General features: G+C 41.0%; 2 protein-coding genes and 2 pseudogenes across 20 annotated transcripts; 3 read left to right on the top strand and 1 right to left on the bottom strand.

The window, feature by feature from the left end:
* Window positions 1–192,040: 192,040 nt before the first annotated feature.
* On the top strand, window positions 192,041–799,676 carry LOC149321295 (membrane-associated guanylate kinase, WW and PDZ domain-containing protein 1). Of its 19 annotated transcripts, none has more exons than XM_089519165.1 (25): window positions 192,041–192,887; window positions 512,841–512,957; window positions 637,927–638,046; window positions 658,030–658,236; window positions 663,947–664,157; window positions 670,077–670,159; window positions 674,983–675,018; window positions 682,546–682,603; window positions 686,541–686,671; window positions 690,190–690,282; window positions 693,714–693,899; window positions 695,766–696,386; window positions 719,669–719,700; window positions 738,721–738,937; window positions 756,492–756,569; window positions 766,580–766,671; window positions 769,650–769,842; window positions 770,972–771,265; window positions 777,325–777,525; window positions 787,463–787,553; window positions 787,693–787,753; window positions 789,387–789,533; window positions 792,198–792,336; window positions 795,309–795,397; window positions 796,846–796,997. In XM_089519165.1, exons 1-25 carry the CDS (start codon window positions 192,566–192,568, stop codon window positions 796,900–796,902), a joined length of 3,876 nt encoding a protein of 1,291 aa, XP_089375291.1. In that variant the 5' UTR covers window positions 192,041–192,565; the 3' UTR covers window positions 796,903–796,997. The 19 variants fall into 19 exon arrangements, with proteins under 19 accessions (XP_089375291.1, XP_089375282.1, XP_089375228.1 ...); XM_089519156.1 differs by having other exon boundaries at window positions 777,322–777,525; XM_089519102.1 differs by having other exon boundaries at window positions 674,980–675,018; window positions 777,322–777,525.
* LOC149321298 (uncharacterized) lies at window positions 314,856–319,832 on the top strand. The gene is made up of 2 exons (XM_089499009.1): window positions 314,856–314,933; window positions 318,645–319,832. Exons 1-2 carry the CDS (start codon window positions 314,856–314,858, stop codon window positions 319,380–319,382), a joined length of 816 nt encoding a protein of 271 aa, XP_089355135.1. The 3' UTR covers window positions 319,383–319,832.
* Window positions 481,259–482,064, top strand: LOC149321297 (transmembrane protein 161A pseudogene; annotated as a pseudogene).
* Window positions 731,913–732,001, bottom strand: LOC149321296 (U2 spliceosomal RNA; annotated as a pseudogene).
* Window positions 799,677–1,026,381: the final 226,705 nt, after the last annotated feature.

Raw genomic sequence — 1,026,381 nt, 5'->3', positions numbered from 1 at the left:
CTTGGTTCTGCTGACTAGGATGAGATGTGGAGAGATCTTGTAGCACCTTTGAGCCTAACTGAAAGAAAGAAATTGGCAGCATGAGCATTCCTAGACTTCAATCTACTTCCTCAGATGCCTTTGGACCAATGCATCTAAGGAAATAGAATGAAGTCTATGAAAGACCATGCTGCCAACTTCTTTTCTTTCAGTTAGTTTCAAAGGTGCTGCAAGGTCTCTCCACGTATTGATTCCACAGACTAACACAGCTATATTTTTGAATTCTGCTAGGATGGGTTGTGCCAGTCACGGTATAATTGTGTTAACTATAATGAAGGAATGAGGACCACATCCATCCTGAGAACTGTAGTTTATTGTGGTACCAGACCTCTTTGACAGAAAAGGCCAAATGTCTCACAAAAGTACAGTTCCCAGAGTTCCCTAGCATTGGGCAAGGGCAGTTAAAGTGGTCTCAAACTGGATTATTTCTGCAGTGTGTTTAGGACCTTAATCAGAGAGGTCATGGGCACAAATTTGCAAGACCTAAGCAGAACAGTAGAAACTAGGGAGGCTTGGAGCAGTTAACAACAGATGTGTGTGTGAATAACAAATGGCTTATTTTTTTTTAATTGTTATTTTTAACTGGCTTATTTTTATCTTCCAAACCAGCCAGCTTTTATACAACGCATAACTAGTGGGATAAGAAGCTGTTTCCTGCAGACAAGTAAGGCAATTGCATACTCTGCAGTCCTAATCATTTCATCTGTCATTTAATTGAACAACCCATTCAGCTGAAATTGATGGACAACTGAAATGTGGCTAGGACTCATTGCTCCATTCAAAGATTACTCTCTCTTCCATATTTGATTTGGCTGTGTTATAAAAGGTTTATTCATAAAACATACTTCATTAAGGGAAATGAAGTCTGCCATCACTGCTGGCACTGAGCGCAAATATGTACGCAAACTAAACAGACACTTCCATTGAGGAGACAACCTTTCATCAGCCCTGCTTACACACACAAAGAAGATTCCCATTTTTCCTATGTGTCATACAGAAATCAAGCCCTTGAGTAATTTGATTTGTAAATGAACTATGTGACTTTCCCTGTTAACAAATTCCAGAGACTAGCCATATCCCATGACACCTTAAACCCTATGGACCTTGTCAGAGTACAGAATTATAGCAGTATGATTCCACTTTAACTTCCATGGTTATATGTTCTGGAATCTTTGAACTTGTAGTTTGGTGAGGAACTAGAGCTCTCTGGGTATGAATTCTAAACACTCTCCCTGAACTGCAAAGCCCCAGATTCCATAAGATGACACCAGGCACTTAAAGAGGAATCATTGCAATTGTATAGTATGAAAAGCCCTAACAATGTATGGCATATAATAATAAGTTTTATTTATATTGTCCCACTTCTCCCGACGGATCGGGAGCATATATAAATGCCACATTAATCTGTGCAAGAACTAGAGTAGAAGAAATAGCCACTACTAAGGAATGGTAATCGTTCTTCTTTGGATACTATAAGCTATGAGATGTGTAATAGAGTTTAAGATCTATATGGAGTATAACTCATACCTGTCATCCCAATGGCTAGGATAATGAAACTGGGGAGACTAAGGGGCAAAACACACTGCAGAAATAATCCAGTTTGACACCCCTTTAACTGCCCTGGCTTAGTGCTAGGGAATTCTGGGAACTGTAGGTTTGTGAGACATTTAGTCTTCCCTGTCAGAGAGTTCTGGTGTCACCATAAACTACAAATCCCAGGATTCCCTAGCGCTAAGACAGGGCAGTTAAAGCAGTTTCAAACTGGATTATTTCTGCAGTGTGTTTTGGCCACAAGATAACTAAGCATTAGTATGTTGTAGGAATAGTTATTTCCAAACAAAAGGACAAGGAACTGGATCAGATGCTGAAGTCCTATGCCTTATTATTCCCTGTAACGCTTACTAAATTTCCCTCTACATTTTTGTATTTCAAAACCCAAGTGAAGAGAGAGCTGGATTTGATTGTTGCAGATCTGAGTTCAAGTTCATAGGCAGAATACATGTTGCTTTAGAAGTGCTGTACCAATTGCTTCATATCTAAGAATCAATCCTGTTTACAAAATCTCCTTGCAAATAAATCTGGGTATTATTAATTTTGTAGATGGTGGGAGAAAAGGAGAGAAGTGATTTGGCTGAAATGCTAATTGCAGGAGATGTAATCCAAACAGATGGGGAGAAAACAGCCAGCCAGTGAGCTAATGTCTCCACTGAGTATTTAACAGTAGAAACACCTGTTTCAGAACTCATTAAGAAAAAGTGATTAATGAAGATGTCAATTAATTTTGTACCTGAAAAACTTGAGTGATGAAAGTTATTATTATCCTGATTTGGTTTGGGATCACAACCTTTATTATTACATGCTTGGGCAAACTAAGGCTGAAGTAGTGATCCCAAACGTAGACACCATTATGCTTGGTTAAAATGAGTGCAACTCACAAATGTTTAGTGTTTCTGTTTTAACACAAACAAACCTGTTTGCTTTTTAAAAATTAGCATACCTAAAAGAACACTAAAGTATATGATATAATTAGGGAGTAGACTTAGAAACAGTATTTTAGGTGTTTTTAAAATTATTAGGATGAGAAGAAGTTATCTTATTCCCAGGCAGAGTATTGGTCCTGTGTACACTACGCCGGTAGAGTTCGGTCGCTTGCTTTGCTCGGTGGCTTGAATTTCGCGCCGCGGCAAAGGGAAAAGCAAACGGAGAGCAGTGCACGTTATTTCGCGGAAGAGCCCACTGCCTGCCTTTGGAGGAGAAACGGAGAGCAGGGCATGTTCTATCGCGGAAGAGCCCACTGCCTTTGAAGGAGAAACGGAGAGCAGGACACGTTACATCGCGCTAGAGCACGCTGCCTTTGCAGGAGGAAGTGGAGAGGTAAATGGCCACTTCGTCTCTGCCTTTTTTCCTTTCATTTGTAATTTTATTTGATTATAAACCAATAAACAACATTTCCTTTTTTTATTTTTATTATAAAAAATAATTAACCCTGACCTTTGAATTTTATTTGATTATAAACCAATAAACAACATTTCCTTTTTTTATTTTTATTATAAAAAATAATTAACCCTGACCTTTGAATTTTATTTGATTATAAACCAATAAACAACATTTCCTTTTTTTATTTTTATTATAAAAAATAATCAACCCTGACCTTTGAATTTTATTTGATTATAAACCAATAAACAACATTTCCTTTTTTTTATTTTTATTATAAAAAATAATCAACCCTGACCTTTGAATTTTATTTGATTATAAACCAATAAACAACATTTCCTTTTTTTTATTTTTATTATAAAAAATAATCAACCCTGACCTTTGAATTTTATTTGATTATAAACCAATAAACAACATTTCCTTTTTTTATTTTTATTATAAAAAATAATCAACCCTGACCTTTGAATTTTATTTGATTATAAACCAATAAACAACATTTCCTTTTTTTAATTTTTATTATAAAAAATAATCAACCCTGACCTTTGAATTTTATTTGATTATAAACCAATAAACAACATTTCCTTTTTTTAATTTTTATTATAAAAAATAATCAACCCTGACCTTTGAATTTTATTTGATTATAAACCAATAAACAGCCTTTCCTTTTTTTATTTTTATTATAAAAAATAATCAACCCTGACCTTTAATTTTATTTGATTATAAACCAATAAACAACCTTTCCTTTATTATTTTGACTAGTAAAAATAATCAACCCTTTGTTATTTTTAATAGTACAAATCATCAACCTTTCCTAATGGCTACTTTTTCACCTGCTTTGCTTTAGCCATTCATCTTCCACATCTTCAAAAAGCAACATGGAACACTTGGGAAACGGCTCCCAAAGCGACCCCCAGCGGAAGCATGGCAGAGGGATATTTTGGGAGCATGCACAAATACTGGATTTGATCAGTATTTGGGGTGAAGAAGAGATTCAGAGGCAGCTGTCCACCAACCATCGCAATCTGGGCATTTACAAATTGATATCGGACCGATTGGCAGAGAGGGGCCATTCGAGATCACCACAGGAATGCAGGAATAAATGCAAGAGCCTGAAACAAAATTATAGCCAGGTTTGCAAGAAGAATGCCTTGAGTGGGAATGGATGGGAAACCTGCCCTTATTTTTATGAAATGGACCAGATATTCCACGGAAAAATCAGTGGAAAGCAGCAGAAAGTCCTCACGAGCTATGCCTGTTCCAGGGCAAATCCTGAACAGCCGGGCACATCCGAGAGTTCTGCTGCAGCGATGGAGGGCACCGCCCGGGAAGAAGCACAAAAAGTTCCGGGAGATGTGATCCTTACAGGTATGTCTGTGTAGCAAATGCCTGTTTGAGGGGAAACCCCCCCTCCCCCACGGCTTCAATAGTGCCCCTGATCCACTCTTCCCATTCTAGTATGGACAGCCACATGGAGAAAACCTTCCTTGAGCCATGCCATATCACCGAGAATAATCCTTAATCAAGGCTTCACCAAGATATGGCCATTCAGCTTATGTTTAAATAATAATAATAATAATAATAATAAATGTTTTATTTGTATACCGCCCTTCCAAAGATCAGGGCGGTTTAACAACAGAATGAAATACAATATACAGCAATACAAGTTACAGCAATACAAGTTACAGACAAGATAAAAAACATATGTTACTATACAACAATAACAATAAATCCATCCTTAATCAATCAAATAATAATAATAAGACAATCTAAAATACAATAATTAGAATACAACAAGAAAAAACAACAAAGGCATTACAGCCCATGTCCCAACAAACCCCTAAAAAAAGAGTCCTCGGGCCGCTCTGCCCGGTGGAGAGGGGCGGCGTCGGCGTCCTCTTCGGGGGAGCCCGGTGGGCCGGCTTTTGTAGGGGCCGCTCCCACCGGCCCCTCCCCCCTGGAAAAACGCCGCAGCGGCGGCAAGAGTCCTCGGGCCGCTCTGCCCGGTGGAGAGGGGCGGCGTCGGCGTCCTCTTCGGGGGAGCCCGGTGGGCCGGCTTTTGTAGGGGCCGCTCCCACCGGCCCCTCCCCCCTGGAAAAATGCCGCAGCGGCGGCAAGACTTCCATAGTAGTTTTTCATAACCATCTTTTGTTTCCCCGTATACAAGGAGAGGAACCAGCAGTGGTCCTGGACCTCCAATTTGTCCCGCCAGACGAATTGCCGCCTGTAAACACACCGGCCCCTCAGGAGCCAGAGGAAGAGGATTGGCAAAGTAGTGATGGAGGTATTTTGAAAGGTTCCAGTATCATGAAAAAAATCCCTTCCTGTACCAACTGTGCATAGGGGCTGCACCAATGCATGATACTATCCCCAATCATACCAATGGCGGAAATCCACACTTTAAGTAAGAGTATAACTCCGAATAAGTGGTTTCTGCAAATCAACTACTTTGTATTAAATAACAGAGGTGGGTGAGTGAGGAAGAAAACCTGGCGCAGCATGTAGTGTAGGTAGGGATTGCAACCGTCATCCTGTGCCATATCAAAATGCGTGCCATAATAGCGATGGCTCCATAGGTTCACATGAAAAGCCTATGCATGGGAGAAAATGCTTCCGCCCAGAGCTCAGTGTCTATATGTCTCCACTTGTGTTGGCTAATGACTTGCCATGTTGTTCCTATTTTCCCTTCCAGAAACGTTCATGGATGGCCTGAACATCGTAACAGAGGAACGAGAGGGTTCAATAGAAGGGGAAGGAGCAGCGGCCATTCCCGAAGCCCCTCCCGCCCCGCCCGGTGGTTAGTGTTATCTACACCCATTCTATTCCTGAGTGAATGGGCTACAGCCTTCTAGCTTGTAGCTATGGAGATAAATAACAGATGTATATAGTAGTAGGCTCAAGGCCAATGTAAAATGTATTTTAAAAGGCAGAGGAGCAGCATTCAATGGGTTCTGTAGTGGCCTCCTAAAAGTCGTATCAGTGGTGGGAATTTAGGAAATGTAAATGCTCAGCCTCCACCAGCATTTTCACTTACATTGCAATGGATCTTTCTTTTGCAGTACCAGATAACAGAAGGGACAGGCCAAGAGACGACCCTCCCCAAACGGAGGCACAGGGATTGACAGAAGGAAGAGCAAGGAGGGGGGAACACATTGTTGATGCGATAATTCATCATGGGAAGAATGAGTGGCGACTGTTCCGCAAACAGAACAGGATTATCGCTAACAGGAACGCACGCCAGATGCAGCAATTTGTGAACAGTTGCACAGCCGAGGTGCAAACATGGCGTGAAGAACGGCAGTTCCTGACAGGACAAATAGAAAAGGCTGTGGATATCTGTTCCCAGCTTTTAGAACTGCAACGGGAGGACTTGGCTCTGCGGCGAACTCAGGTTGCACAGACCGCGGAATATCAAAGGGCCAAATTGGATATTCTTTGTGGTGGAAGCCAACGGCCCAAACCAGGTGGCAGTCGCCTTCGCAGGCCATTGTGTAGGGCAAACGCTCCCGGCCCAGCCCCAATTGCGCAGTCTCCCTCCCCCCAGGTAACTTTGTTTGAGGAAACAGACGAGGAAGATGTTGTTGAAGGGTCACAATGGACACTTCCGGTCGATTCCGAAATTGTACCTGAGGACAGCGCCGTGGTCGAGAGAAGGAAGAGGGTCATAAAAAAAAGGAAAATGTATTCACCATCATGATTCTGACTCTCTGTTCAATCGCCATACACGTTTCCCCTCTGACACTATTGGTGGCAATTCGACAGTTGTGCCTTGTCTAGAGTGATATCAGCACTTCCAAAGGTAGCTATAGGTATAATTGTTATTACATGTTCAGTTTGAAAGTTCTGTTATGTTTGCACTAATAAACTTTTGAAAAATCAACACTTTGATGGTCTGGATAGGGAAATAAGGGTGCCAGGGTCCGGGAAGGAAAAGGGAATACGGTGGGGGATGGGGCCATGGGAACCGATTGGTTGCCTTAGTGGGACTGACACTGTCTCAGCCTCTGAGGGAGGCCATGGCAAACACACAACAAAAACACAAAGTGGGCGTAGGATTCAGAGAAAGTGGGAAGAGAAGTTAAAAAGGGATGAGATAGGTAAGAAATGGTGCAAAGGAGCGGGAAGGAGAAGGAGTTGGGGAGGGGGGGTGGGAGAATCTGGCAAAGGAAACCCATTGTTTGGTTTTGGGAGAGTCACACTATGGAAGGCCATGGCGAGTCTCACCTGAACATCCCATGTGAAGGGAACTCAAGGAGAGGGCCTGCTACATGGAGTTGGGGTGATTTTTGATGCCTCCAGACAAGTACATCCTCAGATGAAAACAGACTTAATTCTGTTTAAGTTAAAGGTTAATCCAGTGTCTTATTTGCCTAACAATGGGACTAGTCTTATTTTACACAGGTTCACAGATGTTCTAGTAAAGAACTGCACCTTGTTTTGAAATTTTATTTGGAGATCAGACATTTACATTGCTCTTTCAGAGTCTTAAGTATTAATTAGTACAAGTAAAAGCACCCTAATCTCACCTAAATAGCTATAACCAGTTGACAAGGTGATCAGCGATAGGCTGGAAGCTGCCATAGGTCCAGATTAGATAAGGTTCTATTCTGTTTGATCACATAATCCACCGCTTAGACAAGTTCTCATCAATTGGTTCAGGTTTTCAGTGGCTGACCTGCAATAGTCCCATCCAAGATGCCATTAAGAAGGGGCTTGAGCCAACAGGGTGGTCAGGAGGAAGAAAGGAATACAGAACACACAATGATAACAAATATTGGGAGTAGGAAGCAGAGAGAAGGGAGCGTGTGTGAGTGGTAGCAGGGAGGGAATGGAATGGGTCCAGTATGGGTGAAGGACGCAGGGTTTGGGAGGGGATATGGGGCCATGGCAAATGATTGGTAGGCTTTGGGGGGAATCGTACTCTCTCAGCCTCGGAGTAAGGCCATATCAAGCCTTTTCCGAAAGGAAGGAAGGAAGAGAGGAAGGGAGGAAGGAACGAAGATAAGAAGTAGGGAGGAAATGCAGGAAGAAAGGAAGAAGATAAAACTGGGTAAAACTGGGTGGAAGGCTAGAAGGAGGAGGAGGGATGGTGAAGAGGGAAGAAAGAAGGAAGGAAGAAAGGAGGAAGGTAGGACAAAAGGCAGGATGGCCAGAAGGAAGGGTGAGGGAGGTACAGACTGGGAGTGAGGAACAGGAGAATAGAAAATGCACGCAAAGAAAGGAAGGTAGGGAAGGAAAGGAAAGGAAAGTAGGTAGGAATGAAGAGGGCTTGCACCCACACACACCCTCTTCAGCAATTGCTTGGTGTTAATGGCAAGGGAACACTCAGGAAGAGATTGTGGTATGTTGGAGGGGCCAGGAACCGGCAACAAGCAGACTGTTAACAGACCAGTGGTGCCCCTGACCAACCTACGCTATTAAAGCCACGAATGTACTAAGTGTGATATAGGACAAACCTGTACTTTAAAAAAAATAGAACCTGACTGCATGAACAGAGCAGAAACATTTATTATTTATTATTACAACAAAATTAGGCTAAGAACATGGATGGGACCGATCTCCACCCCCTCAACGTTGCTGCTGAAACCACCTGGTTAAAGCTGCTCTTACTTTTTCCCCTTCCTTCTGGCAACGTGTTTGGTCAACATTCTGGAGCGGAGGGAGAACAACCCCCCCAATGTCCCTGACAGCATCAATGTCATTCAAGCATGCCCCCCTAGTCTCACATATGTTGTGAAGCACTGCGCAGGCACTCACAACAGTTGCAAAGTGGCGCTCCCCCACAGTGAGGCACCTGAATAGACATCCCCATCGATTTTTAAGCTTTCCAAAGGCTCTCTCGACCACACATCGTGAGCAGGATAAAGTGGCGTTGAAATTCTGTTGGGCTGGAGTGAGGTTGCCCCCCCGGTAAGGTTTCATGAGCCACTTACGGATGGGGTATGCACCATCACCTACTAACAATGGTGGCACCTGAACGCCAAGAACCGTAATGCAGGGATTTCCCGGCACCAACATCTCCGCTTACATCGCTTGGAAGATTCCCGTTTGGCAAAATATGAACGCGTCATGATGTTTCCCAGAATATCCCGCCTCGATGTTAATGAATTTTCCGGTGTGGTCAGTGGTTCCCTGCATGACAATGGAGAACCCATATCTTCGATTGTAGCAGTCGTCGGCCTTTGATCGTGGTGGGGGTATAAGGATATGTGTCCCATCCACTGCCCCCACACAGTTAGGAAAGCCTAACTGCTCGAATCCTTCCATGATCTGTAAGGGAAAAATAACAATGCCGTTACCTTATGTTAATCATGCCCTCATGATTCGTACTTGTATAAATGCGTGCGTGGATATGCCGCATTGGGGTGCCAGGTAGTCCCAAAGCCCTTGGGGAAAGGCAGTGGATGATGGGTGAGGTAGCAGACAGAAGGAGAGGCCCACATGGGCCCTTGGGGAAAGGCTGTGGATGGTGGGTGAGGTAGCAGACAGAAGGGGAGGACCCTTGGGGAAATGCTGTGGATGATGGGTGAGGTAGCAGACAGAAGGGGTGGTCCCCATGGGCCCTTGGGGAAATGCTGTGGATGATGGGTGAGGTAGCAGACAGAAGGGGTGGTCCCCATGGGCCCTTTGGGAAATGCTGTGGATGATGGGTGAGGTAGCAGACAGAAATGGAGGCCCACATGGGCCCTTTGGGAAATGCTGTGGATGATGGGTGAGGTAGCAGACAGAAGGGGAGGCCCACATGGGCCATTGGGGAAAGGCAGTGGATGATGGGTGGGGGGGCAGACAGAAGGGGAGGTCCCCATGGGCCCTTTGGGAAATGATGTGGATGATGGGTGAGGTAGCAGACAGAAGGGGAGGCCCACATGGGCCCTTTGGGAAATGCTGTGGATGATGGGTGAGGTAGCAGACAGAAGGGGAGGTCCACATGGGCCCTTGGGGAAAGGCAGTGGATGATGGGTGGGGGGGGCAGACAGAAGGGGAGGTCCCCATGGGCCCTTTGGGAAATGATGTGGATGATGGGTGAGGTAGGTGACAGAAGGAGAGGTCAACATGGGCCGTTGGGGAAAGGCTGTGGATGATAGGATGTGTGGCAGACAGAAGGACAGGTCCACATGGGCTCTTGGGGAAATGCTGTGGATGATGGGTGAGGTAGCAGACAGAAGGGGAGGCCCACGTGGGCCCTTGGGGAAAGGCAGTGGATGATGGGTGAGGTAGCAGACAGAAGGGGAGGCCCACGTGGGCCCTTGGGGAAAGGCAGTGGATGATGGGTGAGGTAGCAGACAGAAGGAGAGGTCCACATGGGCCCTTGGGGAAAGGCAGTGGATGATGGGTGAGGTAGCAGACAGAAGGAGAGGGCAACATGGGCCCTTGGGGAAAGGCTGTGGATGATGGGATGAGTGGAGGTATATATATGTATGCTATCCTATTGGTGTATATATATGAGTATATATAACACACACACACACACACAGTGTAGGCATTCATACATACCCGATGATGATTCCCCAGCTGTACCACTTTCCGGAGAAGCACCTTCACAATGGCCTCGCACACCTGGATGCAGATCACAGATGCTGTGGAGACCCTAATCTGGAACCGGCGGGCTACCTTCTGATACATGAGTTGGCCGGTAAGCCACCAAATTGTGATGGCGACCCTCTCCTCCACACTCATGGCTCTCCTCATCACGGTGTCCATCGCAGTGATATGGGGCCGTAGGATATCAGGCAGGTGGAAGAGGGTGCCTCTGAGCATCCTGAAGTGCTGCATCCACATTTCATTGTCCCACAAGTGGAGCAACTCCTCGTGCCACCAGCTACCCTTCATCTGCGGGCGGATCCAGTAGCGCCGAGGTGCTGGCGTTGTTGCCACAAAAGCCAGGACCCGATCCGCATCCCCCTGCATCAGGAGTCTGAAAGCCTGCCTAGTTCTGAAAGCACTGACCCCCCTGGCTCGCATCCACGTTTTCAGGAACCTAAATATTCTCCTGCGCCTTGCTCTCCTTCTATCCTGCAACTGCTGGTATCTAGAAAGCAGATTGCATAGTACAAACAGCATGAGCTGGAGAGCCTCCATGGCAGGAGTCCCGGGCATCGCTCCTTTCTTGCCAAAACGAAAGGTAATGGAGAGAAACACGAGCAGGAAGGTAGAGGCAGTGGTGACTCGCACGTGGTATCGCACTGTTCCCTGCTGGGCAATGGAAATGCGCGCGAGCATCACCCGGCATGCGCGAGGCTACCAATACGAATCGGCCAATCTGCATGTTAAGGTCCAATCTGGTAGTACATTCTGCACTCAATGCACTTTCCGCGAACTCGCATCGGGTGATTCGAACTGAGTCCGCAGCCCGTCAATGCGGAAAGCTGCCCAGGTATGAAAGTACATTTGCGTTATTACGCGAGTTCGAATCGGCCAGTACGCAAGGCCCCCAGTTCCTTGCAGCAGGACCCCTGTCTGATAAGGGCCACTGTCTGGTAGTGGTGCTTCTCGGTTTCACTCAGTAGTATTTTCCTGCCCTGCCTAGAGAAATTGGGAGGTTGAACTTGGGACCTTCTGTATGCAAACTTTGGGACTGACCGTTGGTGTCAGGTGATAGACTCATGGAATTGTAGAGTTGGAAGGGACCACAAGGATCATGTGGTCCAGCCCCTGCCTTGCACACAGCTAAAGCAGTCCTGAAATATGCCCATCCAACATCTCTTTAAAGGCCACCAAAGAAGGTGAGTCTGCCACCCACTAGGACATTTCATTCCACTGATGAACTGCTCTTACATTTTAAAAAGTTCTTCATAATATTTAGGTGCAATCTCTTTTCTTGTAATTTGAATCCATTGGTTCATGTTGTAGTCTCTGGACCAGCAGAAAATAAGATGGCTCCATCTTCGACACAACATCCTTTCAAATATTTATCCAGTTTGACAACACTTTAACTGCCCTAGTTCAATGCTATGGAATTCTGAGAATTATAGTTGTAGCACCAGAGCAGTGTGGATGCAGCCCAGGTTTTTTGGGTCTCGTCCCCACCTTCAAAGCAGTGCAGTGTCCTAATGTTTCTTTCTTTTTAAAAAAATTAAGAATGCATAGAAAAAAACAGTGAAACCTCCTTGCACACTCCTATTAGTGTTTATAGTGAAGGGGCCTGACACACAGGCCTTGTACTTCAGTAATGGAACTTGGGGTGCAGGTACTGGAACACAGAGCTTTGTCTTGCAAAGCTGTGCCACCATTCAGTCTTTGCTCTGCTTGCTTCTTGACACTCAAACTAATGCCAACATGCCTAAACAATGGCTCCCCAGCATGTGTCACAGGAGCATAGTAATGCTTACACAGAGGTGATTCCTGTTGGAATGGGTATCAAGCACTGGCTCCCTCCCTGTCTTGCTTGTTCAGGCCTTTCCAGATGGTCCTGACTATGAAGCATTGAGTGAAGGTGGCTTGGCAAGACAGCTAGCTTGGCCAGGCCATCAACAAAGAATCACTGGCACTTTGCAAGTTGGCCGGGTAGGAGAAGAATGACTAGGTATCAAGGCAGGATATGCTGCAATTGCTCACCCCAGCATCCCTGGCTACCTCTTTCTACCTAATGATAGCAATAGCATTTACATTTATATGCTGCTTATCAGTGAATTCAGCACTCTCTAAGCGGTTTATAATCTGTAAGGCAATTGTCCACAAGAAGCTGGGCACTCGTTTTACTAACCTATGGAAGGCTTAGTGGACCTTAAAACAGTGGGATCAAACTCACAACCTTGTAGCTCCAGTACTGGCATTTAACCACTGTGCCACCAGGGCTCCTTTTCTAATAATAGGGCCAGGAGCATCATTAGAGGGTACGGGGTGACAACCTAAGGTGGGGTGACATCACTGCTTCCCGAACATCAGTCTTTTGACAGAAAATTGCTGTGGTGTTCACCTGTGGTGTTCACCTCTTCATCTGTGAAGAGGTTGTGTGAGGAGGGGAGGCTCAGTGGGAGGAGAAAGGAAAAACCCCAGGTTTTTAAAAAATGCAAATTTTAAATTATAAAAAAATTAAAATATATTTTAATTTTTTAAAAAAAAATTAAATCACGTCTTTTCAAATTTTTACTTTAACCACATGAAACGATGTACAAGTAAATACTTGTAGGTGGTGCATATGGTATTGAAATTTTATTTTTGCTAGCTGTTTATGTCAAAACTATTGCCACTACATTCAGCAACATACAGGGATTAGGATTAATGAATAACCTGAATACAAAAAACATTACTAAGGAAATTGTATGGCATGGTATGGGAGGAGGCCAATGGGGGGGGGGGGGGTGTGACACCATGAGTTAGTGGACTGGGTGCGCAAACCCTAGTGATGCCACTGGATATGGCCAGCCCAACTGGAACTTTTGCAATTCAGGCATAGAGCTGGAGTTAACAATAGTCTGTTCTGCTACAGTTGCATCCAGTCTTTTACACTTTAGGATTTTAAAAAATGTGTCTACAGAACTCAGGGAGACGGAGAGTGTTGTACTAAAGCTCATCTGTTTCAGCAGTATAGAGCCCTCTTAATTAATGAGTTCAAGCCACACACAAGCACCCTGTGTATCCCCCCCTCCAGTACACAGAATTAGCAAAGTGAAGTTAGGTGTAGTGTTTACAGTGATTTAGATGTAATCTATAACACGCAGCTCCTCTCCCTATCTAATTAATTCCTCTAATAGAATTAATCAGCACCCTAAATACAAGATTCACTAGCAATTAAAAAAAATAAAAATCTGCTATCTATCCCAAAATACAATTACCCTGACAAACTCAATTACACACTTCAGTAGCTTCTTAAATTGTGTTGCTCAGTGGCTTCTTAAAACCAACCAGCACCCTATTCAAGTTTTGATTGTTTGGAGAACACATCGCTCTCTCAATCAGATGGTGTTTACAAAAATATATAGCCATGATGTTTTATTACTCCCGTGGGTGAAATTAATTTGACACATGGAAACCAAATGAGCAAAGCCAGTCTAGAAAGTGTGTGTATGTGTGGTGCAAGAGTGTCGGTGCTTTCTATCTCATTCTACTGATGCAGACTATATAGAAGAACATTCAGAATATTAGCCTTATTCACAATTTTATGAAGGTAAATGGCATTTCAAAGAAACAAGCCAAGGAGAATTTTGATTTAATCAACAGATATCAATCACTGCATTCTGAATGGCTGATCGACACACAAAATATGATTCTTTCTGTTTCCAAAGATGTGTTTCCAAGGCACTATGCCACTGTATGTTTCCCTTCATCTTCGTTTAAATGTTGTTTTTGCTTTCTTTTCTACTTCTGCATAAGTTAAGTTTCTGTTGCAAGTGCAGTTTTTCATATTGTTTCATGTCTGTAGGCAGAAGTCTGAAGTAGAGCCAGATCCCTTTTTTTCTGAAAGACAGAGTAACACAGATAGTGTGTATGCAGAAACGTTGTAGTGCTTTTGTAAATTATGGCAAGAGACTCAATGTTCTGAAGGAGACCAAGGAGCTGAACAGACTGCAGCTGCCTCTTTCTTTGGTGGATCAGGGCCACAGCAACTACACACCGTGGCCCCAATCTAATCTTTCGGCTGAAAGGAACTGCAAAAGGCAGGTCTTTTTTGCGCAGCAGAAAGGGCGCCGTAGCCCCTGGTGCCATGGATTTTCGGTGCTCCTTTGGCACTGTGTCATCAGAGGAGTGCCGTCAGGCCACCTGCCGTGTGGTCAGATGCACAGCATGATGGCAGTGTCAGGGCATGCGTTGTGAGAATGCCATACTCCCACTATGCCCCCAGACTGGCATTTATCGCTGGTCTGCCAAGGCCCCAAATCCAAAATAATCTGATAATAAACTCACGTAAGTCCCAATAGCCACAAGCCCTTAGATAAATGTTTCTCAAAAGCAACAATTAAGGCCTGGGGCTACTAAGCCCTAATATTCACTTGAGGTTATACAGCTTTGGATCACACAGTTTTTGTTTTCTTGTTCCGCTCAAATCACCAGATCTAGTACAACTGCACACATAATTTTAAATGCTTATTGTTTGTTCACTGTAGATTTCTCTAAAGATCTAATTATAGACGACTTAATAGCCTATGAACCCTGGAATTTCAAAGAAGATGAGAGCTGAGTGTGTCTGAGCTTGGGAATTATCTTAAACACAGCAACAACACAAGGTAGAGGGTGGGGCTCATTTAGCAGGGATGAGCCAAAGCGTTTGGTTTTTATACTTCTTCACCCAGGAAGAGGGCTGATGTACTTGCAGATAATATCAATAATGCCATTTCTTTGCATGCTTGTAAAAGATGAAGCACAAAAACCTGTTATTTCTGCTTTAGATTTACATTTTCATTGAAAGAACAGGTACATGTTGAGAGTCAGAAAACACATGGCTCTGAATCAGCTGATTCTTTTACCTGGCATGTACTAGTTGAGTTTACTGTTTAGTTCTATGTTAAAGTTAATTATGCCAAACTTTAGGTTCAGGAGAGGCATTTTTCTAAACCAGTCAGTGAACAAGACATGACTTCTGATCACTTCCTGTTGCTGAAAAGGGCCCTTTCCCGGGTCTAAAATGCCCAGGGGTGGAACCAAAACATGTCCACAATGACCTTATATAAATATAGGTATTTAAAAGACAAGGCAACACCAAATTAACTACATCCCATAAAACTGCACAGGATTGCATTATTTTTCATATTAGAAGCATACATACCCTGCAGTAGAAATCAGTAGAAAGGCAGCATGCAAATGAAATAAATAAATAAATAAATAAATAAATAAATAAATAAATAATCTCCATCTTTATCTTTACTTATATCCAGCCTTTTTCTCAATTATGGGACTCAAGGTGGCTTACACATTTAAAAGATTACAGTTAAAACGTACAAAAAGTCAACATTAAAAACAAACCAAGATAGAAAAACAATACAGCAGTTACAATCATTTGCCAAAAGCTTTCCCTTCTAAAATCCTAATTTAAAAAAGTCTCTGCCTCTAATAGAAAGTGCTCATTCTAGCCTCCCAACGTAGGGAGTTCCAAAGTGTAAGGGCAGCCACTGAAAAGGCCTTCTCTCATGTTCCCATTAGTTGTACCTGTGAAGGTGAGGGGACTGAGACAAGGGCCACTGGATCTCAGCATCGAGGCAGGTATCTCTCCGCCTCTACTGCCAAGATTCTGGTCCATGCCCTAGTGGTCTCACGACTTGATTACGGTAACATCCTCCTGGCTGGGCTTCCTCTTTCTCACCTCCGTCCTTTAATTTCTGTCCAGCATTCAGCTGCACGCATTATCACATCCACCCACTGCTCTGACCACATCTCTCCTGCGTTGGCATCCCTTCACTGGCTCCCACTCCCTTTCCGCATTCAGTATAAGCTCCTGCTGTCGACGTTTAAAGCCCTCCATGGGCTGGCCCCTCCTTACTTATCAGACCTTATTTCTTCTCACCTTCCCACTAGGGCCCTCCGTTCTGGTAGTCAAGGTCTACTGTCCCAGCCCAGGATTTCCTCTATCCCATCTCGGATTCGCCCCTTTTCACTCGCTGCCCCTCAGTCCTGGAACCTTCTTCCCCCACGAGCAACAGCCATCAATTCTTTAACCAGCTTCAAAACAGAGTTGAAGACCATCCTGTTCAGAGAAGCGTTCCCAGGCATTGCATAATTGTCACCTGCTATTTGATGTTCTTTGTTGCCTGTTTTATTGAATCATTTCCTATATTGCTATGTATTTTATATGCATTATCCTACTAGAGAGGCAGGCTAACTCCAACAGGCCTCCCTGGAAGATGATTAACCATCCATTAAGAAGCCAAGCCCTCCCTCCAGGCCATCTCCCCTGATCCAGGCCTCAGAGGTAGAGAAGAACTGCTGGCCCTCATCCCCTTCCCCACCACCACTCCCTTCTCCTTTTGTGTCGTGTCTTTTTAGATTGTAAGCCCAAGGGCAGGGAGCCGTCCAATTAAAAAGATTGTATGTACAGTGCTGTGCAAATTTACAGTGCTTTATAAATAAAGGTTAATAATAATAATAATAATAACAGTTTTTTATCAGGCGATACATCCATCAGCTAGCCTGGATCTAAGTTATGTAGAGAGCCATTGTGGCATAGTGGTTTGAGTGTTGGGCTATGACTTTGGAGACCAGGGTTTGATTCCCAGCTCAGCCGTGAAACCCACTGGGTGACCATGGGCAAGTCACATACTCTCAGCCTCATGGGAAGGCAAAGGCAAATCTCCTCTGAACAAATCTTGCCAAGAAAACCCCATGATAAGTTTGCCTTAGGGTCGCCATAACTTGAAGGCATACAACAAAAACAAAAGTCTTGTAAGGCATTACAGGTCATAATCTATGTGACAGGAACCATCAAAAGAGCTGTCTGTATGTGATATTCCTCCTTCTACTAAGAATACAATGCAGATGTCTGCAATCACTCATATATTTCATATATTTCGCCTTTAACTAGATCAGAGGACATGTACTAGGGGAAGACACCACAGGAACATACCCTAGTGCTTTTTCTATTTTAACCAGAGAACAAAATCATCTAGCAAGCTAATAGCTTTCTTCACACCTTCAAGTGTGCCATCCCCAGCAGCTGTCCTTTGTTCATGCTACACATGTTTCTCCAGTCAGCAGTGATGCATGAGATGACACTGGCAAAGGGCTACTGAAGCTCTTACAATATTAGATAAAAATTACTAGTGAGAAGCTATTTTGCTGCTATTTATTTTCATCAGCTAAGCATCGCTCCCCTAAATGTCATTGTAGGCTAGTCGATATTGGCTTTTCAGTCTCCTGGGGGGGAAATGTAATTTTTTTTTGTAGCCTATGTATAGAAATCAATAATGGTTTGCAATTTGTTGAAACTGTGAAATGGCCAAGTTGCTACTAATGTATTTCTGATTTCTCCTTGTATTACTTTCTCATTCGTTGTGCAGAATGTAAATGATTATATTTTCTTCCTTAAAGAGCTGTGGGTTGGTGTTTATTTATTTGTTTACTTAAAACAATCCCTTAAACACTGATCAGCATTTTCTGCCTGACTCTCATCCTAGATACAAAAGTTTTGCATCTAAAGCTTTTGCCACTATGTGAATAGACAGGTAGAGGTTTCAGTAGGTTGTAGGATCTAGGCTATAGTATGTCATACATTAAAACCCATTGCTGGGATGTCTATGTATGAGGATGTGGTGACCATAGTGGAAACTCTGATACTGCCCTCCACCTATTAGAGTGCACATCTGACTACATTTTGGTATAGAAGGGGGAAAAGGGGTTACATATCACAAAGTCAGAGCCCACCAGACAGGTACCTGCTATGAAGCTGTGCCTTCCAATGGAGCATAGCCTTGGAAACCTTTTGATTCGAGAGTTGAATACTAGTCTAGCAAAATTTGGAATGGGGTTCCTGTGGGTGGGACCAAAGATACTGTGGAATAGGACACAAACATCAAGCCTCTGCATTATAGAATAAAACCACAGAATCATGCAGTTGGAAGGGGTGCCAAAGGCCAAAGAGTCCATCCCTTTCCTCAGTGAAGGAAACCTAGTTAGAGCCTCCCCAGTGGGTAGCTCTCCAGCCTCTTTGTGAAGATGTCCAGAGAAAAGAGACCCCACCTAAGTAATTGGTTCTGAGGCCACCCAGTATCTTTTTTTATTTTATTTAAACATATAACATTCTCTTAATAATAAAAAGATAATGTTACACATTTATTTTCCAACATCAAATATTTAGCATTTCATGATCTTAAGCATTTCATCCTTCTGTCCAGGAGCGGAAGGAAATAAAGTATTAAAATAAAATTCCACAAATAGTTTTTAGCCTAGTTCCCAACCACCCAGTGTCTTTTCATGACTGAATTAGGATTTGAACCCTAGTCTGACAGTCCAAAACATTACAGTAGCATTGTTATATATAGTTTTTAAAATCAAGAAGAATCTGAACTAGCTTACTTTCCAGGCTAACTTTACAGATTTTCCAGATGGGTAGCCATACTAGGCTGTTGAAGCAAGATAAACCTTGGATCCATTTAATTTTATGACAATTTCATTTTTCAGCACAGAAGGCATGCAAGTCCATCAATGTCCAGGGGAAGGCAAAAATGGCCCCCAGATATTCAGAAGTTGTGCACCCTTGGTTCATGCCATAATAAATGTATTTGTCTTTTAAGTTACCCCAAAGTTCTTTGTTGTTGTTTTCAGATTGTATTAGTCCTCTTCACATGTTATAGTTGTTCCCACACTGAGATGACCTCTATGTAAGAAATGGTCTAAATCACCACTTGTGAAGTATAACTGAAATGTTGTTTGCCTGTGTCAAATCCTAGGGATGGCACTGATCAGAGAAGGGTCAGCCCTAGATTGTTGCTTAATAAATCAAGTTTAGTCCTTGGATTTCTCTATAGCAGTGCCTCAACTGGGGAACTCCCTACCCAGGGAAGTTCATTCGGCAGGGAGCCAAAACAGTGCTACGCAGCATGACATTCAGTGTCTGAAAATGCTATTTAAACTGTTTCAAAACTGGATTCTACGATTGTATTTAGACTGCTTTTAGGAGTATTTTAATGTGTTTTTTATTTTTGTATTGTTTTTGTTTGTTCATCACTTCAGGAGCCCTTATGGGCTTTAGATAGGTAAGTAGACAGAAAGACAAATTACATTTATCTTTCTTGAAACATTGGCCCAGTACAGACTGCTAGTTTGCAGCAGCCTGGGGCAACATCCACACGCTCCAGAACCCTAGCACATATGGACAGTGCCATATTTACATACACGTGTGCATGACACAAGCGCAGCACCGGCGCATCCACACCTCCGGACGCCACGCTTGCATCTTGGATGCATCACAGTGCGCCAATGGTGCACTGATGACGTAGTCCACGCGTGCCAAGAAGAACCCGTTTTTTCTGGGGGGTTTTGGTTCGGAGGGATGCTGTGCGGTTTGGCTGCTGCGACTGGCATCCCTCTGGAGGAGAACTGGGCACCTCCAGACTGCCCCTTTGAGGCGGTCTGGAGAGCCTCATTGTTGCCTTTGAATCATCCTCTTCTTGGGCTCTGTACAGGATGCACTGCCATTACAAAATAAAAGCTAAAACCACTCATATAAATGTAAATGCATGCTTCTGAGTCATGCTCGAAATGGAGGACATTTTGAAAGTTCTCCTAAACAGAAGACTTACATGTAGGGCATATCCTGGAAAAGGGGGACCTCTGGTCACCCTGCATAAGAAACATTTGCTCCAGACTTCACCAGGGGCTGTGTACAAAGCTGCTACACATGAAGTGGTACTTATTTGGTTGGTATGAACTCTGCTTGACATTTGCCAATGTCAGAATCAAAAGTTATATTCCTATGGAAAATCATAAACATTTTACTTAACTGTGCTTGTATGCTTGTCATACGTAGGAGGGAGCAAGCCAAGGGTAAAGAGGATGATCCAGCTGTGAAACTTTGTTTTTCTTTTCCTGTTTTTAAATTATAATTTAAATCATAATTACCTCATTGCCATGAAGCAATATCATTACACAGATTACCTTTCCTTCAAATGGTTAAGGAAACAGTGGTTAACAGTGTGCTGAGTCAAAGTACTTGTCTGGTCAAAGGATGCCATCTTGTGCTTTAGTGGCATACTGCAGCTTTTTTATTATTATTTTAACAAAGAAAGAACAAAAACTAATATTACATATACTGACAGATAAGTACAATTTAAAAAGAAATATATAATTCTATAACTCTATATATGACAATATGAAGAACTTTCTTTTTTTTAAAGGTGCAGTATGGGGCAGGAGGGGACAGGACATAACAGAATATAGAAGTTTTATTTTCTGTACATCAGGCTTACCAGTGAAGGATGCTACAGGAATCAGCTGACTCAAAGAATAAACAGGCATACAAAAATGTGTTACTTAAGAAAAGGTGCATACAAAAATGCATTTGTGAGAGGAAACTGCATATAGAAAAAGGTGGGGCTCCCTCCCCCCCAAAAGCAGACCAAATCAGAAATGGAATGAAAATGAACAGATTTATAACTCAGTGGGTGCATAAGTAACATACAATCAGTTCTCCATATCCATGGGTTTTATTATTCACAGATTTAAGCATCCATGGCTTGAAATTTTTTTGAAAATATATAAGTTCCAAAAAGCAAATCTTGATTTTTTTCCCCCATTTTATATAAGGGACATCATTTTACTATGCCACTGAATTCAATGGGACTTGGGTATTGATGGATTTTGGGATCTACAGGAGGGGTGGGGGGTGGGTCTAGACACCAAAGACATACTGTATGCATGCCTTGAGATTACAATGCTATATGGTTTATCGGACTAAGAACCTTGAAGAAATAATGCCTTCTGATGTTACTCAGTATTTGGTGCTTCCTACCTGGCAATCCTTGATAAACATCTCCCTTGCTTCTCTCTGCTATGTTCCTAACCCATCTTCAGCTGGTAGGTTCAAACCATCTGCTCTTTACAGGCTGCAGAAAGGAAGCAACCAATATATTCATCACGTAAATCTGGAGGGGGGATTGTGCAGCTTCACAGGTGTTGATGAGCTGCAACTCCCAGCAGCCCTTGCTGGCATGGTTAGTCATGAAAAATGCTGGGAACTGCAGCTGAATATGGAGGGCCAAATGATTTTCATCTCTGGTCTAGATAGTCAGCATCTAGAGAGTGACAGGTGTCTTCCATGTCAGCTGGATGGTGAATTCACTCTAAGCTTTTGTTTAAACTAAAGGTGGAAAGAATATTCCTGATTATTTGTTTCTGCTGGGAAATGCTGCTAAGAATAATAGAGTGGCAAAGCATTTGGACAGTTTTCTCCTGATATTCAGGAGAAATGGCAGAATCATAGAATTGGAAAGACCCCCATGGGTCACTGAGTCCAACCTGTGCCCAGTGCAGGAACTCCAGCATCAGCTCTTTTACAGCCTCTTTTACAGAGATGACCCCCATCATTTCTGTCAGCAATTGTTTCTATTCTTGAACCAAGGACGTAGCCAGGATTTTGGGAAGGGGGGGGGGGTCAAGACTAAGTGCCACCATTTTGAGAGGCTAAGAGCCCCCCCCCCCCAAGACACAAAAAGAGGGTCGAGCGTTTACCCTCGACACCTTGATGGCACCACTTTAACTTCCGTTATGGCTTCGTGCAATGGAATCTTGGGAACTGTAGTTGAGTCATCTGTCAGGTGCCACAACAAACTACAAATCCCAGCATTTCACAACATGGAGCCAAGGGCAGTTAAAGTGGCATCAAACTGGATTATTTTTTCAGTGCAGATGCAAACTGAGCCCTTCCTCTGAAGGTGTTTACATCAGATAAATTCAGCTCGATAAAGCAAAGTGCAGCTGCTCGAGCAATGAGCGGCAGCCACTCTGTTCATGCTCAGAAACACTCTGCTCATGCTTTGAGACACTGTATTCCAATATCTGACCTGAGCTACGAACCCAGGCTGCATCCACACATTTCATTCCCACTTCCAAGAGGGATTTTTAATTTTGAGACACACACACACACACACACCTTTTAATTCCAAGACCTACTTATCTATCTATCTATCTATCTATCTATCTATCTATCTATCTCTACCATAATTTTTAATTCCAAGCCATTATAGGTTCCTTTCTTTTTATATTAAACAAACCCCTTTAAGAGAATCCTATTTTGGGAGAAAGGCAGGGTATAAAATCAATCAATAAAAAATTATAGTGCAATAGTCCATCAGTGCATGGCTTACATTATAAGACTTTATACCTTTATACATTTAAAAACTATTAAAATCACAGTAGGCTCAGAGTGCTACAGAATCATGGAATCATAGAGTTAGAAGAGACCCCTAGAAGGGCCATCCAGTCCAACCCTATTCTGCCATGCAGGAACTCCCAGTCAAAGCATCCTCAACAAATTGTGTAATGGAGGTGTCCATCTACATTGTAGAAAGATATACTATAGATTAATGCTATGGAAAATCACCACCTTGAGTCTGTATATTGGGAGAAAGGCGGGATATAAGAAAATAACAACAACAATAATAATATCTGGGTATTGTAGTTTTATGAGACATTTAGCATTCTTTGTCAGAGAGCTCTGGTGGCACAACATACTACAAATCGCAGGATTTTCCATAGCATTAAAGCAGTGTCGAACTGGATTATTTCTGCAGTGTGCAGCCTTATTAAACTGCAGTTCCCATCAGTCTGTGGTGCTGCTGGATGATGGGGCCTGCAGTCTAGCATTGCCTGGAGCAGGGCCATAGGACTCCACAGCCACGATTCATCATCTTAGATTGATTCCATATATTAATTAATTAATCATAAAAACATAGAGTTAGAAGAGACCCCACGAAGGGCCATCCAGTCCAACCCCATTCTGCCATGCAGGAACTCTCCATCAAAGCATCCCCATTGACATGCTGAAAAAGGGCCAGCTAACTGTATTTTATTCTATTTGTCTTTTAAAAAAGAGAAAAAACAAGGCTGGAAGGAAGCCTCTTGCCTTTTTGCATCACAGACCCTCCTCTTTTTTGTTGTTGCAAAAATCGAGAAATGACTGTTTTTGAAAACATGAGTCCATTCTCAGGAGAAATGTCCAGAGTAGAGTTTGAGTCTCCTTTCTCTGGACTTCCAAAACTCCAAACTGACCCTGAGAGCATCTGGTCTGACCCCCAACTCAAGGAAACTTGGAAATCCTGAAGGTTTAGATCAATTACTGAATTATTGAATTATACAAGGCATAGTGGTCTCAGGGTTTTGCTGAAGCTGAGTATGCAGAAGCACAACATTATTTTAAAAATATTGTGCATTAAATTACCTTCAGTCTATGTCTATGAGATGCATATGAAACATACATGGATCCCATCTCCCAGTATATCCCATTAGACATACTGTATAAAAATATACCAAAATTTGAAAAACTCCAAACTCCAAAATACATCTAATCCTCAGCATTTTGGGTAAGGGATATTATTATTATTATTATACTATATTGTACATGGATATAACAGCTAAAAGTTAGAAGTCACCTTTTCTTTCTTTTATATTTCCTTTTAGAAGCTTCCTTCCTTCCTTTTTTCTTTCTTCCGAAACGAAAGTGAAAGGAGTCACAGGGACTCCCTCTCTCTCTCTCTCTCCCCCTCTCTCTCTGAGCTTGCAACTGGCGTTCAAGCTCCTTCCTCCTCCCTCCTCCCTCCTCCCTCCCCCCTCCATTAAAGCCACGGAGCAGAGGGAAAAGGGGAACTTTTGTTTTGTCTTTCCTCTGTTCCCTCGCCGTGGTTTTAATGGAGGGGGGGGAGGAAGGAGCTTGAACGCCCCCAGGGCCTGATAGGGGGGGTTCCGACCCCCCAACCCCCCCCCCGGCTACGTCCTTGGTTGAACATCACGCAATGCCAGTAAGTTCCCTCTTATGTTCACTCAACATTGACCCTCTTGTAACTTAAAACCATTAGACTTAGTCCTACCATCTGAGGCAGCAGCAAACAAATTTGCACCCTCCTCTTTGTGAAAGCCCTCCAGCATGGAGATATAAACTTCTTGGTGTTGAAAAAATTGAATATGTGCATAAATGACAGATAGCAGGAACAGATTCTTTCTGTATGTGTACATGACATCAGCTGTTCTACACAGGGGAAAGAAGTTTTTACACACACACACACAGAATAATTCCCCTGGAACATTTATGCATATTCAAATATGGATAGATCACTGTAGAGAAATATTCATTTTCTCCTGTGGTGGAAAGAAAACTATAGCAATTATCTGTCCCTTCACAAGAGGAAGAAATGATGGAAGAGTTACATCCCTTGTCTGAACTGCAGAGTGGCTATCCAAGGGGCCGAAACTGCCTGAGGAAAAGGTCAGCAGTATCATAGGTGCCTCCCTTAAAGTCCCCTTACCAAAAGACACCAACCGTCACTTCATCTAAACACCAACTGACACCAGGAATTTTACACTAGGGATGGTGGGTATGGAATTAAAGCATTTTATTCCTGGAGACTGATGGGATCTCTGCTTATCTTTGGTGCCCCTCTAGCAGATGGGTGGAAAGGATGCTATAGTCTTTCAGCCCTGCAAGTTAAGCTGAGCTGAAGGACAGCAGCTTGCCTGACCTTACTGGGCCCCTGTATGAATAACTTGTTGCTCACTTGTCTTTATCATCAGAGCCAGCCCTACCATTAGGAAAAAAAGAGCTGATCATTTCAGACACTGGGATACTGCCCTCAAGGTGCTGGAAGAGAGACCTGTCTGTCCTAAGCTCCATGTCCCTAAGCTAGCTGGATGTTTTCAGGTGTAAAGAAGTAACAGAAAGTGCCTTTGCATTGCCCAAATTTACTACCTAAAACACAAGTCTGAGTCATGACAGAAAGGACAGAATGCTGTCTGAGACCAATTTGGGTTAGGAGAGTATCCTAGGATAGCTATCCCTGTTCTCTGTCAGCACCAAATGAGCAGAGGTAAACAGTACTACAGCAGTATCTGGCAGCATCAAGTAGTCTTGCTCAGGAGAAAGGCAGAAGAAAAAAGGTCTGAGCTGCCAGGCAACCAGGGCAAGATCCCTAGGACAGGAACAAAGGTTGATCTCTCATGGGGCCATGAGAAGGAAGTTCCTTACCCCCCCCCCCCCGTCTCCATCCCCAAAAGTTTTAAAGAGAAGCAATGGGATTCATCAAGAGAATCTCTGTGGTAAAATATCCTCTCATCACAGCTGAGGGAATGATTTGCCAAGACTGAACACTCAATTATTGCTTTTAAAAATTGTTCCTGCCTTTTGGAAAATTGAAAATATTTACAAGCTCTTAGCACCGCCCCCCTGCCCCGCCCTTCATGGATTCAGCTGTCTGAAACATGGATGGATTAATAGACTGGATTAATTCCTCCTTTAGGTTCTTCTGTATCTTCAAACTGCATGCAGATGTGTGTGGGGGAAAACAAGTTATAGCTTTTTCATTGTTCCAATGCAAGTTAAAGAAAGAGGACTGGCAATTCAGATTCCTTAATCTCAGTTCATACTAAGGTCCAGATGAAAACAGATTGGGTCCAGTTCAGTGGGTCGGGCTCTGAACTGAATCAAGGGGTCTGTGCACTAGCCCTCTTAAAATGCTGTAGTTGCTATAATTCAATATGCTTTAATCACTTAATTGCTAACTGTGATTTGTCAAATTACCATCCAGTGAACTAATCCTCATTACCTTAACATCAAAGTCAGACTATTTCCATTTGCACATATTTCAGTTATTCAGTCCAGTAGTCCTCACATATTTTAGAGGGGCAGGGAATTACCTGCTGCTATGCCCTCCCCACTAACCACAAACAGAACAGCTATAACTTTTGCCAGCCACACATCTGGCAAATGTGTGATGAAGAAGCCCTACATATGTGCAGGGAATGCAGTCAGAATTGCCTATGCTTGAATTAAATTTATAGATATATTTTTAAGGCCAAAAACAAGGCAAGGGGCAGATCTAGACCTTGAAGCCTGCAATATTCTCAATATGACTTGGTCTGAATTTAAACTCCTTGCTATGTTGATGTCTCTTGCCTCCATTAGTTTGCATTTATGTGGCTTTATCTCCAATACATCACCTCATTTGGCGGGGGGGTGTGTTGTTTATTTGTTTGTTGCATTTATATCCTGCCTTTCTCTCAAAATGAGATCCAAGGTGGCTAAAATGGTGTTTCACCTCACACTTGGTGTCAGTTTCATTCTTCTATTTTGGACTTTGGAAAAGTTATGGGGATTCTGAAAACTGTGTCCCCAAATAGTACATTTTAAAGGGCTTATTGATATATTGCTTTTATTTATTTTATTACCAGTCATATCTATTAATACAAATCTCAAGTTTTACTAGATAATTCTAATATACATTCCCGTAATTACAGTAGTCATAGGTAAAAGGTAAAGGTAAAGGTAGTCCCTTGACATGAATGTCTAGTTGTAACCAACTGTAGCTGGAGGTGTTCATCTCTGCTACTAAGGTGAAGAGCCAGCATTGTCCCAGGTCTACTCTAGTGGTCATGTGGCCAGCATGACTGCACCGAATCTGTTACCTTGCCACTGAAGTAGTACCTATTTATCTACTTGCATTTTGCATGCTTTCAAACTACTAGATTGGCAGAAGCTGGGACTAGTGATGAGAGCTCACCCCATCATGCGGCACTCGGGTCTCAAACTGCCAACCTTCTGATCTTAACAGTTGTCAGAATTGGTGTCTTAACCACTAAGCCACCACATCTCCAAACTATATAACAATACTAATAATCATACCATATTAATAGTAAAAGAATTATTCTACTGATAAGCTAAATATATTAATTTAAGAAATTTCAATCAGGATGTTTAAAAACAGCTCTTACCAGAACAGTGTATTGATTGTTATAATAACTCAACATATAACATAAAATCAATCAAATTTTAAAATCAATCCAATTTCTATTCTATTCAGATTGGGGCTAGATATATCTCTGTTGTCCCTCCATTCCTTCAGTATCCCTGAACTATCTACCTTACTTCCCCAATGTTTAATTGGTTCATCCCTCATCCCTAAATTCAGTTTTGAAAAGATGTTGTAACTAGTTTCCCCCACTTGTTTTCCTATAACTGTGTAACATAATTCCAATCCTCTTTGTATTTCGTCAATAATTTATTATCTAGTATAATCAAAACCTTAGCATTTTGGAATATTTCAGAACATTTGAGAATAATATGAATTATTATTCACTTGATTAAAGATTTTTTAGCTATGATTAATGTTAATATTAATCGATTCTTCTTCATCTGATGATAACAATTATTCTGGTGAAGAAGAAAAAGCTATACTTTCTTTTTTACACCCTTTCTATAAAATAGTAAGTTTAACTTTTGTCCTTTTTTCTCTCTCTACAGAAAATCATAGGGCCTTTTCACAAATCCTGACATTTGTAAGCTGGGGAGGCTCTATAGCTCTTTGGTTGAGAATTTTAGGTACCCCTCCTTGAACTGTAAATTCCAGGATCCATAGGATGGTGCCATGACAGTTTAAGCGGAATCATAATGCTACAGCTGTGTAATGTGAAAGAGCCCACAAATGGTCAAAATTTAGGCCACAGATAGCCTTCTAGCCCAAGAAACCTAATTCATTTATTTTACATTTTTTAATTAGTATACTTTCAAGAACTGGAGCAAGTGCAAGTGGAGGTTTTTATGAGAAAGCGTACATGTAGACATAACATTCCTTGGCCACTAGATGCAGCTCTGGCTGCATTATGAGTTCCTTTTTGAGCTGTAATTTTGTCCAGTCAGCATATAGCAACTATATAGTTTAACTGTGGAAATTTCCCTTAGGGAATGGATGGGCTGAGCAAATGGATCTTTACCCTGTTTTCCTTCCTGAACTTTCTTCCCAAAGATGCAAACTATGTTGCTCTCAATTCCAGGTCTTCAGCCCTGAGCCCAACAGATGGCATTTTCATTCACTAATCCCTTTTGTAGAGCAAATCATTTTAGGCATGCTGTACCTGCAAAACACATAGAAAATTACTTCATCTTGGACCCAGTGAGATTAAGTATTGATTGGCAGATCTGGCTATTAAATCTACAAATAACAAAGTCTAGGTTTTCACCAATTACTGCCTCAAGTAATTCGAAAAGGAGAAAGTGTGGAGAACTTGGGGAGGACAGACAGGTGAGCTTGATTGCATGCAATGACATTACTTGATGCCTCTGGGGTTTTTCATTTGGCCCTCTTTGTTACTGAGAATTGAGTAGGTCACCATGGTTCTGATCAAAGTATTGCCTGACACAAAATGGGCACCATGTGTCAGCTTTGTCAGGCATCCACCAGTGCCCAGAGCCCCCTGTTATTTCCTCTCCCTTCTGCTGCTGCTTGCCTTCCTCAAGCCTGTCAACAGTGATGCAAGCAAGGAGAAGCAGCAACTAATTCTTCCATGTCTCTTGCCCTCTTCTTCAAGGCAAGGTTTGATGCTGATGAGGACAAGGGGAAGATGGCAAACAAGTGGGCTGAAGTAACAATAGTAGAGAAAAGAGGGAGAATCTGAAGAGGGCAGTTTATTTAATTCATATCCTGTTCGACAAAAGGGGAGGAGTGTAGACTGCAACCGAGATCTTGGATCAAGCCAAGCAGAGCATAACACTCCAGCCATGCAATTCTGTGCATTCCTCTGCCCCAGCAACTGTCAACCCGAATTAGGGCTGCCATTGCTGCTGTTTACTAGTGAAGAAGGAGGAAAGAAGGGTAACTCAGAGGAGAAAGATGCAGCTGGTCTAGGCTGTTGGTGGGAAAGAAACAAGGATGTGCTCCCATATGGAGAATGTCCCAATTTCCCTTCCCCTTGGAGCAGATGCTGGGTGCAGAACTGGTCAGGGTGCAAAGGGCTAGATAACCACCCTCTGCACCTCATCCAAGAAGAGAGATTCATATTTATAAACCACACTTACACACATAGATGCCACTAACAGGATTCCAGCCAGTATATTTATGTAGTTTTGTGACCTGAAAACAGATTTAGTTGTCATACCTTGATGGAGTCAGCAGTTTCTTTCTTTTCTCTTCTTGTTTAAGTGTAGAAGTGGAGATTATGCTGTTAAGGAAAAAGCAACATGGGATATACAGTGAAAGAAATAAAACTTGTATGTGAGAGTCAGGATGACTCAGCAGAAGCAATTAGAAGCCACACAGGTGTAAATGGTAATGTAATTAGCAAGTCCTAAATGCCAAGGACAGAAATGCAAAGTGGATAATTGAACACACCTGAGAATTGTTAAAGTGGACAAGGTGAGATGATGAAATCATTAATTGTGGGATGAACCAAGAGAACCAATGAAAATGGATGTACACGCCCACTGGGTGGAAACTGACAAGAGTGGGTGGTGTTTTCCAAGGGCTATAATAATTGCTATGAATCCCAATGTATTTTGTGGGTAGTAGTGGATAGTTGTTGGAGTATTGGAGCTGTATATAGTAGAATAAAGTAGATCTTTTATATAAGACTACTGAGTTGTCTGGTGTCTTGAGTGAAGATACAAGAGCCAGCTGGATCCTGAAGAAGTGTGAAGACTTCTGTGGAAGCAAGAGTGAGAAAGCTTGGAGAGTTTGTCAGGGTCTTCAGCCTATTCTCTGTAACTCTGCTGCTTTAGAGCAAAGCTTTAACCACTGGCCAAAACTGGTCAGCGCCGGTGTGTAACAAGGTGGTGAGTTCGAGCCAGAGGTGAAGAGCTACAACTCCCATCATCCCTGACATATGCAGCCCAGCTGATGTTGTTGGACTGAAAAGCCCAGCAGCAATCTCACTGCATAGGCAATGAGGAATGCAGGAAGGTGCAGTCCAACAACATCTGGAAGATTTGATTATTCCCCCACTTCTGTAAACAAGACACAATAAAACCCCTGTCTAGTTTCCTTAGTTCTGGGTCCTTTAAGCCAGGAGAGATCAGAAAATAGATCAGGATCCACTAGCAGATCTATGGATCTTTTAGAGTAGACCTGCAAGCATTTTCAACTCCTGAGTGTTTAAGGATTGCAACAACAACCTCTAAATTAGGCTGCTGAATGAAGAAAGCTTGGGGAGAAAGCCAGGAGGGGATTTTCAAGTGAGAAGGACTGGAGGCACAGTTTGGATCCTGAAAGCAAATTCTTCATCTGAGCCATGTCCTCTGAGGCACATTTTTCCTTAATTTGATATATGTATATCCCCAAGCCTCTATTTTCCATCTTGGCATCTAGCAGAAGCTTGACATCTGTCCCATCCCATTCGAAGTGGAATTATGTTGCTGGTGGCTGCCAGGGGACTTGATGTCAATGGCAGCAGGGAATCTGCTCTAGCATTTAGTCTTAACTTTAAATAGTTATCCAAATGTCAGGAATAAACACTTCCTGAACACAGCCACATAGCCCAAAACCCCCACAAAAAACTATGCATTCTGGCCGTGAAAACCTTTGGCTTCACAGTTATCTAAAGTACTGGATGTTATGCCCAGAACAAGACCAGCATCTAGTTTCTTTGAAGATCAGATCAAAAACTGGGGAGCAGATTTAACTCCCTACTGACATGGGACCTACCAGCCAACACAATCTATATTATTGGTAGAGTAAGTCCCACCCATCAGGTGGGAGCTGGTGTTGGAGATAACAACTTCTCATGCCTTAACTCTATGTAGTTAGTGTGTGTGTTCTCTCTGGGAATTTAGAGGAAAGCATATTTATGTCAAACATCCTGTCTGTCCATTTGTTTGTTTACACACAGTCACTCTTTCTGAGACCCGTACTCATATTTTGTTCTCCCTTGGCCCATCTGCATGCTCCTCTCTCCCTTTCTGTTTCCATGAAGTGTGGAATTAGGAGGGTCTCTTGAAGAGACACTCCATTTTTCATGCTAATATGTAATTTCTTCTTTCCTCACCTAGCAAGTAGCTAGACCTGCATAATGAATTATGCACGAGCACATTTGTGAGTAAAACTACTTTTTATAGCTTCTGAAGAAGACTGAGGTTAATTCCTTTACTTGGGGGAGGTGGCTGATTTTCTATTCTAAGTTTCTGTCTTAGAGCAAATTTAAACTCTGCTAAAGAGTTTCAGCAAACCTCAGTTTTTAACTACGCTAGTGGTACTCAAAGATTTTACCCTTGGAACCCCACTTTACATCTACATGTGGATGAGGAGGAGTGTTGAGGGCCTCGAAGTCTCATACACCCTTGAGCATCTCTCATGCTCATCCTGGGGATTCTGACTCACCATTTGAAAACAAATGTACTAAACCTAACAGAATGGGGGGGGGGGGGGGAGCAGTGGCAGTGCTTTTTCTCTTCCTCCTGGGCTGTTGCCTTATCTTGGAGGACAAAGCTGTGTGTGTATGTGTGCTATACAGTCTGCCCTGTACCTCTAAATTGGTCAAATGAGGTGGAAGATACCATCCCACTGCCATTATTAAAGTTAGATTCACCAGTCAGTCCAAGTGGCTTCCGTATGAAGAAGTGGGGAGGGAGGACTGCCATCATCTGTTTTGCCTCAAGCAGCACAATGCCTTAAGTCAGCCCTGCTCATGGGGATGTTTGAAGAATGACTTGAATGTGTTAGGTGATGTACTTTGAACTCTCAAAAGTGCTATGTAAGCACTAAGGATTATTATTTGTCTCACAGTTGCTGCTAAATCCTTGAGATCACACTAATGCCGGGAAGCCCCTATCAGCATAAACCATCTGCAGCATGGGAATTATATATGTGTGTGTGCTTGGGTTTTTTTTTTAAAGCACAATCTAAATGCATGGATATCTCTTTTTTAGAAATGAAAATCCTTGAATACTTATTTTCTCAAGCATCTGAAGATACAGGTATAGTATTATAAGAAAGTAGAATCAGATTAGAAGAGAAAAGGAAGAGAATGGGAGGAATGAAATGCAAAGTTCTCTAGTCTTCTTATGTGAATGACAGAACTATGACCTGAATACCCTCTACATCTGAATGAGAAGAAAAGAGGAATAAAGTCATGCTGCTGTCAGAAGGACTGAAACTTTGTCAGGCTCTGTCAAGAGAAAGCAATCACATCATAATACACAATGAGATCTAGTGGACATAAGTTGGATGGTAGATGCTGGCATATGACTGTTCTGCAGTCTGATGCACTTTGTTTTGAATAAATGGGAAGAATAATAGTTTCACATTTATGTCTAATTTTTAAAAGAGGGAGGCAAAGGCTATATTGTTGTTGCTGTTGTTGTTAGGTTAAAAGGTAAAGGTAGTCCCTTGACATGAATGTCTAGTTGTAACCGACTATAGGGGGCAGTGCTCATCTCTGTTTTTAAGCCAAAGAGCCAGTGTTGTCCGAGGTCTGCTCTGGTGTTCATGTGGCTAGTATGACTGCACCAAACGCTGTTACCTTCCCACTGAGAAGTGGTACCTATCTATCTACTTGCATTTACATGCTTTCGAACTGCTAAGTTGGCAGAAGCTGGGACAGGAGCTCACTCCATCATGCAACACTCGGGCCTCGAACTACCGATCTTCCGATCATCAGAATTGGAATCTTAACTACTAAGCCACTGCATCCCACATTATTATTATTATTCCACCTTTTTCCAAGATTGGGACTCAAAATAGCTTGCAGCAATTAAAAAATAGAGTTAAAAATCCACACAATACAAAAGTTAAAAAACAATTAAACAACTGTAGAGATTCAGCCTGTGCTGGATGAGGTTATACTCCCATCCATACAGTCCCATCCACACTGACCCCACAGTTGCTCTAGCCTAGAAACAGGAATCACTGTATATATATTGTAGGGGTTCATGAGGATTCCACATGCTCTGGATGTAGCATATCTTGATTTCAGTATGGCCTTCAACAAGGCCCCCCATGGTATTCTTGCAAACAAGCTCATAAAAGATTTGTAATTGGTTGTCCAGTCAAACCCAAAAGATACTCAGCAATGGCTATTCTTCATCCTGGAGAAAAGGGGACTAGGGTTCTGTGCTGGCCCCAGTGCAATCCAGCATCTTTATCATTGGTTTAGATGAAAGAATAGAGGGTATGCTTATCAAATTTGCAGATGATACCAAATTAGGAGAAGTAGCTAATACTCCAGATGAAAGGATCAAAATTCAAAATGATTTTAATAGATTAGAAAGCTGAGCCAAAACTAACAAAATGAATTTCAACAGGGAGAAATGTAAGGTACTACACTTAGGGAGAAAAAATGAAATGCACGGATATAGAATGGGGGCACATGGCTTGACAACAGTGCATGTGATCTAGGTATCTTAGTAGGCCAATAGTTGAATGTGAGTCAACAAAATGATGTGGCACCTAAAAAGCCAATACGATTCTAGGTTGCATCAATAAAAGTATAGTATCTGGATCAAGGGAAGTAATATTACCAACCTATTCTGTTTTGGTCAGGCCTTACCTGGAGTATTGTGTCCAGTTCTGGGCACCACCATTCAAAAAGGAGCCCTGGTGGTGCAGTGGATAAATGCCAGTACTGCAGCCACTCACTCACAGTCACAAGGTTGGGAGTTTGATACCAGCCAGGGGCTCAGGGTCAACTGAGCCTGGCATTCTTCCATAGGTCACTTAAATTAGTACCCAGAGTTTGGGGGGCAATTAGCTTATATGTTGTAAACCACTTAGAGAGTGCTTAAGTCACTGATAAGCAGTATAGAAATGGAGTTGCTATTGCCATGTTGAGAAGCTGGAGTGTGTCCAGAGGATGGTGACCAAAATAGTGAAAGGTCTTGATACTATGCCCTATGAGGAGAAACTTAGGGAGCTGGGTAAATTTAGTCTGGAAAAGAGACGTTTAAGAGGTGATATGATAGCCCTGTCTAAATATTTGAATGGAAGTCATACTGAAGATGGAACAAGTTTGTTTTCTGCAGCTCCAGAGACTTGGACCCAGAGGAATGGATTCAAACTAAAGGAAAAGAGATTCCACTTAAACATTAGGAGGAACTTATTGACAATAAGAACTGTTCGACAGAGGAATCCACTCCCTCGGAGTGTGGTGGAGTCTCCTTCCTTGGAGGTCTTTAAACAGAGACTGGATGGCCACCTGTCAGGGATGCCATGATTGTAAGTTTCTGCATGGCAGGGGGTTCGACTGGATGGCCCTTGGGGTCCGTTCCAACTCGAGGATTCTATGTCCATCTCTTCCTACTGAAAGTTGTAACAGGTTAAGGCTATCAGGTCTGTCTTTCTGTCCCTTTCCAAATCATTGATGGTTCAACTGATAACCCTCTCCAGATCATCAATGGTTCAACTGGGACAATCGATATAGGCCCTCTCACTGGATAGGGGCCCAGCACTGAAGGGAAAAGGTGTCACTTGGGGTTTTTTTTATTCCCCAGTAGCTTCTTGAATCATTCAGTCCCTAGCCCATACTTCTGAGCCCTGAGTGATGACAGACAAGTTAAATTGGAAAGAAAGCATCAGAGGAGCTGCCATTACCTGAAAAGCTTCCTTTCCTTCCCTCGCCGCTTGCTTCTCACATTCTTGTGAGAGGACCTGAGCTTTGGGCTTTACAGGCCACCCCTAAAGGGCCCTTTAAGCACCAGATGGGGCTATGGCCCTGATCTCACTTTTCTGCACCGAAGAAAGGGTACCATAGCTGCTGGTACTATGGCTTTTCCACACTCCTTTGGTGCTACATCATGTAGACACAGCACCAGAGGAGTACTGTGATGCCGCCTGCCATGTGTTGTGGCACAAAGTGTCACATTGGCCTAGGGGCAGAGTTGAAGTATGTGTCATGTGGATGTCACACCCCGATTCCACCCCCAGGTAGGCCAAAGATGCCCTTCTATACACCCTCTTTATTTTCCTTGTTTCTTCCCTACTCTCAGGACATCCCACACCAAAAAGGCCATCCTGTCCTGGAGAAAACCTCACAGCTTGACTTTGGGGTTGTTTTCCTCTTCAACCCCAGTTCTTTTTTCTTCCTTACCTCTTGTCTTACAGCCTTCTTTGTTCACCTTCCTCCCAATTTGCACCCCTCTGTTGTGCTCCCAAGCCATCCCTTTGTCTTTCCTCTCCATTTCACTCTTCCCAGGTTTTTTTAACCTCTTTTCCATCACCTTGGGCTTCCTTCCTCCTTGGCTTCATCCTCTCCTCTTCCTTGTCCCTTCTTTGCACCTTCCTGTCTTGCTTTAACTCTTCCATCTTTCCAGCCCCAAACTCTTGACCACAGTTTAGAAGATTGTGCATGTGCAAAGATTTTTGGGCTGCAGTCTGTGGTTTACATACAACACGTAAAATTTATACATATGTATACATATTATACAATTTATACACACAATATATACAATATATACAAGGACATAAATACATACAATTTATGTATGCATTTATTTTATTTTATGTATATGTAATCCCTGCTAGAATGGTTCACTAAAGGGGTGTGTCTGTGTGTATTTGGAACTGCTTAACACTCCCAACCACCATCACCTCCCCCCACCCACCTTTCCATTCACCGCCCCTGCTTCTTCTCACCTTTTTATGGGGCTGCCTTCTCCATCCTGTCCCATGTTTTTTGGAAAACAGCCTAATTCACTTGGTTGCAATTGCTAAGGAGGCTACAATAATTATTAACTTATTTCATTCCAAACAATATACGATTTCTTGTTATAAAATGCAAATACCAAATGTATTGTGGCATTTCCATTCTGCTGTTGTTTATGGAAACCTACTAATGAAATAAATCTTACTGAGAGAGAATAAAGAGGTTTGCTAGAAGGAAAAAAAAATTGTAACACAAGCCTAGGTGGATAACAACATGGTATTCTCTGTTGGTTGGGCAAAAGGGAGCCAAAAACATTTAAGAGGGACCTTGACTTCTGTGACCCATGACCCATGATAATATACCCCCATGTGTGCCATCCTTCCTTCACATAGAATTATAGCTCACCAGTGTAGTAGGAAAGATATTTAAAATATTGGACAGGTGGCATTCATGTTTCAGCCTTCTCCTTAAAGGCCAATATTTCTGTGTGGCACCTGGACAATTATCCTGTCCTAAGCAAGAATGATTCTAGACATTAGAAATCCCAAAGGGGATTTATGTTTCTAATCTGACATTTGTGTTTACTTTCCACATCATTCTGATTGCTGTATTCCCCAGCCAGGAACATTTATCAGCAAGAGGAAGAGATGCCAACATGTCCAGATTTTATTCACATATTGTTCAGATCGCCAGAAGTATCTTCATTTTTAAAGAGTCACCAGAGATTTCTTCTGTCTGTACTCTGCAGTAAATTAGGCCCTGTTCAAAATGTGTTTAGGACTGAAAAAGGAAAAGTGTGTCAGGGATGGGGTATCCCCACATGAAGCCTCCTATATTCCTAACCTTGGGCCCTTTCACACTACGCAGTTATAGCACTCTGACTCTACTTTAATTGTTGTGGTTCTGTCTCAAATTCTGGGATAGGCAATTTAAGAAGGTGCACTTACAATTCTCAGCCAGAGCTTTAGTGTCTAACTAACCTACAAGCCCTAGGATTCCATAGAATGTTGTCAGGGCAGTAAATGCAGAATCACGGTCTATAACTGTGCAGTGGAGCCCTGGTAGCACAGTAGTTAAGTGCCAGTGCTACAGCCATAACACTGTGAGTTTGATCCCAGGGCTCAAGGTTGACTCAGCCTTCCATCCTTTCGTAGAATGATGAAATGAGTACCAGCTTGCTGGGGGCAATTGGCTTACACATTGTAAACCACTTAGAGGGTGCTGAGTTCACTATGAAGTGGTATAGAAATGTAAATGCTATTGCTTTTGCTCGTATGAAAGGTCCCAGAGCTGTGGAATCTAGGGGCTCATAGTCCAGGAGGCACAGATGGGTCTCAAAGGCCACAATGGATATTCCCAAGGTCCACACAATTCCCACCACTGATATAAAGAAATATAAATAGGGCATGCAAGAGCATTTGGAGAGAGAAGTATTGTGAAGTGGGTGGTCTACTTTCTTGTGCCAGTGTCATGAAACTAACAGAACCACCCAGGATTGTAAAATAACCATTTGAATATATGAACAAGTAATGCTTTAGAGTTGCTGCATGATGTGTGTGTTGTGTGCCTGCAAGTTGTTTCCGACTTATGACAACCATAAGGTGAACCTATCATGGGGCTTTCTTGGTAAGAGTTGTTCAGAGGAGTTTTGCCATTGCCTTCTCCTGAGGCTGGGAAAGTGTGACTTGCTCAAGGGGAGCCAATGGGCTTCATGGCCAAGTTGGGAATCGAACCCTGATCTCCAGAGTCGTAGTCCAACACCCAAACCACTATGCCATGCTGGCTCTCTAGACAACCATAATGAAGCTTGCAGTTTGCAGCACTGCTACTGGCCTCTGCAGTGAACAGCTTTCTCACTTCTCTACTTTTTCTTTAAGCAAGGAGAGCTGGCTGCTTGTCACCATGGCAACCAGTCTGTATTTCTACTGTCTTTTAGGGAGGCAAAATGGTGTAAAAATGCTTAAAATACACAAATAAGATTTAATAATAATCTTCTTAACTAGAACATGCTTTTCAAGAGCTAGGATTTATTTGAGGCAATACCGGTGAGATACTTATGCTCCGGCAACCTGAAACTAAATGGCTTTGCTTGGTTGTGAAAGCCAGTTGCTGTTGCTTTTTAAAAAGTGCATTTTGGGATAGTTCTCAGATGGTGCAAACGTACTAGCTGTTCATTTATTTTTAAGCACGAAGGTTCCCTTTTAAAAAATGATAGTACAGACTGCTGGTGTGTGTATTTAAAAAAATGACTTGAAGGTTGCTCTCCCTGTAGGGTTGTCAGACTGAAAACTGGAGAAGGTTCCTGTTCTGGAGAAGGCAGAATTTCAGGAGGCGTTGTTTGCCACACAGTCAGGTAACAAGCAGGACTTGATGAAATTCCCTCTTCGTTGTTGTTATTGTGTGCCTTCAAGTTGTTTCTGGCGATCCCAAGATGAACCTACCATGGGTTTTTCGTGGCAGCTTTCTTCAGAGGGGGGTTTGCCATTGTCATCCTCTGAAGTTGAGAGCATGACTTGCCCAGGGTCACCCAGTGGGTTTTAAGTTACAGGAGTCCTCTCCAGTTTTAAATCTGGCAATCCTGCCAGTAAGTAAATAAGTAAGACCTGGTGAACTCAGTTGCAATGTTTTTTATACTTTTAGTCCTTTCAGGAACTAAAGTTTTCCTTGGTGCTGAATGGATAAATTAAATTAGGACATGCTATATATAATATCAAAGAGAAAAGTACAATATCACAAAATAAAATATGGATTATTTTGAAACATTTTAATTCTAACTTTCCACTAAAAATAATGCTCAAGAGAATTAACAAACATCACTTCCAAAAAATTATAAAGCAGCAATAAAACCATTAAAAATGTTCAAAATAAGTAAAACTATAGAAATCATTGAGAGCTAGCATGATGCAGTGGTTTGAGTGTTGGACTATGACTGGAGATCTGGGTTTAATTCTCCGCTCATCTATGGAAAGCCACTGGGTAAGCTTCAGCAAGTCACACACTGTCAGCCCCAGAAAACCCCATGACAGGTTCGCTTTAGGGTCACCATAAGTTGGAAACAACTTGAAGGAACACAACTAAATTTAAATCACCACAATATATAGTTAACATCAAGAAAAAAGTTTGAAGTTAGATTATAGAGGTATTTTTGGCCTCCTTGTAAGAGATAACCAAACTGAAAACTGATAGTTAATCTAGGAGTTACCCATTCCACCATCTGGAAAAGTAAAGGAAGAGAAAGCCCTCTTCTCTATGGAGTTTATCAAATGGGAGGAATTTCTCTTAAATTTGAATGAAAAGAAAGTGGGGCCAGAATGCATTCACTTAAAGTTGCTAGTTTTGCGCAATTACGTGAACACACATTGCATTCGAACTGGCTCCCCATTGCTCGAAAATCACATGGCATTGCCTGAATTTGCGTGTGGCAATTTATCACGCAATAATGTGAAACCACATGATTGTGTTCGGACTGACTTCCCATTGCCCGAATTTGTGTGTAGTGGGTTATCACGCAATAACATTAAACTTCATGATTGCATTCAGATTGCCATTGGATAAGTGATTGTACTTACAGGGGAGTCTCTGCTGAAGATCTTAACATTCAGGTATATTCCTAATGAAACAGGGAATCCTCCCTATTAATAGCCAGCCTCCTCCCTTAGGGTCTTAGGGTTTAAGCCCAACACTCTGAATTGGGCCTAGAAAGCAATTGGCAAGGAGGGTAGGCATTTCAGTAGTGGAATAAAATTGTCTTGAAAACATGTACCAGTTACCAGATAAGTTCCCCAATACTGCACCAAGTGAGGGGACCTGGACACTATTCAAGGATAGCCCCCACACAGAATGCATTGCACTAGTCAAGACACGGTGTAACTGAAGACTTAGTCATAGGATGATAGAGCTGGAAGGGGTTTCATGGGCCATCAAGTGCAACCTCCTACTCAGTGCAGGATCTCCAGCTAAAGCATCCCCAGAGTCCAACCTCTTACTGAAGATGTCCAGGGAAGGAGACCAGGGGAAACGGGAGGGACAGGGAAAAGGAAAAACTAAACAAAGAAAGAAAATAAATTAAGGAATGTTTTATTTTAGCATGATTCAGGGGGGGGAAAGGCCTTCACATCTCTAGTTAGGGGGCCAAAGACCTCCACAAATGTGGAAAGACAGTGAATATGTTAGCCCTCTCCAACTTGAATGAGAGAGAGTCCTCTGCCACCAAGAGCACTACCCATAATTCTCTTTGCAACCTTGAAACACATAGCCTCTCCACATTTCCAAAGTTCTTCCACTTTATTCTTCCACTTTCAATCTGATGTTAGCAGTCATGGCTGCAAAGGATGCACCTTCTTTCCTCCTCAATTTCCTTCCCAGACAGAAAAAAGCAACACCGTATCTTCCCCATTTTGACAAACTTTGTATTATTCTCATTTACAAAGCCTTTCCACTCTGAATCTGATGTTTGCAGTCATCGCCACAAAGTGAAGGCACAGTGTTGCTTTTGTCTGGCCAGGAGAGAGGGGGAAGAAGAGGAGGGAAACTCCCTCAGAGTGTGGTGGAGTCTCCCCCCTTGGAGGTCTTTAAGCAGAGGCTGGATGGCCATCTGTCTGGGATGCTTTAACTGAGAGTTCCTGCATGGCAGGGGGTTGGACTGGATGGCCCTTGCGGTCTCTTCCAATTCTATGATCTTCTTAGGGGTGGCTGCAAACATTGGATTCAAATGGAAGATCTTTGGAAATGAGGAGGATACAAAGTTTGGCAAAGCAGGGCAATGTATGGTGTTGGTTCTGGCTTAGGGTTGCCATAATTGGCTGCCACCAAACTGGGACAAAAATAAATAAATAAATTTTAAAAATAAATTTAAAAAAAAATGCGGGAAAACCGATCCTGAAGCGTGGAGTGTTGGCCTGCCTCCTGGGCCTCCGTCAGCCCTGGCGAAGCCCAGGAGGCCACACAATGCTCCAGCCTGGGCCTCCTCCAGCCGCAAGGAAGCCCAGGCAGAAGCGCCAAGCCCAGCTCGGCGGCAAGGCCTTCTCAGAGGCGGAGGATGCTCCTCCACCTCTGGAGAAGGCCTTGCTTGTCCTAGGAACTGTGGGAGAGAAGGACGGGACAGTGCCCACCCCCCAGAAAGTGGGATAGTCCCGCCAGTTCCCGGGATTTGGCAAACCTATTCTGGCTGGCTGGGAGGAAGAAAGGAAGGAAGGATGAGGAGGAGGGGGCTGAAAAGAATGGCTTTGTTAAGAAGCAGCTACAAAGTCATGAATAGTGAAAACCGCAGATCTGAAACCCACGAATTTGGAGGGCCGACTGTATACTGGTTTGGGAGAAGTCCATAGTGCACATGCGTTTGGTCATGGGATTGGGGCTGTTGCTGCCATCAATAGTCATCCACTGTCTTTCCCAGACTGCTTAACCCTATCTACCCAGCATGCCTTTTGCTTTTTATTTTGTATTTTTATTTCTCTTTTTAAGACAGTTTAACAACTATGGCAATGTGATTTAGTGTGGGGGTAGAAGGAGAGCATGGGAGAGGGGGAAGAGTAAAAAGGAAAAAAACCAGCCTGTTGGGGACTAGAGAGGGAGAGAAGAGAATACTGAGAGCCTCTGACTATCCAATCCCAGAATTGCAGCTGGATGTTTATCATAGGGGAGGGCTAGTGCTGTAGTTTCAAAACAGCACAATGTAAAATCAGCAGTAGAGATTAAAAACAGTGCAGCACATAATTAAAGCAAAGGAAAATAACTAGCAAAAGCAAAACAAACAATCTAAAGATCTAAAAGCAACAAAACATTTTTTCAGTACTTGGAACAATACAAAAATGGATGTCACCTGGACTGAAAATAAAATAATGTAGGCACTAAACAACATTGCGAAGCAGCCATTCCTCAACTGTATGTCATCACTAAAAAGTGTCCCTCCTTAGCAGCACCAAGAGCCAATGACCTTAGGGACAATGACCTTAGGGGACAGGTAAGTAACTATAGGAATAGATGTTCCTTGAGGGAACTTGTTTCCAAGAACAACATTAAAGCCTGCGCTTCGAAATGGATCTAGAAACCTATTACTGAATATATATTGGATAATATGGAAATACTACAACTACATGGAATATGATTATAGGAACAATTGCTCTGATGACAGAATTACAGTACCAGAGTGGGAAGGACTGGTTGTGTGAACTGTGTGCTTGCACAGTCTAAATGGTTGGTAGACAATGTCAAAGATCCTGCCTTCCCATTTTAGAGGCCCGTTACAGACCGCCCAAAAGAGGCGGTTTTGGGCCGCTGCCGGTTGCAGCGCAGAGGAGCCGCAGCAGCCAAACCGTGCGACTCCTCCACACTGCAAAAAAGGAGTGCAGAAATTGCACTCCTTCCGGCAACCCGGAAGAGCCGCCGCAAGTGCCAAAGCGCGCACTCGCGATGGCTCTTCTGGGTTTAGACGTCCGGACGCTGTGTGTCTGTTAAGTCAAGATGGCTGCGCCCGTCTCTATAGGGCGCAGCCATCTTGCCGTACGGAATACGCGCAAGGGGCAAGGCGCATCCGGAAGCACCGCCCCTCGCGCGTATTCCTGGCGCAACGACGGCGCTGCTTAGGCCCGTCTGTAAGGCGCCAGAGTCATCTTATTTATATTTAATCTGGACAACTCTTCAGACAGAGGACAACTTAAACCAAAAGCCTTTTTCAAATACAAGACTGTACTTTTTGAAGTTGGACCCATGGACATCGCAGAATTCAAGGCTTCTGGTTTAGTGTTGTTAAAAGGCTGTTGCTTATGAAACAACACCTTCATGAGGTCACAAACTAAAGCCAGGACTTACTTTCAACAAGAGTATATCATATTGGCCCCGGATTTTCATAAGATCACAGCACCTTAAGGAAGGCTGTAAACCAGTGAAAGAGCATGTGTTTTGTATGCCTAAGGTGCCAGGGCCATCCGCTGTCAATCTCTTGTCAAGTAATACCGTCTAGAAGTGACCCTTTCTGACACACTAGATGTCTCCTGCCAAAGTAGATTGTAGTGGGCCAGGCAGGCTATCATCCTGCCAACATTATGTGGCAGCAGCATGTATTTATTTTAAGGGATCAGATGTACAGTTTCAGTATTTCTAACCATATTGACCTAGCACCCCTAACTGGGCAAGAGGGTCTGGACCAGAGCCACTACTCAGTTTTGTCCATGGCAATTGTGCCTCAGTGTACAGCTGTGCTAATCTTTGCATAACTCTCCCAATTGTACTATTCCATAATCTCCCATATTTGACAGATGAAAAATGGGACACACGTACAGTAGCCACACATCATCAGACAAGATGGCTAAATTTGTTAATGAGGGAGAACATAGAAGCTAGAAAAGGCTGCAACAGTTTGCTTATTCCTGAGCCTCCTGTGAAGGGCAAGTTTCTTTCTCCTCCTCTCCTCTCTACTGAGTTAATGAAGCGTGAACTACTTTTGTACTTTGAACTCAGGCCCTATACAGACACGTCCGAAAGGCCAGCCTGTAGGCGGAGTCAGGGCACAGCATCCTGATGATGGATGCCCTCATTCTGCCCTCAGGGCATCATGATGCCATGCAATGTTCCAGACAGCATGCAGCATCATGGCGCGCCTCTGGTGCTGCATCCAGATGATGCAGCACCAAAGGGGTGCCATACTGCTGGCTATGTCACCCTCTACGCCCTCCAGAGCTGGATTGGGGCCGCAGCATGAGGTTTCCGTGGCCTCGATCTGGCTGAAGAAGGGGCAACTGAATGCTGCCCCTTGCAGTGACTGAGGTAAGCTGAGGACAAAGGGGGAAGTGGGAGGAGGAGACTAATACCTCACAAAACTGATGATGCTGACTGATGTCTCACAAAATGAAAAATTCCAGGATTCTGAGGCCATGGCAGTTAAAGCGGTGTCTAACTGTATTATTTCTACAGTGCAGATGCACCCTAAGCTGATGAATGTTGCCAAACCTTCTGGCAGTGATTTCTGTGGTTTAAGTGTGTGCTGTGCAAAGAAATACTTTCATAATGTTTGCTTTGCATTTTCTTTCATTTGGCTTTATGTTCCAGTGTGTCTTTTCAATACCATTCAGCTGTGTTATTCTAAAACAAAGAGGACATCATCAAGAACAAAAGCAAAAACTCATCATACAGAATGTACTTTCTATATGTATTCCAGCCTCATTCTTACTCTTGCATCTGGAAGCAAAAGCACATTCTTCTGGACTGCAGAGATTTCAGTTAGCTACCTAATGGTGCTAATTCGATTACAAGCCAGCAGGTGATGCTCAAGTCAAAAACAGGAGCTATTTAACTTTGTCCTCTCACCTAATGTGCGGCAAGTAGTTGAGTCATGCAAAAATCATTATGCCTCAAAGACATCATTTACCCATGGTGAGTCAGCCAAAAGCCCTTTATGTGCTCTCTTGCTCTCCTTCCCCACATTCCCCAGTGCAATTTTATCAGAGGAGGAAGACTACATGACACAAAAGAGAAGGAGCAGAAGATTGATCACTGTCCCTACTAATCTACCACTTAGAGAAGAGACCACGAAAAATAAAAGTAGAATGTCAGAAAGTGAGAAAGAAGGATTCAGGATTACAAAATGACATGTCTGCAGGTTGTCACAAAGCTTTTTGGTTTCCCATGGGCACCAGCTAGCAAACTCAAGCCAAGGAGGATTTTGTGTAAACAGTGATATTACCAAGCAACTGGAAGGTCACAGAACTTAAAAGCAAGTAGCTTAACTTTAAAAAAAAAAAAAGGAAGAAAGAAAGAAAGAAAGAAAGAAAGAAAGAAAGAAAGAAGGCTAGGGTGTTTATCACACAGAGGTTTTTGCAGCTCAGATCCGGGGTGACTCCTGGTTCAGCTATGCGAATTCACATTATAATGTGAATGTTTTATCATATCTCGTTGCCTTTCCATTGTCCTTCTGAATCGAGGGGGAATCGAATCCAAGGCAAGTCACGTGATGCGGATTCAAGCAAAGCGAAGTGAGTGCAAATTGTATTACCATACCGGTGGGATTCAACGATTCGAATCGGCAACCTTGCACATGCTCAGTGGGGGTCTGAACGCATTGTGACCTTGTAGGTTTCTGGGGTGAAAAGGGGCGCAAGTTCATGTTCCCTGTTTCGCGTAATTGCATGATTGCATGAATATTTGCCTCGTAAATATTTCTGTGTCTTCCTCATCCCCCTTTTTTTATTTTCCCTTCCATTTCAGCAATTTCAACACACACATAGATAGATAGATAGATAGATAGATAGATAGATAGATAATAGATAGACAGACATACAGTACATACATATCTGTATATTCATATTCACGCACATACACACACATATATATATATTCTCCAAAAATGAGTTGGCCTGAAAGTGAAAGGGCCACCAAAAGGAAATGGGGAAAAATTGCAGCGCCGCATCATGGGAAATTTGCAACCCGGGGGGTTTGCAGTGGTGTATCAGAGCAGAAGCAAAGTTGCATTCCACACCAGACCAATTCGGAGTGAAATCGAAGTGAGCTTGAAAGCAAATTCTGTGAATTCACTTTTTTCCGAATTCATCAAAATGAGGAGTTACTTTGGATTCACTGAAGGAGCGCCATGGAAGGAGTCCCCATAGAAAGGAATCACGTGTGATAACACATCACGTTATCGTGTGAATTTGAATCATTGGACCCGCAGTCATGTTGGATCTGAGCTGCAAAAAGCCCCCAAAACCTCCATGTGATCAGGCCCTGGGTATCTCTCACAGTAGCCAGTGTGGTGTGTACCCTCCAAGTGTCCCAATTTGGCAGGGACAGTTGGGAGTAATCCTCTGCCCCCCTCCCTTTTTAAACTGCTTTTAAAACGTCTCAATTTCTCTCTCTTCCTCCCACTTTCCCCCGTTGTCCTCATCTTACTTCAGTTGCTCAAAATGAGTTCAAAGTATAAAAGTAATCTGCACTCAATTAATTCAGCTGAGAGAGAGGCGAGGAAGGAGCAGATTCCTTTCCTTCCCAGTAGGCCCAGGCAAAAGCAAACAGCTGAAAATATTAGCTTATCTGTTCTTCCCCATACATAACTTTTCATAGCTTGATCACACTCTGATGTTGCTTGGCCACACATATTCTCCTCTCCATCTGTGAAATGTTGGAGGGCAGTGTAGTGTCATGGTTACAGAATCAAGCTATGGCTAGGAACATTAGGCTTTATGTTTTAGTGAATCAAAAGAACACATAATCCCCAGAATTCTAGAGAAAACTGTGTTTATCTCATAGCTTTAGCAGAATCCAAAACTGACCATCAGTTTTTCTTGATTCAGAAGACTTGTACACTGACCAAGAACAACTTTAGTCCACATTTCAAGCCAAGTTTGTTTAGAGCTCTATTTACCTGTCCATCTAGCTATTCATTTTCCTATCTGTCACCACCATCTATCTTTTTATCAGATACTGATCACATAATTTGCATTAATTCAGGTCATGCTTTCAAAGGAGTTTAGAATCATCCAATACTTATTTTTTTTGTGGGTTTTTAAGGCTATGAAGCCATGTTCTGGAAGAGTTTATTCCTGATATTTCACCAGCAGCTCATTTAGTTATATATTTTTAAAAGAGACTTCAATTTTGGAGAGACTTAATTTAGTTAATATCTTTGAAAAAAATCAATGTGGCAACTCCTCATTACTGATTAAAAATGCAGAAGCAACAATTTTGGATTTTCTTTCTGACTGTGTCATGCCCAGCCTGGAGGATGGCTTGGAGGACTCAGAGGATGAGCTAGAGCCCCTGGGACCTGAACCTGTAATGGAGGAGCCAGAGCCCCTGGGGCTTGAACCTGTAACGGAGGAGCCAGAGGCTGGCCCTAGTTCTGCTGGAGCAGAGTCTATGGCCCCTCCAGAGATTCAGCAGTCAAGTTTGCCTGGTGCCGAGGCTGTGGACACGGAGGAGGATCTGGGCAGTGTGCCTACCTTCAATGAGCGTCGAGCAGAAAGAGAGGGCCTTCGAAGATCTCGGAGGCTTTATCAGAGCGTCTTCGTAATCAGACACAGCTGAAGGCCGGCTCCTTGCCTTCTTAAGCACCTGGAGCATGTGTGGTTCTTTGCCAGTGGATATCTGACTCTTTTAGAGGAAAGACTCTGTCTCTGGCTCCTTTGGCTTCTTGTCTTGACTACCCGGAAACCTTGACCTTGGACTGCTTTATCGACCTGCCTATCTGTTGCCCTGAACCTCGGACCGTCTGACAATTCTCTTGGTAATCCCTTTTGGTAGAGCTACTGTGAATCTCCAGGACTGTGTAGCTTACACTGACTTTGCTGTGCTGGGAGGGGGTTTGTTTGTTTGGGAACTAGCTGCCTTATCAGCCCTTTGGCTGCTTTCCCGGACAGACTGAAATCATTATAACAGGTACAACCAAGTCTACCATTTCAGTTGAAAGTATGCTTTGATTCAGAGTTCCTGCATGCCAGGGGTTTGGACTGGATGGCCCTTGTGGTCTCTTCCAACTCTATGATTCTATGATTCTAAGCTTGTTGATCAATTAATTTTTAATGTTTATTTTCATGTAATATTTTCGTTGCTCAAATATTATATGCAAACATGCAGACCTTAGTATGTATCAACTGGCAGACCTTAGTATATAGATATATATACTTATACATCCTAGCTGGCAGACCTGTATGTGGGTATCTATACACACATACCTATTTAAAGACATTTTACTGTGTACCAAATGCTTGGGGGTCGGTCTGTCGACAGTGTGGATGGTGTGCGCACTCATCAAGGCAAAGAATATGGAATTTGGGTTATCCTGTACAGCTGTAATGTAGGACTAGTTGCTTTTTACCTTGCCTGTTGTAGGCAAGCACACACATCAACAGCAGGATCTGTAGAATAGAATAATATTCTTTCCTAGCTCAACTCTTATTGCTCTGTTTACTATCCGCAGGGCTGGTGACCTTGGTCAAGTGCTGTAGCTGTGCTTGAAAATGGAACTTGGAAAGGTTACTAACTAAAACTATGATTCCAAGAACCAGCAGCCACGATGTAGCTGCTGGCCATACTGGCTGGAAATTCTGGCCATTGCAGTCCAAACCCACCCTACCCTCAATTTTATATTCCACTTAAACATTAAGAACAGCTTCTTGAGTGTAAGAGCTGCTTGACTATGGGATAGACTGCCTAGGACAGTGGTGGGCTCTCCATCTTTGGAGGTCTTTAAACAGAGGTTAGAGGGGCATCTTTCAGGAATAATGTAGGTGTTTATTCTTGCATGCCAAGAGATTGTCCTAGGAGGCTCTTTTGGTCTCTTCCAACTCTGTGATTCTATTCTTCTAACTTTCCTGTGCTGTGCTTGAGAATATTTGACCTGTCATCTAATCCAATGTTGCTAGCCTACAGCTTCGGATGCTTCAAGAAACCACCAGGACTCAGCATGAAACAGATGGGAAATAATCTCTTTCCTATAATCCCACAACACCTTTTTAAATATTCCTTTCCAGTTAATTAATTTTGCTTGATAAGATAGATAAAATTAGAATGGAAAATACCAGCCGGTGAATCTGTAGGTGGGGGGAAATAGGCCCAGGAAGGTAAAATGACTCGCCCAAGGTCACTGAATGACGCAAGGCTAGAAAACTGGGAACAGGCAGCCCATCTGATTCCCCATCTATGTGCTAATTAATGTCTAATCATCCATCTGTAAACACAGCCAAACACTTTGAAAGACTACAACTAAGGGGTGCCCTTCGTTGCGTTATATAAAGCACACATTCTTGGACTTTTTCTTCCTTATCACAGCAGTCATAATGTCTGCTAGAAGATCTTCACTACTGACTTGAAATCTGAAAAATATGGACAAAGAAGAATGGGAAATCGGTGTGAGAGATCTGTATTTATTGCAGACTTCTCACTGTATTGCAGACTCTCACTGTAACATTGGTGACATCCACAGCCTAGGCATATCCTCTATGAAAGTGATTCCTAAACTTGGGTTATAGGTTGTTGTAAGCCTTCAAATACCATGCTAATGGCTATTGGTCAGAAATTCTGGGAATTTCAGGCCACTAACATATATCCTAAAGGTCTATCCAATTTTGGAAACTAAGAAGGGTCAGCTCTGGTTAGTACTTGGATGAGAAATGACCTACAAATACCAGTTGCTGCAGGCTATATTTCAGAGGAAGGAACTGGCAAAAATACCCCCTGAACATTCCTTGACTAAGAAAACCCTGTGAAATTCAGGGGATTGTGTTGAAGACACATACAACAACGGGGGATCCAGTTTGTTCTAGGATCTCTCTCCTTCCTTCCTCCCTCCCTCCCTCCCTCCCTTCCTTCGCTATAGTTCAGTAATACTGCCAGACTGCCATAGCATAAAGGAATAAAGACAAACAAACTATGGATGATGATGGTCCATATCAGGTTCATTAAAACTATCCAAATATCTTGCCAAGATCCTGCCTCTTCTACTGTCATTGTCATGATCACCATGCCTTGCCTTGTTGTATAACCTAGTGTCTTGTTCCCATGTGACACATTTATGATGTCACAAATAGACACATAGAGTATGTGTTGTCATACATAAGCATGGCCATTGGAACATAGGAAATTGCAAACAATGGAAAAGTAGGGTGGATCTACAATGTAGAAATAATGCAATTTGACACCACTTTCACTCGCTGCCCCTCACTCCTGGAGCCTTCTTCCCCCGCGAGCAAGAGCCATCACTTCTTTAACCAGCTTCAAAATGGAGTTGAAGACCATCCTGTTCCAAGAAGCGTTCCCAGGCATTGCATAATTGTCACTTGCTATTTGATGTTCTTTGTTGCCTGTTTTATTGAATCATTTCCTGTATTGTTATGTATTTTATATGTATTATCCTACAGGAGAAGCAGGCTAGCTCCAACAGGCCTCCCTGGAAGATGATTAACCATCCATTAAGAAGCCAAGCCCTCCCTCCAGTCCATCTCCCCTGATTCAGGCCTCTGAGGTAGAGAAGAACTGCTGGCTCTTATCCTCTTCCCCACCACCACTCCCTTCTCCTTTTGTGTCGTGTCTTGCTAGATTGTAAGCCCGAGGGCAGGGAACCGTCCAATTAAAAAGATTGTATGTACAGCGCTGTGTAAATTTACAGCGCTTTATAAATAAAGGTTAATAATAATAATAACTTTAACTGCTATGACTCCATCCTACAGATTTGTCATTTGGTGAGGCACCAGCACACTTTGGCAGAAAAAGCTAAAGACCTTGTAAAACTACAAATCCCAGGATTCCAGAGGCTGGAGCTACAACACTTAAAGTGATGTCAAACTGCATTACTTCTACAGTGTATATGCACTACCAGTCCTACTATTACACTTAATTGTGGTGCTATATGGAGCGATTAGGATAAAAATATTTTTGTATGTAAAAGTATGAGGGGTGGGTTATTTATGTGCTGGGAGGTGATTTGGAGGTGATCTTCCAGGAAAAGAAGGAAATAGTTTTAGATTAAATTGGTTTGCTTTTCGTTAAAATGGGTGCTGTTTTTAAGCATAAAACTATAGGTTCAAAGGAGTGTATTTGTCTTTCAGCCTCACCAGTTTGCTTTTGTGTGTGCTGCTGCTGAGGCAGAAATAAAGTTTCTGAAGGCTATGCTACTGAACCCCTATATGGTGTGTATAAAATTTTTAACACAAACAGAGAGAACTCCATGCAACTAAGAAAGCAGACAAGTCTACAAAAGCTTATGCTACAACTTCTTCCGTATACTATAGTTAGTCTCAAAGGTGCTAAAAGATCCCTTTGCTTACTGATATGCCAGACTATCACAGCTATGCCTCTGAATTCTATCCCAATAGGCTCAGGTGAAAGCAAACTGCTGCAGTCTCTGCGCATTAATATTTTTTGCCATCTTGACCACACTCTGATGGTGTCTAGCTACATAAGCCCCGGTTTTCATGTATGAAATGTTGGAGAGTATGAAAATGAAATTTATCTAACATAGAATTTAAAAACTTTTTATATAGAGTACTTCACCATCATAGCTAGTTCATGTGATGAAGAAAAACTCAGGAGGCTGTAGACAAGGTGGAGCTTTTTAAAAAAATTTTTTTAAGAAGAACAAAAGAAGGTCTTTTGTCCTCTATGGCCTGAAACAGACAGGCCAAAAGCACCACCTTTAGGCCGATCCAGGGGTGTGGTGTTCAGATGACGCACACTCCTGGATTGGGCAGGAGTTGTGCTGCAGCCGCCTAAGGTGGCCTGAACCCTGCCACAAAAGGAGTGCAAAAAAGTGCTCCTTTCCAGTGGTCTATTGCAGACAATGGCAGCAGCCAGCCTCAGGACTGCAGCATCTGGTCGCTGTGGTCCCACGCTGAACAGGGAGTTGCTGGGGCTGGAGCAGCCAGAGACTGTTCCAAGCTGCCAGTCTGCTTGATCCCTATGTCTTCTGATTATTCCTAACTTTCAGAACTGTTTTTGTACCTTCCCCTAGTGTTGAAGGGGCAGCAACAGCTGGATCCAAAATATTGGTCCAGCTCTAGCAACAAGGTTGAACGTTTGCGAAAGTCCAAGTGCACAATATCTACCTTACCCTTGTCCAGATGCTTACTGAACAGCTGTTCCCAGTAGTGCATATTTGAAACAGCTTGATATTTTCTTATCCTCCTGCACAAATGAACTGCCTGTATAAATTATTGGGGAAGTGCTATAATGCTATTTCATCAGGCATATATTTGCAGTTTTAAAACAATTTTTAAAAGACAGTTGAAAACATTTGGCTGACAATTTGGGCTATACTGCTTCCTTAGCGCTCCACCCCACACACAAAGACACACAAACACACACAGCACTAGTTCCTGTCTAAAATGCAGGCCAAGAAAGCTAGAAGCACTTGTATATAAAAAGCATCACACATCCCATCCCAATCTAAGGAAGTAAAGATCTCCCTTCAGGAAATGTTCTGAACGTGAATGCAAGGTTCTGGATGCAAGAAGGCAGTGCCTTTTTTCTCGCTGGCCTTGTTGAAATGCCTGACACGAACAGGCAGGCCTGATTAGAATCTATATATACTATCCCTTTAGGAATAGATAAGACAGAAAAAGACAGCCAGGGAAGAAATTGCTTCCAGCGGCAATTTATGTGGTTATTCTTTATTTTCCACCCGCTCTGTGTACAACATAAAACACTTCTGCTAGGTAAGAGATGAAGCACTGAGTTCAGAAATCATTGGACATGTTGTTCACATTTTTAAAAAAAGTTTAGAAGTATGGGGACTTGGCAAGCTGAACTCTGTAACAGTTCTTGCAAACCCCACCATCACTCTTTCTGGGACCAAATCCCACACTTCATTAGGGAGTCTAAGTAGTGCATCCTTTGGCCTGAAGCCTGTATATAAAGATTTAACTGAAACCACATGCCTGGTGGTCTGAGAGATCGAAAGGCCCTTTTCCATAAGTGCCTGACATTCAGACTGAGGGTGGAAAGGAGTGTATTAGAGGAAGGATTATCGAACAGTTCTATTCAAGAATCCACTTTCATGGGGGGATTTGAAGTATGATTCCTAAGGCTATAGCTGCACTCTAGACCAGTTGGACTTTAGAGGTGTACTGTTTATATTATGGTGATTCACATATCACCAGAGTTTTGAAATAACATGACATGTCACCAGTAGTGTCTTATTTTTTGGATAGACAAAACCACAATGAGAATAGTTTTCCACGTTTTTATATTTTGGATATTATCCTCTTTTTTGCATTTAAGAAGTATGTTTTGTTACTTTTTTGGATACTTTGGATGGCAAAATATATTTGGGGACATGCTGAGCTTATTCCTTCCAAAAGGTTAGACCAGTAGTTTTACCCTTGTAATTCCTTTTACATCCACATCCAGATGTCACCTCCCCACGTCATTCAACACAGTATATGAATAAAAAATTTTTTTTGCTTAGTGTGTCTATTTTAACATGTTATAAGGAAATAGGTTTCCTCCTCATCTTCCTGTTTCACTTCTTCTTTCAGGCAGAGGCACCAGAGGCACCAAGTGCCTTGCTCTTGCTTTTCTCCTCTAGAGAAAAACTTTGGGAAGCAAAAGAGAAAGAGGAGGAGGAGAGATCAGGGCCTCTAACTCTCATGCCCACCTTGGGTGTCTTGTCCCACAGTTTGAGAAATACTGGGTTAGGCCATATGACTAGCTTTTAACTCTTCAAAATTTAATGGATTCAAACTACAGGAAAAGAGATTCTACCTCAATATTAGGAAGAATTTCCTGACAGTAAGAGCTGTTCAACAGTGGAACACACTCCCTCAGAGAGTAGTGAAGTCTCCTTACTTGGAAGTCTTTAAACAGAGACTGGATGACCATCTGTCGCGGGTGCTTTGCTTGCAAGTTCCTGCATGGCAGAGGGTGGGACTAGATCACCCTTGTGATCTCTACCTACTCTATGATTCCATTATTCTATGATTCTTTACTTTCAAAATGGATTTTCTTCCCATAACAGAACAAAGATGTAATGAAAAATAGTGCATAGTGCAAGAGAATCACTATGTTTTTTAACATTAACAGTAACAAATTACTGTCTGTAACTTGTTACACAATGTATTTTTAAGAAAAAAAAACTTTCCAAGATTTACCTAGTTGAAATCATTCTCTATGAAGATAGAATAAAATATTGCAAGAAACAAAGAGGTGCTACCGAGTATTCCTTGCACAAGAAAATCTCATGAAATTCATGGGGTTCCCATAAACCAGCAGACGACCCCTCAGCATTGTTGGCCACTCCATGATCCAGAGGCAGCTGCTGAGCCATTGCACTTCATAGTATCACCTGAATGGAGTTCCAATTCTGGAATCTGTACAGTATCACCCTCTACATTCCTTTCAGTCACAATCTGCTACCACCTTTTATATTGTTAGTTCTTGGATACGTGTGTGAGTATCTGTGAGGTTTATCAAACGGAGATTTTTGGAGCTTTTGCAAGTCAGTTCTGATGTGACTGCGCTTTCAACGATGCACATTCACGTCGTAACGTGAATGTGTTATCAGACGCCATTCCTTTCTATGGGAGCTCCTTGCAAGGTGCTTCCGCAGTGATTCCAAAGTGACCCCTCATTTTGTTAAACTGAAAAAAAAGTGACTTCACAGAATTCGCTTCCAGGCTCACTTCGATTCCACTGCGAATTGGTCTGGTGTGGAAAACCACTCCGATGTCACCCCCCCTTGGCCCCTGCATCCTGTTCCATCATTCCCCTCCTCCTCCTTCATGCCATCTCGCCCCCTCTGCCACCCCGCAACCCATACCATCATTCCCATCACCCCCTGCCTTCTCCTGCATCCCAATACTGGCCCCAGCGACCCCCAGCGAGCTATCCCAGCATCCCCTGGCTTCTACTGCATCCCGATCCTGGCCCCACATGATCCCATTGCATACTGATATTCCGCTCTAAAAAGGACTATATCTCTGAATTCTACCTCTTTGCTGTAATCATTTGTTTCAGTGGAATGAAATACTTTCTCGAATGATGCATAGCAGCAGCGTGGGGAAGGGGAGACTAAAAAAAAGTCATATCCATTGTGAAATAACTCAAGGGCCCAGTCTCCTGATACAGCTACCGCAGCCAATTTACCCTTTCCACCATGCCATGTCACTTATATTGCCACCTTTTCTACAATAGCCAATAGGATGGTGGTTTGGCATTTGCTGTGTTAACCTCATGGCACCAATTGGACTGAGTGTTTGCCTGGGAAAGAAACTTCAGAAGAAGAAAAGAAGAAGAAGAGGAAAATAACACACACCCCAGGACAGAAAAAGCCCCACTTCTAATGACCTTTATCATCAATGGATGATAGGATAAACATAAAGACAAGGATTAAAAAACACTGTGTGTTGGTAACAGAACTCACAAGCTTCACTGTTGCTGTTGTTGTTAGTGGTCATGGTATTTCCATAGTTTACAGACTACTTTTAGGTCAAGGTGGATATGAATACAATCAGTTTGATGATTTTATTCTGATTGCTGATCCCAGTTAGAGTAAACCCATTTAGTCAATGGGTTTAGCACAAAGTCTGATTTACCAGCTGAATCAATGGGTAGCAGGTGGATTTGGGCCATATCTCTAGACTGATAGGAAACAGTGCATCAGATCCCCAACTGCCAAAGCTAGAAGATTGTATATTTGCCAGCTTCAAACCAAAGGACTGTGTCCTCTTATGAAAGGTGACAGAAAACAGCTCAGCTGGTGGGCCTTTTCTCATCATTATGCTAATATTATCAAGCTAGCCTTCTACAGAGTGACATCCTTTAGAGCTGTTGCACCACAACCCCCCATTATTCCCAGCTAACACGCTCAGCAGCCCAACAACTCTGGAGAGCTGAAACAACCGAACTGAAAGGTATCTTTGTTTTTCTGTTGTCTGAGGCAAAACTCAAATACATCCATTTATTCATTTTATGACTATTTTTTTACAGTTGAATTATTCTTCAAGTTAAATTCACTGCCTCAGATCTTAATGTGAGGTGACCTGCACAATGACACAATAAATTATGTGATATAGAAGCTCCAGACCAATATTGTTGTTCAGGCGTTAAACAGGAAAGGTGTGAAATCTGGAGAAGCTGTCATTTTTAATGTCCCAGGCAATGATGCACTAAAATACTAGTGAACTCTGGCTTCACAGGCAGCTGCATAGCTCAACGCTGAACATCTGAAGCAAAAAAGAGGACGAAAGTCAACCCAGGGCAGTTTGGCTGTTAAAATGTTTAGAAGAGTTTATCCATCTAGCAATGACTAACTTTTCTGGAAGAAGGGGTGGTAAGGAAATTGATTTGAGATAATTCCCTCCAGCTTTGCAGGCTTCAGTAAATGTATGTTATCACTAATGTTAAGCTTTATTTCTTCATGAAGAATGCAAGTCGGTAATGAAGCACAGCATTTAGTCAATAGCCACAAATAAAAAATGTTTCCTTCTTAACCAAAACAGAAAAAGAGGAACTGTCTACTAGGACAATGGACCTGTATTTTATTCAGTTTAGAAGGTCACTAAAAGTGCTAAGGTTTTAGTGGTAATAAATTTAGGAGCATGTTAAAACACTTGGAAGTTCAGTTTCCCTCAGTTGCTCCCAAGGTACTTGGCACTACTGGGGAGTGTGTGTATACCCATCCACCTGAACACTCATACATGTTTTACAAAGTGCCTAGGGGAAAATATCATCATCATCATCATAGTCATGTTCTCAAACCACATGCTTCACACTTTTATCCTCCAGATATTTTGGACTTCAGTTCCCCTAAATACCTGATCATCTGCTAGGGTGGATTTGGGCTTCTTGGAAATGAAGTCTAAAACACCTGGAGGGTCAAATTCTGAAAATCACAGTCTTAAATCACCTGATATCCCCTCTAGAGAAAAGGAACTTGGCAAGTGAAGACTTCTGCAGGTTCTAATATATTCAACTACTCTAGATGGGACTAATAGTTAAAATTAGACATCTGTGTGGCTTTTTGGAGCCATAATTACCACATTTTATCCAGATATACTTTTGTATTTTTATCCGACTTATATATTCTTGTTTGTAAGTCATCACTGCTTTTCAGATAAGTTCTTTAGTTGGAAGTGCTTAGAACTGAGGGAAGAGAAACACCAGTGTTTTAAACATCAGTGATGAAAGCAGACTCTTAAACAAAAGAGAAATAACAATGTTGATCTACTTTAAATGTGCTTTGTGTTAACTGTGTGAACATATGGAGCTTCTTCAAGCCAAATTATCAGTTCAGTTCAGCACCCCTTAACATTTGCCATCTTTTGTATGAAAAGGCTTTTGCCTGGTTAACAAGTGGGCATTCTGCTAGGCACAGCTGGGCAGGGTTCCCTGCACTGAGCCATTTCTGTTTGGTTGCCAAGAGAACTTGCAAAGATCCTGCAAATACTGTGGGAACCAGTGTCAAAAAAGGAAAGAACAAAAGAATGCTCACGGGTAGGGCAAAATTTCCCTCTTTCAGAGTAACAGTTTCTAAGCATCATGATAGTGCACAACCTTTTGATAAGTATATAATAGCTGGTTGTTTGGGGGCTGGTAAATATTGACAATAACTCCCACTTGGGCATGTTATTTAGTGGCAACCTACTAAATAAATCTGGTTATCTTGATGGCCATGTCTTCCCAATGTAAGCCTTTCCAAAGTTTTGAAAAATTGCAGATAGCATTTATGAGTTCTCCTTACTGTGCGAAGCATATTTCATTGGAAGTGCCTCTTGGCATGTTGATAAACAGTTATCTTGCAAACAAGCAGGGTACATGGTAATTTACAATTGTCTTGAATTGCCTAATAGCAAGTGTCAATTGCTTTTATCTGAGAAAACAGTATCAGTCAGGAGGAAAATGTGATGTAGAAGTTTAAGTGCTGGGACATTGGTGAGAAGAAGCTGAGAGAGAGAGATCAGGTCTGGGGATATCAGTTTGTTTCCCCAGTTATAGCCATTAACAAACGTTTGACCAATGGTGACTCCAGCATCTTGGGTGGAGAGGCTGCTTTCCATGGGGGAGAATTCTCTTCTCCTTTGAAGTCACTATAAATGTAAGAATGGGAGGGAAAAGTTATCAAAACTGTGGCCTAAATCTATTTATTTATTTATATCCAATCTTTCTCCCAATATAGAGACTCAAGGCAGCTAAGAGCAAATTAAAAAGAATACAAAAACATTTTTAAAGTACAAATATATCATTTTAAAAATAAATAATTTATAAAGTTCAATACATTAAACATTAAAATGGCAAAAATGTATTTTTAAAAAAACCTATATGCAAAACTTAAAATCTGAATCATGCAGCATTCAAAAACCTAATCCTTATCAGTTTGAAAAAAGCCTGATAGCACAAAAATATTTTTACCTGCTGCTGAAAAGAGAGCGGGGATGAAGCCATCCTGACCTCTCTAGGGGAAAAGTTCCAAAGTCTGGGAGCAGCAATGAGCTTGAGAGAGTGGTTTCAACAGAGAGAAGAACCTCTCTGGATAATCTTAGAGCTCTAATTTACATATATATATAAATCTTATTGTCTGTTTGGCTGACATGGGTTTCAAAGGCTGCGTCTGCACTGCAGAAATAATCCAGTTGGACACCACTTTAAGTGCCATGGCTCAATGCTATGGAATCCTTGTTTGTTACGGCACCAGAGTTCTCTGACAGAGAAGGGTAATTGTCCCACCAACCACAATTTCCAGAATTCCACAGCATTGAGCCATGTTAACATAACTGTCTGTTATCCCCTCTATTGTAAACCGCTCGGATTCCCAGTGATTGGGCGGTATATAAATAAAACCTATTATTATTATTATTATTATTATTATTATTTCAGTTAGTGGTGTCAACCCGGATCATTTTTGCAGTGTGGATGTAGCCTAAGCGGAGAAATATTTAGGTTCTATCACGAGAATCAACCAGTGATATGTTGCCTAGGGGTACCCCTAAAAATAAGGCCATAAGAAGGATCTTTCCCTGTTCTGCCTCGTATGTGTGTGTGTATGTATGTGCGTATATACATCTGCATGTACTAGGAGTCGGCAACTGGGGGGTGCTAGGCATTAGCCCCTCTGAAAGAGACACCGGAGGGCCCCAACTCCATCTGCACCTATCTACATTTTCTTCCCAAATGCCTCTAGATGCCCACTAGGCATCATGAGGGCATTCTTGCAATTTTATAGGGCTCCTTCACTCATTTAAGAAGTGACCAGTAATCACTTCCTGTTTTAGAAGAAGACCTCTCTTGGGCTTAATTCTTTTCTGTGTTTTCAATTGTACTGTTTTAATCTTGTAAGCCGCTCTGAGTCCCAGTTTTGGGGAAAGGGCGGGATATAAATAAATATAATAAGGAGTCCTGGTGGCGCAGTGGTTAAATGCCTGAAATTACACAACATTGTAAATTTAATCCTAGGAGTTTATCACACACATTTTCCAACCCGATCCATGCACTGGACTGTATCAGGCTGGAACAGGGGGAGATGGGTTTTACTGCACACAAAATTGTCGCTGTGCTATCATCTGACCATGATCCATCCCCAAGCAGTGCTCTGGTGACTGATTTTGGTAAAATGGAAAGGTTCGGTAGTACCAAAATTGGCCGCCACAGCACTGCTTGGGGATGGATCATGGTCAGACAACAGCACCGCAGCAATTTTATGTGCAGTAAACCCCGATACTGTCCAGTGCATGGATCAGGCTGGAAAATGTGTGCAGTAAACTCCCTAGAGGAGGGCTCCAAGGTTCACTCAGCCTTCTATGCTTTTGTAAGTTGGTAAAATGAGTACCCAGCTTGTTGAGGGCAATTGGCTTACACATTGTAAACTGCTTGGAGAGTACTAGTTCACGGATAAGTGGTATATTGCATTCTTCATATCGTATGCATATAAATAATAATAATAATAATAATAATAATAATAAATAAAAAAATTATTTATATACCGCCCTTCCAACGATCAGGGCGGTGAACAACATAATAACATAATAATACAAATGCATAATAAAACACATATACATATACACATCTTAAAACCAAATTTAAAACCTAAACAGCCAACCCTCTTGCCGATAAAAGAGGGAGGAAGGCCAACCAAGGCTTCATTCGGGGAATGCAGCTCGAAATAAGAAGGTCTTTAAATCCCTTCTAAACTGAGCCAGGGAGGTGGCCGAGCGGAGCTCTATGGGCAGCGTGTTCCAAAGGGCCGGGGCGAGGAGTCTAGGTGTTACCCAAATTTCAAGGGTCCCAGGAGGGCATCCACAACCAACATTTAATAAGGGAATTTTATAGCTCAAATGAAAGCAGCCGAGAGGGCTCAGGCAACTGAAAGGGCATGAGAGCTGGAGGCTTACGTATATTGGTTCCCAGGAACAGAACTACAGAGTGCAAGTTCAACATAGTTTTACGTATTTGCAAATCAAAGGGAGTCACCATTTACACAAGACCTTATCACATATGTGTGTGTGTTGAGGGGGGGGGTTGAAGCTCAGATCTGCAGTCACTCCTGTTCTAGCAATGCAAAGCGTAATGTTTTTTCCCACCGGATCCAGAGTCACTCCTGTCTAGCAATGCAGATTCATGTTAAAACGTGATGTTTTACCACACCTGGTTGCCTTTCCATTGTCCTTCTGAATTGAGGGGGAAGCGAAGTCAGTTCTATTCCAAGCAAGTCACATGATGTGGATTCAAGCAAAGCAGAGTTAGTGCACATTGTATTACCACACCGGAGGATTCAACGATTCGAATCGGCACCCTTGCACATGCTCAGTGGGGCTCTGGACACTGTCCTCCTTCCCTGCCCCCTTCTTAGCTGACATCCTTCATGGGGTGAAGAAGCAGTCAGGGGATGATGGGATCGGTCACTAGGGGTCATTGGGGCCAGGATTGAGATGCAGGAGAAGGCAGAGGATGATGGGATAGCTCGCTGGGGGTCCCTGGGGCCAGGATCGGGATGCAGGAGAAGGCAGAGGATGATGGGATAGGCCACTGGGGGACCCTGGGGCCAGGATCGGGATGCAGGAGAAGGCAGGGGATGATGGGATAGGTAACTGGGGCCAGGATTGGGATGCAGGAGAAGGCAGGGGATGATGGGATAGCTCGCTGGGGGTCCCTGGGGCCAGGATTGGGATGCAGGAGAAGGCAGGGGATGATGGGATAGTTCACTGGGGGTCCCTAGGCATCTTTGAGACTAACTGTGCACAAGAAGTTGTAGCACAAGCTTTCATAGACTTGTGGGTGAAACAGACCACCTCTTTGCAGCACTGTCCGAATGGCTTCAGAGCACAGAATTTTGAAGCCGCCCAGAAGCTGGCTTCCAGCTACCCAGCTGCCCACATGTGGGCTGGCTTCCAGGCATCTTGAGGACATGAAGAGTACATGGTGCAAGCCCCCAACATACTGGGAAGTTGTCGCAGGGCTGCAGAAGAGCTGCTAAAGTCGGCTTTTCAACGACCAAAAAAGGAGTGGTTGAAAACTCCTCCTTTTTCATTTGACACCAAGGCAGACTGAGGTTGCAGCATATAGTTGCCAAAGCCCCAATCTATCTTTGGGTGGGGTGGCTTCACGCCACCCCATCCGGGCCATCTATTTTGGCCCTACGTCTGCTTGAAGAATAGGTCTACTATAGACCTAATCTATAAAAGGTTATGCTACAGTGTCTTTCACTCAGGTAGTCTCAAAGGTGCTACAAAATCCCTTTGCAATACACCAAAGTAAAGCACCGACATGATTCTAGCTGGTACACCTGTATTCCAAACAATGTGTGTTAAGTGTATAGATGTTTGCTTAGCAGTGCTAAGCAAAGAGGTGAAGAAGAACTGGGTGTTGCACTACATCTGATTGTCCTGATACGTAACCTGTATTCTGGACAAGAGGCTACCCTTAGAACAGAATATGGAGAAACAGAATGGTTCTCAAAATGGAAGGGGGTCAAGCAAGGCTGCATTTTACTACCCTATTTGTTCAAATTATATATTTTAATGAAAATATATGCTGAAAGCATCATATACAAAGTAGACTTAGACTTGGAGGAAGGAGGAAAGAGGAGTAAAAATCACATGAAGCAATCTCAACAATCTAAGATATGCAGATGGCACCATACTACTAGCAGAAAATAGCAAAGACTTGGAACAGCTCTGGCATTGTCCTGTTTGAGGGGCCTAAACCCCAATTCTGGTGCAGGCAGTCTGGACAACCTCTGGTACATTCCACACCAGAACCAGGGTATAATAATGTTCACACAGAGTAAAAAAATCTGACTTGTTGTTCCAGATCCTCTGGGAACATCTGAAGCCCTCTGTTTTCATGCCATGCTGGCTATCTGCACTGGTGTCTGCTGGGCCACCCAGCATGTCTGCTGCTGCTGTGTGTCACTCATTCAGAGGTTAGAACAAGGCACCCAGCTTGTGACCATTGCTGAGCACCTTGTTTTGACCTCAGAAACAAGTGGCCCACAGGGGCAACAGATGCACCAGGTGGCCCTGTGGGACACTTAGAATCATAGAATCATAGAATCGTAGAGTTGGAAGAGACCACTAGGGCCATCCAGTCCAACCCCCTGCCATGCAGGAAATCCAAATCAAAGCATCCCCGACAGATGGCCATCCAGCCTCTGTTTAAAGACCTCCAAGGAAGGAGACTCTATCACCTTCCGAGGAAGTGCATTCCACTGTCGAACAGCCCTTACTGTCAGGAAGTTCCTCCTAATGTTCAGGTGGAATCTCTTTTCCTGTAGCTTGCATCCATTGTTCCGGGTCCTGTTCTCTGGAGCAGCAGAAAACAAGCTTGCTCCCTCCTCAATATGACATCCTTTCAAATATTTAAACAGGGCTATCATATCACCTCCTAACCTTCTTTTCTCCAGGCTAAACATCCCCAGCTCCCTAAGTCGTTCCTCATAGGGAATGGTTTCCAGACCCTTCACCATTTTTGTCGCCCTCCTTTGGACACGCTCCAGTTTCTCAATGTCCTTTCTGAATTGTGGCGCCCAGAACTGGACACAATATTCTAGGTGGGGCCTGACCAAAGCAGAATACAGTGGCACTATTACTTCTCTTGATCTAGACACTATACTTCTATTGATGCAGCCTAAAATAGCATTGGCCTTTTTAGCTGCCGCACCACACTGTTCACTCATGTTCAACTTGTGGTCTACTTGGACTCCTAGATCCCTTTCACACGTAGTTTCATTCAGCCAGGTGTCACCCATCCTATATCTGTGCATTTTATTTTTCTGCCCTAAGTGCAATACCTTACATTTCTCTGTGTTGAATTTCATTTTGTTAGCTTTGGCCCAGCTTTCTAGTCTATTCAGGTCATTTTGAATCTTGATCCTGTCCTCTGGGGTATTAGCTATTCCCCCTAATTTGGTGTCATCTGCAAATTTGATAAGTATGCTCCCAATTCTGTCATCCAGGTCATTGATAAAGATGTTGAATAGCACTGGGCCCAGGACAGAGCCCTGTGGGACCCCACTGGTCACTTCTCTCCAGGATGAAAAGGAGCCATTGTTGAGCACCCTTTGCGTTCGGCCGGTCAACCAGTTACAAATCCATGTAACAGTTACCTTGTCTAGCCCACATTTTACAAGCTTGTTTGCAAGAATGTCATGGGAAACCTTGTCAAAGGCCTTACTGAAATCAAGATATACTATATCCACAGCATTCCCTTCATCTACCAAGCTGGTAATTTTATCAAAGAAAGAGATTAGGTTTGTCTGGCATGACTTGTTTCTCTGAAACCCATGTTGACTTTTTGTGATTATGGCATTGCCTTCTAGATGTTCACAAACTCTCTGTTTAATGATCTGCTCCAGAATCTTTCCTAGAACTGATGTTAGACTAACTGGACGATAATTGTTGGGATCCTCTTTTTTCCCCTTTTTGAAGATGGGGACAACGTTTGCCCTTCGCCAGTCTGCTGGGATCTCTCCTGTTCTCCAGGAGTTTTCAAATATGATTGCCAATGGCTCCGATATTACTTTTGCCAGTTCTTTTAATACCCTTGGATGGAGTTCATCTGGTCCCGGAGACTTAAATTCATTTAGATTAACAAGGTGTTCCTCTACTATCTCTTTACTTATTCTGTGCTGAAATTCCCCTATTCTGTCCTCTGCTCCATTATCCTCAGGTTGAGCACCCTTTGCCTTTTCTGAGAAGACTGAGGCAAAGAAGGTGTTGAGTAATTCTGCCTTTTCTCTATCTCCTGTTAGCATTTTGCCATCTTCTCCACGCAGTGGCCCTACCGTTTCCTTCTTCTTCCTCTTGCTGCGGACATATCCAAAAAAGCCCTTTTTATTGTTCTTAACCTCTCTAGCAAGCCTGAGTTCATTCTGCGCTTTAGCTTTTCTGACTTTACCCATACACATGCCTGCTATTTCTTTGAATTCCTTTTTCGTGATTTCCCCCTTTTTCCATTTCTTATACATGTTCCGTTTCAAACTTAGCTCGGTTGAAAGTTCCTTAGTCATCCATCCTGGTTTCTTGAGACACCTCCCGTTTTTCTTTCTCACTGGAACTGTTTGAAATTGTGCCTTCAGTATCTCCCTTTTGAGAAAGTCCCATCCGTCCTGAACTCCTTTATCTTTTAGTATTTCTGACCATGGAATCACCCTCAATACTTCTCTAAGTTTACTGAAATCCGCTCTCCTAAAGTCTAGGATGCGTGTCTGACTCTGCCTGGCTTCTCCTTTCCACTGTATTACAAACTCCAGGAGAACATGGTCACTTCCACCTAATGATCCCACCACTTGCACCCCATTAACCAAGTCATCCTTGTTGGTTAGGATCAGATCTAAAATAGCTGACCCCCTTGTTGCCTCTTCCACCTTTTGGACCATGAAATTGTCTGCCAGGCAAGTGAGGAATTTGCTAGACCTTGAGGATTTTGCTGAGTTTGACTTCCAGCAAATATCAGGATAGTTGAAGTCGCCCATCACTACTACATCTCTCTTTTCTGACTGTGTGGACATCTGTTCTAGAAAGATATCATCCAATTCCTCAGTCTGACTTGGGGGTCTGTAGTAGACTCCCACCGTAACACCCTTGTTGTTTCCCTCCCCTTTGATTCTTATCCAGATGCTCTCCACCTGGCTTCCATGATTGATGTCCAGGATCTCTTCACTGGTGTAAATATCTCTGACATATAGTGCTATTCCTCCTCCTTTCCTGTTTGGCCTATTTCTCTTAATAAGGTTATACCCCTCTATTTCCACATTCCAATCATGAGACTCATCCCACCAGGTTTCAGTGATGCCTATTATATCATATTTGCTTTGTTGTACTAGGAGTTCGAGTTCATCTTGCTTATTTCCCATGCTCTGTGCATTAGTGTAGAGACATCGCAGACCATGGTTCCCTTTTACTTGCTGCCTGTGCAAGTTTTTTTGCCTCCCACTGTTGGGTCCTTGCACTGTTTGCCTTGTTTCCTCTATGTCAGTTTGACTATTTTTGCCATCCCTTTCGCCTTCCTTAATATTGTCTCCCTTCCCCTCGGAACTCAGTTTAAAGCTCTCCTGATCAAGTTCTTGAGACTGTTTGCAAAAACATTTCTTCCAACTGGCATGAGGTGCAACCCGTCTGTTGCAAGAAATCCCTCCTCATGGAACCGCAGCCCATGATCGAAGAATCCAAATCCTTCTCGGCGGCACCATCTGCGAAGCCAGTTGTTCACATCTGCTATTTTCCTCTCCCTTCCTGGACCATGCCCTTCAACTGGCAGAAGAGACGAGATGACAACCTGTACATCCATTCCTTTCAGCTTCCTACCAAGCACCTCGTAATCCCTTTTGATGTTCTGAATGCTGTGTCTTGCAGTATCATTAGTTCCCACGTGGACCAAAAGGAAGGGGTATTGGTCAGTAGGCTTGACCAGTCTTGTCAGCCTCTCTGTCACATCACGGATCTTTGCACCTGGAAGACAACACACCTCTCGAGACATCTTGTCAGGCCTACAAATCACTGCTTCTGTACCCCTCAGCAAGGAGTCCCCCACTACGACCACACGCCTCCTCCGAGGCTTAGCAGCGACTGTTCCCTCGGGTGGGACTCTCAGGCTCCCCTGCTCTGTCCCTGAAGTCTGTCCATGCTGCTCTTCTTCATCCTCCTTGATAAGGGAAAGAGCTTCGAATCGATTCTCTAGCTGCAAGCTCCCCGAACAATTCCTTCTTGGCTTACTTCTCTTTGTGACATTCCTCCAGCTGTCTGCCTCCTCTGTTTGGCAAGTGACCTCTTCCACCCTAGCATCTTCCTCTGCGTGGTACTCATCCAAGATGGTTAGTTCTATTGTGTCCAGGAAATCCTCTTGTTCCCTAATATGCTGAAGTGTAGCTACTCTGGACTCCAGCTGCTGCACTTTCTCCTCCAAGAGTGCTACCAACTTGCACTTGGTGCATGTGAAGTTCTCCACTTCTGTAGGCAAGAAGAGAAACATCCCACAAGAGTTGCAGGTGACTGCGGCAGATCCCTCGTTGTCCATACTGCAAAGTCTTTAGTAATAAATATAACAGTCAATCTACTGGGAATACTTCTTTAAAGGTAAGTACTGGCTGCTATCTTACACTTAAAGGGAAGGTTCTGTTTCAATATCTGATTCTAACCTGATGCCACTTGAGCAGAGATGTTGAGTTAAAGAAAATGAAACGGCGCGCGGCTCTGGAAGGTGGTATAAAAGCTAGTCTGCTAGCTCCGCCCCCTTGTGACTCACAGATGTGACTCACAGAAGCTCCGCCCCTTCAGCAACGAGCACACGGTCTCGAGCACACGGTCTCAAAATGGCTGCCAAGCAGCTCCTCTCCTTCTCCTCTCTCTGGCCGGACTGTTCTGGAAGGCTCTGGAAGGTGGTATATAAAGCTAGTCTGCTAGCTCCGCCCCCTTGTGACTCACAGATGTGACTCACAGAAGGTCCGCCCCTTCAGCAACGAGCACACGGTCTCGAGCACACGGTCTCAAAATGGCTGCCAAGCAGCTCCTCTCCTTCTCCTCTCTCTGGCCGGACTGTTCTGGAAGGCTCTGGAAGGTGGTATAAAAGCTAGTCTGCTAGCTCCGCCCCCTTGTGACTCACAGATGTGACTCACAGAAGCTCTGCCCCTTCAGCAACGAGCACACGGTCTCGAGCACACGGTCTCAAAATGGCTGCCAAGCAGCTCCTCTCCTTCTCCTCTCTCTGGCCGCACTTGTGCAGACATACAACACTGTAAAATGCCAAGATAATTGGAGGGGGGGGGGGAAACGGGACAGGTCTTGGTATCTGCAGGGGCAGAATATTTCGATCTGCCCCTGTGATATACTGACTTGTGCAGACAAATCCTAAAGGACATTCCTTTACAGTAAGGAACACCTGGCAACCTTAGTCCAGGGGCTCTGTGGGAACCAGAGGCTTGCAGAACCAGGGGGTGGGAGGGAAGAAGTTGGGGGTTTCATGTGGCCCACAGGCTGCACATTCCTAATCCTGGATGTCTAATCACAAAGAAGCCTAGAATAAATCAAAGAAGAAACTGGAGTGTTGTTTTATGCCACAAATGAAATAGTGAAAATTTTCCCCTTAAAAAAAATATGAAGAATGTGTTGAAAGTGGGGTGACAGGACATTTATAAATAGATCAAGTCTTAATTAAACATCTGGCATCAAAACCTGTTTTTTGAAAAAATGGAGACCAAGAAGAAAAAGATGAATAACCCATCTTCTAGCTAGAAAGAAGCTTTAGATGATTTAGAAAGGGCTGCCAGTTTCTACAAGTCAGACACTATAAATGTGTTGGGTGGGGGAGTCTATTAAAGGGGGTCTGTGCAGAAGCAGAGGCTTCTTAATATTGTGCTTTGCTCAAGACTGAAGTTGAGATCCCATGAAGGAGCAAACTGCTCAGACACTAACGTATACTAACAAGGGAATTTCGACAGTGATGCAGCATAGTGTGGAACAGAACTTGAATTAAATGGGAGCAGGGTGAAGGCAGATGGCATGATCAAATCCACACTCACAACCTTTGACATACCCTTCCCAGAACCCTGCACCAAGGCTAATCCCTTTAACAGGCTATGGAGAGGGCCTGGATGGCCCGCTAAAGAGAATAGCCACTGATTCATTCAGGACATAACACTGGGGCAGAAGTAAATGGCTTCAGTCATCAGAATAAACACACACTGTTTTTCTCTTATCTTCCAGCTTTTGCCATTTTCATAGTGAACTATGTTCTACACAAGGAGACCTAATCTCTTCTTAATGGGACATTAGGGCTCTACATCTAATACCGAATTTTACAGAGAGTCCAAATGCCAGTCTTCGTCATTTATTTAAATATAGTCGGCCCTCCCTAGCCATGGGTTCCTTATCCACGGATTCAATCATCCATGGCTTGAAAATATTCCCCAAAAATAGAAATTCCAAACCTTTATTTTGCCATTTTATATAAGGGACACCATTTATATAAGAGACAAAGCGAGGGGCCTGTGAGGGCAATTTAAATGTTTTTTTTAAAAGCACCTTCATTGTCAGAGGCTTTGTTAATTGATGTATGGCTGCATACAATTATAAATTATAAACTAAAATTATGAAATAATTATATATCCCCACACTATTTCTCCTATCTTTCTTTTTCTTCCTACAAAAAGTGAAACAAGTGAAAAATGGAATTGCTACACCAAGGACTTCCTCATACAAGCCTCATCTTACCACAATCACTTTAAAGTGAACGGAAACATACCGGTTTGGGAACTTTTATTACTCCACATCTCTGGGGCTTTTAGCACCATTGATGGTCCCAGGCACACCCCTCCACATTTCCCCTTAACCCCACCTTCCTGGCCTATATCCTACCCAGCATTAATTTCATTCATTTTTATTTTTATTTGTAACACAATTCTGGAGTTATGAAAATGTGATTTAGTTAAAAACAAGGAAGAGAGAAAAAGTGGGCATGGGGTATTATGTTCAGGCTCATAGCAGGAATCCCATAGCAGGGTGGACATCACAGCACTTGTGAGAGCTCCATGTCAGCAATTTGTTCTAGCAAAGCCTGAAGCTCACCTGGAGACTTATTCTGAGATGGTTTAGGAGGGCAACTGGACTACCTTCCCAGCCTCTACTTCTTTTCACAAAGTGGGAAATCTTAAAGCAAGGGCAGGAGGCTCCCAAGGCTGTTTTTGTGATACCAGAATTTCCTTTTCCTAGTGGAAAGGGCCACTTCAAGAAACCTCCAACAGCATCAATGGTATGGCCAGCATGTCTTTTCAGAGTGATGAGTTTAGCAAAAAACTAAAGTCCTGTGCTTTTAAGGCAGGGGTGGACAACTTCAGTGGACAATGGGACCAATTTTCAGCTCTTAGAACCCTTTGGGACCACATAGACAGCCAAAATTCCAATAAATGGGGGGAAATGGAACCAGAATTGGCCAGAGGTCCATTTTAAAAAAAACTGGTATGTGTGCGCGCGTGCTAAACAGCACAAAGGGGCCCTGCAACCTATCTAAAATGATGCATCAGATAAAGTAGACTTAATTCTACAAAAGAAATTATTTCACACCATTAGGGGCTGTACAGACAACCCCTAAGGGGCGGCAGGACACTGCCCCTTTCCTAGCAACTGCACGGCACATGCTCCTTTTTGCTCTGTGGAAAGGGCGCCATAGCCACTGATGCCATGGCTTTTGGCACTCCTTTCGCACAGCGCATGTACACACTGTGCCAAGGGAGCACTGTGATGCCTCCTGCTGTACAGTGAGGCATGCGGCGTCATGTCAGCATGGGGGTGGAGTCGGGGTGCATAGCATGCAGTCACTATTCCCCAACTCTGCCCTGATAACGGTGTGTAGTGCTGGTCTGTCAAGGCTATTGGTTCCAAAGATGCAGTAAGTTCCCTTTGCATACTGAAATTTATTTTCTTAGTTTTGACCCAGCTGTCCAATCTGACAAAGCCAGTTTGAATTCTATTCCTGTCTTCTGAGGTATTTGCTACCCCTTCTAATTTGGTGTCATCTACAAATTTGATAAACATGCCTTCTATTCCACCATCTAAGTCATTTACAAAGATATTGAACAACACCAGCCCCAAGACAGAACCCTGAGGCACACCACTCAGCACTTCTCCCTAAGGTGAAGTGCAATCATTTCTGAGTACTTTCTTGGTTTGGTCAATCAAACAATTATGAACCCATCTAACACCTGTCTAGCCAAAAGTTCACCAGCTTGCCTCCAAGGATATCATAGGGGAATTTGTCAAAAACCTTACCGAAGTGAAGATATACTACATCCATAGCACTCTGATTTGCCAAGCTTTTCACTCTCTCGAGATAAGATTAATTTGGAATGATTTGGTTTTGAGAAAAGGGTGAGGCCATCTGAAGAACCTTAGAGGCCCAATTTGACTTCAGGCCATGACGTTCTCCACCAGTGCTTTGCCTTTTGCACAGCTGTTGGGCATTTTCTCCCTCCCATCCCATCCACATCCTGCTGGAAAACCAAGTGGAAAAACATGTGTTCTACCTAGGAGCCCTGACTGAACCAACAGTAAAATAACAAACATAGATGCAGAAAAGGAGACCAAGAAGGAAAAGAGGGGAGCAAAGTTAATTGCATGTGGAAAGCTCAGCAATCAAATCCCGACTCCAATTCAGCATATAGCATATTTCCTGAGGAAGAAACCACTTCCAAAATGTTAGCTAGTATGGTGATATTTCCCCAGACAAAGCAGCTGAAAGAGAATGTGGGGAACTGTATGGGGGTTCTTCAAGGAAAAATTGAGCAGATTAGTAGGTTTCAATGGTTACTGCACACAAAGAGGTGTAGTTTCATGTCTTTTCTGGGCATTAGCTATTGCTACCCAGCATTGCTAGAGGATAGTCCAGGTGAAACGCACAACACACAACATGGGATGCTACAGTAAGGGTGTGAGTCATGTGTCCCTCTAGATCTTGTTGGACTGTAACTGCCAATATTTCTCCATGTTCAATATTTAGGCTGGGGCATACCATGCAACATTTCATAGATGAATACTGAGACACATGTGGCTGAACAACATCAGTGTGTGGTCAAAAAGGTGTTGCCAAATATCTATGTTTGTTATTTTACTGAAGATGCCAGCCACAGATGCTAGCAAAACATCAGGAATAAGCTCTTGTAGAACATGGCCACATAGCCTGAAAAACTCACAAAAAACTATGGATGCCTGCCGTGAAAGTCTTCAAACCAGAGAAACCCTGCAATGTGCTGAGTTGAGGAAAACAGAAAAGGGTGGCACAGGAGGGGAATCAAATGAGCCTACTGGAGGCATAAGACTCCATCCCTTCTCAACTCCAGCTGAGTTAACTGAGTGGAAACTAATTTTTCACTTTGCAGAAACTCAAGTAAGCTGAGGTTGAAGAAGGAAAGTGGAAGAAAGAGGCAGAAACTGGGACATTATAAAAGCAGCTGAGAAAGTAGTACAACAGAAGATTAACTAGGACAGATAGAGATTATTCTAGGGCTCCCCATTCCATCTCACGACATCATGAATACATTATGGCTTCAGCACCTCTGCCTCACTTCCTGATGTCCAGCTGTCTGCTTTTTGTAATATGTTGTTGCTATTAATTACTCCAGAAAGCCTGCATAGTTTTTCTCTCTTGCCCTTTCAGTTGGCTTAATAAAGATATTAAAATAATATGGGTTTTGGAATTTTTCTTAAGGCTAACAAAGCTCCCTTTGCTTTTTTTTAAATGGTTATTTGTGATTGCTAATGGATTTACCAGTGGTGGTATTGGCAACCTTTCATGACTTGACTCCCAGCTCCCTCCCAACTCTTGGATTGCTTTGAAATTCATCTTGAGTAATTTGATTAAAATAATGACTCAGCAGTTAGAAATACATTTGCAAGTTCCCCAGACTGCATTCTTTGCATGCCATTGCTTTTGATGTATTTAATTACGAAAAAGGTCAGCAAATGCAGGCTGTAGCCCCACTGCCCTGTCTGATTCTCAGTGCCTACTTAGCTAAGCGTCTGGGACAAAATGGAGGTGTCGAAGCCAATGTGTTTGAGGCATATCACAAAGCCAGAGCTTTGGAAAAGTTAGGGTTCTTTGGTGTGTATCTTCCAGAATCCCCATGGTCAATCTGGCTGGAAAAGTTTGGCAGCCATATTCCAAAGAAAAGAGTAAAATTTCCAAGTTCTGTCTAAAACTAACAAGGCAATTGATGTTTTTATGAACAAAACTGAACTGAGCATACAAGTTGTGTTCTGTCTCTTAATTTCTCAAAACAGCACCTATTCACATGGGAGTGCATTCTTGCATCTATACCAGATTATATGATGTGGAGAACCAGCAATCACTTTGTCCAAAAGTGCCAGGGATGATGATGATGATGATGATGATGATGATGATGATGATGATGATGATAATTAATTATATCCCTCCCTTCTCCCAAGACTTGGACTCAGGCAGCTTACAACATTAAAAAAGGTACAGTTAAAAACATACAAAAATAGTACATTAAAACAGAATTAAATTACTGCAATAATTAAAACAAATTATATGTTAAAATATCAAATAGCTTTAAAAGATTAAAATGTTTAAAACACATTAAAACAATATAACACTCCAGCCCATTCTTTAAAAGCTTTCTGTTTTGAATGCCAGTCTGAAGAGGAAGATCTTCACCTGTTGGCGGAAGACCATCAAGGAAGGGACCATTCTGGTCTCCCTGGGAAGGTAGTTCCACAGTCTAAGGTCAGCCACAGAAAAGGTCTTCTCTCATGTCCCCACCAACCATGCTTGTGATGATGGTGGGACGGAGAGAAGGCCTCCCTGAGGGTCTCAGAGCCCAGACCAGCTCATAGAGGGAGATACAGTTTGCCAAATAGCTGGGACCTGAGCCATATAGTGCTTGATAGGTCGTCACCAGTACTTTGAATTGTGCCCGGAAACAAACTGGCAGCCAGTGGAGCTTTTTCAACAGGTTCATCATGTGCTTTCTTTATCCTACCCCGCTGTTAACAGCCTGGCTGCAACTCTTTAGACACTCTTCAGAGGTAGCCTCAAGTAGAACGTGTTACAGTAGTCCAAAAGGGATGTAAACAAGGCATGTGCCACCGTGGCCAGATCTGGTGTCTCAAGGAACAGGCACAATTGGCGCACAAGTTTTAAATATACAAAAGCACTCCTGGCCACTGCAGAGACCTGGGCCTCCAGGTTCAGAGCTGAGTCCAGGAGTACCCCTAAGCTGCGAACCTGTGTCTTCAGAGGGAGTGTGACCCCATCTAACACAGGCTGGATCCCTATTCCCTGATTTGCCTTCCGACTGACCAGGAGCACCTCTGACTTCATAAAATCATGAACATGGTTGCTCTTTGTTGTGACTGAGGTATGCAGTGGGTGAATTTCTTTCCGTGGAGCAAATTCTTTGGGTAAATTTACTTCTAAAAAGCTGGTTTTAGAGGATTTAACTTCAATGCTGATGGAAGATGTATCACGTAGCAACATATGTTTCTGCACAGACATGCTCCAGTTAGTGAAATATTTCTTCCAACCAATATTTCATTCTTGGAAAAGACTACATGCCAACTCTCTGAAGAAAAGTGAAGAAGTTTCACATCTATCTCAGTGTATGTGTGTGTGAAACATAATTCAGAGCTGAGAAATTACAAAGCTAGGAGGATCATTTTAGATAACATTCTTGCCTCCACAGACTTCTCTATCCATCTCTGCCTGGACCACATCTCTAGCAGCAATCTTCTTAGGAGCCACATTCACTTTCAGTATAAGAAAGACCAATTGCACAGATATTCCATTAGGCCATAGGTGAATTTAATTTAGTGAAAACTGAGGGATGCTTTCTAAAAAATATAGATCACAGAGCTAATAATTACAACCAGCACCTTCTTGCCCAGAAGCTCAAATTCTTAACAGCAGCTATATAGACTAAGCTGTGGTTATTCACAAGTGATGGAAATATATTCTTCTTATATTCCAAAAGATTCTCTTTATCTGAAGACCTCATCTCCCAATATGTGCATGTCTGAGTTTTAGGAGCCTCACATGAGGGCTTTCTCATCACCATGAGGTCATATAAGGTGAGGACATGAGAGAGGGCCTGCTCAGTGGCTGCTCCCCATCTGTGGAATTCTCTCCCACACTAAGCTAGCTCCTGTGGATCCTCGGAGGGCAGGATCCTCAGAAAGGAGAGAACCAATATGTACTAGATCCTTGCCCTTCCTGACTAATTTAACAGGCCCAGGGAAGACTTGCTGATTGGACAAGGGAAGTGATAAATGCTGCCTTACAACTAGGCAGGGTCCCAAAATGCCTGAAGATGACTGTGCTAAGACATCTTCTGGGGGGAAAATACTTTCCTAGATCCTACTAATCTAGACAACTTTAGGCCAGTCTCCAACCTCCCATTTGTGGACAAAGTACTGGAGCATGTGGTGGCCTCTCAGCTCCAAGGGTTCCTGGATTAAATTGATTATCTAGATCCATATCAGTCCAGTTTCAGACCTGCTTATGGGGCAGAAACAGCTTTGGTCATCTTGGCGGATGTCCTCTACAAATAACTAGACAGGGGAAGAATGGAGATTATCACACGGGGAAAAGGATATTCTTTTCCCATTCTTTTCCCATCCTTGTTGTGCAATCGTACAAAGATTATCAAATGACGTCATGCTTATCTAGTCATTATCCCATCAGTGAAGTGAAATTGTCGGCAGTTGCACAAAAGACTATCAGATGACGTTGTACATATTCTGTCATTGTCCATCAGTGAGGCAGAATTGTCCTATCATTTTTCATTAACGGAAGTTTCCATTACTGAAAAATGACATGTCAATTCCAATTCATTGACAGGAAAATAACCGGGTAAGTGTGATGCGTGTGATACTTTTTCATGTGATTGTGCGATACATACAGGATAAGGATGGGAGCGATCATCTTTGCTCCTGTCCTTTGTTCCCCCCATCTGATAATCTCCTGTGTCTCTGCTGGTTCTGCTGGACCTCTCAGCAGCTTTTGATACCATCAACCATGATATCTTTCTGAGTCATCTCTCTGGGATGAGGCTTATAGGTACTGTCCTTGGAACTGAGTGTCTTTTCTTTGTGAGTGTCTGCTACATCAACTTCTCCCTCCTTCAAAATATGATGCTATTGCTTTTCCCTGAGTAAACTAATTTTGACATTTTTCCTCCACTTTTCCTTGTTGTCAGTACTTACCCCACTATTGTGAAACAATGCAGTTTTGTCCTATTTAACACGCGACCATTTTTTAAAATTTAAAAATAGGCAGAGTAGTTAATAATAGAAATGAACATTTCTTTGCACCTATCAGATATTTCAAGGCTTTACTATCAAGGGAAAAAAAACACAGCATGCTTAATTAAAGTGGTTGCACTGGAAAGGCAGCTTATCTCTGCTGTTTAATAGATAACACACTGAAAGAGAGTTGGAGAATTATTTCCTTTTGTTGTTGTCATTTGTGCTTCGTGGGAAATAATGTCCTCCATGCAAAGCTAACTTAATGAATGGCCAGGACAAGATAGAACAAACTGAAGATACACTTACATGCATCACTGCATACATTCCCACCCAAAACTCCATTGACCTAGTAAGCCTATTTATGGAAGGTTGCTTATCCTGAACCTCCTAATTAAAACTGTAAATCTTTTGATTTGCTGCTGAATTCTCTTGCACAGGGGGACAAAATGGTGCTGTGGTGGTGAGGAATAGATGGTAGAGAGATGATCAAATAGTTCTCAAGCATTATCCCTTTCCCCACAAAATCTTATTTACTTGTAACTTAGCAGCCTTTGTTATTCTGATGGTGTCCAGGTTTGCAAAGGTATGGGGAATAAAATCAGCCCCAGGCTATGGCTGGCCTCAGTTTGTCTTTTTCTTCTTTAATAAGGTATTTCAAGACTGAATGGGAAGGCAGCCAAGCCCTGCAATCCACAGTAAATGAGAGAAGCTGCTTCTTAAACTTATGAGGAGATTTAGATTCGAAGTTAATGTGCCCGACTTAGAAAGGCCTGGTCAAAACCTTTTTCCATGTGAGTCCTTATTTCTCTCTTCTGCAAGCCCTAACTGCAAAAGGATATTTAAGTGTTTTTAACTAGATGCAAATTAGATAGCATAAACAAATTAATAAGGACTCATCAGAGTATTTTAAGTACTACAGAGCAAACATCACAAGGATATCATGAACATACCTTCCAACATTTCAGAGATGAAAACCAGGGCACATGTGTGCAAGGAATAGTAGAATGTGGGCAAGATGGCAAAAGTTATAAATGAGAACTATCACACACTAGGAGAGGCTGCAGCATTTTGCATTTGCCAGAGCCTATTAGGAAGAGCAAGATTTTCTACCCCTCCTTCCTTCCCCTCTTGAATTAATAATAATAATAATAATACGTTTTATTTATAGACCGCTATTCCGCAATGATCATAGCGGTGTACAGTAAAAATTGAATACAATACAAATACAATGTGACAATTAAAGCAGGGAGAAGTCTCGTCCTTCAGACAGTCCCTGATGTTGCTGGGTCTGCCTGATGACTCCCTCTGAGGCCAAGATGACAGTTGAGGAGGGAGGGGCCTCTTCCTTCAGGCAGTCCTTGATGTTGCTGGTCTGCCTGATGGCTCCCTCCAATTAGTTAAAGTACTTTTGCACTTTGAGCTCAGTTTTCTGCAAGTAAGCTGAAGACAAAAGGGGAAGGTGGGAAGTGGTGAAAGAAACTGGGATATTTTAAAAGCAGCTGAAAAAGTGGAATGACAGAGGATTAATCAGGACACAGCCCTGAATATATAGGACCTGAGCAAAGCAGTTGAGGATATTGGGTGGGTGGGCGGGCGGGCGGGCGGGGGCTTGGAGGTATCTCGTTCATGGGGTCTTTATGAGTCGAGGTCAACTCAAGGGCAGCGAACAGCAACAACCAATTCTGGGGCAGTGCTAGGAAGAAAAATATATTCCAGTCAGAAGGAAAGGGTGCTCAGTCAGCAAAGAGGGGCTTTCATGAAAACTGAAGCTGGAAGTATTATGCTATTCATATAATTAATAACTTTTAAAAACTAATTAGCAGCCAGAGCTTCCCTGAATCTGGGTTGAGGCAATGGTAACAATGAAAGAAAGTTGGAGTATTGATCCATGCCACAGAGGCCACTGCATCTATTATCAGAGAACCAAACAGGGCTAATGGACTCGCACAATCAGTCATCATGTGCATACTTCTGTGTCTATCTAGTCTCAAGGCCAGGTCTGGAAAAGGCTCTTGTTGATTAATTTTTTAAATATGTGTCCACTTCATCTCCCCTCCCCACCTCCCCATATAGTATTTCCACGGAAAGCTTCCTACATAACTTTGAAAGTGTACAAGACCAAAAGCAACAGAGCAGATTAAAGCAAAAGCCGTTAAACCTACAAAATCCCATTTCAAAAAAGTGCATGCCCATTTTATTTTATGGACAGGTCCAGCTTAAGTCATAGAAGAAAAATCATAAAGCAAAAGGAACGAGTAAGAACGGGGGGGGGGGGGGGGAGGGGGTAAGCTGGTAGAAGAAAATCTGAGCAATCTTTGTCCACTTCAACCATGTGTCAGGTTCAAAGTCCCTACAATCTCTTATTTGCAGTCTAGCGGAGGATGAGACATCCAGGGAATGCATCATGTTGCTCATTAGTAAGATGAGAGAGCCCTCTGTGATGCCTGTGCAACCTAGGGTTGCCTGAGTGAAAAATGAAAATGGCACCTGTACCTTTCATGATTGTGTAAAAGAGGGAATTTCAGCCAGGTGTTGCTTGTAATAAAACCAGATAACAAACAGCACCTACTGAAATTCCCTCTTCTACATGAATATTAAAGATATAGGCTTTAGCAACCCTCTTAGAAATGGAGTCTCTCTTATCCTGAGTTCTGAAATCTGAAATAGTAATAAATAAATAAATAAAATAAAATAAAATAAAAAACACTTTTTAAAAATTAAGCCATTCATGTTTGTTTTTACATGAAGAGACCACAAAACACATAACCAAAATCGAAATAACATTCTTTTGGCTTATCTTATAAGATACTATCATTTAATTTATTGTATCATATGTCCTTATCTTCCCATAATTTTGTGACTCTTTTCCATTTTTCTTCATATTGCTGTGTAGATCTGTTATTGTTGAGCATTGATAAGATATCCAATGTAGCTAACTCATTCAGTTTCATTGTCCATTCATGTAGAGCTGGTACGGTGTTAGATTTCCAATATTTGGCATATGTCAAATGGGCAGCAGTGATCATGTATAACAGCACACTCACTTCAACTTGAACCAAATTATCAGGGATTACATCCATTATATTTAAGAGAAATAGTTCAGGTCTTAACGGTATGGTTTTTTTTTTTTTTAGTATAGAAATTATGTATTAATTTCCAAAAATCTTTAGCTTTACTGTGTTGCCACCATAAATGATATAAAGAACCTTATTTTGTGGTTACATTTCCAACAGTTTATATTGTCGTGTTTTCCTTTTTTGGCTAACCTAGTCGGCGTCATGTACCACCTGAAGAAAACTTTATAATAATTTTCTTTTAAATTATTACATTTTGTGACATTTAAACCTGTTTTCCAAGAATTTCCCCAAGATATAAGTGGTATTTGCTTCCCTATGTTTTGTGCCCATTTTACCAATTTTTAAAATTGTTTCTTTGGTCATTTCCCAATCTAACAAAAATCTATAAATTTTTAAATTAATTTTGATTTATTTCCTTTAATAATCTTATCAAAGTCTGTTTCTTTGTTTTCTATACCTATCATTGTCTTGTCTCTTTTCCAGTCTTCTTTGATTTGCCAATATTTCAGCCAATTGGTTCCTTGATTTTCTCACAGGATTTCCTCTTTTTCTCTTAATTTTTCTATTTCTCCTACTCTTTTTAGAGTATCTTCATAGCTTAACCATTTGTTTGTTAGTTTTTCCTCTTTCCTATGAAATGCCTCCTGTGGAAACATCCATCTTGGTAATTTTCTATAAAATTGATTCTTATATTTATTCCAGGTGACTAGCAAATTTTTCCTTATATAGTATTGTTTAAATTCCTTACTGCCTTTGTTCCTTGCATAGCAAAGGTAAGCACGCCAACCTAGATCTAAATTACAACGTTCTAGGTATAACAGTTTGTTGTGGTATAACTCTAACTTGGGTAGTGTCAAGCCCCCTCTTTCTTTTCTATCCTGCATTACTTTATATTTTATTCTAGCTCTCTTTCCCTGCCACAAAAAGTCAGTAAGATCATTCCTCCATATTTTAAAAGAATACTTATTATTTATAATAGGTAGGGTTTGAAACAAAAACAGCATTCGGGGCAAAACATTCATCGTAGCTATTTTCCCCAAGAGAGACAACTGTTGCTTTTTCCATTTTTCTAAATCGGACTTAATGGCTTTCCAAACTGTTACATCGTTGTTCTTGTAAAGTCACAGACAGAATAGGCAAAGTGGAGAGGAAGCACAACCTGCAAATGGTTTACAAACCAAAGAAGAAAATCCAGCAAATGCTTTGCTCAGCCAAGGACCAGAGAGACCCTCTCACAGCCGCAGGGGTTTACCACATACCATGCAGCTGCGGACAAGTCTACGTAGGAACCACCAAACGCAGTGTGCAAACAAGAATCAAGGAACACAAGAGACACTGCAGACTGGGCCAGCCAGAAAAATCAGCAGTAACAGAACATGCCACTAACCATTCTGGGCATAAAATACTGTTTGAAAACACTGAAGTGCTGGACCTTGCCAACCACTACCATGTCAGGATGCCCAGGGAAGCCATTGGAGTCCACAAACACCTGGACAATTTCAACAGGAAAGAGGAATCCCTTAAAACAAACAAGGTTTGGCTACCAGTCCTGAAAGATAGCAAGATAAAGACTCAACAAATGCAAAGGAGAAATCTCCCAGGGTCAGGGGTTTCCCAGCAGACAATGAGCACTAATGAAGCAGACATTAGTCCTCTTGTGCAGACCCTCACACCCTGAGGACTGCCATCAGCAATAAACAATATACATGCAAATCACTCCTGCCTTTCCAGGTCATACAATATATATAGCCAAGTCCTTTCCAGGCAAACATTTTCTGAAGATGCCAGCCACAGATGCTGGCGAAATGTCAGGAAGAAACTCTGCTAGAACATGGCCACATAGCCCGAAAAACCCACAGAAATAAACTATGGATGCCGGCCATGAAAGCCTTCGACTTCACATTGTTCTTGTAAAGTTCTGAATCCTTTTTGTCAAATTTATTCCCAGATATTTGATTTTATTTATCAGTTTAAACTCTGTGGTAATTTTCGTATCTTCTTCCTCTTTGCAAGAGAGATTTTTGGTGAGCATGCTACTCTTATTTTTATTAACTCTAAATCCAGCTAAACTTCCAAATTTTTCCAATATTTCTTCTAGTCTTTTAACACTTTTCTTCGTATTCTCTAGGAAAATTACTAAATCGTCAGCAAAGGCGCAAATTCTGTAGCTATGTTTTGGGAGTTCTAATCCTTGCAGTTTGGCATCATTTCTTATATTAATATTTATTACTTCTATTACCATCAAGAAAGGTAATGGCGATAATGGACACCCTTGGCGAGTGCCTTTGTTAATCCTAATTGAGTTGGATTTTTCTCCATTTTAAATTAATCCTTGTAAATTGTTTTTGATGGATATTCATAATCCCATTAGCTAATCTTCCCCTAATACCCCATTCATTCAAATGTATTTCTGAAAATTCCCAGTTCACATTGTCAAATGCTTTTTCAATATTCACAAGTACCATCCCTAGTTTCCTTTCTTTGTGTATTTTGAAAAATTCAAGCAAATCTAATACCATCCTGATGCTATCCTTCAGATGTCTCTCTGGAAGGAAGCCTGCTTGTTCTGTTTGGATCTTTTCGGACAATAGTTTTTTTAATCGTTGAGATAAAATAGCCATATAAATTTTATAGTCCAGATTTAATAAAGAGATTGGACGGTAATTTTCTATCAGTTCTGGGTCCCTGTTTTCTTTTGGGATTAGAGTTGTTGTTGAATAACAGCATATTTCTAGGAATTTTCCAAAGTCTATTTCCTTTATAGTCGCAGTTAGTGGAGGTATTAATTCTTCTTTGAATGTCTTCTAGAATCTTGCTGTTATGCCATCTGGACCTGGTGCTTTGTTGTCTTTTGACTTGTTTATTGTTAGTTCTATTTCTTCTGCCATTATTGGTTAATTTAATTCTTTAGCTTGTTGTTTTGTAATTTGTATCTTATTTTCTTATGTATTCTCTCATGTTAACTCTCTTTTCTTGTGTTACTTCCTCATCTGTATATAGTTTTTTGTAGTATTCTGTAATAATCTCTTTTAACTTGTCCTGTTGTGTAACTATCTTATTATTGTTTTTAAGTTTGAGTATAGTTTTTTTTCTTTTTAATTTTTGGGCAAGCCATTTTCCTACTTTATTTGCATTCTGAAAATCCTAATATTTAAAGTACTTTATCTTATCTGACATCTCTTGCATAGTATTTTCATTTATCTTGTTCTTAATAGATTGTAGGTCTTGATATTTTTTATCATTAGGTTTTCTTTTAGCTTGTTTTTCCTTCTTTTTGAGTTGTTCCAATAGTTGTTTTTCTTTTTCCATTTTTTTTCTTTTTTATACTTTCTTGCTGTATCAATAAGCCTCCAATAACAGCTTTGCCTGCATCCCAGATTACATGCATTGGCGTTTCCGCTGTAGTGTTTTCTTGAAAATATCGTCTTATTCTTTGTTTGATTTCTTTAACTACCATTTCATCTGACAGTAGATAGTCCTTCATTCTCCAAGTAAATTCTTTTCTCTTTGGTTTCATTATTAATATCACCGGGCAGTGGTCTGACATTATCATTGGGGAGATATGAACTTTAATTATTTCCTTGTTTATTAATTAAGAAGTTAGTATAATATCAATTCTCAAAAACGCTCTTAATCTATTTGAAAAGTATAATCCTTGTTGCTTTCATTTGTGACTCCCCACCAATCTATTAAGTTTAGATTCCCTATTAGTTCCATTGCGAACTGAGGTAGTTTTCCTTGCCTTTTTTCATAGTGTTGTCCTGATCTGTCCTTCTCTACATTCATACCATTCCAATTACCTGCAATAATTATTCTTTCATAATTATATTATTTTACTTTCATATGTAAATCTTTATAGAATTTTGTTTTATTCTCATGGGGTGCATACAGGTTTATAAACAAAACACTTTCATGAGTGACTAAGATAATGACACTTTTGCTTTCTGATGGCGCTGTGTGCACAAACTTTGTTTCATGCACAAAAATATTAGAAACACTGTATAAAATTATCTTCCACTTAAGTAGAAGATAGTTCTCTCGATCCCTGTCCTTCATGGCTGGCAGCTCAGGGGGGAACGGCCATAACGGATATGTTGCACCGTATTATCAATTCATCCTTCAGGGAAGGGTGATTTCCATCTAGTTTAAAAACGGCCGTTGTAAAAACTTTGTTAAAAAAGCCCTCCCTAGACCCCCTAATTCTGAATAATTATTGGCCTGTCTCACTGCTGCCTTTTTTAGGGAAGGTGATTGAGAGGGCGGTTGCCTTCCAGCTTCAAGGGATCTTGGATGAAACGGATTTTCTAGACCCATTTCAAACTGGCTTCCAGGCAGGCTATGGAGTTGAGACTGCCATGGTCGCCTTAGTCGATGATCTCCGTCTGGGCATGGACAGGGGTAGCGTGTCCCTGTTAGTGCTCTTGGACATCTCAGCGGCCTTCAATACCATTGACCATGGTATCCTTCTGGAACGCCTGAGGGAGTTAGGTATCGGGAGCACTGCGCTTCAGTGGTTCCGTTCCTATCTCTCGGGTAGATTCCAGATGGTGCAGCTGGGGGACTGTCGCTCCGACAAGAGGGCCTTTATATCTGGTATCCCTCAGGGAGCGATTTTGTCCGCCATGCTATTTAACATTTACATGAAGCCGCTGGGAGAGATCATCCGGAGACATGGGGCGCGGTGTTATCAGTATGCTGATGACACCCAAATATGTTTCTCTGTCTCCGACTGATGCAGTAACTAGGGATGGCATCTCTCCTCTAAATGCCTGTCTGGAGTCGGTAATGGGCTGGATGAGGGAAAACAGACTCAGCCTGAATCCAGAGAAAATGGAAGTACTTGTGATAGGTTCTCCTGGCTCAGGAAAGGAAATTTGTCCACCTGTCCTAAATGGGGTCACGCTCCCCGTGAAGGACTCAGTTCACAGTCTGGGGGTGCTTCTGGACTCGTCGCTCCACCTAACTTCTCAGGTGGATGCGACGGTCAGGAGCACTTGTTACCAGCTCCGGTTGATACGCCAGCTGCGACCCTAACTGAGCCGGGGGGACCTTGAAATGGTGGTACATACCCTGGTAACCTCTCGGTTGGATTTCTGTAATGCGCTCTACATGGGGCAACCCTTGTACCAAACCCAGAAGCTTCAATTAGTACAGAATATGGCAGCAAGGTTGGTTACTGGATCCTCCAGGTCCAGCCATATAACACCAGTTTTGCAAGATCTACACTGGCTGCCTGTTCGCTTCTGGGCGCAATACAAGGTGTTGGTTATTACCTATAAAGTCCTAAATGGCTTGGGCCCAGGGTACTTGGAGGACCGCGTCTCCCCATACAGTCCACCTCGCACTCTCAGATCAGGCAGGAAACATTTATTAAGAGTTCCTAAAGCAAGATATACTTCATCTCAGAGAGCATTTTCCATCTCAGCCCCACAGCTTTGGAACTCCCTGCCCGACGAACTCCGCATTGTCACCTCCCTTGATGTATTCAAGAGGAATTTGAAGACCTTCCTATTCCACCAGGCTTTTCCCCATGTGCCTTAATGTTATCTTTTGTCTCCCTTTGATGATGTATACTGTTCAATCCAGCTATTTGTTATGGTTTTAATGCTTTGTAATAATTGGTTTTAGATGCCGTATAGTTTTAATTGCTATGGGTGGTTGGTTTGTACACTGTTGGGGATATATGTTGCTTATAATTGTTTTTGTTGCAATTTGTTGTTGGAAACCGCTATGATCTACACAGGAATAGCGGTATATAAATAAAATTATTATTATTATTATTATTATTATTATTATTATTATTATTATGTATATAAGAAACAAATGAATTTTGTGCTAAGATCGCACATGCCTGCAGTCACTGTAGCAGCCATTACTGGTCCAGGATTCATTTTCCTCGCATGCTCATTAACCCCATCTCTCTTATTGCTTTAGCTGCATCCTTTCAGGGATTTTATTTTTATTTCTCTCTCTCTCTCTCTCTTTTAGAACAATTTAGGCATTATTGCAATGCAACTTGGTGAGTAGGGAGAGGAAAAGAAAGGGTTTTTTGTTTGTTTGTTTGTTTTTAAAGAAAACATGCCTGGGAGTTGTGAAGTCGAAAGCTTTCATGGCTGGCATCCATACGTTTTTGTGGGGGTTTGGGGCTATGTGGTCAAGTTCTAAAAGAGTTTATTCCTGATGTTTCGCCGGCATCTGTGCCTGGCATCTTCAGAGAATCCTGGCATGGAAATGCATAGGGTATATATATACTACTACCACTACTAGTGACAGATGTGGCTAAAGGTGTGAGCTCACATAGGGAGGTGAGGAGCAGGAGACACCACCACACAAAATGCTCAATGAGGCTGTACAGTGGTTTTAAGGGACCCTGAAAAGATGTTTCATGCATCCCTCATCATTACCATGGTCCTAAAGGCTGATGGTTCCCCGTGTCTTCCTTGCATACCAATACTTTGACTGAAGCCCCCCCCCCCCATCACTCCCTTTCTCCTCACCATTCCTCTGCTGCCCCCTTTCCCCTCTCATCCCCCCCCAGATCTTTCCACTGCCCCCAGGGGGGCGTAGTACTCACTTTGGGCATCATTGTTCTAAATTAAAGTTTCTTAAAGACCATGAAAATCTTTATTTACAAACCAGCAGACAAAACAATAGGCATCTCCATAATAGCTTTATCAGTGCCTTCCCATCAGATATTATGTTGCTGACACCATATTGGATGCATGTTATCCAAAGAAGAGGTGGGGGACTGGGGGGGAACCCCTCCAATTGCCAACATTACTTCAGATGTTGGGGAAATTAGCTTTGCAAGAGGCTTGGGTAACCTTTGGACTCTGTGGACCAGTGCACATCAGTTCTAAATGGAAGGACTCCAGGTTTTGGGTGAACTAAGGAGGCTTTATTTCTAAAATATGCAGAGTGTAATCACACACACAAGATAGCAATTCAAACAAACAAAGCATACAGAGCTAACCAAAATGGCAATATGGAAGGGGGATAGCAAAATCTTTAGGGGTTGCAGTGGGGTTACAATTATCTATACGATGAGGAGACTGCAAAAACCTGGAGTGGTTCAGACTGAGAGGTCTGATGGCAACACAGAGTGCGGGTGTGCCATCTGTGTGTGTGTGTTTAAAACAACATTTATACCATAAAACTAACCTTATGTAATGGTGTTTCGGGCCGGGTAACAAAGGCTGAATGACCTGTTCCAGGTATCAACAAGAGGATTCTGGACTAGTTGATGGCTTTAATTTTAGTGTAACAAAAACAGTGATTGGATTGGGATCTCCCTGAGCTGGATGGAAAGAGAAGTTTAGTTGGGAACATCACAGAGGGTAGCCAAAGAGAGATTTATAGTTTTTTGTCTGTTTTTTGGGCTGTGAGGCTATGTTCTAGAAGAGTTTATTCCTGAGAGAGATTTTCTTACTGTTATTGGGTGCGAAAAGAACCTTTGTCTTAAGTTTCAAAAGAAAATGCAGATTACTCAGGGGAACAAAAGAGCACTTTAGATTTGATGGTTGTTTACCAGGATATACATATGCATTGGGGGAAGTGAGCCTTTTTTCGTGAAAACATGACTGAGGCCCGTTACAAACGGGCACTTTAGTACGCATGGAGCACGCACTGGGGTTAGAAAGGGACGGTGCTTCCGCACCCCCTAACCCTAGTGCGCGCTACGCATGCACAAAATGGCGTCATGAGGACGTCACGACCACACCGCCTCTATATGGGGCGGCGCAGACGTGACGTCCTCGCTCCACTCCAGGGTGCTTAGTGCGCCCTTAGCACGGAGCAGGAAGGAGCTCCGAAACGGAGCTCCTTCTTGGTTTGGTCCGCTGGGCGCAGCCTTCAGATGGCTGCGCCCAGTGGACCAAAGGAGAAAGGGGCCAAGCGGCCCCTTTCTCCTCCTCCCCGCTGCCGCATGGTGTCCTTGGGGCTTGAAGCCCCAGGGACACCTCTTTTCAGGCTGTGGGGAAGCGGCGTTTTGCCACTTCCCCGCAGCCTGAAAAGCGGCAGATCGGGGCCTCAGCGGCTGCCGTTCTGGACGCTGAAGCCCCAATACCCTGGGGAAAGGGGCGGGTGCAGCCCGCCCCAAATGGGCGGTCTGTAACCCGCCTGAGTGTTGCTGAAATTATCGATTTCTAAAAAACTTGCTATCTCCAGAAATGAAATATATGAAGAGCCCAAAAAAGCAGTGCAAGGTATGCAGGGGTGCTTAACATGCCTGCATGTGGAAGGAGCCAGTGAACTCCCTGATGGAGGGTGCATCTGTGAAATAGCTAGCAATTCTAATTGGAGAGCCAAGCCACCAATAGCTAAAGAAGCACACTAAGGCTTTATGGTAAGACCTTCATTAAGGATAGGAAAGTGCTCTAATGGTCCCAGGCTACAACAAAACTAAGGTCGCTTCACTTTTAGTAAAAGTAAGATTATAAGGGAGTGGGAACAGAAGAGGTGAAAAGGTCCCAAGAGTATATTTAACATCTCAGAAAAGTTAGGCTTGGTGGCTAGGAGATGAGGAAACTTTGGGTCACTAAAAAACAAACAAACAAACAAACAAAAAACCCTAACCCTTCCACTGCCTTCTTTCCTTCCCCCTTTTATCTAATAGAGGTACTGAACTGCTAAGGTTGCTGCCACCTTTTTGCAGAAATAAAGCTCAAGGCTATGGTATTCTGGGACTTGTACTTTTGTGAGATATTTAGCCCTCCCTTTCAGAGAGCACTGGTGCCCCATCAAACTACAAATCCCAGAATTTCATAGCATTGGGTCATGGCAGTTAAAACACTGTCAAATGCTTTAATTCTGCAGTGTGGCAGCAGCCAAAGACATATTTTAACTCCTTAGATGCTGAGTGTTGTTGTGTTTCCAGTACTAATAACAGGGGCACACACATCTAGCATGACAAGATGTAAAGTGACATCTAGCATGACAAGATGTGTCACAGGACACATGTGCCCACAACCTCCAACCAGCCTTCTTTCTGCTCCCCTTTTATCTAATGATTTTGAATTTAAATGTTTCATGACAGGAATACTATCAGAGGTCCTGAACTGCTAATTATTTTTGTAAAAAAACACATTACTATTATTATTATTATGTCATTCTTTGTACCAATAAACTCCCAGGGCTGTATATCACTCTCCTCTTTCTCCTCACAGATTGCCACTTTGGGTCCCACTCTGGGGGAAAAGGTACAAATTTAATTAATTAATTAATTCCTGTGAGGCGTAGCTCAGCATGAGAGAGAATGAATAGTCAAAGAATCACTTGGTGCATCTCATGGCTAGGTGAGAACCAAACCCTTTTTAAATCAGAGGTGTCACTGGTAGGGTGCAGGGAATATGGGCCATACTGGGCGACATACTATAAGTGGGGTGACACCACTGCTCCCCAAAGGTCCAAGGGTGGGTTGAAGTATGGCTCAGTGGGCAGAGAAAGGAGATACATGCATGCACACTCATTCATGGTGAACAATCTAGCACTTCCTTTCTCTGCCCACTGGACTGCATCTCGCCCCATTCTTTTGAGCTGGTTCAGTGGGTAAAGAAAGGTTCATCAGGTTCAGAGCTTGGAAGCAGCAGCACTTTCACTGGCCCCTGAGCTCACCTGGCAGAGGAGCTGGTCTGTTTGGACTGTGCCTGACAAGGCCACCCCTTTGAGCAGGTTTAATGGACACCAGAGAAAAGAGATACTTGCTCATTCAGTCAGTGATTGAGTGCATGTGTCCGTGTCTCTCCTTTCTCCAGCACCCACTGCGCCTATTCAAACAGGTGGCCTTGTCAGACCCAGACCGATGGGGCAGCCATGTCAATGAAGGTGCTGCTGTTGCCACTGCTGCCAAGTTCCAAGCTGTGGGCAGAGAAAGGTCCTCCACAACTGGAGCTCACCAGCATGGTGTGGCACTTTCGCTGGCCCATGAACTCACTTAGCAGCTGCTTTGTCAACAAGGAAGGGACAGGTGCAACTGCCACCATGCTGTACCATGTGACAGAGCTTAGAGCCTGGTAGACCTTTCTCCATCCACAGTTTGGAACTTGCAGTCATGGTATAGCAGTGGAGAAGATGGTCCCAAGCTCCCCTGGTGGCTGCTCCATTGGCAGGAGAGGGATAGGTGCTGCAGCCATCATGCCACACTGTGCTGCTCAGCTCTGAGCCTGAAGAATCTTTCTTCACCTGCAGCTTGGAGCTCGGCAGCAGCAGTGACACAGTGAAGGAGGTAGCCCCTGAACTAACCTGTGACTGCTCCATTGGAGGGTGGGACAGATACCACTGCCCCACAGCAGAGCTAGAGAAAGAAGAGGGGAAAAGGAATGGGCCTGTCTGCTGCTGCCACTGGTGCCGCCACCACCATCCTGTACTGGGTGACACTAGCCCTAGTGATGTCACTGGTTCAGGTGTTTGTTCCAACCCTAAACACTATGCTACCATGTTTCTCAAATAATTCTGTTTTTGGCATCCTTTCCTCTGCCATGCCACTATACTAGACAAAGAATTACATCTATTGAGGTTGTCTACTTATACAAGGCAGGTGAAAGGGACTGACTAAAATTTTGGCTCCTTCATTTTATAATATATACATAAAAAATAGGACCACAATTGTGTGTTCTCCATACCTTCATATCTCAAATAATATGCTGTCAACTCAGCATGAGAGTCACATAGAGTCAAACTATTGCTGGTTTGCAACTCCCAGCATCCTTCATCAGCAAAAAGTAATGGTAAAGAATGCTCAGAACTGGTGTACAGGAAAAGGCTTACAAGATTTCTACTGCTGCTAGAGCTCCTTGCAGCCAAATGATAATGTATAATAGGGTGGAGGGACAACAAACCCATTTATTTGACAGCAAAGGGTATTGTTGTCCAGGAAAGCAGCCAAACACTGATAACAATGCCCAGATAAGCAAAGAAACACCACTCAGAGTCTGTGGAGTTCAAACAAGCCTATAATGGCAGACTTACAATACAAGACAGAGTCCAGTAATAAGGTCTGTGGTCAGTCAGGGTGAAAGCCAAAGGATCAATCCAAGAGCATCATTAAGCAGTCCAAGAAGGTCAAGGGTTCTAGTGAAGCAGTATGATCAGGCAGTCCAATCAAAGATCCAAGTCAAGAAGATAAACAGAGAGTCAGAAAACAGAGTGTTTTCACCCGGAAACTCAGATAACTTCTGACAAAAGCTCTGGCATCCTTCCCAGGCTTTTAGCATCAGGCCTTGTTAATGCAGGTGGGCTTAGAAGAGTTGGCATTTTGCATAAAGCCTCCTTGAGCGCCGGAGGCCACACCCTTTTGGATCTTCTCTGGCTAAAGGTAGGTATGTAATCTTCCTCCATGCCCACATTTCTAAAAGGCCCTACTGCCTGGCGGTTTGGCTCCTGGTTATTTACTGGAACCACAATCTCGACTGGAGCTCTCAGGGTAGAGGTAAGGCCAGGGTCAGAGTCCTCTGCCAGTCTGAGCATGACAATTGTAGCTACTTCTTAAGATACATCTACACTATAGCCAAGTCCTCAGAGAACTATTTGTTAGTGTTGTAAATTCATAAAAGGAAAATGGCTGTTTTTATTCACCTTTTCATTTTTGTGTGCACTTGCTATCATTCAAACACTTATTTATGTCAAAACTGAAGGGAAAAGAGCACTAAAACTCTACAGACATCTGGCTGTTTTTGTTTTCTCTTTGTTTGCACAACCTTTCAGTTTCTGATTTTAAAATGTTTCAGCCCCAAAAGGAGTCTGGAAAAATAAACAGAATACATAGGATATACAGTGGGCCCTTGTTATCCACTAGGGTTTGGTTCCAGGAACCCCCCATGAATAACAAAATCCGTATATACTCAAGTCCCATTAAATACAATGCCATAGCAAAATGGTGTCCCTTATATAAAATATAAAATGGAAAAATGAAGGTTTGAAATGTATACTTTTTAAAAATATTTTCAAGCCGTGGATGCTTGAATCCATGAATAAAAAACCAGTGTATAAGGAGGGCCAACTGTAACAGCATAATTCAGAATGTCATTGTAAGGAGTCTGGTAAATACGGTGTCCACCATATCCACGGTTCCTGCATCCGCAGAATCAACCATCCACGGCTTGAAAATATTCATCCCAAAAAGGTAAATCAAGTGTTTCAATTAGCAAATACACTTAATTTACAATTAGGAAATATGTTCTATCGCTGTGTGCACATTTGAATGGCAAGGTGTGAGCAACTTTGGTTGCTACTTAATGCATAATGCTTAATGACATGACCAGGCCCTGCCATAACATCACCAGGACCTGTCCCTAGGCATCAGGTTTTGGCCCAAGCATCTCAGGACCTGGGTTGATCCTGAACTGGCAACCCTATGTCTTGCATTGCTCCTGCTTAATAACTATTATGATTCTTTTTTCCCCTGAAAATAGGCAGTAGGAGATGCAAGGTGAGGACATATCCTTTGTGAAGAAACCTGAGCTTCTGCCAATTTTTTAAACACAGCAGAGAGGGAGATAGGAGTAATTAGTCAGTAGGCCCTTGTATCCACTGGGGTTTTGGTTCCAGGACCCCCAATCAATAACAAAATCCATGGATGCTCAAGTTCCATTAAATACAATGGCATAGTAGGTTGAAGCAGGTCCAGTGTTTTTAAGATGGATTCGAGAAATCTATAATAATCAAAAGGCCAGATTGATCATTAACCAAGAAAAAACTGAAGAATTTTGCATAACTAAAGGTACGAGACAGGGATGTCCCCTGTCCCCTCTTCTCTTCATTTTTGTTTTAGAAGCCCTATGTAACACAGTAAGAGGCAAGAAAGAAATTCAAGGTGTAAAAATTTAAAAGTTTGAATTTAAATTAAGATCATTTGCTGATGATATTGTGTTTATATTAGAAGACCCCGAGAAAGGAATTAAACCCTTGGTGAATGTATTGAAAGATTTTGAGGAGATATCTGGTTTAAAGGTTAACAAAAGTAAAACTGTAATGATGACAAAAAAATATAGATAGTAAAGAGGAACAGAAACTATTGAGGGAAAGTGGTTTTGGTTTAGAAAAAGAAGTAAAATACTTGGGAATCAAACTGACAAACAAAAATACCGATCTCTACCATAACAATTACGACAAAACGTGGAAGAAAATTAAAGCAGACTTAAAGAAATGGGAAAATCTACAGTTATCCTTCCTTGGAAAGATTGCGGTAATACAAATGAATGTACTACCCAAAATTATGTTTCTATTTCAGACTATTCCGATATTGCATTCATTTAAACCACTAAAAGATTGGCAGGCAGATATCTCAAAGTTCATCTGGGGAGGGAAGAGAGCCAGAATTAATCAGAAGATCATGTGTGACAGTAAAAGTAGAGGAGGCCTGAGCTTACCGAACTTGAAACTGTATTATTTTGCATCTGTTTTAAACTGGCTATCTATTTGGATACTGTTGAACGAAGAAAAAACCTTAGCATTAGAAGGAGGGGACATGAGATATGGCTGGCATGGTTATATCTTTTACGATAAAGACAAGCTACACAAGGAATTCAGAAATCATATTGTGAAAGAGCTTTATTGTCAGTATGGGAAAAGTTAAAAACAAGACTCTGTAAAAACATTCCACAATGTTGTTCCCCTCACGAAGCTTTTTTTGGTAAAGAAGGGATAGGGAAACCCAATTGGCTATATTATTCAGATTTATTAACAATTAATTCAGAAGGAGAAGCAGCAATAAAATCTCAGGCAGAACTAAGAGAAACAGGTATAATATGCCATTGGTATTTACATAGACAACTATATGAAAGGTGGAAAATTGATAAAAAGTTAAAGGGGATAGAAACTCAAAAGACGCAATGGGAAGAGATCATGCTAAAAGGAAAAACAAAACTGATCTCCAGTTATTATAAAATGTTGCAAGAATGGGATAGAGAAGAGGAAATAGTCAGACACACTATGGTAAAATGGGCTCAGAATGTAGGCCATAACCTAAAATACGAAAATTGGGTTAAAGTTTGGTTGAAAGATTTGAAATACACAACTTCACAACAAATAAAAGAGAATATCTATAAAATGGTATATAGATGGCACCTCACCCCAGAAAACTATCTTATATGTACAAGAATGTAAATTCCATTTGTTGGAAATGTAGAAAAGAAACTGGATCTTATTTTCATATGTGGTGGACGTGTAAGTTAGCTAGACAATATTGGATTGGTATATATAAATGTCTGAGAATAGATTTAAAACTTGAAATCCCATTTACTCCAGAAGTGTTTTTGTTGGGAATGGTAGATAATGAATTGATGAAATTAAATGGTAGACTCATATTTTATGCATTAGCTTGTGCAAGAATAACATATGCAAAATTCTGGAAGAGCACGAAAATACCATCTTTAGAAAAATGGATTATCAAGCTCTACGAGACAGCTGAAATGGACAGATTAACAGCATGGATGAAAGAAAACAGAAGAAGAAGTACAATCATGTTGGAAAATTTTTTATAATTTTCTAAAAATTAAATGGAAATGTATATTATGAAAAGCATGTAGTACTAATGTATAGCAGTATATTTCTGGGTATGTAAACAAGAAATCTCTAACAAGGTAAATAGGCCTTAATATGAAAAATATTAGCATGTAAAGGAAGAAAAATATTCTTGTAAATAGTCAAAGATAATATTGATCGAATATAGAAAACACAGGATAAAACTGCAAAAATAGAGCTAGGCAACGACGAATCATAACAGAAACAGAAGAAAGGAATACTCCAGGTTGAAAAAATGAGGTATGGCTGGGAATTACAAAAGAGTTTTGAGTTAAAGAAGCAAATAATAGGCAAATATGGAAAATTCAGGTTTAAGCTGGAAGAAATTAGCAGATATTAATATAAACTAGAAAAGGTGAAGGAACTGGTTGAATATTGATTTATAATTTTAAGATTAACAGAGTTAAATGTCAATATGAAAGTAAGTTTCCAGAGGATGGAAGTTTTATTTAAGAAAAAGAAGAATGTATAAACGATAAGCAGGAATAAGAACATGATTGTATGTTTATCTGTACATATTGTGGGGGGGGGGGGGGAATTGAAATTGAAAATGTGCAATCAATGTAAAAGAAAAAGAAAAAGCTGTTATACTTTTTAAAATATATAATAATAATAAAAAAATACAATGGCATAGTAAAATGGTGTCCCTTATATAAAATGGAAAATAAAGGTTTGCTATTTGGAATTTATACTTTTTTGGAATATGTGATGGGGAGGGAAGACTCATCTATCAGTTTCAACTAGCATGGCCAATGGTTACTAATGATGGAGACTACACTCCAGCAAAATCTGGAGACCCAGGGACCCCCCACTTCTCACCTATCCAAATCATTCTAAGATTTCATAAGATTTTGACCAGGAAATTCTCTATCGGAGCATATCTTTTTTTTTTTTTTGCTATCGGAGCATATCTTTTATAGGCAATATGGCTGAAGTTCTGTGCTCTCATATCTGGTAGCAAGTCACCTTGAACGTAGTGGGTCTTACCTCTGAGTAATCATAGATGGTATTCTGCTACATCTCATGTAATATTTTGCGCATTTTCTTTCACAAGGCTATTTACAGAGCCATCTTTTGTTTTGGCACAGCAGAGAATTGTTAGGTATTTCAATCTCTTTCTAACTAAACTGATGTATGAGTTTTATTTTTAGACATGAAGACTGGTAAAGGAACTCACCATTATCAAACTCAAAATGGTACAGTGGGTGACAAATAGTTCCCACCAAATGTTGACAGCCAACTGAGCAAGAAAATGTGTTCCCATTAAGAGAAAGGTGCAGTCTAGGACCGTTAAATCAATCAGATTGTTGCCCCTGGACAAGGATATAAAACTAATACAACACACAATAAGTCATATTAAAAACAGGGTTAAAAGAAAGCGTAGAAACAATGAAACATACACTATTAATTTGTTTGTTCATTTTACTTTTAGACTACTCCATAACCAAAATTATTTTGTGATTTAAATGTGCATAGAAAAAATAGGGCCATATTGTACATTGTCTACTTAGCCACATATACTTAATTAAGTAACATCTCTGGTTTTACCAGGTATCAGCTGCATCAAATGAAAGAGGTCCACTCTGGTGGCTACTGGGGTAATGTGGGTGATGTTTACAATTATAGCACTATTATTCCACTTTAACTGCCATGGTTCCATCCTGGGGCTTGAAATCTAGTGTGGCACTAGAAATCTCTGGCTGAGAATTTTAAAGAGCTCTCCTTCACTTCCAAGATTCCACACGACAAAGCTATGATAATTAAACTGGAAAAATCACCCTATAATTGGGCAGTGTAAATGGGCCCTAGATCTCTGGGTCCTCCCCCCCCCCCTTCCTTTTCAGTTTTTATGTCTGCAGATCTGTCAAGTCCATATCTACAAACATTGTCCTTTTCTTGTCTCCAGAAATAAGTCCTTGCCCAAATCTGTCGGGCTCATTACCTTTTTTAAATTATTATTTGAAGAAACCTTTCCTCTTTTGTCACATATTTTAAAAAAACATGTGCATTTTATTATATATTTTTTTCAAAATGTAGGTGCTGGTGAGATGTTCACCCCTGGCTGGACAAAAATGTTATTGTGAGACTTACCAGCGGTCACAGATTGCGAAGGGGATACTCACAACAGGTTCATGCCCAACAAAAAAATCCAGTGAAGGGGAAAAGAGAGGCAGAGGGCACCATACTGGTTGTCATACATAGAAAAACTGGTTATGCAGAATTTGTTGTAAAGACATTTTGCATAGCACTGCAGGCCTCAAGTTTTGTCAAGGTGATCTCCTGACAATGCTATAAATGCTTGGAGCAAAGGCCATGAATTTTAAATACCCCTCCTTACAGAAGGCTTGCCTGCCAACTGCCAAGAGGGACTTGAAATTACAGCCTCAGGACTGAAATGAGATGCTATCCTAGTGTATTGCCATTCTTATGCTAATCTTCATCATGAGGGCAGATAAATATGCCATGTCCCAATCTTGCTATTAAAATGAAAGAGAATTCATTTTTTTTGTTTCTTCTTTCATTCTCATCCCAGCATTCACAATCAGTATGAAATGCCACTAAACTGGTGGGGGGGCCTCATAGATTTTTGTTCTCACTGTCTGGTTTCAGTCACTTTGGCACCCAAGACTGCTAGAATAGAAAATAGGATGCCATTAATCCAGGCTAGCAGTATACCAGAGCTAAACAAGTGGGACACTGCTGCACGCCAGCTGTCCCAGTTTGGCAAGGATCCTCTGTTGTCCCTCTGTACTTTTAAAATGTCCCAGTTTCTTCCCCATCCTCCCACTTTCTCTCTTTGTCCTCAGCTTACATCAATTGCTGCAGAGTTTGAATAAATAATAATAAATAAATAAAAATTTTATTTATATACCGCCCTTCCATCAGATCAGGGCGGTTTACAGCAGTTAAAATACAATAAGGAATAAACATAAACATTAAAATCATACACCATAACACTTACAATATTACAGAAAACATAAGAACAAAAGGCCCCAGGTTAGCCAATCCCGTTGCCAGTGCGGCGGGGGAGGCCTATAGGACCTTATTCAGGAATGCAGTCCTGAACAGGAAGGTCTTAAGATCCCATCTGAATTGGGCCAGGGAGGTAGCTGAGCGGAGCTCTGTGGGCAGCGTGTTCCAAAGGGCCGGGGCGGCGATGGAAAATGTCCTCCTGGTAGTGGAGACAAACCTCGCCCCGGGAACCCTAAGTAGTTGCTGCCCAGATGTTCTGAGGGTGCAGGGCAGAATGTACGGGGAGGGGCGGTCCTTCAGGTATCCTGGGCCCAAGCCATTTAGGGCTTTATAGGTCATCACCAACACCTTATATTGTGCCCGGAAGCGAATGGGCAGCCAATGGAGATCTTTTAATACTGGTGTTATATGGCTGGCCCTGGACGTACCAGTGACCAGCCTGGCTGCCATGTTCTGCACCATTTGAAGCTTCCGGGTTTGGTATAAGGGTTGCCCCATGTAGAGTACATTGCAGAAATCCAGTCTCGAGGTTACCAGGGCGTGTACTACAGTTTCAAGGTCCCTCTGGGCCAGGTATGGGCGCAGCTGGCGAATAAGCCGAAGCTGATGACAGGTGCTCTTGACCGTCGCATTCACCTGAGCAGTCAGGCGAAGGGACAAGTCAAGAAGCACCCCCAGACTGCGCAAAAGTAGTCTACACTCAGTTAATTCTGCAGGAGGGGAAGAGAGGAGGGGATAGCGTTTCATCCTTCCCAGTAGGCTCAAGCCAAAGCAAACTGCTGCAGCCTCTCCTAGCTTATGTGTTTTTCTTCTTTAATATCTTTTGCATCTTGATCACCACCTGATATTGTTTGGCCATGTGTTCTGATTTTCCTTTGTGAAATCTTAGAAGGTATTATGTTGTGCTGTGGGATACATCAGTTCAGACTGCCAGCCAGCCACACTCTCATTAGTTACTCCATTCCATTTTCTCTACTCCATTTTCATTTTTTTTTCCTTTCAAGAGACATAATTCTTTGGATGCTAAACATGTTCACTACACACTGGGATGTATATCATGACTCTCATGATCAATTTTTTAAAAATTTTTTTCTGTTTCCACAAACGTTGGGTTTGCCTCAAGCTAAAGATATTCTTCTTGTGCACAAATGGTGCTACTTTGTCTACATAAGGATTCATGCTCAAAGAATGAGTTCTCTATTGGTATATGTATAGTATAGACTTGGTTCAGAATGCAACTGACCAGAAATAGTAATGTAAACAATCAGGTTGGCATAGTGTTCAGTAAAACCATAGAGACCGTCCATCATTAGATGACCTTGGCCACCACATTACACAAGTGTGAAGATAAAAATGGATGGAGGGGGGAACATGTATGGTTTTCTGCACTTCTTTGAAAGATAGCAAGGTTCCTGCACCATTGATATTTGCATAGAAGAAGGAATTTCAGAAGACTTACCATAAAGCAGGGTGGGAACTGGGCAATACATTACATATTGTTGAAGTGCATCTCTCAGCATTTCTCCCCATGGGCAGTGCTGAAGAGGGATGCTGGCACTTGTAGTTTAGCAGTTGGTGGGCTGTGCAATTCCCCATTAGACCCATGGAATCAACAGAGACTTGGTAAATCAGCACTTAGGTATGCTCCACCGATTCAATTATTCTCTAATACAACTGGATTTAGTCCTTTTCCTCCTCCTCTTGTTACATACTACACTGGGCCCTTGGTATCCATTGAGGTTTGGTTCCAGAACCCACCATGGATACCAAAATCTGTGGATGCCCAAGACCCATTATATACAATGGCATAGTAAAATAGTGCCCCTTATATAAAATTGTTTGCTTTTTGGAATTTATAACTTTTAAAAATATATTTTCAAGCTATGAGTAGTTGAATCCTTGGATTAAAAAAATCCATGGATACAAAAGGCTGGTGGTAGATGTCCGATATGACATTCTCTAGATATCTGACTTAATACTGGGTAGCACATATTTGCAGCGTGGAGGGGAGAACAGAGAACCGTAAAGAGGTTAATTTCCAGTCTGTCTTTCCTTTTTTTTTTTTTTTTTGTTTATTTATTTATTTTGGTGCTAGAACATCTGCTTCTCCTACTGCCCCAATAGCCTATGATAACATAGGATGAGGGACACACAGGAGTGCAGTAAGGGCTGACCCTGTCATGAGGCAGAGTAAGAAAACTGCCTTAGGTGGTAGATACTTCAACTGGGACAATGGCAGAGAATCCTCCCTACTGGTAATTCCTCCATTACAGAATGGAACTGGGTATGTCACACAGCTTGGCTCATCTGTGTGTTGCCCTATCTATTTTCCAGGGTTACTGTAAAATTCAACTGCCAAGCCAGTTGGCTTCTGTATGTGGAATAGAGTGGGGTGCCATTCTGTTTTTCCCTCTGGCAGCAAATTGTCTTGGGCTGCACCCGAGTGCAGCATATGGAGCTTTGGAATTTCCTAGAATACAACTGTCAGTGTTATATGCAGACTGGCATGCTGGCCTGTTTAAATAGCTGTGAATATATGGCTGCAGAGAACAATTTCACAAGTTCTGTCATTTCCCTTTCAAGAAACTCTCTGAGCTATGCCCATTCCCCTGAACTCATTTCTGACAACATGGAGAAATGTATGTGTCTCTTTCCTGCTAGTGGCATTATAAATGGTAATGAGGAAATAACATTACTGTCAAAGTATAGCTCGCTGCTCTCTCCATTACCATAAATTTCTGGGGAAATGACCTTTAATAACAGCATGATGGGGGAGTTAGTTGCATTAGTAAAGTTAGACTCCAAACTACATGCATGGATTTTAGAAGAGAATTCCCTGTGTGGGTAGTCCTAAACACCTATTAGGGTTTAGAATCGAAACAAAAATTGACGCCAGACTCCCAATGGGCCCACATTCATATCTTAACATCCAGGCTACATCCTGGGACATAGGAATGCAGGAAGAACCATGCTGGATCAGGCCAAAAGGCTATCCTCATCCTATCTCTCATAGTGGCAAAGTGGATGCTACATGAAGCCCACAAGTAGCATATGAACTCAATAGCACCCTCCTCTTCTTATTCCCAGGATTTTATTTTCAATGACATAATGCCTCTGATCCTATAGCAATCATTGATAGCATAATCTTTCAAGAATCTAACCCTATTTATGCTTGAAAGGATGTGGGGAGCATTTAAGCCCTACTCCCAAACATCCCTGAACACCCAGAAGTAAGAGGAAGGTCCAAAGGGTGCCAGTAACTTCATATATCTGAAGAGGCATGTGCTAGAAATTTCTTATCCATAGGATGCATCTATACACTAGAAATAATGCCCTTTGACATCACTTTAAGTGCTCTAGCTCCATCCTATGGAATCCTGGGATTTGTAGTTTTACAACTGCCAAAGTGTGCTGATGCTTCACAAAACTACAAAACTCAGGATTCTATAGGATGGAGTTATGGTAGTTAAAGTGATGTCAAACTGCATTCCTTCTATAGTGTAGATGCATCCTAAATTAATCTCAAAGGTACTACAGAATTCTTTCATATATTTTTTAAAATGCTAAACAGACTTTGAATTAATTTAGGGAGTTTTATAGAAAGAAATTTCCCAATCTAGTGCTTCCAGTAACACTTTGCTAGATATTCCACTTTTTAAAGTTCAATGGCAGAGACCGCTCTAAACCCAAATTCACTTGCATGTTCAGAACATTCTTCTTCTGCTGAAGTGTGTAGAAGAAATCCTCGAAAATACAGATTCCTTCTCTACTGTCACTGGAATAGCAAAGAAACCAGTCTTCAGTCAGGACAAGATCAAGACCAAAAGACTCATGTGAGAATTGTAGAATCATAGAATCATAGAGTTGGAAGATACCACAAGGGTATAGTGCTTAGAATGAAGACATCTCAGGCATGATACAGTGTGGAAGATGTTCATGGGGAATGCTTATGTTACAGGCCCTCGTTTATTGACATCCTCATTATTACATGAAAAATGTAACTCTAGGAAACAATGGCGGGTGCAGCCCGCCTGTTTGGGGCGGGCTGCACCCACCCCTTTCCCCGGTGTATCGGGGCCTCAGCGGCTAGACCGGCAGCCGCTGAGGCCCCGATCCTCCACTTTCCCGCAGCCTGAAAAGGGGTGTCCCTGGGGCTTAAAGCCCCAAGGACACCCCACGGCAGCGGGGAGGAGGAGAAAGGGGCTGCTTGGCCCCTTTCTCCTTTGGTCCGCTGGGCGCAGCCGTGTGAAGGCTGCGCCCAGCGGACCAAAGGAGAAAGGAGCTCCGAAATGGAGCTCCTTCCTGCTCCACGCTAAGGGCGCACTAAGCACCCTGGCGCGGAGCGAGGATGTTACGTCCGCGCCACCCTGTATAGAGGCGGCACGGTCATGACATCCTCATGGCGGTGGCCGTGTGGAACGGCTGCCGCCATTTTGTGCGTGCAGAGCGTGCACTAGGGTTAGGGGGTGCGGAAGCACCGCCCCTTTCTAACCCTAGTACGCGCTCCGCTCGTACTTTCCTGCCCGTTTGTAACGGGCCTATGTGTGGAAACAACAGACCCAAGTAATATATTTTCAAGAGCCAAAATACCACAACCCAAAGACTTCCTAACCAGGTTCTATGCAACCTATGAACTTTGAGACAATCTTCTTTGTGGAGCGTCTATAGGGGCAGGGGAGACTAATATAATCAAAACAATCTAGGGAGCATGATGGAAAGTTAATTCTCAAGATTTTTAAAAATCCACACAGGGTGCAGAAATGCAATTAGATAATTTTTTTGAGTATAAATGGATTAAACTGAAAGAAAAGAAGGAGAAAATAAAAGAAGGAAGACTGTCCTAGAGGTAGATAGACTCAGTGAAGAGTACCATGCCCTAAGTTTGCAAGACCTGAGTGGAACAGTTATGGCAACCCTTAAGTGAACGTATCATAAGTTTTCTTGGCATGGTTTGTTCAGAGACAGTTTGCCATTGTCTTCCCCTGAGGTTGAGAGCATGTGACTTGTTCAAAGTCACCCAGCGAGTTTCATGGATGAATTGAGAACTGAATGCTGGTCTCCAGAGTCATAGTCCAATGTGTAATGCCACAAAGCTAAGTCACCCAACCCAGTTAAGGTATAAGAAGCAGGTAACAGGAAGAATAATGAAGTGGATCTTGTTCCTATATGGCCACAATGTGGTTTGCAAATTTATTTTGAATCACCCAGATTGAATAGTGTGGCATGACAGGTAACAGGTTTGGAGATAGGCTGAAGAGATGAAAAGTTCACATTCCTGTTGAGACAGCAGAAATAGGAGCTTGGACCTAAGAGGCTGTACAGACTGGCATTATATACCGGCTTCAAGGCAGAGTGGGGGTGTGGCGTCCACACAATGAATGCCCCAATGCTGCCCTGATGCTGCCGTCATGCCATGCATCTGACCACACAGTGGGCAGCATCACAGTGCTCCTTTGGTGCTGCATCAAGATGATGCATTCTATAAAACTCCCTAAATTAATTCAAGATGACTTAGCGCCAAATGGAGAGCCAGAAACTGCTGCTGTGGCAGCAAAGGTGCCCTTTCTCCAGTGCGAAAAGGAGCAGCATTCTGCTGTTCCTTTTAGCATCGGGGAAAGGCCAGATCAGGGCCACAACATGTAGTTGCCGAAGCCCTGATCTGGCGCTGAAAGTGTTGGCAGCAGCCCGCTCCAAAGGGGCAGTCTGTTTAGCCCCTAACTTTCCTCACTAGTTTGTTGTAAGGATAAAGAATGTGGAAAGGGGATGTACTCTGTCCTGAGTTAGTTGGTTGAGAAACAGATGTAATAACTATCATTTTTAAAAAAATCAAGGTGTTGCCGGTAGAACAAGAAATACTTTTCACCAAAAGCACAAGAGTAGGGATATGAGGTGTCTTTCTCTGACTATTTAGCTTTCATCTGCAGGGTTCATATCCTTGTGAGATTTTAATTTAAGTGTTTAAGGAGCAGCAAGATCCAGAGAAATGAAAAGGAAGTCAAAGCCTTGAAATGAAAACATGTCATGATTTTGAACAATTCAGGTTCTGCTGTGCAGACTTTCCTCTTTGTTGAACTACAAGCCAAGATGTGGTGTGTTGTTGTATTTTTAAGTTGTTTTTTTAACTTAGATTTGAACTTTGCATACCATAAAAAAGGAACTATCAGTGCAGAGATGGAAGGAAAGGGAAGGAAAGATGGGGAGCCAAGCACATTTTGTACCAGTAGCTATAAAAATATTCATATTCAGCTCTCTAAATCTGGCAGCACATGATGTATTGCCAACATTAATCTATCGAGTTATGGCATTTTGAAACTGCCAGAGTCATATAATTATCTTTTGTAAACAGGTATTTTCTTTTCTTTCTTTTTTTAAATTTTTAAAAATACTTTATTAAATACCATTTTAAAATACACCATTCATCTATCATAAACAACTATAAACAACACTGTTACAACAACAACAACAAAAATAAACAACTAGCCAAAACAGAATACAATAACTTCTAACTTAAATTGATACTATATAACATATCCCACTCACTACAGGTATTTTCTAAAGATACATTGATCTAGCACACTTTGTGATTATTTATGAGATAGTTCCCTTTTCTCACAGCATCTAATAACAACAATAAAGAAGACCACCCTCTCATGCTCCAAATGCCCAAACTCCAGAACTACTCTTTAGAATTGCTTTAATGGAGAGTATTTATAAAAGCAAAAGCAAGCAGATTTGTCTCCTCTGACACTATGAGACTAACATAAAGATTTCCTTTCCAACCTTCTTGAACGGTGAATATAATAGGACTGTGTACCTCACAAATACCAGAATAGATCCAGTGGGCGCTGGTAGCTTCTTTGCTAGAAGAAAGATCAATTCTGGGTTTTAAAACTATTTCATACTACACAATTATAACACTATGAATTCATGTTTACTGTTGAGGCTGTAGTCTGTGGAATCCTGGGGTAGTTTGGGGAAGCTCTAGTCTAGAACTCCTTGTTTGAAAATAACCCTCCCTAAACCACAAATCTCAGAATGTAATTGGACAGAACCATGGCAGTTAAAGTGCTATCAAAGTTCTATAGTTGTGTCAGTGCAAAAGAGATGTTAGTCTGTGAAAGAACAAAAGGAACCATTTCAGTCTTATTCCACAAATAGATTAAACCCCTTGGATAGCTCCCTTGAAATTCAAACTAAAATCGCACCCCATGACATAGGAACCAGTGACTACTCACAAACATGGGCCCATTCATACTACACAGTTATATTCAAGTGAAACTGCCATAGTTCCATCTTTTGGGATCCTAGGGTTTGTAGGTTGGTGAGAAACTAGAAATCTCTGGTTGAGAATTCTAAAGGCCCCTCCCTAAAACTCCCAAAACCTTCTCAGGCACTTTGGCTGATTTACAGAAAAGACAAAGAAAGATATAATTTAGTAGGGAGGGGGAAGAACCATTCTTTTAATAGTAGACACAATTTTTACATGGTAAATTGCTCAGGGTTTCCTCTGCCAATATCCATCTACATAAACTGCACAAATACTGATAGTTGCCTATACACTGGTGAGCAAGTGCCCAAGGAAGTAGGCAGTTAGAGTGCAAGAGTTGTTGAGTAGTTAGTCCACTCCAGGACAGTCACAGGTTATCTGCGCAAGATGAAGAAAGAAACATGAAGGTGGCCATCAGCCAGTCCAGAAGTCATTGCAGCAGGTCAGTAGTCCAGATGCACGAAGCCAGCAAGGAGTAAATATGGTTGTAAAAATGTAGCCAGTCCAAGGTAATAAAAACAGGAACAGTAGAGAGTACTGACAGTCAACAAGATAAAAAGATTGTTATCACCAAAGTTGTGGGGGAACTGATGGCATGTTTATATTATTATTATTATTAACCTTTATTTATGAAGCGCTGTAAATTTACACAGCGCTGTACATGCAATCTTTTTAGTTAGACGGTTCCCTGCCCTCGGGCTTACAATCTAAAAAGACATGACACAGAAGGAGGCAGCCCCTTCAAGGCTACAGCTGTCTAATTAGGTCCGCATCTACTGCTTAACAGTAATTGGTATGGCTATCTTTCTCTTTGTTGTTCAGTAAAGGATGGGGGCATGTCTTCTTCAGCCTCTTCAGCCTCTGCCTTCTCTTGCAGGAGTGCAGGTTCCCCCACTACCTCTGGCCCTAGCTCCCTGGACTCAAAGAGGGCTAGTTTACACATAAGTTTACTATGTGAATTGGTGACACATTTGTATTGACAGTTAATTCTCTTCACGTTCCTGTGCAATTTTTCATCTAATCACCTCTATTCATCCTCCCTCTGCTGAAAATGCACACCCATCTGAATGCATGTGAAGGCAGATGGCCACATGTGCAATAATGCACATTTCTACAGATTTCAGTAGATACTCTGGCAAAATCTGCAATGCTTTTTTCAATGGAGTATAAAGAATTTTTCAAGGGGGGGGGGGCACACCAAGCCCAAACTCCTGTGGATCACATGTGGCTGGATCACATGTGGGCAGATCACATTCTATTTGACTGGAATGAGGAATATTTAAATGTGTGAACTAGCCCAGAGAGTTCATTATCAGAAACTGCAGATTCCTGGCAATCTGCCTCCTCCTCCTCCTCCTCCTCCTCCTCCTCTTTGTCTGAATCATCCAAAGTTATGATGGATGGTGTCATTCGTGTTCAGCAGTTATTAGGTGGTGTAGAGATACATCTCTTCAGACCAACAGCAGTGGCTTTGCTGGAACAAAATCAAAAACTGGGACACCATGCCACAGTAGTGGAATGAAAGGAGACAAAGGTCCAAAACACACTGCAGAAATAATCCAGTTTGAGACTACTTTAACTGCTCTTGCTCAATGCTAGGGAATTCTGGGAACTGCAGTTTTGTGAGACATTTCGCCTTCTCTCTCAGAGAGCTCTGGTGCCATCACAAACTACAATTCCTAGGATTCCTTAGCTTTGAGCCAGGGCAGGTAAAGCAGTTTCAAACTGGATTATTTCTGTAGTGTGTTTTGGCCCAAAGTCCCACGTGTTTTGTGATGTTCCAAAATTCATTTATTTTTGGAAAAGCCCAATGCGTTTCAGTCTTATCACCAACTGGCCTTCTTCAGGGGCTATTATCAGAAATTTCTGGAGTTGCAGTCTGCACTCTCCTTTAAAGTGGGCCTTCTAAATATTAGCAAGAAGGCCAATTTTGATAAGGCCAAAACACATTAGGCTTTTTTAAAAATAAGTTTTTGGTCCATCATGTAGGACTTTCTCTCCTTTCATTCCTCTGCAGTGGTTTTGCAATCATGAAGGTACTAAATCCAATTTGGATTTTACCCTGAATATTAAAGGTGCTACCCAAGATGCTGAACCTATAGGGGTATGGTTCAGTTCCTTTTTTTTATCCCATTAAAGTTCAGACTAAAATACAGAACAAATTCATGGCTTCACCATGTTTATTGCAGACTGGTTTTTCAAATTGTTTTGCTTGTTAATGAGTATGATGATGATTTTAATTGACTAAATCAATTTTTAATCTCAAGTAGATTGTTGTTGTTAGCTGCCTTCAAGTCGACATATTGAAATCAATGGGACTTGCACAAGTGATGATTTAACAAATCCTAGCCATTTCTATGGGTACCTCTGTAGAACTATGTTTGGATTTAACCCTTTTGTTTTCAGTTTCTTTTTGTGATGTTTGTTAGCATTAAATGTAATAAATACTTGGTTTGTTGTTTTTGTTTCTAAGAACAAAAGTTGACTCCAGCTTATGGCAACTATATCCTTGGGTTTTCTTGGCCAGATTTATTGCTGTCCATCTAGGCTGAGAGAGTAAGACTTGGCCAAGAACAGAGATTTGAATCCTTGTCTCCTTATCCCAATGCAACACTCAAACCACTATGGTTGAATCTGCAGTGCAGAAGTAATGCAGTTTGACACTACTGCCACAGTTCCATGAATCTTGGGATTTGTAGTTTGTTGTGAAACCAAAGCTCTCTGACAGAGAAGGCTAAATATTTCACAAAACTAGAAATCCCAGAATTCCATAGCACTGAGCCTTGGCTGCTGAATTAGAATCAGCCTACAACACACTGACTCTCAAATATTTAGTATTATTTATGTAGACCACTTCAAGCTAAATGTATAGGTAATCAGTGTGTACTTGGTTATTGTTGGAAGATTTTAACGTTCTCTCTTTCCTCTCTTCAGATTTTTGTTTTCTAGAGCTAGACCCTAACAGGCTTGGCTTTGATATTTATATTTCAATATTTTTGTTTCCTAAACAAAGGTTGAAGCCTTAGGAAAATTGAATTGCCCAACAGTTATGGAAGGAAATGGTGCATAGAGAACAGCCTACTTTGTCAGATGCAACTCAGCACCACTGTGTGACACTGAAAAAAGTGCAACCACTAGCATGTTGATACAAGTTAGGAGCTGAACTGGGTTATAATATGCTAATTTTAACACCCAGAAGCTTAAATAGTGTGATTATAAAGTATAAAGTATTATAAAGCAGAAAACTCTGTGTAATTGAGTGCAATATGATGCATCAACAGAATTTTGGCCAGAGATTCACATGTCACAAATTTATCCCATGTACAGTCTTGGAATATCCCAAACTAATTCTGAAGAAATAAATGGTGCCTCTCTTTACCTGCATTTTCTGAACTGGATGGCCCCTTACCACACCAGACAAACTCTTGAGAATGGGAAAAGGAATGCCTCATTTCTTACCTGTGAGTGAAACCTTATTTGGAACAGTTTTCTTTTTATGAGTTTTTAAGTCTGTAGATATTGTTTTCCAAGGAGCTCCAAATTAAGATTTATCTGACTTTTTATTCAAATCAATAATCCTCAGGTGTAGTTTTGATTCATTATTCTCACATGGTCATTTTAATTTAATTTATTTAATTTTTGTACTAGAGAAACAAGGAGAATCAATAAAGAGTTGCAAGGACACTTATTTTTTAACAATGTTAAACAAAAGCAAAACACAAACAAGCCAAATCCATCTTCAGTAAGTCTCAATTTATAGCAGCACTACCAAATGCCTTTGCACTGCAAATTGTTTCTTTCAATTTTTTCATTCCTTTAAATCTATTTGAAATGTATGTCTGTATTATTTTTACATGCTTTTATTTTTATATAGACAGAATATCCATCTCAGTTTTCTAACAGTCCCAATAAGAGAGTAGCCTCAAAGAGAGGCTCTGAAAAAATAATTTAGCAAAGTGTTTTTTTATGGGTGTAGTCAATCTTAGCAAAGATTCCAAGTATCTGAGTTGTTTCGTTTGGTTTGATGGAGTCCGCTTCAGGTTACCTTAATCAGAAACATTTGAGCAGATTTGGTTTCATCCAGCAGAGGGCAAAGGTGCATGCCTGCTGCCCATGGTAGTAGCGCATGCCATTAAATAACTAGCAAATTCTCTCATTCACCTCTCTGTATGTGCACATAAGCAAGCAAGCAACAGAGAAAAGAGACATGGATGAAATTTCCTATCTTGTAAACAGGCAGATGATCGGAAATGTGCATATTTCTGAGGAATTCTGTGTATTTCCACATATCTTTGGGTAAATATAATATATTTATTTTTTAAAAAAATAGAATCCTAGGGTTGGAAGAGATCACAAGCACCATCCTAGTCCAACCCACTGCCATGCATGATGCTAGCTGGAATCCTTACACTTATTTAACTAAGTAACGTCTCCTGGATAGACCTCCCAAAACCTGATGGAAACATCATTCAGCCATGCTCTGATCATTAGGAGAATGGCCCTCCTTCTCCCTAGTTAGCTGATGCCTGGTTAAAAAGTTGGGGGAGGAATCATGATTGTGACAATAGTCCCAAAATTGTGACTATGCAGCCGTCCCTTTACTGGCTGGATTGGGGCCGTGGCAACCTCACGCTGTGGCCCTGATTATTATTATTATTATTATTATTATTATTATTATTATTAACCTTTATTTATGAAGCGCTGTAAATTTACACAGCGCTGTACATACAATATTTTTATCTGGCCTCTGGAGGGCAGAAAAAGGAGCCGCAAAAAGCGGCTCCTTTTTACAACCTCCAAGGGGAGCCATAGCCACAGTGGCACAGCTTTATGATGCCCCTTTGGCACTGCATCATGCAGATGCACCGCTGCAGTCATGCCAAAATGGTGCCCTCCACTCACAGGCTGGCACAAAGTGCCAGTCTGTACAGGCCCTAAGTTGTAAGTGTGAATACAAAACAATTACATTAGGTAACTGTTTCCAGCTGATTTGGGGGTGATTTGCCACCTGAAAATGGTCCCAGATACAAGAAAATCGCTCACAAATGTGATGGCTTAAATTTCCCAACCCCCAGAACCTGACAAAGTTCCTGTTTTCTGGGCATGGACAGGGGGAGCGTGTCCCTGTTAGTGCTCTTAGACATCTCAGCGGCTTTCGATACCATTGACCATGGTATCCTTCTGGAGCGCCTGGCAGAGTTGGGAATCGGGGGCACCGCGCTCCAGTGGTTCCAATCCTACCTCTCTGGGAGGTTAAAGATGGTGCAGCTGGGGGACGTGTGCTCCGACAGGAGGGTCCTTACATCTGGGGTCCCTCAAGGAGCCATTCTGTCTCCCATGCTTTTCAACATTTACATAAAACCTCTGGGAGAGATCATCCGGAGACATGGGGCGCGGGGTTATCAGTACGCTGATGACACCCAAATAGTCTTCTCTATGTCTCCGACTGATGCAGTGACCGGGGATGGCATCTCTCCTCTCATGGCCTGTCTGGAGTCGGTAATGGGCTGGATGAGGGAAAACAGCTTGAATCCAGAGAAAACAGAAGTACTCGTGATAGGTTCCCCTGGTCCGGGAATGGCGGTGGTTCCACCTGTCCTAAATGGGATCACGCTTCCTGTGAAGGACTCGATATGCAGTTTGGGGGTGCTCCTTGACTCGTCGCTTCACCTTACATCTCAGGTGAGTGCGACGGTCAGGAGCACCTGTTATCAGCTTCGGCTGATACGCCAACTGCGTCCCTACCTGGGCCGGGCTGACCTAGAAACGGTGGTACATGCTCTGGTAACCTCTCGCTTGGACTTCTGCAATGTGTTCTACCTTGGGCAACCCTTGTACCATACCCGGAAGCTACAATTAGTACAGAACATGGCAGCAAGGCTGGTTACTAATACACCTAGAACCAGCCATATAACACCAGTCTTAAAAGACCTCCATTGGCTGCCTATTCGCTTCCGGGCGCAATACAAGGTGTTGGTTGTTACCTATAAAGCCCTAAATGGCTTGGGCCCAGGGTACTTAGAGGACCGCCTCTCCCCGTACAATCCGCCCCGCACACTCAGATCAACTGGGCAGCAATTGTTAAGGGTTCCAGAGGCCAGATTAGTTGCCACCACTAAGAGGGCCTTCTCCATCTCGGCCCCCAGCCTCTGGAATGCGCTGCCCTTTGAGCTCCACTCAGCCGCCTCCCTTACCCAGTTCAGGAAGGGTTTAAAAACATTCTTGTTCGAGCAAGCTTACCCCTGACTCCCTGACCCCTAAAGTATTCTCTCCTCGCCCCCTTCGTCAGCATGTCAAGCTGGCACGAATTGTGGTGCTTATTGTTTTATTGTAAAAGGTTTTTAATGCTATGTTTTGATGTTTTTATATTGCTGTATTGTTGTATGTATGTTGGAAACCGCCTTGGTCTTATAAAGGCGGTATATAAATAAACTTTTACTTACTTACTTACTTACTTACTGTTTTCAACCAGAACTGGCTCAAAATGGTGACTGAAAGTGACTTGATATCATTTCTGGCATGTCATGATGCACCAGTTGTGAGGAGCATATACAAAACTTAGTCCCTGACCCTATGACATTTCCCACTCAGAGATGCATGGCTAGACAGATGTTGAGTCTGTGCGCTTGCTTGTGTATCTGCATTCATACATCATTGGAGAGTCTTTCCCATCCTTTAAGTGTTCCTTGTTGTGAAACCTATAGCATCTTTTCTCCTTTTAAAACCTATTTCTTAGCTCTCTGCATGTGTCATAACTAGGAATTTTGCAAAATACATTTTGGATCACTTACAACAAGACAACTTTGGATTTAAAGAGTAAAAGAACACTGGAAGGCTCCCTATCATTCTTTTGCAAGCCACTTCGTGAATGACTCTTGCTATAATGTGAATTTTTCTGCCTCTCAAGGAAAGTGTAGCAAGATTACCAGAATAAATTCCCCCAAATTGCTCATCCTCCTTTAACAACAGCTTTCAGATATTAATGAATGAAGCTGGCAGGATCCTTTAAAACAATAATAATAAAAAAATTACTGTCTGTTCTTGAAATAGAAGGCTTTTTGGATCTAAGAACAGAGCTGGGGAAGGAACTGAATTCTGATTCCCTTCAACTTCAGACAGCCTGCTCAATGGTGGAGGGGCGATAGAATCCCCACCCTTAACTTAGATTTTTGTGAAGGTTCTTTTATCTTTAAGAATTGCAAAGGAGACAAATCTTTTTCAGCAGCTCTTTTTTCCAGTCCTGCCTAAATGGATTAATTCTACACCAGGTGGATTTTCGCTTGTATGCGACTAAGACTCAGGAAACCTTGCAAAGTCTGGATCTGGTAATCCTACCTCCAATTGATAATGTTGGAAGAGCAGCAGTTAACAATAATAGTGTGTGTGTGTTTCTTCTTCTTTGATGTTAATTTTTCAGACTTCAGCATGTTAAAAGGATCCGGTATTTCAAGATGTTTCTTTGTCCACTTTTTCTTGCCTACTTTATTGCCAGCTGCTTTCTTCCAACATAGTGCCTCTCCTACAAATCCAGCCCATATGTAAACTAAGCATAGACTAGCATTGCAAATGGTCCTGCTTACTCTTGTGAATTTAAGAGAGGCTTCATTAGCTGAGATGGGGAAGTTCTGCATGACATAAAATAAACACAGTCAACCAGATGGTGTTGCTATTAAAAAGACAGCTATAGGGTTCTCTTCAACAAGTTGGTAACTCTGACTGAGAACCTAGATTTGAAGATGTGGTGGTTGTCGTGGTGGTGGTGAGGCAGAGGTTGGAAAGTTATCAATCAAACAACTCCCAAAGTTCCCCGACTAGAGTTTTTTGAGAGAAGATACCAGCCAGAGATGCTGGTGAAACATCAGGAATAAACTCTTCTAGAACATGGCCACATAGCCCGAAAAACCCACAAAATCTATGGATGCCGGCCATGAAAGCCTTCACATTCCCCAACCAGCATGGCCAGCAGTTTTAAGCACTGTGAAGTTGTGTTGTTTGGAATGTCTGAGCATGTCATTTCCGCCATTCTTGGAATTTGAGGCACTACAGAGTTAATGACAACAATTTACCAAAAGCACAACATAAATGCTGCTTCAAGGTAGTTCTTCCTTGGCACAGTGGTTAAATGTCTGTGCTACAGCCACTCACTCAAAACCATAAGGCTGCAAGTTTAATCCCAGCTAAGGGGGCTCAAGCTTGACTCAGGCTTGCATCCTTCTGAGGTTGCTAAAATGAATACCCAGCTTGTTGGGGGCAATTAGCTTACAGTTGTAAACCAATTAGACACAATTAGTTCAGTATGAAGCGGAATATAAATGAAGCTGTTTGTTTATTTGTTTGAATTTGGAAATGCCTTCAATCTCCCTCTGCTAAAATTCTTATGCCTTGATTTTTTTTCCATGGCAGAAGTAATATATTTCAGGCTGCATCTATGCTGCAGAAATCATCTGGTATGACACCATTTTAACTGCCATGGCTTAGTGCTATGGGATCCTGGGATTAGTAGTTTGTTGCAACATCAGAGCTCTCTGACAGAGAAGGAGAAATGGAAGGAGAAATGGAAGGAGAAACGAGGGCATTTTTAATGCAGCTGAAAAAGTACAATGACATAGGATTTATCACAAGTGTCCCTGCCAAATCAGATCATTTGGAAGATATGCCTCTCTTGGATGAAAGAAAAAACATTTTGTGACAACTCATCTTCTCAGGTTCTGTATCTTTTGACAAATCAAGCAGTTCACCTGATTGTTCACAAAAGCCTCATTCACCCATGACTGAAAATGAATAAGTGTTAAGGACTGTTGAACAAGCCACCAGATTTGCCTTTTATATTATACACATGTGTTTTAAAAAGAGGAGTATATAGTGGGTTTCTTTGTTTGTTTTAGTTTTTTTTTTTTGCTTCAACAGGATCAAGTTCAATGATGTCATGTGGCGGTATAGCCATAATGTTCATCATGGGTATGGATTAGGCCTCTGGGACTATGCTTCTTGCAGTTTGCCATGACACACTATTCCCTGCTTCTTGAAAATACCAAATGTCAGCCTGTTCTGTCAGGCAGGATCACACTTGCACATAGCCTTATAAATGCTTCCCATGTTGTGATTTTAGACAGAAGTGACTGGAGAGAGCATGTAATTCCCTCATCACCACCATCTTCTTTTGAAATTAAAGCTAAATGATGACAATAATAAATAACAGACAGCTCACTTGAATTGATAGTATGGTACACTCTAATGCTCTGTCTCCATTTTCCTCCTCTTTTAAAAAGACATGACAAGAACAAGAGGAACGTTTGCAACAGTTTTTCCCTTCTAGAATTTGAGGAATGTTTATAACTTGTAGGTTCTCATCCCTCCCCAGTCTCTTTCTCTCTCTTACTTTCTTTCTCAATAGGATAGACCATATCTTAGGGAAGGGAAGGTCTTTCTTCTGTATGCCTTTCTCTCCATGCACTATCATATGACATCTCTGTGGTAGGCAGATGCCAGCATACAAAAGTAATAATGAAACTGTAGGTCATGCAGCTAAGCTGTCATAGCAACTCATTGCTTGCAAATGAGATGATTTCCCTAATGAGTCTTCCCTGACCAGCACTGATAGTATTGCTCTCTGTCAGTGATCTAGCTTGACTGTGATTATGGGATTCCTAGTGGTACACTAAAGGGAATGGAATTCCATACAAATTGATAAACTAACATTTATATCCTCCTTGGATGTAACAAATTGTTTTATACAAAAATTATTTTAGGCCACCTTTAAGGGTAGAACTTTCCCATGAGGGTATAGAAGAAAAAACAATGTAAGGCAATAACATTATATATGGGGAGTTTCACAGATTAAACCACATTCCTCATGGCTTCTTTGCCAGCCTGGTTAGGAAGCCAAGGTGGCAGTGAGGGTGGCATGTGAGCAAGGCAACAGGAGGGTAGGGCACGGCTGGGCAGGCCTCCGCCACCCTTCTGGGAGCCCACACACACAGACCAGGTGTCACTAAGCCTGGTGACAACACAGGATAACAATAAGACCCCATTTTCCTTGTTACAAAGAAATGCAAAATACATCTGTCCTTACAATCTGAGATACACATATCTGGCCATGACTGTTAATAGCAGTTTGTTGTTCTGTGCCTTCAAGTGGTTTCCATCTTACAGTGAAGCTATCATGGGATTTTTTTGGCCAGATTTGTTCAGAGAAGGTTTGCCATTGCCTTCCCTTGAGGCTGAGAGCATGTGATTTGCCCAAGGTCACCCACTGTTTCATGGCCAAGCTGGGAGCCAAACTTAGTCTCCAGAGTCATAGTCCAACACTCAAACCACTGTGCCACACTTGTTCTAGTTAGTAAGCTAGTTATGCATCCATAACTGGTTCATATTCAGTGTTCCTACAGAGTCATAATTGTGTCACTACTGCAACAATCATAATTGGTCAACCTGGGAATCTCCCTCTGGTCTCCAGAGTTGTAATCCAACACTGAAACCATGATGCCACACTGGCTTACCTATCCACAAACTGAAGACATGGTGGAGAGAGTACAGCCCTGCTGTAGCCAGGGTCCCAAGTGAGCTCCGGTGGCCTTATTTTGAAGCTGGTAGCTTTCCAACTTGGAAAACTGGCCACCAAAGCTTGCCTGGGACCCAGCTGCAGCGAGGCTGTACTACTTGGTGACTTCAGCAGCAAAATATTTGCAGTAGGACCCAGTTGTCACCCGATTTAGGCTTTAATTTGGGTGAGGTAAGCTGGGTTATTTAAATGAAGCAATAAGCTCCTCAGACAGCCCTAAGGGACAACAGTCTATACTTAATTTAAACTAGTGACTGTCACAGAACAGGTTCTGGAATTGATTATCAATCCTGGAGTGCCTAGTCTCTTCCACCTAGAAGGCACTGACATATATAACAAAAATCAAAGGCTGAAAATAAATCATTTCCTTCATTTTAATCAAAGCCATTCATTAACAGTCTTTAGTAGAAACTACATCACAATTTGTGCTCTTTATTTTTAAAATAATAATAATAATATAAGGACCTAAGGTTGGATAAATGTTTCAGATGTGATTCTGTCATAGTATAGATCAGGTTACTAATAGCCAATCCATAGATCTTGTCAGATCCTGTAGTGTTAAAAACAAGGATTTCAGTGGGATCATGAATCGAGTTGGTGGAGGGAGACAATCATTTTTCATAGTGCTCTTTTCCTGATGAAAATCATGCCATGGTGCAAACTACTCCATTTTGATGCAGCTCATGACATGTAGAATGTTTTGAATTCAGCACATCCACAGAGAAGCCACATTTTTTTTGCTTTGTCTGCCATTTTCCTTTTTTGACAATAGTCCAGTTACTTGAGACAGACTAATTCTTTTCTTATGAAATTTCAGCACCTTCAAGCAAAGAAAACCACCCTCTGAATGCATTTTGGATTGGTTATTTGGCTCACATCAAAGTGCATCTGCAATGGCCTGGCCACAGAGTGATGGGAGTCTGTTGAATAGCCAAGAAGGTGGAGGAAGGTAAGGACTGTGATAGGTGTTTAAACAGTTGGGGGTTTTCACATACTTTCTGGGAAACTCCGTGGCAAATCAGGATTCAAATTGATCCATGTTAAGGGCTGTTTACCCCAGAAACCATCAAAACTGTGGCTGTTCTACCGAGATGCAGCCCAGTTCTGGCCCTGGAGTTGTGGCCTACATCATCCAAACCAGACAATGTGAGGTCGGGGGAAACATGGACTTTTTGGCCCAGATGGATAGCCCCTCTGCGACGGTGGGTGCATCTCCACTGTAGAAATAATTCAGTTTGACACTACTTTATATGTGGTAGCACCATCCTATGGAATTCTGGGATTTGTAGTTTAGCATTCTTTGCCAAAGGGTGCTGGCACCTCACAAAATGATGAATCCCGGGATACGGTAGGATGGAGCAATGGCAGCTTAAGTGGTGTCAAACTGTGTTATTTCTACATTGTAGATGCACTCTAGAATGAAAAAGTCCACATTTTCAGATGCACTTGTATCTATACAGATTAAACCACATGGCTGTATCACTTCATCTTGTTGTCCTTAATATTCCAAGGTCTAGACAATGTTCATAGACAACAGTTATTTTCCTTATGTTTGTTGGCTATCAGAACCATTTGTTGTAACAAAATATTTACTCATACTTCTCATGTTACAGCCTTGTCAATTTTGCAGCCTTTTGTCTGGATCCACTGGCTGATGTTTCTGCCTGTCTGAAGATTAGCTGCCTATGAGGGCTGTGACCTTTCATGAGCAGTGGTGTGAGAACAACAGTTGGTGGTCTGCATTAGGGTGGATCACTCATAATAGGAAAGATTGTTATGAAAGATAGTAGATAGGGTTTTGGAGGAAAGAAATAAAATACACAACCTTTTGGCTAAGACAAGGGCACCATCGATCCATGCCTTTTCACAGTGGAAATGCTGCTCTTGCACAGAAAACCTGGGTGCTGCTAGGCAGCTCGGATGTGTGCTTCCTAAATCCAGAATGCCCATGGATTTGCAAGATTAGGAGATATAAAGGCAGTGCCTTTACACCTTGTCACATTGCTGCGTGTCACTGTGACAATTTTGGAGGAGTCCTAGATTTACCATACAGTTTATCTTATTTTCATGTGAGACCTTGTATGTTAGATGAGCCTTTTCTGTAGTGGTACCTGATGGTGAAATTGCTTCCTCGGAGAAGTATCCTTTGGGTTGGTATTTTAATGCTGTTTGTGTTAATGTAATGTTGTAGTGAGGATTATATGGTACTCTGGCATGGGTGGTGGCGGCGGTGTGTGCCTTTAAGTCATTTCCAACTTATGGTGACCCTTGGCAAGATTTGTTCAGAAGAGGTTTGCCATTGCCTTCCCCTGAGGCTCAGAGCATGTGACATCCCCAAGGTCGCCCTGTGGATTTTGTGGCTGAGCTGGGAATTGAATCCTGGTCTCCTGAGTTGTAGTTTGATACTCAAACTACTACACCACACTGGCTCTACCTGCCAACATTTCAAGATGTGGCTATGCAATGTAAGAAAATGGTCAAGATGGTAAAAAGTATTAATGGAAAAGGACACACAAGCTAGGAGAGGCTTCAGCAGTATGCTTTTGCCTGATCCTACTGGGTAATGCAAATTTCTGCCCTTTCTTATTCCTCTGCTGAATTAATTGACAGCAAACTACATTTGGGCTTTGAATTCAATTTGAAACAATTGAAGTAAACTGAGAACAAATGGAGAAAGGGGAGGAAGAGAAGGAAAGCAGGACATTTTAAAAGCAGCCAAAAATGGGATGACAGAGGATTAATCTGGATTGTGAGCAAATTTGAGCAGCCAAGAAGTTTTAGCAAAAAAAATAAAATAAAAATAACTAAAAAAAGAAAGCATAATGTCTCATGAAGATGGAAACAACAAAATACTGAAGAGATTCATTCAGGAATGCATGTTTTATAATCAGATTTTTATAACAACAGCAACAAATACACCGTTATTGTAACTACCAAAGCCTTTCCCCTTATTGCTCTTCGTTGTCCTGTGGAACTAGCAGTCCTGCCTCTCATTCTTTCCTTAAATAAAAAAATCCTGGCAACATGGATATTTCAGTGCAGTAGCCCAGATCGGGGCAGAATTAATTACTGCCTCATGAACACTTTAAATAGATTGATCCCAGCACATTCACACCATAACAGAACAAGGGGAAGCCAGTGGTGAATTATAGCCTTTTTGTGTATCTTGGCCTCTGTTTTGTGTGGAATAAGAATCCGTGAGAGGCAAGAGAGGAATATAGACAGCATGAAACCATCCAAACTGTGTTTCAATGAAACATTATCCTTCTGTTACTGAAGCCACATCTCAGCAGCACTTTCCTCCCCAAAAAACGTGTTCTGGTTTCCATCAAAAACAACCATGTAGCCCATACTTCCCCTTTAGTCTTTAGAAAAAAGGTAAAACAGCACAGAAAGAGAAAACAGAGAGTGGGTCTGATGTATCCAAAACCAAAGCATGGGACAGGAAGAAAATGTTATCTGTGGATTTTCTCAAGTATCAGTCAGAACTTAATGAATTCTGAGAATCTCATTCCAGATACGTATGTTTGCTTTTCAGACAGAATTAAATAAATATTACATAGCTAGAGTTTTAAAAAGCAAAATGCCATGCTGCTCAGTCCCTGTGTATCTCTGTCCAGAAAGAGAGTGACAGAGAGAGACAGACGGACAGACAGACAGACAGATGCATATATTTGGGAGGAGGAGGAGAATAGAGTCATGGCAGTAAAAGTGGTGTCAAACTGTTTTATTTCTGCAGTGTGGATACACCCTATAATTAAGATGGAACTAGCTACTTGGTGTGGACTTGGAAAAGGCAAATAAAACCAATTGCTTTCCATGCTCTGGCTATTTAATAGAATTGTAACTATCTAACCCTTGACAGAGCATCTGTCTTCATTCCTAATAGCAGGGGTGTGAAACACCAGTGAATGTTGGCAGTCACCTAAATGCAATCGGCACCATTCACCAATGCATGTCTGAAAAGTGTGGTGGTGGGGAGTGATTCAGTTTTCAGACATTCCTGAAACCCACCTGGGATTGTCACAATTTGTGCATGAATGTTACCATTCACCAAATTTTGGTGGTTCATTGTAACATAATATAACATGGAGGTATTCAATGGCTATTGGGTGGGGGGAACTGTTAGCAAGCTAAAATGAAGAAATTACACATCTGGATTGCATATGGAGACCACAAATGAGCCAGCAGGAAGCATCTAGGAAAGCAATGAATGTTCTGTTGGCAGTATATTATATAGCTATACAATGAGGAGAGAGAATGAATATGGGTATTTAGCATTATCCAACATAGCAAGTTAATGAATAATCTAAGTGAAATTTGGTTGCAAATGATGACAATCTATACATTTTTTTAACCTTTGGGGAGACAGAAAGGGATCCAAGAGGTGGAAAGGAGCATTACATTTATTCTTGATCTATCAACTTTGTCAGCTGAGCAGTCCCTTAATTATTATTGATTTTCACAATGATGTTTTATAAGCTTGGCTGTCAGTTCTAGTTATAGAATAATGTGTATATATCCAAGCCAACATAATAATCAATGCCATCCCACCATTTCCACTATGCAAAGGCTTGCCAATGTGAAGGGCTGAGGGAGTGAATGGAAGGGGCAATAGGACAGAGGTTAAATGAAGCCTTGGTAAGTCAGATAAAGGGAATTTTCATCCCTTGGTGCTCTAAAGAAAAGAATGAGGCATGAAATCTTTCCCTTATGGAAGGTGTGGGCAACTGTGGTAGGTCTAAAGGGCCACTTTTATATCCCAGGGCCCTCTGGGGAATTGCATGGACTGCAGTAATTCATCCTATTTTTTTGGTCAGAAAAAGATCACTTTGGGGAGTCTGGAGCTGTTGAAGGCCACAGAATCATCAAACAAGACATGGGCTTCTTGACAGCTCCTCCCAGATGCTGGATAAATTGGATTGGTGTCCTCCTTTCTGTCCTCTTTGTTTTGGCAGGGCTTTGAGGGCTGACCACTCAGAGGAAAGGGGACTATCATGTGCCACATTGCTTTTATCTGTTCTGCAACAGACTTTTGTGTATTCCCATTACTAGAAAAAATCAATTTTATTGACTTTTTCCTAATAATGGGAATATACAAAAGCCAGCTGCAGAATACAGTTGCCCCTTCGAACTCATGGGGGATCTGTTCCGGACTCCCCCCCCCTCCAGAAATTCGAAATCTCACACATATTCAAGCCCATAGGCTTGAATGGGGTGTGTGCATGATGGGTGCACACCCCATTAAGATTAATAGTGGTCGCCCCTCCACAGATTTCCAACTCTACGGACTTGGAGAGGCGACTGTACTTCAATCTTCCTGGGCATTCCATCTCTGCCCTCACCCACTTTGGCCTTAGGCAACATCTTTCCCCCTGCCTTTGTCCTTCAGTGACCATCATTAAAGTTGAATTTGTCACCTCATAACCATACCCATGTTTTACATTTCCATGAGTATTCATACTGTCTCATTATAAAAGTTCTTCCTTGTCATCATTTCACTTGTGCATCTGAGGAAGTAGACCAAGGGGCAAAACAGATGGCCTTGAAGCAGTGGCTTGATGCCATTACTTTGATTGCCGAACTGGGGCCACAGCAACCACACGCCGGAGCCCTGATCCAGCATTTTTCCAGCCCAGGAAGAAGCAGCTAAATGTCACTCCTTTCTGGGCTGGAAAAAAGCTGCCCTGTTCACCATGGCGGCGGCTTTTCGCCATTTCTATGGCACGGCATGTGTAAACGTTGCACCACAGAAGTATCATGATGCCACCCACTGTGTGGGCAGTGGGGTGGCGTGATGCTGCCTTGGAGGCAGCATTGGGGCATCCGGCATGCATACGCCATGTCCCCACACTGCTGGGAAGCCAGCTCTTTATGGCGATATGCTTTGCCCCCAAGTCTACAAAAACCTATGCTGTAACTCCTTCTACACAGTCTCAAAGATAATTTTATTGACATTTTGATTGCATTTTAAACTTTTGTATGGAGTTTCTGTTTTTTACTGTATGGTGTACTGGTTTGAGTGTTGAACTAGGAATCTGGGAGACCAGGGTAAATATATTCACTCAGGTGTGGAACGCTACTGAGTGACCCTGGGCAAACTCTCTCAGCCTCCAAACAACAACAACAACAACAACAACAACAACAACAACAACAAAAGGCAATGAAAAACCTTATCTGGCTAAAACATGCCAAGAGAATGGTATGATAGGGCCACCAAAAACCGGAATTGATTTGAAGACACATAACTTTTTTTTTCTTTTTTTCTTTTTTTTTTTACTTTTTAAGCTATATCTGCTTTAACAATAGCAACAGCAATGTTTTTGCCTCACTGAATAACATGGAAGACCTACTCATCATGCCTCCAGTGTTCCGGAGAACACTGTCTAGCCAATGTTGTCGATCTGATCTAGGTAAAATCTTTTAAAGAGACTCTGGGCCCAAACAGACAGACCAAAATAAATCTGCTTTGGGTCATAGAATCATAGAATAGAATCATAGAATAATAGAGTTGGAAGAGACCGCCAGGGTCATCCAGTCCATTCCCCTGCCATGCAGGAAATCCAAATCAAAGCATCCCTGACAGACAGACAGACAGCCTCTGTTTAAAGACTGCCAAGGAGGGAGACAGACCTTAATGTCAGGACGTTTCTCCTAATGTTGGGGTGGAATCTCTTTTGCTGTAGCTTGCATCCATTGTTCCGGGTCCTAGAGTCTGGAGCAGCAGAAAACAAGCTTGCTCCCTCCTCAATATGATATCCCTTCAAATATTTAAACAGGGCTATCATATCACCTCTTAATCTTCTCTTCTCCAGGCTAAACATCCCCAGCTCCCTAAGTCATTCCACGTAGGGCATGGTTTCCAGACCTTTCACCATTTTAGTCGCTTTCCTTTGGACATGCTCCAGTTTCTCCACATCCTTTTAAAATTGTGGTGCCCAGAACTGGACACAATATTCCAGGTGGGGCCTGACCAGAGCAGAATATAGTGGCGCTATTACTTCCCTTGATCTAGACACTATACTTTTATTGATGCTGCCTAAAATTGCATTGGCCTTTTTAGCTGCTGTGTCGCACTGTTCACTCATGTCCCTATCTTAATTTTTCCAAAGGTGACTAATATAGGCATGCACCATTTGACAGTGTCATTGTCTGGGGGATAAAGAACAACTCTGTGAAATAGATAATCACCAACTGTGATTGAGCAAATGTAGGAGGTAAGTCAAGATGACCCAAAGTCACCATTGATCTTACCAGATCAAATACTGAACTGAGACTTAGATTGATGGATTACAACTTCCATTTCTCACCGAATAGTCCAAATGTTTATATAAAAACAAGTAAAGTTTAGGCAAATGTCCACTACATATCCTAAACTAAACATCATAAATCTTTATTTTTGTTTGCAATGTTTTGCAATAGTTTACACAGTTTTGTAACACTTATACTTGAGCTAAATTAGGACACCCATCACTATATACAGTAATTAGCTTTGATCTGTTGTTTTCATGAATTGCATAAAACTGTTTGATGTTGTGTGCCTTCAAGTTATTTCTGACTTATTGAGACCCCAAGGTAAACCTATCAAGGATTTTTTTCTGGAGCTGAGAGTCAGAGAGTCACCTTGGTCACCCGTGGATTTTCAGTCGATCAGGGAATCAAACCCTAATCTACAGAGTTGTAATCCAACACTCAAAACACTACACCACACTGGCTCATAAAACTATACACTGAGTAAATTAATGGGCTTTTAATACTGCTAAGTCTCTTGAATATCTTTTATTGGCAGTGGAGAAGGAACACCCTAGTCAACCATATAAAATGAAAGCCATCTAGGGTATCATTGGTCATTGATTATTTGTGAGGGCATGAGAGCCCATGTAGTTTGAAGTGATTGTAGAAAGTCTAGCAGCATTACTGATGGAGGTTTGCCTTGTTACAAGGTAATTCCCAACGTAATTATTTTGCCTTGATGATTTGGTTGATTGTATTTTATGCAAGAAAAAGGCAAGTATGACTGGATTTTCCTTTAACTGGGGCTATTCTATTATCACAACTGTCATGTAAAACATGCAACCTATTCAGACATTGGAACACAGCAACATGTGCAGCATTAAAATGGATTAATGGAAGTGAACAAATGATACTAAATGTTAAGACTGCAAAGCAAAAGGCAGAGGCAGTTCAAGAGTATATATAAGTTTTCCTCAACTCTTCAGAAGGACTAGGCTACAAGTCCTATCATCTCTAGCCAATATGGCTGTTGGTTCTCAGTGCCTGGGGAAGCTTGATTTTAGCATATCTGGCACTGGTTGGAGAAGGCTGGGTTGACATCAGGCCATATATTCCCCATCCCTGTGTTCAAGGAAAATCAAATCCTTATTTCATAAAATCATAGAGTTGGAAGAAACCACATGGACCATCCAGTCCAACACCCTGCCATGAAGGAATAAACAATCAAAGCACCCCCAGTAGATGGCCACCTGTTTTAAAACTCCCAAAGGAGTCTCCACCACACTCTGAGGGAGTGTATTTCACTGTCGAGCAATTCATGTTATCAAGATTTGGAAGTTCTTCCTAATGTTTAGATGGAATCTCTTTTCTTGTAGTTTGAATCCATTGCTCTATGTCCTTGTCTCTGGAACTAGAGAAAACAAACTTGCTCCATCCTCAGTATGACATCCTTTCAAATTGTTAAACAGGGCTATTATATCACCTCTTAACCTTCTCTTCTCCAGACTAAACATACCCAGCTCCCTAGGTCACTCCTCCTAAGGCGTGGTTTCCAGACCCTTCACCATTTTAACTACCCTCCTTTGGACATACTCCAACTTGTCAACAGCCTTTTTGAACTGTGATGCCCAGAACTGGACACAGTATTCCAGGTGAGGTCTGACCAAAGGAGAATACAGTTACTTTCCTTGATCTAGACACTACATTCCTAATGATATTGTCTAGGATCATATTAGCTTTTTTAGCAGTTGTATCATAAAATTGACTCTTGTCATCCTATATCTCTGTTAAAATTCATTTTGTTAGTTCTGGCCCAGCTCTCTAATCTGTTAAAATCATTTTGAATTCTATTCTTGTTCCCTGGGGTATTAGCTACACCTGCTAATTTGGTGTCATCTGCAAATCTGATAAGCATGCCTTCTATTCTATCATCCAAGTCACTGAGAAAGATGTTAAATACCACTGAGCCCAGGACAGAACCCTGTGGCAACCTGCTAGTATTCATTTGTCCAGTGAATATCTCTGCCAAAAATGCTGTCCTTGCAGAAAGGAAAATGCTAGTATATCTATGGGTCTCAATGATACAGTGCCTCTTACCATCTAAGCACTCCAATTAAAAGTGAGTTAAAAGTTTGCAAGCAAAAAAGGCAGCATTTATTTCCACTTTGCTGTGCTGTGAAAAACTGCATAACTGGGAAGGTGATGTTAAAACTGGACTCATAAATCAAGTTGTGTTATCAAGCCTATGTTCACATTAGTCGCAAGCCCTTTTCCCTTTCTATCGATTACCTTTATAGTACTTCTTTTGTATGCTGCCCACATCAGAGCAAGGCTTATTATTGTTACCAGTTTTTTGTTCTTGGAGAGCCACACTTGATGCTCAGTTCCAGCAAGGTAGAATCATAGAATCATAGAGTTGGAAGAGACCACAAGGGCCATCCGGTCCAACCCCCTGCCATGCAGGAAATCTAAATCAAAGCATCCCTGACAGATGACCATCCAAACTTACAAGCAATACATATGTAATAAAGGTCCCATGTTTTCTTTAGGTAGACAGGGTCAGTGGGAAATATGGAGAAGAGAGAGGGGGAGAATTTTAGTACTCTGGCAGGAAACGTCTACTAGGGATTTTGCATCTCCAAATTGGCTTACATTGTTTACACTGCAGCATATCTAGTGCAGCAGCCTCAAGCAGCAGGTCTAAATTGTTATAAATGACAGCAAATTGTTAGTTATTTAACTTGATGTTATTTTTTTTTCTGCCACTGATGAGGTGAGAGACGTGAGGGACTTGTAGTACCAGAATACCTGTGCTGCCTTTGGTTGTGCTGCCCCTTGACTTGTGTGAACAAAATATCACTTGCTGTTATGTCTTGGGCAATCCCTGTGTTTTAACCTAAGGACCACAGTAGTTGTGATATGTTTATTTTATTTTATTTATTGGACTTATATCCCACCTTTCTCCCTAAATGGGATTCCAGTTGAGAAACTGTCTCCATCATCTGATTTATATCCCCATGTTTGCTAATAAGCTTCCAAAGCACAAGAGTTGTGTACAAGAAAGTAACTGAATTGCCTCTCCGTAGCTCCTCTCCTCATCTGCTCCCCCCAACCAGGTTGACTTCCAGTACTGGACTCCAATGGGAGTGGGAGAGTGTTTGGGGAGAGACTCTGTAAAGAAATAAGATACAAGTGGGGGGAGGGGTTCTGTACTCCTCTTCATAAATGCCTTTGCTGTTAAAGTCAAACTTGTTTTGTGTTGTTTTCAAAGCTTTTGGAGTTTGAGTTTAACTTTATCAGAGTTCTATGCATGATGGTAAAAGCTGGCCAGTGAAGAAGGAGAATCAGCTCATTTGAAATGTAGTGCTAGAGGAGATACCCTGGACTGCCAAATAAATGGGTCCTCAATCAAATCAAGTCTGAACTCTCCCTAGAGGCCAAGATTACTAAACTGAGGCTGACATACTTTGGCTATACCATGTGATGATGTGCAAGCCCGTAGCTAGGCCTTTAGGAGCCCTGGGGCAGAAAGTAGGGCCTAATAGGGCAGAGCGTTCACACGCTCCCAAGTCCTACCGTGCACCATGGCCACCATATTGGCAGACCACCGTTTGGGGCCCCCTTTGGCTGGGGGCACTGGGGCGGTGCCCCAGTTGCCCCAACCTAGCCATGGGCCTGATGGTGTGATTAATTGAGGGATAATAACAGAGGGATAATAACAGAGGGAGCCATCAGGCAGACCCAGCAACATCTTGGACTGCCTGAAGGAAGAGGCCCCTCCCTCCTCAACTGTCATCTCGGCCTCAGAGGGAGCCATCAGGCAGACCCAGCAACATCTTGGACTGCCTGAAGGACGAGACTTCTCCCTCCTTTAACTGTATTTTGTATTGTATTACGATTTTACTGTACACCGCTATGATCATCGCGGAATAGCGGTCTATAAATAAAACATATTATTATTATTATTAATTGGAAAAGACAATAATACTTGGTAAAGTGAGAGGCTGATAAAAGAAGAAAACCATCAGTGGTGTCACTAGGGGTCACAAGGAAATGTCCACTGCCTCAGTGGTAGAAACCTTCACCCTTTGCCCCCATCCCAGCAGCTCCCCTGCAATGGGTGACACCAGGGGTGAGGACGCCACTGGGCTACAAGTGGACTGACTCAATCAAGGAAGCCACAGAAGACTGCAGGATCTGAGCAGTGCTGTTGATGACAGGATGTCTAGGAAGTCGCCCCTTTCATAAGATCTCCCTATGTCAAATTGACTTTACAACAATTAACTATAACAAATGTTCAGATTATATATATTTAGATAGCTTCTTTCTCTGATTGCATTGTTTTTATATTTGTATTAGCTTATCCCCCCCCCCCCCCCCGTATTACTCATTGGAAAAACATCTTTGTATGTGACTTGAGTGTGAAAATTAACACACTCTTGCACTCCTGCAGTTTTATAGAACTGATGCCATAAAACTAACTTTTAGAATAATGAACTTTAAAAGGAATTTCCTGCCCATTTATTCAGGCATGAGAAGAATTATTCTGTCATTTTACACCACTACTTGCAGCATTCAGATATTATTTTTTAAACCATTAGTTACTATTGAGAAAGGGAAAATTGAGAAGTTACTTCTTAAAATTGTAACCATAATGATAACTAGCTTATGTGGGGACCATGAAATTGGAACTGTAAGACATTGTTTCAGTGTAATTGTCCAGGTTTTTCTGAGGCCCAAAATGATCAGACAGGTAATAGAGAACTTCCAGGATGGGTAGGGAATGTTTTCTCCCTCCACATATTTTAGATTTGATTGATTGATTGATTGATTGATTGAATCAATACCCTACCTTTTTTCCAGGATGGGATCCAAGTCAACTTCAACCTCCATAAAGCTTTTTCATGTTGGGTGAGGCTGAGCGGAGATGGAGCCCATAATGTCTGGGAAGGTTAAGGTTCCCTATCCTGAGTCTCAATATATGGGACCATTTATGGGGGGGGGGGGAGAAGATTACTAAGGAAAGACATAATAAGCAGTATAAAATGATGTATGGTGTTGTGTGAAGTGGATAGGAAGATATTCTTTTCCCTCTTTCATAAAGCTTAGCATTATTCAATGAATGGTGAAAGACTGGGAGACAACAAGAACAACTTCAAATGGATCTACATTGGCCAGAATATTCCTGGTTGCTCCCAGAGTGTTTGGGTCCTGAAACTGCCCTGAAATCCCCCCCCTCCCCGCAGGGCAGCTGCCCACACACCAATTGTGCTGCCCAGCACCATTAACGCTGGCACAATTAACTACCTCTGAGGTGCCCAGCATCAATCACATGGTTGGGCAATTCGTTGTGACCTCAGAGGAAGTGACTCGCACCACTTGTGGTATTCACAGCTGCCCAGCATTGTTCCGGAGTGCTCTGGATTTCCTTGGAAAAATCCAGAGCAAAAAGTAAGTGATTTTAAACTGATTTAAGGTAAGAATGGCCCAGCTTCGATGCAGAACTGCCTTCATGTTGTGAAGAGAGTTTGCAGTCAAGTTGGGGCTTTGATCTGCTGTCATGAAAACATGAGTGCAGAGGGAAACTTGTTTAAATGGTGTGTAGACATGGCTTAAGTTCCTGCAGCACATGCTGAATAAGGTGTTGTGATGTTGCCATTATGGGCTGTTTTAAAAGGAGGCGGAAAAATATATAATGACTATATATTTCTTCTGAGATCAGAAGTAATATGCCCAGATTTGGGCGGGGGGGAGACAAAATTTGCATAGTATTCTTGTATTCATGTCCTATTTGTGGGTTTCACATGGATACTGTGATGATAATCTAAGCTGTGGTATAATATAATATGATATGGATTTCTGTCATTACACATTGTATTTACATGGCACGGGATATGTGTGTGTATGCATTTATGTGTAGTAACTGGCAAATGTGGAATGACAGAAATAGTGTTACAGAACTGAGGATAAAAGAAGAAGGTGAAGATTTGTAGAGGACATGGAGAAGACAATTATGGAAAAATCTCAATGATCAGAGGTACCACTTCCTCTGATACATGATACATATTTGATCTGGAGAACAGGGTCTATGTAAAGATCCTGGTGGCAGAAAAACCCAAAAAGGAGAAAGGATATATGCATTTGTATTTGCCCAAGATGGTGAAATGAACCCTAGCATCCTGTCCTGGAGGGAAAGTGAGTAAATAAAATTGAGTAGCCACTAGAGAAGGGCAAGGGAATACCACCAAACCAGCTTCACCACTGTGGAAACAGAATGCTGGAGCTGACAGATATTTGATCTGATCCAGCATGACTCTTCTTATATTCTTAAGGCTTTTATTCCATGACTGAGAATTACGTGGCCCTCCTGATGTTGTTGGACTACCAGTTCTAAGAATACAATCAGTTGCAGTCTAACAGTATCTGGAGGGCCTCATGATTGCCAGTCTTTGCTTTACTCCATCATTCAGTGGCCAGGTTCCTAAATTCTAAAACAGAATTTCTGCCAATTCTTTGTTGTTATTTGGGGTTAGGGTTATATTCAATGCTCCATATCCTAAACACATTGTGTGCAATGAACTTCTTATTTTCTTTCTTCCCTTCCAAACCCTCAAAAACACAAGCCTAGTCCCAGCCAAGAACAGCCACAGAAAATAAAATATAATAATATCCCAACCTTTGCAATTAACCAGCAATACATTTCCTTATTGGATTGCCCCCATGCCCCCCCCCCCCCCATTATATGTGTGTATCACACTTCTTCTTGTCTGCACAGGCACAGTCTCCTGAAACATTTTCCAGAATCTTTCCACACACAAAGATACATGAGTGCTGGCAAGACAGTCTCCCAACAATAATAAAAAAGTAATTAAAGTGTGTGTCAGATTGAATTCATTAAAACCTTTTCCCTTCCTCAGTATGTACAATGTATTGATTTCACTCATGACTTGCGGGGTTATGTAGTTTGATACCTTCTGATTTGCATTAACCGGGCCTCTGCATGCGTGCCATTTGCAGTGTTCAAAAAGACCCCAAGAGTACACTTTTAATCATCTTTAAATCCACAGGGCTAGGTTCCTTCAGCATTGGGTCAGAATATAAACTATAGTAAATGAAAACAGTGCCTGCATGAGGGAGGTGGTTTTTAAAACATAATCTGTAACGAGAGTGACAGTGTCATTTTTCCTGATTATATTTTTTTGTACAAGAAAACACACTCACACAGAACACAATGGATACTCCAGAGGATATTGCAGTGCTAAGGCTCATTCATGATAGCTTGACAGAGAGAGGTCTGGATTTAGCTATTATATATTGCATACCATCCAACATTTCACAGATAAAAACCAGGAGATATGTGACCAAGCAACATCAGTGTGTGGTCAAGATGACAAACGTTCTTAAACTTTGCCATGAAACCCACTGGGTGACTGTGGGCAAGTCACACTCTCTCAGCTTCAGAGGGAGGCAAAGGCAAAACTTCCCCTGAATAAATTTTACCAAGAAAATGCCATGACTTTAGGGTCACCATAAATCAGAAATGACATGAAAGCACACAACAACAACAACAACAACAAACAGTTCTTCCATGTAACAGGCTAAACTCATAACACAGGTCAAAAAGAATCTGCACAGACCTCCAATTCAGTATGGACTCACATTCTTTGCTTCAGAAAACAGCTTGCTTGTGCCTAGTCTTATCCAGAGCTAGTCAACTTGGATCCCAAACAAGAGTTGAGATGCGCAAATCCAAACATCTGTGTGTCTTGTTTAGTATCATGGAAAATCAAAATATGGGTATATTATTTGTTCTCTCTGTCAGAACTTGATGACATTAGCAAGCTTAGCACTAGGAGTTATGCCTCACAGATTTCAGATATAGAGATGAAAAATGATTGCTTTCTCAGTGCTAAGGAATTTATTAGCTCATCATATACTCAAAATAAACCTACTCACATGAGTGAAACAAACACAAAGGTGCATTAAATATTTCAATCATTAGCCCAAGTGTAGGAAGTATTAATTCAGAAAGCACACTATCTGGTTGCATGCAGTAATGATGAGCAATGATGGAAGTTTGAAAACATGTGACATTTGCAAATATTTTTGAAGTCCAAAAAGGAGGAAATGGGGCTGGATCTCTAATCCATGGATCTGATGGTGCTGTTACTGTAAGTCTTCAAATTGTTTCCAACATATGGCAACAGTAAGGTGTTTGTAAGGTGAACCTATCATGGAGTTTTCTTAGGAAGACTTGCTCAGAGAGGGATTGTCTTTGCCTTTCTCTGAGGCTGAGAGAGTGTGACTTCCCCAAGGTCACCCAGTGGGTTTCCATGGCCAAGTGGGATTGAAACCCTGGTCTCCCAGAGTCCTAGTCCAGCATTCAAACTGTTATATCACACTGGTTCTCAAAATGAGAGTGCTGTTTTTGCCTGCTTTCAACCTAGGGGTCATTTGAATGTAATGCAAACATGATAACCAGTACACAACAGAAACCACCTTCTGGGAGAAGGATAGAGAGAAAGAAAGAGTAATGGACTGAAGAGAAAAGTCTACTACACTGACTTTCTTATGTCTCAGCACCTTAAGGTGTAAGTATAAGGCCTTTTGAATGTCTTTTAGGGTGGAGTTGGGGAAAGGGGAGCCAGTGCTTTCTTTCATGCAGCCCCTTGGACCACATTTTTTACACTCCTCTAAACCACCAGAGAGCCTCTAACCCCCTCCCCCATGTGTGTTTAAATTTAATACAATTAATTACATTTCAATTTTTAAAAAATTCTTTAACCCCCCCCCCCCCCGTATCTTACCAAATTTTCACTTTAACCCCATGAAACGGTGTATGTGTAAATACATTTAGGCTGTGCATATGATATTGTAATTCAAAGATACAATTTTAGTTTTGCTAGTTGTGTGTGTCACAACTATTGCCATTACATTCAGCGATATACAAAAATTATGAGTTATGAGTAGCATTAGTACAAAAAAAAATCCATTACTAAGGATTCTGTATATTGTGGTATGGTAAGAGGTCAGCGGAGGTTGAGGGTGACACCAAACTTAGTGATGTCCCTGTTCTGGATTAAGATTGGTATCACCCAAACAGGATGTCCCTGGCTTTTCCTGGACTGGAAGAGCTATCAAAGACTTCTTATATGGACTGGGACTTTTCCTAAACAACAATGCTAAGCATTCATGATGCTAACAAAAAGTGAACCATTCGGCATTATGATCACTAAGAAGCACTACTTGGTTTTTATCTTTTCATCACTCTTGATTTCAAAATATAGTTAAAAACTGATGCTGTCTTTTTTTTTAATGACTAGTGTTTCATCTCTTATACCATTCAACCAAGGGCTTAATTTACAAATGAAAATGTGAGCTGTCCGCTTAACACAGAGGCAGGCATCAGGTTCTGCAAGTCCAAAGCCAGCTGTAACTCCCTGTCAACAGACTGCCAACATAAGTAAGAAGAAAGGCCTGTAGTTTTATCTGCAGTGCTTACCAATGAAATGAGTGATAATTTATACAGACTATGCGGGCTGTTTTTCCCATGATGGATAGAAAGTTTGTCAGCTGCATACAAAGTGTCCTAAATAGAAAGAGGGGAAAAAAGAATGTTTTTGTATGTGTGTCTTTTTATTGCACGGATAAGTTACTCAAATCATCAAGGTTTATCAAACCCTGGGAGCTTTCTTTACCAAAGCATTGCCTAAGGATAAAAGACTGAGTTCAGAATGTGTCACTTGTGATTAATATTCCTTCAGAAACCAGAAGGGTGCTGCCATGGGTTCAAAAGCAATTCTAGGCAGAGCTTGGGATAATTACTTTTTAAACGAAATTTAAATTGGGAGTTTCCGTTATTACCCAATAATGCTTCCATTACTGTTTGTACACAGGACACAAATGGGAGAAGTGCACAGAGGTGTGATAATCTTCCCCCCAATTGTGCTGATTTAATGATGCTTGCTTCCCGTGTGAAAAAGTCCAGAGAAGGCTAAATATCTCAGAAAACTACAAATCTCAGAATTCCATGGCATTGAGCCATGGTAGTTTAAAGTGGTGTCACATTGCATTAATTCTGCAGTGTAAATGCAGCCTTACTAATAACTGTGATATTTGAAAGAGGAATTAATACGAAGTAGCTCATTATTTGTAACAAACTGTTCTACAAGCTCTGGTTATAGTACATTGCTTTTCTTTAGCAGGCATATGTACTTCAGTTTAGAAAGCCTCTGACAGTGACGTTCCTTTTTACCAAACCTTTTTATGCAAATCCAGCCCCCTTTTTTCATGCTTGTCCTCTGTCTAGAAGGAAGGGTGCTTTTTTTAGCAGCTTTGATACTGGGAGAATAGTGAAGGAGGGATGAAGGAATACAGCCTTTTGGTGTTGGGTTCTTGTAGTGTATCTGTTGTAAACAATGCCATAAAGCTTGAGCTGGCAAAGAATAAGTTTCCACTCCAGCCAGTCCTGCTGTAGCTGTGTGTGCCAGCCTATAACAGGCAAGATGAAGAGGAGATGCTGCCAGGATCATACACTGAATATACATGAACACCAAAACAGAATTAAACGGAGAACAGATAAGCCTGCTTCACCAGCCACTGTCATTGTTAAAAGGCATAGATCTATGCATAGATATAAAATGGAAATCATAAGAAAAATGAAGACTGGATGTATTCTGCAAGATTTCTCTGGTTGTCTCCAGTAGTTTCACTAAGCATGGTGTCACCCAGTGCTATAATTCATGGTGTCACCCTCCTGATGTCTTTCCAGTCCCACACCATACAGAATCCTTAATCATGTTGTTTGTACTGTTACTTATAAATCCTGGAAATCAACTTTTACTACTTGCATTATTTTTGATATGTTACTTTGATAGACCTCCAATAACTAGCTACAGGTAATTACACTGGTTGTGAATTGTTACTTCAGGTTTCTGAAACAGTTATTTGTTCACTTTATTTCCCCCTTATGTCTTTCTTTCAAAAAGCAGGTAAATTCCCAAACAGGAAAAAAAACATATTTCCCTAAAATTTTGATTTATCAAGGAGGTCATTAGAGGTCTGAGATTACCGCGTGGGCCTATGAAGACCCATGAAGTGAGACTACATTGACTCATTCTGCCCCACCTCACACAACGTCAGTATTGATCCATTCTTATCCTGGTGCTATCATGTTTTTATAGTGCTATGTCACATTCACAAGAGAGAATTGTGAATGACTGCTGATCTCACTCCAACAGCAGAAATATGCATGTGTGGATCCTTATAGCACTTCTGCACTTATAATGAGTTTCTATGTGATGTGTAATTAGGCATGCCTTATCTTAGTCATCACACTGATATAACATCACTGTACATCTGGTCTTTGTTGTCAGGAAAGATGTTGACTTCTCAAAAATAGTATATAATTGAAATAATTTCAATTTATTGTAGGACAGATGCCCCCCCCCCCAACCCCTAAGGAAAGTTCAGGGCTGCAGGACTGGTGATGGTGATTGATGATGATGATGATGATGATGATGATGATGATGATGCACGCAAAGGGGGAAGTTGTGATCTGTGCAGAAAACCAATCAGAAACATATCCATTGAAAACCAAGGACAATCCTGGATTTACAAGGTAATGAAGAAAAAGTTGTTTCAATGACGTTATTGGGTGTTGCTGCAATTGTGAGAATGGAGCTGTGCGAAAGCACATCCGTGCAGTAATGTCCTGAATTTCTTGGCTTGTTGGGGTATAATTCCTTGTTTTAATCTGAATGTTTGTTTTCTTTGGGAATTTATTATCAAGCAACTACTGCACTATTCATTGAGGCATTCAGAATAACAGAACTGGAAGACAATCTGGTCTAGAATGACCCCTCATTTCAGAGACCAGGACAAAGAGATTAGCACAAAATCTTGTTCTTGAATATTCAGAATTAGATAGTTATTAGGCAGCCTCCAGAACTATAAGCAGTGGAAATAATCTACTCCTGCTGGCAGCTGGCTTGGGACTGCGGTGGCAGCCCACTTTGGGAGTGGGTCGTGTGGGCAACGTGGTCCCAAACTGATCAGGGCCAGAAGCCACTCTGATTGTGATCAGGCAGGGACTGCGGCAACCGAATGGCTCACTCCTGAAGTGGGCTGCCACCGCAGTCCTTCCAAGGCCACATGCTTCAGCTGTATCTTGTGGCATTCTGGAGTTTGTGAGGCCTAATAGTTGTCTGGCTGAGAACTCTAAATGCCCTTCCCTAAACTACAAATCCCAAGATTGCCCAAGAGGCAACCATAGCAGTAAAAGTCGAATAATAGCGCTATAACTATGTAATGTTGTATTCACAAGGATGAGAACATATCACAGTCTAGGTTCTTACTTTCAGCTAACTTCACTACAAATCTGGTGGGATTCATGCATGACCTGAAGGCAGGTAGAGAAACAATGCAAAGATGTTTCACTTCAGTTTTTCCCTGAAGCTTATGTAGCATTTTAAAAGGAAGTTGCAATGGGAGGGGGATGCTGGTTCTGCATCTAAAACTCACATGCTTCTTTCACCATATAATTTCCTTTTCCAGTGTTACACCATTGCACCAAAACAGAGAGCCCATATGATATACACTTCCTTTCCTTGGCACTGCTCCATCCAATCACTATTCAAAGCTGTTCTGCAACCATAACTCCATTGTAAAATGCATTATATCTGGAGGTTGAGGGGTGTGTGGAATCTCAATGAAAGCAACTACATTGCTATGGCAGACATCAGCAGGTGGTGCTGTTGCACATCATCTCTCAAATTCTTAATCATTGTTGTTTAGGAACAAATAGCAAAAAAAAAAAAAAAAAAAAAAACGAGTGAGGGGAAAGTAAATACTTTGCTGGATGCAGCTCTAGGTTCAACAGGATATTTTGCAAAAGAAGAACAGGAGATTTGGCTTGCTTCCTTTACATTTGGGACTCAGAGGCTCTTTCTGCCTCCCTCCATCAAGAAAGCTGGATATAGTGCTCAGTAAAATTCCCTAGTATAATTTGTTGCTGTTAACCACTCTTGGGTCGATCTCAACCCATGGCGACCCTGTAGATGAGACATCTCCAAGACTCCCTATCCTCCATTGTTCTGCCCAGTTCCTGTAAACTCATACCTGTGACCTCCCTAATAGAGTCCATCCATCTAGCATGAGGCCTTCCTCTCTTCCTACTTCCCTCTACCTTTCCTAGCATTATTGTTTTTTTGCCTTCGCATGATGTGACCAAAGTACAACAGCCTCAGTTTTTTCATTTGGGCTTCCTGGGAGATTTCTGGCTTGATCTTTCTAGCACCCATTTTTTGTCTTTTTGGCTTTCCACAGGATCCTCAGCACTCTGCTCCAGCACCACATCTTGTTTCTTAACTGTACAGCTCTCATGTCCATACATGGTAATAGGGAGTACAATGGATTGTATGATTCTATCTTTTTTTTTTAATTTGATCTTTATTGAATTTTAAACTATAAAATAGAAGAAAATCAGTGCATTCCAACATATACAATCATTATGATCAATATAATCATTCACATTGTTCTTCTCCCCCCTCCCTCCCCCCTTATTATTCACAGTGTTGCTGAACTCTTAGCTATTCTTTTGAATTCCCCATGAAGTCACTCAAATATCTCTTTACCTCATATTAATCCTAACTCTCTTGCTTAGTTACTAAAACTGTATATATCCTACATCCTCTTTTATCTTATACCAACAAACCAAGTCTTATCCCTTCACCTATTGGTTACTATACTAGCTATTTACCCCATAAAGCCGGCTCCCGGCCTCCCCTCCAGAGACGCTTGGCCCCTCCCATCGGGCACCGGCCCAGGAAAGACTTGCCGCCGGAGCGGCGTTTTGCAGAGGGGCGGGGCCGGTGAGAGCGGCCCCATAAAGCCGGCTCCCGGCCTCCCCTCCAGAGACGCTTGGCCCCTCCCATCGGGCACCGGCCCAGGAAAGACTTGCCGCCGGAGCGGCGTTTTGCAGAGGGGCGGGGCCGGTGAGAGCGGCCCCATAAAGCCGGCTCCCGGCCTCCCCTCCAGAGACGCTTGGCCCCTCCCACCGGGCACCGGCCCAGGAAAGACTTGCCGCCGGAGCGGCGTTTTGCAGAGGGGCGGGGCCGGTGAGAGCGGCCCCATAAAGCCGGCTCCCGGCCTCCCCTCCAGAGACGCTGCCGCTTGGCCCCCTCCACCGGGCACCGGCCCAGGAAGGACTCTTGCCGCCGGAGCGGCGTTTTGCAGAGGGGTGGGGCCCGGTGAGAGCGGCCCCATAAAGCCGGCTCCGGCCTCCCGCTGGAGACGCTCCCATTTGCTCCCTCCCTTCAGGGAGGGCGTTTTTGGAGGGGCAGGGGGTAGGGTATAAGGTGGTTATATTGTCATTAGCCTTAGAGCAGGGGATGCCTGGGGTGGTTAACCCCTGCTCTCTTAATTGCTGGGGAAGGGCGGGGGGAGGTGTATGGTTGCGGAGGATGCATGGGCTGGGGAGGGGAGGGATACCATCTATACGAGCGGAGCTCCCATTGAGGTAGTGCGGGGCAGGGGGAGGTATGGCGGTGGGAGAAGGGACTTGCGTTCCAGGGGAAGGAGAGATCGATGCATCATATCTATCTCCCCTTCCCGTCCCTCTCCCAACCAAAGGGACCTGAGGGTCACTCCAACCGTGCCACAAACCCTGTCGCTGCTCCTGTGCAATGCCAGGTCAATTAATAACAAGACCCACATCCTCCACGACCTGGTGGAGGACAGAAATTGCGACCTGGCTTGCATTACCGAGACCTGGCTTGGGCCTGATGGGGATGCTGTGTGGGCTCAGGCCCTGCCTGCCGGGTTCTCGGTGAAGGACCAGCCCAGGTTAGGTGGGCGGGGGGGGGGGGGTGTGGCCTGATACATAGGAACATCTTGCCCCTCACCAGGAACCACATCCGACAGACGTCCTATATCGAGTGTATTTACCTGACCCTAACAGCTAGGGACAGTCTGGGGATTCTGTTGGTGTATCGGCCACCCCGTGCACTAATGGACTCCCTTAACGAGCTGACACAGCTGGTCGCTGAGCTGATGCTGGAGACACCCAGGCTACTTGTCCTGGGTGACTTCAACATCTCCCTCACGGCCAGCTATGTTCCACCCGGTGCAGCTCGCGAATTCATGGATACCATGGCGGCCATGGGCCTGTCTCAGCTGATAGAGGGTCCTACGCATTGTGCGGGTAATACTCTTGATTTGATCTTCTGTTCGGATGCGGAAAATCCGTGGGCGGAAATAACTAATATTTCCCCCTTGCCATGGACGGATCACTTCCTGGTGGAGGCAAAAATCAAGGTCTCTACCCAGAGCCCTCCCGGGGGTGGTGGACCTATTCGGATGGTCCACCCTCGAAGGCTGATGGAACCTGAGAGGTTCCAAGAAGCCTTAGAGGGGTTCATGGTTGGAAGTGACGGCGATTCTGTTGATGCCCTGACTGGTATTTGGAATACCGGTCTCTCAAGGGCTATACACAGCATCGCTCCCAAGCGCCCTCTCAGGCCCGCTTCCAAATGTAAGCCCTGGTACACGGAAGATCTCCGGGCAAGGAAGCGGGAACTGCGACGGCTAGAGTACCGTTGGCGGAAACACCTTCGCTTAGACGACAAGGCTCTCCTAGACCAACTATTAGAGGACTACGGAGAGGCAATACGAGCAGCAAAGAACTCGTTCTATGGTGCTCGTATTGCGTCCGCAGAGTCGCGTCCGGCAGAGTTGTTCAGGGTGGTTAGGGAGCTAACTCAGCTCCCCCCCGCCCTGAACCAGATCCTTGAACCTTCGAAGGCCTGCTGTGACCGTTTTAACGACTTTTTCGCGGATAAAACCTCTCGGATAAGCGAAGGTCTTGATGCCGACATTCAAGCAGAACCTAGAGTAGAGGTATCCAGAGCCTCCGCGGACTCTATTAAACTGGATCAGTTTGAGTTGGTAAGTACCGATGATGTGGACAAGATCCTCGGAAGTGTTCGGAAGACAACCTGCTCTCTCGATCCCTGTCCCTCGTGGCTTGCGGCCCAGGGGGGACCGGCGGTAACCTTGTTGTTACGCCGGATTATTAATACATCTTTGAGGGAGGGCCAATTTCCATCAGAACTTAAATTGGCCATTATAAAACCTATCTTAAAAAAGCCCTCCCTCGACCCCCTGGTTTATAATAATTATCGGCCAGTTTCGCTGCTGCCATTTTTGGGAAAGGTCATCGAGAGGGCGGTTGCAATCCAACTTCAGGCGATCTTGGATGAAACGGATTATCTGGACCCATTTCAAACTGGCTTTCGGACGGGTTACGGGGTTGAGGCGGCCATGGTCGCCCTGGTCGATGATCTCCGTCTGAGCATTGACGGGGGAAGCGTGTCCCTGTTGGTGCTCTTGGACATCTCAGCGGCTTTCGATACCATAGACCATGGTATCCTTCTGGGACGCCTGGCAGAGGTGGGAATCGGGGGCACTGCGCTCCAGTGGTTCCGGTCCTACCTCTCTGGGAGGTCCCAGATGGTGCAGCTGGGAGACGTGTGTTCTGATGAGCGGACCCTTAAAACTGGGGTCCCTCAAGGAGCCATTCTGTCTCCCATGCTATTTAACATTTACATGAAACCGCTGGGAGAGATCATCCGGAGACATGGGGCGCGGGGTTATCAGTACGCTGATGACACCCAAATCATTTTCTCTATGTCTCCGACTGATGCAGTGACTGGGGATGGCGTCTCTCCTCTCGTGGCTTGTCTAGAGTCAGTAATGGGCTGGATGAGGGAAAACCGACTCAAGCTGAATCCAGACAAAACGGAGGTACTAGTGATAGGTTCCCCTGGGTCAGGAATGGCGGTGGTTCCACCCGTCCTGAACGGGGTCACGCTCCCTGTGAAGGACTCCGTGCGCAGTTTGGGGGTGCTTCTCGATTCGTCGCTTCACCTGACTGCTCAGGTGAATGCGACGGTCAAGAACACCTGTTATCAGCTGCGGCTTATTCGCCAGCTGCGCCCATACCTGACCCAGAGGGACCTAGAAACTGTTGTACATGCTCTGGTAACCTCGAGACTGGATTTCTGCAATGTACTCTACATGGGGCAACCCTTATACCAAACCCGGAAACTACAGATGGTGCAAAATATGGCAGCCAGGCTGGTCACTGGTGTTCCCAGGACCAGCCATATAACACCGGTGCTTAAAGATCTTCACTGGCTGCCTATTCGTTTCCGGGCCCAATATAAGGCGTTGGTGATTACCTATAAAGCCCTAAATGGCTTGGGTCCAGGGTACTTGAAGGACCGCCTCTCCCCATACATTCCGTCCCGCACCCTCAGAACATCCGGGCAGCTACTACTGAAGGTGCCAGGGGCTAGGCTTACCTCCGTCGCAAGGCGGACATTTTCCATCGCCGCCCCGGCCCTTTGGAACACGCTGCCCGCCGAGCTCCGCTCGATCACCTCCCTGGCCCAATTTAAAAGGGAGTTGAAAACCTTTTTTTTCCAGCTAGCATTCCCCGCATAAAAACCCTGCGGGCCTCCCTCCTCTTCCGTGGCTGTGAGGATGGGCTACTGGGGTTTTAGCTGGTGTCATTTTATTTTTATTCTTGTACATTGTATGGTGTTGTTTTTAACTATTGTATGTGTATTGTAATTTTATGTAAACCGCCCTGATCTATGGAAGGCGCGGTATATAAATAAAAGCTTTATTATTATTTATTTATTATTACATATCTAATTTACTTAGTCATTTTATTCTCTTGTCAGAATGATATATCTGCAGCATTCTTTTCCATGCAACATTTTCTTCTTCATCTTTCTCATTTAGAGCTAATGTTAATTTATCCATTTCCCATATGTCTAAACTCTTTTCCAACCACATCTCTATATCAGGTATGTCTCTGCTTTTCCACTGCCTTCCTAGTACTATTCTTGCTGTTGTGATCAAATAAAGTATTGTCTTCTTTTCTTTCCTTAGCTCTTTACTTTCGATTATATTCAGCAGGCACATTTCTGGGAGTAGTGGGAATTCTTTTTGAGTTATTTTCATTATCATCCTATGTATTTTAATCCAGAATTTTTTTACTATTGGACAGGTCCACCACATATGGTAAAAACTCCCTATACCTTTTCCACATTTCCAGCACAGCACCGTATCCTTTTTATATATCTTTGCTAATCTACTCGGGGTGAGGTACCACCTATGTAGCATTTTGTAAAAATTCTCTTTAATATCTGCACACAATGTAAATTTAAGATCTTTCCCCCATGCATTTTCCCAGCTTTCTAATTGAATATTATGGCCTATATTTTGTGCCCATTTTATCATTCCTTGTTTTATACAGTTTTGTTCTAATTCCAACTTTAAGAATGTCTTATAGAATTTAGCTATCTTTTTTTCCTTTTCCATCCTCCAGTATTATATCCAATTCTGTTTTTTTATCCGTTATGCCATATTGATTCATATCTATTCGGTATCTTTCCTTTAGTTGATAGTAGAGGAACCACGATATATTATACCCCTCCAAATTTAACATTTCCCTTGTTTTCATAGCTTTTTTTCCTTCCTCCCCTTTCAACAAGTCTTTATATCTTAGCCATGCCCTACCCTCTATTTTGCCTCTTTGTAGAAGTGCTTCATGGGGAGAAACCCATTCCGGAAGTTGCCTATATATGATTCTATCTTTGGTGCTCAGTTGTATATATTTGTATTTTAGGGTCTTTTCTAGTTCTTTCATACCCGCCTGCCCCATTCTTAATCTTCTGACTTCCTGGCTGCAGTCCCTGTTCCTATCAGTGTTTGATCCCAGGTATGAGAACTCTTTTACTATTTCTATTTCTTCATTGTCTAGGATGAATTTGTGCAGATTCTCCGTGGTCATTATTTTTGTTTTCCTTATGTTCAACAGTAAGCCTGCCTTTGCACGTTCTTACTATAATAGGATGTGTGAGATATTAAAACCAGTGTAACACCACCCACTCAAGCACACTGTGGAGAGGTAATGTTTACTTATTATATTCAACTCAGTTCTGAAAAAAATCCAAATGATTAACCAGGTCCTCCATATAACTAAGAGCATCTTTTGAAACTGGCCAGAGGAGCTACATAGTGGCATGTTAAGTTAATTCACACTGTGAATTACTTGTATATTTTCCTTCTATATGTGCATAGCAGTGGTCTCAGGAATTTTTCCGAATCGGATGTGAATTCTTCTAAATCTGCATCTCTCTTTATGCATCAAAATTAATTAGTGGTTTAAATTAAAAGAGTCCTTCAGGCACCCGTCCATATAGCCCTTGATCAGGTAGCCAGAGTCACACTGACAGAGCTGCTGGCGTATACAGTTGGCCCTTCTTATACACGGATTTTTTATACATGGATTCAAGCATACACGGTTTGAAAATGTTCCAAAAAAGTATAAATTTACCTTGATTATCCATTTTTTATAAGGGACACCATTTTGCTATATCATTATATTTAATGGGACTTGAGCATACACGGATTTTGTTATACACGGGGGATCTTGGAACCAAACCCCAGCGTATAACAAGGGTCCACTGTACTTTCTAACCTAGTGCTGATCTTGAAAAGGTTACTATTTGGACTGCACACAAATCCCAGAATCTCACAGCATGTGCAGCCCTCTGACCATACTTTAGTGGAATCTAAAAAGTAAACCTATAGTTCAAGAATGGCAACTCTGGAGACCAGAGTTTGGATCCCTAATCAGCCATGGATCCCTGCTCAGCCATGGGCAAGTCATCCTCTCTCAGCATTAGAGGAAGGCACGGACAAGCCTCCTCTGAAATATCTTGTCAAGAATAGGGTTGTTTTAGGGTCACTATAAATCAGAAATGACCTGGAGGCACACAAAAATAATCTAAAGAAGTGGTTTTTCTAAACTCTGGCTTGGTGTCATGTTCATTATCCCTTGTCCTTTACTGGTGGGTCAACATAATCCAGTTTTCTTCAATGTGGTTCCCTCTGCGTGTGTTGGGCTACAAGTCTTATCATCCCCAGGCAGCAAGGCCAATGGCTGAGAATGATGTTGAGTGTAGTCCAGCACATCTGATAGACTCCACATTGGAGAAAACCCATGTCCCAGAGGACACATGGGAAAATATGTTGCTAGTCTAATACAGTGGCTCTGGATAGTGATTTGGCAGATGAGAAAATCTGGATTCAGACCTCAAAATTCAATGGGTGGACAAGATACACAGATTATTGTACCATTAAACAATTGCTTTTCAAAATCCGTGGAGGGAAGGCAGAGTTAAGGTTCAATTGTAACAAACCTCTATATGCTCAGGTGCTTCTTACAGTTGAAAGTTCTTCCTGCTCTTAAATTTTTCACCAGTCCTCTTGCACTTATCTGACAATGAGTAAAACAGCAGTGCTCAAGTGTTGCTCTTCTTTGAATGATATTTTCCAGAATCCACTACCACTTCTCTGTCCCCATATCTAAGCTGAGCATCCCTCCCCCACCCCTCCACCAATTCAAGACAAACAAGTATCTGTAATCAATAGTGAGCACCATCTGAGGGAATCTTCTTTGCTTGCTGTTACCTGTGATGCGGGAAACCTGATACATGGCAGCTTGCTTTCTTAGAAAACAGGTGGGAACGATGCACAGCTGCTGTGTGAACTGTGGATATCAAGTGAAATGAATTTAAAAATGCACCTGAGTCCTATGTGGAGGGACTATCTGCTATTTTGTTATCAAACAATTCCAGCACTAGGAGCTTGCAGACTGATGGCAAAGTGCCTCCTTTCTTTCAGGGTGCTGTCTTTTCCCCACTTGATCTATAAACTGCTAAAGTACAATCCTGTACATGTGGCTTAAAAGCAGGAAGGTACGACTAATGTTGCAGCCTGAATCTTGAATGCCCACCCCCCCAAAGAATGGCAAATTCTCCATACATCAGCCTATGGACTTTATCTCATGGGGGAAATCATGGCTTTAAACAGTGATTATCCCGTGAAAATAACATGATCATAATTAAGATTTTCACACGGCATTGCAATTAGAGCCATTATCTGGGGAATAAACAGGCAATAAACAGCAACAAATCAATCATGGGGAAATCCCACAAATGATTTGTTGCTGTTTATTGCCTGTTTATTGCCATGATAATGGATCTTTAATCGCAATGTGTGTGAAAATCTTAATCACGATTGTGCGATTTTCACAGGATAATCACTGTTTAAAGCCCCGATTTCCCCCCGATTTTCCCCATGTGATAAAGTCCTAGGATTCTCCATAAATAAATTCTATTGAATTACATGGGCATAAGATTATGCTCTTCATCTGGGAAATACCCCCCCCCCACCCCTTAAATGAGAGATCACTAAAGTGCAAAGCAATGTGTTTCCAGCAAAAAATCCTACTGGATTGTTGTTGTTGCTGTTATTGTTGTGTCCCTCCAAGACATTTTTTATTTATGGTGACCATAAGGGCAAGCTACAATGGTGGGTTTGCCACTGCCATCCTCTGAGGCTGAGAAAGAATCACTTGCCCAGGGTCACCCAGTCGATTTATATGGCTGAGCTGGGATTTGAGCCCTGGTCTCCAGAGTCATAGTCCAAGATTCAAACCACTACACCACCCTGGTTCTCTCCCACAGAATTACAGAAGGCTTATAGCTAGGTAGGTAAGCATAGGATTTCAGCTTTAATCTTGTAGGATTCATTTTAATGGGAAATTCTCACTAACATTCAACTACTCTTGTTTTGTTGTGGTATTCCCTGCTTCTCATTATCTGTAAGCTTTGTTGTTGTTGTTGTTGTTGTTGTTGTTGTTGTTGTTAACTGCCCTTGAGTTGGCTTTGACTGATGATGGCCCTGTGGATCTGACATCTCCAAGCCTCCACTCTCCTCCACTACTCCGCATAAATCTTGTAGATTCAGGCCTGTGACATCCCTGATTCAGTCTATCCATCTGGCTTGTAATCTTCCTCTCTTTCTGCTACCCTCAACTTTTCCCAGCATTATTGTCTTTTCTAATGAGCCATGCCTTCTCATGATGTGGCCAAAATATGACAGCTTCAGTTTGATCATCTTGGATTCCAGAGTGAGCTCAGGCTTGATCTGTTCAAGGATCCATTTGTTTGTCTTTTTGCTGTCCATGATATTCTCAGCACTCTTCTCTAGCACCACATCGCAAATGAGTTAGGCCCAGTATAGACCACCCCAAAGAGGTGGCCTGCATCCGCCCCTTCTTGCACTGAATTGGGGCCAGGGCAACCTCACCAGCAGCCCTGTGGCCCCAATCCGGCATTTTCCAGGCCATGGAGAAGCGGCAAAATGCCGCTTCTCCTTGGTCCAGAAAAGGGGTGTCCTTGGGGCTTCATGCCCCCAGATACCTCAGCCCAACAGAAGAGAAAGGGGTGGCTTCTTTCTCCTCAGGATTGTTTCCGTGGCCATGCAGTTGCCACGGGAACGATCTGCTCTAGGAAGGAGCTGAGAAATGCAGCTCCTACCTGCGACATCGTAAGGGCTGCATTGCAGCCCTTATGACGTCACTTTTTGTTGCAGAAGTGCGGATGCTGCGTGTTGCGCACGTCATCATTGCACCCCCGTGTGGATGGAGGGGCATCACGATGACGGCATCCGCGCATTCTAGGGTTCCGGACTGTGCGGTTGCCGCGTGGTCTGGAACCCTACACCGCTTTGTGCCCATCCGTATCAGGCCTTAGTTTTCTTTTTTATCTGCATTTTTTCACTGTCCAGTCCTCACAGCTTGTTTGTTCATTTGTTTGTTTATTTTGAACTGCCCTGTTTATTTTTGCTGTTTGAAACCTAAGTGGCAGCATGCTACCATAATTATAGGGTTTCTTCTAAATCATTACTACACTGCAGGTACAGAAATATGCAGACACATTAGGAAAAAAGATGTGATCAACAGGGTATGCATTTCAAGTTATTGCAGGGGTTTTTTTTGTGAGAGATCTTTTTCTGCAGGTAAAATATGTTTAAATTTAAACCAACAGGAATTTAAAATAAATTTTAAAATTTAAAATAAGTTTAGTATTTATTCATTCATACCAGTTCATTTCAGTTGATAACCTGCCTTAACCTGGGATTGCATCTGCCAAGGGACCCCAGCTTCCTGTGTTGATTGCTGATTTTGATGCCCAGCTTAAAAATGCAGTTTAGTATGCCATAATTTAACTAGTTGTTTTTAATAATCTAGTAAGGGTAGAGCATTAACTACTGATCATTGATGGCTCAGGATAGGACGAGGAAGGTTATCTTATCCCTCCATTTCAGGTGAGAAATTTCCCTGCTTGGGCTATGAATTATCTCTGCTATTAAATACAGTCTTTGTCACCTGCTCTGTATGTGGAAACAGAATATATATAGCTAAAATAACATACTGATTTATATGTGGTGATGGGAATATATATATTTAAAGCATCTTGATTTATATTTATGTAAACTTTTATAAGTGGGAAAGGGAGGGGAATTCAAACTCTGATTTATTTGTACTTGTTTCCTGTACATCCCAACTACTGTCATTTCAAAAATAAGTGGGTTTTATTCAAAAAACAAAAATATAGTTTTTAAAAAATGTTGAGTTGTCTTTGACTCTCAGGCATGTTCTCCAAAATTTGCACTATATTTTTATAGCCTGGAGATTATGTTTCTGCCAAGAGATCAGTGCCTCTTATGCTCTATGGCAATTTGAGTCATTGCCTAATTGGTAACCCCTATAGCAGGAATATTTATTTAATGGATTTAGTATACACATAATGGCTTTTCATTTTGGTTTTACTTTTTTGCCACTTTTACATTTATATTTTATTGACTTTTCTTATGGTAATGAAAAAGGTAACACAGCCAATATCCTATGTTAGAAACATCCATTAAGGTGAAGGAGGAATACTGGAAGAGAGAAACCCTTAAAAAATAACTGTGCATGGTCGATATAATTGATCCCAGGAAAGAACCCTAAAAAATATCTGTCTTCTTGCTATTGCATATCTTCCAAAATCTAAAACAAGGCATAAACCTTAGAGGCCTCCTAAGACTCAATCAGTCAGCAGATTTGGGAACAAGCAAAGGAAGAGGAAAAATTAACTCATAAAACTAAACTCTTTCTTTCTTCGGCTGTAAATTGGTGTGTCGGCTGTACTACTTCAGACTGCAAATGGGATCAGGAGGGTTACATTAATGCTTCTCTATACTCAGTGGTGACTAGTGGCTCCCATGTCAAAAATGAGGCACTGAATGTATTCCAAGTTTTAGTCTGAATTTTGAAGGAACTATACAAGTGGCTGAACCAATTTGAGGGAAAGGTTTCAGACACTTGAATAGTCCTATAAACGTTTAGACTAAAATCAGGAGCAGATATATCACTCCAATGGCATGGAACCTGTCACACAACCCTGTTCAGCCTTCCTTGTCAAAGAAAAGACTGAGGAAAGAGAGCTGCTCTGGAAGTGTCATAACCCATCCACTGGATGAATCCAAGGAAGAGCAGGAAGATGTCATAATTCTATTCCCTAGTCCTTCAGGGAAAGCAGAATCCTATCCAAAGCAGGTTGCATACCTAATTCCTGGGCATGGAAGCCATCCATTTGGAGAACCCATCTTACTGAAATTTAACCTGAGTTTATTCTAAAGTAACTGTGAGAACCTGATCCAAACTGGGGGTTCAACATGGGAATATAGTAGGACCATCCTTCCCATGAGATGGGATTAATCCTTGCCCCAGGGGATGAGTAGGTAGTAAATTTTGTGCCCTCTGCTTCCTCCTCACTAAATGAATGCTGTACATCAGTGATTCTCACCAAATGCCCCCAAACCTTGCCTAAAGCTATGGCAAAACATATGCACTGTTTTGTTGTTGTTGTTGTTGTTGTGTGCCTTCAAGTTGTTTCCAATTTATGATGACCATACGGTGAATCTGTAATGGGGTTTTCATGTCAAAATTTGTCCAGAGGAAGTTTTCCATTGCTTTCCCCTGAAGCTGAGAGCATGTGACTCGCCCAAGGTTGCCCAAGTAGCTTTCATGGCCAAGGAGGGAATTGAACTCTGGTCTCCAGAGCTGTAGTCCAGCACTCAAACCACTACACCAGGCTGGCTCTCTATGCACTCTGATCCTTCACCAAGTTCCCAAACCCTGAAAATCAGCTTCTGGACACTTACAAAAATCATGGGGTATATCTTGCCCTAGATTGAAAATTGGCTCCCACTCTTGCTGCAGATTTTCTCAGATTGTCTGGGAAGATTCAGAGTGAAAGGTGATTTTTTAAAATCCCATTTAAGAGTGGTATACCACGTGTTTACTGCTGAACTGGCCATGTGTAGTCTGCACAGTTTGCACCAGAACTGGGGATTGGCCAAGCAACATCTGGACTGATCACCATGAGAATATGGGGAGGATGCACTATTTGGCCCATGGGGACATGGCCCTGGAAAAGGGATTTGGATCCCCATGAATAAACTCAGATGCCTATTACAGTTCCGAATGGTGATCTGCATTAACTGTACAGCTGGATTACTTTGCTTGACCAAGGTATTTTTTGCTTTCGTTGCAACAAAGTAACACATCTGTTTGGGGTGAAAAGAGATATATTGAGATTTTTCTTCAAAGCAATAAGCTACAAGTGAGTTAACTTTCCAAAGGCGCAATGATGTTAAGTGAAAGCATTTCTCAATTTGCCTCAATCAAAGCAGCAATCAGGGATTGCTAATCGCTTTTATCAAGCCATGTGTCACAGCAATCGACATGATGGCAATCAGAATTGCAAGTACAAAGAGACAAAGATATATTGGAGGATTTAAACATAATTAGCCACTGAAAAACAGTGTGTGTGTGTGTGTGTTACCTGCTGTTGAAGTCAAGAACAACAGTTTGAGAAATAAAAGTGACAGAGCAAACTAGTGATCTTCTCCATACCTCAATGGCCATGGCTCATTATGAATAATGGGTAGGGAGGTTAAACTGAAGCAATATATTCTGGATAATTTCCAGAAGTAAGTCATTATATTCTACTACAACAAAAAGAATACTCTTACTATATGAGGTGGTCTCTGAAACAAAGATCACTGGATTCCAAAAAATGGGCAGAGAGGCACCTTACATGGGTGAGGTTCCCACTCACATATGGTGCTTCTTCCTCCTTTACAGTGATACACACACACACACCATTCAGGAAGGGCTGCATCTGCACTGGAGAAATACTGTAATGCAATTTGACACTGCTTTAACTGCCATGGCTCCATCGTATGGAATCCTGGGACTTGTAGTTTGTTGTGGCACCAGAGATCTCTGTCAGAGAAGGCTAAATATCTTACAAAACTACAAATCCAAGAATTCTATAGCACTGAGCCATGTGGTGTGGTGTGGTGTGGTGTCAAACTGTATTATTTCTGCAGTGCAGATGCTTCTCAGGCCTTCAAATCAGTGGTATAACAACCCACTTTGACGTGCAGACATTCCACATGACACTCCATGGCCACAAAGACAGAAGAGTCCAAAAATAAAGTCATGTTGTTCCACATTAATAAGTTAATTTTGTCTTAGGAGATGAAATAGGTATAAATTGCTTACTCAAAATCAACATAAACCAAGATAATTTGCAACAACGTATGTCACAACCTCATACTGTTGCTGGTAAAATCTGTTTCTCTGCTATTACTGAGGACTGTAGCTAAACTCAGAAGACATTGGAGATGGTGAGCGACAGCTTAGAAAATTGTTAATGTTAGTGAAAAAGACTTTGACCTTGTGAGTTCTGTTGATACTACATCACTGGTCTGGTTAAGACAAGGGAGCAGTACGTTAAAATCTTGGTGAGCTTATATTATATGTGTATGTATGTATTACACACATACATATATAGACACACGTGCACACACACACATTATCTATCCATTTACCTCTCACACTCAAATCTATATATGTGTGCGTACCATAACACTAGTGCATTTAAATATTAAAGCCTGCTTCCAGAATATCTAAAGGAGTGTATCTTCCCATACACTCTCACATTTCCATTAATTTTGGACTATAATTCCCAGAATCCTCCAACAAGCATGACCATTGGCAGTACTGCCTACAGTTCTAGGAGCTGTTGTTCAAAAAGTAACTTTCCCAAGAGTCTCAGTAGTCTAACCTGATCTGTGAGTGGTAGAACTGGAGAGAAGAATCAGAGCACATGGTTCTCCAATTCTTCTGGAGGTTTGGGGACGTATGAATTGGGGGCTTAGCCATGTAAAAAGTCAGGACTCCCCTTCCCCACTTGTCTGGATCTCTACCTACCATGAAGGCTTGGGGAAACTCTTGCCATACTAACAGCCTCTGATTCTTATCTGGTTCCATTCCAAAAAGGCTCTTTCCCTACCACCCAAGGCTTTGGAATGAGCTGGAATTTGGCAACAGGCTCCTTTGTTTAACTGCCTGCCTCTGGAAGGACTGAAAGCCAATTTGCACATGGGCTTGACTTGTTGTTTATAGAAGTGATGGTCTTCTTGCACACCATCTGGCATATAGAACATTTATTATGAGTCAGAATCAGTTAACACCTATATGAATATTCTTCCAGCTCAGTCAGGTTTGGAGCTGAATGAAAGAAGCTGTCTTCTAAGCAGTCATGTGTATATCTTCTTGCCACAGTAATTGTAGTATTCTCCCTTTTACAACTTATATCTGGATTGTACCACCAATTAGCAACAAAGGGTCAGAGCAGCAATATCTATCCATACCAATAAACCAGTTTGGTTAGCTTTCAGTTCCACCTGGAGGGAGACCTCTGTAAAGCTAATGGGTCTAAATTATTCATCCAAGACACTGGATTTTGTTCTAAGATACAACATATTCTGGGGCATTGAGAGTAATGCCACAGCAGCTTGAGGAGGCATACAAATGATCTTGGGGGCTGCATATAGACTGTGGACCATGGTTTGTGCACTGGGACAGGAATCATGCAGTGTTCCAGATGTTGTTGTACTACTGGCTATGTGCAGTTTCTATCCTTGTTCTATATTATTGTAAAATAGGTCCAAAACACACTGCAGAAATAATCCAGTTTGAGACTGCTATAACTTCCCTGGCTCTGTGCTAGGGAATCTTGGGAATTGTAGTTTATTGTGGCACCATTGCTCTCTGACAGAGAGGGCTAAATGTCTCATAAAACTAGTTACCAGAATTCCCTAGCCTTGAGCCAGGGCACTTAACATGGTCTGAAACTGGATTATTTCTGCAGTGCGTTTTGGACTATAGACTGAAGCAGAATTAGGATACACACACCTAGGAGGTGGGGCTCTTTCAGTTCAGAGCTTGGAAAAGCTACTTTTTTGAATGGCAACACCAAGAATCCATTAGCCAGGTACCAATTTAAACATTCTTTCCTCCACTTTTTAAAAAATACAGACATAAATGTATTGTTGTACCATGACTGTAAGTTACAGATGTTTCCCATCTTAGAAGTTTTTTTCTTAATTAAACATGGATATCAGACTTCACTCAAGTGAATGGTTTGTTCTCTTGCTTTATAGCAAGGATTTTCCATAGGAACAATGTCCCGCATGCCTTTAATGCCTTGTTTTATTAACTCGTGGTTTCTACTTCAAGATGAAGGCGTGGCTTGCAAGCTTGGGCTACATCTGGATGCAATGTCTTCAACAAGCTCCAAGGATTCTGCCTGATACATTCTTTTTGAAGGTGAAGATGAAACTGGAAGAAAATTTGAGGGCTCTGGTGCAGGAATCCAGAAATGTTCCCTTTATTCTACTCAGATGTGATTTTAAAACAAACCTCAACAGCTTTCGATGATATAAACCCACCTCACAGCTGTATAAATATGTGTTATACTTGAGCCTTTTGTATCATTCTGTACTGCATCCCCAAAAGTGGATTTATATCCATGAAAGCTCATGCTAAAATAAAAACCAGTTGATCTTAAAGGTGCAGCCACATTAGGTTTTCTGCTGCCTGTCCTCCTCCTCCTTTTTATGGTGCAAGAGAATACTGCTTTAAAATCTGGAAGTGTATCTCCTAGGGTTTGGAGGCAGTGAGAGAATATGTGGTGCATTTTAGTCTCTCTGCTGCAGCAAACCAGAAAAAGGTATGTGTGGGGCAACAAGGTAAGCTTTTGCAAAGTTGATGTAAGGCATAGAACTGCAAACTACATGTCATACAGTCCTAGACGGGGTTATGCTCCCCCTAAAGGACAAAGTTCACAGTCTGGGAGTACTCTTGGATTCTTCCCTACAATTGTCATGACAGGTAGATGCGATGGCCAAGAGTGCTTGGTACCAGCTTCGGCTGATATGCCAGCTGCGTCCCTGTTTGGACCAAAAGGACCTTGAAATAGTAGTGCATGCACTGGTAACCTCTCGTTTAGATTTCTGCAATGCGCTCTACATGGGGCTACCTTTGTACCAGGTTTGGAAGCTTCAGTTAGTCCAAAACGCTGCAGCCAGACTGGTCGCTGGAACATCCAGGGCAGACCATATAACTCCAATATTAAAATCTCTTCACTGGCTGCCCATTAGCTTCCGGGCTCAATACAAAGTGTCGGTTATTACCTATAAAGCCCTACATGGCTCAGGCCCGAGCTACTTGAAGGAGCACCTTCTCCCACACAATCCGCCCTGCACTCTCAGAACATCAGGAAAACATCTATTAGAGTGTCCGAGAGTGAGACTGTCAACAACTCACAAGAGGTCATATACATCGACAGCACCGACTCTCTGGAACAACCTCCCTGACGAAATTCGAGCCTCCTCCACTGTAGATGCCTTCAAGAAGGCTTTGAAGACACATTTATTTCAATTAGCATACCCACCCGACTCTTTGTAGTCATTATTCTTGACAGAATTGCACTTTATTGCACTTTATTGACTGATAGATCTTCGGATGTGTTTTTATGTATATTAATATTTGTAGATTTTATATTTTTTAAATTGAATGTAACTATATTCTTGATGTGCACCACTTTGATCATTGGAAAAGCGGTATATAAATAAAGCATTATTATTATTATTATTATTATTATTATTATTATTATTATTTCTCCCTTCCATGTACAGAAACCACCTGGACTGGTGGTTGAACCTTGGGCCAACACCAGCAACTAAAATGCCCTCCCTCATACTCTATGGCAGCAGTTTAGTATGGTAGGGTAAACTGTGTGGCAAAGACAGCTCTGTTGTCTAGCAGGGTTCTGTTGTTGTTCCCCACCATCTGTCTTGCTCTGTCTTAGAGTAGAGCTGACCCTGAACTGTAACACATCTTGGTTAAAGAGACAGGCAAAGAGTCTCTTCAAGGGATGCTAGGAAAATACACAGTCAGCTGAATGTCTTGGGGAAACACATCAATAAAAATTCCCAATATACAGAAACTGAAATAAAATTAATCAAATCAATAAAAAAGTAAAACCAGGTAACATCATTAAATGCACATGTGCACACACGCACACACATACATACCAGAACAACAGTGAGACAGGCCTTATAGAGTAGCACATCAAATGCCTCTCTTAATAGAAAAGACTTTACTGTGTGTGAAAAGAAACAGGGAATGTATTAATCAAACTTTGCTGGGAAGTGAGTTCTAAAGCCTGGGGGCAGGCCCTCTCCCATGTACTTCCCAGATATACCTTTGAGAGTGATGGGGCAGAAACATGGGTCTCTCAAAACAGCAGATCTCAAAACATGAGCTTGCCCAAACAGGAGAATATGGTCCTTTGAATAACCCAGATTAGAGCTGTATATGTTCAGTAGTAAGGCCCAAGTGACCTTTGCTGAAATCACTCTTTTTCACTCTTAACTTAAAAAAAAAAAAAGAATAGCTTAAATGTGTCCTGTGCCCACATCTTGACTTTGTTTGATAGCCAGGAGGGAAACAGTCTGTGACCTATATATTGTATGTAACTAAATTCTCCTCAGTATGCAATGGGATCTTGTAGCACCTTTGAGACTAACTGTGCGAAAGAGGTTGTAGCATAAGCTTCCATAGACTTGGTCTATTTCCTCAGACCAAGTCTATGGGAGCTTATGCTACAACTTTTTTGCACAGTTAGCCTCAAATGTATAACAAGATTCCCTTGGATACTGATATTTAAGACTAACACAGCTATGTCTTTCCATTCTACTCAGTTTTACCGAAATTGTCACTAAAGATGCAGAAGATTAAACCTGCTCGGTGGTGTAAATCAAAACAAGTCCAGTGTAATCAAAGGCCACATATAATTTGTCCACTAGTCAAATATTTTGTCCCAAGTCAAAGGCAAGGAGGCTCTGTCTTCCTTGTCTGTTTTGGGTGGATGGGTGGATGAATGGGTGCATTGTCTCCAGTTATTTGGACCACAACTCATCTTTTGCAGAAATCACAACATTTTCTGGGGTGGGGGGGTGGGGGGGTTGAGTGGTATAACTAGAATGTTGAAAAGTTTTCTTTTGGAGTACAACTCTCAAAATCTCCCAGTCAGCCGTGGGGTTCTGGGAATTGTAGTTTAAAGGAGAAACTTTTCAAAACTCTGGTATTTACAGCAGCTCTTCTCCTAATATAGTTTTCATGTAGGAACTGATAGGAATCTCTTCAACATGCAGAGTCCATTAACAAACCAGAAGGCTGCCTTGCCAATGGTTAAAGCAGCAGAGTCTGGCAAAAGAAACAGGCCATGCAGCAATCCTTTCTCAATGCCCTCAAAGCAGCATTAAGAATTTTATCTCAGGAAGGAACTGCAGCCAGAAAATGAAAATCAGATGCAGCATTGTATAAAATGCAGGAAACATTGCTGTCCAGATGTACTATACTGAGAATTATGTACTTAAACAGAAACATATTGAGTTGTTATACTTTACCTTTCCATAATTAAACTCTTCTCCAGGAGAGGTACAAAGAAATGGGATAGCTGTACAGGGGAAGTGAACTTATTGACATCACGCACAGACAGAGCATTCAAATTTCATCCAAATGCCAACAATGCCAGTCAATTTGCTTTTCCTATTCTGCTGGTACATTGTAAAAATGCTGGTGATTCATTCAGACACATACTAAAAGATTTCCTAGCAGAAAGACCCAGTGTGTGAGCTAAGGCACTCCTAAAAACTGGGTTGTTATGATTAAACTTGATTAACAAATCAGATGTGGTTTGATTTGGTTCAGATAACGCCTTCTGACTGAACCAGTTGTGTTTGGTGCATTTTTGTTCAAACAGCTGCAGTCCCATCAGTACAACTTGCCCAGTAACATTTCCTCTCTCAATCTTTCTATCTTCTTCCTCTTGGGCCCTTGCAGAAAAAAAAAACAATCATTAAGAAAATCTTTGCAAGAACAAGGAGAACAGGTTCACTAGGGGATGCCAGGAGTATCATGACTCATGACCCAGCCATGAGGAGGCAGATAAATTAATAATGACTATTACTGCTATACATTATTCTTCTGCATAATATATTAATATAGCACGTCTCACAAGTGCTTAAAGTTTCCCCTCATACATTATCTAAATCGGGGTGCACAACCTTTGGCCCTAAGGTTATAAGTGGCCCTTGACTGCTGAACCCAGAGGTATCTCAGCTCACTTTTCCCCACGGGCCACTGATCAGCTGGCCTGCAAGTGAGAAAAAGGTTGTTCCCTGGCTTCCAAGATCTCTGTTGAACTGCTACTTTTAGGCTATCTGTCCCTGTTGAGGTCACGTCTGGCCATCAAGGTGATAACACATGTCTTAATGACATTTAACTGTATTTGGATAGGATTGTTGCTGTATCCTCTGCATGGGACTACCCTTGAAGAGTCTAGAAACTGTCCCTAATCCAAAATGCACCAGTAAGATGACTGGTCAGGGTTCCACCCCTCATCTATAACACTGCAATAGAAGATCCAGGAGTTCCTGGATAAGGCAGATTGTCTAGATTTATTTCAGTCTGAATTCATACGTTGTTATTAGATGGTGACAGCTTTGGTCACCTTGGTGGATGATCTACACTGGGAACTGGACAGGATGTGTGTCCCTGTTGGTTCTGCTGGATTTCTCAATGGTTTTTGATACCATCAACCATGGTATCCTTCTAGGTCACCTTCCCAGGATGGGATTTGGAGATACTATTCTACAGTAGCTGCATTCTTTCTTGGAGGGGTGCTCTCACAGGGTGATGCTGGGGGATTCTGTCATCCGAGTCATTGAAAAAGATATTGAATAGCACTGGGCCCAGGACAAAATCCTGTGGGACCCAACTGGTAACTGCTCTCCAGGATGAAATGGAACAATTGTTGAGCACCCTTTGGGTTCGGCTGGTCAACCAATTACAAATCCATGTAACAGTTGCCTTGTCTAGCCCACATTTTAAAAGCTTGTTTACAAGAATGTCATGGGGAATCTTGTCAAAGGCCTTACTGAAATCAAGATATACTATATCCACAGCATTCCCTTCATCTACCAAGCTGGTACTTTTATCTTAAAAAAAGAGATTAGATTTGTTTGGCATGACATGTTTCTCTGAAACCTGTGTTGACTTTTTGTGATTATGGAATTGCCTTCTAGATGTTCAGAGACTCTCTCTTTAATCATCTGCTCTAGAATCTTTCTTGGTAATGATGTCAGACTAACTGGATGGTAATTGCTGGGATCCCCTTTTTGAAGATGGGGACAACGTTTGCCGTCCTCCAGTCTGCTAGGATTTCACCTGTTCTGCGGGAGTTCTCAAAGATTATTGCCAATGGCTCTAATATTATATTTGCCAGTTCTTTTAATACCCTTGGATGTAGTTCATCAGGTCCTGGAGACTTATATTCATTTAGATTAACCAGGTATTCCTGTACTATCTCTTGACTTACTCTGTGCTGAAATTTTAATGGTGATAAGGAGTGTATTTACACAGTAAAAGCCAGTGTGCCAACTGTGCCCATTCCTGAAGAACTTGGATCTGGCCATGGATGGTCACATCCTGTTTGGATTACTATAATGTGCTCTACATGAGGATGCCCTTGAAAAATGCTCACAAACTTCAAGTGGCTCAAAAAGCTGCAACCAGATTGTTAATTGGACTGGCTATAGGGAGCACACAACTCCCTTTTTGCAACAGCTTCACTGGCTGCTGATACATTTCCAGACGCAATTCAAAGTGCTGGTGATGCCCTATACCGCTTGGATCCAAGCTATCTGAATGATCATATCCCCCTTTATGAGCCCATTAGAGCCCAAAGATCATCTGGAGAGACCGTTCTGTCTGTCCTACCACCTTCCCAGGGTTGTTTGGTGGGAACAAGGGAGAGAGTAATTCCTCCCAGACTTTGGAACTTCCTCCCTAGGGAGGCCAGAATGGCCCGATCCTTGCTCTCCTTCTGTCAGTAAGTTAAGGCATTTTTATGTCATCAGACTTTTAGAAACTGACTGGGGTGGGTTTCAGTGCTGGCTGGTGCTGTTTTTAAGGTCTGTATGTTGTCTTTTAATGAATGTTAATGTTTTTAATGTTAAATGTTTTTCTCTTTCTCAATTGTTTAATTGTGTTTTCAATTTTTGTATTCATATTTTTAGTAAACCATTTGTATAGTTTTAATCTGTATTGTTTTTAAATACATTGTTAGTTGCCTTGAGTCTTATTTGTGAGAGAATCATCATCATCGGCTGACCATTGTTAAGTTTCAAGGTCAGAATCTGTAGACTTTGATGCATGGAGGAAGTGGTAAGCACACCATCACATGAAAAATGCCTCCAGTGCCTCCAATGGGCCAAATATATTTCCAGCAATAATACTCACTGTCTTTTCAAGTGATTGCAATGCCTTCTGGATCATTTGGGAATTCTGCTCCTAGGCCTTCCTTCTTTTGAAATCCATTCAGGGGAGAGAGAAAAATTATTAATCCCACAATAATGTTGGTTTGTATGGCTCAGCTTGCAAAGAAGAATGTCAATATGATGCTGAAGCCAATGTTTAGACTAATGAATTCTTGCAGGTCAGAAAATGGGAAGAGGAATTAAATATATCATCCCCTGGCTCCTGAACACTTTCAAATCCAAATTGTTTTGGGTGTGTGTGTGTTTACAATTTCACAACACTGATATTTTACTTTCTAATGTGCTTTGACATGCCTTGTTTCTAAAGTAGCAGTGAGATCTGTCTAGATAGAGACCTGGTTTTAAAGAGAGCTAACTGATAATAAAGATGAGGAAGTATCAGTTGGAAAAAAAAACATTCAAAACCATAGAAACTGGACATTTTAAAAAGAACATCTTGGTTCAGGATGATTAGTGTACCTTGTACATGGTGCCTAAATAAAAATTTCCACTCTGTTTGAGCTTGGCCCAAGATTGGTCCCTGATCCCAAGGTAGCAGAGAGGCTAAGTCCAAGTACAGTGAAAGACTGAACGAGTTCCTGGTGGTCACAGGCTGCCTTGGGTGGCAAAGGAAACTCAAAAAGCAGTGTTACAATGAGCAGCCAAGATCAAATCTAAAAGTCCTAAACAAAGTTAGCCATGTTGGTCATATAACAAATCCAGTTACATCTACAATAAACCAAACAGTGACACCCAAGAAAGGTATCACTGATTGGTGGATTTTTGATATTACTGGAGAAACAACCTATATTGACTTATTTTGTTTTTGCTTTTTAAGTGTGCAATCATTTCGAAATGTTTCAATATAAGTAACAGATCAAGTGTTATTTTCTCTGACTTTGCTATCAGTATCTCCTTCTTTGGCAGTCTTTAAACAGAGGCTGGATGGCTATCTGTTGGGGGTGCTTTGATTGCGAGTTCCTGCATGACAGGGGGTAGGACTGGATGGCCCTTGTAGTCTTTTCCAACTCTATGACTCTATGAATCTATAAAGCAAGACCTGACAAAAGTGTCATTGTGTACAGTTAAGATCAAACACAGTGGATAAAAGCAAGTAGAAAGTGTGGTCTTAGAAGAAGGGCAAGCATGGGAAACACATGAGACAATTCTGTTATACAGCACTGAGGAGGTACATTGCTCCAACAGCTGGTAAATCAAAACTGGAAGCTTATGTAACCTGGTTCTTCACACCCTGGTCTACTAACTGTAACCAGGTAGCATAGCCATCAAGGCATTCAACGTCTGACGAGTCTTCTGTTTTCAAGAAGCCACCTGCTTCCCAGGAGGCTTATTCCTGAGGACCCTGGTTCTTCTGGACCTATGACATCTGCTTCATCAAAAGGAGATTGCATGTCCCTGTCTTGCATTTTCTGGCACTGATGCTCTCTAGGGCTGCCAGGTTGCACTGTTTCTCCCTCTGACTCAATAGTTGATACAGCTGTTTTAGATATGTTAGGGGCCCATCCATAGGTGATAAAACTGTTATGTGTTATAGGTATGTTGGGGCCCCATCCACATATCTTTCAAAATCAATTGAATGGCAGGATGCAGTACCTACAGCAGAGCTTGGTGACTTAGTTTAAAGAAGAACGAATATAATGATATGGTGAAGCCATCCATAGCTGAGCATTAGTGTGGAGGAACAAACTGTGATGTCAGTAGAATGTGTGTGTGTTTTGTAAAAAAATACCTAGTCTAATGTAATGGGAGAAGTGAGTCAGTCAATGGATGATAGATGTGTGATTTCCAGGCCTGAAAGGGTCTACCAAATTTGTTCTGAGTCAACCATCTCTTATCTTGAAATGCTTCTGTCTTCATTCCCCTTCTTCATGCAGATTATTAGTACTTATTCATAATTATTCAACATAAACTGCTGGGTCAGCATTATCAGTTCTGGAAACAACACCAGATTTTTTTTAAAAAAATTGCAATTAAGGCAATTAATCCACTCTGGGCTTTAATTTGAATTTTAAAGGAACTATCCAGAGTACCAAACTAATCCTCAAAAGAGGATCTGCACCCTGGTTAGCTCCTTTAAACTTTGCATTAAACCCCAGAATGGACTCATTGCCCTGCTAACATAGGTTCAAAACACACTGCTGAAATAATCCAGTTTAAGACTGCTTTAACTGCCCTGGCTCTGTGATAGGGAATCCTGGGAATTATAGTTTATTGTGACATCAGAGCTCTCTGACATAGAAGGCTAAATATCTCACAAAACTACAGTTCCCAGAATTCCCTAGCATTGAGCCAGGGCAGTTAAAGCAGTCTCAACCTGGATTATTTCTGCAGTGTGTTTTACACCCTAGAAGCCATCAGCTACCATTGCCTAGGCAATACATGCACAACATCTATTGAATGTCATGTTTTCCCCATGTATTTCCTCCAGTAGCAGAAGCAATGTGCCTCTGAACCCTAGTTGCTGGAGAGTCTGGTCAGGAGAGTGCTGTTGTCTTCATGTTTTGCTCATGGTTTCCCAGAGGCATTTCATCGGCCACTGAGGGAACAGAAGTCCAGACCGGGCTGACTTTTGGCAAGGTCATCCAGCAAAGCTTCTGTGCACTTATTTTTTGGAAGAGTTATTCAAAGTACCCTAATTCCACTTATACTTAAATGGTCAAAATTCTGACCAGTACTTTGCATCAGTTACTTTGTGTGTATGTACCTTCAAGTGACCTGTCCACTTATGGAGAGCACATACATTTCATACAGTTTTCTTATGCAAAAAAAAAAAAAAAAAAAAAAAAAAAAAAAAAAAAATACTCAGAGGTGGTTTTGCCAGTTTCTTTCTCTGAAAAATAGCCTACAGCACAATTTCCTAGATTTACTCATCCACAACTGTTCTGTATTCCCAGTCACTACTTTGTCACAGTTGTGATACTATTGTCATGACTGTAACCCCTAAACCTACTTAACCAGGCATTGTCTACATGGAGGTGCACTCTGTTGGCAATCAGAGCATTTGTGAATGATATTTCCATTATGTTTGGGTGGGTCAGGCCAGGAGAGGTTACTTAAATTAAGTTAAGTAATTATCTAAAGAAGATAAGTTAATTAGTTAAGTATTCTTTACTAAGCAGCTGATAGAGAATACTTGCTAATATGTTTTAAGGCCTAACAGTGCAATTGTACAAATGTCTACTCAAAAGCAAGTCCATCTGAGTGCAATGAGAGCAAACACCAAGTACGTATAGCAGGGGTGGCAATTGTATCAACCAGCTGTTATTGGACTTCCAATCCTAGCAGACTTGGAAAGCATAGCTAGTGGTAAAGAAGGTTAGAAGCTGCAATCCAACAACATCTGAAGGGCTGCATAATTCTCACACCTGCTGTATAAGACTGTTGCCATAAATTTCCAGCATTCTATAATTTCCATTAATTTCCAGCATTCCACTCGCTCCTTCAGTTATGTTTTGGGAGTGTCTTCTTGCATCAGATACAATTTCATTTGGGCAGAACACTACAGAATGTGTACATGTGTGTACGTGCTCACACAGGCATATGCATCTGCTTGTTGTTGGGAAGAAGTACATAAAGGTGACAAAGGTCAAATTAGAATAAACCTTTATAGATGCATAGTCTATTTTAGAACATTCAGTTTGTGGTTATTTGTTGTTTCCACTACTAAAAAAATACTGTGCTCATTATTAGTCACAGTTTGCAGATGGGAAGCTGTGACTGATGGATGAATAGCAGGTAGAATGATGGGTTTACAGGAGAGACAAAACTGGAATACATTTCTTGAGTTGTGTGCAGTTATTCCATTACACTTGGTATTTCACTGTAGCAGTCAGTGCAACTGTCTCTGAAAGCTATTTTGCTGTGCATTTCCTGTGTCCCTATTTAATTCTGTTTGCCCAATATGCAGTTCACTGTGTTTTATTTAAGTCAAAGAGGATGACTTACTAGGGATATTTTATGGAACCATTAATTCATACCATGGTTGACTTCCACCACCCAAGAAGTGTATTAATGGCTTAATAAAACACACCCTGGAGTGTCTTACAATGATGATGGAATTGATCTTTGTCTTGTATTTCACTGTTTAAAACATGACTGGACTTAATTACAGAGGAAGATAACACGAGAAGTTTTGTCTAATAAAAGAAAGTTAAGTTGCTTTTTTTCTTAAGGTGCATTTTCTTAAGTCTGCAACATTTTTGTCACGTGAAATTTCATTTCATTCTTGTCCCGCATGGACCTTGTGCCAGAGCTTGGAATGTTACTTTTCAAAGCAGGCTGTTGCATTACTCATTGGGGTGCTGAACACATAAGCTGTTACCATTACAGTGAACCCAGCCATGAAAGAAGCTTATTCATTACCCTTGGTCATTATATTGTTCATAACCACATATCTTCCTTGTTTAAGGTAGTTTACTTGAGTGGGTGCAGAGCTTCTGTTTTGCAACCCCTCTGAAGCATTCTGCTGATCTGTTAATAGGACATGCTACTTATTATAGAAAGTGCGGGTGGCTGCCTCTTGCACTTCTTGGTCTGTTGTAAAGACTGGGTAACCTGGACCAAGAGGGTCTTGTTTTTCCACTTAAAAATAGAGCAGACTGTCACCTGAGTCACTCTTACATAAGGAAGTGAAGCAGTAATGAGTAACATAAATTAAATGTTATTTGTTCTGTTAAAATGAGGGAGATTTATTTTACCCTTAACAGTTTTCCTTTTTAATGCAGGGCCATTTTAAGACACAAAGAAGTCCAGGACATAATAATCATTTGAAGCTCTTTTCCTGCAGGCAATGTGGTGTACTTGTTACAGTTTTGCGACTAAGGCTGCATCCGTACTGCGGAAATAATCCAATTTGACATCACTTCAACTGCAATGGCTCCATGCTATGGAATTCTGGGATTTGTAGTTTTGTGAGACATTTAGCCTTCTCTGTCAGATACCTCTAGTTCCACAACAAACTACAATTCCCAGAATTCCATAGAGTTGAGCCATTACAGTTAAAGTGGTATCAAACTGGATTATTCTGCACTGCAAGTGCAGCCTAAGTGACTTGGGGTCAGTCTTCACTTTAGCCCTCTCACAGGACTGTTGTGAGGCTAAAATTGAGCAGAGGAGGAATATTGTGTAAGCCACCTTGGGATCCTTAGAGTTAAAGCGGGGATATAAATATAACAACATGTGTCACCATCACATCTGAGCTGGGTTGCCACTCTTAGCATGTGATTGTAACCAACTTGAGACGGTTGGACATGCTAGGTAAGGGGGGGGGGGAACCACAGGATAGATGTTTAAAATCTGTGGTGTTCCATTTGGTTCCTGTTGGAGAAATGAACAACCTGCTGCAACAAATTTTCAAGCAAATTTGAGTCACTTGGATTTGATACTACAGTTATTGCAAAGTCTGAGGAGGTATCCAGTGTACCACCAGGTCTGTTTCCTTAGGATTGATTTCAGCCATTGTAGCCTGATGATGTGGATAAGACATTTGAATTGGTTAAGTCCTGCCACATGTATCCTTGACTCTTGCCCATTTTAGGCTGATAAATCTAGCAGGGGTGGATTGTCTGGGTGGATCCAGGGGGTGGCAAATGTTTCAATATCTCAGAGAGATATGCTTGCTGCCTTGATGGAAGATGAGGTGTCACCTTTCCCGAAGAAGGCCTCCCTGGACACAGAGATATGTGACAATTTTTGTTCATGTCCCCTTTCTGGGCAGGTGTCCACACTTTTGATGGCTGAACAGCTTCAGCCATTCTTGGAAGAAACAGATTTTCTGGACCCATTTCAGTCTGATTTCAGTCTATGATACACTTCTGAGACACCTTGGTTGCCCTGACTGATAACTCTGGGGAAAAGATGGGAAGTATTACCTCAGTGATCTTCCTGAATTTTGCAGCCGGAAGTCCTTGATCATGGACTCCTACTACTAGACTGGCTCTATGGGATGGAAACAGGTGGCACTATGTCATGGTGGTCCTGCTCCTGTTTGACAGGCTAGTTCCAGAGTGTAGCATTGTATGACAGTCTTGTTCAGCCCTGCGGCCACTGTGCTGTGGACTAACACAGATTCTACTTTGTTTCCCATAGTGTTCATATCTACATGCAGCTTTGAGAGAGGTCATTAGGAGTTTTGTGGCTGAGTGCCATCAGTATGCAAGCTACATCTGCCAAATTTTCCTCTTTTATACAATGATAAATGGAACATGAGTCTTGTCCCTTATTTTATCTGCCAATCCTACACTCAGCTCTATTTGTCCTTGTACCCAGGTTAGCTGGAACTGTGTGGATACAGGAGCTGCACCTAGATGCTATAGTGGGCTGGATGAGGGCCAATAAGCTGGACATGAATCATGGATAAAATGAAGACTCTGCAAACTGGTGGTTCCTGAGTCTGGGACTGGGCTTGTGGACTGTCCTGGATGGGTTTGTGCTCTTTCTGAAGGAGCAGGTGCATAGCTTATGAAATTCCAAAATTCATCTCGGTCACTGGAGACCCAGGTGGACTTCATGGCTCAGAGTGTTTGGGTACAGCTTCAACCAATATGCCAGCTATGGACTTTCTTAGTCAGGGACAACCTGTCCAATGCATTCACACCAATGAACCAACCATTCATTTCTACCCCATTGTAGTGAGGTAGAGACAGAGCATGGGAGAGTTGGGAGGGCTGAGGAGGACCAGGTGGAGGAAAGGAGGGAAGGAACCCCGGGGGAGGGGTCAGGAGAAGGGAAGGTGGGGCTTCAAGCCCCTATAAAGGGGGAGGAGAGAACGTGCGCGGGGGGAGGGAGAACACGTGGAAGAGGGGGTCGCGGTGAGGCGGTCGAGTGGAGAGCAGGAAAGGTGATGCAAAGCCCACAGAGGGTGGGAAGGCCTGTCTCCCTGGTAGGAAAGGCCAGCCCTCGGAGGCCAGGGCCACATGAGGCGGTGGCGCTAGTGGACCCGCGAGTAGAAGGAGACTTCAGTTACCCAGGAGAAGGGGACTGGCGTCGCCGAGAACAAGGGAGTCTGGAAGGGGAATGGTGGGACCCGAAAGGCGAGGCTTGGGAACAGGGACCACAGCCTCAGAATTGGGAGAAGGCAGACAGGGAGGCCCTGGAGAAGCACTCGGCTGGAAGGCGAGGTGGAGACGCCCTGGCGGACCTAGACGCTGAGGCCGGTGGAGTCTGACTTAAAAGACTGGGGTGAAAGGAACCTTAAGGCACTTGTTTTCCGTTGCCTGTTTATTTTGTTTCTGGACTTGTTGCCAATAAAGGCATTACTGTTGCTGCAAACCCGTGCTGGTGGAAAGTTTGTTTCCCACGTGGGAAGAAATTCCATTCCTTGCTCCCATAATGCAACCGGCCCCTCCAGCCCCGCCCACACCCATATCATTCTTTCCTACTGGAAAACCATCAAGCAAGAATATAATCCTTTCAAGCCATGGCTCCTGCTCCCAAAACAAGCTTCTGAATATAGATAGATAGATAGATAGATAGATAGATAGATAGATAGATAGATAGAGATATACAGGTAGTAAGTATATACACACACACACACACACACACACACACACACACACACAGGTAGTAAGACAGCCATTCTCCAGTCCAGTTTTCAAGCATATAGACACTCTGTCAATTTGGCTAGACTAGGCTCCTCAATATGCCGGCTACTCCCCTTGCCACAGAGGCTATTGAGTCTTCCCCATTCTGGACACCCATCGATTGGAGTCAAGATTCATGGTTGGTAATATATCTCCATTAGCAAGGCCTCGAACTAATCCACTTCTCCCACCTTTGCTTCCTAACTCTTGTATGTGTGCATGAGTGTGTGTGAGTATTGATTATTTCCTCAATAAAAATACAAAACCTATTTGGATTTGCCTCTGGAATTCTGTGTGATTTGGACTTGGTATAATTGGGTCAGTCCCCAAGGCAGTTCTTGCCTCGGCCAGAATATCATTCCATTTGAGCTACCATTAAAATTCCACTATAAGCATATTAATTTGTGGGTGCCCTCCTGGGACCCCAGCAATCCAGGTAACATATATCTTCCCAAAATTTGTGATGTGATTTGTTTTATATTTGATGTTTTTAATTTGCTTTTTCTTTTCTATATGGTAATTTTATCTATTCCTCTTTTAATTGTTACTATTTTAGAATGTACACCTTGGGCAGGCTTTTATATTTTCTTTAATTTTACCGACTTTGTACAGCGCTGTGTATAATTACAGCACTTTAGAAATAAAGTATAATAATAATAATAATAATAATAATAATAATAATAATAATAATCTGCTGGAGGGGTTTCCTCTGTGTCTATCAGTGAGAGCAATGCATGGTGGGAGAACATAGGGAGAGACCTGCTATCCATGGCACACCAATTGTGGAATGCTCTCCCATTGGAGGCCTGATCGGTGCCAATGTTGGTCTCATTTTAGCACTAAGTTAAGATCTGGCTTTTTACAAATGCTTTTAGGGCCCAATGACCTTACCTTGTGTGTTCCAGATAATACTGTATGACTTTATATTGGTATTATACATTATGCTGAAAGATATTAGTAGAGGAGCTTAGCGTGCAACTGTGATTGATCCAACATGGTGTAGGTATAGTGATCTGAGCATTGGACCATGACTGGATCCAAGGGTTCAAATCCCTGCTTGGCCATGGAAATCCACTGGGTGACCTTGGGCAAGCCATGCTCTCTCAGCCTCAGAGGAAGGCAAAGGCAAACCCCATTTTGAATAAATTTTGCCAAGAAAACTGCATGATGGGGTCACCATAATTCAGAACTGATTTGAAGGCATACAACAACACCAAGTGAGTGTAATTACAGAAACTGAACCTAATTCAAAGAACATTGCTAACTCTGAATATGTCAGGAGGATGGAGTTTCAATTAAGTATGCATAACAGATCTTGTTACTTTTCAGTACTCATCTGACAATAAGCACAGTCAATAAAAATTGTGCTGTAGAATGACAAATGAGGAAAGGCTATCTAGATCTGATATTTTACCAAATTCTGAAGTTGCGCAAATTTTCATTTTCATTCAGCTGGGGACTGGTGACCAAGAAGGATAGACCAAGATATTTAACTGCCTGTGCCAAAAAAGGAGATGACACTGCTTCTCTTCCACCTACAAGTACTGTCAAGACTGGCAGTTGAATCTTAGGTTTTGCACTGGTGATAGGAGAGAATCCTCTATTTCATTCAAGGTTAACAGGTCTGGTTCTGGAATGGAAGGAGGCAAGCCATTTGGAGATATGTCCTCTAACAGACCGGAATAGCCAGGAGCCAGCTGAAGGCCCTCTCCATCACCCATCATTTGCCACCTGATGTGACCGCCTCACTCTGCCTGATGGTAGGACTGGCCCTAATTACCAAGCATAAGACTGAGAGAGAACTCCATACAAGAAAGCTCTCAGCTTGTCCCCTTGAGAAGAGAAAGTGCTGAACATCTCCTTGCTCTAATGACCACATTTAACCATCTCACTGCATGTGTTGTGGAGCGTCATTAATTAATGTTTGCAAAGTGCTCTGTTGCCTCCTTGCAAGTAGAAAGTTCTATTATTAGCACGATGATGGTTAACTTGTGAGGTTATTGCTTCCCCACACTGCCTAAAAGCAAGCTAGAGTAGTCTCCCTAGACAGACTTTCCACATGTTGGATGCTAAAAGTATCTTGTTTCACTCTTGGAAAAAAATGCTCTGATGTATCCTTGTTTGACATATATAAACAGACGATCTGCTTTAGAGCATTTGCTGTTGCAGCGGCAGTAACAGAGGTCAGCACAAGGGAGATCCTGAGGCGTGCCTTTCTGGGTTTTTCTGCTCCAAAAAGATCAAGCAGTTTTGCCATCAGTCTGGATTTGAGGAGCTGCAAACCAAAAATGTAACTTTTCCAAACACTGTAAGGATGCCCAGAAGAGCAGAGTCAGGTTTCAAGGGTCATGAATACAACGACATCCCCCTGCAAAGTAACAACAGGCATCTCTTTGGCAGGAAATTCCTCCTAACCGGCACAAAGACTTATCAGGATATATACAGCTAAAATGGTAGCCTGACAACTATTGACAAAATCAGTCAGGACTCACGAGTACAGTATAGTGGCTGTTTTAATTTTTCCACTATGCAATCATGTCAGTGTATTTTTTATTTTATTTTATTTCCAGGATTTATATTCTGCCTTTCTCCCACAGTGGGATTCACGCATACTTTCTCTTATGGAAATTGTTCAGTGTTTTTGTACAATACGAGCATATCCATGTTTTGAGATCTGCTAAGGAGACCCACCACCCTCAAAAGTACTTTTGATGGATACATGGAAGAGGATCTTCTTGGTGGACTTTATCACACCAATCTGCTGTCCAGCCACAATGTGTAAATGCACAGAGCAGCCAGCTTTACAGAGCTAGCCCACACTTTACAAGCTTGTTTGCAAGAATGCCATGGGGAACCTTGTTAAAGGCCTTACTGAAATCAATATATAAAGGTGAAGAAGGGTCAAGAAGGAGGAAGAACAGGCACATGCCTTTTCCTCGTCTCCCCCCCCCCCCCCCGTGCTGTCTCTGGCCTTCAGCTACCTGCGGAGAGGCAGGTGAAGGCAGAAGAGGGTCAGGAAGGAGAATGAACAGGCATGCACCTCTTCCTCCTCCTCCCCCCGTGCCATCCCTGGCCTTTAGCTGCCTCTGTAGAAACAACTGGAGGCCGGGGAGGTTCAGGAAGGAGGAGCAACAGGGGAAATTGCATTGTGTGCTATCTCTGGCACACATGCCATAGGTTCACCATCACTGACCTAGTGTGTGGTCTTCCTCCCTTTCTACTGCCCTCTACCTTCTCATGATGTGACCAAAGTAAGGTAACCTCAGTTTGATCCTCTTGGATTTCATGGAGATTTCTGACTTGATCTGTTCTAGGATCCATTTGTTTATTTTTTTGGCTGTCCACAGTATCCTTAAGATTCTTCTTCAGCACCATGTCTCAGATGAATTGATTTTCTTCTTATCCACTTTCTTCATTGTCCAACTCTCATATTTGTACATGGTGATGAGGAATATGATCTTGTCTACTTTTTTCATAGCTGCCCTTCCCATTCCTAGTCTTCTTATTTCTTGACTGCAGTCTCCATTCTGATCAGTGTTTGATCCAAGCTATAGGAAGTCTTTAACTATTTTGATTTACTCATTGTTTGGGTTGAATTTATGTAGATTCTCTGTGGTCATTATTTTTGTTTTCTTCATATTATATTATATTATATTGTATCAATTGCTTTTAGATAGTATATGGTTTTATATTGTGATTTTAAATAATTGCTACTAGTATTATTGTTGTTCATATAATTCTGACTGTAATCCTGCCTCGATCCATCAGGAGAGGCGGGACAATATAAATAAAACTTCTTCTTCTTATTATTATTATTATTATTATTATTCATGTTCAGCAGTAAGCCTGCCTTTGCACTTTCTTCTTTGACCTTCCTTAATAATTGATCCAAGTCTGCAATGTTTTCTGCTGGTAGTATGGTATTGTGAAGGTGAGACTCACCCACCCAAATACTTTCTTGAATGGCAGCCCAAAGGGTCTTTTTGATCCCACTGTTGCCACCCATTATGTCAAGGTAATAGCCACTATCCCACCAATTCTTCACTGCAAGACTCAAACTTGGGATTCTCTTAAGGGTCACCTGCACTATAACTCTCTTTAGATGCCAGCCCTCTGGGTTCCAAGTCCTCCCCCCCCCCCCCAAGCTTGGCACCAACTCTTCTTTGACAGCCACACACCCACTATCTAAGGTGTCCCAAACATAAAAGACTTTTCTCAGTGTTGGTAGCATTTTAATGTACAGTACTTCTAAAACCAGGCAGCTGCTTGTTGAAACAAGGTAAGAAATTTATTTACAAGCCAGGCTAAATACAGTATCTCTTTTAGTGGCTGGCAGTGTATAAATACTTTATTAGTTACACAGTTTAACAGTTTCTTTAGCTTGTCTTCATAATTGTTTCTTTATAGCTTTATATATGTTTCCTTACAGACTAAGTTCTCTCAGAACTTTCTGTAACTTATAACCCTCTGGTTACCTATGACTCCACTAGTCACCAAACACTATGTCTCCCACAGGACACTACAACAATATAATTAAGGACACTCTTTGTCTCTTTCTTGGGTACCTAAAACCCTTTCTAACTGCCCATCACAGCAGCCTAACCTAGCCTCAATGGCTCTTCACCCTTCAGGGCACAATAAACATCAATCCCTTTCAAACCTGCTCCTCCCTTTTATATACTCACTCCTGGGAGCAGCCACCACCTTTTCCTGGCTTTGCTTCCATTGGCTACTGCCAAGGTTCTAATCTACCTGTTGTCTCCACAGGTATCATCTGCAAGCATATGTTAGATGGTTCATATTCTTCCTATCTTCACTCCTCCTTCTTCTGAGTCTAAACGTGTTCTTTGTAACATATTTTCTGCAAATAAGTTGAACAAGTAGGGTGATAAAATGCAGCCTTGCCTGACCCTTTTGCTGATTGGGAAGCATTCTGTTTCTGTATATTCTGTTCTAGCAGTAACCTCTTGTCCTATGTACAGATTTCTCATCAGGACTATCCGATGTGTTGGCACACCCAAGACTTTAACCAAGACAAACCTCTAGGAGAGATCGTGTGGAGACATGGGGCGCGGTGTTATCAGTATGCTGATGACACCCAAATATGCTTCTCTATGTCTCCGACTGTTACAGTGACTAAGGATGGCATCTCTCCTCTGAATGCCTTCCTTGAGTCAGTAATGGGCTGGATGAGGGAAAACAAACGCAGGCTGAATCCAGAGAAAATGGAGGTATTTGCCATAGGCACCTCAGGTCTGCAGAAGGAAATTTATCAACCTGTCCTGGACGGGATCACACTTCCCCTGAAGGACGAAGTTCACAGTTTGGGAGTACTTTTGGATTCATCTCTACAGTTGTCATCTCAAGTAGATGGGATGGCCAGAAGTGCTTGGTACCAACTTTGGTTGATATGTCAACTGCGTCCCTACCTAGACCGAAAGGACCTTGAGGCAGTGGTACATGCCTTGGTAATCTCTCGTCTTGATTTCTGTAATGCGCTCTACATGGGGCTACCCTTGTACCAAGTTTGGAAGCTTCAATTAGTGCAAAACATGGCAGCCAGACTGGTCACCGGTTCTTCAAGGTTTGACCACATAACACCAATTTTAAAAGACCTTCACTGGCTCCCAATTTGCTTCAGGGTGCAATACAAGGTGTTGGTTATCACCTTTAAAGCCCTACATGGCTTGGGCCCAAGTTACTTACGGGAACGCATCTCCCTATACAATCCGCCCTGCACTCTTAGAATAACGGGGAAGAATCTGCTGGAATTAACAACAACTAAATTTGTCTCAACTTCCCAAAGAGCTTTTATTATAGCTGCTCCAAGATTGTGTAATTGTCTCCTGGAGGAGATCCATCTTACTACCTCCCTGGAAACTTTCAGGAGGGCAGTTAAGACGGAGCTCTTCCAGCAAGCATATCCACCCGACCTCATGTAAGACACAGTTCCACCTCCTTGAATAGGATGAGTAATGTTTTTAATTGGTAATTTTTATATATTTTATTGACTTGTATTTCATTTTGTATTAGCTTACAGTTGTAAATTAGCTTACAGTTGTAAACTGCTTAAACATTGCTTAAGCGGTATGAAGCAGTATATAAATGAAGCTTGTTTGCTTGGGGTTTTTTTGTATTGTATTTTATACTAGGTTGTGATCCTGTCTCGATCCATCTGGGAGGGGAGGGAAAATATAAATAAATTTATTATTACTATTATTATTTTTTGAGATCTTTCCTTAGTTTTTCATGATCTATGAAGTCAAAGACTTTGCTATAGTTTATAAAGCACATGCTGATTTTTTTTCCTGGAACCCTTGCTATGCTCCACTAGCCATTATATATTTGCAATGTGGTGTGTTTGCATGTTTGCATGTGCACATGCAGTGTGGTTTTTGCTTCTCTAGCTAGGGTGATGATTAGAGAAGAAAACTTTATGCTTTGTGCAGAAATTGTTCTTCTCTTCTAGAATCACCTCCAGCTATTTCCTAACCATTATTGGTCATTTGTCTACAGTTTCCCTAACAAAAGATGTACCTGGCAAGTTTGCCCACTCCCCATTAGCAGTCATTCCAACACCATTAAATAACCCTTTCCTGTCCAGCCTTCACCTGTGTTTTCCTCCTCCTATTCTCGTTCTCTCCAAATTAGAACAATAGCCTGAGCAATTTGTTTTGCAGCCTTTTGTACTGGCCTGATTATTTTTCCACATGGCTGTGTATCTCTAAGCACAATCAAGCATATGGAGAGAATATGGGGAGGAGGAGGGACTCCATGTGTGAATTGGTCTTCATTTGTAAAGACACATCTTGAACAAACTTGCCTATGTAGTATGGTGGTATAAATTGTGAGTACACTATATTCCAGGATGCCCTAGAATCAAGATAGAAGGGAGTGGATGTGTGATAAGAATCAAACATGGGAGGAGCTGCACAATATACGTTTTGTGTTTTGCATTTTCTTTTTTTTTCTTTTTGTATAATCTTTGCATATTCTACTATTAGTTTTCCACCAAGATTTGATACTTTGAAAAAATCACAGGATGACTTTGATGTGATGACTCTTAAGGCCAGATGTGCAGAGCAAAGATGCACTCTGTACACTCTCAAACATACTCTCTCTTTCACTTTAACTTTTTATAGGCACTAAATGTACACTTCAGAACTCAGTCCTACCTCAAAATTAATATGCCATGTTTTCTATTCATCAGGGATTTGCTTGAAGAGGAACCAAACAAACCTGTGGTTTCTTGAGAAGGGCATCTCTGTAGACCAGAGTTTGATGCCCAGTTTGGCCCTGGAAATCCATTGGGTGACTTTGTGCAAGTCACACACTATCAGCCTCAGTGGATGGCAATGGCAAACCTCCTCTGAACAAATTTTGTCAAGAATGGGGTGGCTTTTTTATATGGGGTGTTTGCTATATGGCGTTGGTATTGTGGTTTAATTGTGGTTTTAATGTTTGCAATTTTATATTAATAATAATAATTAATAATTTGTTTTATTTATATACCGCTATTCCAAAGATCATGGCGGTGAACAGCAAGTAAGCTAATTAGCAAGTAAGCTAATTTGCTCCCAACAGTCTGGGTACTCATTTTAGCGACCTTGGAAGGATGCAAGCCTGAGTCGAGCTTGGGCCCTTTTCCTGGTCTTGAACTCACAACCTTGTGGTTTTGAGTGAATGGCTGCAGTACAGGCATTTAACCACTGCGCCACCAGGGCTCCATATTGTTTTTATGTGATGATCTGATTTTTTTATTTAGTAAGTTTTTAAAGAATTTTTATTTGTGAGCCACCTTGGATCCCTTTCTTGGAGAAAGGTGGCATAGAAATTAAATAAATGAATAAATAAAGAAGAAATATGAAAACCCCATGATACCTTAGGGTTGCCGTAAGTCAGAAATCACTTGAAGGCACACAACAACAGCAACAAAACCAGAAGGGCTGGACAACATCAGTGGAAGCAGAGGTCAGTTTTCACACAGACTCCATTACTTGTTTTGAAAAATTGGTAATTATTGATGTTAAGTAGGGTCGGGTCGCTGTAACCTGCCACTCTTGTAGATAATTGTGGAAGAAGGTATTTCCAAGGTCTAATGTGCACTGATGAAATAATACAGTTTGATATCACTTTAACTGCCATGGCTCAATGCTATGTAGTTCTGGGATCTGTAGTTTTGTTAGCTATTTAGCCTTCTCTGTCTGGGAGCTCCAATGCCACAACAAACTACAAATCCCAGTACTCCATAGCACTGAGCCAATGCAGTTAAAACGGTATCAAAATGCAGTGCAGATTAGACATAAGAGAAGCAGTTCACTTGTCCCTCGAGGTGGGTGAGGAGGAAAAAAGCAGTCTGGGGAGTCTGGGAGAGCCAAGGGCCTCAAAGCTAGCCTTAGAGGGCCACATGCAACCCCAGGGCTGCACTTTCCCCTCTCACTCTGGTAGTGTGTCTTCTCTCATCATCTTCAGAGAGGCTGCAACTGTCATTTCTAGTGCATGCAAGATAGAGAACATACACCATTCCCATGCATCTGAGCCAGGCATTGCTGTCCGAGCCCAAGCTGTCACAAACCAAGTCACAGGAACTGATAATGACAGATCTGTTGTCTGAGAAGGAACGCAGCAGCTCTCTGCTTCCAGCCTGTTGTTTATCTCTTTTCTGACCCTCATTTCTGAGTGCTTATGCCGCAGGCAGCCAGAAAACGACATTCTTTTCTCTGTCTATCTCCCTCTGGGTTTTCATCAGACCATGCTGGCTGCTGTCATGTCTACTTCTTGATTAGAGTTTCTTAGGGCTTGTCCTCTGAGGAGAAGAGTCAACTTGGTTTGCTGACAGGATAATAGAATCCTAGAGTTGGAAGAGACCCCCAAGAGCCATCCAATCCAACCCCGTGTCATGCTGGAAAACACAATTAAAGCATCCCCAACAAATGGCCATCTATCCTCTGTTTAGAAACCTCCAGAGAAGGAGATTCCACCATACTCCAAGGCAGCATGTTCCACTGTCAAACAGCTCTTAACATCAGGAAGTTCTTCCTAATGTTGAGGTGAAATCTATTTTCCTATAGTTTGTAACAATTGCTCTGTGTCCTAGCCTCTGAAGCAGCAGAAAACAAGCTGCTCCAACCTCAATATGGCACCCCTTCAAATAATTAAATATGGTTATAATGTCCCTTCTTAACCATCTTTTCTCCAGGCTAGCCATACCCAACTCCCTAAATTGTTCCTCATAAGGCATGGTTTCCAGACTATTCCTCGTTTTGGTCACCCTCCTCTGGACACACTCCAGTTTGTCAATAGCCTTCTTGAATTGTGGTGCCCTGAATTGGGCACAGTATTCCAAGGTGAAGTGTGACCAAAAAAACAGAATGGAGTGGTGCTATTACTTCTCTAGACATTGACACTATACTATTGATGTAGCCTAGAATCACATTAGTTTTTTTAGTTGCCGTCTCACACTGTTGACTCATGCTCAGCTTGTGGTCTACTTAGACTCCTAGATCCTTTTTGCGTGCACTGCTGTCAGACCAGGTGTTACCCACCAAAATGTGTGTTTAATTTTTTTTTCTGTCTTAATGTACAGTAGTACTTAAATATATTTCAGTGACCATACTGCAATTCCCAATCTAAGGAAGGAAGGTTCTCTCAAGATGGGCAGGGGCAGATGGCAAAAAGCACTTCCACATGACAAAGCCCATGACAAAGGTCCTTATCATATGTGGGGGGGTTTGCAGCTCAGATCCGCAGTCACTCCTGTTCTAGCAATGTGAAACATCATGTTTCTTCACACCAGATCCGGAGTCACTCCTGTCTAGCAATACAAATTTATGTTAAAATGTGATGTTTTACCACACCTGGTTGCCCTTCCAAATCAAGGGGGAAGCGGAGTCAGTTCGATTTCAAGCAAGTCACAGGATGCGGATTGAAGCAAAACGGAGTGAGTGCACATTGTATTACCACACTGGAACATAATTTGAGGGTTCAACTATTTGAATCGGCACGCTTGCGCATGCTCAGTGGGGCTCTGGACACTGTCATCCTTCCCTGCCCCCTCCTTAGCTGTCATCTTTCATCGAGACGAAGGAGGAGGCAGGGGATGATGGGATGGGTGGCAGGTTGAAGGAGGGGAACAGATCGGGGTTTAGGAGGAGGCAGGGGATGATGGGATGGGTGGCAGGTTGAAGGAGGGGAACAGATCGGGGTTTAGGAGGAGGCAGGGGATGATGGGATGGGTGGCAGGTTGAAGGAGGGGAACAGATCGGGGTTTAGGAGGAGGCAGGGGATGATTCCCATAGAAAAGAATCACGTTTGAAAACACATTCACATTATGACGTGAATTTGCATCGTTGGACCTGCACTCATGTCGGAACTGAGCTGCAAAAGCTCTAAAAATCTCGGTGTGATAAATCTCAAAGAAGCTCCTTTTTATAAAGTCTTTTTATTCCCACCCAGTCCCCATCTTTTCCTCTTCGTTTTCAACCAACTAGATTTTTTTTTCTTTTAAAGTAGCATTGACACTGGGAGAATGGTGAAGGAGGGCTAGAGAAACACAGACTTTTGGAGCTGGGCAGAAGAAGCCTATACACAGAAAACAAGTCAATAAAAAGTGAGCTAGGAAAGAAGGGGAATCTACTCTAGTAGTTGTAAGCAGAAGTTGCCCCCAGAATCCTTGACTGAGGGTACAGAAATTGTTGCATGCCTTCAAGTCATTTTTGACATATGGCAATCCACGTTTTTTTCTTGGCAAGTTTATTCAGCAGGAATTTGCCATTGCCATCATCTGGGGCTGAGAGAGTGTGATTTACCCAAGGTCATCTAGTGGGTTTCCAACCTGTAGAGTCATGGAAGTTAAAGTGGTGTCAGACTGCATTAATTTTACAGTGCAGATGCAGCCTGTGTCAGCATGGAAAGCAAAACCAAGAGAAATGGGGAGAACAGATAAGCCTGTCTCACCAGCTACCCCCAGCAGGTCAAAAAAGCATAAATTAACGTTGTGTTGGTCATCTTTTCAATGGTGCAGGAACCTATCCCTATGCTTTCTCTGTTATTTCTGCCTTTGGTACCCAATTTTCTGTTAAAGAAATCATGCCTAGGAGCACATCTACTTTGTTAACTGAGGTATGCCTGTGCTTAGAGAGGGAAGGCGAAGAATCAATCCAGTATCACCAATACAGAGGTCAAACTCAGAGCAGCAGCAGCAACAACAGCAGAGCCTTTGTAATTAAGGATTAAAATAAAGCACAAAGCAAAACAAAAGCCACAAAGGAGAGTGGGGGAGGAGAGGATTGTAGGGAAAGCTTAGGAAGGGAAAGAAATAAACAAGGTCTGGCAGAAAGGCTAGCAGTAAGGCACCTCCCTATCTTGTCATCTGTTCTTTGGGATTCTCCCACTCCCTGAACATTTTGTACAGCATTAACTGCCCATTGTCCATTTTAGCTGGTCAATTACCCCAACAAGTTGCCAAGTGAGAGAGAGAGAGAGAAAGGCTTGAACTGGAGGCTGTGTTTGCTTAAAGAAATTTGTAAACAGACATAAAACTGGTGTGATGGTCACATGGAATGCTTTTTCCCCCAAGGACTCCGATGATATATGACAAGGATGGAGAACTGTGGTGGCTTTCGAAACATCTGGACTCCAGTTCCCATCAGACACAGCCAAATGACCAGTGTTTGGGAGTGATGGGATTTGTGGTACAAGAGGCTGCAGATCCTCCATCTCTAGTTAATAAGTCTGAGGGAACATTCAATATGTGGGTGTGTAAGGGATCAAGAAGATGATAAATTTAGAGAATGTGTAACTATTCTCCCCAATTACCTAGCTAGCCTTTCTTCTTCCACACACATCCTGGTTATTTTTGTTGTTAACTGAGAACCCTATCATACTAGACTGTTATAGCACTATTATTTCTCTAACTGCCATGGCAACATTCTATGGGATAACGGGATTTGCAGTTTATGGAGAGACATGTGGAATTCTCAGTCTGAGACCCCTTGGGCCTCCATAAACTGCAAACCCAAAGAATGCCACTGAATGTTGCCCCGGCAGTTAAAGTGGAATAATAGCATTATAGCAGGATAGTGTGATAGACACTCAGGTCTCCTATTCTTAATTTCAAGGTTTCCTCAGTATGGGGAATGACTCCTTAGTTGATGTGGGAAATTGCTTTCAGATTAGTTGTGAATTTCAGATGCCCATTGGTGCATAAAGACTTTGATCATGAGCCAGTAACTGGCATTTGACCCATATTCCTATGCTGATTTTACTCAGAAGTACTTTGTATAATACTGTCTCTCTCTCTGGGGTGGGCAAGTGTGGTCCTTCAGATGTTGGACTGCTACTCACATGATTCTCCACCACTACCTCTGCTGTTTAGGGCTGACAGTTGTAATACAATAACATCTGGAGGGCAATGTTGCCTGCCTCCAATATACACACTGAGAGAGTCACTTTACTCCTACTCACTTTATTTCCAGGCTAACTAAACAGGACAGCAAAGAATAATAAACAGAAAAGTCTTGGTCTGGACCATAATAACACACCTAATCCCACAATGGTCAGGTTATTACAGTCCTATTTATGTCAATGAAATTACCAGGTAAGTGAGTTTATGACTTCATCCTCTGTGTGCTATTTGCGAGTTCCTTTCCTAAATGCTCTTCTTTTAACAATGACGGTAATGTTCCTACACAGGATGCTGCAGCCTTTCAAGAAAAGAATAATAATAATAAATGTGTCCCATGAGCTGACCTGGCTCTTATTGCACACTCCTATAATGTTGAAAGCCAGCACGGTGTAGTAGTCTGCATGTCAGGTGAGGGCTCTTGATTTGCATTTCTGCTCTGCCACAGAAACTCAAGGGGTGACCTTGGGCAAGTCACATTCTCTCGGCCTCAGAGGAAGGCAAAGGCATATCCCGTCTGAACAAATCTCACCAAGAAAATCTCATACAGGCTGTGTTTCCCTTATCCAAAACGATGGGGACCAAAAGTGTATTAGATTTTGAAGTTTTTCAGATTTTGGAATATTTGCATATAAATAATGTGACATGTTGGAGATGAGATATAACCTCAAATTGTTTCTCTTTCACACTGCTGCAGTCTCATACATCCATCGACTCATCCACACACTGATCATGTAACTTCTCAATTCACATATATATAAAGTAACATTGAATGCATTGAAAATAAATACTGTTCTTGATTACTTACAGCCTTTCCTCATTTACATCTGTGTACTCTCAAAATATTTTTTCTCTCTCCCGAGATTATAGAATTTATTCCAAAATTCGACAATTCAAAATTTGTGTCTTACGCATTTCTGCAATAACCATCTGGCCAGCCCCATGATCCTGCAATTTTATATTGCATCTGGCACTATTTCTGTATTTTTTCTTTTAAAAGACATGTAAAATAGTGTATTGTATTTTTAAAAATGTGTTCTTAGTAAACCAGTAACTGCAGGCTGCTTCAAAGAGTATCACTTTTGAACTAGAAGGGTGAAAATGAATTTAAGAATGGGTATACCAGATTTGCCAGACACACTTTTACTAAGACACTGAATATCACCAACAGGGACTTGGGGCAGAATACATAGAATTAAGGACTTTTGAGCCCTGGAATTTTGTTTTAAGGACTAAAACTCAGTGGTGTCATTAGAGAGAAGCAGGGTGTGTGCACTACACCTAGTGAGACCCCAGAAAGATATACCCAGTGAGACTAGCATAGTTACTGGGTGAGTGAGAAAGGGTGTTTCATCCCTTTCTCATTTGCCCAACAGTCATGCTAGAACTCAAATGGCCCTCTGGAGGCCAAGGCACCACTCCCACCAGTGGTAGTGGCTGCTAATGGGGGGGGGGGGGACAGTACCTTTGGTTTCGGGGCCTGCACACCTGCAGCATTGCTGAAGCACAAACAGAGCTCTGGAGCCAAGGCACTGCCACTTCCAGTGTGGCTGCTGGGGGGTGGGGGTGGCTTCTGAACTCCAGACTGACTGAAGCCGCACCAGACCCCAAATGGCCTTTACATCCACCCTCCAGCAGTTTTGGCTGCTGGGGGGTTACAGTACCTTCTGTTTGAACTCTGGAGTGGCTGCAGCCATGCCAGAGCCCAAATGGCCTTTGCCCTGCCTCCTCAACTGGCGGTGGCTGCTGGGGGTTGCAGTACATTCTGGAGGCCATGGAAATCTTCCTCCTCCACTCCCCCCCCCCCCGCACTGGGTGACACCAATTTCAATTATGCCACTGCTAGAACTGTAGTGACCCCATCATTCCCTCCCCTGTCAAAAAAATCAATTCTGGTTACCTCAGTATTTTAGTTTATTACAGTTAAAAGACAGGAACAAAGCAATGTGTGTGTGTGTGTGTGCGCGCACACGCGTATTACAAAATGTGGTATTAAAAATTATGAATGTTGTGTTCTCCCCCTTAGGGCCTTCCATCAACACTAACCATTTACTTTCTCATTTCTGTCTCATCAGACAGAAGTTTTGCCACTGCTGGCTTTATAGTTGCTGCTGTCGTTTGCCATTAAGTGGACCTTGGCTTATGGTAATCCTACAAATGAGAAACCTCCAAGTTATCAGCTGCCCTTCTCAAGCCTTGCAAACTCAGGATCGTGGCTTTCTTAATTTAATCAATCTGCCTGTAGTGGGGCATTCCTCTTTTCCTACTGCCTTCCGTGATAACAAGCACTATGATTTTTTTCAGTGAGCCACAGGTCTAAAATGTGAGAGCCTCAGTTTAGTCATCCTCCTTCTAGTGAGAGTTCAAGCTAGATTCTAAGACCCATTTATTTGTCTTTTTAGCAGTCTATGGTATCTGTAGAACTATCGTTCAGCACTACAGTTCAAATGAGTTGATTTTCTTCCTGTCAGCAAGGGAAAACAAAACAAAAAAAATCTATACTGGAGAACCTTATCTAGTTCCTTCATGGCTTCTTTTCCAATCTTAGTCTTCTGATTTCCTGACTACAAACTCAAACCCTGGCAACAGGTGACTTGAAGGCATCTGCACACACACACACACACACACACACACCAAGGTAAAGGAAATTTCAAACTAGTTTAATGTCTTTGCTATCCAATGCAAAGTTATGTCAATTGTCTGTGGTCATTATTTTTGTCTTCTCAATATTCATCTGTAGGTTTGGCTTTTCTTCTTTAACCTTCCTCAATAAGTAATTCCCAGTCTTTACTATTTTCTGCAAGTGATATATCATCTCCATATCTTACATTGTTTATGTTCCTTTCCCTCAATCCTCACACCTGCTTCATCTGAATCTTATCCTGTTTTCTGTATATATTCTGCAAAAAATTAAACAGATGCAGTGATAAAAAGCAGCCTTATTGGATGCCCTTGCCAATGGGAAACCATTCTATTTCTCTATATTGTGTCTTGACAGTGGATTCTTGTCCATAGCATAGCATAGATTACTAACTAGGACAATCAGATGTTGCAGCCCTCTCATTTCTTTTAGAGAAAACCATAATTTCTTATAGTATATAGTCAAAGTCTTTGCTGTAACCTATAAAGTGCAAGTTTTTTCTGAAATTTTTGGAGTGTTCTATTTTCCAACTTATGTTTGTGATATAATCTCCATTGCCTCTTCCTTTTTTAACCCATCCTGAACATGTGGCATTCTCACTCCATATATATTCTCCATATATAGTAAAAGCATTTCTTGTAAACATTTGATCAGTCTGACAATCCCTGCTATACCGTTTCTTGGTTATTGGAATATATAGTGAAACTTTCCAGCCTGTGGGCCATTGTTTTGTCTTCCATATTTGCTGGCAGATTTTGTTAGAATCTGAATGGATTCAGGATAATGTTATTATGTAAGAAGGATAAAAATGATGAATGGAAATTGGGTAAATGGGGGAGAAGAAGGGATGTGGAAAGTTGAGTTGTGTAAGGAGAAGGTATCAAGGTGGGATGAAGAGAAGAGAAAAGAAAAGAAGAATGGAGAAGAGAAGAAGAAAACCCTCAAGATTCACCGAGAAGGAATTTCTAGGACTCCAAGAAGCATAATTTACCTAACTGGAAGATTATATAATGCACTATGTTTTATATGACAAGTGATTGATGTTTAGATTGTTTTGTGGGTTTTAAAAAAAGAATCTGAATGGATTCCATCTCTACAGTTTTCTATCTGACCACAACAATTTATAGTAGAAGTTGGCAGATCAACCAAGAAATGTGGACAATAAAAGAACAAGCAACAAGTGGCAAACTTTTGTAGAATACAAAATGAAAGAACATACTCTGGCAATTCCCCTTCCTGGTTATTACATATGCAGGGGTGCAGCCATGGAGGTGGAGGTGGCATGAGGGCATTGTCTCCCAAAAGAATTCTGCACAACCAATGCAATTTCCCTTCACTTCTCAAATTTCTAGCACCACAGAGAATGAGAATTAAAAATCATTCTAGAACTTTTGGATTTGCTCTGTTTCCATTCCCTTGGCAACTTTGTTTTTCAGGACTGGTAGCCAAACTTTGTTTACTTTAAAAGTTTCTTCTTTCCTGTTGAAGTTGTCCAGGTGTTTGTGGATTTCAATGGCTTCGCTGTGCATTCTGACCTCATAGTTGTTGACATGGTCCAGAATTTCAGAATTTCCAAATAGCAATTTATGGCCCGGATGGTTTATTTTGAAAAAGGGGCGTCTCTTCCAGACGCCCCTTACCCTCTTACCGTCAGAGTCCATAACAAATGGCGGCGGCCATTCCACATGGCCGCCGCCATTTTGATGTAACAGACGCTCTGCGTCCGCACGTCACGGCCTGGAAGTGACGCCGCAAGTGTGCGCTTTGGCACTTGCGGCGTCTCTTCCGGGTTGCTGGAAGGAGCGTGATTTTCATGCTCCTTCTTTGCAGCGCAGAGGAGTCGTGCGGTTTGGCTGCTGCGACTCCTCCGTGCTGCAACCGGCAGCAGCCCGAGATCTCCCCTTTTGGGCGGTCTGTAACAGGCCCCAGTCTGCAGTGTCTCTCATGTTCCTTGATTCGTGTTTGAACACTGCGTTTGGTGGTCCCTATGTAGACTTGTCCGTAGCTTCACGGTATGTGGTAAACTCCTGTGGCTGTGAGAGGGTCTCTCCTGTCCATCGCTGAGTGCAGCATTTGCTGGATTTTCTTGGTTGTTTTGTACATTGTCTGGCAGTTGTGTTCCCTCACCAGTTTCCCTATTCTGTCTGTAACTCCTTTGATGTACGGTAAACATACTTTCCCTTTAGGTGGCTGTTTGTCTTCACTCATGGATTTTTTGTAGGTCTCATAGCCCTTCTAATGTTTGAGCTGGAGTAACCATTAGCCTGTAGAGTCTAATCCAGGTGCTTCAATTCACCTTCCAAGAAGTGGGGTTCACAGACCCTTTTTGCCCGGTCTACTAGTGTTTTTATTGTGCTTCTTTTTTGTCCTGAATGATGGTTGGAGTTCTTGTATAGGTATCTCTCTCTCTCTGTGTGTGTGTGTGTGTGTGTGTGTGTAGGTTTTCTGTATACACTGCCCAAATGTTGGTATATATTTAACTGTTTTCAAGCCGGTGGCTAAACTGAAATAGATTAGAACTGAAATTGAATTCCATAAGGATTCCTGAGCAGCGAGCTAGTTGTAGCAAAGTGTACTTGGAATGAAATATCACAGGCTTTTTGTCTGAAACAGACTTGAGTCCAGGTGCATGTAAAAAGTTAGGAAACTCTGGTTGCCTCAGTAGTATAACTTTTTGTTACTAAAAAGGTGAGGGGAGTCAGAAACATTTGCCAGTATATTTCATATCACCCAGAGATAAACCAGTAGTTAGCAATAGCAACCAATAGCAAGTACATTTCTATACCCCTTATTAGTGCACTTAAGTTCTTTCTAAGGTAAGCTAATTGCCCCCAACAAGATGGGTAACCATTTTAGCGACCTCAGAAGGATGCAAGGCTGAGTCAACTTGAAGCCCCTGGCTGAAATTGAACTCACAACCTTGTGGCTTGTGAGTGAGTGGCTGCAGTACAGGCATTTAACTACTGCACCACCAAGGCTTCCTCCTGCTCTTTAAAATGGAAGTATTTTAAGTAAATACAGTGCGCCTGCATTATACACGGGCGCGCTATACGTGGCTTTGAGCACATGCGCTCAAGCCACGGGGAGTGCATGGGGTGCAAGGGGCGGCGTGTCCCATTAAGATGAATGGGGTGCGTGCCTGTGGAGTGCACACGCGCCGCCGCACCACCGCACACACGAGCACCACTCAAATGAATGGGGCTCGAGCATAGGCAGAATTTGCCTTATGTGTGTGGGGGGATCTGGAACGGATCCCCCGCGTAAGGCAAGAGTCCACTGTAAATAAAAGTGTTATTGTTAATAGGTGTTAATATTAACAACTTCTGGTCTCTCAGTTTCCTAAATCCAATTACTAATCCTTGAGGCACTAAAGTTACTGAATCAACTGCTGAATTGTAGATCAGTGTTTATATATGAGTCTGCTTCAGTTGGAAGCCACAAGTTAGGACTATTGGATCCTTGACAATATGTTCTTTGTTTTGGAGCTCTACAGGTGTCAGTCCTAGTAAATACCTCCCTAACACTATAAGGTGAAGTTCTCCCTTGTGCCATTTAATTTATGCATAGGCACACAGAACAGCTGGAGGAAAACTTTTCAGTCTTCCTTCCTGCAACTGAAAATATACATTCTAACACATTTCCTTTTTCTCTTCCAATCTTTTCCCAACATGTTAAGATGTGATGAATTAAGACTATGAGCAGTCTGTGGCACCATAAAACAAGTATGCCCAAAGGATGGGTTTTGGTGGGGTTCTTTTTAACATAGCTAGAATGGTTGGGGGCCTGCCCCAGCCCCCATATGGATATATTTATGAGGAGGCCTCTGATGAACAAGGACAGGGTCTAGTGGTTCCATAGAAGCTAAGGAAGGGGACCTCACTTTGTGAAGACTCTTGACAAATCGCCCCAGATCCATCCCCATAGATAGAATTGCCTTATTATTTACTTATTGTTAATTGCCATCAAGTCAGCTTTGACAGGTGACCCAGGAATGAGAGACTTCCAAAAACCCCTGGGTGATAATTGTTGGGATCCTCTCCCCCCCCCACCCCTCTTTTTTAAGATGGGGACAATGTTTGCCCTCCTCCAGTCGACTGGGACTGCTCCTGTTTTCCAGGAGTTCTAAAAAATTATTGCCAATGGCTCTGAGATTACATTTGCCAATTCTTTTAATACCCTTGGATGTAGTTCATCTGGTCCTGGAGATTTAAATTCATTTAGATTAACTGGGTATTCCTGTACTGCCTCTTTACTTATTCACCATTGCTTTTCTCCTATTGTGTCCTCTGCTCCATTTTCCTCAGGTTGAGCACCCTTTCCCTTTTGTGAGAAGACTGAGGCAAATAAGGTGTTGAATAATTTTGTCTTTTCTCTGTCCCCTGCTAGAATTTCTCCATCTTCTCCACATAGTGGTTCTACCATTTCCTTCTTCCTTTTACTATGGACATACCCCCAAAGCCCTTTTTGTTGTTCTTAACCTCTCTAGCACGCCTGAGCTCATTTTGCACTTTAGCTTTCCTGACTTTACCCCTACTTGTGCTAGCTATTTGTTTAAATTCCTCTTTATTTATTTCTGCCTTTTCCATTTCTTATACATCTCCCATTTAAAACCCAGTTCAGTTGAAAGTTCTTTAGTCATCAAACCCGGTTTCTTGAGACACCTCCCATTTTTCCTCCTCATTGGAACGGTCTGAGACTGTGCCTTCGGTATCTCCCTTTTGAGAAACTCCCATCCATCCTGAACTCCCTTCTCCCAGGGACGTAGCCAAGGGGGGAGGTTCTTGGGGTCCGGACCCCCCCCCCTTCCATTAGAAAAATGAATAGTGTGTGCTGCTGCTCTGCCGCACCCAAGCCCCATTATAATGGTGGCACTTAGTCTGGACCCCCTTCCTAAAATCCTGGCTACACCCCCAGTGTTTTCCTAAGTTTTTTTGAAGTCAGCACCCCTAAATGTGTGTCTGACTATGACTGGCTTCTCCTTTCCACTGTATAACAAACTCCTGGAGAACATGATAACTCCCACCTAAGGACCCCACCACTTGCACCCCCAATAACCAGGTCATCCCTGTTGGTTAGGATCAGTTCTAAACCATGTTCAGTATGTTCTAAAATATAAGGAAAGGTCACACAGTGTCACATAGGAACATATCCACCCCTTCTCCATAAGGAAAATCCTAGCTTCCTTGCTAGAAACACGAGGCAGAGTTTCCCTGAGGCGCTGAAGCTATGCAAATCCATAGCATCAGCAGCCGTTACTAAGATTGTGTCCAGAATTGCTTTTGAGGTTTCCCTCTTCTGCTTCTTTACTTAGATCACAGAAGCTGAGATTTCCACTGTTTCCATCTGAATTCATACCTGGACAGGCTGGCCTAAATCCAGTTAGTCCCAAATCAAGGCATTTCAATTAATCCATTTCTCAACCCGAAGTCAATACTTCAGCGAATCCCACTGATGCAATGGATCTATTGTAATGAGTCTAGTAATGAAATGCAGGCCTCTGGGGTTTCCAGAGCAGGTTGTGTCTTAATGACAAGTCTTTAGATGTTTCCCTTCTCTGATGCTGGTTGTGTGTATACACATGAACAAGCAAGTGGTATGCATGTGTTTGGACCAAGCCAAAAACCAGGGAGCAGAGGGTTGCAGGAGGGATCAGTGGCCACCTCCCAGATTTCTGTTAAAGAACCATTTTTTAACCATTGTCTCAGGGGACCATCATTTTGTAATGTTATTAACCACCGCTTGGCCCCTAAACAATAAATCAATAAATAATGAACAGGCAAATCGGTGCCAGTTACAGCTCAAATGCAGTTTATAAAGAGAAGAAGCTGGACGAGAGGTGGACGAAAGCCAAATATTGTGATGGTGTGTGCTCAGTGAAGGATTTTTTTCTCTCCCAGGTGGCTGTTTTCTACTATTTCTGAGATAGAGAGAGAGGACACAGCATCAAATTGCACCCTCCGTCATCTCCTCTCCCCAGACAGAAAAATGGCTTTGCAAATCTCTAGCTATCCTACAATTTCTTTTTCTTTAAAGGAACTTTCTGTCCAGGACAAGTCCCACAATGAAAACCCCAGAAAAAGCTGGGAATGCCTGGGTAATTGTTGGCAGCTCTCACACCAGGACATTTGCTCTGATCACAAAGCACCTTTATGATTTTTTTTTAAATATTCAGATTATACTTTGTTCTGCTCCCTGTGAAAAGAAGAGACAAAGAAGTACATACATGTTGCCTTGCCCCCAAGATATATTATTTGGTATTGATTTTATGAACTGTGATTTCTTCTTGGAGTGGGGAGATATTCAAAATACTGTAAGATGTCTGGAGTTGTCTGGAGGTGGGTTAAAATGTTTTGGGGTTTTGTAACAACCACTGCCCCTGTAGCAACTCAGGGAAATGTGACTGGCCTTTCAAACACAGCAGTTACTTCACAGATAACTGTGAAACTATTGCCTTTGAAAACTACCTTTTTAAAAATAAATGTTGACGGAATTGGGACAGGAATTATCCAAATTTTGTGCCTTTCTCTTATCAATCCTAAGTGATTTCCCCCTCCAATAAAGTAATGAAAGTAATGAAAGGTTAGAAATGAGTTACAAAATGTTGGCTACTTTTTACACAATGTTAGCTGGATCAGAGGTGAGAATCGTGGGACCATCCAGATGTTGTGAGATTGCAAGTCCCAGCAGTCTTAGCTAATTAACTGCAAATCTATTGTTTAGCTAATCAATTGCTAAACACTTATATAGATCTCATTAGCTCAATTCAATTTAGCCCATGGGTGGCAATCAGTTAGCCATTTAGATGTTGTTGGACTGCAGCTCCCACTGACTCTAGCTAGCGTAGAGTGGGGAATATTGCAGTTCAACAATATAAAGTTGCAGTTCAACAGGAGAGAGGGCTGCATGATTTTGTAGCAAGATTTGTTGTTGATGTGTGCCTTCAAGTGTACCCTAAGGAAAATGTCTCATGGGATTTTCTTTGCAGTTTTCTTCAAAGGAGGGGGGTGTCATTGCTATCCTCTGAGGCTGAGAGTGTGTGATAAGATATGGAGGGATCTTTCACACTATAACGAGTTAAGAAAAACACATTACTTCTGAAAGGTAATATGTCTACAACCACCGCAGTTGTAGATTTGGTGGGGACAGCAGTGTCACCAGGCGGGTGCAGAGGTGCAGATCCCACCAGGTGACAACCTAAGGGGGATGACACACTGCTTCTCAAAAAACCTACCTTTTGGCAGAAATGGATTGTGGCATTCATCTGCTTCCTTTTAAAATGCTTTAAGAGATGGTGGAAGTGGGGTTAAGCTCAGTGGGAAGAGAATGGAGAGGCCCCAGAATTTTTTTAAATTTAAAATTTCAAAAATTTTAAATTTTAACAAATGTTTTTTGATTTTTTAAAAAAATAATTTATTTTTTTCTTTAAAAAATCACATTTTAACCAAATCTTCACTATGTATGTGTAAATACAATTAGGCTGTACATATGATATTATAATTTGAATTTACACTTTTAATTTTGCTAGTTGTTTATGTCACAACTATTAGCATTACATTCAGTGATATATGGGAATTATGATTTATGAACAATATTAGCACTAAGGATTCTATATGGTGTGAAATGGGAGGAGGTCAATGGGGTGTATGTGACACCATGAGTTATCACACTGGGTGACACCAACCCTAGTGACATCACTGGGTGGAGCAAATGCAGTTCCCAGGGTCTCTCCATCCTGTGTTCTGAATGAGGGGGCTTAGCTGCATCTGCTGGGTCAATTTACTCACCAGCAAAGTGTGTGTGTGTGTGTGTGGGCAGAGGGCAGATGGCTGTCCCTGCCTTTCCCCTTTGTACACTCATGGGCTTATGCAACAGTGGCACTGCCATGACTGCTTAGCCCTTGTAGTTCTACAAGTCATAGACAGCCTGGAACCATAACACAAGAGTGGGTAATTGTATTCTTCCAGATAGTTCTGGACCTAAGGCACACTCTCTCAGCCTCAGGGGAAGGCATTGGCAAACCTCCATGGAACAAATCTTGCCAAGAAAATCCCATTTTAGGTTCCCATAGGGTCACCGTTAGTTGGAAATGACTTGAAAGCACACAACAACAACAACAACAGATGCTTCTTGGCTCAACCAGCCCTATCCAGCACAGCCAACCATGAAGAATTATGGGAGCTACATTCCAAAAATATCTGGCAAAACAGAGTTTTCATCTGTTATAACTTGCTATGAGTTGAGCAGCTTCCTGACTCCTGGCACATGGTCGATCTGGTGTCACAGGTGGATAAACCCCTGTGGAAAAAGAGGGGAGTGGCTGGCTGGCTATTGCCAGGGCTGAATTTAGGACCTTCTGCATATAAAGCATGTATTCCAGAGGTGTCCAATGGTGCCTGGAACCAGGGGGGGCAGTTAATCAACTCTGGGCTTTAGTATGACCCTTTAAGGGCTATCCAAGCTGCTTAATTCTATCAAAAAAACCAGTCACCTAAAATATGAGGTCCAGTCTCAAAGGAGACAAAAGGACACAAAATTTACACGTGTGAATATGCCATCTCTTTTAAGCAGCCCAGGCAGTGCTGTTCCTCATGACCTCGTGATTGATATTGCTCTGTTTTAAACATTTTAAAATTGTATTTTAGGAATGTTTGAAAAGTTTTTAAAGAGCTTTTACATGTTTTTTTTAAATTTAATCTTTGGACCATTTTAATTGTTTTTACTTATTCATTGCCTCCAGAGCCCTTGTGGGCTGGGAGGTGATACAAAAGCAAAAAATCATAATTGGCACCAAAATAAGCCCAACAATGGCACCATTCAGGTCTCCAAAGGGAGGGCATTCCACAACTGGAGTGCCACAGGTAAAAAGGTCCTCTCTCATGTTCTCACACAGAGTACTGCTTCCACAGATGGAACCCAGAGGAAAGCCCTTCCAGAAGATCTCAATTCTTGGGTATTTTGGTACACCAAAAGACATACCCAATGTAGTCATAGAGAAATGTACGGTAGATTTTAGGGCAAGGGAGGATAACTTCTGTCCTAATCTGTCTCACTGAGTCCCCCCTCATTGGTCATCCCAACTCAACTCTGAGTCCCCTTTCTGTGATGAAAAATTGAGTGGGCATATAAATTGGTGCCCACCCAATAAGCCAGTGGAAGAAGATCCAGATGGCACCATGACCAGGGAGCCAGTGATGTAAGGAAGCATGATCATCCCCCATGATGTTAACTGGAGCATGGGATGGAGTATTTCTCCTGTTTTAGGGAGTAATTTTTAAAATAATAAATGGTGATGTAATGTGGAAACAGACTTTTGCCTGCAAATTACTTTAGTATACTGGGAGATGTGTCCAAAACACCCCCCCCCCTCCCAATCTAGTTACTATGATGACTGGGTTTTAAAGACTGTGCATGGAATCATAGGGACTGGTGTCACACTCCAGATGTAGATGAAGCAAACACTGGCCAGGCTCTGGGGCTAATATGAGCTCCAGATAGCCAGAACCATTCAGAAAACCACAGGTTTCTCAGTCCTGACCTATAGGGTGGGGTTTAATCCAGGCTCTAATTCACTCAACCCAACAACCAGTTCCTGCTCATCTGATAGGAGAGGTGTGTGCAAAGGTGTGCCAATGTTTGTTGACTTCGACCGAAGATGGTAACTGTTCTTCATTAAAAGTAATTGAACTTTTGCCATGGACTTGTACACGAACCGATCTCATCTCTTGCCCTGCTCCCAGTAGACTTAATAAATACCACATTAAACTCTGTGCCTTTAACTTGTTTGTTGACTCATGGTGACCCCATGAGTTTCATAGGGTTTTCTTAGGCAACAAATAGTCAGAGGTGGTTTTCTTAGTTCCTACCCATGAAATGTAGCTTACAGCATTTGGTATTCATTGGTGGTGTCCCACCAAAATACTAACCAGAGCTGACCCTGCTTAGCTTCTAAGATTAAACAGGATCTGGTGCCTTTAGAATATTTAGCCACACAGTACAGCATACTATAGACTGAGTCCCCCTTTGATTTCCAAAATCAGAAATACTAAAGAAAAACAACACTTGTTCCATGGATGGCTGAGATAGTGGCACCTTTGTGTTCTGAAAGTTTCATTGTGCACAAATTTTGTTTCTTGCACAAAATTATGAAAAGCGTTGCATAAAATTATCTTCAGACTATATGTATAAGGTGTGTATGAAACATATATACATATTGTGTTTAGACTTGGGTCCCACCTTCATGATATCTGATCGTGTTGGTATATGTGAATACAGACATTCCAAAATCCAAGAAATAAAAATAAAATCCAAAACACTTCTGGTCTCAAGCATTTTGGATATGGGAGACTCAACTTGCAACAGCCTTCAATTTGAACTGAGTGCATCCAACCAGGTGCTGCATATACAATAAATGTTTTGCCAAAGCCACTTTTTGGACTATCCTTTCTGGAAATCTCCAGCCAGCAAGCCTCCACATGTATATTTTCCAAGTTCTGCTGTTTTGCATTGGGCAAATACGTCCCTAAATTTACTGTATCTGAACAGAATCTGTTGCTAACGGAGGCTGCTGTAATCCTATGTGTGGCTTCTTGGGAGCAGGACGCATGGAACGGAGCAGGAGAGACTTCTTTCTCAAGGGCTTAAGACTGCTTTGTAGATCAGGAGTGTGCCTGTAACTAATCCTCTTCATGTTTACTGGGACTCTACTTCCTTTGTGTTCCATGGGGAGCGGGGAGGCAGCCAAGATAGGTAATGAGCTTGAATAATTAAGTCTTGTAAAACAGCACACCTTCTACACAATTTTATTGTACATCAGGCTGGAGGGTCTAGGCTAATCTTTAAGAGAGACCCCTTCATGTAAAAGGGCTTGTGGTAGACCTAAGGGCCAGCATTTGGAAACAAAGTAGACACCATCCTCCGGCCAGCCTAGTTTCTGGTGGTTTGAGCACTGTACTACAACTCTGGAGACCAGGATTCAAATCCTGGCTCAGACATGGAGACCCACTGGGTTACTGACCCTGGGCAAGGATGGCAATGGCAAGCCCTCTCTGAAGAAACTTGCCAAGAAAACCTTATGATGGGTTCACTTTAGGGTTGTCAGAAGTCAAAAATGACTTGGGGGCAGACAAGAACAACAAGAAAACCCTGTGATAAAAAAACATATCATGGTGTAGCCATGTTGGCTATATAGCAAAGTACACTATTAGCCAAAAGCCACAAAACCGTGATACTTTTATAGGGCCACGTTGAATCCCAATTTTTTGGAGAAAGTGGGGTACAAATAAATATACCAATACTAATACTAGTAATAATTATAGGGCCAACCAAAATGTACAAAAAGCATGCTGTAAGCGTTCCAAGCTCCACTGGCTTGTGAAGTCGAAGGCTTTCATGGCTGGCATCCATGATTTTTTGTGGGATTTTCAAGCTATGGTGGCATCTTCAGAGATGCCAGCCACAGATGCTGGCGAAACGTCAGGAAGAAAATCTTCTAGAATATGGCCACATTAGCCCGAAAAACCCACAAAAACCTCCACTGGCTTCTTCATCAGGGAACGGTGATAAACATCATACAGGAGAAAGAAAGAGGGGGAAATGATGATGTGAGTCATATCTCAGAATTTGGTCAAGAAGCTGATTCATGTGGTTTGGCTGGGTATTCAGGCAGGTGGGTCCCCTTCTTTCTGGCCATGTGGGTGCTGGAAAGTTTAGTCCAGGAAATAAACTTTCAGTTCCATTAGCAAGACAAAAAAACTACTGCCTTCCAGATCCAGTTTGGCTCAAATCCTTTGTGAAGCCCCTTTGTTAAGAAGAGAACACTGACTTTGGTCCAAAACACACTGCAGAAATAATCCACTCTGAGACCACTTTAACTGCCCTGGCTCAGTACTAGGGCATCCTGGGAATTGTAGTTTGTTGTGGCACCAGAGATCTCTGACAGAGAAGGCTAAATGTCTCACAAAAATGACAGTTCCCAGAATTCCTTAGCTTTGAGTCAGGGCAGTTAAAGCAGTCTCAAACTGGATTATTTCTGCCACATGTTTTGGTCTCTTCTCAGGAAGCCTCCCTGTTTTTGTGTCAGGAAAACTTTTAGGTGTTGTTAAGGTAAAACATGCCAATGCAGTCCTGATTTAAAAGGGGAAAAATTGTTTTACTTTTTTTTCAAAGTAGAAACCTCAAATAGTAAAGTCCCAGTGGTTTGGCTCTCTCTTTGATTCCCCTGTGGCAGCTAAAATGCAGTATCTTCACATCCAGAAAACATATCTGGTGTAACCATATTGGCCGTATAGCAAAGCACGGCATCATCCAAACCCACATAACAGTGACACCTTTATTGGACCAATCAAAATGCACATTATACATGTTGCAAGCTTATGAAGCTCCACAGGCTTCTTCATCAGGCAAAGGTGCTAAAAGTTTTTTGAACACGTTTGCCTGATGCAGAAGCCAGTGGTGTTTGAAGGCTTGCAACATGTATATTGTGCAAATTTGGTTGGCCCCATAAAGGTATCCCTGTCCTTTGACAGACAGTATGTAAAGAGATCTTTTATAATTTTTTAATAAAAGATTTTATAATCGCCCGCTTTTCGCTCTTAAGACTGTACGCTGCAGGCGTTATTCGGATTACGATCGCTCGTTATGTAAAGTGCCATGTAAACATATGGCACGATATAAATAAACTTTAATAATAATTCTAATAAAATCTTGCAGTACCTTTGAGAGTAACTGAAAGAATGAAATTGGCAGCATGAGCTTTGGTGGGATTGAGTCTATTTCTTCCGATGCCAGTGGAGCTTCGAAAGCTTGCAACGTGTATCATATAAACCTTAATGCCTTTGCCTGACAAAGAAGTCTGTGGAGCTGTGAAAGCTTGCAATGTGTAAACTTTAATACCTTTGTGAAGTTGAAGGCTTTCATGGCTGGCATTCATAGTTTCTTGTGGGTTTTCAGACTATGTGACCATGTACTAGAAGAGTTTATTCCTCATGTTTCATTCCTCATCATCAGAGAATGCTGGCCTGGAAGAAGTGTGTGTGTGTGTGTGTGTGTGTATATATATATACACACACACATACACTGTGTGACCTTGGCTTGGGAGGAGTGATCTCCATGTTAATCTGTGTATTGTTGTTGTTGATGGCAAGGTGTTTGCCCGACAAAGAAGCCTGTGGACCTGCAAAAGCTTGCAACCTGTAAGATGTAAACTTTAGCTCCTTTTTGTGACGAAGGAGCCTGTGGAGCTGCGAAAGCTTGTGACGTGCATCATGTAAACTTTAACACCTTTGCCTGACAAAGAAACCCTTGGGAGCTGTGCAATGTGTATCATGTAAACTTTAGACCTTGCAACATGTACAAGGTGTATTTTGGTTCTTCAAAAAATGCCTCTGAGGAAGTAGGCTCAAGCCTAGGAAAGCTCAGGCTGCCAACGCCTTCCTCCCAGTGTTCCTCTCAGAGGTGCTACAATGTTGGTTTTTACAGTGTAACAAGGATAGTAGGCCTTTGAACTCTAGGGCTGGCTCCACACTGGAGAAATAACCCAGTTTGGCACCGCTTTAACTTGTTGTCTGGCTCAAGGCTATGGAAATCTGGGAGTTGGGAGTTTGTTGTGGGGCCCAAGCGGAAGGTGCCAAACCAGGTTATTTCTCCAGTGTGGATGCAACCTAGGACAGGTAGGTTCACCTGAGAGAGTGGCCATAAGTGGGGAACAACTTGGAAGGCACACCACAACCACAACCGCCCTAGCAGCAAAGGGGCCAGGCTGTGGAAAGTAAGAAACAAAGCAACCCCCCTCCTCCCTCATACACTCCTGAACAAATCAGAAACATCTGTCCAGCCTAGTTTCTGGTTCAGGGCACACTGAGCCTGTGAAGGAAGGGCAGCAGCAGTGGCTTCAGCAACAAGGAAGAGGAAGAGGGAGGAAGAGTTTTTTTGGGGGGGAGAAGGGGGAGGAGCATCCTGGGGCGCATGCGCAGTCCCTTCCTGGCTCTTTTTAGGAGGGGGGAAGAGAGCCCCGCGCGATGGAGCGCAGTGTAACAAAACAAGCGTCGGCTTTGTAGTGGCTTAAAGGAGCCGCGCTCGGGAGGGAGGGAGCCAAAAGTGAGGGATCAGGAGGGAAAGGGAGATTGAGAGAAGAGGCCCAAAGAAGAGCCCAGGAGGCGGGAGTTGGGAGCCTGGGGGGGTTTGTTTTGGAGAAAATAGAGCCAGGGCTCGCTTGTTCCCAGGTGGGACGGCAGGGAAGAGAGGGAGCAGGGGCTTCCATCCCTGAGGGGAGAGGAGAGAGAAGGGAAGGGAAGGGAAGGAGGGTTACTTAACAAGGAGAGAGAGCTAGAAGAAAGAGAAGAAGAGAAAGAGAGACAGGAGAGAGAGGAAGAAAGGGGAGGAAGAGGAGAAGAGTGGTAGAAGGAGAAAGAAGGAGATAGAAGGAGGAGGAGGAGGAGGAGAAAGGTAGAAGAAGAAGAAGAAGGAAAAGGAGAAAAAGCGAGAGGAGGAGGAGGAGGAGGAGGAGGAAGAGTGGTGGAAGGAGGAGAGTAAAGAAGGAGATAGAAGAAGAGGGAGGAAAAGGAGAAAAAGCGGGAGGAGGAAGAAGAAGAGGAGGAGGAGAAAGGTAGAAGAAGGAGAAAAGAGGAGGGGAAAGAAGACAGATAGAAAAAGGAGAAGGGGAAGGAGGAGGAGGAAGATCAAAGCAGGGGAAAGAAAGAGAGGAATCGGAGGAGGAGGAGGCGGCCGAGGGGAATCCCGGGGAGGGCGGCGAGGGCCAGGCTCGGTTCCCGGCGATGGGGAGCCCTGGGTCCTCCTTCTCCTCGTCCTCTTCGTGCTCGGAGGCGCCGGGCAGGAGGCGCCGGGCCAAGGGTTCCCTCTAAGGATGGCTTGAGGAGCGGCGCCTGGGCGAAGTCGGCGCGGGAGGCCCCTGGGCTGCCTCTGCTTTTCCTTGGGCTCCCCTTTCCCCTGGCTTTCGTTCTCTTTGGAGGGAGCGCCATGTCGCGGGTGCTCCAGAAGAAGCACCACTGGACGGCCAAGGTGCACCAGTGCGCCCTGAGCCGGGACGCCGAGGGCCGGCTGGCGGTGGCCATCCTCGGGGGAGCCGAGTTCGGGGAGTTCCCTTACGTCGGGCCCGCCGAGGGGGAGCAGGAGGTCGGGGAGGCCCCAGGAGGAGGAGGAGGAGGAGAGGGCTCCCTGGGCGAAGGGGAGCTGCTCCTGGAGGTGCAGGGCGTCCGCGTCTCCGGCTTGCCCCGCTACGACGTCCTGGCCGTCCTCCGCAGCTGCAAGGACCCCGTCCTCTTCAAGGCCGTCCGACAAGGTCAGGAAGCCACAGCCACAGCCACAGGGGGCTTGTGTGTGTGTGTGGGGGGGGGTGGTCTGTTGGTAGGGTTGCCATGTTGAAAGCCCACCAGGGCTCCTGTGCTTTTAAGGGTTGAGGGGCTTTGGGGTGTATTTATGTCGCGTGTAGGACAACTGCAGCAAACAACACCACAGCCATAACAGTGGGTGATGGCTCTGGCTGTGTGTGTGGATTATAGGTGGGTAGGGTTGCCATACTGAAAACTCATGAGGGCTCTTGTACTTTTAAGGGTTAGGGGCATGTGGAGTGTGCTTGTGTTGTGTATGGGACAACTGCAACAACCAGCACCGCAATCACAAAGGGGAGGATGGGACACCATGAGTCAAGATTGTGCAAGATTGTGGATGTGTGTTGTATCTGGGACAACCACAACCGTGGGTGCGGGGCTGTAGTGTGTGTGTATGTGTGTGTGGGGGTTATGTGTGGGTAGGGTTGCCATACTGAAAATCCATGAAGGCTTCTATACTTTTAATGGTTGAGGGACTTTGTTGTGTGTGGGACAACTGCAACAACCAACACCACAACTCTAAGCACAGTGGGTGAGGGGCTTTGGGCGTGTGGGACAACCACAGCAACCATCACTACAGCTGCAACAGAGGGTCTGGAGCTGTGGGGTGTGTGTATGTGGGAGTTATGTGTGGGTAGGGTTGCTATACTGAAAACCTATGAGGGCTCCTGTACTTTTAATGGTTGTGGAGAAGAGGACAAGCAATTCCTGCTGAAAGTTCATCTCCTGCATCTGAGGAAGTAGACTGAAGTCTCCAAAAGCTCACACTGCCAACTTCTTTCTTTCAGTGAGTCCCAAAGGTGCTCCAAGATCTCTCCACAGACTGATTCCACAGACTAACACAGCTAGGTTTTTGAATTCTACCTATTAAATGTACAGGTGTCTTCTTCAGTTTTCAACATTGCAACCCTATGTGTGGGAGGAGCGCAACAACCAGCGTCACAACCACACAGTGGGTGAGGGGTTTTGAGGTGTGTGTGTGTGTGTGTTGTGTGTGGGACACAGGTGTGACCGTGGAGGTGAGGCTTCTTTCCCTCAGCCACAGGAGAACTAGAGGTCCTAAGCCAACAAGGAGGACAAGGCACTGAAAAATGGAGGACAGTCAAGGAAAAAAGGGAGGGAGTGCATGGTACCAAATTAAAGCTAAAACCACTCATGCACCTTAGGCTTGTTGGAAATGGAGGACTTTTTGGAATGCCTTCTGGACAGAAGGTGGAAATGGAGGACCTGTCCTGGAAAAGGAGAAGGATCTCTGGCCATCCTGCTCAGGCATGGCAGGTTCTTGGGCTGCGGTTTTGCCTCAAGAGTTGGTTGGCGGGCTGCAAAGGATGCTCAGTCCCTTCTCTTCTTTCCTCTTCTTTTCCTTTCTCCTCCTCAGGCAGGACAGGGAGGGCTCCGCTGCTTTGCTCTCAGCTTCAGGCTTCTTTTCTTTTTGGCTGGAAGTCCCTCCTCTCCATCCGCATTGATGCGGCGGGGAGACTTTCTCCTCCTGGGACCAGAGGTGCCTCTACACTGCAGAAACAGTGCAACTTTGACACCACTTTATCTGCCCAGGCACCATCCTCCAGGATGCAGGGATTCTCACTTTTGTGAGGCACCAGCATTCTTTCATAGAATCCTAGAAAAGTTGGAAGAGACCCCAAGAGCCACCCAGTCCAACCCCCTGCCATGCAGGAGGACACAATTAAAACACTCCCAAAAGATAGCCATCCAACCTCTGTTTAAAAGCATCCAAAGAAGGAGACTCCATCACTCTCCCAGGGAGTGTGTTCCACTGTCAAACTGCTTTTACTGTCAGAAAGTTCTTCCTGATGTTGATCTGGAAGCTCTTTTTCTGTAGTTTGAATTGATTGCTCCAGGTCCTGTTCTCTGGAGCTGCAGAAGAAAAAAACTTGCTCCATCTTCAGTATGACATCCCTTCAAATATTTAAACAGGGCTATCATAATCCCCTCTTAACCTTCTCTTTTTCAGGCTAAAATACCCAGCTCCCTAATTCAATTGTCATAGGGCACTGCTTTCCTTTGCTAAAGGTCTTGTAAAACTACAAATCCAAGGGTTCCATAGGATGGAGCTACAGCACCTAAAGTGGTGTCAGACTGCATTATTTCCACTATGTAGATGCTCCCTAGCTGTGGGGTCTGGGTTTTTTGAGGCCGGCCAAGTGATCTCAAAAGATGCGAACCCAGCAAAATCAACTTTGGTGTCTTTGCCTCCTTGGCTTAGCATGGGCATCTAATTGGGAGTCTGGATACTCGTTGTTGAGGCACTCCAGGCATGTTCAGAGACAAATTCTTCTCACCCAGTGGGTGGTAGGGATTCTGATTCATCATATTTAGCCCTTCTTTTTGTTCTGTCTTACAAACCTGTGTTGTGTGGATCATGAGACTCCTGTTATGAATCTGCTGGATCGTTAAGGTGCATATCTCTGTGATCTTCATCACAGTTTGATTCAGGTTGTTCCTCACAGGTGAGAAGTTGGGACTCTGGATCTAGTTTGCAGGGTTTCATGAAGCCTGTTCAGCTCTGTACAAGTTGAATAATCCCTTATCTGGAATTCTGAAATCCAAAATACTCTAAAACGTGGGTGGCTGAGATAGTGACACCTGTGCTTTCTGTTGGTTCAGTGTATACAAACTTTGCTGAATGTACAAAATTATTAAAAGTACTATTTATAAAATTACCTCCAGGCAATGTGTATAAGGTGTATATGAAACATCAATGAATATGCAAATATTAAAAATCTGACAAACGCCAAACTCCAAAACACTTCTGGCCCCAAGCATTTCGGATAAGGGAGACTCAACCTGCTACAGAGTTTCTGTTCAGCAGAGTGTAACGGAGTTGAAGTGAGCCACCAATGAGACGCAGTTTAATTTCTAATCTGCTCTATCCCTAGGGGCATGTTGGTGTAGTTTACTTCTGAAACTCCCAATGCAACTTGCTTAGTTACACCAAGAATAAAAAGAAAATGGAATGTATCATTACATTTTATAATAGTTGTGAAAATAGCATATATCCTTGAAACCTCAGACCTACACAAACTGTTCTCTTTCCTTGAAGAAAAACCAAATAATTGTGGTGTCCCCTGTATGGATTGGTTGATTCCTGTCCAGAGGTATGAGGTGGTTCCATAGTATTATGTCATTGTGTGTGTCAGACATTCAGAAAGGAACCAGGACAAATTCAGTGGAACAGGTTCAGTTGCTTCCATTTTCTAGAGCATTAGCCATGAAGAGTAAGAAGTTAATCACAGGATCATAAGAGTTGGAAAAGAAGTTGCAGCAGAAATAGCAAAAAGTTCTGCGAGATCTTAAACAAGTGTGTGTGTGCCTTGAAGATGCCTGTCTACTCATGCTGACCCCTTGAATTTCATAGGATTTACTTGTTGTACACCTTCAAGCCATCACCAATTTATGGTGGCCAGCGTAAGGGGTTTTCTTGCCAAGATTTGTTCAGAGATTTTCCATTGCCTTCCCCTGAGGCTGAGAGAGTGTGATTTGCCCAAGGTCATCCAGCAGGTTTCATGGCTGCATGGAGAATCAAACCCTGGTCTCCAGAGTCACAGTCCGGCACTCAAACCACTATGCCATGCTGGTTTTCTTAGTCAAGGAACACTGACATGTGGTTTTTCAGTTCCTTCCTCTGAAATAGAGCCTACAACACCTCGTATTTGTTTCCTGTCTCCCATCCAAGTACAGTTGGACCTCTTTATCATGGATCCTTTATCCATCCATGGCTTGAAAATATTCCCAAAAAATATACATTCCAAAAAGCATACCTTGCCTTTGCCATTTTATATAAGGAAAACAATTTTACAGTGCCATGTTATTTAATGGGATTTGAATGTCCATGGATTTTTGTATTCCTGAACCAAATCCCAGTGGATATCAAGGGCCCACTGTACTAACCAGGGGTGGCCAAGATCAGATGGTATCTGGTGCCTTTAGAGTAAACCTAATGTGCCATAAACCTTTGTGAACTGGAGTGTGTTATGGTGTATGCTAACAATAAATCATTCTTTTATTTTTTGTGGGTTTCTCTTCCAGCCACAGATGCTGGCGAAACATCACGAAGAAACTCTTCTAGAACATGGCCACATAGCCCGAAAAACTCACAAAAAACTATGGATGCTGGCCATGAAAGCCTTCGACTTCAAACCATTCTTTTCTTTTTTCTTTTTTTGAAGGAAGCTCTATTTTGGCTCTGGAGGAGGCTGGGTTGGCATTTCCCAGACAAAGCAAGCCACAGTATGGTAGTTGTCTTGGATGTGAGAGATGCTGAAACATCCTACGGACACTGGCAAACCAAACTATTTTTCTCCTTTTTGAGTGCTGTGTTTGTGGGGGTGTTTCTTCTGAGGTTGTGCTTCTTTGTTGGTCCTGTGGAGGTATCAGTGAGGTTGTGGTTAGAGTGTTTGTCAAAGGGGAAGGTGGTTTCTGTGAAAAGAAAATTGCCAGGCAATGGAGGGTGTTAGTATGTTTCAGATACTTATCAGACTTCAGCTGGGGTTTTATTGGTCTCCTAAAGATCACATAGCCAGGCGAGCAGCAGGAAACACAGTTTGTTGGAGTATTTCAGCAGTCCTTTAGTGATGGTGCTGGGGAGATGTTTCTAAATAATGCAGTCTTGAGTGTTTTGCTTTCCCCAAAGGCTTCTGTGCTTTCTCCTTTTATGCTCTGAAGGAGAATACACTGGCTTTCTTTCTTCTTCTTCTTCTTCTTCTTCTTCTTAACCTTTATCTTCTCTTAATCAGTATTTGTTGCAGTGGACAGAGCCACCTTTAGGGAGCTTTTTGCTGCCCCCCCCCCCTTATAAAGAATACACAAATCAGTCTGGCTTTAGCATGGCATAGTGGTTTGAGTGTTGGACCATGACTCTGGAGAACAGGGTTCAATTCCCAGCTCAGCCGTGAAACCCACTTGGTGACCGTGGGCAAGTCACATTCTCTCAGCTTCAGGGGAAAGCAATGGCAAACCATCCCTAAACAAATCTTATCAAGAAAATCTCATGGTAGGTTTGCTTTATGGTCACCATAAATCAGAAATGACTGGAAGGCACACAACAACAACAACAACTCTCCTTGTCCTGTCATTCTGATAGTAACTGAATGACCCTATGAAAAGGAGGAAGGAGCATTTTCCTTTTGTTTGAATGCCAAGGCAGTAACTGAAAATGACAATCTGATTCACCTAGTAATTTGAACTTTCCTACTTTTTTTCTTGGGACTTGGATTTAAATTTGATTGCCTGTGCCCATTGCTTTAGTCCTGGCTCCTAAAGTGACCATTTGTTTAAAGATATTCTTTTAAGAAACTGCACCAGAGCCTCTGGACACAGATGGTTCTGGGAAGGGTTTTGCTGTTCTTTCACACTCTGTCAGATGGTGAGTTCTTGGGTCTAGTGGCAAATTCTATTAGGGAGTCAAACAAATATTTCATCTGACTGGGCTAAGAGGAATTTCTGGAGAGATAGACTCCTCCTGCAGTGATGTATCCCTTTGAATTGGAACATTTGGTTGCTTTGCTGAAGGATGACTAATGTGTGTGTGTGTGTGTGTGTGTGTGTGTGTATATTAAGTGTAAGCATGTGATTGCCAGCTGCCTCCCTCACTTTGTGTCAAAAGGTTGGCATAGATTCTGCATGGGGAATGGATTATTCCCCCCCCCCCCTTCTTCTCCCATGCCTGCCAGGAATGGTTTATTTATTTTTCTTGCTTTGCTGAAATCCCAAATGTTCAGACTACTTTCAGACTTCCTTAGTAACTGGATTGCTCTAAATAAGTGTGGAGTAACTTGATGCTTCCTTCTCTGGACTGTTTCTTAAGGGCATTCATCGGCCTAAAGACACTTGACATCCAGGCAGTGCCCAGGGAAGCAAGCAGGCTCTCTTTGACCTGGTGATGAGGCAAACCAAGTCACTATACTAGAAAAGTGGTGGAAGTTATTCCACTCGTATATGACTACATGGCCACTGATGGCAATCACCTGAACATCTCAATGTTGTGATTCGTATGTTTTCCCTGTTGGCATGCAGTGAGCCTTTTCCTTTGCCAGCTTTCCCTTTGCCAGACAAGTCAGCAGCTTGTAGGAGTAGGATGATTCCGCCTCTGGTGGTCTCCAGCTCATTTCTGCTTTATTAAATATGATTACCTGTCATCATCAGATAGATCCTCTGTGTTCAGAAGCAGTGTAGCTTGGTGAGCTAACCGTGGTTGTTGATGAGACCCACGGGTTGATACAGCAGGACAGTTTTTGTCTCTTAGCTGGTCTTCCAAATGACAAAGTGCCAAGAGGTTGTTGTCAAGATTTGCTCTTGAAGCAGGAATGGGAAAGATATTTTATACTCCTCCAGATGTTTTAGACTCCTGACTCCCACAATCCATCACCACTGGCTTTGCTGGTTGGGACTTCTAGGAGCTGAAGCCCAAAACAAGAAAGAAGGCCAACAGTTCCTGTCTTTAAGCTTCCAGTGGGCTTTCTGAGCCTGCTAGCTTTCTTTTCCTCTTAGGTTTTGTTGTGAAAATGAGTAAATGCTACCTGGCAAATTGGCTTTATATTATCCTAAGTGCACTTTGGGGAGTTTTGAGCAATTCTCCCTGTGCGTTAAGAGGCTCCCTATTGACAAATCCTTGCCTTATATCATATCAAAAGGATGGCTTTTTTCCTTTCCTCAAAGGATTTTTCAGATGAGGTTTGTGTCAACAGTTGGTTGAAGGATGTAAGCTGCATTCAGTATTTCTCAAGGCAGGAAAGATGAGGTGTCAATTAAGCAAATAAATTATGTCTGGCCCACTTTCATGCATGTTGCAAATTTTGCTAAGCCTTCTAAAAGGTTTGAGTGACAAACTTAATGATGTAATGCAGACACAATGTGTTGTTTCACTTTTTTGATTGGATCTCTCTAACATGTTGTCATTACTCATTTTGTGTTCCAACAAAAGCCTGCCATTGTTCGCTTAATTTGGTCAGTACTTCGGACTACCTCTATGGGCAGAAGGACAGAATTCATTACATCACAAAGCTCAATGCTGTCACCATATCCTATGAAGCTTCACTTAACAGATGTGTTAACACATGGCTGTGTGTGGTTTGTTGTTAATAATAATAATAATAATATGTTTTATTTATAGACCGCTATTCCGCAATGATCATAGCGGTGTACAGTAAAAATCTTAATGCAATACAAATACAAGGTGACAAAGGAGGGAGAAGTCTCGTCCTTCAGGCAGTCCCTGATGTTGCTGGGTCTGCCTGATGACTCCCTCTGAGGCCAAGATGACAGTTACAAGAGGGAGGGGCCTCTTCCTTCAGACAGTCCCTGATGTTACTGGGTCTGCCTGATGGCTCCCTCTGAGGCCGAGATGACAGTTGAGGAGGGAGGGGCCTCTTCCTTCAGGCAGTCCCTGATGTTGCTGGGTCTGCCTGATGGCTCCCTCTGAGGCCGAGATGACAGTTGAGGAGGGAGGGGCCTCTTCCTTCAGGCAGTCCAAGATGTTGCTGGGTCTGCCTGATCGCTCCCTCTGAGGCCGAGATGACAGTTGAGGAGGGAGGGGCCTCTTCCTTCAGACAGTCCCTGATGTTGCTGGGTCTGCCTGATGGCTCCCTCTGAGGCCGAGATGACAGTTGAGGAGGGAGGGGCCTCTTCCTTCAGGCAGTCCCTGATGTTGCTGGGTCTGCCTGATGGCTCCCTCTGAGGCCGAGATGACAGTTGAGGAGGGAGGGGCCTCTTCCTTCAGGCAGTCCCTGATGTTGCTGGGTCTGCCTGATGGCTCCCTCTGAGGCCGAGATGACAGTTGAGGAGGGAGGGGCCTCTTCCTTCAGGCAGTCCCTGATGTTGCTGGTCTGCCTGATGGCTCCCTCTGAGGCCGAGATGACAGTTGAGGAGGGAGGGGCCTCTTCCTTCAGGCAGTCCAAGATGTTGCTGGTCTGCCTGATGGCTCCCTCTGAGGCCGAGATGTTGGATCTGCTATAGTTGATGGATCATTAGGCATAACTCTGGAGGTATTAGTGATGTTGGTAAATTGTGGCAGCTGCTAAATTTGCGTGAAAATGTAGCAGTAGTAAAAAAAAAAAATGCACCTCTTTTTGTATCACTTGACCTTCATACTTAGTCAAGTATCTGGATTAGGATATAGGATGCATCTACACTGTAGAAATAATGAAGTGTTGTAGCTCCATCCTATGGACTCCTGGGATCTATAGTTTTACAAGGTCTTTATCCTCCTCTGCTAAAGCATGCTGGTGTCTGACAAAACTACAAATCCCAGGGTAGGGCGAAGCCATGACAGTTAAGATGGGATTAAACTGCATTATTTCTACGGAGTAGATTCACCTTTAGTCAGATTTCTCATTTCATTTTTACATTTTTCATTTTTACAGCAAATTAGGAAGGGTCGCTAATACCCCATAGGACAGGATCAGAATTCAGTTTAGAGAGTTAGGCTAAAACTAACAAAATGAATTTCAACATGGAGAAATGTGAAGTACCACTTAGGCGGAAAAAAAAAAATGAAATGCACAGATATAGAATGGGTGAAACCTGGTTTGGGAACTGTACATGAGAAAGGGATCTAGGAGTCTTAATACAATAAAACTGAATGTGAGTCAACAGTGTAATGCAGCAGCTAAAAAAGCCAGTATGATCCTAGGTTGTATCAATAGGACTATAATGTCTAGACCGAGGAAAGCAAAAATACCACACTATTCTGCTTTGGTCAGACCACACCTGGAATACTTTGTCCAGTTCTAGTCACTATTATTCAAAATTTGATTTATTGGGGCTGCTTTAGTTGCGATTGACCACAAGGATTACAGCCAATGTAAAGGATTTAGTCTTTGTCAATACTTTCTGGAACCTAGACCTGTCTTGTAGAAGCATTGATGCAAGGCAGCTCCACTGTGTTTTTTGGCAGCCCCCATTTGTGCAAGGCAGCCCCACCACACTTTTGGACTTTGGACACTTGTCCTGTCTTGCTGCCAACTGCCCTCCATGTTTTTTTTTTTAATATACTGCTATTCCAAAGATCATAGCGGTGAACAGCAAGTAAGCTAATTAGCAAGTAAGCTAATTTGCCCCCAACAGTCTGGGTACTCATTTTAGCGACCTCGGAAGGATGCAAGCCTGAGTCGAGCTTGGGCCCTTTTGCTGGTCTTGAACTCGCAACCTTGTGGTTTTGAGTGAGTGGCTGCAGTACAGGCATTTAACCACTTGCCATAGTATTCCGTGGGGACCTGTAACATTTGGAAAAAGTTTTGTGGAGAGCTGTAGTGATGAAGTGGGAATCAGGAGCTGATAGGTTAATGCAAAAGTGGGAATCATGTGATCCTTCGGATGTTGTTGGACTGCATCTTCTAGCATTTGTCATCACTGGCAGTGTTGGCTAGGGTTGTTGGGGGTTGATCTCTTAACAATATCTGGAGCACCACATTCCTGTTGCTTCACTAGTGGAATTCTCCACATCTGACTCTGGATATAACCTATTGTGTAATCTTAACAACTCTTGGTCCTTGAAGAGATGGCAAGATACACGTTGAACTGAAAGACTTGCACAAGGCCATCAAGCTATCTTTGTGTTCAAGAAGTGGACTCTGACATCTCCCACGGTTAACATGATACAGCCTCTCTATAGTGGTAACCTTAATAAACAGTGATGTTCCACTTGAGCACCTGAATTTGTGGCACATCCAGATGTGTGGCACATTTGCATTTGTGTCATGGCACTAATTTTATATAGCCCGAGGCTGTAGATGGGACTCAAAGAGAAGCATCACTTCCCATGGTGCACATCTTCTTTTGCAATCTGCTAGTGAAACAAGTTTAGGAATTGATAGAAAAACCTGCAATACCCGTTTACCAGAAGCAAACTGCAGGATGAATATACACAGCAGTGAGCAATAAACTCTTCTTCTAACCCAGTATAATCACTCTCCACCTAAATACATACAGATAGCAAGTTATTGGAAATGACACATAGTGTGGATGAACTCTTAAAGACTTTTTTTTCCAGATGTTTTGAGAGTAAAATAGATACATAACAGACCCTTTGAGACTTGATATAGTTCATCTGTAGAGGAGTGCCCCAGCCATAAGATTCGGTTCAGATCTTGATTTGGTGCTTTGGAGAACAATCTGGAGACTGTTCTGTTTGGTTTAAATCTGAGTCAATCTTGATTATCAGAAAATGACAATACAGTGTTTATAATTATCTGATTGAGATGCCATTTAAAGCACAGTAAGTTATTAAGGATCTAAATATTCTAATGCCTTGGTGGTGAACCTATGGCACGTATGTCCTCTCTGGCATGCAAAGCCATTTCTGAGGGCACATAGAGAGACAGAAGGGTGAGGGAAGAGTAGGGACAGGCAGCTAAAGACGGGGGGGGGGGGAAGAGGAACAGACGTGCGCCTGTTCCTCCTCTTCCCTCCACCCTCCTGAGCCTTCAGCTGCCTTTGGAGAAGTCCCACCCCTGGAAGTTGTCCCCCCCAAAGGTGGAGGTCCTGCCTCCAGAAGGCAGAAGCCCCCTCCCTCATGGAAGTCTGAACCCCTGGCACCAGGTAACACCCGGTGTGGGAACACCCAGTGATCATTATCACTGCCCTAAAGGTACTAGATTCTGTCTGAGCTTGGAAGCTAAGCAGTGTCAGCCTTGATTAGTTCTTGGATGGGAGACTGGTGATGAATACCAGGTGCTATAGGCTATATTTCAGTGGGAGGAACTGGAAAAGCCACCTTTGACTATTCCTTGCCTAAGAAAAGTTATGAAATTCAGGGGGTGACAGGGAACTTGAAGGTACATACATAGCAGGTTAACTTAGTGATGGTACAGAAAAAAAAAACATGTACAGCTTGAGTTTTTTGTATGCTATGTCTTTAAAATGTATTTTTTTCTCAAAAGGATGGTATTTCCATGAACTTTTAAATATTTCTTTGTGGAATTGGAGTGGATTTGCAGGCCTAGGTAGCCTTAGAATCATAGAATCATAGTTGGAAGAGACCGCAAGGGCCATCCAGTCCAACCCCCTGCCATGCAGGAAATCTAAATCAAAGCATCCCCGACAGATGGCCATCCAGCCTCTGCTTAAAGATCTCCAAAGAAGGAGACTCCACCACACTCTGAGGGAGTTTGCTCCACTGTCAAACAGTCCTTACTGTCAGGTACTTCCTCCTAATGTTAAGGTAGAATCTCTTTACTTGTAGCTTGCATCCATTGCTCCGGGTCCTGTTCTCTGCAGTAGCAGCAAACAAGTTAGCTCCCTCCTCAATATGACATCCCTTCAAATATTTAAACAGGGCTATCATATCACTTCTTAACCTTCTCTTCTCCAGGCTAAACATCCCCAGCTCCCTAAGTTGTTCCTCATAGGTCATGGTTTCCAGGCCCTTCACCATTTCAGTTGCCTTTTTATTTTTGAGGGCATCAGAGCTGCAAAAATTCAGATTAAAAGTTGCAGGGAAGGTTTTGCAAGACAATCTTTTACATTTGGTGGGTTTACAAAAAATATATTAACTGTCTCCTTGGATTTCTTATGGGTCATTGTTGGGAAGATAAGAGAGACCCCCTTGACATTTCCCTACATACCAGACATGCAAAGTTTTGGAAAGAGAAATGTAGTGAGGTTAAGCACTTTATACAGATGGTGAATCCTCAGATATTTGGCAGGAAGAAGAATAGCCTGCTTCCCATTCTCTTTGTGCTGTTTTGTGTGTGTGTGTAATTGATATGAAAATGACATGCACCATAGGGGTGTTCTTGGGAAAGAATTCCACAGCATTTCAGACAGATAGTTAGAAGGGCTAGGTGACTAAACTTGTTGACAACTTTTAAAAGTAAAACGTTGGAACAATAGGCATCTCAAGGTCCTGGCCTTGCTCCATTCCATCTCATCAATATTTTCTATCCTGCCTATGCACCATGTCTAACTACAGACTCTGGCTGCTGCCATGCTACAGAATAAATGCAGTTGGACACTGCTTTAGCTGTCATTGCTCTGTCCTGTCCAATTATGGTATTTGTAGTTTGTTGTGGTATCACAGCTTCAGAGCTCTCTGATAGAGAAGGTTAACTATCTCACAAAACTACAAACCCCAGAATTCCACAACACTGAGCCATGGGAGTTAAAATGGTATCAAACTGCATTAAATCTGCATTGTAAATGCAGTCCTAATCTATACTTCCACAAAAACACCAAACTCCTGAGTGTGCAGTAAGATGTTGGTTGTATCAGTTAACTGCCATGCAAAGGCAGCATACTAGACAGGTTGTTTAGAGTTTGTGAACTTGTATTCTTCTTCTTGGTTCAGCAGGAATGGTGAGAAGAATCATGGTAGCAGTTACTACTGAGATCAGAGTTACCAAAATATTTAATACCTTTAGAGCCTTCCATGTGCTCTTTAAACTAATTGCCCTCAGTTGCAGTCCCAATGAAACAATTCAGTTTCAGCTATCCATCCAGTCAATATGCGTACAAAGGTGATATCATCTTACCCTTTTAAATGCCACCAGCCAGTCATTCCTTGTAAATGTAACTTAGGAAAATTGACTCCCCCCTCCCCCCTACAACCTGCTAACCCAGAGCTTGGAAAATTGACGTTTTGGACTACAACTGGTTTCCCCTTTTTGTAGTCCTATAACATCCCTAAGTTATGCCTGTAAATGTCATGGGTGACTGCTTTCCAGTTACTTGGATGCTCTTTTCACTTGTTCTGGGCAGAGTATTCAAACGCTCACCAGGGGAACATCCTATTCTTTTCCTTGGTGGCCCCAAAGCAGTCAAGAAACTTGTGAGACCTGTTTAAGTATATTGAGCTGTCACTGAAATACATGTCCATTTCCATTTTTACAGGGATAGTGCCAGGCTAGTATTGGGTCCAACTCTAAATGTGTTTTCCTATAAAGACAGATTTACGATTCAATGGAATGCTTTGGCTGCCCACAGACAGAATGGCCAAATAATTTAACTCTCTTCCTTTGTTTGCTGTATGGAGGTTGAAACCTTAAAAACCCTCTGGTGAAACTGATAAGGAATAGAATGAAACTGAGCTCCTCATCATGTGAAGCTCAGGGGAAAGCCTGAAAATGGGATTAAAATCTATATCGAAGTGCCCTGGTTTTGCTAGCTGTCCTTCCCACTTGTATCTGAAACTTAAAATCTATCTTTAGGCTGTAGGTTGGTGGCTAAAATTATGAATTATTAGAATGAGAGTGAAGGTGTGTCAGTTTTAGAGTGGAAGAGAATTTGGCTCTATTTTACGCACATTTTACTTTCCAGACAGAGGAAAACTGAATTGTTTTGAGGGGGAAGCCTATCATTTCATAACCCAGCTGGTTTGGTAGTAGTGCTGCATTCATGTAGTCTAGTGCTGTGTTCAGCAGCCTTTTGATCTTGGGAGAGAGACAGTTGCAATCGCCTAGATGTGATGTGGTGAAATTGTTAAGACTCTGACCTAGAAAATGTCAAATTCACATTCACAGGGCTGTGCAACTGGTAGTGATATTAGGCAAACCACTGTTGTCTAACATTTTTTCCCTCCTCCTGCAAAATGGGTTTGTTACTGCTATGCATTACAGGGCTATTATAAGGCGCTTGAAAACAATGTAGGTGAAGGTCTTGATACCCAAACAGTTGGGCACATTGCCCTCTCTTCAGAACTGTGTACCTTAACGGATACTTTGGATTTGGAAGGAAGAGACGATGGTAAAATGTTAGGAGATGTTATAACATATTATGAGAGTCCCATTGTGGTATAGTGGAGTATGATTCTGGAGATCAGGGTTTGATTCATGCTCTGTCATGGATATCCACTGGGTGACCTTGGGAGAGTCACATGCTCTCAGCCTCAGAAAAACCTGTGATAGTGTCATCTTAGGGTCACCATAAACCAGAAATGACCTGAAGGCATACAACAACAGCAGAAAATATTCTGAAATGACATGTACTTGCTTGCTCTTAAAAAGCCCCTACAGATGTTTGACCTTCTTAACCCTATCCTCATCACCTTTGGATGTGTTCTTTTAAAAAAAGGTGTTTGCATATTCTAATTCATTTCAGGCATCAACCAGTCTGCAGTTACAACCAATAAATGTTAGTTTATCTGTATGATATATTTAGATTGTGTTTGAGTATTTTAAAAGGAAAGAAAGAAAGAAATGAGACACTGTGTGTCTGAAGCAAGACAGTGGCTCTTTTTACTTCTTGCTATCATATAAACTACTTTGACAACATTAATTTGACCCTGAGATGAATTGAAGGCCGAGGTATGGAATGATAGATTTCTGTGTAGGGCTGGCATTAATTACCCAATCCAGCTGTGGAATGTTAGGCTCAATTACATTTACCAATGTGAATGAAACAAGCTCTTTAAAAGTTGTTTGCCTGTGCACTTATTCTGACATCTTTCCCCTGAGGGTGTCTAGGAGGGATGTGGTAGCTTCAATAGCTGGCATTTCGCTCTCCTCCTTGCTTCTGCTCTGCAGAACACTGATGAAAGGGTTGGCTATGTTGTATAGAGGGGGGCTTAATTATCAATGCCTCTGTGAATTTTTGTACAAGTTCAGCAGCTTTATGTATACAAGGAAACAAAATGTCAGCTTTGTTAATAGATAACTCAAAGCATCCTTTGATAAATAGGTTATAAGCATGGTTGGTTGGCATGAAAACTGTAAGGAGGCAGTGATGCATAACTTTAAGTATAGCAGTAGATGCATTACACCTTGTATTATATTCCCAAATATTATTATTACAGTATTCTTATTAATATTATCCATTCTAGGTATATACAAATAGGTTTAAACCCATTTCCCCCCATCTTTTCTTTGAGCATTCTGATGTCTCTTCTCACTGACATCTGTGTCTTTAATAAACATGACGCTTTCAGGATTATAGAAGATGTTCTTTCTTGCAAGTTGTTGGAATTCCTTTCAAAAGGCTACCGTATATACTCTGCTATAAGTCCACCTCATGCAGTTGAGGGAAGGTTTTGGGGCCAAAATTGTGGATTTTGATACGAGCCATGAAAAAGTTGAGGGTAAAACTTAGGGACATGTAACAAAGGATGTAAAAGACAAAGCAAAGAAAAACAGTGCCAAAGAACTTAGAAAATTTCTGCAGGCCAAACTGTTCATCCAAAGGCTGGATGGATGAACAGGGAACTAAAGTAAATTGTGGCTGTGTGAAGAGTGGGGGAAACAACCAGACATGGGTGGGAATTGGAACACATACCAAAAAGGATGAAAAGGCAAAGCAAAGAAAATGGTCACTTCATTGGCAATACTTACAGCCTTTAACTTTAATGTGACAACTTTGCCTGATTTTAACCCAGGATAGCTGACAAACATATATAAATGTCTTATTTAGTTCCTTCAAAGCCTGATTCCTCTGAGGGAAGCACCAAAGAGCTGCCACTCCAACCGTCTTCTCACCCAGGCATTCAAAAGGTCAGAAGTGGCACTTTGGTGGAGATAGTAGAAGGGGTTGGATCTTCTTTTAGATGCTCCTGCAATGGACTAAGCTCTTGCCCTTCATGATTCGCAGAGAAGTGGATGATTCCTTTTTTGATAAGAGTTAAAGTACAGTACATTAAAGTACAGTTAAAGTACATTGCTAAAGGGAAAGGGTTTTTTTTTTATGTTTGTCTAGTTGTGTCCAACTGTAGGGAGCAGTGCTCATCTCTGCTACTAAGCCAAGAGAGCCAGCATTGTCAAAGACAACTCCGTGGTCATGTGGCCAGCATGACTAAAGGCCGAGGCACACAGAATGCCATTACCTTCCCACCAAAGTGGTACCTATTTATCTACTTGCACTTCTTCTGTTAGGTTGACTGAAGCTGAGACTAGTGACAGGAGCTCACTGCATCATGCGGCATTTGGGTGTCAAACTGCCAACCTGGCAACTTTGCAGTCGTCAAGAGTCGGCATCTTAGCACTAAACCACCGTGTCCCTTATATTACTTACATTGACCCGTGAATAAAATTGATCCAGGTTTTTTGGGTCAATTTTCTGACTAAAATTTCTAGACTTATACATGACCATTTACAGTACAGTAATTCCCTGGTTTCTATTACTGCAGCTAGGTAACTTTTCTTTCAAATGGAAAACTTGTAGATTCAAGCTGAGGTGATCAAGTTAACAGGTTATACTGCATGTTTTTGAAACTATGTGCCTTGATGGATGAATTATTTTAGCATATGAACTGTTTTTTCCCCTTCTACCTAATCACTTGGGAGACTTGAAAATCAATATTGTGATAAAATGGTTGTTTTAAATTGGGTTATATATAATGGAGATCCATGTATCACTGACTCCTGTACTTCTTTCCCTCCTCTTTCCGTCAGCCTCTTCCTTAATCCTGCATCTAGCTGCAAATATGCTCCTTGCCATTGTCAAACTGATATGTCTTTAACAGGGGTAGGCAACCTTTTTGAGTCGGGGGCCGGGTTGCTGTCCCTCAGAAAACTGGGGGGGCCGAAGCTGGAGGGTGGAGCTTCCACCCTCCGGGGGCGGAGCCTCCACCCTCCAGGGGCGGAGCCGCACATGGGGGTGGAGCTTCCACCCTCTGGGGTGGAGCCACATGCCAGGGCGGAGCTTCCACTATCCGGGGGCAGAGCCACATGTCAGGGGCGGAGTTTCCACCCTCCAGGGGCGGAGCCGCATAATATTTGCAAGAAGCTACTAGGGCCGGCAATGCCATAACACAGGAAAAACACATGCACACTGTCTCAACCCACAAAAGAGCAAGCAAGTCCATGTGGGGGGATTTTACAAAGAGAATACCAAAGGAGAACAACAACAATAATAAGAGCAATATTTGCAAGAATGGAAGCAACTAGGCAAGGCCACAAAATAGCAAAAAATGCATGCCACTGTCTCAACCCACAAAAGAGCAAGCAAGTCCATGTGGAGGGATTTTGCAAAGAGAATACCAAAGGAGAACAACAACAATAATAAGAGCAATATTTGCAAGAATGGAAGCAACTAGGCAAGGCCACAAAAGAGCAAAAAATGCATGCCACTGTCTCAACCCACAAAAGAGCAAGCAAGTCCATGTGGAGGGATTTTACAAAGAGAATACCAAAGGAGAACAACAACAATAATAAGAGCAATATTTGCAAGAATGGAAGCAACTAGGCAAGGCCACAAAACAGCAAAAAATGCATGCCACTGTCTCAACCCACAAAAGAGCAAGCAAGTCCATGTGGGGGGGGATTTTACAAAGAGAATACCAAAGGAGAACAACAACAATAATAAGAGCAATATTTGCAAGAATGGAAGCGAATAGGCAAGGCCACAAAACAGCAAAAAATGCATGCCACTGTCTCAACCCACAAAAGAGCAAGCAAGTCCATGTGGGGGGGGATTTTACAAAGAGAATACCAAAGAAGAACAACAACAATAATAAGAGCAATATTTGCAAGAATGGAAGCGAATAGGCAAGGCCACAAAACAGCAAAAAATGCATGCCACTGTCTCAACCCAGAAAAGAGCAAGCAAGTCCATGTGGAGGGATTTTGCAAAAAGAATACCGAAGGATAACAACAACAATAATAAGAGCAATATTTGCAAGAATGGAAGCAACTAGGCAAGGCCACAAAACAGCAAAAAATGCATGCCACTGTCTCAACCCACTTTCTTTCTCTCCCTTCCTCCCTCCCTATCACTCCCACCTTCTCACCTTTTCTCTCTCTCTCTCTTCTCCTCTCCTTCCCTCCCTCTCCTCTCCCTCTCACCTTTTCTCTCTCTCTTCTCCCCTCCCTCCCTCCCTCCCACCCACCCACCCACCCTTTCTCTCTCTCTCTCTCTCTCTCTCCTCCTCTCCTCCTCTCCCTCCCTCCCTCCCTCCCACCCTTTCTCTCTCTCTCTCTCCTCCCCTCCCTCCCTCTCTCTTCTCTCCCTCCCACTCTCTCTCTCTCCTCTTCCCCTCCCTCCCTCTCTCTTCTCTCCCTCCCACTCTCTCTCTCTCTTCTCCTCCCCTCCCTCCCTCTCTCTTCTCTCCCTCCCACTCTCTCTCTCTCCTCCTCCCCTCCCTCCCTCTCTCTTCTCTCCCTCCCACTCTCTCTCTCTCCTCCTCCCCCTCCCTCCCTCTCTCTTCTCTCCCTCCCACTCTCTCTCTCTCTTCCTCCCCTCCCTCCCTCTCTCTTCTCTCCCTCCCACTCTCTCTCTCTCCTCCTCCTCCCCTCCCTCCCTCTCTCTTCTCTCCCTCCCACTCTCTCTCTTCCTCCCCTCCCTCCCTCTCTCTTCTCTCCCTCCCACTCTCTCTCTCTCTTCTCCTCCCCTCCCTCCCTCTCTCTTCTCTCCCTCCCACTCTCTCTCTCTCCTCCTCCCCTCCCTCCCTCTCTCTTCTCTCCCTCCCACTCTCTCTCTCTCTCCTCCTCCCCCTCCCTCCCTCTCTCTTCTCTCCCTCCCACTCTCTCTCTCTCTTCCTCCCCTCCCTCCCTCTCTCTTCTCTCCCTCCCACTCTCTCTCTCTCCTCCTCCTCCCCTCCCTCCCTCTCTCTTCTCTCCCTCCCACTCTCTCTCTTCCTCCCCTCCCTCCCTCTCTCTTCTCTCCCTCCCACTCTCTCTCTCTCTCCTCCTCCCCTCCTTCCCTCTCTCTTCTCTCCCTCCCACTCTCTCTCTCTCCTCCTCCTCCTCCCCTCCCTCCCTCTCTCTCTCTCTGCCTCCTCCTCCTTCCCCCCCGCCCCTCCATTTATAGGAGGGAGGTGGGCGGGGCAGGAGGGAGGTGGGCGGGGCCAGGAGGGAGGTGGGCGGGGTCCATTTGAAGGCCCGGTGAGGCTGCTGAAGCCCCGTTTCAGGGCTCCAGAGGCCGCATCGGGCCTCCCAATGGGCGCCGCCATTTTGAAAGGCAAAATGGCGGCCGGAGCGGCCGAAATCGGCGGCGATTTCGGCGGCAGGAGGGAGTGGGGGCCGGCAGAAAGGCGCCCGCGGCCGCATCCGGCCCACGGGCCGGAGGTTGCCGACCCCTGGTCTTTAACATTTTTACAGCCCAGATTGTGCCTGGAGGCCAATGTCGTGTTTAGAGTGCTGGATAGGACTGAGAAGAGTTAGGCGCTGTATAGACGGGCCCTATTGGGCGCCACCATTACGCATGAGGGGTGGCACTTCCTGACCCGCCTTGCCCCTTTGCACATAATGAGGGCGTAAAAATGGTGGCACCCTATACACATGGGCGCTGCCATTTTGATGTGACAGACGCCTAGCATCTGCACGTCTCGGCACCTTCATGACGCTGCAAGTGCACCATTGGCGCCTTGCGGTGTCATAATGGCACCGCAGAAAGAAGCCGCTTTTTGCGGCTTCTTTTTGTTGCGTGAGGGAGCTGCGTGGTTTGTCTGCTGTGGCTCCCTTGCACAACAAACGAGGGCGGCGGGAGACTGCCCTTTTGGGTGGTCTGTATCCCACCGGTTCCAATTCCCATTTGACCATAAAGCGCATTAGGAAACCTTGGGACAATTGTTACCTTTTGGCTCTCAGGGTATGTTATGAGGGCAAAAGTGGGGAGAAGGAGAACCATATACACAACCTTGGGATGTAAATGTAAGAAATAAGGCAAAAACACCAAAAGATTGTGTAAGAGGACTGCAGATAGCCCCTGTCAAAGCTCAGGCCATAGAATCTAAGGAATCTGATGCAGGGGAGTCAGGTATAGAAAGGCCCCCTGGTTTCAACTGATATTTCCCCCTGCCCTGAATTGGGACAGCTAGTGGCTGGTGCAGCTGATGAGGATCTTAAGCTGAGTGGGCTCCCACTGTCAACATTGTCAGGTCAAGGGACAGCTGTGAAGGAGCCAGTGCCTCTTACAAGAGAAATGCTGAGCAATGAAGCACCTGGCATCTCAAGGTCAGGAGACTGTAAATTCCACAGCAGCTGCAGGAAGCTTCTGTTATTGACAACTGTTTGTCTCCCTGGTTTTATGCGTTCTGCTCTTGAATTTATTTGGATCCTTGACCTCCAGACAAACATATAGTGTATGTTTTCTATTCTTTGTCTTGTGGCTTTGATAATAATGACTGCTGGCTTCTCGTCATGGATTCTGGAACAGCTGAGACCTTGCATGTCCTTTCAACCTCAGTAACCCCCCTTGATTACTTGCATATGACCTGGACATACCCATTATTGCTTCGCCCAACTTTTCTGCCTGCCTTTTCTAGCACTTGCTCTCTGTAGGCATAGTACAGCATCCATGTGTAGCCTGATTTTGTGATCATGGCAAGGGAGAGCAGGGACACAGCAGAGATTAGAGCACCTTGGAAAGACAGACAAGAGCAGGATGGGGCAGCCAGATGGGCTCAGTTTGAGACTGTCTGGTGTTGTCAAAAGCTGCTGGCTCAGAATGCATTCGCACTGCAGAAACTTTAACTTCCATGTCTCAGTGCTATGAAATTCTGGGAACTGTACTATTGTGAGACATCTTGCCGCCTTGGAGAGCTCTGGTGTCACAATGGGAAGGTGTGCTAACAACCATAAACTAAAGTTACTAAAATTCTATAGCATTGAGCCATGGCAGTTAAAGTGGTGTCACACTGGATTATTTATGCAGTGTGGATGCAGCCTTTGTGTATATTATTTAAAGTACTTGTGACAAGGAGTGTGATAGCCTCAATGTACAGCAGGGATGAAGAATGCATGGTGCCTTCAGATGTTGTAAGTTCCTGTCATGCCCCCATTGGCTATATGTTACAGTCCAACAACATCTGAAGGGCTTCATGTTCCATATGCATTATTTGGATTCTAAATTTTAGAGGAAGGACCTTCTTTAGGCAACCTTCTCCATGGTAGTTACGAGAGGGCTATTTTGGAGTAGTATGGACTTGTGTGTTTCTTTTGACCATTGAACAGAATTAAAATTGTTGAAGAGCTCTGTGTATCAGAAGCAGTAGTCTGTTCCTATAAGTTTCTGTCACCTACTCATGCTTCATAATGTACCATCTGGCAACATCTGTTATATAGCAAATAACATAAATTTATAACACTATTGTCAATGACCATACTTTGCATGGGAAAGGCAGCTGTAATTAAATGTTACCGCGTTTGATAAAAAAATGGTGTACTGTATTGTTTTAACAGCAGCAATTTAGTTTTTAAATGCTTGTCTGACGCATCCAGTGAGCTCAATGCTGCCATAGCATGTAGTGTGAAACCTAAGACAATACATCTGTATTCAGAATACCAGTGAGAGAGAGCTCCTTCTGAGCACTTACTGCGGATCTCAGTATAAAACTGATCCTGTTTTGTGGTGAAAACATTAGCAATGGATGGATGCATATGGTTTTATGTTCTCTGCTAGAAAAACATTCTTGCCTTGTACTGTTTGGTGTTGGTTTCAATAGATTTGCTGTTTACAATTTTTAAAAAAGAATTAATACAATCCTCTAATTGGATAAAATTAGCTTATGCTTTGGTCAATAAGGTTAAATCTTTCAGCCTCATTATGAAATAATACCACACGCTGTAATTTTTAGGGATTGCTGAATCTTTCAAACTATACTGTTAATTTAAAGAAAGGCTTGAAAATTATGACTGTGTAGGATATTGGATAATCTAACTGTACATTCAGTGGCTTTTTTCAGCTGAGACTGAAGTTTGTATTTCTGTATGTATTTTGCCTTACAAAAGAAACAAAACTTGGATTTAGAATTTAACACTTCAAACTCAGTGTTCCAATCCTTCTAATAGCTGATTCATTGTGTTTCCCCTCCTGCCCCACTTGACTTAAAAATGGAAATACCTTTTCCCTTCTTACATCTTAAAAAGATTACTTAGGTTAGCTTATGAAAACATTAAGAATTAACTTGCCCTCAGATAACTCACATTTTCTAAATGGAAGGAGGGATGCTGACTGTAAGAACACAAGTCTTGGGGCTCCTTAAAGGCAAGCAGGTTTATTAATACATGCCATAATAAATTGTGGTGTTGTGATTTGAGTGTTGGACTAAAATGTCAGGAGATAGGGGTTCAAAACTCTGCTCAACTATGGAAAACCACTGGGTGACCTTGGGCAAATAATATTCTCTTCGTGTTAGAAGATGGCAATGGCAAATCTCCTCTGAATAAACCTTGTGAAGAAAACATTGTTATAGAGTTGCCATTAGGTCAAAGTCAACTTGAAAGTACATATTAAGAACACAATTTTTTTTTGGTCCATGAAAATACAGTATCTGGCATATGTTTCTTTGGCTTTAAGACACTACAGTATTCTTCGTCTGTGATGCAGCAAAGACAACTAACACTGCTACCAGTTCTGGAGAGGCTAGAACCATTGCTCCTGCATGTGTGGGTGTGTAACCTTCTTGTGTTCCTGTGTGAGACTGAACCATTTATACTTGGCATACCTGAATTACCTATCCTTTTGGAGTGTGACTTGAATGAATGCAATGAATGAGTAGAGAAGGGGATCACCTCTCTGAAAGGATGCTTGGCTTCCCTGGGATCTTTTAATTAAGAGAATTTCTCATTTGGAAGAGACCCTTGAATTTATACAATCCCAACTGCCTCTTCAATGCAATAATCATGCTATTGCAGATATTACTGAATGTCATGACATGAAATATGCTGTTTGAAATTTGGTCTTTGCTATTATTGGTTTCACAGTCTACCAGCTGTTATTGGCTGGAATTTGGACTGTCAATGATTTGGATTGTTTGCAAGAATGTAGCAATCAGTAAGGCATTGTCTGATAGCATAGCGTCACTTTTTGCAGTTGTGCTATTGTGATTCCCAACTACATAGTTCCCCCCCAGATTTTTTGTCACTTTGTCAAAAATGAAATGTTAAAATAGAGAACACTGCCAAAGATGTACAATCTAATTTGAATAATTTATTTTTTAAATCATTTAAATCATTTATTTTAAATTATTTAATTAGATTGGAAAAAAAAGTTGGCTTCTGCTCATCCATTCAAATCCCAATCCTGATGACCTGAACATTCAACAGGCTAACTCCTATCTCATTCCAATGAGGATGTGCCTTATGGAGTCAAATCAGTTGCCCTCTACCTGGTGTTATCTGCCTGTGAATGGCACCAGGTCTTCTCTCTTTCCAAAATTTACTATTTGAGACCTTTTTTAAATCTGCAGATTGAATATACAAATGGATGGCATGTATTTGACCATCGAACTTTGGCATTTTCCAGTAATACACTTTAAAAGTACTTTACCAGTCTGATGTTGTTGGGTTGTATCCAGTGATATCTATCTGTTGCTGGAGTAGACTCCACTTATGGAACAAATTCCCTTTTGATAACTCTTCAGATTGGTTTCAAAAGGTAGGGAAACCCTCCAGAGCAGACATAAGGGTTGCAAGGAAGTAGTATGGAATAGTATCTCCCATTATGTGAATAGAAGTATGCTGGAGTGATCCTTTGGATTACTCTCATTAGCTGGAACAAAATGAATGTAATAACCAAAGGTACTTTCATGTGGCCTGAGCTGCAGAGTTTGGGAGTGTTGTAGTCCATACTAAGCTGAAGCTGAAAGCCTAGTAACAGAATTAATTAATCAATTAATTAATAATTCTATTAGATGTTCTTGTTTGTGATTAGCATGAATGCAAAGTAAAATTAGCATTTTATGCTGTAACTATCAGAATCCCACATTCAGTATGGTTGATAGTTATCATCATAATAATAATATAATAATAAAATTTTATTTCTATTTCCCGCCTCTCCCAATGGTTCGAAGCGAAATTACAAGCATAAAACCACAATAACATCTAGATTACAATAAAATATCATCATTTAAAAATACAATTCAGGACAATAAAAACATCATCTAACATGCAGTATTACAGCCAGGATTTTCTTTAGGTTCTTCAAAGAGGATCGGGTGCGTTATGATTGTTATTTATTTATTTCAAGGATTTATAGCTCACCTTTCTCCCACAATGGGATTGTTGAGGATTCAGGGATTTGTAGTCTAAAAAGTAATGTTTAAAAGGAATACTGTATTTAAGGAGGAAAAAAATCTTGTTTCTCCCTTGGTTCTTTGCAGAAATTCCTGCCACAGGTGTACAACTCACTCTGCAAACTCACTATGGAAATATAAGAATAATGGAAAACTGCCAAGTTTAAACTCCTACAAGATATGGTGTATCTTGAAATGTCTGCAGAGAGATTAGAATGAGGGTTAAGTTAGTGAAGTTCAAATATTTTTGAATCCTTGGCTATCTTTTGAAATCAACTTTTGAGCATTTCAAGCAAAATTATATCCTCTGTGAGATCTGCATATACATTTGATATGGAGGCATTGTGTGTGTCTGTTTTTCTGTGCATGTAAAGCAAAATTCTGATACCCATATCACATTCGTACTCTTATCACTTCATGGGGAAAAGACTTCTATTAAAATGAAATGATTTATGCCATGCTATTTGACTCCAGAATTGCCCTGTGTCACCTTGGACAAAGTAGACTACCTTGCACAGGATTGAGGATATAAAACGGCAATAGCAATTCATTCAAACCTGTCCTAAGTCCTTGGAACAAAGCAAAGAGTGAAATGTTAATTAAATTTAAAAGTAATGGTTCTCATTACTTCTAACAAAGATTTTAACAAAGAAATTAACACAGATTTCTGGAATGATATAAATACATTTATAGTCAATGTGAGTTAGTGGTTTGAGTATTGGACTATGATTTTTGGAGACTTAAGGTCTGGACAGCCATGGGAACCCACTAGGTGACCTTTGGCAAGTCACACTCTCAGCCTCAGAGGAAGGCAAAGGCAAGCTCCTTCTGTGCAAAATCTGCTAATAAAATCATGTGATAGGTTTGCATTAGAATCTCCATATGTTGAAAATGACTCAAAGGCACACGACAACAACCTAAATACACCATTGTTTAATGTCTAGTGTGAATACTATATTCATGCTATTCTCTCCCAACTATACATGTGTCTTGTGAAATAAAAAGTCAACATTTGCATGTTTTTTTTAAAAAATAACAAGGTGTGATGTTAATTTTTTTAGCTTTTATCTCACCCTTCAAAATATTTGGCAAGGCACAGGAACTGTCCAAGAGCAGGGAAGAGGTCATATAAGGAGGAAAAATAAGTTTGTCTTGCGATGAAGCCATTTTAAGAATGCAAGTCCTTTAAGTATTCAAGAGCTAGTAACATCTCTGCACTGAAGACTTCATTCTCATTACTTATACATCTGCAACTTAATTCTTGTAGTAAAGGGTACCTATTTATTATTTAGGAATTATGTTGGGATGGTGGCAAAAGAACACTAAAACCTAATTTTCTGCCTCCTGTAGTCTGTCAGAAGTTCTTCTGTTTTGCATCAAGCCTTTACAGCTTATACTCAGTTTGGACATTTCAATGATAACATGGATTGAACGAGTAGGTTACTAAATTCTGAGAAATAAAAGTGGAAATGGCAAAAAGAAAAATATTGCCTCCCATACAAGCCTGTTTGGGTTTGGAGATCATTGACAGAGGATTCTCCCTATTTTGTCACTTCCACTGGCATCTTTCATAGCAATATAAACATCCACTTTTCAGTGGATGCTCCAAGACTGGAACTCCCTGCCAAGGGAAGCTAGCTAGCTGGCCCCCTCCTTGTTGTCCTTCTGTTGGGAGGCAAAGAGATTTCTGTTGACATTTGGTAACTGACTAGCAATTGAGAGAAGGGGGTTTCATGAATTGATGCTGTAGTTTGAATTTTTTGTGTGTGCCCTTTTAAATGGATCTTAATTCAGTAGTTTTAAAACTGGCTCAGTCATGTTCTAACATTTAAACTTGTTGCTCTGTTTTTAACTCAAACCAACTTTTATCTAGGTTTTTTTCTTTTTAAAAATCTGTACCTGTTTGTTTCTTCATTCCCAATCCTTGGAGAATGCCCCCATTGTTCTCTGTGATGTCATTTGAATGCTTCACTTTGTTCCACTGTCCCACCCTTATTCAAGATTTAAAGGCTCTTGGTGTGGAAAGCACTGATAACAACATTGTGGCTTTTGATAGGAACCAGTAGATTAGTAACTTTATAATGGCTGGCCTGGAAGTGATTATAGAGCGTTACCATGTGATATTAGTGAAGCATAGAAAGTGGCAAAGAACCAAGTGATGCATGAAAACGTTATTCCATATTAGGTAAAGTTTACACCTTCAAGTGGTGGGGTGATGATTTCAGTTTTGATTTGCCTCCCACCTCTCCCTTTTTACTGACAGACTCTCAGTGGAAATCATTATACCACTGTGGTCAGAGGGAGACAGTTGTGACTTTGGATTTGTATGTGACAGTTGTTCACTGGTGCTGTATAACCACTTTGTGGATAAATATAGGTGGACAGGGGAAACAAGTTGATATGCTTACAATAGTATCCTGGGTGTTTTTAAAGACAAGGGAGTCTTACAAACATTGGTTCTGAGAGATAACAAAGATTAAATATTGACCATTTGGGTGCAAGCTGTCCCTGGAACAAATTCATCCATTGGCCTTAGGACAAGCGTACTGTCATTGTGGTGATACTTTGTTTTCATTGTCTAAGGGTTCATTATAATCAAACTAACTCCTGCTCCAGCCCTGCAAGGTAGGCTAATGTACTCCACATGTTACAGTTGGAAATGATACCTTGTTACTCTCTCCTTCCATCTGTGCCTTGAACAGCAGCTTGACTGGTTGGCACCGGTGTGGGAGAATGCTTATCTCAGGTTGTCAAAAATGCACCCATTGATCCTTACAGATTTGTTAAAGGCAGCGGATAAATGTTGTGCTTCCCCCCTGCTCAACATAGTATATGGATAATTTTAAAAACTTGTAGCAATTTTGGCAACAACAACAACAACCCACTAATCATCATGTTCATAACAAGGAAGAGACAAAGAACAGTGTTTATGGTTTACAGGAGAGGTGGGAATTGTGTGACCATCCAGATGTTGTTGGATTGCAGCTCCCAGCATTCGTTTCCATTGTTTGTACTTGCTAGGGCTTCTGATAGTTGTGGTTCAGTGACATTTGCTGGGCAACATGTTCTCACCCTGGTATGCAATCACCTCTCAGATATCTTGTTGCAAATTCTCTAGGAATTTGAATGGGATCCCTATTAGATTTTTTCCTTTGAAATCTGGACTCTGAACATTATAAAACGTTGGTAGCATTTGAATGAATATTCTCTCTCTCTCCTTTTCCCACAGACATGCCACAAGGGAAGAGGGGGGCGATATATCAGCTTGAAGTTTGTTGTGCCTCATAGTTATAATGCTAAGCTATAGTGTGAACTTGGGCCAGTAAATCTCAGCATCTCATGGCATAGCCATGAGTCTACAACTGTAATGTGGAGTAGGTTTGGAATCTTGAACATTCCTTTGTGGTCCTTGGAGGAAGAGCCATGGGAAAAAATTAATAATTCCACATTGCTAGCTACTCTGTAGGAAGGATATCAGAAGGGGGAGACAGAAGAGGGAAAATCATATTTGCTTTGTTTATTGTTGTGTGCCAAGTCAACTCTGATTTGAGGCAACACTGTCCTAGGAGTTTCTTGGAAAGATTTGTTGAGAAGGAGTTTGCCATTATCACCTTCTCAGGCTAAGAGAATGTGACTTTACCCAGTGGGTCTTATTGGCCAAGTGGGGTTTCCCAGAGTCACAGTCCAACACAAACAACTACATCAAGCTGGCTCTTCTTGCTTATGCTTCAACTCTTGGTTTTCCCTTCCCCTGCCTTAGAATCTTTTTGTTTTTTTCCTGTACAGTTCTTCAGATAAGAACCAGCTTAGATATATGAACATTCCTTTAAAAATGAATGACAGTTGCACCCCACTTTTAAGATGTTTGTTTAGAAAAACATGCCATTTCAACTCTGTGAGCATTTAGTCCCAAGCAGATAAGCTGAATATTGCAGGTGTATGAATCTAAGGCCTGTTACAGACTGCCAAAATAAAGCTGCTTCGAGTCTCTTTGGAGGTATGCTGTTTAAATGATGCATGGGTCCTAAGAGTCTGGAGGTCACGCCAAAGCCACACTCCATTCCTAAGCACTGGAGTGCAGCTTTGGTGCAGCTTCCGGATTCTTAGGATGCATGCATCATTTAAACAGCATACTTCCGAAGAGACCCGAAGCAGCTTTATTTTGGCAGTCTGTAACAGGCCCACGTTATAGCCACCAATATTTCTCATAGTTACATTTTTACAATGCAGTCATACCTCTTTGGTTTACTGGGACCTTCCCTCTGCAGAAAGACTACATAGGACTGCTTATGTTTTCATAGTTGATGGACCTGGCTCCTTAAAAACAGCAAGACAAATGGTCTAAGCCAGTGGTTCTCAAACTTTTTATCCTTGTCACCCCTTTTATATCTGTATAAATGTTGTGCCTCCCCCTGCTCAATATAGTATATGGATAATTTAAAAAACTTGTTTAGTGTGTGTATTTTTTGCTCACACATTCATATATATTAATATTTTAACTTTTTATAAGAAAATAGCTCTCCTCCTCCCCCCCCCCCCCCCCAGTCAGAGGTTCCTGCTCTCCTTCATGACAGAAAAAGTTTTGGAGGAGACGGAGAAATTATAGTCTCGTGTCCCCTTTGAGCAACTCTCATGCCCCCATCCTGTAGTTTCAGAACCACTGGTCTAAGCAACACTTCAAGATAGTGTCCTTCAGGTGTGCTGATTTATTTCTCTCACTATCCCTAGTTATCATGGCCATTGGTTGTACAATGGGAGTTGTTGTCCAGCTCATTTAGGGAATGCCAAGTTGGGGGAGGCTAATGTAAGCTATGGCATATTGCTTTGAAGGTGATATGAAAGTTTGTTTCACATTGTGAAGGAAAAGGCTCTTGGACCCAGTGAAGAAGATATGCTGGCACACACTTCTAAGTAAAAGACATTTCATAGCAGGACGAGCTTAATTTAATTGAAATGGATGACTTTGCAATAGCAGAGCTGCCTATGAAATGGGGAACAGTCTGTATGCCTGTTACCTTTGCTGCACAAGCTTGTGGTGGTGCATAAAAAGAGAACCCTAAAGCTTGGATTTGTGCAGAGAACTTTATATGAAGTGGCCTGTGAGGCAGAAGAGATTCCTTCCCTCTTTGGTAGGATTGAGGTAGAAAATGGGGGGAATATTAAGCATCTGAAATGCACATCTATGGAAAGGAGGGTTGGCATATTATGTGACTTGGAATTCAATGCTAGCTTGGGATATTTATGCCAACAAAGAACTAGCACAGTCTGAGTGGCTAAGAGGTTGCAGTGCTGGACTGAATTTTGCACTTGCTATGAATTAAGTAAGTGGCTGCTCTCAAGTCACACTTGCTTGAACCCAGCCTCCCCACCAATACAGATATTTTTGGCGGTGTGTGTGTGTATTATAAATATGGTTTGGAATCTAGAGATATTCAAATCTTGTTTATATGAAGAATCGTATGTGCCTTTATGAGCCCAGTAGAGCATTAAGATTGTCCGGAGAGGCCCTCCTCTCTGTCCCACCATCCTCTCAGGCTCATTTGGTGAGGGCCTTCTTGGTGGCTGGTCCTAGGCTCTGGAACTTCCTCTCTAAGGTGCAGCAAGAACAGAGGTTTATTTAAGAAGGATGGAGAAAGTGTGTGGAGGTAGAAGCAAAATGTGCACTTAAAAGTGATCACTGATTTATAGTAATTCGTGACTACCAAAAGTGGTCATCCATAAAAGAGTTTATAATGTTATATACTCATAGATATAGATAAAAGAATGCATCCATATTCTCAAAATTGTTTTATACTACAATATCAGTCATACTGATGTATTAGTCTATTATACTAGTCATACTAATTTCTTGACTCCTGTATACTTGTAACATGGGCCCCAAAAGCTGATAAATCTTTATATGTATGCTCCTACTGAATAAAAATTCACATATGTAATAAGTAGTTCTAGTAACAGGTTTCAAAACTGCCCTCTTCATGATTACAGCTTCTTCCTTAGTGAGGCAGCTATTGTCCTCTGTTTATGCCACATATGTGAGGGGTTTTGGTGCCATATATGTGAGGGGTAGTGTAAAGCCCATAACAAGTGAGGTTGAGCAAAATGCTAGCCCCCCGCGCTCCCCCCCCCCAAAAAAAAAACGTAATTGTGGTTTGGTAGAAAAAACTTAAAACTCTCAGCCAGGATTTAAATAAAAGTACACTGTATAAACGGATGCTGCAGTTGTATTGTTCCAGATTGGGAGGCAGGCTTGCATCTAGTCAGATGTTGTGCTCTCAAAGGCCTTGGGAGACTGGGCTGCTGAGCTGCAGGAGGTTTGGCCTCAGGAATTTGTAGAGCTCACAGATATTAGAGTAATTGCCATTCCTGAAATGTTTGCTGCTGTTGAAAATTCTGCTTTGTATCAGTGGCTGGGGGTACTTTTTTAGAGCAAGGGCTGGAGACAAGTGGATAAATAACAAAAAAATTCTTGTCTTGGTAATGGATTACATTTCTCCCATATCTGGGTCTTTATGTATGTGCATGTATATGCCAGATAGTATATGTGTATGCCGGCATGTAACAAAGGTTGTGAAGGACGAAGTAAAGGAAAACAGTGCCAGAAAACCTATAAAATTCTGGCAGGCATAACTGTTTCTCTTCACCCTAAAGGCTAGTTGACTGGCTGGAAAAAAAACACCTTACAATGAATGGTGGCTGTGCAATCAGTGAGGGAGGCGACCAGGCACAGACAGGGCTAGGAAAATGCACATATGTCAAAAAAGATGAAAAGGAAAAGCAAATAAAAAGGAGACTAGGGGTGGGGGATACAGACGGGCGGCTCCAAGGCACCTGTTTTTGCCCCTTGTCAGCGCCGCACCAACCGCAGTGCCTAGAGCGGCTTCTGTTTAGGAACACCATAATGATACTCATGTGCATTGATGATGACACTTCCGGTGAGCACCGTTTGGGCACGCGCATCGTCGCACACCCTGTGTGGCGGGGCTGTGGCAAGATGGCGCACGGGTGCTACTAGTAGGGCTTGGCACGTATGGACGCCCAGCCCTACCGAGCCCTAAATTTGGCCCCAACACGGAGCTTTGCGCCAGTCTGTATTGGGCCTAAGATCGCAGTGATTATAGCCTTTAATTTTATTGTGATAACTTAAACACAAACATATACAAATGCCTTATTCACATCCTCCTTTCTTGATTACTCTCGGCACTCTTTTGAGGAAAAAATGCCAAAGAGATGCCACCACCACCATTTTTTTGCCCAGGCATTCAAAAAGTTCAGAAGCAACAGCACAGTGGAGAGAATATAGGCAGCCAGTTCTTCTAGGACAGACTAAATTCTCACCATTCGCCACTCTATTCAGAGAATGGGATGGTTCCATCCATATATATGTATGTATGTATGTATATATATATATATATATAAGAATTAACATGGTGTAGTGCCTTGAGTATTGGACTGTGACTCTGGAGATCAGGGTTTGATTCTGTGCTGAAGCATAAAACTCACTGGGTGGCCTTGGGTTAGTCACCCTCTCACCCTCAGAGGATTTCAATGGCAAACCCCTTCTGAAGAAACTTGCCAAGAAAATCTTATGATAGGTTCACTTTAGGGTTGCCAGAAGTCAAAAATGACTTGGGGGCACACAGGAACAACAACAACAAACACTACTTACATTGGCCTGTGGATAAGCCGACCCAGTTTTTTGGGGTCAATTTTTTGACTAAAATTACTAGACTTATACACCAGTATATACAATATACAAAGTATTGTATAGATGCTTGTCTTGGTAGCTGGGTCAGTGGGTCATTCTTTCCACATCAGCAGAAGAATTGAATGTTGATTTGTAAATGAATAAATTACTTTGATATCATCTATTGTTATTTGGTAATTCTTAGGGACAGCATACAGATTTCTCATGTAGTAATTTTAAAAATGGTATTAGGACATATGTTTGTAATGGTGCTGCTTGGCATTTGTGGTATGAACCTTCCCCCAGCACATTTTCTTGGGTTGTGTCACCAGACAACTATTTCCATTTTCTAAGCCCTCCTGGGAGTGAGAAAGAGAGCTGGTAATATGTGTTGTGAATGGGAAGGTAAACAGTTTCAAAGGAGACGGAAGCCTTTCACGTGTCAGACCCTGAACTTTCATGTTCACAAAAGTTAATATTAACAAGTCAGTTGTGCAGCACTTAGTTACCTCACTTTCATTTTATTTGTTGGGCTTGTTTCATTCTTAGAAAACAGGCTCTAGTGCACAATGGCTCAGTAAAAAATAATCACTTTTATCCTCCATTCATCCATTGTTAGGAAACATTCATACATAGCAGGACCTGGAAGAGGGTGGGTGGGTACAAAAAATGCTCTCTTTTGTACTAGTGGCATTTTTGTGGAGGGGTAACTTCTGATCAGCGTAAGGCTGCTATTTGACCATTTGATTGGATTTTACTAGCATTCTAGTGATGGATATTTGCAGTGCAGTGGTTTGTTAGACTAGTACCCCAGGGACCAAGGTCTGAATCCCCCTCAGCCGTGGAAACCCACTGGGTGACTCTAGGCAAGTCACACTCACTCAGCTTCAGAGGAAGGCAATGCCAAACCCCTTCTGAACAAATCTTGTGAAAAACAAAACAAAACCCTGTGATGGCTTCATCTTAGGGTTTCCATAAGCTGGAAACTACTTGAAGACACACGTATATTTAAACTAGTATAGAGTGACCTAGGTTGCATCTGCACTGCAGAAATAATCTCCTTGATACTACTTTAATTGCCATGGCTCAATGCTGTGGAATTCTGGGAAGAGTAGTTGGTTATGGCACCAGAACTTTCTGACAGTGAAGGCTAAATGTCTCACAAAACTACAATTCCCAGAATTCTATAGCCTTGAGCCATGGCAGTTAAAAATGGTGTTAAACTAGATTGTTTCTCTAGTGTGGATGCAGCCCTATTGAACTTTGCACTGTATGTACACACACACATTAAATGTGGCCATGCTAAGTGCCATTACTGTTAAAGGAATAACATAAATTGGTGGAGAAAGTTTGGCCACCACATGCTGTCACTGGGCTCTCCAGAAAGCTTGCCTCCAATCCTTTGAAGTACCCTCCCATTTTGATGCCATTTTTCAATGAAAATTGGCCAGATATTGCACCCCAAATACCTAATTTGAAATGTGTGGGAGAAAATAATCTCCCAGCTCTAAAACTTCCACTTGTATCCCAGCCAAACTGATGATCAAAAATGACATAATATCACTTCTAGTCATCATTTTTTTAGTCACTCTTTGGCTTAAGCACAAGCCAAATGCAGCACTGCTAAAAATAGCCTTGGGTAGAAGGTATGTGTGTGACAAGATCCTAAAGATATATAGCTGAGCACTAAAGTTAGTACTGTATCATCATTGTATTCACCATCACCATGTATGGATGTGGAAGCTGGAGAGGGAAGAAGGTGGAGAAGAAGAAAATCAATTCATTTGAGATGTGGTGCTGGACAAGAGTGCTGAAGATACTGTGGACAGCCAAAAAAGACAAACAAATGGGTCCTTGAAGCCTAAAATCTCCTTAGAGGTTAAGATGACCAAATTGAGGTTGTCATACTTTGGCCACATCATTAGAAGGCATGACACATTAGAAAAGACAATAATGCTAGGAAAGGTGAAGTAGAAAGAGAGGAAGACTGTACCCCAGATGGATAGACTTCATCAGGAAGGTCACAAGTCTAAATTTGCACAACCAAAGCAGAGCAGTGGAGGATACGGGCTTTTGGAGGTTTCTCATTCCTGGGGTCGCCATGAGTTGGGGTTAACTCAAAGGCAGCTAACAGCAACAACTGTGTGTGTGTGTGTGTGTGTGTGAGAGAGAGAGAGAGAGAGAGAGAGAGAGAGAGAGAGAGAAGGAAAGGGAGGGGGGAGAGAAAAGTATGCACAATTATAGGCCATGCTGGAGCTGATGGCCCAGCCTGCTCCCTTTGTCAAGTGAACATTTGTATAGGGGAACTTACATATGAACAGGTGAACAGGATGGTGGAGACCTCAAAGTGATTGCTGCACAGTTTTCTTTCATCTGCCCTTCCTTCCCTGAGGAAATGGTGGGAACAGATTAAGATTCAGTACAGAAATGGTTGACTCCAGTCAGGGCATCCTTATGCATACATTACATCTTTTTCTCTTTCATCTCCTCTTCCTTGTTTTTACACCTCTGCCCATTTTTGGCTTTTTCTAGTCTTGGAGTGTAGTTTTAAGATTAATTTGGGGCTTCTTTTTTTCTTTTTGTATGTGCATTCTGCTTCCCTTTCCAAATTACTTGTATTAAACTTTAAACAACATTTGAAAGCCTTTATAGTGTATACTGTACCTATAAATAAATCTGATAGGTTGCAGTATTTTGAGTGAGCTGCTCTTGAACTAGGCAAGTCTGTCTAAAATGACAAATGGTTCAGAGCAGTGTACATGTTAATCATTTTTTAATTATTAAAAGACTTCTCTTCGCTCCCCTCCCTCCCCAAATCTGGAGCATGTGGAAAGCATTTATGTGCTTGACTTGTGTGTCTCTGACCTAAAACGTATGCTTTGTGGTTTCTGCATGACAGTGTCTAACATTCACACATTGTGCCTCATGCTCACTTCAATTAACCTTCTATTGGATCTCTGTGTGTGAGAGATCCAACTCCATGCCTCTGCCCCTACAGCTCATGTTGCTGAAACTCAAGGTTGTACATGTTCTATTTTGTTGATCAAATGTGTGAAAAAAGTTTTAAAATGGTTAACCCAGTGGTAAACCACTCTACTGTCTGGATCAGGCTGGTGGGGATACCCTGCTCACTGCTGTTGGAAAAGAATCTGCTTTTAAGCATTTGAATTCTTCTCTCTGAAAGTGGGGAAAGCCCACAGGATTAAAAGGCAGAATGAAGAAGAGCTGCTTAATATTGGCACCAAATATATTCTTTTTCAGGTATATGGACAAATCTGTCAAATTCTCATCTGTATCGCTTCCTCATGTGGTCACCTGTAAGCCCATCCTGTGTGTGTGTGTGACTGAATTTGCAACAGGATTACTATGCAACATGATATAAACTAGCTGCCAAGTACTCAACATGGGAAATCAGGGGAGCAAAGAAACTTCCAAGTACATAGTGATAATAATTATTGCAAGGCAACAAATTTGTGTAAGGTTGTTTCTTCATCAACTGTTTTACATACAGATGCTCACTGGAGTAGCAGTTGAACCTTACTAGAATCCTGCTGATAGGGCAGCATCTTCTCTGCCGCTTGAGAATACCAAGTTAGCTCTGAAGGGCTTCATACTGCTTTCTGTCCTCTAGCACCTGATAGCTGTAGTTACAAATTCCATCTGGCTAATGATAGAGGCTGGCCCTGGAGCTGGAGATCGAAAATGGAAGTTGGCTGTGCTTAGTGGTGGTGCTCCTCAAAAAAGAAGTTATATTGAAAAGACATTGGACTGAGACATATTTCAGGGTACCCAAAGACTTTGTTGTTGTGCCTTCAAGTTGGAGGTTTTTTGGTGGCCCTTGTGGTCTCTTCCAACTCTATGATTCTATGATTGTATGAAACCTTGGTCTCCAGAATCACAGTCCAATACTCAAACCACTACACCATGCTGATTGTCACTTCCTCCCTGCTTAATTGTTGCTCTGCCACAAACTTCAGAATGCTTTCATCCTTGCAACTAGATTTGTGCAGTCATCTCCATGCATTTATACTATGGGGAGATAAGAAGCCAGAGTGTGCAGATTCCAGCCTGATTTCATGGATCATTTGTAGTATGAATGCATGGAGATGACTTTACAAATGGGGCTCCCATTTTTGAATGTGTAAATTGGGTACAGCTGGTTTTGTATGGCATAGTTTTTCACCAGTAATTCCTTGCTTCATTGTGACATTAATATAAAGCAGTTGCTATCTTGGTCTTCTCCAGTCTTCTAGTGCCTTCAGCAAAAAGGAATATCCACATTGACCATGTTTCATCCAGCCCTGCCACCCTGAGTACCATAATAGCCAATTAGGGTTTGCTAATGGATCATTCTGGATATTGTGGCCAGGAGACATTCTCTGTTTTGAATTTCTTTTCTACTGTGGCTTTTGGCGGCCTTGGTCAAATCATTGTTTATTTCAGAGGTGGGAACATGCCATCCTCCAGCTGTTGTGTGTGGAGGGAAGAACTAAAAAAAGAAGAGAAGAGAAACTAAACACACACACAACCAGACATACATAACTACTTTCCACCCTGTCAGCGTGACAGTGCTTAAGAAGTGATGGTATGTCTACCATCAATTTACATATTTATGTATTAGACTGATTCTCTGCCTTTCTTCTACCTAGAAGCAGAAAGTTGTCTCTCTTCCTCCATGCATCATATTGAGTCCTGTTTGCTCAACCGGGGGGGGGGGGGGGGGGAGTGGTATCCCAGCACTGTGAATTAGGCACATATAGTTATATGACCAAAAGAGATCAGATCTGTGCGCTGAAAGAAGCATAGGCTACAATTAAAAAAAAGTTAAGCTTAGCTAATAAGATTCAACATAAACTTTTAGGCCTGATTCATCTTTCAAAGAAAGGCACATCTCTTACACTGCATGTGACTTGTACTAAGTTTTATTTCAGCAGCCATGTAGATTTATGCTGGAGGATCTAGTGCTTCTTTTCCTAAAACTGACATTGTACTGTGAAAGCAGGATTTGAATTTCGGTCTGTTAAACAGAACTGGAAGAATCAGTTTGTGCAGAGAGGAGCCTAATGTAAAAAAAAAGAAAAAGAAAAAAGCTAAACTAAACCAAAATCCCGTAGCATTTGGGCAGTGCCTGGGGTTGTCCAAAGTTAAGACTGTGAGGCTTACTCTTCCGCATGGCATAAACTTATGGGATCTAGGTCTTGCCCTGTTTCTCTGCTTGAGGAAATGTCGCCGCAAGAAGCACCATCAATGGTAGAGCTAAGGTGATCTGAGGACAGTCCAAATGCCTTTGCTATAACTTGAAGGCATGATGTAGCTTGTCATTTCTATTTTTACTAATTCCTCTTCTTCCCCTCCATCGGCAGTGATTCCTCCATATACAGCACTAATGTGATATGCTTTTGCCTTTTTGCAGGGAGGATGGGGCTAGGAAACAGGGGGGCTGGCAGTAGACATGCATGCATATTCACTGGCTCTTTTTAACATATGCATTGCAACAAATATGAGAGCCAGCTTGGTGTAGTGGTTTGAATGTTGGACTCGGGGGACCAGGGATCAAATCTCGGCTTGGCCATGTAAACCCACTGGTTGACCTTGGGCAAGTCTCACTCTCTCAACCTCAGCAAGCCCCCTTTGAAGAAACCTGTCAAGCAAACCCCATGATAGGTTTGCCTTAAGGTTGCCATAAGTCAGAAATGACTTGAAGACAAAACAACATTGTGACAAATATATTGCGTTTTAGTTTAATAAGCAATTTAGCTTAGTGGCCAGACACCTTGAATAAATGGTGGCTTCTTGTTAACATTGCGACTGGCTTAGAACAAATAGGACAGAATATTTGAAAATATTTTTAAAAATGTGCCTCTGGAATATAAACCAAGAGAAGGAGAATCCTGGATGGTGAGAGTCTTCTCTGCTCAGGACATGTTCTGTGCAAAATTTGCATGTTGTTTTTTTCTTTGCACAGCGAACAACGTTCTCTGCTGAATTATCTGTGCAGAAAATATCATTTCTGTGTGGACAGTGCTGTTTTTAATAAAAAATGTGCACATTTTGTGCAGAATAAGTCTCAAACTATACATAACTGTATCGTTTCCAAAGATTTTCTTGCAGCAGGATGAAAATAGCTGAAATTATTTATTACTTCCTTTGAGAGTGAAATCAGTGAAGAATTACATCCCTATGCTGCATTCAGATGTTCCTGGGTGCCACGGTGTTGTTTCATATTATATCCCTTTCTCCCATATCAACATTTCCCTGCTGCAGAGAGAGCTAAACTAGATTATTCTATCTGTGCTTGATTTTTATGGTTGAAGATCTATTTCTGTTTCACTCATCTGTCTGACTCACATAGTACCACTTGTAACATCCCTTGATCCATCTGCTTGTGTCAGCTGGATTTTGTGGAACATCTTGGCCAGTTGGAGAACATAATTTGGGAAATCCCTACCAGGACAACTGCATCATCTTGACTCTATTTGTGAGAGTAGTTCATTTGAAGTAGTGATGAGTGGTTCCCCTAATGTGTGAAATGTCTAGTGCATGACATCTGAAGTAAACACTGCATTATTGTTGTGGACAGAAAGGATTTATGCTTCCCTCAGTAAGTGCCTTACTGTTAGTTTGTCTAATGTATTCTTATGCACCATGCCTTTTATCTACCTCCCTGCCTAATCCCTTTGCAAGTTCTACTAAGCCAAATAGAATTGGATGTAATATTTATTTATTCGATATAAAGCCTGTCTTTAGTGGTTTATCTCTGACTGTTAAAATAAAATACTGCGATGTCGGTAATTATGAAATCTCAGTCCCTTTACATAACAGCCTGAAAATTGCTTTTCTTGCCTCCCTTATCTGGCGGTGTTCCTCTTTCTTTTCCCTCACTCTTAATTCTCAGTAACATATGACCTAGCCTGCTTTTTATTCTTTCTTACAAGACAGAGAGATTTGGAGATTTGTGTTTATACTAGTATTTACTTGAAGAAGAAGAAAAAGTGCTTTTAATCACATTCCCTTTGTTCCTGAGGGGAAATGTCATTAATGTTCATTTAAAAAAAAGCTAATAGAATTCTGCTTTTAGTGATTCTGGGAGCACAGCATTCTGCATATGGTTTGAATTTTTCTTAACTCTACTGGAGGCACTGAATTGTTACAAGTATCTAAAATAAAAGAGAGGCCAGTAAGTTGTATTCAAGGCTAAAACAGGTTTAAAATATAAGAGGTAAGTAATACCTAGTAGTAATGAAGGCACTCGCACATTCCTTACTAGCCTTGGGCAGAACAGTGAAATTATTCACGGCAGTATGTAGAGAGATATTGTAGCATCTTTGAGACTAACTAAAGAAAGAAGTTGGCAGCATGAGCTTTCCAAGACTTCAGTCTACTTCCTCAGATGCATTTGGAGGGGGAAGTCGACTTAAGTCTATGAAAGCTCATGCTGCCAACTTCTTTCTTTAGTCTCAAAGATGCTACAATCTCTCCCTATACTGATTCTACAAACTAACATGGCTATATCTTTGTATTCATAGCAGGTATTATTATTATTATTATTATTATTAACCTTTATTTCATAGAATCATAGAATCGTAGAGTTGGAAGAGACCACTAGGGCCATCCAGTCCAACCCCCTGCCATGCAGGAAATCCAAATCAAAGCATCCCTGACAGATGGCCATCCAGCCTCTGTTTAAAGACCTCCAAGGAAGGAGACTCTATCACCTTCCGAGGAAGTGCATTCCACTGTCGAACAGCCCTTACTGTCAGGAAGTTCCTCCTAATGTTCAGGTGGAATCTCTTTTCCTGTAGCTTGCATCCATTGTTCCGGGTCCTGTTCTCTGGAGCAGCAGAAAACAAGTTTGCTCCCTCCTCAATATGACATCCTTTCAAATATTTAAACAGGGCTATCATATCACCTCTTAACCTTCTTTTCTCCAGGCTAAACATCCCCAGCTCCCTAAGTCGTTCCTCATAGGGCATGGTTTCCAGACCCTTCACCATTTTTGTTGCCCTCCTTTGGACACGCTCCAGTTTCTCAATGTCCTTTCTGAATTGTGGCGCCCAGAACTGGACACAATATTCTAGGTGGGGCCTGACCAAAGCAGAATACAGTGGCACTATTACTTCTCTTGATCTAGACACTATACTTCTATTGATGCAGCCTAAAATAGCATTGGCCTTTTTAGCTGCCGCATCACACTGTTCACTCATGTTCAACTTGTGGTCTGCTTGGACTTCCATGGCAGGGGGTTGGACTGGATGGCCCTTGTGATCTCTTCCAACTCTATGATTCTAGTTCTGAATGAGCCAGAATCTTAAACCAGCTTCAAATGGTGATTTACAATTATGAATCATTCAAAACCTGAAAATTATGTTCCCAACTGTATAATGATTATAATACATTGACAATTTCTAGGGATAATGGCATCACACTAAGAAGGAATGATGGAAAGGGCTGCATGTAGGTAAAAAACTCATTCATTTCTCACTCATTAAGCCACAATTTGATTGACCTACGCAAACAATGAGTACATCTTCCCAGGTCTAATGTTCATCCTAAAGATACTGTAATTTAACTTTTTTAAAAGCTACCTTAGTCAAGTTTGGCAAGGGACTTTTTAAAGGAATAGTTCAGTCTGTCTAGTGCTAAAAGCCTAGAAGCTCATAAAATAGTGGTAGTAAACTTTAAAAGATATACTATTTCACTGGACTACTTCTAGTGCATTTCCATTAACTGATACAAGTAATACAACCTCTATGGTTCTCTTATTCACTGTACTTGCACTCATCTTGCTCCCCAATAAGAACCATGAATCCAAAATGTGCATGCATCATAAATTTTATATGTACTTTTCAATTCAGAAGAACCCCTGATGACCTAAATAAAAGTAGTTTGTCATTCTGAATCGGATGCACCTAAATTTTAACCTTCAAATGCAAGCGGCAGATTCATTTCATTAACTCACACACAGGATATGACGCTTACAGTTACACAATGGCCAGAATTAAGTGGAGATGAAGTTGCCTAAAGACAGATATGGACAACTGCATAGGGACCAGGGACAATCCCGTCCCACACAGATAATCTCTTGCAGGCTGCATTTCTCCAAAGCAAGTCCAAATATCTCAATTTTGCTCTAAAGTCCCTCTCAAAATGATGACAGGAACTAATGCAGCATCACTTTCTATTGTCATTTTGAGTAGTGATGAAGAGAAAATGGGTATTTAGGAGTAGTATGGTATTCTATGGTGACTATAGGAATATGGAAAGTGGGGTTTTTTACATGTTTTCACACTTTGGTTGCCTTTCTGCATGGTTTGGGGGCCAAAATGTCTGAAAACTGTAGCAAAGGTACCGTTAGAAATGGGGGCTGAAGCACTTTGGCAGACTGTGAAGGCCTTCATGGACCCTCAAAAGGGACCCAAAGCCTATTGGAGTCACAGGAGTCAAAATATAATAAAATAAGTAATAGATAGTTCAGCCCTAAACACAGCAAACAATTCCTCTTACTTCATTCCTCCCATCTCCAGTATGAGCATAACACTCACCTGCCTAAGAACTGCTAAGGACTACAGGGGCAGTGGTTTTTTTGGATCATAAAACTACTGGCAGCACTGTCTCATTATTATTACAGATCTTTGCAAAATACTTTGGGAGGCTTTTTCAGCAGGAGAATAGGGTGTAAAATGCTTCATACAAAAATAAAGAATTAAAACTACTGTATGAGCATTCAAGTGTACTATGAAAATACCATGTTTTTAAAATGAAAAATAAAATTCAATTGCTGGAAGGGCCAAGTACTGTATGTTTGGTTTACACAGCAATTGGGAAAACAGAAAAGTAATCCACCAAGGAAGTTCCTCAGTAAAATCTATGAAATTAATGGGAGCTGTAGAAGGGGGGAAGCTGCCTTTGACACTGTTGATCACTGTCTTCTAGGTGATATACTTTCTGACCTTGGGTTCTCAGACGCTGTTCTTGACTGGTTTAGATCTTACTTGTCTGGCAGATCTTTTACAGTAGTTGCAGGGGGCCAGACTTCTCCTGTTCCCTTATCTGTTGAAGTTCCCCAGGGCTCTGTTCTGGGTCCCCTTCTGTTTTCTCTGTACACACTGTCCTTAGGAAAACTCATTAGCGCTCTTGGCTTTTCCTACCATCTGTATGCCGATGACACCCAGCTGTATCTTTCCACCCCTGACCTTTCTCCAAGGCTTGAACAGCAAGTTTCGTCTTGCCTCACAGCTGTCTCGCAGTGGATGTGCCATCGGCGTTTGAAGCTCAACATGTCCAAGACTGAGCTTCTTGTCTTTCCTCCTAAGCTCACCCTTCAACACTCCTTTTCTGTCTCTGTGGACAACATTTCTATTCAACCCGTCCAGCAAGCCCGCAGTCTTGGTTTTATCTTTGACTCTTCTCTGTCGTGTATCCCTCAGATCCAGACCACAGCCAAGGCTTGTAGATTCTTTTTGTACAATATTGCCAAAATCCGAACATATCTCTCCTCCTCTACTGCCAAGATCCTGGTCCATGCCCTAGTGATCTCATGACTTGATTACTGTAACGTCCTCCTGGCTGGGCTTCCTCTTTCTCACCTCCGTCCTTTAATCTCTGTCCAGCATTCAGCTGCACACATTATCACTTCCACCCACCGCTCTGACCACATCTCTCCTGTGTTGGCATCCCTTCACTGGTTCTCCCTCCCTTTCCGCATTTAGTATAAGCTCCTGCTGTCGACATTTAAAGCCCTCCATGGACTGGCCCCTCCTTACTTATCAGACCTTCTTTCTCCTCACCTTCCCACCAGGGCCCTCCGTTCTGGTAGTCAAGGTCTGCTGTCTCAGCCCAGGATTTCCTCTGCCCCATCCCGGATTCGCCCCTTTTCACTTGCTGCCCCTCACTCCTGGACTCCTGGAACCTTCTTCCCCCACAAGCAAGAGCCATCACTTCTTTAACCAGATTCAAAACGGAGTTGAAAACCATCTTGTTCAGAGAAGCCTTCCCAGGCATTGCATAATTGTTGCTTACTATTTGATGTTCTTTTGGTGCCTGTTTATCAAACCATTTCCTGTATTGCTATGTACTGTATATGCATTATCCTATTGAGAGTATGTATTTTCCCTGGAAGATTAACCATCCATTATGAAACCAAGCCCTCCCTCCAGTCCATCTGCCTTGGTCCAGGCCTCGGAGGTAGAGAGGAACTGCTGGACCTCTTACCCTTTCCCTCCACCACTCCCTTCTCCTTCTGTGTCATGTCTTTTTAGATTGTAAGCCCGAGGGCAGGGATCCGTCTAGCTAAAAAGATTGCATGTACAGCGCTGTGTAAATTTACAGTGCTTCATAAATATTTTCATCCTGGAGAGAAGTGACCAGTGGGGTCCCACAGGGCTCTGTCCTGGGCCCAGTGCTATTCAACATCTTTATCAATGACCTGGATGACAGAATTGGGAGCATACTTATCAAATTTGCAGATGACACCAAATTAGGGGGAATAGCTAATACCCCAGAGGACAGGATCAAGATTCAAAACGACCTGAATAGACTACAAAACTGGGCCATAGCTAACAAAATGAAATTCAACACGGAGAAATGTAAGGTACTGTACTTAGGGCGGAAAAACGAAAAGCACAAATATAGGATGGAGGACACCTGGCTGAATGAAACTACATGTGAAAGGGATCTAGGAGTCCAAGTAGACCACAAGTTGAACATGAGTCAACAATGCGATGCGGCAGCTAACAAGGCCAATGCGATTTTAGGCTGCATCAATAGAAGTATAGTGTCTAGATCAAGGGAAGTCATAGTGCCACTATATTCTGCTCTGGTCAGGCCGCACTTGGAATATTGTGTCCAGTTCTGGGCACCACAATTTAAAAAGGATGTGGAGAAACTGGAGCGTGTCCAAAGGAGAGTAACTAAAATGGTGAAAGGTCTGGAAACCATGCCCTACGAGGAACGACTTAGGGAGCTGGGGATGTTTAGCCTGGAGAAGAGAAGGTTAAGAGGTGAGATGATAGCCCTGTTTAAATATTTGAAGGGAATGCCATATTGAAGAGAGAGCAAGCTTGTTTTCTGCTGCTCCAGAGACTAGGACCCGGAGCAATGGATGCAAACTGCACACTCTCAGCCCCAGAAAACCTTTGGAGTTGCCATAAACTGGAAGTGACTTGAAGGCACATGACAACAAAACATAATGAAACTGGAGAAAGGTTGAGGATCTCATTTTGCCCACCCTGTGGCTACACCCATAATCAGTACATTGTGAATTTCTCCCTGTCTGCTCCATTGCTTACAGAAGTGGAGAAATTGACAGAACTGTGGTATTCTGTCACATGGTTTGCATTTATTAAAAGTTACAGAGGCAGGGCAGGGCAGGAGAAAGAGGAGGAAGTAGACATGTGATATAATTCCAGCCTTGACTGTGTCCATCAGGATGGAAATGCCACATGTAATGTCCTTTAAAGATGTTTTCAGCATCACACACAAGATTGTCCCTTGTCTCTACACGGGAAAGTAGCCTTCTGCCAAATATGGATAAGCTGAGGCTACAGAGTAACTTTTTGGCAGACAACCAGGGTCAGCACTGATCAGCTTACTTATAATGGAGACTTTGCTGATGAAAACAACTCTGCGTGGCTTGACTGGGAGGCAAAATAGTTAATGCTTTTATGTAAGGCATCTGCTGCTTAATGCAATGACTTCCATGAACTGTGTAGAATTTTTGCTGCCTTTTTAAAAAATGAAGTGAAGCAAATTCAGACCACACATAGAAGATTCCTGTATGTCTTCCTAAACCTGGTTTGTCCCCATATTCCTTCCTCTAGTGTAATGTTGGAGATGCATACTCTCCTGTTCATCACAGTGCTCCATCTTGTTGCCTCTGTCTATGGGAGATGTGGGAAAATCAAAACTCTAGAAAGTCCTTTTGGGCCTTTGCTGGATTGAGGCCCTAACTTCCATGTGATGTTTTAATTTGATAGGACTATTAAAAATTATGTGGATTTCTTTTGATGTTTGTAAATCTTGAGGTGAAATCTGGGTGGTAATGGTATAAGAATTCACATGGCAATTTCATTTTTCATTCCAGTACATGCAGCAAATCCTCCTTCAAGCCTTTTACACAAATACAAGCCTTTCATAGCTCTCTGTGTTATAAACAAAAGCCAAACTGTTTACAGCAATCACGAGGAAGCATTTTAAGAAACTTTTATGTGGTTTGGAGAAGCGTTAGACATGGCAAAAGGCAGAACCTCATTGGGGAAGGGTGTTCCACATACAGTGTATGACATACATTGCATGATTTAATAATCCGTCTTATACATTAACTTGGGAATCCCGTTTTTTGTTTATTTAAACATAACAGGCCTGTTTCCAGCACTGAGATCCTGCCAAACCAAAGCAAAAAAAAAGTTTTTAAACTAGTGTCTTCTAGAGCTCTGGCAAGGAGGTATGATGACGGAGATCCTCAAGAAGCTTTTTCAAAAGCCCTGGCACTGCACAAAAATGCTCCCCGTTCCTTCTTATTGCTGGTCTAATCTTCCTGAGTCAAGAGTGCAGAACCCAACAACCAAGATCAGTTTCAGAGAAGGCTCAGACTCTCTCATTCCAGTGCCAGGGAAGACCAAATGAGAAAGGATAAAACTAAAAGCAACAACATATTTTAGTTGAAAGTTCTTAATGCCAGTAGCTAAACTCTCAGGAGAGACATTTCAGCCATTCAGAATTGGGGGAAACCTGTGCAAAAGCTGAGAACCCACCAAAAGATAGATAGGAGAAAGTTTTAACCATCCATTAAGAAGCCAAGCCCTTCCTCCAGTCCATCTGCCTTGGTCCAGGTCTCGGAGGTGGAGAAGAACTGCTGGACCTGATCCCATTCCCCACCACCACTCCCTTCTCCTTTTGTGTTGTGTCTTCTTAGATTGTAAGCCTGAGGGCAGGGAACCGTCTAACTAAAAGATTGTATGTACAGCGCTGTGTAAATTTACAGTGCTTTATAAATAAAGGGTAATAATAATAATAATAATAATAATAATAATAATAATAATAATAATAGGAGAAAAATAAATGGAAGAGGTTGTGAGTTTCTGGGAACCCCAAGAAGGCCAGATTGGGACTCAAGGAGGGCTGAGTTTTGCCCTTGAATTAGAGCTGACCTAGGCAGTGATTTAGCAAACAACTGTCCAGAGACCATGGACCCTTTCACACTGCTTAATTATAGTACTATGCATCTACTTTGACTACCCTGGTTCAGTCCTATGCAGTCCTGAGATTTGCAGCTGAGGGAGTGGTAATTAGATTTCAGAGCCTCATCCAGAGAGCTCAAGTTCCTCACTAAACTACAAAACTGGGATTCCATAGGATATAGCCAAGGCACTTAGAGTAAAAGCATAATGATATAATATGAAAGGGTCCCATGACTTTGAGAAGGACTCATAAAGGAAGGATCATTGTCTGAAGCAATGCTACTAAATGAGGTAGTCCCTGGACCAGTACCAGTACCCAAGTCATTGGCTGCTGGGCCTTGGAGAGCTTTCAGGAAAGAAAGAAACTGTTGTAGCCAATGGGCATAAATAGTTCCTGGCACATTGGGAGAGGGGGGAATGCACAGTCCCCTGCATCAGTTAGCTTACAAAGCACTGGTTCGTAGCCAACATAGCAAGTGGTGGGAAATGGAGGCAGTTTTGCAGTCCAATGGCAAGTGGAAGGCCACATGATTCTGACACCTTGTCTGAAGTATGGAGGTTTGAAGCCATGTTCATGGTTTTGTCACACACATCCTGTTGTCTGTTGTGGGACCAGAATGCTGCCTGGACCAGAGAGGCTGACAGGGTCTGTTGCTGCTGTTGTTAAGGGCAGGGAGAGATAGCTGGAATTAGATCATAAGCGCTCAGAGCAACTGATCAGAATTGCTGCAAGGAAACATGATGGCACATGTACAATATCCAGACATTTATTGAACCCTGCTGCTTTGTCTTTACAGGTACAGAGCTTTTGCTCTAATCATACGTAAAATTTACATCTCATCACAAGTAGCTGGAGTGGTTTGGCAGGAGTCTAATGCTTAAATTGTGCAGACACTAATTAAAAATATATAATGCACCCATGATTAGTTTATAATGATCGTAATCCCCTTATACTTGCTTATTATCACAGCGTGTCAGACCTTAAGCCACCTTGCACCTCACTTGAAGCCTTGTAAGTAACAAACCAGCTATTAACTGCTGATCACCAATTCCTAAAGGATTATTTCCCAAATACAATAACATGGCTCAATAAAGGCATCAGTTTTCCATCTGCTGTTGAACTCCTAGGGGAGTTGTTGCCATTTTCTTCATGTTTGTTCTTCTGCTCAGCTGGCTCCTTTTGCTGGGGAACAATAGTGCCTTGTTACTCGGTTGCACTGTGTTTCATGCAGACACAACACTTCTCATGTAAGCCAAAGCAGGGGGCTGGGGTGGAAGATGCTGGGCAGAAAGGGTGATGAAATGGCTCCCCTCTTGGTAAAATATTTAGATTTGCCAGCCAAAATTGAATGGTGCAGCTATGCCTGACTGTGTTTGGCTTCTCAGGAACTAATATTGTTGCTTGTTTCTTTCTCCTTCCTTTCCTTTGTCTCTTTTCCTGTTCCTCTTTCCCAGTTCATCAAGCAGCTTCTTTAAACACACTCTGGGAGTTTCAAGTTCAGTGCTAGTTCCCAGTAGACTTGGCACAAAATTTTGCTGGATTCAACAGTGATGAAGTTCGTCAGCCTGAACCAGAGCTGAGAAAAAGTTAACGTTTTGGACTACAACTCCCAGAATCCCCATGGAGAAGCACCACCTAGGGCTTGTGGGAGTTGTACTCCAAAAGAATAACTTCCCTCAGGTCTGGATGAGGCCTGTGGGTTGTTTCCTTGCCATAAGAATTTTGGAAGTTTGCTTAGCAAGGTGAGAATATGGTCAGAAGCTCTCTGTACATGTTGTCCACTGATAAAGCATTGTTTGTTTTTTAATGTGCAAAGAGGCAATTCTGGGCAGGCATTATAAAGAGACCTTCTGCTGACCCCACGTGGTTGTAGCTAACCCTAGAAGGCCAGTCGCTACAATCATAGAATCATAGAGTTGGAAGAGACCACAAGGGTAATCTAGTTCAACCCCCTGCCATGTAGGAAATTACAATCAAAGCATCCCTGACAGATGGTCATCCAGCCTGTTTAAAGACCTCCAAGAAAGGAGACTCCAGTATACTCTGAGGGAGTGTGTTCCACTGTCGAACAGCCCTTACTGTTAGGAAGTTCCTCCTAATGTTGAGGTGGAATCTCTTTTCCTGTAGCTTGCATCCATTGTTCCGGGTCCTAGTCTCTGGAGCAGCAGAAAACAAGCTTGCTTCCTCCTCAATATGACATCCCTTCAAATATTTAAACAGGGCTGTCATATCACCTCTTAACCTTCTTTTCTCTAGCATTTTGAAGATGCCCTCCTCTAGTCTGCTGGGATTTCTCCTGTTCTCCAGTAGTTCTCAAAGATTATTGCCAATGGCTCCGATATTACATTTGCCAGTTCTTTTAATACCCTTGGATGTAGTTCATCTGGTCCTGGAGACTTAAATTCATTTAGATGAACAAGATATTCCTGTACAGTTGAACCTTGCCTTACGTGGGGGATCTGTTCCGGACCCCCGCATAAAGCGAATTCTGCCTATGCTGGAGCTCCATTCAAGTGGGGATGCACCGCCCCACGCGTTCCCAAGCAGCTTGAGCACGTAAGCTCAAGACCGCGTATAGCACGCCTGCGTATAATGCGGGCTCACTGTACTATCTCTTTACTTATTCTGTGCTGAAATTTCTCTATTCTGTCGTCTGCTCTATTATCCTCAGGTTGAGCACCCTTTTTGTTTTCTGAGAAGACTGAGGCAAAGAAGGTGTTGAGTAATTCTGCCTTTTCTCTGTCCTCTGTTAGCATTTTGCCATCTTCTCCACATAGTGGCCCTACCATTTCCTCCTTCTTCTTTTTGCTGCGGACATATCCAAAAAAGCCCTTTTTATTGTGTTTAACCTCTATAGCAAGCCTGAGTTCATTCTGCGCTTTAGCATTTCTGACTTTACCCCTACATGTGTTTGCTATTTGTTTGAATCCCTCTTTGGTGATTTCCCCGTTTTTCCATTTCTTATACATGTTCTGTTTAAAAGTCAGCTCAGTTGAAAGTTCCTTAGTCATCAATCCTGGTTTCTTGAGACACCTCCCATTTTTCTTCCTCACTGGAACTGTTTGAAATTGTGCCTTCGGTATCTCCCTTTTGAGAAACTCCCATCCGTCTTGAACTCCCTTCCCTTTTAGTATTTCTGAGCACGGGATCACCCTCAATACTTCTATAAGTTTACTGAAATCCGCTCTCCTAAAGTCTAGAATGCGTGTCTGACTTAGCCTACAACAGCCGACTGCTCCAGAAAAAACATAAACAATTTATTTGCATATCAAACTATACAGAATTAGAAGATGACAGAAACAGCCAGTAGGCAGTCTAGCTTGATCCCGATAGGACAGAACTATATGCATTATGAACCATCCCTACTCCAATGGAGATGTTCATAGGTGGGATGTGGCATGTGGGAATGGGAGGGAATAAGCATATTTCCCTATTTCCCTTCAAAGGCCAGGGCTTCTGAAACATGCTTTCTGGCCAATTGAGGGAAAGCAGCTTGTGGAGCACAGAATTCTATGTTTGCACATTCCTAAATGTGTACAGAAATAGATAAAGTCTTTTTGCACCATTTTTTTTTTAAAAGTAGAAATGTTTTCTGGGAAGGAAAAAGGGGTGTGTGTGTGCAGAAAGTTTGTGTCTTTTTCTGCACAGAATAATGCCCCATTACATTTCAGGCTGTGCAAATACTAGAAGAAAGTCTGCATAAAAGTCTTGCTGCTGCATTATCCTTCCCGATGGAATTTCCTGTGTGTTGGGAAACTCTTTTCTTGGCTGTCAAATAAATAACAAGGGATACTCTTTCCATCCTGACATTTTATTTGGTAGTTTGCAAGCAATGTGGAAGTTTGGGATTGGCCCTCTGGAGTGGGGATGAGGTTTTTTTTGCACAGTTTGTGCTTCTTGAAGGATCTAAAATTAGATTTCCAGCTGCGCCCTGTATCTCAGGTGCTAGCAAGAACTGTTGCTTGACATTCCTGAGGGAGAATCTTCTTGTAAATTTCAGTCACCATCTAGAGTGAGAAGAACTTGAATGGAGATGAGGAAAAGAGAAGGAGAGAGGGACTGAGACTGATTTCTTCTGGCTTGCTATAGTGTGATTGGGAGCAAGGGTGGCTTTCTATATTTTGTCTAAATCTGGAATGGGGTTCATGCAGCCCTGCAAGTGATGATCAGCCACCCCACACATATATCCTAAACAACACAGCTAACAGTGGTGAATTCAGGGGTTATAGTCCAGCTTCATCTGGAAGGCTACAAATAGTCCACTCCTGATCAAAATAAAGCTTGCCTGCATGATAGATTTTATTTTCATGTGATTTTCAAAGAAAAATCATGCTTTTTAAAGAGGGTGCATCTTGTAGACAATATCTACTCTTATTTTGCAGAGCAGAAATTGCCTTTTTAAAAAGGAAAAAAATGTGCTCATGTTTTAAATATGATGAAGTAAAATAAACTAATCAGTAAATAATATTTCTTTGATGCTTTCCCGCAATTACCTGCATAAGGCCATCAGAGTTGCATTGCTTCTTCATACAAAACTCTTAATAAGATTTATATTGTAAAGGTGCTTCTTTTGTTTTTGTTTTGAAGGTGTGTCTTAAGTGGCTTTCAGGCTAGGTTGCAGTTGAATTCCTGCAGAATGAACTGTTCTTAAATTATTTTTCATCTTTCTTGTTTTAAGTCCTCCTAGTTTGTGAATGACAAGTTTTTTAAACAAAGTTGTTCACAAGGGGATGCTTTTCTTGAGAATTACTTTCTGATGCTGCAAGAGAGCTATGCCATAAAGGCAATTCAATGGAGATTTGAGTATCCCCAGAGAAAGGGCAAACAAGTATTGTTGTGATATCCCTTCAGCCAGGGGGGGAAAAACGCTAAATGTGGCCTCTTCTGGTTTGCTGGGTTACATTGCTTCAGAGGAAATACAAAAGAGCACTGCGAAGTGTAATAAGAACACAACTGGAGAAAATGCACAACAAAAATTAAAAGCCATGCACTCCACAGAGATAACTGACAGCTTCCCTGAAATTTCTGGGGCAGGGGGGTGGGAGGGAGGGACCCAGCCAGCAGCATATTATTGATTTGTGGTTTGACCAAACAAAATACTCCTCCCTGAAGCCATCTGCTATTGTTTTGTCTACAGTGGCTTAAAGAGATGAAGTAGTGGAGATATCTGATATTTGCATAGTACAGGATAAACAGAGTGTTTTGGGAAGAGGTGGGGGAACTTTATTAGATGGAAATATAGTTTTGCTCGGCAGTTTTCATTTTGAAAAAAAAATCAAAGTGGTAGGCAGAAACTTTGGTGGAGAGGATAAACTTATGACTTACACCACACCTCCTGCAGTGCAGTTTTGTCTTGTCTTATATGATACATCAGCCCTCTTCAGCAATTAGGCTCTGCACCAAGTTGCAGAGTGCTATGTGGCCCTTCTGATGATGATGTGCATCTGCAGCTTCCTTCTTCCCTCACCAATAGCCATGTGGAGTGGGTAGGGTTGCCATATCCCGCCGGGGGGCGGGACAATCCCGGTTTGGGAGGGGCCAACCCGGTCCCGGTCTGGTTTGGTGCCCAAACCGGGACGGCCCCGCCCACCGCGGCCACCTCAGGCCCCGCGGCGGCTCCAAGGCCTTGCTGAGGCCTGGGAAGGCTCTCCGCGGTTGCAGCTCCAGCCGCGGAGACGCTCCCTCCCGGGCCCCAGCGAGGCCTTCGAGGCGGCTCCGCGGTCGGAGCTCCAACCGCGGGGTCCTCCAAGGCCTCCGCAAGGCCAGGGAGGAGGAGGAGGCCGCTTCCCCCCGCGGCGATCGCCGCGATGAGGAGCGGCCCCTGCCTCTTTCCCGGCCTGGGAGCCTGCTGAGGCTTCCTCCCAGGCCGGGAGGAGGAGCAGGCCGCTTCCCCTTGCGGCGATCGCCGCGATGAGGAGCAGCCTCCGCCTCTTTCCCGGCCTGGGAGCCGGCCTAGGCTCCCTCCCAGGCCGGGAGGAGGAGGAGGAAGCCTGGCACCGCGGCGATCGCCGCAATGCCAGGCTTCCCCTCGCCCTTCTTGGCCTGGGAGCCGGCCTAGGCTCCCTCCCAGGCCGGGAGGAGGAGGAGGAAGCCTGGCACCGCGGCGATCGCCGCGATGCCAGGCTTCCCCCCGCCCTTCTCGGCCTGGGAGCCGGCCTAGGCTCCCTCCCAGGCCGGGAGGAGGAGGAGGAGGACAAGGTTTAAAAATCTAGGACTTTTTTTTTTTAATTTCCTAGCCAGGAAATAAAAAAAAAAATGTCCTACTTTTTCAAACATTGTCCTACATTTGTCCCGGTTTCGAGGTCCTCCATTATGGCAACCCTAGGAGTGGGGCTGATGGAACTGGAGTCTCAACATTTTCTGAAGGGCTGTCCATTTCTCAGTTCTGGGGGTATATATATTTTTTTAAAAAAAAGTGAATGGAGAAGTGATTTGGGCCATCAGCTGATGGATTCCTCCCTTTCGACCTCCATGTATGGGACAAAAGGACTGTAGAGGGAAGTTACACACATCCATCTGAGTGCCCAATGAATCCGCCACATGATCAGTAGCCTCAATTATCTTATTTTCTGCTCCCTCTTTTCGTTGCCTCATTTCTTATAAATTGTTAACCTCTAGGTGCAAGACTCTTAATTTTATATGGTGCATGGTGGATTTAAGACATTTCAATAAGGTATCGATGATGGACTGCTTGTTCTTGCCCTGCTTTTCTAATTTGGATTTTATTATAAATGATATTATTGATGTTTTGGTAACATCATCACTGAGAATGCCTAATAAATAAAAGTGTTGTGTACTAACCTTTCAAAGATGAACCAGTGTTGGAGGCTAAAGGCATTGTGGAGACTCTGATGCTTCCCTGAAAGACAAGACGTTCCTTCTGGCCATATGCCAATTTGAGGCTAGGCAAGCTTCTGTTGAACCAAATATTCAGGAAGGAACTTTGTGAAATTTTCTTGGATGCCTTGTGTCCTTTCAGACTTTTCTCCCTTGAAGTAAAATCAGTTGGTTTGATAGATGCTTATCTTTCACCATTTTAGTTTGCCTTATATTATCCCTTTGCCGTGTTCTTAATGGTTGAGTTCCTCTTCCCTCTTCCTTTCTTTGCTATGCTACTTTGCTACTTACTTTGTTATGGACTTTTTTACATGGGGACCTATGTGCTTCCATCCCGAAAATGGTTAAAGTTTTTGCATCCCGGAAAAGCAAGCAAATTCCCTAGTGCTTATCACACACAGAGCACAACAAGGGGTTAAAAACACATTACTTAGGTAAGAAAGTGGATCGAAAGCGAATTTGGGTTTCAGACGGATGAGGACCAATCCCCTTGCTAGCTTGGAAATAACTTTTTTGTGCTTGCTCCAAATTGTCCTTTCCACAAATGCACAGACAGACATGCTCCAGAGATAGGGTTGCCATAGCTGAGGACCTCCAAACCGGGACAAATGTAGAACAAGGTTTAAAAATGTAGGACCTTTTTAAAAAAAATTTCCTAGCCAGGAAATTAAAAAAAAAAAAAGTCCTACATTTTAAAACCTTGTCCTCCTTCTCCTTCCCGGCTTGGGAGGAAGCCTCGGCCTGCTCCCAGGCTGGGAAGGAGTGTGGGGGCCGCCTGTCATTGCGCGATCGCCGCGATGGCAAGCAGCCTCCTCCTCCTCCCCGGTCTCACAGAGGCCTTGGAGGACCCCGCGGCCGGAGCTCCGACCGCGGAGCCTTCCAAGGCCCCTCTGGGGCTTGGGAGACGCTGCCTCCCAGGCCCTAGAGAGGCCTTGGAAGGCTCTACGATTGCGGAGCCGCCTCCAGGGCCTGGCTGGGGGGGGGGAATCCCGAGGGTGGGGCCAAACCGGGGCGGGACCGTGCGGACCCGCCCCAAACCGGGAAAGTCCCGCCCCTAGGCGGGATATGGCAAGCCTATTCAGAGAGGATAGAGAAATTGGGGAGAAAAATCATCTTTGCCCCAGAAGCTGTTTTAGAGGAACTCAGGCTGAGGTTTTCCCTTTGCAAACTTGCTTTAAAACCACACACAGAGAGAGAGACTAGAGAGAAAGAGGATGGGGCTGGTCCATAAACTTACCTGATTTCAGCAAGGGCTGAAACTCCCTTATGCCCTCCTTTTCCAGGACATATCCTCCATTTCTCCCTCCTGTACAGGAGGAATTCTAAAACATCCTCTGTCTTGCTCTCTCACCAGCTGTTTCCTCCTGCAGGAGGAGGGGAATAGCTGCACAAGGGAAAGAGGTGTGTTGTGTGTGTATCTCTTTAAGAACAAGCCTCCCTTTCTCTCCCTGGCACAGCAAGGAACCCTGGAAAATCAGAGAACAGGGAGAATCTGGGACATGGTTTTCAGACAGCTACTATTATGTGAAGAGAGTGAATTTGTGAATGAACTGGACTTCTTGAAAATTATTTTTGTGAAAATGCTTATTCCCGGATTCACCTCACTTTCTGTCTGGATTCTGACCAGTTTGTGCAATCTGGATTCTGAAAAGCAACTGTGAAATTGTCTCTAATGCCCTGGATGACCCTACATTGTGACCAGTATAACCTTTCAATTTTCCCCGTGTGAAAAAGTTCTATGTTAGTTTGTCAAGGATTTGATACCTGGATGGCCTGATGATACTGTTGGATTGGTTTGGGAATACCCTGATTGTGTTTTCTTCCAGTAACTGAGTTGACAACCCAAGTGATTGAGACCCCTTTTCATATTGGACATACACCAGAAGTATCTGTTGCTGTAATACATCCTGTTACTTTTCCTCTTTCACATCATAAGATATGGTTGAGAAGATCTGGAAAAATATAATCACCTTGGGTCTTAGGGCAAGAGAGAGGCCAGAGATTAATTTAAATGTGTGTGTATACATATATATTTGATCAGTTCCTTGGAGGGTGTAGATGTGTAGGTGAGAAACTGTAAACTTTACAGTGTAAAGGGCTGGAAAGCTTTTAGAATCCAGATGAACCCACACTTCAAAGGGAATGCAGTCTAATTAAATCCATCCATCATGAAAAAAGTGAATATGCTTCCAAATTTTATTCTGCAAGAGGGAATGGTGTGAACTGCTAATCTAAAAGTTAGCTTTCAGTTGCCAAGGAAATTAATATAGGTGTAATTAAAAACGTGCAAATGGATTTTAAATACATTATTTGAGAACTGGGAGCAGATATGGCTGATGAAAAACATATCTGAAGGGCTTTTTAAAAAAGGAAGTGAAGCTGTATTTTGGCCTTGTTGTGATCACAGAATAGAATAATAGGATCATAGAGTTGGAAGAGACTCCAAGGGCCATCCAGTCCAACCCCTGCCATGCAGGAACTCACAATCAAAGTACTCCTGACAGATGGCCATGCAGCCTCTGTTTAAACATCTCTAAAGAACAAACAAACAAACAAACTTCATTTATATACCGCTTCATACTGCCTAAGCAGTTTACAACTGTAAGCTATTTTGCCCCCAACAATCTGTGTACTCATTTTAGTGACCTCGGAAGGATGCAAGCCTGAGTCGAGCTTGAGCCCTTTCTTGTCTTGAACGCACAACCTTATGGTTTTGAGTGAGTGGCTGCAGTACAGGCATTTAACCACTGTACCACCAGGGCTCATAAAGAAGGAGACTCCACCACACTCTGAGGGAGTGCCCTCCACTATTGAACAGCTCTTACTGTCAGGAAGTCTCTCCTAACGTTTAGGTGGAACCTCTTGTCCATTGTTCCATGTCCTGTTCTCTGCAGAAGCACAAAACAAGCTTGCTCCATCATCAATATGACATCCCTTCAAATACTTAAATAGGGCTATCATATCACCGCTTAACCGTCTCTTCTTCAGGCTAACATAGTCTGCTCCCTAAGTCTCTCCTCACATAGGACATGTTTCCAGACCCTTCACCATTTTAGTCGCCCCTCCTCTGAACACACTCCAGCTTGTCAAAGTCCTTTTTGAATTGTGGTGCCCAGAACTGGACACAATATTCTAAGTGAGGCCTGCCCAAAGCAGAATAGAGTGACACTATTACTTCCCTCAATCTAGACACTATACTTCTGTTGATGATTTTGGATGCTGAGCAGGGTCAGGCCTGGTTATTACTTGGATGGGAGGCTGCCAACGAATAACAGGTGCTGTGGACTATATGCCAGAGGAAGGAACTGGCAAAATCACCTCAGGGTATTCCTTGCCTAAGAAAACCCTATAAAATTAATGGGGTCACCAGAAATCAACAGGTGACCTGAAGGTACACACACACACACACACACACACACACACACACAGTGTTCTATTCACATTCTGCCAGGCTAAAATAAGTTCTGCTATTCATAATGAGAATTTCACCCACCATCTTGCTGAATGGCTGTGGCTAACAGTTTGAATAACACTGCTTCACTTTCAGAGAGCTTGGCAATCCAGAATTGGCTGGGAGGTGTGCTTCCTGACCCTTGTACTGTAGTGTTGCCAGGATATAATTGCTTAGAAATGATGGCACATTGTCTTAAGGACACTCAAAGCTCTGGGATAGATTGCCAGCTGAAAGTGTTCAAAAGGAGGTTTCAAGGTTGCAGAAGACAAAAATATATCATTTCTGCTAATGCTAATATATAACAGAGAGCTCCAAAGTGCACGTTTGTGATAGAAGTAGTGAGTGTATTCATGTAAACAGAGAACTGCAGTAGAATGGTAGGAAAGGAAGTTTTCTGAGTTCACTGCTGCTAAAATGTCCATTGTATGTAACAAGACTGAAAACTGGCTTTTATTTGCAGGCTGCACATTCATCAATCCATCACTTTATTTACATTCTGCATTTTCCCCATGAGTGGCATTCACGGTGGCTTACAGAGTAAAAAAAGGAAGAAGAAATTAAACCACCTGTAGCTAAAAATGTAGAAAAAGATAAGATTAAAATAATATTAAAACCTCTACAGAACCATGGCAAACATTAATTTAAAAGCATAGATTAAACAACATTAAAACAGAAATCCCATTATATAAAAGGATCAATTCCCAAAGCATCTACTGAAATAAAAAAGTCTTTGCTTGATGGTGAAAGGACAGCAAGGGCAGGGGGAGCAAGGGTAAGTTCCACTGTGTAGGAGCAGCCATGGAGAATCATAGAATCATAGAGTTGGAAGAGACCGCAAGGGCCATCCAGTCCAACCCCCTCCCATGTTTCCACCAGCCATACTCTGTTGTGTTTGCTGCAATGAGGTCATTAAGTGTTCTCAGAATTCCCTAACATTGAGCTAGGGCAGTTAAAGCGGTCTCAAACTGGATTATTTCTGCAGTGTGTTTTGGATGTTAGTGACAACAAAGCACTGTCCAGGAGGCCATGGCAGTGTCTGATTCTGTGCACTGATTCAGGCTTGGTCACAGACCAGCAAGAAGATAGGGAATCCCCTGGTTATGTTTTCTTTTTGTGCCCATGAAGTGCAGCAGGTAAATGCTTCCTCCTGCTGTTGCAGCCCAGCTTCCCTGGTGCAAGACAAACCTTGCCCTCTGGGTGAACCACTCTGTTAGAAAAAAGGAGGACAAGAACAGCCAGTGTTGTTATGCTGAGTTGACTGGTGTTTTAGTTGTATATACTAACAAGTAAAATCTTTGGCTGCATGTCTCTTTAGTTTGATGTTAATTTGTTTAGACAATGGTGCTAGGGAGTGGTGTAACTGAAAATGGCCAATGGAGGTAAATCAAAACTTCTGGAAGGGAAGGTCAAAAGAAGTTGGGTTGCTAAAAAGAGCATATAAATTATCTTTAACTTGGAATATGTGCAATAGTAGTAGTAGAAGTAATATTTATTTCTTATCTATGGATCGAAGCAGGAAACAACAGATTTAAAATACAACAAATGGATACCAGTTGAATATCCCTTATCCAAAATGCTTGGGATCAGAAGTATTCCTTTTTAATGGATTTTTAAAAATTTTGGAATACCTGTTTTTGCATATACAGTCTCCCTCCGTATTTGCGGGCTTGTTTCGATTATTCACAAGGTCAAAGCCACTAATGTGGGCATCCCTCCTCTCTTTCCCTGCCTAATCCCATTTTGAGCAGCCCAGGGAGAGATTGGGGAGGTGAAGGCAGGAGGTGCCTTACCCCCTCCCCCAAGACCCTTCTCCCCGATCCTCTCCTTGGCTGGCCAGGGAAAGGTGGAGAGGGGAAGGCTCTGGAGGGGCCAAGGCACAGCTTGCCTTCTCCTCCCCATCATCTCTTTGGGTTTCCCAGGGACAGGATCAGGGAGACAAAGGGTCTCAGAGGGGCCAAGGCACCTCTTGCCTTCTCCTCCCCATCCTCTCCTTGAGCTGCCCAGGGAAGGATCAGGGAGGCAAAGGGTCTCGGAGGGGCTAAGGCACCGCTTGCCTTCTCCCCGATCCTCTCCTTGGGCTGGCCGGGGAAAGGATCGGGGAAGAGAAGTGGCAGGGAGCCAATTAAAGGGACAGAAGGGTAGGAAAAAAGTAGCGTGCAGTGCTGCACCTCTTCCCATGCTCACCCTTCCTTTAACTGGCTTCTAAGTGGGGGTAGAGTTATTCGCGATTTTCCCATATTCATGGGGGTCTCCTTCCCCTAACACCTGTGAATATGGAGGGAGGACTGTACATCATGAGACAGGGTTCAGATCCCTACTCGAGCATAAAAACCCACTGGGTGACCTTGGACAAGTCACACTCCCTCAGCTTCAAAGGATGACAATGGCAAACTCCCTCTGAAAAACTTGCCAAGAAAACGCTATGATAGGTTAATCTTAAGGTCACCATAAGTAAAAATAAATAAATAAATAACTTGGAGGCACACAACAACAGCAACAATGAGACATAATAAGGCTGGAAAGAAGTGAGGACCTGTGAAATGGCGAGAGGCATGGATACCCACCATTTCTCAGATGCTTGCATCTCTCCCGAACCCCCAAAATACAGTACAGGTATCTACTACACTACTTGGGTTGTAGCTAAAAGGTTTAGGATTTTGGAATACAGCTGACCCTTTGTATCACGGCTTTAATTTTTAATACTTTTTTTTGCCCCGAATTGTCTTTAGAGGGCATGTAGGTCATTTCTAGCAGATTTGGAGTCCCTGGTTCCACCAGGGGTTAAAAATGAGATTTTAAAAACACTTTTCATAATTTTTTCTTGCTCACACATGCTCTCGAAGAAGTGTTGGGGGCATTTCCACCATGTTGTTATTTTGACAACATTATATGCATTATATCTCACTTACTTTGGAACAGAATTATAATGTTTGATATATTAAAAGTACAGTTTATTCAGAATATAATTTCCAATTGAATTTACCTTTTAATATTTTTATTTTTATTGTTACAAATGGAGCTCCAAGGCCCTGGACTATAGGAATCCCTTTGGTTTTGCCAGTTTGAGGAGCAGGCAACCCCCCCCCCCCCCATGTAACAGAAACAGAAGAAACTATCAACATTAGCAAAAACAGCAAATTATTTTGTCTACACAGTTCCTCATAGTGTCAAGCAGGCATACTGTACTCATTCCCATAAAAAGTAATTCAGGACTGTAAATTACAATGGTCTGATACTGTGTATGGTTTTATTTAAACGTTTTCCCATAAACATCTTCTTTTTACACAGCTTTAAGAAATGATTTTGGGGTAGTAAGTATGTGAACATCTTGCTTTAAACATTTTATTCATCATTCTAAAATAATATATTCCATAATCCACTTTAAACAACTTTTTCAGGGGGGAAAAGCTTCAGGAAAAATTGGAAAAAACTAATTCTCTCATATTTCTCTCATTTTTCCTTGGGCCTTCACATCACTCTACGCTATGAAGAAAGTGGCAATGTTTTTTGTGAAAGAGCCACCAGAGAGTGGGAATACCATATATGAATGTGGCTATCTTTAGCCTCTCATATACCTACCTGTATGGCCATTTTCGATGGAGATAGCTAACATGTTCAGCTGGAAATCAAGTGATGTGTGCATTTGTAAATGCTGAGCAAGGATACTGATTCATGGCTTTGGAAGATGGGTGGGATTAAAGCCTCTTTCTACAAATCAGTCTGGAGATAGAAACAAAATTAGCATCTTGACAAGAATCTAGCTGTCTAATGGGAATTTATGCCTGTTTGGCCAAGGGGTGTTGCTTAGTGACAGGGCAGCTGCAAACAAAGAAAACAGTTTAAAAAGAAGAGAAAGAAGTGCAAGTGAGTATACTGTACAAGGTGGCCACTCTTAAGGACCCCTGTGGTTCCCTTAACTGTCTCACTGGACCATGTATTGTGCATGTTTGCTCTCTTGTTAAAATCACCATGTGACTTAGTAACTGATCTGTCTTAAAATGATGATGTTAATATCCACATGTTTGGTGGGATTTCTCTTTTTGTTGACCTTTAAAATGCCTCCTGATCAACATGCTAAGAGACGTGGCCCTACTTATTCCAACTGGCTATATATCTGTGAGTGGATGGTCATGGCTATTCACACATCACTTGGTGCGATTATCATCAGAAATTTATTTAGCCCACCCCTCCATGAAGGATCAGAGTCACTGTAACTTTGTGTCCCAACCCAGAGAGCTGATCCAGAAAGTTGAAATATTTATTGGTGAAAATAATAATATTGTATAACCATTCTGAATTTGAGATGTTTGATCATATCTTGCCATGCACTGAGTTTGGCTTGGATTTGCGTTCTACTGTTTGAATGCTATCACAGCAATTGGTCAGAGCACTAAATAAATCCAGTTTGGAGGTTAGCAAATGTGTGAATGGCTTAGCCTGCGCAGTGAATGCTTGCAAAGTGTCCCGGCTGCCAAGACCCCCAAAGCAATGTATGACAGAGTATTTGAGGACTGTTATTATTCTGTGATGCTTTGAAGTTTTTTTTCTCCACTTTTTGCTGGCATGTTGGTAATTTATGAACTGAACTGGGAGCTTATTAGAACATTCTAGCCAGCTTGTTATTGCCCTGGATTAGGGTAGTTGAACATCAAAATGGCCTGTCTTTAGAGACTCTGGAAGAGAAACAATGCTTCTTAATCTTACAGATTTGCATGGTTCTGTTTGAAGAAGAAGGTCTATGGAAATAAACCTGTAAATGCACCCACTGCAACATAATTTATCTGTAAATGGTGTAATGCCTTGCTCCTAAAGCATATGTACCCACAAGGAAGTCCTGCAGATTTCAGGAGAAGTGTGATTGATTAGCAAGTGAGTCTGCTAAGAGTCTATGTTCTCAATAATAATCTCCTCCTCTTCCTTCTCTTCCTACCCAATTTGCTGGCTTTTCGGGGTTGGCAAAACAAAGTCAGGATGATGAGTAATTAACAGAATGATTCAAGAAAAGGGGACCTCAATGTTGTCTTGCTTTGCCCAATAGCCCACTGTCATGTCACTATCTTTTTCACAGATGTGGCAGGCCTTTTGTGGAAGAGTGTGAACAGCTGATAAATTACAACTGCATCTTCTTATAGGGCAGTTTGGTCTGAAATAGATTCACATCAAAAGCTAGGCATTCTCTTGTCTTGATTGGTTATTCCTAAGGGAAAAAGATATTGCAATGGTGGATGCTCGCTAAATACTGGTTGGTTGGTTAGTTGGCAGGCATTATAAAGCCACTATCTGATGGCATACAACATGGAAATGAACCACGCAATTTGGTGTCTTATAAGTTGTTTTACATGGATAAAGTTTAACTACAGTGGAGAGTCATAGGCCTTGGGGCCAAATCTGCCCTCTATGGTTCCTTAGATCAGGGGTAGGCAACCTGCGGCCCGCGGGCCGGATGCGGCCTGGTAAGGCCTTGGGACCGGCCCCAGCCCGGTCCTGCCACCGATTGCCGCCGGGGCCTTTGGGGGGTAATTGTCTATAGAAGCCTCAGAAACATGTATTTATATTAACATTTTCTAGAAAATCAGCAATTTTTTTCACGTGTCCTCCATTTTTTAAAAAAAAAAATGTTCTCCAATTGAAAATTTTGTCCTACATTTGTCCTGGTTTATTTATATATTTAATTTTTTAAAATTTATTTATTTATTTATTTTTTGGCTTCGGCCCCCCAGTTGTCTGAGGGACAGCAACCCGGCCCCCGGCTCAAAAAGGTTGCCTACCCCTGCCTTAGATGATCAATCCATAGCTCCTTCTCCACTGTACCCTACTTGGGTGATGCCCCAGAATCTGCAATTTTTTAAACCAATTCTAAATAGTTGAAACAGCTTTCCTAAAACTTAGCTATGGGCAGTAAGATTTCACAGCTAAAATATGCTGATATGTTTTGTCCTAAATGCCTCCCCCCAAGTTTTCTAAAATTAAATGAGGGTCTCCACTCTTGTATTATAAAATCAGGTGCTTGATACACCCTCCCCATATTTGTCAGATGGATAAATGGGACTTCCCTGTTCAGCAGCAATATGGACTTGATTAATAGAACAATAGGAAGCTGCCTTGCACTGAATGAAACCAGTGGTCCATCTAACCCAGTACTGCCAACTTTGGCACCAATAACTTACCAGGGTTTCAGGCAGAACTTTTTCCTAATCTGTTATTTTCCTGTGATATTCCACCTATTCTGACATTACCTAGCTTCTCAAATCAGATGAATTTGGTTGTGTTCATGGTAGTATGGACAATAGATATATTAGATGTGGGGGCAAACAGTGTTAAGAGAGATGTTGCCTTCAGCGCACTCTTGGAAACAGATGTGTGTGGCTTTTAATATGGTTTTACTCCTTTTCCATGGAGTTTGGCACAGCACACACAGCTGTTTTACCCTTATAGTCCCATGGTATTGGTCCCCAGTACTGACTTGGTACATGCATGTGTTGCAGTTCCATATACAAGCCTGCTGTGTTAAATGTGTTTTTCCCCATGAGTTGAAACAGCAATAATTTGCTTGCTTTTAATACATTTTAATTCACTCCTTCTCCCAGAAGGCTCAAGGAGATGTACAATGGTCCAATTCAGATGATCATTCAAGGTCATGGGAAGCAGCAGCGGTAGCAGCAGCTTCATTTATATACTGCTTCATACCAATCTAAGGCCCGTTACAAACGGGCATAAAAGTACGGACTGGGTCCGTACTTGGGTTAGGAAGGGGTGTCACTTCTTAATGCCCCTAACCCTAGTATGGACCGAGTCCGTACAAAATGGTGGCGCCCTATGCACATGGGTGCCGCCGTGACTACGTCACGACCGTGCCGCCTCTAAACGAGGACACCGCCACGCCCCCCCCATGCCACCGGGGAGGCGGCCGGAGGACTTGCCCCAAAGCCGCTCTGGCGGTGCACCTGCGGAGGGGAGAGGCCGGTGAGAGCAGCCTACTTAAGCCGGCTTGGCGGCACCCGAAGGAGGACGCCGCCACGCCCCCCCATGCCACCGGGGAGGCGGCCGGAGGACTTGCCCCAAAGCAGCTCTGGCGGTGCACCTGCGGAGGGGAGAGGCCGGTAAGAGCAGCCTACTTAAGCCGGCTCGCCAGCACCCGAAGTAGGACGCTGCCACGCCCCCCCCCGTGCCACCGGGGAGGCGGCTGGAGGACTTGCCCCAAAGCCGCTCTGGCGGTGCACCTGCGGAGGGGAGAGGCCGGTGAGAGCAGCCTACTTAAGCCGGCTCGCCGGCACCCGAAGGAGGACGCCACCACGCCCCCCCCCATGCCACTGGGGAGGCGGCCGGAGGACTTGCCCCAAAGCCGCTGCCACTGCCGCTGCTGTAAGCGCGGCTGAAAGAACTCTGGTTTGGGCCCTGATACCATCTGGGCAGTTTTTTGGGGTTTTTTTGTATTTGTGGTAACTCTGGGGGTTGGAGGGTTAATGCTGTTTGGATATTGCTATTGTTGTTATGTAATACTGGCTGTTTTGTGATATACATTGATGTTATATTGATAACTGTATTGTTGCCTTTTTGTATTGAGATGTATTGCTATTGATATTGTGATGTATTTGAAATATGCAGTGTTATGTTATTGTTATGCAAATTGTTGTAAACCGCCTTGATTAATTTGTTTTAGAAGGGCGGTATACAAATAAACCTTATTATTATTATGGGAGTTGTCCAAACATCTGGAGTTTTCTCAGCTCTGCTTTAGGTTATCTTCTTTTCACAGGGATAGGCAACTGCAACCTGCCAGCCATTTTTGTGGCTCCAGACCATCCTCCCCCCTCTGGTTATAGAATTGCCCCCCCCCCCCCAATTCTCTCTAGGGGGTATGGAGGTATTTTTGTCACATTCCCCCACCCCGGCCATTTTAAGCCCAGGAAAGGCCTTTTTTTTTTTTAAACCAGAGGTGAAGTGGAAGCAATTTCTGATTACCTCCTGTTTTGAAAAACAGCCCTATGCTGTGTATAAAATGCCCTGACAGCCTCAATAAAGCATGGCAGGTGGTGGCATAAATGTGTGTGTGAGAGGTTTGCAATGGGGTGCATCAGAATGGGGGCTGTGTTCTCCTAGGTTTCCTAATGTGACCCCTTAGCCTCCCACAGTTGGCCACTACTGTCTGAACTATAAATTGTGATCTTAACTCTGTTTTTATTCACAACAAGCCTTCAGGTAGGGTAGACTGAGAGCATGAAAGTGACTGGCCAAAGAGTACACATTAATTTCACTTTGTCTAAATGTGAATTTGACCCCCATGCTTCCTGGTCTAAAGCTGCATCTGCACTGCAGAAAAAAATGTGGGTTGACACCACTTTAAATGCCATGGCTTAGTGCTGTGGAATCCCATGATTTGTAGTTAGCTGCAGCACCAGAGCTGTCTTACAGAGAACGCTAAATATCTAACAAAACTACAGATTGTAGATTTCTATAGCATTGAGCCAAGGCAGTTAAAGCAGCAACAGACTGCACTATTTCTGTAGTACAGATCGTAGTCATTGTCTATCATTCTAGGTAGCATGCGAGAGGGTCTGAAAATATTTATTCCACACTGAGATATTGTGTGTAGAATAATGAGATACTTATTATCTTGCTAAATTCCATTTGGGGATGGTGTGCAAACAGGCTGTTGAATTCTAACCATTGCTTTTTCAAAACTGAAGTGTTTGTCATACCCTCACAAGTACAGTGGCTTTATCAAAGCTGTCAGAGAATTATGCAGTGGTCTTCATTAACTTGAGGAACTATTCTCCTTAACGTGTCAGACAAAGTACAGAAACAAACACTGTAAGGTGTTATAGAGTTATAGCACTTTGATACTACTTTAAATGCCCTGGCTCCATCCTATGGAATCCCAGGATCTGATTGTGCAGAAATTAGAATTTTCTTCCAAAAAGTTCCAAATGACAAGTAAATTGCACAGAGTGAAAGAGACCTGCTTTCAGTGGAAATGGGAGGAAGCATACCATTTGAGAGTGGGTATACTTTTTTCCCCTTGTCTTCCATTTTTTCCCCTTTGCCTTTTGATAAAAGCATTTTTGGGCAGCCCCAAACAAGGAAACCTGAACTTGATGTATATAGTTTCACCAGGGTTAGCATGAGTCTCTGGTTTTCTAAGGAAAGAATACAAAGTGTGGCACACTTGGTGTATATATTCTGTGTATTTAGTTTCAGCCACATATCCTGCATTGAATAATTGTTAACGTACCATGCTGGGCTTAGCCATTTTTTTTTTCACAGAAGTTTCCAGGCATTGGGTGGTCTCATGGCTGAAAGTACTGAGAGAGACATAACAGGGTCTAGGTAACTGGAGATTCATTGTTAATTTTAAATTTCCTTGTGTTTGAAAACTGAGGCCAGAACTGCTCTCTGTTTGATCAGATCTGTGGCTCAGCTTTGAAGCAAAAAAATTTGAAGTTCATTTTACCTCTCCTTCCCCCACCCTCCCTTGTGCAGTTGTTTTACATTCTGAGTTGCTGTTAGGGATTTGTTTGGGGAAAGTCTGTTGAGAAAATGCCTTTGAAATTATAGGGCTTTTGATTGTATCCTGCCTGTACGTTTGGGTGTTTCCTCCCCCCAACTTTGTCAATTAAGGAAAAACAAAAACCATATTTGTTGCAACAGAGACACATGTGTGTGTGGCAGGGAGGATGAGTTTCAGCTTTTATTTTTAGATAAGTAGAGAATACAAATAGTTTGTATGCCCTGAGATCCCAGTGACGCTAAGCTAATCATTCCAAATTTCTCTTGCAATCATTTTAACAACCAGTCAAAAGTTGGTGCGAGGGGGTGGCAGACAGTTGGAGAAACATAACAAATTCTGCTTTCTTTTGTAGAGCCCTCGCTCAGATCTTTGGTGTTCTTGGAAACCAACCATAGAATGGATTTGTATGATTTAAAGCATGGATTTGTATGATTTAAAGCATGGGACATTTCTTGCAAATTTATATTTGGGGAAAGAATGATGGAAAACTTCCCTGGGGCAAGTCTGGGTAAGGAATAGGCAGGGGTCTTTGAGAGAGGTTAGAGGGTTTTCCCACCCTTTAGACCTGGCCCTTTGACATGTTTCACCCCCTGCATATTTGTGTGCAAGGATGAACATGTATGTGTGCTTAAACACACATATGTATGTATGTGTATATATATGTATAATTGCATGTCAAGAGTGAGGACAAATTATTAAGCTATCCTGAACACAGCGAGTGGTGATCTTGTAAGGATATGCAGGATAATAATCTTACACCCCCACCCCCCAGGTCTTGTTAGAGCACATAGCCAATAGTGAGGGATGATGGGAATTGCACTACTATAACATCTGGAGGCCCACATGCTTTCCCATCCCTTGGTAAAATATCCTTGAATGGAATGAAGACTGATCATTTCACTGTGCCTTCTATACAAAATAGTTCAGAACTGCAGAAATACACAAAACAGTCTTAAGTGCTGTTTGATTCATACTGATATTCAGTAATTGAATGTGGGAAGTCATTTTGCATGGGTCTTTGGAGAGCTAGCATGTTGTAGGGCAGCCGTCCCTGATCTGGTGTCATCTGGTTGTGTTTCACTGCAACTCCCATCATTCCCAGGTAGCATTGTCTTCTAATGCACAAGGTCTGGAGGGCAACTAGTCTAGGAAGGCTGCTGTAATGGTTTTCTGTAGTGTCAGACAAGGATTAGGGTGATACAGATTCAAATCCCTAGTCAGGTGGCATTGGAGTACTTATGATCTCTCAATCTAATCTGCTTCACAGGCTTGTTGTAAGGATAAGATGGGGTGGGAGAGTCATTGCTTGAAGAATGTAATGAATGGTGTTAATTCCTGAACCACAAGGCCAACTGATCAGGCATCTAGGGAGCCTATTCTAGTAGAAATGGGCTCATAGTAAAAAACTATAATGGAAAGCTGGCCTGCCTAATTAGAATAGTATCTATGCATCTGATGGAGCCTGGTCCATTAAAGGTTAAAATCATCTCAAGTTTCTCTTGGGGCCCTTTCACACTACACAGTTATAATGATCTGATTCCACTTCAACTGCCATGGCAACTTCCCATGGAATCCAGGGATTGATAGTTGACGGAGGGATGTTTAGCACTCTCAGCCAGAGAGCTTTAATGTTCACCAAACCATTGCAATTTAGTTGGAATCATAGTGCTATACACGTGCAGGGTGAAAGGGCCCTACAGTGAAGGGAGATACCTTGGCTCCTTTCTCATACTCTGAACTTATTAAGAAAACCCTTTTGATGGTTATTCTATAGCAACAAATTCTGTTTGCTCCCAGCTTGTAAGGATGCAGCAACCTCTTTTCCCTCCCTCCTCACAAGAGCATCTGAAACTACTAAGCAAACTCCTTTGCAATTAATTTCCTCTCCGAACGTTTTCACAATGGTGAGTCTACTGAAGATAGCATTTTAATGGATTAGAAGCTCCTAATTCAATATGAGCAAGCTGAGTTTATCATCTGTTGGATCAGCACAGTTTAAGAGAGAAGAAACAAATAACATTAAAAATTGATTTGTACCAAAGAGTTGAAAAACTGCAAATGTTAAAAATGAGGGATGATTAACTGTCTCTCTCCTTTGCTTTGCCTTGAACACCTTGGTGTGCTACAAAATTACTCAAACTTTCTTCTCGTTGTGGGCTTGCCTTTAAGCCCCATCGTCCCTCTCTCCCCTTCACTCACCTGACCCTTGGCTGGCCAGACTGATGGTGGAGGGCAGTGCTGCAGCCTCTGGACATCCCGTTCAGGGACTGGCATGGCTGTTGGGCAAGCAGCCATGGGCAAGCAGCCAGGTCAAGCAGCCATGCCAGACTTGAAACAGAAGGCACTTTACCCCCCTGCAGCCACTACTGCTGCTGGGGGGTAGTGCTGCAGCCCCTGGACACCTCATTCTGGTTCTTGTGTGGCTGCTGGGCGAGCGAGAAAGGGAAGTGACACCCTTTTTCTCTTGCATACCAGCCATACCAGTCTGAACTTGAGTAAACTTAATTTTTACAAACCTCTGAGGAAGTAGAGGATGTTAAGATAGCTAACCACAATTTAGAAAATATAATTCTTGGGAATGCAGATCCCAGAATCCCCCAGCCATCATGCATGTTGGCTGGAAAATTCTGGAGGTAGTAGGCTGTATTTTTTCTTGAACAGTAATGTTTCTAAAATCTGGCATGCACTGGCAGAAAATTGACCATGCAGGCTGTGAAATACCTGGAATTGTTGTCCAAAAGGTGAATTTCTCAGGTTCCTCATATAACTATTGAGTTGGTATAAACATTAGCTTTAGTCATACAAATATTTAAGTTAACTTTATTTTCTGCCTAAATCTCCAGCAGCTGAAAAATCCAACATCTTGCAATACACATGCTCAGCCTATGGGCTGCTTTTTCTATGAAAGTCTCTTTCCCACAACACAAACTGTGAGTGACATCAGCAGCTTTAAAAATAAAAGTGTGCACATTTTAACAAAAGTTGGTCTCTGCCAATGAAAGCATTTTATACTAGGAATATAACAAATGTAGGCTTGAGTTTTTTTGCCCTTTCATTGGAATGATTTCCTGAAGGCTGCTTAAACTGGGCAAAATCCAAACTGTCGCTCTTGCCCTTTTGGAAGCCCGAATATTTGGCTAATGCTGTTGAGAAGTTAAACAAGTACAAAGATAAGAACATAACAAAGAGTTTCACTTATTTTTAAAATAATCAACTTGATTTCCCCCCCTCCTCTCTGCTCTCATTTTTGCTCATACATTATCGTTATTGTGCTCAGAGCTCAATATAATTCAGCCACATGTGACTTCCTTGGACTTTTTAGATCTTTTAGAACAGCCTTCAGGAAACTACGGCCCTCTACCAGTTGATAAATCCTGTCAACTTTCACTATAGCCATGCCAGAAGGGGCTGATGGAAACTGAAATCTAAGAACATCTGCCTGAAGACAGGTTGCTCCAGCCCAGCTCTGGCTGCAGATTTTACCAACTTGTTTTCCTTAATTATTGAGAATGTTTCAACTTCCACCAAAAATGTGCATCAATTTAATAGTTCTGATTAAGACAGAATTGAAAATCCTTCCCTTTGTTTTAGTGAGCTCTAAATAGGGAGGATTTGGGGAATGGGTAGGGCTGATTGGTGACCCCCACCCCCCCAATAATTGAGTGCACCTTTCAAAGGGGAGAAATTATCCTTTGTGCCACTGCCAGTTCTGCAATGCTGCTGTTCCTCCTGGTGTTCACTGCCATACATTTTCAGCCCCCTCCCCATGTGCCACCAAAGAATACACTATAGGAGCTTGACTCTTGAAGGAATGACCCCTCTTCCATATACAGTATGTGTATGTGTGTATATACAGTGTGTATATATATAGAGAGAGAGAGAGAGAGAGGGAGGGAGGGAGAGGAATACACTGTGTGAGAGGACCTTCTCTACTTTGACACCCCAGTTATGGAATGCCCTCCCCATGGAGCCATAAGAGGTGGGGCAGTGCTGGCTATCCAGTGATCTCAGTTTCATATCACTTTACCTTTCATGACTCTCATCTGTGGAATCCTGGGACTTTTAATTTGCTGAAGTATTCAGATTTTCTGCTTGAGAATTCTAATCGCTTACTGTAAGAGAACTCTTTAAGTGCTTCGTCAAACTTTACATCCCACACTTCCTTACCAAGCTTTCTATATGTCACAGATGGAGCCACAGCAGTTAAAAGTGATATTAAACTGATACAAATTTGTGGTGCAGATAACTCTAAAAAAATTTGGGAGCATCCTGGAATAGGCATAGACTCTGGTACTTGTTGGAGGGCTTTGCTTTGCTTTTGTGGTTTAGTGGAAATTTTTAAGCCCTCTCAGCTGTGAAGACAGATTGGAGAGTCTTTGAGAGATTGCTCAATAATGTACAGTCAGCCCTACTTATCCACGGATTTTTTATCCATGGATTCAAGCATCCACGCCTTGAAAATACTTTAAAAATATACAAATTCCCATAGGCAAACCTTGATTTTGCCCTTTTATATAAGAGACACCATTTTATTGTGCCATTATATTTAATGGGGCTTGAGCATCCACAGATTTTGGTATCCACGGGGGATCCTGGAACCAAACCCCAGTGGATGCCAAGGGCCCACCATTTTGGTGGGAAAGCTTTGGCGATTTGGTGATTGTAAAAATGAGGCTTGAATCACACACTTTCTGTTAGAGCTTGGACAAATTACTTTTTGGATGAACAAAAACCAGAATCTCACCCCCGAGCCATCATGGGGCTATAGTCCAAAATGGAAATTTTCCAAGCTCTGCTTTCTTCATTAGCTTAATTTATAGAGAGTGCAGAATCTGGCTTTTTCTTGATTTATAATTTTGGGTGTGAAGTAATAGCCTTTTTCTTCTTCTTCTTCTTTTTTTTTTTAAAGCTAGACTCATGCCTTCAAGAACCCATTTAAGGTTTCCAGGTTCCTGTCTGAACTTTCCTATGATAAGCAATCTGCCACTAAATCAGGCCATGGTCTTTATGGTCATGGTCAAGGCCTTGTTAGATTTGCCTGCTGCTTATTCTTTATTTTATACCAGAGCTTTAAGAGCCAAAATGGCCATGCAGCTTGAAACACAACTGTTTTCTCCCCTTGCCTCCAAGGACTGTTAGACCTGTATCATTCTATTTGATCAGACTGGGGTAAATCATTATTTCTTCTAAGTCTGGCAAGGACATAAAAATAGATATTAACAGTGCATTGTTTCCCTCTCTGAAGTTTGTCCTTGTTGACATCCTTGTGGCAAAAACAACAAGAGTTTGCTGTGAACAGAAACACATTGGGTAGATCCTGCCTCTTCAGGCTGGCATCTTGTTACTTACTTATGCAAGTGTAAATCCCATTTTGGATAGATCACAGAAGGCTGTTCTCTTGCTCTTACTCTTCACCCAAAAACTGCCCATGCCTGGCAGCTGTCAAATTCTGGAAGATGCTGCTGTTTCTTCTCAGTGAAGGGAAGGGGAAGAGGCAATTCGGACCAAGAAAATCTTGCTGTCCTGAGTTCCTGGTGGATGGATAATACATTGAGTTTGAAAACACACCGTTATTTCTTCCCTTTGCCTGCAACCGAGCTGAGACCAGCTGCTTCTGTATAGTCTTAATTGCCTCTCCACTTCCTCCAACAACAGCAGTTGAGCAGCAGGACTGTGGGAGCATATAGAAATGTATGTGTGGAGCTATACACATATACAGTATCTTGGCTGAAGTGCCACACTATGCGTATTGTATTTAATCAGAGGGGCACAAAGCTCCCCCTCCTGCCAGCCATTTGAGGACTCCAGTTTAAAACATTGTTTAAGACACTGTGTGTTCATGGAACATAGGGAGAGGGTGATTGCCCCTTTGGGTCTCATTGCCAACCTCTGCAAATTCAAGGGTGCTCTATCCATGGTGGCATCTGGATGTGTGATCTTATACCCTAAAAAGTGGGTGTGGTACTCTGAGAAAAGGTCTCCAGTGTGTTTTCCATTGGCTCTCTGAACATATGGTGCAGGGTCTTTGAGAGCACTTCATGTAGCTTTCCTGTTTCCGTGCACCATTTTCACTTATATGAATAACTAAACAGTGAGAAGGTGTTAAGGCCTTGTTAAAGAGTACTGGAGTGATACTTGGCACACCCAGACTGGTATTCTGAAGGGGGAATATACTTGTGTAAAAAATGCTTTGCAAGTGGTTTTGCTTTCCCAGAGGTTGTGTGAGTATGGCCCCTAGTGCAGCCAAAGTTCAGTCTCACTTTAGACTTTGTTGATGGGGAGCTAATTGATGATTGCATGACAGGGAAGATCAAGGTCATGTTGTACAGCTGTGGGAACTTTCCTAGGTAAATTGGCAGCTATCAGCTACACCATATAAAAAGTGTACAGGATCTTGGCCCCATGTTCAGAGTTCCCCTGGGCTATGGAATCTGTTGTATGACCTTGGGCTGTTCTCTCTTTCAGTCTGAACTTGTCTCAACAGATTGTTATGGGGATAAAGGGATAAAGATGCATTGAGCTCATTGTAGGAAAGACAGGATATAAATGTAACTAATAAATGCAATTTAATATTAAAGGCATAAGACTTAGGGGCTAAAGCTCAACTTATTAAAATGCTCCCCTGCCCCAACTTTTGAGTGAGTTTTGTTTTGAGTGAGATGTAATGGGAAATCTAGTGGCTCATTTCAGTGCCTGATGGTGTAAAGAAAATAACAGTACTGTCATATTTTTATATTGGTGGTGAAATTAATGTTCATTTTAATCAATGCACCACACAGCACATCATTGGTTCAGCAGGAGGTTGAATTATGTTAAGAAGCGAAGAAAATGCTTAAATGTACTTTCAGTTGATCTCTGGAATACATAGCAATGCCAAAGGGAAACTGTACCATTCTACACTAGAACCCAGGTGCTGCTCACAGGGCTGGCCCCAGACCTAGTAGTGCCTTAGATAAAGGCCAAGATGTCACTTCCTTACTCTGCATATGGATGAATCTTACGTAGTGGCTGTACAGACTGGCAGTAATGGGGGCGTGTGTTTGGACGACCAATGACGCGACGCCACGCAATGCTGCTGTCACCCCGCCCACCTGACCACATGGTGGCTGGTGTTGCAGTGTTCCTTTGGCATGGAGTTCACATGCCACATGCCAAAAGGAGCGTCGAAAAGTGCCGTGGTGGTGGCAAGGGTGCCCTTTTTCTGGGCCAAAAAGTAGTGGCATTTTGCCACTTTTTTTTGGCCTGGAAAAACATCAGATCGGGGGTGCCACATCGCACTTGAAGCCAGCAGCCCAATTTAGAGGATGCAGAACCAACCACATTTCCTACATAGTCCCAACACCTTCTCCCTCCTGCCCCTATGGCGGGTTATAGACCGCCCATTTGGGGCGGTCTGCACCCGCCCCTTTCCCCGGTGTATCGGGGCCTCAGCATGCAGAGCGGCAGCCGCTGAAGCCCCGATCCGCTGCTTTTCAGGCTGCGGGGAAGCAGCAAAACGCCGCTTCCCTGCAGCCTGAAAAGGGGTGTCCCTGGGGCTTCAAGCCCCAAGGACACCCCGCGGCGGCGGGGAGAAGAGAAAGGGGCCGCTTGGCCCCTTTCTCTTTTAGTCCGCTGGGCGCAGCCGTCTGAAGGCTGCGCCCAGCGGACTAAACCAGGAAGGAGCTCCGAAACGGAGCTCCTTCCTGCTCCATGTTCAGGGCGCCGTATGGAAGGGCCGCTGCCGTTTAGTGCGTGATGAGCACGCACTAGGGTTAGGGCGGTGTGGAAATACCGCCCTTTTGTAACCCTAGTGCGTGCTCGTCATGCACTAAAGTGCCGGTCTGTAACCGGCCTATGTATCTGATCCCTAAGGCAGGTGCTTTCTCCTACGAAGTAATAAGACTGTCTCTCACTGCTGCTATTTTTTTTTGTTGTTGTTGCAAAAATGTCCTGAAGTGTGTGTGTGTGGGGGGGGGGGGGGGAGTTGGGGAATGGAAGAATGTGCAAAAATGCTTATAGCCTCAACCAGTGGGGAGAAAACATGAAATTCTTTGTTCTTATGTGTGAGAGTGGAATAGCATAAGCTTTTCATCCTTAACAGAATGTCCTTTACTTTCTTTGTAATTGGGATATTCTTTTTGACGCTTGGTGTTCTCTCTTTGGGGCCTATCAGATTAATTGCTTTAGCTATTCTTATGTGAGGTGGCACTTTAAATCTGTGTTTGTCTGTGTTTTTCATCTAATTTCCCAGTGTTGCTCTTGTAGCCGTGTGCACCTGATCCCTTGGATGAACAGGTTTGACTAGTTTCACCTGCGTACAGAGCTCTGGTTCAGAGCTGTGTTAAAAATAAGTGTTGAGAAATCTTTCTGCCTTGGCAACAGCCTGTAGTCAGCATGTGAGCCAGAGAGTGTGGCCGCCTAGAAACAGCCAGCCTTGGGAGTTGCCCTTCTTTTGATACATATGGCAGGTCTGCTGCCTAGACAGGCGGATCATATTTCATTGAGACTACTTTGGGATCTTGGAATTTGCCAAGTCTAGTTATTGCAGCCAATACTGAGCGCCCAGATAACATTCAAGAGCCCACAGGGGAAATGAATTGGGTGGAGTAAAGTGGTCTTGCCAATACAGACTTGCACACCAGCACTTCCTGAAAAACCATACAGTGTTTTGTATTTTGGTTATTGGCTACTCCCAACTTCTGAGAATCCCAAAGAGAGAAATTTATTTTCCTCCCTGTGACATATGTATTTGAACTCCAAAATAGGACACCTAATATTGTTCAGATTATATTTTAAGTATATTTGTCAAAAGCAAAATACTAATACATCTCATAATTGCTGAGCTTCAATTTGACTAGTAGTTACTCTCCCACCCACCTGGAAAGAGTTATGTACAGAAAAGTTTGCACACTTGTACATCAACAACAGGAAATGTTCCAGAGAGTCATAAAATAAAATAGATGTGCTGCTTGTCTTCCACCCCCCCACTCTCTTCTCTTATCCCACACTCCACTTTGCTCTTCAGCTTTCTGACTTGTAGAGTGGTTTTGTGCATGCATGGCTGGAACCTTATCTGTGCATATGCAACAATCATTAACAGTGCAAATGAAGTAGTAGTGTGGATTTTTAACTGGCTCAAACCCAAATGTTGAAATATTGCCTAATAAGAAGCTTCCCCATCCCATCCCATCCCATCCCACCTGGTAGGTAAACTGGAAGAACAGATTAAACTACTGTGCACCAAGGAAGCTAAAGATGTTTAAGTCAAATTTCAATGCATGTCTGGCTGTGAACAATTCCTCAGTTCTTGTGGCATTGCATAACGACATGAGTGAATAGCTTGAAAACCAAGGCAGGACAGGCAGTTACAATCCTCACAAACTGTAAGAAAGTAGACTGAAGTCTACAAAAGCTCCTGCTGCCAATTTCTTTCTTTCAGTTAGTCCCAAAGGTGCTACAAATCTCTCCACATACTGATTCTATAGATTAACACGGCTATGTCTTTGAATCCTCACAGAGTTTAGGAAAGTTTGTTTTTGGATTGCAACTCTCCATCCACTAGGAGCTATAGTCCAAAGCACACTTTTCCAAGCTCTAAATTCTAGTTATAATGAACTTTGTAGATTCAGCTTTAAATCTGTCTATAGAAGCCAAGTTGGTCTTGTCACAGAGTGCTTGAAAACCAGTGTGCAATCTTACAGGTATTCTCTTACCTTTGATGATTAGAAATGTTTTTATTATCAAAAGAGGTCTTACAGCAGGGTTGGCAAAACTATGCCCCACACGCTGTATAAGCAGCTGTCTTGTCATGTTATTTTTGTGTCCATTCTATCCTGAGGCCCATGCCCCCCCCCCCGCTGAAATTATTATTTTACAATGTATCTCTTCCCATTCCTGGAGGCATTCACCGGTGGCAGTTTTCTCTTAAAAGAGGGCAGAGGGACACCAACCCAAAGCTTTAAAAATCAACACGAAATCAACTCCCAGTCACTTTTGTCCTGTTGTTTGTTCTGTTTTGGTGCATTACCACATCTGGTGTGGACTGCAAAGAGTCCTGGGAATGAAAAATTGGTCTTAAGGCCATATGAAGATGCTCACCTATTTTTTTGTTGAAGGGAATTTTGTTTTGCCTGTTGTTTTTTTCTCCATAAAATATGTAATTTAACTGTACTATATAACACAGGCATCTACCTTGGGTGGCAAAGTTGCATTATGTTACATAATTTTAACATTCATGTAGAGGCTGCACTGTTACGACACACGTAGAGTGCGTGCATGTACATACTTTGCCTATATGAATGAGAACAAATCTATGGACTGTAAGATTTTAAATAAGTGTATTTTGTACTATTTGGGCCTGTTACAGACGGGCCTGAAAATACAGACTGGGTCCATATTAGGGCTAGAAAGGGGGGTCAATTCCTGACGCCCCTAACCCTAGTACAGACCCAGTCCGTACAAAATGGTGGTGGCTGTTCCACACGGCTGCCGCCATTATAACATCATGACCGCGCCGCCTCCAAACGAGGCGGCGCGGACGTGATGTCTTTGCGCTGCGTGAGGGCGCCTAGAGTGCCTTTTCCGCGGTGCAAGAAGGAGCTCCGAAACGGAGCTCCTTCTGGGGTTTGTGTCGCTGGGCGCAGCCTTTACATGGCTGCGCCCAGCAACGCAGAGGAGAAAGAGGTCAAGTGGCCCCTTTCTCCTCCTCCCCACCATCTCCGGGTGTCCTTGGGGCTTGAAGCCCCAAGGACACCCTTTTCCAGGCTGCGGGGAAGCGGCCTTTTGCCGCTTCCCCACGGCCTGCAAAGCGGTGGATCGGGGCCTCGGAGGCTGCTGGTCTGGCAGCTGAGGCCCCGATACAGTGGGAAAAGGGGCGGGTGCAGGCCGCCCCAAACGGTAACAAAGTTTTGAAACGTAGCAGGCTATTTGGGCACAGGGTGTGTCAGTCATTGCTGTGACTTCATTTATTGGCTAAAACACTGAAATATTGTGGGAACAGGCTAGTTGCTTGCAAAACCAAGGCACAGAATGATAGCTGCATATTTTGCCTCATAGCTCAGGTTCTACAAGGAATAGGAACTGATTTAAAATAAACATAAAAAGACAGAAGTTTTGGGATTATGGATCATCCATGAAGGCAACTGTTTTCATATCCCCACCCATGTGACCCAGCAGGGATGTAGCCAAGGGGGGGGTCTGTGGGGTCTGGACCCCTTCCGTTAGCTATAATGAATGGTGCGCACCACTGTGCCGCTGCACCCAAGCCCCATTATAATAGTGGCACTTAGTCTGGACCCCCCTTCCCAAAATCCTGGCTATGTCCCTGGACCCAGCCTATGCTGCGTGACTTCTTGTTTCATGAGAATATGACATCAGCATTGTTGTCTTCTAAGTGGCTGCCTGCTGGTGATGGGGTACAGTGTCTGGTTCCATGCAGAATTAAAATAGCTTTCTTCATTCAGCCATCATGGAGAAAGTCATTATGCCTTGTCTTTTGTTCTTATTATGTGTTGTCTTTTGTTCTTCTTGTTGTCTTTTTTCCAGCCTGCCCTGGCATTGTGTGGCTGTTAGAGGACGTATGCTGGTAATGAGGCTTTGTGGTGGCAGCTGGATATGACACTGGAAACCTAGATTGTCTCTTTGGGAGGAATTGGTTCTCACTAGGCTGCCAAAGGTCATCTTATGGTCATTGGGCCAGTTTTATGACTATGGAGGATGGATGTATAGGTTCTTGATATACATTATTCTCCCTTCTGGGCAACTCTGCATAAGTACTGAGTTAGGAAATGATGTCAAAAGGCTGCCTGTGAGGCCAATGGATATGGCATTACCTTCTGAAGCTTCTGCTCTGCAGGAATCTCCAGACAGGAAGAAGTTGTTTTTGAGCTAGCATTTTAACTGAGTTATAGATACAACTCTCTTAAGTGACGTGAGCAAAAATGTTGCTAGACTTTGTAACAGCCATGTTGCACCCTCTCTTAGCCTCACCTTTCATCTTAGTCTTTTACTTCTTAAAAATCTCTGATGGATAGCTTGCCATTGGATTTTCCCCAGTTTCGTTGCCAGGCCAACACAGTTTAGATATTAGCAAGAAAGTCCAGAACCAAGAGGCAGTAGAGCCGTAGCTTTGGAAGTCCCCTGTGTAATATTCCCCTGAAAGCTGTATCATCTTTACAAAAGCTACATCGTTTGTCTTGATTTGACACCAAAATGCAACAGAGCAGTGAAAATCCTAGGAGAATGCAGTCCTCCCAGGCCATAGTATTTAGGACTAGGAGATTACACTTTTGATCCTTTTCTAAGGCAGTGGTGGTTAAAGTGTGACCCTGGGGCTGCTTGTGCACCCCCTGATTTTTTTTTTTTGATCTTTAACTTCTCTAGTTTCTCTCCCCTCCCCCCCCCCCCGGCCAAAAATAGTAGTTAAATTGCCCATTCTGGATCCCTTTTAGACTCCACAGTTATAGTGCCGGAATCCATTTTAGCTGCCATGTTTCCACTCTGTGGAATCCTGGGATTTGCATATGTGACATTTAAAGGAATCACAGCACTGTAATTGTGTAGTGAGAAAGAGTCTTCGGAACTCTCCATAAGTGATGATTCAACCTTCAAGTAAGTTGCAGCACTTTAAGTACTGTAGCTCCATTTTATGGAATCCCAGGATTTGTAGTTTTACAAGGCATATTTTGCTTTCTCTGCCAAAGAGTCCTGGTGCCTCACAACATTACAAATACCAAGATTCTGTAGAATGGAGCCGTGGCCGTTAGAGTGGAGTCAAACTGCATTATTTCTGCAATGTAGATGCACCCTCGGTAAATCTTGGGGAAGTCACAGTCATTCAGACTGCAAGGGCAAACCATCTCTGATCAACTTCTGTCAAGAAAACTCCATCATAGGTTTGCTTTAGAGTTCTCATAAGTCAGAAATGACTTAAAGCATGTAGTGCCATTGCCATCGTCGTCGTCATCATCAGTTGGCAGTCTGTAGAATATTGGTTGTCCCTGCTTTAATGGAGGGAAGAGTTTGGCAAACCTTCGTCCAATGTCCTTGTTTGTTTTATTTTGTTCCTTTGTTAACTTGGTAGCATTTAAAAAGCTGACTCCTCAGAAACTATATTTACTTCCAGAAGGGATCATTGTCATGAGATTTTTCTTTGGGGAAATGATTTGCTTTTGATAATCCAGGTGTTCTCATGCTTCATGTATGAGAAGTCTGCCTCATAGGACTTGAAGTTTCCAAGAAGGAAGACTCTAGAGAAACCTAATGAAAGGAACTGCTCCTTAGTCCCAGAGTGCTATCCGTCAGAAACAACAAATAATGCTGTTTCATAATAGAGGCTTTGTCCAGTCCCACCTCCCCCAATAGCAGCTTCCCTTTCCAAACTAATTGGGACACTGAGGACAGAGTTAGGTACATGAAGATGGAAGTGACATTTTGTTTCTGTACTGCAGATAGAAGCACTTTGAGTAGTCTAGCTTGTCCCTCTGTTTTGTATTTGCAAATAAATATATCTTTTTTGAAAAAGAAATCTGTAATTTGAACAGCTGGGACTTAGCTGGTGGGTAGACAAACAAGAGCGAGAAATGCACAGGATAGAAGCAGAGTTAAAACTCATCATTTCCTGTATAAGAAACCCCCCCACTTCGAAAGTAGAGGTAAATGAGTTTGTAAAACCTGTTTCCCTTACTCAGCAGCAAAAGAGTTCAGCATCTGTACAGGCCTGCTAGAGCATGTGTTGCTGTGCAGTCTAGTGCAAAGAGGGTTTCCCACAATGTCCTCCCCCCCCCCCCCCCCGTGTAAGAATGACTGAATTAAGATGATTCTTGCCAGAATTTTTGTTTAGTGCCCAAGAGGTGTTTGAAACTTCACAATTCTTGTACTGTTCTGCACTTGTGAACTTTACTCGAGTAAAACCCCAAGCCCCCCACATACCGTAGTTACAGTCTATTTTGTAGACTTTTATTCTCCCATATACTATAGCAGGGAAAGATATAAAGACTGTGAGCTGGAAATACCTTCAAGCATTCTGTGTTCTAGTGGTCTTGCTATTCAGAAGCAGTCCTTTGGAACTGAAATGTAATTTAAACAACATACTGCTGAAATTGTAAAGTCCAGAGTGCTTCTTTTGCTTGTTCTTTTAATAGTTCAATCAGTGGCAAACATCCACATCCACTCTGTAGAATCTAAAAATGTGAGCAGATATTGGTGTTTAAATCAATTATGCATACTGGCATGACAATCCATACTTATAAGTGATTGCATAGGAATTTACCCAAGCCCTCTCTAGCCTCGCACAAGCAAAATCAGTTTGATTAGCATCAGTGCCAGGACATTCTAGGTAGTGGTGCCATATGGAACTTCTTCCTTGGAAGAATTCTTCAACTCATGTGTATTTGTTTCCAGATAAGTATTAAAAACTTTCAGATAGGTATTTAAAGCTGAACACAAAAAAAACAACAATAATGATTACAGAGGACCAACATAAATTCAAATTAGACAATGAAGAAATTGAAATAGTTAAAGATTTCTCATACCCAGGATCAAACATTGTTCAGAATGGAGACTTCAGTCAAGTCATAAGAAGAAGACTAGGAATGGAAAGGGTGGCCATGAAAGAGCTAGAGAAGATCCAAAAGAGTAATGATATACGACTGAGAACTAAAGCTAGAATCATCCAAGCCATGGTATTCCCAATCACTATTTATGGATGTGAGAGCTGGACTGTGAAAAAAAGCATATAAAAGAAATCAACTCACTTGAGATGTGATGCTGGAGAAGAATGCTGAGAGTACCTTGGACAGCCAAAAAGATAAACAAATGGGTTCTAGAACAGATCAAGCCTGAACTCTTCCCTGGAAGCCAAGATGACTAAATTGAGGTTGTCATACTTCAGTCACATCATGAGAAAAGACAATAACGCTAGGAAAGGTTGAGAAGAAAGAGAGGAAGACTGCATACCAGATCATAGAATCATAGAGTTGGAAGAGACCGCAAGGGCCGGCTGGACTCAATTAGGAAAGTCACGGGCATGACTCTGCAGAACTTAAGCGGAGCAGTAGATGACAGAAAGTCTTGGAGATGTCTCATCCACAGGGTTGCCATGAGTCAAGGTCAACTTGAGGGCAGTTAACAACAACAAATTTGAAAACTATACTTCAAGGTGCATTCTTATTATTTTCAATGTTCTGTCCTGGCATCATATGTTTTATTAATGATAAAGTGTTTTCAGATTTGATATTGTCAATATTGCCATTTGTCTCATTTTTGCATTTTGTAAGCCACATTTAGAAATACAGTACTATATTTTTACTTTTCAAAGAAGGATATACATTCATCCCTCTGTAACCATGGATTCCTTATCCATGTATTCAATGCTCCATGGTTTAGAAATATTCCAAAAAGATATAAATTCCAAAAAGCAAACCATTGGGACACCATTTTATTATGCTATTGCATTTAATGGGACTTCAACATCCACAGCTTTTGTTATCCACAGGAATGGGGGAGTCCTAGAACCAAACCCCAGCAGATACCAAGAGCCCACTGTACCTCAGTGTTGATGTTATGTGCCTTCAAGTCATTTTTGACTTATGGCAACCCTAAGGCAAACCTATCATGAGGTTTTCTTGGGAAGATTTGTTCAGAGGAGGTTTGCCACTGCCTTCCCCAGAAGCAGAGCAAGTATGATTTGCCCAAAGTCACCCAGTAGGATGTATGGCCGAGCTGGGAATCGAACCCTGGTCTCCAGAGTGATAGACCAACACTCAAACCATTACATGAAATACTAGAAAGATGCCTGTTTGAAATCCTTGAAAGTTGCTGCCAGTTGGTGTAGATAGAACTGAGCTAAATGGACTAATGGTCTGATATGAGGTCTTCTTGGAGGATATCCCATTTTACTGCAGTTTTACGTGCTGTGGAGGTATAATTTTCCACATAGGGTTGAGATGGGATTTTCATTGGATATAGTATTGTTCTGAATTTGGATAGAAATTCTATTCTGTGTTTGATGGCACTGTCTCGTTACTGACCAACTGAATGGCTAATCACTTACAGAAATTTTTGTTCAGTATCTTATCCTCCCCTCTCTTGGCCTGCCTAATGTGTGTTGCTTCCTGTTTTTCTTATTGTGTGCATATATCTAAACTATACATCGGAGAAGAGCAAATGTGTCCTTACAACAGGGGTCTGGATGTTTTGAAAACAGGAATTGAGTCATGGTTTCCAAATTGGGGGGGGGGGGGGTTGCTGCAGAAGTCTAAAATAGGCCACCCCTTGAGACAGGAAGAGGGCTGGAATCATGCTCATAATGCTCAAGGTCATTGTTGTTAATACAGAATGGTGTTTCCCCTATAAACATGCTTCTCCCATTTGGCCTTGAAAGAACACCTGGACATACTGTTTCCAAAAAGTAATAGACTTGCCATGCTCTGGGAAGCACTTTAGAAACAAATAAAGCGGGCTTTCTGGCTTGGTTGTTCTGGATTTCAAGAGTGTGTAAAATATGCTCTTAGGACTTTTAGTAGTGACATTTGGGATACATGTGATAAGAGATTTATATGTATTTTAGTTGTATTTTTAAAAGATTTGCTGATAACACTTGTAGGGATTAACATGTGTGCAACAATAAGACAATATTTACATTTGATGAAGTGAACACTTGTTCCTTAAGATCTTTAAACAGAGATTATGTGCCATCTTTCAGGAGTGCTTTAGTTGTGTTTTCCTGCATGGCAGGAAGTTGGACAAAATGGCTCTTGCAGTGCCTTCCAACATTATGATTCCATGATTCACAAAAGCTCATGCCTTTATAAATGTGTTAATCTATGGTGGTGACAAGATTCTATTGTTCATCTATGAGGCCAGTTTATTGAATCCATGGCTTCAGGCTGTGTCCCAGAAGTGTTATAACCAGACTCTAAAGTTACCAATATATGATCAAAGGACATGCGAGGCATCCATTCTGATGAGATTAGGGATGGGTGGGAATTTTATATGAGTTCATTTAAGAGTTTTTCAGAATTTGCAAAATTATTCCATTTGTGAATGAGAAAATGTGATATGCAATAAAGTAAAATAAATCTGAAGACAGCAGAAACTAAAGCTGGCAGATTTGTTCACCAGGTCTAGAATTTAGTCTTAAAAAGTTGTGCTGGAGTCTCATGGGCCTATCACACCACACTGTTATAGGGCCATATTCCACTTTAACAACCGTGGCAACATTATATAGAGTCCTGGAATTTGCAGTTTAGGTAGTGGAATTTAAATTCTCAGCCAGAGAGCTCTTGAGCTTCACTAAACTACAAACCCCAAAATTCCTCAGAAAATTGTCATGGCATTTAAAGTGGAATGTAGCACTATGGCAGTGTAGTGTGACAGGGCCCTTATTTTACTGCTAAATTGGGATTCCTTCCATTCTCCCAATTGCTTACTTGTCTTTAACGCATATATATGTCAACATGTGTAACCAGGGGTATCACAAGGGGTTTGTGTGCACAAGGGTGAGGACTGCATCAGGTGACAAGGGGTGTGACACCACTGCTCCCCAAACATCTGCCTTTGGGCACAAATGGGCTGTTGTGTTCACCTGTATCCCTTTAAAATGCTGGAGCCCAGCAGAAGAAATGGAGTGAGTGGGGATGATACTCAGCGGGTGGAGAAGGGATAGGCCCCAGGTTTGTTTGTTTTTTAATTAAAATTTTTAATTCATTTTAAATTTTATTAAAAAACCACCACATCTTACCAAATTTTCACTTTAACCATATTAAATTATTTACATGCAAATACATTTATGTTGTATGTATGAAACTATAATTTAAAAGTATAATTTTAATTTTACCAGTTGTTTATGCCACAATGATTGCCATTATATTCAATGATTATACAGAAATTATGATTTATGAGTAACAGTAGAAAAAACATTACTAAGGATTCTGCATGGTGTGGTATGGGAGGAGGTTAGTGTCGGGGTGAAACCATGAGTTATAGCACTAGATGACTCCAACCTTAGTGACGCCACTGGGTGTAACATGGTCCTTTGCATGCTGGAAACAGCAATAATTATTGAATTTGAAACCATTTTTGAAGAATTTACGAAGGTTTGAAAAGTTTCTAGTCACTGGAGGAGAGAACCTGCAGTATAAAAAATCTGAATGCAAGGGAAACCAGATTTTTTCTAGCTGACACACAGAACATCTGGGCCTGATCAGGAGGCTTCTTCCAACACCCCCCCCCCCCCCCGATTTAAGCCCCCTTGAGTGCCATAATGGAAGAATAATGGGCAGTGAGTGCATTGCTTAAGGCTGGCCCAGAAGACACATGCTTCTATTTTACCATTGCACAACCCAGTTTTATCATGGGCAGTGACAGTTATTCTTGGAGGTGTAGCTATATGTGTGTGAGGGGGGAGGAATGAGAACATGTCCCTTCCATTAAGAATTCTGCCACTCAATGAAATTTGTCTTCATTCTCCATACTCCCAGCGTTGCAGTAGCTTTAAACTTTAGCTGACCATATAGAAATATGAATTAGGCATCCAAAGAAAAGGGGCAGGCAGACTTACCAAGGGATGCAAAGACAACACATACAAAAGTTCCAGGTGTGAACAATTGTTGGTGTCTCACTAGAAATTTGGGGTCTGAAAGAAACAAAGAAATATGTATGGGTAGAATTCTTATTTGGGTGGAACAGTACCCTCATTTTGCTTCCTCAGTAGCTACAGTCCAAGTACAGACAGTGAGTCAGAGACTTTCCTCTGGAACTAGCTAGTGGCCAGGAGCTCTGTACATAATTAGAGTCCCAGTTGATTGAGCTCTTTAACAGAGTTTGAGGACAAAGGCCAGGCCCACAGGGGTTCTTTACACAGGTGTCTAACAGGGGAAGCCCACAGTCTTGTTCAGTGCTTCCTTAAAACTTTTCAGTATGGACACTGGGGGACCTGCTGCAGTCACCTGCAACACTTGCAGGATGTTTGTCTTCTTGCCCACAGATGTGGGGAACTTCACCTGCAGTAAGTGCAAGTTGGTAGCCCTCTTAGAAGAGAAAGTACAGCAGCTGGAGGCCCAGGTAGCTACACTTCAGCATCATAGGGAGCAAGAGGTTTTCCTGACCAGAACGGACTAGACGGTCCTGGACGGGAAACACACAGAGGAAGTTGCTGGGGAGGAGGAGGTCACTTCACATACAACAGAAGTAGAAAGTTGGAGGAATGTCACACACAGAAGTAGGGAAACCAGGGAACGCACTGTGAGCTTGCAGCTACAGAATCACTTTGAATCTCTCTCTGTTATCAAGGATGATGAGGAACAGCAGCAGGGACAGACTTCAGAGACAGAGCAGGGGATCCTGGGAGTACCACCAAAGGGAACAGCCGCTGCTAAGCCTCGGAGGAGGCGTGTGGTGGTCATGCTGAACCAGTGGTTTGTGGGCCTGACAAGATGTCTCAGAAGGTGTGTTGTCTCCCTGGGGCAAAGACCTGTGACGTGACAGAGAGGCTGACAAGACCTGTCAAGCCTACTGACTGTAACCCCTTTCTTTTGGTTCATGGGGGAAACAATGATACTGCAAGGCACAGCCTTCAGAATATCATAAGGGATTATGAGGCTTTGGGCAGGAAGTTGAAAGAGATGATGCACAGGTTGTCATCTCATCTCTTCTCCCAGTTGAAAGGCATGGTCCAGGAAGGGAGAGGAAAATAGCAGAGGTGAATAACTGGCTCCACAGATGATGCCGCCAAGAATGGTTTGGATTCTTGGATCATGGACTGAGGTTCCATAAGGAGGGATTTCTGGCAAGGGATGGGTTGCATCTCACACCAGTTGGTAAAAACATTTTTGCCAATAGTCTCAAAAAATTGATCAGGAGGGCTTTAAATGGAGTTATGTGGGTTAGGGAGACAGTATTCTGGAAGGCAAAAGGGCTGGAGAAAATAGTCAAACTGTCATAGAGGGAACAAGACAAACAGTGCAAAGACCCAAAAGTGGAAGGCAAAGAAACTTGCACAGGCAGCAAGTAAAGAGGACACATGATCTAAGATGTCTCTACACTAATGCACAGAGCATGGGAAATAAGCAAGATGAATTTCAACTCCTAGTGCAGCAAAGCAAATATGATATAATAGGCATCACTGAAACCTGGTGGGATGAGTCTCATAATTGGAATGTAGAAATAGAAGGCTATAACCTTTTTAAGAGGCCAAAAAAGAAAGGAGGAGGAATAGCCCTATATGTCAGGGACATTTACACCAGTGAAGAGATCCAGGACATCAATCCTGGAAGGAAGGTGGAGAGCATCTGGATAAAAATTAAACGGGAAGGAAACAACAGGGGTGTTATTGTGGGAGTCTACTACAGACCCCCAATCAGGTGGAGGAATTGGATGATGCCTTTCTAGAACAGATGACCACACACTCAGAAAGGAGAGATGTAGTAGATGGGTGACTTCAGCTATCCTGATATTTGCTGGAAGTCAAACTCAGCCAAATCCTCAAGGTCCAGCAAATTCCTCATTGGTATTGAGGAGGGAGCTAGCTTGTTTTCTCCTGCTGAAGAGACTAGGACCTGGAGCAATGGATGCAAGTTTCAGGAAAAGAGATTCCACCTCAACATTAGGAGGAATGTCCTGACAGTAAGGGCTGTTCGACAGTGGAACACATTCCCTCAGAGTGTAATGGAGTCTCCTTCCTTGGAGGTCTTTAAGCAGAGGCTGGATGGCCATCTCTGTCAGGGATGCTTTGACTGAGAGTTCCTGCATGGCAGGGGGTTGGACTGGATGGCTCTTTTGGTCTCTTCCAACTCTATGATGCTATGAATCTATGATTCTAGTCCTGCCTTTTCTCTGAACATGCTGTTCTTCAACAGTGTTTATCAATAACTTTGAATCCTACAGTACATGGAGGATAGCTGTTTATCCACCTGAGTATCCGCATAGCTCTCTAAAAAGGGAGGGGGCTGTGAGAAGGCTGACTCTTCCAAAACATGGTGCTTTGCTGTTCTTCAGCAACACCTCCTTCTGAAACATATTCTTTACTCTTTCTCCTTGAGCTTTTTTCCATTTTCCCTGGAGCCCATCTCTTCCTCTATTTTCTGAAATGGGATAAAAGATAATGCTGTTGTAGTGGAAATGCTCGCTTGCTTTGCTCTGCAGAAATTACTGTTTGTGAATCAGCATACCCAGACAGTCCATGTCAAGTTTTGTGATTAGAAGTGAGATGAGAGAAAGGAATAGAAGTCATAGTAAGTTGATCCTAGGGTGGTTTCTTCACAATGAAATGCATTTTTAAATTCAAAATATAATATACAAGCAACCATTATTATTCGTTCATTCAGCCTCAAATCCTGGATTTTCTCTTTTACAAATTAACCATTTCAAGGTGATACAGAAGGGCATAAGAAAACCAGTCTAACCGTTTCTCTTCCCATATTGTCAGGGGGTGATCAGAAATCTTTCTAGGACTAGTCACAAGTTGGCTGTCATCTTCTGGGTTCTTTGTTAGTATGTGCAATTAAACCTTGCTATACCACAGAGCTGGGCAGACTGATGATTTCTACTTGTTTTTAAACAGAACCCTGAGAACACATGCAAAGAAGCACACATAGAATTAAATAATCATGAGCCCATATTTATTTTGAGCATTAAAACTGATTGGAGTTTATAGTCCTTCTAATGCAAAAATGAGCACTTATTTCAACAATGTAATTTGGGGTTGTTGTTGTTATTGTTGCTGTTGCCTAACCATAAGAATTCTGGTTTTTCATGCCCCACACCAACCCTTGTAGGCCATGCACCAATTTTATTGAAACCAGAAGGTTAGTTCCAGTCTTATAGAAGTTGGCATGTGGAATAAACCCAAGACACTGGCAATAAGTGATCTCTTGCCTTGTTTTAACCAAAAATTACACCCCCTGAATTCTTCCAGAAGCACAGTTTAAGAGAGAGGTGCATGTGTGCATAAATAAACATATTGACTGATTGATTGATTGATGATAGGGAATTCCAGGGCTCATATAAAAAAACCTTGGTGGGCCACATATGGCCTGTCAGCTGTACACTTCCGATTCTTGTCTTAAACACATGCAAATCAGAAATTCTTGCCAAACTCCTTCCAATCATCAAGCATTTTTCCAGCAGATTCTGATCTACCTTCTGCCCACCAGTTCTTGAAATCATAAAATGTATCAGGTTTGCTTTATACTTTTGATTGATGAACTTGGTGGATTAATTTTTCTGTTCTGCTGTTCTTTATAATTTTCTATTTTATATGTTTATAGAGTAAGTTTTCCAGGAAACTTCATCTGCTGGGTGATTCCTAAATGGGCTGCTACCAACATAAAATGCATCAGTTACATGCAAATGATACTTCCAGTGGTTCCCTAACAAAAGTATAAAATAGTGCCAGACCTGGATCAGAACTGAATATTTTTCCAGTTATGGTTGATGTTTCCTTTCAATACCAGTGTCCAGAGAATTTCTCTTGGAGAAATTCACAGTCTGCTTGTCTGGCTCTATCTATAAAATATTTTCAGTAAATTTTAGACATTGGAAGATCATGGCTTATCTCCTCACTAGCGTCCGGCACTGCAAATATTAGTGGTTATCATTATTGCTGATAAACAATACAGTCACAGCTGTTCCTCTTCCCTCTGTTAATGTAAAACTGAATGTTGCTCTCCTATCTTCCTGTTGTATTTGCATCTCACTGTGGTCTGGGTTATCAGCTGGTGAGTTTATGAGAGGCAGACCTGTGTTTGAAGGAGTGTTCAACTAGGTGCATGTTAGTTTGCTTTCAGGCTTTAATGATTCTGGGTTTTTCTTCATGCTGCACAATTGTACTACTTTGATACCACTTTTACTGGAGTGCTGGATCCTGTTGAATCCTGGGATTTGCAATTTGAGGAGGCACCAGAGTTCTCTACTAAAGAATTCAAAATATCTCACCAAACTACAAATCCAAGATTTTCATAGACCAGAACCACAGCAGTTAAAGTGGCATCAAAATGCCATAACTGTGTAGCATGAAAAGGAACTAGAAACATTTCTCATTGCAGCAAAACTGTTCTGAATTGTACCACTTGAATTTCAAGTGTGGAGAATGTAGGACACAGTGTTTCTTAAAGAGGGAAACAAACAAGTAAAGAAAGCATGTGCCAAGTTTTTGATTAGTTTTCTCATATAGTGTTCTGTGTTCTTTCAGTATAGAGGGCACCAGTCCCCTCCATTTGCCCTGAAATGGTAAAATAATAGCTCTAACCATGTCATAAGATGTTGTTCAGAGAGCTTCTAAGTCAGAGGTAGGGAGCCTATAGGGTCCGTACAGACAGGCCAAAATAAAGCTGCTTCATGTGACTTTGGAGGTATGCTGTTTAAATGACACACACATTTTAAGAGACCAAAGCTGTGTGGCATGGTTTCTGGCCTCTTGAGACGCATGCATCATTTAAACAGCATACCTCCAAAGTGACCCGAAGCAGCTTTGTTCAGCCTGTCTGTATGGGCTCTATAGTGATTCTCAAACTTTCATCTTTTTATTGTTTTGGACATCAACTCCCAGAAGCCCTTGCTGTCAGCTGGCCAATGATTAGAAATTTGATAGGAATTAAAGTCTGGAATAAAACCAAACAAACATAAACAGGAAATTCTACTCCATAAGGAAACACTTGTATTATCAGGCAGAGTTGGGATACTGCATTCGTAAAATAAATCAGAAAATAAAAATGAATATAGAAGCTGAATATTATAGAAATCAACTATGCACTAAATGTATAATATCACAAAAAATGTTACTGCAAAATCACACTGATTTTACAGTAATACAAGATGAAACTAAGATATTGTTATATAACCATAGATTCATAGAATCATAGAGTTGGAAGAGACCACAAGGACCATCCAGTTCAACCCCTGCTATGCAGGAACTCTCAATCAAAGCATCCCTGACAGATGGCCATCCAGTCTCTCTTTAAAGACCTCCAAGGAAGGAGATTCCACCACTCTCTGAGGGATTGAGTTCCACTGTCGAACAGCCTTTACTGTCAAGAAGTTCCTCCTAATGTTGAGGTGCAATCTCTTTTCCTGTAGGGCCACATTAGAAATATATGATGAAACCAAGTGAGCTTTGACCTAAGGCAAGGGTAGGTATCATATGGCCCTCTGGACCAACCACTCCCAGCATTTCTCCCCACTCGCTGTGACCTGCAGTCTAGCAGTATCTGAAAGCTTCCTACCTTTGTCCTAAAGTTGTTTCCAATGGCATGAATCTATGTTTTTGAGTACTGTGTTTTAAAGTGGAGGTCTGACTTTGGGAGTTTATCGGTTTTCATCTTTGTATGACACTTGGCCAAGCAGGAAACCTTGACTGCTATAACATTGGGTTGGGAATCATGTGACAGTCCAGATGTTGTTGGACTGCAAGTCCCAGCAGTTGTAGTCAGTCTTGGTGAGGAATTCTAACAGTTGCAGCCGAACAACACCTGGAAGACTACATGACTCTCACTCTTGGTTCAAGCTAAACACTGGGGCCTGACTCCAACTGCTAGATCCAGCTAGAATAAATCTATTGAAACAATGGGATTTCCATAACAATGATTTATAATTAAGGCAATGATTCATTGGATCTGCTGTGGGTGGAGCAATAGGATTTAGCCCTTAATGGACTATATAGGGATCTTGACCAAAGCTAGATGGCCTCTGTAAGGTAGTGCAAGGAGCCAAGCGTATCCACATAATATTGTGTATACATATTTGCAGCAAATTTCATTGACTAAATATGAATCTCAGCAAGTCATTTTGAGTGGAAAACATTGGCTGCTGAAAGACTACTAATTACTGTGAGTGGTAAGTCAGTTGAATCCATCTTTTAATTTCCTTACGTATTCCCTGGTGACCTTAGTGGTTTTAGCTGTTGCCAGTGAAATCAATTTTTGTATGTCTTAATTCTAATTTTATTTCTGTAAATCAGGTTACGGTCACACTGTAATTAAGTTTGTCCCCTTCCTATGGCATAGCCTGTATCCTGGAAGCCTGAAAAAGGCTTTAGAAAAGCAGGCAATGGTGTACTGTACTGGGAAAATGAAGGTGTTTTCAACATCAGGATGTGAACACCCTAAAATATTTGCCATTCTTGAACTCAGGGTGATAAAAGTAAATGAAGAGATTACACAACAAGGATGATGGTTATCCTTGCTTACTTGTGGTCAAACCCCCCCCCCCACCCTCAAGAGAACTGTCATTTTTCTTAGATGCAGAAATTTTAGGAAACTATGGGGATAAAACATGTAAAAACTCAAGTAGACTTTAGGGTTGGAATCCCCATCCACCAGAAACTTGAGGCAACCAGTGTGGTGTGGTGATTGTATAATTGGGGACTAAGAGTAAATCTACATTTTATTTTAACTGTCAAGGCTCCATCTACTGTAATAGTTGGATTTGTAGTTTGATGTGGTACCTAGAATTCTCCAGTGCAGAATATTATTCATGCAATAGTATTTTAGATTTCTGTATATGGTTTTGAAAGCTGGATAGTGAATAAATCTGACAGGAAGAAAATAAACTTAGTTGAAATGTGGCACTGTGGGAGAGTTCTACTTGGACTGCCAAATAAATGTCAAATATTTCTGAGGGCAAGATGACTGAACTGGAGCTGTCATACTTTGGACATACCATTAGACTATGTGGCTCACTAGAAAAGATGATCATGCTTGGAGGAAGTAGGAAAAGAGGAAGACTACATTACCGAAGGATTTACTTAGTTAAGAAATCCATGGATCTGGATTCTTAATATATTAAGGGGGCTGTTGTTGACTGGGGAACTTGGAGGTCTCTCATTCATAGGTTTGTCATAATTTGAAGCAGGCTTGATGACACATAACAACAACAACAAATATAATTATCCAGTAGAAAGTTCTAAGTAACTTGTTAAAACAACAAATCTCAAGATTCCCTAGGATATAGCACTGCGGAGTGGCACCAAGATGCTATAACTGCATAATGTACATTCATTCTAGGACTAGAGAGAACTGTATTCACATTTTTGCTTTTCTGTGAACCTGATTGGTCAGTTTGTGTTGCACATGCATTCTGTCACTCATATATTGTATCCTTTTCAGAGAGACCTCCTCTGCATCCCATCAGAGGCAGAAGTATGGGGAGATGCAGGAGTCTGTGCCCCCTTGTCCAGATGCACAGTGCTGAGACCCTGACACCAGCACTGACACCAGCACATCCCAGTGCTGATATCATCATTTTTCATCTGGCTGTGGGAATGCCAACATGGTGTAGTGGTTTGAGCATTGGATTATGACTCTAGAGACCAGTATTTGAATCCCTGCTTGGCCATGAAAACTCTACTGGGTGATCTTGGGCAAGTCACAAACTCCCAGCCTCAGCAAATCCAGTGATAGGGTTGCCTCATGGTCGTCTTAGGCCCGAAATGACTTGAAAGCACACTACCACCACAATAACATGGGATGTAGTCAGATGTTTCTCCAGTCCTGCCTTCTCACTGGGAAGTGTGAAATGGCTATGTGGAGTGACCTCAGGGGCTTTACAGTAAGTTTGAAGGAGGTGTTGAATGTTTTAGAGGGAGAAAAGAAATACCAACCCCCTGTGGTAGGACATTGGCATTTGTCAGGGAAACTTATATGTGCACATGTCCCTAACAGACATGCATTCATGACTGATGCTTGTGTCCCAGTGATCATCACAATACTTCAAATAACTTTTTGGTGCATATGGAAATACCAAATATTTTCTACTGTGTGATTATGGTGCCTAGTCTGTCAATCAAGGGCTTTCATTCTCCTGGTCCATAATTTGGCCTAAGAGAACCAGTCAAATAAGTACAAAATGGATTTATTTATTGTTAGTTTGTGTAGTTTGTAGGTGAAGCTAATTTTAAGTGTGTAGAGTGGATTGTATGGTTTTGCTGTAGTTTCACCTATACATTGTTTTATATTATTAAAATGTATGTGTTAATAAAAATATTCCACAGATCCCCTCCCCATGAATTTATTTAACAATTCACTCTTCTACTTTCCATTGCATTTTAAAACTAATTGGTTCTCATGGGAACTACTTGGTGCTGAATCCAGTGAGGATATAGATTTCTGCCTCTTAGAGTATACTAAAGAGTAAATGGACTTATTAACAGTTGTACAATTGCAAAATTCCTCTTGGTTTTACTGAGTGGAGTTACATACATGGAGAGCTGCTCAGGGATGAAATCAGTCCTGCTGCCCCTTTCTAGTTGTGGACAGGATATTTCCTGCTGTTCCTTTCATTGTCCTTTAGGGAGAAATGTGCAAGACTGGCACGTTCTCAAATAGCACAGTGGATTACTGTCTGTTTAAGGAAGAAGGGCTTTTGTGTGTGTGATGTCATACAATAGGTTGTTCCTTCTGAAGGGGGAAATGGTGAAAGTATAAAGTACCTGTTGTAAACTCTTGCTTAATCGGTTGTTGTTGGTTTTTTTGTTTTGTTTTTTGGTCTAGTATGGCAATACAGTTTTGTCTGCAAGTTTGTAAACAGTAAGAGAGATTGAAAGAGGGAGAACAGAGATGAGGCACATCTGTGAAGATCCTGGGCAAGCCTGAGGAAGTTTCGTTATTTCAGTGGTTCCAACTGCTGCATTAGAAGTATTCACTTTTAAAGTAGAGGATTTAATACTTGGTATACAGTTGATGTCCCTGTATTTTATTGTTTTTTGTTTTTAATGCATTATGACATTCTGGCCTCTTTGGGGGGGAAAACCCCAGTAACTAGATGTTGGTTCTATTAAAATAATCCAGATTGTCACACAGCAGTAGCTGTACATTCATATAATAGATTATGTGTACAAGGAACCAGCATGATATAGTGGTTTTTTTAAAAATATTTATTAATTTTATTACATTAAAACCAAGACGTTAAAGAAGATTTTTTTAACATATAAGATAATATTACATACAAATCACACACAAAACATATCACATTTAACATAACATAGCATACCCAACACCTCCTGACCATACATAACAAATTATGACACCATTAAAACTATCTACAGCATGATGTAGTGGTTTTAGTGTCAGACTAGGACTCCGGAAGACCAGGGTTTGAATCTCCACTCAGCCATAGAAACCCACTGAGTGACTTGTGGCAAGTGACACTTTCTCAGCCTCAGAGGAAGTTAAAGGCAAAAACCTCTCTGAATAAATTTTCCCAAGAAAAACTTATGATAGGATTGCTGTAAAGTCACAGTCAGTTGGAAGGCACAGAACAACAACCAGGGCAAAGAAATAGTATGTATGAGTTGTGCTCATAAGCATCTTCCAAGGATGTTTTTTTCTGTCCCATTTACATAATTTGGTGGGCGGGGAGGGGAGCAAGGAGACTTGTACCTCTCTTGTACTTGTAACCCTCTTGTGTTTTCCCAGTATTTTTTTCCTTTACTGTCTTCTTTCAAAATAAAAATAAAATCTATTACGGATAGGGATGCCATATCCCGGCAGCTCCCGGGGCAATCACGGTTTTCGAGGAATCGGGCCCACCCCGGCCCAGTTCCCCCTAGATCCTGGGTTTGGGCCCTGCCTCTGGGCCGGGCCCGCTCATTCGGCCATTGCCGCGGCCACTAATGTGGCTGGCGCTGGCCAGCCACCCACCTCCTCCTCCTCCTTGGCTGCGCCACCCTCCTCCTCTGCTACTCCTCCTCCTTCTTCTGCACAGCTGCTGCATTGCCCCCAGCACTTGCCTGGGCAGCGGCTGGCAGCAGCGCGCGCTCACCCCTCTTGTGTGCCCATGCGCGGGGCTTAAAAAGGAGCGCGCGTCCCCGAAGCTGTCTGGCCAATGACAGAAGAGCGGGGGCTGGCCTGTTTCCAGCCCCAGTCTGCCATTGGCCAGTGAGCTTTGGAGGAGGAGGAGGCAAAGGAAGAGGAGGAGGACCAAGACCCCTGGCCAGGGGGAGGGAAAAGCGCCATTTCCTGGCACGAAATTCAAGCGATGAGGAGGAGGAGGAAGTGAGAGGAAGAAGAGGAGGAGGAAGATGAGGAGGAGGTGGGTGCCCATTTATTTCCCTTTCCCTCAAAGTGTCTTTTTTGTGCTTTTAATGCTTTTTCGCGTGTCCTCCATTTTTAAAAAAAACGTGTCCTACATTTGAGAATGTTGTCCTACATTTGTCCCGGTTTGGAGGTCCTGACTTATGGCAACCCTAATTACAGAGGAAATACAGTATAGCAGCACCATATCTGTTGATTGGTATTGCCAGAATCTGTCCATTTGGAAGCGCTGTCAGAGACCATGAGTTCCTGGCAATTGGGCTTTGCTGAATCATACAGTCAAATAATGAGTGTTTTCTTTGGCTGACAGGACATTACCAGAGTTTCCCCCAAGTGACTTTATTCTTCCCTTCCCCAAATCTGCCAGGCCTCTGTGTAGCTTTGCCAGCATAGGAAGCAGCTGCTTTTCCAGTTCATGTTTAGGAAACGCAGTGACTAGTGTAGCTGAATCTAACTTTGACATGAAAGTGAGTGTATGGAGCCTAGGGGCTTTGGCTCATGTCATCTTTGGTAGATAGAAACCAAGCAGTGAGGAAAGCCAGAGAATCATTAAAGAAGGCATATTGGAGGCTCCACTCTAGCAGTGAAATGAGTTGCACAAAAAGAAACTACATCTGGAAAAAAGCAAATGAAAAGTCCCTAATATGATTATCTTTTCCTTTTGTATTTATTGTTATATTAGGCAGAATGTTGCTTGTTCCATCTTCTGGAAGGATTTTTGTGTGTGTGTTTTAACTGAAGATTTTTAAAAATTTTCTGCAGTCACCCCCTTTTCAAGATTTGAATTCTGTTTTGAAGATTAATGTGTCATCTCAATTTCAGTTTGTTAGAACAAATAGGCTCTTTCCCAACCCCTTGCTCCTAACCCACTGTCTCCATGCATCGGCAAACACAAACAATGATACCATCATTTCAGAAATGCACTCTTGGCTCCTTGCATTATTATAGGAAGAATTCCTCCCCACCTTCTTTTTTAAAGCTTGCAGTGGCAAACTTGTGTAAAAGCTAAAGTCTGTCAAATCTCAATAATTTCCACTGGGAGAAATTGAATTTTGTCAAAATTCATATCTACTGGGATCTGGGAAATTTGTCCGAATGACTGCCCTTCACCCCACCCTTTTTTGGAAGAAATATATCATATTCTTCCAAAAGAAAAAAAGCAAGCATTTTGGGGGCTATCATGTGAAAACATTACAGGCTGAGTATCCCTTATCTGGAATTATGAAATCTAAAATACTCCAAAATTCAAAATTGTCCACATGGGTGACTTTCTTATATTTCAATGTACGCAAACTTTGTTTCATGCATAAAACTGTTTAAACATTTATGTCTAAAATTAATTCAGGCTATGTTTATAAGGTGTTTACGAAACATAAGTTAATTTCATGTTTATATTTGGGTATCTCCAAGATATCTCATTATGTATTCTGAACCACATATGGAGAGGTAAATCCCAGAAGTGCAAACGGGATTCAGTAAAGGAAGAGGCACTAAGGACCACATTGCAAATGTACAATGACTAATGGAGCACATCAAGGAATTTCAAAAGAAAATCAGCATGTGCTTTATAGACTGTAGCAAAGCCCTTGATTGCACTGAACATGAAAAGCTGTGGAATGCTCTCAAAGACATGGGATTACCACTACATTTGATAGTCCTTCTGTATAGATACTGTGTTGTCTCCCAATGATTTCTCCTCTTTCACTGTGACCTAAGTGCTAGTAGAGCTCATACTTGGCTTCAGTAAGGTTCTAAGTGCAACCCCTGGCACCTGTAACTAGGGCTGCAAAAGGCCTCTGTTTGAAATCCTGGAGAGCCACTCCCAGTCTGTACATGCAGAGCTAGACAAACTAAAGTTCTGACTGTATAGACAGCTTCCTGTATTCTGACCTGGTTCCCAGGCTCAGTAGCAGGGCATGCATCTCCATATTACCAGAGACTGGCCTACTTTGTTGAATATTAGAGTGTGCTAAAAAATGAAATGTTAAGCCTCTCCCCTTTGTTTTCTTAATGTCCCAGATTGTGGAAGGGTTTTGCAGGAACAAATCTGCCTGTTACTCTACACTGCTCACATTGCAAATAAAAGTTTTGCCCGCCTGTCCCTTTTGCTTTCCCTACAAGCAGAGGTTATCCATTCACATTAGGGTATTTTGCATAAAAGAAAATGGTTGAAAATATGAGGATATGGACTTATTCTTAAATACTACAATTGTGCTCTCCCTTCTCCTTTTTTCTCGTACAACCAGGACTGGGAAAGTCCCAGGCAATTGGATCATGCAGGGAGGTAAGCAGTTCTGTATCTTTGTGTTTCCAAACTGTGCTAAGCTCCCACTCCTACCATTTCTGAGACTTATAGACTGATTATATATATATATTTTATAAAAGTTCCAAAGATTAGTTTAAATCCCTTTCAGTCTTCATGAACTTTGTGAACTGTTCTTTTTACTTTTTGAAATCACCACATGGGTGCCCTTGTGTTAATTATTATCTCCATGTTACACAGTGGAAATACTGATCTGATAATGATGCTTCCCACACCCCACAACTCTTTGGACAGCTTTTAAAGCCATGTGATACACCAACTAAAAGGACTGTGGGTTTGACACAGGAATGCACCTTACAGTCTCGCTTCACAATGGGAAAGCATACTGTTTGTTCTATATCATCCAGTTTCTGAAACAGGAGAGTCTGTTTGACAAAATGAACAAAGTCCAGTTAAACTGTAATTGATCTTTATCGCTTACTACAAGGTGAGCTTTAAGTATGGCAGTCAGAAAGTGACTGCTCATGTGGCTGGTCACATCAAGGTTAAGGAATAAAATACTGCTGCAGTTACTCTCAAAAGTCGAAGGTTGTATTTGCGATGTGGGAATCGATCTAAAGCACTCTCTCCCTGCCTCTCTCTTAGGTACTGTTAATACTAGAATGTTTTAGCTCTGGTAAATTCCTGGAACCCTCTGTGATATAAAATATTTCCCTATTTGGCCTGAATTAGAAAACGTGATTCTTCCTTCACTTCCTCTAATAAGAAGGAACACATTAAGAGAGAGGTATACACTATTTAATGTGACAGCCTGTAGTGTAGGTTGTCCAGATGTCGTTGGTTCTCAGTTCCTATCTGCTCCACCCAACTGTGTGGGGAGTCATAAACATTTGGAGGGCAACATGTTTTTTGACCCTCTGCTAAAGGATAATTGTCATATTAATTGGTATGTATATCTGTCTCATTCTTACAATGTCCCAGCCATGCTTCATTGCATGAGGTTCTTACAAAGTATTGAAATATGGTGTAATTCCAAGTTCTCCCTTTCATTGTGGTGACTGCAAGGGAAGCCAAGGTTCTCTGTGATGGCAAAACCTATTGGTGTTAGAGTCTAAAACAGGTCAAATGATAAGTCACAGCACTGTGAAAGCTTCAAATTGGAGGATTTAGTTTGCTGCTTTATCTACACACAAGTTATTTGTCACTTTTTAGCTTTAAAATCTTTGAGTTTTATTGCATTGTATCAATTAGAAAAACATCATGCATGTATCCACTACTAGAAAACACCTTGCTCCTTCAGGGGTCACTGAAGTTATTGGTGTAAGCAGTCATGGCATCTGCCTGACCAGCCCCCTACTAGTGCAGGAATTCATAGCTAAAGCACTCCTGAGAGAAGTGTCCAAAACACATTGCAGAAATAATCCAGTTTGAGACTGCTTTAATTGCCCTGGCTCAGTGCTAGAGAATTCTGGGAACTGTAGTTTTGTGGAACATTTAGCCATCTCTGTCAGAGAGCTCTGGTGCCATAATAAACTACAGTCCAGAAAAGGTGAGCTTGCTCCATCCTCTTACATAACCACAAACTGGAAAGAATTAGGATCTACAGGCAAAAGATGAAACAATTTTACACAAGCTTATTGGTGGTTGTATTTTTTCTTCTATTTTTTAAAATGAATATCCTGTTTTCACAAAACCTGTAAAAACAGAATAAAACCTTTTAAAAGGTACAATAATCAATAAGCATGTGAAGGCTTGTTTCTTCTTTTGCTTGTGGATCCATCCTCTACATGATATCCCTTCAAATATTTAGAGGTGAATGTCATATTACCTCTCCATTTTTTCTTCTAGTGAAACATACGCACCTCCCTAAGCCATTCCTTATAGGGCTGAGCTTGGTTTCTAGATGTTCTTGGTCTCTGGATATGTTTTAGCTTGTCAATATCTTCTTGAACTATGGTGCTCAGAACTGGATACTGGATACTTATTCCAGATGATATCTGACAAATACAGAATAGAGTTGTACTATTACTTCCCTTCATGTGGACAATGTACCCCTAGTGATGCAGCCTGTCCCCCTTCTCATATTGTGCATTTTATTTTTCCTGCCTAAAGCTATCCAAAACTATACCAAAACATGAGTTGTTTAAAAACTGTCAGAGGTTTGTCCTCCTGCATCATTATAGCTGAAGGGTTTTAAAAAGTTACTTTTTAGGACTACAGCTGTCTAAATTCTCTAGCCAACATGGTTATGGTTGTGGGATTCTGGCAGTCGCTTTCCCAAATATTAGAAGGATATACGCCCTGGGAATTTCCTCACCCACATACATACTTTGTGTCTGCTTCTTCCTGCCATTCATTCTGTCATCACTATCTCATTGCCAAGCTGGCAGGAAGATCTTAATGCTAGCCAGTTGCGAGGGAGTCATTCTATTGAGGGAGACCTTGCAGTTTTTACTTCAGTAAATGTCATGGCCAAATTACATGCAGTCTTAATGGATTACATCTGCCACTGAGTGCAGCTCAACTCTCCCCCCAACCCCCCAACCCCCAATAAAACAGTGTCGGTGTGAGGAAGCCAGTCTGAATAAAGTAGTGGGCTTTAATTCTTTCACTCCACTTCTGGTCCCAGTCCATACTGGCTTCCTGGCCTCTTCCATTCACCTTTTCCTTGCAACCATTCATTGTTGACTTATCAATTATCCCCCAAAGTGAAAGGCCCAAGGAGAATATGGTTTAGATTATTACAAGTCTATAACTTGTGCTGAATCTACACAGGCTAAATAATGTGTCTGTACCACTTTTCCAGTCCTTTTGGAACACGTTATGTCCCTCTCCTTTCAATGTGAAAATACTTCTTTTTGATGCCTGAGGGTGATTTCGAAAAACCACCTTTTGGGGAGAACTGGGTTTTTAAAATGTGCAGTTAGCCCCTTGGGATTGAGATTTTTTTTTGGGGGGGGGGGGGGATTTTGTGTTTGTATGCACACATTCAAAGTTGGCATTTCACACACACACACACACACACACTGTTCAACTGGCTTCACTTTACAAAAGTGCAGGTGGGCAATCAGAACTAAGACTATTTGATTATGTGAATATATGCATGTATTTCAGGAATCCAACTCTGCCCCCCCAAAAAATTTGGTTGTGTGACCAGAGATAAACAGATATGGCAAACATATGCACGTAGTAGAAATATCCCCTTACAGTGATGTGGCTATGAAATTGGGGTCCATGGGGCTTTCTAAACTGATTTCAGTTTGGATTCAGACTGGTGTGTGTCACTAACGGAACCAAAACAGGACAGTGATACTACTCAGTGGAGCTGGGATAAATCCATCGACTATATTCAGTCTTAGCTCCCATCTGTTCTAGAGGTGTAGTGCCAAAATTGTATGTTACAATCTTGGAAGATCAGTGTAAATTCTTCATCAGAGCCCGAATGGCCTGGATGTGGCCTGATTTTGGATACCCAAATATTGAAAGAAAACTGGGGTTATGTTTGGTCTAGTGTCTCTTTCAAGCTCTTTCTGTATCTGTAAAAATGTTTACAAACAGCTTATAAGTGGCACCAAACACTGTTTAAGTTGTCCTATATTGATAACACCCCCCACATTTTGTTGGAGGGAATATACTCAAAAGGCAACATTATTGCATCTATGGCTCATACATTCCCAACTATGTAGAGAGATCTTGTAGCACCTTTGCGACTAACTGAAAGAAAGAAGTTGGCAGCACGAGCTTTCATAAACTTCAGTCTACTTCCTCAGATGCATTTAGACTGACATCTATGAAAGCTCATGCTGCCAAGTTCTTTCTTTCAGTTAGTCTCAAAGGTGCTACAAAATCTCTCTACATACTTATTCTACAGACTAACATGGCTATATCTTTGAATTCTACCACATTCCCAAATAAGCAGTAATTAGCAACAAATATTACACAATATAAATTAAATTAGGAATCAACATGTGATAGTTGGATGTTATTGTTATCCCTATTTGTGGATAGGAATACGGAACTTAAACATAAAAGTTTCTTTATTTCTTTTTCATTCATTCATTCATTTATACTCTGCTGTTCAGCTGAAAAGGTTCACAGAGCAGCTAAAAATTGCTATTTGACAATTGCATGCTCTCAGGCTTTCATTGGCAATACCTGTTGTGGTTCTCTCTCTCTCTCTCTCTCTCTCTCTCTCTCTCTCTCTCTCTCTCTGTGTGTGTGTGTGTGTGTGTGTGTATTGCCTTCAAGTTGCCTGTTGATTTATAGCAACCCAATGAATTTTTCACAAGGGTTTATTAGGTGAGGAATGCTCAGAGGTGGTTTTGCCAGTTTCATCCTTTGAAATATAGCCTATAGCATCTGGTATTCTTTGGCAGTCTCCCATCCAAGTACTAATCAAGGCCTACCCTACTTAGCTTCCAAAATCAGACATGATCTGGTGCCTTTAGGATATTTAGGCAGGTTACCTGTTGTAGCTACAAGGTGGAAATCAGCAGATGAACTGGTCTTTTTTATGTAGTGAAGGATGGGGGATCTTGTGATGAGTGAGAAATTAACAGTATGAAATAAGGCTCTATGGGGAGAAAACGTAAATGCATTCATTGAAATGTGGATAACCTTAACTGAGTATGTAAATAGGAGATTTGGCCTGAATGGTCCACGCGGGAGTTTCTAGAGGGGTTTTGTTGGATATGACTTGATTTCTTTCGTAATCTTCCCTAAACCCAAGTTTGTGTTACCGTCTTTAAAAAAGAGGGACAGTCCTATTTGTGAGTGGCTATTTAAACAAACAAACAAACAAGCAAACAAACAACTGGGGGGGATCATAACAAAAAAGATCCTATTTATTCAGAGGACCATGGTGGGGATTGATGATACCAATTACATCCAAGAAAGCCCAAATCCAAATCAATGGGAGGCAAAGGGTTACAGCCATCCTGCCTTTCATGCTGTGATCCCAGTGTGGATTTTATCTTCAGTATTGACAAATTGAGTCTCTAAATACCCTAAAGGCACCAGCTCCGGTCTGATTTTGTGAGCTAATCAGGATCAGATAGGATTGGATATGAGACTGTCAACAAATACCAGGTGCTGTAGGCTTTATTTTGGTGCAAAGCCACCTCTGAGTGTAGCTTGCTTAAGAAAACCTTAAGAAATTCTTGGAGTTGCCATAGGCTGACAGGTGTCTTGAAGGCACATACACAAACACATTGACAAAAAACACCCTGAGGCCATGCCATTCACCATCAGACCAATAGATAGATTAACATGTAAATCACTTCCTCTCAACAAAAGGTCACACAGTATATATATATCCCACATCCTTCCATGCCACCATTCTCTGAAGATGCCAGCCACAGATGCAGGTGAAACATCAGAAATGAATTCTTCTAGAACACAGCCACATAACCCAAAAAATCCACAAAAAACATTGACAAATTGTTTATGTGGGGGTGGATAGATATTGTGCACTCAAAGGCAGAACTGTACACTTCAGTTTGCATATAGATTGGCCCTCAGATATTAAGGAAAAATTGGGACTTGGATACATTTCTGTAAGTATATGTGCAAGCTCAAAAGTAGATACAGAAACTGGCATAGCTTTAGAAACACAGACTTGTGGAAGGAGAAACTATTAATTTTGGAGAAAGCTAAGGACTCAAGTGTCTGAAAATGGTAGAGCTTTTTATTTTGTAATGCTTTATAGCATGCTGTGCTTAAAATACTGACAGTGGTCTCACATTACTTCATAAATGCAGCTGTTAGAGACGGCAACATGATGGAGTTAATATAGTTGCAACTAAAATATTTATTGCCACTTTAAGAAAGAGATTAGAGTGTACAAAATTCTGCATAGTTTATTAAAATGACCAGGCACTGCTTCAAAGTTCAAAAGTACATGACTATTTTTTTTGGGGGGGGGGGGGGCGCTGTTTTTATTTATTTGTTATTTTTTTTAAAAAATGTAATAAAATTTGTACACTGTGATAATCTTCAAAGCCTTATTTGGCATCATTAAAGGCTTTGGGATGTTGTTGTTGTTAACTGCTGTCAAGTTGACTTCTATAATCAACAGCTTTGCTCAAGTTTTGCAGACTCAGGGCTGTGGTTTCCTTAATTGAGTCTATCCATCTATAATGTGATTTTTTTTCCTACTGCAATTTTTCCCCTACTGCCTTTTGGAGGGCACTCAGAGAGATGGGAGGGCGAAGGAAGAGGAGGAACAGGTGCCCACCCTCCTGGGCCTTTAGAGGCAGCTGAAGGCCTGGGAGGGTGGGAGGAAGAGGAGGAACAGGCACATAGTCATGAATACAATGATAGAGATGCATAAAACTCCAGGTGAGAAAGAAGAGAAGGAAAACTTGTTTCTCATTTTTCTCATTACACTACCTGGGGTCATCCAAGGAAGTTGGAACAGTGGGAGACCTAGGAGAAATAGAAGGAAATATTTAGTCTCATAGCACATAGTTGGACTATGAAATTCACTATTGCCAAATGTAGCAATAGCTACTAAATCCTTGGAAGATAAGACTGTGGTGACTCATACTAATGATGATGACTGTATGTTGCCTCCAGTGTCAGAGGGCAGGGTGCTTCTGCATATGACTTGACCCCTAAAATATGAGTATGATGATATTGTTACTCTTGTATCTGGCATGTGGATATTTCAAAAGCATCCAGTTGACCACTCTGTGAACACAATGCTAAACTAGACAGGCTGTCCCTTGCTTTGACCCATCAGGGCTCTTTCTGATGTGTTTATTAATCTGCCTTAAAATTTGTCAGACGACTTGTCTGTCAGCCCAGCATTTTCTGCTCTAGGATGTCAGTTTAATTGGAGGAATCCCAGGTATGGCACAGAGCTGTTATTTATGGCTGGAAATGGAATCCCAGGCTTGGGCTAAGATGGGATATTTGATTATGGACAAAAACTCAAGGGAATGTTGTTGCATCATGTAGGGAATTTGTGTTATTTGGGTAAATTGGCTTTTCAAGGGGAAAATGCTGGTTCCAGCATATGATGATCTTTCTTTGGAAATTGATCCATTCATATATGTATTTTCTTTTGCAAGAACATGTTTTAGCTAAGAAAGAGCTGCAATTACACATTAATGATGTAGTTTTTGTATCTCTCAAGGCTAGAAAGATCTCTGTAGGATCATCTAATCTAATTACCTATACTCTTCATATAGAGTACTGTTTATTTAAAACTGAGGAATTTTGTTTGAAGAGGGAACTCTTGCCATTTCTCAGTTAATGACCTGTGTGTTTCTTGATGTTTTGCTAGCTTAAGATACTGTATACTCTCATTTCTACCGTTATCACTGTACTGTGACAGTAAGGTATTAGATAAAAATATCTTGCAAACTTGTTGTGGGAAGCAATGGTCATTTTGCCTCCACTGCTTTTTGATAAGAATGTAAATAAGAATTACTAGGTTTTAAAAAATGGCATTAACTAAGTCTTTGATAAATGAAGGCTGCATCCACACTGCAGAAATAATCCAGTTTGATACCACTTTAACTACCATGGCTCATTTTTATGGGGAATTGTTGTTTGCTTTGGCATCACAACTCTCTGACAGAGAAAGCTAAATGTCTCACCAAACAACAATTCCCAGAATTCCAAAGCACTGAGGCAGTTAAAGTGGTGTCAAAACTGGATTATTTCTGCAGTGAGGATGCTGCCTTTATAAAATGTAAATATAAGCAGCTTATAATAAAAATATAAGCTGTGTTGGAGAATCACATAATTGTAGAAGTGGAAGGACTGCCATATGTGGGAAGTCCACAGCTAAAACATTCCTGACAGATAGCCATCTAATTTCTGTTTCAAACCTAAAATAAAAGAGGGATTTGGTTGTCAATAATTTTGATTTTATCTTGTTCTCTTTGTTTATTTAGTAGCCACTTATAAAAACTAAAATTGGAAACTTGTCTATATTTAGATTGAATCTGGTAGTGTTGGATCTATTAATCATTTAATAGATGTTTAATTTACTTCCTTGTTAGTCTGTTTGTAACAGACTAGTTATTTTCTCTGTCAGTAGTTGTGATGACCTTGGGTAGGGGTGCACAAATTATGAGCACATGTAGCTTATGTCTGCTCCCTAAATGGCTTCTGAAACCAATAAAATGCTGTCCACTTTCCTTTACAGCAGTTGATCAGCTAGGCCAGTGGTTCCCAAACTTTGGACCTCCAGGAATTCCCAGAATTCCTGACTGTTGGCTGAGTAGGTTGGGGCTTCTGGGAGTTGAAATCCAAAACACCTGGGTTTGGGTATCACTGAGCTAGGCCTAAAGGAAAAAAGAAATGTTTCCTAGCTTCAACACACTTTCTTGATCTGTTGCTAGGAGGTGGGAGTGAACTGATAGGGATATGTATATGGGCCCCAGGTACAGTAAGTGAATGGAGATGTTTGTGTACGGCTCAATGAATATGGCCTTTGAGTCCAAAAAGGTGCTAGTTAGGGTAATAAACCATCAGACTGAACTTAACTTGCATCTCACATACAAACCTTTCCCATTAAACGGCAACCTTGACAACTTCATTGGGCATAGCATAGGCTGCAGTTGGAATCTTTTGCTTGCAAAGCAATGTGCTGTTTCAATAGAGCCCAGAAAACTACTTTTAGGGGTAGGGGCTGGGCTGGCTGGAGGTGGTGTGTGGGTGGGTGTTCGTCACTTACATGTGGCCCTCACATATGGTCCCAGTCTATTCTCATAGATAACGACAGACATAGCAACATGGTGGCAAACCTGTGCTTCCATGCAATGCAAAATCTCTCTGGACTACTTTTATCTCCAGACAACCTGATAGCCTGTGCTGAGACATTTGTAGTAGAAGGTTCTGATGCTATTAAAACTTTCATTAAGCTGGGAGGGAAAGAGCGTGGAACTGGCGTAGTTGTAGAATTATGATTGCTACAGCATTTCATAGAAGGTCATGCTATATGGTTGAATGCTTGTTTCTTCTGTCAGTATAAACTGACAAATCTATGGGGGTAAATTGGCAACTGCAGAAAGTCTTGTCTAGAAGCCACATGAAAAGACTTCATTTCATTTATTTTAAAAATGGCAAAGCTGAGCACAATGGTGCACCCAAATTCAATTAATAGTGATATAATCCTGACATGTTTCACGCTCGTAATAGCTACAGATTTATATTCTCCTTTGTGTATTCAAATTTTAATTTATATCCTCTGGCTTCCAATGTCGGTGTAAATACTTTTACTCATAGAGTTGAAAGTCTGGAAAATATTAGGAGGAATCTGTCTTGGAAAGTGGAAAAGCTAGCTCATTCAACCAGAATACAGCATAAGAGCAGATAAGGCACCCTTATCTATGGGACCAATTTCCTACTGTCCAGCAACAGGTCAAAGCACACAGACCCATGGTCAGGTGGCTGGGGCTTGGCAACCACTCCAAGTCTTTACTTCATTTCCTCCACTTCTCCATGTCTTCCCCTCTCACTCATTCCCTGGTCACTACCACCACCACCTACCATTGCTCCCCTCACATGCCCTGCCCTCTCACTGACCTCTTCACGTCCCTGCACCAAAGACATGAGCGTCTTACTGTTCTATATATACAGTGTGTGTGTATGTGCATATATATTGTAAATATTCTGAGGATATTCAGAATTAGACTTAATTATGTCTTTTTGTGCATACTCCTCCTTACTGTCTCTAGCTCAAGGCTTGAGAATATGTCCCTCCAGATGTCCCTGGTCTCCAGCTCCCACTGCTCTTGAACATTGGTTTTGCTGACTGAGGGCAATGGGAGCTGTAGTACAACAATATCTGAGGGATTGAAGGTTCCCTGTTTCTGCACTTCATGTTATGTACTGAAAGCATTGTACACAGTGTCTCCTATGTAACGGGAGTTTCCACTGTCAGGCTTTTCTAGTTAGCCTTTTTTTCAGGCTCCTACTTCAGAGTGGCCTACAAATAAAGGACTAATTGAATCCATCATATCCCAGGGATAGAAAATGGCCCTAGCAGTTACATATTAATACACAGCTCTGGTACCATAATTACTGCAAGATCATAATTTCCAACAAAGTCTTTGTAGGAAACGTTTTTAAAATGGCAGGATGCACCTGTACTGTACTGTTCTATCCCTCTTGTTTATGTATGTGCAAATATGCACAGTCCCTTCTGAAGATCACATTACATGTGCCTGACTCCTGAGAACAGAGAGAAATTCCAGAGGCATAGCTAAAGGATTTAGTTTCCTCCTGGTCGAGTGTTCACTGTGTTGCTTCTGTGATATCTGTTTGTTGACAAATGCAGTTGTTCTATATGGAGGAGCGGTCACACACCCAGGCAGTGCAAATCCCTTAGCCAGCATCAGCTCAGTGAAAGAAAAGAAAAATGGCAGGGGGAGGGGGAATCCTGCTTTCCCCCCCCTCACAAGAATTTTACCCCCCTATCCTAAGTAAGCCTCAGGCTTTGCCCTCTTCCTGCTAGCTCTTTTGAAACTACAAACTGTCAGGGCTGATGGGTGTTGTACTCCAACAATATCTGGAGGGCCACATAGTGTCCACCCATATAGCAAATATCCTGGGGGACGAATTGAGGTAAACCAATGCATGCTGTTAGGATGAACTCCCATTCCTTTGTTATACATGATTATTTTAGGAAGAAGAAAAAGAAAGATAGTGTTTTGCTATTTCTGCCCTCCTGATTTTACTTACTTACTGACTTGACTTGATTTATAAACCATCTTTCTATTCTGGTATGAGACTCAAAGTGGCCCCAAGAATTGTTACTCTGAGCTGAGTAGAGATGAATCTTCATAATAAGATGTACAAAGGATCATGTCTTCCAGTGTTTTTGTACTACAGTACCTATTATTTTTATCTTTATTAAAATATTTATGTCTCACCCTGTATCATGGGATCTCAGGGCACTGTGCAATGACATCAATATAAACAATTTTAAACAGTAAAAACTAGTTTAAACAGACAAAAAGCACATTAATGCATTTGACAAGCTCAAACAAGACAGTTTATCCCCAGTCAGTACTCTCTTTTCATTTTGTTTTTGTTCCCAAGTTGAAGTTTGTTTATTATGGGCTTTGTCATCATCTCTGGTTGCATACCTGTGGCATGTGCCACACTGTGTCTAGCCACAAAATACAGTATTTGTACATACTATGGAAGGCAGTGGCTTCTAATCATCTGAGATTATTGCAGCAAGCAAACCTGCAGGCATAACATATGGTTGTTTTTATAGACAGGCAGTTGCCACAAATGTGAGAATACTGCTGAGAGGTTGAACAGGGACAAGCCAGTTGTAATGTTGTGTAGGGATGGGCAAGTTGTGACCCACTCTATTACTGTTGGACTGCAATTTCCCCATAATAGCATAACCAGCATAGCCCCTGTTGCAGGATGCTGGGTTCTGCTGTCCAAAAATGATTGGAAGTCTACAGCTTTCTCACCCATAGAATATTTTTAACATTGTTATGTTCACCATTAAATATACCACTTTTCATGGAGAGCAAGCAAGAATTCTTTAAGTGCGGTTAAGGAAGAAGCAATAGCAATAGCATTTACATTTCTATACTGTTTCATGGTGAACTCAGCACACTCTAAGTGGTTTACAATTTATAAGCCAATTGCCCAAACAAAGTGGGTACTCATTTTAATGACCTACAAAAGGATGGAAGACTGAGTCAACCTGGAGCCCTCTGGGATAGAACTCACAGCTTTATGACTGTTGTACTGGTATTTAACCAGTACACCACCCAGGCTCCTTTACTGCACCATCAGGAGAGTATATAGTGACTAAACCAATTATTAAAATGGGAAACTTTCTTGGCCCACTGATTTAATTACTGAAGAATTTGAGATTTCAGTTCCCCAAACTGCTTTAGGTTTTAGACTAAACCCTTGCCTTTTAGTGTTCTACTCAGAGAAGGTATGGTTCCTGTTTTTGATAAGCATTAACTTACAGTACTTACATTGACCCATGGATAAGTTGACCCAGGGTTTTTGGGGTCAATTTTTTGACTGATATTTGACTTATACATGAGTATATACAGTATAACTGCACTTTTAATTCATTAATTTGTTTTGGCAACTAGTCATAACATTAATAATGCACCCTATTCCCAGAAGAAGATATTAAGCCACTTTTTGGAGTCGTTCCATCAATTCCAGTGGCACATCCAACATGATAAAAATCACTTGCCATATTTTCTGGTGTATAAGACTACTTTTTAACCCAGGAAAATCTTCTCAAAAGTCTTATATGCCAGGTGTCATATTATAGGGCAGCTGCTGAAACTTCCGAGCTGGACTGGAGAATCTGCGGTTGCCGCATATGGTGGAGGGAGCTCAAAAACGGCCGCTGCCACATCCCCGCCATATGCGGCGATTGTATGAAAGCAGCTACTGCTCTGATAGTCTTGTAGACAGGGAGCACTGGGCAGGCAGGGAGAGCTGACCAATCCAAGCAGGCTTTGTATACAACAAGGTTTCCTACTAAGGACCTGCATGTCATAAGCATTTGAATTTAAATTATCATATTGAAATCAAATCTGATGTTTTTTAAATTTTTATTTGGTGTGCGTTAGAAGAGGGGTAGTTTTATACGGTGAGTACATCTCAAACTCTATATTTTAACTGGAAAAGTTGGGGGTCGTCTTATATGCTAGAAAATATGGTATCTTACTCATGATGCATGCAAACATACATAAGCCTTATTTGCCTTTTAAAATTTTAAAGTCACATTTTATTAAGCAATCATCTGTGTACACATGCTGCAATAGACACATTTCAGTAATGTGGAGAAAATAATTGGTCTGTCCCAAATATTAGAATATTAGTTAATCGTGTGTGTATGTGTGTGTGTGTGTTTGTGCATTTACATATTTGTGTATGTACTGCAGATAATAGTAATGCAGTCTTGTTACACTGGAGCTCAATTTGTGATTTCCAGTTCTCTATCTAATACTTGGGTAGAACAGGTAGGCACATAGAAGCAACATCTAAGGGCCAGAAGAGATTGTTTGTGCACATTAGCCTTTCTCTTCTTCAGTCTGATTCAACAAAGTATTAATGCGTCTTTTCTCTAAACTATCAGAGGTAGCCAGAAAAGATATTAAGGTTGTGTTGAAGTTTGATCTTAGAGATCACAAAAGAAAGCCTTGGCTTTTCAGAATAAAGGATGTAACAACTACAGATAATGCGCTTGTTCCATTCTGTGGTTGATCACACTATATATAGTGTGATAAGAGTTTGTTACTTCTCCCAAGAGCTGTGCCTTTATCCTCTGTAGCAGACAAAAGCAAAAGATGTATATGCAAAATAAAGAATGGATGATTCTGTTAGGGCATCTGCATGTGTAGGTTTCCCTTACGCACAAGGATGTCCTTTTTCAGGAACTGTGAGGTTTAGTATTCCCTTCCTTCTTCTACAGTGCCCAAAGCCCCTCAACTTACTGAAAAACTTGTGAAGCCACCCCACATGGCTATTCAGTGCTTTGCAGTGAGCAGGCAGGAACAGAGAAGAGTCTGGCTGCATCCTTGTAGCCAGATGCAAAGTAATGACATCTGTGATGAAATCTGCCAGGGTCCTCCAGGGGTCTCAGTGATACTGTAACCATTTTTGTCAGACTGTAGGGGTATAGCCATATGCTTCTCTGAGTCTGCCTGCTCATTATGAAGCATGAAATAACTGCAACCAGAAGGGGGAATGGTATGTGGCTCAATATAGAGTAGGTACGCATGTGGATATTTATGTTATGCTGAGGGCATATAGGATGGAATCAATATAGGGCTGCCACAGCCCACTGCTTTAGTGATATACTTAAAGTTTGTGAATTTCAACATTTCCAAAGCTCCCCACCATTGTTTTTAACCAGCTGAAACAAATTAAAGGTTATTCCCCAAAACAACATCCAAAATATGATCATTAATCAAGGCACAACTCATTTATTTATTTATTTATTCGATTTATATCCCACCTTTGTACCAAAAAGGGACCCAAAGCAGCTTACAATAGTTCTTTGCCCTTGAAACTCAATCATGGTCCGTGTTTCTAAAAAACTTGGATGAAGTTATGTATGTTTTGTGAAAAACCAACAAAAAGTAATAAAAAATTAAAAAAAAATTGGATGAAAGGCTTGCACACCTCACCAAGAATATTCTTCGTGCCAAATCCACTCTTTCTCAGTTATTGACACTCAGTTGTTGTTGTGTGCCATGAAGTCATTTTTTACTTATGGTGACTAAGATGAACGTATCACAGTGTTTTCTTAGCATGTTTTGCTCAGAGGGGGGTTGCCTTTGCCATCCTCTGAGGTGGAAAGAGTGTGACTTGCCCAGGATCACCCAGTGGGTTTCCATGACTGAATGTGAATTCATATCCTGGTCTCCCAGGACTCAGCACTCAGACCACTTCACCATGCTGTCTCCAGAGTCATAGTCTGACACTCAAACCACTGAGGTAGCTCTGTAAAGGTTGAGAAAGATATTTCCAGAGAAGGGAGATAGAAGTTTGCTAGTATTAAGTTGAATTGTTGTTAACTTTGTAGGGTAGAGCCAGAAGTCATGATGATCTTAAAGTACTGGAGCTTGAATAAAACTAGATACATATTTTCCCCCAATTACCAAGTCATAACTACTGTACATTGGACCAAGTTATAATATGATGGAGGATAACTTGGCTCCTATTGTTGGGAAACAATTACCATATATACTCAACTATAAGTCCCAAAATGGACACCAAAATCATGGGTAGACTTATATACAGGGCAATAAATTAATACTGCTTGTAAAGTTCCTAAAAGAAGTGCTTCCCCTCCTCTTTAGCCAGGGATCTTTAAACAACTCTCTCCGTTTGAGTCCTGGCACACTCTGCCTCCCCCCCCCCCCCCGTTATCCCTCAGCCTTCCCTCACAGCCAGAACTCACAAACAGCTGCTGAGGCAAGGGACAGAGAAAGAGAGTAAACCCAGGCTTGTACCCTATTTTGCAAGCCATAACCCTTGGAAATCCTGGGGGTGAAGGGCAGAGAGACAGAGAGGTCAGTCATCCTTTTTGCAAGCCATGAGCTTTGGAAATCCTGGGGGTGAAGGGCAGAGAGAGAGAGAGAGAGAGAGAGAGAGAGAGAGGTTTCTACCCCCTTTTTCAAGCCATGAGCCTTGTAGATGCTTTTGGTAAAGAGAGAGAGAGAGAGAGAGAGAGAATGGCCCCATACAGACAGGCCAAAATAAAGCTGCTTCAAGTCACTTTGGAGGTATGCTGTTTCAATGATGCATGCGTATTAAGAGACCAGAAGCCGTGCCAAAGCCATGATCCAGTCCTAAGAATTAGAGCGCAGCTTTGGCGCAGCTTCTGGACTCTTAGGATGCATGCATCATTGAAACAGCATACCTCCAAAGTGACCTGAAGCAGCTTTATTTTAGCGTGTCTGTATGGGGCCAATGTGTGTATGTGTGCTGAGGTTTGTTTCCCCTTTTCCATGCTGAGACTGTGACCCTTGGGTGAGGTCCAGAGAGGGAGATTTAGGGAGAGAAGTGGTACTTTGTTTCCCCCTTTAGATGTTTTATAACATTCCCCAGTGTTTGACCCTTGACTTATCCACTGGTCATATCAAAATCCATGATTTTGGCCCCCAAAACTGCCCTCGACTTATGAGGTCAACTTATACATCGGTATATGCGGTACTTGTGCAGATTATTTTTATACTTACAGTATAGGTGGGTGTGACGTATTGAGGATAAATAGTTCATGCCTCGGGTGCTGGCACATGCTGTTGGCTTGTACTTTGCTTTGGAGCACAAGGAGTGGCTGGGATAAGAATATGTTTTGTAACATAGCAGAATGACTTGGCAATTGATTTATAACGTATAAATTTTACTATATTCGTTACCTTTGAGAAATGCAAAAACCAAACATTACTTTTAAAATATTATAACTATAATGCTAACAACCTATGTTTTGGACTTTAGTACTGTAACTAAAAATAATGACTTTTTAGAAGTAATGTCCTGAGCTCTGGAAGCTACTGGATATGCATTTGAATGTTTAATAAAAAAATGATTACCTGTAGAGAGACTAAATACATTTCATTTTACCATGCTAGCTTCATTTTCTATATCAGGACAATCTTCCCTTTTTTAGCTTCCCTCTTTACCTATTTCCTTGGTTCTGAGAACAAATGACAACATGTGCTGTAATGTTTCGTTTGCACAAACCAATAAATATAACAGGATGCACAGGTGTCTCCTGGTATTGTTGTTTATGTTTATGGGAAGTTTGTGGCTGTTTGATCATTTTGTTTCTTGGTATGCTTGATGGTTAACCATATATTTTCATTGCTTTTTTGGAGCTACAAGTATTATTTATTAACCTAGAACAGTTTGTTTTCATCAGAGTTCTGCCTGCACCCTCTAGCGGTAGGAAAAAAAATTACCTGGACAAGATAAGAACTCACCTGGGCTGCCAAGGGTTTGGTGTAACTGTAGATTGAAGCAAGTATAAATTTGGAACAGTGTCTTGCATCTTGTTTTATGGTCTTGGTTAAAATACAGCAATATGACAGCAGTGCTGCCAAATGGAAGATTGATCTGAGGTTTACTAAATAGTGGCAGATCAAAAAGGAGGAGGTTGTGGAGGAGAGAATATTACCATATAGAGAGAGTTCACTGCATGTAATAGTACCTGTTTGGCTGTAAAGTTCTGGTCACAATGAAATACAGTCGTGAGCTGAAGGATATTTCTATAGAGAGATTGATGTCTTATGTCATTCTCTCCCACCACCCAGTACCTTATAGCATTGTGGCTACATTTTGATGTCGTTTCTGCTATCTAGTTTGTTGGACAGAAGTATTCTAATTTCCTTTGTCATGCTTTGCACAGGTAAATAATTTATTGAGTTGATTACTCAGACAGGAAATAAACAAGGGGGACTCCAACTTGATAACTATGCACATAATCATCTTACACAGCTGAAGGGTTGTTTTATTTTTCTATTCATTTGCTGTGCCCCAACTTTCTAGCCTTATTAGCATGTACATCGCCTGTTCCCCCCTGCCTGGACGATCCCCCCTTAGAAGATTTAAGCAGATGTCAGGAAAGAAGATCTGTACAGGAAGGGCTCTAGCTCAGTGGGTATTGCACATGCTTTGCATGCAAAATGTCACAGGTCTAATTCCCAGCATCTTTCAGAAAGGTCTGGGAAAAATTCTTGCTTCAAACCCTGGATAGATGCTGTCAAACAATGTTGACAGTACAGAGATAGATGGAGCAGTGTTCTCACTAGCTTCCTATTACAACATTTCACCTAAACACTTTTCTTCCTCAGCATGTTGACAGGGTCAGTTGACTGTTATATGAATTAAAACTATTGCACAGCACCCATTGGTGTAACCAGGGGTGTGCAGGGTGTGTGAACACACCAGGTGACACTTCAGAGAGGGGTGTCGTCCATTGGGGTGGTACACCTGGAGGGATTGGCATGGCTACTGGGCAAGTGAGAAAGGATGCTTTCCCACATGCACAGAAGCCAGACCAGACCTTAAATGGGTCCTCCATGCCCCCCTGAGTAGCGGAGGCTGCTGGGAGTGGTGGTAGCTGCCTTCAGGGTGTGGCGTAGCTGCAGTTACCCCATACCCTGAATGCCTTTGGAAGGCAGTGCCTTCAAAGTCCAGTGTGACATCAGCAACACTGGACTCTAGGTGGAGGGGCAAGGCTGGTTGCCCACCCATTCCACACCAGGTGACACCAATTTGAGGGATACCACTGATAGCATCCTTAGTAGAACGGGGTAGCAAATTTTTCAGTTCTTGAACATTTAAGGCCCCCCTCCCTTTCATGTGAACCTAGGGCATGGTGATACTTTCAGGTGAAGCCCCACTTCAGTTTTTACCACTATCTGGGGTATGACAGGTGGGTATACAAGAGAGGGCTCTCTTGGTAATGGCACCTGGACTTCAGAACTGGTTGCCTCAAGAATCACCTCTCCTTTGCTATTGCATATTTTCAGCTGTCCTGTCAAGTTGTCATTTAAGGGAGTGCTTGCTCTGAGTAATGGTTAGATGTTTGGACAATTTTATCCTTCTTTGGGTGCTATTCTGTCCAGTGCTCTGGGCAGTGTCAATTACCTGGGGGCTCAATTGAGTTTAGAGCCTGTTACCTCCAGAGAAGATCAAGGTGTTGAAAGCCCCAATCCAAAGGAGAACACGCCTTGCTTCATGTACCTCACACTTTGGTTGCAAATTTTGTTGTCAAAGTCTCAGTGTCAGAAACATCTTCCTTGTGTACTTTTTTTTTGGGGGGGGGAATAAAATAAATCTGGGGGGAGGCACATAACTTTGATTCTTTTGTTCCTGACTCATAGGAATTGCCCACAAAGAGTCAAGTTGGATCAAACTAGAGGCCTGTTTATTCCAGCTTTCTTTTCACACAGTGAACCCAGTTTGCTGTGGGGGAAGCCCACCAACAGGGTATGAATGCAACTGTATTGCCCCAGAAGCACACAGAACACACACACACACACACACACTTTAGTAGCCAATACTGGAGAGAATATTTATACACATGACCAATAACCACTGATAGCCCGATCCTCCAAGAATTTGCCCAGCCCCTTTTTAACTGAGCTTTTATCCCAGGCAAACTAACTAAGGAGCAAAACAGATGGTGGGTAAGGGGCAGCTTAACACTGTCCCTTTGAGCACCACATCAGGGCCACAGCAACCATATGTTGCAGAGCCAATACGATGGTTTGTTGGCTCAAAAAAGAAGCAGCAAAATGTTGTTTCATTTTGAGCCGGCAAAAAACTGCCTGTGCTGTGGCAGCACACCTTTTCTTTATTTCTAAGGCAGTGTGCTGCATGAGCTTTCCCATGCCTCCCGCCATCTGGTCGGGCGGGTGGTGTGACGGCAGCTTAGGAGTGGAGTCAGGGTGGGTGGCATACAGTCTAGTTTCACATGTATGGCTCTTTGCTAGTCAAAAGTTGTGGCATCTCAAGTGGTATAAAATGTGGAGAGGGAGTGCAATGACAAGAGCAGAGTTTCTGACTAGTGAGATGGGAGCTGGCAGGCTGGCACTGTTTTGGCCTGTTTTAGTGCATTTGGAGGGCCCTCTGCACTTTTGGGGTGACAAATCAGCCCCAAATTATATTGATTTTTATTTTTTAAATAGGGGTGTGACAGAGGGCTTCAGAGGGCACAAAACGGTTTTGAGAGGACACATGCATCCTGCAGATTTCACTTTTGCTACCACTGCTGGAAAAAAAAAATTACCTGCCCTTTTTATAATAAATATGTGTCTTGAGCTGTATTTAAATTATTATTTTATCTTTAAAAATTAACTGAAAATCTCATTAGAGTTTTCTTTGCTGATGTGTATATAGAAATAGGTAAATAGTTTTTAATTGAGAAGACTTTTAATTATTTTTAACTGGGCAGGATTCACCTCATAGCCAGATGGAATAGGCTGAGAGACAGAAATGTGGACAATTTTTTTAAAGGGTGGGAGATAAAACAAAATTGAATTTGCTTAGATTTTTTTCCCCAAGGGGGTAAATCTTCCAGCAAAGTTCCCATTGAGGGTTTTTTAAGGTTTTTCCTTGCCCCTGGACATTTTCTCTTAATTAGTCTTGTCCTTACGTCAGTCTATCAATACTTTCATTATCTGATTTGCAGTGTCCAGGAAAGAGAAGTGAGATGGAAAGTCCTGTTTGTTTCAGCTGGCTGTATTGATATTGGCTGGTTTAATCCAAGTGCATAGGTAATGACTTCCAGCAGAGTATTCTTCTTGATGTTTGTGAACACAGATTGAAAAGTGTCAAGTCAGCAGTTACGCCTGGTGTCTCTAAATTAGGACTTGTGTACTTTGCCATAGAAGAATCTGATTTCTGTGCAAAGGGAACTCAGATGTGTGTTATCAAATGCAGCTGAATTCTGAGGTGTTGGCAATTTTCATGTCTTCTTGATTTGCATAATTCTGTTAACCATATTTGGGAAGCCATGTTAAGAGCTGAGAGCCACTGGAAGTGTTATCATACACTTGCATATTTATTCTCTATGGTCTGCTTAGGCATTGTCCAAACACATACAGTACCTTGTGGCAGAACAGCTTTTGCATAGCTATGCAGTATCTGCTTTGCATGCAAAATGTACCTGGTTCAGTCTCTTGCATCTCCAAGTATGGTTGGTCAGTTAATAATAATTAATAATAATTTGTTTTATTTATATACCGCTATTCCAAAGATCATAGCGGTGAACAGCAAGTAAGCTAATTAGCAAGTAAGCTAAGTTGTATCTGAAACCCTGAAAAATGACTGCTAGTCAGGTCTAGCTTGATGCTGAACTAGTCAAAGCAATGCCAAACTCTATATAAAGCAGATTTTTATGTTCTGATACCTATTCCCCTGTTTTTTTTTTTAAGACAATACTGAGATGTTTAGTATACTGAATTTACAGCTGATATTTTGTGCTTCACCAGGTTTTCATCCCAAAAATGGGAAACAGAGTTTCTTCTAAAAGGAGCAAATTATTGGATTTTATTGTAATTAGGTTGTTAAACATGCTTTTTTCAGAGTAGTAGAGAGATGCTTCCTGTGCAGAGGAAGAAGTTCATTAGCTTAGGAGATTGTACTAGCAAAGAATCTGTGTATGTGTGTATATGTGCATGAATACAGATGTCTAATTTTGTAGTGTAAATGAATCACACTAACAGCACCTATGAAATCTGAAATATCAGTACTGATGGGAAGCAAAATATTACGTAGCATTTGTGATTTTCAAAACTTGGCACAGAGATAGATTTTGCATATTTTTACCTGAAATGAATATGTTTCTGATCTGTCTGTCTGTCTCTCACCTGTCTAATAGTTTTGTTGATGCAAAATTGTGTAGACTTAGAACTTACACAAGAAGTGCTGTCACAAACCAAGAAAAGAAGCTGGGAATTAAAAGTGTGACAAAGAGGTGTCTCACTGGAGTTGACCTATGCTTCCACTACATGTGGCTTTGGGATGGCTGAGCGTCTTCACACATTTTGTGTGGCTGTGGTTTGCAGTGATGGGTTCTCCTGTCAAATAGGCAGACCTTACAAGTAGGATTGGTAGCAATTTATAGACCATATGCATCTTTGTCCTGGATTTCCACACTCTCATTTCTGCCATAACCGAGTGATACCAGCCAAAAGAAAGTATTTGTCTTGGCAATGTGCTTTGGGCAACTTGTTGAAGGTGTCAGTGGAGAGTGGTATTTACACATATAAATGTGTCTTGATGGGAGCCTCATGTGTGGTGTGAGGACAGGAAGAAATGGTTATTAATGTGGAAAGAGAGTAATGACAAGCAGAAGAAGACTAGTTTTGTATTGTTCATTGTCTTGGTGGTGTAGTAGTCTCTGTTTCCTGCAAAGGAAAGAGGTAATTTTTGTTGTGCCTGGCAGTCAAATTACATAATCTTGAGTCAGGAGCTGTCGGCTCATTTAGAAGATCTGCTTCATTTTGCTTTCCTGTGGAAGCAAGCATCCACGCCTGCCTGTCACAAAGCATTAAGCCTTTTCAGGATTGGCAGAGAGACTATTAGTCATCTTCCATGTTTGAAGAACTGCAGCACAAAGGAGCATCTTAATGAGATGGGGGGAGAGTTGACACGAGGACAGATGAAAAGCTTCAAGCTATACTATGAGATGTAGAGCAGAGTTATTTCTTCCCATATTTAATACAGCAGGCAAGTCATTTTAGGATGTTGACACAAATCAGAATTTTGAGCGCTGGTGGACTGGTGCCACCATTGTTTTGTTTCTGTGCAGCTCACTTTCATGGCCTGACAGGCAGAACAGTCTGTTCCTTCTCTTTTTTTGACAGAGGGTGAGATGAGGGGATAGGGCATCAGCACCATCCTTCTTTGGCTGGATTTATTTGTACCAGTATTTAAATCTGCCTTCCCATGTTGACTGCTATAATCAAGCCTTGGTTTACAGTCTTTAACAGAAATTATGAATATATGTCTTTCTAATGCTGAACTGTAGTTTCTACCAGACATTACCATTGCCTGGGGCTGGATGGAACTTTCAGTTCAACAGCATGTGACTGTGATGAGAGACAAAACCAATGTAAAAGCAGCAATCCTGTTTTAAAATGTTTTAAAATGCCTGATGAAATAACACAGTTTTCATTGTGTGAAAGTGAGTAGTGGAGGAATCAGGTAATCTCTCTCTTTCTCCCCTTGGGGCACTTGATGTTTTAGATGCTACAGTACTACTACTACTACTACTACTACTAATAATAATAAAATTTATTTATATCCCGCCTCTCTGTGCAACACAACTGGAGCAAAAGACCTTATCTGTTGTACCTAACCACTTGACAGATGGGGAGGCATAAAGAAAGATGAGAAGCAAAACTCAGTTTTTTGGCAACTCATAAAAGGTGATGGTTAAGGATCTCTGTGCCCTGCCATTTAGGACTTGATACAGAGAACCTATGGAGTTTATCACACTCCTTTCCTTCCACTCTGCTCTCGTCACATAAACGTCACCAATCTGTGACGGGAGCCTCCTGGTGGGATCGCGGATGGCGCAACGCTTCCTTTTTTGTCATGAAAGCGTTATCGTGTTTAAAAAGGCCCTTTTTAATAATGATTTAATCTGTTATTAAAAAAGGGCCCTTTTAAAAACACTTACGATAACACTTCTATGATGAAAATGGAAGCGTTACGCCATCTGTGATCCCACCAAGAGGCTCCCATCGCAGTTCGGTGACGTTTATGGGAGCAGAGTGGAAGGTAAGGAGTGTGATAAACTCCTATGTTATTACCAGGATAAGTGTTTTGAAGTGAGCCCAGAAATAGATAAGTAATCATTGGCCTGTTATAGACTGCCAAAATAAAGCTGCTTCGGGTCTCTTTGGAGGTATGCTGTTTAAATGATGCATGCATCCTAAGAATCCAGAAACTGCACCAAAGCTGTACTCCAGTGCTTAGGAATGGAGTGTGGCTTTGGTGCGACCTCCGGACTCTTAGGACCCATGCATCATTTAAATAGTATACCTCCAAAGGGACCCAAAGCAGCTTTATTTTGGCAGTCTGTAACAGGCCATTGAAACTGGTAAAGAATCTGCACAACAGATAGGCAGACAGAATCCTGGGAAACAAATTCTGTACAAAAATAAGCTTCTGGATCATCTTCAAATGTAACCCCCCATAGAGTATACTGAAGTAACCCAACCTGGAAAGAACTAAGGGCTCATTCACACTATAGAATTATAGCACTCTTATACCACTTTTAACTGGTAGGGTACCATTTTATGGAATCCTGAGGTTGTAATTTGTTGAGGAATTGGAACATTCTGGGTGAGAATTCAAAGTGTCCCTCTGTCAACTGCTAATCCCAGGATTAGATAAGACAAAAACATGATCATTAAAATGGAATCATAGCACTATGATTCTGTAATGTAATTGGGCTCTAGAACAACAGTGGCCAGCTGCCTTTGGCTGGTGGGGAGATGGGGTCATAGGGACCTCCATATCCATACTCCCGCCACATCATACACCATTTGCTACCATATTTGTTCAGGTTTTCCCCAGATTTTGGCTCAAAATGGCCTCTTGCCTTCTAGGTAGGGTTGCCATAACTGTCAACCTCCAAACCGGGACAAATGTAGGACAAAATTTAGACCCAAATTTATGACATATTTTTTTAATGGGGGACACGCGAACAACTAGAAAAAAATTAATAATTTAAAAAAGCATTAATATAAACGCATGTTTCTTAGGCATGCTCAAAATGGAGGACATTTTGGCATTATTCCTAGACAGATGGCACAAATGTACTTCCCTTTCTGACCACCCCCCCCCCCCCCAATTCCAAAACACACACGACAGTACATTTGGGCATTCAACCAATTCATTTATTTAACATGGCTTCTTGCATATTTCAGAGGCTTACTGCATAACCAAACCCTTTGGGTTTAACACTTAACATGGGTTAACATTTAACATGGTAATATATTTAACATCGCTTCTTACATATTTCAGTTGCTTATTCCATAACCTTTAATATGTCAAGGTGGTTTAACAACAAGTGGATTTGCCCTCAGTTTCAGGTTTCTTACACCAACTGTGCTTGGTCAAGGTACGTTGATTTTTCTTCACTGCTCCTGAGTTTGTAAAAATCCGAGCAACTTACATTGGCCATGTCTCAGAGGCTTGCTGATGTCAATATCATCATCACCACCACCATCATCATTGTCAAAACAAGACAGACTTGTTAGCATTAAAAGCACCAAAAATACACTTTGGAAAGTCACACTCTCTCAGCTTCAGAAGGAGTGGGCCCATGCCTCAGAAGCTTGCTGATGTCAATATCACCACCAACACCACCATCACCATCATCATTGTCAAAACAAGGAAGACTTGTTGTAGCATTAAAAGCACAAAAATACACAAAAAACACATTTTGGAAAGTCACACTGTCTCGGCTTAAAAAAGAGTGGGCACATGCCTCAGAGGCTTACTGATATCATCATCATCATCATCATCATCATCATCATCATCATCCCCATCATTGTCAAAACAAGGCAGACTTATGTTAGCATTAAAAGCAGAAAAAATACACAAAAATACACTTTGGTAAAAATACACTTTATGAAAAATACACTTGGGAAAAAATTACACTTGGGGGAAAATACACTTGGGGAAAAATACACATTGGAATAGAAATAGCCACCCACCTCCTCCTCCTCCTCCTCCTCCTCCTGCGCTGCCTCCTCATCCTCATCCTCGGCACCAAATGGCTCTTTCCCCTCCCCCTGGCCCAGAGCCAGAGGCCTACCCTCAGTGCTCCTCCTTCTCCGAAGCTTCGCCTCCTCATTGAGGCTGGCCAATGGCAGACTGGGGCTGGAAACAGCCCCGCCCCTGCTGTTTTGCTATTGGCCAGCCAGCCTCAAGGGGAAGAGCTGCTCTTTTTTAGCCCTGCGTGCGGGAGCGCAAGCGGGGTGAGCTGCCACCAGCCATGGCCCGGGCAACTGCCGCATGGAGGTGGAGTGTGAGGAGGAGGAGGAGGAGGAGGAGGAGGGTGGCTGGCTGGCTGGCTGGCTGGCCAGCCAAATCAGTGGCCGGGGCGATGGCCGCATCAGCCAACCGGGCCCGGGAGCCGGCCCCAAACCAGGGAATTGGCGGCAACCCAGATGGGACCATCCCGGTACCGCAAAAACAGGGACAGTCCTGCCTGCTGGCGGGATGTGGCAACCCTACTTCTAAGGACTGTGGATACAGTTTGATCACATTCCCTCAAGCCATTTCAGGCCCAAGAGAGGCCTAAAATGCCTCTGGTGGAGGCATTTTATGGTGGAGGATACATAGCACAAAGAGCATTTCATCCTGTCCCCCCCCCCCAAAAAAAAAACCTGGAACAAAGAGTAAGGCGGGATACAATCCGCCATATAGTACGTCTTCTATACGTACTTCCGCACCCCGCTAACCCTAGTACGTATAGAATACGTACAACATGGCGGCACCCCTTCCACATGGGGGCCGCCATGTTTACATACTGGACGCATAGCGTCCAGACGTGTCGCGGCGCCTTGCGACATCATAAAGGCGCCGCAAAAAGAAGCTCCGAAATGGAGCTTCTTTTTTGCTCTGCGCGGGAGCCGTGCAGTTTGGCTGCTGCGGCTCCCTCGCGGAGCAAATGGTGCCGGCGGGAGACCGCCGCAAAGCGGCGGTCTATATCCTGCCCATGAAAAATCAGGTTAGAAGAGGCAGTTCACACATTTAAGAGCTATCTGGGAGATTGGAAAGTGAAGAGCTGAAATGACAGGTCTGAGGTGAGCTGCATGCAGCTCCGTCCTGTGAATTTCCCACCCTTGCAGGGGTAGGATCACTGATGTTTTCAGATGGTTGTCAGCCAGATTAAAATGCTGAATGTAAAACATTTGTATTTTTACCATGTGAGTTATATTGCAAATTAGTTCAGAACTAGCTTGACAGGAACAAAAATGCTTAATGTTACCAAATGGAGAAATAGTAATGCTTTCTTAGACGGAATCAGATCTCACCTTGAATACTGTCTCCAAATCTGGGTACCACAGTTCAAGAAGGATGTTGAGAAGCTGGAGCATGTCCAGAGGAGGGCAGCCAAAGTGGTGAAAAGTTTGGAAACCATGCCCTATGAGGAACAGGTTAGAGAGCTGAGTATATTTAGCCTGAAGAAGAGAAGGTTAAAAGATGACATGATAACCATGTTTAAATATATGAAAGGATGTCATGTTGAGGATGGAGCTAGGATACGGAGCAATTGATTCAAGCTACAGGAAAAGAGATTCCACCTCAACATTAGGAAGAAGCTTCTGATGGTAAGAGATGTTAGTGAAATACACTGCTTTGGAGACTGGTGCACTGTCCTTTTTGGGAGGTTTAAAAGGCAGAGTGGATCTGTTGGGAGTGCTTTGATTGTGTCTTCCTGCATGGCAGGGGGTTGGACTGGATGTCCCTTATGGTCTTTTCCAACTCTAGGATTCCAAGATTCTGGGAAGCCACATGAGGGCTATATAGCAGTTCCAGTGTGTAGTATCCTGTCCCCATCTGCCCCCATTAAAATCACACCAAACTCACATTGGTCTTGAAAACCACATGGTTCCCCCACCCAAAGTCACATTGGTACAAAAGAGTGTTTCTACCCATCTTCATGTGCTCACTGTATCAGACTATGTTAGATCAGATGACCGCAGCAGATGCAGTTGTTTTTCTCTCTGCCATGCATCCAAATATATATCTGCATATCCCTATCAATTAATAGTCTTCCTTGTTTTTCTGTCAGTCTTACCTGCATTCCCATTGGATGGCTGCCTTGCTGCACTTTCTTTTTCTTTTCCCTTTGCAAACCCACGAAGACTTCCCATCTTAATTCCATCCCATGTGTGTGTGTCCATCCATTCATTTTAGGCCACAACATTTAAAGGGAAGAGGAGAGAGCTGCTGCCATAGGATCACCACTTGAGCCACTTCCTGCTTCCCTTGCAGCATTGGCCTTAATGTGTCTGTGCTTACAAAGGGTTCATATAGGATGTTCTGTATGCACCTAATGTTGATTCCACATGTTTGTAGATATGTTTGCAGACAAATGTGCAGTGCTTTCATTCCCAACCATGGCTTGTAACAGTTACGTATAAAGGAACAGGGCAAAGGTTGTGAGCTTTCACTCTTTTTGTTTTTGAACTGGAAAGATCTGTGGACTTTCAAAGTTGCAGGAGATAAGTAGATCAATAGGGAGACAAGTAAAGGGTGAGAATGCCTTTGCCCTTCTCCCACCACTGCCACTTCCTCTGTCCGCCTTGGGGACCCCTGCACCACACCTCCCTCCATCTTCCCACTCCCCTGTCCAGTCCTCTTCTCTCCTCTTGCCCAAGTGAGTGAGTGCGTGAATGTGCATACAGTCAGGCCTAGCCACCCCACCAGTTGGATTTCCTCCCAGTAACCAAAAATTTGACCACTAACTAAGCCTGGCTTAACTGAATACAACTGAAGATGGGTACTGGTGTTATGAAAGTCCCAATTAAAAATAGTATAGGGCAGCAGCCCCTGCACCCGTAACTCCTACAATTGGGGAGGGACAACTCTATTTAATAACACACCCATTCCAGTGAGCTGAGAATCTCAGCCCTTCAGACATTTGATTGGCTAATATTCACCTACATACACTGAATGTAAAAAAAAAGTTGGCAACTCAATGCTTGCTAGACGAGGATGCCAAACTGTCCTGACCTCCAACCCTTGATCCACCCTTAATTTGGGGTATAGGGAACATATTAAAACCTCCAGGAGTCTAAAAGAAACTATTTTTATTTCAAAACTGGGGGGAGGGCAGTTAAAATTATTCTGCAGGTGTGGATTCAGCCTTAATGGAGTATTGCAGAATTGGTTTGAGTGCATCCTATTAAAGGAAAGCAAACTGATAGGAACATTTTATGAGCACTGGCTGCCATTCATCAGTTTTATGAAGAGAAGATATAATCAAAACATTGCTAGATATCATGCATTTTATCTGATGTGAAATATTAGTAGTCGAAAAATTATTGGTGTCTTTTATATTTATCTTTGATAGATTTGCCTTTTAGGACTTCCGGTTTGGCATGGCGTCCGAATAGGTCTCTTCTAGAATAGCTGCTGGGAGAGGTCTGCCAGCTGCGGTGTTAGGACTGCTATTTGGATGTTACCAAAGGCAGTCAAGAATTCCCCTTGATACGGGGGAATCTGAGGTGCTCTCTGGAGTCCAGTTCCCGGCATAGGGATCGAGAAAAAGAAGATCTAATTTCTCTCCCAAGGTATGTCGGAGGGGACCGTGGAGCAATACACAGCCGCAACTTGTGCCGCCATTTTATGGCTCACAGGACGCATCCAACTATTTTAAAGTGTTTTAAAGTGTTTGAAATAGACGGTAATTTTGAAAACCTTCACAGTGGATGCTTCAACCTTTTGCAATAAACTCTACCAGAGTGATTAATTAATTAAATCTGGATCTTTATTCATTGTAAAGAACATCAAAGGAGTAATAAAGCAGGAGAAAAATTGGAAGGACTAACAAAAGGAAACAAGTTGCAACAAGGAAATTAAATTATGTAACAAAGAAATATTAAAACTAAGTTCCAAACGGAACTGGAGAAGTTAGAAAAGAATCCATCTTTAAAGAACAAAGAAACTATTGTAGAGGAGACTGGCAGATTAAGAATCGGAGGAAAGCCAGACGGCTGGAGGACGGAGGAAGGTTGAGGAAAGTTGGGAAAGAGTGGGGAAGAAGGGAAGAAGGCGACGGAGAGATCCAGGAGGTCGGGTGAGGAGAGTGGAGGAGAACTGGGGAAAAGAGTTGGAGAACCGGAGCTAGGAGGCCAGGAGCGGAGAGCGGAGGCGAGTCTAGGAAAGGAGCCGGAGGACGGGAGTCAGGAGGCCGGGAGCGGAGAGCGGAGGCGAGCCGGGGAAAGGAGTCGGAGGACGGGAGTCAGGAGGCCAGGAGCGGAGAGCGGAGGCGAGTCGAGGAAGAAGTCGGAGGACGGGAGTCAGGAGGCCGGGAGCGGAGAGCGGAGGCGAGCCGGGGAAAGGAGTCGGAGGACGGGAGTCAGGAGGCCAGGAGCGGAGAGCGGAGGCGAGTCGAGGAAAGGAGTCGGAGGACGGGAACCAGGAGGCCGGGAGTGGAGAGCGGAGGCGAGCCGGGGAAAGGAGTCGGAGGACGGGAGCCAGGAGATCGGGAGCGGAGAGCGGAGGCAAGCCGGGGAAAGGAGTCGGAGGACGGGAGTCAGGAGGCCAGGAGCGGAGAGCGGAGGCGAGTCGAGGAAAGGAGTCGGAGGACGGGAACCAGGAGGCCGGGAGTGGAGAGCGGAGGCGAGCCGGGGAAAGGAGTCGGAGGACGGGAGCCAGGAGATCGGGAGCGGAGAGCGGAGGCAAGCCGGGGAAAGGAATCGGAGGACGGGAGCCTGGAGACAGAAAGCGGAGAGCGGAGACGAGCCGGGGAAAGGAATCGGAGGATAGGAGCCAGGAGACCAGAGCGGAGAGCGGAGGCGAGCCGGGAGAGCAGAGACGAGCCGGGGGAAGGAATCGGAGGACGGGAGCCAAAAGGTTGGGAGTGGAGAGCGGAGGCGAGTCGGGGAAAAGAATCTGAGGACGGGAACCAGGAGATCGAGAGCGGAGAGCGGTGACGAGCCGGGGAAAGAACTCGGTGGACAGGAGGCTGGGAGTGAATAGAGGAAGGAACTAGAGGAAGAGATGAAGGACTGAGTTTGAAGAGGCTGGAGGGTAGAAATTAGAGGGAGGGGAGAGATAAGAAAAGGAGAAAAGAGACGGTGGGTAAAGCCTGAAGGCTCAAATATTGAACTGAGTTATAAAAGAAGGAGATACATTGGGAAAGTCAATAAGTTGTTAAACAAGGGTAAAAAGAGATTAATTAAGGTCCAAAAGGACAAATACAGACGTTTGGCGTTTTCAAGGTCATTCCACACGAGGTTTAGGGGAAGAAGACGGAAGTAGAGACATTTTTCTTTACACTTATAATAGACAAAAGCATTAAATAACTAGTTTAAAGACAGACCGCTGGGATTAGAGAAATTGAAACACAGTGCCATCTACTGGTGGGAGGTGGAACATATATATACATATATATATATATAAGAAGGAGCTGGAATCTGAAAGAACTTCTGAATAATTATTTCTGTATTGGGTTGAGACTAACTCTGGAAATAATTTATTTGAATATATACACACAAGAAAATATATTTTGAAATAAGACAAAATATTAATCTACTAACTTTGAAAATTTAAAGATTTGTTTGATAAATCTGTAACATAATTTTTTGAAAATTGTTTACTTCACGACCAAAAACATTATGGCGACTAGGGCGCAGACAGCAAAACAGCAGCAGCAACAATTACAACAACAACAAAGGAAATTATCACAAGAGTCTATCAAAACACAAGATATGAATATGGTGCTGTTGGAGGAGATAAGGCAAATGAGGCAAGAGATGAAACAAGACAAAGATGACTTGAGACAAGATATGGAGAGGATGAAGGGGGAACTTAAACTAGAAATAAGACAAGATCTTCAGGAAATAACAAAATCAATTAAAACAATAACAACAGATGTTAAACAGGTTAAATCCAAAATCAAAGATCTGGAAAGGAAAAATGCAGATTTAGAAGAGAAATTAAAGGAAGAAACTGAGAAGAGAAGAGAACTGCAAGAAGAGAGAATGAATCAAGAGCAGAAGAACAGAGAGAGATGTTTAAAAATCAGAGGTTTACCTGAAGAAGAAAACGAGGATATTTATGATAAAGTGACCCAAATCTTTGCAGATTTTATGGAAATGGACAAAACGGCAATGGAAAATCAGATTGATAAAGCATTCAGAATTAATTCATGGGTTGCCAGGCAAAAGAAATTGCCTAGAGACGTGGTAGTTTATTTTGTAAGGACTCATTTAAAAGAAAAGATACTATTGCAACATTATGAAACGAAATTAATGGTGAAAGAAACAGAATTGCAACTGTTGAAAGATGTCCCAGGATCAATTTTAAGGAAAAGGAAGGAATATGCATCTCTGACTAGAAGACTGCGAGACATGGAGATAAGATATAAATGGGAAAATCCTGAAGGGATCTCTTTTTACTACAAACAAGGAAGAATCAAATTAACAAACGTTCAAGATGCAAAGAAATTTTTAGAAGAACTAAATGCAGAAACGGACCAGACTACTGAAGAGAGATTAGAGGAATTGAAGAAAGAGATTCAAAAAAGGAAAGAAGAGGAGCATTTAAAGAAAGACGAAGATCCAGAAGAGGAAGGGGAAGACAATTCTATAAATGATGAAGAAAATGTTCAAGAGATAGGATAAATCGGATTCATACAAATATTTATAAATAGAGGTATTTAAAAAAAAAGAGCAAATGATGAACCGAAATTTAAAATACTTGACCTGGAACGTAAAAGGACTAAACAGTCCACAGAAGAGAAAGATTGTTTACCATTATCTAATTAAAATGAAAATGGACATTTTGTGTTTACAAGAGACTCACATTAAAAATACAGAATTAAAGTATTTGCACCAACCCAAGTTAGGGAAAGAATTTGTCTCAACATGTAATAAGAGGAAAAAAGGCGTGGTAATCTATGTAAAAGAAGGGATTAAATCTAAAGAACTTTTTAATGACTCACAAGGAAGATATATTGGTTTAGAGATTGAACATCAAACAGGTAAAACTTTAATCGTAGGAATATATGCACCAAATGAAAAGAAAGAAATCTTTTTTCATAATTTGACAAAGATCTTAACAAATTATGATTATGAAAATATGATCGTGATGGGAGATTTTAATGGGGTAATCGACCCACAGATGGACAGGAAGTCGACAAAGATAATAAAGAAAACACAAGGCAAGCTGCCAAAATCCTTTTTTGAATTCAAAGACATAATGTCGTTAACGGACGCATGGAGAATGAAAAATGGGACGGCAAAAGAATACACGTTTTACTCAGAGGTGCAAAAATCATGGTCAAGAATTGACCTCTTCATGATTTCTACGTCACTAGCACCAAAAATTCAGAAAATAGAGATATTACCAAAGATCACCTCAGACCACCATCCGATTGTTGTAGAAATTCACAATACCTTTAAAGAATACAAGTGGAGATTGGAAGAATCACTCCTAAGAGATGAAAATATATTAAAAGAAGCAAAGGAGCAATTAAAATATTATTTTGAAGAGAATATGGATAATGAAGTCAAAACACATACGGTATGGGATGCCTCTAAGGCAGTAATGCGCGGTTTTTTTACCCAAAAAAGTATCCAAAAGAAGAAAAAACAAGGAAACAAACTAAATTTAATTTTGAATGAAATTAAGAAGAAAGAGAGTCAATTGAAGAAGAATCCCGATAAAAAAGATCTATTAGAAGAAATAAAAGTGATGCAGAAACAGATATCTATAATATTGATAGAAGAAACAGAAAAGAAACTCAGATACACAAAACAAAAGTTTTTTGAATCAGCTAATAAGCCAGGAAAATGGTTGGCTTGGAAGCTTCGGAAGAGTGCTGAGAAGAAGATGATTCTGAAAATAAAGGAGGGAAATGAAATTTTAACTGATCAGCAAAAAATCAAAAAAGCCTTCTTGAAATACTTTCAAAAACTATTCACACAATCCAAGGTAAAAAAGACAGATATCCAAGATTTCTTAAATGATCAGAAGATAGTCCCAATCAATGAAACACAAAGAATTGAACTGAATAAAGACATTACCATTAAAGAGATAACAGAAGCAATCCAAAAAATGAAATTAGGTAAATCTCCGGGTCCGGATGGCCTTCCAGCTTTATATTATAAAAAATTGCAATCAGAAATCATCAAACCACTGTATTGCGTGATGAATCTAATCTTAAAAGAAGGCATACCGGAAACTTGGCAATCATCATATATTACGTTAATTCCCAAAACCGAAGAAGAAATTCAGGAAGTTAAAGATTTCAGACCAATATCGCTCTTGAACAACGATTATAAAATTTTTACAATGATACTGGCCAACAGATTAAAAAAGATTTTAACACAATGGATAGACGAGGACCAAGTTGGTTTTTTACCAGGTAGACATTTGAAGAAAAACGTAAGAAATATTATAGATCTGGTAGAATATCTGGATAAAAAACCAAACTGCCAAGCTTCTTTTATTTTTCTGGACTATGAAAAGGCCTTTGATAGTATTAATTGGGACTTCTTGATTGAAACTCTGGAAAGACTTAATTTAGGTAAAAATTTCATAGGATGGATATCAGAAATTTATAAAAAACAAAATGCAAAAATACTGGTGAACGGAAGCAAAACAGATAATTGTATAATACAAAAAGGAACCAGACAAGGATGTCCACTTTCTCCACTTTTGTACATAACGGTAGCTGAAATATTAAATAACATGATAAGATCTGAAAAAGAAATTACAGGTATAAAAGTCAAGAAGTTTGAACATAAAATCAAATCATATGCCGACGATATGGTAATAACTTTGTCCAACCCTCTAGAGTGTGTAACAAAACTTTTGTCAACAATAAGACAATTTGGAAATTATGCAGGTCTAAAAATAAACGAAAAGAAAACCAATGTTTTAGCAATGAATATGAACAAAAAACAACAAGAAGAATTTACAAAGAAATCGGGCCTAAACATAAAAAAAATCGTGAAATACCTAGGAATAAATTTAACCACCAAAAATTCAGAACTTTTCAAAAACAATTATGAAAAACTTTGGCAAGAAATTAAGAAAGAGTTAAAGAATTGGTCAAAACTGCATTTATCATGGTTGGGTAAGATCTCTACCATAAAAATGAACATTCTACCGAAAATGATGTACTTATTCCAATCGTTACCAATAATCCAAAATGATATACCTTTTAGAACGTGGGAGAAAGATATAACACAATTTGTATGGAATCAAAAGAAACCCAGAATCAAAATGAAAACATTGCAAGAATCAAGAGATAAAGGAGGACTTGACATGCCAAGTTTAAAAATCTATTATTACGCATGCTGTCTTGACTGGGTGAAACAATGGGTAAGACTGGAAGAGGAAAAAAATCTGCAATTGGAAGGATTCGACTTAGTATTTGGATGGCACGCTTACATGATATATGATAAAGTTAAAGCAAATAAACAATTTAATGATCACTGTATCCGTAAAAATCTACTAAGGATTTGGTTAAAATATAAAAACAAATTAATTAGGGGAATTCCCAAATGGACATCAACGAATGAAGCGTTCTTCGCAAGAGAAAGATTAAAGCAAGAAAAATGGCTTACATATAAAGATGTATTAAAGAAAGAGAAAGGAGAAGAGAAAATTAAATCATTGGAAGAATTGGTACAGGAAGGCCATGAAAATAATTGGTTCCTCTATAGACAAATAAAAGAGAGATTTAAAACAGACAGTAAACTATATGGAATTGAAAAAGAAGAATCAGAGCTTGAAAAAGTGTTAATCTCAGAAAACCAACATACCATATCTAAACTCTACAAAATATTGTTAAATATTGAAATGGAATCGGAACCTATCAAATTATACATGATAAATTGGGCAAGAGATTTTGGAAATCCTATATTATTGGAAGAATGGGAAAAAAATTGGAAAAAAAGAATTAAGCATACTTCAAGTTATGGAATAAGAGAACAATATTACAAGACACAATTCAGATGGTACTTATCGCCAGAGAAGATATCAAAAATTTACAAAAATAACAAAGGGACGTGCTGGAACTGTAATAAAATTATGGGCACTATGTTTCACATGTGGTGGGAATGTCCCCGAGTTAAGAAATTTTGGAAAAGAATACATAAAGAGTTAGAAAGAATGTTAAATATTACATTGAAAATGGAACCAAAAATATTTTTGTTAGGTATGCTGGAAGACGACCTTGAAGCAAAATATGGAAAAATTATATTTTATTTAATAATCGCCGCAAGATCTATTATTGCAAAGAAATGGAAAGGAAATGAGGAATTGACAGTTCAAGAATGGCTTTTGAAATTGTATGAGATTATGGAAATAGATAAGTTGACATGTTTATTAAAAGATAAAGATTTGGGAAAATATAGATCAGAATGGCAATCAGTAATTAATTATTTAAAAGTTGAGAAAGGAATTAATGGAGTAATTGCTTTCGAAGAATGAAATCTGTTTGTTAGTTAACAACTAATGATTTATAAATGTAAAATTAAGATAAAAGGGTGAAAGAAGACTCCAGGGCTATAGTCACGGTATGAGTATGTATAAGAAAGGCAAAAGAAAGAAGATGTAATTATAATATGCAAGGATATGTCATAAAAGTTAATAATGGGGAAAAGGGAGGACAAAAAGGTCATTTAAGCCAGTTTAACTGGAATTGAGTAATAATCGCTGTTAAGGAAAGGAAGTTTTTTTTTGTGTTATGTTTGTTTAGTTGGTTTTGTCATGTTTTGGGTTGATTGTTGTGGTCTATATTGTATTATGTTTGTTTGTGGTGTATATATATATGGAATTTTAATTAAATAAATAATAATAAAAAAAAAAAAAAAAAGATTTGCCTTTTAAACCCTAAAAATGTTTTGTGTACAATTTGATGGGTTGTGTTTACAAGTTTTAAAATATTTATGGTCTTTATGATATTTATGTGACATTTATTATATTCGTGGAGGTTAATATGATCAATTGGGTTAATGAAGAGATAGCAATATATTTCTTATTACAGCTATATTCAAAGGATTTTTAAAATGATAATTAATAGGGCTGTGGACATAACTGAACTATGGAACGTATCAACCTGCTCCACTCTGGACCAGGTCCTGACTACATTGTAATGGGTAGATTCAGTTCTGGATTGGACTGTCCTGCCCTGAAGTGAATCAAAGGTTTCTGAATCACTGGATCACTCAAGATTAATGGCCATTTCTATGTAGCAGAAAAAAAGCCAGTGAAAGTACTTCCCAGTTCCTCCCATGCACAAGAGATTTGTGGTGTGATATGATGGGACTAGCTATTTTCCAATCTGTGGCAAAAATTTTCTTTGACAGTTCCAACAACAGCATTTCAAGTGAAGGTTGTATGTTACAAAACTGCTGTTTGTTGTCCATTCATTCATTCATTCATTTCCAATTTACGGAGGCCCTAAGACCAACCTATCAGGGTTTTCCTGGCAAGATTTCTTCAGAGGGGTTTGCGTTTGCCTTGTTCTAAGAACATGTGGCTTGCCCAAGATCACCTTGTGGGTTTCTGAAGTATTTATATTCAGTCTTTTAAAATGGTTTATTGTTAGGAAACTGGAGCTCCTTTTTCCTTTGACTGCATCTACACGGCAGGAACAGTCAAGTTCGACATGACTTTAACTGCCATGGCTCAATGTTGTACAATCCTGGGACCTGTAGTTTTGTGAGACATTTAGCCTTTTCTGTCAGAGAGCTGTGAATCTTAGAATCATAGAGTTGGAAGACTCTAGAGCAGATCATTAAATACAGAATCTGTGAGCATTTAGAAGGGAATGCCATAATCACAAAAAGTCAACATACTGTGAAATTTCACGCACCATGAAGCAAGCACCTCTGCCAGGAATTATAAAGGTTAGGCTAGGCTGTTATAAAGGCTAGGCTGCTAGGCCCATCTCAGTGACTCACAAACACCCACTTCCCCCCATACCATGTGCTCAGGGAGAGCACACTTTCAGGGTTAATTTAGCAAATTAAACTCACAAAGGGTTTTTTCGGGGCGGTGGGGGGAAACTACACCCAGTCAAAATGGCTGCCAGGACACCCCTCTCTCTCTTATCCATGCCAAAACAGTCTACAACTCCCAGAATTTTATAGCACTGAGCCATGGAAGTTAAAGCGGTGACAAATTGGATGATTTCTGCAGTGTGGGTACAGCCTTTGTGTGTTTGTGAGCTTTAGTTTCTCATGTTTGTCAACATGTTTCCTTTATCTGAACTGTATGTGGGTTTGTGAGATTTTTTCCCCTTAGCTCAGTTACTTCGCCCCTTATTTCAATCCAGCCAGTTATGAATTAATCGATACAGAAGATGATTGCTACTTTTCTTTGCACGATTTTTGCTTATTCTACCATTTTAGCAGAAAAAGATTAGTGCCTGATTTGACAGGTTGGGAGACACTGTTGTCATTTCAAGTATATAGTGATGGGGACTGTACATGTGTTGTTTAGTTTTTGAGAGCCAGTTAGAAAACAACAGGGTTTTGTTTTTTGTTTTGTCTTTTTTAACTGCTGCTTATGTTTACTATGCTTATTTCAGGTTAGATAGGCTCTTATTGTTCTTCTCCGCTCAGCCCATTTGATTTTGGAGTGTGTGTGTGTTAATTGACAGATTTATCACTCAAATAATTTGGCAGTCTCTAGACAAGAGACACCTGTATCTCATTATCATATCTGTCCAACTTTGCTGAGATTTTATTTGTTGAACTAGATCCATTCCCTCACATTCCCACTTTTAAGTAGTGCAATTTGGTGGTGTTGTCAAAACAAAATGAGCTGTGTGAGACAGGAGACCTGTTTCCCTCTCATGAACATTATTGTTATTTCTTCTGTGTGGAAATAAAGACAATCAATCAATAATTGGCTGTCTGTGTCTGGGAGGAAGGAGATACCTCAGTTGTTGAAGTCCTGCCATTTGGTAGCTGCAGGAAACTTAAAGGGTCTGTGAGCAATGACACTCCCAAGTTCAACCCAAAATTTTCCTCTTGTCAACTTGGCTTCCCCTTGGGAACCTCTTTATGTATGGGGGGTCTCTGTGTGTGACTATCAGTATGAGGTAAATCAAGCAAACAAAGTTTGCCTGCTCATACTTTTGCATCTACATGTGAGCAAAGTACTTGTATTCCTAATACAAGTTCCTGACCTCACCTGCTGTGATACTACTTTCTAGTGTCTAATGTTGCCGTCTCATTTGGGATCAGAAAAAATATATAATATGTAACATAACACAACATAGGGTGATTCAGAAAGAATGGTGGAAAATGAAATAAGAACAGTTGGAATTTTTCACCATTTTAAAAAATAATCTAGTATAGCATAGTATAGAAGATGATTAAAATATATAGTATAGGGATTTAGTGGCTTAGTGGTTAAGATGCCAATCTGTCAATCAGAAGATCGGAAGGTTGGCAGTTTGAGACCCAAGTGTCGCATGATGGGGTGAGCTCCTGTCACTAGTCCCAGGCTCTGTCAACCTAGCAATTTGATAGCATGCTAATGCAAGTAGATAAATAGGTACCACTTTGGTGAGAAGGTAACAGGGTTCGGTGCAGTCACGCTTGCCACATAACTACCAGAGTAATAATGGAGATGAGCACCGCCCCCTACAGTCAGTTATGACTAGATATTCATGTCAAGGGGACTACCTTTACCTTTATAGTATAGTATTGTATATGATTTGTTGTTATGTGTCGTCAAGTTGTTTCGACTTATGGTGACCCTAAGGCAAACATATCATTGGGTTTTCTTGGCATGTTTCTTCAGAGGGGTTTTGCCATTGCTCTCCTCTGAAGCTGAGAGACTGTGACTTGCCCAAGGTCACCCAATGGTTTTCATGACTCAGCAGGGATTTAAACCTGGTCTCCAGAGTCATCATCCTACACTCAAACAACTACACCATGCTGGCTCTCATAGGACCTTACCGCACCGGGGCTCCAGGCATGGGACGAGAACAGAATGAAAGGAGCTGGGAACGAGTGGGGAACGGGTGGGGGATGCATTATACTGCCCACAGAAGTCTCCATTCCATTCCTTTCCGTTTCCTTCCCTTCTCAATTTGTCCCAGAAGACACAATTTTTGAGAACTGTTCAGAACAGTTCTCAAAAATCACCTCCTCTGGGACGGATTGGGAACGGAAAGGAAGAGAATGAGTGAGGGACTTCCTGTGCGCAGTAAAATGTGTTCCCCACTCATTCCATTCCCTTTCTGGCCCCTTTTGGACCGTTCTTGTCCCATGCCTGGAGCCTGTGCTGTAAGGTCCTAAATATAGTATACAATACAATATGTTTCTGGTCCCAAATGGGACAGCAACAGACATTTTCCCTCTTTTCTATTCAGTCCTGTTTTGAAAAGAAATGTCCCATTTCATGTCCCGAATGTGTATTTGTGTAACAGTGTGAAATAGTTAGCTCTGCATAACCTAATCTGACGAGCCAATCACATTATATTAAGTTGGGTTGACTGTGACTTGACATGGCATGTTGACTGCTGGCTCACCCCAACCTCCACCCGCCACTCCTGGGCTCATTTTATTCCACCCCTCCCAGAATTATGCCACCCATGGACAATCCTTCACTTGTGCAACTAATGTAGTTTGCTTCAATTCTAGACCTATTGGACCAACTCTGCCTGCCCGTGTTGCACTTGTAGCCTTTGCCAGTGAGAGGTAACTTTATTGGAAAAGCACGTTTTCTTGGGGGACCAGAATATAAATATAAACAAAACAAAAAAGCAAATTTACTTGAGGATGGTCTTGAAGCTTTTAGAAAAGTCAAAAATAGACAGAGGAGATGGGGGGCAAAATTAAGTTTGTGTGCAGTAGCAATATGGATCAGTATTACATAGAATTCTGAAGGTGTTGAACACAGAAGCTCCTGAAACTAATTGTTCACAAGTTGTGAAAGCTATTTCCCTCTTTAGAGTCTAGAAGTTTGAAGGAGCAAAAAAACTTGGGCTATCTTAAATGGCAATCTGGATTTAGACTGTGTCTTGGATCTAGGTGAGTCTGAATTATTCTGGAGAGGAACTGGAACAAATCCAAACTCTACATTAGGTCTCTATTATTTGTACATTGATAATGTTTAGTGTTATTTGCTGTAAACCCCATATAAAGCATTGCAGGTCCTTCTATAAAGATCACATGAACATGAATCCAGTAGTATTTGCAGTTAGAGACGAATACTCTGATTGGAACTACCAATAGGATTTATGTTTGATTTTTTGACCTTAGTTTTGGTTTTACATTATGCTTAACTAGTTTTTGGAGTGCAGCTATTGGGAGTGTAGGCTGAATAATTTTTCCTTATGTGAAAGACACAAAGCACAAATGCATATGGTCAAGGGTGGGTAATTGGTCACCCTCTGGATGGACTGCAGCTCCCATCAGCTCCCTAGCCAACATAGCCAATGATGAGGGCTGATGAGTGTTGCAGTGCAACAAGATTTATTTCAGTCCTCCCTGAAAAATTGTTACTGAACACAACAGAATTGTTAGACATGCAGACTAAAATTAAAACTATATAAACATTTTTGAGTGAGGGAAATGTTAACATGGAGGACGGGCTGTCTCATCCACCCTGATGTCCTGTGTTATTGTACAAAACATACTGGATTATACATATTGCTTTTGAAGCAACTCCCTAAACTCTTCTTTGTCTTTGAGATTTCAGTAGAATTATATTCACTCAGAATAACTCTTCAAGAATTTTCGAAACAGGGCAGGAATGGACAAGTACGAAATACCTGCAGAACATGATGGAGTGCCAGCAAAAGCATTATTTAACATGTATTACCATGTTGAGAGTAAGAATCTAACATTATGGGATTTGAGCAAGAACACTCAACCCACTCTTCATTGGTGTTCTGAGGCAGCATGCGGTTTTGATATACCATGTGCTCACCTCTGTTGCTTGTCTGTTTTTCAAACACATTTTTGGAGAAGCTGCCTAGTAGGGCAGGCATGCTCAGTATCTCCTTAAAGGAGGGAGAAAAGGAAGATAGGAAACACACCTCCTCTTTTTTCTTGTCCTTTTAAGTAACTCGAGAAGGCTTTGGTTGTAAACCCTAAAGGTGCAGAAAGAAACAGGTAAGAGCCTTTTATTACTGTTCCAAAAGCTTTCTCACAGAACATAAGGAAATCTTTTTCTTACTCTTTTTTTATTAGGAGGAAATGGAAGGCATCTGCAGAAAGGTGTTTTGAGGAAACCCTCTTTAAATGCCTTTGAAAAATTATTTGGATCCTGCTTTTAGTTTGAAATTATTCAGATTGACTTATTTTGTCAGGAAGCCATCTTGCAGACAGTTGCAATGTGCTTTCTTTTTTAAACACTGGGGTGTGTTTTTCATTAAAGTTGTCTTGCTGTTGCTGAGGGGGATGACCTTTTCAGTTAGGTGGACGGGTTTCAGAGTATGTCAGAAGCACTGTTTATGAAAGTTGGGTATAATATCAGAGACATCATGTTCTTAAAATTTATTTTATATGTAAATAGACACACAAGATACTTTGTCTCACCTGCTTACTTGTAAGAGTTAATTCTTCTCATCCATTTTCTTCCTTTTCAAAAGGCAATGTATTTGGATTTTAACCTGCTTTCATTTTTGTAAAGTGGTTGAAACATAGAGACATTAACACTGAGACATCTAGATTTCCCTCCCCCCCACTATATCTGTTATAGCTATAAACATTTTTAAATATTCTTAAAATATTGAAAGTGTGCACAGAGAGAAAAAAATAGAGCATGCTGAAAAAAAATCAAGGTTGCTACTTGGATTTTTTGCAGAATATTTTCAAGCTATTGATGGTTGAGTTGGCAGATGCAGAATCCGTGGATATGAAGGCCTGATTGTAATTATGCAGTGGGTTGTTTTTGTTTTAAAAGGACTACTTTTACAAACTTCTTTTTGAACAGTTACTTGTTCGAAAGTTTGAGTTGCTTAAAAAATACTTAGTTTTTTGAGAAGTTCTACTGTGTGCTCTGCTTTTGAAGTGCTTTCCTTCTTTTCTTTTTTTTAAAAAAAACATTTTAGTAAGTTTAAAATAATTAACAACCATTTTTAGTTAGTTGTTCCATTCATGTTTTAAAGTGATTTTTGAGTGATGTGGGGAATTGGGATAAGAATTAGATTGTACTGAAAGCCACTTTTGCTTGTTTCTGAATTGCTCTTGGCTTAGTGATAACTATAATGTTCATTTTCAATTTGCTCAACCTATCATATTATAAGTGAAGCAGTTTCCACCCAAAAATCATGTTTGGCTTCAACACAAAAATGGGATACCAGATATTCAGTCAGTTACCCACCACATCTTTATGCAATTATTGGGTTTTGAGAAGACTGCTATAAAGTGCAATAAAAGTTCAGCTTTTCTTAGTATTTAAGGTGCCAAGAGAAGCTTCTTATTCCTATTTATTCTGCAATGGACCAATAAGTCGATACCCTGGACACTTTTAGAACAGGAATCAAATGGGTTGAGGTTGCTCTTTATTTTCTTTCTTGGATGAGAAAATTTTGTTGGAACAGTTTTGTTTGTACTGTAAAGCTGTAACTGGGGATATTGTTCATTTTGTTATCTAATGCCCACTTTATGAGGTTCCATGTGATAAATTTTTATCTGAGCTCCATCTCATAAAGAATATGGTTACACCCAAAATGTGCATTTTTGCTTGCTAGTGAAAATGTATGTTATCTTGAATGTTTCCTTATTTGTGCTGATGGCCAAGAAACAGAGGGGGAGATAAATGATCTTAGGCCTGAGCAGATAAGGTAGGAGAGCCTGTGCTGTCTCGCCTCCGGTGCTCACCTGGGTTAGTCTCTGGGTCAGTACAGGACTAGACAACATCTGGCGGGAGGGGCAGGGGGGGAGCCAGGCTATTTGGCCCATGCAGACAATTCCCTATTAAACAATAAGAGAAAGATAGGGAGAAAGCAGCTTTGTAGGCTTTCCTGTGCCTTTGTGATGCAGTTTGATACCAGTGTTGTTGGTCTCTTTCCAAACTATTTTGTCTTCCCAGTTTGACACAGTGTGTGTGTGTGTGTGTGTGTGTACACACACACATACCCAACTGCTTTCTAGGCAAGCATTCTCTGAAGATGCCAGCCACAGATGCAGGCGAAACATCAGGAATAAACTCTTCTAGAACATGGCCACATAGTCCGAAAAACCCACAAAAACTATTTTGCCTTTGATGTGAACTGGTAACTTCTCACTTTTTTCCAGCTTGGTAGTTTGGTTCAGTGCTGATAGACTTCTGAAATAATAGATTTTGAATGTAGCATTGTCAGTATGCTGATGATACTCAACTTTGCCCTCTTTTCATAAAATTATTCAAAGCTATGGAAGTGTTAAACTGATGTCCAGAATTCATAATTAGTACAATTGAAGCTCGGTAGAGACAGGATGGATATGCCATACTTCATACTTTTGAAACCTACACCAGCTGTTAGAAATTCCCAGTACATTTCAGTAACATGGTTTGAGGGATGATGGTGGTTGATGTTTAAGAAAGAGAGAAACCAAAATGTATCCTTTTCATGTCAGCAGGGTAGACATGCTGCAAAACTAACTACTGCCTGGCTGATGGTAGAAATCTGACTGGATGAGAACAAAATAACGAGAGCTGTACATCATCTGTGATAGCTGCTGATGCCACAAACCTTTTTCCTGGGAAGCTGTTATTAAAAACACCAAGTGTTGAATGCTCTACACTGATTTTGAAGTACTCAAAAATACTTATTCCTTTTACTTTTTCAGTTTGTACACATATACATTTGTAATCTTTGGTTTTCAAGAGTCACTCCTGTCTCTCAAATTTTAACAGTAACTAATAAAAGGGTCTGTTGTATCTGGTCCATCTCTTTGAGATCAGTTTTTCAGTTTAGGTTGCTGCTGTTTCCAAGTCTGCTGATCATTTTCAAAATGTTTCTTTCTGACTGAAGACTGCAAAATAAAATTGCTACTTCTTGGAGTAATGTTTTAGTTCCTTGTCTGTGGAATCAGAAAGTGATCACTTTGTAACTCTCAGTAGCTACCGTTACTATTAGTTTTATTATTATTATTATTATTATTATTATTATTATTAATTTGTATCCCGCCTCTCCCTGTATTGGATCAAGGCGAGTAACAACAAATAAAAACAATAAAATCAAACATGACTATCAATAGATAAAAGCATAACAGGGCATATTAGATCCTAGTTCCCTAATCTCCCTCTCACCCTAAAATACCATTAAAAACAATTCCCAATAAAATGGTTAATAAAATAATTGAGATCAAAGTCCGGTGGGTACAGCTAAATAAATGGAGAGTGAAAATTCTGAGGAGATCAGTTTGGGAAGGCCTGCCGGAAGAGATCAGTTTTTATTGCCTTCTTAAAGGCCTCCAGATGTTATATGTCAGATCTCATCCTGCAAGTCATTCCAGATTTTTGGAGCGGCAACAGAGAACATTCTCTGGGAAGTCGTCTTCAGTCTAGTTCTCTCTAACTGCAGTAGGTTCTTCCCAGAGGACCTGAGAGTGCGGGAAGGATTGTATGAGAGGAGGAGTTCCCTCAAGTAAGCTGGGCCCAAGCCATGCAGGGCTTTATAGGTACAGTCCGTCCTCGCCTTACGCGAGGGATCCGTTCCGGATCCCTCCGCATAAGGCGAATTCCGCCTATGCTCGAGCCCCATTGGAAACAATGGGGCTCGTGTGCGGGTGCGCGCGGGGCGCAACGGGCGCACGCGGCCATTCAGTTGAATGGGACGCGCTGCCCCTTCTGCCTCACGCGCGCCCCGCGGCTTGAGCGTGTGTGCTCAAGGCTGCGTATGGCACGCCTGCGTATGGCGCGGGCACGCTGTAATAACCAACACCTAATTCAGTGCCCAGAAGCTAATGGGCAGCCAGTGTAAGGATTTTAAGATAGGTGTAATAGAATCAAATTTGGAACTCTCTGTCACCAATCTGGCTGCCATATTTTGGACAAATTGCAACTTCCAAACAGGGCATGAGGGTTGCTCCATGTAGAGCACATTGCAGAAATTGAGACAAGAGGTTACCAGTGAATGTACAATCGTTTCTAGGTTTTCCTGTTCCAGGAAGGGTCGTAGCTGGTGAATCAACTGAAGCTGAGATGACAACTGTAGCAACGAGTCCAGGAGCACCCCCAAGCTACAGACACAGTCCTTTAAGGGAAGTGTGACCCCATCCAGAATTGGAGAACTCATCATACCCAGATTGCAATTGCCTATAGCGAGTACCTCCGTTTTATTTGGATTCAATTTAAGTCTATTTTCCCTCATCCAATCCATTACTAACTTTAGGCAGTCATTCAGAGGGGAGATGCCTTCCTTGGTCACTGAAGCTGTCCAAGACATGGAGAAACAAATTTGGGTGTCATCAGCATACTGATAACACCCTGCCCCATGTCTCTGGATGATCTCACCCAGTGGCTTCATGTAAATGTTGAACACCATTGGCGACCGTATCACGCCTTGAGGGACGCCCGATTTGAGCTCCTTCTTGGCTGAACAACTGTCCCCAAGTGACACCATCTGGAACCTACCCGAGAGATAGGACTGGAACCACTGCAGAGCAATGCCTCTGATTCCCAATTCCCTCTGGCGCTCCAGAAGAATACCATGGTCTATGGCATCGAAGGCTGCTGAGAGGTCCAAGAGCACCAACAGTGCTACACTTACCCTCTTGATGCACAGAGATCACTGAACAAGGCGACCATGGCAGTCTCCACTCCATATCCTGACCTGAAGCCAGTTTGAAATGGATCAAGATAATCAGTGTCATCCAAGACTGCTTGGAGTTGGTTAGCAACTGCCCTCTCGATCACCTTGGTTGATTGTGTGGGAATACTTCTGGGAATGTTATGAGAAAACAGTTTAAGATCAACCATGAATCCATCCCAGGTGTACAATTACATGAATCATAAAAGTTTTTATTTTAATTTTGAAGTTAGATTTCCCTGTATTTATGAAATTATAACATGTGCTGCAAATACTCTCGTTTTGCACTCGCCCCTGCTGCTGCTCCATTGCAAAATTTCTTCTCCGTGATGGAGCAGATGGGAAAGGTGCCCATTTGCACCTTGCTGCACCAAAGTGGAAGAGGGCTCAACCAGGTGTCACTCCTCCTGGTTGTCACCTGGTACAGTCCACACACATCCCTCCACACATGTCAGTGATGCCACTGGCTGCCGTCATTGTTGGAATCATGGTGTTATGTCTTTTCCACTGGCTAACTCAACTTCATGCCTATTTTCAAAGGACACTGGGAATTATAGTTCTTGAAATAACATCCCTCACACGAGGGAGGCAACACTGTAGCTTGTTGGCTGTCCACAGAAAGGGGAGATCAAAAAGCCCTGTATGTGTGTGCATAGCCCTTTGAACCCTGACCTGTGTATTTGCTTGACAAATCTGTTTGTCTTCCTGTCTGTCTGTCCATCCATCCATCCATCCATCCATCCAACCATCCTGGATTGTATTCCAAGTTCTTTGAAAAACAGAAGCCTGCGGAAAAAGTAACAGTATTAGAAGTATTGGTGATGCTGTTGAAAGCGCCTCCCTAAATGCAAACCTTTCACCTTTTCTGTGATTACAATACTCTCCTTTTCTGACAGTGCTTGACTTTGTTTGCATGCATGTCTTAGTCAACTCAGGCCTGCATAAAAATGTTGGAGCATGATCTATTTTGTGCCTCTTTGCTTTGGTTCAGTGTGATGTGGCAGTTACTAATTTGCTGAGAATTTTTCAGTTGCAGATTGCTGCAGCAGTTGTTAGTGTGCATGTTTTTTCAGATAGATAAGTAATGGCCTAAAGCAAATTCCTTACCTTCCTAAAGGCTCTAATTGGAAGAAGCAATTGTAGTACGGGTAGTTAGACAGAGTGTTCTTATACAAGATCATAGGAATAAATTCTTCTAGAGCATGGCCACATAGTCCAAAAACCCCACAAAAAACTATGGATGCTGGCCATGAAAGCCTTTGACTTCACATCATAGAATTTGTTTTTGTAGCCCAGCATTGCTTATTTTGAATGGAGTCTTAGGCAGAGGGTCTCCCTCTGGTCTGGACCACAGTCTGGTCATTTCAAATGGAGAAGCCAGGGACCTCCTGCTTCAGCTAAATGATATGCTCTACTTTGTGATCCTTACAGGGCTTGGAAAAGCAACCTATAGAATTACAGTTCCCATAATCACCCAGCCAGTCTCCATGCTGGCTGAGATCTGTAGTGAAATGAAAGTAGCTTTTCCAGACTTTGGGTCTCTTTTAGTAGAATGTTAGGCCTAATTAGCAATTCTCTGTTTTTAGTTTTCAGTCAGTCCTAAATTTACTGAAGGGCCACAAGTAAACATTGTATATTCTGCAGTTTCTTACCTTTTACCAGTCTGGACTACAGGGATTAATATGACCTATCTCAAAAATCAGTTATATGTAGAGAGGTGTGTGTGTGTGTGTGTGTGTGTGTGAGAGAGAGAGAGAGAGAGAGAGAGAGAGCGCACCTGCATGCATTTCTATGTGAATGCATATGTTACATGCACACACATTTTCATCATGGTTGTGCAGAAAATGCTCTGTTCGTTTATAGAAAACAACTGAGCTTTTTCAAGCATTAGTTTTCCAAAGTACCTGCTTGAAAATGTGTATTGGCAATACCTACTGAAACCTGGGCTGGGTCTCAGGGTCTTTGTCCCTTCATCTTCTTCCTGTCAGCTTTTCTCACTGTCCACTTTTCACAACCATACATAGAAATCTGAAATACTGTGGTATGCTTATTATTTATGATAAGGAGACCATAGTATTTCAGATTTTTATGTATGGTTGTGAAAGCTGGACTGTGGAAGCTGTCAAGAAGAAAATCACTTCATCTGAAATGTGGTACTGGATAAAAGTTCTACAGATACAATGCACTGCTAAATAACAGATGGAGCAAATCAATCCTGAGCTCTCAATAAAAGCAAAGATAACCAGTCCGAGGCTGTTGTACTGTGGGCATACATGAGTTGATATAGCATCAATGGGAAAAAATGATACTGTTTGGTGAAGAGGAAGGTAATAGAAAAAGAGGGAGACCACAATACAGGTGGATTGATTCAATTAAGGAAGCCACAGGCTTTGATTTTTAAGGACCTGAGCAAGGCAGTTGCTGACTAAGAATTTTGGAGGTTTCTTGTTTATAAGATCATATTAAGTTGAAGTTGACTTGATGGCAAATAACAACAACTGTGGCCAGTGGTTCACATACCAAAATATATTCCAGATGTGAAAATATGTCCACCTTGACCCTATGTGGGTAAATTTGTACATATTGCGTCACAGAAATTTTGGACAAGTGTGATGTTTCAGTATTAGTAAACACTGACTGTCCCCGTCCATGTTAGAATATTAAAAGCTGGGTGTTTTTTTTTTTTTTTTGCGGGGGGGGGGTTAAGCCAGTCTTTATGACACCCACATCACACTGCAACATGATTGGGGAGCCTGGGCCTTCCAGATGCTATTGGATTCAAGCTCCCATCAGCTTGGTCTAGCTTGGCCAATGCTGAGGGATGACAGCCACCATAGTTTGCTAATGGGCTACAGGTTCCCAACCTGCTGTATCATGTATTATATATGTACTAGCAACAAAAAGGATGCACTTGTAGAAAAATTAATGTTGTAACTTTGCATATCTGTATGCTTATTGCATTATGTATGTACTGTATTTATAATAAGATTCATATTTGTTTTTAAATGTATAGGATGTTTTTCCACCCAAAAATGAAGTCAGCATTTCATTAACTATCTTTCAGTATTCAAGAGAGGTAATGCATTTTATGTATGAATTATTTATATGGTGCTATCCCAGTATGTTGTGCCTTAAGAACTTCATTAATTTATTATAGATTACGTGTACATTTACTTGGAAATAATCCCCCCTTCTTTCAGTCTGATCTACTCTTCAGTAACTGTGTTTGGGTTTTTAATCTTAATATATTATAGCTCTGTCCTCCCAGGGGTATTTGGATATGTTAGAACACCTAAAATAGCAAGTATTATTTGTTATATGCTGTTAAATTGACTTCGACTTGTAGTAACCTTATGAATAAAAGACCTCCAAGATCACCTGTCTTTCTTAGGTATTGCAAATTCAAGGCTGTGCTTTCCTTGACTGAATCAAACCAACTGTAGTGCAGTCTCATTCTTTTCCTCCTGCTCTCCAGTTTGTTGACCATCATTGGCTATACAGTTATAAAATCAAGGTGTATTAAAAGAAGCTGAGACAACAAATCCATAAATAAAAAAAATTGTAGAGTAAAAATAAAGTTTACTCTCTTGCCTAAAAATAACCAGTGGAGGGGTACATATAACAGACACCCTCTGCTCCTAGGGAAACAACAGTTTTAAGAAAACCATGTGCATAAAAATAAGTGAAGGGAGAGACATGTGCAGAAAAAACAAACAAATGTGGGCTAATGCTATTAACCACACTTAAAGACTGATTATGTTGTTATTTTAAGACCTGTCCATTTAGTTCATGCCCAGATCACACATTGAGTAAATTTGTAATTTGTTAAGGGTATTATAACTGAAACATACTTGAGTGAAGCTCATGGATGGGAAGAAATTTGAACTATACTGATGTTTTGTATTTAAAAGGATTTGATTCTGCTAAAAGCACATTTGTATTAAGGCACTGTGAGAGCTTGGGGGATATGAAATGTGCTCATTTAGTGCATTGGATCCCCCAGAGATCAAATCACTTATTTTAGAAAAAAAATCTCTCATATTTGAGATTTGGCATGAAAATGCAAAACTAGGAGACTGTAAAATAGCAATAGCTTCATTTGATCAAAAGCCCTAGAAGCATTGGCTTAAACACCTGGGTTTGGGAATTTGACTTGAGTGCTACATTCAGCAGTTTTCTTTGCCTTGCCAAAACCTTGTACAGTACGTAAACCTGTGGGAATCTGACATCCAAGTCTTTATGGTATTTGGCAGCTCATGAGCAGAGATGGGACAACTTTCAATCCCTAGTGGAATCTTGAAAGAGGTTTGACACTCTTTTGTAGCCATTTCTTCTTGAAGGTTCAGAGTTTCAACAGTCTGCCTTTCAGTAGTGAAAAAATAATTCTGATCAAATTGCAGAAAGCTACGTATGGTATATCTTCATTGGGGTTCATATACATTTGATGAGAGAAATCATTTAAATGCATACATGTATAATTTCAAATGAATGTCCCTCTTTGAGCTTAACTTGATGTTATTGCTGATCAGACCTTGCTGTTTTTTGGCCTTGAGTCACAACGTTCTATCAAAGGTTTTGGCCTCCCTGGCAGGCCATCTTATTTATTTAGATGTATGCCAGGTGTAAACTAGCCTAACAGGTTCTCCATTACAGGCTTATTACGGGGTCATGTTACTGTTTTGAGACTGTGGTTTCCTGCTTGTTCTTTTACCCTAGTTGCTTAGTGTTTGCTCAGCCTGTTATGTTTTTAACTAGTTTGTTAGCAAAACACTGTAGTCCGTATGTCTCCTTCTCACTCTGTAAAATCTACTCCAGATACTTTAGGAAGAGACAGCAAAAATGTTATGAATATATGAATGCAGGCAGCATAGTAAATATGATTTAGCAGTCATGGCGGAGGGTAATTTTGGCAGCAGTTTTGATGAGATATTAACTAGCTAATTTATTCCATTTTGATTTTGGTTCTAAGCTGCAGACTTGGCACTCTGAAACTGCATAAAATTTAGATTAAGCAATCAAAGGAGGAAGTTTGTGGTGAAAACCCATAAATCTTACCCAAATGTTGCTTTCTTTTATTGACTTCATTTCCTTTCCTTCTTATCCCCAATAGTACTAAATTACCAAATGCACAGTATAAGGACAAGTCATTTGTGGCATAACTACCTCACCTTCCTATACATTTCCTCTTTATCACCCCAGTCTTTTTCAGTATTGTCTTACATTGAATTTCTACAAAAAACAAAACAAAACCCCTTTTCAAATCACATAAGTAGTTAAGAATATATGGTGTTAATGCTCAAACAGCGTTGCTCTCAAGTGGATGGACTTCAAAGTCAATGTAAAATGTCATTGGTGAACTGGTGATCCCTCAAATGATGGACTCCTCCTACCATTCCTTATTTGGGCCAGGATAGCTGAGGCTGATTGATATTAAACTATCTTTGGCCCCATACAGACAGGCCAAAATAAAGCTGCTTCGAGACACTTTGGAGATATGCTGTTTTAATGATGCATGCATCCTAAGGGGCCAGAAGCCATGCCAAAGCCACACTCCAGTCCTAAGGAGTGCAGCATAGCTTTGGCTCAGCTTCCAGACTCTTAGGATGCATGCATCATTAAAACAGCATACCTCCAAAGTGATACAAAGCAGCTTTATTTTGGCATGTCTGTATGGGCCCTTTCCTTGAGTTTGCATGGTGCACCAGCTGAACCTCTTCCTAGGCTGCATCTACACTGCAGAATTAATGAAGTTTGACACTGTACGAACTGCCATGGTGCAATGCCTGGAGTGCCTGGAAGCTGGTCCACATCTGGGCAGCCAGGCAGCTTCCGTTCATTTTGGGGGCATGTGGTGTCTAAAAGCCATGTCCTCAGGAAGCCAGCATTTACAGCCAATCCATTTCACCCCTTTATCTGCAAACTGGAGGATTAATCCCACTTGAGTTTTAAGATCCTATATTGAAATGTGATACAAAAGCTTCCTCTGAATGGCCAAACTTACTATTGCCTGCTTGTTTTTGCTTAATGCTAAACATACACAATATTCAGAATACATACCAGGCCAGTAATGGGAGAGAGGATAGTTTTTGTTCTTAATAATGGTTTTATGGTATTACGTAGAGAACAAAGAATTTGGAAGTAAGATAAAGTTATTGCTGATCTGCTCTCATGGGAAATTATGCTTATGTCTTCTTTTTAATACCATTCCAGGTTCAAGTTTAAAGCAGCACTTATTGTCAATTGCTTTTCTTTTACTGCTAATGATTCAGGAACTCTGCCTGTATGACTGAATTCAGCCCAATTGGTTCTGACATAAGCTTTCCTCCTGGTTTCAAGCATGCTTGTGACCTTCATTTTAAGTATACAATTTTTAGCACGCGTTGTGAGCAACCAGCAGTAAAGAATGTGGATTTCAATTCCTATCACATTTGTAGAATTTGACAATCTAGTGTGGCACTCTGAAAAACTATTGTGAGGATAAGAACTAATGAGTCATAGTGAATAATGTGCATATTCCTTCATACATTTGCTCAGAAATCACAATATGCACACTCACAACATAATGCTTATGCCCATAGGATTTCTGCAGGTATTTCTATCTTAATCAGTCCAGAAGATAGGCAAACATTGGCTTAATCCCAAATGGTCAGTGCTTTCTGTGCTGTTGGCTTCTTCTGCTGTACATGTACAGCAAATCTGCCTGGTGAAAAGAATTGCAGCTAGGTATTATGCGTGATGATGGAACTATAACTAGAAGTCGTTGCTTTAATCTCTGGGGCCATTCAGTCTACACTTTATCTCGGATCAGAAATCTATTCTTTCACATGAAGTTCATATTGGCCCCGAATCTCCCACAACCGAATCAGAGGCACAAGCGTTTCGTGTCAAATGACCCTTAGTGCGGGTCATTTGCATTCGGGGCAAAAGCCGTCTCTTTTGAAAAAAATCCAGGTTCTGTTGAATATGAACTTGCCCTTGATCATGATTGGGTCATGTTCAGGGGAGGGATTTAAGTCAGAGGGAGGGCAGAGGGTGAGCATTCCCTCCCCTCATCGGGGAGGATGCAAAAAAGGGGAATCTGACAGGAGGAAAGAGCCGGAGGAAGGATGCAAAAAAGGGGAATCTGACAGGAGGCAAATGACAGGAGGCAAAAAGGGGGAATTGGGGTGACAGGAGGCAAAGGGTGACAGGCTGCAAAAAAGGGGAATCGGGGTGACTGACGGGGGCTGCAAAGGGCAGTCAGAGGAAGGGCAGAGGGGGGAACTGGAGAAAGTGATGGAGCAGGAGGAGGAGAAGGATGAAGGAGCCGGGGGGAAGAAGGGGGCCATGGAGGGCATTCTATAATGGAGCAGGAGGAGGCGAAGGAAGAGGCAGGAGGAAGGGTCAATTCAGGGCAGGTCAGAGGGACAGAGCAAGTCAAGCCTCTGCTCTCCAGCAGGGACCTTTCCCTTTTTATTTTTATTTTTAAATTATTTTTGGCAAAAAATGTGCATGGTTTTTGCTTCAGGTAGATATATATTAGATAGAACATGGCTAGCTGTTTGTTCACTTTCCCTTTCATTTCCTTGCTTCCAGCAAAGGGGAAATACTGCAAAGGGCACTTTGCAAGACTTTTTTTCCTTTGCGAATGAATGCTACAATGCGAATGTTACAACGTTTCTCTTTCCAATTTGGCGAATTGGCAAATTGATACACAGAATGCTTTTGCTACTGTCTCTAAGGAATTCAGGGGTAGCCTAAAGAATGCATGGCATCGCATCCTTTTCTGGCATTCCGAGGTGAGGAATTTATTATTATTATTATTATTATTATTATTATTATTATTATTTATTGCACGTGTATGAGGCATTCTGGGGTGGAAAGGAGGGAAGATGCAGGATGCAGATATGGCATTAGCTTGCATTTTGGTGTTGAAAACAGGGCCAAGGGCAGATCATAACCTGCACTGACCTAAATGCCCACAACACACACACACACACACACACACACACAGAGGAGGTTTTTAAATTTGACAAAATGTGTGCATTCTGGCGCCTGGTTAGAATCATAGAATCATAGAATCGTAGAGTTGGAAGAGACCACTAGGGCCATCCAGTCCAACCCCCTGCCATGCAGGAAATCCAAATCAAAGCATCCCTGACAGATGGCCATCCAGCCTCTGTTTAAAGACCTCCAAGGAAGGAGACTGTATCACCCTCCGAGGGAGTTTGTTCCACTGTCAAACAGCCCTTACTGTCAGGAAGTTCCTCCTAATGTTGAGGTGGAATCTCTTTTCCTGCAGCTTGCATCCATTGTTCCAGGCCCTGTTCTCTGGAGCAGAAGAAAACAAGCTTGTTCCCTCCTCAATATGACATCCCTTCAAATATTTAAACAGGGCTATCATATCACCTCTTAACCTTCTTTTCTCCAGGCTAAACATCCCCAGCTCCCTAAGTCGTTCCTCGTAGGGCAAGGTTTCGGGTGGTGAGATCTGTCACCCGGTCCTGAATGGGGTCACGCTCCCCCTGAAGGACTCGGTGCGCAGCTTGGGAGTGCTCCTCGATTCGTCGCTCCAGCTGACTTCTCAGGTAGATGTGACGGTCAGGAGTGCTTGTTATCAGCTTCGGCTGATACGCCAGTTGCGTCCCTACCTGGACCGTAAGGACCTTGAATCTATTGTACATGCTTTGGTAACCTCTCGACTAGATTTCTGCAATGCGCTCTACATGGGGCAACCCTTGTACCAAACCCGGAAGCTGCAAATGGTGCAGAATATGGCAGCTAGACTGGTCGCTGGCAGTTCCAGGTCGGACCATATAACACCTATTTTAAAAGACCTTCACTGGCTGCCTATTCGCTTCCGAGCTCAATACAAGGTGTTGGTTTTGACCTATAAAGCCCTAAATGGCTTGGACCCAGGGTACTTGGACCGCCTCTCCCCATATAATCCGTCCACACTTAGAACATCCGGGACAAATTTGTTGGAGGTCCCTAGGTCAAATTTTGCACGGACCTCACAGAGGGCTTTTGCCATCGCTGCCCCTTCACTTTGGAATAAGCTCCCTGTAGAGCTTCGCTCCACCGCCTCACTAGATATCTTTAAGAAAAATCTGAAAACATATTTATTTCGGTTGGCCTTCCCACCTTAGTTAAATTGTTCGTTTTCCTGCCCCTTATTCTCCCTTTTGACACCGGACCATTGTAAATTGATTTCTCTTTCTCTTTGCCCTTGACATGTGTATTTTATTGATTTCCTGTTCCTATTCCTTGTAGTAATGTTTTTAACCTTTATATTGAATTTTTTATCCTGTATTGTAACGTTTTAAATTTTGTAAGCCGCCTTGATCATATTTATGGAAAGGCGAGGTAAAAATAAATATTATTATTATTATTATTATTATTATTATTATTATTATTATTATGGTTCTTCAAAAAAAAGGGGGGGAGCACACTTCTGATGCCCCAATGAGTGCTGGAAACATCACCTATGACGATCACTGAACTAAATTTAATTGACAGCCAGGTGCCTTCATTTTAAACCCAAATTCTCCAAGAGGGCATTCAGGGTTAAAATACCCCTGATTGGTAGTCAGCACTTGCTTCCAGAGGGATTCGGGGAGGGAGAAACCGAAGCTTCCCAGTTCCTTCCAGCGCAAATGTGTCAGTGAGAATGGGGCCTCTGTTGTAACTGTAATGTTGATAAATATTGAATAAGACTGTAGAGCAGTGCCTTATATGGAGCCAGGCATTCATCCATCTGGTTCAATATTCTCAACTCTGACTGGCAGTCACTTTCCAGGATTACAGACAAGATTCTTTCCAAGCTTTACCTAGAGACTGCTGGAATTCCTTGGCAGTGCCCCATTTAAGTTCTAACCAGACTTGATCCTGCTGAGCTTCAAAATCAGATGAGATTTGGGTGTGTTCATGGTGGTATATAATGCCTCCAAAATTTGATTGTTAGTCATGATGAATGACATCTCCATTTTTAGAATCAGTATTTTAGATGCTGGAGAAAAAAGGGAGAATTGATGACAAGGCATCCTGATTGTAAAAGCTATGCCTAGACAGAGATAAACTCTTCACAGTATATCATGTATTGCCAACTCCCATGCGGAGCCATATGCTCTATGGGGGTCTTGTTGAAGAGGTCACAGAAGGTGCAGCGAGTACACAGTGCAGCTGCCAGCTTGCTAGTGGGAACATCCAATAGATACCATGTAACACCATTTTAAAAGAGCTTCACTAGCTGCCAACATACAGTCCAAATTTAAGATGCATAAAGCCTTAAATTGTGGGGACTTCAGTTATCTGAGGGTACTCCCTTCCTGTTTATATACTTGTTCCACTCTTAAGTGCTGGCCTCCCTTTGGCACCAGGCTAAAAGGTTGGCTGTTTACCCCAAGCTTCTGCATCTAATTGCAGTTTGGTTCTGGATCTCAGAGGACTGTGGCTTTCTGTTCAGGTTTTATGGGTAATGTGTCAGACTCCTTTTCTTGATTTCATATTCTTGATTGTTATCTCTTGCTGAGATCCACAGATGGAGGTTGTATGGGAGATGTTTCAGTAGAAAATTAAGAAGTTTTCCCAGAGTCATCTGGTTTGCCAATGCTGGAACAGAATGGTGGACAAGAAGGGAATGTGTTTCAGTCCTGGAGGATTGCCCTTAATGGTGGATAGTCAGCATCAGAACCTTTGTGTGGAGGGTAGAGGGGTCTTTAAATCTTTGCTTGCTGATCTAGATGTGACTTCCCAAGTCTTCAGTTTGCATTGCAAAATAAAGTCTTGCTTAATGAACCCAGTCTGGACTGAGACCACAACTGGCATCAAAGAGTTAACCTGTTTACCTTGTGCTAGGGCCTGCATCGGCACCTCTTCACAGAGACAGTTTGTATGTGTAGGGAGAGCTGGACCTAAAGGCAGAACACATCTGTTAAATGTCACAAATATTTTAACTATGATATTCACAAGGTGAGCCTGTTCACACTACACTACATAGTGTTGTTATTATTCTGTTTTAACTGTCATGGTGCCTATTCACACTACACAGTCATAGCACTGTCGTTCCACTTTTCCCTGCTGTGGGAATCCTGGTAGCTGCAGTTTAGGGAGAGTGTGTTGTTTGCCTTCAAGTCATTTCCCTAAGAGTGGTATTAGCAACCTGAAGGCGACCCTATCATGGGGTTTTCATGGCAAGTTTCTTCAGAGGGAGGTTGCCATTGCCATCTTCTCAGGCTGAGAGAGTGTGACTTGTCCAGGGTCACCAGTGGGTTTTCCATGGCTGAATGGTCATTCAAACCCTGGTCTTCAGAGTCATAGTCCAGCTGCTCAAGCTGCTATGTCATGATGGCTCATGCAGTTTAGGGAGAGTTCTTCAATTTACAAACTCCAGGATTCCATAGAATGGAACCATGGCCATAAAAGTGGAATATTAGCTCTGTAATTCTGCAATGTGAATGAGCCAATGCTTCCATCCTATGGAATCCTGGAGATTGTAGTTTGGTGAAGCATGAGAGTGTTCTGTTTCAGAATTCTAAATGCTTCTCCCTAAACTGCAAACCATAGGATCTCCTGAAATGTTGCCATGGCAGTTAAAGTGGAATATAGCACCATAATTCTGCAGTGTAAATGTGCCCCAGGTGTCACTTAGCAGCCATCAGTCCTCTCTCATTGACTTCCTCATAAGTAGTTGCTGACAGCCTAGCTATGAGGAAATGACAGCAGAATAAATGGCACAGAGAATAAGACTGGAGAGAGATGGCAGTGTCTGCAGGGTGCACCATTCTAAAGTTTTAAAAGTTACGTTTTTTAATGACTACTTTCAGAATCCCTCAGCCAGTATGGCCCTTGGCTCTTAATACAAACAGGCAGTAGGTTCTGCCACTATTACTGTTTTGTGTGATTCAGTAAGGAGAATTCCCTAAGAAAACTGGTATCTGTAATGGGGTAGGCTTGTTTATGTCATTTTGCAATGGTTACTCTTTTCAGCTGTACAATCTCCACTGTACCCATAGACTTGAGCCTGCCATTTGGCCTACTGGATCAAGCACACAATCTTTTGCTATGAGGTATTGGGGATTCTGAATCAGTGGGTTTCATGGCGCTAGAGCCTTTGTACATAGGTGACCTAAAACTGAGGAAGTTATGCTATCAGCAGGGAAGTCAAAGGTCTTTTTGTCTCTGGCATTCATTACTTCCATGCTGGTGTTTTCATGGAACACTTGTCAGAGAGAACCTTGTTTCTTTTTAATATCAGACTGCAGGGATGATAATAACCTGTGAGAGATGTCAGAACTGTCTGAGCTCATAGATGCTAGCAGTTTTATTTCTCTCCCCTTCTCATGGAGAATTAAAATGCCATAAGCTTTTTATTTGCACTAAATCATGGTTGTTTGGAGACATCTGAATCCCATGGTTTTCCTCTGCTTATGTACATATTTTGCAGCCATTATCGTTGAATCTGGGGGTGGTTTGTGACTTGGAAAGGTTCATTCTTCCTCTTAATACCCTCTCTGCTTCCTCTTGACATGTTTTCCAAAACTCTCCCACTGGGTGTCTCTGCATTTCTGGTCCCCTCCCTTCCCGACTAATGCCTCCTAATAACTGCAAATTATTTCAATCTGATTCAACTGGCGCCAGTGAAGCAAATAAATAAATGGGAGGAGGTATAATAGGATGTATGAAATCAGTTAGGCCATATCTTCTACCTATTAGAAAAACTGTTCCACTAAACAAGAAAAGGGATTTTTTTAAAAAAACTTTCTTTTAGAAAACCTTTCCAGTTCTAGTACACAGGTGTCTCCTGCTATCTTGCTAAGACTACTTAACTTGCTAACCACAGGGAAAAAATGAGATGCCCAGAAGAAGAATAGGCAGGGTCAGTGTGTACGCCATAATAAGAGACCAATGTCAGAGCCTGTGTGGTCTCCATCCATTCTAATATTAATAGGCAAGGATGATTAAAACACCCCTGTTCAATATGAACACAGGTTAGCTGGGGGTTTGCAGAGTTCATAGGTAGTTTGTTGGGAGTAGGATAGCCCTGGATCCTTTATTTTAAAAAGCTGTTGAAATTGTGCTTCTTGGCTACAATCTTCTGCAGCAGGTTTTGGTTGGATTTTAAGAGATGGCAGATAGGTGTAGGGAAGGGTTAAGATCAAGCTTGTTCATCCAAGATCTGCAGTATTCTGGAAACTGGATGTCAGTGAGGAAATGTCAATGTGAATAATGCTTGGGTGTTCATAATTGATGGTTGGACTTTTTATTAATTAAACCATTAGGAGATAGCTATCATGCTCCGGTTGTAGTGTGTGTGTGTGTGTGTGTGAGAGAGAGAGAGAGATGGAGAGAGAGAGAGAGAGAGTGTTTAAAAAAAGCTGAGGAGTAAGTCAGTGGAGAAAAGTGCAGACTTTACAGAGGGAGCAAAACATTTTTGTCAAAAGCATCGTGTTTTTTATCTTGTAACTGATATTGTTGTAACCCGCCTCGATCCATGGAAAGGCGGGCTATAAATAAATATTTTATTTATTATTATTATTATTATTATTATTATTTAATTCACTAATAAATAAAAAACAATTTAACAGATTTAGTGATCTTAGAAACACAGAAGTACAGCATATTTGACAGTTTAAAAAATAGTGATGTGCAAACTTTTTAAAATTTAGCTTGACTTTTTTACTAGCCTCCATTGAGGACTCCATATTCTGGACAAGTTCATATGGGATAAGGTAGTCCTTCCGATCCTGGCCACAATAGGGCCTTATATATCAAAACCAGTACCTTGAAGTGAGCCCACAAGCAAATCAGAACCCAGTGTGATTGAGACAATGCTTGTAATATGTGGTCTCTGAGCTACACACCAGATATCAATTTGGCCATTTCTCACACTATCTACAGCTCCCAATCACTTTTAATGGGCAGCCTTGCATTACAGTAGTTTAATTAGGAAGTAATTTAACTCATTTAATTGGGAGTTGATTAAGATATGAACCACTGTGGCAAAATGTCCCTTCCCTAGGAAGAGATGTACTGGGGCATCAAGTGACATGAGTCTCAGTTGTAGCATGCCTGGCCTGTAACATTCCTAGGATTAATGGGAATTATTATATTGTGTTCTATGCCTCTCTCCTTGTTCTTTTTGGGCATAATGCAAGCAGAACAACATTTCTTTTAAAATAACATGATGATTGGCATCTTGTTCATTATTCCCATCTGGAGTAAACCCATGCATTCAACTGATGAGCCAACATGTAGATAAATTCTATTGATTTGGTGGGTCACTCTTCTCTTCTCTATTCTCTTTAGGACTATGGCCGGTTACAAACCGGCAGTTTAGTGTGTGACGAGCACGCACTAGGGTTACAAAAGGGCGGTGCTTCCGCATCGCCCTAACCCTAGTGCGTGCTCGTCACGCACTAAACGGCGGCGGCCCTTCCATATGGCCGCCGCAGTGGGGACGTACCTTCAGACGGCTGCGCCCAGCAGACTAAAAGAGAAAGGGGCCAAGTGGCCCCTTTCTCTTCTCCCCGCTGCCGCGGGGTGTTCTTGGGGCTTGAAGCCCCAGGGACACCCCTTTTCTGGCTGCGGGGAAGCGGCGTTTTGCTGCTTCCCCGCAGCCCGAAAAGCGGCGGATCAGGGCCTCAGCGGCTGCCGGTGTAACCACTGAAGCCCCGATACTCCGGGGAAAGGGGCGGGTCCAGACCGCCCCAAATGGGCGGTCTATAACCCGCCCCCGAAAGGATTTAGGCCAATAACTTGTAAACAACCTCCCATGTACCTTGTTAATTTTTTTTTGTTGCGAGTAGGGAATAAAACGCTTGGGGGGCATTTTGAGGAGGATTTTTCAAATTTTAGGCCATTTTCTGCCTGTGTTTTATATTGATCGCACACCCAGGACAGGAACAGTCACTAGGGCTCCAGTGAGCAGTGCAGCATGTTACTATATTCCTTTTGGAATGTCAGTGGCAGAAAGGTACTTTTAAAGACTGATTAATTGGTTGCATGACATATTAGCCTTGAAAGGGTAACTTTTTAAGCCTGGAGTTAGTGTAAACCACATTTCTGATTATTTTAAATCAAGTAAACTATATGTGCCATTTATGGCATGTGTTCCACGGGGGGGGGGGGGGTCTACTTTTTTCGTGAAATTCACTTTCTTTGTGTATATTGAGCAATAAGCCTACTTTGTTCATTCCATAAATCTTCATGCTTGTATCTAAGGGGATTTTACTAGTCTTACATCATGGTAACATCTTTGTCTTTAAAATCAAATTATGAGAGAAAGCGTCATATAATTGTAGAGGAATTGGCTGGTTAGTGAAGAGATGCTGACAGAGTTTATATCTTGGTACACCCATAGGGGCCTATCACTTGATAATCTAGGATGTAGGATTTTTAAAATGGTGAATTAGAGGATTTCACATATGACCACATCTGACATGGAGCTGAGGCAAAAAGGCTCCCTTAGCTGTGTTTGACTGATATTTATCCTCTCTCCTTTTAGCCCTATGTCCTGCAGTGGTCATTCCTGGATTTGATTCACACTACACAAATTATAGCATTTTGATCTCACTTATAACTACCATGGCTCTGTCCTATAGACTCTTGTGAACTACAATTTTTTGAGGCATTTAGTATTCTCCACCAGAAAGCACTAGTGATATCAAAACACTATAACTAGGTAATGTGAGAGAAACACCTGGTCAGAATTTTGTTTAGTTTTATTTATTTGCTAGTATGAAACTTGGAAGACCCATGTGGTGTAGTGGTTAGAGCTTTGGAATACAACTCCTGGAGACCAGTGTTCAGATTTCAATTGAAGCATAAAACCTCACTGGGTGACCTTGGGCAAGTCATACTCTCTCAGCCTTAGAGGAAAGCAATTACATACCCCTTCTGAAGAAACTTTCCAGGAAAACCCCATGCTAGATTTGTCTTATGGTCACCATAAATCAAAAATGACTTGGAAGCACACAAGAACAACAACAACATGAAACAGTTATCTGCATTTCCTTATTTTCCTGTCCCTTGGGTCTGTTAGCCACTCTTACAATAAAACATAAACCACTTGGAGTGCTTTAACGGAAGGGCAATATATAAATGTAGTAGATAGATTAATAAAACTGGACTAACTGGATCTTCATCTAATCATGCAATCTCCAAGGAGCTAGAATAACAAAAGGTAGATAAAACTCTACAGAAAAAAAAAACCATTACAAAGATCATTGTAGTGGAGAAGTGATTTACTGTTGCGCTGTCTGCAGTTTTGAACATGAAGCCTTGGAAATCCAAACATGCGTGCAAAGAATCAGTAGGCAGATGAAAGAATTTTTGTGTTTTTATCTCATTGGACCTTTGAAAAGAGGATCATTTTATAAATATATATTGGCTGACTCATGATCTTTGAACACTTGGAATTGGCAGTGGTCTTCAGCCACATTCTGTAAATCTGATAGCCGTTTTGTATCTCTTGTTGGCAGCTGAGTAGAGTGGCAGACTGCCAAGGCTGGAGTCAAATCTAAGAAAGACCAAACTTCATTATAACACTGCACGGAATGATTGGAATGGTTAACAATAAGTTCATCCCCCTTTACTGTGCCTTCTAGAGATACCCAGCATGGGGACATTGTAATATCCTTACTCTGGGGTTGAATGCTTCTAATTCAGTCCAGAATTCAGGGAAATTCTTAGAATCATAGAATCATAGAGTTGAAAGAGACTGCAAGGGCCATCCAGTCCAACCCCCTGCCATGCAGGAAATTTAAATCAAAGCATCCCCAACAGATGGCCATCTGGCTTCTGTTTAAAGACCTGGGGAACAAGAATCTGTTTCTTGGGGTGCAGGGGGTTGTGATGTTTTCCCAAGCATGTTGAAAATGCTTTTTTGGGTCTCATTTGTCTGATTGTTCAGTAAATTACGCTTCTTGCTTTGTATGCTAATGAAGGTTAGACATGAAAGCACTTTTTGTTGGGAGGAGTTTGGGTGGGTGGGAGAACTGTGCTTTGGATAGGGCCTTTTCTTCCTCTTCCCAGTTATTGTTATGTACCTTCATGTCAAACCCAACTTATGGAGGCCCTATCACAGAGTTTTCTTGGCAAGATTTATCCAGAAGAGGTTTGCCATTACTCCCTCTTAGGCTGAGAGAGTGACACTTGCTCAAGGTCACCCAGTGGGTTTCCATGGCTGAGTGGGTAATCAAACCCTCATCTCCCAGAGTTCCATCCACCACTTAAACCATTACACCAGACTGGCTCAATTACAAATGGAAGCAAAAGGTACTTCTGTAATTTTGTAGTAACCTAAGGTCTAGAAGACACTTCATATTTGGCAACATTTCTTGATAGCCCACTCACTGTATCTATTGTTCATAGGGAGTAGTAAGAGTATACCAAATAATACATGTGAATTGGGATTGTAATAACAGGTAAGTCCAGTAATGGATGAACACTAGACACTAAGGAAATTCTGAATTGGGAATGTTAGAATTAATAAAAGTGAGCATGATTGATTGGACTAGACTATATATGGTTGGCCCTCCACATTTGTGGCTTTCACTTTTGCGGATTTGATTAATATGTTCTCCCTAGGTCCTCCAGTGCAACTCTGCTGGACTTTAACCATAGAGTCATGCTTGACGACCTAAAGATTCCTATGGAAAACACCTCTAGTCATTAGTAGGTCCTCCAGCACAATTCTGTGGTCAGCTTCTGATAGATGTTGAGCATAGAGTTGTGCTAGAGGACCTAGAGATTGTTAGAGAGGTGTTCTCTCTGGTTAAAAAAAAGGTAGGTTTTTTGTTCACAGTTTTTCTACTTTCACAAAGGTCCTGCACCCTGAATCTCAGTGAATGTGGAGGGTCCACTGTACTTGCTTACTCAGTATTGCTGGCTGCTTTGTATATATTTGCTTGCACTCCCTCCCGTTCTCTCTGTTGGGATGAATGCTGTAAGATTTCACAAACATAGTTCTATGACCAGTAAAATCTAGCAGCAAAATGTTTTTGGCATCAGCATTTGACTGAATTATTTTGCGGCTAGATGCAAAGTATAAGAAGATATCCTCACCTCTGTTTCATTCTTAGAAGCTGGCTGGACTGGCAGTTGAACCTTCCCCCAATACAAAGACAGTGGCCTCTAACATGGAAAAATACTAGAAATCCTAACCATCCTTTGAAATCACTCACATCCACCCTAAGTGTCTTCTGCTTTCTTTGCAATGGGAGCCTGCTTTTTTCAATTGTGGCAGTAAAATAGAAGCTCAACATTTAGAAAAGAGATAATGAAGTTCAACTTTCCACTTCCATGGCCCCCTAAAAGGTCTTGCCAGTTTCCCAAAGCTCCCCTTACTTACCCCTCTCAACTGGCCCAGTTTGGCAGGGACAGCCATGTTTAAGTTTATGCCATCCCACTTTTCCAGCTGCTTTTAAAATGTCATTCTTTAGTCTTCTCCTCCCCCTTTGCTCCTGTGTGCAGTTGCTGCAAACTGAGTGAGGGGAGGCTCAGAATCTTGTCCTTACCAGTAAGTTCAGGTAAAAGCAAATTGCTGTAGCATTTCCTAGCTTGTATGTTCTTCCTCATTTAATATGTTTTCCTGTCTGACCACACTCTGATTTTGCTTGGCCACCCAACATAGTCTTCTCACTCCACCTCCCTACCTTATTTTCTCTCTTTCCCCCCTCCAAAATGGTGGTGGGAAGTGATGTAGCATTGTCATTTTAGGGAAGACATGGAGAAAAAAGAAGGTGTTGAGGTACACACTAATGGAGGTGCAGCCTGTGGCAGTGTTGGGGGGAAACTGGCCCCCAGTTGCATACACCAGAACAGAAATGAGTAAATATTCTCTTTTCAGACATTCTCAAACTGAAAAGCTATCTTTGCTGGATGGAATTGATAAGCACAGCATGGCTGATGTGTTAGAAACCAAAGATTTACGTTAAACATCACCAATTCATTTTCCCCCTCCTCACTTTGGATAAAATAAAATGAGGAGCTCCATATTTACAAAAAAGGTTCTGTTTTAAAACAAACATAAATATGACATGTTTCTCTGCAATTGGGACAACACAAAGCCTGTCCATTATCCTTTCATCTCTCCAAACAGGCTAATAGCTTAGTGATTATACTTAATGGCATGAGAGCTTTTATATATCTATATCTATATCTGATGTTCTGCTCCCTCCTGCTGCTATTTCCTTGATAGCATTTGTCTATATGTTTTCATTGTGGACAAAGGTTCTATTTTGTTGCCAGGTCAGTATAGGCAGCTTCTAAGATTCATCTCTGATGATTAAAGAAGAAAGCAAGGTCTGTGCAGCCAGATGAGCACACCTACCTCACAGTGTTGTCATGAGAGGTCTAAGGAGAGGAGAAAGGGAAGAATTGCCTTCCTGAGCTGCTTGGAGGCTGGTTAGGATAAATATTTGAGAGGTTAAATAAAAACACATAATTTGTTCTTACTTAAAACAAAGGGCATTCGTTTATTATAAGATTTTTTTTTTTTTACTTTTACAAGAAAGAACTTATTAAATGCACCTCACACAATGCCCCAGCTCTCATCCTGAATTATACTAGATTATATATACTGTTTGTCTTCTAAATTGTCAGTGAGAACTTTCTAGATTGGTGAGAAGTAGGGAGAGAGCCTTTTCTGTTCCTGCAGCTGTGGAATAACATCTGGGAGAGATTTATGGACCTTTCTTTCTTTGATCTTTAAGAGAGTTTGCATAACTTGCCCTGGTCCATATTTGGGTAATTTATGATGCTGGGTGCTGATTATTATTTTATCTGTGACTGCAGCTAATATTAAAGTTGTTCCATTATATTCTGTTATATGATAACATCCTTTTCTCTCCCCCTTCCACTTTAAAAGAACTCTGCAGCTATGATCATAAGACAAAAACAGGATCCCATCAAGAAGATGCTCCTGCTCTTAAGTGCCCAGTTCTGAAATACTAACTGGACAACTTCTAGACTTCACTCTCCAGATCTATAAGTCAATTATGTACATGTTTGTGTCAAATCTTCTGGAAAGGCCCTTCTTTCTGTGTCTCACCGGCCTCACAGCATAAAAAAGAAGTGGGGAGTGAGGGGAGAAATGTGGCAGCCCACTTAAGACAAACTGGCTTTTATTTTAGCAAGAGCTTTCATGGCTATACACCAGGGGTCGGCAACCTACGGCCCGCGGGCCGGATCCGGCCCGCGGAGGCCTTTCTGCCGGCCCCCGCGCAGTCCTGCCGCCGATTGCCGCCGTTTCCGCACCGCTCCGGGCGCCATTTTATTTTTCAAAATGGCGGCCGAAGTCTCGTGCGACCTTTCCCAGGACGGGAAAGGTTGCGCGAGACTTCGCCGCCATTTTGATAAACAAAATGGCGGCGGAGGAGGAAGAGGAGGGCCGCGCAGCCTGGGGTGGAGGAGGCAAAGGATGAAGACCGGCGCCGCCCTCCCCTACCTCCCCGCGGGGCTCTGCGCGGCTCCGCGGGGCCCAGCGCGGCCCTCCCCGCCTCCCCGCGGGGCTCCGTGGGGCCATCCCCGCCTCCCTGCGGGGCTCTGCGGGGCCCTGCGCGGCCCTCCCCGCCTCCCCGCGGGGTTCCGTGCGGCCCTCCCCGCCTCCCTGCGGGGCTTCATGCAGCCCCGCGCTGCCCACCTCCTCCTCTGTCTCCTCCGTCCTGGCCTCAGGCGCATGGAGGAGGGGGGAGGAGAAGAAAGAAGAGCAGGAGGAAGAGCAGGGAGGAAGAGCAGGAGGAGGCAGCAGCAGGAGGAAGAGGAGATGGGGGCAGCAGGAGGAGGAAGAAGAGAGAGGAAGAGCAGGAGGAGGAAGAGGAGACAGGAAGAGCAGGAGGAGGAAGAGGAGAGAGGAAGAGGAGATGGGGGCACCAGGAGGAGGAAGAGGAGAAAGGAAGAGCAGGAGGAGGAAGAGGAGAAGGTGGTGAGTGGCCAGAGGCCACATGGGTTTTTTTGTTTTATTTTGCATTCTTTTTAATTGCTAACAAGTCTCCCTTGCTTTGACAATGATAGTATGGTGGTGATGGTGATGTTGATGATGATAATGATATGAGTCAGCTTGAGAGGCATGGAGGCAGTGTTTCTGAAGCCAAGAGAGTGTCACCTTCCAAAGTGTGTTTTGTGTGCTTTTAATGCTAACAAGTCTCCCTTGCTTTGACAATGATAGTGTGGTGGTGATGGTGATGAGTCAGCTTGAGAAGCATGCAACTACTGTTTCAGAAGCTGAGAGAGTGTGACCTTGCAAAGTGTGTTTTGTGTGCTTTTAATGCTAACAAGTCTCCCTTGCTTTGACAATGATAGTGTGATGATGATGTTGATGATGATAATGATATGAGTCAGCTTGAGAGGCATGCACGCACTGTTTCTGAAGCCAAGAGAGTGTGACTTTCCAAAGTGCCTTTTCTGTGTGTTTTTGGTTCTTTAATGGTGATATTGATATCAGAAAGCCTCTGAGGCAAGGCCAATGTAAATTGCTGTGATTTTTACAAACCCATGCGCAGTGAAGAAAAACCAAAGTCCCTTGACCAAGTACACATTTCTGAGAAGTACACTTGGTCCAAGAACGGTGAAACCACCTTGACATGTTCAATATGCATAGCCATGTTAAACCATGCTAAGTGTTAAACCCAAGGGGTTTGGTTATGGAATAAGCCTCTGAAATATGCAAGAGGCCATGTTAAGTAAAGCCATGTGAAATGCACAACTGTGCTGTTGTGTGTGTTTTGGAATGCAGGTTGGGGGTGTTTGTCCAGAAAGGGACCGAGGAGGAGAGGGCGGGCACATGCCTCCTCCTCCTTGCAGGGCTTCGGTGGAGGCTCCGCCCCGGAGGGTGGCTCCGCCCCAGAGGGTGGCTCCGTCCTGGTGGGTGGAAGCTCCACCCCCAGCATGCAGCCCCGCCCCGGAGGGTGGAAGCTCCACCCCCCGGCTTCGGCCCCCCGACTTGTCTGAGGGACACCAACCCGGCCCCTGGCTCCAAAAGGTTGCCTACCCCTGGTTTAGGCCAAGCTTGTGAGCTGTACCCCTACCATTTTCTTCCTTACATCAGACTCGGGGGAGGGGGTCCATCAGGACCATCCTTATTATTAGGCAGAATGAAGTGGCTGCTTCAAGCTGTAGATACTGAACAACATGAAAGGACAACAATTTCCTATTTACTTTATTGTGTTATTGATAGGAATGGGGTCAGATGGTTGTGGGGTCTTCTGACTTACACACCAAAATAATTTGGTTGGCCTTCAGGATAATGCCTCTTGACTGGTCTGGAATTGCTACCCTGGATTTCATATATATTTCACCATGGAAGATACTTTCACAGCTTTCTGGAGTAAGATCCCCTTGTTGCTATGGAAGAGCAGCAGCACACATAGTGGATAACATTCTACAAAGCTTGCACAGCAAGTGAGGGAAATTTCAGCAGCATAAGCACAATGTTGGCTTGTCTGCCCTTTGTAACAATTGATGAGAACTGGGAACAACAAGAAAACTAATTTGCTCTTCTAGTAAATATACGTATTTTAAAAACCACCCAATTTGTTGAGTCTGAAGAGCCCTTTTCAGTTTTGCAAACCTGGTGAGAGGCAAAGGCATCGAGAAGAAGGTGACCTGCAAAATGAAACGGTGGAGAAAAACCTTGGAATTAGATAATATTGGCCACAAAGGAGCTAAGTTCCTTTAAACAAATATACAAAGTGCCCAGTTCTCCCCTCCCCTCTCCTCTGTGTGAAGATTCCCCCAATCAACTTGTTTGCAAACTCAAAAGAATAAACCCAGCTTCTCTGTCTCTGGTGTGCTGATATAGCTGACTCATCACCAATTAATGGTGCCCTGCTGGGGATAAACATTTATAAAAGATGGCCGCAAAACCATTTGTGCAGAAGGAGTATGTTGAGACCAGTGTGCCAAGCAGATCTTTAAAGGCAGAAAAAGACTGGATGGGTTAGACTCACAAGAAGTAGGCAAAAATAAAGAATAAAGAGAAGGTACTTTCCAAGACAGACACACAGTGTGGTGTAGTGGTTTGGGTGTTGGTCTAGGACTAGTGGTTCCCAAGCATTGGTCCCCTAAGACCAGAATTTCTTACTGTTAGCTGGGGCTTCATGGAGCTGAAGTCCAAAACTCCTGGAGGCCCAAAGTTAGGGAGCCACTGGTCTAGGACTCTGGGAAACTAGGGTTTGAATCTCCACTTGGCCCTAGAAACCCACTGAGTGACCTTGGCAAGTCACACTCACTTAGCCTCAGAGGAAGGCAGTGAAAATGACAACGACAATAATGAATCTCTCTCATCTACAATTGCACAAAATGTGTCCCCAGAGTGATGAGACCATTTTATTTGTCCCCCAAGCCGCCCAGGATTCCCAGGGACCATCCTTTTTCCTGGCAAAGGAAAGGGTAAATTGCCTCTCTTGAAAGCTCCCAAGAGCAGCGAGTCACCATTTAAATAGGGTTGCCCATCCCTTTGTACTATGTAAAAGTTTTTCAAGACCAGAATTGCACTTCCAACCACTTCTGGGTTCCCCCCCCCCTTCATTTTTGCAGCATTTTTGGAAGTCCATGCAACCCCTGTGAAACTTTTCTCTTCACTAGAGAATGATCAGGACCCTGTGAAAGGAAAATCAGGCAGAGTGTAACATTCAAATGTCAGTGATCATTGATCCTCATGCAGTGTTTTGGCTGATTAGAAAGGTCTGGTAAACTGTCTAGACCCAGATAAGTAAACAAAGCCAGGTGAGAAGTATAAAAATAGAGAAATATTGGAACACAGCCAGTTTCATGACTGAGCCAAAAAGAAGCCACTTGCTGATTAATACCCAGAATGGAGCCTACTGTCTTATTGAATGCTGGTGTAACAGACAAGTTACATGTCTGAACAATAATGTAGCTTTGCTGAATAAAGGAATATGTACAAATGTGTTACAAAACTACCAGTGCTGAAATGTATGTAACTGCCTATCTGAGACGTATAATTTCATCCATAGATGAAACAGAAGCCAAGTGCTTAGACTGTGTAAAACCTGTTTTACAATACACGTAGACAATGAGCTATCTATGTGAGATCTTGATCCTTCCCAACAGGACTGTACAAACATATAATATTATTTTGGCTTAATAAATACCAAGAAAGTTTACACAGCTACCTGCTTATTTCCTTATTATAAAATATCCTGAAATTGTAATACTTAAACTGTGATTAAGGGGAATGTTGATGTTAATCTGCCTCCTGGGGAAATACCATTATTTGCAACCTTGGGAAGCTTGGGTGACTGACACAGTAAACTGCTGCTAGACACAGGCTAACTGAATAAGGATGGTGAACCTGCTATCCCATTATAAAGAGATGGGGTGGCAGAACCACACTTGGTTTCACTGCTTGTTCAGTGGAAGTTCAGTAGTTTAATGTCTGACTTGAAGATAACTCATGCACACTGTCATGAACTCTATGATGCTGGAAAGTGGGGAGGTTTGATGTACTTTATAAATAAGTATGGTGAGGCATTTTATAGTAACTATTTCTAGAGGCGCAGTGGTTAAATGCCTGTACTGCAGCCACTCACTCAAAACTACAAGGTTGTGAGTTCAAGACCAGCACAAGGACTCAAGCTTGACTCAGGCTTGCATCCTTCCGAGGTCGCTAAAATGAGTACCCAGATTGTTGGGGGCAAAGTAGCTTACAGTTGTAAACCGCTTAGACACTGCTTAGGCGGTATGAAGCATATATAAATCAAGCTTGTTTGTTTGTTTATGAAGTGGTATATAAATGAAGCTTGTTTGTTTGATTTTGTTTGTTCTAAATACATATTTACACATTGTATAAAAATAGTTATATTTTGACCCATCCCCTCTTTTCGGAGTTATACTTCCACTTTGTGATATTTCCTTTAATTTCTACTTTAAATTTTGGTAGAACCAACTTTGATACTCCACCTAAAAGATGAGCACCCCAGAAGGCGGGGTAGAAATTATTAAATAATAATACAGGTGGAGTATCCCCTATCCAAAATTCCAAAATCTGAAATACTAAAAAAAATTCAAAATTGTCATGTGTGGGTTGAGACAGGGACATCTTTGCTTACATTGATGGTTCAATGTACACAGAGCTTGTTTTACATACAAAATTATTAAACAATATTGTGTATAAAATGGATATAAAGTGTATATGAAGCATAAATGAATTTCATGTTTAAACCATGGGTCCCATCTCCAAGATATCTCACTATGTATATGCGAGTATTCCCAAACCCAACAACAACAAGAACAACAACAATCTGAACTATGAAACAGTAATGGTCCTGAGCATTATGGAAAAGGAATACCCAACATGTAATTACTTTAAATAATGGAAAGCTTGTTTGTTATTGCCACATGATACAACATGACAGCTTGCATTAAAAATGTGAGGTAGCCCTTAGAATTGTGGTTGAATAAAAACCTGTATCTCTCTATATAGTCCAGCTTCAGTTCCAAAGGTATATATAATTCTCAAGTCTAACTACAGTGCTAAATGCTGCCTCACATTTGTAGTTGCAAGGGGTGTGTGTGTGTGTGTGTGTGTGTGTGTGTGTATCAGACACTCACAATCTCTCTCACACACATATTTCTGTAAAATGATATGTGCACTTACAAATATATTAAACCAGTGTGGTGTGAAGGAAAAGAATAGTAAACCCCAGCCACAATCCCTACCTGTGACAGTGGTGTTGCCCCGAAAATTTGATTCCCCAGGAAGGAGATGCAGCTCATCCTGCCTAGAGGCTAAGGTGTTCTTATGTTCACATGGTTGTTACTCAGACGTGCAGGAGGAGAATTTCTTTATTTCTCAAGTGTGCTCTGTCAGCATATTAGAAATTAGGTGCCCAGATCTGCTGTACCAGTAAGAGGTTTTGCTGATCATCGTGTGCATTCATCAACATTATGGGCTGCTGTCTGCTGCTGCTTCTGTGATAAAAAAGCCTGCCATATCTTACAGGAACAAAACAGTCTCTTCCAAGAAGAGGTGTATTTAACGTGGAGGATGAATAGCATAAGCTATAAATGTAGCTTGATCGCTTTATTTTTTTATAAAATGGCTGTAAACGAGACAGCAACAACTTGCCAGTGGGATGCAGTTAGGCCTGTGCAAGCATAAATGGATCAGAGTATTTGGTTAGAAACTAGAATTTGGTTGGCAAGATTTCAAAGGCTCTGATGTTTACTTTAGGGTGGTTTCTAGTCCTTCTCACCATATAAAGATCTTGCATTCACATATAGCTTTTTCCACATTTATCCAGAGGTATCTACAGTAATATGTTATCCTTGGAGCTTCCTGTCAAAACTATCTGGAAACTTCAGCAAATCCAACCTGATTATTAATTGGGATGGGCTGTTTGAGCTATATTTCAGAGCATCTTTATGAAGCAAATTTGGCCTCATTGCAAAAGAGAACAAAATGGAAGAACTTACATTTTTCAGTGGAGGACTATGTTTCTGGGTTTGTGTATTATTTTTAAGGATGTGGGAAGAACTATACTGTGTACTTTGACCACATTATTAGAAGACATGACTCACTAGATGATAATGCTAGGTGAGGTGGAGGAAAGTAGGAAAAGAAGAAGACCACATTGCAGATGGAGATGCTCAATCAGGAAAGCCATGGCCTCGAATCTGCAAGAACTGAGCAGGGCCTTTGAGGATAGGGTGACTTGGAGGTCTCTCATTTATGGAGTCCTGATAAGCTGAGGATGACTTGATGGCAGTTAAAAACAGCAACATGCTGGGTTATACCAAAATACCCTTTCTTGTTAATAACAAGAAGATGAATAGAACATGGTGACATCAGGACACTGGAAATGTTTTAAGAGAAGCAACTGAATATGAGAGAAAGTAAAAGGTATGACTGCCATTTTGTACACTGCTAACACAGAGCCAGCCCTCCATACCCAAAGATTCTGCATCCAAGTATTCAACTATCCACAGCTTCAAACTACAGGAAAAGAGATTCCATCTAAACATTAAGAAAAAGTTCCTGACAGTGAGAGCTGTTTGACAGTGGAAAATACTATCCTGGAGTGTGATGGAGTCTCCTCTTTTGGAGGTTTTTAAACGGAGGCTGGATGGGCATCTGTCGGGTATGCTTTGATTGTGTGTTCCTGCATGGCAGGGGTTTGGACTCTGGTGACTCTGGTGGTCTCTTCCAACTCCATGATTCTATGAAAATCCAAAGTGGATTCACGACACCACTGGTGTGCAAAGCTATCACTGTACATAAAACAACTAGCTGCCAGTTATTTTGTAGTGCCAAGTACAGGAAATGGTAAGCAGATCTGTTGGAGTGGCTTCCCTCATCCAGGCACCCTCCAAATATTTGGGATTGCATTTCCCATGAGCCCCAATTAGCATGGTCATTGGACAAGCAGGCTGCTTTAGGTGTCTAAAGCTGCATAGAGCCTTCCATGCTGCTTTCTCTCACTCTCTCATTCCTTACATTCAGTCAGGTCATTCAACAACAACAGAAATTTGTTTACTGGAGAAATACTGTAGGTGATGTGTCTTGCTTTAAAAACTTGTACATGCTCCTCAGAGGCACTAGCTGAAGAAGTCACATCATGTATCCTTAGCCCCTATTAATAGAGGACAACTGGCCATAACAACCCCTGCATTGCCTGCTGTATGCTAGAAATGGGTCTGAATTTTCAAGTAAACACCCTTTCTCACCCATTTTATATAAGGGTCACTATTTTACTTAGAAGAGTGACAACTAAGCCCTATCAGTTCATAAAGAGGTTAGCCAAACATATGGATGAAAATCTAAACTTTGTATAATAACCTATAGTAACATATTATACTGTGTGTGTTGTTACTAAGTTCATTTTAATTAAGAAAATAGGATTTTTAAAAAAATTGTAAGCATTTCCGTAATTGGTCTCTGGGGAGAGATGGAAACATGCTACTGTGTGAAAGCAGATTTGCGCTCCACTGGGGCAGGGGGGGGGGCAACTTGACTCTCCCCTCTCATGTAGAACACAGCATTTATTATGCCAGAATCCAGGCAAAGGCTTTAGAAGTGAGAGCATTTTTACTTTTCTCAAATTCTACCTGAAGTAGCTTTAGGGCACTGCTTTCATCATCCAACCATGTACTGTATGTAAGTTAGAAATTCAGCATTACTAGTGCAGCAATGTTTTGCATTTCTGAAAAAAAAAATTTTGTAACACATGTCTGTTTTAAATTCTGTACAATGAAGGGTTCTGCTTTATCCTCCAATTTGGCCACAGCAGCCATAATATTCAAAGCCCTATCCTGGATGGAGAACCCACCTCCTAATTTTACTTTTAAACAAGCAACCATATTTCTGTTCTTTCCTCCTTCAGCCCCATTCTCTCAGTGTGTAGAAATACAGTTTTACTGTTAGTTTAACTTACTGCATTTTAGCTTGTTTTTCCTGCAAGAAGATCATGAAGGTAATGCCCCCAAAAGATATACATCACCAAAAAGAAAATATGAGTTTGCATGAAGTTTGCATTTGCCTACTTATGGGTGTAGATGTTGACCTAACTATAATTACTTTTAATTCAAATAGAACGGTAGGACATCTCACCAAAGTGACCTGTGTGCTTCTTTCCACCTTCACCCTATCCTTCTAGCACTTATGCATAGACTTTTATTGTTTATTTTATTTATTACATTTTATCTTGAGCAGTGCACATCATAACCTCTCCCACTGTATTTATCTATTCATTGCCTTTATATTCCGCCTTTCTCCCAAAATGAGATTCAGTGTTGTGTATCCGCATAACATTAAGTTAGTCACCAAGAATGGGGAGATTCATCATTCCAAAGAGCACATGGATCTGTGAAAAGTTGTGTATGCCAATTTATTGTTGTAGACATTAATTTTTCAATACTTACTCTAATTTGGATAGAAGTATAGGGCTACTCACTATAGGGATGAAAACTGAAATGGGGCCCCTTTCACATTACACAATTGTAGCATTAACTGCCATGGCAACATCTCAAGGAATGCCAGGATTTGCAGTATGGGGTTTTTTGAATTCTCAGCAAGAGAACTCTAGTTCCCCAAATTACAAACCCCAGGACTCCATAGGATGCAGCCATAGCAGTTAAGTATTGGATTCCTATAAAAGGATAACGTGAGGGGGGCCAGTGGATTTCTGTGCCTGCTTCCCAGTCCACTGTCCATTCACTGCTAAGTGTGAAGAGGCAACTTTATAGCTCTTCTTTTCCCTTCTTCTGGTTCCTTAACCTTAAACTGGTTCTTGATTGGACAATCTTTTATGGCTCTTTGGCAGTTCTTTAAATTTAGGAGCCCTGGTGGCGCAGTGGTTAAATGCCTGTACTGCAGCCATTCACTCAAAACCACAAGGTTGCGAGTTCAAGACCAGCAAAAGGGCCCAAGCTTGACTCAGGCTTGCATCCTTCCGAGGTCGCAAAAATGAGTACCCAGACTGTTGGGGGCAAAATTAGCTTACTTGCTAATTAGCTTACTTGCTGTTCACCACTATGATCTTTGGAATAGCGGTATATAAATAAAACATATTATTATTATTATTATTATTATTATTGTTTTTGTTGTAATTGCCTATTATGGCAACACTATGAAACCTTTTCCCTACTGGCTTCCACTTTGCCAACCATTACTATCTTTTCCAGTGAATCACATCATTTTGCCATATGTACAAAGAATGACAGCCTTAGTTTAGTCATCTTTGCTTTGTTGAGAGTTCAGCCTTGATTTGCTCTAAGATCCATTCATTTTGTATTTTTAACAGTCCTAAAAGAGGACTGTAAAGCTGCACACAAGGTCATCCTACCAAGCAATCCTGTGTGGTAGGCCATGTTCAAAGAAAATGACATGGGTCACTTTGTGAAGTGTGTGAATCTGATAGCAAAACCTCTATAATAAATACCTTTTTTCATTATCTTTTTTTCTCATTCTTTTTTTTTAATGGTAAGATCCCAGATTTAATAACTGTTGGTTATAGGAGTTCGATGAGCTAAGCAAAGAAGCTGGTAAGAAATTATGTTTCTTTTTTTTTAAATGCATTTGCTGATATATATTTTTTTTTAAAAGAGAAAATTAAGATAATATTTTGTCAGTTGGGCTGCTTGGAAACAGGAATTGTGATTATAGCTAGAGCATATGCTGAGAGATAGCTGCTAAAGATGGGTTGCGAGGGCTGGTTGAGATTAGGGGGGAAAGCAATCTCCGTATGCTAAGTGGCATTTTATTCTTTCTTGACTCAGGCACTGGACTGCTTTGCTGAGCCCTGCCTGGTCTTTGCTGAACAGTCTGCATGGGTCTCTATGTGGGTGGAGAATGGATGGGTTGGGTTGATGACAAGCTTGCCTAGAATAAAAAATGGGGGAGAGTTTGGTAGGGAGAAATGAAGAATATGGAAGGGAGAGAATGAGGGAATCCAGTGGGAGGCAGGGATTTTTTTGGTGGGAAAGGGAACAGAATGTGTTTTGTCTTGTTCCTAGTTGTGGGAAGGGCAGGGTAGCTCTTAGGCTCCATTTTGGCAAACCATCTACATGTCAGGAAAAACATAGTGATGATAGAGAGCTTGGGGCTGGATGGTGCCTGCCCTTGTTCTCTTGTGATATATAACTGGTGTAAGGATTAAGCAAAGGCATTTTGAAGCTCATAAAATAGTCTGAAGGCAAGATATAGATTTAGATATAAAATAGATTTAGGCAAACGAACCCTATTTTAGAACCATCTAAAGCCTGCTGTGACCAATTTAACAACTTCTTCGCGGATAAAATCTCTTGGATAAGGGCTGATCTTGACGCTAGTATTAGTGCAGAAACCAGAGTAGAGGTCTCCAGATCATCCGTGGACTCGATTGTACTGGATCATTTTGAGTCTGTTAGTACCGAGGAAGTGGACAAGATCCTTAGAAGTGTTAGGAAGATGACCTGCTCTCTCGATCCTTGTCCCTCATGGCTAGCGGCTCAGGGGGGAACGGTAGTAACTTCCATGTTACACTGTATAATTAATACATCACTGAGGGATGGGCAACTTCCATCTAGCTTAAAATTGGCCACTGTAAAACCATTGCTAAAAAAGCCCTCCCTCGACCCCCTGATGCATAATAATTATCGGGCCAGTATCGCTACTGCCATTCTTAGGGAAGGTGATCGAGAGGGCGGTTGCAATCCAGCTTCAATCGATCTTGGATGAGACGGATTATCTAGATCCATTTCAAACCGGCTTTCGGGCGGGCTACGGGGTTGAGACTGCCATGGTCTCCTTGGTCGATGATCTTCGTCTGGGCATGGACGGGGGTAGCGTGTCCCTGTTAGTGCTCTTGGACATCTCGGCGGCTTTCGATACCATTGACCATGGTATCCTTCTGGAGTGCCTGAGAGAGTTGGGAATCGGGGGCACTGCACTCCAGTGGTTCCGCTCCTACCTCTCGGGAAGGTTCCAGATGGTGCAGCTGGGGGATGTGTGCTCCGATAAGAGGGCCCTTACATCTGGTGTCCCTCAAGGAGCCATTCTGTCCCCCATGCTTTTTAACATCTACATGAAACCACTGGGAGAGATCATCCGGAGACATGGGGCGCGGGGTTATCAGTACGCTGATGACACCCAAATAATCTTCTCTATGTCTCTGACTGACTCAGTGACCAGGGATGGCATCTCTCCTCTCGTTGCCTGTCTGGAGTCGGTAATGGGCTGGATGAGGGAAAACAGACTCAGTTTGAATCCAGAGAAAACGGAGGTGCTCGTGATAGGTTCTCCGGGCCCGGGGATGGCGGTGTTTCCACCTGTCCTGAATGGGATCACGCTTTCCGTGAAAGACTCTGTTCGCAGTCTGGGAGTGCTCCTTGACTCATCGCTCCACCTTACACCACAGGTGGATGCGACGGTCAGGAGCACATGTTATCAGCTTCGGTTGATACGCCAGCTGTGTCCCTACCTGGGCCGGGAGGACCTTGAAACGGTAGTACATGCTCTGGTAACCTCTCGACTGGATTTCTGCAATGCGCTCTACATGGGGCAACCCTTGTACCATACCCGGAAGCTGCAATTGGTGCAGAATATGGCGGCAAGACTGGTCACTGGTACTTCCAGGACCAGTCATATAACACCGGTCCTTAAAGACCTCCATTGGCTGCCTATTCGCTTCCGGGCGCAATACAAGGTGTTGGTTATTACCTATAAAGCCCTAAATGGCTTGGGCCCAGGGTACTTGGAGGACCGCCTCTCTCCATACAATCCGCCTCGCACACTCAGGTCAGCCGGGAAGCAACTGTTAAGGGTTCCAGAAGCTAGATATACTACCACCACCCAGAGGGCCTTTTCTACCTCCGCCCCCAAGCTCTGGAACTCGCTCCCCGGTGAGCTCTGCTTGGCCGCCTCACTGGACCAATTCAAGAAGGGGTTGAAGACATACTTGTTCCAGCAGGCATACCCCTGACTCCTGAAGTACTCCCCCCCTCCCCTCTCAACAGCATTGGAAGCTGGCTTGAGATTTTTTATTTTTTGGGTGATAATGTAACTGTGTTTTATCCTGTTTTTATTGTTGATTTTATTGTATTGTGGATGTTTTTAACTATGTTGTTAAACCGCCTTGATCTTTGGAAAGGCGGTATATAAATAAAATTTTATTATTATTATTATTATTATTATTATTATTTCAGTTCATGAACTGAGCACAGGATTTGCTTCAATTTAGTAACTTTTTTAAACAAAGATATTGCCTGCCACATGATCTAAGATAACTTCATATATGTTTCAGTTACATTCAGTGTGTGTGTGTAGAGATATTAACTATAGAAAGATAATATATCCATGCTCTTTAAAAGTAGATTTCTGATTTTAAAAGACATTAGCTTATTTAGCATTTTGAAAGTTCACTCTTGGCCTTTGTGTGCATTTTTCAGCACATTTGAATCTCTCTCTCTCTCTCTCTCTCTCTCTCTCTCTCTCTTTTGTGGTGGTGTAGTACAGGATTTAGCCATAGTATTACTGATCTCTTTGTTTTGGTGTCCAAACATCTGCCTGAGATTTAATGTTGTTATTAGCAACACTGGAATTAAAACTATAAATCCTCTACCCACGGTTGGAGATTTGGCTTCTGTCCTTCTCCTAACAAACTGTCATGTTGAAATTATGCACTTCTTCTTTGTGGCTGATGTGTGTGTCTAGGAGCTTAACACTTTTGAAACTCATTACTAATTATAGCTGAGAAACAAGCTTACATTTCTTGAAAATGTTTCAGTGACAATTGGGATTTGGAACCGAGGCCTTGAATGTGGTTTAAAAGAAACCAAGTTGCAAGAAAAAAATTGGCTACTACAAAATGTTTGCGTTTGATTTTGGAACCGTTTCAAAGAGAAGAGCTCCTGCATGGATGCAGTGTTCAACAGGTGTCTGTTGCATTTCAAATTCCAGCTCAAATGTATGTAATAATACCACCCCCCCCCCCAAAAAAAAAAAGAAAGAAAAAGAAAAAGAAAGAAGGAAAGAAAAAAGCATTACTGAGGCAAGGTCTGCAAATATTTCATTCATCACAATATTTAAAGGGCTATTTAATTGTCTCTATTTAAACTTTCAAAACTTTAAGAGAGGAGAGCCCATTTCCTCTTGAAATTGAATCAGATGTGTGGATTTCATCATAGAAATCAACACAGAAATGTGTGGAATACACTTTTGTGGAAACTTATGAGATCAACTCACCCTTTTAACTGCAGCGTGAAAATATATAAAAAATAATTTTATTATTTTCTGGTATCTTTTAATGTATTCTAAGAGACTTTGCTTGATTTTGTAATATTAGACTATTGAAGGTTATTTGCATGAACTTGACTATGCACAAATCCCCGAATTTCATAGCACTGAACCATGGAAATTAAAATGGTGTCAAACTGCTTTATTTCTCCAGTGTGGCAGCAGCCCTGTTTTCAGCCAAGGTTTTGTCTCCTCTGATGGGGCAAAGATCAGAAATTAAACATGTAAGTCTTTGTGGGAACCATCTTCCCATGATTTAGAAGCTCTTACAGCAGTCTGAGATGGAGAGTAAAGCATACACTGTCTCAACCCTGAAAGCCACAAGGTGCTGAGAGGGGATTTTGCTTCAGCTCACCCCCTCCCCCAATGAACCAACCTCTCGCTGTGGCTGTGGCTACAGCTCTGGCTCCCTGGCTTCCTTTCTCCCTCGCTCTGCACTCCTTCTGCCTCCTCTTCCTTTCCCTGCTCTTAGGGAGGAGGAGGAGGAGGGCGGAGTGCTCCAGGGGCCGCACTGGGCCTCCTAGAGGGCCGTCGCCATTTTGTTTTTCAAAATGGCGGCAAAGTCTCGCGTGACCTTTGCCATCCTGAGGTCACGCGAGACTTTGGCCGCCATTTTGAAAAACAAAATGGTGCCCGGAGCGGCGCAAAAATGGGGCAGTCGGCGGCAGGACTGCGCAGGGGCCAGCGGGAAGGCCTCGGCGGGCCGGATCAGGCCTGCGGGCCGTAGGTTGCTGACCCCTGGTTTAGAGTAAGAAAAGAAAAGTTGCCAGGTAATTCTTTATAGCATTGTCTGGTTTAAAACCCTTCAAAACAAGCTCTTTACAAATGTTGGAAGGAAGGCGTAGGAACTGGGGGATGGTCCTGTCCCCACTTTGCTTGCCCCTTAATATATTCACTACATACACCCTTCTTGGTTGCTTCTCAGCCAGCTGCTCGGTTGCTGCTCACATTGCACCCAGTCATCCTGGAAGCAGCAACCAAGTAGCTGGTGAAGCAGCAATGGAGAAGCTTTTTGCCCCTGCTGGCTTTGCAGTATAGGCTTGTGCAAGCGAGGGGCTTCTTGGTCACTGTTCAACAGGCTGGTCAGTTGCTGCTCCCAAGGTGACTGAGTGCAAAGGGAGAAGCTTCTCTTCTGCAGTGAAGGACTCTTAATCCCAAGAGAGCTGCAGAATCTATCCCAGATACTCCTCTCTCTCTTTCCATTGAGCTGAGCCTTCAAGTTAACCCCCCCCCCCCCCCAATAAACATTGCTTCTTCTGCTATCTTTTCTCTCTGTTGAAAGGAGCAGCAACACAGCTCCAACCTGTCATCCAAGTCCTGGCAAAGCTCAGAAGTTTAAGCAGGGTCCCAAATGTGAAAGCTCCTTTTCACTACTATCCCCCCCCCCCCCCGCCACGTGTTCTGATTCCTCATCACCACCATGGCCCTAAAGGCTTCTGGATCCCCTTGTCTTCCTACTCTGACTGAAGGCCCTCTGCCCCCCTTTCCATCACCCTCCACCGGATCCCTCACTCCCTATGGGGGCAAACTGAAACCCTCATTCCAAGATCAGTAGAACAAGGCAATGGAACATTCTCCTATGGATCATACCTGGTCATTTGACAACAAATGCAATTGATTTTGAATGTGTGTGTGTGTGTGTGGTTTCTTTTTTTAAACAACCACTTTGTATGAACAAGAAAAATGTTGCAAATGTCAAGATTATTTTGTTTATTTGCGATAGCCTTCACATTCATCTCTCTGTGTTATTTTTCCATCATGATGGAGGCAGCCAGCCAGTCCGCTGGGAGCTCATGGTAGTAGAGTGAAGATGCTAACCTTGTGCTCCCTGTGTTGGTGTATCTAAAAAATGTTTGCATATGAATGCTCCTTTTAACCAGGCTAAAAAAACAGAGCTGCATTTCTTGAGTTGGAGTTTGACACAGATTGAAAGCAACAGCTATCGTCTGTTTGAGCCATGGCCATCTTGGAGAATAACTACTTCTTTGCATGAAGCCAAGAGTGGCTACTGCATCATTTGTCACTATCTATTGCATAGATCCTTGCTTTGTTCGTCAGCTGGCTGTTTCTGCTCTGTTACTATGTAGGCTTCGGGAGTTTATATGGTGCGGATGTTGATTAAAAAGATGAGGTGTGCATGCAAATAAGCTTTGTCACTGTTTGAATTTAGAATTGTTGGAGATTGTTCATCTCCTGTGTTGTGTAAGATGCTGTATCGGGCAGCTAGCTTAACAATGACCATCTTATCCTCAAGGTTCTGCTCAGCTACTCAATCATCTGGTTGCTTCTGAATTGTCTGCCCTGAATCCTTCTGTATCTCCAGCTACAAAAGAAGAGAGGAAACTAAAGAGGCAGACTTTGTTTTAGTTTATTGGTATATATTTTATGCATGATTTTTCTTTCATTTGGAGAGAGGCTGCGTTGTTCCATGGTAATACATATGCTTTGCAGGTCCTATATTCAGATCTATAATCTGCAGTGAAAATTGCTCAGGTAGCAACACTCACTCCTTCACCCCTTCATTTAATTTTTATATCTGCTTTCAGAGTTAACCAATGCATCAGTGGCAGATTTTCATATCCACACTCCCAGAGCTTTTAATATAACAACAACAGCAACATCTTACAGTTTAACTATTTCTGTAACAGATGCTGTACTTGGTACAAGCAGCGTGGTCAGTTGGTTCATGTGATCCCTATATCACTACCGTTGCACTAGTTTCATGTGTTTCTGGGATCGATTTAAATTTTCAGTTTAAACCTTGATTCCTCAACAGTTTGCGTCTAAGGTCCGAAACACACTACAGAAATAATCCAACCTGAGACCATTTTAACTGCCCTGGTTTAAATGCCAGGCAATTCTGGGAATTGTACTTTTGTGAGACATTTAGCATTCTCTGCCAGCCTACAGTCCCTAGGATTCCTTGAGCCAAGGCAGTTAAAGCACTCTCAAACTGGATTATTTCTGCAGTGTGTTTTGGATCTAAGTTACTTGGAGAACTGCCTTCACTAGCAACAGATCACCTTCTAGTCTACTTGTATTTTAAGAGCAGGTTGTAGGGTTTGAGGGAAGGCCCACCTCTCCGGAATGCATAGCCAGGTGGGAGCCATTAGGTCTCATCTAATGGTCTCACAGAAATGTCCAAAAACCCATTGGTTTGCACTGGCTTTTTCTTGTCTTGTTTCATAATTAAGAGTAGTTGGTTGCATTGGTCAGAAGGGTTTAACATTTCTTGTATGGAGCATTTGTTTTGGTTGGCTTTTAATCAGTTTGCGTATTTAGTGCTACATTTTTTAATTTTTAATTTTTTTGGCCATGGATACTAGTTTGAGAGGGCTTTTACTCTGAAAGATGGCTTAAAGACGTTTTAAATAATCAAAAATATTTTTGTATATGAGAAAATATTCAGATCACTTAATTGTGGCTTTCAAATATAAGGGGTCAAGAGAAAATATACCAATGCTTAAAATATACCAATTCTTAGCTCCTAATGAATGTAACAAGGAATCTTTTTAAAACATAGTTCCTTTATTACCTTTTTGACCTCAATTTTTAACTGATTTTGAAAAATGGAGGATTGTGCAGCCATATGTATGTGACTGCAGCTCCCACCAAACATAGCCATTGTAGTCACTGGTAAGGACAACCAAAATATTGCAGTTCAGCAACATCTAGAGGGCTGCACCATTCCCAGTTAATGTAGTTAATATAGATTAAATTATGATTTACCAGTAGGAGTACAGTGCGCCGATCAAGGGAAGTAATAGTACCACTCTTTTGTTTTGATCAGACCTCACCTGGAATGTTGTGTGCAGTTCTGGGCACCACAGTTCAAGGAGGATGTGGACAAACTGGATCATGTCCAGACCAGAATGACCATTGGAGATTTTTAAACAGAGACTCAATAGCTGTCTGGAGTGTTTGAGTGTATCATCCTGCATGGCTGGGGATGGACTGGATGGCCCTAGTGGTGTCTTCCAACTTTATGATTCTGTGACGAAAATGGTGAAAGGTCTGAAAACCATGTCCTATGAGGAGTGGCTTAGGGAGCTGGGTATGTTTAGCCTGGAGAAGAGAAGGTAAAGAGGTGGCATGATAGCCATACTTAAACATTTGAAGGGATGCCATATTGAGCATGGAGCAAACTTGTTTTCTGCTGCTCAAACACAGCTCCCAGCTCACCTTCTGCTCTGTGCTCCGAGTCTTCTTTGATTGTGAAACTTCACCCAAGTTTGAAAAAGCCCACCCAGACACAGCTCTCCTTGTTCTCCCTGAGAAGGGATTGGCAGAAGTAATTTCAGAGCCACTGGCAATAATCTTTAAGAATTTCTTTGAGACTAGGCAATGGAACAATGGATTCAACCTACATTAAAAAAAAAAGATTTCACCTAAACATTAGGCACAACAAGGGCTATTTAAAAGTGGGATATGCTGCCTTGGTGTGTGGAATCTCCTTCTTTGGAGGTTTTAAAGCAGATGTTAGATAACCACCTGCTTGGAGTTCTTTGAGTGTGCATTGCAGGGGCTTGGACTGGATGGCCCTTGTGGTATCCTCCAATTCTATGATTCCAAGATTCTAAATCTAAAGTAAGAAAAGCGAGAGCTAGATGACATTCATTTTTTGATCTGATAAACCCCATCTTTGTGATTCTCTTCCAGCCTACTTTAAAGTTCTTATAAAATGCACAAATATCACCTTTGCAGCTGTATTTTTTGTTTTTCTAAAAGTAAGTTGGATTCTGCCTTGTGCACCTGCACCATAAATCAGTGAGTAATGAGCTGTTTTACTGTCATGATTATGGGTTTGTAATTTCGTGGAGGCTGAAATATAGCAAATAGAAATAGTTTTTTTAAAAAAAACCATGGAGGTTTTAAAGGAGCAGCTCATATCTTTCTCCCATACCTGCATTCAGTTATCTAATGGCACACTTTGGTTATTAAGGTTTGTGATTTAATTTACTGACTAAAATCCCCCCTCCCAATTCTTTATTGGCAGGAATAAATGGCTATAAACTCCAATTTACAATATAGTTCCAGTATTGGAGAAAAACTGGGTTAACAACAAGAGTTAGTTGATTTGAAATCAGTAGTAATTGAATTAAAGTTGGGCTCTCTGCCTTTGGAAAGCTATGTAAGTACGAAGTGTGGAAGAGACCAAGTCACCTTGGGATTTATGATACTCAGAAATCATATCTGGAGGTTTCAGTGTAGAGGGGATGCTCATCCACATTTGCATTACTCTCATCCCTGCCAGTAGGGTTTCATTAATTATTGCTTATATAATCCTTCCTGGCACAACAGCAGTACCTCTTCCATCCACAGAGACATTTGAATTGTCCTCTAGATCCTTTGTGCTCTACAGAGTCTAGGGACCTTACGTGGGCGAAACGTTGCAGGACTGTTTCAGAAGTGCGAAGGTGGGATCATCTGTGGTGCTTCTAAAATGTAATTGAGGCTTCCCACTTTCCTTTAACTTGTTTTGTTAAATTGATTCATGGATCAGTCCATTCAAAGTCATACCTTCTTTGCCAATAAGGATACCAGATTGTGCTTGCTGCTGCTGCTGCAGTTTATAAGCATAATACAGCACCTGCAGGACTCCTCAGCGGTTCTCTAACAGTCCACATTGTTCGGTCCTCTCTAGAAGATGTCACAGCATTTTCAGACTCTCTTTCAAACTTCATATAAGTGCTCACATAAAACACACTGCTCTTCCTATTAATTTCTCTCTGACTCATAAACTCTCAGGGACTGGCAGGCTACTGGCACAGTTGTGTAGCTGCTACCCTTGGCACAGTAAACTCAGTGACTCGTGTTGATGAACACATGCTCATAATAGCAGCTGATGTAGAGGACCACACTTCCCACAACAGAACTGTTTTCTTCTGTTTGATATCCAAACAGTCCAGAGAGTCTAAAACGGAAATGGGAAAGCTAAAGTCTATTGTAAATGTATCTGAACATTTCATATTGCTTCCTGAAAAACTTAATGTCTTGAAGTCTCTCCCACAACTGTGCATTAAAAAAAATTACCCAAATGTACACAACTTTACAAACTTAAAACCACAATGGACAGGGCCACAAATCTGCGGAAGCATTGTTATGTTGGTTCCCTCCATATAGACTGTAATATTACAGCTGAGAACTAAGATATATCATGTTGGTTTCTAATCATCCTCTTCTGATTAGTCATATTTGCGATGAGAATGTGCACTCCCTACAAAACAACAAGAGCAACAACTCAGTCACCTGAGCTTACTTAGATGTGTTCAAATGTATGTACTGTACAAGCCTAACTGCAGTGTCATTTGCAAAGTATCCTTGATCGCATTAAAGTGACTTCAATGGCAAGGCTGTGTATTGAGAGGGTGGTGCTAGCTATGCTATTATGCTAGCTAGCTGTATTCCCCTTCTTTGTGAACTCCAGCTTTGTTAGCAGACTTCTGTGTGTTGTGGATAAGGCAGCCTTTGGAGCACATCCACCTATTAAACTGGCATTTAGTAATCTTTGCTAATGCATGCATTAGCAATATGGTTGATTTCAAATGAGAAACAGATGTAGGAATGACTAATGAGGTGAAAGAAATGGGAGCAGGGTTGGTGGGGGGGGGGTGGGGGGCGGGAGAAGGGAGTCTGTAAATTAATAAGAGAAAAGAATTACAAAGTTGCCCTTCCCAGGATGTTGCAGAGAGCATAAGATTAATGGAGGCTTGTGGGTTTGGGGATTGGCCAGGATCCATAGTTGTTTGGCAATCCCAGAATATCAGTGTATGTATATCTGGTGCTTTCAAAATTAGGACAGTGCTTGGCAGTGCTAAGGATTTTCATTTTATTCTCCAGTGAAACCTAGCACTGGTGTTCTAAGTTCTAAGATGTAAGATTTTCTTAGCTGGAAAACCACAGAGATTCCATCCTGCAGAGGTTGGATTAGTGGGAGGTTGCATATATGTCTAAAAGTATGTGTCAGATACGGTAGTACATTTAAGAAACAGTTTTGACCATGTCAGTACACAATTACACTGTTTTTGTATTGTGATAAGTATGGTGCATCAACTTGAAGTCCTATTTGACACAAAAGTGATTTATAAATGCTCTTAATTTTGTTATTTCTGAAAGCAGAATAAAAATAGGACCTGGTTATATAGGGTCCTTAACATCCCACTGTTTCTCTACCAGAATGTTTAACTTCTAGCTCCTCATGACCTGTTCCAGGAGGCAAAGAAATTTTCTGGATAATTTGTTTTAGGATGGAAGAGGAAGTCTTTGATTCTGTTGGAACTAGTAGGATCAGGCTGGAATACCCAAGTGGGTCGTGATCATAATTGTGCTGTTTTAGGGTGGCAAATGCCCAAGAGAGTACACCCTTAGCTCTAGAGACAAAGAAGTAACAAAGCTAGTCCAAGGTCATGTATAGAGGATCCAGAAGAACAGCTGAATAGACGAATAAGTCCCAACATGTAAGCACTAGTAGCTACACAAGTAACTACACAAGGTCAAAGGTCTGTCAGTGAGTAACCAAAGGAAAGAGTTCAAAAAACAAGCCAAAGTTCAGGAGATTGAAGAATGAGGAATATTACAATGCCAAAGGTAATGGAGTTGTTGTTCTGTAACATGGAAACTGCTTTGGCTGTAATAGTTTATAGCAAGCTGTAACAGTCAGCCCCATTGTCCCAACATTTTTCTTTTAAGACATTTCATGCATTTTTCTGTGCTTTTGTTGCTCTTATTTTAGTCTCTGATGTTTTAAAGGATGAAGTAGCTCAGCCTATAACATCCTCTTTTCAAAGTCAACATGTGATAGTTTAGAGTCTGCCTTCAGGGTAGGGCTGCCAGCCTCCTTTGTCACTAAGGCATAGCTGTCAGCTTTACTATCACTTTCTGGGCCTTAGGCAACATCCTACCTTTGTCCTCCAGCCATCCTTAAAACTGAACTCATCACCATACCCACAAGTTTTGCATTTCTATTGCTATTCACACACACAGCCTGCATATAAAGGTCTGTTCCTAGGCATGTCACTCCATGCAAATAATAATAATTAATAATTTGTTTTATTTATATACCGCTATTCCAAATATCATAGTGGTGAACAGCAAGTAAGCTAATTAGCAAGTAAGCTAATTTGCCCCCAACAGTCTGGGTACTCATTTTAGCGGCCTCGGAAGGATGCAAGCCTGAGTCGAGCTTGGGCCCTTTTGCTGGTCTTGAACTCGCAACCTTGTGGTTTCGAGTGAATGGCTGCAGTACAGGCATTTAACTACTGCGCCACCACTACAAATGAAGAAGTAGACTTGTCTATGAAAGCTTAAGCTACCAACTTCTTACTTTCACTCAGTTAGTCTAAAACAATGGTTCCCAGCCCTTGACCAGGGACGTAGCCAAGGGGGGGGGATTCTTGGGGTCCGGACCCCCCCTTCCATTAGAAAAATAAATGCTGTGTGCTGCTGCGCTGCCGTGCCCAAGCCCCATTATAATGGTGGCACTTAGTCTGGACCCCCCCCCTCCCCTTTCCTAAAATCCTGTCTACATCCCTGCTTTGGCCCTCCATATGTTTTGGACTTCAGCTTCCAGAATTCCTTACTTTTGGCCAAGCTGGCTGGGGCTTCCTGGAATTGAACTCCAAAACACCTGGAAGGCCAAGGTTTGGGAATCACTGAAAGGTGCTACAAGATCCCTTTGCATAATGATCCAGACTAACATGCCTGTGTCTTTGAATTCTACCATACTTTGTGTAACTCTAAAACTCTCCAGCCATGTTCTGATGGTTCTCTTTTTGCATTTTACTACTCACAGCCAGGTGGTATCTGGTGCTTCTCCTAATCAAAATAGTTATTGGGTTATTGAACGCTTATTGTTCTTGTAGCAAAACACACCTCTAAGGATGTGTTTTCAATTACCTTCTTTTAAAAAATATCAATATTAGTGTTTTCTAGTGAACATATCATTTAATTAAGGTGACTGAAACCAAATAGATTAATGTGAACTACCAGGAAGAGATGATTTGCAGGAGGGAGATGCATCAGCTGTTGTGTTTAGATTGATAGTAAATATGGTTTAGTGGGACGCCAAAAATGCCAAGACAAATTCTTTTTCGTTTTCTGCTATGCATCAGGCTGAAACAATGCAAATACTGGATGCCATGTGAGAATGCAATACAGTAATTGGCATGTAAATTTGTCTGAATGTGAATTCTCCCTTAAGACAGCAGAAATGGGCTGTATAAAGTGATGTTCAGTGATGTTCCACTGAAGCTCAAATTGACAGGTGACATTTTAAAAATGAGAATCTTATTATGTAGACAAATGGGAGAGAGCCAGGATGGCATATTGATTTGTTTGTTGGACTAGGACTTTGGGAGGCAAGGACTGAAATTCCCACCCAGCCATAGAAATCCACTAGTTGACCTTGAGTGAATCACTCACTTAACCTCAGAGGAAGGTAGTGACAAACCCTCTCTGAAGAAATCTTTCCAGGAAAACCCCATGTCAGGCTTGCCTTAGGATCACCATAAATTGTAAATGAATTGAAGGCACACTAGAAACATTAAGGTAACTAAAATGACCCTTCCCATGAAGCAGGACAGTCCTTAGGCCTAGCAGAGGCTCTATTCTTTTAAACTGGAAGTGAATTGTCTCTTGGCCTAAGAGAGTCCAGAAGAGGAAGACAAAAATGTGTTGAAATTGGTTTCATGTCCTTAGGCTTCTTAATGTGGAGGACAATTTTTTTTCTCATGGTGCCAGGGACTGACACTGAATCTGCTGATTCGATACAGTTGTTTCTTTCATTCTTGGAAATTTGCCAGACTGGAACTGGGCACTTTGAGTAGCACTTTTCTGAAGGATACCAGGAGCATTTTGAGAAGAAAAATGGGGTGAGGTACTCTTTGGGGGCATAAAAATGTCCTTGGGAGAACACCTTCCCCACTCCTGCTTTAAATATTACTTGTTAGCGACATGACCGTATACATACATGTAGATGCCTTGATCTCAGAAACAGAAATGCTAACACTCATCTAGATACCCCCTTGTGTCCTTTTCCCCCAAGTGGCTGTCTGCTGCATAAAAGATGATAACCAGTCATGTTTAGATCCTGGAGAAGAATTGGTGCCCTCTTTTCCCTCCAAATCATCTTAAAGATAGGACCCACATTAGATATTCTAGTAGTCAGCAACTGTTTGTCATGTTAATTGACCTTCATTGGACCCTGTTATTGCTTTCCAAGTCATTCATTATGTCTCACAGAGGGCTTTGCACCACCAAAAGATTGTTTGCCAAACTTTTTAATAATATAGTGTAAAGCATTGTGGGCTTCCTCAGTATGGCATAAGTGCTAACGTTTGTGCATTTCTTGTTGTTCAGTAAAGTAAAGAAGAGTAAACCACAACAATGCAGCAGGTAACTAACTGGGGAAGTTACAAAGATGACATGCTAACCTTCCATTAGACTACTCCTACCTCCATCCCCAAGATCTGGGATGTTAGGACAGGGTAGGTCCTGGGTGTTTCTTTGGGAAATGCTATCTCTACAGATTGCCTGGCAGGGCTGACTCTGGTATTACCCAGACATACCCACCTCTTAATTGTACCATTGCTCTCCAGAACCAGGAAGGGTGTCTTTCTCTTAATTGTTGCTGTTGTGTCATTTCTGACTTATGCTGACCCATAGGGTTTTCTTGGCAAGGTTTGTTCAGTGGAAATTTGCCATTGCCATTCCTTGAAGCTGAGAACATGTGACTTGCCTAAGCTCACCCGGTGGGTTTCATGGCTGAGCAGGAATTGAACCCTAGTTTCCAGAGTCATAGAAGGTAGCCTAAATACCCTAAAGGCACCAGATTCTATCTGATCTTGGAAACTAAGCAGAGTCAGCCCTGGTTAGTACTTGGATGGAAGATCACCAATGAATACCAGGTGCTATAGGCAATATTTCAGAGGAAGGAACTGGTAAAACCAACTCTTAAGTATTCCTTGCCTAAGAAAACCCTATGAAATTCACAGAGCTGCCATAAGTCAACAGGCGACTTGAAGGTACACACACACAGGAGGGTGGGGGGGATCTATAAGAGATTAGAAAAATGATACATGGAATATGCATAAGAGGTTAGAAAAAAAGCCTTCAGGGTAATTTTGTTACCACAGAAATATGTGGCTTGGTTTATTTAGATGCCTTTATTACCTTGTTTATTGGTACATCAATTCTTCCCCATTGGTGATATACCATCCTTGGAGCTGGTCTAATTGGAGGTGGAGGTTGGAGCATGATTTTACCTAAAGGGACTGTAGTTACTTTGTATGACTCTTTTAAAACTTGTAACTCCGAAGTTCTCCTATGAAAAAACAAAATGCTGATGTTAAATGAAAGAGTGCTTCTTATCAGTATTGCATCACTGGAATCTGTGCAGTCAGTTAATAAATGCAAATTGGCCCACCAGGAGAAAGAACAGATGGAAATTCTTCTACAGTTGTTGTTGTTGTTGTTTTTTTAAGTAAGGCCTGGCAAGAATTTCTGGGTTCTCTTTTAATAGCTTTTTGTGTGTTAATATTCTTCAGTTAAAATATGCTTTGTGATGACAGTATTCTTGCGTTTACTGTAAATTACTATTGTAATCAAAGAGATACACGCTAGCTTTTGTTTACTTATGGAAAAGTATAAAAACATTCTCCCTTGAATGACTGGTGCACTTTATCTCAGCTTAGCTCCAGATCATTACACAGGCCAAAATCCAATTACTCATGCCAACCAGAGTAGACCTATTAAATCAAATGCTGAATGGTAAGTTAACGCTTATATAACTCCCCTGATTCAGTGGGTGTTTACTAATTGAGGTTAGCAGTTGAATTTATGCCACAAAAATCAAGGTCTAAAAGGGTTGATCTAGGATGGAATTACTTTCATCAATGGAGCTGGAGGGGTCATTCTTTCTCCCCCAGAATTCTCTTTGCACCCTCAAAACTTTTTCTGGAGGGCTGTACTTCATCTCTTGGATTAGGTTTTCAGGTAGCATAGAGAGCTGTGGAATGGAAAGGAGACTAAAAGGATACAGTCATGTAAGCACAAGATTGGATTTAGGTCAAGGTGCATAGAGACAAGATATATAGAAAATTCACTCTAGACAATTATTAATTATTATTATTATTATTATTATTATTATTATTAAACTTTATTTCTAAAGCGCTGTAATTATACACAGTGCTGTACAAAGTCAGTAAAATTAAGGAATATATAAAAGCCTGCCCAAGGCGTACACTCTAAAAGTAATAACAATTAGATAGAGGAATAGATAAAATTACAATGTAGGAAGAAAAGACAAATTAAAAAACATCAGATATAAAAGCAAATCACATCAAACATTATCAGACAGCCAGATGACAATCACAAATTCCCTGAGAACGCTTCCCTAAACAATATGGTTTTCAGCTCAGCCTTAAAGCTGGTTAGGGAAGTGATGAGCCGTGCATGCAGAGGAAGAAGGTTCCAGGAATGAGGGGCAGCAAGAGAGAAGGGATGGATCTGGGATGGGGCAGAGAAAATCCTGGGCTGAGAGAGGAGACTTTGGCTACCAGAGCGGAGAGTGCGAGTAGGGATGTAGGGAGAGAGAAGATCAGTTAAATAAAGAGGGGGCAGACCATGCAGGGCTTTAAAGGTGAGTAAAAAAAGTTTGTACCTGATGCGGAAAGGAAGAGGGAGCCAGTGAAGGGAAGACAACAGAGGGGAGACATGATCATAACGGCGAGCGAGTGAAATAATGCATGCAGCTGAATGCTGAACATAAATTAATGGGTGGAGGTGAGAGAGAGGAAGCCCTGCCAGGAGGAGGTTACAGTAGTCTAGTCGTGAAACCACTAGGGCATGGACCAGTGTCTTTGCGGTAGAAGCTGAGAGATATGGACGGATTTTGGCGATATTATAGAGAAAAAATCTACCGACTTTGGCTGTAGTCTGGATCTGGGGGATGAATGACAAAGAGGAGTCAAAGATGAAACCAAGACTGCGGGCTTCCTGGACCGGCTGGATAGAGATGTTATTGACAGAAACAGAAAAGGAGTAGTGAAAGGTGGGCTTAGGTGGGAAAACAAGAAGCTCGGTCTTGGACATATTGAGCTTCAGATGCCGATGGTGCATCCAGTGGGAGACAGCTGTTAAACAGGATGACACTTGCTGTTCTAGCTCTGGTGAAAGATGAGGGGTGGAAAGGTACAGCTGGGTATCATCGGCGTATAAATGGTAGGAGAAACCAAAAGAGCTAATAAGTTTGCCAAGGGAGAGTGTGTATAAAGAGAACAAAAGGGGACCCAAAACAGAGCCCTGAGGAAATTGAAATAGTAAAAACAACAACAATAACAACAACCTTCCATTCCTTGATTCAAATATTGAACAAAACAGAGAATGCAGTTATGAAATCAGAAGAAGACTAGGCTTAGAAAGGTCAGGTATGAAAGAACTGGGCAAGATCATAAAGTGTAAAGACATAAATCTGAACACTAAAATGAGGATACTCCAAACTATTGTATTTGCCATCACCATGTTAGGATGTGAGAGCTGGGCAGTGAAGAAAATGAACTCATTTGAGATGTGGTGCTGGAGAAGAGTGCTAACGATTTTGTGGACAGCCCAAAAGACAAAGAAATGGGTTCTAGTATAGGAGCCTTACTGCACAGGACTGCAGTGATGGGCTCAGAACAGAACAGAAGGGAACTAAACGAGTGGGGAACAGATTTTACCGCACTCAACAGTCCTTCAGTCATTCCGTTCCAAATCCGTTCCAGAGGGCGATTTTTGAGAACTGTTTTGAACAGAAATCTTGTAGCATCATTGAGACTAAGTGAAAGAAAGTAGCTGGTAGCCTGAGCTTTCTGTATACTCAGATGCATGAGGAAATTTAGTCTCAAAAGTACTACAAGATCCCTTTGCATACTGATTTTTCCAGACTAACACAGCTACGTCTTTGAATTCAGCCACATTTTAATTTTGGACATAATAAGTCCTAAATTAAGAAGAGGCTTTAAAAACTGTATGGTTTTGGTTTTCCTGTAGGGAGAAGAACATTGCTAAAGTATGTACAGCACTGGGTAAATCTACAGCACTATATAAATAAAGCATAATAATAATAATAATAATAATAATAATAATAATAATAAAGTCCCAGGAATTAAGATGGAACATCACCTATAAAAAATCTCCCCCTTGTGATAGTGGTCAAAAGAACAGGAGAATCCTAGAGCTGGAAGAGACCTTAAGCAGGGACCCCCACCTCCCCTTCTGAATGGTGTGTGCTGCTGTGCCACCGTGCCTAAGTCCCATTAGTGGTGGCACTTAGTATAGACCCCCCCTTCCCAAAATCCTGGCTACCTCCCTGCCTTAAGGGCCATCCCGTCCAACCCCCCGCTATGCAGGAATACACAATCAAAGCACCTCTGACAGATGGCCATCCAGCCACTGTTTAAAAACCTCCAAAGAAGGAGAATTAACCTATTTGAAAGACTGCAGTGGGAAGTAGTAGCTGGACCCAGGTGTCAGCAGGAATGGGGCAGTTTTCTCTTAAGTATGTGGAAAAAGTTATGTAGTAGAGTGTAATACTTTGATGGTGGTCAGAATTTCTAAATCAGGGGTGCGAATTATCAAGGTCACTAGCTGGTTTTGGACTATAGATCCCAGCAGCTATTGCCATCTATAGGGAGGAATGCTGAGAGTTGCAGTCCAAAAATATTTGGATGGCTGTATTATTCCCAGCTTTTTGTCTAGAATCTAGAATAGATGGTCAATTAAGTGTGTGATTTTTGATGTACATACCAAGAGCATTTATTAAATAAAGTGCTTCTTTGTTGTTGGTCCCTAGGTCCTCTATGGTCAACCATTCATTGTATCTAACAGAAGGGGGGTCCGGACCCCATGGAGCCCCCCCTTGGCTACATCCCTGCTTAAGGTCTCTTCCAGCTCTAGGATTCTCCTGTTTGACCACTATCACAAGGGGGAGATTTTTTATAGGTGATGTTCCATCTTAATTCCTGGAACCTTATTATTATTATTATTATTATTATTATTAGTGGAGTGAGTGGATACCTTTTAAGAAAATATGAGTTAATTGTTGAAGCTGACTTATTGTGGAACAGGACTAACCAACTAGTTTCCCTAATTTTTAGATGAAAGCCAACCATTTATAGCAGGGGTAGGCAACCTGCGGCCCGCGGGCCAGATGCGGCCCGGCGAGGCCTTGGGACCGGCCCCAGCCCGGTCCTGCCGCCGATTGCCGCCGGGGCCTTTTGGGGGGCAATTGTCTATAGAAGCCTCAGAAACATGCATTTATATTAACATTTTTTTAAAAATCAGCAAATTTTTTCGCGTGTCCTCCATTTTTTTTTTAAAAAGTGTCTTCCATTTGAAAATTTTGTCCTACATTTGTCCTGGTTTATTTATATATTTATTTTTTAAAAAACATTATTTAATTATTTATTTTTTGGCTTCGGCCCCCCCAGTTGTCTGAGGGACAGCAACCCGGCCCCCAGCTCAAAAAGGTTGCCTACCCCTGATTTATAGTTTAAACCACAAGGTTGATTCTTGATGCCAGAGGAGCAGATGGTCTGTTGTCATCATAGAAAATATTATGCTAATTAATATAATGCAAACCCAGTCTGGTTGAACATTTGTTTTGTTCTTTTAATGAACATGTGATTTACTGACTTTTCTGCAAGGTGAGACTGAGAAAAAAAAATTCTACTACAGTTGAAATAGGTTTTCTAATATAAGTTTTTTTTTGTTTTTTTTACAAAGGACTTAATATGTTGGCTTTCTGTTTGATGAATCAATAGAAGCATAGTGTCACTCTATTCTGCTTTGGTCAGGCCTCACCTGGAATACTCTGTCCAGTTCTGGGCACCACAATTCAAAAAAGATGTTGAGGAGCTTGAGCATGTCCAAAGGAGGGTGACTAAAATGGTGAAAAGTCTGGAAACCATCCCCTATAAGGAGCAACTTTGGGAGCTGGGTATGTTTCGCCTGGAGAAGAGAAGGTTAAGGGATGACATGATAACCCTGTTTAAGTATTTGAAGGGATGTCACATTGAGGATGGAGCAAGCTTGTTTTCCACTGCTTCAGAGACTAGAACACGGAACAATGGATGCAAGCTACAGGAAAAGAGATTCCACCTCAACATTAGGAGGAACATCCTGACAGTAAGAGCTATTTGAAAGTGAAACACACTCCCTTGGAGAGTGGTGGAAGCTCCTTCCTTGGAAGTTTTTAAACAAAGGCTGGATGGCCATCTGACGGGTATGCTTTGATTGAGAGTTCCTGTATGGCAGGGGGTTGGACTGGCCCTTGGGATCTCTTCCTACCCCATGATTCTTTGATCCACATCTGCAGTGAAGTATGTCAGTCTTCTCTACTGCATCTGACAAAGTCATCTGCAGTCCATAAAAACTGCAGTGAGGGTGCAGAAACATTAATGTATCTCTGTACAAAAATTAAAATCCTGTGGTCTGAATGTTTGGGTGTCTGCTTGATAGCTGAGGATTTCTCCCTAAGCCATTCCACCCCAGTATGGGTTATTTCAGCTGTTTCCAGATTTTGCTTTAACAGAGAAAATCAAGAAGGGGGATTTTGTCTCTCTCAGGCCTCATGGGTATCTGGGGTTGTGTCAAGTGAAGCCCTTGTGCCCTCCCAGAGCTCCCCAGACCCCTGAGCAATTAAATCCTGTTTCTAATCCAAAATAAAAAGTCCAGCTCCTGGTCATGGAAAATGACACGTGAGTCAGCATGGTCTTGTTTGTAAGGAATCATGAAAATAACCTGCAAATCCTAGTCAGCCCTGAAGTAAACAGTAACTGTTACAGTTCTACCTTCTCTATACCTAGAATGACAGAATCCACTCTCTCCTATTTATTTTCTCATTACTCTTTAAAAAGCACTGGAATCCTAGAAGCTACTGGCCAGAGGTAAAACACCCCTAAGTAGAGAGGCCATAGCTACATTATGAGGAGGAAACAAGTGCTGATAGTGGTTGAAGGAACAGGATAATTTTGTTTTGGGCCAGTAACTTGTTGTCTAAGAACTAGTTACTCTCAAGCATTGTGTCTAGGCTTGCCATAACCCGGTGGGAGGCGTGACTCCCCCGCTTTCTAGGGGGCGTTCCCGGTCCCGTCACACCCTCTTCAATTCTGCCCGGCTCCTGGCCCTGCTGCATCCCTATATTGTGATGAGCGCAACAGCCAGGGCTGGAGATGGCAAGGGAGGGCTCTGCTGCTCTGCCTTGCCCCTATTGGCCAGCCCTCCCAAGGAGCAGGCTTAGTCAGGCAGGGCAACAAGGTGCCAGGAGGAGGAGCAGGGCCAGGCAGGCAGCAGCAGTGTCCCCCTCCCATCCAGGCAGGCTGCTGGGAGAGGGGAGGAAAGGGCCCTTTTCTGGAACCCCTGCCCCCCCAGCCCTCCTCCTCCCCCTGCTCTTGCAAGGAAGGGGCTCTGAAGCGCTGGGAGAGCTGCCTTGCTAAAGGGGAGGGGCGCCTCAGGGACCCAGCCGTAGGAGAGGAAGAGGAGGAAGAGCCTCAGCAAGACTCAGAAGAGGAGGAAGGGGCTGGCACCCGGGAGAGGCAAGAGGGCACTTTACAGGCCCCTCCTTGGCCCCAGGCTCCCCCCAGGATCGCCCTCGTCGGACATTGGAAGCCCCCTCCCTAAGGCCCCCCAAACACACACCTCTCTCCTCTCTAACCCTCTCTCTGACTCCCTCTCCCCCTGTTATCCCACTTTAACTGAGCCCTCTCTAACCCCCTTCTATCTACCTCCTTCTCTCCATCTAAACTTCCCTCAACCCCTCTCTATCTACTCACCCCTCTCTCTAACCCAGTGATCCCCAAACTGTGCTCTTGAAGTAATTTTGGACTTCAGCTCCCAGAATCTCAGACTATTTGGTAACATGTCTGAGGCTTCTGGGAGTTGAAGTCCAAAATCTCTTAAAGGACACAGTTTGGGAACCACTGCTCTAAGCCCCTTATTTAATAATAATAATAATAATAGTAATAGGATTGATTTATATTCTGCCCAATCACTGGGAATCTGAGCGGTTTGTGAAATTCACAGATAGCCAGGCAAATCAGCTCCTGGCACTGAACAAGCAGCGCTCTGCTCTGGAGCCACAACAAACTACATTTCCCAGAATTCCATAGCATTGATCCAGGACAGTTAAAGTACTGTCAGACTGGGTTATTTCTGCAGTGTGTATGTAGTCTGAGAGCTCTGCAGAGAGAACAACTCTGGTGCTTTAGAATTTAAGCCCATCTAACCCCCCTCTATCTAACTCCCTTATTTAAGTCTCTGCTAAGCCCCCCTCTAACCCCTCTCTATCTTACTCCTCTTTATCTAACCCTAACCCCCTCTAGGTACCCCATCTAGCTCTCCTTCTATAGCCCCCTTTCTCAAACCCCCTTATTTAACCCCCCTTCTATCTAACCTGATATATATTTAAAAAAAAAACCAGCAATTTTTGTGTCCTCCATTTTTATAAAAGTGTCCTCCATTTGAAAATGTTGCCCTACATTTGTCCTACATTTATCCCAGTTTGGAGGTCCTGACCTATGGCAACCCTAATTGTGTCAGACTATAGAACAGAACCTATGGAGCACTTTAGCACAAAAGTTTCATCGCTTCACCCCTCTCGAGCCACCTATTTTTTTTGGTCTCAGATGTCCTCAGTGCTATCTAAGAATCATGGCGACAATTCATCCACATTTCCAACCCTCTCTGGGCCATTTTTGGACCAACAGAGGCCTCTGTTCCTTATGAGAGGTGACCCAGAATTTGATGCCCTCTGCCTGTTTCCCTATTGATGGTCTTCTCTAGTCATCCATTCAACTGCTTTAATGCCACAAAATGTCCATGAACATCTGGTTATGTGCTAGAGACTGTCCATTGGCTGGAGTAAGGCATACAATAATTGCCTTCAGCTAGAATCAGCAAATTTGTAGCTGGTCCTTGTAACTGTAAGGTAAACAAACAGAGCTGCACACCATATTGTATCTCATTCTTATCTGGTTGCAAGTGGACAATTTTTAAAGACTTCCGGTATGTGAGCAGGCTGTAGTGCTCTAAATGTTTCTGATTTGCTTTGCTTTTCCATATAAATGCATATCATGTATCCAACTGTCAGGACTGCAGAAGAATCAGCAGTGAGATACGGTGCTGTGAGGTTGAACAGAAAAATGAAACTTCTCTGATGACAATTGGAGTCTTGTATGTTGGAGATAATTTGTAGTCTCTGCATTTTTCTGTGCTGATCTTGATTTATGCTGTTTTTAGAACCTTGGAAAAGAATTAGCATTAATTAAAAGTTCTTTCTTTCTTTAGGGTGAGAGTATTGGATAGTGTAATCTATATCCACTGGGAAGGATAAGAAATCTACCAGTCCATGATAGCACACTAATGCTAGTACAGCATAGAGAAATTAATAGTAAGCATACAGTGAAATCCATACAAAATCCTCATGTCCAGTTCTGTCTTTCAGCTTTCTTTAAGTATGGAGAATACACTTGAGTCAAGCTGTGTAAGATGCAGGGGCAATATTTATTCAGTTAGATTCCCTTCTCTTCCTGAATCCCTTCCTGTTTTCCAGAAGGAAATTCCCTACAGCATTGCACTGATCTTGCCTGGAATAGATTCTTGGTTGCTTGGCAGTTTTGTTTTTGGGCAGAAAACAGAAACTTACATTGTCAAAGATTATGAATACTCTAAGGCAGTGGTTCTCAACCTGTGGGTAGCGACCCCTTTGGGGGTTGAATAACCCTTTCACAGTGGTCGCCTAAGACCATTGGAAAACACATACAGTTATGCCTCCATATTCACAGGGCTTAAGGATTTTATAGTTGGGGGTCACCACAACATGAGGAACTGTATTAAAGGGTCACAGCATTAGGAAGGTTGAGAACCACTGCTCTAAGGTAAAATTGCAACAATGCACCCAAACTCCACATTAGTATTTTTCAAAGTTTCATGTGGGTCCGTTTGGTCTCAATACCATTAGCAGTGCAGATTATGCTAATAGGTAATATTTGCATATATGTAGAGAGATCTTGTAGCACCTTTGAGACTAACTGAAAGAAAGAAGTTGGTAGCATCAGCTTTCGTATACTTAAGTTCTCAGATGCATTTAGTGGAGTGGAAAGCCAGAGACAGGCCTATATGCCATCAGTGTGTGAGAATGTCAGTTCAAATTCAAAAGCCTTTCTGTATGGAAATAAAATTGTAAGTCCAGTTTTAATAATGGTTGTTTGTGAACAAAGGTATTGAACACTAGCCTTTGTGTATGGAAATGAAGTGGCAAGTCCAGAAAGAACTTTTCATGTTGGTTAATGTAACAGTAGAATAATCAGAGTAGATGTAGTTTGCAAAGAATTCCAAACTTTCCTCTGCTGCTGGCTCCTATCATGAAGATGAAATCAATGCATCTTCACCATACAAGTGGTTTATATTCAGATGCCCTGTCAGCCCATTTGTGAGGCTTTCAGTGGAAGGTCTTTTGTTGTTGTTGTTGTTGTTGTTGTTGTTGTTGTTGTTAAAAACAAAATTGTGAGGACTTGTGAGTGTATTGTGAATGTATCTAAGGTAGTAATAACTTTTGTACAAGGTGTTTTGTTGGTAATGCTATTAATTCAATAAAAGCTTGAATGCCATCAACATGTGGTATGTTAGTGTAAAATTATGTGACAGCAAATGTCAGGAGTATGTTTTTAATATTTTATTAAATATATGTAATTTGTTCAAGGTTTCTGCTTATTTTAAAAAACTCATTAATATCTTTAATATATGATGGGAGATTTTGTACTAGATACTGTATCTCTAGACCGGTATGTAGTGATATCATCTGTATGTCTGAATTGTTACCAAAAACAACAGGATGCCCTGGGATATTCGTATTATGACTTTTAGGTGAGATGTAAGACCACAAAGGAAATGGTCTGGTGTTGATTAGAAGAGTAGCTATTTTCATGACATGTAGATTCTTCCTTTTCATATGTATGGTTTTTATGACGTGTTGATGAGATGTGCTGTGATGTTGTTGCCAACAGACTTTAAAGTTTTTACATCATTTAGTTGTCAAAGACCTTCAGAGACATAGCCAGCCATTTTTAACAGAACAAGTGCTCTCCCTTTATCTACTGGTTCAGTAACAATGCCCATTAACATTTGTAGATTTCTTAGTGCTGCTCTTGCTTCATTTGTAAGAATGTCATTCATAGGCTGGCAAAGTTGTTTGATTATTCATGTTTCTTTTAACAGGAAAAGTGTGTGTGTGTTATTGCAACAAAGCCTTGAAAATCTAACAAGGAAAAGTAAGAAAGTGTTTTAGGATGTTCCTGTTGCCCTGGTCCCAACTATCGTATGAACACCTCTAATGAACAATTCTTGTATCCATGCCTGCTGCCCCCTCTCAACTTGACATGGGGAAGTGCATGGAAGTCTTCATAGTACGTATCTGAATTATTTTGATGCTGGTAATTATAGGGCCCATGTAGACTGGTCAAAATAAAGCTACTTTGGGTCACTTTGGAGGTATGCTGTTTAACTGACACACACATCTTAAGAGGCCAGAAGCTGCACCAAAGCAGCACTCCAGTCCTTAGGACTGGGGTGTGGCTTTGGCATGGCTTCTGGCCTCTTAGGATGCATGCATTATTTAAATAGCATACCTCCAAAGTGACCCAAAGCAGCTTTATTTTGGCCTGTCTGTACAGCCCCATAGTTTATTGAGAAATAATTATCCCAACCAGTCCAATGCTGAGCCTGCAGCACTGTTTATGAATGACAACCTTACTGCGCTTTTGGAGGCTGACATTCACACTGTTGGCTATATGTTGGCTTCAAGGTGGACATAGATCCCCCCTGCCCCACCCGGTGTTTGAACCTTCATAACTAACGTGTTCCATCTTTGGATTATTTCTGCAGTGTGCTTTGGACCTACAGCTATGTTCCTGGAAATTTTCCAGGTACTGGCATTTATCCAGGGATCACCATTTTGTGTTGTGCTGGTTTAAACAATGGCTAATCATTATGTTGGAACCCAGAACTATAAATTATATCTGGCATGGTTCTCCAAATGCCCACCCTGAAACAGGAACTGACGAAGGCACAGGAGAGAAACAAATAAGGTATAAATGAAGAAAACTGTAATTTGTTTAGTTATCTTCAGGACAATCCATAGCTAAAGCAATAAACTACAAATTGGTATGAAGTGTAAAAGCAGCCAGTGATCACAGCTAATTGAGAGAAGTATTTTTAGTGTGGTGGTGCCAAAACAAACTATCTACTCTTTTTTCAGCTTATACTAGAGTGGTCAAAGTGCAGGCCCCAGCCCTCCGGGTAAAAATTTTTTTACAAAACATTTTTTACAAACATTATTTTGCCACAACATGCCCGCCAGAGGTTGTGGGGGTATTTTTACCATATTTTGGCCCCCATCTCGCCAGTTTAGACCCAGGAAAAGGCCTTTTAAAAAAAATCAGAAGTAAACTGGAATTGAGTTCTGATCAATTGCATTTAAAAAAAAAAGGCTTGAAATTGCTGGGGATGTATGTGCTAAAAATATGGTGAAAATGCTCTCTACAATTGTGTGTGGATATTTGGGGATGAAACATTTTTGTGGTTTGGTGGTGTTTTGCAATGCGGGAGTATTGTGGGGGAATGTCGCCTCCCCAGTCTCCCACAATTGCTCACCCCAGGCTTTGCTGTTGTTAACTGTGGTCAAGATGACTTCAACTTATGGTGACCCCATGAGGGAGAGACCTCCAAGTCACCCTATTGCCTTGCATATTCAAGGCAATGGCTTCCTAATTTCTTACTGCCTTCTATCTTTTCAAGCATTATTGTCTTTTCTGGTGTCTTCACATGATATGGCCAAAGTATGACAGTCTCAGTTTAGCCTACATCGCACTATGGAGAATGCTTCCACTGGAATTCAAACCCTGTGTAATCAAGATTCCAGCTACTGTGGAAGCCAGTGTGCATAGCTTTACCCCTGTGTACATATTGATGCTTCATTCATGGGCATCAATGGATGGCAAAAGGAAAGGTTGGGGAAGGTCTGAATGGCATGTCCCTGCTCCCTTTTCAATTCCCTTTCATGCAAATAATCATTCAGTACCTCTCTTTAAGCATGTCAAGGCTTTAATTTCTAACTCCAGTGGTGCCCAAGACTAACATTTTTGTTTTGTCTTTATGGGAACTAGGAAGGTATAGAGACAATTTGTTTGTTCACCCTTCTGAATAAGAGGTTAACCTATGGCCTCTCCAATAAGCCTTCTCTGTGTCACTTTTCTTGACATTGATCTGGCTCCCATAATCCACTGGGAATAGTTTACTTACTCAATGGCTGCAGGAAACATTGTCCATGGTTGTTAAATGTCTTTTGATTTGTGTATGCTGTGCCAACAGAGCAGGAAACTTTAAAACTCCTCTTTTGTTAATGGTATGACATAGTCCATGAACCCACAGTGTCCCTTCAAACTAATAGAACAATGTAAACATTTGAAGTACCATTTTTATTTTTTTTAACTTGAAAACTTCCTTTTATGTAAACTAATTATGAATAAATCCTAAAGTAAGCAAGAGCGCAGACATTGTCTGAACTTCAGTAATTAAAAATCACTGCTGTATTAGGCTGTCATAATCCTTTCTTTAAAAAAAGAAAAAGCCCAGCAAAGGAATTTTCTTCTTTGAGAGCTATGAGTGCAGGCTGCCCCAGTGTTTATCTCTTTTGAGCTTTGTGAGCTTTTGAGAAAAACGTTGTGTGTGTGTGTGTGTGTGTGTGTGCATATGTGGTAGTTGTTGCACACAATCAATCTAAATACCACTTCTGTGGTATGCATCAATTGTTTATGTAGTGAATGACAGTTATGGGCACTGTGACCAGAAAATAAGAAAAGACTTAAATTCTGCAGTGAGAAAAACAAAACATAACAGAAAACCTATGCATATCCTTGCTGTATTATATTAATTTGTTGGTGTCTTTCTTCCAGTTTGTATACACACAGGTTTATTGACATAGCAGATATTGTAATAACACTTACCTATACTTGTAAATGATTTTCTTGCGTTCCTTCTTTTTCCTTTTTTTTGATATTGTGTTCTTTTCTTTTCTTATTCTCTTTGGTTGTCTTGTCCCTCACACTGATTTAGTGACAAATGCCTGTGAGATAGATTATTTTATAAATACTAAAAGGGAAGGGAGTTCAAGATGGATGGGAGTTTCTCAAAAGGGAGCTACCGAAGGAACAATTTCAAACTGTTCCAGTGAGGAGGAAGAATGGAAGGCGTCTCAAGAAACCAGGATGGATGACTAAGGAACTTTCAACTGAGCTAACTTTTCAATGGGAGATGTATAAGAAATAGAAAACGGGGAAAATCACCAAAGAGGAATTCAAAGGAATAACTAGCATATGTCATGGTAAAGTCAGAAAAGAACAATACAAAAGGCTTTTTTGGGTATGTCCGTAGCAAAAGGAAGCAGAAAGAAATGGTAGGGCTACTGCACAGAAGATGGAGAAATGCTAACATGACAGAGAAAAGGCAGAACTACTCTCAACACCTTGTTTGCCTCAGTCTTGTCACAAAAGGAAAAGGGTGCTCAACCGGAGGAAAATGGAGCAGAGGACACAATATGGGGAATACAGCACACAATAAGTAAAGAGGAAGTACAGGAATACCCAGTTAATCTAAATGAATTTAAGTCTCCGGTACCAGATGAACTACATCCAAGGGTATTAAGAGAACTGGAAAATCTAATATCAGAACCATTGGCAATAATTTTTGAGACCTCCAGGAGAACAGGAGAATTCCAAGCAGACTGGAAGAGGGAGAACATTGTCCCCATCTTCAAAAAGGGGGGAAAAAGAGGATCCTAACAATTATACCAGAAAAGATTGTGATTTCCTGCAGTTTGACACCACTTTAACTGCTATGGCTCCATCCTGCAGAGTCTTGGGATTTAAAATATAACCAGCACTCTTTGGCAGAGAAGGCTAAAGACCTTGTAAAGCCACAAATCCCAGGATTCCATAGGATAGAGCTATAACACTTATTGGCCTGTTACAGACTGCCAAAATAAAGCTGCTTCAAGTCTCTTTGGAGGTATGCTATTTAAATGATGCATGTGTCCTAAGAGTCCGGAGGTCGCGCCAAAGCCACACTCCATTCCTAAGCACTGGAGTGCAGCTTTTGTGCAGCTTCCGGATTCTTAGGACCAATGCATCATTTAATAGCATACCTCCAAAGAGACTTGAAGCAGCTTTATTTTGGCAGTCTGTAACAGGCCATAGTGTCAAACCACATTATTTCAACACTGTAGATACACCCACAGTGGCTTCCTAAGCTCCTGATAAATAGGCACATGTTGTGGTTGTTAACTGTTGTTCTTGAATGTGGTCTTCTCTTTTAATATGTAGTTTAGTAAAAATGATCCTTGGTTGTACCTACTAATGGCTGTGGATGAGAACAGAGGGGGTGTTTTCATTGAATACTGGAAGGGACTGCAAGGGTCACCTCTCATCAAGTGGCCCGCCAGAGCAGAAATCCACGGCTGCAATGGCTAGCCACAGCTTGTTTAAAAACCTCTCTTTAAATTTCACAGAGGGTCTGAGGCCCATCAGTGACAGAGCATATGCCTTGTTTTTGTTATTTGTGAAGGAATTCAGGAATGTGCAAAAATTCAGATTGTAGGGCTGGGGAAGATTGTTTTGAGACCCACTGTCATTAGGGAGAGGCAGTTTTGGGCTGGGCGGGCCAGTGAGCAAGATTTGCATTTTGTACCTTTGCCACTGGTGAACATAAGAGACCTTCTGGATGAAATGAAAGACCAATCTAGTCCATTATTCTGTTCTCACTGTGGCCGACCGAGCTTATAAACATGCAGTACATGAATGCAGCTGCACTCATGTACCATTAAAGGTGGTGATATGCCCCTAGTTTTATGCACCATGTTTGTTTCAGCTACAGAATGTGTTCTCCCCATGATGGGTTTAAGGCTTTTTTTTCCTGTCTCAAGAACTACCAGCATACTAATAATTTGGTTTTCTCATCGCACGTAAGATATCACATGGGTCATAAGAGCGTCAAATGGTTAAGGGATAGTGTATTAAGACTGGACAGCTTCTATGAACATGCACATTTGGCTGTGCTGCTCTTGTCCACCAAAGGTGGCTGTCCCTCAGTACAGCTGTCAGTAGGATGAGGCCAAGTGCCAGTTGGCTTGCTGTTTCACAGCTGTATTGAATCAAAGAGGAATCAAAACTTATTCTAGGCACAAAGCCCTCTGGAACAGCCTCTGAGGCTTTGTGGCTTGAGAGAATTGAAGGCTTGTGTATTGTCTCTGGCAGCTGGCTCTCTTAGTTTCTATTTGATGCACATGGTTGTGGGCTGCACAGTTAAAAGGCCCCTTTAACTTGCATCAGAGGCATCATCTGCCTTTGGTTCTTGCAAGACTTGAATTCTTCTGTAGTGTTTCAGGCACTGAGCCTATTTTAAAGCATTGACAGGTATGTAATAGCAATAATTACAGACAGAAATTATATTCAGGAAATAAATGTTGTAGGTTATTATATATATACTTGTAAACCAGTCTGAGATTTTTGCAAGGAAGAGTAGAATTAATAAATAAAATAAAATGATAATATCATGGCACTATAAAAACTTAATATATTTAGCATAAGACTTGATGGCGTAGAATTAGCAAAGGGAAGTTTTATCTTAAACAGACAAAGGGGTGGGTATGTGCATATCTGCACAGAGATATAGTGTTGTTTTTTTGGGGGAAGGAAAAATTGGCTAATAGCTGAGAAATTTAAAAATAAAGACAGTTCTAATTGATGTGTACAAAACAAGTGCTGTATGACCAGGGTGACCTGATGTCATAAGCGCAAAAGAGGACAAGGCACTGCAAAACGTAGGATATTCAAGAAAAAATATAGGACATGACAAAAAAAGATAACGAGGCTGGTTAAAAGTGATATTCTGTTGCTTTCTTCCTGATCTGTAGTCAATGGATCTAGTATATTCTGGGCAGAGTAACCTGCATATATTTGTAATGTTTACTGGGTTTCTAATATAACACGTTCCTTCCATGTACAACTTGTATTTGAACAGTACTATCCAGGAAATAGACTTGTCCAATTGGCCATCCCAGGCTGATGGCAGGGTGAATGTTATTTGAAATGTTAGTGCCATTTCTTACAAATCTTTTGTCTATGAGTCCAGATGATGCTTTCATAGCTATGTTGCAAGGGGATAGGAGCTGAAAAATGTTCATTCTAAGGCACAGTTGGTACACTGTGGAACAGTGTTTATGCCCACTTGCTGCTATGTACCACCACTATGGTACACACACAACACTTAAGTCAGATTATTCACACAGTTCTGATAATATAGTATCTCATTTGTGTTTGTGTGGCTCTTATTTGTTTGATCTAGATCAATTTCCTTCTCTTTCCACTGAAACATCTCAATAACTTCAAGTGCTTCATATAAAATGCTGATTGTTGTGGAGGAGTTTTAACCCTTGAGGCTATTGAGTGGGCATTGGACCCTACCTACAGAATAACTGGAAAGTAAACATGGCTTAATAAAACAAATAAACACATTTTGTGCCTTAAGCAGAAACCGTGTTGTGCAAATATTTCAATACCAGGGTACACACGTGCACAGCCAAACTAAAGTCATTCCCAGCCCAACTGCAAACAATGTTAATGCTGTAATTGAGTAAAACATAAAATGTCAAAGCCTATTATTTCTTCCCTTTTTGGTCTAGGGAGGTAGAGGGAGGGGAAAGAGTTAATCTTTGTGTGGAGTTGATTCTGGGTGGTATTGGAAGGAATTTATGTTCTAGTTGGCTTTTTTCCATTTAATAATAAATACTTTTGTATCTTAATGAGTAAATGTTGTGTCCGAACAATTTTTCATCTGCTAGTAATCTTGAGGCAACGGGGAGGAGTAAGGAACAACTGGTTAAGGGATGGGGATTGCTTCTGATGGCCAGAGGAACTGATGTTCACACAGGAATATAAAATTTGTATTTTTAGATCATACAGGGCTTCACATCAGACAGAACAGAAAATAATTACCCTTGATCTTTATCCAAAGCTTCTTTCAAGGAGATAGTAACTAAAAGTGTGATGTCTTTTCACAGTTCTAATGGCCTTGAAAAGTAAGCTGTACCATTAAGGAGAACATTTTTTTAGTTCCATCTGCTTTTAATTTACCTGAAAAAGAATAAGCATGATCCCCTCCCCCTTTTTAGATTTACTCATGTTGCATTATCATCTAAGGAATGTGACCCCTGAGCCTTACTCAAAGCTAGAGGCAACAAAAAGCTCTCTTCCTGCAAAAAGCCTGCCTTGAGCAGGACTTAGGAATGTGATTTCCTTTGCTGCTGCCTGGTTTTAGTATTGATGTGTTAGTATTTGGCAGCTCTTCCTGGACTACAGTCAAAGAGAGAAATGTGTCTAGATCAGCCACTGAATCCACCCATTTGCACACACTTCTATATCTTCCGCCTGTTGGATGGGCTGAAGATAATTGTTTTGCATTGCTTTCAGTGCACGTGGGCTATTGCATCCCCTGTGAGCTAAAACATGCTTTTTTCTGTTAAAGTAAGGTGGTGGTGGTGGTGGTGATAGGGAAATGTGATCAGTTTTGTTGCTGTTGTGTGCCTTCACATCATTTCTGACTTACGGCAATCTAAGGTGAGCCCATCATGGAGTCTTCTTGACAAGATTTGTTCAGGGGAGGTTTGCCATTGCCATCCCCTGAGGCTGAGAGCATGTGAGTTGCCAAAGTTCATCCAGTGGATTACATGGATACTCTGAAGACCATGGGAATTGAACACTGGTCTTCAGAGTCATAGTCTAATGCTCAAAAGTTACATACTCGAAATTGTACAGAGTCAAGAGGAATGTGTTTCAGATACCATCTTTTAGGAACCAGGTATGATGCTTCTGCTTTAACTTCAGGAAATATGTTGTTGTTAACACTGAAGCAGAGAGATTAAATTCCTCTCCCAGGTTAGACCAGATACTGTTCTAAGAGAGAAGTACGGATATATTTAGAGATGGTGAGGGACAACTGATGAAGACATGCCAAAGTGCATTGCCTACTTAGGCAGTGGTCCACATGGAATATTGTCATATCATGAGTGTGTTCGCTGCATAAAATCAATCACTGCAGCAAAGTTAGGTTGCTGTCATTTAGATTTGAAAGATACGCAAGGAGAAAAACATGCTGAAGGCTGCCCAATGAGTTTATAAACTCAGTAGGAATATGAATCCACATCTATAAGGTCCATGTTGTGTTGTTTGAGTTTGCAATGTGAATGTAATGCCAGTCTTGTTCAGGATGCTTCTTTGCTTTTTAAAATGACCCTCACCTTGTTTTTGTAGCTTTACAAGCAATGGTTGGACATCCATAGCATTTGCTTATGTCCCGTAGTAAATATGAAAATGTACAAAGATGCCAAGTCTTCTTCCCATACCTCCAAAAACATTATGTGAGAGAACAGGACCATTTGGTTTAGATCAGGAGTAAGGCTCATGAGAGAGCCAGCATAGTGATTTTAGTGTCACACTGTTATTCTGGAGATCAGGGTTTGATTCCCCACTCAGCCACGGAAACCCATTGGGGGTCCTTGGGCAAGTCACACTCAGCCCCCCAAAAACTCCTGATAAATTTGCTTTAGGGTCACCAGAAGTCAGAAATAACTTGAAAGCACACAACAATAACAAGAAAGGATCATGCAATCCTCCAGATGTTGTTGGACTGCAACCTGTAGAAGCCCTAGCAGCTGATTTTCCAATGGCGAGGAATGCTGGGAGGAGCAGTCCAGCAACTTCTAGAGAGCTGTGTGATTCCAATACTCGGATTTTTATGGTTAAAGAAAGAGATTATGCCAAATTGGGGATAAAGTGGGGTGGGGTCTGTCAATAGCTCTTAAAATAGTGATACATAATCTCCATTTGTTGAAGATGTATACTATTGAAAGACAGTTGCTGGGTGACAGTAGCAGAGGGACAGAGTACATCAGAGGCTCAGTTGAGAGCTTTAGAGGCATCTTATTGCATGGATAAGAACTTGGAAAGTTACTTTTAAAAGTAATTGGTTAGTCTCCACCAAAGTATGTTTTGCACCAACACAAGTTTTCAAAATGTGATTTCTAAACTAATTGAAACTGTTTGTAACTACATGTCACTAGCCAGAGGAGCAAAGCATACCTAAGCAGTTAAATATTTACTGAAACAGGATTTCAGCACAAAAGGAATGAACCTATCCCTTGTTCCATTGCACTCCATCCAACAGTCAAGTCACTTAGTTATGTCTTCATTTTTTTTAAAGCAACAAATTATTACTTGTAACACATTATTTCAGAAAACTTACTTCCAAGCTCTGGGTCACTTTCATACTGTATGAAATTTCTTATTTCCTTCATCACGGCTGCTTATGTTAACCTTATCAAGCTGTTTTGAAATATAAACTCATTCTAATCTGAGGGAACAGCTACATTTAAAAAAATCAAAACAAACAAAAACAATTGCACCCTGTAGTTAGTAACATGTATCATGGCGTGGAAAAATATTTCTTGGCAAGGAGTCTTTTTCAGCTTGCAAAACTAGTGTGTGTGTGTGTTTAAATCATCCAGAAACATTTTCTCCAAGTGTGTTAAGTCTTCTCAGGCATTGATCTTGCAGTAGAGGGGGGCTTCATTGAGTTTACTGTTGATCTGAAGTTTTCTCCTTTGCTGTATACTATCAGAGGTTCTAAGCATTGCTATGATGTTTGCTTTTCTTTCAGAAGATTACAGTTGTTTGTTACCTTATGTAAGCCTTGGAATTAGATTGACTTTGGTCTGCCAGTTCTTGTGGGCTACAGGTGTGCTCACCTGGGCACTTGCTGTCTTTAAACACTACACTGATTAAAGTAAATGTACAAAGTCCCTGATCCCAGATTTATGTGGTTGGAAATGCCTGCTGTCTGTATGAATGCCTGTATGATTTTTAATATCTTTGCCTGATGAAGGAGCCAGTGAAGCTTCAAAAGCTTTCATGGCCTTTTTGTGCATTTTCATTGGCCAGTAAAAGTATTGCTGTTTTGTGGATTTTGGATTTTATTGTATCCTATCGTACTAGACTGCCCAATTCAGCCCTTTTCTTTCTATCTTGCTTCTTTCTCATGGGGGAATGCTTACCTTGGAGAAGAAAGGCACAGCCAATATGCTTGCTAGAGCATGAAGTGTCTGTTTCTCAGATGAAAACTGAGCCTCTTAACCTGCCAGGAAAAATGCCACTTCTTAATGCAGGGGTGGACAAATCCCAAGTCTGGGTCCAGCTTTCAGCCTCAGCCCCCTACCATGGGCTGTACCATCCCCTGTACGAGTAGCCAAGAAAATCTATTCTTGGTTTTGTAATCTCTCCTTTTGGTTTGTAAACTCTGTTGGACAAGTTTAGGTGGCAAAACAGGTGGAGATTGCATCTTGTTTTTAGGCAGTTTGAGGAGGCTTCCAGAAGTGGAGATGAACTATCTTTTTACCAATTTTGTCTGGCATGGAGGGGAGAGAGGAAGGGCAAGTGTTAAATATTAATCCTGTCCTGGTCCTGTGTTAGTTTCCTTCTTTCCCACTGTTGGATATTTATGAGTCTGAATGTGTGTGTGTGTGGGATAGAGTTTGGTTGTCTTCTGGAGAGGGCAGAAGATGGGACTGGTAGGATTTGAGGGCTTCTAAAACTGAGTCCAGGATCTATCTAAGTTCAGCAGTCTCAGTCCCTGCACATCTCTGCTTCAAATGCTTATCCTATCATTCCATGGGACATTTGTCGGTCCCCTCTTGTTCTCTGTTCCCAAACACTGGGCCAGTTGGCATTGTCAACTACTTCTTTCTTCCTGTTCATTCTCAGTTTTCCTCCTTTTCTGTATACCCTGGTGATAGAATATTCTTGAATGTTTATATATGTCCCAGACATTTTACAGAAGTCAAGGATTCTGTGAATCTCTGTACTGAAGTTACTGTGAACAAATATTTTATGGCTGTTCTGTAATACTAAGTAATAGTATTACTACATACTAAGATGGCTATTCCTTTGAATTCTGTCTCTAAAGGGCACTTGATTGGGAAGGTTCTGAAGAGGAATGCTCAGACCTTAAAACTTAAGTAAGCTAGAGCCATGCTGAAGAGAAAGTTTGCTTAGGCTCAGAAATGAGCCCTAATGTAAGCTCTTTGAGATTTCAAGTTTTCCCAGACATGCACAAGACATTCTGACTGATGTCTTCAAATAGGTCGATACAGATACCAGCTGGAACCTTACTATGAGACAGAAAGAACAAATATGATGGAGCAGTCTGGAAACAGTGCCTGCTCCTTATTGATGATTTCATATGGCAGTCATAACCTTTTGTTTCTCCACTGCTGCTGCAATAAGGTATATAGAAAGTTTGGTTGTAAATACCTGGTAGCCAAAATGAGCATGCCAGACTCTGGAGTGTCAAAAATAAATAAATTGCTGTGTTCAGTCTACTAACATACTTCATTCATGCACCTCAAAGAGTTAATTTTCCCAGATAGCTACCTGCTGGACTAAATAAAGTGGAACTTCTCAAGCACCAGGTTGTAGCTCCTTTTCTTCCTTTAGTAGACTGCAGCTGTGTTTTGCAAACATAATCAAGTAGCTCCCTCTGCAGCCAGCATTAATGCACGTCTCTTTTTTTCAAAATGATCTCCACAAATTGTATCTTTGGTTGTTTGTAGGGGATACATGGTCTTGTGCTTTGTCAGCTTTCTCTTTAAATGTGAGTGTAACCTTTGAGTACATCAGAAAGTTAAAACACTAAACCCCAAATGAATAAATTTAGATAAGTCCTTTCTTGGGCATTCTCTCACCAAGTTCACTATATCTCGCTTAACACCACTTTAATGAATATTATTTTAGAGGATATCATTTCACTATGTAAGCAGATTTAGAGTGAGTGCTGAAGCTGAAGTGAAGCATGGTGAGGATATGAGGTTTTCTATGTTTGTTATTTTCACGACTGATTTTGAAGATCCTTAATACTGGGGTTTTCGTGCATGAAATCTCTTTCATCCCCTAGACTTAAGCAGTGTAGGCTCAATGAACCCCACAAGCAATTATTTTTCAGGTTTTTAAAAATTGGCGTTCTATACTTGCCTATGTGAGAACAAAGCCCCTTGAACTCAATGAGATAGGATTGTGGCGTTTGTTGTGAAATTGTGGTTTTCTGTAATGACATGTTCATGTTCCCAATTCTCTGGGATTGCTCCCTCTCTCCCAGGCCTCAGGATGAAGAGAGGAATTTCAGAGGGAGAGTGCTGTATTGGAAAAAATACTGTTTATACTCATGTATAGGTCTGGAAATTTTAGTTAAAAAAAGTACCCCAAAAAACTGTCAGTTTATCCAAAACCAGCCCTCAACGTATACATGTAACTGGCTTACAGTCAAGTATATATGGTATTTTCTTTCGGACCCCCCCCCCCCCATGTCTTGCTGGCTCCTGCTGCTACAGGTTGCTTCAAATTCAAATTAGGAGGAGTAGCTAATGTCAGGGATGATGGGAGTTGTAGCTCTTCACCTCTGGCTCGAACTCACCACCTTGTTACGCACCGGCGCTGACCAGTTTTGGCCAGTGGTTAAAGCTTTGCTCTAAAGCAGCAGAGTTACAGAGAATAGGCTGAAGACCCTGACAAACTCTCCAAGCCTTCTCACTCTTGCTTCCACAGAAGTCTTCACACTTCTTCAGGATCCAGCTGGCTCTTGTCTCTTGACTCAAGACACCAGACAACTCAGTAGTCTTATAGAAAAGATCTACTTTATTCTACTATATACAGCTCCAAAACTATCCAACACAACTCCAGTACAACAATACTCCTCACTACTACTACCCACAAAATACATTAGGATTCATAGCCATTATTATAGTCATTGGATAATACCACCCACTCTTGTCAGTTTCCACCCAGTGGGCGTGTACAACCATTTTCATTGGTTCTCTTGGTTCAACCCATAATTAATGATTTCATCATTTCACCTTGTCCACTTTAACAATTCTCAGGTGTGTTCAATTATCCACTTTGCATTTCTGTCCTTGGCATTTAGGACTTGTTAATTACATTACCTTTTACACCTGTGTGGCTTCTAATTGCTTTTGCTGAGTCATCCTGACTCTCACATACATGTTTTATTTCTTTGACTGTATATCCCATGTTGCATTTTCCTTAACAGCTAACACCCCAGAAGACAGGATCAAAATTCAAAATGACCTGAATAGACTAGAAAGTTGGGCCATAGCTAACAAAACGAACTTCAAGAGGGAGAAATGTAAGGCATTGCACTGAGGGCGGAAAAATAAAATGCACAGATATAGGATGGGGGACACCTGGCTGAATGAAACTACGTGTGAAAGGGATCTGGGAGTCCAAGTAGACCACAAGTTGAACATGAGTCAGCAGTGCGATGTGGCAGCTAACAAGGCCAATGTGATTTTAGGCTGCATCAATAGAAGTATAGTGTTTAGATCAAGGGAAGTCATAGTGCCACTCTATTCTGCTCTGGTCAGGCCCCACCTGGAATATTGCGTCCATTTCTGGGCATCACAATTTAAAAAAAGACATTGAGAAATTGGAGTGTGTCCAAAGGAGAGCGACTAAAATGGTGAAAGGTCTGGAAACCATGTCCTATGAGGAACGCCTTAGGGAGCTGGAGATGTTTAGCCCAGAGAAGAGAAGGTTAAGAGGTGATATGATAGCCCTGTTTAAATATTTGAAGGGATGTCATGTTGAGGAGGGAGCAAGCTTGTTTTCTGCTGCTCCAGAGACTAGGACCCGGAGCAATGGATGCAAGCTCCAGGAAAAGAGATTCCACCTCAACATTAGGAAGAACTTCCTGACAGTAAGAGCTGTCTGACAGTGGAACAAATTCCCTTGGAGTGTAGTGGAGTCTCCCTCCTTGGAGGTCTTTAAACAGAGGCTTGATGGCCATCTGTCGGGGATGCTTTGTCTGAGAGTTCCTGCATGGCAGGGGGTTGGACTGGATGGCCCTTGCGGTCTCTTCCAACTCTATGATTCTAGAGTTGCTGCTGTAGACTTTCCAGTTGCCATCTGGTACCTCTTCCTGATTTCTTCTCCCAGGCTTTCTCAAATTGTGGCAGGTAAGCTGTGATGCGGCAGGAGGAAATGGTTGTCATGGAGAAGTACTAAACTGCCTCAATATTTGCTACTTCAGGGGACATTAGATAGGGCACTAAAGGATTGGTGCTTTGTGGCTTTTCCTATTTAATGTTTACCTTCCCAGTTCTGTTCCTATTTTCCAAACACAACCCCAAATGATCACTTTATACTTCCTTTTCTTGGTCTTGGGAGTGCATGGGATGCAGATCCTATGCTAGGGCCACCATAAGTCAGAGTTGACTTGAATTACACCATATATGGCACCATGCTGGCTCTAATACATATTATAGTTAAAATGGGTTTTCTGTTGACATACCTTTCTCATGTAGAACTTCCTAGTGTTCCAAAGTGACCTCTTAAAACATGCCTGATGCTAGATATCAACTATAAAATAGAAAACTCCATATATAGTGACAGGGGTATGCTAACACTGCCTCTAGTTCTTGCTAGGTATACTTTTAAGAATATTATTTGAATTGGTTGCAGTCTGAAAGACGTAAAGTCTTGCAATTACAAACAAAGTATTAGTATCTTGAGTAATTTATTATGCCTTAACTTTTGAAATTTGATGAGATCAGCAGACTATGCTTTGGCAAAGACGAATTCCTAAACAAGCTGGCTTAAGTTAATATGTGATCAGAAATTGACTACACAGTTCACATTTATTTATGGTGACAGAGGGTTAAGTTATTCACCAACACTGAATTTGGTTAGAGATAGGCCTCTGATCTTGAGGCCATAAATCTATCCCAAAGGTCTAGATGAGTACAAATTGTCCTAAATATTAATGTCTCTCTCCTATCTGATCACATAATAAATAAGAAGCTCTAGTTGAAGAGTCTTTCTAGCATTAAGCTTTTAAAAAGCACCCTCTTGTGGTGTAGGAAAGCAGCTGCAAATGTCTGTTGGAATCGATCTCTAATGTATTCCTATGAGTTTCTATTGTGATAATCCAATTAAATCTTCGTGTGAATCCTCTTTTAAATAGTAAATCTCCTTTAAGTTTAGCCCCTCAGGTAAAGAAAGCTAAAGTTGACTCCTCTCTAACTACTGTTCTAATATTTAAATGTGTGACATTTGTATCAGTTGTGTCTCTTCAAGATGAATATTCAAATATTAGCTATAACGGATGTGCTAAAGACACTGGTCATTGTGGCAACTAAAAGATATACCAGTTAGGATATGGGTGAACTTGTTTAATTTTCACTGATGGAGTGTTATAAAATGTATAATCCCATTTGGATTTTTTTAGTATGTGCAGGTGGGAGAACTACTTGAAGCTCATGAATGGATTTCAGTGAAATCTCTAGACTTTGGCTATGACTCTTTAGTGGACATACACTCCAGGGCCTTTTCAGCTTTTTCTGAAAATTCCTTTTTCTGAGAGACATCTGAGAACAGCCTTTTAAAGAAATATGAATACTGGGAATTTTACTTATGGTAGTTTATGTTCATTCATATCCTGTTATGATTTCCCTTTATTTGGCTACATAGCCAGATGTGTGTGTCTGTGTACACAGACATATCCTGGAGTCTTTTACTTGAAAAGTCTGTTTGTCTCTTTATCTTATGTACTACTAGTAGGCATATTCTCCATTCGTATTTAGCCAAAATAATTATCTATGCACATGAAGGGAGGTATCAGAGATCAGTTGGCTTGGAAAACCTTAAGGCTAGATAAAATTTAAAAAGCAGTGGGATAAGCATGTTCACTGGGCACAGAATCCTGGTGGCCAGCTGGAAGAAAAATCAAAATTAAAAACATGAGGGGCAGGGAAATAAAATGGCGTCTCTAGAAACATGGAATGGAACACTTCACATGACAGAATTCTGTTGTGCTCAGCCTTGTATATATGTTATACATCCGTGAAATGATGCACAGCCTTTTCAGCTTAATTATTTGTAGTGGATAATTGTTGCTTTTCTGCCTGCAGGAACTTCTAGAGCCTTATATAACAAAATTAACATGGCATTGTTTAAAATTGAAACTTATTTTTATAAGACAGTTTTAAGTCCAGTTGTAAAAAAAACAAACCCCAAAGGTTATACAAAACAATACAGTTTTACTGCCCTCTAGAAGCACAGCAACACTGGAGCCTGAGAATTTCTTGTAATCTACGTATAGGTAGCAAAAGTGCCCTAAATTCATGAGCCTAGCCTCTTCTCAATGTGGTGATTCTTTCTCGATGTTCTTTCTTTCTTTTGTTTCTCTTGAATTATCAAATTTGACTAGGTTCTCATGACATATTTTTGAGCAGCTGTAACATTTCATGTGCTTAATGTTTAGTAAATGACCTTATTCAGAAATAATGATAAATCAAGAATGAATTATTGTTTATAAGAATGAGAATGCATTTGAGATTGAAAGAATGTTTGAAAATATTAGATAAAATAGTTGAAGAACGTGTTGGTTGAATGTTGGGAAACCTTGATGAAGACAACCCTGGACTGATGACAATCTTAAGTTTGGGACTCATCCTGTGCAAAATTTGTATATGGGCTTTTTGTGCAAGAAAGAGTATTTTCCTGTGGAGAAATATTATGTTATGTACCGGGGGGTGGGGGGGTGGGGGTGGGGGTGGGGGAAGGTTCCTGTAAAGAAAATAATGTTTTCAATGCAAAAAGACCACATGCATACCTTGTTGAAAATAAGTGACAGCTGTACAGTTTGCCAGGTCAATTTTGCAGCAAGAAGAAGATTCCTAAAATAAATAGTTGTTTCTTTCAAGAATGAAACTAATAAAGAATTTTATACCTACAAGGCACTGCAGTCACCCAGAGGACTTTCTCGGCTGCCAGAGATCCATCATAACACTCTTAATACCTTTAAGAAGGCTATTAAGACTGACATTTTCTGGCAGACCTTCCCAGACTGATCCTCTCACTCATTGATGTAGTTCATCCCTGTTCGCCCAAATGTCTTTCCTATGCCTGCCTATTTTAAAATTTAAATTTTAACTTGCTTATTCTAAGTTTATCTATTTAATGAATTTAAATTGGAATTTGATGATTGTATTTTAGGCCCTGTCCAGACGGGCTGAAAAGGACGCCCTCGTCACATGTGAGGAGTGCCTCGGGGTGGCGCTTCTAGAGGCCCCTCACTCCTCGCATGTGATGAGGGCATCAAAATGGCAATGCCTTGTACAGATGGGCACCGCCATTATGATGTGCTGGACGCATAGCGGCGCCATTACAACATCACGAGTGTGCCATTGGTGCATTGCAATGTTGTAATGGCGTCGCAAGAAGAACACGCTTTTCGCAGGTTCTTTTTGGTTCGCGGGGAAGTTCTGTAGTCTGGAGGCTGTGGCTTCCTCGCGGATCAAAACTAGGCTTGAGGGTTGGAATTTTGTATACGTTAGTATTGTTTAGGTATTTTATGTATTTGCTTATGTAAATTGTTTATGTATTTTATGTATTTGTTTATGTAATTTTGTACACCACCTTGATCCTTTGGAAAGGCAGTATATAAATAATAATAATAATAATAATAATAATAATAATAATAATAATAATAGATTACCTTGGCTGTGCCTCCAGCACTCCCTGTTTTGTCGCAAAGTGCCAAACAACTGTTATCATGGTTGCTCCTCATTGTGGGCTATCAAAAACCTTTCCCTCCCACCTGCTGGCAGTATGGGGGTATAAGGATTATGCTTGCTTTTATTTTAAGGTAATAGCAATTGTAGACTAATTACGTGGATGAGCTTCAGGTAGCTATTATGTTTAGTTGAAGAAAAATAGCTTTGTTTCTAATAATACACCTGACAGTAACCACAATTTAGAGTGCAGTTACAATCTTGAAGCAGATTAACTGAAGTAGAAAACAAAAACTTATCAACTGTCTTTTGTGGCAACTTTGGAAGAAAAGACAGGAAAGTGAACACATGAATCCAAGGGTTGTGCACATAACAAATAAACCATGGTTAATTATTACATTTATATGTGCATAAGGTTCTGTCTGCTAGCTCGGAATTAGGCATGGAGCATAGTAGTTCTGTTCCAGAAGCAATAAGATCACAGAATTAGGTGGAACAATGACTAAGGCATAGAATTTAGCTGCAAACACTCCTTGTTTAATCTACTAACTATCACAACTTTTAGCTGGCTGACAAGAATTGGACTTCTCTGACCTTTTGTGCCTGGGTGTAAACCTTTTCAGAATCTAATTGAGACTGGCTTTGAAGTGGGAATGTGAATTGATTTGTTCATGTTGCTACTACAATCACAATAATGGTGCCAATGTCACCATCTCATGATGGAGGAGGTCATTTTTGCAGTAATGGGTGCTGAAGTGTAAAATGCAGAGATGAGGAAGTCTCAGCCTTTAGCTGTCATTGCACCTTCAACAAAAATATGCTTTGTACAAGACCACTATCGGAACAGTTACAAGGGGAATCGCAGAATCCCAAGCAATGTGCTTGTTGCTTGCTATCAAAGTAGAGCTCTGTCTGATGTCCAGACAGAACTCTAAAATGAAAAATCAAAACGCCTATGCAATTGAAAGACCCAGATCTCCTGGAACTACAGGGAGGTGCATGTTTAAATGCCCAAATGCAAAATGGTTCAGACGAAGGGAGCATCACCCTGAATTTGTGCAAAGGTTTGAGATTAAGCAGGGCAGTTGGTGGCCAAGGCTTTTTGAGGTCTCTCATTCATCAGGTCACCATAAGTTCATGTTGACTTGACAGCCAACAATAACAATGTAAAATAAAAATAAATAAAATTTTATATATAGCTGAGTTTATAGACTTTAAAATATTGCCATATCTTACAGGAGAGGGATCTGATTTTTCAAGCAGCTTTCTATTCACAGTTCTAAGTCTTGTTATTTATTAAGGGAATGGTGTGTATACATGTAAATGAGCCATATTTATTTATTCATCTATGCAATATTAAATACTTGATTATATATTAAATAGTTTCTCCTTTTTTCTCTCTGATAGTGAAGCATTTGGAAAAAAGTGATAAAGGATAATTACTTCCAACAAGATGTTCCACTTCCATACAAAGTGTCAAGGTTCTAGTACCTACTTATATAGTCAAAACTTTGATTTAAGCTGTCTTAGGTGACATGCATGTGCAAGGTTTTTCAAAAAAAGTTTTCTCAGTAAAGCTAAGAAGTGTATTGTGGTGGATTTGTACAAATGAAACAAATGCCATTAGTTTTATGTTTGTATGTATAATCACCTTTCCCTGCCAAGCTTTTGTGTTCTACAGAAAAGTTCTGATTCCATTTTGAATGTGCTGCACACGGTATTTATTAGTGTTTAAACAAAAGTTGGAGTCTGATAAATGAATGGCAGAAATTGAGTATACTGTTTTTAGCCTGTCATTCAGACATATGCTTTTTGTTACTGAGCGGGTTGTATGACACTCATTAAAAGTAATGCACAAATCTGTCATATGGTATTGAGCTTGCTGTATTTGTGTTTGCTGTTGAGCTTCAGGAAAACAGTGACAAACCAAAGCAATATTTTGATCTTATGCTTCTGCAACCCACCCAGCCCCTCTTGTCATTGGGTTTCAACATTCCAGAGCTCCATGCTCCATCTGTCATGGTTTGCTCAGTGCTTTGTTATTGGATTTATGGCCTTTAGCAAAGCTGTCTCCAGCTAAATTGGCCAGGCTCCCGAGGTTCAGTGAAGAACTTGGTTTGACTACAGATATGATCATTGCTAACATGATGGTACTTTTATCTTTTTTAAAATGGTAGGAAAATTCAACACTGTATCTTAAATATGCTGCATAGACAATGAAGATGTATGCCATATATTAGTACTGTGACAGTTCCAAATCTCTTTATGAGTCAATATAGTCTAGATGAATCTTTGAACATGACTCTTGTATTCTGTCACCTTTATATTTTGTCATCTGCTGATGTGGTTAATTCTTTTTGAAATGTGGATTAAAGGACTTCTTCTGACCATTTAAAATCAAAATTTGATGGAATAATTATGGGACATTGCCCTATAACTGACCATGTAATCTTGAGGTGCTGGTGCTGGTGATTAGACCTCAGTGTGACAACACTAGATATTTAAGTCAAGCTTATTATGCCCTGTAACCAGTGTAGTGTAGTGGCTTGAGTGCTGGACTGTGACTCTGGAGACCAAGGTTCAAATCCTTGCTCGGCCATATAAACCCATTGGGCGACCTTGGGTAAGTCACAGTCTCTCACCCTAAGAGGATGGCAATGCAGAAACTTGCCAAGAAAACCTATGATAGGGTTGCCTTAGAGTTGCCATATGTCAGAAATGACTTGAAGGCACACCACAAGCACAACAAACCCATATATGGATGTGGTCAGTCATATGTCTCTGAAATATGAAACATGCTCCAGCCAGTGTAATGCACTTATATGACTAGAAGGTTGAATAGAAAAGTCCAACACCTGCTTAAAGCTCTCTCATTGAAATAAATGAGATTTAAAACTTTCATGTTGTGGAACTCCTGGCCTGGGGATGCCAGGGTAACTCCTTCATCTTATCCTCCCACCAATAGGCAAAGACTTTTTCATTATAGAGCTGATGTTGTTTGGCTTTTGACTATTTTTAACTTTTTTTTTCCCCAGGCAGGCTGTTGAGGAAGGGTCTTTGAATGGATTTGTGCTGTATTTTTTCTTTTTTCTTTTAAAAAGGTATAAGGTACAAGAGAGCCAGTAGTGGTGTGAGCACTGAACTACAACTCTGGAGACAGGTTCTGTTCCTCATTTAGCCATGGATTCCTACTGGATGGCTGTGTATGAGTCACACGCTCTCAGCCCTAGAAAGTTCCATAATAGGTTTGCCTTAGTGTTGCCATAAGTCAGAAATAACTTCAAGGCACACAACAACAACAATAAGGCATTACCCTCATTCAGGCAGATAAGAAAAAATAATTTACATTGACTCTGTTCTCCAGAGTAATAGTCCAGTACTCAAACCATTGATTCATAGTTACTTCATGATTAATCGTATCACCCAAAGATGGTTACACATCACACAGAACGTCTCTTTACTAGTTCAAGTTGTTGTCCAGAATGTTAACTAGGTGTAATGAAAGTACAGAGTAGCAGCCACCTATCATGTGATAAGGACATGAAGATAATTTTTAATGAAATGATAGGCAATAAAAGAGTAGAGGTTTTTTTATGTGAAAAAACTGAAGCTTTTAAAAAGCAAATAGAAGATAGAATCATAGAATTATAGAATAATATACAGGCATATAATCAGCGGATCCAGAAATTAATTTATGTTTTTTTTTTTTGTAAAGAATGCCATCAGCCACAATTTGCATGTATTCTGTTTTTAGAGAAAGAAAGTTGACTGCAAAGAAGCATCACAGATGGGCTGATTGTGGATATTTTACTTAACATGACTTCTGGACTCCCTCCATGCCTTGAAGTTGTCTTTGTGTGAAGGCAGTCACCTCATCTCTCAATGCCATTCTGTATGACAAAAGGTTATTGGGTAATTGAGTTTGTCCTTGCAATAGTATGACAGTTTATGGGAGAAATTTGACAGTTAACTGCATTTCTAACCACAATGGCCTTGCTGGGTGACTTAGGGTGATGTTGCTTTTAATGCATTTTTCATTTTGGAGTGAAAGCTATTAAATGGCTTGAGGATGTGACAAACAGGATCTGCCCTTTAATGAACCTATATAACAGTGACAAGGAATGGGCAATGTGTAGTTGTACTTTTGCCACAGGGATACTTTAATTAAAATCTTTGGAACTTTTTCTCCCCCATGAAGAGCAATACTCTCTGACTTGCATTTTTGTGGAGGTAAGATGTTGCTGATCTGCTTCAAAGACACAGGGAGTTAGACCTCTCTCTGTGTAAGTTATTCTGAATCACAACTCCCAAAATATCCCATTCATCATGGCTAGTGGCCATGTTGGAAGATTCTGGAAGTTGTAGTCTGGGATAGTAGTTTCCACACACACACACACACACACACACACACACACATACACCAATGAGAATATGCATGTGAGTGAGTGAGTATGTAGTATGTCTGTGAAATTGGCCATTAGTGTTTCTTTTCTAAGTAGAAGTGGTCATAGACTTGTCTACCTTTCACCCTTGTTTTACTTTATGGACTTTTCCCCAGTATTGCAACTAGCTCTGTTATTCCACTTTAACTATCATGGCTACATCCGATAGAGTCCTAGGGATTTGCAGTTCTGGGAGGAATGTTTAAAATGATCAGCCAGAGGGCTTTTCTGCCTCCCCAAACTGCAAATCCCAGGACTTCCTTGGATGTTCCAGTGGCAGTTAAATTGGAATTGCAGTGCTATAATTGTGTAATGTGAAAGGGTCCCAGGTGCTAACTGTAAACGATGCCTATCTTTCTTGCCTTCCTTCATCTCCCATCAGTTGGAGTTCCAGATCTTCTGAATGCCTGGTGTTACTCCAATTTGGTGACAATCTACAAAACAGGGTCACAGGACTCCCCTAAGTATTTATGATAAAATGTGTTCTCTCTTGTTCTGATCTCTTTGCATACCTCATTATAATTCTCACCTGTTTTTGGTTTTCAACATTGGCTAAAATTGTTACAGCAATGAGTGCTCATCTAAATGATGTCAGGTGGTAATGATAATAACCTCCCCCCCAACATCTGAGATTGGGGTTTTAAATGTGTCTTGCAGGCTAATAGTCCATGAAAGGAGCAATGTGTGTTTTATCTAGACAGCGCTATTTTAGCGAGCATTCCTTTTCTTCCTGTAATGAGTACAGTGCTCTATTCCTCTTTATTTGGGCAATTATTACAGGTTAACACAGCTATCATTTCTGCTCTTTCATGGCTTTGTGGAATGCTATTACTTTTTTGTGAAAGAGAAAAAAATGTAGATGACTTTAATGGCACTATTACCATGCTTCGGTGTTTAAATTTCATATCAAAATTGGTTAAAGGCTATGATCAGTGTTTAAAATTACTCTGTGGGGAATGCAATAAGATGATTTATAATGTAAATATAAACGTTTAATAGGAGTTGAGAATGGCAGCTCTTGCAAATCCAGAAGTAATGGTATTTAATGTTGAACAATGTGTCTGCATGTAAGTGGGATGCCCCATCCACTCTCCCCCTTCCTAAATCCTTTGGTGGCTTTTTTAAATTTTAAAATCTTTTGACTGTGCATATTGAAGTCTCAATTCTGAAGGTATTTACTTTATAGTAGTACTTTATAGTAGTACAATGTGAATAGCATTGGTTCTGCGTTCCAGTCTAGGATTAGATTAGATAACATGGTGGGCTAGGGGCTAAACTCAATTTCCAGTTTTAATGGAACTTGTTTCTACACATTTTTGAGTTACATCTGCCTGAGTGAATTGCAGCAGGAAACTCTTGTGGCTGGGGAAAAAATTCCAACTAATACAGAAGACTATTCTCATGGAGATGTAATAATCTGTTCTTTTACCATTGTGAGGAATTTCTTAATAGCTGCTACCATCAGCCTCTTTTCTTGCCACTCCAAACTCTCAAGAGGCCTGTATGTCATCTGACTCTGACTCTTTGATGACCATGAGCAGAGCTGGGAATCTGGATCTTTTGTCTAGACTCAACCATATTTCCCAACTGTATCGGATAGGCCAAATCTTGTACCTGCCTCTTCATGAGTTGTACCAAACAGGTTTGTGCCTTGGGGTATTTTCTTAACATCAACAAGAAAAAAAAACTTTGCTTCTTGAAGGTTCTTGAAGTTTCCACACTTTTCTCTTGAAAAAACATTTTCATTGGGCATTGCCTTATATTCCTTAAATCTAAGCATTAACCATTTGGTTACTTAGAAGTAAGCCAACACCTAAATAGCTGTGTTACCCATAGAGACCAAAATAATGGTAGAATACCATTATCACAGCAGGGTTGGGAATATATGGCCTTCCAAATATTGTGGTGCTGTCTCTGCCATCAGCCTTAGGCAACATAGCAATAATTAAAACTTCTAGCGATTTTTTCTTTAGTTAAGCACTGTTGTATCACACAATAAGATCCTTGTATCACACAATAAGATTCTTTTGAGATCCTTGGAAGATTTGGTATGCCAAGCAGTCTTGAAGACAAATTTTAAGCATGAAACACTGTACTCACTTGTAATTTGTTTTTAATTCATTAGCTGTGTTACAAATAAGTACAAAAAACTGCTAAGGCCTTTCTTAGTCAACACCATGTTGAAGATGCTTTTGACTAAGGGCAAGATGATGTTTGATATCTTTTCTTCAAAAGGTGTGTGTGTGTGTGTGTGTGTGTGTGTAACGCTTACCTGAAATGGTGGTTTCATTTCACATATGTTAGCTTTGAATAAAAAGTTTCCCAGAACCTGTTGAACGACTCATATGTTTTCTATCGTTAGTCTTTCCTTCTTATTTTGCCTTTGATACCAGATTTTCTATTGAAGATGTAATGCCCAGGAATGCATCTAGTTTGTTAACTTAGCTCTAATCTGCACTGCAGAAGTAATGCAGTTTGACACCACTTTTAACTGCCATGCCTCCATCCTATGGAATCCTGGAATTTGTAGTTTGTTGTGGTACCTGAACTCTGACAGAGAAGGCTAAGTATTTCACAAAACTACAAATCCCAGAATTTGCAGTGCAGATTAGAACTTAGCTATCTGCAGTCAATTTCAGTTGATCCTGTTATGTTGTGTCTCCATCTTAATCACTGCTCTACTTTGCATGGCCCAGCTTCAGGACCTAACAGAGACTATCTATTCTGTCCAGCCTATGACTTTGCACAACTGACTGAGTGAAACAGAAACCAAAGGCAAATAACTTTCATAAGAAAGCAAGGGCCACTAGTTGTGCTGTTTGGCGTCACTTTGTTGAGATGAAAATCTAAAACAAATACCCCTATTTGATAATTAAAGCAAAGTGTGAGTGACTGTGACAGAGCCATTAATTCACATTTGTTGTTGTTGTTGTAGTAGTAGTAGTAGCAGCAATAGATACTGTAAATGCAGGATCAGCATATGTGTTGTGAGATTTGATCGTGACTATTACTTCTTAAATGAGAGACAAATATAACATTTTATTAATCTCCTAAATATTTAAATTTTAGAAATTAAAATAAATCCAATTTTTTAAATCATGGAGTTTTCATGGAGCACTTAAGGCAATTTTCTTTCATATTCAAATAACATTTCTTGCTGGAGTAGAAAAACGCAGAAATTCATTTGTTGTTGTGAGATAACTATGCCTGCATTATCACAATCTATTTTAAAATATGCAAATCATTGTCCAATGCTAACTGATGTGTTTTGGATAATATCCTTTCTTATTAATGGCTGGTAAAAGTACTCTTTGAAATTTTTATATCTGTATTCTAATTAGACTCTTGTTTTTTATGTCTATATTTACATAATTTTTTAATTGACAGTACTGAAGTTGCTGGGGATATATCTTCAGTTGAAATCATCCCTATCGCAGATTGCATTGCCCTCTTTCCTATGCATCTTTTCATCTTTTCTCTTTGAAAATGTAGGTGTCCTGGGCAGTAATTTTGATGCTGCAAAGCCATTCTGTGTGCTGTATGATCTGAAGACCTGTTATTCATAATAAACTGATCAGATTGCATTGCACCAAATGGACTTTAGCATTCATTTGAGGAGAGGCACACAGTTATGGCGGGAAGTTCAAGGCAGACAATGTACAGATTCAGGTCATGGGAACGGTTATGCCCTATGCACTACTAATTTCAGATAGTGGAAATTGAATGGCGGACATGTACTGGTAGCAGGGCCACGGTTGGTGTCACATTTTAAAGCTGTTGCAGTGGTGAAGATGTGCTGTGATTACTTATCAAATGTTCATTTTGAAAGTCATCTAGAAGGACAACGAGAGATCTCAGAAATACTGATGCTTCCATGTAAGAATTCATTAGCTTAGACTTCGTAAAACTAATGGTTAACAGAGCCATATGTGCTACTGTAATGTGACAGTGTTCTAAATGCATAGCATTGGTACAATTATAAGAAAACAACAAAGAATCTAGCCCCCCCCCCCTTTTTTTTTTTTAGAGAATCAAATAATCTCCCTAGCAATGAGTTCTTGGCAAGGGAATAGTTGTCTGCTCTGTCTCATATTTTTTAGAGCAGAACATGAGATTAGTTACATGCCTATGGCTAAATGTTGGGTTTCTGCATAGCCATGACTCTGCCTCAGGCAAGTGAAAATTCCCAATGGTTCTAAGGTTCATGGCATTGTAGACATCACTACCTTGTGCATAGCATGAGTACCTCAGTTGTTTTATAGGTTGTTGAAAGATATTCTTGCCCTTTCTTGCTTCTGGGCTGTATTAAAGTCACCAGTGTGCAGCTGTCATGGTACAACAAATCAAAACTCTGAATAAATAATATGATAACTGAAAAATGATTAGGAAGAAGTAGACTCTTCAGTGACTGAAAGATGTGTTGTTGTTGTTGCTGCTGCTGCTGCTGTATCTTTGGCCTCTTATTTCTCCCTTTCCCAATAGTTCATAGCATGTTGTTATGGGCTCTATGGATATGGGAGGAAAAACTGGTTTCCTGGTGTGATTATGTTGCTTAGGCATATAGTAGAGGGGACTGTTAGGGAGGGAATGGTTGTACCCATCTTTGCCAGTGGAGAAATACAACTCTTATCTCTCCTATGCTGACAAATCTCCCCCTGCCCCATTCTGATTCATTTGTATTTCATGAGGGGGGGGGGAACCACTACACTGGGTTTGAAGTTGTGGAAGATCACAGTATTCTAAAGCATTTCTCAAGTATTCCAGTTGCTTCCTTAGTTCAAGAATCCTTAATTATAGCTCTGAAATGTAGGTAAATAGTACTGTTGCCATGTGACAGATGGAGACAGTTTGAAGCTGAGGGAATGTGGCTTACCTTGACTACCTTTCAGTTTTATGACTTATGCGGCATTTTAACTTGATTTTCAGTTAAATCCAGACTCTAATGGCAGCCCAGTCTTTCATTAGTATGGTCAAAGCTAATATATTGCCTGAGTATTGCTCATTGGAGATTTTAATATGTTGAACAAGTGAGATCAACCCATGGATCATTGGTATTTGAAGCTGAACCTAATGAAGATGTAATAACTTGAGATTCATTTTGGAAGTAAAAGGATTCTACTCTTTCTTATGGTTAGGGATGGATTGGTAGAGAAGTTGCCATTACATGCTTATACTTAAATTCTGTGACAGTTCCAACTACAGTAGATATATTTAGTCAATGGTAACTTGATAAGCCATCACTTGTTGTTATGTGCCTTCAAGCCATTCCCAAGTTACGAAGTTTTCTGGGGCTGAAAGGGTATGACTTCCTCAAGGTCACCCAGTGGGTTTCCATGGCTGAGTGGGGAACTGAACCCTGATTTCTAAGGTACTAAACTGACACTGAAACCACTACACCATGCTGGCTCTCAGGTCATTACTCATATAAGTTTATTTAAGTTAAGGGTCTACTCTAGTTGGGAGTAACCAAAGAGGATTTAGGCCTGAAAAACTGGAGGTTGTCTAGAAGGTGATGGTAGTAGCTGTCATTGTGGGGGGACACAGACCGCCCAAAAAGGGCGGTCAGCCCCCACCTCCTTTTCTGCCAGCAGGAAGCTGCAGCAGATAAACCACACGGCTTCCTGCTGGTGGAAAAAGAACCCGCAAAAAGTGGGTTCTTTTTTCACTGTGCTTGCGACGCCTGAGTGCGCAAATGGCGCACTCATGATGTCGCACACGCGATGCAACATGCGGACGCTATGTGTCTGTCACGTCATAATGGCGGCACCCATGTCGGGTTGCGGGGCATGCTGTGGCACCGCCCTTGGGCAGCCCTAGCATGAATCCTAGCAAAGCGCTGGTCTGGATAGTGCCTGTGAATATTTTTTCTAATATGCCAGTCCAATTCTTCACCAGTCTTGATAACTCAGTTGTCTAGTCCCACTTTTAATTTTCCTGGGTGACTGAGAATCCATGAAGAAACTATAACTACTTACATATTAAGTAGTTTTGAATGTGTCTAAATGCTAAAATTTTGGATGATGTATACAGCAGATTTTTACATTCCTTCATCATGTTCACAACATAACCTGTTGCTTGCATCCTATTGCCTTGTGTTTCATTTCCTGGTAATGCATTAATGACAAGCTATTGATCCTTCTTGTCTGTGGTATTTATTAGTCACTTAATATGTTTGCTACATGCCACGATGGGAACTTTACAAGATTAATAAAAATTTATGAACTTAATTACTAGATAGGCTCGTGTCATTGCAAGCTTAGCAGCATAGTTATTGGCTCATGACCGCTCAATGATTGCTTGGAATCATTCCAAGCTCATAAAGCTGTCTGGATTTGTACTGCAAATGACTTGATGGGAAACTTTCTGCTAGAGGGAAGAAGGGCACTATGTTTACAAGTAAGTCACAGTGCGGTTTTTAGACTATCCAAAATGGCTCCACAGTTTACCCTGTTATTTTCCTCATTTATCTGATTACCCTGAGCCACACATAACACATATTTTCTGTCAAATGTACATACATATGAACCACAAAGTATGCATTTTCTGCCAAAGTAATATGTAACAGATCAGGAGAGGGAGGACTCAAGTCCATCTCCCTATTTAGACATAAATGGCTTCTAACACAGGCTTAGGTATCTGAGGGACCACATTCCACCCTGTCAGCCTACATGAACTACAGTGATTCCTCTCCCCTCCTCTAAAATTTATGTGGATGTAGACAGGATATGGAAAACACCTAAACACTCTAAAGGTACTTGATCCTGTCTGATCTTAGAACCTAAGCAGGGTCAGCCCTGGTTAGTATTTGGATGGGACACTGCGATTGAATAATAAGTGTTGTAGACTATATTTTAGAGGAAATAGCTGGCAAAACCTCACCAGCATAGACTCTTCTGGAGTATTGTGCTCAATTTTGGGCACCTCATTTTAACAAGGATATAGGTTGGAGAAGGTTCAGGGAAGGGCAAAAGGGTTGATAAGAGGTTTGTTGAACAAAACATTTGAGGAAAGATTGAAGGAGCCTGGCATGTTTATCTTGGCAAGGAGAAGACTGAGGGATGACATGAGTGCCTGCTAAATAAATGCATTGAAATAAGTAGAAACTGTTAGTCATAATTTTTTCAGAGGTTTTAATTTACATAGGGACACAGCTTGGAAATAATTCATTAGAAATAATGTGTTACTTTTAATATGATAGGTTTTTTTTGGGGGGAGGGGGCGCTTAATGGAAACAAGGAGGGGGCATTCTCCTTCACTGTCCAAGCTTGATTTGACTTGGTTGCTAATTGAAAGTAGTGGTGGATGAGAATGAAAAAAAAAATTAGGAGACAGGATTGAAAAACTACTGTGGTGGGTAAAAGTTGAGTATTTGAGTTTCAGTTCTGCTTAACTGTGATTTGCCTTGGACTATTGCATCCTGTTTATTTGATTTAAATCCTGCTTTTATCCAAAATGGGACCCAAAGAAGCTTACAAAAGTAGGTTGTCTTGACATACTGCAGGTAGTTTACATGCAATATATTGGAAACCCTTTTCCTGCTGTTGCTCCAAGTTATTTGCCACACATGTAACTGCTTCTTATTTTCTGGGCATTCTCATTGTATGGTTTCATGAGTATTATAGTTTATCTATAAAACTCTTTCCCTCTCTACTCCAGACTAAAATACTGTTGCTTAATGACCAGTAGTCGATCCCTCAAGTTGCTGTTGTTTCACCACCAGCAAATTACCATATATACTCAACTATAAGTAGACCTCATGTATAAGTCAAGGTCAGGTTTTGGGGCCAAAATTATGGATTTTGCCATGACTTGTGGATAGTCAAGGGTAAAACTTGGAGGCTCCTTCAGTGTGTGTATGTGTGCGTATGGCAAGAGAGACTATAATTGAGGCTTTTCTTCATCGTTTTAGCTTTGTTTCAGACAGATGAGTGGCGGAAGGCGGAAGGGGGAATATCAATCAATCACCCAAGACTCTTTCTGTTTGGCTCTTTCTTGCTAAACTCCTCTCTGCACCGTATATGGAAATCTGAAAGAGCTGCTATCACGTTCCTATAGTGACTCGTAAATAAGTCAACCTGTGGTTTTGGGGTCAATTTTTGGGCATACATTTTTAGGCTCTTAGATGGGTATATGTTGTAATGCCAAACCAGACATTTTAGGCATTTGATAGGTCTAGTGTTGAATTTAGCCGATGTCCTCTTCACTCCAAAAAGAGAATTATTCCCATTGCAAAAAACTTTCTAGGAGGCTTTGGTTCTTAATACAGTCTTAAGCCTGAATTCTTTTCCTAGTCCCTACTAGGGTAGACCCACTTACTCACCATAAAACAATTGATACAATAGGTCTACTGTAACTGGGATTATTAATAGCAGGAGTAAGAATCGTTTAACCTTCCAGATATTGTTGCCCTAGAAGTACAGCAGCAACCACCTTTACAGCCATTGGGGGAAAATGCTGGGAATTACAGTCCAGCAGAACCTGTTTTCCACCCATGACAAAGTAGATCCAAGCCTTAATAACCAAGGCTGTATTCAGATAGGCAGTTTGCAAGTCATGATGCTCTATCTTGCCAAGTATTTTATTTCAGGTTCTGATCAGTGAGTTGAATGAATATGTTAATCCCATTTTCTGTAAATGTGAAAAATGAAAAGTGTGAAAAATGTAGCAATCATTTAACTACCTGACATCTGTTGGAGGAGCAGAGTTGCATATCTAGTGGAAATACATTGATTTTACATTCTCCCCTGCACTATCTGCCTGGCAAGATACAAATGCATCTAACATTGTTTTAATTGTGAGATTTGTATGGAGTTTAAATGCTGTCTTTAATGGTTGATGCAAATACCTTATGCAAATTTGCCAGAAAGGACTGATTTGGGGGACATATGTTTTAAAGTAGTAGATGTAATATTAATTTCTGTGGAATGTAAATATGCATTTTTTCTCTCTATATTTTTCAGGTAAGAAATTGCATTCCACTCAGCTGGGCTGCCCTTTGGGACTTGACAGATGCTTCTTTTCTCTCATTTGTAAGCTGACAAATGATGCAAAAATGTTCTAGCTTGTAAAATTAGGGAACTGGAATGTAAGTATTTCTTCTTCTTCTTAAAATACTTCTTGATTTAGAAGAGAAATATTCTGTGGAAACAGGTCTGTAGTGATGTAGATGAATGGCTGGCTGACATGGTCTTGAAATGCTGACCAAATTCTTAATCCAAGAGTTATACCTTGCCCTTTTGCTATAAAAACTCAGAAAAACTAACACTTACCACTGAAACAAGATAAGAAATGTCTTTAAATCAGGGATGGCAGAAATGTGGCTTGCAGACTGAGTGTAGCACATAAGACAATTTGGGGGGCCTCCCAAGGATCTGCCTAGTTGCTTACATTTTGATTTTTTTAATGATCAATTACATCTTTCCCAAAAGCCTCTGCTATTATTCATATTCCTGTATTTTGGCTTCTCAAGTGGTTGCTAACCTTTCAAAGACTCTGATGGGGATTTTCCCTAGTAATGGGGTGAAGTACCCATTGCCTTGTGACTAGATTGATTAAATAGATTAGATAGACCTGCACCTATTGAAAATGTCTTCTACCGACCTATTTGTTCAGTTCAAGTAATGACAGTGCTCTAATTTTATTGAGCTTGTTGTTTTTTGTGATGTGATCTATGGGTTAACTGTGGTGTATTCTTTGGTGAAACCTAGGCCATAGTACAATATGAGCATCAAAGAGAACATAATCATAATGTCCTGTTACAGACTGCCAAAATAAAGCTGCTTCGGGTCTCTTTGGAGGTATGCTGTTTAAGTGATGCATGCACCCTGGGAGTTCAGAGGCTGCACCAAAGCTGCACTCCAGTGCTTAGGAATGGAGTGTGGCTTTGGCGCGACCTCCAGACTCTTAGGACCCATGCATCATTTGAATAGCATACCTCCAAGGAGACCTGAAGCAGCTTTATTTTGGCAGTCTGTAACAGGCCAGTGTTTACTAAAATAATGCTTAAAGTTAAGCAGTGCGTTCTAGTCAACATTGGGATAGCTAAAATTATTTATTCAAGATAGGAAATTGAAATCTGTGTACACAGATTACACTTAGAAGCTTAACTAAAGATAGTAGGACAAGCAGAATTCACTATCAGATATTCTGCATCTCAACACTGTAAAGCACATTCAGGTGATAGGGAAGTAAATGTCAGAACTGGGACAGTGGACAGAAGAAACCATCATGAATTTTTTACCACAACTTTATTGGCGTCAAAGACTGGGAATTTCTGTGCTGTAGCTTTCCAGGTAATGTGTTCTTATTCTTTCCTCACTGGACCAAAAACAGCTGCTGATTTTTAGACAGCTTGGTAAAACATAAAATGTGAGGGGACTGATGGGATAGAGGCAAATATGATAGTGCCATATTTTGCCTGGAACAATTTATGACTGCTTAAATATTTTTGTGGAGATGGGAGTGGGAAGTAGGTCAGTGAACTACTGTTAGTGATTTGTTGTATTAAAGGAAGGATACATCAAACATGTGCAGCCTTGCAACAAAATTATTTTTCAAGCTAGGAAATGGAACTCTGACAGTAGAGAGGGCTTGTGTTCTGGGTTCCAAACACTTAACTCAATTTCTTTTCCCATTCAGTTGTCAGAGTTCTCTTGGCTCAGGCTGCCAGTATTACATCACACTGCATTACTATGTAATAGTTGGGCGTACCTTCCCCCGCAACAGGAAAATAAAAAACATTATATATGTTGGCAATTGTTGGGGTTACTTTGTATCTCCTGATGCAGCCCTCTTCTGTGAAGGTGTTCAGTTCTGGCTACTTTAATAATTTAAAGGAATAAAAGAGGCCCCACAACACAATATTTTTTTGTGCAGGTTGCTTCTGTTTGGGGTTTTGGTCACTCCATTTTTTCCTCCATGAGGGAAGACTATCGAGTGGGTGGATGGTGAATTACAGAAAAATATCTGCTCTATCTATGGTTAATTTTGAGTACCTCTCAATTCTATCCTTGGGAAACACATTAAAACAGTCTTCTCCAACCTGGTTGCTCTTCAGTGTGCTAGATGCGACTACCACCATTCCCATCTTGGTATCACCATCAGAGGGCACTGGGTTGGAGAATTGGAAATGGCTACTTTCTGATAATATCTCTGTGAGAAGCATCCTATCTTTGGGTCTGATCATACCCTTGTTCAGTCTACACTCTATCTGTATGCATGTCTCTTCCTCTCTTCTCCAGCAGTTCATTCCATGACACTTTGATATATCAAAAGGAATGCATTCCTTGCTGCAGTGTCCAGGGGCGGATGGGGAGGGTTTCACTTCTCTTTGGGGCTCTTCCCCCATCAAGATGTTTTGTATCCCCAAGGCTTCTTTCTTCTGTCCAGATGGTGAGTCTTTGGTAATGTTCACATGAACATGAAAAAAATTAATTTGATATTAAGTGGAAAAAGTGGCCCCACAATCAAAGATGTTGCTGGTATGCATGTGTTCTCTAGTCTTGCGGCTGTGGGGTTGCAAAAGAAAATGTTAGCATGAAAATTTTGAGCCCCTACTCTAATTTGAATCTTAATTCATGTGCAAAACTTCTTTTCTTTTTTAATGCCTAACTAGTTACACTGCTGGACTAGACAGCATGGCTCTTCTTATGTTCTTACTTTTTCCAAAATATCCTAAGTAGTTATACAAAAATATAATTATATCATTGCCTCTCTTCCTTTTATCCTCATAATAATGAATTCATTTAGTTAGAAAAGCATTTTATTTTCTGTGTCTTCTGTGGTGGACACATTTTCCAATCTCAAACATTTCATGAAAAGAAAGAGTAATCTGAGAATGCATAATGGAGAATCCTCTTCATTGTGCCCTTTTCTGTGTAACACCCAGATGGGAAATGGGGAAAGCTGAAAAACAAATGGGAAAGAGACAGAAAGGTACATGAAGGTGAGGTTTTCATAGAATCACAGAATTGCATAGTTGAAAGACATCCCAAAGCTCATCTAGACGAACACCCTGCCAATGAAGGAGTTCATAGCCAAAACATAATTGAGTCATTCAACCTCTGTTTAAAAATTTCCAACCAAGAAGGCCACCATTTTTAAAGGTAGTCTGTTCCATTGCCAGGTAGCTTTTAGTGTCAGGCAGGTTCTCCTAATTATCATTTGGGATTTTATTTCTTGTAATTAGAATCAATTGGTTCAGGTCCTACTCTATGGATCAGATTGCTCCAATTTGGTGTGTGACTACCCTTCAGACATTTGAAGATTGTACTTTGCACATATCATGAAACAATATTGCTGATTGGAAAATAATGCTTAGTAGAGTGGAAGACAGTAGAAAAAGAGGAAGACAGACGGATAGACTCAGTCAAAGAAGCCATAGGCCTAAACTAGCAAGATTTGAGCAGACAGTTGATTATTGGGGCTATGGAAGTGCCTCATTCATAGGATTGCAGTAAGTCAAAGCTGGCATGATGACAAATAGCAACAGCAGCAACAACGACATATCTCTCAATCTTCCATTATCCAGGCTAAAGAAACCCAACTCTCTTGGCTCTATTTTTCATAATGTTTGGTTTTTAGACTCTTTCTCTTTTCCTTTTTTGCCTTCTCATTCAGTCAAGAAATAGCTTAAATTAGAAAGCCAAAATAAATATCAGTAACGTAAGGTGCTGTCTCACATTTATTCATCTGCTCTTCTCACTGTTTTTCCCAGCCATTCTCTGTACTGCTAAGGACAGATATAGTGCAAAAAAGAAAAGCCCCACTGGATCAGACCAAATCCCTATCTAGTACAATATCATGTGCCTAATGTGACCAAACAGAAATGTACAGAAAGTCCACAGGTGCTGTAGCGATCTTTCACTTAAATTGGATTTTTATTTAATTATTTAATTATAAAAATATTTCTATCCTGGCCTATATCAAAAGTTCTGAGGGTGACCAACAGATGAAATCAATACTAACAGTACTAAATAAAAAAAATAAAAAATAGTAATTTAAGTAGACTTTAAAAACACAAAATAAAAGAGGTTTAAGAGATTAAAATAGTTCAACATTCATGCATAGCATTAGAAATAAATCATTGAGGCACAACAGCTTTAATAAATAGCCATGATTTTATAAATGAAACCAGCATTAGCATCATTTGGGTCTCCAGAGGGAAGACGATCTACAGCTGTGGTGCCACAGCTGAGACTATCCTCCCTCATGTCCTCATGCAGTGTATTGACTTCACTGGTAAGAGAAAAGCCTGCAGCAGACTTCAAACCTTGGGCAGACACATACAAGGTGAGATGATCCTTCAAGTAGAGAGGACTCACACAATTTATATGGCTGAGGGTTGTAGCTTCTATTAGGTTGAATGAGATGGTGAAGTATTGGTAGTGGCAACACTCTCTAACATCTTGGCATGGCCCCTGTTGCCCTGGAAAGCAGCTACAGTTCATTCTTCCCATTCAGCTATGAACCTCGTCCTGGACAACTGTGGATGTCTCTTGTCCTCAGTGTCCAAGATAAAAGACCATGATGCCCATCCCCGGTTGTGTCTCACAGGAGGAGGAGGAGGATTAGCTTCAAAACCTGGGAAAGAAAATGGCAGCAGTGTTATCCCCCTCCCTAAAAGGAAATGGAGGCTCATCTTTGAAGACCCTGCATGCCTATTATATAAGGTTGTCAGATAACCCTTTTTATAAGGGATGTATCTTATTTGAGGGCCAAAATGCTTGTCACTTACAGGACTGGCAGGTGCCCTTTATTTTAATATGTGCATGTGTTTGTCCCTTCAAATAGCCTGTTAACCAATAATAATAATAATAATAACAACAACAACAACAACATTTATTTATATATTTCCTGCCTCTCCCAATTGGATTGAGGCGAGATCACAACCTAGTTTAAAATACAATCCATAATAAAACATAGTAATTCAATAAAAACAATAGACTACATAGCAATTAGCAATTACAACCTGAATATCACAAAGCGATGTTGGTGTCTCCATTAATTTTCTATAGGGTTTTTTTAGGTAAGGAATGCTTAGAGTTGGTTTTCCAATTCCTTCCTCTGAAATATAGCCTACACAGTACCTGCTATTAATTGTTGATCTCCCATCCAACTACTAACCAGGGTTGACATTGCTTAGCTTCCACAATCAGATGACTTCTGGTGCTTTTAGGATATTACATATTTATTCACTATTAAACCCATTACATTCAGTGGGGTTTACTCTCATGAAAGCGTGCACAAGATTGCAGTGTTCGCATGGCTAAGAATAATTAAGTTTCTGTGAGTAAAAACAATGAAAACAAGACCCTAGCAGGGTTTGATCATGTAATGTCACAGCCCATGTGAAATTAAGAGGGTTGAACTCATGACGAAGGGCTAGAGAGTCTACCAGAGGCAATTAGAATATCCTTCAACATGGAATTACAATTCACTAAGTTTTCTGGCCTTCTTGCACTGAATTAATTTATAAGGATGAGCATATTCCTTCTTAGAACTGTCATATATTGTATGTTCATTGTTTCCTATCTAGAATGCCCTGTTGATTTTAATCAAAATAGTCACAATTCAAAGATTTACAGTAAATTCAAGTATTAGATAGGCAATATGAGTGACTGTTGGGGCCTTGCACACTCATTATATACCGTGCTGTGATCCACCTACTTATGGCATGAGAGAGGCAAGGTGGTCTTCTACTCACCTGTGCTTGAGGAATGGTAACAAATGCTTAAGGCAAAAATAAGAGCCAAATATGACTTAAAATGTATTAACCTGGACTAGGAGTAGTATTGTAATGTCTGTCTCTTGTTTGAGGGTTGGAGAGCTTATCTTTTATATAGACTGAAAGAGATGCAAAAAAACCTCCTTTTGAGAGTGTAGGCATAAAGTCTGAAATGTGTGCATCATGTAATCTATGAATGTGAATGATATGTTACTTTTACATGGCTATAGCCAGTGTGATGTAGTGGTTTGTGCATTGGACAATGACTCTGGAGACCAGGATTCAAATTTCTGCTGAGCCACAGGAACCCACTGAGTAACCTTGGGCAAGTCACAGTCTCTGAGCCTCAAACTTGTTGAAAGAGTTGATATTTTAAGGGAAAATGTTGGCAATTCTGGTTACTTCTTTGCAACTCTTTGGAAAGTACTGATGCACCTTAATATTTGTTCATTCCCTCTGCTGCACTATTTTTTTACTGCCTACTTCCTTTTCTTGGGACTGCAGATATGTGATGATGAGTTTTGAAGCAGTCATGACTGTAGGAATGATGATCTGAATCAACTAATTCAGAGATTAAATCAAGGTTCGAAATGAGCAGGAAATCCTAGCAAAACCAGGAGCTCTTTGCCTGCTCTCATTTTCATCCAGAACTGTAGCATAAATTGCAGCAGGATTTTGTATTGCTTCTCTGCTCATAATCATCTGTGAATAACCCAAGCCACGCCAATTGTCTATGTGTCTCAAATATCCTTGAATTTCATTTGGGTATAAAGAGAACTGGATATCTCAGGGGCTCCATACATAGAATAATCTCTGAACTGTGATTGTTTACAGTAGCACATCCATATGTAACAGTTCTGTACATGAGTTCAGTGATGACTGCATAATCTTTTGAAGGCACCAGTGGTAATAGCTATAATAAATGTGCCATTGAGGAAGTGCACAAATCAAATAATTCTGAGGCCATACGACCATTAAAACTTGTATTGACTCAGACTGCATCACCACACAAACCACAGCAAGGAACTCATTCCCCAATACCCTCTCTTCCCTCCTCTGTCCTCAGTCTATTTGCTCCACTTTTCTTCATTTAGGATCTCTGCATTCCTGTATCAGTTGGCAATAAAGCAACTGAAAAAAGAAGATTTCTTTTGTCTTCTCCCCTGCCCACTTCTAACCCTATTTGCAGCTGACCATAAAACTTTCAGTCTACCAGCAGTTCACACAGTGAGGGGCTTGTCCAAGGCTGGGGTACTAGGCAGATAGCTGGTTGTAACAAAGTGGAGAAAGAAGGATGACGGGCACCAACTTCACTATGTCAAAATCTGGACTCTCCCAATTATCTGAGCATTTCCAGATCCACCTTGCTGACACCCATGTGCATTGTGTACACACACACACACACACAGAGAGAGAGAGAGAGAGAGAGCAGGATCACCAGTTATTGATATTATGTTATGTGACTTGTAATATAAGACACATACTGTGAGGTGAGAGCTTAAGTTATGCAAGTCTGATTCATTATTAATTTGCTGGCATGTCCTCAAACCTACTTCTCATTCACGAGAAGTACTAATGATCCAGTGTTGTGGTTTTTCCCCCCCAATGTGACATTTGCTGCTAAGGCCTAGCTATCCTGTTGCAGACATTGGCTCAGTCAATATTTCTCTCTCTCTCTCTCTCTAAATTGCTAGCCATTGTATCAGCAGATATAGGCAAGCTGTCATCTGAACAGATGGTCAGACAGTATTTGGCAGCATAGAATTCTCTGCATGTTAATAAATCAAATATTTTTGCATAAATATGAAATATAATGGACAAACTTTAACCATGCTGGAAGTACAGTATGTGCATGGGAAACGGATTTATGTGACAAAGCATATGTGAGTGCATATGCAAAATATTTAATTGTTTGAGTTTAGATTTGTGATGGATACATCTGGCAAAATTATTTGCAAATGAGATGTTCATTGTGGATGAGGTTAAATAGAAATTTGTTTAACTGGAAAATTCTGTATGTGACAAGTTATCTCAGAAGCCACAAGATTAAGGCTCTGAGTCTAGTCTTACACCTTGAAATTGTTCCCATTAAATCCAAATGGGTTTAATTCTTAGTAGACCTGTATAAGATTCTCTGTAAGCAGCCCACCTGGCACCATGGCTGCTTAGGAGCTTTGAATTCAGCTGATGGAATCTGAACTTGTTGTGGTATGAACCAGCTACATTACTCTCTAGTGCTGCCTACCAGTGGCAAATGAGTCCACTGTCTCTCAGTCTGGTTGTCTTTATGACATAATGAGTAGGAGCACAATAATTTCCATTCTCCAAAGAAAAGGAAAGAAAGATGGAGAAGAAAGGTTGCAATGCTTCTGGCTAAAAAATGTCATTTGCAGTTGTTGTTTTGTGGGGGGATATGCTAGGTCTGTGAGAAAGTTTTATTGAATGGTGTTGAACTTGAACAAAATACAAAGGGAGACCAGTGATAACCCCACAGCTTTCTCATAAACATAACTTTTATCCAGTTGTGGTTGTATATTGAATTGATTCATAAAAAAAATGAACTTGACCATAGTTTAATCTTTGGCCCTTGTGGCACCTTTTAATAAATACATTTAATCACTTCATCAATAAAACAACAAAACTGTTACCCATAATATATTTTGAACTAATAACAGTGTCAAACTTAAGAGGATTAATTTTACAGTGGGAATAGTCTTTAAGTATCTCACGGTAAAGAGCATTAACTTACAGTACAGTAGAAGTGAAATAAAACACCAGCAACAAGGAGTTTGTGGCACATTAAGAACCAAGAAATTGCACCCACCAGTGTCCTTTGAACAAAACTTAATGGGTACTATTAAAATATGTTGTAGTGTCACACCCTGGCCCCCAGCAATTGTGTGTGTAAGTGCCTTCAAATTGCCCATTGACTTATGACAATCCTATGAATTTCATAGTGTTTTGTTAAGCAAGGAATACTTAGATATGGTTGTGGCCATCAACATCCCTGCTCAGGGCTTGCAAAATCAGAGCTGTGGTTTCACTGATTAAGGCTATCAGCAGTGCAGGCTTCCTCTTTTCCTTCTACCTTGCCATGCATGTCTTTTCTAGTGAGTAATGTCTTCCCATGATATGACCAAAGTATGACAGTCTCTGTTCAGTCATTTTGGCTTCCAGGGAGAGATCAAGCCTGGTTTCTTCTAGGAGTAATTTATTTGTCCTTCTGGCAGTCAGGGTATCTGCAAAACTCTTATCCAGCACTGCATCTCAAATGTCTTGATTCCCATCCTATCATACTTCTTCGCTGTCCAGCTTTCACAATCATACATAGAAATTAGCAATACAATAGCATGAACTATCCTGACTTCGGTATTCAGTTATATATCTCACCACGGGGATCTTGTCTAGTTCTTTCATAGCTGCCCTTCCTTTTCTGATTTTTTGATTGCACTGTCGATTTGATTGACTGAACCAATGTATAAGAAGTCTTTTACTGTCTCAGTGTCTACATTGTCTTTATTAAAGTTATGTAAATCATTTGTGACTAACTATAAACCTGCCTTTGTATTTTCTTCCTTGACCTTCTTCAGTACTAATTTCAAGTCTTTCCTATTTTCCACAAGTAGTATGGTCTCATCTGCATATCTTAAATTGCTGGTGTGCTTTACTCCAATTTTTACATCTCTTTCTTCAGAGCTAATCCATCTTTGCATATATACATTCAGCGTATAGGTTAAACAGATAGTGTGATAAAATGCAGACTTTCCTGACCCCATAGCCAATTTGAAACTATTCTGTTTCTCCATATTCTGTCTTAACAGTGACCTCTTGTCTTGAGTATAGGTTGTGCATTAGAAATAAAATGTGATAGACCCATTTCTTTAAGAAATTTTAATTTTTCATAATTTACAGAATCAAAGGCTTTTAATTTATAAAGCACAGACAGATTTTCTTCTGAATTTTTGTGTGTGTGTTCCGTTATCCAATGTATATTTGCAATATGGTCATTCTTGCTTCTTCCTTACCTGAACCTAACTTGGACACCTGGGATTACTTACTCCATATATGGTAAAAGTCTTTATTGTAGAACGTTGAGAATCACTTCTCTTGCATGGGAGATTAATGCAATGGTCTTGTAGTTACTGCAATCCCTGGTGTCCTCTTTCATGGGGATTAGAGTGTATATTGTGCTTTTCCAATTTGTAGGCCATTCTTTTGTTTTCCATATTTGCTGTCAGATCTTAGCAAGAATTTGAGTGAATTCTGTCTTGGCAAGTTGAAACAGCTGTTGGCATGCCATCTGTTCTTGGTGATTTATTTCTCCCAAGTGCTTTGAGTGCAGCTTCCATGTCACTTTCTAAAATTATGGATTCATCTTCCAATAGTTTGTCTTTGAGTGAATCTGTTATTCTTTATCTCTTTTATATAGTTTTTCAATTTATAGTTGCCATTGTATTTGTATATCTTATTGATCATGTGCCCTTGCTGGTTATATAGCGTCCCCACTCTTGGTTTGCATTTGCTTTTGATTCTCAGATTGTATTTTCTTCTTACTTTTTGTGGCTGTCTTTTGTTTCTTTGTATTGATTGATACAGTAATTCTCTTTATTCCTCCACACAGTTTGCTGAATAATTGCATTCAGGGCTGTGATTCTATTTCTGTCCCCTTTTGCTTCTCATCGGTCCTTAAATGCTTGAAGGATTTTTATCTGTTACCCAGTGAGGCTTTTCGTTCCTTTTGTCTGCAGATAATTTCTTTTTGCATTCTTCTCTCATAGCATCTCTGGCTTCAGTCCAGATTTCTTCTGTCATCTTTTTTTTTTTTTTTTTTACATTATCTTTAAAGCCTACAAGGATATTCTTCAGGGTGTATTTTGGCACAATGATTAATTTGTGGTGTTCTTTAGCTTTATTTTGAATTTTGATATAAGCAGTTCCTGGTCTGTCACACAATCTGCTCCTAGCCTTGTTTTTGCAGAGAATTGAGGTTCTCCATCTCCTGCTTCCAATTATCTAATCTATTTGATTTGTGTATTGGCCTTCAGGTAATGTCCATGTATATCAGGGGTTGGCAACCTCCGGCCCACGGGCCGGATCCGGCCCGCAGGGGCGCCTTTCCGCTGGCCCCCGGTCCCTCCTGCCGCCGAAATCGCCGTCAATTTCGGCCGCTTCCGCCGACATTTTGAAGGGCAAAATGGCGGCGCCCATTAAGAGGCATGCTGCGGCCTCCGGAGCCCTGCAACGGGGCTTCAGGGGCCGCACCGGGCCTCTGGGAGGCCCGCTGCGGCCTCTGGGGCCCTGGAACGGGGCTTCAGGGGCCGCATCGGGCCTCTGGGATGCCCGCTGCGGCCTCCGGGGCCCTGGAACGGGACTGCAGGGGCCGCACCTGGCCTCTGGGACGCCCGCTGCGGCCTCCGGGGCCCTGGAACGGGGCTTCAGGGGCCACACTGGGCCTCTGGGACGCCCGTTGCCATCGCTGGGGCCCTCCAGGAGGGCTCCGACGGTGGCAGAGAGCCCCTGGGAGGCCAGTTGCCATCGCTGGGGTCCTCCAGGAGAGCTCCGGTTGTGGCAGCAGGCCCCTGGGAGGCCAGTTGCCTTCACTGGGGTCCTCCAGGAGGGCTCCGGTGGCGGCAGCGGGCCCCTGGAAGACAAGTTGCCTTTGCTCTTGGTCCTCCAGGAGGGCTCCGGCGGTGGCAGCGGGCCCCTGGGAGGCCCGTTGCCTTTGCTGGGGTCCTCCAGGAGGGCTCTGGCGGCAGCAGCGGGCCCCTGGGAGGCCAGTTGCTGTCCCTTGGGCCCTCTAGGTGGGCTCCTGCGATGGCAGCGGGCCTCCCAGAGGCCTGTTGCCTTCACTGGGGTCCTCCAGGAGGGCTCCGGCGGCGGCAGCGGGCCTCTGGGAGGCCCGTTGCCTTTGCTGGGGCTCTCCAGGAGGGCTCCGACAGCGGCAGCGGGCCCCTGGCATCAGGGGCCAGCAAAGACGGGGAGGCCTCCAGCGCTGGCGGTCCCCGCCGGCTCTTTCCTGGCCTCTGACAGGGCCTGGGGCCCCGTCAGGGGCTGGCAAAGAGGAGGTGGCCTGGCCCCTGGGGGTGGAAGCCCTGCCCCCTGGGGTGGAAGCCCCGCCCCCTGGGGGTGGAGGCTCCACCCCCGGCATGTGGCCCCACCCTGGGAGTGGAAGCTCCACCCCCCGGCTTCAGCCCCCCAGTTGTCTGAGGGACAGCAACCCGGCCCCCGGCTCAAAAAGGTTGCCTACCCCTGATGTATATAGTCACTTCTTTGGTTGCTGGAAAGATGTGTTTGTGATGAATGAACTGTTTGCTTCACAGAATTCAATCAGATGCTCTCTGATTTTATTTCTTGATCCTAGGCCAAATTCTCATACAGTGTCTGGTTCTGCTCTGTTTCCTACTTTTTTCCAATTACCTATGATTACCAACATGTCCTGTTTTGGTGTGTGATCAGTTTCCTCTTGGACTCCAGTGTGGAATATTTCAGGTTATTTCCTCCTCTTTGCTTTTGTGATTGGAGCATAAAATTGGATTATTATTATTTCTGATGGGTTTTCTGTTAAGTATTACTGATACTTTGCATTATATCCCTTGACTGCTTTTGCTACATCTCTCTTCACTATTAATGCTACTCCGTTTCTTCTTAAACTTTCATTTTAGGAGTTAATTACTGTGTATTTATTTGGCTGAAAATGGCCTGTTACAGACTGCCAAAATAAAGCTGCTTCGGGTCTCTTTGGAGGTATGCTATTTAAATGATGCATGCATCCTAAGAATCCAGAAGCTGCACCAAAGCTGCACTCCAGTGTTTAGGAATGGAGTGTGGCTTTGGAACAACCTCCGGGCTCTTAGGACCCATGCATCATTTAAATAGCATACCTCTAAAGAGAATTGAAGCAGCTTTATTTTGGCAGTCTGTAACAGGCCAATGTTTGATTCCTGCACACTTTAGTTCACTCACACCAAGTATTTCAGTGTTTATACCAAGGGTAGGCAACCTGCGGCCCGCGGGCCGCATCCGGCCCGCCAAGGCCTTCCAAGCGGCCCCCGAGCACTCCTGCTGCTGATTGCCGCCGATTTCCCCCGTTTTTTTGCCGCTCCGGGCGCCATTTTGTTTTTCAAAATGGTGGCCGAAATCTCGCGAGACCTCAGGATGGCAAAGGTCACACGAGATTTCGCCGCCATTTTGAAAAACAAAATGGCGGCGCCCATGTAGCAGGCCCGTTGCAGCCCCTAGAGCACTCCAACAGGGCTCCAGGGGCTGCAGTGGGCCTGCAGCAGGCTCCACCTCGCCCTCCTCCTCCTCCTCCCAAGAGCAGGGAAAGGAGGAGGAGGAGGCAGCAGAAGGAGGGCAAAGCCAGGGAGAAACGGAGCCAGAGCAGCAGCTGCAGCCACAGTTTCGTTCATTGGGGGAGGGGGTTAGGTGGGTGTTCTTTGCAAAATGCCCTCCCAGTAGTACTTTCTGGCTTTTCTTTGCTTGCTGCCTTTTATTTTGAATTTCATTTTAGTAATCTCCATGCCTGTAACTTTAATATTAATATTATTATTTAATTGCCCTGGTGTTCTTTGCAAAATGCCCTCTCAGTAGTACCTTGTGGCTTTTCTGGGTTGAAAGAGTGCATGTTTCCTGCCTTTTATTTTGAATTGCATTTTAGTAGTTTCCATGCTTGTAACTGATTATTATTATTATTATTATTATTATTATTATTTTCACTTGCCCTTGGTGTTCTATGTGCAAAATCCCCTCTCAATGAGAAAGAGGAGGAGGAGTGTGACTTTCCAAAGTGCATTTCTGTGTATTTTTGGTGCATTTATTGCTGAAAGGTCTGCTGTAACAATGATAGCAGTGGAGGTGGTGATGATGATGATGATGATGATGCTTCTGTGGAAGCTCCGCCCCTGGAGGGTGGAAGCTCCACCCCTGTTATGTGGCTCTGCCCTGGAGGGTGGAAGCCCCACCCCCAGCATGCGGCTCTGCCCCGGGGGTGGACACTCCACCCCTGTTATGTGGCTCCGCCCCTGGAGGGTGGATGCCCCACCCCCGGCATGCGGCTCCGCCCCCCCGGAGGATGGAAGCTCCACCCCCGGCTTCGGCCCCCCAGTTGTCTGAGGGACAGCAACCTGGCCCCCGGCTCAAAAAGGTTGCCTACCCCTGGTTTATACATTCTGCTTCTTGTTTTACAATGTCTAGCTTCTCCTGATTTGTGCTGCTTACTTCCCATGTTCCTGTAATATGTGTCATGCAGCCTCAGATGTTTCTTTCTCATGAAACCCTATGATGCACATCAGAAGCTGCACGTCTTTTCTTCTTCTTCTTCTTCTTCTTCTTCTTCTTCTTCTTCTTCTTCTTAACCTTTATTTATAAAGCGCTGTAAATTTACACAGCGCTGTACATACAATCTTTTAATTAGGCGGTTCCCTGCCCTCAGGCTTACAATCTAAAAAGACACGACACAAAAGGAGAAGGGAATGATGGAGGGGAAGGGGATGAGGGCCAGCAGTTCTTCTCTACCTCCAAGGCCTGGACTAAGGCAGATGGACTAGAGGGAGGGCTTGGTTTCTTAATGGATGGGTAAGCTTCTTCCAGGGAGGCCTGTTGGAGTTAGCCTGCCTCTCTAGTAGGATAATACATATAAAATACATAGCAATACAGGAAATGATTCAATAAAACAGGCAACAAAAGAACATCAAATAGCAAGTGACAGTTATGCAATGCCTGGGAACACTTCTCTGAACAGGATGGTCTTCAACTCCGTTTTGAAGCTGGTTAAAGAAGTGATGGCTCTTGCTCGTGGGGGAAGAAGGTTCCAGGAGTGAGGGGCAGCGAGTGAAAAGGGGCGAATCCGAGATGGGGCAGAGGAAATCCTGGGCTGGGACAGCAGACCTTGACTACCAGAACGGAGGGCCCAAGTGGGAAGGTGAGGAGAAAGAAGGTCTGATAAGTAAGGAGGGGCCAGAGCATGGAGGGCTTTAAACGTGGACAGCAGGAGCTTGTACTGAATGCAGAAAGGGAGGGGGAGCCAGTGAAGGGATGCCAACACAGGAGAGATGTGGTCAGAGCGGTGGGCGGATGTGATAATGCGTGCAGCTGAATGCTGAACAGAGATTAAAGGACGGAGGTGAGAAAGAGGAAGCCCAGCCAGGAGGACATTACAGTAATCAAGTCGTGAGACCACTACGGCATGGACCAGGATCTTGGCAGTAGAGGCGGAGAGATATGGTCGGATTTTGGCAATATTGTATAAGAAGAATCTACAAGCCTTGTCTGTCATCTGGATCTAAGGGATACACGACAGAGAAGAATAAAAGATAAAACCAAGACTGCGGGCTTGCTGGACTGGTTGTCCACAGAGACAGAAAAGAAGTGTTCAAGGGTGGACTTAGGAGGAAAGACAAGAAGCTCCGTCTTGGACATGTTGAGCTTCAAACGCCGATGGTGCATCCACTGCAAGACAGCTGTGAGACAAGACGAAACTTGCTGTTCAAGTCTTGGAGAAAGGTCATGGGTGGAAAGATACAGCTGGGTGTCATTGGCATACAGATGGTAGGAAAAACCAAAAGAGCGAATGAGTTTACCTAAGGACAGTGTGTAGAGAGAAAACAGAAGGGGACCCAGAACAGAGCCCTGGGGCACTCCAACAGATAAGGGAACAGAGGTTGATCTGACCACCTGTGACCACTGCAAAAGATCTACCTGACAAATAAGATCTAAATCAGTTGAGAACAGAGTCTGAGAACCCAAGGTCAGAAAGTATATCAACTAGAAGGCAGTGATCAACAGTGTCAAAGGCTGCAGACAAATCAAGAAGGATAAGAACAGAGTAAAGGTCTGTTGCATCATTTAGTCACAACACTACTTGTAGCTGTCCTCTGATCTTCTCCAGTAGCTTGTTGAGTGCCTTCTGACTTGGCAATCTCATCTGGCACAAACTCTTGTTTTGTTTTGGACTGTCTCACCACAGGGTTTTCATGACAGAAGACATTCATAATGGGTTAACCATGGTTCCTTCTGTGCGGTACTAACAAGTATTAGCTATGGTGCCATTGCTGTTGTTTCTGAGAGATGCTGTGCCATTGTCATCCCCACCCCTATTGCTGCTCAGAAGCTTTTCGACATGGGAGACCCTACCAGAAGCATAGCCTCTTGCCTCATAGGAACATGCAGTCTTGCCACCAAAGGAAGGTAGTGTTGTGGTAGGTGATTATAGTAAGGCAAAGATTCTATTACAATATAATGAGAATTGTTGGGTATGTCCAAGGATGATGAAAGTTGGATATGTCTGTACCTCAAGCAGAGCTGTTTGTCCTTGTCTCTTCATTCATCTTTGGTGAAAAATGAATTTTTCAGTACATCCTATGCTCAGCAAGAAGGTACAGCCTTTTCTCTTAGTAGCGTATGTTATGCAGCTGTATCCGAACCTTGGCCAAGCATACCATTCATTATACATATCTTAATTTTGCCCTATTTTTCATTGACTCATTGATGTGAAAGGGTTCCAAGGTGGCTCACAGATAAACCATTTAAAAATTATATATATATATTTTAAAAAGCCAATTAAAATCAGCTATTTTAAAACAGTATAATATTACATAAAACATACAAAAGTAAAAATGTAGCACACACCCCATTTAAAAGCCTTCCTAACATGGTTATATATTAGAAGCCTGCTTGAATAGAGATGCCCATGCCTGCTGGAGAAAGGAAGGCAAGGAAGAGGTCAGGCCAGCCTTCCTTGAAGGGAGTTTCGGAGGGTGGGAGCAGCCACCAAGAAGGCTCCTTGCCAAGCAAGCCTATGATAATGGTAGTGCTCTCATGTCCTCACCAAGTGAACCTCTGATGATGGTGGTAGTGTAGTGCTTGTATCTATATAACACCTGCATGCTTTCTTTTTTATGTGTTAAATGTATACATTGAACCCTTTCAGCTGTCACTGTTGTTCTCCATGGTTTCAGACTTTGGAACAAGCGCTCACTCTGCATTCTCCCCTGTTTGAACAGAAAAATTCCTGGTTTCCTAAAATCCCAGTTTGTTACCATGTCTAAATTGGCAAAGTATGAGTTTATGAAAAGCATAGACTGAGCAACTGAATTGTGATATCTGAATTAAATTTTCCTCATTGTCTTCCTCCTCCAGATGTAATTATTGAATAAAAGAAATATGCCAGGCAAATGCACATTAGTTCTGTAATAATAATTTTCATAACCTCATCTGAAAAGGAATGTAAAGGGACAAGAATATTGCATTGGCTTTTTATTTTGCTAAAGAGAACATTAGAGTTAATGTTAACACAGAGAAAAAAACCTCATTATGGTTAAATATATGTTTATAGTTGATGAGGGATGCATTTTAAGTAAACATAAATTTTGTTGTGTACTGTAATGTTATGTGTTCATTAATGACTAAAAGGGTGAAAAGCCATAACACCTTAATCTAGGATCAGGAATATATTAACATGCTGTGAATTATATTATGTATGGATTTTATGGTTGTAAGCATTTCCTAATATATCATGGATGTGATTTTTGTGTTACTGTGACCTCGTTCAGCATAATCTGCAGAATGTTTTACCCCTTAGCTTCAAAGCTAGTCCCTAACCTTGTGAGTTGTTTAGTTTGGCTAGTGATGTGTTTATAGAGATCAGTTAGATCGGCAGTAAAATTTGTTCACTCTTGTCAAATTTGATTCCTGGCGGGTTGCTCTCTTGTAGGATTTCTATTAATTCAAGGATTAATGCAGTAATATAAAAGCAGTAGTTGCAATAAAAGGGTCAGATACATTATTTAAAATAATTTTGAGCCCTTACCTGTGGAGGTACTGATGTGATAATTTAATGACTTTGTTGTAGTAGTTGGTGTAGTCCAATGGCCTAAGAGCAGCATTTAATTTATGATATTACGATCCTGCCCTCAAACTCAATGGTAATTGGTTCATCCCAGCTAGGATTGTCAAATCTTAGGGCCTGAGTCTGAGTCTCCAGTTTTCATGGATCATCTCCAGGTGGGCGATAATGGTCCAAATTTTCCAGTTTTTGGTGGGCTCAGCCATAGGCAAGAAGAAAAAGTCAGAGTAATGTACAAATCTCCAGCCCACCTAGTGGAGCAGCAGATTGCTACTATTTGCAAGGCTTAATGGATTTATTGCTGCAACTTGCAAAGACTCTCCAGGCAATCTATGTTTTTACTTAGTTAGCTTCCTCTGTCCCTTCCGGTCATTGTGGTGACAGGGCTCACCTACACTCTGCTGTACATGCCCCTTTTGGCTAGGAGCAAGTAGGTTAGATGAAATGTTGACATCCCATCTCTTTAAGTAAAAGAGAAGGAACAGTTGCCTAATTTCACTTTGATCTGAGAACAGCCCCCCTTAGTCAAGAATTCCTGTCTTAATTTCCAAACTGGAAAATACAGTCTCTCTCCCTCTTTCCTCTTTCTCTCCCTCTCCCTTTCCCTCTCTCTCTGTGTATTTTACAAGCTGTAAGCAACTGTTGTTGGTATTTAATGCACAGTAGTCCAAAACATCACCTAGGTCTCAGGTGTTGGCCTGGAAACTTCAGGGCCCTAAACCCAGTAAGTGTCATAGCAGAGCAGGATCTGACCCTGGGGGATCCACATCCTAATCTGACAAACTAACTCTTCTGTCCCTTTGAACTTCTCAAATTCTTGCTCATTCTTTTGTCATTGTGTGGTCTCAGTTCCATTTGAGGAGCAGGAAAATCAGAGTTGCACATCGTCCAGGTCAGGGGTCGGCAACCTACGCCCCGCGGGCCGCATATGGCCCGCCGAGGCCTAGGGCGGGGGGCCGCCCGCGATTGCCGTGATCGCTGCGATCATGGGCGGCCTCCTCCCTCCTTCCCGGCCTCTGTGAAGGCCCAAACCTCCACAGAGGCCAGGAAATTGTTCTTCACTTTAAATATTGTATATGTTCCCATTTTGTTTTTTACTTCAAAATATGATGTGTGCAGTGTATGTAGGAATTATTTATTTATTTATTTATTTATTTAATTTTTTTTAAAAAAAAACATATTTAATTATTTATTTTTTGGCTTCACCCCCCCAGTTGTCTGAGGGACAGCAACCCGGCCCCCGGCTCAAAAATGTTGCCTACCCCTGGTCCAGGTTATCAGTAGCACTGTGGTATTATAGTGATGCTGTTGTTTATTCTCAAGTGTAAGAATAAGGAACACACTAAAAGTGATGAGAGAGAATAGTGCTGGTTTCAAATTTTCAAGCTACTACTGCTAAGCAGCACTGTTACTAGACCCAGGACTATGTAATTCTATACTGGCCTTAGTGGCTAGGGACTTAGTTTTTTTTAAAAAATGTATTCTAGGATGCATGGCTGCAAATAGACAAGTGAGCCTCTTGTCACTTAGCCTTAGGAATGGTATAAGAAACATGCTAGTTTGGCAGCTGCATGCCCGAGGTACTATGGCTATTTTGCATTCACAGTGGCCAAAGAGCCTCTTGCTATCCTTTTCTGAAGGAAAAACTGTGGTGTGCCTGCTGATTTGGTTGCTGTGTATCTGAGGAGTCCTGGCAATGCAGCTATCAAACAGCTCAATCTTCATCCCATCCTCAGAGCTAGTGGAAGGGGAAAACAATGATTCTTCTTCATCACTGCAGTGCTGATAAAAGGGAGAGCAAGGTAAAATATGTGTGACAGTAACAGCTGAAGATATTACACCTTTCTACCCAGTGAATAACAATTGTATCACTGTATGTTTCTTCCTTTCCTCTTCTTTCTTCCTTTCCCATTTGTCTTTTGACTTTTCCCACATATTTTCAACTTCCCCCCCTTCTCTCTCCTTTCCCATAAAACTGAACTGTAACAGCAGCAATTTGAACTACATAAAAACCAGCTATGACTCTCTAACAAGCAGTTGGGTGTGTGTGTGGAAAGTGGGTGGATGGGTGAGAAAATGGGATCTTGTCATTAAACGTGTTGTCAAAACATTTACTTTGCCAAATCAAGTCTTAATAGCAAATGGAGCAAAGCTGGGTCTCACTGGAGGTGTCACATCTTCTGTGCACAAAAAAAAATCCAGAAGAGGCTGGGTGTAGAAACCAGAATCCCTTTGCCTTGCCTTTGGCCTTCTTTGATGCTTCATGAAAAGTGGCAACTGTGGTGCTGTTGATGCTCTGTAAACCCTGGTGGCAGATGTCTGATTTGCCATCCTCTGGACTGGCATTGAAGGTGATAAAATAATTTACAGTAGGAACGCTGTATGAACTAGTTAGGTACAGTAGTTGACAGATCATAAAATTTCCTGTGAGTTTATGGCCTTAAGGATATGTTTACAGATCAATATAAATAGTTAGCCCTCTGTGACTTTTCCTAGCAGGCTTTAATTTGATTTTGTTCGTTTCATTAACTGAAACGCATGAGATTCTGGTACAGCCAGAATATTTGTATAATAGATTTCAATAGATCTTTGATGCAATTGCATAACAGTCCAGAATTGTTCCCTTTCATCATCAGCCGGATTTTTAAAAAGGAATGTCTAGCTAATTTAAAGGTATCTCTCTAAAACCAGGTGTGCTAGTATAAAACTCATTTGCATGAAAAGCAATAGAAACATGGATCACATATGGAGAAGAAATATGTAACCAACTGTGTATGAAAACACAACAAATGTTTTTTAAAAAGATAAAATGCCAAACAGTTTACTATGAAGCCCACATGTGGTTGCTGTTCTTCTTCAAAAATTATCTCTCAGAATCAGGTATGGGGAAACTCTGAACTGTGTCCTATGCTTCTCTATTCCCCCCACTACTGGTAACTAAGCTCTTGAAAAGCATTTTTGGTGGTGGTGGAAACCATAAAAAAGCCTTCAAAAAGGCTGTACACCATATTGGTGGAGGCCTTTCTTGGAGAGGATGACAACCATTTTTGTTTCAAGAGTGGTGATGCAGCTTCCATTGGAAAATTCCACACTCATCCTACTAGGTTTGTGGGGGAGGTCTTCCATTGAAAGGCTTTGGTTGTGTAGGAAAAGAGTGATGAGAGTGCCTACAGCTGGAGTGAGAAGAGAAAAACCTCCTCAAATGAAACCCTCTTAAACCTCTCCCCTTCCACCAGCCAGGTTTGGAGAAAGCCCTCCATTGCTGTGGGAACTGGGGACAAAGCTGTAGCTGAGGACCATGAATGCAGACCTTAGTACTGTAATGTTACTTTTAAGCTAGCATCATCAAATGAAAAAATAATAGTTTATCATTACTCATTTCTGCTGCTCATAAAGCATCATGTTAGCAATATGTGACTTTTAACTGTAACAAATAAAGTTAGTACTTGCTGATTTAAAAAAAATGTAGTAAGAAATGGTGTTTTGAATAGTAGTGCTAGTGTCTGTTCACTTAGGCGAGCACTGGGCATTCTTCCGGAAGACTGGCTTGTGGGCATAACACTTTTTAAATCATAGTTTTTTTGTGGGTTTTCCCCTATGTTACACTATGTGTTCTGGAAGTATATTTGACATTTTGCAAGCATCTGTGGCTGGCATTTTCAGAGAATGCTGGCATGGAAGTTAGTGGGGTATATATACTGTGTGACCCTTTGTTGAGAGGAAGTGATTTACATGTTACATAGCCTGAAAAACCCACAAAAACTATGGATGCCATCTGTGAAAGTCTTTAACTTCACTTTCTGAATCCTTTCATTCTGCTGTTTATTAATGTTTGCTCTCATCCAGTCCATTACTGACCACAGACACTGGTTCAGTACAGAGACAGCTTCCTTGGACTCAGATGGAGAGATACAGTTGGGCGTCATCTGAATACTGGTGACACCACACCCCTAAATTCTGGATGACCTCTCTCAGTGGTTTCATGTAGATGTTGAATAACATGGGGAGCAAAATGGAACCCTGAGGGATTCCATAGGCCAGCAGCCAAGGAGTCGAACAGGACTCCCCCAACACTACCTTTTGAGTCTGCCTGTCCAAGAAGGACCAGAACCACTGCATAACAGTGCCCCTAATTCTCATCCCAGAGAGGTGGCTCAGAAGGATATCATGGTTGATGGTATCGAAAGCTGCTCAGAGATCTAGCAGGACCATCAGGGATACACTCTCCCTCTCCAGTTCCCTGCAAAGGACATCCACCAAGGCAACCAAAGCTGTCTTCATCCCACAGTCAGGTCTGAAGCCTGATTGAAATGGCCACCACTCACTCCAGAACCTTGCCCAAGAATGAAATATTAGAGACTGGCCGATAGTTATCCAGGATTGCAGAAACCTGGGAGGTCTTTTTTGGTAATGACCTCAGCACAGTCTCCTTTAGGCAGGACGGCAATCTGCTTTGCTGTAGTGAGGCATTTGCCACTCCCCTTAACCACTTAGCCAGTCCCCCTCTAGCTGTTTTCAGGAGCCAGCAAGGACAAGGATCCAGTATGTACATAGCAGCCCTCACGTCTCCCAAGGATCCTGTCCATATCATCAGGCTGCACAGATTGAAACCTATTCAATAAAACAGGACAAGCAGGTGCCAAGATTACATACACTGGACCTGTGTCAACTACAGCATCCAAGTCCGAGCGATTTTATCTGCAAATTGTCTTGCAAATTCTTCACAGCGAAGCTGTCAAGTGATCTTTGTTTTCTTCTTAGGGGCCAGAGTGTCAAAGGCCCTTGATCACTTGAAACAGCTCTGCATGGCATGGCACTCATATGGAAGTTTTAAAATGGCATGCCTGCAGTCATTTTAGATAGCATTAGATAACATGAAAGTAAGAGAAATGGCTCAAAGGGAGGAGGCAGAAAATGAGAAACTGATTAATTTTTCAAGGTAACATTCTAATCTCTGGCCAAAAGTCAGCTTCAGACAACATTCCCTATGACAGATTTCTAAGGCCAGGGTGACAGTGCCTGAATTCAGTGGGTTTGCCAAGTGAGCAATATCGGTGGGTTATAAATCCAGCATTCTGCCCAGAACATCACACTTGCATTTACTCTGCATGTCAAGTCATCAGAACCATATGCTAAGGCAACTCAGAGGGTTGATGAAGAAAATCTGAATTCTGACATACCATAATTGTATTTGTTTGAATTAGACAAATTTTCATTACTTCTCTTTATGGCCCCAATTTGCTTGTATGTTTTAAAACTAATTAGAATATTTTTTTCTTACTACTTCAAGAGTGGAGCAAAGATGCTGGTGACCCCAAATAACTAGAAAATTTACTGAAGGTTATTTTCTTCATTCCCTCCCTCAATTTCTTTTCTCATATTTCTTACCTGCTTCCCCCCATGAATTGAAGTGGGGAACAATAACAGACAAACAAATACGTAACATCAGTTCCAAGAAAAACATCAGTTAGAAAACTATGAATTAAAAGATATATGTCTTTTATCTGTTAAGTGATACTTAACACAGTTCAAAGAACTATTGAATTGGACCAACAGAGCATGGGGCCAGAATCCCAGTATAGAAGGCTAATTTGTTCCTTCTCACAGATACTGGAGTTGTTACATTATGCAGGCATAATGGCAATACTGCTTTTATATGGAACCTGAGGGTAAAAGCAGGGCAAGGGAGATTGAAAAGGTAGGATTCCTGATGGCCTCCAGTAAAAAATCAGAATCGCCTACCATTCTAATACATAACAAAGCACTGGGGTGAGAGGAAGCTCAAATAAAGAATTAAAGCTGTTTCTATTGCCAGACCGAGTTTCTGTCTCCAAGATGGTTTCACCTGGTGTCATATATGTCAAGCCTTTCTTTCTGTCCCAGTGCAGTTGAAGGATCTCTGTAATCATTGTACTTGTGTCATTGAAATACCACCTGCAATACAATGCAACCTAGAATACAACAGAGAGAGAGAGAGAGAATTGCAAGGTGTTTGCAAGCCTGTCTCATACAAGGTAAAAAGTCCACATATACTGTAATGGAGCTATTGATTGGAATCTACGTGGAAGGGTTGGAACATAGGTGCCTAAAAGAAAAGAATAAAAGTTGAACCTCTAAACAGTAAGAACACCCAAAAACACACCTTCCGGCTCTCCTGTTTTGGCAAAGACACTCCCAATTAAACCTCTGTCTTCCCACTTTTTCAGCTGTTTTTGAAATGTCACCGTTTCTTTCTCCTTCTCCCACTTTCCCCCTTTGTCCTCAGCTTACTTCCATTGCTTCAAACTGAGTTCCATGTAGAAAAGTAGATTTCACTTAATTTAGTGGGAGTGGGTGAAGAGAGGAGAAATGTTGCCTTTCCCAGTAGGTCTAGGCAAAAGCAAAGTCCTGCACCCTCTCCTGGTTTATATTATTGTCCTCATGGATAACTTTGCTTGCTCATATGTGTTCCAGTTTCCATCTGTGAAATGTTGGTAGGTATGCAGAGAAAAGTTTGAACAGGCTGAAGGCCCACGCAGCCCAGCATTCTGTTCATGCAATGACCATCCACTGTTCACACAGTGATTATTTTAACTTTTTGTCTTGTGAATGGAATTTGAAATTTATTTTCTGGACTGAATCTCCCAGTAACCACATGGCCAGAAGGAGGAGGGGCCCACTTGCATGAATAGACTTTCATGCCATCTGAACTGAGGACAGCAACCACAATATCTTAACCAAAGGCAAGGCAGTTTGTTTGTTTCTCCTGTTAGATTTTTAACACCTTTGCCTGATGAAGAAGTCAGTGGAGCTTCAAAAGCTTGCAACATATATAATGCAGTGGCATCACTATGGAGGTTCAGGGGGTTCAGACTGCACCAGGTGACACCACTGCTCCTCAAACACCTACTTTTGGGCAGAAATGGGCTGGCATTCATCTGCTTCCCTTTAAAATGCTTTAAGAGATGGTGGGAGTGGGGTGGAGCTCAGTGGGAAAAGAAAGAAGAGGTCCCAAATTTTCAAACTAAATTTTCACTATTCATATGTAAATATATTTTGGTTGTGCATATTATATTGTAGTTTGAAGGTATAATTTTAATTTTATTAGTTGTTTATGTCACAACTATTGGCATTACATTCAGTGGTATATGGGGATTACGGTTTACGATTAAAATTAGTGCAAAAAAGCATTGCTAAGGATTCTATATGGTGTGAAATGGGAAGAGGTCAATGGAGAGGGGGGTGACACCATGAGTTACTGCACCGGGTGACACCAAGCCTAGGGATGCCACTGATATAATGTGCATTTTGGTTGGCCCAACAGAGGTGTCACAGTTTTGTGGGCTTGGATGATACTGTACTTTGCTATGTGGCCAACACTGCTTGCCCTGGATACATTTTAACTTTTGTATCCTGTGTTTGTTTTTTTCCTTTTCCTTTTTTTTAAAGCTGCTTTGAGTACCAATCTGGGAAAAAAGCAGAATAGGAAATCATCATTATCATCCTCATCACCATCATCTGAATTCATTTTGTCTCATCTGGGCATACCGAATAATTTTGCATGGAACAATATCTGGAAGTTAGCAGAGAGCAGCCTGGGCTTTAGGTGTAACAAGAATGCACTTAATACTGAGGAAAAAGGGTTACTAAATTATCATAGAACTGTTAAATTTTCTAAATTTACATGCATTTTTCTCCATCCTAGAGGCATGCTGTTCTTCCTCCATCTGAACCATTTTTATCTAAGCACCCAGTGGGTGGCAGTGTACTAGCTTTGCAAGACTACATTGATTTCCTCCCCCCTTTCCATTATTATTCTGAAGCTAGTTTCCATGGTGATCATTGCAGTTTTGATACTTCTGGGGACGGGAGGAGGGCGATAGTTCATTAAAGCCAGAGCTGAAAGAAGCAGGGTACCTGAAGAGTAGCCTCCATTAAGCTTTCTCCTCCATTCCTTCCTTCCTTGCCTCCCTCCCTCCCAGAAGCAGTCTTAAAAAATGAAATGGTAGAAGCTTGTTAAAGTGGTGGATCCATGGTGGAAGGGAGAAAATGTAGAAGAGATTCTGTTTATCTTTGTGTGCTATGATCCATTCTCTGTTCCCCTGAGCCAAAACAGTTTGAAAGAGTGGCTGGTAAATAGAAGATGCATAACTTATTATTAGCTTGCCAAACTGTTTTGGTACCCACCTTTCTCTGCCTACGGGGTTGAAGTCTTGATGGTCTGTGAGAACCAAGTTTGAAATAGGAGACAACTCAGTGGTTAGAGCAGTGATTCCCAAACTTTGGTCCTCCAGATGTTTTGGATTTCAGCTCCCAGAATTCCTGACTGTTGGCCACGCTTACTGGGGCTTCTGGGAATTGAAGTCCAAAACAAAGTTTGGAATCACTGAGTTAGAACATTGCACTTCTTTGGGGAGGGATGTCCAAGCCTGAGGCAGACATGGCTCATTTACAGTTATTTGAAAAGTTGAGATAATTATTTCATCTGAGCCTCTGTTTTTTTAGCTCCCATCTAAAAAATAGGAGCAGTATTGCCATACTATACAGGATTGTTAACAAAGATGAAGTACAGGTTGAGTCTCCCTTATCTGAAATGCTTGAGGCCAGACGTGCTTTGGGTAATGAGAAATCCTGGAGATGGGACCCAAGTCTAAACATGAAATTCATTTACGTTGATGCACATAGCCTGAAGGTAATTTTATACATAGCATTTTTAATACTGTAATTTTGTTGATGAAACAAAGTTTGTGTACACTGAACAATCAGAAAACAAAAGGGTCACTATATCAGTCACTTATGTGGACAATTTTGGATTTTGGAGTATAGGATTTTCGAATTCCTGATAAGTGATACTTAGACCTGTACATGAAGTTTTAGAAAAAATGTATAATGATCCCTTACATTACCTAAGTACTGTGTTGTTTTTTTCTGGATCTGACTTATATAAACAAATATAGAAAAAAAAAAAAAAAAGGGGGGGGGAACCAACCTAAGAAAGATAAAAAATGACTTCCAATCTTCTTCCCAGCAGTTATTAAACCATATTTCTATAAGATCATCAATACCTGTCTATGGAATTAAAATCTCCATTAACCTCCTCTATATGTTACAGATATGTTACAAATATTACTTCTACAAATAAAATCTTTTACAACCAAAGATTGACAAGAAAGTCAATCAAATGTTAATACAGGTTGAGTCTCCCTTATCTGAAATGTGTGGGTCAAGAAGTATTTTGGATTTTGGAATACCCTATTTGTCTGTATGTACCTAATGAGATATCTTGGTGATAGGTCCCAAGTATAAATACGAAATTCATTTATGTTCCATATAAACCTTATACACATAGCCTGAAGGTAATTTTATACCCAGTTTTAATAATTTTGTGCATGAAACAAAGTTTGTGTACATTGAACCATTAGAAAGCAAAGGTATCACTATCTAAATCACCCATGAAAAAAGGTATTATTATTATTATTATTATTATTATTATTATTGTTATTGTTATTATTATTATGTGTAGTTATGTAGCAGAAGGAGGGAGGGTTAAGGGAATTAGGGAATTTTTTTATTTTCTGTATATCTGTTTTTATTGGACTGTTGTTACCTGCCTAGATCCTGGAAGGGAGAGGCAGGATATAAATAAATATTTTATTATTATTATTAATGCCCCGCCTTACACTCAGTAGAATTTCAGAATTCAGGATAAGGAAGACTCAACTTGTGTATGTTTGGTAACAACCATCAATAATCTTTATTGTCTGTTTCTATTCATCCACTACCACTGTTTTGCCTACATCTCAAATACAAATGCTTCTATTAAATGCATCAATTTACTCTGTCTGCATTCCCTTTTTTCCACCCACTAGCCTAACATCAGCTGTGTCTCCCAGTCAAACACAAAAATAAGAAAAGCTACTGTAACTTTCCTTAATATCATCCATATACATTCCCATTCAGGCTTATATCCTTTCAAGGTATCTAAACCAAAAATCCAGAAAAATAATGAATTTCATAGGGTTTTCTTAGGCAAGGAACAGAGGTTGTTGTTGTTGCTGCTGCTGCTGGTGGTGTGTGCCTTCAAGTCATTTCCAACTTATGGAGACTCTAAGGTGAGCCTATCATGCTAAGAGAATGTGACTTACCCAGGATCAGCCAGTGAGTTTCATAGCTGAGTTGGGAATCGAACCCAGGTCTCCAGAGTTATAGTCCAACACTCAAACCACTACACTACTCTTGCTCTCCATTCAGATGTGTACCAGCTTATATTTTGTTTTTGTTCTTCTTTCTTTTCACCATTTTTTATGTGTTCCAGGCAATCAGTGATACCAGCAATTATATATTTTGCATTAGTTCATTGTTACTGATTGATCTGATCCCTCATTTTAATAGTATTTGAAGACATTAATTTATCATTCTGCTGAAAATAACTTTTGAGTGCATGGTGGTATGCCTTGAATTTGAATGCCTAGATACTGAAATTAATACGCTGCAGTAATCATTCAACTTGTTTATTGCATATATTCATGAGCAGTTGGAAATGACTATTTTCTGATGCTGTGCAGAAAAGAAAAAAAACCATGCATGTGCTAGATGTATAGATTAATTGGAAATAATAGTTTTATACATATTTCATTTTAGTAGAATGTTTCATCTCAAACAGTATTTCTAACAGATGGCATGGGGCATTCTTGAATCAAACAGGTGGGAACTGTGAATAAAACTGATCCTATTTTCAGTGCTATGTATGGTTGGTTCTTATATTGCACTAGAGTCTACTTAATTACACTCAATGAGGTAAGGATTTACAATTTTGAACATCTTCAATAGCACAATATGTTCCAGGCAATCTATAGAACTATGCCAGAGAGTTCCTCAACCTTCGAATAACTGCCCATGAATATATTAAGTTAGTCTGCAGAAATATATTTTGTTTCAAGAAGTTATATGTTAGGTGGATTTCATTAGTTGTTTATCACACTCTGATAAAATAGTCCCAACTGCCTTGCAGTGAAAAAATAATACCAAAGACTTAATGGCAAAAAATCATATTCAGCATAATATACATCTGTCCACATACATTGTAATGTTTCCTGTCCTAACCATCATAACCATCCTGTCCTAAGCATGATTGATTTTGATTTGTTTAATGAGGGAAAACAAACTCAAGTTGAATCCAGAGAAAACAGAGGTACTCGTGATAGGTACCCCAAGTCCAGACAGTGGAATTTGTCACCCTGTCCTGGATGGGGTCACACTTCCCCTAAAGGACAGAGTTTGCAGTTTGGGAGTACTCCTGGACTCATCCCTACAGTTATCATCACAAGTGGATGCGATGGCCAGGAGTGCTTGGTACCAGCTTCGGCTGGTACACCAGCTGCGTCCCTATCTGGACCGAAAGGACCTCGAAACAGTAGTACACGCACTGATAACCTCTCGTTTAGATTTCTATAATGTGCTCTACATGGGGCTACCTTTGTACCAGGTTTGGAAGCTTCAGTTAGTTCAAAACACTGCAGCCAGATTGGTCACTGGAATTTCAAGGTCAGACCATATAACACCTGTGTTAAGATCTCTCCACTTGCTGCCAATTAGCTTCCGGACTCATACAAAGTGTTGGTTATTACCTATAAAGCCCTATATGGCTTGGGCCCGAGTTACTTCAGGGAACGCCTCTCCACACACAATCCGCCCCGCACTTTCAGAACAACAGGGAAGCTCTTACTCGAGTATCCCAAGATGAGATTGGCTGCAACTCACCAAAGAGCATTCACATCAATAGCTCCAATGTATTGGAATAAACTCCCGGAAGAGATTCAACTTAGTTCCACCTTGAATGTCTTTAAGAAGGCATTGAAAACACATCTCTTCTGGTTAGCATGCCCTCCTGATTCTCTATAAGAAAGTCACTCCCTAACAGAAGTTTATTTCATGTTCAACCTGCGATTAATAGATTCTACCATAGTTTTATATGCTGTTTTTAAAAGTTTTATTGCAATTGTATTTGTAACTTGTATTGTGGTATGATGTGATATGTTTTTGATCAAACCTGTAAACTGCTTTGATCTTGTTGGAAAAGCGGTATATAAATCAAGTATTATTATTATTATTATTATTATTATTATTATTATTATTCATAATGGTGTAGTGGTTTGAGCATTTGGACTGTGACTTTGGAGACCAGGGTTTGATTTCCAGCTAAGCCATGAAACCCACTGGGTGTCCTTGAGCAAATCACATGTTCTCAGCCACAGGGGAAGACAATGACAAACCTCCTTTGAACAAGTCTTGTGAAGGAAACCCCAAGATAGGTTTGCCATGGGATTTTCATTAGTCAAAAATGACTGGAAGTCATACAACACACACATACACAATGTAAAGTACAAACATCATTTTAAAGAGTCAGGTTGTGTGTATGGGTGTGGGTTTGCACATTTGAAAAGATCCTTGCCAAGGTGGAGCCCCATGTGAGATCCTGGTGAGGGTCCAATCAATAACCAAGATTAATGGGTAAGCCCGGTGACCACCAACAATCATGACCTCAAGCTTTGTCTTCCACTTTCTCCAGTGTGTTTCCATTCAGTCCTGAGGCAGAGGCAGCAATGAGGGGAGGAAGTTGAAGGAGTATAGTTAAAGATAAAATTGAGATGAAGTCTGAAAATGCTCCTATTCCCTGATGATTTCACACACCCTGAGACATAATCCTATTTGCATCTTTTTAGGTACCTTCTAGGGTACCTAAAGGAGTTTAATACTATCTTTTTCTGTGAAGTATTAACAAGTAGCTAAAGTGCTACTGCTGTTGTTTCGAACAGATCCTTCATTGTCACCCTGCATTACTACTGCTGTCCAATAGTTTCTCTTCACCACATTTGGAATCAGATGGTAAGGAAAGATGAAGCATACCAATGACATTGAGGCCCAACACTTTGAATGACCTGTCCCATTGGTTTCATGTAAATATTAAACAACATGGAGAATAGAACTGAGCCCTGAGGGACACCACAAGGTAGTGGCCAGCATGTCAAACAGGAATCCCCAGCATCTCCTCCTCCCAGAAAGTCCAGAGCCACTGTAAAACAGTGCTCACAAGAGAGATGACCCAGAAGGATACTGTAGTTGATGGTATTGAAAGCTGCTGAGATGCCCAGTAGAGCATGACTTGCCCAGGGTCACCCAGTGCATTTACATAACTGGGCAGAAAATATTCCAATCCTGGTGTCCTCGTGTCCTACTGTGCTACACTGGCTCCATTCGTATAAGGATGAAATTTTGAAAGTAAGTGTTTTTACCATTTTGTGCAAGTTGAACAGATCTGGCACGCTAAGCTAAGTTTTGCCAAGCCTAAGTAAATGTGTTTTTTTTTTACTTCCTTCAAAGTGAAGCTAATTTAATAGCTAAACCTTTGCTCTATTATGTTAAATTACATTTCATGCATATCCAACTGCAAAATGGATCTGATTCACCTCACCTCTGTGACACCCGGCTTTCCTTGTGCCAGAGAGCAAGTGAGAGAGAGAGAGAGAGAGAATAGCTTTTTCAGTGTTTCTAATGCCCATGACTTGCCATGTTAGGTTGTTTTTGTTTTAAGGGAAAGACAAAGAAACAAAACTGGCACTGAAACTTCTGGATTCATAGGGGGAAATTGTCTACTGATTCTCATGATAGGTAGCTACAGGCAACCAGCACATGGCTAGTCTGTAAATTTTAGTTTTTATAAATTTTGATTGGGGAGAGAGACATGACAGATACAAAGCAACAAGAAAGGCTTGTCAGATTAGTACCACAAATGTGATAGATTCCTTGTTTCTGATGATTTACTCTAGTAAGTGTGTCTCACAACTTATTTTCTTAAAACCATGTTTCTTACAGTATAATCCAATGGTGCATAGTAAACTGGTAGTGCCAAACTGGAAACAGTAAGTGGGTGATTTTAGTACCTTGAATATTTCATCTGGGCATACACTGTAGTCATACTGTGGTTCACATTAACAATGTTTTAGAGATCATATGTGGGATGTTGGATTGGATGTTGGACCTGCATGTAGTTCTGCTATTTTGGTAAAAGATTCTGGAAAGCAATCAAGTACCAAAATAGCAGAACTACATACAGGTCCGACATCCAGTTCAGCATCTCACATATGATGATGATGAAGTTTCAGCAGGCAATTTCCTAAGCCCCAATGTATAACTTAAAAGCTACTTTTCATAGGATAGCTATCTCCGGTATGCTTTAAGTTTATAATAACCAACAGGACTATGCTTTCTTCATTCGTGACACTTGAACTCACATGCAAGTATAGGAAAACTCATGGGCTATGAAACAAAGTGTCACAATTCTTAATCTTGCCTTGGGTTCAAGGTCAAGGTTGCCCTCCATACTCCACTAAAATCACTATATTTTTCTGTCCTGGAATCATACTATAAGAAGCAGCTTCTGACTATTCCAAACAGAAGAGTGTTGCATCCTAAAATGAAGAGTGAGATTCCAGACTGCTGAAGGCTTTTTGTTCTGCCACCCACATCATTGATCAAGTTTGTCAGGTAACCATTTGATCAGGAATGGCCATAGTATCTGTGCATAGTAGTTGCCTGTTGACTTGTGGCGACCCCATGTATTTCATTGGGGGTTTTGTAGGCAAGGAATACTCAGAGGTGGTTTTGCCAGTTCCTTCCTATGAAATATTGTCGACAGCACATGGTAATTGTTGGCAGTCCTCATCCAAGTACTAACCAGAGCTGACCCTGCTTAGTTTCCAAGATCAGATGGAATCTGGTGCTTTTAGGATATTTAGGAATTTGGCCACGGTATGCCCACCCCAAAGATCCCTGTGACTCAAAGTGATTTACAAAGTTAAAACAAATCTAAATAAAAGTCTACCATCATTAAGACATAGCAAAAGTTAAAATACAGGGTTATTCAAAAAGGATGGCGCAAAGGGAAAGCTGTTCTTATTTGTTTCTGTGCCATTCTTTATTAATCCCCCTGTATAATTCAGGTATAAATAGAATTAAAAGCAGCAAAAACAATAAAATACAAGTAATATAGCACTTCACTGAAAACCCTTTCTCTATTAGCACTTAGTTCTGAAAGGCCTGTCAAAACAAAAAGGGTTTTACCTGGCTCTGGAAGGACATAATGGAGGAGACAGTCCCATTTTTCTAGGGAGGGACTTCCAGAGCCAGAGAGCAGCCACTGAGACCCCCTCCTACATTCCCATCAGAATTGCCTAAGAGGATTGGTGAGACAGAGAGGAGAGCCTCTCCTGAAGATCTTAAGACATATCCAGGTTCATCTCAGAGACAGTGGTCCTTCTGATAACCTGGATCTGAGCCATATAGGTCTTTATAGGTCATAACAAGCACTTTGAATTATGTCAGGAAGCAAACCAGTGGAGCTTTTGTAACAAGAGAGTTAAATATTCTCTGAAACTAGCCCTAGTCACTAGTCTGGCTGCAGCTCTTTGTGCCAGCTGAAATTTCCAAACACTCTTCAAAGGCAGACCCATGTAGTGTGCTGGCTGGCTGCAGTAGTTCTGGTGGGATGTAACAAAGGCTTTTCTCACTGCAGCCAGATCATACATTTGTGCAGCTGGTGCACAAGCTTTAACTGTGCAAATGTAGTCCTGGCCACCAGAGAAACCTCAGCATCCAGGTTCAATATTGAATCCAGGAGTACATGTAAACTGGAGACTAATGTCTTCAGGGGGAGTGTAACCCCATCCAAGACAAGCTGCATCCCTATTCCTTGATCTGCCTTTTCTTGTCTTGATTAAGTTTCAATTTGTTTGTCCTAATCCAGTCCATTACTGATGAGTCAATGAGCTGCATCTCCAAGAAGCCCCTATAAGCTACAATTCACTTTTTAAATAGGTTGTACCCTCCCCATTGTTTAATATAAAAAGATACCAATTTTTTTCCCAAAATCAGTAGTGGACATTCAAGCACTTAGGCTTTTATCATTTTCTTTTGGGGGTCATTCTTGGCAGTCTGTGTAAGCCCCTAGAAGATCTATTGTAGTTGGTGACCTAAATTAGACCGATCAGTACACACAGAGAGACATGCACCTCTTCAGTGGTTCCCAGCCTTTGGGCCTCCAGATGTTTTGGTCTTCCGCTCCCATCATTCCTAATTGTTGGCAAAGTTGGTTGGGGCTTTTGGGATATGAAGTCCAAAACAAATGAAGGACCAAAGGCTGGGATGTCTATCCGAAGAGATTAGTATTTCATCAAATTTAAACTGCACTGCACCTAGATTTATGCTTCATTCCATATTCAAATAACATCTTCCATTTCCAGATAATTTTATTTAAAAATGTTCAATCTCCCTGCTTGAGGATTAATAGGGCTTAATTAAAAAATCATGACTGTCATCCCCAGAGAATCAGAAAGCCCAGCATTTCTGCTTCTGAACTTCTTTTTTTAGGGGACTTATTTTTAAATAAGGCTTATCTCGTTCACAGTCATCATTACTCGCAGAAGTGTGTACATCTTTTATACTTAAGTATGCCAGTTCACATTTGGTTGCTTGTCAAAACAATATTTGTCATCAGCGTTGCAAATATTGGTGCCATTGTCTCTAGAAATGATGATGGAAATAGATTGAGAGTGCTTTTATTTGAGACGCCTTAGGATTTGAAGGCAGGAGAATGAAAAATAATTAAATCATCCTCAAAAACATGTTTCATTTTGTTTATAGCCATGTATAAAGTATGTTCTATTTTTTTTCTTTTAAAGTTACTGTTGTGGTGTATATATATGAATGAATGAATGAATGAATGAATGAATGAATGAATCTTTATTTGTATACCGCTATTCCAATGATCACAGCGGTTTACAATCAGTTAAAATATGATATAAAGCATGTTTTGGGCAAATCATGTCTAGAAGAGATGGGGAATGCACAGCCCTCCTGATGATGCTTTATTGCAACTCCCATCATCCCATGGGCTATGGCAGCTAGGCCGGATGGGAATTGTAGTCCAACAATACTGGGAAGGCTGTGTGTTCCTTATCCATGTTCTATAGTGTAGGTCATTTAGTAAAGTGGAAAGAGACAATAGAAGATTCTAGCTTTGGCTTCCTTGTATATCAGCTGGAGCAGAGAGGGTATCTTCGCACTGTTTTTTCTAGCCCAAGGTTCCTTCTGTATTAGCAAGGTAAGTGAGATATCTATTCACAAAATGTTGATTTGTTTGATGAAATGGTTCCTTAATGTTGGGGAAGGGTAGTGGAAGAGTGTGTTGTATACTATTGGGAGAAGGAGAATGATGTCAAGAGAGGCTTCAAACCAAGCATTGGCATCAGCATCCACCAAGATAAGGCAAGTTCTGGGTTCAACACCACAACTGAATACCTGTCAGCATTTCACAGATAAAAACCAGGTCATGTGTGGCCAAACAGATCAAGATGGCAAATTAGGAAGAACACAGAAGTTATGGGACGGCTGCAGCCATTTGCCTTTGACCGAACCTGCTGGAAAGGGCAAAATTTCACTCCTTTCTCTCCCCCCCCCCCATTTAGTTAATTGAGCGCAACTTATTTTTGCATGTGGAACTCAGTTTGCAGTGTTTAAGGTCATTTAAGAACAAAAGGAGTGGGGACAGGAAGAGGAAAGGGAAATTGGGACATTTTAAAAGCAACTGAAGAAGTGGGACTACAGGGGATTAATCAGGACTGTCTCTGACAATTTGGGACAGTTAGAGAGTATAGGATTTTCTTTAATTATTGATTTCAATCAATATTCTAAGGATCTGGCTCTGGAAGAGAAACCATGTGCAGCTATGCTGTCCAGCCTATTTCACCTCATGCAGTGGGTGAAATTGTGTTTTGAATGTAATGTTGTTGTGCTGCAACTTGTAGATAGGGTTGCCATCCCCGAGGACCTCCAAACCGGGACAAACGTAGGACAATGTTTTAAAATGTAGGACCTTTTTTTAAAAAAAATTCCTGGCCAGGAAATTAAAAAAAAAGGTCCTACATTTCAAAACATTGTCCAAGGCTTCGCCAGGGCCTGGGAGACAGTGTCTCCCAAGCCCTGGCGAGGCCTTCCAGGGCTCCGCGATCGCCGGCCCAGGCTTCCTCCCAGGCCGGGAAAGAGGCAGGGGCCACTCCTCATCGCGGCGATTGCCGCGAGGGGAAGCGTCCTCCTCCTCCTCCCGGTCTGGGAGGAAGCCTCAGACGGCTCCCAGGCCGGGAAGGAGGTGGGGGCTGCCCCTCATCGCGGCGATCGCTGCGGTGGGAAGTGGCCTCCTCCTCCTCCCTGGTCTCGCGGAGGCCTTGGAGGACCCTGCGGTCGGAGCTCCGACCGCAGAGCCGCCTCCAAGGCCTCGCTGGGGCCCAGGAGGGAGCATCTCCGCGGCTGGAGCTCCAACCGCGGAGAGCCTTCCCAGGCCTCAGCAAGGCCTTGGAGCCGCTGCGGGGGCTGAGGTGGCTGCGGTGGGCGGGGCCGTCTCGGTTTGGGTGCCAAACCGGACCGGGACTGGGATGGCACCACTCAAACCGGGATTGTCCCGCCCCCCGGCGGGATATGGCAACCCTACTTGTAGACCAGGTACTGTATATATGGGAGAAAGAAGGATGATTGCTCCTCTAGCTTATTTGGTACATGCATTTGTTTAAATGTGATGTCTGATTAAATTTAATCAGGACAAATTACACTCTTGCCTTTGACCAGGAGATGGTTCCCTTTTTAAAATAAGAGTTAACGTACAGCTCTTGTATTGGCCTGTAGATGTCAACTCTGTTTTTGGGGTCAATTTTTAGACTAAAATTTCTAGATTTATACATAAGTATATAGAGTAGAAATAAAAGAAATAATCTCATACAGAAGGAATATATCACATCCACAATGAGCCACCTTGGATTTCAGAGAGAGGTGATTTCTCATCTTCCCTGTATATTTTAATGTACACTCTTATTTACTTCCATCTTGGGTCTCCTCTGTTTTCTGTGGGTTTTTTTTTAACTCAATACAGTTACTTTGGTTAGCATGTTATCTTAACATTGATAAATGTCAAACAAGAAAAGTAATCCATGAAAGTGGACTACTACTATTATTTCAGAATGAATCAGTTTCTCCTGATGTTGCACAGAAACACTTGCTGGTGTAAAACAACACTAACAAATGTTTCTGTGCAACATCAGGAGATGTTGGTCTGGTCAACTGTGTCTCAACCAGAATCTTCTAAATGTCTAGATTTTCTGTTTTAGGGTGCATAAACATTGCAGAGATAATGCAGTTTCACACCAGTTTTAGTGCTGTAGCTCCATCCTATGGAATCCTGGGATTTGTAGTATTACAAGGTCTTTAGTTTTCTGTCTAAGAGTGCTGGTGCATCACAAAAACTACAGATCCCAGGATTGTGTAGGATAGAGCTATAGCGGTTAAATTGGTGTCAAACTGCATTGTTTCCACAGTGTTGGTCCACCCTTAGACCCTTTATGTCTTCATAAACATAGCTCAAATATTACTGCAGCAATTTATAGCTTAACCAGCTAATCTCTACTTGAATGAACTTCCACTTTCCCCCCAAATTCAGTCATGTTTAGTATCAGCAATACGTTTTGTAGTGGTCTTCTATGGAGGTATTTATGCCCTTTCTAATGTTGATGATTTGCTGTCCAGAATTAAGTTTGGGCTGTTCTTTCATATATAGAAATTGCACTAAATGTCTTGACAGTTCTGCCACCTGGCAACATTTGTGTGATATGTTTAAATATTACTTTCAAGTTACAATGCAATAAGGTTTAGGACCTCTTTTCTGATGCATTCAAAGATAATGAAAACTTAAAGTTACTAACCCATCAGTCTTTTGTAAAAAAAAAATGAATTTCACTACAGCAATCTGCTGTTTTATTTCCTTTCTTAAGGTCTTTCTTGTCTCAACAGCATGTGATATAATATGACTTTTTCTCTGACAAAGCCAGTCGTTCACATTTTTCAAGACAATTAATCTCATACTCTGTTCTCTGATTAATTTTCTCAAATTGCTTCTGATGTGGAGATATTGATATAAACGAAGGCAAATACTACTTCTTTCCCCTGGTGATCTGATCATAACAAAAAACAACAACAAACAGTGGCACTTGCTATTAATTCTTGACCCATGTTGGTCTCATGATTTCCCCCACAATATCTAAGCCAGTCAGCCGTTTATGAAGATGTAGACATTTGAAGTTACATGTGATTATGTTGTTCAACTTGGCCTAATATTAGTTGATAATAATGACTTGCCGGCATACCCTTTCAAACTTTATATTCAAAGTGTCTGCTTCAAAAGCCTGTATTTAATAGCTTCTTTTCATTTAATGGAACTTTGGGCAAATATAATTTACATGACAACTAATAGCCAGTTTTAAGATACCCAAGGCTCTACATGGAAAGCATGCAAAATTTCAAGTAATTATTTGTTTGAGGGAAACTATTTTTGTATGGATTGTTTTTGAGACTGTGCTTTTTCTTGAGATCCGGTTCAACTTTCACCTTTGCATGTGAATCATCGCAGGTAGAACATATTCTTTATAACGTCCAACTTAAAGAATCTTACGTGATTCTGACTATAGAATGTTTTATAGTGCAATTGTAATTTTTTTGGTTGCACTTTCAGTGAGAAGGGTATGGCTTCATTCACTGGTGGAGATGAACTATCATCTGGTTCAAAGTTCATATGAATTTACTTTGTTAAGGCTTTGAAAGCAACAAGAAGGTGGAGCGGAAGGGTGTGTTTTGTTGTCTAGTGACATCCATACGTTTCTATTAAAATGTAGCAACTTGTTACTTTTGAGAGATGGAGAATTAAAGAGTTACTTTTAACACTCTAACTTTCATGGCAACTAGATACCATTTTGCTTTGGAAAGATAACTGTAACTGATTTATTATTTTAAAAAAATATTTTCCACCCACTGAAACCAATAGCACAAAGACGTAGCGCAAAGAAATGTATTGTCATCCTAGTTAGACTGTAGTTCCCTGGAGCCCTAGCCCACAATGGTAGTACTGGGGGGGATGATGGAAGCTGAGGTTCAGCAACATTTGATAGACCATGCATTCCCTATCCCTGCAATAGAGAACAAGCTATATTTTCCCAGTAGTCAGTCTGCTTGTCTTAGCGCCAGCCTGAACAAGTAGGTAGAGATCATGAGGGTTCCCTATCAACCAGAATTGCTAACTATATTAAAAATGTGGGTTCTTTCCTCATGAAGCATGGAAAAAAATACTACTGTATTAACTTTAGCTGTGCTCAAGAGGATGTAAAACTTAAAACCATGGTCAACAATGATGTAGGGAGTTTAGTTGGGAAGATCCTGGAGAGGTGGAATTGAGAATCACATGGCTAACTCTGCATGAGAGATTGGGAGTGTTAACATCTGCATGGTGTGCATAAATGTGACTCTGAGATCAATGCACAGCTACTGCATGCAGGTTTCTTGTATGAGCAAAACCAAAGCTAGCCTTATCTCTGTTAAACTGAAGCAAAAGTCTATAAAAGTGAAGGATGCTGTGACAAATTGCTTTTTGTGTTGGGGAAGCTCATTATGGCCAGAATTGTGAATCTCTGCTCCAGTGCTGGTGGCAGTGGGAGGAAAGCAGCCTAATTGCTTTCAGCTTCCAAATTAGAAGATAATGAATGCTTCGTTGCTCAAACTGCAGAAGTTTCCATTGTTGAATGTAAACTTAGGGCATAATATAGTGGGAAAGAGTAGCCCTGCCCTGACAGTGATTAAACATGCTGTTTACAGCAATAGCCTATGTTTAGGACTGGCAAGGAAAAACAAGACCTTCAATTGTCAGAAAGTAGAGTGTTATTTTTTCCCTTATTTGTTATTTTGAAACAAGGGTTGTCTTTTGCTGTGTTCTTAACTGACACAAAACCAACTTGCTTCCATGCTAATCTCTGTCCAACCCAGCTACTGATGAAACTACAGATATGCCTTTGCTTAGTTAGGATGTGTTGTATTTCAGTGTCCTATTGATTGGTGATGTGGTGGCTACTTTGTACATCACTATCTCAGTGTGTGTTTCATTTTTTAAATAGCTACAGTTGGAAGCCATATATCTGCAGCCTGAGCTGGGAACATGTCGTGGCCCATCAATGTTTTTGGACTGCAGCTTTCATCAACTCCAACCAGCATAGTCATAAGAAAGGATGGTGAAAATTTCCTTCAAAAACTTCTGGAAGGCCATTCCATCCCTAAAAACATATAGATGCAGGCTTGGTTTATATCATTAAAGTTACCTGATGCAAAGTATTTATATTGATTTAGACAATTTCTGGTGGGAATGTTCCTTAAGAGTGCTCGCTTCTGTTGGTGTAGTGGAGTTCTGCTTAGTTACAATTAGCAAAAAATAAGAGCAATTGGTGGCAGGAATGATTATTTCTTACAGTTCACACAGTCATGGATGCCACCACTGTGTTAGGCAAAGCAACCTTAGAGCAAGAGTTTTTATTTTTAGGGCCATGGATGTGCTTCAAGGGTGTCTGTGAACACTGAGAATAAAGATTATTCCCTTCCCATTAAATGGCAGGAGCCTTGGTGGTGCAGTGTTTAAATGCCAGTACTGCAGCCACAACATTGTGAGTTTGATCCTGAGGGGCTCCACGATTTACTCAGCTTTTCATAGGTCAGTAAAATGAGTACCCAGCTTGTTGGGGACAATTGGCTTACAGTTGTAAACCACTTAGAGACTGTTCAGTTCAGTAAAAAGCGGTGTGGAAATGTAAATGTTATTGCTAAATGGAATTTATCCTGCTGAGGTAAATTTTAAGGTACACTTTTCAGTCTTTTTCAAGTTTTGAAAATGTTTTCATGCCAGACAAGCCTATGTGAAGGAAATAAATGTCCAATGCAAACATAAATTTTAAAAAATGGAAAAGTTTGTTTGCGTTTTTGTGTGCATTTTTTTCTGGAGAGGTGATCCATAGCTTTTATTAAACTCTCAAAGGGGTGTGTGTATGCAGGTTACAAACCACTGGGGTAGGGCACATAACATGCTGGCACAATTCTTAGCCAGTAACCTCCTGCAAATATTTGTGGATGGCCTTTGTAGATTTTTCCAACTCTATGATCCTATATCCAGGCCATAAAGATGTAAAAGTTCTCTGTCAAAAGAAAACCTTTACCAGTTTTGTGTTAAAGTGCTTACAAAGTTAAAAGTGTCTAAAAGGAACCTGTAACAGACTGCTGCTCACCAGAGAAGTAGCCAAGCAAATAGTCTATTCAGATAAACACTGATTTCCAGCCATGTATCAGCAGCATAGCCATGATAACAATTTAGAGCCATAGTTTTCAACCTGTGAGTCGCACAGGGGTCACCTAAGATCATTGGAAAACACATATTTCTGATGGTCTTTGGAATCAAGACCATCAGTTGGGGGGTCACCACAACATCAGGGACTGTATTAAAGGGTCGCAGCACTAGGAAGGTTGAGAACCACTGATCTAGAGTCCTCTATGTTTTCAATCTACTTGTAGGAAGAGGTAGTTCTTCACAGCTTACCAGTATCTTCAGAGACTCACCAGTATTATAAGTATGTATATTATTATTATTATTATTAAACTTTATTTCTAAAGCGCTGTAATTATACACAGCGCTGTACAAAGTCAGTAAAATTAAGGAATATATAAAAGCCTGCCCGAGGCGTACACTCTAAAAGTAATAACAATTAGATAGAGGAATAGATAAAATTACAATGTAGGAAAGAAAAGACAAATTAAAAACATCAGATGTAAAAGCAAATCACATCAAACATCATCAGACAGCCAGATGACAATCACAAATTCCCTGAGAACGCTTCCCTAAACAATATGGTTTTCAGCTCAGCCTTAAAACTGGTTAGGGAAGTGATGAGCCGTGCATGCAGAGGAAGAAGGTTTCAGGAATGAGGGGCAGCAAGAGAGAAGGGATGGATCTGGGATGGGGCAGAGAAAATCCTGGGTTGAGAGAGGAGACTTTGGCTACCAGAGTGGAGAGTGCGAGTAGTGATGTAGGGAGAGAGAAGATCAGCTAAATAAAGAGGGGCCAGCCCATGCAGGGCTTTAAAGGTGAGTAACAAAAGTTTGTACCTGATGCGGAAAGGAAAAGGGAGCCAGTGAAGGGAAGACAACAGAGGGGAGACATGATCATAACGGCGAGCGAGTGAAATAATGCGTGCAGCTGAATGCTGAACAGAAATTAATGGGTGGAGGTGAGAGAGAGGAAGCCCTGCCAGGAGGAGGTTACAGTAGTCTAGTCGTGAGACCACTAGGACGTGGACCCTCCTAGCTTCTCCTAGCGCCCCACACTAGTAATATCTGTTACAGTGTGAAAAGTCCCAGTGAGCCACAGGTTATAGTAACAGATACTTTACAGTGGTTAGAATGTGGCCATCAGATCCCATCTGATCTTAGAAGCTAGGCAGGGTCAGCTCTGGTTATTACTTGGATGGGAGATTTCCAGTGAATTCCAGGTACTGTAGGGTATCTATCAGAGGAAAGAACTGGTAAAAACCACCTCTGAATAGTCATTGCTTAAAATAACCCTTTGAGATTCATGGGATCACTATAAATCAACAGCCAGCTTGAAGGCACATGGTTTGTTGTTGTGTGCCTTCAAGTCATTTTGGACTTACGGTGACTCTAAGTCAAACCTCTCGTGGGGTTTCATTTGTTCAGAGTTTTTTTGTCCTTGCCTTCCTCTGAGGCTGAGAGGGTGTGACTTGCTCAGAGTCACATGCAAAATGTGTTTATTTAGCTGCTTTAATCTTTCAGTTTCTTGTTACAGGAAATGATTTACTAGCCCTAATGAACCAATATAGGGAGGCCTTACTTCTACAATGATGGAAGTTACAGTAGTCACAATGGTAATTTTGGTTGTGATAAAAGAGAAATTATATTTTGCTTTTCCTGGTAGAAAAATAAGTACTGAAACATTAACCAGTAGTCAGTCAGTCAGCCCCACTTTCTTCCCCCAAATCTGTTGTCAGTGCTCTGTTCCTTAGCTTCAGACCCATTCACATTACGCAGTTAGATGATTTTTGTTTCACTTTAACTGCCATAGTTACTCCCTGTAGAATCCTTGGACCTGCAGTTTAGAGAGGGGCATTTAGAATTCTCTTCCAGAGAGCTCTAGTGCCTCACAAAACTATAAACACCAGGATTCTGTAGGATGGAACTATGGCAATTAAAGTGGAACAATAGTGCTGTAGTCAAAGGCTGTCATGGCCGGCATCCATAGTTTTCTGTGGGATTTTTGGGCTAGAGCATGGCCACATAGCCCGATAAACCCACAAAAAATAATAGTGCTATAATTGTGTACCTATGCTAAGAAATAAGAGAATTGACAATCAATGTTCAAAAGATCAAGCAAGCTGCCATAATGGTCAGTTTTTCCATACTCCTGATTCTTTTAGGGAAGGCAGAATATAATTGCTCTTGTTTTTATAAACCCAGATTTCCATTGTGGCCATTGTTTGCATCTAGCATGGTTAGGAATTACTCTGGTCAGCCAGACCCTATTATCATACTGATAGGGACCTCACCTGCCAGTGTCAGCAGTTGCTAGTAGCAATATACACTATAACCAAACAAATGTCACATACATCTTTAGCTAAAGAGAGTTTTGTGGAGTTTGTGCCTGTGTGTTTCTCTTTATGTGGGGTGTAATACATGTGGCTTTTTCTCTTGTAGGTTGCTGTAGACATAAAACAAGGGTTTGTACACTTGATTGATCAAGCAAGTTTCAGAGGACCTTTCTTTTCAGTTTTTTTAAACAAGGAAACTGCGCTTGAGAAACACTTTCATAAAGAGCTATCATTACAAACCAGACCTTATCTACTATCTCAAGTAGCAAGACTTATTACTGAAGAATAAATGGCTTTTCACAAAACGTAAAATACCAGCTTCAGACTCAAGGGGGGGCTGAATTTGTCTCTCTTGCTCTCAGATTTGCCCTCTATGAGGAGCACTTACTTCTTCCGATGTAGTTCACCTAATGCCAATATATTAAGCAGTAGTACCTCCATGCACACCCTTGTCAAGGTACCCCGGTGTAAATAGCATGCTGGGCAGGGAATGCCTCTGGTTCCTCCCTTCTGCCAACAACCAGCTTCTCAGGACTATCGTGAGAGTTTATGGAGCTTGGGCAGGTGTGATGTTGAGGGGCAGGCTGCCTACTCATACAAGGACATATATAGGTGTGTACAAGCATGGGGGATGTATCATGTACCAGAGCTCTATGCACAAATTTATAGGACCTTTTACTCTGATATCAAGTGGAATGATAAATATACCTCCCTCAGCCTCAACATTCCCTTCTCAAATACAGGAAGCAAATCTTCTTTTGGATTGGTAGAACTAGTCTTTAAGGGTCAGTAACACCTTATGCTACAGTTTTAAAGTTTCAAAAACATTTGAAAATTATCATTGCCCCAGAAGATCTCTCTCTCTCTCTCTGGCTTTGCTTCGCGAATGAAGATTCAGGAAGGACTCATCCCGCGCTTTGTACAAGTGCGTTGGTGACTAAAAAGGCCAATCCGGGATAAACAGGTTCGGTTGCAGAAAGCACAGCGGAAAGTCTCCTTGGGTGATGTTTCCGGGTTGCGGTTCTTTCTGCGTTGTCATTTCTCTTCAAGATTCGTTCGGCGTGAGCTTTCGAAAAAGGCTGCAGCATCGTGGATAGTGCGTCTCCATGCCTCCCGATGCGAGGCCAGGGCAGACCATTGTTGGTGATCAGTTTGGCCAAGCCTAAGATGTTGTTTCAGGGAGTCCTTGTATCTCTTCTTTGGGGTGCCCCTCTTACGCTGACCCATGGCTAGTTCACTATAGAATACTATTTTTGGGAGGTGATGGTCCTTCATCCTAGAAACGTGTCCTGCCCAGCGCAGCTGCGTCCTCAATAGCATGGCTTCAATGCTGGTGATCCCTGCTTGCTCAAGGACAGCAACATTCGTCACATAGTCAGTCCAGTGTATATTTACAGCTGTTATGAACACACTGTGAAACCTAGTAACTGTCTCGTAAGCCAACCAATTTGCTAGTGCAAGGGATGTCAGTACCACTTACTAAGGTGAGGTTTACCAGTGAATATATCTTATAAAAAATACTATCTGATGCTCAAAAAGAAAATGTAAAGCACCGGTACAAAGCTGGTTGGTGAAAAAAATAACTAGCATGAAGAAATTTCTCCTGTCTTCTGAAGCAGTGGATCCTTCATCAGTGATAGTGTGACTTTGGAAGATGGTGTGTTGAAACGGGACAAGGTCGATGATTCTCTTTCCATTAATACAGAAGATGGTTAGAGTGCTCTCTCCAACAAGATACATTCTCAAGTAATAAAAGAGAAGGAACCCCAACTGCATGTCTGATCCAGCATCGTGGCCACAAGTAAGGCAGCCTACATTTGCAGATACAGTGGTTTCAAATTCACAGCCACTGAGCTCAGCTGGGTGTGTATGACCTCTATGTGTTGCCCACCCAAGATGGCACTCTAGGGAATCACTCACTTTGCCAGCTTCCAAGGCTGACTCTGATAGCAGCAGGAATTTAGGAGAGGAAGAGAAATGAAATAGACAGCAATAAAGAGAGAGAAAGAAGGGAAAGAGAGGAAAGGGGTAGCTCAGAAGCTTTGCACTTAAGCTATAGGCTCTTATATTCATATTTTCATGTGATAGAGTTATTGTTAGTATCATTCATGAAAGAATAAAAAAAGAAAGGAATAGGCCAGCAGAAAAGAAACACAAGGAGGTCATATGGGCAAAAATACAGCAGAAAAATAAACAATTGGGAATTTCCCTAGTAGATACAATTAAAAGACAAAGCAAAATTGTCTAGCCCATCCTTAACCCTGACTCTTCCTTCTTACAAGGAAGAGACATAGCTTGTTCATAGATAGCTGCTCTACCTAAAACAACTACTTACAAGCAACAACAAATGACAGAAACCGAGAGAGACCCATATTCCAAACTATCCTGAAGTCTACCCTGCCTATATTCTTCCAGTACCTGATCCATGACATGGGAACTCATACACTGGCTCATCTTCCAGTGAGACAAGTGCCATTAATTTCCAGCAAAATCTCAGTGCAGTGGTTCACAAACTTTTTACATTTGTGTCCCCCTTTATGCTCCTACCTGCTCAGTGTAGTATATGAATGCAAATATTTTGCTTGTTTAGCATCCATATTTTTGTTGCACTTTCATGTATCTCTTTGAAGAATGAAAAATAAATACAAAACTCTCATCATCTTACCCAATCGGAAGCAAATGTTGAAATTTTGGTAAGTGTGGACTTACAATCCTACCCGTTCAAGGCCTCAGATGACTGTTAATTATAGTAACTATAATTTAATGTGTATGTTTGGACCCACCATTCCTCTTCCCTTGCTGCAACATGGTTTTGGGGAGGAAACTTCTAGGAACACTCTAAGAGCTTTCCCCCATAATTCTAGCAATATGATTCCACTTTAAGCTGTGGCTTCATTCTATAGAATCCTGGGTTTTGGTAGAACCATCATGGCATAGTGGTTTGAATGTTCAGTTGTGACTCTGGAGACCAGGGTTTGATTCCCAGTTTAGACATGAAACCCAATGGGTGACTTTGGGCAAGTCACATACTTTCATCCTTAGGGGAAGGCAATGGCAAATCTCTGAAGAAACTTGCCAAGAAAACTGAATGATACATTCTCCTTAAGTCAGTAACAGCAACGGCAAAGACATGAGAGCTCTCTGGCTGAGAATTCTAAATGGCCCTCCCTAAACCCCAAAGCCCAGAATTCCTTGGGATGGTGGCATGACAGTTAAAGTGGAATGATTAGTGCTATAACAGTGTAGAGTGAAAGGGTGCCCAGCCTTTTCTTCATGCGTAACTTTGCTAAGAAAACAAGAATCTTTGTCTTCTTCCTGCTTAGTACATTCTGGTCCCTTCCTGTCTAAAGGTCCATTCTAAGCTCTGTAGGTTCCTTCTGCTTCCCTGTTTTTGCTGTGCTGAGAAATTGATTTCCATGTCATGTATTATTTTTAATAAAAAGCCTGCGTTTGATGAGCAGGAAAATAAGGAACCCTTCTTCAAATGGATCTTGGGACACTGGATTGCTTTATAAAATATTATGGAGGGCCATGATAACTTTCCACTTATAATGCAAAGGCTTTTCGGTTTGGGGTCGGTTGAATGAATGGAGAAAAAAAAAGGCTAAAAATGGAAGCATACCTGATACAATCAGGAATCTCCAGCACTTGTTTGTGACCGAAGAGTTTTCCATGCGTAATTACTGCAAGTGATTTCAGGGCTTGATTCACAATAGAGGCTTACAAACTACCTGTCCTCTCCATCCCTTTACCACAGAGATATCCTTATATATAAATTAGATGGTTGTATTTCACAACCAAGATTCATGGCTGAAGTATACAACTTACAATTGTCTCCTCATTCCCTATTGCTTGTTTGTGTGTGTGTGTGTGGGGGGGGGGGGGGAGATGAGGAGGCCTTGATCATTCAGTGATTTCCAGGCAACAGTCTTGAGAAGGTAAAGTGCTTTCAGCCGAATCTGCTCCTTCTCACATAACAAAATATTCCCTTTGAAGCAAGGTTACCGTGCAGCATTTGGTGTGCTGGGTTCTTGGCACAACAGAGAATCCAGCACAGTACATCTGAAGTTCATTCAATATTGATTTGCTTCTAGTGAAATGCAGAGACAGAATCTTTAACTTCTTCTCTTACTGAATATCATCCCAGTCTGTAAAAAGAACCCTTGAGAGATAAAGAAGTAAAGTAATGCTGCCAAGAACTTACCAGCCAAAAGTGTTCTATGGATTTCAAAAGCTTTTCCCCATGTTATACACATATACCTGTGTATGTGTGTGAGAGCGACAGAGAGAGAGGGAGAGAGAGAGATCACACAATTTGATATCCAATATTCCAGTTCTGGCCAGAAACTAGCCCAGTTTCATTTATTCATTTTAGAATAATTGGTAAATTGCAGCAGTAGGTGGCAGAGAGTCAATGCTCTGGTTGTCAAATAAAGGACTGTGGCAAAGTTGAGGATTGTGCCTTTTCATTTGTATATGAATTAGAATTGCTCTGTGGAGGGAGGAACTGCAGAGCTGTATGCAACCAGACTCTAGTATTAATTTTTACAGACAATTATTTACTCAGCTTTTTTGCTTTTCCTTTAGACATGCTTATTCTGTTGCCAGGCTTATGTAGAAAGCAACAATAAGAACAAGAACAGCTATTATAGCCCTATGGTCAAGTTTCATAGAATCGTAACCACCATCTTGGGTAAATCCAGTTTTGGTCCCAGCAAGAGGAGACTCATTGAAATTAGGGTTGCTAGAGTGAAATCTGGAGAGGGTCCCTGTATCCTTCATGGTTGCGTTGAAAGGGTGATTTTTAGCCGGGTTTGCTTTTTATTTGGTTGTGTGACAAGCAATGCCTGCTGAAATGCCCTTTTCTGCACAATTGTTAAAAGTCAACCCTAAGTGAAATTAGTAGGACATAAGTAAAGTGAATCTTGAAACAAGTGACTCTTGAGAGGCTAGTGTCACCACGGGGGAACTTACACACTGTTTTTATAGGATTAAAACCGAAAAGTGTCATTATTATTATTATTATTATTATTAACCTTTATTTATGAAGCGCTGTAAATTTACACAGCGCTGTACATGCAAACTTTTTAGTTAGACTGTTCCCTGCCCTCGGGCTTACAATCTAAAAAGACATGACACAGAAGGAGAAGGGAGTGGTGGAGGGAAAGGGTAAGAGGTTGAGCAGTTCCTCTCTACCTCCAAGGCCTGGACCAAGGCAGATGGACTGGAGGGAGGGCTTGGCTTCATAATGGATGGTTAATCATTTTCCAGGGAAAATACATACTCTCAAGTAGGATAATGCATATAATAGCAATACAGGAAATGGTTTGATAAACAGGCACCAAAAGAACATCAAATAGTAAGCGACAATTATGCAATGCCTGGGAAGGCTTCTCTGAACAGGATGGTTTTCAACTCCGTTTTGAAGCTGGTTAAAAAAGTGATAGCTCTTGCTTGTGGGGGAAGAAGGTTCCAGGAGTGAGGGGCAGCAAGTGAAAAGGGGCGAATCCGGGATGGGGCAGAGGAAATCCTGGGCTGAGACAGCAGACCTTGACTACCAGAACGGAGGGCCCTGGTGGGAAGGTGAGGAAAAAGAAGGTCTGGTAAGTAAGGAGGGGCCAGTCCATGGAGGGCTTTAAATGTCGACAGCAGGAGCTTATACTGAATGCTGAAAGGGAGGGGGAGCCAGTGAAGGGATGCCAACACAGGAGAGATGTGGTCAGAGCGGTGGGTGGAAGTGATAATGCGTGCAGCTGAATGCTGGACAGAAATTAAAGGACGGAAGTGAGAAAGAGGAAGCCCAGCCAGGAGGACGTTACAGTAATCAAGTCGTGAGATCACTAGGGCATGGACCAGGATCTTGGCAGTAGAGGCGGAGAGATATGGTCGGATTTTGGCAATATTGTACAAAAAGAATCTACAAGCCTTGGCTGTGGTCTGGATCTGAGGGATACACGACAGAGAAGAGTCAAAGGCCTGTTACAGACTGCCAAAATAAAGCTGCTTTGGGTCTCTTTGGAGGTATGCTATTTAAATGATGCATGCGTCCTAAGAGTCTGGAGGTCGCGCCAAAGCCATACTCCATTCCTAAGCAATGGAGTGCAGCTTTGGTGCAGCTTCCGGATTCTTAGGATGCATGCATCATTTAAACAGCATACCTCCAAAGAGACCCGAAGCAGCTTTATTTTGGCAGTCTGTAACAGGCCAAAGATAAAACCAAGACTGCGGGCTTGCTGGACTGGTTGAATAGAAATGTTGTCCACAGAGACAGAAAAGGAGTGTTGAAGGGTGGGCTTAGGAGGAAAGACAAGAAGCTCCGTCTTGGACATGTTGAGCTTCAAACGCTGATGGCGCATCCACTGCAAGACAGCTGTGAGGCAAGACGAAACTTGCTGTTCAAGCATTGGAGAAAGGTCGGGGGCGGAAAGATACAGCTGGGTGTCCTCGGCATACAGATGGTAGGAAAAGCCAAGAGCGCTAATGAGTTTTCCTAAGGACAGTGTGTAGAGAGAAAACAGAAGGGGACCCAGAACAGAGCCCTGGGGAACTCCAACAGATAAGGGAACAGGAGAAGAAGTCTGGCCCCCTGCAACTACTGTAAAAGATCTGCCAGACAAGTAAGATCTAAACCAGTCAAGAACAGAGTCTGAGAACCCAAGGTCAGAAAGTATATCAACTAGAAGACAGTGATCAACAGTGTCAAAGGCAGCAGACAAATCAAGAAGGATGAGTACAGAGTAAAGGCCATTAGCCTTGGCCTGTAAAAGGTCATTCGAAATCTTAGTGAGAGCTGTCTCAGTAGAATGCCTTGGACGGAAACCAGACTGAAAGGGATCAAGGATGGAGTTGGCTTCAAGAAACTCAAGACAGCGTGAATAAACAACCCGTTCCAAAACCTTAGAATGAAAGGGAAGAAGAGAAATCGGACGATAGCTAGACAAAGAGGAGGGGTCAAGAGAAGGTTTTTTCAGAATTGGGGAAATGAGAGCATGTTTGAAGTCCGAAGGGAAGGAGCCTGTAGAGCAGTACTTTTCAAATAGTGGGGCGCGCCCCCCAGGGGGGGTGCAAGGCTCCATAAAGGGGGGCTCGTTTGAGGTGTACGTATAACAATTTTATAGACAAATGATACTATTTTCAGTCGCGCGAAATGTTTTCTTCTTCCTAGGGGGGGCATGACAGAAAATAATTGAGAAGCACTGCTGTAGAGAGAGAGAGAGATTGAAGATATGGAGAAGCGAGGGCAGAAAGGAGGGAGCTATAGAGATTAGAAGACGAGTAGGAATTGGATCAAGAGAACAGGTTGCAGGTTTGCAAGAGTTCAGAAGTGTAGAGAGTTCATCCAAAGAGGCAGGAGGAAACACAGAAAATTTGTTAGGCGAGGGCGATAGAAAATTAAGAGCAGAAGAAGAATCGGGGGGGGGGGGGGCTATCAGAGCAAATAGTGGAAATCTTAGAGATGAAATAATTAGCAAAGGAGAGAATGATGAAGAGACAGGAGGTGAGGGAGGTTTAAGCAAAGTGTTGAAGGTGGAGAACAAACGCTGCGGGCGCCTCTCATTGGCGGAGATCAATGATTTGTAATAATTCTGTTTTGCCATAGAGAGGGCGCGTGAGAAGGAAGAAAGAACAAATTTGAAATGGATAAAATCAGCCCACTCTTAGGACTTTCTCCAAAGACGTTCGGCCGCTCTAGAGCAGGACCGGAGAAACTTAATGTTGGGGTAAGCCAGGGCTGAGGCCTACTCTTCGAGGAAGAAGTGCATACAGAGACAGAGGCAAAATGGTCAAGAGTTGAGGAAAGACATAGCTGAATCAGCAGAATCCCCGAGATTTAGGGAAGAGAGAGATGAAACCAGGGTCAGACCAAGATGGTTAGAGTCAACAGACTGAAGATTACGAAAATGGCGTTGAATAGTATGGCAAGGAGGAGGAGTATAAGTAAGAGCAAAGGAGATTAAATGACGATCAGATAGTGGAAAGTCAAGTGCCAGGTAGTCAGAAATGGCACAGTTTGCAACAAGAACTAGGTCAAGACAGTGACCAAGAGAATGAGTTGAAGCATTGGAGTGTGGTTGGAGGCCAAAAGAAGCTAGCAGAGAGTTAAAGCGAGATGTTGTAGGGTTATTGGAATCGTCAACGTGGATATTGAAGTCACCTAGGATCAGAGTGGGGACTGAATCTGAAAGGAAGAATGTCAGCCATGATTCAAAGTCTGAGAGGAACTGGGTGGCAGAGCCAGGAGGGCGATAAATAACTGCGACCTGGAGCTGTAGAGGAGAAAAGAGTCTAATAGGATGAAACTCAAAAGAAGAGAAATGATAGCTGGGGGAAAAAGATAGAACTTGAAACTGGCAGGAGTTAGATAGCAAGATACCAACCCCTCCTCCTCGACCCTCAGGACGGCTAGTGTGGGTGAAGGAGAGACCACCAAAAGAAAGGGCAGCGGAGGTAGCAGTATCATGGTCTGGGAGCCAGGTTTCGGTGAGAGCGAGGAGGTTAAAGGATTGAGAGAGAAAAAGGTCATGAAATATCTATCACTGTACAGATATAGAAAATCTTAATTGGGCGGAGCCTGCCTGAAATGTGTAAACTTTGTGATTTTTTGATGACCTTTCTGGATGATCTACCAATCATTTACATTAAAATTATAAGTAAAGTTATCCCAGGTAACAGCTCCCCTTATCAAAAATGTAGATTAGGAATGAGACTGACAGATGCTTTCTGCAGGATTTAGTAAGCATTTAAAAACACAGGCACTGCTTTGAAACAATCAATTCTTTGGAATGAAAACATTAAACTTATTCCTCAGTAAGTGTCCAGTATCTCCCCTCTGGCACCAGTGATCAAACATAATGGTGATTCAGAGTTTCCTAGCAAGGGTCTGTTAGCTTTGTTTGGAGTCAGACCACCCAGAAGAGACAAAGACAATATGAACATGTTTGTAATGCTTTTTAAATTTATATTTGAATTGCAACTTTTCAAATCTTGCAGTTTTTGTAACATGAGCTAACGTCTTTCCTCTCTCACTGTTGTCATCACTGTTGTTATTTACAGTCTTCTTCGAGTTCCTAGGTCTGGCCCCAAATATAACTGCTATTCCCAGTTTGCGTTATGAGCAACAAAAGCTCATTGTGTCTGACTAATTGCTGTAGAGCTCAGGGTCGACCAGTGAAACTGATTGACAGAGATTGGGGAAGCAGAAAAGAAAGCACTCCTTCATGGAATTCATCAGTTAATTTATGGGCTTCACTGCCAGGAGACAGGGATTGACCACTTCCTAGCTTAGATGTCTTTAAATGGCCATTACAATGGCTACTTGTCATGATGGCTGTAGGCAGATTCAAGTTTAAGAGACAATGTTCTTCTTAATACCAGTTGGGAAATAGCAACGGAAAAGAACTGTTGTTTTCAGACCCTGTTTTCCGTCTTCTTGGGTGGATATGGTTGGCCACAATTTTAAAATGATCCTAAGACTACATTGGCTTGTCTGATCCAGTGGACTGTTGGAGGATGTGAAGCCAACTCTGTCTTTATTTTATGACATAGTCTTTGCAGCTGAGTTCTTGCATAACTTCCAGGTCAGTGTATGCACATGAATGCGTTCACATTGTATGAGAGTAGTTTACTCTGTTTTTTGAGGAACCTGTGACCATCTGGATTTTGTGAGATGCTGAGATGTGGGTGGGTGGAGAAGAGCATTGCTTAACAGTGAGGAATGATGTGGGTTTGCAGTCCAACAACTTCTATCACGTTACACAACCCTCATCTCTGTTTTAAGGAGATGTAGTAGTTTGCAGAAGGAAGACCTCCTTACTATTACCATTTCTCCACTATTCCCCCTCCTCCTGAAGCTATAGGTAAATAAATGTTTATTTATTTATTTAAAGATTTTTTTTGGTAGGAATAACCAGGCTTTTGGCTTTAATGAAAAATAATTTCTTTCTGCTTGACTAAATTATGTGTTCAGTTTCAAAAGGGCTGGAATTAGCCTTTGTTGTGCTGGGAATCGCAATACTTCAAGGAGTGTTTTGTGTAAGCCTTCTCATGTCCTCACCCTTACATGAGACTGGATGCACAAATACCTGTGACAGGAGCCTTTCTGTGAGACGACAAAATAACATTGTCAGTGAGTCCTGCTGAGCAGTGGCTCTGTTAGGCCTAAATCCAGTTAGTTTCTGACTCGATTATTATTATTTATTATTATTCTCTTTATTTATATCTCGCTTTCCTCCTGTTACAGGGACTCAAAATGTTCTGAATCAATGGAACTTATTTGTTGATAGTCCCAACAAGAATAGACCAGTTGCATCAATAGAGTGTACTAGTTACTAGGCATAATACAGTAGACCCATTGAAACAATGGAACTTACTAGTTACTAGTCATGACTAGAGTAGAATTATTCATTGTTAGTATTGCATCAATAGCATAAACTTTCCTAGTTCATGCATCATAAGGCATTTTGAATCTTCCTGCCATATGTGACATTTGACTTTTAACTTGCTGTTTTGGAGCTTCTCTTTCAAAATATTTAGCTTTTCATTAGGAATGTGTGCTTCATATATTGCTTTTCTGTGTCTGATTAAGTAAGTTGCTTTGTACATCTGTCAATAAAAAAGTAAGATAGAAAGAATAAATCAAATTCTAATATATGCCTCATTTTACCATACTTACCATGCTAGTGATCTTGTCACTGTACACCTATGAATTCATAAGGGAACTGTGTGTGTATGTAGAGAAAGAATACTTTAATAGCTTAATATTTAGCTTTTATACATTCAGGTTAAAATTTTGATCTAACTCAGGAGTGGGAGAGACGTGATGGAACCATCTCCCATCATTTTGTAAGAGTTAAGCACTAGAACTGTGAATTAATTTCTCTATTGATTTTGGAATCCTTACTTCTTGAGCAAGTGCTGAAAGTCCAGTAATGATTAAAGCAGCAGTGGTGAAAGAGAGGCCTCTCAGGCCCTTCAGGAAACCAAGCTTATGTTATCCAAAGTTCATCTTTTAAAACAGCTGTCCATTTTGGGAAAGTTGTTAGTCAAACTAAACAAGAGTGTGTTATACAGACATCTTTACTGAAACTTGGCAGAGGACACAATCAGCTATTTCTTTTTAGTTCCAGATGCCTTTTCTTCAAAGCTGTGTACTCAGAAAAGCATCTACCAGCTAGCATAACAAGCATAACTTAAATACCAGCTGTATGCTTAACAGAAGTGCATTAGAGTGTCCCAACAAAGCGTAATTTGTTGGCATAGCCTGAAGAAGTTATTTGTAAAAAAAGAAATTCTTAGAACAATACACTAAGATTTAATTTATCAGCAAGACATCAGCTGTGTACATGATGGTCACTCTAGCAACAGTTTATATCAGATTTTACGTTGAGTATAAATTAAGTTGGTGTAGTGGTTTGAGCACTAGACTACAATTCTTATCCCATTTGAGCATGGAGACCTATTGGGTGACCTTGGGAAAGTCACACTCTCAACCTTAAAGATGGCAATGGCAAACCTCCAAAGAAACCTGCCAAGAAAACCAGATAATAGGTTTGCCTCAGGGTCACCGTAAGTTGAAAATTACTTAAAGGCATACAACAGTACGATATAGGTTGACAGCAGTTAACAACATAAGTTGAAGTAATTTTCCAAGACTTGCTTTTGTTGAGAAGACCTAAGTTGTTGTGGGTTGTTGCTGTTTTTGGTCAAGTATGTATAACATTCTAGACCAGTGTTTTGGACCTCAACTCCTAGAATCCCTTACAATCAGCCAAGCTGTCTGGGGGCTCTCACAGTTACGTCCAGCAATCTGGAGGATCTTGGGTTGAAAACGATTGCTTCAAACCAAACTACAGTACGTAATTTTTCTCTGTTGCTTGTCCATTATTCTGTTGCTACTTCATCATGCCCAAATCGCAGTTTAGTACACAGAGTTACAGCCACAGGTAAATTCTTTTGTGATTGGCTTCACACACTAGTGTTTGGTACAAATGATCACTTTTCTCAGGAAGACACTGTATCTCAGATTCAAACAAAATTCCACTTAACAGTGATACTTTTGTGAAGTTAAAGGCTTTCATGGCAGGCATCCATAGATTTTTGTGCGTTTTTTGGGCTATGTGGCCATGTACTAGAAGAGTTTCTTCCTGATCTTTCACCACACAGCCCGAAAAACCCACAAAAAAACTAATGATACCTTTATTGGCCAACCTAAATGAACAATATACTTGTTGCAAGCTTTCAAAGCTTCACTTGCTTCTTCATCAAGCAAGATGTTATGTACCAAACAGGAGAAAATTTAGAAATGTAAGATGCCTGCATTTTGTTGTTTCTGTCCTTAGTTAAGATGGTGCGGGGAGGGTAGCTTTAGCAGGCTGACCCCTCCTCCTCTGGCCATGCAGCAATTGGGAAAAGTCCAGGAAATGTAAAGTCCATTTGCATCTCAACAGAGACCCCTCTTTTGCAATCCAATATATCTCCATTCCAGTGAGGTCACAGGCCTCTTTGTAGACAGAGAACAATGGATTCCCCAAGAAGTCTCCATGCTTTGAATCAGGAACATTTTGGTAGGTGTTGAGGTAAAACATGTCAGTCCAGTCCAAATTTGAGAAGAAAAAAAAATGCTTTACCTGTAGATGCCAAGTTGATTACCTTTTCATTTGTCTTGGAAGAAATCCCACGAAGCTAAAATTTAAATGCTGGGGCCTTTAAATGTTGATATTATTCCAATTCTTATGTTGTACACTTTTTTTTTTAAAAAAAGATTGTTCTCTCTTTAGGTGGTTTTGAGTTGGAAATGTACTCTTCTCTGTAGAAATTTTTCAGTTATCCCTCATGAACAGTTAGATATTTCATTAGCAATGCTGGTTAATTCAAAATCATTTGCATTTGAAAATCCTTTGGATGCAGTGTAACTGATAAAGTTAGTCATTTTAATGATCCATTATTTATCATGAGAATGAATTAATGTGCAAACTTAAGATTTACTACATGAAACTTAAATTGCAGGAAATAATTTGGTCACCAAAATCCTCATTACTGCAGGAGGCTTGAGGGCGACAGGAAACGCAGTACCTGAAAATGTGCATTGTTAATAATCTCTCCTCATATTTTCCAAAAAATATTATCCTTGGAAATGAGTGCATGTTTCATTGATTGCAGCTCACAAAATCCACTGCTGAGGGCACACACGTCTCAGAAGGGAAAATAGCAACGTTACATCACAAGATAAATTTAACCAGCAAGAAATTAACATAAGTCTTGAGGTGAGAAGGCTTCAGAAATGAATCAAAAAGATAAAGGTGGGTGGCTGTGCCAGGCAATACTGAATGAGCATATGCTCAGTTCACAAACGTTCAGAGATGTGACAGTGGAAGTTTGGCTCCGTTGTAATTAAAACTATTCAACAGAAACAAGCTGGGGAAGCAGAAAACTATTCATTGGCAGACCTACCTGCACACTGGAGGAATTTTACAGGAATTTTTTGAGTGGGTAGGTGGGTTTTTGTTGTGTTGCTGGCACTGAGTTTTAAAGTAGGAGGAAGAGAAGTGGGAACAATTTACCTGTAGTTCTGTCTCCCTCTTTTCCTACTGCCTTCCACTTTTCACTTTGTAGTTCTTTCTAATGAGTCATACCTTCTCATGATATGGCCAAAGTACAACAGTGTCAGTTTCGTCATCATTGCTTCTAGTGAGAGTGCTGGTTTGATTTGCTCTTGGATCCATTTATTTGACTTTTTAGCAGCCCACAGGATCCATAGAACTCTTATCCAGCACCCTGTTTCAAATAAGTTGATTTTCTTTTGATTAGCCTTATTCACTGTTTAGCTTTCACAGCTATATATACAACCAGAGCCAAAATCCCTGTTTGGCACTACCTTTCTGTGGTGGTGGGATTATGTGCTACTGTGAGGCAGTAGGCTATGATGATGGTGGTAGCAATGCTGTTGGCAGGATCTCCCATGTCAGTTGGACTTTTGCTGAGGAGCCAGACTAAATGTACCAGATAGCTACTGGGCAGCAGCAGCAGTGGGATGGGTGTGTGTGTGTGTGTGTGTGTGAGAGAGAGAGAGAGAGAGAGACGCCATAGGTAATGGTAAAGATGCTAATACAATGCAGAAGAAGGCAATGAAAAACCATTCCTGAAGCCTTTTTTCTTAGAAATGTGTATCATGAGATACTACAGAATAATGAAAAGGTAGATGGAAAGGGGGAATAAGTCAGTATTTACATGGACTCCACCGTATTGCTGTACAAGGATTCTGCACTGTGAAAGTGACATTAGATGTGATTGGTTTTAAATGAGAGCCATGCCTTTTAAGGCTACTGAGTAATTAAAAAGTGTATCTGGCTTTAGCAATGTCCTTCCTAAATACTGTTACTTAGTAAAGGCTGTTGGTGTTTCTGCATATGTAAAATGGCAATCTCTACAGATTCCACAGATGGAGTACTGATCTACCTTTACCTTGTACAGTTAAATTCAAGATTCTTTTCCTAGATGGAAGAAGTCATTTTTCAAACAAACAAACAAACAAACAAATGGCTAAAGGCAACAGTTGTTAACTCTGCCCTGGCTTTGACTTTTATGTTATTGTATTTTTGAGAGTCAATATGGTGTAGTAGTTTGACCATTTGACTATGACTCTGGAGACCAGGGTCTGAATGCCTGCTCAGTCATGGAAACCCACTGGGTGACCTTGAGCACATCACACTCTCAGCATCAGAGGAATGCAAAGGGAACCCCCCTCTGAACAAATCTTGCCAAGAAAATCCCCATGACAGGTTTCCCTTAGAATCACCATAAGTTTGAAACAACTTGAAGTCATACAACAGCAAGAACAACAAATAACATGTATTGAACCCAGAGTTATTCCCCAGTGTCCTGACCCTTTTTTGTTTTTAAGCTTTGCAGTAAAGATATGTGACCTGTTATGACCCAGCTCCATACATGTCTTCATCTCTTCTGCCTTCTACAGTCAATGCTGCTTACAGGGACGTAGTTAGGATTTTAGTGATCCAGACTAAGTGCCACCATTATAATGGGGCTTGGGTGTGGCGGCGCAGCAGCACACACCATTCATTTTTCTAGTGGAAGGGGGGGGGGTCTCGACCCCAAGAACACCCCCATCCCCCCGGCTACGTCCCTGCTGCTTATACAAATGGTATCCACATAGCTCTTATTAGGCATTCTTAGTTGAAAACAGAAAGCTAACAGATAGTTTCAGGAGGAAGAAAGTTCACTGTGGAAAGGGCTGTACTCAATATGTATGAATGCCTACTGGAGGGAAGAATATGTGTGTATTGCAGTAGAAAATGTAGGGTGAGGTCTTTCAGGTAATACAGAGTATCTGAGAAAGAGCTCAGGCAAATCTTTATTGTCTTTCGAAGTGTTGAATTAGATTTCAGAAGCTGGAGTCAGAAGTATGTAAGCCATAATATATTCAGTTCTAAAAGTTACAATGCTTAATACCTTTTGGGATCTAATGCTTCCCTTGCTGATTTTATGACTCCTTTCCTGTGAAACGCTTTCTTGTTATGTATTCAAGTGGCAGAATGCAACTGTAGTTATGGTCAATGCGGTTGCCCCAAAGCTGGTGAGGTTTCTCTCATGAGAAGTCTAAATCTGTTTGTTCATGTTCCTTCTGCCTACAAATAGCAGCATGCCCAGCAACAGAACCTTGCCTCTTTGCTGCCTAGGGCATCTTTTTATTTCTTGAGTGGGAGGGAAGTAAAGCCAACACGTCTTGATTCAGTGGTTTGAAAAACAGGGAGTGACTATTATACTGCTCCTTCTGTAACCCTCTCTGTGTTAATATAGTTTAGGAGTACACCTAAAGATATAAGGTGGGCATGTGGTAAGATGAGTGTCATACTGGCACACTCAGTAAGTATTTTATTTTTATCTCATCTTTCTCCTGGCATGACACACAAGGTGATCTTATTTTTATGAACAGGTGTGAGCTTAAATCTTTCTTTCTGGTATTTCTGTATTGCCCCCCAGTCCACAAGGACTTCCAAGGCGATGAACAAGTAAAAGCAGTCAAAACAGCTAAATATAGTTTTGGTTTAAAAAAAAGCCCCAAATATATTAAACTACTCTTTAATTTTTTTAAAAAATCTAAAAACAATCCTGAAATACATTTTTAAGATAATTAAAACAGAGTGGTTTGAAATATTAAAAGGTCATGTGGAACAGCACTATTTTAGCTGCCCGCCAGAAGCTCAAAGCAGATGGAGCCAGCTTAATGAGTTCCATAATTGGTCCATATATGTACCATTAGGTCCTTACTGCCATATATTTGCAAGAGGAAAACAGTTTCCTATAATAGCTGGCTATCAAAGCAGCCTACATATCACTCTGAACATACTTCATCCCTTCTGATTTAGGAAGCTAAGTGGGCTTGGGCCTTGTTAGCACTTGAACTGGATATCACCAGTGAATACCAGTGACTGCAAACAGGGATATTGAATAATTTTGCCAGTCAGAGTTTGCACTGTGGGGCTCCATGGAACAGTGTTCTAACATACTGAGTTAAGGACCTTCGTATGTTGCTCTTTTCCTATTTCCTTCTAAAATGGTTTCCCAAGCCTTTCTGCCAAACCTGCACCTACCTACTCTCTCTCTGTCTCTCTCTCATAAATGTGAAGATATCAGAGCAGGTGGGATGAGGGAGAAGACAGAAAAGATATCCAGTTGAGAAAGAGCACATAGAAATGCATTTCATCTAGTTTCACAATGGGTCCATATAGCTTGGAAATTTTTGCCCTATGGACTTGATCTAGCTTTCTGGGATACAATACCCAGCATGTGGCACCTCTTTACTGCCTGAAGCCCCATCTTCTAAGGTGTAAACTGGAACAGGAGAAAGCCAAGCAAGAACCTTCTAGCTGGAAAGCATATAATTGAGCATTCACTATTTAGAACAGAACAAGCAAGTGTAGTCCATTGGCTATATGAGGCCTTGAAATCCACTTTTGCATCCGCCTGCAGTTTGCAACCAGAACAAAAGGCTCAGGGCAAAAGGACTTTCTTTCTTGTGGCTCCATTGCCTTGAGCTCTAGCAGCAAAATGGTGGTGATGGGCATCCAGCTGGTGGTCTCCCTTCTTGTGGCCAGCATCATGCCGAAGATGGCTCCTGACTGGTCCTTTGCCCGATGGCTTCTCTGCAATGGAAGGTTACATCACTACAAACATCCCTCCGAAGAGGAGCTCCTAGCCCTGGCAGGCAAGCAAAAGCCAAAGGGCAAGCGAGAATGGAGGATCAATGGAGATACGGATGAGAAGCCCTCCTCGGTTCCCAGAGATATCAATTTGCAGCTGGAGAGCAGCCCCATCACGACCATGGAGGCTCTGGTCCTCTGCTATTTCCTGGAATAACAGTGGTACTTCGACTTTGCGGCCTACTCCGCTCTTGTCTACCTCTTCACTGAAGGTTACTACTGTCTGGTGGATGCCCGGAAAGAAGCCGACATTGGGATCCTCTGGTGCTTGCTCGCCATCGTCTTCTCCATAGAAATCTTCTTCATGGTGATGCGGCATTACTTCCGCTCCAAGGAAGGTGGGGAGCACTCCGTTTGCCTGGCTTTCACCTTCTTCTTCCTTCTGATCGCCATGGTGGTCCTCGTCATCTGTGAAGTCTATTTTGAATTTGGCCTTGACGCAGGGTTGACCAACATCAGTGACAGCCTGGAAGTCTTACTGAGGGAGGAAGGTTGGGAGTGGACGATCCCTTTGAGTAAGTTAACCTTCAGGCCGGCCCTGGCGGCTTCCTGACCTTTCCAGGCCTACGACTGGCTCAGACTCATCTAGATGCCCTCAAGATGAAGGGCAACTGGCTTTTTCTTGCCCTTTTCTTGTTGATTAATAGCAGCTAGAAGTGATGTGACAGTACTAGTAGTGTGGTCCTTGTAGCAGGTATGAAAACTGTGCCCCCAGCCAACATAAGCTGCTTTATAACCAACATTTTGACAGCATCAGGTTAGAATGGAGGAGCAATTGTTATTTCCATCCTATAATGGCATGCTGGCCAGACTTTGCTCATCCTCTGGCCAAATTTTCCAAAAAATTGGTGTTTTCATGATGTGATGAGATGTTTTATAAGCATAGTCAGTTTTGGTGCAGAGACTCTTAGTTATTGGGACTGTCTTTGATTTATTTTTTGTTACTTGTTTGAACTTCCATATCATTGTTTGCTTTACTTGAATTGTTACTGGTGTTCAAATATTAGAAATGCCACTCATTTCTACAAATTGGGAGCTTATGTTTAAATATTGATAGACTTCTGTGGGAGATGTTCGTATAGCACTTCCCTTTGTATAGCACTTTGCTTTAAGCATTTGTTGAGCTGGGTTGGGGTGGTGGAGGATATTATAAAAGAAGACCCCTCCTTACAGAATCCCTCATTGAAAAGTTGTATTCTGATTCGACTACAGGTAAAAACAGATTCAGCCTTGCTTCTGTCACCTTCTGTTAGAATCTTTGCCTTTCCTTTGGTTCCCATTGACCTAGGACACTTGGGAAGGAAATACTTTGAAAGTAGCAATTTGCAATGTTAGGGGGAAATAGATTTGAGACATTTCTGACTGTTCACAGTTGCACTTGTTTCAGGAATTTTGATAGTCCTACATCAGGCAGGTTGTAGTATCTCATATCAACCCCTGGGGTAGATATGGGTTCTGCACTGAAGGAATAGTTTCGACCTTCTAATAGCAGAAGTCCTACCACACACACACACACACACACACACACACACACACACACACACTCCAGAAGGGCATCCTAACCTTGACTTGGTTTGCTGATGTTAGAAACAAAATCTTGTACTAGTTGCCCCCCCCCCCCCCCCGGACTTGGATCCACACTTACATTTGGCTACAACTCCAAACTTTATCAACCACTAAGTAAAAAGATCTTGTTTCGCCTTTAAGACTAACTGAAAGAAATTGGCAGCATGAGCCTTCATAGACTTCAGACTACTTCCTCAAATGCATTTGGTGGAATGGAAAGCCAGGGACCAACCTATATAAGTCATCTGTGTGCAAGAATGTCAATTCAAACACAAAATCCTATGTTTATGGAAATGAAGTGACAGATCCAGTTTTAACAATGGTCAATAATATACAGTTTTGACAATTTACCAAACTACAGGAATCTCACATTTCCTGAACAACTTAACGCTTAGCAACACAGATTTTGGTTTGTGTATTTATTTTGTGCATGGGAATAAAATTTTATTTTATTTTTTTAAAAGCAGGTGTTTTTTTAAAAAAAAGAAAGGAAAAGAAAAAAAATATGATAACCAGGAATCATGAATGATTAAACTCAAGTGACACTTGGGATTTCACTTCTTCACATTTATGAAATATTCTTATGCCATTTATATACCAAATGCCCAAAAAATAAAAAAGGTACTACAGAGCTACTGAAGTACTGCCTTCAAGACTTTTAAGCCCCATCCTCTACTTATGTTGAATACTTGCTGCAGCATTCAAGCAATATAACATGTATTCATGCAATATTTTAAACACAATAGAATTATAAAGGTAACATTATATAATGATGGAAACACCTTAGCTACACACAAACTATACATCAGAGCAAAACAACACTAGCTATATTTTCTGGTGTGGATATTATTTGTAGACTAACATAAAAAGACGCTTTAGTATAATAATTTGAAGGGGAGGCAAGTTATGTTATATACCTTAAGAAGTGATGGTGATCAGAAGATGGCGTTAAAGCTGAGAAAAAATACCACTAAATTAGTTTGTTTTAAATAATTAATTTCTGAACTGGCATGAGCAGAGAAATACAAGAATGGCCTTGATGGTTCAAACTAAGCTCTGCCTTATCCTTCCTTTATCTCTTATTATGTTGTTGTTGTGTGCCTTCAAGTTGTTTCCGACTTATGACAATCCTAAGATGAACTTATTATGGGGTTTTCTTGGCACATTTCTTCAGACGGGGGCTGCCATTGCCATCCTGTGAGGCTGAAAGAGTGTGACTTGCCAAGGTCACTCAGTGGTTTTTCATTATACCCTGCCTTATATCAGATGTTCTCAGGGAAGCTTATCTCACACTAAAATTCCCATTGTAGAGAGATCTTGTAGCAGCTTTAAGACTAACTGAAAGAAAGAAATTGGCAGCATGAGCTTTCGTAGACTTCAGTTTACTTCCTCCAATGCATTTGGTGGAGTGGAAGCCCGGTACAGACATATATGTGCCATTATATTAAATGGTAACAGAGGAATATCACATGGTTCAAATGCTGACTTGCACTTTGTTGATTGTAGAGGTGTCATGAAAGAAACAGGAGGAAAGTGTATTTTGTATCCCAGACCAGTGGTTTGTAGGAAACAGATTATTAAAAGTGACTAACAAGACACTAATTTCCATTGTTTGTAGTGAATATGGCTAGCTAGGATCTGTTGGCTCTTTCAAAACTGAAACTACAGCAATAAGAAACCATCTACATGAATTTTTTCTATGTCACATGGACAAATGTTGAAAGAGTTATGAGTTCAATATTCTGTTGAATAATAAGGAATCTTTACAGTGCTGCAGTGTAAGCCTAAATCCCATTGCTGGTCCCAACCAGAGTTTATTGTTGTTGTGTGTCTTCAAGTCATTTCCAACTTATGGTGACCCTAAGGGTTTTTCTTGTCAAGTTTCTTCTGAATGGGTTTGCCATTGCCATCCTTTGAGGCTGAGAGAGTATGACGATCAGGGCCACCCAGTGGGTTTCATGGCCAAACGGGGATTCAAACCCTGTTCTCTTAAGTCATAGTCCAGTGCTCAAACTACTACACCATGTTGATTCTCTCTCTCTCTAGTAGAGTACACCCACTGAATCAGTAGAACTTATACAAATGTTGATTTATCAAATTCTTATTTATTAACTGGGTCTTCTTTAGCTGGGATGAGCACTTGGATTTAGGTTAATGTCTTTCAGCCCCTGAAAGGTAACCGAGAATCATATCCTGCTCCATCTTTAAGCAAGGTGGTGGTGTTATCCTTAGAATGGCATCAGCCATCATTTAAAATAAGATAAATCTGTGAAGGATAAAAAGAACAGTTTTTTCCTCATATCTAACCTGATATCTTGGCTCCAAGGTGAAGCTAAAATTGGAGGCTAGACCTGTGGTCACAGTGGCTCACTAATACCTACTTTTAATCCTCAGTAATCCTGTGCTGCATCATTTATCCTATAGGCATGAAATTTAGTACTGCCACAGCTATGCAGACATTTGTGAAGAGAGGAAGGAGGGAATAAACAGAAATACATTTTACAATTGCTTGCCAGTTAAATGAGTGGTAGTAATATGTGTAGCCCTGCTGTCAAGCCAGGTGTCACCTATCCTATCCTATATCTGTGCATTTCATTTTTACTGCCCAATTGTAGTATCCTCCATTTCTCCTTGTTGAAATTCATTTTGTTAGTTCTGGCCCAGGTTTCTCCTCACTTAAGGTTGCTCTGAATTCTGATCCTTTCTCCTGGGGTATTAAAACCCCCAACTCTATTAATATTCCCTATCATGAGATTACCAGCAGTATTTCCCTAAATTTACTTTGTCTAGAATGCATGGTCACACATATCTCGCCACTTTTCACTGCACTACCACCACATCCCTATTTTTTCTCTTTCCCATAATTTTTACCCAGATGCTCTCAACTTGACTTCCAGGATTTAAGTCATGGATTTGATCACAGTTGTATAATACTACTAGATTTCCCTTCTGGTTTGGTCTGTTTCTCTGAAATAGGTTATATCATTTTATTACTATAATCCAATAATGAGATTCATCCCACCAGGTTTCAATGATTAAGCCATTTGAAATAACAATACCAGCTAAGTATCCCTTGTTCAGAATTCCAAAATCTGAAATACAGTCGGCCCTCCACTTTCGTGGGGGTTAGGGGCAGAAGACCCCCATGAAAGTGTAAAAACCACAAAAAACCTAGGGGCCCTACAGGTCCTGCCCACCTTCCCTCCTTGGCTTCTCTCAGCCCAGGGAAGCTGGATGAAACCAAAAACTCACAAATAATCAAAACCTCGATCATCAGAGCCGTAGAGATGGCAGACTGTAATTCAAAATCCAAAATTGTCCATATTGGTGGCTGAGATAACACCTTTGCTTTCTGATGGTACAGTACACGCAAACTTTGTTTTATTCACAAAAGTATTAAAAATAGTATGTATAAAATTACCTTCACGCTATGTCTATATCATGTATAAGTAATATAAATGAATTTCTTGTTTAGATCTGGGTCCCATCTCCATTCTTATATATATGCAAATATTCCAAAATCCCCCCCCCCCCCAAAAAAAAAAAAATCAGACACTTCTGGTTCCAGGCATTTTGGCTAAGGGACACTGAACCTGTAATAGTTACTTAAATGGGGACTTGATTTTCAATAAGAAGGTAAAGTGGTCCCCTTTCCTATTTATTGTCACACTTTGCCTGTCAAAAAACATAAATTTATCTCCAGACCTACTAGCATGGGATCTTCCTAAGATGGCTTCCTACAGGACAGGAAGAGATCCACATCTCAAGAGGAGAGTCACATTGGCACTATACATAACTGGCGTAAAGTGCGCCCTCGTCATGTGCTAGGGGTTGGCCAAGGGCGCACCGTCCATACGTGCCTCACCCCTAGCACGTGACGACGATGTCAAAATGGTGGAACCCTGTACACACGGGCGCCACCATTTTGACGTGATGGACGGCTAGTGTCCGCACGTCCCGGTGTGATTGTGACGCTGCGAGTGTGCCATTTGGCCTTAAACTGTCTAGGTTAGGGTTTCAAAGGTAGCTTGAATTGGGCTGCTTGAATTAAGGAGCAGCAAGTGCAGTTCTTTTGGAATTAGAATCATAGAATCATAGAGTTGGAAGAGACTGCAAGGGCCATCTAGTCCAACCCCCTGCCATGCAGGAAATCCAAATCAAAGCATCCCTGACAGAATTGCCATAATGTGACTCCAGTTGACTGGGCTTGTTTCAGTTGTGGCCACTGGATTTTTTGTACTAGTCCCATGTGTGATTGGCAGCAGATTGTTGGTCAAAACCTGTGTTGTGGTCCACAATAGTGCATAAACACCAGAACTGTTCCTCAGCACAGTTTACCAATCCTGAAGTAAAGGCATTGTGAATTGCTCTTGGTTGGAGAATTTTGATTTAATTCCATTGGACTTGGAAGAAAGTAAGTAATGTATGATTTAACTATATTTAATTTTCTTGGTTCATGTTTTAAACTGTTGCTCCGTACACTAAACCACAGGTATGAGAGATATGATGTATGTTAACTTGGGAGCAGTCCTCCGAAGCATTTCTTTGAAATGAAAACATTTGACTTGTATCTATATATCTCTGCCACAATAAATTAAAGAACCCCCTTGAGAATCAAAACAGGTAAAATCAAATATTGCCAGAAATGTAAGTAAACCCATGCATGTTGTTTGCAATGTGTAATTCCAAATACTTATGCTTTGAAAAAACAACCAGAAAAACTTGAGAGTGATTTTCAGGCTTTTAGAACTGGCTTTGCTATTCATTAGCATTTCACATGGCTACCCTGTTAAGTTATGCATTGTAAGACAGATATTGAAAGGTATTTTAAATGATGGATATACTAACATCTCTAAAACAAAATAAGAATGTGAAAAATGACTTCTCTGTACAGAATATTTAAAGTTGTAAATGGATAGGCAAATAATGAGTGATCAAATGTAATACATGAAATGTTTAGCTCCAATATTTTTGGTTATGTTTATTGTTCCAATGACTTCATCTGAATTTCTTTATTGATTTGTAGGCTTACCATTTTGACTTTATTTTTAGGGTTTTTTTCAATTCTAGTGTGAATCTACCAAAATATTTTCTGCATTGAAAGGAAGGGGAAATGATTTTACTCTTGTTGCCTATCAAAATTTTCTATCAAACGCAAAGCTTTGTTACCGAGAGGGCACCCACAAATTGCATTCAATGGGGAAATTGTTTTAGCTCAATAGGAGAGGGCTTTGGTAATGTAACCGGGGTTCTTAAGCCTTTGTATACCTATCTTTAGTCTCAGCAGAACTTTTTCTGAGGCCTTTCCCCCCAAAGTAGGCCTCCTTTAAAAGGATTTGAATCGGTTAAATTTGACCATGATATCTGGTCTGTCTCCCAGTGCTTTAACCATAAAGATCTCCCTGTTATAGATGCTACTGTGATGGCATATTCAGCAAAAGCTGCTGAATTCTCAGTGCCATCTGCCACAAACTGGAGTGCCTTATATGCTTTCCTGAGTGCCTATTCTAAAGGATGAGCACTTATACTTTTGTCACATACAAAAATATATATTGAATCCTTAGCAATCCCTTGCAAACATTGGAGCTGCTGTTCCTGCTCTTACAGCCAAAGCTGAAACTTCACATGTCTTCTTTAGGTTGGTATATCTACTCTTCTGCCTGTCGCTCTCTACAAGTGGTATAGACCGTGAAACTGATGCTCTAGTCAGCACATCTTTAAATGGCACTGATGATACCTCCATTGCTGACTTCTTAAATGTATACTATTTCTGAGATAGGTTTGACAAATGATTAGTGCTTAATGAAACTTCCCATTCTAGGTCACTCAGCTCATTAAAAATGTTTTGCAGTGGAATTTTAGGAATTTTAATGGGTTTACACCATTCCCCCGCCTGGAAAGTAAAGGCTTCTAGTGACACAATTCTACTTTCTACCTCCAGGTGTGTGTGCCCCAGAAGGACCCAGACCTTATCAGGCCCACTGTGAGGATATTATCCCATGATCTCCGCTACCTTTCTTTTCCTCCTCCTCCACTCCGTCCTACATATGTTAACTAGGAGGGACAATTGTGCCTCCTTCAAGGCCTAGTCCCTTTCCCTGGGGCCTTAAGTCAACATAGATATTAATTAATACTTTGTCCAGGCCTTTCTCTCCCCTATGCTCTCCATGCCTTATCTAGGATGGAAGAAAATAATATATGCTTAAATGTTGCCTTATTTTCTGTTTCTTAAACTTTCCAGACTTCTTAGGGGGTGGTCTATGACTTGCAGTCTAGAGTACAGTAAGGTAAACAAGCATTTCAATTTTCCTGCTGAAGGTCACTGTACAATAATTAATTTATGATAATAAGTATCGGTTGTATTAAATTACATTATGAGTCACTTTATAATTTATATACAATCACATCAAATTAAAATGATTAAAATTAAAATTATTAAAATGGTTGTGCAATTTGTCAGGCTTGGCTACCGTGAATACTCGATAAGCTGGTGATACGTGACCTTAAAAATAAAGGGAGACAAAGTACAAAGCAAAAAATGGTGGAGGAACAAAATGTTGCGAAAATGGGAAGGAATTTTTCAAGTGCACTGAAATAATAATAATAATAATAATAATAATAATAATAGTAGTAATAATAATAATAATAATAATAATAATAATAATAGGAAGGAAGAGACTACTCCCTCCATGCTGCCAATTTCTTTGTTTCAATTAGTGTCAAAGATGCTACAAGATCTCTCTACATAGTGACAACTTGTAAGCAACATTGATATGTGATTTTTGTAATAATTTTAATAAAATTAATGGGAGAAAAAAGAGCATCAAGAAAATGAAATATGACCCCCAAGATGGCTCCTCAGTCTCTCAGTGGGAAAAGGAAAGGTGAAACCATATACACTTGTAGTACATCTTGCCATTCAGCTTTGCTTGTGATGATGGGCTATTATTCAGTCTCTTTTTTAAAAATTGCCACCAACAACAACCTCCCAAGGAAACTGTTTTGTTTCTTACCGGCCCTCTGGGTCTGACATTTATGGTCTCAAAGTACTGGCACACAGAAAATGCCAATATCCTTGTTAATGGGAGATAAAATAGTAGGTAGCACAGACAAATCATTCTTTCTGTGTGTTTAGGCATTCACTGGCCATACACAATTTGAACAAGGACAGTTCAGAGTCAGTGAGAAATAGATGATGTTGGTAATGATAAAAAGTTGAAGAATGACCTCTGAAGGCATAAAATCCTTCTGTTCACTCCCTGCTCTCTAACCCTCAAAATTACCGTAGATCATCAGTTTTCTCTAAAGGGAAAGAATGGGGAAAGTGTTTTCAGACTTGTGAAGGAAGATGTCCCTGAAGCTTGCTTATCTCTGTCTGTCTGTCTGTCTGTCTACCTATTTTAGGTTGGCAAAATCTTGATGACTATACACAACACAGAGCACAAGAGCAATAATCAAACTTGGATTATTTCCTGGAAAAATTATATCCAGCCATTAAAAATATACGAAATAAGCCTTGAAAATAAATTCACAAAAATATTAGCCTGTTTTACAAAAACGATAACACTACTAGCCTACTAAGGGCTGGTACATCAGGTTGAAGAATCCAATTCATCCTGCAACAGCCCACTGCTAGTGATAGGCAAAGATTACTGTTTGCGGCTGATGAACAATAAGAACAAGTTACCTTAACTGGCATACCTTATTGGTACACCTTAATACCAATATTATTGGTATTATTCCATATATTTACAAGTTTATCTCAGTATTTTATTCCTTTCCAATTTTTTCTTGTCCTCAATTTAAGTGTCAGTCAATTTACATACACATGTATGTGTGTGTTAGGTCTTAATAATATTCAACATTTGAAACAGATGTCTCAGCCTATTTGTTTTTTCTCACTTTCACTTCAAACCAATCCTTCTTGAAGTTAATTATTGATTTTTCTTTGACTGATATTGTCAATCTATCCATTTTGGCAAGATCAATAAGTTTTAATAGCCAATCATCTAGTGATAGTAGTATCTTTTCTGTCCATGCCTGGTCAAATAATATTTTGGTGTCTGTGACCATATAAAACAATAATAAAAAAATCACGTTTTTCATTTTGGCTCTTTGTCATGTTCATAAAAATGTTTCCTGTTTCATTGGGATCTTAATTTTTAGAATTTCATCTATTATTGTATGAATTTAGATCCAGATTTCCCCCTGACATTTTACAGTGTCACCACATATGAAAGAATGTTGCATCTCCCAACATTCTTCATTATCACTTTTGTATATTTTCCCTAATTTCTCTGATGTTAGATACCATTTTGTAGTAGCTTTCTTTCGTATCATTACAAAATATGTATTTTAAATTCTTATCCCACATTTGCCCCTGCTTTTCTAATTCTATGGTCTGGCCTATATTCTGCACCTGTGTGATCATGTATTTTTATTGTTTCTCCTCCCATCTCTATTTTTAAATTATTATTATTATTATTATTATTATTATTATTATTATTATTATTTAAAGAAACACAAACACACATCCTGAATGTAAATATTTCTTCTCAGTGCACTGCCTTCTGACATAATTTGAATAAAGGCATGATATTGTTCTCTTCACTGTGCTGCGGCATATTCCTGAGAACTGACACACTCACACATTGTAAGATGTGTCAGCTTAAACAGAAATGGTCCTCTTGTTAAAATTAGAACTTGCTTTTAGAATTTTTTTTAATGTGTGGAGAGGAACCTGATGTTGAGACTTCTGTCACTATTACTTGACATCAAGGGCTGGAGGAGTGAAACCCAGTACAATATTCATTAGCACGTTTCATAACTGTCTTTCCTAGAATATTAGAAACATTCATAAGTAGAAGGGAAATGGCTTTGGCATTTCAATGTATACTTCATCTTTTCCTTCTGTGTATGTGTAGGCTCAAAAGAAGGTTCTGTAAGACCTAATTTTAATTTTGTGAAATAAAGGAATATTTCCTTTTGACGAAAACTTTGGCATGAATTGATATATTGTGGACCTGTTCTGCAGTCGTATTGTCAGAGCTACAAAAGAAAAAAAGAGGGTTCAGAGAGTAGGATTGCTAGTATTGCAGGTTTTACTGGATTTTAGGCATGCTATTTGGTGTCTGTTTGGACTTTCATCTGCTCCATGTTCTCATTTTAAAAGTGTTGTTTGCTAGCCCATCTAAAAGCTGGGTTGGTAGTCAAAACATATAGTCCTGTTGTCTTGAGCAAGATGAGCTTGCTACTACTTTTGAGTGTTTAGTCAATATGTGAAGTCTTAGCTTCATAGTAATTTCAGTGCTTGAGTGACCTTTTCCCAGTTCTCAGGAGCACATTTGAAACTTTCCAGAGAAGTAGACATGTTAGTCTGTGACAACCAAAACAACAGCACAACATCTTCTGGTACCTTAAAGACTAATAGGTTTGATTCAGCGCAAGCATTTCCAATATAAACATTGGTTGCCATAGGCAGGAGAAGTGTCACATCTCACTACTTCTGGGAGCTCTCATGTGTGCAAAAACCCTCCCTGAACAAATCTTGCCAGGAAACCCCTATAGTTAGTTTCCGTTATTGTTGTTGTTGTGTGTCTTCAAGTCATTTTCTGACTTATGGCCACCCCATATCATGCAGTTTCTTGGCAAGATTTGTTCAGAGGAGGTTTGCCTTCCCCGAGGCTGAGAGCATGTGACTTGCCCAAGGGCACCCAATAGGTTTCATTACCAAGAGGGGAATTGAACCCTGGTCCAACACTCAAACCACATGCTAGTTCTCAATTCAGTTGTTACCCAGCTTTGATAAAGTGTAGACTCTGATGTTCCAGTGTGATTTCCTTAAGTGCTTTTGAATGGATATTTGTGTTTCATCACAATGAATTAAAATCTTTTGGAAGTCTATTAGAAGAGTTTAATCCCTTTCTTACTCTTTGCAGGATCATTTCATTCACTCACATATTTCAACTTAGAAATGTCAAATTGTGAAAAGATTGTAAGTATCAGAGCAAATCAGAGGTTATTTTTGGATTTTCAAACCCTAAATTCCTATAAAAGCAGCATACATTTAGAAAAAAGTTTTTATGATCCTCAATTTTGCAGGCCTGTTTATGTATGGGTGACCTTGGGCAAGCCACATGCTCTCAGCCTCAGGCGATAGAGGTGTCAGACACAAGCAAGCAGTAGTTGACATGGGCTAGAAAGAGGAATAGGAGCCGCTGCCACATGAGTGAGTGGGAGAGAAAGGGGCAGGAGATGGAGGGCCAGGGGATGATTAATGTTCAGCAAGAAGGATAACGATGCAGCCTTCCAGATGTTGCACTGCCATTCCCAGCAGTCCTAGCCCACAGAGCTAGTGATGAGGTATTCAGTTCAACAACATCTGGAGGAATGCAGGATTTCCATCCTTCCCTTAGACTATACTGTATTTACTCAACTACTTTATTCAGCTTTTCTGTATACAATTTGCAGTGTTTAATGGCATAAAACTGGCGCTATCCTGCTACCTTATTCTTGACATGCTCAATATTAATTTATTAATATTAATGTAAGTATAGTTCTTTTTTTAACCTTGTTATTATTCACCTTTTAAGAGCAGGCTGTTGACAGGTCTGCCTTCACTGTCAGCGTATCTAGACTTGGATATCTAGACTTTCATTAAATATGATGAATGTTTTAATATCTTGAGCATTTCACATGTGGGCAAAAAAATCCACCCAGCTCTGAATTTTTTGAGCTGCAAATGCAAATATAATACAACATTTCAAGTTCAAGTGAAATATAAAAATAGCGATTAATTTCCAATGGAGTCAGTGGTGGAAAAACTGATTTTATTACAGAAAGTATAGTGCATGATAGGTGGGGATGTTCATTTGGGGTATGAAACCTAGTATTAATTATTTGCACACTATTTTGTAAACATCTGTTAAAGCTCTTGAAAAACAACAATTAAAATGTCTAGAAATGTAAAATTGAATTAGAATTGTACAAGCCATTGTATTCCCCAATATCATGTATGGAAATGAGAGCTATCCAGTTAAGAAAGAAGATAGGGAAAAAATCAATTCATTTGAGAAGTGGTGCTGGAGAAGAGTGCTAAGGATCCATGGGAAGCTGCTTTATTTTGCCCATCTGTTTAACCCCATAGGGAACAACCAGCTCCAGTTTTTAACCCATTATTTCCTGAAAGAGACTTCCTGAGATGAGGTAGCTAATATTATGTTAGGAAAAAGTATCTGTTTATCCTTATAACAAATCTGTAGGACAACCTTTCGAATACAATATTTTTAAATTTAGCATTTACCTTGATTTTATCATACCAAAGAAAACTATGCCACCAAAATCTTAAATTATGGCCTTCAAGTTCTAAGAGTCTCCCATCTCCAGGCAATATCCATTTTTTTAATCATACAAAACAACAGGCCTTATAATTTAACATTAGGGACTCCCAAGCTTTCCCTTTCATTAGCATCAAGCTGTGTTTTAAACTTTATTCCAGGCTTCTTTGCCTGCCAGACAAATCTAGAAGTCTGTTACTGACATTGCACACAACTTATTCCATTTCTTAAAATATGGATCATTTAAAAGAGAAATAAAAGCCTTGGCCCAACATTTGCTTTTATTACTGCGATTGTACCCAAAAGGGATAAATGTAATATTCCAAATTTTTCTAGGTCTTTTTCAATTTCTTTTCAGACATTTTCATAGTTGTTTAGAAATAATAAACTCTTGTTCTTCTTCATAATTGTAATTCAGAAATATTTAATCCTTTTTCCGGTTTAAAATTTGAAAAAGCAGTTCATTGTTGTCTTCTTAATTCATATTTTTAGTTAACAAATTGTTTTGTGACAGTTCACTTAAAATTTAGAGCATGTCCCAAACATTGTAATTTTTTCCAAAAAAGGGCCTTCATTGAGTCCCGTGGATTTTGTGTCGTTAACGCAAGAACATCTACAATAAACACCCAGTTTATACTGTTCTTTTTTTAAAAACCTTTAAATCATAGAGTCTGTTGTTTTGTCTAATATTCCTTAACAGGGTCTCAAGTGACAAAATAAACAGTAAAGGTGAGAGAGGACAACCACGTTTGGTTTCCTTTTGTATTTCAGTTGATCTCGATACATTGCCATTTACTAAGACTTTTGAGCAGAGTAGAATGTCTTTGAAGCAACTTGTAATTCTGATGGATATTAAAATTCATTGCAATATCTCTGGGTATCTCCATTCTGTAACTCCTGCTGCTACTTCTGCAGTAATCTCTGGTTGACTGCTTTTGGTTTTGTATGCATTCGTAGAATAAAGTGTGCTTATTTTGTATTTGTTTTCTCTGTAAATGACTGCCTTTGTTTATTCATATATTTATTGCAGACTTGTAATTCACCATAGCTAGAAAAGATCAGTTGGTAGTTATCTAGTTTTTGTTTTAAAAAGAAGGGAAATATGCAATTCATGTTTTTTGCAATGCACTGTTAACTTTTTCCACTCTTGTATCTTGAAAACCTTTCTGTGCCCCACTCTTCTATCTTTGAAAGCATTCCCTTACCTTGTATGTTTTCAGTCCTTCTGATTCACTTCCTAGAGTGCTAGATTCATGCTAGAGACTTTCATTCTTGCTTTGAATACTAATATACATATAAGCTATAAGTTAAAGGTTTAGACCCCACTATGCAGCCAAACTAATAATAAGGAGACACTATGGGGGGAAAACAATACAAACAAAAGTTAGCCAGCTATTTCAAGTGAGCAATATTTTCAGAGAATTTGTCCACAGAATAAGACTACTAGTTTGTGGTGCTAGATTGGGAACAGTCTAGGGTGGGTTACAGACCGCCGAAATGCGGCGGTCTGCTGCTGCTGCCGGTTGCTGCATCCAGGAACCGCAGCAGCCAAATGGCGCGGTTCCTGGACGCAGCAAAGAAGGAGCGCGAAAATCACGCTCCTTCTTGCTCCCTGGAAGAGATGCCGCGATGCACTAGTCGCGCACTCACGGCGTCACTTCCAGGGCGTGATGTGCGGACACAGAGCGTCCGTTACATCAAGATGGCGGCGGCTGTGTGGAACGGCCGCCGCCATTTGTTACAGACTCAGTCCGTGCTAGGGTTAGGGGCCTCTGGAAGAGATGCCCCTTTCTAACCCTAGCACGGACTGAGTCCGTCCTAGGGTGCCCGTTTGTAACGGGCCAAAGTTTGTCTGTCTATTGGTAGTATTCTCAGAAACTTTATGACACAGGTCAAGAAGTACAGACTCCTTGGGCCACGTTTGGCCACATAGACAGCCTATAGATACCTAAAATATGGGGGAAAGTATTTGCCAATGTCTACCAGGCAGTGTGAGTAAGTGAGCAGAAAGATAGTTCTGCAGGTCTTTTTTTTTTTAACCAAGGTAGGAGAATCTGGAGATCTTTTACTCAAGACCTGGAATGGCCTACAGAGAGGTGTAAGAGGAAGATAGTCGGTCAGTGATTGAACTCTGCTTTCTTTACTGGTACACTGGCTAGCACTGCTGGGAGTTGCAGTTCAACAAAGCCTGAAGGGTTTCACAGTCTGTACTATAGCATGAGTTTGGTCATAGGTCCATCATGTGTCACTTTTTCTTTTAAATGGCCATTCCAGGTTGTTGACCTATTTGAGCAAGATATTTTCAGGCTGTTTTATTTGGAGTTGTTCTACACTCACCTACTTGCACTCCTCTGGGGAAGGATTTCAGAAGTTTCCACACAGTCACCAAGTATCCTCCATGGGCAAAATGTTGGAACAGTAGCTTTGCCTTCTCTATTGTTGGTGCTTGCATGATACAAAGGAATATGAGAATCATACAGAATTGCAAGAAAGGGAGATTCCTGCGAATTACCTCAGGTAATAGTAATCTTTGGGTTCGTTCTCTCCTCCTGTCTCTAGCTGACAATATGGTAAGCACTATGCCAGTCTTGACAGGTGCTTGAAGACACTGACTATGAATATCAGACCTACACAATGAATACCAGTTGCTAACCAAAGCCTTGCGGTTGGATGCTCTGTTGTACTGTTCGTACTGAATCCATAACAAATAACATTTGACTGTTTTAGCCAAGATGGTCTAATTCTTGTGTGTGAGAGCAAGTAAACTAGTGGAACTGGAAAACCTCCTCTGCATATGTTACTACATTTAATTTAGAAGAAATTATGCAGATATACTTAATGGATTGCTGCTACCATTTTGTGATGCAAGAAGTCATCAGTAGCAAGGAAGATTGATTAAACACCTCATCATTGCCTTTGTTATCAAGCATTAGCAAAAGCCATATGTAGCAGATCGGGTGGAAAGGTAATGAAGGGTGGTATTGCAGCCCATAAACATGAAAAAAAAGTCTAACCACCCTGAAATAAATAGACTCCTCTGTATTATCAGTGCTGGGAAATGTTATTTTCTAATGATTTTCTTTGATATACCACTGAGCATGGCTTGCAAAATCTGATTCTAATGCACATAATAATCCACAGCTGGTTGCCTAAAAGGATCATCAGTATGAAACAAAACTAATTTGAATGGCTGTATTAGGGTATAGCACCTGTATGCCGACCTAGTAAAAATGTCTTGGGCATAAAGTTTCCAAAGCTTGCTTTGTATGTGAAGAAGGAAATTATTTACATACTTGGAAAATGCAAGATGCGAGCTATAGGAAAAGAGATTCCACCTCAACATTAGAATCATAGAATCATAGAGTTGGAAGAGACCACTAGGGCCATCCAGTCCAACCCCCTGCCATGCAGGAAATCCAAATCAAAGCATCCCCGACAGATGGCCATCCAGCCTCTGTTTAAAGACCTCCAAGGAAGGAGACATTAGGAGGAACTTCCTGACAGTAAGGGTTGTTCAACAGTGGAACAAACTCCCTCGGAGTGTAGTGGAGTCTCCTTCCTTAGAGGTCTTTAAACATAGGCTGGATGGCCAACTGTTGGGGATGCTTTGATTGAGATTTCCTGCATGGCCAGGGTTGGACTGGATGGCCCTTGTGCTCTCTTCCAACTCTATGATTCTATGAAAACGATGTAATTTCTTTTTTTCTTTTTTTTTTTTGAAATGGTGGAACCTAAGCTTCCCTGGGGATGTGGTGGCTTAGTGGTCAAGATTCCAATTCTTCAAATCAGAAGATTGGAAGGTTGGCAGTTTGAGGCTTTAATGCTGCATGGTAGGGTGAGCTCCTGCTACTAGTCCCAGCTTCTGCCAGCCTAGCAGTTAATGCAGGTAGATAAATTGGTACCATTTTGGTGGGAAGGTAGCAGCGTTTGGTGCAGTCATGCTGGCCACATGACCATCAGAGTAGTCCTCGGACACCTTGCTCTTCGGCTTAGTAATGGAGATGAGCACTGCCCCCTACAGTCGTTACAACTAGACATTCATGTCAAGGGACTACCTTTACCTTTATGCTACCTTGAAGACCAGAAACATTTGGCTTTAAATGCTTGTCACTATTTCCCCTTTTGGGAAAAAAAATGGATTTCCTAATGTCATAGGGTAGCCATGAATGAAAATGAATATAATTTTTGTTTTACTTTGTTGTTACCTATGTGGTCCTCACTGAGTGTTAGCAGAAGTCTCTGTGTGAACAGGGATGTAACCAGGATTTTGGGAAGGGGGGGATCCAGACTAAGTGCCACCATTATAATGGGGCTCGGGCACGGTGGCACAGCAGTGCATGCCATTCATTATATCTAATGGAAGGGGGGTCTGGACTCCATGGAGCCCGCCCCCCCCCCCCCCCGGGCTATGTCCCTGGTGTGAATGTGTTCTTAGATGTTCAGTGTACATGCTTTTTTGCAGTAAGGGGAGTGTAGTTACAGTAGCAGGTCTGGTCCTATCTGCTAATCTTCATGCATTCATCTTTTTTTTCTTATTTATTATATATATATACACACACACACACACACACACATACACACAAACAAATGAAAAACTGGGTAAAGATAGGAAAAAAAGGAAAAAAGAAAAAGAAAAAAAAGAGTAGGAGTGGTGAAAGGACAAGAAGGAAAAAAGAAAGAAAAGAAAGGGGGGAAAAGAGAGTACATATTTACTTACAAATACATCTGTTATTAAGTGTAAATTCAAATCAGATTATTTTACAACCTTTTATATGTCATACTCCTATCCATCCAAAACAATGTCAATATTCTTGTCTATAAATAATTTAATTTTTGATTCTTAGATCTTTTAAATATCAGCTCTTATCTATGTAGTAACTGTACCACAAACTTAATACCATGATTTTTCAATTTCCTTCCATTTGTTTTCATATTCCTGAATTGTTTTCCCTGCTGCATACATAGATAGTCTACCCATATTTCAAAATTCCAGTGCCTTTAACTTCCACTCTTCTATAGTAGGAATTTTTCTAGATTTCCAGTGTTTGGCCAGTACCATGTGAGCTGCCGAGTAAAGTAAAGTAAATATATATAAGAGTAAAGCTTTTCTAAAGGCTTGCAAACACAAGGGCCAACATGTATTATTCTATTATATAATATGATAATCTTGTATTGATTTTCAGGCTTGTGAAACATAATTTTGGAATCCTGTGTGTACTGCAGTCATTTTCAGAAAACAACATTGGGGAGAAATGTACAACTTTGGCTCAAATGCTTGTGCAACTGAACTGTGAGATCTTTATAGTCCTGTTGAGATCTTTCTATACATATATTTTCAGCTGTTCACTTTGTACCAGAACTTGGAATGCTGTGGTTTCAAAATTAATTTGTTAATAATCAACATTACAAATTAGAGAGATGAATTTGCTCTAATAATTTATTTTTCACTCATTGATGTCAATTAATACATTGCTTGAAATGTTACTTTTGAGAACATATGTATGAGATTAATAGAAAATGGCATAAAGATTGTCACCATTGATTTTTGGGATACATTTTATTATTACTTACTTTCAAAAATGTCCCTTTCCCAACCTGGCACCTTTTCTCACATAAATTACAAAGCTCATAATAGGCTTGCTGCCTGGGGATGGTGGAAGTCCAGCACACCTGGAAATTGTCAGATTGGGAAAGATTGACCTAAACGATGGGATTTCATTTTTCAATCTGTTAAATTTTGCCATCAATTAACATCTCTCTTCTTTTCATCCCCACCTGCTCACTCCTACCATCATCCTTGCTTTTCATTCACCCTTCTATCAACTTTTTTTTATTAAAGGTTAGTAAGGAGTCATGTTTAAAATTAGTAAATAATCATGGCTTTATTTAAGCTACAGTACACAAGTGTTGAAATAAGCAGCTGGCTACAAAAATGAGTCAGTGATTCTAGGGCAAAGAATTCCTCATCAGAAATGTTTTGAGTGCTTCTGAGCATGCACAAAAGTTTGTGGAACTGAATCACTAAGTCCTTTCTGCTTCTACATCTATAATCAGTCAGTCATGATTTGCAGCGTCCTGGAAATGATGCAGGGAGAAGTCTAAAATGCCACTTCACCTCCTAGCCATTTCGGGTACAGAATGAAAGAGAGAGTGAGTGAGTGGATTTTTTTCCACATTTGTTTTCTCACCAAAGTATGTTTGGGTCCAATAATCTTTTCTCCAAGTCCTTTGATTCTCACAGGTCATCACCTAGTGCTGTTTCCTCCCAAATGCTTGTCTGTGAACTTTTTGATCTCATTCAGCTCACTTTTGGTTTTTAACTTGGCCTAGAAATTTTCATTTCAATCAGACAAACATCCCCTTGAATGTGATCCTTCAGACACCTTTTTCTCATCCTTCCTCACCTTTACTCTTTGGTGTCAGTGCCAGAGAGGTTTTGAAAGGATTCTTCCCTTCTCTTTCCCTAAGTTGGTCTGTGCTTGATGAGTATACTTCAAAGAGAGCAAAGGACAGAAGGAAATGTCACAGTTCTTAGGCTTTGGTGAAATACCGATTGCAGGGAAATATCTTTGGCATCCAAAGAAGCTCCAGTTAATTCTGTTCTTTTCCCATGTACAGCAGAAAATCTGATGTGCTTTTCTGCTTTCCCTAATCAGAAGTGCAGTTTGCTGTTTGTCCTGGGTAAATACAAAATGGTCCAGGACAACCATATGCATTATTCAGGCCCTTAGTAACTTTTAAATGCCCCAAGCCACTGATTCTATTAAAGTTCAGTTGTACTCCCCTTGGTGATCTCACTTTCTCTAGATGTGAAATATCAGAGAGAGCACAAAAGCGTAGACTTGGCACCAAACCTTATGGAATTGTGTGAGACCTGTTCCAAGAAAGCTTCCCTTTTCTTTGGCTTATTATTGTATTATGGCTGTGAACATCAATTTTGGTTTTGGAACTGACTTTTAAGAAGATGCTGTCAAGTATCTCGCTCAAGAGCAGAGAAATTGAGGCATATGGTCTGCATGCAGTGCCCCCATGCATTCCCATGACCTTCCCACCCAGCCTAAAGTTATGGGTTAGGTCACCTAGAATGGTGAGTACTGTATATACTCATGTATAAGTCTAGAAATGTAGGTCAAAAAATTGACCCAAATAACTTGAGTCGACTTATCCATGGGTCAATGTAAGTACTATATCTTAACTCTTATTTAAAAGAAGGAACTGTCTCCTGGTGAAAAGCAAGAGTATAAACTGTACTGGAAGCCCTGAGCCCCTTTACTTTCTCATCCATCCAGCTTTAAGAGTAAGCACAAACAGTTACATCTGCTGGAATTTTGTAAGTTCTTTGACATTGTTTTACTTTGCTTCATCCTTTAGATCCTTTGCTATATACCTCTAAATTTTACCCTCAACTTATCCATGGGTCATAGCAAAATCCATAATTTTGGCCCCAGTAATTGCCCATGACTTATATGTGAGGTCGACTTATAGTCGAAAATATACGGTACCTTTCAGGGGATACTACTGGCAATTTCCCTTTATTTTATTTTTTAAAAATTGCTGGATGAGTTTTTTATTTCCAGACAGGAAGTGACAGGAATTGTCATCAACCTCTGACTGTACAGGCCTTAATTCTGTGTCATCATTTCTTTGCTTTATTTTCCTATCATTAAAAATGAGTGGAACCCTAACCTGTGTTATGAAACCTTAATATTATATATATTATGGATTTTTTAAAAAAAATATCCTGAAATGATCATGAGGGACTTGATCTCTACTGCCACCCCAGTCTGACTGTGCTTCACAATGCAGTGAAGATAACATGCATTGTGCTTAGTTGTGCACAACATGAAGAAGCCAGCCATGCTATGTTTTCTAGCCTGTATAGTTTAGCTTGGGGGGAAATTTATTCTTTAAGTTCAGTACAGCAGCCAGCCTCTGTGTGTGAATAAACCTCACCCAACACAATCCTCTGCAGTAATTTTAATTCTTAAAAAATAAAAACAAACAAGCCGTGACAAGTCACAGCTCATTCATTGCTGTTTCCCCTCTTTCTTTCCTTTCCATGGCAAATGCCTTGCTGAGCAGGGCTAAGCTTTGACCTGAAAGCCACAGTGCTATGCAAACTATGGAATGGCAGATGTAGCATCCCTCACTTACATAAATCACTCTTTTTTGTCACTGCTGGCATATGGCCAGTGAGGGTTCTAATTATTGAATGGCTTTTATAGCCCCATTACTTATAATCACTTTTGGTCTGCAGCTGGAAGGCTAGGATGGAGCAGAATAAAATAATATAGGCTCAAAATGTGTAGCAGCTCCTGGGATTAGGTATACGGCAGCAACAATAAGTTTAGATGTTTGCTATCATGCCAACCTGTATTCTTTAAACACACACACACACACACACACACACACACAGAGAGAGAGAGAGAGAGAGAGAGAGAGAGAGAGAGAGATTCCTGCTTTAGTGCTACTGTTCTGGATACTATAATTGTGTCTGAGCTACTATTTTCCTGCTCTGTGCTAATCTGAAGCTTTTGACTTTCCTGAGAAAATCTTACTCTTAGCAATAAAGAGATTTCTTCCTGGTAAAGTGTTCTTGTGAGACTGTCATTTGCTCAGTCAGCAACCAAATATGTTATTTTTCTTCCACCGTGGCCTTGTCTGCACTGGCCAAGATATTCTAGGGGTAGCCTGGACTATCCTGGCCGTGCAATTGCCCTGTTCTACTCCTGTTACCTTCACCTCCATTTTTGTGCTGTGGTGGCATCTGCCGCAGGTTGCTCACTTCTGAGGTCAGAATAAGGCACCCAGCGACATTCTAGGCAACTTGTTCTGATCTGAGAAGATGTGACCAGCGGTGGTGGCTGACATGCTGAGCAGCCCAGTGGGATGCCCATGCAGACAGCCCCTTCAGTGTGGAAATGGAAGGCTCTGGATGTTCCCGGAAGACCCAAAGCAGCAGGTAAGCTTTTTCTACTATGCTGCCTTGAGTTCCTGTACTGGGAGAAAGGTGAGATATAAGAAAATAAAATAATAATAATACTCCATTTTAATCTTGAGTATACTCCATTTCTGGTTTGGGGTGTGCCCACACCAGAACTGGGGTTTGGGCCATTCATTGTCGAAACAAGAAGATGTCAGGATGGGAGGGGGGAATGGGACTTTTGACCCATACAGACAAGGCCTCAGATTGGGGTGGTAACCGCAATGGGTTGAGTGGTTGTCTCCTAAGATGTGTCAAAGGTATAAAGAGGGCTTTTCAGGTTTTGTGAGTATTAGCCAGTCTTACTTTGTAACTTGTTATGTTTTTGGTTCATACCTATATGGAATATAAAGTTACATGTATACATTTGTTATTATGAAAACAGAAGTGAGGGGATCCTTCTCAGGAGATGAAACAACTAGAGAAATAGTGTATTCAGCTGGAGAAATAGAATATTCAAATTAGGGAAAATAGCCCAGGAACAACTGTTCTGTGTAATAATGTAAGCTTTATTGAGTATGGATGCTCAAGGATAAAGGGCTTTTCATAATGTACTGTATTGTTTATATTTGTTGTTTTTATTTTTTAGGATCATGCTTTTAATTTGTTGAAATTTAATTATAGACTCATCCCTCCACATTTGTAGGGGTAGGGGCACAGGACCCTTGTGAATGTAGAAAACCTGCAAATAACAAAAATACTATGTTTTTAAGTGAGAGAACTCCTCTTCAGGAATCTCTTAAGTCCTCCAGTGCAACTCTGGTCAGCATCTTCCAGATGTTGACCATAGAATCTGCTGAAGGAGCTATAATTTCCTAGTGGGGTGTTTTCTCTGGGAATCTCTAGGTCCTTCAGTGTGACTTTTGGTTGAGGTTGAACATAGAGTTGCATAGAGTTGCACTGGAGGACCTAAATATTCCTAGAGATAACTTATTAATAAAATCTGTAAATAATCAAATCCACAAAAGTCAGAGCCACAGATGTGGAGGGGTGAGTGTAGTTTTAATTTCTGTATGCTGTGTACTTCTGTAGTTCCAGTTGTAGCTCTAGCTGTTCAAGTTAAATAACTTTTGTAAGTCACTGCAACTTGCCTTCAAAGTCATCTGGGGAAAACGTGGGATGTAAATAAATATAACAACAGTGACAACAATAATGATGATGTGATGATTGTGGTGTGCCATCCAAGTAGCAGAATGGATATGATGATAATAATAATAATAATAATAATAATAATAATAATGTTTAAAAATAGGAGAAAGACAGAGAGCACCTGATGCATCTCTCTTAGGGCCTTTTCACACTACACAAGTGCAACACCATTATTCCATTTTAACTGACCTCGCTGCCTGCTATGGGAACCTGGTATTCGTAATGTGCACTAGAGCTCTCTGGCTGATCATTCTAAATCCCACTTCTTAAACTGCACATCCCAGAATTCCACAGTTAAAATGGGATCATAGCATTACAGTCAGCCCTTCTTATACACGGATTTGTTATACACGGATTCAAGCATACACAGTTTGAAAATGTTCCAAAAAAGTATAAATTTCAAGTATCAAACCTTGATTTTCCATTTTTTATAAGGGACACCATTTTGCTCTGCCATTATATTTAATGGGACTTGAGCATACACGGATTTTGTTATACACGGGGTATCTTGGAACCAAACACCAGCGTATAACAAGGGTCCACTGTACAGTTTTCTAGTATGAAAGGCCCTTAGATGGGGCCAGAAAATCTGACTGAAGTCTGAATGAAGCCTTAAGCCAGGGGACAGACTGACCACTTCAGATATAAAGCCTTAAATGGCTTTGACTTGTTGGAATGCTTCCTCTTCCTATGTGCTCCATCACTCTCTCTAAAAAAGAGCTTACATTTTACAACAGTGATGGAGGGGAGGAATGATTTGTCAAAGGTACTTAAAATAGATACAGAGTTCCCACATGTGGCCCCAAGCTTATCTTTTGTTTCAATCAGGGCACCTATGCAGCACTTGAAGTATCTAATATCTGGAGTTATAGCATTTTCATAAACCAAAATGCTGTTTAGAACTACCACTACTTGGTTTAAAAAGAGACTGTCATGTTGTAAGATCTTTGTTCCTTCTGCCCTCCAAAGATCACTGATTTTTAAGAAGATTTTGTCAAGAAATAGAGCATTCAGATAGCCAACATGCTGTAGTAGTTTGAACATTGAACTATGATCTGGAGGCCAGGGTTCAAATTCCTGCTCAGCCATGGAAACCCACTGAGTGCTGGCACACAACAACAATAGAGCATTCAGCTTTATCCTTCTCAGCTGATGATGGCTGGGCCTAGAATTGTTCTTCTTTTCATATCTATCAGCTGTGCCTTAAAACTTTCATTCAGGGGTAGTGTTGGTGAAAATGAGACAGCGTGTTAAAGAAGGTGTGGATCGGTGTCTTTCTGATGCAAGCAGTGCATTAATGCTCCATGGAAAATGTCCTGAGACCTTCAAATGGCAGCTCTTTCCTTTGATAAGAATCACACTGGAAAAATTCAGCTTTACTATGCAAAGCCAGCTCTTGGAAACAGTGCAATTTACTTTTCAGAGAAGCAGTGGATACTGTTCGTTTATCCAGGAGAAGAAGGGGGTGGACAAGTAGTGAGCATTATCTATCTGTAAAGCCCTAATGTAGGTCACAGACCATTGTAGGCTGGCCTTGACCTATCCCTGCACAAACAGTTTTCTCCTTCTTCACAAGTATAGTTTATGACCCTGATTATCTATGCTTGCTGCAGAGGATAAATGAAAGGAGGCTGGAGAAAGCTGCAGACACCCGCAGCAATGACTGGGAATGTTCAAGACATAGCAATTGATCTTCAGCCTGCCTTATCCTAAAACAGGCAACATGGGAAGAAATATTGTACTTCTACAGCCCCAGTCACCAGTGTTTATTTGGACCAAGATCCCTTGAGTTTTTGTGGTCTTGTATCTAAAATGCGGGTCAAGAAGATTTTATAGATTTGACTTACTTTGGCATCTTCATAGGAAGACTGAGTTTGGAAGTATAGTATTTTCATATGTGCAGAAACTGCAGTCAGAATTGAAACGATACACTTCTTCTAACGCTGCTATTTTTCTCTGGTTTTTCTGTTATCCTTGCATTTGTTAACATTGATTCCAGAATTTGCTGACAATGTGATCTGCTAACACATGATTTCCATTTGTTTATCCACTGACTGCTTGATAGGTGTAGTGTCACATTCTTTCCTCTACTGATCAATGGTATTTGTCAAGTTTGTTTACTTAGCATATCTCAATGACAATGCAGTATTATCAGCAACTTGTCTAACCTTTCTATAAAAATGATGCCCTTTGCATATTATTATTATTATTATTATTATTATTATTATTATTATTATTTCTTATTTGCCTCTCATCATAGCTCAAGGTAGTGAACAACAACAAATTAACAATGAACAAAATCAATTAAAACTCATTGATTAAAAGATGCAACAATTTAAAAGGACAAATAAAACATACAAAGTTAAAAACAGTGCACATTTAAAACTCATCATTTAAATTTACATTTAAAAATTGCCTGGATAGACCTGTTGGAAGAGACTGGCCTTCAGTACTGTTTTAAATTTGGACAGCATATTCAGCTGTCAAATATCCTCCAGCAGGTCAATTGACAGTCTAGGGATGCTGTTGGATAGGGATTCCTTCTTTGTAATTTGTTGTTCTTGTTATCCACCCTCAAGTCGATCTCAACCCATGAGGATAATAGCAAGATATGGATGAGACTTCTCCAAAACTCCCTGACCTCCACTGTTCTGCTTAGGTCCTGTAAATTCATAACTGCTAATCCATACATGCTAATAGGGAATACAGTGGCTTGTACAATTCTAACTTTTCTACTCAGTTGTATATCTTAGGATATACATTTTAGGATCGTTTGTAGTTGTAGTTGTAGTAGTTGTCCTCCCCATTCTTAGTCTTCTTATGATTTCTCAACTGTAGTCCCCGCTCCAATCAATGTTTGATCCTACATGTCAGAACTCTTTTACTATTTCTATTTCCCCATTGTCTACGTTGAATTCGTATATAGTTATTATTTTTATTTTCTTTGTGTTCAACAATAAGCCTGCTTTTGCACTTTCTTCATTGATCTTCCTTAGTACAGTCCTCCCTTCCCTTACGTGGGGGATCCGTTCTGCCCCCCCCCCGCCCCCCCCCCCCCCCCCCCGCCGGCATAAGGGGAAAATCACATATGCTCGGATCCCATTGAAAACAATAGGGCATGTGCACGTGGTGTGGTGTGTGCGCCATAGGCGCATACATCATTATTGACATTGCATCGGGACTTCAGCATATGCTGAAAGCTGCAGAAGAGAAGCCCACGTATGGCACGGGCTCACTGTAGTTGCTCTAGGTCTTTGATGTTTTCTGCTAATAGTATGGTGTCATCTGCATATATTAGATTGTTGATATTCGTTCTTCCTATTTTCACTCCTCCTTCTTCCATGTCCAATCCTGCTTTTTGTATAATGTGTTCTGCATAGAAGTTGAACAGATAGAGTGAAAGGATGCAGCTTTGCCTGACCCCTTCGCCAATTGGGAACCATTTTGTTTCTCCATCTTCAGTTCTGACAGTAGCCTCTTGCCCTAAGTACAGATTCTTCATCAGAACGATCAGATGTGTTGGCACTCTCATGTCTTTAAGGGCATCCCATAGCCATTTATGATCACTCCTGTATATCCATGAATAATAAATAATTATCATAGAGAATCACAGACATGCAAGGGATCACTAAGGGGCATCTAGTCCAACTCCCTGGAGGTGCAGGAATCCATAGCATTCATGAGAGAATGATAGAATCATGGAATCTTAGTGTTGGAGGGGACTACAAGATCTATCTACTCCAACCCCCTGCAATGCCAGAATACACAACCAAAGCTGTCCCAAAATATACTCATCCAACCTTTGTTTAAACATTTCATAAGAAGGAGAGTCTTCCACTCCCTGAGGCAGTCCATTCTAATGTTGAACAGCTCTTACAGTCAAGAAGTTCTTCCTAATGTTTAGGCTGAATCTCTTTTCTTGTAATTTGAATCTACTGATTAATATTTTAAGACTTGATTACATAAGGCTAGTAAAGTGGAATTTCAACAGCATACTAGTGTCCTGTTCGTTTCCAGGCACAATTCAAAGTTCTGGTCATGACCTATAAAGTCCTACACAGTTTAGGTCCAGACCATTTGAGAGACTGTATCTCCCCATACGAACCTGCTACAGTCCTAAGATCTTCAGGAGAAGCCTTTCTCTTGGCCCCACCACCATCACAGGCTCAGTTGGTGAGGACATGAGAGAGGCCCTTTTTGGTGGCTATTCCCACCTTCTGAAGCTCCCTTCCATGGGAGGCTAGGCAGGCCCCCTCCCTGCTTGCCTTTTGTAGGTAAGCTAAGACATTTTTCTTTAAGAAGGCATTGCAATGTATAATCATGCTAGGGTGTTTTTTGTGTGGGGCATGGATGTTGGTCATGCCTTTTAGCTTTTGTGTATTTTTATGTGGTTTTATATGGTTTTTAGATGACTATAAATGTTTTATGTTTTAATTGTAAATTTTTATATGCTTTTTACCTGTGAGCCACCTTGGGTCTCTTCTAGCAGAAAGGCAGCATACAAATGAAATAAATAAATAAATGTATGTTCGGCTGGTACTTATTGCATGATGTTTTGTGTCTTGTGTAGCTGTTTTAAATTTCAGTTGTTGGTAGAGCTTTCTCATTGATGGGAAAAAACCCTTCAATGGCTCCTAATATCTCCTTTCTACCTCTGCCTGTGGTGTGCTATGTCTCTTCCACTGCAGTTCCAATACCGGCAGTAATGGGGGATCAGTGGGTGCAGTTCTTCTCCTCTCTCCATCTTCCATCTCCTGCTTGCTATTTCCTAGCAGGCTGTTTTCTTTGCATTTTATGTTTTTTTTTTCTTTTTTGAAAATTTATTTTTATCACATTGCCAATGGAGTTATAAAATAAAAATAATAAAAACCAAAATGTATTCTAGGTAGGGCATAGGATAGGAAGATGGGGTTACGGGGCGGTAAACACAGCACGGGACCAGAGATCGCCAAGGTGATACCTTTGCACTATTGAAGAGAAGTGTGATAATGTTCTCAAACCAATGTTTCCATTGCCTTAAACTAACACAACTACAGCGGGATGGCAGGTTGGTTGATATAGTCCTACCTGAAGACTAACTCTGGAGCAGCAGAAAACAAGCTATTTCTGTCTTCTATATTGCATTCCTTCAGAATGTGACCACTTAGTCTTTTATTTTCCAAGCTAAACAGCTGCCTGAGAGGTGACCACCCGAACACTCTTTAAAGACCTACCTGAAAAAGATGATCAGCCATCTTTCCAGGAAGTCTGTTCCACTGTTGAACAGCTCTTAACATCAGGTAGTTCTTCCTAAAGGTTAATCATAATTTCCTTTCAGTTCTGCTATCCCTGATTTTGTTTTCTATATAATACACTTCCAGATTCACCCAGTCTGTTTTACCTATATATTTACATCATGAACACACCACCATTATCTGGATAGGACCCCTTTCCTGAAAGGTAATTCTCAGGTACTTCTGCCTGCATGTAAACGCCTTTTAGTGGAACAAAAAATATATTATCATAGAAATAGAGGTTGCATCATGGACCAACCTCCCACTTGGTGCAGGAAATCCAACTAGAGCATCCCCCATGGCCCCTTCTTGAAGACATCCAAAGGAAGAGACCACGGCTGCGTCTACATTGCAGATATAATCCGGTTTCAGATCACTTTAGGTGTGCTGGCTCAAGGCTATGGAATTCAGGAAACTGGAGTTTGTTGTGGGGCCAGGAGCGGAGCGAGCGCCCCACAACAAACTCCAATTCCCAGAATTTCATAGCCGTGAGCTAGCACACTTAAATCTGTATGAAACCGGATTACATCTGCAATGTGGATGCAGCCCACAACAGCTCTAGGAAATTGATTCCAGCTCAGTCAAGAAATTCCTTCTAATGCCCATTTGAAATCTACCTTCCTGTAATTTAAAACCATTAGGCCTGATCCTACCCTTTGGGGCAGCAGAGAGCAAACCTGCCCCCTCCTCTCTGTGACAGCCTCTTGAGGTATTTAAAGAGTGTAATCATGTTCAAATGCACTTATTTTCTCTGTGGAACTGTTGGTGAATGCACTGTTACATTGAAAGGGGGTGAAAGTGGGATTTTGGAGGGTATCATCTGCCCTCTCTGAGGCGGGTTACAAACCGCCATGAAAGTATGCGCAGAGCTAGGGTTAGGGAGGTGCGGTGCTATGCGCGTAAAAAATGACGGCGGCCGTTCCAGACGGCCGCCGTCATGAGGACGTCACGGCCACGCCGCCTCTACACTGGGCGGCGCAAACGTGACGTCCTCACTCTGCGCCAGGGCGCCTAGGGCCCAGCGAAGCAATGGAGAAAGGGGCCAAGTGGCCCCTTTCTCTTTCTCCCTGCCGCCGCGGGGTGTCCTTGGGGCTTGAAGCCCCAGGGACACCCCTTTTCAGGCTGCGGGGAAGCGGCTTTTTGCTGCTTCCCCGCAGCCTGAAAAGCGGTGGATCGGGGCCTCAGTGGCTGCCGTTCTGGCCGCTGAGGCCCTGATACCCCGGGGAAAGGGGCGGGTGCAGCCCGCCCCAAATGGGCGGTCTATAACCCGCCTGAGTTTGTTTTATTAGAATAATTGCATTACACTTTAATCTCTTCACATACCTGGAGAATCAGTTTTGGGTACGTCTGGAACTTTGGAGAGTATAGATGAGGGTGGGACAAAGAGAACTGTTGGTTCCTTTTGAAGTTAAAAAAAAGCACGTAGGTTGATCTCCTGCCCTGCTAGGAGCTAATTAGTAGGGTTTCAGCAGAACTAATAAAAATGGTTCTTTCTCAAATCCCAGAGCAGTGATTAATCCTGGAAGTCTCCGATGGAGAACTGTTCCTATAGAAAACCTTAGAAGATTCTTGATTATTATTTTTTAATTAACTGTTTCAAATTCACATTTTAAGTACAGCACATTAAGTCCCTGCTGGTCTGTGACCAAATAACTAATGAGTACATTTATTGAAGTATATGATTATGAACGAAGAAGAAGCCATACATGATTTATATTCCACATAAATCTTGTCTGCTGATGCTGCATAATATTCTCCTTTAATATTTCATATAATCATAGTTGGGAGAAACCTCAAGGACCATCCAGTCCAACCCCCTGCCATGCAGGAATACACAAAGCACTCCTGGCAGATGGCCACCCAGCCTCTGTTTAAAAACCTCTGAAAAAGGAGACCCCACCACTCTCTGAGGCAGCGTATTCCACTGTCAAACAGCTCTTACTGTTTGCTTTTTTGTATACAGTGTTCAAGTTCATGTTGTTCATTTCCCATGCTATGTGCATTAGTGACATGTAAGACCATGGGCCATTCCTCCTGGTTGCTTATAGAAGCCCCCCCTCCCCTCGCCCCATCACTGTTGAGTTCTTGTAGTATTCGCTGAGTTCTGTCTATAACGTTCAAGCTATTATTTCACATATTTGTACAAACATTTCATTACTGTGTAGTAAATTTGACTTAAATCTATAAAAATCCTGCTTGGTTTCTAGAAAAAGTGAGATATTTGAAGCTTTAAAGAAGAAAGTGTGTGTTTTTGTCTTTAGCTACCCTTAATATATTCAGTCTGTTTCATATTAATTAACTGGTATGGTATTGCTGAAAATCTGTAGCCACTAGCCAGGAAGGAAGTCCTGTTCTTTTGCCTGCATCTATTTAAACTTTCATTGGAAGTGGTGGAATTTCAGCTCCCTATAAAAGTTTGGACATAAGCCAGGATTCATCAGGCCCATGTCTCCTCCATCTCCTTCTATCGAGTGCCCTTCTTGTGCACTGGCTTTGGTGTTCGTTGTATACCTGGTTTGTTTAAATCAGAGATCTAGACAGGGAATTCTAGCATAATAGTTTTGGCTTTTACTGACTAGAAATCATTAAACCCCAGTCTGATCCTTGTTCAAGATCCTGGACAGTAAATTGAGTTGCTCATTTTGAGCACACCTGTGAACTCTGCTTTGAATAAATAGAAGCAAATTGGTCTTGGTAGTGGTGATAAATGCAGAGGCCCAATGTTTGTTTATTTCTGAAGCCTGTTGGATTCATATTCAGTATTGTCTTCTGCTCAGCTTGTTCTCTAGGGACATGCAGAAGAAGAAATGCCTTCCTTTTAAATATTTTTTTTCTTTCTTAATCTCATCTATGCCCTTTCTCTTCATGGAAGGAAAAAAGTGATGTAGTAATAGTGAGAAATAATATCTCTTTAAATACCAGCAGGAAGAGAGATGAGTTATAAAGCCAGAGAGATAACACGTTTGCAGCAAGTTATTTTTGGTAATAAGCCATTTACAGTTGAAATGCATAAAAGCAGTGCACCATAATTCAGAAGAGCTTCAAATTGCAAGTCTAGTGTGTGCCAGGGCTGGAAATGTTAATCCCTTTCATACTCAACTGTGATTTCTTTATTTCCTGCAGGAAGTCGTCTGAACAAAGATCTGAGACATTATCTCAACCAGAGGTTTCAGAAAGGATCTCCAGATCACGAGCTGCAACAGACTATTAGAGATAACCTTTATCGCCATGCTGTGCCTTGTAAGTAAATTAACAACTCACCTAGTGGATTTGATATAATAAAACTCATGCCTTCTTCAGTGGTAACATTTTAATGTCAGCTGGTGAGGCCACTGTATGGATATATGGTTTTGATACCATGGAGATAATTCCAGTTGCAGCTGAGAAAACATTGGATGTGTGTTGTCTGTAGTTTTTGAGAGTGTAATGGCTAAGAAACTAATGGGCCATAGTGAGCTGGAAGAGCTGTCATTCATTCACTGACATCACCAGTTTGGAAGATCAAGCAGGAAGCGGTAGTAAAGATTTCTGCCTGACACTTTAGAAGAAGGTTGACCATCTGTGCTCCTTAGGTGGTGCACAACACCTATAATCCCTCCACACTGGTTGTGCAGGGAGGTGGAGGGAGCAAAAGTGAGTAAAAAATCTGGTGGGTGAATTTCCAATTTCAGCCTTAGAAGACTGCAACAGCCCCTGTAACTGATGCTGGAGTCAGGGACGTAGCCAGGATTTCAGGAAGGGGGGGGGGGTCCAGACTAAGTGCCACCATTATAATGGGGCTTGGGTGCAGCAACGCAGCAGCACACAGCATTCATTTTTCTAATGGAAGGGGGGGGGTCCGGACCCCAAGATCCCCCCCCCCCCTTGGCTACGTCCCTGCTGGAGTAGATAAACCCATTACTTAGATTGCTGTTGGGCAGCTTCTTGTCTTCAGAGTGACTGTGGGCTAATAAAGGTAACTTAATAAAAAAAAATCTGGTCTTCCAGACGCACTTTGAAAATTCTGTCTCTGAGCTACTTCTTCCCTTGTGACCAGTGCCATTCTTGAATTTGAACTGAGGCCCTTGGTGTGGACCCTGACATAAGATGTAAAGAAAATACAGCATCCTTACAACGTAGAAGGATGTACAAATTAACTCTTTTGTAAATCCTTCTTTCAGAAAACCTTTATGGAGCTGGAATAATAGTAGCAATATATTAAAAAAACCCCTTATTTTTAACTGTTTATTTTATTGTCTTTTGCCCAAACCCCAATGTATTGCCTTCCTTTTTAGCCTTTAAGGAATGTGGGCTATACATATAAATTATTTTCATTTGCCAGGCCTTCCATCCCTATAAATACCAAATATTGGAGCTGCTATAAAATGTGGGCATGTGCTGAAAAAACTGCCTTTGGAACTCTGTTGTGTCTTGCTGCTGACTTTACTGTATACATCGTCGTCTCCCTTTTTAAAATCCGAGTTTCAGAAATGACGAATAAGGCAAATGAGCCTAAGTTCTGTTGGAGCATTTTTTTCTGTGTTGCCAAGGTTACGTTCTGAAATGCATCAGACTTGTTTCTTTTCTTTGATTTATTGGACTTGACTATGAACTAAACTACTTTGCTTGGTTTTTAATCTCACCAAAGGCCTTGATTATAGAATTGGATTTGTCTAGGTGTGTGTGTGCGTGTATGCGCGTGCGCAAGGGAAGAGAATTAGTTTTGCTATTTTATTTAATTTATTTATCAGAGTTGTGACGCTGAATGAGAGCTGTTTCTGTTCTCCCATTAATATGAGTATATGTATTTCTGCCTGAGTTATGTAACCTACAGAGAAACCTGCAAAAGAGAGCTACCAGTTATGCAATACTACCTTCACTGAGCTGTTTGTTGAACAGCATTCTTTCATCCCCACCTTGTGTTTTCTGCAAGCAAGCTTTCCTACAGGTTTTGCATATAATAAAGATACACTCGCTTGAAAGTGAATGAAGCTACTATATGTATAGCTGTTTGGACATGGTGAGAGGTTGTGAGAGGGAGAGTATGTTTGTTTTTTACCCAAAGCTGAAGATTAATCTGGCTGCATACTAATATTTTTTTTTTGTTCCTTGATACACGTGACCAGAAAATCCAGTGCTCTGGGCCAATCTCTATTGCTAATGGATTATGAAGTCTTATATTTTGAAAATGGAATTCCCTGCTGATTATATGGTAAACATGTTAAAGGCTCACAAGGTCACTTGCACTGAGCAGAACTGCAAGCTGATTGTTATTGCTGTAACCTAAAGAAAGGCTGAACTGATGATTAATGGCCCAGAATATGTAAAACAGGTGCTTTTCCTCTAGGTCTAGCATGATTCCTTTGAAATCCTTGCAGAGCACGGCTAAATAGTTGAGATGCTTATTGTGCCGGCACAACAAAATCAGTACTGTCAGCCTCCCATATCCATGGATTCCACCTTCTATAGCTTGAACACACACACACACACATATTCCACCAAAAAGCAAACGTTGATTTTGCTATTTAATATAAGGGGCACCTCTTATTGTATATAATAGGACTTGAGGAACCACAGATTTTGGTATACACAGGGTTCCTGGAACCACACCCCAATGCATACCAAGGCCCCACTGTACTATGGACAGTGAGTAGATTATCACTATGCAAGTTTTCTTAGAGCAATTGGCAGCTCACCCAGTACATCTGTAAATAATTCCCCTCCCAGTATCTATGATACTGGAAGGGAACCTCAATATACAGAATAAACACTGAAGACTGGAGTAAGATAGCAGCAAGCAGCATTGTACTGTAGTTTTGCTTTTGTGGAGTGGAGGTTGTTGCAAGAAAGAAATTGGCTTCCTTTAGGTATGGATGAGAGCAATGTTTCTGTTTGTCTGCTCTGACATTGTTGTTGTTGTTAACTGCCCTCACGTTGGCCCTGACTCATGCCAACCTTTTGGATGAGACATCTGCAAGCATAATTCTCCACTGCTCTACTCAGAGCCAAAGTGGGTACTGTGTGGTCCTCTAGATCAGCAGTTCCCAAACTTTGGGATCTTTGGACTTTAGCTTTCAGAATTCCTAACTGTTGGTCATGCTTTCTAATGCTTCTGGGAGCTGAAGTCCCAGACACTTGGAGGACCAAAGTTTTGGAATCACTGCTCTAGCTGATGTTAAACTGCAGTTACTACAATTTCTTATCATTGGCTACATTGGCCTAGGGCTGCTGAGAGTTGTAGTTCAAGAACATCTGGAGGACCACAGAATTGCCACTCATGGCTTAGAGAGATCCAGTAATGAGCTGCCTTAGAAAGCTCCCTCCCCTTCCTCACATGGTGCTCCAACGTTACCCTGCTTATGAAACTTATGACACCACTTTAACTGCGATGGATCCTACAGAATCCTGGGACTTGTAGTTTAGGGAGACACCAGCATTCTTTGGCAGAGAAGGCTAAGACCTTGTAAAACTATAGTGGACCATTGTTATATGCTGCAGTTTGGTTCCAAGATCCCCTGTGGATAACAATGGATGCTCAAGTCTATTAAAGTCCCATTAAATATAATGACATAGCAAAATGATATCTCTTAAAAAATTGGAAAATCAAGGTTTGATATTGCAAATTTATACTTTTTTGAACATTTTCAAACCATGGGTGCTTGAATCTGTGTATAAAAAATCTGTGTATAGGATGGAACTACAGCAGTTAAAGTGATGGTAAACTGCATTATTTCTACAGATGCACCCTTGTTCTTTCTTCAGTTGTAAATTCCCTTTCTTGATGGAGGCAAGTACTGCTGCATAAACAGCAAAGGTATACATATCCATCGTTCTATATCCTAGCCAAGTTAGTTAATTATTTCACCCAATTTCTCCTAGCTTTCTAAGCAGCTTATCAAAACCAAGCGTTTTTACAGCATCCTTATCCATTAATGTAAGCAAAGATACATTTAATCACAGTGTGCTCTCTCAGGAATTCGCTAAAGCTGTTGAAGATTGTGTAGCATTTTGCCAGCACATAGGAAGCATTAATGTGCCATGGATAAATTACATGGTGAGATTTTTTTTCATAAACAGCAACAAAAACAACTGCATGGTACAGATAGCACATAAAATCTCAGCCATCCCCATCAGCTATGTTTGACGGAGGAAAGCCACTAAAGTAAATTGTTCTCTAAAACCACTTCCAGAATGTTTCCAAATGTATTTATAATATTCAGGAAATTAAACATCCTCAAAGTGTGAGACAAGTCATCCCAGGAGAGATCAAAGACATGAACTCATCGTATCTCAGCTAGTGACGAGACAAACTCTGCAATAAAATTTTCTCCTCTTCTTATTGTTCTGTATAAAATGAAGACTTAGGTCCTTTCCTCTGCCAGTCCTGTGGATAACTGGAGGATCTTTTTGCTTTCATTAACACCTTGCTAGTCTTAACGATTTCCTATATCTTAGTCATTAACCATCATGGAAATTGTAGTTAAGAAATTAGACTTGGAAAGGCAGCCGTGGAGGAACTAGGTAAGATCCTCAAGTGTAAAGACATATAATTAAACATGAAACTAAACAACAACAAACAAGCTTAGAGGTAAGGCAACTTGCAATAAATCTGTCATAAAAAAAAACCTCCAACAAATCAAGATTTGACCATAATACTCCAATTTTAAGATCTCTTCATTGGCTGCCGATCAGATTCCGGGCACAATACAAAGTCTTGGTTATTACCTTTAAAGCCCTACAGGGCTTGGGCATGAGTTACTTCAGGGACCGCCTCTCCCTACACAATCTGCCCCACACTCTTAGAACATCAGGGAAGAAACTATTGGAACATACAAAAACTAGACTAACTACAACTTCCCATAAAGCGTTTACAGCCGCAGCCCCTAAATCATGGAACAACTTACCGGAAGAGATCCGTCTCATTACCACCTTAGAAGCCTTTAAAAGGCATTCAAGATGGATCTCTTCCAGCGGGCCTATCCACCTGACCTTTTATAGCTGATTTCATGGAATGTTCCCACTCTGACTTAATAGCATGGAAAAATTGACGACAATTTGGCCTTTTAGTGATTGGTAGTAATACTGCTGTTGTTTTACAAATTGTATTTTTAGATAATATTGTATTTTGTATTGTATTGTTTTTATTCTCTGCTGAAATACAAATACATATTATTATTATTATTATTATTATTATTATTATTATTATTACATACTGTACATATTCAGGTGTATGTGCCTTTAAGTCGCCTGTCAACTTATGGGAGTCCCATAAATTTCTCAGGCACAGCATCTGCAGAGGTGATTTTTAGCAGTTCCTTCCTCTGAAATCTAGCCTACAGTACAGTTCGCCCTCACCATACGCAGGAATCCGTTCCAGATCTCTTCGCGTATGGGGAAAGATGAATTAGCTCAAACCCCATTGGCTGCAATGGGGAGCGGTTCTGCGTTTGGCACGGTGTGTGCGCCATGGACGCGTGCACCATTAATCACCCAGTGGCTTAACCTTCTGCGTAAGGTTTAAGCCGTGTAAGGCATATTCGCATATGGCGCGGGTGCGCTGTACCTAATATTGATTGGTGGTAGGTGGTCTCTCATCTAAATACTAACTAGAGCTGACCCTGCATAGTTTCCAAGATTAGACAGGATGTGGCCCGTTTAGGGTATTTAAACCCTACATATACGTAAACATATATGTATGAATATGGATATACATACACATTTATACAAAACTCATACCAACACTAGAGTTTAAAAAAAAATCTAAATGAGCAGACTAAAATATGTGTTTATTTGAAAGTTCTGATATTGTTGTTATTGAACTAAAAGACAACAACAAAGGTAGTTTTTGAGCTACAAAAATGATGTCAGGTCTGGGATGGTTGTTTTGTAATGCCACTGATGGCTCCAGCTACAGTTCTACTGCCTTATTCTCCAAGATGCTAGAGAAGGATGGGGAGGGAAAGGACATTTCTAGCATACAAATCTTTGATGTAATGTATAATGAGATTCACCTCATCGTTGTTGTTTTGTCACTGACAGCAGTCCCTAAACTAAAACCAAAACCAACCCACCCCCCTAAAAAAATAAAACAAACAGCTGTTTTCAGGTCTTTTGGGATGCCCAGACAATTCTTTTCTAGGAAATACTTTCTAGGACCTAAATCCAGTTTTTTATTGTGTGTGTCATAAAGTTATTTCTGACTCAAAACAATCTACTGGGAACTAGTCATTGGATCAAGGTGTTCTTGCGGTGCTTTGATTAGTGAGGTTTGTTGACTCAAAATTCACCTGAAATACTTGGAAAATAAAGGGTGTCAGTGAAGATTCCCTAGTTAAATACTCCTTTGTATTATGGATGATAATGTCAATGGTGGTGGTGATGACTGAGCACAGAAGAGTTGATGTCAAAGAGAAAGCTAGAGTGGATCTGTTCTCCCTACCTTCTAGAAGGGGGGCGGGAGTGCTGGTGGAATTATTTGGACAACCAGTCAGTCAAATTTGTGATGCTGATAAGATTCTAGGTTTACTTAGCCAGATCTGGGGCTCACATCAAGCTTTAGAACCCAGAAAATCCTGAAGCAGGGAGAGGAAATATATGTGTGGATAATGACCCACTGAGATGTTTCCTTTTTTAACCTTCAAGGTTACTATGTCCAGAGGTGCACACCAGTCCTTGCTTATCCACAATTCGATAGTGTCCAAAGCCAGCTAGGCAGCACTGTATAGTTGTTGCAGTTTTTGTTGGATGGGACTGAACAAAACATGCTTTTTCCCTGACATGATTGCTGTGTAGCCTCTGTAGGTTGTAGCACAAGAAGATGTAGACAAGTAGTAGATGTCTACCTGTTGGCTGGCTGGCTGGCCAAGGCCAGCGTGGGCTAGAGGCTTCTTGGTCATTGCTCACTCAGCTGCTTGGTTGCTGCTCCCTTTGCACCTAGTCACCCTGGGAGCAGTAATCAGCTGTCTGAATGGCGACTAAGAAGCCCTTTCCCATGCTTGCTTTGGGGCAAAGCCTGGCACACTGCTCAACTGGCCTTTCAGGTGCTGTTCCCAAAGTGACCAGGTGCAAAGGGAGAAGCTTCTCCCCAGCAAGGAAGGACTCTTGAGTCTTTTTTCACTGAACCAGACATGCCTTCCCTACACAGCTTCAAGTTACTGCCTGCCCCAAACGTTATTTCTACTGCTACCTCTTCTCTTGGCTTGACTTACAAAAGAATGCAGGAGCAACAGCGCAGCTCCAACCTGTCTGCCAAGTCCTGGCCTAAAGCTCACTAAGCCGAAGCAGGGTCCAAATGGGTAAGCTGCTTTTTGGCTGCTGCTTGTCCTCTGCTGCCACATGCTAATATCTCCTTGCTCCAGCTAGACAGCCTGTTCCAAAATGATGGTGTGGGAGTTAGTTCTCATAGGCAGGCAAAGAGCAGGAGACACAACCACAGAAAGTGATCGATGAGGCTGTAAGGTGGTTTTAAAGGACTCTGAAAAGAGAGGCTTCATGCAACCCCCCATCCCCACCATGGTTCTAAAGGCATTTTCCTTGCCTTTCTTGCACCCCAGTACTTTGACTGAAGGTCCTCCTGCCAGTCCCCTGAATGACTAAAGTTTGGGTCTATGGACCATAATAAATTGTGACCAACTGACTGACAGCCCCCTTTTCTTGCCATTCCATCTTTCCACTACCCCCAGTGGAGTGGTACAGAATACTTTGAGAATCACTGTAGTATACATTCTTCAAACTACTGCGTGTATATATATGAAGAAAAGAGAAATCTCTGTTTCTGCTTGCCAACATTATTAAAGAACTGATCTTGCTTGAAATTGGCCTAAGATTAAAAGAAAACAACAAAGTCAAAGTGAAGCCTTTCTGCAGTTCAGCAGCTCATAAGCTTTTTCTATATCATTTGCCAAGAAGCTTCCCAATAAATAGCGTGGGAAGAAAGTTGATGGTTTAGGCATCTTTGTTTCTTTATTAATTCGTAGTGCTCTTCACTTTGCTACCATAATGACTGAAATGCAAAGGGTTACAGTAAACCTCTTTGTCTCCTTCTTACAAGGAATCTGTAGTGCAGGGGTTCCCGACCTGTGCTCTAAGGGGCCCTTAGGGCTCAGTGTGCACTTCCCAGGTGCTCCACAGCCACTCCAGGAAAATGAAAGAAATAAAAATTGAATGAAATTAAAGAATAAGAATATATTTTTACAAATACTCCTAAACACTATTAACTTGTAAGACATAGGGTAGGCCTCTTTGGGGCTCCGCCATAGAAACAAGGGCTCCGTGAGTCAAAAAGTTTGGGAAACCCTGCTGTAGTGTGTGTTCAGGTGGTTCTGAAAAGTATTAAGAATGAAAGGCAGTAAGCAAGAGAGAAGAAATTGCAGTTTAATGCTGTGATTTATTAGAGCTCTTTACAATATAAAGTTTATTAAAGACCTGTGCAGGTTGTTTTTGTGTGTGTGTGAATGGGGGGGGGGGTCTCCCCTTTAGGGAAAAAATGAGTTCAAAGTGGCAGGAAATAATGGTAGCTTTCTCAAACAAAGTTTGACAATACAGGGCCATCAAGAGAATGTTGAAACACTGAATGTTTACTCTACTTTTTGTTTTGTTTTTACTCTGGATAGCTGACTGTGCAGGGCAAAGCTTTTACCTGAGCTAGAGCTCACCAGCAATTTAGAAATATAAGAGGGAATAATGAGACAGTAGCAACAGATGATAAATAGTGTCCTCCTTTCTATGCAGCATGGTGCCCTGTTTATCAGCTATGTGCCTTTTGTGTGTTCCTCCCCAACCCCCTTGCTATTATGTCCTTTTACTTTTTTGTCTGTAGCTGTGTATTGGGGTAATTGGATTACACCTATTTTTTTGTTCATGCTTTCAAAATCCCACCCCCAGTAAATACATGCATTGGAATTTTCACTTCTGTGGCTTATAGTGGCTTTGATGTTCATAATTTGAGTTGCCCTTGGACAAGTCACACTCTCGCAGCCTTGGAGGGTGGTAATGGCAAACCCCTTCTGAACAAATCTTGCCAAGAAAACCCACACAAAAAGTTCACCTTATGGTCACTATAAGTCAGATATGATTTAAAGGCACACAGCAACAACAAGTTTCATATGCACGGAATTTAATATGATTGTATATTAGATTGTAAGACCTATATATACTTATTCATTAATATGCTTTCCTTGTCTTTGTATTAATATTGTTTCCTTTGTTTCTGCAGTTTAGTAATTTGGTCATTAAAGTTTTCTTCATGGTCATGAGCCTTGGAAATCTACAAGCTCCTTAAGATGTGCATGCACTTACCTCCAGTGTTTCACGCAAATAAATTTCATGGTTGAAATGGGGATTTAAACCCAGGTTTAATCTTTGATTGTGCGAGAGTGAGCCAGACAGAGAAAGAAAGGGGGGGGGGGGGGAAGAGAGTGACGCAAGTGCTAAAAATCAATTATCACATAAAGCAAATATTTTCACTTCTGCTTCTGTAAAGGAGAAAATAAATCTCTCTGCTTAAGTCCTAGCACTCTGACTATATCCATAATCAAAGACTGTCCTTCTTGAATAATTGCAGCTTTGAGTTATGAAGTCAAGATTGCTGGGAAGTTGCCAGAGCAGATTTGTTTCAGAGTGTAATGGAGAAGGGGGGGTTCCTTACTCTGATAGCCTTTTAAAAGGCACCATAATGTCCCAGGCTGCACTTAATTAGTGATTTAAGAGCAGACACATCTGTTTAACTGAGAATTGTGAAAATTGTTATTATTTAAGTGGGAATGCGTCCTTGAAAGGCTAATGCATCTTGAAAATGAGACATATATTGTAAAATGATCAGGTGGATATTGGCTTGGTTTGCATGTAACACTATACTCAAGTATGTTTTAGTCTCTGGGTACACACACTCCCCATCACCTCTCCTTCTCCAACATGACTTTAAAGATGAGAGGAGATATTCTCACTTTCAGCATATGACAATTAATTGGTATGTCTAAATCTCAATCAGCTGTGGTTAATAGAAACTATTGTGTAGGAAACAAGCCAGCTCAAAACCATAATTAATTATCCTAGGCCTGTTACAGACTGCCAAAATAAAGCTGCTTCAGGTCTCTTTGGAGGTATGCTGTTTAAATGATGCATGCATCCTAAGAATCCTGAAGCTGCACCAAAGCTGCACTCCAGTGCTTAGGAATGGAGTGTGGCTTTGGCGCGACCTCTGGACTCTTAGGACCCATGCATCATTTAAATAGCATACCTCCAAAGAGACCTGAAGCAGCTTTATTTTGGCAGTCTGTAACAGGCCCTAGTTTGTTCCATTAAACCAGGGATGGGGATTATTTTAGGAGAAAGGAGCCTATTTCTCCCATTTCCCCCTGCTCCTATAATGAATTAAATGCCCTGACTTGAGGTGGTTTGCCTAGTGACATACTTGGCTTCCTAGCCTGAAGTGTTATTTGGAGAGAGATGAGGACTTCAGTGCGTTACCAAGCTTTGCTCCTTCTTTATCGTTCCCATAGTGAGAAGGTGGAAAAAAGTGGAAAACTCTCAGCTAGCTATTTGGAGATTCAGGTGCATGCCCTCCAATGTTTCATAGTTGAAATCTGGAAAAATGTGGCCAAGCAACATTGGAATGGGGTCAAGATTGCAAAAGTTATTAATAAGGAAGAACAGATAAGTTAGGAGATGGAGGAACAATTCACTTTTGCTTGAAACTACATGCAAGGTCAAGGTTCTGCCCTCTTTTCTCCTGCCTGCTGAATCAATTGAGTGGAAACTATTTTTGTTCCTTGAAATCAGTTAACAGCAATGAAACTAAGCTGGGGACAAAGGAGGAAGGTGAGAGGAAAAGCGGGGCATTTTAAAGACAGGTGAAAAGTGGGATAGCAGGGGAACAATTGGGACTGTTTCTGCCAAATTAGGACTATTGAAGGGTATGGTCTTTTGGTTGTGTTGTAGTAGTGTTAAACAGTTGTTCAGCCACACAATGTGGAAGGAGGCAGGAATACTTTGCAGACCTCTCATCATAATCATAGGTGGCGTTCCCACTGGCCTAAAATGTGGATTAGGATGCGAATTAAGGGGGCATAGTTTCCATTTAACCCCAAATTTGATCCGCATTGCCCCGGAATCGTTCCCATTCAGTTTCTAATCTGATTCGGGTTTTATTGTATAATCCAGATTATATGCCTATAAACTGGTTTAAAAAAACACTAGGTTTTAAAGCGGATTATTTTTGCTCCCTGGGTCCGATTCGCGGTATCTGAATGGGAACGACAAGGGTGTCTGATTCGGGAACGTGGAGATGGGAGGAGCAGCGCTCAAGGGGCTGGCCTGGGGGTGTCACCCTCTTTGTTCTCTTTCTGCATCGCCAGCACCATTTTCTTCCATTCGCATAGCCTTTACCCCAGTGGATTGCAACCTTCCCTCTGCTCCACATTCATAGACCGATGTGTGAGGAGAGCCATTGAACACCATTTTAAACAATTTTTTCTTTTTTCGCTTCTGCCTGAGCACCTGAGCAGCAGATGGGCTTTGCAGTACATGCCTGCTTGATCGCCCCCCAGACAGCCCAGGGAGCAATGGGGCAGACAAAGGGATTTGGGGGAATGGAGGCTCCTTCTCTCTTTCCCAGAGGAACTATGGGAAGACACAGGAGAGCCTGGATGCCCAGGGATCTGAGGGGGGGATCGAGCCTTCTCTTCTCTCTTTTCCAGAGGAACTATGGGAAGACACAGGACAGCCTGGACACCCAGGGATCTGAGGGGAGGATCAAGCCTTCTCTTCTCTCTTTCCCCAAGGGAATCTGGGGAGACACAGGAGAGCCTGGATGCCCAGGGATCTGAGAGGGGGGATCGAGCCTTCTCTTCTCTCTTCCCCAAAGAGTCTCTCCCCACTGAAGCCTGCTGCCTTTCCCCCTTGATCCAATTTGCCAAGTGGCTTTGGATGCAGAGTCTCTCTCCACTGAAACAGAAGGTTGTGTGTGTGTGTGTGTGTGTGTGTGTGTGTGTGTGTGTATTCCAACCCTGGGCTTTGGATGTAGAGTCTCTCTCGACTGAAACAGTAGGTTTTATATTTGTGTGTGTATTTCTAAAGTAAATTATAAAGTAACAACTTTTTTAATTTACAAAAAAACCCTCATCTGTAGTTCAAAACCCACTGTAGAAATAATACAGTTTGAGACCCCTTAACCTGCCCTAGCTCAGTACTAAGGAATTATGGGAACTGTTGTGTTTGTGAGACATTTATCCTCCTCTGCCAGAGAGTGCTGATAATAATAATAATAATAAATTTTATTTATACCCCGCCCTTCCATGGAAATGATCAGGGCGGCTTACAAAATTTATAAAAACATTACAATACAAAATTAAAAATTCAGTATAACAATTAAAACCATTACTACAAAAAACAAAAAACAGGAACAGGAAACAGTAAAATAAGAAAATACATATATCAGGGGCAGAAGAAAAATGCAAAAAAGTTCCATCGGTCCAGGGTCAGAAGGGAAAAAAAGGGGGCAGGAAGAATAGACAAACAAATTAAGGTGGGAAGGCCAGCCGGAATAGATATGTTGTCAGCTGTTTTTTAGAAACAGCTAATGAGGCGGCGGAGCGAAACTCTGCAGGGAGCTTATTCCAAAGTAAAGGGGCAGCAGTAGTAAAAGCCCTCTGTGAGGTCCGAGTAAGGTTAGACTTAGGGACCTCCAACAATTTAGTCCCGGATGTTCTGAGTGTGCGGGGTGGATTATATGGGGAGAGACGGTCCTCCAAGTACCCTGGGCCCAAGCCATTTAGGGCTTTATAGGTCAAAACCAACACCTTGTATTGAGCTCGGAAGCGAATAGGCAGCCAGTGAAGGTCTTTTAAAATAGGTTTTATATGGTCCGACCTGGAGCTACCAGCGACCAATCTGGCTGCCATGTTCTGCACCAATTGCAGCTTCCGAGTTTGGTACAAGGGTTGCCCCATGTAGAGCGCGTTGCAGAAATCCAATCGAGAGGTTACCAAAGCATGTACAACAGATTCTAGGTCCTTTCGGTCCAGGTAGGGACGCAGCTGGCGTATCAGCCGAAGCTGATAACAGGCACTCCTGACCGTCGCATCCACCTGAGAAGTCAGCTGGAGCGACGAATCAAGGAGTACTCCCAAGCTGCGCACCGAGTCCTTCAGGGGGAGCGTGACCCCGTTCAGGGCCGGGTGACAGATCTCACCACCAGAAACCGGGGAACCTATCACCAGTACTTCCGTTTTCCCTGGATTCACACTGAGTTTGTTCTCCCTCATCCAGCCCATTACCGACGCCAAGCAGGCATCTAGAGGAGAGATGCCATCCTTAGTTACTGCATCAGTCGGAGACATAGAGAAAATTATCTGGGTGTCATCAGCGTACTGATAACACCGCGCCCCATGTCTCCGGATGATCTCTCCCAGCGGCTTCATGTAAATGTTGAATAGCATAGGGGACAAAATCGCTCCCTGAGGGACACCAGATGTCAGGGCCCTCCTGTCGGAGCGACAGTCCCCCAGCTCCACCATCTGGGACCTACCCGAGAGGTAGGAACGGAACCACTGCAAAGCAGTGCCCCCAATTCCCAACTCCCTCAGGCGTCCCAGAAGGATACCATGGTCGATGGTATCGAAGGCTGCTGAGATGTCCAAGAGCACTAACAGGGACACGCTCCCCCTGTCCATGCCCAGACGGAGATCATCAACTAAGGCGACCATGGCAGTCTCAACTCCATAGCCCGCCCGGAAGCCAGTTTGAAATGGGTCCAGAAAATCGGTGTCATCCAAGATCGACTGAAGCTGGAAGGCGACTGCTCTCTCGATCACCTTCCCTAAAAACGGTAGCAGCGAGATGGGTCTATAATTATTATGAAGCAGGGGGTCTAAGGAGGGCTTCTTTAGCAGGGGTTTAACCACTGCTAATTTTAATTTAGATGGAAACTGACCCTCACTTAGAGATGTATTGATTATGTGATGCAACATTAGTCGCACCACATCTCCCCCCTGAGCTGCCAACCACGAGGGACAGGGATCAAGAGAGCAAGTCGTCCTACTAACACTTCGGAGGATCTTGTCCACTTCATCGGTACTAACAAACTCAAAGTGATCCAGTATAACAGGGACCACGGACGCTTCGGACACCTCTCCTATAGGATCTGCACAAAAACTGGCGTCGAGATCAGCCCTTACCCGAGAGATTTTATCCGCAAAGAAGTTGTTAAAATCGTCGCAGCAGGCTTTAGATGGCTCCAAGATAGGGCTCAGGGTGGGAGGGAGCCGAGTTAGCTCCCTCACAACCCTGAACAGCTCTGCCGCACGCGACTCTGCGGACGCAATACGTGCAGCATAGAAGGCGTTCTTTGCTGCACGTATTGCCACTCCATAAGCTCTTAAATGAGAGCGAAGGAGTGTCCTGTCAGACAAGCGCTGATGTCTACGCCATTTATGCTCTAGTCGTTGCACGACCCGCTTCCTTACCCTGAGATCTTCCGTATACCAGGGTTGTTTATTGGAAGCAGGCCGGAAAGGACGCTTGGGAGCGATGCTGTGTATAGCCCTAGAGAGATTAGTATCCCAGATGTTGGTTAGGGCATCAACAGAATCGCCGTCAGAGCCAGTCGTATACCCCTCTAGGGCTTCTTGGAACCTTATGGGTTCCATCAGCCTTCGAGGGTGGACCATCCTAATAGGTCCGCCACCCCCGGGAGGGTTAATGGTAGGAGCCTTGATTCTAGCCTCAACCAGGAAGTGATCCGTCCATGACAAAGGAGAGACATTAGAAATCTCTACCCTCGGAGCCTCCATGTCCGTACTGAAGATCACATCAAGAGTATTACCAGCACAATGAGTTGGCCCTGAGACTAATTGAGACAGGCCCATGGCTGTCATGGGAGTCATGAACTCCCGAGATGCACCTGTTGGAATATCACTGGCCTCGAAAGGGATGTTGAGGTCCCCCAGGACAAGAAGCCTAGGGGACTCCAACACCAGTTCCGAGACCAGCTGTGTCAGCTCGGCCAGGGAGTCTGTTAGCGCACGGGGTGGCCGGTAGACCAACAGAATCCCTAGACTGTCTCTGGCCTTCAGGGACAGGTAAATACATTCAATGTGATCTGTTTTCTGGACTGGGATCCTGGTTAAGGAAAGGGTGTTTTTATGGACCAAGGCAACACCGCCCCCCCGCCCACCTAACCTGATCTGGTCCTTAACTGAGTACCCGGCTGGAAGGGCCTGGGCCCACACTGCCTCGCTCTCAGGCCCCAGCCAGGTCTCAGTGATGCACGCCAGGTCGCAGTTTTTATCCTATAAAAGGTCATACATAATGTGGGTCTTATTTTTTATAGACCTGGCGTTGCATAGGAGCAGTATCAGGGTTTGTGCTACGACTGGGCTGACCCTCAGGCCTCTTTGGTTAGGAAAGTGGAAGGAAGGAGAGATAGGTATCACACATCGATCTCCCCTTCCGTTTAAACACCTGTCCACAGTCCTACCGCCATACCTCCCCTTACCCCGCACAATCTCAATCGGGGCTCCCATTACATATGCATCCGCCACCACAGCTGGCCTCCCATATCCCATTCCCACCCCAAAGTCCAATAATGACAATAAAATCCCGCAGCAACAAAGGAAGACAGCAGAAGATGTCATTCCTAAAAACACCAACTAATCCAAAATTACCCCAAATTACAAAAAACCCAGCTCAAACCATATAACAATCTGGCGAGCAGATAGATTCCTGTTCCTCCTGGGAAGGAACGCCAGCACTTCGCCAAGAAAGAAAGAAAAAAAAAAAACCTAGGCGAGGATAATAATAATAGCGCGCCCAGCTGGTCTGTGGCGGCGTCCTCGGGTTGGGGGCCGGCGGGCCGGCTTTTAACAGAGAGAGCCGCTCCCACCGGCTCAACTCCTCCCTCCCTTCAGGCGCCGTGGGCGGCAAGAGTCCTCCTAGCGCGGGGGCGCGCCCAGCTGGTCTGTGGCGGCGTCCTCGGGTTGGGGGCCGGCGGGCCGGCTTTTAACAGAGAGAGCCGCTCCCACCGGCTCAACTCCTCCCTCCCTTCAGGCGCCGTGGGCGGCAAGAGTCCTCCTAGCGCGGGGGCGCGCCCAGCTGGTCTGTGGCGGCGTCCTCGGGTTGGGGGCCGGCGGGCCGGCTTTTAACAGAGAGAGCCGCTCCCACCGGCTCAACTCCTCCCTCCCTTCAGGCGCCGCGGGCGGCAAGAGTCCTCCTAGCGCGGGGGCGCGCCCAGCTGGTCTGTGGCGGCGTCCTCGGGTTGGGGGCCGGCGGGCCGGCTTTTAACAGAGAGAGCCGCTCCCACCGGCTCAACTCCTCCCTCCCTTCAGGCGCCGCGGGCGGCAAGAGTCCTCCTAGTGCGGGGGCGCGCCCAGCTGGTCTGTGGCAGCGTCCTCGGGTTGGGGGCCGGCGGCCATAATAAACTACCATTCCCAGGATTCCCTAGCACAGAGTTATGGCAGTTAATATGGGGAGACACAGAAGAGGACGAATAAGGCTCCTTCTAGTCAGGGGAGACACAACAGAAGAGTCTTTTGGATGCAGACGATTTTCATTGGCTGCCCCCCCCCCCCAAAAAAAAAACCCCAAGACTTGTGATGTCTGAAGCCTAGGCGCTTGATTGACAGCTTGCAGACACAAATGGGAATGGGGAGCAAATTAATCCACTTTAAAATAAAGTGATTTAAAATAAATGGGAACGAAAACAGGGTCTAAATGAATCGAGGTAATTTGCCCCTTTTCGTAATGGAAATGATGGGAAAAATTGAATTATTCCTGGAACATAATCAGAATCGCGCCAATATAATCCGTTTTATCTGCCAAGTGGGAACGCCCCCATAATGTTAAAGGGTTGGAAAATGGTCTAAATCCACCAAAGGTACCAGATCCTGTCTGGTCTTGGAAGCTAAGCAGAATAAGCATTGCTTGGTACTTGAATGGATGCTATAGGCCTGTTACAGACTGCCAAAATAAAGCTGCTTCGGGTCTCTTTGGAGGTATGCTATTTAAATGGTGCATGCATCCTAAGAATCCGAAAGCTGCACCAAAAGTTGCACTCCGGTGCTTAGGAATGCAGTATGGCTTTGGTGCGACCTCCGGACTCTTAGGACCCATGCATCCTTTAAGTAGCATACCTCCAAAGAGACCCGAAGCAGCTTTATTCTGGCAGTCTGTAACAGGCCATAGTCTGTATTTCAGAGGAAGGAACTGGCAACACGACCTCTCAGTATTCTATGCCCAGGGAAGCCATATGAAATGCATAGGGTGCCTTAAATTAACAGGTGACCTGAAGGTACTTATGCATATAATGTCTTGGAAGATCATTGTAGTTTTTCCCTAGTGATTATTTCTCAAATATCAGATTAGTTTAAAAAAAGGGCTTGTGATTATAAAATGTTATCCTAGAGAATGTAAATTGAGAAGAAGAGGCAAAATACTGACCCTTTCATCTAAAGGGAACCATCTGTGTTTGATTTCAACATCTTGCTGAGTTTTCAGTTAATGTGAATTCACAGTTTGTTTCTCCATTTGGTGCTTCCACATGCTAAGTGAATTGGTTCCAATATGTAATGATGCAGCCCTTTGCTTCTGCATAAGAACATTAATGTTAAAAAGAAAGCTTCCTGATTAGAGGGCACTAAATGTATGTATTTAGGTAAGACTGTATGTATGAAATGTCTAACTAGCCATTTTCTTTCCTCTCTCTATCTAGCCAGTGTACTAGAGAAACGTTTTAAGTTCATTTCTGTTATATATCTTTCTATTGCATATCTCTGTATACATTATTTAATATTCTTGATTTAATGATAAGCAACTGGTTAAAGTCTTTTCAGTTTTCTCAAGTTGGCATAGATAAATCATCTCCCACACTGCTCCCCTCCATCCACAGCTCAAAGCTTAAGGCCTGGGTGGGAATTAAGTAGCCAACAGGTTGTTATGTATTCTGCCATGGCCTTTTGTATCCCCTTGCTCCAGAACTCTGCCCAAAACTATTTTTGCCTCCAAATGGAGGCTCATGCTTCCAAAAGCCTACAGGAGGGGCATTCTTCAGAAATACTACCCACCAATACTGATCTACTTTTTACAAGGTATCAGACTACATTTGTAAGAAAACCCGAAGTAATCTGCCAGTTTTGTTATATATATATATATATATATATATATATAGAGAGAGAGAGAGAGAGAGAGAGAGAGAGAGAGAGAGTAAGGGACTAGGGTGGTGGTAGAAAAGGGAGATGGCACAACCCCTGCAATTTTTCACCCCTGGTTTTTTTTTTGGGGGGGGGGGGTATCCCATTGGTGTGATTTGGATCTGGCTTACCCTGGTATGATGCTTCTTACACACTGGAGATTATCACATGGGGGAAATGCGGGAGCACTTCCATCCTTTTTGTGTCGTACTTATCTTTCTCCCATCAGTGAAGTGGAATGGCCCCATCACTTTCTATTAATGGGAATTTCTTTTCCCCTGTCTGATAATCGCCATAGTCTTTGTAATAGATGTACCTATCTATTACCTTGCTAATTAGCTTACTTGCTGTTCACCGCTATGATCTTTGGAATAGCGGTATATAAATAAAACATATTATTATTATTATTATTATTAGTGTCTGTTATTAATGACACAAAGATATGACCCTAAGTGTAACATGTAGTTTCACCTAATGCAAACAGGCAGTGTTGGAAATTGGAGGCAGACATTCTGATAAAGCCAGTAGGAAAAGTGTTCAATCAGAAAAGGAACTTGCACATAAAAGTTTGGATTTCTAAAGCAATGTATGTTTTGAATTTCCAGGACAATTTGCTTAAATGGTTCAGAAACATGCAACAAATAAATTAGGGTATAGATGTTCATAAACAAGGCATCAGAACGGTCTTCTCTAAGTTGGTGTTCTCTTGATGTGTTGGACTACAGTTCTTGGGAATCTCTGTCTGGGAGCTATAGTCCAACACATCTGGAGAACCCCAGCCAGGGGAAGGCTGTGCTGGAAGAAGCAGGAACAGCAGTGGCAAGCCCAGTAATCTTGTCATATGGAGCTACCTTATACTAAGTTAGATAAATGAACCATCTAGCCCAGTATTTTTCCCCCTTTGACTAACATATTTTCCTGTCACCAGCTGCCTTTAGCTGGCCTTAAAATCTGGGATCTTTTGAATGCAAAGTGTGTGTTCTAATTACTAATCCTTATAAGAAATGCATTTCTACTCACTTTCTAATAAACGCAACAGATTAGTTTTATCAGCCAATGAGTGGCTCTCATAATACACATGAAAAATGAGTAGGTAATTTTTTGGAAAGGGCCCTGTGATCAAGGTAGCCTTGTAAAAAGGGGATGGTGTTGTGAGCATGGATTTTTTCCTCTGAGTTTTCTGAAACTGAGACACTGAAAACTGTGTTCCAGGTGTAGGCGATGCAAGACAAATCAGTTGCAGAAGGAGAAGGCAAGCTTTTTGTGGTATAAGCCTCATAAAGTTCCCCATTCCCTCCTCTACAGTCATTATGGAGAGTCATTAAGACATGAATGTTGTTTTGGCATCAACCTGATAATGGTGTTATTTAGTATTCCTGCAAATGCTGTGAGAATCAAGTTTAGGCTAAAACAGGACTACTCAAACTAGTGGTCCATCAGCTTTTGGCTGCTGGTCCATGACAAGTTTCCCGGAAAGAAATACTTGTAGCCAAAGGGCAGAAATAGCACATTGGGGGGTGGTTTAAGAAGCGTGAGCTCATCTCCCATACATCAAATAGCTTAAGAAACACTGGGCTCAAGTATATGTAAGGGGTTGCAAACTCCTCATGGCTCCTGGGAGGAAGATTACCACAGCAACTGGATAACAGATAAGCAGTGCTCTGTGGATGTGAGAAGGAGAAAACTACTGGATCGTGTGTGTGTGTACGTACACTCACTCTCTCACACAAACACACTGTATTGGGCTCCACTTAGATCAGCAAGCTCAAGTGAGTATTCTTGAAATGAAAAAGGTGCCTCTTGAATGCAAAAAACAAGCACCATGTTCATAAATTACAAGATGTGCACATTTATGTCTTTATGAAGGGCTCATACCCCAAAATACTGAATATTTGGCATCTTTTTCAGTCTCTATAAAAGAAAGAGCTTTCTAGCTCTCAAACAGGGGACATCTCTTATAACAAGGGATGCCTACTGTTAGGATAAAGGACAAACTTTCCATACCTGAAATAAGGGTCTTCTCTTATAATGGCAACCCTAGTGAGAGGAAAAGTTTTGTGTTTTGGTTTGTTTTTTGTATTTCAATAGTCAGTATTGACAGCATGCTAAATGTTGGACTAGAACTCGCTGGAAACCAGGGTTTGAAGTCCTGCCTGTCCATGGAAATCCACAGGTTGATTTTGGGCAAGTCATAGAATCATAGAGTTGGAAGACACCACAAGGGCCATCCAGTCCAACCCCCTACCATGCAGGAAATCACATTCAAAGCATCCCCAACAGATGGCCATCCAGTCTCTGTTTAAAGACCTCCATGGAAGGAGACTCCACCACTCTCCAAGGGAGAGTGTTCCATTGTCAGACAGCTCTTACTGTCAGGAAGTTCCTCCTAATGTTGAGGTGGAATCTCTTTTCCTGTAGCTTGCATCCATTGTTCCAGATCCTGTTCTCTGGAGCAGCAGAAAACAAGCTTGCTTCCCTTCTCAATATGACATCCCTTCAAATATTTAAACAGGGCTATCATATCACCTCTATCTTGCTTTCTCCCAGCCTCAGAGTAAGGCAAAGACCAACTCGCTCTGAAGAAATTTTGCCAAGAAAACCCAATGCTTGGTTCACCTTAGGGTTGCCATAAGTTGGAGAAACCTTGAAAGGACCCAACAAGAACAAAGTCAGTATCTCTTATCCCAGAGTAGCATCTTACACTTAATTCTTCAGGCCATTCAAGCGGTCTAGTGAAGGGTCCTTTGAAATATGATAAATTTGCTCCCCTGCAAAAATACATCCTGCGCTATTTGCAGGGAAATGATTTTGGAGGGTAGCTGCATCTGTGCAAGTTCTTATGATTCACAAGAATCACTAGATCCCCCAACACACACATTCCTGGTTTTTCATTCGTATTATTTGTTTACAGTCTAACATTTATATAAGTTTTAATAAATGAGGAAGGAGAGCTTTGTTTCAGATCCAAGGGAAGGAACACTGGAAAAAACTGGGAGTGCCTGGTTTTATCTTAAAATAAATCTAGTGGGGAGAAAAAGAATTTCTTGAAATGCTGCATTTACTACCTACACACACACACACACACACACACACACACACACACACACACGTATATATTCATTCTCTCCTTCGGTTGCCTTGCATACGAGGGCAGTACCATTTCCACACTTCTCAGGGCATTCTCTCAGACAAAGGGAGGGAGCACATTGAAAGGGAGATGAGAGGGGCCCTCCTTCTAAAAGTCTGCTGGCATTTCACATTTCAGCATAACACAGGTGGCTTTTGAATCCCTCTGGCCTACATCCTTGGCACCTCGAGGAATAAAGGAGCTGTGATGTAATGCTCTTTTCCCTCACACTCCCAGTTTTTATACACAGATGGAAGTTGTTGTCATGTGTTAGAAATGTCACCAATAATATAAAAGGTAGGCTCTTACGTTTTCCCTTTTTGTGCTGTCGGCTGCCACCAGCCAGCCAGCCACCAGCTTCTTGTCCCCTTCTCACCCCCACCCTTGCCCATTTCTTTGGTGTCATGTGGCAGAAGCTCTAATGCAAAAAATAAAAAGCCCTGACCACCCCCATCTGACACCCACCTTCACCTCTCTCCTGTTGTGAGCCTAGCATCTTTTTTTTATTATTTAAACCTCTCCCCCCTTCCCCCTCCCCACTGCAGCTTTGAGGATCATTACATACCCACGACTTTAGAGACAAGACCTCACAAAGGAAGGATTAATCTTGTGGTTGTGCTTGAATTGCAAAGGACTCAGAGGCAAGTGGGAATGCAGGGTGGGTGGGTGGGTGTGGGTGTGTGATGATGCCTGGAAAGGTTGGGGAATTCTGATTTTTGCAATGCGGAGGCAATAAATGTTTGGGCAGCAAGTGGCGGGAGCCATGCCAGGGTTTCCTGAGCCAAAAAGACACAGGTTCCTCAGCATCAGGGAGAAGGAGAGAGACATAGACAGAGAGGCAGGCAGGCAGTGGGGGTAGTGCATGACTACTCTGTCTGAGTTCAGCCTGGGAGGACAGATGGCTAGTGGTGCTTTGGTTTTTTTAAAAAATTCATCAAGCAAGCTTTACGTGAGGCCCATTGGTGAACGGGTGCACTGTGAAAAGAGGGGTCAATGGGCACGAATAGGTTGAGATCAGGAACAGATGCCTGCTGAACAATGGGGCTTTTGAGAGCCATGCAAGGGGAAGCGTGGCGCTTGCTTTGTCTTGCCTCTGCATTGCAGGTTGGAATTGGGCAGCTATATTTTAATGAAGTGCATTCCAAAATGTGGTCGTCAGTCTGTGGTGGTGCTTCTCCTCCCCACCCTCCTTACACAGCCCCCTTGGTCCCCGGGGAGGGGGGGAGAACTTGTGAAAAGGGCCTTAGGGTATAAGGTAGGGGAGGAAGGCAGCAGCTGATGGGTTGTATAGTGGAAGAACAGTGCTGTCTCAGTGTATGAAGGTTGAGAGACCATGGGCTTAGGAGGGGGATCATCAGTACCCCCCCCCCCCATGCATATTAATAAGGCTACAGCAGGTGTTGCAAAAAGTACTGTGCATTGTGTCCTTCCTGCAGCTTTGCCTAAAACTAAGGGATAGCTTGGGGGTGGGTGAGTAGGAAAATCCTTGTGTGTGAAGCAATTCGGGGGGTGGGGGAGAGAATGCATTTGCTCTTTCAGCATCACTGCATGTTTTCCTGGGAAGGGGAGTGGGTAGCCACATTTCCAGTTCTTCGCTGGAGCCTGTGTAAAGCAAAAGGGTGTGTGTGTTTCCATGTAAGAGAGAGACTGGGGGAGCGTGCTTAGAGAAAGGAGCTTGGATCTGTGAGGTAGACAGCTGTGAGCTGCTACATTGATTGCCTGCCTTGGGTGCCTGATTCTGGCAAGCAAATGGCTGAAGCTGGAAGAGGCTGGGTTCTTCCTTAAAGGGACAGTTCATTGGCATATCACAATAAAGATCAAAAGGGTAGGTATGTGATGGAGCCAGGGAGATATAATTTAGGAATGTTGGGTGGATTGCATTTGTTGGGCGAGATTGTGTATTTTGGGCGCGACTAGGCAGATGCCAACAGAACGTAGAGCAGCATCTCTAGTTGGGTATCTTTTACATCTGTTCTTTAAAAAAAGAAAGAATGAAAAACACTGTGTTTTTCACAAACTGATCATTGTATGAATATTCAGGAAGGTGATATTTTGTGTTAAATCCCATTTTACATTTGGTTTTTCCATTGAGGATGTTTCTTTTTAGGGTGTTGGTCTTTGATTTCGTTCTGAACCTTAAGTTGTTACACCATGTTAATCAGGCTTACAGTGGACAGTTGGAGAGCAAATATGGATTGAGGGGAAAGAGCAAGAAAGACAGAAACAGATTCGCTGTGTTGACATTCTGCTTTGACAAAAAATGGTGTTATTGCTGTAGGATGATTTATGTTTCCAGTTGCAGACCAGTGTTGAGAGATGGACCATAAGCTTAAACCACTGGCTTCTATATTTAAAAGAAGTGCCCATAAAAAGGAGGAAGGTAGGGGGAGGAAAAAAGAAATGTGGCAGCAACTTTAAGGCTAACTGCTTTTTATGTGAGCATGAGCTTTCTTGGATATAAACCCAATTCTTTGGATGCAGTACCAAGTGGTATTAAAGTGGTATTGGTATATTTAAAAAAAAAAAAACGTAAAAGGTGAAATATCCCTTTTAGAAACCTACTTTACAGGCAATGCCTATGATTAGAATGTGTGTAGATGTGTAGGTATTTACATTTCTTCTAGTAATAGTGTGGGCGTATGTACCTTCAAGTGCCCTGTTGACTCATGGTAACCTTATCAATTTCTTGGGTTTTCATACACAAGAAATAATACTTAGGGGTGGTTTTGCCAGTTCCTTCCTTTGAAATATAGCCAAAGGTATCCATCTAAGTATTAACCAGGGCTTATCCTACTTAGCATCCAAGATCATACAGGATCTGATGCTTTTTGGTTTAGGTTGTTTCCAGGAATTACCATTTTGCATTTTTTTAATTTATTTTTTATGATAATACTTGAGAGTTTAGTGCTTTTATGAAGATGAAGGTAATAAATTTGTTCATGGCTATTTTTGTTCATGGCTATTTATTACCTTCATAGCCTTTGCACTCTATTTTTTGTGTCAATTCATAGAAAGGCCCATTCATTTGTGCCTCTTGTTGACTACCTCTTATGTTTCCACATGGATCATCACTGAAACTGGCAGTAATGATTGGGTGGGTGAGTGAGGGAGAGAATTGCTATCTATTTTGTACTTCACGAGTCTTACTCAATGAGACCAAAGGTCTGCTTAGTCCCACATATTGTTTCCCCCATGGCCCAGCCTATGGGAAACTCATCAGCAGGTAATGGATGCAGCTGCATTTTCCCACTTTGTGTTCCCTAGCAACTGGCATTTGGTGGCAGACTCCCTCTGATGCTGGAGGTGATCTGTATGTATCAGAACTAGCCATTTTAAAGCCATTCAAGCTGAAGACCATCACGGCATCTTGTGATAACAAGTTCCAAACTTTAGATCAGGAGTGGGAGTTGTATGGATGTCTGAATGTTGTCCCATCAGTCCTAGACAACTTAGTCAGTGGTAAGGAATGCTGGGAGCTGTCCTACAACATCTGGAGGAATGCACAGTCTCCACCCCTGCTTTACTATATGGAAGGGGATCAAGTGAAAAGGTTTTGTGATCCATAGAGAGGTCTGAGCAGCTGACTTAACTGAACTGGCAAGATTAGCCTCCATCACAGTCAAGCCAGTTGAATTCCTCTGCATTCAAGTTCTGCACTTCTCACATCATCAACTACTACTTATTCACCATCCTGCTGATCTATTTAAATACCATTTTGTGTTTGCAAGCAGGCAGTATTTCCAAGAGTAATGTATTTTTAATGCTGACATGAGTGGCAGCAGCTTCTCAAAATTAATAAACCCGTGCCTTTGCGCATACTCTGCTTAAATGTTTTGCTTTTAGAGTAGAGCTGTTTGAAAGTGGGTCATAAAATCCACACATGCAGGAAAAAGCTAGAATAGTGTATCACCAGCTGCTTGCATATGACCTCCAGTAGATGCTATTTTTGTTGGAGATGGACAGATAAATCTTTTTCCAGTCCATGTCATTTTCTCATATTTCATTCATAAGTCTGTCTTTTCCACATTAATTAGCAATTTCAATCAGCAGCAGCAGCAGCAACACAAACCTGTACAAAAACATGCATTTAAATAGTAGGGGTTTTTTTTGGGGGGGGGGGGGGGAAATCTTAAAACATATAATTCTGACCTTCAAAGATAATAGCCATGTTAGTCTGTAGTATAGTATGTAGAGAGATCTTGTAGCACATTTGAGACTAACTAAAGAAAGAATTAGGCAGCATGAGCTTCCGTAGACCTAAGTCTACTTGCCACCTAGTGCATCAAAGGAGGTAGACTTAATTCTGACCTTGTTTTCTTTCAACATATGCTTTCTGAAAGTTATTTTGAAATATTTTTGACTGAAAATTTTACTACAAGTCTACAGATATGTGAAATCTATAGATACCTTTGTTCTCAAGGTTATGAAGTAACAACTCAGTTCAGTTCATATTGCATTTGAAAAGACTGATTCCAGAAGTCTCTCTCTTTTGTTGTTACATAAATTAAATAGCTATATCTTTCCATAATTCACTGATCTAACTACCCAATTAAATATATAGACCATCCAATCAGTTGTTCTGGGGATTTTTCTTGTTGTTGTGTGCCTTCACATTTTTCTGACTTATGGTGATCCTAAGGCTGGGTTTTCTTGGCAGACTTTTTCAGAGGGGTTGCCATTGCAATTCTCTGAGGCTGAAAGAGTGTGACCTGTCCAAAATCACCCAGTGGTTTTACATGGCCAAGTTGGTATTCAAACCCTGGTCGTGTGTGTGTGTGTGTGTGTGTGTGTGTGTGAGAGAGAGAGAGAGAGAGAGAGAGATTTCATGAAGGATAGTCATTCTATTAGCTGCAATAGGTCTATGGAATCTTCATGATATGTATGTCACATAATATCAGCTGCTGTAAACCAACAATTGAACTGGCCTCTTCCTTTAGACTTGGCTAGTGGGCTTTTTGGAGGCTTTCTCTTTCTCTTATAATACTAGACGGGCCATCCAAGTGAAGCCTACAGATAGAAGATTCAGGATAGATAAAAGGAAGTATTCTATAACACAGGTTATAGCTAAACTGTGGAATTCACTGCTACAAGATGTTGTGGTGGCTTCCAGTTTTAAAAGGGGACTGAAAAAAATCATTTGTATCATCAGTTACTACTAGTCAAGATAGCTATGTATCATCTCCAGTACCAGATGCAATTTGACTATATATTATGTGTGGGGAAACATTAGAGTGACAGTGCAATTTATTTATAAATAAAGGTTAATAATAATAATAATTTAGTATCTGATTGTTAAGCTTCTCATTGGGCACTGGGTGATCACGTAATGTGTACAAACAGCCCTCCAGCTGCCCCATCTTCAACCGGATCGGGGCCATGGCAACCTCATGCTGCAGCCCAGATCCAGCCTTCTGAGGGTGCAAAAAAGAGCCACAAAAAGTGGCTTCTTTTTGTGCCCTCAAAAGTGCACCATAGCCACGGCGGTGCAGCTATATGGTGCCCCTTCAGCGTTGCATCATCCAGACAGGTCCTTCATAGCCTTCATAGCCCTTTGTGCTGATCCAACTGGATTCTTTTTATGTCCTTACTGTTTTGTAGAAAAAAGGATGTTGGACTAGATAGACTTAATTGTGGCTTTACCTTTATTGCTTAATTAAGCCTGGCAAAATGTGAATATGCTTTTCTTTTACTGAAAGTATTTTATGGTCACTCATTGAAACTACCCACTGTTGTAATTGAAGTGACTTTACTTGCCAGTGGTATCTAAAATGGGAGAATAGATTCAGGATGGATTAACTGTAGTCTGAAGCCAGGCAAAATGGCATGTGCTTTTTATTCAAAATTCTTTATGACCAGCTTTTGAAGAAAACACGTGCTGTAGTAGAGGCGTCTCTAGTTGTCTGGGATATCTCTAGTTGGAAATAGATTGTTAAGTCAGGATGGCATTCTCTATCAGTCTTACAGATCTCGACAAGATAATAGTGAAGGGGAGGTAATTACTGAGAATGGTAAGCCCAAGGCCAACGTTAACAATGGGTTATAATATGCACCTTTAATCATGCACCAAATCCTGGAGTTAGATTTACAGGCTGTTAGTGTAATATGCTTCTACTGATACATACCTGTCAAGGGGTAGCCCATGATTTTCTACATGATGAGTTGTAGTCAAGTGGAACAATATTCCAGTAGTCTATCCCTGTTGACAGAGGCATCACAAGTATTTTCAATTCAGTTCTTAACTGACAGAGTCAGATGCAGAAGCACTGATGTCTATAAACCAGCAGGTGAAACATTTGGTGCCCTCATCTCTCCCTCATTGGGAGCCTATAAGACATAAGAGACTGGTGCTGTGGCCTTGAGCTTCCAGTCCCCCTTCCAGTAACCTGTGTCCTTCCATCTCACCACCCAAAACAGTGAGCTCTGTACAACTATGTAGATTCACATGCTGGTGAGGAAAGGAAATAAAGAAGATGGAAATCCCTGTTCCAGCTTGTATATGCTCAGGCAGGCCACACATGTCCCACTGTCAGGTAGCTCAGCAGCTAAAGTAGCCCAATTTCTCTCTTCTGCTGTCCTTCTGACTTTGCAGAACCAGCACTGGCCACATGAAAGAGCCACCAGCAACATTAATCTACCAACTTCTAGGGCAGAACATTGAATACAGCAAAAGTTTCTGGCCCTTCCAACAGCTGAGTATTCGAATGTGATGCCATTGCTGACCCATCCTTGACATTACTAATTGGCTGAAGCCACCTTCTTCATAGTGAGAGTTAGACCCAAATGCATAGAGGGACACTCTGTGAGCTGAATGAGTTCTAACCTTGGGAATCAGCCAGTTTCTTAAGCACAGTTCTAGCATGCTTTGCTCCCCTACTTGCCTCCATTGAGTAAATAAGCTGGCTGTCCCCAGCCACTGAGGTCCCTTGCTTTACTTCATCTTTCCCTTTCTCTATCTGTCCCCCATTATCCTCTTGAGCAGATGGGCCTATGTGGAAATGACAAGAGTTCTTCTTCCTTGTTATTGTTTGCCTTTTAAGTAATTTCTGAGTTATATTGTCTTTAGGATGTCCTTATCATGAATGTTCTTGGCAATATTTATTCAGAGAGGGTTTGCCATTGCTTTCCTCTGAGACTGAAAGAGTGTGTCTTGCACATGGCTGAGCAGGGATTTGAAGTGTATTCTCTCATAGTCCACAGTCTCTCATAGTCTCACAGCCCAGTGTTCCAACCACTACACCATGCTCATTCTTTCCACTTCTCTGCCCGACTGCCATCTTATACACACATTTTTTGCAGTAAGCTCTGTTGAACACATTGGGAGGAATGCTTCTTAAGAGAGAGAGAGAGAAAAACCTGTGTTAGATCCACTTATGCAACACATGCTCTGTGGTACTGGGATGAGAGAAGCTTTGAGTTTATGGGTTGTTGGGAGACTATGACCTTGGCAAGGGAGATGAGAAGTATTTGTGCAGATTGAAATGTGACCTATTCCAAGTCTGAGATCTGCTTCTTAGATGTTTATTTTACAGACCTGTTTGCTTTCTCTCTTTCAGGTTTTTGTTTGGCAAGTAGAGCCCTAGCCTTTTTTTTCCACCAATCTCACCATTGTTGTGGGAAGCCAGTGTTGTTGGTGGTACTTGATTAGGGTGTTTTGTTTTGTTTTTGCATTTGAAATAAAAATTTTGGACAAAAATAAGTGAAGGCCATGATACATTCAAGAGAGCAGTGAGGGAGTTAAAGAGGGAAATAGAAGATGAGCCTGTCTGCAAATGAGAAAGGCAGACAAGTTGACCAGGTAAATAGTAGACGTCAGCAGATGTGACACATTCTTCTGTCCCTTGGAAGATTTGTTGTGTGCCTTCTACTCATTTATGACTTATGGCGACTCTAAGGCCATATCACGGGTTTTTTGCCATAATTCATAATTTTGCCAGCATTTTATTCAGAATTTATTATTTCCTCCCTCTGAGGCTGAGAGAGTAGGGCTTGCTCAAAGTCACCCAGTGGGTTTTCATGGTTAAGTGGGGTTCAAACCCTAGTCTCTCAATGTCCTAGTCCAGTGCTCACACCACTATACAGTACTTATTGGCTCTCTGTCTTCTATTTATTGGTTCATATGCATTTTTGCTGGCTTTTTGGGATTCTAATCCAATCTGGCTATCTCTACCTGGACTCCTCATCAAGATCTGTATCCTGCAGCCACTTATCTATATTACTGAAGCTCATTCTGCAGCTATTTTTAAGGGTGCATTGGCCATTTTCTTCATCTGAAGATGTATTAACCATTAACGTTAGGATAAATATACATCCTCCTGCCTGAGAAGCTCTGAGTGTGATTGAGAGGCCATCCAAGCAATAGTGATGGGTGAGTTTGGGGGTTTGATGTACTTCTTCCTATGGAAGAATATGGCCTCCACAACACCCATCTATAGGAAAATCTGTTTATGTGGTTACTATGTTTTTTGTATTGACACAGTATAAAATTCAGATTAGCCAACTGTTTTGTGACTGTTGGTTTTTTTTTATAAGGAGTGCAGCAGCTATTAATGCATGAAATGTGCATGAAATTATGTGCTCCAGTAGTGAAGGAATCCACACGATCTTCCAAAGCTCTTCCCTCTCCCACAACACCATTAGTTCCAGTATCTAAAATTACTTTGCTGCATGACTAACCAGGTGGATTCAGGTTGACTTCAAAGCTACAAAGCTGATTGGCCAGATAAAAGTTAATGTGGAATACTGTTTCTACTGTAATACAGTTTGTAATATAAAAAACATCTTTACAAATAATATCATGCTTACATCTCAATACTAAATGTCTCACCTGCATCTTGGGTTCTAAAAACATTTCAAGGAGGAGGTTGTGGAAGCTGTTCATCTGGATACTTTCCCTTTTTGCCTAAAGGCCTCTTTTAAAAGAGACTGTTATTATCAAGAGGTGCAACAGGTAATCCCAGAGGGAGACTTGCTAGATGAAAATTCCAAAAGGTAATGGCAGTTAAAAAAATGCAATACCTTTTCATGGAGTTGCAGAGTCTAAAGGGCATGGATTGTGTACTGTGGAGCTGGGAATTGAGAGAGCATTTCAAATGGGTGTGTGCATGAATGAGTGTGAGAGCAAGAGCATTATAGACTCTAGATTTCATGAATGTTTATCCCTCTGAGGGGCTGGAGGCACTGAATATTTTCCAACAAAACCAGGAACAGGTGGTGCTTTTCAGCTTACATACACACCTCTGCACAACTTCCAGTGAACTCCACATAGAAAGTCTTGTGAAAAAGGTGTGTTAATTTTAGAGGAAAAGGGACAGTTTACAGAGAAGGGTGAATTTTAATGGTTCTGTTTCTGGAGCGCAGCTAGGAAAACATTATCAAATTGGTACAGGTTGTGAGCAGAGAACATAATCAAGGATGGTTTTAGACTTTTAATCTTTAGAATTTATTAGTAGAATAACAACTGGTTGGATGAATATCTCTTTATACACGATAAATAAATAAATGTAAATGTAAGCTTGTGTCTAGGTTTGGCTTGATCTTGATTAAAGGCTGTATTCTGAAGGTTGTTCTGTGGCTACAAGTTGACTCTGACATAGGGCAAGTATCACCCTATCAGAGTTTTCTTGGCAAGATTTATTCAGAGAAGGTTTGGTATTGCTTTTCTCTAAGGCTGAGAGAGTATGACTTACTGAAGCTTACCAAGTGAATTTCCACTGCTGATTATGGCTTCAAACCCTTATCTCTTGGCACCCAACACTCAAACTACTACACCATGCTGGCTCTCATGGAAACCGGTTATGGGTTTATTTAACTTGAAGTTATTTTTATGCCTGTGTTTTGGAGACTATATAATTTACATCTTCTAAACTTGGTAAAATTCTGGAACCAGAATTCCAGAAAATTAGGAGCATACACAATAAAAATGACAGGACTGTACTAAGAATATGCTTTCTGCTAGTGCTCTTCTCCACTCCCCATGTCCACCCACTTTTTATGTTCCAAGGTCTGCTAGAACTGCAGTCTACAATCACACTGATTGATTTAAATGTGCATACTACTTAGAAGAATATTCAGATTCTGAAATCAGCTTTAACATACAGTTTTCTAAAGTGTGCTATGTTAAAAGCAGATTTATAGTAGTTTTTCCACTGTTGACGAATGGGGATAAAGAGGTGACTGCAGAATGAGTTAATTTAGCAATGCAAAGTATCCAGGGTTCCAACTTCTTAGATTGGATTTCAGTAATTCATGGTGGGAGGGAATTTACCAATAGTATAGGTAAGACTCATGTCTTCACTTTGAAGATCTTACAGCGGTGTCTTCCTGACAGCCTTCAATTGATTTTGAGCCAATGAAATGATTCATGCTTAAATGCCGGGGGGGGGGGGGGAACATTTATAAAAATCTGTCCTGTTGACAAAGACATTTGGATGTGTGATTGTGTCAAGAAATTGTCATTTCTTTGTCACTCAAATCTTCTCTGAAAAATCCTCTGCATATATATGCTGCTCTTGAATATTCTAGTAAGCATGATGGTTGGTTCACTGTGCTAATCCCACATAGACTTGCTGTCTGCAGCTAATCCGGAGGTGCTCTTATTTGCATTTAGGAATGAGTCAACCCCCTCCTATTTTTAATATCCATTAGAATTTCAGCTCACTGTCATTTTCTGCATGTATAATGTTCTGTTTTGCCCATAAATTTGACTTTCAGCCTCCATCATGGTACTACAACACTACCGCAAGTGGAAGCTTTTGATCTGAAAAGTGAGGAAGAAAGGGCATGGAGGCTTATTTGTTTTGTTGGGGAGATACTTATCTAGGTGGAGTTTTGGATTGCAAAAGAGCGTCAGTGGTTGATTTTGCCGCATGTAACAACACATGCTAATGTTACTCATAGTTACATTGGAAAAGGGTTAACTTTTTGTGAAAATTAAGTTGATTCTAATGGATGAATGAATAGTATTGTGAAAATATCAATCAGTACAGTTGGCAGGCTGCAAATGCCATGCCTTATCCTGTCTCAGCCATGTAAACCCACTGCAGTATCCTGCCTCGGCCATGTAAACCCACAAACATCTGCGAGGAATGGAAGGAGGTTGCAGAGAAGCCGGGGAAGCTGGCAGCAGGAAATTTTAAAAAAGGGCGCAAGAAGCCAGTCAGCAGCCAAAGAAGCTGCTAAGGAGGCCAGGCCGGGGAGAGGCCAGTGATGGGCCAGGCCATGCCAGCTGCCCCTGTCAGGAGCAGAAGCCGGGCTGACAGTGGGAACCAGGGCAGATTCGAAATCTGCTCTGGTGGATTCGAATCCATCCTGGTTTCCACTTGGGCTGAATTGATTCAGCCCAAAAACACACCCCATTTTACCAGCGTCTTTGGGACGCTGGTACGCTCCTTCCTTTCTGAATCACTGTCTCACATCGGATTCAGTGGGAACCATGCCCATTTAACCCGGATCACAATCCGGATTTAAATGTAGTGGAAACAACCTCTTAGAGGAACTACATGATAAATGTATATTCTAAACTCTGGATTTGACATTATCGAGCAAAAAATAAATTTATACCACTGCGCTGTGGCTCTACTGCAGATATGCTCTTCTATGTCTTTATTGGTATAATGCATGACCAGCCCCAGCAATGGCATGTTCTGTGGAGAAGTCAACTATATCACAAGTGTCAAATTATATCAAGAAAAAGAATTATAAAAAGCATTTAAGTTCTGATCCTGTTACCACAATTTCAAGATTACATCCTCTGTCTTTTCAGTGAATTTGAGTTTTATGTATGTAAGTATAAAGTATGACATCTTCAAGACTGACAGTGTAAATTCAGTGGACTTAGTCTACTTTATCGGATGTGCAGGATAAGTCTGATGGGGTTTTAAGATATCACAATACTTAATATAACTACCTATGAAACTGGTGTAGTTCCCTTCCCTCATCCCCAGTCCTAAAAGATTCTAATGGGGTTACATCCATAAATTAGGCCTTTTTGAATACACATTTCTGTATCTCCTGAGGGAAATTGCTTATGCTTCTAGGTGGAGTTTAGGGCCTGTTCCAGACTGCCAAAATAAAGCTGCTTTGGGTCTCTTTGGAGGTATGCTGTTTAAATGATGCATGGGTCCTAAGAGTCCGGAGGTCACGCCAAAGCCACACCCCATTCCTAAGCACTGGAGTGCAGCTTTGGTGCAGCTTCCGGATTCTTAGGATGCATGCATCATTTAAACAGCATACCTCCAAAGAGACCCAAAGCAGCTTTATTTTGGCAGTCTGTAACAGGCCTAGGTCTTGTTTACACGATTAAAATACTCCTCATTGTATTTGAATAGAATGTGATCCTGCCACTGGTGATTCACAGGAGTTCATGCATTTGGGACAAGTGGGGGGGATAAGGAAAGAAAACTCCACAAACTCCACAGAAAAAGGCTTTGCAGTTTTTACCAGAGTATCCAGTAATATGCAAAGATGCACATTACTGAAAGTGTGGTCATCTGTCTGTGTCATATGGATTCAAATGGTTGTGCAGTTTCAGCAGGATGAATAGATGCAAATAGATGTGAATTTGGGCAGGAAAGTAAAGAAAATGAAATGTTGATGCAAATGTATGAACATCCGCATAATTTGCATAATACACTTACATGTAGACTAGCCCTCTATTGTAGGCAGGGTACAGACCACCCAAAAAGGGCGGTCTGCCTTGCCTTGTTTTGCTGCGCGAGGAAGCTGCAGCAGACAAACCTCATGGCTCCCTCGCGCAGCAAAAAGAACCCGCAAAAAGCAGGTTCTTTTTGCGGTGCCATTGTGATGCCACAGTGCGCCAATGGTGCACCCGCGAGATCACAATGGGGGCTCGACGTGTGGACGCTAAGCGTCCGTCGCGTCAAAATGCCAGCATCCGTGTGTACATTTTGATGCCCTTGTCACGTGCTAGGGGTGAGGCATGTATGGGCGGTGCGCCCTTGGCCAACCCCTAGCACATGACGAGGGCGCACTATAGGCCCGTCTGGAGAGGGAAGTAGTTTCCTTTCTGGAGATCTTTTATTTTATAATGGTATAATGAAAAATGCTAGTGGTTACTTGCATTTGTTTAGGGGAACTTCAGTACCTGTAGATGTCTGATATAACTGGAAAAAATAAGAATGTCATCTGATGTTTAATCCCTTATTGGCTGATGAAATTGGTTTTGAAAGAGCTGGTTCTTCCTTATCTCAAGAAATAGACTTGATTTTTTCTTGATTTACTGTAGATGGTAAGAGTAGGCCAATATAAAAGACTTATGGAAGAGCTATTATCAGTGGTTTTGTTGCCTTGGCCATCTTTTGATCATATAATCTTTAATAACATAATCCTATACACTGAGAAATTTAAAGAATTTATAACTTAATGCTTTACTGTGACTGCCTAGATTTAAGGTTGTTGTTGTGGTGGTAGTGATGTACTTTCAAGTCATTTCTCACTTATGGTGGCCCTAAGGGGTTTTCTTGGCAAAATTTGTTCAGAGGAGGTTTGCCATTGCCTTTTCCTGAGGCTGAGAGAATGTGACTTTCCCAAAGTCATCCAGTGGTTTTCATGGTTGAACTGTGAATCAAACCCTGGTCTCTAGAATCATAAATCCAACACTCAAACCACTACACCATGGTAGATTTGAGGTAGATTTTACCAAAGGAGTGGGAAAAGAAGACAGTAGGAAACTCTCAGCCCCAGAAAATCCCCAGATAGGTTCACCTTAGCATCACCATTAGTCAGAAATGACTTGAATGTACACAACAACAAGAAAGGGAAACGGGAAAAGTGTGTGTGTGTGTGAGTGAGAGAGAGAGAGAGAGAGAGAGACCTGCTTTGTAGCCTGGGTGTCTAAGGATATGGTCTTAAAATTAGCTTTAGGCTGAAGTCTGTTTTTCCCAATTAGGTAGAGCATGGGCTGGGTTTTGTGCAATCTATAGATGACTATCAGAAGAGCCAAGGCTCACCTGCCCCTTCCAACTTGTGTTTGATCTCTTGCTTGGCAGGAAATTCCTCAACATCCCTGAGGCACTGTGCTCATCACTGAAAAAAGTAGTTCCACAATGGAAAGTTTTATCTGTCATTTATCCTGGAGCAAACTTCTTATCTAATCTGCAGTAAAAACAAATATGTTTCCCCTCTCCTCCCATTTGTTGTTGCTGTTAACTACCCTGAGTTGAAGTTGACTCACGGTGACCCTGTGGATGGGACATCTCCCCGCTTCCTACTTCTAAATATTTCAGAACTGTCTGCATTTCCTCCAAACTAAATCTTTTCCCCCTCACCTTCCAATGGCTGCCTATAGCTGTAACCCTGTATTAGGTTGTTCTCTGGATTGAGATGTGATGGTTCACTGGATCATCTTTAGTTTTTTGATTCTTCTGTTCATCAATATTCTAAGTCAAAACAGCAATTATGGTGATTATTCAGTAATTCTTACACCAGAATTTAATGGTAGGCCTGTAATATTATCACCAGACTCAGGCCCAGACATATTTATGCCTGGAGAATTTTCTTATGTTGTGCAAGGAGATATGCAAAACCTTCTTCACTGGAAACTTTTAAACAGACCTCTCAGGAGTCCTTTCGCAGTGGATTCCTGTATTGGCAGGGCTCCCTCCTACTGTTGTCCATCTTGCAGACATGGCTCTCCTGAAAGCCTTGCATAAGTCTGCTGGAAGGACATGATAGCATAAAATAAAGTTTCAGCCAGGGAGCAGAGTGAATCCATAGTTTTTCCAGAGGAACATCAGCGGTGTTCCTAGTTAACATGAGATTTCCATCAAGGATTTCCAGGATCACAGTGCATTCTTATTACTGATTCTTCTTTATCTGTAATGGTCCCTAGTTTGGTAGTGCAGTTCTGAAAGAGGAGAAGTTGCTCCCTTGTCTTTTAGTACATAAGAGTCCTTGCCACGTATCTGATTGTGAAGGAACAAAGAGAGGAAAGCTACTAAACTGCCACCTCCCCACTTCCTGTAGTCCCCTGCATTTCCCCTGCATTTGACAGACTGGGTGCTTTACAAAATGCAAAGGTGGCATCCTTGCCTACTAGGAGGCCAAGAAGTTGAGAAGGTTGCTAGCATTTACAAGTTGGTCTCCTTAACATGTTGTTAATTGACTGTCTTATAAAAGTTTTACCTTGTGCCTCATTTACCTTCTGTGCCACAACACAATTTTAAATGATTATTTTTCTGAAACGGGTGAGATATTATTAAATGTCTAATGTGCTTTTCTTGTGCAGTTTATAGGTTTAATTAGTTTTTAACTTTTTAAATCCATTATACTAAAATGTAGCATTGTTATAAATGGATACTAGGCCAAAAGATTGTGTTTAGGAACATTTCCAAGGCAATAAAAAGTAGTGCCAATGCCATTTATTGCCTCAAAGTCTTTAGGATTTTGTGGTTTTTTGTATATTGCCAAGATTTCAAGTCACCCTTATGTGCCGATCTACTACACTTATGACTGTAAATGGATATTAGGCTGTGTAATAGTAATTCACTATGGTACTACTGAGAGGCCATGCAGTTTTATCTTAATTGAAGTAGGGTGGTAGAAATTGGTTAACCAACAGTTTCAGTGGTGCTGTTTCATTAGAAAATTTGTATCTGAAATTCCTAATGAGACAGAATTATGCATTAGTTGTTACATAGCAGAAACAACCCAGTTGTGACCAAAATTTACCTTCCACCACCCATAAGATGTGTTGTTTCCTCTGTATGAAAACGCATAGTGTCATACATGGCTTCTTCTTCTTCTTTTTTTTTTTCCAAAGAAAGGGGCCTTGCCCTGCTCTTTTTGAATCCCAGGACCAAGGATTTTTCTGTGCATACTGCTTCAGATTAATTATCTTCATATATCTGCACAAAAATAAGAATTCTTACAGCATTAGCTTAAGCAACAATGATGTACTCTTCTCTCCACCCCAATTCCTTATAGATTTGTTGCAAAGATTTGGCCCTAAAGAAAAGTATTTAAAGTGAACCATGGTGCGGGTGATCAGTTGTGGCAAGGAATTCTCTCTCCCGCTATGTTTTGCCATATAACATCCTTACATTTGGGTGTGTCATTCACATGTGTTTACAAGACATGTTTTAAAGGTTGCTTGGTACTGACTGCTGATCTTTTATACAGAATATGCTCTAAACACTACTGATTCCACATTAACTGAAGTCCTCCTACACAGGTTGACATCTTCCAAGATGGCAACTTGTTACTTAGTTTCTATGCTTTTTAAAGCAATCATGGTATACACCTGTTGTTTTCACACATCAACACTAACTGATTGTTGTAAAGATCTGAAAGACCTGTATCACCTTATGCAACCCTTTGAACAGTTAGGGCAAGTGTCATGATTTGCATCATTCTGGATCCTACTACAGTCCATCCCACGCCCACAACTTGTAAATATGTTTTCTATCCTGGAGCCTGGATAATACACTGTACTGCATCTGAAGAAGTGGGTTTATATCCACAAAAGCTCAAGCTAAAATAATAAAAAACAGTTAGTCTTAAAGGTGTTGACAGATTCCTTTTTAAACCCCCCCCCCTTCCTCTTTTTTATCTGCAATAGAAAGGAAATTAAAAGGTCAGGAAGGAAAATCCAAGGAATGTCAGAAATTTAGTCCTTAAATGTTTCCCAATGGAAATCCTAGGCTGAGGTCCACAGATTCTGACTTGATTTACCAGCAATCTGAAGTACTTCCCAAACCATACTCTTGACTTTTCTTCCCCACATTGACCTGTTCCAGAGGTGTAAGAATGTTCAGAGAGAGAGAGAGAGAGAGAGAGAGAGAGAGAGAGAGAGAGCACAGTAGCACACAATACAGGTAGATTTGAGACTTTGGTCCAAAACACATCGCAGAAATAATCCAGTTTGAGACATCTGTGGCACCAGAGCTGTTGGACAGAGAAGGCGAGAAGGCAAAACTACAGTTCCCAGAATTCCCTGACATTGAGCCAGGGCAGCTAAAGTGGTATCAAACTGGATTATTTCTGTAGTGTGTTTTGGACCCCAGAGCCTTTTTGCAATGTTTGCAATGTTCAGGATTAGGGTTTTGTTGATTAATAATACTGTGGTTCCTTCACATTCACTGGGGTTAAGGGTGAAGGACCTTGTGAATGTGAAATAACCACAACCAAAAAAACAACAACTATTCTTTTGATCTAAGAAAATACCACTCTAGGACTCTCTAGGTCCTCCAGTGCAACTTTGTGGTCAACATCTGCCAGAGGTTGGTCATAGAATCAAGCTGGAGGACCTACAAATGCCTAGAGAAGTATTTTCTTTAGGAACTTCTTGTTTCTCCAGCATAACTTTGTGGGCAACCTCTGGCAGAGTTATGCCAGAGGGCCTAGAGATTCCTAGAGAGAACTTATTAATCAAAACCGCAAATAATGAAATCTACAAAAGTCAAAGCCACAATTGTGGAGGACTGACTGTAATGCTAATAATATTTAAGTGGGCCAGTGAGTTTACTGGCAAACTGGAATAAAAGCACTGAGCCACAGCTGTGCATAAGCCATCAGTTCATAAACCTCTTGAGGCCCTTGAGTCATCCAGTTACCCAATTAGAAAAAGCAGGTTCCTGATTGAAACTTCCTAGGGTAATTGAACATGAAGCTCGAGTGCTGCCATTCTAATTGCTCTGAAGGTTTTTTTTTTTTTTTTTAGAAAAAGGTTTTTAAATTATTATTATTGTGTCATGGCAAAGAACTTTTAATCCCATTTTATCTTTAGTCTTTGTAGTAGCTATTTGATTGGGAGACGCTTTATCAGAATTTCTCCCATTTATCTCTCTAATAATTCCTTGTGTTTTAACGGTTTTATTAGCTCTGCAACTTTGATGTCTTCAAAGCCCAAGCATCCCAGTCTTTTAACAAGGTCTTGGTGAGAAACTGTCATTGATGGCAAGATTTCTTTCCCTTGTCTGTCCCTCTTCCCCTCTCCCTCCCTTTGCCTTTATATCTGTTTGCATATTCTAAGGCATACTGGTTCAGATAATAACTTCTGAATCTCTGTTCTGCTTATTCTCTTTTGTTGTGCTGCAGTATGTGTGTTAGTCTTTTGTCTAACTAATCAAATACAGATTTTATTTTTATTTTATTTTTTTAGAAAAGATGGATTTTTGCACTCACCACTTTGACACAGTTCACTGCTTCAGTGTTTGGGCAGGGGAAAGCATTGGCTAAACCTTGTCCAACTAATCAGTTGCAGAGTCTGTTAACATTATGGATCATTGCATTCAGTTTGCTATTTCAGTGTTTGGGTGAGTCAGAGGAAGAGGAATAGATTTCCTATCCCATGTCTTCCACACCCCATTAATTTTGCCACTCCTCTCTGCCAGCAAAACTGATATGAGCAAATGTCAAAGACTCCAATTAAATATTTTTTAAAAATGCTGACAGACCCAGGGTGCTATGGAAGACTAACAGACTAGTATGTTTGCCCTACTTCCAGTGGTTTTCTGAACTGACCTTCTGTATTAGATTTAGTGGAAATATTACCAATGAGTTCAGTGAAAGGGAAAAGAGACAAAATTTCTTCCCTGATACAGTTTGGAAAGCTGCGTTGGCAAACCATGGGATTTGCACCTGTAGCCAACAAAGAAATAATCACTTTCTACAGTCTTCTGTGAATTATATTTCTATCCCACCACCCTCATTATACCTCTGAAGTACCTTATATGACCAGCACTGCTGGCAAAGGTGTATTTTTGTTGGCATGGCTATATAACCAAGCCAAAAATGAGGTACTGATAGGGTATGATGTGCTTTCCATTCGTACACCTTATGGATGTCCGGATTTCTCGTTATAGAAGTATAGCACATAGAAGGAACAAGTTCTAGATAGGGAGTCATAATTTCTGGCTTGTCTTCCTAATATTTGTTATCATCACTGCCCTCCACCCTTGGTTGTCTCTTTCTGGAGAAGACAGTATAAGCAACATCTCAGCAGGAAGGTAGGGACTGATCATCCTTTTTTTCTTGGATAAATCTCTTTCAAAAAAGAAAACATTAACAGTAGGCAAAGAGATTTTTTTTAAATTTTTTTGCTATGGTGGGCTTCTGTGGACGAGCCAATGTGGTGTGAGCAAAGAGTATGAATGGGATTCAGGACTGACTACTGGCAAAAAATGAACGTTTATAAATGACTCGATATAACTCTGCCAAACTAACATTGGGATGAGATAAAGTCACAATTGAACCACAGTGCCAATCCTATAAGGCAACCAGTTGCTTTCATTAACACTCTTGGCAGCAGTAGAACTTAAATAGAGTTTTAAGTGGCATGCATAACTTGCTCAGGCAGTTTTTTAAAGAGATGAGAGGAGGCATACCAGATTTAGATAACAGTAGTTTCATACTGAAATGAGCTGTTAAACGAGTATCTAGAATAACTGTGCCCAAATGTAGCTTAAAGGCTACATACTTCTTTTTCAGAGTATCAGAGGTTCACAAAACGTAGGGGGTTAATCTTGAACATAAAGAGCCAGTGGTGGTATAGTGGTTGGAGCATAGGATTACGACCCTGGAAACTAGGGTTTGAAACCCTGCTCAGTTATGGAACTCACTGGGTGAGCTTGGACAAGTCATGTTCTTTCATCTTAAGAAGAAGGCAAGGGCATATACCTTTTGAACAAATCATGCCACAAAACCCCCATAGTAGGTTTGCCTGAGGGCAACCATAAGTTGGAAACAACTTGAAGGCACACAAGAACAACAAGGCTTCTCTGGAGACAATCAGGATGGACTGTAAGCAGGCCTACAGCTGAAGATGTTAACACAAAATGCATGCTTACAACCAATTAGTAACCAAAGGGATTGGGAGGTGCCTAAGCACCATCTGGCTATAGTTGGGCAGTCAGGAGAAGACACTCACTCAGACCACTAGCATTATGTGATAGGAGTTATACTCATAATGTTATACTCATAGTGGGATTTGTCTTTTGATGAGATATTCTTTCTGATCTGTCAGAAAGATCTGGTGCCTTGCCAAACAACAAATTCCAGGATTCTGCAGTATAGAGTCATGACAGTTAAAGTGGTGTCAAACCTCTGCACCCCCAATATTGAGAAAAAAGGAGGATGCAACTGAACAACAAAAACAACAGTCTTTGAATGTAACTAATAATTCCTTTTTACATCAGTAAAGTAGCACCATTTCCAATTAATAACAAAGTTATATAACCTCAAGAATTATTATTATTATTATTATTATTATTATTGCGCTGTAGATTTGCACAGCGCTGTACATAAAAATAATTAGTCATTACAGGGAACCACACTGCATTCATAACCCATTGCCACTGCCCATTCTGATTCCAAGATATGCTGCCCCAGTTCATAGAGATTTCATTTATGAATTATGCAGGGTGAAAGATCTTTGAAAGGATGAAACCAGGTGCACATGTAGCTTGGCAGGGTGAAGCTGGCATGTAGATCCCTATTGTTCTTGAGCAAAAAGCTGCCATTGCTAAATATAGAGTATTTTAATGGCCTTCCTTACTTACTGAGATAACAATGTCAGCCCTTTTGAACAAGAAAGCTGTGTGTTGACAGACAGATGAGTTCTCTACCAGTCAAATACTAAGGGCCTTGGAATTTTCAACAGCATTTTGTTAATTGGTTCCTGCCTAAGAACCAAAATTACAGGCTTTCCATTTATTTATTTATTTATTTATTTATTTATTTATTTACAATCCAAGTGAAACTTTCAGTAATACAATATTTGAAATTTTCCCAATCACATTTTGAGAGCAAATTTGACATTTACATGTTGAGCCATATTTTATTTTAGCATTCAGTTACTTTGAATTTGTTGGCATCTCTTGACTGTTTTGATTCTGGCAAGTGTCAAACATGAAATATTATAAACTGTCAACTGTAAAACAATAGCTGTAACTGCATGTCAGCTATAAAATACTGTCAAATGCAGAAACCAACTGTCAGTGAAATATTGAAATATCAGTTGCTAAAATACTGATCAGATATTTAGTAGAGATTTTGAATTTTCAGAAAAAACTAAAGAACAGTCAGTAGCAAAGAGGAGGACTTCCCTTGCACTATTCTTGTAATGTGATAGGATTCTTTGGGTTCTGTTCAGCTGCATCCACTGAAATAGTTCTTTCAGCTGATTATAAGGTGTTTTGCATGTTGGATTGAATTTCCATCATTTGAGCAGCTAACCTCCATGCCTCATCATAAATTGTTTTTGAAGCTCTTCTCCACTTCAACAGCTGCATGATGAGGAGCATGGGAATGGGTGGGTGTTGTTGAACTGTTGTCTTTGGTTGCTGTCCATTATTTATCCTTGGCACTGTGCAAGATTGTATTTGAATATGCCTTGACTTGAACAATTTAGCTAATAAACCAAACATCAGAGTTTTAAATATTTAACATTTACATGATTTCCTAATAAAATGATGCATTGTGGCATGCCATAGTTCAGGATTCTGGCAACCATATACTTTTTAGGATACACTGTAGTTATCCCTAACTATAATAGATCCATAGAATCAGTTGGATTTACTTTTGTGTTGATTCCCTGTTCCACTATTGATTCAATGGGTCTACTTCAGTCAGGATTAATCAACAGAATTCCAGCCTTCATTCTGACGCAATACTCAGCTTTCTTTCTGTTTTGATAGTCAGCATTTTGCTTTTCTCCATGCTCTCCAACCTTTGCACATCTTGCCCATCTCTTACTTTTTTTCTCCTTCCCACCTCTGCCTCCACCTTCTGTTGCTTCCATCTGCTGGCACCATCTTCTTCTCCTGTATGGAATGACTCCAGCTGAATTTGGGGAACTTAACCTTCTGTATTCAGTCTCTGCTTCTTCTTCTTCTCTATCCTTTCCTCTGTAATATATGAATGTACAGTCTTGCTATTTTTTTTTAATTCTGTCCCTTAAATACTTGTGTAACATCTGCAAACCTCTGCAAGCCTTTGCAAATGCCTACAAAATATCAGCACTTGCCTAAGTATACTTTTTTCCCCTTTTTGGGTGGTTCTTTTTGAGCTTCATTAGAAATAGAATCTTCCCCCACCCACCCCTGATCCAACATGGTTTTGATACGAATGATGTAGACATAGTAGACGTTTTAGAACAGGAGTCACCTCTTGCAGTAACATCTTTAAGCACTGTCTCAAAACAAAGTTAATTAGCTTTGTTTAGAATTATTTTCAACTGGAGGTATTCTGGCACTTGGAGTCCAAAAAGAAACTTACTAATAATAACTGTTGGAGATGTCAAAAAGAAAAAGGCACATATGTGCACATGTGGTGGGATTGCCCAATCATAAGGAATTTCTGGATAAAGCTCCATACAGAAATGAAAAAAAAATTAAACCTAGAATATGATATGGACCTTGAACTTTACCTTTTAAATATAACTTCAGTTTTTGGTGTGGAAGGAGAAAGGAAGTTTTGGAGGACAGGTATATATTTGATAACAGCAGCCAGAATGAAATCTTCAGAAACACCATGCATGGAGGATTGCGAATTTAAAATTTTGGAAATGAAAGAATTAGATAGGTTAACAGCAATATTAAAGAACAAAGATTTAGTGAAATGGGAAAAAGAATGGTCAGCACTGACTTATAATGTTGAAAACGAATAAGATTTATAATATAATTTTCTGTTTATTCCTGACATCGTCTGTAATGTCATCGCCCCAATTTCCCTTTGCTCTCCCTAATCTTGTGTAAACCCCTTCCCCTTAGTTTGGGATTATCATCTGTTATAACCTGTTTTAGATCAGGAGACAAATAGATTATCTACTTAACTCTGAAAAGGAGCGAACTAGGAGAAAGTTAGGTAAAGAATTTGAATTGATCACTGCATATTGGATTGGATTTCATGGCTTTATATGTATACAATTCAAACGATGATATGTGGTTGTATTAAATAATAATAATAATAATAATAATAATAATAATAATAATAATAATATTTAAAAAAATAAAAAGCAGTGATGTTATAAATACCCATTAAAAAGCACTAAAACATCCAAGCCATTAAAAGAACATCATAGTTCAACTCAAAAATTACGGTGTGGGAGGAATAACAAAAGTCAGTCTAGACTGGAAATCCTTGTTAACGCTTTTAAATGCTCATCAAGATGAGGATTGACCAATATATGAACCAGAAAATTTTAGATTCACATTTCAGTTATGTTGTTAACTTACTAAGATGGCAACTTTTGCTCAGGTGAAGTCTCCCCCCATCTGCCTTATCTGGACATCAGTCATGATTGATTTCATTATAGCATGACAATTTGGGCCAATTGCTTAAAATAAATAAATAAAAGGCTTTGGAGAGTCAAAAAAAAAAAAAAAAGATAAGATAAGAAAGAAAGAAAGAAAGAAAGAAACTTACTGGACCCCTCCCCCCACACAAATAGTTATAGAGATTTCATTGATTAAATCAGGAGTGAGAAACCTTTGGCCACTATAAATCAAAGAATGAGGACACTTTGGCGACTATAATCTTTTTCCATTGACCCTACTGGCTGGGCTGGTGTGAGCTGAAGAACAAAACCACTGGAGAGCCAGAGGTTTCCTACCACTGCTGAAATTGGTGTCAGCCCTCCTTTGAAATAAAGTAGAAGTCTGCTATGGAGCATTATGGAGGCAATCATTTCCACAAGCTACAACTCAGCGGTGATGCATGTGCCATGCAGGAAAAGTTGGCAGTGGATTCTGCCAAGCTTAGATAACTAGCAAGAGCTGGTATATATGGACCTGTGGTAGCATGTGCAAAGTGCAGACAAAGGGGATTATTGCAAAAGGCTTGAAAAGTGGAATAGAAGCAGGATAGCAGCATCTGTGATGGAACTTTATCAGATGATGTCATGAATGATCTGTAGCTAGTCCGTAGTCCACCCTTGACTATGGTATACCTTTTAATTGACAGGCAAAGGCAGTCAGTAGCTGCCAATCATGCTGCTGTTGTATTAACCTTCCCATGAGATAGGTTTCTAGTGGCAATTCCAGTATTATGTAGTCATGTGGCCTCAGTCTCCTCCTCTCTGCCTCTCCGCACTCCTGCTCACTAGTCCTGAATAGGCTCGTTTTCTCTTCCTAACATCTCTGCTCCCACCACTAATTGCATTATCATATTTGCTAAAAAGAGAAATAAACATAAAAATAATGAAGGGCATGCTGGACAGAGCAGTAGGGCAGGGAGGTGGGGTTAAGGAGATGCCTGAGAAAGAGAGTATGGGACAATTGATGGGTGCAACAGCCACAGTCCTGTGACTGAAGACATGCACAGTAAGGACTTCTACCAAATCAGTATGTATTCAGTCTTCTTCAATAATGCGATCGCAGTGAGAATGGGGCTCATGTGATAATCTCCAATCTCTCAAAATAGAGAACCTCTGATATAGGCAATAGGACACACAGACAAACAGGGGAAAAAATCTGAGTCTTGCACACTGCTTATTTTTCATATCCTTGCTGCAGATGCTAAGGTCTTGTCAGACCATTTAAATAACTTCATTTTTCTTCACCAGCACCTTGACATCGAAACTAAATAGAGATACACACATGCAGCATTTGGCAATTAATATGCTAATATGAATTTTAGTTATTATAAAGCTTTCTCCCAGTTTAATTCATAATCCAACTCAAATAAATTTTTAAAATGTGATTTTAAAGGAAAATTAAGAGCCAGACAGAATTTTTGATGCTCTTTACACCCTCTCTCTAGCAGCAAATGTCACATTAATGTTTCTGTTAATGGTTTTTTTAATTAATAAAGTTCCCTTTTTAAAGTATTAATAAAGTTCCCTCCCTTTAAAAAAAAAACCCCACTATTGATTTTGAAGGACATGTTAGAAAATGAGAATGTCATTATCTCACTGGGGTTACTTAGTATAAAATATTTAAAAGTAACTTACTCCCATTGAATTACCTGCTGACCTGTTCCTTTAGTAGCTGCATGATTTCCCCTTATTAAATAGCTGCCTGTTGTTGAATTTCCTGAAGTTTTAAAAATGTCTGACTGCACTAAGGCCCAAACCAGATATCCCCATTATGACAAAAACTCTTTATACGGGAACACTTTGATCTGATGATTCCCATGGGTGCTTTCATAATGAGGGATAGGGACTGACTTAGCAATGACTGTTCTCTGATCTACTTTTCTGCTCAGCCTTATTCCTCCATTTTCAGAAACGGAAAATGCTGAGGTGATGCACTGTAATAGCATTTGGGTTACTTCAGACATAAAGAATTTCTGCAGAGGCACACAATGAGCGTGTTTTGAAAAAATGGATATAATAATATCAGAACATAAAAATCTCTACCCCAGAATATAATTGGGGTCAACTGCTAAAAACAGGAGCAGCTGGTATTTTCTAGAGATGATGGGTCAGAGATAAGGGTTCACCAGAGAGGGAACGAAGAGGCCAGTCAGTCTTTTGAATCTTCAGCAGCCCATTTCACTGAAAGTCAAATGGCCAGTAGCAGTACTAGCAAGGAGAGACAAATACACTCAGGGGGGAAAAAAACCTAATTTTGCCCGGATTCCTACTCCCCCCAAAAAATCTGGTCCCATCTTGGGGCCCTTTCACATGCTCAGTTATAGCTTGCTGATTCTTCTTTAACTGTCATGGTAACATCCTGTAGAATCCTGGGATTGATGGTTAAGAGAGTGAGGTATTTAGCATTTTCAGTCAGAGAGCTCTTGTGGTTCACCAAACTACAACTCCCTGGATTCAATAGGATACAGCCAAGGCAGTTAAAGTGGAATCATAGCACTATAACTGTGTAGTGTACAAGGGCCAGAGTTCTCCAGGCCTGTGTACAAAGATTTCTCTTACTGAAAAATCCACTGTCTCTGCAGGAAACATAATAAAGGAGGGCAACTAAAATGGTGAAGGGCCTGGAAACCATGCCCTATGAGGAACGACTTGGGGAGCTGGGGATATTTAGCCTGGAAAAAAGAAGGTTAAGAGGTGATATGATAGCCCTGTTTAAATATTTGAAGGGCTGTCATATTGAGGAGGGAGCAAGCTTGTTTTCTGCTGCTCCAGAGACTAGGACCTGGAGCAATGGATGCAAGCTGCAGGAAAAGAGATTCCATCTCAACATTAGGAGGAACTTCCTGACAGTAAGGGCTGTTCGACAGTGGAACAAACTCCCTCAGAGTGTAGTGGAGTCTCCTTCCTTAGAGGTCTTTAAAGAGAGGCTGGATGGCCATCTGTCGGGGGATGCTTTGATTTGGATTTCCTGCATGGCAGGGGGTTGGACTGGATGGCCCTTGTGGTCTCTTCCAACTCTACGATTCTATGATTCTAATTTTGTAAAGGATGGAGCCAATTTCACTTTTTTTGTAGTTTTGCTGTGAATCTACTTATGAACTGTGAAATTAGTCCCCACCAGTGTTCCTGGTTTCACATGGCTTCAGTGAAAACTGCAATTTTTGGCATGTTGGAATGCCTTCTGATATTTGGCCATGATGATGACACTATGAGGACTGTACTGTTTCAGTATGGCAACCAGGAAAGGATCAGATGTTGGAGAAGGAAAGATAATTCAGCAGTGAAGAAATGATGTCTAAAGTTGTCTTCTTAAATCATACTCCTTTGTGTAAAGACAGCCTTCCGGACTCTGTTTAAAGAACTCCAAAGGAGAGTCTTTTGAGGCAATCTTTTCCACTGTCAAACACTTACAGTAAAGAAGATCTTCCTAATAGGTAGAATCTATTTTATTATAATGTTAATCCATTTGTTCATATTCTAGTCTCTGGAGCAGCAGAAAACAAGCTTATTCTATATGCTACATGTTATCCCGTCAGATGTTTAAAGATGGTTCTCCCATCACCTCTTAGTCTGCTTTTCTGCAAGCTAAACATACCCAGATACTTAAGTCATTCCTCTTGATTTCTAGACCTGTGGTCATCTTGGTTGCATTTTTGTGGAGATGTTCTAGCTTTACAATAGCTGCCTTGAACTGTGGTCCCCACAACCAGACACACTATTTCAGGTAAAGGCTGATCAAAGCAGAATAGAGTGGCACTACTACTTCCCTTGATTTGGACACTATGCTCCTGTTCATGCAACCTAGAATTGCATTGTCTTTGTTGGCTGCCTGTTGAGTCATGTTTAGTTTGTGGTTCAACACCCCATATCCTTTTGTTCACATGTGCTGCTTTCAAGCCAGGTGTCACCCATCCCATATTTATGAATTTCATTTTTCCTGCCTAAGTATAGTACCTTACATTTATTACTGTTGAAATTCATTTTGTTAGTTTTGCCTCAGCTTTCCAATCTATGTCTGAAGGACTCTCTTTACTTTTATGAACTTGCATACTGATCATGTTTCATTTCCCATTCTGAAGTAAGGAAAGTAAAACTCGGAAACAGGGTATCTTCAGTTGCAGCACTTCGATGCCATCTTTTTTTCTGTGCAAGTTTGGAACATTTAAAAAACATGCTCACCTTTGCCCAGGCCTTTCACTATGTGTTCATTTTATGCTAGATATAACTGATAGGTTGTTTTTGTATTTTAGTGTATGTCACTTTCAAGCCACTCTGGGAACTATGGTTTAAACAGTGACTAATAAAGTCCTCAAAAGAAATCTGCTGGGCAGTGGTAGGCTTTGCTCTCTGCTGATTTTAAATGGTTTGTTGTGCTGACTTAAGTATTGGCATTATGTATGCAAATATTCTTGTTTTTTAATTTGTATTTTGTCTGCACATAGGTGACTTATTCTACGGTTTATTGCATGCTGACTAATAACGCTTAATAGTTGAATAAATAAGTAAATATATACATTTTCCCTTGGGGCAAATTTGAGGTTGTACTTTGGATGTGGATGAAAGTAGAGAATCAGAATTATTTGAGTGGGAAGTCTGCATGTACAACAGGATTTTTGTTCTCTTTCTTCCCGCTATCCATGGATAGCAGGCTTCAGCATTTTATTTAAAAAAATATAATAAGGAAATTCCACAGTTGTTGTGTGCATCAGATCCTATCTGATCTTAGGAGCTAAGCAATGTGAGCCTTGGTTAGTACTTGAATGGGAGACCACCCATGAATAACAGGTGCTGTAGGCTAAATGTGAGAGAAAGTAACTGGCAAAATCATCTTTCATTATTCCTTGACTAAGAAAACCCTATGAAATATATGTGGTTGCCATAATTCAAGAGGTGACTTAAAGGCACATATACACACATGGCAACCTTTTCATGGGGGTTTCTTGGCAAGATGTGTTCAGAGTGGGTTTGCCATTGCCTTCTTCTGAGGCTGAGAAAATATGACTTGCCTGGCATCACCCAGTGGGTTTCCATGGGGCTTTGAACTCAGGTCTCCCAGATTCCTAGTCTAACACTCAAACCACTATAGTGCACTGGTTTTCATTGATAATTTTTAAACATGTTCTTGGGCAATAAAAAGCTTTATTTTAAAAAAGAATACATGACTGCATTGATTTGTGACTTGGAAACCAGTCTTCTTTGGTAACAGCGAAAATATGGAGTAAAAGACCGATAAGGAACTTTAAGAAATATGAGCATTATTAGGGTTGATGGAGCTCTGATTTTGGTGGAAAAAAATGACTGACATTAAGCTGCAGAGATGTTTGTCAAAGTGTTGAGATTTGGAAGAATTAACTCACTGAATAAGTTTATTGTAGTAATAATAATGGTAAAATAGAACTTCAAGGGAATAAATGCAGTAAAACCAGTGATGCTTGTCAGAGCTGCTTGCCTGTTTGGGGGATTTGGAGGTGTTTAGGTAATGTAATTGCCAAGCTCTTAGCAATTCTGTTTCTGGCCTCATCATTTTCATAGCCATTAAGTTTGAATGCTCCCCCCATCCCCTTAAGGCAAAACCATCATGAACTTGTGCTAAGAGAAATGCCCACAGATTACAAAGAAGATTCATTTTCTGCAATTTCCCTCCTCAAATGTCTAGTTTTAACTGCTTTTCATCAATTGGCAGCTGTTCAATTATGTCTCTCCAGTATTCTTTCTATAGGAAACAGGTTTCAGAATCTTTGGCTGTTAGGTGCGTACAAACAATTATGTAGCCTGATTCATTAATGTTTTTCTGTTTTACCATGATACTGTTTTAGTGTATGAACTGGCATAAACATAAAAAAGTCTCTATAGTTTTGTGAGAGGTAATCAGTACTTTAGGTCCTTCTGAGTTCATTTCTTAACAGCAGGAATCTGTATTTATTTGTTTGTTTTTGTGGTGATTACACATCAATTGTGGGAATTCCTTGAAAAGACGTAGATGTCCTGACAACAAGCCATTTCCCAAGCCACTGTACTGGTATCAAATCTCATCTCCTTTTGTACCAAAACATCAACTTATCTATACTTGTTGGACCTTTAATGACACTTTTCTCTTCTTGTAATGGCTCCTCTTGGCATAATTTATCAGGCACGTTGATACAGGGTTTCCAACTTTGTGAAGGATGAATATGTAAGTTATTTAGTGCTTTGGTTGCAACTTCCTCCACATCGGATGGATTGGATGTAATGTGCAGATATCACAGCCTTTATCCTATGGAACTTTGAAAGAAGTTTTGCCAAGCAGCTTTCTAACCTTCATGTGGTCTAACTGTCCCCCAGCCTTACCATCTGGAATCTACCCGAGATGTAGGAATGGAGCCACTGGTGCGCAGTGCCCCCAATACCCAACTCCCTCAGGCATTCCAGAAGGATACCATGGTCGATGGTATTGAATGCCGCTGAGATGTCCAAGAGCACCAACAGGTTCACACTTCCCTTGTTGATGCCCAGACGGAGATCATCGTCTAAGGCGACCATAGCCTTCTCAACTCCGTATCCCGCCCTGAAACCGGTTTGAAATGGGTCCACATAATTAGTTTTATCCAAGACTGCTTGGAGTTGGAAGGCAACTGCCCTCTCGATCACTTTGCCCAAGAATGCTAATAAGGAGACTGGTTTGTAGTTGTTTCTCACCAGGTGGTCCAGGGAGGGTTTTTTAAGAGTGGTTTAACCACCGCTAATTTTAATTTTGATGGAAATTTACCCTCTCTGAAGGATGCATTGATTATAGATTTTAATAATACAATCAGATGACAGCCCAGAGTCTGTCATGCATTCCTCCATACCACATTCCAGCTTCCTTTTCTCCAAGCAATATACAGTTGGCCCGTCTTATACACGGATTTTTTATACACGGATTCAAGCATACATGGTTTGAAAATGTTCAAAAAAAAGTATAAATTTCAAATATCAAACCTTGATTTTACATTTTTTATAAGGGACACCATTTTGCTATGTCATTATATTTAATGAGACTTGAGCATACACGGATTTTGTTATACACGGGGGATCTTGGAACCAAACCCCAGTGTATAACAAGGGTCCACTGTATCTATCTATCTATCTATCTATCTATCTATCTATCTATCTATCTATAATATATAATATATAATATATATTGTATACACACACACACACACACACACACACACCCTTCAATTTTTTTCATATTACCTATTTGCTGTACCATTTCAGCCATTTTTCTACCTTGTCTGTATTCTTTTTAATATACCCAGTACACCAGATGAGTGGAGGTGTGAAAGAAAGTAGAACACTTTCTCCTCATAGCAATTAATGTTAACTAAGGCCTTAGATTGCTTATCCTTTTTTGGACTGACCTTGAAGCCAAGGGTGGGATTGGTAAATACATTTTAGATAATTCTACCAGTCAAGTCAGCTAACATTTTCTCAGTGACATCAGTGGGTGAGGTCCTGGCAGGTCTCTGACTGATTTCAGCTAATCTGCGCCTTCACCCCTAGGAATATAGTGTTGGCAACGTAACTGCATACGGTGGAGATGATTTCAATAAACAGTACATCAGCATATCCCTTTGTTCAGATTTGTTAAACAGAAATATTCTTTGTGTTTTCCCTTTAGTATTATATTCTGTAAAACTGGAGTTTTCCTTCATTGTATGTTTAAAGGTCCATGGTTTGGGTCCAGGTTGTTTAAAGGACCGTATCTCCCTGCACGAACCCATTATGGTACTATGATCATCTGGAGAGGCCAATCTCTCTGTCCCACCACCTTCCAAGGCCCATTTTGTGGGAACATGAAATAGTGTGTTTTTGGTGGCTTATCCCAGAGTTTGGAACTCCCACTCTAGAAAGACCAGGATGGCCTCGTTCTTGCTCTCCTTTCTGCCAGCGGGTCAAAACATGTTTATGCCAACACAGACAAGTGTTGGGCTTTTAATGCAGCAGAGTGCTGTTTTTAAGGTTTTAAAGGGGTTGTATACAGTTTTTAATGCATTTCAATATTTTTAAGGTTTCATGTTTTAAACCATAAATTGTATAATTGTTTTTAAAATCACATATTTATACTTTTATTTTGATATTTGCATGGTTTTTAACGGGTCTTACATATGTTATTAGCTGTTGAGCCTCATTATCAGGAGAAAGGTGGGATATCAGGAGAAAGGTGGGATATAAATGTTATGAATAAATACATGAATAGAAGGTAATGCAAAAATACATAGGGGAAAATAGAGCTCCTTCTGACTGAACAGCATTTGGCACAATAAATATTATGGTAAATTGTAAGTCAAGCACCAAATATAGGACTGCACACTGGCGTTTATTCCCCACTCTCACCATGGACACAATACTTCATACAGGAATTTGGGTTTGTTCATCACTTGGCTGAAATCTTTTATTATAAAGTGTAGTGACTTGTAACTTTTGAATCATTACCTGTGGCCTGTACTTACTTCTGTCCAAACATCAGCTTGGAACTGGTTCTGTTACATAACTCTTTTCTTCTCTGTACCAACAATAATCAGTGGCTGAAATCTGATTTATGGGAGATTTAGTACAGTGAGAAGCTTCAGTGGTGTTCCTCTGCTTAGGTTTTGACTATCACTAAATGGAATTTTCCATAGTTAACGAAAAAGGAATTGTATTCTTAAGACTTGGAATAGAATGACTTATTTAGCAATGTGGAGAGGGCATTTTTAATGGTATACATTGCATACACTTATCAATTGAAGTGTACATGAAGTATGATGCAACCAAGATGAGAATTAAAAATAATGCTAATATTATTCTAGATTGTAAAACATCAGTATGTATCATGTAATATGCAGTATGTAACAGGTTCTTCTTGTGGCTGAACTTGCTCAAAATACTTAACCAACCTTTTGATGTTCTCTTACCATTCTTGTACTATTTTCTTCTAGTTGCTTCAGTACAAGCAGCAGAATGTCTAGGAGACTTCTTCCCATGAGTATTGCTGTATGAGTGCCATTAGCATTCGCACACATGGATCCTAGAGCCCATTAAAATTTTACTATCCATATTACTTTGGCTGTTATAATCAACTGCAAATAAATAGATTGCCTGCTTTGTTGTGGTCCTTCAGGTTTGAGCACAAAAGGCCAGAGGTCAGAATGACTTTTTTGTAGGGAATGCTGCACCATACTGCATGGAGAAAAATGATCCCCAGCTAGTCCACTTTGTTTTACAATTAGCACTAATCATGTTGCAGGATGCTTACCACCATTTTGCACTGGCTGAATACACATGACAATTAAATCGTCTCTGAGACATCCAAGATTTTGAATAAAGGCATCTGACCAAAATGATTTTTTTTTTACTCCTAGGCATCCATTTATTTATTTTTATACTCTTTGCCTAATTAAATAGGCTAGAAACAAGTTGAGATATGTGGGGAGCTCTCTTCTTTGCATGACTGATCTATTTGTTGACATCTGTATAAAAAGCTCTTGGGAGGGGGAAGGAAAATGTGTGGCATGGCAAAACTGCGAGGAAGATTGAAACAACTAATTTGGAGGTTACTGGGTTGAATGCTCAGCTCTGAATGCCATAACCCTGTAATAAAAGCTGTACCGCAGAATTGCTTGCACACAGTTAAATAGGAACACAAACCCAAGGATTCCATCTCTGTGCTCTGATTATCTTCAGATTTTGACACTTGGGTCAAAAGGGCTCGCATACATACTTGTTTAGTAACTTTCCTACAAATAATTAATTCTCTGAATGGGTTCCCATGAGGATTTTTTTTTAATTTATTTTCCTGGCAGCAACATCTCATGATACCTTTATTGCAGAGTGCATATGCTAGATGGAAGCGAAAGCAGCAAAGTATCACTCTACAGGTTGAGTATCCCTTAACCAAAACCCCAAATGCTCCAAAATCCAAAACCTGTTTCCTGTGGCTGAGATAGTGACACCTTTTCTTCAGTGGTTCAGTGCATACAAACTTTGATTCATGCACAAAATCATTTTTAAAATATTGTACAAACTCACCCTCAGACTACATGTGTAAGTTGTATATCAAACATGCATGAATTTTGTGTTGGGTCCTATCTCCCAGATATCTCATTATATGTATGTATACAATCCCCCCCCCCCAAAAAAAAAAAAAAAATCTAAAATGCTTCTAGTCGCAAGTGTTTTGAATAAGGGATTTTCAACCGGTATAAATTATTGGATGGGATGTCACAAGTTGATCCATTGATTATTCTAGCAAAGTTTAATATTTTGCATGTTTGAATATTTTAGGTTAGATAATTGTGGAAGAGATACATAATGAGTTGTCTTTTGTTCAGTCGACTACCTTAAACAAAACAAGATGGGGCTTATCAAAATTTTATTTGTAGTTTTTGTAAAATCAAAATCCAAAGCCACAAAAGTAACCAACAAGAAGAAGATAGTAAGAAGATAGCATGGTAGTTTAAGGATAATCTGATAGTTTAGTTTGATAGTTTAACTGCTTTTATGTTTTGCTTGGAGTTGCAGCTCCAAAACATTTGGAAGGATGTGCTTCTCCATCCCTCTTCTAAACTGGGGGTTAACCGGTATGAAATCCATGTTGCTAGCAAGCTTATTTGTTAGCCTATATTTAGGTTATCTATAAATAATACTCAAAGATGCAGTGGGAGCTGACTTTTCTTAATTTGATTTTTTTTTTCTTTTCTTTTGCTGTAGAGTTCAAGCTCTGTTGTGCTAATCTTATTAAGAAACCCTTCTCTTAAAGGTAGCATCTCAAGGTCTCCTAATACACTTTACCTTGATTTGTTAAGCTTGATGTATTTTATCAGAATGGTGCAGTCTGTGGTTGATGTTGAAGATACTATCTTTAGTGGCATCATAAGGGGCGTCCCTTGGTATCATCAGCTTTGTTAACAATATGAGGGTCTGCTCCTCTATGACATCATAAGATGTCCCTGAGTTTCAGATTTGGGCCATGAAATCTCATAGCCTTGGATAGTTCTGACCAGGCAGACCTACTAGGTAACATCTTAGTGGTTTTACTTTGAATTGTTTTGGCATGTACATACATGTACATGTGTAACACACATGTGTAAGTCAAAACAAACATAGGATTGTACAGATCATTTTTAGAGAGGTTACAAAACGTACCGTTAATCATGCACTGCAACAAATGAGGGAAAAAATTGCTTGCTCAAGTTGGAGAAGCTAACTCAATAACAACTACTAAGAATGAATGGTACTAGCTTTCTTTTACCAAAAATATTTTAGAGTTGAGGAAGACTTGGTTAGTATACCTATTCCCTATCACTTATGGTAAAAGTCTATTTCAAATAACAATAAGAGAGAGAGAGAGAGAGAGAGATGGAGGGTTTAGTATTTGTCAAATAATGAGCAGGAGGAATGTGAAGAAAATGCCAAAAAGGCAAAGTTTGGGGTTCTGTACCCATAAAACCTCAGGTGTAAACAGGATGAGAGCTGTTTTGAGGGAGAATGGATAGATCCAGAGAACTATCAGGATAAGGAAGAGAATATAGAGCCAAAGAGGTTATATTTAGCATATTCCACCCAGATTAAGGCTTGGGTGAAAAGGAACCTTATTTTCCTGTTGGACACAGATACTTGGAAGAAAACACAGGGTACAGGCTAGCGTCTGATCTGAAGATTTTGGGTTACAAATTCAAAATTATAGATAACAGGATGTCATCTATCAACATCCAGAAGAAAAGGCATGGTTAGTGTGTTGATGAAGAGGCCGAATGTATGGCTAAACTGTTATTAGGGACCTCAGAATGGGAGCAATCTGATTGTCAAAAATATTTCACTTACTTAACTTTATATCTCATATTCCTACCAATATGGCATGCAGGGCAGCTTACAAAAATATTAAAGCAAGAATAGAATTTAGAACATGAAACCTAAACATAGATCCTCTCCTTGGAACCCAACTTCTTCGAGCAAAATGGCAAACAGGGAGAGAGGCAATTGAACTAGAAAATGAAACAAGGAGCATGTTAGCTAAGAGTATGGCTATGTGGGTGGTTTATCTTGTCTAAAGAGTATCTTCAGCCCAGTGTTCAAAACTTCTCATTTGTCTATTGCATGAATTGACATCTGGAATTAAGGGTTTAAGGTCAGCAAATGAGAGAAAACAGCACAATCTCAAGAAAGGAAGGGCTGTCTAAAAAGAGGTGTTGAGCCCACAGTGCAGAGTATTGCAGTGTCGTGTGGAAGCTGACTCAGTAGGTGTTTAGAGGGAAAAGCTAGCTCTATCAAGGAATGCCACACAACACATCTGAGCAAACAAGGCAGTGACATGGTTAAAATAGAAGGGAGACCATGGAGAGATATAGGAAGAGGATTAGGCGATGGAGCAGGAAATTAGGAAGAAGATTAGGAGTGGAAGGGGGCTAAGAAGAATCACAAGAGCCAGAAAACCCCTGGACAGCTTTTAGAGCCTTGCAGCAAAGTGTCTTTGGAGGCTGAGTCCCTTGATTAAATAATGCTGGAAGAATGTGCTTATTCTCTGAACTCAAGGGCAGTTACAAACTTTAAAACTAAATACAAAAGGGCCAGTGGTTCAAGAGATGGTGGTAAAGGGTCAATAACTTGGGGGATGAAAGGGTTTCCTGACTACTCTGAGTTAAACTCATTTGATGAAATATTACAAAAGTGATGCATGTGAGAAAGTTAGAGGTATATAGAATGAAAGAGTCCCCACCAACTGTCAGGGTTACTTCAGATGTTGGGGAAATTATCCTTTGCAAAAGACGGGTAATCTTTGTACTGTGTGCACCAGTTTATACCAGTAGTAACAGAAGCGGACTCCAGGTCTTGGGTGAATTAAGAAGGTTTTATTTAGAAAAATGCAGAGTGCAGTCACATACACAAGATAGTACAGACAGACAGAGCTTACAAAGCTAACAGAAATGGAAATATGGAAAGGAAATAGCGGAGATTTTAGGAGTTTGCAGTGGTATTATAATTACCTGCCCAATGAGAAGAGTATGGAAAGCTGGAGTGGGTCAGACTGGGAGGTCTGAGGTGACACAGAATATACACAGAGTGAGGGGGTGTATGCTGGCTGTGTACACAGAGGTTAGATTTTGAAACCATGTTTACACTTTAAAACTAGCCGCAAGTGATGGGCTATCTGGTCAGTTAACAAAGGCTGAATGTATTTTCCCAGGAATTGACAGTGGGATTCGGGACTGGTTGATGGCTTTAATTTTAGTGTGACAAAAACAGTGAATGGATCGGGATGTCTCTGAGATCGATGGATGGGGAGGTTTGGCTGGGGACATAACAGGGGATAGGCAGAGAGATTGGCTTACTCTGAGAGGAAATGCAGATTACTTGGGGGAAGAAGGAGCACTTTAGATTTGATGGTCTTGTTTATCTGGATATCTACATGCCTCGGAGACACATTCCTTTTTTCCTGGGAACCTGATATAGTGTTCCTGAAAGGTCATTTAAATCTCTAAAACTAGCTATCTCCAGATATGACATGAAAATATGAGGACCCGAAAATACATCACAGAGTATGCAGCAATGCTTAACACTTGTTCCCCAGACATTATGTCTAGGGGGGATCTTTGAGCCCTGGCCACCTTCAAAACTTGCTGCCTTTTTCAGAATAAAATACTTGAGCCAATGTGCCAACCAGACACATAAAACGTAAGCTATATGGCAGTTTTTACGGATTGGTAATCTAAAGATTTTTTAAACAAATCCATCTCTCAGTGGATTTATTTAATTAATTTATTTTAAAATGTTTGTGTATTACTGTTTGCAAAGATTTCACAACAGATTTCAAAATTAAAAGAAAACACTGAAACAGTATACAGTGAACAATCAAAAAACAAGTTCATGCGAGAAAGTGAATATGAAGCATGGTGTAACGCTACTATTTTCCAAAAGCCTCTCCCCATATATATAAATATATATACCACACTTGTTTCTTCAGAATGACTGTTTATTCATTAGCAAATGTATGCAGACGTAATTGGTTCAATCACCAAAAAATTCTTTAGTTTTCAGACAGTATTAATTTTGACTTAAGGAGAGCTGGGACAAATATTGGACAGACATTCCCCTGCTTTTATTTCTCTTCTGTGACTAACTTTGTCTTTTTCTTTCTAGTTCAACATTTAGAAGAGTTACACTTTGTAAATGGCTCACTTTACAGTAGCCTCCAGCTTTTCTTGTACTATAAAAGGTATCTCATGTTAAAAGTCATTATGCTGGACATGAACCAGTTTACCAGGCTTCTTTGTTGTTATTTATAGTAACATAAACCTGAGTTAAGTGGAAAAGGTGGATGGCTCTTATGCCTTAGTTTTAAAAGATTTTAAAGACCTAATTTGCACTTGTAATTCAGTTCCATACATATTATTGTATTTAAATTATTTATACAGTACTCTTTAAACCCAAGCTCAGAGTTAGTTACATTTAAAAAGCACATATTGAATCAATTAAAGTGCAGTAAAATGGGGATCTGGGTGAATAAAAATGTTTTAATCTGGCATCTGTCTAGGAAAGTTGTTTTGTATTTGCATAGCCTCCTCCCCCTCTAATAGTTGTATTGGTCATAGGAGAAAAATATGAAGATCCATCTTAGAGCAGTTATTTTATTAGACAAATTCAAAATAATCAAAATAATAATCAAAATAATCTGGCAATTTTTCAGTTCTCCAGAACTCTGCAGCTGGTTAGATTATGTAAAACCATGAATCCTGTTTTTCCAGAGTCCTAGGGCACCACTCAGACCACTACACTACACTGATTCTATTAAAAAAATATTATCCAGCATTAAATTACTTTAAGCAATGTTATTTCCTTACAAAATGTTAAAACATGAGTATATATAAATATGTGGATGAAAATACACATACTAAAAAAGTTATTTTTACTTATATACTGCGTTAAGTGAGAGTGTGTGTGTGACATATGCATGTAGATGTAAAGAGGAGCCCAGGTGGAAAAAGTTTGATAACCCTGCTCTACATCACCATATACCCATAATTCCAAAGTATATCCTGTTCCATCTCAAGGGTTCAGTTAATACAAAAGCTATGTTGCCCTGTTCCACCTGCCCAGTAGAAGTCAGCTTAAATTAAATAAATGCCTCTAGAATGATCTAGATTTTATCTGTAGTGAGCTTTCCTGAGTTAAATAACTTACCATCAAGCATGCCTTTAAGCCTATATTTCAAGGTTATGATAGTAGGAATCCTTGCTGAACTCCTCTTGATACAGTGGTTTTCAAACTGTGGGATGGGACCGCCTGGAGTCAAGTGGGAGTGCAAGACTTGAGGCCCCCAATTCCTCCTCCATTTCCCAAACTTATTCTGCCCTGGAGGACTAGAGAGGTGGGGAGGGAGTAGCCGCCTCTGTTTTAGGGAGGAGGAGGAGGAAGAGGACAAGAGCATGGAAGCTTGCTGGATCTTGATCTCTCGTGGGGCCCATCCCAAGCCACGGCTGTTTCTTCTACCATGTGCCCAATTACTTCCTCAGTTCTTAGGACAAGATCCTGCTGCATGAATAAATTAATGTATATTCATCAATACACACGAAAGCGTGAAAGCAAGTGCACATACTAAATCAGAAAAATATACATATACTACTTAAGCAGGAGGGGTTAGAATGTCTGCATGTAGATGTGATAAAAACTTTGAGAACCACTGTCATAGCATAAACAAGTTGTACAACCTATTTGCATCTGCTCCTTTCTTACTGCTCACAGAAGTAGCTAAATTAACCATAAATGTTTAGCTGTGAACCTGGACTTGCCAAGTCTTTTAGGCTTACAGCAAACCCTAGTTTATTGTTGGTTTGTAATCAAGGGCCTCATTCCCACTTACAAATAAATCGGTTTGCAATCCGAATTGATGGATCAATTCGACAGTGGAGCATGGTTCACACTACATTTGGCCCGATTGCATTTTTTCCCTGTAAAATAACCCACTTGTGGTTCACATTCATGAATTAATTGATTCAAAATGGAACCGCTCCAGCCAGTCAAAGGGCAAATTTAAATCAATTCCTATCTGCATCTGGTTCACACGTGCGCAGAATCAATTTATTCAATAAGACATAGAAATCAGCGTCAAAAAGACCCGAATCGCTGAAGAGATTCGGTTCAAGTGAGAACCAGGGTCATTTGAACCAGTTCAAACCAACTTATGATCCAGTTTAAAAAGTAGTGGGAATCAGGTCCAGAATTCCATGTTTGGACATGATTCAGAGCTAAATGACTCTAGTTTGTTTATCCATTTGCAAGCTCAAGAAGAGTAAACCAGACCAGTTTATTTATCTAAACTATTTTATTTCTACCAGGATTCAAATCAGCAGGTTTACTGCTGGTTGGTGGCATCCAGGTTTGTTGCTGATGTACAAATCTGGCCAATGTATGTCCATGAAGTCCTAGTTTGCATGGAGATGAGAGTAAAAAAGCATTCTGAGTCTTTAAAGTTCAATGTGGGGTGAGAGCAGTAATTGATTTTCTGGCTGGGAAAAATTGGCTATGCATTCGCTTTTTAAAACTTTAAAAACAGAGAAGAACTGAGTTAATCATGACTGATACAAGACATATGACTGACCCTGAATGCGTTTGGGAGCCTCTAGAGGTGTTCATAATCACATAACAGCAAAGTGACAGTGGGAATGGCTGCATTGTTGTGGTTTCCCTTGACACTTGCAAATGTTACCAGCTTTTTAAATAATGCTGTGACAGGCAGGATTTGGAAAATGTCTTACAGCATTATAAAAACAAGAGAAACCAGAACGTATGTGGTATTACTGTAGTTATCAGAATATCTGTTCTTCAGACTGCTCAGTGATGCATGTCGCTTTAAAATAACTGTTTGAGGTTTTGATTTTCATGATGATTTAGAGTCATCTCCCTGTGCAATAAAGCCACCTTGCTCATTTTGTTTAATGAATTAAAAATCCTCCGTAAATGGTATCTCATTTACAATTGCATACCACCTGCTCTGACTTTCACCTGCAGGAAAGACCTTGATGGTTTAAAATGTGTGATGGTTTCTCTGCTGAAGGAGTCTAATATAATTACCCTTCATGGGTGAAATATCTTGCACATCTCCTGGGAAACCCATATTTCTGAAACATCTGACAAGAATTCATTGTAGTCTGGGCTGACTAGAATCAGATGTTACTTTATTATTCTTAATTGAGCCCTGTGAGGATGTGGACTCTGCCTTTATCTTACCTTCATGTGTCTCTGAGCTGATTGAAATGCTTGCAAAAATCATGTGTTACAATTCTGCAGGGATTGTACTAGTTCAGCATGCACCTGGGGGACACTCTAGGTTTGAAGGCTTTCCCTGCTGTACATAGAAAACTGGGACATCAAGGAAAAGACTAGGCTTGGGACTCTCTTGGTGAATGTTCTGGTATTCTATTTCCAGAAGAAGATTTTTTTATTTTATTTTTACATACTATATTATACATACTCATGTATAAGTCTAGAAATTTAGGTTAAAAATTGACCCCCCAAAACTGAGTCGACTTATCCATGGTACTGTAAGTACTGTGTTTTAACTCATATTACACTCACATACACACACACACACACACACGGAGAAAGGCAAGAGTTTAATTTGCCCTTGAAGCACTGACCCCTCTCTACTCTCTCATCTATCCAGCCTTTAGTATGAGCACTTATAGTTATGCCTGCTGGGATTTTGTAAGTTCTTTGGCATTGTTTTCCTTTGCTTTACCCTTTACATCCTTTGTTCCATTCCCCCAAGTTTTACCCTCAACTTATCCATGGGTCATATCAAAATCCATAATTTTGGCCCCCAAACCTGCCCCCAACCTATATATGAGGTTGACTTATAGTCGAGTATATACAATACTACTTCCGTATGATTGGATCTGCTCTTGGTCAGATAGAATCACACCAATTGAATAGATGTAATGACTGAATATTTAAGCACTGCCTATATGGAGATCTCTCAAAATTAGCAATTATGACTTCATTATACTAAACTGTTATTAGTGAAGTCAGAAGATTATCAGGAAAGAAGGTTAATAAATAGTTCTTGCAAGTGGAAAAGATGAGTCCTGAATGTTTAAATTATGGCCTCATGGAGTATAGAAAAGAAGTAATATCAGTCTGTTTCTAAAGATATCATCTCGGACATTAATAGGTATCAGTTTATTTGTGTGTGTGTTTTTTTTTAAAAAAAAACATAGTTTACTCTAGAAGGGGGAAAAGCAATCAAAGGTAATAGTTTCCCTTTTAAGATTCTCCATTTGTCTTTCTCAAAAACATAACAGCAGCAGCCTGATGTTTAGACATCTCTTTCTGAACTGTAATTCTGGTTGCCAGAATATTAGAAGAAGAACAGTTTATTCATGACAACCAAATACAGGTTATAGCCATCAAATTACAAAAATAATTAAAACACTTTAAATCTTCCACAATCAATTAGTTCTATAACATAGAGAGCAATATGTTTACACTAAAATTATAAAAATATTTCATACAAAAACATATCACAATTTTCCATATTCCATTCAAATGTTTACTGCAGATTCCCATGCAGGCCTTGCAGATTGCCAGAATATAGTAAAACAGTGATACATTTAACTGTATAAAATAGGGTTTGTATATTGCATTAACTAAAATGTCAGGTTCATTATGTGATACTAATCCTTTCATTTCCTTTGCTTGAGAATTTTGTGCTTTAATTTCTGGCTTTAAACTTTAATTTTCTCTACACTTTCATGTTTAGATGGCATATATTTTATTTGTAGCTCTCTTGCCTATTACTTGTACATTAATGGATTTAATGAGAAGAGAAACACCTCTGCTATTCATTTGTTTCAAGTACCCTCCTGCACATGTGATATATGTATCAGCATCTAAATATCTTAGAGTTAAAGATGGATCTGTTTGTTAGTTATTGAATGGGACGTAAGATTCCATTTCCGCCTTACAACAATCCTATTAAGAGGTAATGGTTTGGCTAAAGTAATCAAATTAAATCACCAGGATCAATGAATCCAATAAATCACCAGGAACAGATGATATTTCAATCGAATTGCTTCAGTCCACACTAACAGAATCAGCACCAGTGCTAACCAACATATGTCAACAGATATGGAAAACAAAGCAATGGCCAACAGATTGGAAATGATCAATATACATTCCCACCCACAAAAAAAGGAGCTACAAAAGACTGCAGCAACTATAGGACCATAGCTCTAATCTCTCATGCAAGCAAAATCATACTCAAAATTCAGCAACATAGACTCCAACCATACATGGAGAGAGAACTCCCAGAGGTGCAAGCAGGATTCAGCAAAGGAAGAGGCACTAGGGACCACATTGCAAACATACAGTGGCTAATGGAGCACACCAAGGAATTTCAAAAGAAAATCAGGATGAGCTTTATAGACTATAGCAATGCCTTTGACTGCATAGATCACAAAAGACTATGGAATGCCCTTAAAGACATGGAAGCGCCAACACATCTGATAGTCCTAATGAGGAATCTTTACTCAGGACAGGAGGCCACTGTCAGGACAGAATATGGAGAAACAGAATGGATCCCAATTGGCAAATGGGTCAGGCAAGGCTCTATCCTCTCACTCTATATGTTCAACTTGTATGCAGAACATATTATACAAAAAGCAGGATTGGACACAGAAGGAGGAAGAGTGAAAATAAGAGGAAGGAATATCAACAATCTAAGATATGCAGATGACACCATATTACTAGCTGGAAACATCACAGACTTGGAACAACTACTAAGGGAGATCAAGGAGGAAAGTGCAAAGGCAGGCTTATTGTTGAACATAAAGAAAACAGAAATAATGACCACAGAAAATTTACACAGATTCAATCTAGACAATGAGGAAATAGAAACAGTAAAAGAACTTTCATACCTGGGATCAAATATAGATCAGAGTGGGGACTGCAGTCAAGAAATCATAAGAAGATCAAGAATGGGGAGGGCAGCTATGAGAGTATTAGAAAATATCCTAAAATGTAAAGACATACAACTGAGCATGAAAGTTGGAATCATGCAAGCCATTGTATTCCCTGTTACCATGTATTGATGTGAGAGCTGGACAGTTAAAAAAGCGGATAAGAAAAGAATTAATTCATTTGAGATGTGGTGCTGGAGAAGACTTCTGAGGTTGCCATGGACAGCCAAGAAGTCAAATAAATAGGTCCTAGAGCAGATCAAAACAGAAATCTCTCTGGAAGCCAAGATAGCTAGACTGAGGCTGTCATACTTTGGTCACATCATGAGGAGGCACGACTCATTGGAAAAGACAATAATTCTAGGAACAGTGGAGCGAATTAGAAAAAGAGGAAGGCCACATGCTAGGTGGATGGACTCTATTAAGGAGGTCATGGGTATGAACTTGCAGGACCTAAGCAGAGCAGTGGACCATAGGGAGTCTTGGAGATGTCTCATCTACAGGGTCGCCATGGGTCGAGATCAACTCGAGGGTGGATAACAACAACAACAACAAAAGGAATCTAGAGAGCTGTGTAATTAAGCCTAGATTAGGACTTGGATTTTATACACCACACTGGTGTTGCAAAAGAAAACATGCGGGAATCTTGTAAAGCAAACCCAGTGTCTCAGACACTTTGCCATAGAAATCTTTTTTTCCCCAAACCAGTCTGGAACTAGGAATGTGAGCATGTTTGCTTCCATCTTGAAAAACGACTTTCCATCCTTAAAGCTATCCAAGCAAAACATTAGGAATGAATATACCTTCCAAATCTATGCTTATTAACCATTTATTCTGAACTGCTAGGACGTCTTGAGTGCCCTACAGCTTTGCAAAACAGAATTAAACCATAAATGAATAAATATTGTTAACATCTGCATGTGACTGATACAGAGGAAACAAGACCACACACACACACACACACACACACACACACACACACACACACGGCCTTGAGCATACGCGCTCAGGCCGCGGGGCGGAAGGGGCAGCGCGTCCCATTTAATTGAATGGGCACGCGCGCCCATTGCGCCCCGCGCGCTCCTGTGCCACTGCGCCGCCGTGCACGAGCCCCATTGTTTCCAATGGGGCTCGAGCATAGGCGGAATTCGCCTTAAGCGGCGGGATCCGGAACGGATCCCCCGCGTAAGGCGAGGACGGACTGTGTGTGTGTGTGTGTGTGTGTGTAATTGTCCAGGGGTGTTCATGCTCTATGGCTGTTTGTTTATTTTTGTTTTGTTCTGGTTTTGTTTTTATGAAGGGCACAGAATCGATCAGTTTTATTATCTGCGGTTGATCGATGATACTGTAGCATAGCTATCGGTTTCGGTTTCGAGTTATTTTGATATTTGTATCTCCTCCTTTAACTTGTATTAGATCTTTCTTGCTCTGCCTACTACTACTACTACTACTAATAATAATAATAAAATATTTATTTATAAAATGAGCAAAAGAAAGTGGTACTGTATAGGAGATGACCCTTTAAATAATTCTCGTGCTCCTCATGCTGGTATCACACAGACAGCAACAGTTACATCTGTATAACACTGAAGCTGCTGAAGCTCTTCTCCTTCTCTTACTGCAGTCCTAGTGGTTGAGTATAGGTTACTTTTCTTTAAAAGCTAAAGAAAATACATAATATGATACACAACCTTATGTACAGTGTATCTGAGGCTTATTCCAGCCAATCAAGAGCCAAGCTAAATGTGTTGTACATTATTTATAGAACTGTATATCCCTCCTTGCAAATGCTATCCATGGGGGTCCTGGAACCAAACCCCAGCAGATACCAAGAGCCTACTGTAAAATAAATTAAGAATGTACACACATATCCCCCCACACACATTATAACCAGAAGAATGTAAGTACCTTACATTAAAAAAGAAGAATGTAAGTACTTTACACCAATAAGATTCTTTCATGTATTTCCTTGCATCATTTTCCATTCTTAAGTAAAGATGCCCAAGTCTAGCCAGGGTAATCTTTTTGAAGGAGTGTTTTTTATGCATTCATCTTCTACTCCTCCGTTTATTAAAGATTGGGAGACTATGGTCCAAAACACACTGCAGTAATAATCCAGTTTGAGACTGCTTTAACTGCCCTGACTCAGTGCTAGGGAATAGTTTTGTAAGACATTTAGCCTTCTTTCTCAGAGCGCTTTGGTGCCACGATAAACTACACTTCCTAGGATTCCCTAGCACTGAGCTAAGGCGATTAAAGCGGTCTCAAATTGGATTATTTTTGCAATGTGTTTTGGACCTATATAGTAAGTTTTCTGTGCCTCTGTTGCTCCAGTTTCCTGACTGAGACTGCACATACTGTACTTATAGACAGCTCCTCTGACTTTGGTCACATCTACTGTATAGCTTCACTCTGTTGAAATTCTCCTTGGTAGACCTATTCTATTAATCAATTTTGGCCATCCAAAGTGTTGGATGCAAGGGTTTCTTTGTTGCTTAGGAATGTTATAAAGATGTAAGTGGTGTTTTTGACAGGGAAAAAATTGTAGTAGTCCAATCCTGCAACAACTGATTTAAAACAGCAAATATCATACCTGAGGCAGAATTTTTTTGTTTAGAATGATTGCTTTTGTTCATCACTGCCTGTTCACATTATTTCAGTTGTTATGCTATGAGATGCTATATAAACTAGCATACCATCTTGACTATAATCTAGTTTAATAACAACAACAATAATAAACTTTATTGTTACCCCGCCTCTCCATCAGGATTGAGGCGACTTACAATAAAATCCATACAATTCAGCATAACCCCAATTATTCCTTCCCCCCTTAAAACATCAATTAAACACATTTAGACATTAAAATAATCCATTAAAATAACCAGAGACCAGCGAACGGAGTTACAGGATATTCAGTGTGATGGTTGGTTCGATGGTGGCTGAGTTTGCTATTCAGCTGTAGACCAAGATATGGAGTTTAGAGAAGTCATGAGAGTTTTTTTTTTCACCCAGTGACATATTTCAAAATCAATCCAGATCAGTCATAATTTGGGTATGAAAAACAAGCTGTACTGGATATTTTTCCTTCTAAAATAATAGCCAGTGGTCAGAAATAGGACACCTATGAACCAGATACTTTGGTGCTTTCTAAGTGCCACGTATATGAATTTCAGGGTGGATAATTTCAAAATGTTTGTCTAGATATTGAGTACTTAACTGTGTAGACTTATCAATGGTCTAACTGGAGATGCTGTTCTAGCTCTCGTTCATATTACACAATTAGAACAATTTTAACTACCATGACTGTATCCTCCAGAAACACAATTTGTAGTTGAAAGGTATTTAAAATTCTAAACTGGAGAGGTCTAGTACCTTACTGTATTATAAATCCCAAGACTCCATAGGACAGAACCATAGCAATGAAAGTGGTATCAAAGTGCTATGATAGTGCTGTGTGACATAGACCATAGAGTATAATAGTGATTTATATAAGGTAGTCAATATAGTGAGAGGAAGAACAATAAAAGGCTAGTGCAAGAGATTTTTAGTGAATTATATGAGCTGAAGAGTTGAAGCGGTGGTCAGAATATCTCTCCCTGGCTCTGTAAGGTGTTGTCTTTGAAGATCAGAGGAATCCCGTATTAAACATAGCAAAGATGAACAGGTTCACTTGTTATCTGTTACATGTAGAAGAAAAGGGAGTCAGAGGCTTGACCTAAATCTGTCCAGGTACAATCCCAGAAGCAAACTGAACAATTTGAAAAATGGTGGTTAGACAGCCAAGACAGGCATTGGCTTTGCATTTGGGTACAACATTGATAAAACACTGGAGGTGGTTGGGCTTGAGCCAAGCTGAATTACACCAAGACACATTTATTTCAGTGTCCTACTTCTGATGTTTGCTAATCAGATACACACAGGAAGCCAAGAACAAGGCACTTCTCTGTAAGTACACCCCCTAAAACTGATATTCTATGTGATATACAGATTGTAAATGCAGCATAGGTGTCTTTGTTGATCCTTTTAAAATAGCAAATTTTAATCTAGATTTACAATGTAGTCTTCTTCAACTCAGTGCTATGAACATGGGTTCCAGGGTAGGTTCCCATCGAAAAACTGACCAGACCCTGATCTGCTTGACATCATCAATCCTCCTGCCTTATCCCGAGATGGTCTAGTGGCTATAATCACTCCTTGTGATGGTGAATTCCACAAACTAAGTTTGTGTTGACTTAGGTTCAACATCTCTTTCTGCCACATTGTATGAACTCTTGAGCAAGCCACTGTCACATGGTTCAATTTCTTTAGGAAATGAGGAATTGTTCATTAGATATACCACACCACTTACAGAACAATTCTATAAAACAAGAAAATAACCCAGTAAAGGCACAGTAATACAGTATGGAAAACAGTTAACAACTGGGGGAAAGATCTAAGGAAAAGTAAATTCCTAAAACATAACAGTGTCAGTCTGTTGTACGGTAGTGGGAGACTATTCCGTAAGATGGACAACATCACAGAGAAGGACCATCTCTGTGTTGCCCCCCACCCCCCACCCCCAAAAAAGGAACTCCATGGGTTATAATATAGGCAAGAAGGTCATAGTAGTCTGGAAGATTGGTATGTTCCTTGAAGTAACCTGATTTTGAGCTGTATAGAACTTTGCATACAATTGTTTGTGTATGTCCCTTCAAGTTGCCTGTTGACTTATTGCAGCCACATTAAGCAAGCAATACTCAGAGGTAGTTGTGCCAGTTCCTTCCTCTGATATATAGCCTACGCACCTGGTATTTGTTGACAGTCTCCCATCCAAGTACTAGCCAGAGCTTGATCCTACTCAGATTTCAGGATCAGACAGGATCTATTGCCTTAGAGTATTTAGGTCCCCTTGCATGCTGTTAAGAACACTTTAAACCTTGCTGGGCAGACGACTGGCAGCCACTGCAGAATCTCCCCCCACCCCCCACCCCCGGTATAACATGTATGCAGTAAGGCATCCCAGTCACTAACCTTGCCATTGCATTCTGCCATTACTATAAATTCCAAACCAAGCATAAAGACAGTCCCACACAGAAGACATTAGAGAATCTAGTCTTAAGGTTATCATTGTGTGGATAATAGTGATTTCCCTCAGACAAATATTGTTTTTCCAATACCAAACTGTAGAACATTTTGGAAATGAATAGACGTGATACATAAATAGCCATCATTTTGACTCCTGATGCTGAGTAACTGCAAGTGAGGAAATATTTAAGATGTGCTCAGAGAGTGTTTAAATATGCAAATGCAAAAGCATCTTAATCAATCTGCTGTTGATCAGCATGTCTAATAGGTGCATATTGAACAGAGTTGGCAAGCACACTCTCGACATGTGATAGAGGTTTCAATGAGAGGGATTTAATTATAAATTTGTTATTGTTTGAGCAGTAATGTTGCTATTCAGCTAAAGAAGAGCATAGCAACAGATTTCCTTTCCTGATGGGAGTTGGCTGGTGATAACATGCTGTGAAGTGCAAATGTAGACAACAAATGGCATGTTGTTGTTTTCAATAAAGATGAATGGAAAACTTAGGGCTTGATAACGTTTATTTTGTTTCCCCAGTCTAACATGGATATTCATCTGGAAATTATTCCATTGAAAGCTCTTCATCACCCCTCCATTAGATATTCAAGGCCATCTTGTGTATAGTGGAATGATGGGTTGCCACAATTATGGCAACCCAAGCATGTGGCCCTCCAGATATTACTGGGCTACCAAGTCTCAGCATTCCTAATCAGCATAATCAAAGTTAATGGGTTATAATCCATCAACATCTGGAGCACTGCATGATTTCCATACCTAGACTAAGGACATGTTTGATGGACGCATAACAGAGAATTGCCCCCCCCCCCCCCCCATGAGTGAAGAGAATCCAAATCTATCTGCATGAGGTTTCCAAAAAGTTGAGTTTGGTATGAGAACATTCAAATTTTTATTTTAATTGAGAAAAGTCATGCCACAAGTATTTTTCGTTGCATGTTTGATACTGAGACAAAGCTATCAATACTAATATTAATTTCTGAGATGTTACCAAAATGGTTCCTGTGTTGTGTGTAATTGTCCTAATTCTGTAACACATAATCTCTAACACAGATGGATGGAAGACTTTCTACAAGTGTTACTAAGTGGGGATTTCTCTGTAGACTCCAGTGGTTTGATTGGAACATCTCAGGGTTGTTTTTCCTCTCTTTTTTTGTATTATTCATCCAAAAGCTTTCTTTCATGGGTAAGTAAATTTTGTATAAGGATAGTATGTAATCAAGATCAATCTAGGAGTTGTGCACATATCTGTTTGTGTTATATTGTAGGCATATAGCAAGAGGCATTCTAACATTTCTTAGTCTTTCAGATCATAGAATAATAGAGTTGGAAGAGACCACAAGGGCCATCCAGTCCAACCCCCTGCAATGAAGGAAATCTAAATCAAAGCATCCCCAACAGATGGCCATCCAGCCTCTGTTTAAAGGCCTCCAAGGAAGGAGACTCCACCACATTCCAAGGGAGTGTGTTCCACTGACTAACATCCCTTACTGTCAGGACGTTCCTCCTAATGTTAAGGTGGAATCTCTTTTCCTGCAGTTTGCATCCATTGCTCCGGGTCCTAATCTCTGGAGCAGCAGAAAACAAGCTTGCTCCCTCCTCAATATGACATCCCTTCAAATATTTAAACAGGGCTATCATATCACCTCTTAACCTTCTCTTCTCCAGGCTGAACATCCCCAGCTCCCTAAGTTGTTCCTCGTAGGGCATGGCTTCCAGACCCTTCACCATTTTAGTCGCTCTCCTTTGGACATGCTCCAGTTTCTCAACATCCTTATTAAATTGTGGTGCCCAGAACTGGACACAATATTTCAGGTGGGGCCTGACCAAAGCAGAATAGAGTGGCGCTATTACTTCACTTGATCTAGACACTATACTTTTATTGATGCAGCCTAAAATTGCATTGGCCTTTTTAGCTGCCATGTCGCACTGTTGACTCATGTTCAACTTGTGGTCTACTTGGATTCCCAGATCCCTTTCACATGTAGTTTCATTCAGCCAGGTGTCACCCATCCTGTATCTGTGCATTTGATTTTTCAGCCCTAAGTGCAGTACCTTATGTAGTGAGAGATTGCTCTCCCTCCCACCCACTCCTCTCTCTGGGGAGTCATGTGATTTTTGCTCTCTGGTTAACGTGAAAGTCTTGTTTACCCAAAGGCCATGTGGAGGTGGGCGGGTGCTTACCAAGGGGACAGAGAGGGACAGGAGGGACTGGCTTCACACCAGGGCTTGGTATGTGACTAGCTCATACAGACTGAACTGGATAGCTGACCAGGGGGACTAATTTGCTCTGCCTGTGGGCTTAATAAAAGGCAGCAGCTGCGGGGATCTGCTTGCTCTGATGCATGTAGATGAGACTGTGGACTGCAATATAGAAAACCAGGAGTGGGGGAAGATACCTAATGAGATTTTTTCTCTCTCTCTCCACGGCACCACCTTCAGAATCTCTGCTTCTCACTCATGCATGAAGTTACGTTGAATCAGGTAAAAGGATTTCCCTTCTCTCCTGGGTTCTATACTTGTGGGTTGCTTTGACTGAATGACAGATGAAAGATGGAAGGAATGAACGGATGAATGAATGAATGAATGAATAAGGTTGTGATGAATAAGATTCCAACGATAGCAGCCCGACCTTTCTAGTAGGCTCCAGCTGCCTCTCAGTGGCAAACTTAGATGAAATGAAATGAAAAGGAATGAAATCTCTGGTGTGTTAAGAAACAATGCTGGTGATGGTGGTGTGTGTGAGAGCGGGGGGAATATGCTGTGCTCTAAATAAGCCTCAGTCAGTAAGTTCTTGTTTGCATCTGTCGATGCACCAGCCAGCCATGTTTTTCATGTGATTATCTACTGTCTTGGCTCTTGCTGAGAAAGCAAGGATGCTCAGTATCCTTTGCCGGAGAGGACTGTTGCAGCTTTGTCCAAACACATAAATATAATACGCTGCTGGTGTCAGATAAATAGATAGATAGAATTTATATCTGGGGGAATGAGGAGTAGAAATGTGTACATTATTTACTTATGCTCAGCAAAATAACATAATCCTTCCTTCCCATTACCATCATTAAATTGCTTGTTCCTGATAAATTTCCTCCATGCGCTTTGCTGATTTTTAAAGTGTCCTTGGAATAAAGCTGCTTCTCAGCTGGCAAAAATGGAGTGGCAGGCAGGATGAAATGGATGGCCTTTTGTGTTACCCGCTATTGTGCTGTCCTTTCCCCTCCCCTCTCCATCCCTTCTGCTTCAGTGGAGAGCACTAGCTGTTGTTAGTTAACTGTCTGTTGCCTGAAGAAATAGGTTTGCCAGACTTTGTGGTTGGGGTAGAAAACTAAAATATATTCAGACCACAAGCTGAAGAATGTTAAACATGTGTATTGGAGAAGGTTGTATAACTTAGCCTAGTATGTCTTATGTGACCCCCCCCCCCCCCACACACACACATTCCCCACACATTCCTGGTTTATTGACAAGCTGTTTTCCCACCATCCTTTTTGGCTTGATGAGTAATTGGTATGTCTATCAAGATCCTCTCAACAACAGACGGCCACATTTTCTAGGCCGGATTTAGGTATGGTCTTAATAAACCATTTCAGAAACATTTTGTAGCTGTCTTAAAAGAAACAATATTTCCCCATATATTTTAATTCAGTATTTGAAAATGTTACATCAGCACACTACCCTTTGAAATGTGTGATATAAGTAGATGAATGATATACTTGGGAAGCTATGAGTGAAATGACCCCATATTAAACCTAAGTGGAGAATTCCAAAACAAGAGTGAGCTGACCCCTGCCAACCTTCTTGTTTTGCATGATTTTGTTGCTCCAGGCTATCATTGAATTCTAAGCAATCACCAATAGTTTGCTTCTATTTCTGGCATGCTAAATCTTTGTTCCTGAACTTGCAATAAATACGTTCAAAGTCAAATGGGTGAAGTGTAAATGGTTTAAGTGAATAGAATTTTGAGTAAATTACCATTTGTGTTCTTTCTTTCTTTCTTTCTGTAAAAAGAAATCATATTTTCATTATAACAGATGTTTTACCCGTATTGTGAAACCTTCCAGAAGAGTGACTTTTTAGGGTTAGCTCTCTTTCTCAATCTCTGCCTTTCTCTCTGTTCAGTAATCCTAAGAAAATCTTAATCTGATATCTGTCGCCAGTGCAGCCCGGAGTTTACCTTTACACAAAAGTAACTGTGGTGCAGTACAGACTGCCAAAAAACGGCGGCCTGCTGGCACCTGTTTTTCCTCTGGAGGGAAGCCGCAGCCACCAAATCAGAAGAAAAAGAACCCAAGAAAAGCAGGTTCTTTTTAAGCTGCAGGTGTGGCGTAACAAGTGCGCCACTGACACACTCCTTATGTCAGCGCGGCGTGGCAATGTGCAGATGCCACACGGCACTTATGTAACAATGGCGGCACCTGTGTACACAGGGCGCCACCATTGTTACACCATACGTACATATTAGGGTTGCCGCACGGTCCCTAACCCTAATATCAACCCTGGTACTCCACTTATTGGCATCATGTACTGGGCCTGTGTGTCAATTTTGAAATCTGAAGCGTTGATATTTCACTTTTGAAGGAGGCAGAGGGTCACAATGATAAACATACTAATATGTGTCTACTTTCAAACATGCTGAAGTGTCTTTGGAGTGATGTTTCAGCTTTGGTATGCCATATATCTGTGTTCCCATCACATATTGTCGCAGATAGGCATAACTGAAATTTCTCTACATCTAACTATTGTGCACTGCAGGTTAGCTGAAAGCCAGAGTATAGTGGTTTGAGTGCTAGTCTATGACTCTGGAGGCCAGGATTCAGCCATGTAAACCCCACTGGGTGACCCCATGTGTGTCACACTCTCAGCCTCAGAGGCTGAGGCAAACACTGTCTGAAGACAAACCCCTTCTGAAGACACTTTCCAAAACAACAACATAGTAGGTCCATCTTAGGGTCACCATATGTCAGAAACTTCTTGAAGGCACACAACAACAACAATAGGCAAGGCACTGATTATACTGCCAACATATAGTCTCCCATCAACTTCTCAACTGAAATGTAAGATACTCTTCTCTTTTTATATTTGTCAGTATATAGTGTGGAGTGGTTGTGACTTAACTGCTGTTCAAAAGGGAGGTTACTGCATGATGCAGACATTTTTATCCCATGTAGACATCCCCCCTTCTTTTTCTCTCTGCATGCGTCTGGGCTGGGGACAGTTGTGAAAACCCTCTGACAGTTGTGAAAACTGTCCCATAAACCATCTGTCTGTCTGTTAATTAAACTTGGAAAAAGCTTAAACAGTTTTTCTGACTTAGCATTCAGCTTCTCAAAGTGTGATATAGGGCTCCTTTGGATTTTATATCAGGATTCATAAATTCATAGAGTTGAATAAGCATAACCAATTCCATGGCATCTGTCTTTTCTTACCCTTAAAGTATCCCGTTTGTATGTATTTCTTATCTGGGTCCAAAAGCAGCAGTGATCATTGTTTTGAGGGTTGTAATCGAGCAGTTGTGTTGGCTATATAGCAAAGTAGAATAACATCCAAAATGCGTGAAACATTGATAACTGTATTTGGCTACCAAAATGCACAAAATACATGATGCAAGCTTTCCAAGCTCACTGGCTTCTTCATCAGGGAAAAAATGTTTAAAAGATCATAGAGGATTAAAAAATTATAAAATGACAATGTTAGTCAGGGCCTACATTTTATCAAGGTGTTGTGTTGTTCAGATTTTGGGTTTGATTCAACTCCTGGCACAGCACAAGAGTGTTGAAATTTAACAGGGTCATCTACTATTTTTACTTAATAGGGGGTTGCTCTTTGGGAGCTTCTAGAGTACATTGTGAACTAATGTTCTGTTTCTGATGTCATTTGCTACTGAACATTATGCTTGCAATATTAGTGTCTAATAATAGTGTCTCTTATGGAGGCTTAGAAGCAAACTCATTTTGGAAAGTCTTCTTTTGATATCCAACTTATGATCATATCCAAGGGCTCCTGGTGAATGAATGATGGGTACAGTTGCTTTCTAATGGCAAATAATTGTGCCAGATGAACCAGTAATTTCTGCTCATGTAGGGGGCAAAATACTGTTACATTTTTTTGTTTGTTTGATTTTTGTTGGAGTCTCCTTCTTTGGAGGTCTTTAAACAGAAGCTGGATGGCCATCTATCAGGGATGCTTTGATGGTGATTTCTTGCACGGCAGAAGGTTGGACTGGATGGCTCTTGTGGTCTTTTCCAACTCTATGATCCTGTGATTCAATAAATTAGCCATAGTGATTGATCCATGCATTTCAGTTTAAATTCAAAGTGCTGGTTATTACCTATAAAGTACCAGATATCATTATTGTTGTTATTATTTATTTGTTTGTTATTATTGTTATTGTGTACCTTTCAGTCATTTCCAACTTATGGTGACCGCTAAGGCCAACCTGTGGAATGCCTTCCCTTGGAATCCCAATTAATACTGATGTTGGTTTCATTCTGGAACCAAGTTGAATCTTGGCTTTTTGTTAAAGTCAGGGAGACGGAGCAATGATTTTAGTAATAATTACAATAAAATAAGCATTCTGAAACATATTAAACAATTGATTAATTTAAAAATTAAATTAAAGCAATCTAAAACTAAGTATGTGCTGTGTATAGAGAAAAGTGGATTCAGATTACTTTGACCTTTAACTTCTTAAATTATTTAGTTGTATAATATGCTTTTAGTATGCTTATTTTATTGCAGTTGGTTTTGTTCTAATTTTAAACATCAACAATTAGTACTTCTATTTATTTATATCGGGCCTTTTCCCTGCTTTGAGACACAATGTGGCTTACAACAGTTACGACAAACAGAGCTAAACATTGACAACACAGTTGTTGCGTTCTTTAAAGTAATTTCCAACCCATGGTGACCCTAAGATGAAGCCATTATCAATTTTTCTTGGCAAGATTTGTTAAGTGAGGGTTTGTCTTTGCCTTCGTCAGAGGCCAAGAGAGTGTGACTTGTCCAAGGTAACCCAGTGAGTTTTCATTGCCGAGTGGGGATCTGAGTCCTACTATCCAGAGTCATAGTCCAAACCTCAAACCACTACACCACACTGGCTCTCTCATATAGCTTAGGTCATGACTATCTGTATCTCCTCATGAGTCTTACGATCTTCAGGGGAGGGCTTTCTTTCTATCCCTCCACCATTACAGGCACATTTGATGAGGACATGGGAGAGAGCCTTCTTGGTGGCTGCTCCTAAGCTATAGAAAGCTCAATTGCCCCCCCCCCCCCCCTGCTCTCTTTTTGTTGGCACGGAAAGACTATCCTATTCAAGCATCCTTAAGCCTTTCACTGGTTGAAACAGAAAGATGTGAAATCAGTGTTCTGTTTTTTTATTATAAAACAGTTGTCATCCTGTTTGTCACATACTGTATGCAGGGTAGATTATTTGCTATAATGCAGCAGACATATTCCACTGGCAGTGGCTAAAGCAGAGTTGCACATATAGCAATATTGTGCATTGCAGTTTCACATTGCTCATGGCTCATTGTGCATTACACAATGATACCCAGTCATTGACATGTCTTACACAATGTTGCTATTCTGCATTGGGTTGCATAGTTTTAGTAAACGCTGAGGGGATATAGGATTGCAACCAATATGTATTCTATGGTTTTTTTTTTAATGGTTTTAAGTTAATAACTTTTTAGTTGGAATGATTGGTTACCCTTTAAAATGTTTGTACCACATACGGTTCCAGCTATTTTGTTTTAAGTTGTCAGCTGATTTGAGTTACATTTTGAGAGAAAGGTGGGATACAAATCATATAAATGATTACTGGTTGAGTCAGCCTCATCCGAAATGTTAGGGACCAGAACTATTTTTGATTCCCAAGTTTTGTTTTGGCTTTTTGGCTTTTTTATACTTTGGAATATTTGTATATGCATAATGAGATATCTTGAAAATGGGATCAAAGTCCAAATATGAAATTCATTTGTTTCATGTATACCTTATACACACAGCTGGAAGGTAATTTTATACACAATCCCATTTTGGGAGAAAGGTGGGATATAAATAGAATAATATTTGTGCATTGAAACAAAGTTTTTATACATTGAACCAGCAGGAAGCAAAGGTGTTGCTATCGCAGCCACCCATGTGGACGATTTTGATTTTGAGAATATTTTGGAATTCTGGATAAAGGAGACTCAGTTAATAAATACATAAGTATAGATCTGTCCAAATCACACAGAAATCAGGGCTGGGGATAGAGTCCAATCTTTTTGCCATCCACATTCACTTGCCCCCTACACACCTGATTTATAAATTGAAAAGGGGCTCATTTGGAAGACATGGTTAGAGAAGGACTGTAGGGCCATGGTTAAGTGGTGAAAAAAGAACAGGGCTATCCACTCTTCACCACAATGCCCCTTTCTTTTAAATACTGAATCATAGTCATTGCTTTATACACAACTGATATTTGATCCAGATTAATACCCCCTTCCCCCCTAGTTTGACTCCTCTGTACAGTTGAGCTATTGTGCCAAACATTTTCCAACCGAGCTCTCAGGTCCTTATATGAGAATGGTGCCCAGAGTTGCTAAGAGGACACATAACATGAAAATAGAAAGAAAACATACACTGTAGACTAGAGATGTAACAGGCATTAAGTGGCAAAAGATAAAGTAGTTGAGTGTTTGATTAATGCCCTTATTTGCCTATGTGAAGCTGAAATGAGGAGCATGGGGCATTTAAGTCAGACACTTCAGAATTTGAGTCAGCGATATTCTGTGGCCTGCAATCTGTCATTTCTGCCAATTTAAACAAGTATGACTTGTTTTAACCTTATGAAATCTCATCCATTTATGCACCACAGTCTTTCTTCTGTTGAGTCTATAATAGTGTCTAAAGGGGAAAACACACACACACACACACACACAGAGAGAGAGGGGGTATGTATATTACTGAGTTTGGAATATGTTCAGCCTCTGTAGGGGCCATTTAAACACAGCATTAAAACCAGAGCGACTTGAATGGAAATGAATGTTCTTATCTACCTGCATATGGATTATAGTTTGGAGGTTAGGTTGGGTGTGATGGTGTTTAGAACTTCTAAAATGGAAGGATATCATTAATCACCAGAGCTCTCTGACAGAGAAAACTAAACGTCTCACAAAACTACAGTTCCCAGAATTTCATAGCATAGTCAGGGCAGTTAAAGTGGTGTCAAACTGGATTATTTGTGCAGTGTGGATGCAGTCATCTTTGAGTTAGTTACAGAATAGCAGTGGTTTCCCTAGTTTTTGACCTTGTTGCATATCATAATATTTACTCCATTCCATGTTGTCTCATTGGGTTAAATGGGGATGTGAAGCATTTCTGGGATAAAACAGACTTGTAAAGCAAAATGCATAAGGGAAAAGGCCCACACCCATTGTGCATTTTACTCCAACATATAATTCCTCCATCATCCAAGTGAGCAAATGTCCCTGTGCCCTTTGTTCCATTTTCTTTTAATTGTAGCTGCAAATAGTGAAAAACAGATTTTGAGATAAAGCAGTATTTCTTCTGTACAATTTCCCCCTTAACATATACTCCATCCGTCTGTGTTTCTGGTTCTTTGAAGATCTTGCACTATTTCTTTAAGGTTAGCTGTAACTAGTTGAAATTAGTCTTTGAGAGAAGGAAATATTTTTCAGGTACTATTTCTTTCCTATCATGTATTTTCCTTCCTTCCTGAATCTTTGGCGATATTGTACATCTAATGTTCCATACTGTCATTATGTGTTCTGACCCATATTGTAGCACCACTGTTGCTAGGTGAGGGAGTTTTCAAAAATTCCACCACTGCCCAGAATTACAGTACCTTACTGCTTGAAAAATGTCCTACCATTCCAGCTGCAATTTTATTCAGAAACAGCCTGCAATGCAGGTTGTTAAATTTCAAAATGTAAATTACCATGTGACTCATGATACTGTCCATTACATTGCATTACAAAAAATATTCCGCTTTTTAAAGTAGGTTCTAGAACTTTATAATGTTCCCTTCTTCCCACAGACCCACTTGTTCATACATATAAGTGCCTTTTCTTCTCTATTTCCTTGCAGGTCTTCAAAGAAATATATATACTTTCTTTCTGACTACTTTAAGGATGCATATGTCCCCAAAAGCTAGCTCTCAGGATTATTTTTTGTGTAATTAGTTTTGAAACATCTCCTCTTCCGCATCTTTCAAATTTTGCATTTGACTATAGCTGGGGTGCTATATTAGATTTTGCATTGAAGGTGGCTCTTTATACTCATAGAGATTGGTATACTTGGCAAACCCGCCATCCTCATATGATGTACTGTATCTTCACCTTAATGCCAGTTGATCCTTTTTGCTGTAGTTTTTGCAACATTGCAGTGTTGCATGGTGGTTTGAGCATTGAATTATGACTCTGGAGAACAGGGTTTGAATCCCCAATCAGCCATGGAAACCCTCTTGGGCAACCATTGAAGAAACCCCTGTGATAGGGTTTCCATAAGTTGAAAAATGACTTGAAGGGACACATCAAAAACAACAACAGCACAACAGTGAATTTGCATATTTGCTATGAAGACACTAATTTGACTTCTGTGATGAGGCACCCATATAATACACCAGCTCAATTTCAGACATTGTATTCCTGGTCCAACAAACCATGGTTTATTAGAGTGGGAATGTTGCCTTTGACCATAAATTTACCCTATCTATCCTCCCTTTACCTCTCTGTATAGAATAGAAGACTCCCTGATTTGTTAAACTTCAGCTGGTTGTGACAACCTAAAATGCAGTGTTACAAACAATAGTGGATGTCAGTTTGCTTTTTTCATGGGTGCTCTGCATAGGCCTAGCACACTGTGGTTTATTAAGCCAGGAAGTCCTCTATTAAGCCTATGGATTTTATCACACACTTTCAGTTCTGCTATGCTCCCATCGCCCCAGCGTCACCAATCTGCGATGGGAGCCTCCTGGTGGGATCATGCCTGGTGCTATTAAAGTGAAACGCTTCTGTTTTCATCATTTAAGTGTTCTTGTAATTGTTAGGAAAAGGGCCCCCTTTTAATAATGGACCAAATAATGGACCATTGGTGACACTGGGGTGACAGGAGCATAGCGGAACTGAAGGTGTGTGATAAACTCGTACGAAAGAAGGGAACACATGGGCACGTGGCACCCAATTCAACACCCCCCTCCTGATTGGGGACTGAGAATATGACATCTGAACTGAACCACTAATGTTTGCACCGATTTGTTGTAGTTATTTGAAGATTAATATTTAGTGGAATCGTCTCAATCCCATTTGATTTTGGAAATTAAGCAGGGTCAGCCCTGGTTAGTACTTGGATGGGAGACTACCAATGCTGTAGGCTATATATTTCAGAGGAAGGAACTGGCAAAACCACCTCTGAGGATTCCTTATCTAGGAAAACCCTACAGAATTCACGGGTTCGCCATAAGGTGACAGGCCATATGATGAAGGCACATATACACACCTTTAGTGGATTCTTTAATCTCTGGTTTGGTGTAAATGGCTACCACAAAATATCTGGATAGCAAGCATGGGAAAAGAGACTGACACCTCCCTCCCTCCCCACCTCTCTCTCTCACACACACTTTTGTCAATCTTTCTTAAAAGAAAAACATAATCCCTCCTTCTATTTCTAACGAATGCTAGATTTGGGCAGGCAGTAACAAGCCAATTCGTTTCTGCTGTAACTAGCCTTTTTTATTTATTTTTTGGTCCCCTGTGAAGCAGTTGCAAACAGCACTGATGGTACAGGCAACACAGAGGAATGTAAGCTCTCAGAATTACGTTGCATACCCTGTGGATTGCAGTCATAAAATATTCAACCAAGCACTGCAGTTCACAGCTTTCTGTTCACATTGAACCAGCACATCCCTCTGTTGATCCCTCCTTTATTTTAACCCTCCATTTTTAAAAAAGAACTTTTAAAAATAATTTTGGAATTAAAATAACTGGAGGCACTGATTACTAAAGACAACACCTTGTGTTTTGCTGTAGTTGCCATGTCATTCTTACATTTTTGGATCATGTTTGCAGGAAAAACTACTCCACCCTAAATGAACAATTGATACTCTTGGGAGTGTGGTTTTTCAGATGGCTTTCAGCGCACTCCTTTAAAACAGAACACCACAAAACAAAAGTCTACCACAGCAGAAGAGAATTACTTTTGTAGCTAGTTTCACTGTGTTGTTATCATACCAGATGATGTGGATCATGTATTTCTCCACATTTCTGTGCTGTTGGTATCACAGTAGCTAGGGGATATTTGTACTATACTGTAAAGAATTTAGGCAGGTTGCAATAGCTTAAAAATTTAAGTCTGCTAACACCCTGGGTTTCAAGCCAGCTTGTTATAACACCAGCTATTTTCCACTAAGTTTGGCAGCTGTGATGAATGACTTGTCAGGGTATAGAAACTTATACTGTGATGCAATGGTATGAGACAATTTATTTTGCAATATAAGCAATCCCTTTGGGTTTTGCACTGTCATTCTGTCGCTTATTTACAGTTTTCTCATCAAATTGTAGACTTGCACATTCCAGATAGTTTGTTCCACATTTGTCTCTTGGAGGTATGTGTGTATGTGTTTTCAGAAATATATGTGTTTAGAGTTATCCGTTTTTGAAAATGACATATATTGGCTGACTGCTTCAAACCACTAATCACTATGATGACCCTTTAAATACCCCTACTGTATAACCTGGACTACTAGAAATGCTTTTAACCTTCATTGTATTTAAATGTCAACAATTTTAATTGATTATTTCATGATATTTAATAATACCAACAGTTTTTCTAGTTACCTTAGCAGTATCCCAACACAACCTGAGATTAGAGACCCATCCCTCGCACCTGTAGCTGCAAGGAAATGTATTGCCATTCTCCTTTTCACCTCCCACCTCTCTGCATGAGTCCCATTAGTGTGGAGTGATATTAAATTCACAAGCTATAATCTTGGCTATTTTGGATGTTATTGTACTTTGCTGTATGACTAACACAGCTATCCTTGGATATGTTTTCCTGGCCATCCTTGTTGTTGCTGTGTGCCTTTAAGTCATTTCTGACTTATGGCAACCCAAGGTTTTCTGAGGCTGAGCGTGTGTTACTTGCCCTAGGTCACCTAGTGGCTTTCCATAGCCAAGCAGGGATTCGGACCTTGGTTTACTGAGTTCTAGTCCAGTGCTCAAACCACTACATCATGCTGGCTCCTTACCTGCCGCCCTTAGTGATAGGATAGTCTCTGTTGATGCTTGGTTTTGTCCCATAGATTCACAATAATTTGTAATTAGACTTACAAAGACTTCTCGCTTTCAAGTTTCCAATGTGAGAAAAAGTTTCCTAGGAAGCGCCCCCCCCCCCCCCCACAAATAATAACAATAATAAAATAAAAATCTGAAAAAGTGGACATTTCCAAGAAAAGGAGTATGTATTGTAACACTATATATATTTTCAATACATAGTTGTGAAGCATAAATTGTATTTTGTACTACAGGCCAGCACCTTGTAGCATAATGATTTTTTGGGGGGGGGGGGCGGGCGGGAAGGAGTAACCAAAAGTAACTACTGTATAGATGTTTTTGATTATTTTAGATACCTTCAAAAGGGATTATAAAGATTTGTAGAGGATATTGGCCTCAGTTGCTATTATCTTGATAGTCCTATTAAAATTAGTAGTATTGGGCTTCTGTGTATTATGAGCCAAGGATAGAAAAGCAATGTGTTAGCCTTAACTTTCAAGTCTCACATGCAGACATTCTGAATGTCTGCTCCAATAAACAGAACTGAGCTGAGGTCAAGCTGATCCAGTAACAAAATTCTGATTTTCTTTCTCAATTATTATTTGGACATAACTCTTAGGAGAGCAGTAAAACTGGAATAGCAGCACTATAGGAGAGTAACGTGCTAATATGCTTAGCTAATTATGGTTATGTTCTATGTACATGGTTGCGAAGGTTATGAAGGGTAATATGGCAACTTAATATTATTGGAATAAGACATAAGAAAGTATTGACTATTCCAAGCTTAGACGTAATCAGTTGCACACAAGATGTTACGTCTAATTATTTTGTTTTTAATAACTAAGGGATATGTAAGTTCATGACTGTAACATAATGAGGTCCAAAGAAGAAGGTTAACTTTTAAAAAACCCACTAAAACCTTGTTCATAAATACTCTTTTATTTGCCCTGATACTGTAATAGATTACTTTTTAAAACCCAAGCTGCCTCACACATAATCACAATCCAGCTTCACTTTATGGACCCTCAGCCTAGCCATTAAAGTGTCAAGATACCAGTTCAGGAGCTCCATAGCCTGACACCCATGGCAAGAAGACATATATAGTTGGGTTGCCTCTGCATACTCCAAATATCCTAAAGCACTTCAACATATATGGTGACATATTAGTATTTAAAAGCATATGGAATAAGATTAAACCTTATGGGACACCACATGAGCAGAATTCCTCAAGTACTGCTTTCTAAAATTAACCCTACAGCCTAATCATCAAGCATCCCAACTCCCCATGAACTAGTGCAAAAAGATACCATAGCCAGTAGTATTAGAAGTTAGAAATTCAACAGAGCCTCACTCCGTTGTCTCTGCCAACAAAAATTATCTATGAAGGTGTAACAAAACCCACTTTAATGCCAACACTTGGCTTCAACACAGATTGTAAACCATCCAGCAGAAGTTGAGATGTCTTCACATTCTAAAGTGGAAATCTTACTCAGAAATCAAATGATGTTCATTGATATAATCCTTGCTCAGTGAGGAGTTGTTTTTCATACTGTGGGCTCTTCCTATACACAGTGGTGTTTGCTGCCACACCTGCACAATATGTGTTTTAGCTGTAATCTTGCTTGTTTCATCATCAAAAGGTCTTGAATAAGCTAGCAAACTGGTTGGACTTTAAAGTGCAAGATGGTGGGTAGTCTAGAGCTCTTTCTTTCTTTTCCACAACAACAGTAGGATTCTGATATAAGCACCACACATGTCAACTAGAAAATAGTCCAGAAGTGTTAAGGAATACATAAGTTTATGTTAGATTCCATAAATCTGTATAGCTGACCAGTTCAATGAGCCTGTCAGTCCTCTGAAAAGGAAAACTTAATAAGGAATACCCTTTTTACTTTATGTTGAACCAATTGCCTACCCTTCAGGTGATGGAAATGATTATTGGGTCTGCTTTCTGTAAGAAAAATGATATATAGCAGCACACTTGAAAAGTATAAGGGAAAGCTATGGAAGAAACTGGCACAACCATTTCTGAGTATTCTTGCCTAAGAAAAGTAATTGAAATCCATGGGGTCGCCATAAGTTGATAGGAAAGCGCATATACAAGGGAAGTTGATGAGAACATAGAAAAATGTATTTTTAAAATGTTGTGGAATGTATGAGAAAGATAAACTCCTTTAACAAATGCTAGAATTGTGACTTAAACATGTTCTACCAGCAACCATGTGGCATCAGCTCATTTTTAACTTTTTCCATCCAGGATAAGAATTTATTTGGGACTGTGCTTTCAAGTTCTTTTTACTCAGATTTTCCTAAGAGAAAGTAATCCTGCCCCAGAAGAACTAGAGATTTTGCCTTGAAATTTTAAGACACACAGTTAGAACATACTCTTGTTTCCAAGAGTATGAATGGGATTCAAGCTTGGCTACTGGCAGAGTAATGAATGCCTATAAATAACTCAACATAACTCTGCCAAACTAATGTTGGGATGAGCTGAAGTCACAATTGAGCCACAGTGCCAACCCTATAGGCCAACCAGTTGCTTCCATTAACAGTAAAAACTCTTGGCAGCAGTCGAACTTAAATAGAGCTTTAAGTGGCATGCATAACTTGCTCAGGCAATTTTGTAAAGAGACAAGAGGAAGCATACCAAACAGATATAGATAACAGTAGTTTCATATTGAAATGAGCTGTTGAAAGGGTATCTCAAATAACTGTGCCCAAATGTAGCTTAAAGTATCAGTGGTTCACAAAGTATAGAGGAGTAACCATGAACATAAAGCGCCAGTGTTGGACTACAACTCTGGAGATATTTGTTGGAAACCAATGTACTTTAAAAGTAAATAAAAGATTTTTTTTTAAACTCTCTTAGTAGAGCCAGTGTAGTGGTTGAGTATTGGGTTAGGACACTGTGAGTTCAGGGTTCAAATCCCCATTTAGCCATGGTAAACTGGTGATCTTGGGCAAGTCCCACTCTCTCAGCCTCAAAGGAAGGCAAGGACAAACTACCTCTGAAAAAATTCTGCTGAGTAAACCCTGTGATAGGGTCACCTTAGGACTGCCCTAAGTCAGAAGTTACTTGAAAGCGAACAACACCAAGAAGTCTTGAACATAAAACTGAATGCATTTGCCATTTCTATTTCTTTTAATTTTATTCTGGGTTTTTTTTAGTTCTTTCATGATTTCACTTGTTCTGAATAAATAGTTCGTAATGGGCTGCAAATGATCCCCCTCCCTCCACTGAGGTTTCTGGATCAATATTATAAATGTTTTATAATAAGGATAGTCAGACTTCTCAAAGATGAGATTCATTAAGGATTACAGTTTAAATGAGATTGACTGAAAAAATAGGATTTTCCTAGACTGAACCATGGTTATATATTAAAATTGGTTACCTGAAATCTACCCCAGATTCAGATTTTGCACATGATTCATCAACAGAAACAACCTATAAACTTTTAGGGGTAGCCATGTTGATCATATAGCAAATCCAGTAACATCAAAAATCCACCAGACAATGATACCCTACAAAGGTATCACTGTTCGGTGGATTTTTAATGTTACTGGAGAAACAACCTATATTTTGCTTTTTAACTGTGTGATCATTTGGAAATGGCGTTTCAATAAAAGTAACAGATCAAGAGTTATTTTGTCTGACTTTGCTGTCAGTATCTCCTTCTTTGGAAGTCTTTAAACAGAGGCTGGATGGGCATGTGTTGGGGTGCTTTGATTGTGAGTTCCTGGATGGCAGGGAGTTGGATTGGATGGCTCTTGTGGTCTCTTCTAACTCTATGATTCTATGAATACAATGAGCCTTAGTATCTGCTGGAGTTTGGTACCAGGACACCCCAGGGATAATAAAATCTCTAGATGTTCAAGTCCCAGTAAATACAATGGATAGTAAAATGGTGCCCCTTCTATAAAATGGCAAAATCAAGGTTTGCTTTTCGGAATGTATATATTTTTTGAATAGTTTCAAGCCATGAATGGTTGAATCTGTGGATAAGGAGTCAACTGTATGTACTGAAGAGGAGTAGACAAGATTAATTTTGACATTCAAGTATTGACAATATCATACTACACTGTTATAGCACTATTATTCCACCTTAACTGCCATGGCTGCCTCCTGTGAACTCCTGGGATTCACAGTTTAGGGAGGGTTACTTAGAATTTTCAGCCAGAGAGCTCTTAGGCCTTCCAAAAAAAAAAAACAAAACCCTAGAATTTCACAGGAGGCAACCATAGCAGTTAAAATGGAATAGTAGCACTTTAACAGTGTAGTGTGATATTGCCCTATATTATGTCTGGAACTGATATGCAAGGCATGTTCTGAGAATACACCATGGTGATTTCCCTTCAAAATTCTTAAACTGCATTTAAAATGTAGAAATGTGTGGACTAAAATTCTGGAATATCTCCTTGCCATAGGTTCAATGATTTCTGTCAGTCTGGGGCAATCACTCAGTGGTGTCACTAGAATGATATGTGCGGGGTGCATCCCATACCTGGTGACAGCTCAAAAGAGGGGTGACATCCAATTGGTGCTCCTTCCACTGCAGGGTGAGAAAGACCAAGAGCGCCAATCCTGATTTCTCCACCTTAGGAGGAGGCTGTCACAGTGGCAAAGGAGAATGGCCAGAGCCATTTTGGAAACCATTGCTGACTCCCCTTGGTATTCCCCCCACACACTGAGTGACACCAGGTATGGGAGTGCCACTGCAAGTGGTACAGACTAATCTCTTAGTTTCTCAAGTTTTATAGATTTAGAAGAAACAAGTGATTATAGAGGCTCTGAAGTGTGTGCAGTTCCTGTTGCCAGAGGATTCTTCTCCAGTCTCCAGGGACCTTTCATCACTGGTTAAATATGAAAGCTCAGTTCTTGTGTTATATCACAGTATACAGTGTCCTACAAATTTTGGCTTGTCTTTGCTTCTCCTCTTTAGCAGAATCCTATGTGTCTTTATAAATCTAAAGTGACTTGGAGGCACAAAACAAGAACAACAGTCACGACTCTTAAGTACCCTTTGTCTTCATATATGCTTAGGGTTGCCATTTTTATACCTGACTCCATCTTGCATTTCTCTAGGCAGGTAGGAAAAAATTCCCTGTTCACAGTGGTGGTCAGCTGTGGTATTTGGTGTGCCAAAACCATCTTCTGTGAAATCTTTTCTCTCTGAAACTGAGGACAGTGGGGATCAACTGCTGAAGTACAACTCAAACACTCCCTGTTCCATGACTAGTCCCACCTTTCCTACTTTGGAAGAGTGTGAGAATCTGTGCTGCTGTTATCATCTGTATGAGATTTATGGGATCTCAGGCTGGACAAGAAGATTGGAGTTCCCTTTGGCCTTTATGTCATGTGATAACTAAATAATTGCCATGTTGAGGATGATGTAGGGCCCACATTCTGTGATCCTATGAATACAGGATATAGCATACCAAGGATAGGGTTCTCTTGTAATGCTGATTTGTTACTTGAAAAACTAGACCATTTTTGTGAATTTGTTGTAGAGTTTTCAAAATGGTGGATGTTAAGTGGTGAGATAATATAATATGAAATAAAGTTTGTGAAATATGTGAGGCTGCTTGTTCATGAACAAGTAAACATAGATCCTGTACAAAGATAGAAGATAGAGAAAGAGAAAGAGGGGCAAATACACGTCTTTCCAGAATTACTTATAGGAACAATAATGTTGTCATGTTCTTTAAACAGTAATACCTTTATAGAAGAAAAATATTTCATACTAAGACTGCTTATATAAGCAGGACATAACAGTGCACAACAAATAAAACAAATGAATTGCATGCAGTAATACTTCTACTTATCCAAAGCAATTATGAACTAGACCCAAATGAAAAATGGTCTTCAGCAGCCACCCAAGGCCATTTGGGAGAGGAATTGTACTGTATTCTGTTGCTAACAGATACCACAGAATATATAATTGAAAGGGGATGTTTTGGTCTGCTCCAGCATTTATATAATTTGTTTGTTGCTTTTTTATGTAATTCTAGTCTATTTTGTGTTCTCTTTTTGTCATGATGTTTGGACAGTACATCAAACTGTGAATGTAACCAAGTTAAAGACTTCCAATAAAAACCAAAACACTTAAGTGTAGAGGTTTTCAGACTTTCCACCTCCAACCTTCTTGAGACTCCATGCTGACTCTATAGGTTTATACATATAGAAGTTGTTTCTTCTCCATTTCCTTATGGACTCCATGCTGATCCTGCTCTCTTTCTGAGGTTTTGCTTCCTCTGGGAGGGAAAGACTTACAGGGAGCATACAACTCTCCTTTGACAATAGTTTATGACAGATTTACTGGCTACAAATCTGTTTCTGGACATAGTTCAAAGTGCTGGTGATGACTTGAAAAGTCCTGTGCAGCTTGAGTCCAGACTCCCTGAAAAAAATATATATACTTTTGTTTGAATTCTAAGACTCTTAGTCCCATCACCATCACAGGTATGTGTAATGAGGTGCATGAGAAGGCCTTCTCAGCTAATAGCCAAAATCCAAATATTTGCAGTTAATAGCCAAAAGCCCCATAGCCTGAGGGCAACCACCAAGAAGGCTCTCTTCTATGTCCTCACCACATTAGCCTGGGGAGGGTTGTGGGGCAGAGACAAAGCCCTCACTTGATGATCATAAGATTCAGGCAGGCTCATATGGTGTGGTATGGCTTTCAGATTGTCTGGACTTAAGTCATATAGGGATTTGTAGGTCATAACCAGAACTTTGAATTGTGCCTTAGAAATGGATTGGCAGCAAGTGGAACTGTATATGTTCCCTATAACCACCTATATTTTGTTTTAATCTGTTACGAGCTTCCTTTAGTCTCATACAAGGCAGAAAAATGCATGCATATATACATATATTTCCCAATATATCCAATCAGATGTTTACAACAAGGATATCCTGAAAATGCAAGGGAATTCCCATTTTTTTCTCTAGTCTCTGCTCAATGAGAGAAGGGTTTCAATGTTACAATCTCAGCTGAGCTATCTAAGATATGCAGATGTCACCACACTACTAGCGGAAAACATAGTCTTGGAACAATTACTAAGGAAAGTCAAAGAATAAAGTGCAAAGGCAGGCTTACTGCTGAACATACAAAAAACAAAACAAAAATGATAATAGGATGGAGGATACATAGCTCAGCAGTAGAGGAAAAGAGATTCCAGCTCAACATTAGGAAGAATTTCCTGACAGTAAGAGCTGTTTGACAGTGGAACATGCTGTCTTGGAAAGTGGTGGAGTCTCTGTCTTTGGAGGTCCATCTCTGGGTGGCCATCTATCAAGGGTGCTTTGACCATGCATTTCTGTCTGGCAGAGGGTTGGACTAAGGGCTGCCACAGAGATGAGGGGACAGGTTTGTTTTCTGCCACTGCAAAGGGTAGGACTAGGTCTAATGTTACAGGAGAGCACATTTCCATTGAACATTAGAAAGAACTTCTTGATAGTGCAAGCGGTTTGACAATAAAACCAATTGCCTAGGGAGTTGGTGGGGTCTCTGAAGGTCTTCAAAAAGAGGTGGACATCTACGTGCTGGGGATCTTTTAGCTGGTGATCCTGCATTGAACAGGGGTTGGAGTTGATGACCCATGGCACCCCTTCCAACTACAGTTCTATTACGCTAAAACAACTCTTCATTTGTGTAACCATTTTTTGCCCTAAAACATTAGTGAGACTAACAGCCTGATGTCATGCAGCTGTGATCTATCTAACAAGTAACACATTTTTAAAGATAACATAAACATCAAGGGATTCAGGAAATGACTGAGGAAGAATTAAAAAGCAAACTACTGTAAACCTTTTCTGCTTACTGTTGGACCATCAGCTGGTGAGGGGTCTGAAGCAGTTATATCAACTGGACCATTAATTGTCTGGCCCTGGTGCTGGTTGAGAGCAGATCAGTTTTGTTCCACTTTTCCCATGCCTATCAATACAGCTAGATATTGCATGAGGCCACAGCTATAAAAGATATGGGAGGAGCAGAATTTATTAATTGCCAATAATAACAGTGTGACCATCACCATTTTGTGTCATTGAGAAATTCAATTTTTGTTGGCCACTCAGTTGTAATGAAATTGTAAGGGCATCATTTTGCAGAACCCCTTTCCACTTTCTTTTTCTTAACGCTGTTTTTGTGAAAACACTTAAGTCTCTGTTTTTATCTGTACTGGAAAAGTCATGTCCATTCTTATTTTCTATTTATCCACTTTCGTGTTTAAATTCATACACTGAAGTATGAAATAGAAGAATTTATATACCTATTTTAGTGAAAGGGCTGGGGAGAGTCTGACAGAGATGTCTCTTACTTGTGCCTTAATTATAAGCCTCAAGGGGTTTACGTCCATCTTTCACACATCAAAGATACTTGACTTCATTTCCCTTATTTGCAATTGCTTGAGCAGGAGTTTCCCAGAGTTGCATGTTCAGAACTTGGCAGGTATTTGAACTGAGTGATAAACATTTTGTTGGCATATGAAAATAGTTCAGACTATGAGCCCCTAAGCTTGTCTCTCTAGACATTAAATAATGCCCATTCAACTCATATTTGACATTAGTATAGTAAATTAGTTAGATGTTCAGAGCTAGAAAGTCAGTCAGCTCTGGAATGTCTTTCTATGCCCAACTTGGTTTTTGGTTTGTCCCCTTTAATTGCCTTTTTCTTTGTTAGTGGTACTGGGCCCAATTAGCTGTGCAGCCATTCTTTGTATCAATTTTGGCCACTCAGTTTCTCAAGAGATAAAATTGCAAGCTTGAAAAACAATCAGCCATGTGAGCACTTCTCAAGTCTGCTATTTCTGGTTTAACCCTCTCCCATGTGATCAGAGCAATAAAATATAATGAACTAGATAAAACCACAAAAATGTAACAGAGTAGCACCTCATTCCACTTGTTTTCTGTCTCTGCCAGGTAGATTTACTGGTACGTACTGTTAGGGATGATGGGAGTTGCAGCTCTTCTCCTGGCTTTCACTCTCACCCCCCTGGTCAGCGGAAGAACAACCAGTTTGACCAGTAGCTCTGAGAATTGGCTGAAGATGTCTTCCAATCTTCTCTGGAGTCTGCTGGCTCTTGTTCAGCTCTCAAGACACCAGTCAACACAGTAGTCTTCTATAAAAGATCTACTTTTATTCTAATATATACACTATGCACAAAACAATTCACTACTCACAAAACTCACACTACTATACTCCTCAATACCCACAAAAGTATTGCCATACATTATTGCTTATATAGGCATTTGTCTTTCCATTCATTATACAGTTGCCACCTCCTGGGCGTGTACATACATTATGATTGACATATCATACTTGGCTCAATCTTTACCTCACATTGCATCATACATTGCTGTCCACTCAATGACTTTCAGGTGATATCAATTTGCACCTTTTCACTTTGTCCTTGCCACATGTGTCCTTGGCTTTTAGGAACTTCTAATTACATTATATGCAACACCTATGTGCCATTTCAATAGCTTTTGCTGTGTCATGTTACTTTCAAATACATTCATATACATATTATATTTCTTGTGACTATATATCCCATGTTGCTTTTTCCTGACACGTACAACAACAGTTATTAGTTTTATGGTCAGAAAACCCTGTGATAGGTTTGTCTTAGGGTTGCCATAATTTGGAAACTGCTGGAAGTCACACAATAACAATTCTAGGCCATGTAATGTTTGGAAATTTTACCTTTACCTACAACTTCTCAGTGAGGTTAGGCATTGTCTAAGCTGTGGCAGGGAAGGTGAAGCTTTGGACAGTTGTACTGTAGTTGGGGGAAAGGAGCTATTTTTGCAAGTATTAAGATACTTGGATCTTTGCTCCCATACCTCTCCCTGTATAGCTGAAGTGAAATGTGATTTATGTTCCTCCCTCCTCTTTCTTCATCACTGAGAATGACACTGTTAATATAAAAAGTCAAGGTTGAAAGAGCTGAATTTGCACATACTTTTAAAAACCTGTCCCTTTATTAAATAAATCCAAATGCCTAACTGAGAATGTCATTTACATTTGCTTACAAGGCATTGCAATCTGAGATTGACATGGACCTGTAAGAGCAATAGCCATGAGCCAGGTGATCCAACAGAGATTCCTGTGATGTCAATAGCTGGAATAAACGTTAGCAGAAACGTCTATTTGTTTAAAATTCCCTCATGAAGAAAGCATGTGTGACATTTTTCTCCATCTAAACTGTGCCCATTCCACCCTCAGTTATATCCAGGTGGGGTCATGGTCTGGGAAAAATTTTTTGGGTAGAATACTCATACTCTTCACCCAGCCAGGCATACTCCTAAAAATCCAAAACATATCCACTCCAGAAAATGATCCATAGTCACAAATCTCTCCCAACTATCTGTCAATCTGAAGCTATCTGCATATTTTTAAAAAAGTTCTAGGTAGTCTCCATTGATCCTCCTCAATACCTTCACTGGAACATACATTCTCAGTAGATCAAGAACTCCGTTCCAATTGTCTTTGCAAATCCGAACCTATAGGTCCAGTCCAGATGCCTTTTTCAACATTCCCACAGAACAATGATCTCTCACCACTGGGGCCACAGATACCCATAAAATGTACCATCTGCTCTACCACTGCAGCCAACATCCATAACCATATACATGTCCTGTCCATCCTCAAAAATCAATTCAGGCTGTGATTTTTGATTCCTATAAAAGACTCCTTCATATTTTCCACTTATGTCTGCAGCCATAAACACCAAGCCCACACTTCAGTTTGAAAGTCACAGTTCTAGTAGACCCATTGAAACAATAGAAGGTACATAAGGGTTGACTTTCCAGGATCCTATTGACTCACTGCATTTACTTTAATTGGGACTTTCTGTTGGATTTAGTCCAATGTGTCTTGCAGCTCCTGCTTTAATTTTGTGAGAGGAAAAGATGTTGTTGCTGTTGTTAAAAAAAAATCCCTTTTGTACAGCCATTAATGAGAATGCAATGAAAAGTATGATAAAACTAGCAAAAGGAAAACCAGTAAAGTGTTGTATTGATTTTATGTTATTTTATTTTTAGACAGTAATCACTGCAAATAAGGTTTGTGGGAATTGCATGATTCACTCTGAAGCCCATTCAAAATACCATATTCAAAAGGCACTTGGAGAACCAAGTGCAGAGATCTAAGCTGCATGATGCTGATCCACTGTGAAATGTTATTGCATGTTTTAGAAGAGGAGAGGATGCCTCTCTCTTGATATTAAAGCACTGAAACACCACAGCAGCTGAAGATGGGGGGGGGGGGGGGTAAAGTGGGAGAGAAGGAAGGAGAGAGAGTTTGTGTTGGCTTGCAGACAAGATTTATGATATTGTATTTGCATCCCAGACTAGCTGACTGGACGAGTTCAAATATCTAAGAAAGCTGGGGAGGTGAGGTTGTGTAGCTTTTGAAACCCAAAATATCCTACAGGCAGCTGAGGTTTGAATCCTTGGAATTAAACCAGTTTTGAATATTGTGTGCAGTGAATTGGATCTAGGCGTCCATCCTTTTCGGTTTTCATTTTTTTTCTGGCAGATTGTGTTTTCCCTTCTCCCCCCATGGTGTGTTTCCCTCTTCTTGTGTGTGATGCACCCACTAGCTAGGCAACAGCAGCTGATGATTGATGTCAAAACTGGGAGCAAGCCGCTGCTGATTTGATTATGGCTTTTTTGCCTTCTGACCATTACAAGGATGTACTTACCCACCTCACAATGCTTCATGGAATGTGCTACATAGCCCTGTGGAAACCGTGACACTGTGAAGATACAGTTTAGGTATTCCCCTAAATAATAAGCGTTCTTGTTCATGAAATGTCTTCCTCCGTCATGTTCTCTTCTCTACCCCCCCCCCCCCCTTTCTGGTACACACAAAGGAGGCATATGACAATTATGCCATAAAAAGGGCTGGATCCATTGTAAACATCTGTCATTATGGTACATGTGTTGCATGTAAAAAAATAAGAATAACTTGCATGCAGATAAGGAAACCCTGACAGCTTGGTAGCCTAATTATAGCATTGCATGGAGAATGTTAGCAATAGGAGCTAAAGCTGCTGCTGGAAGTATGCTCTTGTGACTAATTACGTTGCCTGTATTGTGTGTTGAGATGGCTGACGGAAAAATAACAAGTGTTTTATTTCCAGTATGAGGGATATTTCACACACAATAACTTTTTTTTTTTTTTAAAAAAAAGGATGAACCGTTCAAACTGTTATTGTAAACCCTCTGATTTCTTTCTCGTGAAAGAGCTCACTCGATAAGGTTGTGAGTGCTTTTAATAATGCACAGTTGTCTGACCCATAAACGTGAATCCAACACAGAACTTGAATAATTCTGTGGCTCTGTGCTTTGTTTGCTACATAAACATGTTTTTATGCAAGGTCAATTTGAGTAGTGTTTATATCCTTAGAAGTACTTACATTTTGAAAACACGCATTGTCTTGGATACATGACATGGTAGAAAGTATGTAATGTAGAGCTGCTGCTGGATTCTACAGATGATTGCATCTCCAACATTGCCACAGTGATGAATGAAAGCAGGAGGGAAACATCTCTGCTAATTGGAAACAGAGATGTGAAAACCTCTCTGTTTAATTGCATGTCTCTGATTCCCATCTGTACTTTCTTCCTCCTTTTATTCATATTGGGTTGCAAGACTTTGCTTTTCCTTCCTACAAGAGAATTCATGTATTTGGGTACAATCCCCTCCACCTTTAAATGCATCAATTGGCATCCTAGTCAATATTGATAAGATTGTAAGCTGGATGTTTAATCTCAAAACTTTGGGGATTCATGTTTACAGTCATTAGTGACCAAACATGATATCAAATCCTACTTTTTAAGTCAGGCAGGACTTAAACCAAAGGGCTTCCAGGGTGCTGCAAATCAAGGCACTGAAAAGTGAAGACTACATGAGTCTCCCCATCATAGGATGCATTGCAATAAGCAGCTGCTACAGGACCACAAGAGGTCTCTCCAGCTGCTCTTCTCAGTGTTCCATGACCAGGAGATGCTGCGGTCATTGTTTCTTGGTGCCCCAGTGCTCCTTTCAGTAGCAGTAGTACTTGGTTACTTGGGGAGTAACAACAGAAGCAGCTACTACATTGAAAGTCCATCATTATACCTATATCAGATGATACAGAATACCAGCCATTTTCTTCTTAACATCTACATTTGTACACATTTTTAATTGATTAAAATTGCTTTTGTTCATTCTTCAATGATAGCTACTTCAGCTTCTGCACAGTTCTTTGCACAGAACCTTTCACAGAATGTAGGACCTTTCACAGAATGTATGTAAGGACCTTTCACAGAATGTAGGTAAGGTGTAAATGAGTGAAATCTCCAGCTACAGTGAATTGTGAACTTCTCCCAATTCAGGTCAGGTCAGACAATTAAGTGCATCTTTGAAGAATACACAAACACACACACAAATCTTTCCCTACAGAGAATTTTAAATTGACTGTTACTTCTGGCTGCATCATATGACATTCCTTTACATTTTCAGTAGAATATTTGCATTTAACATAGTAAAGCTTCTAGGAGGAGAGATTGATTGGTTTGTGTGTTTGCTTTTGCTTTCTCTATAAGCAGAAAGGTTTATGAAATAGCTTAACACAGGCAAAAAAGATGGTTAATAGAGTCCTTTGAAAGCCTTTGCAAAACCTTCCTGCATTTCTCTTTTTTTATTATATTTTATTGAGTTTTTTTGTTTTAAAAAATAGTATAACATACAGATATCAAAAAATCACAAAAATCACATTACATAGCACTAACAGAAGAAAAAATCATACATCTACATTTCTCTAGCACTTGTTGAGACAAGTTCAGGGACAGCACATTCCCTCTTTCCCCAAGGATCTGCAGCTTTGGATCATTGAGAAAATCTCTATAGTTTTTTCTGGGTTTTTCGGGCTATGTGGCCATGTTCTAGAAGAGTTTCTTCCTGACGTTTCGCCAGCATCTGTGGCTGGCATCTCTAAAGAAAGGAAGGAAGGAACTCTTCTAGAACACGGCCACATAGCCTGAAAAACCCACAAAAATCTATGGATGCCGGCCATGAAAGCCTTTGACTTCACATAAGAAAATTCTTCTTTGGAACTGAAGGGGTAATTGTGTTGATAAGACACAGAGATACATGACCTTAATACTCTCATTCCCCCTTTCCCCTTGCATGCTTTTTTAAAAAGATCAGTATTTGCATGACGAAGAAACATGTGCTTGGAAAGTCTGATGCCTTTTTGGTTGGCCTCAAACTGTTATTACAACAATTTGCCACTTTGGGAGTGTTTGTTTAGATATTTCTCATTACAAAACTAAGATTCAAAGATTTGAACATAAAGGAGATTAAATTAAAGCCAGTTCTTAACTTGTGCAAAAACTTTGTTTGACAACTGGAGAAAAATATTTAATTCATATTGCATCTGTACATTACATGGTACCAGCCACATTTGTATTCTGAAGCCAGCAATAATAAGATTCAGAAACATCAATATTCAGCAGACTCCATCAGGATCCAGTGTGGATTTTGGATTTCTAGCTTTTGATAGTCATCATTACACACCAGTGTCTAATTGTCTTCATACCTGCTGTACTAGGCAAGGCAGGCGTGGGTTTCCTGAATGTAGAGGGTGTCTTGAATCTGTTACAAACCATAGCAGGGTTTTGTTTTCTCCTCTAATACACCTGGCATATTCCAAGATTGTATCTGGCACACAAGAAGACCTAATGCCCATCAGTAAACATCTTGTTTTTCATCTGAAAGCTTCCAATGCCTCAGTTTCCAAGATGTGAAAATAATTGTAATTATTCTTATATTTTTTCAGTGAATGAATTCACATCTGCAGTTTTAGAATATTCTGCAGAATTATCTGGAGAATTCATCCAAAACAATGATATCCTTTGTGAAGTCGAAGGCTTTCATGGCCGGCATCCATAGTTTTTTGTGGGTTTTTCGGGCTATGTGGCCATGTTCTAGAAGAGTTTCTTCCTGATGTTTCGCCAGCATCTGTGGCTGGCATCTTAAGAGAATGTTTGCCTGGAAAGGACTTGTCTATATATATTGTGTGACCTGGAAAGGCAGGAGTGATTAGCATGTATATTGTTTGTTGCTAATGGCTGGCCTCAGGGTGTGAGGGTCTGCACAAGAGGATTAATGTCTGCTTGATGGTGCTCATTGTCTGGTGGGAGATTTCTCATTTGCAGTTGTTGAGTCTTTATCTTGCTATCTTTCAGGACTGGTAGCCAAACCTTGTTTACTTTAAGGGTTTCCTCTTTCCTGTTGAAATTGTCCAGGTGTCTGTGGATTTCAATGGCTTCCCTGTGCATCCTGACATGGTAGTGGTTGGCATGGTCCAGAACTTCAGTGTTTTCAAACAGTATTTTATGCCCAGGATGGTTTCTGGCATGTTCTGCTACTGCTGATTTTTCTGGCTGACCCAGTCTGCAGTGTCTCTCGTGTTCCTTGATTCTTGTTTGCACACTGCTTTTGGTGGTTCCTATGTAGACTTGTCCACAGCTGCATGATATGCGGTAAACTCCTGTGGCTGTGAGAGGGTCTCTCTGGTCCTTGGCTGAGCAAAGCATTTGCTGGATTTTCTGTCGGTTTGTAAACCATTTGCAGGTTGTGCTTCCTCACCACTTTGCCTTTTCTGTCTGTGACTCCTTTGATGTATGGTAAAAATACCTTCCCTTTGGGTGGCTGCTTGTCTTCACTCCTCTGGGTTTTCCTGGGTCTGGCAGCCCTTCTGATGTCTGAGCTGGAATAACCATTAGCCTGTAGAGCCCGGTCTAGGTGCTTCAGTTCATCTTCCAAGAAGTGGGGTTCGTATATGCGTTTTGCTCAGTCTACCAGTGTTTTGATTGTGCTTCTTTTTTGTCCTGGGTGACGGTTGGAGTTCTTGTGCAGGTATTGGTGGTTTTTTTACAGATTGGCTTATGTTTAGATAACAAGTCCTATTTTTTTATTGAATTTATACAGTGTATACCTTCAACTTTCAGTCTACTAGGACTCCTAGATCCCTTTCATATGTCCAGATCCCTTTCACATGTATATAACAATTTTCAAACCACGTATGGTTGAATCTGTGGATAAGGAATTGGTGGATACTTCTGTACTCACAGAAAAACATTGTATAGATGTGTATTCTCTCTCTTTCTCTCTCTCTCACACACACCAATTCGTAGGTCCAAAACACACTTCAGAAATAATCTGGTTTGAGACTGCTTTAACTGCCCTGGGTCAGTGCCAGGGAATCCTGGGAACTGTAGTTTATTATAGCACCAGAGCTCTCTGCCAGAGAAAGCTAAATGTCTCACAAAACTACAGTTCCCAGAAGTCCCTAGCATTGAGCTAAGACAGTTAAAGCTGTTTCAAACTGGATTGTTTCTGTAGTGTGGTTTGGACCACAGAACATACAGTATCCCAGTTGAACAATTTTTAGATACTGAAAGATGTATTCTGTATTGGAAATGAGCCGTAGAAGGAAAGGCACAACTATTTTTTTTTATGTGAAAGCCAATTTGAGATCTTTAAATCTCAGCCGTCCAATTTCTGGTATGGACTTCATCACATGCTGTTGCTGCTGTTACTTTTCAGTGCTGTTGTTTCACATGATGGCCTGAATTCTGTTGTTACCTCTAACTAGATTGAACTCATTGAGTCAATTGGATGTTGACTCACTCACTCCATTCAGTGGTTGATTAAAAGGGGTCCACTCTAGGAGCAACATTAATCTCTGGCCACTACAAATTTTAAATATCTTGGATTATGAAATTATTCCATAGCACTCCCCTTACTCTGAGAAGGAGAATCAAAGTACAGTATGATTCCAACTGAAACGTGTAAATCAGCTTTCCCAAACCAGGTGCTCCCTATATATCTTAGACTACAATTCCTGTCATCCTTATGTACCATGCATTATCAACCCATCCAGTAAGAGCCAGGTTAGAAAAGTTTGAAGTTGTTCATCATGCATGTCTGATTTTAGCACTGTGGTTTTTCTTTCTTAGTTTATATCAAGGAATGTCAAGCAGAAATTGTGTGCATCTTTTCTTCTAGGTATCATTGCTACAGCAGGTAGTTAATTGGAGGGACTTGCAGGGACTTGTACGACACTGAAAGGTCACAGAGTGTTGAAACTCTCCATTGTTGGTGATGATCTGAAGGGAATATTGTTTGGTCCTTGCTTATCAGCCTGACAAGTGACTTCATATCTTTCCAAGGAAGGCTTCATTAGTCAAAGGACTGGCTTTGATTGTATGGTTTTGTCTTACAAAAAGGAATAGAAACAACTGTGAGATTTTGATTCATTTGTAGAGTAGACTCATTAAATCAATGGCACTAACAGACAAGATGACACAGTCTGCTCCAGTTAGGACTAGCAATTGGATTCAGAGTTTTGCTGGTGGAATATCCAGGCATCCTACTTTACAGAAGACAGTCCTTTCTTTGAAGGGCTGTCCCTATTCAAGTTCAAAGATAGGAAACCATTAAGCAGAATTTAGAGTTTGAAGCTGCCCGTTAACAATTAGTATCTGTTTCTGTAGCAGACTGTAAAGGTTTAAAGGTCACCTGCCTTGTCAGAGTTAAAGTGAGGTATATTGTTTTTTGTGGGTTTTTCAGGCTATGTGGCCAAGTTCTAGCAGAGTTTCTTCCTGACCTTTCGGCAGCATCTGTGGCTGGCGTCTTCAGAGAATGTTTGCCTGGAAAGGACTTGGCTATATATATTGTGTGACCTGGAAAGGCAGGAGTGAGATGCCAGCCACAGATGCTGGCAAAAAGTCAGGAAGAAACTCTGCTAGAACTTGGCCACATAGCCCAAAAAACCCACAAAAAACTATGGATGCCAGCAATGAAAGCCTTCAACTTCACATGAGGTATATTGTGTTTCTGTTTAACTAATAGTAATTAGTTCTGAATTTTCATCTTACTAGTTTTAATGCATAGCTTTATCGTCTTTTGTTGTCTTCTTTTGGTGTTGTCTTCTTTTGATGATACATTCCCTTTTTTAGCAATAACTATCTGTCCTATTTTCTTAGGTGTAAAAAAATATGTTCTTTGGGTATTCATCAAAAGGCATAGGTAGATGTTGCTGAAGATGCAAACTCCTTCATGAAGCCTTTGCCAATATGGTTTTGGATAATTATTAGATTATGTACTTGGTTATTAGTGCTGTCTGTGCAGTTTCCTTGCTTGAGTGATGATCAATGTGGATGATTTTGAGTATAAATTTTATTTATGCATACAGTTTTGATGTCTGTCCTTGTCAGTGATGCATTCTTTGAAAATCAGACTTTTCAGAAAAGAGGTCTTGATGAGTAGTTTGGTGAGAACTGTTGCAGTGGTGAAAAGGGTGAATTCTGTGCAGTATTAGTGTGCTTATACAATTCTTGATGGATCCCCTGTGGATACCAAAATTTATGGATGCTCAAGTTTTGTTAAATATAATGGCATAGTAAAATGATATCCCCTATATCAAATGGCAAAATCAAGATTCGCTTTTTGAAATTTCCTTTAAAAAATACTTTCCAATCTGTGGATGCTTGCATCCATGGATATGAAGGGCCAACTATATAACAATATAATTATAAAACCAATTGTTGGTTGAGGGCAGTAATTGAGCTGCCCTTACAGCTTTTTGTGGGTATTCAGGAACACATAGTTGTGTGCAGTGTGTTAGAAACAGGTTACTGGACTATATACCGTTCTTTCTCTTTGACAAATTTAGGACCATACCATTGTGTGCTGCTTTACACTTTCCCTCCTCTTTAGCATGCTAATTTCCAACCACAAAGCTTGCAATTTACAGTGAACTAGTGTTCATAGTTTTGATTAAACTTTCAGAAAGAAAAGGTGTTTTGAAAAATTCTGCTTCAGATTTTGATTGTATTCTCCAAGCCATATGCTAGGTTCGTAATAGCACTATATAGCTCAGTGAAAATGCAAAGCCAAGTCTTCTGTAGAATATACTTGGCCAGTGTCCTGAGTGGCGCGCCTGAAGTGTTTGATGTTCGTAAGAATGCTACTTTTTTGTCTCTTAATACAATGCAAATATATGTGTATTAAGTGTATTATTATTATTATGTATTAATATAATGCAAATGTATTTCATACTTTCATATATGAGAGAAAGTGACATTTAAATTTCATTCCTTACTCTCAGTGACTTATAAAGCCCTATATGGCTTGGGTCCAGACCGTCTGAAAGACTGTCACTCCCCATACAAACCTGACAAAGTTCCAAAACCTTCAGGGGAAGGCATTATCTTGGCCCTACCAGCATCACTTGGTGAGGACACAAGAGAGAGACAGAGAGACAAGAGAGCCATCTCGCTGGATGCTCTCACCCTCTGGAACTCCATTCCACAGGAGACTAGACTGGCCCTGTTTTCCTTTTGCCAGCAGGCAAAGATGGTTTTGTTCAAGCAGGCTTTTAATGTGTAATCACACTTAGGAAGGGTTCTTATGTGGGTGTCTGCTGTATTTGTTTTTCTTGCAAATGCCTCATGCATTGGTGTTACATTGGCAACATTCAGTATTCATTAAAGTTGCTTCACTTGCACACTTCACCCACTTCTTCAGCATGTCTCAATATGCATACATTTCCTCCGTGTGCCTCTGAATACACATCAGTGGGGAGCATATTGTTGTTCCTGTCATTCTTGTGAGAGCAACAGAGACACTGGATTGACCAGTGTGAAAAAGAGTTGCTCCTAGAATACCTTTACCTTCTACTAGATGGGCCTACAATTTTACTCAACAGGACTGTTCTTATATTTTTAAAACAGCTTGCGGCTGCACACATGGCCTTTTTAAATCTCCACAGGACCATTTTGCATCTTTTGAGGTTGCAACAACTAAAATGGAAAATTTCCTAGATTCACTGATCTGCCAACCCATTTTTAGAAGATACTGTTGAGATGGAGGAATAGTCCACCCTGACCTTGTAGCCTTCTTTGTGAACCCTAATGTTATGGGCCTCCCACCCCTGTTTTGTAGTTTCACCTCACCTTTCCCTGAATATGCTTCCCATTAACCCAAACCTGGGGTACTTCATTTCAGTCACTGAACTACATCATCAGGTTCTTCAGGGTTCCATGGCTCTGATGTTATTGGCCCTTAGCAATTCAACAAAGAATGTGCCACAAAGATATATTAACAATTTCCCATCAAAACTATTTCTTCATTTACATAAATGAAATATTAAATTCAAATTCTCAGGCCCCATGCTTTTTTGTTTGGGAGTTCCAAACAAAAGGCCTTTTCATATCCATCCACCTCCAACTCTTCTGGTCAGCTAACACACTCATCTTCTTCTCTGACAAAGGGCCAAAACAACCTGTAGAAATAATCCAGTTTGACACCACTTTAACTGCCCTGCTTCAGTGCTAGGGAATCCTGGGAACTGTAGTTTGTGATGACACCAGAGGTCTCTGGCTAAATGTCTCACAAAACTACATTTCCCCAAATTCCCTAGCAATGAGCCAGGGCAGTTAAAGAAGTCTCAAACTGGATTATTTCTGCAGTGTGTTTTGGCCGAAAGTTAAGAGTTTTGATGCAAATGAACTATTTATTCACGTAGACCTGCTTTGCTATCCTCCAATTTTGTATTGATCATCTGACTGATGTAATGCATTGCAACTTACATAAATGGCTCAGTCAAACTTGAAAAAGCTCTATAAACATTGGTTTTTTGGTGGGTTTTTCGGGCTGTGTGGCCATGTTTTAGAAAATTAATTTTCTAGAACATGGCCACATAGCCCGAAAAATCCACAAAAAAACATGGATGCCGGCCATGAAAGCCCTTGACTTCTATAAACATTCTTCCTTCCTCATGCCCTGCCAAAGTTTCAGAATCCAAGAAAGTGATTACTTGGAAACTTTGTGGATATGATCCTAGCAATCTGGGGCAAAGCAGGGCTCAGAGTCACCACTTCTGATATACTTCATTTTTTTTTAATATTCCGGAAGCCAGAATGTAAAGGAGTCTCTGTGGGTTCTAACTTGATGTGGCATGAGGATATACCCAGATTATAAACCTATCAATTTCTGTCCTTTTCTACAGTTAGTTCTATTGATTACCAGCACTGGACAATACATAATGGAGGGACACAAATGATGGTTTTTCACTTATTCAGAAATGATCTGGAGTTGGGGCATGTGACAACATGACCAAAGTTGCTGATGCCACCAAATTTATTTGAAGCGATTAACTCAAAATTAAAACAGCAAAAAATCCAAAATTATACTACAGAGCTGGGGAATGAGTGCTGCAATGCAGAAATAACGCATATTCCTAAACTTCCAAACACAAGGACCAAGATTGCCCTCAGTGTACTTCTCCACTTATGAGCCGGAAAAGAATGACAAAACATTCCTGACTGGTATCCAGCAACAATTCCTGGTAGAAAATGTGATCCCTTGCCCCCATTGGTGTTTCAGCCAATTAAATACTTACCATACTTTCAAATGAGGTCATGTTAATCAAAAGTATATGTGTAGCTATGTTCTGTAGGGATGCGGATTGCTGCCCCTTATTCCCATTTGTACTGATGAAGGGCCTTTGTCTTGGTTCCCAGCAAAGCCCCTTGAGAATAGAAGGCATATAAACACCTTTGAGTTTTGACACATCAGTCTGTTATTTCATTATATCTTCCAATGTTACAGTGATGGGAACTATAATTAGAAACAAAAGGGATCAAAGCCTTGAATGCCTGATGTATTCAGATCAAATTCATCTGCTCTTTAATCGTACCATTAAACTATAGCAATAAAAGTTGCATGTGTCTGTTTTTGTGTCTGTTGCAAGAAAAAAAGAGCATATTACACTTTCCTTGAACTGGCAAAAAGTTTGTGCAAAGAAAGGCTGGGAGAGAGCAGAGAAGCCACCATTTTTAAACATTATTTGTGCTGACATTGGTGACTTTCGAATTATATTCTTGGGGCAGGTCTACACCAGCCTGAAAATTCTCAGCTGCTCCTGCAGTATTCTGGCCTTGAAGCTGTCCCAAATCTCCCCCATCACTTACACATTCTGGAACAATGCTGGGTGGCTGTATACACAATTTTGCTTCATCTAAGGTTGAAAACATAGCATCCAGCATTTATGACATGGCTGAATATCTTTTTGTGACCCCACAGGAAGTGAACTGCTCCAGTGGTGGTGCTGGACAGCTCAGCGGGACACTGTGTAAACAGCCACCCAGTGTCACTCCAGAGTACTCTGCGTTAAGGGATGGATAGCCTGGATTTAGTGTGGAACTGGCCTTCCTACGTGAAGACAATCTGTACCAGAATTGGGGTTTGGCCCTGTGCCATCTGATCAGATGTATATTGGGGGAGGGGGGGTTACTGGTTTTATTGTTCAGTATAAACAGCATTGCTCCAGAATGTGCAGGTGACAGGAGAAATTTGGGGCAGCTTTGAGGCCAGAATACTGCAGGAGCAGCTCAGAGTATTCTGCCTGGTGTAGACCTGTCCCAAGTATACAACTGGGGAGCCCTGTGGCTCCTCAAAAACTTAGCCAGAGTTTATTGAGGTAAAAATAAATAATTGCTGAGAAGTCCTAAAAAATAGGTTGTCCTATAAGGGGCGGCGGGGGGGGGGGGGGGTTGAGGAGGTACTTTCTCCACCTCATAAAAAATGGGAAGGCAACTTGGAATGTAGAAAGGTTTGGTGGGGGCAAATAAAAGAGTCTTTGTAGCCCTATATGGTCCAAGGCCTTAAATTTCTGAACTTCTGTGCTACGTTGTCCCCATGATAATTGCTTAGTAGTTTTTGTGTGGATATGTTCAAGTAAAAACTATTCCCTGTGGAAACATTCTGCATCTCAGAAATGTAGCACCTCAGAAGTTAAGACTCCTAGTTCAATTTAGTTCAATATCATTTCATTGCTGAGATTTGGTCATATGTGTGACTTTGTATTTTTAAGCTCAGCAAGTGAATTAAGAATGACAAGTAGAACTGTTAGTGTTTTTCTTTTTGTATTTGGTGTTGTTACATATTATTTTCTGTTGCTGTTGTGTGTTGTTTCCAACGTTTGGTAACCCTAAAGCAAACCTTTCATAGGATTTTCTTGGCAAGATTTGTTCAGAGAGTGTGAATTGCCCAAGGTCACCCAGTAGGTTGAATGGCTGAGCTGGGAATCGAACCTGGTCTCCAGAGTCATAGTCCAACATTCAAACCACTGTGCCATGCTGGCTCTATATTGTTTTCTGCGATGAACTGTTCGGTTAGTTTGCCAGGCAGTGGTCTGTATCATGTATCCTTTTGCAGCTAAAGAGATGTTTAGGTGTAAGCGATCTTCCCTTTTGATGAAACTTGATTTTTCTCAATTTTTCATCCTCTAATAAACAAAACTTTGATAGTATCATTGATAGTATTATTGTAAAAAGTGATCCACATGTATATCACATATACTATCCTTGCATTATATGTTGCAACCAGGATAACAGGGAAACGGTGGTATGAGTGTCTGTTAAACAAGACTTCAGAAGCAAAGAGGAACTCCTGTACTAGCATTTAAGATTTCTTTAGTACTCTGCATAACTTGGGCATTCTGCTTGACAGCTTTCACTTCGACAAGTTAGCCCGTGGCAAGATACATGCCATGTTCTGCTCTTAAATCTTTGCAGACAGAGTAAGACATTTCCAAGCATTACAAATCAAGTTCATTTCCAAAGATGTGAATAACTCAGATTGTGCCTGGCATCCAGGCTCAGGAAACTGCACTCTTCTGTTTCTGATTGCTAGCCTTTATTTGCAGAGACATCTATGTTGCGTTCCTAATGAGGGTTTGGCACCCTGACCTGACCTTTTAGATATGCACAGCTGTGACAGCAAAATAGAGTAGGTCATTTCAGTTGTAACTACAGCAACACTCTTCCCTTAACAAGAGGTGCAGGCCTGTCCCAGTCCACTGATTTTAGTTACTACGAAATACTCTGTGTGTAGGTTAGTGTGGGTAAAAATAATTTGTTACTGAAATAAACTGTGTCGACAATACAGCCGCTGTTCTTCAACACAGTGAGATGTGGTAACTGGTTAACATTGTTAGGGCAAAAAAAGACAACAGTGTAATGCATTTGAATGCATTTGGTCTCTTTGGTCCACTGTGTGACTTTGCGAAGTTACACTCACAGCCTAAGAGGAAGGCAAAGGCAACCTGATTTAATCTTCCTAAGAAAAAACTATGATAGGGTTACTGTAAGTCAGAATTGACTTTAAGACTCATAGCAACAACAACAACAGCAAAAAAAAAAAAAAAAAAAAATGGCACAAGTTCTGTCGGGGTAGTTAACACACACACAACACATGCCAGGTCAAATTATCCATGGCTGTGTCTGGAAAGATTTCCTTCACACCCCGTGACCCCTTTCCCTACATGGATTTTTCCTGAGCAAATGTTTAGAAGCATTAATAATTGTGTTTTCCTCTTCACCTCTAAAAGCTGCCTAATTTGGTTTAGCAGTCAGAGTGAAAAATAATAATTAATGTGAGTCATCCATCTAGAAAATATAGCACATAGCACAACATGAATTGAAATAGTAGCCTAGAAATACAATGGACTTATATGTACTACTTTAAATATATATTTTTGCATGGTGGAAGGATGTGGTGCAAATGAAAAGAGAATCAACTGGGTTTACATTTCATGAACCATTATTGACTTTTCTCTCTTCTCATGTGATATAAAGTTCTTTTAAAATATAACTGGCTAAAAATATAGAAGAATGAAGTGCCTCCAAACCCAGACTGTAAATAATTTTTTGTGCAAGGAAATTGCTTATACTTTAAGGTATCATTTATATCAGTAAATTTATCCTTGCATGCTGTTCTGCTTCAATCTATTGTTTGATATACTTATACTTAAAGAGGCCACCTACTGAGAAATGTGCAGTATCTCTCTCCACTGGAAAAAATTAACATCTCCCTGACAAAAGATATACATTCACGTTTCCTCTCTTTCCATGCGAAACATGGACAAAGTGAGAATGACAGCAAGAATCATTCATGTTTTATCAGTCAACTTTAACGCATTGAAAATTGGCCCAAGCTGAAGTCCCATGTCCTGTGTATTCTCTTGCTACACCTTGCCTGAATCTTCCAGTTTCCTCTCTTTTGATTAACTCCTTTTGTTCAAGATCTGCTGAAGAAATGGTGCTGGAGCAGGAGGAGACTCTGTAGCAGAAGTGTTGATCCTTCTCCCCTTCCACATAGGCAAGCCATATCAAAGCTGTCAAGTCAAAGCTCTTTTGTGAGGAATTCATTTTCTCTTGATTAGATTATTGCAGTACATCTAAAAATGAGGTGTCAGTTTGTTTAGAGGGACTGGGACAAATAGACATTCCAGATGGGCCACAAAAAAAGCCTAGCCGTGATGGGACTGACTAAAGATGTAGAAAGCATTGGAAGTGGGGATGTCAAGTGATTTTTGGACTGATTTACAGTGGGCACAGGCTACCTGGAGCATTTCCTGCACTGCCACTCTCCTTGCATTCCAGTAGTGGGCTCCAAAGTTATACTGTGCAGTCTGAGATCATGGGTGATGATGAGCTTTACTTGTAAGGTTTGCAGGCCTTTCTTTATAATTATGGTGCAGCACCTACTGTTGAAGATGTTTGGGATAGGTAGACAGTTACTTTTCTCATTGTAATCTGCCAGGATTCTGTCATTTTATGGAAATCATTGCATTCTATGGGGGGAAATCAATCTTTTTTCATCCTTGTGTCGTTCTCCTAGTCTAGTGCTGCTACTATTATGATTGTGGTTATGCATTCATTATCACCACCACCACCACCATTACTATTCACTTTTTTCCATTCTGGGCCTTTTTTTTTTTTTTTTTTTTTTGGCCAGTATTGCTTCTTTTGCCAGTATTGGTCCTAGCAGATTACAATGAGGAAAGCAACTGTTTACATATCCTAAACATCTTCTACAGTAGCCTGAACCTAGGTTGTACTTCTCCCTCCTAGAACTCAATGGAAGGCAATGAATGATGGAATTATTACAGTGTCATACGCCACCTTGGGCCCCATGTTGGGAGAAGGGTGGGGAATAAATTAAGGAATAAAAAATTAAAATAATCAGCAGTTGTATTTATTTACCTCCAAGAAAGATGAACTATAATTTCCTCCACTTAACTGGAAAAGTTGGGGGTCGTCTTATATGCCCAGTTACTTTTATGCTTATCTCATTTATGTAAAGGATATTTGTTTCTTAGGCCAACTAGAAATACTCAAACCATCTGCAAGCATTTGTGATCTCTGGGTCTTTTCCTTAGGCAAGAAATGAAAAAAAGCAGATCTTGAGTGGGATGGGGGGACAACAACAACAACTTTTAGTCATGTTGTTTACATAGTGTCTTATGTTTGCATGGATGAAGAAGAGTCCGACTGCATTAGGATGACACTCTGTCTTAAGATTTCAGATGAAATAGCCCCAAGACATCTAGGGAGAAGAAAGCTAGAAAAGTTTGATCCACCATTTTTTGAAAATGTCAAATACACCTGTAAACGTATAGCCTAGCTTAATGTTTTATGAAAATATGCTTTTCACGGTGCCTGTTGCTTGTCGAAATATTTATCATGTAATATGCAGAAGATGTAGCTTCTTATTAATTTAAATAGAGCATTGTGAGTTAGCAAAGTAAGTGTGCTGGCAGCAGAATTCTGACAATTAGAATATGAAAAAGGTATCTTTTCCAAGCATGGGGGGAAATTCCCTGATAATGGAAGAAGGTCCTGATGAAAAAAAATAGTGCTGTAATTCCTTCTGAGATGTTGCCTTTATTTTTATAACTTGTTCAGAATGCTGAGTCTGGAAAAGTCAGTAGTTGCACTCACACCCCTTTCCTTGCTATAGGCACTATCCTTTCTCACTTCCCTTAGACCTGTTTAAGGAGAAAATTGCAAGTAATCTGAGCCAAGATACACAATAGTTTCTCTGTGAACAGGAGCCATGTGAACTGGAGGGGAGGGAAGTGAACAGATGTCCGTCTTGCTGAAAATTGGCATGTCACAGGAGCCACAGATTTGTAAGAACACAGTGAGGTTATCCCAGTTGGAAGTCCATTAAGTTTATAGCATTTCACAGCTTCTGGCACAGTGGGAAGAAAGGGTACTGTAGAGAACTTGTCTCTAGTCTTCATTGCTTGGGAATGAATAAGGACACATTGAAAAAGGGCAGTCCTATAAATATGGGTTCTACATGTAATGGTTTGGTGTTAGAAATGCCAGAATCAATGAGAATCTCAACTCTTCTATAACTATTGTAGGTCTGGATTACTTATACAATAAATGTGGGATAGAATGGACTCTATCAAGCTGTCTTGATATTGGTTGGAAGTCCAATTTTAATGCTCCTCTACACAGTTCCCCTTGCGAATAGAAGAATCAGCTGGAAGCTTTCTTACTGATGTGTTAGTTTCCTACTGCAGAAAGGTGCACCTTTTGTTGGTTTCTTCCCTCAACAAATGTGTTGTTGAAAAGTGTTAATACTACAGTCGTCCCTCCATTTTTGCGGGGGATCCATTCTGGACCCCCCTCACGAAAATAAAAATTTGCATATATTTAAAGCCCATTGATTATAATCATAGAATCATAGAATCATAGAATCGTAGAGTTGGAAGAGACCACTAGGGCCATCCAGTCCAACCCCCTGCCATACAGGAAATCCAAATCAAAGCATCCCTGACAGATGGGCGTATGTCATAGGAGTGCACACCATTTTAATCCCTCCCCGCATTGCCATAGCAAAAAGTGAGACAGTAAACTCCACGTCCACAAATTAGAAGGGACGACTGTACTAGCAAACTGAATTCTACCAATTCATTTTATTTCATTGGTTATCCTAGCACACAATTACCCAACTAGGCATGTTTTCTGTATATTTTTTGTTGGCTCCTACAGTTTAGTATTCTTATGGTTTGCTTATAGAAATATTTGATACAAAGCAAGATGATAAAAAATTATCTGTTGTAAAGTACCCTGTTTTGCCATATGGTGCACTGGGTGGGACCATGTTGTTGGAATGCCACACACTGGAAATGGATGTATGAATGCTACAATTTTTGGCCTTGTCTCAAACCTTACTTATGTCAGAGCAGAGCACAGGATCATCCTGTAAGTATGAAAAGGTTGTACTACTTCCCTGATTGTCTCTAGTATCCAACCTGGGCTGTATGGGTGGGGAAAGGTTTCAAGATGAGAGAGAGTGACATGAATGCTCTATTAAACCTAAAGCAGAAATGAGAATTTGAATCAATGATTTGCTGATTGTAATTTTCTAACAAATCCTATGTGTGATTAACTCAGAAATAAGACCTACAGGTTCAGTGGAACTCATCCCATTCTCTATTTAAAGATCTGCAACTAAAATCTCCCACTTTATACAGTTTTTTTCTGAATGAATGAATGTATTCCATGAATTACATACTCTGGATTTTACACCTTCTGGCTTAAAGATAATAATATTTGTATGAGTCAATTACTGTACATAGTCATGTATAAGTCAGAAAATTGCCCCCCCAAAAACCTTGGTTGTCTTATCCACGAGTCCATATAAGTACAGTACTTTTTCCCCCTTTTTTAATCTTCCTCCAGTGGAAGGAAAAGTTTTCTTCAATCACACATAATCCCTTAAGTACTCCTGGTAAGCAAATGACCTTGTCCTTCCTGACTTGCTCTAAACTTGTCAGCTTTTCCCCCCTTTATGCTTGTATCTCCTTTATGCATATTTCCAGTTTCTCTCTCTCTCTCTCTCTCTCTCTCTCACACACACACACACACTGCATTATCAAAGGATACCTAGAGAGTCACATCTCAGAGGTCTGCTCTCTAAGGTGTTATTCATCCCTTTGTCTTGCAACATGTAATTTTGATACACTTAACTATGCATTTTTTTAACTTAGTTTCTCTAAATAGTATGTTGCTGTAGATAGAGGGTAGAAACCTATTCTGAATCCTTTAGTTTTGTTATCACAGGGTGTGACCTTGCAGATATTTAGTGTAATTTAGCCCAATCTGTTTCAGATTGTTGAGTATGGTAAAAAGAAAAAAGAAAAGAAAAGAAAAAAATATTGTAGACACAGATATTTGATGACCTGAGTAACTGAAATGCAGCCAAGATCTTTTGTGATGTTGAAAATGAACCTGGCAATTTAATTCTTACATCGTGCGGATCAGCAAACAATGAAAAAACTAATCTTCTGTGATGTCATAAATTATGCTGATGCACACCTCTTTAGTTGTGCCATTAAATTTGCTTCTCTTGGCCACTGCATACTGAAATTGAATATTGGTATGTTTCCTCAAGTGACTGTTTAGGAGGCTTGTATGGTTAGCTGGCCCAGAATAGGAAAGCATCATGAAAATGATAAATGCTAGTAATTTATTTTGCATCCAGTCCCAAAAGCCTTGGGGTAGGAAGAGTATGTTAAAACCTACATCTGAAATAAGTGGTAAAAATGAATAAGAATGACACAAACTATTGCTGTTCATGAAAAGCTTAAAAACCAGTTAATTCCAACACTTACTGCAAAATCTGTTGACTTCTAGTTCCCTTCCTACCCCAAGAGAGCACTTATTCGGCTTAGTCTTTTGCTGGCAGCTAAGTGAATCCATTCTGCAAAATGCTGAATACTTACTATCTGATGGATGTGGTCATTTCATCTTTAGGATGTCTATTGTGTAAAGGCTTTCAGCCTTTGAAATATGAAACTCTGTTACAGTATAACAGAGTCTCCAGTGTGCACCAATGAGTTCTGAATAGGTGGGAAATTCACCATCAGGGATTAAAAATTCTGGATGAGGTAATGGTATGAAATCTGGGAAGGAATAAAAACCTTCTCAGGGGTGGTCTTCTCTTCCTGTATCCACTAAGATCTAATCAAACTGAGTTACTCACTGGAAATGTATTTGAACTATGGATTCACTTCGGATTTGTAGACAGATGCCCCCTTGTGCATGTATGTGCCTTCAAGTCACCTATAGATTTATGGTGACCCCATGACTTACATAGAGTTTTGGTAGGCAAGGAATTCTCAGAGGAGGTTTTGCCAGTTCCTTACTCCCCTTATATCCCTATAATGCAAGTAACCTTTTGGAAAAAGAGGATTTCATACTCTTTGGTTTTCTTGTGGAGTGGGAATGACTCTACTTCTTCTCCAGAGATCCCATTCAGATTTACTAAGTGAACCCAAAGATCCCTGGAAACTGTGAACACAGTGTATGTTATAGGAAATCTGTGAATTCTTGTGCGAATCAGATGCTTGGTGCTCTGTGCTAGTTGTGAGGATAGTAGACGTTAATGACTTCAACGGCAGTGGGATGATAAATTTGCTCTGAATGCATCTGAGGAAGTAGACTGAAATTGACGAAAGCTCATGCTGTCAACTTTCTTTAGTTAGTCTCAAAAGTGCTACAAGATCCCTCCACAATCAAATGTAGATGCACAGGGAAAGGGACTGACTTAATTTTGGGTCTTCTGTTGCATTAGTGGTACCAGATAAACAGCAAGTGATCTTTTTTGCTGTTCCAGGCCACTATCAGTGATTTTCTGCATTCTTCCTTGCCTTCTGACCGTAATTCTTCTGGTTCCCAATTGATTATGCTTAATAGTGCAAATCTATTTCTTACATCGTCTGTAAATTCTTTTGATATAGTGTTGAGATCATATTTTGGTATAATGACTGTTTTTTGTTTCTTCTTCAACTTTACTATAATTTTTGATATAAATAGTTCATTATCTACTTCCAATCCATCTGATTTTTTAATTGACCATCTCGTGATGTCCCTGTGTATAGTTGCCTTTCTGGTTGTATGAAGAAGGTATTTGTAATGAATAGATTGTTGGCTTCACAAAATACTTTCATTTGCTCCCCCCCCCCCCTCTTTGCTACCAATATATATTGAGATTCTGTGTTGGTGTGTTGACAGTTTCTTCCTGGATTCCATCACAGTGTCTCTTAATTTCTTCTTTCTCTCCTTTTGTCATTGGTGCATATACTTGAGCTATGTAAGAAATGATAGCCATATTGGCATGATTCAGCCTGACTTTGTATTGTATCCTTTCACTGCTTTTGCTACTCTCTCCTTAGTATGAAAGCTATCCCATTTCTTTGTGTCTTCTTATTTCTGAGTAGAACATTGTGTAGCTGTCCAGTCAAAATGACCCATTCCTGTTAATTTTAGCTCACTCACCCCTAGTATTGTAATGTTTATGTATTACATAAGGACAGCTTATAACAATTAAAAGCATTTAAATAAAACATCACTACCCCCCCCCCCCCCAATACCCAGAGCCTCCAACTGGGAAAAGGCTCATCCCCCAGGTCACTTTGGGTTTTGAAAATTCCTCTAAATCAAACCAAAGACTCCTCCCATGCATGAAATGGCAAATACACTTGTCCCTCCCCATTCATGGACTTGGAGGAACAAATGGTGCACGTGCCTGCGGAAGCACGACACCATTATAACCAATGAGACTTGAATATACACAATATTTCCAATTCGGGGGGGGGGGGGGGGGGCTGTGCCAAAGATGGTGGGAGAAGGAAGTGTGCAGCTTTTCATTGTAGCCAGGTAGCTCCTCGAAGTTGCCATCTCTGTGTTAGAGATACTCCAAATGTTGTCCTACTTGGAGGATTGCAGCTACACTTAGGAAACGGAAGCTTCATGGGGATGGCAGATGAGGTCACCATCTCTGGTAATCAGAATGTCCTGGTTTTTTTCACTCTGTTATCTTTGGCTTGTAATATAATAAACAGCCTATACAGGAGATCTTATAGACTCACCAGTTCTATGAAGTCTATGAAGAAGGAAATATTTGCTAAGAACAATATGATTACCCCATAATAGGAACATAGGAAGCTGCCTTTTACAGAGTCAGATTGGTTATTCCATCTAGCTCTGTGTTATACTTTGCCTTGACTCATCAGGGCCTATCTGGAGATATAAGAGATTGAAATTAGGACCGTGTGCATGTGTAGCATGTTCTCTGCCACTGAGCTCTAACCCTCCAATATCAATGGGTCAGACATGTTCTGAAATATATATCTTCATTTCCCATGGAGCGGACTCACTGTACTGAAGACAAAAATCTCTGATTTTCCTTGATGTAGTAGTGTTACCTACCTAGAGATGCCAGGGATTAAACCTGAAACCTTTTGAATTTGAAGTGTGTGTTCTGCCTGTGAGCTGTGCCTTGGCGCTTTGGTTAGGGCTTTTGATGTAGCTAAATCAAAGGTTCTCAGCTTGCGAAGCAGCCCTCCTGTAGAGGTGTGAACATTTGCTGTGGGAGGTGTAAGACATGTTCCCCCTCCTGTACTTCTTCCTATCTTTTCCCCATGATGGCTTTTATGTGTCACAGTTGGGCCAGGAAGTATAAGACAAACATATATCTTGTTTCCCAATCTGCCACCAGTTGTCTGGGCCCATGTAATAATAATAATAATAGATTTATTTCTAGCCCGCCCAATCACAAAGAATCCGGGCGGGTTACAACAATAAAATACAACAAATTACAATAGAGTTAAAAAATCAAACCCTAGACCTACCACCCCCCCATGTGAATTTGCTTTGCTTCCCTTGATATATCCAGTGAATGCTGCTTTTCTTTTATTTTCTTCCAAAGTGCTTCTCTAAACCCCTAGAACAAGAGTAAACTCTGCAAGCCAGGTCAAGAATTTTTATATATTTTTACGTTTCTAACTTGTCCCCATACTGCTGGCCAGTGGTCATGAAACACAGTGGAATAGGCTCTTGTTTTAATTATTATATTATATAACATAATATTTATTTATTTCAGATATAACTTTATCGCCTCCCAGCCCAAAAGAGTTCCCAAGTCAATGAACAAATAAAAGAAATAAGAACAATACAGATACAAAACATTTTAAAACTTTTTAAAAAATAGCTAAAGTATAATCCAAAAATTCACTTTTAAAACGGTTAAAACACAACAATTCCAAACGTTAAAAGCCATCAGGAACAGTGATGTTTGGGCTGCTTGCTAGAAGCTCAAAAAGATGTGGGGCCAGCCTAATTTCCTTGGGTAGGAAGTTCCACAGTCAGGGTGTTGCTATAGAGAAAGCCATGGTACACATACCAACTTAACTTTGTGAAGTGTTGGAAAATGCATCAGGGCGTCCTCTGAGGATTTCAAACTTCGAACAAGCTCATATGGGAGGAGGTGATCTTTCAGATATTTGTCTTGAGTATTTAGATAAATATCCATTCTCTATCATAAACACTCTCCCAAAAAGAAGGCCTTGCAGAAGAAAACATTGTGCACCCAGGTGCCTGAAATTTTACAAGTTACTTTAGGAGCACCTTTACCATGCATGCTGTTTTCTTGCAAGCTGACCACAAGGCAAAAGGGAAGTGGAATCCTCTTGTAATATCCTCATACTGCAAGGACTGTCCAAGGGCACCTGCTCGTGGTGGTTTGAAATTTGGCATAAATGAGTGCAACTGTAATCCAGTTCTGTTAGAAAGTTAAAATGCAACAGCTGTTGCTTCCTTTCACCATGTAAATGAATGAGAAGACATGCAAACCCCCACATTTCACCAAACAAGGCTGTTCTTTTGATCTGTGATAAAGAAGGTTGTTTCCAGCATCCAAATGATTCTGAGTAGAAACAGTCTACAATCTGGATTCAAGCCAATTTCAAACTTTGGGGGGAACCCCGTTATGCATACACTTTGGCTTAACTTTCTAGCTTTTGCTTCATCTCTTGAACTGGTGCAGGTTTTCTGTATCAGTGATGAATTAGTCACAACTGACTTTGAACACTTGCTCTCTGGTCAGTTCTTTCACCTTTTAGGGGCAAATTGGTTCCCTGCCAAAGAACCAAACCGACAGTTGGTTACAGTGCAGTGCAGACATTGTTCTGAAGGCAAATGCCCTTAGGAGCATGAATTGCCTCGGAGCCACAGCTGTTCTTCTTTTCACTCATAGTCCCAGCCAGGAGTCAAGGGGGAACAGGAGACTTCCATCCCCAGACGGCAGCTGTCCCTCTATTTGCACGCTGGCTGGAAGAGATAAGAGGGAAGTGACAGGCTCCTTTTCCCTCCTCCAGAAAGGAGAAAGGGGGGCATGGCTGAGGTGTAGGCAATAAGGCTCTGAGTTTGGAGTCATCACCCATGTTTGGCTGCAATATTGCCTGGATGGATCTCTTTCTTGCCCTTGCTACTGTTTATTAAAGAATGGATCTACTCCTGCTTGGTGAACTAGCTGGTGAAACTGGGAAAGGGAAAGAAGGAAAAGAAAGTACTAGTGGGAACAAGATTAAACAACAGTGTTCCCCAAATATTTTTGGACTGCAGCTCTCACAAACCCTGACTATTGGCCATATTGGATAGAGCTTCTAGGAGTTGCTGTATAACAAGATTTGGCCATCTACATTTAGGAAACACTGCTGTGTGGGAAGAGAATAACATGCACTAGTGCATCCACAGGCTCATGCTTTCCCACTGTATCATGGCGTCTGTGATGAGGTATGACAAAATCTATGGCATTAACTGTTCTGGGATGTGCAGCCCTCTCAAATTCAGCATCCTAGATTGCCTTAATACTACAGGGGCTGTCATATAATTGGCAGTGATGAATTAGGACAAATTGTTGTAGCCAACTTTCCAGCCCTCTCCTCTATGTGCAGTGCCTTTATTAGATGTTGAGATGTCTTCCGTTTTGGTGGCTGTTTCTAAACTGTGGCAAAAAAGCAATGCCATTTCACTGAGTGTTGAGTGATACTGATGTCACTGCAAGAGCTCTGTGGTGCAGCATTCTCATTGGATGCATTTTTCAGATTTTGGTGGCAATGGATTGTGCTGTTTCCAAATTATATGTCCCAGATAATTAGTTCAGCTTCATACTTCGGATTGATCAGGTTGCATTTCTGGACATGAAACAGACTACAGTACATATCTCTGCCTATCCTGTTCTCTTATTGCCATCAGCAGATTTGCAGTTCTCTCCTTGCCCTCCATTTAGAAGTGATCTGAGTGACAGATGTAGATGAAGCGGAGCAGAGTCTCTGAATTATCAGATGACATGGTAAAAGAGGGTAACCTTTAAATGATACGGGCTCTCCTGCAAGAATGTGACTTCATTTTCAGTTCAAAAGTACAGATTGGGACAGATGGAGCCCACTCAGTTGCTTCCAGTTAGGAGCAGAACAGTGTCACTGGTTTTAAGCTATCACAGACAGCTACACCCCAAAAATCACCTCTGTGCCCCATATAATAAGATCTCTGGGCAGGTTAAAGCAAAACCAGCTGAAATGGCTCAGGTTCATGTTATGTGAAGGACCATAATCTCCCATATGAACCTGCCCATGTTTTGAGACCTTCTGGGGAGGCCTTCCCCTCTATCTCACCAACCTCACAGGTACAGATGATGGAAACACTAGAGAGGGCCCCCAGGTTCTAAAACTCCTTTGCCAGAGGGGTTAGTCCAGAACCTTTGTTACTGTCTTTCTACAGCCAGGTAAAGACTTTTTGTTTTGTTTTAATATATTTTGGCAGGCTTTGAAAGAGTGATGGCGTAAGGAAGAGATGGGCTTTGGATAATGTGCTAGATTTTCTATTTGCTATTTCCTCCTTAATGGTTTATGTTTTGAACAGGCTTTAACATTTTGATAATTTAATTACACTTGTAACTATTGTATGTTGCCAATGTTTAGCTATGTTTGTTATATCCTAGTGTAAAGTGCATTGAGTCCCAAAGTGAGGAAAAGGTGGGATATAAAGAAATAGAAATAGCAGTAGTAGTTGCTGTTGTTTAAAATTAGAAGAAAAGTAATTGCAATAAAATAAGCATTCTAAAGGCATATTAAACAACTAAATTATTTAAAAATATAAAAGTCAAAGGAATCCAAATCCAGTTTTCTGTATATATGCACATAATTTAACAGTGCTTTAACTTTTAATTTTTAAATTACCCAGTTGTTTTAATATGATTTAGAATGGTTGTTTTATTGTAGTTGTTATTGTTCTTGGATGAAATCCTTGTTCCCTCTCTCTGACTTTAATAAAAAGCCAAGTTTCATCTTCACTCCAGAATGAAACCAACATCAGCATCAATTGGGATTCCAAGGGAAGGCATTCCACAGCCAGGAAGGCCCTTTCCCATGTCCTCACACAGGCTAATGCTCCCACTGGTATGGAATCATAGAATTGTAGAGTTGGAAGAAATCTCAGAGGCCATCCAGTCTAGCCCCCTGCCATCCAGGAAGACACAATCAAATCACCCCTGTCAGATGACCATCCAGCCTCTGTTGAAAGACCTCCAAAGAAGGGAGACTATACCACTCTCCAAAGCAGCCTATTCCACTGATAGGAAACAGAGGAGGTCCCCTCTAGCAGCTCTCAAATTTCTCTCAGAACTAACATGATAAATGCATTATTTTGCATTGTCTTACCCATCATGGGAATTGTTCAAGAGTTTTGTTTTGTATTTATAAAAATAAATAAATAGAGGCTCCAGTTATTTTACTTGTATGATCAGACATATAGGCCTTCCCACATCATTCTTTCCAGTAGTCCCTTCTCCAACCCCCCATTCCCTAGTAACTGGTTAACAAATCAGAAAAATAAGTCACAATTGTTGTCAAATCTATTAATTGCTCTCAACTGTTGGTACCCAAGCCCTAAACTACTTTTTGAAGACTGCTTATATGCTTTAATTGTAGTGCAATATCAGATAATTGTTTTAATTTAGCATGTAGGCAATTGAGGTGACTGAATATAGGCTTCCTAAAGTGTTGTTCTAAAATTATAGTAAGCAAGTTTTCTGATTAATTTAGCCTCAGGGTATCAACATTTATTAAGCAACTAAACAAGAAGCTTTGTGCAACAAAAGAAGTAGGAGACAATGAAAGAGAGCATGTACTGTGATTTTTCTTAATACCTTTTTTGACTGAAGTACAATTCAGTTTTTTTATAAAAAATATGGCATAATGAGACAATTGAATCTAGCCTTCTACCCCCTTGTGCCCTCCAGACATGTTTCCATTGCTCCAATGAGAATAGCCATTGGACATGATAGTTGGGGATGATTGTAGATCAAATTCTCTGGAGGATGCCCTATATGGCTTGGGCCCGAGTTACTTGAGGGAATGCCTCTCCCTACACAATCCGCCCCGCACTCTCAGGACATTTGGGAAGAAATTATTAGAGACTGCAAAAACTAGGTTAACAACAACTTTCCACAGAGCATTTTCCGCCATAGCCCCCAAGTTATGGAACAACTTGCTGGAAGAGATCCACCTTAAGACCACCTTAGATGCCTTCAAGAAGGCACCCAAGACAGGTCTCTCCTGGTGAGCTTATCCACCAAATTTTCTGTAAAATATCCCACCTCCATTAGTACTGTATGTTTTATGAAAGTTAATTGTATTTTATTAACGTTATTGTATTGAAAATATGCTATTAATAATAATAAATAATCAAAGCTTTATTTCTAGCCCGCCTTTCCAGAGATCAAGGTGGGTTACAATGGTGGATTTTGCAATCCAACAACATACAATTTACAATAAAAACATTGTCAGAAATTTACAATTACATTATATAAAACATATAAAACAACAACAACAATAACAATTCCAAGCTAGCAGCAGTTGTAACAACGGTGAGGGGGAGAGGGATCACAACAGGGCTATTGGGGGTATGCCTGTTTGAAAAGATACGTTTTCAGCCCTTTTTTAAATTGGGCTAGGGAGGGGGGTTGAGCAGATCTCATCGGGAATCGAGTTCCAGAGCTTAGGGGCCGAGGTGGAAAAGGCCCTTTGTGTAGTGATGGCTCGTCTAGCATCTGGAACTCTTAGGAGATGTTTATCACCCGATCTGAGAGTGCGGGGTGGATTGTTTTTATTGAATGTATTTGATATGTTTTTTTATTGCTGGAATAATTTGTTTGTTGTAATCCTGACTCGATTCGCAGGGAGAGACAGGAAATAGAAATAAAATTTATTGTTATTGTTATTGTTGTTGTTGTTGTTGTTGTTATTATTATTATTATTATTATGCCGCCACATAGGGGAGCAGCAATGTAATCACTATATTGGCCTGCCTGCAAACTATGATCATCTTTTGACATTAATGTACCAGCATAGAAGCTGTTGCAATTTTTAAAAACTCAGCACCACATGGGCACCAAAATTACTCCTGCTTGCCTTTTCAGTGGAAAGCAAGAGAGGGGCTGCATTTATATTTAAAAGATAAATTACTCATCCCAGAGGCTTCCAGGTTAGGCCATTCATCATCCTCCCCCCCCCCCCCCCAAATGGTGTGCATGTTTTTGGGGGAGGTCTGGACTTGTAAGGGCTTCCAAGCTAACTGTGGGACCATATGCAACCTCATCACTGTAGTAAAGAAGCTAATAAGGGTGTCTTTTCCACTAACCAAGGCTGCAGACATAATCCAGTTTGGGATTTGTACTTTTGTGAGATATTTAGCCTTCTTTGTCAGAGAGCTGTGGTGCCACAGCAAACTATAAATCCTAGGATTCCATAGCATTTTGCCATGGCAGTTAAAGTGGTGTCACACTGGATTATTTTTGCAGTGTGGATGCAGCTCAAGTCTTACACAATGACATCATTCTATAACCAAAATGTCTCCAAGGTTTTGTTTTGAAAACTGTTTCAACATTTTATAAAAAGCCTCTTTTTTAAAAAAAAAAACTTTTTAAAAGGCTTCCTTTTAAATTCATTCTTAATTACTTTCAAAAATAAAGTTTTCAAGCTCTTCATTTCTTTCCTAATACAGTACTTCATTTACTGAATGTCAATTTGATGTTTGCAAATGAAGACATCAGATGAATTAGTTTCACAAACACTGTCATGGAGAAACAACAAGAAGTCTTGTGGCAATTTAAAGACAAAATGATTAATTATAGTGTGCATTTTCATTGATAATGCTGATTTTCATCTGATACATGAAGTGTTATCCCAGATTTTCAGGCTTATATTATGGGTGATGAAAATGCCATGGAAAGGACTTCACATTTAAGTCAGGGAGATATTGACAGATTAATTTATCCAGATGGAGTGCTGTGAGCATTTAGCACTAAAAATCTGGGTTTTAATCCTTATGTATTCAGCCATATGTTTGTGGTGCTGAATTTCAGGTGCCACTTCTTTTTTCTGGCAGACTCCTCATCTTTAACTTCTACTTCTAACTGATGAGAAGGAAGTGCAGCATACTTTTTCAGTGCTGGGAAAAGCTGTACCAGTTGACTCTGGCCAAATCAGATGGTTAAAAAATTTGCCCATTCGGGCACATGTCTGCATGAATGCTGTGGAAAGAATCCATATTTAAAACATTTGGGGAAAAAAAAACCGAGACACAAAACTGACCCATTTGTTCACCCCTAATTTATGCATACATGCTTTGGGCAGGATTATAAACAGTGAGGTCAAAGAGAGCTGAAATTTTGAAAGTGCAGGCAGTGATAAAATCATTTGCTTTTCAAAGGTTCAGCCAGTTCTTATCTCAAAATGTTAGAAATCCATTCCTGGGATTGCAGATTCCTGACTTCTGACATTAAGTTATGCATTCATTGTATATTCTGGTTTTACCTGTTCAGAAGCTTAGCCTAGAAGAGGATGGCTAACATGAAAGCAATGATTCTTGAAAAAAATGCACTGAATTTTGTTTGCATGCATTCCCACCCCCCTTTCTTAAATAACACTGAGCAGGAAAACCCTCCTGGACTGGTAGTAAGGGTGGTTTGTACTCATTGTGTACAGCCCAGATGGTATATAAAAACCCTTTGAAATGCCATCTGTCAGGCGTGTGTCCAGCCAACAGCCTGTCATTTTGTTAAGAAAAGGGAGGAGGCGGGGATTCCCTTCTTGTTTTTTTTTAAACTCCTTTTCTGAAACGTGGGTTGGGAACATTTGCTTAGATGCAGCGAAGCCAAGAGAAATCATTGCACCATAAGACAGCGTGGATGTGGGTGTTTTGTAACCCCCTTGCTCCCACAGAATGACAAGAGACAGTCTCACTGAAACTTATCTCTTACATGGTGATGTCAGTGAGTGTCTCAGTAAGGCCTGTTTCTTGTAATTTCTAGCCTAAGCTGTTTCTAGGTGCATTCCTGTTTTGCTGTAGTAGTCAACCTTGATGAGATGGCATGAGTCAATGTAAGTGTGAATGAATAAATCAGTAGCCTAGATAACTCTGTTCTCTGAGCAACCTGTATAAGCATGGGCTAACATGAACGTGTGAGAACAAATTCCATTTGACTCAAATGTGTTTGATTTCTTCCTGATATACATCTACTGATGTAGAAGATGCAAGGTTCAAAATACCATCTTAGTTATTGGTGTACAACACATCTTCTGCTCTCTGCTCCTCCACAGATGTTTGGAGTTAACCATACAAAATGGAGTGCTTTCTACTTAATTCAGCATTTTTTAACAAACTGAATATGTGCATATTCAGTGGATTTAAATGCATGGAGGGTTTATCTTGATTTGTACATGCAGATTTCTGAACAGAAAATTCCTTGAATGTATGTTAAGATGCAACCCCATGCTGAAGCTAAATGCAGCTGCCACTTTAAAATCTCAGCTTGCTCAGGAAATTAAGGACACTGACATGAAACAAATAGAACTATTCAAACATCCTAGAAAATTAGTCTGCCCAGTTGACAGGTATGATTCAATACAAATAAAGGTGGAGAGGAATAATGAAGTGCATCCATTGTCATAAAAAGACAGGTGGGGACTGTGAGGATGGATGCTAATAAATATGTAATGCAAGTTTTGGCTTAATCTGTAAAATTAAATAAAGCAAACATAACACACATTTTCATATAAATCAATGTATGGTATTTTGGATTCCTGAGATAGTGTATACCTTTTCTAGAAAGAGCAACTTGAGAAATACTCTTCTTTTGTATGGCTTGAAGTAATTTCTGAGTCATGGGGCTTTCTTGGCAGAATTTGTTCCTTATATATATCTTGCAAGCATATGCATCAGAGGTACTTAAACAGAGGGAAGCTGTTATCAGGTTGCAGTGAAACAATAGACTGCAAACAGAACTTGGAACTAGTGACATATAATGAGTGAACTATAAGTAATTCCCCCCCCCCCCCAGTAACTGTTACTGAAGTAAATGTTTTAGTTACTTATATGCAGAAGGTCTGTGGCCTCACTAAATAAACGTGCCTTACAGCAAAGACTAGCAATTTTTAGCATTCTGATTTTTCAAAACAGAAATTAAAATTAATTGTTTAATTACTATTGAACAGTAAAAAATAAAATAAAGAGTTGTGTCCAAAAAATTTAACTGTGCTAGTAACAAACTATAAGGATTTGATTATAACTAATTACTTTTGAAATAGCATCCCATGCTATGGGTACAACAATGAATTAAGCAAATAACCTAACTCCATCTAGGGCAGGAGTTCCTAACCTTTTTGACTCAACGAAGCTCTGTTGCATAGAATCAATTTCTATGGCAGAGCCTCTAAGAAGCCTACCCTATGTCTTACAACTTAATGGTGTTTAGGAGTAGTGTTATAGGGGGCCGGGGGGGGGGGGGGAGGAAAATGGGATAGATTGTAATTTTCCTGGAGTGGCCGTGGAGCACATGGGAAGTGCAGCACCTCGGAGCACAAGTTGGGAACCACTGGTCTAAGGGTTCCAACAGGAATGTTATCAACCTGGTCAGCTCTGGACATGCTCCAATATTGGCAGAGGGCTTCATGTGTGAGATAACTTTTGGGGTGAGCCGAAGGAGACAATTTTAATCTGTTGCAGGAATAAGGAGGCTTATGAAACATTAAGCACACATTTTAACAGAAGAAGGAACTGACAAATGTACCTCTGAGTATTCTTTGCCTAAGAAAGTCCTATGAAATTCATGGGGTTGACATAAGCTGTCAAGCAACTTGAAGGAACACAGACACACGTATTTGATTAAATCCCTTGCTTTTTGGATGAACTTGCAGCTGTTTCTGAGTCTCATATCTCATTACAGCGATGTGTAAATTTACAGTGCTCTATAAATAAAGGTTAATAATAATAATAATGATGCAAAGAGAAAGTGAATCTCACCCCATGCACTTTGAAGTTAAGTATTGTCCCCCCTGAGTTTGGATCAGGGACTGTTGCTGGTTGCAGACATCCTATGTATCAAGCCTAGCATGCTGCTGCCTCATTTTGCTGTTCTGCTTTGCTACATGTTTTCTTTCCCCTGTAGATTCCACGGGGGATTTTGACACCATTATTTCCATCAGACATGTAACAATGCAGTATTTGTTTTCTTTGGATGCTGCTTCAGTGTCAATACTCACTTCATTTTGTTTCCTTTCCCCCTCCTCTCTTATCTAGGCACAACTCGACCTCCACGAGAAGGAGAAGTGCCTGGTGTGGACTACAACTTTCTGACTGTTCAAGAATTTCTTGAGCTTGAGAAAAGTGGGACTCTTCTTGAAGTAGGAACCTATGAAGGTACGTTGCGAGAACAAGCAGTCTCAACAAGTTTTACAGATTATGAAAACAGGCATCCCAAAAGCCTTGAGAATGCTACTTAATTTTTTATATTGTGCCCTGGATCCTATCCTCTCTTCAGAAAGAAGCGTGTTTTAACCCTTTAACATTAAAGGAAAGTAATGTTCATGGAGACACTTGATTTTTTTTTTGTTTATTTCATACTTGATCAAGAGATGTACTACAGTTAAACTGACAATCACTTTTTGGATTTAATTATTTTGGCTTGCATGTGCCTACATAGAGCTAATATGCAGGGGAGCTGTGTTGATCATTTAGCAAATTCAAACAAAAATCCACAAAACATAATTTTATTGATACCTTTATTGGCCAACCGAAATGCACAATATACTTGTTGCAAGCTTTTGAAGCTCCACTGGCTTCTTCATCAGGCAAGATGTTACAAACCAAAGAGGAGGGGAAAAATGGAGATGTTAGAAGATGCCTGCATTTTGTTGTTTCTGTCCTTAGTTAAGATGGTATAAGGACGGTAAATTTTGCAGGCTGGCTCCTCCTCCTTCTGGTCATGTGGGAATTGGGAGTTTAATAAAGTCCAGGAAATTTAAAGTCCTGTTCATGGGAGGCAGGAGTGTGGAGTGTTGTCAGACTGCAGTTTCCTTTAGTGAATTAAAGGTGTGGTCCAACAACTGGAAAGCCACAGGTTGGCTGTAACCCAATAGCCATTTGGAATTACTTGTTTAGTGATCCATCCATATCTATGGATTCTACATCCACAGATTCAACCATTTATGGCTTGAATTTTTTAAAAAAAATCCAAAAAGCAAACCTTGATTTTGCCATTTTACATAAGGGTCACCATTTTATTGTATCATTGTATATAATGCAACTAGAGCATCTACAGCTTTTGATATGCACAGGGAGTTCTGGAACCAATCCTCAGCAGGTAGCGAGGACCCACTGTACCATGAAAAGTCTGCACATAATTATGTTGGACAAAGTTGGACTGAATTCACAGGGACTGACTCCTTTCAAGATATGCATAGGGTTGTTCTGTTAGCATTTATGGCTATGTGTGTGCTTTTCTAATCTCTGTTACTCCAGGTTTGTCCAGGCTAAAACACACATGTTCCTTTGAAACATAGGGAAATTTTCAGTTTGACTGTTGAGAAGTACTGTAAGTGGTTTATCCTTTTCAATCTGCAGACTTATTGAAGGAGTACAGTAATGAAAGCCAAACTATTGAATAGGGAAGTCTGGATCCCTTTAGTGTGCTCTCACCTTTGGTTAAGATGAAAATCATAGGCGGGTTATAGACCGCCCATTTGGGGCGGTCTGGACCCGCCCCTTTCCCCGGAGTATCGGGGCCTCAGCGGCCAGAACGGCAACCGCTGAGGCCCCGATCCGCCGCTTTTCAGGCTGCGGGGAAGCAGCAAAACGCCGCTTTCCCGCAGCCTGAAAAGGGGTGTCCTTGGGGCTTGAAGCCCCAAGGACACCCCACGGCGGCGGGGAGAAGAGAAAGGGGCCGCTTGGCCCCTTTCTCTTTTAGTCCGCTGGGCACAGCCGTCTGAAGGCTGCGCCCAGCGGACTAAACCAGGAAGGAGCTCCGAAACAGAGCTCCTTCCTGCTCTGTGTTCAGGGCACACTAAGCGCCCTGGCGCGGAGCAAGGACGTCACATCCGTGCCGCCCCGTCTAGAGGCGGTGCGGCCGTGACGTCCTCACGGCGGCGGCCATATGGAAGGGCCGCCGCCGTTTAGTGCATGACAAGTACGCACTAGGGTTAGGGCGGTGCGGAAGCACCGCCCTTTTGTAACCCTAGTGCGTGCTCGTCACGCACTAAAGTGCCGGTCTGTAACCGGCCATAGTGAATTTTGCAGATTTGTTTTGATGTTAAGTGGAGAATTATAAAGCACTGCTAGAAAATACTTAACAGAAACAAATCTGCAAAATTCACTATGGCCGGTTACAGAAACAAATCTGTTGCTTCAATGAATACTGCTGTAACTTTCATGGCTTCTCATGGCTTTTTGTTTGCAAGTTTTAGGAATGTTTCATATACCTTTATCATTTTCAGAAATATAGGTTACAATGGCGAGTTACAGACTGCTGAAAAGCGGCATCCTGCACCTGCCCCTTTTCCCGCCAGATCGGGGCCTTAGCAGCCAGAGTGGCAGCCACTGAGGCCCCAATCCGCCGCTTTCCAGGCCACGGGGAAGCGGCAAAAGGCCCCTTCAAGCCCCAAGGACATCCCGCGGCGGCGGGGAGGAGGAGAAAGGGGTCGTTTGGCCCCTTTCTCCATTGTGTCGCTGGGCGCAGCCATCTAAAGGCTGCGCCCAGCGACGCAAGACCAGGAAGGAGCTCCGTTTCAGAGCTCCTTCCTGCTCCGACGAAAGGGCGCACTAAGCACCCTCACGCGGCACGATGGCATCACGTCCGCGCCGCCTCGTTTGGAGGCAGCGCGTTCGTGACACCATCATGGTGGCCCCCATGTAGATGGGGTGCCGCCATCTTGTACGTCCTCAGGACGTATTAGGCTTGGGGGCGTCAAGAAGTGACGCCCCTTTTTAAACCTAGGATGTCCTGAGGACATCCCTTATAGCCGTTTGTAATGCACCAGTGATGCATTCCTTTGTAGTTTTTAAAGAGGTAGCCATGTTGGTTTCTTGCCACATAAAAAGGAGGAAGGGAAGGGGAGGGAGGGAAAAAAGAAATCTGGCAGCACATTAAGACACATTGTTTGTTTGCTTTAGCATGTGCTTTTGTGGGTGTAAACCCACTTCAAATTCAGTATCGAGTGATGTTAAGGCCTCAAGTATAAAGCATATTTATACAGTAGTGGGATAGAATGTAATAGGACCCACAAAGAAGCAAATCATGTTTTGGGGTTTTCTAATGTCAGATTTGTGTTCATCAGTCATCTTCCATAAAGACTTCCCTGTGTGTCCAGTGTAGTGTACAGAGGGCCATTGCTGGCATAGGATGGCGTATATCACATTGGAAGAGCAAGTAAATACTCCTCTGATGTTGTAGGTTATATTATTGGCTCCTGTACTATTGCTCCAATGGGGATAAATTTGGCATCTGGGTTTGTGGCAGGGTCTTATCCTTGCATTTATCATTCATGTTCTAGCAAAAAGGTCTGCCTCCCAGAGCTTGTGAGAGGAGTGTTATTCTCCAGAATTGATGACAGCTCATTTATGATGCATTTGAATGGATGTTCTGCCATTTTGTCTTTTTCGCCTGTCTTTATATAGATCCAGCATGGCATAGTGGTTTGAGTATTGGATTATGACTCTGGAGGCCAGGACTTGATTCCTAGCTTGGCCATGAAACCCATTGGGTGACCTTGGGCAAGACACATGGTCTTAGAATTAGGGGAAAGCCATGGCAAACCTCCTCTGAACAAATCCTGCCAAAAAACCTAATCGCCTTAGCTTCACCATAAGTTGGAAATGATTTGAACACAACAGCAACAACAATCCTGGGTATTAATTTTGCTTTGTTGGTTTCTTTTTTCACTTCCTTAGGTAGGATTGTAGTCTTTTCCTCTTTTTAATGTTACATTCCTTTATAGAATCCCACTGTCTTCTGATTGTGACTAGCACTTTACAAAAACCTTGAGAGAAATACATTTGGAAAAAAATGAAAATGTTCCTTTAAAAACGAATCCTTAAAAGCTAATAGATGTATACAGCCGGCCCTTCTTATACAATGATTTTTTTATACACGGATTCAAGTATCCACGGTTTGAAAATGTTCCAAAAAATATAGATTTCAAATATCAAACCTTGATTTTCCATTTTTTATAAGGGACACCATTTTGCTATGTCATTATATTTCATGGGACTTGAGCATCCACGGATTTTGTTATACACGGGGGATCTTGGAACCAAACCCCAGCATATAACAAGGGTCCACTGTATTTTACAGCCATATCAGAAATGCATTTATAGAATGTTTGTGTCAAGACAGATGAGATTTCTTTGTATATCAACAAAGTATTATCCTATGCTCAATTATTACATTCAAAAATAATGTAGGATTCTGTGGTTCATCCTCTGGGATTCATCCCAAAGGAAGAAGGGATTATTCTTAATTAGTGCCATCATTCTAAGTGTAATAGGCTGGCCTTTAAGTTAACCTTTGAAAACAATTTTAAAAATGTGCATTTGAGACAATGAAGAAGCAGTTTAGTGCGAATCCAAAATAATTAAAATCAATTATAGCCACTCAGTGTCCATCTTTCATAATCAGTGCAGATTCCACTGTGCTCTATCACTTTTAAAAAAGCTTTCAGAGCTACCTGAAACCATGAGAACTCAAAAAATATATCATACATGCTCATTTACGCATAAAGAAACTAATCCACCTTTACATAGCATATGTCAGCATACAGGTTAAACATTTACGGTGATAAAATATACCTTACCAACCAAAACCACTCTTTTCCGATATTCAGTCCAGATGGTGGCTTCTTGTCCTGAGTACAGGTGACATATCAAGACAGTGAAACATTGTGGTACACTTGTTTCTTTAAGAGCAATCCATAGTTTTTCATGATCTGCATAATTTATGAAGCACAGAAGTTTAAAATTAATATTTTAATGTGAGTCCTTGTTCAATTGTGGTTTAACTTTTTTCTATTATCAAGGTTTTATCTCTAACTTGTTTTAATATTGTTGTAAGCTTTGGGCCCTGTGTCAAAATATATACATAAAATAAGCCATGTTTACTAGAGTTTCAGATGGAAAATGGACCCCTTTTTGCTGCTGTTAGTGTTTCCCACTCAGCTGAGCAGGGCATGCAAGAAATGGTAGAGAGAAAAGCACTCAGCCTCCCAAGCACATACTGCCCAAGTGACTAAAGAGCAGCTGGACAGTCCAGAAGGCCCTGAAGCTCTGCATCTCCCTTCCCTGGTGCTGATTTTGCCCCAGGCTAATTTTAAGTTACTGGATCCAAACATTACTGGAAAGTTACTATTTGGACGTATTCATGCAAGTGTTTGGAAAATAACCCATTGCTGTTACTTATAATAGTGTTGACAATGTAACTGGTTGCTTTATTTACTTGTATGGCACGTTACTTTTCTGTTACTTTGTGAGAGAAAAGCCCTGTAAGGATTGGTACAAGAATGGCTGAAAGTAAATTTTGAAAGTAAGGGCAAACCATTGCTTGTCACACTTATAAAGTACCTTAATTCTTTCTCATTACATCAGTTTTTTAGGATGTATAGCTTGTTACATCTTAGTAACTGTGTCCAAGTGATTACTTGTAATTTGTTACTTCCAAGTTCTATTTATTCTCTAATCGACTGAATATCACTGTGGGGAAATTGCAGGAAAGGGAAATTGTATATACGTATGAATGGCTAGAGCTGGTGAACTTGTGTGTGTGATCATTCAAATATTATTGTAACCAACTCATTGTGGTAATTTAGAGATGAATATTTAGTGGGGTTGCTATTCCCTTGCTTGGGTATAAATGACTGTATAAAATAACTCAATACCAGACTTAGATGAAAGCAGGTAAAACTGAACACACACAAGAATCAGTAATGTACACAGGTTCTGCCAAATATTTCAAGACATGTGGAGGCACTGTGAACACATAGCAATAGCAAGTACATTTCTATACCACTTATCAGAGCACTTAAGCACTCCCTAAGCAGTTTACAATGTGTAAGCTAATTTCCTCCAACAATATGGGTACTCATTTTAGTGACCTCGGAAGGATGCTAGCCTGAGTCGAGCCTGAGCCTGTGGCTCGTATTGAACTCACAACCTTATGCTTTGTGGGTGAGTGGCTGCACTACAGGCATTTAACCACTGTGCCACAAGGGCTCTCATTACATATACACAGTGTAATCCTGTAACCATGTTCATTCTTGGTTTATACCCAGCTACAAGAATCCTCTTAAAAACAGAGTCCAGCTAAAGGGTTCAGCAGTACCTGGATGGAATGAGCACATCGGTGTTTGTGTGAAAAGACTATCTTCAATTTATGGCAGCTGTAAATGTAGCCCCTTACAGCCACTTTTGTCCCTAAAAAGCTACCATGAAAAATTCTGAGCAGGGTAAAGGCACCTGATCCAGTCTGATCTTGGAAATTAAGGAGTGTCACTCTGTTTATTACTTGGATGGGAGACTGCCCACTGATGTCAGATGCTGTAGGCTATGTAGAGGAAGGAATGATCAAAAACCTCTCTAAGTATTCCTTGCCTCACAGAACCTTATGAAATTAATGGGGTTGTCATAAGTCAGCAGGTGACGTGAAGGCACACACACACACACACACACTTTTATATATCCGTGAGCTAATTCTGAGGGAGAATAAAAGATATGAGAGAGGTAGAAGACTGAGGAAAACACAGCAAACTTGTATCAATGAAAAGCACTAACCAAATTGTATCTAAAACCCTGAAAACAGAATTTATTCAGCAGCAGCTTTGGGTGACAGACATACTTGAAACCCTAAGTAAATTTATTTATGAGACTCCATCGTGTCCTGTTTTGTTTTGATTTAGGCTTAAATTACATAGTTATCTGAATGTTCATATTGCATTCTTCCCCTGTTTCCCTCTTAATAAATTCTTATCAGATGACTTTCATTAGTACTCTGTTTTGTTTCAAAATTTCATACTATTGCTTTTGGAAGTAGAATATTTTTTTTTAAAAAAAAAAAATCTGTACAATTGAACTAATTTTACTGCTAATTATTTAGGTAGAAGAAATAGTATTTTTTCCCCCAAATAGCACTCTTTCCACCCAAGGGCCACATAGACAAGCCCCACTGAACATGCTGGGATGTATCTTTGTGTAGGGTGCCAGCAGCAGTATTACAAATACAGTCGGCCCTCCATTTTCATGGGGGATCTGTTTTGGACCTCCCTCCGCAAAATGAAGACTTGCCAATATTCAAGCCCCATAGGTTTGAATGGTGCACATGGTGATGAGTACACATGGGTTGCGCCCCAATGAAATTAATGGAGGTCACCCCTCCATGAACATTCAAAACCATAGATCTCAAGCCCACGAGAATGGAGGGGCGACTGTAATTACATTGTAAAGAAAGAAATATTGGTTACACCACACCCAAATTTCCTTATTCTTGTTGATAGCCAAGAAGCTTGAACAGCAATACAAAGCCAGAAACAACTGTATGAATATACTTTCCATTATATTTGAACACCTGCACCTGATACAGATCATAAAGGACAATACAGTGTACATAGGTTGAATGTTACATGTGAAAAGCTAAAAAAGGAGAGAGATAAAGACAGAGAGTTTGGGATTCAACCAGTGGTTACATGAGATTCACAGTTAATTGTAAGGGATTGTGGCCCTTGGGTGGAAAGTGTTTCTCTATTCTTGATTTTATGGCCTTGGGTTTTCCCCTCTTGTTCAGTTATGCACAGAAGTAACTTAGCTGTATCTTATTGCATCAGAATTGTGGTATTTTTATAACACTGCAGTCATGGTTTAAGAAGGAAGTATATATGAACTCGTATGGTTTTTGTGGTCTTAATAAATAGAGATGTGGAAATTAGTGATTGGTCTTCTCAAGGAAGTATAGTTATCTACAGAGTAAATAATTTTTATTCACCATGCGGATAGCATCTTAACCCACACAGCACAGAAATAACAAGTTAAAAAGTCATCCATTTACCTGTAACAAACATGTTGTGCAAAATCAGCAATGTTGAACATCAAAACCATGTGTGGAAGCAACTTCAGTCACCCCAAGTTTCTTTTCCTGCTGTGTATCATTTGGCTTGCACAAATATATAATGAAAAACAGTGTAAGTGAATAATGCCCTGCCCATGCTAAAAACAAATATGAATGTAAAGCTGTGCAGACACTCAAACTCTTGCACGGTTCTCAAAAACTGTGCAGTTTCTGTTATGCTGGGAACATAAAGGAAGTTCCTGCAATTTGGAATGGGAACCCAAAATTTGACCCCAGCCAGGAAATTGATTAATTTCCATTTCATCCCTACAATAGAGGCATATTTCTAAGGTACAGTTTCTAATGCCTTTACTCAGATTGGCACAGGATCATAGGCCTAAAACAGGCCAAAAAGTGCAGCTTCTGGCCTATCTGAAGTGTGGCATGCAGACAATGCACATCCCTGATAAGGCCAGAAGCTGAGAAATACAGGAACTCAAGGCAGTGAAAAGCCAGTTTAATACAATAATAAGTTCTTTTTATCTTATGTAAGTCACTATGTGTTAGACTCTGAGACTTGGATCTTGAAAGATGTTCAACAATCTCTTTTGGAATATTTTCTTTCTGATGATACTAGTTATCTTGCCTCTTACAATGTTCCATATATTTTAATTGCTCTTTTAAAAAAGCTCACAGTGAAGATAGGAATGATGGTGATGGTGATTATTCAGCTTATTTCTGATACTAATTAATTTTATATTAACACAAGTTTGGCCATCCTCTTTTAAGTTCAGAAGTATTGAAATTGTGAAGAATATATTGTTCGAATTTCCTTTTACCAGCTAAATATTGTTCATGTGAAAAAGAGCTGTTACAATTGTGTGTAGTTCAAGAGTTGGAATGTACTTATTGTGACATTTTTACTTTTCCAATAACATAATGCTGTATAGCAGCAGTTGTCAAACATTCAACTCTCAGATGCATGAAAAAGAGTCAGGGGTTCTGGATACTGACATCCAAAATATCTGAAAGACCGAAGTCTAAGAGCAGTGGTTTTATATATTGATTTCATTGTAGAATCACAGAATCTAGCCTATTAACCAAATGATTGCCTATAATAGAATATTATGTGCCACACATTTTGAAAGCTGCTATGGTGTAATAGTTAAATTACAGTAGGACCAGGAACATGACTAAGTGCCTTGTTGAGAATTCACAAGACAGGAACTCAGACTACCTTTGTATCCTGCTCATTTGCCTGCCCTTCTGTGTAGCCCAAATAACAGTGATGATAAGGAGTAGAGTGGGATTGTGAGATCTCAGTGTTCCCTCCCACTCCCCTCAAGTCCCCAATGCTCATGGAACAGCTTGCTGCAATTTACACATTCTGCTTGGTTTCGATTTCCAAGTGTTGACCTTGATTTGGTGCAATCTATATGTTATATTTCCTTATCCCACCTCCCTAAGTGAGAAGGAATAATCCACTCATTTCACCTTGTTCAGAGAACAGCACCATTAGCTGGAATGTCTGTCTTAATTTCCAAACAGGAAATTATGTTCTATGTGCTGGTGTTTAAATGATAAGCAACAAACAACCATGGTTGCTGCTTAATGCATAATGCTCAATGATATCACCTGAGCCCATTCTGAATGCATTACCAAGGGGCCATCCCTAACTCTTAGATTTTGACCCAGAAATCCCAGGACCTGAGATTATCTTTGCTTGGCAGTCCTAGAGCAGAGCACACCACTGCCTTCTTACTCACTACCTCTCTGCCTGCCAGGTAAGCAAGTTGTAGCAATGGTGAGGAAGAGGAACAACAGCAGCTGCCAACAATGAAAAGATAAACTCACTGAAGAAGGGGACCCATTGAGAAGGTCTTGCCCAGGGACCCTTAGAAGCCTGAAGCTGGCATTGCCAGTCAATCTTAAACAAGCTCACAGTGTTTTTAGGTTCAAAATGGGCAGAATGTTCATTGCCTTGAACTTGTTGGAGGGAAAATGTGGAATAAAAAGTTAATAAATACAGTAATAATAATGTATTGATTTTCAGTGCTGGGTATGCCTGGCAATTTCTTTGTTTTATAGTGCTTTCACATCCCTTAGGGATTTTCAACAGAAAGATATCCATTTTTATACCGTTCTATGATTGGTTTTGTGGTATATGTGGTTTTTAAAATCTGTTTGACAGAGAACAAGAAACTACCATGACGAATGATAGGTGTTTTGTTTGGTGGTGTAGTGAGGCGGAGACACTGAGAGAGAGAGAGCTGGGAGGGCTGATGGGGACCAGGTGGGAGAACAGGAGGGGAGGGGGCAAGAGGCGGAGCGAGAGGAAGTGAAAGGGGTGGTCCCAAGGGGGATAAAAGGAGAGGGGCAAAGGCACGTGGGAGGAGAGGATGGAAGTGGAAGAGGGGGTCGGGAAGTAGCGGCCGCAAGAGGGAGAGAGCAGGTGGTTAGGAGTCCCAAGCGGGACGGTACCCCAGGTCCCTTCAGCGAAGGTCAGGGGGCCGGCGGCGAGGACCACATGAGGAGGTACGGCTAAGAAATCCCCGGGAGGAAGGAGACTTCGCGTACTCCGGCGCAGAGGAGTGGGGCCCGGGAGGAAAAAGGGACCTGGAGGATGAATAGTGGGACCCGAAGGGGGAGCAGTAGGAGGTAGGCCCCGTACCCTAAGACCAGGAGAAGGCATAACTGGAGCCCCTTGAGAAGCACTCCGGGGGACGCTCGCCCTGTCGAGGAGGTCACGGGTCCCTTACCGACGAGGCCCACAGGACCTAAGGAGCGAACGGTGGACTGGAGGCAAGGTGGCCGTGGAAAGCCCAAAGTTTGGGCCCCTGTTTAGTTTTGTTGGTGAGGGTGTTGGAAAGTTACCATTAAAAGTTTATTATTTCCACTGCACCCTGTGAGTAAGTTTGTTCCGCACGTGAGGACTTCTGGGAGAGAGCGGCATGCAACCAGCCCCGCCGGCCTCGCCCACAGGTGGATTTTGGGGAGTGGTGTTGGTTTTGGTTACTCTTGATTGAGCAAGGAAGTTTACTTCTTATGTAATTTGGAAACCCCTACATGATACAGTATTGTTAATTAAAAATGGGTTGTTATTATTGTTTTAAAAATGATGTTTTATCATAAAATGATGGTGACTGCATGTCAGCAATGTTGCTATGCAAATGCTTGTAAAATCCCAGTGTTAACCTAGAAGATGGTTGTGATGATTAGGCATACCGGGGATATATTTGGGTCCTTTTAAGATCCCAAATTACTTCCAAAGCAAAAAGCATTTCCTCAAATATCTTCCTCCTCCTTTTCCTCTTAGCATTGAATGAATAGTCTCCAGACTGTAGGCTGATCAGTTGTACCTAAGCTTTGCTTTGACTGTTCTCATTATTTGCAGTGGATGTGTTATACTAAATCATAGGGTAGCACTTGTACTCCTTGAGTGGATGAGTGCAGTAATTTACATTATTAGGAGGTGAAAAAACAAATGGGAAATAATTGAGGAGACTGTGAAACCAGGTTTTCCATTAAACATCCACTGTATAACAAGAGACCTCTAGATCAGATCTGTGTTTTGTCATCCAAACATTAATAAATAGAGCTTGCATATTACAGCCCCAAAAATAAGTGTTTCTATAGTCATGGATTAAATTACCTAGCACTTTTAAAGATATCCATCTAGATGTTCATACCGATATCACTTTTTCATTCATTCATTTTGTAATTCCTAATTTTAATCGGTGTGCACATTAAATCTGATAATGTACATGTATAAACATCTTCTCATTTTGGAGATAGGCATTCTAATGGAGGATGAAGCCTTTGAATAACCCCACCAGATGGTTAATTATCAAGGATGGAAAAGGATTGGAAGAATGTGAGGAGGTTATCAGGGGTTTTCTTTACTATTTGTGATGGGTGACATATACAGGGACATGAAACATTTGGCATCTGTTTTGACATTTGGTTTTCCACACTGCTGGAAAACCAAACTTAACCTTTAATTGCAACTGAAAGTGAAGGCGGGTGTGAAAACGCTTTACTCAATGAGATTTCTGAAAGGATAGGGGACTGGGTAGAAAGCAAAAAATTCAGAGAATGCTTTGCATAAAAAAGGATATTTTTTTGGTAGCATCATCTGTGGGTGTTTATATGTGCTTTCAAGCTGTCTGTTGACTTATGGTGACCCAATGGATTTCATACCATTATTATTATTATTATTATTATTATTATTATTATTATTATTATTATTATCATCATCATTATCATTATCATTATCATTATTATTATTATTATTATTTATTTCTATAGCACTGTAAATTTGCACATTGCTGTACATACAAACAATAAAATAGATAAGAGTAAACCTGCCCAAGGAATCCTCAAGAGTTTTGCCAGTTCCTTCACACACACAAAATTTTCACTATCCGTTCTCTTCTAATAGCCCCGTGTTCTATTTTGGTGAGAAAGTTTAAGCACAAGAGAAGGCTCTGGGCTGTGGAACATTAATGGTGGCCATGCTTTAATCTGTTGGTTTCCCTATTAAAACAAGCAAGCGGTGACCCAAAGTCTTAACAGAAGACAGGCCTCTGTTGGAAAAATTAATCAAATCATGGCTAGCTTAAAGCTCTCCCCCCCCCACTCCCCATACACAGGTAGTTATCCAAGGATGGCACAGTAAGTGCACCAATCACCTAGTCCAGGGGTAGGCAACCTTTTGGAGCTGGGTGCCGGGTTGCTGTCCCTCAGACAAGTTGGGGGGCCGAAGCCGAGGGGTGGAGCTTCCACCCTCCGGGGGCGGGGCTGCATGCTGGGGGTGGAGCTTCCACCATCCAGGGGTGGAGCCACCCTCCAGGGGCGGAGCCTCCACTGAAGCCCCGCAAGGAGGAGGAGGCGTGTGCCCGCCCTCTCCTCCTCGGTCCCTTTCTGGACAAACACCCCCAACCTGCATTCCAAAACACACACAACAGCACATTTGTGCATTTCACACTTTGGAAGGTGACACTCTCTCGGCTTCAGAAACAGTAGTTGCCTGCCTCTCAAGCTCACTCATCATCATCACCATCATCACACTATCATTGTCAAAGCAAGGGAGACTTGTTAGCATTAAAAGCACACAAAACACGCTTTGGAAGGTGACACTTTCTCAGCTTCAGAAACAGTAGTTGCATGGCTCTCAAGCTCACTCATCATCATCACCATCACCACGACCACCACTATCATTGTTACAGCAGACCTTTTAGCATTAAATGCACTGAAACTACACAGAAATGCACTGCTCCTCCTTCCTTGCTCCCCTTTCTTCCTCCTTCCTCCTCTTCTTTCTCCCTCCTCTTCTTCTTTCTCCCTCCTCCTCTTCTTCCTCCCTGCTTCTCTTCCTCCTACTTCTTTCCTTCCTCCTCCTCCCTCCTTTTCCTCCTTCCTTCCTCTTCCTCCCTCCTCTTCCTCTTTCCTTCCTCCCTCCTCCTCCTCCTCCTCCCCCCCCCGCGCCTTCCTTCCCTGCCTGGAGAGAGCCGGCCAGAGCCAAGGAGACCTTGCTGCAGAGGGGCTCCTTGGCTCTGGAAGCCCTCCCGCCGGCGGGGAGAGCCGGCCAGAGCCAAGGAGACCTTGCTGCAGAGGGGCTCCTTGGCTCTGGAAGCCCTCCCGCCGGCGGGGAGAGCCGGCCAGAGCCAAGGAGACCTTGCTGCAGAGGGGCTCCTTGGCTCTGGAAGCCCTCCCGCCGGCGGGGAGAGCCGGCCAGAGCCAAGGAGACCTTGCTGCAGCGAAGCCTCCTTGGCTCTGGAAGCCCTCCCGCCGGCGGGGAGAGCCGGCCAGAGCCAAGGAGGCCTCGCTACAGCGAAGCCTCCTTGGCTCTGGAAGCCCTCCCGCCGGCGCCAGTGACGGCCCCAGCCTCACAGAGGCCCGCTGCCGCCGTCGGAGCCCAACTCGAGGGCTCCGGCGGCGGCAGCGGGCCTCCTGGAGGCCGAAGTCTCGCGCGACCTCTTCTGTGGTCGCGCGAGACTTCGCCCCTGGGCGCCACCATTTTTTCGTCCAAAATGGCGGCGAAGTCTCACGCGACCTCAGAGAAGGTCGCGCGAGACTTCGCCGCCATTTTGGATGAAAAAATGGCGGCGTCCAGAGCGGCAAAAAGCCGCGACCGCTGGCGGCAGCAGCAGCCGCAGTCGGGGGCCGCTCCAACAGCCTCCGCGGGCTGCATCCGGCCCGCGGGCCGGAGGTTGCCGACCCCTGACCTAGTCAGTGTTCTTCCCCATTGTAGTAAGATACATTGTATTTCTTTGTTGCTGTAGTTGTTATTTGCTTTCAAGTAGTTTCCAACTTAAGATGACTCTACGATCAACATATCACAGCGTTTTCTTGGCAAGATTTCTTCAGTGTGGTTTTCCCATCACATTCCTCTGAGTCTGAGAGAATGTGATTTGCTCAAGGCTGTCCAGTATGTTTCCTTGACTGAGCAGGAATCTGAACCCTCGTCTCCCAGAGCCCTGATCCAACACACACACCACTATGCCACACTTTATCTCATTTTTCACTTGTATTTCTACTTACTTATAATTATGTCTGATTTGAAGCTATACGTACATTAAAAAAGCATATTGGAATCTGTCCTCTTTTGTATCCTCCCCCCTTTTTGGCAGTGCCAGGGCTGCTGCCCTGATTGCCTTTCACTGCAAATCTGGGCATATGAATTTGTTGTAATGTTAATTTGGGGGCATTATCGTCATTTAGATTTCAGTGGCACGGACTCTGCTTTCTTTGTTCAGCTGCCCCTGTGCCCAGCCCAGGGATGAGAATTTGAATGTAGAATGTAGCCTTTCACTATGTTTTATGTGTGTCATTTTTCCTTTACTGTCTTGCAACTGGAACAATCAATGTTTTGAATCTAAGGAAAAGAGATCACTGAAAATACCCTTCTTTGGATACCAGTTTCTACTGATGTTGACTTCAGAGCCTTATTTAAAAGCAGGGGAGCTGAGTTAGAGCAACACTTGAAGGATTATGCCAGCTAATGGGCAGCCAGCTTGAAGAATTTGTTACAGGGCTGTCAACCTCTGTCTCCTCTATAAACCAGAACAGAGTAAAAGAAAGATCAATACAACAGTGTTACAGAAAGGCACCATAAAGAATGGTAGTTGTCTTCTCTCCCTGTTGCTTTCTTCTTTCCCTTTTTTGCTGTCTCCTTCTTTCCCTTTTGCCATCTATTAACTACCCCAGCATTATATAGAGCATGAGAATAACTTCTCTAATAGAGGCTCAGGCTGCTGTAAGAACTTTCTTTATCCCCATTAAGGCTTTTACCAGAAGAAGTCCTTGCTTTTGAATCAATAATGCATATACATGCATTCAAAATTCAAAATGAAGAATGAGGTGTTGCTGCTCTTGAAGAGCTGAAACCTGTATGTGCCATTGTACTGGCTTGAACAGGGTTCAGTGATATGGAATCATTCTTCAAAGCAAGTGTACCCGCTCCCTATACCACAAGATTGAAAGAAGAGGGGTTTTTTGGCAGGAGGTAGGGGCAGAATACTACTGTCATTGTTCTAGCTTGGTGTTTTGAATCTATTAACAGGCAAAGCAGACATTAATTTAAAGAGGTAGCTAGCATCTTTGTTGCTCTCGTTGTGTGCCTTCTAATAGTTTTTGACTAAAGTGGCCCTATCACTGGGTGTGAGAGTGTATTACTTAGCCAAGGTTACCCAGTGAGTTTCCATGGCCCAGTGGGGAATTGACTCCTGGTCTCCAGAATCATGGTCCAGGATTCAAACTACTCCACCACAATGGTCTCAACTAGCACCTTTTCCCTTCCTTTTCTTTAGAGTAGGTACCATCAGAGCCATTTGCATTTGGAAGTGTGGACAGCTAGGAGGTGCTTAACTCATTGCCCTGCTACACTCGGACCTGATCCAGGTTAGATGTACCATTCCTGCAATTTGTATTGCAAAACAGTGTTTTTTCGGTTGCCGGGCTCCCCAGTCTGGATTGGGCCTACAGCACTTCTGCTAGAGTAAAACAATTTCCTTCCTGTATATGTCAGCTTTGGCCCTCAAATGTGTTAAAGCCAATGTAGTGTAGTAATCAGAGTGCTGGACTAGCATTCATTCTCCAAACCTAATGTGCCCTTCATGGAATCTATGAGGAGAAAATAGGGGATTGTGAAGTTGAAGGCTTTCATGGCCAGCATCCATAGTTTTTTGTGGTTTTTTCGGGCTATGTGGCCATGTTCTATAAAGGTTTATTCCTGACATTTCGCCAGCATCTTTCAAGCATTTATGTATTAAATTTGCTCATAGGTAATGGTTTGATATTTATCTGCCTTGCACAGTTGAGGGGTTAGTTCATAGCTAAAAGAAGATTGATAATGTTACATTGGGTGATATCTCTGACAAAAGTAAAATTAGGAGTGAGTCATCTGTCTGTAATATACCCAGCGTATACTGGATCTAGTGAAGGGTTTTATTAACAGCTCTTGTAGTTGTTCCAGGCTTGTGACTATTAATATTTGGATGTGTTTAATATTTTAATATATAGTAAAAGTTATTCTTAAAACCCTTATTGCTGTTTGAGCATAGCATGGTCAGTTATTAATTGATAATAGTTATTTGCAGATGTGTCATTAGGTGGGTGCAGGGGGATGAGCCACACTAGGTGGCATGCAGAGTGGGGTGTATGCCTAACAGGGTGGTACACCCAGTGAGACTGGTATGGCTGCCGGGTGAGTGAAAAGAGGGGGTTGCCTCCCTTTCTCTAAGCTTACCCAGCAGCCGTGCCAGACACTGAAGAAACCCTTTGAAGGCAGCATCCTCCCCCGCCTCAGCAGCCTTCTATTCAGAGCCTGGTAAGGCAGCTGTACCAGGCCCTGAATGGGACCTCCAGAGGCTGTAGCACTGGTCCCTCATCAGTGATATGGCCTGGTGCTGTCTGGCTGGATGGGTGGGTGAAGCAAGCAAGCATGCAGAAAGGAAGGTAGGCAATCCCACTTCCACAGACTTTTCTGTGCACCCACACCTGATGACATCAAAGGGAGTAACACCACTGATCACTTCTTGTTGTTATTTTTTATTTGAAAAGTGGTATATTACTTTTTTCATTACTTGAATTATTTAAAATATACTGTATTTTCTGGCGTATAAGACTACTTTTTAACCCAGGAAGATCTTCTCAAAAGTCGGGGGTTGTCTTATACGCTGAGTGTCATCTTATAGGGCAGACTGGAGAATCTGTGGTCACCGCATATGGTGGGTGGAGCTAAAAAAATGGCCATGGGCACATCCCCGCCATATGCAGCGATCGTATGAAAGCAACTACTGCTCTGATAGTCTTGGAGACAGGGAGGGCTGGGCAGGCAGGGAGAGCTATCCAGTCTAAGCAGGCTTTGTATACAAGGTTTCCTGCTAAGTATCTGCATGTCATAAGCATTTGAATTAAAATTACCATATTGAAATCAAATCTGATGGTTTTTTTTTAATTTTTATTTGGTGTGCGTTGGAAGAGGGGTAGTCTTATATGGCGAGTATATCCCAAACTCTATATTTTAACTGGAAAAGCTGGGGGTCGTCTTATACGCCCAGTCATCTTATATGCCGGAAAATACGGTACTAAAAGTATAAAAATTGCCAAATATTTCCCCAAAGTCATGTTCTGAGGGATACAAAACGAAACAATGTTTTATCCTAAAAACACAAACCACCTTGCACTGTTAGTGTATGTCACTTTTTGAAAGTAGCTCCATTACAAATAACATCCTTATTTGTAACATGTTCCCACCAGACTTGGTGTTTCAGTTAAAGTTTAGCCCAGAAGTCAGTCTCTCTCTTTCTCTCTCAGGGTGTGTGTCTCTCTGTGTGTGTTCAGCTGTGCGTATAACTTATGGACTTTCTCCTTGTGATCAGGTCCTTGGAGCCTTTGACCCTACTGAATTATAGCCTTATGATCCCACTTTCACCACCATACCTTCTGAGATGTTTAGAATTTTCTAACAAGAAGTTTTATTGCCTCACCAAACTACGTATTCCAGTTTCCATAGGATGTTGCCACTGCCGTTACAGTAGAATCTTTGTACTATAATTTTGCCAAATAAGCCCCTTACCAAAACAATCTGATCTTTCTCTTGTGGTGCATATATAACATTCCTGCTTTGCTAGCTATTTGTTACAAGGTTGGAACAGTCCATGGACTTGTTTCCTTCTGTTTCACATGAATTACATATCATTTTTTTATGGCCTGTAGTGCAACGTATATAACTGATAGGTTTCAGATTAAAGCAGAGAGGGACAACTATTGCTTTCTAGATGTTGTTGGACTGTAATCTATCAACCAGTGGCGAGGGGACTTGGGAATTGTAGTTCAGCAATCCTGGGTGGGATAGAGGAGGTACAATCACCCACTCCTGAAGCAGAGTATATAAAAATTAGATTGTACGCCATAGGCAGATTTACTCTTTTATATTTGTTGTTTTTATGTACAGCGCTGTGCAAATCTACAGCGCTATAAATAATAATAATAATAATAATAATAATAATAATAATAATAATTGGTTTATAGTTCTGGGCTGAACAAATTATGGTTAAGGTTATGATGAGGTCAAAAAAGAAAATAGTGGAAGTTTAGTCATGTGTGCTGGGAGACCAGGCAAAGGGAAAGACTCTGCAGCAAGATCCTATGCTTTTAACTCTGTTTACATAGGCTATTATATCTGGACTATGAGAAGAGTTCTGAAGTAGATCAGGAGCTGGGAAGAACTGGAAGAAGTGGGACAAGTCAGTAGTCATAGGAGAGGTATAAATCACAACCCTATAGGTCTTAGCTCCAGACTGTTTGAGAGACCGTATCTCCCTATATAAAGCTGCTAGAGCCCTAAGGAGAAGGCCTTCTCTCGTTCATGCCACCATCACAGTCTTGCTTGGTGAGAGGACACAATACAGAGCCTTCTCAATGGCTGCTCCTATCCTCTGGAACTCCCTTCCATGGGAGGCTAGGCTGGACCCCTCCCTGCTGGCCTTTCAATGGCAAGTAAAGAAAGCTTTTATTCTGGCAGGCTTTTTAAAATCATGATAGGATGGCTTGTATATGAGGTGTGTATTTTAGATTCTTTTTTAACTTTTGTATGTTTTCAATTTTAATATTAAACTGTTTTAACTGGGTTATTTTTATTGTTTTTTAAAAATTGTTTTTAAAATATTTTTATCTTGTGAGTTTGTAAGTTTCCTTGGGTCCCTTTTTTGGGAGCAAGATGGCACAGAATGAAATTAAAAAAACAAATAAACCAATGGACAAACTAAGAGGCAGGGTCAAGGAGCAAGCCAGAAGTGAGAACCAGCCAAGGACATACAGTTTTGTGTCCTTAGTTGGTTCCCACTTCTAGCTTGTTCCTTGACCCTGCCTCTCCATTTGTTACAGCTTCGGAAGAAGTTTGAGCAAAGCTCAAGCAGACTAGGAAGCTTCTTGTATGGATTTCTTTTCCTGCCCAGGAAAATCTTCCCAGGTGAAATGACATCAAGTGCCCCAGAAACTGTCACCTGTAGTTCAGTGATTCACCACACAGGGCAGCTGCATACAAATCTTGGCACACACCAAGCTCTTGGCACACGCCAGTACAGCAGGAGTGGGGAAAACCCACAAGTTTTTTTCTGTGCCATATTGGAACTTGCAACCTTGACAGCTGAAAGCCTGCCTTGGCAAAGCAGCTGCCAAGTGGTGCCATTCCCCCACCTCCCAAAAAACTTTCCTTTTTGGAGAGATGTTGCTTTTTAAAAATGTCGCTGCCACCCACTGAAGTTGTATATTAATCCAGGTCATCTCAATCTTTCATCACTTTTCTGGGTGATGGTTGTAATGAATTTTTTATTTTGTGTAGGGCTCACTCTAAATCTGGCATAGCATTGTGTGGGAGCATGCATGCTTAAATACAACTACTACAACTAATTGAAATTCAAATGTAATGAGTGTTGTTGGGTTTTGGTTGTTTTTTTGTTGTTTTTTTGGAAGGGATTGGCTATTCACCACAGTTGTCTTTGTTTTAGTCCTTGTATGCTTGGCACACCAAAAAGGAAGGTTTTGGTTCTGCTTTTAAATTTAAACATGAATACATTTCAAAAAGGTAACACAGCAGACAATGTCGGGCTTTTCTTCTTTTTTGGGGAGGGGGAACTCTTTCTGTTGGTAGGAAGGAAAGGTAGTGAAGAGTATTTGTTCATAGTAGGTGAGAGTGAAATTGTTTTGACTGTAGTGAATGGAGGAGGGAAAGACAAATTCTGTAATGAAACGAAATCTGTTCCATTTTAAAAACATACACACACACAATATGCAAATGTGTTTCTATTGCCTAGGTAACTATTATGGAACACCCAAGCCTCCCAGCCAACCCCTCAGTGGGAATGTGAATAACACTGATGCTTTGCAAAACCTCCAGTCCTGCTCCAAGCAGTCAACCCCCAAACGAACCAAGTCTTACAATGATATGCAAAATGCTGGCATAGTGCATACGGAGAATGAAGAGGAGGATGACGTCCCTGAAATGAACAGTAGCTTTACAGGTACATATTTTCTTGCCTATGTACATAAGGTGGCGGAGGAAGGGAGTGGGAGACTAAGATGCATATGCTGGTGATTCTTCTCAAGAAGATTTTTTTACTTTCAAATATTCAAAGTCTACCTAAACTATGATATAACCTGAATTCCAGAGGTTTATACTAGCTCCTAACAATTACATTTAAAAGTGTTTTTTTTTTTCTCTCTCTCCCCCTGGAAGCCTGTAGCCATTGTTCAGAATGAAATGATTGAGGATTTTCTTGTTGTTGTTTTTTTACAAGAACAGAATCCATGCCGTTTCATTTCACAGATAAGTTTTGAACTGCAGCTTTTCACAGAGCACATGGAATGAGCCTGAGGAAAAGCAGCTTTTTGATCTTTTCATCTTCTGACTTTTATTCTCAGAAAAGCTTATGATATGATGATATTCACAAGTCGGCTTCTACTTACTATGTGGGTTTCTCATCCCCATAAGTGTCTTATCTTATCAACTGGAGGAATTTGTTGGAAAACTCTGTGTAGGAGCTAATGCTGTGTGAGCAGGAGTCTTCTTGAAAAGTGGGATTCTCTCCTGTTCATTTTGCCCCCAAATTTCTTCTGCTCCCCCATTATTCCCCCCAGCCATCTGGACAGTCATTCCCCTCCAGGGGCCCTCAAGGATACACCCCTGGAATTAGTTTCATCATTGGGTCTCACTAAATATTATCTTTATTGATTATAGGTCAATTTACAATTGAGATTTAGGAATTTTTTTAAAAAAAAATAAATTATAATTCAGGCCTGCTGGTCAGAAAAATGCTAAACACACACATGCAGAGATAAGTCTCACAGAAATCAGGTTTATTTCTGGAGTTAACATTGATTACACTGGAATATAAGTTCAATGTGACTTCAAATAGAATTTTAGCCTGACTACAGTATTGGAACTCTGTCTTTGCAGTTATGCCTGACCATGCCACCTCAATCCTTCCTTTCACAGCACTGCAATGCCACAACAAAGCATTTCCAAGGTGCCGGAAATTGGGGTGCCAGGAAATTAAATGTGCAAGCCTTTCTTGAAGGAGCCCTGGTGGCACAATGGTTAACTGCTGGCACTGTAGCCACAATGTTGTAAATTCGATCCTAGAGGAGGGCTCCAAGGTCCACACAGCCTTCCGTCCTTTTGTAGGTCAGTAAAATAAGTACCCAGCTTGTTGGGGCTGATTGGCTTACACATTGTAAATTGCTTAAGGAGTGCTAGTTCACTGATAAGCGGTATAGAAATGTACTTGCTATTATATAAATACTTCTGGTGGCTGCAGGGTGCCTTGGAAACAGACAGTGCAAGAAACCCCTTGAGGTCCTGCCATAACTGCTTGTCCCAAGGCACATTGTGATCAGGAGTGTGAAGTGGATGTCATTTCTCAGCATTCCAATCTCTAGTACCTTTGAAATGCTTTGGTCAGGGGATTGCCAGGGTATGAAAGGCAAGTTTTTGAGGTCACTTTTGTTTGTTCTTGACTGTAAATATGAATTGTCTGCAGTTACAGTATTTTAACTGCTGAACTGAATGCCAGCCTAAGTTTTGATGTGGAATTGTATTCCGTATTATGCTGCAAAAGAAAGTGAAAAAAAGAATGTGAACTGGAACCAGATGCAAGTCCACTTATGTGGGATTACTAAGATCTGAGCCTCCCAAGAATTTGGGAGATCCTGTGATCATTGGCTACAGTACTCACAACCAGTCTCATATTACTGAGTGCATATCCTTTGTCCAAAAGCAAGGGAAAACCAAGGGTTTCTACATATCGAAAATTAGCTGATGCCCTCTTGTTTAAAAAAGTGTGTTCTCTCTTTTTCTCCCTTGATAGACACCGGGGGTGGGAACAGTACAGCCTATAGGCTGTCTCTGGCCCTCCATGGAATTTGTTTAGCCCCTAAGGTTTTTGTCAGACCCTTCTACACTCCTCATTCTAATCTGGATTTTAAAGAGTGTTTTCTACCCCAGAAATGCCACTCCTGGAGGTTTTCAGGACCTGCGTATTATCTTTAATAATGCCCATTCTAACCAATCATCCAAAACAGCCTGTTGATCCTGGAATTCACAACTGGAAATGAATATGGCACTAAAATGGTACATTGTTGCCCACTGTCAGGTTGAAAATTATCCGTTTGCACTTATCTTGTCTCTTCACCCCTTCTGCACACAATACAAACAATTTTGTCTTTGCAACCCACCTGAAAATGCATTTTGTAATGCTAGTACTTATTCAAATACCAAATTTCATTCCCTGTGATCAATATGGCTGTTGCTTCCCATTCCAAGAAAATAAGGTACAAAATGTATGTTGCTATTACCCAGGGGAGCGGGGAGGGAGGGAGGGAGAGAGAGAGAGAGAGAGACCAGGTACAAGAGCTGGCAAATGAGATTCAGTGTTTTCTTTGGCAATTGGGCTACAGTTGAGTGACAGATAAATTACTCCATTCCAGATTAGTTTAAATGCAATAAATTTTGTTTAATCCACAATAGATTTTCACTATACAGGTTGAGTCTCCCTTATTTGGAATTGGAAAATCTGAAATAGTCCAAAATCCAAAATGGTCTATATGGGTGGCTGAGATAGTGACACATTTGCTTTTAGATTATTTGGTGCACACAAACTTGGTTTCATGTACAAAATTATTAAAAATGTTGTGTATAAAATTACCTTCAGGCTATGTGTATAAGGTGTATATGAAACATAAATGAATTTGTTTAGACTTGAGTCCCGTCTCCAAGAAATAACAACAACAACAATAACAATAATAATTTCTTAACCCACCTCTTCCCATGGATCGATCCACATGGATTCATATCTCACTGGGGGGGGGGGGGGCTGAGCAGGCAGAGAGGAAAAACAGAGCTGATACCAGTTTTTATGAAAGTGAGTGGAAGCCCCTCTGTCCACAAAGGCTGTCTGCACCACTTGGATATTTTTCCCCGCCTCCCCACCATGCAAGCACACAATTACACAAACATACCACCTGTGACCACCAATTATTTCCCTCCTCCCAAATGTCTGCCATCCCATAGGACCCCAGTGTGACACACCACACAGTTGCACATGTCAATACACCACCTATACCATCAGTCCATCAGTGTGCCCAGTGACAATTGGCAAAGCACAGTCATGGCAGCTCCCCATACATGCCCCCTTCACCTCATTCCCCCTGTTGGACTATCTGTTTTGTGTATATTGTAATTACATCCATGTATTTATTGGCGACCTATCCTGTTTTTCTACTTTCACATTTTTACTTTCCTGCAGTCCTGTAGTGGCACCATCCTGTTTATATGCATGTGCAATAATGTGCATTTTCTGCGTTAAAGTACAGTATTGGAACTTCTTTTTGCTCTGGTTTTTAGCCTGGAAATGTGGCTTTGTGTTGATTTCCACCCAGCTTCACCTTGTACATCACCTAAATTTCATCGCTTCAAGTCACTTTGAAGCTGTTTTTTTTTTTTGCCAGTACAGACAACTCCTATGTATATGCAAATGTTTCAAAATCAATAATAATAATAATAATAATAATAATAATAATAATACATTACTGAACTAAAGCATTTTGATGGGGGATACTCAACCTGTATTTCATTTCATGCTATTATGTATAACAGCTAGGTTTGTTAACACCATATATATCTTAGCTATCTGAAAGGCAAAACGAATAATTGAAAGACTGCTTAATTTTCCTAACCTTTGCAAAAGCAATTTTAAAGAAATAATTTGACATTTTACTAACTGGCAGTGGATTGTTGAAAAGTGACTGATTTTGACCCATTGCCTGCTTTTGATAACAATAACTTATCTGAATCAAATTAGACATTTTAATTTTAATGATTCCAAGGTGTGTCTTGAATCGTTACCGTAATCTGTATGACCCCTGCTACTGGTATATGTCTCTATTACTGGCATCTCTTACACAATTGATTTTGTACTAACTGAATTAAGATTATCTATACCACTTACTTTCAGTGGGACCCTCTTTACATTTCATAGGCCAGTTTTGAATATCCGCTCACTTAGTCATTTTGGAAATAGAAAGTAACATTTTTCTCATTTGCAAGAGCTATATAAACCACAACATTCTGAGGACCAAATGACATATTTTTTGTGCAGTTTGTCAGGGATTACAACACTTCTTAATTGCCTGCTTGTAGAAACATAGCAAGTTGGGAAAAGAGGGTCTAACCTAATATTCCTAACATGGGGGCATCTGCCACTTGCACTCAGAAATGGTATAATCCTAGGATATAGTCCAGGATATCAATTGGAATTTATTTGGTATTGATTGCAGAACCTCTGTAAAGTGAGCCATATTTCATCTGCTGAAGTTGGTGGTGCCTGGGGCCTTGACTTTGTGTGAGTCTTTAATTAGATTTTCACACAAGTTTTACTGCAGACAAGAATAGCAATAGCATTTACATTTTCTGTACTGCTTAATAGTGAACTCAGCACTAAGTGGTTTGCAATCTGAAAGCCAATTGCCCCCAACAAGATGGGTACTCATTTCACCAACCTACGAAAGAATGGAAGGCTGAGTCAACCTTGGAGCTCTAGGATCGAACTCACAACTTTGTGGCTGCAGTACTGACATTTAACCAGTGAACCACCAGGACGATAGTCAAAAGCAGCTTTCAGGTGTCATCCTTTAGTATAACAATGAAAGTGCATGCACTGTTGGTAAAATGTGATTCAACACCGTTTTTAATGGTTGTCAGTGTCCACAGCATGGCTGGTATTACATTTTGTAAGCATTCATCTTGCTAATTATTTTTTTAAAGATGCACATCATTGTACCTTCAAAACTATGAAATATGTCTCTTCTGCAGGTAGGCAAGATGGCTACTCAGTCAAAGATTAATCTAAAACCTTGTGTTTCAAATATAACAGTGATCAGCCTCTGAGGGATCAAAGTGTTTTTATCATTAAGTAATAATGCAGATTGGGTCTCCCTTATCTGAAATGCTTGGGGCTAGAAGTGCTTTGGAATTTGTATTTGTATTTTTATAATACCTGTATTTGAATATACATACATAATGTTACATTGAAGGGATGCCATATTGAGGAGGGATCTAGCTTGTTTTCTGCTGCTCCAGAGACTAGGACCCAGAGCAATTGATGCAAGCTACAGCAAAAGAGATTCCACCTCAACATTAGGAGGAACATCCTGTCAGTAAGGGCTGTTCGACAGTGGAACAAACTCCCTCGGCATGTGGTGGAGTCTCCTTCTTTGGAGGTCTTTAAACAGAGGCTGGATGGCTATCTGTTGGGGATGCTTTGATTTAGATTTCCTGCATGGCAGGGGGTTGGATTGGATGACTTTTGTGGTCTCTTCCAACTCTATTATTCTATGATTCTATACACATTATACACATAGCCTGAAGGCAATTTCATTTAATATTTTAATAATTTTGTGTATGAAACAATGTTTCTATATACTGAACCATCAGACAGCAAAGACGTTACTGTCTCAGCTACCCATGAAAAAGGTTTTGTTTTTTGGAATATTTTGGATTTCATAATTCAGGATAAGGTGATCTCAACCTGTAAAATCAAAAGCATCTCTATTGATAGATATGGTTTTATTAAATATGTTGAATTATTATGGATGGAAGCAACCAAGGTGAAGCAATAAGACTAATATTATCTCTGTATTTTGTGTGCATGTGTGTGTGTCTGTGTCCTTCTGCAGCCGACTCCGGTGAACAAGACGAGCACAATACACACAGTACAAGAGACACAGAGCCTCCATCTGTGAATAGCTGCATCATCACCATTCCCACCACGGAACCTTCTCAGAAGCTCCCTCAATACCTACCTCCTTGTGCAGAGGAAAACTTGGGTCCTCTGCCTGAAAACTGGGAGATGGCCTACACAGAGAATGGAGAAGTCTATTTTATAGAGTAAACATTCCTTAATATTGGCTGGTGAAGGGGTGTCTTTTATTGAAGTATCAAATGTTTCTTTCTGCATTCTCCAAAATGTGTGGAAAAACTGGAGATGGACTGGATTGTCAGGGCATTTTTGAGGCCCAAAATATTCATTTATTAATCATTTCTTAATCCTGCTTTTGGTACAAATATCATATTCCAGATGTGTTTGTGTGATGTTAAAAAACATGGCCCTCAGATTTACAATTAACAGTACAAGGCAGTGAAGGCACACTGGTGAAGGGTGGAAGGGAGTGGCACAGATTAGAGGGAAAAGGTAGAGAAAAGAAATGTTTGATAATTCTTGAATAAAATGATGAGTGGGAAACAGGCACTTAAGTTTAGTCTAAATTAATCTTCTTTTGCTGGAGTTTTTTTTTTTTTTTTGCTCGGAGCAAGGTTATTGCAATTGCAACCTTCTTAACTGATCTTAATCATGTGGCTAATGGAAGAGGCCAGGACATTTTTTCTTCACCTCTGCAGACCCAAGGAAAGCTAGTCACGGTGGAGGCAACCTTTGGTTGTTTTCCTACTGCAGTTTAACTTAAGTATATTTATTTGAAAGGATGTTGTGTAGATCAAATGGGACTGACTCCTGAATAAATGTGCAGAGAATTCCAGTCTGAACCATAACACTTGTGGTCCTGTTTTAAAATAGCACATTCTGCATGAGAAATTTCTCTAAGAATAAATTTTCTTTGCAGGATTCGGATGAATTGCAGAATAACCTAGAAGCATAAGTGAAAGCCCTACGAATTCTGTTGCAGGGCAGGCATTTACAGTTCAGTGGTAGAGGATATGCTTCATGCCACAATAGTTATCATTTCCCTGTATACTATACAAATTATAGTGTAGCTAGCAGTAAAGTTGGCTTCTTGTTCATGGTGCACAGAACCCTTTGAAGTTCTACCACCAATAGTCTTAAAGTATCTTGTTTTTCAATTTCTGAAGGATATTCAGACCCCATGCAAACATTCTTTTATCCCTTTGGGACATACAATGTTTTGCACCTTGGCAGACCCACTTTACTGCAATATTGCTAATTTGACTTGCCTGTTGGACTTATATGTGCTCCTTTATCAGCTACAGATTAATTGCCCTGAAGATCACAATAGAATTAAATGGATTGGATTTAATGCATTGCTGGGGTTGGGTAAAGTAGTGTGCGAAACAGTGATCATATCACCAGTGATGGGTAGCAGGGACATGAAGTGCCTCCTTTGAAAGTGATTCAGTTATATATTTGTATGTTTTCAAAAGGACAGTGCATTTCTCTCCATGTAATTTCAAAGATGGATTAGATCATTTAGGGAAAACTCTTTTATGTCTTGGAAAGAAGTGTGCACTGTTGTTTAAACACTACTGAAATAGTAGTACTTTGGAGTTTTCTGTTTATCGACAGTGTTTAAACAACCATAGATGCTGGAAGGCAAAGTAGTGAATAGATGGGAGAAGCCAGCAATAACTAGGCCCCTCCCCTGTTACAGGCTTTTTCATACAACTCTTTAGTTTCCCTGCTCCTCAGACGTGAATAAAATAGTATCTTGTTAGTCACTTTTAAAACTCTGTTTGCTCCAAGCCACTGGCCTATGATACAAAATACACTTTCCTCTTGTTTACCTTCAGGACACTTCTACACTCAACAAAGTACAAGCCAGCATTTCATCCATGTGATATTCCTCCTTTACCATTTAATAAATTTACATTCCAGGAGCAATAAGTAACTAAGCAGTTGCACATTCAGCAACAAAGGTGGTGACATTATTTCTCATTATGTGAAGCTTGTAACATTGTTGTTACACCTTTGTTATTTGGGAAAAGGAAATAGGGTCAGGTAATTTGTTATTTGTTACCGATTCCTTCCAAGCTCTGAGCTAGAGCTGACCAGTAATACTTCATCCCTTCCAGTGCCCATTAGAAATGAGAGTTTCCCCAATTGCTCAAATCAGATATAGCTCATCTTCCCTGGCTCTTACTATTGAAGATAATTCTTGACCCTTTCTTCATTTATGTGTACTGAAAAATATACCACAAATGTTCTGGGCTCTGCTGATCCAGCCTGACATTTGACTTGTTTTGTGATCCATCTACAGCTTATTCTTCTCCAGGAGTAGTTATGGTCTGTGATGAAAGACAGCTCCACAGCTCAGAGGAGTTTGGATTGGTTCATGTACAATCTGAACTGTACTAGGCTTGGTTGGATTTCATAGAATCATAGAGTTGGAAGAGACCGCAAGGGTCATCCAGTCCCAACCCCCTGCCATGCAGGAAATCACAATCAAAGCATCTCAGACAGATGGCCATCCAGCCTCTGTTTAAAGACCTCCAAAGAAGGAGACTCCACTACACTCCGAGGGAGTTTGTTCCACTGTAGAACAGCCCTTACTGTCAGGAAGTTCCTCCTAATGTTGAGGTGGAATCTCTTTTCCTGTAGCTTGCATCCATTGTTCCAGGTCCTAGTCTCTGGAGCAGCAGAAAACAAGCTTGCTCCCTCCTCAATATGACATCCCTTCAAATATTTAAACAGGGCTATCATATCATCTCTTAACCTTCTCTTCTCCAAGCTAAACATCCTCAGCTCCTTCAGTCCTTCCTCAAAGGCCATGGTTTCCAGACCCTTCACCATTTTAGCCTCCCTCCTTTGAACACGCTCCAGTTTCTCAACATCTTTTTTGAATTGTGGTACCCAGTACTGGACACACTATTTCAGGTGAGGCCTAACCAAAGCAGAATATAGTGGCACTATTATTTCCCTTGATCTAGACACTCTACTTGTATTGATGCAGCCCAAAATTGCATTGGTCTTGTTAGCTGCCACATCACACTGTTGAGTCATGTTGAACTTGTGGTGTAACTAGACTTCTAGATCCCTTTCACAGGTACTTTCATATACCCAGGTGTTCCCCATCCTATATCTGTGCATTTCATTTTTCCGCCCTAAGTGCAGCGTACACTGGAAGCCCTGCGGCATTTAATGAATGGTGCATGCGCCACCATGCTGCTGTGTGCACGAGCCCCATTATCTTCAATAGCACTCGAGCATAGGCGGAACTTGCCTGACATGGCAGATTCCGGAATGGATCCCCACATAAGGCAAGGGACCACTGGACCTCAATAATAATAATAATAATAATAATAATAATAATAATAATAATAAATAATTTTATTTATATTTCCTTCCTCTCCCTGCAGATAGAGGTGGGATTACAGCAAAAAATGCAACAATACAAAATGCAAATACAATGTTATCTAAAAATACAAACAATAAAACAGTCAGCAATACTGCTACCAATCATTAAAATCCAATCGTCGTCTGTTCCCATATTATTGAGTTGGAAGTTGGGGGGTTCTTTAGGATCAATTATAGCAGATCAAATGGATAGGTCTGCCAGAAACGATCTGTCTTAAGTGCCTTCTTAAAGGCTTCCAGTGTAGTAATAAGGATCTCTTCCAGCAAGTTGTTCCATAGTTCGGGGGCTGCGGCTGTGAAAGCTTTATGGGAAGTTGTAACTAATCTGGTTTTCATGTATTCCAATAGTTTCTTCCTTGATATTCTAAAAGTGCGGGACAGATTGTGTAGGGAGAGGCATTCCCTTAAGTAACTTGGACCCAAGCCATGTAGGGCTTTAAAGGTAATGACCCAACACTTTGTATTACGCCCAGAAGCTGATTGGCAGCCAATGTAAAGATTTTAATTTTGGAGTGATATGGTCTGATCTAGATGTTCCCGTGACCAATCTGGCTGCAGCATTTTGGATCAATTGAAGCTTCCGAACTTGGTACAAAGATAGCCCCATGTAGTGCGTATTACAGAAGTCTAAGCGAGAGGTTACCAGAGCATGTACTACTGCTTCAAGGTCCCTCTAGGCCAGGTAGGGGTGCACTTGGCGTATCAACCGAAGTTGGTACCAAGCACTCCTGGCGACCGCCTCATGAGATGACAACTGTAGAGATGAGTCCAGGAGCACTCGCAAACTGCAAACTTTGTCCTTTAGGGGAAGTGTAATGCTGTCCAGGACTGGTTGACAAATGTCCATCCCTGGACCAGGGATACCTAACACAAGCACCTCCGTTTTCTCTGGATTCAACTTGAGTTTGTTTTTCCTCATCCAGCCTATTACTGATTCAAGGCAGGCATTTAAAAGAGAGATGCCATCTTTGGTTACTGCAGCAGTCGGAGACATAGGCCTGTTACAGACAGCCAAAATAAAGCTGCTTCGAGTCACAGTGGAGGTATGGTGTTTCAATGATGCATGCATCCTAAGAGTCCAGAAGCCACACCAAAGCCACGCTCCAGTCTGGAGCGTGGCTTTGGTGCGACTTCTGAACTCATAGGATGCATGCATCATTGAAACACCATACCCCCACTGTGACTCGAAGCAGCTTTATTTGGGCTGTCTGTAACAGGCCATAGAGAAGTAGATTTGGGTGTCATCAGCGTACTGATAACACCCCGCCCCATGTCTCCAGAAGATCTCTCCCAGCGGCTTCGTGTAAATGTTAAACAGCATGGGAGACAGAGTGGTGCCCTGAGGGATGCCAGATGTCAACTCTCTTTTATGAGAACAGCTGTCTCCCAGCATCATCACCTGGAGTCTGCCCGAGAGGTAGCACCTGAACAACTGCAATGCAGTGCCCCCAATATCTAACTCCCTCAGGCATTCCAGAAGGATACCATGGGCTACATTTCTCCGTGCTGAATTTCATTTTGTTAGTTTTGGCCCAGCTTTCTAGTCTATTCAAGTCATTTTGAATTTTGATCCTGTCCTCTGGGGTGTTAGCTACTCCTCCTAATTTGGTGTCATCTGCAAATTTTATAAGTATGCCCCAATTCTGTTATCCAAGTCATTGATAAAGATGGTGAATAGGAATGGGCCCAGGACAATTTGTTAATTTGGTATTTATTTATTTATAAACACCAAATTAACAAAACCCCAAGATTTAGTAATGCCCCACTGTCTTATATTTCCACACCTCTTGTGATTCCTCATCTTTCAAGATAACTCACTTGGTATTGTCATGCTCAAACCATTGTGACAGTAGATGCTGATACTTTCTTATCTTCATAGGATCTGTGAAGCACATTGAGTGGTTGCCTAGAAACAGATGGATGTTCTCCCCCAAAATACAGCCTAAAGAAGCTTAATATATTAGCCTGGAGATTAAGAGGAGACATGATATTGTTCCTCAGCTATCTGAAGGGCTGCCTTGTGGATTCCATAGAGCAGGCTTATTCTGTATTGCTCCAGAGGACAAGACTAGAACTGATATGTAGAATTTGATGGGTAGCTGATTGCCTTAGGGAAGTTATTTCCTTCTCCCTATGAAATAAATCTTTTTTTCCCCTCTCTTGGCCTTTAAAAATAAATAAAACATGTATAGATCGGGCCCCATTTGCTAATTTAGACCTATATACATTTTTATATATTAACCACAAAATGGCTATGAACATTTCATTCAGTAACATTACCAATTTTATATGCTCACGTCTTCAAATACTGATGCATTTGATTTTTCACAGTATAATAATAATAATAATAATAATAATAATAATAATAATTTATATTTCCTGCTTCTCTCTGTGGATCGAGGTGGGATTACAACAATAGAAACAACATTACAAGATAAAAACTATAATTTCATATAAAATACACTCAATAAAACAGCAAAACCGCTATCAATACAATACATAGACTAAATCATTTAAAATACATATCTTTACAAATAGATGTGTTTTTGTGGAGTTTGTGTTTTAGGCTCTGTTCTAGATTAATAAGCCTTCAGTTCAAAAAATAAAATAAAAGTGATGGTCATGTATTTTTTTTTCTGTTGCTGATGCTTTATTATTATTTTTTTAAAGAAAAAGGTCACATTTCCATTTTTGCTTTGCAGCCATAACACTAAAACGACGTCTTGGCTAGATCCACGGTGCCTGAACAAACAGCAAAAGCCTCTAGAAGAATGTGAAGATGATGGTAAGAGAGTAAAATGTTTAAAATCTGGAAAACTCTTTGACCTAACTTGATATTTTAAAACAACAGCAGTGATGAGTTGGCTACCTTCACACACCTCCAAATCTAGTGGCTTAAACATAGGATTTTTTCTGAGGCCATGGTCCAGGTTTATCAATGGCTTGTGCATGAAAAAAAGGCCTAAGATTAAAAGAGACATCCAGCCACTTCATTGGTCCCAGGTGTGTCATGATGCAGATGGTGATTCTGATACCTATCCACATTTAACTACATCTGCAAGTCTCCCTTGCTGGATATGTGTGTGTGTACTAGAAGCAGCTCTTTTTAATTAAAAGATATTGTACAAAATCCCCAAGGAGCCTAAGACAGATAAGAGATTTCTTATGTGTTCAGTTTGTATGCACAATTGGGAGATGGATTGTGCTAAAAAAAAAAAGTAAGACCCTACAGTGACTTAGTTTTCTTAACCCACTAGCTTTTACAGTCAGATGATATTTCACTGATTACTATTACTAGTACTATTATCCACAAGATTCAACTCCCTGGTTTGCTGAGCTGTTTTCGTTGCTTCAGTCACAATTACATAGTTCTCCCTTGATAAAATCACTGAAAAAGTAATGACCAATTTCATTTCAATTCATTTCATTTTTACGGAAGCCTTCGGTTAGTCTTGTGTATAGGATCTTTTGCTTTTTGCCACTTAATTTTGACCCTTATATCATCACTGCTTTCCTAATTGACTGAAAAGTAAAGGCATTCCCTTGCTTCCTTTCTGCAGTTGCTAGTCCAGTATCTATTGGAAGAATAATTGGCACTGATTTGATTTCTGCATCCCTTGAGACACTGAAAAATGCAAGCCAGTGTTCAATTTAAGAGATCAAGCTATCTCAATTTGGGATAGGAAAATTAGGTTTGCAGTGGCATTTATAAAAAAAAAAACAACACACCAAAACAATCCACAACGTATAGATTAAGTCAAGAGAAGAAGCAAATGGAAATAAGAAACAGCAATACATCTTGATCCTTTTTTCTCATGTGAACAGAATATACCTAGTTACAAATGTATTCTGTATCTGATTGGTATGCTAATGTATTTAACATGCTAAAACGTATTTTCAGCATGCAATTAATTGCCAGCCTGGATGTGACAGTTGAAACATAACTTTTTATATGCCTCTTCTGTCAGTCTGGAGTCCCTTTGCTCCAAACATTTTTTTCATAGTTCAGTTTACTTCTGATACTGGAGCAGGTTTGGGAAAAGAAGGCTTCAGGCAACTGATGAGGAGAGATAAGAGGGGGAGGATTCAGCTCCCCTCCCCTGCATGTGCCTTTTGATGTTAAAATTGGAAACCGCACAACCCACTGTTTATAAAATTGAGGCAGATGCATGATACCTCCTTTGGCTCAAGTTTGCAGATTCAGGTATTAATAGTTACAGGAGTTACTCTGGCTTTCTTTACTTCATTGGTAAATCCATTGGCCAAGGAGAAGTACAACCCTCAAATATAGTCATTAGCACAATAGCCAAAACTGAGACCTAACTGGAGAAAAAATGGAAATCTAATAGCTTTTTGCTGAGAAAGGCTATCAGGAGAGTAACCTCTTTGTCAGATGTGCTTCAAAAGCAATTAAGCATCTGTGTCCATTTTGGATTTGTTTCCAAATGGCTTCTAAAAGTTTGGTTGCATTGACTTTACAGCTCTCTCAGACTGATGCTTTCTAGTTGTGTTTGACTATGTTATAGTCACTACTACTTCCACAAGCCTCTATTCAACAGGGAAGCACCAAGCTGAGGAAGGCCCCTCTGAGATCTCATTTTGTATGACACCAAAAATACCTTTGCCATCCTTTGCCATTAAAAATTAAGCAACTAAATTGGTAATTCACTTCAGCTAATAGGTACAAGTAACCTATACTAGTAATAATAGGTTTGTATGGGGCCACAAGGCTCTTTTAGTCCCTAGCAGTTCAGGAATAAACCAGTAAAAACGAGTAATGTACCTTTATAACTTTTAGCTCCCACCAAACACGTTGAATTTATATAGAAACTTTGTTTATTCAGCTGATTTTCTTTACCAGACTTATTTCATAGGCAGCAACTACTTCTAACAGCAAGTGATATGCATTCACTCTTATTTCATCGGTACCTTATTTTGCTTTATGCAGTTTATAATTTTGACTAACCATTTTTTTCAACACTGTGAAGCAAATGCCTTCCATAGCTTTAAAAGGTAGTAATATTTTTTCTTTCCCAATTTCTCTGCGAAAAAGGTAGGTTATGAATATGAAGAAACAGAGGAACTGTCACACTTTATACTGAGTCAAGTCCATTGGTTCACCTGATCTACCACTATCTACTCTACTCAGAGGTGTTTTTTGTTCTTGGTACAGAAGATCCTTGAACAGGTTTTACGTGGAATAGAACCTGGGATTTTAAGTCTGTGCTTGTGTGCTTTTCCACAAAACTGGGGGCTCCTCTAGGTTCTCTAAAATGCATATTCTATAAAATCCAATCAACTTTTCCACTTTCAGAACTCCTTCCTTTCATCATCACAATAGAAAAGAAGCTAATCAATATTTATTGATTATTGATGTTAGTGGTTTAAGTATTTATTTTACCACTGGTTTTAATGGTTTAATGGTTTATTTTTTTTTACTAATTTCATCAGCTGTGCTGAGTGGTTTTATTTTTTAGGAGAAAGGCAAGTTTAAAAAAATGTAATAAAGGAAACAAAGCAAAGAAAGAGGGGTGGGGGGAGGAATATGTCAGTGACTTTGAGACTAACTGGTTTCCATTTTAGCATGAGCTTCCATGGATATAACCCCACTTCTTCAAATGCACTACAGAGCAATATTAAAGCCTTGGATATAAAATATATTTATAAAACTGTGGGAGTGTAATAGAGTGTAATAGGATGCAGAAAGATGCATATCATGTCCTTTGCCCTAAATTTTCAAAGAGTTGGGCAAGGGATGCAGGTCTTTCAGAGAGAATTTTGAACTCGGGAAAACTGACTTTTGGTAAGTAGATTTATTGCTTTCACCCATCAACATTAACTGACCTCTGCAAACATCTGCAAGACCTGTATCACCTCACCATGTCCTTTGAAAATTTAGGGAAAGGGACATCATTTGCATCTTTCTGCATCCTATTGCATTCTATCCCACAACTCTATAATTATACTTTATACCTGTGGCTTTAATAGCACGCATCTGAAATAGTGAGTTTATATTCATGGAAGCTTTTTCTAAAATAATAATAATAATAACAACAACAACAACGGTTAGTTTTAAAGGTGCTGCCACATTCCCCTTTCTCCCCCTCCCTTCCTCCTTTTTTATGCTACAAGAGACTAACATGGTGACTTCTTTAAAAACAAATTGCTCTCCTTTCAAATCTGCAGCCTCCATAGGTCCTAAAAATCTTCTGCAGACGTTTGGGAAGCAGGGTTTTGGGAGGAAGAAGAGAGAATTAAAGTTCTGCTGTGCAAGCAGAATTATGTTCTGGTAATAGTGACTTTCATTCTATAGTTAACTGAATGAAGAGTTCATTATTACAAGTGTAGCCATAGAAACCCAACTGGATGACTTTGGGCAAGTCACAATCTCTCAACCTTAGAGGAAGGCAATGGCAAAAACCCTCTGAACAAATCTTGCCAAGAAAACTGTGATAGGTTTGCCTTAGGGTTGCCATGAATCAGAAGTGACTTGAAGGCACATAACAACACCAGGCTACTAAAGCAAATACCCTTTAAAATTAATTTTGGACCCTTATGTCTGACAGAAACAGTTCATTTATGTCGACATATCTTACATTTGCAAGATTTTTGAGAACATCTGGTTGACATGTGATAAACTGAAACCATTCTCCTTTTATAATTTGCTTGCAAGTTTTGTCATCCCTCATTTGCTGGCTACAATTTTGTTTTGTTTTTTACAAAATGACATTCCCAGTCATTCATACCATCGTTAGCAGATGGAAATGCTGATCAATATTAAACTGGATGATAGAAGTGGTACTTTTGATTAGAATAAGCTCTTTATGAGCAGTTGTTGATTTACACAACCATAGAGTATATAGCATACTTGGGGCGTGTGTTTCCTAGACTAAGGTTAAGGACTGCTGTGCATCAAATCAACACATACGCTAATCTTTTGAAGTGCACCCAAACAGCCACCTTGAAGTGTGGCTGCAGAAAATATAGGTGGCAGTTTCTAGCAAGCTTTAGTCCTGTGCGGTTTCAACTCATTCCAATACACTTTGTACAGGAGTTATAATTGGACAGTTCTGTTTTTGGTTGAGACAGTTAAACTCAGCTAAATTTTTGATATTAGATAGTCAGGTTCAGTATACATAAAACTTCCTTCTAGGCCCTAATTCTTTGCATGCACAAGGGCCATGATTAACACAGTGGAGTCTCACATACCCAAAATAACTTCCCAAAAGGGATATATGGCCATATAGTTTTTTACTTTTCACCAAGCCCACCAAAGGGAATAGGAAGCAGAGGCACCTGTGTGCCATTAACTCTTGATTAGAGTAGATAGTCTTACAAATAAATGAAGATATTTTTTGTTCCTGAGACAAGTCTCATCTAAAAAAACAGAGATCCTTGTCATTGGTTTTGCAGTACCAAACATTTGTTTGCCAAAGTCCACACTCTTTCTACTGACAAAAGTGTAACGGTGTGGGGTTACGCTGTGTTGGTACAAAACTTGGTGTTGGTTCTGCTGTATACTGGCAGGAATTTCTTGCTTGGTGCTGGTGTCTGAATTTTTCTTTTGATTTTTTTCCTATCTCACTTACTGCTCTTCCTTTGGAGAAGAAGGGGTACACACGGAGGAACTGGACAGTGAACTAGGTAAATCATCCATCTCTCATTTTTTGCTCCGTTGGTTGGACTGCTCAGTTAACTGCTTAACATCCTTTTCCTTTCTATCACATTTCCTTTTCTTTTTTAATTTAAGCAGGGTGTAACAAGATGGCAAAATGTAGCTGAGTCTATGTATTGAACATAGCTTTCTTTGTTTTAGCACAACATTTTCAGGCAAGGTTGTTAGCCTGTAGCCTTGTGGAGTCTTCAGACCTCCCTCTCAGTTTGGTATTATTTGAAATTCTTTGCTGTGCATTTACAGATACCTATAGGACAAAAAGGGTTGTCTGTGTAAGTTGGCTGTGCTAAAAGCCAGTGCTTCCACATTCAGTTGTTAATGGAATTAAGTACATGATTTGTGTATTGCCTTTAATGTTGCACCCAAGAGGTAGAATCTCACGTTTGTGTATAGAGCCTATTTGTGATGACCCAGCATGATTATATCAGGCTGTATTGATACAGAAAGTTTATCTTTCAGTAGTGGAATGTGAAATGCCTTTCAGCATCAACTGTGCTTGAAATGTCCAGAACTCAGTAAATTTTAGCAAACTCACTCTTCAAACAAGGTACAGTTGACTCTCGGTATTCACAGACTTGCCATCCATGGATCCAAGAATCCACAGATGGCAAGCCTGCATTGTTACCAATGATGATGTGTGCACGTGGCCATTCTTGCCTTTAAATTCAGTTGTACCCAATGGCACCACAGCCACATGTGTTAATGATCCCTAATGATGGCACGGCTGTATGAATTGCTGCCATTGGGGACAACTCAGGCTTGAGCCTCCATGGACTTTGGAATCTGTGAGGGGGGCTGGAACGGATTCCCCATGGATACCAAGGGCCAACTGTATTCAGTATCTGTAGCAGATTACAGGTGTTTGGCAGAATCTGAATGCAACTCCTGTTCTGTGTTCTGATCACAACTGAGACCCATTTTTAGCCAGTGAGTCCCAAGGATTTGTTATATCAGTCTTTCCTAACCTGTAGTCCTATGGATGTTTTGGTTGACATGCTGGTTGGGAATTATGATAGATGCAATCCAAACTCAGTTGGAAAGCACTTGATTAAAGAAAGCTGACCTACAATACAATTTTGTCTGGTTTGATTCTCATGGGGGAAGATGAAGATGGTGTTGGACCATGACATTCCTCACCATAGGCTGTGCAATCCAGAAACATCTGGAGGGTCAAGGATTCTTCCATCCTGCCAAGATATTGCAGTGCTTTTACTGGAGAATTGTATTTTATTGCTTCAGAATGCATCAGTTTCTTTCAGTATAGAAGGTATAAACAATTGAAACTGTGGGAGAATTTGCTGATTAGCCATTGATGTACTATCCCATTTGGAAGCATGTATAAAAAAAGATTTTCCAAGGGTGCTAAAGTGTGAAATTGAGGCAAACAGATTTTAAAACACAGATAGATCAGCAAATGTTAGTTAATGCAACTCCTCCAATATTTCACAGATGAGAATAGAGAATATTTGTTAACACCTCATTCTCATGCCATTCCCTCCACTATTGGACATTATTGAAGAATTTATTTATTTTGGCTGTGTGTTGCATTCATTTTCTCTGCAATCATTACCTTCAACTGATATGCTAGCCACAAATATTAAAAATAAGGCCTGTTACAGACTGCCAAAATAAAGCTGCTTCGGGTCTCTTTGGAGGTGTGCTATTTAAATGATGCATGGGTCCTAAGAGTCCGGAGGTCGCACCAAAGCCACACTCCATTCCTAAGCACTGGAGTGCAGCTTTGGTGCAGCTTCCGGGTTCTTAGGATGCATGCATCATTTAAACAGCATACCTCCAAAGAGACCCGAAGCAGCTTTATTTTGGCAGTCTGTAACAGGCCTAAGATTTTAGCTAGCATTAAAATGTCTGTCCTCATACACAGGGCTGGAAGACATTTGCTCCCTCCTCCTTAATTGGTGAGCCTTCATTCTACACATTTGGCATCTCACCATTTGGCAGGCTGATGGCACCTGTTAGAACATTAGAGTCAAACGTATGGAGGCCACAGGTCTCACAGCCATCTTACAACATGTTATTAGCAACAGCTGTAGTGAGTGAAACTCATGCATTTACATGAATGTACGGCATCTGAACACATGTAAACAATACCATATGTGTCCACTCTCACTCAGAGAATAAACAGCATGTTCTGGGGAAAATGCTGGACCATGAAAAACGATAACAGCTGGAATAATAGAAACTTGGAGTTGAAAAGAACTTCAGGAGCCATCTAGCCAGTGGTTCCCAAAATGTTGTCCTCAAAGTGTTTTGGACTTCAGCTCCCAGAAGCCACAGCCAGCTTGGCTAATAGTCAGGAATTATGGGAGCTAAAGTCAAAAAAATCTGGAGGATCGAAATTTAGGAATCACTGATCTTGCCCTGTTTAAAGACTTTCAAAGACAGAGATGGCGCTTGGTAACACCATTGTTATGAAGTATTCTGAAAAGGTATTATGAAATATTCTGAAAAGGTAAAAAAATATGTACAGTATAGGATCAGGAACAGGGTCAGATGCAAGAAAGGAGCATCTGCCTCTGATAAATTTGGGACTCAGGAAGCATATGGTTCATTTATTTCAGGATGACATACTTGCTAGCTTTTCAGTGCCTTTGTCTTTTTCTCAAATCCTCCTCTATTGACTATCACAGAATGCAAAAAGGCAAAGAAATGGACAGGAAATTTACCACCAAGGTTGATTTCTAGAACATTTTGTCACATGAGGGAGGGCAGGCAAAGGCCATAAGCAAGGCCAACCAGAGGTTAATTCCTCCTTAAGTGACAACATCATGTTCTGTACCTTTGCAGTGCAATGGACTCTTGGATGATGATTTTAAAACAAATGTAATATTGTTGCAGGAATCAGTGTGGTATAGGGCTTTGAGAATTGGCTGTGACTTTGAGAGGCCAGGGTTCAAATTCTTGCTCATCAATGGAAACTCACTGGGTGACTTTAGGCACTCTCATCCTACAAAAAAGGCAATGGAAGATCTAATCTGAATAAACCATGTCAAGAAAACCTTATAGTAGGGTTGCCAAAAGTCAGAGCTGACCTAAAGGAACACAGCAACAAACCACAAATAAGTTTGGAAGCATTTCAAACAAATTAGTGTTTTGCTTTTGGATCTAAGGTTGGAATTTATGTGTATCCCAAAATAAAAGAAAAAATATGCTAGTTGATTTTCTTGGTTAAAAATTAGAGCACAAATGTGTATTCCAAGGCTTATTCTAATTTCCAAACCTTTTATTTTATTGCCTTGCCCTAGCTTACACAAAAGCTGTTATTCCCAGAAGGAAATTATCTATGTCAAGCTGGAGAAAAGACCAACTCACCATTTTTTGCCAAGTATTTTCTCACCACTCCCTGCCACCCATCTACAATTAGTACTGGCTTACATTTCCTGTCTCTGTATCACAAGGAAACCAAAGCACTTTCAGATGGTTAACATGAAAATACGTGGGCAGAGGAAGTTGGAGAGGAACCTGGCTTTTATTTGCAAACAGGGAACATGTGGAACATGGCTCATTAAATATTCTTTTCTTGTTTTTTAGCCAGTTCTGGATTACAAATATAAACGTTGAGTAATTAGCCCATGTGTGTTTATAAGGTTTTCATTCCATTACAGTCTGGAGATATTCGTGTCCTTATGGCACTGTAGCTGGAGCTTGTAGATAGCACACTGGAGAACTGCATAATATTAATTCACGTGCAACTATGTCAACATGCAAGCTACAAGACTGATAGCAATCATTGTGGATGCATTCCTGTGCTTGCATAACTTGCTATAAGTCTCTTAGTAGGACTTACTTCTGAGTAGACATGCATAGGATTGCACAGTTAACTAATGTCTGTTTCATAATGAGTAAACCATGATTGTTGTGTGTCTTCAAGCCTTTTCTGATTTATGGCAACCCCAGTGGTGTCACTAGGATTGGCATCACACAGTATGATAACTCACAGTACAACTCCCCCTCCAATTTAGCTCCTCCTATACCACACCACACAGAAACCTTAATAACGTTTTTGTACTAATGTTACTCATAAATCATAATTCCTGGATATCGCCAAATGTAATTGCAATAGCTGTGACATAAACAACTAGCAACATTAAAATTATATATTTAAATTACAATATCATATGTGCAGCCTAAATGTATTTACATGTGCATAGTTCAGTGGTTAAAATAAGGTGTGATTTTTTTTTAAAGAAAAATAAAAAAAATTAAAAATATATTTTTATTTTTTTTAATTAAAACAATTAAAAACCTGAGGCCTCTCCTTTCTCTGCCCACTGAGCTTTGCCCCAGAAACGTAATCTCTTCTGTGTTTTAAGGGGATGCAGGCAAATGTCACGACCTGTTTCTGCCCAAAGGCAGATGTTTGTGGAGCAGTGGTTTCACTTGCCTTTAGGGTGTCACCTTGTGCTGGTCCACCCCCAGCACCTCCATGGAGATGCCCCTGAGCAATCAAGGTGAACATACCATGGAGGTTTCTTGACAAGATTTGTTCAGAGGATGTGTACCCTTGCCTTCCTCTGAGACTGACAAAGGATATGTTGAATGTATATCATTATTATAAGCTTCATATAAATTGGAAAGATTTATCTTGATTTATAGAAACAGGTAACAGGGAAAAGAAGATCGTATTTCCTTCAGTCTGAGATCTTGTCGAACAGATTGTGCAACCAAATTTACTGGTAATGTGTCCTAAAATAAAGAATTTTTGTATCTTGAGGTTGCTTGTGAATGCCTGTTGAAAGGAGCATGGGAGGATGTGTTCGGATTATGTCCGATTGTATTTACTATTATCACACAGTAACCCCAGTCTTAAGCTTTACAGAGCTATTTTTCTTTTACTAATTGGAGGTTCTCCAGAGCTCACATCATGTGTCAACAGTTGTAGACTTTTGACGCCTTCCTTTTTATTGAGAGATCAGGAGAAAACAAAACAGACTTGAGTTTAAAAAGCAAACTGAGATGTGTGCTCAAATGGCTTTCCTTCATTGACTAATTATGCTTATAGAAGTATTTACGCCTCCAGTTAGCAAACCGGCAGGCATGAAGCTCTTAGCTTTTCCCAAGCAATCTTCCATCTTTCATTGCTGCACTTTTTCTCCCTGCAGTTGTTTTAAAACTGAAAATTACTTTACAGTGTGATTAAGGGATAATGATTTTGTGACAAGTTTTGTAACATGATAAAATGACTGCACGTGCAGAGAGTTACACTGTCAGCTCCAGAGGAATGTGATTCATTTCAGTTCTGATAAGCTTTCTAGACATTTCAGGCTTCTAAGAAACACTTCCTACAAGTCAGAATACATCAGCAATACACTGGGTGCTGGAAGAGCAGGTTTGTTCTGTTGGGGATGCTTCTAATTATCATGATGTGGCTTGGCATCTAGAAGTTGGACAATTCAGTGCATAGAATCATAGGGCCATCCAGTCCAACCCTCTGCCATGCAGGAACTCTCACATAAAGCATCCCCAACAGATGGCCATCCAGCCTCTGCTTTAAGACCTCCAAGGAGGGAGACTCCACCATTCTCCGAGAGAGTGTGTTCCACTGTCAAACAGCCTTTACTGTCAGGAAGTTCCTTATAATGTTGAGGTGGAATCTCTTTTCCTAGATTGCAGGGCGTGTTACCGCTATTTTACAATATCAAGGGAATGAGTTGGATACTCGCCAGTGTAAAGCATGAGCCATCAAACACCGATAAAGAGAGTTAATATGAACACACACACACACACACACACACACACACACACATATTATTTTCAGTCTAGTTACTTTTCTGAGCCTATCAAGATTTTGTTTTGCTTTGGGGGGGGGGGGGGTTGTTTTTTGTTTTTGGCCTTCACTGTTAAGATATGGCCCGGAACAGACAGGCCTTTGAGGCGCCCTCATCATGTGCGAGGGTTGCCTGGTGGGCGTAGTGCCCACACGCCCAGCAGCCCTCACACGTGACAAGGGCGCCACAGCTGCAGCGTGCCCACCAGATGCGGCACATAATGGTGATGTCGCAGCTGCACCGCTTCCAAACGGGGCGGTGCAGCTGCAACGACACCATGCTGTCGCTGGTGCTTTGAGGCAGCGGAAGTGCGCCGCAAAAAGGAGCCGCATCCCGGCACGCCTTTTTTTCTGCACAGGAGCACCGAGCAATTTGGTTGCTGTGGCACTCCTGCGGAGCAAAGAGAGGTGCCAGGGATGTGCCTCTTTCTGGCGGTGTGTACCCCGCCATATATTTCCAAAAACATAAAGTACAAGGAAATTCCTGTGAGATGGACAAAGTAGGCTCTCATATATGGAGGTTGTTTGGAAATGTTATTCAAATATTAGCATTCCTTGGGGAAGGGAATGAATTACCGTTAATCATCAATAACACATGGTGATATAGTGGTTTGAGTGTTGGACTATGGCTCTGCAGAGCAGCGTTTAAATCCTCACTCAGCCATAGAAATTCACTGGGTGACGTTGGGCAAATCTCTGGACGTTATCAGACAAGAGAAATTGGATCTATAATCCAATGGCAATCCGAACGCAAACATGGGGTTTAACGTTATTGCATGATAGACTAGCACACGCAAATTCGGGCAATGGGAAGTCAGTCCAAGCGCAATCATGAGGTTTCACGTTATTGCATGAGAGGTGATCACACACAAATTCAGGCAATGGCAAGCTATTTTCAGGCAATGGGAAGCCAGTTCGAATGCAATTCACATTCGTGTAAATTCGCTGAACTAGTGAATTCACATGAATGTGTTCAGCCCCCACTGTCTTTTCATTCGAAATTAAGAGAAATTCCTCACATGTGATAAAGTCCTCTCTCTTCATTCTGGAACGAAGGCAATTGCAAACCCCCTCTGAGCAAATCTTGCCAAGAAAACTGTGATAGGTGCACATTAGACTTGCCCTATATTAGAAACAAATTGATGGCACACAATAGCAGAAAGCAGAGACTGGTAATTGTGTTACTTGCGATGTTAATAGAATTCCCTTTGAACATTTCCCAGCTAATGAACAATGGTATTACTTGTGAAATATTACTTCACAGCTCTGCATGGAAACTTTTGCTATGTTAATCTTTACAGTAGCTCTTGACATTCTGTCTTTCTACAACAGACTAACACTGCTCTTTCTCAGATTGAGAGACTGCATGCTTCTCACTCTTCCTCTACTTAGGAAAATGTGTCAAAGTGACCCGAGAAAGCAGAGACATAGGAAACACTTCCAAGAAAGTACTATTCCTGTTACTGAATAGACTGATTGAAAGAAAGAAAAGAAAAGAAATATTGTTCTTTTCATTTAAGTGGTTCCTCCCCCTACCTTTCTCAAGAAAGGGGACTTTCTGTAGTTGCTGTTACGTTACGTGTTTGTTTTGATCCTATAATGAAGGTTTATAGCAATTGTTACATAGAAAGGGAAAGGAGATAGAATAAATCTGTACGCAAAAATAATACATTTAAAAGAAGCCATATCCCTTTTTTTTTTCTCCTTCTAGAACTACCTGCTGGTTGGGAAAAGATTGAAGATCCTGTGTATGGTGTCTACTATGTAGAGTAAGTTTATTTGACATAGTATGCATCTCTATGTGTGTCACAGAGTGTGCTGGTGATAAGCAGAATCCACTGTGGAAATCTATTTCAACTGTACATTGATTCTTGGAAAACTAACCACCTTGATTGCAGCTAGCAACTTACCAGCCTACAAATGCTGCTTTTTCTATATACTGGATACTGGAAGTGAAGAAAGGATAATACTTGATCCTTTGCTGTTGTGCTCCCCCTTGTGACCACTGAAGGAGACATCACCATTCAGTCTTGAATTGTATGCTAGAAAGACAGTATTAAAAAGAACTGCTTGGAAGTGGAGAACAGTATAGATATCACAATTAAACACAAGTCCAGAAACATTAGTTCATTATGAAAAGTCAAGGCAAAAGATTTTCAGGTGTAGTGTCTGGGCATGGGAGCTGGTATTCCTGTACACAGAATTCCTCTTAGGTTGATTGAATTGATTTATAGTGGCAGTTTTTAACACCTGCTTTTGCAGCGCATTCAAAAAGACTCCAGCTAAGGGTGTAAAGAAATCTTACTGAGTTTCTCATTCACTACAAGACACGCTGTCTTGACATAGCAAGACAGCCTGTTGAGAATTTGTTAACCCACATAAGGGTTCTCCTCTCCAGAATGAGGAGGCTAGGTGTACTTCTTTCACCAATTTAGTTTTTCATAATTTTCAACATGTCTCTATGGAAAACTTTTCCTTTATGAATGCACAAACCCACATTGCAAACACAGAAGGGTTGGGCATTATTTTCTACACAGGGAGGAAAAGCCTACACAGAGGATTATGTTTTCTGTCATGTGCAGACAACCCAAATCTGCATTAACAACCTACTTTCATGTGTAGAAAACATCATTTGATGAACAAGAAGCTGCTATTTGCATAGAAATAATATCTTCTGTGCAAAAAGAAATTCAAGGTTCCTGCATATAAAATGATGCTTAATGTGCAAACCTCCCACATGGTTAAGCAGGTACCAAACTGGAGTAAAAAAAAAGTAATGAACTGAGTAGAAACTGTGAAGTCGAAGGCTTTCATGGCCGGCATCCATAGTTTGTTGTGTTTTTTTTTTTTTTGGGGGGGGGGGGGTCGGGCTATGTGGCCATGTTCTAAAAAAGTTTCTTCCTGACGTTTCGCCAGTACCTGTGGCTGACATCTTCAGATTTTTTCATCAGGGAGTTCCAGTGCTGAAACAGCTTGTTCCACGAAATATGGGTAAATAGGGAGGGGTTGTATGTTTATTACAGCCCTAATGTTTTCCATGGTGGGAAATTACTATCATGGTGTCTGTTTCATTATCTGTACATCTTGAAAACCATAGTCAACTAAAGGTGCAATCGAAATATTTCAGTCATTTATCTGAGGAACTAGGGAGAAAATTAATCCACTTTGGAGATGTCCACCATCATAGTAGGAGGTCACTTCAGTATATTCTGGAGCAGTTACATATTGCATATCTTAGTGGCAAGCTAATTTATTGTTGAAAGAGAAGACTTCATATAAATAGACATCTTTTCAAATGTGTCCAGGTGTACTTTTATATGAGGTCTTCTCCATTAAGAAATTGGATAGGATCATAACATCTTAGTATTGTAATAGAAACAATTGGCAGAATTGTATTTAGAATTGGACTCATGGCCTGGGCTGCAATTTAAGTCCTTTCCTTTTCCGTACAGCATCATTTGCCTTGCAAATAGCCATTCCTGAAGCTGGGAGAATCTCAGAAGTGCTGCTTTTTCTCCCTCTGATAGCCCCAGCAATCCTAATTTTTATGCAATAATTCAGTTTCCAGTAGGGCTGTCTACATATATTGCAGGAAGATACCAAGTATTAGTGGAATGGGTGTTTGGGGATGTCACTGGGATGAAAAACCGATAGTTATATATTCAGTATCAATATCCATTTTAAAAAACAAAACAAAACATCACAAAATAGCGTGATTGATTTCTTAATGGTCAGTCCATTCCATATCACCTATGTGGTGGCACTGATTACTGACAATACATTTTAAAATAAGTTATGTTATTGATTAATTTGATTGATTAATTGGGATAGCAGTTATTGTTGAGCTTCACCTGATACAGCAATAAACAATATTGAACAACAGTACACAATTTACTTATCTTAACATCTGGACTGAGAGGTTGCAAAAGCTGTCAGGCATATTTTTGAACCCATAGTCTCTTTGTTTCGTACAGTATGGTTGCAGGTCTCTTCTGATAACCTAGCCATACTTTCCATTGCTATCCTGACAGAACCTTTTCAATACATTTACAAGTTATAGGGTGAACTTATGCCTATTCTTCCTTTGACAGCTAGGAGATCTTGGAGGACTGCACCCTCTGGAAAAAACCAACAACATTAAAATTCCTAAATGCCCTGTAGGGGATGGGGCCATTTTTATCATGTTTTAAGATCCCTCTAGGTCATTTTAATCTTTGGATCCTTGGAGAGTCCTGTTTTATTAACAGGAAATGAGTGTAAATAATTTCCTGTTCACATCATCATCTTTTTTTTTTAAAAAAAAAGGCTCCCCCTATGCCTAAATTGTGGCCCAGAGGGGTCACAAATGTGGCAAAGCCCCCCCCCCCCCGACACAAGCAGGCATTACAAAACAGAAGCTAGAGACAATCATATAAGTCTTAATTCATGCTCAAAATGGAAGACAGATTGGAATTCCTCCTGAACAGAAAGCTGAGATGTAGTATATATCTTGGAAAAGAAGGATGTCTGGTCATCCTGCCTGAATGGGCCTTTGGGGGCTCTTTTGACCCACGAAGGGCCATGTGGGTCACAAAAATTGTCCTCTAGGCCACATGCAGCCAAAGTCAACACTTTGCCTATCCCTGTTTTAAAGCCATAGTCAAACTCTTCTTCACAGAGCATACTCTGTTTCACCATCCTTTGCAAACTAAAAAGAAGGCATAGGTGTAGGAGGTGTAGGTGATGCAGGCACCAATAGGTCTTATCAGGACAAACCCGATCTTTTCCACTCTTGTGATCATTAAAATAAAAAAGTGCTTGATCCTGTGTCACTGTGAAAGTTCAGGTTACCCAGTTACATTATACACAGTTTTGTTATTCATTGGGCATACTGTCAGCAAATCTACATTCAGTTGTTTGCACTGCTCCCTTATTTTCAGTGGAGCAGTGCCCAAGTTGGACAGACTTTAATTTCATTTCCTATTTGTGAATCATCCAGGCTTGAATGAGTGGCAATATGTTAGTCTAATTCTGGCACAGGTTCACTGAAAACTATGAAGCTGTACATGAACTTTGGGAAGTGATTTTAGATATTATTAAACAATCTTACAGCAACAGAATTAATTTCTGTTTATCATTTTTTCCTACCTTTATTATTACTGCCACCTATTCTGTATTGACATAACAGGGTTTGGAGGCATCATGTGTTTACTTGAGAAGATTTTGGATAGGTTTATTAGCTTTCAAGATTTGTCTTTTTGTTAAATTTGTCTACAGGTTGCCTTCACTGCAGGTAGCTTTTGTGAAGTTTGGTTCTAAATTATTACAAGCAATTTGCACATGCAATGATAACACAGTGAGTTGATCAGATATCTTAGCGATCTCTCTCCCTTTGTAATCAGCTGAGCCAAACAGTGGTTGCCCACCTAAGAAACTAATTAATCCAGAGAGGATACATAAATACAAGCATCCCATCTGCCTTAATCTCATTGTTTGCAGATAAACTGTTACTTAGAATTATCCATATGTGTTTAAGAGGTCATGAAAGATAGGATACCATGCTTAATTTTTTGCTTTTTAGTTCAGCATTTTAGTACAAAGTAAATTAGCATTGTGCTCCCTGATCTTTCATTTGACTTGTTTACTTACCCCCTGTTTGCAGAATATTTAAGCATGTTCACAATGAATGCTCCATTATTTATACCAATCTTTTTCTTCTTTTTTTAGCCACATCAACAGGAAAACACAATATGAGAATCCAGTTCTGGAAGCTAAACGGAAGAAACAGCTTGATCAGCAACAGCAGCAGCAGCAGCAACAACAACAACAGCAACCACAACCATCACAGCCACCTGAAGGTTGGCACTTGTCTGTGCAAAATCATTGGGATCGAACTATTTGTGAAATATGATATGCATTCTCTAAGGGTTTCATATTATTTAATAATGTCGGCCTAAATCTAATTTAGTCCCAATCAGAATGGATCCGCTAAATCAATGGAATTTAATTTGTTACTTTGGGCAGGTCTACATTGTCCATAATACTCTGGGCTGTCCCTGGAGTATTACGGTCCCAAAGCTGCCCTGACACCCCCCCCCATTACCTGCATTACCTTACTCTGGTCACCTGTCTACACCTGCATCCCTGCTGTGCTGCCACCACTGTCACTGCTGGCACATGTTGCTCCCCCTGAGGTCACAAACAAGGTACCCACGATCAGTCAGATGGCTGGGTGCCTTGTTGTGACCTCAAAGGAGCAACCCATGCTGGTGGCAGAGGGCATCACCACAGAAGTCTGTGTAAACAGCTGTCTTGTGTTATTCCAAAGTGCTTCAGATTTTTTGGAAAAATCTGGAACTAATGGTAAATCTTTTAAATTCACTTTAAAGCAGGGCTGGTCCAGATTCGCTGCAGGACCACCCTTTCCACATGTAGACAGTCCACAGTCATATAGCGCCTTTGGCACGTCATCATCTGGACAGGGTGATGTGAGGGCAGGGAGAAGCTGTTGCAAATGGCCCATATAGACATGCCATTATCAAGTTCCTATTAATTCAGTAGGTCTACTCTAGTTGAGGTTAGCAGTTGGATTTAGGATTTTAATTTCAGGCTAGCCCAAGATGCTATCCCAAACAAAGGCACTTGCCTAAACAAAACAAAAAAGTCTTTAGCTAGTCGTTATGAAATATACCCAGCATTTGGTGGTGAATCTTGCAATTTATTATCTATATTTTCTAAGAGTTTTTATGCAACCATTATATTTGGGTGGGTGGGGGGTTGTTTCATTTGTTGGGTCAGGATTCAGATGTAAGTCATGGCATTATACAACTGAGCATGTACCACCCAGACAAAAAATGGGAAAGTGGCTATTGCAAAATCACTTTGGCCTGTTACAGACTGCCAAAATAAAGCTGCTTCGGGTCTCTTTGGAGGTATGCTGTTTAAATGATGCATGCACCCTAAGAATCCGGAAGCTGCACCAAAGCTGCACTCCAGTGCTTAGGAATGGAGTGTGGCTTTGGCACAACCTCCGGACTCTTAGGAGCTATGCATCATTTAAATAGCATACCTCCAAAGAGACCCGAAGCAGCTTTATTTTGGCAGTCTGTAACAGGCCTTAGAGTATTCTTCCGTATAGAAAACAAAACCAAGGATCAAAGTGACCTATAGATAAAGAAAAGAAATCTGTGTGGATCTTTGATTTCCATCTGATATATGGATAACAAGAGGTTATTAAGTAGAACATGCGTTTTACATGCAGTACTTCCAAGGGTCAGTCTTGGGCATCTCTGGGTTTTTTGTTTATTTTAAAGATAGTACCTAGCACATCTAGAAAAGTCCTCTGCCTTAGAGTTTAGCGAGCAGTCATTCTGGTGCCCTCCATATATTTGGGGCTATAATTGCTATTATCTCTGACTGCTGTCCCTGTGGGGTGTGTTTTATCAGAGCTGTAGTCCAAAACAACCAGAGGATATGTGCTTGCCTATCCTTGCAGTCAGTTAGATGGCCCAGTAGTCTGATTTGGTATAAAGTTGTTTTCTCCACAAGGTTTCATAAATAGAATTAAATTTACACAATAACCACAACTGTATTAATTGGACACAGGCCAGTGCATAACTACATTAAACATTAAGCCCAAGTAGGAGGCCCAGACTTGGATGAGTTGTCATAGGACCAGCAAAGTTGTATGCATAGTACAATTAAGAGAGTTCTAAAGACTGAGGTACACAAGATGATTATCAAGCTGGATGTGTAGAGAGATCTTGTAGCACCTTTGAGACTAACTGAAATAAAGAAGTTGGCAGCATGAGCTTTCATATACTTCAGTCTATGTAAGCCCATGCTACCAACTTCCTCATTTCACTTAGTCTCAGAGGTGCTACAAGATCTCTCTGCATACTGATTCTATATAGACTAACATGACTATATCTTTGAATTCAACCTGTATGTGTGTATGTGCATGCATACATACCAAAATGCTTAAGACTTTCACAAATAAAAATAATACTACCTGAAATTTTGTACACAAATAAGTAATAATATAGATCCTGGCCACAGACACAATATGTTCCCCAATGACTAAAGGTATGAGCTACCCTAATTGCACCTGCTGAGGTTTACAGACACTTGTCCAGGTCAGCGTTGCACACATTTGCTTCCAGCAAACTAGCCTCAAATTACAGAAGTATGGAAAAAAATACAAATTTCATGTTATACAGTTTGCCCTTCCTTTACGCGGGGATCCATTCCGGACCACCACCACCACCACCACCACCACCACCCGCATGAAGAGAATTCCACCTATGCTTGAGCCCCATTTAAATGAATGGGGCTTGTGCATGTGGCAGTGCGGTGGTGCGCATGCACCATTACTCCTTATGGGGCGTGTCACTCCTTTTCCCAGAAGAAAGCCATGTAAAGCACATGCACGTATGACGTGGGAACACTGTATTTTTATTTTTGTTCCCAAACATGCACCGAGAGTTGAGCTTTGTGCATTAAAGGTGTCAACATAGGCACATGGCATAGTGGTTTGAGTATTGTGCTATGACTCTGGAGGCCAGGTTTTGATTCCCATCTTGGCCACGAAACCCATTAGGTGACCTTGGGCAAGTCTCAGGCTCTCAGCCTCAGGGGAGGGCATTGGTAAATGTCATGTGCAGAAATCTTGTAAATAAAAAAAATAAAATTAGACGTTTGCCTTAGGGTCACCATAAGTAGGAAGCAACTTGAAGGTACACAACACACACATGCATACAGAGTAGCAATATCATATCATCCCACTTTGGCACACTTTGCTTTAAAATTTAGTCCAGGGTGGAGCAGTGGTAGAAGAGACCATATTAATCTCAGTAGCATCACTTCCTGGAGGAGCAACAAAATGGGGTGGAAATGGCATCCAATAGCTGGGGAGCCTTCCATCTTTTATCAGGAATGCCATGAAAAGTTAAAGTGAGGGCACTTCCTCACTTCCCTTTGCAGCTGACTTTTCTCTGTTCTCTAGCTAGCAACTCATGGGGTTAATGCTTCTGAAGTCATGCTTGCCACTTGGTGGAAGAAACATACCCTTCCCATCCCACTCTACCATAGTACTAACCTTCAGAAGAATTCTGCCTTCTCTTTTCTTTTGCAAGTAGAAACAAGGAGCAGGAAACTTGATCCCATGCTTTTGGTCAGTAGGTGGACAGTACAGTATCTTACTCAGGCAGACCTTGATTATGTCATTTTATACAAGGGACACCATTTTACAATGTCATTGTATATAATGGGACTTCAGCATCCCTGGAACCAAACTGCAGCAGATACCAAGGGTCTGCAGTAGATCTTTCTATGGTCTAAGTAAAGAAGAAACATAAACTCAACTTTCTTTTCTCAGAATGGACAGAAGAGCACCCACCTCTTGCTCCTCCTGCTGTTCCAAATCATGCTCCAAACAACCAGGAGACAGTTCGAGATGCTCCAGTACAAGGTAAATTATTATCCAACTTGCTTCATTTTATGAAAGGGAAACAAAGTAGGATCAACTCCTTGCTTTATCAGTTCTTCCTTCCCATCACAGCACAGTGCAACCCTCCAGTCTTTCACCAGGGGGTCAAAAGACGTCCAGGAAGAGCCATGGAGGTCCTTTGGTGGACAGGTGTGGGACAAGAAAAACAAGAACATTGAGCAGAGGCAGTTAATTGTAGCAGAGGGGAGAGGTGTCTTTCTTTAAAATCACAAAGTTGTTATATCCCAAACTGATAACAATGCAGAAGCTGAGTGTATAGCTGACACCAAATTTATTTGTCACTTACACAATTTGCTGCAACATGAACAAATCTGACAAATTCAAACAAATTTGAACAAGTCTTACCAAGAAAACACCATGATAGGGTGTCCATAAGTCAGAAATGACTTGAAAGCACACAACAAACCAGGCATGTAGCAAAGCAAAGGCCTTACAAATTCAAATATATAGAAGGACCAATCTTGCTGTAAAGGTTTTGAGATTTTTACCACCATAGTTTCTGAACACCAGTAGTGTTTAATACTTGTGCAAAAACCTCTGATGTTATTACACTTTCAGAATATACCAGTGTTTTCTGTTGCCATTGTCACCCATACAACCCTTGAAGCTACTTCAGATCATATCCAGAAACTCTTGTACATGCTCAGGAGGGAGCTTATCTTTCAGGCCATTCAATACACTTGTCAAAGATACAGAATCATAGTGTGAGCATTCATTGAGCCATTCACAAGACTAGTTCAGCATGTGACAATCCACTGGAAATATCACAATATATTACTCACTTTAGCCCATTGAAATAATATGTAATTAAGGCCCAAAACACATGGCCAAAAGGTGTGGCTTCTGGACACTTCAGGGGCCTGGTGCATAGATGATGCATGCCCCTGGATCAGCTGGAAGCTGCTCTGCAACCATCTAAGGCAGCCCAAAGCCAACCAGAAAAGGAACGGCAAAAAGCTGCTCCTTGCCAGCTGCCCATTGAGGGCCTTGGCAGCGTCTGGCTTTGGTACCACAGTGGCCAGTTGTCATGGTTCCGGGACAACTGGGAGTTGACTGGGGCTGGAGCAGTCTCTGTGCTCCAAGCTTCCAGTGAGCTTCTCCCCTTGACGAACTGGCGCTTGCATTGAATTTTTTTTTAATGTAGTTATTGGTATGCAGAAAAGCAAATTGTCAGATTGCTAATGAATTTAAGTTAATATACATATGCATTTCTTTGGAGATTACTCATGCCGTATTTGTCATTTTGCTTTGCAATTTTCTACTTTCAAAAATTTATTCATGCTCTAAGATAATTAGCATCACTTAAAGCTATGGTGTCCTGAGTCACTTTTAAGACTCATATTATGTATCATATTATGTATTGGCTGATGTTTGCAATTATATATTTTTTATAAATATTGAATTCATCCTTGCATTATTTTAAAATAAACTTATTTAAATATTTTAAGACATATTTATTGTCATGAATATTACTTCTTTATACATACTACCGGCATCTAGCTCTTTAACTAACCTGTGGTCAGCCATGGCTTGTCTTATTTATCAGTGCTCATCAATGCCTTCCTAACGTTATGTATGATTTCTTTATCCTCCCTTAGCACTACATCTATGCTTGTATCCTAACAGTACATGCTTGAATCCCCTGCTTAGATTTCAACACATACAGTGCTCAGATCAGCCCTGTGCAGAACAAAACATTCCAACTGTCTTAACCGTGGTCCTCAAGGATGTAGCCACAATGGAGAAATAAAGCAGTTTGAAACCACTTTAACTGTTATGGCTGCATCCTGTGGAATCTTGTGGTTTGTAGTTTGTTGTGGTACTAGAGCTGTCTGACAGAGAGCACTAAATCTCACAAAACTTTAAATTCCAGAATTCCATAGCATTGAGCCATGGCAATTAAAGCAATGTGAAACTGCATTATTTATGCACTGTAGATGCAGCCTAAAAAGAAATTGGAAAATGTTTTGATTCCAGAGTTAATGTTGAAAACATTTGCTGTTGATGTCAGCAGCATACATGTGTATAGCCGAACATGTACATCAGAACCACAGTTCAATTCCCAGCAAATTAAATGGCATCATGAAGTACCTGTTCTTAACACGTTAAGAAACAGCTGTTTTGAATCTGATGAGACAATAGTCTGGCTTGCTATAGGGAAGCTTCACGTGTTCATTAGTCAGCTACCCAGATCACCAACAATCTGCAAACCATTGTCATCCCATCTTCCAAATATTTATATTTGCCATGCAAATGGCCATCATCATCATCATCATAACCCATTGGCCTGTGTAATAAGGACATTGTCACATGCATGCATACTGATTTGTCTGTGAGAGGGTTCACTGGCAGTCACAGTGTATTGTGGACCCATGTGCAAAACGCATATCCAGGCATGATTTAGCCTGCACATAGACCAAAATTCAGCGATTTACCTGATGTCTCCTTTAATTGACTCTGTAACCGTATTAAACTACAGTGGGTTTTGGAAGCCAAAAATCAATGCACTTTTATCAGACCCTGCCAAAAATTATACAACATTTTTATTAGATCAAGGAATCACTGCATGGATGCTTTGTCCACCTGACTTTAACCCTACTGCCCAACATACTATAAGGCTCAAAAAGCCGCCACCACCCTGCCCCCCCCCCCAAAAAAAAGAAAAAAAGCATGTGAGGCTTTGGGGGAAAAGCTCTGCCTGCTGTAGGTTTCTGAACCCTTTTGAGTTGGTAGGTCCCGGTGTTTTGCACTGCTTGCACCTGGGGTATGGAATCAGTGAGAGTATTTTATCTTGATAGCTGACCTATAAATATATTATTATGATCATCTCCCTTTCCCTACTCATATATGCATCTACAAACACCTCCAAGTTATTTGGATACTTTTGTTTGATCTTGTTATTCAATCTATAGAAGACATAATGAAGCCATACCACTGTAAAACTAGAACAACTTTAAAGGAAAATCTGTACTTGAACTAGTTGTACTTAATAAGGCCATTTTCTTAAAAGAATTTGTAATTAGGCTGTACATTACAATAGCAGTTCAGAATATCACTGCCTGTTATCTTCTCACTAGATGGAGTGTATTAATTGCTATAATGGTTCCAGGCAAGGAGAGAGGGCCATATGGTGCAGCTGAGTTTGTGGTGGGCATGCTCCTTTTTTTTGTTTTTTTGTTTTTGAGCTTCCTAACAGTTTTCCCTCTCTTTTAAAGGGAGTGTTCAGTGAAGTTTTATATCTTACTTATCCTTACAACTTAGTTTACTTCATTGGTGGCAAAAGTGGTGAAGTGGGGGGAGGATACTAGAGAGATGAATATTTATTTATTTATTTATTTTGTCTCCTTGTGTCTCCATCTTGGCAAATTGGCTAACGTCTGAAACGTCTGCAGCCGGAAAACCATTTTTCACACGAAACCCATCTGAACTGAAAGGGAAGTTCATTCACACCAAGCTAAGGAAAAGCAGCAGGGGGTTTGGTTTCACGGTTGTTGGAGGAGATGAACCAGATGAGTTTCTTCAGATAAAGAGTTTGGTGCTTGATGGCCCTGCTGCCCTGGATGGCAAAATGGAAACAGGTACAGCTATTGCTTTAGATAAAAGAAAAAAATAATAATTGTGTGCTACTCATGTAATACCATCCATTCAAAAATTTTGGCTAGCTAGCATAGTCTAGGGAGTGGATTTTTTGAGGCTGTGAGACCTTGAAGATCTAAGGTCAAACTACACATTCAGGCCTTGATTCAAGGTTCTATGGAATGTGCAATTGCTTTGACCTCCATCTTTCATCTATAAAACAAAACCAATAAAACTTGTCTTCACCTAAGGATTTTAAAACACTCAGAAGTGCACTATAATTTTTTGGCTACTCGATCAATAAAAGTCTGGTACCTGACAAAATAAGTAAACAGTCTTGTCATAAACTTCTGTGGCTGCTAAGCAGTATTGTAGTTGATGTTGTCACCTAGATGGGATGCTATTTGAAAAACAGAGAACTAAGAAAAGGGATAGGCAATTACTTGATGGCCCTTTTCTGTAGCTTGTATATTTTGACAGTTTCAGTCTCAGTGCAGATGAGTTACCTGGCATGTATTCTGCTAATTGCTTACTGCAATGCAGCATATGTCTCAGTCTGGATGGAAGAAAGAATGGAGTAATAAGCCGAGGAACAGCCTGCATGGGATCATGAATTAGACTCACCAATGCTTCATAGGTCCCCATATTTCTTTTTACACATATTGCAGTTATTTGAGATAAACAACATCTGAAAATGTCAACTGACAAGGGCAAAGAATGTCACTTCAGAGTTTGTGTATCTCAAGGTCTATCTTGGAAGCCATGATGATCATTAATCCTTGACATTCATTAATTCATTTATATCTGTCATTTATACATTGAAACATTTAGGCTTTGTGAATTCATAGCATGCCAAGGATAGGGTGAATAGACCAAAAAGGAATGTCCAAATTGACTGGTTAACAAATTTCCCGAAGTAGTATTCTGATTCACAATAAAAAAGCATCACTGCAGTAAAATGAATGGCAATCATCAGTTGTTTTATCCACACCCTGTTGCCATGAAATATGTTCATGAATACTATAGTTCAGTGACTCTCAAACCCTTCCTCCAGTCTCCTGAAGATTACTGGCCATTTTAGCAGATCAATTAACATCCCTTTATTTTATTCTATTTTATTCTTAATCACCAAGACGTGGAAATCCAATGATTCCATCACTTTCAGATTTGAATTCATGGCCCAAATTCATTTCTATTAGTTTACACTGGTCTGATTGCTATGTGTTTAAAAACCTATTTTGATTTTCACCTCCTGTTCCTGTTCTGTACTTCTTTATAAACTATGTCGTTAAAATATAACTGCATTCATATGAAAAGAGGATAACTATTGGCCATCACTGAATAATGTTCATACTCTGGTTCTGAATTATTTTCTCATCCTTTTACTGTGTGGGGGAAACAGAATCCATGCAACTCATTCTGTATGTGCTAGGCAGCTAGGGGTTTGAAAATGTAATTCTCAAATAACACCTCACCTACACCAGTGCCATAAGATATAAGCCAGTTCTGAAATTGAATAGGCTTTCAAACAAAGCATGTGATATGACAATGGGATATGTTTTCCCTGCTTAGAGAAAAATACTTTATTTAAAATAAATCCTACTGACCATGCTCAAAACAATATGGATCAAGATTTAAAGATCTCCATATTATATGAGTACAGCCACTGTGGTTATTGTCGCACAAGGTATGTCCTGAACCAAGGATACTAAATGATACAAAGAATATTTTTGCTGAAGACAAAAACCTTTCAGTTGTAGGCATTTGGTAAGTTAATGATGTTTCCTAAACTATCATGACATGTTAAAGCATCTAGAGCTTTGAATGTATGTATAAACTCACACAGTGTTCATCACTTTTTTCAATAGGAGACGTTATTGTCAGTGTGAATGACACCTGTGTACTGGGCCATACGCATGCTCAAGTTGTCAAAATCTTCCAGTCAATTCCCATCGGTGCCAGTGTGGACCTAGAACTGTGCCGAGGCTACCCTCTGCCTTTTGACCCAGATGATCCCAACACAAGCCTTGTGACATCTGTGGCCATTTTGGATAAAGAGCCGATCATTGTGAATGGGCAAGAAAACTATGACTCCCCAGCAAGCCATGGTAGTAAAACAGGGAAAATCAACGGAATGAAGGAGCCTAGGCCTAGCAGTCCTGCCGAAGTGTCTTCAAATGGATCCCATGGCTACCCTAATGACACTGTATCTTTGGCTTCTTCTATAGCAACACAACCTGAACTCATAACTGTACATATAATTAAAGGACCCATGGGCTTTGGCTTTACTATAGCAGACAGTCCTGGGGGTGGAGGACAGAGAGTGAAGCAAATTGTTGACAGTCCAAGGTGCCGAGGCCTAAAAGAAGGTGATCTTATAGTTGAAGTCAATAAGAAGAATGTGCAGAATCTAACTCACAACCAAGTTGTGGATATGCTGATCGAATGTCCGAAAGGAAGTGAGGTGACCTTGCTTGTGCAACGAGGAGGTAAGACTGATGAGTTTAACTTTTTATTTAACACTGAGCAACACAACTTATTTAAACATCCATGTTTTAAATACACATAGACACCTAATTTGATTACAAATGGTTATCCCTTGCACTGTGATATAAGAAAAAATGTCCTTGATGTTTTGGGTTAAGTCTAGTGTTTCATTTTTATGCCTCTGTACAAGCGTACTGGTAAAAAATATGGCATATGGTATTAATCTTCCCAGAAATAAGACAGAAAAAGGCAGATGGAAATTGATGCATTTATAAGAGTCTAAATTGACATTTGAACTTTGTCATCCAAATAAGATGAGATAGCCTTAATCAGGAACCTACCGATTTTAATGAGAAACTTAAATGGTCAGTCAGCTGAATTTTTATTAATGAGTTTCATTTCTGTCTTCTCTCTTGGTGCCATTTTATTTCATCATCTCATTGCAGAATTATAGGAAAGGAATTGTAATTACTTTGGTTCAGTTATTAATTGCTTCCCAAATAAAGATGTATTGATATATGGTGCCTAAATACATTTTCCATACTTTGTCTGTTCTGGTGTTTTCCTGGATGAAGGAAGGGCCACCTTCCTTGCCTTCCCTTCTCAGACTTTTTTGGGCTCTCCCTAACCTTTTCACAGTGCTTATTTCTAAGAAAGAATATATAGCCTCAGTGTCAGTCAGCACATCCCCACAATGGTTGTATCCTCTGACCAGATGCTAGGGATTTTTACAAACCAAACTCTCTGCCTGTCTATTGAACTTACAAATTTGAAAGGCCCTTTGACATCCAATTGTCTGTTTGCCTCACTTTGGCCCAGTACATACCTTGGATGTACTCCAGGCTGGCAGCGGCGTTTTTTCTACCGGTGGGAAACCTTAGCCACCGAACCACGTGACTTCCTGCCGGTGGAAAAAGAACCTGCAAAAAGAGGGTTCTTTTTGCGCTGTGGCTGCAGCATAACAAGTGCGCCACTGGCACACTTGTTATGCAAGCACCGCACGGGACTGTGTAGATGCCATGTAGCGCTTGCATAACAATGGTGGCACCTGTGTGTACAGGGCGCCACCATTTTGATGCCCTCATCACGTGCTAGGGTTGAGGGGCATCTGGCAAGCCTAGCACGTGACGAGGGCATCTTAAAGGGCCATTTGTACCGGCCCTTGAATGAATTTCATCAGGGAGCAAAGAAACAGAATCTATTGTTTTCTCTGTGCCCCATCTTCCCTATGCCTCATTTTCTACTCTGCTCTCATGATATGTTTTCCCCACTCAGTGGCATGTCAGTTGTGGATGTATGTCTGCCAGTCTTCTGAACTTACGTCATGCTTGTGTGATATATTCCTTCTTTTGTTATACTTGAATAACTCAGATTTCAGAATATTCTGCACAATAAAAGTCTTGCGACTTGGTCATAATATTGGAAAATCCCTTGGTAAACTCCGAAAAAGTCCTCCATTTGGTCAATGATTTTGGGGAGTGTGTGGGATTCAAAATAAATAAATCTAAGTCAGCATTAATTACATGTAATCTGGCTAAAGAGAAAGAAGAAAAATTACAAATTAAAACTGGAATACAGATTCAGAAAAAGGTCAAATATTTGGGGATAGATATACCAAATAAAAACAGTGATCTCTTTGATAATAACTATAAGAAGAATTGGCAAGAAATAAAGAAAAATTTAGAAAATTGGACAAAATTGCAGATATCTTGGCTTGGCAGAATAGCATTATTCAAAATGAGTGTGCTTCCCAAATTATTGTACCTATTCCAGAATTTACCAATAATAAAAAATGACATAATATTTGGCCAGTGGAAGAAAGATATATTGAAATTCATTTGGATAAACAAAAAAGCAAGAATAAAATGGTCATCATTAACAGACAGTAGGGAAAGAGGAGGCCTGGCTTTAACGGATTTGAAATTATATTATAATGCATGCTGCCTCGAATGGATAAGGGAGTAGATAAATTTGGAAAACCGCAAATTATTAAATTTAGAAGGCTTTAATTTAATTTATGGATGGCATGCATATCTATGGTATGGGAAGATTGCAAAGAATAAAATCTTTAATGATCATATAATTAGAAGTTTATTGTCAAGAGTATGGAATAAATATAAGGAGAAAATATACAGAACTATCCCAGACTGGGTTTCACCACACGAAGCATTGCTCAAAAGATCAGGCATAGAGGGAAGAAGCTGGTTGAGATATAAAGATATCTTAAAAATAGAAAAAGGGAAAATTATAATGAAATCCAAAAAAGAATTGGAAGAAAATGTTATCAAAATTCAGTGGTTTGCATATTTACAACTAAGTGAACGATATAGGATAGATAATAAGCAAACAGGTGTAAGTAGGGAAGAAACGGAATTAGATCTGATTATTCGAGACGACAAAAGGAAAGGGATGATCTCAAAATAATATAAATTCTGTCTCAAATTAGAATTGGAGAAAGAATGGATTAAATCCTGTATGATCAGTTGGGCAAAAAATATAGGACACACAATAAATTTATAAAGATGGGGAAAAACTTGGGGAAAAGATTTAAAATTCACATTATGTATGGATATGAAAGAAAATTTGATAAAGATGATTCACAGATGGTACTTGACCCCATCCAGATTAAGTAAAATTCACAGAAATTGCTCAAGTACATGTTGGAGATGTAACGGTAATGTCGGCTCTTTCTTTCATTAGGACCTGCCCTAAGGTGCAAAATTATTGGTGTAAGATTAGAGAAATTATACAAAAAATGTATCAAATTGAAATGAAATTGGAACCTGAGTTGTTTTTGCTGAATATGGTAGACAACAAAGAAATTAGACAAAATCTAAAAGCTATTTTGTATTTGATAACAACAGCAAGGATGTCATTAGCAAAGGTGTGGAAACACTCAAAAGTTCCTACGTTAGATACTTGGTTAAATAAATCGTTGGAAATAGTAGAAATGGACAGGATTACAATGGCCTTAAAAGACAAAAATGAAGAGTCAAAAGAAATATGGGACCCATTGATAAAGTTCTGTAAAGACAAATGGTTAATATAAACACAATTTTTAGTGTAATCTCAATTTATAATATTTTATTTTCCGTATAAAGTAGTAAATAGAATAATATAGTAGTTTGGCTATGATATAACGAAGAAAACTTTGTAGAAAGGCGCAATCTCTATTTTGGTATTCAAGAGGAGAAAAATACATACACGCACAAACAGTGTGTGAGAAAGGATCGTAGTTACAAAGAGACTTTGATCAAGAGAGGAATATTTGTGATTAGCTGTTAAGAAATATTTGTGGAAATCAATCAGGGGGCAGGGGGGAATTATAGCTGTATTTATGTAACAAGATTATATAAAAGCAACGTTTGATGGGTGTATATATTGTAAACTTTAATAAAGATTATTTTTTAAAAAAAGTCTTGGTCCAGGTACAGTCAGAGGTGATATTTCTTAAACAGACTTAAAGCACAGTAATAGTGGAACTACACCATTTTACTTTTCTAGACTTTTGGAAGTATTCAGAAGTAAAGCCATGATAGATAAAAATATATACAGCAATCCTGTAGCATCTTTGAGATTGAGAAAAAGAAAATTCTGGCATAAGTTTTTGTGCATGATGCAGTTTCAAAGGTACACTGGAAAAAGAAACAGCTGAATTGGAATGAAAAGATATAAAAGAGTCCTGTAATACCTTTGAGACTAATGGAGAAGAATAAATTTCTAGCTTAAGCCTTCATGGACTGCAGTCCGCATCATGAGATGCAAGGTGAAGTTGACTGAAGTCCACAAAAGCTTGTGCTAGAAATGTCATTGTCTCAGTCTCAAAGGTGCTACAAAGGATGGCTAAAAGTGGCTAAAATGCATTGCTGCATTTGTATAAAAGCAAGCAAAACAAGGGGGTGTAGTCCACTTGCTGGACTACAATATGGACAATATGCATATTGTCATAGTGCCTGTAATCCAACACTAACCAAAAAGAAGGATGATTAGTTGCCCAATTTCCTTTTTAATAAACCCAATTTCTGTACATTTAATCTAAAGTTCTAGTGGTAGTTTTGAATCTTCTAGACTTTGTTTATTGCCTTATCCACATGTGGGACTTCATCACACAAGGCTAGCGAAGTGGAATTTCAACATCATAAAGGCATCTTTGGCTAGTACTTATCACATGATGTCATGTCCGTCCTGCTGCTAGACATTCCATTTACAGTTGGCCCTTCTTATACACAGATTTTTTCCATTTTTATAAGGGACACCATTTTGCTATGTCATTATATTTAATGGGACTTGAGCATACACAGATTTTGTTATACACAGGGGATCTTAGAACCAAACCCCAGCGTATAACCAGGGTCCCCTGTATTAGAGGACTGCGCCTTTTCATTGACGGGTAAAACCTGTGCATGAAACCCATCAATGGCTTGCAATAGCTCTGCTTTTCCATTAGAGCATTCTGTGTGATAGATTCTTTCTCCTGCAGTTCTGATATGATGTCAGTGGATGTGATTCTCCTCTTTCTCCCCTTCTCTGTAGCTATTCCCAAGCAGGCTGTTTTCCTCCCCCCACCCCCCCTCTGTTTCTTTAATTTTTTTTCTTTCATCACATTGCCATAACTGCCAAATTGCAGTAAAAATATAAATAATAAAAAGCAAAAGGCATGCTACATAGGGATTATGGAGGCCATGCAGAAGATTGCTTCGGGAACCATAAATCACCAAGCAGTGCCTTAGTGCTATTGAAGGGAAGTGTGATAATGAATAATCCCAAACCAGTATGTTTTCATTTCCTCGAACTAACCTCATTGCGGCAAGACATCAGGCTGGTGTGATCAAGTCTGTAATGTCATTACTAGAAGTAAAGGGAGCAGAGTTCCTTTACCTTTCTGTAATTGTGCTGCAGAGGAAATTTTGCCAGATGCCACTAATTCTGGATAAGAAAGTTGTTGCAAAGGTTTCCTGTTCTGCATAACTATTTAAGTTACAGGGAGCCTATACCCTTTTATATCTCCTTTTATATCTCCTGTACTCTTTTACATCTTGGTACTTTAGCCTTTTCTTTTAAGAAAGGCATAGGTCCCCAATTCATACATCACTATGAATAATCTTTGTTTTGCTTCCACAAACTGCATTTGGCTTCTAGTTTATGATCAAACTCTTCCCTTGTCTCTTGTGAAGGAGCAACTGTGCTTGTTGCCTTTCCCTCCTTCTCCCTCTGGTGTCCACAGAAGAGAGTGCTAGGGAGAAGCCTTGCTGTCAGGCATTTGTTTTATTAACATGCCGTTTGTGTTCAGTCAGGCTTCAGCAGCATCCTCCGTCATGGCACAAAAGACTGGCGTTCAGAGTTATCCAAAGGATTTGCCAGCAATGGTTACTAATCAGGCAGAAAAATATCAAAAAGAGATGCGTAATGTATGTGAAAAGCTCAGCCAGCTCCAAGCCACTAGTGTACTCTTGACAATTATGCCTAATTGTTAAAATGCAAGACACATAGCCAGGCAGAGAGAAGCCTGTAAAATATTTACTATAATGTTTCTTCAAGCTAGTGCTCTGACTTCCGATAATTGGAGCGTTTCTGCCAACAGACCCTTAGAGTTGCTAGTAGGTTAACAAAGAGGGAGGTGGTGAATGGAGGATCTCATAGAAGAGGAAGACAGCTTGAAGAAGTTTCTGCTATAAAAAATAAATCCATATAGACTACAATAGTTTTGCATGTGCTGCTTTAGTGTTACACATGCAACAGGGCTTGATTCATAGGTTACAACAAGCACAGTAAGCTTCTTGTGGGCACTGTAGCCATGTGAACACTGGTTTTGTGTGAAGCAATTTCCTATCTTTATCTGATTTCAACTGTTCTGTGATAATACCACAAAAATGTGGGATTAAAGTCTGTGGCTGATATTTATTAAGCCACAGAGATAGTAGGATCCAGTAATGGCTCCATAATGTAATTTTGAAGTATGAGACACATCCGTATTATAAGGTGTGAGTCAGGCAAGTGGATAAAAGGCTCCTGGTTTGAAGATGAGAACCATTGTTAATATAGTCAAAAATCACTTTCTATTGTGAGCCTTGTGGTTTCAATAGCATCAAAACCTGCTAAACACCACTGAAAGTCAAGGATAATTATAAATTAAAAATATGTTTATTTTACTGCTGTTCCTCAGTTTAAGTTGCTAAGGATATTTTAGCAGTGTTGAAATCTATGGTGGAGCAGTATTGCAATGATGGCTCATGGGCACAGTGAAAGTGGGGGATCTCATCTCAAAATGAAAACATTGGTCCACATATGACTATTAGAACGAGATATAATAGGCAGAGTGGCTGTTGGTGTTGTTGTGCACCATCAAGTTATTTCTGACCTATGGCAACCCTAAGGTGAATCTATCATAGGATTTGTTCAGAGGCAGTTCAGAGACAGTTTCCCTTTGTCCCCCTCTGAAGCTGAGAGAGTATGGCTTGCCCAAGGAATTTCCGTGGCCGAGTTGTAGTCCATTGCTCAAACCACTACACCATGCTGGCTCTCAGAAGTATAACTATAATATTTTCCTTAAGCATCAGATATTGAAATGTAGAAAATCCCTCTGGCTCAGGACCTGCTTTAGTTCACTGCAACTCCTGTTATATATGAACAGGGAACTATAGTTGTTGTTATTAATGGTTTTCAAGTCGACTTTGACTTATGGTGACCCCATGATTGAGAGACCTTCAAGTCACTCCATCACCAACAGTACTGCTCAGGTGCTGCAGAATCAAGGCTGTGGCTTCCTTGACTTGAGTCTATCCGCCTGTAACGGGCTTCCTCTTTTCCTTCTGGCTGTTATCTTACCGAGTATTACTGTCTTTTCTAGTGATTAATCATATCCAAACAAGCCAAGATTCAGAAGCCAACTTTAAGCTGTTGGTTCTTCTACTGTGCTCCTCCTCCTGCACCTTCTAGATTTATTTCCCTGTTAGTTTAAAAAGAGGAAGAAAGGGGCTTCATCCACAAAAGTCATGTATATTGTGGCTTATTAAACTAGGATTTGATAGTCTGAACCATGCCAGTATGGAGGAAGATTTATTTGTTTCCCACCACCATCTCTATGTTTCTATTTTGTCTGGAGATGAAGCAAAGGACTGTAGATGTCTCAGAACCTCTTTACCAGTAGCCTTTCACAGATGAAATGGTTACACTTCTATCAAAAATTCTGCATGTCATTGCTGCATAATGATGGAGTCATGGAAAAAAAATGTCATATCCACACACAGATTTTAGTTATTCCCTTTAATGATTTGAAACCTCCAGAAGTCAGGTTGCAGTTATATATTTGCTCAGAGGAAAAGCTGCTCAGTTTTGATTGAGCTACAACATCTTGAGAAGTGGGACTGGGATAGTAGAATCTGACACATCATCCAGGATGGGGGGAATTCCAACACTCACCCTGCTTTCTAGCATAAAAAGAAAGGGATTCACATTATGTTCCTATAACAACATTGTAGTCATGCAATTTTTTGTGCTGATATGTGCCCTGTCTTGAAGGAAGATAATTAAGGACTTTGTGCTTTATTCATTTACCATCATTTTACATGCAAATGACTTGCCATTTATTTCTTATGCCTTGCTGCTATTTCCTGTGTTGGGCTGACCAGAGAAATTAGCTTCCTTGTAACGCATTTCCTCATAACACAGGTTTACTGGAAATCAATATGGGACGTGTGAGGCAGACCTATATAAAGCCATCTCCAGTCTCACAAGAGGTCCCATGAGATGTAAGGGCTTCTGCAGGGTTTTAATTCTTTCAACAACTGCAAAACCCATGCAAATTGTGTAATGGCAGGTCTGCCATTGTGAAATGAAGACTTTCCTCTGTTACTCTAGCTGAGACAAAGCAGCAGCATCTTACCGGCTTTAATGCCAGGAATTGGACCCCTGGCATTTGGTATGTAAGGCCTGATTGTTGCATATGTACCAAATGTTGTGGGGTCAGGTAGGAGTACAGCTGGCCCCCACAGATATATGATTTGGAGCATTTCCTATCACTTGGATACAGAACCAGACTTTAGTATCCCAAATATGGCACATCACATACAAAGCAGGACACCTAGGATTCTTGTTTCCCATCAACTCAAAACTCATGTAGCAACACAGTACAAAGGTGAATTTATGCAGTCTTCAAAATGTAATTGGAGTCCCATCATTCAGATCCAGCATGAGACATAGAGACAATGGGAGACACAGTTCAACATCACCTACAAAGCTACTGGTTCCTAAACTTCAAGCTCCACTCTAAATTTGCAGCATGCATGTGTTACACATGAGAAGTGTGTACCGAACTTCACATTGAAATGTTTTTCTCCCATAAGTATTCTGTAAAGTTCAAAGCAAACTCCACTTACAGTGGGCCTTTGGTATCCACTGGGGTTTGGTTCCAGAACCTCCTGTGGATAGCAAAATCCATGGATGCTCAAATCTCCTTAAAATGTCATGGTGAAATGGTGTCCCTTATACACAGTGGCAAAATCAAGGTTTGCTTTTTGAATTTACCTTATTTTTGAATATTTTAAGGCTGTCAATGGTTGAATGTGGATAAAAAGTCTGGATACAAAGGGCCAGCCGTACTCATTTTTCTCATTCTTTTCCCCATTCTTTTCCTGGTTATGTGAAATAGTAACAATTATTATTATTATTATTATTATTATTATTAACCTTTATTTATGAAGCGCTATAAATTTACACAACAAATGAGGTGACTCCCAGCAGCTCAGCAATAGCAGTAGCATTTACATTTCTATACCACTTATTAGTGAACTCAGCACTCTCTAAGCAGTTTACAATGTGTTAGCCAATTTCCCTCAACGAGCTGGGTACTCATTTTACTGACCTACAAAAGGATGGAAGGCTGAGTCACCCTTGGATCGAACTTACAACATTGTGGCTGCACTGGCATTTAACCACTGTGCCACGAGAACTCCTTCATGCCTAACCTAATCTGGGTAACAGTGTTAATCACTCATTTGCATTGGGTTAGGTTGGGAGGGAACTGCGCAGCTAGATAGAATATTCTCCCACTTGGCATACATTATTAGCTGCCGTAGCAAACAATGGCTGTCGAGTGGCTGTCATTACTCACCACCACTATTTTGAGCTGGTGAAGGGAAGGTTCAATATATAAATCTATTTCCTTTCCCACATTCTCACCAAAGTGCGGGAGATATAAATACTAACAATATTTAACAATATGCTAATGCAATACAATTGCCATTGCTAAAACAAAAGCCAGTCCTTTTCTATATAACTGCAAAATTCCATTTGTTTATGTATTTTCAAATTTCCGATATCTCATATCATTACCAAAACTTGCCTGATTAGTATATAGTTTGATGGAGTGCAGGGGAGGCTTTTGTAGAAAATTAGGCGAATAGGCAATTAGTATAATTGAGATGGAAAAATAATTTTAGCCTGCAGGGAATATGATTGAAATAAATTCTCTTGAATTTGCATAACAGTATTGTGCAACATGTACTCAATTGAGGAGTGCAGCTGTTGGTTGGTTACGGTGGCAGTTCATTAGTTAAAAATCATTGAAAATAGAGATCTTCTGCTGAGAAATCGATCAGATGTTTTCTACAGACCTTTGAGAGAGATGAGTAAGAAACAAATAATTAAAACTGAATCTTCATCTCCTGCTAAGGAAACAGTTCTGTCATATTCCAAAGGAATAGCTGGGTTGGTCAGTCTGTTCTAGCCAACAGTAAAACAACCACAAACACAACAATGTCTTGTAGTACTTTAAAGACAATCACCTTAATTGTGGCACAGGTATATCTGATAAATGGGCTTTGGTCTTTAAAAGACTTTTGCTACCATCAATCTTTTAGCTTTTCACCTGCTTCAGACCTCTGTCGTTTTTTCAGATGCTTTGTTACCTAGTTTTAATTAAGCCATCCTGAAAGTGGTGCAAGTCTGCTAACTGGCCCTTTTGCATTGTTTTTAGCTCTTTAAAAATAATGGGCTGCATTTATAATTTTGAATACTAATCTTGCATGAGCGTTACAAGCTCTAGCCGTGGGTGGGTTTTTTATACCAGATGTGATATGATATAACACAAGGTGGCACAGCAGAACCTTATATTGTACACCAAACAAGGCAGATTTAACTAGAGAAGAGATTCTGCATTCACCCAACTATTTCTTAGATGCCAGTAAATCCAAGCAGACATTAGATTTTCTCAGCTAAAAGAACAATCATAATTTATTCTTGCTCCCTAAAAACAGATTGCCGTTTCATGATCAGTACAAATGGTTTTAGGGTTTAATGTGTGAAATATGAAAAACTGAGATTACACCTGAGTATGGGTCAAAAGGCTGCAGTTACAGCCATTGATTAAGCATCACCAGAAATAGTCAACAGCAGTAGGAGGAAAGGTATGCTCAGTATGGAAGGAAATATTTTTGATAGTTAAGATCACAGACCCACTAAATGGAATGGGAATCCTTTGATTCATTGGCATGCCATGTCTTTAATGGCTTATAAGTCTATTAATTTTGTAAAGGAATGCCTAGGCAATATTTCACATTTTGGGTGTTCAGATGTTTCCATCTTTGAATTTAAATTTCAACATTCTGCTTGCATGAGGTCTTTCCTTTTAACGCGTATATAGCACATCTGTATAGTATCAGAAGCTTGCTACCATGACAAGTGCAAGTTTCCAGGAGCTCATCATTTCTTTTGATAGAAAGATTAGAGTTAGCAAAGCAGTGCTGGTGGACGGGGAAGAGGAAGAAGGAAGGAAGGAAGGAAGGAAGGAAGGAAGGAAGGAAGGGGGAGAGAAAGAGAGAGAGAGATGAAAGAAGGGGGGCACGGCTCCACTTCCGTCCTTGCTCACCTGGCATTGGCTCCAGAGCCAGGGGACATGGGGCTTCATGCATGGGGCAGAGAAAACCGCCTCCTGATTCCATTCTGTCTGGCCTCAGCTCTCCTGAACACATGCAGAGGGCCAGCCCAGCCTGCATCCTTCTGTAAGGACCTTTTACTGCTGCCACCCCCCCCCCACTCTAGTGCGCTAGGAGGGGGGTTCCCCCTTTAAACCAGCCTGGCTGAGTGGCAGAAGTGACCCCCTCCAGGCCTTTGGCTCCTATGTCTCTCAGATGCCAGGAAGGTGTGTTTCTCCCTGTGTTTGTGTGTGTGTGTGTGTGTGTGTCTTCGTGGCCCCTTCCTTCTGTCCCTCTTCCCAACCCCGGGGTGGGGGGGGGGAGACTAAGAGGAAGTCCCATTGTCCTTAATGGCAGTGCCTCAGCATGCATGCACGAGAATTGGAGACAATGCAGGCTTGCCATCCAGGCCAACTGTATCATCCTATAGACTGACAGCAGGGGCAGAACCAACAAAGTAGTATTTCTATGTACAGTGGAAAATTAAAGATATTTTTTGCCATAAGATGTAGTAATAGCTCCTAGCTTACTTAGCTTTTCAAAAAGGATTAATCACAGTAATGAAGTATAGGTAAATCAGAGGCTGTTGGCCATTATGACTAGATTGAAAATCCCTGTTTAAAGGAAACAAATTCCTGAATTACCAGCTGTGGGGGACAAACAATAGTCTGTCCTTTTGTTTTTTGTGGTTTTTTGGGGCTATGTGGCCATGTTCTAGGAGAGTTTATTCCTCATATTTTGCCTGCATCTGTGGCTGACATCTTCAGATTCAAATTCTCTGAAGATGCCAGCCACAGAAGCAGGTGAAATGTCAGGAAGAAACTCTTCTAGAACATGGCCACTTAGCCCAAAAAACCCACAAAAAACTATGGATGCCAGCCATGAAAGCCTTTGACTTCATGTCTGTCCTGTGCTTGACTGATGGCCAAGAGTGGTAGCAAAACTGGGTCCACTGTTGTTATTTGTCCTCCTAACATTTATATTATTAGTAATGGTAATGTTCTCTGCTAGACTTGTGCACTCCTTTATCCTCTAATAGTTAAATCCCTGAAGGATGGGAAGTGCAGTTGAATTGGAAGAGGAAGCATGTGCCTGAATCCAATTGGTTATCCCAACCAATATGGCTTCATTGAATCAGTTGTGTGTACATAAATGTTGACTTAACACCCAACCCTTGATTCACTGGATCTAGTCTAGCTGGAACGAGCAGTTGGATTCAGGCCTAGTACACATCCAATAAAGTACTTAAGCACAAACACTAGAATCACTGCAATACACAGCCTGCCATTTTAAACATCGCAGTTACTGAGTTACTGTATATTTTGATCAATGATAGTATATTCTAGGGTTATTTAATTATATTGTGTAGATTGCAGTCCCTCATTTTCTGTGAATTCCTTCATGGTTTTCAGTTTTCATCCTCATTAGCTAACTGATTAAATCAAGTTAAATGTATGATGTTATTGAACATTGAAAACTGTGGCCAGTTTGATACTTGACATTTTTATATATAAAATATTACTGTATATACTCATGTATAAGTCTAGAAATTTTAGTCAAAGAAATCTGAGTCGACTTATCCACAAGGTCAATGTAAGTGCTGTACTTACTGTTATATATATAAAAAAAATGGAAAGGGAAGAGTGTAATCTGTTCTGGAAGCAACCATCCAGCATTTAGTGTGAGCACAAACAGTTATTCCTGCTGGAATTTTGTAAGTTCTTTGGCAATATTTTCCTTAGCTTCATAGATCCTTTGTTACATGCCCCTTTATTATACCCTCAACTTATCTATGGGTCATATCAAAATCCATAATTTTGGCCCCAAAACCTGCTCTCAATATACTGTACATGAGGTTGACCTATAGGTGCACATATATGATAGTACAGTTTCTGAACAGGAAAAAAAGTGTTATAATTTGCAAAGTGTTGTATGAATTTTCATTTTGCTGTATATATGCAGATTTATATAAAATTATTTAATTCCCAAAGGCTTTAGTAAACAGTATATAAACAAACTGGGTGATCTTCTGGATCTGCCTGCTCTTTACAAAGCAGATACTGTCACTGCATTTATTATAACTAGTTAAAAAAAACCATTCACACACACATACATGCGTGCACATGCACACTTGCAATAATTTTGTATTACACAATTTATCCATCCCCACCCAAGCTCCAGTATGAAAAAATACAACATTCCCCCCCCCCTTTTTTTTTTTAACCAAGCCTGGAAATGTTTTGACTTTCTTAAAAGTCATTGAATGGTGCTTTATTAATCTAATCTTTTATTAAAATTTTGCTGGCAACATTTTATGCAGAGTTAGTTTAGTATCCATCTGCTATCTTCTCCAAAGAACATTATTGGCCATTAGTGTTAATAATTAAGAACTCTTTCTTTGCACTTGGAAGACAGACATATTGATGTTCATTTGCTGAGTAACCGGAAACTACGTTGGTTGCCCTACCACAGGGAAAGAAATTTGTTTTCCATTTCTTATGTCGATTTGTCTGCACTGTACACGCTACAGTAAGATGGATGCCCTTATTTAACAATAAAAAAGAAATATTTCTTATTCCAAAGTCCCAGGAAAGATACAAAATGTTCCATCATTTCAGAATATACTCTGTCTCTACACATCCTATTGCAGGGGTCTCAACACTTATTTCCATTGGCACAATTGGAATTTAGAGACATTCCCCAGAACTCCTTGCAATATCAAGGGGAACCAAACGAGTAAAGGTATCAATGGGCGGGTGCAGATCACATTGGGTTTCATCATCTCAGAGGCGGTGAAGACCTGGTGTGGCAATTGCTCACTGTCCATTCCAAGTCACTCTCTGGCCACCCCCTCTGCCCACTAGGTCATCTCTACCATCCATGGGCTGCAGCTGCTGGTGGAGAGGGGTGGTGCCATTGCCTAGTCCCTTCTGTGTCTGGCAGGGCTGCTGGTCAGGCTGGGAAAGTGAGATGGCAGTGGCAGCAGCTCTGGCCATGGACTCTTCCCCTTGCACAATAGGTGAGAAAAAGGAGTCTGTAGGCACCCTGCCACCATCACTTCACTTTCCCAGCCAGCCAGCAGCCACACCAAACCCAGAAGGGTCTGCTAGGTGGCCGCAGTACCCCACAAATGGCCACAGCCAATGAATAGCAGAGGGGCCCTGGCAGGCAGAGTAGGGTGGCTGGGATTTGTGCCAGGCAGCCTGCGGGTAGCAGCATGAGTTACCAGACTGAGGTGACACCAACCCTAGTGATGTCACTGAAAATGAGTATACGCTTGTGCACGACTTTTGCTTTTTGGGTAAAAGGTAGATCCAGTGGGGTTAAAATGGATCTTTTTCAATTGGCACCGGTGTACCATGGATACTTTCCCTTTCATCATTATCATAGTGGAGTTGACATAGCTATCTGTGGACTGTTCAATAAAAGTCACAAATCTGATCTAACACCACCATGGTTCAAAATCAGAATAAAAAAATGATCCTAATGGATCTTTTCTTTTTAAAATACACAATATATCACAAAATTAAATTTACACTCTTCCCTTCTTCCATCCTTCTGATGTAGTGACCATGTTAGAATCACCAGGGTGCATTCTCAGACACCAAACCCAACATGTTTTATTTTATAGATTTTAAAATGGCTACCTGCTCAGGAATTATTGGAGGCATAAAGAGCCTCACGAGTTACAGAATGTGGTGCCAGGTCGTCCTGAGGATGTCAGCTCCATATCCTCTTATTTTAAAATCTTGACCTCTTATTCCACAGTAGGTCAGACAGGTCAGTACTTTTGTGTCAATATGAAAGAAAGAAAGAAAGAAAGAAAGAAAGAAAGAAAGAAAAGGCAACAGAAAGGCATTGGTTTGTGCTCGAGGGTGTCTTAGTAGGTGCCAGTACAATTCATGAATTACAAGCTGACCATCTATTTCAAATAGAATAAATAATTCTTTTTTATCAGAGTACCAGAAATGTTGTATAAAGAGAATATATTAATATCTCAGAAATGTCCAGCATTGACTGGTTTTAATAATACAGCAATAATAAAAGTCTTTGTAAAAGAAATAAAATTATACAAAGAATACAATACTCATTGATCAGTTGTTTCCTCAAGTGTCATTTGCTAAGTGGACGAATATTCTTACAGATGTAGCTTTAAGGAAATAAGGTCATGAGAAGAATATATTCATTCAGATGTTTGTAAGTTCATTGATTAATATTTTAATTTAATTTAAATAATTGACTTCATCATTTTAGTTGAACCCAAGGCATTAACTGTTGAAATAAATCTTGAGTATAAATCCCCTTTTGTGAAGAAAAGAAATATTAACTTTTCTTAATAAAGAAAAAAGTTCAATTTTTTTGCCAAGTTTTCACTTGTTTTGTTCTGAATCTTACTTTTAAATGCTGGTCACTATTTTACATTCAGAGGATTCACTCAGGGCATATACTTATCTCTACTTCAAATAAGAGTTACAGTCTCTAGTATCTGTTTCCTACTTTTCTTCTCAACATTTCCACTGCCAAAATCCCTTCCTTCTCCATGATTCTTCAGAGCCTTTTTGTTTGTAACATTTCTGTCCTCCTTTTTTTCTAGTGAGCATCTCTGCTGCTCATGTTCCAGACTAGCAGCCTGCCAAGAAGTGGTAACTTATTACACTGTCCATTTAATCAGTTGGAAAACAGGACATTGCTAATAATCTACCAAGTCTAGGTGAACATATTAAACAACTTCCACATCAGATTAAACTATGGCTGTTTATTTTTATTGTATAACATTAAGCCATTACCAAGGTAAACCTATCACAGTGATTTCTTGCAAGATTTGTTCGTAGGTGGTTTTCCATTGCCTTTCTCCAAGGCTGAGAGAGTGTGACTTGCCTAAAGTCACTTAGTGGGTTTCCATAGCTGAATAAGGATTTGTACCCTGGTCTTCTTGAATCTTAGGCTGCATCTGTTCACCCTGATGCTGAATCAGCCCTGTTGGCACAGTGATTAAATTCCTATACTGCAGCCACTCACTCACAAACCAATACTAGCAAAAGGGCTGAAGCTCAACTCAGGCTTGCATCCTTCTGAGGCTTTCACTTTATAAACCTCTTAGGGAGTGCTTAAGTGCACTGATAAGTGGTATAGAAATGTACAGTGCGCCTGTGTCATATGCGGCTTTCAGCATATACTTTCAGCACGTCCCATAGGGAACAATGGGGTTCGAGCATGGGAGGAATTCACTTTATGCGGAGGGGTTCGGAACAGATTCCCCTCATAAGGAAAGAGTGCACTGTACTTGCTATTGCTATTCCTATCTGCACTGCAGAAATGATCCCATTTGACAATACTTTAATGGCCATGGCTCAGTGCTATGGAATCCTGGAATTTGTAGTTCTTTGAACTATTTAGCGTTCTCTGTCAGAGTGCTCTGATGCAACAACAGACTGCAAATCCCAGAATTTCATAGTAGCTAAAGTGAATCAAACTGTATGAATTGAGAGATGACCAACCTATGATAAATGCTAAGTTAAGTTTACTTTTGCCCATGTCTGTATTCATGAAAATGATAATTGATGGCAAAAAGATGGTTCAGTGTGCTCTTTCTCCCAAGATTGTCCACCAGTCAGTTACAGTATTGTGTAGGTTAATGTAATCTTCTGTGGATGTATCTGCATTTACTGGAAATGGGTTATGATCCATGAAATACACTTTTGAATCTGCAGATACTCCTTTCCTGATAATTTTGATTTTCTGACCAGGATCAGATTGGATGGCTGTATTGCAGTAAGAGATAATCTACCACTTCATGCAGCTCCAAAATACTTCTTTGTTACTTTCAGAGCAAATTTTTGTGTGGTGCAGAGGGCTGGGAAAGAGGAGAGAAGGATAATATTGATGAAGGCTCTTCATGGGAGGGAAATTTCCTCTTCTTGGATCCACTGGTGTGGTTTTCTCCATCAGTGCAAATATCCAGTGGGCTCCTGGCCACTGACTATTCATGGCTTTGGCCAATTTTTCTGTATACTATAGCTGATTCCAGCCTTAGTGGTAGTATTAATGTTTTAGTCCTGTTCTTTGTCTTATAGGGCATGATAGCAATGTGTTATATGTAACAATGTTTATTGCTGTAACATTGCAGTCTCTCTATAAAGAGGAACTTTATTGAGTTACAGAACTGTTTCTGGTTAGCAAGCAGTGAATTAGCAAGCTCTGATTTTGCTCAGAATTTTTTGGAGGTGACTGTGAGTAGTGTGTGTTTGTGTGCGTGTGTATAGGACAGTACATTCCAGTTATAGCAAAACATTGCAGTTAGCTGTAAAAAAAGTTACATGAATACTGCCAGTATCTAAAAATACAGACATCCTCAGTTGTGTTTTCATATTTGCTGATAGTAAACATTTTGTACAACTCTTGTCTTTTAGATGAGAATACATGATGCAGATTGCAACACATTTATTTCTTGTCTTGGTCTTTGATAGATGAAATTTCATTTGTAAATATGCTCAGATCTCAAACCAGGACCCCCACTTAACAGACAATTGTGAACAAGAATGCATTTTCCCAAGATTTTCCTTGTGATTGATATAGGCAACTTGTACCTTAGTTTCAGTATAGGAATCATGTGGATTAGCTTTGGTTAAAAGTCAGCTAATTGCTTGTTCTGCAGCATATTCTGGTCCAAAGCACAACCTTCACGAGATTCATGGGCCTTTGAAGATGCTGCCAGCAATAGCTTGTGTATATTTTCCCAGTTTTTTCCCTAGCTGTTTTCAATCTTGTTTTTTGGAGTGTAGCAGCTGGAATTAATGACAGACATTGAGAATGAAGGTTTATTCAGTAGTTCATGTTTATTACATTTTAACATTTAATAACTTTGGTGCCATAAGATAATCCCTGGTTCATTTTAGAAATGCAAAACTCTTTTCTTGCTTTCAGTTTTATTAATTTATTTGGGAATATCTCATTAAGACTGTGTGTGTCTGAGACAGAGCAGGCATGAAACTATGAACCAGCTGACACCATGGGTACAAAACATATTGTGTAGAGAGCATTTATAATTAACTTTCTAATGTACAGTATGATTCACAGTTCTAAATAGGTTCACTAGTATTCTAATTCTGCAATACTGGAAGCTAGGTACTAGTAAAATGATTTATCAAGGGTCATAGCAAAATTGGGACTAAAGCCTAATTTACAACTGTCTCAAAAAGGGATTATTCTGAATTTCATAGACATTAGTTGCATAGTGAACTAAGTCCTATTGTTAGTTCCAACTAGAGTAGAACCATTGAATCAGTTGGATTTACCTACATGTTGATTGAATGGTGAATCAACATTAGTGGATTTACTGTAGTTCAGACCAACTGATCAACCAACAGCATTCCAGCCAGGTAGCATGAATCTGTACTTGTGCTGAAACTAACTTGTTCAGCCTAGGTTAAAGTCACTAAGGTGGGGAGTCATGACAATGTGCAGGGGCAGCTATCAGAATATATTTCTTTCCTGTATATCAGCAGCTACAATCAACAGGAAGATTGGGATTGTTCCCTATTTTGCTTCAGACAGTTTCATGAGCAGCCAATGGAGACCTGAGTTTGCTATTACAATTTTTATTCGAAGTTGTTCCACACTATCCCAAAGCCTTAAGGCAGGTTACAACATGGAATGATTCTGAAAGCAGAAAGATGAATTCTTAAACACATAACTATATAAACCAGTGTAATAAACTCAAGGTGTATCTGCACTGTAGAGTTACTGGTAATCTAGTTTGACACCACTTTAAATGCCATCACTCCATCCTACAGAGTCCTGGGACCTGAACTATCATGGAATTTTATTGGGAATTTTCTTCAGACGGTTTGCTTTTGCAACCCTCTAAGGCTGAGAGAGTGTGACTTGCCCAGGCAGGGTCACCCAGTGCATGGTCAAGTGAGAATTGAAACCCTGTCTCCAGAGCCACAGTCCATGTACAAACTCTTCAGAGCTGGAGCTACACACAGAGCCACCACCAAGCCCACACAGTAGTTCTCACAACCTTGGCTCCCAAGTGGATACCTCCTGATTACCAACTTGTTAGATGAGGGGAATGCTGTGGATGTAGTATATCTTGATTTGAGTAAGGCCTTTGACAAAGTTCCCCATGACATTCTTGCAAACAAGCTTGTAGAATGTGAGCTAGACAAGGCAACTGTTACATGGATTTGTAATTGGTTGACCGGCTGAACCCATAGGGTGCTCAACAATGGCTCCTTTTCATCCTGGAGAGAAATGAAGAATGGGGTCCCACAGGGTCTGTCCTGGGCCCAGTGCTATTCAACATCTTTATCAATGACTTGGAGGACAGAATTGGGGGCATACACATTAAATTTGCAGATGACACCAAATTAGGGGGAGTAGCTAATACCCCAGAGGACAGGATCAAAATTCAAAATGACCTGAATAGACTAGAAAGCTGGGCCAAAGCTAACAAAATGAAATTCAACACGGAGAAATGTAAGGTACTGCACTTAGGGTGGAAAAATGAAATGCACAGATATAAAAAAAATAAAAAATAAAAAAAAATAAAAATTTTTATTTATATACCGCCCTTCCAACAGATCAGGGCGGTTTACAACGGATTAAAAACAATACAATAAAACAATAAATCCATACAATACAATATAGGATGGGGGACACTTGGCTGAATGAAACTATGTGTGAAAGGGATCTAGGAGTCCAAGTAGACCACAAGTTGAAGATGAGTCAACAGTGCGATGCGGCAGCTAACAAGGCCAATGCGATTTTAAGCTGCATCAATAGAAGTATAGTGTCTTAATCAAGAGAAGTAATAGTGCCACTCTATTCTGCTTTGGTCAGGCCCCACTTGGAATATTGTGTCCAGTTCTGGTCACCACAATTTAAAAAGGAATGTGAGAAACTGGAGCGTGTGCAAAAGAGGGCAACTAAAATGGTGAAGGGTCTGGAAACCATGGCCTATGAGGAATGACTTAGGGAGCTGGGGATGTTTAGCCTGGAGAAGAGAAGGTTAAGAGGTGATATGATAGCCCTGTTTAAATATTTGTAGGGATGTCATATTGAGGAGGGAGCTAGCTTGTTTTCTGCTGCTCCAGAGAACAGGACCCGGACCAATGGATGCAAACTACAGGAAAAGAGATTCTATCTCAACATTAGGAGGAACTTCCTGACAATAAGGGCTGTTCGGCAGTGGAACACACTCCCTCAGAGTGTAGTGGAGTCTTCTTCCTTAGAGGTCTTTAAACAGAGGCTGGATGGTCATCTGTCAGGGATGCTTTGATTGAGAGTTCCTGTGTGGTAGGGGGTTGGACTGGATGACCCTTGTGGTCTCTTCCAACTCTATGATTCTGTGATTCTATGATTTGCTCTGAGGGTGCATCTACACTATAGACAATATGCAGTTTGACATCACTTGCAATGCTGTAGCTCCATCATATGTAATCCTGGCTCTTGCTTCCCTGGGCAAGTCCACATTTGAAGTATGTGGGTGCTGTGGATGCTGTGCAGTAGTGCCCCTGGAGAGAGCCTGTGTGATGAACATTGAAATATGACTCTAAAGACCTGGGTTAAAATCCCAGCTTGGCCATTAAAACACACTGGGTGACCATGGCCAAGTCACACTCTCTCAGCCTCAGAGGATGGCAATGGCAAACCCCTTATGATTAAAATTGCCAAGAAAATCTTGTGATAGGTTCACCTTAGGGTCACCATAAGTTGGAAATGACCTAAAGGCACACAGCACACACACAAACATACAGTGCCCTTGGCAGGCTGGGGCAGTATAGTGCAATATAGTGCTCCTGGTAGAATGGGGTGATTTAAAATACAAGGTAGGGACTTAGATTTCTTTAGTTCAAATCTTACTTTCAGCTTTGCATGGAACTTAAACCATTCTCTGTTGGCCATGCCCATTCATCTACCAAGCCCACCTTAAAGCTTAAAAAGTTATTAGGTAATGAACATGGGCTTCTTTGAGCATTTTAGCTGACTATGTAAATAGTAATTATTATTAGCAATTATATTTGCAGGTTTCAACAGCTAAAGCTGGTGCATGGAGTGCATTTCTTCCAGTAGTTATACGGGTATATAATACTAAGCCAGAATCGCTGAAATGTAAGCAAGCATACCACTGATCCCTTCTATTTGGCTTCTTTTGTTGCAGCCAAAGGAGAAAATCTGTAGGAATATTAAATTAAATACTGTAGAACTTTACCAGGTTCTAGACTTACATCCAGACTCTGGCTTGTCTTGCTTTCAGCAAACCAAAGTTTGAAGGCTGGTTTACTAATCCAGGCTTATTAGAATAGCAACAAAAAAGGGTCCACTTCATGTGTAATATTAAGTGCTCTTACTGAAACACTTTTCCAATACTTTGACTGTGTCTACTTACAGAAAATTATGTTTTGTGTGAAGACTACTAGAAGCCCCTTTAGTCTATTGTGCATTTTGTCCCTTGTCAGCAAAAATCATCTCTCATCTTCTCCAGATATTTAATCTGAACTATTTTCATGTTTCACTGTGCTACATTCTTTCATAACCCCGTGGGATGTGTGCTGTTTGTTTGTATTACAATAAAACAGGAGAATGTCTAACCAATATGATAGAGTCCCAAAAGCATCATGTTTCCCATAGCAAAACAATGTGTAAAGTTGGTTGTATTTTGGCACTTCAGTTTACGGGTGGGTGGGGTGAAATATTTCTATGGTGCTGTTAAACATGCCAGGCTTTATCACACACCTTGCTAGTGAGATATTTCATCAGGGTCCCCTGATGGCTGTCCACGAGTTGACAAATCATCTCGCTGACTGTGTAACGCAGTGACATGGAGCGTGGCAATAGTAGCGTTATTGTTTCTAGTATGACTACATCAGAATGCAGAAAGCATTATAATTCAGCATTCAACCTCCACTGGCTCTGATGAACTTTGTTCTGATATCAAGGGTCTCAATTTAATAAGAACTATAGTGTGGGAACATCTGAGCTAGCCATATCGATCCTAGTGATCCATCAGACAGGATTGGCAATATGATTTAATTGTGGATTACTCATGACCAGAGGTCCATCTTCATACATGTTATTAGCCCCTCCCTACCATCCACACAACATATTTCATTCTCAGTATAGCATGGAACCAGGAGCATATTTCTGCTTTAATGTATTTGCAGTTAATACAAAAAGTGGGAGGAGTACACTAAGTGCATAAAAAGTCAAAATAAGAACAGCTTTCAGACTGTGTAGTTGCTCTGCAGCTTAACATAAAATAGGAGGGTATGCCTTACTGAAAGTTCACTCTGTCAATTTACTCCACAGCTTCTTTTCATCTTATTTCTGAAGCAAATTATTCCCACCCACCCATGGCAATGAATTCTGTTCCGATGGGACACTGGGCTACAAAAAGTGGTAGCAAGGAGACTCCTGTCCTCCAAAATCCCCTCTGCCAGTGAAACAATGACATGCGGCAGTTTCAAGGGTCTGTCTCCAAAATGCAGAATCTCCTCTAGGCTTCCCCTCTGAGCTTTCAAGTGCTTTCTCATTTGCATTTTCATCACCATTAATGCAGGGGAGAGACCTCTCCCTCTCTCCCTCCACTGGTATCCAGAAATACTTAGCATTGCATTCACTATGAATCTGCTGCACTCAATGTGAGCACAAGGGGCTGATGATCTCTGCCTATAATGATGCAGACTGGAGTTGGCAGCACACTTAGGGGCTTTGCCAGGAGCATCCATATTTATAACTAACCCTGCTTAGCGATAAACCTCCTTTGTTCTCTCATTTTTTTGCTTTGTTTTCCTGGGCATGTTGTGATAACGGAGGAGAAAAAGGGCTTTTTAAAAGCTTGCATTTCAAAGAGCGTGTAGAAACAGATCATTTTGTCTGTTTGTGCATCTATCTGTCTATTGCCTTTCTCCACTGCTGTTCCGATTGGTCTGATAAATTTGACACACTGGTCGCGTCAAAAGGTAATATCCTTGGCTTAATTGTAAGCTAAATCTCTCTTAATCCAGGGGAGCATTTGAGATTCTATCCAAGTGTTCAATTTCCCAGGCCGCTGAGGTCTGTGAATTTCTTTCTCCAGCCTCCAGGCTGCTGCAGCACAAGTCAGCATAGCTAATGCAGATAGATCTCCTCCCCCCTCGACGCACTCTCTTTTTCTCTTTCCCCCCTCCTCTCTCTAACTCCCCCCCTCCCCACGCTGTGCTTTGATTCGATATGAACAGACTGGCAACTCCGATGCTAGAGCAAAATCTGACATAACTCTGCAGATGGCTACATATGGATGATACACCTAGGATTTTCTTCCCCCTTTAGGAAGGTAAAGATTTATCTGGTAATAATATATTTTTTCCCCTTGTTGCCATTTTTTTCAGGACTGCCGGCCCCAAAGAAGAGTCCAAAGTCGGTAAGTACTTTTCAGCTGCTATACCTGTTTGATTATTATTGTCTGGGGCATGGGTGGGCGTTTCTTCCAATATGAATAAAAATTCTGTGGGTCTATGCAGTTAGCTGCTGTGCGCTTCCTTTCCCAACCCCACCCCAATTGTTCAGTGCAAAAGTTGCTGATACAATTATGTTGCTGCACTAATTGCTTTTCATGGATTGTACTGAATGGGAGCGTCCAGAAGAATGCAGGGCAGAAAGTCGTTGGTGGGTAGAAGGGAAGGAGGGGCACTTGAATGAAATACAGTTTAGTGGCTTTAAACATTTCTTCATGGGCATTTGACATGCCTTTTAAAAATGCCATTGTTTCCTTCCCTGAGTGGTTTTGTGTGTGTATGTGAAGGCTCCACCTACATATCAGATAGCGTTCCTTTATCAGCAGGGTACACCAATTTTAAGCTTCATAATGTGCTACGTGAGGAATAATTCAAGGAGGGAAAAACAATCCTGAAGCTTGTTCCCTAACAGTAGCAAGCGAGAATGTATGTGTGTGTTTGTGTGAGAGGGGAAATACCCTTCTACCACGCAAAGGTATTATGATAGTTTCCCGTGGCTCCATAGAACTGCCTCAGCACTGTGAGTGTGAGACAATTTCTTTTGCTGTGGAGAGCATCCTTTGTTGTTTCTGCTTGGCCTTAGTAGCATCATGCTGCAGGTGTGGGCTTTCCTTACCTATTGCTGTTTTAGAGGAGAAAGGAGGGAGGCGTGGATCGGGGGTGGGGGTTGAAGGAATCAATATTTCCTTGTCCTTGCTAATCCCATTCCTTTGGTTACCTGATTGATGTCGCTAATAGTTACGTAGGTTATTGTCCCCCAAAACTGCAATTAAAACAAGAGGATTTTGCCCCCCCCCCGGGTACATCATAAATTTACAGGCATTAGAGGGAGTTTGCAGCACACAGACTGAAAGTTTTCACATTTGTTAGAAGGGGGAGAAAACCGGAGCGCGCACAGGGGTGTGTGCGCAGTTGCCTGCATCCAGCCAATTTTCAGAGCATATGGAGGAGATTATTGCAGTAATGCAAGATGCTGCCAAACTTCACTGATAGTCCATTCTGGAGCTCCATCCTTTTTAAGGCCCCACCTTTCGGGGAAAAGCAGAAAATCCCCTCCTGCTCTCTGTACAAGTTTCCCTGATCATTGTTAGGGAAAAGCCCCGAAATAATTAATGTGGTTCTTCTTCTGGCTTAGGGCCGTGCTGATTAAAATCACGTGACCTCAGGCCTCTACTATTGTCAGCTTGCATTAACGTTGTTGAAGGAGGAGAGCGCACTTTGCGCTCAGTCTCAAATCCAACAAATGTCAGACCGTATGGGTTTACTCCCGTGTCACAGTCAGGGAGGGATTTTGCCTTTGGTTAAAATGGAAGAAAGTGTGGAAAATACGAGTGAGTGTATCGAGGGAGGCGTGAGTGATAACTGTTTCCATTCGTGCAAAGGAGGGGAAATTGATTTTCAGTCTTCTTTCTTTCCCCTTTTCTCACCGTCTTTGCTAATTAAGTTGCATCTGGATTGAAAAGGCAGATTTGAAAGCAAAACATAATGAGAAAGAACAGCTTTCTCTTCTTGCTGTGGTGAAGTTATAGCAGATGTCTTTACTGCTGAGGAGTTGGCAGTGAATGAACCCCTCTTCTGGAGATTCCTTAGAAGGATGGTGATTCCTTAGACATTTTAAAATCTTGTGTGTGGAACCAAAATCCTTTTAGAGATAATCCTCTCCTAGTGAACAAAGGGACTGTATACAAACAGGTGTCATTCTGGAGCCCTTTCCCTCTTTTCTCTCCTCCTCTGCCTGCTTGCTACAGCATTATTCTTATGGGTAAGGACTTCCCAGGAATATACTGTGTATATATTGAGGTATTTTAATCTTTGTACGCTTTGATTGTCTCGACAAAAAGCGGGATAGAAATAAAAGTTTTATTATTATTATTTTATTTACTTTTAACTCATGAAACTGTTCTTTCCAAAACCAAAAACTTGAACTCCTGGATGTCATCTTGCTGAAAGCCAATATATATGCCTCCTTTCCCCATTTCCTTTGAAATCTGTTCAGCCCATCAGATCCCATCCTCTGCAGATAGATGGGAAATCTACAAAACCGATATTTTTTCTCAATTTTTTTTTTAAAAAAAACCTCAGACGGGACAGTTTTTCAATTTGTATTGTTAGAATGTAGTGATTTTTTAAAAAACAACAAAAACTCAGCTGTCATATTAGACCTAAAAATGCCATCTTGCTGTTAGTAGAGAAACAGTACTGCAATATCCAGGGCATTTTTCTTGCAATCGCTAAAAATAAAAGACCTCACTGTTTGATAAATTTCACCATCAGTTGTTTGCTTGGAAAGGGGGAATAAGGCTGAAGAATCTATGTATCCTTATTGCTATGTAGTGCAAGTAGATTAATTTGAATTTCCTGCAGACATGTGGTATCAAGCACCAGTCCAAGTGGGAATTCCTTAAATCTTGGCCTTGAAAATGTCATGAAATAGTTTCAGTGGCTATTGGTACTTATTGAAGCTTACATGTTGACAGCTTAGTGTGACAATGACGTAGACACCGGAAATGCCAAAGCATCAGCCCTAGATGTCCCTAGATGCTTCTTGGGTGGTTTTGTGATCATGTTCTTTCTTTTCTTTTCTTTTACACGCTTCCCTTTCTCCATATTTTTTTCCTCCAGAAGTCCCTTAAAATGCAAATTTTTACTTGATCAATAATGTATTAGTTGCTATTCGAGGAGCAATGCTTGGGAGGATTCCTATTCAATCATATACTAACTGGATAGTCAGGTGCACTGTTATACATTCGATGCATCAGTAGCAACTATTCCTGACACCAGCCCTCACAGCATGAAGTTTTTTGGGGGTGGAGAAATTATCTAGCTAGCTATCTTTTTTCATTTAGACCAGTTATTAACAACTTTGACAGTTTTCAAAGACTAGTCATAAGGTAGAAGGTAACATCTACTGCCTGCACATGTAAAAAAAGGCAATGAGGATGATCTACAATACAGATTCTACAAGGTAGCTGAGTTATGTGATCACTTTGACAATGTGTCCCTCCACACATAGCTGTCATTCACACTGTTTCTCAAATGGAAGCTTCTGATGCCCTGGACACTTTTGCCATCTCTTTGACAGACACCTCAGGGAGTCTCATAGGTGTCTTGAAAACTCTTCATCTCAGGGATTTTTAGATGGCACATAGAACTACCTATTGCAGTTAGCTTTTTAAAGTTACAAAGGCAAAACAACAAAAATCAGATAATGTTAGCTTTGTTTATTGTAACTTCCTTATTTATTTATGCTGTATCCTGCCCTTTCCCCAGCAGAAGAACTAGCATTAGTTTGCATATATGATAATTATTAATATTCATTATTAATTATTAGTAGTAATTACAAATAATGAGTAGTAATAGTACTGTTGTTGTTGTTGTTGTTGTCATTATATTTGAACCCCACTCTACATAAAAAAAAATCCTCAGGGCAGCGTACAGACACAGGCTGAGTACCTCATATCTGAAATCCTAAATACTCTAAAATTGTTCACATGGGTGGTTGAGATAGTGTCACCTTTGTTTTCTGATGGTTCAGGGTACACATACTTTGTTTCATGCACAAAATTATTGAATATGTTGTATAAAATTACCTTCAGGCTATGTGTATAACTTGTATATGAAACATAAATGAATTTTGTGTTTAGACTTGGGTCCCATCTCCAAGATATCTCATTATGTATGTATATTCAAATATTCCAAAATCTGAAAAAATCTGAAATCCACAACACTTCGGGTCCCAAGCATTTCTGATAAGGGATACTCAACCTCTGTCATTAAAACAAGTTAAGCAGGTTAACACAGTAAATTAATTTACATAAGCTAAAAACATATTGAACATTATGAGTTACGATTAAACAATAGTTTTGATAAACTGGTGATGTACAAAGGCCTTGATGAGCTGCCAAGTTTTAACTTGGCAACTAAATGAGATGAGCACTAGCACCGATTGGGCCTCCAAGGGGAGGGCATTACACAGTTGGAGTGCCACAACTGTGAAGGCAATTTCCCATGTTCCAATATAGTCTTGTGTCCCAACACTGGTGGGACATGGAGGAGCCACCCTCCCCACAACATACAAGGAGAGGCATACATCTTGGGAGACCTCTTGATTTGGAAAGTTACAGCCAGGAACACTGAGGAACACTAGAAGCAATCGAGTCAGATAGAAAGTTGTAGGAAAGTTCCATGGAACTTGCTGATAAAAGGCGATAGGCTCCATGAAATTCCTGGAGTTTCAGGCCTCTGATCTAGATCTGCTTATGAATTCATATTTTTGCCATGATTCTGATGTTAATGATGATTGTATGGTTGTCTATAACAGTAAGCAATCACAAAGATGCATATGATGGCAACTAGCTAGCTTGAGTTCCAGTTTTGGTGATATATCTTCGTCTAGACCGCATCTCCATATATGAACTTGCCCATAATATAAGATCTTTAAAAGGTAAAGGTAAAGGTTTCCCGTTTGACAAGATTGTCTAGTCATGTCCAACTATAGAGGGTGGCACACATCTCCATTACCAAGCCAAGGGAACCAGTGTTGTCAAAGACAAACCATGGTCATGTGGCCAGCATGACTGCACAGAACGCTGTTACCTTCCCACTGAAGTGGTGCCTATTTATCTACTTTCATTTTTACATGCTTTCGAACTGCTAGGTTAGCAGAAGCTGGGACTTAGTGATAGGAGCTCACTCGGTCATGCGGTGCTTAGTCTTGAGTTGCTAACCTTGCAGTTGTCAGAGTCGGCATCTTAACCACTGAACCACCACGTCACATAAGATGTTAAAGGGAGGGCCTTTTCCCTAGACCAGCACCATCACAGGTATGTTTAGTGAAGGCACATGAGAGAGCCTTCTTCGTGGTTGCTCCCAAGCTATGGAATTCCCTACCACAGATGATTAGGTTGGCACCCTTCTCTTTCTGCTGGCAAAGACCTTTTTATTTAGGTTGACTTCTAGTGTTGAAATTATGTGGGAGAAGGATGTTTTGAATGCAGCATTCTGTGCTTTGATATTTTAAACTGTTTTAATTATGAGGTTTAAAAAATAGAATTATTTATTGTTGTTGGGTTGTTTTTTTAAAATTTGTAAAATAAATTTTTTAGCTAGACTTTGTTTTAAATTTTTGTCAGCCCCTTTGAGTCCCTTGTCAGGAGAAAAGCAGGTATAAATTAATAAAATAAATGCCCTCAAAATATGGGAGTCCTCAGTCAGTCAGTTTGAATGACAGTGCCAGGAAAATAATAGTTTGAACACATCTCACAGAGATACCAGCTTTGGAAGGCCTTATCATATGAAGATCTTTGAATCTGTGTATGCATCTATGATTTCAAATTAAATGGCATTATTTTAATATTTGTTTCACAGTTGGGGATGTTTTGCTGCATTTTTTTAAAAAAAGAAAGAGACTAGTGCCAATTGAGAGATCAAAATGTGAGGGGATAATTTTTCATCTTTATGCAGCGTATGAGCTGTTTCTGTAAATGTTCATGCATATTTTGTACACATTATTTTTACATAAATCGTTAGATCTACCTCGATATTTTACATATGTGGGAGGGCCAGTGAGGCAAAATCTATCCTGTGATTTCCTTCTGTTTCACTAGTTAAATTCCCAGCTGCTGTGATCCAAAATAATAATAGGAGCACATCCTACAAAGATCCAACTGTCTTTGCCTCTCCAAACAAATGAATGAATTGGGGAGAGGGAATAGATTACTGCTGTATGTCTGAGACCCCTGCAGCTGAGAATCTGAATGCTGATGTTTCTTTGTAGCAACTCCTGCTCAAAAAGGGGTGATAATAATTGAGAACATAAATGGAGAAAATATCAAGGAATAATTGATAGGTTATTCTTGGGTAGCTGATAATCTGGGGGAAAGCAGGTATTATTTTAAAAATCTATAGTAGACACAAAAGTCAAGAAGCCTCTTTCTTACATCCTAAACCCTCTCTGCTCATACAGAATTTATCATGTTGTGCCTGACCTTCATTCAGATTTTCAGCTTATGTCCAGCCACTTGAACAGCTAATATGAAGACCCAGCCCTCAGCTATATTATTGATCTTGTGAGAGACTCAGCTCTGCTGAGATTTTCTGTATAGCCACTTGTTCACATTGTATAAGGAACAATCCTTTAGCCTAATACCTTTTTGGCAGACTTTCTCAGCTGCTTTAGGTCCCTTATTTGAAAAAAAAAGCAGGATATAAATTAAATAAATAAATACATAAGATGGTTCTATTGTTGGGTTACATGCAAGACAAGAATGTAATGTTTGCTGTTGTTATGTTACTTTAAATTATTTATAACCTATGGTGACACTAAAGTAAACCTATCACAGGGTTTTCATGTCAAGATTTGTTCAGAAGGGATTTGCCTTTGCCTTCCTCTGAGACTGGAGAGTGGAAATTCAGATCTGTTCCCCAGAGTCATACATTGCTCAAACCACTACACCACACTGGCTTTCTTAGTGTCTGCTGCTTCTGTTTATTTTAGTCAAACATTATGCTCTGAAAGCATATATAATGCAACTATGTTTCATTTGCCAATTAATGTTTCTGTATTGTATCCTGTACACCTCAATATCATTAAAGTCAACAAATGCACACTGTTGATATTTCCTCCTTCCATTATATGGTCATGCTGGAACTTGACCTTCTGTTTCCTTGCACTTTTTGTACTATGGACCAGAGGTTCTCAACCAAGGAGCTTCCAGATGTGGAATTTTAGTTCCCAGAATTCCTCACCATTGGAAGTGCTGGCTGACTGTTCTAGGTGCCAGTGTCCAGTACCATTTGGAACATTCCTCTCAGTTGAAAACTACTGCTCTGGAAAATGAGCACTAGAATAGTGTAAGTGTTCAGCAATTTTAATCTGCATAAGCATTTGGTGTTTAGACCTGGGTCATATCATCAGAATAGCTCATTATATATGTATATGCAAATGAGATATTCCAGAATCCCCCCCCCCCCTTTGCATAATCAAAATCCCAATTACTTCTGGTCTCAAGCATTTGAGATAAGAGAGACTCAGCCTGTACTACAGTAGAACACCAAGGGATTGATATTCAGTCTCTCCTGGAGTGGGTTGGATTTCTCCAGAAGTATCAGGTTTGTAGTTTGGGAGGATTACTATTCAATCTTATACTAACTACATTGTCAGGTGCACTGTTAAATTTGATGCATCAGTAGCAACTATTCCTAAATCTGATTTTGCAACAGGTATGCATGCCTAGTTTACATCATGGTTTGACAATTGCAATGTGCTGTACATTGGGCTGCCCTTACAGAGTGTCGGGAAGCCTCATTTGGTGCAAAATGGAGCAGCTAAGCTGCTAACTAGTATGTGGTGACATGATAACACCAATACTGATAAATTACATTGGTTGCCTTTTTTCCTGGCTGTGGTTCAGGATACTGGCATTAACATTTGAAGCTCAAAATGGATTGGGGACTGGATATCTGAGGTACAGCTTGCCGCAATGGGAACCTACTCAGAACTAAACGCTGAAATACCCTCCCTCCAGAATTGCATCTTGTCCCCAGACTGCCTGTACTCAAGGTTTATTATATTCATTTGGCTTGTAAAATTGCTTTTATATTTATTTATTTGTTTGTTTGTTTATTTATTTAATCAATCAATCGATCAATCAATCATGGATTTATTTAATTTATATGCCATTTTTCTCTTGAATGGGTCTTAGGGTGGCTCAATAGAAATTAAAACAAGATAGATGAGAGCCAGCATAGTGTAGTGGTTTGAGCACTGGACTGTGATTGGTGATCAGGGTTCAAATCCCTGCTCACCCATAGAAGCCCACTGGATAACCTTGACAAAGTTGCACTCTTTTAGCTTTGGAGGAAGGCAAAACCAAACCCACTCTGAACATACCTTGCTAAGTAAACCCAGTGATAGGTTCACCTTATCGTTGCCGTAAGTCAGAAACAGTTTGAAAGCACATAGCAGGAGCAACAACAACATGAATTTTAAATTTAAAGGAGGTTTTTCCTAAAATAGATAGATAGATAGATAGATAGATAGATAGATAGATAGATAGATAGACAGAACAGCTATTATATTAAAACCTCAATACTGTAAAAACAATTTAAAATCATATTCCATTGTAAGTTTTATTTTAGCATGTTTTTAATACTGCTTTTTTGGTGGGTTTCAGAAAGGTGGCACAGGAATACCTGAAATAAATGATAATTTTCCCTGCGCAACAGTAAATAGTAGGAGTCCACAAATTACAGCTGGAGCTTTAACAACTTTTTAAAGGATACCCACGCAGTGGATGTGAAGTGATAGCCTGTTCTCCATCCCAGCCAAGCATGAAAATTGTAAACAGTAACAGTTACATCAGGATAAGTAAAATCCAAATTAGTTGCATCCTGTTTAAAGACTGTAGTATTTCATCTGGATTTCACATTCCTCCATAATATTATGATGGCTGAAAAGCTCTTAGCCAGCTTATAGTCTTTGTTCTATCATATTTTGGCTAAAATCTTCTAACCCATTCCTTCACATCTTCATTAAACCATGCCTTTGTAGGCCAACCTATTTTTCCTTCAACATCTAATGGTCTTACAAAGTAGTGAAAGTAGCTATAAAACCATGACAGCTATATGTGGAGATTCGGTGATAATGTTTATCATTTCTAAACTATTTTAATTATTTATTGCTGTGCATATAGTTTCTATTGTTTACTCTTATGACAAAATCTCTATTTGCAAATTTCTGTGTATGTATGTGGAAAAGACTCAATACTTGAATCATTCTTCATTATTCAGTAGTTATTATATAATTCAAATTCCAATTTAATGAAGTTTCTACATGGGCTATATAAATAGAATGGTACCAAATTTACTATATAAAAAGAATCTTCATGCCTTAAAATTATAGCTCCCTCACATTTCCTGAGGCTATAGCATACCTGATTTAATAAGAAGCTCATATGAGAAATGCTTCTAATCCTGGAGTGTTTACATTGGATCCATTTTGAATACATGCTAAAAATCATTCTAACATAGTGCTAGAACAGCACTAGTTTAAATCTATCCAAGAAAAATGTGCACTAAAAGCTGGTGATAGTGTGGTATTGTCATGAGGACATGGCCAATACAATTACATCCTTTCAACCAGTTTGTGATACCTGAGCCTGACAATTACATCCATGACAGCAGGCATTTTAATGTTATTCACTGGTATTAAGTGTGAGATGCAACTAAAGCAAAGTGGCTCCCACTTCTGATTTTGAACATCTCAAGGCACTTCTTTGTTTTGCTTCTTTGGGCAAAGGAGGAAAAACAACCAATTTTATCTTTGTATGATTGGATAGTCATGTGGAACAAATGAAGCTAACTACCATGTACACATTGCCTTGACTTTCTGGGATAAAAACGTATATGTGAATGTGTGTGTTTCTCTCTGTGTGTATCTGTCAATCTAGCTAGTGAGCCATCTATCCAAATACAGCGCGCCTGCGCCATACGCGGCCTTGAGCATACGCGCTCAAGCCGCGGGGTGCGTGTGGAACGGCGCATCCCATTCAATTGAATGGGTGCGTGCTCCCGTTGCGCCCCACGCGCTCCCGCGCCGCCGCGCACGAGCCCCATTGTTTCCAATGGGGCTCGAGCATAGGTGGAATTCGCCTTACGCGGCAGGATCCGGAACGTAAGGCAAGGATAGACTGTATACATATATGTGCACGTGCTTGCACACTCCCCAGAACTTTGAAATTTTATTTTTCAGTCTACCGCTCCCAGAATCCCCCACTGTCTCTGGTGGCTGAGGGAATTCTAGGAGATGTCGTTTAAGAAGGTACTTTCTCCGAACTCTGACACATAGATAGGGGAAGGGACAGACACTCATATCACTTCATCACCACTGTATGACTCCTGTCACCAGCCCTGATCCCTAAGAGCTGGATCTCATGATACATCCAAGCAGACCCATTGACAGGCACGAAGGAGGTTATGTTCATGTAACCAAATCCTACATTTCCTCTTCACAGTAGCAGCAGCCTGGGTACTTTCTCAATTTGTTTTTGCAGCACCTTCAAGGATAGCTTTTTGAACAGTACAAACAGCCATGCATATCCATGGATTCTTCATCCACGGATTCAAGCATCCACAGCTTGAAAATATTTTTATAACATACGTTCCAAAAAGGAAACCTTGTTTTTTGTTATTTTACATAGGCGACACCATTTTCCTATCCATTGTATTTAATGGTACTTAACATCCACAGATTTTGGTATCCACGGTGAGTCCTGGAACCAAACCTTAGAAATCAACTCCATTGATTTCTTTTGAAGGCTCCTGAAGGAGGCCTTTTCTCAATGAGGCCAAAACGTGTTGGGCTTTTTAAAAATAATACTGAATGAACAGTTGGCCATCTCAGAGCATGTGGAGCTTGTCTCCTCACTGTTTTCTGCCTTTAAAAAGGAACACACAGCAATAGCCCTGTTTTCCATGAATCATCCCCTGTGATGTTGTCCTGAAGAAGAGCAAAGAGCAGCAATGTCACACACTACATTCATTGCTCTATTTAGAAGGATGAGTCTTACATACTAGAATAGCAAACCTCCCCTCCAATGTGTGTGCATGCGTGTGGATAGACACCTAGGAGGTAGGAGGCAGAGACCAGCTCTACTTTTTTGAGTGGAATGTTGACCATAGTGATGCTAGCATCTGTTCTACTAAGAAGCATGATAACATAGTTGAGCCAATCTGCCATTTTGCCTCGACAATTGGAACAGAGTGCTCTATTTGTGTGCCTCCCCACATCTTTGCTCTGCTTTTTGCCTTTCTTCATCAGGAAAGGAGGGATAATATAGCAATAGCAGCTTCATTATGGAAACCTCAATCTTCCATATTGATACTTTTGAAGGCACTTCCAACTAAGTTTACCCTCATAGTTGTAAACCTTTCTGCTGCCCTTTGCACAAGCTACACAGTCCTAATGGTAGCTGCATTCCTAATTTTCCATGCTTCCTAAGAGTTATGTTCTGTGTGTTTGTGTGTGTTTGTGTGTGTGTAGAGAGAGATTCCTTACTATATTTTGAGAGTTGGAGGAGTCATCATATTCCCAACCCTCTATTTATCATATTTTATTACTCAGATTTTAAAATCTCTGGGACCATTTTAAACTAGTTCTTTGGTCAAATCACCTTGAAATTTAATGTATGCCTTTGGTTGATTAATGTTGTTCCCATCTATAATTCCATCTGAAACACTCTATTCTGAAATACATTTCTGTATCCGAAAGTTGTCTTCACAATGCTCTTCTTATTTTTTTTTTAAATGCTAAATGGGAATTAGCCAAATCTAATGTGTGTCTAATGCAAATCTAGTGTGTGTATGTGACTGATCACTACATAAGCATCTGACAGCTAGTAGCTGAGTTACCACATCTGAGTCAAAATGCCATTTGACATCATTAGTTAATTGTCATATTCCAGTTATTTGGGAGTATATCATACATAGATTGACGGGTCAAGAGCTTCAAGAAATGTCAATAAAGCATTCCAGAGCAGTTTTTGTTGATGAGGTTGCTATACTACTCAGCAAACACCACTTTCTATCACAAAGTCCAGGCCTAATGATTTCTTAACCATCTCTGTTCAGATTATCTTTTTTGGTTTGTTTTTAGTAGAATTTATCCATTGTATTATAATGGTACAGATTATAAAGTAAAACTGAAATTTAAAAACCTTCCATGTGTAGCTAGAATTGCCTTGTCCTGAAAAATGAATGGTATGAGATTAAGTATAAACTGGTGATATACAATGCAACATACATTGGTTTAATCAACTCCATGAGTTAATTTCAGTTGCTTGTAAAAACTAGGGTAGACCTAAATTGCTGAATGGTAAATCAGTTGGTTCAAAGGGAGTAAACTAGTTCAGAGTAACAACTGGATTATGTCCTTGTTAAGTTTCTGTTTTAGCTTTGACTAGGTTGGGGGACTGCCTGCCATTTTAGAAGGTCTGAAAAATTATTTTTTGTGACTTTAATTATGGCAATTTCTTGTTTATCCTTGACTAAGGTGGTGACTGACTTACTGTTTTAGAAGTACTTAAATGTGTTTTTTATTTAAATTATCATAATTAGTAGTATTAGATACAAACGATTCCAGAAAACACTTTATAAAGACCTTTATTTTGGATACTACACTTGATCTTAGCCAAAAGGCCAAGAAGCGCTTCTCGGCCTTATAAAAACCTTTATTTTGGATACGCTATAATATAACATGGACACCTGTGCTACATGCACCCCATTAAATATCCAGAAACCTCAATCCAGTACATTGTTTTCGATATTGAAACCCACCAATGCACAGGTCCATGTTAGTAATTACTGTTTTGCCAAAGCCTTTCACTGTGGAGTGTTTTAAGGATGGTGAGGAATTGAGTACAAAGAAACAGAATAAGGGGGGAGGGGTAAGAAAGGGAAGGCTAACAATGCAGAACTGAGTGAAGAAAATGTGGTAGTAAAGCCTAAGTGGGCCCCTGTAGGCCACACCAGGTAATTTAAGGGTGAGGGTTGCATGTCTAGTTTATCAAGACATTCATAACTGATGGCCACTTTGAGGGTACCACATTTATAGCTCACAATTCGAAGGGTTATGATTCATATTTTATTATCGAGGAACTGATCAAAGAAAAGGTGGATGTTGATATTATTGCTCAAGGAGGTAAACTGATATGTGTAAAAGTGAAAGGATTAGATCTGAAATTCATTGATTCACTTGGGGGGGGGGCAGTCTGCAGTCTTTGGGGCAGTCTGCAGCCGCCCCTTTTCACCCCAGATCAGGACCATGGCAACCGTGGCGCGATCCGGCCTTCGGAGAACACAAAAAGGAGCGGCAAAACACAGCTCCTTCATGCACCCTCTAAAGGGCACCATACTGGCTGCGGCGTGGCATGATGACACCCTTTTGGCACTGCATCATGTAGATGCAGTGCCAGAGTGGCGTCATCATGGCACATGCTGTGTGAACGGGTGCACGCCAAAATGGTGTCATAGGGGTGGGGTCACAGCGTTGAGCATGCGGGCACTCCGCCATGACTTCGCCCACAGGTCAGCCTTTCGGGCAGGTCTTTAGAGGCTCTTAGTCACCTTTTCATGGTTCTAGCCCCGCTACCAAAGGTGCCGGCCTTTGATGAGCATAAAGGATTTCCCCCTCATTTTTTCAATACACTTGAAAAATGGGATTATGTATGCTATACCTAAACCCAAGGATTATTATGCAAACTATGATGGCTGAGTCACAGGAGGCTTTTTGAGCATGGTATGAAGAAAACAAGACAAAAACTTTTGACATGCAGAAAAGAGCTGGTCTTTTATTGGTGACAAAATAGTGAATCCTGTACATCTCCCAGCTTCTGCAAAGCTATACTGCAATGTCATTGGACATCTTTTTCAGCAGCTTTAACATGACTACTGTTTCTCGAACATGACTACAATTGCCTCTGTAATTAAAAAAAACCCAATCATTATTGTTTTTGACCTCCATCATTGGAGTCCCAAATTCAAAAATATGTTTTGGATTTTGATTTTTACCTGCCTGGTGGCATTCTCTGATGGAAGAGAGTCCAAAACAGCATGAAACCTTTGGGAATCTTTCTCTGGTGCACAATTCTCTTTATCAGAATGTGAGGCCTCATCAATGAAATCCATACTGCTGGGTGTCACTCTTTAGATTCCTTTTTGGGTTGAATATTCAGCAGTATGGGAGGGTTAGAAAAGCCCACAAGCCTGTTATAATTTGGCCAGGATGTTATCTTTGTGGGTTTTATTCTCCTGGTAGTAGAAAGACCTGCAAACTGCTGAAGTGCTTGGCACCTCCATGATGCCTCTGCAGAACATGTCTGGGCATGCATAAAATGGCAACTTCTCACTACAGGATAGATATCCCTGCAGCCAGTCTTGCGGTTGGCTGGCATGGACGATGTGAGTCTTGTGGGGACCAAATCATTGGTCAGGGGTTGCATGACCTCAAGGGCCAATTGGAAAACATGGGAAATCTAGCACAATTTACAGTTTGGAAGTCGTGGTTCAGAGAGGGCCCCAAAAAAGTACCCATTGGTTGGGGAGTAGTGACAAATGGTCTTAGAGAGGTCACATGGCCTCAGTAGGGCTAATGGAAACACCTGGGGCTGGAGAAGGGAGTCAAAGCACCCCCTATTGATTGGGGTGGGTCACATGGTCCAGACGTCCTGCCCTAGCGTTTCAGGGGGAAGGGCACACCCATCAGTTTGACAGGTCATCAATCAATCAGAAATCATTCTTTGACACACATCAAAAAGTCATAAATCATTTTTTGACAGGAGCTACACCTCCCTACTACTACTGTACTGTGTCATGGGCTGCATCTGCAGTACAGAAATAATGCTGTTTGACATCGCTTTAACTATAATGGCTCGATGCTATGGGATTCTGGGATTTGTAATTTTGTAAAATATTTAGCCTTCTCTGTCAGAGTTCTGGTGCCACAACAAATCCCAGGGCTCCATAGGATGGAGTCAGGACAGTTAAAGCTGTGTCAAACTGCATTATTTCTGCACTGCAGATGTAGTCATGGTCTTTTCTCCTGGTTCACTGAAATGTTATCCTAGTCAATCAGGAATCATGTGGCAGAAGAACTTCTCTCTACCTGCTCAGGATGTGTGCAATGCTCAGAGATCAGAGATGATCCATTGCTCTGAAATGGAGTCAACAAATGTCAGTAGCCAATTAAATTTAGCTGGATGGAAGGGTTATAACCACATCTGCCATGGTTTTGAGAAAGGAGAAGAAATGTTAGCTCATTATAAACAGATACGAGGGAAATCACTGTTCCAGGATGGTTTTAATAGTGGCTAATGTCCACATTGCCCCATTTCCAGGCTGTCCTCCAAAGATTCTCTCAAAGACTGAATCCTGTTTTGCAGTCTGTTATCTTGGCTTTGAAATTATAGGTGTACTGGAATGGCTTAGCCCATATTCTCTGTGTCTCCTGTACATGCACCTTAGTTTCTGCCTCCATTACTTGCCACTGAAATCTTTAGTCTTTGTGGAGGTACATCTCAGAGATGTTAATGATGTGTGTATTTTAGAGGGACATGTAGATGGTTTGAAAAAAATTAGATGGGTTAATTATTTTCAAACTCTTTTGGAATTGTGTGATTCCTTGGAATTCATGTCAAAAGATTCTCAGACAGAAGGTTAGTAAATTTTCCTGAAAGACAGTTGGTTCATACAACTATTCTTCTCTTTCAATATTCCCTGTAGAAAGGGCTGGGAGCACATTGAGCATGCTCTGTTTGCACAGAAAAATGACTTCAGCAAAGATATATGTTGCACACCCAATGTAAACACCAAGTGTGGCTTAGAATGTTTGGCTCCAGAATAATAATAATAATAATAATAATAATAATAATAATAAATTTATTTGTATTTTACCACCTCTCCCCACGGATCGAGGCGGGATTACAGCCAGTATCAAAGCAATGATACATTATAATTACAGTCATTTAAAAACAACTTCATAAAATAACATATCTAAAAAAACCACTATTTACAAATACAATTTAAAAACCTCCTGAGGTAGGTATGTGTTTGGGGTGATTTCCCTTATAAAGGGTCAGAGGGGTATGCTTTCTGGAAGAGATGGGTTTTCAGCCCCTTTTTGAATGTGTCTAGTGTGGGAATGAGTCATATCTCTTCTGGGAGATTGTTCCAAAGCGTTGGGGCCATAGCTGTAAACGCTCTTTGGTGAGTAGCTATTAATCTCACTTTGGGATGTTTGAGTAGGAGCTTCCCAGTTGTTCTGAGAGTGCGGGGCGGATTGTGTAGGGAGAGGCGTTCCCTCAAGTAACTCGGGCCCAAGCCATTTAGGGCTTTAAAGGTAATAACCAACACTTTGTATTGGGCTCGGAATTCTGTATTATGAAACCTTGGCAAATAATGGGAGAGAGGAGTGTGGAGGATAAGAATCAAGAGTTTGAAAAGCACAATTTTCAAACCATTGGTTTGAATAAATATTACTTACATTGACTTATTTGTTTAAAATTTATATGGTGTTTCTAACTAATTTTCAAAGATTCAAATGCTTGCAATGAGGGTGTAAGAAACTGGTTAATTGTTATATCTTGGCATTACAGGGCTGTTGCAGCTGCTAATGTAAACCCTTAGTATACCTTATGCATTTAGACATACAGTATTTCTATTACACACCATAGGCATATGTTATTAGTGTATTTTTAATCTGACCTGATTATTTTATTCTGTATTCTAGAATGAGAATTGCCTTTCTGAGCTTCACTTCACTAAACAAAGCACTTCCCCTGTCCTGTCCCACTGATCCTTTGCTTAAACTATGCGAAGTTACATGCATTATTCTAGTGTTATCGTTAACTACTGTCATCCAACATAATTCCCGTAATGAAGTTTTCATCCAATGCTTAATGGTCTGTTATAAGTTGACAGAAGTGAAGGAAAATGTGACATATGGAAATTTCAGTCTCTGTCTTGCCTGTTACTGAAACTTGACTTGCAAGCACATCTGCCATGATTCAGCCTAAGAGCAGTTTTAAATATCTGGCCCTGATTATCTTAACATCTTTTCTTTCCTTTTCTCCTGCAAGATGTTTAATTTGTCATAGGGGAACACAGGCCCTGATTCCTATTTTGTTTAGTATTATTCAGCTGTGCCATAGAGGTAGAGTCTTCTTTATCCAAAATGCTTGGGACCAAAAGTGTTTTAGATTTTTTTTTTTTTGGGGGGGGGGGTGCGTTTTTTAGTTGTTTTGGCTTTTGGAATACCTCTATTTGCATCTACATGCATAATGAGCTATCTTGGAGATGGGGCCCAGTTTTAAATACAACATTCATTTATGTGTGGTAGAATGGTTAAAATTCAGAATTTTACAAATGCTCAGGAGCTGAAGATTATAGTGCTGAAAATGAGCTAAGAGCAAAGGTTGTTATTCTAGGTCATGTCAAATGCTCTGTTTAGGAATGTAAATAACTCTGAATGGCTCCAGATTTTAAGTTGCTAGCCCAAATAAAAGGAAGTACTGCATAAACAGTTTGAGGACAGTAAAACAAAACATATAGATAAAAGACTGATTGATGGCTAACTCACGAGGGATAGAGATGTATATTAGGATATCCAATGAATATACAGGGGTGTAAATGTTTAATTCAATGTAACTAATGAAATGTGATTTCTAGTTTTCTTTGTTCAAAATAGTATAAAAACTTGGTTCATTTTAGAATTGTGGCCCCAGAAATTTGGATGTATTTCCTTCTGGGGAGAACAGCTGCAGCTAAAAATAAAAATGTTTCCTTTCCAATCAAGCTCCTGGTCTCCCTGCTGATTTCTGGTTAAAATTCTGGTTTTAAAGTAATCTATAATCAATAATGTATAACATATGTTTCATATACTCCTTATACACATAGCCTGAACATAATTTTATACAATATTTTAATACAATTTTGTGCATAAAATGAAGCTTGTGTACAATGAACTATCAGAGAGCAAAGGTGCCACTATCTTAGCCATCCATGAAAAAGTATTGGTTTTTAGAATATTTTAGATTTTGGAATTTGAAATAAGGGTGTTTTTGTCAGCGCAACTGCTGGGGTCCAACAACCACTATCAGCAACTCAAACGAGTCCTGGGGTTAAATCAGACCCTTGGAGCAGAGCTGGCAAATTTCCAGAAGCCGAAGCATGGCTCCGAAGTCCAAGTTGGGATGACAGCAACTGGATGTCTTCCAGGAACTGCAGCAATGCAGGAACCTCTGAGGACACACAGCAAATCGATGCTATAGCTTCTTCTGATAAACCACCAGAGAAACTAAGTCTCCCAAAGTGCTCTTTATTCACAGTGCTATTATACAATATTAGATCTCTAAAACTCCAAACCATACCAATCCAACTCCTTCTACAAACCCACACCACACCCTTGCAACCCCTGGGCTTATATAGTCTCCAGACCATGTGGTCTCCCAAACCCAGTGAGTTCAGGTGTGTAACCATGTCATGTGTCTCCTGTGCAATCTAGACACATGGTTTCATCAGCCATAGCTACGTGCACTTGGGCGCTGAAGTGTCCTTGAGCCAATGAGCTTCAGCTGAGCTTGATCAGCCTTCCCACTCTGCTGAATGCTCATAGCCAAACACACACACATCAAGCATTTCTCTGTGTGCTGTGTTTTAACCCTTCAAATCCCTGACAGTTTTTATCCTTTATTTTGGGTAAGTCTACTGGTTTGTTAGTTGAGAACACAGCTTTTGGGTTTATATATGTTAGGGATTTGGGTTCTGCCTGAAGATGTTTTAGTGGGAGAAGATGAGTTAAAATGGGATAATCAGGATGAGTGTGCCTTTTGAGTTCAATTTCAGGCAGCAAGTTTTCTTTTTGAGGCTCACCAGAGGTACTCATTCAGCTTTGTTCTGATGCTAGAGATATGACTAAGATACACGTATGAGAATGACAGTATGCATATATGTACGTAGATATTGATGTATTTTGTATTGTTGAGGAATGGCTGACTGTATTTCCCATTTCTGGGTTTTAAATGTTCTTAACAGAGGATAAAAATACATTGGTTACTAATCTGCAAAAAAACAAACCCAAAAAACATGATTTGTGTTGTTTCTGTAAATGGAAGGTAACCTGTTTTCCTCTGTGAGAGATGGCTTCTCCTTTCACGGATCTCTCTCTAATTTTGTCTGTCTGTCTCTGAGGAAGTTTACTTGCACTCAGCACAAACTGGGAAAGAATAGAATCCAAAAAGTGTCTTGATATATTTATTTCGGAGCATGCAGAAATGCTGAACCTAAAGGAAAGATGAAAGGAAATTGCTTGCTTGCAGTCCATTAACCTTCTTGGGTTTTTTCCTTCCCTTCTTTTCTTACTTTCTTGCTTCCAGCAACCCCTGGAAAGGAAAGACAGCCAAAACAGCTCTCAGCACAGCGTCTCCAGCCACCACAGCGCACACACTGCTTCACCTGTCCACAGCACTCAGGTGCTTCCAGACTACCCTGCCACTGAAGCACCACCTGTGGACCAACCAGACAGCGCTGGACAGAAGAAGCCAGATCCATTCAAAATCTGGGCCCAGTCCAGGAGCATGTATGAAAGCCGACGTAAGTATCAGAGAACTCAGTACTAGTCTAGTGACAGCTCTACAGAATAGCATTACTTTACCTGTTATTTTAAGGGAGCATTTTCTTGGATTAGGAAAAGGAATAAGTATGTAATTGTGTTTGGTATTTTGATGAATGAGTGAATGAAGTTATATGTGCCTAGGAGTGGGCTGGGTTGCGGGAAGACAACAATGACAAGCTACAAAGATCAGCAAATTACACATAGTTGACATTAATTATTTTTGTCCATGGTGAAGGAGCTTTGATTGCCTACTACAACAAGTGGCTTTACAAAATAATTGGGGGAAGTGATAGGCAAGTATTTTCAGTATTGAGGAATTTTTTTAACCTTCTATGCCTATTCCTTCCTCCTCTTTTATCTCAACTTCTAAGTGGAGATTTTTTTAAAAAAAAATAGTATCTGGTTGCTTGAATCTTTTCTGAAGAAGTACTGTGATTTAGCAACCTGTGGAGACATCAATATTTTCTGTGTTCAGTTATTCCATTATCTTTTTGTAATCCTTTAAAAATTGCTGTCTTATTATTAGAGGCATAAAGGTTAAAACCAAAGTTCATTCATTTTTTTCCAAATGAAAGAAAAGGCTTCGTTCACTAGTCGACCCTGATGCAACCAAGCCATGATTATCTTTATTATTATATACTGTTCCAACAATGCAGAGGCCAAATAGAGAATAGTAAGCAGCTTCTATTTCTGTTCTATTCCAAGAATATAACAAATGAGTCCCAATCAACCCATTTTCTACGAGTGGAATGAATACTCTGTTCCTCCTCAGTTAGAGCTCTGTTTGCAGCATCTGTGGCATTCTGAAGGGTAAAGATAATCTATAACTGTATCACATCATGGCATGCTACTCACCATGTACTTGAGAATTCTGTATAGTTTGTATATTTGCCCTATAACAGAATCAGTATACAGCATAGGTCACTGAGGAGGGGAAGGAAAGAAAAAAATGGAAGCATTTGCCAGCATCATATCTTGTGTTTTAGCTGTTCCCTTCATGTCATTGATTTCATTTCCAGCAACATGGCATGTAGAACGCATACACAATCTTTTATCACATGCTCTTTTCACAGTTTGTTTTCACAAGAGACCTATAGATACTTGCTGTGACTTCATGCCAACCCTTGTAAATTCGTGTTGAAATACTAGTACCAGTTCAGAATCCCTTATCAGAAATGCTTGTGACCAGAAGTGGCATTTCAAAATTTTATTTATTTATTTATTTATTTATTTTGGATTTTGGAACATCTGTATTTGCATATGTATAATGAGGCTGCAAACATATGATGGAAAATGGAATGCACCAGAGAATTCCAGAGGAAAATGTGCTTTGTTAACTACAGCAAAGTCTTTGACTTCATAGATATGAAACATTATGGTTTGATCTTCACAGAATGGGAGTGCCACAACATCTGCTTGTCCTGCTGGGTAGCCTGTACTCAGGACAATTGGCTAACATCAGAACAGAATACGAAGAAGCAGAGTGGTTCCCAATAAGCAAAGGAGTCAGGCAAGGCTGCAAACTATCACCCCATTTATTCAACCTACAGTATATGCAGAAAACATCTCACAAAAAGCAGGCATAGACTCAGAGGCAGGAGAAGTGGAGGAAGGAACATTAACAACTTAAGATACGCAGACAACACAATACTACTAGGAGAAATGAACAAAAACCTGGAGCAATTGCTGAAGAAGGTCAAGGAGGAAAGAGTCAAAGTAGGCTTAATACTGAATGTTCAGAAGAGAAACCAAAAATAATGACAATGGAAGATCTACAAGAATTCATCCTAAACTACAAGAAAATTGAAATGATCAAAAATTTCCCATACCTTGGATCAAATATTGATCAGTCAAGAAGTCAAGACTGATCAGCTGCAGACAATAAAGCAGAAGAAGGTTAGGATTGGGAAGGGCAGTTATGGAAAAAAAAAACTGGACAAGATCTTAAAGTGTAAACTCTGAAGACTAAAGTGAGGATCATCCAAGCTATCATTTTCCCCATCGCCTTGTATTGGTGTTAGAGCTGGACAGTGAAGAAAGCTGATAGAAAGAAAATCAACTCATTTGAGATGTGGTATTGGAGAAGAGTGCAGAGAATACTGTGGGTAGCCAAGAAAACAATCAGGCCTGAACTTTCTTTGGTAGCCAAGATGACTAAACCGAGGCTGTCATACTTTGCCCACATCATGAGAAGGAATGAATTAGAAAAGGCAATAATGCTACAGAAGGTAGAGGACAGTAGAAAGAGTGGGAGACCATATGCCAGATGCCAGATGGTTGACTGAATCAGAGGGACCACAGGCATGATTCTGTAGAGTCTGAGCGGAGCAGTAGAGGATAAGGGGTCTCACTCACAGGATTGCCGTGAGTCAAGACTCATTGGCAGTTAACAACAACAGTGAGGCTAGAGAAAGCGGAAGATCTTTGAAATGATGGGAGGTGTGGATTCCCATCATTTCACAGTTCCTTATGTCTCCCTCCCTCCTCACAAGTACAGTACAGATACATACAATACTACTTGTATTGTAGCTTGAAAAGTTTTGGACTTTGGAGTATTTTAGATTGCACAATTCTGGATAAGGAATACTCAACCTGTAATTTTATATCCAAAGAATCATAGTACCCATCATTTTCTAATGCAGTAGAAGGAAGACAGCACAGACATTAGGCATTGATCTATTCAGGAAGATGCCCTGAATGAGTACCACAACTATTGTTCAAGCAAAAATACCAAAAAGATCAACATAGTCTGAATATAAATGCCCTTTTACAGACTACCACATTGCTGTGGCCTTGAAAAATTGATCTTCCCTGCTTTCCCTTTTGCTTCCCTTCCCTTGTGAGCCTTGTCTTTTCCATTTGTAAGCGTGATGGAAGGGTCTGCCCCTAATTTTTGTTTAATTGATGTGAGCTGCTTTGGGAAATGATATTTGTTAGCAGAGTGGAATGGGGAATGTGCACAGAACTTGCAAGTGGGGAAATTCGCAGTACTGAAGTCTGAAATACATTCTGTTAGATATTATGGACAGCAGAGTGAGTTTAATGTAACATGTACTCTGGCTGTAGGATCACTTGCAAAGGTTTTTGTCCTCTGCTACTTGAACTGCATTAAATTTTTGCCCATTCCCCCTCCCCAACAGCATGCCTCCACTGTCATTGTCTGTGACCCCCTGCAGTTATTTAGTATCAGATAAACAGTTAATTAGAAATTAGCTAATTAGTCATTAGGATTAGCTCAGCAGTATTAACTCCCGCCTGTTCTCTTTATAAAGGAAATTATCTTGGGGAATGTGCTGCAGGACACAGCTGCTTCTTAACCCATCAACCCACGTTTACAAGCAAATAATATACATTTTCAGTAGCATTTGGGAGTTATACATATTTTGCCTTCATTTCTGCAACTGAAATTGAAGCTAGTGATTTCTTGTTTCTGACATTTCTCCTAAGTATCTTTTCTGTTACTTATATCCCCTCTTTGTACTGGTTATGATAATGCTTCACCATGCCCTCCTATATTATGTCCAGCCATCACACAGCTTTCTATAATTTGTTTGTTGATGGGGGGGACACTTATGGGAATGAATAAAGATTGTCAGTAATTCTAAATTAGCGTGCGAAAAGACAAGAATCTAATCTAGGACAAATCTTGTGTGTCTGGCTAAGCTGCTGGAAGAAATGAGTTATGAACCAAGTGGATAATTCACAAAGCTTTGAAAAATTACTGTTTTACAAAAATGCTTACCATGTTGGCTGGGAGACCCTATAGTTTTGATTCTAAACAGTAACTTTTCCAAGCTCTAACTCCTTGACTGAACTAGGTGGACCCCTCCTCGAGTTCTTAAGTCTCTTTTTTGGTCTAATGATCTGACCTGAAGGAGTACCTAAAATATAAAGAACAAAGGATAATTCACTTCATAAAAGTGCTTGTGAACCTTCTGAAGGTACATACCCAGTTTGTTGAAGGCAATTAAGTTACACATTGTAAACTGCTTAAAGACTGCTTAGTGCAGTGGTTCCCAACCTTCCTAATGCTGCGACCCTTTAATACAGTTCCTCATGTTGTGGTGACTCAAAACCATAAAATTATTTTTGTTGCTACTTCATAACTGTAATTAAATAGGTGTTTTCCAATGGTCTTCGGCGACCCCCATGAAAGGGTCATTCGACCCCCCAAAGGGGTCCCGACCCACAGGTTGGGAATCACTGGCTTAGTGTGATATGAAGTAGTATATAAATGAAGCATGGAGGCAGTCAATCTGGTTTTCAGTGATCTTCCATTGCTGAGACCTTCAGCTTTGATGCAGATTTAGGCATGTTCTGGCAGAACTGGACTTATCTCCCCCGCCACAGAAGCCCTCTGCACACCTTCCCAATGTTGCATAGGCGACCCTGCAGGGTGGAACAGGCATTGATGTGAGCAATTGAAAGGGAAAAGGAATTAGGCAGAAATATTATTGAGTCAGGTTTCATTGAAAATACTTCTATCCAGATAAAACCCATGCCATTGTATTTAATACGACTTGAGCATCTACTGATTTTGGTATCCACTGGGGGTCCAGGAACCAAACCCCAGTGGATACCAAGGGCCCACTGTGTGTTTTTCCTTCATAACATACACTTGGTTTTACTAGTAATCCAATGTAGCCTTTTTCTCCCTTTTTGCTATGGTATTCTCTCTGGTTACTAATTTTTTTAGGAGGCTAGACATAGTAGATATGCAATGCTAGGTCACTAGAACTCTTTCAACATTCTTTTGGGTAAGAAGATCTTTTAGGAAAGGAAAGGAAAGGAAAGGAAGACACTGAATTGTAAAGGCACTTTACAGTTTCTCATCTGATTTTTGAAGACGGAACTTTTTTTGAACTATATTATTTACATTTCTGAATTGTCTCATTAAGAATATACTGCCAGTGATGTTGAATACTAATTAGGAAAACTACAAAGACAACATTGTGCAGCTTAAAAGCTATAGTGGAGACATTTTACTTTGCAAACAACTGTAACAGAGTATGATAGTGTGTCCCCATTAAAATATGAATAGAAATATTCACAAAGCTTCTGAAGAAAACTCTTTCTGTTTCTTATATATTTTGCATAACTGTTTTCACACTGGATGTTTATGATTCTTTCTTCACCGTGATAAATCTTATTCTCGTTACTCAGAGGACCAGTGCTACAGACTGAATATGTTTTTCTTCATTTCAAACAAAATCATCTGTAGAATATATCCAAAATTTGGATTTTTATTTTTTTTTCCTTTATTTAAACAAAAAATTCCCTAGAATATCTCCAGGGCTTGAGAGATATTGTACCATAGAATGCCAGCCATTCTGAGAGATGTAGTCCAAATTCCTTATCAAAACTCTGGCTGTATTATTCGAATGTATTAAGTGCCATACAATTATCAGTAGCACGCTTAAATTGCATATTTTTGGTTGATTCCGTTCATGCTAAATATATGCCAAAGATGTCATTATAAACTGTCAGAATTTTTCAGTTCAGTCATTTCTAGCTAACTCCCAAACCCCCTAGGCTTTAGATACTAGTTCAAGCCCCAAATTTCCATTCAGCTTACTCAGTTTGGCATTTGTTGTCTTAAACAGAAACAGAAAAGGAATTGGATCTCAAGCAGAGAACTTTTTAAAGCTAATATTCCAAAATTCAGTGGTATGTAGTGCTACTGACAAGTGGCATAGGTTAATCCCCATTGACATGTTGTTTTACTATCTCCAGTTATAGCCCCATCACGCTTCTATCTTCTACCAATCTATGTTTTAAAAAGCTTTTTACTTACAAGCTTCATCATGCTTGTGGGAGTAGTTTTGTCCAAGGGGGACATTTACATGGCATCCAAAAAGATGAAATACTTCACCAAAAAAGGACAAAGAGAAGAGATAGATTTGCATATGCAGATTTAGATGTATAGAAAATTCATTTAGAAATCAATTTATTGCAGATAAAAGGTGTACTAAAATTTGTATGGAAATATGGCATACCTCCAAAAAGTGGGAGAGACTTTGACCAGGTAAAATGTATTCCTGCTCAGTCTGTTGCCCAGTCACTACCTCTATGATGGGAAATTGCAAGACCCCAGCTCTCCTCCTTATAGCTTTTTATCTTTAAATTGCACAGCTCTTCAAAGGGTGGACATGTTCAAATAGGAGACTGTTGGGTTGTAAAGTGGCCAGTATTTAAAAGACCCATCAGCTTTCCAGGCTTTAAAGTAGCCATTTGGAGTAAACTTCAGAGGGAGCTTAGCGTGAGAGACAGCCCAATTACAATTCATTAGGAGATTTCAGTCTGTCACCAGAAGTTGGCAATGAATAAACAGATTTTGATCGCACTGCATAATATCAGGTTTATCTTGTTTATGTTGTGCCAAGATGTTTATCTTATTAGCAGCAATTCTGTGAATGACCAGTATTCATAGCTATCTGTATCAGTATCTTCTACACTTAATTTCCCTCTGATCCCACTGTCTACAATCCTAACCCCCCTCCCCATATATATAATACTGAATATATAGCTGAAGCACATGAGCACTTTGTGTGTACAGATTGTGGATAATAACCCTTTCATTATATTATTGTACTGGGCCTAAATGACCCTGGAGGCACCAGGTCCTGTCTGATCTTGGAAGCTAAGCAGGGTGACCACCAAGGAGTATCAGTTGTAGGCTAGATTTCAGAGGAAGGCAATAGCAAACCACCTCAGTATTCCTTACCTGAGAAAACTCTATGAAATTCATAGAATTACATTAAATCAACTGGTGATTGAAGGCACATACACAGACATTATTTTTACACTGTTTTTCCAAAGCTAGGCCTCAGTTCATCTGATGAAATGCATTCTAGGTACAACAAGGTTGTTAGACCTTAAACCAGTTCTTAATTCCAACTAAAAAAAGCCTGCTGAAATAGTACCTGAATGATAAAAGTCTACTCTAGTTGACACTAGCAATTGAGTTTATTTTTTCATGGGAACACAGGGCAACAGGACATGGATGTGGGTGGTTCCCTTGTGACCCATTGTTGCCTTGGCCTTTGAGCCAGCATTCAGCATAAGTCACTTAACAAAGTGCATCTTACAATATTAGGTTATTGAGTACAGTCTCTTCATAAGCCACATGCATAAATACAATCTGTTTTTTATGTTTGAAATCCATCTTGGCAGTGAGAGATGGACAGCTTTAGTCAGCAGAGGCAAATGACCCTGCCCTCTTAAGGGTGAAGAACACTGTCTGCATGTGCCTCCTTTCTGGCACTCTTCCCAGGAATGACTTTCACTCACAGTCCTTTCCTTATTTAAGGCAGGGATACTGGCAATATCTTAATCCTGCAGAACAAAAATAGTATATTACTTTTCCCTTAAAGCACTAGACAGGCTGCTGAAGCACTCCTGCATAAGGATAAGCCAGATTGCATCTCATGAGCATGAGCATGAGTTCCTAGTGAAGCAGTTGGTATTGCAGGATTTCTACCCAGAGGGAGACTTGAGTTGTTAACATCACAAACTCTCAACATTCTAATCTATATACAGTAGTTACTAAAAGAGAGCTTGGATTCTATGACTTTTTTGCACATCCTTTTTAGTCTAGTGCATGATTTCATTCTGGTGCTGTGACCATTGGCACATCTTTGCAGTTTCCTCTCTTTTCATATTTTTTCCTCCCATCCCACACTGCACTTAGTGTTATCACTCATGCTGATGTGAATTTGACACACTGGGACATCATTCAAAGTATAGGAAATTACTATTTTCTTTTCTTTTTTAACTGTGATGGGAGCATGTATGTTAGAGATAGTCATGGATTGGAAGAGATTTCGGAGAAGCTGGTACTTACAGCAAGAAATGTCTAGTAAACACTGGTATTTGAAGAACATTAAATATTAAGACCTAATGGGAAATGGACACAGTAATCGACTCCAGGCCATTCCCTTACAGATCCAAGCAACACATGATCTAGAAAAATTTGAAAACAGCAACATTAATATTTCTAAGGCCTCCTTCAAAGTTTCATCCTTGAATGTTTCTCTGTCACCACTGCAGCAGCTCTGCTGTTCCCCCAATTGAATGCACAGTTACCCTCTCCTATTTCATGTGCTAAAAATAACAGTTTTATTTATGTATTTGTTTTATTTAAAAAAGAAAAGAAAATCTGCAGAGATGGCAAAAAAATTCAAATGTATGTAGTATGTACGTATTAAAAAATTAAGCAAGAGAATGAAGCAAAACAGAAGTGGGACTTAGCAGAACATTATTTCAGAAAGTTATAGAATTGTTTTATAAATGTCTACCACCTTGTAAGGCAGTTCATTCTGTCTTAGTCTTATATGACATTATCTTTCTATTAGTTTGTCAGACTCTTAGTCCATGCAGTGTGAACCCATTGCTTTGGGTACTATACACTGGAGAAACATACAAAAGATTTGCTCTATCAGTTATTTAAAATATATACGCATTTACACTGTTATATATTTCATATACTTCATATACCTATCAGCTTTCAGTCATCTCTAAGACCTAAACATTCCAAACACCTTCAAGCCTTTTTTTCCAGGACTTACTCTCCCAAATTGTCCTGAAAATGCACAGTGGTGGCTTGCTATCTAAAAACCAACATGGTGTTTTTGTTCTTGTTGTGTGCATTCAAGTCATTTCAAACCTATGGCAAATCTATCTCAGGGTAACCTATCTTGGTAAGATTTGTTCAAAGGGGGCTTGCCTTTGCCTTCCTCTGAGCCTGAAAGAGCATGACTTCTCTAAGGTCACTCAGTGAGTTTCCATGGCTGAGTGGGGTTTTGAATCCTGGTCTCTAAAGTTGTAGTCCAATGCACAAACAAATGCACCACTCTGGCTAACTGTTGTTGTGGTGTGCCTTCAAGTCATTTCTGACTTTCAGTGACCCTAAGACATGGGGTTTCCTTTGCTAAAAGTGATCATTCCATGTCTTTTTTTTTTTTTGGGGGGGGGGAGAAAAAGGAGAAAAAAAATGGAGGGTGATCTGTAACAGAGAGCAGACTAACCTCAACACGACCTGTTTACTGTAGACCAAGGATGGGCGATTTCAGTGAGCTGCAAAAACAGATGGGGACTCACATTCTGTCCAATCTTGATGTAGCCTTTCAGTAAGGCAAAAGTTGGACAAGTTGGACAAGGAGAAGAAACAAATACATAGACACTTTCCCTGCAAGCATTTCTACATGAACCAACATAGAGGGGAGTAATTGTCCCAGGCAGAGAGTCCCACCATTTCATTGCATTTTCAAAAAGGCAACTCAATGTACTGAAGTCAGGCAAAGAAAGGTTTCATAAAGAAGTAAGTAATCTGTAAGGTTAACTGAACACTGACTATTTGGGGATGTAGAAGTTAATGACAGGATTTTGGACTGGTTCTGGAAACCAACTAGAAGTTAATTTTATGCCATTTTAGAATTGGATGAAATATATTTCCTGTGAAAGATCTTCCTTGGAACCCTGGTAGCTACATTTTTAGCTGTTTCTAGTTCCTGAGAGCATACAGACACACAGAGTGTTATAGTAGACTAGTGTGGATGTCACTTAAGACATGACCACCTTTGTCTGATTCACTATCTTATTAGCCCTCTTCAACATAAGCACTGCATAGAAAGCTAGGTATGCTGCTAGATCTAAGAGTGAATCCAATCTCTGTTTTTAGAAGTCTAATGTCATCTAAGACAAGTTTATTCATCTTTCCCATGACTGAATATGTTCTTAACAGAAAATACTTTAGCTTAAGAAATTTTGGCTTGTTCACCCTCATCCAGGCCATTACTGACTTAAAGCATGCCTTCAAATATTTACACCATCATACATCCTGAGATGATGAGCCTTTCACTTGTGTGGTCTATTTCTATTTCAAAGATTTAATTAAAAAGAGAATGACCTGACAATGAGGAACAATCCTCAGAGCAATCTGAAATATTCAGAAGAAGTGCTCAAACATATATTCTTAGCATACTTGTATAATAGCTTTGAATAATGAACCTGTGGATATCAATAATTGTATAATTAGGTACAAATATATTCCATTTATAAACCCTAGGTTATGTAAATCAAGCAAATTTATACACTCTCATTACTTCCATCCAATATAATAGTCAGGGAATTTAGTTATAGCATCTGCATGTCTCTACAGGAGGTGATTCCAGGAACTTCCAATCTTTATTCACATCTGTGGTGATGGAAATTCTTTCATAGCCGTCTGATATCCGAGACTTGCAATCCCTAAATCACAGAGTTACCATTCTGTCAGTCATCTCTTCTAAGTTGTTGTTCTCTTTCAGTAAAATATGGGGTTATTTCATTTGGAGTAGTTTAATGCTATATTGAAGTGCAAGTTTAACCAAAAAGTAAAATAAAATAAAGAAATCTTTCACTTCCATGAACCTGGACTGCCCAGCTGTCATTTTCTAAAAGATAGTCAAGAAAACACTGATTTCTGTTGAACATGTGCAACAACAAGCTTTACAAATATTCATACAAACATAATGTACGTTTCATTTTATTTTGTGCTTTTAAGCAAATGTAATATTTGAATTGCAGCTCTTTGTTATCGGTGAGACAGATAAATTACATTCTACCATTATAATGAAAAATGAGGGAGGGGGAGAAGTAGGTACTATGCCTTTCCATTACAGTGTTGCTCAACAGGTCTTTTTGAAGTTAAAGTGCATAAGAGTTAGGTTTGAGGTACAAACAGTAAGAAATTTATTTTGATTGAAGTTTTAATTTGATGAACGAGTCCAGTAGTTTTACAGGTTTGTGACATTTTTTCCCTGATAGACTTTGCAAGTGTTGGGGTTTGTATATAGAATTCATTGCCTGTATGTGGGGGAAGTGTATGTGTATGTGAAGTCAAGAGGAATGTTTTTCTATATATTTTGACCCAGTAGTAGTTTAATGTTTGTTTGGATTATGATATTTATAAAGCTTGTTGTTGCATGTGCTCAATAGAAAACAGTGTTGCCTAGCAGGAACATCAGCTCTTCAGTTGCACCCTATCCAGGATGGTGAAATCAGGGTCCCTGGAGAGATTAAGCCTTGCTTGGGATCTTATCATTTATTTCATTTCATTTATTTATTTTCATTTATATGCTGCCTTTCTGCAGAAGGGAATTCCAGAGAGTGGGAGCAGCCACTGAGATGGCTCTCTCCCATTTCCTCACCTGACAAACCGATGATGATGATGATGATGATGATGATGATGATGATGATGATATGGTGGCAAGACTAAGGGAAAACCCTCCCTTATGGAACTTAAGACTCTGGCAAGTTTGCATAGGTCTTCCAAAAAGTCTAGACCAATTGCTGTATAGGGCTTTATAAGTTATGACCAGTACTTTGAATTGTGGCTGGAAATGAACTGGTAGCCAGTGAGGCTGTTTTAACAAGGGAGTTACATGATCCCTATAATCGGCCCAGGTCATCATTCTGGCTGTACCATTTTGGACCTGCTGTAGTTCAAGTGACGTATAATCAAGGCATGCATCACCATAGCCTGAATCTGGCTTCTTGAGGAATGGGTGCAGCTAGCCCACTAGATTTAGGGGCTCTACAGATTGCCTCATTAGAGCAGCATCTCACCATCCCTTTCAGCACCAGATTGGGGCCACAGCAATCTTTATTCACATCTGTGGTGATGGAAATTCTTTCATAACCGCATCCACAATCTGGTAGTTTTCATAACCACATCCACAATCTGGTAGTTCACCAGTCTAAAAAGAAACGTCAAAATGCTGCTCCTTTTTAGAGTGGCAAAAAGCCTCCCTTGTCATCATGGTGGTGGCTTTTGGGCATTTCTTTGGCGCAGTGCATCTAAACACTGTGCCAAAGAAATGGTATGATGACTCTGGCATTGGGGCGGAGTTGGGGAGAGCAACGGGTGGTCACCATGCTCCCACTCCACCTGGTGCCACGTTTCTTGCCAGTCTGTAGAGGCCCTTAGTTGTGCAAATGCACTCCTGACCACCACTGAAACTTGAGCATCCATCCAGGATCACAGTTGAGTCCAGGAGAGCCCCCAAGTTGTGAGCCTGAGATTCCATGGGGAGAATACCCCCATACAACTCAGAGTCAATCCCTATTCCCTGATCTGCCTTTTGATTGGCCAGGGGTATCTCCGTCTTGTCTGGATTAAATTTCAATTTGTTTGCCCTTAACCAGTCCATTACTGATGGCAATCCAGTATTGGGATAGCTTCCATGGAATCAGATGGAAGACAGCTTATTGGTGACACTGAATCCCAAATCCCCAGATGACTTTTCCCAATGGTTTCATATTTTCTAAACAGCACTGGCAATAAAACTGAGTCCTGATGCCAGTCCAATGACCAGAGCATCAAACAAGAATCCCTCAGTGCCACCTTTTGAGTTCGCTTCTGTAGGAAGGATCAGAACCGCTCCAGAACAGTGTCCTTAGTCTCATCTTAGAGAGGTGGGTCCAGAAAGATAACATGATTGATGGTATCAAAAACCATTGAGGGGTTCAGCAGAACTAACACACACACCCTGTCCAGTTCCCTGTGTAGATCATCTACCAAAGCTATCTCCTTTGTAATGTGATAGTAAATCATACCAAGGGCACACTATTGATCCACATACAAACCAGTAAGGTGGTTCCTCCCATTTCTTTTTGTGTCCTGCACATTTACTTCATTTTCAAAAGATATGCAAGGGACAGGAAATGGATAGAAGATGATTCTACAGAACATACATGTGAAAAGGCTTAGAACAAAATGGACAAACAAAGGTTACTAAACATGCATGGTCTATGACAATAGTAATAATACTAAATATTACAGGCAGATAATTAAGTACAATTGCTCAGTGGTTTACAACAAGAAAAACAAGGGAAAATACTTTAATATGCAACATTTTACAGTAAAACTAGATACAAGAATACATCTGGCTTTGTTAGCAGTCAAAGAGATGCCAGACATATAACAGAGTTTTCTTCAGGTTCAGAGCAGCCAGAAAAAATAACTAGGGGACACTATATTTATCCAAGCCTATGTATTATTGCTGACCCCAATAAACACACTAATGCATTCTGTTAAAGAATAAACACTATCAGTAAAAAGGGAGGATAAGAAGCTATTGGCTGCCATATGCAGAGTAGAGTATTACCTTCATGAATTTCATCATCTTGGCTCTAGAAAGCAATAGTTGGCATTACGGATGTGTAGATGTATGTAATAAAGCCCCCCCACACACACATTAACAAAAAACCCTCAAACGTGATCAAACTCAGGATCTCTTGTACCTTGTGTATGGTTAGTTTATGAGCATCTGTCAACAGGTGGCTTCACCAGCCTAACTTATGTACCATAAGATCTCTGGGTGGCTTATAGTGGAATCAGCTAATAATTTTAAATGTAGAACAATAACACAATGAAATGTAAAATACAGTTGACTCTCTGTATCCATAAATACTGCATCCATGGATTCAACCATCCATATATATCCCATTAGGATGCAGTGTCTTGTATAAAAACTCAGGCTTTGACCTAGCACCAAAATGAGACCAGTGTTGAACAGCTCTTACAAAACTTAAACTTCTGAAAAACCTTAACCTTCTGAAAATGAATATAAAGGCAAACAACCAGGTTCCAAATTTTAGAAAAACAAAAAAGAGGCAGAATTGGCATTTAAATTGTATCTCCCAAGGTTATAAGTGTGATAAGAGTTATATGTGTTCCTAAAGAACACATTCAGGAAGATTGTGGCCTTTGATATCTGCAGTTTGAGGGTATTTTGGAGTTTGAGTGAACATGGAAAGCCCTTTACACAACATGTTTTTCAATCACCTATGTTTGCACACTAGAGTACAGTGAGTATGTGTCTGTTTGTCAGGCCATGGTATTATTGTCAGATATCCTTACCTTTCAGAAAGAGAGAGGGAAAGATAATAAAATTTAGGAAAATAAGAAAGAGGGACTGCCATTATTCTAAAAACCTGAGCCTGCTTTTCAAAAATATATTATATAAAATATGCTTCCCTCCCTTTTTCTCCTTCTTTTTTGTTGTTTTAATCTTAAACTTCCTTGAGGATTGCTACAATCTGTTGTTGTGCTGCCTATGTGCTTTGCAAAGCTGTCATATACTACGTATGGCCATCTGTCAAAACAGCAGTGACAAAATGAATTAATCTGAATTGCAGATGTGTTAACAAGACCCTTTGAAGGGCTTAAGCATGTTTTAATTAAAAGCGAGGCAGAACAGGGTCGAAGCTTTCCAAAGCTTTTAAAATATTGCAGTTATATATTTTTAAATATTTGGTCTTTATTTTCAGTCACATAATAGATTTGTTGTGTGCAAATTAGGTAGAATAAAGGGAACATGAAGCAATCCCTTCATCCATAATTAAATAGACTAGAAAAATGTGAGTGCAGTGTAGGAAATGTTGATGAAGCAGCCTTTAAAACAAAATAATTCTGTTTGTTGCTAGGGTGAAGCATTTATGTCTGGAAGACTAAACATTTGAACACAGCAACTTTGTGCGTTTTAGCTACCTTATAAAGAATGAGACTTAGAGGTCTCTCATGCATAGGGTCTCCATAAATCAAAGTCAACTGGATGACAATTTACAACAACAGTAATGAATATGCCTCTGTTGTAGACCAAAAGACAAAATTGTTACAGGATTAGGTTATTTTCATATTGGTTGAGATTCAGACTATGGATCATGGTCCCAGGGACAGATGGTTATAGCATTAACTCTTACCTTCAGAATAAAGGTTTAAGTCCTTTTAGGGTTTACTGTCTTTAAAACGCATGGAAACTGCTCTTATAGGAGTCTGAAACAGGGCTACTGTTCAGAGCTAATCAGACTTAAAACTGATTAGCTACTGTTGAAGCTAATGTAGCAACAAGAGCTTACACAGCGGGAGCCTGATAAAGGGTGACTGTGGTAGTTGAAGGCCTTGTACCATTCAAATTTGAGGATAACTTGGAAATTCCAGTTGGTACAAAATACAGCATCTAGTCCACTGACTTTTACTAGTTGATGGAAATACTCTACTGGCATGATGATACAGTGATTTTAAATTCACTTTGGTGCACTTGTCCAGTTCTTGGAGTTTTTTGCAGGGCACCAAAATGTATATATGTCTTATTTACACCTCGTTAGACTTTTTCTGCTAACATTTACATTGAAAACCCAGTTGAGAGGGACGTGCCAAAAAAGCCACAAAAACGTTCTCCTTTAGAATGCTTCTCTGAGAGAAAAACTTAGGACCAGCCTATTTATCATACATTGATGGTTTTCTGGTAATATTTATGGAAGAGAGCTATTTTTGGACTTGTAATCTAAGCAAAGATCCTATACTCTAACACAGCATCAAATGTAGAAAAGCAGTTATTAGGAGACACAGGTTCAGGTTTATCTCATAACCTGCTCAGGAAAAATGTTGGACTTTCCTCTAAAGTGATAAACAGTTATTGGTTCCACAGTGCTGAGGAGATCAAATGATGCTGATTAAATCATTATTGCATATAATAATAATAATAATAATAATAATAATAATAATAAATTGGGAATTAAAAATACGTAAATCTGTTAGCACAAGTAGATTTCTGACTCCTGTGTCATCTTGGAGTATCCAATCAAGAAAGTGGTTTTAATAACTCAAACATTTATGTTTTTATGTGGGCATTTCCAGCAATTATGAATGACTTTCTATTCTTTATGAAGCTGCAGCCGCGTAATTGCTAGGCATATGCTTACTGCTTTGAAACAGCTTTAAGTATGATAAAGTGGTAAAATGTCTTAACTGAGACTATTGTACTCTTGTACTTTGGACTTATCATGAGATGTCATAAGTCATTCTCATTGGAAAAGAGAATAATGCTCAGGAAAGTGAAAGCCAGTGGGAAAAGAGGAAGACTACATACAGATGGATTGACTCAGTAAAGGAAGCCTTTGCATGGAATTTGCAGGGCTATTGATGATGGGGCTCATGGAGGTCTTTCGTTCATAGGGTCACCATAAGTCAAAAGGAACATGAGATCAAATAACAAGAAGTGGTATAAAACTGATTAAATAAATAAAATGCAATTTGAAATATAAATACCTTAGCACTCAGTCTTTAGCATTTGGTATTTGCTCTCTATAATAGTGAACTTGTAGCAAGTGTCATCATGATTGGGACAGGGAGAATATGCACTGAAAAAAGAGGAGAATATTATTGTGCTTGGGAAAATCTAGTATTTTCAGCTGGTTAAAACAATAATAGTATATAACATAAATAACTCCTGGTTTTGCAGAAGTAGAATAGATCTTTCCTTTCCTTTCTTTCTTTTGAAAGGTAACCAAAAAGAGTCATTTCCTCTTCTAAAAGCCCAGTGAGGACATGTTCAGTAGATAAAGAATATCAAATCTCAGTGGGGGAAAGATAGGAAATGTGTGATGAGGGAGGGAAGTTTGTCTCCTTAAAATCCTGTATGGAAGGACAGAGTTATACATTCTTATGCATTGTCCAGTGGTATGTTTTAATGCTGATTTGCATGTTGGGAAATCTGCAACCTACTTGAGTTATGTTGCAGTGAAAGGAATATTTGGTACTTGTTCTACAGCTCTTCACACACATGTATGAATATATACTTAGGTTTAAAATAACAGGGCAGGTAAGGACTACATCTCCAAGGAACTGCCTTTGCTTTTAATAATGGAGAAAAAAGTCTACTGCTTTGTCTTGCTTTTGTATCCCAAACATCTCATGGCCCAGAACGGGTATGGCCTTTACCTGCATTAAACCTCCTTCCACCACTGTCTTAAACTCAGATTTAACATATCGAGAAAGCTTTAACATCAGATTTAATGTCTCAGTTCTGTGACCTTCCACTGTCACATTTTGTCCCTAAAATGACTTTTAACATCCCTGCCTGATTCAGAAGCCTGTAAGCTTTGATACTTGAATAATGAAGTTTGTACTTTTGGTTGACTTAAAAAAAGGTATTACCACAATGTGTATTTTGGATTTTGCTAAAAAAAATAATCACCTTCCTTTCATACTTATTTTGTTTCAGGAAATGTTCTAAAGAACACAAAGCAAAGTTTTAGCCTATTGCTTACTGGTTTATGGTTACCTTTCAATTTTAAAAGAGTATCATAAAGCCGCATCTAACTGAAAAGCTTTCAGCATAATTTTCTTGTGTATATAAATTTTGCTTCCTAATCCAGCAGATAAGTGTGCTGTCAAAAGTCTGTGCATTCTTTGGTGATAGCAACATTTGATTGTGGATTTCCCCCCTCCTCACTGCAATTCAAACATATTTACAGGGATGCGTATTATATTTTAGTAAACTAGTTTTCATATCAGATATTGTCAGTAAGTACAGATATGGCAAAAACAGGTAGGTCTCTTCTAATCTGTAGAAGCTGCAAACATGTCTGTGATAATAGGTATGAAAATTGAATCAGAGCTGTTGTCAGTCGACACTAAACTGAAATGAACAAACAAGAAAACAAAATACATTAAGCTTTGCAAAATGTTAAAATTAATATTCACAGCTATGTCTCCTTCGCCTGCGACTGGACTGAGCAAGGGTGAAAGAGAGAGAGAAATCAATTCCACGAATTTTGGAGAATGTAAGACTGAGCTGAGAACTTTTTATCTGTCTTGTTGTCCATTGTGTGGTGGTGTTTGTGACTGGGGACAATTCATATGGGTGAGGTGGGGATGAACATGAAGAATAATGGAAGTCCAACATGCTTTCATTTTTAAGTAACAAAATGAGGATGGTGGAAATTCTAACAGAAGGAAATGTTCTAGGGGTTGTTTTGTAAGTTTTACCTGAATATTAATCAGTAGAAAAATACGATTTACCTATAGTCACCTGTAGCCATTTTTTCTCATCCGCTGTTCAAAACTCTTTTTATTATTTTTGCAATGAAGTCCTTCAGTGACTGGCAGTAATGACCCAGCATGTATTACCTTCAAATCACTGAATTGTTTCTTTTGTCATGAAGAAATTGTACACCGAATAAAGAGTTAAGCCATTGTAAAAATAGAAACCAAAATTCTTCGTTTAATAAGAAAAAGAAATAAAAGGAAGTTGGTGGGGGGGGGGGGGAGACAGTAGTCAAATATGCTTTCATTTTAATTAGGTCAAGTTTGACTTCACTGTTTTATGATTACATTCAGCAGCATCTCAGTGTCACCACCAGTCTTCCAATTGTGATATGCAATTTAATGAAAGCAGCAATTTAAAATAAACCCTGCTTTGGCAGTATCAGGTTGTGGGGGCGGTATTCAAAACAGGGATCATTTGTAAACAGGGTTGTAGAATAATAGAATCATAGAGTTGGAAGAGACCGCAAGGGCCATCCAGTCCAACCTCCTGCCATGCAGGAAATCCAGATCAAAGCATCCCCGACAGATGGCCATCCAGCCTCCGTTTGAAGACCTCCAAGGAGGGAGACTCCACTACACTCCTAGGAAGTGTGTTCCACTGTGTTTGGAACCCCCTTCACAAATTCCTCATGTGGTTAGTTTTCTGCTCCAGCCACATATTGCATGCTAGTTACTCCCAATGCACTTTTCTGGAGAAGCTTCAGATACTTTCTGATGTCTAGCTCTGTGCAACAAGATCCAGGTTATTTGCTCATAAATACAGGACCACCCCATTTTGCACCATCAATTTAGTGGATTTCTAAGGATGTGGAAACCATTTGTGCCAGTCACAATTGGGAGGGTGAGTTTTGTTTGGCATTAGTTTGGTCAGGTATTAATAACAGTTAGTCGTGTAATGGGGCCAATCAATGCAAAAGGCCATAAAAAGAGTTTTGCATCAGTTTTGTCCATGTTGTGCATGTACGTGTTTGTGTTTCGCTGTGCCGTTATCCCCTTTAAAGTATTTCCTTTTGTTCAGAATATGGTGTTATGTGATGCCAACTTTAATGAAAAGGAGGAGGCATTAGAAGCTTCCCTGTGTTGTTTTCTTATACGGCATTGATCTAAAGCCCTCACTGAAAATGAGGGCTTAGGTCACCCATGCTGATTTTTCGATTTCCATTGGATTATTTCCAAGCATGTTGATAGTTAAATGCTCTAGCCATTAAATGTGCTAACATTAAAATTCACAGCAGCAGACAGATCACAATAATCACCAAAAAAAATCCAGAAAGGGATTCTATGAAAGACACAGGGATCAGTGAATGAATCATTAATATAAGTGGAATAAGTGACTAAGCATACAAAACTCTGAACAGTATACCACAGCTAAAGAACTTCTTAACCTTGAAAGTGTCATATTCTCCCCAGCAAATCATATCTTTAGAAATAAAGACACAGTGAATAATCGTTGCAGTCAACATATAGCAAGCTGTGCTGTTTATTGTGATGCTACATTTATCAATTAAGAAACCTCTTATGAGTGATAGCCCTGAAATGGGTGTTGTTCAAGAACAGATCTAATTAATCCTTTCTAACTGAACCAATACTAAAACAGTTTAGTGCCAGTGTCTTATATGGTAGACTTGCATTTCAACAAGATGCAGAAACTAAAGCTTTGGCTGCAGATGGAAATATCATAGAGTTGAAATAGGCTAGAACAGTGGTTCTCAGACTTTGGTTCTCCAGATGTTTTGAACTTGGGACAGCCAGTTTGGCCAAAGCTCAGTAATTTCTGGGAGCTGAAGTCCAAATTATCTACAGGACCAAAGGTTGACAACCACTAGGCTAGAAGATGCTGGGAGGAAAAATGTTCCATGTTGGAGTACCCAGCAGAATATCTTTTGCTTTTATAAGAAAGTCTGTGTAGTCTTAACTGGTTTGACTTTCAGTGTGAAGCACTGAAGAGAATCTATACTGTATTTTAGTTAACAAAAGACAAGGAGAAGCACCAATTAACTTAGGAAGCAGTCTACCTCCTTATATAGTTAGTGGCAGTGTGCAGTGCACATAGATTGTTATGATCTTGCTCTTGCAGTGTTTAAATTAGTCTGTTACAAGACAAAGTCAGCAGTTTCAACAGATAGCCTTCCAGCAAAAGAGGCTCAACTGATTCCATTTGTGTTCTTTGATAATATGTGTCACCTTATTAGTCTGTAATTGTGTTTAGAAAATGGTTAGGCCATGGCTCAGTGCACTAATACATGTAGGTTTTAAAAGTGCCTTAGCTTATTAAATACCAGTCAATTAAGATGATACAAAATGTACATATACATCTGTGGCTGAAAAGCATAGAAAACCGTACATTTTTGCCTTGTTTCATTACTACTCTTTCAGTTTATTGTTTCATTAATACAGTACTCTTATTTGAATAAATCTCAGTCATGAACCTAGAAATCTCAGCCAGACTCATTTAATTGAGAATAAACAGTGAGCTCAATGATGAGACATCATAGCTCTTGTTTGATGCAATATAATCCACACTACACTGAATTTAGAGGGCTTGGTATTTAAGCTGATTATGTTTCTGAAACAAAGCCAGAACATCCCAAAATATAGCAACTTGTTTCACTGATGAAAACTTTTTAAAAAGAGACAGTATTTGGTTTGTTTTTGCAAAATGTTGAAAGACTTAAATTGTTCATCGACACAAGTCAAATGATGAAATGCAAATGCAGATAACATACAACTCATAACAGAGTGAACCCCAAAACGCTACAGTAGGCTGATGGATGGTTGTGATATCAATGTAGATCAAGCAGATTCTGCAGTATCCAACACTTCTTCATGAACTGTTAGGGTATTTTGGTACCCAAGTGAGCATATAAAGCAAACATTTTATTTTACTTTACTTTATATTTATTTATCTTCTCTGCCACCTTTCTTTGAACATGGATCCCAAGGTAGCCCAAAAAGCCTAAATCAAGATACAACTAAAACCTTAAAATAAAAAAATAAAGCACGATGAAATAAGCTATCATATTAAAACACTATTACATTTTTAAAAGTGTAAAACCACTTAAAATATAACTAAAATTTAAAAATACAGCACACACACTATTTAAAAAACTTGTCTGCAACTAGTGTATCATTAAATGCCTGTTAAAATGACAAAGTCTTTACCTACAATGAATAAAGAGCACTTCCCTGGGGATCTTAAGAATAAATGGGTGCGTACTGTGTTCAGTGGAAATTTCAGGGCAGCTTTTGAAAAAGGATGCATAAAAATATCTAAAAGAATGCATTGCATAGATAAAATATAATGAGTAACATATTAAAAGAGGAAAATCTAATAAAATACTTGAAAATGCGAAGAACAAAGCACTTTGCCTGATCGAAGTTAAAGGGATAATAATGTTGGTGCAAGCAGACATCATCCCTACTAAAAAAAGTACACACTGGCCCGTTACAGACCGCCCAAAAGGGGTGGTCTCGGGCCGCTGCCAGTTGCAGTGCGGAGGAGTCGCATCAGCCAAACCGCGTGACTCCTCCGCGCTGCAAAGAAGGAGTGCGAAAATCGCGCTCCTTCCGGCAACCCGGAAGAGATGCCGCAAGTGCCAAAGTACGCACTCGCAGCGTCACTTCCAGGCTGCGATGTGCGGACGCAGAGCGTCCGTTATGTCAATATGGCAGCGGCCGTGTGGAATGGCCGCCACCATTTGTTATGGACTCTGTCCGTAATAGGGTAAGGGGCGTCTGGAAGAGACGCCCCTTTTTCAAAATGGGACATCCTAAGGACGTCCCTTATGGCGGTCTGTAACCCGCCACTGATTGCAACCCATCTTATCTCAGATGGAGGAGACCCTTCAAACTGGGATGGTTTGCAACATAGGCAGGTTGGTGTGTAATCAAGCATTCATTCTAGTACTTGTGTGTAAAGTTTTACAGGTTTTAATGGTAAACAGCAATACTCTTCAGTAGTGCATAGAAATAGACTGGAGGCCAGTGAAATTCTTAAATACTGGTGAGATATTTTCATCCTAGTTATTCCTGGTTAACAGAGTCAGAATTCAGTTTCAAAATTCTGGATGTTTGTGAATGTGCTTATCATACAGGCAGGATGTATCTAAATCGTCTCCCTGTGGCTGGTTCTTCGTGGAAATAATTTCAGCATCTGGATGAATTCTTGGTTTTGGACAGACAGATGAGATACCTGGACATTCAAATCTGTTGTAAAATCTTGTAGATATGATGCTGGGAATATGGATGCAACCTTTTGAATGAAAATTCTTAAAGCATATATTCTCCCAAGGCATCTCCCATCGAGCATCAAAGTTGATTTGATGTTTCATCCTTTGCTGAAAAGGGTGTTATAAACATTATTATTATTCTGAGACAGTTCAATAACCAACAACTAGAGAGGGGGGAGGCAGACAGAAAACATGTCCGATAAAACAAGCATAGTTAGAAGCAACACTACACATGTAATTAGAACATGGAACATAAGAAGCATGAGCCAGGGAAAACTAGACATAGTAAAGAAGAAAATGGAATGCATGAATATAGCAATACTGGGTGTGAGTTAAAATGGACAGGAATGGGTCACTTTGACTCAGACAACTATACAGTAATCTATCCTGGAAAAAACAAGAAGAAAGAGGGTGGCTGTTATACTAAGGAAATAGATCTCTAGAGCACTCAAAGGATACAACATGTGATGGCTAATGGAACGCACCAAAGAATTAAAAAAAAAAAAAAGAATCAGCATGTGTTTTATAGACTACAGCAAAGGATTGGATTGTATAGATCATGAAAAGCTATGGAATGCACTAAAAGACATGGGCATACCACTACATTTGATAGACCTGATGAGGAATCTGTATCAAGAACAGCATTCAGGGAAACAGAGTGACCCAACAGTCAAAGGGGTCAGGCAAGTTACATCCTATCACCCTACTTGTTTAATTTATACAGTGCACCCGCATTATACGTGGGCGTGCTATACGCAGCTTTGAGCTTACGTGCTCAAGCTGCGGGAGCAAGCAGCGGTGCATCCCATCCAGATGAATGGGGTGTGTGCTGCGCCGCCACGCACACAAGCTCCATTCAAGTGAATGGGGCTCCAGCATAGGCAGAATTCGCCTTACATGGGGGGAGGGGTCCGGAACAGATCCCTCGTGTATGCTGAAAACATAAGAAAAGCAGAATTAGAATTAGAAAAAGGAGGAGTGAAGATAGGAGGAAGCAACATTAACGACATAAGATATGCAGACAACACCATAATATTAGCAGAACACATTCAGGAAGTGGGACACTTAATAAGGAAGGTCAAAGATGAAATTGTAAAGACAGGTCTGATGCTGAACATAAAGAAAACAAAAATAATGACCACGGAAGAAATACACAAATTCAATCTAGACAATGAGGAAATTGAAATAGTTAAAGAATTTCCATATATAGGATCAAACATTGACCAGAATGAGACTGCAGTCAAGAAATAAGAAGACTGGGAATGGGAAAGGCAGCTGTGAAAGAACTGGAAAAGATACTGAAGAGCAAAGACATACAACTGAGCACTAAAGACAGAATTGTTCAGGCCACTGTATTCCCAGTTACCATGTACGGATGCGAGAGCTGGACAATGAAGGAAACAGGCAGAAAGAAAACCAACTAATTTGAAATGTGGTGCTAGAGAACAGTACTTAGGATACTGTGGACAGCCAAGAAGACAAATAAATGGGTTCTTGAACAGATCAGACCAGGGCTCTCCTTGGAAGCACACATGATCAAGTTGAGACTATCATACTTTGGCAACATAATGAGAAGGCACGGATCACTAGAAAAAACAATAACGCTAGGAAAGATTGAGGGTAGACTTGATCAAGGGGGCTATGGGCAAGGGCTTGCAGGAACTGGGCAAGGCAGTGGAGGATAGGGATTCTTGGAGATGTCTCATCTGCAGGGTCACCATTAGTCGGAACTGACTCGAGGGTAACTAACCACAAACTTTATTGGACCAGGATGTGAGATCCTTACATTCAGTCTCACGGTTGGTAAGACTATTGGTGCAATCTAAACTGTGAGTTGGTGCAGCATTTTTGTTTTATTTTTGTTGATAGGTTACAGATACATCTTAGTGGTGGGCAAGAGATGACCCTCCAGATGTTGTTACATGGCAGTCCCTCTCCCCCCATACTTCTCTATTGACGGTTCCATCCAAAGCTGATAGGAGTTGCAGTTCGACAGCAGCAGCCTGTACAGGAAATGTGATCACTTAAATTTCCTTTAATCCTCTGTCTCCACAGTTATGTGGTAGAAGCCAGAGTACCAAAATTGGAAAACTTTTTGCCTTTTGAGTTGCGGGGTGTACTCACCTAAAGAAAATGTATAATCACAGATCTGAGCATGTGCTCTTGATTAACTTCTCCATTTTAGATTCCTTTATCTGGGCTTTCCCTGTTCTTCACTAAACAAATTTAATGTTAATTCACATGTTGGATTTTTGAAGTTTTGAAAACCAGCCTCAGAGAAGGCATTCATTTGATTGTTTGCAAGCACTGTGGCACATATACTGAGTATCTCTCTGCTTGCAGAATTGATATTAAACATCTTTTTGGGCTAAACATAAACAATAATGATACATAAATGTCAGTGGTTGTTTTCTATTGCAAGCTGTAGGTATTTTTTTTCCCTATTAAAGGATTATTTCCCCTGCTGACAGTTGTACATAATGGGAAAGTTTTCAATATATTGTGGAATTTATGAAAATGCTACTCCTGTATAACTTACTGAATAAATATTAAATGAACATGAAGTTGTCCTATGATATGATTTAATAGGTGCAATCCATTTTTCATATTTAAATATAATATAAACAACCCAAGTATGAAACACTTTTTCTTAATTGCTTTTCTTAATTGCCTTTGAAACATTAATGATCAGTGCTTCCCTGAAAGTTAGTACAATTGGCTTATCATCAGCCAACTTTCTTGGCTGACGTGCAGCAGTACAATGGACTGTTGAGTCTGGTTCCAGGATAAAGCCCCATTTCTAGAGGAAACAAAGGCATTTTACATTTTATGCTGAAAAAAATGCCAAAGCTTTGACTATGGATGGATGGATAGATAGATAAACAGACAGACAGATAAATATTGAATCTTGCAGCAGGCAATGTTTCACAAAGTCCTTTTCTGCAAACCCACACAAGTATTTTTATTATTATTTTTGTTGCTCTTTTCTTGCATATTCATTTTCTTCTTTGAATGGTTCAGTACTTTACCAATCATATATCCACTCAATCCAGTCCACAGTCTGAAGATCTAATTTTCTATTGACAAGCACCAGATATATATGGTTTACATATGGGTCATGACCATTTCCCAGTAAATTGATCTTTTGGAGAGGAAAAAAATATGTTCATTCTCTTACTTTAGCAATATAATGTTATATGATTATTTTATTGGAAGAATGAAAGGAGACAATGTCCTATGTGCTATATGATGGTTGGAAACTTCTATTTATTAGAAAGCCCAACGCTTCCCAGTTTGTTTGTTTTTGTTGTTTGTTTGTTTTATTTTGTTCCTTCCTGATTATTTTAGCCATACAAATTTGTCCCATGTGGATGTTTTAGCAATACTGGAAGACATGAGGGTGAGTTACAGAGGTAAAAACATTGGTTTGTTTGGAGTGACCAGGAACCATCACCTTGACTTTGAAATATATAATTGTACAGCTGGATCTGAAGAGCTTTGCGGCATCCGGATAACATCAGTTTCATTACTTGCTCCCTGGTTTGCTTGGGAAGGGAGAAACTAGAAGAGAAAAACTAGAAACTAAGCAACATCTATAAATGTGTAGACACCCCCCCCCCACCGCTGCCCAAAAAAAAGGGGGGGGGAGTAAATGCAAAATATTATGGGCAAACATTTCAGGCACCATAGAAGTTTAGTTTCATCTTGAATATGTTTGAAGGTGGCTGTTGGTACAGAGGTACTGGTGCAATGATTAGCATTAATATGATGGTACAAGAGAGGCTTCACTAGACTTGTGCAAGAAACATTTTCTGAGAATTATGCCCAATAGCTCCATCTGTTTATGGTACAGTCAGTTAAAATTACGCTGACAATAAGGGGAAACGCTCTGCAGATGTTAATTATTACAATAATAATTTTAATATAGAGCTTCTGGTTTGTTCACCTCTCTCTCATCTTATGATAAGAAAATCAACAGTACTCTGATTCTAATGGAGTTGCATTCTCTTCTTAGACCCTCATTTGCCTAATGACAAAAATCTGTTTACTCATGATTTCTAAAAAGGGCTTTGGATTTATTACTGAAACTAAGGCCTCTGACTTCTAATTGTGCAACAATAAGCAAACATTTAATTCATAATGATTACCATTTAAAAAAAAAAGAACCAAAAGACCAACTTCTCTGTACCTAATAGAATTATTATTGAGATTATTATTGAGAATCGGCTAGGTTAATTACAAAATCCTTTTAGAAAATTCTCTAAAATGGAAGATCCCCTAACAGTCATTACCAATAACTAAAATAAAATCTTAAAATGAAGTAAAATATACAGATGGAAAATCACAGGCAGTAGACTATATTGAGGGAGGGCTTGCCAGCTGACAACTAAACCATGACTCAAAAAACATGGATGTAGGAGATTTTCATAATATTTGTTATTTCATAGAATTCTGTTTCCCAAGTAGCCCCTTAACTTCTCCTGATGTATGCATCTCTTACAGAGAAATGTGTAGGTTGCATCTTTTTATGTGTGTCTAAATTGTCTCATCCAAAAGAGCCACATTACTTTAAAAAGACACCAGAAATGTTGCTAGGTGTTTCATGGATACCTTTCTGGTTTATACGAATGTTACACCAGAAGCTGAGATTGAAACAATATTGCAGCTCCTTACACAGAGAGCGAGCATCCTGCGGTGCACTAAACTTGAAGAAGTGATGTTGGCTCAAAACTATTATATTGTCTTTACAGCTGTAGGAAAACAAATTGTGTGGGTACTGAAGTCCCCTTTGGCTGCTGTGGAAAGAGTCACGAGTTTAAATGCCCTGAATGTTTGGCACATTTAGACTGGGGTTGGGGAGGAAGAACCATATTGGATTTATGCCCATTTTCTTTTAAACCTTCCATATAATAAATTTGCACCCATTGAACATAAGTGCCAGAGTTACAATGCATTAACATTACAACTGCTTGTGGATGTTTGTACAGTGTGTGCTTTATTCCCTAGCAGACAAAGGAACAATCTTGATGTGACCTTTTATATGGCATGCTAGAAACAATATAGGAAATAAATAAACAAAATAAATAAATATTGATTTCAGTGAAACAACTGTAAGCATGAAGAAGTCTAACCAAGAGGGTTAGACTTCTTCAAACAAATCAACACTGTTTAGGTTGATGAGCTATGATATGATACGATATGATGTGGTATGATGATATAAGAAATTATTCTTCCCAAGATCAAACACAATTGTTTGGTCTTCAGTTTCATGGCTGCCCACGATAGCATCTTCTGGAAGCCTCTGGATGATGCACCATTTTAACATATGGTGTCATATATAGCTACATACATTTTGGAATTTATGTCATGTGTTGCCATTCACTGTAAATGGAACAGCTGCCTTAAAAGAATAAATTTCATCATGTATACATGTTGTATAATCCCAAGGGCAAGACATTCCAATCTTTTGGTACCCAACTATTATTAAATAATGAATGCCAACTATTTTCTTGCAGTTCCAGATTATCAAGAGCAGGATATCTTTCTATGGAGAAAAGAAACTGGGTTTGGATTTAGGATTCTTGGTGGAAATGAACCAGGGGAGCCTGTAAGTATTTTGAAATTTCAGAAATGCATCTTCTTTTAACTGTACAATCATATTTACCATTTTTTTAAAAAAAAAATCTATACTTCATGCACATCTCTTAGACTAAAAATAAAACATGGACACAAAGAACAGAGTGCCCAGCTATGTAGCTATGGTTGCTAAGAATGTTGATCTCCATTCACATGAGAAAGGCTTGTTTCTACCAGCAACTGGCTTAGCCCCTTGAGCTGTTTTGTAGCAGCTACTGACCAGAACGTCAAACAGATGTTAGCAACTCTGGTCTGCTGTTGATTTAGGTCACACTCAAGCCAAGGCTTCTGATCTCATTACCAGTCCCCTGAGCTGTATATATACAGAGTCATTCAACAGAATTCTGCAAGAAATCAGATGTGATATTATCTAGAGGAGGAAAGACAAAATCATAGGTAAAAGAACAGAAGTCAAAGGTTTTCTGGTTAAAGTATTTATAAAGTGAACTTTAAAAAAATAGATCTCATAGCAATACACATAAGTTTGGACTGCAGTATTAAAATAAATAAAACATTGACAGAAACCCATTACAGTTTGAAGCGATGAAAACAATGCTACCAGTGTGATAATGTGCTTTGAAAATAAAAACGTAATTTCTTGGTGTGTTTGTTACTTTTATATCCCACTCTGTCTCCACGTCTTCTACGTGTAGCCCCAGCAAACTACAAAGCTTTTGTCCTCTCCACAACAGCTCTGTGGTGGAGATCCAGCCTCCACCACTGGATTTTTAAACTGCAAGATCACAACTGATTTTCAAGGGCCATAAATCTAGCCTGAGGATACCAGAGTATGACTGGGTGCCTGCAGGATGCAGCTAATAAAACCAGTTGGATCTGCTGAAAGGTATTTTGGGTCCCAAGGCCACAAGTTCCTAATGACAGCCTTGTCAGGGATGATGGGAGTTGTAGCTCTTCACCTCTGGCTCGAACTCACCACCTTGTTACGCACCGGCGCTGACCAGTTTTGGCCAGTGGTTAAAGCTTTGCTCTAAAGCAGCAGAGTTACAGAGAATAGGCTGAAGACCCTGACAAATTCTCCAAGCCTTCTCACTCTTGCTTCCACAGAAGTCTTCCCACTTCTTCAGGATCCAGCTGGCTCTTGTATCTTCACTCAAGACACCAGACAACTCAGTAGTCTTATATAAAAGATCTACTTTATTCTACTATATACAGCTCCAAAACTATCCAATACAACTCCTCACTACTACCCACTGCTACTACCCACAAAATACATTAGGATTCATTGCCATTATTATAGTCATTGGATCATACCACCCACTCTTGCCAGTTTCCACCCAGTGGGCGTGTACATCCACTCTCATTGGTTCTCTTGTTTCTACCCAGAATTAATGATTTCATCATCTCAGCCTTGACCACTTAACAATTCTCAGGTGTGTTCAATTATCCACTTTGCATTTCTGTCCTTGGCATTTAGGACTTGTTAATTACATTACCTTTTACACCTGTGTGGCTCCTAATTGCTTCTGCTGAGTCACCCTGACTCTCACATACATGTTTTATTTCTTTGACTGTATATCCCATGTTGCATTTTCCTTAACAAGCCTTAATATCATCAGCAGAGTATTCCCAAGAATTTGGATCACAGTCAGCAGAACTCTGACCAAATTTTAGAGTAGTCCTCCCTGGTCAAGAACCCACATGGTATAGTGGGTAGAATGTTAGAGTAGGACTCTGGGAAATCAGTGTTCGAATCCCTACCCAGCCATGAAGAGCCACTGAGTGACTTGGGCAAATCACGCTTTCTCAGTCTTGGAGAAAGAATGACAAACCCCTCTGAACAAATCTTGCCAAGAAACCCCCATGATACCTAAGGATCACCATAAGTCAGAAATGACTTGAAAGCACAAAGCAACAACTTACCTGGGCAAAGTTATACAACACTGTATTTATTATTTGAACATAGTATTGCTGTTGAGTGTATACAAACATTCTTGTACTGAATTAATCATTAGTATATCTAGCCTAATAATATATATTCTGTCTCACAGCATCTGTCCAGGAAAAGTTTATTTCTTTCCTTCTGCATGGGGTCCTTTAAATTGAAACATTGCTGTATTTTCAGGGCTTTGAAAGGCTTTAAAATACAGCAAAAACAATGATATCATTACTCCTAGAAAACTGCAGGAATGGCAGAATCAGGGTGACCAGATGTTCTGATGACAAAGAAGGACAAAGCACTGTAAAACGTAGAAGGTTGAAATCATCCTACCAATGTACAGATGTAGCTGGCTTCAGCTTCAGCATGTGTTTATTTTTATTAAAAGTAATTTTCCAAGCTATCCCCCATCATCATCATCCCCCACCACCAACATACATATGGAGCACGTCTCAGTAGATTTATGTTAGGAACTCGTAAAATAATATATTGGAGAGACTCGAAGCATGTGTATTTGTTTCAGTATTCAAGATCCAGTTAATTGTCTGGGGTAAGAAAGTGTTAGGTGGAGAATTAACCAGCTATGTGAGCACTTTTCTACTCTCCTTTTTAGTATAATTTGCCTCATTCCAGTGCCTGTTATTTGGATCTGATTTATTAAATCTGTTCTTTGCCATTAGAGTACACATGCCATAATTCATATGGAAAATTGCTGGAGTTACATGAGAATGAATTGCATAGTCCAGTTGGTTAAAAAGTACTTGTGTATGGTTTACAGAATGGCATACTGGGGCCTCCAAATGTTTTGGATCTGGCAAGTCTCATATGTCCCAGCCATCATGATTAATAGGGATTAAAGGAATTATAGTTCAAAACATTTGGAAGGCACCAAGTCACCCGCCCCAGTAGATGGTCATATTGTGCATTATGTGTTATTTATTTTATTTACTTCATTTTTATGCCACCTTTCTCCTAGATGGGACCCAAGGTGTTAGATTGAACCGTTCTACAGTTCTTATCCTCTTCTCACAAACATACATATATTTTCACAGATTTACATTGGTCACATTGTGCCACTGGGTGCTGCAGATGCAGATGGTCGCCTACGATCTGGAGATGAATTGATCTGTGTGGACGGAACGCCAGTTGTTGGGAAATCTCATCAGCTTGTAGTCCAACTTATGCAACAGGCTGCTAAGCAAGGCCATGTCAATTTAACTGTCAGGCGCAAAGTGGTGTACACAGGTAGGCTGCAATGTGACTGTTTTAATATTTTATTTTTACTCCATCTCTGGGTGAAAGTGAACTACTTTCTGAAGATCAAAAGACTCTATTCTTGCAAAAGGGAAAAAACAGGAATACACATTTTCATATTTTTTTGTTTTTGTTTTTCATGTTCACTTTTGTTGTTGCTAAAGCTTCTTAGACATAGAAGCCAAATGCTTTCAAGCTGAGAAGCTGACTTATTAGAAGGGATATGCAGGTACTTTCTAAGGTACCTGATGGGTTTACCCATTAGGTTTCATTTACATTTTAAAAAGCTATTTCCTTGTTGGACCTGTATAAGGAATACTGTGGAAGGATCACAGTGCTACCTATGAAGAGGGACCATATTAACCAGCAGTATTATAAAACTGAGTATGTTTAATGTTCAGGTTCAAGCATGGAAAATTGCTTGCCTGTGTCTGACCAAGGTTCATTTGTCCAGCAATATGTTCTCAGCAGAGTCTTCTGAAGTGTTGCCTGGCATGAAGGATTTATCAGGATTTAACAGACCTTCCCTCCCCCACCACACACACACTCATTTTTCATCTGATACATGTGATATACTGTGGGCCATTGGTTTCTGTTGGGGTTTGGTTCCAAGACCCCCAGTGGATACCAAAATCTGGGGCATAGTAAAATGCTGTATTTTATGTAAAATGCTGTTTTTATATAAAATGGTAAAATCAAGGTTTGTTTTTTGGAATTTATACATTTTTAAAATATTTTCAGACTGTGGATGCTTGAATCTGTGGATAAATAGAGATATAGTACAAAAAGGAAGCTTCTGATGACTTCAGTGCATGAAAAGAAATGTCTGAAAGGACACTCAACCACTTGCCCTTCCCGAAAATGTTTTTGATTACAACTCTTCTCCCCATTGACCATTTGCAATAATAGCTAGAACTGAAGGGGGCTGTAATGTGAAATATCTGAAGGAACCTAGATTGGGGAAGGCTAAATTATAGGATTTGGATGGTAAACTGTCTAATTGTTTTGTTGCTGGAGGTGCATTATTTTAATAATTCATTTCCAGTTATTTCTGTAATAATATTCAAAACATAATGTCAAGAGAAAGTTGCTAACTGAGAATTGTATCTTTTTCACACAGTCCCAAAAGCAGAGAATGAGGTTCCATCTCCAGCTTCCTCCCATCACAGCAGCAACCAGCCTGCTTCTCTGACGGAGGAGAAACGCACTCCACAGGGCAGCCAGAACTCACTCAATACTGTCAGTTCAGGCAGTGGCAGTACCAGTGGGATTGGTAGCGGAGGTGGGGGAGGCAGTGGCGTTGTCAGCACTGTGGTGCAGCCATATGATGTGGAAATACGCCGGGGAGAAAATGAAGGCTTTGGTTTCGTCATTGTGTCTTCAGTTAGCCGACCAGAAGCTGGAACAACTTTTGGTAAGTTCTGAATATTCTTCAAATTGATCTTATTCCTTTGTTTTATTTGGCTGTATTCTGGCAATAGTTTGCCCTCCCAGGAAGAAGTCAAAGCTTGGAAATAATTAATTAAACATTAAAATGTTGCCCCAGTTTATTAAATTTCCAATAATGAATTTAGAATTTGTTATTTTACTTGTTAAAGTAGCCATAGAGTTAAAATTTGGCACCATTTTGCTCTGTTTTTGATTGCACTAGTACTTTTAAATGCTATCTTTAAATTTAACAATTAATGAATTAAACAACAAATTAATATTCATTGAATTTTCATAACATTTCACTGTTAGTGAAGTAACTTCATTTAATGAGGTAATGTCAAGGTATTAGTGCAAAAACTAATGTTTCCAAACTCTGTACGGCACTAGATCAATTTGGGAGTTTTTTGGTTTATGCCATTAATAGGGTGGGATTTTCCAGCTTCTCTGTTTAGCTGCACCTTGGAGACAGTCTCATATTAAGTCTCCACTTATAACCAATTGTTGGGTAAGAAAAGGAGAAAAAAAGTAGCTGTCATTGGTTAGAGCACTATCCATGCACTGAGTCTCAGTTGATATGTGTCACCATACATACAGCGAGAATAATTGTTGCAATTACTACTTACCATTCTTGGATACATCCCTTTATATTCAGTTAATATGTTTAATTGGAAAGTTAAACACTGGGAACTGTTTGCCTCCCAGATTTCAGTCAAAACTGAATTTGTTTCTGACTAGTTGAACTTTGAATAACTGTCAGTTACAGCAGCAGTAGAAAAGGTTGTCACTCAGTGAACTTTTCACCAGAGACTCTAGGCTTGTGTTTTACTGGCCTCTAAAGCAGATGGCTGTCCCTGGAACATTGCAAGAGAAGTTTTAATAATAAAGGGTGCTTTATGCTTTATGAAGTGAATAACATTTTTTAAAAAAAGGAATACACATGGCCTTTCAATGTTAGTACATAAAATGTGCTTTCACATTCATTAACTTAACCTTTGCAGTGCACCTCATCTACTGGAATATTCCATGAAGGGAAGAACATAAAGGAAGGAAATAGAGTTTTGGGAGTAACTAATTATTTCTATGTTGAGGACAAGGAGGAAGAGAATTTCACTGAATTATGAGCAGCTAATTAAGATTCGGAGTGCTAGTCTTCAGTTCTGTTTGCAATATTTTCGTGGCAACTTTTCAGTCTTCTCACTGTCTTTAGAATTATGGCCTCCTTGATTGTTAGGAAAAGGCAATTTATTTCAGACTTTATTGATGATTTTCATACTAGCTCTCACTGTGAGGTAAGCACTGGTAAAATGCTGGTAAAACATCAGGGAAGTGTGTGTGTGTGTGTGTGTGTGTGTGTGTGTGTGAAAGCCTGACACGCTTCTGAAACATCAAGGCATTGTCCCTTCACTGCTAGTGTCCTTGAATCATTCACGGAGCAGCAGTAAACTATGAATGCAAAGTTTCAGTTCATAGGAAATTGCTGCTCTGTGAACGTTTCAAGGATGCTAGAGGCAAGGGGACAATTTCCTGAAGTTTCAGAAGTGCACCAGACTTTCATACATGTGCACTTCCATGACATTTTGCCAGCGTTTTACCAGCACTTATCCCACGGTAAGTGCTGTTGTGAAAATCTTCATCAGTCAATGGGAATATATGACATTCCAGATAAGAAAGTGCTCCTGCAGCCCCTCCAGGAGGTCCATATTTAATATTTTCCGCACCATCTGGCCAACATCAAATTTAAGATAGTCTTTGCCCTCACACCGCCACATGCATGTATGTTATTTGTATGTTGGTGTGCTGTGTTTCCAGCGGTTCTGTATTGGCACAGAGATCCTAGATCATTTGGTGCCAATACATAGAATAGACACATTTTGAAGCATTGGCAAGTGTTTTGTACATGACTGCATTCCTATTTATGCAAGAACCTAGTTTGGACCTTCCAGCCATGCAGTTCAGATCTGACATGTATATTTGATGGTCCACGGTCATCCCCTTCAGCTATCAGAGAAAATGAGATCTACATTAACTCAAGCATCCATCAATTGTGACTTGTTGGCAATTGGAATTTTCTGTCTTTCCTTTGGCTTATGGGTAGAACTGAAGATTCCAAAGAACATAAAACATATTTGTAGCAAGAAATGGCATTTGGAGAGCTTCTCCCATGGCTTAGAAATCTGATCTAACCAAATATAAACAGGCCAGCTTGAACCTATCCAATCTAAATACTGAGTCACCAAGGGCTTTAATCATTCAGGACTGAACTTGTCCTGTTTCAAAACAAAATTTAGTTCATTGCTTGTCTTACCCTACATTGGGTAAGGAGCAGCTAAGTCCCATCTTCCTGGTTCCTGTCTACAGCATTAACACATACTGCTGTTAATTTATTAGGAGTTCTTGAATCACTTCTGCCAAGTGTTCCTGGGCAGATACCCAAGGGGTGAAATTATTGTATACTCTTTCCTGCAGTGAAAACCAAAGTGCACATGGAGTTACATATGGTAGCTGTTCAGTCTTAAAAGGGCCTCCCTCTTGGCCATCTGTGAGGGTGACAAAGAGATGATAATTACAGATAAGCTCATGAGGCAGGTACAACCATTAAGCCAGTTAAGACCCACCAAATTAGTAATCACTCCCAGATGCAGAAGGCTACCAAAAAGAGAATATTCTTTCATTGATGGTTTAGCACATAGGCACCTGGTGTTCACAGATTTTTACTATCAGTTTTAAATGAAGCTGTGTGACATACAGTTGGCTAGTCTCTTAAGAAAAAAGTGTTCTAATGGCTTTAACTGTTCAAACCAATCTTAATAGTTGGATGTATTAATTTTTGAAAGAATAACTCCTCGTAGATAAAGATATGAGGCTATGTGCAAACAGGTATTATGTTTTGACTTCAGATTCTCCCTCCTCCCACCCTGTTCCCATGAAATATTTCTTTCCCAATATTCTGCATGAGATGCCTGTCCTCAGCTATGCAGTGCTCACCCATAAGTGTTTTTGTCTTTTTATGTAAATAGTTCAGCCAACAAAAGTTGTTCTCATGTAAGGTAGCTAATGATATTGTATAGGAGAGGTCAGGCTCACTATTACACATTTTGTGATAGCTGATTCTTGTCAGCCTTGTTTCCTTCTTTTGGTGAATGAGCATTTGCTCATGTTGGAAATTAATTCATCCTTCATTGTGATCTTCTTGGTTCTATGATGGTATAAAATTACTAATACAAATGAAATTCAAGTGTGTTTTAGAATGAGTGGATTAACATTATTTCCACCCATTTGCAAAAGATACAGGCAAGTTCTAACTAGATGCTTCATTCCAGATATACCCGGTGGTCTCCACCTGTCATGCATGGTTTTTTGGAGGACACCCAAATGTTAATGTGAAATGTTGGGAAAGCTAAATTGTGGTAAGATACATCAAATATGGACAGACCTAAAGCCAAGGGCCAGCGTTTTGTTGTGGTCTGACTGATACATCTCAAATTGAGTTGGAAACTTAAAGCCAAACTTAAATGTCAGGTCAGAGAACAGCCAAAGTACATCCCCAAACTTGAGCTGAGTTAACAAAGTATAGTGCTAGAGTTCAAACTAGGCTAGGATAACTGAGGAATGTGTGAGAAGAGGTCAAAATAGCCAGTGATAAACCTCTAACAAAACCAGATAGTCTAATGTCCTGCATGAGGAATGAAAGCTTATAGCCCTTGTCCTGTTAGAAGCACTCTCTATTTCCATATCCTATAAGCTAAAAGTGAAGAGTATCTTGGACCAACCAGCCCTTTAAATAAGGGCTACTCAAACTGGTGGCCTGAACTGGTGCCAGTCCCTGAACCATTGGCTGCCAGTCCTTAGCAAGTTTCCTGGAAAGGAAGAAACAGTTTTCAGCTTCTTAGTAAAGAAGAGTGGGATTTTATCCAGTGGTGCCTGTTCATCAGAAGTCCAGACACAACGGATATATAAAATTCCTGCTCCCACCCATGTGCAGCCATGTGTTCCTCAGATCTAGTCCATAGGGTTGATGGGGACCGTGTACTTTCTTCTTCAGTGCATCCTAAAAACATAATGACAGTGCTAGATTGCCCCATTTATATTAACAGGCTTATATACAAAACATTTGGACAACTGGATTTAGTTGTCACATATGCAAATACGGTCCTTTGTTTCCACTCTTTCCTTCAACATGTGTTAGAACATAGTTTTATATTTACTACTGTCATCACTCTCTGTCCGCATTTTAACTAATACCCAATCCACCCATTACTACAACTTTGTTACTCTTTTGTGATGTACAACCCATACAATATAGAAAATATTTGACTTTGATCCAAATTCAGTCATGGTCTTTTGCATGAATATTCTTCTGCAGTAGTCTCTCTGTATTCAAATATTCTGAAGTGTGGAGGAATCATTCTGAGCTGGAAAACAATTTTTTGTCCATGCAAAAACAAAAACAAAAACCCTGCATAGAAAAAGGTGTTCCTGTGGAAAATGGGTGATTGCACAAGAACCCTCTTTTATGCACATAAAACAGGGTTTTACACAAACCTTCATCACATGTTTTTTCTATACAGAATAATTCCACCACAACATTTCAGTATGCTTGAATACTGGAAGAAAATTGTGCAAGAGTCTTGTTGGTCAATTACTCTTCCTTTTGGGGGTTCCTTACTGTGGAAAACCCTGCTTTTCAACCTGGGAATGAATAATAAAAATATTATTTCCACTCCTCGTTCCCACTTCACCACTGTATTTCCTGATAATTGGTCCTTTTCAGTAGCTACTACTCCTGTTCATTCCTCATTCTTAAAAGGATTGAATTCTGACACAGCAAACAAAGAAGATCTAAGTAGATTAGGGAGTGATTGCAAGGAAATAAATTCATTCATCATCACTTGCTGTTTTTCTGTTCCTTGCCAAGATCCAGAGTTGCACTAGTGTAGTTCTGTTGGTACAGTAGGATTTCTCGTTTCTTTTTTTCACTCCTGAAACTTTGATACTACCTAAAAATCTGCCCCGGGGTGTTTCCTAGTCCTCCAGAGCAGATTTGAAGGGTGTACAAGGAGCTGCAGAAGTGTGAAGGGAATCACCTCCTGTCTAGTTCCTCTAACTGACTATTGGATCCTGGCCTTGTCCTCTTATCCTAAGGAGAAACATGTGGAATAAATTCTGTGAAGGCCAGCAAGATTGACAAATAAATATTCTCAGATTCTAAGTGTGTATTTTAGAGGGATTAGGGCAGGCTTTGGGTCTTCCCAATTTTTTCCAATGAGATCACAAAAAAGGAAGAGTTATCCAATCGTTCATAGGCCACAGGCCCTGAAAAGGCCATATTTTGCAATCATGTTCCCATCTGTAGTGCCTTAAATAGTTCCTTTGACCACTGTAGAAAAGTCAGCCCAGTTCCCTACCTTTCTTACCCATGCCATGTTCACTTTATATGATGGATTGCTCTGAGTTGTCAAAATTCAAACAAATCTCTTCATCCTCTGTAGCTATAGTACAATTCTCTTTCAAAATGGAGAAAGATCAAAACATTGGCAGAAGCTTTAACAGCCAGTGGCTGAAACAAAGATAAGATATTATAAAGTGAAGAATGAAAAAAAAAAAAAAAGAGTTACATTCCCATCCAACAGTTTCAAGTTTGCGGCGCAAATCCCCAGAGATTTTATTTTGGGGACTGCTGAGCATATTTGCAGCCGATCAAAAGAAGCCATGTCATTCTCAACCATATTAATGGGAGAGAATGTGTGCGTGAGAGTATACAAGGGATTGTGGAATGCAATGTAGGAAGCGCCAGTTTGCCAAGTGCTAATTTACACCCACAGCGTCAATTGCCAATGTTTTGCACAATGGCAGCAAAGCTATCCTTTAATATCTTTTGCTTGATGCATTAATTAATTAACCCTTAACCTTCTCTTTCCCTTTTCAACCCTTTTTCTCCTTTCCCCCCTCACCATGTTCCCAACGTATATAAACAATTTTTTTTAAAAAAATTGCACACACACACCCCAAAAACAAACAAACCGATATTCAATACAAAAGCAGGCAATGCATGTGTGGCCATGCCTCACAAAATAGGTCGGATTATTGAGGGGAGCCCAGCAGACCGATGTGGGAAGCTGAAAGTGGGGGACCGGATATTGGCCGTTAATGGATGCTCCATCACCAACAAATCACATTCGGACATCGTCAACCTAATTAAAGAAGCAGGAAATATGGTTACTCTGCGCATTATTCCAGGGGATGGTAAAGTATATATTTTCTTTCTTTCTTTCTTTCTTTCTTTCTTTCTTTCTCTCTCTCTCTCTTTTTCTCTCTTTCTCTCCCTCCTCCACTTCCCTTCTTACATAGCTATTGCTTGTTATGGGCTCGTGAGTTGCTCTGTGCCATCCCAGGCTTGGAGTATTAACATCTGAGCTATTTTAAAGTCTCAGACATATTATTTTAAAATGTACAATGCTATTATTATTATTATTATTATTATTATTATTATTATTATTATTTTGCTTTTGCAAACATACTTATGTTAGTTTGAAGCTGGGGGAATTGATGCTACCTGATGGAAGAAAAGTGATCCCACAAGATGGCATCATTGTGTGGAGACCATACATAAATTATTTGGTTAATGTTATCAGAAGAGTATGTTGCCACATTGATTCCTAACTGGGATATACATTTGTCCACTCAGCCCATCCATCTTTTTCTTCCTTCCTGCACTAATGTTGCCAACAATCTGTAGCACATCTTGATGTTTTCACAATGTCATTGCCAGACCCCTTGATATTTAGTGATCCAAAGAGCCCTTACACACACACCCCACACACACACCCTAAAATAAGACAACTTCTTGTAGAAATATGAACCACTGGCGATTTCACTGACATGCCAACTATGTAATTTAAACATGTTTTGGCATGATGATCAATGATTTCTGAGATAAGGTGTCAAAGACCATTGTTTGTCATGTCATATTGTGAAAGCATAATTAAATGGTTGGGTGATTTTCTGTATCAAAATTTGAAAAGATGGATGAGGCTAAATCCTATTGTTAGCCCTGATAAGAGGAGGCCATTGAATGGATGACAGTTGTTATGATTTATGTAAGCTCCTATGATTCAATGGGTCTACTCTTGTTGGGTCTAAGAATTAGATACAGTCCATACTGTATAGTTCTGGCTGTTTGGACTAGTTAACTTCTGGTGGCACTGCCAATATTCTCCAGACCAATATTACTTGGTAGAGCATTGTGCGCTCTGGAAATCTCATTATTTCCCACCCAGAACAACACTTTCTGGTTCTCATGGTTGCATGATCTTTCAATTGAAGGTGAAACACAGGCACATATTTTTACATGGACAGCTCACAAGAGGAAGGTGAATTTGACCTATTCAGCTTTTCGGCACATTGAAAAGAAGACCACACCAGCACACATAACTTCCAACCTTGGTTCTATCTCCTGCTACACCTAACAGACAATAGATCAAAAAGAGGATCCACAGCAGTTTTCCACTTGAGTTGGAAACATGAAAACATCCAATTTCTCACAGAGAGGCTCTCATGTTCAGAAAGTCATCCTTTAGTCATAAGAGGGTCAGCTTTTCCACACTGCAAAAATAAACAAACTTGATAGCCCCTTTAACGGTCATAGCTCCATCCCGTGGGACCCAGAGATTTGTAGTTTGGTGAGTTTTCAGCTTGGTCTGTCAGAAACTTCTGGTGCCTCACCAAACTATAAATCACAGGATTGTGTAGAATAGAATCGTGGTAGTAAAGGTAGTCTCAAACTGCTTTATTTCTGCAGTGTAGCTATACCCAGTGATAGAAATAGGATGGTGACAGAAATTGTAATAGCAGATAGCAGAGCTATCATGCTCTTCCCCATGCTGTTTCAACACAGTTTGATTATGATTAAATAAAGTTACTGTATATACTCATGTATAAGTCCAGAAATTTTAGTAAAAAATTGTCACAAAAAACCTGGGTCAACTTATCTATATGTCAGTGTAAGCACTGTACTTATATATATATAAAAAGAAAAACATCCCATTATTTTAGTAGAGTGGCGAAAAGTGAGAGATTAGTCCATCCTGAGAACACTTAAAAGAAACACTGACCCCTTCTACTCTCTCTGCTGTGGCACTACTTCTGGCCTTTTTGAATGCCAGGGTGGAAAAATAGCGGTATTCTTTAACATCATTTTCTTTTGCTTTGTTCTTTACGTCCTAATCTTTACCCTTGACTTATCTATGGGTCATATGAAAATCCATAATTTTGGCCCCAAAATCTGTCCTGAACATGAGGTCAGTTTATAGTCAAATAGATACAGTATTTTTAGATCATAAAATGGGGCTTTAGAGATCTTGTGCTGTTAATTAGGTGAATCTTCCCTCATGACCATTCTATCTCTTTATTTACTGACTATGTATTAACTGCATATGTTTTTCTCACACTTCTAATGCTACCTTCATACTCTTTGCCATGTCTAGCCTTTGGTATTTTAACATTCATTTAATTGTTGCAAGAACTGACTGACTGACTGACTGACTGATTGGTTGAACTGACATGCAAGGTGGTTTTGAACATAGTTAGATGCGCAAGTACCCTGTAAATTATGCTTATTAAAATTCAAATTAAACTGATCATACTATTAACTCATGCTTGTTAAAATTCAAATTATCTAGTCATTCAAATCCAGTTGGTCATAAATAAAACAGTATATATCTCTTTGATGATGATGATGATGATGATGATGATACAAATAAAATATTAAAAAGTCCATCTTATCCATTTCAAAACACTCTCCAGGTAGTTATGGGAGATCTGACTGAAGAGAAAGGTCATTGCTTGCCAGCAATTGGACAACAGGGAGGGTGCTTGCCTCCTCAGACCTGCCTCCAAAGGTGGTGGGACCAAGAGAAAGGCCTCTCTTGCTGATCTCAAATTCTGTATAAATTTGTGTAGAATAGTCTGGGCTTTGAGAAGCTCTTAGGATATCATATTCCATGCAAAATAAATAAATTATAAATTAGCAGTTCAGCTGTTAGAGGGATGCAGTGTTTGAGTATAGGCAGCATATGCTTGAATTGCCTTTGGCACTGTACCCAATAGGGTCAGGGATGGAGAGAACTACCTTCTTCTGAAAATGCAGAGTTACAGCTGGAAAAAGCACTCCCTGTGATACTTATGATCCCTGTCCAAACCTCGCGGGCAATGCATTAAGAAATCTTGAATCAGATTCCCTAGTTTTAGAGAACTGCTGATGTCTCTGTCTCCTTTTTTGTAGGCTTAAAATACCCATCACTAAATCTAATGTGTACATCCTGTAGGTTTTGAATATGCTTTCATTGTTAAGGGATGACGATGCATGCAGGGATGGGATATTTGATTCTCATCCTTTGCATTTCATTGTAGAATAATCCAGACGTTTTATGTGTTCAAACCAAGGTTAGGAAGCAAAAGAGATAAGCATATAGCCATATTTTAAGCCTGTTGAAAAGAAGCTTTGTTTTTATGTCCAGATCAAGGGAGCCTTTAAAAGACTTATTTTTGTTTGTTTGTTTGTTTGTTATGAGAGAGTTTGCCTTTTAGTTTCAGAGATCCTGGATAGAAGTGTTGTTCAAAGACAGGTCAGACATGTTAAAAGGTCATCAGTTAATAGGATATAATTCTGTTATTCATTAAACTGATTCATCACTTTACCTAATATACCTGTTTTGGTATTTGAATGATTCAGCATTAGTTTCTAACTAATATACTAACAACATTTAAGACAGTAAAATTTAAACTGTAACATTATAGTGTTGGGTTTTATTTTTGTTTTGTTTTGGCTGCTTTGAGCATTTTTGAGGCTAAAAATATTTTAAATAAAATGAAGACCTAAATAAATATTAGGTTGCTAAGATATGGTTTCACTTTGGAGAGTATTCTAGATTTTCAAAGAACAATGAAACATAATGCATGTTGTATAATAGAATGGGTGGGCAGGATGGCTGATCCACTCTCCGTCTTTTTGACTAGAATTCTCCAACCCACTGATCAGAGCATAGTGCAAAAACCATTCTCTTAGAATTCAGTATTTCTTAGCTTTTAGACATTTGCTTTGCATAGCAGAATTAAATAAATCCTTCAGTCTTTCTAAACAAAATTTCTGTTGTGGATTATCCCAAGTTGTCTTTGTCTCAGCAAGATAGTTTTAGAGCGAGGAAGCAGTTTGTTGCAACTATTGTCACAAATCCTCCTTGGCCTACTGCAAATTGCCCAAGTCCAGAGCTACATCCTTCTCACTCATCTGTTAGAGGACTAGGTTAATAGGAGTTAATAAATATGAATAATAAATATATGTAATGGTGGGTGAGAGAACTGAGGTGTTCTTTCACCTGTTAATCTCATTTGGACTATTTTCAGGTGGGACATTTGGCCACTCTTCTCAAATGCTCGTTTTAACAAAATCCAACGCAGTTAAATTTAGTTGATAAATCTAATTGTTAGTCCTAACTAAAGTAAATCCATTGAATCATATATAATTTACATAAAAGTTGATACATCAAGTTCCCATCAATTCAATGGATTGGCTCAGGCTGGAACTAACAATGGGACTTAGGCCTTAATTTTATGAGTGAATTTTTATAAGACTCATTTGTGGCCCACAATTTCACTGGATTTTTCAATACACTCACATATTCCTAACTGTTTTCACCATGTTGTGTGTTGATGTTTTCACCATGTGTAAGATCCAAATAGGTTCCACTGATATAAAGTAATATTACTTTATTACTTTTCCCCCCCTTCTAGATGTAAATGCATGTCATCCACCAGTCATTAAGGAGAACTGATTTTCCTTCCTTTTTGGGCTCTGTAAATTACATGATGGTTCTACAACTGTATCAAGCCTTGTCTGGAGCATTCTAGAGTTGCCCTTTCTGGTGGGAAGTGTGCCATTCCCATTTCCCATTTCCTTTCTAAACAGCCAAAGACTTTGGTCCAAAACACACTGCAGAAATAATCCAGTTTGAGACCAATTTAACTGCCCTGGCTCAATGCTAGCGAATTCTGGGAACTGTAGGTCTGTGTGACATTTAGTCTTCTGTGTCAGAGAGATCTGGTGCCAAAATAAACTACAGTTTCCAGGATTGCCTACCACTGAACCAGGGCAGTTAAAGCGGTCTCAAACTGGATTATTTCTAGAGTGTGTTTTGGACCTTTGTTTCATTGGAGCTTGAACTGTATTTCTTTTCCCCTCCTTTTTTTTTAATTCTTTCCATCTTTATACATTCCTGTCTAGTCGGAATATTCCCCCATTTGATTAAATATTCTATATTACTTGATCTATGAAGAGTGCCCATGAGTCAGCCTATGCTATTGTGTATAGGTTTTGTAGGAGTAGGCACATATCTACACACACCCAGATAGATAGATAGATAGATAGATAGATAGATAGATAGATTCAGAAGGCAGTTTCCAAATGGCCTTTGGTTGAGTACTGTAGACACCCAGCCTACAAAGATCCATTTTTGGGCAGGCTAGGACTAATAACAGATTTTTCGTTTGGGATCTTAGACTTCTAAAGAAACTTGGGAGAAGAGAATAACCTCAGTTTTCAAGAGATTTCATTGCAGTATGCCTGAAACTGGTCAAATATTACACAAAAATAATGTAATACAGAGGTATTTACAGTATAGATTGCTTTAAATAGAGGTATTTACAGTATAGAGTGCTTTAAAAACAAGGCTTGTCTTGTTTTTCTGGAAACTGTTGGACAAATGTATCATTTCACTTCTAGTTAACAAAATAGCCAGTGCTGCAGATCTGGAATCTTGCCAGTGGGAACTGCATTATAGCAATGATGCATGCTGCATATACTTGCTGTTTTGAGGATCAAAAAATAAAGGAGACCACACTACATTCTCTATCAGACAAATGTTATTTTATCCGCCAATATTCATGAAATATTGGGATTAGGTATTGCAAACAGTGTAAAGATGTTGGCTTTCTGTTTGTTTGGGGGGGGTTTTGGCTCCTTTTTTTGCCTGCGAAATAACACCATAGCAGCTGCTGGGCGGCTTGATTACGCCCCTCTGGGTCAGCACCATTTGGGCACTGTGCCAAAGGGACATCATCATTGTGTGTGCCATCTGAATTGGGACGTTCAGCCCTCACCCTGCCCGCAGGACGACGCTTTTTGCTCGTCTGTACCAGGCCTTAGTTAACAAGTAAAAAATTGCACTGAAACACTAACAAGTAGAGAGCCAGTGTGTCATGAGAAGATTAGGCATGCAAGATTCCAAGGCAAGCAGGGAAATGTGAAACCTCTTGTTTTCATGAGTAGTATGCCCTCAGTGGGATTAACACTAGAAAAAAACTCTTGCCAACATATCCTGATTGTGGGCTTTCCAGAAACTTAAAAAACATAGTGGTGAGCTAGTAGCATTGCGGGTGTAATCCTGCTTGATAGACTATATTGTGGGATCATTATGCTGATGAAACTCAGCCTTTGTTCTCCTCTTCATCAAGGTCATCTGGGATTTTTCAAGTCCTGGACCGGTGCCTAGAAGCTGTAATAGGATGAGGGCAAATAAACTGAAGCTGAATCCTAATAAATTGGAGGATGTGTAGATTGGTGATTTTTAGATTCAGGAATTGGATAGTCACTCTAAGTCAGTTGGGAATATAATTCAGATACATAGCTGTGTTAGTTTGGAATAACAGAATATCAGTATGCAACAGGATCTTATAGCACCTTGGAGAGTAACTGTGCAAAAGAATTTGTAGCATAAATGCTACAACTTCTTTTGCACAATTGCTCTCCAAGGTGCTACAAGATACCATTGCATACTGATATTCCAGCCTAACATGGCTATGTTTCTGAATTCTACTCCCAAGGAAAGTACCAAATTCAGCTGGATGTAGGAAGGAAGTAGATCAAGTCTACAAAAGCTTATGCTACAACTTATTTTCACATTTAGTCTCAAAGGTGCTACAAGACCTCTTTCAGTGTCATGCCTCCCAGAAGAAATCATGTGTGTTTTGGGAATACTTCTAGATCAGTCTTTCTCAGCGTTTTTACTCTGGAGGAACCCCTGAAATGATTTTCAAGTCTCAAGGAATCCCTGCATCAACGTTCTTGTGTCTAGTGACGTCTAACAGCACTCAAGTTGAGAAAACCTGTTCTCGATCATTTTTGATCACTGCATGCCCAAATGGACTCCATGCGTCAGGGAGCTGGGGCTCAGATTTGACTGATCTGCCCCTTTTTAGACAGGGATGATGTAGCCACAATAGTTTGTGCATCCCAGTTCTACAGTTGCAAGAAGCTTTACATGGGGCTGTTCTTGGAGACTCATGCAAAATGCTGATTGGAACATCATACAGAAACTATATAATACTATTCTCAAAGGAATTGCACTGGCAAACAATATGCTCCTCATCTTGATTCAAGATGCTGGCAGTCACATTTATAACTCTAAATGATTTGGGACTCTAATATATGAATGGCTTCCCCTTACTGTCAAGAACTGACTCTTCTCCCCAGAGTTCAGTAAACAAGACTTCTGCATTGAAAACAGTACAGCTTTATGCCAGAAAACCAGAAGTATTAGCAGGAAGACATTTGCAGACAGAAGTGCCATTATCCACAAACATTAGCATAACATTAACAATGTGGGCTTCATCTTAATGTGTTTATTTATTAAAACATGCCAGCCCTCTCTTCCATATTAGCATCATTCACCCAGCCTTCAGTACTATCCTAGCCTCATCTCTGCTTTCTATTTCCATAAGCAGACTTTGAGAAAATTCCTCCCCAAGACATCTGCATATTCCTGTGCCAGACAACAAGCATCTCTTTGCACCACCAACAATTATTTACACTAGTAATATGCCTCCCATACTTCTCATCATATCCCAAAATACTCTAACCTTCATATAATTCTTCTAGTTATCTAAAACACTATAACACCCAGTTGAACATGTGTATGTATTACAACAATACCCATCTCATTGCAGAATATGTCAGATTCTGACACTTACAGAAGGATGCAAGGCTGGTTGGATCTTGGAGCCCATGGGATGGAACTCACAACCTTGTGGCTGTACTACAAGCATTTAACCTGTACTTGTAGCTGCTGTACAGACATTTAAACACTGCACCACCAGGGCTCCTTAGAGCACAAGCTCTTCCATTTTGTAGATTATAGAGGAAGGAACTAGTAAAGCCACCTCTGAATATTCCTTGCCTTAAGAAAACTCTTATGAAATTCACAGTGTTGCCATATGTCTACAGGTGACTTGAAGGCACATACACACTTACATACATTTAGGTCTGCAGTGTTATTCAGTGAGAAACAAGAATCATCTCATATTGAATGGACTTCTGAGCACTGGACAATTCCTATTTTTCCTCAGAATTTCCATGCACTGTAACCTACATTTTTCTTCAGCAAGGCTTTTGAGGGATGCAGCTGCTACAGTGGAAGGGGAAGGGTAGAAAATGCTGTTTCTTGAACTTCAGTTTATGTATAATAGAATCCAAGCCAATATATATTCTGCAAAGAATAATTAGTTGAGATATTCCAAGATGTGTTGACGTTTAGCTGTTTGTTTTTGAGCTTTCTTTTTCTCTTTTCATGTCTGCTAGGTGCTTTCAGTTGTGATATTTAATAGTAGATAAGAACCAAGAGAAGGTTATTGTTCTCAACTTTGCAGTGATCAAACTTCTGTAAATGTCATATATGAACCACGTATTTAAATTTTCACTTCTGTTGTGAACACTGAAAAAATAGATTATATGGTACTCATCATCTGGTTTGCTGGGAACTTGTTGATATAAGAAAATAATTCACTTGATTTCTGAGTTACTGTGCTAGTTTAATCTAGAAGATGAATCTGTGCATGGACTATTGAAAAGCATTGTGTACTGTGTAATTCCAATTGAGTTTATTTTTGATAGTCTGTTTATACATGCAAGTGATACTTACCTTTAGTATATGACTGGGTGAAATTGTCCATTAAGGCCAACATGAGTTTTATCAGTATGAATTTATCAAAAACATCATGATGCTCCATCTAACATGATGATATCAAAAACTCTCTGTTTATCATATAAATTGCCAAAGCCAATTGGATTAAATGGCAGTGTGGACGCATGAGGCCAAAAATAGTTGGGCAGCACTGAGGTGTAAAGAAAAGGAAAATACAGTCACCCCTCCTGATTCACGGATCTTAGATCCGCGACCTTGCAAATCTGTGGAGGGGTGACCTCCACTATTTTTAATGGGACATGCCCCCACACGCATGGGCATGCGCCCCATTCAAGCCTTTAGAGGGGTCTGGAATGGATCCCCCGTGAAAACAGAGGGCCAACTGAAATATTAAGAAGTCATAGCAGTTTGGGGAATAACATGGTGCCAGAGTGTGTTGAAACAATATGAGTGTTTGGCAAAGGGGTATGGTATTTGGCTGTGTGTTATTTCTGAACTGAATATTAAAATCAGGGAATATTTGCCTTGTTAGTTTTTGCTTTTTATTTTTGGAAATCATTACTGGAATATTATAACTTCTAACAATTCCCTTTCACAAGCATTGACAACCCATCAGAAGATGACAACTAAACGTGCTAGCAATGCTCACTGTTCCTTTTTCAACCATGAGTCAAAGTATAGTAGTGAAAAACATTTTATCCTATTTTTCCTTGCAACCATGAGGCACGTTGTTGTTGTTTTTAAAAAAGTATAGGAAAATTGATCTGGGCCACACTGCTGTACCTTGTGAGACAATGAATTATAGACACAACAGGGATGGGAAGTAGAAATCCCTGAATGGCAGAGTGCAATTAAAGTAACATGAAATCCAGACACATAGTCTTAACTAACTAGAATTGTTCTCCCGTGCATTTATCTGTTGACAGCTACTGCAGGGAAGGGGAAATGCCACTATTATGCTCATGGATGCATTACTTTTTTCTTATTTCTTTCCCACACAGTAAAGCTTTGTAGGCAATCTCTTCACCAGTGTGTTGTTAAATAAATATGTAATGGTTAGCTGCTTGTATAATCAACTCTTGGCAATATGAGGTTTAAAAATGTATTTGATACCTTTGAATGCGTCACTCCAGCCCTGAGAAAGGTTGTGTGTGTATTGTTATCACAAGAATAGCCTACCTCACAAAGAGCATAATTTTCTTTTGCAGAATCCTCCAATGCAACTTTATTGACCAATGCAGAAAAAATAGCTACAATTACAACCACGCATACTCCTCAACAGATGCAACAAGAGACCAGGTCAGCTTTTTCTTCTGTTCCAGATATGTGTTGATCTGTTTCTCTCTACTGCTTTCCATAGATCTTAATTGCCAAAAATTTATAATTTCCTCTCTCTCCCTTTTCGTTCCCTTCCCCAACCTCTTATTAATGTTAACAGAAACAACACAAAGCCAAAGCAGGAGTCCCAGTTTGATTTCAAACCAACCACAACCTCACAGGTAAAAGCATCCTTTTCAAATCCATTTCCTTGTGAATGCTGACTATTTTGGTTTGCTTCTGTTTGGTTTGCTAGTCCGTGCTCCCCTGCAACAAATCTGCATTGTGGGGACTTCCTCCCTTCGCTCTATATGTTAGAGAAATATAGATCACTGGTGATGTTGCTTCCTACTAGAAGTGCACTAATGTTGATAGGAGTGTGGTGAACTGGAAAGGCTACTTGCAGCAGACCAAACTACATTGGTCTCTGACTCTACCGCCAAGATCCTGGTCCATGCCTTAGTGATCTCACAACTTGATTACTGTAACATCCAGGCAGGGCTTCCTCTTTCTCACCTCCATCCTTTAATTTCTGTCTAGCATTCAGCTGCACGCATTATCACATCCGCCCACCGCTCTGACTATATCTCTCCTTTGCTGGCATCTCTTCACTGGCTCCCCCTCCCTTTCCGCATTCAGTATAAGCTCCTGCTGTCCACGTTTAAAGCCCTCCATGGACTGGCCCCTCCTTACTTATCAGACCTTCTTTCTCCTCACCTTCCCACTTGGGCCCTCCGTTCTGGTAGTCAAGGTCTGCTGTCCCAGCCCAGGTTTTCCTCTGCCCCATCCCGGATTCGCCCCTTTTCACTTGCTGCCCCTCACTCCTGGAACCTTCTTCCCCCACGAACAAGAGCCATCCCTTCTTTAACCAGCTTCAAAACGGAGTTGAAGACCGTGCTGTTCAGAGAAGCGTTCCCAGGCCTTGCATAACTGTCACTTGCCTCCCTGGATGAAGATTAACCATCCATTATGAAGCCAAGCCCTCCCTCCAGTCCATCTGCCTTGGTGGTAGAGAGGAACTGCTGGACCTCATCCCCTTCCCCACCACTACTCCCTTCTCCTTTTGTGTCGTGTCTTTTTAGATTGTAAGCCTGAGTGCAGGGAACCATCTAATTAAAAAGACTGTATGTATAGTGCTGTGTAAATTTACAGCGCTTTATAAATAAAGGTTAATAATAATAATAATAATAATAATAATAATAATAATAATAATGAAAACCAAAGGCAACTGTTACATAATATTACAATTCACAATGTGTATGTAAAATGTGTTGCTTCAGTTTAGCCAGAGTAGTAAATCGTGTTTTGTGTGGTACATTTAGATGGTGAAAATGCAGCACAGCAGAGATCCCAATGTGGTTCCTCCATGCTCTAGATGGCTTTGTGTTTGTTTCACTAAGTATTAATGTCTTACAAATCTGTTACCTCTTCTACTGAAAATTGCCATAGAAACAACAGCAATTATTTCCTCTGCAATGTTCATTTCATATATGAAAAATACAAAGATAAAGTGATTCTGTATTATCTCTCACATTAGATGATCACTAAAAATACTTCCTGGTGATTTACATCAAGGACAACCATTCAACTCGCTTCTGTTCTCTGTATACAATGAGATTATTTTTAAAAGCCTATGACCTTTTCATCTTCATTACAGTAACAACTGAGGTCTTTACAAACAGATAAACTTTGGGAACAAGCCGGATATAATTTGTTGTTCATATCAAGTATTTTGTTAAAAAAAGAAAACCTAATCTTTTTAAAATATTAAGTGAAGTTATAGTTGCCAATTGACTCCTTATTCCTTTTCCCTAGCCGGAGCAGGATTTTTACACAGTTGAGCTTGAAAGAGGACCCAAAGGTTTTGGTTTTAGCCTGCGAGGTGGCCGGGAATATAACATGGATCTCTATGTGTTGCGGTTAGCAGAGGACGGTCCTGCTGAGAGATGTGGGAAAATGAGGGTATGTCTGTCAACAGTCACCATTTTATATGATCTACCCCTTTCTCTAGGTAAAATCAGTGTGTGTGTGTGTGTGTGTGTGTGTGTGCTGAATTTGGTACTTTTTACTCTTCTTCTTTTTAAGGAGAAGGTGTTTTTAAGCCAGCTTCCAATAAGTAGTTCTCTGCAAGACTGCTATGTAGTTGTTTCATGGATTTGAAGAGTGAAGGGGACTAGACCTTTGGGAATATATAACATCTTCAACCAATAACTTATATATCCATAATTTATACATACTTATATATACTTATACTTAGTGTGTGTGTGTGTGTACACACACACACACACACACACACACACACACACACATATATATATATATATATATACACACACCAATACTAATCAAATCCATGGATTTTAATAGTATTGGTATATACACAGTGTTAGTGATGAGAGTGTTTGGGACAGGAAGCAAAGAACTTCTTAAGCATACCTCGCATAAGCACACCTCTGGTTTACCTCATTCTTTGATCACATCATGTAGTTCATCTCACTGGATCAGAGACTACCCTGAAAATTTTTCTGAGCTTTGAGAACAGTGTGATGTGACCTTAGAATTTCATCTGCAATGGAATGAGTTCTGAGACATAGGGGCTGTGCACACCACCCCTAAAGGAGCCGCCAGCAGCAGCTTCCATTTTCACCAGATCAGGGCTGTAGCAACCGCACACCGCAGCCCCACTCTAGCATTTCCAGGGCTATTTGAGTTTTGGGTTTGCATTTCTATGGCTATTGATACAATCTGATAATAAAGGTCTTTCCTGGATATCAGTTCACTCCATGCAGCTGAGGAGCTTATGTTATGATTTCTTTTGCTCAGTGAGTCTCAAAGATGCCAAGTATCTTTTTGCATAGTGTAGTAGAATGTGTTCACCATTCCTTCAGCCAGAAATAAGAATCAAGGAAAGGAAGACACCTGTATAGAGACAAGGAGAAGAAATACATAGGTGCAGAAAATATTGTGACACTGTACATTTGAAATGAAACCTTCCTAAGGGATCTGTAAAATATAAATACTGTGCTCTGTACTCTCCATGTGCTCTTCTGTAAAGTACAGTGGGCCCTCCGTATCCGCGGACTTGCCATTCATGGATTTAAGCATCTGCGGACAGCAAGCCCATGGGGTAACAGAGGAGGAGAAGAAAGGAAGAGGGGGAGGAGGAAGAAACAGAGCTGCAGTGCCAGCTGGGGAAAAAGAGGAGGAGAGGGAAAAGAGGTGGCTGCAATTGCGCAGTGGTTCCAGTGGCAGAAAGAGGAGAAAGAGTCGGAGGAGGAGGAGGCAGCCCCCTGACATGGTGAGGGGAGATTCGGGCGGCCAGGAGGAGTCCTATTTTCCCAATGGTGCATGGCCACATGGCCATGCCACCATTGAGTTCTATGGGACTTGAGCATCCATAGATTCTGGTATCTGCGGAGGGGAGGGGGATCCAGAATGGATCCCCTGTGAATACTGAAGGCCTACTGTAGTTGGTGGAACTCCAACAGAAGACCCCATCAAAAGTTTGGCAATATGCCCTCATAGAGGTGACTGGACATATGAAGGAAACTGGGATATGTCTGTCACCATTTGAACCAACTGTCTTCTAGCATGGGCTTGATTGTATGAGTGTAATTAGAGAGCCATTACAAGTGTCAGAGCATGGCTTTAAATGGTCACATGAGAAGACACAAAGTTCAGGCCTCAGACTCAGATTTCATTAAATCAGGTTTGTTTTATTCATTTATATCCTACCCAAAGTAGATACTTAATATTGGCACTAATATTCAGTTTTTACAGAATATTAAAGCCAGAACAAATTAAATATATATAAACATATCAGATATATATATATATATATATATATATATATATATATATATATCAAGACTGTTTTAAAAAGAAAACCATTAAAAATTCATTAAAAGAGAGGGCACAAAAACAAACAAACAAACAAACTGCCCCTCCAATGCCCATCAGCCCATTCCAATCAGTTCCTAAAAGCCCAGTGGAACAGGAAAAGGTTAATTTCCTTGTGGAAACAGAGCAAGCAGGGAACCATCCCAGCCTCTCTAGAGAAGGAGTTTGAAAGTCTGGGAGCAGCCACCAAAAAGACCCTATCTCATGTATCCATCAAACATGCCTGGGAAGACTAAAAGATTAAGAGGGGATACAGAAGGGCAGCTTTATGCCGCCCATTTTTGCCCCTCGTCGGTGCTGTGCCAGCCACATGGCACGGCACCGATGCACTCCCTAAAAAGGAGCCACTGTAGGGAGCTTCTTTTTAAGAGCGTCATAATGGGGCTTGCGCGCCATGATGACGATGCTTCTGGCAAGCACTATTTGGGTGCTCGGACGCCTGCACATCATCATTGCACGCCTCATGTGGATGGGGGCATGGCAAGATGGCACACTGGTGCCGAAAGTAGGGCTGGGCGGGTATGGATGCCCAGTCCTACGGAGCCCTAAGATCGGCCCCAGGTAGGGGGTTGGACTGGATGGCCCGTGTGGTCTCTTCCAACTCTACGATTCTATGATTCTACCCATCTGTACCGGGCCTAAGTTTCTATCAGTTCCAATTCTTTTATTCATTGCCTGCCTTTGAAAATTTTGCCCTAATCATTAATTATTTTATTGTTATGGCAGATTGGCGATGAAATTTTGGAGATCAATGGAGAAACCACAAAGAACATGAAGCACGCTCGAGCCATAGAACTAATTAAAAATGGTGGCCGCAAAGTTCGCCTCTTTCTGAAACGTGGAGATGGCTCTGTACCAGAATATGGTGGGTCAAACTATGAAAACATTCCTTTTCTTCCTCCTGGCATCACACCATGAATGATATATCTCAAGAGCTGAAGCGGGGATCCTTTTTTTTTTCTCCCTCTCCTTTCTTTTTCTCTTTTTTTGTTCCACCAGTGTCTTACCAACTTTGGCAACAAATGGTTCATTGCCTCGCTTGTGCTGAATTTTCTCTACATATTTTCATCCTTTGCTTGCTACTATGGACTTCTGTGGGGGCACAGTGTAACAGGCAAGATCATCTTGAAAGCAGTATTTTTTGGTGATCGGAGGGGGCAAAAACATAGAGACAAAAAAAAAAACAAAAAACCCTACTGTCTCCTGTCTGACTAAACAAGGAATGTTTGTTGAACTGTGCCAAACTGTTTCTCAGCGGATAAATTGTTTCCTCGTCTTCTGATCATGCAAAAATGGGAATCCTGTATTATCTTTTTGAAACTGTAGCCTTTGTTGGGCTTCTGTCCTTGGCTTTTTGTCTGTAATTGTAGGCATGAATTCCAAGATGGTGTCTGGGCTTTTACTGTCCCCTTATATTTATGTAAATATTTATAAATTTATTTTTTAAAGGTATGCAATACAAAAGTATATACACTTGGACCCTCTCCCTTGCCACCTCCCTTATCCTTTGGTATGTATGTTTGTTCTCAACTGTGTAAGCTATGAACAAATTCAAACTGCCATTCTCAGTGTTTGTCATAACAGAGGAGCTCACATCTTACATGATCCATGCCAAGAGAAATATATCTGGTATTAACATACACATACTCACACTCACACACACACTCCTCTTGTCCAGCCATGTATTTAAGTTCCCTAGGTAGAGGTTTTAGGTGGCTTAGTATTGTATATAATATTATTATGTCTTATTTATTTGAGATGCTTATTCAAATGTATGCCCTAAATCTAGGGCTTTCCCAAATATAATTGGTTTCCAACCAGTTATGATTTATAAGCACATAAATGAATAGATGTCCTTTATGCTTCCCCATATTTGGGATAATAATAATAATACTATATCACTTAATTATATCCTTTGGCCTAAATCCCATTGCTAACCCCAAGGAGTGTAGACTTAATAAGAGTGAGTATAGTAAGTGTTGACTTACTATTCAGCATTTGAGTTAGTGGGTCTGCACGAGCGGTGACTAGCAGTTGGAGTTAGGATATACAAAGGTTCAAACTGTCCTTTTCTATTTTTGTCCTCCCCAAACAAAATGGAGAAGAAGAGAAGTGGTTGAGTACCACATGGCTGTAGGGGAAGAGATTTATTGCACAGTGTATGGGTCTATTTTCACTAATTGTTTTTACATGTTGGGAAACAAATCACAAGTTGCCCCCCCCCCTTACCCACATAGCACACACAAATGTACACTGATAGATTGGCACCAAATTGAACTGATCTTGCAGATGGTTCAGTACCTGTCAGATGTCAAAGCAGTTTCTCCTGAAAGAAATGAAATTGAGGTTATGACCTTGATCCATGTCAAGCTTTTTATAACGCCACTGCTAGATATGAACTGAAACCATCAGGCTTCAAGAAAAAAACCAGAAGAGTTAAAAAGAAAAGAAAACTTGTGAGGAGGCACATATGCCAACATGAAAAGCAGACTCAATACAGTTCTTTCAGGGGCAGCCAAGAACATATTTGAAAGGAACATGGGAAAGAGTGGCATAGCACCCATGGAAAAAGTTTTCTCAAGGAAAGTAGTACATTTTAAGGCTGCTTGGCGGCATAGATAGAGTGCTAAACTGGTTAGATGGCTAGTTCTGCAGTGAATACCACACACTTCTTATGCCTTTTATTCCTATCTCTGTTTTCTACAAAATGTGACTATTTCTCACATAGGCTATTTTCATTTATAACATGCTCAAGACTTCACACTCAGTTTCCTGCTGTTACACCAGATCAAACAGTCTGGCTGGCTTGCTCTATACTCTTAAATTCATCTCTACTATTTTGTGATACAAAACTCCTGTGTTTGCACTTCTGTTGTACAAACCACTCAGGTGGCCATCTTTCTGCAGGACTCAACTTGTGTAATGTTCTTTCTACTCTGTCTTTTCCTATGCTCTTTGGCTGTAAAGTATTGTATCATATGCTAAACATTGCAAATATATCCTGTAAAAACAAAAAAAGTGCTTCACATCTTCAAGAATGTCTGTTGCACTGAGGATGAAAATCCAACACCAGGGTGTGGTGTGGGAGCTGCTTCTTTAGTTTGCTTGTTCTTTCTTTCTTTTTAATGTTTTTGGCTGCAAATAACTTTTGAATCACATAACAAACAAAGAAACAAAAAATGCCATTCTCGAGCAAGGGGCTGCACTGGTGCTGCCATATGCCTGTAACATTCGGGGGCTTTGCTTCTTCGGTACTCTTCACAGCACTCACTAACAAGTTGTTTCAAAAATGATGTTAGGTTCCAATATTTTTCTGACTTGATTGGAACGTGCTTCTCTAATGAGGCTGTATATTTTTGTAATGAGTTTTGTACTTATTTTTAACGTTGTGGTCTTTAGTGGGCTTCTTTTTGTTGTTGTTGACTGTTAATTGTTTTTCCTCTAACATTCTGTCTCACTGTTCCAGTTTTGTCCCTTTCTCCCTTTCTCTCTCTCTCTCTCTCTCTCTCTCTCTCTCTCTCCCAGTCTCTAAATCTCTCTGCCTCCCTCTTCCCCACTCCCCAGAATGGATGCTTTAGTTGTCTGGGTTACCTAATCACCTTTTTAAAATGTTTAATTACAATCTGTTGTTTAACAACTGCTGTCTCCGCAGCCTTATCTTTGGGTGATGCCTAGACAATCCTGACTGGAAAAAAAGAAATAAAATTTTCTTTATTCTAAGATTTTAAAAAAATGAAGATTTTTTTTCTTTCCTCTTTATTATAGGGAATCTAAACATTCTACTTTTCTCTTTCTCTTTCTCCTACTTTTCTTGGTGCCGGGCTCTTCCTTCCTCAGCGATGATACCTCCTAATATCGCTGCATGTATGAGAAATGACAAGCTCGGGGAGTCTTGCTTCTACCTTATGGGCCATAATCAAACTACGGTTTGTAGCTAAAATCAATACTAGGTGTTTCTGTGCTGTGGCCTAATTCTCTCACATTGCTTTCCGCTTTGCTATATTTCTGTATATATGGCAATTCATTCTGAGCATCCTACAGTTCCTTGAATTGTAAGTACGTTGCACATCATGGTCTCTTGTGACAGGCTGCAGGATGCCAAAATAACCTGGCATCATTAGAAGAACAAAATATGGTCGTCTTTTCTTTTCTTTTCTGTTTTTTTAAAAAAAGCAAGTTGATACAGTGAAAGTCATATGTGGTTTCCACATAGAAGTCATCAAAATAAAGACCTGCAAATACCAAAAGTAATTCAGTTTGTCAAGAAGAGAGCTTATATCTGAGAAGAGCATTTAACATTCAAAAGAAAAGAAAAAGTCTTGAACTCCAAAGTGTTTGTTGGCTTTAATCATTGTCATTTTAATTTTCCTAAAACACCTTTTGGTCTCATACTAGTTATTTAATTCCATATCCATTAAGGTGTCTTACAGAAGACATATGTGTTTACCTTTTTTCTTTTAAGAAAAAAAACAACTATACAGTACCTCACAAAGTAATCGTACTGCAAACTTTCCTCATTTTTGTAATAATTCATAATCATCCATTACAAATTGTTATAACATTTTGAATTCACTGTAGTACAAATTCTTTCCTTTTTTTTCAAGCTTGCATCTTTTATATTGCACCAATATTCCACATTTTAAGACCCATTCTGTACATCAAAAAAGCTTTCCATTGCTATAATCAGATCAGATCCACCCCCACTCCATCACCTCTCATTGTGTGTGCTTAAGTTGAATCATTGTGGCAAAACCAAAACTATCCTCAGTACATTCTCATAAAAATATCAAAACTAACTGGGACTAAATTGTATTCCCCCTGTTTCCAACAATGGGAACTAAAAAAAAATTGGTCTAAAACTTTTCACTGAAAATGGTATCTTCAAAGAACATGACTGAGAAATATTTTTGTACACTTGCAACAATATTGTAAGTTGTAAGGACAATGTAAAAGCCCTCTTCCCAAGAAGACAATTCTATTTTTCTTTTTTCTTTTTAATGAAAAGTATTTTTTAATGGTTTTTCTACACTGGGAGATGGCAACACTGAAAGGAAAAGGAAGATATGAAGGTATTAATTCTAAAGGACAACACATTCTCGTATGAACCTGGGAAAGTTTAAAACTCTCCCATTCGTGATGTTGAGGAGATCAGATTCTGACATGAGGTGGACATAAACAGGTCAAGCATCAATACTAATGTATAACTCCTATCCGTTGCAATTACAATGAAATTAACTAAGCTTCAGTAAGTCTCCTACTGACTGCTTAACAATTGTTTGTTTTTGTCACTAATGAAGTCTAAGGAATGAATGACTGGTGTCAGGCTCTAAAATGAAGTCACTGGTACAAAACATTTTGTTGTTGTCTTTTTCAGACCCCAGCAGTGACAGGAACAGTCCAGCCACAGGCTCACAAAACATATCGGAAGTGAAAAACATGCCATCTGACAGACGACAACACTCATCATTGGAGCCCAGTTATCCACCAGATCTTCACAAATCATCACAACATGGAGAGAAGCGGATATATTTTAAGGAACCCAAAGGCAGTAGAGAATTTGGCAGACAATCCAATGAGCACCACACATGGAATGGAACTTCTAAAAATAGCAATAGCATGACAGGCAGGAAAAAAGACAGGTCACCAGAAGGGAAGCGAGACCGACAACTAGAGAGAATGGTGATGATCAATGGACAAAAAAGAAAATCTCCCGAAAAGAGGAGGGAAGGTACTAGGAGTGCTGACAATACTTTGGAGAGAAGGGAAAGACATGAGAAGAGGCGAGACTTTTCTCCAGAGAAACGAAGAGAGAGATCACCAACCCGCAGGAGGGATGGCTCTCCCAGCAGAAGGAGGAGGTCACTGGAAAGGCTAATGGATCAAAGGAGGTCTCCAGACAGGAAGAGAGAGAGCTCACCCCCTGAAAGGAGGGCAAAGTCAACTGATAGGAGAAGGGAGAGGACCCCAGAACGGAGGCGAGAGAGGTCTCCTGATAAAAGGAGCAGAGATGATCGAATCTACTTAAGAGAGAAGGAAGAACGCACTCTGAAATATGACACTAGTAAAAATAACAGGCACCCACCCGAGCAAAGACGGAGACCCTACAAAGAGTGCAGTACCGACCTCAGCATCTAGTGGCCTTTCAAGCAGTCAGAGTTCCTAAGAAGGAAAGTAGCAAACCTGAAATCCATTTTAGTTTGTCACGTCAAATGCCTCCAAAGTCAACATGCAGATGAAATCTAACCATGAAAATATGTACAAATATGTTGTGCCTGGTATGACAACATCAAAGTATTTTCCAATGTATTTTCTTAAAAAAAAATAGTTGCCAAATGTTCATCCTGAACGATTATGAAATTGCTTTCTTACCCGAATAACTGGTAACCATAATGGGCATAAATCCTTTCCTATTAGTAACCTTTTGGTTTTTGTTGGTTTTGCTATGTTGTTCCTTCTTTTTAGTTATTTGGAGGGCAAGCCAAGCAGTGGTAAACAGTTTTATGACCAACAGTACTAGTTTGATCTTATTGTGATCCACTGTGATGATATACTGTATATTGGATTTTCTAAAAGATGGGTTGGAGGAAGAGGGGGCTTATTCAGTAAAAATGAGAATTATGATCAGAAGGAAGATTTTTTTTCCTTTAAAGAACATATTGCTCAAATTAAGAGAACTAGTGAAGAGTATACTATTGTGGGATGAAGGATATTTATACAAATCCACACAACACAAGATGTTAAGGAATTTATAGTGTGTTCCATGAACAGTGTGTACTTTCAAGTCTCCTTTAAAAGGAAGCAAGGTGGCCAAAGACTGATAGCCATCCTGTATTGTGTCATGCACGTGACGGACCATCACATTTGTCCATATTTGCAACACGTAATGATACTTCACAAAGGCAGCACCGCTGTGGGTCTTGTTCAACTAGCAGGACTGTGCAGATGAAACTGGAGCCTGAATGGTATCATTTGTCTGCTTTGAAGGGGAGTTTTTGTTAATTTTGAGGAACATCTGCTTGTTTCATTGACTGGATTATAATGCCTTCAGGTGAGGCTAAATATTTTAGTACTTTGATTGCCAAATGGAGCTCTATCTCCATGTTTTCGTTTGTGTTTTCTTTTTCTTTTCTTTATCACTCACCAGTTGACCATTATTTGGGACAGAAGATGAAAATGCAATGAAAATGAGATGTACCAAGGATTGTCAAAAGAAGAAAAAGCTGGAAAGTTTCATTTGGGGGCTGTTGGTATCCAGAAATAGCTTATGCTGTACTTTGGACATTAAAGAATGGAGGGAAACAACATAAGGCTCTATTATATTTTTTTAATGGCACGTTTGTGTGGTAAGTCTGCTGTAGTGCTAATACGAGATATTAATGGATTTCTGCCTAGCTGAGCCAAAAAAATGCCGTTACTGTTGGACCACTAAAGGTTTTAAACTGCTGCTTTTTATTTTACAGTGCATTGATGTGTACATGTATACTGTTTCACCATTTTGACACACACACACAAAGTAAGGATTACAAGTCTATCACTGTTGTTGCCATGGTACTGTAAAGAAAAAGAAGAAAGATGGCCAATTATTGTGTATACAGAGTTTAAATTGTAATTAATAGAGCCTGTTGAAAGCAAACAGACAAAAAACTGTTGCCTTTTTTTCTTGTATAAAAGAGACTTTATGACAAAATTTAGCTGTGAGGAATGTGCTAAGTGTTTATATTTCTGGGGAAAAATGGAACAAATTGATTCATGGGGATATATTTTAATGTAAACTGAATCAGGTATGTAAAGCTGTTTTAAACAGGAGACTATATAAGTAACTCTGAAGCTTTTGTTGGTTTGAATATCATATCTTTCCTCATGGTGGGGGCCTGCCTGTCTGACTCTTAGGCACTTGTGTGCATTTTCTGTCTTTGGTCTTCATTTCTTGCAGTGTGCTATAGTCATCATGCTCTTTTCTGTGTTGATGAAAAACAGTACGTGGGGCCAATCTTTTTTATAAAACACTATGCATATATAAATACTACATTGTTCATAGCTTTATTTGACTTATTCGGGTTTATACATAACATTAGTATAAGTAGATGTGGACTTTACCCAGTATAAGATTCTTTCCTTGGGACAAAACACAATGTATATGATGTAGTTACTAAGAAGGAAAGAGTCTGTGAATGCTATTTTTATTATCAAATAAAGATTTCCATACAAAGCATATATATGACTATAGTGGTAAGATTAAGGGAGAACTACAGCACATGTTGACCCATTGTATCTTGCTTTTTAAAAATTGTACCTAACAAAAACTTGATGTGTACCTCCCTTGAGGACACAAAGGTATTCTCCAGGTATATGAGCCTTCTCTCAACGCAAACGTATGTGTCTTAATTCTCTCTCAATAGAGACAGGCAACAATGGTGGCATCAGCGGCACATTTTCTATCCCCGAGACCCTCCTGGGAGCTACATGGACTGCAAAAATACTGTCAAATCGTAATCCAGTTCTGGTTATGAAAAATGTTGTAATACTCCCTCGGAAAATGATACTCTCCTTTATTGGAGGTTTTTAAACAGAGGTTGGGTGACCACCTCTCAGCTGCTACCTTTCATTGTTATGTAGTGGGACTGAAAGATCATTGGGTTTCTCTTCCCACTCAGTAAATCTGTATTTGTTTGTTAAACAATGCAAGGCACCCCTGCAGCCTATTGCAATTGCTATTACTGGAGTTTTCCAGGAAAGGTAACTCAGCACATTTTGTGAGGGGAGGACAATATGGGGAGTCTGGAGACTTTGGAGGGTGCATGTGGTCCCAGGTTTGGAATTTACAAGCTCTGAATTAGAAGACCTGTCCCTACCACTTAATGCTAATGTGACACATAGAACTGTATTGCCAAATCTTCTCAATGAGTGGTTCTAAGGATGGTGAAGAGAAAGAATCTTAGTTTGGTGACAGATCACATGACCGACATGCAAAAGGGATCAGGTTCGGTCCCTGGCATTTCCACACTGGGCTAGATAATTCTTTTGCCTGAAACAACAGAGAGCCACTACCAGTGTATCAGCAAGCAATACTGAACTGAACTGATTCAGTGTAACACAGCTGACCTGAACAATCTCTTTTCTCTGAAACTGTTTTAGGGACTTTTAAAGCATACTTAGCTGTCCTTTTTGGACCATGATCAGAATTCTGTCTTGTCCAGAAGGTCCCTAGTGGGATTCTGTTGTTGAAACGAAGAATACAGCTTGGCAGGCAAAGCTTGTTTAGACTTCTTCATGTCAAACTGGAGCATATGTGTAATAACTGTATACATGGTTGAATGTATTATTCAGCCTAATAATTTAAGCAAAGCCAATGATTTGATTAGAAATTTATGAGCTAAATTAATAAGATGGCAGGATGATGTTTTGCAAAGATATGGAAGGGGTGGTCAGTGCTTTCTTTTACCTCACACAGGGGAATAAAGATTAATTCAGTATGTGATGGGCACAATCCAGGCATGCTCCCGATGTGGCTTTCATTTTTTTTTTTTTTTTGCTCTAACAGGAGTTTCCTATTTCTAAGAACAACCTGATTTTGCAGCTTCCCAGTTTTAAAAAAATACCTATCACTATAGCTGCCATCAGATAGGATTATGATGTAATAACATTGCAGGATCTGGTATACTCACATCATCATCATAGCTAAGCACCACCAGCAGATTTCTTGAGTTCTCCATTTTCACTTTTACATTCTATCATGGAATTCAAGGCAAAAGTTCCAGAGCCAAGCCAGATTCCCGGCTTGGTGATGAGCAGACATACTTCAGACTAAATCTAGGTACAGATCTCAAGTGCATAATATTTGGCCTTATTGCTGGGGTGGGGGTTAGAAAGAGGAGGAGACATTAACCATGGCAGCAGTTGTGACACCCGTCTCATACCACCAAAAGGAAGCCTTGCTCTGTGTCTGGGAGCTGCTAGAACCACCAGCATGTTCCTTATCCTTCCCTCTCCTTCCATCCATGACTGGAACTGGAAGGCCCAGTAGGCAATACATGGTCATCCTGATTGGGCTTTGTCCAAGAAGACTTGCCCTCCCCCAGACTTAGCTATGCACCTTCCTGGAGTTTTCCCTATTTCTAGAGCAGGATCATATTGTCTTCATAATTAAAACAAGCCATGCCACAGTTGTCTCTAACCCTTTTTCATAATCATGTCTATACTGAATAATACCAGTTTATCCCTTACAAGCCAGTTTTACAATAACATTCATCATCATTGTGTAGCATCATCATCATCATCATGTCATCCTTGGCTAATGCTTCTAGAGCTGTACTTCTGCCTCTACAAATGTTTTGTCCTGGGCCTCTTCTGTTGCTCTTTGGAAGTGTTTAGCTGTTTCGACATAATGTTTTCAACACCTGAATAGATGTTCGCCCCATAAGTGAAGTAATAACTTCAGAGTCAGGAATAACCAGTGTGTATGCCTTGCAGGAGAGGTGTAACTGATGTCTTCAAAAGTTTTTCCTAAGTTGGAGATTTCAGATAAATTTAATTAGTTCAACTCTGTTATTCAGTGGATCATGTCTAAAAGTTGGATAAGCCTTTATAGTAAAAAGATCATATTGGGCCTAAGTAATGAGTCTTTTGTCAGATCGATAAAAAATCAATCTCCCTTTGTTCCTGGTGCAAAAGTTTCAAGCTTCTCAAAGTTGCTTTTGTCCTTTGCTAGAAAGATCCCTCTATGGAGCCTGTAGTCACTTGCATTTAAAAGAAAGCAAGAGAGATAAATTAAAAGTAGATGCTGTGTTGCTGCCCACAGAGATATCACTCTGCATCCTCTGTAGGTAATTCAGATCGGGTCATTAGAATCCACAAAGGCAACATGGTTTGTGTGTGAAGATTGGAATCTCCTAAATAAGCACAGTTAAATTCCGTTATTATAATGGACACTTTTGTGTCTCAAACAATTTCTTCAGCTTTGGTTCTTTCACTACGTCTTCCATTGATTTAATGTACTATGTATTTCCAGTGTGTAACTGTTCTCTTTTCAAAATTAAAAAAAGCCAATGCATGCCTTACGATCTTCAGAACATCTCTGTCCACATTGAAACCTACCAGGTGTACACACCAACCAGTCACATGTTGTGGCCTACTAGACACTTGAAAAGAAAAATGAAAGAAAACCTTAAGGGAGTATAGAAGAGGTGGAAATCAAGCAGCCCTCCAGATTTGTTGGACTTCAACCCCCCAGCAGCCCTAGCAAGTGTAGACCATGGCAAGGAATACTAGGATCTGCAACCCAGAAAGATCTAGTGGACTACATGATTTCAACTTCTGGTGTATAGAAAGCAGCTATTTATAAGAGCCCAGTAAGTGTTGAGTTGATAGACCGTTCCTCAAGGGCAACCAAATCAAGTCCCACCATATCCCCCAACTGTCCAGATGGTCAGAGCAGTCTTGAATAATCTTCTGTACTGTCTCATTTTTCAGCTGCTTGTAAAATACCCATGGTTGAGCAGGGAATTGCAGAATTAATCCAGTTTGAGACTGCTTTTACTGCCCTGGCTCAGTGCTAGGGACTCCTGGGAACTGCAGTTTATTGTGGCACCAGAGCTCTCTGACAGAAGGTTAAATGTCTCACAAAACTACAGTTCCCAGAATCATCTTGCACTGAGCCAGGGCAATTAAAGTGGTCTCAGACTGAATGATTCCTGCATTGTTTTGGACCATGGTCTCAAGAATTGGTAGTCCAACACTCAAATCACTATGCCATGTTCTCTCACTTGTCCTGCGCAAATTTTGCAGGTTTTTAAAATTACAAAACAACATTTTCTGTGGAGGAAAGAGAATTTTCAGTGCAGAAATATCACGCCCACCTAAACCGTTGCTGTTTTCTGCAGAAGAAAACCATTTGCAGATTTGCTGCAGAATAAGCCCCAAATTGTGAATAATGTTTAGAAACTGCACAGGTTTTGAAATAATTCGGTGGGAAGACAACTGAATTTACTAGTTGTTCGCTTCAAGGATGAAATTAGCAAAGAATTACATGCAAAGTAAGGTGCTTCAGGCAGTGGGTAAGTTTCTTCTGTCATTTACCTGAAAATGTAATTACAAACCTCCTCTTCCTCCTTGATATGAGTTCTTAAAAATCTCATTTGTCACTTTCCCCATTATTAGAGTGCATTCCACACAATTGAGATTCTGCATTCTGTCTCATATGTGAATTTGCGACAATGTGCCATCTACATATTTTAGCTCTTCTGGGCGGCCCGGAGCATTGGCACTTGTACACAATCATTAGGCAATTTCTGATGGGATGTTTGAGCCAGCCGGCTCTCAAGAGTTCTATTAATCCTAGTATTTTTAACCTGGTGCAATATTCTTTTCACATTTTTCCCAGCAGGAGACAGTTAAGAACCTGTAAACTGCCGATTAAGGTATTCCACACCCACAAGAATGGCACCCCTGGGGATAGAACGCGATCCAATGTGTTTTTAAATGCGGCACTAGAAAGAGAGAAACTGTCACATATAAAAGCAGTGTATTTTTTAAAGGAAAAAGACTGCTCTCTCAGACACAAAAGCACACTTTGCTTCATGTGTGGGTGCTGATTTAGCAAAGGAATAGACAAATATTACAGGCTCTGTGGTTTTGTGATATTTCCTCTGTTCTCAGTGTTATGTGAGGAAGAAACCGGATGTGTTCTCTTAGAATAATGATCTCAATCTGCGTGTCGCTTTTGTTTTGTGGTTTTTCTATGCACTGGTTTTTACAACTGACTGGGTCAAACAGTACCATGACATGAACTACATACAAATCAGAGTGCACACTAAACATCTTAGAGACCATAAGAGCTTTGTATGTTATATAGCAAGCCAGCAATCCCAAATGTCAAGATGCAGCAGAAATGCCATTTTTCTTGTTTCCAGGCTAGAAAATGTCTAGTTTTGACTTCTGCCTCAGCTCTCAATTTTGAAATCCTCTAAGTGATTCCTTCTATTATAAACTGTACTAGGGATGCAATTTCCTTTATTCTTGGGATTAATGTAATCTTCAATACTTTAGTATCAACATATTTTACCTGCATTTGGAACCTTCTTGTAAGGGGCCAAGCAATGTTTTAATGAGGTTATGCTCTCCAGCCACAGTATGAATCGTGGCAGAACATGCATACATCTCTCCTCTCAAATTGCCTTTGTTTTCTACACTCTAATGCTCATGTTGTTTACCCATCATTTATTCACATTGCAATCTTTTCCGTAGACCGTGTCGTCTTGCTTTTTGCTTTGAGCAAGCTATCTTTATTTACCTTCAAAAATAGAAACTGTTCTCATTTTTGTCCCATTTCTCTTCTGCCTTTTCTCTCTAATTTTAATTACTGGTTAGTTTTCTTTTAATTTTCATTCCTCTGATTATGTAAAATCTCTATGCTAAACCAAGAGTCCTCTTCCTTCTTGATATAATAGTTGATGGCTCCTTAGCTAGATATAAAGTTTCATAGTTTCTTTCTTATCTCACAGGTGATCCTCTGAGACTTCCTTTTTTTGCATCTTCTCAGTGACCACCAGGACTCAGACCTTCGGCTCTCCTTTTCAATCCACTACCCTCTTTGCCTCTGTAATCCAAATACTTCCAGTTAACGCTATTTTCAGGATGATAATATCCCACTTTCTGTTACTTTCCTCTCTCTTTTATATTTTGTTCAGTATACTTCAGCCGAGAACCTATGTCCCCATGTCACTGGCATCCACTGGTGTGAAGAAGGTAGCTAAAGATGTTTTCACTCTCTCTCAACAGACTAGAATCGGGGCAGACAATGAATCTGGATCGTAGGTAGTTATGGACAGACAAATGAATGCACTTTCTTACTATATCCAGAAGCAGAAGGATGGAAATATTGCTTCCAAACGAATGTGGTGATTGCCACCAATCTAGATGCCTTTAAAGTGGGTTGTGGGGTCAGGTGTTCTACAAATCCATGGAGGGCATCAATAGCAACTATCATGATGGCAACAGTAAATTGAGGATGTGGGACTAAATATACCTTTCCTCTGACCCACAGGGATGTTCTTATGGTCTCCTGTAACTCATCAGAATTCCTTCTCTCTCATAGTCTACCCTTTCTTTTCTATAGCCTAATACATTTAGGCAGATAGGAAACATATCTTGTCTTGTAACAGTCTAGTTGAACATGAGTCAACAGTGTGATGCAACAACTAAAAAGGCCAATATGATTCTACGCTGCATTAACAAAAGTATAGTGTCTAGATCAAGGGAAGTAATAGTGCCACTCTATTTTGCTTTGGTCAGGCCCCACCTGGAATATTGTGGCCAGTTCTGGACATCACAATTCAAAGGAGGGTGACTGAAATGATAAAGGATTTGGAAACCATGCCCTATGAGGAACAACTTAGGGAGCTGGGGATGTTTAGCCTGGAGAAAAGAAGGTTAAGAGGTGATATGATAGCCCTGTTTAAATATTTGAAAGGAAGTCATGTTGAAGAGGGAGCAAGCTTTGTTTTCTGCTGCTCCCGAGAATAGGAACTGGAAAAATGGATGCAAGCTACAGGAAAAGAGATTCCACCTCAACATTAGGAGGAACTTCCTGACAGTAAGGGCGGTTCAAAAGTGGAACAAACTCCTTCGGAGTGTAGTGGAGTCTCCTTCCTTGGAGGTTTTTAAACAGAGGCTGGATGGCCATCTGTCGGGGTTGCTTTGATTTTGGTTGCTGCATGGCAGGGGGGTTGGACCGGATGGCCCTTGCGGGTCTCTTGGAACTCTATGATTCTATGATGTTAGTACATTTAAATTCCCTTCAAATGTGTAATAATGAGATGTTTGGCATCTGGAACAATGTAACAGTTTACAAAATATGGACAAAAATGAGATTATCTATAAATACAATACATTCTCTGCTCCCAAATAAAAGAATAGTTTTTTTAAAAAAAAATGTTATTGTACTTTGCTGCTCACTTGGGATAATTTGATTAGTCCTGTTACTTCAGATCTCTTTTGTGCAAATCTATTGTGGTTTTTTAGCTTCTCTTCTTCATGCCCATTTTGATCAGAGTGGCCTCTCACCCATCCCGTTTTCTGAGCATGTTCTTTGTCTTGGTCAACCTTTTTGCAATTTCTAATTATTCATTTTCTCAGAGTCCCCTTCAGAAGTCTTGTTTCAGAAACAAATACCAATGGACTTCAAACTGTATTCATCAAAGTGCCCATTACGCCTCAAATGTGTCTGGAGCAAAATCCCAAACTCTTGTAAGATCAGGAGGAAAAATTAAAGCAAGGTACTGTATAAATTCAAACCCTACTTTGGATTTATCTGAAAGCTAATCAGCTGCCTTTTATTTGCACAAAGTTCAGTTATGTTTCAGTAATAATCATTTTGCCTAATTTATACATTTAAACATAGAGGAAGAACTCAGTGATGTAGAAGTGTTTCTCAAGCTTTTGAACAGATGCAATGGATTGTGGGGTGACCATGTGGCCTATTTTACAGATGCTAGTCCTCTGTTTGAAGCTACTCTCTTTTTAGTGGTTCCCAACATCCTTCAGATGTGGACTTCAAATCTTTGAAGCCCCAGTCAACATGGGAAGGAAAACAGAGTGGGAGTTTTAAAAAAATGTGGCGCGACGAACATTGAGAGCAACTACTGTGTTTTAAAGGCTGCCCAGTTCAAGTCCACCACATTTTGTTGTAACAGTGAAATATAATGAAAAGTAGATATGCAAGACCTGAATGAAATACATGTAAATCAGTAAGATCATTATACAAAATCCATCTTTATTAGAATCTAAGTAGTTTGTGTCGTTTCACCCATTTCTCTCCAAATAGTAGTAGACTCTGCTAAGTAGAATAAAGCCTCCATGAAATGGAGTAGGAAGATATTGTATGGCGTTTAATGAGGCTAGCTCTATTTTCAAGGTCCAAAAGGCTCAGAAGGCTGACCAAAAGTGGAGGAAAGGATTTAGGTCTAGAGTGGGTAGTGGATGGATTGCGGGCAGCCTAGTGAAAATGAAGAGAGAGAGAAGGAAAATGCCAAGACAATAATAAAATGAAAGAGAAAAGGAGTGGAAGTCTGCGGAAGGAAAAAAATTACCTATGTCAGGGTCTTGGAGGGGAGGGAAGGTGAGACCATCCTGAATGTGTGATGGTGAATGCAGATTTGGAAGTGGATGAAGATTTGGAGACATTAGCAAAGTAAGGAAGAGAGAGAAAGAGAGACATTTCTTTGCGTATGAATGCCAATCTTAAAGTGCAGGAGCACTGTCTTGGCAGACTGGATTGTAAGCTATGGGATCTGGGACAGCTATTTTTAAGCTATATTGAAGTTCCTTCATCTTGTATTTAATTGTGTACCTAGACTCTGTCAGTTATTTACCCTGCTTTCTAACCTCTTCTCCATAATCTGGAGAAGGAAACCCTATTGACCCTATTCACAGAATCTTGATTTCCTCTGAAGGAATTTCCCATCAGTATGTGTGGTGACTTCTTGGCTAATGTGATCTTTTCATCTGAAGCTTATGGCTGATTCTGTTTTATATCCAACTATTGGAGTGTAGGTGTTTTAGGCAGGCTTCCATGGTTCATTCAGCACCATGTTGCCATCATGAAGAAGTTCTAGTGGTAACAGATCTACATACAAATATTGAGATGTCTCCAGTTTTGTCACTGCTATTCCAAAAAAATTCTTGTAGACAGTTTGTTGGCTAAGGGATGAACAGAATATTAGACTAGATAGACATTTGATCTGATCTAACAGGTTCTTCTTATGTTCCTGGACTGAAGCTATTTGAAGCTTTAAAGATAATAACCAAAATTGCAGCTGGTGAAAAAGATGACTTCTGTGCTCAAGAAAGGTTTTCAACCTTGCTAGTCCATGATCTGATACATGGTCAAAAAGCAAAAATATGAACGCTATTTATTGCAGAAAGGATATAATCAGGAACATATCAGAAATTCCACATAAATAAAGGTTTGTTATTTTCATTATATTTGCACATTTGCAGTTTCTAAATTTTTTGAAATGGCCCACCTGTCTAAATCTATCTAGCATCCAAGAAGATTGAGAATATATTTGGATTTGCTCACTGGATGTTCATCCTTTTCTCTAATCTGTTTGCCAGACTTGGGAACATTTGTGATATCTAACTCTTTTAGTACATTTCTCTCGGCAGCAACTGAGAAGAAGACCCATTCATAAATCCATCAAATCTCTGAATTCCTCTAAAATTCAAAGAGCCAACTGGATGGCATTGTTATGCATTTTTCTTTCTAGACAAACTTTAGACTGGGTTTTCTGCGGGTGACAGTGGCTCATTTCCATATGTTGTTTTAGTTAGTCTGAAGATAAAATGCCTTCTGCCCTCCCCCTCCTATATAAACAGAATATTAAAGTGTTTGGGTTATGAATAGCTTAGCAGGCTGCAATAACGGGTCACTCTGTGCCATATTAGATCTTGAGTTCAGCTTCGAATTTTGCAGAATATTCTCTCATTTTCAACACTCAGTCGGAAAGTAGCTTATTTGGTGTAGCTAAATAAATTGCTAAATATTTGTCTAATGTGGAATTTCTTCATCACATGTCTGTTCTAATAGTTGGTTCTTCAGTATTATGTTTATTCCTTTTTCCTTGACTTTTTATTTATTTATTTGCCTGCACAGCCGTTATTGTTGTCAGCTGTGACTAACAGTGCATAAGCTCCAACATTTCACTGATGAAAACCACAACAGATGTGGCCAAGCAACATCAGAGCGGGGTCAAGAGGACAAAAATTACTAATGAGAATGAACACACAAGCTAGGAGAGGCCGCAGCAGTTTGTTTTGTCTGAGTCTTCTGGGAAGGACACAATCTCCCACCCTAATTGTCTTTTCCCCCATGCTGAGTTGAATACAAAACCCTAGCTTTTCCACTTTGAACTCAGTTTGTTGCACTTAAAATAAGGTAAGAACAAAGATGGAAACTGGAAGGAAGAGAAGGAAACTTAGATATTTTAAAAGCAACTGAAAAAGCTGGATGATATACGATTAATTGAGAGTGTCCCTGCCAAATCAGGACAGTTGTCACGATTAAGTTTAAATCAGTTGTCATGATTAGCCACAGTGTGACCACATCAACATAATCTTGTGGCCTTGTCCCAACCAATGGTAAAAGATGATACACAATGGAGAAGAGATGATATACAAGGTGACCACATTTGAATTGCCCGGAATGTGAACTGCTGTTTGCTGTTCATGGAAATAGTGTCCTGAAACAAGGCACATAGAGAGAGACAAACGTTTCTAGGAAATCAGGTTTGGCTAAGTTGTTATTTTGATGTATAGGCTATTAAAGAGCCATGAATCTGATATAATCCAAGAGATGTTACTACGTATGCAAATTCTCCACTAATTCTTCTCAAAGGAAGCAATGAGTAATTTTAGCAATTTTCCTAAACAGTGAGAAGGTCTCTGGAAACCACACAGTTTTCTAAACCTGTTTGCAATTCAGACTTATGTTGTGCAAACTTTGCATGTGGTTCTTGCAAAATTGCACTTCCTTCCTATGCAGGAAGCAGTGCTTCCTGTGCAGAAAATAATATTTCCATGTGGAAATACATTTTTTGCACAGAAAGTGCTGTAATTGGGGACCTGATCTTCACATAATTCACACACAGTCGTTTTGCACATAAAACAGAGCAACTTTTTCTGTGCAGAATACAACCATTTTTTTGGGGAATGTCTTTGATCTTTGGGGAGTAGTGGTGTCACCTTCCTTTAGGGTGTCATTCAGTGCCAACCATACTTGTCTTGACTGGCTGTAGTTGTTGCAACTGGGGAAGGCAAGCAGGCAATTCCCTCCAAATTCCCTCCAATGTCAGAGACATGGATGACAGCATAGCCTAGACCGGAGATGCACAAGTTGCAGTCTTGCGGCCACATGCAGCCTTCTCCATGTCGCATCTGCCCCTGCAGACTCCCTAAACCACTGTTTCTGCCCCAAAACCAAGTGGTGGAAATGCCTGTCCTTGAAGCCTCCTGGAATTTGAGTACCTTGTTTTGTACAGATTGATGTACACTAGCTGGGTTTGTTGTCGTGTGTCTCCAAGTTATTTCTGGATTATAGTGACCCTAAGACAAACCTATTTTGGGGCTTTCTTGGCAAGTTTCTTCAGAGAGGATTTGCAGTTGCCATCTTCTGAGGATGAGAGAGTGTGACTTGCCCAAGGGTTTCATGGCTCAGTGAGATTTGATCCCTGGTTTTCAGCATTGTAGTCCAGCATTCAAGCCACTAATTATTATTATTATTATTATTATTGTTATTATTATTTGTATCTCGCCTCTCCCTGTATTGGATCAAGGTGGGTAACAACAAACAAAAACAATAAAATCAAACATGACTATCAATCTTCCTCCCACCCTAAAACAGCATTAAAAACAATTCCCAATACAATGGTTAATAAAATAAAACGAGATCAAAGTCTGGTGGGTACCGCTAAGCAAATGGAGGGGAAATTCTGAGGAGATCAGTTTGGGAAGGCCTGCTGGAAGAGATCTGTTTTTATTGCCTTCTTAAAGACCTGCAAAGATGTTAGATGGCGGATCTCATCCTGCAGGTCGTTCCAGACTTTTGGAGTGGCAACAGAAAACATCCTCTGGGAAGTCATCTTCAGTCTAGCTCTCTCTAACTGCAGTAGGTTCTTCCCAGAGGACCTGAGAATGTGGGAAAGATTGTATGGGAGGAGGAGTTCCCTCAGGTAAACTGGGCACAAGCCATTCAGGGCTTTATAGGTAGTAACCAACACCTTATACTGTGCCCGGAAGCTAATGGGCAGCCAGTGTAGGGATTTTAAGATAGGTGTAATCGAATCAAATTTGGAACTCCCTGTCTCCAATTTGGCTGCCATATTTTGGACCAATTGCAGCTTCTGAACATGGCATGAGGTTTGTCCCATGTAGAGCGCATTGCAGAAATCGAGACAAGAGGTTACCAGTGAATATACAACCATTTCTAGGTTTTCCCGTTCCAGGAAAGGTCATAGTTGGCAAATCAGCTGAAGCTGATAATTGGCGTTCCTGGCTGTCGCATCCACCTGGTATGGCAGCTGAAGCGACAAGTCCAGGAGCACCCCCAAACTATGGACACAGTCCTTTAGAAGAAGTGTGACCCCGTCCAGAACTGGAGAGCTTATCAGCATATGCGGATTGGGATTGCCTATAGCGAGTGCCTCCATTTTAGTTGGATTCAATTTAAGTCTATTTTCCCTCATCCAATCCATTACTGACTTCAGGCAGTCATTGAGAGGGGAGATGCCTTCCATGGTCACTGAAGCTGTCCGAGACATGGAGAAACAAATTTGGGTGTCATCAGCATACTGATAACACCCTGCCCCATGTCTCTGGATGATCTCACCTAGCGGCTTCATGTAAATGTTGAACACCATTGGCGACATTATCACTCCTTGATGGATACCCAATTTGAGCTCCTTCTTGGCTGAACAACTGTCTCCAAGCGACACCATCTGGAACCTGCCCGAGAGATAGGACCGGAACCACTGCAGAGCAGTGCCTCCGATTCCCAATTCCCTCAGGCGTTCCAGAAGGATACCATGGTCTATGGTATCGAAGGCCGCTGAGAGGTCCAAGAGCACCAACAGGGCCACACTTCCCCTGTCGATGCACAGACAGAGATCATCGACCAAGGTGACCATGGCAGTCTCCACTCCATATCCTGACCTATGATGCCATGCTAGCTCTTGGGAGTGGAGGGAATAAGGGCCTAGCGCAATCACATATTTGCCCCCAACATGAACTTTACCTTCAGTTCTCAAGTGTTTAGAATTGCAACAGCCTAAAACTTCAATTGAGCATTTAGAAATTTAAGCATCCAAAGAAAAGGGTCAGCCAAGTGACCTAGGAAATGCAAACCTAGCAAATAGAACCTTTTCATGCATCAATGCTTTTAGATCTTACACTCTGCAATGCTAGAAATCTGAGGAGTGATGGAATATTTCATGGGGGAGCAGAATTCCATTTTGGAGGTGCAATGCCCTCATTTTGCCACACCCGTAGCTATACATCTGGCTTAATATTGTTAAAAAAAAATTAAAATGCCAATTAAAAAAAATTCAAAAATAAAATTCCACATACTTCTCATTGGCATTGGTTTTTCTTGTTTGTTGGCATGTTTGACAGACTGTGCCCCCCCCCCCCCCGGCCACACAGACAGAAAAATGGCTGTTGGATGTTCCAGAGGTGTTCACCCTTGTCCTAGGTTCATTGATAGCTGGGTCATAGCCATTGCAATGATGCACTTGTCAACAATAGAGGTACATGCTGAAACCAGGGCAAGGTACGGGTATAAAGACAACAGTGGGAGTAGTTTAAGGGGGAAAGACAATGACAATCTTTCACTGACAATGATACGCAATTAGTTTCATTCAGTTTCCCCAGAACCCATAGTTGGCATGATCTCAGCTTTTAGTGTAGTAGAAGAAAAGCAATTCACAAAGGAAAATAAAATGCTAATATTCAAGTACCAGCAAATGGTTTGCCTGAGAAGTAAACACAACACTTGAACAGGACAACACAAAGCAGAGAGATGGATATAGTACTTCAGAATCTTTCAGCGCTATTCTCAGACTAACTCCATTAGGTACCACGGAATTTGACTCATTACTCTCCCCGCCAACATGGGCAGAACATTGCTATTTCAGCTGTAATTTATCACAAGGTATGTATGTGTTCCTCATTTTATAGGCAGGGTGTAGGGCCTGAGCAGTGGAAGATGGAGGAAGAAGGGGGACATAGTTAGCTCATTGTTTTGTGTTTGGCTGCTGCTTTGTGCCACATCTCCTCTTTGTGGATGAGGTCAGTGAGCAATAGATATCCAAGTGAAGGAGGAGGAGAACAAAGAGGGAGAAAGACTAGACAGCAATTGAAACAGAGATGCCAGATATAGAAAAAAGGTTAGAGGAGGATAAAGAGGGACTGGGAGAAATGATCTGCAGAGTCTCGAGTAAAATAAACTATCTAAGTGAAGAAATAGATTGTGGAAATCAGGAAACATGAAATGAGGTAGATGCTGTACCTGCTGCACCCAGGAAAAGAAGAGCAAGGGAGAAGAAATGAACAGTGATGTGCTGCTGTGATGGCCATGTAAGTGGCAATGAAGGCAGCTTGGTACAGCCAGGAACCTAGAGATCAAGGAAGAGTGAAAGGAAGCTGGGGTGAGAAAGATGGAGGGGGACTGCCTAGGCACATGGCAGTAATGTAGGTAGCCCCTGTTGCCTGGTTCCAGCCCAAACAGGCACCCAAGTACAGAAAGCAGTGGTCAGATGAAGCACAAGAGATCACCAGCTCCATTGTTTTCCCCATCAGAGGCAATCATATTTGGTTGTTAATTGCCACCAAGTTGACTTTAACTTATGGTGACCCTATGAATGAAAGGCCTCCAGGTCTCCGTGTTATCAGCAAGACTGCCCTGCTGTGGTCTTGCAAGCTCACAGCCATAACTTCCTCTTGTTGAATGCCTTCTGACCTGGGAGTCTGATCTTGTGACACTATCTCTTGTTTCATTTTGGATTGTCTCATGATAGGGTTTTCATAGTTAAAGAATGGTTTACCAGTATCTCTTTTTGCATGGTACTAACAAGTCTTAATTATGGTGCCTCTGAGACATCCTTGTCAGTGTCACCTGCCACTCCTGCTGCCGCCTAGTAGTTGCTTGGCACATTTAGTCTGGCTCCTCAGCAAAAGGACATAGAAGACTCTACCAGCAGCACTGCAGCCAGCAGCGTAACCTTTGCCTTACAAGCAGAGGTGGGGAACCTATGACCCTCCCGGTTCTGATGAATTACCATTCCCACCGTTCCTCACCACCATACAAGCTGAAGGATGTTTTAGCCAGGCTCATGAGGGCTTGGTTGCAGCTACATGAAGGAAGACACAGTTAAACCACTCCCAACAGATGGCCACACAGCCTCTGTTTAACATTTTTCAGATAAGGGGACTCTACCACACCCAGAGGTAGTCAAACAGTTCTTACTGTCAGGAAGTTCCTCCTAATGTTGAGGTGGAATCTCATTTCCTGTAGCTTGCATCCATTGTTCCAGGTCCTATTCTCTAGAACAACAAAAATCAAGCTTGCTCCATCCTCAATATGACATCCCTTCAAATATTTATACAGGGCTATCATATCACCTCTTAACTGTCTCTTCTCCAGGCTAAACATACCCAGCTCCCTAAGCTGCTCCTCATAGGGCATGCTTTCTAGACCTTTCACCATTTTGATCACCCTCCTCTGGACACACTCCAACTTGTCCATATCCTTTTTGTATCGTGGTACCCAGAACTGGACACAGTATTCCAGGTCAGGTCTGACCAAAGCAGGATAATGTGGTACTATTACTTCCCTCAGTCCAAACACTATACTACTTTTGATGCATCTGAGATGACAGTCAATTTTTGGTGATGGACAGAGCTTTTCATTACACCTGAGCACAGCAGCCTAGACCAGCATAAAGGTGCACTGCAGGCACTATATCATTTACAGAGTTGTGTCTATTCCCCATTACTTAACATCTGCCTCATTCTACCTAATTATAGGACCAACCCTATCTGTAGTAACTGCTCCTGCCTTCTTTGTGACAACTATAGTTCCACTCTCATAACCTCTGTTCCAGGATGCATTTGAAGATTCTGTTGGCCTTATATATCACTTCCTTCCATGATTAAAGTGGATTACAGTTCCACACTGTTTTGTTAATATCTGTGCTTTCCTGGTTATTCTTCATTCTTGCTTTGCATTCATACTCCTGTGATACATACAAACCTACATACACAACTGAGCAAATAGCCTCTTTTGTGGCAGCAGCAAAGCAAAAACTATCCAATTCTTGTCTCTTTTATCTATTGTTTGAATTTTTGTCTGTTGCCAAACCGAAATGTTTCTTTAATGTAAATCTTAGAGGGGATCACCATAGCAATGACATAATCTTAAATAGAAAATGGAACAGAAAATGGAAAGTGTTGAGTATATATGTATGTGTGCGGCTCAGTTGAGGCATAGAACTCACAAAATCTATTAGTCAACACTGCAGTGTAAAAGATGCAAGACTGCATCTGTCATGCTTCACGAGGCTGCAAAACCTATTATCCTTTCTGAAAGGCAAAATATTTAACAGGGTGGAACATTTGGAACATCCATGCTGTGCTATATGCAGCTGAAACGAACTCTTGCTATCACGTCATTCAGTTTCAGTTTTGCTAGATTCTTTTAAAGCAGTCTTCAGGTGTGGTGGAGCAGTTATCTCACACTGTAAGGTTCACAATCTTCAAATGGGGACTTGATCTAGCCATATATTTGCAGTCAAAAGTACACGATGATGATAGTATTACTGGTGAACCACATACAGTATGGGAACAGTGTTGGTCCACCTGATGTCGCTGAACTAAGCACTCAAGTATTCTTCTTTACTGGCTATGCTGGCTAGGGCTGCTGGGACTTGCATTCCAACAACTTCTGGAGTTCCATATGATTCCCACTGATGCTTTAATGTTTTAGTCCATGGGGAAGTTGATGTCTGGAAATCTGAACAAAAGACAACCTTAAGTGAAGATATTTTTTTTATCCGTGTGAACTCCCTACATGGGAAGGAAAAAAAAGAAAGGGTCTGCTATTGTCCTGTTTTGGTCTCAGCACAAGACCAGTCCCTCAGAAAAGGAGTGCAGGAAGATATGGAGCCCAAAAGACACACAAGGGGAAGCGTAGCTCACTAGCAAGGAAGCTGAAACAGAGAAATCAGTTCAGTCCAAGTCAAGCAGTAAATCAAGGTGATAGTCCAAAGGGAGATCCAAGGATGTAGTCAATAAACTGAGCAAGGTTTAAGGCTATCAAGCAGCATGAACAGGAACAAAGGCAGGAAAGTTACATCCACCAAGAAAGCCAATTGTCAGCAACAACTTCTTGAGGAAAGTGCTGGGCTATTTACGATCTGACAGCCTTTCACAGGTTCTGATTGCTGAGCATTTTGGATATAAATGCTCCGAGTATCTCCAATCTTCCTTCTCTCAACAATGCTCTGCTGGGAGGTGATACTGCCAGATGTGCGTCTGTGCCATAACAGAATGCTATGGCTGCTAGGGTGTCTCACCCATTATCTCAGGCACTGGCATGTCTCTCTGTCACTTTGTCTCTCTGTCTGAGTACTCACTGTCTGTGTCAGTCTGCACCGGGGTCCTAAAGGAAGGACATGAGACCTGGCATTTGCTGCATTATGAAGAGAAGAGCAAGGAAGTGGGTGTGGGAAAAAGTGAAGTGAAATCTGAGGGTGCTGGTCTCCAGGTGAGGAGGAAACAGACAAGACAGAAAAGGACTGCACAAGGGACTCCCAAACTATCTGTCTCTAGCCCATTGTCCCATGGAAGCACAGAGTCATTTCTGCAAAGCTGTTGCTCATCTGTCCACATAGTGGAAAGCAGTGAAGGTTCCTGTGTGTGTTGTGCTTATATACTTGAGCCTCAAATATTATACACCAAGCATTGGAGGATATGGATCGTAGCTTGCAGAAGTTGATACTAAAATAAATCTGTTAAGTCTTATCTGTGCCACAAGATTCTTTGTTATTCTAGATCAGGTTGGCACGGATACTACCTTGAACAATTGAAAACAGAACAAATTTGTCCCTGAATTAACACTGGAGGATTGCTAATAAACCACACACCTCTGGTGAAAGATAAGGATGCAGCAGTTTAATGTATTTGCTCTGCAGTACACATTCATGTGAATGGTACCCTTTATACTGACACCCATTAAATTCCAGTGAAAACTTTTTTGTGTGTGATGTGAATAGGAGCCACTGTGAACAGCTTCAGAACTGAGACGTGGAGCAGTACAGAAAGGGGACTGAACTCTTCTAGCCATTATCTGGACCAACCATCCAACAAAAAATCATCTTAGGATGGATTTGCACTGCAGAAATAATCCAGTTTGATACCACTTTAACTGTCATGGTTCAATGTGATGGAATTCTGGGAACCAGTTTGTTGTAGCACCAGAGCTCTCTGACAGAGAAGGCTAAGTGTCCCACAAAACTACAATCCCCAGCATTAATTACCATTGTGCCATGGCAGTTAAAGTGGTGTCAAACGGAATTATTTCTGCAGTGCAGATGCAGCCTTAGAAACTGTTATTTACATTTTAAGGGCACCTCCCATTGATCCTTAAGCTTTCTCCAGTCTTCTGTTTACATAACACAAAAGACAACAACCTGTGCATGTTAACTGCAGTCACACAATTAACATCACATCTAGTTCCACCTCCTCATTTCCTTTAAGGGGCAAGCTGGGTCATTCTAGCAGAAAGAAGACCACCATCATCCCCGAATCATCCAGATCTTGGTCTCAGGACATGCTTCACCTGGGGAACAAGTGAGATGAAGGGCCTTTCAAAGTAGCCAGTCTACAGCACACCTTCTAGCCTCCTTGTAGGCTGCCATGGCTTACTGCTGGGTCTCCTTGTGAGTTCTATAACGGTGAGTACAGAGAATGGTGCAGACATTATATTCTACTGCAAAGCCCTTTCTGCTTAATCTCATTTCTGTTCAAGTCCCCAGCATTTTAGCTAAATAGATACCTTGCTTGTGGTGTCCAAAAAAAATGAGGAGATGGAAGAACCCCTGCTAACTCCTGCTCTAAATTCTTTCATGCAAAAACCATCTCCTTATTTGATCTTTCCCTTTCCTCCATCTTGCCTCTCCCCTCCCTCCTTTTATGAGACCGAGCAACCCGAATGAGAAATGCTCTGTTGGCAGCAATGCCAAGTTTATCCCAAGAGGTTAACTCTTTTTAGAAAAATCTCTTGTATTATTAATCTAACATCCACTTTAAAAGAGCCACTGGGAGAAAAAAAATACAGAGATGGATCTCGGTATAGTGTTACAGTTGATGAATGGGAAAGCAGAACAGCGCAAAAGCTCCTCCATTTTAAGTCCACCATGAGTGTTAAGCACAGTTCACAAGCTGCTTTTCAACTCTTTATACCATTGAGTTCCTGGTCTGATATGTTTGACACTTCTTAGAACATTATAATTGAAATCCTCTATCAAGTATTGTGCCACATACCTTGGCAAGCTTCAGAGAGTTATAGATCTGCCAGCTGTGCCTTGGTGCAATGTGGCAAAGGAGATGTACAATCATCACAGAGATGACAGGTAATATGTCAGGGCAGACTTACGTGTGCGGAAAGTGAGTAAGGACTAAGATGGGGGGTTACTTTCACAAAGGGATGAGAGAGTTTTTTGCTTACTCAGGTGTTTTGTGCACCATTGTGTGAGGACTCAGTTCTTAAACTGCTTGTTATGTCCTCTTGAGCCAAACTGGAAGGCACTCAAGTGTTTGTTCAAAACAGAAACTGCCATGTGTTCACTTGTGAGTGATATGCCTTTGCTTTTCTATTGACTGCTTTGCCTCCGCTCCAGCCTAAGAAAAAAGGAGGCAGACGAAGAAGCATTTCAGTTAGGTGGGTGTGAAACTCAGTATGGGTTCACTTCCAGTTGGAAAGGCCCTGACATGTTTATCAAAAGAATGGCTGGTTTGTGTCCAAGCCAGCACTTTTTGAAAATGGAGGCAATATGCTCAAGCCATTTTCAGTTACATGAAAGGTCAGCAGTAGAAAGAAGTCATAGAAAACAAGTGGGATTGTCAAGGTGGTTGTACAGGGACTTTTAAAATTAATATTATTGTCAATCTATCCAGGTGGAACATAGGTTGAAGAACACTGGTGGGTTTCTTCTTCACTAATTAAAACTCACTGGAAATGAGTTTCAGTTTTAACCATTATTTTTCTTTGTTATTTAAAGGCATACCTCACTTAACACCTCTGACAATAAAGTTCCATTTCACAGAGTCTTTTTATGTCCCCAGGCCATGTTCTCTGTCTAGTGGGCATATTTTTAGCAGCAGCACTGATAGGATGGTGAAGGAGGGCTGGAGAAACACTGGTTTTCAGTGTGGGACTGCAAAGAGTGTCTGCAGTAAAGAGTGGGATCCTACTGTAGCCAGGTATGTTTCCCTACAGCAGGTAAGGTAAAGAGCAACTGTTTCCAGAATCTCTTGCTAAACACGTGTGAACAGGGAAACTGAAAGAAAAGAGGAAAACATATTAGCCTGCCCCACTAGCTGTCTCTATTATGTTAAAAAAAATCATAAATCTGGCTACCAAAATATAAATCATAAGAAAAGTGAAAGCTGGTGGAAGGGGGAAAATCATTACTAGAAGAAGCTTTCCAGTAGTCTCTACAAGGTTCAAATGGCTTTGTTTACATATGTAAGCCTTACCTAACCTGGTTGTTTTATTTCATGCATTTATATAGTTACTGTGTTGTTATATTCCACGCATTCTCTCAATGAACTCAGGGTGAGGTATGTAGATATCTTTTCCTTGGTGTTGCATGCACATAAGTTGTCCCCAAACTATGGTGACCCAAAGGTGCAGCTATCATGGGGGGGTTGGGCAAGGTTTGTTCAAAGTGGATCTTTTTCTTAATCTTACAATAATCCCCCATGCATCTGAAAGCTTATGTTACAACTTCTTTCACACAGTTAGTCTCAAAGTTGCTACAAGATCCCTTTGCATATCTGCAATAACCCGGTCAAGTTATACCTGGATCAGGTGATGAGATACTCTGTGAAATGGCCCAACTGACTGCATCTGGTGGCTTTCTGGTACAATACCTTTAGGCTCTGGGCTAACTACATACATCCACATTGTCTAGTGGACATTAGAAAAAGAGAAAGAAAGAAACGAGATTAATATTGTGCTTGCATTCAAAGGCAGCTCCCCCTTAGTCTCTTCTCTGTTTTAGACTTAGCTTTTAGAGTTTATTGTTTCTGATTTATGGTGAGCCTAAGCTGAACCTATCATGGGGTGTTCTTGGGGGGAAATTGTTCAGAAGAGGTTTGCCATTGCCTTCCCCTGAGGCTGAGAGCATGTGACTTGCCCAAGGTCATCCAGTGGGTTGCATGTCTGGGCTGAGAATCGAATCCTGGTCTTCAGAGTCGTAACCCAACACTCAAACCATGCTGTGAGAGTAGCTCCACTGAAACCAGCCAACTAAGAACCATTCATGTCAGTGGCTCTTCTTTAAGCATGTCTAGGGGCATTTCCAGACACTGGGCTAATCGTGCTAACAATTAGAAAACATGGTGCAGTCATTCTGCTTTTCTCCTGAAAAGATTTTCCATGGTAAGAAAAGTGCTGAAAGAAGTGGAAGAAAAACAAAGGAGGATGAAGATTTTACCTAACACCAGTGAATGAAGCAAGATGATGAGGTGATTAAAGCATTATGTGGAGCTGCTCTAGGTCTGACTCCAATCCAATGTGTTCCTGAGCGCTGGCAAATTCTTATATCCTTGGTTGCTCTTCCATCCTCACTTCTGGCTGGCGCTTCAGTGCTGACTCTTAGATTGTCCTTTGGCTCGGAATTCCTCTGGCTTTGTCTTATAGCTCTTGGCTCACTTCAGACTACTGCCGACAGCTTCACTCTGGATATTCAATTCTTTGACAATTGAAATTTGCTATTGAAAAATGAAGAACATAAGGGAAAGTGACACAAAACAGAATATAGCCCTAATTTCAGTGTCCTCCACAGCGGTCAAGCATTTCCCAAAGCACACCAAGGATACTGAAATTCTCTAATCCACAGCAAGGTGACTGGGCAAACTGAATTGATATAGAGCAAAAATTACTCTATGCTCTTGCCCAAAATCATGATGACTCTGGCTGTTCACAGAATCAGCACTGCCAGGGAAATTCATAAATATGTTTTGTGAGGTTTTCTTTATTCCTCCTTCTCCCCTTTTTAAAGCATAGCTCCCTGCAGTGTTCCATTGGCCTTGAAGTACTGTTTGAAGATAATGTCACTGGGTAGCCCCGCTGCAGTGCAATACTGTTGATGTGCAAATGCGCTTGGCTGTAGAGAAGCATGCAGGAAACATAAAGCAAGTTTACCTGCTGTGTTGGACTCTTGGAACAATCTTGTTTCACCCTAAATTTTAAACAGAAAGGGGAAAAATGGATCAGAGGGAAAGGCACTTGAAGCATGAGAGATCTAACAGACTTCTTCAAGAAGCAGAATCAGGTGGATGACGCACTGTGAGTATGGTTGTTAATTTATATTTAGAAAGTCAAAATAAATTAGGTTCTTTTGAATTATCTACGCAGGTACAAACTCTTCCTTGTATGTCTTTCAGCTGCATCCTAAATCTTATAGCTGTTTAGAAACTAGAACAGCAGTGACACCCAAAGTCCACATTTTGGGTCCCCCGATGCCAGTCAGAACTCCCCTAAAGCTCCTCAAGCCTTTTATTTAAAAAAAGGCAAGATTTGGGATGGCAAGATTTGGCCCCAAACCACACCGATGTGCCCTCAAATGCTTGAAAACACAAAAATACCCCAGTTCACCCCCACAAGAACCACAGAACCTTGTACAATATTACCACCAAATGCCTCCATTTTCATCTGTAGTCCTTCTCAAAATACTGTCAGAAAGTGATGCAATGTCACATCTTGTCACCATTCTGAGGAAATGCAGAGGAAGACACAGATACTTTATTCAACCAGCTGCAGAAAGAACCAGGCGGCTGGCTGGTTGGTTAGAAGGGCAAGGCAGAAGGCAGCCCCACCACCGTTCTCTCCCTCTACTTTGCCCACTGGCCTGGCCAGCCACAGAAAGACCTGAGCACCTGGACAGATGGGCAGGCAAGGCAGTAGGCAGCCCCACAACCCCTTCCCTCCCTCTATTTCACCTACTTGCCATGGAAAGACCTGGGCAGCTGGGAGGGCAAGGCAGTAGGCAATTGTGCCTCTCTTCCTTCCCTCTGCCTTGCCTGCTGGCCTGGCCTGACCCAGAAAGACCTGGGTGGCTGGATGGGCAGGTGGGATAGCCAGCCAATAACCCCATTCTCCCAGAGAGAAGGAAGGAAGGGACAGTGCTCTACAATGGCTGCATCCTACCTGCCTTTTGCAGAGGCATTCTGGCTGCTGATGGACAATAAGTGAACATGCTTCTGGACTTTCACCTGGTGCATTCTGCACCTCCTGCACCCCCCTAATGACATCCCTGGGACAAAGAAGCAAAAGGAGAAGGAATGGAAAATGTTATAGTTTCTTGATTAACCAAATCAAAATGTGATTCCCTGTTTTCTCTTTTGCTCCCTATACATGCAAAGTAAGTGTACAGTCAGGGATGAAGCTATGCGGGGGAAGGGTAATAGCTTTGCCCTCCCCTAGTTGGAATAATGCCTCCTTCAAACCCCAAATTTTTGGCATTGCAGAGAGAAAGATATTGAAAATTGTTCACACGTTGAACTTTTTCACTTGCTATAATTGGAGTCCCTTGGTCACTTTGCGTGTCCCCTTTTCCCTGATTGCCTCAGCTCTGTTACTAAATGCTCAACTGAAGTTTTAAGTTACTGGAATGCCAGAAATTTGGGCACAGATGAAAAATCTCATGGTATGTTCAAAGTACAATAGCCACAGTTCAGTCATTTTGGTTTTGCCTGAAAGTTCAGGCCTGATGCAGGTGGGCTAATCTAAAGTATTTTGATACTGCAGGCGAAAACCAAACCACACCAATCAAGTGGTGCCTTCATGCAGTGTTTAAAGCATCATAATCACATCCTGCATGTATTCCTCCCTCCCTCCATGAAGAAAGGTGAGATTAGTATCCTATTTTAATATATGAGTATAGCTTGATGAGAGGGGTGATGACAGGAGTTGAAATATAATGCCACCCCTAGGAGAACCCAGCAGTGTGGTCTCTAGAACTACAAAAATCACTATTGATGAATATTGTATATATCTGCTTGTATCACATTTTATAGGAAATTATTCATCTGAATAATGATATTGATGATCCCAATTGTCTGTGAGCTGAGTTCTGATTATAGGAATACCCCACCAGAAAGGTAATCTTCGCTCATATTCCCCAAGAGCAGCACAAGAGGGCCAGGGAACCCTCCACTTCTATTATTTTATTTATTCAATATATATCCTGCCTTCCCCCACCCCCCACCAATATGGGACCCAGAACAGAATGCAAGGCAGCACTGGGCACTGCAAGGAGAAGAAGGAAATGACAACTATCACCTCTTTGCCTTTCTCCTCTGAGAACCTCCACTGTAATGTGAATCTATTCATGGAAAGGAATGAATCTGGATCGCTTTGTTTTCTTCATGTAACACTGAGAACAATATTTGTAGTATCAAGTTTCTATAAAGAAAGGAACTACTGCTGCTTCTTGAGGCATTAACTTTAAGGAAAGGAAAAGAGACAGACAGATCTTGAAGGAATTATAGAGAGAAGCAAGGGGCAAAGCTGATGCTCCTCCATCATACCAATAAAAGAGCAATGTTCTTTTCTCAAGTTTGTCCTTTCAGTTTCTCAAATGGGTTCTCCCCTCCGTGGCATATATCTCCATATTGAAATTCAGGGTAGGTCTGATGCTTCCCAAGTTGCTGAGCAGAAAAATTGCAAGGGCTGTCTGTTGCAGCAAATACCTTAAAGCTAACATTTGGCTTAGAGACACTTAAATTCCTTTTTCAAACCCATCCACATGAATGTGTCAGAATTCTTAGATCTTCAGGAAAAGGCTTTTTCTTGATCTTGCCACATCACAGGCTCTGTTGGGACATTATCACATGTTGAAAATTGGAAGGTTAAACTGACCTCAATCAGGGAGCATCGGAGGGGTTGAGCATGAGCTTAAATAATAATTGTTCTTTTAAAAGTTCTCTGTTAAAGCAAGTTGTTTTGACTGAACATATGTCAAGTGAAGGATCTGATTATGAATTGTATGTTTTACACTGTGAAATAAATAAATAAATAAAAAGTGGTGGGGGGGACAACATTGGAGAGAAGGCAAACTCATAAGTTTATCGCATGGGGCTTCAACCGTTCCCCAGCGCGTTCTAACGGGGGCGAGCGGGGGTGCGCACGGAGCGCGATGGGCACCGGATGGGGCCCAAAATGCGACTTTATCGCACGGGGGGACGCCGCCGCCGCCATCGCGCGTTCCCATCGCGTCCCAATTCGGTTGCAGAGGGTGCCATTTCTGGGAACTGTTTCCAAGCGTCCCCAGAAATGGTGCCCTCTGGAACCGAATTGGGACGCGATGGGAACGCGCGGCGACGTCGGCGTCCCCCCATGCGATAAAGTCGTGTTTTGGGCCCCATCCGGTGCCAATCGCGCTCCGTGCGAGCCCCCGCTCGCCCCCGTTAGAACGCGCTGGGGAACGGTTGAAGCCCCATGCGATAAACTTATCAGTCTGAACATAATGCCTAGGCACTCCAGCATTAGGCAAATTTGGGGAACTAGAGAATTTATAAATCCTGTTTCCCTCCAAATTTGAATCCAATCCACAATTGCCCAGTGTGAAATGCAGGTCTAGGATGCTTCCTAGATGCCTCCTCTGCCTCCTTCTCCTCCTCCTCCCACTGGCTGAAAAAGTGTGACTTCCCAGAGAGTTTGTCTTCCACTGGAGCAGCCCCAGAGAAGAGTGACTTGCCCAGAGGGTTTGCCTTCCACCAGAGACCGTGAGTATCATCCAGTCCAACCCCTGCCATGCAGGAACTCACAATCAAAACATCCCCCGACAGATGGCCATCTGTTTAAAAACTTCCAAAGAAGGAGACTCCACCCCTCTCCAAGGGAGTGTGTTCCACTGTCAAACAGCTCTCACTTTCAGGAAGTTTCTCCAAATGTTTAGATGGAATCTCTTTTCTTGTAGCTTGCATCCATTGTTCTGGATCTTATTCTCTGGAGCAGCAGAAAACAAGCTTGTTCCCTCCTCAAAATGGCACTCCTTCAAATACTTAAACAGGGCTATCATATCACCTCTTAACCATCTCTTCTCCAAGTTAAACATAACCAGCTACCTAAGTCTTTTCTCATAGGGAAAGACATTTCACCATTTTAGTTATTCTCCTCTGTACATGCTCCATTGTGGGGCTGGGGTGTTAAAAGGTAAAGGTAAAGGTATTCCCTGTTGACAAGGTTGTCAAGTCGTGTCCAACCATAGGGGGCGGTGCTCATCTCTGTTAATAATAATAATAATAATAATAATAATAATAATAATAATAATTGTTTTATTTATATACTGCTATTCCAAAGATCATAGTGGTGGACAGCAAGTAAGCTAATTAGCAAGTAAGCTAATTTGTCCCCAACAGTCTGGGTACTCATTTTAGCGACCTCGGCAGGATGCAAGCCTGAGTCGAGCTTGGGCCCTTTTGCTGGTCTTGAACTCGCAACCTTGTGGTTTTGAGTGAATGGCTGCAGTACAGGCATTTAACCACTGCGCCAACAGTGGCAGAAGCTGGAACTAGTGAAGAGAGTTCACCCCGTCATTTGGCACCCAGGCCTTGAATTGCCAACCTTCCGATTTTGCAATCAACAGAGTCAGTGTCTTAACCACTTGAGCCACCACAATATATTAATATGTTATAATATGTTATAATAGATTAATATTAATTATAATATGTTTTAATATGTGTAGTCTGCAAGGAAGCCATTGTCTCTGTTCAACTGTTGATGGATTGAAAGTTGTGGATATATTGTAATTCAGCTGTTTCTCTTTCCAATCTTCCTTAGTAGTTTTTTGTTTGGTTGCTCAAGAACTGCAAAAGTGTTCTTCTACAGGTTTTTGTGCATTCTCACCTCTATTGTCTGCTTTATATCCATTTATCCTTTGGCACAGAGACTGGCCTGTTTGCTCAGTGTAAAGTACTGAAGGGTATTGTTAGCAGAGGATGGTATATATCACATTAGAGGATGAGCAAGTAAAAGTTCCTCTGATATTGTGGGTTATGTGATTAGATCCTGTGATTATATTTCCTGGGTAGATGTGTGAGTAAAGTTGACATTGGGATTTTTGGAAAGGTCTTTCACTAAGTAGTTTTACATATGTAAGGGTTGAAAAACAAACCTTCCTGTTGGTTTAATTCAGAAATAGGGAGTGATATAGTTTTATACCAGCCTTCCTAACCATGCTTGCTAAGACTGAAAGTGGTTGCATTTCAACAATATTTGGAGGTTCACACTCTTTCCATGTCTGGTTTGACCATATTGCTATCTGCAGGGGTAATGTTGCAGGATAATATGGAGCAAGAATGGAAATATCCTGTCCTGGATAAGATGAGATGTTTTTCAAGCAGTGTTTATACCATGTCAAATCAAATTTGGCAGTGTAACGATCAGACCACTGATAATGATCTGATAATTAACATCATAGCATTTAATTAGATAATTAAATTAAATAAGGTAATGACTGATTGATTGATTGATTGATTGAAATTTTATTTCTATACTGCCGTTCCTACGATCACGGCGGTTTACAAACAGTACAGATACAATACAATACAAATTAAAAAAAAACAAACAAAAAAACAAGTTTAACAATGAAAGATACTCCAGATAAAACCAAACATAGTTATACATCATTAAAATCCATCATTAAAACAGTTAAAAATTACTAATCAATCTAAAAATACAATACAATACAATCCACAATACATAAGGGAAAAACAATCAGGACATGTGAGGGAAGGCTTGACAGAATAAATGAGTCTTCAGGTTCTTCTTGAACGACTCCAGGGAGGGGGCTAAGCGGAGCTCCTCAGGGAGAGCGTTCCAAGATTGCGGGGCCGCAACAGAAAATGCCCTTTGCGCCGTTGATACAAATCTAGTCTTGGGAATGCTCAGAAGATTTTTCCCACTTGACCTGAGTGTGCGGGGCGGATTGTATGGGGAGAGGCGGTCCTCCAAGTACTCTGGGCCTAAGCCATTTAGGGCTTTATAGGTGACAACCAACGCCTTGTATTGGGCCCGGAAGCGAATTGGCAGCCAATGCAGATCTTTCAATATCGGTGTTATGTGGCTGGCCCTGGAGCTACCAGTGACCAGCCTAGCGGCCATATTTTGAACCAACTGCAGCTTCCGAGCTTGGTACAAGGGTTGCCCCATGTAGAGCGCATTACAGAAGTCAAGTCGAGAGGTTACCAGTGCATGCACCACTGTTTCAAGGTCCCCCCGGTTGAGGTAGGGACGCAGCTGACGTATCAGCCGAAGCTGATAACAGGTGCTTCTAACTGTCGCATTCACCTGAGGAGTCAGGTGAAGCGACGAGTCAAGAAGCACCCCCAAACTGCGAACTGAGTCCTTCACAGGGAGCGTGACCCCGTTCAGGACAGGTGGACAAACCTCCTTCCCAGGACCAGGAGAACCTATCACAAGCACTTCCGTTTTCTCTGGATTCAGGCTGAGTCTGTTTTCCCTCATCCATGGAGGATCTACATTAATTCAAACTAGACAATGAGGAAATCAAAAACAGTTAAAGAGTTTCTGTACCTTGAATCAAACATTGTTCAGAATGGAGACTGCAGTCAAGAAATCAGAAGAAGGCTAGGAATGGGAAGGGCAGTAATGAAAGAACTAGACAAGATCTTAAGGAGTAAAGATATACAACTGAGCACTAAATTCAAAATCATCCAAGCCATTATATTCCCCATCACCATGTATGGATGTGAGACTTGGGACCTCATTGCACGGGCCCTGGACAATGGGCCCGGCATAGAATGGAAGGGGGTGGGAAGCGAACAGAATGGGGATGTCACCTATATTACCACACACCAGAATGATGGAAGTCCCCATTCTGTTCCCCATTCTATCTCCCACCCATTCCACAGGAGGCGATTTTCAAGAACTGTTCAGAACAATTCCTGAAAATCGCCCTCTGTGGGACAGATGGGAAATGGAACGGGGACTTCTGGTGGCATCAGCGGCATTCTGGCGTGCGGTAAAATAGATGATATCCCCGTTCCGTTCCCATCACACCTCCTTCTGTTCCACGCCGGGCCCATTCCCCAGGGCCCATGCGATGAGGTCCTTGGACAGTGAAGAAAACAGATAAGGAAAAAACAAACAAACCCTGTTTTGAGATGTGTTGCTAGAGAAGAGTGTTGAAGATACCATGGATGGCTAAGAAGATGAACAAATGGGCCCTAGAATAGATCAAGCTGGAACTCTCCCTGAAAGCCAAGATGATTAAGTTGAGGCTGTCGTACTTTGGCCACATCATGAGAAGGCATGACTCAATAATAATAATAATAATAATAATAATAATAACAACAACAACAACAACAACAACAATAGGATTTATTTATATGCCGCCCAATCACTGGGAATCCAGGCGGCTTACAACAGAGGGGATAATAATTAGACAGTTCCCTGCCCTCAGGCTTACAATCTAAAAAGACATGACACAAAAGGAGAAGGGAATGGTGTGGGGGAGAGAAAATATAATAATACTAGGAAGGGTGGAAGGCAGTAAAAAGAAAGGAAGACCACACACAAATGGACATACTCAATCAGGGAGATCATGGACCTGAAATTACAGGACTTAAACAAAGCAGTGGAGGACATGGGGCTTGGAGATGTCTCATCCACAGGATCACCATGAGTTGAGGTTGACTTAAGGCAGTTAACAACAACAACAACAATGATCTGATCATAAACAATTATTTAAGGCTTTATTATATGAAGATCTAGAAGTTAACACATGTGTGAGCAGTTGAAACACTCTCTACAAGATAGGCTGGCAGCTGAATCAATGTGTTCATACTAAGATGGGTAGCAGCCAAGTGCAAATGGCAACCATATCATGGTCCCAAGTTTTATCTCCAACTTTTTGTCAAATGGACATTGTGATATGTGTGACATTGATCCCATTCCCAGCTTGTTCAAGAGAGACAGTGGTCCTTACTGCCCATTCCCCATACTGCAGCAGATATCTGAGCTTTTTATTGTATAATTTTTTAAAGATAGAAGATTGAAAAATGCTTGAATGTTTTTCCTTCTCATGATGCCCTTGCCTTTTTTGCTACAACCAGTGATATGGGAAAAATGGGCTTGTTTGAGACCACACAATAATCCTGGTCTACCTCTAGCCAAGTGCAGCTACTTAGTGGCCCTAGGTAGTGCATGTGTCCACATCCACTTTGAGCTTGTTCAGTGTGTCTTGGATGAGTATTGCAGTGTTCATGTGGCTTCATGTTGGAAACTTGTTTCTGCAAATGTCTTGTCCCTTGTTTGGAGCCAAATGAGTCCATGGCAGCATCATGATTTAATTGTAGGTTTCTTTAGCTCCTGGCAAACCCTCAAGTCATCCCACTGCATGTGGACACCTGACAATGTACTCAACCCTCTTTTGGGTTTCATTATATTTATATAAACCAAGTCACTCTTATGAATTGGATGGTGACAGCCTGACATTTGCTTGATTCCACTGTCACATACAAGAAAGCAACTGCTGTCATTTCCATGTGACAGAAGGAAGTTGGTCTAAAACTGACATGAATCGTGCTTTGCTAAAACTTAAATAAAATATAAGTGGATGTCTTTATTTGCAGAAGTTGATGTGCTACCTGGGCCTTTCCATCAGGCATGCAACTGAAATAGAAACTGGGATTCCAACGGGAATACAATCTGTACTGCTTCTTTATGTAACCCTGGTTTTGTTTGGGAAACCCAGTGCATACACAAACATTAGTGCAATGGTTGTTTCTGCTCCCAGAAGGCCCAGCCAGTATTGCAAATAGCCAGGGATTCTGGGAGATAAAGTCCAGAAGATCTGGAGGAGCAAAGGTTGAAAAACAGTCTATGGGCAAATAGGATGTAGATTATAATGGGTGTGTGTGTTTGTATGTGTGTACAATTTTGTTTTTAAAAATTGATTTTTTAAAAAGCATTATTACATATTAAAAAAGAAAGTGCAGAAAAAAAGAAAATGAAAAGAAGTAGATAAAATATGAATGTGGGCTAGGGATATACATTGATATAAGCTGACCATACTTCCAATAATACATTTTCTTGAAACTGATGTCTATAAAATACAAATTTCTGCCTTGGAATATAAATCTTTCAGAAGCAGTAAGGTCCAGCCACATTGACCAGCAGTTAAATTCCATGTCAGATGGATATAATTTAAAGCAACGTGTATGTCTGTAAATGCCGAAGATACAAAATTAAAATGTTGTAATATATCCAACTAAACAGGGCTAACCACTAAACATATCCACATCATATCATGAGGGAGCATTATTTATATTGCATTTATGTTACATTGCCAACATTTAACCGAAGTAGACGTTTTTTTCTTTCTAATGAAGTGTTGTTGCTGTCTGCCTTCAAGTCATTTTTGACTTATGGTGACCTGAAGGGGAGGTTTTCTTGGCAGGTTTGTTCAGGGGAGGCTTGCTGTTGCTTTCCTCTGAGGCAAGGAGATTGTGACTTTTCCACAGTTACTCAGTGGGTTTTCATGGTTGAGCAGAGATTTGAACTCTGGTCTGCCAGAGTCCTAGTCCCACATGCAAACTATTGCACCACACTGGTTCTCTCTAATGTGGTGTACACCAAATGAGGTGTAATAGGTGGAAAGGCACGATATAAATAAATACTGTATCATCATCATCATCATCTTGATCTTCCCAAAATATCACTGTTTGCTGAACCAAATTTGTGATGTTAATGCTAGAGGAGTTTGCCACTGATTGATTTGTACAGGGCACTATATTAGCACATACCCAATACAGTTAAAAGTGAGTGGAGTTATATTGGGTGTGTGCCAATTTGTACTAAGTTGTCCACTACTTTTCCTGCAAATTTTATCAGAGGCATGAGCGGATGGAGGGAATTTGAGCAAAATGACAGTAATGGAAGTTTTATGTTCATGGCCGGTAGCACTCATTTTAAGGTTTGCTTTGTGAGCTGGAAGGCTGACACCTCAGAAATTAGCTATGGAGGTTGAGGATATGAATCCTGCAGAGGCAATGCATCATTAATCACTTAGTTGAGGAGTAGTTGAGAAGCACTTTATCGAGAAACACTTGTTGCCACATAAGCCTGACTGTGTTTACTAACATATTCAGACATCCTCTGGATGGTATCCACCATCAGAAGTGAGTCGGATGTAACCAAAGACAAGCCCTTTTCAGTGGTCATACCCTACATAGAGAATTCTCTTTAGAGGAAAGCATGCTCAGTGCCTGATTTTTTTGTTCTTTAAGTGCCTTGTAAATATCTTTTCATGTCATGTGGCTTTTAAATGTTGAATTGCGATGATTTTACTGCTCACAAGTGTTTATCTAATGTTTTATGCTTTTACGTTTTGTTGCTATCATGTTATGATAGTTTCATAACTTCCTTCATTTTTATTGTATAAGCAGCCTTCAGAATATTTATATCCAAGGACGGTGTACAAATTTCTCAAAGGAAATAAGAGAAAGAAATGTGCAGAATGAGTCTCTCTTATTCAAAATCCTTGGGACCAGAAGTGTTTGGGATTTCTGATTGTTTTCAGTTTTTGGAATATTTGCATATACTGTACATAATGTGATACCATGGAGATGGGACCCAATTCTAAACAGGAAATCATTTGTTTTTTTATACTCTCCCTATACCCATAGCCTGAAGGTAATTTTTCACATAATATTTTTAATTATTTTGCTAATGAAACAAATTTTGTGCACACTGACCCATCAGAAAGCAAAAGTGTCACTACCTTAGCCACCCTTGTGAACAATTTTGGATTTTGGAGTATGTTAGATTTTGGAATGCTGCATAAGAGATACCCAATCTATACGACATTTGACTGTCTGCATTCAATGCAGAAAAGTGGGATTTCCTCCCCATGCCACATTAGAGTTAGTTTTGCTCATTTCCTTTTTGGTTACATTAGGTTTAATAATGCAAAGACGTTGCATTATTAATGTTCCAGTTTTCTTATGGCAAGCTTATACCTACCAGTGTAATGCCTAAATGCACTTTTCTGAGAGATTTGCCAACCCCAAAAGAAAGTAAGAGAGCTTCTGTGTGGAGGGGCAGGCTTTAGTTTTCCCAGATATCTGCTTTGGCATCTGGTCTCTCTCTTCATAATAAATAGGGGGAGAAGTGGTAAACTGCACAGAATTATGTTTTTCAATTTTTCTGTTTGAGCTACCAGGTGTTTGTTTGCGTCTCACATTGCCCAGGCAATAACACTTTTCTCATACCCTTGGCTTGGTTCACACCACCTGCATGATTTATCTTCCACCACTTAATTCCTTGCTGCCCTATTTTATATTATCTGTGCGGCATTCTGCATCACTTTCTGGAAGTGTGATTCAGCACTGAAATATATGTGTAGTTGGTGAATACAAACCAGGCCTGTTCTTTCTCCTGTGTTAATTATCTATTCAGCTCTTCGTTTTAGTGTCTAATGGTGGAAACGTATACTTAGAAATAATCTGAAGCCCTGCAACAATGTTGCTTTTATAATACCACTCGGCACCCTTCCCTCTGGCTCTATCAAGTTCTAAACACCTCCATCTCATGCACACGCTGCCTGTTATGTACAAAATAAAATGCTTTGTAAATATGTTGCAGCTGTAGAGGAAGAACCCCTCCTCCTCCCACATGTATTTCATCTCTATCCTGAGGAAAGGGGGGAAGTCAGGCTGTAGGGCTTCTGAAATACCTAATATAAAAACGATGCTTTGAAACATCTTTGTAAAAGATATATGTGATATATTTATTTATTTATTTGGAATATTTATACCCTGCTCTTCAGCAAGTAAGGCTCTCAGAACTACTCCTTTAAAAAAGGCTACAGAAAGGCTAGTACTGTGAAGTACTTACTCAGTACTTACAGCTTACAGGTCTCTTCTGTGATTTTTAACATTTTTGGCTGATGAACCAGTAAATTCTTGGAACTGTAGGATTTGGGGAACTATAGTTAAAGGGGGGGGAGGGCATCAAGGGCAGACACACAACCTACTCAAGCAAACACAAGAATACTCAGTGCCCTAAAGATTCCACATTGTGGATTCAGCACAAGGTCTAAAGAGAGTTTTAAAAGCCTCTGCAGGATTGGGCCCCCTGATAATACTACTCCCTGGGATAGATATGTTGTGCTTAAGGCTTCTACACTTTGCTCCACTGCCCTTTTAAAATACTTATTTTGAATGATCTGAGTGGACCACAGTTTTAATGGATGCCTGTTTGTATATAATTATTAGGTTCACAGTCAATATGTTTGTAATACCTTATTGAGTCATTATTTTACTACAGAATTTTCTTGCAGATTTTTTGTTTAGAAGCAATCAGGATCTTTGCAGCATATTCCCTAATAATTGCTGCTCAGCTTTTTGTACAAGATTTTAAAAATTGCCTGGATTCAGTGGAATTGCATGCCCAATTATTTGCTTATATATATATATATATATATATATATATATATATATATATATATATCTCACATGCTAAAAATCTTTAATTTGGGCTAGTCATTCCAAATATGTATGAAATTTTGTTCACTGGTGTTCTCTCTCCAATTGCTTTGTTTTCCTCCCTCTTCCTTTCAAGCTGTGAAATATCTCTGATACAGATCCCCCCCCACACACACACACAATTGGCTCTCTCCAAAATGTATCTACAAGATATTTGACACTATGGTACACCCCCTCCATTTTTCTTCAGATAATTGACTCCCCAATACAGTTTCCATCTTATTTCAACATTATTGCCCATATGTTTTTCAAACTTCTGCAGTTCCTATATTCTACACAATAAGGTTTCACAATAAACCTTTGCCAAATGTTTCCTGTTGCGTCTTGTTGTTTGCTAAATGTCTGAATGTATTGCCTCAACAGAATAGTGGATGAGATAAGCCTTTGGTTTCATCCAGCATAGTTCTTCTTATGTTCCTATATGCCTTTTCAGCATATCCTCAAAGAAATGTTCCCTAGAGTGAGGACACCTTCCAGAATAGAAAGAAATATTGTGCAGGAGGGTGAAAAGGGAAGAATAGCCAGGAATGTCACATTCTGCAAGTAGAACCACTTCCCTGCAGCACCAGGTACCCTTAGGGCCAAGCTGGTATCTTTCTGTCTCTATGTATGTACTGCAAAATATGTCATCATATTTCATTATTTTAAATTTCAAAATACAGAAAATTCCAGGAAAAGGATCACACAACATTTTAAGATGGATATTGAGAAGCTGGAACTTACTGAGAAGAGGGTGATCAAGATGATAAAGAGCCTGGAAACTAAGCACAAGAGAAATGGTTGAGAAAGTTGAATATGCTTAGTCTGAAGAAGAGAAGACAGAGGTAACATGATAGCTACCTTAAAAAAATTTCAAGGGCAGAAAGACATAATGGGTTTGTTTTCTGCTGATCCAGAGGATAGGACTGAGATCAATGGATTTGCTTAAATTGAAATCGCAAATAAAGAAGATTATAACTAAATTTTAGCAACAAAACTAGTGGGCTAGTTGAAACAGACAGGTGGACTCTCTTCAGGTGTTCCTTTCATCTTCTTCAACTAGGAATATAATTCCTGCTTAATTTTGTTCTTAAATAAAACAAGTAATCTTAGCAATTTCCTTCCTGCTTCCAAAACAAAACAAATCAAATCAAAAAAACAAAAACAAAAACAAAAACAAAACACCAAGCTTCAGAAACTGTACAGCTGGAAATGTAGGGGCTGAACAGATCGCCCAGAGCCACCCCTTTCTTCACCAGACTGGGGCCACAGCAACTGCATGCTGCAGTACGATCTGGCCTTTCCACAGCGCAAAAAGGAGCTGCAAAAGCAGCTCCTTTTTGTGCTGTGGAATGGGCACTGCTGTCTCCGTGGCTTTTCAGCACTCCTTTGGCACTGCATCAACTGGATGCAGTGCCAGACGAGTGCCGTGATGCAGTCGGCATCATGCCAGCATGGGGGCAGAGTCGGGGTGTTCGTCGTGCGGACGCCTTGCCCCCATTCCACTCCCATTCCAGCTTTTGATGCCAGTCTGTACAGTCTGTTGGTCTGTGCAAAATTCACATGTGGCATTTTTAATACTGTTTCCTGGGCTGAAAATTCTATTTTCTGAAGGAAAAAAAATCATACGAATTTTTCACAGAACAAATCCTCATCTAGAGAATTGAAAATACTATTTTCAGTGTAGAAAATGCTGTTTTCTGCACAATGTGCAGAGAACATGTCAAAATGTGAAGAGTCTGTCTATGATTCTTCTCATCAGGTTTTCCCAAGACTCTTTAATCATATGTTGAATACTTTAGGGTATTATATCCATCCTTAACCTCAGTTACAGCCAAAAGGTGATAAAGGGATCCCAGACTGAGATAGATGACAAATGGCAATGGGTCCTTAATCCTGCAGTTTAAAGAGATGGTGTGGGGAACCATGCCTGATTCAAGACAAAAGCTCTTCACTGAGCGATCCCTTGGGGCAGTTCTTTGGGGTGTAGATAGGTCATTCTAGCTGATGGAATGATTTGGTAGAAAATTTCTGAATTCAGTCTTTTCCTTTTTCATAACAGTCTTAGTTCCTGACCTGTTCCTTCCACTTCCAAGTATGCAGAAAGGAGCCTACAGAACCAGTTTGCATAGTGATTTCAAATGAAATCATCCATCTCTGGATAATCCCATAGTTGTTGTTGTTGTTGTTGTTGTTGCTGCTGCTGCTGCTGTTGTGAGCCAAGTCATTTCTGACTCATGATCATCCTAAGGCAAACCTATTGTCACATATTGTCCAACATTTCACAGATAAAAACTGTGACACTGGTTAGGCATGCTCAGAATAAAAAGTTCCCACTGAACTCACTGGGGCTGCCATCTGAGTAGGTATATGTATAGCTGCATTCTTAATTGCTCTTCTTTGAAGTAGACTCTAGTCATCACCTTTGCATATAGATAAACAAACACACTCCCCCCTCTCCCACACATACACACTCCTCCCTCTGTCACACACACAAAGGTGCATATGTTCTCACACATTTCCCTATCTCTCTCTTTCTCTTTGTCTCACACAAATACACATCCACAAAAACACACTCTCCTTACTTCTCTCTCTCACACACATACAATTGACCTTCTCTTTCTCTTTTACACAAGGAAATATATAATGCTCCCTCTCTCATTCACTCATATATGCAATCACACATACAGAGATACACAGAAACACACCATTGCCCCCATCTGTCTCCTGTCAGTCTGCACCTGGCCATGCACAGCTCCTAGGGCATATTCTTGGCCTTCCAAACAGATTAAGGCAACTATCTCTTTGAAATCAGCCATTTTCCTCTCAACTAGACTGGTGTCATAGCTCATTCCCTTTCCTAAAGGCATCAGACCATATTTGATCTTAAAAGCTAAGCATGGGTAGTCCTGCTTAGTACTTTGATGGGAGATCATCAACAAATTCAGTGGCCCCTTTGTATCATCTGGGGTTTGGTTCCAGGAACATGGATACCAAAAAGCCATGGATGCTCAAGTCCCATTAAATACAATTCTTTAGTAATATGATATCCCTTATATAAAATGACAAAATTAAAGTTTGGTTTTTGGACTTGTATGTGTGTGTTGATATTTTTAAGCCATGGATGGTATAACCCATGCATAAAGATTCTGTGGCTACAGAGGGTCGACTGCTCCAGGTGCTCTAGGCTCTATTTCAGAGGAAGGGATTGGTAAAACCTCTTCTGAATATTCCTTGCCTAAGAAAACCCTATGAAATTCATGAGGTCACCATAAGCAACTTGAAGGCACACACACACACACACACACACACCACCACCACCACCACCACCATCATCTACCAACAACTAAACAACAAAACAAAACTAAAAGCTCCCAGTTTCCTCTCAGGCTCACCATGCATAGAAATTCAAACACACCTATACACATGCATGTGCATGCATGTGCACACACATCCAAACACTAGCCATGATGGTGTTTTTCCTGTCTAATCTATTATTCTTCTGGGATGAAAATAACTACTACTACTACTACTACTACATAAATATAGATTCCCCATTATTTTTCCAGAAAAAACCCCTCATAGGACTATTGGAAAATATAGAATCCCAGTTCTTTTTGGACTCGCATATTACTATTTTGTCCTTTTTCTCATTGCCCCAGAAACTCTCATCTTGCTTCTTATGGATGATGTGACAAGTATTAATAGAAGTCCTAGCCTAACCTATTATTAGAACCTTGGAAAAGAAAGTCCACTTATGTTTATTTATGCGTTGGGCCTTAACAACATGGTAACAAATTCCATCTGTCGGTGTAATTAATGCAGATGCAGTACAGAAGCCTAATGCTGGCAAGTGCGGCATTTGACTCAACAAATTGATACGAAATGATAAAAGGTGATTGATGTTACAAAAATGCAATTACTCTTTAACATTAGGAAGGGTGTTCCAGGGCTTACCCTAGTTCAGGAAGATGTGCACTGTATACAAATGGCACTTTGCATTGATTGCGGACACCAAAGAAACTGCAAATGTTTTATGATGTGTCTCACCTTAGGAAGAGAAATGACAAACCAATGGTGGCCTCTCATTCATTTTCACCCTGGTTTTAATCTTCATTGTTGGCTGAATCTGTGCAGAGACCTCTGAGGCCTTCGACATTAAGCATTTAACAAGGATGAAATGGTTTCTGACTAATTTCAGATTACATGCTCAAAGGTTCATCTCTGGCATTTCAGTCTATCCTCCTCTGTTCCCACCCAGGAACTGGAGAAAAGGTGTGCTGTGTTCAAAGCAGGAACCAGAAATGATTGAGCAAGATCCAATGGAAAGAACAGTGCTTACAACCAGGCAGGAACACAGTAAGCTAACAAGTAAAAAGAGTACAGTCAAAGTAAATGGTAGCTGAACAAGTTCTATCCTTATCATGAAAAAAAAAAGTTCAAATAAAGAAATAGGAATGGTTCAAAGCTAAGAGACAAAGAAGATTCGAGAGATGTGTAAAGCAACTTAATAACCCACTGGTCCCTTGTGTTACCTGATTAATAGTTCATTCAACCTGAATATGTCAAACAGCAAACAACAGTACTTTCTTTTGGCTAGATGCACTACAGGAGGAATACCGGAAAGGAATGAAGCACTAGAAGCTGCCTATGAATGCAAGTTGCCACCAAAGGCAAGGCAGGAAGATGGTTTGGTGATTTCTCAGACCGATGTTCACAGGGTTTAATGCTTTGGGGACAAATAATCCTGCTGCGGGTATTGGGTATGAATTAATCTTCTTGGTGAGGGAAAAAATAACATTTCATGATCACTGATCTTAAGGAACATAGTGTGAACAAGTCACTAGGATGGGCCATGTTTCATACCATTTTTAGTTTGCATAAGCATATCTGGAGATTGCAGGTGTATTACAGCTATACAGAGATCTCTCACCCCATCAAGATAATATGGGACACTTGAGCTATACACAACATGAAAAGGATGCAGGAAAGGATAGTCAGAAATAGTGTGTAAACATGTCTATTCTGCATGTATGAAGGGAATATTTCTCTATGATTGAGTTTTCCACTATACTCCTTTTGTCCCCTTTCCACAACACCTTGTAATCTTTGACAAAAACAACAAATAGCAGCACTGCTTACGCATGAGAGAGGGAATAATGTGCTATTCAGTATCACTTGCTTCACAGGAACAGGCTCTCAACTCAACATCCCTTTCAACAGTGATCTGAAATATGAATACTTGCTTAACTTGAAGAATCACATCTGGATGGGTGACAACATATAATCGAGGTCAAGAAGGATTTTACTGCATGGCCTTCACTTCAGTAGCCAGGAGCAGTCTGGCTACAGATGAAGCATACTTATTAGATTATAATGACAATTTGTAAGCTTTTCCTTTTAAGCATCACAACTGAATCTGTTGTACAGGCAAATCTGGTGGCTGCTATCCAAACCGTTGATAAATCACTTTATTGCTGACCTAATGAGTTCTTCATGACAGGAAGATTTCTGCAGTGGCTCACTCAACAACCTATTTTCTATATGAGGCAGTCATAACAGTGGGGGGAGAGACAGCGAGAGAGTCCTAAGCAGAACAACGAAGAACCATGCTGCTTCGTAAAGATTAATCCAAGACCCTATTGGTCTAGTTGTTGAGTGCCAGATGTTCTTCCTTGTGCAAAGGATTTGCCAGGCTTCAGCTTAATTCATCTCTACCTCATTAGCTGTAAGTACCACTATGCCACTATGGACCTCCTCCCAATATTTCTTGAAATAATTGAGGCAATTAATGTGTCTAGTGTTTCTCAGCTAAGGTTCATCCATCTTTTCAAATTATTAATAAATCTATTATTACCTTGTATTTAGAATTCCAGAAATATATGCACTGTAGAACAAAACTTTTATGACTTTGTTGCTGTGTGCCTTCAAGTTGAATCTGACCTATAGTGACTTCAATGTGAACCCATCATGGGGTTTTCCTGGCAAGATTTGTTCAGAGGGGATTTACCTTAGCCTTCCTCTCAGGCTGAAAGAGTGTGACTAGTTCAGAGTCACCCGATAGGTTTCCATGGCTGAGGAGGGATTTGAACCCTGGTCTCCAGAGTTGTAGTCCAGCATTGAAGCCTCTACATCATGCTGTCTTTGGCTACAGCTAGCTATATAAAATTAATACCTTCTCACAATTAAACTACTGGAACTAGACTTCAAAGTTAGTGGATACTTAATCACCATGGCCTACTTTAGGTAATAACCCTGTAGAATAGCATCCCCCCCTCGCCTGCTTGAAGGTGGCAAACACAAGTCAAACATGGGCCCTTTGTACTTGGATCTTCTGGAAGAACTTTGTTAATGAAGTTATATTTTTCCTAATTTCTTCCACAAAAGCTATTTCCACATATATATTTTTTCTACACACATGTTGGTGTTTGATACCACTTGAACTGTCATTTGTAATGTGGTAACTGTGATTGTAATTTTCTGTGCAGAGAGCTCTAGTATTGTAATTCACTTTCTAGCAGAAAAACCTACGCTCATAACCAAACTATGAATCCCAAGATGCTATAGAATGGTTCCATGGTAGCTAAACTGGCATTAGACTGTTATAATAGTTCAGTATTAAGTTCCTTGGCATTGCTGAAACATCACTCCTTCCTCTCTCAGTTGTGTGTGAAATTTAAACAATGGCTCTGAAGTTTTAGTCATAGGCCAACATCTTGTTAGAGACTTATTCATGAAGAAGTAGTACTATCAATGCAAAGTGAGAATCTCATCATTGCATAAAGGATGTAGTCTGGTGAGAGCTGTGAAACTGGAGTTATGCTCAATCTTAATTTGCATCAACATGATTAAGAGAAAATATGAAATAAATCTGAAATTAGTCTAGGTTATATTTTAAACTCTCTGGCGGGTTACAGACGGGCAAAAAGGGGTGTGCTCATGACGTCATGAAGGTATAGCCTTTAGACGGCCCTTACCTGAATGCCGCCATGAACGCGCTGCCTGCACGCCCCAAGCGGGAAGAAGCGGCATTAAAAAGGTGCCGCTTTTTCCGCTTCTTTTCTATATACTGTGCAGCTGCGCATCTCCGTCTGTAAGCTGCTGCACCAGTACGCCAGAATTGTTACGCTGCTAATTTAAGTTGCCCATTTAAAAGCTCCGAGTCAGCTGCGTCGCATAATGAGTCGGGGTCCTGGAACATGCACAGTTTGCACCGAGGCTCTAATTAGAGCATCAGATGCCATGCAGATGTGGAAGCTGCAGCACAGTTACACTCTATTTTAATGCTCATAACCCTAACCCTAGAGCAACATGTACGCATGCACTGCTAGAATTGTGGAAAGTTTGGAATTTAAAGTGAACCCCTACACACATTCCTGCACCATTTTCACTTAACAATAAAAAAAACGCTAAAACTTTAAATATTTACATATGTACAAGGGAGGTGATGGGGGATGGCAGGGGGACAGCGGTGGCAGCGGCGACAGCTGTGGCTGTGCATTGCAGATTCAGCAAGAGCACGGGGATCAAAGGAGAGGAAGCATCCATGATGCTGGTGACACTGGCAACGTGAAAGCGGACAAGGATGCCAACACCAGCTGATCACCAGCTGGCAGGAGGCCACCTTTGTTCTTGGGTAGGGCAGGGGAAAAAGTTTAAAGGGGCCTGGGCGCTTTAAATGTGCACATACACTTTCTGCTGCCGGTGCTGACCGCCGCAGCTGCGCATCCGCCAGCCGGCAAAAGAAAAAAAAAAGCCGCGTTTATACTTTTAAAGAGCAAGGGCTTCAGGAAATTTTAACCTTCCCCTCTTTCTTTGTTGTGCTGTGATTTAACTGAAGCACCTCACTATTCCGCAAAACTCTTTGAGGCTTGGTACATCCTAACTAGCATAAACAACCTAAGATATGCAGATGATACAATACTTCTATCACAAACCAACAAAGACCTGGAGCAATTACTGAAAAAATTCAAGGAAGAAAGTGCCAAGGTAGGCTTGATGCCAAACATAGAGAAAACAAAATAATTACCATGGAAGATGGACAAGAAATTATCCTAGGTAATGATAAAATAAAAATAGTCAAAGCGTTCCCATACTTTGGATCAAACATTAATCAGAAAGGAGACTGCCGATAAGAAGTTAGACAAATGCTAGGGAAGAGCAGCAATGAAAAAACTGGACAAGATCCTAAAATGTAAAGATATAACTCTGAACAGTAAAGTTAAAATTGTCCAAACCATTGTATTCCCCATTACCATGTACAAATACAAGAGCCAGACAGTAAAGAAAGCTGACAGAAAGAAAATCAACTAATTTGAGATGTGGGTCTGGAGAAGAGTGCTGAGGATACTATGGACAGCCAGGAAGACCAAAAAAAAAAAAAAAAAAGGATTCTAGAACAGATCAAGCATGAACTCCCCCTGGAAGCCAAGATTACGAAACTAAGGCTGTCATACTGTGACCACACCATGAGAAGCCATGAGTTTTTAGAAAAGACAATAATGCTAGGAAAGGTAGAGGGTAGCAGAAAGAGAGGGAGACCATATGCTAGATGGTTGGACTCAATCAGGGAAGCCATGATCGTGAACCTGCAGGATCTGAACAGAGCAGGGAAGTCTCATTCACAAGATCACCATGAGTTGAGGCTGGCTTGAGGGCAGTTAACAGTTTTATATTAGCTACGGTTCCCTAAATATCCTAAAGGTTATAAATCTTGGAAACTAAGAAGGTTAGTCCTGGTTAGTACTTGGGTGGGAAACTGTCAATGAATACCAGGTACTGTCAGTGGCATGATTAGGGAGTACAGTGATGCAGTCCACACCAGGTGACACCTCAGAAGAGGACCCTGGTTGGGTCCTCCCCCAGCATGCTCCCCATCTCTACATGCTTTCCCACACACTTTCTGTGCCCACATGTCATCCCCAAGTGCCCCCACATTCCAATTCCCATGTACTCCCCTCACATGCTATCCCTGAGCACTCCTCCATGCTCCCTGTCCCTGTACACCATCCTTGCACTCCCGCCTGTGTGCCATCCTGTCATTTTCCTCATCAGAAAAGGACAGGGTGGCACGGGGGAGGAAGCGTGCATCACCCTGAAAGCCCCACACCCCAGAAGCCCCACCAGGTGACATCAGGTGTGGGGAAGCCACTGGGTAGTATAGGTTATATTTCAGAGAAAGTAACTGGCAAACCTCCTCTGAATATTCCTTGCCTAAGAAAGCTCTATGAAATCCATGGGTTCACCATGAGTTGACTGGTGACATAAAGGCACACACACATACAGGTGAGTCATAATATCCCTATCCTTGCTCTTATCCACAAGGACCCAGAAAACACTGAAAACACTAAAATGTCCTGCTACTTTACAAACTGGCCTATGGCAAGCAAGGAAATACAGTCAGCCCTCAGTATCTGCAGGAGATCCGTTTCAGACCTCTTCCCCCACACGGATACCAAATCTGTGAATGCTGAAGTCCCATTGTCCCTAATGGCAGCGTGGCCACTTAGCCGTGCTGCCATTAGGGACAAATGCTCTGAAGTCCTCCCTCCCTCCCTCCCTCCTTTCCCCTCCAAGGCTTCTGCTTCAGGCTTGGCTTTAGGGACAGAGACTGGAGTCCCATCTGCTGGAGGGAGCCAGAGCCAGAGCCAGAGCTGGCACCGGGGTTGTGTCTTGGGTCTTCTACATTCCCTACCATTTTAGTATGTTTCCACTGCTAAATGATAGGTGTGCGATGTGTTTTGCAGCTTGCTGAAAATGCAATAGGATTCAGCTGTTGGGTTTCCTGCTCAGATTTAGCTGTAAAGAACTGATTGTGCCTGACAGCTGATGTTGCTGGACCCAGTTGCATAAATATATCAACAGCAACAGGAACTTGTGTGCACTGGAATGAAGCCAAGATGAGCATCAGGGTGCCAGTAGGGATACACATCCAGATGTTAATTAGAATCCATTCACAATGGTTATGTGTGAAGTACTGGCAGGCTACAGTCCAAGCAAGGGACACTTTACCATGCCACTTTGTAGCGAGGCATCCTCACACTTGGGCCACAGGCCACCTCCACTATGAAAAACACTTCTTTGTGTATCTCACCTTTCCCAGAGAGTCTTGCTGCCTATTTCATGATTATCCAAAAATTTAATTTGATCTTGACCATTCAATCTGAAATGCTGAGATGGGTTTATTATGGAGAGTTCATTGCATGTGGGAGTTAGACCGTCACAAATGTCTTGTGTACTCATAAGTGAACTGAAAATGCTACTGTTTTCCTATATCTCAGCCAAAGGTTGCTGCCACACTGCATAATTAACGCAGTTAGACACTGCTTTAACTGTCATAGCTCTATCCTATAGAATCCTTAGGGGTTTGTAGAACTCTCTGATTGAGAAGGCTTTAAGAAAACCACAAATTCCAGAATTCCATAGCACTGAGCCATGGTAGTTAAAGTGATGTCAAAGTGCACTAATTCTGCAGTGTAGATGCAGCCATAGTTTCATATTTTAAGAACTAATTCTCATTCTATTCCTGCTTTTTGGACATATTTTTCTCCTGCTTGCCCAATGTGTCTCATCACAACTAAGAAGCAGCAGCTGCATACAAGCAGGAAGGTGGAACACTATAATAAACTGCTGCCTCTCTAATTTCATTTAAAACTGAAGTGACTTCCAAGCAAACTTGCCTGAAATACCTACCTCTGGAAGGTATTTGACAACACCATCTTTTCTGAGTCTCTATTAATTAAGGAACTGAGAATTTCACTCGGGTCATTTATCTGCTTTTCAGACCGCAACAAAAAGAACTTGCTATTTTATTTTATTTTATTTTTATTTTTTTATTTTAATGGAACCATTCTCTTGGCAAGGTACCCATGGATAGATCAAGCTAAAGCTACAAACCTGATAATACAACGTTAAAACACAATTAAACAAATTGTCATAGCAAAGCAACATTGCAATTTAAAAAGTATAAAACCATTTAAAAGAAAACAATAAAAATAAAAATACTCCTCCAAAGAAAACTTCCCACAACTAATTAATCTTTATATGTCTGCTTGAATAAAAAGGTCTTTGTCTGTCAGAGAACAGGGATGGAAAGGTAACTCCATAACCTGGGAGCAGCCACCAGGAAGGCCCTGTCCTGTTTTCTTACCAGAGCGACCTGTGGGGGGTGATGGGTCAGAGAGAAATCTCTCCTAATAATTGTAAAATAGGTCATATGGTGAGATAAAGGGTTTTAATAAGTTTTATAGGGGGCTTTTAAGGCACTTTGAATAGGGGAGACATATGTCCTCAGCAGTCTGGCTGCAGCATGTTGGACCTACTGCAGGCAGGATGGAAATCTGCCTTGGCACATGAGACATTCACTAATCTTTTTACCCATGCAGGGTGTCCCCGTCTGGCTGCTTTCAACAGACAAGATTGGCATGGGTCCAGTAGACATGTGGTGGCTCTCACCTCTCCAAGGATCCTGCCCACATCTTCAGGCTGCACAAACAGCAACTTATCCAATGATACAAGATAAGCAAGAGCCATGACTGTACTTGTATCAACAACAGTTTTCAAGTCAGAGAGGACTGTTCAACAGCCCTGACTGTCAAGAGATTATTCCTAATATTGAGGTGGAATCTCTTTTCCTGGAGCTTGCATCCATTACTCCGGGTCCTAGTCTCTGGAGCAGCAGAAAATAAGTTAGCTCCCTCCTCAATATGACATCTCTTCAAATATTTAAACAAGGCTATCATATCACCTCTTAATCTTTTCTTCTCCAGGCTAAACATCCCCAGCTCCCTAAGTCTTTCCTCATAGGACATGGTTTCCAGACGCTTCACCATTTTAGTCGCTCTCCTTTGGACATGTTCCAGTTTCTCAACATCTTTTTTAAATTATGGTGCCCAGAACTGGACACAATATTCCAGGTGGGGCCTGACCAGAGCAGAATAGAGTGGCACTATTACTTCACTTGATCTAGACACTATACTTCTATTGATGCAGCCTAAAATCGCATTGGCCTTGTTAGCTGCTGCATTGCACTGTTGACTCATGTTCAACCTGTGGTCTACTTGGACTTCTAGATCCCTTTCACACATAGTCTCATTCAGCCAAGTGTCTCCCATCTTATATCTGTGCATTTCATTTTTCCGCCCTAAGTGCAGTACCTCACATTTCCCTGTCTTGAAATTCATTTTGTTAGCTTTGGCCCAGCTTTCTAATCTATTAAAATGAGTTTGAATGTTGATCCTGTCCTCCAGAGTATTAGCAATTCCTTCTAATTTGGTGTCATCTGCAAATCTGACAAGTATGCCCCCAATTCTTTCATCCAAGTCATTGATAAAGATGTTGAATAGTACTGGGCCCAGGACAGAGTCATGTGGGACCCCACTGGTCACTGCTCTCCAGGATGAAAAGGAGCCATTATTGAGCACCCTTTGGGTTCAGCCAGTCAACAAATTACAAATCCATGTAACAGTTACCTTGTCTAGCCCACATTTCACTAGCTTATTTGCAAGAATGTCACGGGGAACCCTGTCAAAAGCCTTACTTAAATCAAGATATACTATATCCACAGCATTCCCTTCATCTACCAAGCTGGTAATTTTATATAAGAGAGAGAGAGAGAGAGAGAGAGAGAGAGATTAAATTTGTCTGGCATGACTTGTTTCTCTGAAACCCAAATTGACTTTTTGTCATTATGGAATTGCCTTCTAGATGTTCACAGACTCTTTGTTTAATGATCTGCTCTAGAATCTTTCCTGGTATAGATGTCAGACTAACTGGACAATAATTGTTGGGATCCTCTTTTTTTCCCCTTTTGAAGATGGGGACAACTTTTGCCCTCCTTCAGTCTGCTGAGACTTCTCCTGTTCTCCAGGAGTTCTCAAAGATTATTGCCAATGGCTCCGATATTACATTTGCCAGTTCTTTTAATACCCTTGGATGTAGTTCATCTGGTCCTGGAGACTTAAATTCGTTTAGATCAACAAGGTATTCCTGTACTATCTCTTTACTTATTCTGTGCTGAAATTGCCCTATTCTGTCCTCTGCTCCATTATCCTCAGGTTGAATACCCTTTAACATCCCTGTTGTTTCCCTCCAATTTAATTTTTATCCAGATGCTCTCCACCTGGCTTCCAGGACTGATGTCCTGGATCTCTTCACTGGTGTAAATATCTCTGACATATAGTGCTATCCCTCCTCCTTTCCTGTTTTGCCTGTTTTTCTTAAAAAGGTTATACCCCTCTATTTCTACATTCCAATCATGAGACTCATCCCACCAGGTTTCAGTGATGCCTATTATATCATATTTGCTTTGTTGTACTAGGAGTTCGAGTTCATCTTGCTTATTCCCCATGCTCTGTGCATTAGTGTAGAGACATCTTAGATCATGGGTTCCCCCTACTTGCTGCCTGTGCAAGTTTCTTTGCCTCCCACTTTTGTGTCCTTGCACTGTTTGTCTTGTTTCCTCTATGACAGTTTGGCTATTTTCTCCAGCCCTTTTGCCTTCCAGAATACTGTCTCCCTCCCCGACATTTAAACTCAATTTAAAGCCCTCCTGATCAAATTTTTGAGACTATTGGCAAAAACATTTTTGCCAACTGCTGTGAGATGCAACCCATCCCTTACCAGAACACCCTCCACATGGAACCTCAGACCATGATCCAAAAATCCAAATCTTCCTCGGTGGCACCATCTGTGGAGCCATTTATTCACCTCTGATATTTTCCTCTCCCTTCCTGGACCATGCCCTTCAGCTGGGAGAACAGATGAAATGACAACCTTTGCATCTATCTCTTTCAACTTCCTACCTAAAGCCTGATAATCCCTTATGATATTCTGAAGGCTGTGCCTTGCAATATCATTGGTTCCCACATGAACCAAAAGAAAGGGGTGACGGTCAGTAGGCTTGACCAGTCTTGTCAGCTTCTCTGTCACATCACAGATCTTTGTCTCAGGGAGACAGCACACCTCCCGAGACATCTTGTCAGGCCCACAAACCACTTCAGTACCTCTCAGTAAGGAGTCCCCCACAACCACCATACGCCTCCTCTGAGGCTTAGCAGCGACTGTTCCTTGTGGTGGAACTCTCAGGCTCCCCTGCTCTCTTCCTGAAGTATGGCCCTGCTGCTGTTCCTCATCATCCTTCATAATAGAGAGAGCTTCAAATTGATTCTGTAGCTGCAAGCTCACAGAACGTTCCCTGGTTTTCCTACTTCTGTGTGTGACATTCCCCCAACCGTTTATTTCTGTTGTATGTGAAGTGACCTCCTTCTCCACAGCAACTTTCTCTGTGTGTTTCCAGTCCAAGACCCTTCGGTCCGTTCTGTCAAGGAAAACCTCTTGCTCCCTAAGATGCTGAAGTGTAGATACCTGGGCCTCCAGCTACTGGATTTTCTCTTCCAAGAGGGCTACCAACTTGCACTTGGTGCAGATGAAGTTCCCCACATCCCTAGGCAAGAAGACAAACACCCAACAAGTGTTGCAGGTGACTGCAGCAGGTCCCTCAGTGTCCATACTGAGAAGTCTTAAGGAGGCACTAAAAGTGTGTGACAAATTCTTCACCATGGGTGGTCAGGTGGTCTGCATTCTCTTCTTGTAGGGTGAAGTCTAAAAGGTCCTAGTCACTCAAGACAGCTCCACTGGATGACACTGTGAAGATGTAATCATGGGTGAGAAATATATATATTTAATTACCACCATTGTCATGGCATAAGCTTTCCAATGGACTAGCCCATGTTCAGTTGGACCTGCTCTGAGTTTTCTGCCATTGATACTGTAGATTCTGTTCCACTTCTTTCATCACTTCCTAGTAAGCCCAAGAGGCCTGCTTGGCTCCACTCTGTGGGAATGGACACTCATGGGCACTCGTGTCTTCCACTCTGACCACTTCCCTGTCCCAGAGATTCCAGGATAATTCCAACAGGATAATTTCCCAGGGCAAAAGGAGACTCCCCAAGAGCCACTAGGAATCCATCTAGATCTATATGCCTCCTGGGGCAGACCATCTTAATGAGCTTCACCTCTACAGAGGCTCCAAGCTCAGTAAATCTAACCCCTACCAGATAGTGATCTGTCCATGACATCTGACTGGAAAGCTCCTCCATACCCATCATCATCCCACCAGTACAGAAAACTAGGTCCAGAGTATGTCCTGTGGCATCAGATACTACTAGGAATAAACCCATGGTTGTCATGGAGGACATGAAATCCTGAGCAACTTCCAACAAAGCCCAATACTACTTGGAATAAACTCATGCTGCCATGGAGGATATGAAGTCCTGAGTCACTCCCAATAAATCAGGATGGATACTAAGGGTGTCCCCTGCACAATAAGCCAAGAGGACCCTATTGTCCGCCCTGCACACTAAGGTCCTCTGGAAGAAATCTACTACAGCCAAAACAATCCAGGTTAACATCATAACTTCTCTACTACTGCTCCTAAACTATGGAACGACCTGCTGGAGGAGATCCGTCACATTTCCACTCTGATAGCTTTTAAGAAAGCACTCAAGACGGATCTCTTCCGGCAGGCCTTTCCAACTTAGTTACCCTCTCCAGATATAGAGATATTGTTCCCTCATTTGTCTATTCTTCCCCGCGTATGTTTCTGCCTTTTTAAAATGCTTTTAATGTTTTTAATGTTTTTTATACTATTATTGTTTAATTCTGTTTTAGTACTGGGTATGGGGGGGCGGTAGGTCTAGGGTTGGATTTTTAACTCTATTGTAATTGATGTATTTTATTGTTGTAACCCGCCCGGATTCTTCGTGATTGGGTGGGCTATAAATAAATTATTATTATTATTATTATTATTATTATTACACCACCATCAAGACCAGCTCATCCAAATAATAATAATAATAATAATAATAATAATAATAATTTATTTATATTTCACTTTTTCGCAAAGGAATCAAAGTGGATTACAACAGTTAAAATTACAATTAAAACAACCCCCAAACCCTCCCCCCAATCATAAAAACAATGATCAACCCATAAACCGAGATTAAACAGTAGGAGAATTTAAAACATTCCAATGCGAATAAAATAAAATTACAAGCAGATTAGCGCAAAAATGAATCTTCCTCTGAGGGATGGGGACGGTGGTATCCATGTCAATTCCAATGTTGGTACTGCCTCCCTCACCTTAATCCAGCCAGGTCTCTAATACAAGTGAAGTCAGCATGCTCATCCATGATCAGGTCCTGGATCATGGCTATTTCTCCCTTTACCAACCTGCCATTCTAAGGGGGAGAAAGAAGCACTGGCAGATTCAGCTATCCAGACAGATGGCTTTTCTAGGGCATAATTCCTCTATGTCTGAACCACATTTGTGATGGGCTTTAGCTGCCAGTATCTGACTGGTTTAACAATTGTGTAGGAAGCAGGTACAACATTAGCTTCTCCATGCAATCAATAGCTGTGTTGGCAAATTTGGGCTATTTTGGGAATTGTGGCTGAGAAGTGTGTTTAGTCTGGTTTTGATAAGAAAGTATCACGATTTGCAAATATTGTTATACACAGGATGGAAAAAAACTTGGAATTTTAAAATGAATTTAGAAGAAATCAAAACTGGAAAACTATTCTTATATCCACTGGTTGTGGCTCGAAATTTTTTTTCGGCTGCTTGGTTTTAATGGCTTTAGACTGGGTATGTCTTCCTGAATAGTAGATCCAGATGTATATTTTTATACGTTTACTTCTGGAGAGGGTATAAATGTATATTTTGACTAAAATACAGTTATGTGCAAGATTTTTATTATCTCTCTGTTATTTATTGATCTACTGATTGCGGAACTTAAATTCATTGACAGAATTAGTGTCTTTTAAAATGATTTTAAAGCTGGTATACAAATGTTGTGTGCATAGAGATGAGATGATTTTTCATGCTGCTTTCATCTGTTATTTTATTTCCTTGTATTCATTTTTGTATGTTAGCTTGTCTGGGCTGCTTTTTAAAGGACAGTATAAATGCTGTCACTGTTGATTCCAGGTTGATTCTGATGATCCCGGTTCTGCCTGTACCCTACTTGGTAATCCCTAATCTTGGACATGGTTATTCAGCTTGGTATAAATATTTGGATTATCCTCTGGCCTTTGTGTGCTTGCCTTATTTGAACCATACCTGCCTGCACACCATCGCACCCTGCATACCCCCTCCATGGCTACTTGCCTGGAAAAAATTGAACTAAAAATATCCTCTTTCCAGTCAGTGAGTATGCAGATGGTAGGCAGTGGCTTCTGCTTTCTATTCCTTGCTGCACTCTATAATAGATGGTACTTACTTGGAGGGTTATAAATACTTTATATGAGCTGCCACATTAGCAAGGTTCTCCTACAAATCAGACACAGCTACACATTCGTTTGGGCCACCTTTACGTTTTCAGTGACGTGAAGAATATGTATAACGACTTGACTAAACAAGGGCTTGTGAATGCTGCTGCAGGCTGTGTTGGAGAAGCGACTAGGATTTCTGTCTTTAGAGCTATAGCAACAAATAAGATCAGGTGACAAAAAAAGCTAAGCACTGCCTTTTGTACTTGCAAAAAAGGGGGACAGAAAATACATTTTCTTTGACTTGTCTGCAGAAATATATGCATCTCAGTAGAATCTGTAGCCACCTCATGGAAGGAAGGAAGGAAGGAAGGAAGGAAGGAAGGAAGGAAGGAAGGAAAATGTATGAATGAAATGAATGTTGGAGAGTGTGAGTAACATTACTATCTAACTGTATCAGAGGTAAACAGAAGGTGAGTAACTACTGGTCTAACAGAGCAACAAAGAAGGCTTAGACTTTTTGGTGAAAACATATGAAGTAACTTTACTTACAAACACTAAAGAGTATGTAGTAATTCCTTCAACAAGGTACTGCCCAAGGTTTTCTCAATATACCTTTTCAGGAGGGCTAGAAATACGCTTGGAACAGAAAGAGAGAAAGAAAAGATATTCTAAGGATGCTCACTTCTACATTCAGTGCCAGCTTCTCCTTCTTGCATAAGGTTGCTACAAAATCACAGAATACTCACAAGTGACCTTTAACACTCCCCTCTGATCCCCCTCATCGTTCACTCACTTGCTTGTGAAGATCTCATGCATTCCCTCCTGTCAATCCTCCATACTTACATTGCAGCAAGTCTCTGAATGAGCAAGCAAGTGAATAATTGGGGGGATCAAGGGTAGAGAGTGTGTAAGATCTCCACATGAGCAAACAAATGAATGACGGCAGAGGGATCAGAGTGGGAGAAGAGAGAATACACATGCTGTATTCATGGAAGTGGAAACAGAGATAAAAACAAAACAATAAAATAAAATAAAACAAAAAATTAAAATGGAAACCAATTTAGTGTCAAATTTGAAGAAGGACATTTACATCATTTTTGCTAACAGCATGCCTCACACCAAAAAAATAGAGTAGGATGAGGAAGATGAGAACAAAATTGGTCCAGTTAACAATAACATCTGAAAAGCTACAAAGCAGTAATCATGTAGTACCACTCCAGAGGCATCTTGGTATTTCCTCACATTGACTGCTCCCACCTCCTGAGCTGTGGTCCCAGCCACAGTTTGAGAAGCAGAAGGGGGGAAGGTGGCTAGGGCCATCATATGGGGAGCCAACAGCAGCTACTCCTAAGCAGCCGGTAGCAGTGATGGTCAAAAGTGCACTGATAATTTTTTTAAAAAGAAAATTGTTTCTTTTCAAGACAGTCCTCACTCTGTGACCAAGAGAAGAAAGCCAGCATCTGAAATCTGACATCGCTGGGTGGACAAAAGTATCTGAAGATGGGAAATAGAATGCTTGGGGGACTGGCAAGCCAAAGGTTTGGTGACATTCCTGCTGTCATTAAATGGGAAATCACCCCTGAAGTTTGCTGCAGCCACATATATCATTTGCACTAGAGCAGGACCACAAGTCTCTCCTGGGATTTAGTTCCTGAATTGTAAATTTCTGAAGGATTACCTTTGGGGTTTAGCTTCTGGCCTGCAATGCCCTTTGCTGGGGTCGTCTCTCTGCTTTCAGATGATGATAAATTAAATGATGATTAAATATATCAAATAGCACTTAACCTTCTTCCCATGCAGATACTTTTTTTTTTTTTTTGCCAGTCTGCTTAACTTCTTATGCTTTGCAATCTGTCAGGAACTGTTGACTGCATTTTACTGATGAAAAGTGACTGATTGAGCCCATTCCCTCATGGAAGAAGATGGAGTCAATCAAGAAAAATGGCATCTTTATGAACAATGAATGTGAACATTTAACTTGGTATGTGTCAGGATGATTTCAGTTTTGATGCTTCGGGTGTTTTTTTAGTGTGTGTGTGTGTGTGTGTGTGTGTGTCTGATGTTATTTACATTGTATATCCCTCAGTTAACTAACCTTTGTTTTTATTTGGCTTTATTTTGTATATTTTACATTGAAAATGGTCCTGTCCAGCTAGGGTTACATAAATCACAGCAACGATGGCAAACTAGAAGTCTGTGAGAAAGAGTAGATAAAAACAAGTACCTGCATAAAGGCCAGAAATGTGAAAATATGTCAGATGCTCATCATGCCACAAATTTTCTCATGTTTCAGACCTGGTTCTTGCCTTCTCCTTCTTGCATAAAAATTGGTTGTATTTTGGTAGCCACTTCTCTTAATGTATGTATTTTTCTTATACATCTTACCATTGAAAGAACAGTTGGTATGCACATTTTTTAAAAAAAAATCACATTTTGAGTTATGTGTCTAAATGCACAGAAGAAAATATTATGATGCTCATGTCTCTTTTTGATGAGAAGAAAAGAAACGATACATGCACATGTTCATAGATAATCTTCTAGACTACACGTAGATTAATTTTTGACAGGATTCTACACAAGCTGCTTAGTAGTGTATGTGTAAATAAGCAATGGAGATTACCACATGAAGCGCTAGTGATGGAACTGAAGTGGAATTACTGCCTATGATTCCTCTCCTGTTCTCATGATGTCGTCACTCCTCCATTGCTGATCCATTGTTATACCATTCTTATCACGTAATTTTGCATTGACAGGCATCTCTCATTAATGAGAAATTGCATGATAATAATGGTATAACAAGAGATCAGCAATGGATCAGCAACGAATAAGTAACGGTGTCATGTGAAAAGGAGAGGAATCATAAATTGTAATTCCACTTGAATTACATCACTAGCATCTTGTATGGTAATCTCCAATGTCTCCTGGCCTGACCCCCTCTTCCTGCTCACTTTAACAGCAAGCAGCTGCCTCAGGCAAAGGAGTGTGTACATCTGCTGGTGGGGGAGACAAGGAGGATGGCATTTCCAGCCCCTCCTACCAGCACGCAAGGGTGGAACGATCAGAAGCACACAATTGTCACAATTCCTCATCACAGCCTCGCTGATGGGTTGAAGGGTGGGGATCATCCTCCTCTTCATGCTCCAATTGACAGCTGAACAGACTCCCTTCACATCATGTGGCTGCTGTGCTCATAAGATGGGCTGGGGGGCATTTGTGTTGTCTTACCTGAAGTCAACAGATCTGCAGATCTGTAATTCTAGTTATGAATTCTGAACTGCAATACAGAATGCCAGCTTCATTAATATATATATATATATATATATATATATATATATATATGCATTTCTTTTCTATCATAATAGGATGCTGCCACACTGCAGAATTAATGCAGCTTGACCCTCTTATCTCAGTCTTAATTGCATAGCTCGCCACTAGAGTATGACCCTCATCCACTAAAAATGAAGGAATGATTACATTTCCAAAATCAACCCAAAATCCTACAACAAAGAGTGCAAACCAAGCAACATATGGAATTTATTGGGTTTCTTTGCCCAAAAATCTGAACAAAAGGCCTGAACATACAGGCCAAAATAAAGCTGCTTTGGGTCACTTTGGAGGTATGCTGTTTAAATGATGCATGCGTCCTAAGAGGCTGAAAGCCATGCCAAAGCCGCGCTCCAGTCCTAAGGACTGGAGCACGGCTTTGGCACAGTTTCTAGCCTCTTAAAATGCGTGTGTCATTTAAACAGCATACCTCCAAAGTAACCCAAGGCAGCTTTATTTTGGCCTGTTCTGTTCAGGCCCTTAGATTCGTTTTTTCTTGTTGGATTTGAGTTTGGATTTTTAAGGCTGCCTTAACTGCCATGGCTCAATGTTATGGAATCCTGGAATTTGTAGTTTGTTGCGGTACAAGAGCTCTTTGACAGAGAAAGCTAAATATCTCACAGGACTACAGATTACAGAATTCCATAGCATTGAGCCATGACAGTTAAAGCAGTGTCAAACTGCATTAATTATGCAGTTTAGATAATTCAGAATGATCTTCTTTGGTGGCTGCCTCTGGACAATGAATTTATATGGATTCCTCTGAAGTGATAATACAGAGACAGCAGCTTCCAAGATATAACAAAATATGCCACCATGCAATGTAATGTGGAGGCAACCAGGAAAGCAACCCTTTATTTTTATTTTCATTTTAGCTGTTCCTCTCTCAAGGAAATGAGTTCAGTCATTGTTAGTGCAGAAAGGGATTTTGTTTAAGTGAACCAAAAACAGCTGGTAATGTGGTGCCTCAAGAATAGAAACTTGTTACAGTATTTTTTTTTAAAGTCCCTGAAGTAGAATGTGTAAAAAGCCTTTGAAGACTTTCTTCTTCATTTTCTTCTTGCACAATTCCTGTTGTTGTGCCTCATGAAAATGGCTTGTTATAAAAAGCTGAAAAAGAATGAAAACCACTTCTCAAACTAAGGAGAGAAAGCAACCAAACAATTGATCAGTGTTCAAAAGGATTTCTCTGGAAGGGAAAGGCACACGAGAGTAACCCAAAAGAAATATATATTTAGAATATCAGCTCTCCAGAGTAAATTAGAAAATTCCTTATACCATTCCTGAGGGGAAGTAAGTGAAACTGTGCTGCTGTTAAGACTTGGAAACACATTCACTTGTGTGTGTGTTTTTCACATATGGATGTTAATATTGAAAATGGTTTATAGCACAATTCCATGTGTGTGGATTTTCTGTAACTAAAACTAATGGGAGGAGCATGGAATAGCTGGTGGAAGATCTACTTCCATGGAGCTTTAGTCATGGGGTAGCCACTATTGTATCTCACATCCACACCCATACCCCCTGCCCTGTCTTAATCTTGCTAAAGGCATCATATGAAGAGGGTAAAGCTTGTACTGTTAAACAGAAATTCAAATTTCTTCTTGAAAAAAAAAAAAACAGCTTTGAATCTTGGTTAATATTAGTTAATTATAATGCAGCATTACCCAAAAAGGTGGAGGGATTTGGGTCCCCACCAACAGTGATAGTGTCTCCTTAGTATATTGATGGAATTTTATTAGTTCAACAGGAGACCTGCAAGAGGATGGGTAACTTGAGGGATCTTTTACACCTATGCATACCAGTACCACCTACAGAGAGACTTTGGTGTGAGTGAATAAAAAGAGTTTTATTTAGAAATGTCCAAAGGTGCGCCTAAACACACAAATCCAATACAACTTTAAGAGCCATACAGAGCTACCAGAAAGAAAGGTGTGCAATGTTGGATAGTGGGAGTTAGAGGGGAATTGGAAGTTAGAAAGGATAATAATTAGCAGTCCTGAAGAGGAGTTCTACAGAAGACAGAGAGTGGGTCAACCAGGACTGAGGCCTATACAGAAAGCAGAGATCCACTCTGTGTGACAGAGCCTTGATCTGTTGCAGTGAATAGGCCATGTCTGGAGCTGATATTTATATTTGGTTTCTGACCTCAAGTGGTGCTTGGTGCTATCCTGCAGTATAGCAAAGACCTGATGGTCTTCCCAGGGAATCAACAATGGGATTCCAGAACAATGGATGACTTTCACTTTGGAGCAATAAAGCATTTATTGGATTTGAGACAACCCCTGGATGGATAGATGTATGGATGGATAGGAAAGGTGAATACAAACAAAGCCTGAAGTGAGAAGGAAATACTGGAGGTTGGACTGGATGGCCTTTGTGGTCTCTTCCAACTCTATGCTTCTTTGATTCTATGATTTTATGAAATATGATCTTTAATGGCTTTATGATAGGAATTATACAGTCCCTATTGCAAGATTATATGTGCAGAGCCTAGGGGAGGATGGAGTGATCAGCAAACCCATTTAACTTTATTTATTTAGTGCTATCTAGATCCTCCACATGTTTTGGGTTGGTGCACCTTTCCAATGGGAAACTTCCTAGTGTCCCAAAGGTCATCATGACCTCGTAAAACATGTCTGGTTTTAGATATCAAAATATGAAAATGTGAAACCCTATATACAGCGTGGGAGTTATTGGGTATACTAACACTAGGGAATCTAATTGGGAACTGTATTGTAACTGCTTTAAAGAGATTGCATTGTTCCAGTGCCATTTTTATTACTGCACGCTGTGAGCTGAAAATTACAACACTAAATTGCAATGTGTATTCATTTGCTTTGTGAAATGGGTCAAACATTTTATTGGGGTTTAGGGACTTCAGAGTGCAATCCAGGACCATTTATCTTGGGGGCATGTTCCATTAATTTTTTTTTAACTCAGAGTTCGCAGTAGACACACAGAAGATTGTGCTGTGACATGTACTAGCCGACTTTAGTTCAGAAATCTAAATTTCAGTGAGAAAATAGAAAGCGCTGTTCAGAACCTAAAGTAGTTCCCAGCATGGTGATGTTATATCTGTAGGGAGAGGTAGGATATAAATAAATAATTGTTATTATTAAAGCAATTTAACTTACACCATTTATTAAAAGCACAAAGCAACTCAAACCTCCTCCCTGTCTCAAAACCCATTGGTTTCTAAACCAAAACATCCCTCTTCCCAGGACAGTCCAATCATTAATTTGGTCTGTCTTTCACTATTAACTTCAAAGGGGAGAACATTATCTGGATCCTATAAATAGTCAAAACAACCATATAGATAGGCCTTTTTACCCCTCTGGAGGTCCCATGGTTTTTGGCATCCATGGGTCCAGAATGGAACCCCTGTGACAATGCAGGGCCAACTGTACACTTTTGTGGAATTTGGGAACTGTAGTTTGCATGCATGCTGCTGGCTGTGTGGAAATGGCTGCATTTATCATTTATTATTTTATTTCATGGATTTATATCTCACCTTTCTCCCACAATGGGATTCTAGGTGGGTTACAATAATTTAAAAAGACAGAGCTAAAGCACTGATTACAAAAGTTTAAAAAAAATAATTAAATATTACTAATATTAAAACATAAGCTAAACACTGCATAGCTAAAACCAGTATTTTAAAAGGTGAACAGTCTAACACTTGGTGAATTCTGCTTCACAATGATAGGAAGAACTGATATCGAAGGATCAAAAAGTGATGTGGTTATAAACACTTGGCCACCACAAGCCAAAATGGTAGAGATGGTACCAATTCTCTGTACTCAAAGAATATATCTCTCTGTCCAAGAACCCCTTATCTGCTCAGACAAAAGACACATGTTTTCTACTAAAAGACTCATGTTTCCCTCAAGTAGTGTATCTGCTTGCCTGAGCTTGAGATCTCAGAGGACATGCTGGTTCTGCAGCCACAAGAGTGGAGCCTCCACTAACCACAGGAGCAGAGTTCCCATCAGCCACAACCCTCAGAGGAAGATTCACACTTACCTATACCTACCCCAGTGGAAAGGCATTAGCACAAAGAAAGTTGGAGATGCTTGCAGCTTTTATACAGGAAGCACACATCAATTGGGGAGTAACCTGCGAGACCTGGGTGAGCTATAAGTAACCCAAAAGTTCCACTGGACAAATGCTGCTGAAGTGACAACCAACCTTCTTGGTTGAAGCAATGTTGGAACTGTGTTCTGTGACTGCCTGCTTGTTTGCCTTGAACTCTGCCTGAACTTCTGACTACTCTTTGGACTGCTTGCCTTGGACTGTGTACTGAACTGTGGGCAACTTGGACCAGACTGTACTACCTCTTTTTCTTAGTTAACATCTTGGTGAGTTCTGACTCTCTCCCTATAACTGTGAAAGGCTGTGCTTTTGGATGTTATCAGACAAGGGAAATTGGAAGTATAATCCAATGGCAATCGGAATGCAATCATGGGGTTTAACGTTATTGCGTGACAGACTACCACATGCAATTTCGGGCAATGGAAAGTCAGTCCGAACGCAATCATGGGGTTTCATGTTATTGTGTCAGAGGTGGTCACAAGCAATTTCGGGCAATGGCAAGCTATTTTCGGGCAATGGGAAGTCAGTTCGAATGCAATGCGAAGTCACGTAAATTAGCTGAACTAGCGAATTCATGTGAATGCATTCTGGCCCCACTTTCTTTTCATTCGAAATTAAGAGAAATTCTTCCCGTGTGATAAACTCCTTTGTCCTGAGAGTCTTGTTTGTTCCTCAATGGCAAACCAGGACAGTATTATGGCAAGAGCATCCCTATTCCTTCTTTGACATGTCGGTTTTACACCTGGAGATCGCACAGCCACCCATTGATAGATCCTCCTTTAGATGTGTGTTTAACATTAAAGAAAAAGAAAAGAAAAAGACAGTATTTGTGGACATAACCACATATTGGTCCTCTCCCTCTTTTTCTTTAACTTGGCCCTTGATAGTAAATCGTTTTGTGATGTTTTCAGTTTAGTATTCTAATGGACAACCCCTTCCCTAAAGCTATAAGTTTGACGTGATGTTGTTACGTTCTACAAAAACTGAATTTGTAAGACAACAGAGGGATGGCATTAGATGAGGCCTTCCAAAGTTGGGCAGAGGAGGCACTGGATAAAACAATGACTAGAAATATAAGACCCCCCCCCCCCCCCAATTTAGAATAATGAAGAGTTCTCAGTTTATGGAGGAGTAGAGATGAAAATGTGTGCTTACTCCAGTTTGGCATGAAACAACAGCCAAAAATTAATTTGAACAGTTTCTCACCAATGTTCAAGAATAATAGGAGGGGGCTGTGCAGTTTATCACTGTTATTTGCACTTTGGGACTTGTTCAAAGAATTAATTTGAACAAGAACATGAATATGTTTCCTTTGTGGCCAAAACCATAGGGCTTTTTTTGCACAGAAACTTGTTGAATGCTGAAACACTTTCTTGGCAAAGTAAATTGCCAAATGTCAGGACACTCATTTTTGTAGTTGAGAATGACCAGATCTGTGATGTAGTGGTTTGAGCATTGGACTACAACTCTGAACATGAGGGTTTGAACTCAATCAGCCATGGCAACTCACAGGGTGAATCTATACAAGTCACACTGTCTCCGCCTCAGAAGGCAAAGGCAACCCCCCTCTGAACAAATCATGCCAAGAAACCCCTGTCAGATTTGCCATAGGATCCCCATAAGTTGGAAATGACTTGAAAGCACATCACCACCACCGCCACACATTTTTTACAATGTGACACAGTGGCTTGAGCACTGGACTGTGCTTCTGGAGACCAGGGTTCAAATCCCAGCCCAGCCATGAAAACCTACTGGGTGACCTTGGGCAAGTCACCTTTTTTCAGCCTCAGAGGAGGGAAAAGGCAATGTCCCTCTAAAAAAACTTGTCAAGAAAACCTCATGGTAAGTTTGCCTTAGGGTCACCATAAGTCAGGAATGATTTGAAGGGACACAACACACACAAGGCAGAAACATAATTCTATGAACTAGTGTGGCAAAGGCAGCCAGGCCTCCATATCCACAGATTTTTTTTATTTGCAGATTCAACCATCCACAGCTTGAAGAAGTTTTGACAATATATAAATTCCCAAAAGCAATCTTTGGTTTTGCCATTTTATATTGGGGACACCATTTTACTATGTCATTGCATTCAATGGGACCTCAGCATCTGTGGATGTTGCTGTCCATGACGCGTCCGGGACTCAAACCCCAGTGGACACCAAGGGCTCAGTGTACAGCCAAAATAAAGTAGATTTCTCCATTCTCTTCCTGGTCCAGAATTGTAAGACTTTCCTTTTCTATTTTTTTTCTGGAGGTTTCGTTTTCATCTTCATCTCTAGATTTGTTTTCTGGGCCTGTGTTTTGAACATGGAGAAAACAAATTACAATGGATTATGATTTTCCCACCCAAAGGCTGTTTCTTTGTCCCCCTTAAAAGAGAAGTGGTGGTTCGCTAAATCCGCACATCTGCATCTTCCGGTGCTTGTTTACACACTAGGTGAAAAAAGTGCCTCCCCTAACAAGCCATCCTTCATGAAACTGACAATAAAAGGAGGCACAGTGAGGCAGGCTTCGGATGTAGCTGCAGGCAGGAAGCAAAGTGGGTTTGGTGACCTTGATGTGCATGCTGCCGTTGTTATGGCAACCAGAGAGTTGAGATCACTGTTGCTAAGGCGCACAGAAGTGAGGCAATTGCTCTTCCCTTAATGGTCATTCTTCTGTAATAAGTTAATTTCCAAAGGGGCTGCAAGCAATAATAATAATAATAATAATAATGCCATAGAAAGTCCAAATGCGTCAGCAAAAGATAGCTTTGAAACCTTTAAGTAAACCGGTGTCGTCATCTCAGGCTTCCTTCCCAAAGTAACGTGTGTGATGGTAATGGATGGGGCTGAACTGTAATCCAGAAAAGTAGTTATTAAGGGCTGGAGTGTATGTTCAAGCACAGCTCAAATGCTTTCCTGCCTGCGGGGAACCTTTGGCAAATACAAAGTTCACCTGTAACCCTTGTTTGGCTTCCTTACCTTGTCTGAGCTCTGAAACTGGATGGTTTTCTACACGGTCCCTCTTATCACCACTTGATGATACCAACCTAGATTGCCTTACAGTCAACCCATTTTGGTTTAAAGTTTTAAAACATATTACAATACTTACTAAACAAGATATTAAATACGGTCAGTTCTCCACATTTGCGGCTTTGACTTTGGCGGATTTGCTTATTCGCGGATTTGAGTAATATGTTCTCTCTAGGAATTGCTAAGTCCTCCAGTCTTCTCTGCCAGAATCTGACCATAGAGTTCCAATAGAAGACATAGGACCTTATCGCAAAACGTTGCAGAAGCGCCAGAAGGTGATCATGCCTGGCGCTTCTAAAGTGTAATGGAGGCTTCCCGCTATGTTCCTGTCATGGAATCGTTTGCAGGGAAGCCATTTTCTACACAACAGGATATCCCTTTATGCAGAAAATGGCTTTCCTGGCTTTCCTTGAATGATTCCATGATGGGAGCATAGCAGGAAACCTCAATTACACTTTAGAAGCACCAGGCAGGATCACACCCCTGACGCTTCTGCAATGTTTTGATGTCATTTCTCCCATGGAAGGACCTCCGTGTGATAAGGTCCCTAGCGATTCCTAGAGAAAACATTCTCTAGGCATGTGTAGGTCCTCCAATGGGATTCTATGGTCAACCTCCAATGAATGTTGACCACAGAGTTGCAATGGAAGTCCTAGAGATTCCTAGAAAGGTGTTGTCTCAGGCAAATAAAATAGTAGGTTTTTATTTGTGGTTTTCCCACATTCATAGGGTTTTCAAGCCCTAATCCCAGTGAATGTGGAGGGCCCACTGCATTGCCCTAGAGACTTTTATTGTTATCCATTTATTCAAATGAAACTAGTTCAACATAAAAATTTGATTGTTATCCTCATTACGGCAGGTCGAAGGGAAATCGCTAGTTGTTGGAAAACTGGAAATGTTTCCTTAGATTCCTGATGGAAGAGAGTCTGGGATCTATGGCTTTTAGAAAAATTGTCAGGTAATATGAAAGTAAACAAGGGACTAATAAGCCATGATACTTTTTGAAACAGGGCTTCCATTGTGAATTTGTGAATATGTTGTGAAGTGTGAAACTACAATCAGTCCAATCTTAGAGTCTGATCAGTCATTATGATAAAATCTTGTGATAAGAAATGTAAATCTCCTGAAACTGACTTGGACTCCTAAGATAAAAGACGTTACAATAGTGTTTCCATTGTTTTCAGTGTTGTAACTTTTAAGATGATTTTATTCACAAACAAAATTAAAAACAAACAAACAAAAAGGTCTGTGAAGGTATATTGGACCTGCATGAAAAGAGACAAAATACTGAGACTGCCAGAACCTGGGAATATTGCCCCTCTTTTTTTCTGCATACCTTCCACAACTCCACCAGACAGAATGGTTTTGGGACTGGGGAATTCTGAGAACCCCATTCCTACAATAATATTTCTAGTCTCTGCCTGTTGCCTCTGCCACTCTGTGAGCTGAAAGAGACTCCTTGTGACCTTCCGAAGACAGAGATACAGCATAGCATAGGGTGTTGGGGGAACAGCTTTATCTGCTGCATCAGAGGACACCACTGAGACAGACTCATTCCATAAGTGTTGCTAATATTGAAAGCAAAGAGGCATTAACGCTCGTGTAAAGTCATTGGGGAGCCTAGGTAATGCCTGCTTTTTGTTTCACCTCTGTATCTGTCTTTGGTCTATGTGCCCAATCTTTTTGCTTCTTCTTACCTTCTTCAAGTGCAGTTAGTCTCTTTCTCCTCTTTGTCTGGGAAGGGATTCTCCATTGAGCTCCAACCCCAATAATGGAGGCTAGTTTACCATACCCACAAACTGTCCCAATTTGGCAGGGACAGTCCAGATTAATTAAGTAATCCTCTGCTCTCTTTATAGAATCATAGAATCCTAGAGTTGGAAGAGACTGCAAGGACTATCCAGTCCAACCCCATGCAGGAACTCTCAATCAAAGTGTACCTGACAGATGGCCATCCAGCTTCTGTTTAAAGACCTCCAAGGTGGGAGACTCCACCACTTTCTGAGGAAATAGTGTGTTCCATGGTCGAACATCCCTTACTGTCAGGACGTTCCTCCTAATGCTGAGGTGGAATCTCTTTTCCTGTAGCTTGCATCCATTGTTCCGGGTCCTGTTCTCTGGAGCAGCAGAAAACAAACTTGCTCCCTCCTCAATATGATATCCCTTCAAATATTTAAACAGGGCTACCATAACACCTCTTAACCTTTTCTTCTTCAGGCTTAACATCCCCAGCTCCCTCAGTTGTTCCTCATAGGACATGGTTTCCAGACCCTTCACCATTATAGTCACCCTCTTTTGGACACGCTTCAGTTTCTCAACATCCATTTTGAATTGTGGTGCCCAGAATTGGACATAGTATCCCTTCTTTTTCAGCTGCTTTTAAAATGTCCCACTTTCTCTCTCCTCCTTCCTCTTTCCCTTTCATCCTCATCTTACTTTAATTGTTGCAAAATGAGTTCTGCATGTAAAAATAGTTCACACTGACTTAATTCAGCAGGGAGGGGAGAAGAGGAAGCACCGGAATCTTGCCATTCTCAGTAGGCTCAGGCATAAGCAAACTGCTGTAGCCACTCCTCATTCATAACTTATGCCATCTCCATTGCACTCTGATGTTGCTTGGTCACAACATCAGAGCTAGCTAGCTAAAAGAGCTAGCTTTTAGGGGCTCTTGTAGCCAAGTATAAGTCAGTTTCTGTTGTCTGTCTCCTTTGCTACCCTAAAATGGATTTCCTGTGACAATATTTTTCTCTTTTTTTAACCTTACAAGAATATCCAGAGTAATTACTCCTGCTTCTACCACAAGCTCATATTGCACCAGCCCTGCTGCACTCTGCCTAATATAGATACCAAGTATTCCTATAGCTAAGACATATTGCCATTTGGTGCCACCATTTTTGCAACCCACTGAAACACTGGGTATGGTACCTGGGCTTGCTGATTACATCTGTTCAGGTTTCCCTGTACCACTCCTTAATTTCAGGTAACATAACTGACAGCAAGGACTAAAAGTATGAATAATTTTATGTGTCCTATCATGGCAGTATCTTTCTATGTTGGTGTAGTTATATGTTCGTGTGAGGCAAGAGGCTATGTTGATGGCAGCAAAGCTGTTGGTAGGGTCTCCCATGTCAGATGCTGAGGAGCCAGACAATGGGCCAAAACAGACAGCCTGGTAAATCCAGCATCTAGTTGGTTTGGGGGCATGGCGTTTAGACACACCATGTCCCCAAGTTGCCCAGAAGCCGCACCGGTGATTATACATCAGCCAGCTTCCGGGTGACCTATGGGTTTGGCATTCAGATGCTACTCGCCCCAGAGCCGTCAAAAAGCCAGCTCTAGAGGTGAAGGGGAAGCTTCTTTATGCCCCAAATATGAGTGGACTTTTCTCTCTTCCATTTGGGGCAGAAGTTGGCTGGATTGGGGGCATGGCATGTGGTTGCTGCAGCCCCAATCCAGTTCCCTCAGGGGATGCATCACACCACCCTTTCAGGTCTGCCTGTTTCACCCCTAAATATGCCAAACAGCTACTGGGCAGCAGCAGTGGTGGTGGGTAACACTGGCAGAGGACCTCTCAGAGACAATGGTACCGGCTCCATAGCTAATACTTGTTAGTACCTTGCAAAAAGAGGCACTGGTAAACCACTGTTTTACCAGGAAAAACCTATGATAAGACAATTCAAAATGAAAGAGAGATAATGCCAGAAGATGAAACTCTCAGGCTGGAAGGCACTCATTGAGTTACTTGGAAAGAGCAGAGGACAGGTACAGATAGCATTGTGGCTATTGATGCAACTAGACTCAATCTGCAAGAAGTTCCAGCTGTTGATATGCTCAGAGATAGAGATACTGTATAACGTACAGTGTTGGAGAACAGCCAAACCACATTTATACTGTAGAAATAATGCAGTTTGACACCACTCTATGTGTTGTAACTCAAGGAAGAAAGTGAAAAAGCAGTTGAGCCTTAAGAAAATAAAAAAAATATCACAGATAATTTACATAACTTTAAAGTAGTTAATGAAGACATTAAAATAGATGAAGATATTCCATACTTTTGGCCCAGTCAAATCTGAATGGAGACTGCACTCAAGAAATCAAAAGAGGAATAGGACTTGGAAGGGTAGCTATGAAGGAACTAGGCAAGCTCCTGGAGTGTAAAGATATTTCACTGAATGCCAAAATTATGATTGTGAAAGCTGGACAGTGAAGAAAGCTGATAGGAAGAGAATCAGCTCAGTTTGTAATGTGGTGTTAGAGTGATGTGGATAACATGGACTGCCAAAAAGAGAAATAAATCAGTTGTACATCAAGCCTGAATTCTCCCTAAAAGCCAAGATAACTAAACTGAGACTGTTTTATTTGGGACATATCATGAAAAGAGATGACTTACTTGAAAAGGCAATGATGCTTGGCAAGGTAGAAAGCAGTAAAAAAAGAGGATGACTGCATTCCAGATAGATACATTTTGTATGACCTGAGTCTGCAAGACTTGAGCAGCACTATTGATAAAGGTAAATGGCAGGTCTTTCATCCATTCATTGTTGTTGTTGTCTGCTTCAAGTAATTTCTAACCCATGGCACTGACACTATCACTGGCTTTTCTTGTCAAGATTTGTTCAGAGGGGATTTGCCTTTGTTTTCTTCAGAGGCTGAGAGGGTATTACTTGCCCAAAGTCACATAATGGATTTCCAAGGCTGAGTGAGGAATCAAACCCTGGTCTCCAGAGTTGTAGTCCAATACTCAAACTACTATACCATGTTGGTTCCCATCTGGAGTGGCTCCCAAACTTTGGTCCTCCAGGTGATTTGGACTTCAACTCCCAGAAGCATCAGCAAGGCTGGCCAACCGTCAGGAATTACAGGAACTGAAATCTAAAATATCTGGAGGACCAAAGTTTGGGAATCACTGATTCAGAGTGCCACCATATGTTGAAGTCAACAACAATAATTGAGAGTGTAAAATGAGGTTGCATTAGTTTCACTGCCTAATATAGTAGATATACATGATGCAGATATACTGTACATTACTTCATAATCTGAGTTTGCATTCTTCCCAGTCTTGTTTTAGATCAGTACATCCTATTTCTTCTGTGGCAGTATTTGAAATTATGGAACTAGTGATGTAGCCCTGGTCCTCTCTCACATGAATATGATGCAGTAACATCACACCATTTCCACAAGCTTCACTCTCTCCCCCGCCCCTACACACCATTTTTTCCTGGTGCCAGATTCTGTTTCTTGTCAGAGCCAACAATTGTTGCTGGAAGCAAGGGGAAATGAATGACAGAAAACAAATATTATTCCAGAGTCTCTACTCACTTTTGATCACTACATAAGACTGGTCTATCGGAAGAGTTGTTGTACTGGATCAACTCCTCCTCTGATCTAGAATTAGGACTTATAACTAGGTTACAGGTTGGGTGCCAAAACAGGGAGAATAGATACATTAATTATTTATACACACACATAAACTTTGCATATCTGGTATAACATCCAAAGAATGAAACCATGTATCTCTTCTCTACTCCCCCCCTCCCCACATCATGGCTGGGAATACAAAAAACATATCCACGCTTCAGTCATTCTTTCTCAGCAGGATCTCTGGAGCCATCTTTGATATCTGAAAGTGGCTGGCATTTCTAGGGCACAATTGCATAAAAAGAGCATGCTGGGCTATCATGTCTGGCCTTCTGTTTTCACAGTGGCTGAGCAGATGCCTATGGGAAGCCTGCAACCAAGACACAAGCAAAATGGTCTTCAGATCTTGAATGAATGGGCTTAAGTGTTTTGTGGTTAGAAATGGCATCATTTCCATGAAATATTCCATTCAGCGCTATCTCAACACCTTTCATCAACAGTGTATTTAGGAGTCTTCCTGCTAAGATTTGATTTACTAGCATTAGGTGCATCTTGGCACTCCTGAGCATTCTTTTTTTTAAAACAAAACAAAACACAACAAAAACAACAACAGCAACAACATGTCTTGACCATTTGCCTATTCATGATTTAGGCTGCTGTTTTTCTTTAGAGTTATAGTATGCAGAGAAAGGAATTGTTTACTTCAATTAACTGGTTATTAAAAAATGCCATTATGTTGATTGTTAAAGAACCTAACAAAATCATTAAGCGAAGATTTACATAAACAGTCAAAATAAGTGTCACAGCATGAAGGAGGGCATTATGCTGTGTGGCACCTTTCATCCTTATCTTATGTTTGCCAATCCAGCAATATGATGAAAGACACAAGGCCCTTTATATCACTAAGCTATGAGGTACCTCTTAGTATGGTAAGAACAACACCTGCAAAATTTTATTTATTCATTTCATTTCATTTAATCTCATCTCATTTCATTTCTATGCTGCCTTTCCCCCAGAATGGGACCCAAGGCAAGTCACAGATATATTTTTTAAAAAAATATATAATAAAAATGTAAAAACAATTAAATTAATCTAGCTAAAAACAATACAAAATGACATAAATCCTACAAAAGTTAAAAACACATCTAAAGTATACACCCCTTATAAAAGCCTTCCTGATACATTTATATATTAAAAGCCTGCTCGAATAAAAATGTCTTTGCTTGTTGACGGAAGGATCTGACATCTCAAGGAATGCTAGTTTTAGTTGTGCAAATGTACTCCTGGCCATGGCTGAAACCTGGGCATCCAGGCTCAGAGATTAGTCCAGGAGAACTCCCAAGCTGCAAGCTTGAGATTTCACAGGGAATTTAACACTATCCAGATAACTGATCAGGAGGACCTTTGTCTTGTTTGAGTTAAGTTTCATTTTGTTTCCCCTCATCCAATCCATTACTGACAGCAAACACTGGTTCAGTACAGAGACAGAGAGAGCTTGCAAAGGTAAGAATCCATAATTCTGATGGAAGACTATGCTGCAATACTCATTAAGTATGGAAAAATATTCAAAGACACGGGATAGTGGAATGAAAAAGGGTTTTCTCAAGTGTCAGGCAACCCTAATGAGAAGTTTTCTTCTGAAGCCCCTACTTTTTTCCTCCCATTTTTTTATAGAGACATCAGAACTATTCCCACTTCCTCTTAGCACAGACTCACCTGTTTTGTGTCCTCCAGACATGGTCATATTGTGGCTGGAAGAATGTAGGCAGCTAAGGATCATTGCGGCCTATGTTCTGATAGTTGAAGCAAAACAAAGGTCATCTTCTGAGATCCCCAAAGGACCCCCAGGATATCTGTTGTGCAATGATCCTCATCCACCTTCCTCCTGCCCACTATTGGCCACTACATAGTAGTAATAATAATAATAATAATAATAATAATAATAATAATAATTTATGTTTCCCCGCCTCTCCCAGTGGATCGAAGTGGGGTTACAGACTAAATACAGCACAAGGTGTTTACATCAAAATTCAATTAAAAGCAGCTAAAAACAATAAAATATCCAACATCAGACAATAACAATAGCATCAACAAGCAAGGCAGGGATCATACACAGACAGGGGAATATCATTCATACCATATCTGGGGTATTCATATCAGGTGGGGTATGTTCGGGTAAAAAGCTCGGTTTTAACTGCTTTTCTAAATGTTTCTAACAAGGCCGCCGAGCAGATCTCCGCAGGAAGACTGTTCCAAAGTCTCGGAGCTGTTGATGAGAATGCTCTTTGTGAAGTAGCATCATACTTAGAGGTTGCTATTTCCAATAGGTTCTTACCCAATGTTCTAAGAGTGTGGGGCGGATTATATAGGGAGATGTGGTAATGTAAGTAACTCGGACCCAAGCCATGTAGGGCTTTATAGGTAATAACCAACACCTTGGACTGTGCCCAGAAGCAAATAGGGAGTCAGTGAAGATCTTTTAGATAGGTGTAATATGTTAGGTGATGGGGCAGAAACCAAGGAAGGATCATTATTACTCAATTTTGACCTGATCCCTTCCCATGACACAGGCCTGAAGTGGGCAGAGGAGGGGTGGGAGACAGCCACATAGGAATTATTGCTGTCTATGTTCTGACAGATGATGTGCATCATTGCAGACTTTGCATTGCTGAACCCGTCAGGTTCTGAAGGATGACATCATTACAGTGCACCAGCTATTGAAACTGTAGCATCAGTGCTCTCTGACAGAGAAGGCTAAATATCTCACAAAGCTACAAATCCCAGAATTCGATAACATTGAGCCACAACAGTTAAAGCAGTGTCAAATGGCATTAATTCTTCAGTGTGGATGCACCCATAGATAAAGTCACAGGTGGAACCTAAGAAACAGTCTTGTTGGGACCTTCAACCTGACCTTTAAAGTAAAGTAACAGAAGTTGCTTAAAAGGAAACTAAACTCAGCTGAGAGCCAGCATGGCATAGTGATTTGAGTGTTGGACTAAAACTCTAGAGACCAGAGTTCAAATCCCAGCTCGACAATGAAAACCCAATTGGGCAAGTGACACTCTCTCAGCCTCAGGGAATGGCAATGGCAAACCTCCTCTGAAGAAACTTGCCAAGAAAACCAGGTTTGCCTTAGGGTTGCTATAAGTTGGAAACAAGTTGCTGCCCTATTTTAGATGTTAAAGTCAATTAGCATAGATTGAGTTCTAGTATCCTTTAAGTCTATGGAAAAGCTTTTTGAGAGAGGCAGAGGATCGACTGTGTTTGTCCACTGGCTTAGTGAGTGAAACATATGCTGGGTCATGGTGAATTCTTCTGCTGTTCTGAGAAATGAAACACAACATGCATGCATGTGGGTATGAATGTGAGCATGCTATATCAGGAAAAATCCTTGCCACCTTTCTAGAGAAAAGTAGTCTGCTATGGTAAATAAATAAATGTGCATATATGTACTTGCTTGCCCTCTGTATTAGATTTTGGAGAAATGAAGAGTAGTATTTTGTCAACAAATCACTTGGCAGTGGACAATAATCCACAAGTATGTATAATAAATGTATGCTAGATTTTCTGTCTGCAGGCTGAAAAAGTATGCTCTTGCACTGAATAGTCTGCAAGTGTGTTAATCCAGTATTAATTGTATTGATTTTCTGACTGTGAACCAATTTATGGTGTGTACTGGCCATATTTTTCCAAATACATTACTTAGCTACTTGTTTTCTCAGTTTCTTGTATTTTGAGAATCTGAGAAAACCATGCTAATTAGAAGCTAGATTGGAAAAAACACTCAGAGAAAAATCCATTCTATTAAATCTAAAAATGCCTTTCTCCTCCCACAGTAGTAAAGGGATATTCAATAACTTTCTGGATTTTTTCCCTTAATTTAGTAATTATTTTCAGGAACTGTGAAAATGGCCTGCTTATTTGTCCAGCCATGCAAGTGTGATGCTGAGCTGATTTGGAAATAAAGTGTATTTCAGCTAGGTCAGGCACATACAGTTAGATTCAGGATATAATGACAAACTTGTGTATCTCTAGTTTGTGTATGACTGTCTGCATTTTGCCAGGCCAGAATTGATCATGCAGGAGTTAAACAGAGCTGTGGGTTGACTGGTACCGTGAAATGCTGCCTGTGTTCACGATGAATGCATTTCAGGCAATTTCCTGGCAGTGTTCACAGTGCAGTTTGGGTTCCAAGAATCAAACAGGAAGGAAAGCAGCCAACTATGAGAAAGTCAGCCAGCTATGGGCAAAGTGGCCATGTGTAAATTGCCCCCCATGTCATTCATTTGCAAGGCACAGCTGAAAAAAGAAAAGACAGAGTTTTTATGGATGGCTAGATTATATTTTACTTAACTGTTGGTCATCTCTCTAGCTGAAAAGCAATGGTTCCTGAAAACTAAAGACACTGTAAAGTTTGTAGAATGCCCAGCCAACTGAATTCTGCACTTTAGAGTTACAGTAGTTTGATATCAGTCACTCCTGGAGAATCCTGAGATGTGTCGTTTGGTGAGGAACTTGGAATGTTCTGCTAGAAAGCTCTAATGTTTTCGTTTAGGAGGAATGGATTAGAATTCACCAAAGTTATATATCCCTGGATTTTATATGGAGGAACTTTGAGGTCAACTTGAAAGCAGTTAACAACTTCAGTCTGCTTTACATAGTAAAGTGGGTCTTCAGTATCAACAAGCTAGCCATCCACAGATTGGACCGCCATATTAGCCAATGGTGTTGCATGTCTGTAGGCACGCTGACGCGTATGTATACACATCACCAACCATTGACATATATGGGCTTCCCCATTTTTCTCATCTGTAGTGCTGTGTAGGCGGGTGGATGTGAAACTGAATCCTCATAGATGAGAAGTGCCCATGGTACAGACACCCAAGATTTGTCACTTCTAAACTGAGGGCTTGTACAAATGGGCAGCATGCAGCCACCCCTGTACTGGCTGGATCAGGGCCACAGCTACTGCACGCCAGAGCCCTGATCTGGAGAGCACAAAAAGGAGCAACAGAAAGTGTCTCCAAGGGGCACCATAGCCACAGTGGAACAGCTTTATGACACCCCTTCGGTGCTGCATCATGTGGTTGCACCACTGGAGGGGCATCATAATGGCATGCGCCTGTGGACTGATGCAAGCCAAAATGGCACCCTGGGGGCAGCGTTAGGGCACACAGCATGCAGATGCTGCACCCTAACTCCACCTGTACAGACCCTCAGTTTTCTTTGGGTGGTGCAGTGGTTAAATGCTAGTACTGAAGCCACAATGCTGTAACTTTAATCCCAGGGCTCCAAGGTTTACTCAGCCTTCCATCCTTTTGTAGGTCAGTAAAATTAATACCCAGCTTGTTGGGGACAATTGGCTTACAGATCTTAAACTGTGTAGAGAGTGCTGAGTTCACTATTAAATGATATAGAAATGTAAATGCTATTGCTTTTCAAGTTCCAGAAGTATAAGACACAGCTAAATCCAATGTTTGTTCTGTTGAGAATCTAGCCATTGTAATCAATGGCACTTAAATTAGTTGTGACTAACAAGTCCCTTTCATTTCAGAGGGAAGCTCTAGGTAGGACTGACATTGAAATTTGCCCAGTTTTAGCTCAGGTCATGGGTGAATTGTCCTTATGTCATCATTGAATTGCAGGTCACAGCTGGAAAAAAAAACTAATATAGTATTTCTACGGATGGCTAGGTTATATTTTAATGAAGTGCTGGTTCTACCTCTATCAGAAAAGCAAAGATTCCTGAAAGGCAAAGACTCTACACTGTCTGTAGAATGAATTGTAGAATGCTAAGGCTCAAACTGAGACTTGATCAAGACATAGTTATCAAATTTGCAGACTACACCAAATTAGAAGGAGTAGCTAATACCTCAGAAGACAGGATCAAAATTCAAATGACCTGAATAGCCTAGAAAGCTGGGCCAAAGCTATCAAAATGAAATTCAACACAGAAAATTTAAGGTACTACACCTAGGGTGGAAAAATGAAATGCACAGATATAGGATGGGGGACAGCTGGGTATATGAAAGTACATGTGAAAGGGATCTAGAAGTCCAAGTAGACCACAAGTTGAACTGAGTCAGCAGTGTGATGTGGCAGCTAAAAAGGCCAATGCAATTGTGATCTAGTGTCTAGATCAAGGGAAGTAATAGGGCCATTCTATTCTGCTTTGGTCAGGCCTCACCTAGAATACTGTGTCCATTTCTGGGTAACACAATTCAAGAAGGATGTTGAGAAACTGGAACGTGTTCAAAGGAGGGCGACTAAAATGGTGAAGGGTCTGGAAACCATGTCCTATGAGGAACGACTTAGGGAAGCTGGGGATGTTTAGCCTGGAGAAGAGAAGATTAAGAGGTGATATGATAGCCCTGTTTAAATATTTGAAGGGATGTTATATTGAGGAGGGAGCAAGCTTGTTTTCTGCTGCTCCAGAGAGCAGGACCCGGAACAATGGATGCAGGCTACAGGAAAAGAGATTCCACCTCAACAGTAGGAGGAACTTCCTGACAGTAAGGGCTGTTCGACAGTGGAACACACTCTTTCCTCAGAAAGTGGTGGAGTCTCCTTCCTTGGAGGTCTTTAAACAGAGGCTGGATGGCCATCTTTCGGGGATGCTTTGATTGAGAGTTCCTGCATGGCAGGGGGTTGGACTGGATGGCGCTTGCGGTCTCTTTCAATTCTATGAATCTATGATTCTATGAAGACAGGAGTGCTGTTGGTCAGTAGAAAAACTTACATGGGATTGGGATCACAGCCTGTTCTGGATGGGGTTGCACATCCTTTGGAAGATCAGTTTTGTGGCTTGGAGATTCTCTTAGACCCACGGCTGCTCCCAGAAACCCAGGTGACTGAAATGGCTAAGTGTGTCTTTGCACATTTTCAGCTGGTGCGCCAGCTGTGACCTTTCCTGTGTAGGGAAGGTCTGGCTACAAAGGTTCATGACTTAGGCCGAAAACAGACGGCCCGAAAGTGGCGGTGTCACATTGCCCCTTTGTGTGCCAGATTGGGGCTGCAGAAATGAAACATTACATCCTGTTTAGAATAATATAATACAGTAATCAACCTACTAAGACTGGTGTCACCCAGTGTGATAATTTATGTTGGCACCCCCACAGGCCTCCTAGGATAGGGGTGAGGATGGGGAGGAGTGCATTTCCCTGGGGAATTCAGTAAGCTGCCACTGTCGTTCCCCTTCCAGCCAACACAGCAAAGATGGGATGGCTGCCTGAGCAATAGCAGTTTTTTAATTACAAAAGATCTCCAGCCTCAAGGGAAGAGGAAATCACAGCAAACAGCCCTTCCTCCAAGAAGAGGATGGAAAGGAGCCAAACAGATGGAGAGGAAGGAGCATAGAGAAAGGTCACCATCTTCAGTGACCTTTCCAGGGGTGTGCTTAGAACATCCCCCTTTCTTCCTGGGGAAGGGGTCTTGGGGCCCTTCGCTGCTGCACGATGCCACCTTCTCTGATGGTCCACCTCCCACACCCCGTAGTGATGGCACTGCTGTAATGAACTTTATGTGGGGCTGCCTTTGAAAAGTCTACGGAAGGTGCACCTACTGCAAAATGGAGCAACCAGAGTGGTGTTGGGTGTGCTTTTAACGTCCATATTAACACCAGTCAGAACTGTACTGGCGTCCAATTTGCTTCTGAGCTCAATTTAAGGTTCTTGATTTGATCTACAAAACTGCAAGACCACCTCCTTCCATAGGAGTCTGCCAAAAATCTTCCAATACTTTGCAAAGCTAGGTTGGTTTTGTACACGACAGGGCTTCCTATGTTGAAGCACCCTGGCCATGGAATTCCTTGCCAAAGTTGGTTAAGGTTGCTCCATATATTTTCATCTTCCTGCAGATTGCTGAAATTGTGTTATTCCATATTCCCTGGGGTGCTTGAAACCTTTCTGTCAGTTTTATTTCATTGGTTTGAGGCTATTTTTAAGGATTATTTTATAGATTATTTTAAAAATTTGCAGGATGGGGGATTAGGGTGGGACTCAACCAGCACAATGGAAAAAAAAAGTGTGTAGAATTGAATTGTAGGAGTGGTGAAGTAAATGTTTGTTCCGGTCTTGTGCTTGCATGCAGTTTATTTTTGCTCTGGTGGTGGTGGAACATTATACCTTAAAAACAGATGATGTAAGTCAAAATCCTCTTATTAGTGTCATTGGAACATCCAAGACAATGTTTCTTCACCTCCTCTACCCCTGTAATGGAAGGTATGATTCAGTCTCTACAGCCAAGCTCAACACACCTGCAGAGATATGTATATAATCTGAAAGCAGGGAACATAATTTAGAGCTACATAATCATAATCATGGTTGGATAACAGAGAACACACCAATTAGGAATCTGGCAATGAAAACCTATTGGTGGAGATTTTGCTTTAAGGCAGAGGTGGCCCAGGTGTAACCCTCCATCACTCTGGGAGTTGTAGTTCACAACAACAACTGGCCCATCCCTGCATTAAAGGAGAAGAGAATGTAAGAGAATTTTAAAAAAATAGTTGAGGGGAAATATTGTTTTATCAGAACATTCCAGGCTCTGATGGCACAGTGGAGGAGCCCTGGTGGCACATTGGTTAAATGCCTGTACTGCAGCCACTCACTCAAAATCCTAAGGTTGCGAGTTCAATACCAGCAAAAGCGCTCAAGCTTGACTCAGGCTTGCATCCTTCTGAGGTCGCTAAAATCAGTAGCCAGCTTGTTGGGGGCAATTAGCTTACCGTTGTAAACCGCTTAGACACTGTTAGTTCAGTATGAAGCAGTATATAAATGAAGCTGTTTGTTTGTTTTGTTTTGAAACACTGTATTCTCAGAAGAAGTAATGATTCTCATGTCTTATAAATTGGGGGTTCAGACAGTACATTTGTCTGGAGTCTGAAGAGCCAAGGAAAAGTCCATAAATATCTGATGTCCCCCTTCCATTGCATTAGCTGATTAGGCTTATTATTGCTTCGTAAAAAGTATAAAATATATTGTCATCTGGTCATTCTGGTGCACAGGGAATAAAGCATTTATTAAAGTTTACCAGTGGTCATACTCAGGTAGCCTGAGATTAGCAATCATGTAAAATTATGCTTTCATAACTATGCACCAAAAGCTATCTACTTTGTTCATATTTTATCATAACCATATTTTTCTGCAAAGAATGAAAAAAAGGCTTCTTTAAAATTTCATGTTATACCATTATACCATTTTGGGAGAAAAGTGGAATATAAATGCAATAAACAAGCAAAGAAACAAAAACTCTGTTGAAAAGTCTTAATTGAGAACTTTAAATCCTCAGTTTTGAGAGAATCCCTCCTACCAGTGGGCTCCATGCACCATATGTCACCCAGTGCAGAGGGTGGAGCTTCCAGAGTTGGAGCTTCTTGGAGCGGCACATGGTGCTTCCCACTATGCTGCCCTGTCCTTTTCCTGATGAGTAAAAGGATGGGATAGCATGTTGGGGAGCACGTACAGGGCAGCATGGGGGAGCATGCATGGGGATGGTGCAGGGGGAGAGCCTGTGGGGGGCCAGCACGTGGGGGGGATATGGGGACAGCATGGGGGGAGTGTGTGCAGGGCCAGCATGCAAGGAGAGCATGTGGACGGTGCGGGGGGGAGCGCACATGGGGCAGTGCACGGGAGGAGGACCCAATCAGGTGTCACCTCGCTTCTGGGGTGTCACCTGGTGTGGGCCGCACCACTTTACCCCCCAGTGGTACCACTGTCTCCTACCCCAGGGCCTGAAACCAGTCTTGTTCTGACTTGCAAAAGTTCTCTCAGCAGCCCTGATAGTATTTACAGAACAGCAGCAGATTTAATTTAATTTAAATCAATTTAATTTAATTTAAATCTCACTTTTCTCCCATGTGGGATTCAAAGCAGCCTTGTTGTAGTTTATGGCTACAAAACAGGAGTAACTTTTAAAAAGACTTATAACTAAGTATACCTATGTTTTATAATTAAAGGAGAAATATGCTTATTGTTTCAGGAAATCTATTAAGGGAGAACCTCTACACCCCTTACCTAGGTTTGGACAGAGAAGCCCCCAAATGGCTTTGATGCATGCATGTACGTTGACAGCCATCTACATCAAGGCATGTAATGCATAATGTTCCATAAGCACAGTTTGTCTGTGCTCTTCCTCTAGACCCGCTGCTTCACCATAAACCAAGGTGCTGGCTATTTACTGGATAAGGGACAAGGGAAGAGGTTATCAGGCAGTGTCCAGTTACATCCAGATGAACAAAAATGAGGTTGCACTTCTAGATCTCCAAAAATGTGTTGAAGATCTGGAAGAATGACTTCAGTCCTCTTCCAGAAGCTGTACAGCTGCATCCAATACAGGCAATGACTATTCACTTTCATCGCTGACAAGTTGACAGTCATGACAGCATTCCCAAACTGGAAACCTGCCCTGGATAGGGTAAATAGCATGTAAGTAGCTAGTGAACAGCTCCTTGCATATCATCCATACACACACAAAAAAAGAAATACACATAAGTAGAGGATTCCAGCCTCTTTAACATAAAAAAGAAGAGTAACTAAAATACCATTAAATTCCAAAGTCACAACAATCCAGGCTGTTTACCCTATCCCGGGCAGGTTTCGATTTATATGTATGGTTGTGAAAGCTGAACAGTGAAGAAAGCTGACAGGATTAAAATCAACTCATTTGAGATATGTGGTTCTGGAAAAGAGTTCTACGGATACTATGGACTGTTAAAAAGACAAATTAGTGGGTCTTAGAACAAAAGCCTGAACTCTCCCTAGAATCCAAAATGACTGAAATTGGGGTGTCGTATTTTGGACATATCATGGGACAACATGACTCACTGGAAAATCCAATAGCCTTTGGTAAAGTGGAAGGCAGTAGTTAAAGAGGGTGACCACACTGCAGGTGGACTGATTCAATCAAGTAAGCCACGGTTCTGAATTTCTAAGACCTGAACAGGAAAATTGGACACCAGAGATCTTGGAGGTCTCTCATCCATAGGATCTCCATAAGATGAAGTTGACCTGATGGCAAATAACAACAAACTAACTTCTGAAAAGGCAGAAATAAGCCTCAGAGTAACAATCTACATATCAAACAGTTATTTTTGATTTATTTGTCCCAGGTCATCTCTCTGTATTGTATATCCCTGCCAACCAGTTTAGTTTCTTTGGTGCAGTACTGGTTGCTAATTTCCGTCAAGAATGACTAATTATACTTATGGTTCCAACTGTGTCCCCTCCTGACCTGTGGCCCCAACGCATTATTCCTGAGGACATGAGGCCCTTGCCAGAAAAAAAAAGTCCCAAACCTCTGCTGTAAACGTACACCTGGGAATAAGTCCAGCTGAACACAGCAAAACTTAATGTGGAATAAATATGTATAAGATTCTACTGTTAGTATCTTGCTAGAGTTGTTATATTTACTTTCCACCATAAATGCACAACTTGAAGGAAAACCATATCAAACTACTAGTTAAAACTAAGAAACTCAGCTGATTTCCTGCAGTTTGCAAGGATATGGCAATCAAAGATGACCAAACCAAACTAATAAAAGATCTCAAGTTCTTTTGGACTTATGGTAATACTCTTAAGACATCAGACCCTGCCTGGTCTTAGGAACTAAGCATGTTCAGTCCTGGTTAGCACCTACATGGGAAATTGCCAATGAATATGAAATACTTTAGGCTGTACAGTCAGCCTTCCATACCTATGGACTTTTTATCCATGGATCCAGACATCCACAGTGTCAAAATATTTTTAAAATATATAAATTTCAAAATGCAAACCTTGATTTGCCATTTTATATAAGGAACACCATTTTACTTTTCCATTGTTTTTAATGGGATTTGAGCATCCATGAATTTTGGTATCAATGGGGTCTCCTGGAATCCCCAGTGGATAACAAGAGCCCACTATATTTCAGAGGAAGAAATTGGTTAAACCACCTCCGAGGTTTCCCTTCTTAAGAAAACGCTATGAAATTCATGGGGTCAACATAAATCAACAGGCGACTTGAAGGTACACACACACACATATACACCCTTTTAAAACCAAGGTGTGAATACATCCCAAGTGTTGCCTTCAAGTCACCTGTTGACTTAATGGTGACCCTATGGATTTCATAGCATTTCTTTAGGCAAGAAAATGGAGAAGTGACTGACCCAGTAACCCATGACTGTCCTTTCTTCTCTCAATTGTTTTCTATTTTTCTCTGTGTAGCTGGGCAAAGAATACTATAGAAATGTATTTATTTTAGGTATCATATGCTATCTACAGCAACATATAATGCTCCTCGTATTAAACCAGGAAGATAATAGAACAATAGAATATATATAAAATGACACTTAAGCAGTAGAGCAGAACAACAGATTTTGACTAACATCTTGTGGGTGCAGTTTTACTGCTTATGAAGCAAGATGACCAGGATTTTAAAATTCAGTTTTGCAATGAAACATTTAAGGTCTGACCCTCCGAACATAAGCTACTTGGAAGCACAAATCTCAGTCAAGTGAGAGAGAATTAAAAAAATGAAAAATTGAGACTTGGAAATCAGAGAAGCCCTCAGCATACCAATGTATTTATTTGCAAGTTGCCTGAGCTAAAACTGAGTATAGCTGCTGTTACTGTATATACTCATGTATAAGTCGAAGGCAATTTTTGGATCCAAAATCATGGATTTTGATATGACCCGTGGATAAGTCGAGGGTCAAACACTGGAGGATGTTACAAAAGATCTAAAGGGGGAAAGAAAGCACCAGTTCCCTCCCTATATCTCCCTCTCTGGACCTCGCCCAAGCATCAGTCTCAGCATGGAAAAGGGGAAACAAACCTTGGTGTGTGTGCACGCGTGCGCGCGCGCGCGCGCACACACACACACACACACACACACACACACACACAGAGTCTTCCCCTTACCAAAAGCATCTCCAAGGCTCAGGGCTTGCGAAAAGGAGGACAGACCCCACTCTCTCTGCCTTTCATCCCAGACCCCCAAGGATCAGGGATTGTGAAAAGGAGGACAGACTCCACTCTCTCTGCCTTTCATCCCAGACCCCCAAGGCTCAGGGCTTGTGAAAAGGAGGACAGACCCCACTCTTTCTGCCTTTCATCCCAGACCCCCAAGGAGCAGGGCTTGCGAAAAGGAGGACAGACCCCACTCTCTCTCCCTTTCATCCCAGACCCCCAAGGCTCAGGGATTGCGAAAAGGAATACAGACCCCACTCTCTCTGCCTTTCATCCCAGACGCCCAAGGCTCAGGGCTTGTGAAAAGGAGGATAGACCCCACTCTCTCTGCCTTTCATCCCAGACCCCTAAGGCTCTGGGCTTGCAAAAAGGAGGACAGACCTTTCTCTCTCTCTGCCTTTCACCCCCAGGATTTCCAGGCAAAACAGGGTACAAGACAGGGCATACTCTCTGTGTGTTTGTCTCCCTTGCCTCAGCAGCAGCTTGTTAGCTTTGGCTGTGCGGGAAGGCTGAGAGGGAAAACAAAGACACAGAGAGAGAGAGGGAGAGAGGAAGAGAGGGAAGTGTGCACCGGGGCTTCAAACAGGGAGCCATTGCAAGGCTACAGAGGAAGTTGGGCACTTCTTCTTTCGGGAGATTAATAAGCATTAACTCATTGCCCCGTCTATAAGTCTACCCATGATTTTGGAGTCCATTTGGGGGCATAAATTTTTCGACTTATAGTCAAGTATATATGGTACTTAGAGAAAGGGTTACAAAACTGTGACCTTGAAGCCCTCTAGAGTTGTTTTTGTGGCTCTCAGCTTGGGTTGCCAAATTCTGGGAACTGGCAGGACTATTCCGCTTTCTGGGAGGCGGGCACAGTCCCGTCCCACTCTTCCTTAGTTCCCAGGACAGGCAAGGCCTTCTCCAGAGGTGGAGGAGCGCCCTCTGCCTCTGAGAAGGCCTTGCCGCCAAACTGGGCTCAGCCCTTCAGCCTGGGCCTCTCCATGGCTGGAGGACGCCCAGGCCAAAGCACGGAGCATTGCGCGGCCTCCGTGAGCCCTGGGTGGGGAGGCCTTGGAGGTGGCAGCACGCTCCGTGCTTTGGCCTGGGCCTCCCCACGGCTAGAGGAGGCCCAGGCCAAAGCACAGAGCATTGCGCTGCCTCCTGGGCCTCCCCGGGGCTAGCAGAGGCCCAGGAGGCAGCGCAATGCTCGGCACTTCAGCCTGCGCCTCCTTGCATTTTTATTTATTTATTTATTTATTTATTTGTTTGTTTGTTTGTTTTGTCCCGGTTTGGTGGCAGCCAATTATGGCAACCCTACTCTCAGCCTCACAGTTCACTTTTTAAATACATTGCAGGCTCCTTCTGCATTTACATTGACTAACCTTGAAATAAAGGCCAAGATCCCAAATTAACTACTTAATTAAACTAAATTTGTTGTTGTTAGTTGCCTTTGAGTCGGTTCTGACTCATGGCGACCCTGTGGATGGGACATCTCCAAGAATCTTTATCCTCCACTGCCTTGCCCAGATCCTGCAAGCCCTTGCCCATAACCCTCCCGATCAAGTCTATCCATCTGGTTTGTGGTCTTCCTCTCTTTCTTCTACCCTCAACCTTTCCTAGCATTATTGTTTTTTCTAGTGATCCGTGCCTTCTCATTATGTGGCCAAAGCATGATAGTCTCAACCGGATCATCTTAGCTTCCAAGGAGAGCTCTGGTATGACCTGTTCAAGAACCCATTTGTTTGTCTTCTTTGCTGTCCACAGTATCCTAAGTACTCTTTTCCAGCACCGTATTTCAAATTAGTTGGTTTCGTTTCTGTCTGTTTCCTTCACTCTCCAGCTCTCGCATCCATACATGGTAAATGGGAATAGTACGGCCTGAACGATTCTGACTTTAGTGCTCAGTTGTATGTCTTTGTTCTTCAGTATCTTTTCGAGTTCCTTCATAGCTGCCCTTCCCATTCCCAGACTTTTTATTTCTTGACTGCAGTCTCCATTCTCGTCAATGTTTGATCTTAGATATGGGAATTCTTTAACTATTTCAATTTCCTTGTTCATTAGATTGAATTTGTGTATTTCTTTTGTGGTCATTATTTTTGTTTTCTTTATGTTCAGCATCAGACCTGCTTTTTCACTTTCATCTTTGACCTTCCTTATTAACTGTTCCACTTCCTGAATGTGTTCTGCTGATATTATGGTGGTGTACACATATCTTAGGTTGCTAATGTTGCTTCCTCCTGTCTTTTCTGATTCTAATTCTGTTTTTCTTATGATGTTTTCAGCATATAAATTAAACAGATAGGATGCAACCTTGCCTGATCCCTTTGTCTTTTGGGAACCACTCTGTTTCCATGAATTCTGTTCTGATGGTGGCCTCTTGTCCTTGGTACAGATTCCTCATCAGAACTATCAGATGTAGTGGCGTTCCATAGCTTTTTGTGATCTATACAATCAAATGCTCTTCTGTTGATTAATTTTTTTGGAATTCTTTGGTGCACTCCATTAGCCATCATATATTTGCAATGTGGTCTCTAGTGCCCCTTCCTTTTCTGAATCCTGCTTGCACCTCTGGAATTTCTCTCTTAATCTATGGTGCAGAATTTTGAGCGTAATTTTGCTTGCATGTGAGATTAGTGCTTTTTTATTATAGTTGCTGCAATCTTTTGTATCTCTTTTGTATATTAAGCATTTCCAGTCTGTTGGCCACCTCTTTGTTTTCCATATTTATTGGCATATTTCAATTAACACAAAAGCTGCATCTGTCTATAGGCATTGCAGCAGTTCAATTTGGATATCATCTGTTCCCAGTGATTTTTTCCCATTTTCTTGATTACAGATTCCACTTCACTTCTTAGAATTTGGGGTTCATCTTCATATGTCTTCTCATTGCAAATGTCACTCATTCCCTCATCTCTTTTGTATAAATCTTCTGTGTACTGCCTCCAGCATCTTTTTATTTCTTCTTGTTCCTGTGTTATTTTCTTTTTTTCTCCATACAGCATCCCTGCCCTTGGTTTGCATTTAGCTTTAATTTCTCAAATCTTTTGATAGAAATCTCTCATTCTTCTCTTTTTGTTAATGTCTTCTGTTCCTCTACATTGGTCATTGTAGTATTTCTCTCTATCCCTGCATGACAGATGTTACACAGTTGTGTTCAAACTTCTGGTTTTGTTTCTATCTCCCTTTGCTTTTGCTTTTCTTCTTTCCTTTATTGCATGAAGTGTTTCATCTGTCATCCATTGTTTCTTATCTTTCTTTTTGGCAAATGTTAGTGTTTTCTTGCAGTCATCTCTAATTATGTCTTTGACTTCTGTCCACAGTTCTTCAGGTTCCCAGTTGATTACACCCAATAGTTCCAATCTGTGTCTTACATTGTCATTGAATTCATTGGTATAATGATGGTTTTTGCTTTCTTCTTCAGTTTAACTCTGATTTTTGTTGTGAGCAGTTCACGGTCTGTGCCACAATCAGCTCCTGGTCTGGTTTTGGCAAGGATAGAGCTTCTACCACCTTCTATTTCCAATTATGTAGCCTATCTGGTTTTTGTTTTTATCATCTGGTGATGTCCAGGTGTATAGTCTCCTATCTGGTTGTATGAAGCAGGTATTTGCAATGAATAGATTGTTGGCTTCACAGAATTTGACACTCTCCTGCTTTGTTTCTTGTTCCTAATCCAAATCTTTCTGTTGTTTTTGATTCTTTTTTGTTGCCAACTTTAGCATTCAAGTCTCCAATGATTAGTTTGAAATCATGGCATGGTATTTTGTCAATTTCTTCCTGGACTGCATCATAGAATCTCTCAATTTCCTCTTCATCTGCATCTGCATCTATGGTTGGTCCATACACCTGGATTATTGTAATGTTTATAGGTTTACCCTGAATCCTTAATGATAATGTAACCTTTCCAGCTCTTTAATATTTTGTATGGGGTGGCAGTGCCCAGAACTATACATAGTATCCCAACTGGGGTTGTATGAAATATTTGTAGAAAGATATCATGATGTTGGCAGTTTCAAGATCCTTCAGTGCATTTCTATGGTCACCTTCCAGCAGATGTTGACCTCTAGGTTGCACTGGAGCACCAAGAGATTCCTAGAGAGGTGTTCTCTCAGGTTAAAAAAAGATAATGTTTTTTATTTGTAGTTTTTCCACTTTCACAGGAGCCCTGTGCCCCTAAACCCTACAAATGTGGATGGTCTACTGTATATATATTTAGTTGTAATATTGCCCCTCTAAGTACAAAGCATTTCCAGCAAGTGATGGCAATCTTTCTCAACCCTAGGGCCACATTGCTTCTGAGTAGTCATAATAGGAGCCCCTTGTTGGCAGTGCATGGCCACACTTCCCAGTCATGAAAAAGAAATTAAGTTAATGGGACAGGCAGTTCTTCAGTGGAGTGGGAGGACACAGGCCTAAAATCTGGGGATTAAATTTCTCTGTCTGCCACTTAGTCCATTAGCCAACAGTAGCTAACTGGTCTATAATTTTCTCAATTCTTATTTTTAAAATATAGTGTTACATTGTCCACTTCCATTTCTCTGATCTTGGGGCTATATTACATTTTTTTTATTCAATGTTCAGTCATGTCACACTAGAGTTCTTTAAAAACTCTTGAATGGATAGCACCAGGACTCAGCTGATTTTTAATAAACTCATTTTAAAACCCATTTATTGGGAAGATCTAAAATGTCATCGTTTGACACCAGTATTTGCCTCAGAAACCCTTCCTCGTAATATTAATTTAGGCACAGGTATCTGCCTTCCATTTACATAAATATCAGTCAATTTATGGGAAATAATTTCCTGGGTTTATCCTATCCCTTGAAACCATTTTTATATAAAATAGTTCTAACTCTAAGAAAGAAATGGTTTTTGTTGTTAATGTTGCCACTCCTAACTAAATCAGCCCTGGGGAAAAGAGTTACCTCTCTTTCTTGCAAACATGTATCAACTGCCCCTCCCTTCATACCAAGAAATATGGGCTCGCCAATCCATCACTCAAAGACCTTCAGGGAGAGTAAAACAATGCATATTTATTTTCCAGGCATTGATAGTTTACTGTACAGTACTGAGTTTCTAAGTGAATTTTGCCAAGCTTGTGTTGTTGGAAAGATACTGCTGGTGAAAAAGATTCTCTTTTGGAATGGAGCCCAGAAAGCTTTGAGATTCTTGCAGTTAAATATTTGTCAATTTGTTTTCCAATCCAAACTGATGTAAAGAGGTTTATCCTAGGTCTTCCTTCAGGCTGGTTTTCATAATTGGCCCGGTGCTTTGTGCATTTCAGATTGTTCCATAAGGACATACATTGAGACTGGTTTGTTATGATTCCAATGGGCCCAAACAGACAGGCCAAAATAAAACTGCTTCAGGTCACTTTGGAGGGATGCTGTTTAAATGATGCATGTGTCTTATGAGGCTGGAAGCCATGCCAAAGCCATGCTCCAGTCCTAAGGACCAGAGCGCTGCTTTGGTGCAGCTTCTGGCCTCTTAAGATGCATATGTCATTTGAACAGCATACCTCCATAGTGATCCGAAGCAGCTTTATTTTGGCCTGTCTGTTCGGGCCCAATGTTTCCTAGGAAGTCTCTGGGCTCCTCAAGCTGACCATAAGTGTAGGCATTTGGCAGAAGTTGTAGCTATACTTTCTGGGTACCCCCTCCCCCCATTGTCTATATGGTGATCTTCATATCCTATCATGAATTTCTAGTACTAATCACATCTGTTCATTCCTATGCAAGGTGGGCTTTTCACCTCATCCAGAGTTTGCTGATACAGGCTGGGGGTAAATGTCACATGTCTTTATCCACTGTCTTTGTTCTTCCCACTGTATTTTTGAAGAGTCCTAACTGAGAAAGTTTAGAATGGATATGTGGCCTTTGGCACAGAGGTTTCCTGCTGAACTTCCTTCCCTCATTACATTTCCCTTCTTTTTAGAGTTATACTGCTAAAGGGGTATAGCCTTGTATCACTTTAGCACTGTAGTTACACACATGGGTGCCTGCGTGCATGCACATTATAGAAAAAACTAAATAGATGAGGAATATGGATAGTGGAGGATGGGTACACTGGGGATGTGTTGGGTTCATGGAAGAGATGATAAAGATGGCAGGAACGTAACCACACCTCAAGGAACAGGAAAGAGGAGTTGAAAAGAAAGGTGAATTATCGTCCAGTTAGTCTGACATCAATACCAGGAAAGATTCTAGAGCAGATCATTAACCAGAGAGTCTGTGAACATCTAGAAAGCAATGCCATAATCACAAAAACTCAACATGGGTTTCAGAGAAACAAGTCATGCCAGACAAATCTAATCTCTTTTTTTTGATAAAATTACCAGCTTGGTAGATGAAGGGAATGCTGTGAATATAGTATATCTTGATTTAAGTAAGGCTTTTGGCAGGGTTCCCCATGACATTCTTGAAATGTGGGCTAGACAAGATAACTGTTACATGGATTTGTAACTGGTTGACCATCCGAACCCAAAGGATGCTCAATAATGGCTCCTTTTCATCCTGGAGAGAAGTGACCAGTGGGGTCCCACAGGGCTCTGCCCTGGGCCCAATGCTATTCAACATCTTTATCAATGACTTGGATGACAGAATTGGGGGTATACTTATCAAATTTTCAGATGACACCAAATTAGGAGGAGTAGCTAATACTCCAGAGGACAGGATCAAACTTCAGAATGACCTTAATAGATTAGAAAGCTGGACCAAAGCTAACAAAATGAATTTCAACACAGAGAGATGTAAGGTAATGCACTTAGGGCAGAAAAATGAAATGCACAGATATAGGATGGGGGACACCTGGCTGAATGAAACTACATGTGAAAGGGATCTGGGAGTCCAAGTGGACCACAAGTTGAACATGAGTCAACAGTGCGATGCGGCAGCTAACAAGGCCAATGTGATTTTAGGCTGCATCAATAGAAGTATAGTGTCTAGATCAAGTGAAGTAATAGTGCCACTCTATTCTTCTCTGGTCAGGCCCCACCTGGAATACTATGTCCAGTTCTGGTCACCACAATTCAAAAAGGACATTGAGAAACTGGAGCGTGTCCAAAGGAGGGCAACTAAAATGGTGAAGGGTCTGGAAACCATGCCCTATGAGGAATGACTTAGGGAGCTGGGGATGTTTAGCTTGGAGAAAAGAAGATTAAGAGGTGATATGATAGCCCTGTTTAAATATTTGAAGGGATGTCATATTGAAGAGGGAGCTTGTTTTCTGCTGCTCAAGAGACTAGAATGCAGAGCAATGGATGCAGGCTACAGAAAAAGAGATTCCACTTCAACATTAGGAGGAACTTCTTGACAGTAAGGGCTGTTCGACAGTGGAACACACTGCTTCCTCGAGTGTAGTGGAGTCTCCCTCCTTGGAGGTCTTCAAACAGAGGCTGGATGGCCATCTGGCAGGGATGCTTTGATTTAGATTTCCTGCATGGCAGGGGTTGGACTGGATGGCCCTTGTGGTCTCTTCCAACTCTATGATTCTATGATTCTATGAAGATAGGGGTTACCAGCAACAAACCAAAGCCAAAAAAACCCTAGTATATTTGGGTGATAACTAGAAGAGAATGTGTAAGAGAACTCATTAGACATCACTAGACTTAGGTTCATTGTTGCTGCTGTGGGTCTTTCAGACATTTCTGATTCATGGCAATCCTAAGGCAACTCTATCATGGGGTTTTCTTGGCAAGATTTGTTCAGATGATGTAAACTTGATTAAACTGTGTCCAGCTGTCAAATCACTATGAATAGTCACAACTCAAGTTCTACATCAGTGACTCTTGAAATATAAGCCAAGCTACTGACTGCAAAGGCTTTCAATACTGAGCTTTTCTATAGATTTTTATAAATCATTTGCCTCTTAATAGAATGATTTAAAATAATTTTAATACCATAAATAGCTTACTCATATTTTAACATTTTTGGTAAGTTTAAACTTACATTTTTATCCGTATCTATTTTAATTTATTTAAAATTGAGCCCCACTTTGGGGGAGAAGTAGGATATATCATCATCATCATCATCATCATCATCATCATCATCATCATCATCATCCCTTGATGAATTGCCAGTAATGATAAGGAAAGCTGGTCATTACCTATTACAATTCCACATTGTCACTATCTGTGTGACATGAATGGTAGACAAGCCTCCCACATGATTTTTTTTCTTTCAGAATGTCAAGTAGCAATCACTTATTTCTGCAAGGTCAGGAGGAAACTGGAACCACAAAGTGGTTGCTAAGCAGCCATGTGTCCTCCATTTCTTTGACTTTATTTTAATTTTAGAGAAACATTGAGGCCATAGCAATTTCCATGTAAAGAGGCAGTAGAAGGCAAGGAACAACACAGTCACAAGCATCTGATAACTCAAACATCAGGTATAATGTAGAAAGGAATTCATTCACGTGTACAATGGCATATACTGCTGAATCCAAGATAAGAGCAAATTAGCGCCACATACAAATCCCAGTAGTGTAATGCAAACATGAAGATTAAAAAAAAATCCTTATAAATCATAAATAAAAAACAGTTACTTGATCAATAAAGCCATTGATATCCAACCCCAGAATAATGAGACCAGACACCAAAATGGGACAAAACAGCCATCTATTGACCTATTTGTTAGATTCTTAACGGAACTGCAACTAATTTCTAACAACAACCAAGTCTGGGAGAAGCTGCATCCAGTGTCTTTACCCAGACCACCTCGGCAGCTTATCTGAATGATAACACCTGAGCCCTCAATGACAACCCTAAAGCTGGGTTATTCACTGACTGTCTTGCACCAGGAAGGCTAACCAGAAAGCCTCCATCCCAGTCAGCGAAGATTAAAGATGGGGTTTAACTTTCAAGCCAGACCTAAGGGCAATTTCTTTTTGCCACCCCTCAGGTCACAAAACCTAAAGAGGTGGTTCCAGAAACTTCCCTTCCACCCAAACGGTGTCCAAGGTACTCACCAAAATATAACCAAATGTTTATGTCAGTGTTAAGTAATTATACAAACCCAATTAAAATTCAAACTTTTAAGCCAAGTTAGGTATTATCAAGACCCCACCCAAGCCAATTTCCTATATACCACTGGAAACAGTATGGGGTAGGGGAAAACCCTTGGAAAAGGGCAAAATTTCCTACCTGGCCCCTAGACGAACAAGAAAACTTCATACTATACCAGCAACTGGTGAGTGGATCAATTTCTTCTTTGCAATGAGGCAATGGAGGCGTTTGGCAAGCCTTGCCTCAAACCACGCCCCCAAAGCCTTGCACCATGGCATTGCTGCCATGGTGTGATTTTTAATGTCTCTGCCTCATCCCTGGGGAGGGCAGCAAAAAGCCAATCCCCACTTCAACTCCTCTGTCATTGGGTGGGGGATGACCAATGTATATAGCTCAGGGAAAGACTGAATGAAAAATATAGCTTAAGCAAGGGTTTAAGAGTCAAAATTGTCTCCTCCTGCCTAATGTTACTGGAGAGGGAACTACAAAAAGTTGGTGCTGCAGCATTGAAAGCCTCTTTCTTAACAGAGAGTTCTCCAAAGATATACTAATGAAGGTGTAACAAGCCTGGAGAAGAGGTGATATGATAGCTCTGTTTAAATATTTGAAAGGATGTCATACCGAAGATGGAGCAAGTTTGTTTTCTGCAGTTCCAGAGAATAGGACCTGGAGCAATGGATTCAAGGCACAGGAAAAGAGATTCCTCCTCAAAATTAGGAAGAACGTCAGACAGTAAGAGCTGTTTGACAGTGGAAGATGCTGCCTTGGAGTGTGGTGGAGTATCCTTCTTTGGAGGTTTTTAAAAAGAGGCTGGATGGCCATATGTTGGGCATGCTTTAATTGTGTATTTCTGTATGGCATAGTTTTGGATTGGATGGCCCTTGTGGTCTCTTTCATCTCTATGATTCTATGCTTCCAAGTGCCTCTTCTGCAGGGACGTAGCCAAAGGGGGGGGGTCTTGGGGTCCAGATCCCCCCCTTCCGTTAGATAAAATGAATGGTGTGTGCTGCTGCGCCGCCTCACCCAAGCCCCATTATAATGGTGGCACTTAGTCTGGACCCCCCCTTCCCAAAATCCTGGCTATGTCCCTGTCTTCTGGGGAGTATAGTGCTTTAGCACTGGCCACACTAGGATAGTTGACTGGGCACAGTGAGTCAGATAATCCTTGATAACACAGTCCCCATTTGTTCAGTATTTTCTATCCCAATAACAGAACCTTAAAACTTGGCCTGAAAGCACAGTGACAGCCAGTGCAGGTCTTTCAGCAGATTTGATGTATTTTGCTGAGAAGATGCTTACATCAGCAGCCTAATACCTGCACCATGTATGTATGTATTTAATGCATTTTGCTGCAGCTTCTGGATGTGCTCCAAGGGAAGCCACTACAGAGCAGTGCAATAAACTGGTAATGATGCAACAAATATGTGGGCTTGTGTAGTCAAGCTATGGTGGTCTAAGGCATGAGGATAGCTGTCATACTAGCTGAAACCAGTAAAAGGTGTTCCTAACCAATGATGCTGCTTGGTTCTCCAGGAAAAGATGGAACCAGGGGAAATCTCAAGACTATGCGTGAGTTCCTTCTGAGGGAGTGCAGCCCCATAAAGAATAGGAAAAGTTATCTGGAAAAGTTATCTTGCTTAATTTATTAATTTAATTGTTTTTAAAACTTTTATTGCAAAGTCTTTTAAAATGTTTTTATTTGTGAGTTGCCTTGAGTCCCTTCTGGGAGAAGGGCAGCATAAAAATGAAAATAAATAAATAAATTCATTGTCCATGATCTGGCTCACCACTACATCCAGGCACTGGTCAGAGCCCACCTGTATAAACCTGTATATTTAATGCATGAAGGGAAGCTGCCAGACATAGGGTGATGTTCAGCATGAGGCTGTATGCATGACTTGGTCCCTCCCCTTATCTAAATGTCTACATTGGGCAACTGAATTTGTTTCATCAGTCATCTTGTGGAAATTGTATTGTCATCATCGTCATCATCACCATCATCTTCACCATCATTTTGCCTTTCTCCTTGTACAGGACCCAAGTTGACTCAACAGAAATCATTAAAACTTTTAACTCCTAAAATACAGTAATCTGCATAATAGTCAGTCAGCTGAATAATTCATGCCTGTGCTCTACTAACATAAACTGCTAATTTTAAATGGTTGAGGAAATCAAATACTGAGGTTTGTTTCTCTCATATGACATGTAAAGGAGAATACTTAGCCCAATGGAAACATGTCAGTCCAGGTATTTTGCTGTACCTTCCTTAGAAGCATGGTTTTCCATCAACACCTGTTTCTTGTCATTTGCTTTTGTAACTTAATGATTAAACACAGTGCTAGTCCCTGATCTTTGGCCATAAATATACAATGACTAAGACTATTTTTGAAGATTGCATGAGAATGTGTGCTTTGACTGAGCAGAGGAAAAGTTGTGATGTACAGTGCCTCATGTTCAAATATATTCTTAAGCCGTATAGCACACACACAAGTCTGCCAGGGCTGCATCTTACCAAGACATTTGCTTTTCAAGTTGTGAAGGGCAATGGGGATCACAATAGGAATAAGGGAATGGGATTGTTAACATATCCATTTTTACCCTCCAGCATGTGGGTGATTTAAAAAACCAAACAGGCCTGTTACTATATTTTTATTTTATTCTGCTGTATCCCATTCCCATATTACTTTGAGATGTCCTCTTCCTGTTCTATAAGCTTTCCTTCTTTAAAACCAGGAAGAGCACATTGGCATTAATCCAGCACAGCACCATCTTCTTTCACCCTTTGTCCAGATGGCTGCTGCCTGCCACAATTCTCCCTTTGCTCCACTTGAATTTCTTTATAATTCTCTGCAGATAGTTGTCTGGAAATGCCTCTAGCATGCGTGTGATCTTAGCTGTCAAAGCCAGCAGACTCTTCACATTGCTGTTATCTCTCTTCAATTCAGTTTTCAGTCTGAGTTGATTTGGAAGGTAGGCTTGTGGGTAGCTATGTCACTCCAGTGTATGACTGATTGCTATCTTCCTGTGTTTAGTCAATGCTTATGGTGCAAATTTGTGGGGTGTGTATGTGTGCCTTCCTGTTCACAGTATTATTTGGGATTGCAAGAATGTTTCCTCCAAAGTATAGAAAATTTCATCCAGTTCATGACCTGCACATTAGGATTGTAACCTCAAGTTTTTACTTAATGACCCAATAGCATAATGGAAACATGCTCTTCCTTTGCCTGGTAGCTTGAGCAATTGAAAGCACACATTTTAGGCAAAGGTTGCTGCGAGTTTTCCCTTGGACTTAGAGCACTTGATTTGAAATATTTGATCTTGTCTTGAGTCTTGAGGGTATGACTGCAGCAAGGATACTTTATTGGTTGGTTCAAATTACATGAAACAACGAGGGATCATGCCAGTCAAAGTAGGAGAGGCATCATGATGACAGGCAAGACAGAGACTGCCCAAGTCTTGGACAACGCATTAAAGAAAGGTGCCTACCGGAATATTTTCCCATAAAGACAACTGTTGTCTTAATGAGGCACAGAAGCTTTCTGAAGACTTCCAAGGGCTGATGAGTTTGCTTTTTCTCCTCAATTTGTTATTTGTTATATATGTTGGATGCCCCCCTTTTAAAAGAACTCAATGTATCTTACTGTTAAACATATATATATATAAGTTTAAAACTAAGAAAACACTACACAGTATAAAATACTGGCTTCCTTTCCACCAAAACCCTCCCAATTAATAAATATAGAATAATAGAGTTGGAAAAGAAGACATGACCATACAAGTTCAACACCCTACCATGCAGGAGTACACAACTAAAGCATTCTTGAGACAACTTCTATTTTGCCAAAGGAGGAGAGTCTTCCACAATTTGAGGCAGTCTATTCTATCGTTTCACAGCTTCTGCAGTCAAGAAATTCATCCTAATGCTTAGATGGTATCTCTCTCTCCTTTTTTGTAAAAGTGTTCATAACAACAACAACAACATCATCAACAACAAAACATTAGGCTGGAATTCATGATTTCAGGTGACTGTGTAACCCAAAGTTACACATTCATAACTGATTCATGTAGAATTCAGAGACATAGATGTGTTAGTCTGAAGATCAGTATGCAAATTTAGTCTCAAATGTGCTACAAGATCCCTTTCCATAGCTGATTCATATTGATATTCATGAGCCCTACATGTTCAATAGAGTAGAAAATAAACAGGGATTATAAAAGTCCCCCCATTTTGGATTGCCAAACAGCAGCCACTGTGAGTGATGGCAGTCTCCCATTGATCAGGATACAGAATACTGTTATTTCCACTCCCTCCCACCAGTCACTAGGGTTGGTGTCACTAGGGCTGATGACTCTTGATGTCACTCCTCCATTGACCTCCTCCCATATCACATTATTCATCCTTAAGAATGCTTTTTGTATTACTGTTATTCATAGATCACAATTGCTGTATATCACTGAATGTAATGACAATAGTTGTGACATAACTAGCAAAATTAAAATCATACCTTTAAGTTATGTCATATGTGCAACCTAAATGTGTTTTTATGTACATTGTTTCATGTCATGAAAGGAAAAAAATTGGTAAGATGTGATGATTTTAAAGAAAATTTAAAAAGAAAAAATATTTTAAATTTAATTTTACAGACATATTAGGTCCAATCACAAAGAATGGATGCTGTTATTTATCCACATAGGTTAAGTAGACCCCTCCTCCCCCCAACCATGCATCTGATTCTTTCTTGAAGTTGAGCATTTTACAAGGCAGGTGGGTTTACAGATGGGTTCTTCCATTGCAGATACATGGAGTTTATTGGGAAGAAAGTTTATATGGAAATTACCCTGTGATTCTAGAAAGTGCAGAAGAGATTGATGCAGAGTGTATGGATAAAAATACATACACTCTTGATACAGTATTTGTATTATGGAAATCTAATTATGGGAATCGCTTGAACAAATAAACTTCTTTCTTTAGCTGGTAAGTATGTGAATTGTATTGCTATTGTTCTGTGTAAACTGTCTAGTCCTAAATCTCCTTTTCCTTAGGCTCAACATTTGGTTGTCTTCTTATACTTTATGAAATTGAATTGAGGTCATATAATCGACCCTGTGTACATTTGTATAAATCAATCATTCCACTGCCTTACTGCCTGGAACTGGCTGTCAACTGGTATTAATCAATTCTTGTCATTACCCATTTCCAAAAGTCATTTGCATGCTTAGCCTCATGGTAGATTCCCGCCCATAGAAAGAACAGAGAATTTCACTGCAAACAACTGTAGAATGCTGACTGCATTTCCTCATGGTAGAAAAGATCACATCCAGAATTTTCTATCCTTCTATCCTTTATGCTGTTATTTTGAAGAAATTTGGTATTTGTCACATGATACTCAGCAATTTTGATGTTAACATTGCCAAGAATTTGGCACACAGTCAGCAAAAACGAACATGCTCAAAGTATCTGGCAATTGTTATACAAGTGACAGATGATTAATGAGAGTGTAAAAATGTTGAAGTTGACAAGGACATTGTTGTTACCATTATAATATTTTGAAATTATTCTTAATAGTGACAGTGAGAAAGCTTGCGTACCTGAGCTGCCAGGCCACTGGGCTTTGCAGATGCCTCTTTTTCTTGTGGCAGAAAACAGTTAAGTCAACTGATGTAATTGATTTATAAGGTGAAAGATATATTTAATTTATATATCAATTTCCCACAGACATTACATCCAAAGTGGCTTTGAAAATAAAAGTGCTCACTGAAAAGTCAATTCCATCCCATTTCCACATTAATCTCTGCTGTGCCTCAATATTAAAAGAAGTGCAAAATTCCCACATTCTGTTCTGCATATTAGTCTGGGACTGGAGGATTAGGACATTTGTGTCCATATTTTAAAAGATCACACTCCTCAAGCAAATCTATAATTATTGCAAAGTGTGTGAGAGAGATGCATTGTATGAAGAGGTTATAGCGGCCCATTTCCTCCTGCTGCCCCAGGAGGGGAGCTTATATTTCTGTCTATTTTCTCCCCTTCCTTTCTGGCCCCTGTTCTTCATGTTGTTATCTTCACCTTTAGACTAAACTTTAGGCTTTGGATGCCTGTCGAGTTCCTCACAATAAAGATAGGGATCTGCATCACACATACGCACACACACTAGCTATCTAAATAACTAGTGATACTGAAGGTAAGCAAGGGTGGTTAGTGAATACACTACAATAGGGGAGGCAATTCCAGTCTTGGTTTTACTGCCATTCCTCCCGCGGCTACTCTGAGGTGAACAGGAATTCTCCTGTTGCTGGCCTCTATCCCTGGTAGATGTATTGGTCACCCCTAATGGTACCCCAGTGGTAAAAATGCTATTCGGGTGTGTCCTTCCAAGTGTCCTTCCGAGGTTGCTAAAATGAGTACCCAGCTTGGTACTCATTTGGTACTCAGTGCTTACGTGCACTGATAAACGGTATAGAAATGTACATGTTATTGCTATTGCTAATGTTGTGTGAGGAAAGAGTTGAGCCAAGGAAAGCCACAAAGGCTACCTTGAGCTCCCTGGAAGAAATGTTCGATTTCTTGTACTCATAAACAATCAATCACAATATAGTTAATGAGCCACAGACAGTACTCCAGAGTGTTTAGAGGGCCTGCCTTTCCAGAGAGCATCCAAACTATGTTGCATCAAATTCTCCCCTATGATAAATGGGAGTCTCTCAATTTATCAGAGGACTTCTTCCCAAAGTGTTGAATTTGGGGAGAGATACATTTTAATGAGTGTTACATCACAGATGATGGGATGGCAACTGTCCAGTGAGATGGGGGAGTTGGGCAGAAGTGCAACCTTTGAGATGCTTCCCAGGGAGATGTTTTAAAAAGCCTCCTTGCAACATGAGGTTTGAGTCTGTCTTTGTCTGCCTTTTGAGGTTGTCTGCCCTGAGGCAGACCTGAAGGAGCTGGTAGAGCTGGACAATGGAGTCCAGGCTCCCAGCTGTCCATAAACATCAAAGACTTCAAATTCCTTCTGAGCTGTAAATAAGGTTAGGAAACTGTACTAGTTAGTGGCATTAGGATTTTGGGTTTATTTTATTGGCTTGGCTCGAATGACTGTATTCTGTAACTGAAGGGCTCAACAGACCAGGGAAAGGCACCAGCCTGTGCGCGGGGTGAGGGTTGAGCATCCCCATGCTCCAAGCCCTCATCGTGCTACCTGTGCACCATTTTGGCATACACCCATCCATATGGGGTGCACCATGATGACACACAGGCAATGCAGCCCCCAAACAGCACAGTGTGGAAGGGGCATCATGACACTTGTGCCAAAGTGCTTATGATGCCCCTTCCAGGAAGCTGCTTGGGGTGGCTTCTTTTTGCTCCCTAGAGGGAACAGATTGGTGTTGCTGCGTGTGGCTGCTGCAGCACCGATTTGGCCAGTACAGGGGCGGCTGGATACCACCCATCTGTATAGGCCCACACATTTCTCTTTGTGTCTGTAGGACAGGTGCTCCTACATGTAGTGATATCCTTTGCTAAAGAACTCTTTAGTTAGAATAGAGCTTTTCTTTAAAGCATCCTGCCTCTTTCTCACTCCTTTTTCATATGCTTTTAACCCATCTAGTTCTTTCCTAAATTGGCAAGGGAAAGTAACTATGTAATTACCCCCAGCAAAGTCCTGGTGTGTTGCTAAGGGTGGGGGGAGGTAATTCACCAGGTGGTGGCAGTTCTTTTGGAAAAGATGGTTTCAAGGGGTACCATCCAGCTCAGCAGGATGGAGAGAGGACCCAGAAAATCTTCACATGGTGGCTTCTGTGTTCAGAGAACCATAACAGGGTAGCAACATTTGGTTTTGTGCCCACAGAAGAACATCCCCCCCCCCCGTTTCTCTACATTCTACGTTCTACATTCTTGCATTTCTTTTAGGAGCAATGGGGTTGTGTGGGTGGTTTACGCAGTGGAATGTCATGGATGCCTACTCTATGGCAGTATACATCACTTAGTTACTTATTAGTAACTATGCTTATGGTCAGAGGTGTATAATATTACTAGACACAACTGCTCCATACTGATTATAGAAATGTTAGAGATGCAGAAAATGTTCATGCAGTGGATGATAAAAGTATAGTTACATTTTCATTCCTCAGGAGTTGGAGTTAATTTAAAAATCATTGTAAGCAAATAACCCACTATTCTATCTGATGTGTTCACTTTGGCTCCATATGTACAAAGCAGAAGGAGGAATCTTTTTGACACCTGTCTTACGTTCATGAGATTCCAATATACTGCAGGGAACTGACATTTCTGACTGCCGATCTGTGTTTCTGCTGCAGCAGCTGTGCCACTGAGTGCAGGATAGAGTATATTAGAACAGAATGTACTTATAGAAAAATATACTGTATGTTGATTTTATAGTTATAACAAACAACATGTGTATCAGCTACAATAGGCTATTGCTCAGGTGCAAACAATATTGCAAATTAAAGGAACAAGTGAGACTTGGAACAAAACATTCCAAAGTGGAACATGTCTACCTAAAATAGACCATTCCACTCTTCTTTCTATGTGGCCTTCCCTCCACTTCCCTACCAAAAATTAAACAGCATTCTCTGGGCACTGAAAATGCCCAATCTTTATTGGGCTGTTTCTGGATCCTATCTTCCCATATTAGATTTTTTCTGATTTTACAAAAAAACACACTTCCAAACTCCAGGTTTCCAACACTGCTGGTATGTTCAGCTTGTGGGTGGATGATGACATTTTTGCTATATGAGGAGCCAGAGTAATACTATTGATATAGTTATAGTTATATGTAGGGAATGGTATAACAACTCCAAAGGACCAAGCAAGCCTCCTAGGCCAAGGTGATATAATATGATATTTGGGTTCCATGAGGTGGTGTGGCCTCATATTGCCTGTGACTCTATTGCCCCATGTCTGATGTTGCATAATGCACAGGGAATCCTAGTGTCCTTCCACTAGAGGTCATCAAAGCCAGATCCCTCCTCTGCGGCATTGTGCATAGTGTGCATCCAAGACCCCCACATAAAAATTAGAAATACCATGGCATGCACAATTCTACCTTTAATATTCAATGATATATCTTTAAACTTCAGGATCTTGTCTAACTGTCCTTCCAAATCCTATGGCTTGTCTGCATGGGCCAAAAGACCTGTCCCCTTCCCTGCTTGTGGCATTTTCCTGCTTGGACAATGCACATCCCAAACCTCAGTTCTGGTGTGAGCAGACCAGGTGATGTTTTGCACCAGAACCAGGCTATATAAACCTTAAAACAGATTTAAATAATATACCTGTTGCTGTGGATCTTCTGAAAAGATCAAGAGACCTCTGTTCCCGCTCTGTGGCACCAGTCTGCACTGGTGACTGTTGGGCCACCTGGCACATCCGCCACCATCAGAAGTTGCTCATTCTGAAATCTGAATGAGATGCCCACCTGGCCATGATCAAGCTTTTGTGAAATCAAAAAGAAATCTAATGTTCCATTGGCCTTGGACTATTTACAACTCCATGAGTGCATGAAAATTTGACCATGGTTTAACTCTATTCCAAGTACTGACTGTGCACTCACTGGAATATAAACATTGGCCCTTTCCAGACCGGCGCTTTGCTAGGGTTGTCTGAGGGACATGGGCACCGCCATTATGACATGACAGCCGTGCCACAGCGTGGCGCGGGCGTGATGTCCCCGTGATGCTGCAGGGCTCTTGGGGTGCCCTTTCAGCATCGTGGGAAGGAGCTCTGAAACAGAGCTCCTTTCTGCCGCACACATCGCTGGCACAGCCTGGAAGAAAAAGGGGCCGAGTGGCCCCTTTCTCCCCTTTCCCACAGCTGTCAGGGTGTCCTTGGGGCATGAAGCCCCAACGACACCCCTTTCCAGGCCTCAGGGAAGCGGTGTTTTGCTGCTTCCCCAAGCCTGGAGAAGAGGCAGATTGGGGCCTCTGGGGCTGCCGCTGCAGATGCCCAAGCCCCAATCCGGAGGGGAAAGGGGCGGGTGCAGGCCACCTCAAATTGGAGGTCTATATCCCACCATTGTTACCCTATAGTGTTCCTTATTTAATGAATGATACATCTTAGACCATGAACTATTGTGATATACAAGATTTTCACACCAGCTCAGAAGTGCTGGTAAAACGTTGCTGGATCGTTGAGGAAGCGTGCATGTGTGAAAGTCTGGCACGCCTCCTCAACATCAGGGAATCATCAGCTTCCCTTTAGAGTCAGTGAATCATTCCGGAAGAGGGAATTTCCTCTGAATGGAAACTTTGTGTTCAGAGGAAATTACCTCTCCCTGAATGATTCACTGATGCTAGAAGAGAGCTGTCAATTCCTGACACTAAGGAAGCACGCCAGGCTTTCAAACACGTATGCTTCCTCAATGATCCAGCAACGTTTTACCCACACTTCTGAGCTGGTGTGAAAATCTTCATAGTGTAATATTCCCTTTTCACAATTAACATTGGTTTTCATGGAAGTTGTATGATAAAATAAGATTAAATTTGCAGTAATAATGCTATAGAAAGCTCAAAATTCATGATTATTTGTATTTTGGGGTTTATCTGTTTTATTCAGTGTACTTTGAAATCTGGACAGGCTGATAAAACTCTGCCATGTACAGTCGCATAATTTTGTCCACTACTCATTGCACCTGGAATATAATCAGAGACTCAGGTCTATATAATGTGTGTGCAATTTTGCCTGATTTCATAGTCCCCAATCAGTTGTTTTTTCCTGTTTTTAAAAAACAAAGGGAACACTGAAGTCATATGAATGAATGAAATTTATTATGGTCAATGACCACCAAGTCATATGTTACCAGGATTGTCATTATTTAAAACTGCTGAGTTGTTGCTGCTGCTAACTGGTAAAGCATTGCTGGGGTTTGTACAATTAGCACCATATCCTATAACCATCCTGCTGGAGGAAAACAGCAGTTCATTCCTTCCAATTGCTACATTCTTTCTATGGTAGATTTATTCACAGATTAATTATTCCTCTCCCTCCGCCTTTCCTTCAGATTCTGCTGTAACAGAAAAGTCATATAATCAAAAGCTCAGTTCATGCTCAATATGTACATACATGACCATGTAACTGAGGTTTTGATTATATGATTCTTCTGTTACAGCATAACCTAAAGGAAGGGATGAGGGGAATAATCAATCTGTGAATAAATTGATCTTGGGCAAGCCATACACTCTCAGCTTTGACCCCCCCCCCATAGGTTCACCTTAGGGTCACAATAACTCAAAAACATCTTGAAGCCACACTACAACAACATGTACATACGTCTTAGAGTTAATATTTCATTTCTTTCTTTTTTAATTGAAAATTGCTTAGCACACTAAAGAGAGAGGCAGTTGTTTGCTGCAGTGGCCATTTTTACCATTTCCCCTTTCCTCCCTTTTTGAAGAGTAAAGCAAAATAAATTGCATGTGGTAGTATATGTGATTCCAAACTAAAAGTTCTATCAAGGCACTCCTTAACAAACAATTTACAATGTCTGATATCTGAAAGATGGTGAATATATCCCAGTTATACTTGGCCTTTCTCTTGCCTTTTGTTTCTTGTTTTTACAATGGCCTTATTGATTAGATACTTTCAGTCTATGGTACTCCCATCTCCAGGGATCACTGAGTAGTGCACCTTGTCTTTCTGCTCTCTTTAATCACAACAACCCCGTGAAGCTGAGAAAGAATGATTGCTTCAGGGCCACACAGTGAGATTCAAGACTGGTCTCTTCAGCCATAGCCAACACTAGCCTGTACACCATCTTACTACTGCTATTAGTTCTGCCAAAGGTTGTACTGTTAAATTTACTTCCATATCTACTTACACTGAACTCAGTGGGACTTGTGTCTTAGGAGTTATGCATAAGATGTAAGTTGATTTGAATGTACCACTAGGTTGTTCCATTTGCCTTGCTTAATATTAGATGATGATGATGATGATGATGATGATGATGATGATTTCTTACCAGCTTCTCCCCATGGATGGAAGTGCAGAACAACAACAATAAATGGACAAACAGCACCAGTTAAAAAAACATCATTTCAAGCACACATCAATGTAACAGGACAAAAAAGATGAACACATATTAAAACAATGGCCTTGATGGCCTGGGTTATAGAATTTTCTTTATCAAAGTTGCTTTTAACGCTCAACTGCTGGTTTTAAATATAGCTAAAACTCTAGACTACCTAAATTCTCCATGAAGGTAAAAGGAAAGACCATTAAGGTAAAACAGCTCCCTCTCCCTCCCTCCCTCCCTCCCTCCCTCTCACTCACACACAGACACACACTCCTCTTTGCTTTTGAGCCAGCTTTAAACAGTGAATGCCTCTAATGAAATGAGGCACAAGAGGGCAGTATTACGTTGAATTAGGTTTCATAAGATGCCATTAGCACTGGAGTACTCTATGGCAAATTACAATACTCAAAATATTTGAAATACACTTGTGGTATTGTTTGCACAAAAGGGATGTTGGCATTTTCTGGCATATGTAGAATGGAATAGGCAAGGAACGATGTCAGATTTCTAGCATTTTGGGTTGCATGAGTGATAGAGATAGGTGTGGTCCAGTGACTTATTTGGGGACCTACTTAACTGACTTGACATATCTATCCATCTTAAACCAAAAAGCCTAGGAAGGACATTATTGGTCAAATCAGATGTGAGTAAAACTATGATCAGCAAGATTGCTAACTGTATAATTGGAATACTGCACCACAGTAGATCAAACCCGTCTCCTCCAATATTTGACAGAAGAAAGACAAAGGGAAGGCTTCTTCAATCAGTCCATAATTTAAACAGTTATGTGCAAGGTAAATAGGTACAGTTAACATGTTTGTTTCAGTATTGTTCATCCATTATGAACATGCATTTACTATGAGCAGCTACTGCCTATCTCCCCCCCCCCTTTTTTTTTTTTTTAGTTTAGAAAGGTTCAGGTGCCTTGCAGAACAAAGCTGCAATTGCAGTCAACAGAATGGTATCCCCAGCATTCCTCTGGCCTATGTGGCTCAGCTGAGAGACATGAAAACACAAGGGGGCTTTTCACATGACACAACTGTAGCTCTATCATTACACCTTAACTGCCATGGTTTTGACCCATGGAATCCTGGGCTTTGTAGTTTTGAGACAGTCATTTAGAAACTTCAGCCAGAGAGCTTTAGGGCTTTGCCAGATTATAAGACCCCAGGGTTCCATAAAATGCAGCCATTTTCCTAAAGTGGTATCACTGTTTAGTGCTATAATAGTGTAAGAGAAAGGACCCCAGGCGAAATCTATCTTCCTTTGCTGAAATCCCTCTTTCTCTCCTTTGTTTCTTGCCAAAAGAAAAAAGAAAAAAAGAAAAAAGAAAGAAAAAAAGAAATGAAAATTAAAAAACAAGGGAGGAAAAACCAAAAGAAAAGGGGTGTGGGAGGGAGAAATAAAGACCACAGATCCCCCCAACTGTCCCAGTTTGGCAAGGCCAGGCCTGATGATTCTTCTGTCACCCCACCTTTTCATCTGTTTTTAAAATGTCCCTGTTTTCTTTCTCCTCCTCCCTCTCTCTTTGCCCTCAGTTTACTTGAATTGCTGCAAGCCTAGTTTGTAGTTTGCAGTGCAATTAACTTAGCAGACAGGAAGGGAGAGGAGAAGAGAGGAGGCAGGAATATTTCTCTTCCCAGTACACTCAGGTAAAACAAACTGCTGCAGTCCTAGCATGTGCTTTCTTCTTCATCAGTAACTTTTGCCATCTTAATCAAACTCTGGATTTTATCACATGGGGAGAATTGGAAGTATAAATGGCAATTATCCTGTGAAAACTGTGCATTCACAATTAAGATTTTCACACAACATTGTTGTGGAGAGGACCGTGTGAATGTCCTAAAAGAATACTTGTTGTTTAATAGATTTATAAAGTTGAAACAAAATGAAACAGGAACAAATGAACATAATCTAGTAACAAATGAAACACTGACTACCAACATTTAAATACATTTTAAATTGTTCTTTTATTCAAGCTTGTGTGAACCTGGAATTATTTTCCAAGCTACTAATAAAGTAAACCCACAGATTATAAATAAAAGGTGTGTGAAACTTTACATATTAGGTCAGCTGTGGCTGTACAGTCTACCCTTCCCTTACATGGGGAATCCGTTCTGGACCCCCTGCATAAGGGAAAAATGTGGATGCTTAAGCCCCATTCAAATGAATGGGGCTTGTGCCCGTGGTGGCACAGCAGCAGCATGTGGGGTGCCTGCCATGGGTGCATGCACCACTGTATCCTTCCAGCGTGCGGCTCCCTTCCTCCTGTCGCGGCTTCCAGCATATGCTGACGCATTGTATAATACTCTCTAAGGCTACCCACTGAGGTAAAAGAGATTTGGTGAAGGAGAGGTTCGTCACAATTGGAAGTAGAAATGGTGATTATTCCATGAAAATTGTGCGTTCGTGATTAAGATTTTCACATGACATCACAATGAAAGTGCCATTATCCCGAGAATATCCAGTGAAAATTGTACAATAGCAATAAAGGTTTTCACATGACGTCACAATGAAAAGCAATTAAAGTGCCATTATCCCTAGGTGTTTAGGTGGCAATGAGATGGAGAGGAGACAGATTGTGTTCCACATAGTAGTGGCAGAACACTAAACATATTGTGGCAGTTTGATAGAAAATGCAGGCATTATTATTAATTTACTTATTTGTACCCTGCTTTCCCCCCAAAATTGGAACTCAAAGTAGATTACAGTTTAAAAACACAATACTGTACAATGAAGAATCTGCAAAAGTGACAATTAGTATTGAATTCAAATGGCATTATAAGCAGCAATAAAACAGAAGGAAAAACAAAATTTTTAAAAAATGAATAAAAATTAGGAAAATGAATGAGATTAATGAAAAGAAATGTAATTTTTATGAATGTATAATGAAATGAATAAAAGTTGTTATTTTATTTCAAATAACAACTAGAAAACAAGAAAATTTGCACACCCGTTGTGACTGGCCCAAAACAAGAATTTGTAAAACTGAAAACTGTACCAGCAGAACAGATGTTTGGTAGTTGGCAGATCCCTCCCAACCACCATAAGGAAGTTCCGTTGGAAAATTATTCAGGTACTACAGTAGGTAATCCAGGCTTGCATTATTGTCTCTCATAAGCACTGATAACCTTCCTTTACTACACTGCAATGCAATGCTCATCACATGTGGTTAACATATCATCAGACAAACCCCTTGCACAAAGCTGCTTCATCTACTTTGAATAATAATAAAGCTGAAGTATAATACCATATCTGTTCTTTAATCAGAAACCATTCATTTTCCTTCAATGTATAAAGTCTACAAAGACTATTTAAGGAAGAAGATAGTCTCAACAGGATAAAATGTGCTCTGATGACTTTAATCAAGGTCTCTCTCATTGAGGATCATCTTCTTGAAACTGGACAATAGTAGACTCTTCAAAGGGTCAGAAACAAAACTCAGCAATAAAGATACATCCTCCCAGCTGCCTAGAAAAGATCCTCTTCACCAAATTGTATTGAAGGCTTTGGAAGACTACTGTGTGTCCACCTTGGTATGAATTGCTCCAAAGAGCATGATTTGGAAAAATTTATTATGTGCTTTCAAGTCAATTCTGATTTATTGCCACCCTAAGTCAACTTATTATGGGGTTTTGCCAGCAAGATTTGTTCAGACAGAGTTTGACATTGCCTTCTTCTGAGACTGAGAATGGTGACTTGCCCAAGGTCACTCAGTGGTTTTCATGGCTGAGCTGGGATTCAAACCCTGGTCTCCCAGAATCTTTGCCTGCATCCACACTGCAGAAATAATCCACTTAGACACCATTTTAACTGCCGTGGCTCAGTGTTATGGAAATAGAAAGAGTAGTTCTTGGAAAGATTGTTGTTGTGTTCAAGTCGTTTCTGACTTGTTGCAACCTTAAGGCAAAGCTATCATGGGAAAATGATAGAAATGGAAAAATGGGGAAATCACCAAAGAGGAATTCAAACAAATAGCTAGCATGAGTAGAGATAAGGTCAGAAAAGCTAAAGCACAGAATGAACTCAGGCTTGCTAGAGAGGTTAAGAACAACAAAAAGGGCTTTTATGGATATGTCTGCAGCAAAAGGAAGAAGAAGGAAACAGTAGGGCCACTGTATGGAGAAGGTGGCAAAATGTTAACAGAAGACAGAGAAAAGGCAGAATTAGTCAACACTTTCTTTGCCTCAGTCTTCTCAGAAAAGGCAAAGGGTGCTCAACCTGAGGATAATGGAGCAGAGGACAGAATAGGGGAATTTCAGCACAGAATAAGCAAAGAGATAGTACAGGAATACCTGTTTAACCTAAATGAATTTAAGTCTCCAGGACCAAATGAACTACATCCAAGAGTATTAAAAGAACTGGCAAATGTAATATCGGAGCCATTGGCAATAATCTTTGAAAACTCCTGGAGAACAGGAGAAGTCCCAGCAGACTGGAGGAGGGCAAACGTTGTCCCCATCTTCAAAAAGGGGAAAAAAGAGGATCCTAACAATTATCGTCCAGTTAGACTGACATCTATACCAGGAAAATTTTTTAGAGCAGATAATTAAACAGAGAGTCTGTGAACATCTAGAAAGCAATGTCACAATCACAGAAAGTCAACACGGGTTTCATAGAAAGAGGTCATACCAGACAAATCTTATCTCGTTCTTTGATAAAGTTACCAGCTTGTTAGATAAAGGGAATGCTGTGGATATAATATATCAGCGGTCGGCAACCTCCGGCCCGCGGGCCGCATCCCGTGGAGGCCTTTCGGCCAGCCCCTGCCGCCGATGCTGATTGCGGCTTTTTGCTGCTCCCGGCTGCCGCCATTTTGTTTTTCAAAATGGCGGCAAAGTCTCGCGTGACCTGCCCCGTGGCGGCGGCCTAGAGGCGGCGGCCTAGAGGTGAAGTCTCACGTGACAACAAGAAAGGTTGTGCGAGACTTCGCTGCCATTGGTGGCGGCCTCTGGGAGGCACGTTGCCTTCGCTGGGGCCCTCCAAGAGGGCTCCAGCGGCAGCATCGGCCCTCTGGGAGGCCCGTTGTGGTCGCTGGGGCCCTCCAAGAGGGCTCCAGTGGTGGCAGCGGCCCTCTGGGAGGCCCGATGCCTTCGCTGGGCCCCTGCAAGAGGGCTCCGGTGGTGGCAGTGGCCCTCTGGGAGGCGGGTTGCCGTTGCTGGGGCCCTCCAAGAGGGCTTCGGCGGCAGCAGAGGGCCTCTGAGAGGCCCGTTGCCTTCGCTGGGGCCCTACAAGAGGGCTCCGGTGGTGGCAGCGGCCATCTGGGAGGCCCGTTGCCTTCGCTGGGGCCCTCCAAGAGGGCCCCGGTGATGGCAAAAGGGCCTCCCAGAGGCCCACTGCCGCCGCCGGAGCCCTCTTGGAGGGCCCCAGCGACAGCAAATGGGCCGGCAAAGAGGAGGAGGCCTTCAGCGCTGGTGGCCCCCGCCGGCTTTTTTGTCAGCCTCTGACGGGGCCTGAGGCCCCATCAAGGGCCAGCAAAAAGGGGGAGGCCTCAAGCGCTGGCGGCCCCCGCCGGCTTTTTTGTCAGAGGAGGCCTCCAGCACTGGCGGCCCCTGTCGGCTTTTTTGCCGGCCTCTGACAGGGCCTGGGGCCCCGTCAGGGGCCGACAAAGAGGAGGAGGCCTGGCCCCCGGAGGGTGGAAGCTCTACCCCCGGCATGCGGCTCCACCCCCAGAGGGTGGAAGCTCTACCCCTGGCACGCAGCTCCGTCCCCAGAGGGTGGAAGCTTCACCCCCCGGCTTCGCCCCCCCAGTCGTCCGAGGGACAGCAACCTGGCCCCGGCTCAAAAAGGTTGCCTACCCCTGTAATATATCTTGATTTCAGTAAGGCCTTTGACAAAGTTCCCCATGACATTCTTGCAAACAAGCCTGTAAAATGTGGGCTAGACAAGGCAACTGTTATGTGGATTTGTAATTGGTTGACTGGACGAACTCAAAAGGTGCTCAACAATGGCAACTTTTCATCCTGGAGAGAAGTGACCAGTGGGGTCCCACAGGGCTCTGTCCTGGGCCCAGTACTGTTCAACATCTTTATGTTGGAGGAAAAAATTGGGGGAATACTTATCAAAATTGCAGATGACACCAAATTAGGAGGAATAGCTAATACTCCAGAGGACAGGATCAAAATTCAAAATGACCTGAATAGACTAGAAAGCTGGGCCACAGCTTACAAAATGAACTTCAACAGGGAGAAATGTAAGGTACTGCACTTAGGGCGGAAAAATGAAATGCACAGATATAGGATCGGGGATACCTGGCTTAAGGAGAAAACAGGTGAAAGGGATCTAGGAGTCCAAATAGACCACAAGTTGAACATGAGTCAACAGTGCGATGTGGCAGCTAACAAGGCCAATGCGATTTTAGGCTGCATCAATAGAAGTATGGTGTCTAGATCAAGGGAAGTAATAGTGCCACTATATTCTGCTCTGGTCAAGCCCCACCTGAAATATTGTGTCCAGTTCTGGATGCCACAATTCAAAAAGGATATTTAGAAACTGGAGCGTGTCCAAAGGAGGGCGACTAAAATGGTGAAGGGTCTGGAAACCATGCTCTATGAGGAACGCCTTAGGGAGCTGGGTATGTTTAGCCTGGAGAAAAGAAGGTTAAGAGGTGATATGATAGCCCTGTTTAAATATTTGAAGGGATGTCATATTGAGGAGGGAGCTAGCTTGTTTTCTGCTGCTCCAGGGACTAGGACCCCGAGCAATGGATGCAAGCTGCAGGTAAAGAGATTCCACCTCAACATTAGGAGGAACTTCCTGACTGTAAGGGCTGTTTGACAGTGGAACAAACTCCCTTGGAGTGTAGTGGAGTCTCCCTCCTTGGAAGTCTTCAAACAGAGGTTGGATGGCCATCTGTCGGGGATGCTTTGATTTGGATTTCCTGCATGACAGGGGGTTGGACTCGATGGCCCTTGTGGTCTCTTCCAACTCTATGATTCTATGATTCTATGGCGTTTTCTTGGCTAGGTTTGTTTAGAAGGGATTTGCCTTTATCTTCTTCTGAGGCTGAGAGAATGTGAATTGCTCAAGGGCACCCAGTGGGTTTTCATGGCTGAGTGAGGACTCAAACCCTGCCTCTTGGAAAGATTATCTTGGTGAAAATCAGTTTTCACCTCCCCCTTTGATTTAATTGTCAGGATTGGTTTTATTCTGTTATTAATTTGAAGTTTTATTATTCACTGATGAGGTGTATTAACCCACCTTGAGAAACTTGAGGCCCAAAGTGGTGTTATTTATGTACCTGTTTCCCCTCCTCTGACACTTGTGCTTCTCCCCCAACGTCTCCCCAGACATCCTCAGTGTATTCTTTAGTACCAGAGGAGATGTTGGGGGGGGGGGGGGGATGAGAGCACACATAAAGAAAAAATTGTATTTTCGGAGCATGTGAAGTAGGATGCAATGTATATTTCACATTCCACTTTGCTAGGCTGTAGAAAAGAGCTAAAATATGTTAACTCTCAAAGGAAGGGATATTTTTATAACCCAACACTGTGCTTTTCTGCATAGAAAGATGTGCTGGTAAAATACAGGGAGAAAGGTTTCAATTGCACAGTCACAGAGTACAGTACTCTTTACAATATTCTGTTAAATGTATAGTATTCGGTTGAATGTAAACCACTGTGCCAAATCATATGCATTTACACTCACCAATGTAGAAACCTGCTTCTCTGGGCATGAAAAGCCTTCTCTATACCTTGTGCTCTGGAGCCCTCAGTTATGTTTCATCCTCTACAACAATAACAAAATCTTATAAATAAGTGAGTAGCCTTGTGTAGGCTAAATGATGTCATCTTTGCATAGTTTGGGGAAAGTTCCAAATGTTGCAGTGGTACAGTTGTTGTTGTTGTTGTTGTTGTTGTTGTTATGACCCTTCCAGTTGACTCTGACTTATGGCAACCCTACCATTGGGTGCACAATTTATCTAGAGGAGATTTGTCATTGCCTTCTTCTTAGGCTGAGCGACTATCACTTGTCCAAGGTCATCCAGTAGGTTCCCATAGTTCAGTGAATATTCATATTCTGATCTCCCAGAATCCTAGTCCAACACCCAAACCACTACATCACCTTCTCCAAGTCTTAAAGGAGATTGAACATTTGTTAGCTACTCTAACCTGAAAGTTGATAAGTTATTTCCAATTCATAGAATCATAGAGTTGAAAGGGGTCCCACAGTTCATCAAATCCAACCCAATGTATAATGAAATGAAGGCATACAGCAGCAACAAATAATCCACTTTAATATTTTTCCTGAGGTCAAGGTAACTGATGTGTAGTTCTCTGAAAAAAAGCATGATCTAGCCTGTCTTCTTGGTTTGGTGACCTGTAGTAATTATTTTCATTTCTTTCTCTATTTATTTTCCCCCACATGGTTTCTACTAGTCCACTCCAATCACGCTTATAAATTTCTGTACAAGTGAATTTGTCTTTACTTATAATGCTACTACCCCTCCTTTTCTGACATATCCATTATTTTTAATAATTTATATCCTTCAGTCATGGGAATCATCCCACCATCACATCTCTCTTTCTCTCCTCAACTCCTTCTCTTCCTCTATCTTTCTTCATCCACATTATACCTATAAAGCCACATTAACCTTCTTGCACCAAGACATCAAGCTAATCTTGTTGCTTTCCCAAGCTCTGTGGATTGGTGTAAAGACTTCTGAAACCTTGTTTGTTCTCACCTTTTATTTTATTGTGATTTTTACTGTGGTTCTCATCTTCTCCTCTAGAAATCACATTTTTATGGTTGCCCATGGACTGATATTTGAGCTATCATCTCCAACTCCCTTAAGGACTGAGTTTAAAGCCTTCTTGACTTCCCATACTTCTGTCAAGGACATTCCTTCTGGTCGTTGTGAGGTGCAGCCATCTCTAGCCAGTAGTCCTCCATCTAAGAAGTGAAGACCATGGTCCCAGAAGCCAAAACTGTCCTGTCTAAACAAACTTTGTAGCCAGTCATTCACTTGCCATATCTTCTTGTCCCTCCTAGGAATTGTGTGCCACCATTGAACAGCTCTTACTGTCATGAAGTTCCTCTTAATGTTGAGCTGGAATCTCTTTTCCTGTAGCTTACAACAGTCGTTCCATGTTCTAGTCTGTGGAGCAGCAGAAAACAAGCTTCCTGTTGGTTCTGCAGGACCAGGTCTCCCCGTGTTCTGTGCAGAAAGTGTAGAAGAGTCTCAACATGTAGCTATACTGAATTGCATAGTCAGTGAGATTTTCTGGCAAAAAGAGATGCATTGCACACACATTGCAGGAGTTGACTACAGATTCTCTGTTTCCATCCTTGCAATCATTTTTCTCCCCTCTCACACTAATGCTTAGTCCACAGGCTCAAAAATTTGCTGTCTTTGAAAATTCATTTTCCTTGTTACTCACATTATCTTCACCAAAGGCTGCTGGGAAAGCTGTGCAGATGAGTTGCTATTCTTCCCAGAGTTCCATCTCTTGGTCTACTAGCTCAAATATCTTGCTGTTTCAAAACAAAACAAAACAAAAAACCCAACCCCAAAACAGCTTCCTTTGCATTCATGGCACCTTCAGCAAAGACTACTGGGAAAGATAGGCAGATGAGTCATTATTTGTTTCAGGTCTCTACCTCATGGTCTGCTGGCTCAACAATTTGCTGTCTCAGGTAATCTGGCTTCCTTTTCACAGTAAGACAAGTAAAACAGTAATTCAGTAAGACAAAGGGCCTTGTCCATGTCCATACACATTTCTTTTTAAATTTCTCATTACATAATTACTCAACACTTGAGCCCGAACAAGTAGGTTCAAACACATGGCACATGCACATGCAGTGCTCCATCTTTGCTGGTGCTTATGTATTGCAATTAATACACAAGGACTAGCCCAGTGTTGGGAAATTAGCAGGGAAAAAAACTCATTACCAAAAAGGATTAAAGAAATGTAATTATGTTTATGATGAAAAGGGGGTGCTAGTTTTAATTCTCTTAATTCTAACTTGTCATTTAAATTTATATTTCTTCACTGCACTAAACAACTTACCAGAAATGCTGATGAAAAATCTCATCTGTGATTTAATTCTTTGTCCTTTCTTCCACTCCAGGGAGGAGTTGCTTGAATTTCTCATCTATACCAACTAATGAAATGAATATCTTCTGCCCTCTTCTTTTCTCTTCCTTTTACTAGCTCTATGACTGTATGATATTGGACACCTTTCTTCTAACTGTGAACATTATTCAGGAACTTATGTCCTTCCTTCCTTCCTTCCTTCCTTCCTTCCTTCCTTCCTTCCTTCTCTCCCCAGCTCCTTCTCCCCCTTTGTCTTTCTCCACCCCTTACGTCAAAACTCTCCCTTACTAATCTCTCATCCTACTCTGTGTGTTCACTCCTTCTCTCTGTCATGCTCACTTTGCCGCTCCCTTCCTTCCCATGTGCATACAGGTTGCCATGAAGCAATGAGCTGTAGATTTCCATCTTGCTCCTCCCTCCTGTTACCAGAACCGAAATCTTCTGAATTTTGGTGTGTGCACGTTCTCCCTATGGCCCCAAACAGACTCTGTACTCTGGGCAATCATAATCTCTGAGGCGAGTGGTCATGTCCACACTATCCCATAAGCCTATCAAACAGAAGGGTTTGGGAGTTGCAAATGAGAAATTTTAATACCTCCAAAGTCAGGAAGATAGGAGATTTAGGCAGGATGTTCTGCCGGACAAGCCAATAAGGCTGGTTTACAACTTCATTCTCACCTGAGACACTGCCAGACCTAGTGATCCTTTACAATGCAGACAATAGGACAAACATCTTTGCTTTCAGGCTAGTTGTGGGCCTATAAAAGATCTCCAAAATCCTTTGTTAGTGGGCTAGTTGGAAGGCACAGGGACACTCTGTTACTGTGAATTGTGACTGGTTCTGATACATCTATTCCTCCTCCACCCACCAGAACAGCTGTGTCCCATGCCATCCCCATCACCAGTGGACCCAAAGTCAAGCCTTGTCTTGTGTATCACTGTTAGTTTAGACTCCAACTATTCCAAGGCTAACTCCTGATTTCATTAGACCTTGTATGTATGTGAACATGGATTGTTGTGTGATTTCCTATTTTAATAAAAGAAACACTTCATTCAGAGAATTCTGCCTCTGTGAAATTCCTTTGATCTCTTTCCTCTTGGTATACAGGTGGGAAATGGTTCCACAAAAGGTTGCTTGTAGCACAATCTAATAATTAATTGAGCTAATTAAAAATTCCCCTAGAGAGAGCCTTTCCTACACTCTCTCCTGTTCTTTGGTGCCCCATCCATTGTACGTGCAGCTATCTACCATAGAAGGAAAACCTCTAACAAGGATAGCATAGAAGATGCTGAAAGGTGAAAAAGAAAATACCTATGATGCCATTCTTTGAAGAAATCCCACTAAATTACAAAATTTTTGTTTAACAAAAAAGATGCTTTACATTCTGGTGTAAGATTTTTCATACAAAATACATACTTGGTGGCCTGAATCACGCTTTTAGTCCCAAAAAGTGCAAACACATTGAATGCATTGTTGAATGATTAATGAAAAAGTTGTAGTGTAAGCTTTCCTAGACCTGACATACTTCCTCAAATGTATAGAGTGCCCATCCATCTGAGGAAGCTGACAATAGTCTTCAAAAATTATGCAACAATAGTTTTTGCTCAGTAAGTTTTAAAGGTACTACAGGATCCCTTTGTATACTGATATTCCAGACTAACACAGCTATGTGTCTGAATCAACACATATGTAAATTCCATTGACTCAATGGGTCGACCCTAGTTAGGTCTGAGAACAGATGTCATGAAAATTTTAATTCATATTGGACCTATCTGGGTAGAAGACAGTGTGGGCTGGCCTCGTTTACTCACAAAGAAAATGCATGAATCTACTAATGTGAAATGAAGAGGCTTGCAGATTTTGGATTCTAAATTTCAGTCTGCTATGTAAATGTTACCTTCAACACATTTGTGGAACCATTGGTCAATGAAATCCCTATTCTCTACCATATGTGAACTGGCCTCATTGAAAACCATAGACAGAATGGGAGTCAGCACTTGATTCTGCAATCCTCAAGGAAGAGATGTTCCAGTGTGAAAGAATCCATTATAGGTAATGCATTACAAAGCTTTTTTTGGGGGGGAGGGGTGAGTTTCAAATATTGGATAGTTTAGTATATTTCCTTAAATGTTTTCATAAACTTCAGCATTTGTATTATTTTCTTTAATGGTTCTTTATACGTATGCAAATACTTGTTTCATTTAGTGCATCAGTGATAAACATGGTAATAAGGAAATAATTAGTGCCATGGACTAAGCGAATGATCCATGTTTCACAGGCAGTCTCTTCCAATCATAGTGATTTCTAAATTGCTATAAAGACTGTGCAATAATGCTGCCAAAAGGCTTGGTTTATCTATCTCATTCTCACCCCTACCTACAATTAAGCCTCCAAGGAAATCCATATAGATGAGGGTATGGCATTAGGCTGATTTAATGACAAATCTGATGCTGATGATAGGCTACCTTCCTTTTTTAAAAGCACATGACATATTTTAAGGGGAGAGGTATCCTGAATACTTCCAATCCTGTAGTGTGCTGTTGAAAAAAAATACTAATGCCATCATTACATGCTTTATGAAACATGTGGTGGAAGGGGTCAGAATACAAGGTGTTTTCCAAATGACTGTAAATGATGAGAGTTCCCTGTGGGTGATTTTGGACCTGACATAGCTTTCAACCTGCTGGCTGGAGTGTGACTCTGTACATGCTTTGGTGCTTATGAAGAACATGCAGCTTGGCTATTGCACTTACTAATTTCCTCTAGAGGCACACTCAAGCTCTATTCTCTTTCTGGTGATATGCGCTGGCCCATTTTGACAAAATGCTACATGCAAATTTAGTAACCCAGATGATTTTTCTCTCCTTTAAAGAAGATCCAATTGAATTGGACTCTCTCCAATATATTACCCTTCTGTTTTTGACTGCAGCATCTTAACTCTTAATTTATGGTTGATTTCCTGAAAGGGTCCATGACATTTTCATCCGCTCTCATAGCATGCCATCATCATTCCAGATTTAAAAGAAACAGAACAACATGTAAGTATATTCCTGTAGATCAGAGTTTGTCTTTGTGTGAACAGTGGTCAAAGATCTCTGGTAGGTCTCTAGCTATAACAATTTCAGATCATTCATTGAGCTTAAAGAATAAACTGGGCAATGATGACAATGGGTGCATGATGTTGTTGTTCTTGTTGCTGTGTGCTTCAAGTCATTTCCAACATATGCCAACCCTAAGGTGATTTTATCATGGGGTTTTCTTGGCAAGATTTATTCAGAAGACATTTGCCATTGCCTTCCCCTGAGGCTATGGAGATAATCACACGGGAGAGGAAAGTGTCCTTCTCCCATGCTTAAATTACATTACAGTGCGTCTGCGTCATACGCAGGTGCATTATACGCTGCTTTCAATGTGCATACACCGAAAGCAGTGCTGCTTCTTCTGGTGCCACGCGCTGGAAGAAACAATGGCGCGTGCGCCCATGGCCATGAGCACGAGTCCCATTACTTGTAATGGGGCTCGAGCATACACATTTTTTGTTTTACGCGGGGGAGGGGGGTAGGATTTTAAGGCTCCAATGTTGGTAACACCTGGAAGTCATCCTTCCCTGCACCCGATAACACCTGGTGCAGGAATGCCTTTGAGTTTGGGCACTCAGTTTCTAAACGGTTTGCCATCACTGTCTTATAGAAATAACAATCAAAATGGAGACTGTAGTCAAGAAATCAGAAGACTAGGACTTGGGAGGACAGCTGGAAACGAACTGAACAAGACCTTCAAGTGTAAAGATATATCATTGAATACTAAAGTTAGGATTGTTCATACCATTGTATTTCCAATTTCTATGTATGGTTGTGAAAGCTGGAAAAAAATCTGATAGGAAGTGAATCGACTAATTTCAAATCTGGTGCTGCAGGACAGTTCTGCTAATATCATGGACTGTCAAACAGACAAATAAATAGATCTTAAAGTAAATCAAGCCTGAACCTTCCCTAGAAGCCAAGATGGCCCAGAGGGACTTTGAAGCAGTGGTACTTGCACTGGTAATCTCTCATTTAGATTTCTGTAATGTGCTCTACGTGGGGCTACCTTTGTATCAAGTTTGGAAGCTTCAATTAGTTCAGTACTTCTCAAATAGTGGGGCGCGCCCCCCAGGGGGGGCGCGAGGCTCCATAAAGGGGGGCTCGTTTGAACTCAGCAAATACTATTTACAGTTGCGCGGGGGGCGCGAAATGTTTTCTTCCTAGGGGGGGCATGACAGAAAATAATTGAGAAGCACTGAATTAGTTCAAAATGCAGCAGCTAGATTGGTCACCGGAGGATCGAAGTTTGACCATATAACACCAATACTAAAATCTCTGTACTGGTTGCTGATTAGCTTCCGGGCACAATACAAAGTGTTGGTTATTACCTATAAAGCCCTAAATAGCTTAGGCCCGAGTTACTTGAGGGAACGCCTCTCCCTACACAATTTGTCCCACACTCTCAGAATAACTGGGAAGAAATCACTAGACTACGTAAATACCAGGCTAGTGACCAGTTCCCACAGAGCATTTTCCACTGTGGCCCCCAAGTTGTGGAATGATTTGCTGGAAGAGATCTGTCTCGTTACCACCTTAGATGCTGTCAAGAAGGCACTGAAGATGGATCTCTTCCGGCGAGCCTACCCACCAAACCTGCTGTAAAATTCTCATCTCTGTCAGTATTGTCTGTTTTTTTATGGAGAGTCAACCAGCTGTATTGTATTGATAGTAATGTATGTATATATTTTATGCTATGTATTTAATATTGTTGAAATATGTTTTTATTGTTAAAATTTGTTGACTGCTGTAATCCTGCCTCGATCTGCAGGGAGAGGCAGGAAATAGAAATAATTTTTTATTACTATTATTAAGATTACTAAACTGAGACTGTCATACTTTGGATGTATCATAAGAAGACATAATTCACTTGAAAAGTCAATAATGCTTTGTAAGGTAGAAGGAAGTAGGAAAAGATGAAGACCACATTGCAGGTTGATAGGCTTAATTAAGGAAGTCATGGCCCTGGGTCTGCAACACCAGAGCAGAGCTGTTGATGATATGGTGACTTGGAGAGCTCTCATTGATAGATTTGCCAAAAGTTGAAGTTGATTTGATGACAGTTAACAATGCCACCACTTCTGGTCTGGCAAAAAGGGCCCTCCTTGATCTAGATCACATAAAATCCAGGAAAAAAATCCAGGAAAAAAATCCAATGAAATTGCACCCAGTGATTGCTAATGGACACAAAAGCCCTTCTTTCACCTCTAATACCTGTTGGAATGTATGTACAGTCCATGTAGCTGAAGAAGATGTTCATCCCTGGCTTAGAGTTTCTAAGCTCATTGCAGCAAGAAAGGCTGGGTTTCCTTTAGTATTGCAGCAGACTACTTACTCATGACTGTGGGATTCACACAGTTTATGAATTGTGGCTCATCTCAATGCATTGGAGATTTTGGGGGAATGTTTAAAGGTTTGTCATCACTTGCTCTGCCTAAACCCTTATGTGCAGAGTAGATCCCTCATATGCTTACCTTAATGCAATACTTGTCATCCATACTGTAGGGTTAGGGTGGCCAACTTCATCAGCCCAGAGTATGGCCAATAAACCCTCCCAATACCTTGACATTAAATGAGAATAAGTTTCCCAGAGTACCTTAACATATTTCCCCTCGGGTGTTGGCCAACTGAGAAGGCCAGTGTTATATATTAATATATCTCAGTGGCCTCTATGATGGTGTGTGTCACAAGATCTAAGGTAAAGATAAACCTTCAGGGTCAGTCAATTGTCCATCCCTGCTTGTACAGGTAAACTGACATTTCTATAGTTCTTTTATTATATTTAATCTGACAAGAGATCCAAATTGAACATTTCATGCACTGTGACAGAAAATATTGTTGTGCAATGTGGTAAAAGGGACTGCAGTACTTTTCTGTGTTACCTCTCTTGTTTTTCACAGTTGGTGAAGACAAAAATAACAGCTATTAATTAGACTTGGGAAAAGAGACAGTTCTTGATTTTGAGAGGAAAGGTAGGTGTGGACGTGTCTGTCTGTCTCTATGTGTGTAAATTGACAATACTAAAGATGCTGACAAATTTCTATTCAGCTGTTTTGCTAGTGGAGTAACTTTTTTCATTAGCACAGGATGAACTCTTTCTCAGTCACGTGCTTTCATGCTCACTGTTCAATTCCCTGTGGTAAGTAACTGATGGAGAAAATCTCTTTTGTGCCAGTTTCGATCCACAGGCAAGATGAATAAGTCATGCGGATTTTATTTGCGAACAGCTGGAGGGGCCTCTAAATATATATTTGTACATATTTTGTGATAGTGAGTTCTTTGCTTTCTAGACTACCACCTGTGCATGCATGTACATTTCTAATAAGCATGTTTGCTGTTGTAAACTATGTTTTTAACTGGGGATGCATAAAATATATTCTGAAAATTTCCATGGTATTTGGGGGGGGGGCAGTCTGGGGGGGCAGTTAATTATTTGCTCTTGGAACCATAGGAATGAATTAGTGAGCTGTCATTCTCATAGCTAGAGCATTTTCCCTGTGGGAAAGGTTAGAAGAGTTGAAACTGTGAAGTTTTAAAAGAGGCAAGTAAGGGAAGATGTGATAGAGGCATATAAAATTGTCCATGATATGGAAAATGTAGATAGGGAGTCTGTCTCTCTCTCTCTCTCTCTCTCTCTCTCATAATAACAGGACCAATGTGGAAGATTCAGGACAGAAAATTGTGGAATTCACTATCGGAATATATTATTATGGTTGTTAGGTTGCATAGCTTAAACAAGCAATTGAAACAATTCATGAAGCGATGGCCATCAATGATTATCAAAAAGAATGACATTTTCCTGAAATGCATGGGCCAAATAAAGTGGCTCCCAGCTACTTTAGAGGCATGGTGTTTCGATGATGCACACTCCCAAAGTGGCTGGAAGCTGTGCCAAGGCTGCACTGGGGGGCAAAAAGCCATCCCCAAAAGGATTTAGTGAATTCAGATCAATTCCTGGCCGGTGCAGCTTGGGACTGTGGCAGTGGTCCAATTTGGGAGTCATTGCGGTCCCGGCCCGATCATAGCCAGAGCAGCCGAGGCTGCTCCTACTACAGGGCCATCTATTTTGGCCCTATATTTCATATTTGTGGCACTGTGCCTCATCACAGTGGCATCACTAGGGTTGGTGTTAACCAGTGCTGTAATGCATGGTGTCACCTGATGGCGCAGTGGTTGAATTCCCATACTACAGCCATTCACTCAAAACCATAAGGTTGCAAGTTCAATACCAGCAAAAGGGATCAAGCTCAACTCAGGCTTGCATCCTTCCGAGGAGGTTGCTAAAACGAGTACCCAGATTGTTGGGGGCAATTAGCTTACAGTTGTAAACTGCTTAGACACTGCTAGTTGGTTATGAAGCGGTATATAAATGAATCTGTTTGTTTGTTTGTTTGACTTCCACCCATAACGTATCATACAAGATCCATAGTAACATTTTTGTACTGTTACTCATAAATTGTAATTGCTATATATCACTGAATGTAATGGTAATAATTGTGACATAGCTGCCTTGAATCTTGTACCAGAAGGAAGGCAGGATATATAAATAAATAAATAACAATAAACAACTAGCAAAACTAAAAGTATAACTTTAAATTACAATATCATACACAGCCCAAATGTATTTATATGTATATTGTTGCATGTGGTTAAAGTGAAAAATTGGTAAGATGTGATTTTTTAAAAGAATTTTTTAAAAGTATTTATATATTTTTAAAAAATAACTTTTAAATTTGGGTTTTATTTTTTTTAAAAAAAATTGGGGCCTCTCCTTTCTCTTCCCACTGAGCCCCAATCCATTCACACCATCTTTTCTGCTTTTTAAAGGGACACAGGCAAATGTCACAGCCTGTTTCTGCCAAAAGGCAGAGGTTTGGAGATCAGTGGTGTCACCCTCCCTTAGAGTGTCATCTGGTGCGGTACGCACCTCCCACATTCCCCAATGACACACCTGCTTCACAATATCAGTTTCTGGGAACATGAAATGAAAGGGACACTTGCTTTCATGTCCTGTTAGTGGGCTTCCCAGAGACAACTGGTTGGTGATTGTAGAAAAAGATGACCAGAGTAGATACACCTCTAATTCAGGCTGGCTCCTTTAAGTGCAGTAATATTCTTACTGGTATTTATGTGTAGTTTGCCATAGTTTTCTGTTTGATTCATTTTTCTTATTAGTTATCAATGGACATGTATTCATAAGGGTGTTGATTATCTCATGGCGTGGAAAGATACATTTAAGTTGTTGTGTCCATTCTGGTTCAAGACAAAGTACATCCTGAAGGGGACTGGTTAACCAACTGCTGATTCCACCTCCTCCTTTTTTTTTGCCCCTAAAAATACTTTTGCTGCCAGTAGCTCTGGAGCCATCTTATCACTCGATTCCTTGCTCTGAGAACATGACCTTTCCTCAAAGTGAGGTGTTGTAGGTGAGATAGTCACAGAGAATGCCTGACACACACACACACACACACACACACCCTTCATGCAGTCTTACCTTGCACTCACTCCTACAGGCATCCAGAAGAAAAAAATCTTGTTCCTTTCATTTCCAGTGAATGATTGCACTGGATGATATCCCATAACCACTCTCCACTGCAGCCACTCTCCTCTGCAGCCACTGCTCTCCAGCACCTTCAAGCTGGGGCTTTGCAGCTGGAAGCAGCAGAACCCCAGAGAAAACACATTGGCAAATATTTTCATTCCACAGGCACGTATGTACACAGGATCTTTTCAACATTAAGCCATTATAATCATTAATTTAAATCATGATTGGGCATATGCTATGGGTTGAAGGGAGCAAGAATTTTGTTTACCCCAGACGTTGGGAGGCTGCACCCTTCTCCAATGCTCTATGGCACATTTGCCCTGTAGACATCTCAGAAAAGAGTAATTTGCAGTTTTTATGTAATTTTGTTGGTCCGTAGTCCTTTTTCAGACCAGAACATTTCCCCCCCTAAAAATGTGCTTAGCTGATTATTTCAGTTTTTTTAAAGTCTCTTTTTTGGAGTAGAGCAGACCCATGAAAGACAATAAATAAAAATGGCATAGAGTGTCCCTTCTGGGGGTGTGATTTGCAATTTGGGAGCCAATTTTTATTCAGGCCATTTGCGGGGGTTAGACAGCCACACTAGACTGTATGTAGCCTCTTCAGCTGGACTTAGTTCAACTCTAAATTTTAAAATGTGCAGGCTGAGTCTCCCTTATGTGAAATGCTTGGGACCAGAAATGTTTTGGATTTTGGATTTTTTCCTCAGACTTTGGAATATTTACATATACATAATGAACAATCTTGGAAATGTCTAAGCATGAAATTCATTTATGTTTCATATGCGCCCATAGCCTGAAGATAATCTTTTACATAATAGTTTTAATAATTCTATGCAGGAAACAAAGTTTGTGTACACAGAACTATCAGAAAGAACTATCAGAAAGAAAAGGTGTCTCTGTCTCAGCTATTCATGTGGATGATTCTGGAGTATTTCAGAGGTCCAGCTATTTCGACTATAAATTGACCTCACGTATAAGTCGAGGGCAAGTTTTGGAGCAAAAATTATAGATTTTGATATGACTTGTGGATAATTTTATCTAATAATAATAATAATAAAAATTTTATTTATATACCGCCCTTCCTCAGATCAGGGCGGTTTACAACATTCTAAAAACACAGCACACCATTAAAAACATTACAATAAATAAATAAAAAAAAAAACAGAAAAGCCCCGAGTTAGCCGGTCCTCTTGCCAGTGAGGAGGAAGGAGGTCCGTAGGACAACTTAGTCGGGGAATGCGTTGCCAAAAAGGAAGGTCTTCAGGTCCTTTTTGAATTGGGCCAGGGAGGTGGCCGAGCGGAGCTCTATGGGCAGTGTGTTCCAAAGGGCCGGGGCGGCGATGGAAAATGTCTTCCTAGTAGTGGAGACAAGCCTGGCCCCGGGAACCCTAAGTAGTTGCTGCCCAGATGTTCTGAGGGTGCGGGATGGAATATATGGGGAGAGGCGGTCCTTCAGGTATCCTGGGCCCAAGCCATTTAGGGCTTTATAGGTCATCACCAACACCTTATATTGCGCCCGGAAGCGGATCGGCAGCCAATGCAGATCTTTTAGCACCGGTGTAATGTGGCTGGCCCTGGAAGTACCAGTGACCAGCCTGGCTGCCATGTTTTGTACCATTTGTAGCTTCCGGGTTTGGTATAAGGGTTGCCCCATGTAGAGTGCATTGCAGAAATCCAGTCTCGAGGTTACCAGAGCATGTACCACAGTTTCAAGGTCCCTCTGGGCCAGGTATGGGTGCAGCTGGCGAATAAGCCGAAGCTGATGACAGGTGCTCTTGACCGCCGCATTCACCTGAGCAGTCAGGTGAAGGGACGAGTCAAGAAGCACCCCCAGACTGCGCACGGAGTCCTTCACAGGGAGTGTGACCCCGTTCAGGACAGGTGGAACCACCGCCATTCCTGGACCAGGGGAACCTATCACGAGTACCTCCGTTTTCTCTGGATTCAGCTTGAGTCGGTTTTCCCTCATCCAGCCCATTACTGACTCCAGACAGGCCATGAGAGGAGAGACGCCATCCTCAGTCACTGCATCAGTCGGAGACATAGAGAAGATTATTTGGGTGTCATCAGCGTACTGATAACCCCGCGCCCCATGTCTCCGGATGATCTCTCCCAGCGGTTTCCTGTAAATGTTAAATAGCATGGGAGACAGAATGGCTCCTTGAGGGACCCCAGTTTTAAGGGCCCTCTCATCGGAGCACACGTCTCCCAGCTGCACCATCTGGGACCTCCCGGAGAGGTAGGACCGGAACCACTGGAGCGCAGTGCCCCCGATACCCACCTCTGCCAGGCGCCCCAGAAGGATACCATGGTCTATGGTATCGAAAGCTTCTGAGATGTCCAAGAGCACCAACAGGGACACGCTTCCCCTGTCGATGCCCAGACGGAGATCATCGACCAAGGCGACCATGGCCGTCTCAACCCCGTAACCCGCCCGAAAGCCAGTTTGAAATGGATCCAGATAATCAGTTTCATCCAAGACCGCCTGAAGCTGGAGTGCAACCGCCCTCTCGATCACCTTCCCCAAGAATGGCAGCAGTGAAACTGGCCGGTAATTGTTATGTACCAGGGGGTCGAGGGAGGGCTTTTTTAATAAAGGTTTTACCATGGCCAATTTTAACTGAGATGGAAATTGCCCTTCCCTCAGAGATGTATTAATAATCCGTCGCAGCAACAAAGTTACTGCCGGTCCCCCCTGCGCTGCTAACCATGAGGGACAGGGATCGAGAGAGCAGGTTGTCTTCCGAACACTTCCGAGGATCTTGTCCACATCATCGGTACTTACCAACTCAAACTGATCCAGTTTAACAAAGTCCACAGAGGCTCTGGACGCCTCTACCCTAGGTTCTGCCTGAATGTCAGCGTTAAGACCTTCGCTTATCCGAGAGGTTTTATCCGCGAAGAAGTTGTTAAATTGGTCACAGCAGGCCTTAGAAGGTTCAAGGATCTGGTTCAGGGCAGGAGGGAGCTGAGTTAGCTCCCTGACTACCCTGAACAACTCTGCTGGCCGCGACTCCGTGGACGTGATACGAGCACCATAGAACGAGTTCTTTGCTGCTCGTATCGCCTCTCCGTAGTCCTCTAACCGTTGGGCTAGGAGAGTCTTGTCGTCTAAGCAAAGGTGTTTCCGCCAACGGTACTCTAGCTGTCGCAGCTCCCGCTTCCTTGCCCGGAGATCTTCCGTATACCAGGGCTTACGTTTGGAAGCGGGTCTGAGAGGGCGCTTGGGAGCGATACTGTGTATAGCCCTCGAGAGACCGGTATTCCAAATACCAGTCAGGGCATCAACAGAGTCGCCGTCACTTCCAACCATGTGTCCCTCTAGGGCTTCCTGGAACCTTTTGGGTTCCATTAGCCTTCGAGGGTGGACCATCCTAATAGGTCCACCACCCCCGGGAGGGATCTGGGTAGAGACCTTGATGTTCGCCTCAACCAGGAAATGATCCGTCCATGGCAGGGAGGAAATATTAGTTATTTCCGCCCACGGATTTTCCGCATCAGAACAAAAGACCAAATCGAGAGTATTACCTGCACAATGCGTAGGACCCAATATCAGCTGGGACAGGCCCATGGCCGCCATGGTATCCATGAATTCGCGAGCTGCACCGGGTGGAACATAGCTGGCCGTGAGGGAGATGTTGAAGTCGCCCAGGATCTATTGTTTTATATATATATATATATATATATATTGTAGAATATACGCCATTGGCACATTTCATTTTTATTGATTTTATTGTTTGTATGTACAGCGCTGTGTAAATCTGCAGCGCTATATAAATTAATAATAATAATAATAATAATAATAATAATAATAATATTTAGGGCCATGTAACAAAGGATGTAAAGGATGAAGCAAAGGAAAACAATGACAAAAAACATACAGAATTACAGGAGGCATAACAGATTGTGCTCGTATTAAAAGATGGATTGATGAGAGAATAGTGCTATTTCTCCAATCCAAATTATGAGTCTCCATGACTATTTAAAAAACAACAACAATCTTAATGGAGACCCAGTCAGAGATGTCCCCCATCACATTTGGTTTATCTTTCTATCTTTTATTCGCATTCCTTACTCTGTGTGGTTACTTGGTCTGGTAACTTCCTGCTTTTTCAATATTTTTCTTTTCCACTTATGGATTAGTTAGTTTAGAGAAGTATGAGAGAGCTGGATGTCTGTATCATCTTTGTGATTGTTTGCTTCTATTTCTAATCCAAACAATAGTATTAACTAATACACAAGAAAAATGTTCTGCAAATTGTAGAAATTCTAAGATTGTATATGGCACATTTCTGGTGCTAAAAAGCCACTCCTCCCCTCAGAATCTCAGTTTTGTCTCATCTGTCACAGAACAATTTTATAGCACTAGGTCTAAATAAAAGGAATGAATACAAGGGGTGAGAATCTCAGTTTTGTCTCACCTGTTACAGAAAGATTTTATAGCACTAGGTCTAAATAAAAAGGAATAAACACAAGGGGTGAAAATCACAAAGCCTTCCAGGAGTTGTTGGACTGCAAATCCCTGAAACCCTACCCAGCACATCTGGTCTTGAAAAATGCTTGCAGTTCAGTCTAACATGTGGCAGACTGCATGATCTTCAGAATTAATAGAACAATTCTATAGATGTTACTCAGAAGTAAAGCCCACAATAGGGCTTATTCTCAGATTATTCAATGGGAAATATTTTCAGCAGGGATGTCACTAGGTGGGGTCTGAACTGCACCAGATGACTGCTTCCAAAATACCTGCCTTTGGGCAGGCATTTGCCTGCTAGAGCTTAGTGGAAGAGATGGTGTGAGTGGGCTGAGGCTCAGTGGGAGGAGAAAGGAGAATTTTTATTCATTTGAAATTTTCTTTAAAAATATCACATCTTAGCAAATTTTCACTTTAACAGCATGAAGCTGTGCACATGAAAATGCAATTAGGCTGTGCGTATGATATTGTAATTTCAAGGTACAATTTCAATTTTGCTAGTTGTTAATGTCACAACTATTGCCACTACATTAAGTCATATTACAATTTATGAGTTACATTAGTACAAAAACTTCACTAAGGGTTCTTTATCATGTGCTTTGGGAGTTCACTGTGAGATGGTGACACCATGAATTAGTGCACTGGATGATGCCAAACCTAGTGACATCACTAATTCTCAGAAAAACACACTAAGGATTTTTAGCCTAAAAATTACTTATGTGTTTGCATTGGGTCATGTGCTGAGGAATGATGACCCTTATCTTTATCATCAAAAGTTTTTGCAATGTAATTAAATCCCAGTCTTCTTCTGTCATTATGTTATCTGTCAAAGTTATACAGTTAGAGAACGGAGGGAGAATACAAGTGAGCAAATATACAGCAAGGGGACGCAAGGTAGAATTGCTTATGTAAAAACAGAAAGGAAAAGATAAGATAGAAATAAGGAATTTAAAAGAGATAAATATTAAAACCACAAGATAAGTAAAGGAAATAGGATCATAATATGGAAATATATCCAAATGATAAAATAATTTGGGTGTTAAAATGTAGGATAGATACAGAAATTGTTATAAGAAATGAAGGAAGACAATAAGAAAGGAAGATATAAGAATATAGGATGAAATTGGGCAAGAATAAGTTGTTTTTTGAAGGGGGGTAAAGGTGGTAGTAGGTAGGTGTGGATATATGTTGATATGTGTAAATTTATGTTTGTGTAATTGGTATATATGGATTGTATGATTTTATATTCAATAAAAACAAAAAACAAAATGGGAAAAAAGTTTTTGTAATGCAAGCAGTGTGTCTCTAGCTATGCTTTCCCCATCTTCTTTTAATGCCTCTCATCAGCTCATCTAAGCACCACAGGAAAGACAAGGCAGCATTCCTCTGTTAAAGATTTTATGTGTTGATAACAAAGTCTGTTCTGGCCTTTCTATTGGGGCCTTGTATATACTAGATGTTAGGTTGTTTAGGTATTTGATGTTTTTAATTCCAAAATTATGCTGGAAGCAGATAAAACATGTAGCTTTGTATATCTGCTTGGAATAGGCCTTCATGGGGGGAAATTAGATCAATGATCATTTTCATTGCACTTGTCAGTTTGAAATGGTTGCAGTAGTTCATTATAGTGTATTTACAATTCTGCACAGCAAGAGCATCTCAGTGCTGGATTCCTGCCAAAATGCAGAGTAAACACTGCAGCCGTCCATCACTGTCCAGAGGAGTTGGCATTTTTAAAGCACAGTTAGAAAATCTAGTTGTACAGAGTGACAGGCTGGGGCCCTGGCATGTGAAGAGTCAAGCAAGCCTTTAAAATAAAAATGAAAGGCAGCATCCTGAGACTTGTCTCAAAAAGAATGAGTCACTTTGAGAAGGATTCAGTGAATTCTTCTCTTTCTGTAGTGCCTTAGAGCCTTTGATCAGAGCTGTTTCACAGTGCATAGATGGCAACAAAGAGAGGTTTGCCTCTATATGCCTCTGTAGACCTGTTGCTGGCAAACACAAGCTTGAAGGTGTTGCTGCATGCATCTTCTACTTGAGCACTTCCCATAGGCATCTAGTTGGCTACTATATGAACAGAATGCTGGACTGGACTGGCTTTTATTCTGATCCACCATGGACCATTTTACATTCTCTTGTTCATTTGTTGTTTTGTTTATTATAAGGCAACGATTTCCACCCCTTAAAATGGGTGTAAAGTCTATAGTGAAAGTACTCAGCTGTATACTGTCTGGAATAGCTAGTAGTGTGATACATTGAGGCAGTGTTGCACTGTTGTAAGATATGGACATAGGGGCTGTGGAGACCTCCCCAGAGGGGTAGCATGCAGCTGCCCCTTTTACAGCCAGATTGGGGATGTGGATTTCGCACGCCGTGGCCCCAATCTGGCCTTTGTAGGGCATGATAGCTGCAGCGCCACAGCTTTATGGCATTCCTTTGGCACTGCATCATGCGGATACAGCACCAGAGGAACACCGTGATGCATGTGGTGTGGTGTGTGTTGTCACGGGGGCAGAGCTGGGCATGTGTCATATGAACGCTATACCCCGACTCCACCCCCAACCCGGCCTTTCCCGCCGGTGTGCAGAGCCCCATTCTGTGTCTGCCTCATCAAAGTGAATCTACAGGTGTTAGGAAGATTAAACATGCCTTCTAGACAACAGGCTTCATGTCCAGATTGAGGGAAGTAAGAATATCACTCTATTCTGCTTTGACCAGATCTCATATAGAATACTGTTGTTACCCTAAAAGGGCTGGGCTGGGCTCCTCCACGAATAGTGGCAACATCTCCTTGGTATTTTGGGAGAATCACAGTTGTCCTTCTATTTTTGTGGACTTTGAGTCTGCGATCTCAGTCCTTCACAGACCGGCAAGTGGGAAGGATTAAAATGGCACCCATGCCCACAGCGCATGCACAAAGCCAGGTGCAGGAACACACAGTCATTCAAGCCAATGGGGCTTGAATATCTACAATTTTCCATTTTTTCAGGAGGGGGATACAGAACAGACTCCCCCCCCCCCCCGCCCCTTTGAAAGCCTTTAAAAACAGATTTGATGGCAATCTCTTAGGGGTGCTTTAATTGGTTGGGAGATGGACTAGATGGCCCTTGCGTTCCTTACCACTCTATGATTCTGTCAGAAGTCATACATAGTACATCCTGAGGTAAAGCTATATGTACCCCATTACTATCAAAAGGGGGTCTTTTCTACAAAGGCAGACCTCTTATTCTGTCCCTCAGAAGTCTTCCCAACCTTTAAAGGGACTGAAGATGGCAATAAGTTTTCAAACTCAGAGACACACTTAGATTGATTAAAGAATAAGCTATCTCAAAATACTTCATATTAGAACAAGGATAGCTCAGCACAAAATTCTGGTCCTGAAAGCATCCATTTCCTAACAACTATTGGGAGAATACTTAGCTCACCAATAACAGAAAAAATCTGAGAGGGCTGGCATATGATGCCATCAGTTCAAATAGGATGGCAGGAAGGATCAGTTCAAGAAGAAAATCTGAGGGTCGACATATGAGATTACAAAGTTCTAGCACTTTGACCCTGGGAACCCTGATTCCTTTCACCTTTGATTAATCAGCCCCTTGACGCTGATACTGTGGCAGGGTAGTAAGAAAAAAGCAGGAAGAATTGTTTGATTCAACAGAGAGGTAGGGCTGGACTTGGTGACACTAGATTTTAGGGAAATCAGATATTGAGATCATGGTTCAAAGGATGTGGATTATGCAGGACCTCAGGGAATGATTAAGCTGTTGATACCTAGAGAAACGTACACTTATTTGAGCTACCTGAATGGACCTACCTGGATGGTGAGGAAGAACAGAATTTTTCTTTTATGTTTACCTAAATATCTTTTAAGAAAAAGACATCCATCTCTCTTGTCATCTGCTAAGTCAATTGTTAAATAACCTGTTAAGTGTTAAGTTACATTTTAAAGTCTGTCCACCATTAGCTGTATATCAAAGACACATATTTTTATACTTACACCTCAATTTGGGGGGGGGGGATCTGTATATATAACCAGCCTTTGATGCCCATTACTAACAGCTCTGACTCCTCATCCATTGTTTCTGAAGCTCCTCTGAGGCCTACTGGATTGGTTTGAAGTGGTTTTTAAAAAAATATGATTGATGTACATCTTGAAGCATCCATTGTTATTCATGATGGCTAGCAGCCTGCAGCTATAGTTGAATCATAGTCATGGAGTTCCATCAAATAAAACTTATTTCCAAATATAGATATAGATATTTTTAAAGCACCTTGCCATTTAGTGGGAGAAGGGGAATCTGCTCTCTGTTATCTGTGATAGATTGGGTTGGATCCAGATGTAGTCCTGGAGAAGGCATATTGAAATAAACATGAAAGTAAGGAGATTAATTACATGGCTTTTAAACCACATCTGGAAAAAAGGGGGTTTAGTGATGGCTCCAACCCATAGCTGCTGTGTCCTTCAGTCATGTGTAGGGCATCCCTTTTCATTGACTAGGTAAATCCATCAATGAACTTTCTATAACGCAAGCCTCCAGCTATGAAACTCTCAGGGCAGTCGTGTTATTGGCAGTCATGTTGGCAGTCATGTCTTTGACCCCTCCACTCCTCCTGTCCCCCTTCCCCCTTGCTATTCCCAAGCAGCCTGGTTGCTTTTATTATTATTATTTTCTATTCCTCCTCCTCTTCATCTTCTTTTTCTTTACCTTTTTACTTATATCACTGTATCAGAGTTCTGAAATTGTGTGAGTTAAAAGAAAAATAAATAAAAATAAAATACTGAAAGGCATGAGGCATAGTTAAAGGTGACTCAGGAAGAAAGTGTGATGGCAGTAGCAGCCCCAGTTGCACAATTTCAAAGACATGCAATATGGGCTGTCTAACTGACTTGACCTGCGACAATGGGACTTATTCAACAAAATACTAGGATTAAATGTAGTCATGAGTAAATTAACTCTTGTTGACTCCAGTGGGTGTTCTCTAGGGATGACTAAGTTTGGATCCAGCCCAATATTTGTGTGATGCAAAGTCTGCAATGGCTTCCCAACCAGAGAAGCAGGCTACTGAAATGGCTCCAAAGCAAACTGAACACTAGAAAAATATAAATAGCAGCCGTAGGATGTTACAATTAGCCACATGTTTGTACTGTCTACAATAGGGTTAATCTATGAGAAACACATTTAAAAGATTTCACAAAAACCTTGCCCAAATCAATTTGCATTTAAATAAATAGAGATGCAACATCAATCTTGGTATGTCGTAAATTATAGTACACAAACCTCTACAACACTCAGCTAACATGAGCCACATTTGATGGACTACAACAACTATGTGTTTGAATTAGAAAATGCTTTGGGGTATTTTACTACTAATTAGGGGGGTTGCCTTCAGCTTTCTCATCCTCTCAGTGACTTTCATGATCCCTTTTCTCAGAGGAATACTGTGAGAATGATCACTAGTTACAAATTTCAGTTCTAGAAAGAAGGGTTGACATTAATATGGTTAGCCAGAAAGAAAAGAAGATAAAAGTAGTCTTTTGAAAAATCTAAAAAAGGATGTGGTAATGGGCGGAAGACTGTTCTCTTGGGAGAAAGAGTGAGTGTAGAAAGACTCTGGCCCTGATCCAGATGCATACTTGCAGTACACAAGAGTTCTTTTGAAATATAGCCATAGCAGGGATCTGCCTGCCAAGAGAAATGTAACGATTCCTTAAAATAATGTAAATCATGTACAGGTAGACTAATATGAGACACATTTGATGTACCACAACCACTGTGTGTTTGAGTTAGAAATTGCTTTCAGGTATTTTACGTAGTCAAAGAGGAATGCAGAAAGATGATACTGGCAGAGAAAAAGAAAGTGAAGAAACAATGGATGTCAGACAAAACACATCAAGCAATGGAGGAAATATGCGAAGCAAAAGTAAAGGTAGACAGGTATAAAAACAGAACCATGTATGTAACTATTCAAAGATTAGCGTAGAAGGATAAAGAGAATTACTACAACAATCAATGCAGTGAAATTTAAGCTGTCAACAAAGAAGGAAGAACAGTTAAATTTTAAAAAACTGATGGAAGCAATACACAGAAGAGTTATATATAAAAAAGTGAAGTGATGAATGATAAATGGGAAGAAGAAACTTATGAAGATGAACCCTAAATTTTGGAAAGCAAAGTGATAGCAGCACTCAAAGCAATTGGGAAGACTAAATGAGCATAGAATCATAGGCCTGTTACAGACAGCCGAAATAAAGCTGCTTCGAGTCACAGTGGAGGTATGGTGTTTCAATGATGCAAGAGTCCAGAAGCCACACCAAAGCCACGCTCCAGTCCTTAGGGCTGAAGTGTGGCTTTGGTGCGATTTCTGGACTCTTAGGACGCATGCATCATTGAAACACCATATCTCCACTGTGACTCGAAGCAGCTTTATTTTGGCTGTCTGTAACAGGCCATAGAATCATAAAGTTGAAAGAGACTGCAAGGGCCATCCAGTTCAACCCTCTGCCATGCAGGAACTCTCAATCAAAGCATCCACGACAGATGGCCATCCAGCCTCTGCTTAAAGACCTCTAAGGAAGGAGACTCCACTGCACTCCAAGGCAATGTGTTTCACTGTTGAACAGCCCTTACTGTCAGGATGTTGAGGTGGAATCTCTTTTCCTGGAGCTTGCATCCATTGCTCCGGATCCTAGTCTCTGATGCAGCAGAAAACAAGCTAGCTCCATCCTCAATGCTCCAGTTTCTCAGCATTCTTTTAAAATTATGGTGCCCAGAACTGGACACAATATTCCAGGTGGGACCTGACCAGAGCAGAATAGAGCGGCACTATTACTTCCCTTGATCTAGACACTATACTTTTATTGATGCAGCCTAAAATTGCATTGGCCTTGCAATAGAACTGCTACAGTCCACAGTAACAGAATCAAGTCCAGTTCTAACTAAAATATACCAAACAAATATGGAAAACAAAATGGTGGCCCACAAATTGTAAATGGTCAATATACATTCCTATCCACAAAAAAGGTGACACAAAAGATTGCACTAATTACTGGACCACTGCACTAATTTCCCATGCAACTGAGTCATGTGTTTCTATACCTGATTGTCTTGATTAGTAACCTGTACTCGGGACAAAAGGCTGCCATTAGAACTGAATACAGAGAAACAGAATGGTTCCCATTCAGCAAAGAAGTAGGCAAGGATGCATTGTTTAACACGTATGCAGAAAATATCATATGCAGAGCAGACTTAGACTCAGAGGCAAGAGGAATAAAGATCAGTGGAAGAAATATTAACAACCTAAGATATGCAGATGACACCATACTACTAGCAGAAAACAACAAAGACTTGGAACAATCAGTAAAGAAAGCCAAAGAAGAAATACTATGTTGTTTCGAGACCATCTGTTTCTCCCCTAAATTGAGGTTTTCATACTTTGGACATACCATGAGAAGGAAAGACTCATTAAAAAAGGCAATGATGCTGGGAAAAGTGGAAGGCAACAGAAAGAGAGGAAGACCACAAGCAAAATGGCTGGACTCAAATCAGGGAGACCACAGGCCTGAGCCAGCAGCACAAGAGTAGAGCACTGGAGGACAGAGGATCTTGGAGACGTTTCATCCGCAGGGTCGCCATGAGTCAAAGTTGACTCAAGGGCAACTAACAACACTAGTATAATATAGTACTATAGCTTAAACTAAAGATTGGATACATGTCATCTTCCATGTTTTGCTGAACTACAGATCTTGACATTCCTGACTGCTGTCTAGGGTTGATCCAACTAGGATCCAACAACATCTAGAAGAGCACAAATTCCCCACCTAACATCTATACCATGTATGCTCTAAACACTGTATGTATGGCCATTATCATTATATTTATATCCCACCCTTTCCTTGGTTTGGGACTCAAGGTGATTTACAACAATTAAAACAGACATAGCTAAAAATATATCAAACAGAACACTTAAAAGTATAATTAAACTATCAATAAAATTAAAACCTGTTGAAAGCATAACTATTTCAAACAAATAAGCAATAAGCAAAACACAAACTGTCCAATACAGTTCTGCCAGTCCTTTCCCCCTTGAACAGCTGCTGTAATTTATAGAAAAAGTCTTAGCCTGTTTCTGGAAAGCTAGCAAAGAGATTGCCAGTCTAACCTCTCTTGGAAGGGAGTTTCAGAGTCTGGGAGCAGCCACTGAGAAGACCCTCTCCTGTGTTCCCACCAAATGTGCCTGTGAGGATGCTGAGGCAAAAAGAAGAGCTTCCCCCATCACATTTGAAAATATAGATAGGTTCATCAGTGAGAATATGATCCTTTAGGTGATCTGGATCTGAGACATATATGACCTTAAAGGTCATAACCAGCACTTGGAATTCTGCCCAAAAATTAACTGACAGCCAGTGGAGAAGTTGCAACAAAGGAATTGTGTCCTCCCTATAGCCTGACCCAGTTAACAATTTCAGATTTCTCCAAAAGTAAATATTTTTCTCAGGTATAATGGTATACTTTCTTACTTATCAAAAAGAAAAACAATTAAAAGGAAAATCCATATTGGTAGTTTACTCTTTTTGTGTCAAGGTGACTTCCCTTTAAGAACCTACATTGCCTTAGTTTCAACTAATAAATCTGACTTAAGAATAGTTTTGAATTTAGCTCCCTCCATTTATTAGAGTTTCCATGCTTCACAGAAATTGCATGGATCATGGCCAACTTTTTAAACAGCCGAAAAATAAATTCAGATTGTGTACCATTTTCTGCATATCAAAGTGATTCAGTGAATGTTCTGGAAGCTCTATCAATATTAAAAGAGCCTGTCCTATGAGATCCAGCTGGGAGGTGTTTTTTAAAAAAGAATTTCTAGCTATCAATAAGAATAGAAACAGGAATGCACTTTATTTTATAGCAATTTTATAGCAATAGCAAGTACATTTCTATACCGTTTATCAGTTCACTTAAGCTCTCCCTAAGTGGTTTACAAAGTGTAAGCTAATTGTGAAGTCGAAGGCTTTCATGACCGGCATCCGTAGTTTTTGTGGGTTTTTGGGGGGTATGTGGCCATGTTCTAGAAGAGTTTCTTCCTGACATTTCGCCAGCATCTGTGGCTGGCATCTTCAGAGAATCCCTGGTGATGCCAGCCACAGATGCTGGCAAAACGTCAGAAAGAAACTCTTCTAGAACATGGCCACATAGCCCAAAAAACCCCCACAAAAAACTATGTAAGCTAATTGCCTACAACAATCTGGGTACTCATTTTAGTGGCCTCCTCGGAAGGATGCAAGCCTGAGTCAAGCTTGAGCCCTTTCGCTGGTATTGAACTCACAACCTTATGGTTTGTCAGTGAGTGGTTGCAGCATTTAAACACTGTGCCATCAGGGCTACTTTTTGGTTTTGTGCACCACAATGATGTTCTGTATTGGACCTCAGCAGGACCACTGGAAGGTCCCAGAGGATGTTTTCACTGCTGTGCAGCTGGCTCAGCTCTGCTGCCACCACCCCAGGTCTCCCCTGGCCACTTCCATGACTGTATTCAGTCCCACTGCCCAGCAAGTAGTTGACTTTTGAGGGGGTGGATTCCCTCTTTGCAAGAACCATAAAATAATTCCATGGTCTTCCTAAACTATTAATAATATTATTAAATAATATCATTAAATAATATAATTAAACTAATACAAAAATATTATGAAGATCACCCAAACTGCCCACCCCATTGTCTCTGACTGGCTTGTTGTTTGATTATTGTAATTGTTTTAACTGTTTTAATTGTTTATGATATTTTATTATGGTATACTTGGGGGGAGGAGAGAAGTGATATAATGTATTTTAATATATGCTGTATTTTATATTGTACTTTATTTGTAACTGTAAACTGCCTCAATCCCACAGGAGAGGCTGCATATAAATAAATTATCATTATCATTATTATTATTAAGAAGGGGGGAGGAAAAAAGAAGGAAGGGAAAGAAAAAAGAAAGAAAGAAAAAAGCCACGTGCCAGTGCCATCCTGGCACATCTCCATTTCTGCCATTGAAGAATCTATGGCAGATCCTTGGAATCTATCACATAGGCTTCCACAAGGCTCAGTTTTGTCAGTGATCTTGCTTAGTAGCTGTATCACAATGCCTACCAATTTGTATATGTAAGAGTCTGGGACAAAATTACATACACACACACACACACACATAAAAGGAGAGAGATAATAAATATTTCCATTCTATAACAAGGTGACTGGACAAACATTCCACATTTAAACATCATGACTGGCAGCAATTTCAAGCTACCAATGAGAGTAATTATACTGTATTTCTAATGCCTGGACTAGAGAGACAGGTTGTGCTGTTGTGGAGAGCAGGCAGGATTATGCCTACAGCCAATCAGGAGTCAGGTGGTGACTATGTAGGGGAGCCAGCAAAGTGACTGATGCATGTTAGGATCAATGCACAATGGGACTGATGCTCATTGGCATTATATATCAGCCCCATGGTGCACTCTTGTTGGTGTCCTGTTATACATCTTCACAATTTCCTAAGGGTTTTTCTTATTGCTTCTGCTACATTGCTAAGTATATGTAAAGTTATGTAATGTACACCATGCTAGAGAATTCTGGCTTCTGTTCCTGGGCACCACGTAAATTTCATGGATAGTCATATTTCTTAAGGGGAGATTAAGTGTGAGTTCATGTCTGGGGTGAAGTGTCCTTTACAGATAGTGTCCCTTTTTATAGTTTCTAATCCAGGGAGCCAATTCTAAACATATGCTAGAAGGTCCTACTCCTCTTCCGAAGAGTCCCCCATTCAACACAGGAACTCAGTGTACAGGTTGAGTCCCCCTCAGCCAGAAAGCCCCCCCGCCCACACAAAAACCTTTGTTCATGGGTGGCTGAGATAGTAGCATTTTGCTTCATGCACAAAGTTATTAAAATATTGTAAACAATTACCTTTAGGTTATGTATATAAGATTAATATGAAACAAATTAATTTTGTGTCTGGACTTTGACTACATCTCCAAGATATCTCATTATGTATGTATAAGCAATTACAGGTGTTCCAAAATTCAATAACAACAACAATAATCTGAAATCAGAAACTTCTGGTCCCAAGTGTTTTGGATAAGAGAGAGTCAACCTGTACAGACATGCATAGGTTTACAATATGGGTAATATATATCTGAGGTTAATAGTACATACCAAACTCAGTCTTAAGAATTTTCCTCTTTGTGTGTGTGTTCCCACAATAAACAATCAAAAGAGAATGAAGAGATTTAATGGGGCAACAAAGCCCAATATTTACCTTCTCAAAATCACTTTCTCCCTACTTTAGGTTGCTTTTCCTCTTGTAGGAGAAAGGGTAAAGGGGACTACACCTGCTGGCAGCTTCTTCAGGCTGCTTTGGAGCATGCCTCAGATATGAATGAATAGCAGGTATAGTAAATATGCGGAATATTGATTTGGCTAGAAAAAACTGAAAAGCGGATTTTCTTTCTCCAGGGTAATCCCATAGTCTTTTACCTAGTAATTCTGTAGATTCTTCTGTCTATTTTGTATTGCAAAACAACCAATTACAGATAAATTGCCAAGGACTTGAGGGTTCAGTATGCCCACACCTGTGTCTCAGTGGTTGTTTCCACTGAAAACCTGTGTGTGTGTGTGTGTGTGTGTGTGTGTGTGTGTGTGTGTACATTAGCCATTGCTACAGCTCTGAAGAGGCAACTATGTGCTTTTTCTTTAGTGGTGGCTGAACTCTCTCTTGTAAATTCATTTGTTATTCTGTAAAAAGCTAGGCTGACATTTTACTTGGCTCTTAGTGGACCATGACTAACACATCAGTATCTTGGAATTGTCCCTCCCCTATTTTGTTAGCCAAATAACATTACTTTTTGTTTGCTTAGTTTTCCAGTATACTGTCATGAAGAAAGACTTCTTGCAAAAGATGCAGTGCATCTGACAAAGGTTTGTAAGTATATATATGCTAGCAATTTTGCAAACCTTATCAGGACACCTTTAAATGGAGTTGCATGTAGGGAGGTATATAGTATTCTAGAGGGTACAGGGGACACCAATTATTGGGGACAATAGCCTCAGTGCTGTAGGTAGATTTGGTTCTCTACCTTTATCTCTTTAGAACGAGAGACTGGAAGTCCTTTACTATTTGCCATCTAATCTGTTTCTGTCTGGGGTCATTTTCTCACCTTTTAGATGCCAGGGCATCCAACTTGTGAGCACAATGAAATCCAGACAGGGAGAGTTAACATCAATACTCCCCAGCATCCTTGCCATCTACTAAAGTAGTAACATGATCAAAAAAAGATATGACAAGTTTGGCAGGATTTGGTTTTGACATACACATGATGGCTCCTCCTGATAATGGCAATATAATAAAGATACAGTAGTTGCCCCTTCTCCACAGGGGATATGTTTCAAGAAAATCCTCAGTGGATGCCTGAAACCATGGACAGAACTGAATGTTATACTAGTAATGGATTTTGAGTGTGATTGACCATGGGTAACTGAAACTGTGGAGAGCAAAATTACTGATGGGTGGGAGACTACATAATATTTTGGCCCCTCACCTGCTCTTCAAGATATCTAAAAAATAATGGCAACGGGTTCAGAGAGTACATTGACATGTTTCTTCAGTAATCTGGGATGCAGTTTGTCTGCAGGACTAAACCTATTTAGATTAGCTACGTTATCCCTGATTAACATCAATCTTGATTTGTGATCTCAGTCCCTTGCCACGGTCTCTGCCACTGCATGGAAGCACACAGTTCATTTTTTCAGAAAAAAACTAAAGCAAACTAGGTAATGAGTAGTTATGCCTTTTTATTGTGATCTGTTACCATTTTACCACCCTTAATGAACACTGTCTCCTTGTTCATTCTCATGCCTTGAATGTATCTGAACCTTTCTTTTTTTTTGCTCCATACTTGCCAAACCAATGTCAGATCATTCTGAGCTTTAGCTTTCCTGATGCTATTCCTGCAAGCTTGGCTACACATCTATAATCTTTCTTGGTGATTTGTCATTTCTTTCACTCTTTTTATTATTCACCTCCTTCTTGAGTTTGCTGTGCAGCCACATTGGTTTCTTCATATATTTCCCATTTTTCTTCTTTTATGGGACTGTAGAATCATATAATCATAAAATTGAAAGAAAACACAAGGGCCATCCAGTTCAACCCACTGCCATGCAAGAAGACATAATCAAAGCACTCCTGACAGATGACCATCCAGCCTCCAAAGAAAGAGACTTCACATCACTCCAAGGCAGTATGTTCCACTGTCAAACAGTTCTTATCACCAAGAAGATCTGCTTAATATTGAGCAGAAATCTCTTTTCCTGTAGTTTGAATCCATTGCTCCGGGTACTAGTCTGTCTAGCTGCAGAAAACAAGCTTGCTGCATCCTCAATATGGCATCCCTTTAAATATTTAAACAGGGCTATCATATTAACCTCTTAACCTTCTCTTCTCCAGGCTAAACATACCCAGCTCCCTAAGTGTCTCTATAGGACATTTTTCCAGACCTTTCACCCTTTTGGCTACCCTCCTCTGGACATGCTCCCACCCAGAATTCCACAGCATTGAGCCACTGCATTTAAAGTATCATCAACATGGATTATATCTGCAATGTGGAAGCCGCCTTAGTCTCCTAGCAGATATCACAGTAATTGAAGTCCTCTATGACTACTTATTCTTGTATCTTTGAGATTTCTGAAATTCGTTTCAGAATAATACCACCTGCTTCTTAAGTTGGTGGCCTGTAGTAAACTCCCACCACAAACGAAGAAAGGTGGTGGGTGGTGTGTTTCTGAAACAAATCTCAGAAATGTCAAAGATGCATTATTTAGTTATGGGGGACTACAATTACTCTGATGTCTGCTAGGAGGTTAACTCTGCTAAGCATTGACTCTCCACAAATTCCCAATGTGCCTTGCAGATAATTTCCTATTTCAAATGACAGAGGAAAGAACAAGGGGATTGGCAATCCTGGACTTGTTCCTAACCAATAGGGAGGAGTTGTGTATATGATACAGTTAGCCTGGCTAAGTCCTGAAAATCCCTCAGATAATGCCAAAATAATGCCAGATATGGCAAGATATTAAATTAAATATATTTCAATACAGAATGAACTTGCAACAGACCAAGTCTGTTACCTCACTATCTTTTCCTCTAAAGTGGAGTTGAAGGCTTTCATGGCCACCATCCATAGTTTTTTTGGGTTTTTCGGGATATGTGGCCATGTTCTAGAAGAGTTTATTCCTGACATTTTGCCAGCATCTGTGGCTGGCATCTTCAGAGAAATTCTGAAATGTCAGGAATAAACTCTTCTAGAACATGGCTACATAGCCCAAAAACCCATAAAAAACTATTTTCTTCTAAACTTGCCTTCCTTGCAGCTTCCCCCTCACCTTTCTTTCTTAGAAAAGAATCCTGCTATGATGAGACTTATTCACAACAAGGTAATAAAACTTGTTATTTCATTATTCTATGAAATAACTAGCACACAGCACTAAAAATCAGGACGTGCCAGATTCTGTTAAGACTGCGCATGACGCACAAGGTCATACTCAACTCTGTGCATAAATTCCTTGGTAGTATCTTGGCTATTCCACTGACCTACTGTGTTCCTTCAAGATCAAACACTGATCTACTTGGTGCAGCTCTCTAATCCAAAACAATCAACAGTCAAACTGGGATATATAATGTCAAATGAATGAAAAAATACATAAATTCAATAAATATTCTAGTCTACAGATTCAAACAACAGAGCCTGCAAAATTAAAAAAGAAAGTTAATGAGTCCCTTAAGAGAAGAAACATAAAAATTCTCATTTATAGAGGAGACAACAATCATGTTTTGCATATAAATTGGTCTTCTTTAGAGATCTAGTTAATCACAATTGCTTTATATACTTATGGGAAAACTAGAGCCCTTCCTCATGGCATTCCCCTTAAAATGAAGGAACAACATAATAATGGTATTTTACAGGGGTTTGTTTGTTTGTTTTTGTAAAAACATAACTCCTGGTGTTAGATATGTCAAACTAGTTATATATGGTAGACAACTACCTTTTAAAATATTTTATAAATACATTATGAAAAAGCTTCCCCCAGCCTGATGTCCTCCAAATGTGCTGAACTACAACTTTCATGGTAGACTTGGCTGTGAGATTATGAGAGCCTTAGTCTTCTTTGCAACATATATAAAAGCAGTTTTATTCATGAATCTTTGTGCATGTTCAACACAGGTCATCGTCTTGTGGGGAACAGAGAAAATAAAAGGTGCTACATGAGACCAGGAAGACAGGCCTTTCTCACTAATGCTGTTATGGAAGTGAAAGAAGAAAGTGAAAGGAAGTCACATAGATGGATGAAGAGAGTGGATGGACGAAGTTCTGGAAAAACCTCCATCCATCCATCCATCCATCCATCCATCCATCCATCCATCCAGTTGGTGTCACCTAGTATGTTAACTTAAGAGGAAGAAATAGCAGCAATTTCACTACCAAACATCTCCTGAAGCCCGGGAGCTGCTTCCCAAGGATGGGTGGGCAGCCCAGAGACAGCACTCACCTCTACCTTCTCCTCTAGCTCTTTGGTGGTGGAAGAACCCTGGTGGCTCATCTGGGCAGTGCAGAAGCAGGAAGGCAGGGAGACCCCTCTCACCACTGGCCTCCGTGCTGCCCGTCTGAAGAGTTGGAGGAGGAAGAAGTGAGGAGGAGGAAGACATGTATATGTGTGAGGAACTCATTGTGTGGGGGGTTCTCAGACATGGAAAGGAGGAAGTAAGTACAAGAGCCATCATTGATGTCTCCCTTTCCTACCTGGCCAGCAGACCAGCCAGACCTGGAAAGGGGCAGTAGCTGGGATGTGTGCCACTGCTGGGTAGATTGGCTGGGACTGGGAGGGTGGTGAAGCAATTAGGAGGAGGGACATGGAACACCCTTCCCTGCCACCCCCTTCCCTCTTGCTCTGCAGTGGTGATGATTGTAGCATCCTCCTCGTCGTCCTTCTTTTATGCACCCTTTGCTCCCTTCCCTCTTTTGCAGAGGCTCTCTGTCTGGCTGTGCTGGGTCATGGTGGTGGGGTTGACTTGAAAGGGATGTCCTCCTGAGGTGTCACCTGGTGTGATCTACAGCCCTGCACTCCACTTGCAACACTCCTGCAATCTATCCATCCCAGAACAAATCATAATAGCTACATGTTGTGCCTAAACTATGGAATAACAAGAAAACTAGCTTTTAGTGAGCACAGGCATACAAAGATTGCCAAATTTCAATAAGTAGATCTGGGGTGTAATCAGTGGGGTGAGAGAGAATGTAATGCATGGCACAACAAATTGATTATTATCTTAAGAACATTCAGTAACCAACAGAGAAGAAGGCGGGGGGATGAAAGGGGCTGCAGGGGAAATTCCTGTCTGCTAATAGAAACCTCGTTGTTGGTAAGCAATAACCACTGGATACAACCCTGTGCCTTTTGCTGCTATTTTTATGTGCTTTATTATTGCTCTTTTGTTGTTTACCATTTTGAGCCTGAAATGTTGCTGTCTGATGGCTGGAGTATATGTTAGTAATATAAATTCAGAAATAATATAACTTTCCATTGTTAGTCTAGATTCCTTGCAGTCTTTTAATATAGACAAAGGCTTTGGTTGTAGTATAAGCTGGTTCGATTTATTCTTATTGAAATCAGTAGGACAAATCTACTAAACTTTCTTTCATTGCAGTTAGAACTGAGTTCAACTAACTTAATCTGGATTAATTCCAAAGTATCTAGTACAAATACTGCCATGGGTAGAGAATAGTAATAAGGTACATTTTCTTGGAACATAGGCTTGTAGTCAAGAAGCCAAGTTGTTGGGTTTTTTTTTTTTTGTTTGTTTTTTTTGGGGATCCACTGCTCATACAATTAGGCCAAGAAGACTAATGCTACTGACCACTGTTTAGTATTATTTGAGATATGGTTGTAAGACAAATGCCAATTTCAATGTTAAACAGAGGTCATTCAAACCACTGATGATTCTGGGGATAATTCAGGTTTTTGCTCTTTCTATTTACAGTTTACAGCCTACTCATAGCAAGTTGAATGGAGAAAGGAAAATGCTATAAAGCAACACACATAAACTTAGCTAGCCTTATTTATTTGAACTTCTTTCTCCTCACATTTCCACTCGTGCCCTCCGTTCTAGTAGTCAGGGTCTGCTGTCCCAGCCTGGGATTTCCTTGGATTTCTGGATTTGTCCCTTCTCACTTTCTGCCCCTCACTCCTGGAACCTCCTTCCTCCATGAGCCTGAGTCATCACTTCTTTAACCAGTTTCAAAACTGAGCTGAAGACTATATTATTCAGGAAAGCGTTCCCAGGCACTGTGTGATTGTTTATCCGATTGTTATCTGAGATCTGATATTTGATTTGATATTTGATATTTGATCTTTTTAATTTGTTGTCTGCTTTTTTATCTAATTCTATCTTGTATCATTATCTATTGTTTTATATGTATTTTGTAGAATGTACACCATTGGCAGGTTTCTTTTTATCGATTTTATTGTTTGTATGTACAGCGCTGTGTAAATCTACAACATTATATAAATAAAGTATAATAATAAAGTATAATAATAATAATAGTTGGAGTAAGTCCTTGTCTAGTGCATTTTCTTTACTTCACACACACACACACCATGGTATATAAGTCTGTCTATAGAGGCTCCATTCCGTGCATCTGATGAAGTGGACTGAGTCCACAAAAGTTCATGCCAGAAATTTCTTCTACCCAATTAGCCTTGAAGATGCTAACAGAATGAATTTTGTTTTATGTTAAAATAGACAAACATATTTGTTTGTTTGTTTGTTTGTTTGTTTATATCCCATCCCATCTGCACTCAGGCAACATGGATATATCTCTTTGAATACTATCCCTACAATGGACAGGAGACTCTTGTCTTCTGTGATTCAGTTATAGGTCATCTCAACCTCATCTTGACCCACTTCTATCTGCCCAATTTCACGCACTTTCATTACAGTAACATTTAATCTATTTCAGAATTCACATACCTATTCAGTTGTCATTTAGGCCTCAGAACAGAAGAGGACCTTTACTTAAAATAACTTGCACATATGTGGTAGTTTGGAACATATATAGTTTGTAGATACAATCTTATCTATAGGAGCTCTTCCTCACCTAAAAACTTCAGTCTTGAAAATCTAGCTTATTTTGTATTCCAAAAATAAAGATCCTCTTTCATAGCCAAACCACTTGAGAGTAATTTCATCTCCTGTTTAATTCCTGTCCAATAATTTTTATCTTTCATTTCCTTCCATTGTATTCCACCTGGCAAATATCCCATCTGTTATGAGTCCCAGATATCATAAAGTAATTTTTAAAGAGATTTATGAAGAGGTAGAAAATAAGGATCAGGTGGTTTGAGGCTAAGGAGGTTGCAATTTGTAGGTATTTGAAGAGCACTGCATGAATATAATGGTCTCTCTATGGAACAAGTTTGAGACAAGACAAAGGAATTATGTATTTCTGTATTAAGTGTATTGATGCCAACTCAAAGATAATTATTTTAGTTGCAGGAAACTCAAGGGAATGGAATTGCATTTGGATTAACAAAATGTATGGCATTATTCCTATTTTCTTTACTTTTACAAAAAAGGATGCGGATGGCAGTATTGATGGCCATACCTCCTTCAGCAACAAGTCTTCTTTATCTTTATAACCGTTTATGCGATGCAAAAGTTTTGCAAGGTAAAGTCACCTGCACACCATCCATGCAAGCAGTATGATTTAACAAAAATTAATGTGCTAAAATTTCCTCTTCTGACCCAGTGTTTTGATGAACAAATTAAACTAAAAAAAGAAAGATCTTTCACTTAATTCCAAAACCTAAGAACCACATCTTAAATAACCATTTGGGGAAAAAAAACATTTTAATAGCAGATGATACCTTTGAAAAGATGCATACCTATTGGTTTTATTCATACATAAAGGCTGACAGTCTCAACTAGAGTAGACTCATTGAATCAATTGTTCAATGATGTGTCAATACCTACGTAAATCCCACTGACTCAATAGGTCTACTTTAGTCAGTACTGACAATAGTATTTAGCCTAAAACTTGTTAGTTTCCAATTTCAGAAGAATGTTTCATACCATTATGTGTCTGTTGTAAACAAATGCTGGTGTTATTCCACCTCAGAGTGAATTCTGAAAGTGTTCTCTAGTTTGTTCACTGTAGCAAAATCATAAAAAGTCCTGTTGCACCTTTACTTAAAGTCCAATAAATGCATTCATGTGAGTTTTCATAACCAAAACCTTCCATCATCAGATGTAGTGAACACATTAATGATGGTGGGTATTGAGAGCCAGTATGGTGTAGTGGTTTGTTCATTGGACCATGATTCTGGAGAGCCGGATTCAAATCCCTGCTCTACCATGAGAACCCATTGGGTGGTCTTGGGCAAGTCAGAGTCCCTCAACCTCAGAGGATATCAATGGCAATGCCCCCTCTGAAGAAACTTACAAAAGAAACCCCATAATAGGTTTGCCTCAGGGTCTCCAAAAGTCAGTAATGTTTTGAAGGCAAACAACACCACACATAAAAACAGACAGGAGTTGTTATGTACCCATGCATACATGCACAAGCACAGAATAGTGGAAACCATTTCTTTTAGAAGTCTATTACAGGATTTTGAAAGTAATTCACGTTCTAGGCCAGAATCCTCTTTGAGAGTTATAAATGCATAACCACCATAATTGTATGGCTCTGCAGTGACTCCCAGCCTCACATCTTCTCCTATTTCTTTGCATTGTTTATTATAATAGTTCTCTTTGTTCCGACACACAAGTTGCCCCAAAGTTGCACTCAGATCTTGTTTTTTGTGACTTTTTACTTTTGCTTCTCACTTGTACTTAACCATTTGAGAAATTTCATCAGTCATCCAGGGACTGGTGACACCCTGTTTTGGCTGCATGTATGGTCATTTTTTATTTCTCCCTGATAATGTCCTTGGTTTTACACCAGTCAAGTAGGCTTCATAGCACAAATTCACATAGTCTTTAAATTCTGCAGAGAGGTTTTTCCAATTGCATTTTGGCAATATGATTCTTCTAGTGTATCTATTTAGATTTCCTGTATGGTGTCTGTATTATGATTTCCCCAATCTGGAGGTTTTACAATCCAGCTTCTTGAGAACCAACTTCCAGGTGCCTAAATGTGCCTCAATACCATTCTATGATTAGAAGTTGGCCTCCCAAAGGTGGAAACTAGATACTCAACTTCTGGCTAAAAACTGCTTTTCCCCCTGTAGGCTCAGCTCCCCTCATCTTAAAGGATGGTTTTAAGTCTATATGGTACCTAAAGGTTCTTCAGAAGTTACAGTATTATGGATTTCCTCTGGGTATCTTTAGCAATGCAGAACCTCAACAGATGCAGAAAGGGGTAAGTAGTGTGATCAGGAAATTAGAACAACTTGTCCAGAGGGTAAAGTGGGACATGCACATTCAGAATTAAAGATAACTGAACGCTAATATGATAGACATTCATAAATAAATCATTTCATATAGAGAGTAGTATCTCTCTCTCTCTCTCTCTGTGAAAAGTTGGGCTCAAATGATGAAACTGGTTGGCAAGGAGGACCACAGGCAGTTTCTCTCTTAACAGTTATGGGTCCCTGCCAAAAGATATGGCAATGACCACTGGCCAAGATATCTATAAGGAGGATATGATAAATCCCTAACTTCATGATGCATCAATAGTTCTTATATTTAGCACTTAAGAGGAGTATGTCTCCTATTTAGAGCTGGGAGAAGTAACTTATTTGAACCAGCTAGTATGTAACTTTGCAAAGCTCTGATTGCATTATACTTGGCAGGGTCAACAGTGGGAAGAGCTGCTGCCTTCATCCCCCACTTTTAGGCTTTCCAGAAATATCTTTCTAGCATCTGTCTGTTGTGCAAATGAGAGGCTCAGGTAAGATATGATCTAACAGGGCTGTTCTGTGTACTCTGATGTACCTTCTTGCCATACTGGTATAACATCCCTTACATTTGTGTAACATCAGATATAGCATATTTAAAGTTTCATGTATTTGTTTTTAGCTGTTGCACCTGCTATATCTCTAACCATCCCTGCATTGACAAATTAAGACTCATGATAGTTATAGATAGCTCATGCATTGTGTTACATCTATTGGTGGCTGGCTAAAATACCATAATGGACAAATCTGTAGCTGGATGGGGAGCTATAAATGCATAACAACCTTGGAAAATTCATTAGTTAAGTTTTTCAGGGAGCTCCCTACACAGACCAATATGAAGATTAATGCCAACTGATCTGACATCATCCCTATAAATCTTCCAGCAAATAAAACTTCCTTAATAATGTCTTGATTCAGCTGGAATACAGTATCACTCAGAGAGAAGAACATAAATTGCTGTATTAACATCACTGGAATGAGTTCAAAAAGTTGCTGGAAAATGAACGTTGGAGTAATTCCCATAGACATCCAAACCAATGAGGTTACTACCAATGAGGTTTACTGCCATTAAATGTTCAAATGATGTCTCATCTCCATGATTCAGAAACAAGCCAGAAGTACATATGGTGTCAATTACTAGTGTCAAAAGTCGAAGATAATGCACTTGACTTTTTGTTTAGAGGTCATGATTTTACCCCTAAAAGCAACATGTCAACTTTCATTCTGGACCATTTGTCAGGAAATTGCTAGGAATTTGAATAACTATATAGTTTTTCATGAGAGCCAGCATGGTGTGGTGGTTCGAACACAGGATTAAGATTTTGGAGATTAGGATTCAATTCCCTGCTTGGCCATGGAAATCTGCTGGGTGACCTCGGGCAAGTCACACTCTCTCAGCCCCAGAAAACCCTATGATAGGTTTGCCTTAGGATTACCACAACTCATAACAACATGAAGGCACACAACAATCACAACAAAAAATTATCCTTCATTGCAATTCTAAAATGCACGATGACCATTGGTTGTTATCTCAGGCTAGGCAGGGCTCCAGTGTTCACATGGAATTGTATATGAGTAGGATGTCCATAGATTTGGTGCACCCTGTTTAAGAATAATACTCATGTGGAAGCAGCTGAAACACCTATGGAGGCCATTTTTCTGAAGCCTTCTAGGGACACGCTTTGTCAGGATCTGAGTCCCCCGTGTTCCTGCCATGCTTTTTAATTAATTAGGCTTTGCCTTTTGCCTTTTTATAGCACCCCAAGATTAGGCTCTTGATCAGCTTGTACATGTCAAGGGACATGGAGTTGTGAGAGAACCTGCCTTTGAGGTAGACATGGGGGTTTTGCTGAACCTTACAAATTTGAGGGAATTTGAGGGAGAGTGCCTTATGTTTCCCTTCCCAGGACTGGCTGAGGATGCAATCCGAATAATCGGATTTACCTCAGGGTTCAGTGTTTCTGCCCAAAGGGTAGGCTGAAGAAGAGGTCTAGGATTGACACCTGACTTCAGCTGGTCCCACACCAGGCTTTCACTTTAATCATTCTCTCACAGTTTGATGTTTAAGGTTTAAGTTCAAGTGCTTTGCTTAAATAGGATATAGGTCAAATAAATGGCCCTTTATTCATCCAATTTACATGTCTGGTCTCTTTATTTCATGGGGTATCAATTTCTTTTTTGACAGATGAGGTTTGAGCACGTGAAAAAGTTTGAATTGCTTTGTGCTTTTATTACAATCTTTAACTGAAATGCTTCAGTCCTAACAACATTTTCATATGGTGAACTGCTTTGGCTTCCTAATAAAGCTTGCTGTTTAATACAGTGGTTTTGGATTTTTGAGCTAAAGTTTGCCAGCACATGACACACCGGCAACATATGAAAAAAGAAAACCAGAAGTGATGAAAAGGCCATTTTTGATCTTGAAAATCATAGATTCATAGAATCATAGAGTTGGAAGAGACCGCAAGGGCCATCCAGTCCAGTGCCCTGTCATGCGGGAAATCTAAATCAAAGCCTCCCTGACAGATGGCCATCCAGCCTCTGTTTAAAGACCTCTAAGTGTGTGTTTTTTAACATTAAATGCAACATTTTAAAAAGTGAAGCTGTTGCTCTGGACAAGAGGCAGTTCAACCCTAAAAGCTTTGAGGGCTATAAAAACAACCTTGGGAGTGCAAGCAGTTATGGACCAACATAGCTTCACATGATCTAACTGAAAAGATGATGAAGAAAGTCAAACCCACATGCTGTATAGATTTTGTTTGCATGGCGAAGGAAACAAACTTTCCTACCCCATGCAAGGGAACTGAATGAACATTGGTGTGTGTGTGTGTGTGAAAGTTTACAGCTTCCTCCTCTCATCAGAGTCTCAATATTATTTTGAGACTGGGCAGAAAACTGTTTCCTCTTTTTATAGTCAGATGGGTTGGTCTTGAGCTTTAGTAGCATTTCCAGAGGGTATATAAAGGGTATATATGTCGTTAAGCTTCAGCTAGTTAGATTGTGGCACTTTGCTGTATTTCATCAGTGTAATTATGCAGGGAGGGGTGAGAATGTTGCCCCTAATAGGAATTCTGTTCCTCCCTCCATGAAATTTTTCTCAAATTTTTAGCATTGCAGAGTGAGACTCTGAAAATTGTTTGTGCCTAGAACTCTTCCATTTGTGGTAACTTTCTCTGAACTTTTTTGGGGGATGTATTTCTAAATGCTTCATCTCAGTGCTAGAAATTTGGGGTTTGAAGGAAAAATTTCCTGGATAGTGGCCTTAAGTCCCACCTTGGCCAGAAAATGGTCCATCCATGACAGGGCGGAGGTTTGAATTACCTCCGCCCATGGATATTCCTGATCCGTACTAAAGACCACATCGAGTGTATTACCAGCACAATGTGTTGGACTTGAGACTAATTGGGACAAGTCCATGGTGGTCATGAACTCCCGAGCTGCACCTGTCAGATCTGATAAGCCAGCCTCGAAGGGGATGTTGAGGTCCCCCAGCCTCAGGTTACAAAGAATATCTATACAGTTGTGTGAATGGGGTGGCATGTAATAAAGACTAATATCCAGAGCTTCAGGGGCCATAATAGTGGGATCCAGGAGCCACATGTGGTCTGCAAGCTGCACTTTTTCCACCCCAGCAAACATGCTTTGCCACTTATGTGAATGGGCTATCATGAGTGTGGAATATATTGCCAGCATGACAATAAACTGTGTTCGGCAGGGTGAAATGACCCTCAGTTCATTTTTGATGAGGTGTTTGAATTTCAAGGGCATTAAGTGCTTTTTTAAAAAAATGCAGCACCTCTAAAGGCAATTCAGGGAATTATTTTGTACTTTTCTGCTGTTATCTGTTTGCCAGTTGTGTTTGAAGAAGTGTCATGGTTTTTAGCATTGATAGTAAAGATTCATTTTTACGTTGGTGCAATCCTAATTCCAACATCACTGCTGTAAGGTATAGATTTCCCTTGTAGCTCTCTGTAATAAGGTTCATAGCAATGCTCCTGTGCTATGATGCATTATGCATAGTAAAAGTGCGAAGGTAAGGATTTTGTATAATTCTCAAGAATAAAGTCTGGTGTTTTCCATTCAGTTCATAATTCTGCATGTCTTGCAACACTCCAGACCTCATGTTGTGTTAGCAGGAATCAGAGGTGCATTAAAGGATATAAAGGTCATCCTAATTTATGTCAAGTATTGGATAATGTATTTCATGCTCATTGAATCTGAAATAAAAGATATGAGGCTAGATAAATTAACATATAGCACAGAGAACCAGGATTTCATAGAAGCTCAATTGTGTTTGTGTTCTAACAGATGGAAACAAATATAACCATGAGTTTGTCTTGTTTTACCACCACTGCTATTCATTAATTGTTTCTAGACTATTTGGACTGAATATACAACAAATGACTACAAAGTCCATGTTCTTTAAAAACAGATGGCTCGGTGTAGGAGAACCTGAATTTACCATCCAGTCCAATAAAAGAAGGATAGAGATTGCTGTATTATATCAGCTTTAACTGATAGAAAATTAGGTAGTTGTTGATTGCTGGCTTTTCTAAATTAAGGATATTGGAACATATCTCTTCCATCACTACCAACCAAAATAAAATTGAGAATGGACGTTCCATGAAAACAGACTATCAGACGATCATACAAAGCCCGCATTTTTATCCTTAATGAGATTTTTGTGCCAATTAGGATGAAAGTTTTTCTTTCAAAATGTGAGCAAGCTTTATTTCATAAATTAAATATATTAGCTTGCCAGATGGATTTCTGCCTAGGAAGTTGATGGGTTAATTTCCTCCATATTTGGTGGCTTTTATCATACTGAGAAGCCATAGCTGTGGTCTCAGTTAAGCATCTGCTCTTGTTCTGGGACTGAAAGCATCTTGGTGACCTTCTCCAAGAACTATGTCAGAAACAGTGCTACTGTTGTTTCTGCTAAATGATTAGCAGGGGCAGCATGTGGACATAGACAGATGGCAAATCCACTCTTCATTTTATGGCCACTGTTCTCACAGCTACAGCAGTGGATGCAACATCACTGCAATGGATGCAAATTACAGGAAAAGAAATTCCACCTCAGCATCACAGAGAACTTCCTGACAGAGTTGTTTGACAGTGGAACATACTCCCTCAGAATGTGGTGGAATCTCCTTCTTTGGCGGTTTTCAAACTGAAGGTGGATGGCCATCTGTCAGGGGTGCTTTGACTGTGTATCCCTGCTTGGCAGGGGATTGACTGGATGACCCTTGCGTTGAACAGAAGCTGTTTCAGTGCTAGACCATAGGGCCACCTTCAGAACTTTGGCACCAGTAAAAACCCCACACAACTCACAGTACCTGTAGCAGGAGTGGGAATAAAATCAAAGGTGGTAAGATCCTCTTATCATCCATATTCACTTGTCTAGGATATCTGCATTTTTTCTTGGAATCATTGCAAAAGACATTTTGGAGCCAAAGGCTCCAAATCAGACTAGAGGATGGTTCCATGTAGATGCTGGAAAGCATGGAGGGTGGAGTAGATATTTGGGTAACCTAACAAGTCCAAGACCATGGAGTTGAAGTGTTTCCCTTTCATCTTCTGGAAACAGTCATGTAAATAGGCTTCTGGAAAGGCTGGCAATAAGCCAGCTTGGTATAGCGTTATGAGTGTTGGAGTAGGATTCCAGGAGACCAGGGTTCAAATCACTGCTTGGCCACAGAAAGTTAGTGGATACCTTAGGTAAGTCACACTCACTCAGATCCAGAGGAAGACAATGGCAAGTGAACAAATCTTGCTAAGAAAACCCCATGGTAAGTTCTCTATAAGTTGGAAATTACTTAAAGGGACACAACAACAACAAGAACAGCTAGTAGCACTGTTGCCACCAATGCCAGACTCAGAGCTGATCCAGGTGGATACTATTTCAGGTGACAGAAAACATCACTAAATGTCTCGTGTTAGTTATGACATGGATGGTGGTTAGTTAACTGAAACTAAATCCATGTAAAACAGGCATTCTTTGGGTCTATGGGACCTGGAGAGAATTTCATGTTAACTCTTCAGTTGTTCATGGAAGCAATTGAACTCTGTCTGAAGGCTGTCAGGTTCACACCTTGGATGTGCTCCTGGGCCCAGACTTAGACTGGATTTTCAAGCCTACTGGAATGGGAACACTTTTGTGCAGAGCTGTCTCTGTTCCTGGAAATTTCTGGTCTAACTATGGTGATTCATTTGTATTGATTCATTTTTGGAATGTATTGTTTCGGGGTTGTCTTTGAAAACCATTCAGGAATTTCATTTGGTTCACAAAATGCAGCAGCAGGTTTTATACAGGAATGGGCTATAGTATAAACAGTATTATTTTTTAATACCAAGTGCATTTCCTGCCTATACATTGCTGTGCAAAATTCATACTCCTAAGCTGCATCTACACTGAAGAATTAATGAAGTTTGACCCCACTTTAACTGCCATGGCTCAATGCTATGGAATTCTGAAATTTATAGTTTTGTGAGATAGTTAGCCTTGTGTATGAGGGAGCTCTGATGCACAACAAACTACACATCTCAGGATTCTGTAGTATGAAGCCATTAAAGTTAAAGTAGTATTAAACTGCATGAATTTTGCAGTATGGTAGAAGTCCTAGTTTGAGCCATAAAAACCCTGGAAGAATTTGGACTAAGCGGCTGGACAGATGGGCAGAATCTGTCTCCATTTCTGCCCCAGGTGGAGGATGTAGCAATCAAATGCCATAGCCTCCAGGAGGCCTAAAAAGAACCCGCTTCTAGTGGGTTCTTTTTAGGCCACGTGTGGGGTGCCATTGGCACGCTTGTGTGCCATGATGACATCTGTGTGGTGCAGTGCTGTTTGGGTGCTGCACCATGTGGACATCATCATGGTGCACCCCATCTGTATGGGGGCATGCCAAGATGGTGCCTGGGGTGCGTGGTAGGGTTTCTGAGTTTGTAAATGCTCAGCCCCCATACATCCCTAGTTCGGGCCCACCCAGGCCGGGGCAAATCTGTTGAGACCCTCAGTTAGAAGTCAACCAGAAGTATGTTTCTAGCCCTTTTTTGAAAGTCACAAACTGATTTCCATTAATTTTCTCTTTCTCATCAGAAATCCTTACAGACAAAACACTGGTAGCCTCATACTCCCAAATTGCTAGAATCTCCAAGCAATTCAATAGTGAGACAATAATATGTATACTTTTTTGTGGGTTTTTTGGGCTATGTGGCCATGTTCCAGAACATGGCCACATAGCTTGAAAAACTCACAAAAACTATGGATGTCAGCCATTAAAGCCTTCGACTTCACATTAATAATATGTATGCTCCCTGCAGTTATTTTCTAGTAAAACCAGTAGAGAGATTATCTTGGTTAAAACTCATCACGATGATCCAGGAGCATTGGCAGGGTTGTTCACTCTGGATACTTGGGCACTGTCATCTTATTTGCGCATGCAGTATGTGTAACTGATAGAGTGAGCAACATTTTAAAATCTGTTTATATAAACAGCCACTTCCAATGAGACATACTTTACAGAAATAGTCGCAGTCCTCTTCTCCCAGCACAGCAATGTTATGAAGTCATGAATGTTAACTGAGTTGTGAAGATGTTTCTGCAGGGAACATGCGTCAGAAAGGAATTATGGCTTTGGAATTCGGGCTGAGTTTACCTTGCCAGAGATGCACAAAAGAATTTTAACTCTGGGAGTATTTTCTGTAGAGCCAGTTAATCAAAACAAGAAGAAATGACATGCAAACAGATAACGGTTGTACATACTTCTGCTTCTTAACTGCACAGAGTTACAAAAACCAATACTTCTTTAAATGTCACAAGAATGTGGTATATGATAAGTATACCACTTATCTACTGTTGTTTGCCAGGAGAATGAGCTTCATTCAGTCTGATGAGTAGGAAACACAAAGAACCTAAAATACTCATTCTGTGATCTGCAGGTTCTTACCTCACATGTAAAAATGTGTGACGGATGTGCAAACAATCACGTTATAGAGCTGTAGTGGGAGCTATTTTGTTTTTAGAACATGTTGTGATGTAAATCTTCTAGGAATCATTACCTACTCTGATGTTAGAAAGCATTTTTTTCATTTAAATGATATTTCAAAAGGAAAGAAAGCAAGAAAAAGAATATCAGTCTTTCCTTATGGCATTAGTGGAAGGAGCTTTCTGTGCTTATTTATGCTGGCAAGCTATTTTTGATACCCTAGAAAGGAAAACAGAATAAGAGAAGCAGAATAGTAGAATAATGTGTGTTAGAACCTTCCCACCATTCATTTCAAATCCAAATCTGGACAATGGCCAAGAACAATGATTCATATAATGATAATGAAGATGATGGTGTTGATAATTAATAAGAATTTGTATCCTACTTTTGCACTAATGGTGTTCAAGATGGCTAATAGTACTGCCTCCTAATACAAATAAAATTATACAGCTATGAAAGATAATGTAAAAAATACATAAAAACTGGCAAATAAAATATAAATAAAATAAAAACAGCCAGGTTAAACCCAACTGGCATGTTTGCAGATCAGCTTCTGGGACAAAGGCCTGCCTATATTTATATATCTATATTTTAAAAGTAGCACTCCCCACTTCTTGGTGCAGCCTTTTAAGGGAAGTGTGTATGTCTCACACTTCAAGAGTTGTGACTCCAGATGGTTCAGTGCTATATTGTAGAAAGAAATTGTATCAAGAGATGGGGATAACATTTTCAGCAAAAGTACACCGTTGACAGAAAACAGGCATATGACCTTTTTCAGGCAGTGGGGTTAATGGCTTAGGTTTGTTGTTGTATTTATATATATAAACCATTAGGTTGGAATTTTGCAGTAGTTTTAAGAGGATACATTTCACATTTAGAGTTTTAAAACACAACCCTTCCCTTTCTATCTCTTTTGAATCACTGGTTCTCAAGGGAAACTTTGTAAAAACAAACAAACCTAAGTATTCCTACTCTGTGTATGAAAAGAGTTTTAAGGAGGTGGAGGGGGAGAAGGACTCTTGAAATAAATTTCCTGCATCTGGTCTTGCTGTTTAAAAAGGACTTAAAGCAAAACCTTGACATGGATGGAACTTGCCTTTTCATCAGAACTGGTAATGTATAGGATTGAGTACAACAAAATTGGTAGCCTGTTTATTTCTATTTAGAACACAAACTGACAACAAAATTCCATTCTTGACCTCTGTTGAAATGTATGTGCCTTTAAAAGCACAGGTGATTTTAGTAAGCTCTCTTAAACCCGGCCAGAGAATTCATTTATCTAGGCAGGCAATGCTGGATTACAAATTCTTGGAGGTATAGTCCAATGAAGTAACATACCCAAGTCCAGTTATAGCCTTCTCAGACTGGGATCTTAGGAGGAATTCTCTCCCAGACTTCTCAGGGTGCATCTACACTATGGATATAATGCTGTTTGGTACCACGTTAACTACCATGGTTCCATTCTACAGAATGCTGTCATCTATTTTGTCAGGGACCAACACTTTTGGGCAGAGAAGGCTAAAGACCTGATAAAACTACAAATCCCAGGATTCCATAGGATGGAGCTACAGCATTTAAAATTGAATTGAATTGAATTGAAATTTTATTTCTATACCGCCGTTCCCACGATCACGGCGGTTTACAAACAATACAAATCAAATACAATGCAGATTAAAAAGAGAACAAATTTAACAATAACAATTACCCTAAACAAAACCAAGCATAACTATACCTCGTTAAAATCCATCATAGAAACAGTTAAAAATTACTAATCAATGTTAAAAATACAATACAATACAATACACAACACAAGGGGAAAGACAGTCAGGACATGTGAGGGAAGGCTTGACAAAATAGATGAGTCTTCAGGTTCTTTTTGAACGACTCCAGGGAGGGGGCTAAGCGGAGCTCCTCAGGGAGAGCGTTCCAAGATTGCGGGGCCGCAACAAAAAATGCCCTTTGCGCCGTTGATACAAGTCTAGTCTTGGGAACGCTCAGAAGATTTTTCCCACCAGACCTGAGTGTGCGGGGCGGATTGTATGGGGAGTGGCGGTCCTCCAAGTACTCTGGGCCTAAGCCATTTAGGGCTTTATAGGTGACAACCAACGCCTTGTATTGGGCCCGGAAGCGAATTGGCAGCCAATGCAGATCTTTCAATATCGGTGTTATGTGGCTGGCCCTGGAGCTGCCAGTGACCAGCCTAGCGGCCATATTTTGAACCAACTGCAGCTTCTGAGCTTGGTACAAGGGTTGCCCCATGTAGAGCGCATTACAGAAATCAAGTCGAGAGGTTACCAGTGCATGCACCACTGTTTCAAGGTCCCCCCGGTCGAGGTAGGGACGCAGCTGGTGTATCAGCCGAAGCTGACAACAGGTGTTTCTAACTGTCGCATCCACCTGAGGAGTCAGGTGAAGCGACGAGTCGAGAAGCACCCCCAAACTGCGAACTGAGTCCTTCACGGGGAGCATGACCCTGTTCAGGACAGGTGGACAAACCTCCTTCCCAGGACTGGGAGAACCTATCACAAGCACTTCCGTTTTCTCTGGATTCAGGCTGAGTCTGTTTTCCCTCATCCAGCCCATTACCGACTCCAGACAGGCAGTGAGCGGAGAGATGCCATCCCTAGTCACTGCATCAGTCGGAGACACAGAGAAGACTATTTGGGTGTTATCAGCGTACTGATAACACCGCGCCCCGTGTCTCCGGATGATCTCTCCCAGCGGCTTCATGTAAATGTTAAATAGCATAGGGGACAAAATCGCTCCCTGAGGGACCCCAGATGTGAGGGCCCTCTTGTCAGAGCGACAGTCCCCCAGCTCCACCATCTGGAATCTACCCAAGAGATAGGAACGGAACCACTGCAAAGCAGTGCCCCCGATACCCAACTCCCCCAGGCGATCCAGAAGGATACCATGGTTGATGGTATCGAAGGCCGCAGAGATGTCCAAGAGCACTAACAGGGACACGCTACCCCTGTCCATGCCCAGACGGAGATCATCGACTAAGGTGACCATGGCAGTCTCAACCCCATAGCCCGCCTGGAAGCCAGTTTGAAATGGGTCCAGATAATCCGTATCCTCCAAGACCCTCTGCAACTGGGAGGCAACCGCCCTCTTGATCACCTTTCCTAAAAATGGCAGCAGTGACACAGGCCGATAATTATTTCGAATTAGGGGGTCAAGGGAGGGCTTCTTTAATAAAGGTTTTACGATGGCCGTTTTTAAATTTGATGGAAAAAGGCCCTCCCTGAATGATGAATTAACAATGCGACACAACATTTCTGTTGTCGCCGTTCCCCCTTGAACTGCCAGCCATGAAGGACAGGGATCGAGAGAGCAAGTCGTCTTCCTAACGCTACTGAGGATCCTGTCCACATCCTCGGTACTAACAGACTCAAACTGATCCAGTATAACTGAGTCCACGGAAGCTCTGGACGCCTCTACTCCTGATTCTGAACCAATAACAGCGTCAAGATCAGCCCTTAGCCGAGAGATTTCATCCGCGAAGAAGTTGTTAAACTCATCGCAGCAGGCTTTAGATGGCTCCAATAATGGGTTCAGGGGGAGAGCCAATTGAGTGAGCTCTCTCACAACCCTGAACAGCTCTGCTGGATGCGACTCCGCGGACGCAATTCGTGCAGCATAGAACGAATTCTTAGCTGCACCAATTGCCACTCCGTAGGCCTTCAAAAGAGACTCTAGGAGTGTCTTGTTGGATAAGTGCTGGAGTTTCTGCCATTTGTGCTCTAGTCGTTGCGCAGTCCGCTTCCTTGCCCTGAGATCTTCTGTATACCAGGGCTTTTTATTGGAAGCAGGCCGGAAAGGACACTTAGGAGCAATACTGTGTATAGCCCTGGAAAGATCAACATCCCAGATGTTGGTCAGGGCATCAACAGAATCGCCATCAGTTCCAACCAAGTAGCCCTCTAGGGCTTCCTGGAACCTTTTGGGTTCCATCAGCCTTCGAGGGTGGACCATTCTAATAGGTCCGCCACCCCCAGGGGGGATCTGGACAGTAGCCTTGATACTAGCCTCAACCAGGAAATGATCTGTCCATGACAGGGCAGAGATATTAGTTACCTCTGCCCACGGAGACTCCATGTCCGTACAGAAGACAACATCGAGTGTATTACCAGCAGAATGCGTGGGCCCTGTGACCAACTGGGACAGGCCCATGGCAGTCATGGTAGCCATGAACTCCCGAGCCGCACCAGTTGGAACCTGACTGGCCCCGAAGGGGATGTTGAGGTCCCCCAGGACAAGAAGCCTGGGGGACTCCAGCACCAGCTCCGAGACCAGCTGTGTCAACTCGGCCAGGGAGTCTGTTAGCACACGGGGTGGCCTGTAAACCAACAGAATCCCTATACTGTCCCTGGCCTTTAGGGTCAGGTATATACACTCGATATAGCCTGTCTGGCGGACATGGTTCCTGGTTAAGGAAAGGGTGTTCTTGTAGATCAAGGCAACTCCCCCCCCCCCCCGCCCACTCACCCTGATCTGGTCCTTCACTGAGTACCCGGCAGGGAGGGCCTGTGCCCACACTGCTTCGCTCTCAGGCCCAAGCCAGGTCTCAGTAATGCAAGCCAGGTCGCAGTTCTTATCCTCCACAAGGTCATGTATTATGTGGGACTTGTTCTTAACCGACCTGGCATTGCACAGGAGCAGAGACAGGGTTTGTGGTACAGTTGGACTGACCCTCAGACCTCTTTGGTTAGGAGAGTGGATGGAAGGTGGGATAGATATTACACATCGATCCTGCCAAATTGCATTATTTCTTCATTGTAGATGCACCCTCAAGATCCTTTTATAATTGAAAGTGCCAAAGATTGATCCCTAAGACTGTATGCATATAAAACAGCCACTCTCCTGCTGGGTTATAGTTCCTTCTCCATTCCTTCTGACTCTTATTTACTGAAGGTTTATGTGAAATGTTTGTTCATTTGTTTGAGACTGCTTTTCCTCCAGTATGCTCAGGACACTTGAGACTTTACAGCAGAAGAAAAGCAAAGCAAAACCAATCAGAAGAGTAGTGGCTTTCTCCATGCTGCTCTTCATGATGTCATAGCACTTCTCTATTTGAGAGGAGATGGTAGTGAAAAAGTGCCTTTTGTACAACGGGAAAAATCCACTTGGCAAACGCCATGCTTTGAGGACTGACTCCACTTGGGAAGAGAAAAGAAGTGCTACAAAGGCATGTGGAGTGGCACAGAGAAAGCCACTACTCTCCCAATCAGTTTCATCTTTCTTTTCTCAAGCAGTAAAGTCTGAGGTTCTCAGGCACTTGCCTGTTTAGGTATCCTGCAGGACTAGATCTGTTTAACTTCAATGTCAGAAATGTGTAAACATATGGAGAAATGCACTACTAATCCATTCATGTGAATATTCATATGCAGGACAAAGCTTGTATAAACCTACATTAGTTTAGGGCTGCTAGGATTTCCAAGTGACAATATATTTGCCAGGCCATCTGTAGACTGACTAGTACATGCCTCCATTTTATGTAGGATGTTGTATGGGATGTCCTGTATAAAATGGGGTGCCTAGGAACACTAGATTCATACACTGCTGTACAGTAGGCCCTTGGTATCCACTGGGGTTTGATTCCAGAAAGTGGATACCAGAGTCTGTGGATGTTCCATTAAATACAATGGTAAAGTAAAATGGTGTTCCTTACATAATGGCAAAATCAAGGATTGCTTTTTGTAATTTATTTTTTCTTTAATATTTTCAAGCCATTAATGATTGAATCCATAGATAAAAAACCTGTGGATATCGGGGGGGGGGGGTGTAACTGTAGCATTAGGGAAAAAGACAACAACACCTGCGTATCTTCCTACCTATGTCAGGCACCTTGGGAGCACTGTGAGCAGTGCATACAGTAGCAGGACTGGATGGGAAGTGTATTGGCTTCAATTACTGCTATGGCATCCATGTCAGAGGGGCTGTTAATCTAGTCCAACTTTTACTTCTGATTGCAAACAATCTATCCAAGCTGCTAAGTCCTAACCTTAAAATAGATTTAGTGTCTTCGACAATTTGAAGCAAAAAATGTCAAAGTCTATCTTAGTAATCAAGTCTTGGAATAGCATGCTGTTGTTATATCTTTTTTTACCAGTGACCCCCGTGTACAGCAATTTGCAGTTCCATGGAACAAAGCCTTTGGCATACAGTGACAATTCTTTTTGTGCCAGTGTAGCTTCAGGGGTGGTTGTGCTCTAGGGAGAGAGGAGCCTCCCACAGAGATCTTGGGAACAAGTGTGGAAAATACATAGGCCTTTGGTCCAATCCAGCAAGGCCCTTCCTATGATGCAGGAAGGCAGAGAAAATGAAAAGAGAAAAAATCTCTAATAGAAAAGAGACAAGTAATGAGACTGTAATAGCCACCAGACCTAGGGGGGTTTCATATCCATTAGAGACAAACAGGAGGAAAAACACTGTCTGAATAGAAGTAACTATTGCAAATTGGCTTAGATAATTTATTACCCATTAACTAAAGATGCAAACAATAAATTACATATATTTCCTCTTCTATTTGTTTTGAGAAGCTAAACTTCACATAATTGCATTTCTAGTTTTACAAGGCTGGACATAAAGCTTGAACTTGGCCCTTTCCTTTTGTGAATACATAACCAGGTTCTTTGAACTTTTGTGTCTGAACACATAGATCTTTTTTGGTGTAAGGACACAGACTGTGTGCTCATTGGAAAGGGGAAATCTATTAACTTGAGCAAGCGTGTTCAGCTTCCCAAATATATATGGATACCCAGACATGTTCATAGCAAACCTTATGTTCAGAACATCCCATTGAAACTCATAAGACTTAGTCTGATAAATTAAAAATGAGTACAGCTAGATGCAGTGGGGTTTACCCTCTGATAAATGGAGTTATGATGACTGCTTCAGTTTCTAATATTAGATAATTTAGTTCAGGTTAGTGGCTAGATCATGGGATCACAGTTAGAACATGTGAATATAATTACAGTACTTTAAAACATGTAATATATGTGTGGAGTTAAGAACATTAAAATACTCTGTTAGATGAAACCAAATACCTATCTTTTCCAGTATTCTGCTCATGCCATGGGTGACCAGTTGCCTATTGATATCCCACCAGCAACATATGAGTGTAATTGTAGCACATGTGTGCAACTCATAGAATCAGAAACTTGGATGGTAGCTTAAGGGCCATTTACTCTAACCTCTTGCCATGCAAGAATTAACAGCTAAAACAGTCCTGAGGGATGTCCATTCAACCTCTGCTTAAAAATCTCCAAAGAAAGAGAGTCTATCAGCCTCCAAGGCAGAATATCCCACTTTTGAACACATTTTACAGTGAAGAAGTTCTTCCTAATGTTTAGGTGGAATGTCTTTTCTTGTAATTTAGATCCATTGGTTTGTGTTCTAGTTTCTGGAGCAGCAAAGCTTTTTGCAACTGCAGAGATTAATTCCTCGTCTTATTACTGAGTGATTATACTTATCCTTTCTTTCGCTCAATTTTTAGAGAACTGCTTATGCTTTTGAATGCCACCAAGGAAACTGATGCTCATCCTATAATCTCCCAAAGGATAATATAATATTTACAACAATACTTTTAAGGAGACAAATAATAATGGAGCTTTACCATCCACCATATCTTTGGAAAGTAGGGTTCATATCCATTACCTGGAAAAAGTAATACCACCCAATGAAAGTAACATGTATGGTAAGTCAACACCAGTGTAACTACTATTGATTTAATGGATGTACTCTAGTTAAAATTACCAATAGGAATGAGGCCATTGTAGTTTTGTGCCTTCAGGTCAACTCCAATTTATGGCAATCCTATTCTATAGTTTTCTTGGCAAGATTTATTCTGAGGAGGTTTGCATTGCCTTCCTCTTAGGGCAAGAGAATAATAATAATAATAATAATAATAATAATAATAATAATTTATGTTTCCCTGCCTCTCCCGGTGGATCGAAGCGGGGTTACAGACTAAAAAAGCACAAAGTATTTACATAAAAATTCAATTAAAAACAGCTAAAAACAATAAAATATACAACATCATACAGTAACAATAGCATCAACAAACAAGGCAGGGATCATACACAGACAAGGCAAGTCATTCATATCAGGGGGGTATTCATATCAGGTGATGTATGCTCGGCTAAAAAGCTCGGTTTTAATCGCTTTTCTAAATGTTTCTAATGAGGTCGCTGAGCGGATCTCCTCAGGGAGACTGTTCCAGATTCTTGGAGCTGTTGTTGAAAATGCTCTTTGCAAAGTAGCAACATACTTAGAGGCTGCTATCTCCAATAGGTTCTTACCCGATGTTCTAAGAGTGTGGGGCAGATTATATAGGGAGATGTGGTCCCGTAAGTAACTCGGGCCCAAGCCATGTAGCCAATATGACTTTCCTAAGGTTATCTAGTCAGTTTCTATGGCTGAGCAGGGATTTGAACTGTGTTCTCTCTAAGGAGATGTTATTCTTGCTGAATTAGTTCTTGAAGGAACTTCCAACTGTGAGAAAAATCTTAGCAAACAACTAATTTTTTGAATACGGTTTGCAGTTTGTCACCTTTTTTGTAAAATTTGCATTTTGTCTGCTGCACAGAAAATTCACATTTTTTGCTGTATATTTTCTGCACAAAACATGTGAAATTTGGGTCAAGAATAAGTCACCAACTATATCACTAGAAAAAAGGAGGGGGAAAATATTTGAAAATATTTGAAAAATGGACCAAAATGTAGCAGTTAAAGTAGAATATTAATTTCTGTGTAGAAAAATGTTGTTTCCTGCACAGCAAATGCTGGTTTCTGTAAAACTACACCACGTGTGAATTTTGTATAGAATAAATACTGAAGATTCTTCAGATTTTTCAGAGACCATTCGCCGTATAGAATTGTAGAGCTATATTCCACTTTCGAAGCCATGGCAATATCACATGGCATCCTGAGATGTAGAGTTGGGTTCTCTGGTCGTGAGCTTGTGTGCCTCATCAAACTACAAGCCCCAAGAATCCATAGGTTGTTGCCATGGCAGTTAAAGTGGAATATGACACTATTATTGTGTAATGTGAATGGGCCTCACGATTCTTCTCATCAGAGTTTTCTGACACTCAAGAAACACTTTTGGGGGGGGGGGGTCTATTTTCCTAATATTTTAAAATATTCTTTCCAACACTCTAACCAGTGTACACCACACTGGATTTTGTTAGGTATACCAACAGAATCAAGATCATTGATTGGAGATATATATATATATATATATATATATGTTCAGCTTTTTATTTTCTTCTGACAGGTCTAAGGGTATGCGTTGTGTGCGTGTTCATAGAGTTTCTGAGGCGCGTTACAGACGTGCCGAAGGGGCGTATTAGGGTTAGGAAGGGATGTGTTAGGGTTGAGAAGGGGCGTCCCTTCCGGACGCCCCTCAACCCTAATACGGACCGAGTCCGTACAAAATGGCGGCGCCCGTCCACACGGGGGGCACCATTTTGACATTATGGACGAGTAGCATCCGGATGTCGCACAGCGGAAGTGACGCTGCGAGTGCGCAACTAGTGCCTCATGGCGCCACTTCCGGGTCAAAGAAAGAAGCGCCATTTCAGCGCTTCTTTCTTGCTGTGCCCGGGAACCACGTGGTTTGGCCACTGTGGTTCCCAGATGTAGTAAACGGCGGCGGCAGCAGAGCGCCCTTCTTGGGCGCTCTGTAATGAGTTTTCTCAGGCAAGGAATACTTAGAGGTGGTTTTGCCAGTTCTTTCCTCTGATGTATAGCCTACAGCACTTGATATTGGTGGTCTCCCATTCAAGTACTAATAAGAGACAACCCTGCTTAGCTTCCAAGATCAGAAGGGGTCTGGTGCCTTAATGGTATCTAGTTTGCCCTGAGAAGCATATACAGGGCAGCTATTATCAATTGAAAAGGAAGAGCCAAACAGAATCACCACATGTTGTTCAGTTCATAATGGAAAATACCACATCCTGTGCAGAAATCCAAAATAATGCTTACTCAAGAAGGACTAAACCTTCACAGCTGTGTATCCTATCGCTGCTTACTGCTAAATTACATTGTGTTAAACCCGTGTAAATTTTCAGCAGCATCCATAAAAATGCCACATCTTCTGGAAACAGAGTATAGTGCTTGTTATTTAATGGCGGTTGTGGGGAAATGTAACAGAAGAAGCAGAAAATGTTTCTGCCTGAACTGAGGAGTGCAATACAAGAATAAACCCTGCCTATATTATTACTGATTCAGCTGAAATGAGACTGCCAATGAAAGCATCAAAGCAAGGCTGTTTTATCAGTTTACATATTTCTAAAGGGATGGTTTATTTCCAGCATAATCCTCCTCTCAGGCACATTAGGAGTGGAGCAGAACCATTACCAGAAATGTACTCCTCCTGGCCTGCAAACAGGATACATTGCACTCTTGTTTCTAAAAGTCTATTTGTGTAAGCTTTCCAAGCAATGACTTCTGCCTAAGGGTGACGTTGATGGAAGCGTCCTACGTGCAGAAGTCTCAAGACTGGGCCTCTTGGGGCTGGGAAAGTTTAATCCAGACAGAAGCCCTGACTGGAATGTGTCCACAATAACGTCACCATTTTGTGGCCTGTTGCCTATTCCTCTTCCATGCTCCCCATCAAAAAGATTTAGCAATAACATTGCCAGTGCTTATGTCAAGTGGGGGCCAGAGGGGGGCCTCCCAGATGCTATTGGCATCCCCAGTAGCCTTACTTCATGCTAGGCTTTATTCCTGGCCTATGTTCTGACAATGACTGATATCTATAAAAAAGAATCAACACAATGTCTTAGAGTTGGATTGCATGGGTCTTGCTCTAATAGGATTATTTAAAGTGAATAGAAACATATCAGTTTTTGAGCTTTTATTATCACATCACTCTTCAATAGTGTGATGGGCATGTTTGGTGCCATTGATGGTCTCACATTCTGTCTTCCACATTCCCCTCTAATTCTGCCTTCTTGCCCTATGTCCTAATTAGCATGTCTTTTTTTGTTAAAAAAAATTATAGCACAATTCCAGAGTTATAGTAATGCAAATTACTAAAAGAAGAAGAAGCAGATGAAAAAAGAGGAAAAGAAAAAAATAGTGGGGGGGGGGGAGGGAGAAAGAAAACTGGAATGTCTTGGGAATAGTGAATGAGGCAGAGAAGAGGAAAAGAGGAGACTGAAATTACGTGACTACTCAATATCAGGACTGTCACAAACTGTCACTTATCACACCTGTGGTGTAGTGAGTGGCTGCACAACTGGCTGCTTATTCACGAGTTTTCTTGGCAATGAAAAGATGCCCACTCATAACACTTCATACACCCAATAGCAATGGGTCAGGGGTGATGTTGTGAGAAAGGTACTGCCAAAGGCGTTGTTTTCTTGCTACAATTGTGGTTTAAAATCGACATGTGATTAAATAATAATAATAATACGTTTTTATTTGTATTTTCCCGCTTCTCCCGATGGATCGAGGCGGGATTACAATCAGGGTATATAATACAACCATACAGATACAAATGCAATTACAAACAATTCCAGTAACAATTATTAAAAACAGAGTATAAAAACAATCATCTGTCTAAAAACATGCAATATGCAATCCTAATTAGCATCTTGATGTAGGCTCCTGTTTGGGAATGATATTCTATTATAGAGAGTCAGGGGGGTATGCTGATTGGAAGAGGTGAGTTTTCAGTGCCTTCTTGAAGGCATCCAGGGTAGATATAAGTCGGATCTCTTCCGGAAGATTGTTCCAGTGCGTAGGGACCTTGGCCGTAAATGCTCTTTGGTGAGTAGGTGTTAGTCTCACCTTGGGATGCTCGAGTAGATACTTCCCAGTTGTTCTGAGAGTGCGGGGCGGATTGTGTAGGGAGAGACATTCCCTCAAATAACTCAGGCCCAAGCCATGTATGGCTTTAAAGGTAATAACCAACACTTTGTATTGGGCCCGGAAGCAAAATGGCAGCCAGTGAAGATATTTTAATACGGATGTTATGTGGTCTGACCTTGAGGTTCCAGCAACCAATCTGGCTGTAGCATTTTGGACTAGCTGAAGTTTCTGAACTTGGTACAAAGGTAGCCCCATGTAGAGTGCATTACAGAAATCTAAGCAAGAGGTTACCAGTGCGGGTACTACAGTTTCAAGGTCCTTTTGGTCCAGGCAGGGACGCAGTTGGCGTATCAGCCGAAGCTGGTACCAAGCACTCCTGGCCATTGCATGCACTTGAGATGATAACTGTAGAGATAAAGTCCTTAGAGAGGACAGGTCCCCTGATTGCTATTTGGTTTCAGTTATAGATTGGAGAAATTGTTCTGGGAAACAAATGGAATGGGAGAAACTTATGTCCATGAAGAAGGAAACCTGGTGATGTGTCACCAGGTTCTCATTTCAAAAATCATGTGTTTGATCCATTTAATTTTTTCTGCAAAGATATAAAGAAACTCCTTAAGCTATTTCATGGTATTTCTTTCTTTAATATATGGGGGGGGGTGGGTGGGTGGGGGGGAGGATGTGCCAATTCTTAGTTTTGCTACTTCTAAGGTTAACAAGCAACAGGAATTGAAATAATTTCTAGAACCTTCTTAATTCAGGAACCAAGGCTTGAGAGTGTTGTCACTGACTATGCTGGCTGTGAGTTTCTAGAAACTACAGTCTACACACAAAAAAGAATATTTTCAAGTTCTACAGAAATAATACAACACCTTGATGTAGATTTAAATTTAATGTAGATTAGCATGCACTAGTCAGTTTTAACTGGATGATGAAGACCACACAAGGATAAATGGAAGCTACTGTTATCATCCAGATTTATCCAGAGATTAAGGCTGGAATTCATGAATGCGGTTATGAATGCATGGCCTAGAGTTCATATTCATGATCCTTATATACACCAATGTAACATATTCCACTGCCTTGAGAATTATACTGGGAGAAAGGTGGGATATAAGAAATAATAATAATAATGATAATGATAATAATAATAATAATGTAAAGGGGGATTATGATAGGAATTCTGCTTCTGACGGTTGCATCTGAGATTACTCATGGGAAGAGGGTGGAAACATCAATTTTTTGCATCCTGACTTGAACGAAGAACAGACCTCTATCACTCGCAGCTCCTGTTGCCTGGTAAATCTGGATTAGATGGGTTGGGACATAAGACACTACTCAGTTATGTAACCAAGATAGTTATATGGCTAAGCTGTTGGTCTAAAATTAAGGCCATAATTTAGTAAAAATAACATGAAATGTAATACAATTATATTTACATTAGAAGTGTGTGTGTGTGTGTGTGTGTGTGTCTGTCTGTCTGTCTGTGTCTCTGTGTGTAGCAGGGGTTATCTATTACCTTTATATTTAGTTGCTGTTTAAATCTGAGATTAAAGATTGCACTAAGTCTGCATCTGCACTACACAAATAATGCAGTTTGACACTGTCATGGCCCAATTCCCCTAGACTGTCTTTTTTCTAGTTAAATTGTCTGTTCTGGAAATTTCTAGGGCTGCTGCCACATTGTTATGTAATTTTAAATTCTCTATTGTTTAACTGTCTTTTAAGAGAGGGATACTTTGTATATATGGATGTATTTTAACTCTTGTAAGCCGCTTTGATTGTTTTTAACACAAAGCGGGATATAAATAAAAGTTTTATTTATTATTTATTTCTTATTGTAGAATGAATGCAATTTGACATCACTGTAACTGCCATGGCTCAATGCTGTCGAATCCTGGGAACTGTAGTTTGTTGTGGCACTAGAGTTCTTTGACAGAGGAAGCGAAATAACTCACAAAATTGCAAAGCCCAGAATTCTATAGCACTGAGCAATGGCAGGTAAAGCAGTATCAATCTGTGTTCATTCTGTAGTGAAGATGCAGCCACTACCCTTACCAGAATGAAGCTGAAAAATGTCATCACCAATTTTTCTCCCTTTCTTGAGCTTGGGAGGAAAGGAAACAGTTGTGTGACTTTTTGAAAACCCTTTCCTCATCCACTCCATCAAAACCTTTTATTTCTTCTCCTTTCTTCCTCCCTTATAATTTTATCTCTTTAATCTCATCCTTTCTTTAGCTTACTGATTCCTACATAGATCTCCCAAAAGTCCCAGGAATAAGATCTTCAAAATTCAAATTCTTGGACAGATGAGGAATGTCAATGTATTGTCTACTATAGAACTCCGCAGGAATATATTGGAGGCTAAGAAAACCAGTGTTACCCCAAGATCTGTCCTCTTTTCACCCCTTCATCATTTCTGATATCAGGTTAATATAAAAGGACTGTCTGAGGCACTTAGCCATGAAGAAGCCCCCAGCACAAGGAAACAGCCATAACTTATAAGGTGATCCAGGACCATATTTGGGGATCTGGAGGGCTCAGCAAAGGTGGGGAGGGGGGAGAGAGCACATAGCTGAGAAGGGATATATCAAGATCGGAATTTGCATAATTCCTTCGCTGATGGGAGCAATTTTGGGTGATAGCCCTTGTGTTTACAAGTGAACAGAAATCCAAGATTACCTACCTCTGGGAGTGATATGCTTGCCCTGGTGGCACAGTGGTTAAATGCCTGTACTGCAGCCACTCACTCAAAACCACAAGGTTGCAAGTTCAAGACCCGAAAAAGGACTCAAGCTTGACTCAGGCTTGCATCCTTCCAAGGTTGCTAAAATGAGTACCCAGATTGTTGGGGGCAAATTAGCATACTGCTTAGGCGGTATGAAGCGGTATATAAATGAAGCTTGTTTGTTTGTTTAGGGACATTTGCATTGATTGCCAACCATTGCCAACTTCCCTTCCCATTCTTCTCTCCTGGGAAATCCACTCTAATCCCAAATTCTGCCCCAGGATAGGTTTTACGGTATAAGTAAACCTGCTTGAGCTACCAATTTGCTTGAGGTCAGACAAACCTTTTTTGTCCATATCACATTGCCACAATCCCCAGGCAGCTGGCTGAGCCACTTCACTTCACAGTGTCCCCCTCAATTGGAGCCCTGCTTCTGGAATCCCCTTAATTCACTGTCTGCTACCACCTTCTGTATTGTTAGTTCCTGGATGTATGTGTGAGAGAATGTCTTTGTGTAGATGGTAACTTCCTCTCGATTATTAAATAAAACCTATTTCAACTTTGCACTCTGGAGTTCCTGTATTGCCCAGGCGGCATTACTAGGATGGGTGTGGTGTGGTGGTCTGCACCCAGAGGGGGGTGTCACCCAGTGGGGTTAATATAAAAGGACCAGGAGGAGTGGGCAGCTGCCTTCCAGGACCTGCTTGGCCATGGCCACGTGGGACTTGGAGGGCTGGGAGGGAGGTGGCTGCCTTCTGGGTCCCACACTGCAATAGTCATTCGGGACTTGGAAGGCCAGGGGGGCTGCTGAGAGGACAAGCATACACTCAACCTTGCTGCCATGGTGCCATTTTATGTGCTGTGGCAGTGAAGTGGTGGAATCCCCTTTTGTCCCTGTCCCCAGAAGCCCCAACCTAGAAGCCCCACCTCTCTACACTGGGTGACACCCCAGGCAGGGATGTCACTGACAGGAAGCATGTCTCTGAGCAAAGCACAGACACAACAGAGCTACCCCCTGTCACATGATAAAAACCCTCAATGTAAATCAGTCAGTATAGTTTATATACATAACTAAAATAAAGCAAAGCAAAGCAAAAAACCTAGAATTGTAGCATGACCAGGAACAATTACCATACAATTTTTGGAGTGAAAAGAAATTATTTTAACCAGGAGACAGACAACACACATTTTATGTAATTTTGGCATATCTGTTATAGTGTGTATAGTTCTTGCTAATAATAAATCTTAGGAGGTTTGATTTCCCCCTAAAAAAACAAACAGGCAAGCCAGTTTCCCTACATTTTCTTGGTAATCTTTACAGAATTCAGTCCTAACCTTGAGTCAAGTATACATGCCAGTCTTCCTCACTATGCTGAACAGTATGGCATTTCTGAGGGAGAACAAATTTCGATAAAATTTACACAGACAAATTTAAATTAATACATGGAAATATGTACATAATTATTACAAATTAATTACATATATATTTCCATATATTTATTTAAATTTGCCTGTGCAAACTGTATGAAAATTTGTCCTCCATCCTCTTGCTTTGGTGATGCATTAGTGGCTATACAGAATCATAGAGGTGAAAGGGAATGCAAAGCCATTTATTCCAAACCCCTGCTAGGCTATGCAGGAATGCAATGATGAAGAACTGCTGAGATATATCCAGTGAATCTCTGCTGAAACAATATCTAATGATGGAGAGCCCACCACCTTTCAAAGCAATGGCTCCCAAACCTTGATCCTCCAGTTGTTTTGGAGTTCAACTTACAGAATTCCTGACTCTTTGGCCAAGCTGGCTGGGGCTTCTGAGAACTGAAGCCCAAAATATCTGGAGAACCAAAGTCTGGGTCCAAAGGATGCTGTTCCACTGACAAACGGCTCTTAACATCAGAAGGGTCTTCCTAATCTTTAATTGAAACCCTTTGTTTTGTTATTTGAAGCTATTGCTTTGTGTCTTAGGAGATAATTGCACTTCCTTTCCTCCTAGACTCAACGCAGGCTGAAACTTTTCATTTTTTTAAAACAGGTGTCTTTGCATGCCCCCATACCCAGTCCAGAGGCATGTACCTGATCTTGGCATCTTGTCCCCGATCCATACTTCTCCAGCACTTTTTCAAACAACGGGAGTTGCTCAATAAGGGATCCTGGAGGCAGCTGCTGTTTAACTTGTTTATCACAAGCAGGCACACATACCTATGACAGAATCAACAAGGGTAATTCCCCCCCCTTTTTTTTTTTTGCAGCTAAAGCTTTATTGTACTGTTTATTATAAACATGTATCTGCAACCTGACACTGAAGTTCTGTGTTTCTCCAGTTATCCTTCAATATGGTTCCAATGCTGATATTCCTAAAAAGAAACCTTTAAGCTAGGCAGAGGATGAGGAGGAAATGTGGCACTGGGTAGCTACAAAAAGTCTTTGCAAAAAGAATCTTCTTTGTTAGGAGTTATGTTAACTGAGATATGCCTATCCTGCTGTCAATCAGACATTTTCCATATTTGTGCATCTGATTTAGGTTACAGATGCTTGCCTACCATTTGAAAGGATGATAAAATAATGATTATTATTGTGGGAGATTTTTTTCTCATGGAGATTCTTCTTTTGTGATGGTGCCTCTTTTTTTTTTGGGGGGGGGGGGGAGATTGGACAGACCAACTATTGCTGGTAACTTTGGTTTCTCAGCCAAAGTATCTTGTGTTTTCTAACAGAATAGGCTTCTCACTAAGCTTAAATGCTGATTTTTAAATTTTATTTTACCCAAAAGGCTTTCCTTTTTCTTTTTCTTTTCCAAAGCACAGGAAGTAAAAACAAATAATACTGATAACAAATTTCATTATTTCATAGGCAATGCCACAAATGACTGTCTTGTGCCAAGTCCAGGTCTTAATGAAAAGGGGTTGAGAGATTAAGTAGAACAGTAAACTGTCAGCTTTGACTCGTAAATTATGGAGAGCTTTGAAGTCAGAGGTTTCTTTTTCTCCATTGTATTAAGCATGAGAGATACTCGTCTTCTGAAGCTGAACTTTGTATGTTATTTTAATTTCAATTAGCATCTTCTCCCTACTGTCACTTCTTTCAGATTGCTCCCATTCATCAATGTTCTTAAAGGCTAGCGTCTTAACAATTTGAATGATTTGACATTTAGCTCCCTTATTAATATTAACTTGCATCTTCTCAAAATTCTTCTCCATTTCTGAGTTGATTTTTCTACATCTGAATTGAAGGGCTATTATGTATCTATGGTAGGTAATCATACCCCTTTATGTGGACAATAGAGAGTTTTATTACTAGTAAAGGTTTCATACTTAGACATTGCTTTATGGAGTAGTGCTTCCAGTCCATTTACTGTAAGTGTTTGATCTGTGTAAAGGGTGCTGGCTTGGTCTCCTGATCTTCAGTAAGAGAAGAAACTCCTGAATGCTATCTGCTTCCATCCCATGTGATCCATAGACAGTATGCATGAGCCAAAAGACCAGTGTTCTCCCTGGCTTGATGTCATCCTATTTAGATGACACGGGTTAACAGCCCAGGGACAGGCAGGCTGAACACTATTCTGGTGGATCCAGCTCAACCACAGCCCAACCTGCCCTTAGTGGTCTTAAGAAACTGGCTGTTTGTGATGGAGTTTCCAAGGAACTCTGCTGTGACAGCAGTAGACCAGATGGCCATGTGCTCCCTTACCTGCAGCAGCTGTTCTACTTACAGGCCTTCATCATGGCCTGTGATGTGAGAAGGAGGCAACTAGCCATGTGGGTGAAGTCAGGCAACATTTTCTGCCCTTACGTGCTGCAGCTGAGGCTTGAAAGTAGAATGGTAGCACTGGTGACAGGAGATGGAAGAAGCAACACTAGCAGCTCCAAGGTGTGGTGGCAGGTGGGTGCCTGGTTACCCATCCATCACCACACCAAACCAGGTAGGTACCAGCAGGGGAATGGGTTGAATCTGCAGGCAGGATACAAAAGAGTTGGTATCCTTGGTATCCTACGGAAGCACAAGGTATCCTATGGAAAAAGTAGACCAGAACATAAAGAATAAAGATATACAACTGAGCACCGAAGCTAGAATTGTTCAAACTATTATATGTCCCATCGCCATCTACGGATGTGAAACCTGCACAGTTAAGAAAGATGAAAGGAAGAAAAAAATCAGCTCATTTGAGATGTGGTGCTGGAGAAGAGTGCTGAGGATATTGTGAACAGCCCAAAAGACAAATAAATGGGTCCAAGAACAGGTCTGAAATCTTCCTGGAAGCCAAGATAATCAAATTGAGGCTGTTGTACCTTGGCCACATCATGAGAAGGCATGAATCACTGGAAAAGATAAAAATGCTAAGAAAGGTAGATGGCAGCAGAAAGAGAGGAAGACTGTATGCTAGATGGATTGACTCAATCAGGGAGACCACAGGACTGAATCTTCAAGACCTAAGCAGTCTTGGAGATTTCTCATCCACAGGGTCACCATGAGCCAGGGTTGACTCAAGGGCAGTTAACAACAAACAACATGAATCAGGTTTCCCCATCTCTGCTGTATGCTCATACTATGACTGTCAGCAGCCTCCCATGGTCTTTTCCAGAGACCTGTTGTAGGTTGCAGACCCAAAAATCTTTTAAATGGAAATGCTAGGGAGTGAAATTAGTTGTACCACTGACTTTTCTGTTATGGAATCTCTCTAGGCAGGGTCTTTGTGCATTGTTGTGGGATCATGCCTCCCTTCAGCATTTGGCCTCCTCCTTTTTGCCTACTGTCATCCACAAAATTAATCAAATGGCATATAAAAAACACATAAAACAAAAATTAATCAAATGGCAGGGGCTGCCATTGCTACTAAGTAAGCTATGGGGCTGTACAGATTGGGAGAAAGGGGCGGCCAGAGGACAAACGTGCACAACAATGACCTCCACATGGTGGATGCCTAGCCCTACAGAACCCTAATTTCAGCCAGTCTTTCATTGCCATGGAAGAAGGGTGAGCTGATGGCTGTCATATAGTACTTGCAATAGCAGCAAGGCCCCATTTTAGTACTGCTTCTGTGTGGGGTAATCTTGCTCACAGGTCAGTGAGTGCTATTGCAGAGCGAAATCACCCTGTCTCTCATATCTCTCAGGCTTGCAAACAAGGTAGATTCCAGAGGGTGATGCTCGGGGACAGCTGCTCCTCAAAAACGGAGCTTAACTGTGGCATCTCTCAAGGCGTCATCCTGTCCCTGATGCTAATACACACACACACACACACACACACACACACACACACACACACGCGAAGCTGCAGACATGGGGCCAGGTGTTATCAGTACACTGATGACATCCAAATATACTTCTCCATTGTAAAGTTGAAGGCTTTCATGGCCAGCATCCATAGTTTTTTGTGGGTTTTTCGGGCTATGTGGCCATGTTCTAGCAGAGTTTCTTTCTGACTTTCACCAGCATCTGTGGCTGGCATCTTCAGGGAATGATGCCAGCCACAGATGCTGGCGAAACGTCAGAAAGAAACTCTGCTAGAACATGGCCACATAGCCCGAAAAACCCACAAAAAACTATACTTCTCCATGTCTCGGTCAGCAGCTTCGATGACAGATGGCATTTCTCCCTTCAGTGTCTTGAAGCAGGAATGGACTGGATGAGGAAAAACAGACTCAAACTGAATCTGGACAAAATGGAGGTACTTAGAGTAGGGGCTCCTAAATCTGGTATTGGGTTGCAACTTCCAGTCCTAGATGGGGTCATGCTCCCATGAAAAGACTGTGTTCGCAGTCTGGGGGCACTCCTAAATCCATTGCTTCAGATGATAAATCAGGTGAATGCAACAATTAGGAGCGCCGGTTATCAGCTTCGGCTGATACGCCAGCTGTTCCCTTTCCTGGAAGTAAGAGACCTAGAAAGTGTAGTACATGCACTGGTAAGCTCACAACTTGATTTTTGCAATGCATTGTACATGGGTTTACCCTTGTGCCTAGTCCAGAAACTTCAATTAGTACAAAATATGACAGCCAGGTTGGTCACTGGAAAAACTAGGTTTGTGACCACATAACACTTATCCTGAAATCACTACACTGGCTGCCTATTGGTTTCTGGGCATAGTACAAGGTGTTGGTTATTACCTTTAAAGCCCTACATGGCCTGGTTCCAACCTATCTAAGGGATCGCCAACTTCCATATAATCCACCCTGCACCCTCGGGTCCTCTTACTGCAGTCTATAAAGACCAGACTAGCTGCAACCTCCCAGAGGACATTTTCTGTAACTGCTCCCAGACTGTGAAACAGCCTGTCGGATGAGATCCGTCAAATCACCAGCTTAGACAGCTTTGAAAAGGCTGTTAACACAGATGTCTTCTGGCAGGCCTTTCCTGAATAGACCAAATTGGCTATAAAATCTCCCCATTCTATGTATCATCCCACCATTTTGCCCAGTAGATCATTGTTATTAAGAATTGTTTTAATAGACCAATTTTAATTTGCAATATGTTTAATTTTTTTTAAGTGTGTGGGTGGGTAAGATATAGTACTTACAGATGTTATGTATTGTATACTGGCTGTGTATACAATACATAATCATGTAAGCTGCTTTGATTGCTCTTGTAGCAGAAAGGCAGGGTATAAATAAAAGTTTTATTTTATTTATTATTATTAATCCACCATAAACTCTTTATCAGAGAAGGCTAAATGTCTCACAAAATTACATTTGCTAAACTTCCCTAGCACTGAGCCAGGCCAGTTAAACGGCCTCAAACTGGATTGTTTCTGCAGTGTGTTTTGTACCTGGGTCTGCCTCAGGGTAGAAAAGCTTGGGGAAGTTACTATTTAGTAATTGCTCAGACAGAATGGCCACTGGCTATGGCAGCTGAAAGATTCCTGCAGTTGTGGCTGGAAAAAAAGTAACATTTTCTAAGCTCTGCTTAGATCCCTATACCAACATGGGAGGAAATGCTGTACAAACTGCTGCAGTGTGACCAGACTTAATATGCTCTTGAGGAAAGCTGAACACAGCAAATCTTCAAAACCAAAAGGAAAAAATAGAGTTGCAAATTTATTTTCATAATGAGCTTCTTGTTTTCTGGATTTCTGTCAATGCACTGGGGAGGGGAGAGAGAGAGAGAGCTGAAATGACTTTTGGCATTTGAAATAAAATTTTATGATTCTCCTCCCTTCAGCCTCCCCAGGTTATTGGAACATCAGATGTTACTACCACAGCTTCAAAGAACTATACTCAGACGACATCTGTTTATAATAATGCTAAAGAAAACAATATAGAAAGACAAACTAGAGCTTGAACAACTTGCTTACTACAGGGACACATCGACCTAATGGTTGTTTGGCTTTTTTAAAACCACATTTTTAAAAAAAGAATGTATGGGAAGGGAAAGGGGTCCTAGTAACAAACTGGTACTTCTAGAAACCTCTCTGACTTCTCTTTTAGCAACTCAGATCTAGATATTTCTAGCAAAACTGTTACTATTTGAATGAATAAGGGAAAATGCATTCCTGTTCAGGGTTGTGAAGGTCCACAATGTCCCTCCATGTTCTTCAAGGCAAGGAGTTGTAAACTGAGAAGATACGTGAAAAGTATCTGAGATGATTATGTTCCTATGCATATCTTATGCATATCTAGTCAGAAGCAAGATCAACTAATTTGAAGGAGGGATGTTGCTCTCAAGAAAGCATGTAGAGGATGGCATGCTTTTTACGCCCAAAGCCTTTAGACAGAAATGAGGTGCGGTATTTGCTTGGGTCCCTTGAAAACACTGGGGATGGTATGAGTGGGGCAAAGCTCAGTGGAAGGAGAAATTGGAGGTCTCGGTTTTTTAAAAAAAATAAATAAAAATTTTTACTTTTTTAAAAAATACATTCTTGTTCATTTTTCCTTAAAAACATCACATCTTACCTCATTTTCCATTTTAACCACATGAAATTATGTACACGTAAATAGATTTGGGTTGTTTTGTATGATATCGTAATTCAAAGGTATAACTTTAATTTTGCTAGTTCTTTGTGTTACAACTATTGCTGTTAAATTCAGTGATATATGGGAATTACGATTGATGAGTAACATTAGTACGAAAAACATTACTAAGGATTCTGTCTGGTGTGATATGGAAGGAGTTCAATGGGGTGGAGTGACACCATGTGTTACTACACTGGGTGATGCCAACTCTAGTGATGCCACTGATGCTCACAAAGCCATTTCTTTAGTATTTTGGTGAAACTAAAGGAAATATAAGTTAATCATCTGCTTTTATTATGGAAGGAAGTTAACATTTCATAGTGGTGCCATTTGTCATTAAGGAGAGCTAAGGTAAAATTCTGTCATGAAACTCATGTAGCAACACTGAGGCAGTTGCTCACAACTTTTCAAACTGTACAGTTCTAGTGCTGTGATTCCACTCTACTGCCAGGGAAACATCCTATGGAATCCTGGGATTTGTAAGTTAGGGAGGGGTTATTTTGAATTCTCAGACACAGAGTACTAGTATCTCACCAAACTGCAAGCCCCAAGATCCCACTTGTGTTATGCAAGTTAAAATGGAATATACCGTATATATTCAACGATAAGTCGAGAAATTTATGCCCCAAAGTTGCCTCTAAAAGTTTGGGGTGGACTTATAGAAGGGTCTACTGATCAGCAGTGCTTAAGAAGGGTCCCAAAGCAAGCAAGCCTGACACCCCAATCTGCCTTGAACACCAATTCCTTCCCACCTCCAGTCCGTTTTCCAAGCTTTGGCTTCCTAGCGGAAAAATTCCCCATTTAAAAACACTTGCTTCTCTTTTGCTCTGTTTTGCAAGCCTTGGTTTTCCAAGGAAAAACATCTCCCATTTAAATCCAATTGCTCCTTTTTTGCAAGCCTTGGTTTCCCAAGGAAAAACGTCTCCCATTTAAATCCAATTGTTTCTCTTTTGCAAGCTTGGCTTCTCAAGGAAAAAGCTCTCCCATTTAATTCCAATTGCTTCTCTTTTGCAAGCCTTGGTTTCCCAAGGAAAAACCTCTTCCATTTAAATTGTATCACTTCTCTTTTGTTCCCTTTTGCAAGACCTGGCTTACCATGGAAAAACTTCTCCATTTAAATCCACTTGCTTCCTTTCTCAATCCAGTGTTAAAGCCTCTCCTCCAGGACCTGGGAATCAGTCTGGAGAGATCCAGAGAAAGAGGGATGGAAGTGGTATTTCTCCCTTGCCATCCTTCCTTATAGCCCCCTAAGTTTTACCCTCGACTTATCCACGGGTCATATCAAAACCCAGGATTTTGACCCTGAAACCTTCCCTCTACTTATACATGAGGTTGATATGAATTTACAGCATTTTTGTAAATTATACATGATTATATACGGTAGTACTATAGTTGGACCTCTGTTTTTGTGGGGATCCATTCTGGACCCCCCTCCTGCCCGAAAATGGAGGTTCATGCATATTCAGGCTTGAATGGGGTGTGCATGGGGGTGCACCCCATTACAAATAGCTGAGGTCAACCCTCCACAGATTTCCAAGGTCATAGATCCAAGATCCACGAGTTAGAAGGGGTGACTGTATAATTAGCAATAGCAATAGCAAGTACATTTCTATACCACTTACTAAGTGGTTTACAAAGTGTAAGGTAATTGCCCTCAATAAGCTGGGTACTCATTTTAGCAACTTATGGAAGGATGCCAGGCTGAGTCGACCTGAAGCCCCTGGGTGTTATTGAACTCCCAACCGTGTGGTTTGTGAGTGAGTGGCTGCAGTACAGGCATTTAACCACTGCACCACCAGGGTGCAGTGTGAAAGGGACCACTGTCTCTTAACTCTTAACGTCATACAGTGCGGTATAATGGTTTGATCATTTCCCCATCCCATCTTTGAGGAAACATGAATCTGCCAGAGTTTTATGATATCCATGGGTGCCATTAGTATAGAAGGGAATTTAAAAGAAAAACGAAAGTGACATTACTATCAAAGTAAGTTTTTTCATTCCCATAAGAAACCTATTTAAATGAAAGCCTGGCATCTGAAAATGATTCCAGTCATGAACAAAGTGGCAGGATAGGAAAGGGACAATTGTTGTTATTAAGACAGCTGACTGTGGTCAGACTCTAACCATCAGCTGTGTTTTTAGCCCAAAACAAGTTCATTCATATGAAGCTGCCTCTTCATGGATGCCAGATTAAATTTCTTCAAAATAATGGGTTTTATCACACGGAGGAGGAAAGCATCATTAAAACATGATTAAACTGTGGTAATAGCATGATTGGGGAAAATATGACATTCCTACCACTTTTCCCATTTGTGTCCCATGTGTAAAATGTAATAAACGTGTTGTTGGGTAATAACAGGAGTTTCCATTATTACCCAATGACATGTCCATTACATTTTATGCACAGACATGAACAGGAGAAGCACATGGGGGTGTGATAATCTCCCCCCCCCCCCAATTGTGCTATTACCATGATTTAATCACATTTTAATGACTCCTGCCTCCCATGTGAAAATGTCCTATGTATTCCAAGATCTTATTGTACTGCTTTCATTAGGCCAACCAGAAAAGTATAAACATCTCTTTGCAATCTTTCAAAATCACAGGTTTCTTTATCAGATGGTGATGTCTAGGAAAGCAGAGAGAGGAAGAAAGGAAGTAATGATCGTAATGTTGGACAGCATACATGTTTTCTTGGGATGATATAGGAGGAGGAAGTGTCTGCAGATTGTCAAACTAGCCTCATCAGGCCATACCGCCAATCCCACTGGGAACTCGGTTCTGCATTTAAGAACACACAAAGAGAAAAAGACTTTGAAAACTCAAACCTGTTTCTATCTTGTCTCTGAGAATCTCTCATACAAGAGTATCAAATAAGTCATATGTTTCTGGTTGAGACTGGAAGAGTTATTTTTTGGAACTACAACTATCATAATCTCCAAACCTCGATGACCACTGAATATGTTGGTTGGGAGATTCTAGGCGGTGTATTCCAAAAAGGCTCTTTCCTAAGCATATGTTTAACTACTTCCATTTACATTTACAATGGCTGTTACACACTATGATATAAATTCTATTTAGTATGGACCATAGAAACTAGAGTTTGAATCACTGCTCAGACATGGAAACCCTCTGGCTGACCTTGGGCAAGTCACACTCTCTCAGCCTCAAAGGAAGGCAAAGGGAAACCTCCCCTTAACAAACGGTGCCAAGAACATGCCATGATAGGGTCACCTTAGGGTCACTATAAATTGGAAATGGTTTCAAGGCAAACAAAAAGAAGAATACACTAATGGCTTAAATACCATATAGGTGCCAGATCCTGTCTGATTTTGGAAGCTAAGTAGGGCCAGGCCTGGTTAGTACTTGGATGGGAGACTGCCAACAAATACCAGATGCTGTAAATTATATTTCAGAGGAAGGGACTGGTAATAGCACCTCTGAAGATTCCTTGCCTAAGAAAACCCTATGAAATGTATGGGGTCAATGTAAGTCAACAGGTGACTTGAAGGCATATACACAGAGACAGTAGACATCATGAATCAGTGAGATTTACCTATGTGTTGATTCAGATTTCAACAACTAATTAAATAGTTCTTAATTGTTATTTTTGTTTGTTTTTAACTAATAAAATTTATTTTTTATTTAAAAAGAATAGTTCTGTTCTAGTTGGGACTAACAGCATGTCAGCCTATGGCTGCAATCCTGCATGATCCAGCTTAGCATAGTAGTTGCACATGTGGTACTCTGGTACAGCTGGTGATTCACCAACTCCTGGAGATAACATACAATTGCTGCAGCTTCCCCATGGTCATCCCATGCATGGTGACAGTGATGGGAGATCAGAGAAGCATCTCACTATGTTGCTGTAGCCAGATACAAGATGATCCTCTGCTGAGCTCCCCTGGGATTTTCTGGAAGTCTCAGCAGATAATGTAATCATTTAATGTCTCACCAGAGGGACATAGCCAGATGCATCTCTCATTCCTCCTGTTCTCCATAATGCATTGAATGCTTGTGGAGGGAGGTTGCAGTGACACTGGGAAGTCTGAGAAGGAAGAAGGAAGATGGGAATACCAACTTATGTGTCAACCAAAAGGAGATGTTGTTGTTTGCCTTCAAGTCATTTCCAACTTATGGCCACTCTAAGGTGAACCTAGCACTCATTTCTTTGGTGTCACAGGTGTCGATTTATACCTGTCTATGCCACTAACAGCATGGCAGCCTACATATTTGTAAAAGATACTTTGAAAGCTTGAAGATATATTTAGCAATGGCTTAATTTGCGAAAACAATGTTTCTGCATTCTCAGATGAACTCTGTAAACTCAGGAGAGGTAATTATTTTGAGTTATTTCACACCATCCATCTGTGAACTAGGGACAGACTGTTTTATTAGGAGGATTTCAGGGATTAATGTAGCATTGTTAGCCACTTCAGCTGCCCCTATTTTTTTTAACAAAAGGGGATATTTATCATATAGTAAGAATGGAAATCAACCATCTAGTTCTGACTGTCATTCTGCTTCTGAGTGAACCATATTCTCATCACTGGCCTCCCATTTTATAGGTATTATGATTTGGCCTCACCCAACCTTTTACTGAACTCAGGATATTGATTTAAGTTTTCTGCTACCTCTCCTAAATTTTATGATTTCCCTATGATATCAGTTACGGGGGGAACAAGATGAATTGCTAATCTCATTCTCAAAGGAAGCAACAAACCATTTCAGTCTTCAAAAATGGCAGTTTTTGAAGACTATTCACAGTTTGGGACATATCCTAGGCAAAATTTGCACTTTTCATGGAGAACACTTTTTTTTTTTTTTGAGAAAATGTATTTTGCACACAAAACCCACATGCATATTTTGCACAGACTAAGTCCTGAACCACAAAGATTCTACAAGCCTAAAATTCCCCTCATCACTCAAGAAACACACTTTATGAGTGTTTTTAAATATTCTTTCCATCTGTACTGTGAAAACCAGATGGAGCGGTCTCCAGGCATTAACATCTGAGGTTTGTTCTGTGTAAATTTCATGGAAATCTTAAAAGAATGATCCAGCCCTGTTCCTTCTCTCCTATTAACCACCTGAATGTGAGACATTACAGGAGGCATCTTCCATAGCCTGATCCAAGGTGCATCTATACTGTAGAAATATTGCAGTTTGACATTTATTACCATGGCTCCATCTTAGAGAGTCCAGGGATTTGTAGTTTTGTGAGGCACAAGGACTGTATCGCAGAAATGGCTAAAGACCTTGTAAAATTACAAATCCCAGTATTTCATAAAATGGAGCTATAGTACATAAAGTAGTGTCAAACTGCATTCTTTCTACAGTGTAGATGCACCAGTCTTTCTCACTGCTTAATGCAAATTAATCATCTTCTGGAGTCATACAACAACCTAGAGATAATTTATCTTGTTTCCGATATAGTTCAGAGTAGTATTTAGTTAAAAATGAAATTCTTTATCAGAGATTTAAAATACATAGTTGGTATCTGGATTTAACTGGCTCTTTGAACTTGTCCAGTTTCCACAATTCCTTTTCATTAGGTTGTGATGCTTCTTCGTTGAATTTTTACAGAGACGCCAGATAATGTCATTGTAACAACATTACACTCCAGTGGTTTGTGTCATTTTCTCCTATTTCTCTCCTCCATCTCCAGTAACTGGTTTGTGGTGATACATTTTGGATATAGACTGCAGTTGCAATGGCAAACCATTCCGTGTAGACAGGCAAAGTACTAATTAGGTTTTTAAGGATAGCTGTGGCTTTTAATTGAAAGCTTTTTCCTTGAGGTTTTGATCCTATAATTAGTTCATGTTCAGGATGGCTTGAATGATGAAAATCATTATTATCTTTTCTTTTCCTTTTCTTTTTTTACAGTGAAACAGCACTATTTACAAAGGAAAAGGAAAAAAAAAGAGCCAGTAATGCCTTCACCTCCTGGGGGACAACACAAATTGAGAAATTACACAACAATAATCACTGATTCCTTAAGAATTATCTGCTAGAAGCTATGAAATTTTCAAGCAGGAAATTTCTAATTAATGTTACAGTAGACTTTTACTGAATGACTGTCATCTCTGAATAAGGACATTATGGCACAAGGCCCGTTCATGCAGCAGTCACACTTTTAAGTTTAAAAAATGGGAACTTGCCACTTTTAGGCAGCCATCAGTGCACCTCTCGCTGTTTCACAACTGCAGCTGTTGACCCCATCACACTATCTTCTTGAACTGTCCCTTAACCTCACCTTCATTCCTAATGCCCTACACAGCATAGCTTTAAGGCTCCCCCCCCCCCCCCTTGTTCTACACAATTCTGGAAGTCTGCAGCCCCGAACTAACTAGTAAAAAGTTTTAGAAAGAAAGAAAGAAAATAATTAGAAAAAAATGTACAAGGTAGTTAGGGTGCTTCAGAATAGCGATGGAGAGTGGGGATGAGGAAGAGGGACACTGGCACCACATCTCTCACAACTGCCCCAGGAGTGACATTCAAGCCTGCAGACTTGCATGATTGTCAGGTCGTTAATGGGTTTCCCCTGTGAATGAAAAGGGATGGCTGGGGGACAGGGCAGCTACAGGTGGGGCATGTCGTTGTGAAATGAGTTTTACCAAAGGCGCTTCCTTCCAGGTATACTTGTAGTTTAAAAGCTGTGTACAATCTCCCCAGTGTTATAAATTTCTGATATTGTCATTGACATTTTTATGACTTAAGTGCAGTTCAGACTGTGCCCTTCTGAACCAATGCTTAAAAAGGACTTGCTGTACCATTCAGTCATCAGTTTTTATCTTTGCCAATATTACTTAATACCCGATGCCACTGTGTGTACAATAGCTAGATAAAATAAGACTACATTACATGCTGTATGGTACCACTGTTTTAATACCTCTTTCATCTATGATTCTGGATTTCTCAAAGATCTGCTGCCAGAGCATTAAAAGGTCCTCGTATGAAAGTAACTTCAGTGATATGAAACTGAGACCAACTTTTTCTGAATCTTATGAAAAGATAGAAACTATTTCCAAACATTCCCATCTGTTTGCCAAGCATGTGTGCTGTGCATTTGAGTGCAAACTATACACAGTTGTGATTTAAATGATAGCTATTTCTGCAAGGAGCTCCAGCAGGAGTAGAGAAATTGTAACCATATGTGTACATTTCAGTTGCAGTGATTAAAGTTCCCAATTCCATTTAACCTGCACTCAATTTGCAAAAAGAGAGCTTCCCTTTCAGTCGTATGCAAAGCTTCCTTCCAATAAAATATATTAGCAAAAGTATGGTTTTAAGACTGACAACAGAGTTTTGTTCCACTCAGCAAGTGATCTGCAGAATTTATATAGTTACTCTTGTGTAGAAAGGGTCTCTGTGCTTTTCTCAGAAATTCACAGTCAGTCAATTTATCTGTATTTGTTTAAACTACATTTATCTTCAGAACTCCTTGGAGGAAGAGACAACTTATTTTATGGAGATAACATTAAGGAGACAAAATCCGTTCAGCCCAGCAAAAAGGGACTGAGAAAGAAGCCTGCCAAAGATCACTGAGTTTCAAACAGAAGTCAGGAAGAGTTATTTAGGCAAAAGGTGAAGACTGCTGCAAGAACAAAGGGATGCAAGCTGTCAATTAATGGTTTGAGATTAGATGGACAAATATCACAGGAATGCTAGCTTGATGAGTAGCTGTCTTGCCATTATGATGCAAATGCTTCATGAAAGGACTGGAGGCATGACCCTATAGGGAGATAAGAGAAAGCAGAACATGGAGATTCACTTTTTAAAATTAATTCACTATGTTACCAACTATTGCTATAATCCATGATTGCAGTTATGAATGTGTAACCTAGAGTTATGTATTTGTGACTAGTTTATATTCATGATCCTTATGCCTTCAATAGTGTAGGGATTGTAAAAGTACCTAAGTACTGCAGCTGGATCAACAGGAGTATGTTCTTCTGTCAACTGGGACATACCCAACTAATGTTTCCAAATCCCTCCCACTAGAGATCTCTGGTGTGAGCAGAAATTAAGACAGGAATCCTGCTTCTGACTGTCGCTCCAGATATCGTTCATAGGAGGGGAGTGAAACATCAGTCTCCTACATCTCAGTCAACAGGAGAACAAACTCCCATCACTCACAGCAGTTGAGGCCCAGAAATATATATTGTATGGTGGGCCGAGAGATGCTACTTACCCATGTAACTAATGTACTATAGTCATGTAATTAAGCAAATGATCTAGAATCATGGCCGATAATATAAAAGATTTTCAGAATTGGCAATGAATTAGCACTCTCCAGAATTATCTGTAGCAATTTGATCTTCTTCTTCTTCAAGCCAAAGCAGAGACATTTTGTGTCTCACTATTGGCATAGCTCGAAAGAAATTGAATTAATTCTACTAGAGATGAGATTGTCCACTTCCACATTTCATCAAGAGTTTCATGAGACAACAAGGGACCGGGCACTTTCCCTTCCTACCCCCCCCCCCTTTAAAAAAAGAAATCAGCTTTAAAAAGTAAAGAAATGGCCTATTTTTTTAAAGCCTTCACATTGATCCTGAAGAATTTTGGTTTTCAAAAGGTAATGTGAAAAAATAATAAGAGAGGCTTAGGTCCTTTTCGTGTGCATGGAAGCAAGAGTTTGTGGAGGGGAGAGTGGATTGCTACCTCTGTAGCCATTCTAGTAGTTATTCCAAGAACATTCAAAGGCTATCCTAGTCATGGATGAGGATGGAGCTATGTCTGTGAACCATTGCCCTGAGGAGCAATATGGATATTGAATACATCCTTATGCAAACTCATCAGTTCAACAGTCAGTGTGACCAGGAGTGATGCTGTAATAAGGCCCCCAAAGGAATGAGGGCTTACAATCAAAGTAGTAGCAATATCACCACTTTCTTTTCTCTCTGAAAAAAGGACTTTTAAAGCCTTTGTTACCTCTAAATGTAAAGTGATATGAGTAGCTTCATAGCTTGTAATGTGTCAAACAGGAACTGGTTTAATAGCAACAACAGCCACACTGATGATGTAAGGTCTTAAAACCCAATGAATAAATGCTGTAATGTTGGATTACTGGGTGAGGGAAGATGGTATTCATTTCTCTTAATGCCAGTGGCATCAGAGGGGAATGCAGGATGTGTTGGTTTCCATTTTGGAATGAGAGAAACAGCAGAGTGGTGACACCCCCTTCCCCAACAAACTGGGTCCCTTCAGACCTCATCAACAGTGTTGCATACCATGGGAATTGCAGTTAATGGTTTAACCCAGTCACACTGTAAACTTGAAACCACACTAACAATGCAGGAAACTTGCCTCTGTTTGTGTGCTGAAAACAAGAGTGTCTCAAAGAAGCTTACACATGATGCTAAAATTGTATCACAAGGTAGTCTATGTACCCTACAAAGGTGATTGGCTAACCAAGATTTTGGGGCAATTTCAAAAGGTGTGTATATGAGCATGTGCTCCATTGCAGTGAGTTGTATTTGCTCATCATAAAGCTCTGCCTATGTTAACAAACAATGAAACTTGAGTTTGGCTAATCTACTGTGTCTCATTTTTTTTTTTTACATCTCAGAGCAAAAGACTCTAACAAGGGTTCCTTACTTCTGAGTTTCACCTGGCCCCACATCCTTCACTGAGAAAGTCACACAACTAAAGAGGAAACACGGTTTTCTCCAATGCTTAGAAGCATTTTATGTTTTATGCCACATGTTCCAGCACATTAGTCATCAGCCTGAAGCAGCACATTATAAACTTGCTTGCTTATTCATTTAGATTCATTTCTGTCCAGGTTTTCTATCAAAAATACAATCAAAGGCAGTGAACAGGACTTCATAAAGCATCAATAAATACAAAGTTGTTATACTATGTTATTTAAAAACCCCAAAGTTATTGAAAAATTATGTTTTTCTGAAAGCTTGAACAGGAGAAGAAGCATAAAATAGATGTGCATTGGCATCAAACCTGAGTTGAATCAGGCAGATCTTGAAAAGTATAGAAAAGTTACATCCAAGATCCTGCATTATCAGACATAGGCCCAAAATACACTGCAGAAACAATCCAGTTTGAGACTACTTTAACTGCCCTGGCTCAGTGCTAGGGGACCCTTGTAGTTTACTGTGGCACCAGAGCTCTCTGACAGAGAAAGCTAAATGTCTCACAAAACTACATTTGCCAGAATTTTCTAGCATTGAGCCAGGGCAGATAAAGTGGTCTCAAACTGGATTATTTCTGCAGTGTGTTTTGGACCATAGCCACAATTATAGAGCTCTGTTATTGTAGCTTCTCCTAATTATGCCAGTCCCTTCCCTGCAACCTACCTCTTAAGCCAGGCAAAGGGTTTCTGAAGTGCTTGAACTGTTCAGGGCAGCACACTTCAAGAAAGATGTTGAAAAGCTGGAGTATGTTGAGAGGAGGGTTACCAAAATAGTGAAAGATCTGGAAACCATATCCTGTGAGAAGTGGCTTAAGGAGGAGGGTATGTTTAGCCTGGAGAACAGATGGTTAAGGGGCAACATGATAGCCATGCTTGAAAGGATAGCATATTGAGGATGCAACAAGCTTCTTTTCTGTTTCAGAGACTAGAACATGAAGCAATGGATTCAGACTACATGAAAAGAGATCTACCTAAACATTAGTAAGACCTTCCTGGCAATAAGAACTGTTTGACAGTGGAGTACACTGCCTAGGAAAGTGGTGGAGTCTCTTTCTCTTGAGGTTTTTAAACAGAGTCTGGATGGCCATTTGTTGGGAGTGCTTTGATTATGAATTCCTGCATGGCAGGGGTTTGGACTGGATGGCCCTTGTGGTCTCTTCCACTTTTATGATTCTGTAATTCTGTCCCTGTGATGGGGCACCTTGAGACAAGCAACAGGAGAAACCAGTCAGGTTCATGCAGCAGCTGCTCGTCCCAACATAGTGAGTGACTGGAAAGAGCTGCAGTCATCCCCAACTGGCAGCACCTCAGAAACTCTATGGTGAGGTGCTGCCTGACTTAAAAGATGGCTTTTGGGGGTCATGTTTGGTTATGAACCCTCAAGGTTACAAGATTATAAATCTGGTTTATGTTCTTGTAAAAACTGAACTTGGAAGAGAAGATCCCAAAATCCTCCAGCCAATAAGGTGAAGCAACCGAAGGGACCTTTCAAATGGATGGGAAGCAAATATGAGTCCCTCTCAATATTAAGTGCATCTATGCTGTAGAAATGTTGCCATTTGACTAGGGCTGCCATAATTGTCCACTTTTACCAGGGACAAAATGTAGGACAAATTCAAGACCAAACTGTAGGGCAACTGCAGGACAAAACTCAGCTCAAAATGTAGGACATTTAAGGTCCACCATTTTTCTTCAATGTCCTACATTTTGGGCTGAGTTTTGTCCTGCAGTTGTCCTACAGTTTGGTCTTGAATTTGTTCCACATTTTGTCCCTGGTAAAAGTGGACAATTATGGCAACCCTACATTTGACTCTACAGTGGACTCTTGTTATACACTGGGGTTTGGTTCCAAGATCCCCCGTGTATAAAAAAAAATCCATGTATGCTCAACTCCCATTAAATATAATGACATAGCAAAATGATGTCCCTTATAAAAAATGGAAAATCAAGGTTTGATATTTGAAATTTATATACTTTTTTTAACATTTTCAAACCATGTATGCTTGAATCGGTGGATAAAAATCAGCATATAAGAAGGGCCAACTGTACTTTAACTGCCATGGCTTCATCCTATAGAGTCCTGGGATTTGTTGGTTTGTGAGGCACCAACACTCTTTGGCAGAGAAGGCTAAAGACCTTGTAAAACCACAGATGCCAGGATTCCATAGGATGGAGCTGCAGCACTTAAAGTGGTGTCAAACTGCTTTATTTCTGTAGTATAGATGTACCCTGAGGGAAACGTTGGGAGGAATTCAGAGAAAAATAAACAGTATGTCTGCAAAAATGCTTGCATTTCCCTCCATATTCTCTATGGCCTCATACAGACAGGTCAAAACAAAGCTGCTTCAGGTCACTTTGGAGATATGCTGTTTAAATGATGCATGCATCCTAAGTTCCTGGAAGCTGTGCTCAAGTCCTTAGGACTGGAATGTGGCTTTGGCGTGGCTTCTGGACTCTTAATACGCATGCATAATTTAAACAAAATACTTCCAAAGTGACCCGAAGCAGCTTTATTTTGGCCAATCTGTATGGGGCCTATATACAGAAAGCATTAAAGGGGAGATAGAAGGATGCATAGTACAGGTATGGTGTTCTGTTCAACAGTTCTAGTTTCCAACAAAGATTTAGTTTTCCTAGGCTATCGTTTTTTACTTCTAGTTGCATTTTTTAATGGGAGGGCTGAAGACAGAACTTACCAGAGGCTGTTCTTGTATGTATGCGTATACACATTCTGTGTCTGGGGTGGCAGAAATGGCAGCAGTGCTGTGGGCTTTGAGGAACAGCTCAAGAATAGCAATAACTTGGATTTATCTGTACTTACTGCTAGTTATTCAGTACATGATTAAGTAATTGTAACGTCTTGTTTTTTTGAGCTTCAAGTCAACTCTGTGACCCTCTCTCAGGGTTTTCTTGGCGAGATTTATTCAAATGAGGCTTACCACTGGTTTCGTCTCAGATTGAGAGATTTGCTATGAATTATTGTCAATGGACAATGCTCTGGATTTCCTGAAGCGAGATTCAGATTTGTGCTTAGCCAAATCAGGAAGCCTCTATCCAATTAAATCAAATTGTCTATTTTTGAAAGAACTGAACATAGGTCCTTACTGAATCCTGTGGTTGGTGCCCACTCTTATGGTGCAGGGCTGTCAAAACTGGGGATTATGTCATTATGTTGATTTTGATCAAGATCAGCTATGGTAATATGGCAAAAGAGCTTGCTGAATATTCTCCAAGCTCCATCAGAGTTCTTATCCCCAGAACAAAGTGATTTTTGAGCAGGGGAGTTGTATTTTCTTCAGTTTCAATAGAATTCTTCATGTAGAACTTCCCCTTTCTATAGCTAAGCATAAACACACACACACACACACACACACACACACACACACACACACAGAGAGAGAGAGAGAGAGAGAGAGAGAGAAAGATAGCATGAAAGAACAGATTGATTTAAAAGATGCAAATAACCCAACCAATGTGACTATATTTTAATATTCCATGTAAGAATGCATCTATTTTGCATATTTACAGAAATGTTCAAAAATCAGTGTCAAAAATGGGCAAAAGGTCCCCCTTCTCTCCCTTCTCTGTTTGTTTCACACAGAAACATACTTGGTTGAGACAAAGAGATGTTGTTGTTTAGTATTTTCTTAGTGGCCACCAAAGAATGATGAGCCAAGTCAGGATTTAAATCCCAGCTCAGCTCTGAGTACAGTCAGATATCATTTTTCAGTCATCCCCCCCTTCCCTATCCCTCCCCCCCCCCCCCCCTGTACAGAATACGTTTCAGGCTGATATGGTAGAAAGCATAAAATCAGCAATCCTTTTATCTTATGTCCATGTTGGATAGAAGCAGAAAAAAAGGATTTTGAACTGCAGGGACATGGATTAAGGTGTGGGGGATTAAAAACATACATAAACATAAGGATATTGCTTAAAGTAATAACCAGTCTCAGGATGCTGTAGAATCTGTTTCCTTGGAGAACTTTAAGCAAGGATTTAGCAGCTCTCAAGGGAGCCTTTGGCTGCAGTTTTACCCATTTCTAGCTCACAGCAGCACCTGTTGAATTCAGTGGGGCTTAGTAGGGATAGGTAAAAGGCTCCAGCCCCATCTCCTGCTCAGGGGAGAAGACACCCACATTCTATCTAGTTGCCACCACTCACTAATTCACACTATGTGACTCAGTGGAAAGCTACTGAGGATTCCCCTGCCTTCCCTTCCTATGGGAGATGAGAATCTTGTATGCATATGAATGCACATACCAAGCAAAGGCATATGAAGAAAGAGAGGAAAAGAAGAGAATGTTTAAGGAAATCTTTTATGCTAAGCAAGGGATCTTACATTAGCCAAAGGGGGTCTTTGTTAAGACCAGTACACTGGTTTTAATGATTTGGGGCTAATTCTCCAGACACTAACTCTCTACAGAACCTTGTAGGCTGAAGATTTTAAAAACCTAAAGGTTTACCAGAGTGACTCCAAGTGAGAAGGAGATTGAAGGATAAGCTGATTTTACAGCAAAACCAATTGTCTATTGAAAAGACAGAAGAAGATAGCAGCAGAAACCACCAGAACAGTTGATAATGCAAATTGTTTCTGAACGTGAAAAGGGGGGGGGGGAGCATGGAAGCTAAACCTCTACCAATCTAAGGGGGCTAGAGGAGTACAGTCAAGCTTAAAGGACTACAGACTAGAACACACACATATATTTTCTCACTCTCCAACATGAAGAAGAGGACTGGAGAATGGAGCATCAGAAGGCAGGTCTCAGAGAGAGACACTCTTTGTGTATCTCTGTATTTGACCTCTTCCAAACTTGGGGATGGTCTCCTAAAAGTGAAGGGAACACCTTTGGGTGGGGCAAAACATGAGCCCAGCATTGTTCTATCCAAGAACAGAAACGTGTTTGCAAAGGGGAGAAGTGAATATGCCTTTCAGGCACTGATAATGACTCTCAGGTGGTCTGGGCTGTAGAGAACAATGGGCTGTGTACACAAAACAAAAGCAATTTAAATATAGCTATTTCAAATCCAGATGGGTTGCTCAACCTCTCTGGAAGCTGCGTAAGATCTCACAATGGGGAGGGAATATACCAATCTGAGCCATCTTGGAAGGTCTCTATTCAAGGGAGGTAGAAAATACAGTTACTGTAAGCACTAATTACCATTTGCATTGTCAGCAGGAGGGGGGAGTAGGAGGCAATTTCCAGTTATAACTTTTAGAATAAGGCTTAACTTCTTCCACAGATGGACAAGGATCCAGGCCACTGCCCTACCTATCCAGTATGAATTCTTAACAACATGCAGCCTCTAGTAAGAGATAGCATTCTTGCCTTATGCATCAAAGTCTAACATTCATATTTATTGAGCTTAACTCCTAATATCTTGTACATGGAGGAATCTTTTTTTTTAGGCATCACTTAGGAATACAGGTGGCCCTTGGTATCTATGGATTCTAACACAAACAGATGGCACGCCTGGATAGTCTGCAATGACAGTGCATGCACACAGCCGTGCCACCATTATGCTCTATTGCCCTCAATGTTGGTGTGGCCACATGCACGCGCCGCCATGGGACAATGAGGGCTGTCCCTAACGGTGGCACAACTGCATGCATGCATCACCCTTGGGGACAATGGAACTTCAGCATCTATGGATTTTGGTATCCACAGGGGAGCCCAGAACAGATCCCCCGTGGATACTGAGGGCCAACTGTAGTTACAAAGTTACGAAAGCAGCCCAAGTCATATTCAGCTGAGATTAGAAAAAACATAAGCCCTAATGTTACTAGTTGGGGATTCCTATTCTATTCATGATAGAGATGATGTTCTCAGTCCTTGGATTTCATTGGAACCTGGGAATCTAGACCTCTTTGTCTAGCCTATTGCCCCGGAAAGCAGCCAAATTGCTTATAAAGTCAATCTAGTTCTCAAACAAACAAACCCTCAGATAGCAGACAAGCAACACAATCTTGGATATTCAAGGCAGTATCAGCAGAAGGATTATCAAAAGAGTTGTCAAACAGTTCATGATTCAAGGTATCAGATAGGCCGGTTGATAAGACAGTCCAAGGTCAAGTTTTCCGGATAATCAAGATAGTCAGCAGTCTAAGAAGCAAGAATTTGTTCAAAAACGCCACAGGAGTCTGAGTCTTTCCTCCAAGAAGGTCAAATAATCACTGGCAAAGAGGCACACATGCTCCAGCTGCCTAAATAGGCAGGCAGCAGGCCTTCAGGTGTGTCTGATTACAAATACGTTTCTGAAAAAGCCTCAGTGATCTTCGAAGGCCCTCTCTTTCAGTTTAACGCTCCCTGAAGGTAGGCACACTTCCCAGATCCTCCTCTATGTCCACAGCCCAGGCCCCAGGCAGACTTGGCTGCTGAAACTCTGGAGGAACCACAGACTCTGCTCTAGCAGAGCTAGGGCCAGCTTCAGGCTCCCCCAGTTACAGGTTCAGGGCCCAGGGGCTCTGGCTCATCCTCTGAGTCGTTCTCCAGGCTGGGCATGACACCTATGAACAAGCTTCCCTATAGGTAGTGTCCCAAAGTTCTCTTCAAAGACTCTGAAGATCTCTCTCTCTCTCTCTCTCTTTCTTGTGCCTCATGGCAGCATGTTTTATAACCTCTCATCTTGGGAGTATCACAAAGCTTCCACACCTCTCCCGAAAAGTGATCATCTTAATTGGGCAATTGTTTCTCATGAACTCTGTTGCTCCTATCTGACGCTGACCCCCAATAAATGTAATCTAAAATTATCACATCATTAAACCTTTGTTTATCTGGAAGAGAGACTATGCCCCTCAACTGTGTTGTCCAGATAATAGGAGGGCCCATTCTCACAGGATATAAATCCTGATTAGATTAGTTGGTCACTCCATACTGAACCTCCAATTTAACAATAACAATAGCAATAACAATAGCAAGTACATTTCTATACTGCATATCGGTGAACTTACTATCCCCAAGGAGTTTGCAATGTGTAATCCAATTGCCCCCAACAAGCTAGGTATTCATTTTAATGGCCTACGAAAAGATGAAAGGCTGAGTGGACCTTGGAACCCTCCTCTAGAATCAAATTTACAATGTTGTGGCTGCAGTACTAGCATTTAACCACTGCATCACCAGAGCTCCTTTCTAGGCATGTCCTTGCCTCACATAGTAGAAAGCATTCTTCTTCGATTAGGACCTTCCCTGCACAGAATGTACGTTTTTCATGAATTTTTTTCTGCACAGAAAAAATGCATGGTCTGCACACACAAAAAAACCACACGTGTATATTTCTGAGTTTTTGTAGTGTGAATAGCACTCAAAGACGTCACAAAAATCTTTGTTTGCTATCACAGTTACAGAATAGTAAGGGAATTTGTTCACTCCTGCTGGTGAGGATGAGGGATACAAGATTTACATTCCTCCTTCTAGGGCAAGGCTGGGACTCATGTGGCCCTCCAAGTGTTTTTAGCTTGAAATTCTGGCCATTCCTTGCCTGCTGCATGGTTGGAAGGCCACATAATGTTCACCAACAGCTCAAGGTTTTTAGGTTCTACTCACTGTAGCTTTGATGATTGAGAGGCAGGAGCAGACATGGTTATGATAGATGACAATTTTACTGAATTCATTATGACATTGCATATTATTCCCTCCAACAGAAATAATACCTACACTTGCAGGTATTTTTTATCCAGAGTAGGTAATGTGTGGGTTCCATGTGGCCTCAGAACTATTTTTGTGTCCCCCCAGCAGGCTCCCCAGGGTCTAAACCGTTTTTTGAAAGAAAAAAAAAGGGTTGCTTTAAAATGAAATTGTTTCCAAATGCCAATGCACTCCTTCTAGGAGCTATGGGAGGCAATTTCCCTACATTACCCACCAGTAGCCATTTTAAGCCCAGGAAAGTTGTGCTTTTTGAAACAGGATGTGATCTAGAACTTTACAACAACTTTTTGTTGTTAAAAAAAAGCCTGCTTCAGGCCTAAAAGTGGCCTAGTAGGAACTTGTGGAAAATGTCCCCATGCTCCCTATAAGTTTTTTTCATTGAAATAGAGATAACATTAGAGATAACTTTATCCTCCAAAGTCTTCTACAAACCAATACTCCTGATTTTGTCAACTTCATTCTCCCCACTTCATTCTGTCCAACACAACCTTCCTCCCTTCATTGTCTCAACCAGCTGCCATTCATATGCAAACCTACTGTCCACCAAGCATTTTATGTCGTTCATGAAAAAAGAAAAGTTGGTTTGCATCATCTTATGGGATGTTGAGATTTGCCCATTTTGTAACAAGAAAAAAAATGTTTTCCTTGTCTAGGGTTTGTTTTGCTATGCATACATTGTATATTTCATGGGGTTCTTTCTGCACATGTAAAAATTCACATGTAACCCATGTGCCATTATTAATAGGCAGGTATAGATGAAATACACTGGCCTGTTACAGACAGCCAAAATAAAGCTGCTTCGAGTCACAGTGGCGGTATGGTGTTTCAATGATGCATGCATCCTAAGAGTCCAGAAGTCGCACCAAAGCCACGCTCCAGCCTGGAGCATGGCTTTGGTGTGACTTCTGGACTCTTAGGATGCATGCATCATTGAAACACCATACCTCCACTGTGACTCGAAGCAGCTTTATTTTGGCTGTCTGTAACAGGCCACTGTATACCTTTATGCTCCCGACATGGGTCATATCAATTGCCCCTATCCCCTTCTCACCTTAGTTAAAACAGGCAGAACATACTCAATGGACTGTTTTCTCTCTGGAGAATCCAGCACTGGTATTATTATTATTATTATTATTATTATTATTATTAAACTTTATTTCTAAAGCACTGTAATTATACACAGCACTGTACAAAGTCAGTAAAATTAAGGAATATATAAAAGCCTACCCGAGGCGTACACTCTAAAAGTAATAATAGTTGGATAGAGGAATAGATAAAATTACAATATAGGAAAGAAAAAACAAGTTAAAAAACATCAGATATAAAAGCAAATCACATCAAACATTATCAGACAGCCAGATGACAACCACAAATTCCCTGAGAACGCTTCCCTAAACAATATGGTTTTCAGCTCAGCCTTAAAGCTGGTTAGGGAAGTGATGAGCCGTGCATGCAGAGGAAGAAGGTTCCAGGAATGAGGGGCAGCAAGAGAGAAGGGACGGATCCGGGACGGGGCAGAGAAAATCCTGGGTTGAGAGAGGAGACTTGGGCTACCAGAGCAGAGAGTGCGAGTAGGGATGTAGGGAGAGAGAAGATCAGTTATAATAATAATAATAAAATTTATTTTTATCCCGCTTTTCCGTGACGATCAAAGCGGCGTACAGATTAAAATTCCAACATAAAAATACATACATGTCAATAAAAACAATTTAAAAGTATCATATTAAAAACAATTACATAGCCAGCTGAGTTAAAGATCTAAAAAACATTACAAAATCACTACAAAGTAGGGGGAAGGGCATAATATCACATCTCATGGGGGGGAAGCTTGGTGAAAGAAAAAGGTCTTAAGGTTCTTTTTGAAAAGATCCAGGGAGGTGGTGGAACGGAGCTAGTCGGGAAGGTTGTTCCACATTTTTGGGGCCGAGATGGAAAAGGCCCTTTGTGAAGTCGCCTCATATTGCGCAATTGGGACCCTCAGCAAATTCTTCCCGGCTGACCTGAGTGTGTGGGGCAGATTATATGGGGGGATGCGGTCCTCCAAGTACCCTGGGCCCAAGCCATTTAGGGCTTTATAGGTAATTACCAACACCTTGTATTGGGTCCGGAAGCAAATAGGCAGCCAATGGAGATCTTTCAGGATAGGTGTTATATGATCTGCCCTGGAACATCCAGCGACCAATCTCACAGCCATATTCTGCACTAATTGAAGCTTCTGGGTTTGGTACAAGGGTTTCCCCATGTAGAATGCATTACAGAAATCCAATCAAGAGGTTACCAGAGCGTGTACTACAGTTTCAAGGTCCCTCCGGTCCAGGTAGGGTCGCAGCTGGCGTATCAGTCGTGAGTTAAATAAAGAGGGGCCAGCCCATGCAGGGCTTTAAAGGTGAGTAACAGAAGTTTGTACCTGATGCGGAAAGGAAGAGGGAGCCAGTGAAGGGAAGACAACAGAGGGGAGACATGATCATAACGGCGAGCGAGTGAAATAATGTGTGCAGCTGAATGCTGAACAGAAATTAATGGGTGGAGATGAGAGAGGGGAAGCCCTGCCAGGAGGAGGTTACAGTAGTCTAGTCGTGAGACCACTAGGGCATGGACCAGTGTTTTTGCGGTAGAAGCTGAGAGATATGGACGAATTTTGGCAATATTATAAAGAAAAAATCTACAGACCTTGGCTGTAGTCTGGATCTGGGGGATAAATGACAAAGAGGAGTCAAAAATGAAACCAAGACTGCGGGCTTTCTGGACCGGCTGGATAGAGATGTTATTGACAGAAATAGAGAAGGAGTAGTGAAGGGTGGGCTTAGGTGGGAAAACAAGAAGCTCAGTCTTGGACATATTGAGCTTCAGACGCCGATGGTGTATCCAGTGGGAGACAGCTGTTAAACAGGATAAATTATGTTTATAATTTGTGCAAAATATGGAAACCAGAGCAAAACACCATTAGGTCATTCACTCTCACACCAGAACTTAGGTCTCTTGAGACAGTTGCTGAATTCTGTATTCATCATGGAGAGATGACAAGATTCAAGGAAAGTCTCAGAAGCAGTGAGATTTATTCGTATCTCAGTTTCCAGGTAGACATTATAGGACTGCACCATTGATGTACATGAATTATGGAAAGCTGAGCAGAGCAAAGGATCAAATGAGATGCTCCACTGACTTTCTGATGGTTTGGGATGCTGATCTTTCGGATGCTTAGGGATTCTGATAATATCTATAAATTAGTACTTCTGGGGGGAAGAGAATTGCATAAGTTTGCAAATGATTTTCTTTGATGGAAACATTTTAACACATTATACCAGAAAGACTGGAAGAAAATGGGGACAGTACTGTAGACTCATTATGTTAGGCTTCTGGGTGAGTGAAGATGAATCTCCTAGGATTATTTTAAGTATGCAAAAACTGCTGAATGTTGAATGCAGAGCTCCCTTTCTTTTCCAGCTTTTCCTCTCCTAAAAAATTAAAACAGTAGATGTAACTTGTTGCGTTGAATAGCAGCTACAGAGCCAGGGTTGAGTAATTTTACAGACACATCCTGTATTTTGTATGGTCTTTGTTTTTTCCACTTGACATACTAGACTGACTTCCCAAAAGCCAAAGAAAAAGAAAGAATTTAAGGCACTCTGAACTTTTTCTCTGCTTTCTCCTCTCCACTGCCCTTAGGCATCAAAGAGTGCAAATTCAATTTCTCATGCAAGTATTAGAAGAAATAAAGAATTTAAACTGTGGAAAAGAAGTAAGTGTAATGATACCAATGATGTGCCTGGAGGGTGCCATATGCTTGGAGGGTCTGCTCCTCATTGTGATACTCAATAGTCCAGAATTACTTCTATTTTTGTAATGAGAAATGGAAGGAAAAGGGCTAAAAAGTAAGAAACACAGGTGAACACTGCCCTCTGCATGCAGGAAAGTTGCAGTTTCAATGGGACCCCTTGGTTGTGATAACTCAGGGAGGGAATGGAATGGCAAACATAATTTGTCGGGAAAAGAAAAAAGGGGCATGAAAGGGCTGAGTGATTTTTAGTGTGTTTCTCGGTGACTTCTCCATATAAAGAGGTGGTTATGAAAACACTGGATTACTGCTGCTGCCTTTTAGAATCATAGAATCATAGAGTTGGAAGAGACCTCAAGGGCCATCCAGTCCAACTCCTTGCCATGCAGGAATACATAATCAAAGCACCCCCGACAGATGGGCATCCAACCTCTGTTTTAAAACTTCCAAAGAAGGAGACTCCTCCACTCTCTAAGGCAGTGTGTTCCACTAACAAGCAGCTCTTACCACCAGTACATTCTTCCTAATGTTCCCAATCTTCTTTCTAGTTTTACCCATTGCTCTGTGTCCTAGGCCCCATACAGACAGGCCAAAATAAAGCTGCTTCAGGTCACTTTGGAGGTATGCTGTTTAAACGATGCATGCATCCTAAGAGTCCAGAAGCCGCACCAAAGCCACGATTCAGTCCTAAGGACTGGAGCGCGGCTTCCAGATTCTTAGGACACATGCATCATTTAAACAGCATATCTCCAAAGTGACCCGAAGCAGCTTTATTTTGGCAGTCTGTATGGGGCCCTAGTTTCTTGAGCAGCACAAAACAAGCTTACTCCATCCTCAATTCAACATCCTTTCAAATATTTAAACAGGGGTATCATACCACCTCTTAACCTTCTCTTCTCCAGGCCAAACATCCCCAGCTCCTTAAGGCACTCTTCACAGAGCATAGTTTCCAGACCTTTCACCATTTGGTCACACTCCTCTGGACACACTCTAGCCTGTCCACCTCTCCTTCCTTTTCTTTCTTTTACATATTCTTCTCATTCTAACTGTTTGTAACTCCTTTTGCCTTGGCTAGATATGGAATGGCCTTGAGCCTTTTCATTGGTATCATCACACATAGGAGATGCAGGAGTAGAAATGCATCCTGGACCTTGATTCTCCCTGTCTCTCACCACTACCATGCCTATGCTGGTAACCTCAAGGCTGGATGTTTGCAATACACTCTGCATGGGGCTTCCTTTGCACCAAATTCAAAAACTTCAGTTAGTTCAAAATACAGCAACCAGACCTAACACGGGTACATCTAGGAGTGGGCATTGCTGTTGTTAACAACCCTTGAGTCAACCCTGACTCATGGCAGCTCTGTGAATGAAAGATCACCAAGCCTCCATATCCGCAACCGCTTTTGTCAGCTCCTGCCAGTTCAGGCCTATGACCTTCCTGATTGATTCTAACAATCTGGCATGTGGTCTTCCTCTCTTTTTACTGCCTCTTTTTCTACTCTTTCTATGGTATGTTACACTAATAATAAAATCACTCCACTGGCTACCAGTTAGTTTCTAGACAAAGCAGAAAGTGCTTGTTGTTACCTTTAAAGCCCTACATGGTCTGAGTCCAGGTTACCTACAGGATTGCCTCCTTCTGCCCAGTACACTCAGAGCCTCTGGGGGGCATTTACTTTTACTGGCCAGAATAAGAGCTTTATTGCACTGCGTTCCTTCAGTTCCGTTCTGAGCACGGAACGGAAGGAGTAGGGATGAGTGAGGAACGAGTAGGGGACGGATTTTACCGCATGCACCCGTCCCTCATTCGTTCCGTTCCCCCTCTCTTCCATTCTTAATCCGTTCCAGAGGGGGAAATTTTTGAGAACTGTTCTGAACAGTTCTCAAAAAGCTGGAACGGAATGGGCAGGGAAGAGAGGGGGAACGGAACGAGTGAGGAACGGGTGTGTGCGGTAAAATCCATCCCCCACTCGTTTCCGTTTCCTGCCGGGCCGGGCCGAGAACCCGGTGCGATAAAGTTCCTAGATTGACAACTGTCACCCAGAAGATGTTTTTGTCGGGCCTCCCTATGATTGTGGCATGACCTGCCGGAGAGATTTGATAGCTAAACATGATATCTGAATTTGAAACTGAAGACCTATTTCTTCTAGCAGGATAATTTCAATGTGAAATAGTCGTTTTAATCCTATTTTTATATGTTTTAGCTTATGTTTTAATGGTCAGTTATATATTGTATTTTAATGTATGTACTCTGCCTTGTGACTTGGGGAGATGTGAGTAAGAAATTAAAAAAAAATGAGGATGAGGTTGGTGATGATTGGTGAGCCCTGCCTCTGGAGTTTTGAAAGGACACTCCCCTGAAAATTCAGCAGCTACAGGATTCTCACCCAGTGGCTTGTGGGTCAGGGTTTCTTTTTACTTATTCAATGGGAGGACATGGTGTGGGTTGCCTGCAGACACACCATTGGTGTTAAAAAGGGAAGGAAGAGGAAAGGGAAATCTAGCAGCACCTCTGAGACTAAATGGTTTATTTTAGCATGCACCTTTGTGGATTTCAATCCACTTCTTCAAAAGCACACATATAGTAGTAGTAGGAGTAATAATAGTATTAAGCTTTATATCTGTCATGCCTTACCCCCCCACCCCCCCAACAGCAAGACTCAACACATCTTACAAATTAAAACAAATGCAGTACAATGAAATATACAAAAGGTTAACATGAAATGTTAAATATATGGACTGGACGGCCCCTGTAGTCTCTTCCAACTCTATGATTTTATGAAATGTCATTAGTTATGTATATACTGTATATAATTGAATAAACTCTCCTGGCCTACCCCCACCCCCACCCCCAGCCACTAACCTGGTAGAAATATGTCTCACCTCTGCTGCAGTCACTGGCAGAATGGATCTCCTTCTCCTCATGCAGTTGATGCTTGGTAAAGTGGGTTGGCAGGGGAAGTTATAATCATGGCAATAGTGTCACAATTTTGACCAAGTGGTGAATACATAACAGTTACTTTGATTTACTCATCTGTAACTATTCACAATCACTACTTAGTCATGATTTTGGCACTATTGCCACAATCATAACTTTGCTGAGCATCAGCAGCATGTCGGTGAAAAAAGGTGGAAGAGACCACAAGGACCATCCAGTGCAACCCCCTGCCATGCAGGAACTCTCAATCAAACCATCCCCAACAGATGGCCATCCAGCCTCTGCTTAAAGACCTCCAAAGAAGGAGACTCCACCATGCTCTGAGGGAGTATGTTCCACGGTCAAACAGCCCTTGCTGTTAGGAAATTCCTTATAATGTTAAGGTGGAATCTCTTTTCTTGGATCTTGCATCCATTGTTCTGTGTTCTAGTCTCTGGAGCAGCAGAAAACAAGAGTGCTCCATCCTTAATGTGACACCCCTTCAAATACTTAAACAGGACTATCATATTACTTCTTAACCATCTCTTTTCCAGGCTAAGCATACTCAGCTCCCTAAGTCTTTCCTCATAAGGTATGGTTTCCAGGCCCTTCACCATTTTGCAGCTGGAGGTGGCTGCAGGCTGTCTCTTAGGGGCAGTCTGCACAGACTCTTAGTCACTTTAACTCAAGTCCTAGAGGGCATACAGTCCTTCCTTCAAAAAGCAGCTCTTGTAATAGTACAAATCCATTCATTCAGTCTGTGCATTGAAAGAGACTGCATTCATTTAAATGGTCCAGAATTAAAATAGGTGCTCATCCTATGGAAGTGCTGACAGTTGATAAGAACTCCTTTCTTACTAATTAAATTCCATATTCTGCACCAACCTCAATATTGTTGCCAGTTCTCTTTCACTTTTTAAAGATGACATTTATGACTTTGCTTGCAATCCATTTGGCATGATTATGAGCACCAAGGAGAGGAGCAGAACATGTATCTATATTTTACACACAAAGAAATGGCTGAAGGTCATTGCTGCTGTTTATTGTTTGATACCCCTTTCTGCACAGTGGTATTTCCCAAGGTATTAATATCAGGTCATTGTTTTTCAGGGCCAAAACCAATGGCAAATAGCCCTCTATAGTCAAAAGTAATATATCATATTTCATGAGAGGTGTAGTAACTACCAGGGCAATGATGCTTACCTGAGCTTTGTTTCCTGTGCAGGAAAAAAGGCCGGGAGACTTAAGGTATTTCAATAACATACAGTAAATAAACAGGTTAGGAAACAGTCTTGACAGGCCAATCACAGCAAAATCCACTGCCCTCAACTTGATATCCAGAATCTGCCTTAGTGACACTCAGAAATCTGCTTTTAGATGCAAACATTTCTGCACCTGGCATCTTTAACAGTGCAGGTGGAAGAAACTGGCACAACCACCTCTGAGTATTTCTTGCTTTGTGAGATTCATGGGGTCACCCTATGTCAACAGGTGACTTGAAGGCACATACATGCAGCAATGTTTAATTTAGGATATAGGAAATATAGGAAATCTTTGAATCCATATTCATGCAATTGCCTTTCCTTGGAAAACAGCCAGGCTGCTGCTGCACATTGAGAGTGAGATTTAGCAATTATGCCCTCCAGCAATCTATTTGCCAACTGACTATCTCAATTAGTCCTCTGCATTCCACTATTTGAGCTGTTTTTAAAGTGTTCTAGTTTCTTTGCTTTCCTTCCACCTTCCCCTTTATCCCCAATTGCTGCAAACTGAGTTCAAATAGCAAAGGTATTCTACCCTAAAGGGGAATCACATGACTTGTAATTCTTAGAATTATACACAAGTATCACTTTGGGGGATTGTTGTTGTGATACTGCAATCTGCCTTGAGAATCTTTTGACTAAAGGCACCATAGAAGTTTTCAAAACAAACAAATGAACAAACAAACAAAAACTGAAAAAATAAATAATTGATTATGGGGATATTCAGTAAAAGGGTTCAGAAACCCATTTCTCCCTACCAATCTCCTTAGTTTTCCATTGGAGAGGTTTGTAATTAGGGGGATTAGTGTTGCCAATTTCTGGGGAATTCCCTGGTTTCCGGGAAATAAAAGGCCTTTCTGGGTATAAAATATTATGGGGAATTTCCAGGGAATTAAACCTTCCTGTTGGGTAATTAAAAGCCTTTCCATTTATGGGGAATTATTTCACTTCCCATCCCCCAAAAATGGCCAAAAATGCCTTTATCACCCCAAAAATGGTTGACCCAGAAGTCCCTGCCCCCCAAAATGACTGACCCAGAAGTCCCCGCCTCCTTTTGCCTTCCCATAGTGCTTTGTGGCCCCTTGAACCTGGAGGTCCCACCCCTGATTCAGATGCTCTGGGGAATTTGGGGCCGTTTCCGGGATTTTCAGGGGGATTTCCTTCTAGGGTGATTGGCAACACTGGTAAGAACAGAAAGTCTGGAAGAGGTCAGAAGTCTGTGAGGCTGAAAATGCATTATTTTAGACTGAGGGCATTTGCCATCTGAAGACACATGATCACCAGTAATGTTTGAAATTATTTTACCTAAAAGGTTTGTAATCCCCTGGAGCCTAGAGGATACATTGCAGGCGATGAAACACAAACACTATTCCTCATGAGGGTTACAAATCTATGGCCTGTGATCAGTGCTGGCTCAGCAACTTTGGCTGTTAAAATGGCACTCACAGAAGTTTTTACCTTAATGCATTTATGTTTCCATAAGAGGAGGGCTAAGCTCCTGTTGCTGCTGTCAGAGATGGCATTTCCCAGACCCCTTTCCAGGAATTTGATCAGTGAGTCAAAGCAGTCCCATTTCTTAGGAATACTTTCAAGTGCCTGTTTTTGGAATGAGATGATATACATTACAGTAGTCTTTTTTTTTTATATAGTAGCTTCTTCACTACAAGAAATACATGTTCCCTATTCCTCCATCCCCACTGATTGGCGGTAATATCAAATGCACATTCAGTTCCTGCAGATGTCGCTAGAAAGACATATTGATCTTTTCCCACATCCCATTTTTATCTTCCTCCCCCCATCCTTTTCCTTTAAAATGTGTCCTTGTTAGGTATGAACCCTTCTTAAGTTCATAGATCTAGGGATATATCCACATTATGTGTCAGGAGTTGAGTACTGGCTTCCTTCTTGCTTCCAAAGTGGAATGTAATTTATTAATGATTTAAGTGTAAACAGCAGTTTCTGCAATATATCAGTTGGCGTATAAAAATTATTTCCAACATGATCACCTTCAATGGAGGTGGAAGGAAAATTGCAGTAGCTATTAGAAACTCAAAAAATTCCATGCATGGAATGCTAAGCTTTACACATTTACATTAAGTTACATGGAAATGGGCTTGACCTGAGTTCAGTTTGCAGTTTTCCATCACAATGGGAACTGACCTTAGGAACCAGCTAGACTATCTAGGAGCCCAAGTGAAGATACTGATGATAGGAAACCTGAGCAATTGGAAACCTTTTAAAGCTAACTTTCCATCTCCTGGTTGCCAAGCTCCATTTTAATGATGTCAGTGATAGTCATAGGCCTAGATTTTTTAAAAAAAACTTATTAAACTATATCTGTATATTTTACCTATTGTGGTTCATCGCCCCATTGTGTCACCCAATCCTTTGGTTCTCAAAGTTGTTGAGGAAGCAACTAAGAATCATCTTGGTAGTAGACAAAATATTACTTTGCAATTTCAAGTCTGATATTCCTACATGCATTGCGTGGCACCAGAAACTGAAAGGCTGGCCAGACACATCCTATTTAAATCAGGAGCTAGGTGAGATTTGTGTTCATCTTCTGGTTTTTGGATGATTTTTTTAAAAGGGGCAATAGTTAACATTTTAGAATCATAGAACCGTAGAGTTGGAAGAGACTGCAAGGGCCATCCAGTCCAACCCCCTTTCATGCAGGAACTCTCAATCAAAGCATACCCAACAGATGGCTACCCAGCCTCTATTTAAACACTTCCAAGGAGGGAAACTCCACCACACTCCATGGAAGTGTGTTTCACTGTCAGAAGCCACTATATTTGGCCCATCTGTTTCAAGCCATAGTATGGCATAAATTACACTGGAGTATGAGCACATGGAAGTCCTCCTAATGTTGTGGGTGATGTCATTAGGTCTTGTGGTGACATCTTCTGAATAAATGTGTGGGCAGAGTTGGCATCTTGATTTGTGGCAAGGCTTTGTACCAGTATCCACATCTGTGATGTATATCCTCCAGTAGGTAAATACTTGTTTGAGGTTTGGAGGCTGTCTGTAGGAAAGTAAAGGTCTGCCACCAAGGGCAGCATTAGTTAATTGATGATGTGCCTGAGTGGTCTCAGTTGTGAGCTGTTTGTGACCACTACTGGGTTTCTGTCATTTTCTCTCTTCAGTTTGTTCTGTAATAGATCACTTTTGGGTACAAGTCTTGCTTTGTTTATTTGCTTTTGTACTTCATGTGGTGGGTACTGGAGTTTGAGGAATGCTTGTTGTAATTCCTTGAGTCTGGCATCTCTGTCTTGTGGGTCTGAGCAGATGCGATTGTATCGGAGGGCTTGGCTGCAGACTATGGATCTGGTGATGTGTTCAGGGTGGAAACTCGAGGCATGTAAGTTCATATAGCAGTCAGTGGGTTTGTGATATAATAATAATAATAATAATAATAATTATTATTATTATTATTTCTATACCGCTTTTCCATACTGATCAAAGCGGTGAACAACAAAGAATACAAAATACAATAAACCAAGAGACATCACAATATATACATAACATTAAAACGGAGCAATAAAAATTCAATCACAGTTAAAAACCATAAAACCATATCACAGCCAGCTGAGTTAATAATCAATGATACAAGATACAGATCAGGGGGGAGACCGCAAATATCAAGGCACATAGGGGAAAGCTTGACGGAAAAGAAAGATCTTAAGTCTCTTTTTAAAGAGATCCAGGGAGGTGATGGAGCGGAGCTCATCAGGAAGGGTGTTCCAAATTTGTGGGGCCAAGATGGAAAAGGCCCTTTGCGAGGTCAACACATATCTCGCAGTTGGTACCCTCAACAAATTCTTCCCGGCTGACCTGAGTGTGCGGGGCGAATTATATGGGGGGAGGCGGTCCTCCAAGTAACCTGGGCCCAAGCCATTTACCAACACCTTGTATTGCACCCGGAAGCGAATAGGCAGCCAATGGAGATCTTGTAAGATGGGTGTTATATGGTCAGCTCTAGAACAGCCGGCGACCAATCTTGCAGCCATATTCTGCACTAATTGAAGCTTCCGGGAATGGTACAAGGGTTGCCCCATGTAGAGCGCATTACAGAAATCCAATCGAGAGGTTACCAGAGCATGTACCACCGTTTCAAGGTCCTCCTGGCCCAGATAGGGTCACAGCTGGCGTATCTGCCGAAGCTGATAACAGGCGCTTCTGACCGTCGCATCCACTTGAGATGTCAATTGGAGAGATGAGTCCAGAAGCACTTCCAAGCTGCGAACTGAGTCCTTCAGGGGGAGTGTGACCCCATTCAGGACAGGTGGAGAAATTACACTACCTGGGCCCGGGGAGCCTATCACTAGTACTTCCGTTTTCTCTGGATTCAGACTGAGTTTGTTTTCCCTCATCCAGCCCATTACCAACTCCAAGCAGGCATTTAGAGGAGAGATGCCATCCCTAGTCACTGCATCAGTCGGAGACACAGAGAAGCATATTTGGGTGTCATCGGCATATTGATAACACCACGCCCCGTATCTCCAGATGATCTCTCCCAGCGGTTTCATGTAAATGTTAAATAGCATGGGGGACAAAATCGCTCCCTGAGGGACACCAGATATAAGTTCCCTCTTATTGGAGCGAACGTCCCCCAGCCGCACCATCTGGAATCTGCCCGAGAGGTAGGATTGGAACCACTGGAGTGCAGTGCCCCCGATACCTAACTCCCTCAGGCGTTCCAGAAGGATACCATGGTCGATGGTATCGAAAACTGCTAAGATGTCCAAAAGCACTAACAGGGACACGCTACCCCTGTCCATGCCCAGACGGAGATCATCAACTAAGGTGACCATGGTAGTCTCAACTCCACAGCCCGCCTGGAAACCAGTTTGAAATGGGTCTAGAAAATCCGTTTCATCCAAGATCACTTGAAGCTGGAAGGCAACTGCTCTCTCAATCACCTTCCCCAAAAAAGGCAGCAGCGAGACAGGTCGATAGTTGTTTCGAATCAGGGGGTCTAAGGAGGGCTTTTTAAGCAGAGGTTTAACTACTGCTAGTTTTAAGCTAGATGGAAAACACCCCTCACTAAAAGATGAATTGATTATAAGGCACAACATTGATGTCAGCCATGAGGGACAGGGATTGAGAGACCATGTCGTCTTCCTAACACTTCGAAGAATCTTGTCCACTTCCTCGGTATTCACAAACTCAAAATGATCCAGTTTAATAGAGTCCACGGAAGCTCTGGATACCTCTCTTATAGGTTCTGAAGAAATACTGGCGTCGAGATCAGCCCTTATCCGAGAAATTTTATCCATGAAGAAGTTGTTAAATTCGTCATAGCAGGCTTTTGATGGTTCTAATATAGGGTTCAGGGAGGGGGGCAGTTGTGTCAGCTACCTCACTACCCTGAACAGCTCTGCCGGACGTGACTCCGTGGACGCAATACGTGCAGCATAGAATGAATGTTTAGCTGCACTTATTGCCACTCCGTAAGACCTCAAAAGGGTCTCAAGGAGTGTCTTGTCGGATAACTGCTGGTGTCTCCGCCAGTTGCACTCTAGTCATTGCACTAATATAGTGTGGTGCTTAGATATCCATTTTATAGTTGTACCGTGGTGTCCAGAAACTAAACTTGTTCTGTTGATAGTTCCAGACTGAGATTGATGGTGGGGTGGAAGTTGCTGAAACTTTGGTGGAAACTTTGGTGGAATGTCTTGAGCGAGTCTTCTCCATGAGTCCAAATTGTGAAGATATCATCAGTGTACCCCAGGTAGAGGAGTGGTTTCTGGGTGCAGGAGTTAAGGAAACATTATTCTAGGACAGCCATGAAGATATTGGCATATTGTGGTGCCATGCGCATACCTATGGCATTACCATTAACTTGAAGGAATATGTTATTACCAAAGGTAAAGAAATTGTGTGTGAGAACAAACTGGCAGATCTTGGTGGCTAGGTCTGCTAAGGTCCCATCACGAATGATGTTCCTGACAGCTTGTAGTCCATCCTTATGTGGAATCTTGTTGTACAGGGATTCCACAGCCATAGTGACTTAAATAGTGTTTCCTGGAAGGTTGTGGGACCCTGGTACCCATGGGGGATCCATTCCGGACCCCCTCCCATGGATATCAAAAACCAAGGGACCTCAGATCCTGTTGTCCCCAATGACAGAGCATGCATGTGGCCATGCTGCCATTAGGGACAACCTCCGTTATCTTCAATGCTGGCACATCCACACGGTCGTGCTACTATTAGGAATAACAGGACATCAGGTAAGCCTCCATTGCCCCCAAATAACTGGGGCTTACCTGAAGCTCCTTTGAACCCTAATAGCAGCTCAGCCACAGGCATCTGCTGCCATTGGGGATGACAGGGGCTGTTCCTAATGGTGGCATGACTGCGTGCATGCACTGCCATTGGGGACAATAGGAGACTGCTATCTGCAGATGCTTAAATCCGTGGATGGCAAGCCCATGGATAATGAGGCCCCGCTGTATTTTCTGAAGGAAGTCCATGAAAGCACCATCTTAGCCACTATGGATGTGGAATCCCAGTACACCAACATCACGCATGAGGGAAAATCTGCAATCACTGTCAATTTATAGAATTCTTTTTGCTTGGTTGAGAATTTTGCTTTTCCAGAACAGTTGGACCAAGTAGGTTTCCTGCAGATTTACAGTTCAATACATGGAATTCAAGAGCAGGGGACAGTACTTTCATGATCACAGCACCCTACTTTCTTTCTTAAACATTCATTGTAGAATCTGCACAGGACTTAGTCTTCACCACGGGTTTTCTATAGAATAATGATTTCTTTTCAAGGATGAGCTCAAAGAAACTGATTAACATAAACATTTTCATGTTGCCCTTTGATTTCTTTTAGAACCAGCATTCTACAAATCTCAGTGCAAGACTGATTTTTCCCCCCTTTTCAGGAAATCCTAAAAATCTTACAAGGCTGGTTGTATCTCTACTGCTTGGCTAACTTTTCTTTCCTTTCCTTGCTAAAATCCTTGTCAGGCTTTGTTTTATTGTGACAGGAAAACATTCACAGGCACTTGCTGCTCTGTACAAGTTCTTTCTGATGTGTTTCTTGGTACTCAGGTGCTAATGGAACATGAAAAAAAAGTGCCCACATTTCTGTGTCAACAAAAACACAATTAAATAGTAGTACTTGGGAAGGAGAGCAACAATTCATAGTGATAAGGAAGGAAATGTGTTTGCAAGAGCATTCTGCAGCTCAGAATGTACTTTCCAGCTGTGCTTCCTCTAGATTTTTCTGAGGGTTTTATTTTGTCTTTTGATGGTGGGCCACTTAATATCTTATTCATCAGTGCTGCTAAGCTTACTCTTTAAAAGCTTTAGACCTGTCTGTTAATCTCATGCCCTAACTATTGCCAGATGTCTTTTGAAATCATCTGTGCTCTAAGATTTGATAACATTTGATCATTTAGGTCTCTGTGATCTTTATTTGAATCCTTTTGTGTCCTTCGGCCTGAGCCAAGGCTTAACCCTAGAAAATGTTTTATGGGCAAGGCCCAACTCAGAGGAAACAAGAAACGGTAATGAAGAAGAGTGTGTTTGGTGGCCCTTATCCTGAGTAACTATAGCCAGGTACCTTTGATGACTCTAAGAATGTGTTTATTTGTCCCCTAGTGGGTGAATGGGAATACAAAGGACACATCATACTTGCAATGAGTACTTGCCACCACATACCCTCTGGTAGGGTAATTTAAGTTTCCTAAGGCTTCAGCCCTTCCCAAGGAAACAATAATAGTTAAAAATCAAAAATATCAAAGCCAAGCCTGTTAGGGTATAGCTTTAAATTAGCAGAATTGCAGAAACGTGCCTTTGTCTAACTATGGCGTGGGACAGATGGGTGTGATAGGGCACCCTTGTCATGTGCAAGGGGCGACGCTTTCAGATGTCCCTTGTTCCTCGCATGTGATGAAGGCGTCAAAATGGCATATGTTTAATAGTTGTACTGGCATATACATTTGTTTTGTGAGGTGAGTTATGACTAGATGTAAAAGAGAACAGATTTCCTATATTTTTAACAGTTGCTCAAAGAAGGGGATTTTATCAGGTACAGATTTTTCTCACCTATCCATGACAAGCTGCATCTGTCAAAATGTCCCCTTCTATGAACTATTAAAGACATGGCTATTCTGAATATCCATGCATCTGAACACTCTAAAATCAAAACATGATGATGGTTTAGTTTTGTTGAAAAATAAAGGTTTCACATTTCAGCTTTTAATGCATCCATAGGAGGTCAACTCTGCTTCTGTTAGCAAGCTTTACATTAAAATCTGACTGTGTCTGTATGAGTTAAATGACATGTCCTCTCCACCATCCTCAAGGCAATCAGTTGAGAAAATGCAGGGCCCAATCCATGGTGTGCATTGTCCTGAAGACATGCCTAGTTCAGCACCAAACCCACATTATACCACCTTTAAAACGGATTTTGCTCTGGATCTTTTCAGAAAATTCAGAGCCCTCGGATGCAATACTGGATGGGTGTTTGCATGCATGTCCCACTGTGCTGCTTGGCACCACAGCCACTGGTGCAAATCATGCTCTCTGAGGTCAGAATAAAGAGCCCAGTCATGTGATCAAACCTGAGGCAAATTGCACTAGCACTGGCAACACCAGGTGGCACAGTGGGATGTGCATGCAAGCAGTTGCCCACTGTCACTCCAGAGTGTCCAGGTAATGGGGGGAATTCAGGGCAGCTTCATGGCCTGGAAATGGAGTCCTGATGGCACAATGGTTAAATGCCAGTACTGCAGCCACAACATTGTGAATTCGATCCCAGGCCTCCAAGGTTGACTTCGCTTTCCATCCTTTTATCTCACTACCAAAAAAGATGGGAGCATAGCGACATGCTCCCATCAATATTGCTCAATAATGCTAAGATTTTCACATGATGTCGTATGGCATCACGGTTATCGTGTGATTATTCCGTGAATAAAGAGGCATTCTAGGACAGAATTTTATTCACAGGATTTTTCCATGAATTAAAAAAAAAATGACACTGGATCGCCTCTTTATTCATGGAATAATCACACAATAACTGCGATGTCATCTGAAAATCTTAGCATTATTGTGCGATATTGCTATGCTCTTGACTTTTTTGGTAGTGCGATAAAGTCCTTAGTCATCTTGGCTTCTAGGGAGATTAAGGCCTGATTTGCTCTTAGAGATGTCCACATATTTAAAATACATAATAATGTCTGAGGGGGTTAAACTATATAGAATGGGGGATGGACAGCCACTGAAGGTCTGGGCTTCCACCACCCCATTAATTTCCATGTCTTCTTTTATCAACAAATTTTACAAACATTTCAGGGTTCCTCATTCAAGGATTATGTAGTAACAGTAATTTTAGGACCATAAATTGACCCAGTCACCTATCAACTACATCTTTTCTCAAGAGAGACATGTATTTTCTGGTTGATGTTAGGCACATGCAGCATTAAGGTTGTAATAGTATGCATGCTTATCCAGGGCTAAATCCCTCTGAATCGACTGGGGTTTATGTCTAAAGTTGCATCTACACTGCAGAATAATGCAGTTTGACATTTTGAATAATGCAGCTATGAAATTCTGGGGTGTGTGGTTTTGTGAGATATATAGCCTACTCTGTGAGAGAGCTCTGGTGCCATAACAAACTACAAATCCTAGGACTACATAGAATTGAGCCATGGCAGTTAAAGCGGTGTCAAACTGCATTAATTCTGCTGTGTAGCAGCAGCCTCAGTGGGTATATTTAGGACTGCACTTTACATGATTAAGCCAATCTATTTCCTTGTAGAATACCTCCACCCTCCATTCTCTGGAGTTGGTCTTTACAAAAATGTTTCCAAACTAGAAGAGAAGCAACTATATTACTTTGGTTAATGATTATTTCACACACATAATTATCTAAATTTAACCCTGAAGGGATAGACGTAGATAGATAGAGATAAATATATCCACACAGGTACACTCTCTCACAGACTAAAGACAACTTGGAACAATACATTACTGTGTTAAAGCTGTTCTTTATCTTTCACCTTATCCTTTAAAAACACACACAAATGGCAAGCAAGGGATTAATGGAGACTAAGACTAAAAGAGATAAGAACAAGGGAAAGGATTTTCAGACGTCACTATTCTTCAGGCTGTTCATTGACTGTTTCATACAAATTATCAGCAGTCTGGTATTGATGAGCTCTCCACCTACATTGTTAGTGTTTCCCGAGGGCGTCAGTTTGAACAAAGTGTGTTTACCTGCAGAGCAATACATAGTTGGTGGGCCATCACCAATTTAAATGACTGCATCTAGAATATAAATAAGTACAAAGTAGATTCAGTGCATATTAAAGAATATAAAAATCGGAAATACAATATTGTTTACAGAATTGAGAGACAGAACTGTGTTAGTCTGGAATATCAGTATGCAAAGGGATCTTGTAGCATCTCTGAGATAACTGTGTGAAAGAAGTTGTAGCATAGGTTTTTATAGACTTGGTGTACTTCACAAATGCATCTGAGGAAGTAGACCAAGTCTACCAAAACTTATGCTACAACTTCTTTCACACAGTTAAAAGCATTATTTCCCCCATTATGGGAATGGGAAGGGGCTGCTCGGGGCTGCACGCAACTGAGAAAAAACTGATTTTATCGCACAGCAAATCATCCTCAAAATAGCCTCGTTCCATTCCCCAGTGCCAAGCCGTCCCCATTCAGTGCTGAGGTGCGTCATTTTGCTCAGCCGGAAGTCTTCCAACCTGAAAATTTGACGTGCCTCAGCACTGAATGGGGACAGCTTGGCACCAGGGAACGGAACGGGTCCATTTTGAGGATGATTTGCTGTGCGATAAAGTCCGTTTTTTCTCGGCCACGCACAGCCCCGAGCATCTGCTTCCTGTTCCCATAACAGGGAAAATGATGTGTGCAATAAGCTTCTGTATCTCAAAGGTGCTACAGTATTGCTTACAGTAACAACCATATCATTATTGTTCCACTTGCTTCTTAGAGTATACAACTTATAGTGTACATATGTGGGGAAATGAACCAGATAACCTTTTAGATATGCATTTAACGTTCAGAATATGTGAAAACTTGGCTGACTGGCTATGCAGGATAGGCATTCTGAGATTTTAAAAAAAGCAAAATTTTCAAGCTGTGAGTTCATTATATCGTTTTGTCTTACCACAGAATCTCTCTCTGAAAACCTTCAGAGAATTTCACTTCCCAGATTACCTGCATATCATTTTTTAAAAAAATTCCAACCCTTAAACTTTTTAAAAAAGCTTTCATATTTCTGTTTAAATACAAACACATCAAGGATTGCAATGAAATATTTTCTTTGCTCCTAGAGGAAAATGCTTGTCTCTTCCTTTTAAAAGAATGGAGGGTATACTTTTGTCCCAGTTCTCAGTCTTCTCAAGTCTCATGTGGTTTAAGTCTCTTGAGATTAGGCAACACACTAGCATAAACACTTAGTCCAATTATCCTTTTTAACGCTTATCACCCAAGGACAGCATTGTGTCTACAGCTTGAAAAATACTTGTCAGGTTGTCCCTGATCTGTTTAGACTTCCTTGCTGAACTTGGTTCTCAAGGATGATAGTGAGGCAATTCACGCTACAATTTGAAACACATTTCCCTAAGTAAATCCTACTGAATTCAAGTAGACTTACCTCTGAGTAGGTTTTGTAGAGGAGTGTACCAGGGAACCTGAGCAGAAAAGTGGTTAGATTCTTAAAGAGCAAAGAGTAGACAGCAAAGACATTGAAATAGTTTTAAAATATTTCCAACTTTGGCTCAGTCATTAATCAGAATGGAGACAGCAGTAAATCAATAAATCAGAAGATTAGGCATTGGAAGAGCATCTATGAAGGAACTAGACAAGATCCTGAAGTGTAAAGACATATCATTTACTTCAACTGGCAACTGTCACAAAGAAGACCTTTTTTGTTGGCCATCTCTAGACTGAGGAATGACCTGACACTAGAAAGTCGAGAGCTAAATATGTGTCTGATTTGCAAACAGTACTAAAGACTGATCTCTTCTGGTGGACCTACCCAGTTGATTTTAGACTATGAATTTTGAAATGCTATATTTTAAATTTTATATTGGATTATTTTAATGTGTCCTGTGTTTACCTGTTTTAACTTAACTTAACCTATTTATATCGTTTTATGTGTTTTCCTCTGTATTGTGCCCCAGCTTCAACCTTGAGTAGAGGTGGGAAACAATTGAATCAATAGGAGCCCTGGTGGAACAGTGGCTAAATGCCTGTACTGCAGCCACTCACTCAAAACCACAAGGTTGCGAGTTCAAGACCAGCAAAAGGGCTCAAGCTCGACTCAGGCTTGCATCCTTCTGAGGTCGCTAAAATGAGTACCCAGATTGTTGGGGGCAAATTAGCTTACAGTTGTAAACCGCTTAGACACTGCTTAGGTGATATGAAGCGGTATATAAATGAAGCTTGTTTGTTTGTTTGTTTGAATCATCATCATCATCGTGTGTCCCAGAGGGTAGCCCTCTTTCCATCCAAGGATGCCAACTTAAGGAGGAAAGAGAGGGAAATCTTCAGTTTATATGGCTCAGTGTAACCTATATGGCAATGTTTTTATTGTAACTCTATTGTAGTATTTATAATTGTATTATCATTTGCAATTGTTTGAAATGGTCAATAGAGTAATATAGGTGCAGTATAGACCACTATAAAGTGGTGTACTCATGCCGATACTAGGGTTAAGGAGTGCACACCATCCGTGCGCTTCCTAACCGTAGTACGGGACCACACTGACATTCTGGCAGCCTCCCATCTACACGGGGGCTGCCATGATGCTGGCGCTGCTGCTGAGCGCCCAAACGTGGCATTCTAGGCAGCTCCTTTTTGTTGCAGCGCCACAAACTGCATTCCCACGCAGCAACCAGATGGCCGCGGGAACGAAGCCATGAGAGAAAGGGGCCAGGCGGCCCCTTTCTCCCATGGCTGCACCTGTTGGGGTGTCCTGGGGCATGAAGCCCCAAAGACACCCCTTTTTGGGACCATGGAGAAGTGCACTTTGCCGCTTCTCCGTGGTCCTGAAAAGCACTGGATTGGGGCCTCTGGGATGCCGGTGAGGCTGCCTTAGCCCCAATCTGGTGGGAAAAGGGGTGGGTGCAGGCAGCCCCAAAGGGGTGGTCTGTACCACGCTATAATATGACTAAATATGACTTCTTTCAAAAACTCCATAAATAAAGTGAAAGGTCACAAAATAATGTACACTTATAGCTCATTTAACAAAGTAAACAAGTAGACCTCTTCCTGGACTTTAGTTCTTTAACAGAAATGTTGGTGCCAGAGGCAGAAATGACATGAAAGGAACAGAAGATAGGTGCCTATATCACAAAAAAAGAAGAGCAGTTCAACATGTTTTAGCAAACCTTTTATTCAAAACCAGCGGCATCACCTGACTTGGTGACACCCGCTGCAGGGGGTGAGGCTTCTGGGCGATGGACCTCTGGTGTGTGTACCCCACATAGGGGCGCACATGCACATAAGTGAATGTGCGTGCTGCCCCACAGCAGCCCAGGCAAGGCACCCAAGGCCTCATGGCAGCCCCGAGAAGATGCCCAAGGTCTCATGGTGGCCTGGACAGTGTGCCCAAGGCCTTGTGGCAGCCCGGGCAAGACACACAAAGCCTTGCAGCAGCCCGGACAGGGTGCCTAAGGCCTCACGGTACCCCAGACAAAACACTCAAGGCCTTGCGGGGGCCTGGACAGGGCACGCAAGGCCCTGGGAAGGCCCCCGGGGGGAACAACCAGGTATCACCCCCTCTTCTGAGCTGTCACCCCCTTCTGGAGTGTCACTCAGTGTGGACCGCACCCACCCCGTGACACTACTGTCCAAAACTAACAATATGTAGGTGTGAAATGAAACAACAAGGTCAGGTAAGCCTTGCATAAGTAAAGAAAAAAATTTGGAATCGTCTCAAGATGCTTCTTTAAAATGCATCCCAGCGCAGTAAGTGATTGTGGAGGCTGCTGTTTCCCTTGCCCATTGTATGTAAATAGACAGTGACAGCAGGATCACTTAAGAGTTTGTGTGGGTTATTTGCCTTAAAGTTGTTTCAGACTTATGGTAACCCTAAGGCAAACCTATCACAAGGGATTTTTTTTTTTTGGGGGGGGGGGAGCGAATTTCTTCAGAGGGGTTTTACCATTGCCATTCTCTGAGGCTGTGAGAGTGTGAGTAGAATCCCATTAATTCCCAGGTCATTGCATTTTTTACTGCTGACAGTGCTGCAAGCCAACATGTACAGTCTGTCTTTCCAAGGTCTACTACCATCACAACTTTCCCAATGACAATTCTGAAAAAAAAATCCTTCCAGCTAGACAGAAAAGAAGAAAAGGGAGGGGGGGGAAGGCAGGGCTACAATAAAAAGTTTTTGTAAAACTTCTTTTTCACAGTCTTTGTTAACTGAGGTATGCCTGTTTTACGCCACATTCTTTTATTGTTATACCATCAGTAGCAGAGTGCATGAGAATCTGACAGTCTGGGCCTAGTTGAAAAGTTTTTACAGTCCCTACAATAATAATAATTACAATAATGTAAGAAAAGAAGATATTCACACCATCCTACACCATCAGAGTGCTACTGGAAAACCATTAAAATTGCTTTTGAAAAGGGAACTTGTGCCTTGAGTGTCTTTTACTCTCCTCCTTTAAGCTCCTCCATAATCTGCTCTGCTTCGAGGATAGAAACCAGCTTGATGACAAACATTTGGTTTTGTGGAAGTGGGTGTGGTGGGGGGTACTTCATAATTTTAATGCACTACACAAAAGGCAAGGAGCCATTTACTTTCCTGCTCCTCAAGTGTGTTATTTGGGAAGTGAGGAGACAAAAGGAAGGTTTTCTCTTACCAGGCATTTTGAAGCAGGCATATTATAGACACAATTTATTTGTCTGCCTGCCCTATAAAGCCCGTGGGGAGAGAGCGGGTGTCATTCTGTCATGACTCATTTCTTTATAAATAGCCCTTTGTCCACTTGCAGCTGTGTGCTATGTCCTTGTTTTCCCCCTCCCTCTGTCTCCCCAAATCCTTAACAGTCAGGTGATTCCTCTTTACTTTGTCCTGAAAAATGACCTGAGAAGAAACACACATCAAACTCACTGTTTTTTCCCCCTCCTAAGGTTAAATCTGATCCAGACTTTCCCATTGTGACTAGCGTAACAGAATCAGGAGAAAGGCAAGGGAAAACAGACCAGGAGTAGACAACCAGACTAGACAAAAATATTGGGGGGCAAGGGAGAATCCAGGTTCTTGAAGGGCGAACTATCTCCAGCTTAAATTAGACTGACTCTGAAATAAGACAAGTGATCCTCTCCCCACCCCCAAACTGGGAAATAGCTTTCCCTGTTTCCAAACAATCCAGAGTCATACCCTCCAAGTGTCCCGATTTGGCAGGGACAATCCTAGTTAATCTTCCATCATTCCACTATTTCCACTGTTTTTAAAATGTCGCAGTTTGTCTGTCCTCCTCGACCTCCATTTACTTTAATTCTTGCAAAATGAGTTCAGAGTACAACAGTATTCACACTCAACGCTGCAGAGGAGAGGGAAGAATATTTCCCTTCCCAGCCTGCTCAGACAAAAGCAAACTGCTGGAGTCTCCCCTAGCTTGTGGATTCTTCCTCATTACTAACTGTTGTCACTGTGACTACATTCCGATGTTGTTTGGCCATGTATGACCCCGTTTTCATCTGTGAGATGTTGGAGAGTACACAGAACCCTGTTGGTGCTTGACATTTCATCGTACTGAGACCAACTCTTCCTGCCTTTTGCTTCTTGCTGCCATGGCTAACAGAGGGGCTGTACAGACTGGCATTTTGTCCTGGACTGTAGGAGCAGTGAGGGCTGAGCATCCGCACGCTCCGAGCCCTCACCACGCTGCCCGGGCACCATCTTGGCACACACCTTTCAACACAGCGCTGTGTGGAAGGGGCATCATCATGGTGCACCGATGCTCCTTCTGGGATGCAAAACGAAACCCCTTTTCGGGGCTTCTTTTTGCTCCTTCCAGAGGCCACGGCATGTGGTTGCCGCAGCCTCCATCTAGAGCAAACAGGGGCGCTGTTTAGCCACCCGTCTGTAGAGGCCCAGAGTCACACCAGTGTAGTGTTCCAGCAGGATTCTAGCCATAGTCTGAATCCATCCCCTTCCTTCTAAAATTGTTAAGCTCACACTCATACTCCACCCGCCCCTCACTATGTGACTGCTGGTAGAACACCAATGATAGCAAGTGAGGTGGGGCAGAAGGAAGAGAGTGTCTTCCCCCTCCAATCCACATTTTGGTGCTTGGTATATTGCATATTGCATGTGAAAACACAGAGGAAACAGAGCTGGAGTGTAGCGGCTCAGGAGTACAAAGGCTGCATGTTCTTGCTGAACTAGATGTGAGAACTTGGGCAGAATACCATTCTCTTACCACTGAGGAACTACCTTACCTTCCAAAGATTTAAAGCATCATAGCTTGTTTTCTAACTGTATTACATATATGTTATCTTTGAGATAAGCTGTCGGGGATGCTTTGAATGTGAGTGTGCATGACAGGGGTTGGACTGGATGGCCCTTGTCATCTCTTCCAATTCTATGATTCTATGAGATTCCAAATTTCTGAAGCGTTATTGATTTGCTGGTTTCATTTGTATGCTGCTGTTCTTTCAGAGTGAGACCCAAGGAGGCTCACAAAAAGATGAGATTTTTGATACTAACTAAGCATATTTTTATACTTGTGCATTACAAATTTTATCACTGTTCTCTCACCCAGTGCAATTGAAAGGTACTGAAGTGAATTTGTTTAGGTTAAACAGGGGGAGGGAAAAGATTTGGTTGGGTTTGTTTTATTTTTTAAAGAACTTAAATTGAAATCTCAAGGAAAGGTGATTAATTGCTCTCAGTTTTGTGCATACAAATATGGGGATTTACCTTGTCCCCTAAATGCCATTCTTGTTTCACGACACCCTGGTTGTTGTTTGTTATTCTAGGATGTTTGTCATTTTATTTTAGATTAACCCCTCACCATCTCCAGTTTAACCTGCAATTTTAAGTGTCTTAATTCACAGCAAATATTAACAATATTTGTTTCCTGTGGAATAACACTTCTGTCATTGACATTTCCAGTCCCTCGTTCACAGGTTTTTTTGAGGGTGGGGGGATAAAATATATCAAATATTCACTTGGGATCTTGAAAGTCATACTAAGACCTTCTCAATTTTAATTTAATTCTGTATATTGCATGAAGTAGTTATATTGGCAATAACATCTAATCTAGCATGCATATCCCATACTATTAAACAGCCTCATAAGAGCTGGTGAAAGCATCTGTACGACAAATAAATAATTATACATACACTCAAGGGAGGTAAACTAACTAATTAGACTAGGAAAATCATTGCTTGTAACACAGAGAATAAATTCAAACTGCTTTCATTGGCACTGAATATAACCAGTGGGTAACTCTCCCTTGTCCCCAAGGAATCAATACAGTATCCAAGAGGAAGGATGGAAGGTGCTTGCTTGTATTGATTAGAACAGAAAGCACTATTCACCAGAGTGCCTGTGAAATCAAAAAGAGTTTTACTTCTTGCTAATTATTACATCCTCGTCACTGTTTATATAAGGGCTCTAGTTACTCATTGCCATTTCAAATTCCTTGGGTTAACATGCCATAGTTTGGATTATATTAGTTAGTCCCAATTACAGTTAGACCTTCCAAATGAATTGTTGAATAGGAAGTCCCATTGAATCAATGGATCTACTCTAGTCAGGACAAACAATAGGATTTAGGCCAATGAGTAACTTTGTGCTTGTCCATGTGAGATGGACTTCCCTAGGAAGAAGCATGAAGTTCATACATCACCACCGTTACCCAGCATACTGAGCCTATTCTTACATACTGACACACTGCAGTTGTTTAGTCATATGCGAAGAAGGGTTCTAAACCATGTCAGGAATCAGTGCCAACATTTGTCTTTATCGGCTATGCTGAAAGAGAGTGATGCAACCATGGCACTTTGGAAATGCCAAGGGAATAGTCCTCATGGATCATAATTTCCCTGTCAGCAGAGCCAGCTCTGTCAGGCTAAGTAAAGAGGCTATGCCAGGTGGCAGATGCTGGAGTACATTGATGGTACTGTCCTAGCTCTTACCAAAAATTCTCCAGTTGCTTCCCTCTATTGAAGGACAGAATGGGGGTGGCAATCTCAAAGCCATCTATACCCACAATTATTAGTGTTTTTAACTGGATCTAATAAACGTACTGCTGGACTGGATTTATGCATTTTCCTCATAATTTACGTTGTCAACAATGAACTCCAATAATAAATACCTTATTTAAACAGGCCTTCAGTGCAAGATGCACAGTGGGTGTGCTCATTTTTTTTTGTTCATTTTGCTTTTAAATATATAATATGTGTTTTATTAGTTTTCCTTTTTTATAATGAATGCTTTAAAACTAATGGCCAAGCTCTTGCATCATAGATTATGATGCATAACTTTTGGATGTTGGAGCTACATCACATAGAACAATCATGGTAGTGAAGTGTGAGTATGCACAACAGGGCACCACACAAGATGTCGTCATGCAAAAGCCCCCCCCCCCTCCACTGCTTAAATGGGGCACTGCACAGGATGCTCCAATGCATAATAGGGGCTGCCACCACATAACAAGGTACTGTGAAAGGTGGGAATATTTTTCCAGCTGGGGAAATGTACCCATGACTCTGTTCTGGATTACCAGTCTCCTTGTGCTGTCATTGTGCAAGGCAACCTGTCCCACAAAGTTCTGTTCTGTTGTGCATTGTGAACCCAGTGAAACTGCGATTCTGCTTGCTTCACTTGTATAGTGGTCACAATTGCACAATGACAACACCTGGAAACATGACTGTTTTGCAAAACAGCCATTCTAAACTGCACTGTTGTAGGCTGGTCTATGATGCTGTATATTCCCAGCAGGATGCCAGCCAATGTTTTAACTGGACTTATTATTTAAGGCTTCTTAAACTTTTGTACCATCTTTTGTTTTAACATTTTTATTTTAATTTATATTGTAAGCTGCTTTGAATCCCATATTGGGAGAAAATCAGGAAACAAATCCAGTCAGTGTAATCCAAGCCATCCATTCTATCCACCCAATCCACCCATCAATCTTCATCCTGCAAAAATATGCACATTTTATTGAAGCTGGCTTTAACCAAATTAAGAAACTTTTACAGAGTGATATCTCAACCTATGAAAGCACTAAACTGAACACATGTTAGGTAATAATTATACATGGCCATTTTGTATAGAAAAATGGGCCATTGAAACCTTAGGACTGTATGTGGATTTTTTTTTTCTTTTTGTATCAAGGGTCAAATTCGAATTTGGGGAGGATCTTGTGGGCCATATTCCAGAACTGAAGAAGCAGGAATATGACTAATGGCACTTGCTGAGGTCAGACAATTCGTTCCACTCTAGACATTCTCTCCTCCCCCAGCATACAAAGTACATCTGAATTTTATACATGATTAGAATCATAGAATCATAGAGTTGGAAAAGACCGCAAGGGCCATCCAGTCCAACCCCCTGCCATGCAGGAATTCCAAATCAAAGCATCCCCTACAGATGGCCATCCAGCCTCTGCTTGAAGACCTCCAAGGAAGGAGACTCCACTACACTCTGAGGAAGTGTGTTCCACTACTCAGTATAAATAGTGTCCTTAATAACAAACCAGAGCTTAGTGCAATACAACAGTTTCTGGGGATTTAAATTCCCTTTTCCTTCTGATATATATAGGAGATTAGTGATCCTCAGTCACTGATTGGGGACAACAGCAGAAGACCTTGTTGTCCAGATCAGGAATTCCTGTAGGTCATATTGATGCAGGCTGGAAATTTCCATCTCTGAAAAAAGAAACAAAAATTAGTTCAATTTTTAGGCTTAGGTGGCAATCTATTAAACCCTGCTTAATAGCACTTATTTCTGAGTAAGCATGCTTTGAATTCAACTATATGTTGCAAGAACTGACCATATGTTGTTTAAACAAGATGTGAAGATAAGTATTTTGTGTAATGGAGAAAGGATTACTCCCATCTGAGATGATACATGGCATTGGATCTGGAATAACACTCTATTATCTGTACAGATTAAAGAGCACTTCATTTTTTGTTTTAAAAAAATCAAATATCAATGGTATTTAACTCTGTGCAGACAAAGACATATTTATAGACTGAAAACTGATAACCATTACAGATGCAAAGCCCCAAGATCTGATTTCTCAGTTTTGGGGGGAATTGTAACTATATTAAATCATTCTATGGATTAGTATAATAGAAGACAGGAAATGTTAGATACAAGGATGTATTTTATTAGAATAAGTATAAGCTGAGAGCAGTCTGGATAAAGTTGATCTGAATTAACAATCAATCTTTTAACTGTGGTACAAATTATCTTCCTTCTCTGAGAAAAAAAACAAACCAGAATAGTTGTCTATTTCATTGAAATTTAACAGAAAAGAATTATGGATAGAACACTTTTTAATCTTTTTAGTGTGATGTTATGCTTGTATATTTAGCCTTTTAATTATAATAATTTCCTTTTAAAAAATTAATTGTACAATACAGTTGATTCTATTCTCTATTTCTCTTCTGATGACCAGTACCACTGACAGCCTATCATCGTTTGTCCCACAAAAATCTTTATTTGGAGAATGAAAACAGTGGATTAATATTATTTAGTTTCTATAATCAAAACTTAAAAGGCAGGTCAATACACAACATCCCTTTTTGTTCATCATAAAGCCTCAAAACTTGCTTTGAAAAGGGGTAGCAGTTAATTAATTGATTTAATTTTTTCAGTTTGATCAGCATATTTTATGCATGGGAATGGATTAATTAGATAATTCTGATGAGAGAAGAGAAACAAAGATATAAATGTAATGTAAGATCATACTGCAGTTGGGAAACAGAAGCCAATATTTGACTAATTGAACTCAATATTCATTTGTTGAAAAACAATGAATAACCATGAAATCTTTGCCCTAATACAAACCAATATTCTCTATAGGTTTTTAAAAAAATACTCCATCAATGAATGCGTGTCATGGAACGACACATAATCTGTTCTGGATCATGTACACATTTGGTTTTCCTCTCTCCTTTTGGGTTGGTTTTGCTCTTCTGGATGAACCAGATTTATTTGACTAGAATTAGGATACTTCTCACATGGTTACTAAACTAATGTGGTGTATCACACTCAAACTCAGAAGACAGACCCAACTTTGGCCCAGAGCAACTGATGAAATACACATGGCAAATCTTTAAAAACAGAGTTGGAAGAGACTTGATAGTCATCAAATCCCATCTCTTGTAGATGATGATACTAAATGGACATACCTGAGAAATGGCCTTCCTGCCTATGTCATCCAGAAATAGAAACTTCAAGCTCTTCTGGGGCACTCTGTGCCTACTGTTAGGAAGGTAAATAACTAAACATCGTTCAGCATGAAAGAGGTGTCCTGTCAAACAATTGCTTTATGCTCCAAAGTCAGTGGTAGCTGTTAATAGGTCAGTGACTGGCCCAGTTTTAGCCCAGCCATTCAAAAAGTTATCCAACATTTGGATCTTCTCCCAAACAAGGTTCAGCACATTGCATACTGCTCTTAAAATTCAGAATAAAGAACAGATCCTTACATGGGGGCTACCAGCTGCCACTGTCCAAATTCTGAAAGTACATGAACAATAATTCCATAACTCTCCTCACAAGCCATGCATGGAAAGGGTGGGCTTGAGTGAGGTAAAAGGCACAGGAGAAGAGGTATTGAGGAGAAGAGGTTTCTCTAGGATTCCACTGATGTAATTCTCAAATGGTTTGGAGAAGGGCTTCCTCAACATTTCAGAAACATTTCTCAGATCTTATTTGCCACCATCTCTACAGATCTTGGACAATTACTTTTAAAAGGAATTAATATAACAACATACCTAGAGCTATCTGTTCAAAGATATGGCTATATCTAATGTAATATAATATTAGCTGCCTTGAATCCCATTGTGGGAGAAAGATGGGAATAGAAATCCCACAAATAAATGCATAAATAAATAAAATAACACACATACCAATGTGTATATTGTTTTTGTAGACAGCAGTGGAAATGGTCAAGGAAAATATCTTTCCTTCTTTTCTATTTTAAATTCTAAGTAGATTTGAACATGGGGAAGATTTGGAAAATTGCATTTAAAGATGATGGATGTAATTACCATACATAACTGAGCAGAGGTAGGATGATGATCTGAGTTTCAGAGCACCATCCTACCATTACTCAGTTATCAATAGCTCTGTGTAGAGAGATCTTATAGCACCTTTCAGACTAACTGAATGAAAGAAGTTGGCAGTTCAAGCTTTCCTAGACTTAAGTCTACTTCCTCAGATGAATTTGGCGGAGTGGAAAGCCAGGGACAGACCTATATAATTGTGTGAGAGAATATCAATTCAAATTAAAAACCCTTTCTGTATGGAGATGAAGTGGCAAGTCTAGTTTTAACAATGGTCTTGGTGATGCCAACTTTTTTCTTTCGGTTAGAAGGAAAGATATTTTCCTTGACCATTTCCACCACTGTCTACAAAAGCAAAATGCACATTGGTATGCGTGTTATTTTATTTATTTATGTATTTATTTGTGGAATTTCTATCCCCACCTTTTCTCCACAATGGGATTCAAGGCAGTTAATATTATATTACATTAGTGGGAAGCCAGCTACCTATGCTGATCAATTCCCAGAAAATATGAGATGTGTTTGGTGCAGACATTGTATATGTAGAAATTCTAATACACACAGACACCAAAAATATTAGGCAATAGATCCAAACAGAACTTATATGTAAACAATAAAAAAACCCTACTTTTATGCATACTTTTATATCAGGGCATGCTGCTTCTTTCAAGACTTGTTTTGTCAAAGCTTGAGGGTTTGCACTTTTGTGATTAAGAATGGGTTGTCTATAACTTTGGGCTACCATTGTAATTTTGGTATATAGAATTAGACTTACTAATTCAGGAATCACATTACCAAATAGGACACAATTATACTGGGTTCTCTTCTTGTCTCCCTCAAAACAGATGTTCTGTGCCAGTCCTGAATTTCAAACTATTTTGGGACTCTAAGTTTGTTATTAGTGTGCCCTAAAGGTTTACAAAATGAAAAAATGCTTTGAAACTCAGTTTGAGGGCAATTTCCTGATTTGTGCTTGGCAGTACTAGAAATAAACTGGCATTGACTTCAATAGGAACAAAATATTGAGTAAAATTGTCTGTGGAGTTAACAAGCCTCAAAATAAATGGGTCTAGAAGCATACTGGAAGGCAACTAACATTTTTTCCTGAGTTTGGCACCATTTACAACAGAAGTTCTGGCCTGTGAGGAAAGGCCTACTCTAGCATTTTTTTTATTCAAACCAACGTTTTGGGGGAGGTAAGAGAGAACAATGGAAGATCAAATGGGGGAAATGTACAACATGCTGTTTAAATCAAGTATGATTAATTGCCTTTTGCAAAGCTTCAGATGAAATACTGCTAAAGATACAGGATGGGAATTGGCTGACCTGTATTCATTATAACTTGCATTTTTTTTTAGGCAATGCTTCCACATATTTAAATGCTTACTGTAGCATTTCTACAAAGAACATAAGAACATGATTATCACATAATGAGTCCATAAATATGTTTCTCCTTCCACTCTGCTGCCTTGTGTGCCCATAGGATTTGACTGCTTTGCACTATAGAGATAAATATATAACTTTCCTAAACAACTTTTTCTGTACAAGGCCACCAAATGTCCTTATAAGATTCAGTTCTAATTATATGCCAGGATTACTTCATCATAACATTTGCAATTGTGATCTTACTTTTATTCTTTCTGTGTATCTTTGTCTCTTCTAGTTCATCTATATTGAGTATTCTTATTCTCATCATGATATACACAATACCTTGTTCATGACTATCTTCTTACTACACTTTGACCCTTTCTTGGGCTACGGTGTAAATTGTCTTTGTGAGACAAAATGCAGGCTAGATCCTACATGGGTGGAAAAGGAGAATTCAGTGGAAGATCCTGCCCCAAGCTATTCACACTAATACAAAGAATTGTGTATAGTGAATGTATACCAGTACCATTATACACACAGGAAAGCAAGATTAGATTCAGAGGAAAGAGGTGTAAAAATTTGGAGAAGGATCATAAATAATAAGAAAGGCAGCTGGAAAGGAACTAGATAACATATTCAGTTGTAAAGCTGTATCACTGAATACCAGTCTGAATCATCCATGCCATAGTATTTCCAGTTTCTATGTATGGTTGTGAATGCTGGACAGCAATGAAAGCTGACATTAAAATACTGTAAAGAAAATCAGATTCTTTGAAATGTGGTGCTGTGGAATAGTTCATGGATACTATGGATTGCTAAAAAGACCAAGGCAAATAAGGCCTTAACTCTCACTGGAAGCCAAGATGATTAAACTGAGGCTGTTGTACTTTGGACATATCATGAAATGATGTGTCTAACTGGAAAAGATGATCATGCTCAGTAATGTAGGAAAAGAGGAAAACTGCATTACAAGTGGATTGACTGGATCAAGGAAGTCACGGCCCTAAATTTGTAAGACCTGTAAGGGCAGTTGATAACCAGGGAATCTTGAAGGTTCCTCATTTATATGGTCAGCATAAGTTGGCAAATAAGAATAGCAACAGCCAAGATCTTGCATGTGTAAAGTTCTACCCAAGCAGATCTATACCACATCTCTCCCAAATCTGCAGGACTAGCCTCTCTCTTGCCACACCTCCCAAACATGACTATTTAGTGGCCAGTGGAGAGTGGGAGGGAAGCAGCAAAGCATCTAGTTATGTCCCTATTACCAGGCACACAATGACAAAGGCATCCTCCAGGACCATCCAGGGGTCCTTCATTGTGCCCCTATTTTGTATATAAGGCTCGTGTAACCAAGATTTACCTATTTTGGATACAGCATCTTGAATTGCTTCTTTAAAATTCTGACTAGCACACAGAGTAGATTCACTGCCACACTGATAGTAGGAATCACCAGTCACCACTGGATCAGAGCATGTGCAGACTGTTGTTCCATCACTAATGAGACGCTACAGTGAGACCTGAGGGAAAGGATGCTACATTTTTAAGAGAGATGACATATCTTTCTGCCATCAGTCTTTTTAACAGAGTACTGTGGATGGTGACTGGCCTAAGAGCAATACTGAAGCCTAGTAAGTGTGTTCGGACAATACTGTTGTTGACATGAGGAATAATACTCAGAAGAGTGGAGACTAGAAAAATTAAGAAGTAACTGTTCTAGCTTCCAGCTCCTGATCTTTTATGTGGTCAACCTTAACATATAGAGTCAATTTTTAAATATATAAACAATTTTAATTCATTTTTACAGCTGTAATTTGGGAGGTACATGAAGGGAAAACATAAAAAAGCATTGTAGCTGGTTTGAGATAAATTTATGGAGGATGTCCATCAACATTTGTAACACAAGAGTAAAGCAGTAATAGCTATCTGGAATTTTTTTCTTTACAAATTGGCAGCTCTTCTCTGGGTTGTTAAGGTTCCAATGAGAGTCCAAAACAAGTACTGTACCTTATATGCTTTTGTACAAGTTGACCTGTATAAGTCAAGGGAAGATTTCAGGATCAAAAACATGAATTTTGATATGACACATGGATAAGTTGAGGGTAAAACTTTAGGGGCTATAATGAAGGATGGAAAGGGGGAAATAATACTTCCATCCCTCCTTTTCCGGACCTCTCCCAACCACCCAACACTGATTCCCAGGTGCTGGAGGAGAGGTTTTAACACTGGATTGAGGGAAGCAAGTGATGTTCTCATTCTCCTCTTTTCCTAATTTCACCTTAGAAACTATGTGAGAAGCCTCTGCTGAAACACAATTGACCTTAAGCATTATGAACAGTTGTCATAAAAATCAGATATAGTTCTGAATTGAATACCGGTAAGTCAAAAAGGAATGTCATAGCATTTTAAAGAGTTTTATGAATTACTTGATTGTGCAGACAATCAGCAGATGACACACCCCATACCTTTTCATTATGCATCTGGTAGTTTTGTTTGTGAATAAGTTATAATGGAATTGAGAAAGTTTGCTGGTGGTCTGAAACTATAACCACTATGTAAGCCTTGAT

Source organism: Sceloporus occidentalis, unplaced genomic scaffold, assembly GCF_023333645.1.
Source record: "Sceloporus occidentalis isolate IW3139 unplaced genomic scaffold, rSceOcc1.0.p SCAF_1, whole genome shotgun sequence".
In the NCBI taxonomy this organism is placed as follows: domain Eukaryota; kingdom Metazoa; phylum Chordata; class Lepidosauria; order Squamata; family Phrynosomatidae; genus Sceloporus; species Sceloporus occidentalis.
The sequence above is the reverse complement of the archived record's forward strand: the minus strand, read 5'-3'. Positions and strand labels throughout refer to the sequence as shown.

What these genes read in the sequence shown, in the direction of transcription:
- LOC149321295 (XM_089519005.1), top strand. Translation starts at nt 192,566, where the DNA reads ATGTCGCGGGTGCTCCAGAAGAAGCACCACTGGACGGCCAAGGTGCAC. An exon ending in TCGAGATGCTCCAGTACAAG is followed by an intron (nt 690,283 to 693,713) that starts GTAAATTATTAT and finishes AAACGTCTGCAG; the next exon opens with CCGGAAAACCATTTTTCACA. An exon ending in CTTGCTTGTGCAACGAGGAG is followed by an intron (nt 696,387 to 719,668) that starts GTAAGACTGATG and finishes CATTTTTTTCAG; the next exon opens with GACTGCCGGCCCCAAAGAAG.
- LOC149321298 (XM_089499009.1), top strand. Translation starts at nt 314,856, where the DNA reads ATGGCCGCATCAGCCAACCGGGCCCGGGAGCCGGCCCCAAACCAGGGA. An exon ending in ACCCAGATGGGACCATCCCG is followed by an intron (nt 314,934 to 318,644) that starts GTACCGCAAAAA and finishes AGGCGAGTCTAG; the next exon opens with GAAAGGAGCCGGAGGACGGG.